The sequence below is a fragment of the Ochotona princeps genome, chromosome 13 (assembly GCF_030435755.1).
Source record: "Ochotona princeps isolate mOchPri1 chromosome 13, mOchPri1.hap1, whole genome shotgun sequence".
NCBI classification, from domain to species: domain Eukaryota; kingdom Metazoa; phylum Chordata; class Mammalia; order Lagomorpha; family Ochotonidae; genus Ochotona; species Ochotona princeps.
In genome coordinates, this window is record NC_080844.1 from 50,750,814 (window position 1) to 51,904,246 (window position 1,153,433).

The 1,153,433-nt window shown below is 40.0% G+C and overlaps 1 protein-coding gene, 1 non-coding gene and 2 pseudogenes across 6 annotated transcripts; 3 read left to right on the forward strand and 1 right to left on the reverse strand.

Annotated features, from left to right (window-relative positions):
- Positions 1-203,572: 203,572 nt before the first annotated feature.
- Positions 203,573-691,770, reverse strand: SORCS1 (sortilin related VPS10 domain containing receptor 1). 5 transcript variants are annotated; one of them, XM_058671339.1, is made up of 27 exons: positions 690,982-691,617; positions 517,625-517,692; positions 436,205-436,304; positions 386,041-386,199; positions 369,374-369,447; positions 344,202-344,266; positions 326,124-326,242; positions 323,737-323,826; positions 319,045-319,224; positions 309,219-309,365; positions 300,130-300,232; positions 299,797-299,873; positions 297,989-298,080; positions 296,254-296,361; positions 294,275-294,392; positions 292,725-292,855; positions 288,716-288,829; positions 273,873-274,044; positions 250,955-251,141; positions 244,981-245,114; positions 242,201-242,324; positions 235,456-235,568; positions 231,036-231,167; positions 221,520-221,619; positions 208,769-208,874; positions 208,486-208,646; positions 203,573-203,837 (listed from the first exon to the last, which is right to left on the reverse strand). In XM_058671339.1, exons 1-27 carry the CDS (start codon positions 691,537-691,539, stop codon positions 203,758-203,760), a joined length of 3,612 nt encoding a protein of 1,203 aa, XP_058527322.1. In that variant the 5' UTR covers positions 691,540-691,617; the 3' UTR covers positions 203,573-203,757. The 5 variants fall into 5 exon arrangements, with proteins under 5 accessions (XP_058527322.1, XP_004579923.2, XP_004579925.2 ...); XM_004579866.2 differs by lacking the exon at positions 203,573-203,837 and adding an exon at positions 206,709-206,809 and having other exon boundaries at positions 690,982-691,770; XM_004579868.2 differs by lacking the exon at positions 203,573-203,837 and adding an exon at positions 206,709-207,083.
- LOC118759454 (U6 spliceosomal RNA) lies at positions 470,662-470,763 on the forward strand. The gene has a single exon (XR_004996190.2). It is a non-coding gene; the product is annotated as a U6 spliceosomal RNA (small nuclear RNA).
- A 27,417-nt stretch (positions 691,771-719,187) lies between the features above and the next one.
- On the forward strand, positions 719,188-720,701 carry LOC101530515 (HORMA domain-containing protein 2-like; annotated as a pseudogene).
- A 20,383-nt stretch (positions 720,702-741,084) lies between these two features.
- On the forward strand, positions 741,085-741,681 carry LOC101530269 (rRNA-processing protein FCF1 homolog; annotated as a pseudogene).
- The last annotated feature ends 411,752 nt before the right edge of the window (positions 741,682-1,153,433 follow it).

The window sequence follows — 1,153,433 nt, forward strand, 5'->3', positions numbered from 1 at the left end:
CCATTTTAACTGTACAGTGTCAATGTTTTTATGGAGGCTTAAGGAAAACATAGAATCACACCAGTGAAAGAACAGCTGTTTGGGTATGACTTGCATTCATTAAATAATTATGGAAATCCATGGACATGACAGAGGAGGAAATGAGCATTGATTTGCTTACTATAGGCCAACCTGGGATTCATCAATCTGACGTAACAAGTGGAAAAGTTAAGAGTGATTTGTTCAAAGTCCCATAAATTAGGAGATAACACAACCTCTTTCAAAAAACATTGCCAAGTACCTTCTAACCCCAACTGTGTGCTAGATTAGGTGATTCTGTTGTTACTCTCCTCTCATAACAAAAACAATCATGGCAACAAGCTTTGAAGTATAAATAAGATGAAATACTGTTTCAGGACTCACTCTAATGATGTCTATAACAAGAACATACCAGCTTTCATTCTTCTTATTGTTTCTAAAGTAGTGTTGTTTACATCAATTTACAGAATAGGGAATCAGATAGTTGCAAGTTCACACTAAGAGTCTCTATATGAAGAAACTAGCCACTGACTTAACTTGGAAGTCAAATTCACATTTTTTTTTTTGCCAAGGGAAAGGTTTTTAGCTTTGCCCTCCATGATCTCTGCATTACATATGCTTTAGAAACAGAACTCGTGGCTCTTACATCATTCAGAGCCTGTAAATCACTGCATGATACATGCGCTTAACAAATGTTGGATGAAAGAATAAAGAGTTGACTAGTTGGACATTCAGGGGTGCTAATTAAATCTGCCTTGTGCCACTCTTCCCCACACCACAAGTCTCGCAAAACGATTATAAAATGGGTTTTCAAAGGCTAAGTGCTATTTCCATATAAGATGCTTTTAGAAAATTCATGTAAATGGGTGCACCCAACTTTGAGTGTATCTTTTCCTTACTAAATCAAGTGAGAGGATTACTGTGCCAATCTAGATTGTAAAAATTTTTGAAGAGGCAGCAATCTGAAGACGGCTGTTTCCTAAGCAGTAAGAACAAGGCAATAAGAAATATTCAGAATGATAAACGAGAAATGTGATAGAAGGGAAAGTTTCATGGAAACACAGAACATAGGAAAGATGGTTTCTTTTCCTTTTGGGTTTTATGGCTTGTTTTATTAAACATGTGCAACCTACAATATGAAATACTTCACAAAAGCTTTTATATAACCTGAGGATTTAAACATTTAATGATAGAGAATGAAACTGAAGAGGAGGGTTCCTTCATCTTCTAAGAAAGTACAAGCCATGTGGGCTGAGCCCTGGGGACAGGGAACAAGATTTACATTCTTACCTGAAGGCGTGAGAATTGACCCTTTTCACCAAAGACTAGGATGAATATTTCAAGGCCAAATTAGATCTACCTAGCTAACAGGGCACAGAAGGCCCCAAGGAAAGCATTGTCAGGAGAAAAGTATATAAAAAGAGAAGATACTGCCAGAAAATGTAGCTTTATTAAGCATGGGCGCTTCAACTGGAAAGAGAACACTGTGGATCCTTTCCTGAGAAATGTAATACGAATTCTACTCAGGCCTCCTCTGCTGGTGATGAATATTTAACAACATAGAAACAGCTTATTTCTTTTTGAGGTGGACTATTAAATCACTGGAGAGATTCTGAGTATACAACACAGGCCCACACCCATTCAAAGCATAATTTAAGACAAAGTCTTGCCCTACACCTCAGGTTAGACCTCTCAGGTCTCCAAATGAACTGAATTCCCCAGTTGGCCAAAATGAAATCAGATACCTACATAATTAACCCACAAGGAGATCAGCAATACTCTGCCTGTCTACCTCCTAAATAGGAGACTCTTTGTTGGAGTTCTCCAACTTGAGAGTCATCTCGGAAATGGTCCAGAGAAAGATCCAATTCCAAACTTGACTTCTCTTTCCTCGTTTCCAACTGAGTACACTGGAATTAACGTGGTCTTTATTTAAGTCCATTGTCATTGACATCAGTGTGCTTGGCCATCTAAGCCAGTGAGTGACACATCCGTACCTCAAGTAGGCCATTGATCACTGCCTGCACATGTGCATGTGAACACACTTGAAAGAGAAAAATATTTCACAATATGTGGAATTCACATTTTAGTTCCTTCAATTATCTTTTGTTAGAACCCACAGTCATGCTTTTAATGGCTATCTCTACTCTATAAAGGACAAGTTGAGGGCCCAGCACCATTGCCTAACGGCTGTAAGTCCTCACCTTGCACACGCCAGAATCCCATATGAACACTGGTCCTAATCCCGGCAGCATTATTTCCTATCGAGCTCCCTGCATGTGGTCTGGGAAAGCAATCAAGGACAGCCCAAATCTTTGGGACCCTGCACCCATGTAGGAGACCTCGAAGAAGCTCCTGGCTCCTGGCTTTGGATTGGCTCAGTTCTGGCCATTACGACCACTGGGGGTGAATTAGCAGATGGAAATCTTTCTCTCTGTCTCTCCTCCTCTCTACAAATCTTACTTTCCAATAAAAATAAGTGAATCTTTAAAAAAAGAACAAATTGAGGACCCGTAACAAAAATGTATGCTTCGCTATGCCTAAAATATGTATGGTAGGGCCATGGACAGAACAACTGTGGGCCTCCTCAGTTTCTAACAGTCCTTATCTTCTGGGATAATTTCAATGTCAAATAGTCATTTTCTATTCTGAATGTACATATATTACTCTTTTTAAAATGACCTCTAACTAAGACTCTGAATAATATAAAATTATTTGACTTCCAAGCTCATGGCCTGAAATTGGCAATTACAACAGGAAATCTCCCATTTCTTGTCTTGCATCCACTGTTGAGGGAAGAACACAAAATTTTGACCCATGTTTATTTATAAAATCATAACTATTATCAACACCATTTTTATAAATTTTGATTTTATTTATCATACCAAGAAATGCTATGTCCAAACTCCTAAATTAATATGATAATGTTAATGAAATTCCAAAGTTTGAAAATCACTGATTTGATTGGCTGGAATAACTAAAGAGTGGGCTAGTGGTGGGAAAAGTTAAAAAGATAAAATTCAAATTGTCCAGTATCATGATTGCCAAGTAGAAGAATTTAGATTGCATCGATGAGTCAAAGAGAAGCCATTAAAAGTTTTTGAGCTAGATATAATAAGAACTGTCCTTTATGAAAATTGATTTGACATCAGGGAGGATTGGCAGGGAGACCACTGCTGTGGTCCAAATGAGATGCAATGAGATCCTGAAACGAGAGACCATTGGACCAGAAAGACTACAACATACGGAAGATACATGGAAAGTCAAGTTGATGGATTTTGTGACTCATTGTAGCAACAGAACAGAGTGGACAGCAATGTCAGGATTTCATATTGATTCCAAAATGAAGAAAACGAGTCCAGATTGAAGTCACAGTATGTGATGACAAAGAGTGAATGTGGCCATGTCAGTGTTGTGTTGAGGACTTCCTCATTATAGTACCTACTCCTGCCTAGAACATGTGCGAACAAATATTCACAAAACTATTCCCAGAGAAATATACATTCAGTGTATTCTGTTAGGTTAAACAGCAGATACAATGAGGGTTATTACTCCTTAACACCCAATACTTTGGCAGATTTCATATTTTCCAGACATAATACCAGGGCTCCGAAAGCCCAAGGGAAACTTGGATATTCTGTGTGCAGACTGCCAGGATCCATTAACTACTCATTTGTCTATGGAAAAGAGCCACTGTGCTTGGTTGTAAAATGATCCAATTATATTAGTTATCAACATGTAGGACCTGGATCATAAATTATTCTAACAATTCTAAACATCAAGAATGTGATAAATTATAAGCTTTTCATCAGAAGACACGAGAATCAATAGAAACAGAGTTTCTAGATAAGCACATTTCATAATTACTGGTTAGCACTGAATAAATCAATCTAATATCACACTTCAGAAAAGCCTTCAAAATGTATTTTGCATCAGATTTATTAGAGCAATGGTATATTGGTTCCATCCCGTCTCCTTTTTAAATATAACCTTTTAAAGAAATTTAATTTCAGCTTCAAAAGAAGTTACATAAAACATCAATTCTCTATAACTGGATTTGACATATTTATGTTTTATTTTTTTTCCTGGAGGAAATGACTCAATCATTCAGTTACTTCTCAATTTATCTTACTTTTTCAGTGAGCCAGCAAGTTTCATGTATCTGACTTCCTTGGCAATTAGATAGTAAATAGGTAATTAACTATTCTTTACTTGCAAACTCATAGTCCAGGTAATGAGGCTGAAACACGCCACACGATGAATGACAAGTTTGCCACTTCTTTCAAGTTTAATAGACATTTGGCAAGATAATTAAAAATGCCCAATTACAAATCACAACAATCTAGGAAACTGTACATAAACAAACATTTGAATTCTTAATGCCAATAATTAATGAAACAAAATCATTTGGGATATTATTTCCAACATAAGAAGCAAAGTTAAGAATATACATAAGCCAGAATATAAATAAATGCTTGTATTTATTCTACAGCCTGTGTGTGTTACATATATATGTCTCTCTATACATACAGATATTTGGTTAAATATTCACCAAGCTTTAAAGAGTAGTTGCTTATAAATGCCTTACACTTATGAGTAAGAATGGTTGCTTGTAACACCAGTAACTTATGATGGTTATAGAAATGATAAGACAAACCTTCACAAAACTCATGGTGTCCAAATCTCCAAGGCTTGCTTAATGTTCTCGTCAATGGGGTATTGTACCCGTGTATTTTTAACATTATGCATAATTTCTGTAAAACATTCTGGAGGAATGGGCCCGATATGATAGCCTAGAGGTTATATCCTCGCCTTGCATTCAATGGGATCCCACATGGGTGCCAGTTCACGTCTCAGTGCTCTGCTTCCCATACAGTGCCCTCCTTGTAGCTTGGGAAAGCAGTAGAGGATGGACCAAAGCCTTGAAACCCTGCAGCTGCATGGGAAATGCGGAAGAAGCTCCTGACTTCTGGCTTTGGATCAACTCAGTTCTGGCCATTGCAGCCAATTCTAGAATGAACCGGAAGACAGAAAATTCTCTCTGTACCTCCTCTCTGTAAATCTGTCTTTCCAATAAAAACAACAACAAAATCTTTTAAAAATTGTAAAGGAAAATAAAATAAGGGATATGAATACACTGAGGAAATATAACGGAGGTAACCTTCAGGAACCATCCAGCAGAAAAGAGAGATGACCTTGACAGCAAGTCACACTTAACACCCACAGGAATTCTTTCTCTATCATTGGGAAGTAAAAATTTAAGAAAAGCTATTACTGAAATGAGATGAAGAGTGAAACAGCAGTAGATCTTATCAGTCACACAAGCTTCTCACTCAAAGACTTCCGAGGAAAGGAGAAGCTAACTAATGCCTTCCACCTTCTCTTGGCTCAAAGCACCATGGTTCCTGGGGCTACATCAGTGCAAGTCAAGTTCAACACACCAGGACATTTGGACATTAAAGCAGGACATTTCTAGGGAAGTGTCGCCAACATCATTTTCATGCACAGAAATGCCATTTTACTATTTTTTATTGGAAGGTCAGATATACAGAGATGAAGATCCTCCATCCAAAGATTCATTCCCCAAGTATTTCAGTGACTGGAGCTGCGCCAATCCAAAGCCAGGGGCTTCTTCTGGGTCTCCCGTGCAGGTGCAGGGCCCCAAGGCTTTGGCCAATCCTCCACTGCTTTCCCAGGCCACAAGCAGGGAGCTGAACGGGAAGTGGGATTAGAACCGGTGTCCATATAGGAACCCAGTGCATGCAAGGTGAGAAATTCAGCCACTAGGCTGAATAGAGAAGACTTAGTAATCAAAGAGAAGCAGGAGAAGAGTAAATGTTCATTCACCATGAAGATCAAGATCAGGATCACACTTTTCTCCAGCCAGTCCTGATAACCAGAGTAAGTTACTGTTCGGAAGATAAAACTACACTTGCTGCAGTTACTACTAACCACAACAGCCAGAACTAAGCTGATATAAAACCAAAGTTTCTTCTGGGTCTCCCACGTGGGTGCAGGATCCCAAGGCTTTGGGCCATCCTCTACTTCTTTCCCAGGCCGCAGGCAGGGAGCTGGATGGGAAGTAGAGCAGCTGGGACAAGAGCCAGCACCCATATAGGATCCCAGCACATGCAAGCTGAGGGTTTTGTCACTAGGTCATCACGCCATGCCGACATTTTTTTTTTAACCTCTTTCTTTTGTCATCATTGTATAGATGACATGATATTCAAAACATTCACGCAATGAAGAGAACTAATACAAATAGTTCCTTAAATATATGTATTAAATTTTACTTAGGACTATTATGGTGCTATTGATAACAGAATTCCTACTAAATGGTAATCATTATACTGTCCCCAATCAGAAATTGATTCTGTTCCCTGTTAGCCTGGAAAAGAGGGGGCCAGCACTGTTGCACTGTGGGTTAGGCTGATATCTACAATTCTGTCAACCTACTTCGGCCCTGGTGCAAGTCCAGGTTGCTCCACATCTGACCAAGCTCTCTGCTAAGGTGCACAAACAGGCAGAAGAAGACAGTACGATAACTAGTGGCCCTGCTCTCTGTGTAAGACACCCAGACAACGTTCTTTGCTCCCTGCTTGGACTTGGCCCAGCATTCATGACTGCAGCCAGGTGGGAAGTAAATCAGCAGATAGAAGATCTTTCTCTCTGAGGCATCTTTCTGTAACTCTGTCCTTTAATTAAAAAATGAACAAAGGTTAAACAAAAAGAATAAAGAATACCCACACATGTGGAGAAGATTTCTCTGCTATAGCCACCTTTCCCTGTCTGCATCAGAGCATTTTGAGTTATCTCTTTCAGTGAAATGGAAAAATGCAATGAGGACTACATAGATCAAATTAACCTGCGGAAGAATTAGTGGAAACATCCAGTCCATGTAGTGCAGATTATAAATATGTGGTTGGCTACTTGACCTGCCTGAGACAGGAACATTGAGACGAAGAACAAAGGACTTTTGTTAACACAATGGAATGAGATCTAGATAAGCAGTCTTTTCATAAACTTATGACCAGTGTACCAAAGAATAGTTCAGTCATAATACAAAGGCCCCATAAAAGCCAAATGTTCTCAAGTCTAGGGTTTTTGTCCAAACATGAAAAGACATCAAGGATAAATCAGTGCTTATTCTTGTCATTTTATTTAAATTGCAAATTCAAATTCTTCACTACTATCTTTCTTTGCCTTTCATTAATGTTATCATGCCTCTGGAGGGAGAATTCATGCATCAAAAAGACCTACCCCAGGTAGACAGATCTCCCCAGAGGTTACTTGCAACAGGGCCAGTGCAAAATAAATCTGAAAACAGTTCATTTTGTGCAAGATCTGGAGAAACAGCTAATGATTTAAAGCTTGCTTGTGTGGGTTCAGAACATTTCCATTTCACAGCTTGTCCTAGAGTGGCAGTGTGGCCACCTTTAAAACTGTTAATCCTAGGATAGGGTGGAGCAGTGCTAGGCATCCATCAAGGCAGCATGTACACTCAATACTGCCACCCACTGGACAATCTAAACCAGAAACCTTAAGTAAATCAAGACTGTGCCCCTACATCACTCACATTAATCCATTAAACTGTTAGCATAAGACTTTGGATTTTAAATGCTTTCGTGAGTTACGGGAGGTAAATTCTATTCAAACCATAACACTAATCTGAAAGACTATGTTGATATCTTATAGCAGTGTAATTGTCTTCTAACAGCATGAAAGACTGTTTTGATATAGCAGGATACATGCAATTTCCTTCTACCAACCAGTTCTTAAGAATGCACCTTGAACATCTCAGAGGAGCAAATAAGGAGACATAAAAAGAAATGCTTTCTATCAGGTAGTACTCAGTCGTGAAAACTGAGAAGTATCCCAATATCCATTATAAGAGAATGGATAACTCTATTGTAGCCATCAAGCACCAATGTAGATGACCTACAACTGCATCCACATCTATCCGCATATCATCATCTACTGACCCAGATGAACTATAGCAAATGTAAATACAGAAGCAGATGGAAATCTATGGATACCATTCATACAAAACATGACAGATACCGGAGTAACACATTTTATGATATTCATCTACAAAAAGTAGGTTTGATGGTTATATATACATTATTGATAATTGTTAGACATATTTATGAGAATGAAAACAAACCCAGTGCAGTGATTATCTTTGGAGTAAAAAAGAATGAGATTAGGGAAACATCAAAGCTGGACCCATTTGTAGCTGCATAAAGAGACCAAGACCAAGAGCAACGATGCTAGTTAACTTAAACGGAAAAAAGTAAGATTTTGTAGAATGGATGGCAGAAACAGAAACTTCAATACATTTGCAGAAAGGGGAATTAAAAGATAAATTTTAAAAACTCTAGAATTTTAAACACTAGAATTTGTCATAATGCATATTTCCCATGAACTTCTTGCTTATACAAGTGTATCAATAATCTACAGTTTTTCTTACATTTAAAATAATTCACTAAAATCAAGTAGTTAATTAAACATTATTAAAAATTCTACACCTAAAGTATTTAAAATGACACTGTTTAGCAGGGAGGGAGATTTTAAACATTGTAAACATGGCATAAAAAATAGAGTTTTGGGTTTTTTTTTTTTAACAAGCTAGCAGACCTCATTCATTGCAAATAAATATGTTCTGCTCAGACCTATTTCTAAAAAAATCACATAAAAAGTTGTCTTTACATCTTGATTTGCATGTTCAATTCCAGTTTTCTAAGATGAAGCTATGTGTCTAGAACTTTATTCTAAACTATGCTACTCCTGCATTCTTCCCATCAAATCATAATTGTATCTTTCTAGTTGCTTAAGACACCGTGGAGTCAGTCATGACATGTTTGTTTACTTGCTTCTTCTAAATATCTCCAAATCCTATTGATTCTACATCAAACTATATCATTTCTAGATGATGACATTGTGGCATAGTGGGTTAAGCCACAGCCCACCATATTAAAATTCTACAGTGGTACAAAGTCATGTCCCAGGTGCTCTATTTTATACTGTGCTCTCTACCAAGGACATGCTCTCCTGGAAAGCCTGCAATCTCCTTGGGGCCCTGCAATCATGAGGCAGACCTACAAGAGGTTCCTTGTACCTGACTTTGACTTGACCCAGTCCCAGCCATTGAAGCTATATGTGAGTGCAAACCAATGGATGGGAGATATCTGTCTTTCTCTCTTTTTTATATATAATTCTGTCTTTCAACTAAATAAATAGAGCATTAATGACATGCATGCATAAGTATGTTCCTTCCAGGTGTGCCCCTCACCCAGAGGCGAATCTAACCCAATGCCTGGTTGATGCAGGAGGACAAGGGCCTGGGTCCCTTGCCTCAGTCTGCAAACATTGCAAATGGGCCTCTCAGTGCTAAAGCTCCCCACACAGTTTTCGCAGCTTGGCTGCCATTCCTTCACTATCCAACCATGGACACTCCTAAGAAGACGGGGGTTTGCACCAATACAAGCAAGTATAAACAGATTTTAACTAGCCAAACATCCCTTAAAAAAAAAAAAAAAGAATAGCTCCAACACCTACTCATTTGTGTGTATGTAATCAAGGGAGGTGGTCCCAAGGAGGATGGATTTTTAAAAAGGCCATGGGGAAAAGAAGCCAGATGTTTGAGGTCATAAAAGAAAAATCAAACCATATATCCTCCAAGAAAAATACCACCTTATTAATTAATACAAGGATGTCACATTCATACAATTTGAGATAAAATGTGTGTAATGTAGAACATTTTTGAATTCCGTGGATGTGAAGGGGTATTCCAAAGGTTCAAGCAAATGTAACTAAGCCTGGCAATGAAGGGAAGTTACCTTTCACTTCCATTTTTCTGTTAATGTTTCGCAGTATCCTGGCATGTGCTGAGCAGCAGCACGTTCACAAAAGCCTACACTTCTTGCTCAGCGTTGATTTATGTCGTCCTTACAAGACAAAAGATTATCTTCTTAGAGTCTCTTCAATGAGAAAATATGAATGTATTTGATTTTGAATACATTAAATGCATGTTCAAGCTGGTTTCCTCTCCATTATTTCATTTTTGTTACACAAAGCCACAGTAAAATGAATGGGCCACGCGTTATTTTTACATCAGATAAAAGCACACGTACACACAAAGCACTTGTTACATATGTAAGACCACATTAATTCATGAGTGGTTTTGGTCTTTTTACTGAGCACCACCCTCCTTCCTACCCCCTACAAGAAACTGCTGAGCTGTGATGAGGGCATTAAGAGGCGTCAAGGAATGGTTATCAATCTGAAATCAAAAGGTGTTTTTCCAAATTTTCCAAGAACAGCAAACTATAAAGACTGCAATTATTACAAAGCAAAACCCACAAGATTGTAGTATGGGGACAAAAAATAGACTCAGAGAACTTTCTTGAAAGAAGATAATTTAGTACATGTCAATTCGTGTTTTCATAGGCACTGAAAAAGCATATTCCCATTGTTTCTGTTTTAAATTACAGATAACATCAATCTCCCAGGAGAAAAGAAGCATGGCAGAATATTACAAACCTCCTAAATTACATAAAATCCTTAATTGGCTTTATTCAGAGTACCCTCCTCTTGAATTTCTTAAAACCTTATTTTCTATAATTTAAATTCAATCAACATGCAGTTGTGATTACTGGAGCCCTGAACTACTTATTAAGGCTTTGCACCCACAATGCCATGACTACCAGTTGATTAACTAAATGGGGAAAAAAGGCAAATTCACTATCAGCATTATAGAGGAAAAATAACTGGATTTACTCAATTTCATTTTCAATGATTGTGTATTTAGAGATTAAGTCATTTCTCAGTTACATTCATTCATCTGCTTAATTTATTTGCTGCAAATATACTCCACCAAGTGAAATTAAGTTTGCAAAGTATTCTACAGTGTAAGCTGTGCTAACAGTAAAAGATTCTGTGTAATATTCAGCAAATAGTATATGATAACGGAGCTTTTTGTTTGGATTGCATGTGACTGGACAGAAAGACTCCATAGGAATGTTCTTATTAAAAAAATGTATGGATTGTTTCCTACACTCTGCCCTGATACATATGTACATCTGAATCAATATAAAACAAACATTGCAAAAGAAGATAAGCTATCATGGGAAAGAACAGACTGGAATTTGGTTTGGTTAGTGTGGGTGTTAAACTCAAGTAACCACATCATGGATAGGGACATCTAATCTCAACTTTTAGCATGAACCAATATTTTTCAGACAATTCATGGGAATGCACAGTGTTTCTTTAAAATCTTTTAAATCTAACACAGGTATTAATGTTTGTATAATGCAGTAATGTGACTGAGTAAAAATTAAACAAAAATAACAGCAAATCAACAGCTCTTTTGTTATTACAGACATAAAAACTACTCTGGAAAAGTCTTCAAAAACTATATGAAGTTTTTCTCAGTTTCTGCACTCACCTTCTCATGGTTAGTAACAGTCTGTAGGCTGACAGTTATTTAAAAACATGTGGGGGGAGCACTCATGCAAAGGAGCATCACAAAGTCTACAAATCAGGCAGATGTGTATAGAGGAACGCGTAGGCCCAAACTCTCACTCTGGCTTCTTAGCCTGGGAGGCAACAGTCAAGGCACAAGTGATTCAGTTCTTGCCACCCTGTGAGAGACCCAGACTGGGTTCCTGGCTCTCCGCGGTCCCCTCAGCCCAGTCCCAGTTCCTGTGTTCATTCTGAGAGTGAACCAATGGATGGGTATTCTTCCCCTATAGAACTGTCTTTCATGTAAATATATAATGTTAAATATTTCTGGGGAAACAGATTTTAAGTTAAGTTTCTTTTGGTGCTCTAGCGAAAGAATATACAGGTTTTGCCGGTATATTCTTTCTGGTTGGCATGATTTGACAAAGGATGATGCCCAACTTGCATGTCCTTATACCAACTACTGCATTATTTCTCCCTCACACTGTTCTACGTTTTCCTCTTTTGACTGTCGTCTCATCTTTACTCATTCAGATGCCCTTGAATCCTATTATCTGCCCCCCCTTCAGAACTCTTCAATCCTCAGTTCACCCTCTGCCAGACACCTCATTCCCACTCCAACCCCCAACACCCACAGTTACTTGAACTTGATGTCTGTAAGCCATTGCAGGGCTCTTCAGGAACTCAGGGATCTCCAGTAGCAAACACACAAAAATAAATCCTAAATCTTTCAGCAAATATTAGTTAAAGAAAAAAAAAAACTCCATGTTTACATGATAACAGATAATCAACTATGTACTTCAAAAATTCATAAAAAGAGGAGGTAATGGGGAAAAAAGTAATGGAAGAAATTATGGATAAAGAGAGGAAGTTATAGAAAGATGGGTCATAAACTACTGAGTTCCGTATTTCTGTGTTTACCCTGCACAAGATTAATATTTCAGAATGAATGCTACAAATGTCCTTTAGTTTCTATGTATTCTTAGGTCTATGTGTACATATATTTTATACATGTGTGATATTTTCTACCACTGGATAGTGTTACCAAAGTAATTTTTAAAGCTCTGTGAAGGAGTTCTAGTCTTTTTCTTTTTTTAGAAAAGGCTTAACCTAAATATTTTTATAAATTTCAAAAAAAAATAGAAACCAACCCAAATGTTTTTCAAATATATTTAATTTTTCTAAACTTCTCACAAATAATAATAGTTTAATAGTCTTTGGTTCAACAAGGTTAAGACAGTTATCCTGGGTTGCAGACATATGCCGGAGTGACTAAAGTAACTTAAGTACCAAACTTTTGGACTGTGGTAAGGTCTTACTGAATTCTAGCAGAAAAACTGGGTTGTTTAACTACAGTCAAGTACAACAGAAATTGAGACTGAATAATATAATAATTCTTTACAATTTTTAGGGGAGAATATTATTGATTATTTAATGTTCTATATAATGGGTAAAAAGAACATCTTTCTTTTTATGTAAACAGTTAGATTGCACTTTTGTAAACAAAAATGAAATTTGGCACAAACTTTTCCATGACTGATACCTCCAAAATTCAGAAAATCTTACACAGCATCACATTTTCACAGCAATACAATTATTTGCATAAATTAGGTAAGAATCTGTCTTTTTCTTGACAACAGATAATTGGAAAATTTCGTTACACTCAGATGATCAAGGACCTGATAGGAAAGCCATATTTCAGAGTGATAATGCATGTAATCAAATATGACCAGATAATTTCATAGACTTGGTGAAGCCAACACTTACAAAGCCCTGTTATGAAAACCAAATTTACACATGACTTATTGCATTTCTAATCTAGCCAGTAACTAAATGAGATTAGGTCCTGGCAGGCTCAGAAAATGTAGAATATTAGGGGCACATAAAACACAATGGAATTTGAACTGGTGCAGTGGCATAGCATATTAACTCTCTGCCGACAGGACCAGTATCCCCTATGTGCACCAGGTTTTGTCCTGGTTGCTCTACTTCTGATTAAGCATCCTGCTTATGGCCTGGGAAAGCAGTGGAGAATGGCTCAAGTCCTTGGACCCCTGCATCCATGTGGGAAACTTGAAAGAACCTCCTGAATTCAGAGTGGTTTTGTTCCAGCTGCTGTGGTCATTTTGCGAGTGAACTATCAGATGAAAGATCACTTGCTGTAACTTACGGACAACAGACTCGAATCAGCATTAGACAATAGTAAAACTACAAAGATATACAGGTGGAATCAAGAGCGATCCTGACAACCTCTTAACAGGAGGTCATATGCACAAAGTAGGGGGGACCCCAGGGTGGAGCAGGTGGACAGGAGGAGGCTTGTATCCCAACCCTGGGGACTCCCGGATCCTCACCAAGGACTATCATATGGGCACCAAGGACTACATCCCAACTGCCAAGGAGACCACGGGGAACTGGAATGCCTTCGGAGGCCAAGAACTCTGAGGTCATCCACCCCTGTTTGGATCTACCACATGGGATGGAAGAAGCCCAATTCATTCCTTGCAGGATCCAAGGTCATCGGAACAGTAAGCTTCCTTCAGGACTAGGGAGAGGAGCTTTCTCTGGTCCTCACTTAGTTCCAACTTTGGATCCCCACCCTATCTTGCAATGACCATCAGGGTCACTCTGGAGTCCCCCACCCCAAAACACACACACACACACACACACACACACACACACACACACACACACACACACACAAATTGGAATAGATAGAGAACAACAACGAAAGCTTAGAACCAGACAGGAAACAGTCAGCGTGGACTCACACATGCCTTACTAGGTAGCACATAAAGATTAGTTACTCCTCACTAAGGTATTGAAGATTTCTCTGCACACCCCTCCTAAAACTGTTCTGCACTTCAACTGTTGAAATATGCCTTGTTAGAGTCACAAGCCAGTTTAGACTATCCCAAAATCTGCCAAGTTCAGCAAAATTAAGCTTCACACTATGAACTGCTGAATGCTAAAATGAAAATAGTCATGAGACAGCTGAATAGTACCCTATAGCCATTTTCAGGTGTATAGCAGCCGGTTCTGTGTATAAACTAAAATTGAAATGTCAGTGAAGTTGTCACAGGATGTGCTTAACAACTTACAATTTTTAACAAATTTGTTACTCAATACCATGTCAATTAATTCCATGATGTTGTAAATTGATGTTGATGTTATGTTGTGGCTTTAAATTGATCAGGATGATATTCTGCCAGCTCTGCTTTCAGACCAGAGATGGTTTCCCCAAGAAATTGTTGAATTTATCTGGACAATAAGATCCTGGCCTCTATGCTTGCAACGAAAGAATCTTGACTGAATTTGAACTGTAATACTGCAACAATGTGGAGGAATCCACCATGGGGGGAGGGTATGGGAAGAGGTTGGGGGGAATCCCAGAGCCTGTGAGTGTCACATACTGCAATGTCATCAATAAAAAAATAATATAACAACAAAAAAAAGAAACTTCACAGACTTAGAAATAGAAACAAAGCACTAAATATTAATGAAATCCCCTTACAGCACTTGCACATAAGTCACATCTCGGTGATTTGTAATTTAGTTGTTGAGAAAAATAATAATCCAAGAACATGCAAATAAATGGACTTTTCAAGTGTTCAGTTTCAAATAAATAAATAAATAAGTCTTAAAAAAACAACAATCGACTCAAACCTAGTGAAGCCTGGTGATAAGACTATCAATGAGGAGTTCTTTTATCATTTGTTTATTTATTTGAAAGACATGGCAATGGGAAAAGGAGGAGACAGCAGAGAGAGATCAAAGCAGGAGCCCAGGAATCCTCCCGCCAGGGCCCAAGCACTTGTGCTGTCTCCTGATACCTTTCCAGACACCTGAGCAGGAAGCTGAATCAGAAGTGGAGCAGACAGGACTCAAACCAGGCTCTGATCTACGCTGCCAGTGTCACAAGTAAAGGTTAATACACTTTAGAATAGCACCAACTCCGTGCTGAAAAGCTTTTAAAAATCAGAGCTGAGATTCTTTGCATAAAGTTCAAAGTACACTTTTCAAATCCTATGTGGCCCATTACTATTTCTGCTACATTTCTATAAATAATCAGTGAAAACCCAATCACATTTAAAATTAAAAAGAATCTTACTTGACTATCTTTAATCAAAGAGACTGATTATGGAGATAAATGCTATGTTTCAAAAATATATATAATGCATCTGTAAAGTCTATTGGATTTACTTGTCTTAGAGCTTTTTTGGTAACCTTCTTGCAAACTACATTTTAATTTTTACTTATAATCCACCTAAATGCTAGACTGAATCTGGCCTCCTTTCCTTGCATATTTTGTGGTTTCTTATCAAATTCTCAAATTCTCTAAGTGACTTGCACTTCTAGCAACTCCAACATAACATTTACAAATTGGTCTCGTAACTGGACACTGGGTCACTAAACACAAGAATGTGACTATTCAGATCTTTGCTGGGATCCTCGCTGCCTTGTGACCAAGTTCCATCTGAAAATCTGAAATTTCTTTGAATGAAGTAGGATGATAATAGCAACCTAAGAGAACTGGGCCACCTTTATGCCTGGAGATATCACATGGAGAGGGCAACTCTGGAAGCTTAGCAAACATCTGCATCTTTTATATGCTGCTTCAGGAAAAACCAGCATGACATTCCGGTTGCAAACCGAGAAAGCTGCAACATTGTGTTGCCAGATCTTTCACTTTACCTTGGAAAGACTCTTTGGTATCTAGAAGTAGTTCTGACCATCTGACTTTTCAGACTAAGAAACTGATGGTCTATTCCAATCATTAGTCAATATTTTTCTTTGGTTTTCCTAAAACTTCCATTCATTAAGTATCTAATGACATAGATAACTCGACAAATACATCCCACTGCCAACTCTATGCAGATGGCCTAACTGTTCTTTGTGAACTGTAAGAAACGTACCTACATTTTTCAGAAGAAACAACTTGGCTGGAACATCAACGTGAACACCCTCCCCTTGGACAAACATTATTCGGGGCTGGCTGGGCCCTCTTTGCAAACCTAACCTTGACCTTGACTCTTGCCATTGTGTTGTCTTAGAACTGTTTCAATTACTCTAGCATGAATCTAGCTAACTCAGTCTGGTGAGAATCTCCTGCCCGTGATATTTGATGGCATTTCCTCATTCCCTCACCTTCAATGTACATGTCCTCAGCCTGTTTCCTGACTTCACCAAGAATTTTGTTAGGTCAGGTTAACAGTAATCGCCTGCCTAAATTTTTCACCTTAGTGAAAGTGTTCCTTGCAATTTTAATAAGTGCCAGGATATTCTTTTGTCCTTATTCAAAATTAACTATCTTTAACCACAAAAGTCAAAAAGCAGCCTGGTTAAAAAGAATGAAGAAATACAGATTTGTAAGTAAATCGTACAAGAGATCACTTAAACATTCACGATTATCTCTCACCAATAATTGGGCACTTGTTAATTCCTCTACAAACTACGTAGCTTGATGGTCGGTATGTTCCAGGGATGTCATCCTTGTTTGAATTCTTGATCTGCCACTGAGCAGGTCTTGGATTTTAGGGAATTAAAGAGTATTGCTAGGATTCCATTTGTAAAATGGATGATATGTTAGCCTCACAAGATTGTTGTATGTATTGAACATAAACAACTCATACATATAAAGCACGTTAAAAAGTTCTTGGCACAGACAAAAGTTTCAAAAAGTGTTTGTTATTTTTATTTTTATGCTGTATCCCAGGAGAGGAATTTTACATATCACATGGAAGAAATTTCACACAATGCCAAAATTTGGTTTTGCCTTTATATACAAAATCTTCAGAGTCCCAGGTGCATTGGGTTAACAAATGGATTAACTCACTTAAATTGATTTTGAATAGGAATTTTTTTTTTCATCGAACAAGACTCCACACTCTATGCTTGTACGCTAGTACAGAAAACATCCTTTTTAGTCCTTTTGACAGGATGGTGAAGTTATTACCATAAGCATTCCAGAAAGTAGTTCAACATATCTTCTCCCAATTTTTATTATCTTTTAACACTACTGATAAATTCTTGGATGTCCCAAGAACAACCAATGATGTTGCTTCTTTCTACTCATTTATTATTTCAGAGTTTGACTAAAGTAATTGTCTTTTAATCCCAAATTCTAACCTTAATTAGCATAAAATAATTTTTTCTTTTTAAAGTGAGTATTCCCACAAGCAAAGTCAATTTTCCAAAAAGAAAGATTTGTTCAAATCACTACACTAAGGTTAGAGTGTGTTGAAGCTTTTAAATGGTACATTTAGCCTTCGGTGGCTTTCATTTGCTGACGTAGGTGCACTTTGCAAAATTTGATTCTGTCACCTAATTACCTCTGATCATGAAATAATTCAATTCATACAAACAGCCATATTTTCAGCATCTTTCTTTCCCTTGTGGTGGTCTAGCTGTTTGAGCAATAAAGTTCTGGAGATCAAAACTGTTATCTCTGTGCTCAAGCTTCCAGGGAATTATCTGAGACATTACCAAGATTCTTGTCAACCTTTTCTTTTTTTTATATCCACACTATCAAAAAATGGGTGCATTATATCCAAAGGTATTCAGTAAGTTCTGTAACAAAAGTATTCACTTATTATTTAGCTCTAAAGCCAGAAGTTCTGTGTCTATCTAAAAAAAATTTCAATGACTTAACATCTTTAGGTTTAAAAACTTGGATTTTGTTTTGCCATTCTAATGGCCACAGATCTGGCAATAAAGATTCACAGAGATGAATTTAACAAACTTAACAGCAAGAAGTAACACTTTGCTTGGTAAGAAAAAATGCCAACATTTTGGAAATCATGACACAAAACTCACCATAGAAATGTTTTTTCCCTAGACCAATGTAAAGGAGGAAGAATCCTGTTCAGCTTTTATAAAGAAACAGAATTTGCCTCAATGAAACTGATATATATATCTATATATATCTATATATATAGATATATATAGATATATATATCTTGACAATACGATATTAGATTTTCTACCATTGTCTATGCCTACAATGCCATAACACACTTAAGTAGCAGAATGTTGGGCTTATGACTGTTGCTGAAGGACTCTATGACTATATTAGTGTAATAATATACTAATAATAGAGGGAAAACAGTGGGAGATGTGGGAAGTAGGGGTTGAAATTCCTATATCTATGGAACCGTATCATGAAAAATAATTAAAATAAAAAAGGCGTGTTGAAATTGTTTTAAAGCTTTGTATAGCTGCAATTTACCCTGGGATTAAATGTAGTAAATGCAGTCTATAAAACAACAACAGAAAGAATGTTACCACACTCTAGGATGATTATCATTTCTAAAAATGGCCGGGGCAAGTGTGAAAGGCATTACTTTCAAAAACCACATTCCTTTTTTGGTTTTCTGAATACAATAGTTCACTAGATGGATTTCTGCTAAAAAAGGATGAAGGAATTCTTTTGGTGGCTTTGTATTAAACAAAATGAAATTATTAAAAATAAATAGCTCTGTGAATTTTTAAGTATTCATCAGAAGATGATTGATAAAGTCACTTACTAACATGTTGTCTGTGACTTTTAAGATCTTGCCAATACTTCATTTATTTCCTCTGGCTAAGGCTTTACACATGTTATACTTGTACCATAAGTTGTTGACCATATGTCTTGTCCTTCATACTACATACAGTTAGATAACATGATTGAAACTTCAGGCGCTTCAGAGAAGCCAGAAAGGCTACTAACATGCAAACCCTCCCTTGCAGGAGACAATTAACAGTCTGAGCAAGCCTGTGCCATTCAAAATTGGGCTGATTTTTTATATGTTCTGCAGCACACAAACAGCCTAAGTTGCAGATCCCTATGGCAACAAGGAAGCTTCACTTCACTACCACAACGAGAAACCCAAATCTAAACCACAAGCTACGCATTAGAGTAAATTAACCTACCTCAAGTATGTAGGAAATGTGAGCACAGATTAAAAAGGCAAAATTACTAGTGTGAAACTTATGAGTGTTTTTATTACAACTACCTGTGTATGCAGATAATAAAGTAGCATTTTGCTTCCCTATGAAAGTTTTACTTTGTTACTACTGAATTGATCCCTTAAGTTCTTGCTAATTCAGTAGATTACAAAGGGTTAAAAATAAACATTTACCTTACCAAGGGTTTTCAATTTGTTATTCAAAACAAATTACCCGAGATCTGTGATCCTCCAATACATCCATGGCTATAAAACAAATGCAATCAAATGTTCTCTACTGTATTTCATAAATATTAATTTATAATAAAATATCTTAAAATTTATTTAAAATAGGTGCCAGCATGGTTACATAGAAGCCTAGCTTTCCACCCGCAGTGCTGGCATCCCACAAGGTTGCCAATAGAGTCCACTGCTCCACCTGTGATCCAGCTTCCTGCTGGTAAACTGGAACCCAGGCTCTTGTGCGCCTGTCCCTGAGTAGGGACACGGAGGCGTCTCCCAACTTGGACTAGCACAGTTTCAGCTGTTGCAGCCATCTGAAGAATGAACCAGCATATGGGATAATTTCTTTCTCTTACTCTCATCTCTAGCTCTCCCTTTCCAACAAAAATAATTTTGTATAGCATGTATATATTTAAAATGCATCATTTTAAGTATTTATTGAGTGCCAGTTCTACAGCAGACATTATGTGAAATGAAGGAAATTAAATTATCTTTACTTTCTAGTTGCTCAGAATTTGATAGTAAACACAAAAAGCAAACCAGTCATCATAACAAGCTAGAACTACTAGAGGCTTGCAGACGGGATTCCTAGCTGGAAATTCATAGAAGAATCCAATAGGTAGGGACAATGCAATTATTAAATAAGATGAAAAATGTATAAGTAAAACAAACAGGAGAAATATTCCTTAAATGCAAATTATTTAACTCCCCAGCTTAAAAATACCTACAACTCTCAATTACCCTCATCAGTTTTTATTAATAAGGTCTTTCTGTCCACGACTTGTTCCCCACCTACCATTTTAGAATTTACTAAAATTAAGCATTTAAAGTTGACTATTATGTTACCACCATGAGCAGTGGCTCTGGGAATGAAGTTTATGAATCAAAGAGATATACTCACTGCCATGATGGGAATTAAAGTACAGTAGGAGAGAAATATTAAATAAATTAGCAGTCAGATAAAATTATGGTATGTGTGAGATAAAATAAGTAAAGCAGGCAAAATAGATCATAGAATAATGAAGTGACAATTATTTGAAGGATGGAAATAGGGCTTACTGGAAAAATGACTTTAAAACAGAAATCTGAATTTCAAGAACAAACTTGTCACAATCCCAGAATGATTTTTCTAGGTATAAGGAAACCTTAATACAAGGATCAAAGATGGAAAGCAGCTTGCTCTATCCAGCAGCAGAGTAGTATCATGCGAGGAGGCAGAGAGGGCCTTGATGAGACAAAGCTTCAGAACTTCCTATTGAGAAGCTGTATTTTATTCAAGAGACAAACAAAATGCACAGGGCTCTCTTTCACTTGGAGCTTGGGCACATGTAGCTCCCTGTCTTACCAATTCTCTTGCTTCCTCTTTAACTGGAAAACTACTGATCATGAATCTCAGAAACTACCTCCAAATTCACTTTTGTTTCCTCAGGTATATTAGGTGTATGAAATAATGCATGAAATACACCTAAGAAAATAATGAAAATATGGACAACGTCTCTGTTCAACACAGATTATGACATGACTCGAATAATATCATCAACTTCAGTGAAACACCACAAAAAAAACAAAACAGAAAGTTAAAATCTTACAGTACAGAACTAAACCTTAAGTTTGAGGAAGATGACATTACACCCTTCCATGGAAAAATATATGTAAATTATTATATCTAAGTTCAAGTTTTATATTTAGAGCTTTGCTGTCTACAGCTTGTTCTATATTTGTCTCATCTGTTACAGAAATGTGCATATTTACATAGTACATAAAATTTATATATAAAACAAATTCATTTTATGATGCATACACAGACACATTATGCAAACCTATTCAACAAAATATGTACATGCATAAATATATAAATATAAATAAAAATAAGTAGTTATTGTTCAGCTCACAAAATATATTAAATAAATCACCAAGAAAGATCTAAAATCAGTGAACATTTAGAATTTCTGCCCTTTGGTTTTGATGGGATCGCTGTTCTATAATGTTGTCTATAACCTCCATGATGTCAGAGCTTTCTCATAATGGTGTCCTGGAACTCACTGGCAATGGGAACACATCTGTGTCGCCTGGCATTGTCATGAACAGCTTCGACAATAATTCACACGGGATTCCTCAGCTACAAAAAATGGTCTTTCTACAGGACCAGTTTCCAATGACAAGTAGTGAGCAGGTGTCTCATATACTGCAAATGTAAATAGCTCCAAAAATGCAACTGAGAAAAAGTACAAACATCCCTGAGTAATGATTAGTTAAAGACATTTTGACAAAGACACCATTTCAATTGGTGACTCTCAGAACAAAACTAACGTCTCATTTTGTAAAACCCATTTGGTGAAACATTAATGCAAACAAAACATTATTTTTACAGGAATTAAATCAAAATCACTCAATACTGACCGATGGCTCAACAACAAAGAGTAAAGGAAGACTTCAGGAAAAAAAATTAAAAACCCTCTACCATATGGTTACTAGGGAAAAAAAAAGCACAAACAAGATATATAATTCAATCTTGGCATGATGGATGTAGCTAATGTAATTTTTTTTCTTTAGTAATTAGTTTCTAGTGGTAAGAACAATTTTCAAATGCTTTATGCAATGTGAATTTTGATAAGCATTAAACGATTTATGATACCACAAAGTGGTTAATTTTACACCATAAAATATGCACTAACAAATATTCTTATCAGTTGAATAAAAGAATATTGTAACATTTGTGTGAACAGAGCAGGCACTGGCAAAATTTTTCTGTGAAGAGTCAGATAGATTCTAGTTCTACAGGTGGAAATTCTCCATCACATTTATGTCATATTTCATTTTTAATTCATAATCTGTCATGGATAATATGAGAATAAAGGGCTCTCTCTGCTTTTTATTAAAACTTTACTTACAAGTTGCAATTGCAGTTGGCCTATAAACCATAGTTTGTTAATCTTACAAAAAAAGGCAGTCGATATTAAAAGGGGTTAAAAATAATTCTATTATCATTACATTGAAATCATCAACTTCATTCAAGCTTCATAAAGGGGCAAAAATAATTAAAGTATATATATGTCATATATTAGGTACATGCCAGCATGTATGTACACATGTAATTCTAAGTATGCAGTAATGATTACATGTGGCTCTTTGCAGACTTAATGAAAATTTAATTCACATATAATTCATCTATACATACGTTGAATTAATACATAGCTGATTGTGCATTCGAAAAGTGAATAATTAGGTATTAGTACATTTATTTATTTATACACTCACACGTGTACCAGAGAGGCAGATGACAAATTGGCATTGCTTTGTAGCCATTTATATTGACTGTCAGAAAAAAATGCTTCAAAATTAATAGCTTAGATTATTCCTTTGTACAATAGCCTAAGAGTCCAGTCAAATCCCACATAGTCTCCTGCCTCAGGCTTTTAGACCTAATCATTGTTATCCATCTCCACAACCCATGAAGTCAGCAGCATCATCTCTCTTACTGACCACTTGATCCAACTTATACAGTAAACTTAAGTGTAACTTATATACTAAACCAGTCCTCTGCTGTGTTTCGCATATCCATTTGGTTGTCAGAAGTTCAATGATAAATGGGAAATCTAATCACAGCTATTTTCCTCTCTTTTTTAATGTTGCAAAGTGTCTGGCTATGTTTAGAACAATCTGGAGTTAATGTGTTCTAAAGAACGTTGGCTTGTTATTATCTGTATGCTTCAACAATACTGTGTGGTTTTGACTAGCTTCAAGACATTTGTATATACTATTCACACTGCCTGGAGTCTTGAGGTAAATCATACATCTTCGTCATATTCCATGAGGACAGCTAATGTATACACAGGATCTTTAAAAAGTGTATGGTGATTTCATTAAAAGCATGTTAATTTGCTGTGAAATAAATTTAAATTCACACATAGCTTTTTTTACACTTTGCATTGTCTATGAACTTTTGAGGAATCCCTTATTTTAGCCCCCATGTTTAATAAGTGGTAGATGACATATTAAGAGTGGTTCAATAAATACAAGAAAGTATAAATGGCTGGCTGGCTGGATGGATGGATGAGTGGGTGGGTCAAAAAAAGGAAAGGAAACAATCATAGAAGATATAAATAAGGCATCTGAGAAAATACATAATGCTCCAGTGATGTAAATATGGCAAAACCATTCATATTACACTTACCATGTTACGTTTACTATTACAGTAACAATGGTTGAATGTATACAAATTTTGCTTCCTAAATAATTTTTTATGAGAAACCTTTCCACTCTCCATGCCAATATAGTATTTCAATCAGATTTCATTAAATACAATTGATTATGGGTTTGTTTGCTTTTTTCAGATCTGCAATTCTAATTATCACATAGGAGCATTACTTCCCCTTAAATCTTTCCTAATCTGAGACCTCAGCAGGAACTGCAAAATGATGCAGAGTTGGAAACACTTCCAGCCTTGGATCCAACCTGCTGACAGCTTATGGCTACAAACGAGTCAGAGAAGCAAAGTTGCTACAGCAATCTGTCTTGTAGGAGTTCTAAGACAGCTTGCTCTTGCACACTTTCTTTCTGATAGGTTCAGCAACCTACAGCTCTTTTGCTGAGCTGTCAGGAGATGTGACTTTCCAGCTGTTAAAACAGCTGTCATGTTCATCCCTAAGGGATCACACCAATTGCCAAAGCTTTTGTTTTCGTTTTTTGTGTTTTGCTTATTTTTCCCCCTTCTGAATAGAATTTGCAAAGTGTTTGAAACTTTGTCCTGTGAGAGCTGATCTTCAGTATTCAGTGTTGTTACAAAATTCTCCTACATTTTCAGTTGTCTTAGTGGAAGGTACATTGTTGAGTGAGGCAGAAACTCATAAATTAATTCATGATAGAACTTTTAGAGGAGGATAGTATGTCCAGATTTAGTGACCTGAAGAACATATTCATTCCAAATGTCAGGTATTTGGCCCAGGATTAAAAGAAAAACCACCAGAAAGTTCATGCCACGGTAGGCAGAGAGGAGGATAGGTTGGGAAATATTAAGCTTCTAAATCTATTTTGTAACATTTGTGAAAATTTTTCCTACTTCATAGAATTTTTTTAATAAAATTGCTAGGAATAAAAATGAACTGAAAGTGATTGCAAATACACAAACCACTAAGCAGGGGTTGAATCTTTTTCCAAATATCTGTAAAGGTCTGAATATCTACATCTTAACTTTAATATTCTTCCTCAGAAACTAAAGCCTCTTCAATAATGTTTAGTAGCTTTTGCTGAAAGCTATTACTTTTGTAAGAGTCTAGGAAACCTTAATCAAAGATGGGTGTGAATAACAGTTTGTATGACTTAATTATATTTGAAGAAACAGAAAAAATGATCAAAATACCTAATTTTATAGATAAAAAAAAATTGGCCCAACCAACAATTGTTGAAAATTTGCCCGGTACCACAGATACAAGTATTAGCAATCTGCACCACCCTTTCAGGTACCCTGCCTTGTATTCACATGTAGATTCCATTATATTGCACAGACTTCTATTATTCAAAGGAAACTAAATTTTACCTGTCGACAAATAAATGTCATAGTTTAATAAAGATATGTGATGATTTGTGTTTTAAATGTCTAATATCTCTGAAAGTGTTCAAGGTCTTCTCCCCTTTTAAGAAGCCAAATAAAATTTACATATGAATTTTAACTATTTAGTTGCATTTGACATGAAAAAGAAGAGAAACTTCCAATACTTAAAAAAAAAAAAGAAAATAAATTCTTCCTATTTGACCAACACTCAAGCAAACTTTCATGAGCAAGGATTTTTATGATAAACTTGCATGGGCATATTATAGAATAAAAACTCCGGCAATATCTATTCCACTAATATTTTATCTTCACCTGTGATTCTATCCCTTCTGTTTTTCCCAAATTAAGACAGGATATTTTACAAGCAAGCCCAGCATAGTTCCTGAAACTCACACTATTACATGTACAAAGCAAGGCATGCATTTCTACATTACATGTTTCCTGTAAAGACCTAGGAGTGTAACGGTAGATCAACAAGCTTCCTCTCCATACAGGAGAATGGCTTTAACCCAAGTGGAAGTGGTATGGTCTACTACTAGTAAACACGACAGTGATACCAGTACTATCACTAATGTTAGCTAGCATTTGCCTACATTTTCTGCAGTCACAAAGAAGCTTCAAATTTGTCGCTGTCCCACAGCGATGGACTTGGTGCAGGAAGCCAATAATAACACACGTGGACCCTGACTGATGGTCAAGCCGTAGTTTATTAGTGGCATCAAACTTTATACACTGAGGGCCATACAGGATAAGGGAGGAAGTATTGAACTCATCAACAAAACCATCAATGCTTTTGTTTGGAACTCTTTTGTCTTGTATATACTGTCCACTCAACTGTTCTTATGCAAATGATATCCAATCAGGTATACAAAAGGTAGCCATTTGGTTATTCCCCTCCAAATATTATCCAACCAACTGTAATCCTGTGCTCACTGACCTTCTAGGGTCACAATGTCCTCCTACACAAATTGCTATGTGTTACTTAGATATTGCCTGGTGAAGCAATTGAAGTGTTTTCTTGACCTAAAGGATGGAATTCTCTTATACTTCGTATAGATACCTTCTGATTTGAATTCCAAGCTAACAGAACCCATCAACAAACAGGAAATCAGCCTTTAGGACAAGAACTGAAGCCCAAACGATGTTCAACATTGTGTACTGAGCAATCAAGCCATCAGAACTCTGGCTCAGGATACTTGAAAGCACAATGATATAGTTGAACATTAGTGCATGACACAGCAGATTCAAGGAGCCCTGCCCTAGTACGTGAAACTAGTCCTTTGGATTTCTCTAGATGCAAATTCGATGGACCAGAGCAAAGAAACAGAGTAATAAGAACAACACCTGGTTGGAATTAATTTTGGTCCACAGGGCTATCCTGAATTAATTTTCATCTCCTTTTAAGAAATCACTGAATAGTTCAAGAGAATCCTGATCTTTAGTATCTTCAAAATGAAGCTCCTCCCCTTATTTTATCTTTCCTCACTACCTGAAAGAGCTAAACTCTATAGAAGGACAACAAGTCAAACACTTTCAGTATTTTGTCATGTTACAGAAGCCAATTTGTATTCATGGGATAATACTGTCACCTTCCCAGCTCTCTGCCACTTAACCTATTTAGTGACAGTGCTAATTGTTTTGGCAAAACAGAGGCAAATGGATTTTTATTAATAAATTTCTAGTTTTTAAAAAAATGCATCTTTTTCAGAGGCAAGCCAATTTCACACACCTGTCATGCTTCCAGGAAATACGTCTAAAGCACCAAAGCACACTTCAAACTGGGACTTATGAAAACTTAAAAGTTAAGTATTAATTGTTCTTTCAAAATGTAGATGGAAATGACTATTGCATCATTTTTGTTTGACTTAATATTTGCGGACACATTTGAAGGCAACAGTGATCGTCAATACATCAATGTGTGTCAGCACTTTGTGCAGTTGAGAAAACCAGAGCAGTGGCATCTGAAGTACTGATACAGTAGGAAACGTCTCAACTGCAGAAGCGGGTATGTTCTCCTTTGACGATAGATACTAAAACACAACACACCTGCCTCATGCAGCTTGAGAAAGTGGGAGTTTCACTAGAAGAAATTAGGATGAAGAATGAACTCTAAATGGTTTTATATACTAATTTTAAGTGGAAAATGTTAATACACATTTAATTAAGGAAGTTGAACTTTATAAGGGCACATTCTGAAGTGGTTTTTCCCTTCATAATGTTATAAAAACACACATGAACTAAAAATTACTTTCTGAGAAATCTAGCATATCTAATATTCAGGGGAGTTTGCATGGGAAGTACCTTTAAGCAATGCATTGCAGAGCTGTGTTGAGAGTGACCTTGAAGACAATGTAAATGTATACAACCTGAGGGGAATTTAGATAGCCATCATTTACTGAGTTCATAGGAAAACCAGGGAAGTTTTTTGGATTATCTAATTTTATCCTCACATCAATCTCCTTCCCCTGAGTAGGAACTAATTCTTTTTTTTTTTTTAAAGATTTATTTTTATTACAAAGTCAGATATACAGAGAGAGGAGGAGAGACAGAGAGGAAGATCTTCCGTCCGATGATTCACTCCCCAAGTGAGCCTCAACGGGTCGATGCGCGCCGATCCGAAGCCGGGAACCTGGAACCTCTTCCGTGTCTCCCACGCGGGTGCAGGGTCCCAAGGCTTTGGGCCGTCCTCGACTGCTTTCCCAGGCACAAGCAGGGACTGGATGGGAAGTGGAGCCGCTGGGATTACAACCGGCGCCCATATGGGATCCCAGCACGTTCAAGGCGAGGACTTTAGCCGCTAGGCCACGCCGCCGGGCCCAGGAACTAATTCTTAACACTATTATAAAGGAGAGGAAAGGCGAGGGATGTGTGATGAAGTGACTTAGCCAAGGAAAAATGATCCATCCCCACTGCTGTAAATTTAGGCTCAAAAATTTGTACTTGCACATTTTGTCTCTGGGTATTATTTATTCTAATCCCATTGTTTCCACAAGGGAAATGAATGGATGCTTTGAGAGACTGAACACCTAGTTAAGGTTAAATAACAAGAACATTACAGAGACAGTCCTTGAAGTCATATCAGTATCACTACAGTAACGCTCCCTGTTCCACAGTTTTGTATGACAAGGTTTCATTTTCCTACAATCCAAAAATATGCAATGAAAAGTCCCGGGAAAAAAAATAATACATGAGACACTACGTGTGATTCTGAGCAGTAGATTGTAATCTGCCACTTTGCTCTGTTGCACCTGCAATTTGAATCATCCTTTCTGGTGTGTCCATGCTACTTAAGTTACATTCCTCTGAGTCCCGCAGTAACACTCCGGGTGATCGGATGGGCTTGTGTTCAAGAAGTCAATTCATGTTAACCCAATGCTACATCACAAGCCCTATGTCATCCACAGCACTAGAAAGAGATGACATTCACATACCTTGTCTTGCAAAATATTATTCAAATTGTTCTATTTCTGTCAAAATTTTACTAATACATAAATTCAATTTTATCGTGTGTGTGTATAGGAAACATAGTAGATAAGGGGTTTGATGTTATCTGTGTTTTCTGGTCACCCACAGTGGGATAGCAATATAGTGATCCTGGCTCCTGGCTTCAACCTGGCCTAACCTTGGTTGGTTGTTGTGGACATTCTGAGTGGCGGACCAATAGATGGGAGCACCTTCAGTTTCCTCAGTCAGTTCATCTCAATCTCTCTCTCTCTCTCTCTCTCTCTCTCTCTCTCATACACACACACACAAATACCTACATTATAATTCATAAAATGTTTCTAAATAAAATTTTGTGTTTGGGACTAAATGGCAAGTGTTACATTAACTCTAAAGAACCAGCAGGATGAGGAACTCGTAGGATATTAGATCATGATGTCAGTGATGTCAATCATGATGATGGTGACAGTGACGTTATGGTATGTCCTATAATCACTCTGTGCTGTTAAGTACAACACCAACATTTTGAAAAGATTTATCTATATGAGAGACAGAGACACAAAGAGAAATAGAGATAGGAAGAGGGAGATTGCTGTGTGCTAATTAATTCTCCAAATTGTCAGCACCACGAGTTCTGTGCCAGTACTGAGCCAGGCGTGTGGGGCTCTGATGGAGCCTCCCGTAACAGTGTGAGAAGCCGGAGGACTTAGGCCATGCTCTGCTGCCTTCCGTGGTGCATCAGCCAGGACCTAGATCAGACATGGAGCACCCCAGGACTTGAGCCAGCTTTCATACAGGCTGCCACAGATGGAGACGTAATCTGCCGTATCACAATGCTGGCCCCGACTCACTAATTTTTCCTAATATGTATACAATCTTCAACAAAGATGTAACGCAGAGACTAAATAAAGGAGCTCACAGATAGATGGATTACTAAAGTTCCGTTCCAACTTGAAAAAGAAGTCCCAAGACTGATATGGTCAGCCACTCTTTCTCTCATTCTTCCCTCACTACATCTCCTTTTCTGTCATTTGCATTCTTTTTTAAAAGATTTTATTTTATTTTTATTGGCAAGGCAGATATACAGAGGGGAGGAGAGACAGAGAGGAAGAGCTTCTGTCCAGTGATTCACTCCTCTAGCGGCCACAGCGGCTAGAGCTGAGCCAATAAAGCAAAAGTTTAAAAACTAAAAAAAAAAAAAAAAAATCGATTATAATCTTAACCATGATCATTTCTAGGTGGTAATATTAGAAGTATTATTAGTCTAATTCTTATCAGCTACATTTTCTCAATATTGTAACTGAATGTGTATTATATTCTATGTGCTTAAAGACTGAAATTGCATATAATTACACGCAAACTGATTATCTATCAATTTGATTTAAGGGCTCAAACAGCTACACTTTCATACTTCAGAAATTTGTAAATGGTTTGACATTGAGTAAGCTGTTTCACTGCTGCCTTATTTTCCCTGTGAGGATAGTAAAAGTATTTCCTTACAGTTATAACATAAATACGAAACTGAGAAATGCACAAACTATATTTATGCATGGTGCTTATTCAACCAAAAACTATCATTACACTTCCCCAATACAATATTTCTCTTATTTATTTACTATCTATAGAATTAAAAGATACAATGTTTTTGGTCAACAAATGTCTGCTTTAGTCCAGGTTCTTCCAGGTCTTTACCTAATCCTATTCCAATCTGTTAGAGTTCTACAAGAACCAATGTCACCAGGATGATAATCACATATTGAGTGTACTACAGTTCAACCTAGCTAATTACTATGACTGTCATCAAGAGGAAAATAGAAGTAAAGTTATGACCCTATGGCATAGAATAATTTACCATACTTCTTATTTTCAGGCTTCAAATGCAGATCAATGTGCCTGCACAGATGGCCCCAACACACAGTTGTTCTCATCAATACCTTTTTGAAAGCTGTGACTTTGAACAGAATTGGCTTGGATTAAAAAAAAAAAAAACAGCAATTCAATTTACTCCTCATTCGAATCTCGGTTGTTCATCCATAGTCTTTGTCACATAAACTCTGCAACTTCTTGTCAAATTACAAGCCAAAAGTAGCAGCATAGACTTTCAAGAATATCTTGGATCTAACTGTTCAGTGTGTACCAATTCTGAAATTGAGCGATTGCTTATTGGCTTGTAAGTACCTGTCTGATCTGGGGAGTTGTAAGATGGATCACAAACTTCTTACTGAAGAGGCTACTGTTATAAATCAGAAACTACAGTAGCAACCATCTTGCTGGACCAAAGGCAAAGCATTTATTTTTCACATGATAGTTTCAGGCAACATCACAGGCTTTTACCTATTGCAGACACTTGACAGATGTTTATTTGAATAAAACATAAATAAGCAATTAATCTTACCTAGATTTCTGTTTCTTATATTGTATAAATCAGTCTCACTAGCCAGTCTCTGTATTGCACACTTAAGCTTTGTGTTTTCGAATCCATGATTTCTATCTGTGTGGTAGGGAGGCTGGGTATTTGGGTAACATAGAGAAGATTAAAAGGAATATGGTACAGTCACCACAAACAAAAAAAAATCAGAATTAACCCACCATTTTAGGAAATATTCATTATAAATCTCTATACATTATAGATTTGGGACTTCGGTATTTCATTGTCATTTCAGTTAGTCTTCTGGTCTTCCCAAAACACTTGTCCGTATTACTACATTAATTTTCAGATCCCAGAATAGTTTTATTGCTATGGATTAAACTCCTTGAACATCTAGTGGCTTAAAATTATACTCACTTTGTTATTTATTTATCTTTTGCCTTGTGAGGCTGGATTTTATAAACTCATTAGGAAAGGCTTGGAACCTATGGTAACTCAAGGAGAGGAAAATGGAATCACTGGGAATCTTCTTGGCTGATTGGACTCTAAGGAAGCGGAAACTTGAGTCTCAAACCATGTATACGTTAGGGTTGTAAGATGACTTATCTTAAGATCAAATCTGTAATTACAAACAGCCCAGAAACCAAAGCAGAAACTGAAACTGCATACCTGTTATGATCACATCTAGTTCTGCCATAACTCATCCCCCCCATAGTTGATGTATAGTTACCAAAAATGATGTTGATTCAAGCAATACAGAGTTATGATTTCATGTACCTATGCATGTCATGACAATCACTATAATCAAATTAATCAACATCACCTGTAGACAAGAAGGAACTTCTGCCAGTTAGGACACATGAATGAAAATAGGCGACATTATGCAGACTGAAATCTGCCATAGGCAATTGATCGGCATCACCAACCACTCAGAATCAGAAGGAAGGAGCAAAAATTCTAGTGCTTGATGGGAGGAAGTTCAAAAAATATGGGCACTATGGGATGGAAAATGCCACCATGTCTTTAACCCAAAGCACAGGCCCATAAATCCCTAACTCCAAAGGAAAACTGAGGTTTTCAAGGCAAAAACTTCTTTGAGAACTAAACGAACAACAGGAAAATGATGGGGGAAACTTTATAATCACCAAATTAATTTATATTTAAAGAGAGATTCAGTTTATAAGATTAAATGATTCCTTGAAAGCTAATCTTTTTTTACTATGCATCTTCAACAAAATCTTTGAAGACAGAAAAAAGCAATAATGGCACAATACATTTCAGTCAGCCTGATTTATGATAAATGTCAAGTTAATAAAGTCTGAACTAATCACGCTGAATGGAGCAATAATTGTATGGACCTAGTGAGAGGAAGAAGCATGGTAATTCAGCTTGCTTTAGAAGAGGCAACTTTCTAGCCACTTGTTGAAAGACGGTGCGTGTATACACACAAACCCTCCACTTAGCGTTTTGCAGGATTACTGTGCCAGTTACTTCATGCCCCCCAGTAATGAATTACACAGTAGACCGTTGCCCTCAGAGATCACTGGCATGACAATCTACACATAACCTAGTACATTCCTTCAACTGACTTCAGAGAACATGCAGTCCAGGATTCTGCACACACTCCCTAGACAAGGGCCAGACGGCAAGTAATTTAGGATTTATGGACCATTCACATCTCTTTTAACTACATAACTCTGCTGCAGTCATCCACACAGAGTTTGGATAGTTTATCAACAGACAGACATGACTGTACTTAATACAACTTTATTTCCAAAGGTTGGCAACTGGCCAGGCTTCACACTTGATTTGTAGTTTTCTAAGCCCTATCCAAACTTTTCATTTTACAACTGAGATGCTAATAATAAAAACACATATGCCTGATCTAGTGTGTTTCAAATCATTTCAGAGTTATCATCAACAAACACTTGTATAGTATCTCTCTTGAGTCCAAAATTCTGTGTATCATATTTGGCTTGCGAAGTGTTCGTTTAGTTTAGCCTGACATTGATGGTACTGCTCTCTCTTTTTTCTTGCCAGAACTATTCAAACCACATTGGTCATATTCGTTTTAGACATGAAGTCTGAATGTGTTTAATTATCTTTTATTGAAGCTTCTAATATCTTTTATTTTCCTCATCCATTCTTTTTTATTAGGAACCTGGATAGCTAATGATAGTGGCTTCTTACCAGTGCCATGTCTCCTAGCTAACAGTAGTTAATGTTTTTCTACTCACATAAAGCATCAGCCATCTCTGGGTAAGAAACTATCAGGTAGAAATTATTGTACCATTTACACAACAATCGTCCATTTTCCTGTCCTTGCCTACTTCCATTCTCCTAAGAACCAAAACCTGAAAACACAACAATCTCCCAGCTTCACTGAATGTTCTTTTCAAATGAGCACAACAAAATAGGCAATAAACTATGCTTTTTCTCAGCAGTGATTCACTGTATCAAACAATGAAGAGGGCCTTCTCTTGCAGCTATTTTGTGAAAGAAAGCATATGAGAATTATGGCAGCTTATGAAACTAGCATTTTGATATAGTAAGTCACTGCTTAGACACCAATGTTCTGTATCATTAAAAACTCCCAGATGCTCAAGCTCCGATCCACCTCCATTCTCATGTGCCTGGAAAAATAGAGGATTAAGGATACAAATCTCTGAACTTCTGCCACTCCTATGGGAGATACTAATGGAATTCCAAATTCCTGACTTTGGCCTGGCCCAGGCATGGCAGCCATTTGGGTTTTGAATCAACAGATGGAATCTATCTTTATTGTCTTGTCTTCCCTTCCCTCCCCTTCCCTTCCCATCCCTCTTTTCTTCTCTTTACTCTATCTCTTCTATCTTTTTCTCTTTCAAAAAACTAAATATTTTTAAAGCACAAATGTTTTCTAAAATAGGTGACAGTTTGGAATTGTTCAGTTTTTCCATTTCTGGGGAATAAAGTATCTACCTCAAAAGAAATTTCAAATTTATTTGAAACAGAGTGAGAGAGACAGAGAGAGAAATCTACTGGCTGGCTCACTGCCTAAATGATCAGAGCATCTGGGGACAGGCCAAATCGAAGCAAGTGAATGGAACTCAACATCATTCTGTAATGGGGACCATCATCTACTGCCTCCCAGGGTGTTTGCGAGCAGGAAGCTGGAGCAGAAATAGATTGTAACACCATCATTCCAAAATGGGATGTGGACCTCCCAAGTGGCACCTTAGCTGCTGTCCCGAACACCTGCTCCCGTTATTTGTTCTTAAGAAGCTAAACTACATTTTGCAGATTCAGGCCTCAAACAGGGCTTACGTCATTGTGTAAAAGATTAATTGCAAAAACATCTGGCTGCCTATTTATGCCCCATTCCTTGAACAAAGAAAATGACAAAACTCCCTCTCTTGCTGTTTAAGTTCTTCATACACCTACGCCATTCTTCATTTTCAGTTCCTTTGTCCAGAATTTTCCTTGTCTGATTTTATATAGTAAACTTTCCCCAGTTTTTTGCTTCACGTTTTTAAGTACCATTTCTTCTGTGTATAATTTTCTTTTTCCTTAATCTCCTGCTCTCTCCTGAGCAACCATCTCCAATGTCTACAACCTCAAGGAACCATAAGTTGTCATATATACAGTGAATTCCATAAATACCCAACTCAAAACTATCATGCATTTGGGGTCTGAAATTTAACATACACTGTTTTGTATTTTTATTAAAATATTTATAATACAATTTTTCTTTATACTGTCTTACTCATGCTTACCTGTTACTATGGTACAGTGTCTTTTCATTGATCACATTAACTAATTGTTTAGGTTTCAAAAAGAATAGTTAAAAGAATACCTTTTAAATTTTATTTCAATGACTCAGATTTTGCATCTTGTAATTCAGGATGATATTCAGAAACTTGAAACAGCTTATATGGTATAATATATACTAGAAGGATGAGATAATATATTCACATATTTTTAAATATCAGAACATACTAATGTTTGAGATCATAATGTGATCACCTCTCAGATAATGAGCATATCCTAAATCATTTGCAGAGTGAAAGAATTTACACAAATCCTGATCTTCCTACTTAATGCCAACATATATTTATACCAAGTAAATGAAATGATTAGCTCTACATTTTGACTTTGATTAATTTTTCTCTCATTCTTTCTTATACTATAGTATGTCACTTATTTCTTTTTCATTTAAAAACAATCCATTTTAAATATACTCAGATCTCAAGAAATTGACCAATGCATAGCAATAACAAATCCTTTTTCACAATTCTGAAAAACATGCTAATGAGAAGATGTTTAAATTTTATTCTAGAGACCAGCACCATAGCCTAGTGATTAAATCCTCACCTTATATTCAACGGGAACCCGTATAGAAACCAGATCATGTCCTAGCTGCTTCACTTCCCATCCAGCTCCATACCTGTGGCCTGTGAAAGCAGTTGAGGACAGCCTAAAGCCTTGGGACCCTGTACCTGCATGGGAGACCCAGAAAAAGCTCCTGACTCCTGGCTTCGGATTGGCTCAGCTCCAGCTGTTGCAGCCACTTGGGCAGTGAATCAGTGGATGGAAAATCTTTCTCTCTGATTCTCCTTTCCAACAGAAAAATCAAATATATATATCTAAATTTTATTCTAATAGGAAAAATGCCTTTAATTAAAGAGAAACACATACTCTCCACAATGGCTGGATTTCAAGTAAAGTTATGCTGCAGCAAAATGTTTTTCCCCTTGACCTTGATTGGGTGAGCTCATTTTATTTTCCGATTAGGATATCTCTGATATATCAGAAATGAATTTAATTGCAATACCTAGGATGTTTAAAAATGTTTCTTTTGTTGGCAACAGAGAGAGCTAGTGAAGAAACAATTTTCTCCCTGATTGCTTCTTCAAACACTGGCCACAACCAAGACTCAGCCAGGACCAGTGGGAACTCCATGCAGGTCCCAGACACGGTTGATGGGAAGCAAATCCATTGAGGCGTCACTGTTGCTTTCCAGCGTCTACAATATCTGCATGTATCATCTAACGCAAAACCTCTGTATGTTGTTCGCAAAACCCTCTGCGGATCATACATCCCAGCCCTAACTCCAAGCATGACAAAATCCTAGGGCATTGATCCTCCCTAGTGTGTGTTTTTGGGTTGGTTAGCAACAGTTCAGGTATCACATTTTGACTTTAAAAAAGTGTTCTAGGTTACACAGATTCAAAGATTCAAAGGAATTCAAGCTAAAACTAACAAATACCACCCCAGAGAAGTAAGGCTTTAGCAGAAAAATGATCGAAGGATGCCTTGAAATTGAATTAGCTCCAAGACAGTTCTCATATGTCAAAACTAGGAGCAACCAAAAGTTATGGAGAAGAATCCTCAAGGAAGACAACACATATAGAAGGGAAGACAACACTACATTCATACTCATCTACATTTTCCTATGAATTTAGAGTCTACAGTGAGCACATAAGACAAAAATTGAATATTGCTATCACTTCCCTTAAAAATCCTCTGGGAGCATGTTGGTACAGTGAAATATCATTTTTTTCCTTTCTAGGTTCGAACTGATTCATGGCTTCTTTGTTAAGTACTACGTGAAGTGATTATCTTGATTTTGGAGGAAATTTTGTGTAAAAATAGTATGCTTTTTTAAACACTATGAGCCCATAGGATTTCAGTTCACTGAGAGAACTGCCAAGGAACGAGAAAATTCCCATTTTGCAGCCCATACTTACTCCTGGACATATGCAACTTGAGTGGAATAACCAGAGGAGCATCCACACATCTTATGTATTCTACTCCTCTCCCCTCTCAGAGATATCACCGAAATGAAATTCATACAAATTAAATGTTCCTGACTGAGAAAGCACTGTGAGCTCTTGGAGAGGTAAAGCCCCTTACGCGTTCACTGATGCCTCCCCAAATGAAGCATCTGCATGCAAACTCTTGGGTGAAGCTCTTCTATCCAAGACTGAAGTCATCCAAGTGGTAGGGCTGGCATGATGGCTCAGTTGGCTAATTCTCCCCTTGCAAGCACCAGGAGTTCACGTCTCGGGTGTTCTGCTCTCCATCCAACTCCCTGCTATGATCGTCTGGGACAGCAGCAGAGGATGGTCCAAAGCCTTGGAACTCTGCACTAGAATGGGAGACCCAGAAGAAACTCTTTGCTCCTGGCTTTGGATAGGCTCAGCTCAGTCATTTTGCCATTTGTTGAGTGAACCAGCAGATGGAAGATCTTTTTATAATCTCTCCTTCTCTCTGTAAATCTCCCTTTTCAATAAAAGTAAAATAAATCTTTAGAAAAGTGGTGCTCAACTTTGGAGAGATCCCAAAACATTAGAAATGATCATGAAATGAATAATGCTATAGAACATACACTATGCATGCAATGTTTATTTAATTTCCCTCTCAGTGTCACGTTGGCCACCACCATTGCCTTATTTCACCGCAAACATGCAAAGTTGCTTAATCATAATGGAACTTCAGGGGTCACCTGCATAATAAGGGATGAAGCAAGAACATCAAATCCTGACTCTGATTCCAGAGCCACATCTTTCCACCCTGCTGCTGAGCCTGCCTGTTTTGTATAAGAGCCAACATTGGCCTCTGTTTACCGGCTTGAGGTTGTTTATTTCTTCACAGCTGGCTGCAATCCGTTAGCTCAAAAGCTCCCTGGTGCCAAACCTAAATTTTTACACATCCTATTGTTTAAAACATAGGCATAATAACAGATTCGCCATTGAAAGCCTGCTTCTTTTGGACACAATGTGGAACTGTGCCCAGTGTCAGCAAGCCCCAGCTGAGATAAACTCTGCACTATAAATATTCATACTGGAGGGTAGGGTGGTAAGTATCACTATGCTCTTAAATCTGTATCAGGAAATGCATAAAACTGATTCAAGCTATAAAAATAATGAAGGGAAAAGAAAGACAATTTGTTGGGAAAAAAATTCTCACTGTTGTCTTTTTCAGCCCCCTGGCTCCAAGATTCCCCCTACAAGTACACATAACAACCTTACCTTTTCTCTCAGGAGTTTCTTGCCCTTTCGCCTTCTGTGTGGCAGCCCTGCCCTGGCCCCTAGCCTCTTGACAGTTTCCAACCCACAGAGATTTTCTCTACAAGTAAACTTGCCCAAGCATCACTCAAGACATATATGTTTTACTGCCATCTGCTGACCACCTCCTTTTTCTTTCCATTTTTTTCCCCAGTCTCCAAATCCTTGCAACTCTTAGACTATCACTGGAACTTAGCTATATGTCTATATTAATTATTTGATTAGTATGGAAAAAGTATTCCTTAGAAAGAAGAGGGGGCCCCGTGCAGTAGCATAGTGGCTAAAATCCTTGCTTTGCATCCGCCAGGATTCTGTATGGGCACCAGTTTTTGTCTGGTTATGCTACTTCCCATCCAGCTCCCTGCTTGTGGCCTGGGTAAGCAGTAGAGGGAGGCCCAAAGCCTTGGACCTCTGCACTTGCATGGGAGACCCAAAAGATGCTCCTGGCTCCTGGCTTCAGATCAGATCAGCTCAGCTCCAGGCATTGTGATCACTTGGAGAGTGAATCAGGAAATGGAAGATATTTCTGTCTCTCCTGTCTGTAAATCTGACTTTCCAATAAAAATAAATAAATGTTTTATAAAAAATAAAAGAGTAATTGGCGAAGAAACATTTGACATACCAGGATGAAAATCACAAATTAGTATCAGCAAAATTCAGATAAACTACAGGGTCTCCCCAAGAAGCTGAGGAACTAGACTGGACTATAAGATGTTGGAATCTATGTTTAGTTTATGCTTGCAAAGAGGGAATCTCAACTGTACTTGATCAGTGGATATGCAACAAGGTGGAATATTCCACATGGGGGGAGGGCGGGGGGAGGGGTGGGGTGATTCCCAGTTCCAACGAAACTGTATCACATAATACAATGTAATCAATGAATAAAAAAAATAAAATAAAATTCAGATAAACTGAAAGATGACAGTCGTATTAGCTTATTACTATTATAAATATCGCATGTCTTTAATTTTCATAATTAGAGTCAAGGAAGTGAAAACTATAAAAGAAGAGGGGTCTTATTTGGTTATGTAAATATCTTCCAAAATTGCCAAGCATACTGCAGGGTAACTAAAAAATTCTTTTAAAATGTTATCAAAATAAAAGAAATGATTTTTCACGGTTAATCCTTCAGTATTAGGATCAGGGAGGGAGTCCTCAGCTGAGAGGCCCATAAGGAAAGAGAAAGAGGATAATTTTAAAAACATGGGGCAACTTTTGTTCCAAATCTCAAGATTCTGATTCTGCTTAATTAATGTTGTTACTTTTCATGGGGTTTCAGTGCAACCCATGATAATACTCCTTTGATTCTAGGCCATGAGCTGAGTTTATTGAAGCTCTTCACTTTAGCAATTTTCCACATTCCCACTGCTATCAATTAAAATGTCCAAAATATTTTAAAATGTTGCTAAATTTTTCTTTTACCTTTGCATGCAACAAAGCTCTCAAATTATCTATTGCACATTAAAATGACTAATGCATGGCTTCAAAACAAGGGGGAATTTGGAAATTTGGAGGAATTTGGTCTCCACATGATGAATAGAGTATGACTGAAAACGAACAGCTGGCTGCCAGCAATGACAAACATTGTGTAAGGGAAAGGGAATCCAGTCCAGCAAAGGCTTCTCCTATATTCTGCATGTTATTGAACACCTCTTGCCTGCAAACCATTTTTATCTTTCTATTTCCAGAGTTAAAATTGATCCTGCTGTTTTCCTTATTCACCAAAGCTCTAGCTTTGCTTCTTCTACTATACCCAAATAAGTTGGCTAATATTCAACCTGCTATCTTCCATTATGAGCACTCCTTTAATTTCCTGAACATTTCAGATAAAAAGCCTTCTGACTGTATAAGTGTGTTTGTGAGTGCATGCTACAAGTATTACTGTGTAATTATGCAAGCGTTTTCACATTTATTATTTTGCTCTTATTCCTCATTTTACTATTTTTCATAGGACATCAAGATTTTATAGTATTTAATCTGTAATTTAGTAGATCACATAGTTTTGAAAACATAACTGTGATGGTAAATGAGACTTAAAATGTTTATAAAAAAAACTTAACTGTTGTGCCTGAAAAGTTGAGGTATTGATTTTATTTGGCGTTAGAATAGAGTTATCTTGTGTTTTACTGGATGAACTTTCTCTGACAATTAGGTTTTATCACTTTACCTCTGAGTTCTTGGGAGCAAGGCCATGATAAGATGACATCTGTCAGAGATGCTGGCTCACCTCAATCACTCCTCTTAGTCTTATGCAGAGTACAAAATTATACCACAAAACAAGCACTCACCTAAAAGTTACAACGCAAATAACACAAGTTGAAGAATGACCAAAAGATCTAAACAGCTATTTCAACCAAGACATTGTGATAGGACATAACAGATGAGAAAATGCGCAAAATTATTATCAGGTAAACCCAAATTATAACCATAAAGTGGTATAACTGCATACCTTTTACAATAGCTCAAATCCCAAAAGCCTATAGTGTCAACTGTTTATTGGGATGATGGGAATTGTCCCTCACTGTTGGTAGGAATTCAGAATGATACGTTCACTTTGAAAGATCAATTTCTTTAAAGCAAATCAAAGCCTTAGCATAGGACTCAGCAGCTGCGTTTCCAAATATTTAACTAATTAATTTTAAAACATATCTACACAAAAACTTCCACGTGTATGTTTCTAGTAGCTGTGTTCAAAATTGCCAAACACTGGAAACAACCTATGTGTTCTTTAATAACCAAGTGAATAAATAAAGCAGAATACTACTCAATAAGTTATTCATCAATACAAGGTGTCCAATGCTAAAATTAAATACGCTTTCACACACTGAAGACATAGATCAATCTTACTATAATTCCGTAAAAGAATTCAGTCTCCTTTTTAGAAGCTAGTCTTAAAAGCTACAAGTTATATAGCTATTTAGATAACATTCCAGAAAAGGCAAAACTTTAAAGCTCCTGAACATATCATTGGTTGTCAGAAGTTGGGTGGGTGGATGTTTAAGAAAATGAAGCTCCTGTCATTTTTGCCATAATGTATTTATTCCATGAGATGTCTTAGTCAAGGATACATGACATGCAATCAAGCAGACCTGGAGAATTCACAGCACAAAGAATGAATCATAATGAATGTAAATTTTCAAAGCTCATTTTAAACACTAGGGGATCCGAGGATGCAAAATGTGAAAAGAGAATACAATTGTATTAAAGATCTATAAAACAACTTCACTGAAGGCGGTAAGGACAAAATGTTGACCTGATTAGCTATGGAAATCAGTAGAGCCTGTAACACCAAAGGCAAACGAAGATGTGGATTGGAAGTAAACCTTGGTTGAATGCATTATTTTCCATAAGGACGAAACCAGGTTACAACCACTGTACACGTGATGAGTTAAAATGTGTGTCTTATCGCTTCTCGGCCTTTTGGCTAAGATCAAGTGTAAAATGCGTGTCTTAAGAAAAGGTTTTAATACATGTTGTGCTAAAACTAGAGAGAGGGAGGAAGTTCAGGGATTCCATTTCACAACAGAGTGACTATTGATAATGTTAATATAACGTATATTTCTCTCAAAATGCAGAAACAGAATTTTGAATGTTTTCACCACACTGAAAGTTAGATTGCTAACAAAGACATTTACTCTTACCGAGCATTTTGCAAGGTATTCACATGTGAAAACATCATGTGATACCTCGTAAATAAGTTAAAAATCTAGGCATATATTTTTAAAATAGCAAACAAAATTAAATATTTAAATGTTAATTATTACATCTGTAAGAATGGAAATAGAAACTCTGTAAATATAATCAAATTTAGATGAAGTCATTACAGTGGTATCAAAACCAGTGTGGTGATGTCTTTGTAAAAAGAGAAAGTGAGACACCAAAATAGACACAGAGGCACAGCATGATCATGGCCTCAAAGACTGTCTGGAGCTACTGGAAACTGAAGAGACAAGGAAGGCTTCACTCCTAAAGCTTTTAGAAATTTTATGCCATTATCAACATCATGATTTCAGACTTGCAATTTTCAAAACTGTGAGAAACTGCATTTCTGTTGTTCTAAGTCATCAAATATGCGGCACTGGGAAATAAACAGTCAGACCCTAGATACAATTAAGTGAGGATGTGGCAAATAGTGACAAACTGATTTCTCCTTGCAGGATTGGGAAGCTACAGAAAAAAAAAATCAGGAAAGTGGGATATAATGAGCCATGTGATGTAATAGTAGGTTAAAGTTGGAAATGCACGCACAAACTTACAGTCAGCTTCATAGAGATATAAACGAGTATATACAGACTGGTCCACAGGAGGTAGATATACAAATGGGATTGGTTACAGACTACTAACACACATTGATTTCCTTGTCCTGCCTACCCAGAGGCTCCAGAAGCCATGGAAGCACACGCAAGCACACCTATAACCCTAAGCTTCGTGCCTAGCAGCATTTCCACCAAAGGTATCAGCACTCCTTGAAGAAACAGCTGATTTTAAGACTGGAGAAAGACATTTGGAAAATCAGCTTGGAATATTTTGTGTGGACAGAAACTGAAAGAATCCAAACAACAACAACAACAACAAAACAATCCCCAAAACAAAGATGCAGACGTGTTAAAAAATACAAGTGTGAACAGAAAATGTTTCCAAAGGCCAAAGTTGGAACTCTGTGTGGCAAAATAGATGCAGGAATATTTGATTTTCGTCTAAAGTATAAAATCAAAACCAGTGAGTCCATATCACATACTTGCATGTACACATAAGTACATGCATGTGTAAATAGTAGGAGAAACACTGGGAGAAGAGACCTAAACCTCAAATACTAAAGAATGCTAAAGAATTACTTTGAACACTCCACCCTTAAAGATGTGGAATATAACTCCTTCCTTCTTAAGTATAGGCTGTAACAAGAGTATGTTTCAGTGTTAGTTGATTAAAGGAGATAAAATCACTATATTAGTACAAGATTTTAATGCAAGATGTATCCACATGTGGAATATATAGCAAATGTTCTAATATCTTATCCTAAAAACTAATGGCTAGCTCAGATTTTAACTTACCTGGTTTTATTAGACTCCAAGCTGTTTTATTAATTGAATTTGGACCCCAACTCTCTGATCCTTAGATAAATTACCTAGCATCTCATTGCTTCACATGCATGACCTGTAGTGTAAGATGACATTAACAGCAATACATGCATATTACAGTATTAGTTGTAAGGAATACAGTGAATGATCCAGGTATAGTCATATATCATATAGTCTGATACATAGAAGTACCCAACAAATATTTGCCAAGATTCAGTTGCCCTAAGTCTCACTTCTCATTAACTCTATGTAATATGGTTTTTTTGCTAACGGTTCAAGGAAATAAGATATGTATGTTGAAAGCAACCTAAGTCCTTTGTCATGAACTTCCACGTACTGGCACAGCTACTACTTGCAAATGGGGTTAGATGTTTCATGAAATTGTCATGGATTGTATTCTTTCCTTCTCATAACTGGCGACACAGATGGCACATTTTATATTCAGTGAATATGAAACCTAAAAAACCTGACTACCTGAAAACCAAATGTTCGAGGACAATTCTTAATTTACATCAAGTTTCCTTGGAGTCCTCTTGATTAAAAAAATGACAACATTAATCATTAAAAAACTAGCTTGTATTGCTTAGTTCTTCCCATATGGCCTGTCACGGTGATAAATAGAAAATAAACCATCAGCAAACTGCTATCAATGGTTCATCCACACAGAAAGGAAGATATTTCCTAAGTTGAAAAATCAGTCAATAGGGAAAACAGAAAACAATGAAAAGGCTCTCATCATTCAGATTTTTTTTGTTAGTGCTATTATTAATTTTACAAGAGCAGCTGAGCCATAGTTTGCACCTGTCTGTAACATGTTTTTCCCTAACCAAATTGAGAATCTGATTTTGCATCTTAATACTTTTGGGAACCAGTGGACTAAAAACAATATTATTGATGTCAATTGTGCTATGAACTGAATTAACAACAAGGTTTAAAAATGTGATGTTTTGTGTTTAAATTCACTCTATATCTTCACCCTTCAATGACAGCAGCATTTGCATGAATGATAAAGGTTCAAAGATAAATTCAAATTTGTGACAAGCCTACATATGTGAAAGTAAGCATTGACGACAAGGCATAACAAATGGAAAACACCTGAATTTTCTGAAAGAGAATTTCAAATAGGAAATTGGAATAAATCATCATGGGGTTTTAGATCAACTAGCATACACGAATTCCTATAACTTAGATGTGGAAGAACACACCTACCTCATGGGGCCGGGGAGAAGTGGGATCATTGTGGTGTAGCAAGTTAAACCTCTGCTTGTAAAGTTAGTATCCCACATATGAGTGCCAATTCGAGTCCCAGTTGCTCCTTTTCCAGCTCAGAGTCCAGCTAATGTGCCTGGAAAAGCACCAGTATTTGGGCTCCGACCACCAACACAGGAAAATTGTCTTTGGCCCAGTAGATGTCAATTGAAGCAGTCATGGGATGTGGTTAAGAACTTGAATTTTCTAACATTTTGGTCACTCAATACCATGTCAATTAACTCCACGATGTTGTAAATTGTTGTTGATGTTATGTTTGGCTTTTCATTGGAGGGGATGATATTCTGCCAGCTCTACTTTCAGACCAGGGATGGTCTCCCAAGGAAACTGTTGAATTTATCTGGACAATAAGAGGCTGGACTCTATGCATGGTACATGCTCGCATTGAAGGAATCATGACTGGATATGAACCGCATTATTGCAACAATGTGGAGGAATCGAACAGGGGAGGAGGGCATGGGGAGAGCTTGGAGGAATCCCAGAGCCTATGAAACTGTGTCATAAAATGAAATTTTATATATATAAATATATATATAGTTATATATAATGTTAGAAATGGGCTTTTTCATAGAGTCATAGTTTCAAAGATGATGGTAGTAAACTTCCAGCAAGAGTGAAATCTGTTAGTCTCATTTTTATTTCAGACCCAGGGGCCTCCATCTTGTAGGTAGCTCACAAATAGCTATTTCAAAGTTTGTTTAGGCAGCCATAAAAATTTATTTTCGTATATACAAATAAACTTTGACCCTAAAGATTTGTATCAGAATCAATCATACAGAGAAAAAAATTAAAGAAAAATACACTAAGTGGATAAATGATGCAAACTGCTAAAAAACAAAACAAAACTAGAGTCAATGGCTCCATCTGCATGGAAACATACACAAACTAGGACAATTCTAAGTATGGAATATACACAAGTCACTGTGTGATTGGAGTACTCTGTGGAAAGGTATGAATATGTGTAGAATAATTATATATAGCTAGAGAGGGGGAGGATTCAATAGTTCTTTATAGATTCAAATATCAATATTGTTACAGAAAGTAACTGACAAAATCATGCAAAAATACCTTCGGTTATTTCTTAGGAAACAGAATTGTGGGAAATAGCAAATGGATATCATGAGATTATAATATTCTTTGAACTTCTTAAATTACAACGAGGTTCCATGTATTATCTATGCCTATAATATATAAAATATTGGAAACTGTACTCGTGGGAGTTATAAAATTAACCAGGGAAACTCTCTTTACATTAAATAATTGATAAAAGTAGAAGAAATGAAAATTTCATGTCACAGTCTGAAACGTAATCAGCAGGTGCATGGGAAATCAGTTGGAAGAAAAAGGGTCGAAGGATTTGATGATGGCTCTGCATGACTTATCTATTATTATTTTATGCCATTCTGGACAGGGAGTTAATTTTCTTAAATTGTGTTACAATTAATCAAAACTGATCAAAAACAGATCTGACTAATCTTTTTTCTCTAATCTTCTTCCGAAAAGAAATTTCTCATTCGCTAGTTCTGTAAGCAAACTCTTTAACATTTGCAAGCAAACTCTATAACACTTTATATTTTCAATGAAACTTGGATAACAGACACTAAAATCAAAACAGGATACCATATGGGAAAAAGAGAAAGAGAGAGGGTTATGGAGTTCTGCCACCATTTCTAGTATGGAGCAAATTAGAATAAAACATGATCCTTTCTGATGCATGAATGGTCCACAACGCAAGGAAAGTAGGCTGTTAAAACTTCAAGTTTGGTTGATGATAGCATGATTTTCTCTATACAAAGCACCTCTGATACGTTTTTCTTTTTTGTGACAAGCCATTTGTCTTTGATTCATTTCCTTTGTAATTTTCAAATCTTAGGTGACTAGAGACAGTTGAAACAAATGTCTGGGTTTTCATACACATTGCTATTATGGCTGAGGTTAATAATCTCTTTGTAAATAGGTTGTACTTCAGAGTAATTCAGGTATTTTTGTAAGAAAACACAGGCATAATTTTCAGCAACTTCATTAGGTGGAAACATTTAAAGCTGTCCACAGTATTCAACAGAAAGCAGGTTAAGGGCCATTTATTAAGGGCAAACATTTCCACACAGGATCAATTCAGCTCCAACCACCAAATTTTTCAATCAGCATGTATTGCCTGAATTTCCTAATTAGTTTACTTTGTCTGTGGGTTGAGAATTACAACTTTGGAGGTTTCAGCCAAAAATAACAAAGCCCCTATATGAGACTGTGTTTGGCCCAATTTAGCTAACAGAGCAAGTAGAGACACATATGAGCAAGTCCCTGGATTATCCCACTGATTCCTGTTTGTATCTGTCCTGAAAGTAACTGTAGGCATTTTCACACATGTATGATACATCAAACCACATCACTTGCTTCATTCTCCACTAAGGCTGCTGTATTTCACTAGCAACCACTTTCCAAGAAAATTAGGTTTGACTAGTGCAAAACCACAAAGTCTATCTAGTATGTGATGTCCTACTCAGAATGGAAAAATCTCTCTTGAGCTCTAAGGAGTCATTTGCCAGGTGATAAATTGGCTATCTTCCTGAGGAGGGTGTGTGTGCGTTTATGAGAGAGAGAGAGAGAGAGAGAGAGAGAGAGAGAGAGAGAGAGAGAATGAATGAGAATGTGAGAATGTAAATGAGGGGAAAACAACCAAGGAAAGGCTACATAGACCATTGCCTCACCAAGAACCCAATTATTCAGGCAACAGATTTCACTCTCACCATCTCTATAAACATGAGAAATGCTTGTTGCTCATTCCAGTAGTGTATGGTGTTGTTTCTTACAGCAGCCTGAACTAACATAAGCCCACATAATATCCACTTGCATGTTGCACTCTATATTTTCCTGCTTAAATGGTCACCAACCTGATTTGAGGAGCTTGTAAGCCTGGAAGGAGAGAGTATGCTACTGATATGTATGTACCTCTTCTGAGTCTGGTTTATCGGCTGTTTGCTTGCTGCTAGAGTGAGGACTTGTAGCCCAAGGCCCTGACTAACATGCCCCTGGATCTTACAGCATAGGCTGCAATTAAGGAAGGGGATTGAGGAGAAGTGGGGAACAGATGGAGTACTCTGATTGTTTTTCTTTCCCCAAGTTTCACAAGTGCTGGTGTTGGACCTGTCTGCAGGTAGAAAACCAAACCTCACTTGGAGTAGAAAAATTCATCTTTGCTGCTGGTGTCCAGAATACCAAACAAGTATTTTCCCTTTTTGCTGAGTGAGGAACAACCTCAAGAGAAGAAAGTCACAACGCTGTCTCCTTGGGGCCAGTGTGATGGCTAATCCACCCCCTTCAGGGGCAAACACTCCATATGAGCACCAGTTCATGTCCTGGCTGCTCCATTTCTCATTCAGCTCCCTGCTTGTGGCCTGAGAAGGCAGTGGAGGACATTCCAAAGCCTTGGGACCCTGCACCCACGTAGGAGACTGGAAAGAGGCTCCTGGCTCCTGGCTTCAGTTCACCTCACATCTGTTAAATGCAGTCTTCTGGGAGTTAACAAGCAGACAGAAGATCGTTTCTCTCTCTCTCCTTCTTTCTGTAAATCTGCCTTTATAATGAAAATTAAAATAAAGATATTTTTAAAAATTCCACCATCACCTTTCAGGGGTGGGGCCAGCTGCAGAAACATTTTAAAACTTTTTTTAAAAATGCTATTTCCTTAGTAAGAGCAAACAAATGAAAAATATTCACAACTGTTCAAGAGGGGGGAAAAATAGGCCTCCAGGGAGTAATTATGAAAGACACTGCAAATGTTTAAGTGCTTTAAACTATACATTTTAATGCAAGTGAAAGAAGTATAGTATCAGTCTGGATTATCACAAAATGCATGAGAACTCCAACAAAACTGATGCACGCAAAACTCCAAAAAGGCACAAGAGGAGAAAAAAAATCACAAAAACCTATCACTGGCAATATTGACTATAAGATCAAAAATGGTCACCTCTTGAGAGTTTCATGCTGAGCAGGGATACTTCTCCGTATATTCTATTACCAGAGAATTATTAGGAGAATCAGGTATTCACAAGACCCCTTAGGGACTATCCTGTCTGTTTGCAATATGGCATTGAAGAGGTTCTCAATGCAATAGTTTCCTTCCAAGTTTTTGTCTTCCTACATCATGGCCATCCCAGATAAACATCTGTGCTTCATATAATGTGTTGGGCACACTGCTACTCAACTGACATCAAATGGCTTTTCCTCCATCTGTTGCCTGCTGAGGTAACCCTTAATTAAAAACGTTTTGGAAAGCACTTCAGTGAAATCTCAAATTTCAGTATGTTTGACCCTTCACAGAAGAGAAAATCTGGGCAAGAACTCATTTAACAAAAATAGCCAAACAAATCTGCATAAATTGGACTTCATAAAGGTCTTTATAATTCAAGTATTCTGAGAGGTACACACCTTGACTGATCCAGGTTTCCCTTTATGTGTGCACAGAAGTTTCTGAAAGCTCAAGAGTTGGAAGTATGTTTAATATAAGGCCACAGAAATGTATACAGATATGGTTAATGTTATAGAGTTGCCCTATGTCCTTGTTTTATATCCCTGTTTTCCAAGAAACACCTTATTATAATGTGGTTGAGTAATGACTAACCTGGAGTGATGGCCAAGAAAATGAATTCAAATGAGCTTGATCTTGCCACATGAGATCCACCAGCACTGAATTAGCTGCGAACAGAATTTGCCAATCAGTAGCCTTCATAACTAAATAAGGGACGGCAATTCCCTTGCAAGCCCATATTTGGAAATACGGGTTCAATCAACTGCAGCATTTATAACAACTATTGTTTATAACGAAGACATAGGTAATTGCTAATCAACACAGTTCATCTATGTGAAATCATCATCAGTAAGCTGCTGGAAGTCAAGTCAAAGCAGGACTGGAAGACCGTGTCCTTGTGTTATTATTACCTTATCAGGTTGGAGGTACTTCAGAGCCCATTGAGCTACGGTGATGCCAGATGCAAAGTGAGGACACGCCTTCTCCTGCAAGGCAGAGGCTTTCTTCAGAGCCCTGTGAAAGCGGGAAATTAAACAATGTAGTGAATTTTTCACTATACAGAGTATGTTCAGTTCAAGGTAGCTTTTATTCAGAGACTACATTCTTTTCACTTATTTCAGTTCACTTTATGTTTCCCTACTGAAATTATATTGACAACAAACATTTTTGTTTTGCTATGATTAATGCCTTTACATGAGTAAATGGAACCATAGATCTTTAATAGATATCTTAATCTATCTATGTCTAATTCTCTTGAAATTTTAATTATCTGTGAAACCCCAAGACATAAGGAAGAGTGTTGCAGCATAAAGAAGCGGTTTTATATGTAGTATATGAGAACATGTGGCTTATTCCCTTTGGAAAAAAAATATTTTAGCACAAAAAATTATCCAGATCTTTAAAGCAGTTTCTGATAGAAATAGTGCTTTTCTTCTTTTATTGGAAAGTCAGATTTACATAAAGAAGGATTTTCCATCCACTGGTTCACTCCCCAAGTGGCTACCATGGCCAGAGCCATGCCAATCTGAAGCCAGGAGCGCCCTCTAGGTTTCCTATGTGGGTAAAGGGTGTCATGGCTTTGGAGCATCCTCATTGCCTTCTCAAGCCACAAGCAGGGAGCTGGGTGGGAAGTAGAGCAGCTGGGACATGAACTGGCGCACATATAGGCTCCTGGCGCGTTTAAGCAGAGGGCTTTCACAACTAGGCAGGACCCTGATAAAAACAGTGAATGTTAAACACTTGACAACCTAAATTCAGTTTTTTACTTGAAATAAAAAAATAAATAAAAAGCAAAATAAAACACAGCAAACACAACACCAGGATACTAAAGAAAGTCAAGAAAATGAATTTCCCTGTCTTCAGACAATCCTCCCACATCTTTACTTCAACACTAGGAAGGCATTACCGATTCTGTAATATATGTACACAATAATCAAGATGATTTCCGTTTGTTAGTACAACAAATCTTTCTGATGCAGCTAGTAAGGTATAGATGTTAAACACTTCCAGAAACACATTCTGATACTCAACACAACACGCACATCTCAAGGCATTTATGTTCTTGCAAGGTATACTTCCCGCAGCCTCACCTATGTGTCTAGGGAAGACTCACTGGCTTCAGTCAAAGCAGCTTCAGTTAAAAGGGGCTTCACTAAAAGGATACGATGGCATCCGCAGACGCAACCACCAAGACAGCAATCCAGAAAAGCGGCCTGTCTACGCCTCCTTTCGATTCTGCCCTACACTCCATAATGTGTTTTCACAATCTCAACTATGGCAAGGACCTTGGTAATGACTTTTTTGCTACCCTGCTTTTCTTAGAAGGTTGATTGTAGTACTGGTTGACAGATTTTGTTTGTTTGTTTGTTTGTTTGTTTACATGGCTGCTAGTTCTTGACTCTGGTCTGCCTTCCTAGTTCAAATTTACAGCAGGTAATATAACTCATAACCCATCAGAGCAAAGAGGATAGAATTAGGGGCTACAAAAGTATTTGCTATTTGTGACTTTAAAAAAGTAGTGAAACGTGCATATTGAAAACAAATAGGCTTATAAATAGGTAAAATTACATTCAAATTATGTATGAATAATGAAATACACATTGGCAGTACTCTTTGTTGAGAAAATGTGTGCTGTGGGTAGAAAAACACCTTTATTATATATAGAAAATATTATTTCCATGAGATACATAGACAAACAAGGTTCCAATCGCACTTCCTCCAAACGAAAAAAGTAATTTCATACTCTTGGGTGAGTTTACACTGCAACAGCATTATATAGTTAGTAAGAAAAATAGAAGAATGATAACTTGAAAATCTCTTTGCAATTAGAGGCATTTGCCTTGTCACATGGCATAACATTTTGTTAAATAACCTTTTGGGTTTGTGAGTTGAAGGAGGTAGCAGAGGAAATAAAGTTTTTTTTTTAAAAAAAAAAAGAAAGGACAGCATGAGTTGTTCAAGCATTTCGAAAGCATAATTTATAAGCTGTTATGTATAAGTAAGAACTAGTTTTGAGCCTCTGTAATCATAAGAATGGCAGTAATGCCTCTAGAAACAATCAATAAGATTTATAAACATAAGCAGAAGATGCAATGAATTATGTGGTACACAAATTGCCGTGGGCTCTATCCCCAAGGCATAGAAACTGATTCTTGGTGGGGTGAAAAATGCAGAAATTAATAATAGGTGTGAACTTCTCAAAGGGACAGAATAATAATAAGATGTACAACACATCCATGGTACAAATATACTGTGTTGAAAAAACTGATCAGGACAAACATGTCTAAAAAGCTACTTACAGTAGTAGAGCAATAGTGGGGAGAAAAAAAAGAAACACTAAACACTGATTATAACCAACATACAGCTATTGCTGTGGCTGAGTTGAAGCTGCTTGATAAAGCAACCAGAATAAAAGGAATAGATAAAGTACTTGTAAATATATGTTCCAAGTCAATGTAATCTGCTAGATGTGAGTATACTTGTAGAAACACTGGGTCTCAATGTTGGAGAAATGGGTATGGAGTCTGTGAAAAGGAATAGAGACAACACTTAACCTTCTAAAGTAAAGATTAGATGAAAATCTTGACACAGATCCACACATGACCATCTCCCCTTGGAGCAAAATCAAAATAAAGTTTAAAATTTCTTTGCCTAATGCCAGATGAAGACCAAAGGAAGATAATAAAACTGCCTCTCATGCAGTCTTTCTGATTAGTGATCAAGATTTGGTAAAAAATAACCAGGCAAAACCTCACTCACATACTTGAATTTAGGAGGAAGAAGGTAGAGAGGTCTGGATGGGACTGGGATAAATATGCAAAAGCTCACCTACTCTGACTGATTAATAATGTCGAAGGTACCAGAGGAGGAGGGATGGAGATCTATGGGCATCAGTGCAAACAAAGAGCCAGCAGGAGGCCAGTGGTGTGGCTTGCCTTGCCAGTCCTCCACCTACAGTGCAGCATCTCATACGTGTGTCAGTACAATCTCTCAGGTACTCCTCTTCAGATCCAGCTCCGTGCTTATGGCCTGGGAGAAACAGTGAAGGATGTCTTAAATCCTTGGTCCCTTGTACCCACTTGGCACACCCAGAAAAAGCTCCTGGCTTTGGATAGGCTCAGCATTGGCTCAGTGAACCTGTGTCTGAAGGCTGTTTCTTTCTGTCTCTCCCCCTCTCTCTGTACCATTGTCCTTGAAATTAAAAACAACAAATTATAAAAAAAGAACCAGCAGGTGGCAGGATGCTTCCTGTGCAAGCAAGAATACTGTCTAAAATATGTGATGAAAGAGACTGCAGAATCACATGACATGTAAAGCAGAGTCACTAGGTTGATCAGGTTCAACCAACACAGGGCCTGGTGGGCTCTCCTCATGTGGCTGCCTTTCACTCTGGCAAGCTGAGTCCCTGGATCACTAGGCTAGCAGGAAACCCTAGCAGCAGACGTGGGGACAATACAGAAAATCAGGAGGATGAAAAAGAAAAAGTGCACATTAAGGCATCACATAAACCTCTCTTTAATCACCAAGAACTGGAAAGAGCTCAACCTATTCCCACCTCACATTGGACCGAACTTTGACTATGAAATCAGAATCAGTCAGATTTGGAGATGGTTTAGTTAGTAACAGAGATGTGAATATGTGCCTAGAAAAGTTTGTATATATGAGGTAAATTCGACTTTACAAGTATAGCTTCATAAGATTTATTATATAAGTCGTGTTAATAAGTCTTCCATCAAGAACTTTGGACTGTGTTACTACTCATTGAATCTTAATAGTTGTGCAACAGGCATAATGTTATGTGAGTTCAGAAACTATCATAAAAGAAAATGCATTCCCCCTCCACCTTTAGGGATCCCTATTTATTTAAATACAATTTCCATGTTTTGAGAAAACCCAAGCAACTCTTTGAATAAGTCCATGTAAACAGGAACTGCATTTCTGAGCCCATAACCCTAATTGAACTCAGCTGTCAGAATTTTCCCACACCTCTGATTAGCCATGCTGCTCCCCCATTCCTGTGTAACTTGCAGATTCATGATAAAGATAGATGGTTGTAACTAAATTTTTACATCATCTGACAAGAGAAAATAAATTCAGTAACAATGATGCGCATACTACAATAAGTGGTTTTAAATTACTGTATTAAGAAGAGCAGACAATAAAAAACAAAGAAATACTTATTTTGGAACAAATGGGAAATTGAAAGGAATAACAGCAGATATGCATAGGAAAAATACAGTAGAAAACTTTTTTCTTCTTCTCCCAGTACTACCAGTCGGTTTTTGTGCATTCTATACATTCAGGATTATTTAGCATTCTTGGAGAATCGGTGATATTACCCATTCGGAATGTCCCTCTTTTTGTTTTCTTGTACTCAATTCAGCACATAATAATATAACCATTATATTAAAAACATGCTCATGACATGTCCTGTTCTTTTGGTTTTAACTATGTACACTAGTGTATTCAAAGTGACTTTCTTGTCTACTATATACTGGTGAATCAATTTTTTCTCTGTGTGTGGTTATAGCTTATGCTCTCTCAGTCTTTCATTTAATGTATTTAGACTATCTGAGTTCAGCAACAGTCTGTTAGGGTGTAATCTTTGTAGCTTGTTATCTATTTTCTGTTTGTCTTATTTATTTCTCTTTTATTATTTTATTGTGGCTTAGCTGAAAATCTTTACCTTCCATGTTTATCTATTATGGTTCTTTTTATGTCACTTCGTGTAATATTTTTTGCATTGTTCTAGCTTTTGCCATGTACACATATAACAGTACTTACCACAAGCTACTGACTGAATGCACCAAAAGTTAACATTTGAAACCAAATTTGCATCCTTGTTTTCAAAATACAATTGTAAGCATTACCTTTCCATACACTGAATACACAACGATGTTGCAAGTTTTATATCAAGATACAGATATGATATGACCTTATTTTAATTAATAAAAGAGAGATCACTGATTCACTCTCTAAATGTCTGCCACAAGTGAGCCTGGGTCAGATGCGAGCCAGGAACCTGGAAGTCAATGTGGAAGGCTGGGATCCGGCCATTTGAGCATCACCCACTGCCTTCCAGGGTGTCCACCAGCAGGAAGCTGGAATCCAGAGCAGAACTTACACTCAGACTCTGGCTCTCTGATGCAGAGAGTGTCTGAACTACCAGGACAAACATTTGCCCAGCTATGATTTTTAAGGTATAGGAGAAAGTCTATTAAGATTTAGTTCTATTTTTATCCATCCTTAAATCATTCATTTTTTAAAAAATTTTCAAGTCTTTTTCTATTATCATCCTTTACTTTCTTTTCTAAATATTCACCTTGGCTATTTGAAATTCATACATTTTCTGGCAAAAGATTATCTTCGATTCTCAGCCTGGGAATGTCTTTTTATCACCCTGATTCCTGAAGGACAGAATTCATGTTTGATAATTCATTTATTTCTGTACTTGAAAAGGATGTGCCACTTCTATATTACCTCCATTTTTCAAGGAAGTCCACTTCTTGAGCACCACTGTAGCATAGCAAGCTAAGTCACTATCTACAATATTCACATCCCACATGGTTGCTGGTTCAAGTCCCAGATGCTCCATTATCAATCCAGTTGTTTGCTAATATGCCTGGAAAACCATCAGAGAACAGCCCAAATATTTGGTCTTTTAATGTATAACACATGTGGAAGACCTGGAAGGCGTTCCAAGTTCCTGGCATCAGGCGAACTCAGCCCTGAGCACTGCAGTCACGTGGGAAGTATGCCAGATGGAAGATTCACTCTATCTGCCTCCCCTCTCTTTGTAACTCTGACTTTCAAATAAATAAACAAATATCTAAAGAAAAAAACAAAGAAAAATGAAATCCACTGGGCTTTTAAAATAAAGATTTGTTTACTGTTATTTGAAAGGCAGATTTTACGAAGAGAAAGAGAGATGAAGAAACAGAGTAAGATGTTCCACCCACTGTGCCACTACCCAGATGGCTGCAAAGGCCGGAACTGTATCAATCCAAATCCAAGAGCTAGAAGCCTTTTCTGGCTATTCCAACCAGTGGATGGAAGATCTCTCTCTCTCTTCTTCTCTCTATAAACCCATCTCTCAAATAAAAATAAACAAATCTTATAAAAAGTATATAAATTGTTTAAGGAACTGCAAATATTTGCCCTGATTTGAATATTACACAATGTAGGTGTGTGTGTGTGTGTGTGTGTGTAGATATCACACGAAATCTCATAAACATATAATTATTATATGTGAGCTAGAATTTTAAAAATAATAACTTTTAATAATAACAGCCTATGATACATTTAAAATAAAGGAAGGAGGTTTTAATAAATAAAAAGTAAGACAATATAAATCAGCAAAAACCTAGTTCTGTAATTTTAATTAAGACTTTCTACTAGAAGGACTTTAATTTTCTCACCCCCTACAAAGGAATAGTGTAATCTTTGGACGAATGTTGTGAGCCATTTTACTGTATGCATGGTTAGTCACGCACATCCAGTGCCTAATATAAGGCAGTGTTCAGCACAGGATCTTAATAGAATTCCGTTCAGTGAGCTTATAGGCTGATGGGATTAGTGTGTGTACTCAAAGAAACACAATTTAAAGAAAACAACCACTAAAAGCAAATCATTCATAAGTTTACTGACCACTTGTAAGACCCTTTTATCTAGTCTTAATATATTTAGGATTGAACCAAGTTGCTAATCAAAGTCACCATAAGGTTTTCAACCTCAGTCAGTCAACACCACTCAGTCCTCATGTTCCATTCATACTACCTTTTGTTTTTTTTCTGTTTTGTTTTTAATTATTTTTTAATAATCTTACTTAGTTAATTAGGGTACAAAGGGTCAAGGACTACAGGGTGTAAGTGGGTAAGACCATTGTTTCCACACCAATATTATCATTTTTTCCTGTATCTGGGGTCAGGGGAGAAACAAAGAGAAAAGCCCCACCCAACCTCCCACCCACCCTAGATCCCCAATGGGAGGCACACTCGAGGGTCCTGCTCAAACAGTTTTGATAGTTCATCATCCAAAACCTTCCGTCACACCAATCAGCTTATGCACATGCTGGTCGTTGGGATTGCTGGGTCCGTTCTGTTTCCAGCCCTGTCTTCCTTGTGAATCAATGGGTGTTGTAGTCCAGCTCGATCCTACCCACTTCATACTCAGTCCTCACGCAAACCAGTTGGAGCTGCAGCCTAGTTGGGGCGACTCCCCATCACTCCCACCAGTTCTGCCCCTTACCCTGGTTCCCATGCTTGCCAGTATGTACCGCAGGCTTGTCCAGTCTGTCCCACATCCCATGTAGCTCTCGCACATGTCAATGGGCATTGAAGCCTAGTTCAACCCAACCAACCTACTGTCCAGCCCATACACCTACTGGCAGGTGCCTTTCTGTCTAGCCACCCCTGCCCCTGTCCTGGTTTTCGTGCTGTCCAGTGAGAGTGGTAACCCCGAGGGATGTGCCCACTATTTCCCTTGCTGGCCACACTCACTCCCAGATTATGCACTCTCCAGGTGGTTCTGGCATTTGAGTTGACAGAATTAGCTCCCAGTGCCAGCCTCTGCCAGCTAATGCTGCGGCTGAGCTCAACCAACCCTCACCCTCTCTAATTTTAGCTTGCACCAGTAGGAACAGTCAGTCCACCATGGCCCTTCCCTTATCTAGCTCACCTGAGGTCCACAGGTGTTATAACCCTGCCTAGTCCAATCTACCCCCATCCCGACTCACGCTTTCCAATGGAAATAATTGTCCAGCAGGGGAGCCCACATTCCCCTGTCAGCTTTGCCTCCTCCCCCGGTTTTCACATGTGCTGTTTAGGCGCTGCAACCACATCTGGTACGGCTCATCTCACCTTGGCATTCCTTAATGTGTACTGGTATGTGTCGCAACCAAACCTGGCTCGACCCACACTCTGTTCTGGTGCTCGGATTCGCCAGCGGGTGATGTGAACAGGTTCATCCTGGTCTGCCCCCAACCCATGCATACTACCTTTTGAACTCCTAAACATTTTCTAGCTCTACAACCTTTGCCTTAGCAGCTGCCCACGCCTAAATCCTTGTCTTTTCCCCCACTGTGGCATGCAGTAGGTGGTTGTTGTTACTATTTGTTTATTGTTATTATTTTGAGAGGCAGAGATCCACTAACCTGTTGACCCACTCTCCAGATGCACACAGCAGGCAGCCCTGTCCAGACCACATAGTGTGCCAGGAGTTCAGCCATGAGGCATCACTTGTTGCCTTCCACAGATTGCCTAAGAAACCTGGCAAGTGGGAACAGATCCAGGAGTGGAACTCAAGCATCCTGATCTGGGATTTGGTCTCCCACCCAGCATCTCAACAACTACACCAAATTCCCACCAATTGTCTCTTATATTTGTATCTGAGTTTAAATTTCACATTCTCAGAAATGTCTTCTAAGATCATCTTCTAGGGCCTGGCGCGATAGGGCAGCGGTTAAAGTCCTCACCTTGAACACACCAGGACTCCATATGGGTGCTGGTTCTAATCCTGGTGGCCCTGCTTCCCATCCAGCTCCCTGCTAGTGGCCTGGGAAAGCAGTCAAGGATGGCCCAAATATTTGGGACCCTGCACCTGCGTGGGAGACCAGGAGGAACTCCCGGCTCCTGCCTTCAAATTGGCTGTTGTGGTCACTTGAGGAGTGAACCAGCGGATGGAAGATCTTCTTCTCTGTCTCTCCTCCTCTCTGTATATCCACTTTTCCAATAAAAAATAAATCTTTAAAAAAAAAAGATCATCTTCTAAAGTACTGCTCTCTAGGCATATACATCTATACATGGCAACGCTATAATCTATAACTAGTTTAAGTGTAACGCTATTAACTGTCTCTCCTCTACAACATTCTGAAAGCAGGAGCTTCAAATGTGGTTTATGCAACCTTATTCCTTACATTTAGGACCATGCTTCTACATGCTAGATAATGTTCCTTATCTACTGCTGCATACAGTGCTGTCAACCTAAGCAGAAAGAGACTAGTTCTATGTGACAAAGAGTTTAATCAAAGACAGCATGACATTGTGATGTGGAATTCACATACCATTTCAACTGTGAGTTCTTTGAGAGAGACAAAAGGCTCAGAGTGTTTTTCATGTTAAAACAAGGAGCAAAAGAGTGAGAAAAAAGTACAATATAGCCTATCAAGATCAAATCTGGTAATTCATAGACAACAGACTCAAAGCGGCACTAAACAACAATAAAACTACTATACCAATGCATGAGGGGGGAATCGGGTGCGATCCTGACAACCTCTTAACAGGAGGTCATGTGCGTGGAGCAGGGGGCACTCCAGAGTGGAGCAGGTGGTAAGGAGGAAGCTTGGATCCCAACCACGAAGACTCCCAGACCTTCACCACAAACTATTAATATGAGCAACAAGGACTATATCCCAGCTGCCAAGGAGGTCACAGGGAATTGGATGCCCTCGGAGGCCGAGTACTCTGAGGTCACCCATCTCCAACCTGAGCTTCCGCAGGGGATGGAAGAAGTCCAAACACTACCGCGCAGAAACCAACGTCATCGGAAAGACAACCAGAAGCCCTGAGCGGTCCGCAGACACAGAAGAACAATAAATGTCCTTCGGGACCAGGGAGGAGAGCTTTCTCTGGTCCGAGCCTGGCTCCACCTCTGGACCCCCGCCCTCCCTCGCAATGACCATCGGGACCGCTTCAAAAACCCCTCACGGCAAACAATCATACAAACTAAAAAAAAACTAAAATAAATAGACAAACAACAGAAAGTAGAGCTTGAAATCTGACAGGAAAGAGCTGGCGTGGATTGGCTCATGCCTTGCTGGGTGGGACACAAAGATTAGTCACTCCTCACCATGGTGTTGAGGATTTTCCTGCACACCCCCCCCCCCAAAAAAAAATGTTCTGCACCTTAAATGTCGACAAATATCTTGTTAGAGTTACAAGCCAGTCTAGATTATCCCAAAATCTGCCAAGATCAACAAAATTATACTTCAACACAACAAATGGCTAAATACTAAAATGAAATAGACACGAGACAGCTGAATGGTACCCTATAGCCATTTTAAGGTATATAGCAGCCAGTCCAGTCCTGTATATAAACTACTCAAAACCATGTCAATTCCATAATATTGCAAATTGCTGTTGATGTTATATTGGGACTCTTAATTGACTGTGATGATATTCTACCAGCTCTAACTTCAGACCAGAAATGGTCTCCCCAAGAAACTGTTCAACCCATCTGAACAATAAGTAGCTGGACTCCATGCTTGGTATATGTTTGCAAGGAAAGAATCTTGATTGAATTTGAACTGTAATGCTGCATCAAGGTGGAGGAATCCACCAGGGGGGAGGGGAGAGGGAGGGGTGGGGAGATTCCCAGAGCCTATGAAACTGTCACATAATGCAAAATAATTAATACAAATATATATATATATATATATATAAAACAAGGAGCACAGGTAAGTTGTTTTGACACAAACACTGGGGACAGCGGCTTGTCACAGGAATGGACATTGGGTGATTAGCCAAGACAGTGTAAAAGGCTAATGTTCTTACACATTCCACTATCTGCATGTATGACTTATGGAACAAGCTGCCATTTACACAGTACCTAACAAAAGGTCCTGCTGCTGAAACATGTGCAGGATAGCCTTTCAGAGTCTTCAAGGTTATTTTTAACACAGTTATAGGTGCATGGGTGGTTTTGCCTTTTTAGATTTTCGTTTTAGATTCTATCTTATTTGGGTTATACCTAATTAACTCCATTTTTATACTGACAGCTTTCATACTACAAGGTTATTAACTTTAAACATCACACATTCAAGCCAGACATAATAGCCTGATTGGCTAAGTGCCAGGATCCCTTATGCATGCTAGGTTGTGTCCTGGCTGCTCTGCTTCCCATTCAGGTTCATGCTTGTGGCAGGGACCTGCACACAGAAAAGAACCCCAAAGGAGGTTCCTGCTTCAGTTCAGCTCAGCTCCAGTCATTATGACCACTTGGGAAGTGAACCAGCATATACAAGATTTTTCTCCATATCTATAAATCTGCCTTTCCAGTATAAATACATAAATTTTTAAAAAACACAGCACAGATTTATAATTTCACACTCTTTGAATGAGAAATTCAGACAGATATCAGCTGGAATGTCTGCCTAAGTTGTCACAAGCTCTTGAAGTACAGAGCCTGCTTATAGCCTCTTGTAAATCTCAAGAATGCATCCATGAGTGAAGAGACTGTGTTCAGTTCCTGGAAACTGCAAGAGAGATCTGCCTCTCTTTGTCTGTTAGCTGGAATATTCCTAGGTTGTAGGGGTTTCCCACAATCCTTGTGATGTGTGCCCCACCTCTCCAAAAACGGTCACTTGGTTCCTCACTTCCAGCCAGAGATATTCCCACAAAATGGACATTGCCAACTTGTGACACAATCACACAATCAAATTCAGATTGTCATAGTATATGATTAGAAGAAAAGTACAGAGCACAAATCCTTTTGTTCTTCTGTCTCAATCAGCTTTCTTTGTTTAAAATTCTTGGAGAGGAGAATCAAGATGGCAGAATAGGGTAAGGGCATTAGCCAGTGTGAAGCAGAGAGGGAACATTCCAGGAAATAGAAGAGGACAGAACGACAGCAGAGGGGTACCTGGAGACTGACAGACACAGGAAAGCAGTGGAAGCAACAGTGTGGTGTTGCAGTGACTGATGCCCCAGCGACATTCAGCTAGCCACAATCTGAACTGCAGAGGCAGCCAGAACTCCACTAGCAACAAGGTGGGAAGAGACATTCACCAGGAGCTCAGGAGGTGAACTCAGATAAAGAACTGCCTGTCCTGCTGGTCTGTTTGATTTGACCAGGAGCAGAGACAGAGTGCCAGGTCCAAGATTGGTGGTGTGGGAACAGGGTAGATTTCACAGCCTAGTCCGCCCTCTAGAGATGAATTGGGCACCATTTTCTATAAGGAGGTAAAGGCTATGGACAGTATTGCACATGCACTGGGCTGGGAGTGAACTCATTTCTGGCTCAGTGACCTGCAACAACATGGCATCCTGTAGGTTCCACCCAAGATAGGTCTGGGTAACCTTCAGATCTGATGGCAAGCAGATCAAGAACTGTAGTGGTGGCACATCAGGTGCCATTTTGTACAGCTTAGAAAAACTTTAAGACTGCAGGAACAATAGTGCACTGCACATGCGCTGAGCTGGGAATGAATTTACTGAGCTCAGTGCATTGCATTGGTCCCACGGGGAAAATAATACCGACTATGGTATTGTACAGGTCATAATAGGTCCAGATGGCCCTCAGATGTAACAGCCAACAGGTTCTAGCAAGATCAGCACCACCAACAATCTAGTTATATAGGACACCTGGTGTATCCCTAATCCTGAGAACTGCTCTAACTGGAAGTAGGAGAAAGGTTGTGCAGACAATGAGAGAGGTAACTTAGGGAGGAGGTAACGGAAATCCCAGGGTCTATGGAACTGTATCATAAAATGATAATAATTTTTAAAGTCACAATAAAAAAGTGCATATCCTGTTCTTACTCAAGGAGAAGGAATAAAATATCAGCACAAATGCCAAGAGGAAAAGACCATGGGCTAGTTTAGTGTGTGCGGTGTGTGTGTGTGTGTGTGTTTAAAGGAGGGCGAGAAAAGGAAGAGAGGTAAGGATGAAAAGAAGGAGAGACAGAGGGAGAGAGAGAGAAACTATTATTTATTAATTCACTACTCAAATGCCAACAATGACCTGCTAAATGAAACTGGACACTGAGAATTCAATCCAGTCCTCCTCTCACGCAGCTGGGATCCAATCCCTCTGAGTTATTCCCATCTCACCCTCATATGGCTCTTCAGTGTCAGGAATGTGGACTAACGAAATTCAGAAGGGCATTGAGCCAGTGTCTTAACAAGTAAGCCAAGCATGTACCATCAATGTCAACTTTGTTGACTGAATTATGACATCCACCAAACAACTACAGAATTTACTAATTAGTTCTTGAATAGAAAGTAAAAAAAAAAGTCTCCTATTTCAAAGTCAGAGTAGGACAGTAAAGGAAGTAGGTTTGGTTACATTGATACAAATTATATTTCCTTATGTATTTGTTTGCATTACTTACATTGTTTAATGCAAATGAAACAACAGAAAGAGAAGGAATGAAAATGGGAATGTTCAGTTTATAATGGTTTCCAAAGATCTACTTCAGTTCTTATTATGTCTGAACATATACGTCAGCGATGTTGACTTCTTTTAAATGAGAAAGTCCTCTGACATTTCAAATTCACAAGTTCAATCCCATCTGCATTCTCTGAAATAGCTTCAGAGAATATATTACAGACTCCAGGAAAGTCAGAAACATCTAGCATTTCAAGCACAATGCATCAACGTGAAGTAGAGGTAGGGGGGGAGATGAAGGAGCAGAGGTCTAAGATAAAGTCCTTTAGGCATCTCTTTGACCAAGGCAGGAGTCTGTACATGTATGCAATGGGACAAACACCACCACAAATACACACAGACGTATACGAACAACTGGCTGTGTGGCACATGTTCATTTTCACCATATTATAAAGCCCAAGATCAAAACTGGAGTACAGGACAAGATTTGCACAAGAACCTTTCGTTAGCCACAAGGAATGTGCCCACATGGCTTCCCCACCTCCAGGTAAGTATGTAGGCTAGAAGCTTGTAGTACAGTAGACTTTCTTTTTTCTTTTTTTTTTTTAGACTTTCTTTTTTAAAAATATTAATTTTTATTTTGAATTTTGAATTATGTGGTACAATTTCATTTAGGCTGGGATTCTTCCCCCAAACTCCTACCTCCTGACAGATTTTCCCCATTGTACAATGGTGTAGTCCTTCATAAAGAATTATAGTTCTATCAGTCTCTTATTTAAGTGTACCCTGACATTGTTGGTACAGACAATGTCAGACAGTCCAGCATCCCATTGTCTACACATGTCCAGCACATTCATTGGGAATCCTTCTTTCATCTGAAAGCAGGGATGCATGTCCAGTATACCTCCACATCTGTATACGATAGACCCCAGTGCTCCTTCACTATACATTTCCATAACTGAGAAACCATGAAACAAGGTCAAAAACTGGTATGAGTGAAAACAGCCACAACATCAACAACAAATTACAGCACCATGAAAAAAGCATCACTGAGTAACCAACACATGGGTGACAAAAAGGAAACACAAAAGTGTCTTGGGAAAAACAATGCCACCGTGTAATCCATGAGCCAGTGATGAATTCAACAAGAGAAAATAAATTATTTGGAATAAACACAACTGAATTAAGAAACAGCAAAACACATGGGATACAGCCAAACAAACAAACAAACCAACAAAAAAAAGAGTATGGATCGGATTATTGAAGTTACCCTTTCCATATGAAAGATGTTCAGGATCCCTAGCCATCAGAGAGATATAAATGAAAACCACGTTGAGGTACCACCTAACTCCAGTGAGATGGCCTACATTCAGAACTCAACTAACAACACCTGCTGGCGTGGATGTGGGGAGAAAGGTACCCTCCTTCACTGCTGGTGGGAGTGTAGGCTAGTACAAGCACTGTGGAAATCAGTATGGAGAGTGTTTGGAGAAATGCAAATAAACCTGCCATATGACCCAGCTATCCTGCTCCTAGGAATATACCCAATAGAAGTGAAATCTGCATATGAGAAGGGGATCTATAATTCTATATTTGCAATCTACAATCTACATTAGCAAAGACATGGAAACAATCCAGATGTCTGTCCAAAGAAGAGTGGATAAAGAAACTGTGGTATATCTACTCCATTGAACATTATTCAGCTATTAAGAAGAATGAAATTATACTACTAACAACCAGGTGGTCCCAACTAGGGATGTTTATGCTCAGTGAAATGAGTCAATTACAAAAGAACAAATACCATATGTTCTCTTTTATATAAGAAAATCAACATAGAAACTATAACTTCAATAATAAGTAGACTTGGTATATGTTTGCAAGGAAAGAATCTTGATTGAATTTGAACTGTAATGCTGTATCAAGGTGGAGGAATCCACCAGGGGGGAGGGGAGGGGGAGGGGAGGGGAGATTCCCAGAGCCTATGAAACTGTCACATAATGCAAAATAATTAATAAAAATATATAAAAAAAAGTAGACTTTGTATATAAGACTCTGATTTTCTTACATGAGAATCCTAGGGCTTAAGGATCTTACAAAGAAATGCTAGCCATGAGAACTTGAATCTCAGGCTAACCTTGTTTGAAGAAGCCAGTCACTGGCCCACAGAACCCAAGGGAAATCTGAGAGGATTTTGGGCTGGGACATACTTTGTCTGGAGTTTTTATTCTTGTCACTTTCAGTATGCTGTGATTTCTCTGTTTTCTTTCCATTTCATTGCCTTAACTTCCAGAGAGTCATCAATCTCCTTACAGAAAAATACTTCATGTGATCTGTTTTACCCCATGGTTGAAATTTTCTTGTGACTCGAGCTCAAATACTTTTGTTCCTGGCCTGCCTGTGAGTATTGTAGCTCTGCTTCATTTACACTAACCTGGATTTATGACAAAAAAGAAAGGAAGGCATCAAATATGCCATTGGAAAATTTGCCACTATTGCAATCCTGGTTGCTCTATGATAGTGTAAGTGTTGAATGATGGATAATCACAGGTGCTGAAGAATTTAACGTATAATACATAAGATTAGGAAAAAAGAATAGAAAAAAATTTGAAAAGTAACATGTTGGAAGAATTTTTATTATTGGTATTTATGATAATAATGATCTCCATTGCTTTATTCTATTTAATATTGTTCCCTGTTCTTACCTAGAGACAAGTGCAGTCACTTTAACCAAAGTACTCTACATTTACCCAATCTATTAATGGTAGGAAGAATACTATTATTCACCTAAAAGACTACTACATCATAATATAAAGCCAATAAGCATCTTACTTAATAAATAACACAAATGGGGACTTGGATTATGTGGCTAAAATGGAAATTTTTGTCTATTATCATGTTATGCCAATCTAATTGTTTACTAGACCAAAATCATCAGAGAGAAAACAGGACAAGGATGATCTTTGCTTTTTCTAACTTTGGAAATGAACAAAGGGGGCTAAGAGGTAAAGAATGCAACTGGGTTCTAAAAGTCGTGAAAGGGCAGGAAACAGATTCACCTTCACAGTCCCAATGAAAAACACAGACCTGTCAATGGTTTGATTTTAGCCCAATGCTTACAAAATGCTTACTGAAAATGTATGCTGTTTTATGCTATCAGTCTGTAGAAATATTTCATAGTAATAAAAAAATGAATCATGCAACAGCATGCTTCTTGTTTCCCTGTGACATTTTCTCCAGTTGAATTGGATCACAGAATATGTCCCTGTTCCCCGGAAGTTCTTATTTTGGGATACTATGGGCTTTTACTCAGTTGTAGCAGTTGTGGCATTCCTATTGTCTTTTTCTCTGCACCTGATCCCACATTTCCGTTAAGGTCTATGCGAAATCTAACCTTCTCTGCTGAGTTCCTCATACCACAACAAGTATACCATTCATTGCATCTTTACCTATTTGCTTACTCATTATTGACATTTTCAACATTTTACTCTTCAAAAGAGACATAGGTGAAAGTAAAATACCATTTATACTAATTTAAATTCATATTGAGGCCCTAAAGAGGGAGAATAGTTTTATTTTAAGTAATATAGATGTATCTGCTATTAAAAAAAACCATTAACCTGAGGGCTGAAGTCTTCTAAAGCAATATTTAAATATGAAAGATGAGAGAAAAATGATGTTATGGCAGCCATTTGACCAGAAGGGGAAAAGGGATGATGATGAATTGTTACTGTACACCGTGCTCTGATTGCAGAAGGGAAGTGTGGGGGTTAGAAGATCTATTTGAGAAAAGGTACAGGGAACAGAAGGATCATGACTAGAAATTCCATCTTCTAGAGATCCAAAGTATTGAGTAAGAGAATGGTTCTCTACTAAGGCATTTTTTTCATGAACAGGACATTGACAATGTCGTTAGTAAAGGAAGGTAATGTTAGCATCTGGTGCAAAGAAGCCACGAATGTAACTGCACATCCCACAGGGCATAGGTTGTCACTGTTCACAGAATTCAGTGCCACTTGAACTGAGAAACATTATTCTAAGGTAACCATGATACTCATCTAAAAAAGGATCATTTGTGAAAATAAGAAAATTTTAATAGCTTTTTAATGCTAGTTATTTTTTAATTATTTATTATTTTTAATTCATTAATTACATTGTATTATGTGACACAGTTTCATAAGTACTTGGGTTCTCCCCACCCCTCCCCAAACCCTCCCACCATGGTGGATTCCTCCACCTTGTTGCATAACCACAGCTCAAGTTCAGTTGAGATTCCCCCATTGCAAGCGTATACCAAACATAGAGTCCAGCATCTTATTGTCCAGTCAAGTTCAACGGCTTCTTAGGTATACCCTCTCTGGTCTGAAGACAGAGCCAGCAGAGTATCATCACAGTCAATTGAAAGCTCCAACATACCATCAGCAAAAATTTACATCATTATGGAATTGACATAGTAATGAGTAACCAATATGTTAAAAGTAAATGCGAGTTCCTAGCCACCTTCTGTGACCACCTCACTGATATTTCAATTTTAGTTTATACACAACATATAACATACATAACGTAACATGTTATACATAACATCATATCATCTTAAATTAAGGCAAACATGTGGTATTTAACCTTTTGGGATTGGCTCATTTCCCTTAGCATTATGGTTTCCAGTTTGGCCCATTTGGCCACAAAGAACTGCATTTTGTTTTTTTTAATAGCTGAGTAGTATTCCATGGAGTAGATGAACCATAGCTTTCTTATCCAATCCTCTGTTGATGGGCATTTTGGCTGCTTCCATGTTTTTGCATTACTGATTGTGCTGCTATGAACATAGGATAGCTAGAACCATCCTGAAGAACAGGAAGTTAGCAGGGGGAATCACAGTTCTGGACCTCTGGACATACTATAGGGCAGTGGTTATCAAAACAGCCTGGTACTGGCACAAAGATAGAGAGGAAGATCAATGGAGCAGAATAGAAACACCAGAAGGGAACCCAAACAGGTACAGCCAAATAATCTTTGACAAAAAGACAAACGACAATCCAGGCAAATGGGAAAGTCTGTTCAATAAATGCTGTTGGGACAACTGGTTAATAGCCTGCAGAAACAAAAAGATAGATCCACATCTCTCACCATACACTAAGATCAGATCTAAATGGATAACAGATCTAAACCTACATCCAGAAACCTTCAAACTTTTGGAAGAAAATGTTGGAAACACACTGCAACACTTAGGGGTAGGCCCTCACTTCCTAAAAAAGACTCCAAAAGCAGTAGAAATCGAGACCAAAATAAACAATTGGGACCTCATCAAACTAAGAAGCTTCTGTACAGCTAGAGAAACAATCAACAAAGTAAAAAGGCAACCCACAGAATGGGAGAAGATCTTCGCACACGACATAGGTGATAGAGGGCTAATCTCCAGAATATACAAAGAGCTACAAAACAACCAAAATGTCAAAACAAACAAGCCACTCAAGAAATGGGCACGGGAAATGGGCAAACACTTCACAAAGGAACAAACCCAAATGGCAAATAAACATATGAAAAAATGCTCAAGTTCCCTGGCAATAAGGGAAATCCAAATTAAAATATCAATGAGGTACCACCTAATGCCAGTAAGACTGGCCCACATGAATAAAAGCACCAACAACACTTGTTGGCGAGGTTGCAGGGAAAAGGGATCCCTACTCCACTGCTGGTGGGGCTGCAGGCTGGTACAGCCTCTATGGAAATCAGTATGGAGAATATTTAAACAACTCAAAATCAACATACCATATGATCCAGCGATAGTTATTTTTAAATACATTTTTATTTTGCAGGTTCTCATACTTGAGGATGTGAAAGCAGACTTTCTTACATGTGGCATAATTTATATGAAAAATTTTAGGTATTCATATAACAGAAATGGTTCCATGGCATTTAGGTTGGAAAAAATGCCTTAAAGTGATTGTGCAGTTCTAAGAAACGTAATTTTGATCATTTGCCACAAAAGGGTCCCAACCAGAGACCATTCTGTGCAATGAAATATGCCAATCCCCAAAGGACAAATATCGGATCTTTGCTCTGATGTAAGACAACCTTCATACAAAATGAAAGATAAGTAGGTATCTAGGTAAATGTAATAGAGAGTAGAATACTGAGATGTTAAAATACATTGCAGGATGCACCATTACTCCTGGATAAAAGGAGGCTCCCACTAAAACTATTGAATAAATCTTGATAATAGGATGCTAGACTTTGTATCATTGCTTATACCTACAATGATTGCTATATTAAATGGCAGAATGTTGGACTTGTGCCTGTTGGGAAGCCATGGAGTGGAGAATGGGGGAGAGAAGAGGGCATCGCTGGGCCTATAGAACTGTATCATAAAAAAAATCATAAAATGCAATAACTAAATATTGCTATTAAAATGTAATTAAAATGTGACCAAGGCATGACTATACTTGCATGGCAACGTGACATTTAAAAATTGATTCTTCACCCCTCATGTAATCTATAAAAGTAAGTTTAATTAATTAGTCAAATTTAATGTATGCATGACTTCTTGAAAACCATGTTGAAAAACAAGCAACAAATGGATTGATTCTCTATGTGGCTTGTTTGGTAGTATCTTGTTCCATTTTAGGGGGGATTGACTGAATTGATGAAAATATCAGAGATCATACTTATCAAATTTATAGTGTTAAATAAAATATATAAAATAAGCAAAAACTACCTGTTATTACAGGGGAAATATAATATTCATGGATGCATATTAAATTACATTAAGAGGATATTTTTACCTAACCTTTCATTTTTTAAATCAAGGAAACCAGCTTACAAGGGGTTAACTTTACATACAGGTTTACACACATGTAGAAAACTTAAAAGTTCCAAGAATAAGCATCAGAAAGAACAAGACTGATGATCATTTAAACTTTAAAAATTATTGCAGAGGCAAATACAGCAGAAATGAACAAAAGAAATGAAAAAAAAACTAGTCATTCCGTTCTGACTAATGAAATCGTAGGTATTTGTGACAAGGTAGTGAGCTCCACATTTCTTACCCTTACTTTGAGTAGAGCTAAGCAGTATAATAAAACTGCTTATACACATTAAAAAGAAAAATCAGTTTTTTCTCCACACTGAGGTTTGGCCATGAAATATGACCCACATGGAGCTTATTCAACATGAAAAATGCTTTATAAGGTAAACAAATATACTCCAAAAGAAAAAGAAAACATCACTGCTCTCAACAGTATATATTACAAAATGAAAATATTCTATACAATTCTGAGCTCCTTAGTACATCAATTAACCTGTACACTGGCATAAGAAAGTGCTATAACTGTAAAATAATGTCAGGTCTGATAAGGGTGATAATTTATGGAAATGTGTCACAGTGCTTTGAAGTGGAAACAAAACAAAACAAAAAGACACATGACAGCAACACAAGGACAAGACCAAGTATTTTTGTATAGCCGTACTCTAGGGAAATAACTAACACACTCATGAATCTGCCAGAGACTCTCAATCAAAAGAAAACTCAATCTGGAAACCCATGAGGTTTGACAAATAGAGCCTCTATTACCAGCTCACTGGACTGCGACTGGAAGGAATTGAACATTAAGGACAAGGGTGATCACACCTGCTGATATAATTAAATATATTTTGTAATTGCATTGGTCTCAAGCTTGCTAAAACTAATCAAACCATTCATTTATTCTTTCCTGCCTTCAGTGAACAAGTTTTACTGAATGTGTCTCCCATATCAAACATAGTGATCATCACTGCAGATGAAGATAAATGGAATTCTGACCTCACTTTGAGGATTTACAATTTTTAGAAGATGTATAAATCTTTTACCAACATTTTTCAACAAAGCATAATGCTATGAGAATCAATTTTATTAAGGAAGTGGTGCCTTGACAGAAGGAGCTATACATGGATTAATGGAGTGAGGCAAAGGTTTACTCTAGAGAGATGGCACAAACCAAGCCATTAATAATCTAAAAAATCTTGTTAGTTTCATACAAACCTCTGCTTGGAACAGAAAAGCCAAGTTGACAGTTGTCCTGAAGCTGGAACATTAGTTATTAATCTATAACCGAGTTTCTTTTAGGTAGAGCCACAGTCAGGAAACTCTAGAAACACCCAATCCATACCATGTCTGATTTTCTTAATGGTATAACAAAGCAGAACAGAAACATAGTATGATCCCCAACTTGAACTATCTCTCCAATTCTGCATAAAAGCCTCCTTTTTCCCATGGAGATTGGACAGTAAACATGAAACTAAGATATTGCTATATTCCAAAAAACCTTGAATAGATATCCAGAGAAAAGTAGAGAGTGAGAGAGAGGCAGGCAGGCAAGGAGGTATAGACAGAACCACTCATGGGGCTAGATCCTATACCATGCAGGCATTGTGGAACGCAGAGCCTGAGAAAGCAGTTACATCTGTTCAATAGCCATGCATCTGTACACAGCCACACAAAAACAGACTCCTAGAAACTCCTTGCTGAATGGTCTGTACAGAGATTAGGACAAACGAGGAAGCAGAGGAAAATGATGACAAACCCTTCCCCAAAGGGTAACAGTCACCCAACAGAAAGAAGACACTCTCCCTACGCTGATCTGAAAGCACATTGCACTGAAGTTATGACCTACAATGTATCTGCATATTACAGTCTACAATGTGGAGCTGGAAGGAATTCCCCAACTATTTCTGATCCAAAATGTAACACTGGCATTGGCATAGCATTGGCAGTTCCTGGTATTTTGTCAATCCTAGAAATTTAAAACAAAGTTTTATTGCCTGGCACAATGGCTCAATGGCTAAATCCTCACCTTGCAAGTGCCGCTGTACCCTATGGGTGCTGGTTCATGTTCTGGCTGCTTCAGTTCCTGCCATGGCTAGGAAACACTATCCAGCTCCCTTCCTATGGCCTGGAAAAGCAGTAAAGATTGGTCCAGGGCCTTGGAACCCTGTGCCCAAGTGAGAAACCCCAAGGAGACTTCTGGCACCTGGCTTTAGATCAGCTCTGGCCATTGTAGCCATTCAAGGAGTGAACCATCAGATGAATGAGGTTTCTCTCTGTCTCTCCTTCTCTCCATAAATCTGATTTGCCTTTCCAATAAAAATAAATAAATTCAAAAAATTTTAATGATATTCAAGATAACTCAGGTTTTTAAACTGTTCTCAAGTAAAGGCACTGATGAAACAACAGGAACAGGAACAAAATGACCTTCCCAACATTATCATGATAAGTCATTTATGAACTAACAGTATAAAAAATGGAAAAAGTAGTAGTTGGTGTCAAGCTTGGGATACCCACATCTCAAAATGAAGTGCATGGGTTCAAGTGCTGACTGCATTCCTGATTCCTGTTCCTGCTAATGCATTCCCTGGGAGGCAGAAAAAGGACTCTGGGTCTCTGCCATCGACATGGGATTACCAGATCAAGGCTGAGCCAGACCTGGCTCTTGGGGAAATATGACAAATTAATCAACCAATAAATGATCATTTTCTCTCCCTTCTCTTTTCCTTATTTTCCCTTCCTTTTAAATAAATACAAACATAATCTAATGAAACATTTTAGAAGAAATGAATTAACCAAATTTAAACATACAAAAAAGAACGGAATAGGAAGAATAAGAGAAAGGCAAAATAGCTATTTTCAAACAGAATTTAAAATGAGTAACAATCCTGTTTCATTGAACTGGCCGCATTCTCTCTTCGCTAGAGATCAGTAAGGGTAGCATGAAATACTTGCACTGGTGGAGGGATGGGCATGTGGGGATAACTACTCTACAAGATTCATATTCCTCTAATCAAGCCCACACTATCTAGAATAAGCATCGTAAGAATATCAAAAATGATCCCATCCTGCCCAATTGGTTACAGAAAACATTGGCTCATTATCCTTTAGGTGGAAAGAACTGCCTATTGAAAGTAAAATTGAACATAGGTTAGCAAAATTTGCCTGTTCTAAGTGTCCCAAATAATTTTTAACCTTATCTCCACATCCTTGTATGAGTGAACATGGCTGGCAGCAAATGTGTTGACTGGGTTTGCAAGAGGTTTGTGGAAATGTGCTACCTCCAAGGTCCAGTTATTAGAAATTTTTGTCAATATTGGAATATTTTCCATAGTATGATACAGGCAACGTTTCTATTAGCTAAATAACTGATTGAACCTAAAAATTTCTTTATGCCCATTTTTATTTCATATTTCATAATGAGTATAATAAGCATTATGCATATTTATGAGATCCAGTGTGAGGCTACATTACATGTATATGCATTTATCCTTTCAAGCATTTAACATTTTTCAGAATGAAAACATCTAAAACCTTATCTTCTACTTTCTTACAGTGACAGCACATTTTCTACAGCTCTCTTACTGTGCAATAGAACCCCCCGAAAATATTTTACACCAGTTATCTGTAGCCCAGTAGCCATCATTCAAGCCTTCCCCATGTCTCCCTGTCCACTTCCCTCCCTACTTCTGATAATTGCCATTATGTTTTTAATTTATATAAAATAACTTCTTTCTGAGACTCAACTTGTAAGAGCATATGGTATTTGTCTTTCTGTACCAGATTAATTTCACATGTAAAGCCTAACGCTCTGAAACTACTACAAGGAAATACAGAGCTAAACTCCAGGACATTAGAATGGGCAGATAGTCTGGATCTGATCCAAGAATCCCAGCAATAAAGGCAAAAAGAGGCAAGCAACATTTCATGAAACAAAATATTTTTAAAGTAGAAAAAGTAAGCTTTACACTAACAATACACAGAAAATCAAGGACAGCGTTTGGTGAAAATAAAGTTTCTTTAAGAAAGACAGAAAACAAGACTGTCAAGATTCCCTGTTTTCAGTGATATTAGCTGTCTTAGTTTTCTAGTTAGCACATCAGTTATGAATTCAGCTCATCAACATGAGTAATTTTTAAGAGTATCACATACATGCTCACTTAAAGGAAGGGTCTGAAAATGCTTTGAGAGTTAGAGACCTCTTTCTACAAGAAAGGCATTACCTATTCCTATCCAATTCTTATGCCACTGCGAGATGGGTCTCTGTGCAGAGTTATGTGGACAGAGCAGATGTTATTTCATAAATATTCTCTCCAAAAAGAATATCAGTGTATCCCCAAGAGTAGTCTCTGCCATACAGAATTTTCTTCAAGCTAAGTTCTAAATGTATTTTCTGTCTCCAAAATGGCCCTAAGTGGATTTCAGCCACCGAGCACAACATTATGGGTCCTAGTCACACAACACTGACTTGGTAAAAAGAATCAAGTAAGTCTCATTTGGATTTAAAACTTGAAATTACCGTCCATCAGTTGAAATTAAATAAGGTTTGATTGAGTTATATATCGCAGTCTCATCCTTCTTGCTCGACACATGGGTATTAATGAGACATCTTACTGCTAAAGACCTTCTCTGTCCTCTGCACACTTTAGATTCAAGCAAATGTTTGGATTTTGAAGTCAGAATATTTACCTTACAGGGCTAGAAATTGGTATCTCAGTTCTGCATTTACGTGACACATTTGTTCCCTCAAATGTCGTGATAAGTGATAAATCTATTTTTGCTGCATACATTGTTAAGTCCAAGAAAGGTTTTTCATAACATATTTTCATTGATCTCTGAATACCATCTCTATCACTTCATTTCAGCATGAAAGAGTCATCAACTGTGAACCATTAATTATTGCAATACCCTTATACACAAAACACTTAACAACTTATTTTATTATATAGAAAATTTCTTTGGAACTTCTAATCCGAAGTTGAAGAGCTCATATTTCCTTCTGAAAGTAATGTTTTCAACAGAATGGTCTGTCTCTACTTTGAAATTACTCCTTTTGTACACACACTACACTACCTAGCTGAATGCCGATTTTCATACATCAGTCCAGTCCATCTTGTCTGGCTTTGATATATGTGAATTCTTTTATTAAAATATTTATGTACTTATTCATTTATTCAGAAAGAGCTTCTGAGAAAAAGTGTGCAGTGAGAGGAGAGAGGGAGAGAGGAAGAGAGGGAGGGAGGGAGTGAGGAGAGAGGGAGGGAGGGAGAGAGAGAGAGAATGAGAATGAATGTATATGAGGATCCTTCATCCAATGGTTCACTTCCCAGATGGCCACAATGGCCAGCATTAGGCCGGGCAGAAGCTAAGAGCCTAGAACTTCATCAGGTCTCCCACATGGGTAACAGGGGCATAAATATTTGGGCTATCTTCTGCCACTTATCTTAGTCCATTAACGGGGAGTTGGATTAGAAGCTGCTCAGCACCAATAGAGGATGCTGGTGTCCCAGAAATTGGCTTTGCCTGTTATGTAATAAAGCCTGATCCTATTTAAATTCTTAATATGTACAATACCACATTTGGCTTGAAGGGATAATTAACATTATTTAGGATCTTTCCATTTTTTTTCTATCAGACAAATAATTGTTTAGCTTTTGAAAACTAAAAAATGAAGGCTTCCATTTCATTATTAACTAATTCCCAAACTTAGACTTCCCATACAACAATCTAGAAGAGGACATTGACATCAAAGGTTAGATATCAAAGTTAGGGCATATAGCAGTATTGTGCCAAGCTCTATTCTATAGAAATGGGCTATTTAGATGCAATGGACTCTATTTAAGGGTAAGAATGAAGACACACGGGAGACCCCAGGTTAGCAGCCATGGGGTCCACCTCAGAGCCGGGCTAAGGCCTGAGCTCCAACCTGCTCCAGTTAGGTGGGAGCAGGGTGCCTCGGGTGAGTTCCATTTTTAGGGTGGGGGCAGATTGAAACCTTGGCAAGGTTGCGGTATGCCGGGGGTGCCTCTATTCGATGGAATTCGGCCGCAGAACGGCGCCAAACCCCGCGGGCACGTTCTAGGTCCCCCAGACCCAGGGGGCAACGGAGACCGCAGGTTAGCAGCCATGGGGTCCACCTCAGAGCCAGGCTAAGGCCTGAGCTCCACCCTGCTCCAGTTAGGCAGGAGCAGGTACCTTGGGTGAGTTCCATTCGCCAAACCCACAGCAGGGAGGCTATGGGCGAGTACTCTGTTCTGGGGGGCCAGTGCACCAAGCGGTGCCAGGCTTTGCCTGCTGGCTGCCTGGCGGCGAACTCAGAGGTTTTTACGATGTGGAAAGCTATTTGGGGACACCCATCAGTAGGCCCATCATTGGTATAGGGGAGACAGAATTCCTTGCAATATCCAGGTATAGAGGCTTGAATTTCTAGGACAACACACCCCTGCCCTCGTTGGATGGTGAACAGGATTGGGAAATGGCGCAATATAGGGCCCAGGGGTTCAAACCTCTGGCAGCTGGGAGGTTGCCAGGAGGCTACAAGATGAGGCGACTTGCTCAGATCCTGACTCCAGCCACCAGGTGCTCGAGGCAAACTGTGCCCGGGCCTGCCAGGATGGAGCACAGGTCAAGCCGAGTTGGGCCATTGCACCTGCTACTCTGCTTGAACCAAGGACCCGAAGCCATAAAGTCTAGGGCTGAGGCTAGGACAAATGAGGGAATGAAACAAGCTGAGTCAGAGCAACCACTGGGAGGCATATGATCTACGGCTAGTAACAGGCCCAGGGTGGGAGCCAAGGGGACACCCTAACCAGGTTTAGGCTCCCTCCTGGGGGAACGTGTGCTGGAATGGGGGCTGTGTTCTAACCTAGAAATAGTTGTAGTCTCCCAAGGCGCCAGTGTGGGCTGGGATTGGATGCACCGGACTATGCCGGACCCCAACACTGTCTTGTGTCCTGGATGACCAAGGTAGACATGAGACTGGCTGAGACCCCCTCCTGAGCCACTTGTGAACTGTATGTGGGTGTGGACGAGCCATGGCTGGGCTGGGACATCCTATAACAAGAATCAGAATGGGGTGAAAGCCAACCAGGTTAAGCCACTGTTCCTGCTTGGACAGGAGGTGAACTGAGAAGAGTTGGCTCAAAAACCCCCTGGTATGTGCATAACTTGGCAATGGGAGAGGCTCAGAGGGAGATGCCTGGGCAACTCCTCTGGTAAGATACAGACCCTCCAGGTTAACGCAAGAAGTACGACAGGAAACAGCCCAGAATAGGCCATGGAAAATTTCCCACGGGCATGCATTTGGCACGGGATGGGGGCGGACCAGGCTGGGTCAGTGCATGTCATCCACTGGCTAATCCAGGCACCAGAACAGAGTGTGGGTTGGGCCAGCGTACAATGTGGAATGTCAGGGCGAGGTTACTAGTACTAGATTTGACTGCAGCGCCCACCCAGCACACGTGAGAACCGGGAAGGGCAGAACTGGCATGGGGATTTAGAGGCTGGTGCCCTCACCGGACAGCTACCCCTATTGGAGAATGTGGGCTGGGTTGGGGACAGACCACACTAAGCAGGGCTACAACACCTGAGCGCTGCATGGGAACTAGACCAGGGAAAAGCCAGGTTGAGCAAATTATCCCCTGCTGGGGCAAGCATAAATTAGGATGGATGAGGGTTGTAAGGACTTAGACGCAACACCAGCTGGCAGATGATGGCTCTGGAGGCCAATTCTGTTAAGTCAAATTGCGGAACCACCTGAAGAGTGCATAAATCAGGACAGAGAGAGATCCAGGAGGGAAACAATGGGTTCCCCCCTCCTGGATCACTACTCCCGCGGGAGGACATGATAACATGGAAGGGGCCCAGGGTGGTTAGACAGAGAAGAACTCAACAACATCTGTGGGGGCTGGATGGCTGAGTTGGTGGATTAGAACTAAGCTTTAAAACCCAGGGACAAATACAAGAGCTAAACGGGATGTGGGACAGACTGGACTAGTCTGCTATGCACACAGGTAAACCAGGATAGGGGATGGGCCTAGTGGGGATCATTGTGGGTCGCCCCGACTAGGCTGCAGCCCCCACTGGCTGATGCAAGTGCCGAGTGCCTGCTGGGCAGAACCAACCCGCTCTGCAACACCCACTGGTTCCAGTGCAACTCAAGTCCAAAAACAGAACTAGCCCAGCAACTGCAACTACAAGCTGATTGAGGCGATGAACAGCTGGACTCAGAACCCTAGCCAAGAAAAGACAGAGGACAGAGCGGGTCAATCAACCGTCTCAAATATATGTTGGCAGCGAAAAATGGGCGAATGAAGACTCTATGATGGACAGTGTCAACCAGTGAACTCTGCAACGACCTCATCGAGCTGGGAGTGGCAAGACTGGGGTGGGGGTGGGGTTCACCGTGGGGGAGGGGCATGGGGAGGGGTGGGGGGGAATCCCAGAGCCTATGAAACTGTCACATAATGCAAAATAATTTTTAAAAAGTCTATTAAAAAAAAGAATCAAGACACATGTATCTACATACATTAAGTCAGAAAAAGCACATGATGTACAGTGCCAGGAGTCAGGTAATAGTTGCGCTTAGAGGAAAAGCTGAAGATGCTCATGGGCAGACTCCAGCAATGCCAGTGGTGTTTCATCTGCCAAGTTGTGTGACAGTTACATGGATGCATTTACTGTGTGATAATTCATCAGTCCTTCTACTGATAATGCGTGAACTTGTTGTGCATAGGTTAGATTTCCACTGAAAGTGTGATTTTAAAAATACAGACATGCCTATGCCTACCTCCAAGGAATAAGACCGGAGTATCCAATGGTGAAGCCTAAGCTTTTCCAAAGTACAGACTGGTCTTTCATTGACTTCCCTGCCTTCTGTCAAACTCTGCACAGATCTGTAACCGAGAGGCTGACAACTAAGAACTTCATGGTAGCTGGGCATCTGGATAACTGGCTGCCCTCATTCCACATCAGAATGTGCGAATTGGAGTTCCAGTTCACCTTCCAATCCCAGCTTCCTGCCAATCCTCACCCAGAAAGTCAATGCATGATGGCCCAAGGACTTGAGTCCCTGCTACCCACAAGGGAGACTGAATCTTGGGCTCCTACATTTGGCCTTAGCCCCAGCAATTGTTTGCTTTTAAGGAGTGTAGTAGTGGGCTGAAGCGATGGAAGAGCTCTGTGTGTGTGTGTGTGTGTGTGTGTGTGTGTGTTTCAAATACATTTTTTAAATTAAACCAAAAAATCAGCACCACTTCAGCTCCATAATTCTCTGTCTTTCCTTTAGGTTTAACCAATGACAGAGGGTGGAAAGTAACAAGAAGAGTGAGAGGGGCTGGAGTCTTTCTCTCCCATGCTGCTCTCTGCCTAACCATGCTTCCAAGAGAGGCAAGGTCTCACAGGGTGCATAATATCACAGCAATAACTTTCACTGGGCGCCCATTGCACAATTTTCACTTCTTATCTCATTTTATTGGAGTACTGATGGCAACTGAAGATTTCTTCTGATAGTTTTTAAAAAAACATATGGGGGTGTAATGGCTCAACTGACTAATCCTCCACCTCCAAATATGGCATTCCATATGGGCTGTGTCTTGGCTCATGTCTTGGCTGCTCCACTTCCCATTCAGCTCCCTGCTTGTAGCATAGGCAAAGCTAAGGAGTATGGCCTAGATCTTTGGGACCCTGTACCTGTGTGTGGGAGCCAGGAGGAAGCTTCCAGCTCCTAGCTTCAAATCAGATCAGTGTGGTTTTTTGAGGAGTGAACCAGCAAATGGAAGACTTCTCTCTGTGTCTCTCTGTAAGTTCTCCTTTCAAAAAAAAATATAAATAAATATGGGATGGATGTCATAGCTTAGTGGCTAAAGTCCTCTCCTTGCATGCACTGGAATCCCATAAGGGTGCTGGATCATGTCCCATCAACTCCACTTCCTTTGCAGCTCCCTCCTTATTGCCTGGGAAAGCAGTTAAAGTCTTGGGACCTTGCACCCACATGCGAGACCTGGAAGAAGCTCCTGGCTCCTGGCTTTAGATTGGCTCAGCTCTGATGCTGTGACAATTTGGGGAGTGAATCAGCAGATGGAAGTTCTTTGTTTCTGTCTCTCATTCACTCCTTAAATCTGACTTTTCAGTTTAAAAACAAAATAATACATCTTTTTAAAAAATAAGCAAATCTTTTTAAAAGAGACCATATGTGATTTTTCATTTCTAACCATGGCTAATTACAAAGCTGTGGCATTACTGGTCTCCTAGGGCACACTTCCCTTCCTACCTGCCAGGGCAACATGGTCAAGTGGCAGTCAAGAAACCCAGCCCTACTCTGACACTTTCCTTCCTAGCCCTGGAGCCTTCATTCCTTGGTTATTATCCTTGGCTTAGGACAGAGGTTGCAAGTCAGCTTTGCAAGATCTTTGTGGAGGAAGAACATGGAAACCTTGAAGATATTTTTCCTCTTCTCCCAACCCTTCCTCCAAGCCCTTTCCCAGAGCTCCCTCAACAAGCAGAAGATGCCCACATCTGTACTGATTCACCTGAGCCATGCAGCTTTCACTGTGAAAATGGAAGGTGAAAGATTTCTGTGGGTTTTGTTTCTTGCTTTTATCATTCCAGAAGTAATTAAAGTCTTTGTTTTTTCATTGTTGGCTTATTGCTTTAGTTGAGCTTTCTCTCTTTCACTCAGCTGAGTTCCTGGCAGCATTTCGCTACTGAGAGTCATTCCCACCATCCTACACACACCTCTAAATAGTAAGTAGGTCAAATTCTCTGCAGTGGTTCCTGCTAAGTTTGCCATGCATTCTAAGAAACATAAGATACAGTTCCTACATCACTGTTGGAAGGCAAGCAGGGTTGGATAGTATTAGATTGGTCCTCTTGAAGAGGAATAATCGCTTGGCCCTCTGTTAGTTCTCTAATGCTGCCGTAACAAAATGCAATAGACCAGATGCGTAGGACAACATCAATTCATTATTTCACAGCTCTGAAGACATGAGGTTCATAATTCAAGCAGTTGGCAGGACCGTGTTCCCCCTGCAGGTGCTAAGCAACAGTTATGATCCAGGCTATTCTCCAAGCTTCTGGTAGCTCCTTGGCTTGTAGTAGCCTAGTTGCAATTATCACCTGATACTACTCCTCCTTGCTTATTCCTGTATTCAGATTTCCTCCTTTTTAAGGAAACTTATCGTACTGGATTAGGAGTCCACCTTATGCCATCATCATTAGCAAGTACAACTGCAATGACACTTCTTTTCAACAAAGTCTCATTCTGCGGTGTGAAATAAGACTTCAGCATGCAAATCTTGTTGGAAGACTTTTCAAGCCATACCAACCTTGTCTGAAGAATGTATAATGCACTTTTCCTCCTCACTATTATATATTATTTTTACTTGTGAAATGGTCTTCCCATACTCTCAATAAATGTGATGCAGGTGTTGACATTACTGGAATCAGGCTAATCAGAACATTCCAAACAATCGATCCCATTGGTTATTGTTTCAGGGCTGGACGGTGATCCATGAGAAGCAACCGTGAATCATCCTATTATACTTTGAAACTATGAGGCTAAAGGACTATTAGAATCTTCTAAGCCTGGAATTACAGGGCCCGTCTTTTAATGTGCAGAACCAATCTACCAAGAAAACAACCCTGAAAATAGTCCCCAAAGGTCTCAAGACACAATACAGTGGTGACCCTGTCTGAGTTATATTATAGTGACATATACCATTTTGCTTTCCCTGTTCAGGAAGTCAACAGAAGCCCACTGGTGTTAAGTTCTATTATGTGTACCGGACAGTCTGATACACATAACTCTCGTGACACAAACAGGTCTTACATTATAGCAGACTGGCTCTCAAACTTTGGCAGACATTTGAATCACCTGGAAGACTCAACAAAGCACAGTTTGCTGGCCTTCTTAGGGTGTCTGATTCAGCAGGTGTAGGATACAGTTTACCCTTTTTATTTCTAACAAGTTCACAGGTGATTCTACAGGGGCTGCTCTTGTTCTGGGACTCATTTTCGCAAACTACCATTTGAAAGATTTCATCTAAATGACACTTTGATGGTTGAAATAATCCTAACATGCAGAACTGAGAATCATATTACTTTTGTTATTTTTTTTTATCAGTTTTAAAACTACAAGTGATTCAATAAAAATGTCATTTGGTTTCAGGCATCTTAAAAGTGTTTCTCTTTTCTTCAGTGATGTCCAAAATAAAGCCGTGTCCAAGCTCCAGGGCTTCATCTAATTTCCATGTAAATGACTAGAACTATGGGTTGTTTTCTCAATATCAGAAACCATTTGCACACATCTTTTAAAGTAGTACTTCATTGCTGCTAGACTGATGGAATTTGTCGTAGCTGAACTCAGGCTGTAACAAATCCCTTGAGGCTAAAAAAAAAAGTTTTACCTAGCATCAACAACAACAAAAATGTAATCACCTCCTGCCTATTCGTGTATGATAGATGAATTTTGACACTCGGCACTCACCTATGACCTTCCTAGTGTGAAATCATTCCCACAGGGATATTCAGCTAGATGTCAACCTCCCTTCCACCTCAGTAAGGTCAATATGTTCAGTCCGTGCGGGAATGCATGTCTGTACTCTGTGTGCTTTCTTTCAGGGCCAAGAGAGATGTAAATGAATCAGCTTTCAGATTCTCCCAGCCTCACCAGTCTCAGGCTCCCAAGCTCTCCCAGTCTCAGGTGTAAGAGACAAAAAAACCCTAGAAACCCAGAGGCCCAGGTTTCCTGCTAGATTTTGTAATGGTACCTATGAATAACCTTGGAAAGGTATTTAACTTATGTGGGAAAAAATAATGGATTCTATTCCTTAAAATCTATTTTTCATCAATTCTCTTTTATCCATTTATAGTTTGGATTATAATTGGAAAGATAACATCTCGACTTGGAATTTTATTAGATAAAAGGAATGCAGGTGCGAGGTTTCAGAGGAAAAAAAAAAGCCAACATTAGATCCAGACACAACTGCCTGTGAACCCAGGCTCTACCATAAGATCAGAGCGGCAGAGCCCTGGATAAATTTACTAAATCACCCTGAATTACAAATTCCTCATCAGTAAAATTGAAGCAAAAATACTTAGCTTGAGGGTTTTAGGAGGATTAGAGATAATATATGCAAAGCACCATGCATCAGTTCTCAATCAAGAGTCACACAAATTGCTTGATGTTTCAAGAACCTCTACAAGCAGGAGCTTCTGAATGTTTAAAATAGCGAGTAAGATATAAGTCAGCAGTATCAGGGCCCAGCCACAAAAGCTCTGTCACAGCAGTGTTTCTCTGTTCCCAGCGAAAGAGCTGATCAAGCTGGCCTTGATCCTTCTTCTCTGCTACGGCACTGATCACATGCCTTGGCACGTGTCACCTGTCACTCTTCTTTCCATCTTTGGACTTCATCAAGTACTCTGATGCCTGTTTCTGGCTTCTCGAGTTTTTACTACCTTCTTGAATTCTGTGTTCTACTTTATGTCTAACATGTTTTTTTCACTGCCAAGAGTTTATTCATCCAATATTTCTAACATAGATGAACTCAACAGTGAGTTTGCGGCTTACTCATTTCCCCAAGCCACTACAAATGTAAAGCAGCCAAAGTACTGCTGTTGTAGCAGCAATAGATGATAAAAAGAATAATAAAAAAAACAGGGCAAGATGGAAAGGAAATTTTAAAGGCGTAAGAACCAACACATGACAGCATCCTGAGAAACTGTCTGTTGCTTAACAGTCAGAGGCAGGAAGACAGACCTCAGGGGAACAGATTACAATAAAACAGGAGACCGGTATTCACCGAAACAAGAATGAAATCTGAAAAATAATTCTAAAGCTAATAAGACGGAATATCCGAAAATAAGTCATTCTTAAATCTCCAAACCTAATGTTGCATTCATGATAGCTGTAAACAAATTAGACTTATTCAGCAGGGCAGCCCAAATGTCTGAGCCATCCCTCCGTTGGCCCACAGGAAGGAAGATGATCTTAATGATGTATGACAAGACTTGCATGACAAAATCATTTCAATTACTGGGTGCATTAAAAAGCCACTTAGCAGCTGTTAGAAAAATTTACAAATAGACTTTAAGTACATCTAATGCCAAGCAGGCTTTAACTTTGCCATTCCAATTTTAATTTAGCTTTAACCTGTACAAAGCAGCTGGGAGATAAACTCAGGGATGAGGACAGGATGCTCCCAGGGAAACTGGGAAGCCAAGAAAAAAAGAAGGCTTCTTCCAACTTGCAGGATGTATCTGCAGCAGAGTGGCACGTGCACACAAAAGATGATGTGTCATTGTTTACGTGAATCCAAAGTACACCAAAGTAAAACAAACTCGCTGCCTGAGCAATTACAAGATTGCCTTAATGTCCCCTCTAGAGTATTCCCATCGATTCGTCGAATCGGTATCAGAGGATTTCATGAACTGGCCCCCATGCAACCTTCAAACCTGGGACTTTGCGGTACTCCTGCGTGGTATCCTGCTTATCTAGAAGCTAGATAACACGGGAAGCGTAAATGGCTAGGGCTGGTATTCTTAAAACTACGCACTTGGTAACTAATGATAACAGTAGCAGCTCCTGTTATTAGGGAACATTCTGTTTCAATCACATGGCTTTCCAAAGGCACTGAACCTCTGCCCTCTGCCTCTCGGCTAAAGCAGCTTCTTGCTACCTCTCCCACTACACATAACCTGCGTATGCCTTCAAATCTACGTCAAGTCTCTCATTCTCCAAGGATATTCCTCTGCATGTCACACAGCTTAGTAACCTCGATCTAAACTATCCAAGTTAACCATATCTTTCACTTAGACAACTTAAAATTACTACGTGGCTCAACTGATTCACATCAGTAATCCTATCTCTCAGCAAAACTTGGGAAGTTTTGGATGACCTTCCCAATTACAAAAAAAAAAAACACCAAACTTCTGTTCTAACTCATTTCAGGACTAACGCCATGATACACACAAAGTAGCATACAAAGATAATCCTAAATAACATAAACATATCTGATAAGAATTTTTTATGCATTCAGTGCTGCAAAAAATAGTCATAAAATCATCTAGTCAACCACAAACGCCAAGTGGGAATCAAAGCACAGCATCGTAAGTAATGGAATCAAAACTGAGAATGGAGTGAAGGTGTACTCTTGCACCGCAAATGATAGTGCCTGGGCTCAAGTCCCAGCTCCACGCCAGCTTCCTACTGAAATGCATCATGGGGGTGGGGAGTATATCTCTCTCAAATAAAATAAAATAATCAGCATTAAAAAAAAGAACCAATACTTGTTAGGCAATAGCCGTCCCAGGTTTCTGCTACATTTTAAAAACAGCTAGTGGGTCAATATTTAAATCATCTAACGCTCCCATTTTATATGCACAATGCTTAAATACGCAAAGGACATATTCTCAAGCATAATGAAAAAATCACAGTGCAGAACCATGGTTCATGCTCAATACCCCCAAGTGATCCAGGCTAGGGCCATTCCCAGATCGTTCTGTGGTAAGATTGACATTTAAGACACCATCTTCTTGGACTGCTGCTAGGGCCAATCAGAGATTACAGGGCAAAGTATACACCTACATTCCACCTTCACTGAAAGAAAATTCACATGACAGAGTCTGGAAGTTTACAAATGACAAAGAGAAAAGATAATCTGCCAGTACAGAAAATCTCTATTTCCACAACTCCAAGTCCTAAAAACTATATTCATCGTGGTGACATTCACCACCCGCTTGTTTCAAAAGCAGATTTATTCTACTCTTGTTAATTGCATGCTGCCTGTGAAAATATTCAATTTAGACTTTGCTTTATTTTCTATTGTGTTTCAGCATTGTGTCTTAATTACTATAATTCAAATCAAATTAGACTCTTCTTGTCCACACTAGAAAACAAAATAGACAAATCGAAGCCTCACCAAATGTCAGTGGTATTGTGAAAAACAATAGTAAACATATTTATTGAGCATATACAGATATAACACAGAAACCGCTCAGTCTTGAGAGATAAATGCTTCACAGGTTATAAAAACCGGGCAGCGTGAAAGTGACTGGATGGCCAAGGGAGCCATGTCTCAGGCAACAATAATGCAGAAACACGAATGACAAAAACCCTGCAATCCAACGAGTCTGTGTACCCTCTAATCTCTTATATTAAACCCTGAAAACTCAATGCAGCAGCATTTGAAAGTGAGGCTTTGGAAGGTAATTACATTCAGGTAAGTTCCTGAGGGTTAAGCCCCCAGGATGGGAATAAGAACAGAGCAGAGAATCCGGGGCCAGCCCTCTGGAAAGAAACAGCAAGAAGGGAGCTGACAGCCATGAAGAGTGCCATTGTCAGATCCTCCCTCTACCAGCTCATGGGTCATGGGCTTCCAGGAATGCAGAGTTAGGAGAAATGAATGTTGGTCCCTCTGGCACATAAATGACAACAAATAATTGACGATCTTATAATTTTCCCAGTCACTGATGAAAAGTTCTAAACCATATCTCTTGTCTAAATGTGCTTTTCAAAGTTATGTTTATTCGGATGAGAATCAAACAGAAAAAAATGATCTGTGTATCTTTGATTTTTGTTTTCATACTATGGTTCCATATGCACAGGGATTCCGTTCCCATTCTCTCTCCTACACTGTTTTCCCACATATTATAACAATAATACAGTCCTTCAGCAACAGTCACAAGTGCATCACTCTGCTATGTGCGTCACGAAATTTTAGATAGACAATGATCAGCATCCTACTGTCGATATTCATTAAGCAGCTTGATTGGAAGTCCTCCTTGATTCAGGAGCAGAGACACATACTGCCATACATCTTCACTTCCAGCCTCTATTATATAAATGCACTTTAAAAGAAACCTATTGACTCCAACACTTTACATGGAAACCTAAACTGAGTACCTTTCCTATACTTCAACATCTTAATTATTTTGATCTCAACTAAAATTGCAAAGAAAGTAAGAATAGGTGAGTTAGAGATAGTTGAGCAAATTACAAGGGAGAAACTGATGTGTGAATGTCACATATACACGTGGGCATCTTGGAGCCAAGGGAAGTCTTGGAGCAATTAGGAGATGTCCATCATAGCCCTGTGTGCATTTGTACGTGAGTGTGAGCTTGTGGAAAGTGAAATTGAATCTTTTCTAAATTCATTCCATTGCTAATTGGAATAAAGTCCAAGATGTAAGAAAAACCTAAGGTTTTAAAAAGAACATATAAACATGGTCATATGTTGTTTAACGGTAGAAATTTGTTCTGAGAAATGTCTTTGCAGATTTTCTTGTGCAAACTTCATAGCATTCTTACACGACAGTGTCACTACATGGTGTGATGCTATAGTATTGCTGTGGTGTGTTGGTTCTGCTGTTTACTCAAATATACGTGGTACATGACTATGTATTGCAAACCATTTCGCTAAAAACATCCAAGTTAACAAATGGCCATGGCCATCTCTATTTTGAAATTTTAAGTTACAAGTGAAACTGCTACCAAGAGCTAAAAACATTGCTCATTATTCAAGCTGCCCCATTGACAGTAGTTTGTTATGGCAGCCCAGGTGGAGACAGATTCTAAAGTGTGAGCAACATGGGAGGGTTTTATGTGTTGATAACAGAACACAGTCTGTACTTATGTGTAGAGGTTTCAGTACTCTTGATGAAAATAAGCTCAAAACAAGGAGAGAGACTAAAATGGCAGAGGAGTGAGATGCTCCACTGATTCTCTCTCCACAGAGACATCAGCTTGAACAGCTACTCCTGTAGCATGTCACCTTCACATACGGAAGAATGCCAAGAAACAAGCTACAGTGCCAAGTTTTAGTGTGATTAGAATAAGGGTGTCACTTAAGAGAGCAGAGAGGAAAAGGTTGTTCAACTCTTGACCAACTACAAATGGCACAGTAGATAACATTATTTCCCGCTTGGGGTGGTAAGAGAATTAAGTACAGATACTAGTCTTGAAATCAAGAATAACGGCCTCTGTGGTTTGAAAGAAGTAAATTAAAAAAAAAAATCAGAGCTGCACAGGACTCTACAACCTCCACCCGCAAGCAGATAGATTGAAGGTTTGGACCTTTCTTAGACAAGTAACCAAGGGGTTGCTTCCACATGCACACCCTTAAGTCCAGCAACTAACAAAGCAAGGCTGAAGCTGAAAAGCAATAGGACCAGAAGTAGAATTTAGGACTTTGCCTTGAAGCTCAGAGTCAGACCCACTTATGTTAAGTTGCAGCACCTGATAAATCCCAAAGGCCTATGTCCCAGGCTCGTGTTTGCCGACAGAACAGTTAGGCCTGTTCCACATGGAGAAAAACACGGTTATGTGTGTTTCACAGTTGAGCTTGCATGTGCTTGAAGTGCATCACTGAGACTGCACACTTCCTATGGAGTGAGACCAATATTACTGCAAGACTTGGGTGTGGCTCAGTGTAGTGCCATCATGGTCACTCAAGGGACTACCCTTATCATTTTCCTCCACTGTATCAGGTAGCCAAGGAAAACCTATCAGATTGTATCTTGAACTAAGTTTGGGAATGTTAAAACACAAGACTGGGCAGATCATAACAGTATTCCCAACTTGTCCTGGTGCAATTCGATAGCTCCAGTTGCTTGGACTTATAACCCAGACAGCAAAATGTGTGAATGCATCAACCTCAAGCTGTGAGCCTACATCTGCAGCAGACAGCCCAGAGCAGTTGCATCTATGATGTAGTAACATTAATCTCATGAGCTGTGAGTCTGGGATACGATCAAGCATTTCAACATTGATGGCCACAAAAGCAGACAACTGGGATTATTCTAGCTCCCCAAAAAGGCTCGCAGAGATGTGTATCCATTTTTAAATACTCTCTGCTTCGTTCTGAACAATATGTCAAGTGTGGCCTTGGGGGTCATTCCGGGTTCAGGATATCCTCTAGGACTCAGAGACGGATACCACATCACTGGGGACTTGTGGCAAACCTTGACTTACAGTTTCATCTACCTCTCAAATAGCTGAAGTGAATACAAGTTCATTAAAAAATAGGATGCCTAGAGGCTCTGGAAAGGCAGCAACAAACAAAACCAGATTATAATTAGTAATCCTTCAGAGAACAGAAAACATCATATAATAAACTCAGCAAAATTAATGAGGTCAGAGAGTTGGTCAGATGCCTGATCGTGTAGTACTTGGTAAATCAAAATGAGGAGTTAGATGAAAATGCCAGTTCCACTGGAATATTTCATTTTCAGCATGGGGAGTCAAACGTTATCTGCTTCAAGCTCCTTTAAAACTTAGTATGGAAGACAAATGAACAGAGAGCTCTATTTTTAAAATGGAATGTGAACTATCTGTTACAGAATTATCTGTGTCAGACAGCATGGTGACTTTATGAGTCGTAGGAATACAGAGAAGTGGATGTATTTTGATAAGTTTTGCCAGTAGAGTAAAAAAGAAAGCACTGAGTCCTATCACAGTAAGATGATAAAGTTAACAATTATTCTTAGATTGTTAATATAAGCAACTGCATGGGAAGGTTTGCAGTTTACTTGAGTGGGAAAGAATTCAGGAAAAGCTGACTGAGAATGAGCAGCAGACAAGATTTCTTAGCAACCTAACCCAGGTTGTAACGATACACACTAGTGAAGAGGTCACACTCTGAGCAGTGGATCTGAAGATGGAGACCAAATACACAATATCTTTAGGCAAAGCACTGAGTGTTGGGAAATAAATATTTAAGGGACAAGAGTCCAGGACAGAGCCAGGAAGAATACAGTATTTGAAAGCTGAATAGAAGATGAATAGTTAGCAAAGCAGATGAGGAACAAGTGACCGCTAAACCAACAGAAAAGTCAGGGAGTGTGTCGCTAAGTAGTTTGAACAGTCACATAATCCAAAAGAAATGGCCAGTGCTTATAAAAGTTTATGTAACAGAGAAATAATGGTGTCATTAGCAGCATCGTTATGTTCGACAATTCTGACCTGAGAATCGTCTCAGTAGAACGTCTAGAACAGAAGAGTAATTATAGCGCATTTATAGGAGAAGGAAAGATGATTAAATGGAAAGAGACACCATAAATCACACTTCAAAGAATCTCATAGCACTGGAGAAGATAAAAACAGGCAATTTGGCAGCACAAAGTCCAGTAGAGGCAACAGACCATGTTTCAAAAGAAACTTAAATACATTTTTACAGTGGGAGAGGAATTGTCTGGTAGAGAAGGAAGTGCTGGTAGTTCTGGGGAGCAGTTGCATAGCGCAAGTACCAGAGGTCCTTGGGCGGCAGAAGATGAAGCCAGAAACTCGAATGGAAGGGCCAGCCTTCAAGGAGAAGCAAAGCATAGGAGTCACTGTTGAAAAAGGAACCACCCACACATATCAGTATAAATTCAAGTCAGCTGGGAAACGTTACTTCGGAAAGATGAAGACATGTCCATGAATTACTACCATTTTCTTCATCAACTAGGAGGGAAGACATAGATAAGGGTCAGGGATTGTGGGACAGCAGGGAGCTGGTGCAGACACAATGGGGTAACGTATAGTTCATGCAGCTGTGAATCTATACACATCTGACATGAATGGTGGAATTACTTCAGAGTATTATGCCTGCATTTGAAATATAAAATACATAGAAAATATTCCCAGGTTGGATTATTCTTCATCAATTCTTGGCATTTTTCATGTAGACAGAAAAAAATGACAACTTTGAGGAAGGACTATTTTCGCAAAATAAAGATATTAGCCAAGAACAACTAAGGAATCTGAACCCAATAAAAGATGCCAACGTATAAACGCTGACCAAACAGAATCAGAAATACTGATAAAGGAATACTGAACATTTCGGAGCATAAACAGAAATAAAGCTGGGCTGTTCACAAAGAATTTAGCCTCCCTCAATAGGTTGCCAGCAGCATGCAAGACCAAGTAGCTAGGCTTTGAAAGGGAGCAAAACCTCATGTACTTATTCCAGTGGAGGACACTTGCATTAGTAGTACACAGCTTTTACAGGGATGATCTCATTCACAACTTAATGCCTATGATAACTTCTCTGCTGCTTAACATACAGAATGGGCCACTGTAGTCTGTTAACCCAAACAGACTCCACTCATGGCCATAACTAATTCATGTGGGGACAAGTAGCTCTGCAGTATGTTTTTCACACCTGCTTTGACACTCAACAGCTTTATAGCCCTGGATTTTCAAATTGTTTGAGTATGACTCTACACTTCAACCTAGCCTTCTGGATAAATAACCTTTTAACCTTATAACAAAGAATGTTCTGTAACTTAAATATTTTGATAGACTTTTATCTATGAACAGAGAAATCGAAAGATTCAAATGATTGATTGGAAATTTGAGTAAGAATGTAAGCTATGGCAAAAAAATTGAAAATCATTTAAAAATTATATTTAAAACGTAATAGTTCAGTGTGGACTACCATGCACTTAGACGTAGCATATGAGGATAGAAAGGAGGTAGGAGCTAAAATTCTATCAAAACAGACTTTTCCCTCAGCTCTGCTCTTCAAAGTGCTTTGCCAGCTCCTAATTAGGAAGCAAATTGCCTGCTGTATAATATTGACTCCAGCCATAATTAGCCACACAAATATAAATTTGGTGGACAAGAATTGATACTTAGGGCCCGGAACAATGGCCTAGAGGCTAAAGTCCTTGCCTTGAACTAACTGGGATCCCATATGGGTGCTGGTTCTAATCCCGGCAGCTCCACTTCCCATCCAGCTCCCTGCTTGTGGCCTGGGATAGCAGTGGAGGATGAACCAAAACCTTGAGATCCTATATCCACATGGGAGACCTGGAGGAAGCTCCTGGCTCCTGGCTCCTGGCTTCAGATCAGCGCAGCACCAGCCACTGTGGTCACTTGGGGAGTGAATCATCGCACAGAACATCTTCTTCTCTGTCTCTCCTCCTCTCTGTATATCTGACTTTGCGATAAATATAAATCTTAAAAAAAAAGAACTGATACTTATACATAGCATGCATTCATTCATTCTCCAATATTTTCATTTTTATCATGAATTTCTAAACTCAGGCTCATTTCAGATAATATTAAAGATAAATAACCCAGTAGGAAAGACCCTTGTACTCTGAGAAAATAAACAAGCAGGATAAGCAAAAATCAAATGGAAAAAAATGAACCTTAAGCCTTTGTTTCCAGAGCAAATTAAACATACATCATCTCCAAAACTGAGAGAAAAATAGTATCATTATATTCTTAGAAGAGTATTATAAATGGCATTGAATCTGTTATCTTTGTATTAGTATCACAGTGATGCTTGATAAGAAAAAATAAAGAAATGAAGACCAGAAGGAAAAAAGATAAACAACCCAGCTGAACTGACATCCCACACAGCTGCCTTAGACATGAATAATTCCAGTAATTACGGGGGTAAATCAAGGTAAACACAACTGAAAAATTCGATTTTAATCACATGTGCATCACTCTAGGTACATCTCAAGCCACATTATAAATGAAATGGCCATGAACCCCATCACAAAAGGACAGCAATAATAAGAAAAGGATCAAAGTCACTGTCGTTACTGCCAGCACCCACTATTTCATGAAACTTGCTCTGTGATATTAATGTGGGTCCCTTGAAGAATCCACAGGGTACACTATGACTTCATTACTAGTCTCCAAACTACACAGCAGCCACCTTCGTGAGCAAGAACAAAAGACAAAGGAAGTCACAAAAAATCACAGGATGTGCTCAGGGAGACAGACTTACTTTTCTACTCATTGCCAACTCTTCTCTTCTGGGGATCATGTCAGCTCTGAGTCTACAGGAATTTGGCAACTCCTGTCAGTTTTCTTTATTCCAACTTATTCAGCACTAAGTGAGATAAACCAATCTCTAATGTTCATTTGTGATTTTATAACAAAGATATTAATATCAACACAGATTATTTCTTGAGTTCCTTAAATTGGGAATAAATCTATTTACCATACAAGTCAGTGTTGCTACATGTGACATTCGTCAGAACAAACAAAAAGTGGAGCTGGCATTAAACTGAAAACAGAGAAGTAAATGCATATTTTATATATATTAATACTTGCTATGATCCTGCAAAACAGCCAGTTTCATTTTTTTAGCTAGCTTAAAATCTGTACAAATAAGTAAAGAATGGGAAGAACATTATTTTGATTCAAGTCAATCTGACAAACATTACTTGAGTGTGCTAATCTCTGTAACAGGGCTAGACTAAGATATGGTTCCGTCTATTGAGGTGTTCATAACCTCACAGAGATAGTCTTGTAACAGCACACTAAGAAGCATTGTGAGAAATTGAAATGATTCGTGGATATGTGTATGTGGATAGATGAACAACTATCCTTACCGATGAAGTGAAATACTGTTACAGAGTTGGTGGATAAGGGCAGAGGAGGCGAATGCTCTATGCAGATTAGTCACACAAGGATTCTCTGAGGAAGTGATATTTTTAAAAGATGGAGATAAGATGAAAAAGAGGAGAAACATCCTAGACCAAAGAATAGCATGCTTCTGGTTGGATACAGGCTGCTGAGATTTTAAAAAATGAATGAGAATGAAGATGGGAAGAGATGTGTCCAAAGAGTCAACCACAAGCAGTGAGAGCAAACCTGCACCACCATAGAAGGGTCACATTCTGAGTGTCTCAGGAGATGGTTGGGCAGTTCTAAGTAGATATGTGACATGACGGCATCCATGCTTTTAGGATTTCACCCTGGCCGCTGGGTAGAGAACTGACACGAAGAAGGAAGAAAACTCTGCATCTGATTGTGAACAGAAATGTTCAGATCAGGGATAGGGTTTGAAAAGAAAGATGATAAAGGATGTGCTGACTGAGTATTACAAAAGAAGGAAAGTAAAAAATAGAAGAAAAAATTTCTTACATGAATAAGTCTTTGCGAAGTGGTTCTTACAGCTGTACAGAAGGGCTTTTGTAAGGCAGTCATTAAGAACTGTTCATGAGGGGTGCATTAGCGTGTGTGCATTGGTCATGTTACTGTCAAGGTGACAACTAGGCATTTGGTAGATGTCAAGAATGCAGCTGGAATTTCACACACGATATTTAAGAGAGAGACCAGGATGGGGATGAACTGGAGTGTCACCAACAAATGTACGGTATTCACAGCCGTGATATTAACTGAAATGACCTACAGAGTAAATATAGAAAGAAAATAAAGTAACAAGTAATGTAAGAGGAAAAACATCACAAGATATGTGCAAGGCATAGCTTGTCTAAGATGTCTTCAGAAATCCTGTCATAGATGAGAGGATGGCCTAAGAAGTTTAAGAATATTAGAACTAATGGAAGGTATACACATAAATGTATCCACATAGACACAGATAGCAACAATTCTCCATGTTCTCATCAACAAAACAGGACAGGACTTTTTATTGTTCTGTACTATCTTTTTTCATACAGCTTTATCTGTTTCTTTTTGGAGCAATATAATGCTTCAATGACCTGGTTTTGCTCAGATACACACCATGAGTATACAATAGGCAACTGAAAATGTGACCTCTGGTGAGCAAAGGACATAGCCCAAGTGTACTTTCTGTTTCAGGGAGGGAACCACAAAGAAAACACAATAATGATATGTTGAATGAAGGTCTACGTAATGGATATATTCTGTAGCCAACTTCCAAATCAAATTATATTTATACATCACTAGATGATAAAATGTCAAAGTTTCACCCTTTCCCCCAACTCCTCAGAGAACTCGGAAATTAAGTGAAAGGTTCCTGGCTTCTTGCTCTGTACTTTGAAATAAATAACTGCTTTTTCCCAATATCCCATTTCAAAGACTGGCTTTGGTGCACATCGAGTGAATGGACCCAGTTTGGAGGCTCTACAACACCTCCTACTAGCTTGGGGAATTGTTCGGCAATGTAGGGACTGTGAGCAGAGGAATTGATATCACATAGTATCGATGATCCTCAGCTCAAATCTCAGACAGTAAATTTCTCTGAACTTCACATTGCTCATGTGTAACTACTGATCCAATATTTTTTCCTTCAGGACTATTTTTGAAGATTAACTTAAAAATGTATGCTCAGTCATACATTGTGGCTGAAACAGCTGTATCCTAATACCATTGGCAATGTGATTTCTGTATTCTGAATTCTTAGCACCATGCTTCTGGAAAAAGCTAAGAAATGCATAGGTATGTTGAACCGAAAGCATGTGGTAGGCAATCCTACAAAAATAACTGCTCCATTTGCCTTGGAATTCAACACAACAGATCTGTTAGGTTTTGTCTTTATCTGAACGAAAGAAGATAATTAAGGAAGGTAAAAGATTTCACTTGCTCTGGAAGAACAAGCTTCGTAAAGCTGTTATTTTGAACCCAATCTGCTGGGTACCACTTAAGAAAACTACTGTCTTGGTAGTGTTCAACCCATTTCAGTCTTATGCACTTTCTAGAAAGCAGATTATCATGTCTGGCACGTAGCCACACTTAACATTACTTACAGTAAGTGAGCTTTTACATGGTATAAATTAAATGGTCTCCCTTGGGATCACTATTTTACTTAAGGCTATACTGAGTCATGGGATACTTAGAGAAATCCATGGTATTTCCTTTGACTGATGTCATCACACATTAACAGCTAATTTTTTAAAGAAATCCAGAGTAGAAAGACTTGTTTGTGTGCAATAACTGGTACAAACAAAAAGAATCAAGGAAGGGGATGCTGATACTCAACTCCCTTCCCAGCTGAGTAGAATCCAAACATGATATTAATGTTCAACTAATAAGGGAGTCTCAGAGATACTTACTGAATCTGACCAAATAGGCAATGAATCAGGGTGTTAATGAACATGATTAAATAGGTTTATCACACACACCCCATGGGAGAGTTATAAAGACAGTAATACAAGCATGCAAAGCATACACAGGCTAACATGTTCAGTATGTTCTTAGTAATTCAGACTATGGCAAGCAGACAGCCTTGGGTTTGAGTTCATTGCTGACTTTTCCAGTTCAGACAACTCAGACAAGTATAAATGTTTCTCAGCTGAAAATATTGTAACTTGAATATTTACTTAATACATCCGACCTACAAAACAATATAGCTTAGCCTGGCTCACCTTCATGCAATACAAAAACAATTATATTGTCCTACAGCTAACCAAAATCATCCGAAATAAGACCTATTTTGTTCTCAATTTATGAAAATTTCACTAATTAAAAGTTCACAGAAAGTGAAAAATAGTATGATTTATAGGAATATTTCTACAACATGGTAAAGTTCATACAAAGTGAACCATTGTGAATTAGGGGTATCTGTGATTTCTGTGCTAAGCTTCAGTTTCCTTGTTAGTTTTTGCTTGGTTTTGTCTGTTTAAAGATAGATGTACAGAGAGGAGAAAACAGAAAGTTCTTCCATCCTCTGGTTCAATCCCAAGACGGCCACAACAGCCAACCCAAAGCCGGGAGCAGGAGCTCTTCCAGGTCTCCTACATGGATGCATGCTTGCATTCTAACTTGAGACCTAACACATAAAATAGTCACCATTACTATTCCCATCTAAAAACGAGCAAGCCACAGGTAAAGTCACAGAGGCTCTGCTGCCTTCCTAGATCATAAGCGGGAATTTTGACCAAAAGCAGAGTACCTGTGACATGAACCATCATCTCTATGGGATGCCAAAACTTGCAGGCGGAGGATTAGCGTTATGAGCCACCATGCCAGACCAAGTTTGCTCGTTTTTAGATGGGAATACTAATGGTGACTACTTCATGTGTTAGGTCTAGAGTAAGAATTAAAGCATGCTCCTGACTGAAGAACCCATAAATACTGACGTAAGTGGTACTCCAACTCAGAACTCAGTAAGAGTTGTTTATTCTTTTTATTTATGAATTCAGCTAACTACACTGAATTCTGTCAAAACTCCATAAAATAAGTACAATTGTTCTCCTCCTGTGAGTTGCAGGAGAGAAAAATGACTTGACTAAAATATGTGGCTGGTAACACTAGAACTAAAACGAAAGCCATGATTGTACTAACTGGGTTCTTAACAGCTATAGCAGTAGAAACGGCAATACTGGTCACAGAACTCTTGGAGCACAGTAGTATAAGTGACATTAATGTAATTTTCTTTTAATTAAAGTGCTCAGCAGCCCATTTAGCTATCTGTAAACAAATATTAGTGAATATTGACTTCTCAATTATTCTGTGAGACTTAGAAGATTCCAGAGAGCTCAGAAGTGAGTGCTATTCATATGGGTTTGAATTTCAAATAAATTTGTGCTATGTACTATAATGTTTAAACATTATCAACTTTAGTTTCTTTTTTGATGAAACAAACTTCATAGGATTTCCATGAAAATCAAATCAAAGCGAATGATCCCATAATGTACCTAGCCCAACAAGGAACATTTGAGAAATATTTCTATTTCTCTCTTCCTTTCCAAGAAGTTGAGTGGGTTTTTACTTTTCTATGAAAAAATGTGGCTAAACACAATACAGTTAATACAAGGTTCGCTCCCTCTTTTTCTCCTCCCTTATTATCTTACTTCTTCGTATGATGTCCCTTCTTTCCTTGAGTTGTGTGTCATGTACTATGTAACCTTTACTAACAAACAAAAACCCAGAATTACAGGATTCCATGCCACACATAGCTTCCCCAAAGGAAATATCACTTGATACTGAAGTGATAACAGGAGACACGTCTTCTGAAGGAGCCAAGACCTGACTCAGTCTGAGTAGCACCTGGAAACAGAACAACAATCTCGGATGGGGAACAGGAAAGAAATCACGTGTTGAAAGCTAGACTGTAGGAGATAATTGACCCTCAGTGAAGTGTGCCACTTGACAGAGCACATCTTTCATTGAGGAAGGTCACCATAATGAGTCCCCTCTGCTCACTTCAGGGACACTTTTCCTTAACAATACTTTCCAATAAAATCCACTGCAAATAAACCCTATAAATCTGCAGCCGCCTGGGGGAACCAAGGCCCAAAGACCTTCACATTTGGTTTGCCTCATGTTGCAGGGCTTCCAAAGGGATCACTTAACACTCTGGAGAAGAAAATATAAGACAAAGAAGAAGAAAAACTACTCTGAGAGTGGGAAAAATAGGAAAAATTCAACTGGGAGCAGCCCGAGGGGAATTAGGGATCAGCCCTCTGTATCCTCAGGTTCTACACCCACAGACTCAACCAAACACAGACAGAAGAAAGATTCTGCCAACAGCAAACATATGCAGATATTTTTATGTTATACCCTAAGCAATGTCAAAAACCAGCTATTTACCAAGTATTTACAATGCATCATGTATTATAAGTAAGCTAGAGGTGAGTTACAGTAATGAAAATGGGCATAGGTATGTGAAAAATATTGTCATGTTTTGTGTGAATACTGTGCCATATGTGTAAGGCACATGAGCATCTACAGGTTCTGTTGTCCACAGGATTCCAAGAAGTAAGCCCCTGCCAATACTGAGGAACACGTAGGAAAGGCTCTGAGTGAGCCGCAGGCCAGGAAGAAGTTGTTGAACAGTCAAATAATGCAATGAAGGTTATGTGAGGTAAACCCAATGTATCTAGAGCAATACTCACATTCAAGATTTCAAAATATTTTCTATGAAGTGATGGATAAAACTACGATCTATTTATACTGTACTTCAAGGGTTGGGTACGGAGGCAAAGATGGTCCAAGTCATCATAGCGATCTAATCATGGGCTTGCAGACAGCTAAGACAAGGCGAGAGAGTATTAACAGCATGTGTCAACTTTTACAATTGGAAACTTTTGTATATGGCATCGAACACATGAAACTCTTCTTTCATAATGATATCCTAATATCTGCAACAAAATAAACCTACACATGTTGTTTGTATCTTTACCTATAATTGAGAATTCCAAACATATGCAAACTTGCACTCAGTAAATTACTATTTATTTAGCTCTAAATATGCCTCACTGAACAATCTTTGTACTATGTTGCTTTAGATAAACGACGCTGATTTACTGATACCTTAAGAAAAACCACTGAGGTGGTTTTTTTTAGATGTCTCATTTCTCTTCTCCATGTGAGAGGTAGAATAATGAAATCCAAGATCTAGACACTTGAATCTCAGATATGTCTCCATATGCGACTAGACATAGCAAAAAGATTAAGAATCTTGAGACAAGAGACTCAATTTCTGGATGGACTCAACATAATTACAAGAGTCCTTATAAACTACTGTGAAAGTAGTGGTAGAGAAAAAGACATGTTGATAAAATCTGTTGTCAAATAGACTCATTGTGAGAAAGGCTGCACTGGCCATACCAGTTTTGAAAAGCAAAAAGTACTCATGCCGTGAAAGAAAGTGGGCGACCCCCAAAAGCTGGAAAAGACAGGAAGAGGGACTCTCCTGGGATCTCTACAAAGGAAACAGCCCTTCCAGCACCCTCAGGTTAGACTGGAATGCCCACTTCCTTCCTCTGACATTCAGAATAATCAGACAACAAATTTGGGCTGCTGTAAGGTACCAATAGAGTGGTTTGGAGCTGCAGCACGGGAAACTAGGAGAAAACAGTCAGGTGGACTGGGACATTGCTGAACTACAGAGGTATCTTCAAAGTCAGAGACTCACTGACCCGGGCTTGGGGCTCATTCTTGGGCCACTTTCTCTTCACTACTCCTGCATCTTGTATAATTTTCCAAATTAGTTTGAAAAGCATTAGTCAAATACATTCATCTGTGGTGTTATCACCGAAAGATAACAATCATCTGAAGATCTCAATTTCATTTGCTGTGAAACAGGACCAATCAAAGAAACATGTTTTGCATCTTGGGGGATGGAAGAAGGAATAAAGAATTAAGCTTAAACAACAATTGTATAATTCAACATGCTCAGTCATTGAAAATATTATCAGGAAGAAACACTATGTATAAAGCATTTTGTTTAACTCTCCAGATAAACAAAACAGACACAGCCTCCATTTTAACTAACTGATAGTATCCAACTCTGTAGGAAAAAAAAGTAACAATGTCTCTACAATGTTAACATACAGTAAGCTCTTCGTTATGATGTGTAGTCAATATTGCAATGTTGACATACTATAATTGTTGGTGAATATTTACCAGCATGGTAGATCAGGATATGGTGAACTAATAAAAATAAATTGGACCACTAAATACTTTAAACAGGACTAATTATATTAATTATGTTTAGAGATGACATATGTATTCATATTTCTCTCCAACTATACTTAACACCTGTGACCAATTATTGCAAACATGTACATTAAGGCCTGCGTTAAGGACCAGCTTATGTAAATCCTGGCTATGCAGTTGCAGCACAAAATGAATTGCCTTTTCTGGTCCCTGACATTACAAAGGGGTGTGAATGTATAATCAGCTCACCAAAGCTCAAGCTAACAATCTAGGCCATTTCACTCTCTCCATCCAATTTAGCAAATGCAAGTTTCTTATCAAAGAAAAAATCCCTTAGTTTAATTCAGATGAGTTTCAATGTCCATGCTGCCCCAGCAATAGCAACAAGCATTCTTTAGAAACTGCCAAAAGAAAACAGGAATAGAAATAGAGTGGTACACTGTCCCTTAAGTAACTCACAGCAGCCTTGAAAACCTGGGCAAAGTAGCAAGGAAAGTTGGACTTTCTCGAAGACAAGATTAAAGTGCTGTTCAGGGGAAAGTCACAGAAAATGAATACTTCGTATTCGAAGACAACATATATTTATAGAAAATGAAATCTTGGTTAAAACATTTTTTTGAATCATGTCTAAATGTTCCCTATAAAGCAGAAAGATTTTGCTTGATTTACTTGGTTCAATTTCGAGACGTTTTCCCCTCTGTGCTAATGGCATGCCATCCATCATCAGGACTGTAATCAGATTTTGCAGAAGGCCATCGGCATCATTTTCAATCATTTAAACTTTGCCAGCCTGCCTTCCCTCTTTATGAATCACAGAGATTAATGGGAAAAGACTTTAAAATGCATTTTAGAAAAATTAGCAAATTATAATTGTTTCTCCTTTAACTAACAGCTCATCGTTTTACGAAGCATTAGGCCTAGTCTGAATAATGACTGCTAACAACTTTATTGTTCTGAGCAAGAAAAATAGCAAACACATGCCCTACTTGACCTTGGGTTGGATCTTTGGATGGTTAATATACACATTCAAAAAGAAAACTTTGCAGAAATTTACCTTTGTGGATATATATCCCTGTCAAGTCCTTAAACGCTTCTTGTTGCCTTGGGTAAAGGTCTCCCAAAGTAGCCTTTGGTTTAACCATCAACATAATGGGGTGTCACAGGGATGCTGTCCTTACTCTGACACCTTCAGAAATTCTTCAAATCCCTTTAAGTTTCAAAACTTGCTACTCAGCAAGGTGTTTGGCCTCACAGTTGGCACGCCATTTGGGAATCCTTCATCCCCGCAGAGAGCCTGGGTTTAGGTCTTGGCTGGGTCTCCTAATTCTACTTTCCTGATAAACGGACCCTGGGAGGGGTGACACCTTGATGCCAGTGTGAGATACCTGGATTGGTGTCCTGGCTTCACTCTGGTGTAGGTCTTGCCATTGGTGAAGGGTGGGCCAGGGAATGAAAGAGAAGGGAATTCCAAACAAGGTTCATGTTTGTGGCTGCTTTTCCGCTTAGAATTATTGCTGGATGGTGGTTATTTCTGCTGTTTTTAAAGCTGAAGTGACGGGAACCTTAAAATAATCTTACAAGATTTGGAAGAACAAAATACTGAAATTCTTGGCCCACCAATATGGAAAAGCCATGGTAGGTGGCCTTGGTTTGGAACTCTGTTGTGCCACACCCTTGTAACAAATGTGAAGTAAAAACAGAGCTCTCTCAAGACAGAAGCTGAGTTTTGAATCAGTCACTCCCATTGCATTAAGATAATCATCTGTGACCGAGCTACCAAGACAGATTCAATGAACTCATTCAGAAACCGAGAATAGGCTACAAAGTGTTCACCAAAATGTTCTCAAAAAAAGGTAATCATGTGTCCTGGAAGACAAGATCAACTGACACCAAGACAAAAAAACAATCAAACGAAGCAAACATCCAGATGATGGACATAATGGAATTATTGTGTTTTCACAATGTTTATAGTTAGTGGCTGGCATTGTGGCATAGTGTGTTAAACTGCCTCCTGTGACACCTACATTCCACGTGGGAGCCAGGAACCTCCTATTCTGTTTCCAGTTCAGCAGCCCCCTGATGTGCCTGGGAAAGCAAAAGACTGTTCCAGTGCACCATCAATTCTATAAGTCAGGAAGAGTGTGGCACTAGATGAACCTGCTTACGTGTTTTATTTATACTCTATAACTTGATATATTTAAAGATTTATTTTTCCTATTTGAAAGGCAGATTAATGGAGAAAGAGAGAGATCTTTCATCTCCTGGTTCACTCCCCAGATGGCCACAATGGCCATAGCCAAGCCTATTCAAGGCCAGGAGCCAGAAGATTCTTCCGGGTCTCCCACGTGGGTGCAGGGACCCAAGGCTTTGATTCCAACCTCCACTGCTTTCTCAAACCACAAGCATGGAGCTAGATGGGAAGTGGAGCAGCCAGGACATGAATTGGTGTCCATATGGGATGCTGGTACCTGAAGGTGAAAGATTAGCCTGTGAGCCACCCCGTCTGCACATATTCTATAATTTAGTATCTTAAGACAGCAAGAATCTGTTATCAGTTTCTGTGGTCAGGACACTTGGAGTGCATTAACTTGGTGTTTCCAACTCAAGGTATTACAAGTTAGCAGTCAACCTGTCGTCCAAGCTGCTGGCCTCTGAATGTTTGACAGATTAGAGGCTCCATGAACAAGGTGACTCATGCACCTGCCTAGCAGGCAAGTACTGAGTACTGGCAAGAATTCCTGGCTCCTTGCCGCTGCATAGAGTGTGCCACAGTCCTCAACAGTGAGACTGGACTTCCTCTAGATTGGAATTCCTAGAGGGAATCAGGTAGAACCCATAATGCACTCTATAACCTAGCCATAAATTAAGTAGAAGCAGTGCTCATTCCAGATCTTCGATGTTTCCTGCATAAGTGAAGGTGTTTGCCATAAGTCTAGATGTATCTGTATGATACACCTAATTGAATCTTGATTGGCTTTCTCTTTAACCACGTGTACAGAAACAGAACTTTGGAGTTATTGTTACCTCCCATCACCACTCACCATGCTTCTTGTCACTTCAGAACAGAAGGTAACCTTTTCTCACGTCCCACCAGAACTTTCCTTCCTTTTCTCTTTAGCATTGAAATGATGCAATATTCTACCCAGCACCTGACACCAAAGACCTTCAAGTCTAAATACGTGAATGCTGTTTACATTTAACATGACTCTGTGATAATTCCAAGAATGGGTAAGTGTGAGAAAAAATGTTTAACACCAAAGGCATTATGTATAATATATATATCTATATACACACACATATATGTTATAATATATTCTTCCATCTCCAAGTTCATGGAATATGGAAGTCATTTCCTCCAACTATATCTCCTCTAAAAACCCTTCCTGGTGAAGAGAAAAATTAATACTTTCTTATTCATATTTGAGCCAGCTGATTCCTTTCCCACACCTGCCTTCAAATGAATTATACCCTGCCTGGCTTTGCAGAGATGTTATCTGGAATACTATTTCTTGAAGACCATAGCCATATCTTGTTATCAAAATTCGTTCACATCGCCTTGATAAACTTCATGTACTTGTACTTGAAGGTCTTTGATTTATTATCTTTTTCAGTTTCAAGAGGTTTCTCAAAGAGCATTTTAAATTTCATATTAGAATGAAGTGTGCCTTTGAAAAATGAACTTTCCTAGACAGATGCAATATGTGTCCTTGTTCTGAAGCAGTATTATATAATCGTAAAATAATCTTCACTGAATTCTATGAGACTATGTAAATTCTGAAGAGCAGAAAGAGCTTCCTAGAAGTAGCTATGGAACACTTCAAAAACTTCCTGGGTCTCTTCTGGCAGGAGTTTAGGAACTTTTAGGGTCAATATTTTTAGGGCTCAAAAGAGGTGAGTCCAGCAAATTATTAAACATTTCAGAGAGGTTGCAAGTGAAAGGCAAAATTCAGTATAAAGGTTAGAATGCAGAGGACCACCTAAGACATTGATAGTCTCCAATGCCCATTTGTTTTAAAGATAAATCTAATGTATTACAGACAGAAACCCAATGCTTTTAGTAGCATAGAGACTGACAATCTTAAAACTAAGTGGAACAAAGCACCTTCAATAAATTCCTCAATGAACATTATGCCTTCATTTTATCACCATGTTCCCAGAAAAACACTCCAATCTCATTCGTGGGACTGCAGGATCTGCTGTTATGAGAATAAGAACAGCAAGAGCCTAAACATCAAAGTACATATTCATCAGAACAGCATAAGTTGTTCCAGATCCAATCCTGAATTCGATGCTAGTCCCTAGATAAAATTTAAAATACCAACTATAATTCTATTCTTCAAATATTAACTTTTACTTAAAAAAGAGAGAAAATATTAAAAACAACTTTACAAACTACTTGGGGTAGAAACTTTTACTTAGGTAACACATTTTGTAAGCCTTGATCCAGTGAGTTGAAATTTGGGAATCATGCAGAAACTTTCTTCCAATGAAAATGTTGCTTCTAAGAAGTTTTCAGGTGGTCTTTAGAGCCCAAAATGGTTGCACCAAAAAGAATCTCCTAATCTGTCCACTATGTTTACTTTCTCTAGTTGTCAGACTGTATTCCTACACTTGGGATAGGATACTGATCTCGAGTTAGTTCATTTTCTTTCTAGGCCTCTGTCTCGGCAAACTAATATTGGTTTACTCAAAAAGCAAAATTCAATTAAAAATTAATTCATATGAAGGTTATTTGGTAACTTAACCCCATGAGTCAGCATCATTCATCCATCCCTACTTGCATGTTCATGGGGAAACTAAAACCAATAGGCATTCACAAAATCTCAGCAATAGAATTAGATAAAAAATGATTTCCATTTTCATAGACTAAGGCTCTTTCCATCCCAGCGCACATGTCTATCTCAAGCTGGATCAAAATAGTGTCATTCTTTCTACTTCATCCAACAGTCTAGAGAACCATGCACTTGAGAGATTCCACCACCACATACAATTTGACACTTCTAGAATTTTTTACCACTATTATTATATCAAATACACCTGAGGCTAAATTATTAGCAATAACTTATAAAAATATCCTCTGAATCCAGTCAATGAATTGGGTTTCTGAAGCTTGGGGGAAAGTCCGTATTGAGTCCTCTCATTTTCTGCAGCATACATTATTTAAATAGCTTCAGGAACAACTATATTGAAAAAAAAACTATGGACAAGAATCACAATATGCCAAAGAAAGACCCCTACAAGAAGCATGGCATCTTAGACTAGGTGTGTGGACCCCAAACGTGTATCAGGCTCTTTCTCAGCTCTTGAGCTTACTCACTGAGCCTCTGCAACCTAGTGGCACCCACCTGCTCAACTTCCACTGAACCTAGAATCATGGCGCATCCTATCTATAAAGACATACAATGAAGTGTCATACAAAAATAGGGTAAAAATTATGTATCAAAATATGTTTTAGATTTTATTACATTTACTTTCTAGCTTTTGGTCTAGGCTGTCATCACGGCACTGCTCACTACTGTGGCAGATCTGCATTTAAAAATAGGGCTGTGCCAATAGGGAATGCAGCACCCAACCAGCACACCTCCCACTGGTTTAGGTGAGGGACGAGTGTGTGATGGGCAGAGCTGGGGAGAGCTGCAATACTCATCGGTTCCAATGGAGGTCGGGGCTCAGAATAGATCCAACCCAGGGGTTACAACCACCAGCTGATCAGAGTGATGGACTGTGGCGGGCACTGTGCTTACTAGTAGTGCATGTAGGAGCCTGGACTGGGAACACCTCAAAGTTTCTTTGGGGATTCCCCTGAGGAATCAAAACATTATAGAAGATGGAGTAGATCAATCAGCCACCTCAGCTATATGTTTGCAGCGAAAAACTGGACAAGGGGAATGGACTATGTCAATCAGTGGACTCTGCACCAGCCTCATCATACCTGGACTGTTGCTGATGATATGTTGGAGCTTCTAATTGATCGAGGTGACGCTCTGCTGGCTCTGCCCTCAAACCTGAGAGGGCCTCCCTAAGAGGCCGTTGAACTTACTGGACAGTGGGATGCTGGACTCTGTATGGTGTGAGCTTTTAATTAGGGAATCTCAACAGAACTTGAGCTGTGGTTATGCATCAAGGTGAAGGAACTCACCATGGGGGAAGGGTTTGGGGTGAAGCGGGGAGAATCCCAGTACCTCTGAAATTGTGTCATGTAATACAATGTAATTAATGAATAAATGAATAGAAAAAAATAAATAAAGTCAATACAAAAGCAAAAAAAATAGGGTGGTTTTCTAAGTCAGGAAGGGCAAAACTATTAAATCCTTTGTCTCACTACTTGGTTAACCTTCTGTCCTTTTAAATCAGCTTGGTTCTTAACATTGTTAGGTGGGGAACTAGTTTCTTTCAGGTTTAAGTAAAAATCACCATCTCCCACAGAGGTACATTTGCATGAAGAACTACTTTTTTTCTGTTACTTCTTTCTGCCCTTTTAAATACGCTAGCTTAAAAAGTGACAGCTTCTTTTTAATAGATTTGCCACCATGCTATTCTAGTACTAGCTGTGATTATTTATCTAATATGAAATATGATACATCTTCATTAGCAGAAGTTGAACCATAAGGAGTTTAGACTATGTCTTTGTAACATAACTTTTCAATTTCTCTGAATATCAAAAAACCATCTCATTAAAGAAGTCAAATGCTGGGCTCTACATAGCAGTCTAGTCGCTAAATTCCTTGCTGTACATGCTGGGATCCCATATGGGTGCCGGTTCTAAGCCCAGCAGCCTTGCTTCAGGCCTGGGAAAGCAGTCGAGGACAGCCCAAAGCCTTGGGACCCTGCACCCACATGGGAGACCTGCAAGTAGTTCCTGGTTTTGGATCAGCTTTACTCCAGCCATTGTGGCCACTTGGGGAGTGAATCATTGGACAGAAGATCTTCCTCTTTCTCCTCTCTCTGCACATCTGACTTTCCAATAAAAATAAATAAATCTTAAAAAACAAAAAAGAAGTCAAATGCTTACTTTTCTTAGTTGGGGCACAAAATTCAGGAATTAGGTCTCTGAAATGGAGTATGACAGAACAGATTTTAAAATTAAAATGCATGTGTGCATTTGTGCAATATTATTCTTGGAACTACCATGATTCTGCATACTAAATCAATAAAAGATGAATTATTCAACAACTGGTATGTATCAGTTCCTTATCCCTTCTATAACAAATTATCACGAATTCATGACTTAAAAATAACACAAATTTATTAGTTTATGTTTGACAGATCAGAAATCTACAACTAGTCTCAGCAGAACAAAGTCAAGTACCTAGAAGACAGTATTCCTGGGGGATTCACTTGAGATCCATTTTCTTGCCTTCTCCAGCTCCTAAAATTGCCTGCATTCCTTTGTTCATGACCTTTTCGTCTATTTTCAAGCAACATGTCTCCAGTTTCTCTTCCTATAATAATACACCTTTCTCTGACTTTGACCCTCTTGCCTCCCTGTCATGACTCCTCTATCAGTCTATTGGGACAACTCAGATAATGTAGGACAATGTTCCATGGAGAGACTGCTGCTTGCATCTGCAAGAATGCCTCTGGCCTTGAAAGGCAACATATCCATAAGCTCCAGAGAAAAGGAACTGGACATCATTGGGTGGCTAATGCTCCACAGATCACACGAGGCTTTAAAAATTATCTACCAGCACCTGGTGCAGTAGCCTAGCAGCTAAAGTCCTCCACTTGAACGAGCCAGGATCGCAACTGAGTGCCAGTTCTAATCCTGCTTCCAATCCAGCTCCATATTTGTGGCCTGGGAAAGCAATAGAGGACAGCCTAAGGCCTTGGAACACTGCACCCACATGGGAGACCCAGAAGAAGCTCCTCGCTTCTGGCTTCAGATCAGTTCAATTTGGGCCATTGTGGCCACTTGGGAAGTGAACCAATGGATAGAACACCTTTCTTTCTGTGTCTCCTTCTCTCTGTAAATCTGACTTTCCAACAAACAATAAATATTTTTTAAAAAGAAAAGAAGCCCTCTCAGAGGCTATAAACACTTCTATACACTTTGTAAGAATCAAGCTAGCTGCTAGTTCAAATAAAATTATTTGTGAAATTAAAATTTTCCATCTTTATATCATTGACAGTTTTAAATGTACAAGGTTTTCTATAGTTGCTTCTTGGATAATTATAAAAAAATGAAACTCAGAGTATTGTTAAATACAGAAGAAAACATTAATTAAATTATATTTTCAGTGTGGCAAAACAACTAGTAAGTATGACTGGACAGAGAAAGTAAAAGTACTATGTTCCTAACAAGTGGGCCACCTGCATGTAACAATGTGGACTTTCTGTTTTACCAACCAATGTGTTTAATTGAATTCTGTATTATGTATAAGGCAACCTTCTTTAAGCTGGAATTATATCATTGTTCTTATTTCAAGATTGAGACATCTGCCTTGAGTTCTACCAACGCCACAGTGAAGAGCAAGAATGAATTATCAAGCCCCACATGGCCAGCTACTGTAATGAACTCCTTTGTTACTTTTCAAAAGTGATCCTTGAAAAGTGCAGAATGGAAAACAATACTTCTCACTGATGAGAAATGTAGATTATCCTCTCTTCCTATGATGAAAAATTATGAGAACAAATGGCAAAAAATAGAAGGTGTCAATATGTTAAAGCAAAGAACTCAACAGAAAAGCTTATTTTTTCCTCTTAGCTTCCAACATAAATGGGTGAAAGTTCTTGTTACTGAACTTTACTGTCAAATCAGAAGAGGTCTAAGTTGCATTAATTACATGATACAGAGAAGCAAATATTGACTAGCATAAATTCGTAGTATAAAAATCTCTAGGTAGGGCCCGGCGGCGTGGCCTAGCGGCTAAAAGTCCTCGCCTTGAAAGCCCCGGGATCCCATATGGGCGCCGGTTCTAATCCCGGCAGCTCCACTTCCCATCCAGCTCCCTGCTTGTGGCCTGGAAAAGCAGTTGAGGACGGCCCAGGGCATTGGGACCCTGCATCTGCGTGGGAGACATGGAAGAGGTTCCAGGTTCCTGGCTTTGGATCGGCATGCATCGGCCGGTTGCAGCTCACTTGGGGAGTGAATTATCAAACGGAAGATCTTCCTCTCTGTCTCTCCTCCTCTGTGTATATCTGGCTGTAATAAAATGAATAAATCTTTTAAAAAAAAATCTCTAGGTAGTCTCTGCTTACATTAGCTTTCAATGACTGCCTAAGAAATTATTCTGTAGTAGCGTCTAACAAAACATACTTATTCGAGCAGGTCGTAAATCTAAACAAGACTTACCTCAATCCTTGGCTTTAAGTTTCATGAGGCTGTCGTCTTTAAGGGAAATGGACTGTATTCTTATCTAAGGGTTCGACTAGGGGGTGAACACATTTCTGTGCTCCTTCAGATGGCTGTCAAATTCAGCATGGTTCCACAAGTGAGGACCCAGGCTTCGTGTTGGTTATGAACTTAAAGCTCCTAGTTTCTTATCACATGGTCCCCTACAACATGGTTTCCTTGGGCCCGGCGGCGTGGCCTAGCAGCTAAAGTCCTCGCCTTGAAAGCCCCAGGATCCCATATGGGCGCCGGTTCTAATCCCGGCAGCTCCACTTCCCATCCAGCTCCCTGCTTGTGGCCTGGGAAAGCAGTCGAGGACGGCCCAATGCATTGGGACACTGCACCCGCGTGGGAGACCTGGAAGAGGTTCCAGGTTCCTGGCATCGGATCGGCGCGCATTGGCCAGTTGCGGCTCACTTGGGGAGTGAATCATCGGACAGAAGATCTTCCTCTGTCTCTCCTCCTCTGTGTATATCTGGCTGTAATAAAATGAATAAATCTTTAAAAAAAAAAAAAAAACATCGTTTCCTGCTTCCTGAAGCTCACAGAGAGTCCTAACCCACTAAGATGTAGTCATAGAGATAGTGGTGTACAACAGGAGAAGTGTCCCATTATCTAGGCCAGGTAACCTAATGAGGAGACCTAAATCCTATCACTTGGGTCATCTTCTGTGGTTCTGCTTTAGAAGAAAACCGTAAGCTCTGTGTTCACACAAGAAGAGGCAATCACGCAAGTGTGTGTACACTAGGAAGCCCAAGTTGGAGTGAGAGATCCTAGGCTCTGTGCATCCCACTGCTCTGTGGCTCTCTCCATACTGAGAAACCCATAGTAACAGGTGAAGCTTCAGTTGTTTACTGTGAGTAGAGGCTCCATTAAAAATGCATCCTTGAGATAAGGCTGCCATTCTCTGACACGTATTTTGTGCTGCAGTAATAAATGGACATTTATGTCTTAATGAATATTATCACAATAATATTCAATTTGTGCTGGAGTGCTGAAATGTCACTAGCAAAATGCTCAACAATCCTTTACCCGTTACATCCAAACCGCTCACATCAAATTCCCTGCAATAGAAATCTGAATGCAAACTACCTTCTCCTGCCTAAAGGACCCAATCAATCAACAGCCAAAATAGAGCATCCCCATCCCCTTTTGCTTTCATCGTTTCCAGCTGCAATTATCAGAGGCTAAAAACACAGGCTTCTGTGGTATCCTGGGGAGCAATGGAGCCATGTTTGTCACCCATATGTACTTGTTGGGAGACAAAAATTCATAAATGCCCTCAGGTGCTTGGCTAGCAACAACAAAGCCAGTTCTTCACTCTCTTTTGTATTGAGTGAATAAATTACACATCAGATCCAGGCATGATGATAGAATAATTCAAAGAAAACATTTGTTGTTTTTGACATAGCGCTGAGACCTTTCCAAAGCCAACTCTCAGTTTGGGCACAGGTGATACATTCTGGGATAAGCAAGCTTGAACAGCTCTGAGGGATAAAGCCAGTTGTGAACTGAGAAGGTAAGACAGCAGAGGTTGCCAGGAAACAGGCAGCATGACCCTTAAGTACTTCTTTTCTCTTTTAATTCTTGAAACTCCCTTCTAAGGTGACCTATTTGAAATGTTATCTAAAATTTTGTTCCCACTAGTACTTAACTCCATAATTGGTTATCTTGGTGGCATAAGCAATTTTAAAGGAGTTTTTTTAAAGTCCCTTTGCTCTTCTAGAAGACAGGCAGGACAGTGCCATCAGACTGCGCACACCTCAGCCCTTGTGCAATAAATACCCCCAGTCGACTGCAGAGGCGAACTCATCCCAATCAGCATTTTCAGAAAAGAAAAACTCTTAAAAACTCAGGGGAAAAATCACTCCAGAGAAAAAGAGAGCATACTGGCTTGTAAGGAAGATGGAGTGGAGCAAGAAAAGACCAAGAAAAACCATGGAAAATGGCTTAGAGGCCAAAGTGATGCATTTCTAGTGATTATCAAGGATGGGATTTTTAAAAGATGACTTCTAGTTCTCTGCTCTGGACAAACACAAGCTTTTCAAAAATATTATTAGCAGGCGGTAACCCAGACTAAGTATGTGAGCTTTGGGGAAAGGGAGGCCTGCGATGAGCTTGATTTGACATCACGCCAGGATACCACAGTGTGAGGTTATGATGAGAAACCTCTGAAACCTCCAAAACAACAGCTTTAAAAACACAAATGTACTCCTCCACCATAACTCTATTGGCGACATTTATGGAGTATGGGATACATGAACAAACCAATATGAGCCCTTCTGTGACTGTCTCTCAGAGCATCCCCACGTGGCCCATCATGCTGTTTGGACCTGTAGAAACCACTACCCTCAACTACTGATTTTGCTACTGCTGCTTGTTATACGCTCATCACTGGGAGTTTAGAATGCAGCACTGTGTCTTAGAAAAATTGTCCGTTTTTTACCATATCCGTGAACTGCATTGAGTTTGCAATTCCATAGCAGCCAAAGATATCTGAAATACTTGGATCCTTGTCAAGCACTGCTAACAGTCTAGAAAGCCTCCCAAATTTATATATAAGTTGATGTTCACATGATTCAGAAACAGAAAAAAATGCAGGGCTTATGAAGGCATAGCTCCATCAAGTCTATTCTCATAAACAGTAGTCAGAAGTACTTGGAAGCAGAACATTCAGAATCACCTGACAGACAGCATGATAATTTTCAGTAAGTCAAACATTCACTGTGGTCTTGTTCTAACACACTGGAAAATACAGATGCAAGAAAAGAGAGGAAAGATCAACGTAAAACCAACTAGTCACAATTAATCACAGCATGTTTCCCTAAAGATCAAGATGAGACCAACAGTTATCATCACTTTAGGGAACTCAGTAAATTTACATTGGTTTAAATCAGTAATGATGGCTAACTTTTAAAAATTACATAAAGTTTTACAATGATTGTTTACCAAAGTGAAAATTTTCAGATTTTTATTCCCCATCCATGCACATAGCTAAATATCAATGAAAGAGGAAGAAATGTGGAAGAAACAAAAAAAAGTGAAGTCTGCTTTTGAAGGAATAATTTGAAATCACTGATAAGACAAGAATTCTTGTTGGGAATATATTCAATGGATTATGAATTTTGGGCATATCCATTCCATAGACAATATGAACTTTTTTCCAACAAACTGAATCCAAACTCGTGAAATCAAGTGTTTTTCAAAGACTAGCATCCGCTTTGCTCTCTACGTGAGCAATACATTTCTGTTTCATGCACTAAAGACGTAAACTTCACAACATGGAAAATAATTAAAAATGAATTGCAACTATATTTGCAGCAGGCTCCATGCCACCTACATGATAGCTTTTTAGCTACACTTTCTAGTCACTCCTTTTTTCTATGCATGTATATCTAAAACTTACAGTTTTTGGTGACAAAACATTTAAGATATATTCAGAAGAAGGATTAGGATTGTTAATAACCTCAAAGTATTCACTTTTGAACAATTGTTAATGCAGAGCCACTCTGTTCCATGTAAAGTTTTATTTCTCCTGCCTCTTTCCCAGTTGAATGTTCTGAAATGCAAGTATTATATAATTTCTTCTGCAAATACTTCAGTGTACAATTCTTTAAAAATTTAAAAGACACCAAATACCACCAAACTTAAAGCCAGTCAAAGTAACATTCAGGAATGCCTCAAGAGGTATCAGAAGTATCATTTATTAATGCATTCCTTAAAATGTCTTAAATAAGCTATTTTTGAAATGTTTTAGAGATGCAGGAATTTTGAAGAACTAGTGCAAATATTCCCGCAGATTCTACGCCCAGTTTTACTTATTGTGACCACTTGGTGCTTGTATGGTACATTTGTTAGAGTTAATGAATCATCATTAAAATCTTGTCATTAGCTGGAGTCTCTAATCTGATTTCCTTGGATTTTTTCCTAATGTCTTTTTAGATCCTGAGATTCCATCTGAACGACCCCATTGTATCTGGTAACCATCCCTTAGGTTACTCTTGATGGCCACAGCTTAAAAATCTCCCCTGATTATGATAAGCTTCACAGTCTTGGGGATTTCTTGTCCACTACTATATATATATATATATATATATATATATATATATATATATATATATATATGTTTAATTTTTGTTTTTGATGATGTTTATATAGTTCAGCAGGGTGAGAAGGATTGAGAGTTAGAGGAAAGTGGGTGAGACCATTGTTTCTAAATTTTTTCTTCTTTCTGTGTCTGGGGGAAAGGGGAAGATAAGGTGAGAAGCCACACAAAGCCTCCCAACCACCCCAATACTCAGGGTTGCGGAACAGCCACCCGATGCCATCCCAGGGTTCCCATTGTGGAGCATGTTCTGAGAGTTCTGTAAGTGGTTTCAATAGTTCTGAAATGGATGAGGAAATCCTTCCAAGCTCCTGGGCGGACATAGTCTACCTGAGCGTATCCATTTGCCCAGATATTTGCTGTCCTCTCTTGGTTGGGGGTAATTGTCTAATTTGTTCTGTTCCCCTTCCTCTGCTATGGTACCAGATGTCCTCTGCAGGCTCCAGTGGACTGCCATATCCTCTGTGTGCATCTGGACCCGCCGTCCACTACTCTGTCTGTTCCACTGAGGAGGTACAGTTCTGACACAGGCACTCTACACTCAGACCACCAATCCTGGATGCGGGCCCTCATGTCCCCACACACCCCCACCTGTGCCATGCCCCAGACTCCCTGCAACCCCAGACATCAGTCCCCCACAACTGCACTGCTGGTGGCCAATGGGCTTCGCCTGGTGCCATTGGCACCCCCGGCTACCCAAACTGGCCCCCAGCAGACTCATGGACATAGAACCCCCCCACGCAAGGAGGTCAAAGAACCCAGACCAGATGACCTAGGCCCCACCAGATCCCCTGCCCCTAAGGCTAATGAATATTCTTGTTCTTCTGAGATCGGTCCTATATTTTCTCATGATTATATTCCTTTATGAATGGAAGAAAACAGAGATAAATGAAAAAGGTGTTACTTTAATCACAAAACATTAAAGGCTGGCTTCTCACTTTCAACATTGGCCTGATCACCCTGCTGAAATTATGCTATGTTTGTCAGGTTTCTTCAGCTTTCAGTTACATTTTTATTTTTTGCCTTAATATCCCATACTGAATTATTTGCAAAATGTGCAGCCTAAACATAAGGAGAAAAAATTCTGGAAAAAAATATCAAAGTAATGGTACTAATGAAAACTTAGTGAGATACAAAAAAAGATAAATCTAAAATCTGACCAAATCGGGAAAAATCATTTGCAATATGAATTTAAAATTCAGCAGAGCTATAGACAATAAAAATCACCAGAGGATTACTAAGGGTCACTCTGACTAGGCTGCAGCTCCCCCTGGTGGACATAAGGGATGAGCTTGTGGTGGGCAAGTTGGACTGGACCACAGCACCCATTGGTTTGCAAAGGAAGGAGGGCAGAACAAACTGATCCACTACCCCAGTGAAATTTGACAGCAAATTTCTACAATGGTGACTTGAAGGTGGACTATGTCAGCCAATTGACCTCGGAAGAATTTCCTCATCCTTAAGGCAGCGATATCAACAACACCTCTTAGCTATCGAAACCACTTGAGAGGAACCCTCAGAACAGACTCCACATTGGGGACCCTGGGATGACATCAGGAGCTGGGGAGGCTGAGCGTGGTCTCTCCCATTGTATCCTCCCCTCCCCCAGATACAGGAAGAAGAAAAAGAAAATGTATAAACAATGGTCTTGCCTACTTTCCCCTGATCCTTCCCACCCTGATCAACTATGTAAACATCATCAAATACATATATATTTTTAAATCACCAAATAGAAATCTTGGAGGTAAATACTGCTGTTAATGAAACCAGCAAAAAAATGCAAGAGAGAACTTCAATAATAGTCAATATCAAGCAGAAGAAAGAATCTGAAACTTTAAGTTTCAGAATGACTATTCAGAGGGACAAAAAGAAAGATACAAAATGAATGTAGTCTACATGACTTCCTGAACAAAATTAGGCTAAGATTCACATCATGACCGTCCCAGGGAGCATTGTCCTTTGTTCTATAAAGTTCAATGGATTTTGACATACTCTCATATTTCCACAATTTAGTACCATACCGAATAGTTTAACCCCTCTGTTTAATGTCCTCTGTGTTTCCTCTACTCCGCCATTCTCCCTTTCCATAAGTATTGGTAACTCAGGGTCTTATTACTGAATTGCCTTCTCTATTGTGGGCTCCTCTAGTGTGTCTTGCAATTGATAATTATACAAGTGTGTCATTTCTCTCATTTATAGGTAAGCATGTAAGATTCATACGTGTTATTTTATGGCTTCATTTATTCTTGATTTTATGCATCACACATAAATGCCATAATATGTTTATGCATTCACCAGTGTAACGGCAACATGTTTACTTCAGTTTTTGAGTAAGTATGAATAAAGCTATTATAAATATTGAACAGAGGTTTACATGTGCACTTTAATTTTTAAATCTGTTGGTGAAGTATCTAGCCACACAATGATTGTATAATACACTTAAAATTTATGAGACATTGTAAGAAAGTGACATCCCAAACAATGCAGCATTTTTAGTTTCATCAGTCCTAAGTGAAACGTGTCATACAAGACTACACTGTGTGACTTGATTTACATGTAGAAGCATTGACGTGTATGAGTGGCTATCAGAGCCCTTAAGTGGGAAATGTTGGAGAAATACTGGCTTGAGGATACAAGCTGATTCAGATAGGAAAACTAAGATCAAATTATGCTCCTAAAAACTATTCAGAGTACATCATCTTAAACACAAAAAAATCCAAGTCTGTGATGATTTGAAATTAACCATTCTTCCGTGTATCCATCCTTCAACACATCTGACACTCTCAACAAGAGCAGTTTTCTTTTCAATATAAAATAAAGGAGGGAAGGAAAAATGGAAGGAAGGCTGAAAGTGTAGGGCAAGCCAGGGAAAGAAGATGTTTTCACGACATACCAGCAACTGGCTTTTCATCTTGTCTTTCAATCTATGTGTTCTGATTTTTTCACTTCCTTATAGCTTATAAGTTAAGGAAATTAGAACTTTGTTTTCTGAGAGAACATTTTCTATTTTTTTTCACTCCATGTTTTTCTGTCCCCACTATTACTTGGAGCTAAAAGTGAGGTCTAAAAGCTTGATCGGTTGAGTTTAAGTATTTGGCAGGAACTCTTCAGAGGTAGCTTAGTACAATATCTTTTGCATCTGGAGACACAATTTGTTTGCTCTCAAGCCTGGTCTGCACCCTTAATAGTGGCTCTGAGACATTTTCTATAATGGTCCCCAGGAATTTTTCTTTAGATATGTTTACCATCAACACCTAGGTCCAGTAAGAGTCTATTTCTCATTTTGAAACAGACCCCCAAAATGGGAATTGCTGTCCTCTCTATTTCCTCACCTGTTCATATGACTTGTCTAGTTTTCCTTGCCATTGCAAAGCAAATGCTGTGCTGACAAGCATGAAATTTTAGTTGCCAAATATTTGCTTCCTGTTATAAGCTGCACATTAGATTGAGATGACTCCCCGGATATGCCCCCACTGTAACATGATAATTCAATTCTTTCCACCAATTTTGTCTGCTCTTCACTTCTAAATTAATTATGTCTTTTTGTGTCCTTTCCTTATCTCTTCATGACCACATTTATGCCTGAAAGAACCGTGTACATGGTTTCACATCATAAATCAAGACTAGAAGCTCTTTAATCATTCTCTTTCCAAAACTGTGTCCAATTGATTCGTTTTTTGGAGCAATGCGCCATCACCATGCCTAAAACCCATGTTGCAAAGGGACAGTAAGACCTGGCTATCAGGGTAGGGCATTTGGTGCAGCCTTTAGGACACCAATTGGGGAACAGCACTGTGGCACCATGAGTTAAGCTGCCCCTTGCAATTCTCACCTGCCACACTGCAGTGTCAAACTGAGAACCATCTACGCTGGTTCAGATCCAGCATTCTGCTCAGGCATCTAGGTAGGCAGGAGTGCATGGTCCTGGCCGTTGGACCCCTGATTCCCATGAGGGAAACCCACATGGAACTCCCAGCTCCTGGCTTTGTTCTGCCCTTCATCAGCCTGTTTTATATATATTTTTATATTTTTTTAATGAATGATAATGTTAAGTAACAGAAATTTAAAAGAAAAGATAAGATACTTTCTGGCCACCTGATTTTCACATTGGAGTACCTGGTACTGGCTCTGCTTCCAGTTTGAGCTTTCTACAAATGCACACGCTGCAAAGTAGCAGGTGACTGCTCAACATCCTGTGTTCCTACTACTCATGTGTAAACCCAGTTGGATTCTCAGCTCCAGGCTCTGTCCTGATCCGGCTCCAGCTACTGTAGATATTTGGAGAGCAAGTCTGTGGGTGGAAGATCTCCGTCTCTGTCTTTCCACCTTTTTGTACACGTGCTGCCGAAGCAAGCCTGTCTTCCTGCCTTTCAAAAATCATTTTTCATAACAAATGGATATCTCAAACACACACTTTGAAAGCTGACGGAAATAATGTCACATCATTAACTCCTGTGAACATCTAACAATTATGAATGTTTTTAGAACAGATTTATTTGTGTTTGAAAGGCAGAATGAGAGAGAAAGGAGGGGGAGACCTGGCAACATGAGTTACATCCTTCCAAACCTCAGCTTCTCCTCTGGATCCAATGGCCTCAAGGCAACTTCTCTTATGACTCAGTCTCTTTCTCGAGTAGAAAAATATTTTAATTTTTAAACTCTTTTCTAAAATTATAGAAAATCAAAACCACAGAGAAGTGGACCAAAGTAGGGCATCCACAGCTAAACTAATTTTTTTTATCTGAACTCAGTAACTAGATCACTTTTCTTTTTTAAACAAATTCTATCAGCTTTCCCTTTTTTCCTAGAAGGAAAGCAGGGAGAAAATGGCCATTGCAAGTTAGTCTCTACGGTATGCAATAAAAGATTGCTTTTCATCCTCCTAAACCAATCAAAGTTTCCAGTAACAAGATTGTCCCTTTAAGTCCTCAAACGAGTTATTAAAATCCAGCTTCATTTTAAACTGAAATGGAACTGAATAGCCTATTCTCCCCCAAACCAGATACTCTGCTGTTGATATTTTACTAATTGAGACTATAAGTAGTTTTTAAACCACAAGGCACTACTCATTTTCCAGGAAATTTGAATTATGTAAATTTCACTAGAGACTATCACATACAATAAAATAAAAAACATTATAATCATTTCCTTTCCCTAGTCTATTAATTTGGTAATCTTATCAAAAAGCTATCAAATTCCATCTGTCACAATTTTTTCTTTATAAACCAATGCTATTTATGGTTCATCATTTTGTTACCTTCGAGGGGTTTTTACAGGTTCTTCTTCTTAATAGTTGTCCCATTACTGAAAGATTTAAGTTACATTCACTGAACTGTAATTACCAAGATAGCAGTTCTTTGTATTCTGGAAAATTGGTGCAGTGTTGGCATTCAATCCTGTCATTCCCCAGTTCTCAGTAAATTTTCATACATTGCCATCAGCAGTGGTTCAGTAAGTTTTTCCACAAAAGCCATTAGCACTTTAGATGGTAGATCCTTCTGACTTTCCATGCTTATTTTTCCCAAGTGTACCCTTACCTGTTTTTTAATCAACAGCTATTTTTGAAAGTATTCCATTAAATTGAAACCCCAGAGTGAAAATAATGGCTTTGTTTAAAGCAATTTCTTTGTGTGAAATATGATTCCTACTTTGACACCATACAATAAGAATAGTAATATTCGAAGGAATTACACACAGGACGGGTAACGTGCAGTGTAAAATCTGTATTTATAAACTGTGAGTTCTCCAACCTCTATTTGCTCACAATTGTATAGATTTCATCTTGGTAGAATCTTGGATGTCTTCTATATTTTGTATATGTGAAAGTGAGTCTTGTTTACCAGAAGAACTTACTGAATAAATAATATAAAGGGTTAAACAGACCTGTCAATTTCCCAAACCTGTGAGTATGATCTTGCTTAGAACAGGCAATTTTGCAAGGGTTTAGTATGTCAAGAATCTTGAGACAAGATCATACCGACACAGGCATCCCTGGAAGAAAAAGGCAGGAAAAAAAAACACTTGAAAAGCAGATTCACACATAGGGCAGACAGTGTGAAGGTGGAAGTGAAAGTTAGAGCTAACCTGCTGTGCCCTGCACCAAGGAAACAGGCAAAGAATCTTCCAGAAGGGTTCAGTCCTACCTGTGCCTTGGTCTTAGCCTTCTGACCTCCAAAACTGTGAAAGAAAAAAATTTCTGCTGGTTTGAAGCTACTAGGTTCTTGGTGATTTGCTGTAACAGCCATAGGGAAATATTACCAAAACTTGGGCAGGAAGTGTCAAGTTATGTTCAATGATTTTTAAATACCCAATTTCCTTATTTTCTATCATCATAGGTTCTGATAAACCATTTTGTGGAATTCTTTTTAAACTAGAATCTACACAACACTGAATTTGCTTATGAAGGTAGTTTTTCATTTCTTTTTTTAAAAAAGATTTTTATTTTTATTGGAAAGTCACATATACAGAGAGGAAGAGAGACAGAGAGGAAGATCTTCCATCTGATGATTCATTCCCAAAGCGGCCACAATGGCTGGAGCTGTGCAGATCTGAGCCAGGAGCCTCTTCTGGGTCTCCCACACAAGTACAGGGCCCCAAGGCTCTAGGCAGTCCTCTACTGCTTTCCCAGGCCAAAAGCAGGGAGCTGGATGGGAAGTGGGACCACCACAATTAGGATCAGGACCCATACGGGTGGGAGCCTAACATGTGCAATGCAAGGACTTTAGCCACTAGGCTACCATGCTGGGCCCTTTCATTTCTTTTTGAGTCATAATCTTGTCTATAATCCAGTCAATTTACCCACAGAGAGAATTGAAAACACAGATATTCTGCTGGAATTGCCTAGAACATTACTAGGCTAAGGAGTCAGTTATTTCAATCACAAAAGTCATATTTATAAATTTAGCTACTTGTTTCCCCACCTGGTTGTTTTCTGACTCACTTACATTCTTTACTGGAGGTTAACTACAAATACAGAAAATATTGGTAAAGCAATAAAGATATTGCAGGGCGGGGGAAGGATATAGAGCTCACACTGCAATTCATAATGCGATTCACCCCAAACCGGGTTTACCACAGCTCACGCACGGCACCATGACAGAGAAAGTCATCCAACTGGCTTCAAAGTCAAGGCACTTCCACTCAGGAAAATCTTGAAATTCTCACTTACGGGTGCGGAAGCTAAGAAATCATATTTGAGTGTCGAATAAACTGCTAAATGGAGAACACAGCGGGTAGAGTTCAGGGATCTGTGAGGAAGAGTAAAGTGTTACCAGCAAGGCATTCACAACCAAGTGAGTGAAGGAAATAAGGTCCTCTACTGATTCCAAATGAAACATCGTAATGTCTAGCACCGTGACACATCAACAAAAATAAGGTACAGCAAAGCAGTAGATCTTATACCGGTGTAAGATCTTCTTGATTTCCACCAGAGTATTGAAGCAATCCTCAGTCACCTAGGCACGGTTCACAGCCCGAACTCGGAGCCTGGGACTCTACACAATCCTGGGAGAACACAAATAGGCCTTACATGGATGCACAGTGAAATAAATCCGACAGCGGGAGTGAACCTGATGATGGACCTAGTCCTCGGAGTTCATTCACAAGCCAAGGGTGGACCTTACCAGCCTAGCAATGATCCTGAAGACACAGTCCTATAGCTTCTTTCTGACTGCTCCAGACAGCAAGAATATAGTAAAGGCATCCCTTAAACACCCTTACTGGTACTAGACTAAATACCATGAGATTTCTAGAATGCACAACTGTTCCACCTGAAGTGGTGCCATGCACCAAAAGGAGTCTACTTCACTGGAGCGTAGGCCTCACATGATGCTTGCACAGGTGTAGAGGATCAGTCCAGGGGCATCCTCCTTGGGCAGAAGACTTTGGGCTTTATCAGGACAGCAGCAAGCTGGGCTCTAAGACCTTCCTGGTGGTGACAGCTGCTTGCTGATTGCTGGGGGACTGGGACCATGGAATCTGCCACAGCTTTGCAGACTATACATGCTCAGTCTGTAGGAATTTGTATGACTCTGTCTCGCATCCTAATTTAAAACAGGGATTCTAACTAGGCTATTCAATTCCTTGCCCCTCCCCCACAAGGGAGCCATCTCCGTCCCTGGAGTTGAAAGGATTGCAACTCCGGCCTTCAGCACGTCACACTGAAACCAGGCTCTGTGCTCTTCCACCTGGCTTTTGTAACATGGCCTGGGACTTGAACAGCTATTGCAATCTCAGTAAGGAGCCTTCTGTAAGAGTATCTTAATAATCTGCCGCCTTGTGTCTCTATATGATTTCTTGGTTGATTTCCTTACAAACAGAAAACCTGCTTTGTCCATTTTTAAAATCTGCTCATTTTTCACACTTGTGAATATTTGTTTTATGATCCAGAACATGGTTTATCTTGGCTAACGTGTCATGCAGACTTGGAAAACATGTGTATGCTATTAATTGATGCATTCCATAAGTGTCAATTACATCAAGGTAAAATTCTCACTGTTGCTATGGCCACGCTGGCTTTCTATCTACCAATTCTACTGGTTATTGTGAGAGGAGTGTAAAGTCTCTATAATTATGAATTTCTCTTTTTTCTTCTTTATTGGATTTTTAAGACATAAGCAAATAATATTCAAACTTGACTCCAAAATCATAACTCTTGAACAAAACATTGATGAATTGCACTTCCACAATGTTTGGCACTATTGTTCTGCAAAGAGATGTTTTAAGGAAACAAAGCAGCATATTAATAATAAGTATTAGTAAACCACCAAAAAAGGATGAAAAAAAGAAACTCAACAAAACGTTGGACAAAATAGTTTAACAGACACTTTGGCAAAAATCAATGCAATTAGTCATTACCGGAATGAGAATTAAAACCACAATGAAATATCATCACAATTACTAGAATGACTAAAAATCAATAATGCAAATTAGACCAAGTGCTAAAAGAATATAAAGCAATTACAACTCTTACACATTATTAGTGGAAATTGAAAAAAGAAAATTTTCCATTTCTTTTGGATGTATATATTTGCTGTGTGTTCCCGCAAACCCACAACTCCATATTTAAGCTCGGGAATGAAAACTTAAATTCACACATAAACCTTTGCATAAATATGTATAGTGGTCCCATTCATAATTGTCCAAATCTGAAATAAATCAATTGCATTTGAGGGGTGAATGGATAAGCAAAAAATTGTGGTAGATCCAGCAAAGAGGATCATGTTTGGGAAAAAAAAATGTGATGACCTATTAGGGCTCACAATAACTTGGGTATGTTTCAAATATCCAGGGAAAGAAGACAGTTTCAACAATTTAGAATCTGCACAGTACCCCTTAAAGGACATTCTTGAAAAGAAAAAGAAAAACTAACTATGGTCAGTTGTTGCCAGCGATAACAAATAGAAGGCAGAAGATAAGACTACAACTGGTAGCATGAAGGAGCTGTTGTCATGAAGAATATTTATTTCTCTTGGCTGTGCTAGTATTCGTGTGTGTAATGAAATTCACAAGACTTCACACTCTTTTAAATTAAATTTTGTTTTATATTTAAGAATAATACCAAAGTTTAACAAACCAAAGATAATATGAATATAACTTGCTAGAAATACGTAACTATTAACTCATTCAACTGCTCTGGATGGGTTCGAATTCTGTTTTATGTGCTTTTAAATTATTATCCCATCTTAACATATATGTAATTATTTCAATCAAGGAGAATGAAGAAACAATAATAGCAGAATACTATGGAGAATCAGAAAATCTTGCAGATATTTACAAAGATTGGTCTTACATACTTGAAACTAATTTCTCCATAGTTTTGATCAAGACTAAAAAAAAAAATGGTTGCCCTTGCATGGATTAGGTCAACTTGAGAGCTTTGGAAGCATTTGTGAAATGAGAAAAATCTATATTTTGTGTATTCAATGTCTCCTCTACAACAAAATCACAGAAGAAAAACAATGCTACTCTGTATGTAATGTTCTATAACCATGTGATAAATCCTTTCGAATGATCTGAATTGAAGGTATACATTATCTGAGAGCTAGCAATTTAGTAGGAGCTAACAAATCATTGCATTTGACTTAAAAATTGTAAAGAAGATGTGATAAAATGGTATCTAATGTACACTCTCCTGACATGCATTGTATACATGGCTGACTGATGGCTTTTTTCACTCTTTTCGGTAACATAAATAAAATGAACTACTTCCAATCTGAGAATCAGATGTCTTTTATTCATGATGCAACCATGTTGAAAATCTTAAATGTCAATGAGTTGTTTATTTGCTTACCTGGTTTTCATTGAGTAACAACAATGCTTTTCCGAAGTGTGCTATATCCAAGTAAAAGGTACATGCATATTCATTCCAGGACTTGCATTTTAAAAAGCAGGCACGAGTCTAATGTATTTCTGCAGATAAGCAGAATTCATAGGCTTTTGCACCTAGGTAGTCCTCCTTCACACCACAGCATTTATGGTATGCTCTAGGCTCCAACCATTGTCCTTTCCTAACAGAATAATACATCATTAAGGGATGCTTCTTGTCTGAGGGAATGTTTCTAGGCTATTCTTTACAGCCTCAGGGTAAATTACGCGTACATGCAGACTGTTCCTTTAAAATCCTTACCTAAGAACACTAGCACTCTTAAAAATCAATGATTCTTTTAAAAAATCATACATACCAAGGCTAACATTCAAAAACAATCTGGCCAATGTCTATCTCATACACACATATACCCAAAATCTGGTCGCACTGAACACTTATTACTTCCTGAGTATATTTGCAGTATATATACTAATGAAATTATATGCGGTAAATGCAGCTTCCACTGCATTTAAAAATGGCATCCTTCTAATTTAATTCCTATTAAGATCCTGCCATATCTTTTACACAATTTTATTTTCATTTTATCGGTGAGTTCGATTGGAAACAGAGAAGACTCCCATCACTGGTCTGTTCAGTTGGGAACGTAATCCAGGTCTCCTCACTGGGTGTCCAGTTCCCAACTGCTTGGTTTCTCACCTGTTACCTCTTGGTGGCTCCAGGTACACATAGGCAGGAAGCTGGGATGTGCAGCAGAGCTGGGACTGAACCCAGGCACTCTGAAGGCATCTGGACATCCCAACAGGCTTCTTCATTGCTTTACCAAATGCCAACCACAGATTCTTAGATTTCACAAATGCATCTCCCTCCTCCATTATGGTATTGGTCATTTCATCAATCAGATTGATCTTTCAGGCTTAATATTTGTAATTATTACTTAATAATTGTATTAAGTATTACTTACTACTTACAATTCCTTAATATTTACAAATAGCATTCATTGGTTACCACTGACCAAATATTGCACAAAATCTGAATCTTGTCAGCACATTCCAAATACTGTTATATCAGAATTAAATTATATCCCTAATAGAATTCAATCTGGTGGCAATGTTGGCCATTTGTTAAATTCCAGATCACCAGGGTTCTCTGAATAGACCATTCAGAGTGCAAACACATTCTCCTTGTTCCCAGTTTGTCTCTGTGTACATTTCTAAATCTATACAGAGCAGGAAGGAGAGGAGGAGCAGGAGTAATGGGGGAAGAAGATGAAGAGGTCCTTCCCAAGTAGAGAACAGTTCCTCGGTCAAAGCTGAATATTATTAACCTGAAAAATCCCATGATGCTCCTCAGGATTACTTATAGGAAATCAAACCACAGTTCTGACAGCAACATATTTACAAAGGCACCAATCCAGGAGAGAATTATTTGAGAAGTACAGAGTACATGACAACTAAACAGTGGGCCTGTTAGTTGACCAATCAATCTCCTGTTAGTTTCCTTAGCCTTGGAGAGTTAGTCAGATTTATCTGACTGCTTGTGGACTTTTAGTTTTTCCCTCAATATGTGAAATGTAAAGTATCCTGGTCTAGTACTTGCCTTCTTTCTCCTGAATTGTTGACCTTCTTTGGGCCATTCTCCCATTGCTCCCAGTGGCTCATGTTGCTGTCTACTCCCTCTGCCATCTTTTTTGCAGTCATTCTGCACTTGTCATATTCTCTGCCTGGAATGTCCTCCCCTCAATGCTTCTTCTTCCTTAGACGCCAGCTGAGGTATCACTCATCCTGTAAGTTCACCTCTGCCTCACCACTCTATTGTCTCCAGCGACTGCATCACAACCTGTAACATTAATTGCTTTGTTTATTAACTTACTAGATTAAATCCCCGGTGGAATTCTCTTTCTTTCTGCTGTTTATTACATCATTAAATATTCATTGAGCACTTATATGTCAGGCATTATTCCTAAGCATCTTAATACATAAGAGTAAACGTATCATCTTTGCTTTTACTACTTTGTGTTCTGAGGGGGAAAATGACAAAACACATACACACAAATAAAAATTCTCATTCACTCCACCACAAATGTTAATCAGTGAATACTGAGCTATTATTCTATGTAAGTTAGATTCTTATAAGCCTCTGGTCACAACATTTTCATTGATCAATTGATACGTGACTTTCTTTTGAAATATATTTCTATTTAAAGATACCTTATTTGATACATATTAGCAATTTGGCAACATTGTCCTCATGTCCATTAGCACTTTAAGTCATGGCCAACCAAATGGTATCAAAATATACATCTCACTAAAGCACATCACCTCCTTCTTGTGATTCGGAGCTGAAACACCATCTGTGGTCCTTTTCAACATCCAAGACACCAACAGGAAGTACAAATTCAGACATAGGGCTCTCCGTAGACGGTAGCCAGTGTAATGCTTGCATTGCGAGCACTGAGCTAGAATGCCCCCGTGTCATGCCTCAGCTGGACCATGTAGTTAAGGCTACCAGAATTTCTCCTCACTCCGCACTTGTCTGTGAATGACCGTGAAAGTGCCACGCATATTGATTTGGGAGAGACAAATAGACTTTCAGTAAGGGGGAGATTTCATAAATATTGAACCTTCGAGTAATGAGAATCATCTTCAATGACAGGTGGTCAGAAGTAGGAGGAATATAAGAAGTGAGATTTGAAAGCACAGTAAGAGAGGAAAGTGAACTCAGTATTCTAAATCGTTTGGTCAAGGAAGGCCACTTGGATAAAATGAAATTAAAATACAAATTAGATAAAGTGAAAGAGTGAGCTACACAGAAATTTGTGGAAAATGGCATATCAAGCAACATGAAGAACAAATATAATACCTGGGTAATAGAGTGTACTTGAAGTAGGGAGGAACAGATAAGACCTGGAGCAATGGCTCAGTGGCTAAATCCTCACCTCAACACACCAGGAACTCATACAAGTACTGGTCTTGTCCCATCTGCTCTGCCTCCCATCCTGCTCCCTGCAGCCTGGGAAAGCAGTAGAGGATGGCTCAATGCTTTGGGACCCAGAAGAATCGCCTTGTTCCTGGCTTTGAATCAGCTCAAGTCTGGCCGTTGCAGCCACTTTGTAAGTGAGCCAGTGGATGGAAGATCTTTTTCTCAGTATCTCCTTCTCTCTGTGTATTTGCCTTTCCAACAAAAACAAAATAAATCATTTTTTTAAGTGACAGATAAATAGCACTGACCTTGTGTGTGTGTGTGATGGAAATGGAAAGAGGAAGACCAGAATAGCAGAGATATGGATAGTGAGAGAACAACAATCCTATTTTAGATGGTTATTTAAGGTGCTGAATCGTCGTCTCATTGAAAACATCAATTGAAAATTGAATACGTCAACCTAAAATTTAAGGGTCTCATCTGTACTGAAGTTAAGTTGGGAGCCCACATTTTCCACCTGCCGTGCATACTGGGGTGATTATCTCGGGAGGACGAGGAAGTGGAGATGGGGAAACGTGAAGACAATGGGTTGTAATAAAAAGGCGGTGCTTACATCTGCCTCAACGATCCTCATGAATCCAGCGCCATTTCAGTGTGTACATCACATCCTCAGGCAATTACGAATTCTTTTTGAGAATACATTAAAGCTTTTATATGGATTAAAGATTTACAGTTGGACTTCCTAGTTTTTACCTGTTGGATATTATGGTTACTGGTGAGTTGAGCTTGTGAATATAGAATGGATTAAAATTTGTTTTAAAAGTTTTTTAAAAGGTGTACAGTGTATCTTCAAAATTAATTTTCATATATATTTTCCTTGTGTCTAAAAAGCTATCAAAAAAAACCAATTTTCTACACCTAAGAACTCCAAGTCAACTTTGACTTTTTTTCTTTAATCCTTTTAATTTTTCTTCACACAGCCTTTGTACCTTCTTGGAATTTGCTTGTGATTTTTCAGTATCATGTGTATTTGAATCTAAGCTCCTGGTTAGGATTAAAAACAATTGCTCTCAAAATGTCAAGAAAGCAGAGGAAGTTTATTCTCCAGTTTGACTTTCCACACCCACTCTGAGACCAAGGGCTTTAGGAAAAAAGGATGATAATTACTGTCACAGTATCAGTGTCGGAAGCTGGTACAGAAGCAAGTTTTAAATGTTAATTCCTATGTTGGCTCATCAGCATTTCATCTTCTCTTTCAAAGGTTATCTTATCTCACTAATTGAGCATCCTTCTCAGGAGAATGAGCCCCGATTCATGATTCATGATTAGACTACAATCTCAGAGACATCAAAAGGAAATACAAAGACCAGGCAACATATGGTACTGTCACGGGCTTTTCCCCTATTGTATTGTACTCATCAGACATTTAAATTTTCCAGAATAAAACTAGTTATTGTCTTGAAGATTTTGAACCCAAATTGAAATTAAATCTCTCTGTTCGATCTGTAAGTTTGTTTGGGCACCCAGGGACTTTCCATCACAATCCAGATTTTTAATAACTACATTTCCAATTCAGAGTTAATGATCTCACACAGTAATCTTTTGTAGACCCATTCAGATTGAAGAAAAGCCCCTATTCAATGCTGGAGACTCAATTCAATCTGTAGAAACACAGGCTCCTACCAACCGAGTTGGCTTTTTCTATTATTTTAGGAAGTTGGTCTACAAGTAACATGCTTGCTGGACGATATTTCACTCTTCCACTCATAAAGCTTACAGCATAAATTCCTCCAAAAGTTTTGTTAACTCAATGCATCTTCAAACAACCTAGCTACTATGTATTCCTTACCAGAAATGTTGGGATCAGAAGAATTTCAAGCTTCTGAGTTTTTCAGATTATTCAATTTTGTAGATCCTTAAACATTTGAGTAGCCCTATCTGAGAAAATTTAACACCGAGTGCTCAAATATTTCAATCCTAGATTCCTTTGGGTTTTAGAACTGAGGTGTTCAGACTGCGGATTACAAAATCACCATCAAAATTTTAATTTCTTATGAAGAACAGTCTAGCTACCATTTCCCAATAATTCCTACTTAACTGGAGATCACCAATATTTAGTTAAATTGAGATCAGCAAAAATCAGCTAGTAACTTGAAGACAGATGTGCGTGATGATTCCTTTTGATTTCAACATAGTTTTTTTTTGTTTTTTTTTTTCTTAAAGATTTATTTTTATTACAAAGCCAGATATATACAGAGAGGAGGAGAGACAGAGAAAGGTCTTCCATCCGATGTTCCACTACCCAAGTGAGCCGCAACAGGCCGATGCTGCGCCAATCCAAAGCCAGGAACCAGGAACCTCTTCCAGGTCTCCCATGCGGGTGCAGGGTCCCAAATCCTTGGGCCGTCCTCGACTGCTTTCCCAGGCCACAAGCAGGGAGCTGGATGGGAAGTGGAGCTGCCGGGATTAGAACCGGCACCCATATGGGATCCTGGGGCGTTCAAGGCGAGGACTTTAGCTGCTAGGCCACGCCGCCGGGCCCTCAACGTAGTTTTGAACTGATATGTTGGCAAAGAACATTTCACTAAGTTTAAGTGAAGATCCAAATTTGGATATTAAAATAAATATTTACAACCAAATGAGGATGTGAGCTGCACAAGTAGGAAATGTTCTGGTGGCAGGAATTAAGGATGAACTTTCTCAAAGGAAACGATTTGCTGGTGGGGAGGAAACCTAAGACTAGACTTACACAACTGTTTGAAGTCCAGAACCTATGAGGACAGCAACAAAATGTGCTATGTTCACAAGCTTATCTAATTGTGTGACTCCTATTTTGTGTCCCTCTTGTTTCTGTTTAGGATTTACAATAATCCTTACTCTAAAGCCTAGCTGCTTTTGGATGTGTTAGCAGATGAATGGGGAAAAGGTTGGCCAAGCAGATGGAAACAAAAAGGCTGGAGAAAAAAAAAAAACTACCTCCCTGTTAAAATACATACTTGCCAGCATTTCTCCAGACATACTAAATCAGAGTTCTTAAAGGAGAGAGAGCAGAAGTCATTCCTTTCAAAAAATAAAGAAGAAATTCTAGAGGTCACTACAGCTCCATCCTATTGATAAAGAAAAAAACAAAACCATAAAGTATCACTTGAAGAATTTTCTCTTTCTAATCAGAGATTCATTACAAAAGCTTCTCTGCCAAGCAGCCTAGATTCAATATTTACTTACAAAAAAATGTAAGTTTTTCTTCTTAGCTTTCATCAATGGTTGATTTTTACATTCCCTTAGGGAGTGGGAGGTCATTCTAAGCTTCAGAAAGGCAATGTGTTGATTTTTTTTTTAACCTACATTCACATACCTTTTGAAAAAGATTTGTTTTATTTTTACTTGAAAAACGGAGTTACAGAGAGAAGGAACAACAAAGAGAGAGAGAGAGAGAGAGAGAGAGAGAGAGAGAGAGATTTTCCATCTGCTGGTTCATTTCCTAAATGGGCAATACAGCCAGAACTAAGACAATCTGAATTGTTGCTGAATAACATTCTAAGTTTGATGGAGGCATTGTTGTAGAACTCCCAAACTGAGTCCTCTCACTCAACATGCAGAAAGCCATCACCAATAGTGGAAGGAAGCAGGTATTTACAGCAGAGTGTAGGGCAAGGAGCCAGGCAGCTGTTACTTAATACCAGGCTCTCTGAGGAGTTAGAAGTACAGGTTCTTACAGGTTGAAATTGTAGCTGAGTGGTGTGTGATCATGTCCAAGTCCCTGGTTGATAACTGAAGTGCATGTCTTAGTGATGCCTTTATTGGCCAGTGATGCCATGTTCTTGAGGAAAATTATGATGGACAGGTGGACTCTAAGTTGGTCTGTGGGTTACAAAAGTTGCATTCCGTCCAGACCTGGAATCCCCCTACTTAAAACCCTCAAGCACAATACTGGCTATTGATGTTTTTATCTATTAGAGAAGCAAATGACTTCTTGAGTCCAGTAACCGAAATTTGTAAGATCAGCTGGATCACTCTCCCAAGTAGGTGAATTCCTTTCCCAAAGGGCAGGCAAGAACACCATGTTGAGGGAAACAGACACAAAGCTGTGTCCTGCTTTAACGTAATGCAGTTCAGTTTCTGAAGCCAGGAGCCTCTTCCAGGTTTCCCATATGGAGGGGCCCCAAAACCTGGAACCATCCCTTTCTGCTTTCGTAGGCCATAAAAAGGGAGCTGAAGGGGAAATGGAATATCCAGGATACAAACCAGCTCCCATATGGGATGCCACTACCTAAGGAAAAAGCTTACCCAACTACACCACAGTGTTGGTCCCCCACATATCTTTCCAAGCTCAATTCATCTTAAAATTTAAATTATTTAAGAGCAAGAGAGATAGATAATCAAGGAGCAAGACAGTGTGTTACTTTCCAAATGCTGGAAGCAGCCAGGACCAGCCCAGTCTTAAGCCAGCAGTTGGATTCTCAATCCAAGCCATTTTGATGTCGTGCACGCAAGCACTTGGGCCACCATCTGCTACCCCTGGGAGGAAGCTGCAATTGGCAGAGGGGCTGAGACTGGCACTCAGGCAATCTGATGGGGAAGATTTAGGAAACTTCATTATTGTTGCACACACCACTTGCTCATATCTCAACTCAGATAGCCTCTCTACTGGAATCTTTGCCTTATCCCGCTGCCAAGTCGAGCCTTAGCTGATGTCCATTCTCTAGCTGAACCTGTATTTAGTCCTGGGCCACTGTGCTTAAAGTCGTCTATTTATGTTTCTATTCCTAAAACCAAATCAGATTTTATTTATCATTTGTACATCAGCTAGCACTTGGATCATGCTAACTTCTCAATAAATATTGCTTAAAAAGAAATATACATGCATGAACACTCAGTTTCACAGGAGCTCTAAACCGAATAAGCCTGCAGGTGCCATTTGGGAACTGTGGTTGATATACATACATCCAGACAAATTTACCTGGTGAGTAGTTCAGATTAGCTGAGCTGCTGAACTTTGAGAAAATGAAACCTGATGATTATCTTGCCACCACATCTATTTCCCACTGTAACTAATGGTTAGGCACAAGGCAAACCTGTTATTATCTTTTTCGGTTCCAAAATGACAAAGATTTTCAGTGTTTTATCAACAACGGTGACTGGCAGATCTCTTTTTCTCTCCTTCACTCGATCTCCCATTTGCCCCTCCACGATTTAATTAGAAAAACAATCAGCCAATTTAATAACTAAAGATCATTACAGAATAATCTATGCAATAGGGAAAGAAACTTAGAACTGCTCCTTTTTGACAAGGCTCTTACACTTTTAGAGCTTGGTGTCTTGCCAAGTGGAGTGGATAGAGATTTTCCCAGCAAGGTGAAATAGATGTCAAAATCATATATATGTAGATTGCAGCAGTGTATTTAACTATCCACAGACAGTTAAGAAAAATAAAGCATTTGTACCAGTTGCTTGGTTTGTTTTTACAAGGCATACAGTTGGCTCACGCTCTGAGAACTAAGTTGCAGTGGAAATCAACTTCCTTACTCCTCTCCAATGAATGGGCTCAGAGTCAGCAACAAGCCCTGGTCCAGTTGTTCTCCCACAAATCACTAATTAAACGTAGCCTCTTGTTAGTGTAGGTACAGCCAACAAAAATAACACAGACTCCCTAGCACTGGTGTGCTGAAAGCAAGCAGAATACGGATGGCCTTACAGTAGCTCCTTGAATAAATCCATGAATAAAGGATGTCTGCAAAGGATCAAGATGAAAGGCCTAAGCTAGTCACAAGGCAGAGGACTGTTCCTTCAACAGTCTGACTTTACTGCTCTCATGTAATGATTGACACATATACATATATGTGTGTGTGTGCGTGTGTGTATATACATATATAATTTTATATAAAATTCTGCCCAGAACATAATCTAAACTCTTTCAAACCATGTCCGGTAGATTTGACTTTGCTAGCACGTTGCTTGATGGCAACAATCCAAGACTTCATTTGACTTTTTAGTTTGGAAGACCAAAAACTTTGTATATAATTAATTTCAAAACATGCATCTGACCTCTGAAATTTCCTACTTAAACTTAAAAGTTTTTCCCAAGTCCAAAACGGGACTTCCAAAGGAGCTGATTTACAAACCTTGGGTCCAGAAAGCTTAGGATGAAAAATCTCAGAAGCACCAAGAGACAATCTCTGAACTCTTTCTAGAATGAGGATGTAATAATCCATGGTCTGCCATGACTCGGTCACTTCCTGACCCTTCCCCACACTCCTCCCACTAGATCAGAAGTCCCTCCTCAGATACTACTCTAAGCATTCCTCATAGCTTAGTCATACTCAGGTAACAGGTTATCTCCATCTTTACCCAGTCTTGAGGAAGGGGCAGGTGCAGTGGCATGCAGGCTAATCCTCCACCGGCAGCACCAACATCCCATATAAATGCTAGCTCCTGTCCCAGATGCTCCAGCCCCAATCAAGCTCTCTGCTTATGTCCTAGGAAAGCAGTGAAGGAGGCTCAAGTTCTTGGACCCCCATTCCCATGTGGGAGAATTAGAGGAAGCTCTTGCTTTCTGGCTCCATTTCAGCTGAGCTGCAGCCATTTTAACCATCTGGATAAATGAACCAATGGAGGAAAGATCTCACCTTCTCTCTCTCTCTCTCTCACTCTCACTCTCTCGCTCTCTCCTGCCCTCTCCAAACCTTTCAAATAAAAAACAAATAAATCTTTAAAAATTGAGAGCAGAGAACCAAATGTTTCTGTATCTGGAAACAGATCAGTGCTAGAATAATGGTTAAAAATATCAAATTTAATTTTCTACTTACTCCAGCATGTCTGAATATCTAAGGATAATATTCAAACTTTGAAAATAATTTTACAAATGCAACCAGATGCTTAATCAAGAGAAATAGGAGGTTACTTTATTCTACTTATAGAGTCAGCAATGGCAAATTTGAAACAGAATAATGTGTTGGATATTTTGTCAGCTAATTTCAAACTTGATTGTACATAAATTCCAAATTCCTCATTTAAGAGTCTGAAGTAGATAAAGAAATTTGTCATCTTAGTAAACATTAAGAGCAAATCTTACGAACACTGAAATCACAATAGTTGCCGCATGTCCTACAGTAACAATGTATCTGGCTTTTTCAACTCCTTGTCAAGACATGTTACAATTTAAAACCAAACAGTCATTTTATTTATTTATAAGGCTGTCTCCCTGTCACCTCTTGCTACTTTCTCTTGATCACAATCTGAGTAAGGCATTTCTCACATCTCTCATGCAACACAAAGTCCTCCCTAACAGTCTGTATTACATTACCTAATTAGATGTGCAACTCACCCAAGTTATGCAGTCATCTTAGAATAAAGACACATGATAGCTTCAGCCTTGGAGTTTGTGAAAAATCAGGCAGTGAATGCCAGAATTCTTTCATTTTGAAGTAGCTGTATAAAAATGCCTTTTTAAATTGATTTCATTTCTTGCACGTTTTAGAAACTTATTGTCTGCCTCAATTGAAAAAAAAACTTAGAAGCAAAGATGCAAGAACACTTCAACTAATACTATGTCAAAAGAAGAAAGAAATCAGCCTTGGGTTGATCACACTAGGCTTCCATTTCTTTAACACCCTACAAAGTCTCTGTGTTTAAGTAGCATTGAAATAATCAAATCTACTCCTTGGATGAAAGATATAGCCATAAAGTAAAAGTGCTATGAGAAATCACAGGTCCCAGAAGGCTGCCTAATCTCCCCTGGCTGAAGAGTTTTATTGTGTTAACAAATCACCCAGCACTTACTGTAGGTCAGTGATATGATCTGAGAGGATTTTCACACCCAGAGAATTGAAAAGAATTAGTAACTATAACAACCTACATGGCTATCTGTCCAAAGCAAAATGAATAATATTTCAGGAACTGAAAATGTGTATAGGGATTACATATGCCCTCTGGAAGATGAAAGTCCATCAAAAGAACAGGTTGGCCTTGTACTCAAGACTTCCCAATGACTTCAAGAACTTTTGCAGACAACAGCACAGCAACTGACTCTTCACACACTCTCCAAACACTGTATTTGCCTCTTCATATAAAACACTGGAACACTCTTCACAGAGCATTTGTGGGTGCCTCCCCATTTAAGATTCAAACCATACAGACTGCAAAGATTTAAGCCTTGTTGATGTGAGTGGTTCCAAAGAATTGAATGTTCTCTATTTCTAAAAAGCACACATAAAAAATATGTTAGCTGACTGTAACAAATTTCTTCGAAATAAATGCAAAAGAGCCTCTGACAGCAATGAGCATTCACCATGTGACAGACACTGTCCTTTGTAATATGAACTCTCCTCAACCCTGAGTGGTGGCATTTTGACCAGCTTCCTGCTCCCCAGCTCAAGGAATTTGGAGACAGGCCCACCATCATACTTCTAGTAGCAGCAGATCTTAAATTCTGCCCCAGTGCCCTGATATTAACACCCAAAGACTTCAACATAGTATACATTGCCTGTATCCACCTCTGTTTGTGCCATCCTCCACCCTACTTTCTCCAAAAAAAAATAATGAAAAAAATCAGATGTGTTGTTGGTGAGATTTTCTGTTAGAAATGATAAGTGACTTATAATAATCATACAGCATCCTAAAAGGTCTTGCCTTGGGAATAGAAAAATAAAAGCAAACTGACAGCAAACCCAAGTGCACATGGAGGATATGGCAGTCCATTGGAGCCTGCAGAGGACACCTGGTAGCACAACAGAGGACAGAGGACAGAACAAATCTATCAACTACCGCAGCCACACATTGGCAGTGAAAATCTGGGGTTATGAAGACGCCGAGGTAGGCTATGTCAGCCAGTGGATTCTGGAGATTTCATCGTGTTTGGAATGGCAAGACTGGCAGCAATTCAGAATGGTTGAACTATCAAAACCACCTGAGCATTACCCTCAGAGCATGCCTCACATCGGAGACCCTGGGATGGGTGGGAGACCTGCTACCCCAGACCTAGAAAAAATGTGGAAACAATGGTCTTACCCATTTTCCTGTAGCCCTTGACCCTTTGTGCCCCAATCAACTATGTAAAGATTATCAAAATAAAATAATAAATCTTTTAAAAAGCAAACTGACAACAACAAGTAGGCAACAAGTAGGCAACTCCCTTCTGCCAAGCTATATGAGTGCTTCGGGGTTTAGATTCGTGCTCACTCCTGACACTTGTACCGGCTGCCTCTCTTCAGGGCAGTATCTCTGCTTCTGGGTTTTGATAGAAACCTGATAAGCCAAAGTGTGGATGGAGCAGCTACTGTTGATGAATTTCGCCACTGACTGGAACCATGAGGCACTGAACCTAAATTATCCATAAATTGAAAACTGAGCTGCTTGTTGCTTTAAATCAGCACTGACGGTCTCAAAATCTACTTTCACGATACACACGGATGATACATTTCTAAACTCTTTAAATTTGTCTCCTGGAATTAAAGTTCACTTAGAACCACTTTGAAATGATGGTAGTATTTAGGGAATTTTTAAATACAGTGCAAAAAAGAAGTAAATATTTCTTATTATTGCCAAGTAATCCAAGAGTATTAAGACACTCTATAGGTTTATTGGATAGGTCTCTTAAATTGTTAACTTTCCCTTGAAATTGGGTATAAGGACAGTAACCACAGAATTGGAAGCTTTTTTTTTTTTTGGCCATCCTGCTAATGAATACATGAAATCCAATGCTTGCTGGTGTAAGAGTTCTTTCCAGCAGATATCTTGTTCATTCCTCGTGTTTATTTTGTAATTACTTAAATAAGTATGCTTTGTTTTTCTATTATATTGTTGTGAATGTTCTTCCTTGACACTAAGTGTTATTCAATTCATGTGTAGCTTTCCAATTCTGGCAATCACATCTTCCTTTGTAAATGAATTAAGGGTTGCAGCATTGTAGTTTGTTTCAGAAGGTGTTTGGGGGGCGGTCTAAATGCAAGGCAGACTTCCGAAGTTCTACAACGTATCTGGATAAACTAAGTCAGAATTCTGACACTTTAAATGACGCTGAATCTTGTTCAGAGATGGTCAGATCCTATTCAGTAAAATTCAGGATGTTCTATATAGGAGTCTCAGGTAAGCAGGCAATGTAATGAAGAATGCAGACGGCAGTAAGAGGAAGATCCTGAATCATTAATGGTACCATGGGGCCTGGCCCATGTACATCTGTCAAAAGCATCTTTATTGACATATCCTCTGAGGCTCAGTGTTCCACTGTGGAGTCATATCCTTTGGATGGAAGAGGTATTAGCCTGCAAAGAAGACCTGCTTTCACGAAACCTGGAGGGGTTCCGCTTGTGTCGGAGATGCAACAACACATTGAAACACACCTACAAATGTACGCACACAGAAGTTACAAATCTAACTTCCCTTTCATCACCTCATCAAGGTTTTAACAACTTTTAAAGCCTTTTAGTCTGAACCCCAATACATGAACTCAAATTTTTTTAAATAGAAGAAATTAGCATTTTCTCCCCATACTAATCAGCCTGATCCAAGTGCTCGTATCTAGTCTCTTATGTTAGAACCTATTGCTAATGCCATACACCATGTTTTACATTTCTTTGCCCCAGATCTACAAGGTGTGATTTCTTTTGAAGGTTGCCAACATAAATCTGGTTAAATAACTAGTTTCCATACATATTCTTTACTGATATTATGTCAGAAGTAGAGACCCTTTTAATCCGTAACTTAATCTCCAGAAGTTAATCATGAGTCTAGTTCCTCTTAAATTATATTTCGATCGGTAATTATATCAAATCACCTGGTTTAGTTTGCATCTAAATAGTACCTGCTTTTATAATGATTTCTAATTTGCACTATTGGGTCAGGAGAAAGATTCTTCAGAAGGATTTATACACACATACACACACACACACACACACACACACACACGCCAAGCTACTTCTTGCCATACTTAACCATATGATAAACTCAATCTAACATCTCTGATTTTTGGAATGGCATTGTGGCACAGCAAGTTAAGCTGCTACGTATGATGTTGTTATCCCATACAAGTGCTGCACCCCTTCCAAAGAAACTCCCTACTATGTGACAGAGGAGAGAGCAGAGGTGACCCTGGCTATTGGGCTCTGATGGAACACCCAGATGAATTCTAGGTTCCTGGTTTTGGCCATTTCCCAAATGGGAAGCCTATTCCTAAATCCCTCTAAAAGCGAAATGTCCAGTTTAACCACTGCATATGGACTCCTCTAATAAAATGCTATTACATGATGTTGTTAATTTCTTTTTTCTCCCTGATGTTGATTTTTTTTTTGTGGTTTTTCATTTAACTGTGTAATGGAGACTGTCATATCTAGTAACATGTCATTTAACTTCATGGCATTTAAATTTCTATTTTTCTTTCTATTGTTGATTTTGTATTATGACTTTTCATTTAAGGGGATGTACAGTAGCTGTGAAATGGAGACTAACATCCAGATGTGAGGATACAATGTAGTATGCATTTCTACTTCCAGACAAAGATGGACTTACAATGAAACTGTTCACTATATCTTGACAATAGGATGCTGGACTCTGCCATAGTCCATGCCCACAATGATGGACATAACACTGTGTAAGAAGAATTATATTTTAGTAATGATATAGAGGAATTAGGTGGGAGGAGGGAATTGGGGAGGGGATAAGGGAAATGCCAGGAGCCTATGGAACTGTATCATAAAATGATAATAATAATAAAATGTAAAAAAAAATTAAAAATGTTATTACTCAAGGATAAGTATAACTCCCTTTATTTGGGAAACAGATGTCAGCCAAATTCATTATCAAAAATCAGATAAATGTTGTTCACCATCTATCAAATGATATATTACTTAATAGGCAAGATATAGAATTTAATATTGTATCATATCCTGTTTATATACAGACTGACTTCATTCATGCTGAGGTTGTGGGGGTTTTAATGTGTCGGACACTGGTGCCAAGCTATGCTATAAATATTTGCATACCCATTTCTGTTCATTTCTTTTACCCTTGGCAGCAACAGCAACTGGAAAAACCCAGCCAAATTGTCTAACCCTGTGGACCTATTTCCTTATCTACAGTGGACGTGCAGCACATTAATTTCAAAGTTCTCATCTACATCTAAAATCTGAGACTCATAGGGTAATGCAACCAAAAACAAGTACATCTACTAACCAAATGAATCAGACATGAGTTTTACAAACGCTATTGAAAATAATCTATGAGAGTAAACATAAAGAAACTACACATACAGCCTCAAGGAAGTTTCTGCAGTTGACATTCTCTGAGCCCTCAGATTGCAGGCAGATCAGTAATAACTTCTAGGGAGTTCTTTGTAGCTTTACTAAGTACGTCTATGTCTACTACATTGCTATCATCTCACAACTGGCATCAGAAACTGTTGCTGCAAATCTCCTAAGTAAATGTAGCGAGGGTTTAGGATCTTGCTGCTTCACTAGGTCCATACCCTCAAGGATTTCTGCAACCACACAGCGACGGTGGCAGTCTTGCAAGGCTCTTTCCCTGGCCTTGGCTCGAATGCTTCTCTGAACCAGTCACTATAAACCATGACAGATCTGGCATTTTACAACACTGAGAAGCTTCTGTCTCCATTTCTGAATTATTCTCATCTCTCCACAGAGTTGTAAATTTTCTCCATGTAGCTTGAAAGTATCAGTTATCATGTTTTCTTGAAAGTATTATGGCTTTTACATTATGTTTATGTAATACATATATATGGAAAATCCTTGCATTTTTGTGTACTCATTTTTGATTGATTATTTTAAGGAATTGTATTTATTCTTACTCATATACGTATGGCCTTAGGCTAATTTATTTAAACATTATTTGTCCTTAGTTTATTCTACTGTTTATCTGAAAACAGAAGAAAATATATTTTTTCTATAAATACCTGCTGTTGTCTTAACTGCCTAAATCAAACTGGAGTGGAAGCAACTTTGTGTGCAGCCATTGTGGCGATGTGAGTGAAGCCACCCCTTGGGATGCCTACGTCTAACATCAGCGTGCCAGTCTGAGTCCTGGCTACCCTGATTCCAGTCCAGCTGCTGAATAATGCCTCTTGAGAGGAAGCAGGTGCTGTAGAGGCATGTCAGCCTCTGTCATTCACATGGAAACACCCACTGTAGTTGAGGGTTACTGGCTTCACCTTGACCCAGTCACACTGTTGCGAGCCATTGTGGAATGTGTCTGCCTGTCTCCCTGTCTTTCAAATAAATTGAAAACTTTCAAAATAAAATCAGGTTTCTGTTGGATGCATACCACTTTTAAGTCATTCTAAAGTCAAGAAACCATAAGTAATACCATTTTGGACCAATAACTACTCTCTTGTAGGCTAAATGGCAGCCCTCAAAAATGTATGTCTTTCTACAAATCTCTGAATATTCTAAATATTGCCATATTTGGAAGAGAGGCCTTTATAGAACCAATTAAGTTAGTGGCTTTGAGAAAAGATACCTGAGATCGTAAATTCAATACTAAGCATTTGCTCAGAAGACACAACATAGAGCAAAAGGCAAAGGACCACACAGAATGCTGAAATGATGAAGTCACAAGTCAGGGAACAGGGGACAGCACTCAGAACCTGGAAGAGCAAGGCAGGACGGCCCCCTGAGCCCTTGGAGGTGTGTGGCACTGTCAGGACCTCACAGACAGATTGTGAATTTCTGTGGTGGTGAACCACTAAACAGTGGTGACTTGACTCAGTAACCCTGGGAAACTATAGTGGTAACTCTTTTGCTTGGTTACACATTGACATTGTTTTCAATTTTGAGAATTACAAGTAACACTATAATATATATGTATTTGTACACATCTCTAATTTTATACTAGATATATAATTACTAGGAAGTATGAGTAGTTTGAGATGATTGCCTAGTAAGTTATTACAGTCAAACTTACAAAATTTATGAACACATGGCATCCTGTGACTGTGACATTGTTCGCAATAGATACAACTTAATATGGCTTTACAAATTTGGTAGCAGATGAACAATTTGATATTTGAATCTGGACTATCAGAGTTAATGACTTATCTGGAATATTTTCTATAAGCTTTGATAACTATTTTGCTTCTTTGAAATTGTATTTAAATTTACCATTGTTTTCTTGGATTCATGCCAAAATTCTTTGTGTTTAAGTATACTAATACCTTATATTTCAATATTTTATAAATTCCAACTTCTTGCTATCTTGTCTTTCATTATTTTAAGTGCAGAATATTTATAATATTGTCAAATTTTTACCCCTATTCCCCTATTTATATAGAGGTATCTATGCATTCACATTTTATAATTACTGCTTGTTGCAACAAGTATCTGAAAATCAAAAACTGAGATTTAAATCTAATCAGTCCACAGATTAATGTCTTGAAAAGCATCCACTGTCATAAGCAGCTTTAACAAGGCTGAATAAGAATGGAGGATACTTGGAGGTAGTTGGAAATCTGGGGCCACGACACTGAGGCAGCCTCATGTTACTCTTATTCCTAGTCACCAAGTCCTCCAGAAATGAGAAGCATGAGTTAATGGAAGCCCATCTTACTGAGGCAATAGTGAGTCATGCTACATGAACACCATTCCTTCCTGGAACTCTCTCAACCACTACCAACAGGAATGGACCAGGACTCCATCCTGTGTGGCCAATATCCTCCAGTGTCACTGAAGAAAGATTTGCTGAAGTGTCTTGATTGCTAACTCTCTTGACAAAACATAAAGTACAGACTTTAACAGACCCGGGTACAGGAAGTTGAGGTCTGACACAAATACATGCATGATTAAATTAGTGTCATGCCAGCTTGCAGCATCTCTGTTGTTGACAAGCTCTTGGTCCCATCGTGTCCACAATCCATTTGTATAAGGAAGTCACAAGGTCAGGACTAAAGTGAAGGCAGGACACATCACTCACTTTAGACAAAGACATGAGTGTAGATAATGTAATTCTTTTCAAGAAAGTGAAGAACTTGAACTTCAGTTTGAACGCATCTATATCCTCCCCTCAACCAGTATGAACAACTGAACAGCACGTTGTTTCCTCTAAGTTAGGTAGTCTGAATGAAATTGATTCAATGCCCCCTTTGACCACTCAGTTCATCCAAGATAGCTTTTCTTCTTTCCAGTCAAATGTTTATTCCCTTTGTCATCTACATACACGTCCTTGCTACGCTCAGTTTGATACCTGTTTTGCTTATGAGTCCTAAAATATCTTTACACAATATCTGTGGTTTACCTTCTGCAGGGAAGCCATGAATTCCCATAGGAAAATTCCACTTTACTCATGTATTGGAAGGTGCTACACAGAGTCAAAATAAATGTAATAAAGCCAAGTTCAGATAAATAACAGAGGACTGCAATGGCCAAATAAAAATGACTAGTCATCTCAGCGAGTTTCTACAATGTGGTGTCCGTGCTACCTCACAGAAAGCATCAATGGTGTTTATCTCCTTACATAGCTAAGTGCTGCAAGTAGCTATATTTTATTTAAAGGTACATAGGGATGCATGCACCCTCTCACAGAGGCTTGAGAAGCTGACACGGTACACTGTCCATCTGCTTGCTCTGTCAGCGTATCTGGCATCACTCTTCAAATGTCTATTGATAGAGATAGCACATTTGAGCTGTTGGAGGAATTGAAGCAACCTGGCCTTGCTTCTGCCACATGATTGGTAATAATCTAACACAATCTGTTTGGTAACAGGACACTACTGTTAGGAGATTACAAGGCAACAAGAAGGCTTGGAGGTAGGAGGAGGGCTACTGTTGTAGCTGATTATATTTTACAAGATAAAATTGAGGGCAAGGCAAGCTCTTCAATATGCTCTTTCAGCTGCAGGTAATATGATCTCCTTGGCTTCATTATTATTCATAGATATGCCTCTGACAGGTTAATAAACCTTTGCAAAAGGGCTGCAGCATTTTAATTCATGCTATTAGGGAGGACCATGACATTAGAAATTAGGCTGAACACATTTCTTAAGCATCTCTAGCTGGTATCATCCCACAGCAGTTACAGTTGACTCTGAGGCATGCTATGGCTTTATCACAACACCAACTAACATCAACGCTATAGCCAAAACAATCACTTTAGTGTGTATATAAAACACATGGCTTGCCATAAACCAAGAAAGCTGTACTGCATGGGTCCAATTCTCTCACCAGCCTATCAAGATCCAGGGCTCAAATGACTTAAGTAGATTCTAACACAGTATAGAATCCTGTAATTACTACAGGGTGGGTGTGGGGAGTGGGAGTGGAAATGAGTGATTTCCAGCTTGCTAACTTTATCTCATATTTGAAGGAATTCTGGAAATCATGGTAAAATAATTACAAGACTTCAATTGCAAATTCTGCTTCTCAACCATGGAAATGAAATAACTGGGCCCGGCATAGCAGCCTGGTGGTTAAAATCCTCACCTTGAATGTGCTAGAACTCCGTATGGTTGCCGGTTCTAACCCTGGTGGCTGCGTTTCCCATCCGGCTCCCTGCTTATGTCCTGGGAAAGTAATCAAGGGTGGTCCAAGGTTTTGAAACCCTGCACTCAGGTGGAAGACCCAGAAGAGGTTCCTGGCTCCTGGCTTCAGATTGGCTCAGCTCCAACTATCGCAGTCACTCGAGGAGTGATCAGCGGATGGAAGACCTTCCTCTCTGTATATCTGATTTTACAATAAAAATAAATACATCTTAAAAGAAAGGAAATGGCTTGGCCTATTTACCTAGTTTCTGGCCTCCATTGTACCACCCATAATATGAAATATAATTTAAGCCATCTTCTCTGTCTCCTGGAGTGATTGTGACAGCTGTGTAACACCATCTAAGAAAAGTCTTGTAAATTAGAAATAATCATGAAGAATCTAGTGGCTAATATTTTATATTCCATGAGACAAGGCAACACGGCTTCTCAAAGCAAAGATGTAATTCTTTAAAGGGATAATAATAGCAACTAAAATAGCTAGCACTTACTGGGAGTATACAATGTGGCACTTTCAACAAGTACGCTGTATTAGCATGTATAATCCTTTTACGATAGCACAATGATGGAGTTGTACATGTCACTCCCATTTCCCAGGTGAACAGCTTCAGAGATCTTCAAGTAACTCTACAGAAGTTATTCAACCAGCAAATGCTGAGATGAGTTTTTAACTCAGAAAACTCATGGTTCTGAGTCTACACTACCAAACAAATTTGAGTATTGCTGTTTTTGAAGACACGCAAGATTTACTTCAGTCACTGTGCAAGAGTTAAATCCCTGATGTGATAAAATTTTAAAAGAATGGCATGTTCATTCTGGGCCCATAGAAGAAAATGGTCTCCTGTTCATAATCTAAAAATAGGCAGGCCAATGAGGGTCCCACTGCTTAGAGTACTTTATCCTGCCTGTGAAATCTTTGGGGATGCTTGCACCTCTCTCTACTTCATCACAGAGATAGCCACCAGAAAGCTGACTGCCACATGTGCTGTTCTCCAAGATTAGATGTACTTGATATGAACAATTGACACTTTATCCTCAAATTTAAGGAAAGAAAGGCCATGAAGCATTAGCTACACTGACAGTAGAAATACTTTTGACTTCATTTCCCAGCCTCTCCTGTCACTCCTTGCAGCAGGATTTTTGAGGTTCTTTTCTTCAAGCATCATTCCGAATATGTGTGCACACTAAATAATCACAAAAAATATCTAATGAGAATACCACATAACAACTATCATATTCTAGAAACAACACAATGACCACTTAACTCATTCCCTTTCTTGAGAAGATGGATTGTAACATAAGATGGATCTTAACATGACATTTTCTCTTAAGGATAGCACTGATTAAAAGAACAACATGTGTCGATCGCACACTCACCCCCTCTTCATCACTGAGGAGGACCTCAGTAGAGCAAGTGATGAACAAAGAAAACATTTTGATTACAGTATTCCAAGAATCCAGTTGAGATGGATATTGTTATTCAAAGGAAGGAACACACTTGCCTTGAAATACCAACCAATTTCTCATTATATATCTCCAAAGCACATTACAAGTTGCCATATTCCTCCTGGAACGTTACTGAGTTGTTTCTCATTCATAACTGATCGTTGCCTCCCTCTGCCTGTTTTATGGAGATTCCTCATGAACAGCAGTCAACTTTTCTTAATAACAGCACTTAATACATCACATCATTCCCATTTCCCTAACTCTAGGATTCTGTGTTAAATCCAACTAAATAAATTTTAACAAGCCTTGTCTTCAATTGTACAGAGGTAATTAGCACCCTGTGATGTCACTCCAATTCCTGTAATTGTGAAGTTAATGTCTTCCATCCTGTCTTATAGGTTTTAAAATTCTGACAACTTGGCGTTATTACTGATTCATTTGCAAAAAGAATGTAACTTTTCTTTCCTATTATCACTAAGTTGTCTGAGTTAAGTAAGAAAATACTCTGACACCCAAAGAAACACAGATGAAACATCTTATCTTAGCTTTTATGACACTCCTGCCTCCAAGGAGTTCTCTATTCAGGATGGGACTTGTAGGAGGACATTGTGACCGTAGAAGGGCAGTGAGCACAGGAATACAGTTGGTTGGATATTTGGAGGAGAATAACCAAATGGCTACCTTTTGTATACCTTATTGGATATCATTTGCATAAGAACAGTTGAGTGGAGAGTATGTATATGAGAACACCTGGTGGAATATACAAGACAAAAGAGTTCCAAACAAAAGCATTGATGGTTTTGTTGATGAGCTCAATACTTCCTCCCTAATCCTGTATGGCCCTCAGTGTATAAAGTTTGATGCCACTAATAAACTACGGCTTTGACCATCAGTCAGGGTCCACGTGTGTTATTATTGCTCCGTGCACCAAGTCCATCGCTGCAGGACAGTGACAGGACTGATTGTAAGAAGATATGGCATCTGCTTGACATCAATTCTCCAACTGTTCTCTTATAGTCTGCCCTGATCTTTCCGCCTAACAGTAGAATATTTTCACTGGCATCTTTTTGCTTTTCTGGGTCCTTAAATCTTGCCTCATTACACTATGCTAATCCTCATATAGTTGAATTTATTGTCGATTAGACTACTTGCTGAGATAATAACAATTCCTCTGAGTTATACAATCATGATCTTTTTTTTTTTAAAGATTTATTCATTTTATTACAGCCAGATATACACAGAGAAGGAGAGACAGAGAGGAAGATCTTCCGTCCGATGATTCACTCCCCAAGTGAGCTGCAACCGGCCGATGCATGCCGATCCGAAGCCAGGAACCAGGAACCTCTTCCAGGTCTCCCACGCAGATGCAGGGTCCCAATGCATTGGGCCGTCCTCAACTGCTTTCCCAGGCCACAAGCAGGGAGCTGGATGGGAAGTGGAGCTGCTGGGATTAGAACCGGCGCCCATATGGGATCCCGGGGCTTTCAAGGCGAGGACTTTAGCCACTAGGCCACGCTGCCGGGCCCAATCATGATCTTCTTATTACTCTCTTAGTTAAATCCTTCATAGGTCATTTCAGGATGCAGGTCTTTCCAGAATGGAAATCTGCTTCCACATCTCAGAGCCATCTTTTATCAGTTAGCAGTGAGGATATTGGTGACCTCTCTGAAAATTGGTGACCTTCAACCATTTAAAACAGACCTCAAAAGTTCCTTTTATTTGAAAAGACAAAACTCATGTCAAATTGGGAATGGATTTGAAGCAGCCCCACAGCCGAACGATGCCTGTATATATATATTTTTAAGTTACATTAAAATATTTTGACTAATACTTTACAAGCATACACAAATTAAGTACGATTTTTCTGTTGCTAAACTATCTGTCTTTCTTTAAAACCAAGAAAATGATCAACAATGAAGGATTATACTATTATTTGTTCTTTTGTCAGCCTTACACTCAAAAGACATTTGCAAAACCAAATATTAGAATCTTTGGTAAAAATTTTAACCTAGCAATATGTTTCAAAATGTCCTTAATAAAATTTTGGAAGCAGAAAGTGACAAAATATCACATCTACATGAGTTATTATAATACTAAATTCTGATTTGTATAATACATAATGAGCCATGCATTCAAATCATTTCACAATATGTTCAGACACGGTTACTAACTGTCCCAAAGAAGTGAGCATTTCAACATTTGCAATTTTATAATTATAATTTTTAACATACTTTTTTTTATTTCTTTGATGCTGATTACAGGGTTGACCAGGGTAGGAAGGATCCAGGATCAGGGAAAAGTAGGAGAAATCACTGTTTCCTAACTCTCCATTTCTTCTTGTCTCTAGGGTGAGGGCAGAGATAAAGCAGGAAGCCACACTCCCAGTATCCAGGGATGGGGAACCACCACCTGACATTATTTGCAGTTTTATAATTGTAATATTAGGTTTCAAGGTTATCTTATGTCATTGGACTCACAGGGCAATCACAGCGAAACAGGAAATCCAGACACTCTGCATATTAAAGCAGAAATTGTATATAGCAGACATTTCACAAAAAACAGATAATCAATGTAAAATAATTGTATTAGTGAAGGATGTGATTTTAATCTGCTTACTACTGAGTGTCTAATAGTTCTTAGTAGCCTATGCTCCATTCAGTCCACATCAAGGGGTATTTCTTTGACCCACTGGCGATTTTTTTTCTTTTTTCCCCAAGATTTATTTATTTTTATTGGCAAGTCAGATGTACAGAGAGAAGTAGAAACAGAGAGGAAGATCTTCCATTCACTGATTCACTCCCCCAAGAGACTACAATGGCTAGGAGCCTCTAACCGGGTCTCCCACATGGGTGCAGAGTCCCAAAGATTTCACGCTGTCCTTGACTGCTTTCCAGGACATGAACAGAGAGCTGGATGGGGGAAGCAGGACTGCCGGGATATGAACCGGCACCCATTTGGGATAATGGCATGTGCAAGGAGAGGACTTTAGCTGCTAGGTTACTGTGCCAGGCCCAATCCACTGGCGAATTCTTACAAATCGCTTTGGTCTAATTTTAGAAGCAGTTACCCATTAAACTTCAATGTAGCCATCAATGTCTCCTGAAACCACAGTCATTATTACTTGTGACCCACTGTATTGTATCTCTCTACCAACTTTCAGGCCACTTGATGATACACTGGCTCTTATACCTCAACTCAAGCACCTATTACGAATACATAAGCAGTAAATAATTTCAATGATCATATGAAACCCCCTTCAAACAGATATGGTCAAGGTAATGAATTTGAAGCACCTATCTTTCCCATGTTAAATACCTAAAATTTCTAACGTTAAGTACGAATTCAAATTCAAATACAAATATAAATTTTAATTGTGCCTTTGAAACATCTACAATTGGGATATAAATTTATTCTGCAGGTAGGTCTGATATTCTAAAACAGGTATATCTCTTTTAATCACAAATGCAGGAGACAGGGCAGCTAACACAAACCTCGTAGGTCTGGTGCCATGATGACCAATTTGATTATTTAACACACACAGTCAAACTCTGTGGAAGGTATATAGGAGTAAAAGACATAAAGCAACAGGAACTTTTCTCAGTCTTCAAGAAACTCATTTCTGTGCAAGAGAAAGATGTCAAAAGAAATAGAAATGCCAATTACAATTATGTGACAATGTTATAAAGTCTAACGGCAAAGCACGTCTATGTGCCATGAACATCCCAGGGGTAGTAAGAGATCTCCTTTTCTCCAAGATGAAACAGGGGCTGTGTTCCTAAAGGAAATCAAGGCAACTCACGTATTAATGTAAGTCTATGGCTGGCAGATTTAGCAATTGTATGTGTCTGGCATCCATTCATCCAATAACAAAACTTGACATTCCAACAGAAATCACCGCTTTTCTTCTAACCCAAGGTTTGACAGACTATCCATGCCTGGCCAATTAAATGGATTCCACACAATCCAGTTAGAGTAATAGATTCAGAAATGGTCCTGGGACTCAAGTAAATGAATTGAAGGTGTAGGAATTACTGGTTTTGTTCAGCTGATAAGATTAAAAACCTGGTGCTACACAAACCATTACAAGATACACTCTCAAGCTCTAACTACGTTACTTGAATCCCTCGGTGTGGCTGTCAATAAACATGGTTTGAAGAAGGGGAAATTCACAAGAAATCCCTGTTTGGGTTAGGTTATATTCAACTAAAGCTTTGGAAATGCTGAGTAGTATATACTATTAACAATGAGCTTATTAATTTCAATGAGGAGCCAAAATGTAGAGTGATAAAGTTAACCCTAAGAAAATAAAATGATTTTCTCTCTAGGAGACAACGTATCTTTACAGAATACTGTCCCCACCAGCACCTGGCATGTAGCAGTATATTCTGCTTTTCTGACACATCTGCCAATAAGACCCTCTTTATTCCTACTTCTGTGCATGAACATCACTGAACTGGCACTGTTGATACTGATAAAAGTATACAGGGACTGGACTTTGCCTAGTTTTTTCTATTTGAGACACCACTAGTGTTATTGCTTCCACCAGAATTCTCTAATTTTCTTTGACACACTAGTGGTGTCAGAGATGGATTAGTGTGATTCCATTCATGGCTACCTTCTGAAATGAAAGCTGCCACAGAACGATTACTGCTGAACAGGTGTCTGCTTGAAGAGTACTGGATGCAGTGAAAGATGTGGCTTTATTTAATCTCTTATTTCTGCAGGCTACCTGTTTCATCATAGAATCTGGAAGACACTTTTTTTAGGAAAACAAATTGAAGTCCCAGTTAAATAAGGATTTGAATGTTTGGAGTGTTAGTTGAACTGGAAATTCCTACAAAACTAAAAACCTATCAGAAAAAGAATAATGTTTGTAAAATAAAAAATGATTGGGAAAGGTAATAGAAGATATCTGTTACTATCGAACAGAATGCTTTTCTTTTAGTCAAGTAATAAATCCTCCCAGGGAAGTACAAGAGTGCTGTTAGTTCCTAACACCAATCTGATGTGTAGTCAGCTTTCCTTATTACACAAATGCCTCCGAGAAGCCACTTGGAAGGGAAGGAAGTTATTTTGGCTCACAGCTTTGGAAGTTCACAAACCAAAGTTGGGCAGGCTACACTGATCCAGCCAACTGCTGAGGCTGGGGAATGGCAATAGCCAAGCAGGTGCAAATAAAAGGAAGTGCCGAGAAACATCAGGTATAACTCAAGAGTTATAAAACCATCATTTTTGGGCGCAGGGCAATTGTTCAATTGGTTAAGCCTCCCCCATAAGTACCAAGATCCCATATGGAAGCTGGTTCCACTTCCACTCAGCTCCCTGCTGTGGCCTGGAGAAGCAGCAGAGGATGGCCCAAGGCCTTGGGATCCTGATGTCTTTCAGGCCACCTGAAACCCTGTGTTGGGAGGCAGCTTGCCCTACCTAGTCGAGTGTTTCATGGCTCAGGCTTTGGCTATCTTTGTCTCTCATGCAATCAGGCTCTTGGCCTCTGTCACATTTGTCTGCTTTCTTGCTTCCCATTGCCAGGCTCCAAGAACTGAAAGTACACTCTCCCTTGCCCTTACCCTTCCTAGCTGACTCTCCTTGAACATGGCCTAGATATGCCTGCATTCCTCGCCTTCTGAATAAACCTTACCACTTGCTCAAGCCTTGTCAGTGTCTGCACTTAAAATATTTAAAGAAGAGGCCAGAAACTAGGAAATAAATATTTGGCCCAAACCTAGACTATAAGAAAACTAGTACAGTCATTGTAGTAGCAGGTCGTGAGGACAGGAATTTGGAAATTATGAACTTGAAAGTTGATTTTTCATAAGAATCAGAGAATAAAACAGAATTAAGCATAATTGTAAAAAGAACTATTATAGTGGCATTAGCTTCACTTTCATATTGAAAAATACGCTTAGAATAAAGCTGAAATAATTACAGTCTATACACTCCAAGTAACAATACTAGTTAAGATTTCTTTTCTTAACAACCAATTACTAATTTGTAATCTTAAAAGTGATCATCACGTATACTGCATTCTTCCAGGCACAAGATTTACCAAGGACACTCTGTCTTGTAATGATGTCTTAAAAGTTGAACTCTGAGCCAGCACAACGGCTTCACTGGCAAAGCTGCTACTCAGGGCACTGGCATCTCACCTGGGGGTCAATTCCAGTCCGGCTGCTCCATTCCTGATCCAGCTCCCTGCTAATATACCTGGGAGAGCAGCAGAGCATTAAACCTGCATCCATATGGCAGATTCCAAAGAAATCTCCTGGTTCCTGACAACCTGAGCATCAGCAGCTGCAGCAGTTTGGGAAATGAACCTACAGGAGAAATCTGGCTCCTCACTTGTTGTCATTCTCCTCTTCTTCTCTTTCCATTTCCCTTTCTCTGTCTGTAAGCACTGTCTTTCAAATAAACAAAACTTGTTAAAAAAAAAAACTGAATTCAAAACACCTCCTTAGTTTACTGGAGTTTGCAATGCACTGAACTGTACAACTCAGCATGTTAACAGAAAGGCATTCTGGTTGGCTGGTAAAATACAGCCCACACATTCCTTTTTCCTGATCATCGATTCACAGACCTTTCTCCTCTCCAGATTTCCGTGATGTATTGTCTTATGTTCCCTGCTCCAGAGCAAAGATCAAAACCACGCTTCTTTCCAGCTTTTCTAGCATGCTACATAGTGCCATCATTTCTCAGACCACTCAAACTTAAAAAAATAAATAAAAGCAAAAAAACAAACATGATGGCCTTTGATCCACACTTCTCGCTCTGTCTTCCTATCACCTAATCACTTATGTTATCATTTCTGCCACTGCAGTATCTTTCAGACATTTTTTTCCATTATCATGTCTTACCTCATGAGCTTCCAAGCTCTTCTGTCTCCTTTTAGCTAATTCTACTGTGATATATATATATATATATATATATATAAAATAAAATAATCTAGCGGTGCAAATGCTTAATCAGAAATGTTTCTTGGGCCTGGCGGCGTGGCCTAGCGGCTAAAGTCCTCGCCTTGAAAGCCCCGGGATCCCATATGGGCGCCGGTTCTAATCCCAGCAGCTCCACTTCCCATCCAGCTCCCTGCTTGTGGCCTGGGAAAGCAGTTGAGGACGGCCCAATGCTTTGGGACCCAGCATCTGCGTGGGAGACGCGGAAGAGGTTCCTGGTTCCCAGCTTTGGATCGGCGTGCATCGGCCGTTGAGGCTCACTTGGGGAGTGAATCATCGGACGGAAGATCTTCCTCTCTGTCTCTCCTCCTCTCTGTATATCTGACTTTGTAATAAAATAAATAAATCTTTAAAAAAAAAAAAAAAGAAATATTTCTTGACCTCTAACAAACACCAAATTCACCGAAGACAAGTATGTACCATTCTTATCTTGATTTTCAAAGAAAACTTAAGTAAGGTGATGAATGCAAAATCATTTGAATAGCACATAAGCCATCCTAAATGCTCAATAATTGGGACATACTTTTAGATAAAGAAACAGTTAAATTTGCATGTAAAATCCTGTAGCAACAGAGTCCTTTAAACATCATTACTATTATTACAAAAGCCCTGTTTGGCCACAGATCAGCTAAGTGACCTTCCCAAAGCACACAGCAAACAATGGCAGTGCAAGTGGAATTTCAAACATAGGTCATTTTGATTGTAAATCTAATGTTTTCTAGTAAATTTTGTTGACTGTATACACACTAGTGTTCAATGAGTAGACTGACTACTGGATTCTGAAGCTAAAATCACGATTCATTAGTGGCTTATTCACATTCTAATTTCAGAATAGATCAAAGTGGCTCTGACTATACATAAAGATTTTTGGGGCACAATAATATCCACTTACTTATTATCTGAGTTCATGGCCAAGTTGAGCAGTTGTGAGATATCCTCAAACAAGCCCTTTCCTGAAACTTTTTTCTGACTTTGATCCATGTCAATTATTTTCAAATTTGGTGGAAATTAGAGTAACCTAAAAATGGGTATAATCTCTTTGTATCATTAAATTGATTTGGAATGTGGACTCGGGCATTTTCAGGTTTTGAAAGCCTCTCAGATAATTCTAACGTGCAGTCATTCTTGAGAATCACTGGTGAGGAAATGCTTTTACAAACTGCATTGGCAATTCCAGCTACCAGATACAAAATTAGAGAATACGGCCAGGTCATAACTCAAATTTTGCAGTATACCTGGCATGATTAACAGTGATTATCTGAGACTTGTAATGGATGTGTATTCATTTTCTGACTCTGTTAACAAAACCACTGGAAAGACAGACAGAAACCTTCTGATAATGACTGGGATGACTCTAACATCTACTTCATTTTCCTAAACAAAACTACATGTTATGCTAGAGGATCTGACAGAGGCAGTTCATTCGTCATTCATGACTTGAGTAGAAGCCTCTCTTGCTGAAAAAAAATCAAAATGCACTGATGTTGAGTACAAATGAAACAAGGGAAACGCAACTTCAGTGTGCTTTCACTGCCCATTGTTTCCCTCCTTGGCTTGTATTTATATCCACACCTGTTATATCTGTCTCCTAACAAAGAATGCTCCTTCAATAGCCCCCCACATGTAATACATCATTGCCAGTGGACATTCATGTAGCATGCTTTAGGACTCACATATTCAATTTTTCTCTGCATCTCCTCATGTGTGTGTGTGAAGGAAGTGAGAGAGGAAGGGAAGGCAAACTACCTAAACACTACTGAGATTAAATTCTGTAGCTATATTCTAATTTTATAGCAATATTGTGGTCTCTGTAGATTGTGAAAAGGGGACAAATGATTAGTCAGTGAACAAGATGGTGTTACAGTATTCCTACATAATTCATTACAAGAACATCCATTCGAATTTTCCTACATGGTTTGGTGCATTGAAAGAAAGGTAGACTTCTAGGGAGAACACTTTGAGTCCCAAACAATGAGGGTTTGGAGTTTTGTGAGTTCTGCATCTGGTGTCTGCTATGATAGACAGGAATCATGTTAGCACTCATATCACTTCTCCCCAAACTCTGCCAGAGTATTAAGTCCTCAGATCACTAACAGATCTCAGAGAGCTGAAACCTGGACCCCCAACAAGTGAGCAAAGGTCATCATGATAACACAGAAAATAACATTAACAGAAATAATTTTTTGCTCAAATTCTTGCCAATTTTTATATATGTAGAGCCTCTTTTTTTTTTTTCTCAGTTTTTTTTCTCCAGCTCTCTTGTAGCTTAGAGGGGGAATGATTCAGCTGATTGGTGCCACTCCCAAGTGCAATAGCCACAGGTCTTGGACAAGACACATGAGTCAAAACTTGCATCTTGTATTTTTAACATTTTGCATTTAGTAAAGTAAGAGGTTCACAGCTTTTTCCCACAAAGCCATCTGAGTATGGTTATAAAAATCCATCCTAACTGGAATTTTTGACTTAGAGAGGAAAGGAGAATAAGGAAGGCTTTTTTAAAGTTCTCATTCCTGCTATGATATTCACTCAAAGTAAGTAGAAAACATTCCTTCCCCATTGACTCAGAATTTGGAAGACAGAGGCATTCAATTAGCTGACAGTTTCAAAAGCCCAATAACACAAACTGGAGTGCTTATCATTCTTTGTATGATGCATAGACCTTCAAAAAAATACTGTAAAGTCATTGAAATAGTTATTCACTTAAAAAAATCTTTTGTAAGTCTCTAATACGACTGTCAAAGAATCCACTGCAATTTATTGGTCTCTTTGTTCATCCTTTTCCCACACTTTCAAAAAATGTATCCCTTGTGATAATACACACAATTACTCCAGACTCTGATGGCCCTTGCTCAAGAAGCCTCAATGAGGAGCCCAGTGATCACTGCCAAGAAGCTCTTAGTTCCTTGGCCAAACACCTGCAGTTACAAACCTGCTGGCATTACCACTGCTAGATACAGAGTGAAATGCAATGCCAGACTCATTCACTAAGTAAAAAGTATTGATCTTCTAGCAAATGATGGGCACTGTAGATAAAATAGTAAAGTGTCCTCTGTTTTCTGGCAGTTTTTAGCCCAGTGGCGAGAGTGGTTTTTTACCATGACTGACCATTGGGTGCTTTCACTTTTTTAGTACTGGTGCTATCCCAACCCTATGCATTGGGGCACAATGAAAGGAGAATATTTTCACAATAGCATACATAGAGGTGTTCCAAAACAGAGGAAATCTAGTCAGGAAACCATGATCAGTGGTCTATTTTTTTACCCCTAATATTCTGACTTTATTTCAAACAATGGCATTGAATGGATTTGTGAAATCACAAAACTAGAAAGCTACCTATCCTAAATTTGGAAAAATAGTTCATTCATCTCCATGACAATCAATGGTAAAAACAGAATTTATATCCTCAAGTGGGAGTTGTAGTAGTAAGAACAGAAGATTTTTTAAAAGGAAAAAATAACACTCCATTCAACTGTTCAAAAGAAGAATGTAGAACAAAATGAACTACTTGAGTAAGACTAGATGTAGAAATCAGCCATAATTGCTTCAAAATATCATGGAACATTTTTGTAGAACTGATTTCAAAGAGCCAAAGGCTATTTAACATTCAGCAATCAGATAAACAGAATTTGCACAACATTCTGCATTGTTATTATTTCAGTACAAGGGTCATTTCTCAGAGATTGGTTCTACAACAACATATTGGAAAGCAGATGGTGATAGCCATGTTCCGAGGAGCATGAGTTCATCCTGGCCTCACTGGCTTGAGACGTTACAAGTCATGTATTCTCAAAATGTTTCATTTTGAAAATGAATTGGCTCTTTTATCACATACACATACACCCTTATTTTCTTTTGTTTTGTTTTTAACAAAACAAAGTAAGTGCCAAAATGTACTTCTTAAAAGAATTCACCAGTCTTTCACGGTTTAGTAAGTTGGAAGGAAATCTGTAAAAGATGTGCTCAGATGGGCCCGGCAGCGTGGCCTAGCGGCTAAAGTCCTCGCCTTGAAAGCCCCGGGATCCCATATGGGCGCTGGTTCTAATCCCGGCAGCTCCACTTCCCATCCAGCTCCCTGCTTGTGGCCTGGGAAAGCAGTTGAGGATGGCCCAATGCATTGGGACCCTGCACCCGCGTGGGAGACCCGAAGAGGTTCCAGGTTCCCGGCTTCGGATCGGCGTGCATCGACCCGTTGCGGCTCACTTGGGGAGTGATTCATCGGACGGGAGATCTTCCTCTCTGTCTCTCCTCCTCTGTGTATATCTGGCTGTAATAAAATGAATAAATCTTTTTTAAAAAAAAGATGTGCTCAATTTGAATATATTTCAATCTTCACTTAGCTAGTCATCATCAGTGATGTCAAATTATATAATTCTCAAACATATTGACATGTCAACACTGTATTAATATAGCTTTATATTATTGGTGGTCATTTTCCTCATGTATTTTTTGCTGTGATCCTCTTGATAGTTTTTAAAACTCAAATTCTGAAGTCACTCATTCTTTATCTTCATAAATATGCAAAAAAAATGAATGAAAGTCAGTTTTGGATCTTCACAACCCTGTGATGTGTGAGCTCAGTGTCCATGTAACAGTACCTACCTAAATGCGCACTGTAAAAGAGGGAAAGAATTGGATAATGCTTCTCTCCACCTCTCCAAACAACTTGCATGGGCTCATGTTCACCACTATCCCAAGTATTCATTTCTGACAAGCGAATTAGTCTTCACCTAAAGAAAGATAATTTGTGCTAGAAGGTATTTGGGCTCTGAAAAGAGTTCAAGAAACATAATTATCCGTAGTTTCCTAATTGAGTTCAGGGTTTGGATATGCTGTGTTAGTTTTGGCAGCAGGGTGAGAACAGTTAAAAGCTGCCAAGAAACTGCTGCTGTACTCCACAAATATTATCCAGTGCTTCTGTGAATTATCGCCTCACGCTTGTTGAGGGAAGAGTGCTGGCCTGAAATGCTGCAGTATCGTAAAATCATTGCTCAACAATACATTGCAGCTCAAGGGGGATACGTCAGTCTGACAAGATTCTCAGGGCAATAGATTTTATAGCTATAATGGGAGAATTCACCTTCCACTTAAATAACCTAAGCAGCTAAAATTTCTGATAATTTTCTCATCATAAAATTCAGTTGTTCAGAGACCAAATGTTTACTAGAATTGAATAAAGAGAATCTATAGATCACAGTTCTGATACTTGGCTATTATAACCCAGTCTGCATAACTTACTTTCTGAAGCACATTTTTTGTTCATGGAATATTCATGTGTATGCCTGGACATCCTATTAAACAAACAAACAAATTCACTGCATGCTTAAATGGAATATATTATTGTCTCCTCATTTACATAATAAATCAGACCTGTGCTGTGGGTCATGAAGTGCTGCTACCAGTGCTGAACAAGCCATTACTTCAATCTTACTCCCAATATTCAAATTAAAACAATTTTAAGGGAGCACAAGGTTCCCACACGATGAAATTGAAAATGGAATAGGTGGCTTCTTTGAAGCCATGTGATGCCAAGCAAATAATTGTATCAATTATAGTTTCAGGTTTGGCTCACTGCATAATGTCCAATAGACCTACTTCAAAGACTGAATGCGGCATCAAAGCACTGTAAGTAGAAACCTTTCCACAGTCCACATTCTATCACAGCAATGTTCTGTCTCTGATCATATCCTTGTGCTCTTATGATCTCCCGGTTTTTGATAAAAAAAATTTAATTGCATCATCTTTAGTGGCGATCCATACTGAGATAATCACATTGAAGTTACAAAAACACTTGCCACAAATGTTTAAATTATTAAGATAAAATTAAAGTAACAATTATCTACATTCAATTCTTACTCTGTTCACTATCCGTTAAACATATTACAAGGTTTAAAAAAAAGAAAACAAACTACTATTCAGACTGTAACACAACTACATTTGAAATGTACTCAACATGTAACTATTGGTACACAATAAAAAATTATTGACCATAAAATAATGCACTAATAAAAGTTCATTCTTTAACTTCTTTAAAGTGGTTGCTCTCACATTGAAAAACAAACTGTATCCTTCCAGTGTTTCAGATTTTTGGGAAACATCTCAAGTTCCTTGGGTATGATTTCCACAAACCTATTTATAAATGGATCTGGTAGCCAGTGCTGCAGAAAAAGAGCTGTTTCAAGCAGAGAATAGTATCAATAACCCTTAGCTTTATCATCAGATATTCATTAATTCAATCCTGACAGGTGAGCAAACTGGTCAGAGCACAGACTCATCTTAAGAAAGAGCTGAACTCGATCCAAACCTCAATGAACTGTCTACGCTTGAACTTATCTAAAGAAACTTGGGCACTGAGAGAAGGTGGTAGTAAGCATGGAGCCAACTCTCCATTGCTTACAACCAATAAACAGCTTAGAGATTTCCTGTGATACATAGGATTCTGTCAGCTGTGGGTCCCAGGTAAGGAGAAATAGCTCATTCTCTGCAATAACTGATACGACATCCACATGCCAAGGACCCACATGCTGAGGACCCATATGCCAAGGACCCTCAATAGGCCTTTTTCCCACTTTAAAGGGATTGACCCAAAGCCAAAGCTTTAGTATTGCACTGAGCTAAAGTCTTGATAGATTGCAAAGGAAAAAGAGATGGCTTGGAGTGTTGACTAAGCTTATGTTACCAGCTCAGCATCCACTTGGAGATATCTATTGATGTCCTAACACTTAAAGCCACCAAACTGAATTTGGGACAGAATCTAATAGTGTGCTTCATCCATAATGTGACAAGGTCACTGGCCTAAAAGGAAGCCTCTGGTTACCAGAAAATAGCCTTTTAAAATGCCAGCAATTGGGCCCAGCACAATAGTCTAGCAGTTAAAGTCCTTGCCTTGCACATGCTCAGGATCTCATATGGACATCAGCCCTACTTCCCATCCAGCTCCCTGCTTGTGCTCTGAGAAGTTGGTTGAGGACAGCTTAAAGCCTTGGGACCCTGCATCCATATGGGAGACCTGGAAGAAGCTCCTGACTCCTGGCTTTGGATCGGCTGAGCTCTAGCCATTGCACCTACACATAGGGAGTGAATCAGCAGGTGGAAGATCTTCCTCTCTGTGTCTCCTCCTCTCTGTGTATCTGACTTTCCATTAATAACAAATAAATCTTTAAAAAAATACAGCCTTTTTTTCAGTGGCCCTGAAATTAGGTCCAGACTTTATTCTCTCTCAATACAACTACTTTTCTCTTAGAAGAAGTGGCACACCAAGAACAAGTCTGTGAATAGGTAGTTCTACAGACTTATGCAGCTTAAAAAGATATCAAGCAGACCCTTTTAGAGAACCCAAACTCAGTTCTCTTCATTGATGGATGCTCCTTTGTTGAGTAAGGAAACCACTGGGTTGAGTATGTCATAGTCACCTTAAATAAGACCATCTAGACCAAAACTCTCATCTTCCTCCTAGCAAGAATGCTTAATTGGCAGAGCTGGTTGATACAGGTAAAGGTTTATATTGATTCTTGTTAGGCTGGGCTGGGTAGAATACTGGCCTGAGGTGGAGAGGGAGTGAGTCCATGATGGGTCATTCCTACCTCATCCCATCAGGAATGTTTACAGTAACCAACAGACACTGTAACCTGGTACCACCTGGATGCCACCTGACACTATACACCATAATTAGATGCCAACTAAACCCTTGGAACACAATTCTAAGTATGCCTACCTTGTTCTCTATGAACATGGAGCTATTTGGAAAGAAAGTCATTTCTTTTTTGCAAATGTGGCCCCAGTCAGAACACAGATTGAGGGTTCCCTCTGCAGATCCTCCCCTAGGAAGTAGCAGTTACACACCGTAAGGGACACCAAATGGGGATCCATGAATTAACTGACAGGAGACAATTGACAGATTTGATGGCCAGATCATCAGCCCAGGAGACTCCCTCCTACCAGCCTTTAGAGCCCCTGGGGTTGGGAAAAAAACCTGCAAAACATAAGGCCACAATATTCTTCTAAGAAGACTCAATGAGCACTTCCCAAAGATTATGTCCTCCAGGCCAGTGGATGGCTTCAGTAGAAAGAAGGAAAGATCCAACTTCCTTCCTTCTGCCATGGGAAGGCACTTGAAACTCCATCAAGCTTTCCTTGTAGGGGAGGGATAGAACTTCTCAGCCTGTTCAGAGGTCATTTCCAGGGAAGGACCTACCCAGGAATACAAAACAGGTTGTGGGCACCTGTGAGCCTTATCCTACGAAGAACCTCTGAAATCAAAACCTTCTGCTCCCTGGAGTACAAAAAAAAGGAGGGGGGTGCAGCTCTCCAGGTAAGGACTGGAGGCTAGATTTTGCTCACATTCCTAAACCAATAAATATTATCCAGTACCTTTTGTTTGAGTAGACACCTTCACTAACGGGGTCAAAGTCTACAACTACAGAACTGAGAAAGCTACTAAAGTAGTAAGTGAACTGGTGTCTGAATCAGTTCCTCAGACTGAGTTTCCTAAGAGCCTACAAAAGTGACCATGGCCCCTCCTTCCAAGCAACCACTGTTCAGGGAGACTGTCGTGCTAGATACACAATGTCATCACCACTATACATGAAGGGCCCAATAACAGGTAGTAAAGACTAATGTCATCTCAAGAAGCTACCTCTGGAAGCTCCCCCACCCCCAACGTAGCTTCCTCCTATCCAAAGCCTTAGTGCATATCCGACATGACCTCTCAGATTAGAGGTCTTCTGAAAAGCTGCACAGTCTTGGCTGCTTTCCCAGCAATGGACTGCCTTTATCTTCAATCTGATCAATGCTCAAATCTGTAACCTTACTCGGTAACAAGACACAAAACAAACCTGAGCAATGAGGACCACAGACTCCTGCTACATTTGAATTAAACATTTTCCAACATACTCCTCAATTTGATCAGTAATACATAACCAATATAGGGAAACTCATAGAAAAAGCTAAAATAAAAGCAAGGAAATACATTCATGATTTGATCAAAGAAAAAAATGACAGGAAAGCGGAACTCTTAATGGCTGAACACAACAACGAGAACCTCATTGAAATTCTAATCTCACTATATTGCAATCTCTTCACTTCCTCTGAGTAGGATAGCATTTTGAATTTCATATGAGTGCATTAGCATATTACAATAACCCATTTCTTTGACTCCTCCCTAAAATAGGCCTTCTTATAAGAAGCCAGTCTTTCTTGTTTTCATATTTGTAGGCAACAGCATTCCTATTAAGAGAGTCATCAGCTAACAGAGCATCCACACAACCTCAGATGTGTTTGTTCCTCCCTTATTTCCATGGGAATGTTTAATGGCTTACTTTATCTATTCGAATTCCTTTAATAAATAAAACATGCTACCTTCTCCAGAAGAAATCGACACTATGATTAATAATCTTTGTAATATAACTTCATGTAATTAACAGTGAAATCAACAGTAGTAAAATGTTGCATATTTTAAAGTTCTCATCTTAGTTGCATTTTGTGGTATTCAGTATATTATTAGAACCAAACTTCTGTCATTTTCTTGGGAAATTGAATACTAGAATAACACTGGTTCCTTCTATTGTCCCTTCAGCATTGACACTTATCTGTAAGGTCATCAGATTTGGTAATAATTTTGCGAATATAGCATAACACCACTGAATAAATCATGATTCCGTAAAGGAGTAACTGATCCCAGGACAATGAAAAAGAGAGTATTCTTTAATGAAAAATGTAGAGATGTGATTAATTTAGAATTTTAACTGAACATACTGAGCTTAGTGTTACAATCTAGATCACTAACTGGTTTGGGGGAAAGTGAATTCTAGTAAATTGCATAACCCCAGGGCCAGCATTGTGGCACAGTAGGTCAAGCCACCAGCTGTTAGACTTAAAAGTGCTGGCTCAAGTCCAGGTTATTCCACTTCTAGTCTAGCCTAAGTGCTAGATCCTGCTAATATAAATAGGAAAGCAGCTAGATTAGGACTGGAGGAAAATGGTGCCCCAAGGGCTTGGAACCCTGCCTCCCCTATAAGGATCTGGGATGGAGTTTGAGGATCCTGGCACAGCTTTGGTCAACACAGCCATTTAAGGAATGAAGCAGCAGATAGAAATTCTGTGTCTCCCTCATTTTCTCTCTGTAAATTCTTTTACAATTTCACTGATTTAAACAAAGTGAATAAGAAATTAATTCATTTAAGGAGAATAGAATAATTCAGAAACATCAAAACTCATAAGTGTTAGAAATGGTATAAAATAAATCAATAGGGCATTGTTTTAACAACATTGTGCATACTGGAATCAGTGTGACGGTACACCAGGTTAAGCCACCACCGGCAACTCTGCATTCTATACAGATGCCCATTTGAGTCTCAATTACTCCATTTTCCATTTTAGCTGTCTACTGAGGTGCCTGGGAAAACAGAATAAGGTTCAAGTACCTGGGCCCACACCACACATGTGACAGATCTAACTTCATTTCCTGAAACCTAGCTTCAGCCTGGCGTAGCACAGACCATGGTGGCCAGGCAGGAAGTGAACCAGCAGGTGGAAATTTATGTCTCTCCTTCTATCTCTCTCTAACTCTCCTTTTCAAATAAATAAATAAATCTTTTTTTAAAAAAAAACTGTGCAGGATTAGAACATTATGAGTTACATAAATTCCAGTCTTCACATGTAAAATTTACAGAAGTGTGTGTTAGAATCTACCCAGATGATAGGAGTTTATTCATACTACATTGCAAAAAAAAAATCTAGTATCACTTACAGCAGTTCAACAATGTCAATAAAGAATCATTCATTTATCCCAGTCGAAATTCAACAGTGAAAAACAATGGTTATTTCTGTAATTTTGTACTGCTTGGAATACAAGTCTTTTGGATGAACCATAAGGGTATTTTCTACTGACAAGACAGTGCACTCCACTCTGCTGCGCGTAACAGAAGAGAACAGCAATAAGCTACAGTATATATTGAAGAAATGTGTAAGCAAATGGAAAAACATGCTAGATGTCACTATAAAATGTTAAGTATCAATTTAAAAACAAAAGCCAATCTTAACATATCCACTCTTTTAACTGCATGCATAGAGCTAACTATGCAGCTGAAATTCAGTTCTTTAATTACAAAACCATCATGATTTCAGTGGCTCCTCGGCTTTGTGTGTCTCCCAACTTCACACATTTTCTCACCTTCCCCAGTAAGTGAATTTATATTCTGAATTCATAGGCTTCCAAGGATCATAACAATTATGAAAAATGCATCATTGACATATCAGCATAAACACATTATTCAATAACTTTTTGCATGGAATTGCCACATCATAAACACATGCAATGTAGAAAGATATCTACTCCCATAAGAGAAAAAAATACTTATCTGCTTAGTGGAAATGCTGCTGACTAACTTCATGGCATGCCCTGTGGCTCTGGGTTTGACTGTGAGCATGTAAAGGAACTATCTGGAAGAGCGGATAGACATTAGACTCTGATGCACGCATGTGGCACCTCTATAGCTAACTTGACAAGTGACTTGACAAGTCACCGGTAATTTCTTTTTCATCCCTTTAGACAAACTATATCTATTTGATTGAATTTTCCTGAATGCATGATTTTATATTTGTAATAAATGCACATTGTTTGGCATATAATCATTATTTACTAGATGATAATGACCCATTTTATTAATGTACTGTACTTTTTACGCCTGTTTTAATTCTCTAATCTCTTCGTTTTACTTTTTAATCATGTTACCCTGAATCATCTCCAAGAACTTAAGAGGGCATGAAACAGAAAAAGGTATTTATCTTTTCTCAGTCTATAATTTTCTAAGTGCACATGAATACTAAATGCATTGTAAATTAGTGGATAAATATGAGAATAAATACAGTGTTTGCTGTGGGATCACATAAAGAAATGATGAATAGAAAACACTAACTTCAAACACTTTATGGGTTCTTTTTTTTAAGCCATGAATTCTGACTTACTATGAATCTAATAAATTGCATAGAAATCCCTAAGAAAATTATTCCTCTTGCCTATTAAAGTTAACATGGAAAAATGAGACAAACAAACAAAGGGTTTACTTAATCTTCAAAGACTGAGCACATCCAGCAGGGTTCAAAGAGGTTAATCAGGATAAACTTCCATTAACTATTGGATGGAAAATGATCAGATTTAGCCAAGATGTTTGAAATTAAGTTTGATGTGGAAATAAAAGGAAGCACATTAACTTGGTTAGTCATTTCCCATTCTATACAAGAATAAAAATACTTTTTATAAGAAATATTGCTCATCCCACCAGGACTTGGATGTTACTATCATTTCTACTGCCCAACCCAAGAATGTTCTGACTAGATGTTAGAGTTTGGGATTTCTCTCCAAAGAAGACAGATGAAGTATACATGTCATTGAGTCTAAGGTTCCAGGGTTAGTGAAACAATGGGCTCTCTTCTTGAACACAGTTCAAGGCTTGACCCAGTCACTGAAGAATGGTAGCCGACCTTCAATTCTATTCCCCTGAAGCACACAGTGAATTTGCCTAAAGAAAGCATTCCAGAAGTCATGGAATATGTCTTCTCTAACATCTGCATTTATCCTATTGAGGGAGGCATATCCACTATGTAGATTGGGTCTCTAACAGACCCGGAATCGAACAGGGATTTCTCACTTTCTGACTCTGCATCTTGGATAACTGCTCCTTTTTCCAACACAGCACCCATCCAGTCCTCCAAGCATCAACGTCAGTGTGATTCATACTTGGAGACACTTCCTCAGCCAGGTCTCGTCTTTACTCCGGGCATGATCAGCTGGGACACTCATCAGCCTGGAACCCTCTGTAGGTTTACTGCTGACACTTCAGTATGCACACGCTCGCCAAGGGAATTGAGAGTATTTGTTTATACAAAACTTCAGCTCATGAGCCAGGGAATTCGTCCAACTTTTCATAAATAATTTCTCTTTTTGATGCAATTTTACCTGATAATTCAAAAAATTAACAAGCCGAAAGTACAGGGCACCTTGAAAGAATCACAGAAAGCTTTCTCTAGTCTTCTCAGATCATCAAGTTAAATAATGAATCTGAAGTTTTTGGATGTCTTTTGTGCCATGAAGTTTAAATTAGATGTGCTGTCCCTTGGGTACCATTCAAAAGAGTTCTAATGACAGTGTAAAAAAATTCTGAAAGAAGCTAAACGAGATTCTTTTATTTAAATATATATAACTATCTATGTACTAACTCCACTTCAATGAAATGAAAGGGAAAGAGCTAGCTTCAATGTTAATATCCTTCTCTCACTGCTTGACTTTATATATAAATGCCAATAATTCTGAGGCCTTGCAAGATGGATATTTATAATTACTACAGATTTCATTAGCTAAAAAGCAGGCATTAGAAGGTAAAAATTAGATTTTAATGAACAATTCTTTGGAAGGATGTCATGAATTGGTATCTGGAGGATATAATCATGACTTAAAAATCAAGCAGATTAAATGAGTCCGGGAAAGGAACTAGATAGAATAAAGATTAAAATAACTTCAAAGCCAGCCTCTTCGTGAACCACTTTGCCTACCCCCTGAGGTAAAATGAAGTTTAAAAAAAAAGAAATGAGAAAGAATAATAAATGTATGTTTTAAAAATGCAATTTGTATTTTAATGCTTTCAAGTTGATGGGGAAAATGTGAGTTGGCAATTTTTACCGTTGTGGCTTAACACAGCAAACAAAAGGCTGTGGCAGCTCACAGTGACTGGTGCTGAAATTCACTGGCCTTGCCCATTATTGTCCAAACTGCCTCATCTGACTTCACGGGTCCACCATCATCTCAGGGAAAGTTCATGACCAAGATTAACTAAAGGTATGGGTTTCCAATACAGCGTGGCAGGAGAGCTGCTACTGATGGAAATGGAAATGATCAATACTGTAACTTTCAAAGTCAAATGCAAAGAGAAGTTTTTCACGACATGAACTGTGTTAAGCACTCTATTTACGTGGGACATGTTTGCTGGAATAGATGATTCAACAAGCCAAACCTCAGGAGAACCTTGCTTCATAGTTTTATTTGCTTTAATATGCCATGATAGTGTCATATTAATTCAACTCAGAGTTGCAGTTATGTTTTTAAACTAAGAGCCAATGATTTTTAAACTTGAAAAAATGCCATTATCTACCTAGTGATAGGCATTAACACATTTTATTCTAGAAGCTTATATTTATAAGTTTCTTTTCAAGATTTACATTTTTTTATTTGAAAGGCGATTTAAAGAGAGAAGGAGAGAAAGACAAAGAGGGAGATCTTCCATTCACTGGTTCACTCTCAAAATGGCAGCAATGGCTGGGGCTTAACTGATCTGAAACCATGAGCCAGGAGCTTCTTCTGGCTTTCCCATGTGGGTGCAGAGGCCCAAGGACTTAAGCCATGTGCTGCTCTTTCCCAGGCCATCAGCAGGGAGCCAGATAGGAAGCAGAGCATCCAGGGCATCAACCGGTGCCCATTTGGGATGCCAGCATCACAGGTAGAAATTCAGCCACTACCAGCCCCTAAATGTGCAGGTTTGGAAACTGCTGTGATAATCTGATAGCATGATTCTTCCAATAGACTACGGAAAGAGGTAGAGGCCCATTAATTGGTTCCCCATGATACGCTTTGTCCTCTTGCCTAAAGCAGATCCCTCTTTTCATGTTGTTATTCAGAAATAAATCTATAATTTTTATTTTATAAACAAAACAAGGAAAGGAAATTACTTATGACTTCATCTTTGCTTGTTTGCAATTCTATTGTGGGGGCATCAACTGAAAATCATTGCAAAAAACATGACCATGCTGAATTATTTGAGTTATCTTGGTCATTTGGAAAATTTTTCTTTTTTAAGATTTATTTATTTTTATTGGAAAGTCAGATTTACAGAGTGAAGGAGAGACAGAAAGATTTTCCATCTGCTGGCTCACTGTGCAAGTAGCTGCAACAGCCAGAGCTGAGCCAATTAGAAGCCAGAAGCCAGGAGCTTCTTCCGGGTCTCCCACGTGGGTGCAGGGTGCCAAGGCTTTGGGCCATCCTTGACTGCTTTCTCAGGCCACAAGCAGGGAGCCAGAGGGGAAGTGGGGTCCTCTAGGATTAGAATTGATGCCCATACGGGATCCTGGCATGTACAAGGTGAGGACTTTAGCTGTTTCTATGAGAGTGCAAGGCGTGTATGTGTGTGTTTGTGTGTGTGCGTGTACACACGCAGGATCACAATGTGCCAGTGCAAGCCTCCACCACACACCAGCGTTCCCTGAACTGCCAAACTCCAATCTGTGAGACAAAGTTAACATTTTCTGCCCCAAGTATTTCATTCACAAAAAGATGACTAGAAATACGAGATAGAGAAATTCACCTTGATTTAAACATTACACAATATTTACGTGTATTGAAAAATATCTTGTGGTACCTCATAAATATATATATGTATACATATATATATACTTTCTGTGTATAAGTTGAAATAAAATTGAAAGTACAGTTAAATTAAAGAAGAAACCACTTTGGATATATGACCAATGTTCACCTGGAGCAAAATGACACCAGATGGATGTTAAATGTTATCAATAGAAAGGTTATGATCTTCACCGACTCTGTGAGCTAGCATTGACTCAGTACCCGTGACTTATCAATACTTACAGCAGATATTTCATATGAATTCATATTCTTTACTATTTTAAATGTTTTCATTTATTTTATGTTATTTCATTTGAAAGATAAACAGGAAGGCAAAGAGAACTCTTCTATTCACTGGCTCATTCCCCACTGAAGGAATCCAGTTGCTTAAAACAGTTGTAGGTTGGTCATGCCCAAGGCAGGAGCCAAGCGCTCAGCATGGCTCTCCCACCGCAGGGCAGGCTCGTCTGCTGGTTTCTCCCAGGGCGTGGAGCAGCAGGAGACTGGAGCAGGACTGCAGCCAGGAATCCAGCCTCTGCACTCTGCACTGTGATTCGGCAGGTGGTCATTCCCAGCAGAGCAAACTGTGTGCCCCCTTCACCACGGAGCCAGCTGTGTGCCCCGATCTTAAGCACTTACGAGAAGCCGGCAAGGCTGGTGTTACCGACTGACTTATTTTATAACTGAGGAATCAAAAACTCAATGAAATAGACAGCTTCCTGACTTCAGTGATGGAGTCCATAAGAAAACCAAGGAGTATCTTGTTCCAGATCCCAGGCTCTTCTACCACATGGGCTTGGAAAAGCTCTGTGGCTTCTCTCGTGCACAATGTGCACATATCTCCACACAGAGTAAGGGTGAGGAGGTTGATTTCAGCTCTGATTCACAGACAAGTAACCACGCCACATATGGAGCCAACAGGATGAAACTCGGAGGAGAGCGGTGAGGAAACACGTTGCTGGGACACACAGCATTACTGCTTTCCATCGCTCGCTCATATTGGAAATATCATGAAAAACGAAAAAGACAAACCTTGTTCCTATCAATATTAGAAACACGTTTTTGAATGCTCTGAAGTGAGACAAAGGCCTTTATATTTATCATTTTCCAATTGTTGATGCCAAGCTGTATTTTAGAAAATATAAGAAATGTTTGAAAGCGTCACAACCCCTTGCTAACTAGGCAAAAAAAAAAAAAAAAATTATGCATTTCCATTAATGATACAAAATGGTAGGTGCGTTTCAAGGAGAAAATTTACTATGCAACGTAAGAGATAAATTAGGAATCCATTATTCATTCTTATTAGTATGCATACCGAATATTTCTATAATTTTAGCAAGAATAATTTTGCAATTGCCTATTAATTGTGTTTATAGTTTCATTGCATTCCTTGGGGCTTAAATTACTATTGTTTTGTTGAATCATTTTTTTGCTAGATAACTTCAAGTTAGACTTTGTAATATCTTCTCAATAGAGGGTGCATTTTCTATATCTCAATTACTTCTACCTAGTTCTGCAGTAACAGAGAATTCAATATAATATGCCAGCTGTGGAGTAAATTTCTCTGCATTCTTTGAAATTCTGTGTTCCCTTTTTTCCTCTGAGGGGGGCGGGGAATAAAACAGAAAAACAAGGTACAAGTTGTCCTAATAATTGTAGGTGGCTCTGATAGCCAGTTATTATCAAATTACATTTATTCTAATTCAAATAATTTTTTCCAAGAGACAAGACTAAATATACATTGTTAATTGATGTTTAAGAAAAAGGAAACAAAAATGCATTGAAAGCTCGCAAAGAACTATTTTAGAGATGAGAATTAAACCTAGAAATTTGTCAGCTTTTAAACTCATGGGTATCATACCATGGCACGACAACATAGTTTTATCAAAATTATTTCCAAGAAATGACGTGTTGCCTCAGAAAAAGGAAAATTTATCTCAAAATACTGTGTATCTGCTTTACTTTTATGGCTGTTCTAAATGACCATAAAAAGATGAAAATTCCTTGACCCGGAGTGGTAGCCTAGTGCCTAAAGTCCTTGCCTCTCAAGCACCAGGATTCTATATGGATACCAATTCTAATCCTGGCACCCCACTTCCCATCCAGCTCCCTGCTGTGGCCTGGGAAAGCAGTTGAGGATGGCCCAAAGCCTTGGGACTCTGTACCCGTGTGGGAGACCTGGAAGAAGCTTCTAACTCCCAGCTTTGCATCGGCTCGGCTCCAGCCATTGCAGCTGCTTGGGGAGTGAATCAATGGTCAGAAGATCTTCTCTGTCTCTCCTCTCTGTGTATCTGACTTTCCAATAAAAATAAATCTTTTTTTTAAAAGAAAAGATGATAATTCCTATAAACAACATAATAGAAGGATACCCTGATAAGTACTGAAGCTGTATTGGAAATCATAACACACCAATGACCAACTCTCAACCCTGTGGGAACTCACCTGAATTTTACCCAGCTCTACTAACTCATAGTATCACAATTGATGCTGTCATAAAATTGATGTCTCTTTCACTGTACTATAAAACAATTAACTCAATTATTTCATATTTACAGTAAGCTATCTAAAGAGTAAACTGATGGGGGCCTGGCCAGGTTTGGTTGCAATAAAAACAGTACAAAACACCAAATGCCAAGGTGAAATGGCCTGTGCCAATAGGGAATGCAGCACCCAACCAGCACACCTCCCACTGGTTTAGGTGAGGGACCAGTGTGTGATGGGCAGAGCCGGGAAGAGCTGCAATACTCATCGGTTCCAATGGAGGTCGGGGCTCAGAATAGATCCAACCCAGGGGTTACAACCACCAGCTGATCTGAGTGATGGACTGTGGCGGGCACTGTGCTTACTAGTAGTGCATGTAGGAGCCTGGACTGGGAACACCTCAAAGTTTCTTTGGGGATTCCCCTGAACAAAATGGAGGAATCAAAACATTAACCAAGAAAAGATAGAAGATGGAGTAGATCAATCAACCACCTCAGCTATATGTTTGCAGCGAAAAACTGGACAAGGGGAAACCCTAAGATGGACTATGTCAATCAGTGGACTCTGCACCAGCCTCATCATACCTGGACTGTTGCTGATGATATGTTGGAGCTTCTAATTGATCGAGGTGACGCTCTGCTGGCTCTGCCCTCAAACCTGAGAGGGCCTCCCTAAGAGGCCGTTGAACTTGACTGGACAAGTGGGATGCTGGACTCTGTATGGTGTGAGCTTTTAATTAGGGAGTCTCGGCGGAATTTGGGCTGTGGTTATGCATCAAGGTGAAGGAACTCACCATGGGGGAAGGGTTTGGGGTGAAGGGGGGAGAATCCCAGTAGCTATGAAATTGTGTCATGTAATACAATGTAATTAATGAATAAATGAATAGGGGAAAAAAGAGTAAACTGAGAATAAATCTTTCGCCTTTTACTAAAGATTTCTATGGAAACAGTAAACTGATACTATGCTGTTTTTAAGATGTACATATCTAGTAATCTATCATTTATTCCACGCATACCCATATCCACCAAGCTCTCTGTCTCCTGCAAGTTCCTAGGCATCTTTGCATGAGCAAACAGTCACATTCTACAAGAGGAAAACACCCTCACCTCTGCATGCTATTATTATTCCTTGGAAAACATCCAGAGCCTCAATAAGGTAGTGATTGGAAATGCACAAAGTATTTTAATATCCTAATTATTTTGATTTAGCTCCCTCTAATAGCTTAAATTGATACTGAATTTATTTAGAACCCATTAGGTTTTTTTTTCAAGATTATACACACAAGTTGAATCTAATCTCAAGACAAAATTAATTATTCATGTTTCAAATTACTGACACACTTCCCCAAAAACTTGTCACCGCATTCTATATTCAGGCTTTCATTTTAATTCCCTTTCCATTTCAGGAAAGTAATTACCAGCAATGCATTTGTCATTCTGAGGAGCAATAAGGTCTCCTACCTGATGATCTGAACACACATAACTGAAACTCCAAAGAGACCTTGTCATCAGAGTCATCAATGTGATGTCATCACCAAAGGTCACATCCCCTCAAAGGCGGGATACACCATGAACAGGATGGAAACTCACAATGAGCATCTCTCGGGTTGATGTCATCCACTAGAAATCATTACTGCATGTTCAAGAAATGGAGCACACTTGTTGTTAGCACAGATATCTTCTTCAGTTTTTTCTAATTTTTGTTTTTCATGAGGGATAATTTTTAAACATTACATAATCAAACTAGTTAGGAACCCACAGGGGCAATGCAAGGCCTCTTGACTTCCCAAAGCTGAAGAGAATTAGCCGATAACAGGAATAATTAATCAAAAATGTGCCAAGGCCACAAACAGTGCCAAGCATTTCCAATCCATTAATCTATTTCAACTCTCAGAGGACCATGTGAGGTAAGTTAGATCAGTATCCACACTTTACAAATGTAAAAGCTTCCAAAATCAGAAAAGTGAAACAATGTGTCCCATATTCCACAGACAGTTCAGACACAAGTCTGTTTACCTCTTAGGCCTACTGTGATGCATCATCAGCAAACTGCCGTCTGCCTTCAGAGGCACACGTGTTTAGCTATCCCATCAACACCCACAGCAAGACATTCTTCTCTGTAAATCTGTCTTTTCTATAAAAATAAATAAATGTTTCAAAAACTAACCTAGAACATAAAAGAAGTCTACAGTGAAAATTACAAAACATTAAGGAAACAGAAGAGAAAAAAAATCTTCTGGAATTGGAAAAATTAAGATAATCAAATGTCATACTATCCAAAGCAATTTACAGATTGAATGTAATCCTATTCAAAATAGGATTTTGAATCCTATTTAAAAGAATTTTTAGATTCTTCTCAGATCTAAAAAAAAAACCCTTAAAGTTAATTCAAAAACAAAATAACTCGGATAGCTAAAACAATATTAAACAATAAAGTCAAGGCTGGAGGCATCACAATACCACATTTCAAGATACATGGCAGGGCAGTTATAAGCAAAACAGCCTGCTATTGGCACAAAAAATAGGCATGCAAACCAATGGAACAGATAGAAACCCCAGAAATTAATTCATTCTTCTAAAGCCAGCTAATCTTCAACAAATAGGCAAATAATTCACTAGGAAAAGGACAGTTTCTTCAGTCAATGTGTTGGAGAAATTGCATCTCTGCTTGAGAAGAAACAAGACCCCTACTTTACAACCTCCCCAAAAATCTACTTAAACACAATGGATCAAATATCTAAACCTAAGACGCCCAAATTTCTAGAGGAAAGGGGGAAAATCATCAAGACATTGATCTAGGCAAAGACTTCTTTGCTAAGACTCCCAATGCACAGACAGCAAAAGCAAAAATAGACTGAAATTGCAATAAGCTAAAAGTTTCTGGACAGCAAAGAAAACACTCAAAGTAAAGCTACAAAAGAGAGAATGGGAAAAAAGATTTGTAAAGTATGTGTCTTATAAAGAATTAATACATAGAATATATAAAGAGATCACGGAACCCAACAATAACAAAATAAACAACCCAGTTAAGAAACAGACTGAGGACAGGAACAAACATTTCTGAAAGCATGAAATAGAAATGACCAACAGACATATGAAAAGATGCTCAAGATTGCTAGCCACCGGTTAAATGTAAAGAAAAATCACAATGAGGTTTCACCACACCTCAACTAGAAGAGCCTCACCCAAAAACCAAAAAATAACAAATGGTGGTGAGGACGTGATGCAAAGCCTCTAAGTCAGGATTGGTGGGAATGTGAACACGTGACAGCCATTTGGGGGATGATGGGAATTTCTCAGAGATCGGAAAATAGATCAACCGTATGACCCAGCCATTGTACTCCTGGGAATTTACTCAACGGAAATTAAGTCAATATTAAAAGTTATTCGTATATCCATGTTCGCTCCAACACAAGTCATGATTGCTAAGGTGTGGATTCAACCCGGAAGTCCATCACCGGATGTAGATACATGTGATGGAATATTACTGAGTAATTATAAAAAAACTGGAATCCTGTTTCTCAACAAAACGAATGCAATTAGAGACCGTTCCTCTTAGGAATTAAGCCTTTCCCACTCCCCAAATATCATGTTCTCACTAGCAGTGGTAACTGAGTAATACAGTGTGATACACGTTAGTAAAACTGAAATTATGAGATTTCTGTTCACAGCTTTTGTCTACACTCCTGAGGAACAGTGGCTTTTCTGCTTATTACTTGCTGAACTCTTTATTTAATGGAGGATTAAACTTATAAGGTAAATGTCATCACAAAAATTGAAAAAGGGAGATGGTAGAGTGGGAACAATGCATCAAATATTCTGTTCCTAAAATCATACATATGAGGGCCTGGTGCAGTAGCCTAGTGGCTAAAGTCCTTGTCTTTCATGCTCCAGGATCTCATATGGGCGTCGGTTCCAATCATGGCAGCCCCATTTCCCATCCAACTCTTTGCTAGTGGCCTGGGAAAGCAGTCGAGGACGGCCCAAAGCATCGGGAACCTGCACCCACATCGGAGACCTGGAAAAGGCTCCTAGCCCCTGGCTTCAGATCAGCTCAGCTCTGGCTGCTGTAGCCACTTGGGCAGTAAATCATCAGATGCAAGATCTTCCTCTCTGTCTCTCCTCCTCTTTGTATATTTATCTTTCCAATAAAAGCAAAGTAAGTTTTCAAAATACACATATGAAATACTCAGAATCTGTCCCATTCACATTTAAATAAATAACTCCCCAACGTTTAGCTACTGTGGTAATACAAATAAATTCATCTGTACATACATTATTTTTGAGTCGAAGAGATTGACACAGTTCTCTCCTACTCTGTCAAACCCTCTTCTTTGTCTCTTTTTCTCTCTTACTTGACATATAAGTGGAGCAGAAATGTCAACCAGTGCTGCAACTTCAAATAATAAGGTCACTCTCTATGTGAAATTTCAAGATTTTGGGGGGACTGGCGTGCCATAACATGGTGCCAGCCTCACACTGGAGTGCCAGTTCAAGCTCTAATGGCTCCACTTTTGATCCAGGCCCCTGTTCTCGGCCTGGGATGGCGGAGCGTGATGGCCCAAATGCTTGGATCCCTGTATGCATGTGGGGGACCTGGAAGAAGCTCCTGGCTCCTGGCTTTAGATCATCCTAGACCCCTCTCCCTCTGGAACTCTGCCTTTCAAGGAAATTTCCTTTTAAGAATTTTTACTTGGGTCCCATCAGCAGAGGATTGGATAAGAAAGTTATGGTTCATCTACTCCATGGAATACTACTCAGCTATTAAAAAAACAAAATGCAGTTCTTTGTGGCCAAATGGGCCAGACTGGAAACCATAATGCTAAGGGAAATGAACCAATCCCAAAAGGTTAGATACCACATGTTTGCCTTAATTTAATGTGATATGATGTTAAGCATATCATATTATGTTATGAATATTATGTCATTTGTAGTATATAAACTAAAATTGAACTGTGAATGGGGGTCACAGAAAGTGGTTTTTAACATGTTAACATTTTGACTGCTCAATACCATGTCAATTAATTCCATAACGATGTTAATTGTTGCAGATGGTATATTAGTGCTTTTATTTGACCGGGAAGATACTCTGTTGACTCTGCCCTCAGACCAGAGAGGGTCTACCCAATAAGTAGTTGGACTTGTCTGGACTATGGGATGTTGGACTCCATGCTTGGAAAATACTTGCAGGGAGGGAATTTCAACTGAACTTGAACTATGGTTATGCAGCGGGGTGGAGGAACCCACCATGGGGGGAGGGTGGGGGGAGGATCCCAGATTCTATGTAATTACAACACAATGTAATTAATGAATAAATTTAATTAAAAAAATTTTTTACTTGGGTCTCTCATTGGATTATTCAAATTTCCAATTTTTTTTAAAAAGCTTATTTATTGTTATTTGTTAGAGAAGCAGGGAGACAAAAAGCAATAGAGATATTTACACAGAGATAGAGCTCGTTGAACTGCTAGTTCAGTTCCCAATTGCTCTCAAACTGTCAGAGATGGGTCAGGACAAACTCAGGGGACAGCTCTTCAAAATGTATCACTACACACTCCAGTTTTCTTTCTAGAGAAAGCGAAGGATGGTCTTTGAACACAGACACTGCATCTGCTCTGTGAGAATGTCACTGCACTGAGAATAGGGTTAAGGCTTCCAAAAGGCCCGTGGTGCTGATAAATAACCAGTGTCTCTCTTGATCTCATTCTCCGCTATGCGAAACAGAAGGAAACAGATATTCTGTCAGTGTTTTCAATATGCAGAGTTAGCATGAATAAAAACTGGGAACAAAGAAAAAAATTATCCATAATAAACCAGACCAGGGTGGAGAGGAGAAAAATGTATTTCAGAACAGCTTCAAACCGATCCCAAAGCAGAAGTTATGTTTTTTTCTTGATTTTACTAGCCATAATTTTCCTTCGTGCACATTAAGTTATTAGCGAAAAGGCATGCTGAAATTTATTAATCCCAATATTTGCATCTTTTCTATCCCACCGAATGTGAATTTCAGGTCAGGGGTCTAAACTTAGAGAAGCTCTCTCTTCTACGCCTCACGTCTGCGGCATGATTCCTCTCCTCCCACCCCGGAGAGCTTGTGGTCGCCCGGATGCCCTGGCTCCTGACTCCAGCCATGCCCTAGCGCACACCCGGGGAGGCAGTGGTGATGGCACGGGGCACCGGGCTTCTGCTTGTCACACAAGACTGGGACGCACTGCTGACTCCCAGCCACATCTCAGTCCAATTCCCTTGGGAGCTTGTAGGGAGTGAATCTGAACAGGAGTGCTTTCTCATTCTGTTCAAATCAAATATATAAATCTACAAATACCTATTTTTTTTTAATCCAGGGGCTGAAAATCTTTCATTAAAAAAATTGAAATCTGAAAATCTCCCACAAATATCCCGGGTTTCTCAGACATGTCACTGATACACACACACATACACACAGTGTATCTCTCTGAGACAGATGCCAGGGAGGCGGAAAGAGGAGAGGGGAGGGTGATGTGGTGGAAGAAACTGTGTTCCATTTGTAACTATTTCTCAACAGCCGCAAGCTTTCCAAGTCGCTTGGCAGTGTGCATACACATGAAATTAAACCTCAAGTGCTAATTTGGCACGGATTTTTATTCCTAACATCAGTTCTCTGCATTCATTTTGACGGTGTTTTCTTTCTTAAGACTTCCCAACTGGAACGGAAAAACAACTTGGCAAAGTGGCATAGCTCAGGAATATGCAGGAGGCCCTGCTTCGGGCTGCGGGCGCGGCACTCCCTGACTTTCCTAGGTAGATACGACTTTATTTCCTCACTGGGTCTAGCAGCCAGCTGCTGCCCCAATCCCGGGCTACTGACTTCAGAGAGCTGATAAATGGGACTTATTTCCTACTCATGACCTAGTTTATAAGCTCATAAATCACATACATACACACACTCCACACACACACACAGTACAACCCATTTGTTCACATCCCCATTTGATAAACCACAGTCAGGTTTCTGCCCGACATCCGGGATTCAGCTTGGGGGGTGTGGATTCTCCTCCTACCGCATTAACTCGGTTCCTAAAGACTGGCCAGATGGAATGTTCACTAACAGAGGTACACACATGTGCAAGCTCATGGTTGTTGCCAAGGAAGGGGAGTTTGTGTTGGCAGCAGGGCTAGAGGAAGGCAGGTACAGAGAGTGGCTGTAGTGTAACACAGCCCTGAAAATCAGAAAGTTCCAGTTTATGGCATAATAAATCCAATGTGTATGTTAATTGTTTTCCTACCACCCACAAAATTCAGAAATTCCTACATCACCATTAGAATATTTACAAATGTGCATGTACTTCATAGAATGTGAATTGCATTTTTCATGGTCTCCCTTTTCAACTCAACCTATATAACTAAGGTTGGTCTTAAAAAATATCATCTGTAGGCTGGCCTGGTGGCACAGCCAGCTAATCCTCTGCCTGTACCACCTGCATCCCGTATGGGTACCAGCTTGAGTTACAGCTGCTCCACTTCCAATAGAGCTCGATGCTTATGGCCTTGGGCAGCAAAAGAGAATGGCTCTAGTTCTTTGGTCCCTTGTGAATACCTGGGAGGTCTGGAATAATCTCCAGGCTCCTGGCTTTAGATCAGCTCAGCTTCAGCTATTACAGCCATTTGTGGGTTGAACCAGTGACTGCCGGACCTCTCTCTGTTTCTCCTTCTCTGTAAAATCTGTCTTTCAAATAAAACTTAATATTTATAAAATAATCTGTAAAATATAGGATTTGTGATATGCTTATGTGTTTCATAGTGCATGTTAAAATGCTAGAACTATTAAAAGTAAACAAATCTGTGTAGTGGTGTCTGATGGAATGGTTAAAAATTTAAGAAGATCGGTGTAGTATCTGAAACAAGCTACTTCTAACCACACCTTGCTCCTTCAGATGATCTCTGTGAGATATTAAATGTCACTGACATAATACAAACAACCCAAGTTCTCAGAGTTGGTTTAACAATGTGGCATGGTAAGCCACATTTAGGAAACCAATATCCCCGATCAACATGCCAGTTTCTGTCTTGGCTATTCCATTTCTGAAGAAGTTCTTCGCTAACATGCCTGGGAAACAACAGTACTTGGGTTGCTGCCACCCTGTGAGCGGCCTGGCTGGAGTCTGTAGGTCCACATTTCAGTGTCTCCACGGCTTGATTGATGCCCTGATGTAGGAGATGCACCTGCAGGTGACTGCTCGCTTTGCTTCCCCTCCTTCTTACCCTCCCTTTTATCTGTTGTACTTCACCAGCTAAGCAATGCCACAGCGTGCTGCAGAAACCATGCTTAGAAAGGACCTACAGAAACAAAATCCAGCCAGCAAACAATTGTCTCATCTCTTAGGAAACTAGAGTGCATGAATGAATCCACAAAAAAAATGCTTTGTGGTTGAAAAGGAAATATGCCAAAGCACTGCGATGTTGCTGATGAATGGTTTCAGACTGCTGGAAGAAGTGAGCTCAAAGTTATTTCCTGTTTGAGAAGGTAGGAGAGACTAAAAGTTTTTAAGGACTTATGAGCAGGCAGATGGATTAGAAGCATGGAATGACTTGGGCTCAAACCAGGCACTCATATACAGGATGCCAGCAACCGTAATGGTAGCTTAACCTACTGTGCCACAACACCTTCATCCAGAAGGCTTTTATCACAGGAACAAGTTCATCTGCCTGTCAAAACAAACTTCTCTTCCAGCCCTAGGTAGGTAGGCTCTACTTCTGTCTCTGCTTAAATGGGATCACACAGTAGTCAGTGCTCCTTTACTTATGCCTGATTTATTTATTCTTTGAAAGCCAGAGAAACAGAGTTTGGGGTGTTTAGCTCTCTACTTGGCCACCAGCCAGGACCATGCCTGGCCAGTGCCAGAAGCCAAGACTCCATCAAGGTTGCTAAAGCAGGCACTGGGATCCCAAGGAGTCATAGATGGGTTAGCACAAAGCTGGATTAGAAACAAAGGATCTGTGATCAACATTGTCATAGGGAGACGCGACAAGGAGCAACTTAACCCACTGTGCTAAAACACCACCACCACTAAGACCCTGCTTTTACTGAGACAGGATTGGATGTAGATCAGACCTACTGATACTACTCCAGTGTTGCTCAACAAGCATCTCTTCTTCATTTGCTTTTTTTTTTACCCTTTATGATTCAATCTGGAGAAGTGCTATTGCTCTGGGAACAAATTATACTACATATTTCTTGAGAATTCATAATCTAAGTTTTAATTTATGACTAAATTTCCAATACAAGTATTTCATTTCTTTTAAGGTCTATATGTTTCACTGGTTCTTTTTCTCTTATCTCTTTTTTTAGCTCTTTCACATCCTTCTGGTGGAGGTCTATTGTGTCTGTGACTTCTGCCTCTGCTTTCAGGAACTGGTCTTTCTCCTGATCAAGCCTCTAGCTTTGAAGTCCTGGGAATAGTCACGATGGTGGATGTTAACACTGGTGAACATTTAGTAGAACGTGTCATCTTCCTTTAGAGAGCACTGAACTTCGTCCCATCAGGCCACTGAGCTCTGTGTGGAGCTGGCTGCCTCTTTTGTGGTTCATTTCCAAAGTTGTCCTGTATGAGTCTAGAGGCACAAGGATCGTTGTTCTAGGATTTGCTCATTCCTGAAGTGGCAAGTTTCTAGTGAATCCACAGATTGCATTGGAGGATTCTACCCTTGGCTGGGTGAGACACAGCCTCTCCTTACCCTCCGAGAGCTTTAGGTCCTACCAACTTACACTTCTGGCACTTGTTCATACTCCCAAACTTTCACCCAATGAGAAGCATTAAGCGGCATTCTAGATCACTTTTTGTATGTTGAGACTTCTCCCCAACTCTTGCAGGTATCTTTTGATCTCTGTCTCCTCCATCTGGCCACATAGCCAGTGCCTGCTTGCTTTGTTGTGCCCCCACATCCATGTCTCAAAAACTGCCCTTTGATAGAAAGCTGGAAAACTTGGAGCGTGCATATCATCTATTTCACTTCTCTCAGATATTATAAGCCAGCATCTTCTGATGTCCAAGGTCCGAAGAGTCAGTTAATACCTTCTGCTCACTTTTACTGGGGTTTTTGATGGTTCTTTATATTCCACGATGGCTAGGAATGGGAGCCAGCCTCTATTTCCCCTACGTATAAATTCGGACACAGGATAGTATGGTTGAGTATGCTCATGGGATGATTTGAATGTTCAGCTTTCTACACCTCATATAAAATATTTAATTTTGCTTTCTATGCAAGGCCAAATAGTTAATAAACCATTCACTATTTCTTCTGCAAGGCTATAGAAAAATTTCATTCTTTGTGAGATGTATGAATGAACTTCTACAAAGTTATTTTACTTTACTTTAAACAGTTACATCTGAAAACCTCAGCTGGTAGGTGACCATGGTACATAGCACTTTCACAAATCAGACATTTTCACAAATCGGGATTTTCCAATGTCTGGCCCGTAGGTCCACCTCTAGAAGAATCAAGAGTTTATTATTAATAACTTACATGTTATATATCCTCAAGTAAATGTTAAAGGAGTCTGCACAGATATACATGGTAGATATTTTCTGCACCATCAGGCAAATTTAATTAGTCACCTACACCAATTAGCATGGGCTCCACCAGAGGCGCAGGAAACAGGTGATCAAGAGGACATGGAAAAATTGTAACCCTTGTGTGTTGCTGGAATTTTAGTATGATTCAGTCACCATGGAAAATAAGATCCTAAAAAATAGAGCTACTTCATTACCCTGTATTTTCCCACCTATTGTTGTACACAGAATCATGACTCTCCCCTCAAATCCATGTGCTGAAATGCTAACATTCAATGTGATGATATTTGAAGATACAGCCTTTGGCAAATAGGCTTAGAGATGGGTCTGTGAAAGTGGCACTCTCATAGTGCAATTAGTATTATTTTAAGAAAGCATCAAAGGCATAGTGCTGTCTGCCTCTTTCTCCTTCCTCCATCGCTGCTCTGTTCTGCAAGTAGGGAAGACAGCTCTCACCAGAACCTGACCATACTGGTACCCTAAACTTGGACTTCAAGCTCCCACAACCGTAACAGGTTAAGATACTCAGTTACAGCAGCAGAACCTAATACACCCATGATCATTAGCAGTGTCACTATCGATACACGGGATGGACCAACCTAAATATTTAAGACTAAAAAAAGCAGTCCGCACTTACAATGGATTATTGTGAGTCAAGATTTTTGCAGGAAATCTTGTTTTACATGACAATAGGAGCTACTTTGACTTCATTGCTATGTGAAATAACCAGTCTCAGAAAGATCAATGCTATGACATGAACAGCTGAAAAATAACAAAACGCTCAGAAATTAGAGTTGAGTGGTGGTCGTTTTGGAATCGGGGAGAGAAATAAAAGGGGAATAGTTCAGGAAATAGAGAGTTTCAGTTTTACACAATGAGAAAGTTCTAGAAACCTATTGTACATCAATGTGTATATAATTAACACCATCCTCAACATAAACATGACCAAGATGACAAGTTTGGCTCTATTTAGTATCTCCGCAATAAAAGCTAACTGAATGCATGTGATAAAGGCAATCAAACCAGTAAACCAAAACGGAGATCTTTCCTAGAACTTATGATGTTTTATTGAATCCGCTGCTAAACTTTTCCATCAATGCATATGTCTTTACTAGAACAGCTTTTCAGAGCTCGGTTTGGTGAGAGGCAGAAGGAAAAAGGAGTTAGAACACTAGCAAGGTTCCCCAAATAAGGCTGTACTGTAACCATCAGAGGCAGCTGTATCTTCAGAACCAAAACTGCAAGCCTTCCTGTTGTCACTATAGCATCCAAGGATTTAGGGGTCTTTACATTGGATTCAAATCAACGACTTGACTTGAACTTGGAAGCTGACCAAAAGACGGTGTAAATCGAAAAGTTAATGTCCTGGTTGGAGGTCAGCCAACGAGCTCCAGATGCTGCTCACTATGTTCAGTAAAAGAATGCTTCCAACCTGGCTACGAAATGAGCCATGCTTCCTGAAGCTAATGTGGCTGTCACATGCCTAAAGGTTACCGAATATAGCCACTTACCACTACATACCAAATTCTGCAACCACAGAACAATCTGCTGCTCATGCCCTCTTTCAATCCTTTCTCCTTCATCTTGTGAGAGCATCAAATTTTCACTCTAGGAAATAACACATCCTTGCTTGTGTGGTTTGAATGTTGCTTCTCCACGAATCTGACAAATAGAGAGGCATTGTCATCGAGAGATTTCATCCTGCTGGTCAAAGACGTGGATTCAGGGACTACATGTAACTCAAGCTTGGCTTGTCAGACTCACATTTTCTGCAATTGCAAAGAGAGATATAAAGCTTCAGCTTTCTACTAGGAAGAAAGAGGATATGATCTAGAAGACATTCTTGACATAGAGTAATAAAACCAAAACAAAATGGGATTTCCTAAGATACTTTTTCCCATGATGTGCTAGGAAGTACCTTTTGTGCCTTGCTCAATTGGAGTTGGTACTTTGTCTCATATCCAAAAGATACCTTAAGACAGTATTACAACAAAGTGAATAGTCCATAAATATTCCTCATAATGTTGTCAACGTCCCAGATCCTTTTCTGGTTTTTAAGTTCCTTCAGGGACCTCTACAGAACTATTCTTTTTGATAGATAGATTTTTATTGGAAAGGCAGAGTTAAAAGAGAGAGGGGGAACTAGAGAGAGATGGGGAGAGGGAGAGAGAGAGAGAGAGAGAGAGATCTTTTATCTGTTGGGTATTTCTCCAAATGGCTGCAAAGGGCCACAGACGGTCCAGTCCAGATTCAGGACCTTCCTCTGGGTCTCCCACATGAGTGCAATATACTCTTGAGCTGACTTCCTCTGCTTTCCCAGGCCACAAGTATGGACCTGGATTAAAAGTAGAGTAGCCAAGAACTGAACCAACAGCCTTATGGAATGCCAGTGCCTCAGGCAGAAAATTAGCCTGATACACTACCATGCCAGCCCCGGGACTTTTCGTATTTGCTATGAAACACAACATTATCCCCCCAGCAAAGGAGATATTCAATAAATAGTCGGTATTAAACATTGTCTCCTTCAACCATTCCCAGTCCGTTTGCACCATTCCTCAATGCAGTCCAAAATCATATGAAAACGAGTGGGTGGAACATCACTGTGTTTCCTTTTTGTTTCTTTTTGTGCATTTTCAAAAATATGTCTAGGGTTTCTATTATTAAAACCAATTCCTGGGCCCAGCGGCGTGGCCTAGTGGCTAAAGTCCTCGCCTTGAAAGCCCCGGGATCCCATATGGGCGCCGGTTCTAATCCCAGCAGCTCCACTTCCCATCCAGCTCCCTGCTTGTGGCCTGGGAAAGCAGTTGAGGTTGGCCCAATGCATTGGGACACTGCACCCGCGTGGGAGACCTGGAAGAGGTTCCTGGTTCCCGGCTTCGGATCGGCACGCATCGGCCCGTTGCGGTCACTTGGGGAGTGAATCATCGGATGGAAGATCTTCCTCTCTGTCTCTCCTCCTCTGTGTATATCTGGCTGTAATAAAATGAGTAAATCTTTAAAAAAAAAAAACCAATTCCTTTATTCAACACAGCCTCCACACAGAAACACAATTATGTTAGATACGTCAGTACCTAAATAGCCTTTCTTCTGCCAAAAACTGCAGTTCTGTGTTCTAGACCTTCTTTGCATACATGACTGAAACACTGCCTTCTCTGCAAGGATTCATGGAATACAGGCAAGAATACAACAAGTCCAGGACTCTCTAAATATGCTGGATGTTTTCATTCAATGTTTTAAAAACCAGCACATTTTGTTTTCTTATATCTCTTGGTAAAGTAGAAAGCAATAGAGTGATATTTTGCCATTCACAGCAAAGGAAACTATGAGCAGGTAGCTTGCCCAAGCCATAAATGAATTTTCTAACAGCTTCTAATAGGTTTTCTCACAAATTTCATTATGGAGTCTGGCATGGTAGACTAGTGGCAAAAGTCTTCGCCTTGCATGCACCATGGTTCCCATGTGGGCACCAGTTCATATCCTGACTGCTCCACTTCCCACCTAGCTCCCTGCTTGTGACCTGGGAAGGCAGAAGATGGACCAAAGCCTTGAGACATTTCATCCACACTGGAGACCCTGAAGAAGCTCCTGGCTTTGGATCAGCTCAGCTCTGGCTATTGCAGCCACTTAGAGAGTGGACTAGTGGACCAGGGGATCAGTGAATGGAAGCTCTTTGTTTCCCCCTTTTGTCTGTAAATCTCACTTATCAAGAAAAATAAATAAATCCTTGAAAAATTGTTTAGAACAAACTGCATGATAATTGTCTTATACAGAAAAGTGGTCTGAGCAAATCACTGAGGTGTGGAGAAGTAGAAGACATGCCAATCCTATTCATCTTATCATAGTCCAGTGATACGACGGGGATTATTTAATTGCATGGTGCTAGAGCTTGACTCACCATTTATTATCTGTACAACCTGTCACCTCCATGTGACACTTCTCTCATATGTAAAATGGGTTTATAACAGAACTCACTTTCTCATGGTACTGTGAGGATCAAGTCGTTCAACATCAAAAAAAGAGTGCAAGAGTGCACAGGGCAGGTTCTCAGTAAATGCAGCTTTACATCGTGGGGAACGACACAGGTGACTGAAGACCTCCAGAAGGAAATAACTCCCTGTGCACTGATAACCAAAAGAAACAAAACAAAATCCTTTTTTCCTCCATTGTCGTCTTCTTTTCTCTTCCTCACCAGCCAGGGAAAACCAGGCCAGTTCTGAAAGCAAATGAGCAAGCCCTGCGTCTCTGTGATGAGCTTCTGTACACACTGCCCCAGTTGCAAAGAACCCGAAGGCAACGCCTTGGCAACAGAAGTGGCATTGCTTATCTGTGCTGGCATACTACATACGTTTTTCTGTAGGGATTAGTTAAGAACACTAAAACCCATTATTACGGAAAACCCTCTATATTTTCTCAGTGCACAATGGTATCAAAATGCTTGCCACTAGGAGTTAGGGAAAGGCAAACAATCTTTCAGTGTTAAGACCAGGGAGTAGTGGGATAAGTGGGAAAACAGGCAGCTCAGGTGGGCAGGGTGGGTCCTCCCTCACTCCAAGCTGCCCACAGAGCAGGAAAAAACCTGCGTCACTCTGGCCTTGCTGGGCTCAGCCTCAGGAACTGATGGATAATTCCCCCAGAAGGAGCTTGGCTGCAGGAAAGGGCCCTCTCCCCATGGCAGCACAAAAGAGCACATCTCTGACCTCTCTAAAGCGACTCCATCCACATCCCTGTCTCTTTAATTCTGTGTCATCCATGCTTGTCTTCACAGCACAGACTATTCTTTCTTACGCTATGTTTTTGTCTAATTAGGGAGCTGCTTTTACTACGGGGAAAGAATTTAACATTTTTCTAGAAGAAATAATATACAAGAACAGCAGTTTTTGGACTTCAGTCAAACTGGGTGGTTTTAAAGAGCAAAATTGCCTTCCAATCTCATACTCTAATATGGAAACACTAGACAGAAGGAAGTGGTTGGGGTGCGGAATTTATCTGGTTCCAGTCAGTGCTATGCTCCTCACGTGACAGTGAACCCTGGAAGACTGATTTTTGCAACTGTGAGCCCCCAAACTCCTGACCTTTAAAATGGAAAGCTAATGAGGAATGGGTGAGGGTGGCTATGACGGTCCAATGGGTTGACTCAGAAAGCATCTTCTTTCGTGCGCCCCTTCCCCGTTCCTTTTTTCTCATCAGTGAGACAGATTTCTGCTACAGCTCAGCAGAACATGCCGACTATCCTGAGACCCTAAAGTACATCTGGGACCATGTCCTGTAGCTTCTTGTGTCTGTTTGGGAATGCAGGCATCTGCCAGGCCCCCTCTACGAATGCTTGAGTTTTAGAATCTCGTGAAGGGTGTCAGTACATCCAACCTCTCAATCCCTCACGCGATCCCACTTGTAAACTTTCTCAAACATGGCCATTCAGCCTGTTTTCTTCAAACATCAAAAGAACTTCAGTGCATTTGTTTTTATTTTTTTAACAAGATTCATGTATTGACTATCATGAACCATGTTTTGGTATCCCTTGTTCACATTGTTCAGTGGAATAAGATGTTTGATATTTCTTATATGTCAAGGAGAGGCTTCAAAATGTCAATTGCTTTAAACTTAAATTGCCTCTCAAGAGACCAAGGTACATTTACCTATTGTACATATACTGTTGAATACTTGTCAGCATTCTCCAGGTTTGCAGTTTTATTTGTATTAAGTTGTGGGTATTTTGTTGTTTAATTACTGAAATGGACTGTATTGTTTATATTCGTGCCCCAAATGACATCATCTGTACTTTGTTTTCTGTATTTTACTGTATTTGTGAAAAATTATCTTTTGCTTTTTCAGTCTCACCTGTGTCCTTTCAGACATGTGCAGAGAATGTCCATATACATTTTTGTTTTATTGAATGGCCTTGTAAAGAGAAGAAACAAACTACAGTTCCCCGTAAGTTTGTTAAAATTGTATATTGCATTTGTAGCAAGTTTCCAAATGAACTGTAAATAAGAAACAAAAGAGTGATGCTTATGTTGGTTCCTATCACTACAGTAGAAAAATGCAAACAATGCAAATAAATTCCTCTCCCCCAACCCCCAAAAAAGATAATACAGCCGAGAATAAATCTGACTTCATACTCTGCCTTCTGTTCTGAGATTACGTGAAACGTCCAAGTGATTGTTTTCAATTTTATTCTTCCTTTTATTTAGACTAGGAGAGAGAGAATGCAAAAGTGAAAGCCAGATAGAGCAGTTAACCCCCTAAATGCTGGGCAGCTGAGAAATCAATGCAAGTCTCCCGTGTGTTGCAGGGACAAGTGCTTGACCCATTATGTTACTGTGTCCTAGCCTATGCATTTTTAGAATTAGAAGCAGAGCAGGGACTCCATCCAACCCTCTGACATGGCATGCGGTCATCTCTAGGGCATTTCAACTATTACACAAAACACTAGCATCTTGTTCACTTTGTGAGCGATAAGGTTCGAAGGATTTTCATAAATGGATGTTATATTTTCACAACTATAATATTACGGAATAGGTTCATTGTGGTATTCTAAACTCCCCTGCCCTTCCCCATAAGCTGTTGCTACTAGATTTCACATTGTGATGAAAATGTTCAGGTAGCACATACAGGGAAAACCTTGTCAAACATGGCAGAAAACTGGAAATTCCATGATTCCATTGGTGCCTGAGCCTTTGATTGACCGGCTGTGTAGCCAACCGCCTCTAAAGTGTGCCCCAACTGTCCATCCTGCCAGTTGGCCTCCATGCCTGGCGTGCCTTCTCTCTTTCAGTGCAGCTCGGATTTGTCACCTGCTTTTCACCAGTGAATTGTAACAAAGTGATAATACATTACTTCCATAATCCCCTTGTCTTTCTCTTGGCTGGCATACCTATCTCAGAGGCTGTCCTCACCGTTTTAGTGTAGCAAGTAACCACATGTTTGAAACTTACATGCCAATGGACTTTGAGCAACATATGAAACCTACAGGTGGCTTTAAGCAGCTTGCAAGGAGTCAAGGTTCTCAGTTCTGTATTTACTGTAAAGTAATTCTGCCAACATCCTGAGCTTTGAAGCGGATTATTCCCTAGCTCTTACTCCATATAAGAAGCTATCTGTGGCCACGTCTTCGATTGCAGCCTGTTGTGACACTAAACAGAGGATCCAATTAAGATGCATTCACTCTTGACCCACTGAAATGCTAAGTACATTTTCCATTAGAATCTTTTTTTTAACAACTCATTGGTTCACTCATTAATTAATGAATTAGATAAAATATTTGACACTTGCTAATTTGATGTCATTACTATTCAAGAGTCTCCAAAGGAACAGAACCAATAGGATGTGCATAAACATGGACATTGATTTTATTCTAAGTTGGCTTGCCCATTTACGGAGGCCAGAGACACAGGTGAGCAGTGCTTCCCTTCTGCAGAATCCCCCATGTTCAGAGGGCCCCGCTATTTATTCTGTCCAGGCCTTCATCTGATTGGGTGAGCCCAACCCACATTACTGAGGACAGTCCACTTAACTCAACGTTCACAGAGGAGTTCATCAAATCCCAAAAGCATCCTCCATAATGACTCCTAAAATCCCAAAAACGTTATGATTTTTTAAAAGAAATTATCTTCTCATAGATAAGCAGTGCTGGCAAACACACAAGGCTACAATTCCAGGAGACCCTGCTGGGACAAATGAGGTAGCCTGTGTGGATAAGCAGAGTGCACAGAGAGGGCATAGCTCTGGGGTTGGGGGCACAGGCCTGTTACGGGAGTGAACAGCAAGCAGGAAGAAGGCCTTGTGGCCAGGACAGCCAGCAACAGGCAGCAGAGCAGGTCAGAACAGAGGCAATAGGAGGGTGCTGGGTTTTAATCTGAGTGAGCCATTGTACACTATGAGCAGAGAAATAACATAATTTCTCTTTGTAATACGTTTCCTTTACTATTGTTTCAATGACAATAAGGTGAAGAGCTGAAGTGTGGGCACTACTAACGTACATGTTGCTTAACTCGAGCTCCAAACACCAAGGGAACTGTCCAACTGTCCGTGGAAATAGAGCTAAGAAATGAAGGGGCATAGCTGTTCCTGTCCAGCGACCCTGACCCTATTATCGATAGAGTCTCCTGGTCATTATTTAGTGACTTAAAGTCATCATTCCTAGGGCTGTAATTTTGACTTGTCAGCGAAACGAGTCAAATGAGTCTACACAGGAACAACCCAATTCCTCATCCCTTCCCGGTGAGCTCGGGATTGGGGTTTGTACGCCGTGGTGGAAAGCGCTTCTACCTCCTACGAACGCTCTTTTGCTTAAAAATGTCAGCCTGTTCATTCTGCCGGATTTCAATCTACTTAGTTATATAAAGAAACATGTTTTTTTTATTTTTTGTTCCTTCCTTCCAGTCAGAAGGGTAAGAACTATTCCCCTGGATGATGCGATTACAGTATTCAAGAGCAGCTCCCTGGAGAGAAAGGATAATTCAAAATCTTAAATAAGATATTCAATTTGAGATTAGTTAAGTGGTTATTTGGCTGAAAGGGATTTGACAAACAAGAAGCACTTTCATGTCTTCAGGTAGAGGAAATATGCAGTTGGATTTAATTAGCAGTGGGGTTTTCCTGGCACTTCTCCATTAGGAACCTTCAACCATTCGAAGGATAATTAAAATTTCTTCGGGTTAATAATCACAAGAAAGTTTCATTTTAGAAGCAAGAATTCTAATCTCAAGTGCACGAGGCTGGTGTGTGCCTCCCAAGGGTGTTGCTTTAGAGGTCATAGTTACTATACAGAGTGCAGTCATGCATTTTATGAACAGTTGTGGTCTTGACCAATTTGTTTTAAAATCACACAGCTTTCAAGACTGGTAATTTTAGGCTTGGAAGAACTTAACATCTTGAATAAATGTTGCCACTGGGTTTCTTCACCACTCCCTAGAAAAGACATTATTCTCTGGTAGGGGAGAAATACTTAAGAAACAGGGCAGAAGAGAACTCGCGTGTCTTTGGATTGCTTTGTGGCAGGTGATGGCTCAACACCAGGAAAACCACTGCTTGAAATCACAGTGACAGGGAAATGCCAGTGTTTGGCAGAAGGAGAAAGTGCAAACGTTTCTTTTCTTTTTAACCACGAGGTCATGTGTGCATGTGAGGGTGAGGGAGGGTGAGCACGATTCTTTCCAGCTTCTGTATTATTATTTCCCATTGTTTTTATCCTTGTGTAGAGGCCGGTTGGGAGAATGCTTGGAGAGGTGTGGGATGTTTGGAAGAGGCTTACTGTTCTTGAGCTACTTCATCCAGGAACACTGTGAGAGCTTAATGTAAAATCTTCACTCTAGGTTAAAAAGAAAACATTGTTGCTGCAAGCTGGAGAAATCCCTAAGAGAAAAGTGATGGAAAACAAATGGAGAGAAACTAAGGGAAAAATGACCCCAGGAGGTTGTGAGACTTCTAGGTACTGCTATATCATTGGTGCAAGAAGTACAAAAAATTAATTTAAAAAAATGATATTTCCTGAGGCTAGTATTGTGGCATAGCAAGTAAAGCAGGCACCTGCAACTCAGGATCCGGTTTGGATGCCAATTTGAGTGCTAGCTACTTCACTTCTGATTCAGTTCCCTGCTAATGTGCCCAGTAAAGCATTGCACGATCCTCCAGGTCCTTGGGCCCCTTCATTCACATGGGAGACAGGAAACAGCTCCTGGCTCCTGAAGTTGGACTAACCCAGCCCTGGTCACTGCAACCATTTTGGGAGTGAACCAACAGATGGAAGAGTCTCGTTCATTCATTCACTCATTCATTCATTCTCTCTTTCTCGTCCTACCCTCCCTCTTTCAGGCCACATACAAGATCTTTTCTACTTACAAGTGTAAATCAACGGATTAATTTCCAAAAGATTTGGAAAGGTCTAATTATGGGAGTACTTCAAGCAACACACGGAAAATGAAATTGAGATAATTTTGGTTCAAAAATACTTTTAAAATCCATGCATATACGAACGATTTAAAAGTTCATAATATATATTATGAAAAAGCTATGCATATATATATATATATACACACACACAAAGATAGATACACATAGCTTAAAAATTAGTTCTGGTGGACATATTAACACTATGGAATCCAGTTCAGTATGTCTACCCTTCTCTCTGTGGAGAGCCTGTTCAGCCACATACCATGCAATTTTTCTCCACCTACCGTCTAGAACCAAGTTTTAGATGTTACAGACAGCAAAATTTCCAGGCACATATTTCATACCTCATGGCCTCTTACAGAATTTGTCATTGTAAACTCAACGTGCCTTCCTTTTCCTCCTGCAGTAGTATTCTTTCTTGGGTCACTTGCAATTCTGAAATTTTTTCCTGGTCATTGTCATAAGTTTTGTCTTTCTCCTCCTTTCCTTATTTATTTCTCTTAATTGAACTTTCTTAAACCCATAACTGAAATATTTAATATTGGACCCAGTGCGGGAGCCTAGTGGCTAAATTCCCTACCTTACACATCCTGGTATCCAATATAGGCATCTGCTTGTGTCCCAGCAGCCCCCATTCCCATCCAGCTTCCTGCTGGTGGCCCAGGAAAGCTGTCCAGAATGGCCCAAAGCTTTGAGACCCTGCACCTGCATGGGAGAGCCAGAAGAGGCTCCTGGCTCTTGGCTTCAGATTGACTCAGCTCTGGCTATTGTGGCTAACTGGGGAGTGAATTAGCGGGCGGAAGATCTTCCTCTCTCTCTTTTCTCCTCTCCATATATCTGACTTTCCAATAAAAATAAGTATTTCATATCACTGCCCATTCATTTCCTGGTTTGCATTGTTACTGGTTTATTTTTTCACACCTTGTGATCCACACTCACAGTTTATAGCTCAGCAGTCTTGTAGATTGTCTACACATGGTAGGCCCGCTGATGTCACAGGCTCACCATCCAAAAGCATGGCATCTCCCCATCTTTTCAAAAACATACGCAGTGCTTGAAAAAGCAGAAAATACAATCTGATGGTTGAGTTTATTTGGATGCAGAAAAATGTATAAATCCACAGAAATATTTTTAAAGAGGGAATTCTCATCTCTCCTTTATTTTCTTTTTTAAAAGAATTCACTAATGTAGGCTTTGCAGGGTCACAGAAAATGTGTGATAATTACTGTAATAATTGTCTTGATATATTAATAAAGTGCAGTTTCAGAGACTATTCTGTAGTATCTGATATTTATACAGTTACAAGAATATGATGCTCCCCTTTCTTCTTTCTTCCTTATCTCCTCCCTCGTTTTCCTTCTAATTGGTACTAGTTTCCATTTACAGAGTAATCCAAGAATAAATGCTCCACTGAAGAGCTCAGCACTAAGTGAAGAGCTCCCAGGTCCGAGGGGCTGGAGTCAGGGGCTCTTAACAATGACAGCAAGATGATGTCCATCTCACCGATAGTTCAACAATACCAACACACACCACCATCTACTTCCTTTTCGTGTTGTGTTGGTTTTTAAAATCTTTTATAATTTTCATGAACTTTCAAAGACCACTTCTATCTTCTGGCTTTCTTATTTTTGCCCAAAGACATTATTGCTTGACCAATACCATACACACTAACTTAGCATCACACATAATTACAAATAAGAAAGTTTTGAATTATCCTTAAGATCTAATTCACTACTATTGCTAAAATTGTAATGCATCTGATCTATGTTTCCTCTGATATCCTCTCGCCTGCACATGATCTAAGGGTTGCTGTTTCTGACTTCTTGCTCATCATATCAGATCCCAGTTTGGCCACTTCATTTACCTATTGGAATGAAAGGCACTATATGCTAAGTTGAAAAATTAAACCCTTAGAATGTTCTAAGTCATCATTGTTGGTTTTAATTTATGTCTTTAAATCTTTCACTATGATTCCCTTTCATGAGTATAGCCAATAGGACTGGCGCCGTAGCATAGTAGGCTGATCTTCCACCCACAACACAAGCATCCCATATGTTTGCTGGTTCAAGTCCAAGTTGCTCCATTTATGATCCAGCTCCCTGGCAGTAGAAGATGGACCAAATCAATCTCCACATGAAAGCTGGTTTTTAAAAAAATTATCTGTGAGGTCTGAGTGGTTTTGTAACAGGTAAATGCTTTGTGTATGACACCAGCATCCTATATAAGAGCCAGTTCAAGTCCTGGCTCCTCTATTTCCAATCCAGCTCCCTGCTTATGGATTGGGAAAGCAGTAGAGAATGACTCAAATTCTTGGTCCCTCTGTACCCATGTGGGAGACCCAGAAGCTCCTGGCTCCTGGTTTGGGATCACTTTAACTCTGACTGTTACAGTCATTTAGTGAGTAAACCAGTGGATAAAAGAGATCTCTCTCTCTGTGTTTCTCCTAAATTCTGATGGAAATGTCTAATGTTGCCAAAGATACTTTTACTATCCCTCTCACACCCTACTCTGAGTAGTGTTCTGAGTATGTCATTTCAACACCAGAAATAATTAAAGTCCATCTTCCTACTCTGACATTCAAGGCTGTCTTAAATACAAAACCTACCCATCTTTTCCCCTTCACAGAATATTCACTACTTCAGTAGAAGCTTCAGCCAACCCAGAAGATGGCTGTGGACAGCAAGCTCTGCATTTCCTATTTATCCAGATCCCGTTGGAGGACCAGGGGCCTTGTGGTGCTCACGGAGAATGGGCCTCACCATCATGCTAAGTCCTCAAGGACAAACTTGTGCTTCCTTGAAGCCCAGTCCAGCAGAGAGCCCCATGCAAAGAAGGCAGAGGCTGCACTCTGCTTTAGCTTCTGGTATTTCCACAAAGACACCTGCATAACTGCTTTGAGTAGTCAGGAATGCCACACTCTCCTCCATACTGCCGATTCCCTCTATGCCTCTGGGACCTGCTGGTTTCCACAGTTACTGCCACTGTGCCAACCTGGCTGCCCAGCATGCTTCAAATCGGGACTCTTGACAACCCTAGTATCAAAAATGGTTCTATTCCAGACATCACCTATTTACCACAAAAGCTATCATCCTCTTGTTTCTCTCTTGGCTTTTTCCTAGGTCTCGCTTTCAGTTTTTTTAATTTTTTGTTCTCCCCGTGAGTGTTCTTTAGAGTTTCACTCTTAGGAAAGTGTGCCTCAGTTCATTTGTTGTTACTCTATTATAAAATACCTAAAGTCAAGTGATTTGTAAAGGACAGGAGTTGACCGAGTTCCTGGTTCTGGTAGCTTGAAATCTTGTGAGCACTGTTGTGCTGCTGCTTAGCACCAGCAGAGAGCATCATGTGCTAAGCCCAAGTAAGCGTGCTAGCTGGTGTTTGTCTCTCTGTTCCCATGAAGCTGTTTATCCCAGCACAGGGGACCTACCTTATGACCTCCTCTATCCTAACTACCAACGTAAAGTCCCCATATCTGAACATCAGTCACATGCAATTTGGGGGACTGAGTTTCCAACAGTGAACTTTTGGGAGATCCATTCAAATGATAATAATGGCTTATGGAAAGCAGCTAATATTTTTGTTTTAAAATTATTTATTTGAAACGGAGAGGGGGGGCTTTCATTTACTTATCCCCCTCCCCCACACACAACAAACCCAAGCTGGAATGCTAGCAGTTTCAACCTATCACATGTGTGGCATAGACTAAAATATTTGAACTACTACCTGGCCTCCTGGGTTGTGCATTACCAGGAAACTAGAACCAGGGTTGGAAATGGGACTCACACCCACACATTCCAGTATGGAATTGAGGTGTCCCAAGTGGAGTCTGAAGCCAAATACCCTTCCTCAACTAATAGTGTGACTTTTGTGAGGGGAAAAAAAAAAAAAAAAAAAAACTCCAAACAGCTGCTCCAGCAAATGCAAAATTCTCTTGCCTGGTGTTTTCAAGTTCACAATAAGGGCACTTCAAACTATACTGCTTATCGACTCTTGAAACCATCTTAATTTATTCACATGAGTGAATTAAACCCTGATTCTGCTCAACCCTCCCTAGGGAGCAAGGGATCATGTAATACATCCTTCAAGTATACAGTGACCTGTAGATGCTTCTGATCTCCCAACTGACCAAACACCACCCACCTTAATCCTGGAAGAGAAAACAGATCATGTTCACTTTTCAAGACTGTCAGTTACGTGTATGTCTTTCCTCAGCTGTCAGTACCAGGCAGAAGAACATCCTACTCGCCCACCAAAGCACATTAGAAGTTGGAAGAGTAAGATCTCCTAACAGGAAATGGACACTCAGGGAGAGAAGCAATTTGATCAAGAAGAGTGGAAGGAACATGACAAGAAAGGGACAAAACAAAGTGACTGAAATGGCCAGGCTGGTGTGTGCTCTGGGGCATTGCACTGATGACTTACGGAAGACAGTTGTTTTTAATTTACAAAGCTAGCCATGGGCCCAGCTGTTTGCCTAAACACAGTCTAGATGTTAGCATGCCTCTTTATTCAGTGGATCTCAAACTGAATCATATTCTTTGCCAAGATCCTCTTTTCAAGTACTATTAGTATTCTACAGCCCCAGATCCCAGATAACAGCTTAACTTCTCTTTATTTCTAGTTTCTTATGTTTAACATAGGCCAAATTGTATTGATGGTTCTTCTTATAATTAATTCTTACATGATGTAATACATATGTAGTTTTCAGGCAAGATTTATTAGAGGGTTAGCGTGCCCTTACTCCACCTGTCTGAAAGAAAGCTGCTAGAATGCAGAATGAGGCGAGTAGAGACCTGATCAGAGATTGGACTTAAGTACCAATCTAAAATGATTTGCACAATAAAAGGGCTCCCAGGAGGCAGGTTCAGGCAAGTCAGAGAATAAAGCAAAAGACAGAGAGAATGTAGATTTGGCTAACAGACTCCAAAGCATCACTGATGAAAAAAATCAGGATATTTAAAGATGGTTTTTGAAATTGTGACTAAAGTTGAGTCATACCCTTCATAATATCCCACGAAAAAAATGCAAAGAAAAGCTAGAATTTATTGTCTGAAAAGTATTCATTGATGACCAGACTCTTAAATCTATTCATGTCAGACACTGTGATTCCCTGGTTACTTGGATTGTGACTGATGAATAAGAGAGCCTTCCAAGGAGGATTTCATTGTAGTGATTTTTCTTCTTGCTTTTGGATGCTTTTCTGCTCATTCCAAGGATCGCTCTACAAGCAGGACTACATAGTGAAAGTATCAGATGAGAACCAAGACTAGCAGTGGGACAAAGAAAAGACTATTCAGTGTGGGTGTATGAGGCGTGGCTTTGCTATTAACTTTCTATGAGTCCCTGAGAAAACCCCTGAACCTTGGTCCAATGAGTTGTTTAGCCAGGGTGGTTGCAAGGCATGTATATAATCAATGGTCAAGAAACACTGAAGAGAATTACTTAAAACTTCCCTTCGAACTTCAGAAGTTTGGAAAGTTTTGATTCCAGCAAAGCAATTTTGGTAGACTTGACTCTTTATCCAGATGTTTCCTCCTGCTGCTCTGAAACTCATGCTGACTTACTTCTCCCTTCTGCTTCCCAGGAGGGCTGACAGAAACGATGCAGAATGGGCCTCTGTAACATGCTTGTTAAAACAGCCTGACACTGCTTCTGTTTTGTTCCCAGAAACTGCTGACCACATGTTCTACCCACAAGACAGCATCTGCCTATATGCAGAACACACAAACTTGCTCGTTCGCTCAAAAAGTTTTCCTGTAGAAGAAGTCTGGAGAAAGCACCACCAATGGTGACCCAGAAAACACAGCAGCAAGGAGGAAGATGTTACTGGAAACCTGCAGCACACCTCTGCAGTCTGGGAGGAGCCAGAGGGGAGTCTGGTGTACGGAGGATTAGCTCTGGACACCTGTGTTTGAGTCAGTCCCCATAGTCCCATCTCCACCACATGGCCCTGTCTCAGGGATTCAGCTTTTGTCTCAGGTTGTCCCTGAAATTCCAGACCCCGGCTATGTGTTGAAGCAGCCTAAGATGCCGGGCTTTGTTTCTGCCATGACTAGTCCTGCTAGAGTCTCCCTTGGCCTTCCTCCCCTGCCCACATTTCTCCACAGGGTCTTACATACTACACCATTTATTGAGTATTCTAAACACAGAAGAATCATTTGACTGTGTCCACTGGTTTGCCTTTAGTAGTTTGAAACCTGAAGTAGCATACTCCATGACTGCGTAGAACAATCAAAGATTTTTATGCCTCCTTTGGATGTTATGCTACGATCAGTAAGCAGCCACTTGCCTGGGTTAGTCCTGCTTACCAGGCTTTTTAAGACTTACTTCTTCCCACTTAAGTCCCAGGATGCCTCCTGTTTCCATAAGGAATCCCAAACTCATTCACTTACTCTTTGCAATAGTAATATATGCTCAAGGTTTCATTTTTTTGTTATCAAAAGAATTGTTCTAAGCTTGGCATGATGACTCAGTGGACAAATCCTTACCTTGAACGCACCAGGATCCCAAATTGGGTACCAGTTTGTGTCCCAGCTGCCTCACTTCCCATCTAGCTTCTTCCTTGTGGCCTAGGAAAGCCGTCGAGGACAGCCTGAAGCCTCAGGACCCTGCAACTGTGTGGGATACCAGGAAGGGGCTCCTGGCTTTGGATCAGCTCATCCTGGTCATTGCTGCCACTTGAGGAGTGAACCAGTGGATGGAATACCTTTCTGTCTCTCCTTCTCTCTGTAAATCTGCCTCCAATCAATCAATCAATCAATCAAAGAATTGTTCTACTCTTTGGGCCAACATAGGGAAGGAAAGACTTGAATATGAGAATTACACCATGGGATCTTGTCTCTAATAGGTTTGAGCCTGTCTGTGCCTATGGCTTATACATAGCACTGTGGGTACTGGGTGAGTGACAGAGTTTTATTCAGTCTCAGTAGTTGGAAAACATCTTTCTGCATATCCATTTACTGACTGAAGTTAGTTCCATAACCAGCTTAGTCCTTTGGAAAGCAGTAGTCAGGCCACCTGACCTGAAAAGAGCATCAAATCAGCTCAAAATTGTAAGTCTGTCACTTGACAGCAAGGGCTGAAACAGAATTTGATGTATGCTTTCAGAAAAATGCTAACTCCTTTCTAACAAGTATATTTTAAACAGAGAACTTCACAGGTATGCAATTTTCCTGTTTTGAACCACTTGTTTTGTGTGAGTTAACTCTGGGAGAACTGCAGGGAGGTGAAGCGAAGCAGAAAGAGGAGGGGGCATGTTCGTTAACAGTCTGGGGTTCAAAGTCTGATTCTATTCCTTTACTGGGTATGCAGCTTTAGTGTAAGTCAATTAAATTTTCCAAACTGTATATTCATAGTATTAAGTAGATATACTGGGTCCAGTCTCCTGGCACAATGGGTTAATACTGCTTTGAAGTATTGAAGCTTTGCTTTTCATTTATCTCTCAGCTCCTGCATCTGGAAGAGTAGGGATAATGGCTCCAGTGGCTTGGTCCCCTACCACTTATGTGGCAGACCCATATGGAGTTCCAATTCCTGGCTTAAGTGTGGTCCAGGCCCTGCTGTTGTGAAGCTTGTTGGAGAACGAACCATGGGATGAAAGATCAAGTTAATAAATAAAATATACATAAATATATACTTTTAAGGTTGATGTATTTGCAGGCAAATCATTTTTGTTCTCTTGTCCTATAGTACCAACAGTACTTGGATTATGTTTGCATATGTTCAACAAGCTACAAAATCCATAATACTTCTAGATTATTTGTAAATAGATTCAGAAGTTAGGAGTTGTGCATTAGACTCCAAAGCTTTTTGTCTGTCATACTACCATTTTGATCTTCTATATTGCTTAAGACCCTTGATTTAAGGGCTGGTGTCATGGTTAGCAGGCTAAGCCTCTGCCTGTGACGCTGGCACCCCATTTGAGCCCTGTTTTGTATCCTGGCTGGTCTCCATCTGATCGAGCACCTTGCTGTGGCCTGGGAAAGAAGCAGAGGATGGCTCACGTACCAGGGCCCTTGTGCCCATGTGCAAAAACTGGAAACAATTCCTGGCTCCTGGTTTTAAACTGTCCCAGCCCTGAGTATTGCAGCCATTTGGGGAGTGAACCAGCAGGTGGAGGATCATGCATGCTCCCTCTCCTGCAAGTCTGCATTTCAAATAAAAACAAATCTTTCAAAATATTAATGATTTATGGGCAAAAATGAACTATTTTCCTGTGTCTGCTAGTTCTCCACTTGTGTAGAGAATAAATAAAACCCAAAACAGAGAGGAAGGAGAAAGAAGTCCTTCTACAAACTCCGGTCTTCCCTCACCTTCTGGGTGCACAGATTCCATTCTGTAACTCTCTAGGGATATTCATGAAACCTCCATCCGCAGAGACGCTCTGCAGAGCTGAAGCAGGATTCAATCTCTTCTGGGCACTGTTCCAGACAGAAACTTGGCCAGGCATGGCATGGAGGACAGCTGTGTTGGCCTGGTTGCTGAACATAGAAACACAACACACTGAAGAACTGGGGAATGCACTCCACACTGAGCAGCTTTCTCCTCTTTAACCCAGCACCCAAGTGGGCTATGAAAGGAGGAGATAGAGCAGGGCTTCAAGCCTCCCCAAGCTCCAGGTCCACCAAGGTGCTGAACGCTCCTGTCACAATCTTTGAGCCAACCTAACCCATTAATAAATTACATGCCTCCTGAACATAAACATGGGTCTGGGACAGTATTCATTTTCATATCATGTGGATTTGCTCCTCCCTGAATATTGGTGAACCATTTCAAACCTCTAGGCTTCATGTTCACCAAAGGCAGATGAAAACCTCCATGTCCATACATGAACTTGTGTAGCTCAAAGGCCATGCAGACAGTGTAAAATGTTCCAAAAATGGTAGCTGCTCTACCATATTTATTACTGCTCATTTATTTTCCATTCATATCTTCCTCTTCCTAGACTTTCACTTCATTCACTTTAAAATAAAAAAATTAGTTATTTATTTATATTGGGAAGTTAGATATACAGAGAGGAAGAGACAGAGAGGCAGATCTTCCATCTGCTGGCCCACCCCCAAGTGGCCACAACAGCCAGAGCTCAGCTGATCTGAAGTCAGGCGTCAGGAGCTTCTTCCGGTTCTTCCACACAGGTGCAGAGTCCCAAAGCTTTTTGGGCCATCCTGGACAGCTTTTCCAGGCCACAAGCATGGAGCTGGATGTGAAGGGGGGGCTTCTGGGACTCAAACTGGCTTCCATATGGGATCCCAGCACATGTTAGACAAGGATTTTAGCCACTAGGCTACTATGACAGGCCCTCATTCACATTTTTATTTTTCATGTAACTGTTACTGCTTGCATTGTGCATTAAAAGTTCGGTATTCCTCATTCCTCTGGACTCAATGATCATGTTTACACTAGTGTTTGAATTGTCCTCTGTGGATTCACTGTGCTCATATCCTTGCTGGGAGCATCACTGCTGTGTCCCAACCTCAGCACATGAGAGTGTCCTCAGACATGAGTCAGGCCCGTCCTTACCACTGTGGGTATGTGAGAAAGACACAGAAAGACAGAGCAGGTGCTGTTACCAAGTACTACTGGCATCACTCTCATGGCTGAAAGGTGGCAGGGAAAACATTTGCCGATTTGGCAATGAACATGTAACTACACACAGGAAGTGGAAGGCATCCCCGGCAGGATCCACACCTTCTACCTGAGAAACAAGTCCTCTGCCTGCAGCGACCCTTCTCACCCCAGTCTGATAATGATCAAATACAAAAGTCTAAGCGATGGGTCTAGACCAACTAATAGCAAGCAATTTTATTAATCATATACACTTCAAAAAGTTCTTTAAAAACAAATAATTTTATATACATGGATAGAGAATTTACAGTTGATAACTTAAACTTCTTGAAATGTGAATGAAATTTCAAGTACCATGGTAGCAAAACAACATTTTCTTTTTAAAATGGATTTAAATATATTAAAATGAGATAAAATTATCTATAAAAGGCATTTTAGTATATACAGTCAACATTTATGAATTTTCCTATTAGCCTTTTTTCTCCTATACTTTCCTATAAACTTTATGTATTTATAACAATGATGCAGTTATTTAATAAATACATTTTATATTTTCCTAATATTCTTGTAAATATTGAAAGTAACATTTTTTCTGTTCAATTAAAAGTTTATGTGCAACAAAAGAAACATCTTTTTATTTCATTGTTTTATGAACCATTGGAAGTATCCTTCTGTATATTTATTTTAGGAAAATTATAATAAGTATAAAAAAGATGGAGAGAATTAAAGCATCTACTTTGTATGTTAGTGTTACTATATTTTAAGAGTCTTACGTGCTACCTGTATATTTTCTACATAAATTGCATCATACTATTAAGTTTAAGTGATTTTCTCTATCACATTAGAATGCTATTAAACATTGTTTACAAAAACAGTTTTAATGGAAGCATTCTATTATATAGATATGATTTCTCAGTAGTTTATACATATTGTTTACGGAATCATGTTTTATATCTACAAGCAGTTACTATTCAAATAAATCAGATATTATGAAAATACTCAAGCATATGTTAAAATCTTAGTGTTGTTGATGAACCCTTTTTACTATCATCTAGATAATTTAAGCTTAAACAGTTCAAATCTTTCTCACTTTTACATTTGATCTAATATCTCAGGACCTTAGCAGTGACACTATCTGCTCCTTTAACAAGGAGGTTTGATCACAATTTAATGTTTAAATATTATATTTGAATGGTAAATTAACAAAGAAGAAAACACACACAGAAGAGAGCGAGGGAAAAAGAGGTTGAGGAAGATGAGGGGAGAGAGAGAGAGAGAAAGAACGAGAGAGAGAGAAAGAGACAGAGAGAAAAGGAAGGAAGGAAGGAAGGAAGGAAGGAAGGAAGGAAGGAAGGAAGAAAGAGACAGAGGAAGAGAAAATCTGTCATTGCTGGTTCACTCTTCAAATGGTCCCCGTGGCTCAGGCTGGGCAAGACTGCAGACGCCAGGAGCTTCGACCAGGTCTCCCACTCGGGTCACGGGGCTCGAAGAGGTGGGTTATCGTCTGCTGCTTTTGCAGGTGCAGCAGCAGGGAGCTGACGCAGGTGGAGCATGTGGGACTCAAACTGGCCACCGCGTGGGATGCCAGCATTGCAGGCTGTGGTTTCATGAGCTTGCAAAACCAGCCCACACATTTGAACATTTCTGGAGCCACATTTGTAAGTATTAATTGAGGTGGGCAGTGGAAATTGTTTAATGTTCCCAGACCTGGGTGTGGGAAGGGCAGCTGACCTTCATATCAGAGGCCTCAGGCTCAGATGAAGATAAAGATGAAGATGAGAATTGACTTTATTCATTTATTGATTTCCCTCTTCTATCAAGAAGGCCTTCCTCCTCATATCAACACATAGGTCATCCATATTACTTTTAAATTACCAATTGAATCACAATCTAAGGTCATTTTAAAACTGTAAATTTGGTCTAGTATGATAGATGTACTGAGGAATTTGAGAATAATTCAAGCGTTTGCTTATAATTGTTAATGAAAAAACACAAGTGAAAGGAGTAAAATGCTAACACTAGCTGTGAAATTCTCAAACATTTGCACCCACTACGTATTGCCATTCTCCTGCGTGTTAAAAGCCACATCATCCACATTTGGCATTACAGACTTCTGTCTGGTATCATGTAACTCTTATTCTACCACTTCACACAAACTCACCAGCTGTCATAAACGCCAGCACTGATTCTTACAAGCTAATTTCAGGTCATTTCCAAGATCCGTGTGTTTCTTACCCATGTCATGTGTATGTAACTCTGCTGCCATTTTGATTAAGTTTGTGCTTCTAGTCTACCTGTTCAGAGACATACTACACTAACACATGATGAGTTTTTGCATGTTGTGCTTAGCCCCACTGGATCCCCTAAGCTCTCTGGTTTTCATTTGCACAGTAAGACGATTTTCTAGAACAAGCATGTGATAGGATAGCTATATATATATATATAGCTATATATATAATTCCCCAGGGGAAATTTTGTCTACGCAATGTAAGGGCATTTCCCATTCAACTTCGGACATATTTGTAACCGTTTAGAGTTTGTCCTCGGGTTGACTTTGGACACCTTGACAGGATGCAGCAGGTGTTGGCCAAGGGCAGCACCTTCACACCTGCAGATCCCACAGAAGTTTTTCCTTAGCACGGAGATACTTTTGCTTCTGAGTTGACCAAGTGCTCCTTCCTCCCTTCCCACACTGCAGTCACTTTGCTGCCTGTCACGTAAAACTTTGCGCTTCTCAACACATCACAGTGTCTGTATGACACCACTGTATGTCGCATGGTGCCATGTTCATCATTCCTCTTAGATCATACATGTCCATTCTTCGTGCAGGCAGATATTTAAATCAGGACAGACCTATTAACCATGTGTCCCTTTTCACTGTGCTTAGCACGCCACTCTGTGCACATATCCATCAAGAATTTGGGGATCCTCCCATTACCCAAGCTTCACCTCGACATGGATTATTCTAAATCCTGTGAACTCCTTAATAAGTGAAGAGATGTAGAAATTTAGAATAATATAGAAATCAGACTTGCTTTCTAACCGTCTTTTACTTGTTCTAAACTGCAGTTTCACTTAAATTTACCTTTAAGAATAGCTTCCTGAGTACAGCAGCATCAGTGGTAAGAGAAAGAGGGCAGGGAGAAGCTGATTCCTGACAAATACCAACTGAACGTGTAATTAGAAGTGCTAGCAGGGTTAGGCGAGGCAGGTGGATGAAGCCACCTCAGATCCTTGCTCAATGTGAAACGTGAAGTTGAAAACTCATGTTTCATCAAATATTGACCTAGCGCCCCCTAATGGCAGTGTCCAGTGCTGGATGCTGAATAAGACGTGTACAGAGGTACCACACAAGCATAATAGTACGTTCTGAACATGCGGTGCTTAAAGGGAAGTAGGTAAACAGGAAGCCAGGGAAACGGACACCTACTATTTGATGCGTATCCCTGAGCTGACCTGACGTACACTGTGCAAGTCTTCTGTCTCCTCAAATCCAATCCTCACCGCTTTCCTGCTCTGCTCTGAACGTTCAGCAAAGCACACTGCCCAGGCCACTCTGCCCACTGGTTTGTGGCTGGGTTTGGGAAGTGGGAGGCAAGGGGAGGGGGTAGCAGACCAGTGCAAAAGAGAAAACAATGTCTTCTTACCCTTTTGCTGTGTGACTGGGCAGCGCGGCTGGCAGAAATCCCAGCTCCTCCACCTCTCCAGCTCCCGCCGCACGCGTCCTCCAGGCCTTGGACTTTAATCTGGTTACACCTGTGCCCCTCCCACCTGGGGGAAAGAGAGGCTGCCCTCTCTCGACCTCTCGTTGAGGCCAATCTCGGGGCTGCTTCAGCTGCTGCTACTTGTCATCTTGGCTCTTCCATGACTCAAGCAGCGAATTCCCTGTAAGGAAGGGCTGAAGGGAACCTAAGGACGACTAGAGTTCTCCCGCGTGGCTGAGACTGAGCTAACCAGGCAGCAGCAGGACGTCCTGGGGGTTGATTCAGAATGGTTTTGTGACTCCAGAAATGAAGAGACACAAATCTAAGGACCATGCATTGCCCTTGGAGAGGTATCACTTAAATAGCTGAGTTCCATCGCAATGAGCATCCGGCCCAGTACAACTCCTAATTTTTCACTAACTCACTTGGGACACTTAGGAATGACACACACACTCATATCAGCGGAGCTGGAAAGGGGGTATTTCCCCTCCGAATTAAATGCAGGCAGACACTAAAGCTTTTGACTGTGAGAGTGATTAGCTCAAGGTCACACAGCTGGCATAGCCAGGGGAGCATGTTCCTCTCTGAATTCCAGACACGAAGCTGTTGACTCCATAGGCCGACCTGTATCGTTTCTTCATTTTCAGTTTTCACATGCAGGTTTTTGGTCTTTCGTAATCGCAGAGTCATCAATAAATTTGACAAACCTGCATGGGTTTGTTTCCTATTAACAATTTCTAACACTCAACATGTTCTTTATTCCAAAAGAATCTGAAGTGATTTTTTTAAAGTATAATGTATTTACACAGACCAAAAGACTTCTATAATCAACTGAAAAGCAGGTGGAGGATATTATACTTGGTCATTAAAAACTAAAAGAAAAACCCTCGAGTCCGTGGTGTTACCTACAGTCTCATGTAATTAGCCCTTTTGAAATCCTGTAACTACATCACTTTTGTGTTTGAACTGAACACTCACTTTAGGATGAAATAAAAACACAGGGAGGCAAAGGCGTTAGAGACATTATCTGTTTAATAAATATGATTGTAAAAGCAATAAACAAGAGCCATTATACATTACACTACATAGTATTTAACAAAAAATACATCAAAAAAGTCATTTTAAAATTAGAAGTAGTTCCAATACTATAAGAAAACTTTCATTTTATTTTAAATTGGCTTCCTATAAAAATAAGTTGGCAAATGAGGGATTTCAATGCTCAGTTGGAATCCTGGAAAACACAGAACAGCTGCCACACACCCCACTGCTCTCAAAGTTGCTGTTTGGAACTTCTGGAAAAAAAAGCAAAGCAAACCTCTGCATTTTGGAGAGTGAATCTAATTAGGAATAAGGCAAGGGAGAAACTGTTGGTGCAGTAGTTCAGGACAGAGCATGCACAGTTTGCCTTCGGGGACTTTCGACAATGTTGCCATGTAAGATTTTCAGCTGGCCCTGAATCCTACCTTCCACATGTGTCTCTCCCCACACACTCCTCTGGCCTCCCACTCACCAAACTCCTCACTGTCTGCACCTGCTATCATGAGTAGGTAGGCACTTGGGTCCCTCCCATTTGTAGGCGCTCATCACTACTTTGTCTGTGAGATTCAGCTGGAATGGCCTAGTACAGTGGCTCTCGGCATGTGTATGCAGCACAGCCACCTGGAGAGCTTATTAAAACATATCACTGGGCCCAGCATCACCCAGAAGAGGAAGTCATACTTCATTACCGAGCATTTCCGATTCAGCAGATCTGGGATATGGGCCCAAAATTGTTATCGTTACCAAGGATGAGGGGATGCTGACATGACTCTTCCAGGAACCACACTTTGAGTTCCACTGATCTAGGCCACAAGAACAGTGGCCCCTGAGCAGTCCCTTGCCTCACTAACCACCTACAGGTGGAAGGCAGCATGAGGGAGAGCCACATGAGGACACTGGAGATGCTGACCCCACTGCTGCCTACTTCTGACTACTCTCCTAATTAGGACTAACAGCCCATTCTTCCCTGTGTCTTCTCATGCATGTATTTCTTCAACAAATAATCCTCATAAAACTACTCTAGGCAAGGCACTGTGCTAGACTGAGAATGGATTCCCTCTGTCCTCGTTTCTAATTAAAAGGAATTGGACTGCAATTCTGCAGTCACCTGTCTTGGTTTGGGAGTCTCATTTGGTTTCCGGACACTTCTGCTGTGATTAAATTTGAGAGCCCCCCAACTCCAGTTGATGAGGGTCAATGAGGGTGTTTCCGGTAAGACGGGATGCCTGGCAGGTGGCAATCAGTTCAGTTCTAGAGATGAGGTGGATGTCCCAGGCACAACTTAGGTTCCAGATCCAGGTGGAGCAAACTCAGCCACAAAAACTTCTGCTAGATCAACTTCTGCTAGCAGCTTTGCTCCTCTTCACCTGCCTGAGCTACAAAAGCACATGGAACATCTGGATCTTTAGGACCCTCCCACTGCCACCAGGGGCCCTGTTCCGTGTCCACTGCTGTTGGTCTGGGAGTAAAGAAGCAGGCTGAGCTTTCTGAGTGGTTTCTAAGGACTGCTTTCTCCCGTCTTTCGGTGTGGGCTTGGCCTTGTCCGTATTACCCAGGAGGCTTCTCCCCAGCAGGCTTTGGTTTCTTCCCTTCTCAAAGCCTGTTTCAGAACTGCCCTGGGGAAAACTGGGGTTTCTTCTACGTTTCCGTCATCAGCTAACTCACTCCTCTTCTTACTGAGTTATGTGTCCCTTCCTGTTACTATGACCAGACCACAGACATGTGGTCGCTAGGAACTCGCTAGGATCACCTTAAAATCATCCAACAATCTCATCCTAATGTAAGATAAGACCTCTATATTTTATCAGACATTTTAGACTCTCTTCAGCATTAACTCCACTAACCTCCTTCTCCTTCTGCTTAAAATCCGTTTTATTTCACAAATATTTTTATTCTACCAGGAAAGAGAAATGTTAACAGAAATCATCACAGGAAGAAATATGTCATGTAACACGGTCACATGTTCAAAACATTTCTCACAAGAATTTTCCGGAATTGGACCACGGATTTTGAGTACGGTATGAAAACACCATGGAGTATGGCCAGATTTGAATTGCTTTGCATACGTCAATGCTTTCACACACATTGTATGTTTCCAGGTGGAAAAAGGCAGGGATATTTGGAAAGGGCAGCTTCTCGAAGAAGAAACAAAGGATATATGACGCTGGGCCCTGCTAAGCAGGATGCAGCTTGGTCTCAATGTGCCTGGAAGCTGGCATGCTTACAGTGCATGGAACAAGAGATTAGAGCCCTGGGAGTGGTGTGGGCAGGGTTGGCAGAGCCGACACCAGTATTCACGAAATGTCAGAGCTGACAGTCAGAATCTAATGTCATATTTGAGGGGAAAAAAAAGTGGGAACGGTTTAAGGATAATTTGGGGACTGGAAGGAAGAGATCCAGTGACTTATCAACAGATCATGGTCCCACAGAGATGACAAATAGGAAGGCAAGACAATGGGTCACTGTCTGGATTCCATTGTCTATGTAAGTCGGGGCAGGAACAGCGAGAGCTGACAGGGGAGGAGTGGTACAGGAAACCAATGTCCATTTCCAACATGTTCTGTCTCCCTGTTCCTCTATTCCATCTGTTTTCAACTCACAGCCTTGTCCCTGTGGCCACAGAGAAATCAAGAAGGCAGCCTTGTGGTCACTGTTGACCAGCAGAGCCACCAAAGCTAACTCAGTAGGGAAAATGACAGCAAGGAAGGTAGAACAGAAATCAGCTCAGGGTTTCAAACTCCTGTGCATGTCTTTGTATCTTATGAAAAGGGTTGGGATGGCTAACCCATCCATCAGCCCGTAGTGCTAAAATAGCTGTTAAATCTAGAGCCAAGAATACTTCCAAAAATACATGCAGATTTCCTTGGCCTATATATGTTTATGAATTTTCTACAAACACGACCGATCAGAAAAAAGAGAGAGAAGAAGGGGAGGGGAGTGTTTTCCATGAAAATAGAGCACCTATACACTGCCCCTCCAAACGTTTTCTCGAGATATCGTCCACATGCACAGGCTTAAAGCTAAAAACCCTTGTTGTCTGTATCTGAAGAATTAAAAAGTTCCGATGCAGTGAGTGAGTGTTTGTTTAATTGGATTTTGAATTGTTTTTTTTTATTTTATTTTATTTTGTATTGTTTTGTTTGTTTACTGGCGTCCTCCAGTCAAACATTTACATAGGTAGGGATTTCTTTTGTGCTTTGATTCTCAGCAACTATTGAAATACTTCCTGGCAAAATAGGAAACAGAACAACAAAGGAAAGAAAGAGAAAACAAAGTTAGTGGTCATGAAGGCTGATGCACTTGACAAGAGCGAAATTCTTTCCTGATCAGCAGGTGTCCTGGAGCCTTGGGGAGGGGGTTTTCCTTAAATTGCAAATTGTGCCCCAGCTGATCCCCGCTTTGGCGTTGAAGGTGGAGTGGCGTGTCTTGCTCTTTGCAATCGGAGAGATGAGTCACCAGGTTGAGTAGAAGGGGAGGGAGGGGAGGGCAAAGCTACTCTCCTAAGAGAAAATGCGTAACACTTACTCATTTAGCCTCACTGGAAGCAGAAAGGTGTCAGAGACTTTGCAAAGTGCTGGGAGATGTTCCTGGCAGCCGAGGGACTGCTATTTTAACCGAATAAATAGCAGCTGGGCTTCTCATCCCGTGCAGATGGGACTGAGAACCAAGTAATCAGAAAAACCCGTGGCATCTTACATGCTTTAGCAGCCAACAGAGACAGAAAAGTCTCTCTTCTTTTTAACCTGAAGCAATTACACATTTTCCACCATGTCTCCCCAAATCAAAGAGCACGGTGAAAATTGGACACCAGATGTGGCCAGTTGCTAATATCTATGATTTGTGTTAGGCAAAGCATTTGCATTTTCCCTCTGCAGTTACAGTTCTCTCCCATATCCACGTTTTAATAGGGCGGTTTTACTCCATTTGTATGCTCATATTTTTCTTCTAGGTAAGACTAAAAAGGATATGTAAAGGCCTTCTGGGTGGCCTAGCATTATCCCTTGGGAGTAAAGCATAAATAGTTATATGGTCATTTATCCGCCAAAGGCAGCAATGCGGGATCTAGAGGGGATCATTTCCACCTTCAACTCCTGATGCCAACCGTCAGGAGGAACCAGGGGGAAGGGCTGATCGGTGATAGTGGCTTCATGGGGTTGTCTAACTTCCTGGAAGACTTCCAATGCAGTCCAAGTAGCCCTTGGCCACTGAATTCCAGACTCTTTACCCAGCTACTGGCTTACAAAGGCCTCCACTGACTTTAAAAAGCACAGAGCTCTACGTAAGTATGATGGACTCAATTCCAAGACTTCTGAGAACGGACACACCAAAAGAGGAGGGAGTCTGACAGTGTGCTCCGACATTGCCTAGCCTTCCAGGGGTCTCTCACGAGGTGCCATCTTCTTGGCTGTTGTGCAAACTTTATGTCTTTTATCCTCAACTTCTGAGGTTTCATAATTCGTAAGGGAGCAGCTTCTATCTTAACTTCTAGATTAAGAAAAGTTCTATTTGCCCAGGCCGGCTTCCATCATGTCACTCCTCCCCTAGTCTCCGGTTGAGGCGGCCATGTTTTTCTCTGGCCAATACATACTCTGTCCCTTACATCTCATCCGGCCCTCAGGTGTACCCACCTCCACCACCAAGGCTGCTCCTTCTTGTATATTCTTAAAGCCACTGCTATGCTCTTTGCCCATAAACATCTGAAGTCCAATAATTTAGGGATAATTTTTACAAAAGAAATAAATAAAATAAATTAAGCATGAAAGGGGAAAAAACTACACAGAAGCAAGAAAGAGGCATCTTAGCTGTTTCTCTCAGTTGTGTTAGAATAAAGTGTTATGTCAAGCCAGAAAGGGGTTAGAGAGGGTCAGTCATGGAGTACTAAGGCTACTAGGAATCATTTACCTATGAGCTGTGATTCCACCTTGTCATCTATAAGCTGGCCAGGCCTCCTTAGTTCAGGCGGAGGGATACCGGGCCTGCTTTCAGTGTGACTGACTGGACTGACCATCTCTTGTTCTTTCTCATTCTGCATCTGGGCATATACATTAATCCCCGGGATCTTCCTAAAACATTAACAGAAACCATCACTGCTGTGCAAGGGAGAGGCACATCGCTGCAATGTATGCTCCTGCACCTGTCAGGAAGAGGGGGCGGGTACGGGGGCGGTAGATGGAGAGAAACGCACCTTTTAAACTTGTAGATGACAAACACGGCCAGCCCCACAAACACCACTGAGAGCAGCATCAGCATGGCAGATCCACTGTGGGCTGGAGTGAGGTCCACCAGTGGCGCTGCGGAAGAAAAGACACACTCATGAGCACAGACCTGGGCAGGTGACTCTGACGGGCTCACCCAGTCTCCACGGACAAGGAGAGTCCTGGGAAGCCTTGTGAGTGGACACACAGGAAAGTCCATCACACGCCTCCCAGGCGAGCGCACGCGACTTTATCCCAACTTCCAGTACGGCCTGCTGGAACGTTCGCGCTCTGCAGTGAGGCCAAGGAGAGCACTCCTCTGCTCTTCTCCCACGTGATGGCTGCGTGATCTTCAGCAAGTTTCTTCAACTTCATTGTTTTTGTGCTAAGATGCGAGTAGCATTAGATAGCTCATCTGGTTCTGACAGGGATTAAATGAGTTGGGGATCGATGATTAAACCCTTTATAAAGATTGTAACTTTTACTTCTATTGCTTTTGGTACTATTAGTCAATATGTAGCCTCCTAACCTAACGATGAGGTTACACCTTGGTAAACACATCCTAAGTTGTAAATATCCGCTGATAAAAAATGCATGTACTACACCTAACCTTCCAAACATCATAGCTAGTCCTCACCTTCCTTAAGTGCGCCAAGAGCAAGAACCTTAGCCTTCATTGGGTCAAAATCCCCTAACATCAAGCCTATTTCATTAAAAAAAAGTGCTCAATATTGAAAGTAATTTACTGACTACTACATAAAAAGTGAAATACAAAGAATGGTTGTATGTATACACTTTCATATCAATATAAATTCCAAACTCTTTAGTGGCACCATCATAAGCCAGGGACTGTCTATATTCAGGTTAACATAACAAAAATTAATATTAAATTTCCTTATACTCTGTTCATTTTTTCCCGACTGGGTTAAACAGATAACCACTAAAAGCCATCAAAAGGAGTACTGCCATGACTTACGCAGCTTCTCCACCTCATGAAATAAAGTGATGGGTCACTCAAGGATCACCCGTACACAGAAACTAACGCAAAGTGAGTATCTTACCAAGGCACCTGTTCTAATGCCACGAAAGCAAGTGCACACTGGCTCTTCCTACGGCTTCCCAAAGCCTGACTGCCCCACCAAGAAGTCCCAGCCTCTCAAATGCTGTACGTTGTCCTTTCTGATAAAAAGCAGGAGCCATAAATCCCCACAGAGGATGGTTCTGCAAATGATTTCTCGCTACTTTCAAATCATTCTCATCTCTCATCTACACCGCTGCACTTGTAATGCCTGTCTTTACAATTAATTTCTACCCTCTCAGAAACAGATTTTCTGCAGGTGCAGCACAGCTCAAGCCTAAAAGATAAGCCACAAATACCCTGCACAAGCTTGGATGGGGCCCTTCTCCTTCCGACAGTGTAAGTAAAGCCTCATCCCCAGAAACACAAACAATCCACAAGCACCATTTTCTCTGTTTAGAGAAGAGAAGGCAAGGTTTTGGTCACCCAGGCAGAGAAGTTCAAAAATAAATGATTATACTTTCGGTGTCAGACAAGATTTGGAGCAACTTCCACTGTACTGGATCTTATGAGATTACATCCCTGCCACTGACTAGCCTTGGCTAGAAAGCATAGCCCATAGAACATCATAATTTAGGTGAAATATGAAAGCCATGGCTTCTTCTTCAGAAAACAAGCTTAGTCATTTTCAAGGGAGTTGGCTTTTATGAGATACTGCTCCCTAAGTAAGGAAACCTGGCTATTCTCTCTCTACTGTAAGTTGAATTCTACTCGAGTTATGACACATGCATGAGTCTATGCATGAGAAGGTATGACGCTCTGCAGTGAGCGCCGAAACTATATTCATTTTCTGTTCAAAATTAAAAAATAAAATTCTCAGTACCATCATCAGAGAAGCCCTTGAATTCTTTGGAACCCACAACACCAAAGATATCATCAATATGATCAGGGCAAGAGAACAATACCTTATATTTGATATGGATATTCTTGCAGATGACTTTCATAAAAGGAAGGCAGGGACCATGATTTTCACTAAGCTGCTAAGAATAGCAACATTCTCCTTCATAAATATCACTCCAAAGGCTTCATAAGTGGTGAATGAAGGCACTAAACCTGAATCCAATTAATGTCTCTCTCTCTCTCTCTCTCTCTCTCTCTCTCTCTCTCTCTGTCTCTCTCTCTATCTCTCTCTCTCTCTCTCTTTCACACACACACACACACTCTTATGAACTCAACCTGGACTCATTACAGGATGAAATAACAGAACTGACAAAGTTTATTTCTCAACATGATGATCAGGGTTAAACTACTGACAGCAGAAGACAAAATCAGTGGCAAAAGCTAAGCTTCAAAAAGATTATATGTCATACATTCTTTAAGTAGGATGACATGAGCATATACCTATGAAAGTGGTTCAAAAAGTTTATGAAAATAAAATTTAACTAAAATTTATGCTGGAAACATTTGAAATTAATGCACAGGTTTTTTTTTCATAATAACCACTTTTCATAAATTTTAAAACAATCTTTGTATGAGTGGAATTCAAATTTTCTTTTACATGAAAATAAATTTATCTTTTAGTTGCATTCTAACGAACTTTTTAAAGTACCCTGCTACGTGTGTATGCCTTTGTGTATGTATGTATGCAGGAAGGGAGAGAGCAGGGGAAAGAGACAGGTAACAGAAAACAGTCTCACACATCCAATACTCAGACTCCATGATCGTCAACTGACAGTCAAGTTTATTTTATTTCTACCCTCATCAAATCCCTACCACCTAAACCGCTGGAATGTTCTGAAGCAAAACTGTGCCACTACATATTTTTCTTTGCTATAACTGCAAAAAATAACCCCTCCTCACTTCTTCCTCAATACCATCATCAAATTAAAGAAATAATATATGGTTGTTCATTTAAGGGGATGTATAGTAACTGTGTAATACAGACTATTATATCCAGATGTGAGGATACAATGTAGTACGCATCTCTACTTTCAAGCCAAAGATGGACTCTCAATGAACTTGTTAAATATGTCTTAACAATAGGATGCTAGACTGTCTGGATACACTTAAATAGCAGAATGATGGACTTATGACTGCTTATGAAGGACTATGCTATTGTTAAAATACAGGGGAACTCGGTGGTGGTGAGGGATTTTAGGAGAAGACCAGGGAAATTCCAGAGCCTTAGGAATTGTATCTTGAAATAAGAAATAAAATTTAAAAAGAAATAATATAAAAGGAAGATATTTTAAATAGTTTCATCCAACACAAATCTTTAAAAGAGAAGAAATGGAGACCAAGAGAGGAACCACAAACAGTGTACGTGGTTCCAGGGAGGGATGCTTCACCGCCCCGGAATGTTCATCCCGCATTGCCAGAGTACTGGTGCTCCAAGGCAATCAAGAAAAACACTAGCTTGCTTGAAATGCTTAACCTTGGAAATGAATGAAAAATGAAGACATTACTTTGTCCAGACTCTCACTAACAGAGGAAACAACACATGCGTACATGCACACACCCCCACACACCTACAACACATACATGCACACACACTTCAATTTCCTTCTCTTATCTTCCTCTGTGTATCCTTTGCCCCATCCCAATGTGAAATCTTTGGTTTATAAATACTTGACATGCCGTTCTTTTTTTTTTCAGAACTGCATTTTTTTTATTATTTATTATTTTTAATTCATTAATTACATTGTATTATGTGACACAGTTTCATAGGTACTTGGGTTCTCCCCACCCCTCCCCAAACCCTCCCACCATGGTGGATTCCTCCACCTTGTTGCATAACCACAGCTCAAGTTCAGTTGAGATTCCCCCATTGCAAGCGTATACCAAACATAGAGTCCAGCATCTTATTGTCCAGTCAAGTTCAACGGCTTCTTAGGTATACCCTCTCTGGTCTGAAGACAGAGCCAGCAGAGTATCATCCCAGTCAATTGAAAGCTCCAACATACCATCAGCAAAAATTTACATCATTATGGAATTAATTGACATAGTAATGAGTAACCAATATGTTAAAAGTAAATACTACTCAGCTATTAAAAAAAAACAAAATGCAGTTCTTTGTGGCCAAATGGGCCAAACTGGAAACCATAATGCTAAGGGAAATGAGCCAATCCCAAAAGGTTAAATACCACATGTTTGCCTTAATTTAAGATGGTATGATATTATGTATAACATGTTATGTTATGAATGTTATATGTTGTGTATAAACTAAAATTGAAATGTAAGTGAGGTGGTCACAGAAGGTGGCTAGGAACTCGCATTTACTTTTGACATGCCATTCTTAAACAAGCAACATTAATGCTCTTATGCAATTGCCACAGTCCTTTAGGAAAATGAGCTTCTGTCTGCCAGATTCTAAAATGTGTGTCCTCCGTTCTCCCTCCGCAAGTCTATTGCCCTTAGCAGGTTCTCAGAAGCAGCAGAGCGGGCAGTAGCGGGCAGCAGCTGGACAGACTGAGCACCACTGCCCTCCATGCTCCTGGGTGTCTGCAGCCTGCTGATGTGTGTCTCAAATCAACGGGTCTATTACTGCTCTACACGACAGCAGCTGCATATCTTAGTTTGCTCAACACTTACATGCATTTGTGCAGGTTTTGCTGAGAAATGGAAACTTGTGATAAATGGGCTTTAGCCTGTTGTGTGGAATTAGCATAAATTAATCCCTCTCCAACTGCAAACTCAACAAGGTTGATGCGTGCGGGGAAAGTGCTGAGCAGAGTCTTGCTATTATTCACGCACAGAGTAAAGCATGGACTCAAGCAGGATTCTGAATGACTCAACATTTCAGAGTCTGGACTCTAGCGAGCATTATTTCTAAAATCCTAGGAGAATCCTGCAAATGTGTTGAACAGTTAAAGTCATCAGGCACTGGTTGATGATAATTAAAAATTTCTATGGTGATCATGATACTATTCTTGTGAAAAATGACTGCAATGCAGTAAGTGCTGAATAAACACAGTTCTGTGTAGGGCAGAGAACTCAAAACTCCATAACCGACTCTACTAAAGATGAAAAAAGTAACCCTACTGATGGCCCCTGATATATTTCAGAAAGGCATTACAATCATTGTCTCACATTGAGGGGCAGAATCTATTTATATCTCTTGGCACCTATTATTACATACCCCAATGCTACAATGATTTAATAACAAAAGCCACTGCGTCTATGCATCCGTGAAAAACTTAATTGCTAAAGAGCCCTTCTCTTACCCTACCCCTCAAAAAACAGTATTTAATTATAGGGAAAAAATGAAGAGAAAACACTACCAACATGACCTTACTCACAAAAAACTCATAATTGATAATCCTGTAGATAGTAAGATAGTCAGAGATTAAAGAGACCAATAAATGCACTTGCTGTGGGAGAATTCCACTGGTAATCATTTTATTCCCAAATGAAAAAAGGTACTATATTTCTTCCATTTTTTACTTTATTTAAAATTATTTGTATGATTTCCCATGACACATAGGGATTCCCCTCCCCCCATGGGCTACCCTTTCTCCTTACCTATACTTTTATCATTTTCCCCCATATTATTACAGTAGTATTATCCTATCATAGCAGTTATAAGTTTCACATTCTGTTATACAAGTACTTCATGGCATTGTATGTATCGACAATGTTAGAAAATCTAGTATCAGATTGTCAAGTTATATTTAACTGCTTTACAGCAACTATCTATTTCAATTTATAGTTCAGAACCCCTCAACTCCTACTTTGCATTAGCATCTATAAATGCTTTGTAGCTTCAGGTTATCTTTGTAGTTACAACATTATTGAGTGACACAAATTGTCTTCCTCAGTGTGAAATCAAAGAACAGAATTCATACAATATCATGACCTACAATGAATCACTGAGTTTCTTAAACCCTCCCACATTTATACATAAAATACTTAGCAGTAGCAACAGAAGCTGGAAGCATCAGAAACCCAACGACAGCAAAACAAAACACCCAGTGAAGGCATGGGCAAAGGAAATGAACAGACATTTTTCAAAAATAACAAATTCAATTGGCTAACAGACATAAAAAAGTGCTCGGGCTCCCTGTCGGGGAAATACAAATGAAAACTACATTGAGATCCCACCTAACTCCAGCGAGACTGGCCTCCATTCAGAACTCTATCAACACCACCTGCTTATTAATTTCCACCTGTGGATGTGGGGAGAAAAGTAGTCTACTCCACTGCTGGTGAAAGTAAAGACTAGTACAACCATTATGGAAGTCAATATGAAGAGTCCTAAGAGAAAAGGGATATGTAATCCTATATTTACAGCAGCATAATCTATAACACCAAAGACATGAAAACAACCAAAATACCCATCCAAGGAGGAGGGGGTGAAAACTGTGGTACATCTCCTCCATGGAATACTACTCAGCCATTAAAAAGAGTGAAATTCTACCATTTGCAACCATATGGTCCCAACTAGAGACCATTATGATCAGTGAAATAAGTCAATCACGAAAGGACAAATACCATATGTCCTCTCTAATATAAGGAAACCTTCATGTAAAACACAAGATGAATAGCCCTTTAATACTTTTTTTTGCTACATCTCAGGGGGGTTGACATTGTGTTTTTAATTTTATTTCTTCAAAAAAGTTTTTTTTCTTATTAATTTCCTCACTGACGCATAGGTCATACAGTAGTACTCTTTGCTTCAAGAAGGTTTTTTATTTTCTCTTTCATTTTTTCAGTGACACACACATCATTCAGTAGCATGTTATTTAACTTAATGTTGTTGCAAATTTTCTGTTTTTCTTCCTGTTCTTGATTTTGTTTTATCACTTTGCTTCAAATCTCAGACTTGACAAAAGGGCATTTTCCTAAACATAGCTGATTACTCAAAGCAGCTGAAGGACAGGAAGGTGTGGGGACTGCTACTGTGTATTTTTTTCTGCTTTTCATTTAACTCCAGACATGAGGTTCTCCCTTTGGGAAACATCAACTTTCCCGCTTTCTTATCATGGGAGTCAAAAATAAAGATGGTGACTCCACTGAAAGGTAAGTGTAGAACAGAATCTTCATCCTGAAATTAGTCTAGAAATGTATCAAATGCAGATGTGTCATTTCCTTCCCATAGTTACACGTGATTAGTATCAAGACAATATCATTTATTGCACTCCCATGAAACTCACATGATTCAATTACACCTGCCACTAAAATTCTAGTTCACAAGTTACTGATTTCTCAACTATTTCATGGCCACAACCCTTGTCTAACTTTTCCTACTTGCCTAGTTTATGGATATAGACTATCCCGTATTAGGAGCCATAGTTAATTCTGTCTTCTCCCCTCACTCTAGCTATTACCCATTTTGCAATTAGGTTGGCTCCAAGTATGCCAAGAAATTAGATTTTAATGTTTATTAAAAATTTCTTGCTGCTTAATGTCACAGGTCCCTTTTATTTAATTCGCATCTGTTGTAGCAGATACCTGAGTTGTAAATCAGATTTATTGTTGGAAGGACTCCCTCACCTTTCCTTCCTGTGCTGATGAATTTCTGTCTGTGAAATGTTCTTCAACAGTGGTTGTTGACTGGCAGGAGGGCTGGCTGCCCCCGCATCACTTGGAGAACTCACAAAACGGAGCATGGTGGATATCATCAGGAATGCTGGGATTCCTCTGTATGTGCGACGCAGCCCTGAAGATCTCTGCTTTTCCTGAAGCTTGCTCGTTAACTGCAAGCAGTCAGCAATAACAGCAACTGGTTTATAGTAGACATCTCCCACTCTGGGTTTGAAACAATCTTCTCAACCGTGAAATGACGTTCATTTATCCTAACTGGTTTCACAACAACCACCTGGTTCTAACTCTTCTATTCACCGTATGTGCCAAGCCCTGGCACCAAAATTTCTGCTCATTTGCCCAGTAAGTAAACTCTTGTGAAATGCAACTAACTCCTGAAAGATAGTTGTCAGCATTTATATTCACTTGGGCTACTTAGCACTTTTGTGTTCTCAAATCAAACGCAGTGTGACTCCTTGTCTGGTCTCACCACACCCTCTTCCCACATAAACCTTTACTTACTCTACCCAGCATTTAAACCACTTCCCACTCTCCAATTCCTACCAAAGATGAGGACTGAATTTACTCATGGCCATGGGTCCTCACTGGCTCAAGCAGATTTTGAGGTGGCTTGAAAGCTCTGCACTGGCAATTAGGACTGCCCAATTGAAGCAATAGCACAAACACTACAGAGAAGCCAGAGATTGACACATGAGCTGAATCTTACCTCAAATTCCACAATTTCAGTCTAAAAGACTTCCCCCTAACCCATGGGGAATCTGAAGTTAAATGACAGCTGCCCATATTCCTTGCTCTGTACTCTGTAAAAAGTAAATATCCGCTTTCAAGCACCTTGGTATTCATGATGGCCATGCTTGCTACTATGGGCAAGTGGGTCCAGGCTGTGAAATTTTGCAGTGACAGTGGCTCTGGTGTTGGAGACGCTCCTCACAGTGATCAGAACACCAAAGTTAGGGACAGCTTATTACACTCCCCTTCCCCCTTCTCTCTTGTTCTTAAACACATAACTCCAGGAAGTGTAGACCCAATTTTCCTCTGAACTACCCAAATACCAGAATGAATATACCAAAAATTATTAGACATATTAAAGGGGTAGCTGACACAAAGATTTAAAAAAGATATGTTTTGTTGGGCATTGCTTTATAAATGAACGTAAAGCTCCACTCATTGTTATTCAGTAAGAGATGGCATTTCAAAGAGACAGGTTGACAACTGAATAAACTGGATCTGAAGGTAACTCAGGGAATGTTGTTGTGCATATAACTCTGCATGTTGTGAATTATCTATACGTCTAGTTATTTATCAAAGCAACAATTTTTGAGCGCTAAATATGTACAAGTTCTGCACAAGGTACAAATGATATAGACAATAGAAAGATACAACCACCTATATCCACAAGATGTTAAAGATAAGTGATGAAGATGACAACAATTACAGTCATTATCATCATCAGACAGATTTAATGATAGTTCAAACAAGGGGAAATGGGTACACCCAGGTAAAGGTGTCTGGCAAGATGCCAAATGCTGGCAATCATCGGAGTCTTCAAATACAAATAGATTAAGGGAAAACAAATTATTGAAGAAAAGTGACAAAATAGTTCAATCAGGAAAGCCTGAGCAAAGCTCCACTCAGATCAAAACTCCGAAGCTTCCAGTCCAATGCCAAGCCTGTCCGCTCCCTTTCCAATGCTGGGTTGTTATACAATACCATGAGCATCACTTGTGCTGTGGAGATACCAGAAGCCAGTAAGTGCTGAAAGTCAAATGGCAACTTGTTTTCTTGATGAAACATTTTACCACTATCTCCATATTATCATACAACTTCAAATATCCCTTTTCTACAAAGAGAATTTCATCTGTGTTGCTGTTGGGAGCAGTTGGACAGTCAAGAGCAAAAGTCCCAAACCAAAAAGAAATGACTTAAAACTACATAAGGCATGTATTCACAGCTGAGGTCAGCTTCAATATCAAAGTTAATGAACTTCCAAACAGAGTATGGAGGGAAAAACCAGCAAAATCCCATCTCTAATGGCCTCCAGGTATCTGTAAATGCTTACTTTGTGTTCTCATGAAGGCAAACAGGGAACTGAATTTGAATGCCAAAATATGACTACTAAATTTGTGAAAGGAGAAAATTCTTTTTCCTTGGAGACAGACCAAATGATACATTGCCTCTCTCCTCAGCAAATACTCTGGCTCAAATATTGTTAAAGAAAGGCTGCTAAATATCTGCTGAGCAATTAATGGGACACAGAAGTGTGTCATCACGGTCCCTGCAAAGGTAGTAGAAATCAGGCTTATGAGACGTGAAATGTGACAAACAGTGGTATTTAGTTTCTCCTTTAATTTTTGATTTCTCCTCCCTTTTGGGAGATAACAAAGGAGAGGAAATCGTGCCCTGGGATCCAAACCAGCTTGCTCAGTATTTCATTCCTCAGGCTATGTTCTCCTTCTAGCCACTCGAATGGGAACACGCTAATTTGACACAATAGAGCCAACATACTAAGAATCTCCAAGAAGCTGATGCCTCATTATATATTTTACTGCCTTATCACATTTGTTGAAAAGCACCAGTCTTGACACGCACACTGTGTGTGTGTGTAGTTAAGTCTGACCCAGAGTGATTTTGTACCTGTGAATACTGCCAGTTACAGCACAATTGTGACAATCGCAGCCAAACTTCCCTAGGCTCTGATACTCACTCAGCCCTTGACATTCTCTTCCTCTACTCTTACCAGGAACGAATTACATGAAAGTCCAAGTCCACTCCATGTGTGGAGCCAGTGATGACAGGAAGTTCAATAACACCCGCGAACATCTTACTCCAAAAGACTCCACTACCACATCCAACAGGGACGCATCCCGGATAGTCTTACCAAACTGTCCCAGTGTGAAAGTCAGCTTTTGCCTGAACCTGCACTGTTTTGCAATCCCCTCAGTAACTGCATTATGCACATCTACATTTAAGGAGCTCTTTCTTGGTGATTCTTTAGATTTCCCAGTGACATATCTCCACTTGGACAGCTCTTGATCTGGGAGTTCCGCATCCTGCTCCCCAAGTTTCCAGTTATGAAATGAGTTACAGATGCAAACTACAGGAAACGTTTAGGTCTTTTTCAACTTTGTGCTATTCTCTGTTACACCAATGGGATTAACCTCTCACGGTTATCAGGAGTACCTCCTTCTCACATAGATCTCCTGATCCATTTTTACTTTTGCATTCCCTGGTTGTACCAGTTTTTTCTGGCATTACGTATTCTATTGATTCATACTTTTTTGACTTGGTCCCAACCTGCTTTCATTCCAAGACGACTTCTTAAGCAACACAAGATGTCAAACTGATTAAATAAAAACAAACAAACCCAACTCATTTCTTTGCAGTATGATGCAATCATCAGCTAAACAGAAAAACCAGGGAATCAAGTGATCCTGCCCATCAAATACCCTGAGAGAAGCCAGCAGCCTTTTCCTCACAGTATTTTCTTAACCACGCTCTCCAGCAATGGTTTTTAAATCTGTTTCCTGCCTGGATCTGCCCAGCAATGCAAGTTTCCATGAAGACAGATAACATGGCTTGGCTGGGAGAAGGCAGGTATTCAGAGACTGTCAACTGAATGGATGAGTTAGGACAACAAGCCACAGAACAGCAAATGAGCGGCACTGAATCCTTGCTCCGAGCAGTCATCTTCCCCAGTGACACTCTGCATCGGTCATCCCTCTACTCTGAGGCCTCAGTGTCTTCCTGGACCCAATCACAGAAGAACAGATGGCTCATTCTGACACATTTCCACACTCCACTGCCATCCACATCCCACATTTAAAAGCAAGGAGCTTTACATATCTGTTTCTTTCAGGCACTAGAATTGTTCCTATGGAATCCCAATAAAGGGGGGAAAAAGATAAAATCCAAGAAGAAGAGAAGTTGGTGAACAGCCTGCCTGACCTTCCTCTGGACCAAGGAACACCTTCAGGAATCCCGTCCTCACTCAGTCACTCAGCAGCCCCAGAGCCCCTGAGGTATTCCTTTCTTGGAAGACACTTGCTGCTTGCAATGATCTCTTGGCTTCAATCCCATCCATACTCTGTATTCTCCCTACAGGTCACCTTCTTCATACAATATCCACATCAGTTTTATTTGATACAACTCACTGCTGATTAAAATTTCAAAAAAATTCCTCATTAATAATAAAGTGAGTAAAAGTGAAAGACGACTAGCTGATCTGTGCGTTTTAAGTGTTTTGATCAGATTAACCTAACCTTCATGCAATCACAGTGATTATCATCTGTGAAGTACACAGAAGTTAAACCTCTTTTCCCGATCTACAGAATGAAAAGTACAACATTGAAACCAATGGTCTGATTCTATAGAGAAGGAAGAAAATTCAAGTGTTTGCATATGCTGTCTGCCTTTCTATGAGAATGCATATACTTCATCCATTGAACTAGCCCTACCATTCTCTGCCACCCAGTACCACCATCACCACCAAACTCACCCCTACAACACCAGTCTAAAGACTTTTTGAGTAGAAAGAGAATTTCCAAATAGTGTTTCCATTTCATAAAATACCAGCTGAGTATTCTGCAAAAATCAAAAGAATACTGTACTCAAAAAGATACTGTTCATGCATATTAATATAGCACAGTGTCTATTTAGCTTAGAATAGTTCATTATCGTTAAAGCCTCTCTACAGCCTAAGGGAGCATTTTACTGCTGCCTTATACAAGAAAAAGAAGCTCACTGACATTAAGTAATTTGCACGATCCTGGCCAACTCAATGCTTACTTTCTAGCTAGGACTTTCTGCCACACCTAAGCTTGTGAACTTACAGAAAGCAGACTTTTGCAACGTGAGATTTTAAAATAAAGCTTTAACTAAAAAAGTTGCAAAATATTCATAAAGTTAACATTATTTTCAAGATTTCTGTTGAGATGAAACATGCCTCCTTGTCAGATGTGTCTAAGTGAGTCACCAAGAGTCTCTGCCAGGGAGTAAGTAGGAAATGTCACTTCATACAGTTGTTAACTGGTTCCCCATTGAGGAAAAGCGCTAAGCGGGGCAGCCTCAGAGAACCGGCACCTGACTGCTGGCCAGCAGTGGCATTAACCTGCTTAGGATGAAGGAAGCACACGCGACTGTCTCCTTGTGTCATAGTCATCAATTACACGCTGGAAACTGACCTGCTGTCAAGTGAGCGGCATGAACAAGGACTTGGACCCCAGGCTTCAACTCAAAGTGCACCGAATTCTGGTTGAGCTTGTGGATCAGGATTTCTGACACCTGAAGGAAGAAGAGTCACAGTTGTCATCCGGCCTGAGAATAAACATACTCAGAAATATTCACTATGTTTTCCATACGAAATTATCATAGATCCTAATACCTGTCAATTAGATAAATGAGTTTAACATTTTTTTCTGTTTCTGAAGATGCAGATATAATAAGCATGATCTGATATTATATCCCAACTGACACAAAGTAGAATAAAATACTAGTGGATAAAATCATTTCGATTCTTAAAAGTTTAATTTACATTATTTTAGAAAATTCACCTCCATATTTGTTACTCAGGAACAATGAACATGTTTAAGTGATTCATATTCATTTATTTTATTATCCTCCCCTTCCCTAAATTGCACCCTTGGATTTCACAGAATAGATATTTTATGATTATTCACTGAATGGTCAAAGGTGTTCTGTTAAAACAATAAATTACACAGTTGAAATTTAGTGCAGTTGCAACTGAATGAGTTGGCCAGTTTTTGGGTCAGGCTTGTGGATAATAGCTATACCACCGCTCCACTTGAAACGTGTATACCAGATAGACTTACAAAACTCTACCAATTCTAGATCATGGGGCATTTTATTATTATTTTTAAATTATTGATGTTTTAATGTTCATTACCTTAAATGAGATGAGAAGATGAGGACTGTAGATGCAGGTGGGCCTCTGGTGGGTTGATGAGGGCCAGGGAGGGAAGGAGGGGTGAGAGAGATGTGCCTAAGGTTGGAGGTGTGTGGATGGATGGCGGGGGGGTGTAGGGCTATGTGAAGGAGGAAGATACACCACTCCTTGTTGTCAGAAGCCATTAGTGGTAGGGAATGCAGATGGTGTCTTGACACTGCCTCAAGGGGCCTCAGGGTGAGGGGGTAGAGCAGGTCCTGGGAATGTTACTTGAGTGGTCATTGTATAAGAGGTGGCATAATCCATCTGTCCTTACAGGGGCTCCTTCGTGTTCCCTCTGTTCAAGTTCCAAGGCCTGTGGGCAGTTCATGTCCACTCCAGACCTTCCACAGGCCCAGGGGCCTTCCTTAGAACTTGGTCTGAAATTTTGTATCCCTTGTCCCTCCCTCCATTATCTGAAGAGACACTTAAAGCCTTCTATTGGACAGGAAGACCAAGTTGTACTGTTCTTCATGTGCATCCAGGCATGCTTCTCATCCCCTCTCTGGAGCCAGCAAGAGGGGCTGCCAGGCTCCACAACATGTGACCTGTGGTCAGAGCACATGCCCAATGGAAGTTCCCTGAGACTGGAGAATCCCATTGGACTAAGGAACTCATGAGATGCAGGGGACCCCCTCCTGAGACAGTCATCACACAGGCAAGTCATCGGCTCCATTTCCCACACACCCCAGCAAGTGCTGCAACCTGGGCGGTAGGCCGCCTGCCCTAACTTCCGTTCTTGGGTGTGTCATCATGTTCAGGGAACCCTTCCAGAACTTCTACAGGTTAGCGACCAGCCCCGGTTTCCTCAAAGGCAGACAGGTATACCAGTGTAACCCAGCCCAGTCCACAGCACCATATCTGACAAGCACTGGTGGGTACAGTGGCCCAGTTGGGGCAACCCTGCAAGCCTTTATTAGCCCCTTCCACAAACTTTGCACTCATGTACATCAGTGGGTATGATGGCCAACCTAGCTCACCCCTAGACCCAGAGGCGGCCTGGTGGAGACTACCCTCCAGAACCCCCAACAAGATGGCCCCAGACCCAGCTATGGCACATGCCAATAGGTGCTGCTGCATAGGATGGCCCACTTCCAGACCTGGCATTTCATGCGTACCAGTCAGTGCTGCCTATTCTGTGGGCTATTTAACCACAAACATGATTCAAAGGACCTAGTTTATGTAGAAATAATATTTGGTAAAACTCTTCATTTGTTAAAAGAAGAAAACTGTGCTTAGTTATTTTTCTGATTTGTTGATATTTTAGAAGGATTTTGGAAAAATTTCAGTGATAATCACACTCCTGTTATTTTATCTGGTCTCCTTTCATTATTTTAAATCCTGTATTAGAATCATCAATCTCATGTATTATTTATCAATGCTTCAAGTCTAATCAGATTATTTCAGACATTTTTCTCCTAGTTTAATGCATTTCCCTCCTTTGGTGTTGCTGATTTTTTCCTATTGATCCCCTCTTCTTGATTCTGTTTCTAATTAAGCGGTATCTAATGGATTGATTTTGAAAGCAGAGTCCCCTGCAAGGGACTGAGGCCTCTGGTTGTGTAGCTGTACTGTCCTGCAGGTGGACTGTACTGGACAACAACAGCAATGAGGAATGACCTTCAGGGCTCCGTGGGGAAGCTCCTGGGACCCAGAGCAGGGCCAGCCTTTTAAATGTAACATAACCTGGAGTAAAAAACTTATGCTAACTATATTAACAACCATTTTATTCTCTACAGTAGGTTACTACTCTTCTTGGATACTAAAAATCACCCATAATAAAAATTTTTTAGTAGAAGTCAACTATGAAGGTTTTCGCTATCAAGTATACACACAAAAAAGTTAATAACACAAACATGTGCGCACACACACACATTCACAGGACACATTATGTTACTGCCAAACATTACAATTCAAATATGCAAGACTTTCCAGACGCAAGTAAGAAACTGACTTCTTTTAGTAGCGATTACCAGGTAGAAACAAGGAATACGTTTTTTGTACCTTTAACTTTCAACTCACTTTTAACCAGGTTCTATGCTATTTACCCCTTAGTCCTGAAAATCTTTTTTTGTCAAGTAATTCAAGACAGAAGTAACTAAACCAAAAACTGGGTTTTATCAGGTCAACATACTCTAGTTCATAATATCTGTAAGTGTCCTATGTAAAGATAATCAACTTCCTAGATGTGCTTTATTTAGGATCGTTTCACAGATTTTATCTGAGAGCTTTGTAAAATTAAGTGGTCTGTGCAAGAATCACCTGGTAGCAGAAAAACATGTTTCACATATTTAAGCTGGCATCAAATGACATTCAATGAAAAACTCATTCTCTATAGAAAAGGCAGAAGGTAAAAATAATAATAATCATGAAATTATATTTGATATGCAAATAGCCTCAATTAGAAACATGTACATATTTTGATAGCATTTTACATATTTACCACCCCACCCCTATTTCGCAGAAGTATTTAGAACATGTCCATCAGATCACACCATGCTATGTATAACCATATATAATTAGAAACATTGGTACACTTGCTTGTTTCTCTGAACAACGAGTGTATCTGTTTTTCATGCTGGTATTTTCAGAGAAATGAATATACAGCTGACAGGACGTATAGATCTAAGTTTGCCCAGCTAATATTTGAAGAGTTGAGGCTAGGAGGTAGCTTTGACTCCTAACCCTAGGGCATTTCCATTAAAAACATGTTCCTTGTTTCAGTTCACAAACGGAACAGGAACAGAAGATACTGGAAAAACAGTATGACTGTGGCTCAGCACTCAAAAAGACGCAGTGATTCATCAAGTATGCTGCTATCTTATTCATCTGTGAAACACACAGAGCTAAAACACCCGGCCAAATGTCAGCCCAGTAATATGGGTTACTGGCATTCGCGATCCTAAGTGATGTCCGTGCGACTGTCACATTCTGTTCACCAATTCATATAATTATTAATGTTTGGGAGGGCCTTTGGCTAAGAAAGAAATGCACTGTAAATTATAGGAAGTATGGCAGCAGCTTTAAATGAGAACAAAAATTTGCCTGTGAGGACTTTAGGGAAGCCACGTGTGATGGCCAGGAGACTATGTGTTAAAGTCAGCTGAATATTACGATTTCTCTGTGTCCTGTGGAAAGTGAGCTTTATGAGCAAATTTCATTTATCTTTTATGCAATCATTCCCCCTCTGCTGTTCTCCTACCCAGTCTATTTTCCATTCTACTTCAACCAAACAGTAATGATCAAAGAAAAAGAAGACAAAAAGCAGCGGGGGAGGGAGGAGGAAGGAAGAAGAAGAAAGTGAAAATATAGCTTATTTGGGGTTTCTGTCTATTTGGTGGAACAAACAAGCTCATACTTCAAGTGGAGACCACATTTCATGTAAACCATCCATTAAAAGGACCGTGGGGGCACAATCTAAATACTAGGAAAGGAATGCTCCAGGAACACCTCTTGCAGTAGAAAATTGATTCTCCATCTTTTTCACCAAAGTGAAGACTGGGCAGAACAAGCAGAACCAACAAGGTTAGGCTGAAGTAAGACTGTTAAATTCTCACGGGCTAGAAATAAAAGAGGGCTATGTCTTGCTCACCTTGCCCGTCTCCTGCAGGTAGGGAGTGACGTTGTCCTCCTTGTGGTCCTACTGGGACACAGGCTGGAGCTGCACCTACCTCAAACACTTCCATTTACTACGGTAGGGAAAAAGAGCTCCCAACCATCCTTTGAATTCTTCAGCTTCAAAGTGACCCAATTCACTGCCCTGAATGTGTCCTAGGGCTCTGCCCAAGCAGAAGAGACTCTGGCATTTAACCCCATGAGGTACCTAGAGGCAGTGTGCTGGAAGCATTCAGTCAACAGCAGTGATGGTTACCACACACATAGGAATATTCAACATCTCAGGTTTTAACGAAAGCCATAGGAAAAAAATATATACTCCCGGATGATGAAAGTCAAAGTGTTAATCCTTGCTATATGAAATTAAAGAAATTTATGGACAGCAGAGCAGTTGGCAGATGACTGGAACGTGCAATCCAAAACAGAAGAAAGTGAAAATACATATCCAGAAGGGGTTTGGGTGAATTTACCAGTGAAAAATTACACCGAAAATTCTTTGTACTAAATACTAGGTTCTAGTGAACACTGGGTAACCAAATCCCATTCTTTCTTAGCACAAAGGAGTCACCTTGATTAAAACGCCTGAGGAATTTCTCAAATGCCATTTACAAAGAATCAAAGTGCCTATGTACGTCTTTCTCTGGCATTCTCCAATTTTTGCATTCACCAATTTAAAGTTTCACTATCTCCTTCTGCTATACTCCTTTGGTTTCACCTCGTTCCTACTCAATGACCTTCTTATTAAACTCCAGAGTATTTTAAAAAATTCAACTTATTTTTAAAAAACAGATTCATTTATTTTCATTGGAAAGAGATTTATACAGAGAAGGAGAGATAGAAAGATCTTCCATCCACTGGTTCACTCCCTAAATGGCTGCAACAGAGCTAGAGCTGAGCTGATTCAAAGCTAGGAGCCAGGAGCTTCCTTGGGGTCTCCCATGTGGACACCGGGTCCCAAGGCTTTGGGCCATCCTCCACTGCTTTCCCAGGCCACAAGCAGGGAGCTGAGCAATTCAACTGGACTGACAGGGAAGGTCATGATGATATACCGAAAATAGTCCAAGTTGACTAATTACATCGTAGTGTGAATTTTGGTTTCTTACAACACTGCCAATAGACTGCTTCGTTCACAGATCATATTTTCTTTCTGTGTTGGATTTTCAGATGGGACATTTCTCAAATGTGTATGGCAACAGAAATAGCCAAGGAGGAAATTCATTGTTTCTGGTTGACATTTTTCTCCACAGTCCATTTTGCTCCATTTAAATCCTCTCACTGCCTATTAAGGCTTTTGAAAGACAACAGGTGGGCTCCTTAGCTGTCCAACTCAGCATCAAAAAGCTTCCAGAAGCAAGGCAGCCCCTCCCCTCCTCTGAGACAGTCAGATACAAATCTGCACACCCTTCATGACCTGGTGAGAAGCAACCAAGGGCACTGCCCTGGGGCAGGGCTTCCCCACACCTGGGCAGCCAGCTTTTCTGGACAGCAGAGTGCTCAGATCAGACAGCCTCATCTCACACTGCAGACTTCTGAAGCAAAGACCGCTAGAACCTGCCAAGTCTGCGGTCACATGATTAACCCAGCCTGCATCATCTTCATAACAGGGTCAGAGACTTCTCACTGCGAGCAATCTTTAATTTATTTCACAGCCAGGATAGCTCAGTTGATGCCAGCACTCTAGCCCCCATGGGAATGTCTTCACAGGAAGTTGAGGGAGGAGAGTCGGGATGCCTTTCTGGGCCCTGTTCTTCCAACCTTCAGAGCCCTCCAAGTCCTCCCTTGCTAGGGGTTCTGTATTGTATATTTCTAAGAAAGGGGCCAAGCATTGAGAAAGGGTATATGCCAAACCATCCCCAAATTTCTTCTAAGTTTCAAATCATAACCTTCAAAGGAGGCAATTCATTTTGCTTCGTGGTTTGGATTTGCATTTATCTTAAATTTCCAGAGTGTATTACAATGAGAGTCCACTTGGTTCAAAAGTGTTAACATAAAACCTAAATCCAAAGAGGATGAACAGTAGCCGTTTGCACTGACAGCACTCCACCCCAACCCTGCAGGGGTTGGACAGGACCAAGGAGGACCACTGAGCGTGGCAATGCAGAACTTCCGCGGGTGCTGTCAGAGAGTGGCAGCTCTCTTTTAGGTGAAGCTGATAAACTGGGGCTTCTCAGACCGATCCTTGCTTTTCTGTGTGATGGCTTTATTCCTGGGCAGGGTTTCCCAAGTACTAGCAAGGGAAACAATGACAGAGAGAGAAAGGAAGTGATTTAGTGATCCATTTGCGTAGTTCTGAATATATCTGTGGGCTTGTCAATTAAATGGGTTCATAAATTCACTGTTTCCCCCATAATGCTGTGTAAGGTACCTGAGTACATCAGAGAGGAAGATCCAAGGACTTTACTCTGATTGGAAACTGTAGGTTTCTGGTTGGTAATCCTTGCCTTCACATGGCCTGGGCATGTATGTTGTTTGTATGAGTTAATATCATTATGGTATTTTCCAATTGTCTTCCATAGCATGACCCTAATTCCCCATGTACTTTGGTTGGCATTGTTGTGGTCACTGTGTTTACTTTTGCTTCAGTCTTAGAATGAATATTCTGGAAACTCCCTTTAACAGTTGCAGTCTTGTTTTCCCTCCAGTGTATAAATCTGCATAATTTACATGAGCTCATATCATTCCCATACTGCTTTCCTTCCTCATTGTCCTTTCTTTCTTTTTATGTTTTCTGTAATTTCATTCAGTAACCACTTTTCCCCTTACTCCTACCATAATTTCTACCAACACCCATGCGTGACAATATAAAAGTCTCTTATAAAAAGCCAAAATATTTTTTGCATTTTTCCACATTTTATTTCTATTATAAACTGATCACAAATGCAATCAGTACTTCATTTACTATATTGGGCATCAATTGCAGTTATGTGTCTTGCTGATCATTTAGTTAATTGTTTCATAAGTACTTCGGGATGGATCTTACTGTGGCTAAATTATTTAATTTTCCTGGCCCTTAATTTTATTCATCTGTAAAGCTGACACAATGATGTCAGAATGAAAACAAAGCTGCTTTGTATTTTTCAAAACTTTTCCTTTTTCTATAACAATACCGGACCCCTTGCATGCATGCCAAAAGCTAACCACACTGCTTGAAATAAGTCAGCTGCCTTCTTCAAGTCTCTGAAAAAAGGGCTAATTTCTGACATCAAGCTGCATGGAAGACAATCCTGGGCCTTCTGAGAACACCTCTGAAGGAAGCTTCTGAGAAATGAGATAACAAACAGAAACAAGGAAGAAGTCCAGAGAGAAGAGAGAAGCAAGGCGAAGTACACCCTCTACAAGAATAAGGATTTCCATAGACCTGACCCCAAGGGACACATCTTTTCCGCAGAGCATCATTTAGAAAATGTTGCCTATTTAAAAGATTTGTGAAGTGTGAGGAATAAAGATGCACAGATAATAAATTCCTTGGGAAAACAGGCCACTCTAACTCTGAGCTCTCTTCTACCCTGGAAGTTCCCAGGGAGCAACAACTCCAAATGTGCAAGTGTTAAGGTCTGGGAGGATGCGCTTTCTCCCTAGATCCTTGCAGCATTCTGGTAGAAAAGCAACAACCTCGCTTCTTTCCTCAGTTAAAATGTAGCGAATACTGTGTTGAATATAAAGGGAAGCTGAGGGCCCAGGAGTAGGATCAGTTGCAAAGCTGATCAGCTCCTGGCTGCTCAACCTCCAATTACACTTCACTAGGCAATGGGATTCAGCCAGGCTATCCATGGCAGCCGTGCACCTACAACTTGCACACAGAAGTGACAGAGATAAGTATTACGCCAAGTGAGAAAGTTATAGTTAAAGGAGGGCTGGAGGTTGGCCACGCTGAATCTGGGGTTGTTGTTAATAGTGCTTTTATGGGAGGTTCTTAGGCCATTTCAGAAGGATAGAGATCACTGGACTGGATTATGGGTTTATTCAAAGCAAATTTAAAAGCTCCAAGTCCTTGTGGGGGAAAAGTCAATATTTATTTAGTGATTCAGAGAAATCCTATTTTTAATCTGTCTGCCTGGAAGCACTGAGAAACCAAATTGTCAGGTTCCTAAAAGGTTTACCAGACCAAGACTGATCATTTTAACTGAGTGGATGAAAATGAACAAGGAGATAATCCTCACTCCTGGAGAGCCCTTTGAAGTTTAAATGAGCAAAGAGGATAAAGAGACCAAAGGTGGGAGGATGGAGATAGAAACACACACACACACACACACACACACACACACACACCATGCATGCACAACACACGGATACTCCACAAGGTACACACACACACACACACACACCATGCATGCACAACACACAGACACTCCACAAGGTACACACACACACACACACACACCCCATGCATGCACAACACACTGACACTCCAGAAGGTACACACACACACACCATCACACACACACCATGCATGCACAACACACGGATACTCCAGAAGGTACACACACACACACCATCACACACACACCATGCATGCACAACACACGGATACTCCAGAAGGTACACACACACACACACACAACACCATGCATGCACAACACACGGATACTCCAGAAGGTAGTGGAAATGTGGGAAAAGTACATCAACAAAGCCAGGACACGTGTCTTGGAGCCAATGTGATCCAACTGTTATAAACATGAATCATCTTAGCACACTGATGACAAGCATATTAATGCTACAGACCAAAATGGCACTTTTAAAAAGCAGACATCATGCACATCCTGTCATTTGATTCTCATGGCACTCTTGGGATGACATGGAGTAAAGGAGGATTAAATGACTTCCTTGCGTACGTCCTGTTCGCCCTTGCCTTTTGTTTTTCTTGTTTACCTCGTACTGTTTATCTCACACAACATTCCACAGAATGACTCACTCAATCCCCTCTATAATAAACACGGTTGTGTGTGCTTTTTGGTGAAGGTGTGGTTAGTCATTAGTTTACGCTTGAAAAATGAAGGACCAGAAAAAGTCAGCATCCGCACAAACAGCAGGTTCCCTCTTTGCAAGTCAGTTCCTCAGAAACACCTGACTGTGAGCTGCATCACCAGGGGCGTGGCTCTGAGCACCAGGAGAAGTGGAAATGTCTTCTGGCAAGACTCACCTGCTCCAGCTCCTCAGACGACCTCCTGCTCTCTCCCGTTGGATCCTGATGTGGTAAGACAAAGAGCTCCGCAGCAGTGGGTAAGCCAGGGAGCACCGCCACCAAGATGTGCTGGCTTGGAACCCCTGTCGCCTGAGGGAGACACAAAGAAGCTCAGGTAAGTCCTGGGGACAACATGGAGAGAGGGGACCAGGTATTTGAATGGTGGCAGATGTCCAGAGGACACACTGGTGACCAGGGACATGGAAGCTGGAACCCTAGCGCCTCGGGCAGGAACGTGCCCTGGATCCAGCGCCGGAGTCAGATTGTCACAACTGAATTCCAGCACCTGCAATGCTTCCATCACGTCAGTTATACTTCTGGTGCCTCTGTCCTTTAAACAGAAACCAGGGAAAATAGTAGAACCTGCTTTGTGGATAAATGCATTTTAAGAATTAAATGAATTACACATGAACCCTGGAGATTCAAATATTAACTTTTTCCTTAAAAGTATCTCCAAAAGGTGACTCTTGAGAGTGAGAACACTCGATCTTCTGCCCTACAATCTTGGCCTTTCCAGCTAAGCTTTCGGCTTCATCACCTCAACACAATCAAACTTCAAGTTGACCAACAGCATCTTCACCACCTGACCTAACAGGATTCCTTATACAGCAACGCTGAAGAACCAACCATTGATGACTTCTCCAGTGACAGAATCTGATGACAAACCTATCTCATGAAGCACTCTCAATCCATTCACTTGGCTAAACTTCTATTAAAATCATATGAAGGCAAGGCATGTCAAAACATTCAAAATAGATTAAAGATGTTTATCTCGGTGTAAGTTTTTTTGAAGTCCATAGGTATGATGGATTTCATAAGATGCATGTTATGAAGACAACACTGCATGGATTTCAATTTTTGTACCAATATGAACTGCCTTCTAATTCAAACACCCTTGAACTTCTTGAAATAATCTCACACAGTTCATTCAAGGAGTTTGTGTTCATTGTAGTTATCCTCTCTTCCTTCTGGAACTTGTATCTAAGGGTTTTGCTTGAGTCTTTCTCTGGATGATGCTAGATTCAGTAGCTATAATGCAAGCTTCTCTCTCTAATGGATAAAACATTATTTTGTTGTTTTACTAGGACTTCCAAAAAACAGACACACACACACACACACACACACACACACACACAGAAACTGCTTATTTTCACTCTTCAAGTTTTCATTCTGTGTTTCTGGGACCAAGGCAATCTTTCTCACATAACAGAGCTTGCAGGTCTACATTTACCTAAGACGCTACACTTTCCTACCCCTGCCAATCATTGTGTGATCCCTTAACAATTCAACTGCCGTATTAATGATTCTGCTGGTTTCTTCGTGCTTACATAGCCACAGTTAGTATCCCACTGCAGCCTTTGTATGCTGTCATTCCAAGTTTTACAATTACATACCCACTCTGATAGGCTCCTCCCCCCGGCCCACAGCTACCTTATAGTCTAACTCAGACGATGTTCCCTTGTCCCAAGGGCCTGCAATCATTCTCAGTGCCAGGAAGATAACTTATTAATACTTTCTGCAGAATAGCCCACGACCTCCTTTCCAAACTTACAACTTATATAGCTCTTATGCTCCAGCCAAATGCAATGAGATAAAATTTCTGCAGTCACTCTTTAAAACGCTTGTGGTGTTCAGACACATTCTTGGAAATATTTGTGGGAATGAAGGGAAGGAAACAGGAATAGGCAAGTTGAACTGTCATGTTGATCACTGGCAGCCTCAAGAGACAGAGGAATGGTAGTGGTCCCTCAGAGTGACCATAAGCTGGATTGAATTCACCAGATCTTCAGATAACTAAACCAGTCCATCACTGGACCTGGAGATGAGCCATACTTGGAAGGCGATATGATCTGGAAGAAGGCAGGTGAGGCCTCTGTCCACAACAGTTGCACCCATGGCAACAAGTCTCTTCTTAGGGATCTGAACAGTGCATCTCTGTTTTCTGCCACTGCAAAGATTGTAACCACAGGACCACTGTCCACTGGTAATACTCTCCTCATCGTGAAGCCCAGGATGGTAATCTGTGTGAGCTGCAGCTCTCTCCTGACACACATCACCCATAAGCTCCTGTGACAGCTAGCCCCATTTTGGTTTGAAGCATTGCTAGATTATAAATTCAGAGATTGTATCTAAGCTACCTTCTTCATTACATACATAAATGCTTACTGAATGATGTTAAATTGAGGATTTCATGGTGAAATGTCAACAGAAAAACTAAGCTGAATGAAGTGAAAAGCAATTAGGTTTTACACCAAATTTCACCTAATAATATCTAGGAAGAAAACAGCAAGTAGGTTAACTCCAAGTTTTACTTCTGGGTAGGTATACTTGGCAACTTAGTCCCTTACAACTCAAGAAGACAGCCAAGTCTAATTACTGATTTCAAAGCCAGGGTGGGACACCCTAGGAATTACATGCTGGATCAGCTGCCTCTCAGGATTGAGTGAAGAGTCATGGAAGCTGAAAAGTGTTACTGCCCCACAACCTTTCTCGTGAGCTTAGCGATGCTGAGCCCAACATTTCACTCTGGATTCAACTGATTATGCTGTGCAGAATTCTAGAAATGTTGACGAGCAGTAATTTCTTGCCTACTGGACAGCTGGTCAAAGGTACAGGCCCAGGGCATCTGATCCCTAGACAGCAAATGCGAAGAGAAAACAGCCTGGAAGGCTGGTTGTTGTTGAGATGATGTCTGGCTCATAAATCACCTGGGGTAGTTACACAGCTGCCCAGGAGACCTGCAGAACAGGAGACTAGGAACACGGTGGACTGAAGAAGTGAACAGTGGATTCAAGAAGAGGTAAAGCTCCCTCCCTCCCTCCTTCTCTTTCTTACACACTTCTCTGTCTCTGGACTGTTTAAATGAAATGTGTGCAAGGACAGAGAGAGACACGGTTAAAGTCATCTCTCTTGAAGAACAGAGAAGAGAAACCAGGAAAGATGACTGCAAAGGCACAAAAAACCTATAGCAGTTAGGCCTGCAGACTCCCGGCGTCATCATGTTTGCATGATGTAGTGCCTCTGACCGGAAGAACCAGAAAGGCAATTCAGATGCCATTTATTCAAGTACATGAATCTACTTCTTAGCCTTTCCTGTATTTTCCTCATAAAAATAGAAAAGAATGGTCACTGGGTAGACTGGGCAGAAAACCACAAACCCCAAGTACCAAACACCTTGATGATCTAATTCTAGAACCTATTTTTTTAGGTGCATGACTTTGGGTAAGGCTACCCAATATCTCTAAGTTTAGTTTCCTCATCGGTAACATAGGGATATTTACAGTACCAGCATCATGCAATGATTGTGGGGTCAACTGGGCTAAATTTTGCAAAGCACTGCTGAGAGCATCTGGAATGCAGTCAGTGCCACATAAACACAGAGGTGACAACATGAGGATGGGAAGGCCAGCGCTTTGCCAACAGGCTGCATGCGCCTTTTCCAAGCAGGGGTTGTTTGAACACTTTTCTTCCCTCAGCTCTTTGTGTCAAGTGGCATCATGGGCTGGTAACAAAAGGAACAAACAGCATGAAAACTCTGAACTGCTTTTTTCTTTAGGGCCAGAGAGCTATCCTGGGGAAAGTTAGTTCCTCTTTGAACCCCTAGGAGTGTGCTGAGTCCAAGAAGCCCCCAAAGCAGCTATCCCATATCTGCTCACTCGCGGAAGTGCAGCAGGCAGGGCAGGTGTGAATAAAACAAAATCATCCATGCCATCCACCCAGAGGAAAAAGCCCCATCTTGATATTTTCTCAGAAGCCTGGGGAGGTGGTGCTATGCATACAGACATTGCACTTGGCCCTTCATTGCAAGTTTTCTCATCTATTAGTTGTGAGTGCACAGAAAGTTACCTTGGAACCTCGTGACCTCACGGATGACATGAGGCTGATAAAGCTCTTTCCTGGTGACATCATGTGCTTAGAAATCCAGGGGACATAGAATCAGTAAGGCGGCTCACTTTACTCCTGTGTTCATAGATGTGCAGGGGGAACCCGCGGCTGCTCCTGCTGCTCCTAACACTCATCATGGAGGACTCTCCTGGGCCAAGGTCACTCAGTGCCATGCACTGTAGCTGAAGTCATACTTACTGATGGCCGAATACTGAACTCGTTCTGTAACTGTGACAAGTGATCACATATTCTCTCAGCAGGGTAAACACCTTGGGAGTGAGGCTCCACAGGTTTGTTCGTGACAGCATCTCCTCTTAGAGCAGCCTTGCTCTGCCTTTCTTTGCGAGGGGGAGCTCATCTGTGAGGACACTAACTTAACTGGATGGGGTTCCGGCTGGTTCCAGCCTTTTTTCACACAAGGGCTCCTTCTGCATGAAGCTCCCGGAGAACAGCGAGGAAAAAGGGAACACAAGGTAGAGCTGTGACCACTCACTTCCACCAGCGATCTTTTGATGACTCGGCTGATGTCCCTCCTCCATTCGGGGATGTCAGGGTTGTAGTCATCCAAGTTTGGAGAAAACGACAATCTCAGAGACCGGAATTCCTCTGCGGGACACAACAGTAGACAGATTACCAGTCAAAGAATTCCAGCAAAGGCCTGCTCCACCTTCAATACCCACAGACCTCCCAGGCAGTTTCGTTGACTCGTCTAGAAGGAGAAAAAATCGTTATCTCACGCGTGTTACTTCACTAACTCAAATCCTTAGCCTCTGGCCAGGCCCAGCTCAGGAGTCTTTGCCATCCACAGCAGTTCTACACCCCTGATTCTTCAACATGGAATGATGTGGAAAACCTTGCATGCTTGGCAGGTTCAAGACCTTGACTATGCCTAAAACCCAGAATTCCCCTCTTTTCCACCAGTCTATGCACAAAACATTCCATTTCTGTCTAGGCAACACTGCATTTTATACAAAGTTTGCATGTTGTGATTATATAGTAACAACTGGTATATGACTGCATAATTACAATTGCTATCATAGTCATTATATTGTTATCTTTTGCATGTTGTGTTAAGTTTCATTCAATTATATGTTGATTTCCTGGATTTGGGGGTTGTGGTAGTTGTTTCTGTAGTCCCTAGGATAATGTGGGTAGGCCAGGATGTTGGATAGTCATGAAACACAATTCACTTTTTAGTGGAGGGGTTGGGAATCATTTGACATACAAAAAGAGGAGGAAGACAGGGGAGATACGGGAATCATCAGGCCACAGCAATCACACTGGGCAATGACAGAGAAAGAAGGAAGTAGGGTTACGTCACGGCTCTGCAGTCGGAGAAAAGCATAGCAAGACTATGGGAGGTCGAAGAGCCAGCAGGTGAGCCCCGTGTCCCACGAGTGGTGCCGCCTCGGTTCTCCTGCTTCTGTTATCTCTGCTGGGCTCAGGCCCTACAGGGTCTCATGGTGTAGTACTGGTGATCTTAGCCAACTGTCCTGGCTGCAGCTGGAGAGAGTGGGACCCGTTTCCAGGGCCTCTACACCCTCTGCCTCATTCCAGTATGTGACACGTGGTATACGCAGGTCATGCTGTGAGCAGTCAGATGGGCTAACGGGCAGTTAGGGTCTCTGATCCCTGGTGAAGTTATCTTCATATAACATAAAACCTTGCTGCTCCCCATGGCTCTCCCCAGCTTCAGCCCCCTGGACCCTTGAGGGAGAGCAGGAGAGAGGATCAACATAGCAAGGGTAGGTGCTGTGACAAAAGCCAGGAGACAGCCCGAAGCAGCCTCCATCTCTGAGTACTGTCAGGAGATGACGCCTGTGTTTTTGCCTTGTCAGGACGGGAGGAGGAAGCCACCAGACACATCTTCTATGATGTCCAGTCTGTCCTGAGCCAAGTGCCAGACACTGATGCCCAAGGTGAATGAGTTTCCCATATTTTTTCTTCTCTTTCCCCTTTGTTCTCCTCCCGAGATGGTGCATGAAAGACACCACTTCCACCGTATCTTCAGGTCTTTTCCTCCCGGGCAGCCCCTCCTTTCACTGCGGCAGGAGCCCTCTCTGCCTCTCTCCTTAATACATCTTTCCTTGCGCATGACAAGTTGTCTGTATGAAAATTCTTCTTTTGTGTGAGACAAGCATCAAGGCTGCTGCCATCTTCTGCTGATTCCCTACAACAATGCCACTCCCTTAACACCTGCTAATGGCTACACATTACATTTTTTTTTTTAAAGATTTTATTATTATTGGAAAGCCGGATATACAGAGAGGAGGAGAGATAGAGAGGAAGATCTTCCATCCGATGTTTCACTCCCCAAGTGAGCCGCAACGGGCTGGTACGCGCCAATCCGATGCCGGGAACCAGGAACCTCTTCCAGGTCTCCCACGCAGGTGCAGTGTCCCAATGCATGGGGCCGTCCTCGACTGCCTTCCCAGGCCACAAGCAAGGAGCTGGATGGGAAGTGGAGCTGCCAGGATTACAACCGGCGCCCATATGGGATCCCGGGGCTTTCAAGGCGAGGACTTTAGCCGCTAGGCCACGCCGCCGGGCCCTGCACATTACATTTTGACTAGAACTGGACTTTCCCCATGGTTTTCTTGGACCCACAAGAACTGAGGTAGACCTGTGTTCCTACCCCGCGTGCTAGGGGGCTCCACTATACTCTTCTTGTGCCAGGACCCCGTTCTTGCTGCATGGTCCTCCTCACTGTCATACTCCTTTCAAGGGAACTCACCTCCATTTTTCAGGATGCAGAGAGAGGGTTTTCTGATCTCATGGCCTCAGGCAACCTCTCTTCCCCAGCCCCCGGCACCCTCATCACAGCACCACATCTATCTTCTTCAAGCTTACTGCCGTCCAAGTGATCTTTTTTTTTTCATTGTATGTTTCCCAGATACCGTGATGATCACAGCTTTGTGGCCCTGGCCCATGAGACAGTGCCTAGCACTTGGAAGGATTTCAATTACTGTCTATGAGTCATTTATTTAACAAATGTTTGGTGATTAAATAAATGTTTAAATTACAGAGGAGGCCTGCTGCAAGTTGTGCACTGATTCGATAAACATTTTTGGCTTTAAACTTGTCCCCGTGCTTCAGTCATGGCTAAGTGACATCAATAATGCCAATTATGCATGCAGGAAGTGTAAGAGCTCACTTGGGCCATTCTGAACAATGCTGAGGAGTAATCAAATACATGCTTCAAGGACTCTTCCATCACAGGGTGTGCATTTGCGACAGTTACCCTGTTTCTAAGATGTAGTCTTTGAGGTTTGACTACTACATGAGTCACTGGTCACCCTCGTGAATACCACTGACTCAGTTCTGAAGAACGACGGAACGTGTATCAATCAGTAGCATGGTCAATGGGAGCGCCTAGCGCTTCGTTCTGAAGATGCCAGCTTATTTCATTTGCACTTTCTCCGAAAGCTCTCGTCCCATACAAGGGGAGACGTGTATCTTAGTAAAAGGACATACTTGAAGAACGGTGCACTTCCCTCTGTAATTACTTAGCCTAATAAATAACATGGCAGGATGGGGTAACAACAACAGAGAAATGTTACGCTGAAGTTGATTCAACAAATAACGGGTGCATGTGGACGACTGAAAAGGATAAACACCAGGAAGACTTTCTGCAGCTACTGACAAGAATAAATTCTGCACACTCACATTGTCCTTTAAAAATCATTTAAAAGTAAATCTGTGCCCTGAAGGACATCAGGGGGACCAATACAAGTTACAAGTGCTCTGGGCAGTCAAGGCTTCCCTTTCAGGACAGGTCTCCTCTCGGTACTCACCTGCAAGGGTAAATGCTGACCTTGACCCTCTGAGATGTAAATCTGCTACAATTTACCCAAGTCTTTCTCCAGAACTGAGCTATCACCCCTTTGAAATGTAAATCAACAAGAGTGGCGGTGGTTTCCTTCTCCCCCAGGCATCCTAGGACACTCAGGTCTCTAAGCAGCAATTCACCAAAGAAGTTTAACACACTGTTAACCCCAACGGCTCCCTCATTTCCTGCAGTTATTCTCCAGGTAGCCCCAGTGTTTGGAGAGATTCCTAACATTTGCACAGCAGTTTTTTCTTGCTTGTAACTGTGACAGCTCAGACAACAACAACAACAACAAAATGGAGCTAGTAAGGCCAGATCTTGAAACATTTCTGAGACATCTGCATAACTTGAAATTCTCAGAAAGTCCTGGAAGGGGAGTGAGAGTACTCAGCACAAGAAAACATCTCAGTTCAGGATGAGACCTTGCTTTTCTCTTACAGCTCATGCAGTAGGCTGACTGTCTCAAACTGGTCTGTATCAATTCTGTACCTTCCAGGAACTGGAAGGACCTGCTTGTCTGGCTCAGCTGTTCACAACCAGACAGGATGTAGCTCTTACTGATAGGATAGAGTGAGATTGTATGTCTGTACTTTGTGCCACTAGAGTTGACTGGATAATTTATATTGTGTATTAATGTAAGTTTGGTTGATTAGATAGTTTGCATCATGTGCTAGTAGCTCTCTTAGTTGACTAGATGATCGTTGCTTTAAAACCCCTGAACAGGGTTGATCAGGGCTGCACCCCTCTTCTGCTGGGAGTAGTATGGGGGAGTCCACTGGTTGGCACTGGCCAGTGAGCGTTGAACAGTCTGCCTCTAACTCATCTTTGCAAATAGAAATGATCACAACATCTAACTCTCACATGGTTTTTTTCTTTAGTGAGTCAGACCTGTCATTACACCGTTTGTTTCACATAAATTAAACACAGGATAACTCATCTGGATTCAATCGAATTAAGGATGGCTGATGGCTCAGGAATCTCGTTACAGATTACTTCTCCTGTTCAGGTTTTCACAGTAAAGACAGATGATCCATTCCAAAGTGAGTGACCACCCTTGCAAGGAAGACACCTTTGAAGTTCAAACTATACAAAGGAGTACGCATAGCAAGATGCGTGGAAATGTCCACACTATATTCAACATTCAGTATACCTCCACTCTCCCTGGTTTTTATACTTATGTTTTTTCACATGAGACATAATAATGCAATATTTCTCAAAATTTGTTCAGCAGATTTCCTAAACCATCATCTCCATCCAGTGCTTAGGACAGATGCTAGCAGCTGGTCTGGGCTTCATTAGTGTTAATTCTTTTCCCTCTCACTTGAAGCAGCAAATGTCTGGGCCACAGTTTCCTACCTGTGAAATGACAAGCTGCACTAGATAAGCCCAAACACCTTCCAGATTTAAAAATTCTCTCTGGGAACCTAATGAGGAGGTACCTGACAGGCTTTAACAGGAGAACACCTTCCTGTGACCTGTGACATGACTTTAGCCTCTGTGTGTGAAAGGCGCTGGAGAACAAGGGAATTAAGCGTGGTGACTAAGGGGAGAAACACAGAAACACGCTTTGAAATTTGGAGGCACACACACAGCGTGCACCTTGCCGACGGTGCATAACTTCACCGGATAGATCTCAGCTCTCCCCTGGTGGCAGCTACGAGGAATCTCCTCCATACTGTGCAAGGGTCTAACGAGTCGAGAGGGCCTTGGCGGAATAAAACAGGGGGCGGGCCTTTACAAGTACATTATGATCTCACTGCTTATAAGTGGGGACAAGATACTGGCCTCTGAAAAGCAAGGATGGAAACTGCTAATGGAGCTTTTCTAGCACAAGAAGGGAGAAGATGAGCAGTCAGACCCCGTAGTACCTGTCTTCTCCACTGGTGTGACAGACCGCACCACTGCTGGGACCCTGCTGGTTGATCTACTCTGATCAAACCTCTAGAGGATTCCCAGAGACAGAAAGCAATAAGGTCCAACACCTAGCCATACGAGGCACGGTGTCATTGAGGCCTCTTGGTCCTCAGAGCTACACAAATTTATTTGCAAATTATTTTCTGGTTTTGAAGGTCAAATGCATAACAACTGATTCCTCACCAGAAACCCCAGCTCTGAATGTAATTAATTCGTCAGATTCAATTAATTTTAGAACTGGGACAGTTAATATCATCAGGAACACAGCCAGCTCCGACCATCTGTCATCCTGCCTCTGTCTCTTTATTGCTTTCTCTTTCTCTGTCTTTACAGCACTTCACCTGTATAATTTAGTATTCTGGATTTTCAAATCAAGAATTTCTGTGATAGGGGCTGGTATGATGGCACAGCAGCCAAATACTCTGCTTTTGGTACCTGTATTCCATATGGCTATGGGTTCGTGTCCTGGCTGTTCCACTTCCCTTCTAGCTCCTTGCCTGTAGCCTGGGAAAGCAGTCGAGGATGGCTCAAAAGGCTTGGGACCCTCACCTGCATGGGGGATTCGGAGGAAGCTCCTGGTTTTGGATGGTCTCAGCTTCAGCCGTTGCGGTCACTTGCAGAGTGAACCAGTGGATGGAAGACCTGTGTGTGTGTGTATGTGTCTGTGTGTGTGTGTGTGTGACTTTCAAGATAAACTCATGATACAAATGGTACATATGTGTTCTTCTCATGTTAATACACAACTGTCTATATATTTACCATCCACTACTATCACCGAATTCCTATCTAATTTCTTTTGTTTCTGTGAAGAAGAAATTCCCAAGTTAGACCAACTTGATTACCTGAGTTTTTAACTTCCCATTTTCCATTCATGATTCCACCTTTGCATTTCATATCATTTAACACCCGGACTGTGTTTGCTTTCCAGTAGATCACAAAACTGTCTTGTGCTGCTGTTTCTTTAAACAGACGCCCACTCCATGACTACATAAGACATCTAGTTACTACGGCCCCTCCGTCACCTGCAATCTGGTTGAGCTGTTTTTTTTTTTTTTCTCCTTCCTTTTCAATGTTACAGATGTGTGGAAGAGACTTCAAAGGATCTAGATAATGATACATTTCTCTTAAAATGAGGAACTTTAACACTGTACATCAGCCACTTTCTTTCATTCAGTGACCTTATCTATGTAAATATCACAATTGCAAGCTAAAAGGAGTTAGTCTTAGAGTGAAATTCGCTTTCCTCTACCTTAGCTGAGTGAACAAATAGTCACTTTATGTGTACCAGACCAACGGCAAGGAAACATACGAAACACTGCCAGCATCCTGTGGCTATGGCTAGTGACTCACATTTCGCTGAAGGTGGCGACAAAGTCGGCCTTGATTCCTCTGCACCTGCTGTCTGCCATCGAGTAGGTGAAGGTCAAGAGCCAAGATGGTTCCTGGCATTACGATGGTACTAGATTACCTGCCACTGAGCGCGATGTGTACTCACCATACACGGCGATGGTCTTTGTGTCCTGCAAGATGGCATTCCCAGCTGAGACCTGCACTGTGATGGTATTCATGCCTTCTGAAGTGAACTTGAATGATATACTTCCCTCCAAGGTGATTAGAGGCTAAAACAAACAACAGCACAGTGTTAGAGGAAACCATTTCAGGACAGTCCAGCAGCTCCGAGCCAGCATGAGCTGGTCCGCTTGGTCGATGACCGTCCTGGTGGAGCACAGGGCAGCTGAGTCCATTTCTACCTCTTCTTCATCATCCCCAGTCCGGGCCAGAAAGCAGCTGACGAGAGCAATGACTCTAAGTGACTCTGGTTTCTGAACTTGCAACTTCTTTCCCGGGGTCACCCTGACTCACGGCTGGGGACATAAAGAGGTGTCACTTTCTGATGAGTTACACATCTGTCCTTATACAGAATCCACTTGTGTCAAGCAGATCCCTTAACCCAAGTAAATATTCAGATCAAATGAGAACAGTGAATACACATACAGAAAATTTGCAGATCTAAGCAGTGGCCACTGAAAGTCTGCAAGCTGTCAGTACTCGTTTCCAGGCTGCGCTGCTTGTATACAATCACACTGGAGTACAGAACCCTGGGCACTAGTTAGACGGGGTGGCCTTGTACACTGCTTCCCTCTAAGCAGGCTCATCAGCAGCTTTCTGGAAGTAGCTGCTATGGAAACACACACTAATTGGATGGTGGTTTGAGGATGGAGAAAAAAAAAAGTAGATGAGCTGGAGTGGTGCCTGTAATACAACCAGATGCAGGTCCTAGAGGAAAAAAAAAACATTAGCCTACTGACCTCCCTCGACTCAGTCCTTCCTAACGCTGCTTTCCGATCTTTTCTTAATTAATTTCAAAATCAAAAATTCATTTAACTCTCTGCATGGCATAGGGAAGACTAAAGCCAAGCACAAGTAGTCTTCTCAATAAGGTCTGTGGAGAATTGGGCTTTACTGTAAAAGAAAAAAACAAAATCAAAGTCCCAGATGAAAGCTGTCTAGCACATTCAGTTTTTAGCGCCAGCCCTTAGGCAAATATTCTTCCACTGTGCACAGTGGACCTACTATGGGACAAAATAACATGCTTCTTTTCAGATGCTTTGAAAAGGGGGCTCGTTGGGGCCAGTGTTCAGCTGATGTTGGTCAAAATGCTCCCTGGAATCCCACATATGGGCTCTGATTCATGTCCTTGCTAGTCCAGTTCCAACCCAGCTCCCTGATAATGGCCTGGGAAAGTCTGGAGATGGACCAAGCAGTTGGGTCTTTGCTATTCACACAGGAGGCATGGAAGAAGTTCCGGGCTCCTCTACTCAGCTAGGCCTAACTGTGGCCATTGAGGCTATTTAGGGAGCGAAGCAGTGGATAGAAGATCTTTCTTTTCTTTCTTTGTTGTTTCTCCCAGTTTCTCTCTCTCTCTCTCTCTCTCTCTCTCTCTCTCTCTCTCTCTCTCTCACACTGTGTAACTCTGCCTTTTAAATAAACAAGGAAAGAAAAGAAAAACAAACAAAAGGAAATAGCTTAGTTTGGCCAGCAGCTGGAGTGAGAGGTTCACCATACTCTAGGCACTGCTGACCCAGGAGAGCTTCCAGGTAAAGCTAACCTCCAGCTCCAGCCTGCCAGGGTGGGTTTACTAAGATTCTACAGGAAGGCGTCCCGCCTACTAGGCAGCAGCAGGTGTTCTTGTGCCCTCCAGGGAGTGGTGCTGTACAAACTCAACTTCACCGCCCAACTTCCTCATGGTGGCACTGCAATGGCCCAGAACAAAGTGGGTTCAGAACTCCAACAGACCCTGAGGGGCTTGGGGGCCAACATGTACACAGGCCCTCGAGGGCTTTGCTTTTGGCCTCTGTAAGAACAAGTGGAAGAGACCGTCTCTTCCTCACTGTCCTCACGTGCATATGGAAGGACTGTGAGCGCAGGCGCTTACACGTCCCCCGGTGACCCTCCTGTCAGGCTGCCCGCACAGGCAGGGTGTGGAACAACGGCAGAGCTTCACCTGACACACGGCCATGTCTGAGTTACGGGAGCAGGCCCTGAGAAGAGGGTGGCGGCAGGTGTAACAGAAGCCGCTGCCTTTGCCTGCCACTTCCTCCTTTCTGTAGTTCATGTGATTCTTAGGAGGCCAACTTCAGCACCTCCCTGCACTCCCAGCACGGCCAACCCAGGGAGACTCCATTCTAGGACTTCTCTCAGAACATATAGGAAATGGAGTTTAATTTCTTTGTGAAACCAGGCTGCTAAGGATCACAGTTTGACCTTAGCAGAACATCAACGGGAGGGAAGGCAGTGATTAAATAATAAGGTGTGGAAGAGAGGGAGTGAGAAGCTTGTATATCAAATACTGGTCAGGGGCCGGCGTGGTGGTGTAACAGGCTAATCCTCTGCCTGCCAGCACTGGCTCCACATCACGTCCTGGCTGCTCCATTTCCCAAAACACCTTGAATGACCCAAGTCCTTGGTCCCCGCTCCTGTGCTGGAGACCTGGAAGAAGCTCCAAGCTCCCGCCTTGAGATGAGCCCAGCTCTGGACATTGTAGCCATCTGGGGAGTTAAGGAGCAGCTGGAAGATCTGTGTTTCTGCCTCTCCTTCTCTCTCTCTCTGCAAGTTTGACTTTCCAAGTAAAATAACTCTCTAAAAATAGAAATCCTACTGATGTGATACTTGAGCCCTGAAGCTAGCACCGCCTCTAGACTCTTCGATCTAAACCACTCCCTCCCCTTTTTGGCTTCAGCCAACGAGAACTGGCCCATCGGCAGGCCAACCCACCTCCGTGTTGTTTCCATACCACCACACGTAAGTAAGGGTGCCCACTTGGCTGGGCCACAGCACTGCTGTCGCGTTGACCTCTTTGTTCTTTGTGGTGACAAAAGGAAGAGACAGGTGCACGTGCTCCAAGGGACCTGGGACACAAGAGAAAGAGGGACCGTAGAGCAGGAAGGGCTGCGTCTGCCGCACTCTGCCTGCCCTGGAGAGAACACACGCTCTCTGCGGACACTTCCTCACACGGCAGCCGGACGACTCGACGGCGTGTTCTGGCGCTAACTCTACAGGAAAGAACACACCCTGAACTCCCGCATCTGAACATGGTCTATCGCATCTGAAAACTGAGATATGTACGTAGGCAAGCAGCTGATGGAGTCCTTACACCAATAAGCACAACATGAGATTTCACAAGGAGATACTAAATCTTTCAGGGGATTTTTTTTTTCCTTGCTGGTCAACCAGATCTAAGAACTCCTAGGATCCAAGTGGGTGGGATGAGAAGGGTGTGCAAAAATCCCAGAAGTGTGCTAAATGAGTAACTGTTTATGACTTATTCGATCTTAAAGATTGGTATGACTGTGAACATGTGTGTGTGTGTGTGTCTATGTATGCATGTGTCTGCATGTGAGTGCAATGTGGCCTGGGCAGGGCAGCATGAAACACTGCGGGTGGTTCAGCTGGGCCAGGTCAGAGGCAGGCACGAGTGCATGCATAGCTCCGTATTGAGCTCCAAGCATTAGGCAATGCACTTTGCCCTGGCTGTCATTTATTGCATGGCTCTTGTTGCCTCCACGTGACACAGTTAGCAGCAGGCCATGCCCTGGCCTGCCCCGAGCCCTCTGTTTAGACAGCTCCATTAAGGCACCTGTCAGTCTTCCACTCAGTTCCAGCATCACTCCGCGGCGAGGTCACACTCTTCCAGACCCAAGTTAAATGGATCAATGTGTAAGAACTAGACAACCCATGTGATAAACACAAGTGCCATTCTTGTCTGTCACACAGGACAACTCAACTCCTTTTAAAAGTCAGAATATAAGAGCAAGGACGATATGAGTCGTTGTGGCAATGATTAATATTGCATCTTTTCAATGGCAATATGCTTCTCCAGCAGTTAATGAGAGTGGCTGTGTGTGGAGTATTACTACAGATGCTTTGGGAACTGACACCAAATAGCACTGAGGGGGGGAGGCACTGAGCACACAGAGCAGGCACAGGTGAGGGCCGCTTCACTGCTCTTTGTGTCACAGAGTGCTTCTCAGAAGAAATGGCATTTGATAAGCACCTGACTAAGGTGACAGATACACCAAGTGTCCCTGACAGTAGGAGTGGAGCCAGAGCAAACAGCATGAGGAAGAGGTGTGGTTCCACGTTGGGTGAATGGCAAGAGAACCACACAGCAGCAGAGGAGAGATGGATGGAAGAAGTGGAGCCAAAAGAGAGTGTAGCTATTTAGGGAAACCTTGCAAGTTGGCTTTGCAAGCCATACAATACATATTGTGTGTCTGCAGAAGTTCATGTGAGCATGCAACATGTTGTGCCACATGTGAGATTCATTTTTCAGATTCCATGGTTTCTCGTGTCCATAGACTTAAAAAGCTTGCTTCTGCTGCCTAAAATGGCACCCTTAAAGCATTTTTGTCCTGCACATAGGGTACAGTCTGCCTTGAAAGAGCCACTGAAATGAAGCCACAGCCTTTGAAAGCGCCCAGTATACACCTGCACTAACTGCAAGACGCTGCAGGCTCAGATGCACCGAATTGGCAGCAGGTGGCGCTGTGTCACTCCATATGAACCTTCCAGGCAAGGGGATTTGTGAGAATTCGGGAATTACGTGTACTTCTGTGAACTGGGATTCCCTTTTCTTGGTCAGCCCTGCTGTGCTGCAGGAAACAGCTGACATGAGTGGGACTGAACACTATGTGTGCACGTGTGTGTTTGCAGCAATGACTGTGCTACTCAAGATGGTGTGACTCCCTCTACCATTTACATTAAAGATGCATGTATTTGTCTGTAACACTACACAGCACTCAGAAGAAACGAAAGCGAACCCAGGGAGCTGATCGTAAAGCAGAGCGTATTTAATGCCCATTCTAATCTGATCAAGGCAAACTGAGAAGCCATACTTGGGCCTGGCACGATAGGCTCGTCGTTAAATCCTCGCCTCGCATGTCCCAGGATCAATCCCATATGAGTGTTCATTTGTGTGCCAGCTGCTTGCTTCACTTCCCATCCAGCTCCCTGCTTGTGGCCTGGGAAAGCAGCAAAGGACGGCCCAAAGCCTTGGGACTCAACACCTGTGTGGGAGATCTGGAAGAAGCTCCTGGCACCTGGCTTCAGATCAGCTCAGTTCTGTCTACTGCGGCCACTTGGGGAGTGAACCGCAAACAAGATCTTTTTCTCTGTCTCTCCTTTTCTCTGTAAATCTGTCTTTCCAACAAAAATAAATATATCTTTCAGGGGGGAAAAAAAGCCATACTTCCAGAGTTCTAATTCTGTGGGTCTAAGTATCAGATCCAGAAAAGAATACTTAAATCATTCATGCAGGGAGAAAGAAGCGGCTCAATTAAAAGCCATGTTTTACAAACCCCTAACCTGATATGTGCCTTCCAATTGAATGATCATGTGACTAGATGCCAAAGCCATGTGGATTTTTGGAGCTATGATCACTTGACCCTAAAACGAGGCCTGAACGGCCACTGCACATGGCTCCTAAGTAAGGGAACAGCTAGGCAGACTGGTGGAGGAAGAGCCAGAAAATCTACTTCATCTTTTTTCCAACTCCCATTCTGTAACTTTCAAGTCTGTAAGGGACTCTTGCCTGCGAGACTGGCTGTCACCGGGGCAGCTTATAAAGCCGACATCCACGCGTCCTAACGGCAATGCTGCCTGCGTCGTGGGTCTCCTTCGTCTGCAAAGCAGCAGAGCGCTGTGATGCTCTCCCCGAGGAGTTGCCAACTGTCAGGTTGCAGCGGATCCCCCAGTTACCCAGGAGGAGCTGCTGTTCTGCAAACGCCAAGGCAGGGACACAGGTTCCATGTGTAACTGATGACCTTTGCAAACCCATGTTTAAAAACAAAAAGCCTTGATTTGGAAGCAAACTGCTTTTCTGCACTAGACAGCAGAGGGGATGTACATGTGACACGGGCAATGGACGTTCTAAGACAGGACAGGCGGCCAGCTTGGCAAGGGAAGAGTTGCTGCTAATTACCGATCTCCAAATTCTCCAACTGCAGGCGCATGCGTTGCGGTGACATGATGGAAAAGCCACGTTTCACCAGCTGACAAGGCACTGGGGCTACCAGGGATTACATGTGCCTCTGTTTGAAAGAGTAAAAATCTAGGCTCTGGCAGATGGAGTGACTAGTCCAGGAGCGGGAAACAGGATCTGGACGTAATCCAGATGCTTATCTAGCTCCATGCTCCTTACTCCTCCACTTGCCCTGCAACGCTAACCCATCACTCCCTCTGCGTCCTGAGCCGTCGGCAGCACATGTTGCTGAAGACCCTTCAAGAGTAAGATGCCTGGGAGAGGAACTCAGGGATGTTCTTTCCTCTGTCTAAAACAGCTCCAAAGACACAGTGACTCTCCAATCCTTGTTTTCTGTCAGGAGCCTCAAGTGGAGTTGTCTGTTATGGTCCAGATCTGACTATCACCAAACCGAGTTCATGTGGACAGTACAGAAGCAGCATGGGTTTCTGATGGATGTGCGCTAACAGCTTAAAACATGATCCTACTTTAAGATAATTTGAGCAAAAGTAGCAAAAAATTCTCCCCATGGTCAGGCTCTTTGAAAGGCCTCATGCCATGCCATGTTTATCCAAAGACTAAGCCCAAGAGGGGTCTTTAGCAGTAAAGTCAGAACACAAAAGATTCCATGACAAGCCATCTTCCACTCAGACTCAGGTCAAATATTTTGCCCACTCACGTAGGCTCATGAGATGAAAATGCTGGACAAACACATTCATTTCCGCACCCGTCATGGCTTCCTGGGCTCTGTCTTGAGCACATGCAAGCTGCTACTTTCCTTCTCAAGACTGAGTGAATCTGGGAGGCATTTTAGGGTGAACACGGGGAGCAGTGGCGAGGAAGAATCCATGGGGTGCTGGGACATCGAGGCATGCAGGACTCCCCGGAAGGCCCTGAGGGATGGAGACCGGAAGCTGCCATGGTTATTAAATGGACGCTGAAATCACACTGGGACATGGCAGATGTCAAGTGGGAGCTGAGTAGTACCATTTCTACGAAGGGCGGCTGTTTGGAACAAACTCTCCCCTAACAAACTATGGGAAATGAGAGGCTGCCACTTCCCACACATGCACTGTTTGTGTTGTAAGTTATTTTTGCCACTAATTATCCTTGCAATTAATTTTTAATGATTTTTAAGATTGTTCTGTATCATTACTTTCATTCCCGTGAGTAGTAACAAGCAGGGAGATTAATTGTCTTAGAAAGGATAACTACCTAAATATTGTACAGGATTATGAGGTGGCAGTGTGACAGGTGGGAATCCACAGAGTATTTTACGTAGGTGTCCAGGAAGAACACTACGTTGTCTCCACCTTAAATGTTCACTTTTTCTGTGAGATCATCTGAGAGATGGGGGCGGGGCATGCATAAAATTTAATGGAGACTGAAATCTTCCAACCTGAGGCCACTGTTGGTGCTGACCCTCACCTGCGGAGTCAAGAGCTGCAATTCCTGAGAAAGGCAGAGCTTTCTGAAGCTGGGGTCGGCCTGGCAGTTCTGCCCCTTCTGTGAGTTACGTGAGCTCACTGAACCATCACGGTCTCTGTGAGGTAGGAATTCTGATGGGACTTCACAGGATTGTTCGAGAGGTAAGATACCACACTCGAAGAGCTTGTTTTGTTCAAGGATTGACACACACGGTCAAAGTCCAAAAGGAGGAAACCAGATTGGAAAATGAGGAACAGGTATTACTTTAAGCTCCCGTGGGGATGTATGTATTTCTTTGGAATTCTTGTCATCAGTGTACGGGAACTAAAGATCAAGAATTACTGATAGATTAGGAATGCTCAACAAGCAAGCTCCCCCTGCGCATTAAGCTACTTAGTTGGCCCTCTCAGTGGAACACAGCATTTAAACAAAATTAAACAGGGCTAGTTGGTAATCAGTTACACAGGCAAGACGGAGGGGAGAAGCCCGCAGGAATGGTGGCCAGTCATCTTCTTGGTCTAGAACTTGAAATACAAACAAGGCCATTCAGGCAGTGGGATCCTTCCCCTTTACACTATTCACTAGAAAACAAGATGAAGTCCTATCACTGGAGATGCCCCAATGTCTGGCCCGTGTGTGACCTGTACCGGAACACAGCCTAGGGGTTGTCATTGGTTTATCACATGTACGCACACCTGTGGATTCTGCAAAGGTGGAAGTGGCTCAGTGTTTCTGGAAAGTGCTTCCTCGAGTATCTCTGGTAAGGCAGCCACTCTTGTCCCTGCGCGTCTTTCTTTCTAACATCAAATCATCCATCAACAGAAGCCCAGGCGATATTTTGTTGCAAAGATCTAACAGGACTTTTAACAACGACACAGCATGGGAGGTGCTTGGATGGGGAAATTCCTTCACCTGTCTCAATCCCAACATGTGACATGGAGCTGCGCATGGGCAGTGCTGTTCACCAGCTCTGACTGTAAGAGAAGCAATGTTCATGTTTTACCTCAATAGCTTTGCGAATTGCTCAGGCCCAGCCCAAGCATAGGTGTTGTCTCTAAGGCACCTGAAGGGGACAGGTGCATATAGTGAAACTGACCAAAAGCATTCCAGAACTCAAAGTGATTGACAGCCCTCATACTTGGTTTCTTTGTCCTCCCTGCTTCACTCTCTCATCCCTTTCCCCATCCCCCTTCTGCTAAAAGATAACTAGTGCATTCTTGTAGATAGCAACAATTCGGGATGAAATGTTAAAAGGACACAATACTTAAGATAGGTCATAAGTCAACAACAGTAATAACATACAAGTTACATGTAAGTACAGGACGGCGCTGTCAGACCCCAGACTGTTGTCCACCTGCACGGTCACTCGGAAAATGCCCACATTCTGATAGACGTGTTTGATTCCATCTTCCATGGAGCTCAGGTTGACATAGGACACTGCAATCCCATCACCGAAGTCCACCTGGATGAATGTCCGCTGCACATCGCCCTGAAAAACAGCCCAAGAAGAGGGAGGGGAGTTGGCGCCCGCTGCTTCCTGCCCCGGCACTTGCATTGGCTTGTCCTGATCTCTGGCAGCTCCAATTCACTCCTGCAGCTGGTAGCAATGTCTGTTTATAACAAAATCCCTGTGACATTCCCTGCCAGGCAAGAATTTGCAAAGATGGATGCTCTCCAAATATGAAGGGCACCATAAGCCAACGTTCCAGCATTTGATCACCAGCTTCAAATTGACATTCAAGTTCTCTGCAGACTTTATTATTGTCTTATCACCTCCATGCAGAAAAGGTTTATACATGTGACTTTAAAACATCTATCTGAAGCAATTTACAGATCCAATGCGATTCTATTTAAAATATCAATATAATTCTTTACAGAGATTTAAAGAGTCGTAGAAAACAATCCTAAAATGTATATGGAACCACAAAGACCAAAAGCATTCCAGAACTCAAAGTGATTGACAGCCCTCATACTCGGTTTCTTTGTCCTCCCTGCTTCACTCTCATCCCTTTCCCCAACCCCCTTAAAGTCGGAGGCATCAAAATGTCTTCTTTCAAAGTCACCGAACTGCAGGAATGAAAACAGCATTGTACTGTCAGAAAACCGGGTACACAAAACAATCCACACACATCCCACCAACTGATTTTTGACAAAGGTGCCAAGAACACACTTTGGACAAAGGAAAGTCTTTTGGGGAAGCAATGCTGGCAAAACTGGATATGTGTGTGCAGAAGAGTGGGACCGGATCCCTGTTTCTCACCTTACACAAAAATCTGCTCAAGACAGAGCAGAGACTTACACGGAGGAGCTGAATGCACAAACCTGCTAGAGCCAAACACAGAGGCTCTGCTATGGGCAAGGTTTTCTTGAGATAAGACTGCAAAGTTTGAGCATCAGAACAGAGACTAGACAGACGAATGGGATAATGACACATTTAGAAGGTTTCTGCAGACACAGCAGAAGAAACTATCAACAGAGTGAAAACACACACAGCTATTTGTAAGCCATTTTTCCAATAAGGATTAATATCCAAAATGTGTCGGGAACACAAAAACAATCCAGTCAAGAAATGGACACAGCACCTGTGCACACAGCTGTTAAAGGAAGAATTATAAATGGCCAATAAACAGATGGGGAAAAAATGCTTACTATCACTGGCTGGGAGCAGCAGGCAAATCAAAGTTACTATAAGATACCACCTCATCCCAGTCTCGAACCCCGGAGTGCCACAGACAGGCTAAAAGACAGACAAAACATTCCCTTACCAACTTAACTAAAACATGTGCAATTAATAAAATGCTACTCAAAAATAAATGATGACAGAAAAAAAAACCACAACGCAGCTAGGAGACATCTAGAATATTCATTTTAAAAGTTTGTTCAGAATCACACAGAGTCTGCATTTCCCTTGGGTAGGCAGGGTATTGTGAACCCCAGGTCCGTTAAAAAAACAAGATTAGTAAAAAGCAGGTAGAAGGATAGATTTTATTTCTATTGTATTCTTAAGCAACAATGCTACTTAGACCAAATTCAGGTAAGCCAACTTCTTTCACACAGCCTCTTTGTCTCTTTGTTTCTCTCTCTCTCTTTTCACTCTCTCTTTATTTCATTTTTCCTGGTGATATGTGCTTTGAGAACCTTTCTCATCATGGGGAAAAATAGGCAGAAAAACCTTTGGCCTAGGAATGTATTTTCAATTAAGTCAGGTTCACATGGTATCATAGTTTTTGAAAAGGCCAGGTTTAAAATGCTGACATTTAAAAATTCATTTATAAGGAGAGGAAAAAGTGGTTCAAATCCTACGAATCCATGTGACCTACTGCCCTGCCCTATGGCCAGCAAGCGTTACATGTGGGGACAGGTGGCTGCCAGCTCTCAGTAAGCACACCAGTGAGATTCTCCCTTAGAGTGAGAGGAAAAAATCCATTAAAAATGAGAAAAGCACTAACTACAAGCCTGATGCTGTACAGCTGTTTGACTTCCTTGCACCGATAAATAAAATGTCAACCATCGCTGCTGACTTGGCCTTCATCAGGACAACTAAAGTGAACTGGTCAAGTTCTCTTTCTGTGTCTGGTGAGGTTATTCTATCTCCTACACTCCGGCCTTCCCAAAGAGGTGCCAGAAAGTCAAGCCTAGGAGTGCCCACAGTGGTAAAACACAGTTTTAAAAATGAGTAGAGGAAACAACATGAGTAGCTGGGTTTATTCATGCAATAGAACAAGCTATATGCTTTCCAGTGGTAACAAGCCGGGCAGGGTAAGGGAAGACAGGGAAAACAGCATGGGCGTCAGGTGTGGGTCGCCACTTGCAAGAAGGCAGAAGCCAGATTTACAGCCACCCTTCCCTCTGCTTCAAAATAGCAGTTACTCCCACAGAAGGAAAGAATGCCATGTTGGGTGCCCGCATCACAGTGCAGAGGTCGAAGCCTCCGTCAGCAGCAGCGGCATCTTTCTGGGCACCAGTTTGATTCCTGACTGCTCTACGTGCACTCCAGCTCCCTGCCAGTGTGCTTGGTAAAGCAGCAGGAATCAGCCCATGCAGCTGGGCCCCTGCACCCATGTGGGAGCCCCGGATAGGTCTCCCCTGCACCCATGTGGGAGCCCTGGATAGGTCTCCAGGCTTTTTTGCTCTAGGTTGACCCAGCTCTGGCTGTTGCAGCCATTTGAGGGATGAGTTGGTGGATGAAAGTTTTCATTCTCTCTCCCACCCTGTGAATCTGCCTTTCACAGAAGCAAATCTTTTTTTCCTTTTTTCCTTATCTTGGTCTGGATTTAGACTTCATGTCAGTTACATAAAATACCTCCCACATTCTGCCTGACTGTATGTCTCCTACCTGTCATGCTGGCTTTTAGACCTTACAGCATTCTTAAATCCCCATGAGCAATAATGCCGTTTGTGCATAACAGGTGAAAGAAAGTAGATATTCATTATTTGGACTAGCGCATTCGTAAGGCAATCACTGCATTGAACAGCCAACCACACATACATACGCTTTTACACACATGTATGTACGTAATATCACACACCTAAGAACCCCGAGGGCAAAAGGATTTGCTACTCCAGTCCCATGTCAAATCCCCCGGTATGTCTGAGATGAGGACAAGTCACTGGGTTTGGACTCTGCACTAAGTTCTAGGAATGTTCAGGAGCCCTCTGTGACAGCGGGACATAGAGGATTTACTGCAGTTGTTGCATTGTGCCCACCCTAACAGGATGAGCTGGCTCCCCTGTGTCTTCAGGAGCTCTCAGGTGAGTGCTAAGCCTAATTACTGCTGTGACTGTATGACTTCATGACTCACCTGTCAGCAGTCCCTGGCTTCACTGGGAGCTAATTACAGGTGTCAACTCCTTTCAGAGTTGAAATAAAAAACAGAGCAGAAGGCTGGCAGCCCAAGTCCTCAACAACCACTGACCAAGTATGCTTGCCCTTCTCCCGCTGGACCTCTGCTCATTCATTCATTCATTCAGCCAGCTTAGAGTGCATTCTGTGTCAGGCCCTAACTGGGAAAATGTTGATAAGTCACCAACCAACCAACAAAGCAAATGTCATGTAGCTTTCCATGATGTGAATCTGCTGAATCAGAGGCTCTCGAAATAATCACATAAACAAATTTAAAATTATTACTGGGAAACTAGAGGTGCATGGTACCGTAATATCGTGCAATAGGAGGAGCTGAGCTGATGGCGGATCTCAGGGAAGGCTTCTTAAACAAAGTGACGTTTGAGCCAAGAAGACTGGAAGCCATGGAATAAACAAAGCAGGTGAAGATGACAAGTGAATGAGTTGGAGAAAAAAAAATCCATGTTATGGGAATAGAAACAGATGTATAAATGAGTCACACTGAAAAGAGATGGGGTAGTTTTAAAAAATTAAATGTTACTGAAGAGAAAGACAGTAAAAACCTGTTACAAATGGTCATTAGAGAGGAGAAAACACCTTGTAGGTCTGAGAGGCCAAGTTCCTGACTATGATTTGTCTCCTAACAGCAACAGGTTGCTACTATGTGTTTTAGGCAGGTTGCTGGGCAAAGCTGGTATGGCAACGTTCTTAATGTAAACGATCACTCTGGGTACCACATGGGCCACGAATTAGTAAGGGGCTCAAGCATGTTGGAAAGGCAGTGAGGAAGTATTCCAGGGCAGATGATGGTTGGGGAAAAAAATAAAGCTACAACTGGAAATTACACGTGCCCTCTCATCAAGATGAACTCCCACAGTTTATTGGTTTTGAAATCAGTGAATCTGAGCTTTTGATATCAGCGGCTTTTAAGAGATGTCTTGATAAAACTCTGCAGCTTAAGCATCACCTGAGTGAACACATCAGTGCTGCATGGCAGGTTGAGGTCACCTAGTTTATTTATTTGTTCATTTATTAATATCAGGTTTTCTTGTGGTTGGATTTATCTGAAGATGAAAAAAATGCACCCTAAGCTGATGACTATTCTTACTCCGTTTTAAATGCACGGTAAAGCTTAACAGGATGCTTCAGGATTCCAAACCTGTTGGAATGTTAATGTTAATGTTGGACAAGTAAACTCACTGTTGGCTGGACAGTAATCACAGATCTGGGTGTGGTTTGTTAATATCTTTGGTTTCCTAGGTGCCTAACAAAGCACACACAGTCTTTTCAGTTCAATTCAGACACTGTGCATTTCTAATGTGTCTGGCTTTCAAAATGTTTTCTTATGTATTATTTGTCTATTGAGATGACTTGAGAGATAGCAGGGAAAGACGTCACTTCTGTTTGATGTGCTCCCCCCCAACTAGGCCATCAGAGGCTCAGATGCCTCAATTCGCACAGCTACTTAGAGTCTTACAAAGTGGTTTACGATTATTTGTGATTTTACTTTATTCAACTATAACAAATCCTGGTGGAGTTTCCATAACAGAAAGTTGCCTGTAAAGTTTTTAAGATGGACAGAAAAGTTAAACTGTGCTCCCTTGCTTGAATTCTATCCCAGTTTTGATTCGGTTCTCTGCTCTGTCAACAATTTTACTGAGATCCAAGAAAGATGAGCAGGCAGGAACTTCATCCTGAGTCTCTGTTCAATCTGCCCTCTGGTGAGGCAGCCATAACGACGGGGAACATGTGAAATGATCAGCATTCACAATCAATAGGAAAGCTATGCGTGTAACTGAGGTTCTTCAATTTACCAAAATTCGTCACTCTCTGAAGGTGGCAGACATGGACACTAGCATGAAAAATCCTCAGATGTGACATCCTTCAGTCATTCATCCTAACACAGATACCAAACTGAGAATACCAGCTCCAAACAAGTGCCTGAGGAAGCCACAAAACCCACATGAAATCCAAATAGAAAGTCTCCAAGGGCTCCACTGACTTCTGTAATACAAAAACGAATCCATCACATGGCCACAACGAGGCCAAGATGAACCTCAGTAATGAAAGGCGTGAGACTGTCAATTCCTGTAGCACTGGTTCAGAGAACTGGAAAACAAATGTTAGCGTAACTCAGCATTGACAGCCGCTGTCCAGGAACGCGACCCCGGACACACCTGAATGCGTCGGAGACCCAATGCAGACAGAACACAGGCTCCTACATCAGAGCCTGGTCCATGCAGAGCTCTGCCTGGAGCCTGACTCAGGGTCCACGGACACTCCGCCTTGCCACGGAGCTTAAGGATTCTGCAGCAAAGCCGGCATGGTAGGGAGACTATTAACATATCCCATGTTCATGAATAGCACTCCATGTGCACCCTAAATCTCTGGCTGTTTATATGAATACACATAAGGGTGCTGGCAAACCCAGCCCAAACTGCCATCACCTTACACCCTGGGAGTGCAGTGGGACTGTGGACAGGAAGAGCAGAGCAGGATGGAGAGGACGTGTTGGGGTGGGGCACAGACTGGGAAGTGACACATTCCCCAAATATAAAACGGGGCTGGAGCGCGCTGTAACATCAGAACCGTTGCAAAAACAACGATTGTTTGGAAAGGTGGCAATGGGTCTGAAATAGAAACTGTAATTCTGCCCCAAAGCAACCACCTGCTGCTTCAAACACTGAGGCTCACCTGTTCCTCTTGAGGTCCTTGAGTCCCTGGGAAATGGCCCTCACAGTCCCCACACAGGCGGACAGAGCGCTGGGAGACTGAGCCCTTCCCAAAGCTCCCAGGGAGGTTTTCCTTCCCTCCAGCCCACAAGGGCCTGAGTATAAAGTACTGATTTAAAGTTCTTATTGAGAATTACATGCAATCCAGAAAACATCAAATACAAAACTTGCTTCTTACAAAGCGAACACAGTCCTTGACCACCCCCCAGATCAATTTATTGCGAATTTTTGTGTTTCTAAATCCCCCCTCCCTCACCCCCCAGAGATAACAATCATTCCCATTTCTACCACGGTAGGTTAGCTTTGTTCTATCTTCACAGTTTAGGCACAAGGAATCAAAGAATGCTGATTTTCTTCAGCCTGCAAATACTCACATATATGTATCTATACACACACATACGTATTCTAAACCATATATACATGTTTTTATCCTGTAATACGCATCTATGGGGAAATGTTTAATTTATACATTAGGCATAGAAAGAAATGAGTAACTAATAATAAGAATATTCTGCCATAATACTTATTCCCAAGTTACGATTGGCTTGTTTCTGGATGTTTTTCCCATGTCGTAGTTGTTGTCCTCAGTGGATGTGGGTAACTGCAACTACAGAAAGACAAAGGGCAGCTAAGAGGAAACTCCAGGAAACACTGACAGGAGGAACACAACTCATCCTGGCTTGTACAGATACTGGGCTCAAGAGGTTAGCAATACGTGGGTCTTCAAAGCGTTTGTGCCAGTCTATGCTCCAAATAGCAGTGTGTGAATGAATAGTAATTACATATTATCAACAATAGCTGATATTTCTTTTTAAAATATAGATCTTAACAGTAGACAGTAACATGGTACAGATTTAAGCTGTAATCTTCTGATGAGGAGTGATGAGGATTGGTTTAAATGCTTACTGACTAGTGGTTAGCTTTTTTTTTTTGAGAAATCCTTGTTTGAATAATTTCTATACTGCTGGAGTGAGTTATCTCAGGAGTGGGTTACTGAAAAAAGGATGACTCCAGCTGTGTGTGTGTGTGTGTGTGTGTGTGTGTGTGTCTGTAAATGTCCCTCATCTTTCCAATTTCTGCCACAGGATGGCACAGCAGGAAGGTCCTCATGGGATGTTGAGCCCTTCATTCTTGAGATTCCCAACATCCAAAACTACAAGAACTAACCTCTGTTCTTCATAAATTACCCAATCTCACATCCTCTGTTATGGCATACAAAATGATTAAAACACTTCAGCGGAATGCAGACATGCATCCAATTCTGCAGGAAACAGAGACGTGAGAAGAACCCAGTGCATGGTGTCGCTTCCTATAAAGCCCCACGGAAGCTGCAGCACATATCTGGGAGACCCCTGGTGGCGAGCATCTACCAAAGACAGAGACAGTTCTAGCCAGGGAACAACTACTGTGCTGGACCCTGCAGGGCGAGGCTGCAGTGGCAAACCCAGCACTACAGGACAAACCCAGTCCACCTAGCTTCAGCTCCCTGGGAAGCTCCTGGTCCTCCCTGGTGTCCTCTCTGGGGCAGCTAGACTGACAAAAGCTGAGAGACACCATTTACCAGGGGCATCTGCTGTGAATCAACTCTCATGGGATTCTCCACAGCCTTAAACTTGAGCTCAGCAACTCTAAGATGTCTGGACACCTGCAAGATTGCATGCAGCCTGATCTTCCTCCTCCCCCTGCCTGTTCAGAGGCAAATGTTTAAAAGATCAGTAGAAAGATTGGGAATAAATTTATGGAATCTTTTTTTTTCTGGTAGCAAAATGTATTCTAGTGGTACAATAATAAAGAAGAAAGGGAGAGACACTATGGTATATTTATTGAAAAAATAAATACAAAAAAACCAGATAAAAATAAAAGCCATCAATACTTTTTTTATCCAGAGGTTTAACTGTGAGAGACTGATCAATGCTATCAGATACAAACACACCCTTACCTCTATCATTGTCACTCCAACAGTGGAATCACTACTCAGCTGGAGCACTTTGCTGCCAACATTGTAACTACCATTAAAACAGTTCATACCCAGCATCTCTTGGGAGACTCTACTATGTCACAAAAACACTTGTTTGAAATGGATTTGGGATTTCTGCCCTGGATGGCACTTCATCCCCTTCACCAAATTATTAAGTTATAAAATACAAGTGATTTCACAGAAGTTTGAAGAACTGCTCTAAAAAAGTCAGGCAGTCACCCGGGGGTAGGAGATGCTGTTGTATATTTTTGAAAACACACTGTACCTTTGGATCTCAATTTTCTGTATTTGTAAATTAAAGCTGGGTAGAACCGATGAGCTTGTTACTTCTGGTTTACACTATTCATTATTTTTACCATTCTGTTACTGAACACCCAGGTATGTGAGGCCTACTATATGCGAGGCCCAACTGGGGTCAGTGAGGGCAGCCAGGAGAGAAGGCAGGTGTGAGGAGGTGGAGGAAGGGAATGGCTGTTGCAGCCAGGCCAGAGAACTACAACTCCCAGAAAGCCCCCTGCCTGGCCTAGCAGCGACATGCGGGCTTGACAAGGCCAGAAAGAATCTATCAGAACTCTGCAACACCTTATAAGGAAAAATTCCTTCACCTGCCAGAGTCCACCCCCTTTTCCTGTATATAAGAGCATAGATACACGGCCCCTGCGTTGAACTTCTCTGGCCGGACCAGTAAGTCTCGCCTGGGAGTTTTCCCAATATAGCTTGCTTTGAGCTGAACTATACTCTGGTTACTTGGTTACCTGATCTCAGACTGTAGGCTGTATGTTTGTGCTGGAAATAGTCTCCATTCTCAGGAGAGGTTCTGACAGTACTCGGAGTCACTCATGGAGGCTGAGTTCTAAGCTGCTGGAGCAGAGACATGGAGTAACATATGGAAAAGGATAAAAACAGAAGGCTGGGGAAGGTACTGGGACCAGCACTGCAGGCTTCAGCGAGTCCCTGGCTCAGAGCTGCTGGTTGCTCATGTGAGGGAAGAGGGGCATTGGTGATAAAGAGCCCTGAGCAAGCACGTTAAGAATAGAAAACCAAGGACTGGCTTGGTGGCCTAGCGGCTAACCAAGGCCTGACGTGGTAGCCTAGCAGCTAAAGTCCTCGCCTTGTATGCACCAGGATCCCATATGGGTATCAGTTCTAATCCCAGCAGTCCTGCTTCCCATCCAGCCCCCTGCTTGTGGCCTGGGAAAGCAGTCTGGGATGGCCCAAGCCTTGGGACCCTGTACTCGTGTGGGAGACCTGGAAGAAGCTACTGGCTCATGGCTTCGGATCAACACAACTCTGGCCATTGTGATCACTTGGGGAGTGAATCATCTGACAGAAGATCTTCCTCTCTGTCTCTTCTCTCTGTATTTCTCACTTTGCAATAAAAAGAAAATAAATCTTTTAGAAAAAACAATAGAAAATCCAACTGGAAGATTCTTGTGTGGGTCTGGTGTTTGGGATGCTCACTGGACTGGATCTCCCATAACAAGCTGCGTATCTCTCTTTGTTTTTCAAGGCAGATGAAAATGCTCAATGATTTCTACCCAGGGCACTGGAGGTGAGGGGGTGGGTCTGCTTCAGATGGGGCATGTCTCCCAGGCTTCAGCCCAGAACAGGAGGGGCCACAGGAGCCAGTTATGTCACCAGCCTGGTGGGATTCCAGCCAACCAATGGCACACCTGAACGGACATTCCTTACATAATTGGGACATAGACCGTCCCTTTAGGCCAGCCTACGTGTCTAGAGGAGTATAAAACTTCTGGACACGTATCTCAGCTGCCCTTTTCACTTCCATCTTCCTTCTGCTCTGTACAATGGGGTCCAGGAGTGGATTTTCCAATAAAGTTTCCGTTACAACTACAGGCAACTTGCTGATACTATTTCCCCAGTGGGCGGGCGGGCGGACGGTAGTCATCATCTAACACTCAGAAAACATCCTGTTTGCTGCTTCTTCTGACAACTCTAAGCATTTTGACTGTGAGGGGTCAGTTTTGAGAGGGAATTGGAGCTTTACAGTGTTGTTCAGTAATCCGATCAGTGTTCAAACAGTAGGGCACAGGCTACAACCTATATTGCTTGCCTCATTTCCTTATTTCCTTTTTAACCTCCAGCACCAAGGAACAAAGCAGTGAAGTGTTTCAATTACCTTATTCGAGAAGCAAGAGAATAAAGCTGAATGGCCTAAGGAATAACACATGAGGAAGGCTCCTAAATCCTCCATGGCTTCCTGAAATCAGGTACTGCTTCTCCTTTTGCAGGGAGAAACCAAGAGCCTCGACTCACCTCACTGCTGCCCACTCCCTCTTCATGTCACCTCCACAGGTTCCAAATAGTCTTTTCTCCAAGTGAAAAAGTTGGCCAAACTCTGTCCCGAAAGTATGCAAGGAGTCAGACAGGATAGTAGGCAGTTAGGGTTTCCTGGGTATCCGAGTCATTTTTCTCAAATATAAAAATAGCATTTTTCTCCTCCATGTCTCAAATTAACATATCAGCCTCCCACCTAAAAAGTCAGCCTAATTCCATGCCTAGGCCACTGCCAAGGGGTAGTGTCTGACTGGTCCGTTTATCATCAGAAAGGGACTGAGAAAGTTAACAGATAACACCTTTTGGAGCCTTTTGATTCAGAGGCAGGTACCGTAGAAATGAGAATTTTCCCTTTGTTTTTGGAGAAACTTTGCAGCAAGTTTTAAAAGGTGCCAGCAGCCCCTGCACAAGGGTTTTCCCTCCCTTGGAGCCCCTTCCTGTCATCAAGGCAGGATCTCTCTCTTTCCTAAATAAATCAGACTTTGCAAAATAGAGCCTGTCCGCATGAACATTCTTCTTTTGTGTGAGACAAGAATTGAGGTTGCTGCTACGACTTGCGCTGAAAAGTCCTACAACAAATTCACACAAAGAAGTTACTCACAGGAAGAATCCACGGCCCTCTCCTCTACCATCTGACGCCTGCCAGCCTCCTGCAATATTTATGAAGTGTTACTACCTTGTGGGCACTTCCATGCCTTCATCAGTCTTTCATTGTATGTAAAATTAAAGATCACTGGAATCCATCTAATGAGGATATGACTCTCACATTTTGCAGTTAAATCTCACCAAAGTTATAACCATGAATTTCCCTTATTAACTTCCAGCCTTCGTATGTAAATTGAAGTATTAAAACAATGATACAGATCAAAATTTTAATTTTAGTCCCATGCCTCAGATTTAATTTAAAAGTCTTAAATTATGCAGAGAATTGCATCTCTTTATTCTTACAGCTGTTTAAAACAGATTTAATTATCTTCTGGAACATGCACACATGACTTCTAGCAGCTCTCTCAAATGAATGCCTTTCAAATTGGTTTTGTTGAGTTCTTAAGACTGATTAGGGTCTTCAGGATCCATCCTAGGCCTTCAGGCTCTCTCAATGAATTTCTCTAGGAAGCTGAATTATTGTGTAGGAAGTTTATAGACTCATTAGGTGCTCATTAGTAAACCATAGAGCACACATCTTGAGATGAGACCCCTTCCTGCAGGCATGGTTCTCAGGGCAAAACACCTTCCAGTGAGCTTCCTAAAATTCAGATGTTGTTGAAAACTCTGAGGTTTCCTAGACACAAATCTCATGGAATTCTTCACTCCTCTCTGTGTTGGCATTTGGATGAGTTATTCTTTGTTTTTAAGGAAACAAACATGCATAAATGTGTTGAATGCATTGTGTATATGTGTTCCTGAATCAGTCATGTAGAATCCAGTGTGGCGCCTGGCGCCATGGCCTAACGGCTAAAGTCCTCGCCTTGAATGCTCTGGGATCCCACTTGGGTACTGGTTCTAACCCCAGCAGCTCCACTTCCCATCCAGCTCTCTGCTTGTGATCTGGGAAAGCAGTTGAGGATTGCCCAAAGCCTTGGGACCATGCACCTCATGTGGGAGACCTGGAGGAGGTTCCAGGCTCCTGGCTTTAGATCGGCACTGCACCAGTCGTTGAGGTCACTTGGGGAGTGAATCATCGGACAGAAGATCTTCCTCCTCTCTGTATATCTGACTTTGCTATAAAAATAAAATAAATCTTAAAAAAAAAAAAAAGTATCCAGTGTGGAAGCAAGGCTGCTGCTTTGCTTCTTTTGAATGTGGTTCCTTTCATTAGCATACACGTGGAAAGGCCCTGGGAGGCAGCAGCGGTGGAATTCCTGACAATGGTAGTTTACCGGCACCCTCACAGTTGTGTGGTTTCCATGCTGTTTTCTCACCTAGATTTTGAGGGTAAGCTCACATTTTCCATTTCTTGTGCTTGCCACTTTACCCCTAACAGCCCATACTACTGTATGTGAAACTACAGTGTACTCCTACATTTTTCTTTGTTTGGTTTTCAGAAACGTTTTCATTGATAGATTTAGAATCAGAACTCCCTAGTAGAGGATGAAGGAAGAGGCTGAGACTTCAGGTAACTTGACAGCTTTTGGATGTTATTTAAAGTTTAAAAGTTTTTGACTTAGAAGTGGGCTTTAGTTCTTACAGTCCTTGGTTAGAAGCCTAACCAAATCCACACATATTAAGTTTGTTTCTATCACTACCAAGTACATCCATCAGAGAGATTAGTGTTGCAAATAGCAAGTGACATGATTCTTATTTTAGTGCTATTTATTGAGATATTTATTGGGAGATATCTATTGAGATAATGATTGTGTTATTTATTGAGAGACTATAAAATATCCATTACAATATAATACAGTTTAGGTTTTCTTTGCGTGTTCACTGAATGCAAGTTATTGCATCTGATCTGCTTCATGTAGATTTATTTTTATTTAAAATTGAAGAGTTCCTAGTTAACTGTAAATGTGTAAATGTGTTCTCTCTAAATTAATCATGATGATAAACACATAAACAATCATCACTTGGTAAAATACTGAAGAATAAATGTGTACACGCAGATACACACACCTCCCCAATTATTGGCCCACAGAGTTTATTCTTCATGTTTCTAAGGCTTTATTTGATATGCAGAGAGGAAAATACATGAAGAGGTTTGGATGGAAGTAAGTCAAGGGGGATTAAAAGGATTGCATTAGTTCTTCATCTATTCCAGCCTCCCGGATCAGTTAGTTGATGAATCAGTCCTGAATAACAGGCACAAGCTTTGGTGCCAAAAGGTAAAATGCAAACACACATCAGTTGGAAGACTCTCTCATCCTCTTCAGCATTAATCACAATATGGTGTCCCAGCAGACCAGGGACTTCTGGGTATGTGGCATCGGGGACTTGCTCTAGGGAAGCATCAGAAGCATGTCATGATGTCCCTACCATAGGAAGAAGAATTGTCCCAACAATGGACTAAGATTGTAGAAGGATATTGTAACCCTAGAAGGTCAGCGAACACAGGATTACAACTGATAGGATATTTGTATGAAAACAACCGAATGGATACCTTTTGTATAACTGATTGGACATCATTTGAGTAAGAACAACTGAGTGAGTACCATTTGTATATCTAAATGGATATCATTTGAATGAGAACAGCTGAGTGGACAGTATGCGAATGAGAACACTTGGTGAAATATACAAAACAAAAAAGTTCCAAATAAAAGTATAGAAACAGTTGATGGGTTTTGTTGATAAGCTCAATACCTCTCCCTTATCCTATAAGACCCTCAGTCTCTAAAGTCTTAAGCCACTAATTAATTTTGGCTTTCAACCATCAGTCAAAGTCCAAGTCCATTGCTGTCCATTGCGAAATTAGACACTATTTCCATTAAACTCAAAGGACAGGTGTACTACAGAATGTCAAATGGACAAAGAAATTAAATAGGATATCTATGCTTTTGTTTTGAATTTATTTTCTTTTTAAAATTGTCATAGCCTGGGCCCAACATGGTAGCCTAGTGGCTAATGTCCTCACCTTGCATTCCAGGATCCCATTTGGGCACTGGTTCATGTCCTGGCAGCCTGCTTCCCATCCAGCTCTCTGCTTGTGGCCTGGGAAAGCAACTGAAGATGGCACAAAGCCTTGGGACCCTGTACCCGCGTGGGAGACCCGGAAGAGGCTACAGGCCCCTGGCTTCAGATTGGCTCAGATCCAGCCATTGTTGCCACTTGGGGAGTAATCAATGGATGGAAGACCCTCCTTCTTGTCTCTCCTCCTCTCTGTATTACATATGATTTTCCAATCAAAAAATAAAACAAATCTTTAAAAAAATTATCATAGCCTGGGTCTGGTGCAATGACTCAGTGGCTAAATCCACACCTTGTATGCACCAGGATCCCATATGGGTGCCAGTTCGTGTCCTGGTTGTTCCACTTCCCATCCAGCTCCCTGCTTAGGTTCTGGGACTTTATTTATAAAAAAAAGATAAATCGTTAAAAAATGAAATTGTCATTGCATAATTCATATCCAACCTCTAAATAAATTTAAATAAATTACATATTCCTTGGGTGTTGTATTCATTCTCCCTGCTTATGGTATGATTATTATAAAATAAAACAATGCGAGACTGAGTTGGCATTCAACATTGGCAGTTTTTGCAAAGAGGGGGTCACCTAGAGAGAATTTTAACATCTCTGTTTTTTTACTTTTTAAAGTAAAGTGATATCAAGTCATGAATATTCTCAGAAAAGCCAAAAGGAAGATGCAGGTAAATTTACTGATCAGTGTGTAAGAACACAGAAGCAGTCTTTTTCAGATTGGCAAAGGCCTAGACACTTTGCCTTGGTCTTTATCACTAGGTGCCTCTTGCTAATGGAGCTGTAAGGAAGTTTAGGAACTACATTCAGCTCCTGAGAATCCTGTCACTGTGACACTAACAGCAATGGAAAGACAAGATGCCACAGAGTCAAAGCATTTGGTGGTATTACTTGGTGGCTGTGTGACTGCAGAGAAGTTGCTTTGCAATGACGCGTATCAACTGCATCACCTATGACTTGACAATGATGCTGACACTTATTTGCATAAACCTGCTGTGACATCTCGTAAAGAAGATTATACAGGGAAAGCCTTACGAATCCAAACAGGTTACTCAACAAATGTTAAATATCGCAATAGTTTTTCTCATTGCCCCAATTTCCAGTGCTCTTCAGCTTCTCAAAGGCATTCTACAGATGTTTACTCCGCACTGTTCATCACAGTCATTGCCCATGACTCTGTGGAATCCTCAGTCAGCAGGCTGACTGTTTCTGCAGGAAGTCTGAATCATTAACACAGAAAAGCAGAGTCAAAGGTGATGTCCCCGGAGCATCTTCAAGCCAGGGCGGTCCTCTTGGTTTGGTTCTCCGCACTGGGAGACAAGATACTCAACAGACCATATCTGACGGCTGAAGACAGCTCATTTCATCGCTGCTGTGTAATGCTGTCCACTCAGCTGGAATGAATGCACTTATGACTTAATTTTTTTTACCCCTTTGAGCTCAGAAGCTCACACATGAACCCAACTGCCCCATCTGCTCCCACACCCCTCTTTTCAATGGCACATGCCTGATAACCTTCATTACATAGAAAGTCAAGTTGAAGAGCTGAGAGCCCGGTCTATGTGCTTGACATGTGTGCCACATCAACTGGGCAAAAATCAGGAATCAATGTTCTAATATCAGATCTAGCTCCTCTCTATCGCATTCTTAGAAAAGAAACAATAATCTGAACTCTGCTCTGTACAACATCTGTGGCTTCAAAAGGTGCTACTCAGGAAAGGATTCAATGCCCCATGTTTGCTGCTCCACCACCACGATGCTCCAAAACAGCTATATCCTCGGATCAGGTCTGAGCATCAGAGGTGGCAGGAAAGAAGCAGAAACGCAATGGACCCTCTCCAACAGTCAGTTAGAGAGAGGAGAAACAAGACAGAATCAATGGTGCTGTCTGAGGCTGTGGGTCCGGGGATTCCCTCTCGCCAGGAGGGTGGTGGGGCCAGGGATTCCCTGTTGCTAGGGATACAGTGACCATAAACGCCCAGGCAGGACCCATCTGTTAGCCTTCTCTCCTGGTGATCCTCCCCTTAGAAAAACCCTGCTGTCACAGACCAGCTTCCTTGGACACTCCAGGTTCCTGGACTTCAGAGTGGGCCCTCACGGTTCCTTCCTGAACTTCTCAGAACAGGGACTGTAGCCAGGGGAGGGAGGAGAGTCTCTCACAAGAATGTCTTGCTGATTTTCTTTCCAGGAGTCCCAGAGACATTCCTACATTTTAACAGGGCGGACTGAGCCTTTGGGGCCTGCTGGGCCCAGCAGGGCAGTACCATGTGGACCCCAGTGGCACAGGGCTCTCTGTGCTGTGGGTGGCCAATGGAGGTGGGGCAGCTGGGTTAGAGGCTCACTCTGCTGGACTTGGGACTTGACATCCGTGCCACTGGCCATGACCTCCCATCCCCAAGTCACCTGACATTTTTCAGATTGTGTTTGGGTTCTGTGTACGAATCTAAATTGACTCTAGAGACACGCAGCTCCACACACTCCGAAAAAGTGGGTAACGTTTCCAGGTATAAAATAAACACACGAAACCAACAGCATTCATACATACTAACAATGCCACAGCCAAAAAAGATCAGGCCCCTTGAGAACAGCTATAAAAAATTAAATATAATGGATAAATTTAGCCTAGGAGGCAAATAATATCTACAAGGAAAATTAACTAGAATCAATCCCTGAAGACGGTACAGTCTCTTCAACAAATGTTGCTGGAAAGATTAGACCAACAGATGCAGAGCTAGGAAACCCCTGTTTTACACCTTACACAAAAATCTACTAAACGATAGATCAAAGATCTAAATCAGTGACCTAACATCATCAACTCAGCAGAGAAAAGCATCAGGGAAACTGTAAGACTCCGGTATGGGTGAGATTTTTGTTAAAATACACAGATAAATATATTTTCATTCCTAGGTCTTTTTATTTTCTAAATAGCAGGATCTGAAAAACAGATTTTCATTTTCATAAATTCTGAAGAAATCATTTTTCTCGTTATATTTGGTGGGGTTTGTTTCCTTTCTGGAAACAAATAAGAAAAACCAAAAAAGAAACCCACTGCCTAACTTAAGATCATTCAGACAGGTTACTGTGCTTCGTTTTTTTTCAGACACTTCGGTTTTGTGTTTCAAAATCATGTTGGCAATTCAGTTAGAATTAGTTCTGTTTAGTATGTGAGGTTAGGATTCATACATTTTTATATACATGTTCAACACTGAAGTAACAATTATTGAAAAGAGTATAATTCCATATTGTACCCTGGTGGTTTCTTTTATGAAAGTGCTTCTACATACATATAACATATAATATAGACAGAAAGAGAAGTCCATCCTGACTTTCTATTCTTTCTATTTCTTTTTCTATTTCAGGATACCTATGTAGGGGATAGCATCTGTATACTTGAATGTAATAAGTCTTGCTATCTGGTAATGTAGGTCATCAAAACTGGTTAAGTATCTTCCCAATTATCATTGCTATTCTAACCTCTTGCATCTTAGTACAACTTTCAGGACAAGTGAGTCAATTTTCAGAAGTTTCTACCTATTGATGTATTTGCCCCATTATTAGAGAGAGACAGAGTTCCCATGTGGTAGGTCACTGCCCCCAGAGCCTGTAATGGCCAAAGGTGGGAGCTGGGAATCGATTCAGGTCTGTAACCCACTAACTCCAGCCATCATCGCTACTTCCCACGGTCTGTACTGGCGGGGAACTGGAATAGGGAATAGGGAAGGCACTCCAATGTGAGGGAAAACAACTGTAATCACTGTTAAAACTAGGCTAAACATCCGCCCACACACTATTAATTATAACACGGAAAATGTTGGAGACTTTATGGGATTGCCTTGAATGTAAGATCAATATGGAGAAAATCGACATGTTTTTATAACACTGAGTCTTCCAATCCACAGTCACAGCATTTCCTTTATCCATGTGTTCTCAAATTTTCATTTTGGACTTACTCGTATATATTGTAGCCTTATTATTAAGAAGTTGTTTGGATTTTCAGTAAATACTGCTGTGCTTTGCTCTAATTTTGCTTTATGTGTATGCATATCAGTATAAGTAAATATATATATATATATATATATATATGATTTTCTATTTGTTTAGAGAATTTACAAGTCCACATATCGAGATTTATTTTAACTCTAGAGTAAAGTAGGTTCTAGAATTAATTAGCACTGAAAATCGTACCCAAAAAATAGAATAAAAGTTTAGGAACAAACCCACACACACAGCCAGCTGATGGAAGACAGAGTCATGGGAATTCATTGTGAAAGAAGGGTTTTCCATTTCCATTGGGCCAGTTGGATGTGTGCACGGAAAACTGTGTATCCTGAACAGTGCCTCAGCTACTTCATTCAAGATTAACCTCAGACACTGACTTAACAGCCGAGGAGGACATTTCTGGTGTGACATCTACACGATCTTGAGGTAGACACAGATTCTTCGGCAAAATGCAGACACGCGTAAGTCACCAGCGGGTAAAATGTAATGACTTGGGCCCGGCGGCGTGGCCTAGCGGCTAAAGTCCTCGCCTTGAAAGCCCCGGGATCCCATATGGGCGCCGGTTCTAATCCCGGCAGCTCTACTTCCCTTCCAGCTCCCTGCTTGTGGCCTGGGAAAGCAGTCGAGGACGGCCCAATGCATTGGGACACTGCACCCGCGTGGGAGACCCGGAAGAGGTTCCAGGTTCCTGGCTTCGGGTCGGTGTGCACCGGCCCATTGCGGCTCACTTGGGGAGTGAATCATCGGATGGAAGATCTTCCTCTCTGTCTCTCCTCCTCTGTGTATATCTGGCTGTAATAAAATAAATAAATCTTAAAATGTAATGACTCACAGTATGTGAGTTTAAATTGACCAGACTAGCATTTGTTTCCTGTTGATCTCAATATTATTTTTTTCTCCCTTTTCCACGCCCCCTCCCTTTTTTTGATTATTAAGAGACTTTTAAAATTACTCCAATTTTCCTTGCGGAGGAGTAGCTTGGTAATGAACTGTTCTCTTATTATTTTACTTCTTGCTTTAAGTATTAAAGCACACATCCAGATATGTTAGAATCTAATAAAAATTAATACTTCCGTATCTTCATACATAGCTCATGGAACTTAAGCCACCTGAACCCTATTATATTTCCTTCATATGCTGTGTTCTTATTTTAAGATATTTTACTTGTATATATATTTTAATTCCCACACTTGATTATCATTTTTGGTCTGCAGAGTTGTCATTAACTTGAAACTGCCCATTTACATTCTCTTTCTTACTTTTATTTCTTCTATTATTGTGTGCCTGTGTGCAGCCTGTGTATGACTGCGTAGGCAGGTAGACACACACACGCATGTGCATTCGCTTTGTCCGGGATCACTTTTTTGTTATCTTTAGAACCTGCTAGATCTTTTACACACTTTGCTGACAGGGTCGTTACTGGCAATTCTGGAAAATCCCTATCTCCTTCTCCAAAAATTATACTCACTTCTCTTTTTCCTTTCCCTTCTGAGAAGCAATTCCATCCATCTGCACCATTTGTCTCTTCTTTTTGCTCTGTTTCAGCCCTCCATCTCCCGCTCCAGATGGTGCAATATTTGACTCTCATTTCTCCCATTTAACTGATGCGCTTCACATATGGATTCAATCTTCTCTGCACTCAGTGAAGTTCTTACTATCAGTTTTTTATATCTTCATTTCTACAGCTTTCATTTGATACTTGTTATTAATTGCTACTCTAGGGTTTAATTTTCCACATTGTTTCATATTCATGAACATATGAATTGTTATTTTAAAGGACATTTTTAATATGTACGATATCTCAGCCAACTGTTACACTTATTCTGTAACTGTTTTTTCTCCTTGGTCTCCTTCCTCCATATACCTAATTACTTTTTAATGTCCAACATTATATATGAAAAAAAAAAAAACCTACAGTACTTGCTTTATATCATTCTCCAGGGAAGAGACTTTAAATTTTACACAATATCAGACATCTGAGTGTTGGAGGAAGTCACCTTAATCCAACTCCAATCCAAGAAAGCAAGGATTTCAGAATCAATTTTGAGGTATTTATTGCCAGGTTGAATTCTGGTTAAATCCTTACACCTAGCATAGAGCTCTTGAGGAATCTCAAGGAACAAGCATTGGTTTGTTCACTGGGGTCCTAACTCCTGGAAAGGTTGTGAACATTTTTATTTCTCTAAAATGTAAGACATCTGAACACTTCACCTCTTATTCACTTGTTTCTATTTTGTTCTCTCTTAGATGCTGCAAAATACCTCAAAGACACTGTTTTACTTTCCTCTCTATCCTACTCAGATGCCTTTGAGATTCCGACACCCAATTTTTATCTTCCAAGCCTTGTAAATACGCCAAACCTCTTTAGTCAACATTCTGGCTACATACTTTTGGGGAAATGCAGCCTGCAATGTGAGAATGAAGTCCATCCCCCAAGAAGAACTTTAGCCTCCCAACACTTCTAATAACAATCCTTTCTTGTTTCCTTTGCCCAACTGTTCTTCTCTTTCTTTACACATGCACTTCTTCTAAATGCATACACACTGATTTACTTTGCTGTAAGCTAAAATGTGACCGCCTCAGGCAAAAATCTCCAAAGAGTTTACTTTAAGTGAAATACAAGTAACTACTGGCATAAACTGACCAGTGTCTTTCTAGTTACGACCGAAGACTTCTTTAGAGCCTTAGAATTTGGGCTTGGCTGCAAGGTGTTCCTTAAGCAAATGATTTCTGAAAGAGTTGCCCAGTGACAGCAGTGTGAAAGGCCCTCTGACAACATGCATCAGCATCAACTGGACCAGCTTCAACTCCTTGCTCACAGCTATTTTTCTTATAGAAAATAAAATGCTAATGATTTTCATCAATCCTAAGGAAACGATCCGATGTGTTTCACCTTTTCTCATTCACACGACTTTCCTGTCCGTCTGGCCTTAACCTTACATTTATACTTTCAGTTGTTTCCTTCAATGCACAACAGGTAAGATGTAAACTTGTTAAGAATCTATATTCTGGGACTCAACCCAAACTACTGAATCAGATTCTTCGGGGATGTGGCTAAGATAAGCTGAAAATGCACAGACTCTCCAGGTGGCTTGCACGCATGATAGACACTACGAAGCACTGAGCTATCAGGAAGGAGGGGTGGAAGTCAAAGTTACATAGCTTACACTTGGGGTCTTTAAAAGGGCCCTTCAAAAACTGGGAGGACAGAAATAAAAGTTAAGTTTATCATTGGACAAATGTGAGGTCCAGAGGTGATGTTTGGTGCAGTGGTTAAGACACTGCTCGGAATGTGCGACCCACAGAGCAGTGTCTGTCTCCTTCCCACGTCTGATTCTAATGACAAGCTAAGGTCAGAAGCTTCAGCTGATGGCTCCAACATCTGTGTTGCTGTCGCTGAAATGGGAGTCCCACATAAAGTTCTAGGTTCTTGGCTTCAATCTGATCCACTCCCTGCCTACTGCACACATTTGGGGAGCAAAACAGTGCACAGAAAATCTGTGTTTCTTTTATCTCTGACTCTCCTTCTTTCCTGTCTCTCTGCCTTTCAAATGAGAATAAATAAATGAGGGCCCGGCGGCGTGGCCTAACAGCTAAAGTCCTCGCTTTGAATGCGCCGGGATCCCATATGGGTGCTGGTTCTAATCCCGGCAGCTCCACTTCCCATCCAGCTCCCTGTTTGTGGCCTGGGAAAGCAGTCTGGGATGGCCCAAAGCCTTGGGACCCTGCACCTCATGTGGGAGACCCAGAAGAGGTTCCTGGTTCCCGGCTTCAGATTGGCACAGCACGGGCCGTTGCGGTCACTTGGGGAGTGAATCATTGGACGAAAGATCTTCCTGTCTCTCCTCCTCTCTGTGTATCTGGCTTTGTAATAAAAATAAATAAATCTTTATTTTTTATTATAAAAGAATAAATAAATGAAAAATATTTTGAAGTTCTTGCGTATTGGGAGTCTCAACAACAACAAAAATGGAAAGTGCCTATTATGAATAACTATGTGTAGATTTCAAATAAGACAACATAGTTGGGGCTTCGTTGTTTATTAACTGAAATAATTTCATGAAAGCACTTGTCCTGTGGGGACTGCCTTCCTTGTTGGCAAGATGACAAAGCTCTTTATGCGTTTTCCACAAAACAGGATAATTCCATTCTTCCTACCATCTACATCGTGAAAAAGATCAGACAACCATAATCTGGCAAATAATAAACGCAGCACCTTATAATTACATCCCCGAGGTGCTGTAAATAAAGCCTCCAGGGCTGAAGGAAGAAATTACACTCAGTTATGTTCAGACTGGCCTTTGTGTTTCACGCACAGGTGTGATCAACATGTGTTCCTTGGCTTGAACTTCAGACTGAGGACGGAATCATTAGCACCTTTTAGGAGGACTGAATATACAGAACTACCACATTGTTTTTCTAGGAATAGCAATAATGTCTTCTGAGAACATATTTTCTTAAAGGTACCAACGAGGCAAACTTAAATATAAACTGAATCCTAAAAAGTAAGAGATTAAGGAGGGGGGAAAGACCATCCTGCCACAGAATCAAAATAACCATAGAAAGGTGTAACGATATAGCAACAACAAAAAGCATGGCATTCAAAACAGAATAACAAAAGTAAATAGAATATAAAATTAAGAAAGCTTAAAGTTACAAAAAAAAAAAAAACCCATAATATATTAGGAAACATCACTGACTCTGGCAAGAAGGCAGCAGCTGCCATCGGAATTGCCCTACCTCCTCCAGTTGCACCATGAGAGTGACGTTATGTCCTTGTTCGGCTGTCAGCTTCCCATCAGCAGTGATGATCCGCAGTCCCCGGGGGGCCTTTCCGGGGCACTTCTGTGGCTTGGCAGTGTACTGTTCTCTCACCCCATCAGTGCAGTTATTAGAAACCACCTTTCTGTACCTAAATGGAGTAAAGTACACGCGATGAACCAAATCATTATGATGCCGAACACTCAGAAATGTTTTTAAACTGGACCTGCTGCCCAGCTCTGGGAACTGTTGGTGACCAGAAAATCATCTTTCCTGTTCCTATAAACAGTGCTAATTCATACAGACCACCTAGCGGACAATCTCAGTACTACACTGTACCTATGCTTAGCGTATTCACATTCTCCTTTTAGTTATCTAATCAATGAATCATCTTAGGGTTGTAGAGTTTTGAGCAATGCATGGCAGAAGATATGTCTCTTGCCCTCATTAAACTGACAAACTAGTGACAGAGGTCTAGATGGGTAATTCAGAAGATAATACAGAGGCTGATAAGTTTTAAATCATTTTTAAAACTTTATGTTTAAATGGAAGAGAGTAACACGGAGAGAGTGGAAAAGAAACACTGGTTGCATTTCCAAACATTAGTTCACTCTGCAAATACCCGTAACTTTCAGGGCTGAGCCGGGCTGAAGCCCGGAGTCTGAAACTCCATCTGTCTCCCATGGGGTTGGCAGAGTCCCAAGCACTTGAGCTATCAACTGCTGCTTCAAAGGATACAGTGGAAGGAATGTGTATCAGAAACACAGCAGTCACGACTCTAACCAGATCTACACTTTGGGAAGCAGGCATGGCGAGTGACAGCTCGCCATCTGTACCAGCAGAGTTTTCATGAATGTGTGGCCTGCCCTGGGCCTCACATGGTCATCTGCCGCCTGCAGCGCTGGCAGCCCACATCCAGGCTCCACCCTGAGTTCCTGCCTGCCTCATTTCATACCCAGCTTCCTGCTGATGTGACCTGGAAGGCAGCAGAATGTGGTACTCAGGCACCAGTACTTGCCCAAGTACTAGGGCAGAGTTCTCTTCTCCTCGGAGAGCTCTCCCTTGGTTCGTCTTGCTGTAATTCAAGTAAGGAAATAAATAAATCTTGAAAAAGTAATCCATTTGAACTTCAAAACTGTTTCAGGACCAGGATTCATAATCTAATAGCTGCCTCTTGTCCACAGAGGCAAAATTTCAAGATCACTGTGGATGTTTAACATGGTAGACAGCACCAAACCCTATACATGCTACTTTTCCTATACTTAGACATCTATGACACCTTAATTTTTACATTAGCACAGCAAGAGAATAACAAATAATAAAATAACATAACTACAATATGGTATTATAAAAGACACAGGGAGGTATTCACTCTTTTTTTTTCAAAGATTTATTTATTTTTATCACAAAGTCAGATACACAGAGAGGAGGAGAGACAGAGAGGAAGATCTTCTGTCCAATGATTCAATCCCCAAGTGTCCTCGACGACTGGTGCTGCGCTGATCCGAAGCCGGGAACCAGGAATTTCCTTCAGGTCTCACACGTGGGTGCAGGGTCCCAAGGCTTTGGGCCATCCCAGACTGCTTTCCCAGGCCACAAGCAGGGAGCTGGATGGGAAGCGGGACTGTTGGGATTAGAACTGGCACCCATATGGGATTCTGGAGCGTTCAAGGTGAGGACTTAGCCGTTAGGCCACGCTGCCGGGCCCAAGGTATTCACTCAAAGTACACTGCACTGATTTTTTTGCGATGGTGCAAAATAAAACAGTGCTTATGAGACAAGTTCGGACGAGATCGGGCGCGTTCAGGGTGGTATGGCTGTAGACTATGAGACAAGCTCGAATGAGCGGAGTGACAAAAGGATGTGAAGCAGCATTTGGCTGCCACATAAAGGCTATTTTATCACAGACATTGCTAAACTGCTTTGTCTGATTTGATAATCATGCCATTCAATCACTGACGGGTGAAAGGCATACGCAACACAGACACTGGACATACAGCTGGGACACATTCCGGACAGGAAGACTGGGACGACGTGATGTTTCATCAATTATACACAATGGCACACGATTCAAAACTTACAACCTGTGTTGAAAAACTGCGTTGAACATTACTCAGTATAGGGAGACAATTAGATAGGAGGACCATGGGAACCTTGCTGTTGTAAAACTCTAACCAGCTATAACCCTGTGGGAAAAATTCTGGGAACTCAGGGCAAAGGGCCTAAAGCAGATGGCACAGAAAATCACGGGTGTTGGAACTCCCTGATCCTCGAGCTTTGATAGAATATTATAAAAGAGGTGCTTCTTCTCCTGCATGCTGTTTACTTATTAGCAACCTGCTAGAAGAACACGTTGTCTGCTGATTGGCCCCCTCCTTGCACACTAGTACGTAAACCACATCCTGTTTTGGATCTTTCTTCTTTATGCCTAAGTGACATGCCATTTTTACAAGTCTTTTGCTGTTAAATAAACTTTGGCTATTGTCCATCCGTCAGTGGTCCATGTGCATGATTATTGGCTCTGTGCACCAAGCCCCTCACTGCCGGACAGGGAACAACTCAGCTCACAGGTAGCTTATATCATGGAAAGTGAAATTATTGATGAGGATGGTCTTTGCATATTGCAAGGAAGAACAGATTGTGATGGATATATGCCATCAGCTCTCACAAAGGGGGCTCCAGTGACAGTGCAGTACACAAAACTTCAGGTAACCGGTGTAGATTCTACTCACTACTTTATAATAGAATATACAGGTTAAACTTCTGAAACCTCACACTATCGAGTTTGCAGGATATGCAGCCAATCCTCCCGATCTTGGATTTCTTGTTTTGGATGTAACAGAAGAGAATGAATTATTCTATACATTTACCCTGTACAACTTATTAAAGTCATAGTAAGTTAGAATATGTGATTTTAATATTAACAACATTTAAGATATTTTGGGTAAAATGTTACTTATTCATTAACTTTTTTTTTACTGTGGAGTCTACAGTACAATTTTATGCATCTAAATATGTCATTTCCCAAGGCCGCTGGCCTGTATTAGCTGTCAGAGCCCAGCAAGGCAGCAAGGAAAGACGACTTGCCCCCCTTTGAATGCTTCACAAACGTTCTGTATAAAGTCCAGGCAGTAACCGTTCTGACTTGCAGGCTGCACAATTCAGCTCTGTGGCTGCACCATAAAAGTAATGCGGATGACACACAAAAGAATAAGTTTATCTTAGATTCAGTAAAACTTCATTCATAAAACTGACAGTAGAGCAGATTTGCTTGACAGGCATAATTGTAGATTTCTAATCCGTTTATGGCGAGGTGGTGTTTCCCCTCTGCTGCTCACTGTCAGGATTTAACACCTGGAAGCATGTGCAGAAAGTCCCTGAGGATCGGCTTGGAGCACATGCATCAATACAAGGTCAAGTACAAATATCAACTCACCTCATAGGGTTGGTAAAGAACTAAGTAGATTAATACACACCAACTGTACACTAAAATTAACCTAACACTCAGCAATACTCATGGAATGTCGCCAATTATTTTTATTTAATATTATTATTGAATCTCTTTGCTCACAACCTTCATGCTTGCAAATACCAAGAGGATAAATAGCAAATCATATCATCTTGTACATGAACCCAGCAAGATTAACTTCATTCTGTTCCTCTGGCTCCGTTCTGCTCTAGCCAAATCGATTCTATCCTTTGGAAAGCACTTCTTGGGTTTTGCTCATTCTGCTGTTAGTCCCTCCACAAGCCCTCTCAGCTGCCTAAAACATACCCATCTTTTAAGGTACTAGCTTACCTCCTCCCTTCTCTAAGACAATTCCCATGATTAATACATCAAAAGAGCATAAATAAATAAGTAATCACACATAATGAGTGCTATTATGTTCTATTCACTGTGTTAAGTTCTCACAAATTACAGATTTGTCAAACATCACTAAAAAGGGACACGCAATCATCATCCTCAATCAGCAGATAAAGTAATTAAGAATCATAGATGCTAAAATGTTGATCGCACAGCCAGGACTTGTGTGGGCTTTCCTTTACCACAGCATTGCGTTGACCCTTTAAGTAGAGTAAGATTGTCCTTCCTCCAAGCTATGAAGATACTTCGTGATTTAAAAACTTTGTGTGTCTTCTGTGTGACTGAACTTTATCCAAGCAGTTTGAGGGTTTCTTTTTGACCCAGACAGGAAAGGCTGGTAATCAGGGAGTCCAGGTCGCAATGTTGAAATACCTGCATCATGACTGGCTAATTACCACCAGTGCCCTGGAAATAGGCACCTCACCCACGAACTCTGCTGGATCCCCACAGCTTCAAGTCCTCCATTCTCTTCACCATTAAGTAGTCAAAAAGTTACCAACTGGCAGATGGCGGTCCTCAAACCCCATGCTCCAGAGCTCAAATCATTGCTCAGTCTGATTGGTCACTGCCATGCCTAAGCATTTTTAATAATATCCTGACATTTTAAAAATAATTCTTTCTGAGTACTTTTGAGTGTATGCTCATGATACAAGAACACAAGATCAGGTGGGAGACAGAGGAAAAGCAAACCAAGCACAGAAGTTGGAAAAGAATACACGAGTGCCAACAGCAGTAAGAACAGCCAGTGCCACCCAGGATGATGAGGGCACTGCAATGCGTTTAACTGCACATCCGAAACCACCTGCGAGTTCCAGAGATGCCTATGCAACCCAAAGCCAGCTTAGGACTTTTAATCACTTGACATCCAGGCACACCTGCGGCTGTGTGGTGAGTAGTTCTAGAAGCGTGGGCTCACCGGCATCATCACCTACAGAACGTCCATTTGTTTGCCGCTGCTATGACCAATCACCACCTCAGGGTTTCCTGAATTCTGCAGCAACAGGGATTCTGTTTAAACCCAAAGCACGAACCTATCCTCCTGAGATTCTGCCACAGAGAAGACGGTAGGTAATTTTTAAAAAATGTTCATTAAAAACCATTCTGAAACCATTTTATTTCTTGGATGAAAATGGCATTGTATTAGCCCTCTCAGACCTGGCCCTGAAATCTGGAAGCAAATTGTGCCGAAATGCAGAGTTCATTTGCTCAAGGAAAGCACACACCTGCCTTTTGCATTACAGAATGGTTCTATTACCATCACAGCAGCTGTCCCTGGAAATTGCGTTACATAAATGAATAATGCATTTAATATGGTATTAAATGGGACTGTTACCTTCGTAATAGCAAGGCAACTTGTGATCATGTTGGACCTGAGCTTTGAATATTACTGGGATGGATTTAGTTGGTAAAGCACTCTTCAATCAGCCAAGAAGAAAACTGCTTTGTAATGGCAAGGGAGCTTTTGTACAATTACTAAAAAGGAAACATTCTGCAAATGTGCCTTTGATCCTCCCCGCAGCTCGTCAGGAGAGAGTGTCCTGCTCCTCCTGCAACCCCGATTGCAGCTATTCTCTTCCCTTCTATCTCGGTATGCTTCTGGAACCTTCCCCTTTGTACTCACACTTCCTTTGCTTTTATGTAGCCTGAAAAAAAAGATGAAGGCCACAGTTCCACTCTGTAATAATAAAACTGAATAAAAGCACCGATATCCTTCCTGTTGCATGCTTTCTCTGTTTAATGTTTTTTTTTTTTCTCTTTTCATGATTTCGGTGAGATGGGGATGGACTACAGATGTTTATGACATTCAAAGTTTATTCAGGAGACAATGGAAATTGGTTCGCTGAGCTCAATCTCCCTGTAGCCTTTATTAACTTAAGCTTCATTTTAATCAACAAATAATATCTGTATTTATGGTTTACAATGTGATGTGCTATTTATGTATGCAGCATGGTGATGCAATCAAGTTAATTAACCTTTACCTCAACAATTTACCTTATTTGGCTGGGGTGCTTGCAGAATGGTAAAAACATATTTGAAAGAAACTGACATTCCATTTTTATTAATCGTGATTACCAAGCAGTGCAATAAGTCAGTAGGACACATTCTTCAAGCCTAACTGAATCTTCGTACCCTCTGATCAACATCATCCCATCCTTCTCTTTCCACACGGCTCTGGTAACCACCCATTTATTTCCTGTTTTTAGGGGACTAGCTGAGATTCCACGTACACGTGACGCAAGAGCGTAGCTGTCTTAATGCCTGCCTTACTACATTGAGGGCAATGCCCTCCAGCTCCTCCATGTTGCTGCAAATTACAGATTTTTCTTCTTTTTAAGGTCTTACAGTGTTTCATTGTATATATATCACATTTCTTCTATCCAGCTATCTGGTGATGGACACCTAGGGGGCCACCAGGTCTTGGCTATTGTGAATAACCCTGCTGTGATCATGTAAGGCAGACTTTACTTGGACATACTGTAAGATCCAGCCATTTCACTTGAGTGTTCCTTTTATAATCCCTCAGAAGCCCCTGAGGAACACATGGGTGTTCAGGCTCCACCTCCTGGAACTTTAATCTGAGAATTCTGAGCATAAACTCATTTTTAAGTTCCTCGATGATTCTAATTAACATTCACAATCCCTAAGCATAGAACTACTGCACAGCTGAACTGATCAAATTTAAGTTCAAGTTCTCTCCTTCTCTGTCATCTGCAAGTTACCTCTAAATATAGGATTAACTATAAGATCCTTCCATAAAGCTCTCAGAAAAATTAAATGATATAATGACATTTTAAAGGTTTAACACAATTTGACACACGGTAAGGATGTGACAAATATGAAAATATTAAAAACTACTTAAAAGCCAGTATCGGCATATTATGGTTCAAATATCCCCTGAAAATGAAAACTGCATTTATTGCTAATATCATCTTAAAGTCAATTTCAATCATGTGAATTCTTTTCTTAAAATCATATAAACATCAGAAGAGATTAAAAAATAAAAGAGGAAACTTGAGGCTGAGAACCAAGCCCACAGTTTGGATGCAGGGCGTTCATCTTCCCCATCTCCTGCCATTGGCCTGCCACGCTTCCTGCCCTCTGTCCACTCTGAACACTGTACAGCTGTGTTCATGCTGCATGGGATGCTCTGTCCGCCTATCAAACTGCTACTGTTTGTTTAAAAATTGGCCTTGAGATCATGCCTTTCTTCAAGGCTGCCGCTTCCCTTTTTTTATACTATCAGGAGGACAGGACCTTTTTTTTTTTAAAAAAAATGTTTACATAATTGATCAGGGTGGGAAGGATCAAGGGTTAGGGGAAAGTGGGTAAGACCATTGTTTCCAAATTTTCTTTTTCTTCTTCCTGTATCTTGGGGAAGGGGGAGATAAGGGAAAAAAAACACACCCAACCTCCCAACCAGCTCAGTACCCAGAGATGGGGAACAGCTACCCAATGTTATCCCAGGGTCCTCAATGTGGGGCATGTGCTGAGCGTTCTGTTTAACTGGTTACGATAGTTCTGAAATGCTGTCAATCTTGCCAATCCAAGGATGAGGAAATCCTTCCAAGGTTTACTGAGTGACACAGTCTACCTTAGTCTCCATTCACCCAGATTTTTGCTGTCAATGCTTAGCTGGGGTAGTTGTCCAATTTGTTCTGCTCTCCCTCCTCTGCTATGGTACCAGATGTCCTTTTCAGGCCCCAGTAGACTGACATATCCTCCATGTGCATCTGGACATGCCGTCCACTGCTCTATATTTTCCACTGAAGAGGTCCAGTTTTGACACGTGCACTCTAGGGTCAGTCCACCTATCCTGCAATTCTTATGGCTGGAGTTCTAGATCTGGCAGTTCAGTTGGAGGGATCCCCCAAAAGACCTTGTGTGAAGTGGTCCCAGACCTGACTCTTGTGTGTGCTTACCAGTACGGGGTCTGGTTCAGTCCATCACCCACATCAGCCTATGCACACACTGGTAATTGCAAAAGCACCCACTGGCAAATGGTGAGGTCAGGCCAGGCCATGCCAGACTGGCCTGCAGCACCCATCAGTACATGTGAGACCCAGGAAGAGGGATATAAGCCTAGTAGAAGGGCAGTTGCAGGCTCCCTTGCTGGGCCACTGCTCCCATTGGTGAGCATGAGAACTGGGTCTGAGGGCAGACCAGGCTGGGCAGGGGCATATTTACTGGCCTGCATGTGATCTGTGTTAGGGGAGAGCCAGGCTGGCTAACTGACTGTATTCACTGGTGTATGCATGAGCCAAACTAAGTGCAGGCTGGCTCGGCTTTGCCAGAGCATGGGCTGGCAAGTGTTGGGAATGGGGGCATACCCTATAAAACTAGACTAGACCATAGAACTCCCTGTAGAATGCGAGATCCTGAACTAGGAGTGGGCCCAGTTGGGAAACTATTGGCACCTCTCTGATGGGGTGCAACTCCCACTGGTGAGCATGCAAACCAAGGCTGGGGGAGGGCCTGGCTAGAGGTGGTAGTACCTGCAGGCTTGAGTGTGAGCTAGATAGTGAAGCTGGTTGGGTTGAACTAGGTTCCAAAGCCCATTGGTATATATGAGTGCTGAATGGGATGTGGGACAAACTAGACCAGTCTGCAGCACATACTGGCAAGCACAGGAACCAGGGCTGGGGGGTGTGCATATGGGGGCTTACTGGGGTCACTACGACTAGGTTGCATTTTCTACTAGTGTATATGAGGGCCAAGTATATATTAAGATGGGTTGGGCTGGACCACACCATCCATTGGTTTATGTACGAGATTGGCTGGAGACAGAACTGACCCAGAACTTGACTTTAACCCCAGGTAGGTCATATTGTGACTAAGCTATGGTGTCCCTCATTTACATTCAGAAAGAGAAATAAATCATTTTGATTTTGGATTGCACTAGGCACTTTTTCTTTCCTGGAACTACCCTCCATTGTTACTATGGACCCTGGACTAATGAAGCATAAAATGATGCAAGATTTGGTGCTACAGAACAGCCAAGCTGGGGATGCACCATGAGAACAAGACTTAAAATTTTTTTCTTAGACTCATCACATTAGCAATGTAGGTAGACAGTGGGGAAATGGTCATGTAAGCATGTTCATCCAGGTAAATTAGCAGTTAAGCACCTGTAGGGATCTAACACTAGAGACCCCAGAATCCAGTGTGAAAGCTCCACACCTGGGGCAGAGGGAGATTACTCCACTTCCATGGCCAGAGAAATTGCTTCCAGGAAAAGAGTAGAGCAGACTCACATTTCCTGATCTCCAGTGAGCAGGGGATTGAAGAGACTCTAGGCGCTCACTGCGGCTGGACACTGCTCAACTCCTGTGACTCTCTGTGAGTGGGAACACCAGCCTAGTGATGGCCATTTATGCTTCCCCTGGGATTCCACATGCCAAGGTGTGCCCAGGGATGGCAATGTTCCCACACATCCACAGTGATCTTGGCTGAACACCAGCATTTGGAAAGAATGGAATTCCATGGATGCCTAAGCAGGTTTACCTTGTCAGGCTCCTCTAAGCAACATCTCTGAGGACTTTTACCTTAAATCGAATAAACAAATCTATGGGTGATGGGATTAGTGGGGGGTAGAATATCAGGTGAAGAGAAAAACAACAACAACAACAACAAAAAACCTTATCTTCCATTAAACAGGATGGGAACACAGTCACTGGATTTAAATAATACATTGGATGTAACTTCATTTTTTATCACCAACTTGATGAAACGGACATGCGGCCAAGAATCATAATGGTTCCCGGAACACACTATCTGTGTCACATTGTTGGAACAGTTTTAAAGAAAAACTTTCACATAGTCAAAGGAAAGACTGCAGTCCTCAGAGACCCCAGAAATAGAGAATCTAGGCTAACGGAAAGACAGCCAGGGTTTTAAATTTTTCTGTGGCTGGTGTAAGGAGGAATACGTTTATGGCAAGCTTTGAAAAAACTCTAAGGTACACTGACTGTACAGAGATTACAGTTTTATTAGAATCTCTTTTGGGGGGTGGTGTTGTGGTGCAGTGAATTGAGCCATGGTCAGTAGTGTCAGTTTCTCATATGAGAATTGGTTCAAGTCCTGGCTTCTCTGCTTCTGATCCAGTTCCCTGCTAACACAACTGATAAACAGTTGGAAATGACCCAGTGCTTGGACTCCTGCTCGTGAGAGGGACCCAGATGAAACCCCTGGCTCTCGGCTTTGGGTTGCAAACTGTTGGTGAATGAGCCAGCAGATGGAATCTGTGTGTGTGTGTCTCAGTATCTCTCATGAGCTGTAATTCTGTCTTCCAACTACAGGAACAAATAGATATTTTTTTCAATTTTTTTTTTCCTGGACTCACTAAATAATTTTGTATAGTAACCTTTTGCTATTTTTTTTAAATCATGTTTTCTGAGCAAACACTCTTTTGTATATAGAGAAAATAACCCTAAGGCACAGTAAAAGTTGTCTCTGAACTTTCTTTTGGAGGCAGAAATTTCTACACACACTTTTAGAAGCAAATCTAGAAACAGCTCCATTTTAATAGCAAGAAGAAATCTGTCCATGGAGAAGATTAGCTCTGTGTCTTAGAATAAATCAACCCAATGCCCTCTTTACATTTAGACTTTTACATGAGGCAAGCAATGTCCTAATTAATTTAGCAACTTACGTTCGAGGCACGTTCCCTGGGTTCCAGAAGAGTATCAACGGGACTAAACCACACATAAGCCCAGTGGCATGAGATTGTGCTTATGGGTGTGCAAACAGATATTTATAGACACCAGCGGAGAAATAAGGAGGAAGAAATACGGGGTGATTTCAGCAGGAGCATGCACTAAAATACAACAACGAATACTGCTTTCTGCATTTCAGCAAAAGAACCTTGCTCAGTCATTATGTCAGTAACCTGACCCAGCGGTAAGCAGGGACAGGCAGGAGATTTGGGGCATGGTAGTCCTGTCACTTTCTAATCACATGACTTTATGAGCCTCACCTGCTATTATTTTTGTTTTATAGGTGAGCAAAACATAGTCTTTCTCATCTTTTTCCTTCATTCTTGAAAGGCTCATAGGTGATAAACAGCACTGATGACACCTGCATTTTATCATGTAAGGTCCATGTGGTAGGCCCCATTTATAACTTTATTTATTTTCCTATTTTAATTTTATGTTACAATTCTGTATGCAGTCTATATACTTTACAGAATCACACTTAATTCGATTGTCTTCATAACAGTAATTCTTCAGCTTTTAATTATTTTACCCTATCAATACATGTGGAAGATCCTACTGACTCATTGTTGTAAAAATTATTTTTTTTGTATTTCCATCATATTTTATATCATAATTGAAATGAATCACACCATATCCTTCCCTTAGAAGGTCTAGGAATTTATCACATTGATGACAGAAACAGTTGAATTTTATTTGTATGTCCCCTTTTCCCTTCTCCAAAATAATGGATTATATTATTTTGGTAATCTTTTTAACGTTAAAAATATTCACAGCATTTTGAGGTCTGGAATGGTAATTCTCTAGCTTTAGTTTGATTTTTCAAGCATAACTTTGGCTATTTACTGTCCCTTGTGTGACCCAGCTGTCCCATTTTTGGGACTATATCCAAAGGAAATAAAATCTGTATATGAAGTAAAGGGACCTGTAACCCTATATTTATAGCAGCACAATCTACAGTAGGGAAGACATGGGAAGAACCCTGATGCCAGCTGAAGAGGAGTGGATAAAAAGATGTGGTACATCTACTCTACGGAATACTACTCAGCCATTAAAAAGAAGGAAATTCTATCATTCGCAACCAAATGGTCCCAACTACTAAAGACCATCAGGCTCAGAGAAATAAGCCAATCCTAAAAAGGAAAAATATTGCATGTGCTTTCTGTATAAGGCAACCTTCATGCAAAATGCAAGTACACAGTTACACATGTAAACATGTATATACGTATATTTCTCTAGAGGAACTGTATAAGGGAGAGAAACATACCAAGAAGTGAAGACGCAGTATGCATCTTTATGCATGAATAAAATGAGGATTGCAAACGAAACTGTTAAATAAAACTATTGTCACAATACATTTAAACAGCAGAATGATGGACTAGTGACCACTGCTGAAGGACTATACTAGTACAATAACACGAGAGAAAGCAGTGGCGGTAGAGGGGAGGTTTGGAAGGGTGGGCGGGGAAATAACTGAACCTGTGGATCTGCATCATGAAAAGACTTAAAAAATTATGTTAACATTTTCAAAATATAAAAGTATGTTCACAGCAATGTAACTGACTCCTGTGGATTCGCTGCGCTGATCAGTGTGAGGCTTGAGAAGAGGCTTCCACAGGCAGCAGTAGTTCACCGTAGAGGCTTCCCTTCCCCCACTCTCTTGTTCACATTCCTTCCCTCTTCCCGCCTACCCCTCCACCCCTCTCTTCCTTACCTCCTTCCTACCTCTCTCTCCCCTTCTTCCTTTCTCCAACTCTCTCTTCCTTTTTAAGTTTCTAAAATCAGGATTTTCAAAAGATACATAAATGAGAGGCAACTGTGCAGTGAACATCCGTGTCCTTAAACTTGTATCCCAAACTGTCAACACATTTTCCTTAAAAAAAAAAAAATTTAAAACTATCTCATATCATACGTATTCCAAACTACAAAGTTTGGGGTCCGGAACAACGGCTCAATGGCTAAATCCTCACCTTTTAAGTATCAGCATCCCATATGAGCATCAGTTTGTGTCCTGGATGCTCCACATTCCACCTGGCTCCCTCTTTGTGGCCTGGGAAAGCGGTAGAGGACAGATCAAAGCCTTGGGACCCCGCACCCATATAAGAGACCTGGAAGAGGCTCCTGATTTCAGATTGGCTCAGCTCTGGCTGTTGTGGCCATTTCAGCAGTGAACCAGCAGATGGAACATCTTTCAGTCTCTGTCTCTCCTTTATGTAAATCTGATCTGCCTTTTCAATAAAAATAAATGTCTTAAAAATTAAATAAATTATAAAGTTCCTTTATTACTAGCCTAGCCAAAATGTCTTTTCAAAAAAGATTTATTTATTTTTATTGGAAAGTCAGAAATACAGAGAGGAGGAGAGAGAGAGAGATTGATCTTCCATCAGATGATTCATTCCCCAAGTGGCCTCAACGGCTGGAGCTGAGCTGATGTGAAGCCAGGAGCCAGGAGCTTCTTCCAGATCTCCCACACGGGTAAAGGGTCCCAAGGCTTTGTGCCATCTTCAGCTGCTTTCCCAGGCCACAAGCAGGGAGCTGGATGAGAAGCTGGGCACCAGGATTAGAACCTGCACCCATATGGGATCCCGGCATGTTCAAGGCTAGGACTTTAGCTGCTAGGCCACCTCGCTGGGCCTGCTAAATATGCAACTGTAACTCCTCAATAGCACTTGTGATGGTTAGTCTGATGTGTCAACTTCACTGGGCAAGAAGGTGTCCAAACATTTGCTCAAATGTTCCCCTGGTTAGGTCTGTGAAGGGGAGTATAGATGAGAGTACATCAGAATTGATAAATTCAGTAATGCAGGTTGCCATCCCCAATGGGGGGTGAGCCTCGTCCAATCAGTTGAAGGATTGAAAAGAATAAAGATGCTGAAAGTCTGACAATGTCTCCTGCAAAAAAATAATACATTGGCCTTACAACACTCAGTCTGGACACTGGCGTTTCCCACTGCTGCCATACTGCAGCATCTCCTCATTTTGGTTCTCCAATTTGTTGGTCATTGAATAGGTACTACACCACCACTGTCTTGGTTTTAAGGATTTCAGATCCAAAATGCAAGGCTCATCAGTTCTCCTGATCTCCAGTAAAGTAGCCCAGTCTTCTGACTGTGGGGATTTCCTGCCTACACAATCAAGTCAGGCAATTCGTTACAAATGCAAATACATACATCCTGTCAGTTCTTTTCTCGGGAGGGCCCTATTAAGTACATTGCCTCAATCAGTACCCCCCAAGGGCTCAGAAATGTATTTCTTGAATCAGAAACCCAATAAATTCTACAACTATGTTTAAATCTATAAATATCAACTCCATTTGTGGAAAAATTAGGCAATGCTGACCCTTTTAGTTATTTCTTAAATAACCTTCAATATACCCTGACACAGAATGTAAAACACAAAATAACTGAATATGAGCCGAGTTCCATAAAGATATCATATAGTATGTGTTCTAAAGGGTCCAGTGTTGCCCTGGAAAGCGAAGCAGTCCTAGAACACTAGGGTACTTGGCCGCCATCAGTGAGCTCCTAACTGACTTGAGGTTCCACCTCTATAGCTCGGTAGCTGAATATGAAAGACATGTATCTGGCTGTTTTACAGGAGTGTAGTGAAGATAAAAGGTCACCTTAAACAGAACAGAAATAAAGCATCAAAAAGCGAAGAAGTTCTTTTTTATTAATATGACCATCATCTTCACTCAAGCAACTTTTACTTAAACTGGGTTTCTTTTATTATTATTATTATTTTTATTATTAATTACATTGCATTATGTGACACAGTTTTATAGGTACTGGGATTCTCCCCACCCCTCCCCAAACCCTCCTCCCATGGTGGATTCCTCCACCTTGTAGCATAACCACAGTTCAAGTTCAGTTGAGATTCTTTCATCGCAAGCATATACCAAGCATAAAGTCCAGCAACTTATTGTCCAGTTAAGTTCAATGGCTTGTTGGGGAGACCATCTCTGGTCTGAAGGTAGAGCCGGCAGAGTATCATCCCAATCAATTAAAAGCCCCAACACAACATCAGCAACAATTTATAACGTGATGGAGTTATTTGACATAGTATTGAGTAACCAATATTGAACTGGGTTTCTTAGAAGAACCTGGCACTGATCAAACAAAAATGTGCCTCATTACTTAAGTGAACAAACGCAGATGGATTGTACTTTAAGAAGGGATTGTGTGAGTACTTAGCTGCTCAAAAGCAGCAAAGGCTGGGCCTCCCAGCTCATGACCTCGGAGACTCACCCGGTACTGTTGAGATAACTCTTCCCCACGCTGCAGTCCTTCGACAGAGACGATGGATTGAACCAGAAGGCTGGCAGGCACTGCCCATTGCTGTGTCGCTCATAGCCATAGTCACTGGTGAGGAAAGATTAAAAAAAAATCATTCAGTAAATGGCAGAATTACACAGAAAAATTTCATTAGTCCACAGCCAACTTTTACTCTCATTAATCAGTTAAAAAAAATTCCCAGAATCAACACTTTCTCCAATTGGAAATCTTTTTTTTTTCTTAAAGTATATTTAATTATCCTCCCCACAAAATACTCTGCAAAACCAATAATGCTACAAAAGTTGGTTTAAGCCTAAAGAAGAGATTATGTTATCATAAGAATACACACTGTTGGTTCCGGTTTAGCTCAGAGAACAATGCAGTGGTGGCAGCTCTCAGAGAATTTAACACAGCTCGTGTAATATAATTCTCATTACTGGTGATGTCTTTGGGATGTTCTTCCAAGGCACCTGGATGTAACAAGCAGAGCTGAGCCAGGTCCCTCTGTATAAGCCATATGCTTCAGTGTCACAGCCAAAAAGGAAATGTCCTTCAGGACTATCTCCCCCATTCTTTCAACAGAAAGTTGTGCCGAGGTAGTTAGCACTGCCAGTTAAGACTGCTTTAAATATATCAGCTTTGTAAATAGTCAAAAAATTATCTTCTGCCTCCAGAGTCGGAGAGTTCTCATTTCCTTGGCCTCTGGAGGATGAGCCTGCACACAGAGCATGGCAACAAATCGCACTTCTACATGCATGGGGTAAGCCGGCAAGCTACAGCATGAGTTGGCCCATCTGTTCCATGCAGGTGAGATGCTGGCACGTGAGGGTCAGCAAAGGGGAAGCAGTTGCAGCTCAGGTGCCACTTGCCAAGTAGCTGGATATTAGCAAGTGGATTTGGTGCAGGCTCCAGATGTGGGTAGGAAGATTTCAGAATAGGTACCCAGAACATGCTTGGTGTTCACAGCAGGAAATTACTTTACAAGTGTTGGAGAAGGATAGGCAAGGTCACCTGGCCAATTGCCTAAGGGAAAGCAAAGCTAAAAGGTGGCTACACTAAGCACCTTTCATTACACTAAAGTCAGGTGGCATTAGCCAAATTCCAGTTACTGCTACAAGTGACAACACTGGAGTTTTCTAAAATATTTTTAGAAGTCATGCAGTTAAAAGATCCCACTGGCTAAGAAATCTTACAATGAACCAACTCTTGATTTATTTTCTAAATCTTTTTGTTTTTTAAGATTTATTTTACTTTTATTGCAAAGTCATATATACAGAGAGGAGGCGACACAGGGGAAGATAATCTGTCCGCTGATTCACTCCATAAGTGACCCAACGGCCGGAGCTGAGCTGATGCAAAGCCGAGAGCCAGGGGCTTCTTCCAGGTCTCCCATATGGGTGCAGGGTCCCAAGGGTTTGGGTCATTGACTGCTTTCCCAGGCCACAAGCAGGGAGCTGTATGGGAAGCGGGGCTGCCGGAATTAGAACCAGTGCCCATATGGGATCCTAGTGCATAGAAGGCGAGGACTTCAGTTGTTAGGCTACTATGCCAGGCCCTCATTTTCTAACTCTTACAATGCATTTTATCTGGGGCCAGGGCGGGGTGCGGCATTAAGAAAACAACTCCAATCAGCATGGAATATGATTGGAACAGGGCTCAGTGGAGCACAGAACGGGAGATGGGAGAGGCCTAGTTGCCTCCCATAGCCTGTCTCTTGTCTACGAACCAGCTCCCAACGGAGAGTATAACAATAACAAAGACAGTGACCACAACAAAGGAACAGCTTATTTTGGTACTTCATAGGGTTGGAAACAACGGTTTCTAGGAATAAACAGAAAATTGGGACATTTCACCTCAGCTTTTCAATTTGGTTTTTCTGCCACAGAATAACTGTGCTTACGGGAAAACAATGACTGTTTTGTAAAGCCACAGAAATGTCACTGTGTACAACTCTAATTTCCTTTGAAACTCCTCCTTGATCAGAATGGATGAGAAGCAGTCAAGCTTCAGAGTGATGTGGATGAATGCCTTAAATGTTATCATCGTAGTTTTACCTGTAAAAGTGGCTTACAAATACAAATCTTTTTGTCATTGTAACAAGGTGATGCTGCAATGATTACAACACCAGCCATGACTGAGGAGGTCCCTGCCGACTTCCCAGTGAGCGCTGCTTTAGCTTAAGCCCTGATGCTACCTGCCTCAGCCAAGGAGGTATAGCACAGGCCCTTTGGGTGCCTTGTTCATCAACAAGAGAAGAGCTGTGGGTCTTGTTTTACACAGACAGATGGATAGGTAGATAGATAGGCAGATAGATTTCTTTATTTTTATTGGAAAGGCAGATTTACAGAGAGAAGGACAGAGAGGAAGATCTTCCAGTTCCTGGTTCACTTCCCAAGTGGGCGGGCGCAATAGTTGGAGCTGAACTGATCTGGAGTCAAGAGCTAGGATCTTCTTTCAGGCCTCTCACAGGGGTGCAGGGTCCCAAGGCTTTTGGGTTACCCTCTGCTGCCTTTCCAGGCCACAGGCAGGGAGCTGGATGGGAACTGGAGTAGCTGGGACACGAATCGGTGTCCACAGGTAATCCCAAGACTTGAAGCAAGAGGATTAACCAATTGAGCCACTGAACTGTGCCCACCATGGGTTATTTTTGTCTGTCCCCTAAGTGTGCTAGGCTTCTTCCACATTCTTTATGCAGAGAACATGTCCAGATACCAACCTTTACTATCTCTAGGATAGACAATGTGACTGTTACACAGTAAAAAACAAACACAGGGACCAGCATTATGCTACCATTGGTTAAGCCACCAGGCATGAAGCTTTCATCCCACACTGGAGTGCCCATTTGAGACCCAGGTGCTCCACCTTCAACAGAGCTCCCTGCTAAAGAACTTGAAAAAACGGCGGCATGTAGACCAAGTATTTAGAGCCTCTTTCACTCTTCTGGGAGACAAACGGTCCTCAAACCTAATCAAATCTTCAACCAGATTCAGCTATTGGTGCCCACTGAAGAGCGAACCAGGGGCAGAAGATATCTTTCTTCTTTTTCTTTTCCTCTCTCAAATAAATCAGTAAGAATATAAAATGGTAAAAAGTGATTTTTGCTTTTATGCATGTCAAATCCCAATAGTTTGTTGGTAGCACATGCATTTACTGATCGTTTTAAAATGAAAATACATATAGAAAGAAGTACAGCAAATGAGCAAGAGGAGACGGAGACTATGCAAGGCAGTCACCAGCTGCTAATCCTCATTCGTCACCCTTGCCTGAATTCTGAACATCCATCCAAAACAGAACGGGATCTTCCCCACCGGCCCATGCTCCAACCTAGCTTTCTGCTTTGCAAATGTTCCAGAAAGAACCCCGCAGCACTCTGAACTCAGCCTCACCCCCAAATATTTCTGCATTTCCATTTACACCTGTTTAATTCTGGTAAAGAAAGAAGTCTTCTTCATCATCGAGTTCAGAGTCACAGTTACTGAGCCAGGGAATACAGCTTGGCACTGAATTCAGAAATGTCTTCCACAGCTCTCATAAGCTCCGGGCAGCAGAGCACTGGAAATCCTCCAGGCACAGAAAATCTCTTGCTTTAGAAGGCCAGTGTTCCATTACCAGAGACCAGTGATGCCAGGAAGTCTCACCTAGAGTACAAGCATCTTTGGTCTCTGAGAAGCCCCTGCGTTGCTTTCCGTAGGGCTCCTTGCCGCAGCCCATGGCACATTTGGTCTCTTTTTTATTTGAAACACAATCAACCAACTAGGAGAGGATAGTAATGGCGATCCTTTAAACCTAAAAACCTGCCAGACTTTTCTATATGCACATGCACATAGCGAGTAACCATAAAGTCCCCAAGAGGTAATTTCACAAGAACATGAGGTTAGTCCATTAGCCCTACGTATACCACTGTTACTTCAGTCTAAGCCTTCGTGAAGACCCATGTAGATCAGCAATCCTGCACAACGCTGCAGGGACACTGCAGACTCACCAGTCAAAATCTGCCTCGGTGCAGACGCAGGGCTCAGACTCCATCGCCCCCGCGTACTTCCCTTGCATACACTTCCGTTCCGATTTTCGCTTCTTGTATATCCTTTTTGCTCCCATTATGCATGCTTCCCCCTGTGAAGGTACAAGGATCACAGTCAGCAACCTAGCCTTGGCTTTCCTAGCTCCTTGCCCAGGCAGTTTAGGCAGACGATCACAAACGTTAGTGTAACATGAACTTGCTCAGCAAGCCATTTTGGACTAAGCGCATTTCCTTGCGATGACTTGAGATCTGTAACTGAACATGATTGCAAGGGCAGCTACAATCCTAAAACTTTTTGTGGAGGTGTTAGGGACAATGCCATGAGACACAGAAATTAGCAACACTCAGACTATAGCCAGTGTGCCACTAACAAACCTACAGTAATTAAGTGTAACTCTCCTGTAACGGAAGACTCACATAGCTGGTCATTTATAAGCACATGAAAAAAGGATTGCTAACAAGTATAAAAACCCATTTTGTCTTGATTTATTATGTTGCTGCCTGCACAACTTTATAGAACTGATTTTATGCCTACCAGACAAGCCAGAAAGCTAAATTCATTGTTTTTCCATGAAATAAATAAAAGCTTTGAAGATTACAATGCTCACGCATCCCACAGAGGAAAATACCAGCAATGTAAATGAGAAGAGATCATCTTCTTGCTGAGCCTCTGAACAAAGTGGGTTTTTCCAGCTAATACAGTGCTGAGGATCAAACACTGTTCCCTTTGTGTTTCGGAAAGACTAGAGCAGATTTTGCATAATCTACTATGTGCCATCTTTCCGGAGGAAATTCACTCTAAGTGGCTCCATTGCACATCCATATGCAAATTCTTTACTCCGGCTAGGGTTAGAATGTACGATGTTTCCTGAATCCAGTGATGACTTTACAGCAAGAATTTTCCCCACGCTCCTTGAGTAGCCTACAGAATGACCTCTACATTGGGAAATCAAAAACAACCATTTCATCCAAGCATTTTTATATCTGCTGAATAAGTGATCGTCGAGGGTGTAGGAAAATCTCATATTAAAAATTCTTCATTTTGTACCAAGAGTGCCTTGCAGGGAGGCAAGCAGCACTATAAAATCCCAGAGAATCAAGGCAACAGGGAGGAAGGCTTCTTACTTGGCACTGCTTACCTAGCGTAATTTTGTTATTTTATGTCTCACCTCTCTTAACATTGCCAGATAAAACTGAAGAGCTTTTCTTCCCCCTTCTCCCCATCGCATGACATGCTCAGATAAATGATGCTTGGATTTCAGTGCTGAGTTGGTATTTCAATTTGAGTTGTAAGTTTATGCCAAGCACATTTGAATTTGATCTCATTATATCCTAGCATAATAAAAACAGAAATGACTTCACAAGCAGCTACAAGTACTGAGTTTGTTCACTGCTGTGCAACTTCAGACATGTAAGAAAGCAGCAGGTAGATATTCTGGCCTGAAGAACCCGAGTCCTTGACCTTGACACCTCCCACACCTCCCAATAAAGGTCAGCTCACTTCCTCCTACCTGGCTGTGCAACTGCCAGGGTCTGTAGTCTTCCTCGGCACATCTTCTATCGAAAATGGACTTGTAGTCCACCTTGACCAACTGCCATTCGGAGCGGTGGCTGAAGTGTCCAAACACTCTACAGGGTTCATGACGATAAAAATAATCTCAGTAATAACAATACCAACTGTATCAACAATTAACTGCTATTTGCTGTGTGCTATGAGTCAAATGCAATGCTTTATACATTATAGGGTTTGTACCATTTAATCCTCAAAATACATTTTTTGGAAAGAATAATATTATTGGGCTCTACAACACAGATACATAACTTGAGGCTCAAAGAATTTCATCAACATGTTAAAATCACAGTCTAGCCAGAAATAACTGGTAGAGGGACCCAATGTACTGGCTAAACTGCCTAATCCTCCACCTCCAATCACTGGGATTCCACATGGGAGCCAGTTAGTGTCCAAACTGCTCCACTTCTCATCCATCTGCCTGCTTGTGGCTTAGGAAAACAACAGAGGATGGTTCAAAACCTCTGACCCCTGTACTCACATGGGAGACCTAGAAAGAGCTCCTGGCTCCTAGTTTTGGACCCAACCCTGGTCATTGCAGCCATCTGGAGAGTGAACTAGTGGATGGACCATCTTTCCCTCAGCCTCTCCTTCTCTCTGTAAAGTTGCCTTTCCAAGAAAAATAAGTAAAAAACAACTAATAAAAAAGAACAAACTGGTAGAGCCAGAATCCTGGTGCTTGAATCCAAAGATCATCTGTACATATTTTACAATAGGAATTGGCTGGAAAAAAACTGGGTAGAAAAATTATTTAGAAAACAATTACAAAATGATGATTTCAAAGCGACAGCACTGACGTGCATGGATCCTATGATGGCCACGCCACTACAATTTCAAGGTTCTCATGATATTGTCATGCATGGTTGCTGTGGTTTTCATCCAATTCTACGTCCCCACCAGTTTCTGGGGAAAGCTGGCAGAGGATCAAGCAGTCAGAACTTTGTCTACATTGTGCATTCTACTCTCCTCACTTGGAGAGTCACAGGAACTTAATGGAGCATTTTACTGCCTTTCATAGGTGTGGATACAAAGCTACAAACTGGCCTTTCGATTAGCTTTTTAAACTATTCTTTTTTTGCAAATGCAAAATTAAATAAAAGCAAACTGCAGACTAAACTGATAATCTAGATACATTTTTCCCTAGGAAAAGTGTAGCTATTAGGCATATTAAACTTTTATTGTCCTTTTCTGCCATTGAAAAAGTGAGGGGAGTATGTAGAAAATGTGCCAATTAGTCTCTTTGACTAAGTTTTCCATTAATGATGTCACCAACTGCTTAAAAAGCTTCATGTGCAATTTTCCAGGAAAAGGAAATATCATTGTTTCCTATTTCAAATTCAAAGTCCATATTCTGAAAGCAACAGGCAGCTGAGTCATTATTCAAGTCTTCACAAATTAATGGTCATCAGTTTCCACAGAAGAATGAGTGCAAATGTAATTTCACGAGAACAGATTATTCTCATAGATTTCCTAATATGCCTCCCGATTGGGTTAGGTGAAAAGCCAGGGAAAAATCAAGTCCTTTGTGGGGTTTTTAACAAGCATTGTGCTCTGACTTAAAATGAAATCATTTTCATATGCCTAAGCCTTCTACATATTCAGTTTACTTACTGTTAAAGTTGCAAATGGACAATTCAATGTTCTACTGAAATAACTCCTTTTAATTTCCCTAAACTCATTGAGCATTAAGAAAAGAGGTTTTTGCTTTTTTGTTACCTTTTGTTTGGGTCACCGACAAACTATCAAAGAAGGGGGTGGCCCACATTTTTTTTTCCTCTTTGCTGGAAGCTCTTCCACAGCTTTTGTGAACTGAAATTATGAACAACTGCATACCTCAATGCAGCAAGTCAGAAGGGCTAAACTATAAAAACATCCTTCTAGATTGACCTCCGGATTTATGCATCATCACTTTCCACTTACGTCATGATCAGAGTCTCTTCCCCGGGCTCACCAAGAACCCCGTCCACAAAAAGTGGAATTGATGTGAAACTATATTTGTTCCAGGACCTCCCTTCATCAAAACTCAACCTATGGACAGAAAAAGTAAAGAAAATCTCAAAGGGGGAAAAAAAGTCTTTTCACAGTAAGGAAAGAGAACATGCTTGAAAAGTACTCATTGCACTGTCCACGTGAGCCTTTCTTGTGAATAAATGATCTTAATGAAGTTACATAGTAGCATTCCAGTTAATCAAGCCCATAGCATTCAGATGTGTTGAAACAGCACCAAGTGTTACATAGATTGAAAAAATAAGTCACAGAATTCTTGAAATTCTTGTTTCATTAGCGCTCAGACCTCCATGTGACAATACTAGGTAGCACTGAGCCACGCAGCTGAGCCTCAAGAGTAATAAACTTATAAACATTATGTAGATGACGTTCATCTAACCAACCGAAAAAGATACCTCAACATATCCTTCCCATTTGATTTTAGCCAAAAGGCTGAAACGTGATCAGCATGTACTTAATACTCCCCTAGAAATTCTGATTGAACATGATGTGTGAATCCAAACAGAAGGATGTACTCTTAAGAGCAAGAGAGATCCAATGTTCTACAGATATTGCTGTGTTCCAAATGTTCCAAATGTTCCAAAATTGATGTCGAACACTCCATGACCACTGTGAAGGGGCTAGGGGCGGATCCTTTCAGGAGTGATTCGATTATGGGTTGGCGTCTTCCTGAAAGGGCTTAATGTCCTCATGAAACAGAATACAGCCTTGTGTCTTTACCCATGTGAAGACACAGTAAATAGGTCTCATCTAGGAACTAGAAAGCAGAGCTCTCTCCAGACTCCAAATCTGCCAGCATCTGGATCCCCCAAACTTGGGGAAATAGATTTTTGTCCTCTACAAGTTGACTCACAGTGTGTTGTTACAGCAATCCAAACAGCTTAAGTCACACAGGATATTTGCTTTTGCTCTGTCTTTGTCTACAGAAGCCTTTCCCTTACCCAGCCTTGTGTTTCTGTTCCACATTTTCCCTTCAGCCCTAAAAGCAATGAACAGTAGAGGAACAACCACATTTTGGAGCGTGAATAAGCTCACATGTGGAAAAAGCGCCTTTGAAAAGCACGGGTGGCTTCAGTCTACTGGAAAGCTTTTGAGAAGGTACGCCTTGCATGTTCATCAGCAGAAGACCCTCCAGCAGAGGAGAGAATGCCACATCAAACATGGAAGCTCAGGAAACAGGATCAGAGACAACAACATGGGGGCTGTCACGAACAGCTCGTTCCTTTGCAGTGTCTGATGAAGACACATAAAAAACGATAGGAGATGACGTCTGGAAGAAGTGATGGCAAAAACAAAGTTGTTACGAAGAAATTACCTGATGATGAACTTTGTTTTGCTGCTATTTTCCCAAGCGAATGAAGTATTGACAAGAGTATTATCACATTTGAAAACCACGATACAATTCCTCCCTCAGGGAAATGGCTTCCCTTTCTCTTTCTCCCTCTCCCTAATTCCCCTTCCTAATTTTACATCTCTTCCAAAGTTGCAGGCAGCAAACTTATTTTAGTAAAGCAGATACAAATTATAATGTAGTAGACTTCAATATTTTCCTATAAGCACAGTCCTGGTTTGACAGTCTGATGCCCAGACTGGCAGAAGCAGTAAAGAGCCAGCAGGTGTGCATCTCACACCTACCGGGTGCCCTTACCAAAGATGTCGGATTGGGAGAGATGTGTGTTTCATAGCAACCAGGACACCTCCTTGATCCAGGTACAAAACACTGTGTTCTTCTTCAAAAATCTAGGTGGGGAAAACACAACACAGAGACACAGATCCACATTCATGGTGCAGAGCATCAGCTTCTGAAGTGCACACACCTCGCTCCCAGGTATTTGAGAAATACAGAACAATGATTCCCAATGTAGGCTACATTTACTAACAGAGTTAAATCAAGGATTTCAGATGTAGAGAAAGGAATTTTGGAAAGAATACTACGCAGTCATGTATATTACTAATGATGCCATATATTATTACATATCTAGATGAAAGAAACCTTAAAAGATGGTTTATTATTAACCTTTTCATTTTTGCAGGTGAGAAGAACTGAGCTTTTGACTGGCGTACTGACAACTAAAATTACACAGACAGCAGGGAACAGAGCTGGGGCTTAGCACATAAGATGTAATTATGTTGAAGAACCCAAGTATTATGAAAGAAGAGTGTTCTTGTTTGATTCCTGGATTAATTTTGATTCCACAGAATCCAAATGGAATTGCCATCTTCAGCCACATGTGTCACTGAACCTCTAAATTCTGAGGAATAAATTTGAGATCAAACGGAGACATGCAGGAAACAAACTTGAAATCCTGTCTCCTAAAGCTGCGTGCTCTTTTCTCAAATTGCCACGGTCCCACCTGGAGTTACTACGCTGACAAAGCATCACCCCTTTGTTTATAACTCATACGCCAAATGTACCCCAGGAATACAGCATTAGCAGCTTCCCTTCATTGAGGTTAAGGGAAGGCAGACATGGGTTCCTGCTTATCTCTTTTCCATGGTAGCCTACTTAGAACAACTTATTTCCTTGCAACTTGCAAGATCAACTACTCTGAAGCTTCTTTTAAAAAGCTCCTTATCTCTTTCAAAACATGAACATCATTCCTACTACCTACAAGGTATCTGTGGCTAACTGATGGCGAACTTACTATAACATCGACATCTTTGTCCAAAATTTAAACCCAGTTTGCTTCCATTTCCAAATGTGAATACCTATTCATTAGATTTCAATTTACAGTGCTGGCTATTATATAGTAGTTAACTGTCAGTGGATAATTAAAACTTATTTATTGAAGTATTACAACCATGTGTTAGACACATATCTTGTGACAGTGGCTGAACTTCATTAAATACCTGTGTTAAAAGCTATGGGTATCTAACTTTCATTCAGAAGAAAGAGAACATTTCAGTTGGACTCTATCATTTAAATGATTCCATTTCTTGTCAGGTGAACATATACATTGTGATGGTTATTACTCTGGCCTTTGCACATGAGACTTAAATGGCTCAGGACAGCAGCTGGGTTACTGCTACTTCTTTATTGCTGAATTTTCTATATTCAGAATTTCAGACAAAGGGAGTTTATGGCGGAAGCTCAGCATGACATACCCTTACTCTTCAAGCTACATGTTCCCGACATGCTAAAGCCTTAAGGATTTCGAGGTTTCTGTTACAGGAAAAATTCAATCCAACTTTGATTTCTCTGCCACGTAACACCTTTCTTAGATTCAGGCTCTGAATACAGAATATCTTGTGAAATGACCCGCCCAAATCAAACTGCAACAATATTAACCAAATCAAAGACTGGTGAATGTCCTGTAGTAAAACAGGAAAACAAGCACAATAGCTAGATTTACAATTTATGTGAAGTGCTGCGAGTTCCCAGAATTGACCCAAACTTGACAATTTTTTTCTTTTGCTATTTCTATTTCAGCAACTTGATCCCACACATTTTCTTACCTGTCTCCAAGTGTTCCCTGCATCTGAAGAGACAAACATGCTGATATCACTGTCTGACAATTCAGAGCCTATATTCCCTGAAAAAACACACACTTGTTAGTTAAAGGAACTTCCTGCAAGAGCTAATCTTGGGCTCTAACAGGGTTTACACTGAAAATGGCTCACACTGCCAGTGTTGTGTCTAAACAACACTGTTAAGCATACTTCCTTCAGGTTGATGGTTGAGGTGCCTCACAAAAATACTTCTAGCTTGCTCATGAAGTTCCAAGCACAGATATTTGGCTTCTTGGAAAAAAAATTACGATAACAAGCAAAGCAAGGCAGGCTGCTTACCTGATGCCACTATGATGCTTGGAGCCGTGTCTCTGCTGGCGATAATCCCCGACGTATAGGGATTCTCAGAGACCTTCAGGTGCAGGTGTAAGGAGCAGTATGGCTGAGAAGAGCAGAAATAGCATTTAAAAAGCATAATATCTAAAGCCCTGATTCAGAGCATCTCCCCACCCATGCATCCAAGCCATGATCTCACATACACATTCGTTCACAAAATTTTCTTTCTTCCTTTCACAAATATTTAGAACCAACTACAATGTACAACAGCTGTGAAGCCTGTGGGAGAGAGAAAGGCACACCTGTTTTGGTTCAAAACTACGGACTTACTTGCCATTTGGTATGTGACAAATATCTTAGTACCTTATCTGTATATAAGAAGAAAGCTTCATGGAAGAGTCACTCTGAGTGAAATTTGTCCCTTGGCATTACAAAGTTTGTGATTCAAGCAGACAATGTGAAATCTTCCTGTTGATTACCACAAAACATAATATGTTCCCAGCCATATGACACATAGTGATAAAATATTAGTTTCTAGAAGGTGAACACATTCAGTTTGGGGTCAAGGATGCCTGCAAAGAGAAAATGGTACCCGAAGCAGAACTGGCTAGACTGAGACCTGCAGACTGGATAGCAAAGAGGTAACAAGGCATTTCGGGCCTGAAACGTGTCAGTTACAAAGAAAGACTAAGAGGCAGAGGAGCTGAGCAGCGCAGGACATAGTCGAGCAAGACTAAAGAGGAGGAATAAACTACGAAGCCAAGAATGAAGGCTGAATCTGGCGAGGCCGACTCTGAAGCAGTCAATTTACATCTCTCAGCACCCATTTGAGACCTTAGCCTCCACTGGATAGAAAACAAAAGCCTGACATGTAAAAGTATCTTAGCACCAACCAACGACATGCGTAGCAGGTACCAGGGTGTCATCTGAAACAGCATTATTCCATATAAAAGACGTAAGTGTAGACAAACAATCTGATAATAACAAATTTAATGAAAAATTTGAGACTTGTTTATCCGTATGTAAAAGCCTAGATCAATTTTCTAAGATATCAGCTCTTGACAAAGGAAAAAAGATAATAAATCTTACATGAATTTTGTTTAAAATAGTTCTTGCACTCAGTTGTCAAAAATATAGTTTGTATTTGAATTCACATTTCTTTTCATCTCCCAAGAAGATTACTTTCTAATCATATCAACTGGAGTTTTTGGAATCGCCAATGTATCTTTGTTATTACTTTCACTGTGCTCTGTAACTCTCAGCAAATATTCAGAGAGCTAGAGAGATGCAATGATTACACTGATATGGAATCATGGCAGACCAACAACGACACGCAGAAATAGCAACAGCCAAAACACTAGAAAAATAAAGCAGCAGCTCGCAATAAGTTCCTCTCTTCACAGAAAGCGGAACTAGTAACAGAACTATATGATTGGCCTTCCTGAAGAGTTCACGGAAAGCTTTCAGAAACTTTACAATGTCCTGTAAGAGCAAGGATGACATCCTGTAAAAGAAGAAACACAGAAACACCACATTCACACACGAGCCTTCTGTTCATCCACGAGCAAGACCAGACCTGGGCTGGCAGAGGTCCCAGCACAGCACAGCACCATGCACCTCCCTGCTGGCACCAAGGCAGCTTCAAGCAGGGGAGTCAAGCCACTGTTCTGATGAATGTTTTCCTGATCACATCAGGATCTCCTCTTCTTTGACCCACAACTACATATTTTCACTGTACATAAGTCTGTTTTCTTGAGATATACAGTTTCCTCAACCTAAGAGACACACTGCACCAACACAACCCAACCAACACTTCTTCGCTGCTGCTTTAGAACCCAGCATAGAATATGAAATGTCAATAAAAGATTGTAATATCAGCTCACGCTTGTTTGGTTAGGTCATGAAAGACGTCGCAGTTTGACACACAGCCATGCCAGGAACACATGGGGCTGATGAGCACCCACATAATCTCAGCAATGTTGGGAGTGGCCCCACGGCGTTCCGGAAAATGCACTGCTGTATGGGGACTCCTAAACACACGGGATGTGTGCAGGGCATCACCCAGTGGAGTAGGGCATCCCTGGCCAGGCGAGTACCCAGTCTGCAATTGGAAAGTTGACTGCTAGCCACAGCTGCACACTTGAAGCTCAGCTGCTTCCAGAGCCACAATTTGCTTAGTACAAAGTATTTGTCCTGACAAAGGAGTGGGCGTTTTCTGTAGGCCATTTCCACACTGTGCTGTCGCTAAGCTTTTCAGAGGGCTCACACACACTAATTTGAAAAGAAGCCCCACCAATTCCTGTGCTAGCAGCAATGTTAGAAATGAGCTGTTCAGTGCACCTCCCTTCCACTCTCCTATTCGTAGTACTGGATTGCCCCCAGCTGGTACAACGAGAATATTCTGTGGCTGTTTTATTTCTATCACTTTGCTCAAGGAATTTAACACGTGTTTGGTGAAAGACAATGCTAATTGGCTCATCCTCACTCTTTTCACTGAAAACTTTCATCTCTGGCAGTTTGGGATACTTGTCAAAGTTAAGTGATCAAATATCAATACAGAGAATCATTCCGATAGAAATCAGGCAATTCCAAAATGTGGAGCATATGAGGTGGGGATCTGCAGCTCTTGTGCACACAGAGCCCAGGGAGGGGCCACTGTGTAGACCTTTTTCTTCTTTTCACTTTGCCTTCCTGCTTCCTTCTCTTTCATTGGCAAATACATATTGAATCCTTATTGCTATAATTGTTACTTTTATCCTCTCACAGCTGACTCCATATCAGAGTCATGGCACAGCAGGTTCACAGTGAAGTTCTCTGTTTTTCATACTTTCTCATGTTCAGAAAATACAGGGCGGTGTCAGTGACGCACTAGCAGCTGGTACGCATGGGGTGAGAACAGCAGCCCGCATCCCTAGGGGTGCACCTGTGCCCTTTTTCACACATGGTCATAGACCATCGCACGTCCTCAACCCTCAACCCTCAACCAGCAAATCTAGGAGCAGCTAAACTCTTAGTCTTCAGTATTTCAAGGTCAGGCACAAAGTGTGAGGATCTAAGAAAACAAAAACAATTGTACAGAGCTTTCCATATAACTTTAGGAAATTCATAGAGCCCTCAAGTCCATCAATGTGCCTGTAGATGCTTTAATTTGCTTCTTTCTTTTAGTTTATTTATTTAAATACTTATTTTGTTTTTATTAGAAAGGCAGACTTAAACAGAGAAGAGAAAGCTCCCCCATCCATTGGTTCACTCCCCAAGTGGCTGCAATGGTCAGAGCTGAGCTGATCCAAAGCAGGAACCAGAGGTTTATCATGCAGGTGCAAAGCTTTGTGCCATGGTCTAGCGCTTCCCAAGGCCACAGGCAGGGAGTTGGATGGGAAGTGGAACAGCCAGGACACAAGCAGTGCCCAATGGTACCCAGCATTTGCAAGGCAAGGATTTAGCCACTGAGCAATTGCACCAGGACCAATTTTATTTATTTTTTAAAGATTTTAATTAATCTATAATAAATTAATTAGTTAGTTTAATTTATTGGAAAGTTACAGAGAGGGAGGAAGACACAGAGTACTGTGCCTGCTGGTTCACAACAGTCAGCAAGCTAGGAGCTTCAGCTGGGTCTCCCACATAGGTGGCAGGGGCCCAGATACCTAGGTCATGTCCATCTAAGGGATGTTGGACAGAAACTGACTCCACATATACAGCTGATGCTGCAGGTGCTATGTGCTATGCCACAACACCAGTCCTTTGCCTGATTCGTACATATTTTACTTTAAGAGAATGTTTGGCCACTCCAAGTGTTCATTAAGTGTTTGCTAGAGTTAATTAATCCATAGATGCTCACCAAGTGTCCGTCTGTGGAACTGAAACCTTGTACCCTTTGATCAGCATTGATCTCTTCCCCGCCCCCTCGAAATCCTGCTTCTGGTAGTCACTGTTCTTGGTTCTTCTGACTTGGATGATCTCAGATTTCACATCTGTGTACAAACGTATGGCACTTCTCTTTCTGTGCTTGGATGAAGACTTTCCGGCTGACTCATTTCTACCATGGCAGAGAGCCATGACAATGGACCAAATGATAAGACATTTCCTTTCCATGAAATAAATCAATCTCGAACATTACTAAAGTCAATCAGATTCAAATTCTACTTCTTTCTCCAAAGTTGCTGTATCTATAGCCTTCAGATCCTATCGTTATTCTGTTTTTATCCCTGTGGCTACTAATCTGAAAGTAATACTAGAAAGAAAAGATCACAGCTTTCACCAAAAAAAAAAAAAAAATTAGGTAATTTCTCAAACAGTATCTTCAACATAGTCTTCCTCCAAACATACAGTACCTGATTTTGAACTGGAGCTGGGAACCAATTAGATTGATAGAGAAAAGTCAATGGCAAAGAATGGAGAGGCCCATGGACCAGGTCACTGGATAGGAGGTATCCAACCCCCGCACTGACACTGCATAACATTTACAGGCACAGACAGTACAGCAGAGGTGGAAAGCAGCATCAGGAATCTCCCGGGGCAGCTGCCTGCTCAGCTGCTGGAGGAAACTGCCAACATGAATCCCTAAAGAAGCCAGGGCCTCTCTCCATGAAACACTGCGCTCTCCCTGGAGGCCCAGGATTTGTCACAGGCTCAGCTTAGCTCTGCCTGGCACCTCTTGAGGGTCCAATCCTGAGGCATGGAACGCAGGTGGAGCATGACCTGAAAAACCTTACCTAATTGTACAATGCAGTCTGCAGAGGAAAGAAATCCCAGCTGAGTCCTCCAGGCAATCAGTCTAAAAGTCCTTAAAGTACAGCTCCAAATTACCCTAGATGTCTTATTTCTATAGAATACATTTTACCAGGGACATTCCATTTGGGGCTGTAATTTTGAACTTGTTCCACATTTCTAACAGCCCTGCTGGAAAACCTCTTCTCTAATCACAAGGCTGTGCTTGCAGGGCCACTGTCACTCTCCGAGCACTCACAGCCTCCAAGCACTCCTCATCTCCTCTCCGCCACCATTCTCCAAGGAGGGTTTTAACAGCCTGAGCCTATAGCAGATCAAGGTTTCCCTTCCTATCTTGCACCTTTGGCAGATTTTTGTAAAGTGATTTTAGTTCCTTGTCATTGCCCCTACTCACCTTGCTGCCTGTTCTCTAAAGCTCAGACTGAAACTACAGATTCAGCAACGGAGTCATGTACAACGGAGGTAGGCCAGAACACTCCCGGGCCCTGTGCAGCTATCCTCCAATAGCTCATGTTTTTTCCCCCACAATCTTAACGAGCCTTCTGGGTTTGTTGACGACAGGTTAAACTGGAGCCATGAAGCTTCAGCAGGTAGCTAGGAGGACAAAGCCTTGGCTCTGACTAGCAGAGGATATGAAAGGCTTCCACTCCTGCGCAAATGTGGAACTGAAAATATCTTTACTGCAAACACACACACAGAGCACTCGTGTGTATGTGTGTCTGTGTGAGCACACAAAGCACATGAACAGGTATAACTCTTGGAATTTATACTTACACATGAACAAAAAGGTAGCCACAACCCCCCTGGACAGCTCATGGAGTTTACTTTTAGCAGAAGAAAGGATGATAAAGTAAAAGAACACATTAATAATTTTAAGCAGGGATATGAGTCATGAAAATAAGAGATTTGGAATAAGTACAATGTTAAATGATGCTCAAGAAAGCTTTGCAATTAAGGGAATCAAAGATCTGTATGCCAAGCAATGTGCTATCTAGCACAGTGGCATTTTAGGAGACATGGCAGCAAGTGCAAAGAGCTTTGCTTTTTTTTTTTTTAAGACTTGTTTGTTTTTATTTAAAAGGCAGATTTACAGAGAGAAGGAGAGACAGAGAGAAAGATCTTCCATCTGCTGGTTCACTTCCCAAACAGCTGCAACGGTCGGAGCTGAGCCGATCCCAAGCCGGGAGCTTCCTTTGGATCTCCCTTGCGGGTACAAGGTCCCAAGGCTTTGGGCCATCTTCAACTGTTTTCCCAGGTCACAAGCAGGGAGCTGGATGGGAAGTGGAGCTGCTGGGATTAAAACCAGTGCCTATATGGGACCCTGGTGCTTGGAAGGTGAAGCTCTGGCCATTGAGCCATTGCCCTAGACCCAGAAAGTACAAGCATATTAAGACATAAACAGTGAAAAGCATTTGAAGCAAATGAAGTTTAAAAAATTGAAAGCAATAGTAATAATTTATTGCACTGTACACTTACATGACTTTTTTAAGATCTACTTTTATGTGAAAGGCAGAGTTAGAGAAAGAGAGAGAGATTCCATTTGCTGGCTCACACCACAAATAGCCACAATGGGCAGGGCTGGGCCGATATGAAGCCAGGAGCCAGGACTTTCTCCTGGATCTCCCAAATGGATGCCAGGGATCAAAGATTCAGGTACTCTTCTGCTGCCTTCCCAGGCCATCAGCAGGGAGATGGGTTGGGAGTGGAGTCACCAGGACTCAAACCGTTTCCACCCCCTGTATGGGATGCTGGCATTGCCGGGGAAGACTTGGCCTGCAATGCCACAGTGCCAGCTCTGAAAATGGGTATTTTTAGTATCTTTATGCTTTATGTTAGCAAAGTTTTTCTTTTTCATAAAGGTTATTTTTGAAAATCACGTTGGCTACTCCGCAAGGAATGAAGTGCCAGGTAGAAACAGGAGAGTCAGATGGCCAGTACTGCAGCTTGGCTAAGAAGTGCCTGTAGTTTGGTTTAGGACACTCTCCATGGAAATAAGGCAATTTAGCTGCTATGGTGTTTATATTTCAGAAGGTATCAATGGAAATTTGTGACCCTGAGGTGGGGATACAGCAAAGAATATGTTGCTAAGTGTTTTATTTAAGAGTCATTTTATTGGCACATTTATGATGTCAGTGCTTGGGCAAGCCTGTTGAGGTGTCACGGTGAATTCCCTCTTACTGACATTTACCTTCCACAGTGCACGGTGGGAATGGAGCACCAGGTAAGATTCTGGTGCATTCATGCCTCTTTGGCTAAGTACTGCATGGCTCCAAGCTGCAATAGCTAAAATTGGAATGCCACTGTACTATGCCTTGCAGTGAGTAGATATCCAACAAGTAGCTGTCATATTTATTTCTTCTGTCACCAGCTTTGTATATTGACTGTCACAACTGGCTGTCTGGCCCTGTAAGGTGCTCGTAATAAGGATGGAAGCTGAGTGGAAGGCTGAATTTCAGAGTGCTTTTCCTGATGCACAATGACAACTGTGATACCCTCTCCAACTAATAAGGCTAAGCTATCCCTGCTGGCATCTTCTCCAGCAGGAGGGTGACCCACCTACAGTGGTGTGAGAGGAACCTGCAAAGTGGCCGTCGAGGCTTGGTGGGATGGAAAAAGAGAGTGTAGATAACAAAAGAGTCAGAGTTGCATATAGTATGAACAACTCTACACACACAGAACAATTCTGCACACATATGTGAACAACTATGCACACACATATGAATAACTCTACAAATACACATAAGCATGAACAACTTTACACACAAGCACACATATTCATGAACTCTACACACTTGTGCACAGATGTATGAACTACACACATATTCATGAACTTCACACACATGCACACACATGTGTGAGCAACTACACACATGCACACACAAACAACTCTACACACATACACACATACATGAACTCTACACACCCAAGCACACATACATGAACTCTACACACTCAAGCACACATACATGAACAACTCCATTTACATATACACACATAGACAAACTCTACACACAGACACACACACATACATGACCACATACACAGATCAAGTCTTCTTTCAAAAATGAAGTGGTATTTCTTCTAGATTTACACATGGGTTTCTCCATTGTCTAAACTTAAAAACAACCTCTGGGCTGTTTCACAGGAATAAGTAGATTAATTTAATGATACTTGTTTTTATAATTAATTTCTTCTTTCTTGCATACACTCAGTGCCTACTGGTGTGCCAAGTATGGAGCAGGCATCAGCTACTGTGACAAGATGTGACCTTTAACTTCCCTGAGATAACTAAACTGAAAACACCTGAAAGACAAGACCCATCTTCCTTCCTTTGCAAGGACACCCTGTCAACAAATATATAAATAAATTCATAACGTTAGACTTACTGCTCGTGTAAAACTACTAAAACCTCCATGCTACTTAAAATAAGGGATAATAAAAATTTTAAAGGGTAATACGATAAACATTTTGGGTTTTGTGGACCATTCATTTGCAGACTGCAAGGAGCCAAAGGGAACAGACAGACCTAAACGGGTAAGCAGGGCCATGGTCCAGTAGGACCTCATCTAGAAAAACATGTGATGTGTCATATTTAGCCCACAGGTCATAGTTCTTGCCAAACCCAGCTCAGTAGAAAAAGATAAATTAATACAATATAAAGAAAAAAAATCAATCAGTGGTTCCAGCCAGTTCTATATTCATTTCAGCTGAATTTCTGCACCATTAGATGTGATCAGGCTATCTATAGAAAAGTAAGAGTGTTTAGGGCATATCTTGAACAGAGATGGAAAACACGGCCTTTCTTCTCAAACACATCAATGGCAGGCCTGGCACAAAGTCTAGTGACTTAAGTCCTTGCCTGGCATGTACCAGGATACCATACAGGCGCTGGTTCCCATCCAGCTCCCTGCTTGTGGCCTGGGAAAGCAGTGAAGGATGGCCCAAAGCCTTGGCATCCTGAATCCATGTGGGAGACTCAGAAGAAGCTCCTGGCTCCTGGCTTCAGATTGGCTCATTTCTGAATCACTTGCGGAGTGAATCAGCAGATAGGAGATCTTTCTCTTGGTCTCTCCTTTTCTCTGTAAATCTGCCGTTCCAATAAAAATAACTAGATCAATTTTTTAATTAAAATAATAATAAAAAGAAACAAAAAGCATCCATGGCAGTCCTCATCAGAACATGAGCTGGCAATGAAGATCTTCGAGGCCAGAAACAAACTGACACATAGTCTCTTATCTCATGGACCTATCACAAAAGCAAGCACTGTGATTCTTCCCAGGAGCTCTTCACATACACTCAGCCCATTTTGTTCTTCTCCTTATGTGCCTGCATGAGGCATTCGACGCCACAGGAACACTCACCAGCAAGCAGTGCACAGGGTCCCCCCTGAGGTCGGAGTCTGGGGCCTGCAGCAATCGCCAGTCTCTGCCTTTGTTATACGTGATGAAAGTCTTCACTTGGTTGTCAATCTTCTTGTTAGCCAAGAACATTCCCTTTATCCCTGCTACCTGGGAAAAATGGACATGGCTGAAAAATACATCAATTTCAGAAAGGCTGAATCTGCTTACATATTAAAAAAAAATCAAACTGTCCAATCAATTGAAAACTTTTTTTTCACTCATTTAACTTTAGGTTTATTTGTTTATTTTTAAATGTTATGATACAGTTCCAATTGAAAACTCTTGGAGAAAAGAAGAGAGCTGATGTGGACGAGGGGTGGAGAAATACACAAGGCATAAGGATAACAATACGAATCTGGTAGCTTACTCCTTCGGCAGGTGAGTAGGAGCCTGCACATGCCAAGGGATAATCCTGAACACTCTAATCTTTGTTGCTTGGCAAACGATAATGAAACAGAATCTACTTTTACTATATGCTAGCACAGTACCCAGAGTCTTAAATACTTTATTTCATTTAATTCTTGCAATGGGTATCTTCAATAAACATCACTGAACTCTACTTCACAAATGAGAAGATGCCTACTCAAACAGGTAGTGATTTGTCTAGGGTCACACTGCCCAAGGACACACTGGTAGTAAGACCTGGGGTTTTAATCCAGAATTCTATGGCTTCCCAGCTCATGCTGCTAATGACTATCTGAATTATTGAGTTAGCTGCAGGCACTGGCAATGGAAAGAGGTCAGTAAGAGCTCCCGATCCAATTACTATTGCTTTTTTTGTTTGTTTAAGATATCTCTGTTAAGCCACCAAAACACATTGAGCATAAGAGAACAGCTTTTAAATGTAATGAAACAGTGGTTGCCTTAACGCATCAAACAACCCTTACTCCATTCTTATAACACAGTTTCTACTATCAGTTATTCTTAATTACTTAACTCAGACAAAATAATTATTCCCTCTTTGTTATATTTTGGACAGAGATAGCAATTAGTAAGTTATCAAAACTGTATACTAACAATTGTCTTCTATTTTATTTTTCAAGTATTTTAGAGTTCATTAAAAATTTGCATGTACTTTTTTTAAACCATGCTTGAAGTATTCATAACCCAAAGCAAGAGGAGGACATTGAGAAAAAGGAATGAGATGTATTGAGTAGTGCATTGCCAAGCTATAAAAACATAATCTCATTCAATGCTCATATTACCCATGAAACAGTTAACATTATCTACATTTTGAAGATGAGAAAATGAAGACTTGGCTTGAACAGGTATTTGGAATACACTCAAAGCATAAATGAATTAGAAAGCAAGCATATATGAACCTGTTTAAGTGAGCCCAGGCCTCATAGTTTGAAAAAACTGTAAGCAAAAAGAATGAAGCAATAGCTTCAATCTTTTCAGTCCTTGCTGAATACCAAGCACAAAATCACGAACTTTGTATAAACATCCTCCAGTATTCACTGCAAAACGGTGTAACAGCCCTTATCCCAATTCTATGCACAAAGAAACCAGGATGTAGACACCAGTCAATTGCTTAAGATCACAGTTGGGATTCCTACTCAAATCCAATCTTCCAAATTTCAACCTTCCACCAACAGATCCAGTTCCAAATTTGTCAATGCAAAGAGGTCGGGTTTCAATCAATAAAAAACAGATGATCTGCCTTTGTGCTGACACGGTCAGACCTTGTCGTATTGTACCTGCTGATCTGGCATCTGTGGAAATTTACAGTTGGGCGAATTTGTACTCCTCTGGAACGACAACTTTGTTAAGCAAATAAATAGTATAAATGAGTTGCCGGGAGGAATGCTTTGAACTACACAGGAAAACAAACAAGACACATTCTGGGCAACTAACAGCAGCCAGAACCATTTCTTGTGCATTGTTGATTTCTTGTGCATTGTTGTGGAAGGCATAAGCTCCAGGAGCCCTACCTTCTAACAACCGTGTGTTAATTACAAATGACATTTAGTTGTTCAGCACTGCAACTCCAAAAAGGGCTGCTCACCAGGGAACCCCACATTAGTTTTGCATATGTCACTGCTAAAATATAACCAAACTGGCAATTCTTTAAGATCTGAGTTTCATGGATCAGAATTTTCCAGAAAGTAACACCGTTCTGTATCACACTCACAGACCAGTAAGGACTCCTGAGGATCTTAGCCATTTGCTGCTGTTAGGGGTTACAAGAAGTGCAGAAGGGATCAAAAATGTTACCAATGGCAGCAGCTTCATTGCCGTTTTCCTCCCTGCCCTTGACTCTTCGGCAAGAGTGTCAGAGCAGGGCTATGCATGCTTAGCAGTTCGTCCATTTGATGTGCAGAATCAGTCACTTCATTGCTCCCTTTCCCATCTCGCTGTTCCACATTATCAAATGCCATCTGAGCTGAGAGCTGCGCTTTCCAGTTCATGGCTGGAAGCTCGGCATTCAGGTTTCTCTTGAGGAATAACAACCTGGCAAAGACGGAATATGTGCCAACAGGGGACAGGGCTAGAGAGGATGAACTTATTTCCACTGCAGCTAGCATGCTTCATCCGTTTGTGCTGTAATGTTCTGTTTTACTTACTTTCTCTTCCTTCTTTCTGTTCTTATGGTTGGTACCATTCACGGTTGCTTCAGTTCTGAGCTTGAGGAATTATCTTTCACATGTCTCACTCCGGGCCCTAAGCAAGATGCCCTTTCCTCCAGGACTCTAACACAATCTCATGATTTCTTTCTCAGGACCTCTGTTCTTTCACTGAAGAACCTTGGATACCAAAAAAGGCAACACTAGTGCCTAAAATGCCTGGCTGCACGTGCCTGTATACTTGCGTGCATGCATGAATGCATGAGTCGGTACAGTCCGGGATCCCACTGCACATGGGTTAACGTGTCCAAATCATTTTTTTTCTGTATCTACACTACATACATATTTACAGAGCAAGATAGAGCTGTGGGTTGGCAGGGAACAGAGACAGAATTTCCTAGGGAAGATACTCCTATAGGAATAATACACTCTAATGTGGGAAATCTCTTGTGGGAATAGCTGGTATCATGTCTGCTTTCTGAAATCTTCAAAAATATTTTAGAATACCAGGCTTGCTGGGAACCTGTTTTTGTCTGTTTCTTGAATGGAAAGAATTTGACACCAGAAGTTTCACAGGTAATCAACCAGCTATGCTTTATTATATCATAGAAAGCAAGCTGTCATTTGATGAGAGCTTAGATATGAAGAACTATAGGAAAGACATGCAGTCTAGTACTGTGCACACCAGACATTTACCGTGAGCCAGCAGGACATCGAAGTGCTGCTCAATCTTTTCTTAAACTCCTTGTCACACAGGCCAATTCCCAACACCTTGGACAGCTTCCCAATCTGTCACTCCCAGTTGTAACCCCCAGGCCCAGCCAGTTCAATTCCCCTTTTCAGAAATTAATCTCTTTCCATAACAACTGTCTCTAATACTTACTAATTTTTAAACTCCTGCATACCTATATCTGTATTTGTAACACATGGACATCAAGCTTTCCATAAGCTTCTTCTGTACTCTTTATACTTCTCATTACAAATTAATTTGCACTTCACTTTCTCTTGTAATCTCTTACATTATGGTTCCTCACTCTAATATAACCTTTGGAGTTTCATTCACTCCATCAGACTGCTTTTTTTAAAATTAATGATTATGCAAAGTGACTTTGCACTAATAGCTACTTCTATTTTAATAACCTTGGTAGTAAGAGTCCTGCATTTGAAGATAGAAAACCAATAAGAGTAACTCAAATTTATTGAGCATTTATGAGTTGTCAGGTTCTGCACAAAATGCTTCAGAAGCATGAATATACAAATTTATTTATGCACTCAAAAGACTAAAGTCAATATTTTCCTCATATTGCAGATTTAAAAAAAAAAAGAAAAGTTGAGATGTAACTAATCAATTACATAAGATAATTCCAGTAGAAAGCCTTCAATCTGGAATCCAAGTCAGGCTGTCTAACTGTAGAGCCCCACACTTCATCCTGTGCCTGCACTTTCTTCGGTCTTATCTCCTCCTGTAATATCCTGAGGAAAAATAGCATGCCAGGATGTCACACTTACAGAAAACCATGTTTCACCCATTTTTTTCAGTACACTTACACAATTCATACAATAAGTATTTGGGGGACTGTACCATGTATCGCACATTCCACTGGACACAGAGGACGTACCATGTAAATATCTAAGCAGTTTACCCCGACCCAACGGATGCTTTTGAGAGTTGGACTGCATGCTAATGACTGGAATTTCTTTAAGGACTGAAATGACAAACTCAAAATATGTCCCTTATTTTTTCACATTTAGTTTCCAGAAAGCCTCTTCCCACAGTAAGCATTCAAACATTCCACAGATAGGTGAAGCTGAAGGGACATTAGCACTTTTTTTCCTTATTGTTGCCTCTGCTCTTGATGGATAAATGACTGCTCCCACCTGGTCAGTCTCAAATTTAAATCACATATCTTAATTGTCACATAAAGAGAACAAAGATACTGAGGTGATTGTGGCAAGAATGAGAACATTTTCACCACGCAGTTTCTCTGGGATTTGATAATAGGTTATTTTTTTCTTCCAGAAAGATCTCAGTCAGAAGAACCATATACTTGCAAGGGGCCAACGGTGTTCCCTAAGAGATCAAGGCATAACCTACATCATCACAACGACTGAGTTTTCTCTCCTAGAGAGGGGGTATCCACAATGTTCAGGAGGGGCCACATGCTTCACACAACATGTCCCGGTGCCCAGATGCACATGGAGCATATGGCAGTCCACTGCGGCCTGCACAGGACATCTGGAACCACAGTAGAGGAAGGAGGGCAGAACAAATTGATCAACTATCCCAACCAAGCACTGACAGCAAATATCCGGACAAATGGAGATTCAAAGGTGGACTGTGTCAGCCAATGGTCCTTGGAAGGTTTTTCTTACCCTTGGATAGGTGAGATCAACAGTATTTCAGAATTATCAAAACCACGTGATCAGAACACTCAGAGCTGGCTGCACATCGGGGACCCTAGGATGACATCAGGTGACCATTCCCCATCCCCAGGGAACTGAGGTGCTTAGAAGGATGGGCATGGCTTCTTCCTTTATCCCTCTCCTTCCCCCAGATAAAGGAAGAAAAAAAAAGGAAATTTGGAAACAATGGTCTCAAACATTATCCCTTGATCCTTGACTCTTCCCACCCTAATCAACTATGTAAATATCAAATATAAAACTAAAAAAAAAAGACATGCCTTGGTTACCAGTTCTATATTTCATGATGCTCACTGTGGCTCACTCATGTATACACACGCATCTTGAATTTGTCAGCCAGGTGGGTTCACTCCCAACACAAGTTTGTCCATTAAGCCACAGTGTTCTTCATTATGAGTAATTAAGATTCTCCTCCCAAAGGAAGTAGGATATCGCCCAAGGTTGTCAGACTGTTTCTCATCGGCAGCACATAAACACACTGTGAAACACACAGTTCAGACACGCTCTCTGTACATGACATGCCCTATTCCTCCAGCTCTGCTGTCTTCTATTGCCCAACCTGCACAATGCCACCGGAACATCTGTACTATCCAAGAATGGCAAAGCTCTAGGACACTTGTTTCAAGACTCTTTTTATACAATGGGATCACTAGACAAGACTGGGAAAGTTCAGCTTTAACGCAGAAACTGTCTCTATGAGGTTATTGATTGTGTTGACTGGGACCCCAGGCTCATGTCTTCATTCTGCCTAGTTTTAGCCACTGCTGTGCAAAGTCTAGCATATTTAACCTGTATTTGAGTGTCTTTCCATCTTACTGCTATTACTCATCTAGAGTCGAATACATGTAGAGCCACTGCTCCTTGAGGGAGCCACCGTTATTCGTAGTTGAGAGTCAGCATTCTCTAGGATTTACGCAACTTTGTAACCTTACGTAAGTAAATGTGTTCTCTGTGCCTTCATTTACTTATATATACAATTAGAATATTGTAATCTCTGTACTGGGAAATAAAAGATTGAATAAAAATATATTCAATGTTATTTATACAGCACCTGTCATATAATGGTGCCTCCAAATATTAGCCATTATTGGTAAGATATTCATCAATAAGAATCTATTTCTAGTACTTTTGCGTTTTAGCCAACTTGCCCAGCTTTGTATTTCTTGATTTCTTGCAATGAGGTTCATGTTCAAAAGCCAATTCACCCTGAGAGAACATTCTGCTATTTCATTAAATAAACCATGGGAAATGATTCTCAAATACTTTGATCTCAAACCTTGCTACCTCATCCCATACACATACATAGCTCTAACACAGAGAGCATCCCATCTGTATCCAGGTTCTAACACATGTTCTTACAGCATGGTTGGTTTTCATCAGCATTATGTTTCCTTCCTCGTTTCCCATAAAACTGATCAAACATTCATAACCTTGAGACAGAGAATCACTCACATGTTTATACGTTTTTGTCTGTCTTCGCTAAAACAGCTTAAAGAGTCCATAAATGCAGAAAGTGCTGGTAATTGGCATGCAGAAGCATACAAAGAACAAATGCCATAGTCTTCCATCACCCCAAATGTGAGCAGACATGCATTCCAGGGGTTTTATTATAGTCACACCATCATGTGTATTATTCATTCCTGCTTATTATTAATTCTTCTATGGATTTCCTTACTTTTCATTTCTCTCTTAGCTCTCATCATTCATTTCAATTCTACTGGGAAATTCATACTGGATGGCTTTCAGCTTCCTGCTAGCCAGAACAATCAGATTTAAGGGAAAATTTGTGCCAGGCTCCGTGTCAGCCAATATTCTTTCTATCTAGGTAATCAGCAGACATGGCGCTGCCGTTCTGATCACATCAATTTAAGTTGCTGTGCACTGTCAGGTTAATAAAACAAAGACATTTCAGGCCCAGCCCCAGGATGCAGAACACCTTTCCATAATGCAGTCACACCACTGCTCAAAGTGACGATGAACACAGCCAACAGTTTCTTACAGACAGTTAACAGTAACAGAGCGAGGCAAAGGGGGACAAAGAAATGTTTCCATGTACCGAGGTCACCCTCTTTCCTCTTCCCATCCTGTATCTGTTACTGGCGTTTGAATTCAGGAAAGCATTTGTGAAAGTTGTTGCAAACAACAAAATGCTGTAAAAATAATTCTTGCCCAAATCCGTCATCTTTGTATTATCTAGGGACCAATTAAAATGATCTCTGTTTTGGGCAGAAAATCAAATTTATCCAGAGATTTTATTCCACATTGACTTGAGGGGTGAGGATCATCAGTAAAGAAAGAAAAGTAACCTAAAAGAAAAACTGTTTTTGAGAGCTCAAGAATAGAAATTGGCTCAGAAAAGCAAAGGGCATGATTAAATTAGGGCTGCTATGTCTTCACACAAGCCAGTTACTGGGACCTAGCTTCTTCCATTCCAAGCACTAAATCAAAGCCAAAAAGTATATAAAAAATAAAAATAAATGAATGGCATCTCAACAAAGCATAGTTCCAGTTTAAATGTTTTTAGGGAATTTACAAATGAGCAGAGAAGTGTGGCAATTTACACTTGTTTATAAGAAGACAAAGAGTTGGTGTTGAAAATGTCATATGGCAATGCTAATTGCAATATGGGAAGAAGCAGAAATCCAAAACAAAGAAAATACATAGTACATGGGCATATTTTCAAAATACTGTAGAGATGTTTAGACACATATTAATTATGCAACCCATAATCCTTCAGGCATGGTGCTGAACACTACTAAAGATTAACTCATTTCTCCCTCAGAGAAATTCTACCAAGCAGATACAAGGTTTATCTCCATATTTAAAATGAGTGGCCTAGCAAATCTTTTTCTTCAGATTCATTTATTTGAAGGGTAGAGTTTCATACAGGGAGATAGATACACACACATACAATACAGCGGGAGAGGGAGAGATAGAAGCAGAGAGAGATAGAAGCAGAGAGAGAGAGAGAGAGAGAGAGAGAGAGAGCGCTTCCATTCATTACTTAGCTGGCCACAAGAGTGACAGGCATGCTGAAGCAAGGAGCTAGGAGCTTCACCCAGACCTCCAATGCGGGTGCAGCAATGCAGGTCCTTGGGCCATGTTCCAGTGCCTTCCCAGCACATTAGCAAAATTCGGATCAGAACGTGGTCGGGTCTCAAAACGGAGCTCAAACGGGACACCGGCATTGTATGTGGCTTGCTTTGCTGCACCGCAATGTCAGCCTCCTAGCTAGCATTTAAACCTGGAAACCTAACTCCAAGATCAAATTTTATCTACAATAAACTGGAAGTCAATCATCAGATATGTGAACATTTTCCTGAATACATGTTCTATCTTGTCATAGATGTACGGTATAGTGAAGACTAGCATACGGGGAAGTGATGACATGCTGCAGTCTGCATCTTTACTGAAGAAAAAGAGGATTCCGGATGAAACTGTTAAGTAGATGTTCTATGACTGTCTATACGTGCAATGCCATGATACAGTTAAACAGCCGAACGCTGGACCTGTGCCTGTTGCTAAGGGACTACACTATTGTTAATACTATGGGGAAGATGGTTGGGGTTAAGATAATGGGGAGAGAGGAAGGGGAGGTGGAGGGGAGAATCCCTATCTATACCTACAAAACCATATCCCAGAGAGTAATAACATTAAAAAACCAAAATACACGTTCAATTTGATGGTGGTTTTTATGATGTTATATTTATCTGAAACGTGGGAAAGAGGAAGTGGTACGTGAAATCACTGAAAGTTCACACTGCCATCTTGTACATTCATACATGACCTCTGCCAGCCTGCTGTCGTCTTCATTACCAGGACATGGACTCGAAGTTGTGCATAATGCTTACTAACATGCCACTACACAGACAAAAAAAGTTTAAATAATAGAAGAAAATCCTTAACAACTGCAACAGGAAGAGAGCTCTAAAAGGAATGACAACAGGTTTAAACTTCATAAGTGAAACCTGATTCTCTCATACTGAATGTAACCCTTTCAGTTTTTTAGAACACAAACAACCTCTTGACTCCTTGAATTTAAGCAAACATAGGAATCACCAACACATGTAAGTGAACCCTAGATTTGTTCACATACAATTTAGGTATATGACAGCACTTCCTGAATGCTGAAAATGTTTCTAAATGGCTCATTAAGACTCATTTAAATCCTCCACAGCACAGAACTCTGACGAACAGCTAAAATCCATCTCCAAATAGTTGTTTCCTTTCTATGTAACTGTGCCAGAAACTGAAGACTTGGTGTCTGTCACGAAAGGTGAGTGACCCCACGTATGTGGCATCATTTTGATTCCTGGTCTTTTTAACAAACAAGGAGCACTCATTCCTCCAGGGCAGTTTGGTAAACTTTTTCTTGCAGTGTTATGTCTGAACGTTTTCATTTTCCAGATTTAGGAGGAAAGATGCTGTTCAACTTATCATTTCCTGGCCCTGTGGGAAAAGATCATATTCTAGAGGAAGTGATCAAGGATATGTCCACTGATGGCATGCACCATAACCAGGACCCTTTCCTTTGAGATAGGAAAGTGCTGCTTACCAACCCTTGACTTCACAGCCATGTCACAGGCAGAGCTAACCCTCGCTCACACCCTTTCAGTGCTTGACAGTCTCCTGGATACACTAATGCCTCTTGGCTGTCTGGTCCTGGTGTCGTGGTCAGGAAAGAATCCTCAAGATAACTCTGTGGGTTCAAATGAACACAAGTGTGCCACAAACCCCACTCTTTCTTGGGTGGAATGAGCTCACGCAGGAACCCCTGCGAACATGGCCGCGTGACATACCTCATAGAGGTCGATCATGACATTGCCCTCAGGGCCTCGGCTGCTCTGCACGTTCTCCAAGGCCAGGGTGAAGTAGACCCCCCGGGTGTCTGAGATGTAGAGGTTGTACGTGTCATTCTGGTTCCACTCTTGAACCGCTGCAAACACTTGGTTCTCATCTGTGCTGATGACATGCATGTCCTGAGGAAAGACACACAACAGTGAAGGAGAAAGGAGAGAGATACACAGTAACGTGACATGCATCCAAGGAGGGTGGCACCCAATAAGAAATGTGAGACTATGTCCACCGATGGCAGAGTTGCCTTAAGCACAAATGACCAAGCACAACTATTTGGCCAAGTGTCACTTGTGGCATTACACAGAGAGGTCATGAAAAAAGTAAGGGGTATGCTTAGAGCTCAGCTGGAGTCCAATCGCCTCGGTAGACAATCTCAAGAATATTTCCCCTATTTTTATGACACTGGAGGATTAATCATTTGTACGTATTTGCCAGGTACAGACACAGCATTTGCTCCAAAGACTTATGTGGGACGGCAAGGAGGAAAAGCAGAGATGGAAAATAAACACGGTCCACAGGCCAGCAGTAGGGCACCAGCGGAAGGCATGTCAGACACACAGAACAAACTGAAATCTTCATTATAATAAGATTCCTGAGGGATGAGTATGGACCTTAGAGCTTGAGACACACCGCTTTGAGCTTCAGCACAACCCACTGAGCCTGCTGCTGGGAAATATTCACATGAGAATCCCACAGCACTGACTGCTCAATGACTTGGCTGTTTAATCCAAACCTTACGTCAAGATGTGCCGCAGGAAGTCTAAGGAAAGGGCAACGATTGTAATCATGATGAATGTTCTCAGACCTAGGTGTTCTCGGAAGGAGAAACAAGGTAACGGCAGCATCCTGACAGTGAGCTGATGCCGTGTGAGACATTCCACATCCTTTCCCCCACTCCGAATCCCAGGAGAGTAGAGGCTAAAACAAGCCAAAGTCTGCCCTCTCAGAAGGAGACTCGCTGTATCTTCTGGTGGATACCTTTTCATACATACTTGCCTTCACTTCACTCTTTGTCCAAAACATGGTGCAACTTACAAAAGAAAAATAAAACAAATAAAAAAAATCCTCAAAAAAAATTAATCAAAAAACTCATGTGTTTTGACAGAACAAAAACCAACAGTGATAGACAGTGTACACAGGAGAACCATGTATAAGGATTGTTCTCTTCCGCGCAGCTTTGAACTCAAGTCATCCTGCAAGGACAAGAGAGTAGCCACGAATTGCTTCGGGAGATGTGACAATCCTGCCTGGTAACAAATCCTACCTAATTTAAACTTTCTCACTCTGATATATATATATATTTAGACTCTCTCCACTGATCAAGTAATCAGCAATTCAGCTCTGGGTCTAAACCAGACTCCTGCAGTTTTAGTCTTGAACACACTTAACTCATGATTCCGTAAGGAAGAAGTCTGCATTCATATTGTTTTGTATTTCTCACCTTTATTTAGTGTTCCCAAAACACATTCTAGAGTTTGACAGCATTTTTTGTAGACTTAATTCCTAACGAAGAAGTCAAAATTGAGTTATACTCATTCATTTTAGGCTCTTAATAATAGAAATAAAACTTTAGTACCAAAGTTGGCTTTGGTTCACATCAGCCTAGTGCGGGTTTTTTTGTTTACATTTCTTCCTATAATTATAGCTTGATGTTCTTTTGCGAACGAACCTCATCTTTGTAAGACATTTCCTTCCTCTAGTCAATCAAAACAGCTCGCTACTTTCTCTTCCACCTTCAGCACCAGAAGTGAGAATTGTATGCCTAGCATTCTGAATGTTCAATTTCCTTAGCAACTGTAACTGAATCACGAAGGGTCTGTGATGCAAGCAAAATTAATAAGATATATTTCTAGAGTGAATGGTAAATGATTGGTAACTTTCTTACTATTGGCTTGTCAGCAGAGAACTAGATCTGCTGGAGACACACCTTGGAGCCAGGAGAGGAGGTCAAGCTTGCTAACAGCATCCTAAGCTGGAGCCTGGTGACACACCTGTGACATTCTGTCAGTCCTCACCTGCAATCATCTAAGAAGCTCATCATCTGCTCTGTCAGCAGGAGGCAACATGATCCCGGAACTCAAGTGAAGATGTTTCCACACTCACCTGCTTTACACGCATTCCAATCTGCGCCTCTGGAGTCAATTTCGGCACTAGTTAACTTCTGGTGGGCTCCAGATAGATACGAGATTAAGCAGCATGAGGCAGGAGGGGCACAGATCGGCTGCACCATCTCCCCTTTATTAACTTTGATTTTACAGACTTGGAATAGAAAACACGGAAGCAGCAAGTGCTTGTTTTTTTTTTTTTTTTTTTTAAATCTGAGCCACTTAGACAGCTGGTCATATAAAATTATATTGGGACCGAATGGTCATCTCAAGATAGGAGCTGATAGTCAGTCTTTGTATAATTGAACAGAATTTGGAAAAATGAGGTTAGTCCCAAATATATTAAAATGACATACATCAAGGTCATCTTTTATTTTCTTGCATAAATCGTCGTCATAGGGAAAATGTGTCTCTTCCTCTTTAGCTTGAATGTTTTGCACTGAATCACAAAACTTTTTAGACAAATACAAAATTTGACTGAACATGTGCCAGATCATGACTAGCCTCTTCAGTAGGACATCACTGGGTTCCAACAAATTCAAAAAGGGTATAACAGGTCTTTCTTAACACATCTTAATTAATTCTGAAGCAAGGAATTTTCTTGCCCAAAGCACATCTTAGAACATCAACGTATCACAGAGCGACTATGTCAGAGCATGAACGTAGAAAGGAGTTGACGTCTCGAAAATTTCTGTGAAATTTTTAAGAAGTATCAGTAAAGGACAAACACTGTTGAAACAAGAATCTGCTGTGAGGATCAACTCTTTCCTCACGAAAAAAAATGAGAGAAACAAAAATTGGCAAACCAGCTCAAGACTTGCAAGTCAGTGAGTGACCCAATCAGGCCCAGCATCCTGGTTGCGCGCTGTGGGCTGGGCAGCCTCCACAACACTGTCAGGCCAGTGCCCATCCATCTTCCACCCCAGAGACGACCAGGTCCACACTCATCATCATATTCCCTTGCTGTTACAGAGCACCTGTCCACCAGAATGTTCAAGGTACTTTCATATGTACTGCCTCATTTATCTCACTTGAGTAGCTCACAATGCACTCTAAGGCAGTTGTGAAAAGACTGCCACTCCGTCCCTCAGGCAGGAGCACCACATGCTTTCTGGGGTAGCAGTCATGCTACACTTCACCAATCGCCTTTCTGGCTGTTTGGTACCATGATTTTACTTTTTATTTGGGGGCGGTACAGGGAGGCGATGCACAGACCAGAATAACTGTTCTCTCAAGAGTTCATCCAATGGAAGTGGATGAGTATAGAAAATTTTAGCACGAGTTTGTCTCAATCTCTTTGGTTAACATGACTTTTAGAAGAGAGGCAATTTCTTCTCTTTATGGTTGATCACCAGTACCCAAAGTTGGGGATTCTCTTTGAGGATGTGATTGCCTTGCAATGATTCATCTCATTGCCTTAACAGGAAACACCCACCCAGACCAAATCACACGTTCCTTGACTGGATTAGCTCCTGTGTTTGTGAGAACAAGCGAAGTTAATCACTGATGTCCACTTGCAAAGCTCAAGGGAGTCTGAGCAAAGGCATACACTCAGCCGAACACAGCGCAATGTCAGGTTCCCAGCTATCCAGTAACAGTCCCATGCAAGTTTCTTTGATATCAGATTACCATTTCTGGGCAATGGGACTCTTTCCGTGGAAGCTCTTGCTGGCTTTTCAAGTTTCTAATAGTGGAAGCTATTCATTTGCTTTCAGGGGAAGATCGATACTATAAAAGATTCCAGCTTGGAAGCTAAAAGGCACATTGTAGCCTCAACTCTTACTGCAAGTAGCAGTTGCTTCTGACCATACAGCTGCTTGCTCTAAGATTAAGGCACGTAACCTTAACAATTTCTGGTCACCTAAAGCAATCTCTTGTAACAAAGGCATCAAGAACGCATAAAGGTTTTTGAGCTCCCACATCCGCTCACGCTCCACTAGGTGGCGCTCAATATTAACACAGTCTTCAAGGGTTGCAGGGAAAAAGACTAGGAATGTCAATAGCTCATGGTCTTTAACTTTTGTTCAAGGCTGTTGCCAAAAGGGTCTGTCTTTAGGGGAGTTGTGTTTTTTTTTTTTTTTTTTTAATTAGCTGTGCCTCAGAACTCTGAAGGCAACAAGTCTTGGGAGCGCCCCGAGAAAAAAGAGCCACACTGCTTCAGCGCTTCTCCATCACGGTTGCCACAGCAGAACACTTCCGCTGCACGGACATACCATGCATTCAAATATTTTTTTTTTTTTCTGCCTTGCTACTAGGTAACTAATTCATACGGTTTATAAACTTTCCCACTGAAAAGCAACTGCAAAAACAATGACTGGTTTATCTAACGCCCTTACAGCAAGAATTCTAAATAAAGAAGACAAGCAGAGGTCTTCACTGACAGGGGAGGGGAATCTTGGCAAGCAACTGGTCAGCAGCGTGCACTTGAGAAACAGGCAAGGACATGACCGTGAGAGACTGAATGGGCCCTGGCGTAGGGGTGGAGTTTATGAGTCAACAGCGAACTGCAGAGAGCGACTCGGGCCATACCTTGGGCAGGGCATATTTTGGAAGCTTCATTTGGGCAAAGGCGTTTCTTCGGTAGGATACATAGTAGTGCGGTCTTCCTCCTGATGTTAGCTGGATCAGAAAAAAACAAGACTGTGAGAGGAGTAACGGTCATGGGTCACAGAAGAAAGGTCAGTGCCGGACAAGCACAAGCAATTGGCACTCAGTTTAAAAGCACATGAACAGCAAACATCAGAAGGCCCACATGCAACCTTCTAGATGGAAACGCAATTCTTTAACAGGTTATCTCTGAGTCCAGAAAATGTTCTCAGCTAGTTTTGAAGATGCTCTAAGCCTCCAGGGTCACTGGTCCATCTGCAGCTCAGCTTCCCATCCCCACGTCAGTCATCCTATAGGCAGGTCCTCAAGTCACACCTCGAGGATACGGCCCAGACCACTGGCAGAATGGGAACCTTCCCTCTGCAGGCACTCAGTTCCAATCAGGTGGCATCACACCGATGTCCGCAGGCTTGCCCCACTGGGAGGAGTACCAACATGGTAACGGAAAAAGCCAAACCCACCCATGGCCTCCATCGCCCAGAACAGAGGTACAAGGCCACTCTCCTGATTTCATCCACGACATATTGTGCAACCAGATCTGTGGGTGTGGGGCAGGTGAGCGGACATGGTTTCCACACTGGCATGAGAATGACACAAGGCATGCCCACTGCCAACCTGCTGTTCTTGGAGTCACTCTTAACCCACACATGTAAATTAAGGTACCTACATAGAAACGAGCCTGTGTGTATAACAGGGGCTCAAGAAAACGGAAAGAAGATAAGAAGTTTTAAAGGAAACCAGCCCCCAAAACAGGCCAGCAATTACACTTGAAGTAATTGTGTTTATTCTACAACACTGTTGGATGGTTTTAAGTTCTCTCCTGGAGACAGCCTGAGAGCTTTCCCTGTTTTGCTCCAAAGAGGCTCTTAGGCCTGATAACACTGTGCTAAAAACATTGTGGGGACATTGTCAGGAACTCTACGTCCAGAAATTCCCTGCCCACAACTTCCCAGAAGTGGGAGGAGGGGAGAAGCGACAGAGCTCCCACACCAACCCTCAGGAACTCTTATCTGAATGCAGGCCACGCCCCCAGCTCTGGCCTGAGATGCCTGGACAGCCTATGAGGTGTGTTCTCTTCATCACTGCTGTGTTGCTTCCCACTACTCTGTCTTGGGTCTGATCCTTCCTTGTGCTAAGGCAAGAGCCCCTGAGCAGCCCATCTCCGGTAATGCATTCTGTGTGCACTCTCATTTGGAGCTTGCCTACTCAGGATCTGGACAAGTGCTTGCCATGAATGTTGATCAGACACTTGGGAATATGACTGGAATGACACAGTCTCCCCCATTAGGTAGCAGAACTCTACCACCTAATGTTCTAGTATGGCATATAGGATCACGCTCTATGCAGTGTGGGTTACGAAATTCCAAAAGCCAAATGGATTCTCACTTTTAAGTCATGTTATCTGGGTTATGTACTGTTTCTAGAAACTAGAAAAAGTTCCTTGGACAGAGAAATGAATTACAGACAGAATCAACATGTGCAAACATTTCAATGTCACTTGATAACTTAATACTGAAATTATCAGTGTATTCACTACTCATTTCCCCGAAGAAAATAGAAATGAGGTATGTGAGTATAAAATCATATATGAAAGATTTTTAAAGCACATAGGCTAATGCTGAATATTTGAACAACAAAAACTGCTTTCCCAAAGCACGAGATTACATATTCTAACTTCCACATTGTCCAAGCAAGGCAGGAATTGGCCTTCAGTGCTGGGAGGCAGCAGAGCCTCCGTATTGGCTCTTCTGAAAGCACCTGTCAAAAGTTCAGCTTCCAACACTATTGCCCACTCCTCTCCAGAGGTGAGAAGTCTGGCTGATGCACCTTGGTCCTAACCCCAGCTGGTCAAGGACAACAGAGACTGCTCCTGCCTCCTCCAGGGAGGACACTTGTCACCGCGCAACTTCCCCAGCAAGCAGGTGTTGGGAGGAGGTTGATGTGATCTTTCTCAATAAGCAGACTCCGTCAACTCCCCAGGCCCCTCAGTGACAGAGGAATGGGGCACAAGGGCTGAGTGGAACTGTGCATCCCCTTGGGACAGTCTTGCTACTCAGAGCAGGGCCACCACCCGGGCTGATCAGGGCCTTGGGACACTAACCTAGGGAGTTCATGCCTGTTCAACTTGTGCTGCCGCGTCTGCCCTCAGTAATGCTCCTTTGTTGAAAAGTAACGCTGTCTTTTTTTGCTTCTGTTTTTCTTTCTTCTGCTTTTAAGGGAACATACGCAAGCAGAAGCAGCTGCCACAGGAACAGAAATCAGACAGACAAATGGCTTTGCGACAATCAAGAGGAGTGGGTCTGTCTTACCTGAACAAACACGTACTCATCCTGCACAATCAGAGAGTCTGGGTCAATGAACCCAGGGAAGGGCTTGTTTCTGTTGGAGTCTGTGCAGTTCTGCATCCGGCAAGTCAGGTACTGAGAGTCTGAAACAAACAAAACCCCGGATGAGGGAGGCACACATACAAGACAGCCTTTGACAAGTGCATGAGAAATGATTTTTACCAAAAGCTGAGTGTAGAGTGCAAAAATTTTTTGGCACCTCACTACACATCTTTTAATTCATTTTTCCATAACTATTTGAGGTTCTTTACGGTCAAGAATCTTCAACTTCCCTTGCTATCTCCAAGTCAAACAAACTTCACAATCTGTCAAACACATCACCAATCACATTATGGTTAAAATTACTCTCACTGGTATTGTACTCTTTGCTATCACCCCTATCTCACAGTGTTCACACCAGCCCTTGTCATCCTAAGAAATTAAATTCTTCTTTACAAATATTCCCAAAGAAAACAGTTTTAAAACTTATGCAATCATTTACAAGTCACAGTGGGACAGAGAAGGAGAACTCAACCCAGGTTTGCCACATGGGTGACAGAAATCCCAGCACTTCAGCAGCCAACCTCTGTCCCCCAAGATGTCTATTAGCAATGGCAGAGCCAAGACTTGAACTGAGACGATCTGCAGATGAGATGTGGGTGGCCCAAGTTGCAGCTTAACCTACTACGCTACAACATCTGAGCAAAACAAAAGCATTTGGAAAGTCTGACAGTAATATTTGTCATCCACAGCTATCTTTTCTCATGAGTAGGCTCTTCACTTCCTTGAACCCTTTGTCTGCCGAACAGGGAACCACAAACACACGTGTCCAACGATGAACCCACAGCACAAGTGTCAACAAGAAGATCCTGATCGCTTTTCGCAAGGACACAGAATCCAAAAACTTTGCTGTCATTCTACAGATGAACAGCTATGACATGGCTTTCACCTGTGACTGTATTCCAGAGAATAAACGCAGCATCACGGATGGTACCCTTAGAACGATCTGGTCCATACGGCCTGACATACAGTGTAAACTGTCTCTGTTTAACAACAACTCTTCTGCCCTTGGTCCAGCCATACTGCGTCCTTCCCTTACTTACAGCTGCTTGGCTTCATCACAGTTAGAATAAATTGAAGCCCTCCACTGCCCAGCACAACAACCTTTGTCTCCCACCCACGCTAACCTACTCTGGTTTTCTAGTTTTTCTCCACTCAAATCTAACATGACTATTTCAGATTTAGGACTCAGCCAAACTGTCTCCTTTCAAAACATACAATTTGTATTCCCTCTACCTCCAATGTTTCACCCCAGATTGTGGACTAAGAAGGTTCTGTATTTCAGTGTACAGATTTTCTATAATATTATCACATAGTGTTAATTCATTATATGGAATTTACCGCAACATAAAATTACCTTATTCAATATCTTTTTACACTTGCCACAATAACGGTGCAATCTCCATGAAAATGGGTACTCTTTTCTTCTTGTTGTTTATTATTGGACCCCTAGATCCTAATATTATTCCAGGCACACATTAGTCAATAGATGAATACCTGTTGCAACACACTTCTTTACTGGAATAAACTCCTTAACTTTTTTAGTTTATCTGAAGTGGAGGGAAGGAGAGAAGTTTTTCACCTGCTGGTTCACTCTCCATTTGCTCATGACAACCAGCCACAGTGAAGTCACACCCCCAAATCCCATCTGGGCGAGGTGCCAGCACTTGGGCCATGATTTCCTGCCTTCCAGGGTGCATATTAACGAGATGGAAAGCTAAATGCGAAATGAAGGAGACAGGATTCAAACCAGCCACTGTGACATGGAATGCAGCCAACACGAGTAGCAACTTGGCTGCAGCATCAAATGTTTGTCCCCTGGAATAAACATTCTTGAATAATGAAGAACGTTATTTAACTTGTCTTCAATGCTTTATATGTAAAAATTCCACCTCTTATATGTAAAGATATTAAAGACATTAAGAATATGAAGAATAAATATCACCCACATGAAAATATCAGGAGATGCTTATTAACACAGTAGGTATGGACAATATCGTGTTGAGATGAATGTAAGAATTTGATAAATTCTTCTCTTAACAGAATTTAGGAAGGCCTAACTTTCTGGGGCTAACTTCAATTAGGAGCATGGATATACTTGTATTCCTTAAGGAGGGATATGAGACAGTTACTCACAGTTTGCTCCAAGTGATCAAAGAATGATGGGGCTGCAGATCATCTCCAAGGAGACCATGGGGGCGAGGCATGAGGATACCTTCAAACTCTCATTCTGCTCAGCCTGGTGAGACTACCACCCACCTTAAACAAGAGTCCTCCGTCGCCCTTTCGCCATTTCCATTTTCAGACACTGTTATAATTCTGTCACAGAACATAACTCAACATCTTCCTCCTTGCAGACAGTTTCTGGGACTCACTTATTTATTTAATCATCTTACTTAGCTGTTTAGGGTTCAAACGGTCAAGGGCTACAGGAAAGTGGGTAATACCATTGTTTCCACACTAATATCATCATTTTTTTCCCCTGTACCTGGAGTTAGGGGAGAAACAAAGGGAAAAGCTCCATCCAGCCTCCCACCTGTCCCAGGTCCCCAATGGGAGGCACGCTCCGAGGGTCCTGCTCAAGCTGTTTTGATAGTTCAACAGGTCTGAACTGCTGCCAATCTCGCTGTTCCAAACGCAACGAAATCTATTCAGACTCCTCTGGCTGACATAGTCTCTTCATGGTTGGCGTTCTGAGATCAGGAGTTCAGTTGGAGGGATCTCCAAAGAAACTTCATCTGAGGTGATCCCAGACCTGATTCTTGTGTGTGCTTGCCAGTATGGGGTCTGGCACCTGGGACTCACTTCTTATGAGAACAACCTTGTGCAGGGCACACAAAATCTTCTGCTATCAATTCTAATAGACAAAAACCCAAATACTCTTCCTGCATTATGCAGATGAGTAACTGTGACCTGGATGTCACATGACACTGTACCCCAGCTAATAAACACAATATTATACCCATCTAGCACTTTCCATATATACATACATGTGTATGTGTATATATATATATACACATATATAATTTCATATTTTCTGGAAAAGATTGCTGTCAAGGAAACAATAGCTATGAGACTGAGGCTTGAGTTGTGATGTGGTCGTGTGGTCCTCTACCAGTTGCACAGATTGGAGGAAACCATTTCCGCTTTCTGCATCAGCTCTCATTTATCTATTAAGTAGGACACTGATGCCAACTGTCTACTCAATTCACTAAAAGACTTAATTGAAATATTTTATTTGCTGAATTTTTAAAAACTTTAAATCTGTATAAATGCAAGTTGTTATTATCAAGAGCAACAAGGTCCCTGTTGTTGTTGTTTTTTTTTTTTAACTACATTTCACAATAATGAGATCAATTGTGGCACACAGTAGGCTTTTACTAAGCCTGGATAAATTAGTTATGTTTCTGCTTTGGGTTCTGTTAGAAACCCACCCAACAACCATTCCTGACCAGAATAAGACCTGTTGGCACATTCTTCCATGTGATTTGGAAGTTCCTACATAGAAGGATGAATCAATTCTCTGGGTTCCAGGCTCTTGTAAGGTGTCTTAATCCTTCTGACACTGGTCGGTGCGGAGCCATTTAAACCTAGTACATATGAATGGAAGTGAGGGGAGATCTTCGAAGGGCTGCTGGGAGACAGCAGGAGACAATATAATGCAATGCTTAGATTTGCTCCAGACTTCTTGCTACACAAAGAGCCTGCCTTGCAGAATGATTACGATAAAGCGATGGAAAAGACCTGCTCCCTGATGATATTACTGAGTCACTCATCATGTTGAATCTAGAACTGCCCGATCTACTTGAGATCTACTCGAGCCCCTATGTGAAACCATGAATGAAAACACTGGATAAAGAAAATTACATCAAATGATTACATCTGTGGCTTCATACTACAAATAGAGCAGATCTCACATTTCTAGGAATTACATTTAAGACTTGCGGGTGGATATCATTTTTGTCTTACTTATAACTGTTTCTAATGATTTCTTACAACTATAGAGATTTCTGAAAAAATACCAGGTGGAAATATGAATATACACTTTTTATATTTTTAACTCATTTGTATTTCAGTTATAAATCTGAAGAAATTAAGGAAAAAGTAAAGGAATACAGAAACCAAGATTCACTTACCATTAGTGTGCCCAGCACTCTGCTGCTTGTTCAATTAATTAGATTTCTAACACAAAAACTAACAATTAACTTGGTGCATATACAATGAATCTGAAAGTGATACTGACTTGTAGAAATGGCAGTACGCACTTACAGCTCGTTTCTTTAAGTCTCACTGACTTCTACTATCATGCATTGCGTGAAAAACTAGAGTCAGTTCGGGGTTGGTTTTGGTTAGGGATACTCTGGCTTTTATGCAAATATAAAGGGGTTCAGCAAAACACAAGAACATATGCAAATTAGCAATTTTCATCTGGTGATTTGGCAACATGGATCAAGGTGTTTGAAAACAGTATACTTCCGTCTCAGACTCATTACTGAGTATTCTGCCTAAGAAAATCTTAATCTGGCAGACAATCAGCCACTAGGACGGTCATCAAAATGCTATCTGGAATAGTTTCTAAGAGGGAGTGGATGTTCCATACTGGAGTATCCTGCTCCTAGTTAGCTGCCACTACAGACCGGCGAAGCAGCAGGTGCACTGCTCCTGCCACTGTCTGCGCCACAATGTGAGGAATTTGCACTGAGTTCCTGGCTCCTAACTTCAGCCCAAGTCCAGATCCGGAAATTCCTCCTAGTTAGGTTGTGGATTGGAATTCTTTATACCAGTCTCTGATTCTAGCTGTCTTGCTCTACACCTTAAGTTAAAACAATGGTGAAGTTTGTGAAAAAATGCAATTAGTTTTCAGGAAAGCAACTTAGGTTAGAAATGGCCAGGAGGAAAGAAATAACCAAACTGTGGAACAGCTACAGTTTGTGTTAGTTTTGAAAAGTTTGCCCGTTATAGAAGACAATTTCATTAGTGAAAGCTAGGCATAGAGTCCATGTACTCTGAAACGTCTCAGTAGCTTACCTGCTTATAAAAAATGAGTCCAAAACAAAAGGTTTTTTAAAAGTAGGTTACCAAAATATGTGCATTATCAACATGATATTTGCAAGTTTATATATATATCCACCTATCTATAACAATAGATATTTGCATATGCAGGTCTGCTCTCTCTAACATATATCTCAACAACAGTGGAGATACAGCAATGTTAGAAGTCAGGCAACCTGAGTACAAAACCCTAGACCAGCAAGCACTTCTCAGCTGGCTGAGCTGTGCAGAGACACAGCGGGTCTGGGAAGCCAGTTGTCTCCAACTCCTCTTTAGGGTCTGTCCTCCTCTAGTCCTTCTGCTGCATGCAACAACTGAGCTCTGCAATAAGCCAGGCTTTGCACCGAGAGTTCAGCTAGATGACACAACAACCAGCTCGGAGGGAAGTCCTCAGAGCATTTTCTTAGAGTGGCTACAAGGGACACTTCTAGGCTCAATAGGAACTGGTCAATTTTGAGCAACCATGCCACAGCGTAGTGCTCCCGGTTTGTTGGCTTTCCACTCTAAATGCAAACAGAAAGAAGTTGGCTGCACTTCATAATGAGGGACCAATCACTCTTATTACCCTAGGGGCTTACTCTAATAGCATCTAGCATGATGAACTCTTTTCCACATTTGATTTCAGGGAGTGTATGATGTGGTTTCATAGAAAGCATACTGTAATTTGGCATTAATTAATGTCAATTAATGTATGCAACTGCTAGATGTTAGAATTAATTTCATTACCTTTCCTACCCAGATGTTTTCCTTACCATAGGTAATTAGGACACTGTGCTGCTCTTTCAAGCATGCTCACTCTTTGCTGCTTCTCTGAAATCTGCAGCCCATATCCATCTAAAACCTGTGCAAATCTAGGCTAAGAAAGTTGCCTGTAAGCACTCAGGGTTTCAGCAAACGGTCAAGGGCTTTGTGGAGATCCAGGGCCAAACAGACCTGGAAGCCTGTTGCATAGTGTTACGTGCAGACTTGTATGGCCTCTGCAGAGGAAATAAAAGCAAAGCCACTACAACAGATTAGCATAAACTGTTTATGAGCCATAGACTGGATAAGGATAACAAAACCACAGTGAGGTGTCACCTCACACATTCGAATGGATAACAAACACTGGCGAGAGTGTGGAGAAAAGGAAGCCCCAGGCACTGTTGGAGAGAGCGCAAATTAGAACAGCAATTATAGAAAATAATGCAGAGCTTTTTTTCAGAAGCCCTAAAAACAGAATCACCATGTGATCAACATTTCCACTTCTGGGTATGTCTGCAGAAAGAACAAAATTCAGCGTTTCGAACAGATATGTGAACAAAACACATTCGCGGCAGAGTTACAGTAGCAAAGGCACGCAGTCAACATACACTTCCACCAACACATCATTGGCAAAGAAAGTTTGGTATGTATATACAGCAGAACATAATCCAGCCTTTAAAAGGAAGAACTCCTGTTGTTGTTGAAAACATGAATAAACTCAAAGAAGGATACAAATGAGAAAAAAAAAAAAAAAAAAAAGAGAAACCCAGGCTAAGAAAGGCCAGAATTGCACAATGTCATTGATACATGGAATCTCCAAAAGCTGAATTCATAGAAGAGAAAGTTGAATGGTGGCTGCTCCCAGAGGCTGCTGCAGTAGGGTGGATGGGCAAAGGGAAGGCAAAATCAAGCAGCACAACGCTTCAATTAGGCAGGAAGAATGAGCTTCAGTGATGTGTGCCCCAAATGGTGACCAAACAAAGAACATATTTTTCATATTTAAAAATGCTAAAAGAATGCCTTCAAATATTTTCACCAGAATAAAAAAGAAGTATGTGACATTATGGATTTCCTAAGTAGCCTGAATTCTTCGTTGTACAATGTCAATGCAGATTAAAACATACCACTGCGCCTTATCGAGACATAGAATTATTAATTTAAATAAAAACATAAATAATAGTCATTTTTAACATACTCTGACAAATATGCTTGTGTAACAAGTACTCGGTGAAGGCAGTGTGAAGTCATGGCAGGAACTAGGAAGTAAATAGGGCTTGGACGTGGTGGTGCTAACAGTCCCCTTGAATCTCAGCACTCAGGATTGGACAGCACACGGTTCCCTTGCTGTGCAGGGCTCAGGGCTGGACAGCACAGGGTCCCCTTGATGCTCAGGCCGCAGGGCTGGACAGCACAGGGTCCCCTTGATGCTCAGGCCGCAGGCCTGGGCAGCACACAGCCAGCTTGCTGTGCAGGGCTCAGCAGAGGGTCACCTTGATGCTCCGGGCTCAGGGCCGGACAGCTCACACTCCCCTGGCTGCTCAGGTGCTTCCTCCTGTTGGAGTGACTTCTGGGTTCTTGTGCCTTCTCCAATATAGGGTGTGACTCTGAGCAGGCCATTTTCTCGGCAAGGCTTCAGACACTATGTAAGAAGGGCTATTAGAATGTTACAACCCAACAGGATGCCAACAATCCTGTTATTTCGTAAAGATCTGACAGGCTGTTACCACATTTAGCCTCCTGCCACCTGATTCCTTCCCTCTCCTGCCAAGGCGGAGCAGGGCTCTCCGAGGCAGGGGCCGAGTTTGTGTCTGGAGGACTTCTGGACACACTACACACTCACTCTGGGATGTCACCCTGTGTTCATCCGAGAGCTCTGCTGGGTGGAAGGGCCATGTTTTTTCTGTTTTGTCTTCCCAACACTTCCTAGGTCCTGTGTGGACTGTCACCTAAGGCATACATGGACCTCTCTCTTCCTTCAATGTTTGTAATGATAGCTGCAGAGGATCTACTAACAGCCAAAGTAACCACAACAACTTCTCTGGGTCAGGAGCTCTGCTACGAGGGTAACATTTTTTTTCAAAATAATTTTTTCTCTCTCTCTCTGTTTCAAACTTTGTAAGAAACTGTCCAGACAGAGATACTTATTACAAGTAAAGGAACCCATATTTAGTGGGAGATTTGTAAATGTTAATGATGTGGAAAAATATGCCAGGATTTTGGGAAGGCATTTTACCATTCAACAGATATTTAGGCCCTAATATTGCAGTATAATTGTGAACAAAATGATCAACTATGTAGGCTAAACAGGTATCTTTAGCATACCATCCATTTCTCTCAATTATTAAATGTAACCAGAATTATCTTTTTAAAAGATTTATTTTATTTTTAGTTGAAAGAGTTACAGAGAAAAGGAGAGTCAGAGAGAGAGAGAATTCTTCCATCTGCTGGTTCACTCTCAAAATGACTTCAATGACCAGAACTGAGTCAATTTGAAGCCAGGAGCCAGGAGCTTCCTCTGGGTCTTCCAAGTGGTATAGAAGCCCAAGGTCTTCGGTCGTCCTGTGCTACTTTGGCTATCAACACAGCTGATTACAGGTGGAGCTGGCCAGATTCCAACCGGTGCCCATACAGGATGCCCACATCTCAGGGGGAGGCTTAGCTACTGCACCGCAGAGCTGGCTCCAAAACAGCATTGTTTTTAAAGCCCTTCTATTTGCACATACATTTCTCATTTGTTCCATTATTGTATTATTTCCTTAAAGCTTCCTACTAAATCCCCTTATTCATTCAACACACATCTACACACATACGTTTGTGTCAACACTGATTTTTCAGATACAGTTTATTTCCAACAGTCTGCAAGAGCTTTTTGTCTCACCTACCAGTTAGAAATTGTGATTCTCAAAATTGAAATTCTAGCCTTGGCCCTTGAAAGTCTACACAGAGGATAAAATATTTCTGTGAAATGTGTAACTTATTCCAAATGTTCTGCTTCGCCGTGATGAATTTGTGACTTAGCATTACTTTCCGTGGAATCTCTTGATTTGTGACCCGTGTAACTTATGACATGTTGTGCTTTATTGTTGGCCTTTAGACACTCAGGAGGCCACAGCTACTGCAGGGAAGATTCTCAGATCGTAAATATTTGCTAAGCATGGAACTAGGATTTGGGGACAAAGACAACAGAAAAAGCGCATAATAACTAATACATATAGAGAAAAGTGTTGTCCAACTACGACACCGGATATTGAGGGCATCCTAGGAGGAGTGTAGGTGTGATGGGTCCGGAGCTGATAGGCACACAGTCCTCGGCCTCTGTACATGATGCTCTAGTCTGTGCCAGAGACTTGGCTGTGTGCACTTATTTTGCTTCATATGGCACAGAACTGTAGTTTTAAGATTTCTTTTGAAGGACAGAGAAATCAGTGCTCTGAAATGGGATGTTTACGTCCCAGGCAACGGCTTAGCAGGCTGCACCACAACACTGGCCCCCAAATATTCTACATACAATGATCAAGGGCAGTTTCAGAGAGATTACTTTATGATCAATTCTGTCCTGCTGAAGGACACATTTCCTCTAGCATAGGCACTTACTATAGTGGTTTAAGACGCTACCTGGGACCCCCATATCCAGTATCAGAGGGCTTAGGCTCATGTGCCATTCCTGGCTCCTGACTCCAAGTTCCTGCTGATTTTCACCCTGGAGGTAGCAGGCGATGGCTTCACTAACTGGGTCCCTGCCACAGAACTGCAGAGAAAGGCTGAGAGTCTGGCTCCTGGCTCTGGTGCAGAGCAGTTGTAGCCACTGTGAGCATTTGGGGAGTGAACCAGAGAGCGTGAAATGACTGTACATGTGTGTGTGTGTGTGTGTGTGTGTGTGTGTCTGTGTGTGTGCACATGTGCCTGGCTTTCAAGTAAATAAATTGACTTCTTCGGAGCCACTGCCTAGATTCCCATCAGCTAGGGTATTTTTTTAAGATGTATTTTTTTTTTTTTTTATAGAAAGTCAGATATACAGAGAGGAGGCGATATAGAGAAGATCTTCTGTCTGTTGAGTCACTCCCAAAGTGGCTGCAATGGCTAGAGCTAAGCCAATTTGAAGTCAGGAGCCAGGAGCCCCTTCCGGGTCTCCCAGGTGGGTGCAGCATCCCAAGGCTCTGGGCCGTCCTTTCTCAGACCATAAGCAGGGTGCTGGATGGGAAGCAGGGCTGCCAGGACACGAATCGGCACCCATATGGGAACCCAGTGCATGGAAGGAGAGGACTTTAGCCGCTAGGCTACCACGCTGGTCCCAGTTAGGGTCTTTTTGCTTCTAATTTGTTAAATTTCCTATTTTATGAAGCATTAAGCCTTTTTTTTTGCTGTAAAATTAAATTTCAAAGTTAAAGTGTTATAAACAAAAAAAAAAAGAAAGAAAAGGAGAGGGAAGAAGAGAAGAAGAGTTGGAGGGAGGGAAAATGAGGGAGGAAGGAAGGAAAAATAAAATGTGGGCCTGGCATGGTAGCCTAGCGGCTAAAGCCATTGCCTTGCACATACCGGGATCCCATGTGGGTGACAGTTCTAATCCCAGCAGCCCCGGAAACCAGGAGGGGTTTCATCTGCCTTAATCGGCTCAAACACCAAGGCCGAGCTTTCTTACCTGACAGTTTTCTTCAGCCACTCTCCGGTCTTCCAAAAAAAAAAGCATCCACTGATTTTCCATGGCTGAGTGAGAAATGTTATGGATCACTGTGTACTTTCGTCCAACTAAATTAGTTTCTAGAATACCTTCCTCTCAAACACGGAACTAGTGTTTTATTTTTCTGACACGCTTGTATATGCATTTCTTGTGCAAACTCACCATGTGTTTGTCCATAATCTGTCCCTCCTAAGTAGAACTTGAATTGCATGAGAGTAGAGCCTTTCTAACCATTCTCCTTAATACTTAGATGAGCACGTGGTAGATTTACAGCAAGATTTGTTGAATAAATGAATCATAGGTCTGGACTGATACACCTAGCCTCAAGTTCAGGTTCTGAGAAGAGAACAAAAACATTGCATCTTTGCAAGATTCATTGTCCTCATCACTGAAATGACAAAAAGCTCAACAATATCCAGCTACAAAGACTGCTATAAGGAATGCATGTAAGACTTACCTACAGCAGCAGCACCAAGCAAATAAAACAGCATATGATATCAGCCATCCTTACTATGTGAAAATGTGTGGAACACAGGAAGGAAACGGGTGTGATGAGTTCAACGTCTCTAAGATCCTACTTTTAAAAACGCAGAAAAAGTCAGAAGTAAGTTTTTTTCCCCAAATATCTGGATACTCCCATGGTCAAAATAGCCTGACATAGTCAACAGCTTCAACAGAAATCTAGGGATAAGAGTGACCAATTTCCTTGGGCATCTCTGTTCTCTCATGCTAGGGAGGGTCGAGATCTGCTGACAGATGGATGGGCACAAAAGAAAGAAAACACAATGGCCTCGGAGGACCCAGTGTGAAAGCTGTCCAGCTGAGCTTGCTGCCCAAGCTGTGCGGGCAAATCTGTGCTGTCTTAGTTCATGTTTTCTGGGTGAATCTCAGAAGTACCTATGGATTATCACACCAGAAAGGACAAGACAAAATCACTTGTAGTCCAAACCAAGAAACTTCTGCAAAATGAAAAAAAGGAGTTTGGATGATACCACCAGGAAACAGAGCAGTGCTCAGGTGCTGCTGCTTCATCTCACGCTCAATGACTGCACACAGAAGACGGAAGGCCTGCATGTCTTTAGTGTGTTGGGAAGAAGTTGGAATGTACCTGAATGTGAAGTTACCCAGGAATGGGAACCTTCAGCCTGTTAGAAGGCTTCCCTTGGCAAAATGCTAATCAATAGAATGCAAGAGAAGGGAAATGAAAACTCAAGCGTGCAACGTGACAGTGCCAACTACTGTACCAGCACTGGGACTCTGGACGGAGGAAGGGTGGCAGTTTTGATCTTTTTTGGGTTTCCATATAAATGTCAGAGTGTGATTTTTGGTTAATGTATTAGAAATAGACCATCTTTCAAAGTTCTTCTCTAAAGAAGAAATAAAAATAGTGAAGAAAAAAATTTGAAACTCTCAATCTCATCTATATTTCTGGTCATCACATGGATTATATTTTAAAATCTGGCCTAATATCCTAGGTTGATTAAAGTGTGCAAACACAGGTATTGTCATGTGCTGTTCAATAGGGAAAATAAGAGGAAATGAGATTTCTAGGGCTGACCCAAAGTCAAAATGAGTGAGGCAAGAAGACAGAATTGCGATGCTCATGCTATTCTGTTTCAGTTTGCAAAATGTTAACTTGAGCATCATTTCACAGTGTTTGGGCAGTCACTTTCACAGTTAGCTGAAGAAGCACAATTTGCTTTCTCAGTGCCTGAGATCAGACCTTGAGTAAGTTGTTGTAAGGTGGCTTACTCATGCTGAGAGAGACGGAAGCCACTAAGTGCCCCTTGTCCCCTGTCTCTGCTGACGCCATCACTAGTGGTACACACACACACACTCACGTCATTGGTTGGGCCTTTCATATCATTTCAGGAGAAAAAAGAAAGAAGTAATAAGGCCTGCCTTTGTTGCCGGTTCAAAGACTTATGCGTCAAGATGAGCATAAAAAGATTTATATATCATATACATTGATGTATTACTGCCACGTGAAAAATCATTAGATAAAGTATATGTTCTTGTCTTCTAAAACCACACAAGTGTGAAATGTAGCACACAATTTCAAGGACTTGGAAATTTGCTTGTGCTCATCCATTTGTCCTACAGGATTCCACATAACTACCATGATAAGATCCTTCTTTATGAAGGATCTTTTTTATTATTATTATCATTTTATGATACAATTCCATAGGCCCTTGGATTTCCCCTACCCGGTCCCATAATCCACCATCCCTCTTCTCTGTCTCTTCTTTTGCTTTTTGTCATTGTATTTCTGGTTAGTAGATTCTTCGCCTTAGAACAGGTTTCCAAGTTGTGTCACCCACAGGTCTGCAAATCGATTTTACTTATTGTGGTTGGTTTCTTAGTTTGCAGTCACTTGTGAAACTCCCTCAAGTGAGTTTCAGTTCTCTTATGTTATGTTAGTCTTCCACCATGGTCTCCATAGCCCAGCTCCTGGTTCAACACTCTACCTCTTGTGATCCTGTGCGATTGTTGCACTGCTGTCTGTACAACATTTTTCCCAGTTCTGATTTATGCAGTATTCAGGGATTAGGGAGACACAGGTGTCCTTAATAGCTAGGTTGTTAATGGTGCTGATCTTGCCAGAACCTACTGGCCGTTAGGTCTGAGGGCCACCTGGACCTGTTTTGAGTGGTAAGATGCCAAAGTTGGTATCAGTGTGGTCCAGTGCAATGTACTGAGTTCAGTGACTCTGCTCCCCGCTCAGTGCATGAGAAGCTCACTACTGTCCCTGCAGTCTCAACGCCTTTGCCACACTGTACAAAACGGCACCTGATGTGCAACTTGTGCAGTTCTTGATCTGCTGGCCATCAGGTCTGAGGGCTACCCGGACCTACCTTGGGTGGAACCTGAAGGATGCCACATCATTGCTATTCACTGAGCCCGAAATGAGTTCGCTCCCAGCTTAGTGCATGCACAGTTCTGTCCCATAGCCACTGCCTTCCTGCATAAAGTGACACCTGATTCCACTCTAGGAAGCATCTGGTCTATAAAATCCACCCTGTTTCTGCACTGCCTGTTTGGGAACTGTTGCTCTATCTCTGCTCCTGGTCAAATCAAACCACCCAGCAGGACGGGCAGTTCTTTGTCTGGGTTCACCTCCTGAGTTCCTGGTGAACTCTCCTTCCCACTTGGTTGCTGGTGGAGTTCTGGCCACCAGTGGGGTTCAGATCACAACTGGCTGAAAGCCGTTGGGATACCTGGTCACTGCAGCACCACACTGTCGTTCCTGCAGCTTTCCTGTGTCCCATCAGTCTCCAGGTGCCCCTCTGCCGGCGGTCTGCCCTTTCCTATTTCTTGGAAAGTGCCTTCTCTGTATCACCCTGGCTAATGTTTCTCCATCTGAATAAAAGTGTCCTCACACTATTCCACCATCTTGATTCTCCTTCATGAAGCTTTTAATACAAGAGCTTGATCAATGCCAACTATGCACATTACTTTTATATATGAATGTACTTATACTAAGTAACTCAGTAGCGTTCAAGGTTTTTTTTAATGTTTTATATCCTGGACACAAACATTATTCCTTCCCCCCATACACAAACACACATATCCAAAGACAGAGAATCTTTAGTGAATGAAACCTCTGTGTCCTGGATAAAGACTAAGCAATTTATCCTAAGTTGAACGTGGGAGCCAGTGACAAATGCCTCAACCAATATTTATGCTCAAAAATTTTCAGTAATGTTTCCTGTAAATGATTTTTTCACCTCCTCTCCCAAGGCAAAGAGTAAGATTAGAATGAGCAGCATCCTTGACACATGTAAATGACACCCGCATTTCAAAGCCAGTAAGTAACATGTATGCCTTTCACAGACCCTCAAAGAACAATACCTTTGCAGAGGTCCCTGCCCCCCCACCGAGTTCTCAACATAAACAGAAATAAATTATAAAATGTAATCTAAGGAGATCTGCAATGAGACCAAGGCTAAACTGAATAAAAATCCCAGGTAAGCATTAGCAAATTCATTCCCCCACCTGCCTTGAAACAGCCACATCAGCACATGAGGGTTTTTCTCCTGAGTTAAACATCTCAGTATCTTACCCATAAAATGCTTGAACACATTAAAATCAGAAAACACATTTTGAGCTCAAATTCAAAAATATCATTATTTTAGCATATATCCTGCAAAAATACACAACCCTAATTATATGCGCTGGACCCCGTGTCTCTTCACATTTTCTACAAAACAATCAAGAGGTGATGGAGAAATGAGGGATGATCACAATTAGGAAATGGGAAAGAAATGTCAGAGAAATAGAGGAATTCTTGCAACCACTGAGCAGCCTGCAGCATGAATTTGATGAGTATTCCTGCAAACTGTACCAGCTACGTTTGCTCCTGTCTTGCTCTCCTGTCTGCCTTATTCTCCTCCTTCCTTCCTCTTCTCACGGTTTCACCTGGAGCCATAGTTACTGACTACTCTGGAGACCTGCGTGGTGAGGATGGATTACAAAACTGAGATAATCTCATTGTCTTTCCACATTGATACAGGACAAGTGTTTTGGTTAGGTCCTTTATTTTGATTGGTAGTCAATTTTTTTCCTACTTTGTTGTGACAGGAATACCTCTTCAAATTAAATCCCTTTATTGAATTCACCTTGGATAGATTCTGAAGATGCTGTCTGTGCAAAAGAAGTCAAATAAAACATAAAATTACAACTGATATATTTCAAGCCTGTGAAAGCCGAGCCTGGGATGATGGACTGGCATTATCACTGGCCATGCTTCCAGCGAGCACAGGATAATGTTAGGTGTAAGAAATGTGCAGGCCATGAAGAGCAATGGCCTATTTGCTTCTAGGATGTGAGGTTATGTGTATTATATGTCACAAACCAGAACGCATCTGGGATGCTATCAATTCTACTTAGAGCCATTGAAACAAGGGGTGTGATCAGGGAGACAGCCCCTACAGCTCTCTCATTACTTGTCTTTCATGGGACTTTGCAAACTGGCAGCATCAGTGTCATTGGGGAGCTTGTTAAGAACGCAGAATCTCAGGGCCCTCCAGAATCAGAATCTACATTCTAACAAGATCTCTGGGTGAGTCACTTGCCTGTACAAGTCAGAGATGCAATGTTCCAAAGTTTTCCAGCAACTTGGTGAAGGAGATGAGATGGCCAGATGGTAACCCTGACAACTGCTCAACTAGGCAATCATCCAGTATCTACTTAGCAAGCTCCCTCTATGGGGAAACACTGTGGCATGATCTGGAAAAATAATGTTAAACAAATATACACATGGCCCAGCTCTCAGGAGACTTGCAGAAATTGAGAAGATGTCATCAAATAATGACGTAGATGGAATGAAGCAATTTCAAACTGCGTTTACTTACAATAAAAGACAGCTGGACAAAAGAAAACAAAATAACTGATTTAGATTGAGAGTTCAAATAAAGCTTTATCAGGAATCTAGTATTCAATTTGAGGACTGCACAGTCCACGTGAGGACACATACTGAATTGGTTCCGGTTAGGGCAATGGAGGAGGGCATTCCAGGTGGGGAAAACGATAGCTATCAGGTCCTAGCTGCTCAATTTAAAATCCTGCTTGCTAAGGAACTGAAAGCGAGCACAGAGGCCGGGAGAAAATGTGGAAGGAGGGGTCCAAATGAGCTTAGGCTGAGGAAGCCTGCTGGCACCTCACTGCCAGAGAGCTGAAGGTCAAGGCAAGTATTTGCCATTTATCACAGAGCACTGGGAAGTCAGTATGAGCTTTAAACCAGGTGAGGCGTCATGATCCCTCTATAACAAAACTATTCTCTCTGCTGGGTAGTAAGAAATAGATGTTAGAATCCAAGACAAGATATTCTTTCCAGGAAATGGAGTGGTCACTGCAAGAGACACCTTCTTGAACCTCGAACAAAGAAACTCTTACGTATAGAGCTCACATGAGGGTAGGAACAGTACTGGGAAGATACCACACGCAGTCTGGCCTGGGTTTACAGAGGACAAGCCTTGGACACTGGTCTATGTCCCCACTGACTCTGCCAAGCAACATATCCACGCCCCAAAGGGCAAGCAGAACCCTAGAGTATACACAAAGACCATGCACGCTTTCTGCAGGGCTTGGGTTACAGAGGTAACCTGTATCTTTTGCTTCTGAGCCGGTACAGTACAGGAATGTTCTGCCTTTGCATTCAAGAGAGTCAAGAACAGGTTGACAGGTACCTTAGCATTGTAAGGAGGATATTTCAGAAACAAGGGATGACTCAGAAATTAGATTCCATCTCCCTTTGGCTCAATGCTAGGCAACCTACAGTGGCTTTATTGATGTATGGTAATTCTGCATGGTCTGTTCTCTCTTTCCTCTATACTGGACAGAGCTTTTGTCTCTTTTTTTCCTTCCTTATTCCTTTTCTAGATGTTTTCTCTTTATTCTTGTTGGCTTTTATCATTCTCATCTATCAGGCTCCATCTTGGCCCCAGGGGTATTTCCACAACTTCTCAGAAAAGAGGAAAGAAATATCAGCTGTGGCTTAACTGTGTGACAAATCAGCCCCTGTGTGCAATACTTCTATGCATTGCCTTGTCTAACTCTCCCGGCATGGGCTCTTCTGTCCTGAATTATACACCATCTAACTTTAGGTATATTTTCACTTACATTGTCTATGCCTCCATTTCCTAAGTTGAAAAATGGAAATAACAACCTACAAAGTTGTCATAAGGATTAACTGTGTTAAAGAATATAAATTGTGTAGCACAATTCCTGGTAAAGGCGACTGCTAAATCAATGTTAGCTACCACAGTAACCATTATTATTAAGTAATTTAACATATGGTCAAAGAGACAGAGGCATGGAGTATACAAGCAGCTTTTCCAAGGAGACAGAATTGGTGAATGAACCACCGACACTTCCAGGCTTAGGTCTGAAATCTGCTTTTGTCACTGTCTTCCCTCCTTATCTCGAGCAAAAGCCACAGTACCTGAGGTTAAGTTCTAAACCAGCAAAACCAGCATGCTTTCTTGACTGGGAAAGGACAAACAAAGCCCTCCCCCGACCCCCCACAAAAAAAAGCGGCAAAGAACTCAAGCAAGTTCTCCTCATGTCTCTTAGGATGGGGACATGAAGAACTATTCTCCATTTTTTACTTTTTTCTCCATGTATTTTGTGAATCAGCAAATGAGACAGTAGCCTTCTGCCTGGATAATATCTGACAAAATGAAAAAAAAAATAAAGCACAATAACTGCTCCAACCACAACAACAATAACAAAATACTGCAATAATCAGAGTACGTAGGCTTTCTAATTACCTGGAAATACCTCCATTAGGTTATAGAATTGTGCTCTTATCACCACTACCCAAATACACCTGGAATTTCAGGTTCAAATGTATATCTGTAAATACATACAGGCATACGTATTTATGAAAATGATTAAGATCATTCTGGATGACTAGAGAAAAGATTTCCTGCCCATGTGATTCGGTGTACTGCTTCTGTGGTAACATAGTGCACCACAGACTGATAGAAACACCATTACTACAAAGATTGGGAGAACATTGGTTTACTTACGACCATCCACAGTTCGGGCCTCAAGATGGATGAGGTCTGGCTCCTTGTTTGACGCCATCACAGACCTAAAATTGGAAAAATATGAAAAGGAACATCCACATTATAGACATCACACATGCTTCAAGTCATCTGTCATTCACAACCCCGGGCTCCTACCTCATAGTCCTTGGAATACATCTACTTTCTGTGGACATATAGAGCCTGACAGCAAAGTCTCACTTCCAATGAAAACACTATACAATCTTTATTTGATGCAGGCTAGTTTGAACTTTAGCAAGAATAACATGTGCCATTAGTTGGGCTTGCACATGAAAGTCCTCTATATGCAGTAAGTATATTTTCCTAATAACCCTACTACTAACATATGAAAGACCTACCAGCTAAGCATATTACTTTGGTTGGGTGACTTGAACAATGATTCATACAGCAAGACGAGCAAATTAATTTTTCCCTTTGTTTGACACTGTAAGGATTACATGTCTATGAACTAAGAACCAACCCTGTAACCCAAACACAGCAACACTCTAAGAAAAAGTGACTGTAATGTTTGACTCAGAGCATGGGGAAAACACAGGTGCATTTCACTTCCTGGTATGTACCTGAAGCCGTGTGTGTAACTAAAATCAAAGCTGATTTGAAAAGGCCTTGCAGGCATATACTACTTGGTGTTATCTTGCCGTGAGCGATACTAAATTGAAAATAACTTCTCTGCTGCATACACAATGTGTCCAATCATACTTTATCTCTGGAATTTGTATACAGTCAGATTAACTGAGCTTCAGACTTTCTGTACTTTCATAAGGTCAAGATTTGCAGAATCTTAATTGGCTCCATTTTTACATGGAAAATAATTAAATGCCTCTGAACCGGTTTCTCTCTTTGTTGTCACTCAACTGTGTTATCCAATGTCTGTGAGAATAATGCAGATATTAAATCACTCAACACTTCCTGTACTTAGCTGAGTCCTGAACAGTAAGTCCCATGTCACGTGTGCAGCCTCTTCTCAGCTACAGGCGCCACCATTCTCTGAAGTGCCATATCCTATCCCTCGTGCCTGTCCACCTGGGAGCCGCTGCAGCTCCTGCTTGGGAGCTCTACCCCAGCTTCCCTTCATCCTCCTGTACCCCATTCGTGGTACAAATGAGACATTATTTCTTCCATTAAAAATGTCCAAATAGCAACAAGGAAAGTATTTCCCTCCCACCAAGAAATACTTCTTTTGTTTATTTTAAATCCTCTAACTTATCCATCAAATAGCCATGCATTTAGCAGAGCCATTAAGAAGCCTTGGCGTTTTATTAGTGTGTCTGGGTTTATGCCTCACTCATATTGGGAACTGCTATTACCTGCCAGTGTGGACCACAAGGGACACAACTGTCGACTCAAGAGAGTGGGTCCCTCTCACGTGAGATGCTTAGATTGAGTTCCTCATTTTGGCTCCTGCCTAATGCCAGCCATCATACACATTTGGGAAGTAAAAAGCACTGGATGGGACCTCTCACACTCATCTCCACCCCCACACCCTCGTCTTTTGAATAAGTAAGCCAAAATATTTCAAAAGATATTTATGATAATTTATATTAAATTACTGTGTCTGTCATTTTCATGGGGTGAAAATAACCACCCTCGCTCAACACAGACATAGGTACACAAACACACATAGACCAAATAAAGCTACCATAGGAGCTCAGCTCTAAATATTTCACAGGCACACCTATAAAACTATACATAATCATATCGACAGATTGACAGATTAAAGGCAGGGCAGGAAGGAAAGAACCAAGGAAGGGACAGAGAGGGAAGAAAGAAAGAAGGGAGAAAGGAAAGGGAGACGGTACAATGGTCTATGAATTCTTTGAAATAAGTACAATAATCTAGTGTAATTTGCAGAACTTCTCCTATTTGAACTTTTTCCCAACACAAAGAGACTGCGACTTAGCTGTTTAGTCACTCCTCATCTGTGGAAAATCATTTCCTGAAGGCCCTATTTTTGCTGTTAGTAGGTTTTCCCTGATTGACACAGGCCTGGAATTCAGAGTCCATACTTAAAATAGGAAATCCTGCTTCTTCCTTCTGGTCCCAGGGAGCAGAACTTTCCTAATGAGGTATTTATAATTCCCCCCCCCCCCAGAAACACTTCATATCCATTTCGACAGAGGGATACAACAGAAAGTGACCCTCTCACCATCATTTCAGGTAAGGGCTGCAGGGGCTGCTTGCCTATGGCAGGTGGCTCTCTATCTTCCCAGTGGAAGTACTGATGACCTTCATGGGTGATGAGAAGGTCACAAGGCTCAACAAAACAATGAGCTACCTGGAAAAATGTCAACTGGAAAGCTCAGCAATTAGCTAGTGTTTCAAGGTATTAATGAGTAGTTACAGGTTACCCATTTGTTCCCCTTGCCTGCTGTTCAGAATGTCTTCAGGAAATAATTGCCACCTTTTATTACCAGGCGAAATCTGGCATCCCAGAAATGCAATGATAAAAACTAGCAGCTCAGGGGAGGCTTACGGCCCAGTGTTTAACTGGAAACAGAGTATGTCAGTTACAGCCTCCTCCCTCAATGCCAGCTGGCTGTGAATGCAGACACTGGGAGACAGCAGGTGATAACCAAGTAGTCGGGTTCCTGACACCCACATGGCGGATGTACACTGAATTCCAAGCTCCTGAATTTAGCATGGCTAGGTCCTGACTATTGTTGGCATATGCAGAGAAAATCAACTGATAAAAGTTCATGTGAGTGAGTGAGAGAGAGAGAGAGAGAGAGAGAGTGTGTGTGTGTGTGTGTGTGCGCCTTTCAAATAAATAAAATGAATTAGAAAAAAATAAAAGCAGAAAGTCTATTGGCTTGGCAGGGTTTAGCACAACCTGGATATTCAACAATCGCTTGGATCCTGCTGTAGCTCTCTGTGCACGTCTTTGTCAACAGCAGCGATAATGTTTAAAGATCGTGCATTACTGGGAAGCACAGGAGTTGGCTGTTTGCAGTAACACTTATTCCCACTCTCTATAATGAGAGGTAAAAGCAAAAACAATAGAATCCTTCATTTTACAAACTCTAGTATGGCTGATCTATCTGCTTACTCTGTTTACTTTGCTTTTTCACCTACAGTAAAACTACAACAACCACAAAATAAAACTTAAAGATGAAAGTGTTTCCAACAATTTTTATTTGCCAATGTGCTCACTGTTAGTGTTCTAGGAGTTTCTTGAACACTTAAAAATGATATTAGGATGAACTTCGGCTTTGGCATCAACACAGAGTTTATTCAAGAATGCACTCCAAATGATCTTATTTTCCGAGTTAGAACCCAAGATTCGCTTCAAGCATATCTAGACAAATATGATAACAATTTGACTTCTGGCCTTAAAACTAAAGTGTTGAGCATTATCGCGTTATAATCTAGATCATTGTATCTGCACCACGTTTTACCAGATCTTTTCATATAAACAACTCAAACTGTACTGCACTGCATGGAAGCAGGCAGTCTATCCTTTAGCGCAAAGTTCTCTGTGCATACTGAAGTGTGCAGAAGCATGTTTCATTAATAATACATGGAAAATATTTTTGCACTGGTCAATGTTTACTGTTATATCTGCTATACAAGGTTATTCAATTCTGGGACTTGGAAAAAATCCCTCCATATAAATAAATAATGAAAACTATGGTCCAAGATTGTTTCCTTATACACAAAATCACAGGTAGCGGTGTTCTGTATATCCCTCCAATGCATTTATCTCCAACTAAACAAATAAATTTCCTTCTCAAACTGAACTTCATGGAAGGAGAGAGGGCTCCCTGTGCCTATGCATACTCTGGAGAGTTTGCCTGGAATTTTCCCTCATTCACCTTCTTCTTTTATAACTCTTCTCACTGTGGCTCAAATTTAGATGACTAAGGTTGAAAATGTTCCAGTTAAGCCTAGTTGGTTATCCCTTTGAGACTTACATAACCATGCGTTTACTTTAGAATAGCATAAAAAAGACACAATTCAAGTGTCTAGTAAAGGTCTGGCATATAACGAGGGCTCAAAGACGCAGCTAACTCCCTTATTTTCTTCCTCTTTATTTCAAGACACAAGTGGGGAATATTAATACTCAAGTAAAAAATTAAATTTAATCTTGATCTTAAAAAGTTCTTGGTATAATATCACAGAGCTCACTAATGACTTATAAATATGAATCTAAATCAATGGACAGAAATGCCCATGCTTAAGTGAACAATTATATGAAAAATTAAAAATTTATTTATTTGTCTGCTTATCCTATGAGACACTCTGTATAAGCACAAGGGCTCCAGATTTCTGGCTCTTACGAGTTTTAGGGAAGGAGATGAGACAATGATCGAATGATAAACACTGCAATATTTAAGATGACTTCTGAAGACACAGGAAAAGTGGAATTTTATCTGAAAGTGGAGACACAAAAAAGGACGGGCCAAGAAAGTTTACAAGCAAACAGTAATCTCCAAGGGTATGACACAATTTACTCAAGGCACAGAAGAGGAGGAAGAGCATTTTATTATTTAGGAACAAGTAGCAGGTATTAAGAGCATAACTCAGAGAGGAGGAGCCCCACACGTCCCTACTAGGAAGGCAACAGACTGGAACTAGAAGTATATCAGACGACATGAAAGAAGCGTCCAATCACAGAACAGCAGCAATTGTGAAAGCCACAAAATGGCACTGAAGAGTCATGCAGGTACATTTATCAACAGCTTAAAAAAAAAACAAAACTAGGAGCTAAATTTCTCTGTCTGGATTTCCCATCACGTGACAGTCCCAGCTGAAATCCACAGGTCAGGATGGGTCAGCCGTGTTGATGAAAACAGGACAGCACTGGCTGCAGATGCACGTACCCACTCTCTGAGGATGGCATTCACATTTAGGAGTTATTTAGGAATAAAACCGAAGGATTATCAAAGACCGAAATATGAATAAAAATAAATTATGCAAGGATACGGTGCACCAGTGATGAGAGCAGAGCAGTGCGGCCCTGGCCTTCTGAAATACAATCAGCCCGGTGCAGGTCTGGCAGGCATTTTCTACAGAGAAACTCAGAAATGTCACCAGTTTATCATTCTCCTGGCATTTCATCTGAGTTTATACCAGCTTAATATAGTGCTCAATAAATGCTGCGGATCCACAAAATGTCCTGATGTAGATAACCGTCAAGCAAGTATTAGAAAATAAACAGCATGATGGGACAGTGCCTATTTATTCAGATTTCGAATGGCAGTTAATGGCACACAGAGGAATGAGAGGGGAGGATGGCAGGACGGAACCACTGTCTTCCTCCTCCTTGTGTTAGGCAAAGCATTCAGGTAAACTTGGGCTTCTCCACGCACAATGTCACTGCAGTCAAGTGGCAACACAGAGAAGAAACAACATGCCTGGCAGATACTTGCAGGTGGAAACCTTGACACCCTCACCCACTGTCAAGGGTTTCCCCTTTCCTTGCTACCGTAGTTAGGCTCCTGGCTGAACATCATGAGGACTAACCTGGCTGAAGACACAGCTTTTATTCTAGAACAAAATAGCTTACCTGATGTTTCCATCTGCTGTACACCAAGGGCAAACAGGCTAGCTAAAATAAAACAGCAGTCCAAAGGTATTGTTTCAAACTGGTTCTTGGGCCTAAAAGACACAGTTGTGTTCTTTTTTTATTCCTGTGGTCCCCACCCTGTCACATCGTTTTTCCCAGAAAAAAAGTTGCCCGTTCACAGTAACAAAAACATAGATAACCAAATCAACAAATAGAAACAGGAAGGCCAACTGAGTACCAGCACTGTTAGCAACCTAAAGCTCATCAAATTCTGTGTTCCCCATTCCAACAGTTCATTTTTGTGATGTTTGCAACACAGTGTGTGTACCTGTGTGTGTATAAGTGACTTTGAGCACGTGTGCATGTGTGATAATGGGACCTGAAGGGGGAAGGGGAGGACGCGCATTGCTTGGCAGAAGGAAAGCTGAAAGTATAAACAACAACGCTGTGAAAGAAGCAACCTGCCTCTGGAGACGTCATGGTATCCAAATCTAGAGAGGTCAAGACAAACCTCCCTTCAACCCTGCTCCTACTTTCTCTTCCAATGTAATGGATCTGTTTATTCCATTTGGTTGGCATTTTTCTGTTTTCTTTTTAGTTCACTCTGCTTCTTTCCTCCATATTCTAATTTAGTTGATTCCCAAATCTGGACGTGGAGTCTAAACAGATTATGGGGACTGTGACACAATCAAGAGGCCTATTTCCACAGAAGGAAATCACAATGCTAGTGAATCGCAGAGGAATTCATCCAGCATGATTACAATGGCAAGGACTGAGATAACGGAGGTCTCCTTTTACTGTTGTAAATGTTTGTGGTATCACACCTTATATGTTTTAGCTAATCACAATCACTGATAGATCCAGCAAAAGGTTTCACACTGGAACATAAAATTAACAGAATAAATCTTTATTATATTGTAACCTACTGAATGAAAATATCCAATATATTTTGTTATTGTCTAGTACCATATGCAAAAGAAAATGTATATAAATTTGGGCAAATTCACTGAAAATACAGGCAAAAATGCATGATCGTAGTCACCTCCTGGGCAGTTTCAGCAGTGAAAGTGATAAAACCAAGCAAACTTACCCTCATCAATGATTTTTACATTTTCATAAGGAAGATTTATATATGCCATACTATTGGAATTAAAAATACTTCCATTATTAACAGAAAAAATATTCAATCTGAAAAATAAAGTGTCAGGTGGTGACACAGTGAATATTTGCATATCATAAAGGTAGAAAGAGGAGAGAGTAGGATTGGGGCAGGGAGATCACCTGTTTTGAAATCTTAGAATACTGTCACCATTTTACTAAGACTTCCAGAAAAGCTAGCACTGCGTTTGTGGCCAAAAGAACTGTGGAGTGGGGTGGGGTGATGCTCGTGTCAACGTGAAGATTCAGTTGCCAGGACAAGGGTTACAGGACCTGTTTCAGAAATCAGGTGTCTCAGCAACAGAAGAGAAGACAGAGTCTTTCCATTTCTGCAAAGACGTCAGACTGGAGAGCAAGCTGTATGTAACTTCAAAGAAATCAAAACGGGAGAGTTTGCCACTGGAGGTAATCTGATCAATGAAAATTACATTCTTTCAGAAAATTCAAGAAACGGCTATCTGCAATGTTTGTTTGAATACATTGGGGGAAAATGAGCAGTCTCTCAGTACATGATAGATACATATTGTGGAAATGCACCAGAGTATGCACATATTAACTTTAGAGACAACAGACTCAAAGGAAACGAAATTGGAAGCCAAATGCAATCAAATGTTCTAGTTCCATCTCACCACACCTTGGTGAGTCAGCTGGATACCTGTGAGAAATGAAAAAACCTGTGAGCGGATGGGGCCCAGTAACTCAGCATGCAAATTGTTCTCCAAGCTGAGAATTCTGGGGGCATCCCTCGTGCTTCACACCGGGCTGCTCAGACACCTAAGCAGGAACTATTGTTTCAAAGGGATAATAAATAAAAATTTAAAACTTACTGAAGGGCCCTGCAGCATGGCCTAGCGGCTAAAGTCCTCACCTTGAACGCACTGGGATCCCATATGGGCACCGGTTCTAATCCCGGTGGCTCCACTTCCCATCCAGCTCCCTGCTTGTGACCTGGGAAAGCAGTCTGGGATGACCCAAAGCCTTGGGACTCTGCACCTGCGTGGGAGACCCGGAAGAGGTTCCAGGTTCCCGGCTTTTGGATCGACGCAGCACCAACCATTGTGGTCACTTGTGGAGTGAATCATCGGACAGAAGATCTTCCTCTCTGTCTCTCCTCCTCTCTGTACATCTGACTTTGTAACAAAAACAAATAAATCTTTAAAAAAATTACTGAAAATGTATATTATTCTTTGTATAGTTCTAGCCATCAGCAGTGAATCAAACAGGACAATCTCTTTACCTCATGTTAATAAGGAGTAGAGGGAAATTTAAAAATAAAAATGAACATGTATCTTAGGTCTTGATAACACTTTTTGAAAGCTATGTAGTGAAAATATGGATATATATATCAAAAGATTTAACTAATCAAACGAAACTGTTGTCACACGATGTTGACCAATGACTGGTGTCCATCAGTTAAGTGTGGGATGGATGACACACAGGGCTTCAAGGCTATGCCCTTGTCAGTACATGGCTCATCAGCTGTTGACAACTTGGGTAAGAACTCATTCTGTGGACCTAGAGATTTCACATATGACATGATTTCAAGAAAACCCATGACAAGACAAATAACAAGAGCTAATGTTAGCTCTGAAAGCAATTTACTTGCTTAATAGTGTATATCTAATAAATGATGCAATCAGATTGCAACTTAGTTTAAGTCCTTCATGACCTTATCTATTGTCTGCAGAAAGGACAGTACCAACATGAAGCATTATGTGTAATAATATATAACAACATGACCTCATAATAAAATTGGTGTGAAGAATGAAGGAAGGAATGTGCACAGCTATTGCTCCCTTAGGTTGCACTGAAGCATTCTTTAGAGGTGGATGGTGTGCTTACCATCAACTGCGCAAGCCTCTCACACTACAAGTAAGCAAGCAAAGACTACAAAGGAAAAACACCCCTGCCAAGTTCACTCATACAAGGTGGGAACTTGCAATCCAGGTCCTTTACTGCCTGCAGGGATCCTTCTCAAAGATGGAGTGACAGAGTGAAGGAGAGAGACAAAGAGAGGAGATCGAAACAGAGAAAGAAAGAAATCACCTTCAATTTATCCTTCTGTGTCTCAGAAAAACAATTAGTCTGAATCCAGCAGATGGCACACACGCTTTCCAATAAACACGTGAACAACAGAAAAACCTGACATTTCAACCTCCTGCAAGGGTTACATATGATGGGATTATTGCAGTACGGGTCCAAATGCATTTGAGGTTGTTCTATGTCTTAGAGACCAGAATCAAACGGTATTGTATTTCTTTAGGTTAGGCATCAAATGACAAGGTTTTAAGTTTGAGGGTAACTTCCCTGCAGCAAGCCAATATGTTCTGAGCTATCTGGAAAACAGTGTCAGTCTCCACACGGACGGCCAGGTGCTGGGCCCTCAGGCAAGGCTGGTTTAACCACCCTCGTACTGGCTTCTCCATTTTTCATCAGCTTGTTAACGACCCTGGAAATTTCTTTTTTTTCTGGAAAACTAGCTTAAGAGACCATTGCCCATTGCATCCCCACTGAGAAGGGAAATGCAGTCAGTAAGGCTTCAAGGAGAGCTAGGGCACAATTGGGTTAGATGGAGGAGGAAATGAGATTCACTCCCACCACAGGGACATGGGCCCTTTATACAAGCTCTTCTTCTCTGGTGCTTTCTTTATCTTTCAAGAATTTCTAGTTGCAAGCACCCTGTGTGAAGGGATTTGGAACTGGTCAAAGATAAGGATGCTACTGTGCAAAAATGCCTTCAAGTCTATGCCAGCTTGCTTCTGAACTGGATGGTCAGGAAGAACAGTGCGATAACGTGAAACAAAACACAGACCTTTTAACTTCCGGCTCTGTTTTTATTATTATTTCATTGCAAATGTGAATTTTTTAGTTTAACTTGAAAATCTTAGCGTAATGTAAAAAGAAAGATAGTGGACAGGAAGGAAGGAGGGCAGTTGGGGGCCGAGGGAGTGAAGAAGTTGATAAAGAGATGACAGGAGAGTAGAACGGCAGATGAAGGGGTTGGGGACATAATAAGGATGATTAGAGTAGAGCGAAGGAGGGGCAGAGAGATCTGAGTCGCCGTGGCCTTCCCCCAGTGGTTACAGCACCTTTCTGTTGTTTCTCTGCCACCGGTAGTTGGAATAATGTCTCTGATAACAGAGATGCTCTTACTCACAATTTGTTCAGAAATCAAAAACAACAACCGCTGAGTTCTTACCTGCCTTGACTCTCACAGGAAGAACCTAATTTCATGTGGCATCACAAATATGCTGAGCTCTGAAGCTGTTGACAGTGAGGTCAAATGCATGACTTATTCCTGACACATCTATGTGCCATCTGTCTGGGATTGCTCACTTTGGCAACTCATCTTCCCTGGCTAATGAATTCCTCAGAAAAGACAGACCACTTATAATAGGTATGAGGAAGAGCTGGTCTGTTCTCCAGGGTAGTGATGCAGAAGCCATCCCAGGCACATAAATATTCTAACATGTTTCATCTTGTCACAATAGAGTCATAAAGCTGCTCTGTTCAGTACATGATCATGGCTTTGTAATTTAATTATTGGTAGTATTTGTCTTGTGGGACTTTATCGCTTTTAGCTTCAGTTCATGTAAAACCCATTGCCATCAATCTCAGAGGTGCAGGTTCTGTCCCCCACCTCAGGGCACATCTTGCCTGTGCCTGTGAAAAATTTTGACAGCTCTCTCTAAATTATGGAATTGTTCTGTTTAGAGGTCAACAATAAAGAAACTATGTGGACAAGCTCATGTTTCCTTGTTATTATCTTTAAATGAAGACAGATCCTGACAGATGGCTAGAGTTCCAATCTCACTCTAAAAACTCTTATTCAGTTCTTTGGTAATGTTTTGCTGGAATTCCTGCAAGTCACAGGAGGTCAAATGGCAGCTTCTAAGTTTTGAGTAACGGGATTCTTTCTCTTTTTTTTTTTTTCGAGTGGATGTATGTATTTCACAGGCAGAAATATTAAGAGACAGAGACAGACATAAAGAGACCTTCCATGCACTGGTTTACTCCCCAATATTATGATAGCTATGCCTGGGTCAGGAAAAACCAAGTACCTAGAACTCCAGCCAGCTCTCCTACGTGGGTGGCAGGGCCTTTAGACCATCTACCACTGTTTTCCTGAATCCATTAGCAGGGAACCAGATCTGACAGGAAGTAGCGGGTACTTGAACCAGCACTCCAATATGGGATGTTGGCACTACAACAGCATAGGCAGCTGCAAAAGAACACCAGTGCCTGCTACACTCTGATGTAGAAACACACTAGCTCTAGGTACATGGATTTACTATCTTACAATTGGTTTTAGAGTTTGAAAATTATTATTATGTGCACTTTAACCTTTTTTCTACTCAAATAATTCACTCATTCATAGATTTGTTCTCCATACAGCCTTGAATTTGCTATTTCCAACATAGTTGTGTGCTAAGAAAATCCTATCAAATGTTTGCGACATTCTCAGTATGCCTCCCTTATTTTCAACTCACTCTTCAAATATTTACTGAGCAGTGATTTTATCCAAGTGCCCGTTTCTTCTTTTAACTTGAGTATGTCTGGAATCAGTAGGTATGATACAGTTGTTAAAACATTATAAGCTGAAAGTGGGCATTTATCCTAGTAGGGAAGATGTCCGCAACTGAGAGCAGAGACACTCAGTTCAGTTCCTGACCTGAGCTTCTTGCATCCCACACAGAAGGCCTGGAGTGAGCCAGGGGATGGCAGTGAGTCAGTGGGCAGGACCTTCATTTGTCTGCCTCTCTTTGTCTATGTGCGTTCTTTTGGGTTCATTCCCCAAGTGGCTGCCCTGGCTGGGGCTTGGCCAGGGTAAAGCCAAGAGTCAAAAACTCTATCTGGGTCGCCCATGAGGGTGGCAGGGACCCAAGCACTTGGTTCAACCTCTGCAGCCCTCTCAGATATATCATCAGAGTACTGGATCAAAGTACACCAGCCAAGACTCTTAACAGAGATTCATAATGGATCGCAACACTGCAGTCAGAGGCTCAATCCACTGCACCATGACACCAATCCCAGAACAGGATGCATTATATCCATTAATGCTATACATCAGCACTGGGGCTATAGGTTATACAAAGGGACAATATGACTCAACCAGAAGAGAAATATCTCAATATATATCATGTAACATAGAAAATGTTTTTCAGTTTTTTTTCAGTTTTTTAATAAAAAGATTTGATTTATTTGAAAGACAGAGAAGGAGAGAGGGAGAGAGACACAGTCATAGAGAGATCATTTCCATTTGCTTACCAACTCTCCAAATGCCTACGACAGCTGGAGCTGTGTCCAGCCTGAAGACAGGAGTTCGAAACTCAGTCTGGATCTCCTACATGTGAGAGAGAAAACCAACCTGTTGCTTCACATGAACAGCAAGTTGCAATTGGGAGCAAACCAGAGAAGCAAACATAGGCACTCTATCTGACAGAGAATGCCAGTGTCCAAAGTGGAACCAACTACTTTTCCAAATGCTAACCTCTTCATATTTTCAGGGAGATACTTATCCTGTTTACCATTGTATTCTGGAATTCTATCAGGCTAAGAAATCATATATGGTTTTAAAAGATGTAGACAAGTGGCAACTTTTTATAGACTATATATAGATCACAGTGTGCAGACTATGGTGATTTTGTGTCAAACTTAACTAGAGCTGTATTTAACAATGTTACCACAAGGTTTCAATCAGAATTAGACACAAGGAACTTGGTAATAATTCGAAGCCCAGAGAGAGGCGGACACCACCACGCCCCTCTGAAGCTGGTTTTGATTGGAAGGGAAGAGTGGCCAATCAGGGGAAGGCAGGTGCTGGTTTGTCAGATCTCTTCCTTTCCCAATTCAAAATTTGAACTTTTTTTCAAACTGATGGCTTTCTGTTTCATGTTTGGCAATCAGCAGCTGATCGGGGTGATGAACTGTGGCGGGCCCTGTACTTGTTAGTACATATAGGAATCTGGTCTGGGAACACCTCAAAGTTTCTTTGGGGATCCCCCCAATCGAGATGGCGGACTTAGAACCCTAACCAAGAAAAGATGGAAGATAGAACAGGTCAATCAACCACCTCAGCTATATGTTGGCAGCGAAATACTGGACAAATGGAGACTATGATGGACTATGTCAATCAGTGGATTCTTCAACAGCCTCATCGTGCCTGGAGTAGCGAGACTGGCAGCGATTCATAACTGGTGAACGATCAAAACCACTTGAGCAAGGATCTCAGAGCATGCCCCACATCCGGGACCTGGGGTAGGTGGGAGACTGGGTGGGGCTTCACCCTCCATATTCCCTTTACCTCAGATACATGAAGGAAACAATAAGGAAATAGTGGTCTTACCCACTTTCCTATAGCCCTTGTACCTTTTTACCCTAATTAACAATGTAAAGATTGCCAAAAATATTTTTAAAAAATCTGTATGCCTTAACGTTTTGCCTTTTTTTTTTTTAGGGCAGAAGAAGGAAAGGAGAGACTTTCAAAGAGTTGGTAAGCCAGACCAAAGCCAGAATCCAGGAACTCCATCTGGGTCTTCCATGTGAGTAACAGGAATCCATGTTGACTTAGCAGTCATCTGCTGACTCCTATAGGCATGGTAGCAGAAAACAGAATCAGAAATGCAGATGGGAATTGATTCTAGGTACTCCAAAACGTGATGCTGGCATCCCAGATGGTGCTTCAACCCTATCCTTCCTTTGGATATTAATCAACATTCATTCACAAGATAATACATTTGTTTAATCTAAATCATCTAAATGTAGACTAAATATATGAAGATAATGTTTCAATGAACATTTTATTGTTGAAGACTATAAAGCCCAAAGAAATAAAATAGCCCCATGCCACATTCTTTGAAAACAGAAAACAGGGTTCTAGAAAAGGCATTCCAAGTCCAGAACTCTCAATCTTAAACAGGAAAGACTATCTCTTATTGACAAAAGGCAACATTCAAGAGCAGTTCATGATTCAACAAGCAAGAACAACCACATAGTAAGGCATGATAGAAACCCAGAGACCCTTGCATAAGAAGACTAAGCAGATTGGGATCACTATTGCCAAGTTCATTTCTTTTAATACAACGAACGATTAGGAAGATACACTTTTGAAGATGTGTTATGCATGCACAGAGATCTGTGACAGCACATACTGTGATCCATTACATAATACCTATGACATGCTCAGATTCAAATTCAGAGGAGAGGAGAAAGATAATTCTTTTATCCATAAAAACCAGAAGAAGCAACTAAGTCTTCATGATAACAGGTAGGACTCTCACCTAAAGCCATAAAGGGTCAACACTGTTATCCTATTCATGACATAAACCCTCATATGTCATATTGGTATTCAAAGATTAAACATGTTCTGGCATACATTAGGTAATATCATTGTTAAAATTAAAAGGACAGTTTATCTTCAGGTGGAATTAACTATAAAACCATAAAATAAGAAGTGTAGACAGGTCTATAGACCAATTAGTGCTTAGAATTATTCACCCGACCTGTTGAAATTTAATGAATGGAATCAGAGACACAGATTGGTCGGAAGGATTGCACTGACATCCAGGCTTGTAAGAAGCTGTTAGGTTCTTAGTTTTTTTCCATGTTATTTTATTAATAAAGAAGAATGGAGGAAACACTTGATTAGGGAAACATGAAATCCCCCAGGCAGCAGGAGGTTACGGAGACGGACAGGGAAGCGCCTGCATTACTTTCAGTAGAAAGAGTTACCAACTCACCGTAACGCATGGGCGAAGGAAAGAAGAAGCAGATTGGCATACTACCAGGAAGGTAGAGCCAAAGGGACTAGAAAACCTAAAAGTTGAAGAGGCTGGAGGAAAGCAGAGATACGGGAACACAGAAACACAGAGTCCCATTTTTAAACAAGCTGATTCTGAGTAGTTAGCTATTCCAGTGGTACTTCCAGATAAATTTGAAAGTGGGTGATGCTGTTCATTCAGAAATTCTCAGCAGATGATGTCCTGCTATAAGGCTTTGCATAAAGGAAAATTATCTTGGACAAATAAAATACAACCGCCTACTCTCTTCCTAACACATTACCAGAATATCTGGCTATTTTGAAGGAATGCAATTCTTTCCTTCCTTCCCGCCCCCTGCCCTCTATAACATCATCCCCATCAGACACCATCCCATGTCCACTTCTAAGATTGGGGAAATCCCATATTACTGAATCCATGAAAGCAAATTGGGGAAAAAGAAAAGTGGTGCCTCTTGGTATGGACGGCTTAGCAGACTTTACAGTGAGATTTCTGTTGACTGGCTGGTATAAGTGAACAAGGAAAATGAAGTACCATTGTGAATGGGTGTAAATAAAGAGAACTAACCATCAAGCAACATCAAGCTGGCTCATTTCCTACACTTGGCTCACCAGGACTATTCAACCAAGCTTAGAAAACAAATGTTAGCATGGTAGTGATACTTATCAGAAACAGAAAAAGAGATTATTTTACTTACTTTCTGGGCTATTTCTTGTGCATTTATCAAAAGTGTATGGAATCTCATCTCTTACATAAGACTCAACATCTAAAGTTACAGGAAAACGAGGCAGATTTGAGAAAAACTGTGGTTGCAATGACTGGCTATAAGGTCATTGGATATGAGCTAATATGAAATGTGTTCCAAAACAGGATTTCCTTCTAAATAAATAACACAAGCCTAATTTTCCTGATATGAATCTCAGGGATGGTTGTGAAGCTGAACTGAAGAGAATAACAATAACATAACACAGTGCATAATTAACACAGGCTCTTATTTATACTTGCTTTTTAAAAGCCCCATCATGTCACCTACCAATGCATAAGATCAAGCAAAATTAAACCTGTTTAGAATTTTAAATTATTTATTTACACCTTTTGTTTCCAAACTGAAAACAGAGTTAAAACACTGACTGATAATGGGCACCTCTTCTTACTGCTTTCCCATTATGCTTTTCTCTTCCTTTGGTCAGAGCATTTCAGCCATTGCTGCAGCATCATGGTTGTTTACATATTGTCCTTGTAGTTCACTAAAGCTGATTACCCCATGTCTACCCGGGGGGGTGAGCTCCACAAGATTTAATTCAGGGCCTGGCACAGCAGAATAGTAGGTTAAGTCGGGGCTGCTCCACTTCCAACCCAGCTCCCTGATAACACACCCGGGAAAGCAGGAAAAGAATACCCGAGTACTTGGGCCCCTAAACATACAAAGGAAACTGGGAAAAAGTTAAAAGCTCCTGACTTTGAATCAGCTAACTCTAGGCACTGCAGCCATTTAGAGAGTGAACCAGCAGATGGAAGATCCTTCTATTGCTCCTTCTCTCTCTTTTAAATAAAAATAAGTAAATCTTTTCTAAAAATGTAGTTCGAAGAGCATTGGTGGAACACAGAAGAACACATTTTCTTTCCAACTGCAGTGAATCTGGCAAGATGTGAGCCACAGGAGGACAGACTCTGAGAGCGAAGTTAGCACAGGGCAGAGGGAACCCACGTGATCTGGAGACATTCGGATCTTGTGCATTTCAGAAGCCCCTGGATCCGGTGGTGTCTAGATAACCTTAAATTTCTGACTTTCAGATCTATGACACAACAGGTTTTCTCATGTTTTTAATCCTTAAACAGGCTGAATTTATCTATTCCATGTCTTGATAAATTCTTGATCAACAAACTACACCTGCCCCTTTGTATTCCTGGGTCATTGATTCCAGGGCCTCACGGCTACTGAAAACTTTACATGCTGAAGTTTCTCATTTAATACAGCAAAGTATTTGCAGTTAAAACTGCACACATCTTTCCTAAACAGTTCAAATAGGGATTAGGTATTTATAAATACAATGCAAATGCAATAAAAAATAAATGTCACACTGTATTCTTGAAGGAATGACAATGAAAAAAAATATATATATGCTCAGTACTGACTCAATTTTTCCAGACACTTTTGATCCAAGGTTGCCAGGATCTACTAATGTTCAATGCTGTCCTTCACATCATTGATTTCAATGCTGACTAAAGTAATACATGTAGAATACTCAGTGCAGGCCTTGGCACACACTAAAAGTGCCCACATGTTTGTTGACAAACATGTAGAATAGGGTTCCATTCACACTGACTGGTATTGAACTGTGGTTAAGAATGAGCATATGTGAACATCCTCAAACATGCTGAATATAGAGTTACAAGCATTCATTATGATTTTTAAAAAAAATTTTTAAAGCACTATGTTGTTATTTGGAAGGCAGATTGACAGAAAGAGAAAAAGAGACAGAGAAAGTGGCTCACTCTCCTGGATGGCTGCAATGTCCAAGGTGGGACAAGCTGAAGCCAAGAGTTAAGAATTCCATCTGGATGTCCCCAGAGCAGGGCAAAGGCACTTAGGCTATCTGATGCTAATTTTCCAGGCGTATTAGGAGGGAATTAGTACCTGGGATTTGCACTGCTGCTCCCATTTTAGCATGCCCACATTACAGGAGATTTAATCTGTTGCACCTCAATAACAGCCCCAGCAAAAATTTCTTTATCACTTTGATATACAACACAGCCTGTCATCTAACCCTTGAAAAAAAAGCTGGCATTGCAAAATAACAAAGGTGCCTTGTTGGTTCAACTCCTAAATTTGGCATGTGTGAATTATAAAAATATATAACCACCATTCAGCCCTCCTTGTCTCCATCCAACTTTGAGGATGTAAAAACATTCATCAATAAGTTTAGCCTGAAATCTATTTTTAATGACATGAAACATTCCCTAGATTGCCTTGTCTTTTCCATACTTAACAGCTTGTGGAATAGTCTATAATAAGAACTGCTTTGTATTGCCTTATCTTAAACTTGATTCAGATTCCAATAACCTGCCACCTTTAACCTCTAACACAAAATTTGGCTTTTGACAGGAGCCACATTCATTCCAGGTATTTGGGTACCACTAACCCTTCAATTCCACATTTTCCTTCAGGGTCAAACAATACTGTGGATTTTAGTTACTGGGAACTTGGATATGCTCCTGCCTCCAAGTCCCTAACTGGTCTAGCCCCTAACTGCTGTGGACATCTGGGGAGTATACTATTAGAATGAAGCTTTCCCTGTCTGTCTGGTTCTCTTGCTATTCAAAATTTTTTTTTAAAAAAATGATGTTTAAAAACCTGGTTATTACATATTATGTCATGTTAAGTAGCTACATCAGTTTTTCATCTCACAAAATAACTCTGACTTCAATGTCTCAGGAGGCTCAAAACAGGATTGATAGTGTGCAGACCACTGTAGTTACTCAGCAAATACACATCCCCTGATAGAATTTTACTTAGTTGAAACTCAGCTTTCCCACCTTATTTTATTCCTTAATGAGAATTCATCCTCCTTTCTTACAACAGCAAAATATTTTTTTCCCGTTTCTCTGTAGAAATCACATCTCCAACCCCAAAACCCCAGAGTTTGTGTCAATCCCGCTTGGTACCTCAGTTCACAGGGTCAGTATGTGTCTGACTTACAGGAGTCATATGTCCCCTGAGGAGCCAAGCCAAGCTAGGCCATTCAGTTCCTAGAAACAGAGAAGGAGGGCCTGGCATTGTGGCCTGGCAGCTAAAGTCCTCGCCTTGAACGTGCCAAGATCCCATATGGGCGCCGGTTCTAATCCCAGCAGCTCCACTTCCCATCCAGCTCCCTGCTTGTGGCCTGGGAAGGCAGTCGAGGATGGGGACCTTGCGCCCGCATGGGAGACCTGGAAGAGCTCTTGGCTCCTGGCTTCAGATTGGCTCAGCTCCGGCCGTTGCGGTCACTTGGGGAGTGAATCATCGGACGGAAGATCTTCCTCTCTGTCTCTCCTCTCTGTATATTTGCCTTTCCAATAAAAATAAATAAATCTTAAAAAAAAAAAAAAGAAACAGAGAAGCAGAAACACTGGCTAGATGGGATTTTCCAGCCTAAAGCTCAGGATGTTCATCATGGCATAGAACAGGTGAAGCCAAGTGAGAAGTAAGGCAACAAAGGGAAAGCAAAAGCAGTGCAGATACAAGGCCCCTCATTCATTTTTTTTTTAAGATTTACTTATTTCATTACAAAGTCAGATATACAGAGAGGAGGAGAGACAGAGAGGAAGATCTTCCGTCCGATGATTCACTCCACAAGTGAGTGCAACGGGCCAATGCGCGCCGATCTGAAGCCGGGAACCTGGAACCTCTTCCGGGTCTCCCACGCGGGTGCAGGGTCCCAAGGCTTTGGGCCGTCCTCGACTGCTTTCCCAGGCCACAAGCAGGGAGCTGGATGGGAAGTGGAGCTTCCGGGATTAGAACCGGCGCCCATATGGGATCCCGGGGCGCGTTCAAGGCGAGGACTTTAGCTGCTAGGCCATGCTGCAGGGCCCCAAAGCCCCTCATTCTTAATAAAAATTACTCTTATTAGTTACTGAGCACTTAGTACAAGTATTAGGTACCTGGCACGTAACCCATTTACAAGAAGCATAGTAAAGTACACATTAATTAGTTTACAGTGGAGGAAACTGAGGCACACAGAAGTTACGTAAATTCTTTCATGATTTCATATGTAGTCAATGGTATCTGTGGAAATTAGACTCAGGAGCTCTAGCCCCTTGGCCTCTAGACTTCACAGCTTCTCCAAAGCAGACAGAACAAAACTTTGGTTTCTGCTAAATAAAAAGGCCACCTGTTCTACTAACGGTAATATTGTTCTAGGATGTGTCTTATATGATCTCCTATGTATGTAAATCAGCAATCTGAATTCCTTGGAAGAAAATCCTTACTTCTTGTAATTCTGATAATATTAACAGAACTAAATGGGAAAAATAATAAGTAGTTATATTCCATAATTAGTTTACAATTGCCACTGATTGCTTTCAGGGTTAGTTTGGCTGTCACCACTCAAAAGAAAGCAAGTGTACTAAGTGACCAGGAAAATGCAGGAGTTAATTTGTACCTTTTCTCCATGGAAAATCCTCTTTTTACTCAAGGTCACTTTACAATTGAATTTGACTAAAAACAAAATAAAGCAAATCTCTAAGTCCCATCTGCATCCCCATAGCCAGGCTCCAAGCACAGACGATTTAAGAGGGGATTCTTTTAATTAATTATGCTGAAGAAGCCTCGACAGCCTCTTAGTGCCTATGTAGGTTGAAGCAGGGTCGTTCTAGAGGTGAATCTAATAATCATTGTTCTGATTTAACAACTTCCTAGCCAGTTGAAATAAATTCTTCATAGCTAGAAAGAACATGTCGTACAAGCAGGGACCGAAATAGTTTCAACAGCATCCATGGAACTAAGCCATTTATATGGCTTTGTCCCTTCTCTAGAAATAAAACAAGCAAGCTTGAAGAACGCACAGAGGCCTTTTGCCCAGCCTAAGTGGAAAGACTGGCAGGCAGGCACTGTGGCCACAAGAGCCTTGGGATTTCACCTCTCATTGACCAGAGCTGCCAGGATTTCCAGGGTTCAGCAGCACAAGCCCAGGAAACAAGGCCACTGACTTTGAAGCTAACCACCATTTCAATGCAGCTGTGTGGCATTGCCAAAACTATTTAATATCCCTGTGCCATAGAGTTCCCAACCCAATAATGACAATCACAGAAAGCTTACTTCAGAAGAGCTCCATGGAGAAATACCCTACAATTGAATAGTGTTCCTCACACTGTTAGGGCCTGAATGCAGAAGATGTTTCTCCCAGCCCCAAGAGACAAATAGAGGATGTTTTTTTATTTTATGTAACAGAGAGATTAATTAAAATTGATATACAACAATGTATCTGATTTTGAAACATGATAATTTCGAGACATTGGGTTGCAAGGACGCTGTTAATTAAGTTTTCAGATAGAAAGGAATAGATCACAATGACAGTAATTATTACTGGTTGAAGCAGGGATGAGGTCAGTTCACCTTGTAATTGTGTCACATGAAAACAGGAGGTTGGGGACCTAGAAAACACTGTGAATCATGTTTCTTTTACTGAGAAACAATTTCATGTAAATTCTTCCTTGTCCCTCTTTAGCCAATGTCTGTCTGTCTTTGAACCGCTAGGAATAAGATGTTGTACACTCCATGAATTACTATCTTTTATCTTCCGTCTAGTGCTAGGTGCCATGGCAGGGAATTACAGTCATTTGGCACCAGGAATTGAGGCAAGTTTTGCCTCCCACAACTTTCTCATTGGCAAAGGATCAAGTCTATTTCCAAGATAAAGTAAGAGGTCTATGTAGGAGAACTTCATTTATTGATTTTCCAAAACCTTTCTATGCACTTACAGCACACAGAAAACAATTGAAAAAAACTTTTTGCTCCTTTTCTTCCCAAAACTAGCTTGATAATCTTTACAGAGAAAACACTAAAGACAAAGATGTCTCTTAAGCACAAAACATAATGATTAAGAAAGTGGAAAGAGTGCTGACCACAGAAGCAAGAGTGAGGCAGAGCCAGGGGTGAATTCCTAGAGACTGGGAACCTCAATTTGGATTTTAAACGTCTTCCACTGAGCAGGCGCAGGAGAGGAGTGGATGGGCTTCTACATATGGTTCTTCACTTACCAAAGCTCATTATGATAAGGGAAATCGACATCACTCCACACAGAAGTCTCAATGTGTTATCTTAGAGCGTGTTTGTTTGCAAATGGCTTACCTTTACTTTTTCAGGCACTTTTACTAGCTTTTCAAGAGATTTCTCTAATACAGTTCTCTGGCTTTTAACTCCCACGGGGGTTTTAGGGTAATGTTTAAAAATGAGAGAGATAAAACACATTGCTCTTAGAAGTTCATGTAAAAGTACGAGGCGGGAAGCTATTATGCAGCTTGGAGATCTGTTCTGCATCTAAGATACGGGGAGTTTTAAAAGAGAGATGCCTTAAAAGAAAACAAAATATTTCTCTGTTTGGGCCCAGTGCAATAGCCTATGGCTAACTCCTTGCCTTGCATGTGCTGGAGATCCCAGATGGGTCCTAGTTCAAGTCCTGGCTATATCACTTCCCATCCAGCTTCCTGATGTGGCCTGGAAAAACAGTTGAGGACAGCCCAAAGCCTTGAGACCCTGCACCCATGCGGGAGACCCAGAAAAAACTCCTGGCTCCTAGCTTTGGATTGGCTCAGCTCTGGCCATCACAGTCACTTGGGGAGTGAACCAGCAGATGGAAGATCTTTTTCTCTGTCTTGCTCTCTATATATCCTTCTTTTCAAAAAAAAAAAAAAAAAAAATCTTAAAAAGTAACACAGTGACACAGACAGGAAAAAACAGATCACCTATCTATAGGCCTACTCCCCAGTGTTCACAACGGGAAGAGCTGGGCCAGACTGAAGTCAAGAGGTAAGAACCCCACTGTGGTATCCCATTGGGCAGCAGGAACTCATATGATTGGGTCACCTTGCATTGCCTTCCCAGGCACAGTAAAATGAAGGAAGTGGAGACTTAACCCACCACGCCACAACAGCATCCATAGGGGAGATACTTAAATCATTTGAGATACAAAAGTTCATTAGCTTCCCAAAGGTCACTACCCTGATCATTTTGATGACCTACATAAATGAAATGTGAACTATTATCTCTGCTAGCTTCCAGCAGCAACACTTTGGAAACAGCCAAAGTGTCTTGTCCATGGGCCGTTTAGATAAATTACAGCCAGGTAAAATCAAATCTTTTGTCACAGATTATGAGGTAAATTCAAAAGGTATGGATAAGTAATATCAAAATTACAACAGAATGTTCCATAATTTATCCTTTTCTTTCATGCTTATCTATTTTGATTGACCTGAAAGGCAAAGTTACAGAAAAAGAGGGAGGAAGGCAGACAGAGAGAGAGAGAGAGAGAGAGAGAGAGAGAGAGAGTGCATTTCTCTATGCTGGTTCACTCCCACTCTCTATAAGGTGAGAACACAGCCAGAGCTTTGCCACACCAGGAGCTCCTATCTCAGTCTAGTTCTCCCTCATGAATGGCAGGGGCTCAAGCCCTTGAGCTGTCCTCTGCTGCCTCCCAAGTAATTTAGCACAGGGCTGGATCAAGCACATGGTAGCTGGACTCACACTGGCTTTCACATACGCGATGTTGTCGTCCCAAGTGGCTGCTTAACATGCCGTGTTGCGATGCTGACCTCCCACACAGTTTTCTTTTCTTACAGATTCACTTACTTAAGTTTGAAAGGCACAGTAACAGAGAGAGAGAGAAGAGGGTGAGATTTTCCACTGGCTGGCTTATTCCCCAAATTAACCGCAATGGCTGGAGCTGGGCCAGTCCAAAGCCAGGAGCTGAGGGTTCCTCTGAGTCTACCATGTGGGTGCAAGGGTCAAAGGTCTTGGGCCATCTTCCATTGCTTTCTCAGGCAGATACGCAGGGAGCTGGATCAGTGCGGCTGACAGACAGGACTCCAACCAGTGCCAAACGGGATGCAGGCACTGTGGGCAGAGGCTTATCTATTACAGCATAGTGGCAACTCCATTCTTGTCAAATTATAAGCCTTTGGAAACTGGAAAACTAAAATCAACTTTATGTCAGTTGCCTTCTTTTCTATTTTAGCTACCTATTTCCATCAACAAAGGCCATATCTCAAGTTTAATTAGGAGTTTGGGTTGAGGTACTTTAAGAAAAAACATTCCCCCATGCCTACATTTTTATATCTTTGTCTCTCCTCTCTTCATTCCTCCTTTCTCCTTCCTTCTCCTATTAAGGGGTATTCAAACAATTCATCAAAATGGATACAATGACAAAACTACATACAGATTTCAAAACCTTTTAGAGTAAACTAAATTTGCATTTCAATTCCATTTTTCATGAACTTCTGAATTAACTTCATAAATAGTTTTATTTATTTTAATGTTTATCCCCATTTTATATGCTTCAAGTGTGATGATATACAGTTATTTAAAAAATGTTGATATGGACCTGGCATGGTAGCCTGGTGGGCTAAAGTCCTCGTATTGCATCTGTAGGAATCCCATATGGGCACTGATTCATGTCCTGGCTGCTCTACTTCCTTTCCAGCTCCCTGCCAGTGGTCTGGGAAATAGCAGAAGATGGCCCAGAGCCTTGGGACCCTGCACCCATGTGGGAGACCCAGAGGAGGTCCCTGACTCCCGGCTTCAGGTTGGCTCAGCTCCATTTGTTTCAACCACTTGGGGAATAAATCAGTGGACAAAACATCTTTCTCTCTGCATCTCCTTTACTCTGTATATCTGCCTTTCCAATAAAAATAAATCTTTTTGTTTAAATGATGATATATAGTCTTAAAATTTCATGGACAATTAAAGAATATCTTTGTATACAAATTTCTAAAAATAATATTTTAATTAGCTTGAACACAGAGGTAGATACAAAAGATACACAGACATGCAGAGAGAGAAAGAGAGGAGAGACGAAGAAAGATGTGTCATCTGTGCGTTCCTTCCCCAAATGCCTGCGATGTCTGAACTGGGCTGGCTCAGAGCTGGCAAAGCTGAAGGCAGGATGCAATCCAGGCATACAAACAGCTGCGCCATTACCTGCTACCTGCTTGGACTTAAAGCTGGTACTCCTGTAAGGAACGTTCATGTCCTAACTGGCACCTGAACCACAAGGCCAAACACCAGCCCCGTTGCTTTGGTAGAAAAAAAAAATTATACTTTCTTACAATTTTTTCCTCATATTCATTTTCAGAGTTCATTAAGCACCAATCACATGAAAAACCAATGAAGTTTCCTCAGTAAAACAACACATAGAACAGAATAACTCGCATTTATGTAAATATAAATATATAAAAATATATAGTATGGATGGAGTATTTGTGTCCTGCCAACTCCATATATAAAGTTAGGCGAAGGTGAGACCTCTGAGATGTAAATAGGGCTAAATGCTGTTAGAGGGGGGAAGTCTCCACACTGCTACTGGTGCACCTGTAAGAACTGCAAAAGTCACAAGAAATCTCTCTCCTCCCTCCATGAGAGAAGAAAGTTGTCACTTACAACCCAGGAGGTGGGTCCTCACACACACATACACAAACACACACGTGCGCACACAGACACACGCACGCACACACACACACACAGTTCCACTGAGTGAAAATAAAGAATACTGGTTGTGCTCCACATGACAACATGATCTGAAATCAGGATGGGCAGGTGTGGGGTGGGGGGAGGATGGACTATGTTTACAGTAAATACGACCAAGTTCTCTAAACTGAAAACCTTTGTTTGGAGATGTGGTAAATGTGTATCAGATGCCTTCAAGAATAAAAATCAGTGTTAATTTTTGTTTTTTGAAAAAACAACTCTCTTGAACTTCCCTTAAACATAACAAATCAACACATATAAAAGCCCGACTGTCCACTCTGCCCAATGATCCACACTGGAGGTGTTACAGAATCCGTGCTGCAACTTTAAACACTCCTTAACAGGGTTACTTCTCCAGTGTCCCATCCCGACTGCTGGGAGGCGGCGTGTGAGCAAGAGCAGGGGACAAGGAGCTGCCAGTGTCCTCCCTCACGTGACATCTTCTTGTGCCCTGAGAAAAGGTGAGACTTACCAGTAAAACCTGTTGGGTACAACTCCTTCCTGGATAAGCTGCCATCTTCTCCCAAATTCAGCAGAGCTGTACAACTACAAAGAAGAGAAAGTTCTCAGAACCTGGGAACACTAAATGCACAGAATCGTTTCTCTGCATCAGTCATAATGATACCACTCACTGAACGCCAGTCATTTCCCAGGAGAAAACCCCGCAAACATCATCTCTGTCCTCCACACAAATTCTGCAAGGTGGATAGTCATATTCTCATTGTACGGTTGAGGAGGCTGAGGTGTACAAGGACTTGTTGAAAAATCACATGCCATATCAGACTAGAATTCATGAACTGGAATTCATGCCCTGTGCTCCGGGTAATAAAGTTTGCTGTGCAACTTAGCCCAGCACTTGCAGAGAATTGTGGGGAAGGTTAGGAGCAAAACCTGGGTCTGGCTCTGCAAAAATCACTGCCTTTAACATGAGTCTGCTGAACACAATGAAAAATGCACAGGACAGCTAGCAACAAAGCCGTGCAGAAGGCTCAGGACTCAGTGAGGGATGCTTCAGGGTGTGGAGGACCAGCTGGGACCTGAACAAAGGGCAGTATGCAAACGCACAAAGCTGACGAGGTAAGCAGGGCCAAGATCTGAACAGTCTGGCTTATCAAGACAAGGTTGGATGCCCATGAAGAAGACAATTTGGAAAGGGCTTGAAACAGTAAGAAAAGTGATTCCACAGCCAATGACCAGCCGAGGCTGCTCTCTGTTACAGCAAGCTGAACAACTTCAGGTTATGAAATCTACGTCTACCCCAACTCAGTTCTTAGTATACTTCAAGTACTTTGCATGTATGATTTCATGTAAGCTTTGTGCCATCCCTGAGATACAGCTGTTATGGTCATTTAGCAGATGATCACACAGCTGGTAAGATTTCAAACTCACCTGTTACACGGTTTCCCTTCTCCCTAAGGTCACACACAATCCCTGTTGATGACAGTCCACATGCTGAACCCATGTCTTGTTTTTCTCTTCTGTCCTATTCACCTCTCCTCTTCATCCCTACTGTCTTTGCTAATGGCCATCTCCCCAGGACACTCTGCTGCCTCCAAGAGTACCCGGAGAGTGCAGTCCAGAGAACTGATCCAGGCACTCTGGTTCCCAACATAGGTTTGCATTCTGATTTGAGAAACACCAAATCCTCTCTATCCGTCATCTATCCTTCAACATTCCACCACCGCAGCTGCCAACTCCCACAGTGTGGATGGATGGTGAGTCACACTGCATTGAGTGCCATGATTGCTCGGTCTTCCCCTCAACAGGCAGTGGCGAATCAAAGGTCTTACCAAATGACTCACTAAATTGCAGATCCACCAGGCATGATTAGGGAAGAATTCAACTCAAGGGAGCATTTACTGACACTTGAGAGAACTTGCTGTGACATTGTGTCCTTTTTATCAAAATAACAACAAAAACTCACACAAATAAAATATCCATTTACTAAAGCTTGCAGTTTAGTTGGCTGTAACTGCACGGTATTTGAGCATCCCACCCAAGGAGAAACAATTGATTCTCTTTCTAAAATTTAAAAAATTATTTTTCCTTAACCAACCTGCCTGAGGGAGGAAGGTATCCTGGGTGCATTTCATGTTGGTTATAGTAGAAGAGTGCGGAGGAGAGGAGCAGGGAGAGCAGGGGTAAGGCTCTTAACTGGGAGAGACAGCACGCATACATACACTGCTTCCTGTTTCCAACGCGTCCTGAACACCTTACATTTTAAGATACAGTTTCAAATAACAACAGCAAGCCCCCCAATCTGGGATTTCCATTTCCCTTTGCCCTACTTCTTTATAACTTCAGAACTGTACTTGTTTGTTGTTTTTTTTTTTTTTCAGGGAACAGAGTTCAGTCCACTGTTATATACATGCAAATATCTTCATTCATATATAAAGATCAACACAAATGCAACAGAATGCGGGCAGAAGCATTCTATATGGGAAGGCTGTACTCACAGACACCCCATGAGAATCCTCCATAACTTCTAAGGGCTCACAGTAAACCCAGGGATTGCCATCTGCGCTTCTGTAGAGAATTAATCTCTGTGAGGAGTCCGCTGCGGCTGATTTCTTTGTTCTTTCTGTTCTCCCCCTTTTTCTTTGTAAATTTATCCCCTAGGCTTGGATTCAGAGGCTGCGGCCCAGTCAGGTGTGTCTCCTGCCATTTGTTTATTTCTTCAAAGGACTGCCACGTTATTTGTGAGCGTCTGGAGGCCTCTTGAGCAGTGGGTGTACAAAATAAAACAAGCCTCTCTTCTGTGGCTCAATGCCATCTCTGGACGGGTGCCCTTTGGTCCTGGTGGACAAGCTTTCTCGTTTTCCCACTCACACCCAGGGAGGCGTTCTTTCATAAGCCTACACGATGTTTCTACTCTGGTAGGGGTTGCTTCAGGATGTGCCTGTCTCCATGTGAGTCTTCTTTTTAGAGACAGATCAAGGTTACCTCCTTCATGAACCTGTCCTGACTCCTACAGTTACCTCTGGACTCATCTCCAAAGAACCAGGGCACAGTAACAGATGCTATCAAATTGCAGGCTAATACATACACACATATGTATCTATATTTACATATTTATGAATATATTACAAACTATCAAACTTTAAAACACACTAACAAGAACAGATGCAGATCATATGTCAATATTATTTTAAAAATATTAGTAGCCTATAAATGTTGGTTTGTCTTGGCAGTAAGCAGAATGAGAGAATTTCTTGGTTAATTAAACCATCATATGACATGCCATGTAAATGAATAGCATAAAAATTGAGTGATTAAATTTTATATAAATGAGTTTATTGACAGGACCGTGGTGGAGAAACAGATGGCAGATACTTAGCCTCAAAATGATGTCTTTTGTTCTGTTTTCTAATATACTTGTTATTTACCAGGATAGTTTTATATAGGGGCTCTTCCCTGCCCCTCCTCTTTCTCCCTCCCCATAACCTCCCCCACTACTATTCCCCAAATTATCACAGTAGGATAGTCCCTTATGGACAGTTACAAAATTAACTTTCTGTTATTTAAATGGATCATAACGTGGTAGGTATCAAGGTGGAAAATCTAGTATCATATTATACAGCTGTATTTACAAGATTCAAAATGGGAGCCCCATTTTTCATTTGGGAGGAGAAACACATGATAAAATTAGCCAATCCCAAGAGGACAAATATCATATATTCTCTCAGACAGCCTTTAGGCAAATCACAAAATAAACAGATATAGGCAATCAAGTTTACACACCTACTCTCATAAACAAATGGTATAATGAAGTCTAACATACTGGGAAGTAAAGTCACATACTTAATTTTCTTAGTAACATTCAAAGAGAGCCCTTGTAATAAGGCAAGGCAGAAACTTCTCTCTAGATTAGATAAATCTTAGAATACTCCGCCTGTTTCATCAAAGTGTAAAGCTTTGAGGTGTTAGGAATTCCATATATCTTATCTATAAGTATTTAGAACATGACCAAAAACAACAACAACAACAAAACCCACAGTGCTAATTTTGCACTCTGCAAATCCCCTCATCATGAATCTACCTACCTACTAAGGAATTCAGATTTTTCCAATGATTAGGCAAAGCTAGCTTACCCAACAAGCACTTTTGCTTCCATGGATCTATACCTAGAAGCCTATACCTTTAAAAACGAACTCCACAAGTGTCATGACATTTGAAACTTGCAAGGATTTGCAAGCAGGCCCTTATCCACGCACCTTATATGAAACCTGTCAGGAGATTCTACCTACTACTTCAAACACATTATCTCACAAGATTTTAATTGTCTAGCCTTGTGCTATACCAGGAAAAGAAGAAAGCAACAACTCAGAGCTGTTCCAGTTAATGTGTTAATGAAACCTAGAGTCTGACAGCAAAGTTGGGAATGGTATCAAAGCAGTTACACTCTGACTCCATCTCAATCACTTGAGGAAAGAAGGCTTTTCATGCGCAAAGATCTCACAGTGTTGGCAGCACCTAAATAAAATTTATTTCCCTCCTCACCTGTCTCCAGCTCCGAGCTTTCCTCTGACTATTGGAACACAGAACTGAGAACTAACATTACTACCTGTCACATCAGAGAAAGCAGCGGCAACCCTCTTCAGCCATGCCAAGTCTACAGAAAAAGACGAGGGAGAGAAAGAAAGCGTGTTTGAGCTACATCGGGGAGTTCAGTGTTCAACTCTAAACTTGTTTTTGTTCTGTGAACACTTTCAGACACTAAAGGAATTAAAGAAGCAGAAATTTTTGGAAGAACAGAGCAGGGAAACATTCTGGTTCACTAAGGAGGCAAGACAGAAAATCTTTCCTGTCTAAAATATCTGAGTCCTCCCCTGTCCTAATGAACAGAACTTAATGAGCACAAACCCAACTTTTCTCTGTTTTCAAGATCTATCTGCTGCCTCAGGCCCTGGTCATTATTCATGTCTGGGGCTGTCAACAATTCTTCCTGCTCAACTCCTTGGTTTTTTTGTTTGTTTATTTTTTGTTTTTAAGTCTCTCACAATGGCCTGGTTTCTTGCCATCTGCCTTTGTCTGTTCGGAGAAGAGATAAAGCACACTTAGTTGTGAAAGATGGATTCCAATGGCAGTTTTGTTGCTTGTGTTGAACCTTCAAGCATCTCTGGGGTGCCCTCATCAGGAGGGCCGTGAAGCTGCAATCCGGATGCTGGACACAGAGGAAGGGACAGGTGTCACATTTGGGGTACAAACGAATGTGCTGCACTGGCACTGCCCAGCAGATCAAGACAGGGTGAAAAAAATCAAGGTGTCAGAAATGCTATTTCTTTTCCACCTTTTTTTCCCCAGAAATATTTACTTCTTTATTTGCTTATTTTATTTGAAAGGTAGAGAATCAGAGAGAAAGAGACCTCCCCTCCACTGATTCACTCTCCCAGTACCCTCCACAGCCAACGACACATGAGGCCAAAGGCAAGAACTCCAAAGGATGACACAGATTCAACTCTTATTCCTGCCATCTGTGGGCATGAGCAAGAAGCTGGCATGAAGGCCGACTTGGGAAACGAAGGCACTCCAGTAAGACACGGAGATATCACAGGCATTGAAGTAACTGTGGCACCCAACTTCTAATCGTTCACATGTTGGCTAAACTCCTAAATGAATAGCATCGTTTTTGTTAGGAGATGAGATACTTATTTTCCTTGTGTTGAGGCTCAAGTATGCAACAGTCACTGCTGCTAGAAAGTCTTTTTTGTATTCTTAACTTGGATGAATGCACCCTCTGTTTTCCAATTGTCATCATATATGAGTATCATGATTTTACTTGCAGCTAGGAAACTGATGGGACAACAAGAATTCCATTAAAAACTGGAGCCAGGACAACTTAATTAGAATCTAAGCATTGTGATAATAAGAGCCTCTGGTTGATGGAATCAGGTACAGTGGACCACAAAGCCTCCCACCGTGACTTCCCCAGCCGGGGTGGGCAGGGATGTCCTGGGTCTCCCCCACAAAGGCTCCAGCTGGAGGAGCACTTCCTGCTGTCAGCTCTTTTCAAGGTTGCCTGCTCACTCCTCTTTCCTTCTCTGCCCTTAACGTTTTAGAAGCAGGGGGCCTGCAAAATTGCATTTCTTGAAAAGGCTGACAGAAAGCTCTGCCAGTTCTATTTATTTGCCGCATCCTAATACAGCCCTGGGGATGGCTTCAGTACAAAGCACTCACCTACCTCACGGCTCTCCAGTTCTCACTACCACTCCCGCAATTCTTTTTAGCAAGAAGGAGATGGTGCCTTAAGGACTTAAAATAAATTCCTAATGTTAGGCCTGAGGCATTGGAAACATTACGCTCTTTTCTCTCCTAGCCACAACATGAAGAAAAAGAAATAGTTCAGAGATGCACTCGGTCATCAGAGCCATGTTCTGGGGCTCAGGTTCTAGCACAAAGAAGGGAGCCAGAACTCAGGCTAACAGGAAACCCAACTCTACAATACCTAAAACGACCCCACAAAACTTCACTGAGAGCCAAAGAGTTTTCACCTTGGCTGCCTGAGACTCAGGACAGAGAGGCAAAGTTCCGTAATGAGCATCCCAGACTCTACTCCGTTTACGTACCACAGGAGACGCATCTCTTTCAATGCAGGAGTTAGCTTGTCAGAGGTAGGAGACACAAGCCACAGTAATGTATATATAGTATTTGGTGCAGTGGTAGGCTAGCCTGTTAAGGAAATTCAGAGAATTTTTAAATGCTTTCAAGGTGGGTCTTGGAATACATTAAAATTTTCTTAGTATCAACGAGTATTCCAGGGAAACACAGCAGTCTGAACAAATAAACAGAGCAGCACAGCTCACATTAGTGTTTGGTTTTTCTTTGGCCAAGATCTAGTTTAGCTGTGATGCATGAAAGAAAGTAAAGCAGGAACCACAGCGATACAGGGACCGGGTTGTACGGCTGCAGTCCTACAAAAACCTCTGAGTAAGACTGAATCCAAGTAGCAACAAGGTCAAAAGGCCACAGCACCAAGGCTGAACATTCAGACTTGCTGATGAAGAATGAGCAGAAATGATGACACGTTGCTGGCTTCATCAGTCTCCCCTGTGGCTGGATTTATCAAATCTGTCACTGGCCATTCCTCTGCTGTCACTAGAATCTGTCACTTGTCCCACAGCTGGGCTTCGTACGTTGTGACTTGAGGGATTGGACATATGGAACTAGAGCTGGCTGCAAAAGAAGGGCTAGTATATGATCACAGGCCAGTTTCATAAACAGACAGCCCCCCGGAAAGACAGGTCTAGTGGCACATAGGAAAATGGTAATGCAGAATCTTGGCCTTTTAAGCAAGTGTTGATGGCAGAGAGGAGATTGCAAGTGGGCTAGAACAGACAAATAGCTCACTTGAAAGCCTAAACAGCTACTAGATAGTATAATTGCACTTATTTAAAACTTAATCGCAATGCCTGATTTTTAAATGTGCATTTCTCCTTGTTCTCACAGCCCATTTCTTCCAAATCATTAGGAACAGGTAGATCAAACTGCTCCAGGCAGCAATTGAAAAATAATGATACAATCTACTTAAACATGATATCTAAGTTGAATGCAGGCCTGCCTTGTTTGCATATGATGGCATTTCAGCTCGAGAATTTGTTTTATAAACAAGCATTGGGGTTGACATTTAGCAAGTTCCCTGGTTTCCACTCTAATTGCCAGTTTTGTAGTTGGATACTTAAATTCTTTACATATTCATGAGATTAGAAATCAGCTCTGACACTGAGAAACTTCAAGCACATGGAAATCCTGCCAAACCAGCATGGTATACAATACTCAACATATTTCTTATAAATATCTGAGTGCCTTTCAACTGAATGCAGTGCCTTGGGGAAAGGAGAAGAAATTAGGTAGATATCAGTTTCTAAAGTGTTTATGCCTACGCAGAAATCATTTCAATATTTCAAGGGGGATTGAATTTCAATGAGCCATTTGTCCTTTATCTCAATCTTACCCTTTTGATATTAAGGCACCAGTGAGTCTATTCTAATGCAAATAGAATGGCAGTGAAGACAAATATTTTAATATTTAATGGCTTACAATTACTATAATCGATAATATTCTCTAGGTAAGGCCCATGAGTTCTTCCTTGTACTATGGTTTCTTCTGGCAAATGACAGTAAAGGCATTTAACATTAACTAAAATACCTGGGAGCATCTCCCAAATGGGAAAGACATGGAACACTGGTGGCTTTTGATTAAGTCAGGCTTGTGTTTATTTTCTGCCACCACAAACTAGACCTGCTGGCTCTCAGGTGCCTGGATAACACAAGGGTGCACCTATGTAATGCGTTCTCTGTGCCATGTACTGTGCTAAGTGTTTTCTATATATTTTCTCAGCATCTTCCAATAGTCACAAGAAATATTAATCTTGTCCCTTTACTACAGGACAAACTGCCAGCTCAAGTGACCTAGTGATGGTCACACTGTGGTGAGGTAGGCAGCTAGTTCAGAGTCAACAGCTTGGAAGTCCCTCCCCCTAGCACCCCCCCAGCCACCTAGTTGTTCCATCCTGTCCATCTGTGATGCTTACCTACCATCACCTGAAACCTCAGAGGGGGCGGTATTGTATTCTTGTATAACCACTCCCCTCACAAGCCCCTATAAAGGCCCATGAGAGGGAGGGGTTCTCTCTTGGTCGTGTGCTTCCATGGCTCTAGCACTCTGACTCTTGGCCTCCCCAGTACCTGTTTTGCTCTCTGGCTTCCTGTGGACAGACTCTGAGGACAGGTACCTCTGTGTGTCTGAATTCCTCACCCTCTGTTCACTGTTCGGGCGGGACAGTGAAGATAGCAATGCTAAGATGCTTTGTATCTCTAATTTGTGTACTATTGGGAGTTCCAGGAGAGGTGGGGCCGAGCAGTAGTAGAATGCGGGCAGAGAAGCCAGGGAAAGGTATGCCCAGGTTATTCATTACATGTCTCAGGATAACTTATATTGCTGGGGAAGCTGGGACATAGGTCTTCAGCTTAATGGATGAACATCAGGGTAGTGGTTATTTGTTCCTCTTGCGGCTTCGATTGATTGGATTGCTATATGGATTTGTGACTTGCTATTTCTAGTGGGCCCTGTTATCACCAAGCTGGGTTAATAACGACTATTTAATAAACCTTGGCCTGTTTGGTATGATCTTGCTCACACCCCACAACAACATAGCCAGTGACAGGTTCTGGTGGCATGAAGAGCTGACTCTCTTACCAGCTGACTCTGTTACCCATAATGGTGAGAAACTGCTGTGGCTGAGATGACAAAATGCTGACTTCTATTTCTTAATCAAATAGTCACTATTCCCCAGGGAATGTCCAGCATTCAAAGCAGTCCTGATAAACAAACATTACATCTCTGTGACAACCCAGCCAGAAGTAGAAGTAATGATTATGGGAAAAAGAAAAAAAAATTAGGCTAGATTTTGAAAATATATGTAGTAAAATCCTAGGACTAATAGAGAAACCTTCAAAGTATTTCTTTAAAATTTACTTCTATGCAAGATTCTAAAACCTTGATATTGGCTGTCAAACATATTGAGAGGGACGATCTTCCACTCAATATATGATTTTTCAACTACAAGGCAATCTTCACATATATCAAAAATGTTGCTAATATTTAGAATTTCTATTGATTTGTTCCCCAGGTGGAAAGCGTGTTTTGGTTTTGCATGTAACTCATTCGCATAAAGAAAGGCTGAGTGTATGATCAAAAGGCAAGATTTCCTTTTTTTACCATGAACCATGATTCCTGAAATCTACAGACTAGAAACAAACATTTCTTACGTGACATTACTTGAACTGTTGTTTCTTTGAATTCCAAAATAAGTGACAGTCTACACATACAAATAATCTAGAGCTGCCATTAAGGAAAGGGTAGTTCGTCAAACTATCTTGAAGGTTTTCTTCCCCCAACATTTGGTCGTTTGTGGGCCCAGCGCAGTAGTCTAGTGACTAAAAGTCCTCGCCTTGCAAGTGCCAGGATCACATATGGGCACTGGTTTTAAACTCAACTGCTTCACTTCCCATCCAGCACTCTGCCTGTGGCCTGGAAAAGCAGTAGAAGATGGCCTGAAGCCTTGGGACCCAGCACTCATGTGGGAGATCAAGAAGAAGCTCCTGGCTCCTGGCTTTGAATTGGCTCAGCTCCAGCTATTGCAGCCACCTGAGGAGTGAACCAGCAGATGAAAGATTTTTGTCTCTCCTTGTCTCTATAAATCTTTCCAATAAAAACAAATATAATTAAAAAAAAATAAAAAATAACTGGTCATTTGTTTATATTTATAGTTTTTAGAAAATGCTTATTTGTATCTGAAGGCAGAGTTGTAGAAAGAAGGAGAAAGAGATAAAGAGAGAGAGAGAGAATGGTCTTCCACCTGCTGGTTAATTCCCTAAATGGCTGCAATAGCCACAGCTGAGCCAATCCAATCCAAACCAGGAAGCGGAAGCCTTCTGCAAGTCTCCCAAATAGGTGTGGGGGCACAAGGACCTGAACCATCCTCTACTGCCCTCGCAGGCCATAAGTGGGAAGCAGGAGCAGAAATGGAGCTGCCAAAACATGAACGGGCCTTCATACGGGATGCAAGTGCCGAAGGCAGAGGATTAGCCTGCGACCCCATGGAGCCAGCCCTATAGGGATACTTTTTAAATTAAATCTCCTATTAAGTAAAATGAATAGAGTTATGAAATAAAGGAAAACTGGGTGATGGGAACAGTGTGATAAACAAGCAAAATTTTAGAGTGAAACCAAAGCAACTTAAGCCATGCTCTTCACTACATTTTTTGAGTTAAATGTAAACACTAAAAATAAGAAAACATCAAATTACATACAACGCATTATTTTTTCTCAAAAAAAAAAAAAAGTACAAGTTAGGTGACTATGGCCCGGCCCTCCCTCCCCTCTCTGGGCGAAGTCCAGGAACCTCTCTCCTCACTTCTAAATGAACACACCTGCTCCTCAATTTCCCACAGCCCAGCCCAAACCCTGCTTCATCAGTTACACTCCTGGCCTGTGTGTGTGGGAACCTAGGTCAGGGCTAGATGGTTTTGGATGCTGGGAAGCAAGCAGCACAATGCACAGGGCTGGACTCACAGCGGGTGGCAGTAGCTTTTCTCTAGGGTTCCCCAAGCAGAGGTCTGAGTAACTTGAGAAAGGAGGGCCAGGGCCTTTTCCTCGGGAGCCCCTGAGGAGCGCGGGTGGGGCCAGTGTTCACTGTGTTCCACAGTGCTGTGCTCTGCTTCTGACAAATCCAAGCCTGCAGACCCTAACAGAGACAGTGCCCTGGCAAGGTCTGCCAGCCTGAGGCATACACAGAATCTTAACATTTCTCCTACTTCTTTTTTTTCTTACAGTCACATCTGCTCTTTGTTTTCCCTCATTTCAAATGTTTCCTAACACATCATGTTTAGTGAGGTGTTTAAGACAGACTGAGAGATGCCGTTGGAGGCGATGTTTTATAGCACAGTTTGTACACTAGTTTATTGCCAAATTAAAATAAAGATGTAAGCTGGCAGACTCGGCCTGCTTGCTGCTAAGCCTTCCTCTGGTGGCTTGCTGAAGCAAGGCAGCAGGGGAAAGTTGCAGAAAAGCAAAGGACTGTAATCCTCGCGCTCCTATGCGCTCAGTCTCCAAGTACAACCAAACAACAATGGGAAAACTGCACATGGAATGTTCTGTCTATTCCTTAAATCACAGAAATAAAATAAAGGAGACCAAAAGGTTGGTGCTTCTGTTGTAACACTTGTAGGACTCTCCATATTGTCCGTAGTGATTCACTATTCCTAAATGTGTAAGAGTTGGGATTGCACAAGACTAGGACAGTGAAAATTAGACGGGTGAACAGGTAGTTAAAGTGAGGTCCTCACTAGAAGAGGGTGATTCCCATTAAAATTATCCAAAATGCTTGCTTCTGCACCAGAAGCTGCCTCTAGAAATACAAAGTGCCAATCCCACTTTTACTTTTATCAGAATAGCAAGGAGGGAGTGATTCCACTCTTATGAGTTTTTAGCTTATCTTGACAATGGAAAGAAGTTACCAATCACACCTTTCTGATGGTTTTTTGAGGAAGCTAGACAGGATTACAATTCTTTGCATTTCGTCCCCACCCTCTAACTGACTGCTAGCAGCTGGTGTGTTATTCCCTCCATGGTCTACAATCCCTTCAACCCCCTAAAAAATTGTGCTTAAGGACTTCACAGCAACCGGATTTTCAGATTTTTTTTTCCCTTTCAGAACGCCTCTTTGCTGTGGCAGCAGGAGGTTTGTGACCTTGATAAATTTCGCTTTGCTCACTCGTCTGTCTCTAAAGAAATTCTCCTTTAACAGGATACTATACTTCAGGTCGCTTCCCCCTCCATCCATTGAAAACCAACATTTCATAATGTGCATGATGTTAACTTTACTGAGAATTTTGGAGGTTCCTAAAGGCCCACTCTTTTACACTCTTTTCTTTTCTTTTAATTTTTAAAAATATTTTCAATTTATTTTTATTAGGAAGGCAGATATATAAAGACAAAAGGATACAGAGAGAAAGATCTTGCATCCACTGGTTCACTCCCCAAGTGACCGCAATGGTCGGAGCTGAGACGATCTGAAGCCAGGAGTCAAGAGACTCTGCAAGGTCTCCCATGCAGGTGTAGGGTCCCAAGGTTTTGGGCTGTGGGTAATCCTCTACTGCTTTCCTAGGCCATAAGCATGGAACTGGATGGGAATCAGAGCAGCTGGGACACAAACCAATGCTTATATGGGATCCCAGCACGCATAAAGTGAGGATTTAGCCAGTAGGCCAACACACTGGGTCCATTCTCATACACATTTTCAAAGACCAAGAAGTTCAGCTCTTATTTCCACATTGGATAAGTCTGACAACAGGGTTTCCCAAGTGAACAGAGTGAGACAACCCGAGACCACTAAAATTTTGGTCACACCTTCAAGTGGGTGACACAATGGCCCAGCCTTTCCCAATTGGTTAAGAGATCACCAATGGGGAACATCTTCCCTTCAGGTTCCCACTCACACAAGGAGGGTTTGAGGAACACTTAAAATCCCAAGACCTTTCCAAAACACCTTTGGTGTGTCTCTCTCTCCTTTTAAGAGACAAGCTCCAAGTTCTTTCCTGGGAGGTGCTTTCCCCTCTCCTCTTCTTTCCATGTTCAACTGGTCACCCTGTAAGCAAAACTTTTCTGCCTGCAACCAATTTCCTGCTTTTTAGTTCTATACTAAGCTGAGGAAGGAACCCACTGAACTTTTCTGGTAACATGGAGTACTTTTTTTTTTGCAAACATCAGTATGAAAAAATCTCCACTTGTTTTCCCTTCAGCCTCTTTAGTGATGCCGACTCAGGCACATGCTCACTCGAGTTCAATCTCTTGACATGACTGAGATGGTTCCTTGTATGACAAACGACTGGGCAAGGCTTGTAACAATGCACAGCAGACACTATTTCAAGGTGGAGCTGCCGGGATTAGAACCAATGCCCATATGGGATCCAGGTGCACTCAAGGCGAGGACTTTAGCCACCAGGCCACCTTGCCTACGTTCTGATTTTTGAACTCAGTTTCACCTGATTTCATCCATCTTCGTTCAATACGCATCTCTGTGCATCAGTGAGAGCACTGCCCTTATGACCATCCTTCAACATTAGTGAACTAGCTCTCCATTTTCTTCCTCTAGAACGACTGACAATTTCCTGATACAGTTGCTTGATACCGACATCACACAATGTAGAACATCTTGGAGGAGGAGAGTATACAGAACATCTAAAACAGACATAAAGTCTACTATGTATAAAAATCCACTATATAAATAGATATTAAGATTTTAAGGAGAATGAGACAGAGAGACACATACACACACAGAGAAACAGATAAATATCTCATTCCAATTTTAGTATATGTGCTGCTGAAGCAAGCACAAAATAGATAAACATCTCATGCGCTCTCCAAATGGCCATGAATAGATAAATAGCCGGGGCTGGACCAGACTAAAGGCAGGAGTCTGCAGCTTCTTCCGAGTGTCTCCCATAGGTGCAGGGGCCTGAGCACTTGGGCCAGCTTCCTCTGCTGAGAGCTGCATGGGAAGTGGAGCATCTGGGTATTGAACCAGCACCCACATGGATGCTGGTGTTGAAGGTGGTGGCTTTACCTTCCATGCTACAAATCACACCGTGTGTGTACATGTGCCTGTTCTTTGAATAACCCTGGAAGTGTCTCTGGAATTCAAACTGCCCACAGAAACAGCTTTTAAGACAAAACAAACACTGTTCATTTTGAGTGTCGAGCTGGAGTAGAAGTCCAGCTTTGCCACAGAGACTGCAGGAGGCACAGACTGATGTCCCAGGAAACAAAGGATTATCACTCCTCCTTTTTTTTTTTTCGGTCATTTTCTTTAAGCCAAATTGCAAAGATGCACGATTTTCACTTAGCAAGGTAAATCTGGCCTTCACTGTGCCTCTAGCATCAGGGAAAATAATTAACCAACTGTCAAATAAAATACAATAACCCAGTGGATTAAATGACCAATTTTCTGTGTTGTGAGCTGCTCAGCCTTTTCCTCTGTTAACTGCACTAACCCAGACCAGATGTACCATGGCTTGACTCCAGGTACAAAGTTATATATTCCACTACAAGGGTAGCGAGGCTACTCAAGAAGGGGTCAGGGGGCAAACTTACTAATTGTTAATCCTTTCTATGTTTAGGTTTAAGGTATGCTTGATTTCACAGTAAGGACAGCATGAATAAAGCTCCAATGCCAGGAAGTTTAATTTGCTTCTCTCTAACTATTTGTGTCATGGAGTCTTGGCGAGCTGCTTACACCACTGCCTTGACTTTGGAGGAACCTGACACACGGATATTAGCTCCAGACAGACAATATTACAGAGGATTCTCCTCACGCACGTGCTTACTAACCTGCGATTCCTCTAAGCAAAATTCTCAGAATGGCTTTTCATGGAACAACGCATTTCACAGAGTATTCCAGTGTTTCATGATTCTCCCTCTGACTTTCACATTTATCTATGTGTTTATCTCTTTTACATAATAACTTCACCTTCTTTCTCTTTCATGGCTTTCCTTCTGCCTAGGAATGTAATCTCCTTAAAACAGAATATAAATATCTGCTTTCTAATATATGTATCAGCTGTGTATATGTGTTTGGGTATATGACAGAGAGTACATATAATGCAGTGCTGTATTTTACTGGACACACACATGTGCCCACACAACAGGATGGTATTTTTTAAGAAGTGGAGCTCTTGGGGGCCTGGTACAATAACCTAGTGGCTAAAGTTCTTGCCTTGGACATGCTGGGATCTCATACAGGTGCCAGTTCTAATCCTGGCAGCCCCACTCCACTTCTCATCTGGCTCCCTGCTTGCGGACTGGGAAAGCAGTCGAGGAGACCCTGCATCAGTGTGGGACAACCAGAAGAGGCTCCTGGCTCCTGGCTTTGGATCGGCACAGCTCTGGCCTTTGCAGCCACATGGGGAGTGAATCAATAGACAGAAAATCTTCCTCTCTGTATATCTGACTTTCTAAAAAAAAAAGAAGTGGAGCTCTGGCATTTCTCCTGCTCTTGGTAGGACTCAGGCACCCCCTGACTAAATGAAGACAAGCCTCTTGCTGGGAACGTGGCTCAGCTCCATGGGGCTTACTGGGATGAAACTGCACTCACCTCCAGTCTTCTGCAATCCAGTATTACAGTCATGCTGCAACACTGGAACAAAACTGCCATCATGAAAGAGTAGGACCCAGCCTCTTGTCTGTCTTCGTTTGCACAAGATGTCCTTGCCTGCCCTTTATCAAAGTGATACGGTAACTTAAGGGAGAAATCCAGCTGGCCTTATGAGGTTCCGATCACTGAACTCAGGAGTGATTTGCTTTTCTAATTAATAAGAACCCTTGATAATCAAAATTGTTCTGGAGTAATCTGTGCCAGCAAATTCTGGGTCTCAGAGAACTTAACTGGAGTCCATGTGGTCACCATAAGTACCCTAAAGACCATGGCATCAACAGGAAGATCACAAGCTCCAATGATCAGCCATGAACTTGGACACGAATTGGTCATCCACCTCTGAGCCCTAATTCCAATGTTCAAGAACCTTCACTCCCAGTTCCTCTGGGAGTTCACAGAATTAAGGAATAGCTGCCTAACTCCTTGCTCTGTGCTTTGCAATAAGCGCCTACTTTCCTCCAATCCTCAATCTCAATGATTGTCTTTCTGCTGATTGTCGGGCACGTAGACCCAGACTGGCAATTCTACAACAACGCTTCCCATCAGTTTGGGGTGCTGCTAGGCAACAGCATGTCAGGCCCAGTTCTGAGGAGTACAGCTGCCTCCCACGGTGAATACCAGCTATCCTGACAACAAGATGTTCTACATGACACTGTCCCTACTGGCACTGAAAAACCTTCACACTGAGAAGTACCATAACCCTGTGACTGCTTGCTCGTTCATAGAGCCAGCATGTGGGAGCTCAAGAAGGACTTCAGGAAAACTACTCCGTGTTTCTGTTCAACTTCAGGCTGAGGTTAGAGGTCCAAGGAAAGAACAAGATGCACATAAAGGAATCCAAGTGCAACTCTGCTCTTCAAATAGCATCCCATCACTTTAGTATTTTTAGTAAAACTGCTTTCCTTTAAAAAACGGTAATTTTCCTTCTACTCGGCCACAAACTAAAGAAAACTTCTGAGATCAAAAGATTCCAAATCATGTGACCTACATACAGTGTTCTTCTGCCCCTTTCCTCTCAATGCTTTAGTCAAATCCCAACCAGTACTGTCAACATTCTTAACCCTTCCAGGTCAGGATTTGCTTTCAGGGTCTTAGAAAACTACCAATAAAACAGCTCACCTATCCACACGTACAGAACACTCAAGAGTCTGTGGGGCTCAGCGAATCCTGATGGTATCAAGTCTCCAAGTTGAACCTGCTTCTCCATATCTTGAATATGGAACCTTCATTCTAGAGGCTATTTCACATAGTTACCTAGCTCAAGGCAGCAGCCTGAGAGCCTCCTTCTTCTCACCATCCCCTTGGCAGAGAGCTCAGGCTGGTGCAGGTAACAAAGGTCATGGACCGGATACGTGGAAATGATTCACTAGGGATCTTTTCCACGGAGAACCATGAAATGCTATTTTTAACAGCGCACGCATGCTCACCTTTTGGTCTTGACTGTAGGCCAGAATCCAGTCTTCTTGCTTTGGGTGGAAGAGCAGGCTCTGGATGTAGAAGTTCAGCCGATACTTTTGATAGGTTGCACCCTCATCTGAGCTTATCAATAAACTGCTTTCAATCTCTGGGTCTGTCAGTAACATAATCTGCAGCAAAGAAATTATTGAAAAAAAGAATAACAGAAAGTTAAGTTTCAAAATGTATAACAGAAGCTGAACATGAACTAAAATTCTGACAAGAGAGAGACAAGGGGCAAGCGAAGAATACTTGACCCAACAAGAACCTCAACTCTGTCAGCTTAACTCTCCCGCCTTGGACCCAGAAATGCCTTGAAACTATTTTTGGTATGAACTGAAACTGGCAGGTGAACTTGGGGGGAAGAACAAACAGGATTGGCAGACGGCATCTTATTTTCTAGGATTCCTTGTTCTTTCACAAGGTCATTACCTGAACCTGAAACTTTCCCCACTATTCCCTTCAATCCAACCCTTCTTTCTACTGTGTCTTGTCTACTCTGTTTTGGAGGAACAAAACAGCAAGACTGGGAATGCCTGAAGTGGTTTTATCTACCTCAAGACTTGTCCCACAACAAGGGCATTCCATTATCTGGCCTTTCAAGTGATTTCTGACTCTTGAGTCAAAGTCTGCGTTCTTTAAGAATCCTACAAAGTTTATTTTCTCTCTCAAGCTTCTGCACCTTCTTGCCAACTAAAAGGACGTAGTTTGTTTTTTGTCTGTATAGTCTCTCCTAGAACATAAAGTCCCTGAGAAGAGGGAAATTGATTTTTTCTTATCACACATGCATCCCCATGAGCTATACTCTAGCTAGGCATAGATAGTACTATAGTACTATGTACGTGGTATACATTTGCTAAATATTCATCAAATGAATGAACAATACACAGATGAATGGAAAGCCTTTTCAGAACAGTCATGTCAGCTCAGATGACCAGAACAGGCTACGAAAACAGGGATCAAATTTCCATGGAAAAAGTGGTTGAAGGAATTTCTCCCTGCAATCTTTAGCCTATGGGCCCCAGAAGCAACCACAAACACATACAAAGCATCCGCTGTCCTCCCACTCAGAAGCTGTTCACACTCTCGTGGAGAGAGGTCTTATGTTGGCCAGAGAAGTGCGATCAGTCCACAACATGCACAGGAGGGCAAGGCCGCCCCGAGCACCACCTTGTACTCCTCATTTTATGCCTCTAGGAGTGTGTGATAAAGCGCATCACCCTTGGCTCCGTGGTTTCCCTTCACTCAAAGTACACGTCGCACATCTCCAGGCAGGTGGGCTACACACCGACATTCTCCTCATCAGCCTTTTACTTGCCACGTCTGAGCTGGGGTCAGAAAAGCAGGGAACACACACTTAGTGTGTGACGGTACAAAGAGATGTTCCTGCTGTCCAGAGTTTAAAGACTGGCAGGTGAGAAGGCAGCAGTTCCATCAAATGAAGCCGGATAAAGTGAGAGCAAGAATATATAAGACTGACACATAAAAACCCAAAGCCATCCCAGCAGAGCTGTTCAAGACTTTGCAGGCAATCATATTAAAAGCTCAGAACATTTGGAGTCACTTCTGAAAGAGTCCTAACCCATCTCTACCAACGGGGAACAGAGAGGCATAACACGTGCGTTCTGCCTAAGCTCTCTTGTCATTCTCCAGGATGTTAAAAGTGCCTTGCTGTTCTTTCAACATCCTCTTCCAGAAAGAGAGAAAAGGCACGTGGCGGGGTGAGGGGAAGGGAGTTGTCGTCAGCTGCATTTTGGACAAGATGGCAAGCACATGTGACTAAGTGTGAAGCCACTGGCCATCAACTGCAATTTCTGCAATTTCTGCTAAAAGTTTTAGGTTTCTCTATCCCATATTCCCAAAACAGAACATGTCTCTTCCTGGGGTGGCTAGAAGCCACCAGGGAGACTGCTCAGCACAAACTCTTGAGGCTTTATCAAAATTTGGTGTATGCATTAAGCAAGGCTGTTTCGATGGTGCCTAAACTCACAGAGTCATTTCCAGGTGATTTCATGTTTATTGGCACATAAAAGCTGTCATTTTTCAAATAACAAATAAGGCATCAAATAATCATATTGCTTTGTGTCTCCAACCACAATTAACAATAATGTGTAACAACCATTCTTGCATTACTGCCAAAAAGTGATTTCCACAATACTATGAAGAGGCCCAATTTTATAGAGCATCTATTGTCTGAGGCCAGGTATTTTCTTTTTTTACCTCTAATGTTTTAGTCTTGTTAACCATAACACGCCTTCCTCTCTTCCCTTGAGTACAGATCTCACCAACTGCCTCCCTTGGCAGCCTGCTTCCTCAAAATAAAACATCTCCCGAGTCCTAACACTTTTATTGATCATTCCACTTAAATGTTTTTGATCATCAGTTTTATGAGACATCCAGTATCCAGACAATATTGGATGAGTATGGGCGAACAATGCAAATATTTTCCAACACCAGGATACTTCACACTGTAAAAATAAATTCACAATTTCCTTGGCTTTTCTTCTGGGCACTGTAAACCTCCCTATGGTCTTACCCCAAACCCTCCTTTGGGGAATTTGATGTTTTGGAAATGACAGAGACAGCAGGATATTTCCCTGAGAACCTTGTAAGTATGTACAACACAAACATCCCGGTGGCCTCTCTCTCAAATTTCTGCTTCAATCAGCTCAAAACAAACAGGTCAATGTGGATGAGCCTGGCTTAGCCATTTTTTCATTGCACAAACAACATTGGGAGACCTCCAGGAGAATCCAAAACAAAAGAAAAATAAATGTCTTTTGACACAATCACCCCAACAAGGGAATGCATGTTTGTATTATCCTCCACTTGTCGTTTCATATCTATATGCCGTAATACAGATGAGTATTGGCATTCTGATAGTTCCTCATTTAACATTATGACCTGTGTTTATTTTCAACTGAATCCTAAACACATAAACAAATGCATATCCACTAATACCACTGTGTATACTGCATTCCAGTTGCTTAATCATATTCTTCCATAAAAAAAAAAATATGTTACGGTTGTAGTATGGTTGTAGTGTTGGAAATGTAGTAAGTACTTCACGCATTATTGGTAATCAATTATGTACAATCTTACTATTTTAGTCTTTCATATTCATGTAATTTTAATTCAAATAAATAATGTGTCTCAGTCACTAGGCACATATATTTACATATAAGTGCCACTATCAGATAGATAATATTGTTTATAATAAGTCCATCTCTCCAAAAAAGGTGATCTACTGGAAAATACATCCAAAATTTTAAAATGAAGTTATACCATACAAACATTAAGGACAATATTTAGTAAATATTCACAATGATCTCCTTTTTTGATGACTTTAGAAAGGTTCTTGGCTCTTCATGTGACTTTGAACAAATGTTTGTTCTGTGGAATCCTTCGTAGTTTAGAATAGCAATAGTCCTGGAGTACAAGCAGTGGAATCTTAGGACTTTGTAACAGCACATACTCCATCTTTACTCCTTCCTACAGTGAGCTCTCCAACAGAGGGAGCAAAGTGTGCTACCCGGCAGCTCCACTCACTTTGGAACCTAACAAGGGTGCGGCTCCTGTTCCTTCCTTCCACTGAATGCCGTTCCCAAACTCCTGCAACAGTGGATTTTAACAAATCCGCGATGTTGTCCTTGGAATGTAGAGAGCGAAGACAAGAGGAAGGGTCTGCTTTCAACAGCAAAGCAATTACTGCGTTCAGAGCAGCCCGCGGCTGATTAGTGCCCGTTTACCCAGGCCTTGCAAGGTGTGCAGATGGTGCGGTCGCTGCATTCCCAGATAAATGGTTTCTGCGGAAAGTCAATAATGGTTACACAGGCTCTTACCACCCAACTCTCAGCAATCATTCATCAACCACTTCAGCAGGAGGAAGACGCTCTGTTTTGCTTTTCCTTCAGGTGACAAATGAACACGAGATGCAATTTATACATTTCAAATACGTCACTTCTCTGCTTTTTTGGTATTATTTCTTCCGACAGTTCAGTGTTGTCAAAAATTAAATGCCTCTTCACTCTCTTGTTATAAATTCAACATATGGCTACATGATGTAATTCTACAGAAGGCTGGCGGGCAGCCCTGTGATCCTTCCAGGCAACCGCTGCTGGCCTTACCCCCAGGGGAATGCTGCCACATTCTAGGAGTCCAGATTCTTCCCCTAGGTGTGCTGCAGTTGGCATTCTACCAGTTCTATTCAGACAAGGGTGAGTAAAGAAGCACCACTTCTTCACCTCTGAACATGCGTATTTCCCCACAATCCCTCAGTCCTAAGGCAAAGTGAAATATTCATTTTACGTGATATTCTTTTTTTGGTCCTTTTGTCTATTCATCATTCATAGGCTGGAGTCAAGCAGAGGTAATGTGCTTTTGCTGTAGAACATTTTTCTTCCTTTGCTCAAGGCTTAACTCAGCCTCAGATGCCCACAGTACAGGTGCATAATACACGCTTGTCACAAATGCCAATGACAAAGAAAAAGCCACAGTGGCAACTGAACATGCCAGTTATCCACCCGCTTCACTCAAACAGAAACAACTCTACCAGTAACAGAAGAACAGGTTATTTGTGAACATCTGGCCTCCAAATTTAAAACAAACAAATTTAAAACAAATTGTAGTCAGAGGAAGTAAGTAATTTCCTGACCAATGTGGGCAGAAGAGCCACTTATTCTCAAAGGCGGCTGAGCACCTGACCTCCCCAGATGAACTGAGGATGAGGCGACAAGTGTTTATCAGCTGGCCACTGTCCAGAGGACAGCATTAAAGTTTCCCAGGATGCCAAAACGATCCACAAAGAGGAAGTCACTGATGAAGAAATGACAGCGAGCTCAAGCCATAAGCATCAGAAAGGCTCCATCCTGCACCACGGAAGCTCATCTAATTCGTCATCTTTATTCATTAATGCAAGACAGTGTCTTTCAACTGAAAGGGACTGAAGAGAATCTTGGGCACGAGATCATCAACTTGAGCCTTGAAAGGTGACTCAGTGAAACTGCTGAGCAACTGGCACTGCACTTTGCTTAATTTATTCAGTCAATTTGCTTTCAAACTCTGTTTCAAATAACATCCAAAAGACTTGGGCCTTTCAATGGGAAAAGGGAATTTCAAACAACATGTAATCTAACTTTAGTTCTTCATACATATCTCTACTTAAGAGAAAAAGATTTATTTATTTTTATTGGAAAGGTAGATACACAGAGAAAAGGACATACTCTCCCAAGTGGTCTCAATGGCCAGACCTGAGCTGATCCAAAGCCAGGAGCCAGGAGGCTCTTCTGGGTCTCCCATGCAGGTACAGGGTCCCAAGGCCTTGGCCATCCTTTACTGCTTTCCCAGGCCACGGCAGGGAGCTGGATGGGAAGTGGAGCAGCCACAACCAGATCCAGCACTACATGGTATCCCAGCACATGCAAGGCAAGGACGTTAGCCACTAGGCTAATGCAACAGACCCTTCAGATGCATTTTTAACTGCTTTCTTAGGAGACCATGCCCATTAACTATTGTTTGTAACAATAATGACAGTTGAGACTATGTTCCGTTGACCAATCTGAAAGAATACATACAAGAAAAATAAAGCTCAACAGGAATGACAACACATGGGTTACATTTCCTGTAAGACAGTTCAAGAAATGAAAAATTACTAGCTATCTCTGCTAAGGTCTTCTGGGCTACTGTGTACAATCCTCTTCTGTGAGTCAAATTATTTGTTTATTGCTAGGTCAAATATAGAGAGAGGAGGAGAGACAGAGAGAAAGATCTTCTGTTCATTGATTCACTCCCCAAGTGGCTGCTACAGCCAGAGCTGAGCTGACCCGGAGCAAGGAGCCAGGAGCTTCTTCTGAGTCTCCCACATGGGTATAGGGTCCCAAGGCCTTTGGCAATCCTCTACTCCTTTCCCAGACCACGGGCATGGAGCTCGAAGGGAAACGGAGCCGCCAGGACTAGAACTGATGTCCATATGGGACCCTGGCACGCAGACTTTCCCACTAGGCTACCACGCTAGACTCTTTGAGTCAACTTTAAAACACCACTTCATTCCCAGATTCTCTTTGTATTGATATGGATGGCACTAACACTGTGCAAAGGAAATGCTCCAAGTATTCAAGTGCTGGCAGGCTGACTTTCAGGGCTGAACGCTGGGTTGATGCGCCCACAGTCTCATCCACGTGCAGATCAACAAAGAAACTTCAAAGTTAAATTTAATCAACAGTGCGTCCTTCCTTGCAAAACAGAAGAGGAGGCATTTGGCTCGGCAGTTGACATAAGATACTCACATTTCATATTGGAGTGATTCCACTTGTGACTCTGCCTCAGGACTCTCACTTCCTCTGGATGCAGAGACTCCTATGAAGCTCAAGAGTTTGGCCCCTGGCATTAGAGGGGGGCCTGAATGGAATTCCTCACTCCTGACTCCAGCCCAGCTCTAGCCCCAACTCCAGCTTTTGCAGGCTTCTGGGAAATGAATAACTACATGGATTTCTCTCCCTTCTCCTCACTTTCAGCCAACACCTGTCACTTCCTCCACCCTATCTTCACCTTCTCTCCTCCCTCCCTCCCTTTCTCTCTCTCTCTCTATTTATGTACTTACTTACTTACTTACTTACTTAATTGGAAAGGAAGATTTAGAGGAGAATAGGGAGAAAGATCTTCCATTGGCTGACTCACTTCCCAAGTGGCTTCAAGGGCCAGAGCTAAGCCAATCTGAAGCCAGGAGCTGGGATCTTCTTTCGGGTCTCTTAAGCGGGTGTAGGCTTCCACAGATTTAGGCTATCCTCTGCTGTTTTCCAGGCCACAGACAGGGAGCTGGAAGGGAAGCAGAGCATCTGGGACATGATCCCATGCCCATATGGCAGTCTGGCATTTGCAAGGTGAGGATTTATCACTGAGTAATTACACCAGTCCGTCCTCCCTTTTTCTTAAATACAGGAATCAAATTTAGAAATCAAGAGTGCTCATTACATACAATTCGTACCACAAGAAGGAAAACCCAAACTCTCAACATGCAGTATAATCACAGCAAACAACGTAGAGTTTGAATCCAAAGACTTGGAAGTCAGTTTCTTCGCAGTTCGCTTACCCAATATATTTTTGAACCTGAGTTTTCTTATTAAAGGCCATGGTGTTGTAAGTTAATACTGATTAAGCATCTGTATAGGAGGCTTCCTACTATATCTATGATTCCATTATATTATTTCTAAAAACTGTTTCTAGAACACACTATAATGTTCATTTCACAGAGAAGGAAATGAAGCAGAGAGGAATGAGATTTTCCTCAAGGTCACCCAGTCAGTCAGTGAGCTATCAATGCCACACATGGCATAGGTTTGTGTAAAGGTCAAGTAAGATTATCTGTGAGAAAGCAGTATTCAGTTTGTACAAACGATGGCACATTTAGTAGTCTATGTTTTTTTTGGTATTATATTTTTATTAATATTTTGCATTATGTGACAGTTTCATAGGCTCTGGGAATCCCCCCACCCCTCCCCTCCCCTCCCCCCTGGTGGATTCCTCCACCTTGATGCAGTATTACAGTTCAAATTCAATCAAGATTCTTTCCTTGCAAACATATACCAAGCATGGAGTCCAGCTACTTATTGTCCAGATGGGTTGAACAGTTTCTTGGGGAGACCATTTCTGGTCCAAAGTTAGAGCTGGTAGAATATCATCCCAGTCAATTAAGAGTCCCAATATAACATCAACAGCAATTTGCAATATTATGGAATTGACATGGTTTTGAGTAAAAAGTCCTAACCACAACCTATGATTAGCTCATTGACATCTCAATTTTAGTTTATATACAGGACCGGACCAGCTGCTATATACCTTAAAGTGGCTATAGGGTACCATTCAGCTGTCTCGTGTCTATTTCATTTTAGTATTTAGCTATTTGTTGTGTTGAAGTATAATTTTGTTGATCTTGGCAGATTATGGGATAATCTAGACTGGCTTGTAACTCTAACAAGATGTTTGTCGACATTTAAGGTGCAGAACATTTTTTTGGGGGGGGTGTGCAGGAAAATCCTCAACACCATGGTGAGGAGTGAGTAGTCTATGTTCTACTCGAACATGTTAGTTCAGTTTCAGAGAAGGATGAGAGAGAAAGCTTGCACTACAAATATCTCGTTAAAAAAGCATTGCTTAGGTGGGGAAAGGATGGACCAGAAGGAACTAAGCTCAATATTACAGAAACTTTTGGAGATAAGATGCTGGTGAAATATTTTTGGGAAAAAAGACATTGTTCATCTTTAAATACAAAGTAATGGGTAAAAATACACAGACCTACTTCAGAACTATTTATTTATTTTTCTTCTTTTTTTTTACAGTGTCTCCTGCTTCATTTTTCATGTGCTTCCCACACTATTTCTCCTTCAAGCTAATTTGAACCTTGTAATATAAAAACACATAGAAAAGGGAAGATATAATTTGATAAAATGCTCCCTATCTAATGACCATACATGCGATGAAAAATTTCTTCAAATGCTAGTTTCTAAAAGTTATGCTAAACCCATCAGCTTCATTATCATTTAACTGCTTTCCCAATAAATGTATCCTATAGCTTCCTGTATCTAATTGGCATCTAAAAATACATACTCATTCTGCCAGAGAAACAGCTTATACACTAAGGTGATAGAACAGAATCTGGAATGTTGATTAATGTTTAGCACTGAGTTATTTGGTCCAAAGACTTAAACATGGCATTTTAGAGAAAAAAAATGATGTACAAATTCAAGAGACATTTTTATTATTGCAGTCACTATGGAAACTGATTAAATACCTTGAGCCGTCTTAAACTCCCAGTATTATCCCACAGCCTCTGCTCAAACTCGATCAGAACACACTTCTATGGTCATTACAAGTCCCAGAAAAACTTCTCTTTTAAATCCCCTAAGACCTATAAATGTCAATGGGTCACATCATTTTAAAATGTTAGCGGCTATCAGAAGGAACTGTGAGGCTGGGAGGAATGGACATTCATCTCCTTTGCTCTTGCGAAAATTTACAAGAAATGATGTTCATTTAATGATAAGAAATCTCTTTATTCCACCAGAAATGATAAAGGAAGGCAGGTGGGGATGAAGAAAAAGCATGAAAGAGAAGCTCTCAGTATATTTTTAAACATTGATTTAGCTGAGAGAAACACTATTTTTCGTAAAAATATTGTGCGCTTGATTTTTAGTTTGGATAAAAGTCGATTTGAAAGTCAAGAAAATGCAAGAGCAAATTCATAGAAATAAATCAGTTATAAAAATCAGTGAAAGGAACGTATGCCTAATTTTTACCCCTTTAACTACTCACATCATCACCCTGACAAGCATGTCTCCCTTCTGCTTTTTTTTAGGGATGCTTCCTGGTACTGGTAGATATGTCAGGGTGATTCAGGGAAGATGAATGAATCTCTAGTAGCTTGAAACTTTGCTGAGGTATTTGGCTATTAAAGGCTTCCCAAAAAGACCATGAAAGACCACCAAAGGTGTTGCTCAAACAGGGTTTGCAGATTAGTGCCGTGTGGATAGCTTCCACTGCTCCCCGGCAGAGTTCCCAGGAAGATGAGAACAGACGGCTCTGCCATGAAGTGCCTCACCTTAACAAGGGGCTCCAGGGCAGGTGAACTTCTTCTTTCCTGAATTATTTACTTGCAGATACTGATCAACAAAAAAGGTTTCTGAGGGTGAAAAGGGTGAACGTATTTTATTTTACTTATTTAAAGTTTTATTTTTATTAGCAAGGCAGATTGACAGAGCGAAGGAGAGACACAGAGAAAGATCTTCTAGCTGCTGGTTCACTCCTCAAGTGGCCACAACGGCCAGAGCTGAGTGCATCTGAAGCCAGGAGCCAGGAGCCAGGAGCCAGGAGCTTCCTTTATGCTTTGTTAGAGTGTTAGTACAATGTTCGTATGTTAGAATGTTAGCGTTAGGCAACGTTAGGCCCCTTCGTGCCAAGAAGCTGCTGCTTCGCTAGTCAGGATGCGTCTGGACCACGGGAAACCTCCACTTCTGCGATAAATATGTTCTTTGTTCCTCTGTGACCTTATGAACAGTGTCACAAACCTTATCTATAGAATACACCCAGGTGCAGGAGGACAGTGGCACAATCATCCAGTCCCAGGAACAGGATGAGCCATAAAAATAATGTGTGGGAACAGAGTGGACTGCTTGTACCTGGAAGCCATAGAAATGACATGTCTGAAGTTTGTTACTCTTTAAGCTGATTGCTGTGTTTGAATCTACGTGGGCTGTGATGCATGACTATGATGTATGTGATGGCCGAAAGGGGCAATATAATCACTGGTTTTTCTCTGGTTTGGGGTCCGACCTCTCCTTGGCTGGTCTACGTGCCTCAAGAATGGTCTGACCCCAGCATGCTGGAACAATAAACTCTGCTTGCTTTTGCATTATCAGTGAGGCTCTTTGTTGTTCACGGGAAATGGAAAAAAATGACCCTAACAGCTTCCCACACCGATGCAGGGTCCCAAGGCTTTGGGCCGTCCTCTACTGCTTTCCCAGGCCACAAGAAAGGAACTGGATGGGAAACAGATGGGACACATATGAGCATCCATGACATCTAGGCACTTAAAAGGAGAGGATTAACCAATTGGCTTCCTCCAGGGCAAGTGTTCCAGTATCAAATCCCTCGAGACACTCACCAGAAGGTTGAAGGGTTCTTGGGATCAATTATCAGAAATCCCAGCATATGCATTTGGAGGCATTCTCTTGGCCAAAGAAGTTACCGGTTCTGGGCAAGATTTAATGAGATTAGGAAAACAGAGTCTTTCTTGAAAGTGGGCAAAGAATGCACCTATACACCACTCACACACACACACGAAGGACAAGGATGCCTGGCTGCTACACTGGAAATCTGTGACCATACTATTTTCTTAACATGTCATTTCTAATTTTCAAAAAAGGGGATGTGATAAACATATTATAATATTCAAAATTAACAAGAAAATCTTTAAATCAACGCATACTTGAAATATAACTTTGATTATTTAATTGGTCTCTACTATAAAAATAGCTACTATAAATGTTAACTTTAAAGTCTGTAATATCCTAATTTGGAACCAGTTCAAGGTGAGTACATCTACAGAATATCTACCTAATCCCAAATGAATTCCTTGTCAGTCTGTGTCAGAAACATCAAGAGACTCAAGGTCAAGAAATTCTTGTCTATGGGTACTCAGGGTACATAAATTACACTGGTTAAATTATAACACGATAAATCTCTGAAATGTCACCAAAGTGTGCACAAGTAACTCTCTTATCAAGACAGTAGCTTGGTCACTTACTCTAGGTCCGAAGTCATGAAAAACTGATTTCATAAGAGCAAAATAGTCAGTGTTCCCTAGTGTTCCATTCGAAAGTTATCAATACCAAGTACAACATAACCCAGCAAAGGAAAACAAGATGCTAAATGTTCTCTTCAGAAAACAGTCAATCTTGGGTCCAGTGCAACAGTTCAGTGGCTAAATCCTTTGCCTGGCAGTCACTGGGATCCCATATGAGTACCACTTCATGTCCCAGCTGCTCTACTTCCCATCCAGCTCCCTGCTTATGGCCTGGGAAAGCAGTGAAAGATGGGAAAACTTTGGGACTCTGCACCCATGTGGGAGACCTGGAAGAAACTCCTGGCTCCTGGCTTTGGATCAGCGCAGCACCGGCCACTGTGGCCACTTGTGGAGTGAATGAGCAGTGGAAGATCTTATCCTCTGCATCTCCTTCTCTGTAAATATGCCTTTAAAATCAAAATAAATTAATCTTTAAAAACTACAGAGAAAAGGAAAACAGTAATCAGTGCACTGACTGGTAGGTGGCCTTCGGCTAACAAGCCTTTGGATCTCAGAGAGCCTAAGGAAACAAACATTCAGCAAGTTTAATTTGATCACATCCAGGCCTACATGAAGCATTCCAACAATTTTGCTTTATAGATTTTAAAATTTTATTTGCATCTCGATGTGCGGCTGAGTGGCTACTGCTGTGCCCACCCCATAAAACACTCATCGGATACAAGCTACGAACAACACAGAATGTACACCTTAAAAAAAAATGACAATAAACTCCAGTGGCAATTCTCAGCACCTGAATGAAAGCATTTTTTGTGTAAAATGAACAAAAATGTTGCCTTTATCAAACCTTTACAAGTAATATAATATTTTATGCATCCAAGCTAATATATTTTATGTAGCTAGTCACCACAATAGCTCAGTTTGCAGAGGTGAGGATTTTCAATAATCTGAGTGATTTCTGCTCCAGGTGCTACCGGGAAATCTAATTAATCTCAGGGCACCAATTCAATCGTATAGATATAAAAAAGCATTTTCATATGCACAATGGGCAGAATAAACCTGGAAAGAGACTGCCGTTTCAAGGTTAGCTCAGAGTGGGTGTGTAGTCTAGCGGTTAAGATGCATTCCTGTCACATCAGCATGCCAGCATTTCATTCCCATTTCTGACTCCTGACTGCAGCCTCTGCCCATGCAGACAGGAGCATGCTGTTAGCCTGCGTTGCTGGATTCCTGCAATCCTACTGGGAAACCTGGATGGCATTCAGGTATTCAATGTGTGAAAAAGCACACAGGATGGGTCTCTTTCTTTCTCTCTGCTAATGGCCAGGGAAAGCAGTGGAGGAAGGCCCAAATCTTTGGGTTCCTGCACCTATGTGGGAGACCTAGAAGTTCCTGGCTCCCAGCTTTGGATCAGTCCAACTCTGGTTATGGTAGCTGACTGGAGAGTGAATGAACCAGTGGATGAAAAATTTTTCTATCTCTTCATCTCTCTTTATAACTCTTTCAATACATAGATAAATAAATAAGTCTTTCTTGGAAGAAATAGATAACAATCATCTTAGGCCAAAAAACAATATTTATTAAGTTAGGTAGATGATCAATTCATCATTACCTAAGATATATCCAGGAAGGATTTAAGTCACTCTTTATAGTTATATTTATGTCATAGTTAAAAGTACTAGAGATTCTGAGAAGATTTTTCCAAAGCATACCACTTGGGAAATCACAGCTGAGTCTGACAACCAGGATCTAACAGGAGGGAAGAATAAAGCCAACATATGTCTCCCCAACTTAGCACTTGCCAATGTAAATGAGCACTTGTGCCTCTTTCATGTTCAACAAAGTCTTCAAGACACAGAATGCGGAACAGCCACAAAGGACATCATCAGCCTAAAAACAGTAACTTCTGGGAGAGTTATTTTCTGTGGCAAAGAGAAAAGTGACATGCACACAGCATCCTTTGGGCTGCAGGTCGACCCTAGGCAGCACCCACATTTTGTTTGCTGTACATAATGTCGGTCTAAAGCCTTCTGTCATCAGCCGACTCTCCAATCATGTTAACATGCACTGTGATCAGTACTTCTACAGTATCAACAAGAGCTCTAGAACCACGGTCACTCACAGAGATGCTACTTACTCTCCAGGTTCCTTCTGCATTTTCTTACACTAGCAGCAGGCTGTTGCTAGTGTTTCCAGTGAAGGTATTTTTAAAACATTTGTGAAAAATAATTAAATTTTGAGTCTTTTTTGATGCAAAAAAACCTAAAATTCATGTATAACTTTTTCATGATATATTGTTTTCCATGAATTGTTTGAAGACTCACCCACGTGGCATCAATTTCAAATTTCTATCACAATAAACTCATCTTTTAACTGGTTTTTTTCTTTTGGTTTTTAATGCTTCACTTACTTATTCATTTAATTGGAAAGGCAGAAAAGGAAAGACAGAAAGATCCTCTGGCTGCCGGCTGTCTCCCCCAGTGGCTGCAACAGCCAGAGCTGAGCTGAACCGAAGCCAGGAGCCAGGATTTTCCCCGGGTCTCCCACATAGATGCAGTGGCCCAAGCCCTAGGGCCATTCTCTACTGCTTTCCCAGGCCACAAGAAAGGAGCCAGATGGAAACTAGAGCAGCTGGGACACCAATCGGTGCCCACATGGGATCCTGGTACATGCAAATTGAGGATACAGTTACTAGGCTGCTGTGCCATGCCTCTTGATTCCTTTATAATAAACTTTTCCAAACACCCCCTGTATAAAATAAAGCTAAATAAATATCATGTATTGTATCCCTGTGACTATTCAAAATCAGACTGCAAAGTACAGACTATGAGAGCTGAAAATCCAGTCCAGACAGGTAACGTTCCTCATTTCCCACAACACTTAAGGTCATTTTCCTTTAAAAAAAAAAATTATGCCTCATCTCTTCACCCATCTACATGTTTTCGATTTTTTAAAGATTATTTTTATTGGAAAGGCAGATCAGATTTACAGAGAAAAGGAGAGACATGGAGAAAGATCTTCCAGCTGGTGGTTCACTCCCCAAGTGGCCACAACAGCTGGAACAGAACTGATTGGAGGCCAGGATCCAGGAGCTTCCTCTATCTGTCTCCCATGTGGGTGCAGGGTCCCAAGGCTTTCAGCTTTGGGCCATTCTCTGCTGCTTTCCCAGGCCACAAAGCAGAGAGTTGGAAGGGAAGTACAGCAGCCAAGACATAATCCTGCACTCATATGGGATCCCAGGAGCTCAAGGTAAAGATTTAGCACTAGGTCACTGTACCAAGTCAGTCAATTTTTGAGCTGAGAAGCCTGCATGAGTTAAGATCACAAACTTAACATTGAGTCTCATGTATGTCCAGTCATGCTGCCTTAACAAATCATTTAGTAAGTCCATTCCTTTATTTCTGTTGTTATGAAATGGGGTCTAACAATGTTCAATTCACAAAGCAGGGATTTATTATGATTAAATGAAGCTGAAGTAATCAACACTTAATTTTCTAAATGAAATCGACAGTCACATACCATATTCATGAAAGTGTGAGGAATTTCAGAATGAAATAAAATTTAAAGTTCCCTTGGTTAATAGAGTCTCTGAAAAGTGTATCCTCAAGCAAATATAGGGAAATAAGGTATCTTAAAATTTTTTTATAAACGAATTGAAACATTTATTTTGATGTACATATTTGTGATTTCATAAATGCTTCTTTGCATAATCCATATTTTCCATGAATATTCTGAAGATCTCAAATCTACAGACCTCCAAAAGCAAATATTGCAACAAAAGGAAAAACATTATAATCCCATTTTCCATAAATTTATAAAATGCCCTGTTCTGTCTGCTAGAAGTCTATTAGAACAGAATCTATTTCTTCTTACCAAGTCTAGGCAAGGAAAGATCTAAAGGACACACAGCAGGAACTGAGGGTTGCCTGTTTCCTTGTGTGTGCATTTCTGGCTCAAAAGAGATCCTCAACAGTCGTTACACTCCTGCAACGGAATCTGCCCTTGCTCTGACTTGAGCTTAAACTCACAATTTACAAACTCATCTGTGAGAACAGAAACACAGGACAATGACAGTGGGAGACAGGTGACTCGTGCCACTGGCTGGAAGAGTGGCAAGAATATCAAAAACAACCAAACCCACAGCAATATAAGACCGGGCTTTTCTGTTATCAGCGGTATTTACAAGGATCAAGGCAGCTGTCCCTGCCCTGTGCTGAAGTAATCCAACATGATTAAATTTAAGAAAATGTGTTACAGCTGGAGGATTAAGATGAATCCAGTGATTCAAGTGGGAATGTCCCATAAACATGGGTTCTCCCTCCTGGGAGACAACAGGGGAGGCAGCAAGCCCAAATTCAACATTTTAAACTACTGCACTGGAGAAGAAAGTTCATCCTTGTAGCTGATTTTGCTTTCAATTCAAATACTGCTGCATCTTTTCCGGGATGAAAAATACATTCTAGCAAGGTTATGGATAGGTCATACTTTAGTGACTCGAATTGTCCATGCTCATCAGTGGAAAATTTTCTAAAACTGACCTTGAATGTATTTCACTGATGTTCTCATGGCAATGAATCTCGAACTTCACATCTTCAATTTTGCCATCACGTAACAAAATGTACAACTGCTTCCTATGCAAATGAATCCTGTACAGCTTCTGTGTGTACCATGAGTAACGGCCTCACTTACTTGTCTGCAGCTCAGGTTTTATGAAATCCAGGTAAACCAATGGTAACACAGACACAGCAGACAGAAACTTTGTGCTAAATGGAAGCTTTGATTGCAGAAGCGTCACGATGCTCCTAAATCTAACCACACAACATTTCCAGAAAATTTAGGTCTGCCGAATCTCTCACTGCACCGCTCACCCTTCCCTTTGTCCAATCTGTCTTTCTCCCCTGAAGGTGAGGTTGTTTAGTGCTGCCTTATACGTCTAACTCTCATCCCACCAAGGCTCAACGGATAATGATAACTATAACATTATATTTACTTCCTTGAACTAAAATGTAAAGGTCATCTTGTTTATTATATCTCAGCCTTGAGGCTAAATATCTTTTGCAGGGAGGTGACAGAGAAGGAGGAACATAAACTTGGGAAACAGAAAATGCGACTGATTAATCTGAGACTGAGTTTACTGGATCTTGATCAAACGGAACCTGGTTCATCCATGATTAACTAGATGTTCCTCTAAAACCAACAGGAAAAGGTTACCTGGAAGAGAGAGCTTATTTTCTAAGCTAGGAAAACCACTTTTCTGCATTATTTCACTTTTAAAGATTCAGTACTGGGGAAAATATTGCATTGGTTCTCGTTCATTTTGTCTATGTCTAGAGCTTTAAATACCTCTAAGAATTTTGAAGTTTGTGATCAATAGGATCAATTTCCAAATATCTATATTTTTTCAAATACATCTTTTGGCTAAAGGATGTTTTTCTGTAAGACTGAATGAAAAGTAAACTATGTGATGCTCTTAACACTACGAATCTAAACCTGAAAAACAGCCCCTTTTCAGTGCAGCATCTATACTCACAAAATTGTCACGAAACTATGCAATTTCTTATAGGCAATGAATATAACACTTTTCCAATTTAGTCTCTTGCTGTGGACCAGAATATGTGAAAAACAGAGTAAGAACAACCAAGCAGGTGCATCTATGAATTTTTAAATCAGGTCTGTTGAAAAGCATGCAAAACAAAATCCCTCTAACCACCCATGGAGTAAACCATCAATCTGAATATTATCCATTCTCATCTCTGTTAAGTGTCTACTCCAGCCTTACCAGATGGCCAATTTGCAGCCAAGCTCTCATCTGACGGCTGTTTGCAGGCTGGCTATCTGACTGCCCAATCTGGGTACTCACTTAGCAGTGTATTACCAGCACAACACAAGGATGTAGAAGGGAAAGCTAAATCATCAATCTCCAAAATAAAATACCCAAAAAAAGAACAATGGTCATAGCTTGGATGCAAAAGCAAAGTTCTCTGATACCACATGTTTCCTTGACCTTTCTCTGAAATGTAAGAAACCAGTTATTCAGGGTTCTTAAAGGGTAAGTGGTTTCTGTCATTTTATTCTTCCATTTCCTGTAAGAGAGCCTAGAATGCTTAGATTTAACAGCAGGTCTATAAAAACAAAAAGAGAACTATGATATGCATTGCCACAAAGGTAGCATTTGGCGAAGAGGATTAAGCAGAATCTCTTCCATGTAGTCAGAACCGTCTGCCTGCCCTATTCTGCAGCAATTCACACAGACCAGTGTTTACATTTTGATGCATCAGACAACTAGATGTGTTGCCACCTTTGGAACTGACTTCTATATGTCGTGTTTCTTCACACTTTACCTCTAAGCTATGGTTCCAACCTCTCTCCCAAGCAAGAAAAAAAATGGTCTGAGTAAATAATTAAACACACCAGTAGGACTCACACACCATAGAAAGTAATTACTTGCTTCCATGCGTCACTGTGAAAAATGAAAAGCATTCCGGGGATCACACTTACATAAAATCAGCACATGAATGCAAGCCTTCTGAAAGGTTATCTCTGTTTCAGAACATTTGTGTAACTGTGTACAAAACCTGACACAACAGGCTACTGTGGCTTCATGTTGTGGCTCACCAGTGAACACTCAACAAGAAACTAAAAGTTGTAGGTAAATCCTGTGAAAAAAACAGGAAGTCTCTGCATCCCTCAAGAGAGATGACATGAACGACCCTTGCCCATGAAACATGTGCAGGTTGTAACACTTTGGCCTAACCAACTGCACTGTGCGTTGCATGGTTCACCATCTCTCACACATGGGAATATCAATACCAACAACTGGAGTTCATTGATTATGTGCCTTCTACACAGCCAGTTGTTAATCAATGTTAAATGTCTGATTTGAAAACATTTTTATTTTATAACAATTGATTTATAAATTAACTCATAAAACATTTAGATGAGCACGTAATGCCCATACATTCTCACATTGCATACTTTATGTTGTGTTGGTCTTGATTTAAAGGATAGCAGAAAGAACAATGGAGAAAAAGAAAGACTAAGATAGGAAAAAAAGACAAACAAACAGACACAAAACAGAACAGAGACCAAGTCTCTAAATAGGATTGTTTAGATTATCAAACCAAATCTCTCCTAAGCTGTTTGTACACTAAGTACAATACTACTATTTACCAATTCATATTGAAAGCAAACATTTAGTCCTTACCATGTGCTGGGTTCTATTTTAAGGGATGGGCATATACCATTCTACAGACTAATACTGCAGTGAGACACAGTGAGGTTCCATGCTTGTCCCAACAACAGGAAGACAGGAACTCTCCACAGCAGGCTTTAATAACAGCCATTTAACCCCGGATCTGTGTTTTCAACTGTCTTACTCATTTTAACCTGAAACCCATTTGCTGATCATTCACATTTTTAGTAGATATTTTTATTGGAAAGTCAGATAGAAAGGAGGAGAAGCAGAGAGGAACATCTTGCATCTGCTGATTCACTCCCCAAGTGTCCACAACGGCTGCAGCTGAGAGCATGTGAAGCCAGGAGCCAGGAACCTCCAGGTCTCCCATGTGGGTACAGGGTCCCAAGGCTTGGCCTGCCTTCTACTGCCTTCCCAGGCCACAAGCAGGGAGCTTGATGAGAAGCAGGGTAGCCAGGACATGAAATGGTGTCCATAAGGGATCCTGGTGCATTCAAGGCAAGGTCTGTTAGTTATTTAAAAAGATAGTAGAGTTCTAGTTCATAGGATATTACGATATTATTATATTATTACGCACAGCTAATTCCCGCAACCTGGTTCTTTACCGTGAGCTGAAATTACCAGACGCAATGAGGTATCTTAGGAGGTTTATTCCAGCAGAGCAGGCACAGGGTAGGAGTGGTGAAGATCAGGAAAGAAGAGGAGAGAAGAGAGAGGGAGAGAGAAGAGAGACAGAGAAACCAGAGAGACCAGAGAGAGCAGAGAGACAGAGATCAGAGAAGGAGGGATAAGAGAGACCAGAGAGAGAGAGAGAGCAGAGAGACAGAGACCAGAGAAGGAGGGATAAGAGAGAGAGCCGCACCTGGGGGGGCCTTTTTGACTGCCAGGTATAGGGGGTGGGGATTGGGATTTATATTTATATTTATATTTATATTTATATTTATATTTATATTTATATTTATATTTATATTTATATTTATATTTATATTTATATATCTCAAGTCTTTCCTTCAGGTACATGAAAGATATTCACATTTAACCCACTGCTTTTGATTGCGACTTCCTTTACTGAGTACATGTCGCAAAGTCTAAAATAGGGAAGAAACCTCTTGAAGAGCAACACAAAGTCCAAAACAGGCATAGGTACTGAGAAAAAAAAGCATAGATTCAGAACTGGCTAAAGATGGTTTAGTTATAGAGAATATTACAAGAGAGAGAGAAGGTAAACTTGGGTTCACAGAATATTTACATGCAGAGAAAAACAGAAAAGCATGCACAATGGAGTGGATACTCACTCAACCTCAAGGTTTACAAAATAAAGCAGCTTCAATAATGGAGCAAGTGTTCATCCTAGCAGCAAGCATGCCTAGATCCCAGGTCCTGAGTTCCCAGCTTTAGACGAGTTCCAGCTCCTGCTGGGAACTTTCTGAAGCAATGATCACTCAAGCAACTGCATTCCTGTCCTCCATGGGAGGGATTAGCTCCTGACCTCACCCATGACGAAGTCCTACGCCTTGTGGGCATTTGCACAGGTGGATCTACAGAATGCAGCTTCCCTCTCTTTCTTTCTCTTTTTTCTTTCTCAAGTAAAATACAATTAAAGAAAAATTAAATTGATTTGTTGGTTTAAATAGAGATGGTAAGGAACAAGGAAAACTACTTCACAGGGAAATCTATAGTTGATTATTTATTTCCTCTTGATAGGATTATGTCTCTTTCCACTTGACCACATATGACGCTCTTACTATTCATAACACTTGGAAATCTACGCATGGCTTTTACATGATACACATTTTCTACAGACTTTTTGTAGACCCATGGTATTCATACACTTCAAAATTTTTTTTTGCCACGAAATTATCATTTGATTTCATTTTCCACGAACTTTTTAAAGTTCACTTATATAATCAAACCAACCCAGAGTGAGCACAGCTCCAGATCTCTGCACACCAAAGCAGGATTGGCCAGTCAGCTTGTAAATTCTCAAAGGAGAAGCTAATCCAACAAATGCAAATTACAGTTCAAGAAAGAGGGCAGCATTCCTGCTGAAACAGATTTATGACAGTCATTTTTCTGAATATCCATGCTTTTCTTTTTTTTCCTTTTTAAAAATTATTATTGTATGATACAATAATTTATAATTATTACAATAGTATACAATAATATAGTCCTTAATAAATAGTAATAAGTTCATCATTCTGCTATTTAAGTGCATGCTGACGTTGTGGTTATAGGCAATGCAGACAGTGCAATATCCTATTATTAAGATATATTGGGCTCGGCAGCGTGGCCTGGTGGCTAAGATCCTCGCCTTGATCCCATATGGCCGCTGGTTCTGGTCCCGGCAGCTCCACTTCCTCTCTGTCTCTCCTCCTCTCAGTATATCTGACTTTGTAATAAAAATAAAATAAATCTTTAAAAAAAAAAGATATATTTAACAGTCTCATTCGGAGTCCATCTTTGATTTGGAGGTAAGGGTGCATACTGCATTGGATATGATAGTCTATATTACACAGTTACTGTAGAGCCCAAATTTAGCTCCAGCAGAAAAAGGGTCAATAGGATGCCTGCAGGCAGAAGACCTTGTGAGATAAGGAGCGGCAGAAGACCTTGCAAGATAGAGAGCTAGGCAGAAGACCTTGCAAGATAGAGAGCTAGGAGCCGTTGGGTGCTTTCCAAGAGCTAGGAACAGTAAGCTTCAGTTTCCCAAGTTTCTATTTTATAAAAGAAAGATAAGTTTCCATTTCTCAGACATTGAGTCATTCTTGAAGACTGCTTTGAGCAAGGGCAGCTCCTGTACCAATCATAGCCTTGTGTGACTTAAAGGTGCCAATGGGATCCCTGTAACTATGCATCTGCTTCTGTAACCCCGCTTCCTGCTTCCCATATCCTATAAAAAGACCCAGCTTGTGTGGCTCGGCGCGACTCCTTACTCGATCAAGCGGGAGCGCCCACGAGCCCGTGTGAAATAAACCTTGCCTCATGCGTGATTGCATCTCTTGGTCTCCTGTCTGATGTCTGCCAGAGGGCTCCGTTTGTCGTGGGGCGAGGGGCCCCTGGCCATCGCCCCCTCGGGTTTAACATTACTATATATCCCCTTAAATGAAAAGCCTTAAAACAAAATCAACAACAGGAAGAAAAACAGAAAATTTACAATGCCATGAAGTTAAACATCATACTACTGAATGAGCAATGTATCACTGAAGAAATAAAAAAGAAAATAAAAAACCTTCTTGAAGAAAACAATGCTATTGTGTGATCTATTCGTCACTGAAGAAATTAATAAGAAAAAGACATTTTGAGGAAATGAAAATAAAAACAAAAATATCAAAACCCATGAGATGTAGCAAAAACAGTATTTAGAGGGACATTTATATTAGATGCTTACAAAACAAAAGAAATATCAAATAAATGAACTAATAACGTACTTCAAAAAACTTATTTAAAAAACGAAAAAATGAACAGGAAGGAAGAAATGATAAAAGTCACAGCAAAAACAAATGGATTTGAAACTAAAAAAACTAATTGCAACCAGAAAAAGCCATTTTTAAAGCAGATGAGAAAAACAAGCTTTTATTCAGACTAGCAAAGAAAAGCAAGAGAGAAAAACCAAGTAAAATCAGAGATGAGAAAGAAAACACCCTAAGAAACTAGGAAGGTGTCCTCTTCCTGCCAAATGGATCCCTTGATATTACATGGTGTCCTTCTTCATCTTTTAATGTTTCTCATGTTAAAGTCTACATTTTCTGATAGAAGAATGGCTATACCAGCTTGCTTTTCCTTTCCATTAGCTTTGAATATATTTTTTCATCCTTTCATTTTTAGTTTCTGCATATCTTTGTTGGTGATATGTGTCTGCTGTATGCAACAGATATATGGGTTTTGTTTTCTGATCCAGTCTGCCAATTTATGATGCCTGCTTTATGAATTTGAGTCATTTTTATTCAGGGTTAACATCTATATGTAGTAACTTGGTCCTGTTATTTTAGCAACGGGTTGTTCATTACTTGATTTAATCTTTTTTGTTTTTTTAATCTGTCATTCTCTATGTTTGCCTTTGGTTTTAGTAGGTGCTATTCATTTTCCCTGTCAGAAGAACGTGTTTAAGTATCTTTTATACAGCAGATCTGTAAGAGGCAAATTCTTTGAACTTTTCTTTATTGTGGAAGAATTTTATTTCATTTTCAAAGACAACAGAAAGCTTTGCTGGGTTATTTTGGGCTGACAATTTTTTTCCTTGTAGAATCTGGAATACGTCACTGCATTAGTCTCTTCTGGTCTGTTGAGTTTCCTCTGAGAGGTCAGCAGTGAGTCTGACTGGGTTCCTCTATATTTAATTGCTTTTGGTCAACCCTGTTCAAAGTTTTGCTCCCCTCTTGTATTTTATTGCCCAATTCTTTCTCCAAATTAGAGAAGTTTTCCTTTATTATTTCATTGAATACATTTTTTAACTCAGCTTCTCTTTCTGTACCTTCTGGAACTTCCATAAGTCTTATATTTGGCCTTTTAATAGTATCCCTTAATTCCTGAATACTTTTCTTAGCTTTACTCAGTTTTTCCCAGCTTTCTTCCCCCACTGTTGAAGGAAATGTCCAATTCTGAGATTCTTTGTTCTGCTTTGTTCATTCTATTATTGAGACTTTCCAGTGAATTTTTAATTTGCCCCACTGTGTCAATAATTTCTAATAATTCTACTAGATTTTGTTTCAGTGTTGATCTTCCTGTGTGACAGAGCTCTTAAATTCCTTGAATTCCTGTATGTGCTTTTTCTTGTTGTTATTCATTGTGCCCTCTGTCTCTTCTGCTCTTGGTCACTGCTAACCCAGTAGTAGATTCTACTTCTTAAGGCCCATTTCTAAACTGTGTCACCCACTGGTCTACAGGTCGATTTTACTAATTGCATTCAGTACCCAGTTCTTCGTTTGTAGTGCCACTTGTGCGCTCCCTCCAGCACGGTACACTCCCCAGCTCTTCTGCTAGGCTTTCATCACTGTCTTCACAGCCCCAACTCCTGACCCACCACTTTTCACCCCTTGATCTACTGACCATTAGTTCTGCAGGATACCTGGACCTATTTTGGGTGGAACCTGTAGGATGCCACGTCGTTGAAATTAACTGAACCAGAAATGGTCTCACTCCCCAGCTTAGTGCATGCACAGTCTTGTCCCATAGCCTTTGCCTTCCTGATTTGGCTCTGTTGGGTATCTGGGTAGTACCATCAATTCTGTTCCCACATCGCCTGTTCAGGATCTGCTGCTCTGTCTCTGCTCTTGATCAAATCATACAAACCAGCAGGACAGGCTGTTTTTTGTCTGGGTTTATCTCCTGAGTTCCCGGTGAACTCCCTTCCCACCTGGTTGCTGGTGCAGTTCCGGTCACCTGTGCAGTTCAGATTACCACTGGCTGAAAGCCGCTGGGATAGCTGGTCACTGCAGCACCACGTCGCTGTTTCCGGCTTTCCCATGTCCATAAGTCTCCAGGTGCCACTTTGCCTCCGGTTTATCCTCTGCAAGTCCTGGAATGTGCCCTCTCTGCTTCACCCTAGCTAATGTTTTTCTGTGTTTTTAAACATGTCCTTACCCTATTCTGCCATCAATTCTGCATGGGCAAAGATTGTCACTCAGAATTTAAGCTGTCCTGAACTCTGGTAATGCTCATATTCCCTCTCAATCATCTTTCTGCTCTTCAAGCATCGTTATCTCAAAGACACATCCTCGCCTCTCTGCAGCTTTTATATTATTTATTGATGCAAATTATGTAGGGAGGGTAGAACATTCTCCGAAAGTTACAAACAGCTGACAAAATTGTTCAGAATGTGGTGACAGTGGACTCCTAGCTACCACGGGATGAAATGAGATACATTACAGTGCATCTTGTCTCTGCCTCTCAATCCAGGCTTGCATTAGACAATTGCCAGGGCGAGTTTCCTATTACAGCTGATTCCTACATGGACATTTTTTAATATCAAAATCTCTAATCATCTATTGTACAGATGACTCCATTTAGTGAAACTGACATCAAACCACTTAACAATCAGCCTATCTTTACTGTTAAGTTTGAAGAGGATATAGGGCTGATTTAGGGAGACAGAATCAAAAAGGAGGCATTTCAAATGCTGAGTCTTAGAAAGTCAGCTGGGCAGGGAACAGGTAACCAAATCATATTGATGGGACAAAAGGAGTGATTGCGTATTCATTAAAATTGTTGCAGCAAAGAAAATCTCTTGTTTAAAAGAGGACAGTACATATGGGGACTAATTTGGCTAGTTGCCATATCAGCTGCAGCTTGGAAACATAATTAACAACTGTTTATGGAAATAATTAATCCCAGGCACTTGGGAGAAATTTACAGTGAAGTGTTGTTTTCTCAGAACAGACAACAGAGGATTATGTTTGGGGGATTCAGACACGTATAAATAATGCTTGAGAAGAATCAACTTCTAGGTCAGGGATGTGATGAATCCAGCTTCCAAGCTGCTTGAGTGTCTTGACTCAAGAGGTAGATGCAAGGGGCACTTGCTACACACAGCAAAAACCGTGAAAGAGCTCTTACATATTCACAAATATCCTCCTAAAATCTAAGATCAAGTAATACTGTTATCTGAGTTTGTGCTTAAATTACGAAAGCAAAATCCTTCCACAGAAGTCTTCGTGAACAAGGTTTTAGAGGTGAGAAAATAGGAAACATTTCATAATCCCCTGTTTTTACTTCCCATGGAATGCCCCTCCCGTCTCTGTGCCTGCGTTACATCTGGCCAGGTTGTCTTTTCATGAGCTTTTAAAGAACTCTGCCTCTGATGTGTATTAACCTTAGTCATTAAACACTATATAATGTAATACGCATTTTCTACCAGTTTGGGAACTGTGGAGAACATATACATTTCCTATCTTATCCCACATGTAGACTATTTCCTCACATACACTCTTCAGCCAATGTGGGTGGGGACACTCAGAGGGGAATGGAAGGTCACTGGAGACACGGCTGAGGATCTGGGACAGGATCATAAAAGCATGACAAATGTTGCTGAATGCCTCCAAAAGCAATTTGAAAACTCCAGTAGGAGTTGTCTCCCTCTTCAGATACATTTTGCATTGCCCTTTCAAGCGTCATTATCCTCAACCTGAAGTGGAAACCAAACCAAATCACTTTGTTCTTTGTCACTAGTATAGGATTAGGGCATGAGAGGCTCTTTCCCAAGCAAGGAAACTATATGGATAGCGCCAAGACACCTCCTTGTGCTTGAGGGGAAAAGCAGGGGTAGGAGAGAGGAAGCAGGCATAGGCTGCTGATTTGTCGGTTTCTCTGTCTTTTCAGAGATGAGAAGATAGCATTTATTTTCTGCTCCAAGAACACTGGGAAAGTATACTCTGAAGCTCCGGTAATAGAACATCACTTAAAGATATGACTCAAATTTGCCCCAAGAAATCTGTGTGAATCAAGCTAAAGTGTCTTTGGTAATGTAACAGGTGGCAGGCAATTAGCACCACTTAAAAGTGAGAACTCCGTGCAAGACACAGGCACTACAGATTACTACGGAAAGGCACAAGCTTGGAGTTTTAGCTGAAGTCTTTAATCTTAATTACTGGCCGAATCAAAACAAGACAGAATTGTTTTGGAGCATGATGTTATGGTACACTGGGGTAAGCTACCTCTTGCAATGCTGGCATCCCTTATCAGAGGGCTAGTTTAAGTTTGTGCTGCCCTGCTTTAGATACAGCACTCTGCTAATACACCTTGGAAAGCAACAAAAAAAGGCCCAAGTGCGTGGACCCCTGCCGCTCATCCGGGAGACCAGATGGCCTTCTTGGCTCCTGGCTTCCACCTGGCTGGGCCCCAGGTAGTGCGGCTCTTCAGGGAGTGAACTACTAAAAAAATGACTGATCGCCCTTTTCTCTCTCTTCCTGTCTGTCACTGGTTTTCAAATAAGTGGAATAAATGCTCAAAACAAAACAAAAAAAAAGCCCACAAAGTTTAGTTGCTTTCAATTAAGTCTTCTTAAAGGTTCATTTGTTTCTCAACTTAGACTTGAAAATTCTTCATTAGAAGTAGCAAAATGAAAACCTTAGCAATGTAGCTGTAAGGAGGTATTTCTCTAAGAATAATTTGCCAACTGCACGGAAAACAGAAACAAGGAAACTGCTACACAAAACAAATTTGTAAAAATCAAAAAAATAAAAATGTATTCCATTTATATACCACAATCATTGCAAAGAAAAACATATCTAAAATTCATGCAATGAAAAAAATGGCAGATATAGATTACTATAATAATGAAAGTGAGACTCTAATTTTAAAGTATTTAAATAAAAGATAAGCTTAGCTTATTGAGAAAATCTATTTAGAGCACAGATACCCCTGAGCATGGTATGCCCACAAGCAATGTTTAAATATATGGATCTCTTAAGGATGGCGCATGATAGCTACTCCTGAAACAGAAGGGTACTAAAAATTAAAGCATCAGAAAGAACACCATTATTTCTAAAGAACCCATTGTGGGAAAAAATGTGTACTGTTATGAAGCAGGTCCTGTATATTTACTTCTGCAAACTGTCGGCTATTCAATAATTTCATGACATTTCCTCTGGTGCCCTAAGATAATTTGAAAATTATAACCATGAGAGATTGAATTTCAAAATAACTTGTATCACTGTTAGAATTCATTGTGATAACCTTTTAAGACTTTTTGAACACCACAGATTTACACTCCCCAGGCCTTTCAAAGACTTGACAATATATTTAATCTCCATCTACAACATTAAAGTTCCTTGACGGTGATGGCTTGCTAATCGACACCATAGCTGCAAATTAAACTAAAATGGTGTTCAGAGGCAACAAATCAATTTGTTAGATTAAAGGATATTATCAAACAAGTATCAGAAAAGGATGGTAAGGAGTTAACTGGAAAGATGTGAAAGGATTAGCTTACTCCTTGAAAAATCTGCCTCTGATCCTATAAAGCTCGGAATCTATTACCTTCAGGACCCCCAAGCAGAAAGTCAGTAGCTGCAAATTACTAGTTAGTTATACAAAGAAAAGGTCAGGTAAAGAAAGCAGATTGTAGTAGACATCAGAGCAACCAGAATATATTAAGTACAAAAAAATTCAGTAGCATTTGTATGAGATCTTACAGTTAATATCCATTTAAAAAAAATCCTAAGATGCTAATTCCCACATGCTAGGAAGACTAGACAAGTGGCTCGGAGCAGCACAGTCTGTTGACTGGCTCGCCACTCACAGTTCCCACCGCTGAGCTCCTGACATCAGGGAAGTGATTTGCATGGCTATGTGGCAACTGGGAAGACAGTCATTATTTCTTCTCTGGATATCTACATATAGATCACAATGACCTAAGGGAAATGGAAAAAGGGGCACTATATGGCACATTCTCTTCTTTAGAGTATTTAGAATAATACCAACACTATAAATTAGATAGCAACCAAAGTCCTATGGGACTGGAGTCCGTTTGATGAGAGCAGAAGCCTTTCAAATGAAGACAACTCCACCTCCCCTATTACCCGTGACAAATGCATAATTGCTTGGCTCTTTTCAACATCCTGTCCCACTCACTTTCTATCATACAGTAAGTGAATCTGAGATTCTGTATTTTAATTCCCACAGTCCTGAACAGAATATCAATAAAGGCATGGGAGAAAAGCACATATGTTTCCCGTCCTACTTCTCTTTGCAACTTAGCACAATGAGATCAATTCAGGGGAACCCTACTAGTTTCCTCTTTCTTTCCCAACTCTCTTTAGGTTGCTTCTGCAGCTACTTAGCTTGTACTGCACTGTAGGTCAGCGACACTATCAAATAGCTTTCTGCTACCATGATCATATGCTTTGAAGAAAGCAGGAAGGAAAGATGCAGGCACTGAGTTTACATCAGTCAGGAGGATTCAGGGACTGCAGATAAAGTACTTTCTCCTCCTAATGTCTGTGTCTGGCCAGAGGCCAAATAGCAGCACTGAATGCTAGGCTGCCTCTTGAAAATATAAACGTCTATTTAAATGGCGCTTAAGACATGATACAGTAAGTGGTTTCACTGACTAAGCACTGGGACTCTGATTATATCTCTCCTTCAAGAGCCCCAAGGCCCTATCGCCTGGCCTTCCCCCTTTGGGCTCAGATATTGAATTTGCAGATCCATGCAGGAAAAGTGATTTCTGTTGGCTGGTGATTTCTGGCTGAGGTTTTGCAGGCTTTTCACAGCAATGTAAAACAGAGTTCCTGACCACTTGGAGTCATTAAGGCTCCCAGGAAACTTTCTGCAAGGGTAGTACTATTAACAGCAATTGCCCTGGACAGATTCCATTCCAAGTAATTGCATTCACCATGCAGTTTGTAACAAATGCCTTTTCCCAAGCAGTCTTCTTCAGCATTTCTGCCAGGAATACCCAGCAGCTGAGCTAGAACTCCTTTTGTGTCAACACAGAGTTTCTGGAGCGGAGTCATTTGGAAGATCTGTACAAACAGCCCCGGTTGCTAACAACCTCCTTTGTCATCGCAATGATACCTCCATTATGCTGTAATGTCAAAATGTCTTTGTCTTCTAACTGTCCAAGATCTAATTCAAACCTACTTCTCTTCCAAAAGCGTGTTCAGTTAAAGTCAATCATACCTTCTCCCATTTCCTCTGCATAATAACAGAGCTTGTGAATATCAAGTTAAACTTAGTAACTGCACATCCTTCTGCGTTTGTGACTTCCTACCACACAATGAGCGAACAAGATAAGCATGGTTATCTGTGTTCACAGATGCAGAAAGATATCCAGAGCTGTCTAGCATTGAATATATGTCAGAGAATGTTTAAGACAAAATGACTAAATATCTTCTGCTAGCTGGGATGGTAATCAAAAGCAAAGTAGTTTGCTGGCTGCATCCCAGTTAGAGATCTCTGATTTGACTTTCCTGAAGTTCCTTCTATTCCAAGAGGAAAACCTACACACATGTGTGTAGAACCCAAGTCAAAATAAGGACTGTAAATTACAAACCTCTAGGAATTTTTGCTCCTTCTAGCTCCTTTTTTCCCTTCCAACAAGTTTCTCCATACCTCAAATAATACCTCTTCCATGCACAAATGCATTCTTTCCTTAGGGTGATATTTTCCCCAAAGATCTGTCTTATTCAATTGATCTTGTATTCAAATCCTGGTGCTCCAGTCCTGATCTAGCTCCCTGCTAAAAGCAGCAAAATATGGCCCGAGTGCTTTAGGTTCCGACATTTATGTGGAAGATCTAGATGAAACTCCTGGGTCCTGGATTTGCCTGGCCAGCACAGTCATCTGGGGAGTGAACCAACAGATGAAACAAACCTCTCTCTCTCTCTCTCTCTCTCTCTTTCTCTCTCTCTCTCTCCCCTTCCCTCCCTCTTACCCTCCAATCTCTCCTTCTCTAACTCTGACTTCAGAGAAGTATCCTGATGCTCTTAAACCTATATACAGTAATTACATGAAAATGGTCTGCCTTAAATTAAAACATAATTTTTTTAACAAATTGATCTTACAAGCATGAGTATTTTTTAAATGATTCCATTTTTCTACATTTTTTAAAAAAATGGAAAATTACCATCTTTCATAAGAAAAGATGGAGGAAAAATTATGTTTGGCAAATATCCACTGAGTTTTTAATTCGACAGGAACATCTGCATTTAACCAGTGGGCTTTGAACTTGGAATAGGCATAACTTAGCCTTACATCTTGTGCTGACAGCACAGTCAGCGCCTGAGGTGACTAACCACATGCTTTGTGTGTGTTATTTCATTTAAGGCTCAGCACATCCCTCAACCACACTACTGTTTTCACTGAAGAGAGACACGAATACTCAAGTACATTGGTGCTCCTGAGGGTGGCATGGGAGCCTGGCCGCCCCTAGAGGCTACACTTTTGACCAAGGTTCAGTATTGCTAAAATGCCGGTAGAAGCATGCCAATCACGTCCTCTGATTCATCCAGCTCTGTTCAACCTGCACAGAGCAGTGTTCTTATTGCTTCTTCCTGTTTCCTACAAAACTTTAAAGCTCAATCAAAAGAGTAAATGGAAATAAAAAGGATATTGAATTTGCTGAGGGGAAGCTGAGAGCATCTTATAACAGTTGTCTGTTTTACAGTCTGTTGTAAAGAAAATACGATGTGAGATGCAACGCAAGGCGTCAAACTCATATTGAGTCTGGATGATTTTTCCTTTTTTCTTCTTTTTTGATGTGCACAGGGACCATACAGACATGTAATTAAATTAAAAAAAAAAAAAACTCCTAGACTAAAAGGTTCCTCCAAGTTCTTGGACACTGCAAAACTAGAATCGAAGCTTGACCTTGGGCTTGGCATAGTGACAGATGGAGCCAGGGGTGGAGGAACTGACTCTCATCTTGGCTGAGATGTTCAGCCGTCAGGCTGCCCTTTTAGAGAAAACAGCATGAGCCGATCTGCACCGCTCTCCCAGGAAGGCACTCTCCTCGTGCCAGGATCCTCTATCCGCCATGCTCAATTCCACTTGTCACGGCAGGAACTTGAGAAACATGACAACCAAACTGTAGAACGGAGATGAGCGACAAGCCAGCTCTGGCAGCACTATGGCTAGCGAAGGTCGAGCTCCTGAGTGTGGAGGAGCAGAATGAGAACGTGGCCATCTCTTGGGATCCAGGCCGTTTATTCCTCAACGAACTCTACCGTCTTTAAAACCTCCCTGAACAAAAACTACAGAACCTGTCTGGTGGGTTAATATTAAGAAGATGTGCATTCATGTCTATCTCTCCAGAGAAGTTATTTTTTCCTTTATGTTTTGTTATTTCTTGTTAAGGTACACAGAATGCTTCTGGATGGGACAACAGAGGCACTAAACCATGAAACTGAAAGATGTCCATGGTTAATGCCATCAGAGGATTCAGATTCAGTGAAAGGCAACAGCTAAACCAACAGGGCAACAGCTTACTCATTCAAACCAGCTAAAAACTGCCCTTTCAGTAGTTCAAACCCAAGGAAAGTAACCCTTCACTTTCATCCATTTGACAGACACGAGCACACATTAAAACTATTTTAAACCAGCTTTGTCTTTAATATCCATAGGAACAATTGCTTTGTACTTCTATTTTCATTTTTCTCTCTGCAGGCCTCTTTGAATAGCAGTGTGCATCTAATCAGTCTTTTGGGATACCTGTGTTCTGTACCAAGACAGAGCCAAGGAATGAAGTCGGAATCTGCAAATAATGCAGTGAAACTGCAGAAACCCCACATTCCAAGAGCCCTCCTCCCTGCGCTGAACACCCTCACAACAGCATGCTAGAGCTCTGCAACCTCCCAATGGCTAGTAAGAATGTCATCCCAGGAAGGCACTGAGAACCAAGAGTTCCAGGCCCAAGAAACTGCCTTCCCAGTACAACAGCAGAAGGATAACAGCCGCCTGGACCTTGGGCTTCCCACCCCGCCCCCATCCACATCTCAGGCTATGGCCACTCATTTGGTCAAGTCTCAAGGATAACTTGACCATGTACCCAGGCTCTTTCTCACCCAACCCAACAACAAGCTACAAAACAGCTGTCTTTCTGGAAGCAAGAGAATGATCTCCAGAATGACGTCATGGACACAAATGGAAAGAAATGCTGCAACTCAAATCAGAATCATCTGCTGTCCAGTAGAGGGCAGCTGGTTACAAACTCGTAACTCCAACATTTCATATTGTTATCAGCAACACTAAGAACTTCACTTGTCATTTACGTTTTATTAAAAAATGAAACAGCTTCGATGAAAAGTATGTAGTCCTGTTAGCATAGCTCAACTCTACTCAGCACTACTCAGTGTAGTCCTTGCTCTACATGGACCAGAGGCTTTTTTAAAAATATATTTTAAAAGATTTATTTATTTTTATTGGAAAATCAAAAAAGAGAGATGGAGAGAGAGAGAGAGAGAGAAAGATCATCTGTCCACTGATTCACTTCCCAAGTGGCTACAATGCCTGGAGTTGAGCTTATCCAAAGCCAGGAGCCAGGAGCCAGGAGTATATCCTCCAGGTCTCCCACATAAGCACAGGGTCCTTGGGCCTTGCGCCATCCTCCACTGCTTTCCCAGACCACAAGCAGGGAGCTGGAAGGGAGGTAGAGTAGCTAGGACATGAACTGGCACCCATATGGGATCCCAGGGTGTGCAAGGTGAGGACTTCAGCCACTAGGCTATTGTGCTGGGCTCCGGGCCAGAGTTTTGAGGAGATGGAAAGGTACAACATAGTTGTTAACAGAATGAAAATTTTCATTCCACTGATACAGAATTTCTGAAAAACAGACCCTCAGAATCTACATTTTAATAAGTCCCACAGATAAGTTTCTTAGATGTCAAGTTTAAAAGTAGCAATTTTTCCATTTTGTTCCACTAATTGTTGAAGAGCAGCTGGACATGGGATTTTGATGTGTATCAGGAGAAGCCAAAGGTATCTAGTCTGCTAGCAATGACTAAGAAACAAAAAATACTGCTACTGCTTGCTTCTCTGAGCACACGCCAGTATCTTCATCCTTGCATCCCTAGGGAGATCACAGACTACGTTAACATGTGGGAAATCTATAGGCAAGAATTATGACACAGTGGCTTAAGTCATCACTTAGGATGCCTGCATTGCATGTTGTGGGTTATCCCAGCTTCGAATACAGCTTCCAGCTAATATCCCAAGGAGGTCAGTGGCTGATGGCCTAAATACTGACTTTTTGCCACCCACATGGAAGACTCACATGGAGTCTTTGGCTCTTGGCTTTGGCCCTGTTCAGCCCCAGTGGCGCAGGGTTTGGGGCTGCAATCCAGTAGATGAGCAAGCAATCAACAGTATGTCTTTTTCATCCTCTTACTTCCTCCCACTTTGTACTACTCTGTCATTCAAATGAATAAACACATCTCTCGAAACAATGTCAGGAATGTGAACGCTAGTCCTGAAGCCTGGAACAATCTCTATGTGGTCAGGTCTCTGTAGCAGTTACTAGCTACATGAACAGAACAATCTACTGAGTTTAAAAAAAAAAAAGCTTACATTTCAATGATTTAAGGGTTTTGCTTTGTTTCCACAGTAACTACCATCATGCAGGGAACTGTTTCCAGTATAGTTCAGCAAAAACAGGACTCATTTGAAAAGCAAGAGATACTGTTATTCTAATTTTTCTGTGAGAACTATCTGGGCTACTTCAATTCCATAACTGCTGAGGCATTTGCACTTCCAATTTAGGTCTAGTTGCAAGTAACTGCCTTTATAATATTTTTTATATATTTTCATTATAGTTTCAATAATTCCCAGCATATGTTTGATGTGTAAAAGATGGAGATAAGGATGGGATTGAAACAGATTTTGTGTGTCCAATATTTAACAGAGTAAATGGGCATTCTGGGCCTGGGTAATGTTAAATTTGTGTTAACTATATTCCAGCCTCTGCTGGAGTAAATGGTTGTGGATAGGCTGGGCTAGGCTAGGTTGTAATACCCAATAGTGAGAGCAAGAATGGGTGTGGGCCAGTTAGACTAGGCCACAGTACCTGTCACTGAGAGCCGGGACTGGGGATAGGCCATGTCAGATTGGGCTGCAGCACCTGCCAGTACATGCAAGATCCAGGGTTGGGAGCAGATCTGGTAGGGGAACTTGGGCAGATCCCCTGCTAGACTATTGCTCCCATTGGTGAGTGCAAGAACTTGGGTTGGGGGCATATCAGGCCATTCTGGGCTGCAGTAGTCATTGGCATATATGTGATCCGGGTCTGGGCTAAGACAGCGATAGTACACACTGGTAAGAGTGAGAGCCAAGATAGTGTGCAATCCAGGCTACAATGAAGTACAACACCTGTTAGGTCACATGAGGGCTGGGGGTGGCCCAGGCTGGTCTAGGCTGCTATACTAGCTCAGGAGAACTAGCACTGGAGTGGGCCAGGTTAAGCCAAATGATAGCATATGCTAGCAAAGGTTAATTTTGGGGTAGGGCCTTTTGAGACTGGATAGCAGTAACTGCTGGCATTCAAAAAACCCAGAGCTGGGAGCTGATTGGAAACTCCCTTTTTGGCCTGCTGCTTCCACTGATAAGCGTGAGAGCTAGGACTGGGAACTGGTAAGTTTGGAGACCAACCAGGCTGGGTGAGGCTGCTGTACTTTCTGGTACACATGAGAGCAAGAAGTGCTGGCTGCCAAGTGCTGGGACCAGGTTTGAGTCGTATTAGGCTGGACTGTAGGTTCTATGATTCGGAGCTAGGAGTGGGCCTGGCAGGGGAACTGTGGGCACTTCCATGCTAGGCTGCAGCTCCTGCTGCTTGATCATCAGAGTCAGGGTTGGGGGAGGATCAGGCTGATGAAGGTATTATTACCCATCAACATACCTATAGGCCAGTTCCCAGGTGAATCAGGCTGAATCAAGATGCAGCACCCGTAGGTGTGCATGTTAGTCAGGTGGGATGCAGAACACAGGGCTAGGCTATAGCACATGCTAGAACATGTGAAAACCACATGGGGGGCAGGCATGGTGGGGATTACTAGGTTTCCCCGTCTAGGCAACAGAACCCATCAGTTCATGTGACAGATGGTGCTGGGGGCAGAACTGACCAGGCAGCTGCATCCACCAAAATGTGCATTGGCTGACACAGGTTATGGACTGAATCTGAACCTATACTGCCTGGTGCACACAAGAATCAAGTCTGAGACCCACTCAGGTGAGGTTTCCCAGGGGACTTCCCAACTAGATGGCTGGACTCAAACCATGGCCACAGGGAAAAACACAACATACGCGGTACAACCTTGAAATGTATGTGTCAGGACTGGGCCTCCTTGGTTGCTGATGACTGTACAGTGGACAGCATGCCCAGATGCACAGGGTGGACATGATAGCCAGATCACCTAGGCAAATAGAGGACATTGTGTGTCCCCAAAGGACGGAAAGCACAACACTTTAGACCACTCCCCTTGCCAAGCTTTCCAACATGTTCCTGGACTTGTGGATGAACTAAGGTACACCTGGTCAGCCAAAAGACCTTGTAAAAATTTTCTCAACCCTGGTGCAATAAAGTCTACATTTCAAAACTATCAAAACCACTCTAGTAACATTCTTGGAAGACTCCTCCATTGGTGTCTCTAAGTTGTTATCAGAGGACTGTCCCAATACCCTCAGTACTGATGCAGTCTGATTGCATGGAGTGGCCCCCCTCCCCTCTTGCAGACAGAAGAGAAAGTCCCACCCACTTTCCTCCACACCTCAACCCTCTCCATCCTAATCAGAGACCCACATGGATGTGTGTCCCTTTCAACTATGTAAACAATATTAAAAATTAAATTTAAAAAAATATTGAGCAAAAGTACTCTTCAACTTTTTATTTTTGCCATTCATCCATTTATTTATGTTTTTATTAGTAGATATTCATGAAGTTCTTCCTAGAAGCCAAGATTAGGATCTGTGACTAAAATGAAGTCTCTGTACGAAGTCTCTTTCATGTTTCTAAAAGTATCCTGTTTATCCTATTATACTGTCAAGGCCATTATCATGAAATGACAAGCAGGAAGTAGGATGATTTTATATAAGCAGACTTAAAATGTGACATATGGGTTGCCTTTACATTTTTCTCTGTGCTTTGCATTTTCTCTGAGATGCTATAATTCACATTTTAAATATGAACTTCATTGAAGAACTAGAGAGGAATCAGCACTTAGTCCCAAGAATCTTAATAAAAGTACACCCCATAAAAGAAAATCAGAACACAGCTTTGAACAGAGTAAACTGACAGAAGGAACCGAGACCAGAATCGCAACAACTGGATTCTAGTGCAAGACCATCAGTCACCAAGGAGGCCTCCGGAGTCAAGGAGCAATGACGCAAATGCTCCCATCCACACCACAATGGTTAAAGTCAGAATGAGACGTAACCTGTATGAACCTATGGACGTCTAAGATTACTGTGGCAATATACTATGTTGTCATACATAAGGTGGCTTATTATTCTCTCTTTCATATCAATGATTTCATAGAGGAAGAGAGGGAGGAAAAAAGAAAAGGATAAGGTGGGAGTTACAAAGCAATTACAATAAGGACAATACACTAAGCAGTAGTCGATAGGTAATATCCAGGTTCTACATCATTATCTCCCACATATTTATTTCAGAGTTCCCCATTATTCCTTTGAGTTAGGTTTGTATGAGAGGAACATAATGAACCATGGGCAAAAGTTTTGTAATAAATGGTGCCAAATGGTTTGGACTCAATAATCTTCTGGGCTTTATCCTGTATGTGTAACCGGTCTGCACTGGTTGCTGAGTAATGAAGTGCTGACCCGGATCTCCAGGGAGCCAAATGGCTTCCAACTCACCATGTCATCCTTCCGGTCTGTACCACCAGACTGGAGGGGGGAGGTGGAGAATGAAATGTTTTGACTCCAGGGAAATTTCAAGCCTTCATACAAATAATATCTTCACAAGTCCATTAAATTTCACATAGCAAAGAGGGAGAAAAAGGGGAGTTAATAACTGCAGGAACCACTTTCTCTGCATACTAAAGAAACAATGGCTTTTTTTTCCCAGGCTAGTTGTTACCACTGATAGTTCAGGAAAAAGGTGGAAGGAAGAAACCATTGCCACATAACCAGGACAGTACTTCCTGTCAAGCTTCAACTTGCTTAGATCTAGAATTTTCAACCAAATATGGAAAGGCACATTTCAAACTCTATTTCCTTCCCTCCACCCCAACTAGGATTTCTTGTGTCAACTTGAGTGTAGTCAGACTTTCTTCTGGACCTCTGTGCTCATTCTGCAACTACTCCTACTTAAATTATTTGGTGGGTAGACTGGGGATATAAATTCCATGAAAATGTCAGCAGCATCATATTCTTAGTGTGACAGAAGGTGAGAGAATTAGCTAAACCGTAAAAAAGATGGGAAGATGTTGAATGCATTTCCATGTTTGTTTCTCTCAATCAGCACATCTCCAGATGACTGTTCAGTGAGAAATGCCAATTTTCCCATGGATGAACATCTGTGATTTTAAACAAAATACTTACAACTCTAAATGCCTTGATCCCAAATTTGGTTGTAGGGAAGGGATTTAAATTCACCCAAAAGGCTACCATCCCAATATGGTGGTAACATAGAACTTGACTGACAGAAGGCCCCCTGCCTGACTTTCCACACTTGGGATTAGTCTTCAAGCAGTCAGCTTTACATGTCTAGCAATGCCAAAGGCAGAATGGTGCTGCAACTAACAACACATCTACATCAGGAAATAATGTGAGAGCTCTGCTGACATGTGATTCTAGAGCAAATCTTCAGGCAGTGTCCCAATTTTTTCCTAATTACTTTATTTACATAGTCTCCATTTATATTGACATAAAGGGTCACTTAATTGGAAACTATTATTAATCCTTGGGGGTCTGCCTTTTCTTCTTCCTGAGAAAGTATCCATTATCATTCGCAGGTCATTCTCTTCTTGTTTAGAAAAGGAAAATAAGAGGAAGACTAAGAATGCATCTCACCAGATACCCTGGGCACTGCGCCAGAATTACATCAAGCACCACAGGGGTGAGCGGCAACTGGTGCCTAGGGGTAGAGGTCAATGCTTTTGGAACAATGGGCATCTATGGTAGTAACTGACTGAGTCTTCCGTGGGAATTTGTAAATGTCAGTAACACACTTCCAAATGGAAGCACAGATAACTGGGGCTCAAGGAACGGATACGGCAGTCCATAAAGAGAATACAGAATCCCACTGGCTAAACAATGCAGGACCAAAGCCTAAGGCAGAGATGCACACACATGCACGTCATCTAACATAAATTCAAGTGAAAGTGGATTGCTTGTCCAGCACCAGGGGGCTGTTTTCTTGGACACTTTTGGGAACTCCAGGATTAGTTGTGTAGTCAAGTTGGATGGTTTTAGGTTTTAAGAAAAATTGCAGCCATCCCAGTGAGATTTTTTTAGAAATTTTTTGAAGAAAAGTTGAAGTACCAATCCTACTGACTTTCACACAGAAAATCATTTTACTGCTCTATTTTATCAGAAATTTTAGCAGAAATGAAAATGTTTTAAGAGTTAAAATAGGGCCCGGCGGCGTGGCCTAGCGGCTAAAGTCCTCGCCTTGAAAGCCCCGGGACCCCATATGGGCGCCGGTTCTAATCCCGGCAGCTCCTCTTCCCATCCAGCTCCCTGCTTGGGGCCTGGGAAAGCAGTTGAGGATGGCCCAATGTATTGGGACCCTGCACCCGTGTGGGAGACCCGGAAGAGGTTCCTGGTTCCCGGCTTCAGATCGGCGCAGTACCGGCCGTTGCGGCTCACTTGGGGAGTGAATCATCGGATGGAAGATCTTCCTCTCTGTCTCTCCTCCTCTGTGTATATCTGGCTGTAATAAAATGAATAAATCTTTTAAAAAAAAAGAGTTAAAATAGACAAGCTGATCCTTTTATTGACAAGTCACTCCAAGCTATGTAGTATGTTCTATGAATGCTGGTTTCTCATGGCTGATGCACTCAAAGGCAGTTTTCATCTTCTTTTTCCCTTTGCCTCTGACAAATATTTGCTTCTCTGTGAAACCTCCCTGAAGTCCCCTGAGGCCGAGTTCTATGTACAAAGCTATTATGATACATATGTCCTGCACTATAATTCATTGTTCACATATTCATCTCCCTAGCAGTTTCCACAACCTCGAAGAGCAAGAGTAACGTCTCACACTTCTCCTCTATTCCTACTTGTTAGAAAAGATCTGGCACAAAACAGGCATGCTATAACTTTTGGTTCAATTGACAAATGACAGCATAAGGTATGGCTATATAATTTGAAGCAGATACCAGCAACAATGAGACTACCACTTAGCGAATGCCTGCTATGGGTTTTTGCTTTTCTCCTCTCACAGCTGCATTATGGTGTTGATGCAATCATTATATTTCACTTCACAGAGGAGAAGAACGCATCACGGAAAGGCTCACAGCGAGCAAACCAGGAACAGTAACAAAAGGACCTCGCCTAATGACACTCAACTAGGACATAGTTTTAAGCCAGGCCAAACTGACTGCAGGGGACTTTATGTTAACTCTTCCACCACCACCACCACCGCCGCCATGACCAATGAGCCTGCTGATCACAAATTCACAATGACCATCTTGAAGGGGCTGAGTGCAGCAGTGGACAAGGGAGCCATTCACAAGTCAGGGCTTGTGTCTAACCTTGGAACACCGAGTGGCAGATTGAAATGAAGGTGTGATCTCTCCTTTGAGCCTCCATCTGGTTAAAATAACAGAGGGCAGCATCCCTGGCTTCAATACTATCCCTTCTTACGCTTTCCTTGAGTTGTAAATAACAGACCCAAACATACCAAGACAATGTATTCATGTCTTCTCCTTCACATTTTTTTTTGGTTTTGCTAACATAAGAATAATTATTCTAAGAAATTGCTAGCTGAAAACTTTTGTGTGACACCTGAATTCTTTTGGGATATAAAAATTTGTGTATTCTCATATCAAGTGCATCATCCTGAAAGTGTGGATGATGGCCGCAGTGTAGATAAATAAAATCATTTCTCTGTTAAGCATCTTTTTGTTGTCTGTTCCATTAATTGTGACACCACCTTTGACAAACTGTAACTCCATAGTGACCTAAAATACGTACTGAGTGACTACTTATCAAGAGCAGGAAAAAATGCAAGGTTTACCCCACAGTACTAGGGACCATTCCACAGAAGGATGGGGAGTAACAAAAAGAGAAAAAAAATATTGGGTCATAGTTGTGGCTTCGTGAGTAAAGCCATCTCCTGCCAGGCTGGCATCCCAGGGGACATCAATTCACGTCCCAGCTGTTCCACTTTCAATGCAGCTCCCCGCTAATGTGCCTGAACTAAACAGCAGAGGGCCACCTCTGCCTTCAGGTTGGCCCAACCCCGTGCATTTCAGCCGCCTGGAAAGTGAACCAGGGGATGGAAGAACTCTTCTTCTGTCTCTCCTACCTCTCTGTAACTCTCTCGAATAAGTTTGAGAGTGAGAAAAAGAGAAAGTATTAGAAAGGGAAAGGTTCATTAAGTGCGGGCAGTGGCAATGGTGTTTGAAATCTGCCACAGGGGAGCTGGAGAGCCTATATTTAGGCCTGCCGCACCCCCACACTGGAATCATAATTGTGTTTTCCTTCCTGGCAAAACCAATTTCAGCTGTAGCCATCAACATCTTTTACCTTAGAAACCACTCAGGAAGAACAGAGATAAGGGTAAATTGCGCTCTCTCTGAAAGTTTTAATAAGCTCCTGGTAAATTAGACCTCCGCTCTCTGAGAGATCTCAAGAGATTCTTAAACTTGGACTGCTAAAAATATTTACGATCTTATTATTTTTTTCTTCTATTCACTGTCTTCTTCGTGTTCGCCTTTTCGCACCCCTACTGTGCTATTTTAAATTCCTCCTGTGTCCCTGGTATCTTGCCTCTTGACTTCCCATCTTTGCTTTGCCTACTGCTCTTCTCTAATCTGTGAGAAGTTGTGTGTTCAAAAGGTTTTCCTTGTCTTTATTTTTGGGATTCATTCATATCATCCCTTTTTCATCTCCTATGTATACTGACATCCTGACGACAGATGCTGGCAGCCCTGGTAATACTTGGTATGCTAGCACCCAAAATCACACACAGAACCCCAGGCAACCAAAGAGAACAGATATGTCTCTCACCCTGCTATGGTTTAGTTGTTGTTTGCTCCCCAAAGACTAACGCATTGGAAGTATGCTCCTTAGGGTGCTGTCGACCTCGGGGTAAGTCAGGAGGTCATTAGCGGCTTTGCTAAAGCAGGAATTAATGTGGGTCTGTGGGACCCTGGTTCACATCTTACAAAAAAGTTGCTATGAAAGAGAAAGCCTGATCTGGTCTTCACCTCTCTCTCATTTCCTTCCTGTGTAATCTCTCTCTGTGTGTATATTCCCACTGTGTTATACCCCTTTATGATGTGCCATACATGGCGTTGCCAAAATGACAGGACAATCCAGTATTAGAATCTTGGCCTCCACAAGCGTGAGCAACACAATCATCTTTCATGTCACCTAGCCTAAGGTATTTTATTATAGCAATAGAAAATGGACTTGCACAGGGTCACTGAATTAAGCATACCATACTGAATCCATTTTTATTTAGGAATGTTTAAACATACCTTGTTAGCTATCAGCTATAGCTTTCTGCTCTGCAAACCCTATAAACTAGTTAAGAGGCAAAAAGGTAGTTTCCATTTTCTGGGACATTTTCAAATGTCCCTGTGGTTGGGATTGGGCCAGGCCAAAGGCAGGAACCAGAAACCCAGTGCAGGTCTCCCAGATGAATGGTTAAAGCCCAATTCCTTGAGCTGCCTTTTGGTATGCTACAGGGGTCTGCGGAGACAAAGACTGTCAAGGAGCCAGATTCAGGTCTTGACCTCAGGTACTCTGTTTTAAGATGTTGGCTTCTTCAGTGTCAGGTTCAATGCCTGTCCCTAAAATCTCTTATTTCAAGTTGCTGATTTGAAAGCATATGAAATCAGGTGCTTACTGTTAGAGACACAGTCAATAGGGAAGTGGATACCTGGAGAAATACTGGGACAAAACCTTGTAACGATTTCTTCAAGGGAAAGGTCAGGTCAGCAAAAGGAATCTTTGAATGGCAACTATTTAACCTCTAAGTCTGGTAGCACTGGTTAAATTTCCCCAGGGAACAAAAAGCGGGTTTTATAAAAGATTTATCCATGTTGACTTTGTTTTCCTGACAGCACCATGAGAAATCTTAGGGCAGATCTGATATACTGGAGTGAAACAGCCCACCCTAGTAAATATGGCAAATTTCCTGTAGCGGCCAACATTCATCTCCATCCATCATGAGAGCAGCATGGGCTATTCACTGGAAACAAATGTTCTAGATACAGTGTGTCAAACACAAAATGATGGAAACCCCTGAGAAACCACAGGGAGTGTGCTGGGAGCAAACAGAGCAGAATGTTGAAAAGACCTCTGACCATTTTCCACAGCGGAGCATAACTTGGAACCAACCTGAAATAATACATTTGACCTTCACAAAAGGGTAATGGATGGATACTTAACATTAGGTCAGCCAAACGTCAGAGAGCACCAGCTCTCACATGGACACTGGATCAGGCAAAATAAACAAACAAGTAGGGACACAGATTAGTAAATTTAAAAAATCACTTCTCCAAGGGGCAAATCAAATAGCTAATTATGCATATGTAAATCACTGTCAGCCTCTGAAAAGCATCCTTTTTTGAGAATTTTGGATTACCTGCTCACATAGTGAATCATCTTTTGAGAACTAGTCGGTGCTATCAAAATACACAGATTTCAACTCTATTATGCTTTATAATCTTTGGAGATGAAGGGGTAAAACTAAAAATTGCATTTTGGTTGATAAGCATTATCTAAACTTGGAAAAAAGGTTAGTTACTGTGTGGACTCATCTATAACCTTTCTAATCACTTATCAAGCAAGCAATCTATACCTTTTCTTGAAAACACAAATGTGGCTGCTAAAATTTTTAACCAAAATCTCCAAAACATATATTATCATCACACAGATTTAACTTGATTTTTAAAATCATCAATACATGAATAATAATTAATGTTTTGCTTGTTAAATGAAATAAGTGATTTTAATTATGACAGAAGGTTCTTTCCAGGAACAACATTAGTACTACTTAATGTTGCATGAAATAAAACAGTAAACTATTAGTTAGTCTGCTCAGTTCTGAGAACCCAGGCAATTCAGATGACAGGCTGGATTTCTAGAGAAGGGAGGAAGAAAAAAAGTAAGTTTTTAAAATTCATGCACACATCACAATTGGTTTTATAGGAATATTTCTAAAGATACAGGTCATATCTAATGCAAATCAACTAGGTACTTGTTTACAAAGCACTAAAATTGAAAGGAATATAGCTGAATTAACATCACTTAATTTAGGAATACCGGTATAGGTGCTTTGATTTATGCACAGTAGGATAGGGTACATGGATGTTTAGGGTTTAGTTCAGGGTACAGAAAGGGGGTGTCCTAGATCCATGCTTTTCTTTTCTAAAGAACCCACTAATTCCAAAAGGCTGCCCCAGAGGCCCTTTAGTGTGATGAAGGGATGCCTAGTAGGCACTGCTCCTGGCATTCAAGCCCTGCCTTCAAAGACAACACTCTGTATTACTATTCTGTTGCTTGTTGGAAACCCAAGTCCTAGAATAACTATTGGATAATCACCCAGAGAAAAAGACACACATGTGGAATTTATCCTGTTACTTTATTTGTTTGTTTATTTTTTTTATGCTTAAGAAAACTAAACACTATGGCCCAGCAGGTAACCTATAAAGTCCTTGCCTTGTACGCACCAGGACACCATATGGGTGCGAGTTCATGTCCCGGCTATTCCACCTCCCATCCAGTTCCCTCACTTGTGGCCTGGGAAAGCAATCCAGGAAGCGCCAAGGCCTTGGGACCCTGCACCTCATGTGGGAGACCTGGAAGAAGTCCCTGGCTCCTACCTTTGAGTCAGCTCAACTCTGCCCATTGCTGTCACTTGGGGAATGAACCAGTGGACAGAAGATCTCTGTTTCTCCTTCTCTGTAAACTCTGACTTTCCAATAAAAATAAATAAATCTTTTTTTAAAAAAGAAAACTAAACAATGTTTGATGGACAAAAACAGTATAAACTCTCAGTTGTACCCAAGAAAGGTCTAAGGATATGACTTTCCCTCGAACTACTGTTGCCCCAGTTAAATGTAGAGTAGCACACAAGCACTGATTCACTACAAGAAAAATAAGTCACTTTTCCCAAAGTTCAGAAAGTGCCACTTCTACTAAGTCTCTCTGTTCATTCATGGAACTTCTCTATGAATGAAACATACGTTCTTTCCAAAAAGATTAGAGGCAAACAGATGATCTTGTATACAAAGGGACAGATGAAAGAGGGCAGAATGAGCAAGCACTGAATGTCCACCAAGGGAAATGTCATGCCCCACTTTGATGTATTATACAATACCCTGGTTCGCTTTTGTCTCACGAGATAATACAGAGTGAATGCTATGCAAAATCCTGGCATTTTAAATATTAAACATATTCTTTTGGGTTAGAAAAAATATTATATATTATGACCTAGAAATGACTGAAACCTCTGGGGATTCTGTTCTTATTTATTCACATGAAAGAACTAATTTCATAATTAGAGAAAGCGAATGAGTCACAGCTGATTTCATGGGACACTTGTCTTTTCAAATGTTGGCCAAGGAATCCTAAGTCCAACCTGAGTTTAAGTCAGATGCTCAGTTTTGTGTTGTTGACCTACTACATACCAAGGCACATAACCAGCCTGAGAAATATGGCAGAGCTGATCAAGGCACTTTATGCTTGTCACGATCTTGTATTCTAAACAGAAGACAAGAAATAGTCACAAGCAATGACTGTACAGTATACTCGCAAGTGGTAGAAAAGGGAGAAATGGGCTCTCGAGTTAAGCGGGAATGAGAATATCTTATTTGGAAAACTGCCTAGGTTTTACAAAAGAGGTGGCATTTAAGGTTTATGTTTGGGGCCAGTGACTTTAGCTTTTCATTCTCTGGTTACAGGTAACCACGGATAGGACACTGAATAAATTTAGAACTCAGTTTCAGTATGTTTTACATGAATACATAGCCTCTGAATTCCCAATATCCTTTTGATTCTGATTTAATGTGTCCATGATTGCTCTGAAGAGAAACAGAAACTCTCAACCACATCTCTTCTAAGTCCCCCAAATTCACCTGTTACATAGTGGATGCAACACGCCACCAAACGATAGGAGGAAACAGGACTTCCAGGGATGTGAACAGACAAGGTATCATGCCAACATTCAAACCCTTTGTGAGAAAGTAACATCTACAGTATGGCAACTGAACCCAAGCATGAGGAGGAAATGCAAACTGTTTAATTCCGGCATGTACCAAGAGGCAAGCAGGAATGATCAATGTGTTCTGAGAAGTGAGGGTCCGATTTACAGGATGAAAGTCTTAGAAGACGAACTCAGAGGCAATGATACTAATTATGTGGTGATAACAGACATGACAAGGAACTGGGGTGCAGAAGGAGCACAAGAAATATAAAGAAAAATTACTGTTGAACTTTATCTTCACGGGGAAAAGAATATGCAGAGACCACATGTGTCTAACAAATAAATGAACTGGTTATTCCAATTTTAAATGCACAAAATCACACACCTGTACACCCCCATATGGGCACACACACGTTTTCTCCTCCCATGAATTTCATTTAGAATTTCATATTCTTTAATCCTTGAAAATGTTGTACAACATCTCACAAAAGGAAGACACTAACACTGGTTTGAGATAATGAGATGTTGCTGACAGAAATACTCCAAGTAAAAAGAAAAGTTTTTTTAAGCAGAATAAAAATAAACTAGCATAGAGTTTAAGAGTGAAAATCAGATTTTAACACAGTTTTTTTTTTTTTTTTGCTACATCTGCGTTGGCTCTTCCTATCTTTTTTTTTTTTTGTATCTCAGCTACTCCTATAATGTACAGGTTAAATCATCTTCCCATCTAGAAGACTATATATGTGATAAGTCTCTGATATGCAAGCAAGCTTGGCATCTGCCATGAACTAGAGGTAAGGGTATGCTCCACCCCAAGATAAAGTGACAGACAGCTAGCCTGCCTATCTTCTGACAACGGACTTTGCCATGCTTCATTTATCAGAAGGTTGGTGCTGGTCTCCTTTCCAGAGAGTATGAATGAGCTGGTGCCACATGCACAAGGGGGTTCCTTTGTCGCAGGCGCCCAGCAGCGGCGACACTAAAACGCTGAGACATACTCTGAGGGTCTGGGAAAAGCTGGAACCGCAACCGGACCCTTCACTGCCAAAAGTGGCTGCGTTTAAATCCTTTTCTCTGCTGCCCCTGTCCCCACTGGCCTTAGCTTTAGCTCCCCGTTTCTCCAGCCCTCTTTCCGCCACCCTTCTTCCCGCCCGTTCTTCTTCTCCTCCCGTCTTTCTCCGTTGTAGTCTCTCCGTCTTTCGTTCCAGTCTTTCCCATGGTCGTCCTCGTTGTCGTCTGTCCTTCCATCTGTCATCCGTCGTCTAGCTTTTACCGGCTACTTTTATATCGTTCTCCACCAATCACTTCTCCCTGTGGGTCCACTTGGCGCTACGTGATAGGCCAGTAATCACAGCGAGCGCATTGGCCTATCCCTGTGACATCCTGTTTACCTGCTGGCGAGACCAACTCCGCCTCCTGGCCCTGGGCCAGCCGCCATCTTGCAACGGCCCCTCGTATTCCGGCTTTCCTATTCTGGGGAGTGGCTTCAGCACCCCGCTCCCCACACTCCTTCGTTTCCTAGTGAAGATTTCACAGACTGGCACCTGATGAGATTACTGTTTTGAGCCTATCAAAAGAGAGTTCCCATCAAGAGCAGTGGGCTTGCAGAGAAACAGCCGACGGACAAGCACCAGTTAAACTATAAATAAGGACATGCTTGCCTCCAAATTCTGACCCAAATAATCCTAACAAAGCTGCTTGCAATGCCAGTGCATGATGCCCACTCTCTGAGATGCCATGACCACAGAACTGCTCTTCTCATAAACAGGTACAAATAGTGGTAGGTCCGCAAAATCAAAACAGGTTCCTGGGAACACAGTTATGCTGATGTCAGTCTCACTCTGGTTGCTCTGACTGACGTGAAAGGCAAAGAGAAATGCCTGCCACAAAAGATGTTAACTGGCAAGACAGCGCCCTTGAGACCAGAAAGAATTAACACAATCCTTTAAAGGAGAGGCTAGGAGGACAGCGGAATCGGAAGTGGACCGAAGAGAACTTGAGTGTCTTTGGCCTGCATAATTAAAAGAGCCTCACACTCTAGAATGTCTTCAGGTCCTGCTTCTTTGGTTCAAATAAGTCCCTCTTGGGGGCAAGTACATATTTCATGGTGATAAATTCATCTCCTAAGTAGAAAAACTACACACATAGACTGCTGTGTCAACTTCATTGATTTTTGCACCATTGTAAAGACCTTTCTTGTCCTCCAACATATCTTAAATCTACCAGCATCTCAGAAAGTGACCCTGAAGGCCTCATTTATCTGTGGAGGAAAAGATTCCTTCATTTGGGTTCACTCGTAAACACTGTGATTTAAACAACTTGGGTCCCCCTCAGCTTCTGGAAGCTAGCAGGCTCATAGTCACGAAGGAGGAGTTTGTTCTTCCCATGGAAGTAGGACCAGCCAAGTCTCAATTAACTTCAGCTGAGTATCCATGGTCACATGCCCTTTTAAAAGGTCTCCAAATAACTATCAAGTAATTATGCAGCCTGATTAATATGGCTTATTAAATTTTGTGGACTTGATGTCAGGACTCCTGCAATCTGCCATAGCCTGCTTTCCCAGCCTCTCGAACTAGAGCCGAACTTGCGAGTTTTGCTTTTCAAATTCAATTCCCCAAATCATTTTGGAGTTTGAAATCCTCAACACATATTCTGCAAGTACAGAACAGCTTACAATCCCTGACGAATGTTTATCATATTTCTTTAACAACATTACTAAAACAGCCACTACCACTGTTATTTGTATTAATCTAAAATCCCTTCCAGCTGTAAATGCCTTTGTCCTTGCTTCTACTGCTTTGACAACAGAGAACGTATAAATGACTCAGTCTGCTGCTGGATGGGGCAGATGTAAGACAGATACAAACAAGCACGTCAAGTCACATCACATCCTGCTTCACCTGTATCCTACAGTGCAAAAGCACATCACCTGGCAAGCAGGTGGCTGGCTATAAAGTGAAATCTACAAAAAAATGTGTAGCGAGCAAAGTCGCTAGAAAGTGCAAATCTGATTCAAAACCAACCAGTAACTACATCTCATGATAGAAGTAAAGGGTGTAAGTTCAGTTCCTCAGCTTGAGTGTGTCTAGGCTATTGCAACTGTTTAGATGTGAATGTTGATGGTAAACCAATAGCAAGTCAGTAAGGAGAAAATAACTCTAAATATGTGAACTTGATATTATTGAAATGTGCTGTGAGAAACATAAAGCCATAAAAATTTAATTAACTAAAATTAAATGAAATTTCAAATTCAGTTATTCAGTTATGCTAGCCATGTTTCAGATACTCTGGAGCCACAACTCTTAGTGTCCTTAGAGACCTGGGACGCTCCAAGGAATACTTCTACCAACACGGAAAGCTCTACTGGACAGTACTATTTATAATCCCTACTCTTCCTTCCAATAATTATATGAAGCAGGAGGAATGGGGAGATAAGAGAAGTGAATGCAGTGAAGAGAAAACACTGATTAAGCCTTTACTATTCTGTGCTAAGCACTTGAAATGTCTAATTTCACATAATCCTTTCAACTTGCCTCATGAGGTAGGTACCATAATTATCCTCATTTAAATTTGATGACATTGTGCTTGGAGAGATTAAGTAAATCACTGCACTTGTACATTTGGTAATTGGCTTAGCTGGGTTTTTACTCAAGCCATCTGACTCTAGGGTTTATGCTCAGCCGTGAGGTTATGCATCTTCCACTGAAGAATTTGGAATGCGTAGAGTCACAGGGAACTTTAATCTTTATACCAATGGTCCTTAATCCTTGATATGCACTACACCTATGTAGGGATCTTTCTCAAGCAACAGGGATGGGACGAGGGCTGGCACATCTGGGGCTCCTGCAGAGCTGAGGACCACAGTTTGAACGATACACTTATCCACACTCTACAGTCTAGATGACACCACAATCACAGTTATTAACAATCCCAATGGACACATCTGAGACGGGAATCTAGGTGTTAACGCTAGCGTCATAACAGAACATGGCTTAGGACACATTGATGAGCAGAGCTTTCCCGCTTCCTGGTGGACACTATTAGCTCATATAACTCACACACTGCATAGAAGGTACATCTCAAAATGTCAGATTTTGATAAATGCGAATTTATAAAACTAAACATATGGATGCAGTGCCAATCTCCTTCTGAGACAAGCGCCTGTCTCTTAAAAGAAAGCATTTTCTTCCTGAGAAAATAACATTACTGAAGAGTACACAGGCCCTCTTAATGAAAGTGGAGTGATACCTCGGAAAAAGCATGACTAGCAACCAAAGCAATGAATTTTAACTGGAGGCCCAATTTAAGCTATAAGCGCAATGCACTTGTCCCCTCTTACGCCCTCCGTTTTCTCACCTTAAAATAGAAGTATCTTACGTGGTGAACTCCAAGGCTCTCTGCAGCTAAGGCCCAGACTCGGGAGGGAGTGACCTCACCACGGTTTGCAAGCCCCTCCCTTCTACCAGGAGCAGCACCCCCGCCTTCTGACTTGTGTTCACTCAGACTCAGAGTAAGTTATTCATCCCATGTCAAGAGAAAACTGGGATCAAATGAAAGCCCAGCTTTCTTCTGTCTTGTCAAAGTTGATTTTGATTATTGTGAGGACTGAGCAGAGTTCCTACAAGGCATTCAACGGCATCAATGCAGTGAACAACCCTTGCAGCTGCCTCTCTCACATGGCCAGGTTCCACCTACCTTCCCTTGCCTCTGTTCACGGCCACTCATCAGGATATTGTAACCTTTCAGATTTAACCACCTTAAATCCATCAACCTTCTTTAGATCTCTAATCTTGATTTAAGTGCAAAGGACTTTTAGATAGATAGGGGAGTTGGGCAAGCAAGGCAGAAGCGATATCATGAAGTAGCTGAATATACATTGCTTACCTTACGCTTGTTGGTAGGGCACACATAGAGATAGCTCAAAATTGTTTTCAAACCAACTTTATCATTTAGCTTCTCATAGGTTGTCCCATAATCAGTTGACCTATAATTCAAAAGAAGCATTAATGAGGACAGAAGTATACCTCACATGGCTGCTTGTCAGTACAATTCATGTTTTTCATTGCAGAATGGCTCTCGGGAGGATTCTAAATGATTCATGCAGTATATAATGATGCTTAATTACGTACACAGTAGCATCATGTGAGTGGTTAACATTTGCATTTAAATTGAACTGGTAAAAATTAAAACTTCATTTCTCTACTGCTTCTTAATGTATACACATTGCTAAAGATATAGTTAATTTTTAAAAAGACTAAGAAATGGAACGGCCACTGAATTAAGGAAAGAAATGAAGAGCTTTTCATGAGATTTGGCATTCCCAAACTTCCACCTTATTTCTTTCATGGCAGAAGAGCAGGTTCTCCTGACTTATCTACAAAGTGTGTTTTGCTTATTGAGCCATAGGAATAAGGAATATACAGTAGGGCAGTCTCCCCAAAGGTCATTCAGTCTTCTTATTAAAAGCAAGAAAATATCTTAATAAGCAGTGAAATTCACAACTTTACTCAATGGCCTTTCCAGGGTTAAGCAACCTCTAATTGGGAAGACCTTACTTGTTGGCACTGACCGTTGTGGTTTTTCGATTTTTAAGTTTTCATTGGTCAGTAATTGGTTAGGTCAAATTGAATAAACAGACTTTCAGAAACTTTCCTATGGAGGTCCCATTTTATGATTTTAATTTGGTTAGGTCGTTATGGCAGTGAAACTGACATACAATGGAGAAACAACTAATAAATGGGCCACCCAGGGGCAGCTAGAATTTGAACCCAGGTATCTTGGCCCTAAAACTCTACATTGCCTTCATTTTACCAGTTTTTCTTTTCTTTTGAATTACAGAGTATAGATATACAATTTCTTCTCAGCCTCTTCTCCTTTGGAACTTTGAGAATGCCCTACGCAATGTCCTCCACGCAAACAAGTAACTACTTTACCAGACTGAAATATGAACAAGTTGTGATGTAGAGATAAAGACATGAATTAATATGCAGAAGACAAAGTTGCTTTAAGTAGAAAACTACAAAAATGTATTCATTTTGATTCATTATTAATTAACATAAAAAATTCCTACAGGTCATGACTGTCTCATCCAGTGACACTTTTCTGTGAACTAGGGACTGGAGCAAGCCGACTCTAGAAAAGTGATCCCAGAACTAAAAATTTAATCTGACTAACGTCTCAAGGCATTGTTCTCCTAAAATGTAGACATACGAATAAATATAAAATTATCCATTCTTTAAGGTATTTAAGTGATATTTCATATCATTAATGGACAGGGTACCATGTAAAAATTACCGGAGGAAAAAACTGTAACTCCCTGCAATGGGCAGGAATTTAGAGAAGGGAAGTAGGAACAATGCTGTATACAGGAAGGTAATGAAAACAGCTAACTGCATGCCTTGGGGACCATGCTGCAGTACCACATTCAAACATGGGCTTCCTTGCTAAGAAAACATGAAGAGTATTCCAAAACCATCGCACAAGAGATTCTATTCATGGATTCCCCCAAAAAAATGTCTTAAAATTTTCCTTCTATAATTATCTTCTTTTCAAATTAACTGCTGATGTAAGGTGTGTGGCTATTTAATTATTGAGTCTATTCTCAATGTTTGTGCCTTTTCCCATCATCATCCTAGCCTTCCTAAATTATTATCTTCCTTCTACTAGGATTGATTGTAAAATTTCACTAGTTCTTTTTGGCCTGCCTTTATTAATATTTCACTTTTCTAAACCATAAATACAAATTTGAAGACAAAGCAACAGATGCAAATTGCATCTAGGGGCCAATGTGAGGACAGGTGTGCAGAGCCTAACACAGCAAATACTCTTGCTTAGAGAGAAGCTGAAATCAATTGGAACTCACTGCATATGACAGAAGAGTTCAATTTCCTAGTGCAGTCATGGGAAAGCAGCCTTGAGATGTAGGAACCAGTCTCCAGAAGGTATGAACATCAGTTTCATCAATGCAACCTCTGAGCTACTCCATGAAAACATTTCAAAATGTTCTACCAAAGCAAATGAAGAACATCCTACAAAAACTCTGAAGGAGACGTGAACACAGCCAGGCAGCTGGTTCAGGGTCACAAGTTTGGGAGCCACACTTCTTAACTCATGTGGTCCTTTCTTCCCACCTGTGAGTCAAGTGACAATTTAACTCTCATTAACTGAGCCCTGAGGGGAGTGGTGTTGTGTAACCAACTCCTCTTTCAAGACCCTTTTACAGCCCATGCTGAACAGGAGTTCGTGTGTTTTTCTCTCCTGCTTCCTACACATGAACTTGGAGGATGGTAAGTAGCAATCTCTTTTACCTACTCCCTTCCTGGCCCTCTTTTCTCTGAACATGGCCATGTGCGTTCCTCATCTTCTGAATGAACCTTACCACTCTGAAGCTGTGTCCGTGCCTGTACTTAAAATGCTTTTTAAATACGAGACAAGAATGTAGGAAATAACTATTAGGCCCTAACCTAGATCACACGGGCATGCTTGTGTGTGCATGTGTATACACATTTAATTGTAATTCCAATATAAGATGATAATATAGCAACTGGGTTATATGTATATTAGCAACCATTTATTTTTCTTAGAGAATGATACTGGTTTTGGACAATCTTATTATAACAGCAATTGCCCACAGATAGTCACAAGTTATTTGTGATCACGTGTTTGTACCATCTCACTTGTTTCTGCAAAGCTGTCTGAAACTCGATTTCACAAAGCTCAAAACTAAACTGCAATTCACAAGTTCTCAATTCTTACAAAGCAGTATATTTAGACGCATGGATTTTACAATAAGCAACTGATAGAGAAAGCTATTTTCATACACTGAAGTGTTATATATACACAATGTCCAAGCAAGTCTCATGGATTTAGATAACATTTTGACAGGATGGCACAGGTGGTGGTACAGCAATAGAAGTTCTACAGGTGGCTATTTCTGCTGGCCTCATGGTCATGACATCTCAAGCAGGAACCCCCCAGATCTCTGCACGTCCAGGAACCAAAAGGTTGAGTGATGTCCTCAAGAAACAGGCGTTCGTATCCAAACTGACACCTGTGCTGTGTGATGCGTCTGTGCCAGTCAGCCTGCACCCAACTCAGGAAGATAGTGACTTCAACATGGCATAACACGCTTGAAAGTCACAGGGCACAGATGTGTCCAGTATTTCTTCTATGATCAAATTGTGGGACTCAATCTCCCAAGGGTATGAGTTATAAAAGAGTAGTAGAGACTGACAGATTGAATAGCAAGCTAGAGGGAGAAATGATGCAATCAACACCAAACAATTAAAACACTGTCCATGGGATTACTGGAGATGAATTTTTTTCCAAGATTAAAAAATTTGGAAAATGATCTCTTAGGCAAAATTTAATGTTTTCTTTTTTAGCTTTTCACAATTTTTTTCTATTTTAATATAGATTTACCTAATTCTAATACAGATTCACATATTCCATGAAGCACTGTTAAAAATGTGCTTGATTGGGCTCAGCGCAATAGTTTAGTGGTTAAAGTCCTCGCCTTGCACGCGCTGGGATCCCATGTGGTCACCGGTTCTAATCCCGGTAGCCCTGCTTCCCATCCAGCTCCCTGTTTGTGGCCTGGGAAAGCAATTGAGGATGGCCCAAAGCCTTGGGACCCTGCACCTGCATGGGAGACCTAGAAGAGCTCCTGACTCCTGGCTTCGGATTGGCGCAGCACCAGCCGTTGTGGTCACTTGGGGAGTGAACCATCCGACGGATCTTCCTCTCTGTCTCTCCTCCTGTCTGTATATCTGCCTTTCCAATAAAAATAAATAAATCTTTTTAAAATATGTGCTTGATTGGTCCTATCACAGTAGCCTTGCAGCTAAAGTACTTGTCTTGAATGCGCCGGGATCCTATATGGGCACTGGTTTGTGTCCCAGAGGCCCCGCTTCCCATCTAGCTCCCTGCTTGTGGCCCGGGAAAGCAGTAGAGGACGGCCCAAAGCCCTGGAACCCTGCATCCACATGGGAGACCCGGAGGAGGTTTCTGGCTCATGGCTTCAGATTGGCTCAGCTCCAGCTGTTGCAGCCACTTGGGGAGTGAATCAGTGGATTGAAGATCTTCCTGTGTCTCTCCTCCTCTCTGTATAGCTAACTTTCCAATAAAAATAAGTGAATCTTTTTTTTTAAGTGCTTGATTACAGAATCATTTTTTGAGGGCTAAGGAACATGATCAGTGTTCTAAGTTATAAATTTTGAGAAACAGTATACCAGGGGAGGGGGCGTCCAATTAAAGACGGTGATTCTGGCTTCACAGGAAAGAGATGAAGATAAAATTATTTAAAACAAGTGAAATTCACACACAAAAATGTCAGCCTGTGTGAAAATGACTGCTGCTATAAAAACTGAAAGAAAAATAGAAAGAGTTCTTAAAATATATACAATATGCAGTCAGACTTAGACCTATCATATGCTGTCTTGAATTTTCAACACAAACCGGTATTTTCATTTGCATGCCTTGCGTACATATTATCTATACAAGAAAATCAAAGCTTCTGTCAACAATATAATGTGTTAACGAAGCTAAACATGTAAAAACGAAGTATTCCAAGAAAATAAATATGTGAGTGCCTAAATTAAGGCTTGCCTGTCTTTCCTTTTGACTTTTTAAGCTTATGAGGTTACTTGAAAGGCAGAGTTGCAGAGAGAGAGGGACGGAGAGATCTTCTCTCCACTGGTTCACTCCCAAAATGGCAGTAACTGCTGGAGCTGGACCTGCCTGATAGCAGGAGTCAGACGCCTCCTCTGGATCCTGCAATAGGGGTACAGGGTCTGAAACACTTGAGGCATTTCCAATGTTTTCCCAGACACTCCAGCAGGGAGCAGAAATGGAAGCGGAGCAGTCAGGACTAAGACCAGAGTTCATACAAGATGCATGTGCCAAAAGGGGTAGCTTTATCCGCTATGGCACAAACCAGCCCCTCTGCTTTTGTTTTTAAACCTTACTCTAGCCTTATGACAACTACATCTTAAACAGTGATTTACAGAATATTCAAAAGCATGTCCTGGTGTATTTAAATGCTTATTCATACAGTTGAACTGGACTGCTAGAAAATTGGAGAAATCATATCTGAGGCATCCTACCCAACTTCCAAGAGCTTATGTACTCTCAGAAAATTCTCCCATTACGTTCAAAGAAGGGATTAATACACGATATGAGTACTTTTCACAAGGAGTTACAGAAAGTAAATACATGATTAACTTCCTCTACCAAAATCTTATACCATCAAGAGATACTACATAAGGACAGAATCCACTGTAAACCAGAGCAATCCGTAACAGTGCTCAAAACAATGATGGACTTACAGTAAACAAACTAGAAAGGATTTTCTTGATTACTTTTTGTGTTCCTTGCCAAACACTTCTTAAAATTCCTAACAAGAATCCTCAAAGAAAATCTCATTGAAAATTATCTTGATTTCATTTACCAACAAGCTAAATCATTCATGAAGCCATAACAGAATTTTCAAATGTGTCTCAGTGCAGTCTGCCATGTGTTGAGGAATACCTGCAGTCATTTCATGTGGGACTTGGATCAGAGGGTTAACTGTAGGAACAAGAATATGAGAGTGAAAGATTCTGCACTCTGCTTTCATAATGATTCTACTGCCCAACAATTACGCAAAAGAAATCTAACAGATAAGACAATAAAAATATATGCTGATTGAGTGTGTACACAGAGATCCAAGTTGCCCAAGCTTTTCAAATGTACACACCTATGAGATTGACAATGACCTTCACCACGTATTACAAATATGAAGACCCAAAGGCATAGCTCACTTACTGAAGGCCAAAGTACTTGAAAGAAGGCATGGGGTCTACCAGCAGCCACCTCAGGACCTGCATCCTTAACCCCTTGCTGCGTTGTCCCTATCAAAAGCAACAGGAAATATGGGCCAGCACTATGGCATATCCAGTAAAGCCTCATCCTGCGCTGCAAGCACCTTATACAAGAATCAGTTTATATTCCAGAAGCTCTTCTTCCAATCCAGCTCCCTAATAATTGCCCAGAAAAAGCAGCAGAAGCCAACTCAAGTGTTTGGGACCTTCCCGTCAATGTGGGATTGCTGGATGAAGCTCCTGGGATGGCCTGGCTCTGCCTGGACATGGTGGCCACCTGGGAAGTGAACCAGCAGATGGAAGATCGCTATCATTCCCCTTCTCTCTGTGACTCTTTGCTGGGGTCAGTGATGTGGGTGTGGAAGACATGAAGGTGTGAAGAGTATCGTTCCACTGCAGGCAGGGCTGCAAGGAATTTCCCGCTGCACGGCAGGGCCCAGCGGATGTCTCTGCATCCACCTGTAGGCATTTCCACCTCCCTATGCATGGACACCCAGACAACCCTGCTGGAATTTTTGTAATCTATTTAGCCATTGTCTGCCTCTGTGGAGTTGGTCTTTACTATCAGTGTGAGCTTCGAAGTTGATGTTGCTGATACCATTTTAGCAAAAGGGCTTTTTATTATTGCTGCCCCCATTGACCTTATGCTAATCAAGAGTGTTAAGTCCCCGGGTGTAGTGGGAATCTATTCTTCCCTTTATTCTTGATCTTTAACTCCCTCGTGTGATGCATGTCCTTCCTTAACTGATTAAAGAAAATTATAGGATAAGAGAAAGTTACAGAATGAGGATTGTAGTAGGAATGTGTTACTGATTGATACGCACCATCTATTGAGAACTTCCTGACCACAGGGTCAGGATGGATAACATCCTGCCTTAAGGTGAAACAAATGGCAGAATTATCCTAGGAAACACCCACTTGACCATGATGTAAAAAGTCTGAGCCAGAGTTTGACTGCTTCTGTATAAATAAGGAGACAGCTTTCCTGCACTGTCCATTATGATCATGAAATCGTAGTGGTCCATTTCTTTCCTCTTTATGCCTCATCCACACACCCTTCTCGAGTTCCAAACTTGGCTGGAGCTGGACTCCGGCAACTCTTTCTAATAAATAAATAGAAAAGCTTTTTTTAAAGGAACAAGAAATAGTTCACTGGTGAAAAAGAATAGTTCACTGGCATTTAGAAAGTCTAACTTGGCACGTCTCAGTCAAATGACCCTCAACTGAACCTGTCTGGAGTTTCATATATATTACAGACCAAAATTTGGCTTTTTTCATATCTGCTAATAGGACAGAAGGCCTACCGGGGACGATTAATCCCAAGGAAAATATAAACACAAACAAGATTCTAAGAAAACAAGAAGGCTTCTCTTTTATCTGGCATATTCTGGCTGCTAGAAAGGCTACAAGTACAAAATAGCATCAACCTGTACATGATTTCATAATAACTCATTAAAAATACTACAATGGTAACTCTAACAGGAAAGCCATGTCCTTTTTTAAAAGATTTTTTTAAAGATTGTCTGCTTATTTGAAAATCAGAGCTATACAGAAATCTTTGGGGACTGGTGCAGAGGTACTGCATGCTGACGGTTCTACTTGTGATGCCAAGCTGCAGTATGGGTGATTGTGAGTCCCAGCTACTCTACTTCTGATGAAACTCCTGGTTGGTGGCTGAAGAGGGCCACAGAGGATGGCCCAAAGCTGTGGGCCCCTATATCCACATTGGAACCAGAAGAGGCTCCTGGATCCTGGCTTCAGATCAGCTCATCTCTGGCCATTTTAGCTTTTGGGGGAATAAACCAGCAGATTGAAGATTTCTCTGTCTCTCTGTCTCGTCCCACCCCACAGCCCTGTATATCTCTTTGTCTCACTCTTTCTGTAACTCTTTCAAGTAAAATAAATAAAACTTAATGAAAGAGAGAGAGAGAAAGAGAGAGAGAGACCTTCTAATCCATTGGTTTACTCCCATATTTGATGAAAAAAGCCACATCCCAGGCAAATCGATGACAAAAGCCAGGAAACTCTTTTGGGTATCCCCAAGTAAGGATTTTCTTTGTATCAGTAAACAAGTAATTAATAGGTGGTTTAGAGGTGGGAAGATAGAGAAAGACAGAGACAGAGAGAGAGAATGAACATGGGAAGGAATGGGCCAAGCCAGTGCTGGGACTCAGGAACTCTAGGACTCTTAGGTGAATGGCAGAAATCTAACTGCAGGAGGCCTCCCAAGGTCTGCATTGTCAGGAGGCTGGAATCAGAAACCACAGCTAGAGTTCAACCCAGGCATTCTGATAAGAGACACAGGAGTCTTTGCTGCTAGGCAGAATGCCACTGTAAGAAGAGATTCTTCCTTCCTCTTTCCCATCCCTTTTCATTTGAATCCCACTGATGTCATTTGTTTCACTTACACCTAAGCTTGCATCACAATTTACATACGAATAAGTCCATGTCAGTGGTATTACCAGACACAAGCTTGGACTGTTGAATCAATGAAGAAGGAGAAAAAGAAATGCTTTGAGTCGTTCCTTCTCTTCCTCATCCCCTGAAGCTCTTCATTTCTTTCTGTGAATCTCAGTTTCTGACTTCTATCATTTCCTTCTCACTGAAGAACTTCTTTTCATATGTCCTTTAACACAGGTCTACTGGCAATGGACACTCCAGATTCTAACTTTTTGAAACAGACCTTCTTTTCTCCCTCATTGTGAAAGAATAACTTTGTAGGGCACAGACATCAGATATGTTTTTAATTTATATTTTAAATTTCATAAACAAGGTGGTTCCCCACTGACTTGTTATCAAGACTTTTCCTTCCTCTTAATGACAAAAGTTTGAGAGACTTTCCACCTGGAGTTTTTGCTGGTGGGCTGGACATGTATTGTGCTTGGTGTTTATTGAGTCTTCTGGCTTTTTGGTTTGGTGTCTCACACTAATTTGTGTAAAAGCTTACTTATTTTTGCTTCACGTTTGTGTTCCCTTCTCTTCTGTGACAGATCTAAAAAGAGCTGTTACTCTTTTACTTCGCTCAGAATTTTACTTGCATTAGGTAGAAGAGGTAACTTTTAACCTTACTATCTGGTTCTCCATTTGACTGCGTGAGGTAGAATCCTCTGACAGGCGGCGCCTTCCTGCCTACTTCAAGTGCCATGAGGGCAGTGGGCACAGCAGTACCAACTTGTAAATGCCCAGCTGCCAGGGCAGTGCTGCCACACACGTCTTCTCCATATGAAGAGGGGATGAACGCACATGGGACCAGGAGTACGCTAACTGCTCCTACAGTATCCAACATATCCAAATGACCTGTCTTCCCCTTCATCCAGCCACGACTGCCTGTTCCAGACACACAGCCCCATACTGCCAAGCTCACAAAGCAAAGACTCTGGCCACAGAAGAAGGCCCGTGGACCAGAAAATCAGGATATGACTCAAATCATCACCAACAAAATGTCCTAAGAGTGTCGAGCTCTTAATCAGGCAGCTGTAACATCTGTGTTTGTTTCTCTCCTAAAATTAATAACAGCCTCATTGAATTGCTTCTAGCGCATTCAGTGGCATAAAAATAGTTTCCCAAGCAAAAGGCACATTGGCTGCCTCACAGACTCTGCTCCTTAATAACTCAGGATGCATGAGGTTAAAGCAGTGAGAATAATTTAGGGTTCGCAAAATGTTTGTGAGTCGACATTTAAATAACTTCATTATCATTCATTGACAGATTTTTTTAACCTGTCAGTGCAATTGATGTTTCTATTACCATGTTATAGCAAACCCTTGCACATTTTAAATACAGTCACCGGATTCCATTAGTCTGCCCACTGTCAAGAAAATATCTCCAAATCCATTTTTCATAATACCTCAAGAATATAATAGGGAATGTACATCAAACGATGACGTGGAGCTGGAGGAAATTGTCTCCTGCTTTCTAAGGATTGTGCCTTGAAATACGTTTGCCTGTCAGCTTAAACATATAATTTAAATGTCCTGCTCAGATGTTACGGTGCATCCAGAGCTGAACAAGTTCTTGCAGGTTCTCTTGCAGACAGAGCAAAGCAGGTTAAGCATTCGGCTTACAGGATCCTGTGCAAATTTGACAGAAATACATTCCTACACTTCTGCATATCACAGAAATTATAATATCACTTTAAGAAATGCCTCATTTGTTCATGTGAGGGATAGGCATTCAGGTGCTATTAAGTTGCAAAAGTTCTCACCTCTCTGGTCTTCCATGCCATTTTTCTTCTCCCAGTGGTACCTTTTTGCAATTTTCATGCTTCTAGTCATATAATGCAGGTCAGATATGAATTCTGAATATATTTGATTGGGGTTGGGGTCGTATACATATGGCTCAGGGAAAAAGGTGACAATGCAGTACATGACATGGTGTGGCAGCAAATTTTCTGCTTTTGCTGAAGTATGTACAGTACACTAAAGAGAGATAAAGATAGAAATAACCTTTATCTCTGACCTGCCTGCTGCTCTATTTTTTGAACATGTGTGTGTGTGTATTAAAATTGGAACTGATTCTTGAATCTCATTATTTGCCTAAGAAACGAAGGGAAGGTAATTAAAGATGAAAGTCTCCTCTTCGGCCTTTCGGAGGCAGGTAGACACAGGTGAGTTATTCCCAACTGGGCCAGGCTTAAGGCTTCCTCTTTAGTACATACGTGTACACACACACACACACACACACACACACACACACTCACACAGTGGTCTGTTCTGGTATCTCCTTTATGTTTCGTCAACTCCCTAGGTCAGGGAACTACTATTCTGGCTGTATCTAGAATGTATTGTGGAATTACAGGTAAATTTGCTGCTAGCTCTCCTGCTGGATGCTGCCTCTCTCAAGCCTCCGTGTCTTGGCAAATGTAGTACCACTGATAAACAGACAGCTGGTTGTGGTGAAAAGGGAAGACAGTAATCATTTGATCTTTTTATTTTTAAGATTTCTCTGCCCAGTCACTTGCCTGGGATGACTGTCCTGACCATGTAAATCAATCATCAGCTTTCGTTCTTTTAACAACCGGATCAACTGAAGCACCGAGGTCCACTGCATGTCATTGTCAATGTTCACGGTTTTCTTTGCTAACAGACCACATTCTCAACAGGCTGGCTACTTAATCTTTGCCCTTTCAATCTTTTTGCCTATCACAATTCATTCATATACTTCAAGGCTGCACTTAAATAAGCCTTGTTCCAATGGAACTTCTTAACATTCTGCTGTTGAATGGAATGATTCCTTCATTCCTCAACTTGGTTTTATAATTTCCATGTATTAACACTTACATGGTCTGATTCCCCTATCAGATAGCAACACAGCAGAAAGTAAGATGGTGCAATGGCTCAATTAGCCAATTCTGCCCCTTGTAAATGCCAGGATATCACATGGTTCATGTTCCAGCTGCTCCACTTCCCTTGCAGCTCCATGCTTATGGCCTGGGAAAGCAGCAGAGCACGGCCCAGAGGCGTAGGACCCTCCACCCACGTGGGAGACCGAGAATAAACTCCTGGTTCCAGATCAGTTCAGCTCTGGCCTTTGTGGCCACTTGTGGAATGAACCAGCAGATGCAACATCTTCCTCTCCAGAAATCTGCCTTTCTAATAAAAACAAATGAATCTTTGTTTTTTTAAATAGGAAATATAATGCACTATTTTATAATACATACACACTACTCCAGTTTATTCTTTTTTTATTTATTCATTGATTACATTGTATTATGTGATACAGTTTCATTGGAACTGGGAATCACCCCACCCCTCCCTCGCCCTCCCCCCATGTGGAATATTCCACCTTGTTGCATATCCACTGATCGAGTACAGTTCAGATTCCTTCTTTGCAAGCATAAACTAAACATAGAGTCCAACATCTTATAGTCCAGTCTAGTTCCTCAGCTTCCTGGGAAGACCCTGTCCGGCCCGAGGGCAGAACCATCAGATTATCAACCCGATCAATTAAAGGCTCCAACATACCCTCAGCAACAATTAACTTCGTTGTGTAACTAATAGTTATAGTATTGAGTAACCAATATGTTAAAAACAATTGCAATTTCTTAACCATCTTCTATGATCAAGGTATTCAGTACTGCTGAATTGAAGACCACATCCACAAATTTCTTCTCTGTCACCAGAAAACCTAATTTGACAAATTCCTAATTTGGTTTTTACATTTCTTTATGGAGAGTGAGAGAGAAAAAACATTTTAGAATTTTCTGTTGGGTTTGTGTCTGCTATGCATGATCCTATGACAGAAATGTAAGAGAAATCAGGGCATCACTAAGGATGAACTCATACAAATACACATAAAGACAAAATATTAATCTATTAAAGCATGTGGAAACTGTTATATGCATTCATCAATTGCACTGATCAAAATAAATTTGCAAAGGGAGAGGAATATAAAGTTGTCTGTTCACACAACCCTGATCCACGGCACTTGTGATCCTTCATGCAAACCATCCACCACCACTCAAAGGAAAAACCTTTCTATCACCTCAGACTTACTATACAAATATTTTGAGGACAATCACAATGCATTTTATTGAATGTTTAAGACTTACTATTATTCTAACATTAAATTGATTCAAATGTTTAAATGGTCTCAATATCCTAAATATTACTGTTTCAACAGGATTAGGTCCCACAAATGATCCAGACATTTTAGGTTCCAACATCTTGGATTGCTGTTATTTAAATTTTGATCCAAATATGTTGTTTCAATGTAAGGTCTTTTAGAGTGATAGGATTAGTCAGTTGCTGGGATGTAACCTTATGGTTTAGACACGATGCCTTTAACAGGAAAGACCATAATGAGCCCTCTCTACTTCCAGGCTAAGCAGGTGAGCATTCCTCTTCACACATGCTACTGTTAGCAAACGCTGCCTTCCTCAGAGGCCAGATTCATGGGGCTACTCTAAAAGTTAAATGAAGAAGAAAATAAAAATTATTCCCCATCTTCTTTCAGAGAAGACTGAACTAGTCGAACTTTAGCCTTGACTCTAACATCTATGTACTGCATTACTGAAGGAAGTTTTGGGAGAGCTAAACATACTTCTGAAAAAAAAATTCAGCTTGTAGACAAACAGCAGTTACGATTGGAATATACTTGTAGAGTTACATCCTTTTAAAAAAAGTTCTATTCATTCATTTTGTTTGAAATGCAGATATTAAAACAGAGAGAGAGAGACAGAGAGATCCACTGGTTAACTTTCCAGATGCCCACAGCAGCCAGAGCTGAGTTGGTTCAAAGCTTAGAACCAGAAACTCAATCTAGGTGCTCCACAGAGGTGGAAGGGATCCAACCACACAAGCCTTCACTCACTGCCTCCAAAGGACACATGCGCAGGAAGGTGGAGGCAGGGAACAGTCAGATCTAGAGCCCAGGCAAACATCTCAAGGGTCAATGGTGCCACAACAACGAATACACGCTTCCAAGTAAGTCACTTCGGACAACTCCATCCTGCATTTCCTTCTGTTTTTTACCTAGAATTTTCTTTAATGGTGACTCTAGTTAAGAAACAAGATTCCTCCATTAGAACATGTCATTATAATGCTTTATATTATGACCATTTTTTTTTCGTTTTGATTCATACCTGGTACATTTTCCGATTCCTATGATAAGATCTCTTAGTATTACAGAGTTTCAAATATGCAAAATTATTATCATCTCATCCTTAAAAAATAGTTTATATAACCTACTCAGAATTAAATAATGCTTATACCATGTAAAATAAATGATAGTGTACCTCTGACATTCTCTCAAAAAGTAATATGTCCTCCAACTTACCTCGATTGAACCATACCTTCAATTTTCAATAGCCAGATACAATTATTAATTGTACCAATAACTGCTTCAACTCAAGCACTTTGCATTTCTCTCACTTCAGAACACTTAGTGTTTATATGTCTACTTTACAAGAAAAGTAATTGAGGTCACCCTTTCGAAAACAGTTAGTGCCAGGGCTTGTCACGGTAATGTAGCCTTTGCCAGTGACCTCCTGAGTGACCCTGGGCAGGTTGCCCAACCTCTCAAGACTGGGTTTTAATAGTAATACTGACTGACCTTACAAAGTTGCTGGGAGGAATCACTAATCAGCTTGATTGTGAAACACTTAGTCAATACAGAATGCTTTATAAATATTTACTAATCCACAATGAGCTCACTACTTTTGAGTACCAAGAGATTTGAATCATCAGAGGGAACTTTGGATTCCACAACAGCAGTCAATACTATGCCTGAAATGGCTCTTCTGTATTAAATACAAACTTTTTGCATCCTGGGAGGGTTTAGTTTTCTAATCCTAAGAGAGGGGGATGAATTGGACAAGAGAAACTTTAGGGTCACTTACTGGCTAAGCAATGATTCTGTTTCTGTAAAGCATTAAATCTGTGTGTTGAGTGAGAATGAGGAACCTAGCACTTCTAGAATTAAATGTTGTATAACTGAACATACCATTCAACACATCAACTGAACTGTGAACAACACAGATCCTGATCTGCATATTGCAGATAAAGTATGCAATGAAATCTACAAGGAACCTACACACAGTTAATCCCACTACCAATAACTTCTGTGCTGAAAACAGAACAGGTGCTGATAAAAAGTGGCAGTATGGTAACTATCTTTGCTGGCTCTGAGAGCTCTGTGTGAGAAGATGCCTCAAGCTTGGGGTGGGTCCAGGCTCTGTAATGGAAGCAGAAGTGACTGTAAGAATACAAGGTCATCATGGGTACTGGGGAAACCAAAAGAGAGTTACAACCTTACAGCTCAAGCGAGTGATGAACAGCAGACAGACAATGGTTGGTGCATGTACAGCCTTCTTAGGCACATAGGACAAGAAGTTTGGGTTTTATGATGTGTGAGAGAAAAAGGGATGGCAGGGATTTGATCAAAGGCATGCAGAAACTGGTAACCTGTTAAAAAGAAGATTTTTACCTGCTTTATGGAGAATAAACTAAGAGCTGGAAGCATTACAAAAAGCAGAAAGACCAGCTAACTTAAAACGACAGCTTATACCAGGGATTTTGTGAGCAGAACTTTTTAAAATTTTAACCTCATCCTGATTCAGTACAGAAGCCTCTGTACTCAGAGTTAGGCATTTCCTGAGACATACCGGCTGAAGACGCACCAAAAGGAACACAACTTCTCTGACACCGGGGATGTGACTTTTATAATCAACATGAATAATTCACCAGTGTATCAGCTGTGCTTTATTATTATAGTTTGCTTCAACTTGAACCATAGTTTGAGAGTTATGGGTTGTTTTTTTTTTTTAATCAGCAGATGCTCATCCATCATTGTGCATCTCTTGGGTTTACCAGGTTATAAAACTTGCTATTTGTAGCAACAACTGTGATGTGAAATGAGAATCAGTATTTCGCTCCTCCGACGTTTAACCCTAGGTCAAGTGCAGGAACTGGAGACAGATTTTTACAGAAAGTGAAATGCAAGCACATAGGTCTGGATTAATGCCTCTCCGGGCGCTCCAGGGATGCCCTCTCTGGCTGCTTCCCAGAAGAAAAAGAGTCAGTCATACAGACTATGTGACTGCCAGCTACACAAACTGGCAGTGAGGGATGATGGACAGGGCGCCCTCGTCTTTCAGCATCACAGAGCATGAGCTCACTTTTCTCTAAACGAGCTATGATCTCCCGAAGTCCTCCTCAAGACTCTCTTAGGGAATGAGTGTACAGCAAGCACTGCTTCGTTTACTCCATCTTCGACTTCTTCTGGGTTACCATTTATCGAGTGACCAGTTACTTCTGGAGTTACTTTGGCTCTGAACTTTTCTCCCATGTCTCAATGCAACTTTCTGTGTCTCTTGAAAGTGCTGCCACCAGGAACTCATGCTGAATCAGGCTTTCCCCCCTAGAGCTGAACACAACTTTCTGGAGTTGAACACAAGTTGCTAGAGCGGATGGAGACTAGTCTGTTCAGTTTCCGGTGCTCTCTGTTTTTCAGACAGCCTTAAGTACACAGATGCTGACCTAATATTTCAGATGAGTTTTTAAAAAAATTTATTCACTTTTATTGGAAAGGCAGATTTACAGAGAGAAGGAAAGACACAGAGAAAGAACCTCCATGTGCTGGTTTACTCCCCAATTGACCTCAATGGCAAATCTGAAGCCAGGAGCCAGGAATATCTTTCCAGTCTCCCAAGCAGATGCAGAGTCTCAAACCTTTGAGCTGTCCTCTACTGCTTTCCTAGGTCACAAGCAGGGAGCTGGATGGGAAATGGGGCAGCCAGGACCAAAACAGCCCCCATATTGGATGCTTCCACTTGGAGGTGGAGGATTAGCCAGTTAAAGCAATGCACTGGCTGCTCTGAAAATGTTAAGTTTGCAAAAGAGAACTGGTTTGTCATTTTCATACACCTCTAAGGGCATTTCAACATTCGTTTATCATGAAACTGTGCTTTAAAATATTTAAAAGATTTTCATTTTTGCCATAGCTGGATTCTTCTATAAGTTAGGTATATCTTCCCTAAAACCCAAGGAAGAAAATTCAGGTTGATTAATAGGCTTAGCAGACAATTCATACAGGGAACTATTCATGCATTAATTATTCATGTATTGACAATTCATGAATTCCTTTTGAGCTAGTAGATCCTTTCTCTCTTCAAAAAAGTAGACCAGGGCCAGTAGTAAACAAGCCAAGGTTGGAAAGTGATGAGAAAGCAAATGAATAGCCACATTAGACATGCCAGCCATAGGAACCGTGGACTTAGAATTCTCACATGCAGCTTGAGGATACGCAGGTTTTGGAAATGTTTGCTCCCAGTGGGAGGCTACCCTGACTGTAACACTCCAAGGAATGACCTTCCTAGGAGGAGGGATCAACTCGCTGTGGTGCAACGGTACAAACGGGAAGGAATGAGTGCAGCCATGCCCAGAATCACAGGATTCTCCTACAATGCCTGGTCAGCTACTCCCATGTACACTATTTCTTTTATTACACATGGTTAAATGAATGTTCAATGGACTGTTGGAGGATTTCAAACCGTGACTTTCTGATCCCAAAGTCCTTGCTCACAAGTTACCCAAAATTGAACTGAATTTTGCCAGTTCTCCTAGTTCCTACTCCTTGTCTGTGAACATCTCCATGGGACAGACGACCAGCTCACGTGGGACCCAGAGAGTTTGTTTTTGAACAATCCAAATATTAAAGCCGAAAATTCTTTCACCCTGCCAGTATTTCCAGTTGGTGTGTGGAATGCTTTATAATCTGTGGAATGTTAATAATTATCATAATAAGCAAAGAGTCTTGGGATAGGCTGTGTTCTGGATGTTTTTTTTTTTTCCTTTGAAAACTCCCATGTCAGTAGTAATAAATCACCAGTAGGACTGACTGGCAGGTGTGTGTGTGTGTGTAGCCTTTGGGAAGTGATGGGTTTCTATTGGGAATGGGATTCTTGACCTCACAAAGGAGGTGCCAGAGGGTCATCTAGTGATTTCCAACCATGTGATGATGCAGCCAAAGTCACCCTGAACCAGGAAATGGAGTCTCACCAGTTACTGAATCTGTCTATATCGTGTTTTTTTTTTTTCAAGATAGTCTTAATTCAATAACGATTATAGAAGTGTAGGTTTCTAAGCACCTGCAGAGCCTGGAGAGTTAGGACTGTTGACTAAAAGACCTTGGAATCCAAATTTTTAAGACTTCTTCTCCCTATCTCTTCCATTAATATCACGAAGTCTGTCCTTTGGATTTATAATGCTTGTCACTGATACTTGATTTAGGGCTATTCAACAGAAAAATTATTTTCCTGAGAATGCATTCATATATATTTTTTAATTCTATGCTTAACACAAAAAGATTATTTTTTTCCTTTAACTACATAGGTATTTTAATTTTACAAGATTTTTACATGCAGTATGGCTAGAGTACCATAAATTTTTATCAGTTTGACTGTCAGAGGAAGGTTATACACTTGTATAAGAATTAGAATGGATCTTTCACACATAATAGCTTCCTTTTGACCAACCTGTAGAGTTGGATCAACATCTGTCACAGGTTCCAATTATAGATACTGTCTCTTGCCATGACACCCTTGCCAGCCAATCCAGAAATATCAAATATACATGGAATGCCCACTTCAAATCCGACTTAATAAAATTCAAATCTATTATCTATCCCCAAAATGTACTCTCAGATTACGGAAAAACTAGATAAACAGACTTAACAGCAAGAGTTAAGATTACCCTTTGCTGCCATAGCGTGCCAGCATGCATGAAGACTAGACCTGTTCATCTGGTACTGTATCCATTTCCAGTGGCCTGGCTAATATTTATGCTAATGCTCCCTCTTTGATACGTGCTTAGTCATTTAGACAGCATGTCCTAAATATTCCATCCTTTGACACATTCATGCAAAATACCACAGACACGAGCCAAGAATGTGAATCAGCTGACCCTACGCTAGAGTCTCTGCAAGCAAGCTCACCTACGGTAAAAGGTCTAAGTCACTGCCTCTTACAGATGCACAATGAAGGTAGTAAATCTAGAACTCTCAGTCTGAAGTAGCAAAAGGTGTTTCTCAGTTAGCAATGTATCATTATTAATAAGATATCTGCAGAATGGCTTGCAATTCTCACTCTACCAACTTGAATTAGGCAAACTGTTAAGATGTCTAGGTCAAGATTTGGCAAGCATTTTTCTATAAATGGTCAGACACCAAATATGCTTGACTATTTGGGCCATAAGGGCTTTCTTGCAATTATTTAAGTCTATCTATAGCATGAAACAATCACACACAATACATAAACAAAACTTGACTGCAAAAGCAGGTGGCAGACAGAATTTGGCCATCGTTTGCTGATACCTGTTCGAATTTTTTGCACTAGAATATTTGCTCAACATTAGCTTGCATCCTGAGAGTTTACAAGCATACATATTTGGGATCTTAACGGCAAACAGAGGATAAAGCCAAAAGCAAAAGATTGTGGCAACCCTGATAAAGGGCTTCCAAGAGAACTTTAAGCACAGGAAAAGAATAAACTACAATGGATGGAAATAGAGCCCAGAGCTGGATTTGGAGGTCTGCACTGAGAAACCTGGCAATGAGCTCAGGAAGAGAGCTAAAAGCTTCAATTAAAAAATGAAAATGAAAATGACTAACAAAACCGTGACGGAATAAAATTATACTGATTTTATTAAATGACTACCATCACATACATATTAGAATTTATATCACCTCACCTGTAAAATGTAATGTTATGAAGACATAACTGTGGAAAGATCCAGAAGCGGTACCACAGAAGTTTTCCCAAGCATCCTTGTGATATACATACCCAGTCTATACTTATTATCATTTGCAGCAAACCATTGACATTTCAGAGTAAGTAGATGTTTTAAAATTTGATTTGATATTTTAAGAGCCTCTTGCAGCCAACCTGACATATTCATCTGATCAACATAAGCATGCTATAAGCATTAAGTGTCTCTCAATGATGTGGAAGATTTGTGAGTTTAGAATATATTATCAGATATGTTAATAACATCTTCACAGTTTGTTCCTTTTACCCTTTGAAAAGATTTTCAGGCCTCTTTCATCTTGCACTTTCCATGTCATACTCCAAGACTCAAAGGGGAACTCACGAGTTAAAGTGCAAAATCATTTTAAAAACTAGCAAATCTATTAAGCAAAGGTCTTGGTTCTGTTTAGGTTGCCAGCTCCACACATTGCTTCCAGCTAAGCTTCTCTGAGTCATCAGGATAGAGAAAAATCATGTTTCTGACCTTGCACAAGTAAATTGACCTTTCATACAGAGTCCCAGCAGGAAGAATCTGGCTGGCTCACTATTTTTATAGGTTGGCATCTGTAATCAAGAAGCAAAGTCCTGCTCACACTTTATAATACACCCGATGTTGGAGTTCTGCGCCAATAAATTGTCGTTTCCCCTGCTAAGAACATCAGTCATTTCTTCTTGGGCCACAGTATCTCTCTACAGCTGTGCTTTCTTTAACACTGAGAAGCACTGAACATGCAGGGATGTTGTCAAAATTTCTCTCTTCCATTTCTCTCTGCTTTCTTTCTCTCCTTCTAAACATAGTTACGGCACTGTACAATGTGATGTTAGCCCTGTGGCATCCTCCTAGGTTTCAATGAGTAAAATAAATAAATTAATCATTCTACCCCTATATAATACATTGTAAATATTCTCACCACAAGTTACTATAGAAAGAACGGTATCAAGCAAACTTTTTGAGACAACAAGAAATTATTTAAGCAGTAGGTGCCTTTTCCTGAAAGTATCTACTGTCTCAAGTTGGGTTCTAGAATAGCTTTACCACATGTTTGATGACACACCTTAATCTCTTCACTTGTGTATTCTTTTTTCCATTGATTTGTGGACACCATTTAGGGAGATTTCAATTCCCACTAATAATATGAGCAACTGATCTACACTTAAGAGAAGTGAATCATGTCTTATGCGAAATTTAGCTTAAAGCAGAGCTTTACTTAGGACTTCCAAGTAAATTTCTATTGACAAGGTCAATTTCTAACATTTGTCAGTTGAAACCGAAACCGGACAAATTAAATTTTCCTCTCCTTTCAAATACCGAATCTCACCAGTGGTTGTCGATGAACATAACTACCCTAAACAACAAGGCATAAGGACTTTGAAAAAAATCATAAAATAGCAGAATGTTTCTTCCAGAATCACAGTTTTATTTCTTACTAATAATCTCAGAATTGTAACGAAAAACAAAACATTATCTTCCTGGGTAACTAATATCAGTTCAATGCTACAAGTATATAAATACCTACAGTTGAGGAAAGAGCCTGAGGCTGTTTTTGGTCTATAATTAACATGCAATCATCAGGAGCAAAGGGTGGAAAAAGTCACAGTCCCCACATCAGGAGGAAGACGGGAGCCTGAATGTGCTCTGCCTACAACAGTCTGCTTTTGGCATTCAGTGGAAAATTTTGCAAAACAAAGAGGTTACTATAAACTGATAATCTAGACAGTGACACACACAATTATGCCAACCAGATTACAGGTGTGTTTTCCTCCTGGTTTCCTTGTTCATCTTTCTAGTTTTCCACATCATATATAAAGTTTTCATTAAATCCATAGCAAAGTTGAGAGGTGCAGAAAGTGGAATAGGACAGCAAGAGGACACCATCAGCCACCCCTGAAGAAAAGCGGAAGGACATTTCCAAAATTTCCTCTGGTCAGATCAAACAGGACTTAATGTCCTGCATTCTCTTTTGCTGCTCTCAATTATCAAATGTTTTGGCATTTATTCTAAAGAAAAAAAAATTCATAACCCAACATTTAACAACGACTCTGGCCCGTGAGGTCACCAGCCCAGAGCAGTGATTGGGCAGGTTGGACAGGAAGACTGTTGTCACTGTTCCGGTCAATCTGACCGAGCAACAAGGCCAAGGCCATTCTAAAGGAACCAGCAGCAATATCAGGGCGGAGAAGCTGCTATCCTCACAGTATCTTTCATTTGTTTATTTCCTAACTTAAAAGATGAGGTGGTGGTGGTATCCATGGGAGGTCTTTCTTTTTTCTTATTTTAGAATCCAATCTGTCTCTGTCTTCCTCTCTTTCCCAATATACGGACACACAGAAACCTCACAATACAACACACGCAGTCATATGGGATTGATTGACAACACGAACTTGCTGTCGGAAGATTACAGTGGAGGCTGTCAACTCTAACACCTGTGATTACTATTGATCGCTTCTTCCACTGCAGCTCTGCCTTCCCAGGCCGCTCATGAAAGAGATGGATGTTATCAAGAGTCCCAGTACCTGCTCTGCAGGTGTCACTCATTAGCAGTTAACTAAATGCACCAGGTTTCAGACATGCAGAAAGATCATGAGGTGCATTTGTTCCCATTCCAAAACCTAGGAGATGAAATGCCAATAAGCTCAAAATTTAAGTGAAAGCCTAATTAATTTGTACATCTACAGTCACCTATTTTTGACAAGTGAACTGATGATATCACTCCAAGGAGAATCTTAATCTAAGACGTTTCTATACTGTGAAGGAAACTGTTAACAAGGTGAAAAGGCAGCCAACAAAAAAGGGAGGAATATTTGCAAATCATGCAACTGATAGAGAATTAATATAGAAGATCTACAAAGAGCTCAAGAGACTCAATGACAGCAAAAAAAAAAAAAAAAAATCCCTAAGAAGTGGGAAAAGGATATGAACAGACAATTTTTCTTTTTTAAAGATTTTTTTATTGGAAATGCAGATTTACAAAGAAGGATAAAGAGAGGCAAATATCTTCCAGTCATTAATTCACTCCACCAAGGCTGCAACAGCAGGAGCTGAGCCAATCTGAGACTAGGAGCCAGGAGCCTATGGGTCTCCCATGCAGGTGCAGGGTTCCAAGCCTTTGGGCTGTTCTCCACTGCTTTCCAAGGCCATAAGCAGCAAGCTGGATGGAAAGTGGAGCAGCCAGGACACGAACTAGTGCTAACATTGAGTCCAGGGACTTGCAAAGGGAGGATTAACCAACTGACCCATCATGCCAGGATCCCAAATAGTAAATTTTCAAAGGATTAAATACAAATGACCAAGAGACACATGAAAAAATGCTCAGGATCAGTAACATTCAGGAAACTTAATAAAAACCACAAGAAGATTATAACTCATCCAAGCTGGAACTGCTACATCTGAAAGTTAAAAACCTAATCAATGCTGGCAAGGATGTGGGGGCAAAGGCACGTTAATCCAGTGTGGCTGGGAATGTAAACTATTACAATCAGTGTGAAGAGTCTAGAGCTTTCCCAGATATCTGCAAAGAGACTGCCTTAGGACCCAACCACTCCACTCCTGGGAGTTTAAGCAAAAAATGTGAAATTAGCATTTGAAAGAGTTATCTGAACCCCCAAGTTTAGCAAGTTCAAGTCATAATAGCTAAGATAGGAAATCAACCCCAGTGCCCATCAATGAATGAATGAATAAACTGTTGTGTATGCACACTAAGGAATACTACTCAGCTACATTAAAAAAAAAATGAAACCCTGTCTTTTGCAACATTTTCCTAATAGAACTTTAAGCCTATGATTGAGAAGTGAACTGAAGTATGCTATGTAAAAAACTTAGGAAAAATAAAAATAAAAGACCAAGTGGGCAAGTGGGTGGGGAATATGGACAGGAGGAGGGTTTGAGAGGAACACTATTCTATACCTGAAATTATATTGCTAAACACACAGAATCTGTTCACTTTAGATGAATAAAATAAATTGTTTCAGTGACACAACAGATGCTTAAATTGATCAGATATTACAAATAATTCAGTAACGTAAGGACTGCAGTAGTTGGATCCAGTAATCAGAAATTATTAAGTTCTCACGCATCCAGGACTAAGCAGAAATATCCACTACAAAAGATCTTACAAATAGATTCATTAATGTAAATGGAATACCTGGAGGTACACACCCTTCACACGAGGCAGATTTAATGTAGTAATGCCAGTTAATAGTAATATAGATTAAAAACTTCAGCAACAGTGGCTAACTTGCTGTGACCCTGAAGTCTAATGTATTAATAAATTGCAAAAAAATATATTTTTAAAAAGCCACATTTACACAGAGGCAAAGAAAATGAGATCTGAAGTGTTTAGTTTACACAGTTTGGAGACAGCATCACTACTTCAGCTCAGCAGTAGCTCAGCATTTTTATAGCATTTTGGGTTAAAAACAGAGATCAATGTGGCAAAATCACAGGTGACATTCAATGATCTTAGATTAGAGGTTTATTGGAAAATGAAAATTGCTATTACTTGGACTCAGTTTTCAGGGCATAATTTTAAAAACAACTTCTCAAAAAGTTACAACATGCTTAGCACATAGTAGGATTTCACCAAATGATAATATTTATTAGGAAAACAAATCATTAGCTTGTAAAGTACTAACCTGATGATAATCACTCAGAAAAGAAAAGCAGGAACTAGCATTGAACAATTTAGTTCTTCTTTTTCCAAGCTACATTCTGTAATGTTTAAACAACTGTAATTTTCATTACCAATTCATTGTTTTCCAAACCATAGGCAATCTCTAGGCCTACCCTGCATTTTGTGTTCTTCCTGCATACAGCTACACTGTTCATCTGTGAAGGCTGAGGGGCTATGTAGAAAAAGCTGCAAACTACATGCTCACCTGGACAAACTGGTACTCTTCCCTCTTACGGATTGGAGAAAACTCAGACACTTCCTGGCTTTGTCAGCTGCATATGGAGACAGGGTTGGTTCCCGCCACCAGCCATGGACTCACAGGAATGACTGAAATAGCATGCAATCACATTCTTTATTTTAGAGGAAAACAGAGAACACCAACATCTTTTCCGTTTTTCAGATGCTGGTTTACGGTATATATTTGTTGATAGGTTTACAGCATGCATGGAAAGGAAAACATAAAATAGTTGTGGGTTAGAAAGATGTTCATTTATCCAGCTTTCTAACTTCACTGTCTCCTTAATAAAATGAAACTGAACAAGTTCTGCCAAAAATGAGAAGGTGTGGGCCCGGTGGCGTGGCCTAGCGGCTAGAGTCCTCGCCTTGAACATGCCGGGATCCCATATGGGCGCCGGTTCTAATCCCGGCAGCTCCACTTCCCATCCAGCTCCCTGCTTGTGGCCTGGAAAAGCAGTTGAGGACGGCCCAATGCATTGGGACCCTGTGCCCGCGTGGGAGACCCAGAAGAGGTTCCTGGTTCCCGGCTTCACATCGGCGCAGCACCGGCCGTTGCGGCTCCCTTGGGGAGTGAATCATCGGACGGAAGATCTTCCTCTCTGTCTCTCCTCCTCTCTGTATATCTGACTGTAATAAAAATGAATAAATCTTTAAAAAAAATGAGAAGGTGTTTAAGGCTTACCTGTTTATTCTATATATTATTTTCTATAAAAATAGTGGAAGAGTGAGTTCATGGGCAGTAAAAATACAGAAAGAAGTAACCATGTTAATTGCTTGATTTGAGGATGTAATACCATACACGGGTACTGACTGCACTATTTCCTATGTAACGTGCAGCTATGACATGTTAATAAACATCTTTAACTGTATAGAGTTTTAGTTCTTGTGAGGCAGAAATAGCAGAAACAGAGTCAAAAATGAAGACTATGAACAACACAGGGGAAAGAAGCAAGCCTGCTCTGCTTCCCACAGAAATGCAGAGTCAGTGCGTTGTTCAAACTGGTAGATGACCAGCAAAAATTTTCCGAATAGTCTTCAACCACTGCTCCACTCCTGGTAAATCAGTTAGCCTTTGTTACATCACGTGAAATGAGAATGGCTGAGATGACAATACAAATGCCATTTTAATGACCATTGCAAACAGCAATAACCTCTTCTCCTGCACCATTCTACCGTAATCCTCCTTGCACATATTAAAGCAAAACTAGAAATACAAAGCATGAAATGTCTTATGCCTCAGATCGAATGTAAGGGTAGAGGAGCCTGTGTTCTAGACCGTGCTCCAAGAGAGCCACTGTAGGAACGAGACACAGCTTGTGTTCAATGAAGTAACTGACCACAGAAAAAGCATCTGAGAAATGTTCACATAGGAAAAACCACAAGGATCTGTTTTGAGGTAGACTTTGGCAGCAGCAGAACTGCTGGAGAACAACTATTCACAAACCATTGTTTATTTCAATAAATACCTTTGACTTCCAGTGAGGGTAAATTAAAAAAAAATAGCCCTTAATGTTACCCATTTAGAAATGGAATCAAATTGTCTGCAGCTTCCCAAGATGACAGGGACAGCCAAAATGTTCAATGCTGAGACAGTGGGATGAAGCATGCTGCTCTCTGCTTCTCCAGGCAGACAATACACGTACACAAAGCTCCACTTCCTTGCCACATGACATCAACTGTCTCTGAGGGTCATGGAGCCTGGCTGCTGCCCCTGCTGACTCTCGCTTCAGCCAAACAGCACAGCTCGAAGGCCTAGCCACCTCACAGGCACTCCCCTGACCCAGCAGTGCCAGCATCATCACCTGGGAGTTGGACGGGGACACAGGCTCTCACCCCAGGCAGCAATGCTAACGGCACCCAAGTAATTTGGGTGCCCATGAACACACAGACGGCACTGTCCTCTGCCTTGCTTGCTATGATGACCTTGTGTTCTCCCAATGACTTCACATCAATGGTTCTCAAAGTGCAGTAAGCCACGGACTGCACTGCAAGCTGAATCATGTCAGGTGTTTGGAAAAATACACATTTTTTGGAGCTCTACCACTACTAACGGGGTAAAGTTGGGAATATGGTGTTTATCAAGAGCGCACACCTTTAGCCCTTACCCTTATCTCTGTGTTCTCCTATCTTTGGCTATCTATGGCAACCGGTGCCATGGAAACCTAGGTCCACCTGCTAGGTAACTGCCCTTACATCTCTCATGTAATGGTTTGGCTCTGGGACATTTTAGTCTCTAAGCCCATTTAAGCAAAGTGCTTATGTGTGAATGTGGACATGTATGGACATGCATCCTGATGCTTACATATAGATGTGGACATGTGTGGTGTTGCCTGTGTACAACAAACACCTGCATGTGGCTATTGCTGGATGGAGCCCTATATGCATACACGGCTATGTGTATATAGGTGTGTCTGCATCGGATGACCATCACCGATACAAAGGCTGATAACCCTTGTGCATTTCTTACTGCTGCTGTGAGTAAAGGAGACATAAACCAACAGAGCACACCATGCTGTTCTCTGTCCCATTGGAATCTGAATCTGTTAGTCCTGGGCCCTAGAACCTGGCCATGCCAACAGGTATCTGTTGGAGTCACTGGAACGGAGGGCAGAAATCCCATTTAAAAATGATGCTGATGTACATTCTCGGGACCACTGAGCTGCCCTTCTTTGGAGTCTGACAGGGAATACAGCCAGCCCCACCTGCCATTTCCCCTCTCCCTCAGAACACGGAGCTCTCAGGTTATCTCCCCTTCCCCTCCTGTTTACACAGACTGAACCTTCTTCTTGTCTTATCTCACAATCAGCTGGGGATTGTTTTCCACTAATAAAATGGCTACACTGCTTAATAAGAAATGTGATAAGCTTGCTGTCAATTACTTTAATTGATCTGACAACCTGATTAGACCCAGAAAGGGGACAATTTCCTCAACTGAGCCTTATTAAAAAACGAGAAATCAAAACAAAGGCCCATGTAATTAAAGTGAGATCGCTAGCAATGAGTATGTAAAATTAGCCCTGAGAGGCACAGGTGATGGGATAACTTCTCAAAATCACATCTTAGGAAGGCAAAGGAACACAAAACAGTCAAGTAAACTCAGGAAGCGTCCAGTGCAGACAGCTGTCCAAAAACGGCAAGAGGCCTTATCCTTAATTCACTGGCAGTTTTGAAATGCCTGAATTCCACCCCTAGAAGATGATGCAGAGAACCCAAGCACTGGCCTCGTTTGTGCCATGATGAGGTAAGAGGGATGACAGTCATGGGCGCCATGCGCAGTCTCTGGGGTTCGTTTGCTGTCCACGCACTCCGCGGTCTGCATCTCAACAGGAATCAAACATTTCTGTCTATACAACAGAGTTTGTAGAATCAGTGCTCCATCACAGAGACCACGACCGCTCTAGCAAAAAGACCAACACTGACCTGTTTTTCTGAATTCAGGAGAATTCCTTTCATAGCATTTATGTTCTACTTTGCTTCTCATTCTCATGGAACATAGCCTCTGGAACCTATCTCGCCATTTAGTAGCTCCTAGGTCTTAAAGCCCAGGAAGTCAATACAGTGACTGTTACTTACACAACAGAAATAGCTAGGTCCCAAGCGTGCTGAGAGACAGAAATTATTAGTTAATTAGGATGAGCTGCCACATTGGAATGCTTGATTAAATTAATTAATCAGGCTGATGATTGGTGTGGAAGGGGATGGAAGCTGTTTTTACAGTGCACCTGGTGAAATGAGCTATTCATCAGTGGCCCATTAGAAATACAAAGAAAATTATTTTTAGATGATAGATAAACAAGTTAGCATGTGTGCATAGAATGATCAAGATGAATGAACGTGCCTTGTGTAGAAATGTCAAATCTATGAGTGAGTGGACAGAATCTGAGTTTCTTATTGTCTTAACCCACATCAATACAGTAATCAGAAGCTTCTGTTGAGTTCTTTAAATTGACTGTAATTGTCCTCTTCAACAATAGCATGGAATAACTGATCAAAACAGACCAAAAAGCAATCAACACCAATGACCCAGCTTAATTTAGGGCTTTGACTAAAGCAATTAAACTTTTTGCTGTTGTTGTTAAAGAAATAAAAGAGAATTAAAGGACTTCTAGCCTCATTTGAAAATGTAGTCTACTCCTGAATCGCTTCACAACTACATTATGCCTTCATTTTCTTCTGCTCATGAGATAAACCACTCCCTTCTCCACAGCCCTCCAATTAGATAATCAGCAATACCTAATTCTGATCCATGTACTCCAGGTGTCATACTGCATGGCATAGCATGTTTGTGCAAGACCACAGTTATGCATCACCGAAAGCTTTCTCCGTATCTGTAATCAAATGCTCCTCACAATTTATGCCCGGTACGGGTGAGGGTAATCTGTACCCTGAAATGGAGTAAAAGTCAAAGCCACGGTGATACCTGCCAACAGCTCAGCAGCACTCCCAGGAGACTCCAAGTTAACAAACAATTTAAATAGGATTGTAGCTGCATGTTAGTTCTCTGATTTGAAAACAACTTTTCATCTAAACCACCTACAGTCCGATTTCATTTAAATAGCTATCGAGCTCTACTCATTTCAAATAGTCCCTGGACAATGCCCTTGATCACAGCCTATCATTAGCTGGAACGCTCAAGTAAATGTGTTGTTCTTATGCTCTATACAACATCTAGTACAATTCACAAGCATTGACCAAAGTCTTTGCAGGGCTCATAACCTCACATCTTTGTAACAGATAGCTATGTAGAGATTTACCAAGGCCCATGATTCAACCATTCATTTAATTACGTATTCCAATTATTTTACAGTTTTTTGGTCTCTTTTAAAAAATTCTATTCTTCTACCTTTCATGTTTATTAATATTCTTGAAGTCTTCAAAAATTAATGTTCATTTGACACAGTATTACCTAAGGACTCTAATCTCCAAGGGAAAAAAAAACACAATATTTTGTCCCTTTTTTCTAGGTTCCAAGGTTCCTCCAGGTAAATAAAAGGGCATCTGAAAACTTATTGCCACTGTCATTCCTCTACCCTTAGCTGAAATCAGATCTTTCTGTCATTGGATCACATTTGAACACCTTCAACAAGTACTTTAAAAAATGTACAATGGATGAAGTCAACACAATGAATGAGAAAAACTTACCTTAAAATACTTAATGTGGCTAAGTATTTCAAGATGACAGTTTAAAAAGCTTGAAAAGCTATTTGTTTCCTTTCTTCTCTATTAGTCTCTAAGCCAGGGACTGTCTGTACTTCTGACCAGTGAAGTATTATCAACACCCAGCACAATACCACCTTTAGCAACTACTTTTGAAAGGAATGAAATCATTAATGATGAAGAACTGCAATATAATGCAATGCAAATGAACTCAGGAGAAACCTACATAACCATCACACTGACAGTTGCTACATGTGACATTCATTGCTTCTAATCAAAAGTAGAAAAGTGAGCCTGGCAGGAAAGCTCAAGGGATCCCATTCGTGCAGTGGTTCTAATCTTGGCAGCTCCACTTCCCATCCAGCTCTGCTTGTGGCCTGGGAAAGCAGTCCAGGACAGCCCAAAGCCTTGGGACCCTGTACCTGCTTGGGAGACCCAGAAGAAGCTCCTGGCTCCTGTCTTTGGATCAGCTCAGCTCTGGCTATTGAGGCCACTTGGGGAGCGAACCAAGCCGATGGGAGATCTTTCCACATCTCCCCCTTTCTGTAAATCTACCATTCCGATAGAAGATAAACCTTAAAAAAAAAAAAAAAGCAGGAAACTTAACCAAAATTAAATAAAAGTAGAAAAGTACTGCAGATGCTTTTAGAGAAGCAGGAAAGGCAACTTCCTTTTTAAATTTTATCCTTAAAGATGCAAGGGGAAATATCTGAATGAGAAAAAACAGGAGGGGAATGAATGAAAGAAGAGTTCAGTACAAACGACAAACTAAACATTTTTATTCAACATTTCATAGCCTCAAAAATGGATAATTACTTCTGCAGCTCTTTGGCCCAGTTGCATGAAGTTGAATACATCATCAGTTTTGATACAAAACATGAGTTTGCGAGGAAACAAGTTTATCTCATAAAACGGAGCTTTCTATTTGCATAGAAATTTTCACTAATAAAGAGATGGACTTTCAACTAGTCATTCCAGCTGTGGCTCTCTTCCTGACACATGGAGGTTCTTAAAAGAGAAGAAAAGAAAATCAGGAATTTTGCAGTAAATTTAATTCCTTGTTTTTCCTCAGAGGGGCAGCTAGAAGCAGCAGGTGTCAAATTCATTTTTATCTAATAATATTTGGTCATATGACATATTTATTTCTACAACTGATATAATCAACAGCAAATTGGGCAAATCTGTCACCAAGTGGGAAGTTAGTGGGACCTAACTTTCTCTTCCCTTGCTTCTAATACCAAAGCCTTACTTCTCTTCCTACACATACCGTACATTTAGATGTCCCACTAACTTCCAATCCATGTTGATATATTTCTAAAGCAGTTAGAACGGCTGGAGAGACGATATTGATTACATGTGATGTGGTGATTTTAGGCCAGTTCCTTAAAGAAACAGACTTAGAGCCTATTGGCTAAATTGTCATTTTGCATCCGCCTAAACTCAGTTCCGGTTCTTGAAGCTACTTGAGGAATTAACTAACGATAGAAGAACTTTCGCTCTGCATCTCTGTCTCTCTTTACATCTGCCTTTCCAATAAAAAATAAATAAATAAAATAAATCTTTCAAAAAAAGGAAAAAGAAATTGACTTAGAAAAGCAAACCCAAATCTTATAGCAGCGATTTTGGGTACTGAAAAAACTGGGTCATAACTATCACACGGAATTAATCTCTAGTTTATGAATGAATATGAATTTATTGCCATCAACATGAAGAGTCCCATTAAGAAAATGACCCGTGACTTTCAAAGTTAGACCTAGCTCTAGATCTACATGATACCAGCCAATAAGGAAAATAAAATAAAAAAGGGACTTGTTATTTCACCACACCGGGAATACTACACCAAGGAACCTAACTACTGGATTAAAGAAATCCTCTAAAAGTCATTTGGGCCAACTGCCTTTGCATAGTCCTGGGCTCCTGAACCCACGAGTGGGGATAACCTGAGCATGTACTTCATATGACCATCTGGAGAAGTACATGAATCCATCTCCCCATTTTTTTGTAATCACTGCAAACTATTGCCTTTCTTATAATCAATGTTACCCTGGTGTCGAATGGGAGACTTGCTAATGAGAATATCAGGTAAATTCTGACTAGTCAGCTTGCAGGCTAGACTCGCTTCATTTTTCTTTAAAAACATGATTTATTTATTTTTATTTGAAAGAGAGTGTTATAAATAATGAAAGAGGGGCACAGAGGAGGAGGAAAAGAGGGAGGACTGGGGGGAGGGAGAGATGTCCCATCAACTGGCTGACTGGAAACAGCTGCAAAGCCACAACTGGGCTGGTATGAAGCCAGGAGCTAAGAGCTTTGAGGGTGCAGGGACCCAAGTACGTTAGCCATTTTCTGTTGCTTTCCTAGGTACACTAGCAGGGAGCTAGATGGGAAGCGGAGCAGCTGGGATTTGAACAGGTGTCCCTGCCAGATGTTGATACTGTAGGGAAAGCCTTAGCCTGCTATGCCATGGTCCTGATTCCCTCATTTGCTTCATTTTTCCATGCAGAGCTATTCCAAGCTCAGATGGTTTTCTTTTCACCGCTCTCAAGTCACTTTTGTGCTTTCTCTGCCCTACCCTTTTGTAACATAGATTTTGAAATATCTGGAGCTTCCTGAAAGTGACGTGAAATTGCTTCGCTAGACATTCAAACCAAAGCTAAATTCTGTACAGGGTCCAGGGAGACCTTTTAGGTAAAGTAAGTTTTTTTTAAGAGATAAAGATCAAGTTGGCAAGCATGTGAAGAAACAAGAAAAATGTAATACTCTCTCAAAACTGTAAAATGGTCCAGATGCTATGGAAAACATAGGGGCCAACCCTGTGTTGCAGTGGGTTAAGCACCTGCTTTTGACACTGGCATCCAGATTAGCATCCTAGTTACTACACTTCTAAAACTGCTCTCTGCTCATGTCCTTGGGAAAGAAGCAGAAAGAACAAATAAGAGATTCAGACGCCTGGCTTCAGCCTGTCATAGTCTTGAATGCTGTGACCACATAGGGAGCCAAGATAGATGGAAGATAAATCATCTCACTTTCTCTATCATTTTGCTTCTTGATCAAATAAATAAATCTTTAAAGTCAGAATTACCATATGATTAGAATCCCACTTCTGGGTATACAACTGAATGGACTGAAAGCAGATGTCATACATATATTTGCATATCCATATTCATAGCAGCACTATTTACAAAAGCCAAGGGCTTGGAGCAACCCAAATGCCCACTGATGGATGAATGGATAAACAAATCTCTATGCATATATACATAACCTTGCATACCGGAAATGTCCTTGGAACACATATTCTCCAACAGTAGTGCACCATGCGATCACACTGCAAATCAGCAATAGAGGAAAAGATGAAAGTTCAAAGTGCAGTTTCTTTCGAATAAGTATTACTTCATATCAACACAAAGTAAAAACATCTCAGTTGGGACTGGTGCTATAAAATAGTTGGCTAATCTACCTGCAGTGGTAGCATCTCATATGGTCACTAGTTTGTGACCTAGCTGCTCCATTTCTGATTCAGTTCTCTTCTTATGGCCTGAGAAAAGTAGTGGAGGATGGTCCAAGTTCATGGACCCTAATACCTACTTGGCAGACCCAGGAGAGGATCCTGGCTCCTGACTTTGAATGAGCTCAGCTCTGGCCAATGTTGCCATTTGAGGAGTGAACCAATGAATGGAATGTCTCTTTATCTCTCTGTTTCTCTTACTGTCTATAAATCCGCCTTTCAAATAAAGATAAAATTTTTTAAACAAGCATTTCAAGTCAAATCACTATAAGTCAGAGATCTCCTTTTCTTCCATCCATTCATGCATTCATCCATGACCCTGAGATTCAATCTTCAAATGTGGACTTGGAGTTAGAAAAAAAATGTAATTGTATAATGAGTATAAGTTTAAGATCTAAAAGATGGCAAATTGTCTGCTTCACAATTTTGTAAATATGCTTGCTACTCTTAACATGTACAGTTAGGGGCCCGGTGGCGTGGCCTAGCGGCTAAAGTCCTCGTCCTGAAAGCCCCAGGATCCCATACGGGAGCCGGCTCTAATCCCGGCAGCTCCACTTCCCATCCAGCTCCCTGCTTGTAGCCAGGGAAAGCAGTTGAGGACGGCCCAAAGCTTTGGGACCCTGCACCCGTGTGGGAGACCCGGAAGAGGTTCCTGGTTCCCGGCTTCGGATTGGCGCGCACCGGCCCATTGCGGCTCACTTGGGGAGTGAAACATTGGATGGAAGATCTTCCTCTCTGTCTTTCCTCCTCTCTGTATATCTGGCTTTCCAATAACAACAAATCTTTAAAAAAAAAAAAAAACATGTACAGTTAGAAAGAACTAACATGGTAAATTCTATTTATTTGTATTATATGTCAAAGGGAAAAAGAGGTTTAAAATGAACTTTAATGCTTTATCTATCTTCTATCAAAACTTTCTCCAGAAATTGCTAAAGCAACAGTCCATGACAGGATCAGATTACTTGGTGTGTTCCACCTGAACTCAGCTCTCACCCCCTCATGGGAAGGGCTGGGGTGAAATGCCTCAGTCATGGGTTTAGATGCGCACACATACCACCTACTCTTTTACCAAGAAATTCATGGCTTCAAAACTTACTATTCATGTGTGCAAGTCCAGAAACGACAGACATTTTGAGGCCACACAGTTGCCTATGGTCAACCTCCCTTTGTCTTTTACAACAACCACCTTTCAGGTTATCTTTAAACTATGTCGTATAGAAAAAGGAATATGCCTTTTTATTTCCTCCTCCTTGGCTTGAAATCTTAATAGCTCACAAATCTGTCATTAAAACTTCCAAATTTGGGCCTGGCGGCGTGGCCTAGTGGCTAAAGTCCTCACCTTGAATGCGCCAAGATCCCATATGGGCGCCGGTTCTAATCCCGGCAGCTCCACTTCCCATCCAGCTCCCTGCTTGTGGCCTGGAAAAGCAGTCGAGGATGGCCCAAAGCCTTGGGACCCTGTGCCCGCGTGGGAGACCCAGAAGAGGTTCCTGGTTCCCGGCATCGGATCAGCATAGCACCGGCTGTTGCGGCTCACTTGGGGAGTGAATCATTGGATGGGAGCTCTTCCTCTCTGTCTCTCCTCCTCTCTGTATATCTGACTTTGTAATAAAATAAATAAATCTTTAAAAAAAAACTTCCAAATTTATATTTCCAAATTAAAACTTTCAGTGCTCGCTTCGGCAGCACATATGCTAAAATTGGAATGATACAGAGAAGATTAGCATGGCCCCTGCGCAAGGATGACCCAAATTAAAACTTTCCATGTATATCCGAAATCTAAAATTTAAAGTTTGGTTTGTCTAACACTTCCATGCTATTTCCATACATGAAATTTTCCCTGTGTGTGTATGTGTGTGTAACAGAGGAAAAGAGACTCAAACCACATTCAGCCTCCCCAGTCCTCAAATTTCTTTAAAAAAAAAATGTACTTCTCTGCCAGTGAAAGAGGTCTGGAAGGGGATGATTTAAAACTGATGTCCATTTCTTTCTGTTGAATTAAATGGTGTCAGGATCCTGTTCCCTCCATCCCGAGTGATCGAAGTTTGGCCAATGGGATACACTAGTCAAAGCCTTTCACCTTTAACTGAGGAACCGATGACTCGAACAAAAACAACTGGCCTTTGGGCACTGGCTGCAGCCTCCTGGACAATGGTTGTTGGACTTCCTATTTACCAGTGATCTGAGGGAATCCGCCACTGGCTCATTTTAAGCTGGGGGTTTTTCTCCTGGAAATTTTCTGAATACCCACTATCATGCCAATAAAGTCCCTTTTAATCAAATTACTACCTAGAATTGGTTCAGGTTGCTGTCAACCCCAAAATATGGCCATTAAAGGCTGTTTTTTTTTTTCTGCCCATAACCCTTTCAAAACAGATATGCAGTGAACACAGCCCCAACAAGCTTCCAGAGCAACATGAAAACCTCACATTCTTTTGGTTCTACATGGAAAAAAACTGGAAAACCTATGTTGGTCCTCTCAGTCTTGTCATTTTGTTCTTTAGATTTCTATAAATCCACACTGATCAGAGCTGCTGCTCTGCCCAATAATGTCCAAATCAGTACGAACCTAAATCCACCCACAGTACTGAGCCTGCTAATCATCCTCCCATGCCATTAGGAGTCTGACAGGCAACTTCTTTCAGCAGGATTTCTGTCCTTCTATTGGGCCTTCTCCATAGAAGTTTTCCAGGTAGATTAAGAACTTGTTAGTCACCCATCTCCCATCTGCATAACTGTCTTCCGGTTTAGACCAAAAGAACAATTTCAACCCTTCCAAATTCTCCATAGCACAGGAAGCTATCCTCCCATTAGAAAACAAATAGCCATTGACAGTGATCATTTTTTTTTTTTTAATGCGTAGGGGGACAACAGAGAGCTGTCAGGGAGCAAATCTAGGTTATACTGCCGAGAAGATGTAGGTGGTACGGCTGACAGGAGGCAGAGCCAGACTTGTGGGGGAGTGAAAGACACAGAGCTGCCAGCTTTATTACATCATTCTTATTCCTTTGTGATTTTCCTTGGAAAAGAGCTCCTGATTTTATTTATCAATTCTGATGGGGTTTTTTCCTCTCTGTGCTAAAGAGTACTGTACTGTTTTTTCTTACTACTTTTTCCTATAAAACTTTAAGGCCCACTTATTCAAATTTTTTCCTCAGCTCGTAAGTAATCTCCTGCCTAGTGTACACTTCTCTGGACAAGGCGGAGCTGATGTTTAAAAATGTCTTAGTTACAGATGTATGGGTTGTAGATTGTTCATGGTCCTTCTTGGCTTACCAGGCAGATTCTAACAAAGCATGTGGTCACTTCTCTCAATGTCCCCAGGTGGCGAAGAACCCACTCCAAGGCCCCACTGATAGAAAAGTGAACTGAAGAGCAGCAGATGAAGAGGCAGGCCATGTTTGTTTCCCTAACAGTGATAAAGAAACCAACTCTAATCCCTCTGTTCTCCTTTCAGATAAGAATCCAAGTGGAAGTCATCACTTCTTGTCAAGAATAGACCATTAAGCTATGGGAATTCAACCAACATGGTTGGATAAGAAAAGCGAAACAAGCTCATCCAGAATGAAGATGCTACCTACTCATTACTAAGGGAAGAGGTGGACAACAGAGCACAATAACAAACGTAAATGAGCATCACCCTGCTTTACCGTGTCCTCTTGCCACCCATCCCCCAAACGGCCTTTCTTTCCAGCTCTCGCCTGGGTGAATTACAGAAGCATCTACTGGCAAGTTTAGCCTGAAACTCTGCAAACTATCCACAATTCCTTGTTTTAGCCTTCTTATTCCCACTTTCTCATCGCCTACATCATGTCCCCTTCATTCTTCCTCTTCACCCTTACTGAAACATATTCGTCTACCAAGACTCGCTGCTATGTTGCCAAAATATCCATAGTAGCCTCTAAACTCCACATCTTGCTTCCAGAACCGTATTTCTACAAAATAGCTTCCAAATAATACTCAAAAGCTTCTGCATAAAGTCTTTCAGTGGCTTTTGAATCTTTCAAGATAGAGCCAACATCCCTAAACTTCATCTACAAGGTCCTTTAGAACCTGAAATCAGCCTGAGCGCCTGGAAGCATCGATTACTAGTGAACCTCATACGTTCTCTACAAATACATGACAGCACCTGTAAACTAACAGAAGAAGCCAACGTTTCCAGCAGTTGCTCATTTTCTGCTTTATGTAAACACGCATACACAGGTGTGTGTGTGTGTGTGTGAGTGTGTGCACACATGTACATACGCACATGTGCAAGACAGTCATCCATTACTCTTTTCAAGGATGTGTCTGCTCTGATGTCAAAATAAAGCTCAGGGACACTACCCTGGAACTATCTTCCCACAACTCACGCAGCAAACAGACACAGCTTCCCCTCCTACATTATCCTGGCTTTTCTTTTTAGGGAGTTCACTTGGATCCTGTTTAACACGGGGACACTGTGTACCTATCATGATATTTGTCAGCAACTCCTCTGTTTGTAAAAATGAAACCATAACCTTCCTGAATACAAAGGCCAAGCCACAGTTGCTATATCTTCGATGCTTTTCACAGTGTCTGGCAGTAGCACCTTTTGCTTAGAACTAAGATCAAGCTACATGGCTTGTTTTTGAGGCAGTAAAGATGACCACAGCCCTGTGTAGGTATGAGCCATCATAGGGGGATTTCGTTTCTTTGGTACCAGGAGAGTGACAACTCTGTCATTCTACTCATGACTCCTTAGCCTCAATACCATGATGTAATAATACTGAACTTTACAAAATGTATTTTTATTATCATTATTTAAAAGTCAGAGAGAGGAGAGATCTTTCATCTTTTAATTAATTCTCCAAATTTCCACAATAGTAAGGGCTGGAACTGGTCAAACCCAGGAAATGAGAAATAAATCTAGGTATCTATCACAGGGTCAGTAGGGTCCCAAAAACTTGAACCACTGTCAACTGCCTCCAAGACTGTGTATTAGCAAGCAGACGGATCAGAGGTGGAATCGCCAGGACTGAAACAGGCACTTGGATATGCAATGCTGGTATGCTAACCACTGCACCAAAAGCACTTCCTAGTTTGAACTGTCTGGCCTTTCTCTGGTTGCAGAAGATTTCCTGTCCCCAATAATTACTCTGGCAAGACATCCTAGAGAATAAACATGCTCCTGCAACAGTTCTCAAGCACTAACAAGAGCTAGTGTATAAATAACCTAATTCTCTCAGCTCTCATAGAGGATAGCTAAGAGATGTGCGTTCTGTATCACCTCCCAGACTTGCCCAGCAAGATTAACTCCAATCACACACAGGAGACACTGACTCATAACATAACCTCTAATGGCTGATTTCCCATCCCCAGGGAAAATTCCCCACACCCCCAATTTTGTTTTCAAAGATTGTTTCTCAAACCAAAGCTTGCTCCATAATCATTCTCCTAGAGTCTATTATAAAGAAACTCAGTTTAAACAGAACCCAATACTGTTCATATATTTTAAAATTTGCTTCCCTCTACAAAGCAGACAAATATGATCCGTATTAAAATTAAGAGAAAACTAAGCAGCAGGCAGCTTAAGTTTAAAGAATGCAACTGAAGAGACATACTCCCAGAAGTAGGGTTGCTTGTTAGCTTTTAGACTACCACCTTTATCACCTTGTCTCCTCTCAACACCCCACTTCCTACTAGTTTAGTTCTAGTCTCTTTAACATCTTTCCTGAAGAAGCTCACAGGAGCTCAATGGTGCTCTCGAGTCAAACGGTACTCCTCCTAGAGGAGGCTTGTGGGCCAGGAACCAGGATAGCTGAGCCTGGCGACTCACTGGAGTTTCACAGTAAAGCTCTCCAGAGAACATTACCGCCTAAGAAGATATCATTCCTGAGCGCCTCAGGAGCTGGGCAGTCACCATGGCAACCTTCCAACCATGAAAAGGTCATTTACAGAAATTAGAAGGCAGACAACACCATGCACAAAAATAAGAACACATTTCTGCAGTTGCTTCTGTTTTAATGGGATCAGATAAAGTAGAAAAGTATGTCAAGGACAGTAATTTTTCAAAAACATGATAAACAGAACATTAAAATGTTCAACTTTACAAGCAATCAAAGATACACAATTTTAAAAGTGAGCTTTAAATTCTATTATTCTAGTACAATACTAACAAACATTAAGATGTGATAACATGGAAATACATGTGTCTCCTTAGCAAAACAAGCACCCTGGTCTCAAATCAATGGGAACATAAGCTGACAAAATCTATTCAAATATTCATTATGCATTTTATAACAGATGCCTTTAAACAGAACCTAAAATTTAACCAACCAATTTTTAAATAATCCCTAATTTACAGACTTGTCTTAAGGACATGTTCATACACACACATGTGTTCATGGCAACAAAAAATGTATCCTATAAGTGACAACGGATCTATCTGACCCAGACATCCCATTCTTGGATATATATCCAAAGGAAAGAAACACATGACCTGCAACCCTATATTTATAGCAGAGGCATTCACAATAGTGAAGAGATGGAAACAACCCTGATGTCTGTAAAAGAATGCATGGCTAATGAAACTGTGGTATATGTACTCTATGGAATACTACTCAGCCATAAAAAAATCCCACTGTTTGCAATAAAATGGTCCCAAGCAGAGACCTTCTTTTACATCATACTTTGTACAAGAAGCTGTTCCAAAAAGACAAATACTATATGTTCTCTCTGACACAAGACAGGCGTTAGGCAAATTATAAAATAAATAGATCAATGTACTCTCGCTTATAATGAGGACTATCATACTGGGAAGTAAAGTTACAGTAAAGTTACAGTGCAGTATCCCTGTCTACTCCCAAACAAGCGAAGGACTCACATTTTGAAGCATGTAAATATACCAGTGCAGCATGACACTACATTTTGTTTCTACTGACCACATCATAATATATTTAAATAGCAAAAAGTTAATATTGTAACTTACTAAAAGATTATACTACTGTGATAATCTGTAAAAATAACAGTGGGAAGGCAAATGGAGAAAGTTAGTGGAGAGGGAGGACCCCTACACTCACAAAACTATATCATGGCAAATGATACATATATTAAAAACATGCTCCCCAAATTATCACAATATTTTTACAATAGCAATTTAAAAATAACCTAAATGCCTACCAAGATAAATATTCAACATGTTAGAATACTTAGAGTTTGAGATTTTGAAAACCACATGTGAAAATAACATATAAAGCTTAAAAATCCTACTTGCTAAATGTTACTAAATCAAGAAAGCAGAGAAACACAAAAAGTGATTGTTGTTTAAACTAGCTATAGTCGGCTGAGTGACTTATTTTCTTACTTACACTTCTGAAATTTATAAACTTCCTGCCATATATATGAAGAGTATTTATGTGAAACTCATTTAAAATATGGGCCGAGTATACCCAAGAAGGCAAAGAGGTAGATGCCTACATAACCAGATACAAGGCACTAAATCAAAGATAACTTCTTTATCTCCATGTCTCTCTGATTTATAATTCTGCCTTTCAAATAAATAAACAAATCTTTACAAGCCAACCTATCAAACACTTGTATTGTGGTGTCGCAGTTTAAGAGGTAGCCTATGCTACTAGCATCCCAAAAGTCTACTTGTTCGTGGGAACACAGCAGAAGACATCCAAGCAGGAGACCCAAACTTTCGGCCTCTGCAGTGCTTTGCGGACTTCTGTGGAGTGAAACAGCACATGAAAAACCCATTTTTTCTTTCTTTCTCTTCCACTCTCTCTCTTTCCTTTCTCTGTCTCTTAATTCTTTCTAGCAAATAAATAAATCGTTCAAAAATCAAGAATAATTAACCAGCAGGTGAAGTAACCAAACAACTAATGTAGTTCTCCTTTGGCCTAATTTATGTGTTGATTCAGGATAGTCCATGACTCCCCTCTCTATATATTTTAATTGTGGCAGACATAATACACACCACTGAAGAATCTTCTGACTGTTGGGTAGGTATTAATTCTAAGAACTCGTGTCCTGTATAAAGGCATGCGTGTTTGTGCTTTCAATTAGTAAGGCATTTGACAAGCACACAATCCAGGGAAGCTGAAGCTATACATGTAGTCAAGAGTAACTTTCCTGAATTCCGAAAAATGTGGTTTACTGTGCATGCCAGTGGCTTCTGGTAACACGCTGACGTGCAGCAAATCAACTGTCAGACACTGCAAATCTACAACCAAGTCTCTCCTTTTGTGACTTGGCTTAGTGTTCATTTCCCACATTATCATCTCCATGATCTTCTCCCAGAAACTGTGTAAGTCGATTCATGAATATTGTTTACTCTGGAAGAACAAACTGACTCAGCAGGACTTTGTCAGAGAGAAGAAAGAGAAGAGATTTTGAGAGAAAGCAATAACTATGCCAAATGCATTTTTGATTACCTTCAAATTACATTTGGAACAACATTTCGAGTGGGACAAAGGATCAAATCCTATTTGCTATTAGATTCTGCATAAGCTCCAAAAAGATTGCCTTCTTCCATTGGTTTTGGTCTTGGGACAAATGTAGGAATATAGATATTTGTAAACCCCATAATCTATTTTCCAGTTTGTATTGTATGCATGTAACTAGATTTTTGTTTTTGTTCCTTTACTACATTCTTCTTGAGTGAACAGTTGGTTGTACCATTACCATGATTACACTCCTAACGACCTAGAAAAATAAACCCTCTTCAACAGGCTCTGAATCAGAGCCCAGAAATCAAGACTCTTAGGTCTAGGAAAACACAGCTCCTTAGTGTTTGTAGAAGCAGAGAGAAGCTAATCACCTAAATTCACATAATTGCCGCAAGAATCTTGCGTATGATTCAGCTTTTCGAAACTTCTCTCCAGAGTATTTTCTGGAAAGTATTTTCCAACACCCGGGAGACCTCCAGTAGTGGAGCAGCAATTCTGTACAACCCTGCCAGTCTCACACGTGGCCCTTGGATTTGCCAAATCCAGTAGATTTACACCAAACTTCAAATTTAGACTCACAACATTTACTGAACAAGCCTTTCTTCAGCACTTGTGATTATGGTATACACTCCAATCTCCATCAAGACAGGAAAGAACCCAGAAGAGACTTCTAAGAATGTACTCTCAGACAGGAGGAGAAATACACAATAAATGGCTGAGCACCAGAACACAATGAAGTATGACAAGGGTCTACAATAGGTACACCACCACACCTCTGGGCTGTGAGAGGACTGTGGAAGGGGCTAGAAGGGGCGCCTCAACAGAAACTTGCATTGTTCAGGATACAACTTTAGGATTGTAATAGCATCCAAATTACCTTCCCCTCCCTGGGCCAAGACCAGAAAAATGCAGAAAGGTACAAAACTTCAGAAGTGTGATTTTACCTAAATGATGTGACATTTGGGCAAACCCTACGCAACAACCCCTTCACAGGCCTAATTGTTAGATTCCGGTGGGCCAATTTCTATGGCCATTTCTTGTCTAGAGTATAAGGAGAGGTGGGCAGCTAGCACTTCTGTCCTGACCACAGCTTATGCCACCTTTGTCAAATTAGATAAAAGAACATTAAATGTAAGGCTAAGAAATCAAACCATTCTCCAAAAAGAAGAAACAAGAAACAGTAACTATGAACTAATTAGAAAATAATGAAAATTCAAACACTATTATCAAAAACAAACTACACAACTCTACCAAGGAGATAAATAGTTTAACCTTGTATGCTTTCATAATTAGCTAAAATTAAGCCAAGATTACACATTTCAAAAAGTAAACTTCAGTGCTAACAAAAGCATGAGGACAGAAATAGCACAAATAAGATCATAAAAAGTTGATTTTGAGATGAAAAAGAAAATAAAACCATTATGTAGCTCAATAAATCCAGGAGTTGCTTCTTTGCAAAAAGTAATTAGTATATTAAGCATTAAAACATGAATCTGTTCAATTTATTCATGGGAAAATCAATAAATACTGGAGATGGAAAAAATCGGTGGGTGTTTTAAGAACAGATAACTTTCTCTGTTCAATCTAATGTATTTTTGAAAATCAATTTTATGTATACAAAGTATCATCAAAATGTACTATACAGAAATTATTTCACCAGCGTAAGAAGCAAGATTAACCAAAATGAGCAAACCATTATCCTCTCCTTGCTATTGCCCCCTGTTCAATGTAGGCTATAGTATATAACTGTTTTGTGAATGACACACACACACACACACACACACTCACTTCAAAAAATTCAGGGAGAAATACAGATTATGAAAAACTATGTGGAGACTTCAAAAACCTTTTTTCTTTTCTCTAAGTAATGCTTAACTTAAAATCATTTATCGTGGAGTGAAGGTTAGTATAAACAAGCCAAGGGGTTCGAACTCTCATGTTCCCAGTAACAGCACATTGTTTCACGACTATCAGACTCCTCCACTTCTGTGAGCCTCTCCTTCTTCCTCTATGACAAAAGCACCATATGTAAGTTTGCACCAAAAAGATGAACAAAACCAAGTATGTGTTAACTCAACTGCCAGTCACTGAAACATAAAATTTTCGATCTGGGAAGCTTTAAAGTGCTTTAAATAATTTCTCACTTTGTTATCAATTTCATACAATCTACTGCAACTCTTTTTTACAACCTATGAGATCATAAATAACTCAATGTATTTATTTATTTTTAAATATTTATTTTTTTATTAGAAAGTCAGATATACGGAGAGGAGGAGAGATAGAGAGGGAAATCCTCCAGCCAATGGTAGCCGCAACAGCCGAGACTGTACCGATCCAAAGCCAGAACCCCAGAGCCTGTTCCGGGTCCCCACATGGGTACAGGGTCCAATGGCCTTGGGCCATCCTCACCTGCCTTCTCAGCCCCAAGCAGGGAGCCAGATGGGAAGCGGGGCCACTGGCATTAGAAACAGTGACTATATGGGATTCCAGCACATGCAAGGCGAGGACTTTAGCCACTAGGCTACTGTGCCGGGGCCCACAAAACTCAATTTATATCACCTATTTAAAAATACCTATTTATGGGCTTCAAAGGCAGAGCTACACGGTTGTGTTGGGAGAAGACAAAGAGAAGAATCTTCCATTCTCTGGTTCAGTGTTCAAATGATCTTAACAGCTAGGAGTGAATAAGGCCAAAGCCAGGAATCTAGTAAGATAAATTACAAAGCTTACTGTGTACTTGTCTACGCACAAAGAAAACCCGGGGCCCAGGTACCTGGGTCATTTTTGCTTGCTTCCCCAGGTTTGTTAGCATGAAGCTGGATCAGAAATGGAACAGCCAAAACTCAAACTGGCACTCATACAAGATGTTAGCTTTGCAGATTATGGCTCAATCTATCACATCCCTTTCTCAGATCAACTTTGGGGAATGTTTCTTTGAAGAAACACTCAGATCCAACAGAGGTTATAATGAACAGCTGTGCGTGATTTAAAATGCAACATTGGTGTCTACAGCATGGGCATTCAATGTTTTGCTTGGTTCCCAAAGTCTCCCAAATCAATATAATATAAAATATGTTTGTAACTCCTTGGGGAAGGAGATAATTAAGTGGCTGCGGTCTATCCCTAGTTAGTTAACTTGCTGCAACATAAAAGAATCAGCATGCAAATATTATGAAGGATGTATACTCTCTCTCCAAATTATATTTCAACATATCTTATTTCCGGTCTAGTAGTCTGAAAAAGAATGATCACACTTATTGCTGCAAAGTGTATGAGGAAGCAATTGCCATATTCTGCAAGACTTTCTCTTTATTTCCTATCACTGACCCTGGTAGGTCAAAAGATTGTATCTCAGTACTACATAAAATAGTAACATATTGATCAGAACTGAATGAATAATTTAAGCGAGAGAATAGGTAAATATCTAGCATGTCCATTAAATAAATACTGTCACAGGATAAAATCACAATGCAGATTATTGCAGGTTGATGTGGACATAAATATTCATATTATATAATATTTATATAAGGAAAAATAAACTCAATTGTTCAGATATACAATTAAACTAGCTACTTATCTGTCTACATGTAAATACTTTTAAAATATTAACAGCATGTTACCTCATAGTGCTGGGATTACAGTGGATTTCATTTGCCTTTATTTTTAAAATACAAAATTAAATGCTAATCTGCCCATTGGCAAAGCAACAAGAGCATTTCCACTTGGATAACAAAAAAAATGAATATCCATAAATGATAAGGGTCACTGTCCTTCCTCGGTAGACTTGAACATATCCATTATGTGTGTCTCAGCCTATGCTGCTTTTGGTTCCTAATACATACTCTCTCCATTACAGTTCTCCTTGTAGAGGTCAGAGTCACTTGATATATTCACATAGCAGGCTTATATTTGTATGTCTCTATATTTGTTTTTCTGTTCTCCCTGAGAACTTAGGGAAGGGAAGCTTATATATACTACCCAATAGTTGAAGTTTTTTCTACAACTATCAGGTAACAGTTTCATGGGTCATGACTTGTAGACATGCACTCACAGTCCTTGACTTAACTTCCCATCAGTCTGGCCAACACCATGAATATGGAGTAGATGCAGAGATGATTTTTATGAACACAAAATCATGTGGACTGTAGATGTCAAACACAAAGCTAACGAAACATGCCTCTCACACTGAAGACATTCAGAAGCCCTAACTGGATTCTTCTATTCTTCTGGTTGTTTTGGTTTCTTCTCTGCATTAAGGTGGACAGTTGAGGAGGTATTTCTCTGGCACAGCTGTACAGCTTAAGAAATTTCACTGCTTGAGGTGATTTGTTTTCCAAGACCCACCCCAGAATGCACAGTCAACAGGTTTCTTTCCAGGGTCTCCCTCACATCACTTACCCTGAACCATGGAGCGGCCTCTCACTTCAACTATTCTCTGAGACAATGAAAGCAGCCTAGATGAGCAGGCTGCACAAGTCTGTTTTTCCAGTCATTCCTGAGAAGTTCACTTAGGACTTCAGGAACTACCCCAACTATGCACTATGGAAACCACTATCTCCTGCCTAGGCATCTTCAGGTTCCACTCCCCCACTTCTGTGAGAGCCATCTGTAAGCATTCCAATTTTTTCCTTTCCGCCCTCATCTTACCTTTATCCTATCCTTTTTCACACTTCAAATACTTTGCGAGAAATGTGTTCTTAGGTCAGCCTTCCCTGAGGACCAGGCTCAAGCAACCCCACAATGGCCCAGGTGTGCAGTGCTATGCCCATCTGTCACCTTCTCTGGGTGTGGAATCCTAGCTGCCTTTGTATTTAGAAAGGAGCTACACTGCCGTTTGAAAAACTACAGAGAACAGTCTTGGAGGACTGCATTCAATTTTACGCCCGCTGCCTGGTTTGCCCTCAATCCATGTTCTCACGCTGAGGACCCTCGCTGATTTCACTGGGGTGAGAAGAATGCATTTGCTTCTGTCAGGAGTCACCATCTTTTCAGAAGTGGAACTAGGTGTCGAGTAGAAGGGGAATACAAATGACATCAAAAGAAGGAGAGGCACAATACAGTCAGGAATAGAAACACAGAGGGAGAAATGTATACACATACAAAGACACAGCTAAAAAGACAAAGATTCCTTGCCCCCAGACCAGGGCACCACATCAACTCTGAAATCTGCATTCATGTCCTTATTTCATCTCTGCTGAACACCACATGGCTGTGCCCTCCTAACTTCCTGTCTTACTGCCTATTTATCCCAATTAATCACTGAAATCCCTTTATTCCAGATTCTTTCCAAGATTCCTTTTGTACATGCAGAATGCTTACTTCCAAAAATGGCTCTCAGTTCCAATATGATTTCTCTACCTGCTTTAAAAATTACCTCCAGCGGATATGAGCATCCTTCTTCCTCTGATTCATTAAATTCAGCTCCTTTTCCGTCAAAATCTATACAGTCACATACTTACACACACATACAGAGTTCGGCCCCCTTTTCTCGATAATCCTTCTCTCTCTCTTTCTCTCCAAAGCAACACAGACCAAACAAAACTTAGTCACATAAAATATTTGTAGGTATTTTTGTGTATGTGGTTGCTGAATTGGGAGGAGTATTCCGAACACCGCACTTGCCATCGTGGGGGAGGAATTCAGATTGTATATAATGGCAGAAAAAATTAGGATGATTCTGTTTGCCGTAGCCCATCTCCAAAGACATTTAGTCCACTTCTCTTTCCATATGCAAAAATTTTTAGTGTGGTTGAGGTAGATAAAAGAAAATGAGAATTGGGCTGTGAAATTATGCTGCATGATTTTTTTTAACCAATGTGAACACTGGGGTAAGTCACTTGGCAGTCCCATGCCCTGGTCTCTTCCTATATGCAGTGTGTGCTAATCACAGGTCTATGAGGCTTAAAGATTACACTGGGACAAATCCAGTGTCCAGGAAAGCAGTCCACTGCAGGCAGTGTCACACGCAGTGTCTTCCTGCCTCTTCCTGAAGTGGTACATGTGTGCAGATGTGCTATTATTACCAGGCGTTAACAGTTAACACAAGGGTAATTGTCTCCTGCAGAATATAAAAGCGGCTTTGAATCACTGTTAAGTTCTTAGTGAAGTAGCTTTTTTTTTTGCACTTAGCAAATTAAATTAGTATCTATTCAACATAGATGCAGACCCAGTGATGGTAGGACCAGATCTCTGTTCGCCCAACTTCATTGATTTGTGTCACCACCAGAATTCTACCTGATCCTGCAACCATGGTATATGCTGCTACTGATTTTACTTATCCTTGTTCTAAGATAATATCTTAGATAATATCATGGGTGTGGTTTCTTTTTAACCATTGCTGAATGAGCATAGAATAAGCAGCAAGAATTAACATTTTAAATCTGTCTATGCCTGTTCCAACTATAATTACTTGGATATGAAGACAAACTTTTAAAGCTTCAATGACTGTCCTGAGTTTGATATATTCTTGATGTGCGTCCTTGGATAAATCATTACTTCAACTCTCTTAGCCTCAGTGCCCTACTGTGTGAGTTCACAGTTCTTCTGTAAAGATCAAGGAAGGGGGAGCATATAAATGTATTTTGTAAGTGTAAAAAACTGTGCACCTGAAAGTGTTAATTTTCAGGAGATATTCATGAATTCTTTGTTGCTGCTGCCACCATGGATGAGTTTCAAAAAACTAAGCAGCTGGTTCTTCAAAGGGAAGTTAGCGTCCCTCCTTTTAAGCTCCCTGGCTTATGTGTCACCCACAGCACATCCCAGTGTCACCAATGACACATGCCTATTTCCCATGTATTCGTAATAAGGTCAATGAGGGAAGAGACAACACCTCTTCTAGTCCAACTTCTTAATCTTTCCATAACACAGCCTCTGCTCCGTCCTCTCAACGGAACAACTTCATGTCATCAGTACCAGGGACCCAAGATCCTGAACTCAGTACAAGGCCGTGTGCCACAGACAGTACTGCAGCACCTGAAGGCACAGCCCTTGCCTTCACATGCCTGGGAAAGCTGAGAAATTCCGTGGCTTGGTGCATTGCGCACCCCTCCCCCCAGTGGTTCTCACTCCTGACTGTACATTATATTCCTGTGTGGAAATATTTCAAGCTATCTTTCCATGCCCAATCCCAAATCAACTTAATTAGGATCTCAAAAGTTTGTGGGGACACAGACATTAATCTTTATTTGAAGTTTCTCAATGAAGGCGAGTTGGGGATTTCTGCTTCCTGTGGAGCATCCAGGGAAATGGGAGGGATATCCAATGGTTGTTCTAGTTTTCCAGGTCTTCTACCTCCAAATAATCACACAGGAAACAAAAAGAAAACAGCTCAACACAACAGAAACAACTCCTGGGAAGCTGCCCACTCCACCTGCCTCTTGAGATGATCCTTTCAATTCTTGCCCAGTAACAGCTTGTGTGACTGTACATTCCTGATTGCCAACCCAACCGCCAGGAACTTGAGTCTCTGCAGGCCGACAAATCTGCATGCCAGTCAGATCCTTGGGACATCAGCATCTCCCAGAGTTCAAGATCACTGCAGTCACAGAGACCGCAGCAAGACAGGTACAGTTCTTCCGGAGCACTGCAATCCTTCTGGGGGTCCCACAACACAAAGAAATGTAGAATATAGATTTCCGGGCTCCACTCCAGATGTCCAGCTGTGGTACTTGCATTTCTGAGCATTTTTCAAAGCTTCATTTAGCATTCTGATAGATGCTGAACCTGTGATAAAATGGCTATGCCAGTAGATCATAAAAAAGGGAACAAAATACAAAAATTTTGTGTGACTCAACTGTCTTTCTATCGGCCAGGTATCATTTCCAAAAGAAACTTATGCATGTCAGTTCACTTCAGAATGAGAAAAAGGAAGTCTCTTTTCTGTGAATTTTCCCTCTGAACACAGAAAGGAATATGTGACTAGAAAGTATTTAAAGCAGTGGGCCCTCTTAATTTCATTATTCAATGCCGGAAGCAAAGCCTCCCTACGCATTATTAAGCCAATTGATGAACACTGGGAGCTGGATTTAAAGGGAGGCAAAATGTGGTTGGAACTGAAATGCACTGATTCTTCATCTAAACGTCTTGTAAGTAGATTCAGGAACTGACTTCATGGATTTTCCTGTGGAGGCGACAGTATTTACATCTCAAAAGCCCACTCTGGGGCCTTCTCAGTAGTGCTGCCTCTTGGGGATTCCCAGAATGCACGTGGGATGAAATGGAACTGCATTCTGTGTGTTAAGCAGAGAGGGATTTGATGGCTCACCCGCTGGGCACTGTGCAAGGGGAGGCAGTTATCAGGACCCGAACAAAGGCAGACCCACGCCAATTATGGCTTCCTCTGCTTGGCTTGTTTTTTCTGTAGAACATACAAGACGGAGGACTCATTAGTCTCTGAGCTCAGGACTTAAGGTATAAGGTTCATTTTCTTGTAAATGATGAAGGCAGAGGAGAGGTCCAGGAGCAGGCAGCTCGCTGGGTTCACACACAGCAGGTGGCTCCTGGAGCTAACCATCTGAGGCAGAGAAGCCGAAGGGAAGTCCATGTGTCACACACTCTTAGGAAACAAAACGACAAAAACAAAATCATAAAATAAACCCACCTGTCTTTCACAGAAAAGAAGGAATACAGGTTGAATTCTTGCTTGTCCTGTAGGTCCTGCCCAAACCAGCCGACACAAACACCTTGTCGGTGGGATGAAGATATTGAAGCATCCATCCATCCCAGTCTATAACTGGCTTCTTCACCCCACCTTCACCCATTCTAATAAACTCTTAACAAATAAATCAAAGGCTATGAAAGCACTTTTTGACATGGAACTTGTTTTTTCAAGGAAACCATGAGTAGAATTTACAACATTTCCAGAAAGGAAGAAGCAATATGCTGATTTTTAAAAACAAATTCAATTTCTTTGTTTCTTATGTTGTTTTTCTCCTTGGGATGGTGATAAACTAAAATTGCTGGATGCTAAAATGAACTGCTCCACTCACAGTTAAGCTTCACATCATTTTCCAGGCTATTCCAGATTTCAGCAGGAGTGATTTAGAGTCTATGCTTGCAGAATGCATGCAGGACTTTCTCATTTAATGAAGGGGGCCTAGGGCTACAGGACCAGCATCTACTTATAGTGCCAGCCACCAAAATATTATGTATGTCACTCCACCCACACCAAGAATTCCTCAGGATAGAGGCAAGTAGGGGAGTGAGATAAACTGAGATGGATGGCAGGTAAGCTCTGCCATTAGTGGGCAGGGTGACTTTGGGTGATTTATCTTTTCCAGACTGAACCTCGATTTTAGCTGCAAAAAGGCACATGTTGAGCTACATAACTTTAAGGGCCCCATTCCATGTTATGTCCCATCATCCAATCAGTTCATCAGCCACATCGGGGCTTATATGGTTGACTAGTAACAGATCCCAATTTTCTTCTCTCCCAAATATGTGTGGTAGAAATGCCCAGTCCACACTTTCCACACACAAACATACTTCCTTCATGCTGACCAATCTGATTTCTAACCTTATCTCTTCTTCCTTCTTCCCTTCTTCCCTCTCTCTTTCCTTCTCTCCCCCCTTTCCTTCCTTCTTCAAAATACACATTCTCAACACTGAAGTTGGAGTTTTACTGAGTCCTGGGCAAGTCTGGGATTGGTGCTGCTGTTCGTTGCCCAGGGCAGGTTGTATTCGTTTTCAAGGATGCAGATGAAGACACAGTGATTAGGACAGGATGGCCCTCCTTCCTAACTATATGTGTTGTCATTTCATGCTCTACTCCTTTTATCCCTTGCCATTCTATTTACCTGGGAACCACTTCAGTCCTCTTTGCTGTGCTCCCAGCTCCACACAGTGGAACTCCACCCAGACCGCTTTCAATCCTGCGTTTTTGCCTCATACCCTTTGGTTGATTTCTGCACACCTGTACATCACCACTTGGATGAAAATGCCTTCACTTTCACTCTTGCCTAAGTGGAATATTCTAATCACAGACTTTCATAAAGAAAAAGATGTGTCCTTAAGTGTGCTTCGAGAAAATTTTGATGAAATTTTCCTTCGTTTTACTATAAACTATACTATTTGCCACTAAAAACTCAGTACTCAGTATCTTGAAGCCACTTCTCATTGTGCTAATAGGTTCCCAGAGTCTGGTTCACCAAAGGTACTCAGACTTGCGTATGGAGTGAATGGGCTACACAGCGGCTGCTGGCAGCAAGGATTATTTCCCTCCATCAAATCATCAGTCATTCCAGGTCCAATTCCTTGAATCTCACTGTCTGATGCTTCTCCTACGACATATCCCATATACATAACGTTGCTTGCATGAATGCCTTTACCAGGAAAGCAGCTTAATCTTCAAATTTTCATTTTTTTTTCCTGTCACTTTTTGGCATCTACTCCTCAGTATAAATAGCATACCCCTGGAAAGGTTCTTCCTAGATCAACCAATATAATGCAGGTTCTTCTGTTAGTTCTCAGACTGTACCAACATAGCATGCATTGTGAGTCTCTTTTCCTGCTCAGCTGTGTCTTCTTCCAAATACTCCAAGTTTCCTGGGGTCATGTGCTCATCTGCTTTGCCACCATCGCAATCAGCAGCAATATCTTGCAGAGTTCTTGGCACACAGCAGGTGTTCAATAAATACGACTGCATGAAGAATAATTTTGACTAACTGGCCTATTCTTCTGGTCGCATCAAGGTCTTACAGCTCTTGTGGACAGAAGTCACATTTCCGGTTGGCACTGCATTCCCCCACTGCACTGATTTCCCAGCTGGACAGACTGGAGTGTCAACTCTGCCAACTCTGCAGGCCAGAAAGGCTTCTTATTGTAGAGTTAACTCTGTGCACAAGAGCGTACTCAGTGGCATCCTGGCCTCCACCCACCAGATGTCACCAACATCCTCAGCTCTTAGCCATGACAACCAAAAAAGGTCCCCAGACACTGCTGAATATCTGGCGTGAGCAAATGTTATTCCCTCCCAATATTCTGCTGAGAATTACTGCATTAAGTGCTGAATTGACTGGCTGTTATTTGAATGGTTACAAGCTAGCTTGGCAATCTCTGGATCCTAAAGAGGCCCTCTAACTCTTGGAGAAATTGCTCCGCTATAGCCAAGGTATAGAACAAATATCTAAAAATACCTGACAGTTCCTAGGAACGGTGCTCAATTCAAGTGCTAGAAATGGAGGCCAAGTTGGCTGGGAGCCTATGCTAACTTCTTTCTTTGTAATTGTTTTCTCAATAGCTGAGCTCAGTTTGAACATCCTTGGAACACTAGGAGAATCAGAGAGGGGACAAGGCAGAGGTACTTCAGAGTTCTAAGGAGCAGAAAATAAAGAATGTCCTCCCTGCCATAGCAAACTGTGGCCCAGAGCAGCAGGGACAAAGCTGAAAACTTCATCTGCTGCTTTAAAAAATCATTTACTTGAGAAGTAGAGAGACAGACAAGGTGCCTTCACCCTCTGGTTCACTCCCATATGCCTACCATGGTCAAGCCTGGGAGCCAGGAACTCAATCCGTGCCCTGCATGTGGAAAGAAGGAAACCAACTCCTCGAGCCATGGCCTCTGCCTCCAAGGCCCTTCATTAGCAGGAATCATGCAAGCAGGAGCCACAGGCAGTGATCAACATGGCAACTTGCTTCTGGGATGAGGGCATCCCAGTAGGTGGTCTATTTGTCAGGCCAAACAGAACCTCTTCTTTCTTCTACTTGTATTCAGTCCACAAGGGAACAAAATGTCTGCTTAGCAACAAGTGAGGATTCCTGGGGAGCCTCAAGATTGGAAGCCCTGGTTTAAGTGCTTTTGCTGGATTCTGACAGGTGTATGTAACCCACAATATTATGGTGCAGGAAGAAAAGAAGCAGTAAATCCCGAGTCACTTGGTTAATGGGTTACTTAATGACATTACATAGTGAATGTCACGAAGGTGTCCAGAAGCATGACATGTTTTTAGATCTAACATTTACCAAAACAAAATTAAACACCCACTTTTTTCCTGTTAATTGGGAGTGGTAGAAGCATAGGTATGGAGACTAGGAGACCGTATAGGCATATAGTCCATTCTGCTCGGAGCCAGCAATTAATTCCCATCATCTCTACCTGATTCTTCAGCACAAACAATTTCAAAGGGCTTAAGTCTGAAAGATAAAATATGTAGTCATGCCAAATATGGTTTGATTATCACAACATACATGCTTGGTTTGCTGTGATACTAGGTTTCAGGCTGAATCACATTAACAGTTATCTATTTCCACTCCACACATTTCTCAAGTTACTAGAACTCCTTTAGGCAGCAGATGTACAATCCCTCCCTTCTTCCAAACCCAGATTATTACTTTACACAAAAGGGACATCACTCCACCCTCCAACACCATTTCCTCCTGTTACTCCTCTATCGGAAAGGACTAAGACCCCTGCAAAGAGAAAAGCAGACGCTGAGATTAACCAGCCAGGAACCACAGTCCATTTGCACACACATACGCAATGGAGTAACAGGCAGACTCCGTTGATGACTTCAAACAATCTTTGTCTTTAAGTTTATTCCTTGCGAGCAACGGTCCTTGGTCCTTGAGCACCATCTGTGGCAGTTCCCCAGTCTTAGATAAAAGTCCCACACTCACTTTAAAACACATACAGTGCCCTAATCCAGTAAACACAGTGTCCAGTTGAAGATATAAAAAAATTGCATTTGACTCGGTTACATCCACTACCCATTCTTCCTGCTTCTACAATGCCTTACTCACAGTAACCCTGGATTACCCTGCCTGGCCATGGCTGACATCTGCATGGCACAAAAGGTGCCCGAAAACCTGCACCCTCCCACTTCAAGGAGCTTCTTTGACTCTATGCTTGTTACTTCCACCCTAGAAAACAGGAAGATGAGAGTAGGAAGTCAATGCTGTCCTCATGTGGCTGGGAGTTGCCAACACTCCGAGCTTGGCAGGTAGTCACTATGACTTGCCCTTTTATTAGGTTTGTCAGGGCACTTTGTTGAGTCTTCTTTCTTTTTCCTCAGAACCCGGATGTATATCCAGTCTAAGCAATAAGCAGTGACTCTGCAATCCAGCAGCCATCATCTAGCAACACAATTCAACCCTTTGTACCTTGAGATATTCTGCCCCTTCTGACAGGTTTGCTAAGAAGGCCCCGCTGCATAGTTTGTTTGCATAGCCCTGGGAAAACACTCCCATTTCTCGAGCTACAAGGTAACAAGACAACAGTGCCCTCCCTCACCTACCATCCAGCTGGGAGAGCGGGGAGCACTCGGCTCTTCCTCTAGATTTACCTGGTAGGAATCAGACCCCAATCCATTGACGGCATCAGTCAGGAGTCAGGTTCTAGCCTTTCCACCCCCTAAACTTGGTGAAGGATACAGTTGAAGCCCTCCTGAAATTCAGCGCCCTGTTCAGGGGACACGAAATCGCCCCTGCATTCTGCTAATTCTCTCAAGCAGTCCTCTCTGCTCAGTTACTCACTGCAAGCCACACCAAAGGCCTATGCCTGACTCTTCCAAGGCTCAGCTGACGGGACAGGCATGAACCCCCAGATATGGGAAGATGGGGTCCGGACACACCTGTCTCTCAAAGTCTGAGCGTCTTAATTTCTCACCATCCCCTCAACCCCAGGATCTGCTTTTAGGTGACTCTGCTCTGTTTGATGAAAGGGTATATAAATGTCCTGAAACATGTTTCAAAAGTCACTTGCCTTATAAATCAATACAAGGGAGACCTAGGGTAAGGAAGAAGGAGAGTTCAATTTACACTTACCTTGATACTAGGGTGTGTGCTGCACCTGCACCTCATAGAAAAGCATTCAGTAGAAACTATAACCTCTACCCAACAGCATACACTTCAAGGGCCTGGAGCCCAAAACCAGAGAAGCAGGCAGCACTCCTCCACCCATTACAAATCCACCCTGAACAATGCTGTATTTCTCTCCTGTGCCGCCTGAGTTCTCATCAAAGCTCTCTCTGGGGCCATACTTCATACAATCCAAGCACCTTACTCCCACAAGGGAAATCTAAGAAATTGCTTTCCTATGTGCTGTATCTTACAGGAAGTTGAGAAATCCCTTCTGATCTGCTGAACTTTTGAAGTCCCAGAAGCAGGGCCCAGTAAGAAATATATAAAAAGGTCAAGAATCTGAAAATGCCACTTGTAAATGGACAGTCTCGGTGGGTGGGCAGGTCCCCTTATGTGGTGAACAAAGCTTACATTACGGCTTAAGCAAGAAAGAAGGGGCTAAGCTTCTTTCGGCACATTAATGTTGTGCCAAGGACTTAAGTTATGATTCCCTCTGGGAAGGTTCCATTTGCCACACACGCTGCAAATACACACTGCACTGAGCACTACCATAGAAACTCAACAGAAAGTATAGTGCTACCTCACTAGGAATATAGGAGATAACTATTTAGCTTCAGCTCAGGATGAACGCCATAGCAGGTTCACTGATAAGGATGATAATAAGAATACTCAGTCTTTGTATTTTTACTTGTTTGGTGTTCAGTTTAGTAGCCTCTTCTAGTGTTGTATTTTGAGGTGCCTGGAAGAATTCAGTGGGAAGTAGAGTTCTCCTTACTCTTCCCAAACCAGGCACACAAAGCTTCCTCACTGCTTTCATCTACCTAGAGGTACGGACATTACAATCCAGGAACTAACAGTGACCACAACTCATTACAACCTATGTCCACTATTAACATGAGAGTCCATTCATCATGCTGCATATTCAATGGATTTGGACAAATATACAGTGGCTTTTTCTCACCACAGAAGAATACAGGATACTTTCACCACCCTAAAATATTCTAAGTCCCATTTATTCTCTCCTCTATTTCGCAAATCCGAACAATCATCATTGGGCCCAGTGCGATGGCCTTGTGGCTACAGTCCTCACCTTGAACATGCCAGGATACCATAGGGGCACCAGTTCTAATCCCAGCAGCCCCGCTTCCCATTCAGCTCCCTACTTGTGGCCTGGGAAAGCAGTCGAGAATGGCCCCAAGCCTTGGGACTCTGTACCCATGTGGGAAACCCAGAAGCAGCTCCTGGCTCTTGGCTTCATATTGGTTCAGCTTGGACCATTGTGGCCTCTTGCAGAGTGAATCAGCAGACAGAACATCTTCCTCTTTGTCTTTCCTCCTCTCTGTATATCTGACTTTCCAATAAAAATAAATACATCTTAAAAAAAATCATCATTGCTTTTCCAGGATGTCACAGAATTGGACATCCTGGAATCATTCATTATGCAATCATTCCAGGCTGGCCGTCTTCGCTGGAGTAATGCGGACTTAATATTCTTCCACACATTTTTATAACTTGGTCATGCATATTTTTTGGTTAAAAATTTGGTATAGTATAGACATAATGAAGTTTGTTTATCCATCCACCTACTAAGGACAACCTGGTTGCACCCAAGTTTGGGGAATTATGACGAAAGCTAATAAACATGCAGGTCTTTGTGTGGACCTACATTTTCAGCTTCCTTGGGTAAATACCAGGCAGCATTACCACCGGAATGTAAAGCATTATGTTAAGTTTTATAAGGAACTGCCAAGCTCTTTGCCAAGGTGTTTGTATCATTATGAATCCTCACCAGCAATCGATGAGAACTGCTATCACTGCATATCCTTGCAAGCATTTTGGAGTATTCAGACGTCAGCCACTCTAACAAATGTCAGAAGTTTATCATTGTTTCAGTTTAAAATTCCCTTGTGCAATGTTGAATGTCTTTTCATATGCTTCTCATCTGAATATTTTGACATATATTCAGTTTTTAATCATTTAAAAAATGTTTTAAAAGGTTGTTTGTTTTCTGCTGAGTTTTAAGCGTATTTGTGAATTTTAGGCAACACCCATCAATCAGACATATCATTTGGAAGCATTTCTCCAAGTCTGGCTGGTATGTTCTCTTACCCCTCAAAAAGGCTTTTTAATTAAGCATCTATTTTTATATAAAAGCATGACAATGAAAGTATTAGCTTTCATGAATGAAAGAATGGCTCAGTGATGGAAAGAAAGCACTTATTACTGGATACGATACAAAGAAATAAAATTGACACTTCTTTATATTATAAAAGCCCTAAAAATGATCAATCTACCATTTATCAAGTTATTTATCTATGCATCTATCTATTGAAGGCAAAAGAAGAAGTTGAAGAGCAAGGGAAGTCTAGGAACCAGAGGCTGATGGGGGGCAGGGCCCTGCGACACCCACTGCCTCCCACTCTCCCTGGCTCTGAGTGCAGGGACCGGGGCTGTGGGGGGAACAGCTGGATCTTCCCTGAGAAACCCAGGAGCAGAATCCCTGTGTCTTTTTTCCTTTAACTGTTTACATTTCCCTGCTTAAATCTGTTTTACATTTTAAGGAATGCTGACTATATTGTGAATGCATGCTTTCTTCCAGGAGAACACACAAGTAAAACATTCTTGTGATACTCTGGTAACGAACTGGGGTCCTACATGTTTGTCTCTATTCCACAGGCATCAGATACCATGATCTATGTGAAAATGACAATCTGCTCACTCAGTCTCAAGAAATATTTATACTGTAAAAACACACATACTTTTCAGAATGAACATACTACAAAAATTGTTTAAAGTTGTACTTACGCAATATTACGCAGCATATGTTATGCACTAAACTGTCATTTGCAATCACTGAGCCCTCGTAAAATAAAATATTAAACTTCTGGTAGCACTGCTAGCTTGCAGTAGGCTCACCGAGGACCATCACTCAAACCGTGCTGCTTGCCAAGAGTGCTGCACCAGGCAGAGCATTTACTCTATGCTTTCTGAGCTCCTGGATGCTTTTGGGCCTACCACCATAATGAACCAACTCCTTCTGCAACAGAAACTTAACATCCAAATTACTCCATCTCCCTGCTTACTACGAAATTGGCTTGGGATGCAGAGGTTAATAAACAGCCCCCCTACAACCTCAGCCTTGCTTACTTATCTGTAATCCCTTCAGACCCCAGGACAAAGCCCGAGTCCTTCCAATCCAGAGTTAACAAATTTCTCCCTCACTGTTCCCTAGATTTAACAATTGCTTCATAGAAGTGAGAATGTTTCAGCTCAATTAGTTTTTTTCTTTTATATCTGGAGAACCTGAAATTTGTTCATGCAGCATTTCACATATAATTGCTTCAAGTCTATTTCAGTGTTTTTATGATGAAATTCTCCTTTCCAAGCAAAATAACATAATAGAAAACAAGTGGCCTATGTCTTCAGGGGAAATGCTAGAGCCCAAGAGATGGCACTTTCCCATGGAGAAGTGACCCCAATCAATTTGTTAAGATTTTCTTGATGACAGAAAGGAACTGCATGGATCAGCTTATTGAGCTCTCCAAAACACTTGTGTTCTTGAAGATGGTGCAGAAAAATATACTAGAACACTTATGATGCCTTCTATCAACACACTGCGAGAGATCTGCTATTAAAGACTCTAAAATACTGTCAAATTTCAAATAATAATAAATATTTCTCTATTGGTAAATCATAAAGCTCATTTTGCGTAGTATCCAACTAGGAAGAAAAGATAAGCAAATCTAAGCATGGAAAAATACATTCAACCCCAAACTGAGATAGGATTGTATTCAACATAACATTTTTCACAATAATGAAAAAGATAGAAATGACTTAAATGCTAAGCAAATGGTTAATAGTTCAAGATAAAAAGAAATTAAATCCACAAAAAGAACTACTAGGCAGCTATTAAGAGTATGTGTTTTTCAAGTAACTTGTGTTCCTTGAATAAAAATATCTCTTATAGAATCAAAAGAACTGAATTTGAACAGTAGTTTGTCTCTTTACCACCCATTTAATGTTGAACTGAGACTTTATCTTCCCTGAAAAGTGGGATTAAAAACAGTAACTTGATGAGTATTTGACACAGTCAGCTGGGATACCCACATGCCTGAATCTGGGTCCTGGCTCTTTTAACTGCTGCTAACGCAAACCTTAGGAAGGCTAGGTGACATTCAAGTTCATGGTGACCTGAGAGTAGTGCCTGAGATCTGGGCTGAATTCCCATTTTGGGAGTGAGGCAGCAGATGGAAATTCTTTTTTTCTAAATGCCTCTTACATGTTAAAAAAATATACACTTTAAAATTTCACATGCTATAAAAGTAACGTAATAAAAACTTTAAAAAGACAATATAAGCTAAAGTATAAAATTTCATCCAGGGGTATAAACATGAACAAATACAAGAGTGAACTCTGAAGTAAGAAAATGATTAATGGGCTTTAGCAATAGTAGAATGATACTAGATAATAGTCTCAAACTATAGTTATTCTCTCCAAAGGATGTACACTTATTCCAGAGGAATGACAAGTCCCCAGGTAAATCACAATTTATCCATCCAGCTCGCTACTAGCAGTGGTAAAAAGAAAGAACAGCAACATATGGCTCACAGTCGTAACCAACTTAAACATTTAAATGAAAAAGGGCAAGGCAGAGAGGCATGGCTCTGCCCAGAACAAGATCAACTGCTTACCTTGAAGCTTGTGCATGAAAGCACATTAATAATTCTCTTACCTTAAGATTAACAATGGTCAATGCATGTGCCTCTTTATGCCTCTGGTGGAAATTTTATACCTTAGTTTATTCCGCTTTCTATCAGTTAGATACATATACAAATGTATAAGGAAAAAAATATCTTCCATTGCTTTTCGATCCATTCCAAGCATACTACACAAGGATGCCAATGAGACATGAAGATATCTCTAAGGAACGCACAGGATCACGCAGGTGTGGAATGAATGGCTCCTCCTCTACTGGGCTCTGCAAATGCATGACACTGGCTAAGGACTGCTTCAGGTTCAAGTGAGGTTGAGTCTTAGAAGAGGGCCTTAAAAGGAGACTATCCTTCAAGATTCGAATGGAATCAATTTGTCTGTAACAAACGCCTTCAAAAATCCTTAGAAATTGCATGTTACTCATCCTATTTCTATCTTTTCTTCCCACTAGGCATTTATGTAGATTCCCTTGCAGCAGTAATAGAAACATTGAAATCACTTTTAAAAAATGAAAGAAAAAAGGTGTGTGGTACCAGAATACAAAAAGATGTGAATTACCCAATTAGAAGAAACTGAGATTCTCAGATACAACTTATATTTATTTTTCCTTGCTCTTAAAATGGCTTTTTTTAAAAAAATTAAAAATCTATTCATTTCCCATGGTCCCATTTTTTTTGTCCTCTAATAACAAAGCCACACTGAGACAAATTACGGTCCTACTCACCTGCAGGAAAAACAGAGCACCCCCAAAAAGCAACACTGCAGGCATTCTGGTACATTCTCCCTCCAATATATTAGTATCCCAAGTGGATGGAAAATCAAACTTTGTTACTTCACCTTGCTATTCGTGACTGAATGTTGGAACAGCCTCAAGGTTCCTTAAACAAATGGCTGCGCGCTCCCTCTCTCTCTCTCTCTCTCTACATTATAAATTACAGCACTCGGTGGCTGAGATGTCACTAAGACAGATGAAAATAAATGGTTTCTGCTCATTAAAATTCCTGTACTAATAATTTTAAGTATGATACACAATGAATGATGACTAAGGAAGAAGGGGTGGGAGGACCCCTTCCGTTTAAGAAAATTAATTCCTTAAGGGGTTAAGACTGATTGGTTAGGAAATCACTAGGAAAGGTCACTGCAAACAGAGTCATTATGGTTCAACAATTATCAGCTTATCCCACAGCGTAAGTGTCAGGGCTGTTATACCCCTGGGTACAAATCATTTGCAGAACTCTCATCTTGCTACTGGGATCAGCAAAACTGGCACGTGTGTGTATGTGCTTTGTGCATCCCATTAGGAATTCTTGTCTTTAAATTAAATAGCCATCTCCTGGACACAGTGTCAACACAGGGAGCTCTAATTCTCACATGCATCACGTATGGATCAGGTATGCCTCGCTTCACCTTACTTGGTATTTTTTCTTTAGGAGAATGTGGGAAGATACATGGTCCTTAGGACTTCAACAGTGTTTCTAGCTAAGAAAGGTTCCTGCATGCAATTTCTCTCAAAAGCCTAGTGTCATAAACACCTCCCACGAAGTCCTCGTGAAACCATAGGTACTTGAAAGCCTTATTAACAAAGGGAAAAAATCACGGGGATACACTGCCTCCCAAAGAGAAGATGATTTCAGAACATCTCTATGAACTTTTACAGTCAGATCTTTCTAAAATACAACTGTGGTGAGATCAGTTGGGTAGTGTGCACGTACAGCCATTGCACTTACACAAATGACAAGTATGTGATTTTTGAAAAAGCTGTGTGATTGGAGGACAATCCTGGAACATGGAAACTGGCTGTCTGAATTCTTACCCAATTGGGAGAATACTCATAAAAATGCTTGTATTTCCCCTCTTCTCCTGGTAGACTCTCAAGTGTCAATAATATTTGAGTGGCAGTTTCATGTAGATCCCATCAAAGAACTTCAGAATTATCCTATTGTATCTTTACTCATTCACTGATTCATATATTTAATGCATATTAATGAGACTACTTAATGTGCAAGACACTTCAGTGGGCTAGAGACACACAAAGAAACTTTGTCCTGCAATCAAGGGGTTTACAGTAAAAGCAGGAGAGAACAGTGATGAAGCAATATATTCAATGTGATAAAGCTAAAAGCAGCTGTAAGAGTAGGGCCTTAGAACTCACTGTGGCTGGCATGGAGGGGTGAGGGAAAATACTTCACCATAGCGCAGAAACCTCTGCTTCACCATACTGGACTCCAGAGTAATGTCCTTTCTTAGAAAGCTGGTCATCTCCCCAAGTGCGCAAATACAGATGTTTGCTTGTTTCTAACTTCTGAACCGGAGAGCCACCAGCTCAGAGGCATCATTGCAGGACAGCCTGCTGCAGATTTCATGGATGCTGTCTTATGAATTATGGAAACATTCAAGAATGATTTTGGCTTAAAAAAGGGGATAAGTCCTTCTTATGGAACTGTGGATGTTAGCACTCTGTCCTGGTAAATTATCAGCAGACAGCATAGTCTATCAAAATGAGCACATGGCTGTTCATTTTTTTCCAGCCTGTCATGCTATTTATTAACTGCCATCCATTATTTTAAAAACATTTTTGGAATTAAAGGTAAGAGGAAAAGGAGAAACAAGAGGTGATGGGAGATAAACATACTGTAAAACTTGGTGGCAATTACTAGGAAGATAGTAAAAAAAAATGTCTGAAAGTGAAAAAGAAAAAAAGCAAGCAACTCGATTCTTCCGTAAATCACAGGAATATTTATTTATTTATTTATATTGATTTGAAAAGCAGAGTGAAGGAGGTAGGGTAGAGGGGGCGACACAGCACACATCCATCCACACATTCACTCTTTCATCCTCAAACACCTGCAACATCCAGGGTTGGGTCAGCTCAAATCAGGAGCCAGAAACAATCTAGGTCTCTCCCATGCCTTGCAGGGACACAAGTACATTGGGAACCATTTAATTCCTTTCTGGTGTGCATCTGCTTTGGCACCAAAGGTGAGACATTATCTCAGGTACTAGGGTACACAATGTGGGTGATCCAAGTGGGGACCAACCCCTTTGGGTTACATCAACTGCCCCAAGAAGCATGAATATTTGAGGCCTGCACAGTGACTCAGCAGCTAGTTTGTGCCCCAGCTGCTCTACTCTCCAACCAGCTCCCTGCTTGTGGCCTGGGAAAGCAGCAAAGGATGGCCTAAAGCCTTGGGATGCTGCCGCTGCATAAGGAGAGCCAGAAGCTCCTGGCTCCAGATCAGCTCAGCTCTGGCCATTGTGGACCTTTAGGGAGTGAATCAGCAGATGAAAGGTCTTTGTCTTTCCTCTCTGAAAATCTGATCTGCCTTTCCAATAAAAATAAATAGATCTTAAAGAAAAAAGAAGCATTCACAGTTGCATGCTTACAGGAGGAATAAGAAAGCGAGCAAAGGCCTTAGAGACATTAACAGTTACGTGTCGGGGACTGAACGGCTTTCTCAAGGGGAAGCACACCAGTAGTCCCTGTGATCCATCAGTTATATACATTATGCAAATTTATACCTACTTCCATGCATTGGTAAAGCCTACTGTGGTATTAATATACTCTATATTATCAGTTTTGAAAATTGCATGATGATCTCTGAAACAGCTAGAGGTACTCTGAGCTTCACGAAAAAGCTGAAATCACTGCCTTGAGTGGAATAAAAAAAACAAACAAACTTTGCATTTGGCTGCCAATAGTTTCCCTGATACCATGAATTTGGCATTTAATCCTTTTTCCTTGAAGCACCTCACAGAACCGCTGTCACCCTGTGTTATTACAGGAATCCTGAGGTGTTACTTAACTGTGTCACTGGTGACAAAGCCAAGGTCTATGTTGGCACCTTAGAGTAACAACATTTCCATCTGTGGTACAGCTTATGTTTGCTTCATGGACAAAGTGACACTTTATTGGGACTTGGGAACTAAAGAAGAATGATAATGTTAACCATCTGAGGAAAGCAAAGCAACATAATTCCAAAGAATCCAGACAAGCTTTTGCTCTGAAGACACTCTCAACAAGCATACAAAATGAACCTGTCTAGGCTGCCCTCTGTGGAATCAGATGTGCTTTCAAGGTGAACACTCTTAGCACTTCCCTTGCAACAACGGCAGGTCTTGGCTGTTTTGTAACAAGACAGTTGTGAAACACTTAAGTAGGCCTCAGACTCCGACGCAATGATTGTGATTTTAAAAGAACTCTGAGATTTAGGCCTCTGCAATGTAAACTATTTCAGTCAACTCTGTCAAAGTTAATTTGCTCCATTCTGATTTACACGTTTTCTTTTACAACATAAAAGGATCTAAGCTTATGATTTAATATGGAAAGCACGACTGTGTTTCAAGACTAGATACAAAGGAGATTGCACTCTTACTGTGGATGACAAATTTGCACCGTTGCTATGCAGAATATTTTAGCCATGACAAATAACAAGAAGTGAGAACATGTTCACTGCAACTTGGACGCAGAGAAAAGACTAATCAACAACACCAGTGAGCCATCTCAGTAAAACAAACCTCAGACAGACAACGGGCCAAAAATTCATCGAATCTAACTCTGCTTCACATATTAAAATCACCTAAGTCAATTTCAAACTACCTGTGTCCTTGGGACACTGCCAGACATTCTGATTCAGCTAGTCTTGGCTGCAACTTGATATACAATATTTTCAAAAGTTCCCCAGGTTATGTTACTATGTCCAGGTCAACGAGCCATTAAGTTTGAAATGTAATGAGTACACTTAGGCTCAGATCAATAGATCAACAGCTAAAATAAAATTAATGTTGTATCAATTCATTTATCCAGCAAAGAGATAGTCACTGAGTAATCGCTCTATAGTAGGCACTGTTTCCTAATTCAGTATTATAAGGCAAATACACACACCTAACACATTCAAAGAATCCAATATCAAATCATAACCTACACAGATTGAATCCCCATTACAGTGAAGCAAAGTCCAGGGGGTGACTTTTCTCTGTCCCCATTTCCAACTAAGAATATGAAACATGTGCAGATGACATAAAGATCTGTAGAGAACAAGCATCACTATGAACTTACTAGATACCGGGGCATGTATGTTGTACAGTAGGGGAGGAGGTTCACTTTCCACAGCAGAGAGCATGGTGTTTAGTCCTGATTCTAGCTTTCTGTTAGCATACACCCTCATAGGCGGCAAGCTATGCTTTAATGAACTGGTTCCCTGTCCTCCGCTTGTGGAACTTGGACTGGGTTTCTAGCTCCTGGCATCAACTTGACATAGTCCTGGCTGTAGCAGGCATTTAGGAAGTGACCCAACAAATGAGCTCTCTTTCTCTATCTCTTTTCATGTCTCTTTGCCTTTCGAGTACATGCATAAATAAATGACAGAGGAATTGATCAGGTATTTACAGCAGCTCTAACTCGGGAAGGGATTTTTTAGATTCTCCATTTCACAAAGGGGAAAAGACAGGATCCCAGAGGGGTTATCAGTGGACAGTCGCTGGCACTTTTCCCTCTTTTCCTGTACAAGCTTAAGTCCTGAGTTTCAATTATGTTCCTACCTTTTACGATGTGTGTTGTTTTTCCCTTAAGATTCATTTATTTGAAAGGCGGGGGGGGGGGAAACAGGGGAATAAACAGAGAGATCTTTCATGGGCTGGCTCACTCCGCAAATGGATACAATGGCAAGAGTAAAACCAATCCAAAGCAGCAGCCAGGAGTTGCTCCAGGTCTGCTGTGTAGATGCAGCAGCTACTTTCCCAAGTAAATTACCAGTCAGCAGGCATGGAAGTGGAGCAACTGGGACATCAACCAACATCCACACGGGTTGCCAGCACTGCCGTTATGCCACGGTGCTGGCCTCACAGTGCAAAAATGTATAGTATTGTTTGCTCTTCATTGCAGCCTGGTTGATGGCATCATAATTATCATAGGTATCAGTTATGGAAGTCAAGGTAACTTGTTTAATTATCTGTTGTCTATCATTTTCACTTTGGATATGGGTTCTCTAATTTAGTGGCCACGACATACAAGACGTTCCATCTGCAAATTCATAGTGAGTTTACCTTCCTTTATCTCTGTAACAATGACCTATGATGGATAGGTGAGAGGAAAAAAAATGTAGAAGGGTGGCAATGTTTTCTCACTAATATTTCAAAGCACATGAAAATATCTACTGTGGAGCCCAGTGGCTGGCCTAGCGGCTAAAGTCCTCGCCTTGAATGAGCCGGGATCCCATATGGCTGCCGGTTCTAATCCCGGCAGCTCCACTGCCCATCCAGCTCCCTGCTTGTGGCCTGGGAAATCAGTTGAGGACAGCCCAAAGCCTGACCTGCACCCACGTGGGAGACCTGGAAGAAGTTCCTGGTTCCCAGCTTCGGATCAGCACAGAACCGGCCGTTGCGCTCACTTGGGGAGTGAATCATCGGATGGAAGATCTTCCTCTCTGTCTCTCCTCCTCTGTATATCTGACTTTGTAATAAAAAAAAAATAAGTCTTTATAAAAAAGAAAATATCTACTGTGATTAATGCAAATACTTTGGACTGGTAGTACAAATGCAGGATGTTGGAGCTCACGTGACAATAATTGTCTGATAAGAAGTTTTTCTATTTGTAAATGAGAAGCTGAAGATTCCAGGAATTAAAACATATGCCCAAGATAGCAAAATTAATTAGAACAAGCTCATATCTACTTTCCAAATGCACTATTTACTTGCACTGGATCCACCAGAGTCATGATCTCTTCAATTGCTTTGACTATATTTGCAAGTCTTATGTGGTTGATGTCATTTCAATATTCACTGGAAATTTTCAACATTTCTAGAAAGTACTTTGGCAATAAAGAATTCAATTTAAAAACGGGTATCCTGCAAATTCAGGTATTTTTTAAACAAATACCCCCCATTATCGGTTGACTACAACACATCTGAATGTTGACTCTTCTTCACAGCTTCAGAAATTCTGCAAAAGCAACGTCTTCGATAGAGTGCTGGAAGCAATTCAACACGGATTCATTGCTGATAACACATTTCCTCTCTTCTTTGACATTTCTGACTTGACTTGAGCATTGCATTGCTTTGGGGACACAAGCCACCTATCAAGCTAATTCCTTCCTATCTTTTTGTGGATCTTGGCGGCTGCCTCATGGACACAGAGTTGTACCATCTTCCAAGGCAGAACAACACAACAGTTACTAGCTTAGTTCTCCACGATCCTAAGCCAGTAAGTAGAACAATACAGAAACTAAATGTTGTAAAGATCTGTTGAACGATGAGGAAGATGAAATCTGGAGTGGGTAACATTAACCGACTCTTACACAGATCTCAAAGCCATCTTTTTCATATGGATCAAGAATCCATAAGGGAAAAAAAAGGCAAAACAAAAATTCTCCAGGCTATAGGAACTGGGAGGCGGGGAATATAAAATCAATAGATAGCAAGTTGAGGGAGTAGAGGAAAGAAAAACCAAAATTCACAATCTCAAGGCCTGTTTTAGGGATGTTATTGTTATTAGCTTGATGTTCATCATTAAAAAACTAGCTTGGTACCTGCACCTTGATGAATCGCCTATTGCATTGAATCAAGTGCAAGAAAAGAGCTCTAATTTTCAGTCTAAAGTTAACCTGCAAAGTTACATCTGGAGAATGGGGAACATGAACAAATTGGTCCCCAGGAGCAAATGGGTCACACTGATGAACTGCAGGCCACCATACTGGTTAGGAAGGCTGAGCTCATCACAACTGTCTGAGAAGCTGCCTGGAGTCCAGAGTGGCTCATCTCACTGTCCCCTCTCCCATCTCTCATGTTCCCTGGCAATTGGAGGACTGATTCGATCACGCATTTGTCCAATGAATGAATTAGTAGGGGCTTCCCCTTCTGTGATATAGCAAACTGATCAAACAAACCAAAAACTTGGTCTTTTTAAAGTAGAGTCCATAGATTCATAAGTCATGTTAGCACCAGAGTGTCAGCCTCTGTGACCTTTGGAAAGCTGCCCAGAAAGAGAGGAATTCAGAGGTAGCCCTCTGTCAGGAGTGCAGCCGTCACCACAAGCACTTGGTGTCAGCAGAACTCTGACTGCCAAGGTTATTACGGGATGGGACCCAGGGCTGCCTGCCTAAAGCATATCCTCCAAGTTGCAATATTAAGTGTTTTTAATAAAAGTTTCACTTCCTTATTGATTTGGAAACCCTACACACACACACACACACACACACAAAGAGAGAAAGAGGGAAAAGGGAAAGAGAGAGAGCTCAGTCACTGTTTCACTCTCCAAATGCACAAAACATTGGTGCAGGATAAAGCTAAAGCAAGAAGCCTAGAACTGAATCCGGGTCTCTGCCATGGGCAGCAAAGAACCATCCCACGGCTAGTAAATGAGCCGCTACATGCTACCAGTCAGGAAGCTGGAACCAGGAGCACCGGCAGGACTCCAAGCCGAGCATCTCAGCGTGGAATAAGAGTGTCCCAAATGGTGTCCTGCTGCAGCAGATGTCAGCCCCTTGTTTTCAAGAGAAAGTGAAATTGTGTACTGCTTTCTGCAACTTACGCAATGTAGAAGGAAAAAGATGCTTTAAATATCTCCACTACTTGCAAAATAAATCGGTGATACATCTCTAATTAAAGAACAGAAACAAATGGAAAGAGTTGTGATCCCCCAAATTGGGAACTGATGAAAACAAACCAGTGAGAAAACAGCACAATAGATAAAAGCTCCGAAGTCTCCAGACATAAGTTTCCTTGCTCGAGCAAAGAGAATTTCTCATGCACCTGCAGGTGAGGCTAATCCAAGAACTCTGTTATGTCAACAAGAACACATTTGGCACACCACAATGCATACAAACTTCGCAATTAATTTGTTTTAACAGTGAGATAAGATAGAGTTTTATAGTCACCTTACTTCTTTGAAACTGAGAGCTAAAGCTAAGTTCATACTGGCCTGGAGCATATTCTCATTTGCAAGGGGCAATGAAGGAAGACATTCAAAGACACATTCCTTTAAAAAAAAAATCTTTCATGTCTTGGTCCTCAGAAATACTGGCAGAAATAAATATAATTTTTTAAAGAAAAAAAATTGTGTATTTCATGAATTGATTGCATCTTCTGCTTCTGCAAGCTAAGAAGTCATAATCCTCTGCAATCACAGATTGTTTGAAGCCAATAAACCAAAGGTGATGACCTTGCTAATACATCCCAGCAGGAGAAAGAAATAAAGCCGTGCTGAGGAATAACTCTTCAGCACACCATTTCCCTTTGGAAAGAAGAGAACAGGGAGGGCCAAGAGTGTCCCAGCTTGATTTATGGATGATGGTGTTTCAGAAACTTCACCTGCAATAGCAAAAAAAAAAAAAAAAAAAAAGTTCTGCAGTAACATTTCTCTCATCTCTTCTGTCCTGCAATGCAAAGGGCAAAGCCTCATATCCCAGCTTCACCGTCATAGAGTTCCCCTGGCCTCTGCTAACAGCTGAGCCAGGTTCATAAGGGTGTCCCTGTAACCCCTTCCTAAAGTATTTACTACATGATAACACAACGCCCAGTTGCTTACAATTTGGAGTGGACTTACACTGCAACAATCCTCTACTGGTCACAGAAGGACAAACCAATACGAAAAACTTGCCTCCATTATATAGTTTTCCACACTCCTGGAGGCATCATTATAGACATATATAGTGTGACAGTGTAAATCTGCATGCTGAAAATACTATTGACATATTCTGTGAATGCAATGATGATAGAGAGATTACATCTTAAACTATTACCTGGCAACTTTGATTTCCTACAGACAGCAAGTTTTAGATCAATAAATAAAATCTACAGATAACACTGTTTTTAATTTTAATATGCTTTCCCCAAATATGTTTATTTTGGTGAACATGCGCTATGAGCCAGGAACTGTCCTTGGTGCTGAGAAGACAAGGCTACTGTGTGATGTAACTTACAATCAGCAAAATGCTGCTCTAATCATCATAAACACATAAAGTGTGCTTACATTTTGAAATGAAACATTCACAAGGAAACATTTTTAATATAAAGTTATCATATGAACAGTCATTTATTCTCTGTGTGCAAGGGGGTTGTTAGGGAAAAATTCCACAAGAGACAGTCCCTGTGGTATTCAAAGCCTGGGATTGACTTATCAGGGCTGGCATCCCTTCTCCACTACTTGGCATTCTTGGGTTCTTCTGCAGCTTTCTCTATTTCAGGTTCCTCATGATACAGCTACCTGGATACATGCCCCCTGTGTGAGTGACCCAAATGGAGTTCTAACCTCCTGGCTGCAACCTGGGGCAGCTCTAGTTAGCGTATTCGGAGGCTGAACGGATGGAGAAAAGATCCCTCTCACTCACCCATCCTACTCTTTCTCTATATGAACATTTTTCTTCCTTTCAGTCAAATTAAAAAGAAACAGTTTAAGTGTACATTTGTAGGACCAACATTGTAGACTTACGTAAGATTAGCTCAGTTAATACAAAGTGAGAGACAAATGCATGGCTTACAATAAATCATATCAACGGCCAACAGTTTTACTGGCTAGGCCAATCTATTAGAAGAAAAAGCACACAAGTAAAGGCCACAGAAATACAACAGCCAGATTGTCATTTGTGTTTTTGTTGTAGTGCTTTTACTAGGTGATACATACTAAGCATGGGTGTCAACAAAATTCTGTGAGAGAAATGTACTCATTCTGATAGGAAAATGAAAGACAAAGACCTTAAATATCAACTGAGTTTCAGAGCTAGCCAGGGCCTGGATTGAAACTCAGACACTCCAACACAGAGTCCATACACTCACATCTTATATAAAGTAATCTTATGAGAACAGCTGTTTCAATAGAGCCCAAGTAGTTCACCATGGCTGGAACAAATGATAATTTTTTCATTTACTGACAATTTTACAAAATAAAATGTTAGGGAATGCAGTCACCCAGTAAGATAGGACCAGGAGAAGCCCAACAAAGATCAATTAAAACTCAATCAATTAAAGTATCTCTCTCTCTCTCTCTCTTTCTATATATATATATATATATAGCTATATATAACATAAATTATAATATATACTAAATTATATATTACATATAGATATACATGTATGTGTGTATATATGTGCATGGATGTATATGCATGTGTGTGTGTGTGTGTGTGTGTGTGTGTGTATATATATAAAAACCAGGAAAAAATTATGGTAGAACAATAGTAACTTAAAAGGAAGTTGGTATTACTTCAACATAGCTGCTCTAGGTACTCTATATTGACAAACATCACAATGACGACCAACTGTGGTTAACATGCAAGTCTCAGGACACAGAGAAAAAGCTGTGTGGAGAATGTCTACCAGAATGAGAAATGGCTGTGTAGTGCTCTCCAGCAGTGTGAAGGTGGGTTGTCACCAATAGCTGGCAAACATAGGGGGTTGTGACAAGTAGCTCCAGCTGCTCCACAAACAAGCAGAACGCTACAGCTCCCTCACCTACAGAGCTGCATGGATTTCTTAAGAGCAGCCTTAACAAAAGGCTTTTCTGATGAGCTTCACCCATGGGGACCAGTTCCTTTTCACAGAGTCCCCTGCGGGCTAGATGTGTTCTAAGTTTTCTATTATCAAAAGACAAGCTTCCCTTGATGATATTTCTTAAGTGTTATTTAGGCTTTTAGACATGCTTGTATGGGGGTTTTAATGTTGCTTTGTGGGTCTTGTTCCCTGCCCCCTGGCATCCCTTCCTCCTCTACTTAGTCAGGAACTCCTTATCTCCATCCTCTACCTGCACACCCTCTGGTCCTTCCTACTTCCCACAATAACTTAACATATTGTGGGCTCACTGGAACAAAAACACAATCTTCTCCACCTCAGTTTGTGATCCCAGCTGGGGTCTCAGCATTGTTTAGCAAGGTGTCTTCCTGCCCCTACCAGCCCCTCTCCTACCCAGTGTGCACCCAAAGGGTCTGCTCCTCCAGGAAAGCAAAAACTATGTGAGCTCACAGACTGGCCTTCCCAGTGAAGGTGGTGAAAAATATATCCCTGACACATCCTTCCCCACTCCTGGCTCTGCCCAACCATGGCTGGGTAATTCAAAGCTCTGATTTAACTTCTTCCTTACCACTGAGTTCCCTATCAGTTCAATTCTTTCTTAAATGTTCCCACACTTTCAATCTCTTTTCACAGATTTCTCTTTTGAAACTATTTATTTATTTGAAAGGGAGAGTTACAGAGAGATGGAGAGACAGAGCTCTTCCATCTGCTGGTTCACTCCTCAAATGGATACTAAAGTAAGGACAGGGTTAGAATAAAGCCAGGGGCCAGCAGTTTCTTCCAGATCTGCTAGGTGGATGCCAGGCCCCAGTGATTTCAACACCACTGCTTTTCCAGGCACATTAACAGGGAGCTGGATCAGAAGTGGAGCAAGGCCTATAAGAGATGTTACCATCGTAACAGCTTTATCCACTATGCCATTATACCAGTCCTGAGAGATAGAAAGGAAACAGCTTCTATTTAGCCTTTGACCTCATTTACCCAGAATCTTGCTTTTCTTTTTTGCTTCCCTTCACTGTTTCCTTGAAATAGTCATCTCTGCATCCTTTTCCCCATTTCTGTACTTGTCATTTCCTGGTCATAGATCCTTAGCGGCTGCAGTACAGCAGTTGTGTGTGTGTGTGTGTGTGTGTGTGTGTGCGCGCGCGCGCGCGCATGCACGCGTGCCTCATTTTTCTACCTTCCAAGTTGCAACTACTCCCTTGGCTCCACAGACTGTCCTTTTTACAGACTCTACAAATTTCTTCTGTTTGTTCCTTACTTTTCTTCCCCACTAATTACACGGTGTCTTCTAGATATCTGTCTTACTTGTTTTCACTGCAGTCCTTCTGCTTGGACTCCAAGGTTCTAATTCTCACGATTCACCACCAAGTTTCATCTGAGTTGTCTAAATCTAACCCCCCCCCATAAGTTTCCTTCTGAAATGATTTTATAATTCATTAGAAGAGTGGAAAACAGAAGTGGAGAAGCCTCTGCACATCTATTTCTCTCTCAATTTAAAAAGACAGTTATTTTTTGGAGAGCCATTTCATATTTATAGAAAGAAGGAGAAACAGAAAGAACTTTCATCTGCTAATCCACTCCCCAAATGGCCTCAATGGCTGGAGTTGAGCTGATCCAAAGCCAGAAGCCAGGAGCTTCTTCCAGGTCTCCTGAAAGGGTACAGGGTCCCAGGGCTTTGGGCCGTCCTCAACCACTTTCCCAGACTATAAGCAGGGAGCTGAACAGGAAGTGGAGCATCTGGGACATGAACTGGTACCCATATGGGATACCAGCACTTCCAGGTTGAGGATTTAGCCATGGAGCCATCACACTAGGCCCTCTTTCTCATTTTCATAATCACCCAGCTGATCCCATTCATTTGTAAAAAATGTATAATTATTTTAATTTTACATACTATGGGTACATTGAAAAAATTTCATGTGGGTTTCCAATGCATGACATGGCTGACAATCAAATCAGGCTAATATTTATAGCTTCTTAAACGTCCAGGATTTTGTATGAACAAAGATATATATTTATGGGTTGAAATGTTGCTCTATCCTTTTTAAAATTTGGAATAATACGTCATATTTGCATTTTGTGGTATAGTATAGTATTCAACATATATACACAGCATACATGAATAATATCAGGAAATTAGCCTTCTTATTTCCTTTACCTTTGGACTACTCTTAACCCTACTGTTTTATGAGATACCTGAATATTTTTGCTTCACCCAACTATGTTTTGGTACACTTTATCCAATCTCAGTGTCCACCTATGCTTCCCAGCTTCTGGCAAGCACAATTTCAAATAGACATAAATTATGAACACATAAATATAATTTATTACATGCTTAATAATATATGCAATGCACTATTTATACATTTAATACATGGTATATATACTCCTAACTGAATATATATACTCCTGACTGGATATACACACACACACACACATTTAATACATGGTATATATACTCCTGACTGAAAATATACAGCATTTCTCTTTCTGTGCCTGGCATCTTTCATTTATTAGAATGATCTCTAATTCCATCCATTTTACTGCCAGGGTCAGGATTTAATTCCATTCTATTGCTGAGTCATACTGTACGGTGTCTTTCTCATTCATTGTAGATGAGCATTTACATTGATTCCATATCTTGGTTCTCGAGAGTGCTACTGTAATAAACATGGGAGTCCAGGTTTCTCTTTTATATGTTGTTGATTTTTAACTTACATCACCTATCAAATTTACTTTCCTATACCCCGTAATCCATTCACGAATATCCTAAAAATGTCAACCTTTTCACATCTCTTCTTCCTTAACTGATTGCTATTCTCATTTTAAACACTTTTGCTTCTTATCTCAATGAATACACAACATGACACCAAGTGCCATATTTTAGATACAGCTTGAATGTAATGTGTGAAGTTTCATGTGTCCTGAGGATGGTCTGCAACATATAAATGTTTAAAAAAAAGTGGTGGAACTTCTACAATGAGAGGAACCCAGCAAGAAGGGCTGAGCTCACTGGCAGTGCTGCCTGTGGGAGGGAGCAGTGTAGTTCCTTTCAGTTTCAGCTGGGTGCCACACTGATTTCTAGCTGCCATTCTTGCCACAGAGTTCCTTAACGTACCTGTTCCTGACATGATGCCATTGGTGAAAGAAACAGAATCCCAGCCTCCAAGGCTGTGACCCAAGTAAACCTCTTTGCTTTATACATAACCCAGCTGAAGGTATTTTGTTAGAGTAATGAAAAATGGAACACAATCGTATTTTTCCTGAAATTCATACTTGAGCAACTCTTCCTTTCGCCCTTGACTTTGGCAGATATGTTACTGTCTTTGTGACACAAACCAGAATATTTGGTACAGAAGACATGCAAACTGACCTGTACACATGCTACGTACTGATCTTGCACAGTTTCCTCCACAGAAACCGTGCTACTGGTACTTAAAGGTACCTGAAATACAGTGCATGCCCTATACATACATAATTAGTCTCCTTGCTGGCCTAGTTCATGCTCTTCCTTTGAGACCAGGCTCAGGTCTCCTCTCCTGGGGAAGGATTTCCTTTCCATCTCAGTGGCAGCTCTAGTAGGGCTCTTGACACACTGATCTAACCCATCATTTGTTTATCTGTCTCCTCCACTGCCGAGTGAATCCCTTCAGGGCAACAATCAGAACCTAGTCACAGCTTCATTCACACCTCTGACCATGAGCTCCGTATGTGATTATCCACTCAAATAATTTGTCAAATCTCTCTTGAATGCCCGTATGTCAGGCACTCTCCTGGACACTGCAAAAATAAGGTAAACAAGGTCTCTGTCCTCAGGCCACCGATGGTTCCATGGTGGCATCAGAGAGTAGACAAGTCACAAGATCATTTCAGATAATGCACAATAAATCAAAGCAACAAAGAGGTATGACAGAAAGAAGCAAAGGCTTACTTACAGCAGAGTAGGTATAAACACATTTTAAAATAAGTCTCATTTGAATGGAAATGAGACTTTACATCCTGGATAGCATCAAATGGTGCCTGGCGATCCTGCAACTTTCTTTGTGTTTAGCACAGATCTCTAAACGCAAAGAAAACGGAATTCCCATGGTTTGATTACTTGTTAATAATAAGCTCATTTTAGTCGAGGACGGCCCAATGCATTGGGACCCTGCACCCGCGTGGGAGACCTGGAGGAGGTTCCTGGTTCCCGGCTTCAGATCGGCGCGCACCGGCCGTTGCGGCTCACTTGGGGAGTGAATCATCAGAAGGAAGATCTTCCTCTCTGTCTCTCCTCCTCTCTGTATATCTTTGTAATAAAATAAATAAATGTTTAAAAAAAATAATAAGCTCATTTTGATACAGGACAAATCAATGTCAGCTGAGTAGGAAGATTCTTGAGGGATTCTGAGAATGTAAAAACATTTGGCTCATAGCAGGATCTGCATGACAGTAATCAATACCCCAAAGAACTCCATGTATGTAAGATTTCACCAGGCGGTGCTCAAGGCAATGTTGTACAATGAGAATATAAACATTCTAAACTTTCTTGAATCGACAGCCTGATTTGACATCAGAATGCCAGTTACCTTGCTTTTACTCAGTGTAATTTTCCATACTTGCTTCCTCAGCTCGTATTGATAAAGTTGTTAGAGCCTCACTACAGTTTTTGCTTGACTGTGCAGCGCATCCATTATTTGCTAAGAGGGGAAGTGGAGAACTCAGCAGAGAAGCAATCACAGAGGAAATGAAGAGTGCAGGGGGATAGGCTGAGGGAAGGTCCTCACAGAGCTGCACAGACCTCACATCCTGGGCAGATCTCCGTCAGGTGCTTGCCGAAGCCACCTTCACAGGGTGTGTCACAAACCTTTGTTACAATCAAAGGGAGCTGACAAGCAAGTCCAGGACACCATGAACAGAGCCATGCCTTGACTTGACTGTCCATGCTTTTCTGACATTGGTTTTGTTCTTCCTCTGGGAGTATAAACTATGGTACTTGACTAGGTCATTGGCAAGATATTCAACACATGTTCTACTCATACAGGATTAGCTTAAAAGGCAGGATATAAACAACTGTTGCTTTGAGCAATCCTAAACCATTTCTCTCTCTCTCTCTCTTTTTTTTATTGCAAATTCAGACACACAGAGAGGAAGAGAGACAGAAAGGAAGATTTTTCATCCAATGATTCACTCCCCAAGTAGTCGCAATAGCCTGAAATGAGCCGATCTGAAACCGGGAGCCAGGAGCCTCCTCCAGGTCTCCCACGCGGGCACAGGATCCCAAGGCTTTGGGCCGTCCTCCACTGCTTTCCCAGCCCGCAAGCAGAGAGCTGGATACAAAGTGGGGCTGCAGGGATTAGAACCAGTGTCCATATGGGATCATGGTGTGTTCAAGCCGAGGACTTTGGTCCCAAGGCCACCACACCAGGTCCCCTAAACCATTTCTAAATGTAGAGATTCAAAGTGACATGTTTTAAATGTTTAATAGAATCCACATTCTATTTTGATTGTGGAGCAAACTAAAACACAAACAAGGGCATGGCCACAGTTTGCATTTCCAAGTTGATACAGAGACAGAGAAGACGTCACAACAGCATATGCATAACTACTGCACTAATCACACTTCTGTTCTTACCCACTGGGTGTCTGTTATTCAGTGTATTTCAAGTTTGTGGAAACAAGAATGAATTCCTCGCTCTCAGGTGTAGATCCTCTGATTGGTCATTACAGTGGCTGGTGCACATAAGGTTGCTTAGGGAGGTTTACTGAACGGAACTAAATAAACACATATCTAATAACTACTATAGGACAAAGACACATTAGATATCGCAGGGTTAATGAAGAAGTGTTAGCTCTGCCAGGGGTCTGGGAATTAGACAGGCAGAACTACATTTCCATAGACGATTAAATGTATGAAAGATGTAACACAAGCATTACTGACAGAAATTTCCATTAAAGTACACTGACAACACTCATGTGGGATACCAGCACTTGAGGCAATGCCCTGGCTCAGTTTTTGAAAATGCATTCACCTGGTCAGATACCCGTGATTCCAAGATCCATTGTTTCTGATCTAAGCCACAGCTTGCTCCTGCCTTGGATGCAGAATTGGAAGAGTAAAGCGGCTTTCAGCTAACAGGGCTTACGCACCAGGCAGGAGAACCACGCCCAGTTTTCAGAGCAGCTTCCTCCAGCCTGAAGCCTAGGAGCTCTTCAGATAGCACAGTGCCCTGGTTACGACTTCATGGCTCCTCTTGGCTCTGTCTGAGCAAATCCTCCACAGAGGCACTATCCAACCAACAGAAAATCATCCACTGGGATAATGGAAAAAAGGGCTACTAATGCAGAATCCCATTAAAAATCCAACTCATTCGCGCCAGTACCCCAAGATCCTGTCTGCCCCCCTAAAGCAGGTTTTGCTCTCTAAGAATGCCATACTTGTGGAGGCTTAGTCAGAAAAATGCTTGTGCATTAAATGAATAGGAAAACAGGACAGTGAAGGTGGCTTCAACCACCGTGAGTTGTATGCCCCTTTAACAGAGAACAGCAGCATTTTCAGCTCCTTCCAGAATCGCCCAGGGCTTTCTCACCAGCTAAGCCTCTCTCAGCAATGTGTTGATCACTCAGGTACAAGAGGGGAAATAAGATGAGTATATTGCTCCTCAGAAATACTGTATCTAGATTTTGACATTTTATTTATCCACACTTTTAAGGTTATCTCGTTTCAACATGTTAAAACCACCATGCACGACTCATCTCCAAGGTTAATCTATTATGAGGTAGAGATGGTTCTAAGGTGCAGTGAATAGTTCGGTGTGTCAGAACAGCCTTCCCTCCTCTCAGTTTGACTCCCTGAGTCAACAGCAACACAACAGAAAACAAAATCAGCAACCTGCTCCAGGATTAAGCTGCAATCAATGACAACACCTTGGTACAGCAACTTCTTGCTCTGTCACTCCTGGCTTGTGAATTCACAGAAGTGTAAGACCCTAGGACATCAATACCAGGTCAACTGCCTGTTGGTCTCTCACTACTCGGATGCCCCAAGGCTACTTGCCACTTGCCTGCATTGGACTATTCAACAGGGGAAAAAAAACTTGAAGAGTAAGAGCTCAACTGAGAAGTGCATGCGATTATTCTCTCGGAGAAAAAGTCATTTCTCTATCACCTTGTATTTTGCATCAGTGGGCCAACTGCTGCATAGAATGGAATAACAGTACTGGGGCGGCGCAGCCATGAAAACACCAGGTGGGATGCCCATGTCCTTTTTTAGAGTGCTGCCACCTTTGTACTGTTTCTCTTTCCAGTTTCCTGCCAATGCACATCCTGGCAACTTCACTGATAGCTCAAGCAGTTGGAGCTTTTCCAAGCACATGGGAGACCCAGGCTGAGTCCCAGCTTCCTGGCTTTGCCTGGCTGAGTCCCAGTCATTGCATGCACTAGTGGGTGGAAAACTCTCTCTTTTCTTCTCCCGGTCTCTGTGCTCCCTCACTCTCTTTCTGCCTTCAAATATTAAAAGAGAATGCTATAGTGATTTGAAACTCCTGGTCGTAAGTATACATGCTTCACCAGATATGTGATATATAGACAATACATAGTAATGTAAAGTAATATATGTAAAACATTGTTTAGATAGCGAAAGATTTATCAGAAAATATACCTCTGGAAGACAAACAAGCAAAGAATATATGGCATGTCTATGAGCACATGGGCTACCCCTCATTAGTTGTAGCTGTGGTATACATTTAAGTGAATACGATACAGTGACCCAAACACAGCACTAAGTTTCATGACTGACACACAGTGCTGCTCAACAAACTTTCAAAAAATATATTATTCCTCTTACCATTATCACCAGCATCACTACTATTATCAATAAACAGCAAGCTAAATTCAAGGACACACATTAGCTGAGAAGAAAAAAATCTATACACAAACAATGTTTAAAGCACCATCTTGTATTTTTACTGCAATAGTTAGGTTGGCATGGCAGAAATTCTATTTGCATTTGATTTATCTTCAGGACTTGGACAGTTCTAGATGGCTGCTTGAAGACCTTGTTCAGTAGGAATACATAAGGCAGGTTACATGCAAAAAAAACTTCTGTCGCCTGAACTTTCCCCCTGCAGAAATTCCGATGTGGAGATCAGAGTTTGTATCTATGTATCTGTGCAATCCCCTCCCTGGGCCACAACAAACCAAGGCATGAAGAAGTTAATCCAGATTCCGTTGCAAAGGAAAGGAAAGGTAAGGGCAGTCATCATTGTTGGCTGAACGGTAGAAATAACAAATTGTGCTCACTGATGCACTCAGAGAGACTTACTGAGTAACACGTGAGGTTCCGGCTTCTGTGCCACACGCCTTGAGGATGTATAAATCCTCTCTGAGGGGCAGTCCTGAATTTTGGTACAAGAAAATGTCTGTATAAAATGGATGAAGCATTGCAGGAGAAAATGAGGTCAAGCTCAGCCTTCAAGTTTCCTTCCGGCAAAGGTGGAAGCCAATGATTCAGAACCTCCACTTTCTCCCTCCTGAGCTCTGCCCACCCGGGACAGCTCCACTCCTCCCAGTGTCATCACCCCACCCGGCTGCCCTCCACAGCAAGAATGGTCATCACGAGTCATGCAACCAGGTGACTCCTACGAAAACCCTAGGCATCGACACTGTCCTAGCTGTCACATTTGCTTTACCAAAAGCTATTTTCAGTAGGGTGTGTACTTTTATAACAGTATTTCAGGGACTTTGCAAGGGTATTAGGGCATCACAGTATATATTTTCAATATACTGCATATAGAACATTCATGATAAATGTCTATTGTGGATACATTAGAAAAGCTTATTAAATATTTGTGAGAACAATGAAGCATCCTGAAAAGATTGTAAGGCACTCTTATCACATCTTAATGAGTTTCAACCCATGACATCAACCTCTACTACTCCAACAACTCCTAATATTAACGGGATGTGATGTCATTTTATTTCATTAATCCCTCCTTAAGATCAGAAGAACTTTCTCCTTCATGATGTGAGGGACAATGCTCAGAGAAAAAGCTACACATGGAACCCGAGCTTCCTCCGGCAGGACAATCTGCTGCCCATTCCCCACTGGCTCACCCATCCCCTGGTGCAGGCAGAGAGACGACTGCTACCATCCCCAGTCCCACTCAGACAGAACCTTCTTCTAATGGCCTAATATGCACACTGTCCTTGGTATGGTTAATGCACTGCAGAACAGAGAAAAATGTTGGCTTTTATTCTTATATATGTGCATACATTAGAAAAAAATCTATCAAGGATGCGTCAGCTTATTCAGTGTGGAGAATCTGAGAAAGAGTTATGGAATTTAAATAACACACTGTGTGCTGGGTCCTTTAATGTGCTAAAAAAATTACAATTCATTAAGGCTCCTACCAAACTCACCATACTTTCAGTCACACACAACCTGGACCTGTCTTCATCCTATCCTTGACTCGGGGCTAGTCATGTGATTCTGGATGAACCAGACAGAGCCACTGCTCTTTGGCTCAAGAGTTGGGTCCCAGTAGGGACACGTGGCATGGGTTGGTAAGAATGATCACCATGGCATAAGACATCAAAAAAACAAACAAAAAACTGAAACAACAACAAACAGAATGTCAGAAAGAAATGGAAATAACAGAACCACACTGAGTTTCTGAGGAGTTTATGGTGCCTGCGTTCAGACCCAGGCAGCCCAACAGCATGTTCATACCTGGACCCAATCATCAGAAAAGGCATTTATTCGATTCTCAGTGTGTGTGAGGCCAAGCCGCATGATCCCCGACACAGCTGTATGCATACAGCTGTTCATGTGCACCTGCTCCTGCTGCTGGTTCCCACAGGGCAGGACCGTAGAGAAGAAGTTGTGAGTACCTGACAGTGGTGGGAAGCCAGGGACTGCTGTCCTCCTTCTTGAGTGGTTTCCTTTTACAAAGAGACCTCCACTCTCCTGCTCCAGTTAGCTCACTGATGAGTGATAAGTGTGGCAATGCCCTAAAACACACCATATTAACAAAAAAAAATCTCACTGATTGTAAGAAAGAAAGGCCTTGGCCTGCCTGGGAATCAAGCCTACTCCACTGTGAAAGGAAGCAGAGAAGGAACAGCACAAAACCCAGACTCTCACCACTAAGCAAAAGAAAGTGGGAGAGAGCCATGCTGAGCGTGACTGTTAAATAGATATAGTCATTATGAACTCAGTTTATCCACCTACCTCCACAGCGAGCTCTCAGTGATGCTCCCCAGGTTATAGTCATAGAGCTTTGTCAAAATGAGAATCACCTGAAGGCAAAAGAAAAAAACCATGGTTAGTCTCAAACAATTACAATCTCTTAGAACAGAAGTGGCCCAAGGGAGGGCTTAGGATTCCTTTCATGGACACTTAACATAATTGAATGAATTGTTACAACATTTGCTGAACTGACTGGGGACGGGTTAGCCTGTCTTTCACTGACTTCTGCCCTCCAGCCCCACTCCACGCCCATCTCCCTGGCACCCTGCAACAGGAATATCAGCATTTCTTCCTCTGCCGTGTTTTCAGGAAAGGCTGGTGGAGCTATCAAGTATGCAACACAAGGGCAGACCCTGAGCCGATGGTTGTGATGGAGCAGGGTCAAGGATTTAGCTCGCAGTCCCAGGGGCTGGGCCACACTGGCCAGGCGAACTCTGCTTCTCTGACCCTGAGCATCAACATCTCTAAAGAGGGTCTGGGAAAGGGTAGTAGTATCTTCCAGAAGGTATGGCTGTGGGAGCAACGTTAGGTAATAAATGCAAATTTCATTTGAAACAAATTTCAATGCTCATTCCTCTTTTTAAAAAACAGTTTTGTTTTTATTGCAAAGTCAGATATACAGAGAGGAAGAGAGAGAGAGAGAGGAAGATCTTTCATCCGATGATTCACTCCCCAAGCACCAGAACAGCCGGAGCTGCGCTGTCCAAAGCAAGGAGCCAGGAGCCTCATCCAGATCTCCCATGCAGGTGCAGGAACCCAAGACTTTGAGCCGTCATCAACTGCTTTCCTAGGACACAAGCAGGCAGCTGGATGGGAAGTGGGGCCACCAGGATTAGAACCGGTGTCCATTTAGGATCCTGGCACATGCAAGACTAGGACTTTAGCCACTAGACTATTGCAATGGGCCCTCAATGCTCGTTCCTTTAAAAAAAAAATTATTACCTTTTTTTTTTTGGCTCCATGCCAAATCCTTCTGCTTTCTAACCCAACCATGGATTTGCCCTTATAGAGAAGACCTCAGTACTTAGTTCATTTTTCAGATATCAACTTTGTTTAAATACCTATTATGAATCCAAAATTTTGCCTAGGCTCTATGCACAAAATAGGGAAACACAAGGAAATAAGACAGGGTCTGGGAATGTATGATCCAGATGGATCCTAAGTGTTGCTCAAGAAAAAAGAGAGTAGTGGAGGACTAGCTCCACCCCCACTCTTTCCCTCGGAAACTCACACCAGGCCCCTCACAGTGGCTGAGAGCACTGCTGTTCACAGTGCCAGAGCAACGATCCAGCGCCACCTGACAACTTTACTGTGCGAACGATACTCGGGGAAGGTTCCACTGGGTAGGAGGTTCCTTGTCCCCAACTCTTACTTGTCATGGAAGAAGTGAACTGGATGAGCTGTTGAGATTTGTGTTTTTCTCCTGGTACGCATAACCTAGAATTTCAGGCCCAGCTCTGCTACTTTCAGCTCAGTAGGAAAACAGTGACACGGATTCCATGGAGTTTTCCAAACAGCCCAGGGAGCAGTCCTAGCCACAGCGAGCACAGAGCTTGCTAACCTGGAGTTCTGAGGCAGCGGACCACTGCCAAATGCTTAAGCCTTTCTTCCAAGCTTCATTCACCTCGCACAGGGTTCGATTAACTGCAGCAGCATCAGGGGAGAATGTAACCACTTCTTCCCGCTCTGTGACCGCAGACAAGCTCAAAGAAACGAGAAACGATAGAGACTTCAAGACGCGCAGAGTTCCGTGAGCACCGATCCAACAAGGACACCCTTCTTTGAAACCAGAGTTCAGTGTTCTTCCAGAACCTGCTCAGAGTTGCTCCTTCAATAAACTCTGAGCATGTGTGAGGTGTGGGGCACCCTGTGGGCACATCAGATGGCATGCCTGGGGCAGGGGCATATGCTTAACAGATCTGCGTGCCAATTAAGTCTCGCCAAGTGCTAAGTTTCAATCACCACCAGCACAGGAATGCTGATAGTGGCAGCAGGGGGGCTGTTTCTTGGAAGACACAGAACTGTGTGGCTGCTCCTCCTTGGCAGGATGTTGTCAACATGGGCCATCAATCCCTCCCACCACCAAGAAAAGCGGGTGGGCACCAGGCAATACTAGATAGCTGTTCTCTTGGTAGAGTATGGTGGCAAATTAAATAAAGACATTCGGCTGGCACAAGCCTGGTCTCACGCATCTGAGGAAAATCGAAAGCGCCCCAGGGAAGGTACTCCTCCAACCCTGCATGTTACAGTGTTGAGAGGGAGAGAGACAGACACAAACTAACTGTGTCTCTCTCCCCCCAAGAAATTCCCTAGCACAGGCTGGCGGGTGAGCAAGCAGGTGGGCATGGAGGTAGAAACCCACTCCTTGCTTCTTCTTATCAGGCTAGTAAAACTAAAAATGTCAGTGACACACTTGGGCAGTTTCTCCATACTGCCCCAGAAGAGGCATCCTTATGGCATTTCAAAGCATAACTGCTTGAATCAATCCATTGAATTTTCCTGTTTTTAGAATGCAAGCAAGAATCAAGGGAGGACTGCTAACCTTCAGTCATGCTTTTGATGGAGGTTTTGGAGATCTCTCCTTCTCTCCCTGTTTTCCATCCCCATAACAGACTATGTGCATGGCTTATCACCTGACTCCTGCAAAGTGCCGCATCATGATTTTCTTAAGTCTTTTGTGTGGTGTGTTGGTTCGTTTTCTGTTCTGGTGAATTCGAAATACTATTTAACAAAAGGAACACCTGCTAAAGGGGTTGTAGCTGAATTTACCCTCTTTAAATAAGGAAAAGTAAAAGACACCTCGGCCTCTTGTGTTCATTCCATTGTCTACATCAATTTCCCAAATGGTATTTTGAGAATCAATGGAACTGGTTCATCAAAAGAAACATGATGGGTCCGGGACCAAGAAAACAGAAACATTATATTTACTTAGCTAATATATAAAATAGTCATTTACTCATTCAGTAAACATCCCTTCATGGACAAACCTTACCATAACTTCAGGTTTATGGCAGGGTGTAAATTCAATCTGAGAGAAAAGCTGTTTTGAAGAACACACACACATAAAATAGAATATCTATCTGTATTCCATTAAATTCTACATTTTATTTTTTTTATTATACAGGGACCAAATCCCCCTATTTCAAAATAATGAGTGATATATATAATAAGAGTTTTTGAAACATATTTTTATTTATTTTTATTGGAAAGGAGGATTTATAGAGAGAAGGAGAGACACAGAGAAAGATCTCCTATCTGCTGGGTCACTCCACAAGTAGTCACAATGGCCAGAGCTGAGGCACTCTGAAGCAGCAGGAGCCAGGAGCTTGGAGCTCCCCCTGGGTCTCCAATGTAGGTAGAGAGTCCCAAGGCTTTGGGCCATCCTCTACTGCTTTCCCAGGCCACAAGCAGGCAACTGGATGGGAAGCGGAGCAGCTGGGATCTGGGACACAAACAGGCATTCTCATATGGGATCCCACCGCTCGCAAGGCAAGGATTTAGCCACTAGGGTACCATACTGGGCCCTGGTAATAGTATTTTAAGGTTCCTATCTCAATCTTAGGATAATATTTTTAAATAGCTCTAATCTAAACACCCATGGTTTAAATAATTCATATATTCATTATACCAGGACCTCAGTATCCAGTTATTTCTAGGAATTTTCACCGTGGCGCCTCACATACTCCCCCAACCAGTCTATGAACTACTGTTACCACATAACATATGCAAAATTCTTTCTCTGTGCCTTCTCCTTGCCACACTGTTCACAGTTACTGGCAGGACTTGCTGCTGTGTATACGCCAAGGTGCTGCTCTCCGATCAGCCATTCTTTGCAAGGGAGGCTTCCAGGAACCATGTACGCGCAGGATGTGTGCGGGTGTCCAAGACAGTGAGCAAGGGCTTCCACCCGAGGACTGAAGCCAAGTTTCAAGGCTGAACATCATAAACTACTCTATCATTTCCCAGGGCAGGGCCTTCCCAACCCCCTACTGTATCATTCCAACAACGCTATTTTGGATGCACTAACATCATGACTGAACAGTGCAAGGAAAACACCAATCCACTCCCCACTTTTCCAGTGCACTGGGTCACAGGACAACGCAACAGTGCAGGTGAACAGACGCAAGTACTGGATAAACTCTATTGTAAAATAGTAAATGCTAGTAGGGAGATGTCCTATTCAACTGAAACAGAAAGGCAAGCTTCATTTTTAGTATGTATACAAATGAATGAATCTGGTAGCAGCGTAAGTTCCCTCACAAGCAGCATCATCTATTAGAGCGATGCCTAGTTGTGTAACGCTTTTGAGTATGACAGTATTTTCTCATTATTATCATAAATGTCAATTTCAAGTGAAATTCCAAATATTCGAGGAACCCCTGTAACACCTCCATGGTAATCTAGTAGAATGTTTTCAAAAATGACTGAAATAATTCATTTCTAGCTGTGATGCAGTAGAATTTGTCTATAACTTTCCAGCAGCACAGGAATTTTTGTTTCTTTTCTTAAGGGAAAATATATGAGTTCTTCTGCTTCCTTAGGTAAATTAAAATATGCACCCCACAGGAAGAGAAAAAAAAACAGAAATTTAAAAATGCACTGTAATTTAAAAGTTGGCCTGGCCACTGTCTTGTACCCTACCTCACCTTAATCTCAAGGAAATGTTAAAGTAGACACAGTTCCTCAGATCTCAGCTATTAATGATTTACCTGCTTTTGTTCCTTCTTTGTGTTCAACTATAAGAGTAGCAGCTCAAGGAAACTCCACAGTGGATCTTCAAGCTCCTTGCCAGTGAGCATTCTGGGTCAGATGACCCTATGGTTTCTTTCATTCACTGCGGTCTAGAGTTCCAAACCTGAATCTATCAATGATGACAAAATCGTGTTGTATAAAACAATCTGATTTCTTTCTTCTTCTCTCACTCATTAGTGGTTCAAGGCTGAATTGACAACTATTCCTGTAGTTGCCACGCATGCAGAGACTTTACAGAGGTCAATCACTCCGACTTTCGGTTCCACTCATCTGTAGTGGGACACAGCCGGGTTCAGGTGAGCAAAGTGAGAATGATTCTGAGGATGTCAACAGGTTGGGGTTGGTGGCAAGGTTGGCTACCTTCACCCTGGACACACCAGCCTCTATCAGGCCTCGGGTGTCTTCATTTACCCAGGTCCAGTGTACCTAAATTATATGGCAAAGAAGCAAATATTCCCAGTGGTTGTCTTTAAAAATATGCATGTTCCAGATTGTGTCATCAGCTCAAACAGCATTTACTCAACTTTTCAACTTCAACAAAGGGAGTTTTTTTCTTTTACAGGACATGAAGTCTTCAAGTATGTGATCTGACAAAATCTATGAGCATCAAACAGTGAATTTAACTTTAGTGGTATCAATGATCTCCTGAATCTAAGCAGCTCATGAATCCAAGAATAAGAATTTCTACAATTCCTAGAAAATAAGAGCTTTGTTCAGAAGACAGACCTTTCAGTTCTAAAATTTCACATACTTAATTCAATAAGCATTTATTAAGCCTTGTAAAAGACAGAAATAAAATACCCTTGCTATGAAGACACAAATAGAAAACAGAATTGGTCCCAGGCCCTAGCAGCTCACAATCTGTAGAGAGATCTGTGCATAGATTATTTACAATAAGGAAGATGAAAGGGATTTGTGTCTTTAGACAGCAAGCAAGGGATGTCATTAGGAATGGGGTATTCAAGAGAAATCCCACAGCATGTGTGACTCAGATGGAAACGAGAGGGTACAGACAGGTAGGGTATTCCAAGGAAAATGGGCACAAATATAGCCAGATACCTGAAAGCTCAGAGAGCATAAGCTATGAGCAAGTCCTGAGGTCACCTAAGGTGCAGCTATAAGCAGGGAACATAGACTGCCAGGAGGTGAGACAAGCTTGGCTCTAGTGTGGTAGGGGGGTTTTACATGTTAGGTCAGTAGTGTGCTTTGTTGGGAAAAAGAAAAGGTTGGAATCAAGAGAAGACCAGTTTTTGAGTCTGATTTTGGCATGGTATCTGCAAAACACAGCAAGAGGCAGAACATCTAAATTGATGCAAATAGATGGTGTGCTATTCTTTATGGCAGAAAGGCAAGAGTTTCTGTAGTTCCAGGACTAATTCAGCCCATCAGTGTCATCATCAAGAACCCAAGTACCAGCCATGTGTTGTTCACTGTGACAGCACCAAAGGCTCAGTGCTAGGCAGGTCCATGTTCACAGGGCAGGAATAACACTTCTTTTTGAAAGGAGCAGGCACAGCTGCATCCAGCAGAGACAAGAAGGACCTCTGGTGGGTATACATTCATTTTATAGTTTGGAAGGATACTCTTAGCCATAAGCAAGACTATAGCCATAAGCAACGAACACTGGGAAAACCCAGGAGCTGATAAGAAGTGAGTTCTGCCATTACAGAAGAGTTGGGAACTGACTGCCCAGTACCACCTAACAGGCTCTTTTACTGTGTTATATTTAATAAGTCACTTGAATTCTGAAACAAAAACCCTTGCTAATCACTTGCAGCATTTGTTTAGCATCTTTTTGTGTGGCAAATTCCACTAGCAAAAACTTCAAAGATTTGCAAGTAATCATCTCATTTTTTTGAAAACTAAAAGCAATGTTGAGTTATTCAGCTGGTAAGGGGTAGGCAAGTCCAACACAGCACAAACTGAACCCCAATCGCTGGACCAAGCTGTCCTGCAAGCTTTGCTGTCTAGCATGAGTATTAGTGAAGCAAGGCGTATCCACTGAAGTGCCCGACTTTCTCCTCACTCCAAAAGTATTTATGAAGACTTGTCATCTCTCAGACCTAGTGCTCATCACAGACTCCTAGCTCTCACTCTAGAAACTTCCCTAGATTTCTGCAGGATGCTTTCCTTATGACAGGCAGGCATGAGGTTTAACTATTTGCTGACATACAATAATTGTACTTCTTTAGGTTTAGAATTCCTGAACCCTAGTGAAATCCTTTTGAGGAGTTGGTTCTTTCACTTAAATTATTCTAGAGCTTGGCTTACTTTGGATCTCGGTTCCTCATGGGGAATGTCCACATATCGAGCTACGGATCTCAACAATATTAGAGAATGTGTAACTGTGCTCCTCTTGACTCACCAAAGAGGTGAAAAAATCAGTAACTGTTCAACTGCATTAAGGTGCCACTGAAGGGATTGGTATGCGGTGCACAGAAGCCACCTGGTATGCACAAACATAACTGGAGGGATGAAAATCCAGCAGGAAGCGTGAGCTCATCCAGAAAACAATTTTTCCACTATAAAGTGTCTAATCTACAAATGGCCTTCGTATTTCTGAATGAGCCACAAAGAATTTGACACAATATTCTCTCTATGACACTGAAGTTGACTAAATACCCAAGTGCACCACTACTGGGGAACTGAAATGACAAAATGGCCAACAGTGATGCACACACAGAGAGGGGCACACAGACAACTAAATCAACACCAGACACAGAGCAAAATGCAGCACACGTGATCCTTGTGAGAAACTGAAGCACACTTTGGGTGCACTTGCTGGATCCTCCGTCTGAACCTGCTCAGAGCCAGAAGGCATTCACAGTGAAGGCCAAGTCGCAAGGTCATGGTGCGCACAGGAATGACAGTGTCTTGTCCTAAGTTGCAGATCTCACTCAAGGCCACTGCCATCTCCTCTCCTTTACTGAAAGTCAAAGTCTTTGCTATTCATAATCAATAAAAAGGATTTTGATAATAGACAATGAATTTCTGTCCTACACCCAAGTCTTGAATTACAGCAAAACAAACAAAAATCCCAGTTAACTTGTCAAATCCACTACATCTTTTTTAATGCTAATCTTTTATTTTAGATTTATGTATTTATTTTGGAAGAATTAGAAAGAGAGAAAGAGAGAGTTTCCATCAGTTGGTTCATATTCCAAATGGCCACAATGGCTAGAGGAATAGGCAGAGTTCAAGGAAACCTTGTAAACCACCCTGTTCAAGCTATGCACCCAGTCCTCATTCTTGTCTATAGTGGTCCGAAGGAAGGCAAAGTGCATCCAAGCCATCTTCCTTCCCTTTTCAAATTAACTCACCTCCTACAGAGTTAGCAAAACACACAATGCACAACAGCCTCAACTCAGCAGCGTAAAACACATTATATATATATACACATATATTATATGTCCATATACTATATATAGTATACAATAGTATAGCATAGTATGGTATATATATAGTATAGTATAGCGTATATAGTATAGTATAGCGTATATAGTATAGTATATATATATAGTATATATGTATGTATGTATATTGCTTCCTTTTTTCTTTGGACATCTAGAAATCAAAGAATAAATATGTACCAGATGCTTAAATCGATGGTATAGAACCTGAGTTTGGTAGGAAACAACAGAAGGGCTGTGAGGAATGAGGAGATTTGCTCTCAATGTTTCAGACGCAATGATCTGAGAAACACAGATCTCCAAGCTCTCAAGTCACTATCTGTCTGCATTACAAACACTGTCTAAATATTAACATGCTTCCTAGGTGATAACCCATACACCGGGTAAACACTCCATTAAGCAGCAAACTGTGTGTTAATGATGAGGGGTCCTTCTGTTCAGATGATTCTTCACATTAAGCTGCAGCACAAAGAAATGAAACAACTCACTTTCTTCGTTACCCATCTTGGATTTTATGGTATTATATCTGAGTCTAGCGAGGTCAGCTCAATTATAAAAAGTATTATTCTTCAAGGTTAACATGATACAGCAAGCAAAGTTGTGCACTCTTGAGGCATCTCAAGCAATTTGAACGTGAACCCCAAATATCAATAAAATTAAAACTGAAAGGAATAAAAGCATTGTTAGCATTTATTCTCTTACTATAAGTTTATAGTATAGTTTATTTAAAAATAAAGTACCAGATAGCTGATGAGGTGATATCAAATCTTTTCCTTTGACACAAGAAAATCTTAACTTGGTTATGCGAGGAAGAAAAATGCTTCCTGTTTTCTTAAAAATAATAAATGATAAGCTTATCTTTTCTTTGCCTTGTCTAAGTGCTGAGAAGTGGTAGGACATAACGAAACTTCACGTTTAAAAACCTGGTTTGAACACGAAATTGAAAGAACACCTTGAAATCTAAATTAAAATGTGTTAGTAAGTGACAAAAAATTTCTGTTGTGGAAAAAAAAAACTCTAAAGGTTAAATTATTCTTAACGGATACCTTGCCTTTAAGTCCCATAACCAAAATACTTCTACAAGATTATACTCCTGATGACATGGTTAGTGAGCAGGTATAAAAATTAGATTTGGTCTTTTTTAAAAAACTATCATAAGGTCAAAATGGAAAAGAAATGAAAAGGTCATGTAATTCGATCATGTCCTTTGAGAAATGATATAGGTCCCATGTTCTGAAGAACTAGTTCTTGTAAAAGGAATATCCATAGGGAGAGATTAATCTCAGTGTAATAGACTAAGTTTTACCTAAGGCAAAAGTTCCTATGTACAGAAACATGCTCTGGGTTAAACAAGTTCTTAGAGAAGAGGGTTAGGAGAGATTGACCCAGGGTCCGAACAGGTAGGACCAAGCACAGACAGTTCTGTAGAGGTAAAGCTTACACAGTGTTGCCCTACACTTTAAAAACACAAAAGATAATGCAATGGGATTTCAAAAGGAATATATATTAGAACAAGAAAGTAGACACCAGAAAATTTATTAGTGCCATAGGATTCACATACTTTTCTTTCAAGGTGCCTCCAGCTTTTTCAGCAGGAAAAAATGAACAGAAACGCTTCGTGATTATAAGCTAGTTCTTCTTTTCCACCTGGAACAACATACAGCTCCCCAGCACAGCCAGCACACACAGGAGCCAGTGGCCATGAGAACTCCGATTCTAAAGCTTCATTAACTTCACGGTAAAACTGCCTTCAGACAGGATTTCTCATTAAATGCTCATTAAACCTTTTCAATGGTGCTTTCCATACAAGCCATCGTAGACAAGATCATAAGAGCTGGATGCAAGTACAGGCTCCGAGGCCAGCACATTATTGCAGAAGTCCAGGAACCTTAAAGAGCTTCAGCTGCCTCCATCCGTCCATTAGGCCAGGCTTTTTTCCTTTTGTAATAACAGTCAATGTTGAATAACTCAATCATGTACTCTATCTTCAGTGATGCTGGCCTCTGCAAATGCTGCTGCCGCAGCCCAAGCAGAAAACTCTGAGTCTTTCCTGACGCTATTATCCCCGTCTTCCCCCTTATCTATCAAACCCTGAGCTTTACATGTGTGTCTTGTCTAATGTCACCATAGTCTGCTCTTGGCTACATTGCCTGGCACTCTGAGACTTGAAATGTTTCCAGTGCCTCTACCAGCATCTAAGCTTGCTTTACTCGAGTTACCCTTCATGTTGCTGCCACCATAACACGCTTTAAAACTTTTTGTCTTTTCCCACACTTCAAAAATATGCCTGAGGCTTTTCATTGATCTGAAAATGAACTTCAGATTTTCTAATGTGGCTTACAAGACGACAAATGACCTAACTCCTGACCTCATATTCAAATCATTGTCATGGCAAAGGCCCCTTAGCTCTCAATTCCCAGGTGCAAATAGACATAATATCCTCCTTCTGACCGCAGAAACTTCACTATCTGTTGATGGTGTGACTGACTGATTGTGTTGCTGAAGGGCTTTCCCAAGCATCAAAAACTTGTTCAGACTACCTGAGCAATTACTGCTATTCTAGCTAGTTTCCAGATTTGATCTGCATCCCAACACCCTGGGTAATTGCAATCCAAGAGCATTATCATTCCATCAGATTCCAATTTTCCGAATGGTACTCTAAGTATCTTGTATTTCCTCTTGAGCGCTTAGACTGATTAAGGGATTAAATGCTACATGCAATTCAATGCTATGTATCTCTTTTGTGAGGGCTGAGTAGTTGTAAAACATGTGTCTGATCCAAGCCAAAGGTTATTGATTTTTCTGCCCTATCATTCAAGAGCATTAACTTTCATACACAGATCTGCAGGATTGGGGAAGGTTGGGAAGGACAATGCAGAGATCCGCTCCTGCGAGTGCCTTCTCCCTAGGAAGTGGCAGCCATGGCTAGGCAAAAAAATGTTTGCATGCAGATTGGGCATCTGCGCCTGTATCTTTATTTTTTTAACCTGTCATCTAGCAGCCCTCTAAAAACTCCTCCCCTGCAAAACTGGAGCAAATTCAGTCTGTGTGTATGTATGGTGTAAAGTTGAAGGTTTTTTCCTTGTAATTTTTATTGGAACGTTAGATATACAGAGAGGAGGAGAGAGAGACAGAAAGATGTTCTGTCCACTGATTCACTCCCCAAGTGGCCACTATGGCCAGAGCTGTGCTGATCCGAATCCAGGAGCTAGGAGCCTTTTCAGATCTCCCACCTGAGTGCAGGGTCCTAAGGCTTTGGGTTGTGCTAGACTGCTTTCCCAGGCCATAAGCAGGGTACAGACGGGTAGTGGGGCCGCTGGGATTAGAACTGGTACCAACATGGGATCCTGATGTGTGCAATGCAAGGACTGTAACCACTAGTACCACAGCCAGGCCCCATAAAAGTGAGTTTTAAAGCTGAGAGTAAGGAGGGTTAGAACTGGTTGCAAAGTCATTTTAAATTCATTTTATGAACCTTCATTAATTCATCTGGCTTCTTTTCTCTCCTTACTAAAACAGATAAAAACTAGACCTCCCTTTTCTAATTCCCTATTGTTTTTTTTTTAATTTCTTTCAATCTGTTAAGCACACTGAATATAATCCACATAGCTTCTCAGTTACCCAATGACGCCAATACCTGTTCTTTTCTTTCTCCCTGGCCCTAGAGTAGTGTAAGTAATTTGTCCCCAAATCAGTTACCGCATCAGTGGAAGAACTGGGATGAAAACATGAACACTTAGGACCCGGAGTTTATGTCCGTAACCATCATACTGCATGGCTAGCTTGGAGAAAGAAAAGCTTTTTGAAAACATTTAGAAGCGTATGCAAGTTTCAGAATGTTCTTTTCGTTTTCAATGTTGTCGTCTCTCTATTACACCTCTGTACCTGCTTATTTCTGTATCATCTTCCCAAGTGTTTTCTAAGCACTTCCTGTGTGTATCTGTCCTGAAGTGAGATCAAGGACATACACAAGAGGAAAGGGAAACTTGCCCTGATTACTCGTTGTGACTGGACAGAGCTAACAGAGTCATTAGGTGGGCGCTGGGTGCTTTAGACACACGAGAAAGCAGCTATCCCCCACTGGCTGCAGATGGGGTCCATTCCAAATCATACAACAAGCTAAGTCACTTACACACTTTTAATTCCATCTATGTTATCACCATGGGAGAAAGTTCTCATTGTTCCCATGCAGGAGATGGGTATAGGTTTGGGCTCTAGCAGTATCCAGCCAGACGTAGATCTCTTGGGCTTCTGGTCAGGTTTTGAGATCTTGACAGTTGTCCTGTCTCATCTAAATTCCCCAATCTGAGGGATGACATCTATAGGGCACTCATAGCAAGTGCAACCCTGGAGAAAGAATGTTCAGGAAAGAAGATTGAGGGTTCTGGCAAATCTAAAAGCAGCCATCTGCGTGTCCCTCTGCTATTGGAAGACTTCATAAACTGACAATAACCCACATGGCCCCCAACAAACACAGGAATGAGGCTTCAGGAAGAAGTCTATACAAGGTCAGAAGAGAACAACATCACCATGCCATGTCAGAAACCAGGTGGGGTAAAAAGGGTAAGTATGCTACAGCTGTTGCTTTCACTTTATAAACCTTTAATCTTAAATCACGGCGTCAGTGAGATTTAGAAAAAAATCCTGTCCTGTTCCCCACAAGCCCCTTCTCCACTTCCGTTCTGCGAAACGAGAATGTCCCTGAAAAGAAGCCACTTGCCTCCTGGTCTTGTGACAGGACTCGGGCCCTGTGGCTCATTCTGTAGTGCATTGTGCATGAGGGCTCCTTGCTCACAGTCAGCAGGAGCAAACTGGGACAGGCGAAGCAAATGAGGCTGCTGGAACCCTCAGCCGTGAAGGTGCTGGTAGCGAAAACCCGGGCTCTCTTTTTTTTTTTTTTAACACTGGAAACTCTAGATTTCCTCTTCCCCTCACCCCCGCCCCTTTAAACTGTCCAAGATTAATGTGGCAAAAATAAAACGCCCCACGGGCTGCTTATTTTGACGCTTACTATGGCACATAAAAGTGAAGAATTAGCATGGAATGAATAATTTATTTAGCACTTTACTGTTGTTTTAAACAAATCACTTCCATGAAGGCAATGTGTATTCAAGCAATAAATCACTGTTTAGCACTCTGTCAAGAAGAAAAGATAGCACTTGGCAGAATTATGGAACGGTAGTGCCTGGCAGGGAGGCAGGCACAAGAAAGATAAAGATGATGTCCTTGCAGAACGGGTCTTTGGATCTGCAGCATGATGGGCCGGAGTGAGAAACAGCAAGGCGGGCCTTTCCTCGGTCCACGAAGGTTCAAGGAATGCTTCCTTGTGCTGCTAGGATGGTGGGTTATCATATCCCAGTTATTATCTTTTTATGGTGACTGTTACTGTGGACAAGCCACAGGGCCTCTGCTGTAGATACCTCACTGAAGCAAAATAATAAGCTTGATGTTCTTGAACTGATTATTATCTCTGGAGCCTCAGGACAGCTTTACATAAGGTGGTAAGTGTTACAAAGGAGGTACATACAAAATGCTGTGAGGACCTGCCTTGAGGGAGGAGGAGAACAGGCAAGTTTTATAGGGGGCGTCCACTGAACACAGACTTTGGTTTTGCCCAGGGAAGGACATGTACCACAGAAGCCTGATGAGAACAGAGGAATGGAGGCTGAAGCTCAGGTGATGTGTGGATGTGGTACAACTCAGTGAAGGAGGGGAAGGAACCGAGTGAACAGTGGCAGCTGCAGATGCCGAAGCAGGAATCCGTAAGGATGTGGGGTAACGCTCACAGGCCCCAGACACCATGATGCCTACCTAGATAAGTCAGCCCCAGACGGCACAGAGCACAGCTCAGTGTCCAAGGCAAGGGTGCTGATGTTGGCATCCACCAACCTTGCGAATGACCAAATCTACCTGCAACAAAATCACAATTGACATTGGTGAAAAGACAGAATGACCCTGGTATTCCTCTTCCACTCAAGTATTAGGCAGAGCTGCTCTAGGGCCCCAGCTCTGCAAAGTGCTGAGGATGAAAATTACATCTTAGGTTTTGCTGAGAAGGAAACAAAGCAGTTACCACAGACCAACCAACCTCAGATCAAACATTGCAACGTATCTCCTTAATTCAGAATGTTAATGTCATGGTATCAGCACACAAGAGAGTTATCTGTACTCCCCATGGTGAGAGTAGCTCAACACACAATAGATGAGACACAGAATCAGTCCAGATGTCCATCAGCTGATGACTGGACAAGGAAAATGTGCTGATCATAGAGGGACTCCCAAAGAAACTGTTCAATAAATGTATCTTGACAACGGGACACTGGACTCTCTGCCATTGTCCGTACCTGTGATATCAGCATACACTTCTATAGCAAAATGATGGACTTCCGACTGCTTATGAAGGAATATACTTTAGTAATAATATGGGGGAAATCATTGGGGGGAGGACATTTTGCAAGGTGGTAAGGGAAATCCCAGAGTTTATGGAATTATATATAAAATTTTTTTAAAAAGAAAGAAAATGTGCTAAAAATACCCTATGGACTGCTACTCAGCCATAAAATGAATGAAATACAGTCCTTTGCAACAAAATGGACACAACTGGAAATCATGAAGGTGATTACAAAAAGACAAATACCAAATGATAGTACAAAAAAATGTCATCTATATGAGCTAAACTGACATTCTGAGATTTGATTAGTGCTTACAGCCTTTGTCTATAATGTTTAAAACCAGTCGTTGGCATTTGTTGAATTCTTTACCTAATGGAGTATTAAGCCTGTTGTGAATACACTTAAGATATGTCAATGTAAAAATTAAAGCAAACAGGACCCAGCACGGTGGTCCAGCAGCTCAGGTCCTCGCCTTGAGCACACCAGGATCCAATATGGGTGCTGGTTCTAATCCTGGAAGCTCCACTTTCCATCCAGCTCCCTGTTTGTGACCCAGAGGAGACTACTGACTCCTGGCTCCTGGCTTCGGATTGGCTCAGCTCTAGCCATTGCGGCCACTTGGGCAGTGAACCATCAGAGAGAAGATCTTCCTCTCTGTATCTCCTCCTCTCTGCATATCTGACTTCCCAATAAAAGTAAATAAATCTTTAAAAAGGATTAAAGCAAATAAAACAAGCAAATAAGGAAGGAGGAATATAGGAATGTGACTGGGAGGGAGGGAGGGAAGCTCCTAAATCTGTATTGTAAAACACATGAAATTTGCTCACTTTATAGAAAACTAAAAAGGGTTTAAAAATCAATAAATGCCCATGTCACAAACACAACTGAAATCTGTCACTGACTGCAGAACTGCCTGTGGTCCTCCGTGATTCCCAGCTACTCCTGGCAATTACTGCAGGCTGCTAATTCCTGCGATTTACAGTGCAGACACCAATGGCTGGCTGTCAACACATGTGGAGGACGAGGGTAATCCTTCCACTCTGCCGGCTGCATCCCAAGTTTTCCAAATTAGTTCATTTCCCTACGGTTTGAATAATCATAGCAACAGAATGTCACCCTCAAGGAGTATAAGGAACAGATACTTTCTAAACCCACTGTAAACAGTGTGTATGAGAAGAAACTTTCAGACTCTGTTAGGTAGCTTTAACTTCCCCCAAATTTTGCTGAAAGCTGGCAATAACATTTCTGGCTGCAGGAGTGAAAGTGACAGGCTCTGAGAAATGGCGTGAAGTTGATACTTCTCATCACCTTAACAATATTTGCGTGTTTTTTTTTTTAAACTACTTTGGTGTCGGCATTTTATCAGGCTCCGAAAAAACTCAAAACGTTATTGGCTACCAGCCAGGCAGAAATACTTCACCCCCAGGAAGAAATTAATCAATGAACAAGCATCTATTGAATGTTTACTCTGCTCAAAACAGAGCTGGCAGACCCTGTGGGAGGGAAAAAGATGCATGAAATTTAATTTCTGCCACCCTGGAATTTACAATCTAGGCAGAATCTAATTGTCATTCTTCAGAAACAGTCCAAATCCCCTTGTCTCTAGCACATCACCTCCTGTTTATCACTAACACAGCCAAGGCCTTTGGTTTGTAACACATGTTTTCATGGGTTTTTTGGTGGCCACTTCTTGCAGGCCTGAAATACTTCATTTTTCTCTGAACCACCAGGAATGTTGAGGCCCCAAAGGTTTTCTCAAATCCAGTATCCAGCTCAAGTATCCACTCCTCTAAGAAGCCATTCGCATCCCCCTGGCAGGCAGGGCTATTGCTTCATTTTTCTTTAGTACTATGTGTTTCTCACACCATCAATTTTATTATTTATTGATCTGGGCCTTTCATTACAATGTGATATTTTTTTTTCCCACCAAATTCATCTTTCTACAGAGTTTCTTGTGCTAGTGTAGAGCCTGAATATGTTTAGTATTTCTTGTGCTACAATGGAGTCTGACCTAAAGGAATCACACTATGTTATCAATGAATTATGGAGCAGTATACATAGACCTTCGTATTAAGTAGAAGCAAATGAAATTAGTTTTATGTGCAGCCTTACTAGCATACTCAACACATAGTAATACTTTCATGATTACCTTTAATAAGAATCATAAATTCTCAATGAATACCATGCTACAAAGATGGACTGAAAATTACATGAATATTACAAAAATGACTGCATATTCTCAAAAGGTCAGCGGTATCATAAGCTTGACACATTTGTGATTTATGACTTACATATTATAAATCACAATGATGTTTTACAAATATGACCGGAAAGATAGAGGGTAATTTATGGATGACAATGGTGTAGAATGCTAAGCAAAGAAATCTCTGCAATGTACTTTTGTGTGTGATAAAATATGCAGCAGAAAAGTATTCGCACGGGGAGGTAAAATATGGAACACTAAACATCAGAAACCTAAACAGACAGCTATGAAATAATGTACTAGAAATAATTTAAAGTAAAGGGGCAACTAACAGATGGGGAGAAAATATTTGAAAGCTAAGCAACTGATGAAGGACTGATGTCCAAGATCTATAATCAGCCCAGGAAACTCAACAACAAATCAAGCAGTCCAGTTAGGCAATCAGCAAAGGGCTTGAACAAGTAGTTTTCAAAGGATGAAATAAAAATGGCCAATAAAAAATGAAAACATTGAGGATCATTAGCCTGCAGGGGCATGCTAACAAAGAACACAATGCAGAGTGTCTGTTACCCCAAAATTTAAAAAAAAATGCTGGCAAGGATGTGGGGAAGAGAACTCTAACACACTGTCACTGTGAGTGTGAACCACTACCACCGTTATGGAAGATAATATGGAGATTCTTCAGAGAGCTGAACACAGTTCTACCATCCTACTCCTGGGAACCCAAAGGAAATGCCATCAGCATACGAAAGAGCTACTTGTATCCCAATGCTCAAGTCGCACTAGCTAAGGTGTGGAATCAAATGTCCAACAACTGATGATGAGATAAAGAAAATGTGAAGAGATAAAGAAAATGCGGTAAAACATTAATACCATATTGAAGCTAACATAATCATTGGAGATCTGTGGCTTTTTTTTTTTTTTTTTTTTTTTTTTTGCTGGTCACATGAAGGAATTTTGAACAAGTACACCACCACTGTGACAGACAGTAAAACACAAGTTGTAATCTCAAACCAAAGTTTGATGACTTTGAGCTGCACTCTATCTTGGAGAAAAAAAAAAAACGAAAGGTTAAAATATCGGCAAAAATACAGTGCAGTCACCCTGGTCTCTTTATAAATTCTTAGTCCCTGGCTGTTTTAGAAGTGAAGGAGGAAAAGTGCTAAGTCAACCAACTTGAGCTAATTAATTCTTTCTATTTGCTGACTGTAAATCAATGACAAGCAAACTTTTAATACTTTAACCCCGGCTGAGACGTTTTCTGCCACTCACTATCTATCACTTCTGCTGTAAGCGGTCTTCTGGAGCTCTGTCTAAATAGCATCTAGTTCTCGGGTTATATGCATTCTTTCCATGCCTCAGCCTACAGGAAAATGTGCTGGTGGTAGCTACTTATAATAAGCTAAAACCTTTATGAGACCAAATGTAACACAAAGGTCATATTTTCCAAGCTGTTTATAGATTGCAATTTGTAAGGTCACATGTTGTCAATAATTCAAAGGAGAGAATTACAGCTGTTAATAGGTCATCAATTCTTCATTCTTCTCTTCAAAATTCATTCCCCTAAGAGCTTTAATGTATTGCATTTAAGCTTGAATCCTTGAACTCTGACTAAGGGTTTAATTTGCTCATAAGAAAAAAAAAGATGGATAGAAAAATACAAGCAATTTCTTAATAAGTTTCAAGGGACTTGAATCAATCATATGACCACAATCTAGACACAAATGATTCACAAAATCTGCTTTCTAAAAGCACAGTGTTCCAGAAAGTGGGTCTATGTCATTTATACGCAAGAGCAGAAAAGCCCGCCTTCCCTTCTCCCCCACAAAGAAAACAAAATTAGAGATAACTGTGGCCAGAAAGCACTGAGTATTGGAAGCATAAAAAGTTTCTCCCGGGCCCGGCACGATAGGCTATCAGATAAGGTCCTCGCCTTGAACGTGCCAGTATCCCATATGGACACTGGTTCTAATCCCGGCAGCCCCACTTCCCAACCAGCTCCCTGCTTGTGGCCTGGGAAAACAGTCGAGGACGGCCCAAAGCTTTGGGACCCTGCACCCATGTGGGAGACCCAGGGGAGGCTCCTGGCTCCTGGCTCCTGGCTTCGAATTGGCCCAGTTCCAGGAGTTGCAGCCATTTGGGGAGTGAATCAAAGGACGGAAGTTCTTCCTCTGTCTCTCCTCCTCTCTGTATATCTGACTTTGCAATAAAAATAAATAAATCTTTAAGAAATAGCTTCTATCTATTTGCAAACTAGGTTTATGATAACTATGCATTGCCAGGAATCAGCCAACGTGCTTTATTTGGGAAAATAAGTCTGTGGTACTCAGTTGCAATTTTGAATGAATGTGTTTGGGTGTTCCGGGAGGGGACATTCACTACTGCCTCCACCACTGCAGACGCACAATGCCAATCAACTAAATTCTCGGCCAATCTTGTGATGCTCGTTTCCCAACTAGTACAGAACTATGGTTCAAGTTCTCACCCAACCTGAGTGCTTTCCAAACAATCTGGGACAAATGCAGAGGATGTCATGACCTCCCTTTAGGTCTTACAGTTTCAGAAGATTCTTTGAAGAATATGTACTTTTTCTTTGTGACTGAGACATTTGTATCTTTTAAAAAGTAGTCAGCATTATGCAAAGTGGATCGTGGCTTTAGCTGCTGCTTGTCTCACTGGCCTGTACCACTGGCATCCTATATGCAGACTTGAGCCCCAGCTGCTCTGTTTAGGATCTAGCTCACTGCTCATGTGCCCGGCGATTGAAGAGGAAGATGGCCCCAGTACTGGGCTCCTGCCACTGACGGCGGAGTTCTAAATCTAGTTTCAACCTGGACCACCCCAGCAGTTACAGTAATGTGGGAAGTAAACAGGCAGACGAATGATCTCTCTCTCTTCCTGTCACCTGCTTTTCAAATAAAATCTTATAAAATGGCACTCACTCTCAAACAGATTGCCAGGAAATGTTCCTCACACAAGACAGAGGCACATGTTAAAGACTGATTTATTATTTGTTCTTCCTGCCCATCACTCACTGTAAATGCCCTCCTAACTACTCAATTCTTCTAGTGCCAACTAGAGTTTGCAGCACTTGCAGATCTGGGAAGAGAGGTTCAGAAAATGCAATAAATCATGAACATCCATTGTGAGTTCCTATGTTTTTGACCCCAAGGTCCATTCAAGCCTACTGGCTGTCATAGTTCTTTGAGTTGTTATTCCCAGGTTACTAAGAATGAGATACCCATGCATTATTGAAGGCATGATAATTACTTCTGTGAGAATTTAGGTATTTGAAAGTAGTCATGTATAATGAAGTGGTAGAACATAATCTTTGAGTATGTTGTTACGATGTTGAATTGGATACTGTAAACACAGAAAGGCCATTACCAAAATCTAGTCAAGGAAAGCTTAATCGTTAGATTTAACCATGATTCAATGCCTGCAATTTATATGGCGTTGACTTAAAAGCATAACATCAATTTGCATATATACATATAAACAGATAGAGCTAAATAAATATTGATATAGGAGAACTGGTAACAAAATTCTGACTCTGCCTTCCAAGGTAAGGATCATTCCTTCTCCACATAATGTATATTCATCAGCTAAGGCAGCTTAGCTTGAGGTTTCACAGTATGTTCATCTGTGGAATGTGGAAACATAAACAGAGAACTGTGCCCAGCTTCAAGGATGAGCAAGCCAGCTTAGATTTGGGGGATGGGGGGAGAAGAACTCTCGTATTCCATCGAAGTATTGCTATTCTGCACAACTCTCCTAGTGCAACATGTAAGAAATAGCATCTTTTCAAAGCCCCTTGGTGACCACGGTGGGAGACACGATCACGCTGGACGTAGCAGGGAAGCTGTACCTTGGAGGACTTCCTTCCGAGTACAGGGCCAGGAACACTGGAAATATCACGCACAGTATCCCTGCCTGCATTGGGGAGGTGACAGTCAACAGCAAAGTGCTGGACAAGGACAGGCCACTGTCGACCTTGGCAGTGAACAGGTGCTATGCAGTGGCCCAGGAAAGAACTTTCTTTGAAGGAAGTGGATATGCAGCTCTTGTCAAGGAAGGCTAGAAAGTCCTCTCTGACGTAAACATCACAATCGAGTTCCGCACCTCCTCCAAGAACGGCGTGCTCCTGGGGATCAGCAGTGCCAAAGTGGATGCAGTTGGCCTGGAGCTCGTACATGGCAAGCTCCTGTTCCACGTGAACAATGGCGCCGGGAGAATCACAGCCACCTATGAGCCCAGGCCAGGCGGCACTCTGTGTGACGGCAAATGGCACGTGCTGCAAGCCAACAAAAGCAAGCACTGCATCACGCGCATTGTGGACGGCCACGTAGTGGGTGCTGAGAGTGCACACACCCAGTCCACATTGGCGGACACCAACAACCCCATTTACGTGGGCGGCTACCCTGCCGGTGTCAAGCAGAACTGCCTGAGCAGCCAGACCTCATTCCGAGGGTGTCTGCAAGGGCTGAGGCTGAGCAAGGGCACCTGGCAGGTGCAGTCCTTTGACTTCAGCAGAGCTTTTGACCTTCAAGGCATCTTCCCTCACTCCTGCCCTGGGCCTGAGCCCTGAGACGTTGGCAATGAAGTCCTCCATCAGAGGACTGTGAAGATACACTCCGTTGCCTTCTCTTTCTTACAGGTTCCACTTTAGCCTCATTCCTTTAACGAACTAGCCTCACAGATAAAAGATAAAGGGAAGATTATTAATGTTCTAGAAAAGACACAGCTCTGGGCTGCTGGCTGAAACGTATTAGAATTGCTTTTCAGTATTATCAGAGCTTAGTTGAAATTCACACATTAATATGTTGTTCCACCAGTATTCACTTCTGAGAACAGGAAATGGCCAAGTACAGAACATGTGATTAGTCCTGAAGGTAGACTACTGAGAGCTCTTTGATGTCAGAGATCCTACTACATTCACCTTACATCATGAGTGCCTGGCTTTTACCAAACAGGAGTACAATAACTGCTAGTCAAGTCAGAGAAATATGGAATATGCATGAGGAGGACATTGACATTGGTGCTGACATTTAAATGTTTATTGGGGCAGCATTACAGCGTACTGTCTTACTTCTCAGCATAATTATATATGAAACTACATTTAAATTATTATGTTATCCACCTTCTAGGGAGAGACTAACACAATAGATAGAATTCTGAAAATCAAGTAACAGTGGTTCTATTTGTCCCAGACGATAATGGAGGCCCCACCAAAAATAGCACTTCATTCTTCTGTGATGTAATTATTGACTGTGGTCATCCAAGCAAGAAATGTTTCCCAGTTCTCACGAATTTGTTTGCCTTTTTGTTACTACCAGTGGTCCCATAAGCAGAACTATTTATACTTTTTGAAAACAATAGACTGTGCCTAAAGTAATACTCGGTTTTACTAGGAAACATGTTTTAAAGCTCATATAGTGCAACACCATCACAGGATATGGTATCACTTCACAATTCTGAACCAAAAAACTCAATATAAAACAGCAGTAATAACAAAACAGATGCCTAAATGACCTTGACAGCAATAATTGTGTGGAATTTTCTAGCAAGGGGGGCCAAATGATATAATTCTTGTGTTGCCTTTAAGTTTTTTACAGAGCCTTAATGACAATCTGCAAAGGTCATATCAAACTCGGTGTTTATGATTAGAGTAATAATTAACAACAAAGCTGGTTAAAGTTTTAAAAAGGCCAGTTATAAGAGACTGTAAATACAAGAGTTAGTATCTTGTACCAGTTGTTGGGTTAATGGAAATTAGCAATGACATGTGCAACTAGAAGACCTGGATAACATTTTTGACCAGGCTGATAATTTTATTCAGCTATAAAAGAGAAGTGCACGACAGGGAAGTTTCAAGGAGGCAATATTATAATAATCAAAAGACATTCAGAGGGTAGAATGAGGATGCATAAGTGAAAGTAATTAATGTATCTTTTTAAGCTATAAAGAAATAATTTTAGCAATAGTAGCTTATTTACTAACTTATAAATTGCCTAACCAAGGTCTCGAGTAATTCTGAGAGGATCCCGCAAGATAGGCAGAGCTGAAAATTTCTCTGATATTGAGTACTGTTTGCCATTCTTTTTCTTCTTTTTAAATGAAGGATGGTTTGTTTGAACATCACAGAGGTCTTCCATCAGCTGGTTCATTGCCCCAGTGGCCACAATGGCAACGGCGAAGCCAGGCCAAAACTAGGAGTTTGAACCAGGTGGCAGTGGCCCAAGCACTTGAGGCATTTTCCACCGATTCTCCAGGCCTTTACCAGGGAGCTGCATCAGAAGTGGAACATGGAGGGGCTGGAATGGGGCTAATCCTCCATCTGAAGTGCCAGCATCCCATAGGACAGTGGTTCCTGTCCAAATTGCTTCACTTCTGGTGACACCCTGTTAATGCCCTGGAAAAGTCATGGGTGCCAGCTCTAGTCCTCAGGCCTCTGCACCCATGAAGAGAATCTGGAAGAAGCTCCAGCTTCAGACCATCCCAATTCTGCCTGCAGACAACATTGGGGAAGTGAACCAGCGGACTGAAGATCTTTCTCTGTCTCTCCCAATCTCTCTCTCTCTCTAATTCTGACTTTCAAAGTAATAAATACATTTAAAAAGAACAAAGCAGTAAACCAGTACTATATGGGATGTCATGTCACAGACAGTAGCCTTCCCTACCCATTAAGTCCCAACACTGGCCCACGAGTGCCACTCATAATTGAAAAAGCTGTAATTCTTACTATAAAAAGACATGAAAGTGAATTCTATCTTTATATCTTCATTCATGCACAATTGTAACATACCTATTTTCCATGAGCTTTTCAAGATCCCTTGCAAATACATATTTCAAATCTTTGTTGTGTGAAAATAAACGTATCTTTTTATTTCATTCTACGTGAACGTTCTAAAGTGCCGTCATGCTTCTGGATTTAATTCATAAGTGATTTCAAGCCCAAAAACTTTACTGACACATATCACGATGAACACGTGAGTGACTCATCTTCCTTTAAGTGGGTTAAAACTATGTGTGAACAAATAACCTATCATTAGAACTCCTTGGCGAAGTTTTCTCTTGAAGTACTACAAACTGAAGCATAATACACAGTATTCTAAACAAATGCAAATGTCTAAACACCCTTTCTTAACATTGGAAAATGAACTTTTTCTTTCATAAAATATACCTTATGCCTTACATTCCACAACATAGCTCATTCAGTTATATTCCAAAGCATTTGCAATAGCCCAGAAAGAAGGAAGCAAACAAGGAGGTGATGATTTATAATACCACCACTCAAGTGCTAGACATTACCGTAAGTCTACTTGTACGCTCTCACCGTATTTAAGCTTCCCAACAGCTCTGGGATTACCGACAATCTTACAGGTGATGCATTGTAACATGTAGGGTTCCTCTAGCAATCTTCCCCTTTGCTGACACTCCCTAAGAGTCTTCTCTGCCTACCTATAAACATCTGCATTGAGAGAGTGTGCTTTCACTTGTACAATTTCTGTTTTGTTCACTCTTGGTTTAAAAGCCATCGTTGCTCCTCGCAGGTCCCAATCCATTATCTCAGTGTCAACATCCTTTCCTTTAAGTCCTTGAACCTATTTGCAACAGTTGTTTCAAAGTTCTATCCACCTTTAGGCAGGTGTCTCCTGACTTTTCCCTCGACCAGTTCCAATTCTTTGTATATGATTATAATTTATTATTGTTGATTGGATATTGCAGATGATACTGCAGCAACCTGAATGTTACTTCCTTTTGAAGAGCTCTTTTACTCCTAATAGACTGTCATAAATTTATTGGTTGATACTTCTATCCCATGGAGTCACAGCTTCACCCTTTATTAGAATAAACTTGGATTTCATGTTAACTTTTGGAAAATTTCTTCCCTAGGTCCGTCTTTATTTCTGAAGCATGTCCCTTCTGTATTTGAACAGAAGGCTCAGCTTTTTACTAAATCCCTCAGCATCTGCAGAATCCACAGTCTACACTGTGTCCCCTGCAGAGACCAGTAGATCAAACCCCTTGTCAGCTCTCCCAGTCTGCGCTGGCTCAGGAGCCACACCACAACCATTTCATGCAGATTTGGGGGCTTCAGGTTTTTGGAAGCTCCCAGCCCATACCTGACACCATGTATGCAACAGCTTCCCTCCATGGACAGTGAGGGCAGGTGTGTTGAGACCTGGGAGCTCTCAGGGGTAAACCAGAAACCCAACTCTCATCCAGCATCGGTCCCATCGGTCATAAGCTAAATCCCCTTGAGTTCCTGCCTGTTGTTGATCCTTCTCCAATACTTGCAATTGTTTAATATGAGCTACTCCAAATCACTCCAGGGTTCCTTTTTAAGATAACAACATTTCCAAGTGCTGTTTTCCAACTCATTCTAAATAACATTTGAAAAGTAATTATTATTACCTTTACTGCTACATTACAAAATCATTTGTTCACTTACATTCCAGAAAGAGGATTTTTTTCCCCTTTTCTTTTTTTTTCATGGTGAATTCCTTCAGGGCTAACTTTAACAAAAAGTGATAAAAGTAAAAATATACTGATACAGTTAGAGGAAAGGCCATTTCACCACCAGACTCCTCTTCCTCTGTACAATATAACAGAAAAACATGGGAAGCTATCAATCTGTCATTCCCTTCCATGTTCAGAACCTTCCTGCGCTGCATCCAATTAAGTCATCAAACGAAATAATGGGAAGGGAGAAGATCTCTCTCCATCCACGTTTGGCAGCACCAGCGTCACATCATGCTCACTTCCATCTGGGGCAACAGAATTCATCCACCTACTCTCAAGATTTCAAATGGAAGTGCGTTTAAAATTCCTCTGCTTTTTTTTTTTTTTCAGACAGGTACCAAAGAAAGAACCACATTTCAGCTGACAAGTACGTTGGCTAAGACAAGACTGTTCAGTATAACTTGGAACTACGAGGCTGACAGTGATGTCAGTGCCTCAGCTAAGTACTTTAGTTTCCAAGAAAACGTCTCTACTTCTATAGATAATTCCATTTCTAGAAACCTACCGGGCTGAAAACTGGTCAGTTAACTACTTTTGTTATTTTGTATTCTCTGCAAGGAGAGTAGCCTTTTAAGGATAAAACAGGACAGCTGGTAGGCAGCTTTTGACTGTTCTCCCGTAATTATACACCCACATGGTACCTGGGCATCAGCTGAATGCAAAATTACATTAATATTTAATACACATACAACACTATAAATGATCACAAAAGCTCTACAATAAAATAAAATCAGGTTCCAGAATGTGGGGTTTTTTAACAGTTTTAACACAGAATATCTTCAGAATCTGTAATAACCTCACAAGATAGAAAATCCAGAAATCCCACCTTTTAAAACCAAAGCATACTTAATAAAATGCTGGAGAATATTCTACAAAATGCAATCTTGTATGGACAAGACAAGGATTATATGTCTGTAGGAGGAAAATTTTCTTCCAGTTTGAATGATTTTTGACTATTGCAAGTGCTTTTCTTAAAAGTTCCCCTAAGGCTGTTGATTTCCCTTGGCATTACTCTCATTCTGTCAAGTTCACTAACGGTAAGCAGGACCTTGATGTACAAGAAAACTACTCTCTCTCTCTCACCCCTTATTTCTACTACCCATTTTAAGCATGACCTATTATTTCTACTTAGCAGAGCATCCCTACCACTTTAGTGCATACTCATCATGCAATATCCCAAATGACATTCTTCCCATTAGCCTCTATCACCATCCTCTCTCCCATACGGCACAGCATTTCCATTTAGAGCAGTTGGTATTTGGTATTCATTTATACAATGCATTCCAAACCAGGACCACTCTGTATGTAGCCTTATCTTCTTATGCCAGCCTAAGTTGTGCTGCTGTTAATAATACAGTTGTTGAACAGGTGCAAAAACGGGCTACTTTGTCAGAGTGGTGTGATGAAGATAGCTCTGAGACAGTATAAAACTGGTTTTAGAGAATATGTGAAAGAAAGCCACAGAAAGAGGTAATATTAGATTCATTCAAACTTAACACTTGGCATCCATCCAGGTCATACTCAAGGAAATTTTCACCCTACTCTAAAAATGAATCATTACAACAAGCTGTAAGGTGGGGATGACCACTGCATGCGTCAGTTCTCTCTTCCTGAGGAGCAAGGCTGCCATTGTGTCATGGTGCCGGAAAGGCCACGGAAATCACCAGGGCCAGTGGGGCTAAGGGATTCTCAGAAGGACAGGATTTAAGAAAACGGAAAGAAACTAAACCTTCATCGGCCGCTTCCTGTTGCCACCTTGATCCTTTGACTCCACCTGCACGCATATGGCTAATGTCATAGATCTATTTCTAAAAAGTTGTCAGTCAGTAGATACCTGAAATTAAATACACAAACAACCATAGAGGATTGTAATGTCATTAAAAAGAGTTTATCATTTAAAGACATTTATAAATACTTGTTTTAACTGTGCAATATTTCTTACAGAATGAATAATAACCTTGTAACTTGTATTTGCACAGTTTTCACATTTGCTAAAATGAGTTTGCTTCCAGAGAAGTCTCATCCACAGCCACTGAAAATTGGAGCTCGGTTTTCCTATGTCATGTCAAGCAGCACGCTCCCACACTTTTCCACCTGTCCAGTATTCCACGAGACTAACTAATCTGACTTATGCTTATGTTCAGCCACTTGTCAAAGATGAGGTACAGCATACAGCTTTCTGTTCTACTGCCTTTGACTTACGTTTTATACTTGACATGCAAAGCGCTTGAGATATAAGAGAGCTGTCCATCCACCAACCCAATGCCTGTTCAGCATGTACTGCAGAAGTGGGAGTGTTATTTTAGCATTCATGCTTCCTGGTGGGACAAGTCAAACAGCCCGATAATTCTCTCCACAGTGACATGCCTGATTAACTGGAGGAGGGGAAGACCCGTGCACTCTGGCCTTTCTGTTCCTCGAGCACACAAAGTTAAAAGGCAAAACATGGAGAATGCTTTCCATTTGGATTCACCTGGCAAGCTGGGATGAGATGTCTGAAAGAGCAGAGATATTAGTAATGAGCAATTTTTACTTTAAAATTGATTTGCTCTAGAACTCTCCCTGCGAGTTGTCCGCTTATGCCTGTAGTGTCACCGACACGGGTAGCTGTGCCTTTTGGAACAGAATCCACAGAACCAAGGAAGAGGGAAGTGCTGACGTTTACCTGCGAACATCACTAATCATTATGTGCCTATGATTAAGAAAATCACCACCTGTCAAGGAGAGCTGAACTCTTTCAGGTATGGTAAAACAAGATTACAAAGAGGAAGAGAAAAGAATAAACAGAGAGTAAGAAGCGAAAAAAGAGAGACAGGGAAGAAGAAGAAAAAAAAGGAAAGCAGGAGATAATATGAAGCTGAGGCTGTATAATCTTTCGCATTTTCTTTTCCTGTAGCTTCATTTTAAAACCATGCAAACGTCTCATTAATTTCTACATTTAGAATCAGAGGGTGAAAAGTAAATTACTCTTGTGGGTCTTTCTATTTCTACTTCTACCAGTGACGGTCTGAAAGATGAAATATTTTATGCAATTAAACACTGTATGTTAGAATGTGACTCAGTGTGAAAACTCCCTCAGTAACTTCGGGTGAAGAGAGTTACAGGAAAATACAAAGGTGAGGACTGAGCAAGTCACGCAGATCATGAAGCGCAGGCTGCTGGATCTTGTTTGTAATTTTCTTCTGTAAAGAACTAGAGACTGTCTAGATTTCAAAACACAAGGCAGCCCCTGATTTCCCCAACATTCTTTGTGCTCAGCCTTCTTGTCCAAGAGAAACTGGAATAACCTTCTGTATAGGTTCAAGGGAGGAAAAATAGAACAATTTCAGCCTTATATCATCCGGCTATAACAGAGTGAAAAATTGTGTTCATTTACCATAGCTTTTTCCAGGATGAAAAAAACCTACAGAATAGTCCTAATAAACTGTGTTTTGGACTCCCTCACTAAACTTTCTTCCCAACTCTGAAATATACAGAATGCTTATGGGGCTTTCACGCCAGGCTTTGATGCTTTTATTGATGATTGCAGACATCTTCAGATGGCCAGGTAGGGCTGCAAATCCTAACCCTTGCAGCTCTTCTCAGGAAGTCTCCCTGCAGGCTTAAGCCCAGACAGTGGCTCCTAACTGACTTCGGTTTGAGATACCAACTTTGCTTTAAGCTTCATGTGTGGTTTTGGTTATGTCTCACTGCAAATGGCACTCATAGTGTCATGTGACCCTCCAACTGGCCCTGTTATTATTTATCACTGGGGATAATAAGATAAACTGGGCTTAATAAAGAGAACGGCTATGTCAGGGATATGGGGATATGCTAAGAGGCAGAATTTGAACTTTTGAAATTTTGACTTCTAGAGGACTGAATAGGCATTTTTAATTTATACAACTACTATTTTAAGGTTAAAAGCAAGATAATTTTTGCTTGTTATTAAATCTGATGTGCTCCCTCAGCCATAACGGTGAAATTACCAAAACTTAATGAGAAAAATACTCATTTAAGGGCTCGGAACAATGGCTCAAAAAGCTAATTTCTCTCCTTACATGCACCAAGATCCCATATGGGTGCCGGTTCTAATCCCGGCAGCTCCACTTCCCATCCACCTCCCTGCTTGCAGCCTGGGAAAGCAGCCAAGGTTGGTCCAAAGCCTTGGGATCCTGTACCCGTGTGAGAGACCCGGAAGAAGCTCCCAGCTCCTAGCATCAAATAGACTCAGCTCCAGCCCTTGTGGCCATCAGTGGAGTCAATCAGTGGATGGAAGATCTTTCTCTTTGTCTCTCCTTCTCTTCGTAAATCTAATCTGCCTTTCCAAACAAAATGAATATTTACAAAAGCATTCATTTAAAAGTTAAAACTCAACCAGCCAAATTTTAATTTTTTAAGAATATGATGTAAGGAAGACAAAATTTTATACAAAGGAGGAAATGTAAGAATCAAACTTACTTTTAATTTATAGTCTTGATGAGAAAAATAAAGCTATTTTCTGTTAAATAGGTTCCCTAAAATCACAATAAAATTAGTCTGCAGGAGTTTCAGAGAAACTGTATAATATGAAATTCTCCAACCTACAGACTCGTTTTTTATATCAGCTTTTCAGCGATCACAGCATGGCAAAAATCCTTTGGAAATGTGCAGAATGTGTTACAATTAGGAGTCAGAGAGAAAAATTATAATCACGTACATAATTCTTTACGAATGTATGTTACGATTATTCAGTGTGCAATTCAAGCCTTAGTAATCAGAGAATTATACCATCCATATAAGCAGCAAGAAACGATTAGGTACAATTGCAGCAACGGACACAAAGTTAAGCTAGCAAACAATCTGGTAGTGAACTATAAAACTATATTTCTTGAACCTGCTATCAATACAAATGCTTATTTTTAATAACTGATTAAAATTATTTCAAATGTAAACATATACCACCAATGTGATTCTGCCTTGGTGTAAAACCCACGGTTCCATTTATATTCTGCTGCAAACATACTTTTAAGCATTAATTGCATGTGAACATCCTGGTGAAATTTTAACAACTACAGACATAACTTTCTGAGATGGTGCTGAACATTAATGCAGAGAAAAAAAAAAAACCATGAAGAGACAATGCAGGGGCATTAACCTGGCTAAGAGATGGCAAATAAAGAAAGGCAAAACCCGAACATCCTATATGCCTTCTCCTCTTGTTCACAAGCACACTAACCAGTCCATGTCATAAACACTAGCTAGGATCCTTGGGAGTAAATGACTCTTAGAAATAGATGGATGGAGGAAATTAAACCTGTGTGGGATGAGTAGAAAATCAAAACACTGCAAAAGAAGAGCAGGTTCAGGAATGGTTTAGGAGTTGGAATCGAAAGATAATGCATCATGGAGTTACTCGATCTTCTGGATGGGCAGGAAAACTAATAACAGTCATTCTGCAAGCTGGGTTTCCCCCTACCATCTGGTGCATACTTCCAAAGTGCAGCCAACATCACGGTATGCTAAAATTTTTGTAGAATTAGCATTCTGTCTTCAACTAATCAGGTGAGGGATATTAATAAAATTTTCCTAAAACACTGCTTTCCTGGCAAATCAAAATGCTCTCTTACAATTAAATTAGAGCTGTAAGGGAGGCTGGGCATCAATATTGTCCCATACTTAGCCACTCCAAAAGCACCTGACTAGGCATCACTACAGCAGCAATAATGGGATAAACGGTTGTTTCTTACAAAGAAAAGAAACTAATTTGTGACTCTCACATAGAATGTGGGTTAAAGAAGTGACTTTATTTATTTATAACAACAGAACCCAAAAGATGTTATAACCAGTCAAATAAGCCCAAGGTGTTCCACTCAATGTAGATGAAACTCATGCTGGCTGAACTGTACATATGAGGAATCATACTTGGACGATATGGACCAAGTTAACTGACACTCTTTCAGCTGGGCCAGAAATTGCTTGTTCAAAGACAAAAAAAAAAATATTTCCCACCCCTCTCTTTCATCTATAATTTAAAAATTGAGAAAGTAACACTCAAAACATCAGAATCAGAATATTACCATAAGGATATGCCATAGAAAGTGCGGAGTTTCCCCATGGGACACAAAGGTTTTCCTTCTGCACTGAATTATGTGAGCTTAAACTGTAACCCAAGGACTCTTGAAAATCAGTTAAACTACACATTAAAATCATAGAATTTACCTCTTAGATATCCTCCCAACAGCTACCCTTACTTGTTTGTCCCAAGAAATCAGAAATGCACTGTTTTCATGATTACAACTTTTTCATTTGTGCAATGAGGCATTCTAATGATATACCAACAGACAGGCTATCTCGAAGTGTGTCGCCAACATAGTGCAGCACACTTACAATCTAGGGGTACATAACAAAGCCCAACTTGGGAAAGGACTTAACTTCAGTTGTCTCTAATGCCCAAAGCACTTCGCCTACTGCCTGTATGGTATGTCCATAACGTTTTCTAAAAATGAAAGAAAATATGTTTAAAATCACCAGAGAAGCATATGGCACTTGATTTCCACTGTCATTTTATTCTTGGATTTTCTCTTTATTTAGGAAAAAGGAAAGAGGCAGGAGGAATGGCATAAAATCCTTTCTACTTCTGCCTCCTTTTTTTTTTCTTTTCTTATAAACATATACAAAAATAACCTAGTAACTTTCAACTGTTGGGTATGGTGCTTCAACCACAACGCTGCTTCCACCTAAAACTACCCTCTAATATTTTTTTCTGTCTGTAATTTTAACTCCCCAGATGGTAACAGCTGTATATTCATCATCTTTATACTCAGCACACCACTGGCCACTCTGCACACCATTCTCATTCTTCACTTTAAACTATTCACGGTGTGCCTGGTCTTGCCTGGTCACCGGCTCTGGGTTGGAAAGTCATTGCTTTCGAACACACAGCTCATTTCCCTCTGCCTGTAGCTTTGATTTTCTGCTAAAACATCGCTACTGGCACAGTACTCTGATTTTAACTTCCCCTTTCCTTTCTTGGACTATATCTGAACTATGCTATTCTGATTATGCTGCCATAGAACAACTCCTTAATTTAGCTGTTGGTAAAATAACTGGCCCATTTTATTTTATCTCTAAGTATTCTATATTCATGCAAAATAGAAGCCAAGTGTAAAGTCATCAGAAGAAAGGTTATCAGGGAGACAGGCTTCCTTTTTCTAGGAAATCTCTCAAGATGGCATCAAATGTGAGAAAAAGATCAGCCACTCTGCAAAACTGCTTCCTAATTGTCCATATAGACAGTGGAATTTAGTGTTCAGAGCAGAACTTAGTGATGAGGCAAAGACCTAAACGTCAATTAGAACTGTGCTTACGCTTATTTAACAACCTGCATATACCACACTAACCAGGCCTCTTTCCATGGTCTTTTAAGAGCCTCCTCTATTAACTCAAAACTCCTTAGCTGTTCACTCTCATTCACAGCTGTGGCTTGGAGAATGATTTACTCTGGTTACCTTCCCAGAGATCCAGCTTATAAGTTTTTCTTTAAAGATTTTTTCATTATTTATTTTTATTGGAAAGTCAGATTTTACAGAGTAGGAGAGACAGAGAGGAAGATCTTTTATCCACTGATTCACTCCCCAAGTGGCTGCAACAGTAGGAGCTGAGCCAATCTGAAGTCAGGAGCCAGGAGCCTCGAGCCTCTTCTGCGTCTCCCAAAGGTTTTGAGCCATCCTCTACTGTTTTCCAAGGCCACAGGCAGGGAGCCGAAAAGGAAGAGGAGCAGCCAGGACACACATTGGCACCCATATGGGATCCTGGCACATGTAAAGTGAGAACTTTAGCCAATAGGCTACTACGCCAGGCCAGAGCTTATTAACTTTTACTTTCTGCTTCCTATTAAGGCGAAGGCCATTAAATGCAGATGAGACACCTTACAAACAAAAATAACTCCTTGTATTCTTTTTTTTTTAATCGAAAAACTTAATGACCTCAGGTGCACTCTAACAGACACCTGCCACACACGCTACCACCACTGAGTCACACAGCATACCACTCAATGACTACATTTGAACCAAAGGTAGTATAGAACTAACTGTGCAAAATAACAGCCTACAGGCAGCAGCTCTACTTCTGAAAACACACGCCTTCTTAGGGTCAACAGAATGGCTCTAATAAAACCAGGCCTGTCACCTGAACTATTAAGGGTCATTGCTGTTGGCCATTCTTGTCATCAGGATTTCCAACCCCTGGCTTCCTTCATGTCTTCAATGTTCAATTAAGCAAAACACTGTGTTAATGTAAGAAGACCTGGGTAGAGATGGGATAAAGAAGCAATTGAACCTGATTTTATCTCAGCCCCCTCTTATTTGTAAAAGCACACTTTATAACGACAAGCAGTCTTAAACCACTTTCAAAGGCTGACCGTTTGACCTGAAATTAAAACAAGCTGTATTAGATCCTTTCAGACATACCACTAAAAGAAATGGTCATTATCTTGGTTTTTTTTTTTTTTTTTTTTTTTTTGCATTAACAGAAGGGCAGGATGCCATCCCCTTTCATTTCTCCCGTAAATCAAGCTGAATTATTCATTAGCACAAAATATTTCCAAGCCACTCCCAAGCTTCTCCTCCCTGGCCCCGCCACATACATTAGCTCATTTTAAACAAGCATTGGTTTTTGGCTCTTCCAAAAATAACAACTTGTGTGATACACTGAGCTTCTAAAATGTGGGACTTTGCAAAAATTAATTTCTAGGGTTAGTAAAGCTAGCAGCTTTTTGAGTAAAATTAAACTGAAAGGTAACAAATGAGCAATTAAAAAGCAACTCCTTGTATTCTTCCTCGGCTCAGCTCATTCATTTGTCCCTGACGATAGAACTTGGTGTTAAAAAAAAAAAAAACCTTGGTGTAACACAATTCTTGGGATCTTAGGCTGAAAGGGATGACTCTCAGTAAAATCTTCTAAAAATGACTACTGACAACATTTCTAAAGTACTCTGTTTAATCAACTAAAGTACTTTGCTTAAAGCCTGAATAAGTATATAGTCATATTTGCGTAATTCAAGTTTAAAAGGAATACAGAAGTATTGAGCCGCACCTTCAAACCACAAACCACTAACTTGTACAACCCCATCAAAGTGGCATAAAGGGCCAAGAATATGCACAAACACACAAATAGAGAAAGGAAACGAGGAAGGGAGGGAGGGAGAGAGGGAGGGAGGGAGGAAGGAGAGAAAGAGAGAGAGAGAGAGAGAGAGAGAGAGAGAGAGAGAGGAAGTAGGCAAACATCATTTTGTTTTCTCAAGATCAAAATTCAAGGCACTAAGGGCTATATGTCACATGGAGTCCCATCTACTGCCTTCCAGTCTACGACACTGCATCAGCTGTGTCCTGTTTCATTAACAGAAACTCATCAGCGCCACATCAAAAAGCGAAGATGCACTGTTTCCATCCCTATTTATAGCACCACTTGTTTTATTTAAGAAAATGTACTTAGTCCCTGGTCTTAAATTACATACCAGAAAGAGGATTCTGGAATTCAGGGTACTTATTTATTCTCCAAATCTCTTAACTTGGTCAGAGGAGAAATCACTTTGAGTTGACTTGTAAGACAAACTGTTTCCATTTGCTCCAGCAGAAGCTGGGCTCGTTCAAACAATAACTTAGCTTCAGGGACTTCAGAGTCATTCTGCTTTCCAAATCAGGCAGTAGCCTCGAGATTCTATCTGTTTAATTCAAGCCTTACAAATTCAGCCATGGGCTGAACTCAAATGTACTCTTACATACTGAAAATGGGATTTCCCAAATATCACAAGAAAGGAAAAAAATCTGTATTATTTTAATAATTGATATGAGAATTTCTCAAAGAGAAAAAAACTAACATTGAATGAAAACACACCTTGATCATGTTTTCATGTGTCTGTCTGAAAGAACTCTCAACAGACAATATCTGGGCCAGACACTTCAGCCAAGCAAATTCCTGGATTCTGAAGGCAATCCGGGGATAAGCAGGAGAGGAGGGAAGCAGGGAGGGACAGCAAAAAGGGAATCTACTTGGGATAGGGCTCCTTGTATCACTGCCTGCTCCTCACCACTGCTAAATCTGCAGCTGAGACGTGATTACTGTTTACAGTCTATCTGTAATCACGAGGAACACAATGCCATTGTAAACATTTTAAAAAGAGCAAGTCAAGCGGCTGGAAGCATGGTGGGATTCAGGAAGGAAGCAAAAGCAGGGTAGAAAGTACCAAAAGACTGTTTATATGGGGTGGGAAGGGGCAGCGCCATGGCTCAACACCTCCAAGTGCAGCATCCCATATAGGAATTGGTTCATGCTCCGGATGCTCCACCCAGCTCCCTGCTTGCGGCCTAGGAAAGCAGTGGAGGGTGGCTCAAGTCACTGGGTCCCTGCACTCAACTGGGAGACCCAGAAGCAGTACCTGGCTCCTGGCTTTGAATCAGCTTGGCTCTGGCCATTGTGATCCAGCGAGTAAAACAGTGGCTTGGAGATCTTTCCCTCTTTGTCTCTGCTTCTCTTTGTAAATCTGTCTTTCCAATAGAAATAAATATTTTTTTAAAAAAATACACAAAATTTCAAAAATGCTTTTTGTAAAAATAAAACACAAAAAATTCTTACAAAATGAGTGAAGAGTTGAAATAAGTTACTTCATGGTCTTATTATAGGTAACAGAAATTTATATGAGAGAACTTCAAAAATACACATTATCTTTTTAATTACTTATTTTTAAAGTAGAGTTACAGAGAGAGGGAGGGAGAGATTGAGAGAGATCTTCTATCTACTACAGGGTTAATTTGCCAAGAGGTCACAACAGACAGGCCTCAGCAAAGGCCTAAATTAGGAGCGTCTTCCAGGTCCTTCAGAGGGTGGATGGAGCCCAGGACTCGTACCATCCTTTGCTACTTTCCCAGTCTCCTTTGCAGGGAGTTGGATCGGAAGTGGAGCAGGCAGGACTTGATCTGGCATCACGGGGATGCTGGCATCACAGGTAACACGTTTACCTGTTCAACTGTGATGCAGGCTCATACGTTATTTATTAATCCCATTTTCCCACAAAACTTTTAATCTTCCTTTGTATTTTATTGTAGGCTGTGCATATCCAGCATTGAATTTCACAGCAGCCCTGAAACCCTGCCACCACCTTTCATCAAGAATTGATAGAAAACTTGGGAAATTCTTTAACTGTGATAGTCTATCATATTTGAGACAAATTTCCACAAGCCTAAAGCTACAGCTGGATTACCCAAAGTCAGTGTTCCAAGGAGTTTATACAGGAAACAGTGAAACAATAAACACAGTGAGCAAACTACACTGTGCTCAGTAGCAATACAGAGCATGTTTCAGAACGGGCACCCACGTCCCTGTCCACAAGGAGTCTACCTCCATCAGGGAGACACTGCCCTCCGGCAGGGCAGATTATAATAGACTGCACTTATCACCATGGGAGCAGGGGAGGGGAAGGAGAGTGGTGGTCGGGGAAGATTCCAGTGAGCACCTTGAGAAGACAGTGGAGAATGGATTTCTTTGTGGGGAGTGAGGGGTGGACAGAGGGCAGCACTGTGGCATAGTATGCATTAGCACTGCCAGCTCCATCCCTGAGTGCTCCATCTCCAATCCAGCTCCCCGCGAATGCACCTAGGAAAGAAGTGCTAGATGACCCAAACACTTGGACACTCTGTTCCCTGCAGAGGAGATCTGGATGGAGTACCAGGCTTGTGGCTTCAGCCTGGCTCGGCCTCAGCTGTTGTGGTCATTTGGGGGAAGGAACCAGCTTATGGAGATTCTCTTCTGACTCGCCCTCTTTCTCTCTGTCACTCTGCCTCCAGATACGTAAAAATTTCTTTGGGCAGAAAAAATAGATCATTTTATTAAAATTCCTCATATTACTTCCTTGATTTCTCCCACATTAGCCTGAAGCGCTCCAGATATGCCTTAATTCCTACCACTTTTCTGCAGTGGCCTGCCTGACGGCATGAGCAGAGTTAGTTCCCTAAGAGTAATGTTTGATTGAATCCCAGATGCTCAGCACCACTGGAAACAGAGAGAAAGGAAGGGACAGAGCGTAGGCATCTCACACGGCAGAGTCTGTCCGGAATTGAGAATGTGTGAGGTGAAAGCGTGATTGTGTTGACAGAGGACAAGATGGAATTTCACTGCTGTTTCAAGGCAACAAAGAATGCGGTGGGAGGTGATCTTTGATAGGGAATATGGGAGTAGACGTATTTCAGACCAGTTTCTCTAACATCATATGTAAACTAGAGTGGAGCGAAGTTGGCTGGAGGAACACCAAGCCATTTCAGTAGTCTTCCCATTAGCAAAGCCAGGGAGGCTCCATTTGGCACAGAGGTAATAGGAATGAAAAGACAGAGATCAACTTGTTGTAAGCTGGGGTTTCCTTCAAGTCAGTTCAATAGCAAATTATTGAGCATTTATTGTGTGTTGCTGCTAAAGTGACCGAGTCTGGCTCTAAAGGATCCATGCCAAACCTACTACAGGGCATTGTTTACATTCAGGTTACATTTCATCATTTACTTTTTCTTTTGGCTTCTTATGCTTATGATGTGTCACTACCATGATACTGCAGGGGAAAAAATCCAAAGTTGTAGAAATTATCAAACAGAAGTTACATAGCAAATGAACACAGGGAAGACCACAACATCTGTACGCCAAAGAAAAGAAGGGCTTCAAGCAAATCAAAAAATCATACTCCTGTCATCATTAAAGCAGGCCCAGGAGCATGACAACAAAAGGTGTTAAACTACTAGTCTGTGGTTTCAAAAATAGCCCCAAGTCATAAAGGTAGAATGGTACTTTTTTCATGCCTTTCGTTAAACCAAAACTAATCTCTCTCAATAATTCTGAAACTAGAAAGATCAGATTGCGTTAGAACTAAAAATAATTCTGGAATGAATGCTTCTTTGCAATTTCTTTTAATTGCATTGTAAGAGCAGGAAACTGAGACTCATTTAGGAGGTTTTGAGAAACAGTCACCCTGTTTGGCTATTACATGCCCTCTCTCTCTCTCTCTCTCTCTCGCTCTCGCTCGCTCGCCATTGTCTCTCACCAGGTGCAATCTGCCTCCAGCCCACATGGCACACGGTGAAGCAGAAACTGTAACTAATGAGTCCTCATTTCTACAGCTGCCAGAACCTGGGCAAATTCAAGAAAGCGCAGCACAACTTCCCAGAATATGTTACATTCCACAAATTGTGTGCATGCTAGAACTGTCTACTCACAAATGAAGATAATTACATCCAAAAATGCAGGCACACTATAGACAGAACATCTCACTCTATCAAGAGCTCAACTGAGATTCCACTACTGTCTTTTTATAATGGAAAATGTTTTTTAATCCTAGAGAAAGCAGTATGGGCTATTTTTGAACAGAAGCGCATAGGTGCCACCTGCCTTTTGGCCTACTATTTGCTGGCAGGCATCATTCTGTGTGAGGGTTGCTACTCAGGCTCCATTAGGGGACTGGCATTCTGACAAAATTCAGCCTTAGGTTGTATCACTGGACCCATTTATTACTATAAAAAGGTGCTCTACACAAGATACGTGGCTACATAAATTATATATGTATCTTGCGTTTGCATTCTTCCAATACAGGAACCACAGAGACACGATGCACGTTTATGTGTAGCTGAACTCTGGGTGTGTGTTCCTGTGTAATCTGGAAGAGACTCGCTTCCTGCTTTATATATTTCACAAAACAAGGCTGTCATTTGTTTAAACTGATGCCCATGGAAGAACGCTGAATCTAAAGCTTTTGTCGTGTCTCTTTCAGCTCTGAAATCTAACCATAAAATGCACCATCATCCCGTACTGCAGTACCCAGAGAAATGACATTACCTGAAGCATCTGTAGTTTGGGATGGCTGATCTGGCTTCCTGGGAAGGCTGCTTGGGATAGCAGCCATTACAGAGAAGATCTACTTTTGGCTCAAGACCTGTGAGCCTCTCATAAAATCAACATAGACAGGGAGAGCTGGAAAGAAGGGAGGAAGGGAGGGAGTGAGGGAGGGAAGGAGGAACAAAGGAAATACTGTGATTACAGAAAGCCACATTCCAAATATGTAATCCACAGAAAATGTCTTTATACAGAATATTATCGGCACCATCCTTAACAACTGGCAAAATCCAAGTCTGGAGTTTTGAACGGGACTGTCCAGTTCTTCTTCAGTTTCTGTGCTTAGTGGAAATGCTCCTTTTTCTGGGAAATCCCCCATCCACTTCTCTCCAATGGAATCATAATCTGGCAGGCATCTGTAGTTAGGTGTTTTGTTTACTGAATCACAGACTTTTAAAAAAAAATATCATCGAAGTGAGGTATAAATTGTTTTTAATTTTGTTTTAATTGAGAAAATCAGAGACCCAGATAGACATACAGAGTAAGCTCACACCTCTTAATTCCCGTTCCAAATGTCCACAGCAGCAGGGGCTAGTCCATACCTAAGCTGGGAACCCTCAGATCTGAACCATCCACTCCTGCCTCCAAGGTCCAGGCATTCAGACATGATGTGGGGATCCCAACGTAGTGTCCACTACTACACCAAGCATCTGCCCCAGAGCTGCACATCTAAGCAGTCTCCAGCTCTTCTGAATGCAAGGTAGGATTTGTTTCTCTATTAACTGAACTGGAATTGTGGCCAGATTCCCATAAATCTTGCCAGGTTTTGGCAAGCAGAATAGGCTCGAGGCAAGGCACATTCTATTAAGTTGAGGATTATGATTTTCAACAAGAATTTTAAAAGGTTTGTATTCAACATGTAAAGCAAAATGGATTTTCCTATATTGGAATGTTCGATTCATTACCACACAAAAATACACACAGGAATTAAAAATCAATGTGAATGAAAATATCATAATCAACATAGACGTAAAATCATTTTCTATGAAAACTCTTAATGTTACCAAGAGATCTATTTCTAAAGTTTTAAAGATAGATGAAATCTGTAAATCTGCCTTTCCAATAAAAGTAAAATTTTAAAAGTAGATAAAAGTGCGATTTCATCTACTGAGAGATACAAATAATTATCAAATGAGGACAGTGATTCAATGTAGAAATAAGACTAACAGGAAAACTTAAGTATTAGACTGAGAATTGAACTGGTAAAAAAAAAAATCTTCTAATTTAGCTCTGTTAGCCATTACTGTCTCAATTCTGGAAAAGCAAGCAACTACAGAATCAAACATATTTCTGAAGTAAATAGCAGTTGTCCATAATGCCTATTTTCAAATTCCAGTTCATTAAAATGACTTACAGATTTTTTAAGTATATGTAAATCTGAACTTATAAGTTTATTAAATAGAATGTTCATTCTTTTTGAAGGCTGGATTAGGAGAAATTTCACAAAAGATTTTGTCTTTAAAATCAGTTGCCTGCTAAATGAGTTTGGAAACCCAGTGGGCCAGAAAATTCTTTACAGGGTTGCTCAGTAGGACAGAACATGACAGAAAGCCCCAGTCACACTTATCATGCTCCACTGATCTGAGACCCAGCTAACTTGCTCATAAGGCAGAACATTTTTCCCCCAGATTCTATGAATGACTCTTGAAAAGAAAATGCCATTCACTTAACATCTTGCATCAGTTAACACTCATCACTCTACACTTCCCTCCTGCAGACATATTTATTCACAGCTCTGTGCTGTCAAGCAGCAGATTCTATCAGACTCCTCTCTTACCACGAAGCACAAAACTTGAAAAGGCACCCCTACCTCGCCCCAACCCTTAAGAAAGGTGGACAGGATCAGATGGAATCACAGAGTTAACCTTGGGACAGTGGTCATTCAGCAAGGCTTCGGGCTTCCTATTAAATTGGATGTCCCTTCCCTTTTGTAAGGGCCACTCACAGCAGCTTCAGGTGAAGGCATTGGGTAACGGAACCTCCATTGGAAGAGCTATCCTGTGTGTTTTTTTCTTCCACTGAACCAAATACATTTTACAGATAATTTTAGCCTCTCTCATGTTAAAGCTTTCAAACCAAATATTCCCAACAGAGGCAAGAACACAAAGAATTTTCACACGCCCCATCATAAAATGCTTATGTCAACTGAGCCATATGGAGCCAAGCCTTTTTATTCTTTGATACACTCTAAGATCTGCCTAGACTGACAAGGGCAATTCCCACATGCTGGGCTGAGCAAAAGGGATAGGAACCCCAGCAGGAAGAGGGAGAAACAATAACCGCCTAATCCGCATGTAGTGCTGACAGGTACACAATCAACAGCAGCTGGTTTAAGCGACCTTTCAACTCTTTGGGCCATGGACAAAACAAAGTCCTCTTTTTGAATTTGGTTTCATTTAACCACTTTCAAGGAGCATCTTCTACAAGGGGAAAAAAAACCACCAGTGGGCCTTCCTCAAAGCACTTTGACGCCTCAGTCCAACGCTGCCTCCAAGAGGAAGGAGTCCTATAGGCAACAAATAGGTCAAGATCACCAAGATCACAAGGAATGAAACCTTGCATATGAGATGAGCATCTGCCATAGCCATTAAGCATACTTTGGATACTCATATTCCATATCAGAAGGCCTGAGTTCAAACCCCAGTTTGCTTCTGACTCCAGCTTCCTGCTGTGGGCATCCTGACAGGCAGCAAGCAAAGTCTGACTCTTTTGGTTCCTACTACACACTTAGGACACCAGGATTGCGTTCCAGTCTTCTGTCTTCGGCAGGGCTGGCTGCTGTGGACATGTAGGAAATCAACCCCAGATCGGAAGTGTTCTATGTTCAATTATCTCTCTGCCTTTGACAAGAATACAATACATAATAAGTTTTTTTTTTTTTTAGATTTTCATTTTACTTTTATTACAAAGTCAGATATACAGAGAGGAGGAGAGACAGAGAGGAAGTAGAGCTGCCGCGATTAGAACCGGCAACCATATGGGATCTTGGCGAGGACCTTAGCCACTAGGCTACGCCACCAGGCCCAATACATAATAAGTTAAACTCTTTGAACATAAGACAGAAAGATGCACATCATTGTCTTAATAGAAGTCCAGGCAAGTTGCAAGTATGTTTTCCCTATTCTCTCCCCTTCTTCTCTCTCTCGTGCCTACTGTGTCCTTGTCTCTGCTGTGCAAGCTAGCTGGTAAACATTCCCGTAGATGAGACAAAATCTTGTCCAACATTTGCATCCACAAAGTTAACCGTGAAGTTCGTCAAAATTCTGTGAGAATCCCTATCTTCTGGGTTTGACAATCCTCCTGTCTCCTCTCACAAACACAGTCCGATGATATGCTTACAGAGCTGTCAGACAATGCAGCAGAATGCAATGGAGAACACAATTGCTTGAGAACTCGCCTTCAGTTCCGTTTATTTCTCTGAATGCAAAAACTCTGTAGCATCTCTCTTCCAAGCTGCTTTCAACACAATTCATGGAGGTGTACACCTGGACATTTGGGGCTAGAAAATACTTTTATATTAACAAAGCCCAGAGAGACAAGACCTTCAGTTCGAAAGGGGAAAAAAAAATAAACCAACTATATTGGTGATTTTTAATACTGAAAGAAATTTATTCAGCATGGCATGTTCACCATGTAGCCACGAAACCTTGTAGCCAAAAAACTGTCATTGCCAGGGATTCCGGAAGACCTTATCTAACATTGTCACAGGGATGTTACCTTAGCTAAAATCTCAAACCCATCTTTCATTTTGCAGGCTATGGTTTGGTCTCAGGCAAAGGCCCTGCCTACCACTCCAATTTCATTTCTCATACTCTTGTCTTCATTTTTTTTAACTAGATATTTGGAATATGCCAGTTGAGGTTTATGGGCCTAACCTATAGCACAATGATTAGAATGCAAGATCCTAGTGTTGGGCACACTTGGAGAGAAATCTATGCAGATTTACAGCTACTAGTGTTATGCGAAGGGATAACAGAGACAATGCACAGTAAGCACTTCTTACTAATAAATAATCATGGCATCTAGTGATTCCTTAGCTCTTACTGAACTAAGCATTTTTTATATATTAACTTCTTTTGTTTTCATACTGACCAAGAGACACAAATTCTCATTACCACTGTTACACACGTGAAGACTAACACACAAAGAAGTTAAGGAATGTACACCAGGAAAAATTACTTGGCAAGAATCACAGAGTTTGTGGCAGAATCTGAATTTGAAAGCAGTTAATTTTTTAGTATCCATGCATTTCATTGTCACATGGAACACAGGATGTCAAAAAGAACGGTGACTGTTAACCCACTAGCATCCTTTTCCTCCACTTCTTCTTAATGCTACAGTTCCTCACTGGCAGCTGATGTTTACCATCTTCATGTTTTTATTTATAACATCTTGTCTATATTTGGCAAGTTCCTCTCTTTCCCCACTTCCCTACACTGATGATAAAGTCAGGGATCCTTCTCAAGGATCACGTGCATTGGGAAGCCTTTTCCTGTCCCTTTCAGGCATTTTCTTGGTCATCTTCTTTAACCCCTAACACTCTTATATTTTCCCTGACAATATTTATTAAAATACCCAATTTCTTCCCTTGATTTAAGAAAGGGTCGAGGTAAGAGTAGACATTTGCAGAGTATCTGGTATACAGTGGGAAGTCAAATAAGGTTGAAGGAATGAACAAATAGGGCAGGAACTACCCAGCTTCTTCAAGGCTCTGTTCTCAAACAAAAGTGCACCTGCTTCGGGCAAGTGTGCAAGACGGAGTAGAAAGGATCAAGCAATGAAAAACATTTTGGTAACAAGCGTCATATGTCACCCAGGAACTGCCTGCTAGCAATTCAACAAGCAGCCTGGCAGAAGTTAAAGCAAATGGCATGAGGAGCTTTTAGATCTATCCCAGAACCCCAGAGACCACTGGAAGATAACCTGTACCAAGAGGAAGACAGTTATGAGCCGAGCTAACCTAGAATCACAGGTAGCTATCAGGAGACTCATTTTTTACTTTGGATAGGCTAACAAGAAGCCATTACCCAACCATATTTTATTTTATTGCTATTCTATGCCTTCCTGCATTAGCAGTAGGGTTAACATCCATAATGGGACTCTCTACATATTTACACATTGTAATTAAGCATAGGTGAAGCCCAAAGAGCTCTTTAGAGATATTTATTAGCATGCAGAACCACATCAGTTTGCAGGCTTCCTTTGGCTAGCGGTCATAAGACAGAATTAAATAAAACATCAACGGTGCAATGACACTCTAAATTTCCTGCAGTCTGCCTCCTGCCAACCAGCCTGACCTTCTCCTGCCAGGAAGACGTGGGCTTAGGTAGCTGAAGACGTTGTTCCTAACAAGCTGATCAGGACTAAAAGATCAACACAAGTGAGGGACCCATGTGACTCTGGACTCTAGTCCCTGCTAAATCAGAATCTCCAGATCCCCACAAGAAGGTGCATTCTGTTATTTTTGGCTATCCTTGGGGGCAGTTCACTCAAAAAAAAAAAAAAAGGCAGAAAAACGCAGATGGGAAAACATTAAAGGGAGAAGGAGATGACTCCCAGTGTTTCTGCAGCCTTTTGCTTAGTGTTGCATAGTGTTTGTTTCAGAGTACCTCTTATGGGTGACACTGTCCATTTCTCTGGATGTTTCACAACTGTCTATCATTCTTTAAAGTGTCAAGAAAGTATTTTTTGACACAGCCAGAGACTCAGGAGTCCCAAAATGCTTCTTCCCTCCTTAAGGTCACAACCAAAGAGTATTGAAGTTGAGTTCTCTTCTTTTTATTCATTTTACTTGAAATAGTTACACAGAGAGGGAGCGGGGAAGAGAGAAGAAGAGGGAGTTCTTCCACCTGTTGATTCACTCCCCAAATGGTTGTCATGATCAGAGTTGGGCTGGTCTGAGGCCAGGAGCCTGGAGCTTCTTCCAGGTTTCCCACATGTGTACAGGGGCCCAAACTCTGGGGTCATCTTCTATTGCTTTTCTCAGGGACACTTAGCAGGTAGCTGGGACTTGAACCAATGACATTATGAAATGCTGGTAAGGAAGGTGATAATTTAACTTAAAGTACTGTTTCAGTGGATTATGCTGCCACCTACAATGCTGGCAATCCCATATGCATGCCAATTTCAATCTTAGCTGCACCACTTCAGATCCAGCTCCTTGCTAGCATGTGTAGGAATGCAACAGAAGATGGGCCAAACGCCTGGGCATCTGCACCCATGTAAAAGATCTAGATGAAGCTTCTGTCTCTTAGCTTCAGCCTGGCCCAGTCCAAGCTAACAAGGCAATGTAGGGAGCAAACAACTAGAAGGAAGAGTTTTCTCTCTGTGTATCATTGCTCTTCCAAATAAATGAATAAAACCTAATAGAATAAAAATAAAGCATTTGGCCAAGAAGACCAAGACTATCAAGAGAAGAAAAATTTAAAGGAACTATATCCTCATAATACTTAGCTATCAATATACAATAATTATAGTATGATAATAAGCCAGGAAAGTAGACTGATGAAAACCAGATAAAGAAGGAGTAGGATCACATAATACAAATGTGTCGCTTTTGAGAAAGGTTGTATGGCACGACTGGTGACATAAGAGATAGAAGCCCTCTTCAATAAATGTTGCTGGGTCAACTGGAAATATCTAAATGGAAATAAAACATATCTTGACCTTTAATTTAAACTGTACACAAAAATCAATTATGGATTTTTTTTGTAGATCAACACATGAAATGCAACATAATTGGAACTATGAGCAGACACTATAAAAGAATATCTTTGTGATCTTCAAGTACACAAGCATTTTTTAAATATGACACATAAGCAATAGCCATAAGGTAAAGAATGATAAACTGACTATTGTAAATGAGAAATCTCTACCATTGAAAGAATTATCACAGTGAAAAGGGCAGGCATTTAATAGAAGAAGATATTTTTAGTACATGCAGGTAATACAGGATTCAGTACATATGACTAAGAACGGACCACTATCTAAAATACACAGAACCTCCCAATCAAAATGGGAAAAAAATCTAATGGAAAAAGGAGAAAATAAGAAATTCACTGAAGAACAAGTAGTCAGCAATCAAAAAAAGCTGATTTTCTTTATACTGTAGCTAAATGGTAATCAAAAGCATAGCAATATACTTGCACATAACCAACAGAATAGTTATTAAAAAAAAAGATTAAAATGGTTGGGCTTGTAAAGTGTGGAGCCACTGGAACTCCCCGAAATAACTAATGCAGATGTAAACTGACTTATCTATTTTGGAAAACTGTGAAAGCATTCTTTAAAGGTAAACACCACTTACTGTATGACTCACAAAATCTACTCTTGTATGCCTAGCAAAAAATGCATACGTACATTTGAGCACTAGAAGACATATGTAAGAACAAGCATTATTGCAACAATCAAAAACCTAAGGATCATAAACTAGTTATAAAATATTTACTTAGCCCTCCATGTCTATGAGATCTACATCTACGAACTCAACTGACTGGATACAAAGTATCAGAAAATATTAATATCTACACTGAACACACGCAAACTTCTTTATTATTATTCCATATGTAATACAGCATAGCAAATATTCACATAGTATTTATAACATGCTAGATATTTCAGCTAATCTAACGATGGTTTAAAGTACACAGAGAATATGCAAATGCTACAGTACCGTATAAGTAACTGGAAGATGTATAGACTTTGATATCACTAGAGGGCCTAGGAATCCAACATTAATGGCTAGTGGAGGACTACAGTAGCTTAGTCATGAAGTAAGCTGACTGCTGCTACATGAGCCAATCAACATGAAAAGAAATGTCGAAAACACAAATCTGAGTAAGTGCATTTAAAGAGAAGACAACAGGAAAACTCAATCCATGGAGCACAGTGGTTAACATTAGGAAAGCGGTCAGCTCTGAACAGCAAGGCAAGGAAAGGTTCCGAACACCCAGCCCCACTTTGTGCAATGTGGGCGTCGTAGCAAACAAGAGATCAGGGAGGTCACTCTACAACCTTTTGGAAACAGGCCAGTGCTCAGGGCCTATGTGTGGCCGGTAGCTCCTATACTCGGACTCTACAACCTTTTCCTAGTCCTTTCCCTTCAATCAGGCCACAAAAGACTGTTGGACCTTTTGCTTCAGTGGATGACAAGACATTTATCTGAGAGGTGGTCAACCTCTACCTGCTCCATTTCCCATCCAGGTACCCGTTAATGTATCTGGGAACAAAGATGGTCCAAGTACATGAGTTTCTGTAAGCCCTGTGGCCATCCCAGATGGACTCTTAGGTCCTCATTGTAGCATGACTACACTCTGGTCATTATGTGGCCCCTTGGGAATGAACCAAAGGATGCTTGATTTCTCTTTCACCCTTTCTCTAACTCTGCCTTTCAAATTAATAATGCATCTTCAGAAATATTTTAAAATATTTATTTAATAAAATAACTTACATGCTGTGGGCAATTGCCCAGGGACCCCCCTGCCCCCTGCCTGGAGGGTTTGGCTTAAGCCTAACCTTCCCCATGGCCTGAGGCACAGCCTTCAGGCCTACAGGTGGAGTGTGACCTCCAACATGGCTACAAGGTCAAGGGGAGTACATCTGGAACATGACCTCTGACATGACTGGAAGATCTGGGGAAATAGATGGGTCATACAGCCAATTGCAGCATCTTTGGTGGGCATGGGGTCTGCCCTCCCCTTCCTTGCCCTTTACAAGCTGTAACCTGGGCATAATAAAGCAGACACTCCTCACCAGCTTGTCTATGGTGGTTCTTGGGGCCTGCTGGAAGGCCTAAAAACCCGGATAATATGCCTTTCTCTTATGAATCTCTTTGGCTGTCGATGTCACCACCATTAACCTAGTGACACACAAGAGATTCCTCCCTCCCTACAGAGGGAGCAGAGCTTGCTGGAGTGATGGACATGTCAACACGGTGATATGGTGAAGGCTATACAGGAATATGCACTTTGTGATTATTTGTGGAACAGCAAATTCCAATTTCTGTAGTTTTCCATGTGTACATTTTTTTTTCAGTAAAAATTTTATTTTTTATCTCAGTAAAAGGTATTAAGAATTCTATTGGGCACAGCGTGATAGCCTAGTGGCTAAAGTTCTAGCCTTGCATGCGACAGGATCCCATATGGGCACCAGTTCATGCTCTGGCAGACCCGTTTCCCATCCAGCTCCCTGCTTGTGGCCTGGGAAGGCGGCAGAGGATGGTCCAAAGCCTGGGACCCTGCACCTGTTTAGGAGACCCAGAAGAGACTCCTAGTTCCTGGCTTCAGGTCACTTCATCTCAGGCCATTTTTGCCACTTGAGGAGCGAATCAACAGATGGAAGATCTTCCTCTCTGTATATCTGACTTTGCAATAAAAATAAAAATAAAATCTTTTTTAAAAAGGAATTCCATGTTATCTCAAAAGTTAAGTATAAGAGGGAGAATGAGAGGAAGAAGAGGGACCAGGCGAAGCTTACTGTGTTTTTAAAATTCTATCCACATGGGCCCAGTGCCGTGGCCTAGCAGCTAAAGTCCTCACCTTGAACGCCCCGGGATCCCATATGGCTGCCGGTTCTAATCCCGGCAGCTCCACTTCCCATCCAGCTCCCTGCTTGTGGCCTGGGAAAGCAGTTGAGGACGGCCCAAGGCTTTGGGACCCTGCACCCGCGTGGGAGACCTGGAGGAGGTTTCTGTTTCCTGGCTTTGGATCGGCGCAGTACCGGCCGTTGCGACTCACTTGGGGAGTGAATCATCGGACAGAAGTTCTTCCTCTCTGTCTCTCCTCCTCTCTGTATATCTGTCTTTGTAATAAAAATAAATAAATCTTTAAAAAAAATTCTATCCACAAATCACAGGGAATATGTTAAATACTAATTAGAAATTGAAATTAAAAATGTAAATATGTTTTTAGAATTAAAAGGAAAAATTACACAGCTTTGAGTTTCTTGGTAGATATATTTAAAATTAACTTGCTTTGTCCAACCCAACACTGGGTTTTGCATCTGTGAAGGGGATTTCACCCCATCATGGCAGCTGTAAATGAGAAACCAGGTTACCAAAGGTGAGCTGCTTTGTAAACCCCTAAGCATCACAAATAATCGGTATTCAACACATTCATGGAACTGCATTTCATGAAAAAAAAAAAAACTGTATATAGATTTTAACATTTTTTTCAATAAAAGATTCACCTTTTTTTAAATTAAAATTCTCTTTCAATTTCATTTTCCACAAACATTTATTTAGTTAGAAGGCACACTGGCAAGATGACAGGCAGAGATAGAGAGAGTCAGGGACAGAGAGGAAGAGTTTATCTGCTGGTTTACCCCAAAATGCCTGCAACACTGGAGCCAGGCCAAAGCCAGGAGCCAGGCCACCCGCATAGGCAGCAAGTACCACGTACTTCAGCCATTGTCTGCTGCCTCTAAGGGAAACAGAAAGAAGGATCAGAGGCAAAAGCAGGACTTCATCCTCAACTCAGCCACAGGGTGAAGGTGTCCCAGGTGGCTTTGTGACCAGCTGGGCCACAGTGCTCAGCCCTGGATGTGACTCTTTCTTCTCACAGAACCATGATGCTGATGGACCACCAAATGGCAGCTGTGGATATACGATTTGTTTTGTTTTGCTCTTTTGACAGAGTGTGTACATCTCCACACAGGTTCACCCCCCAAATTGCTGTAATGACCTGGAGACTGGGTCCCCAAGTAACTTGATCCACATGTTCTATTTTGGTGACAGAATGTCAACTCTTGAGCCACAAGTCACTGCTTCCCAGGTCCTTCATTGGCAGGGAGCTAGAGTCAGCAGGTGGAAGTTGAACTGGAGACTTCAACATGGGACACAGGTAACCTAACTGACATCTTAACTAAAAGACCAAATACCCATTCCTCTAGCTCTTTTTTGATAAACATTTCTGAAAAAATCAGGATATCTATAATTGAAAAATACACCGAGTGGGCATATATCAGGATTTAAAAATACATATAAAAATACTGGTTTTCAGATGATGATGGTTAATGAGGATTTCTTTTCAAGCATTTGCAGATCTTGAAATCCTTAGTTCAAAATCCTGAGGCAACATGTATTTCTATTTACTTGAAAGACAATATGACAGAGAGCAGGGAGAGATAGAAATATTCCACCAATTAGTTCATCCCCAAAATGGCCATAAAGGCTAGCAAGGTGAAAGCCAGGAATCAGAGGTTACACTCAGGTCTTCCATATGGGTGTTGGGGCCCAAGAAATTGGTATACTTTCCACTGCTTTCCCAGTTACATTAGCAGGGAGCAAGGCAGGAAATAAAGCGAGACCTCCACCCAACACCATATGGGATGTTGGAATGGTAGACAGTGGCTTCACCTCTTACACCACAACAATGGCCCTATAGCTATTCCTTTTTGAAGGAACCATATATTCATTTATTCACAATTGTCCCTACCATTCACTATTGTTTCCAGAATGATTCTCACAGCAATTTGAATTTGGAAGTCATGCAGTATATTATTACTAACATTTAAATAACAATGTCTACACCAAAAAAATAAATAAATAAAAAAGCCCCACTCTTTACATACTTCCAGACTGACCCTTTGGCACTACTCCTTCCATGAGTTTAGAGCTCAGCTGCTTTCTGCCTCTTCTAGAAGATAACCCTCTTAAAGCCCTGACAGTACATGCAGAGAAAATGCCATTCAATCAAAATGGACAACTGGAATTTTGCAAATTCCAAAGGCAAGTACCGATCGGTTGTGCATTCAGTTTTAAGAGCAGGTATCTGTCAGCCATACACTGTGTATGGGGTGCTGTGCTTACTGAACCCATCAGGGAATGTCTAGCTCTGCTCATTCGGAACTTAGAGTCAATACAGGGAGGCAGCTCCAACAGGGGAGCCTATTTGACAGACTAGGAAAGCAAATGCCAGGACAGGAGCTGCACACAGAGTTCTCTAAGCTTCCAGGAAAAGAACAATCACTGTGAACTGTAGAAACTTCAAGAAGGCTTTTGTAAAATAATGAAATCATTGATAACATTGGCCTACAATTCAATGAGTCAAGGCCACCCTGTCCCCTCTTCTTAGGGAGAATCACGTTATGTCTCCTACAGGAATGACCACTGAGTTGACGTCAATTTGGGACAAGTGCTTTTACCTAAAATTGTCCAAGTCACTCTGCCCAGACAACACGATGAGAACAGGATAGGAATGCCACAAACGCCTTTTCATCTGATGCTAACTTGATGTACAGTCTCTAATCTGAAGACTTCCCTAAAAGCCTTTAAGAATGAAACATATCTTTCTTTAGAATTGCATATAGTAAATGGACTGTAGTAAGGAATTAGAAAAACCTCAAAGTGACTTGGCCTACAGGTTTTTCTTCCAAATGGACACCAAGATGTATTCTCCGGCCTCTATCCTCTGCAGTGCCCTAGGGAGAAGGCAACAAGATGGACTATTTCGACCCACAAGTTCAAAGGCTTTAACTTTTGTTCCTGTAGATATTAGCATATTAAGGACACCAAAGATGTTGCAGACAGCAAACTAGTTCAAGCTCCCACTCTTAAATGTGTTTGTGTTTCAAATAATTAATTAGCATTGATCCCATCAATGTTTCTCAAAAGGTACTTCTAGGAATTTTTGCTTCAGAAGGTAATTTTTGAGTTGAAGCCTTAAGACAGCATAAACAAAACGCACTTAATTTGAGGTCATGCTTACTATTCCACACAGCAACAAACAGGTTGTTCTACTGCAGTTTAGAGGCCATACAAAATTTCAGATTTTGTGTAGCTAATACAGGACAAAAAAGTTACTTCAAGTAATTTAGGTTTACATAGAGGAACGGAACCCAGACAGACAGCACATCCCCACCACCACCCAGAGGAAATGTATTCTTAAATCCTTCTCATTTTCCCTGCTTTCATTTTGGCAATTAAGCTTTCTCCCTTCTCCATACAAAAGAAAGTAACCATGGGGGTAGGAGTTTGGCTCAGTGTTTGATGCACAGCTTAGATATTAGGATGCCTAATATCTTCTACCAGTCAGTCCTCCACTACCACTTTTAGCTTCTTGTTCATGTGAACTTGGGTAGACGGCAGGAGGTTTTCCAAATCCTTGGCTCATGCCACCTGATCACCCAAACAGAATCCTGATGCAGTTTCAAGCTGGCTGAACCCTGCCTGTGGTGGGCTTCTGGCAAATCAATCAGCAGAGGGAAGACTTGTGTCTGTCTAGACATTTCCAGCCTTCTTTCAGATACACAATTTAAAAAATACGAAATTGAATTTTTGTACATTTTCTATTGTATTTGTACATTCTCATTTTATTGAGCACCTGTTGTGTCACATTTTTGCCTATAAAATCTCAATAAAGCCTCATAAATATTTAGGAAATAGAATATAGAAGTGTAAAAACTATAGGCATGTCAAAACTCACCACGGGTTGTTGATTCTAGATTAAAGTTGTGTGTGTGTGTGTGTGTGTGTGTGTGTGTGTGTGTATGAAAAACACAAGGTTTGAGTACACACATAGCTGGTTATATCAGGAGTTGATAATCTTACATTTTGTAGCACTGTATAAATGCAAACATTGCATAAAGTCTTGCAATTTGGGAAGGCAAGCTACATGAGAAAACGATGCAGATTTAAGGATAAGTACATTTACTACAACTTTTCTTCTTATGTTCAGCTTCTAGATTTCACTTTCCTTGCGACTTTCTTGGTATAAAAATTGGTTAAGAACAACAGTTATAGAGCCTGGTAAATTAAGCGTTGATAACTAATTCTACCACTTCAAATTGTGTGATAGGTCATTGACTAGCTGTCTTACCTAAGAATTAAAATGTCCAGACATAAAATTGCACAAACTATTTCATTAGTACAACTGCTTATTTATACGGCTTCAGCATATTCATGCCAACCACTCTCTGATTTGGTTTAAGCAGGTATCTTCTACCCCGACTTTTTATGATTGTAAAAACTGCTTTTACAAATACTATACTAAGATTTACAATGAATGTAATTGTTTAATAACCACAGAAGAATGACATTTCATGACATAAGAGCAGAACAGCTTGGTGAGTTCCTTAGTTCTGGAAATAGTCATAATCAATATTTATACAACAAGCACTTGAGGAACCAGTGCTGTGGCTAGTAGCGGCTAAAGTCCTTGCCTTGAAAGCCCCGGGATCCCATATGGGCGCCGGTTCTAATCCCGGCAGCTCCACTTCCCATCCAGCTCCCTGCTTGTGGCCTGGGAAAGCAGTCCAGGACGGCCTAAAGCCTTGGGACCCTGCACCCATGTGGGAGACCTGGAAGAGGTTCCTGGTTCCCGGCTTTGGATTGGCGTGTACCGGCCGTTGCGGCTCACTTGGGGAGTGAATCATCGGACAGAAAATCTTCCTCTCTGTCTTTCCTCCTCTCTATATATCTGACTGTAATAAAATAAATAAATCTTTAAAAAAACAAACAAACAAGCACTTGAGTTCTTCCTGCATGACCAAAGGTTCAAAGGGATTTGGATGGATGGATGTCTCTCTCACTTTGTTTTGGGATGAAGAGGGCACAAAGAGACCGAAGTCAAAGATAGTGGAGGTTTTTTAATCTAAAGCGAGGGGTTTTTGGCATTCCTTCTGGCATATTGTATTGTTGGCTTTTCTTATTGTTTTTAACTGAGAAGTTCACCTGTTTAAGACTTTTGATGAAGGCAGGGTTAATTTATTTAAGCTATCATTTAGATCATGGGAAATGATGACACATGTTGGCTCAGAGTTCAGACCAATGATTCATCTACACTTCAAGCTGGACCACGACTAACGTAAAACGGTAACTGTACAGGACAGGAGTGAGATGACTCAGCAAAACTGTTAAATGCTAGCTTGAGAGAAAAACCTAGAATGAACTTCCACTGACTCATTATGTTTCAGGTGCTAGGCACATATATAGAAAAATATGAATCAGGTTCACAAGATAGTACAGTCCCAGATCTCCCACAGAAACTCGTGTTTGGCTAACATCTTTAACAGTAGCAAAGGAGACACAGCTAACAGGCAAACACCAAACAACTGTCTTTTTTTTTTTTTTAAAGATTTATTCATTTTATTACAGCCAGATATACACAGGGGAGGAGAGACAGAGAGGAAGATCTTCCGTCCGATGATTCACTCCCCAAGTGAGCTGCAACAGGCCGGTACGTGCCGATCCGATGCCAGGAACCTGGAACCTCTTCCGGGTCTCCCACATGGGTGCAGGGTCCCAATGCATTGGGCCGTCCTCGACTGCTTTCCCAGGCCACAAGCAGGGAGCTGGATGGGAAGTGGAGCTGCCGGGATTAGAACCGGCGCCCATATGGGATCCCGGGGCTTTCAAGGCAAGGACCTTAGCCGCTAGGCCACGGCCGCTGGGCCCACCAAACAACTGTCTTACTTAATTCTGTTTAGGGTGTTAAAGGTTAGAATTCAATTATTAGATAGCTCAACTCTACCTTTAGTTTGTCTATGGATAACTGAGGCTTAGAGAAATGTCTAGCAAATTGACTATATAAAAGAAAAGCATAACAGTGATTCAGATATTAGTGTGGAAGCATTCCTGAACAATGTGTTAAAATGTTTATTTCTGGGGAATGCTTCCACGATGTTGATTCAGGGAACAAGGAGGGAGGAGTCAAAATATCCCAGATAGTCACTCTCAGGTTCAGCAGATCACATGTTAGACATGAAAGTTGCGGGTTCCGGAAAGGGAGGAGGATTGGATCTGAATTCTGATGTGACATGTATTTAGAGAATTTGAGCAATCTGTCTAAGCTCAGAGAAAAGCATGCATTCAGTAGAAAGTGGGTAATTTTAACTGCCTGCAGTGCTATTGTGTGGCTCACATCAGCTAATGCATGCAAATTATGGAGACAGATAGGCACCCCTAGCCATCATTTGCTAAGATTCACCATTAGCCAAGGGCCACACAATTCACCTTCATGGAGGACTAGAGCCCTAGGTCTGATCTTCAGCACTGTGCCTTTCACCCCGCACAGCAGATTCCAGAAAACACTGCCCCTCTTACTTTACACAAAAATGATCACAGGTCTTCCCTTTCTGTCTAACAAGAACTTCTCTTTCATTTTTCCGCCTTGTCTATCCCCAAATTACTTCTGTGATGTTTGAAATTGGCTGTACTCATTTTCTCAGTCAAATCTAACCACACAAAACATACAGAGTTCATATGAATACAAAGAAACCTAAGGCATAGCATGTGACATGAACATTTTTGTAGGCTCAGAAAAGGAATGATACAGACACAGAATAAAACAATTCAACACAATACATGGCTACAAACTACACATAAAACAAAGGGTCTAGCAATGCTCAGAACAATGAGAAATCAATTTGTACAGAATGAGAGAAACTGATTTCAAGTAGCTCACGGAATTGGAATTTGGCAAGTAATGATGTAAGTAAGGAATGTGTTGTTGGCTGGTTTGGATTAGTCGTAAACAAACAAAAAACAGAACACTGTAATAACTTCTCAAAGCTTTCAAATGTGTGGTCAGAAAACCAACCACTCCAGGGTCACCTGGACACTTCTAAGAAACACAGAATGCCAAGCCTAATTCCAGGTTCCCTTAATCACAATCTGCATTTGACAAGGTCATCATCTGTTAAGGATGGAGACATATTATAGCGCCTATCATGTAACCTCAAAAATTCTTTACCATATTCAAGCTTCATTTACTTGTATCTCTGCCCCCACTTTATTTCTTCCCCTTTGCATTAGTTTAAGTTCCAGCATTTAATCGGTAACGGTTCCATGGCAATATCTATAAATGACAAGGGCTTTTCAAAAATGATAACCACAAGATATCTGTCACATTGAAACAAGATAGATACTGTGTTTTGGAAGGATCAGCAGAAATTTAACTAGCCAGGTTGAAAGTATGGGTTACTTTTATCAGTCCTAGAGAATGATAAAGCTGAATTGTCACCCAAAACATCACTTGATATGATAGAGAGAATAGCATGTTACCAATACCGTACCAAATGACTTCTGTTCACGAAAATGTAAAACACAAATGACATATTCTTAAAACTTGCTTACCAAGATAATAAGATACCAAAAAATACTAAATCATTAAAAATAAAGCTTTGTGAATTGAATGCAAAGACAAATCTATAACATTCCCGCTTAAGAATCTAGCAAATCACCAACTTAGAACTATTAATGTGGTAAAGTTTTTTCTAAAACAAAGCAATACTGGCTTATACATAGCTTCTGAAAGAAGAGACTCCAGGAAAGACTTGTAACCTGAAGGACTTCAAAGCGCAGTATTCTTTGGATTCAGATGAATCAAATTACAACAGATTTCTAATCATGAAAATCATTGGACATGATTTATGTGGCAGAAGGGTTCGGTTTGAGAAAGGTGTGACGCTATCATTTTACAACATTTAGTATATTGATAAACAGAGAAGAAACTTGAGTATGTCAGGCATACAACTCAAAATAAGATCAGCGGATAAAGCATTACAAAAGTATCAATTGCTGTATCTCAAGGTTACTCCAAGGAGAATCTAAACACGGTCATTCCAGGCAGATATTCAGACAGGCAAAGATGAATTTCTGAAGAGCCCTGTAAGTCAGACTGAGGAACTGAAATTTAATTCCACAGGCAGTAGGAATTCATGGGAGTCTCTGATACAATAAAAACAGTCCTTGAGAATGGAGCAACTCACAAGATCCCGCAAGTGGGAGGGCCAGTGAATTCCCACTAGCAGAGATAAGCCTTAGAGAAAAGCCCTAGAATGGCTGGAGGAGGTCAACTGAATGTCAGCCTTGAGGGGCACAATCTCTTCACACCAATAAAAAGCTGTTCCCTCCCAACCACAAGCTCCAGGGCTGCCAATCTGAAATTCACCATCTGTGACAGGAACAATACCACCCCTCAAAGAAAGCAAATCTTCTGTGTCATGGAAGAGCAGATGACTCCAAATCTTCAAAAATATTTTAAGTTTGACTTAAATTTAACTGCACAGAATTCTCTACAAGTGTAAGTACAGCCAAATGAAGGGGAAAAAGCAAACGCCCTTGAAGAAATTTAGATGAACACAGCAGTAAATTTATTGGGAAGAGCAACAGCTAGTGGAACTTTTTAAAATCTTGTAGTAGAGGCTGTCCCTAAGGAGGAGATAAGGTAAGGTGCAATGGCAGGAGGCTGGGTCTACTGTGAGGTGACAGCGCACCACGATCATTTGATCACTCACATGAACAGTGAAATGACCAACCTTCCAAGATAACGGGTACAAACCTATGATCCTTTACATAAGCAGTGACGTTACCAAGCTTGTAAGATAATGGATAGAAACTGACTTGTATGTCTTGAGTATAAACCAATTAAACAGTATAGTGTCAGCAAACCTGAAATCTATCTTACATGTGTAATTAACTTTCTATAAGTCAAATGTGAGAGCATTCTTTAAAGAACTCTCTAATGAGCCGTCCAAATCTATGAATAAATCATGTCCCAATTTATCGTGTCGATAATTAAGGTGCTTGTCTACCGGACGTTCTTTCAGTGGGGTGGTTCTGCCATTCCCTGCTAAAGGCATGGCAAGCAAAAGGAAGCCTGCTTACATGATTTGTAAAATTTTCACCCTTTAAGATAGGATGGGGCTGGGAGTAGAATGGAAGACTTGGGGTCCTTGAAGCATACAGCTGAGTGTGTGCCTCCTTTCCCCCTAGATAATAACATTGTCAGGGGCTGACAGAGGGAGGGGTAAGGTGATGGCGACTCTCCATTCCTCACTGATGTCCCCACTGGAGCATCCGTTTTCTCATTTACGATCTCCTTGTCACCAACTCTATTTACAAGGCATTGGGATTAATCACCCGAGTGTTCTTCAGCTGCAAGAATCGGGCAATCCATGTAACTCAGCGTGACAGTGTGGCATTATCACCAGCTAAGCAATATTCCTTCTGTGTGATGGCCATCTCCAGGGACCTTCCTGTGTGCTAGGACTTGAGGCGCTGATGTCATAAACCATTACCCTCAGCTCCCCAGCAGCTGTATGACTCTCTTCCTCAAGGACAGGCACACAAAGCCACACCAAGGATTCCAGCTGATTTATCTGCACCATCAGCATGCACTTGGGAAGCTTCCCTCACCACCTGCTGCTACAGGAACTATCCTTATCCTCAGCTCCTCTGGCAGGTCCCCTTGTCCGGAGTTCCCAATGAACACACCCCACTCACTCTGTGGCAAATCGATTTCTGCCAAGATACCTATAGCACAACTAGACATTTGCTGTTGCCCTATCATCTCCCAGGGACCACACGGACACCTTAAAGCAAGCAGAGGGACCCTGCGTGGTGGCTAAAATCCTATTCTTGTATGTGCCTGGATCCCAAATTCTCACCGGTTCGTATCCCAGAGGCCCCACTTCCCATCCAGCTCCCTGCCTGTGGCCTGGAAAAACGGTGAAGGACAGCCCAAAGTCTTGGGATCCTGCACCCATGTGGGAGACCTGGAAAAAGCAACTGGGTTTGGATTGGTTCAGTTCTTGCCTTTGTGACGGCCTGGGGAGTGAACCATCAGATAGAAGATCTTCCTCTCTGCATCTCCTTCTCTCTGCATATCTGATCTTCCACTAAACATAAATAAATCTTTAAAAAAGGAAAGAGCAGAGAATCCCAAATTTTCACCCAAGGTTTGGCACAATGTCTTGCAATATCTGTTGACTCAGTAAAGAAAATACAAACAAGTTTGGTAAATGAGGTAATAGCTATTTTATCAAAGACAAAAATGTTAGCACTGAACTGACTTCTACTGTCTGATTTAATCCCTTAATGACGTAATTATTATAGGTTGAAGGTGCTTTCTTTTTTAAAAGATTTATTTCTTTTTATTGGAAAGTCAGATAAAAAGAGAAGTGAAGAGACAGAGAGGAAGATTTTACATCTGCTGATTCACTCCCCAAGTGGCTGCAATGGCTGAAGGTGAGCTGATTCAAAGCCAGGGTCCAGGAGCTTCTTCAGGGTCTCCCATGTGGGTGCAGGGTCCCAAGGCTTTGGGCCATCCTCCACTGCTTTCCCAGGCCATAAGCAGGGAGCTGGATGGGAAGTGGAGCAGTTGAAACACAACCCAGTGCCCATAAGGGATCCCGGTGCATTTAAGGCAAGGACTTTACCTGCCAGGCTACGATGTGCAGCCCAATGGAGGTGCTTTCTACCGCAATCACTGTATCTGGGTTTGGAACATTAGACATCTGAAGTAAGTCATAAATTGTTTTAATCTGACTATTCTTCATTCACCAATGAACGAATTTTCCATCTCCCCCTCTAAGATAAAATAAAAACCTTCCAAAATACAGAGAAATACCAACAAAATAGCAGATAGGGAACACAGAGGGTCATATTTCAACATACCTGAGCTAACAGTTCTATCTCCTCTCCTTTCTTTTTCTCTATCTTTGGCAGCCTGCTGATTTGTTAAGAGTCTGTTTCCTTAAGCATCAAAATAGAAATTTATACCCCAAGCAGCAGTGGCCACTACATTTTAAATATGCTTGTGAATGTGGAGTTTCAGCATATCGCCTAATGCTTACGGTGTTTCCTTAAGTAGAGGTAAATGTGTTAAACCCTTTTCTTGAGACAAATACTTGGTTAATGAGTAATTGACTGTGCTGCATAAATCTTCAGAAAAACATTGAAACCCAACTGAAGATGAACTCATCAGCCAAGCAGTAACTGAAACAGGAAATGCTGGTTTCTCAGCTCTAAGCAATTCTGCCTCCATTTCCCCTTTCCCGTGAAAGGACATAACTATCAAATTCTTCCTTCTGAATTTAGGAAATAAATGTGTCTCTTTTGCAAGCCACTGCCACTATTTCTCTTGGCTTGTAATTAAAACAGGTGGATCGAACTTCTTCTTGCTCAACAACAGTCCATAAGTTTAGGAAGTGAAGCATCACAGCCCCTAAAGCCCAAAGCAAGTCAATTCAGTTACAAGCATTAAGTCAAACCAAACAATAAATCTCATAACTTCGTTTGATGAGGAAAAGATTGATATTCATCAAATCCATGGGATATACAGAAACTGAACAAAATGCTCTGATATGGAATTGTCAATCAGTACTTGTGCTAATTAAAATGAATTAACTAAGGCAATACTGATGTTAATTGTATGAGATGGTGTTTTGCTTATCAACTGGGAAACTGGTATCCACTTTCTATACTTTTTTTTTTAACATCACAGTGCTGAATATTCTCTTTTACAAGTCAGAAGGATACACTCGTTATTTTGGGAGCATATCAGTAGGGGAAATGACCAACTAAATCTCATTGTACCATTTATCTGCAAAGGTTAGCCTTGTTCTTTCTCTTCCTCAGTTTTTCACAACCAAAATACAATAAAAAAAAGTATTCAAAAGATGTTAGCTAATTTACTCATTGAAAACCCCAGGTGTAAAAGCAGGGTCTCCATTTTCACCCTACTGTCTAATTCTCAATGGTTCATTCTATTGACTTAATACTTATGCTTTAAACATTTTTTATGCCACACTTTAGGAGGTAGAAGGAGTAAAGAAATTAGATCACTGACTTCAAAGCCATTTAAATAATAGGGGGGGGGTTAATACATGAATCAAATACACAGAATAAAGAGTTGGATGTATGTTTACACATACCAACTCAATGAACCTACGTGTCACTTCTATCCATGTTCTGGATTGTAGCGAACTCTTTATTGTATTGTAGCCCTAATAGTTTTGCAAGCTTGAGCTATATTTTAGGGAGACTGTATAGCTTGTATGACATCAAAGCAGGAAGAAACTCGTAGCAGTTAAATCAATGATGACAGGTGCGTCTGCAACATAGCAGCAAGAAGTAGTGGAGCCTAAGGTGAGCTTTGGAGAAATGTGAAAGCCCAGGTTGTTTCTATGCCTCACAAGGACTGCAGAGGTGCTAATACTATTTCAACCATTTTGTACTTGAAAAAGTTAAAGCCACCAACAAGGACCTACACTACTTCACTTCTTTTAATCATAATAACTACTGTTGGTCAAGGGCCAGTACCCACATGCAATACTTAGGGAAAAGATGACCTCAGCAAACATAATGATTACATTATTACAATGAATGGCTGTCACTTACTGAAAATGCCTAAAGAGTTGTGTTAAGTGCTGTATATACATCACATATTCATGTACTTCATCTTTCATCCAGACCAAGAGGAAGGCATTACTTTTATCCTTAGGTGACAAAAAGGAAACAGGGTCAAATATCTTGCCAGGCGTCAAATGTCAGCAAGCAACTGAACCATATCTACACCAAAAACATGTAAAATTCCAAGATCCTCTGTGCTTTTACCTATGCCTCACTCTTCCTGTCTCAGTTATCCACACCCACAGATCTTCTGAATGGACAAAGTAAGATTATAAACTATGACAGGTAGAGATACGTATGAAGGTATATCAAAAGGATTCATAGAAAATGGAATGAATATGTTTGTGGGCATGCGAGTTAACATGTGGTTATCTTCAGAAGTTCCATGAATATACTAACAGCTAATTTCTCATCAGAAATCCTAGAGCCTAGGAAAGAATACACAGACACAGTCCACGGCCTTAGAAACAAACAAACAAAAAAAGTACGGAAGGATGGAAACAAGTAAGGGAAAAAAAAAAAAAAGAAACTGAGGAAACTGCCAGACTAGTATACGGTCAAGCAAAGTCCTCATTTATAAGATAAAAAAAGACCTTCCAAAACAAAGAGAAATACCAAAACTTTGCTGCCACTTGCCCAACTCTACAGACCTGATGTTAAAGAACATGCTACACAGAGAAGTAGACAATAATAATCATAATAAAAGAAAGTGAAAGCAAAACACATCATAGTGAAAGCACAAATGGACCAAACTGTTGTCTTTCATTATTAGCTCTAAACACAAATGACCTAACCTCTCCAATCAAAAGATACAGACTTGCTTAATGGATTTAAAAACCAGTCTTGCATATTTGTTGCTTACAAGAAATATACGTCAACAACAAACATACATACAAACAAAATGTGAAAAGACAGAAAAAGATGTTCCATATCCATGGAAAGGAAAACAAGAAGCTGTAGCCATTCTAATATAAGACAATATAGACTTTAATGAAAAAAATGAATAAGTGATCAATATAACAAGAAGTGATTAAAGTAAATGTATATGCACCCAATGCCAAGGTATTTGCCAATTTAAAACAAATGTTAATACATCTAAAGAGAGGTATATTCTACAACACAACAATAACGGGTGACTTAAACACCCCACTTTTATTAATGAACAGATCAGTTAGACAGAAAATCGACAAAAGACAACATAGCTAATGTATACTGTGGACCTAATAAACCTAATTGTTACTACAGAACATTTAGCCAACAGTTGCAAAGCATACATTCTTTTTGACAGTGAATGAAAATTGCTCAGATACTTCCTATCTTTGGTTACAAAACAAGCCTCAGCAAATTAAAACAATATTGAAAGCATATGATGTATTTCTCCTGATCACCAGGGAACAAAGTCAGAAACCAGCAGTTTAAGAAACTCTAGGAAATATGAGGACTGGATAAATTTGTACAAATTGAACAGTAGGGGCATAGAAAGACTCAAAAAGGAAACCACCAAATTCCTGGAAATGAATGAAGATGAAACAACAGAAATTATGGAAACAAATGGAGGGACGTTCATAGCAAGCATTGTCTATTTCAAAAAATCTGAAAAGCATCAAATAAATTATTTATCAATGCATCTCAAGAACACTTACCAAAAAAAGCTAAAGTTTTTAGAAAAAAGAAACAGTCAAAATTGGTGTAAAATAAGAAAAAAAGAAACCAAAAAAATGATACTTAAGATCAGTGAATTGAAAAGTTGTTTTTTTCCCTTGCAGAAAATAAACAAAATAGATGCATGAAAGGTCCTACAAATGAAGAATAAAAAGGAGAAAGATCCAATTAAACAAAATCAGAGAAGTAAAAGGGAATATAATAGACAAAACATATACACAAGGAATCATCAGGAATTACTACAAACTGGAAATTTATACAAAGAGCTCAATGCCAACAAACTGGAAAATTAAGAGGAAAAGGATAGGGGTCTGGTGCAATGGTTTAGTGGCTAAATGCTCACTTTGCAAGTGCCAGAACCCCATCTGGGCATCAGTCATGCCTTGACTGTTCAACTTCCCATCCAGCGCCTTTGTTCTGGCCTGGGAAAGCAATGCAGGGTGGCCCAAAGCCTTGGGCCCCTGCACCCATGTAGGATAGGAGACTTGGAAGAAGCTCCAGGCTCCTGGCTTCAGACCAGCTTAGCTCTAGCCACCGCAGCCACTTGGGGGAATGTACCAGCAGATGGAAGACCTTTCTGTCTGTCTCTCCTTCTCTCTGTAAATCTGACTGGCCTTTCCACTAGAACTATACCAATCTTTAAAAAGAAAAAAAAAAAAAAGAGAGAGAGAGAAATAGATAGATTTCTGAAAACTTACAATCTACAATTTGCCTCAATTAAGTCATGATGACAACAATATATGAGAAAAACCATTCCCATGGATCAACTGGGATTTATCCCTGGTATGCAGAAATTGTTCAACATACAAAATTGAATAAATGTGATAAGTCACATTAACCACATGATTGCCTCAATAGATGAAAAAAAGCACTTGACAGAATACAACATCCTTTCATCATAAAATAAGCAAATTTGGTATGGAAGGAACATTCCTCATGACAATAAAGGCAATATATGAAAAACCCACAGCCAGCATCACACAGAATGGGGAAATGATGAAAGCATTTCCACCAAGATCCAGATTCAGACAAGCATGTCCATCCCATCAGTGTTATTCTATCCAGTCCTGGAGGTTTTAGCCTTACCATTTAGGGGGGAAATGAAATTGGAGCAGAAATGCAAATGAGAAAGCAAGAATTCCAATGTAGGCCCCGGTCTCCCAAGGGTTAACTCCACAGCTTAGCTTGTTTCTAGAGGTAACACAGTGGGAAATCTTGGCCTAATGCATTTAGCCCCTGGCTTGACTGCAAGTTCCCTCTTCCTTACTTTCCTTTTGTTAAGATGCCCCCAGGGGAGCTTAGGTGTTGCTTGAACATTGGGATAATACCGGGAGGGACTAAGCAGACTATAAAAGATGCAGGATACTTGGAATAAACTTGGCATTCTGTGTACAAGAGTGACCCACTGCGTGTTGTCTTGTGTTGTCTTGTGTGTTGTCTGTTTGTAACCCTAGCCTCTCCACTCGGCTCGGGGTACGCAGCGACACGGGCGTTGCCGACATTTCAATGATGCTTGTTGGCAGATGTTATGATCCTATACACAGCACAAACAAGAGACTCCACTAAGGAGCTACTGGAATGCATCAAACAGTCCAGTAACACAGCAGGATTTAAAATCAACACACACAAATTGATCGCCTTTGCATACATAAATAGTTCCATGGCTTAGAATGAGCTTACAATATCAGTCTCACCAACAGCTGCAAAAAATGTTAACACCTTGTAATAAATTTAGTCAAGAATGTTAGGGATATCTGCAATAAAAATTACAAAATACTAAAGAAATAGAATGAGATACAAAAGAAACAGTAAAATCTGCAAAGTTCACGGATTGGTAGAATCAACATAATAAAAATGTTCATACTACAAAAGGCAAGTTACAGATTCAATGTGATCTTAATCCAAATATCCATGACATTCTTGGCAAAAATCTACAAAACTTTATATTAAAATTCATATGAAAACACATGAGACCCCAAAACGATAAAGCAATCTTAAACGATGAATATAAAGCTGGAGGTATTATAGTACCAGACTTCAAAACGTAATTCAGGGAAGCTGCAATCAAAACACCCTTGTACTGACACAAAAACAGACACGCAGACCAATGGAACAGAATAGAAACCCGAGAAGTTGGCCCACACAGCTACAGCCAACTCCCAATCCAGGGAGGAAGGACATAGTCTCTTCAACAAACAATGCTGGGGAGATTGGATCTGCAGCACAGAAATACGAAACAAGACGCCTACCTCATAAAGATCAACTCCAAATGGATAAAAAAATCCAAACCATCAAATTATTAGAGAAAAATAGCAAGGAGACTCAGTAAAACATAGGCATAGGCAAGGAGTTCTTGGGAAAACAGGTGCAATGACACCAACAGACAGAAGTTTCTCGCCTTTGTTTGACAACAATGATATAAAATAGAGCCTTCCTGTAGTCCTCATTATTAGTGGAGATCATGAGAACTCCCAGTTGTGTTAATTACTTCCCATCTGATTTATGGCTCAGCTGCCTCATTTAGTTTCATCAAAAAGGAGCATTGCACTGATTCTTTCCAACCTTTTGTCAGTTTTTTTCCCTGCATTTCTAAAGCATTTTTTCCTAGCTGCTGCCTCTAGAATTCATCAAATTAGCGAGCACAGAGCAATTGATCACACCCATAGCTGTTTTAGTGACCAAGGCCAAGGGCTTCAAGGCATAGCCTCACATCATTTGGCAAACTGTCTTGCATCACTGCACTGCCATTCTTACTGAAAATGACTGACTTTCCTTGAGGCATTCTGTATGTTGATATGAAAGCAGAAGATTACCCATCTTAACATATGAATGAAATTCATTACAAATGCTAAATATTATTTCTTAGTGGAAAGGCAGATTTATAAAAAGCAGAGACAGACAGAAAATCTTCCATTCGCTAGTCCACTCCCCAATGGCCACAACAGCTCCAAACTGGACCTGAGCCAATTCGAAGCCGGGAGAGGGAACCAGGAGCCTTTCCCAGGTCTCCCACATGTGTGCAGGGTCCCAAAGCTTTGGGCCATCCTCTGCTGCTTTCCCAGGCCACAAGCAGGGAGCTAGAAACGAAGCAGAGCAGCCAGGACATGAACCAACACTCATACAGGATGCTGGTGCCTGAAGGCTGAGGATCAGCTAATCGCACCATTGCAGTAGGTCTTCAGCTTATGTTTTGAGTCATGAGTTTTGGGTCATTATTTTTAAGTGTTTCAATGCCATCCTATCTTGGCTCCAAGCTTGATATTTTTGTACAATAAATTTGCTATTTACTGTGCTTCTTGTTGGTTCCCTTTCTCATTTTTTTTTCCTCATTACAAGTCTGTGCTTCTGCTTACCAAAGTCAGAAACGAGGGTTAAGTCTGATATAGTCTTCTTCAAGTTGTTCCAACATGGTAAGGCTTTCAGACAGATGTACAACCTAGGGGTGCCAAGGTAGAGAAAACTGGGACCTGATGTGGTAGCCGAGTGGCTAAAATCCTCACCTTGCATGTGCCGGGATCCCACACGGGCTCCTATTTGTGTCCCAGCTGCCCTACTTCCCATCCAGCTCCCTGCTTATGGCCTGGGAAAGCAGTGAAGGACGGCACAAAGCCTTGAGACCCTCCACCCACATGGGAGACCCAAAAGAGGCTCCTGGCTCCTGGTCTTGGATCAGCTCAGCTCCAGTCATTGCAGTCACTTGGGGAGTGAACCATTGGATGGAAGATCTTTCTGTCTCTCCTTCTCTCTATAAATCGGACTTTCCAATAAAAATAAATAAATCTTTAGAAAAAAAAAACTCAGAGAAATTATCCACAACCTGTGGAAGTTTGAGGCGCACAGAGATCCAATGTTTCTTCACAGAACTAAGACTCCGAGGAACTGTATTCTGAATTGGATTGTTTGTCCTGAGCTCCACTGTACACACAGAAATAAATGTAAGACACAGAGTCATATACAGCTATCAATAAGGATTCTTGCAATGGCAACCATTTGCAGCATTCAGACGAGGATATAGTCACAAAGAGGAAATCAAGGGGATGTTAATTATTATATGCATAACGGGGCATGGCATACATCAAAAGCCTTGTGGGCTGAAATCAGGGCATGAAAACCATGGGCATCCCAGAAGAGCTCCTTGCTCACGTCTTTCCTTGATTTCTCTCTGATGACCTCCATTTTCCCATCTGCTGCTCCTCCGTCTGCCTTCTGGGTAGAGAAGGACCACCCAAGAACTCATGGCTGTTTCTATCACTCATCCTTATGGCCACTGTCCTTCAATGCCAAATCCTGTTTCCTGGGGTGGGAAATCACACTGACTTCCAGAAGCAATGAATTAGGAAACATGAATCATTTCCTGAAACCAAGCCTGCTGACAACCTCCCCTGGTCGCCCTGAGGATATACGGAGCTATGCTGAAACAAAGAATGGCCTTGTGATTACAGTGGTTCTCCACACCAACGACAAAGAGAACAAACAACAACAGAGTCCTTGTTGCTGAAACTGTTCACTGATGGAGGCAATTCTATTAGGCTGAAATAACACACTGAAGGCTTCCTCCACTTCTGACTCAGTACATTCCACTAAATAACACCTTCATACTTACTAAGGCAGCCATCAGCCTACTAACAGAGGTGGGTTATTGGAAGGATTTTGATCACAATCATTACCGAACCTGTCTGGCTCTGAAGTCCGTCGGCAGAGCAAACTCACTTAATTCCTTTGGCAATAGAGACAGGTTTCTAAGAGCCAGCAAAATGTGCTATACTCTGCTAGTTCTAAAGTCCCAGCAAGCCTCAGTCTCACAGCTACACAAAGGCAACAGCATGATTCTTGCCTGTGGCGTGGACACGGATGCTGTCTAATCTTTCTAGCAAATAGGTTATAATGAAGATCTTAAACAAAAGCAATGAGTTACTTGAAAGCAAACATCAACAGTTCCGTGCCAAGAACCACACTAAGCTCCTACCCTAGCCAATTAATAAATTACTGCAAAATAGCTCCATTACGTAAAATCCCTCAGACACAGAAAAATGACCCATCAGAGAGATTAAACACTTCCCTCAACAGTTTAAAGAAAAATTTTAAGTGTAGCTGGACGGTGGTTTTCCGCGCTTTCGGTTTACGGAGATCTGTGGTTCTTCTATTGGCATCCCTACTGGCTTATTTTCAGAGTTGTACCTTTTAGAACACAAGTGTGTTTCTGCTTCCAGGAAACTTTCCAGCCTTGTGGAGTGAGGCAGCCTGAAGCTGGGAAGCGTCCGGATAAAGAAATACAGAGTTAAGCAAGGCAGCTGCATGTGGCACATTAATCACTCCCCATGCTCTGGGAGAAGTGAGATACAATTATAAGTCAGTCAATCCCCCAGTTCACCGGTAGTGGGGTGGGGGAACTGTTAATCAGCATCATAAACACATTGGGAAACGGATTTCCAAAACACAGCTCAAAGAGAAGAGAGATAGGCAGATCAACTCAACAGGAAAATCTCTTTATTGGTCACATCTGGAAGCACCCTGGTTAAGCCTTAATTAGATTGTGTAGTATATTTCATAAACAGAAATGGTGATGAAAGCTAGGGGAGAGCACAAGGCAGCTGGCCAAGTCCAAGCTTAAGAGCTGTGAATGGGGAACACAGAGGCTCCCTGGTCACAGAATTGGGACAAAAGTATTTATGAGCTTGCCACCTTTCCTTCCTTCACACTTGAGTTAAAAAGCAACACTTGGGCAGATGCATCTTGATTTACAAGGGAGTTATAACCTGACAAGCTCTTAAGGTGAGAATACTGCTAGTTAAATCTGCATGAAACACACCTTAGCAATAGGACAGTAATACCTTGTCAACCCAGTGCATCGTGCCAGTTTCGGCTGTTAACCCTCCTGCTTGCGAAGCTCACTGGGACTCCTGGCTCACCAAGGCTTCCCAGCCTCACAAGGGGATAGTGTCCTGGTGGGAAAAGAGCAAACTTCAAAGTAGTCTCTATTGAGCATGTATCACTTTCACAACATGGTGCACCCGAAAACTCATGAATGAAATCCTCTTAGGCTGGGGACCAGCTGTAATTCTAACAAAAGAAACTAAGAATCTGTTACCAACTCCAAGTTCTGAAGGGGTTCAATTACTCAGACACTGACTCCTAGCTTTTACTCTATCACAGCTCCTTTCACGATCTGTCTTCATAAACACTGTGGTTTACTTGCCAAAAAATCATGGGCAGGAACTCGGCCTAGTTATTAAAACATTTGTCAGAGGCCTGGTGTGATGGCTCAATGGTTAAATCCTTACCCTGCATGTGCCAGGATCCCACATGGGTGCCAGTTTGTGTCCTGAGTGCTTCCCTTCCCATCCATCTCGGCTTATGGCCTGGGAAAGCAGTGGAGGATGGCACAAAGCCTTGGGACCTTCTACTCGCATGGGAGACCCAGAAGCAGCTCCTGGCTCCTGGCTTTGGATAGGCTCAGCTCTGGCCATTGCAGACATTTGGGAAATGGACTAGAACATAGAACATCTTTCTGTCTCTCTATAAATCTGATCTGCCTTTCCAATAAAAACAAAATAAACCTAAGATTTTTTTTTTTTAAAGGTAGTCAGATGCCCATGGTTTATATTATTAGAGTGTTTCAGTTCTGACTGAGGATTCTGGTTTTCCTGCTAACACAGACCCTTAAAGTAACAATGATAGTTCAAGCACTAGGAACGTGAGACCTTCAGCGGTGACTTATGGACTTGCAGCCCCTGAGTTTGGCCCAGCTCAAAGCTTGCCATTGTATGCATGCACTCGCCTGCATAAATTTAAACAAGATAAATTTAAAAGTCAAATAAAGTATGATTCATCTAATAGTTCATGTTTTACTAAATATATAAGTATGCTAACCTGAACTTGAGATCATTATAAGCAATGAAATTATCATGAAATCAAAAGTGTATCAGCCATGTTAAATGACACAACCTTTCTGGCAAAAGCGAGAACACAACTCCAGGACAATTTCAGCTGAATAACTTTAATATCCAAGAAACAGCTTAGGACACACATTATTATCTTTTCTATTCCAATGAGTCTCCAGACTGGATGTTAAAATGCTGACTCAGATGAGCTCTGGGCTCCTTACATTTTAGTAAATGTGGGGACTTGGATTCCACTAATTCTCTCTAAAAAAAAAAAAAAAAAAAAAATTAGAAACGGAAGCCCACATCTTAGCTTACATTATTCAAGTTCTTCTTTGGGGAAAAGCAAATGAATCAGGTGTTTCACGCCTCACCAAGAATATCTAATTCATCCTGCTAAATGAAAGCACCTTGACCTGACTCCAGGAGCTTAGTCTCAGTGCAGAGCCAACTCCCACCAGCATGACCAGGTTTTAGGTGACTGACAGAGTGAAAAGCCTCATACGTACAGTTAATACCAGACGGGAAGCTAACGTGAGCACTGTGTAAGGCGTTTAATCATCTGGAGCTCTGTGGGCAATGAGGTTTTCAGCAGTTGAAGCACAAGGTTCTTGGACTCACTGCAAGCCTCACCCTCCGTTTGGGCTTTTCCTTTTTAACCTGGTTTTGCCTGTCGAGGGTATAGCTTATATTTTCACTTAAAAGCTCTTTCGCCTTTGAGGATCATTAAATCTTCAATGTGTTCTCGAACAGATTAATAGTTAAAGGGATAACACTTGAGGGCTGCTGACACTCTAACACCTTCCCTAGATAGTCTCATTGAACCCTCCCTGCGGCTGACCTCAGCAAGCTCTTGTGAGTTCCTTGGCAGAGGTTCATTGTTTCCCACTGAAATGGGTCCCTGTGACTATTCTTAATGGCGATTTCAACACATGGAGAAGCTTAGCTGTCTGAACAAGCTGTTGCTTCAAGTCCAAAGTGTTAGGAACCTTTCCAGGCAGCACTTCAACCCCTTTCTTGAACTATAGTTCTGATCCAAATATCTCAGACGATCTAAATTCCATTGCATGAATGCAATAGTTTTCAATGTTAGCTTATTTTTTTTCTTTTACATGAAAAGTGGAGCAAGAGAGAAAGGTTTTCTGACAGACAAAAAGTAAGATTTCAACAGTCATTTCACTCCCCAAATGCCTGTAAGAGCTGGGATTTGACCATGCATGCTGAAGCCTGGAGCCTGGAGCCTCATTCTTCCAAATTGGTAACAACACTTGAGTCATCACGCATTGCCACTCAAGATGGATTAGCAAGAACCTGGATCAGAGACAAGGTGCTGGGATGTGTACTGGTACTTAGATGTGCAACCAAAGAATCCAAGACGCAGCTTAACACAGTGCATCCACCTAGAATCCTTAATCATTTCATGTTCATTTTTTAAAAGATGTAGTTTCTTTGTTCTTTGGAAGGCAGAATTACAAAGAGAAAAGGAGAGACAAAGAGAGAGCATGTATTTTTAATGGTTTATTTTTATTGAAAAGTCAGATATACAAAGAGGAGTGACAGAGAGGAAGATCTTCTGTCCACTCACTCACTCCCCACGTGGCTACAGTGGCTAGAGCTGAGCCCATCTGAAGCCGGAAGTCAGGAGCTTCTTCTGGGTTTCCCACACGGGTGCAGGATCCCAGGCCAATCCTCCACTGATTTTCCAGGCCATAGGCAGGGTGGGAGCTGGATGGGAAGAGGGGCTGCCGGGACATGAACCTGTGCCTATATGAGATCCTGGAGCATTCAAGGTGAGGATTTAGCCACTAGGCTACACCACTGAGCCCAAAAAAGAATATTTTATCCACCGGTTCACTTCCCAAATGGACACAAAGGCCAGGCCTGGGGAAAGCTACAGCCAGGAGCTCTTTTCTGGGTCTCCCACACAGGTACCGGGGCTGCAGCACTTGGGTCATCTTCTACTGCCTTCCCAGGAGATTGGCTGGGAGCTGGATCAGAACTAGAGCAGCCAGAAATCTAACTGGTGCCCGTAGTGTATGCCAGCATCACAGGTGGAGGCTTAGGTTACAATGCCACAATGTGAGTTAACCAATGTTTATTTTTAAAAACCCCATTCTTGGGGCCAGTGTGATAGCTCAACTGGCTAATCCTCCACCTGCAAGTGCTAGCATCCGTATGGACTCCAGTTTGTGTTTCCCAGCTGCTCCACTTCCCACCCGGCCCCTTGCTTACGTTCTGGGAAAGCAGCAGAGGATGGCCCAAAGCTGTGGGACCCTGCACTCATGTCGGAAACCTGCTCAGCTTTGGCTTTTGTGGCAGTTTGGGGGAATGAACCAATGAATGGAAGATCTTTTGCTTTATCGCTCCTCTCTATAAAATCTCTCTCCAATAAAATGAGTCTTTTTAAAAGAACTTTGTGTTGTTTCTCCATAGGTTATTTATGGATTAAATTAGAAAACAATGATAGGAAGCTGGTCTCCAAAGGTCTCACAATTGACTGTAATATCATCCACAGTGATGCAGACACAGAACTAAGTGTAAGTACATGAGGGCTTGCTGCAACTTGGGGGGGGGAGGGTAACAGGTATACGAGCTCTAGAAGAGAAGAGAGGGACCAGGCACTAACTTCAATAACACAATGTGGTAGTAATTCAATATGAGTTAAATAACCACAATGTGTTTGTACTTCTGTGTGCAGAATGGACTCAAAGAAGCATGGATATATATTGGAATATTTTAGAAATGAGTTTTGAGAGTGGAAAAACCCTGGTGTCTTTCTGAGACAAAATCAGTGTCCAGCAAAACTGTGGGGAGAGTAGCTACAATTTTCAAAATATTGTACGCAGGATTATTTTTCTGGTAAATGACTCATCTAATTCTTTTAACATCCCTTTGAGGTCACCAGGAAAGGTTCAGCCATCCCAACTGCTTCAGCTGGGGACACTTGTTAATTCCCAAAGAAAATTATCAGAGGGAACTTTCCATGTGCCTTGTTTTCAGGGCACCTGACTTTTTGTTAATTCTTCCATTTAGTTATCAATAACAAAGCGTCACCACAAGAGCGACAAGCTGAAACTTCAAGAGCTTCATAGATGAAAAAGAAAACCAAAATTCCTCCTATAGCTATAGACAACACTATGTGGTGACAGGGGCAGAAAACAAGCATTCAGCAATGTAAGATATATAAATCCTTCTTGGGATGAACCTGGGAAGGTAAGTACATCAAATTCCTGCACCTTTTGCCCTTCTCCCTTTATAGTAACTGAGGGAGTCATGTTAACCAACAGGTGAATCCACTTGGCTAGTTACTCACAGTCCTGTCACATATCTTTGGCTTTGGGCCACTCTGTCTGCAGGTCCATATAACCACCAGAGGGCATGCTCTGATGAGACTGCTTGTGGATGGATGTGTGGTTGTCTGGCTATGTGAGGCAATGGGTGGATGTAGCTTGTGAATGGATGCGAACTTATACACAGTTGTTTGCAGGTGTGTGAACGTGCAGCTGTATGTGTGGCTTACTTAGATCTCTTGTGTGTTTCTCTGACAGTCCCCACGAATACAGGGGCCCTGTGATATCTCCTGTGGCCCCAACGCCTTTGGGGGCAAGTGGCATTTCTCACCATCACTGTGAGTAAAGGAGACATAAACCCACAAATGGTTCCAAGTTGTTCTCTGATCTGGATTAAGGCCCTAAGCCCCATGCAATCCTGGAGTTAGAGACAAGTAAGCTACAGGTTAGACCACTCAGCCACTATCTGTTCTTCAGCAAATTTTCTTTGTTTCTAACAGGTAGAATGGGGATGAGACCAAAAGTAGAACCTCCTTGGTTTGGTGGAAGGATGGCGAGGATTAACTGAGGTAACACACCTTCGACAAAACCCCATGACACACATTTTAAGTGCAGTACTCTTATTAATTTTAATACTTCAGTTAAAAATGGGCTGTGCATTTCCATGACTGACACCAAAAAACTCCAACTAAATAAACACTACCTGTGGGAGAGGAGTTAGACTTTCACAGGTTGAGTCATTTAAGGTATGTATAGAATTCAATGTTGGGGGCTTGGCAGCGTGGCCTAGTGGCTAAGGTCCTCACCTTGATCCCATATGGCCGCTGGTTCTGATCTCGGCAGCTCCACTTCCTCTCTGTCTCTCCTCCTCTCAGTATATCTGACTTTGTAATAAAAATAAAAATAAATCTTTAAAAAAAAAATAAAAAAAAAAAAAGAATTCAATGTTGGGATCATGCTTCTAACCCCTGAAAACAGGTCAGTGAAAAACTCTTTCTTTGTCCAAGGATAGTTGAAAAAAATAACAAAGTTCAAGTTTGATCAGAACGCTTTTAAAAATACCAAGGAAATGCCGTGTGAGTTTATGCAAAATAAAAAAATCATTTATAAAAGCAAAACATGAATAAACTTCCAAACACATATAAGCTGTACAAACCTGAAGATAATCTAAAAATTGAAAAACTGAAAAGTCTATCCCTACAGCAGTATCATATTATCCTTTGATTTGTTCTAAAGAAACTTCCAAAATTCTAATGCGTCAAGAATATTTTAATATTCTCTAGCATACCTGTGGCAACTTAAACCCATGTGGTCCAGTTCTTCGCTGATTCTCAGAATCACCACAGCTCAGCCTTTTCTTTCCTTCTTTTTTTCTGGAATCTTTGGAAGCAGTCCCCTTGCTCCCTGGCTCTCCTGTGAGGCACGGGCATCTCTGGATCTCAGCTGCCAATTCACCACCTCCTAACAGCTGAGTAGCTGGCCAATTTCTTAAAGAGGCCAGAGAATCTTCCACCACCACAGCCTGCATAGGCCATAATAGCTGCAGGTTAAATAAACACACTTCCTTACATGATTAAGTAACACAAGGGCACTTAATACCAGCTGAATCTAGGAAGCTTACATTCACATCAGTGCAAAGTGTTTGCAGCTCTAGCTAATAGCCCAATTGTAAAATACCCTTCTCGTTATGTGAATTTTCTCTGGGTGCTTTTGGTCATACCAGTAAGAATCTCTGTAGCAATTTTCTTTCATTGACTTTGCATTTCACTTCACATTTAATTATACCAGATTATCATTAGAGAATTACTGTCTGGAACCCACATCACAGATCTGAGACACAGGAATATAACATCTGGGAACCTGTCCTGAAGGTTCAGGGACAGATCTCTTCTCTGAGGAATCGGGATGTTCCAAATATATACCTCCTAACTTCAGTAGGAAATCCTATTTTTAGTTTAGGAAGACAAGACAAACACCTTTCAAGTTTAGGCAAGTGAACAGAACTCGCTAAGCCTCACTGTCTTCTCTTGTATAATGATAATCTTACCATGCACTTCATAAAGTAATCATATTAAGGCTGTTCTTAGGATTAAGTGAGATGATGCAGAGAACTTGGCAGAGTGATACAGTGATTATTTTAAAGATTTGTTAGCAGCAGTAGCAGAGTTACAACCTGGAAAACTAATAATGTTGGGAGAATCCTTCGGAGGTCAAGTGATACTTTATCAAAGTTGGAAACATCTATAGCTTTTTTTTAGCACCTATAACTTCGAACAGATTCACCTCCTAGCAGCTATCCTAGAGAGCTAATCTCAAAACCCTAGAGGCATGAAAAAATATTAATAAAACAGATTGTTTGATAGAATCAAACTTATATAAATATACGTTATTGGCATACCTGTTAGGCAACTGATTATATCATGGAATACTTTGCAACACTGGAAAAGAATAAAGCGTATCTACACATATTAATATCCATGACATTAAGTAGGAATAAAAATGTAGATTTAGATCACAAGTGCAGTCTGAAATAAGTTATTTTTATGGGGGAAAAACTCTAAATTACAATATATTTTACCATATATATTCCTACACACTGTTTTATCCAGAGCAGCACATGGTGCTCTGTAACGTGTGGAAAACAGATACAGCTTATTAATAATTAATGTCCTTGGGGGAAAAGTGTCTATTTTGTAACCGGGTTTAAACATTTCATTACTTTGGTTATCTCTGGCACCTTCTGTACACCCCCTCCAAGAACAAATCTCAATTAGCGAAACACTGAAAGTGGGGGAAGGTGTGGTGGGCACCCAGACTGCCATGAGGATGCAAGCATCCCCACCTGCAGGCCTTGGGCTCAATACCTGGCTCTACTTGTGACTCCAACTTCTGGAAAGCGAAGCCCCTAGAAGGCAGCAGTGGGAACTCACGGCTTGTGTTCCTGCTGCTCACATGGCAGACCTGGCTGGCATTCCCAGCTGCCAGCTTCAGCCCTGGTCCGTCCCATCTATTAGAGGAACTGCAGAAATATGCTACTTGAAAGGATTCTTCTCTCTCATCAATTATTCCTCTGGCTCTTAAATACGTTTAAGAAAAGAAAGAAAATGGCAAGGCAGATTTCTGCCAGCTTTAGCACCAGGATGCAGAGAGGCCTGAAGCTAGGTCTAATATCTTGACTGTTTAGACACAGGAGCACTATTTCCCCTACTGGGAAGTCTGTGTGAGTAACACTTGGATTTTCACTTGCCAACGAAATATACCCTAACTTCAAGCAAAATCACCCTTTAGCTTTTCCAACAGTCTTTAAATATTTTCATCCCTGTATTGAAACACAGCTTTATATAACACAGCTTTATATACATCCACTAACACAGTAAAGAGAAAGGTGAGATTACATTAGAAAATAGGTCTGGGGTGTTAGGTATAGAAAAGGTTTTCAAGGTACGCAACTGTGTTGTCCTAGACAAACCAATTACAGCTTCACAGCCCTGTTTTCTTCATCACCTATGAGAACAATAGCATATCCCCTTCCACCTGTTAGGCTTCGCTCAACCACAAGAGAACAATTTCTAAATCACTTTGAGAAAATATCAAAGCTTTCCTAAATTAGAAATTCTTATTTCACTTTCCCAGCTGAGTCTAGAATAAACATTCTATTAACTTGAAAACACATAATCAAAAAAAGATGGCAGTCTTCAAAACTTTTCAATGCAATCAACCCTAAAATATATCAAAATTTAAATCCATTTTTAAAAGGGTTAGACTACATATAATAAGATAAATAAAACTCATTACATGTTGTGGTGCAGTTTAAAACTAACAGTTCTAAATTTCACTGTCTTTGAGTCTGGTGTAACAATTCCAGTACTGTATGGGGAAAAATTATCCAGGACCAAAAAACCAAGATAATAACAAAAGAAGTTCTACTCCTGACTCAGGGCTCCTGGATTCAGATGGCCTCAGCTCTAGCCACTATCGCCACTTGGGGAGTGACAGATACCACAACAGCATTCAGCAAATGGTGATCTGAACTCTACCAGCAGCCAGAACTCCACCAGCGACAAGGTGGGAAGGGACATTTACTGGGAGCTCCTGAGGTGAATCCAGAGAAATTAACTGCTTTTCCTGCTAGTCTGTTTGATTTGATCAGGAGCAGAGAAAGAACAGCAGGTCCCAGATGGGCGGTGTGGAAACAGGGAGGATTTCATAGCCCAGTCTGCCTCCTAGAGCCATATCGGGCGCCATTTTGTTTAAGGAGGCAAAGGCTATGGGGCAGGACTGCACACGTACTGAGTTGGGACTGAAAGTATTTCTCACTCAGTGACCTGCAACAACATGGCATCCTACAGGTTCCACCCAAGGCAGGTCCATGTAGCCCTCAGACCTGACAGCCAGTGAATCAAGAACTCTAGTAGTGGCACATCAGAAGCCATTTCTTACAGTGTGAAAAAGATTGTAAGACTGCAGGGGACAACAGTGAGCTGTGCATGCGCTGAGCTTGGCAAGAACTCACTGAGCTTAGTGCATTGCACTGGTCCCACAGGAAAATAATACCAACTATGGCACTGTTTGGGTCAAAATAGGTCAATGTGGCCCTCAGACCTAACAGCCAACAGGTTCCGGCAAGATCAGTATCATTTCTTTAAAGCAGAGCCCACTTGTTATTTGTTCAATTTACAAAATCTTTCAACTAGAATGAAAATAATGCAATTAAGAACAAGAACTCATTGTTGTAGGCAACCTGTTGCTGTAAGAATGGGGAAACTGACATGAAAACAAGTGCTCAACATGGAGAATAAAAAAACAGATACATGGCGGAATCCCAACTTTTATGAAAACATGCCAATGCAGATGTTGTTATAAATTCCCAGAAGTGAAAATGAACTAGGCTTTAAGGTCTGTTGATTTCAATTCAGTGAGTACACAATGAAAATACAGATGTTATAGAGATTTTTAGTTTAGGCTAAGCTATGGGCATCAAGCATCTAATCCTATGATAAAACACAAAATTACAAATTGTAATATACATCATAATCCATTTTTTCAGCAGAAAAGTTGTGTGCAAAGTAGCTGGTGATGGTGAAACACGAGGCTTAACAAATACAGGATCAGAAGTGCCAAGGCTTTGAGCCATACCTCACCAAGAAAGGTAGCTTTGAGATCATGAGAACTACGAACCATAGAAGGCACTAGAGAACTTCAATACAAAGCAAGTTTTGAAAAGAAGATATACACCTCTGTGAGTGTGAAGAAGGATTAGCTCACTTATTGAATAACTCAAAAGAAATATAAAAGTCATTACCTTTTTCACCATCAACAACAACCTAGCTATATATCACATCTGGTATCTATCTCCCTAATCCTGGGATCTGCTCCAACCGAAAGTGGGAAAAAGTTTGCATAGACAACAGTGCAGCCTCAGCATGGTATCACAGGAGGTAGAGACTGGTGAGGCAGGAGCTGGGGCTATGGAGACCTTGCTGGAAATTTAACATAAGAGCCCAGACCTGGAACTCACTGGAGGGAGTGGCACAATGACTGCAAACAAAAAATCATATGTGAAAGCTTATGTATCAGAAATGAATGATACAGTGGAACAAATTAAAAGTACACTGGAGAGTCTGCAAATTAGAATGAAAGAGGCAGAAGAAAGAATCTCAAAATTAGAAGATATTTCCTGTCACCACGGGGAAACAAACAAAAAGCTGGAAGCAGAGCTGGATCAAGCAAAAAAAAGTATTCAAGAATTGAAAGACATTATTCACAGGCCAAATTTAAAAGTTATGGTATTCCCAGAAGGGGCAGAAAGAGAAGCTGGGTTTAAAAATGTATTTAATGAAATAATAAGGGAAATTTTCCCTAATCTAGAGAAAGAATTGGGAAACAACATCCAGGAGGGGCACAGAACTCCCAATAGGGTTGACCAAAAGAGATATTCACCAAGACATATGATAATCAAGTTTTCTTCAACAGATCATAAGGAAAAAATCCTTGAATGTGCATGTGGAAAAAAATCAAGTGACATATAAAGGAATGTCAATTAAATTCACAGAAGACCTCTCACAGGAAACTCAACAGTCAAGACAAGAATGGAGTGACATATTCCAGATTTCTAAAAGAAAAAAATTGTCAGCTAGGATAACGTACCCAGCAAAACTTTCCTTTGTTTATGAAAAGTAAATAAAAATTCTACCACAGTAAAGAAAAATTTTAAAAAATGCCTTTTCTAAATCTGCCCTACAAATGATACTTCAAGACGTTCTCTTGACAGAGAAAAAGAATAGACTCCATCAAAATCAAAGGCAAATGTGAAGAACATACTAGTAAAATAACAACAGAAGACTAAATCAATGAACAACTCATTGCTAAAATGAAAGGACCAAATTGCCACCCATACATATTAACTGTTAATGGCTTATGCTCAATGAAACATCATAGGTTAGTAGATTGGATTAAAAAACAAAACCCATCTATTTGTTGCCTACAGGAGACATATCTTACCAACAAAGATCAGCAGAAACTATATCTCATGGATTGAGTTTTTTGTTAGTTTCATCTCTTCAAAACACTTTCTTCTGATTAAATACTTCAATGATTCATAGATCATACAGTAGCATCATTCTCTTCAAGAAGGTTCTTGATTTCCTTTTTCATTTCTGCAGCAACACATTAATCATTCAGCAGCATATTATTTAATTTCATGGTGTTGCTAATTTTTTTCTTCCTCTTGTGGATTTTATATCCTGTAACTGTGAAATGGAGACTGTCATATCCAGATATGAGGATACAATGCAGTATGCATCTCTACTTCCAAAGATGGACTCCCAATGAAACTGTTTACTACGTCTTGACAATAGGTTGCTGAACTCTCTGCCATTGTCCATGCCCACAATGATGGACATATGACTGTATACGAAAAACTATACTATGTAATGATATAAGGGAACTCAGTGAAGAGTGATGCAATTGGAGAGGGGATAAGTGAAATCACATGATCTATGCATGATTTATGGGCCCGGCGGCATGGCCTAGCGGCTAAGGTCCTTGCCTTGAAAGCCCCGGGATCCCATATGGGCACCGGTTCTAATCCCGGCAGCTCCACTTCCCATCCAGCTCCCTGCTTGTGGCCTGGGAAAGCAGTCCAGGACGGCCCAATGCATTGGGACACTGCACCCGCGTGGGAGACCCGGAAGAAGTTCCAGGTTCCTGGCTTCAGATCGGCGCGCACCGGCCCGTTGCGGCTCACTTGGGGAGTGAATCATCGGACAGAAGATCTTCCTCTCTGTCTCTCCTCCGCTCAGTGTGTATCTGGCTGTAATAAAATGAATAAATCTTTTAAAAAATTGATAAAAATAAATAAATAAATAAACAAATAAGAACCAGCACCCACATGGGATCTCAACACATTCAAGGGGAGGACTTTAGCCACCAAGCTACTGCGTCGGGCCCAGGCCAGTTATTCTTTAATAAATAAATAAATAATCCTTAGAAATGGTGTTTGTGAAATAGTGAGAAACTTAGCCTGTGATGCCAGTAGTTCATACGGCACCACTGTAAGTCCTGGCAACTCCACTTCCTATCCAGTTACCTACTAACACCCTAGGAAAAGCAGTGAAATACGGCCTAGGTTCTTGGGCCCTGGCCACCCACATTGAGACATGAAAGTAGCCCCTAGCTCCAGGCATGGACCTGGCTGGGCCCTGGCTCTTCTAGTCATGTAGGTAGTGAACCAACACGTGGAAGGCATCTCTCTCTGTATGCCCCTGTTTCTATTAAATCTGACAATCAAATAAATACATAAATGTTGAAAACAAAACACCAAGTAATGACTTTCATAATTTTTAAGAGAAGCCTGACAAGTAAGCAAAAGTGATAATGTATCATAGGTAACATTTATGGGGAGGTACAGAGAAAGGAAACTTGATTTTATAACCAGAGGTCCATGCAAGCTCACAGAAACAAGTGCACTGGTGTGAGTCTTTAGGCATCTGAAACTAGCAGGTCCAAGTGAGAAGGAAAATTAGGTCCAAAGACAAGGATAAGAATTTGAGTAACTTCAGTTCCTTCAACATAAAAAAACAGGATATCTGGCTATGAGATGTCCAAGAGCTCAGGCGGAACCGGATGTCTTAGGAGTAGCCCAGTCATGTATCATTCGGTACAATGTCAGTTTTAAATTTTTTGACAGATTTATTTATTTTTATTGGAAAGTCGGATATACAGAAAGGAGGAGAGACACAAAGGAAGGTCCATCAGGTGAGTCACACCCCAAGTGGCCACAATGGCCGGAGCTGAACCAATCTGAAGCCAGGAGCCAGGAGCCTCCTCTGGGACACCCATGCAGGGCAAGGTCCCAAGGCTTTGGGCCATCTTCTGCTGCTTTCCCAGGCCACAAGCAGGGAGTTGGACAGGAAGCGGGGCCATCGGGACATGCACTGGTGCCATATGGGATCCCTGAGCATGCAAGGTGAGGACTTCCGTCACTAGCTACAGCGCTGGTCTCAGGTACAATGTCTTTTAAACTTACATGCATGCAAGATTTGATCCCAAACACCTATGGTTCTAGGAAACTGAATTTCCATAGACCCTGGTGGTTCTCATGGAAGTATTATTAAGTCTGTATTTTACTAAGGTTACTGAAAATAGGAAATTGCAGCTGCCACTACTGACCAGAATGAAAAGGTCACTAAAATGAATCTGACCTTTCCTTACGTTTCTGTTGAGCAAATCACAGGCATTTTCAAAGTATGCGATATAAGACTTGAAGTCTATTCGCAGAGTCTCACAGGGCATGAACAACTTTGGGCCCAGCCATGCATCCTGGTTTTCAATTCAGATTATCATCAGGTCTCCCCAGGAAGGAAAAGGGGTAAACCTATCAGTTAAGTTGAATACAGGGAGTGCCTATGGTTCACAACAACACTTTTAGGAGACCATACCAATCTTTTGTTTTAAATCTAAAAAAAAAAATTCAGATTGAAAAAAATATAAGAGAAAATATACTTTTCTCTATACCAAAGCATTCATATTATATTTTAGTATATTGCTAAGGAGAAAAAGACCCAAAAAGCAAAATGGCTGGAGTTCATAGAAGTCAAAACACAGCCAACAACACAGAGAATTTAAAACCTTTTGTGCTAGACTCAACAGTGAACATTTTCTGCATGACAGTATGCGAAAAGGGATGTTCCTGCATCCACAATACACAAAGGATCTGAAAAGAAGAGTTTCATTTTTGAGGAGAGATCACTTGGGTTTCTAGATTCCTATATTCATTCTTGGGATTTAAATTCCTTCCAGAAAATGCCATTTTTGATTAAAATTAAACACACCATGCCTTTGATTTCACAGAAGAGGAAAGCAAGAGCATAAAGTATGAGGTCCCCAAACTGTCCCTCAGCCACCAGGCTTGGATCCCACAAGGCTTTCGGGAAGGGGCCATCTGGCATTCAGTTTTATTTTAGGAAGACCCAGATGTCAATGGAACAAGCATATGAAAACCAAACCACTGTAGGTGATGTCAGTAAAGTTACATAACATAGCACAACTTCTACCACTCCAGGATGGTCTGTTTTATTAACTGCAGTTTTATTTTAAAAGATTTACTTACATGTGTGAAAGAACTGCCCATTGGTTCACTCCCCAAACAGGTGCCACAGCCACAGCTGGCTGGTCCAACACCAGGAATCGGGAGTCTCTTCCCATTTGGTCACAAGGGTGGCAATGACTCGAGCATACTGGACATCTTCTGCTTTCCCAGGTGCATTAACAGGGAGGTGGACTGGAAATGGAGCAACCAGGACAAAAACCAGCACCCTTAGGAGTTGCAAGTGTCACTGGTGGTGGCTTAATTCACTGTGCCACAAACAATCCCCTGTAGCTCTGATTAGTTTATCTTTCTGACATTTTATTGTTGAGGATACCTGAATTTTACATAATGAAAATGTATTATTCTTCTCATCAAGACAAATAGTGTGTTTCAGCAGTTTTGCAAAGGTGGCTCTTACATTAAAAAAACAACTCACTCGGGGAACCAAAGTCCTTCATTACTGGCTGCAATCTAAATTAATATGGCAGTGTCAGTCATACCCTGCTCGGTCACTGCACTCTCATCAAAATGCACCACTTACGATTTGAGTGAATGGCCAACACTGTCCTAGTGTCCTGCCCTTCACCTCTGCCTGTCTCCACATCCCTCTTCAAGGAACTGTTGCCTGGATGTGGACCTTCCCTATTCTTAGGCCTTTTAACACTGTTCCATACCATTCTTATAGGCTCATTTTCAAAATTCTGTCTCCATTATTATCATGTATTTCCCATCTCCATTAGCAAACTAAACATCATCACATTGTGGCTTCAGTCCAAAGCAGGCCGTAAAAGTGGTGCTCACCAGCACGAACGGTTAAAGTTCTCGCCTTGAACGTGCCGGGATCCCATATGGGCGCTGGTTCTAATCCCAGCAGCCCCACTTCCTAACCACCTCCCTGCTTGTGGCCTGGGAAAGCAGTCGAGGACGGCCAAAAGCTTTGGGACCCTGCACCCGCGTGGGAGACCTGGAAGAGGCTGGTGGCTTTGGATCGGCTCACCTCCAGCTGCTGCGGCCACTTGGGGAGTGAATCATCAGACAGAAGATCTTCCTCTCTGTCTCTCCTCCTCTCTGTAGATCTGACTTTCCAATAAAAATAAATAAATCTTTAAAATAAAAAAAAGTGGTGCTCGGCAGGGTCCACCCAGCTTCTTAATAGCAATGCAAAGAACCACAGAATTACCGTCCCGCCATCTTTCTCCCTATTGTTTCCAACTTTTCTTCACACCACCGATTGCACGTGAAGGCCTATGCCCTGTACGTGTTTGTAAATGTGTCCTTCCGTCAAAAACTCCACAACTGCTGGAGCTTGCTGCTTCCTTCTCTGCTCTATCCCCGGTACGTATAGCCTTTCCTGGGAAGTGATATTTGCAAAGTAAATATTTTTTAATGGATAACTGATAAACACTTACTAATAAATATTATATGGGATATGTGGAGATGGGGAATCTCTCACGACCTGCAGAGTAGTGCTGTCTCCTGTATGTCAGCTGAGTTAAGTGCAACATTTCACACCTCCTCCCCTTGGAGGTGAGAACACTTTTACGGATGACATAGAAAAGTAATCAATATTAGGTCCAAAGGAAAGGGCATGGAAGGGACACAGGAGTCAACACAAAGCTGGCTTTTCGAAGGGAGTTGTTTTGATGAGGCCACAACTGATGACAGGAGCAGTGAAAAGAATTTGAGAAATCAATGTCAAAAAAATCTTACAAATGGAGGAAAAGCAACACAAATCATTAACATGTTACTGTCTTCTTTAACCCCATAAAGACAAGCTACTTCAGGCACTTTCCAGGTCCGTAGAAAGAAAATCAGTAGGTCCAGAGCTTCTCAGGGTGCTGCATCAGCCAGGAAAAGGTGGTGTTACAAGGCGCACTACCAAGCAGCTTTCAAGTGTAAGAGGACTCTGATAGCCTGGGAGTCTTCGAGCTCAGGAGTCAGCACAGCCCTGGACTGGTATTCATGGATTACACAATGCCTCCTGAGTGGCTACGGGAAAAAAATTGCTCGTAAAAGTTACAATCTAGAGTGTCACCGAACTGTCCTCTCTGCAAGTCCTTATTGGGACACAGAGCAGGTAACAAGTGGATGAGTGAGAAAACGATTCTGAGGTCAAGAGGGTATGGCTGAGACAGGAGCAGGGGACAGGCAACCCAGGGCAGGAGACTGGCTCTTCTGCTCGAACCCTCAGATTCAGTAACTGAACAAAATATTCTACCTTCTACCCAGCTGCCTTCGGGCCCGTGTTAAGTGCTAAAACTTAGCCATTTGTACATTTATATGAATAGGAAATGTCATCTCCAATAATGTAAGAAAACTTTCTCCTTTGTTTTCTTACTAAGCATTGAAGTTTACCTTTAATGTATTATTCAGGTCCGGGCAATGATTAATTAATCAGAACCCTTTTGTACTGGGAGAATAGAACTAGGCCCTTGGCTAAATAACACCAGATGCTCCAAGTTCCATGCTGTCAAGAGGATGACAGTATCAAACATTATTATTAATTATGCAGTAAAAATTAGGAGAATCTGGAGAGGAATGTTCTTCTTAGCATTAGGACATTTTATAGTACCTTGGGCATATAAATGAGGACACTAAATTCTAGATCTGATTAATCTCTTGTTTGAAGAGGGAATAATCAGAAAAACAAATGCAAGATACCTCGGTTTTAGGATTTTGGCTGTAGGCCCGTTTAATAAACGCTACCAGAATATAAAATGGAGCTGTCATTCTGTGAGCACACACACACACACACATATCCCCAGGCTTTTGAAGCACACGGACCACTAAGGCATGAGTCCAAAGGAAGTCTAACCAACCAGCCGCCTTACCTTTAAAACCCTCCTATCTATGGCAGAGATGCAATCAATCTTTGTCATTTGTAGACACTAGTTGATCTAACTCACTAGCTGAGACCTACATATTAGGGTCAGGTCCCTCTCTCCTTCATTGTGCAATTACTATTCAGGACTGACAGGTTTTCAGAGCAATTGGTCACTTTTAAACACTTGACAGATCAAATCGGATGTGGAAAATGAATCAATCAAACACGCCCAGGAATGCAGGCCTCACTCAAAAGAAACATTTCTCTTCCCACTCTCAAGAGGCCGATTCCTGTAAGGAGGAGACTCTTAACAAGACACTGTGTTCTGATTTTGAAGGATTTCTTTTGATTGTGGAAGAGCAGAAACCCAGGGATAAGACACTCTTAGGCTGTAGAACCAGCAAACAGTCCTGTTCAAAGTAAGTAGCATATAATTTTAGTGGAACCTCCCAAAAACGGAACTCTGGCGAAACACCATGCCAACAGCTCATCTTGCCCAAGTTGACCCAAAGCTCCTGTGTCTATCCAAGAAAAGGACCACCAGTCTGTTTAACACATTCTCACGGTGCATGGCAAACGCACCTGGGTATTCCCTTTCTAGAATCAAAGCCTCACCCAGGATAACTAAAGGAATGCACATGCGCAAAGGCACTTACAGGCTAGAAAATAAAGCTACATCGTGATCAGTAGAAATGGGAGGATTCTTCCACTGCACAGCCATCATTCTTCTTTTCACACCTTTACAACGTTCTAAATAAGTCTTACTTGCTCATTCATATGTATTCTATATATTTCTCTCAGTAAATAATTTAACACATAACATGTGCCAGATTCTATGTAAAACAAAGTTTCATTCTCTCCTTCATGTTTTTTCGCATACTCCTTTTCCCACCTTCCTTCCTTCTACAAACACTGGAGCACCAGCTCATGATTAGGCTCCATGAGGTGCTGGGCATACAGGAGACAGCAAGGAAAGCTAAAACACTGTTCATAAGGAGCTTCATGTTTAATGGACGACAGCATAATAGTAAACAAATCACAAATGAGGAAATTTCAACTTTCAGAGTCACGTATCTGGAGAATAAAACAAGGTAGTATGACTGAGATGCCTGAGGTTGATATAAAATGTCAGACCTTGCCAAGAAGCTGAAATTTTACCAGTCATGAAAATGTCTGGTGGATCAGAGATTTTTCAAGCCATAAGAGGAAGCCCATGTGAGCAGAAAGTTCAGAGTGTGGCTACAATCCTGAAGACGAACTTGCGAGATTACAGTTGAATGCAGAGGGTAATACTGATTTATAGTAGTCACCACAATGGAATATAATGGCAAAATGTTCCACATTAACCAGCCAGCCACGCATCTAGGCACGAGTCCGACAGTGTGGAGTCTTTCAGATTCCATCTATTTATTAGGCGAGGATCCATGGGCTGTTATTCTGGTGAAAAAATGACTTCCAGTATTGTAATGCTGCTCTTCACATCTGAATGAAGCAATTTATACTGAGTTGCCTGGTTGTGCCAAACATTTTCACATACATCACTAATTTCACATTTACAAAGACAAAAAACAAAATCCTGAGAATCCCAACAATGCAGTGAGTTGCTCCTAAAAGGCTATTTCATGAAAAAGCCAGAATGTGAACCCAATCCTTGTGATCTTAGTCTTGTCTTGCTACTATCCTCTCCCTTAGTTATGGCCTAAGGAAACTTGCCACAGGCTTTCCAATGACATAAGTTATTTCTGTGACCCAGCCCACCTCGGTCTTAGGAACATGGAACTATTTTCCGGAATCATCTGCACTGTACTGTTATACTCAAGACTCTGCCTCTTTCGCATCCTTAGTTGTTGGTGCTCTAACTGTTGCTTCCTATTTCTGAGTATTTAAAAATCTGGAGTCATCTGCAGGATTCACCAGCAAGCTGCTTATCACAGTTCCCCCAGGGCACTGATGAAGCTGTTAGGTAAGTGTGGGTCCAGATCTACCCTGCGTGACTGAGGATACCTGAGAAGAGATTCAATGACCCAGTCTCCGCAGCAGAAATCAATGGCTGCATCATTTTCAGATTTCAATTTGTTACAGCCTTGCTTCTAGGGCAGCAATAATGTAATTTACCAGCCTAGCAAGCAGTTTTTGAAAGGAAAATGGATATTACCCTGGACAACAGATGTTAAGTTGGCAACCTACAGGATAAGCCAGGATGTATGGCCACCCTCGTTCTGCGCATCTCCAGAATCAACGATTATTTATCATTCTACCCAATATTTGGCAGAGAGAGTTAATACATCATATCTTCCAAGGAGAATCAAAAGAGGTAGGTTAAGTTTCAGAAACTGCACTATTCCATTGTGCTTGTATACCACAACTTCATTTTCAATTTCTCATTATGAAATCCGGTCATTGGAAAAAAAACAAATTGAACTACAAGACATTAAATAGAAAAACCCAGGCACAAGGCACATGTCACATGATCTTGCCCACATGAAGAGTGTAAGAATGTTGGTATTACAGAAGTTCAAAGGAGAGCAGTGGTTATCAGAGGTTGAGGGTATATGGAGCAGTGTGGGATGGGGAGGTTTGGAAGAAAATATATTTATTCTTACATGAAAGACATGCCTATTTGAGAAAACAGAAACACTTATCCTAATTTGAACATTGTACAAAGAGTATATACTAGAGTATAAACTTCATATCAACTAAAAAAAATGAGAAAAATCTCCAACTTCTACGGCCACAGAAACACCATCAAAACAACAGTAATGGGCCCAGCACAGTAGCCTAGTGGCTAAAGTCGTCACCTTGCACACGCCAGGTTCCCATATGGGCACCGGTTTGTATCCTGGCTGACGCACTTCCCATCCAGCCTGCTTGTGGCCTGGGAAAGCAGTCAAGGACAGCCCAAAGTCTTGGGACCCTGCACCTGTGTGGGTGTCCAAGAAAAAGCCCCTGGCTCCTGGCTTCAGATCGGCTTGACTCGTTGCGGCCACTTGGGGAGTGACTCAGCCAGCGAACAATCTTCCTCTCTGTCTCTCCTCCTCTCTATGTATCTGACTTTCCAATAAAATTAAGTACATCTTTAAAACCACATAAACAAAAATGACAGGACTACAGAAATCTTACATGTGCCCCAGGACTCCTGCGAACTTCTTTCCACTATTTGCTTACTTATATCCATGAAGTTGTGTCCTGTTTTCCGGCAACTTTTTAGATGATATTCATGTAAAACGGGTCCTATTAGTGACTTTAGCATTTGTGCCACAACATCTTTTCTTCCCCACTGAATTCCAGAGAAAACCCCAATCAAACACAGGCCGACTTTCCTGGACTGAACCCTATATCAGCTACTTTCTCAGTGTGGTAAAGTCGTGAGTCAACGACACATCTAATGTGTGAGTACATCTTAGCTTGTAAATTAAAAGCTTACAAGAAAAAAAAAAAAACAACATTGCTTTCACCTCATTTAAAACCACTCAATCACTCAAATGCTTAAGAAAACCTGTCCCAAGCCAAATACTCTTATTTAAACTCTCTAATTGGGATCTGCAGTGGCAGAGTGCTGATGCATTAGCCTGGACAAATATATAATCCTCACTGCAATATAAAAATGCATACCGCCTCAGACACCCATTCATATACTTAAGATTTATTATATTGAAATAAGAACAGCTTTTAGCAGGCTTTTTGTCATCTCAGGAAGCCTTTAAAATCTTTACTTCTAAAAAGAGTCACATCACCTTTTGTCATAACTAAAGGAAGTTCAACAGACAAGGGTTAGATACGTAGCTGAATTAGAACTGCAGAATGAGTCAAACTTGAATTCATTCATTGTCAATTTTGTGTATTTTTTGAGTAACCAAAAAAATGTTAGTCCACTGAAAAAGTGATTCAAATTAGAAAAGTGGGCTGACCTATAACTTTGAAAATCTATGCTTAAAACTTACATATGCATGGTAAATTCCTGCTACCAAGTTCACTAAAACTGATTGCCAAAATCTGTCTTGGGCCAAAGAAAAGACAAATCAAATGACTCAAAAGTCGAATATGCTTTATTAAAAATACAAATCAACAGAAATCATAGGGCTCCCAACATTTTTTCCTTATCCTCGCTTTCAGGGTATGCAGAACTTCCATTGGTGACACAGGCCCACCTTCCACTACGGCCTCCTTACTTCCGTTTCTAGAATCCACGCACACTTGTTTGGCAAGCAGCATGTCTGTACATAATTCCTTTGGGTGCAATTACCATTTATGTCAATAGCTTTCAATGTTCTGTGCAATCTGAAATTCCTTAAACATATTGAAAAGTGCTGATATGTGGTACCTGTCACGAACAGGTTCAGATTTAATTGATCTTAGTGTGACTCAGTTAGCAGAATTGGCTAAAAGCTCCCTAAGTGAATCTATTATGCATCAAATGTTGAAGGTCAGTTATTTAAAAGAAATTTATATTGAAATGCTTCAACAATAAATTGCAAAATAATGAAATACAATATGATTAGAGAGTGAAAACAGGAAGTAGCAACCATCACAACAGAGAAGATTCAAGTGCAACTGTGAGCAACAAGATACATGCATTCAACTTGAATGTCTTCACTGTGACAGATGGTAAGAAAACCAACTATGGATCCCAAAGCAAGGTAGGACTCATTGTTTCTCTTCAAGAGATTTATTTACCCAAGACGGAGAAACAGAGAAAGAGGAGATCTTCCACGTGCTGTCCCAGACACCTTAGCATGGGGCTGGATCAGAAGTGGAACAGCCTGGTCTCCAACAGGCATGCAGGTGGGGCCTGAAGCTCCCATGCCACAGCTCAGACCCCAAAGGAAAGGTGTGTGTACAGTGGTTGTCGCCCTGGAGATTTTAAGGTGGGATTTTCCCAGGAAGAGCGAGCTGAGACAGAAAGAAGCATGGACCTTTTGAAGAGGCAAGAAAGCCAGCCAGGAGGTTAGGGTAAATACACCTTCTAAGGGACAGAAGCTGTTGGGTAACTTGGTGGACACAAAGACTGGATGAAACTGAAAAAAGAGACTTTAACTGGAAGTCAAGAGGAAGCACAAAAATGTCACACTCAGTGATTTTCTGGAAAAACAATGAACACAGTTACCTGATCTTACAGATAATCTACTGGGGACCACAGGTGCCTGAAAAGAAAATGCTGGGCACACAGACAGAGTAAGAGGGTTAATTCTGAATTGGGAGAACCAAAGGAGACTCCATGGGGAGAGGAGACGCGTCATCGCCTTCCTGCTCTCTTATTTCTTTTTCCTGTATCACCAACTCTTTTATCTCTGTTCCTTGGTCTTCCAAACACCAAAACACTTGGTAACCTTTCCTGTTAAGCCAAAATTCAGAAGATAAGCACCTATCTGGTATAGGAAAAACACACCGACATAAAGAATTAGACCAGAAGTCCCAGTTATACAGGCAGAACTCAATACAGAGGAGAGCTAGAGACACGCTCCCAGAGTCCCTCCACTGCTTGCAATGATGTTGCCTGCTGCATATTTCTATAACTATAGAAAATAATCTTATGAAAACACTTTCCCAAAGCAAAATCAGCTTCGTATTTTTGCATTTTTCATACTTCACCAGTGAACAGCCAGTATCCGTCTAGGCAAATCAGAGGTCCTGTGTATGCTTCACAGGATCTGAGTGGGTGATGGAATTCGCCCATTAACATGCAAAGGTCTGTTCTCCTCCCAGGCACCAGCAAGGAAGGGCAGCGTGAAGTAAGGGGAAAGAAAGGGTGGGGGAAGTATGAGGGTGCTAGGAGACCAGGCACACATTATAGCTAGGCATTCCTAATTAACACCCGGAGTTGCCCCTGGGTGCTTCAGAGACAGTATTAGAATATGCCTATTGGGTAAGAACACAGGCGATCATAGACTGGGCAAAGTCGGGGCAGAAATGTAGAAATACCATGTTCCAAGGAGCGGCTGTCAGGGCCAGGCCAAACCTACCTTCTCTGATCTGAAGGCTGCAGATGCGGCTGAGAAAACTGCTTTGAGAGATGACCTTTCTATATACAAGCCCCTCCAAGAAGTGGAACGCAGCCATGCAAAGAAAAGGCTCTTTAGTTAGAACGCAGCGGTTGCATTATGACATTTGGCATCAAATGTGTGAGAGGTTGTAGAAAGAGCTCCCCCTAGTCATCAGTTGTTACGGAGTACAGATGTCTGGAGGAACTTTGATCATGATAAACATCCCATCAACCAATATTACTGATGTGCTCAGCAATGATAAATAATCTCATAAAAGAGCCCAGCTTGGGAAAAGAGCCCAGATGAAGTGATGTACATGCATGGCTCAGAGAACTGAGCTATGGGCCAGGAGTCCAAAGGCTCCAGAACATCACTTGCTTGTGGGTGTGACTCAATGCAGGGAATATCCTTCTGTCTCTCGTTCTCTCTGAAATTTGCCTTTCCAATAAAAATAAAATAATTTTTTTCTAAAAATAAATTTTTTCTAAAAAATAAATTTTTTCTAGGTAGGACTCTGCTTACCTGTCTCATTAGGAAACCCTGGAGCATGACCACTGACTACTTACAGGGTGATCAGGAGAACTAACGACCACCACACTGCAAGACACATACACCAGGAATATTCCTAAAGTTCCCAGAAAACGCATGAACTGAACTGAATTCTATGAAATGAATATATTCTATGAAAAACATGTCTGGATTTTTTAAAATTTTCCATTAAAACCAACACCGTTTTATTCCACGTATCCAGAAGTTGGAATACTCTCATACAATGTCCTTCTTCTAGTAAGCCTTTCTTTTAATTTTAACTGTTCTCTTTCCATTTTTGGAAAGAGAATTCCATGTATTCAATGCATTCTAGTAACAAACTTTGCAGAAGAATGCATGTTCTGAGGATGTGGAACCGATTATAAAATTAGCACAAAGCCATTGGTATCTAACACAGACTTATAGAAAATATAATAATGGTTCTGTTTCATTTCAACTCATATACAGATGGCAATGGTCAAAAAGGCAAGAACAGGGAGAAATCACTCAATTTCACTCATGGATACAATAGTAAAGTTTGTCTTCTGTTCCCCCAAACTTTTTCCAGGGCAGAGGGAAGGAGAAATTCTGCTTCTAGATTTGCTATAGTTTCAAAGTAAACATCTCTACCCCAACGATGTGGAGAAGGCTCATGCCATCTAGAGCCCTTAATTAATAAACATTTCTACAGGTAGACATGTTAAGTTGAATTACCTTCCACGCATGCTCTTTGTGTCAGTGTCTCTTTCAAACACATCCTGGGTGGTTTTCTTTTCAATGCGTACAGAGAAGTTTTCCTTCTTAGTGCTGGCATACAGCCTCTCCTTCATGTCTCCTCACTTGCTTGTCTACTGGCTTGTCCTTGGTCTAAATATCAGCGCTCAGACCTTCAAAGAATATGACCGAGAAGCACGAGCAAGTGAAAACACTGTCTCAGAACACAAAGGACAGTGGAAGGATGCAACCGGCATTGACTATTCTTAAATCATCGATGGATGATCAGTTTAGGAAGATGCACCGCCCCCCCAGAGAAAAAGCTCATAAAATGAGTTTCTTAAAAACAAATTTTATTTTCAAGTGCCAGATGTGTTTTATATACAAACAATCTAACTGTTTAGTCCACAGAGAGCTGGACAGAGGAAGGTAAGTCTGTCCTCTAAATGCCTGGAAAAATAAACTACTACCAGTCTTTTCCTCTTAGAAACCATCCCTCCTAAATCAGAGATCCATTCTTCCTAACATTGTCTCCATCAACCAGGGCCCAACTGAACTGCACATCTAAACAAACACTTTTTTGTCACACTCACCTAAAACCAGGTACAGCACTTCCACACCTGAGCTACCACTGCATCTCCTCTCTCCTCTGCCCTCTTTTGACTACCTCCCTGGTTCTTTCCACTCTCTCTAACTTGGGCTCATTGAATATCTAAAGGCACTGAGCTGCTGCGTCGTAACTGGATTGTAGAGTCCGACATGAAACAAAAGGAAATCACAGAAAACTACTGGAATATAGATAAGATTTGTCTTATTAGAAATTCCAACTTCTATAGAGTCACATCACTTGAAAATTTTGTACTTGCCTGATACACAATGCCAGAAGTCTATTCAAGCAAAACATTAATACTACTTCTTGCTTTCTTAATCTGGAATGCAAGTCAGAAGGAGGAAATCTACATCAAGGGAAGCAACACACTGCATACCTTGGTGCTGAATGAATTTAAATGAACTTTTTGATTCAGTAACCTAGAAAAATAATTTCCTAAGCAGAGCTGCTTGAGATATCTTTCATCTGTCGGAGACCCAGAATACAGGTGTAGCACACTTTTCCATATACCTTGCAGGACTGAAAACCCATGTGACTTTCAGAACACTCTGCTATTGTTGATGCAAAGAAACAGCACACATGTACTTGTTCCAATGTGGCTATCGTGGACAGAAACAGCAACCTGCCCACTTGATCTACTCGAACTGTGCCCACTTGATCCTCTTTTAAGGATATTTGCGAGACCCAAAGTCAACTTTTATTAAACATGTTAGAAATGCTGGAATTTCTGGCTAACTAATATCCTGGTTATAATGAATTTTTAATTTAAATGTCACAGATTCACATTTTAAAAACAGGAACTTAGTATATTACCAACAATGAAATTACGTTGAGTGTCATTTTTTTTTTTCTTTTGCTAATTCAGAGAGTACTCCTGGCTGCTGTACTTATCTCTGAAAGTGAGATCTCTAAGTCCAGAAAGCTTCAGTTTGAACCCCATTCGTGTCACTCAATCATGGTCTTGGGCATATTGCTTGTAACCTCTGTGCTTCAGGTACTTCTCATTAATACTAATACTAATAACAACAACAACAATATCCCAAAGGGCGATTCATTAGTGAAAACAGAACTATATCTGCCATATGGGAACTAGAAAAAAGTTAGCAACCATGAATACTGAACATACTAAAAACTGTTCAAACAATTGCTCAGAATTTTTCTCCAAGTAGTATAGTTCAAAGTACTAGAAATACCAACCTGCTTAACATCAAATAGTACTGAAATAAAAGATTATTTAACAGCCCTTTTCAACAAAACCAGAGAAATCACCAACTATAAAAGCATACTGCTATTAACATTGCTCTGGCGTTTAGCATGTGTTGAAATTCTTCCTTATAATTCATTTTCTGATGGGAACACCCAGACATTTTTCATATTTTTATTGATCCCAATTTGTTTGTTATTAGTGTCCACACAAAATTTCCTTCCCATCCTCTAAACTATCCCTAGCCTGGAACATAAAACCAGCCTTTGTTGTCTTCTTGATGAAACCTGGGGTTACAGGCAGGCCAGCCAATAAACTCAAAACAAGGGACTTGACTACACAGAACTAGTTCCTTCCATGAGGTCAAAAGCAATCCCACGCACACACTATAAAGACCGTCTTTCAGCAAAAGTGACAAATGCAAGCAGTATAGTTTCACTAAAACTGTGACAAGCTATGGCTGGAGTTTCCCACACCATCTTATTTTTCAATGTTTTCCATTCCAAGATAAGGACCTTAACAAAAAGCCATTACTCTGCTGTGTCCTACGCTACTTAAACAGGCATTAACTCTGCTTGAGACAGAGGCTGTATGCCATCTGGTGACTGCTCAGATGGCAGAAGAGATACAACACCCCAGAAAAGCAAAAAGCCCAGATTTCCTGTGAAGTCCCAACTGACAATGAAAAATAAAAAAAATGTTGCTGAAACACTGTGGATGTCAGATTCAAGGACCTGCAGTTCTGCTATAAAGAATCCAGGGGCTGTGCATAAAGAAAGGGCTTGTCGAGTGTTCTGACGAAGTTTTATTATGAAAGAACCTCTGGAACCACAGTCGAGGAGACAATAATGGCTCTGTAAAACATCAAATTCTGTTCCTCAGAATTCCATCAGGACCACGATGGCACCTCCAAGAGCAGGTTCAGGATCCAACACACAGACAGGAATGACCCTACCCTAGTTTACACTTTTGGATGTCGAGACCAAAAACAAAAATTAGAAACTCAGTAATCTACTTACAGACCCAAGAATAGATGTTCCAAGAAAGGAAATAAAGTTCAATTACAAAGTACATTAGAATGCCAGAGATCTGATTACCAGAGGGTCTGAGCACAGAACACTTCTGATGGACATGGTCCATCTTTATCATTTGTTATCATACACAGAATCAGCTCTACTGAGCTAAAACATCTCCAGGCAGAACCCATCTCTTTGTCTCTTCCTCTCTCTCTCACACACACACAATCACGTGTGTGCCTGTATGTTGGAACGGCAAAATGTAGAAAATGGGGTTCTGAATGGCACTAAGAATCCTAAGTCTACATTCTACGGATCATCAGTACATTGTATCTAAGTCTCAATACCAGATAGCCCATCCAATAAAGATGTTCTTTCTTCATCTACAAAGGTGGGATACTGATACTGGCAAACTGACCAGAGAATGATTTATCTCCTATTTTTGGTTGATCTGTACTTGGTTAAATCTCAAAAGAAGCACATCAGAAACTGGGGGCTAACAGAGCCTCCCTAGACTCAGCCCAGGCTTTCCCATCCCTCTGATCCCCAACACATCCTCATCCCTGGGGTACCTCACCTTCATCAGAAGCACCCTGCCTGGGCTCAGTAACAGGAGTTGTCCAACCCTCATCTTTGCAAACCAATGCTTTTCCGTCCTCTTGGCATTTCTGCCCATAGGTTCCAGCTCACAATTCTCCCTTGAGATCTTGATTCCTGCAGAAATGTCTATAGTAACCCAGACACTCCCTTTGACACGTGGGGAAGATGGGTAATGGATGTAAAGTGTGTTGGTGTTTCCTTTACTGACTCCCATCAGGTCTTTCTTTTCCAGTAGATATATAGGAAACTTACAAATCAAAATTTCATAAAATTGCAAGCTTCTAAACTATGCTTTGAAAATTATCAATTCATTTATAATGAATCAAATAACTCACATCCATTCTTTTTCTTGTTCCAAGTTAAATCAAGAAAATATATCCTGTATCCACATTCCAGATACATCTATGACTCAAAATTAAGAGTAATCTCGCCTGACAAGCATAAGAGGTATGAGAGCACTATATTCCATCAAGAAAACAGAAAGACAACTTCAAAGAAAATTAGACATAAAAATGAACTAATTGCAATTGTCTGAAAAATATTCAACATTTAACAAGAATTATTATCACTTATACTCTGTTTCAGGGAAGGTTATACACAAATAAATTATCAAGGATAAAAGAAAATGTAATTTGTTAAAACATCCATAACGGAGGCTTCTAACATGAAAAATGAGTAAGTAAATTCCAAAGCTAAGATTAGCATAGCATCATAACCTAATACTCTATATCCAATTAAAGTGCTTGCTTAGTTTATGAAAGACAAGGAAAAGAACATTACTTTGTTTTAGTAAAATTTCAAGGAAATCTTCAAATTTAAGGTTTCATTTCATCTCTATAATGTAAAAAAAGCTTACGATTAGTTTGGAAATAGTAGGGCATGTTAAATACATGAATGAATCATAAAAATTGCAAATATGTTGATTATATTACAGTAGAGAAATACACTGGTCTGTTCTTCAAATAGTTTCAGCATAAGAAAAAAAATCAGTATTAACGTGGTTCAAATTCTTCAGTAATGAATATACTTCCATAAAGGTATACAGCCAGCCAATAGAAAAGATGCTCTGTGACCTGCAAAGACCTTAGGAAATTACTGAACACTTAATGTGATCAGAAAGATGCTAGAATAAATGTGTGTGTGTGTGAGAGAGAAAGAGAGAGAAAGAGAGAGAGAGAGAGAGAGAGAGATGGGGTGGATGTGTATGTCTGTTTCTATATATATGTTCCCACACATATGGAATGCATATATAAATATAGGTGCAAATCTATATGAATTAACAAGCGCATTAACATATCAGGAGTTACTTGTGAGTCCCAAAACTGCAGGAATTTTGCTTTCTTTCTTTCTCTATTCTTATGCTTCTAAAATAAATAAGAAATAATTTCATAATCAAAATGTTTTAAGTATTTGAATAAAGGCAGCATTTTAAAAGTTAGGTATTTCGATTTCTGTCATTCCAACTTTACAGTAAGCTGACAAACATCTGCTGAACAAATCTAGTTAAAACCATTTCAGAGCAGGTGACTTATGCAATTCTGGTTGATAAAAAGTAACCATATATTTCCGTTCCAGAAAATCAACTGTTACAAACTAGGATATGTACACTAAAAGTTGTTTAACATTGTGGGCAATCACCCCAAATCCCTGCCCTTCTATCTGGTGAGTGTGGCATAAAACTTACTCCCCCATGGCCTGAGGCACAGCTTTCAGGCCTACACGTGGAGTGTGACCCCCAACATGGCTAGAAGGTCAAGGGAAATACACGTGTAACATGACCTCTGACATGACCGGAAAATCAAGGGAAACAGACATGTCATATAACCAATTAGAGTGTCTTTGGTGGGTGGGGGTCTGCTGGAAGATGCCCTCCTGTCCTCCCCTTCCTTACCCTTTATAAGCTGTAACCTGTGCATAATAAAGCGGACATCCCTCACCACCTTGTCTCCGGGTGGTTCTTATGGCCGAAAACCACCGTCTGCCTCATTCTCAGACCTAGGGCCCTGCTGACAGGCCTAAACCACAAGATAACAGGATTTCAAATAACCTTTTGATGATTTACAACGTAACTCAAAATTTCATGGTTCCTCATGGTCATAGCAATAACCATACATTTTCTTTCACAATGGATATAAAGTAACACTAGTTGCTTGAGTTTTTTTTTTTTTTGCATTCTTCATGAAATGGCCTAAATTTTATATTAATTCATAAATTGGGAATAAATGGCAAGATTTTGATATTAATCCTCTTCTTTCTCAAAGTTACAGAGCTGAATAAATTTGTAACTCTCATTTTTCCACATTATCAGCTAAAAATGGACACTTACTGGGGTCTTAAATTCATGCTAGCACGTCTCTGGCTACAACAACATCTGAATGAATTTTAAAGTTTCTAAATGAGTGTAGAATGCGAAGGACAGTAAAGATGTAAGAGTTAACTGCTCAATAAAATTCAACACCTGCTAACGGTCACTGAGTCAAGAGACATTAACTGGCTGTCTTCACAGTGTACACCCTTAGTCCTTCACTATCCTACTAACAGGTTTTGTTCACAAATGTTTAAAATCCTTTTAGACTGCAACACGTAGAATTAGATCTACATGTCGGATTCCCAAGGAACTGAAGTCATCTCTACTTTCGGATGTGAAGAGGAAGGACTGAAAATGGCAACAGTAGCTAGACCTTACCATTTCAGAAACTGAACTCCAAACTGGAACAGACATGAGAAAATACGGCAGTTTTGTGTCCTACACCTGCCTCCCTCAGTCAATCAACATTTCTGGATTAATTAATTCTAAGTCTCCAACTAGCTGCTGCTCGAAGAGACACATTCCTGACCCGAGGGAAAAAGTGCAGAGCAGCGGATACACTCCAGTCCATAGTCCCAGATGTTCCTGAGGGAACACACTTGGGATCCAGAGGGAACAAAGCCAAGGGACTTGGGCGATACACCGGCAAGCTGACTGCTTGCTCAAGCCTCTCCTCCCACCCACTTCCCATCCCAGCCTTGTACATGCACCTGCCTTTTATACGCTGCTATTTTTCTCATACTCAGTTCTTACAGGTGTTTTTACTGAAAATGTCCCCCAAACTGACACCTACCTTCCTGATTTCACCCACTATTTTGTACACATAAATTCTTTCCTCCCTGCTTCTTACAGACAGCCAACTGGTTCTGTGTCGATGCACTGTGTTCTGTCCTGGTGTCACTGTTTCATCTCTGCAGGTCCCGTCGGTAAGATTTGACTGCACACACCTACTGATGCTGCTGGAGATTAAAGGCAAAGTCTTTTAATACTATAGTGACTGCAAATAGCTCCCTTCATCCATCTTCAAGGCAACCGTGGAGGGCTGGTTACTGATTTCCATTTTGCAAAAAAGGAAGGTGATGCTCGGGGTCCTTGCCTGAGGACACCATCTAAGTACTGGCAGAGCAGAGCATGCAGCACTGAGGAAGGAATTCCATTTGCTTTTGGAATTGGAGAAAGGTCTGCAATTCGAGTGAACGCTCTTTCCCTGCTATTCTGCAGCCCTGGGAGAACTCTGCAAATGTTCAGTATCTGCCCAAAATACATCTCAATACAGCAGTTTCTATGACTGTGCTGAATATTTTCAGGCACAATCTTAAGAACGATGAGAATTATCATCTGCCCCCATTTTATAGATGAAAACCCTGAGGCGTCTATTCCCAAGCTCAGTCAATTGCAGAGACAAGGTTGACACCCAATCTCTGACTCGGGATTCCAAATGCCAACATCAGCTCCTCATGGCAACGTGAGCCAATTTTCACCAAAGAAGTCCTCATCACCTGGAAGACTACAGCTTTGAAGAGAAGTGAACATATCCAGGGTCGTTAATACTGTGTGAACTTCTAGCCTTCAGACTGCATCAACTCTGTATGGATGATTCCTTTTCAAATGCAAGGAACTAGGATTGTTTGAGTCCTCAGAGCTGTGAGTGCGACTCCACATCAAGGCCACATTCTATTGACTTCACTCTCTGATTTCCCCTGTACTGTAACCCAACAGTCTCCAATACCTTCAGGCAGAAAACCACTCTGAGCTGCTACCACGTTCATTATCCTCCAGTCACTTTACCAAATTAGATGCCTTAGAGGGAAATCAGACTGTATCATGCAAGCCATAAGAAAATCTGGAAATATCACTTGGTATCTGCAGTCGTTATTTCAAAGATACTATCTATCTGAAATTAAGAAGCCAGCCATCTGCTACAAGGCTCCACAAAAGAACCTATTGTGTCAGACACAGGAGACCCAAGGCTAGAGATGAATGACGCAATGATCAGGAGTCATTTAGCTAATTCTGTGTAAGCCCTGACTCTTGCATCATGAGAATCAAATGCCCACTTTGTAGAAATAATTTAATTATCTATTATTTTTTTGTAATACTGCTCAAGTCTTTTGGTGGAAGAAAGTCAAAATGAGACTGAATACTCTTAAAAAAGATTAAGAGATATAAAAAGTAGGAGAATGAACTGTTTATTCCTAACCATGAAAGTGAAGGGAAAATGAAATTTTCTGTTCCCATTGGAATACAAAGTATGTTTTTTCTGGCTGTAACTGGATCATCTATAACATAATCTTCCTTACCTGACTTGCGAACCTTAGCACTGTGGGTTAATACGGAGACGTTCTGGCCTCTACTGAATTAGTCACAGGTCTTGGCTAGCTGAGAAGCTCAAAGAACTCTGGTTCAGCAAAGTGAGACACTAAATGTGGATTATGGCACAGTTGCAGAAGGCTTGCTAGGGGAACATCGTTTCTTGGGTGCTGGCTAGAATTCCAACTCGTTCTGGAGATGAGGCAGTCAAAGAGATCTCAGCTGTCCGAGTATGAGGTCACCTTTCCTGGGGTCTTCTGCTTAATGAACTTGTCTTTAAAATGTGCCCACACTTGTCCCCCAACGACTCTAATCCAAATCTCTGGGGTGAGAGTTGGGGTGTGGCCGACTGGTTCAACCTTCCCTGCGAAAATCACTGACTGGTCATTCCTGAGGTGTGTGCCAAATGATCGTTTTCTGATTCTTGCTTTGCGGTCTGGGAGGAATTAACATTGGTCTCCTGAACTGGTTCTTTCCACAGGGCTTCCAGCAGGAACAGATCCAGCACTCCAAAACCTATTACAATAATTTTGAGCAAATGCATGCATGGGTTTATGGAATGCTACATGCTTCTTGGAGGGTCAGGTATGAAATTCAGTTCATAAATGTGTTTTAGGAATATTGTTTTTCTTATTTCACACAAGGTTTTTTTTTAATTATTTATTATTTAACTTCATTAATTACATTGTATTATGTGACACAGTTACATAGATACTTGGGTTCTCCCCACCCCTCCCCAAGCCCTCCCACCATGGTGGATTCCTCCACCTAGTTGCATAACCACAGTTCAAGTTCAGTTGAGATCCCCCCATTGCAAGCATATACCAAACATAGAGTCCAGCATCTTATTGTCCAGTCAAGTTCAACGGCTTCTTAGGTATACCCTCTCTGGTCTGAAGACAGAGCCAGCAGAGTATCATCCCATCACACAAGGTTTTTTAATATTAAAGGAAGCATGCAACATGATGCTTAGTAAGAGCACCTAGAATCCTATACATCCTACAGTCTGGGATTAAATAGGTGTTCTCTCAACTATTAGCCTGGTGAGCCTAAACATTTCACACGATCTCTCATTCTAGTTTCCTCATCAATAAAATGAACCTAATAAGTAGTATGTATCTTGCAGAATTTCTGTGAGGATGAAATGGTGATATGTACAAAAAGTCCAGAAAATACACGGAGGGAGAGTTTACAGAGAAGAAGAGACAAAGAAAGAGATTCTTAAACCCATCTCCTAGTTCATCCCATAAACGGCCATTATGTCCAGGACTGGGCTAGGCTGACAGCCAAGAGCCAGGAGCCAGGAGCCAGGAGCTTCTTTCTACTCTCTCAGGTGAGTGGCAGAGCTCAAGTACTATCACTACATTTTCCCACGCCAATAAGCAGAGACCTGCATCACAAGTAGAACAGCTGGGATAAGAACCAGCACCCGTATAGGATGCCAGTACCCCGGATGGAAACTGGATCAGCAGTGCTGCCACAACACAGGTGCCTGGCTTACTGTGCCAAGGTTCGTCACGCTCTACTATGGCCTTAAATTTCATTCCTTTTAGTGGCTGAATAATATTCCACTGTGTGGACAGACTATTTTGTTCATTCTTTCACCAGCTGGTGAAAACCCTTTGGATTGCATCCATATTCTGCTAGTACAAATAAATGCTGCTATGTTTAACACATATAATTGTCTTTTTCAGTTTAATTCTTTGGCAGTACCGGCTGAAGAGTGAAACATTTGGGTCAAATGTAAACTCTACCACTAATATTTGGGGAATCGCCAAATTATTTCCACAAGTAGCATCATTTTACACTCAGTTCACTGCCTCATTTTTCCCTGAGGTTGACAGAATAAGAGTTAATAAAAAATGACAGAGCAGAGTTGAATCTAAAAACTCAGTTGCAAGCACTTACCCTCCACTTAAAGCACTTTTTCTTAGGTCTCCCACTGTGTTTAGGAATGGTGGCTGTAGAATCAGTGTTTCCAGAAAGACAATCTATTTTCCCTCACCATTTTTATAAAACAATTCTTAAGTATTTTTTGAATCCATTCTACCAGTTCTGATACATCATGAGTGATTCAGAAAAATAATGCATGCTTTGTAGCATTTGCATGAGCGTTAGAAAATTCGCCAAATTAAAGTGATCACCATAATTTATTAATTAAGTCACTGAATGTTTTGCATATGCATTCAAAATTTGGTATACACATATAAAATCACCCTGTGAGCATATATTCAAGTAAGGAGAATGACATATGCCTCCTAATGGCTATTTTAACATATGTAACATGTCCACAATATATACTTATCCCACAAATGAGGCTTGCTATTATTAACCTAAATCCAGCAAACAGACTATTTTCATTTGGCATGCACTGGGCGCTTTATACTGAATAGCATAAAGATGCTAAGTGCATGCATTTTTCTGGCTGTATCCTGGCTGAGGCCAGCAGCAGACTGACCAGCATGAGTCAGTTACAGTACATCTTGCATTAGACTCACACTGCCCAAAGAGGGTACATGCCCCTTGGCAGGTCCATGTGGCTGCCCTCCCCAGCTTCCACCTCCAGAGCAGAGAACACGCCAACATTCTCACAAATTCAGCTAATTTTACACACGCGCATGTTCCTTAAATATTTCTCACATGGCATCTTTAAAACCCACTGGTGGGAGAATTGTTCTTAAAATTCATGGAACATGTATATTATAATAAGATTATGAATGAATTGAAAAATTATCTGCACTTCTTAGCCTATCAATTCCCTTTTCTATTTTTCTTCTCTTTTTAAGATTTATTTTTTGTTTATTTGAAGGACAGAGTGATAGCAGGCATACAGATCTTCATCTTCTGGTTCACTCCCCAAACGGCCACAATGACCAAAGGCTTAACTCAGGCTGAGGCAAAAGGCTGATACTCATCTGGTCTTCCAAGTGCACTGGAGGAGCCCATAAGCCTGGGCCACCCTCAACCGCCTTCCCAGCTGCATCAAAAACCAACAGCCAAGCCTTGAACCAGCACTCAGACGTGAAATGTGCATCTGCTGTCCCCACAATGCCAGCTTCTCCACCAACTTTCCTAACTCGGCATTTCATCTCCTTTACAGACAATCCCTACTCTAACATCTTTAAGCTTTCCAAGCACTATTGACAAACCTACGGAAAGGTTAAGTCTTTCTTTTGAAAATGGTTTATGCATTTGTCTTCTGTATAGAATTTTAAAGGTTTACATGAATTTTCAAAACCGACTTACTAATTCTCTTCGAGGACACCCACTTGCCTTATGATGAGTCACCAACGTAATACTTGCTACATGGGAGAATGTTCTACAGATTGCTGCTTGATCAGTTTGAAATGTTTTTGTTCATGTGTTTGCATATCATTGAGGGCACCTTATCCGTGGAAAATCATCCCCCCATTATACCATTTCCTTGTACCGATCACACTATCACACAATTACCATTTTGCCAACTGGTATTCACTTTTGCCCTAATAATTTCATGTAAAACGCATATTATGAAAAAAAACTATGTTTGGATTTCAGAATTTTTTATATCAAAACAAACCTATCTTAATAGCATTTTCCACCAATGCTGTGATGTACTCGGGTGTATGTACACAGTTTGTATATGGAAAGAGGAAAAGAGCACATGCATTATTTGATCAATTCAAGAGATTCAGTATAATGCTTGTTTCAAAACAAACAAGAAACAATTTTAAAACTATGAAGTTACCAAGACTGGAAATGAGCATAACTATTCCAGAACTCACCTGCAGATCCAACCTGAAAACCTGTGCTCCGACTCCATCTAAATCAGTCTCCACAGTGAGCAAGAGACACATCCAATCTCAGTCTACAAGACCTGTTTCCCAGCAGAGAGCTCAGTGACATCTAGTGGCACGGATACAAAGGCCCTTTGTGCCGTAATGCTGCAAGGTTACTGCAGTTCACTGAGCTGGGAACACACCTGGACATTCTGCTAGCTGATATCTGCCTCACTACTGCCAAAACCTGTACATGATGTGGTCTCAGCTACTGTCTGTTGCAATGAGCTACTGCTTCAATGGCACACAGTACAGTACTCTCACATAAGGCTTTCCAAAAGATATTACTCTTATCAGAGAAAAAGATTTGGAGAGAGAGGGGATTAGTCAAGGTTCAAAGGCTATGGGTAAGCAGACACAACTAATTTTTCAAGGAGCACTCACCTCACCTTCACACTTCTTTAAAAACATGAAAATACAGAAAAACACTGCGAGAAATCTCCACTGGCATTCGTGTTATTCATTTATTCAGTACAAGCATTTACCCAGCGCCTATAACTTCCTAGCCAGAAGTAAATGAGGTATGATTATTGTCCTCAAGGAGTTTACAACCCACCTGTGGGTAGATTCATGAACTCAACATTGACTACTGTATGTTAATTGCTAATCTTGCCCAATCACTGTTCAAAGTATCCCATGCATCCTAACTCACTGATTACTTAGAGCAACGAATGAGGCAAATATTCTTAGTATCCCCTGTTTATTGGTTAAGACAAGACACAAAAATTTAGCTATTTTTCCTGTCTTACAACAAAAAACAGGTAATGAAGAGAGAAATCAATTCCAGGCATTCTGACTTCCAATCATCTGTGTCTACTCAGAACACACGGCCTCTTACACTAAACAAAGGAATGTTAAATGTCGGAAAGCTCTACGGACAATCAGGACCCAGAGAGACAGCTTCTAAACAAGGAGACAAAGGTTATAGGAAGAAGCTAACTTTTAATCTAGGCTTGTATAAGTATACACTTTTCTAGTAAATATTTGAATATATATGATTTTTGTATATACATATACACACACATATAAAGTTTTCTTAAAGCACATGTAGGCCTTTTAAGAGTGACTTGATGTTTACAGCAAAACTGAGTTGAATATATACAGATTCTCCTCAAATCCCTGCCTCACACGTATAGTCCTCCCCACAACCAATACCCCTCACCAGAAAAAAAACATTTTCTACAATTAATGCACTTTGATCATTTCAGCATCCGGCAGAGTGCTCTGTGCACATTAACACTCACTCTTGGGATTGTACATTCTGCATATTTGGACAAACTTTTAACAATATGTATCCATTTTTAAAATGGATACAAAATAGTTTCCTTACCCTAAGAATCCCATACATACCACCTATTCGTCTTTCCCTCTCTCTCAATACTGGTAACCTTTGATGCTTTTCCTATCTCTGTAGTTTGACCTTTTCCAAAATGTCAAATATAGATGCATCTGGAATCACACATTATGTTGCATTTTTAGACTGCTTCTTTTTCTTGGTTAATAAAATGTGTTTCCACCATGCATTTGTTTTAGGCCTGAATAGTACTCCATTATCTAGATATATCATTGAGTATATAATTATTTGCTTAATAATGGGAACATTGTTAGTTTTCAGGTTTTGGAAATCATAAATACATTTCCTTAAATATACACATGCATTTTTTTCATGTAGCTATAGATACTCAATTTCTTTGGATAAAGAAGTACAACTGCTGACTCATGAGTGAGTGTCTCTTTAGTTTTGAAAGAAACAATCAAATGTTATTCCAAATTGGCCATACCATTCTGAGTTCCCATGAACCAATCAAGTTTCCTCTTGGTACACATCCTTGTGAGTACTGGGCTTATTACTATTCTAGATGGTGGCCATTCTGACAGGTATATAATGCTATCTTGTAGCTGCAGTATGAATTTCCCTTATGACCTATAACACTGAACGCCTTATCATATACTTATTTGCCACCACACATCTCCTTTGATTAGCTATCTGTGAAGGTCTTTGGTCTGCTTTCTTTTTCTTTAAAAAAAAAAAATAGAGGTATTTCTTCTTATTTGGAGAGCAGAGAGCTTTGAAGGAGAGGCAGAAGGTCATCTGCTGATTCACTCTCCCAAATGGCTGTAACGGACGGACCTGACACTCCAAAGCTGGGATCCAGGAGCTTCTTTTGGGTTTCCTATATGTGTGTAGGGTCCCAAAGACTTGAGCCATTCGCTACTCCCAAGCCACAAGCAGAGAGCTAGACTGGAAAAGGAGCAGCTTGGACATGAAATGGTGCCTGTACTGGATGCCGTTGCCACAGAGCCAAGTATGAACTCCCTAAGGCACCATGCTGGCCCCTCTCCCACATTGTTTACTCAAATATTTTTTGTTGTTGAGTTACGGATGTTTTGGCATGTGTTTTTAAATAACATGATTTATGATAGCTGTATTGACAATGATATTTCACCTTTACTGAACATCAAATGTTTGGAAATAAGTATTCAATGCATACCTATCCACAAACAAATGACCTATGTCTATATATACAGCCATCTCAGTGATTTTTGGTCTTATTAAATACATTCATCTGGGAGAAAGCATCAGAAAAAGCAGTATGAATTTTGCAAACAGAGTTCAATTTATAAGCAATCAATTTAGACTTAAAATATAAGGCTTTAGATTTTAAGATACAAACCATAAATGGATGACTCCCCCTCAAATTAATCCCAATTTAAAAGTTGACAGAAGCTTTGAATAGCAGAATGAGTTGGGAAACAGGCAAGCTTTGCTTTGTATTTCTGGGTCCCAATCAATTCTGCTGTAATGTGGAAGCACACAACTTCTTCAGAGTTCCCACCTTGACAAAGGAGATGACACAGAGAATCTGAACAGTCCTACCCTGCAGAAGTCGTATTATTGATAACCTCATGGGACATACATAGAAGACTGCCAGAAATCCCCTTGGTAACAAATAAAACAATGCTTCACCGGGCTCCTAGATTTACCCATTCACCTGTCATCTATACATGGTTTCACTGAGAAACTACCCAGCTTTGTTGCTTTAGAGCAATGTTCGTTTGTACAGAGTGCCACCTTTGCACTAGCTGCAAAACTTAGTGAAATCTATTCTTGAATTTTTCTCCTATTTCCACAAAAATCATAGGAGTGTTTTCATCAAGAAGAGTCACAGAACTCATTTTTGACTTCTGAGTCGGCTCTATAGTTTCTGCCATCTGATTAAGGTTTTCTGAGGGGGTTCCACAGACCTTATTACTGTCACCAGCCATATCTGCTGACTTTCTCTGATGCTGTATTTTTTAAAAAGATACAAAACTTAATTACTTCAAAGAATGATACCATCAGGCAGAAAAACTGAAGATGTGTGAATAGCTGGGCTAACTAAGCAACTTTCTTGCAGCGCGTGAAATTCCAATACTCACTTTGACAAAATTACAAATTATATCTTGAGTTTCTGAGGGATTTCCAAAGGTTAGTAAAACTGTGACTATCAAAGTTTCTGGCTGACTGCAGGATAATGTTCAGCAGAACACTCTGACTGTGATGTAGCCCATGCCATAGTGAAATCCACATAGCCACAAAGTCATCTGGCTGTTTCCCAGATTACCCTTGCACGTGAAGTATAACAGGCCCTACAGTTCATATATCTGCTTACTATTTCTTTCATAAGCCAGCAATACCCAAACACATCCGATTATGCCTTCTTCACATGTTCATTAACACATACTAATGCCTTGTAGTACTCACGTTCCTCCCAGCAATCATAGCACTCCCTTGTAAACAGGACGAACACTAGCCCCCCAAGGGAAAACAAACCAACCTAGCTCTTGCCAGCACCACACACAGCCGTTGGAAGGAATTTTAATTCCTTTACCCAACAAACACTTACTAATACTTAATATATGAAGTTAAGTTTGTTCTCACAGTTCAGATTAACCGTAACTCCCTCTCTGCCACAGAGGCAACACTGCATAAGCCCAGGATTGAGCAACATACAGATCTTTTTCTGTGAACACATTGTGTTTAGCTCGCGTTGAGGTCTGGCATCATGTTGAGACAGACTCCATCAGGTGTGCCCTTGAGCTGACTGCTGTAATTGCCTAGGCTGTGCTTGCTGGTTGTCTCACATTCCTGGAGGCATTTCTCATTTCTCTAGGTGTCTGCGATCTTACAATAAATGAAATGCTTTTATCGTGAGGATGGTGTGTTGATTCAATCCCTTTAGCTCGTTTGTGTACAATCTTACACAGCAGTATTCCTAGCTGACACACACACCTTAGCTGCGATGGGTTCTCAAGAGGAAAGCAGCTTGGGGAAAAGCAGTATCTATTAATTCTAATCACTCTACCCCAGAGGGTTTGCTATGGTTGACATTTTGACTCCATTCACCTAGAATTTCAAGTGTCTGTGTTATTTTCCCACTATAAGGTATTACCAGTTTTTCCCTTATGTTATCATTCAGATCTTATATCTGGCTTAGCTATTTTTCAGTTTTCTTCTTTTTCTTCTACTGAGCTCCTTATTGGAAGTACAGGTATTGATTTTTTTCATTCAATTTTATTTTGATGCTTAACTGACACATAAAAGTCACACATATTTATGTAGTATCATGATGTTTAGACATAGGTATGCATTGTATAACATTCTAGCTCCTCAATGGTTTTCATTTTTCTGGAAAACACTAAAAAAATATTTTCTTCCAGCGTTTTTTTTAAACTACGTGATAGATTAGAATTTCGTAGTCACTCAATTGTGCAATACACCCTACTTCTTTCCTTCTTATCTGCCAGAGCTTCTCTCTCATGACGACTCTGAGATATTACATATGGTAAAGCCACTCTTTCAGCTTATAAAACAATTAAACATTAAATTAGGTCATCAAATATTCAACGCTGAATCCCATTGTATAAACGTTTAGCTAAATTTGGCGACAAGTTTGTTATGTATTAAATAGATTCTGAAATCTCAAATGTTTAACACGTGCTATAAAAATGCATCATAAACTACTGCTACCTGCCTAGAACTCATTATTGTCAAACATATAAATTTACAGATACGATTTTACTCAGATGTTTTCTGGAAGTTTAGATGAATACAAGTACAGACATGGTGAAACACAGGGAAACAAACAGATCTAGTAATTTATACAATTATTACTAACTGATGATGCTTATTTAACATTTGTTACACAATAAGAACTTTATGAACCAGTTCACAAGTCAGATCTCAGGGAATCCTGACAAGACTATCTCACAGAAGAAACACTACTCTAGCCATGGAACAGTGAAGAAAACCAGGAGAGCAAGTGCTCTAGGCCACACTGCTGAGAAACACAGAGCCACGAATCAACACTGCATCTCTGACTCCAAAGCTTCTTCGTAAGCGCTAGGACTCACTGTCTCCAGAAATGAGAGTTGCTCTCTTAAATCTGTGTAAAAATACATATGGATGTAAATGATATCAATACACAAATGCACAATATATATTGTATATACACATCCAGTCTGTATATATTTAGATTCGCTCTATAATATATATTTGATATAATACATATATCATATGCATATTAAGTAGAAAATTAAAAATGTAGACAACAACGGGATAAGACAGAAAAAACACTTTAAAGATCCAAACTTAAGAAGAGAAATAGCTTGAGCATTTGGGGAAATGGAAGAGTTTTCTCACTGATTTTGTAATTCTAAATCATCAATTAATGTCTGGAAAAATTCATAGTTTCCATCTGGTGAAGAGGATGCTGTTGCTTGACCACTCATAATCAATATCAACTGTTATATGGGTTAAGGATAATTAGATAATTTTAAAAACCTATCCAATATTACTTTCATTGAAACTGACAACTTATAACTTTTGTTATATATATAATTATATATAATATATGTATACATATTTAAATATTTTCTTTGAGAAGGAGTCCATGGTTAAATAACTTACAGCCAGAAAAGGAAAGTTCTACCCTGGGGTAGAGGAAGTACTTAAAATAATAATAAAATCCATTTAACTCAGCATAGTTCTAGCTCAGCTTGAGAATTCAAAACCAGATTTAAGCAAGAATGTAACTTACGAAGGTAGCTTATCATCAAGAGAGGAGCTTGCCTTTGACATTGAATTATGGGGTAGGGATTTGGCATATGAACCTTCTGCTTAGAGGAGTCTTACCCAGATCCCAAACTGAAGAGATGAAAACAACTCCAGAGAAAGATGCCATGGTTTGGGCACAGGTGTCCCATTCAATCCAGGTCCTCAGCACTCCCTTGGAATTGAATCTCCTAAGCCAAAGCTACTTTTTCCATTTTTTCTCCTCCATCCGTGCCATATGATTGCTTCTGTACTGGATCTGTCTTCCAGACACAGCACAGAACTTGAGTCAGCAACATGCCTCTCCTTGTTTCCAGAGCAAATATACCTACCAGGTCTTCACCATCTCGCACTTGGTGTGTAAGGCCACTGATTACTTCATCTGTGTAAACTACCCTCTGCAACTCACTGAGATTCACTAAGCCCAGCTATGCTTTTCTTTATCCCTCATGAATGGCATAAAAGATATTCAAGAATATAACTGATTAATAATGATGTTGAGATTATAAGGGAAACTCAGGAAGATATGGTATCTCTCACAGTAAATGTCTATCTTATTTATTTATTTTTTTAAGATCCATAGGTGCAACAGTCAGACCTTACATAAACAACTAAGGACTACAAAACTATCAGCAGCCACATTCTAGAATGTTGGTTATGGTGAAAATTCAGCTCTGATGCCTCTTCTAATCTTACTGCTTACTCTTCTGCTGGAGGCCACTAGGAACTGAAAATCACTATTTGCTTCAGTAATCACTACTGCTACAATATGCTCAGCTACATCCTACCGGTGGAAAAGAGTCAGACACAGAACGAACGCAAAGGCTAGAACGTGAGCAAATTAGACCTCGGAAAAAACTTTGACCTCCTGTTACACAAAATGGATAATCAAAATTTGAGTTAAGATAATCTCCAAAAACAGGTGGTAGGTCCACTGCAGGAAACTCATTCTAGACTGGATGTCAACTCAGATGCCGCACAACGTCTCCGAGGAAGGAAACTCCAAGCTGTCACAGCACCTTAGGTTTACTGTGTACCTTGGACAGACCACTGTGCCTGCCTTCGGCATGTTTACAACTTTTCTCACAAGTCGCTCTTAGCTAGATCAATAAAATAAAATACACAATAAAAAACAAGATTTAGCTCTCAGATTGTAACATAATTATGCTCCTGCAATCCATATAATTTTCACCAGTCTAAAATTCCTCACAGACCCGAATGAATATATTATAAACACTCCAGTCACAAAGCCCATGATTTCTGGCAAAAAAAAAAAAAAATGCTGCAATAAACACTTGGGTTCTTTTCCATTTTTTAAAACCATTTTGAACAACTCGCTTTTAATGTATTTTACCTCCCTCAAAGTCTTCCAATGAATGATAAAATCCCTAGTGCTTTGTGTGAGTGGTTCACATTAAACCATAAATTTTTTTTTCCAGCAGGCAGTCTTCCGACTGCCAAACAAATGCTTACTCTTGGGTCCTCCTGCACCGAGTTTCTCTGAAATAAATTCTGCAATCTATAGGCAACTAGGAAAATGAGATAATCTACTTGGACCCAAGTCATTCTGGGAGTTGGCAAAAAGGTATTCTGAACACCAGTAATGCCTTCAAAATTTCAAAGAACCTGCTTCGTCAGCTCAAAAAATGTCTACATTCTTTGAGCAACCACGCGCGCATCCTCCCGAGTCCCTGTGTAATCTGATAACAACACACTTATTGATAAGACAGTCTGCTTGATAATGACATGGCGCATCATTTCATAAAGAGCCTTGCTCATAGAATGCATTCAGCAATTCTAGAATCAAAATCTTCAGAAAATGTTGCTGTTCCATCAGAAGTGTCTTACATGAAAGAGCTACATGCTTATTACAGCACCTACAAAAGTAGATCTTTTTTTTTTTTTTAAAGATTTTATTATCATTGGAAAGCCAGATATAGAGGAGGAGAGACAGAGAGGAAGATCTTCCGTCCGATGATTCACTCCCCAAATGAGCTGCAACAGGCCGGTGCTGCGCCGATCCGATGCCGGGACCAGGAACCTCTTCCAGGTCTCCCACGCGGGGGCAGGGTCCCAAGGCATTGGGCCGTCCTCCACTGCTTTCCCAGGCCACAAGCAGGGAGCTGGATGGGAAGTGGAGCTGCCGGGATTAGAACCGGCGCCCATATGGGATCCCGGGGCTTTCAAGGCAAGGACTTTAGCCGCTAGGCCACGCCGCCGGGCCTTACAAAAGTAGATTTTAAGTTATGCTGTTTGTTCAAACAAAAAGTTGAGATTACAACAAAGCAATACGCAGTCTCGTAGATTAACTCATGCATTGAAAAAGGATCTCATTTCTAATAAAGCAGTGCAAACAACACAGAAGGCTCCTTTAGTCTCCAGGGTCTCGTGCTCACCTGGAGCCTTCCTCATTTCCTATTTCCTGTCTTTTCATGATTATAACTAAAGTATCTGTCAAAAGTTAGCATGTTGGGCTCGGCAGCGTGGCCTAGTGGCTAAGGTCCTCGCCTTGATCCCATATGGCCGCTGGTTCTAATCCCGGCAGGTCCACTTCCTCTCTCTCTCCTCCTCTCAGTATATCTGACTTTGTAATAAAAATAAAATAAATCTTAAAAAAAAAAGTTAGCATTTGCACTCAATACATGACTCATACCACTTAGTTGCCATAAACCCCTGAAGAAACACCATACCAATTTTCATTTTATAAATGATCAATCATGATTTCAAAAAAACCAATCAACATGGTCACAAAGTTAGATTGCTATGTTTCACCTTTTAATTTGCCCAATTATAAAACCTACGGCCCCACACTCTAACTCATCTCTTTAATGTTTTCCTGTCTGTTCTATGGAATCCACTGCTATTATAACTTCACAACTTCACTCTTTTGTAGGAGAACATCTTCTGCATATTTCTCTAGAAAAATGGCTCAACAAGTCTCAGACTGACCTCTAATAAAATTATCTAAGAATTCTTCATAAATTTCTTCACAGGAAATGAACCTAAGATAAGATGGACTTGTTTTAATGTATGGTATACACACCGATGTATGTATATGTACACACTTACATATATTGCTTTTTTATGTAGTATAAACATGCCTAACACTATTCCAAACCCTTACAACACTGACCCACAAGATATTCCATTTGGAAAACAGGTCTCCTCGACTCGTATCATGTCTGCATCTACAGGCGAAAGACTTGAGGACTTGGCCTCTTAAATGTTACTTTCTCTTCATCCATGAGAAATTGATTCTTACCTCATTGTGAAAAAGCTAACCAGATTCCATACATAACTGGATCAAAACAATTTATGGGTGTAAGATTTTTTAGGACAAGTAAATATGCAATAAAAAGGGAACAATAATCAATGTACAATGGAAAGAAAAGTATAATGAGACAGAATCACATGAGTAACCTGAACAACTGAAAAAAGCAAGAGAAATTCAAATGCCATGAGCTCTTCCTGTAGCTGTTCAGGTCACTGGTTATGAACCTGAAGCAGACAAAACCAAAGACGACTCCACTGCGTAAAAGCAATGTGGTGAGCTGAACAGACCAGTAGCAAAGTGCTAGAACAATCCTCAGCCCACTACAAAGATGACACGAAAAATGTTCCGTTTCCACATCTGCGAAGAAAGAACATTATGACGCCACTGACAAGAGAAATCCCACACAGAAACAGCAGCGGTCTCCCATCTGGCAGGTTTGAAGCAGCAGTGCTAGTTCTAAAAGGTTCAATTTGTTGTGCAACTGCACAGTTTTTCCTCATTTTCATTTTGGAGTTTGTTTGTTAATCACACCTACATTGCCAGAAAGTCTCAAAGCAAAGATTTTCCTGTGCTCCAAGCAGTTTCCCAGCTGTCAGAAGCGGACCCTCTCTGTCCTCAGGGCCTCTGACGGGGCAGGAAATGGCCTCACAGGTTTCCAACTTAGTCTACTGTTCAAGAGGGGCCACTACCTCTTTTTTTTTCTTTGTAAACATTTTTTCAAGGCTTACTCTTTTCAACTGTAATTTTTTCTTTTCAAGATAGTATTATTAAAAGATGAATAATTCTTCGATGTCGCTTTGCTGTCTTGCTAACTTTAGAAGTAACTTGGTGTTTGTTTTTTGGTTTACAAGCAAAACAGTTAAAATCCAAAGTCCAACACTGGATGGAGTGTTACGTGAAGGGAGCTCCATCAATAGAACCAGCTGGTATTACATCGGAAAGGTTTTAACATTACTAAACTAAGCGTGGAGGCCAGGGCTTCCCTGCTGGCTCGTCCTCATCCTCATCCAGAGAAAATCCAAAGTTTGGTCAGGACACCTGAAAAGGACGATGTTGAAATGTATAACACCCCCCCACAGAGGTAAAACCAGGTGGACGGCCAACCTTCCAATCCATCTATTTCAAACCAGCATTCTGATTTTGCTTGATATCAGTGACTACCTACTAGGTTTCCAAATCATTTTATTTTGTCAGTTTGGTTTTATTTTCCCTTATATGATTATTAGAATTCCATTTCATGGAACATATTTTTAGTCAAGGTCCTTCATGATTAAGACACAATCACTTAGAAGATTAGAGCATTATGGGTCATATTTTTTTAATCCTTTCCCTCAGCTTGCTTAAAAAAAATGTTAACAGCCATTTTGTGAATTTAAGTAATCATTCAACCCAACTGCCAACCCGATTCTGGGAAATGAAACCTATTTTAAACAGATTACTCTCCTATCCTGGCCTTCAGGAAAAATCAGAACAACTCCGAATAGAAGACTTTCCTCCTCACGAGGAATCTACCTTGTTAAAGGCAAGACAGCAGGCATACCAGGGGTCAACAGACCGGGGCAGGGGGAACCTTTGGAAGGTGAAGTGAGAAATACCCTTCCATTCAGATTCTCTCTGGAAACAGGTCATACATGTGATGACCACAGCAGTGCTCTAGCACACAGCCACCTTTTTTTTGCTATTAAAGATATCACATAAGCAAAGGCACTGGACATTCTCCAAGACCATGATGGGCCCTACTCTAGAGAAGAGCTAAGAAAGCTAAGACAGCTTTCTACAGTTGTTTTTTTAAGACATCCAAAGCTATAAGAATATCATCTAAAGCTGGTATGAATATCCATTTTAGCAGGAAATGTTCTAAATGAGAAGAACTGCACTGTTCTTGATTGTTAGAAGTCAAATAACTTCATAAGCCATTGCCTATGCAATGAGTACAGTCACAGAACTTGGAAAACTGAAATGGGATTTTATCTACTGATAAACAACAATTACAAACTTAAGCTATTCAAGTCTACTCTTTGGAGTAGAAATCACACTGGATAATTTTAAGGAAAGCCTGATTTATATGTGAGTGATCCCAATTAAAAAGAAAGAACTGGCTGGAGATAGAGTATGCAGTAAGAGAGGTGATTCAACCCGGGTCTCCTCCAATGGGAATGGCTTGTTGCATAAAACTACAAAGGAACATCTTCTTCAAGTAAATGTAAAATGTACTTCCAAACTACACAGTTGAGTTCATTTTGCAGTTTGTCCTTTATGGACAATTTAGACCATGCTTTACTAAAATGTTAAATAATTTATTTGCCATCCAATAACATCCTCATTAAAGCTACAAGAAGGGAGACATGCTGCAAATGTGGAAGAAATATGAGAGAAATCCGTGGAACCCTTTTGAAGAGAAATACGATCTGTAAAACAAGTTCCCAAGAGCATTTACTCCATTTCCTAAGGCAAGAAAAAAAAAACAGAAATTTGGTGACACCTACAAGTATGTTACACAATTAAGATGGATGTTAAAGACTCTACTTGGCTGAACATTGAGGGAATACCAGCAGAATACTTTTTGGCAGCTGTAAAATGCCCTTCTCAGGAGAAGCTAACAGTGAGCATTTTGTATTACAACAAGACAACTGCATTCCAAATACTAGCTCTACATCTTACTATCACTCACAAAGCAACTGCGATTTTACAATAAAACAAACCAAGGCCACTTCCAATTCCTAAACAAATTTTGCAGCCATATTGTTCAAAGAAGGATATGGCTGAATAAAGAATGCCAAAGACTGGAATTGACTGGGGGTTTAAAGCACTTCAACAGACACTGTCAAAATAAGGTTTCCCAAAGCTTGTTTTTACAGTGAGAACTGTCAAGGCCCTGGAATAGCAGCAGCATAATCTCATCTACGCCCAGTACCTAAGGGCTCACCGTTTTCCAGAGAAAGAATCATTTAATACTGCCATAATTCACAATGAAACCCTAATCCACTGTATATTATGGTAAAACCCAGCCAAAACCACAAAACTCCAAGATGTGAATTTTAGATGCAAAAATGAATCCATTTCTCAAACCTCTAATGTGAGTAAATGATGCATTTAATGTCTCAGGTGAATTCTTTTAGGGGACTGGGTGGGAATATTTAAACTCATTAAAAGAATGATTTTTAATAACTAAGAGAAGTTACCATTGAGTGGCTTATGATCTTGAGATACACTGGAGTTTATCTGAGATATTCTACTTCTTTTTAGCATTTCAAATCACAAATTTATGAAAGTATATATAATATGGCAGAGTGGAAAGATCAGGAATTAGTCATCAAAAGATCACTGATAACATTTTCACTTTACCACTTTTAGCTGACTGATTTTAGGCAAACTTAACGAGTCTCTGTGTTTCTTTTGCTTTCATTAAACAAAAATGGCAACTGAAACAGCACAGTAACAATCACTATAGGGTGCAGTAAGTGCCCTATCAACACAATTCGGACATACAGCCCAATATATGATTAGTCATACTATTCAACTCTAGCTACAAAATATCACTTTTCTTACGGTAAACTAGCCTATCTCTGATGAACATTTGATGGCAGGGTCAAATGTGTAATAATATAGGTAAAGTTGTAAATTGTCCCACCTTTTATCAGAAAGTGAGCTCTCAAACCCATCACAAAGGCATCAGGCATTTTTTTCTTGCCTCCACTTCTCTGTACACAGGGTGTACAGAGCAAAGATACAGACAGTGAACAGGGACAATTACGACTATGTCCCACAGCATCTGTAATGTCACTGCAAAGGTTGAATTACACCAATGGTAGAGGCTGAGAATAAAATTTCAGGAACAATTTCTAAGAGTCACTGGTTTAGGAAGCGTGAGAAAGGGCGCTTTCTCCCTTTCCTGAAACCTTATATCTGCCATTTTCCTGTGATTTGAGGGATCTAAAACCCTCTATAGCTAATGCCTTTCATATCCGGGCTAATGTGAGCAAGCCACTATTTGTTATTCCTATTGGTTGCTTCGATATTTGCTACTATTATTTATTACTACAAATATTAACAGTTATAGTAACTCTACTCAAATTTCAATTTCAGTCTCATTCAGAATTTCATACTATGTGAAAAATTATTCCTGGAAAACATCTTGGAAGAAGAAAAGGCTAAACTCTCAAAAACAGGTGTAATTACCCCAGATCAAATTCCTTTACTTTTGACTGAAGTGTACAATAAACTTTACCATTATTGAAAGTAAATTTACCTGTTAACTCTTTGACCTGTTCGCTAACATGAAATAAAAATTAAGATCAAATTTTTCACAACTTTAAAAATGAATAGTAAAGCTGATATTTCACATGAACTAAGGATGTTCACTATGTTAAAAAGTGACACGGATTGTTCAGTTGTTATGTGACTTGCATCCAAGGTATATGACTTGCATGCACATTACATCTCTCTAACTAAGGAAAGACTATAACATAAATTATTCCAGATGTAAAGAAATCTAATGTCTTTTCAAAAATCTATGAGAGGTAAATATTATTTTCCACATGCTTTAGTATCATCTAAGACATACCACCTACCTGTATACCACAATCCCTTCCACCGCGCTACCCCATCGCACAGCACAGAGCCAATACTTGAGAATGAGCTCAGACGAGTTCTTAAACTTTTAAGCTAATGAAAGAATAAATGAATAAGTCCAATGGAAAAACAACTGGATTTAAACAATGTTCACAGGCAAAGGACAACTAACGTGAAATGCAGACAAAATTTTATCACGTCTGCAGCTACACAAATCCCATTTCTGAACATATAAAGCACCAAATTCAAGGACGATGGGCACAAAACTAACTTCAAGTAAGTGCAGATTCTTACATCTTAAGCTCACTAATATCCAACACAATGCATCATCTATCTTTAAAAGTTTTAAAGGGGATTTAAGCTTGCTCAAACTGTTTTCGCACACCAGATTCTGAAAAAGTAGGAAAAAAGGGATTATCCACAGACCCACCTAAATCCCTTAAGTCTGTGTTTATTTCACTTTATCACCCAGCTAACAATGGCACCAAGACATCACAGAGTAAAACGAGGTGGACAGCCCACACGGCTTCTGTACCGAAGAGCTCAGACTGAGCTTGGACTGAGTAAGCCATGTTGACTTCCTACCGACACAGGCTGGATTGTCTGTAAAGGGTTCAGGAGCACCAAGCACCCTGCCACCAACGTTTGCCCATCAGTCCATCCATCCTTACAGAGTCCTGGAGAAGCACCAGCCTAATTGGGCCCCACGAGGGAAGAGCAAGTGGAAGAGAAGGAAAATGGAATGGGAGTCTCTGGTTCCCACAAAATGAGGACACACTAAATGTTCCCATGGCATGGCTATTTTTGTTTTCTGCTAGTATTATCCCAGTAGGAAGAAAGAAGAGTAGTTTTTGTTTATAATTGGGGCCGGGTCATTGTTTCACTGAGCTGCCTTACTCATGCATAAAATAATGGTAGTCCTAACGGTGATCGTTTGGGCTGAAATTAATCACCCATCTTCCAATACCTCAGATATCAAATGAGAAAACACAAGCACTCCTATTTCACAAAATGTAACTCTGTGAGTAAGGTTAATTTTTGTTTTTCAACTAGGTGGAACCTCCTGACACTAAGCCTGGCTCCTGGGCGGGGCTTAGGAAATGGTACACTGGCAAATCCTAATAGCCTCACAGAGTGCATACGTATTTTGGAAGAAGGTCTTTGGTCATCAGGGTTCTAGAAAGGCTGACGAGGAAGAGGGTGAGCTGGGTGGTAGAAATCAGGTCTGTGAGCTAGGCAAATCAGTTTTCAGTTCATGTGCTGCTGCCCATCACTGTCACAAGATCTGACAGCTGTGGGTGTGTGTGTGTGTGTGTGTTGGCAATTCTAATACAATATTCATATGTCAGTTAATATTGATTGTTGCTATTAGCTTTTAAAATATTTATGTGTTTATCTATTTACTAGCAAGAGAGACAGAGGGAGAATGAGAGAGAACTCGAATCTGGCAGTAGAGATGGTGAGAAATCTTGTCTTGGAACTGCTATTGATACAACTCCTCTACTGATCTTGTCTAGCTCCTCCATTTGAGCCCTGTAGATAAACCCCATAGGCCTTGCCACCTGTTTATGAGCCCCCAGCTGCTAAGAAGTCAAAGTAAACATCACAGTTCTCTCTCCCTTTTTTTTTTTTTTTATGGAGTCAACCTTCTGATTAAAACTATCTACAGTTTCAACATTTAACTGGGTCATATAAACAGAAGCGGGATGGCTCAGGTTTAAGATAGTGCATTAATTTTCATTTCCTGAAAGATCACTCCTTCAGTGTTTCTGAACCTGTGTCTCTGGCCTTCTGACAGTCTGTAATGTAAGGAAGAGGGCTAATGGAGTGTCTGCTTTACAGTTCAAGGGCATGGACTTCAGGTTCATTTGTGCTGACATTAAGGGAACGAGGTGGAGAGTAAGTCCCTCAGATTCAATCATTTTCTGCAATAACGCTGACCTGAGAGCCCCTTTACCTAAATGCTTTTAAAATTCAAGATGTAGTAACTACATGAGACCCCCATATACCTCTGACAGCTGAGCTTTGCTTCCTAAAATCCTGAACTGTACATGTCTACATTTTATTTTCTTTAATCATTTTACTATTCTAGAAAGCGAAATTAAAAAAAAAAAAAAACAAGAATCTCCCATTGTCAAGTGATTGTCAAATGGTTTCAATGCCCGTGACTCACTCTGTGGTTACTGTCTTTATTTAATTATTATTAATTTTTATTTTAGATGATGCTTACGTAGTTTATCATGGTGGGAATGATCAAGGGTCAGGGACAAGTGAGTTTCCAAGTTTTTCATTTCTTTTTCCTGTGTCCAGGAGTAAGGGGAGGCCAGGGGAGAAGCTAAACCCAGCCTCCCAACCAGCCCAGTACCCGGGGATGGGGAATGGCCATCCATATTGACCCAGGGTCCTAATGCGGCATATGTTCCAAGGGTTCTACCCAGGTGGTTTCAAAAGTTCTAGAATGCTGTCAGTGTCACAGATCCAAAGATAAGGGAACACGTTCAATGCCCATTCGCTGACATAGTCAACCTTACAGTCTCCATTCGCCCAAACATTTGCTGTCTTCACTGGGCAGGGTTAGTTGTCCAATCTGTTCTGTTTTCCTTCCTCTGCTATGGTAGTAGATGTCTTCCAAAAGCCCCAGTGGGCTACCATAAACTCTGTAGGGGTCTGGGCCAGCCATCCACCACTCGGGTTTTTCATCTAGAAAATCAGTTCTCATAGGCCGGCCCAAGTGCCAGGGACAAGCAAATAGGGCCCCACCAAACCTCATGCTCCAGCGGCTCACTGACCCAGGACCCACCGTGCCTAAGCGATGCCAGCAGAGTGTACAGTGCTATGCATCTCAATACCTATCATAGCACCTATAGAACCAAAGGATGCCAGTAAGTCCACAAGAATTTTGAGAAGAGCTATAAACTTGATTTAAGAATGTGGAAATCTGATTTATGAAGGAAGATGAAAACATCTCTTGCTTAGATCAACTATGAAAATGCAGTGAGCAGGGCACATGCATTCATCAGAAGTTTGGACAGGTTTTGTGAACTACACAAGATGCAGCTGGGAAAACTCAACTTAGAGATCTCATCATGAGACATGTGAGATAGATATGTGCTCCAGTCAATTATAAGACACCAAGGTCATTTCAACAGTGGGTGCTGCCTGAGACAGAAGTGAGCTACCCTGCATGAAGCCACAGCAACGTGGGACAGTCCTTCAGGAGATGGCAGTTTCTGTGTGTGGACGCCGAGTTGTGTTCTACTCCACTTATCTGGGAGAACAGCAAAATGCAGTCTGTGTTCCAGGACACAAGTTTATCTACTAACATACAGCACGGCATACACTGAGCCTTGAAAGCCTGACAGCTAGTCGCACCCTATTCTTAGTAGCACCATCCTCCATCTTGCACGCGAGAATGTTGTAGCCAAAAATGTCCGTCTGTCAAATGCTGAGAACTTTCCATTCTTCTTACTGATCTCTCATTGAAGAATCGAACTTCTATCCCATTAACAAAGATTCGGCATAAGAGCCAGGCAACTTGGCAGGAGAGAGCTACAATAACTTCATTTTCACACTTTTTTTTTCCTCAATAGCCCTAAGATGCCAAGAGTCTCTTTTTGTAGTTTTTTGACTTCAGAAACAAGTGCAGGACTTCAGAAACAGAAGGCTCTCTATTTTATTTCTAAGTACCTGTGCCAGACGAATCCTGAAAGTACTTCCAGCTTTTTGGGAAACATTCCCAGATTCACGGACTGAAACAAAGACCATGAAGCAAGCAAACAAACAAGTACCAAAGCGCTTCACGATTCCAACTGAGACCTTCTCAAGTTCAATAATGAAATTAACCATGACAATGGTAATGCCAGTAACAGTTTGCGTTTATTAGCTAGGAATTGTCCTCTAGGCCGTGCAGTCCTTCTCATTTAAGCTTCACAGAAGCCTCACAAGGTTTTGGCTAGTAAGTCCTCAAACAACAACCTGAGTCCAAGCAACCTGGCTAGACAGCTATTTTCCTTCAACATGATGCAGTCTGGCTCCTAGACTCCCACTCATGTTTAGCATATATGCACCATCCTGCACCTGCAGGGCCACATCCCTGTAATGTGCCAATCTGAGCGTCACTTTCATGTCTGGAATTGCCTCCTTAATGGTATCTCTTCTTCCTATACTTCCCCCTTTCGTGTATTTTCAACTGGAGCAATTCTATTAAAACATGAGTTGGACTGTTTCAAATTTTTCACTGCATCCTCTGAATAAGATTCACACTCTGTAGGCTGGCCCGCAGCACCTGCTACAGTCGGCCAGTCACGGCCTGTCCTGCGGTGACCTCTCCGGCCTCATCCCTCTCTGTTCCTCCCTTCTCTCGGCTCCAGCTGTTAACTTCATTTCCTTGCTCTTTCTTGAACACGGCAGGGTCCTTCCAGCTTCACAAACTCATCACACATCATGTGGACGACCACACTGCTTCTTCCCTCAGCTCTGCAAGACTTTTCAGTCCTTGCCAGTCTTTTTAAGACTGGAAAAGCTCTGCTTCTTCAAGATTTCCATCAGACTTCCCTATTGTATTTTCTTCCTAGTGTGAATGACTATATGCGCACAGGTGGTTTTGTTCTAATCTCTGGTCCATCCTCAGAACCTCAAGTCGTGCTTCCTGCTAGGAAAGCGTAACACACTGTTTCACTATTCTATGGATTAGCTTTCATTCATACAGAGAATCTTAACTCACTGAGAACTCCTTTCCATTAAATATTCTTCAGAATTGACAATAAGCAGTCCTGCTGTCTTGGTGTCGTTAATAATAATTCTAAATATCACCAAAATCATATTCCTTTTTAGTAATTTTTCCTTTAAGTAATTAGCTTCATTAAAAATAGGCCACAAGGGGCCCAGCACGATAGCGTAATGGTTAAAGTCCTCGCCTTGAATGCACCAGGATCCCATATGGGCGCTGGTTCTAATCCCGGCAGCCCCACTTCCCATCCAGCTCCTTGCCTGTGGCCTGGGAAAGCAATTAAGGATGGCCCTACGCTGCGCCCATGTGGGAGACTCGGAAGAGGTTTCAGGTTCCCTGCTTCCGAGTGGTGCAGCACCAACCGTTGAGGCTCACTTGGGGAGTGAATCATCAGACGGAAGATCTTCCTCTCTGTATATCTGACTTTGTAATAAAAACGAATAAATAAAAAAAATCTTTAAAAAAATAGGCCACAAGGATAGGGAACACTATTTCAAAGATAGAAATCGTAAGAAAAACATCAATATTGAGCTGTCACTTCCAGAACACTTTTTTTCCCTCAACACCACAGACTTCATAAGAGATTTTACAGCTTGAGATATTGGTAACAACTGGAAATTATTTTGAATTGTTATAAAAAAATGTTTACTGTAACTTGTAGTTAGAAGAACTGGAGGTACAGAAAGCACAAACAGGAAAGGATACAGGATCAGTTTCTCAGGCCACAAGCAAGGACAGTACTGGATCTGGAGGAGGGAAACCAGGAACTTAACAAGCAACACAGTTAGCTGTAAGGATGTACCTGCTGCAGGCAGTCCTCTACTTTACAGGGTAAAGGCCTCAGTCCAGGAACAACAGAAATTTCACTGACAAGTCTGCTGATCTGTGCACAAGAGGGAAGCTAGCTGAGGTCTTCTTCACACACGGCAGAGAAGAGCTGACGGCCTTTCAGAGTCTGTCACACAGGGGGCAAACCCATGCGGTCAGCAAGACGTGATCATTTCCCTTAGACGAGTGGGGGACAAGGATTTTATCTAAGGCCACTGGTTGGTTGAAAGAGCTGAAGTGATACAGAAGAGAGGATACATGACAGTCGTAACAAGTCTCTGGGAACATGTAATAATGGTGGCAAGCATGAAGGTGGTGATTCAGTCTAAGAGAGGGCTGACAACAATGCTCAGCAGAATTAGTGCATTGTATCTGCACCTGCCGAACAGACTCAAAATAAAACAACGAAGAGCAGCCTTCTTTTGTGGATGTTTGTGGCAAACCCAACGATATACACTGACCCGATACATGTCACCATTTCTTCACAGGTAGCCTACAATTTCATACTTCTCCTGAATCTAACCATTCAAGAGAGATGTGAGGTAAGAGGAAAGAACTCTGATAACATGTCTTAGCAAAAAAGTTAGGTTTCACCTAAAAGTGATGGACTTTAACCAAGAGGGAAAAAACAGATAAATTCATGTGGCAGGAATATTCCTTCTTAAGTAGAAATGGTGCCGGTGAGCAAGCACTAGTCAGTGATGGAGAAATAAAGTTCTATTTCTGCACATCTGAGCCACAGTGTGTAAATTTTAAATCCACTCCAAATGTAAAGGCCTGTGATTTATCAGTACTGAGTTTAACAGTAAAGTAAAAAATTTAAAAAGTTATCAACTGTCTAGGAATAGGGCAGAAATCATGAGGAATATGAAATAAAAGTTGCCTCTCATTCAAACAGAAGCCTCAACAAAGTGATTCAGCCAAATACAAAAAGTACTACGAGCCCTGCTTACAATGAACCATAACACAACATCGTTATTTCCAAATAGTGTATGGGATTCAATTTGCAATAAAACCTAAAAATAAAGACAAATTTTGCAACTTGGCCAGGAATTTTCCTCTTATACTTACAAACCTCTCACTGCCAATCCCTCATTTACCTCCAAATGGAAATCACGATTGTCATCATTCAATATATTAGGCTAACATAGTAACTACTGCATGCAATACTCATAGGTGAATTTCACCTTGTCCATTGTTGGCTCTCACCTAGGAACACAGACAATACATCACTGACCAGTGCTGCAGAAGCAAAAAACACACATACAGGAATATTTCATGAGCATTTGAAGAATATGGAATAAGATGGTAAAAGCCTTGTGTTTTGCTTCAAAACATGTTACAAGTTAGAAGGAACAGGCTCTCAGGTGTAAAATCCTGTTTTCTACACATGACTGACAGGACCTTTAGCTACTTTCGACTTTCCTTTCTGACCTGCAAATGACTGAATATTTAACAACGTCAAAGAGATCACATCCATAAACACCTGGCTTGAGCAAAATGCCTTGATGTAGAAGCATACACAGTGGGTAAACTTTGTGAATACTATCAACATCTTAAAAAACACAATCCTAACACAGTCACTCACATAACTACCTTTGAACCAGAATTTCTCCACAAGTGTTTTTCCCCGAAGAAACTGACTTGTTTAGGCTATGAAATCCAGGAGTCTAGCCTAAGGTGCATTTATTTTAAACAAATGAAGCTGAGACAAGAGATTTTAAAAAACAAAATGGTAGCACAATTAATTAAATCTCTGCAAGCAATGTTATCCTCCCACACTGGAGAACAGGCCCCAGTACACCTTCCTGCTAAGCTACCTGGGAAGGTACCATGAGATGGGCCCGATTTCTTGAACTGCTGCCACTCTCATGGAAGATCCAGGTGGTGTTTCCGGCTCCTGGCCCAGAGTGGTGGTTGCAGCCATTTAGGAAGGAAACCAATAGATGGCAGAGCTCTTTCGTCATCTCCCTCCCTTTCTGTTACTCTGACTTTCTTTTCTTTCTTATTGACATACGTTTTATTGTTCATATATATTTTGCACTTTTGACACCAAACATGTATGTTATTTATTAGAAAGCCAGGGTTACAGAGACAGCGAGATACAAAGACTGCTGGTTCACTGCCCTGGATGTCAGCCAAGACTGGGCCAAGCTGAAGCCAGGCATCCGGAGATTTGGACAAGCATCCCACATGGGCAGCAGGGGACAAACACTGTGTCATCATTTGCTGCTTTACCCACGTCATTACAGGGAGCTGGATGAGGTAGACCACCTGTCATACTGACATCTCAGGCAGTGGCTTTCCACTCTACATGACAATGTCAGCCTCTACAGCTATCTTTGGAATACAGCTGTCTTCATTAGAATTACTCTGTAGCAACTCTTTAAGCATGGTTAATCACGTAGTTAATTTGGGTCACAATTATTCTATTTGTGAAATAAAAACCAAATATTGCCTGGATGATTTCCATCTGCCCCTCCAAATTTCTTCCAACCTGTCTTCTGTTTTGCCCTTTGTTGCTAAGAAAGCATACATCTGGACTGTCAAAACTGGCCCCCCAGGCTTGTGCTTGGGTTTACGGAAAGAATCTGTGGAAGCTCCAATGCTGGAAAGGAGATGTGTGTGTGTGTGTGTGTGTGTGTGTGTGTGAGAGAGAGAGAGAGAGAGAGAGAGAGAGAGAGAGCGCGCGCAAGAGAGAGACAGAGAGAGAGAGTTTAACCAAAGATTATATTCCCAGTCCCAGCTCTCCCCCAAGCCCCAGCCTGTCTACCAGACCCCTGAATGATACTGGCACTTTTCTTGTGTCTATTGGTCTTTTAATTTTCAAACCAAAAAATTACTCATCCATAATAAAAAAAACATGAAAACAATACAACTAAAAGTAATTTAAATTCATTCTTTCACTTCTCTGACATAAATTTAACAAGCATGTATTTAATTCCTACCATGTGCCAGAGAGTGTGCTGGGAATAGCAAATAACTTAGAAAGCAGACATGATTTACGGTCTCTTTCACCTCAAAAGCCTAAAGGGAATAAAGAAAAAGCAATACATAATTTCAGTAGAATATGACTGATTATCTACTCTTGCCTTTAATTAAGGGCTGTAATCATACTGACAAGTAGCAACTCTTGATTTGGGCATGCAAAGAGAAGTACACATTTCTATCACTGAAAACACACAAACTCAGTCACATACACTATGATATAGCCTAAAGCACAATTCCCCTCTTTCTCTAGGTTTCTCAGGTTGCAGTTTATTGACACTTACGTAATTATTATTATTATTTTGTGAATTTGAAGAACAAAGTGACAAAGAAAGAACAAGACACAGAAAGATCTTCTACCTGCTATTTCATTTCCCCAAATACTGGCAACAGCCAGGACGGGGTGAGGCCTAAGCAAGGAGCCAGGAGCTGCATCTGTGTCTCGTGCTATGGTAATAGAAACTTAGCCACTTGAATCATCATCTGCTTCTTTCCAGTGGCTATCCCTGGAACAAGGATCTGAATTGGAATAGACAGATATGGAGTGCTGGCCTTCCAAGAAGCCACAGCAACACCGCTCCCGTTTGTAAGCAGGCTTACCTCAGAAAGACTGAAACAGAAGCTTTTCAAACACAGGGATACTTTGTACATTATCAGAACAGATAAGTAAATAGTCTACTAGGCAAGCTTTAATTATGGAGACAGGTTATACAGCATCTAGAAATACACATGAAAATAACATCCAATAGGAATCTCAAAAAAAAAATGTGAAAAATCAGCCTTTCTTAAGGCTGGTTCAGAAAGTCTTCCTGGTCAGAATGGGGCCAGTTCTTACCTACTGAGGCTGAGCATTTCTAAGAGGAATGAGTACTAACTCTAACCTTGGATCTGATGGTTTCTGGGCTGGATCCTGATCACATTTTCCTGACATAATTTTAAGATGTAACTCATACAGAGGATTCAGGACAAAGAACAAGGGATTAAAAAAAAAGGTTTACTATTTGCATATTTAACAATAGTTCAAGCTCCTTGTTCCCTATGAAAATACTACATGTTTCCGTGTAGAAGTAATGGACAAGTGTTCTCTTTGAGTGACAGATGTGAGAACGAAGAAGAGAAAGCAACCGAGCTCCCCTCCTGTGGCTAACCTCCCACCTGCCTGCAATGGCTGCGGTTAGGTCTGGCTGAAGCTGAGGAAGGAGAAAGTGAATCAAGAACTCACACGGATGGCAAGAGCCCAGTTGCTTGAGTCATCACTGTTGCCTCCCCTGGTCTGCATGCGCAGGAAGCTGGAGTCAGGACCTGCAGGCAAACACACATCCCAGCAGCTCTGACATAGGACAGAGGCCCACATCTTAACCCAACCTTAGACGTGCATCCCTGAACCAAGAAGCAGTAATCCCAACCTGAAGAATGCTAAATAAAACGTTTCCGGAGGCAAGCCTTCTGTGGACTAAAGATACACACGTGTTTATGTGTCTGAATGTGGGCATTTATGTCCGGAGAAACTCGACTAACTAGAATGTTTTTTTAAGAGCAATGTTTTTCATTTAACTACAAGTTCTGTATTGCCCCATCAATCCACAACTGACCTAAACTGTACATTTATACAAGTTACTTGCCCTCCTTAGTCTTCTCAGTTTGCACCTCGGATCTATAATGAGTGTGCCTATTATCTTGGTTGTCATAAAATATTCAGACTATGTGTTCAACTTGGACTGGATAATCAGGAAGAGAGCCCTCCGGACGTACCCAACAATATCAGTCTTGCTTTTTCCCTGAATGACTGGCTCAACGCAGGACATAACAAGTATTTGCTATATCCATAACTAAGCAATGAATGAAGGCATGCTGATAAATACTTACTGCATGACTAAACTTTAATTATTTTACATTACTATCCATTCAGACTCTGTGGAGATGGCCTGGATATGGTAGGATTTAAAGTACAGACAAGAAAACTGGTGGCCTTTTTCATTCAAATAAAGCTGTGTGTCTTACATGCCTGGAGCTGGATTTCAGGAAATCCATGCACACACGGTAGTCCAGCAAAAATGGTAATGCACTTGGCTCCTGAACTAGACGGAAGGAAGAAGCAGACATCACCCAGCGAGGACCGCTCCCAGCAGCAACATGGGATCGGACCATCAGTGGATGATCATTTTAAAGGTATCACCTTTTTGCCTTACAATTCAAAGGAAAGCTAACTGGGATTTATTAAAGCTGTTTTATCTTTCTTCCTATAACTCAGCAGGCATTTCATGATGGCTTGTCCTTCAACGCTAAAAAGCCAAAAAGAAAGAGAGGAAAAGCCTCCCAAAGCCAGAGAAGTGTGATTACCTACCTAAAGGATGCGGGGCTAACACTTTTGGTTTCTTAGTCTAAGTTGGCCTTTGCTACTTTGACAACCGAAGGGGCTCAAAATGCATGCACACAATCAGAGAAGCAAACATTTTAAACCTGATACATGCATAAGTCCACGACTGGTTTTCATAAAGCTAACGAAAGAGTTAAGACAGAACTATGCAGGGAACACAAAGAAAATCTTCTCCCAAATAAATTCATTTTTAATTCCCTTTTCTTTACATTTGTGATGTACTTCCATGTGCATATATCTGTACATATGTATGTGTGTGTCGTTAACAGCAATGCAAAATATTCATATTTTCTGATCAGAAAAAATATGCTATTATCACTGTTCACACAATTTTATTCATTTAGGCTGAGCATATAAAGGAGTTACCAAAATTGCCATAATTTGCCTCTAGATGTTTGTTATCAACCATCTTTGGTCTGTGTTATTCTTTCTGTCATAGCATCCTTCCTCCCCATGCTCTGCCCCAGAACTTGATCAAAGTTACAATGAGTTTAGAGCATCTTATTGGAAATACACATAATCTTTAGAATTCTTTAATCATCACACCTTAGCACAGTTTCATAACTTAGATAAAGGCATTTGAATTCAGACAGAAAGCAGTCCACCCTGTAATTAACCATGTCTGCGTTGCTTTTTCCACAAAACAATATAAAAAACAATGAATAGGAGTTATCTGAACTGAAGCTTTGATGTGCAAATAATTGGCTTGGCCAGGCTTTTGTAATCAAGGAAGGCAGTGGCCCTGACTAAGGGTTATTAATATTTGCTCTCTAGATAGAGAATATGAGAAGATCTTCCCAGCCCCAGGCCCTGCAGAATCCTCGGAGTATGCCTCGGCTTTTCTTGCTCACTCTTGTCAGCACAGCTTCCTCTGTGTAAGCACGCTTTGTCCAAAAATACTGATTTTGATCTTCTTTCTTTTAAATACTGTGGAGTGCCTAAGGCTTGAAAACTACATGTTTCTTTGCTCTTGGTTCAGTATGCTCAGTGGGAGAAATTTGTCATCAGAGTGGCTGCTGTTGGAGAAATACGGATATCTCCTTTCCCCTTAGTCCCCAAAGCATCTGCCGCCTGGACTTCTGTTTGTATTAATGAAATATGCCATCTGCAGGACGCAGGCTTTTACATTCCAGTAGGAAGTAGAGAAGGAAATCCCAACAAGGAGTCTAATAGCCCTGACAACGTCCCGTGGTGCTCCTTCATGCACAACTCAAAGACCAAATCTTTCTAATCACCTGCAGTCATGGCCACGGGCCCCATGTTAGAACAGGGAAAACTCAAAGCATAAGAGGCCAACACTTCATTGTGAGTTAACTCAAAGGCCACATTTCGATTTGGACAAAGGAGTGCAGATACAGCTCTTGCTCTGCCTTAAAGGATGGTGGATTAGCCGGAAACTCTTTAGATACAAGCAACAGAAAATCAATTCCATGAAGGTGAAACCACAGAAATCATATTGCTAATTCAACTAAAATCCAAGGCCTGAATCCTAGGTGTGACTGTCTTTAAATGCTAAGTGACACTGCCAGGAATCAATGCCATCTCTCAGCAGTTTCTTTTTTTTTCTTTTCCATCTGGTTACAGTAAAGCAAATTCTCTTGAGGCACTAATCCTCTTGCTCTAGGCTTGTAACACTGCTTAGAAACACTAGGAGGAAAGTAGTCCCTACTATTCATGAGTTCTAGCAAAAAGGCTGGAAACTGAGCCTCTTTAATTGAAAGGTCTCACTTCTCTGGGAAGCAACGTTTCTGGCATATGGGATACAGACCAGACTGCGGGCGTGCCTCTCCACTGTAAACAGGTGGCCCGTGGAGAGGGGGGAAAGGAGTGCCATGAAAGCACTAACCACAAAGTGACACATTCACTGAGATCCCAACAGTATATAAAAGTCAAAGCACAGCAACTGACTCAGAAAGCAGTCCATATAAGGATCCTGTGGTAGGTGTGAAAACACAGTGATCCAGGGACAGTTCTGTGACACAGCGGTAAAGACACCACTGGTGGTTCAAGCCCAGCTGCTCCACTTTCAACCCAACTCTCTACTAATGAGCCTGGGAAAGCAGCAGATGTTCCAAGAGCTTGGACCCCTGCACGCACATGGGAGACCAGAAGGAAGCTACTGACTCCTGGCTTCGGACAGGTCAAGCTTCACCCACTGTGACCATTTGGGGACTGAACTTGAAGACTGGAGTGTTCTCTCTCTCTCTTTCACTGTAACTCTGCCTTTCAGATATATTTTTTTAAAGAAACATAGTGATCAAGCAATGCAGAGGAAATGAGGAATTTTTTTTATGACTATGCAGCACATGAGAAGGTCAGAAACAGGAAAGTTCATTAGATTAGAAGACCAACAATAAGCGGTACTGGATTATGGTATCCTTGAACTGCCCTTGATCAAACCAGAAGATAGTTGTCCACTGCCGCTGAGTACAGATGAAGAGAAGTTAGGATTAACATCTCCTGATCAAATATTCTCTCCTAATGCTACAGACATTCAGATGATAAAAACGCAATCACTCCTAAATTGATGCTTTAGTGGGCAAACTAGACCATTAGTCCACATTCAGTAAGACAAAGGTGCTTTTCACAAATCTAAATCATGTTACAGGTCAATCACTCAAGCACCAATCTGGGAACACAATTTTGGTATTTCCCAAATCCAGCACAGTGCTTGACATACCACAAGCATCGTAAACATTCACTGAATGGATATCATCCGCAAATGAATAATTAAATTCCTTTTACTTGTGATCAAACCAGACTTACTTTGATTTTAAATAAATAAGTAAAAACGTGTTCATTTATTTCCTGGAGAAATACTTTTATTCCACAAACCATACATCTAAATGCTGAGTGGTTCAGAAAAAACACAATCTCCAGAACTACTAAAGAGCCAGACACTGAACTCTTTAACATCTGAGTCCCTGTGTGATCACCATGCAGAGAAGAGCTCCCCAAAATCCACATTGGTCATATGGTATACACAGGATAGGATACAAACATTCTCTTCTGTTTCTCAACAATCTTCTTTTCTTTAAGATTTATTTAAAATACTGAAGGAAAGAGAGAGTGAGACAGAGTTCTTTCTTTTGCTTGTTTACTTCCTAAAATGCCTACAATAGCATGGTATGTGGTAGGCTGCAACCAGAGGCCCACACCCGATGCAGGTCTCTCATACAGGCAGTAAGAGCCTGAGAACTAGGTTATTACCTGCCGCTTCCAAGGGTGAACACTGGCAAGAATCAAGAAATGAGAGAGAAGCTGGAATGCAAACCCAAGGATTCCAACTCAGCATCTTTAGCTTCTGTCCAACTCTTCCCAGCTCCCGCTATTTGAAAGCATTGACAATCGAGGATTCTCTGAAGCATCAGCTCATCCATCACGACGGCTAGGTTCCATAATGAGATGCAACATACAGGAAGTAAAATGGAAGTATTACATTAGGCTCCTGAGCAGCTGAATTGTTAGCACAGAACGTGAAAAGAGAATGTAAAATTATCCACATTTTACCACAAAAATTGGAAGTATATTTTCAAAACTGTGCAGAAGAACTATCTGATAAGGCTTTAAATAGGAATAACAAAAGAGATCAAAGTGGACACAGATACAACCAGGAAGTATAAGAGGTACTTTCACTGTTTACCCACAGAATCTTTTGTCTCATATATCCATTTACTCACTTGAGTTATGCAATTTTTTTTAAAAAATTATAGATTGCACAAGGTTTACAGTTCAAAGGTCTCTTGCAATAATCCAATTTAATCATTCAAAGGAATAACAAAAACAAAGACCTTTCAATCAAAGATTTTTCTTTTACTGTATGAGACGTTGAAAAAAGTTATTTTGTCATCCTTGGTTTAAATTTTTGTTTACTACGATAAGAATATTACTGCATCCCCACAAAATTGTTGAGATGACACAATCATCTAAGTAAATCAATCATCTAAGTAAAACCCTCAATTAAGAAAGAAACACTTGTTTTTTTATGTGTTATGTTCACAAATGGAAGTTCTAATCCGCAGTGATGTTAAACTACTTGTTCATGTTGTGGAGCTGGTCCATAAAAAAAAAAACTCTACTGATTGGGTGCAGTGAGCTGACTCAATGACTAAATCCTCACCTTGCTAGCACTGGGATCCCATATGGGCAGCAGTCTGTGTTCCAGCTGCTCCATTTCCCATGGAGATCCCTGCTTGTGGCCTGAGAAAGCAGCAGAGGAAGGCACAAAGCCTTGGGCCTGCACCCACGTACGAGACCTGGAAGAAGCAACTGACTGCTGGCTTCAGAACAGCTCAGCTCTGGCCATTGTGGTCATTTGGGGAGTGACCCAGCAGATGGAAGATCTTTCTCTCGTCTTTCTTTTTCTCTGCAGATCTGCCTTTCCAATAAAATAAGTGCTGATTATTTTTCTAAGTTCTTATGTACCAAGAAAGCACATGTTAAATGCCTTAGGTTTATGTAAACTCCAAGTACATTAAAAGAACTGTATTGTTCATCCTGTAAAAGCAGCGGTAGGAAATGAAGAAAACTAGAAAGTCTGTATAAGGTTAACCATTTATAGAGAAGACATCTCAGTTAACCCACATCTGTCCTCATTTACCACTCTCACAACTTCTCCACTTGCTCCTGATCTTAGATCATGAAGCACATACCATCTAAGATAATTATCAAGCTTTCCATCGTGACCTGCCTGGCAACTTGTCTCCAATAGCGCCTTCCCTCTTTTGCTTTCTCTATTTGAAACTTGTATAATTTTTAAATATATTCAATGACAAATAATTACAAGTCAAACTTGTTTAAAGCAACCACCTTCATCATCATACATAACTACATCCAGCCTCATTCCTTGATACATGTGTTTTCTTGTCCTCATACCTTGGTGCATGTGTTTTTCTTGTACGTATCTCTTACACATTATACAAAAAAAAGCAGGCAAGTAATTTGCATTTGTCTTATGAATAATTAAGCTGATGAAGGAAGGAAAAGCTAACAATAAACATGACTGTATGCAAGTGCTTGGAAGAGATGACTGTGAGTACTACGTTCTGTTCTCTGATAGAAGAGTTTGATTTGTACTAGCAGAGTGAAAATAAGTAGGAGGACATTCAGACTAAGCAAATCACAGCACTGATACTTATTAGTTTAGAGAAAGACACAACAGAGTTATAACATGGATCACTGAAACAGGGATAAATCACAGCCCAGGAAATTCACAGTAGTAGCAATCTAATAATGCAGAGGATAACCTAATAGATCTTCGCCACCTGTTATTCCTCCAAGGGAGAATTCTTTCCGTGAAACCAGAGGTGACTAACTTGAAAAGCAAAGCACGACCGCTCAAACCAGTTATGCATCACTGGCACTAAATTGCTACAACTGAAATTGAAGAAAGCAAGCTAACCACAGTGAAGCCGATGCATATCATTTCCACAGAACATCCCCTCTTGCAACACGCTCCTTCTAGGGGAGATCACAGCAAGGAAATCCCTCGGTTCCATAGTTCAGGTCTCAAGTGCAAACAAGCAGAAAGTAATTTAGTAAACATTTATTTTTTATTTGGAAAGTAGAGTAACGGAGAGGTGGCAGGGAGAAGAGAGAAGAGAGACAGACATATCTCTCATCCATGAGATCACTCCCCCAAATGGCCACAACTGCCATGGTTTAGCCCAGGAGAAACCAGTAGTCTAAAACTCCACCTAGGGCTCCCACGTGGAAGGCAGCTGTCCAACACTGTTAGAGAGGCATTGGGTCATCTCCCAAAGCTCTCTCAGACACATTAACAGAAAACTGGATAATAAGCTGAGCAGCTGGGACTCAAACCAGTACTCTGAGAAAACAGCATTGCAAGCACTAGTTTAAACCACCATTCCAGAATGCTGCTCCTAACAGGCAGGGCTGACCCCTGCAAGGGATTGGACAGCCCTGCTTAGTGCTTGAATGCTGAAGTAAAGGTAGACTGGAACCAATACCAATACCAACAAGTGGAAAAGAAGGTCCAGTCTGACTTAGATGCACAATGCAAATCACAAATGTCTTTGGAGTCAGAGTGCTAAATTTACAATGCGCCCAGTTAGTGGGCGCTGTCTCAGGCGGGTAACTTCCTTTCTCTGAGCTTCAGTCTCCTTTACAAACTGAAGATGGTATCACCAGTTTCTCAGTAGTCATAAGATCATCCATTAGTGTGTCTGACACATACTGGCAGCACAGAAAAACAAAATATTTTATCTGTTGTGGATGGCCATCTTTGATAAAATAAAATTACGTGGAATGCTTCTGATATCCATAAAATGCAAACAGACAAAGGAGGAACTCAGAGCTAGTGCTGACTTAAAAGACATAAGCATCCTCTCCGATCGCCATCAAGAACTTGGGCTTTCAACAGCAATATTCACACCGGCCTATATGGGCTTATTTAGTTTTTCAGTTGTTAAAAGAAAAGTAAAAGCAAAAACATTGAATACTACCTGGCATCACACTATTAAGGCTGGAGAGGCATCTAACCAAATTGACTAACCAATGCAACCATAGTATGACACAAATACATTCCACTGTAAAAATCAGAGCACATTTTTTTCAGGAGAAAAATGATGGCAATTCCCAAGAAAAAACCATTGAGAGAAAAGGACCAGACTGTGTAATAGTACATACAATCTGAAAACATGAAAAAAAATACCACAAGTTTTCCTACACAGATATCTTTACGTCTAACACATTCAAAATATCTTCAAACATACACAGTAGTTCCTACAGAGACTGTAGCTTGGGTACAGTTAGAGGACACCAGAAGAGAACATTTTAATCTACTAGTTTTGTCTTATACAAAAACATGTTCTATTAACTTGATAATGAAGGAAACCAACACATGAAGGTGATCACACCCACATTCGGAATCCGGTTGATGGGCAGGACATTCCTTGGAGGTACAGGGTCATCCATGGGGTGAATATCAATGCAGATGTGCCAGTCTGTGCCCAGTGTCATGACTCTGGATGGCACACAGCCTGGTCCCAACCTCTTCTGTTATGGAGATCACAAAAAGGTCACCTCAGAAGGGAACATATCTTTCCAAGTGACATCCTTCTCTCGATCCTTATTTCCTTATTGGCGACCTTTTCTGACTCGGGTCAACCCTGATGTATTTTTCCATGTGTTTCTTTTCTTCTAGCAAAACTGTCAGAAATCTGATTTTCATTTCCTTCCTCATTTTTTCTCTACTCAGAAAGATATCCGCTGAGCAGAAAGTAACAGGCGTTCTTCTCCAGTGTCAGGGTTCTGTTGTCCTGGTTTGTTTGATTTAACCAGGAAAGAGCAGAAGAGAAGCTACTCAAATTAATTCTAGATTAAAAAAATAGCATGGCAGTTGAGTGTGCATGTGTGTATCCAAAAGAAAGAACGAACAAAAGGCTCTAATCTTCAGTGATGCATAATGAGTAGCAGTATTTACTTCACAGATAAAATACTTACATTTTTTCATTTTTTATTAATGTTAGTATTTTCCTTGATACAATTTTAACATTTGCTTTCATTAGCTTTGATTTCTGATGACAAAACAGCATCAAAGTACCGCTGAATCATTAAGAAAGTATCTATTATCTCCTCACAGAGAATATTCCTCACTTTATTATCCAGTAAGGAGTCTAGTTGGCACTTCTCTCTTAGCCTGAAACTAGCTGGGGCAGGCTGTGAACTGGGCATGAGGAGGAACAGGAAAGAAGACTTACACTGGAATCCTGACAAGCAACTTGTGGGTGCTGTCGGTGTCCCCTGGGCACAGGTGGAGAGGCAGGTAGAATCAGTCACACGCCCCTTCTGTTTACAGCCTGGGCTTCCCAGGGACAGACGCTTGCACATTCACAAAGAGAAAGCACGTTCCTTTCCACCTACATCTTCCTCTTTCTCCTTTTCTTTCATCTACTACCATGTATGAAGCAAAGAAATCCAGGGAAAAAAAATAAAGAAGAAGGCAGGAGAGAACAGGGAAAGAAAAGAAAAAGAAACAACAAACAAACCCAGCAAGACCCAAGGTGCTTGAAGAACCGAAAGAAACCCCAACTGAGAAGGGAGCCTGGTAAACCTTTCAGATGTTGTTGTATTCCTCCCAGTAACTAATGAAATAACTGATACTTACGTTTACAGCTTCCACAAATGGTGATGTACACTTAGATGAACTTATGTGTATATGTAATGAGGCAATATATTAGTTAATCATCCTGCTCAATAAACAGTAAAAAAAAAAGGCACTGGATCTACTCAAATGCTAATTCTCCACTGCAAGCTTAACTAAGGAACTTTAAGGGGCTTGATAAAAGTCCCAAGGCAGAAGACCTGAAATCAGGCGAGATGTTCAGTTTCATTTGTATACCCCTAACAATGAGCCAAGCATGTAGCAGAAATTATACATACATAACGAATGCACCATAAATTAGAATTGTTGTAGTAATTACACATTTGCTGTGACCCTGAAAATCTAATGTAGAAATATATTCTTTAAAATGTTTTTACACATTTTTTAAAGGAAATTACAAACAAGAATCTGAGCTGTGTGCAGAGTTAAAGATGAAATTACTGGATAATTTTTAGAATGTTTAAATCAACACATGAGATTTTATTTTTATCTACAGAAAATAGTTCAGTGCACAAATCAGCGTGCCCTAGAGACAGGAAAGTGTCTGTTTAAATCTACACTTCCCATTTACCAGCTAGGCACCTTGGCTTCAGTTACCCGTTGATACATAGAAACAACACAATATATGAAGGTCACATCAAGATTTAAATAATATATGAAAACTCCTTTATACCATGCATCACTGCTAGCACACTTGCAAGACACGTGTTGTTACTGTCTGTGCTGAGCAAGGTAAACCCACGAAGCAAGAAGAGGTGTGCGGGGGCCTCAACAGGCATGACAGAATTGCTACAACTCTACCTCTCTGCCTCCCAACTGGGGCTGCTGTCTGCCACAGACACAAGTCCCTCTTAAATGCCCTTCAGTCTCCTTCTCTCTAGCGACTTCTCATTGCCCTATGAGGATCAGGTCTTTTCTAGCAAGCCTCAACTAAACCAGAATCTGGACCAGGCACATTTTGAAATTTGTTTTTCTCCCAAATGGGTAACTTCCGAAGCCCGTTCCACAAGGCTCAGAACTGATCACAGAAAATCAAAAAGGAAGATAAATGAGTAATGAACTGCCCTGTCTAGTTGTTGGTGAGAACTGCTGATCAGTCTGATGTGAGCACTGATGTAGTCACGGTCAGCACGCGCGCGCGCGCACACACACACACACTTAATAATGAAGGACCCATCAACTTGGGAATGAAGAAAACAAAATCAAAACCCCAAAATGAACAAAACAGAAAGCCAGCCAAATCTATTAGATGCTCAGATTGGGCATTTACCAAATCACAGAGCACACAGCACTTTTTCAAACTATTCGAGGGAGGTATCAGTATCATAATCAGGAGATACAGCAGAAAGGCCTGGAAGCTTCACCAACATTGTCAGCTAGGAATTCATAGGGACTATTGCAATATTTGACCATTTTGACACAAAGTAACTTTGGACTTCCAACTGGGAGTTGTGAGCAACCCAAAGAATTCTTCCTACTTACTTGGCTGTGACAGGATAGGAAGGTGTCCTTGGAAACATCAGACCAGAAGGTCCTGCCTCTCCAGGCATTCTCTTCATTAGTTACAACAGACACTGGACCTCATCCAAGCTTGCTGAATCAGCCTTTTAGTTTATCAATATACCAGTCAATTGCAAATTAATGACTGACCAGAATAAGGCAATTCTCCAAAGTCCATGAGTATCACAAAGAAACCCAAGCTAGATTTTCTACAAAAATTAATGTTATCATTAAAAGACACAATCATACAAAAGGTTGGAAATAAACATTAACAGAAAATCTACTGAAACATTACATACAGATTTTATAGAAGTTTTATATATCCTGTTGTGGTCTCTCCTGGTGTTTATAGAACTGATCAGCCCAACTTTGTTACGTACATCGTAAAAGGATCTTAGAAATCATTTAGGATTTCTGTTCAATGCAAACAAGAAACAAAGCAAAAAGTGGTCTCAGATGAAGCATTTTGCACATCCTGAAATGTTAGCAAAGCTTGTCTCAAAACTCAGCATGCGTTGAGGGTAATTTTACCTTTCCCCAACAAATACTAGAATTCCTTGCTTATTTTATAAAAAAAAAAATTTGAGGCATATGATTTTCTAACTTCTTACGAGCTGTTAACGAGTGATACACAACTGGACCATACACATATCAAATAGCAGCCCCCAGTTCCATTGTCTCAGAAGGTGTTTTCTCGAAGCCTGGAAATCCTTCCCCATCTATTTTCTGCGAACAAAGGCAGAGAGCCCTGGATACTCACTCATAGTCCCTGCACACTCACCTTACTATTGATGGCCACACCATCTTCACATGCAGAACAGATTGTTTAATGCTTTTACGCATGAGCTAACTATGCAAATTCAAGTTACAGGGCCCACATTGAAAGGGTGCGATGTCAATAATCAAGGTGAATAATCGAGAAAATGGGATTTTAGCAAATTTGAAAATCAGTATTTCTTGGTCATAACAGGAAAACTAATTCAGCGCCACAGACATCTGCTCGTTTGTGACTTAATTGAATCACTTAGGGGTTTTTTTCCCCTCCCTCTGTACTAATAATGGAAGTTTAATGGGTTTTAACATTTCCAGCAAGGTGGCACATATCCCTAGCTATCTCAGTGGAAGTAATTGACCAAGATTACATTAAACCATCATTATGGGAAATACTTCAGGTCCCCAAAGAAATGTTACCAATGTTTCTAAATTGGAATGTTCCTTTTCCTTGGTCCCTGGGGTGGTTTGCCAACAAACTAACCTGTTGAGTAAGTATCTAAAACACATGATTAAACATGACTCAATATAATTAAACATCTAATTAAAGTCACATTTATCTCTACTTGGCTTTATCACCTCCTTTTTGACCTATCTGCCCTTTTTCTTTCCGTATCTTCCCATACTTGTCTTTGCTTCAGAAGAGTCCTCTGGACCCACTGCATTAACTCACTTTAAGCTGGTCCCTCCCAAAGGAAGCCAACAATCCCATCATCACGTGTCCAGCAAACAAACAATAATGAAACACCCTTCAGTGCTTAGAAAAATCTGGATTCCTAAACTTATGGGACTTTGAAAATGGACCTGTTACTTAGAATAGGGTGGTTCATAACAAGAAAAAAATCTTAGACAGTATCTGTTTTCTTAAAATTTCTAAAGTCTACGTTATTACCAAATGAGAACTCAAAATAATGTGCCTTCCGACAGACCTCTGAAGGAGAAAAGCTGTGTGATATTTGGCATGTCATTAACTTGATCGAAACCATTTTCAGCCTCTGGGCTGAAGTCAGAATTCTTGCTCAGAAACCTTTTCCTGCTTGTCTGTGGAGGGCCTGTCTCCACATCTCTGACTCATTATGAAACACCAAGCAGAGGGGAAACAACCATTTTGCTCATCGCCAAAGCACTTCTTTTGATGGATGTGGATTTTATCTCCTCTAATTGTGGGCATTTCCCTGCAACCAGTTAGGAGGGAGGAGCTGTGACCTCAACATAATTGTATTAATGAATCAATTCCAAGTAGAAGGGGCACAGTCTGTCCATGACAGAAAAAACAGAGCCTCAAAGATCCGTTAGGAATTAATGAGCAAATGGGGAGAAGACTTGTAAGCACTGCGCTCGCCATAAATAGTAACAGCAAGGGAATCATCTTTCAGTTAGTGCCATGAGCAAGTAGCCTTTTTCTCCCCTGCCTGCTCATTTGTGCCCAGCAGTGGTTAACATGATTTATACATCTTTGGTGGCTTGGGCAGCAAATGAGATGCCAACCTCTATCCTGTCTGTGACAGGCCGAATATTCAGAGGAGATATGTAACTGCAAAAAGAAAGAAAGAAAAATACTCACGGTACACTGACTCTTCAAGGAGCACTGCTGATGATAATGAGTCAGATCTTGCCATTAGGGTAAGAGAAATTCTGGAGTGAAGTTGACTGATTCAGGATTTTAAATTGTCATTTAGATCATTTCTTATTTTATGTGCCCTGGACCAATGGAAGCATTTTCGCGTCAATCCAGTTCCCTTCTTTCGTGTACTGTGTTTGAGATCCCTATTCTCCTTCCAGTTATATGGACCTGGACGTCCTTAAGTTCAGGCTCACCACTAGCTTGATGTCATTAGAAGATACTCTATGCCACTGGCCTATGCGTCAGATGGTTTTCTTAAGTGCTTTTTGTGTCCCTTTTGTTGTCTGTTCCCCACAGGGTACGGTCTCAGCTATTATCTGGTCAATCCTCAAGACAATGGGGAAACAGGACAACTTTTGCAGGAGGCAGTCCAGGAACTTCAACAGCAGCATTCACTCTATCAAACCATATGGAGATAATGCAAACCATGCCTTTCGGACTCTGGACCTCCTATCTGCATCCTTGCTGTAGGAACCTCTCACATTTTCTCCCCTCATGCTCAAATTCTGCAATTAAATGGCTCTGCTGAAAGCTATACAGCCTTTCCCAATGTGCCCCTGCTTACAGGTAGCGCTCCTGTGCAACTCCAAATTCAACAGCACACTGTTCCACAACAGGAAGCTGAGTTCAGTGACAGCGGAGGCTGGCCTTGGACTCAGGCATATTTGGGATTTCAATCTTAGCTCTCTCATTCCTATAACCATCAACCAACAATGCTATCATCTAAGAATCTCAAACCTCTCGCTGTAACATGAAGACTGCTCAAAATTTCAATGGCTTCACAGGATAACAATATTTCAGCAAAACAGCTTTGAAAACGACCAGCACTCAGAGGTTCTTACCACATTACTTCTAATGTTTCCACTGCACCATTTGCTCTTCAATAACAATTCTTACAAATCTTAATAGTCGTGTAACAAACTCCACACATTAACATTTTTTTTTTTTTGCCCAGCAATGCTACTCCTTTATTCCAAACAAATAAAAGTAAGCCCAGGGACTGGCATCATGGGTCAACTGGCAACCAGCTCCAGCCACTGCGCTCATTTGGGAAGTGAACCAGCAGATGGAGTGTCTTTCTCTCATCTCTCCTTCTCTCTGTAAATATGCCTTTCCAATAAAAATTAGTATTATTTAAATAAAAGCTAAGCTTAAAAATGTCTTACATGAGAAAAAATTTACATAAAAAAAACCTATGACTTCCACTCCTGCTTTGAAATTAGGAAAGCCTGCAGAATTAAGACTCAGCTTTCTTGGCATTGGACAAAGAAGAAAGACAGATTGGAGAGTGTGGTTCAATTTTATTTTTTTTTTAGAATCTTCTTAGAATCATGAGGCAGGTGTTTGCCTGGGTCTCTGCCATCTACTGGCTGTCTGGCATGGGTGCATTTCTGAACCTTATTGTGCATCAGTGTTCTCATCTGTAATGTGGAAGTCTATTGCTCCCTAATTTTCAAGCATACATGCTTTTGATTAACATTGCTTTTTTTTAGCTTTTTTTCCTCACTGTCCTTTATCTATTAGCTCAATATCTGATAGGACTTCCTGGTTGTTATTTTTTTTTCACTCAATGCCACCATTTTTAGCAATGAAGGGTTATAAGTAGGAACATATTTCAATCCGACAAAATTGTTAATAAGACAGGTGCCTAAGAGCATACAATACACATTTCAAGCATCATTTAAGGCAATCTCCTGTGCAACATGAACTTATGTAAGTATCAAGGTAATGTCAGGTTTCCATTCTGCTTCAAGAGCCAAGCAGAAGTCCTGTGGAAGCAAGCTTCTTCAGCTGGCTGCTGCTGACAGCAGATTGGGCAAAACTGCTCTGAAGCACCACATGCATGATCATAGCTGTCTAGATACATAATATAAGCAAATGAACGGTCCTGGAACTGTCTGCTGTCACTCACGTAAAAGAGAATCTCTTGGAGGCTGACTACCTTTGTTTAAAAATAAATTTAACTAGAATTTAGTTGCTGTTGGACGAAAGAACAAGGAATAAATCAGTCAGGCTCAGCTCAAGCAAGAGCTGCCAGTTCTCAACATTAAGAGAAATACAATGATTGGGCTCAATTGCTCAGTGACATAAAAAGGAGGAAGGGAAAAGAGTGTACAAACAATTCTGTTGTTATCAAAGCTCACTCCTCCTGAGCCTGAGCAATAATGCAACTGTCTTTGCTTATTAGGCAAACCAGGTGGAGCTGCTTTTATTAATTAGGAAAGGTTTCACATGAATACGATCTAGGTTTTGTATTTTATCCACTCTTCGCAACTTGCCATTTAATTCGAAAATGGGCGTGTGTTCTTGTCATCTTATATTCCAGAGGATTCTCTGAACAAACGTCTTCAAAGGAAGATCTTTAAGTCCCTTTCCAAATGCACTCCTAATTCTCCTTTCTCTTTGCTCCTATAACCTCTTTGATGCTTGCACTGAAACCTCCTTTCTCTATTGATTTTAGTTCCCACATCATATAACTGCGATTGTTGGGTTCTATGTGAAAGACCGTTGATCGTTTTCTCAACTTCACAAAAGCTCTGCTTTGCTCAAGAGGGAGTTTCCAAGCATGCCAATACAAGCTAAGTATTGGAGATGAAGTAGAATTGCAGGTGAATTTTGCATTAGAGGTGGCTCCATCCTCCCCAACAAAAGCTGACAGAGGAATGTCTTAGACGTGCCCAAATGTTCTGCATACTCTAGAAAACAAGACCAACCTCTCAGTAAAGGAGGAATGACTGCCAAATGCAATGAAGGCTGTCCAACTGGAAGGAATCACTGTTTCACAAACAGAATCTTGATGCTTTCCTGTGAGTTACGAGAGCTCATCAGTTTAGGCAGAACCACCAATATTGAATAAAAATCTGTAAGATGTAGCTACATGAACGACAGGGCAAATTGTTCAAAACTGGACTATTGCAGGGTTACTTTGACTTGCCCAGGCGACAAGTTGATTCTGCTCTAGAGTTAACAGCATACATGGCAGCTAACATACATGACTTCTTGAAATCAAGCTTATGCTGCATACTTTAAAATGAAAACAAAAATATTCTCAAAGTAGTGATAGAAATGAAATGATTTTCCATTAAATTAAAACCAAAAATGTCCCAAATCTACCCAGAAAGCAATGGCTGGAAGCAACATGTTAGAACTAGGGCAAGAATTACAGAACACCCTAACAGTGACTCAGTGACCTTTCCAAGCTACCGAGCAAAGCTATCATGCTATACAAAGGCAGCAACAGCAACAGAAACCTAACAAATATCTCAGGTTGCAGGATCTCTCTGATATCAACATCTGTTTCCATCTCTGGCCCTTTTGTTTGATGAGGTGAATCCATTTCCTATGAACTCTGGACCTCACAGTGCCTTGACAGCAGAAAATTACTTGTGCATGTTGCGTGTACAATTTACCATTCCAGTCATCTATAAACGTATTATCAGTGGCAGTAAAATGCATTCCCCATGTTACAGGACCATCATTATTCTCTATTTGCAGACCATTTTCATCATCCTAAACAGAAATCCTGGAGCCAGGAAAAAAAAAAAAAACACTGTATTCTCCACCCCACCTCCATCCACATCCAGAAACTTCTATTTCCACTCCTGCCCCTGTGAAGTTCCTGGTCTAGGTGCCCCACGGAAGGGAAAGGGACTAAAGATGGAGCTCTCGCACTCTGCGTCCTTCTTATGCAAGTTCCCCAAGCACCTGCTCCTGACCCTGCATGCTCCTTAGCTCTTACCTTGCATATATATTCTCTTGCTTGTTTCTTTCTTCATATTTTAAATTCTTATATTTAGATGAGGTGGACATATGTCACGTATTTCACAATACATGTTTTGGAGCACAGCAATGCTCCCCACCCTATCCTTCTTTGTGCCGACATCACATTCCACACCCACCTTCCTCCTTCCTTCTTTTTATTTCAGATTTTACAATGGTATACTTCCAGTTCACTTCACAATCACAGGCTTAACACCTCATAAGGTAAAGATTTAAACAAATACCAAATTTTAAAAAAAAGAGCACTGTTCCTTCAAAGATTGTAAACAACAATTAATCCCAAAATGCCTGTCTTGCTCATGTAGATTATATTTGTTTGTGTTGATCTACACATTACAACTGGCATGGCTTCCTTCCCATCTCTGAGTCTTCTGAGAGTTTTCAGATTGCATTTCTACCCCATTTTCTGATCCAACATCTGGTCTTCCAAGTCTGGTTTTGCTTTCCTATAACTAACTTCTAAGGTCACAGCCAGGCTCTTGGCGGCTTCTCCCAGATAACCTGGGAACAAACACTCTTGTAGATGCTTTAAATCCTTAGAAAAAGACTCATTCCTATCTCTTGGGATAATTCTAGGTAGAATCCAGACCACACAAAGGGTGTAATCCTGAAAATACTTAGAGTCTTCTCCCACTGGCTAGCCCAAGTATGACAGAGGTGAGAAAAATCCCTTACCCTCAGTCACCTTTCAACATGAGTCACTGAAGATGATGAAAAAGTACAAAACTTTTCAGTTGTGTAGCTTCAAGAAGTAATAAAACAAATCCTAAAAATTAAACTGTCAGGGGCAACGGAGTAATACATTGTGATCATTCTCTTATGCGTAGCCTTTAGCAGGGGTGGGGGACATCCGGACCCTGGACCCCATAAATCTGCAGAGTCTTTGCCTGGCTCTGTCAAGGCAACTGCAGGCAGGACTCAAAACCCAGTAACTCTATAGCAAGTTGATATTTAAATTATAATACTGTATGGTCCACAAATGATGCTATCCGAAAGGCCCTTGGCAGGGCCCTGCAAAAAAGATTTCAAATACTGGTCCATCTCTCTGCTTTTCCCTTCTCCTTTTCTCTCCCACTTCTCTATGTCATCATCTGTACTTGCAAATCATAGCTTTTCATCTGAGTCAGGTCACTGCAATTCCTTTACTCATGAACAGAAAGCTTTCCACCTTACCCATTCCTAATCATGTTTCCTATCTTTAAATACCAATGAGGCATCCCTTTCTGATGGCTCAGCAGCCAAATCTTCACCATGCAAGTTCAAGTGACCCATATGGGTGCCAGCTCGTGTCCTGGCTGCTGCATTTCCCATCAGTTCCCTGCTTGTGGCCTAGAAAAGCAATAGAGGATGGCACAAAGCCTTGGGACCCAGAACCAATATGGGAGACCTGGAAGAAGCTCCTCGCTCCTGACTTCAGATCAGCCCGGCTATAGCCACTGCAGTCACTTGGAGGGTGACCCAGCACAAGGAAATTTCTCTTGTACCTTCTCTATGTAAATCTGCCTTTCCAGTAAAATAAACCTTTAAAAAATGTAAATGTTAAATGAGAACTGGCTCCATTTCTGAAAGCAGTGTATCCATTTCTCTGTCTTCCGATGGTCCTATATCACATGTTCATTTTACACTGTGTAGCCATCAAATTTTTAAAGTAGTGAACATAATTCTATACTCAAGGTCCGTGATGCTATATGGATATTATATTTAATTACATTATCTTTCTGTAACTTGTCCTAACCATCTTGAGCACACAGATTAGACAATAAATACTTGTTGCTTGATTGCAAATTCAGTTGCAGCTGGGCTGCAGCTTATCTCCTTAGAGGCAATGCAATAAAGGGCTGGCTAAGCAAATTAATATCAAAACCACAGAGTTTGGCCTACTTTAATGGGAAGATCAACACACTATTTTAGGCAGCACTTCCGTGCCTGCTTCCATTCAAAGACTCAATGCGTTGATTGTGATCATTGTCTGTTTGTTAAAGCATTAACAAGATTCACTAAGATTACCGCACCGTGTTCAACAGCCCTGTTGTAACTCCTTGTGTAACCATATTTCTGCTCGTCCTCACCTCATACATACTAAGGAAATCAAAGGAAATGAGAGCCTGACCAGTTTACTTCGTCTCTCACTCACAGAGAGACATTTTTATCTGCTTTAAAACAGTAATCACAATGTGGGAACAGTGTTAGTGAAGGTTTGTTCCCTCTCTCCCTTACATATGCTCCTCCCCCCCAAACTGGGAATACACATTCTCCTTCAGCAAATCAATAAACATAAACTGCAGAAAGGACTTCGCGAGAAGAACACCCCAACTCCAAATCTGAGACTCCGTAGCATGCCCCCCTCTGGGTTCCTTTTCACTATCTTCAGAAGCAGGTCTGTGACTGCTGGTCCTAAGAAAAGAACTTTCAGAATTCTCTCAGAATCAGAACTCCAAAAATACGCACACCAAGGCAGAATGCATCCAGTCCCTTGTCAGGAATGGCTGTTTTAAATGGATCCTTGGCTTTCATTTTCAGTAAAATAATTTTCTTCTCCTGTCTTTTTGTGTCAGTCTCTAACATAAATAGCTTACTCAAGCAATCCTTTATACTAAGTGTGAAGGGGCTGCTGGAAGACAGAAGCACATTCAGAAATTTAGATCCTAACAACCTTTGCCACAAATTGCTAACATTTCTGTTGGAGTCACTGACATTCTTCTCCCTACACTGTTCCTGCGACCACTATCACCATTCGTAACAATCACGGAGTCAGAGGGTCTCACCGACTCCGGGCAAAGTTACCAACGAACTTTCACTTGAACAGAGGCAATGGACTTAGAGTGAAAAATAGATGGGGAGAAGTTGAGTAGGTACAACAATTGGCTGCATGAAGAAATAACAATCACATCCTACACACGTTACAACATTAGAAGGGCATGCGTTCTCTCCCCCCACCTCTGATGGCATGCACCACGTCACATTTCTATTCCATCACGTCATAGTGGCCTACTGTGAGTGGATCACAATCCTCGGGGTGGGGAGAAGTGGGAGATGGAAAGGGCAGCAGAGAACAGACTTACCATTGTTCAACACTACACAATACAGAGCACTTTAGGACAGTAGGTGGTGTGATCACATCAAGCGTATCTTTAAAAACTGGCTGCTCAGCTGTATGTCTTGGCCATTAGCTGAATGATAATAATAAGACAGAAATTTGGAAAAGAGGAAAAGGGGCTTTGGAAATCAGGATAAAGTTATTCTTCACCTGAGAATACAAAATACATTCCTTTTCTCTAAACCATTTCCTCTAAATCACTATAAGGATCTTGCAGTATTTACCACTGTAAACTCTGCACTGAACACAGAGGCTAATACAGAACAGATACTCCCAAAATATTTGTGAATTGAATTCAAGTAGCTAAAAGAAGGCTATGGAAAAAGAACAATCATATAACATGTAGGTCTTCATTACAGTAAAATTATTCTGAAGAAAGTAAGGTTATCTGCTTCCTTTCATCATATTCCTGTACTATGACTTGTAACAACTGCAATATTAGTTACAGTACTAAAGATATAAAATCGTCTTTCTCCCTTACTGGAACATGAATTCCACAAAACTGAAAACTATTTTCACTCATTCCACATGGCCCTGGTCACAGTGCTTTCACATCCTAATTTCAAAGCCAAATGCACTGAAGTACAACAGTCTAAATGTGCTTCTAATTAAGCACTCAAGAAACAGTACAAGGTACATAGTACAGAAAGACACCCAAGTAATGATGTGGTCATATATGACTTTCCTGTATGAAACAAACCAAAGTAGCTGGAAAAAGCACGGAAGGGCATTGATCAACCTCCCCACTCTGCCCCCTGATACCTGCTAAACTTGAATAGTTCTCCATAGAGAAGTTAACACAAGGGAGCCGGCACAGTAACCCAGTGGCTAAAGCCCTTGCCCTGCATGTACTGGCCTTTCATGTGGGTGCTGGTTCTAATCCTGACAGCCCCAATTCCCATCCAGCTCCCTGCTTGTGGCCTGGGAAAGCAGTCAAGAATGGCCCAAAGACTGGGGACCCTGCACCGGCATAGGAGATCCCGAAGAAGCTCCTGGCTCCTGGCTTTGGATCGGCTGAGCTCTGGCTGTTGCAGCCACTTGTTGAGTGAATCAACGGGTGGAAGATCCTCCTCTCTGTCTCTCCTCCTCTCTGTATATCTGACTTTCCAATAAAAATTAATAATAAATCTAAAAAAAGAAGTTAACACAGATCATATGCCTGGAGTTTCCATACACTCCGGCTATCCATAAATTATCAGAATCTGCAGTGAAATGATATATTTTAAATATCCAGGAGTCCTACCAGGAGACTCACAACACTTGATACCCCTGTTCCATTTGGGATTCTCTTTCAAGTATTGTTAAAATCAAATGTCCTTTCGTAAAATGACTCCTAGTGATTTTTAAGAATCAGAAACTAGAATATGCACTAGAGATGGTACTAAAAGTAAAGAAGGAAGAAAATACAGATATTGCATATGGTTGTTATAGCAACTGAGTGTGCCGGTCTCCCTCTCATTCTTTCCCACCTCTTGCCATGATCCTATTTCCAAATAATATAACCTCTGGTTTTCCTTTTAAGTTTGTCATCAAAATGAAAGGAAAAGGTAGCCTGTGTTTTGTAGTAAAGCTTCTGCAGTTCTTGGAGAAAATTTCTTTTAAGAAACAAAAAGGAATAAAAAGATGACTATAAATCAAGGAGGAAACATCTAGCAATCCATTTACACAAGACTTAAGGGAACATTTTTCATTAAATACTTTTCACCAGAATGACTTTCAGATCCATACACAGAGGAGAGGGTGAAGAATCCTGGCTTTTCTTCATGCAAATAATCTGCTGCAATCTTAAGAAGCCAAGGCAATGAGAGAGCAGCACGCAACCATAAATCCATGTTTTTCTAGGCCAACCTAGGGTTCTGTGCAGTCTGAGACGAAATCAAAATGCATCCCGTTCAGGTTTCAAGCTGTCAAAGCATGAAAACAGTGGGTTTTGAAAGACAGATTTGGAATTATTATTGTCAAAATTGGGAATATACAAAACATATTCCTGTATCAGGCTGGACAATCATAGGTTTTACTTTAGGAGAATCCCAAATGTTACCATGGGAATCTGAAGAACTCAAAGCTGAATGCAGAGTAAATTGAAGTTCAGAGAGGAAAAGCGACCTGTCTAAAGTTTCAGGTAGAAAGGGAGGAGCTACAATCAATAACACCCCCCAATAATAACACCCCAAATTCACCCCAAATTCAGAAGCTGATCAGCTCCATCTCAATCTACACAGAAATTTCTTTCAAATCACTCTTGTCTTAGACCAGGCCAATACTAAAGGCTAGCCACCGTCTCTAACAAAAAAACATTCCCAGCATTCCATTCTGAAGCAATTTCTTCTTGGATAGAAGAATCTAGAGTTCTGTGGCCATGCAGGTCCCCTCTCATTTCTAGGTCCTTTACTTAGCATTCTGCCCCATGCCATCATTCCTCCAACCAGGGAGGCGTAAGAGAAAGGGCGAGGAAGCGGAAGTGGTAGAGAATGCAGCAGACCAGAAATGTTACGTAAGTTCTGCATATGAGCTTGTCAAATAAACTAAGGTAATCAATGAATGCACTCATTCTACTTCAGTGATAATCACAATCATCACAGTTATAATGACCCATTTCAGGACTGTATGTGGGCAAAGCCAAGTTAACTGTGGAGGACAGAGGTTCATATTTACATTGTTATTGATCAAGGTTCTGTTCTTAGTATAGTGCCTAGCACACAATTGGTTATCAATTAACACCTTTTGGAAAATAAAAAAGAATCACTCCAAATGATCTCTCTCCCCCCTAAATCCTTTACAACCTTCTTAAACTCACATGACTTCACTCTGGTCAGAGCATTGTTCTAACTCCAGAGTGTTCATAAGAGAAAAAACAACCCTTGGTTACTAGTTGTTACACTGTCCTTGCAGATCTGTTATTGTTTATTCCACATGAGAATCCATCTGTCCAAAAGAAGTCCTTCTCACCCGACTTTACTCCCCTTCCATTCCTCCCCATCTGGCCCCACACTCAGGACTCCTGTCTCCACGCGAACGTGCCCTGTGGATGATATTCTGCCGCACTCTACCAGCTTTCACTGGCTCTCCTTTAGGACACATAGGTCAAGACAGCAGTGGGTATTTGCATTCCACTTCCCATGTAAATTATGCACACTTTGAGAACAGTGAATCTTCCTTCAAGCTATTCAAGCTATCTTCCTTCAAGTTATTTTTGCAAGTAAAGGCTCTCAAAGTAATTCAGTTGTTTGTTCATGAGTGTATGTACACCAACATTCCAGAACCCTGCTTAAAATTTTAGGAGACTTCACCCGAAAACAAAGACCCTCTTGTGAGAGGCAGATGTATGCCAGCGCTTCTACCTGCTGCAGGAGCTGTCCCCTTTCCTCCAGACCGAACCCCCAACCAACAGCTCACTGCTGTCACACTTGGTCCTGGGGACAAAAATGTTCCATTCGGAGACTTCCACTCTTTCCCTCTTCTCTCATCACACAAGACGAATCTTTGTGTGGCAGAGAAATTCCTCTGGTGCCAAATACACGAGGATAAACAAAATCCGTTTCCCCTGGCAAAGTTTCTCCAATCTAATTTGGGTAATTACCTATCTCTCTAATGGTGCGCTTGTTTACAGATTAAAGCTATGAATCTAAGCATGGAGATAAGATTAAATCTGATGAATTAAATTCCCATTTGCTTAAATCATCTGGATGTTCTTTATTCCTTTAAAAAGAAATTCCAGGTAGAAAGAATATTTACGTAGCTGATTTTAGGAAAACACAAACACAATTTTAAAATCCCAGCTAGCAAGGGGGCCATGGTATACACTACTTTTTAGCCTTCCTCATGGAAGACAGGCTTATTTGGAAAATCTGATGAAAAAAAGACCAAAACAAACACAATTTCCATTGCAGTTTATTCTCCTATAATGTGTCCAAATGAAATAAGGGGACTGCCACCTAGATCCTATGTTCTTATCCAGCAATCGATCGGTGACTTAGCAATGAGCATCCAGCAAACCCCAAGGTATGCCAAAGAAGATGGGAAGGAAGGAAGACAGAAACATGAAAAGCAAAGATATTTTTTTAAAAATGTGGAGTTGATACTTAAAACCACAGTCCTCTCACACATACCCCAAAAGTGACAGCGTGGTGAAGCCTGTGTACACGAGGCCATCCCATCCCCAAGCAGCTGCGACCATCCATGCTGGCAACTCTCCTGTCAACTATTTCTAGTGACTGCACAATCCTTCATGAGAAACCCGGAGCCACCAACACATCCCAATAACAGCCCAGACACACAGCCAATATCAGTCACTGGCCAAGGTTCAGCACCTCCGCGTGCCTGGCCAGGCCCTAAGGGCGCCACAGAGGTGCTCTCATTTGTCTGTCACACACTCCTGGGGATTCACAGTTGCTGCCCCCATTCTGCGTGTCATACGATTGAGGTCTGGCCTGTGAAAAGAATCTGTGCAAGATCACCCAAGGATAAAGCACACGAAGACGGAAACCCAGGTCTTGTGAGCCGCTGCAGTGAATTCCCTAATCATTACATCCCACTATTCCCTAAGAGCAAAGCTTAACACACAGGCGGCATTCAAATTAAATCCATCACAAAAGCAATTTGAATCTTGGAATCGGTGAGATCATCTATAGTTTGCATTTGTCTACTATACAAAAAGGAAACATGTGTATATCTATGTTTATCTGAATATACGCTAAATATGTACAGACTGGGCAACCCACTTTTCCTTGGAAAATATGTGAAGTGACATTTACCACCAATGTCACACGCTTTTCCTACATATGGATTCCAGCAATTTAGAGTTTCAAGGAGATTTTTAAAAGTGTGTTATGTTAAAAACTGTTAAAATCCAAATTTCTAATCTCATGACATACGCAGTTTTACTGTCAGCAACAATTTCATACTGTCATTTTTGTGGTTTACTTCTCTGGTTGAACTTTCCAATAACAAACATTTGCGCTTACTGGATCATCTTTTTACAGATAAAATTAAAGCTCTAACATGTTCCCATAACATGCCTATACTGTTGTTTTTAGGTGAAATGCATTCTACAACCCATCTCCAGCAAACAGCATCTGACTACAAGGTCAGCTGATTTATCATTCTTTGTAATAAGTACATATGCACACATTTGTACATATTCCATAGCAAATTTAAGACACGCACTCAAAAAAAAAAAATCATTCGATACTCCAACACCCAACATACATATTATTCAATTTGGGTTTAGCATTGGGCAAAATGCTTTACAACCAAGATCTCGAGGAAGGCAAATGTTGTAACCTTGTTAGGTCAATACAATATTATTTTTATTTTTATGAAGAAACTATCTTGTAGAAACTAAATCACCTACCTATCCCAACTAGTAAATGACAAAAGCAAAGATCCTAACCAAGTCTTCAGCCATTTTACTACACTATCAGTGCTCTAAATCCTTTATGGCAGGCAAGCGTGTCCACACCTCCACACTTAGTTTCCTCTGTCAGATCCTCAGATTTCTCACCTGTAAAAGGAAATCACCAAAGGGAATGACCTCAGAGATTTTTGTCTAATTTGTAAGGCACCAGCAATTATCAACATACAATTACAAAAAGACTGATAGAGAATCAAAGAACAGAAGTACCTAGCAAAATCCCAGAGGCACCCAAACTACGTACCTAACAAACTGTGCTTTGCATCCCGGGGACAAAGTTTTATCTTGACCACCTGTCCAGAGAGGAAGGCACACACACACCTTATTTAATACTGGGAAAATTAAAGGATTTCTGTCTCCTCCAGGTGAAACCATCAACTTCCACCCTGCCTTCTTGTCAACACTGTTGGCACTCTCCATAGCATGCACAATAAGGGTGTATTGGACTGTTTTTCTAGCAAGTGATGGTTACATAACATGGACTTTCTTTGGGACAGTGCTGAGATTACTGAAGGGGAAAAAAAAGCTTTTTTTTTTAATCACATTAAAAAGAAAGAAATCATTCCTGCACTTACCCATGTACATGCAGAGGCATTAGCAATGTGGAGTAGGAACAGGGCCTGAGACAGAAGAATCCCTGGGGTTCCTAGTTAAGGTCTTAATTGGGCCTATTTTACAGGCTGGCAGGAGCTCAGAGGACTTGCTGCCTTTGATCACCACTCCCCAGATGCCTGGCTTCAAGCTGAATGCAGGCACTTCCCGCACACAGTCCCAGCAGCCAGGTCTGCTCTGAGGGAACTGTGCTGAGGCAGCAGGGTCACGGTTCCTTTGAGGCACCATCCCTTGACTTTGCTGAATACCACACAATCAAAAGCACCAGTAGTCACCTTCCTGTGAAGCGGCCCCATTCTTCCCCCTGACTCACAGTGTTATGGGAACAGTTTCCGACAACTTAAAACATTGGAGGTACCTTCATTCTTAAGAGTACATCAGGAGGAGTAGCGACAGAGACAAGGGGAAACTGTATGGTCCACACCAACCCAAGGAACTGCTTTCATCTCCCATGGTTTTCCTATCACTTGTAGGAAAACAAGTTGCAGAGTTAAGCCATCTCACTTGCTGCTCCCCTCATGGCCCAGTCTCCATTTTGTTCTGGTATAGACGTGAAGAGCTTCACAGAGCTTTAAGAGCAGGAAACATTCAAATAGGAGCCAGAGAGAAATGAATTCTAGCAGTTCCCACTAGTAACTGGTTTTATGAACATCACATTGGGGGGGGGGGATTGGATTTTGTGGCAGAGAGAACCTATGCTATAAGAAGCCGAAACACAAGCACTCCTCTTGCATAAACATTAGTTATGCTGAAAAGATCATGAAGCTCTCTCCATTCACTGACATTTCCCCAACACTAGTGCAAGAAGAGTCCTATGTTCACCATGGTTACTAGAAGAGAATGGATCCTGCACGTTCCTTAAAGTCGTTCAATGTTCACTTGGACTATTCATTAAATATTACGTGTGTGCTTTTCAGAGTTGTCCATGACTATGTATAGGTTTTACTTGTGAACAAGTCAGCATACTCTTTCCCTACAACATCATCTCCCTCATTAGTGCTTCAGTCTAACACGCAGGATTGCTCACAGTCCTAACTCTCAGCTCTTCTTAAATGGCCTTTGGAGTTTGTTTCATGCTTAATACATAGGCAACATCACACCAGAGCTGACACTGTGGTGCAGCAAGTTCAGCTGCTGTTTACAATGCCAGCATCATACACTGAGGTGCCAGTTTGCAACCTGGCTGCCTTGCTTCTGATCCAGATCTCATGCAGTGTAGCTGGGAAGGCAGTGAGGGTGATGCAGGTCGTTGAGTGCCTGCCACCCACGTGGGAGACTCATAGAATTCCCGGCTCTAGGGCCCAGTGCTCACATGCCATGTTAGTCAGCCACATGCGGTGTTGGCATCCCATACGAGTGCTGTTCTAGCACCAGTTGCTCTACTTCAGATCCATCTCCATGTTTATGGTCTGAGAAAACAGTGGAGCATGGCTCAAGTGCTTGAACCCCTGCTGTAGGAGGACACTGTAACCCTAGAAGGTCAGCGAGCACAGGATTACAATTGATTGGATAATTTTGTATAACAACCGAATGCATACCTTTTGTATAACTGACTGGATATCATTTGTATGAGAACAGCTGAGTGGACAGCATGTGAATGAGAACACTTGGTAGAATATACAAAACAAAAGGAGTTCCAAGCAAAAGTATAGAAACATTTGATGGTTTTTATTGATAAGCTCAATACTTCCTCCCTTATCCCATATGACCCTCAGTGTATAGTCTGCTGCCACTAATAAACTTCGGCTTTTGACCAACAGTCAGAGTCCACGTGTGTTATTATCGGCTCTGTGAACCAAGTCCATCGCTGCAGGACAGCGACACCTGCACCCATGAAGGAGATCCAGAAGAGGCTCCTGGCTTCAGATCAATTCAGCTCTTGGCACTGCAGCCATTTGGGAAGTGAATCAGTAAATGGAAGACCTTTCTCAGTGTGTCTCCTCTCTCTTCCTCTCTCTCTAAAAAACCAGCCTTTCAAATAAAAATGAATAATAAATCTTTAAAAGTGAATTTCTGCCTCTAGGCTTCAGCCTGGCTCATATCTGGTTACTGTGATTTGAGGAGTAAACTAATAAACTAATAATATATATATCTGGTTCTCTCTGTTTCTCCCATGCCTTCACCTTTTTTAACTAAATAAATTACTAAAAAAAAAAAAAAAAAAAAAAAAGAACATCTCACAGGTTTATGGAACAGACAAGATTTTGGCTGCTGTGGAACTTGGTTTTTTTCATTTTGGACTGCAGGAAAACCCAAAGAACTGAAATGGCTGCTGTTGAGTGCAGAGCATTTATGGCGGAATGGAGGTCAACACCGAGATGTCCTACCTCTCTGCATAGGCCATCCTTCAATCAAGGTCCTGGCATTGCTGAGATAATATCCATGCTACATTTGCAAACTCAAGGGAAGAAGTTCTATTACAGAGGAGAGATATTGATTATCCATATTTTCATGACAGACTGCATGCAGGCCCTGCCCCTGGAGTATGGACTCGAAGAATGATGGGTGGGAATCACATGGCACCATCAGCATCCAAGATACGACACTCAGCAGCTGACGTATGCCTTATAAATAGGCTCAATGGATGAGTGGATGAATAAATTATTCAAGTAGGTTTTTTTTTTTGGAGTTCACTTTCTCCAGTATTTAGCCCATCTAACTCATATCTTTTTTCTCCCCTGACTGACATGATAATTACATTGCTCCCTTATACCTTTAGAATGCTCTGCCCTTCTTGTTATTTGACCATTCACCCTCTACCTCTCCCCATCTTCCACTCTAGGTACTACACGTACCAAATTATATTTTGGGCATTTATTTCTGCACTGGGACTGTGGGCTATTTGAGAAGGGGACTATCTCTGTATTCTCAGCCTGACCAGAAAATTAACCACACAGTTGAGTTAAAAATACTATAACAAAAGGTGTATTGTTAGTAAACAGAAGCCATAGATCACTATAGCTCAAATTTCTAGCCACTCTGCTCTCCTATACCTTTTTTGATCAGGAATGTTCTTAAGCATCAGAATGGTTGGCTACTGAGCTAGCGCACAGCTTCCTCCATCTCATCACTCACAAGTCTGTCCATGTGGAACATCATTTGGGTTCAAAGATAGCACATGGTATCCTGCAGCCAGCAGAACTCTGTCAAACAGGAACCCAGGACCTTGCTCTAAATGGCAGGTTCCTCCCAGTCTGATAAGGAAGAGCTCCACCTGCTGAATTTCTCGACATTCCTCTCCCATCTGAGCATAGCTGGTTTCTAACCTACACAGAAGCAGACACAACTTTGAGAAATGACAGAGTGTCTGAGATGTGGTGACTGAGATGATCACACATTCAGACACTTGGCTGCATTTCTGCAAGATTATAACGACCTATGTGTTTCATAAAAAGGAAAAAGAAAGAATGGATTTGTCAATATGCCAAGGGTTTCTACAGTGTCTCTTTTAAAGAATGAAGCTGTTAGCATGCACAATGCTGTTAGGTTTATTTCCCTCCTCAGCATGGTGACAATAATCTCTGGAGGAAAGGGGGAGATCTAGAAGCATTCGGATTTCTGTATCATGTATCATGTATCAACAGCAATATGGGCGGTGGGTGGCGATGAGACAGGGCAAACAATGAATAAAGCAGATTGCTTTGTAGGAAAACCTTGGAGAGGGATATGAGGCACTGCCTGATGGTGCAAGTCAGCTGAAGCATAGGAATACTGGGAGCAAAACTGTAGTGAATTGAACCACCTAAAGAAGAAAATAGGTAACCGAGAACAACTACAGACCAAATGCGTATCAAAAGGACTTCTTTTGCCAGTCATATCCCAGAATGGCAGTTTACATTGTAAAAGATGCAAAAGCAACGTATTACCCTGGCTTTCTGTCTTGATGGTGATCCAAATAATACATTGTAAGAAACTCTGTCCCTCACTAAATCACTGTGTGGAAAGATTCACTCACATTCACTAAAGGTTTAAATGAACCAAGAGAATGGATCTCAATTGTAAAACCATGATTTCGCAAATAATTTAGCAAATAAAATTTAAGCAAGCCTGAAAATAAGGAAGTCTGTCAAAAAAAGAAGAGAAAGAAGAAGCTGACCAGAGAGTAGTTTTAATAATAAATCAGGATCAGATAATTCAAATTTGTTCTGACTGAATTAAGGTACCTTGGCTGTTATGGTAAAATATGGCAAGTTGCACACATGCTATCTAACTTAGACACTAATCAGGAAATAACCCTTTTAAAATAGAATTTCCAAGAGAGAAAAGGATCTACTTCAAAAAGAGAGGGTTCCAAATTCTTTATTAAGTAACCATCACATCAGCCAGTGCTTTAGCTACTTCTGGATTTAAATATTTTTATCATTTTTTTTCATGTACATAAAAGATGCTTGGTTAATCATACAATTGGGGCAAGAACCCTTATTTTAATAGGAAAGTAGTTCTACAGTGTTATTATTTTTTATGTAATAGAGTTTGTCTCAAAGTCTGAAGAAAATGTAGATTGTAGAATCATATTTTTCATATATAAGCCCAGGCAATAATATGCAAGTCAAGGCATTTGTGTATGTCTTTCAAATATACATAACAATGGGGCTCTGCAGCGTGGCCTAGTGGCTAAGGTCCTCGCCTTGATCCCATATGGCCGCTGGTTCTAATCCCGGCAGCTCCACTTCCTCTCTCTCTCTCCTCCTCTCAGTATATCTGACTTTGTAATAAAAATAAAATAAATCTTTTAAAAAAATATACGTAACAATGTCCTTCACACATCTCCACCCACATACCATTTACAGATGTCACGGTAAGAAAATACTAACTTTTCATGTCTTTATATAGAAATAGTCTGACTTGACGGGATTTTAACTATGACAACTAACATTTTACCTACTGCCTAAAAGTTTTCATCTTACCTTTAAGAAAAATTCTCATTTTTTGTTCAATTGCCTCCTAAAGAAAGTGTGTCTTCTTGGTGTTCTGAAAAGTCTTCTCATGACAGTTCCGTAACCTAACTTCCCAGTCCCTACAGGGAGGCAGCGGCTGGGCCACCAGGCTTGAAGCTCATGGAAGACTTTTCCTGGTTTTCATCAGGAATAAGTTCTTGATGCATGTATGAGATACTCAGGTAATAATTCATAAGTACAGACATGATTTGTGTTTAACTGAACACTGTATACCAGAGTGCCTGCAGTCTAACCATTTGGCTTTTTGTACTCCATCGTCCCAATGCAATCATCTGTTGTCCATTGTGACCCTGAGTGAGTTACTTGACCTCTTGTCCCACGTATTTTGATGTAGAACTTCTAGTGAATAACTGACCAAATCTGCTTCCTATTATGCTAGGAAAAGTGCAACTACTCGTTTCTACAGAGTGAGATAACGACCTATTCTCTATCACCTTACCTAGTGTTTGCCACTGCAGCAATCAGCCGCAAAGTAGTGGCTGTTATTATTATCTCAACTTGTCCCAGCCCTTAATAAATACTTATCTGCATCCACATTTGATTGAAATCATACCACGCCTAACTTCACTTGTAAGACCCAGAAAGTCTCCATTTACCCATCCAGGGAAATCTGCCTGAAAGAAAAGACAGACTTAATCTATAATTCTTTTTTCATTGTCATGGTGCCCTCAGTTCAGTCCATTATCACAAATGCAATTTTCTCTCTGTTACAATGCAGTCATCCTCATCATTCCTCAGTGCTCTGGCCCTGATGAGACTTTGTACCACTGGGGGCTGGTTCCCAATTCAGCTCTGTAAATGAGGAGCATGAAGTGATTTTCTCCCACAGGCCTGGGGCAATGCTGGCCTCCACCAGTCCTCAGCGCCAACCAGCTGGCCTCATCAAAACAGGTTCCCTGCCACTGCTGAGATGCCCAAGTCATGCCCTCCAATGCAGTTTGATTTGGTCTAAAAATTTCTCTCTCCCTATCCCCTCTCTTCCTTCCTTCCTCTTTTCTCCTCTTTTGACATCTTTCTGTATTTTTCTCTATATATATTTGGGCTAATTTTGCAGAAAAGTTTGGTTGCAGAATGCAGACAATATATACTCCATGAGTGAGAAAAACAATCAAAAATATCCAAGCAGTTCATCTCTGTTTTAATAGCACTGATCATCTGGTATTCATACCAAGAGAGGTAAATAAAACGATCCGTACTGCTTTAATGTTCTGGAAAGCTGTGCAGGTTAAACACCTGCTAAGGGCTATACATATGATTCTTTAAAGAATCAGATGGAGCCTTGCCCTGGGGAAGTGATCATTAACTGAAACACAGATAAAATGACATTTAGTGATCGGAGGGAGGCATTGAGAGAAGTGGCCTGGTGCATCCTTTTCGGAACATCCAAGTGTCTCTCTTTAAGAAAGAAAAAGAAAAAAAGACTTTCGTAAAAATGTATTTGAAAAGCAGATTAACTAACAGAGGAGGAGAGAAAGAAAAAGAAGCAATCTCTCATCCGCTGCTTCACTCCCCAAATGGCCACCAGGCAGCAGCCAGATGTTCACCCCAATCTCCCATGTGGGTCCAGGGACCCACGCACACGGGCCACCTTCTGCTGCTTTCCACATGCACCAGTAGAGAGGTGAACTGGAAGTAGAACAGCCAGGACTCACACAGATGCCCCTTTGGAAGCTTATCATGCTATGCCGAAACACCAGCCCGAAGTATCTCTTTTTTCTTGGACTTAATGAAGAAATCCTTAGAAAGCGAGGATACACAGAAGTGGACTAAATGCACAGAGAGAACAGAGCACACACAAGATTGGGTTTCTGGGCATAGGGAGTAGCTGGAGCAAAGGGAGAGGAACGGGGAATGAACTTGGTGAGTGGCATCCGCAATGGTCAGGAGAGCCAAGGTCAAGGGAACATGCTCAAGTCAGCATTCAGAAGACAACCCTGGAATGCTTACTGTTCCTTACTGCTTGGTCTCTCCCCATCCCTGTAAATCAGAGGTTGACACACATTTCCTGTGGAGGGTCAGAAAACCCGTGTAGCTTTATGGGGAACTGAGTCTCTGTCACTATGACTCAACTGTATTTTAGCTCCCAGGCAGCCAAAGGCAATACGTAAATGAGTAAGTATAACCCTACTGCAATAAAACTTGACAAAATATTTTCATGCTGCATGCAAATACTTTTCCCACCATTTAAAAACGTAGAACCCTTTCTTAGCTTATAGGATGTACAAGCAAAGGCGGGGGAAATGTACATAACCTGACTTTGCTCTGATGTGCCTCACGTACTACCTGCAATAGAAAGATTCACCCGTGTCCTGACCTATACATTCTTCACGGCTCTCTTCAAGATCCAACCTTGTCGATGAACAGGAGGCACTTGGTTAACCAACAAAGCTGGTGAGTTCTCAGGGAAAATTTTCTCCTCCTCCTTCAACCAAGAGTTTAAACCAAATGAACAGCAAGGAGAGTGTCACACAAAAATTTAAACCCTAAGTGCCTAGAAGGAGCTCACGCTCACTTTTTCAGGGCAGATTTAGCATCAACTGGAAAACTCCTCCCAAGTCACTTCCGTCCCCAGATTATGAAACTCTTGATTCTTTGGTACAACAGTACAAAAAGCTATGTAGAAGTATGATACACCAAACCAGTGTATCATCAACAGTGGTCTATGGAATAATTATATAGAAATAAAAAATAACACTCAAAATATCACAGAAGTATTTCAGGCATAATGCAGTAGCCTAGTGGCTAAAGTCCTTGCCTTGCATGCGCTGGGATCCATTATGGGCGCCATTTATACCCCGGCTGCCCCACTTCCTATCCAGTTCCGATTAAGGTCAGCAAAAGCAGCAGAGGTTGGCCCAAAATCCTTGAAACATTGGTCCCATGTGGAAGACCCAGAAGAAGCCCCTGGCTCCTGGCTTCAGATCAACTCAGCTCCAGCCACTGCAGCTATTTGGGGAGCGAACTAGTAGACAGAAGAACTCTGTCTCTCCTTCTCCATGTAATTCTGCTTTTCCAACAAAAATAAATAAAAAAGAAAGGATACATTTGCTTCCTGGGAATTCCCTATATAATTAATGCACATTATCTGACATTTGAAAGGCATAAATAATTATATATGGGCAATAGTTGTGTAGGATAATACAGTGTTTTCTCACATGTCCAAGAAAAAGGTATCAAAGCCCATTTTTAAAGGTCAGACACAGAGAATAATCAAAAACAAACCTTGTCATGGCTCAGCTAGTAGAGAGTATGTCTGTGAAGAGATGAAAATGTCTCAGAAGTGCATTTCTTTATGTGTGTAAGAGAGAGTTGTGAACATTTAGAGAACCAATGTATCTCTCTAGTAAAATCAGGTTCCTCTGTTCAGTATGAGCCAAACACGGAAGGCATTCGAAAGTACGGAGTATGACCTGGTATTTCAAGATACTACTAGGCTTGGTCCCAAAGATCTCAGATGGTAAAATGTCTCCAATAATACAGAAAAAGACTGCCAACCCAATCACACTTTGTTGATTGCACTAACAACATGAAACGAACCAAAACCTGAGATACCAGCAGGTATAAACAGGCATAAACAGCCTTTCCTCCTACCCAGCCCAATTCTGACTGCAAAATTCCTAAACTTGTAGAGTTTGAGCTTAAATGTCACTTCCTTTTAAAACCTGGCCTCCCACTCAGAGGCAAAATTAGTTGTCCCCCACTCATCTCTGCTCCCATAGCACTTTGCATAGAACTCTATTACAGCTATTATGCACTTATCACACTAAAATGCAATTTATCTGTTTACGTGTCTGGCTACTTCCATCAGAATACGCAACCTCAAAGGGCAAAGGTCAGGTCGTGTTCTTCATTGTACTTCCACTGTTCAGCACAGTGCTGACACAACAGCCACTTAAAATATGTTTCAGTATCTCAGTTATTAAAGAAATGCATGCCCAGGGAAAAAAATTCAAAACAGCACAGCCGAGAATAAAAAGGAAGGTTAAAGCTGTCACTCCACCACCCAGAACATCATTCCCTCTTCCCAAGAGAAATCACTCTTACAGATTCTTAGCGATGCAAGACACTGTGTGCACTGCTTGCACTCCACCCCAGCTAACCAACATGGCTTTGAAAGCCGTCACACAGGAAGGATGACTGAGGGTGCTAACCAGTTGATAGGTCTGAATGCAAAATCCCTACATGCAAAAGGCCAGAGAAACACTGCCCAGTGGGAAGGGCACGGCTGGCTTAGAACCCAGTTCTACTCTGCATATTTAATGACTTGAAGATGCTCCGTGGAGTCGCTATTCACAGACACCTTTTCTCTTGTTCTCATCCTTACTGTCTTTGGGTGATGTCCTCTCTACCTACCTCCATCACAACTCTGTCTTCAGCAGTCTTGGTGATTTATCATGTCGGAGATGAAATTCTTCATCTCCCCCCATCTTTGTGTACACACACACACACACACACACACGCACACCAATATCTTGACCTATCTTTAGTGGTCTCACTATTCAACAACACACAGCACAAAGTCATGAGTTGCTGGTACTACTTTAAAGGCCAATGTTCCCCAAAGCAACAGAACACATGATATCAAATACTTAGTAAACCAGTATTATGTACAGATAGCTGGAGATACTTCTCAGGATGCCAAAGAGATGAGGACTAATTCTTTAGCTGCAAGCCCCTTCTCCCTATACGGGCACCAGTTTGTGTCTCGGCCGCTCCACGATGACAAGAAAGCCCCTCATGATGAGAAAATATAACAAGTAATAAAATATACATACAGAAACAAAAGCAGTATCCAGAACAACATACTGAAAATATCTAGTAGACCATACTGAAAATTATTCCTGGTTGCATTAACATTAAGGAAACGATGATAATTAACACCTAACCTTTACCGTCTAGTTCCTAAATGCTAGACTTTACCTTCAGTATTTTAATATCTAATATCCCTCTTGAGTATCAGTTAAGACCCTGTAAACGCACACCTGTAATTCTACCCACAGTTTATAAATGAGGAAACTAAGGAGGTTACTGAGGATCAATTGCCCAAGTTCATGCATGAAAAGTCTCCGAAACACTTGACCAGTAAATGTGCACTCTGGAAGAAAACATGGAGAGATCTCAAAACTATTTTTCACTCCAAATTATCTTTATTATACACGTTTTACATAAAAATATTTTTATGGAGTAACATGGGATGTTCTGGTACACGTACAAATTAAGTACTGTCCAGTCAGAACAAATACATGTACCTCATCAAACACTCGCCATTTCTTTATGGTGAAAATATTAAAAATCCTTTCTTCTAGCTTTTTCTTTCTTAAAAAGAAATCATACATACTCATTTCGTATAAATCACCTTACTGCACAATAGAGCACTAGAACTTTTTCCTCCGATCTGATTATAACTTAATATCCATTAATTAACCATTACTCATAAATATATTATTTAATTACATTTTTCATTAACATTTGAAGTACTCTTATATCTAGTAGACAGTGGGCAGGAAACCAAAGCAATTACAAAGCATTGTACTGCATTTGAAACCACAAACCCCTTCTGCCACTGAAGATACATTTTGCCTGTTATATGGAGTATAGGAAAATTGAATTTTCTAGAATTCCGTGACTGACAGAACCACTCCTGAGGAACTAAGTGCTACACAGCACCTTCTACCAGGTCTTTGCCAAGGACGGGTCACGGTGTTCACTGAGGAGCTGCGGAAAGCAGTGGACGTCAAGTCTGCAGAGGAAAAAACTACACAATATCATCATAAAATTATGCAGAGAATGGAAACATCCCCAGGACCCTAAAACTCACATGGAAGTCTTAAGGAAATGAAGATTTTCAAACATAAGCAATGCTTGCCAATCTCCTAGGGAATGACTTCTGTTTCCCAGGGACATTCAGAGGTTGACTCCCTCAGAACTGTACTTGGGGAATCCTGGATACCTACAAGAGCGTCCAGGGTAGACCCGCTAAGAATATCCCATCATTTCAGCAAACTTTAAGTCAGCACAAGCAGGGCTTCAAATGACAGGTTTCTAAGTCAGGGTGCAGAACATGCCTAAAACAGGCTCCTTCCACTTAATGCTTGTTAATCAGGTGTATGGTGGGAGTTGCTGAGCTGAGTAAGAACTCTTCCTTTCATCACTGGTGCCCCGCCCCTACATAAGCCCTGGAGCCGAAGGAGCAATGGTCTGTGACTTTGTATTTCAGCAGCCCCTGATAACTCCAGTTAGGAGATGACTACAGGCACCAATCCACTTGCTGCAGGGCACAACATGATGAGTCGGTTGTCTGATAACATGATTCTTATTATCACTTTCTTTAAAAAAAAAAAATGTACAAGCTGTCCATACTGTCATAGTAGGGTCATTAGCCAGCAGGGAGGAACCAAACAGCACATCTCACACACCCTCCCAGGATAGCAAAATGGCATTCACTGTTAACCCCAGTCTCACTGTTCACGGGCAGGGGCAGGGGTTAGGGCTTTGGTCAGGCTGCATCATGGAACAACTCACTTCCAAGTCAAGGCTACAAAGCCAGCGACCCCAGAAGAGGGTGATGGGAAAGGGAAAGTTCTGGGACGAGTGGCTCAGGCCAAAAGTTCCATACTTCCTCCCCACTCTGACCAATGCAATTTTCTTCATTGAAACTCACAACTAAACCCATATAAAGGAACAGCATGATCCGGTGGCAAGAGCCTTGGCTCTGGGAAGGCTAGAAAGCTAAAATCCCAGCTCTGCCACTCTCTAGCTGCATAACCTGGGGAAATTCTCTAAGCCTCACCTTCCACAGTTTTACAGTGAATTTGGCTCATAAAAGCCAATGTGTCGATGCCCCAGAACATGCTTCCCAGGGGGTCTGTTCCCTGAACAGTTGGTTATTTACACAGTGATCATTAAAAGGACTGTTATAACCCTGCCTCATCGGAAAATGGACCTCTGACCCCAGGACTCAGCACATTCCCCTGTGCTTTGTCCTCTTCCCACACCTCTTTCCACTGGAAGAAGTACAGAAAACAACAGCCAGTGACTCAGCCAGCATCCTCCAGAAAGCAAAATCCATGGTTACCAACAGACGCGCCTTCAGTTCCTTTGACTGAGCCCGACTTTTATTATTTTTTTTTAATTAAATTTACTCCTAATAAGATAACTAAAGAGAGGGAGAAGTCTGAGTTGCCAAACTTCTCCTGACTACCAGTCCCCTGAGAACCATGAACCCAGCCAGAAGTCATCTTCTCTCTCAAGTCCCTCAGTCATGGAATGTATATGGGAGGTAAATTACATCCGGGAACTTCACTTCCAAAATGTCCCATGGTCTATCCTTTAGATCACATTTGAAAAGCTGAAATCAATGAGCATGATTTTTCAAGAGGCCAGGACACATGACTACCAGAGCTGAGCTCCAGAGCCCCGGTGCCCCACTGCCAATATGCACACTTCTTGCAGTGATCCAAGCCCAGATACCAACAAGTCACAGGGCTGGGATGCACCCATGTTCCAACTCCTGCATTCTAACCAGTGCTGGGCCAAACCAAGAAATCAGTTGTAAGCTGTAACCAAAGGTTCTGGCTGCCTTCTTCCACTCAGTTGCCAGTCCGCTAGCAGCATCATGGGTCCTTTCTCTGGGAAATATACATGATATTTGTCTTTCCTACCTTACAGGATAATGAGGGGAATAACAGTGAATTAATGCAAGTAATGTTCCAATTCCAACTGTTGAAAACAGAAACATTTTACGGGTAGGGGAGAAAAAGGGGGAAGCCATAACTGATCTAAAGTGATATAGAAACATTTAAGAGTGTCTTAGAAATAGGCAGAATATCAACTATACATGTGTAAAATTTCATGTAGGATTTGTACAGAGCATTCACATCCTTTTACCTGCTGCTTACATTTTAGAACGGGCTGTGTGTTTACAAGTAAACCTAGCACTGCAACACTGCACCTTTGTTTCTTGCCAGGCACGTGACTAGTACATCCACACCACCTGAGCAAAGCTTGAGTTCAGGCACAGTAACCAGTACTTGTATACTTGTGTGCAGCCTAGCTACCCGCCCCAACCCCCCAACAATGCATGTGCATGCATACACACACACTCACACACTGACCACATCTCTATCGCGCACCTCAACCAATGGCAGAGCAGCTATACGGACAGTTCAGCCCTTCAGGAAATCCAGGTGGCTTTTCCACAGTTTCTAGCTACTCGGGACAGTAAGTGAAACACAAAGACATGGCAATCTTCGCATTTACTGAGTGTTAACATAAGCTGGTAGGTGCCAATTATTTTATCCTCCAAGACAGCCAGGCAGGTTTTCTGACCAAAAACCTAAACAGAAGAAAGTCCATTCTGGAAAACTGTGTAGAAAAATGTTAAAGATGAAGCAATGGTGATGTCAGCTGAGATTTCATGTGCAAATATGGGCAGTAAGAGGGCAGGTGCAATGGCTCAATTAGCTGTCCCCCACCTGCAAGTGCTGGCATGCCCTAAAGGCATCGGATGGCTCAAGACATTGCGACCCTGAACCCACATGGGAGGCACAGAAGAAGCTCCTGGCTCCTAGCTTCAGATCAGCCCAGCTCCAACTAATGTGGGCATTTGGGGAGTGAACCAGTGGGTGAAAGATCTTTCTGTCTCTCCTTCTTTCCATAAATCTGCCTCTCCAATAAAAATGAATAAACTAAAAAAAAAAACAAACAAACAGGGCAGTCATGTCTTTTAGTGACTCTGTAAGTTTCTCTTTCCTTATCGCGCTTGGAATAGCTCCAAACTTACTATAAGACTGACTTGTATATTTTGGTCTAACAATATATTTTTACAGTTCTTTCTAAGCTTAAAACTTTGGATGTAGTTTTTTCTTTGAAATACATTAGATCCCATTTCTTGATGTAGATAGAAATGTTCACGTCTCTTCTTTCAACCTTCGCACACAACATCCACCTCATGAAACCCTTGTCAAAATCTGTAACTGGTACTTCAATGTTTTTCTCTGTATTTCAAGGTTCGGTTCTGCAATCAAGCTGGATGAGCCTCCTGGCCAGAAGACACACTCCCTCCTCCACTCCCTCCTCGGAACACCGTCAGCATGGCAGGCTCAGTGGATACAGGAGCTGCTGCGTCTTAGCATTCTTTGGGCCCCAGACACAGCGTTCTTTGAAGGCAGGTATGATTTCCTTTCGTCTTTGTGTACCACTCCACACATATTAGTATACCAGCAACTGACAAGGATAAGGAGCTCAGAAAATATTTATGGAATTATAGATCAATATGACAGTTTGGGTAAGGTCCTTAGCATCATGCTAGCACACAGAAATCACTTCTTACATGTCAGCCATTGCTAGTCTCTCAAACAAATCAGACTATTTGATTCACTCTTATACTCCTGCCTCTTTCTGGATTTCCTCTTTAAATTATGTGAACATAGTTCCCAAACAGAGCTTTCCATTTACTATAGAAAACTCCATAGCTAATATATCTTCATTTCTTAATTTTACATTAAGCATTCATTTGTGGTCCTAAGACAGAAACTTTCATAAGTTTCATACAGATCTGCTGTAATAAACCTAATAAACCCTGTTTCGCTGCAAATCCAAGTGCCTTTATTAAAATGAACATGTGTTTAGATCCCAAATTTCTTAATTTTGCATAAACTACATGTATAGTTCTGAACTGTCAGAAGCAGATCTGTGTGAAATGAAACATTTGGTCACTGATTTATCAACGGTATAGGTCACTATTCATAACAACGTAACAACTCCTTTATCTAGGTATACTAAGTGTAAAATACATACAAGTTGGAAAAAGTAGTAAGTTCACATACGGTTCTCCAATACTGTCACTTTTACAGATTATAAAATGGAAGGTCACTTTCAATACACCATGACCTTGAACCTGACCTAGGACTTGAACCCAGTACCTTAGGTCTCCAGTACCTAATAAAAAAAGGAAGTACTCTGGTGATCAGTGTTTGTGGAGCACTTGGCATACACAAATTGTTTTGGATATATAACCTCGCATTTTCAGGAAGAAGTCTTCAAAAGACACACTATCCCCATATCCGAGCTGAAAAGCAAGAGGCTCAAGCAATGGATATGTTTTTGTTCAAGGTATAAAGTACTGATCAGCCAAGGAGTTGTGTGGGCTTGTGGGAGAAAGCTAAAAAAATCTTTTATTGTTTTACTCAAGAAAAAAAAAAGATTCAGCTAAAAAAGTGTCAAAATGCATGGCAAAATTAAGCGCTCCTGCTCAAACTCTGTGTAAGATCAGATTTGTCATCAAATAAGAACCCAAGAGAAAAGCAGCACCAAACAACACAGATCTGAAAGCTGAATGCTCAGACGTTGCCGTGTGCTCACTGAATCACAGGTGCAGAGCCTTCTCTCCCTAAAGATGAACAGGTGGGCGGATAACAGAACAACCAAAATCACTACCTAAGAGTGCAATGTGACAAGCACACGCTAACGCTCTCATTTTTCTACCAGGAGATGGGGTGTCGAGCTCAGGGGAGGGCCTCCTCCATCATCAAAATTCAACTCAAGATAGGATCACGTAAAAGATGCAAAAAGGGCTGAATGTCTCTGTCCTCTGTAAAAGTCCTTAAAAAGCTATTCTGTGCTTTGCCAGTGGTCACCTGTATCCACTTGACCATGCCTGAGCCTTCCAAAGCCTCAGTTACATGGCAATGATATCAGTACCTACTCATGGCATTGCTGTGTAAGTTACACGAGAAGATGAACATAAGGCCTCCGTCCCCAAACCTGGTCATCCTTGGACTCAAGTCCACTCACTACAGTTGAATGCTCACATCAAATCCAAGAACAAGAGAAGACAAAGTGGTACATGGAAGTCAACCAGACCATTGTGCTGAAGCATAAACACAGCCCTGGAGACAGCAGCATGGCACAAACAGAAGCCAAATAAAAGTTTCTATTATTCAGTCTCTTAACACAATCATCAGCGGGAATGGGGCAAAGAAGTGGATTCAGATACTCAAATTAACTTGAGCACATAAGCTTTTAAATAGGCATATTAACACTTGCCATCTACTCACTACCTACGAAGGATTTTGTGAGGATTAGTGAATGTAGCACTTGGAAGCTGGTTGGAAATACTGTATAAACACACAATGTTATGCACATATATAAGTATATAAGGAAACATATTTTTTAACACTCTAAGGATTACTATACAAATTTAGCTCAGGGCACAGCATGCCTGTGATGAGTAGGGTGGGAACAATATGTTCTTGCTTACGACACTAAGCTCCTGACAAATGATTCATACCCAGCACCTTTCGTGCCAGAAGATCTCCGCCCCCCCCAGGTGTTCCTCCAACTCTAGCAACCGTTTCCATCAAGAGCAAATCCTTCGGGATAGAGGAATCGCATCACACCCACGGACAGGCAAAACATTCATGTCTACACAACCACACAAGTGCAACAGCTGAGCGGGCAGAAAAGAGGAGGGACTGAGGGGAGTGAGCAACCCAGACCCCCTCAACAGCTTGACAGGCAGCCTATAACCACCTTAGGGTTGCACCTCCAGTGCAGGTATTTTCGTAATCAGAGGCTCTTCTTAGCAAAGGACTGTTGCTAAAGCTGACACAGGTTCAGGAGATAGGCGCTGCCTGCAGCCCTAAGTGGGTCTGGGTGCGGAGGGCGGATTCATGCGCGTGAAAAGCCGAGCACGACCGCTCTTATCTTCAGCTTTATTTTACTGAGATTCCAAGTTGCGGAAAATGGTGCCTAGGACTGTACACAGACACAGTGCCCTCTGAGGTGGCCCCTGGCTTGTGGTTTTCGTAATTGTTCTGACAGGTGCTACCCCCACTTCTCAGGTGAGGACAGCCCTGCTCAGCACTCAATCAACTTCTCAGGTTTAAACCAGATTAACTAGAACATCAACTCCTTTCATTCCACAAAGTCTCCAACAAACTTTCTTCCTGCCTACTTTCCCCATTCAAAATATTTTCAACTCTGAGTCTCACCCACACTGCAGGACAGCCCTTGTTCTGTGGACCTGAATAGAGGAGCTTCCCTTTACCCCACATCTGCACGCACAATTTTTCAAAAAGCCCAATTTGTGTGTGATGTAGAGGCAAGCATGAGTTTACGGAACAGCAGACCTCAGAGATTGAAAACCTTGTAGTGTGAGGATGCTCGGAGTTTTCAAACCTTTAACTTGCCACTTTATTTCCTGCATTATCTCAGACCTGCCGGCCTGTCCTAAGCTGTGCCCCTAGCAAGGCCTGCTGGACTCAGAAGTGCTGTTGATTAAGAGAGAAGAGGGAGGGAGCGAGGCAGGCAAGGGTTGGCAACCTTTGGCAGCCTTTCTCAAATGGAGGTTAAAATCTGCCAAAGCTGTACTCTTCCTTTCTCATTCTTTCCAAGATCTTTCAAGGAGGAACTAAAGTAGAGGTCTAATGGGTGAGGGATATTTTACTGCTTGAATTACATTAAAAGCCAGACACAATTGCTGTGCAAAGTCTTTTTCTTCTCCGTACAACAGGATCTAACATGCTGCATGTGTTTAAAATCTCCCCTCAGAGCCAACAGCTTTGCGTTAATCACTTGAAGCAGGGCAAAAACTTCTTCAATCAGTTGAAGATTCAAGATCAAATTAGAGGATTTATTTTCATGAGTATGAGATTCCAGACACGATAGTTACAGTAAGGAATGAGGACAAGCATCTCTGGGATTTGAGTGGAAAGAATTTGGGCTTCAGTTTGATGACAACACGCCTGAGAACGGCAGGATACCACAGTTCCTGCTGTGGCGGCTGAGCGGGAGGGGAACCTGCTGGTTCTTCCAACAGAGGTGTCAAGCCTGCACACTATTTACTGCGATTTGCCTCCACACAAGGAATGCGGAGCAACTGCCAATGAGATTCAGACCTGCACAAGTGCCATTTAACAAGCAGACAGTCAACACAACTCTCTGAAGGGGCACCTCTCCGGAGGTTTCTGGCAGAAAAAAACATCCGGAAAGGTACCAGGCTGCTCAAATATGCAGGCTACCCACACCACATCCTCAGGGACCCTCCCAGCTGCCTCCTCCTGACTGCTTTCCTGGCAGCTGGAGAACTCTGATGGTGGTGTAGGCATCTTCAGCTGCCGGCTTACCATCTCAACCCACTGAAGTTTCCAGGCTCAGTTTCAATGGGGAGAGTCCCTTCAGATCTCACACACACACACGCTTTTCTGAGATTCTAAAACCTCCCCTAATGGGACCATGGATCTGTCTCCTACAATCCCCTCCTGCAAACCAGCCAGCCTTTTGGCAGCTTCATAAAGCACTGTGTTTCTCCCCAGGAGAGGTCAGAGCGCTGGGAAGCCAGGAAGTCCTCTGGGATTACCACAGAGGGATCACACTGCTCACTCCCACACTGGGGAACCCACTCCTGCTCCCCGCAGCACACTAGTTGGAGCCGGCAAGTTCCTGCCTGTGGCTTGCACCCCCAAAACACACACACACACACACACACACCTGATCTTCCACTGACAGTCTCTGTCAGGAAGAACTTAGGGGGTCTGCAGGAAAACACAATTAAAAACCTACATTTGCAGGTCTGATCTTACTGGAGGCGATCCTGGGTCTAACAAGTCAGGGGAAAGCCGCCTGAGGGAATGGCAGCCAACCTAGAAATTTAACCCCTTCCTCTCTATATGAGCCGTACTTTTCTTTAACCCCTCTGTGTGGGGGGGTGCCACGCACGAATGCCACCAAATCAAGCACCGAACAGGAATCTGCCTGTTACTCTGAGGCTCTGCCTGGAATCTGCAGAGGACTCCGACGCTGGGAAGAGGGTGAGCTCAACTCCTGAGAGAGGCCCCTCTGGGAACAAATACTTCAGTTTGCCGCATCCCCCAAGCCCAGGAACCATGTTCGCGTCAATTCTCCTTCAGACCCCAGGATTGACCAGACTAGCCTCGCGCCCCCTCTGTCCCACGGTACTCACGCTGCTGTTGTGGCCAGACCAGTGGACCATGGCTTGGTTGTGTGCCGAGTCGCCCGTCAGCGCAAACGTGGTGCTGGTCAGTCTCAGCTCCTCCATCCGGAAACGGGTGGCTTTGTCCGGGTCCCGCTCCCGAGTCCCAGGCTCCTGCTGCCCCGCATCCCTCAGCGCTCCCCGGGCGTTCCTGCTCGCGCCCTCTCCGCCTTCCGCCTTCTCCGGATCCGCTCCGCTCCGTCGCCTTCGGCCGGAGCGTGCGGCCACGGCCACGGGAGCCCCGCTGCCCCGGGCCCGCTCCACAGACAGCGCTCGGTCTCCGGGGGCCACTGCAAACAGGGGGCGCGCAAGGAAGGGCAGGGGCGTGGCAGGAGCCCTGCCCGGCCGTCCCGGGGGATAAAACCGTCCAGGGGTCGTGGACCAGCGTCCGGCAGGGCTGGGGTGCGGCGGGGGGCAGCAGGAGCCGCCGCGGCAGGCGCCCGGGGCGCAGAAGACCAAGAGCCCCGCGCCGGCGAGGAGCGCGCTCAGGCCGGCTGAGAAGACGCCGCCGGCGCCAACTTTTCCCATCGCTGGAGCCGAGAGAAGCGGAAAGGGGTCCCAGACCAGAGGTGGTGGTGGCGGCTGCGGGCGGCGCGGGGCTCTCGTCAGGCGGCGGCGGTGGTGGTGGTGGCGGCGGTGTGGCTGACGTTCCAGACCCCCAACTCCATCCAAGTTGGGCCGCGCGCCGGGCAGGTGGCAGCCGCTCGCCCGGGCTGGGCTTGTGCCGAGCGCGGCTTGGGACGGAGCGAGCCGCCGCCACGCGGGGGTGGAGCCCGACTGAAGTCACAGGCGGAGCGGGCGCTGGCGCGCTGGCGGGCGACGCGGGAGGGAGGGCGCGCGGGCGGACGCCGCCGGGGCTCCGGGCGCCCGCGTCCCGCCGCCCAGCCGCGCCGCGCTGCGCACCGGCCGCCCGACCCTCCCCTCGGCCTGGGCGGCGCAGCAGCCGCCCCCGCGGGGTCCCCGGGAGGAGCTCGCTCGCGCTCCCTGCCGGCGGGGGCGGCCGGCGGCGTCGGGCTCGCCGCGAGGGGGTGGGGGTTCTATTCCTGCTTTGTTGAGGTTGGGCTCTGTTTCTTGGGGTGGCTGGGGGATGGGGGGGGGGAGGAGACTCCGGTTGTTTGCCTTTCTTCTTCTCTGTGAGTTGTGGTCGTGACCTTAGCCCGAGCAAAGCCTGGGACTCAGGCTGGGAGACATCCGGACAGGCAGCAGCTGAGAGTGATGTAATTAAACGAGTGTGAATGTGTGTGTGTGTGTGTTGTCCTTTTGGGTTTTCTCATCAATTCTCACCGTTAGATGCCTTTCCTGACCTCCTAGAGCCCCATCTTTGAAGCCAACCTTCCTAAATGCAGTTAATATATTTGAGGGAACACTTTTGCTAAAACTAAGATCCCCACCAAGTGTTTTGTAGGCGGATACGGATCTAGGCTGCCTTTGGGGACTGCAAACTCATTGAGGACAAGAAGTGCAGTGAGCAACTTGGAAGAAGAGAACTGTTTATTTGGTTTCCCATTTTTCTCTTGGTGCTTGGCACAGGGTCCTAAAAGGTAGAAAAAAAATCTGGCAGTAATTAATTCTATAAATATTTATTACAAGTCGGCTGTGTACCTCTACATCAGAGAAATTCAGGCAAGAGGCACGGTGCTATATTTGTCCTGAATCATTTGGGGCCTAGCCCAGTGCTGGGAACACATTGCTTTAAAATCACTCTCAGCGGGTCAGTGCTGCATGCTCTTCTGCTAGCTTGCTGCCAGACTTCAAACAAGCCACTCTGTGCTTCCTGTGCCTTAAAATTAAGTGCTTGCATTAGATGACCTTTAAAATCCAGTCCACTCTTAAAACTAAATAATTGTGTGCTATGGAATCTGCCCAGCCCAGCTCCCCTTGCTGCTGTTCAAAAGTTCAGATGAAGATTTATAATAGGTGAATGGGCTTTGAAAATCAGACTTCAAGGCTTTTCCAAATAGGCGTTTTGCTTCCAAGAGTTGAGATGCATAATCTTCATATTAATAAATAACGTTCTGTTATCCACATGGTTATTATTAAGCTAATAAATGATCTAATAAATGATTTTTGAAACAAGAACCCAATCACTTCTACAACTGCCATTTATAATTACAGTTTAAGGTTCATTTTCACAATTAGAATGGTAACCTCATTAAAACATGTGAGCTTTGAGTTTGGGATGAGACCAACTTGCAAGTAATAGACTGACAATTACTTCTCAATTATTGAAGCTTTCTGATTCTGGGCAAGAGAAGTTTCCATTATTATCAGTCACAAACCAAAAGGTGTTACAAAAAGATTGACCTGCATTACTCCTATGACCAAGGCAAGAAAAGTGCAAATGCAAGAAGAGCAGACTTCTCATCCATTAAACTTGATATCTTAAGGGACAACCAGTCCCTTTTGTCCAGTTTGTCCCCAAAGGACACAGATGGAGTGTTCTTCCAGAGAGCACTGGGTCACCCTAAAACCAGACAGTGGCTGCAGGTTCCGGCTCTGGACAGAGGAGGAAAGAGCCAGGGGTGCTTTCTGTCCCCCGGATTGTAACTCCTCTTGGTCAAGGCCCAGGGCACTGGTTCTTCTCTTCCCAGAAAGGATTTTAGAGCTTTGCTGGATCATTTGCTTAATGACTTCCTTCTATGCCCCACTAACCTCCTTTCTAGTCTGGGTAAGTGTGTGGGAATTCCTCCAAGAAAGGAAAACCAGATTAAGGACTCAGAACCCAAATAAAGTCCAAACAGATAAGAGGTCTGAAAACAGCAAAAGGAAAAACAAAATAGTGGATTAAAATTTGGGGGTGTTAATCATTGGTTCAAAATGAACACCTTCCTGAAGAAAATTGTTAGAACAAGAGCAGAGTTTTGCTCCTAGAGCAGACAGTTTTACTCTTTCCGAACACCTGTTAGAATGATCCCTCGAAAATTACAGCACGTATAGTTCATAGAATTAAATTCTTAAAAATTACTTAATTATTCCTTTGAGAAAAATGTTATACAATTATCATTGAAATTGGCTCCAAGTACCATATTTTTTCTTACACATTTTTCACTGTGTAAAATGAGCGAGATATATATATACATATACACAAAATATGTATCTGTATATTACTATTCTGATCCCTAATGGCTTTTGTCAACACCAAAATTGTAAAACAGTAATAATTCCTTAAATCTGTACTGTTTTCCAAAAGCCTATAAGGAACAATCTAGTCTTAGAGAAAAGCCTCTTGCTAGGAATTTCTTTAAACAAAGCTCTGTGTTTTAAGACTTGTTTGTTTGGAAGGCAGAGTTAGAGAGAGAGAGAGAGACAGACAGACAGATCTTCCGCCTGTGGGTTCACTCAGATTCTTCAATGCACTAAGCCATCAGGGAACTTTTATTATTATAATGCATTAAGAGGAGTCACTTATTAGGAAAAAGGTCATAAAGTTGAGGAGGGACCATACCATAATTGCAGTACGGGAGTTTTTTCAGTTGTACATGAAAGTATGCCACCATTATTCGAAGTTACCATCTTTCCTTCCTGAACTGGCACAACAACCTCTTTTTAGTTCTTCCCACTCCAAAATTGCTGCTTTCCCACAATACTCCTTAACACTTGTTGCCAAAGTGGGAAGCAAGCATGCGAACAGCAGCACAAAGTGATCCATTTTATGTGCATTTCTGGGTAACATTTTAATTGCCATTTAAAAATAAAATTTAACATTGTTAATACTTAATCACTCATGAACATAAATATATGTAACTTCCTACATAAATATGTGCATACAGATATATACATATATATATACACATATATAAAATAGGAGAAAGACAAAGAAAGTGAATTATTATGGTAATCAAAGCTTTGAACATGTATGAAGACAAAACAAAAAGTAATTTTTTCAAAGGGATAACAAATGAAATGACTTGTCACTGCTTAATACTCTTCATGAGTTTACCGGTTCCAAGCCCGTCACATGGCTGTGGGGTACTTATACTCAGTCACAGTTCGGCAGGACTCTCCTCCACACACCCCACAGCTTCTGGGCGGTCCTTGCTCTGCTGTGTCTGGAGTTTGCTCTACTCAAAGCCTTTGCATGTCTGCTTCTGTCCAGAGAGCCCCCAGCCACTCCCAGATTACATGGTGGACGCCTTTCCTTTGAGACTTCAGATTTTAAATGAATATCTTTAGAAAGACTTCCCCTAATCTGCCCAAAGAACAAATTCCTTTCAAATTCCTTCCAAGCATGGATTCCAGCTTCTGAGTATTCTTCCAATTTGTTGTCAATAAATTCCCCCCAGAAGTCATGTAATGAAGGGCCATAGATTCCTTACGAATGTGCTCTGTGCTCGTGTCTCCCTCAGTACCTGGCTCATGAAGTGTTTAAAGAACATTAACTGGCTGTGTAAGTGGCTCCTTGGTAGCACCAACCAGCCATGCTTCCGGTTGCCAGCACTAAACCTATGCTGAGAATGTGCTATGTACTAGCTCCTGCATTTTGTTGTTTTATAAAGTTCACCTCAGTAAAATATTATGAATTCCATCAACTTAGAGAAGATGTTGCTACCCAAAGTCACCAAGGAATTTAGTGCAAAAAATAAGGTCTCTACAAAGACATCCTAAGTCCGAATAAGTTCCTGACTTTATACAGTACTCTCTGCTCCAAATCATGCTAAAAATAGGTCATACTTATTGATGATTTACTATATACCAGACACTCTAATTAGCACCCGGAATTGCTTTTAGTAAAACCAAGAAAATAATTTTTGAAACAAGGGAACAAGTTGGTTTTTTGTTTGTTTGTTTGTTTTTTCTTCTTTAGTGTAAGGGTAAAAATGTTGTCTCTACTCCCTTTTGCTTTTATTTGGTATATTCGGGGGGGGGGTGATAATGTTGAAGAGAGTGGTGTATATACTACTCACATAATCTTACCACAGGACCTGCAGCTGAACTGTCGCATTGAATTCTCTCTTCCCCTCTCCTGTCTGACAGATACCTTGGCTTCAGTTTGCGCTTAATCACATTATATGCCTCATCATTAGAACAATGTCTTTTAATAGATCTCAAAAGCCTTGGCTCCCCTTGGATACCATTGAGACAAGGTGTCTTGCGTTTCAGATCGATTGTGCGAAAAACCACAGGAAGAATCACAAGCAGCTTATTCTCATGGTCTGCCAAAGGAAAGATGTAATCTTTAAACGTGCTTTTAAAATACTCCCAGGTAACAACAAACACTGACTTGGGTCAGAATCCAGCAATCGTGCTATTCTCCTAAGCCCAATCTGGGTGGCTGTATCTGTAGGACTTAACCTCTTTCATCGACATAAGTAGGACCAAGATCTTCTACCTAAATTCATGAGGATGTTAGGAAAATGAACTTGAAATACCTCTTGGTGGAGATAATACTACTACCTTATATTTATGTGACTTTTACCCCACCAGACCTTCAAAGCAGTTTTTTTTTTTTATTTTCTCATCCAGTTTAATAAATCTTGCAGCAGCTCCAAAAGATAGGTAGGGGGCAGTTTTTACCTGTATCTTACAAAATAAAAAAGACATTTATCCAAGGTCACATCATTAGAAACAAGACTTAAAATTTTCTTTTCTTCTCACCCCCTGCACCACACAACTATGTAGCTCTGTTACATCCTTAATTTGTATATACACAGATTGGAAATCCACATAAATTTGATTTTGTTATTATGCATTGCTCACACAATAATTTCACACTTAACAGGATGGTTTGTATAATTAGCAAAATAAAAGCATAGAAAATATCAGTGTCACTGTGTGCACTCATCTATATATATACATATGCATATATTCCACTTAACTCTCCTAGTTAATGTGAAATGGATAAAATCTGCATTATGATTAAGTAGCTTTATTTTTTTACCCAAATGTTTTAGAATATATTAGTAAAACTTCCTTATGTTTTTAAAAGGATCTAAATGTATAACTTTAGAAATGGATGATTTCTCTCTCTCTCTCTCTCTTGCTCCCTCTCGAACATAAAAAGAATTTGATGCAGTAAACCACAAAACCAGTTTTATGACATTTCATCTAGTTTAACTTCCCTGAAAATGCAAATAGGAAAAAAAGCAAACTCAGGTATGTAAATCCGGGATGCATTTCACTTTTACTTCTTGGGGAATGTAGACAGGACAGGAGGAAAGTTGTTACATTACAAGAAGGTTTTGTTTGTTTTTTTGTCTCTTTGACAAAGAATCATTCCAAAGATGCATGAAGTTAATACTAATCACTCCCCAGGACTCTATATGAGCAGAGAGCAGTGCTCCCGTGTTGGGTGCCAATGATCAGCACAATGTTAGGATCTCAGACCATGAGATCCATGTTACCAGCAAAAGCATAGTATAAGTTACCAGCAAAAGTCTAGTATATCCCATCTAGGAAAGCAGGTGGCTCATTTTTAATCTGTTGCCTGTTATCCAAACACTGGATTTCCGCAGAGATCTAAGATCATTCTTTTTCTGCAAGTCCAGCTACCTGACAATAGGTTTTGGTCCTGTTACAGACTTAACTTACATACTTGGATTTTCTCAGTACCTGCTGGTCATGGAACTAATCTTGAATGGATGTCTTCCTGGTACACAGCATAGTAACTCTTGATGCCTGCTTGCCATGTCCTATGCCCTGAGCCCCTAGATGCAGGCATGAGACAAGTACTATTTGGAATTTACCCACACATTTTAAAAATGCTTAAAGCATTCCCATTAAGGTTGTTCCCTTAATTAATGGTCGTTCCCATTAAGGTCGTTCCCATCTTGTATCATTTTATGCTGAGTTTAGTTCTAAGAAACGTTAGCATAATCTGTTTTCTATACTTTCTTGGCCATCTGTGCCTATTCTGAATTTGCTCTTTGATTATTCTAATCATCTATTTTATTCATTTATCTCTTCCATTAGAGTGCACACTCCTGTGGCTTAGGGCTGATACCATGTAACTCTCAGTTTTAGTGCCTCACTCAGTGCAGGCACAGAAAGGATATTCAGTATTTGTTGAATGAATGGGGAAGTTTATATTCTTACTTCTTTGATCACCTCCTGAACATGTTCAGACATCAGCACTAGGTTGAATGATTCAAGCACACCATAAACATTAGAGAAAGCTAAATTCATATCAAAGAGAAAGGTTGAATCAACGAAAATAAGCAACTTAAGACAAAACATAGTTAACTGAAAATGATAGTCTTTACAACCTATTAAGTTTAAGAGATCTTTTGTTACTTTATCTTCGTGAAAATACACTGACTTGTAGAAGTCATGTTGTTTTAGTTATTATACTCGGATCTGTATATTATCAGGAGTTGTTTTCTGCATATACAAGTATGACATGAGATAAGGCTGAAGGTACTTTACTGTATCATATGGATACTAATTAGCTCAGCATTGTTAATTAATTACATAGATATCCTTTTCTCACTGCTTTGTAGTGGCACAATTATCACTAACCAGGTAACTGTATCTATGTATGTGTCTGAGTTTTTTTATCTAGTTAATTGATCAGCTCATCAAACTATTGCCTACAAAGCATTTCCTAATTACCATAACGTCACAACAATACTTTAAATCTGTTGTGAGATTCTCTAACTTTTCCCAGTTGTTTTATAATCATCCTGTCAATTTCTAAGAATGATGGTCTATTTCAAGAGATTGCATGAATCTACACATCAATTAGAGACAAATTAACAACCTAAAAATTGGCCTCTCCTTCATCAATATGTTATTTTTTCTGCTTTTATTTAAATCCTTGTTCTCTCATTAACATTTACTAACTTTCAGTATAGAAGCCACATAGAACTTCCAGCAAACTTAGTGCCAGGGATGAGTGACAATGTAACCGTATTCTGTAAATCTTCAGTTTCAATTAGTTTTGCCTAAGGTACAAAAGCAAAATTGATTTTAAAATTTATTTTATGTTTAATGCTTATATTAATTGCACTTATTAATACTAATATTCTTTTAGAATTATACAAGGAACATTTTGTGTAAATTAACCTTTTTAAACAAAATTTCTATCATTAATGGATTATTTAGACAGATGTGATATTGTGCAGAAAACAGGTAATGCTCAAGTTCGTGTAATTATAGTGTGCTCACAAAAGTAAAGGAAAGTTGGCCCATATCATTATGAAATATTAAAAATCATGAATAAGGGGTCAGCAGTGGGCTATCCCAAGCCTGCTACTTCAGTATCCCATTTGCTTACAGGTTTGTGCCCCAACTGCTCTGCTTCCAATCCAGCTCTCTTAGAGCCTGGGAAAGCAACAAGGGATGTCTCAAGACTTCTGGACCTGGAAGAAGCTCCTTCCTTCCAGCTTTGCAGCAGCTCAGTCCTGGCTGTTGTGGCCATTTGGGGCACGAACTCCTCGGTCTCCTCCTCCTCTGTAAATCTGCTTCTCAGATAAAAAATTGTAAATCTTTAAAAAAAATTCAATCATACCTGAATATCGTAATCAGTGATTGTTCCAAAATGTAAAGAAAGTGGAAACTCATCAGTTTGTTTTACGAGATCAATATAAGTTCAAAATACGGCAAGGCATTATGCAAAAGGAAAGTTGAAAGACAGGATTCTCATGAATATGCTTAGGAAAAACTTAGAAACATATAAACACACCAGGCTTAACCAGACAATACAATAATAGATTTTTTTCAACAGTTTGGAATGGAACAGCCACGACTTGAGCCAGCACCCATGCGGAATGTCAGTGCAGCAGGCCTCTCCTTACCTGCCCACCAGGTCTATTCCCAGCCTCAGATATGCAAACTGGTGGTTGCTCTGACCCAACCCAGCATAACTATCACCCGGCTTGGTCTTTGCCCATCAGATGCTACAGTCTATCCTGTTCTGTCCTGGCCTGCTGCAAGTTGCAGCTTTCATTGGTGGGTGCAACAACCTAACCCTGCCCAGCCTGCCTCCATCCCTGGTTTTCATGCAAACTGCTAAGTGTGATAGCCTAGCCTAGCCTGGCATGACCCGTATCTCATTCTGGCTCCTGTGCATGCCAGTGTGCTGTGGTTTGACCTAACCCTACCTAGTCCATCCCCACAAAGCCAACCCACAGTAAAGCAGCCTTGCCCAGCCTGACCAACACCCAGACAACTCACGTGCTCACCAGTGGGAGCTACGGCCCATCAGGAGATTTCCCTCAGTATCCGCACTGGGCCCACTGCCAGACCCAGCTCTCATATGTGCCAGTAGACGTCAGGTCCTCACCCTGCAGAGTCTGCCATAGCATCAGCCTTTGTGCTGCTACATGTTGTCGCTTGGCCTGTCACCACACCCAGTCCTTGAAAAAACCAGCTGGTATGGCCCAGGGAGGAGCCCACACACCCCCCACAGAATTTGCCTCTAAACTCAGTTCTCGCACATGCTGGCTAGTGTCATGGCCCAGCCCGATGTGGTCCACCCCCTGCCACGACACTCACTAGCGGATACTGTGGTCAAGCCCCACCAGGCATGCGCCCCAGCTGTGGCTGTTGTGTGTGCCAGTAGATGCTGATTGAAACCAAGAAGCCTAGCCCAGCACTCCCACATGGGAGGTGAATTGGCCTGCCCTTGAAATGTCCCCCAGTTTCACTCCTCCAAACCACCTGATCTCAGCTCACTTGAGTAGCTGCCAAGTGCAGCAGCCTGGTTGGTGGAAGTTCTCCAGAAGCCACTCCTCACCTGCCACATTCTCCCTCAGCATCGCTCCCTCCCACACATCCCCAGATGCTTTACCTGAGAAATGCAGAGACCCCCCCAAACCACCATGCCTGCAAGCATGCAGATCCCCAAGTCCAGTCCTCCGATAGTATGTCTCGCCACCTGAGGCCCTGCCTGTCAGCCCGGATACCACGCACACTTATCTGCCCCCCACCACATAGTTTAAAAATTAACAATAAATTAAAAAAAAAAAACAGGAAAAATTAAAAAAATAAAAGTAGGCAGCTATGCTGGCACATGGTATACTTAACACAAATTTGGTATTAACCAGGCCCAGAATACCTGCCACCTACAAGCTGCTTATCTTCCAGCAGTGTAAAACTTGCCTAGGCACAATGCAATGACCTAGGCAATGGCCTATAGCTGGGGTATTTACAGAAAATGTTTAATACTAATTTACTTAGATTTTGTATTTGTGTTTTTGGTGCATTCTCTTATTTGAATAATTTGCCAGTGGCACTTTGAGGATCCACTATTGATATAATTTTGTTTAATTTTTCTCTGATTTTACAATCATCATTTTGCTGTTAGGCCTATATTGATACTTACTTTTGGTTGTAGGTACTGATAATCTTTGTTTGCTCTGATTTTTTTTTAAAGATTCAGTTTATTTTTATTGGACAGTCAGATATACAGAGAGGAGGAGAGACAGAGGGGAAGATCTTCCATCTGCTGATTCAAGCAATGGCTGGAGCTGTGCCAATCCAAAGCCAGGAGCCTCCTCCAGGTCTCCCACTGGTACAGGGCCATCCCCAACTGCCTTCCCAGGGTACAAGCAGGGAGCTGGATGGGAAGTGGGGCCACCAGGATTAGAACCGGCGCCCATATGGGATCCCGGTGTGTTGAAGGCGAGGACTTTAGCCGCTAGGCTACTACACCAGGCCCTTTGTTTGCTCTTATTTTTATGAATCACTGTTATATATCAATGTGATCAGTTCTATTATTAAAAAACATAAAATTGTATCAAACTTAATATCATTGAAAGAAAATTATAGATACAGTGGTCTTGTATATGTTGCCTTATTTTACATTTTTGAAACATACATTTGTGTACATATATTTAAAACTTTATATTCCCCTGCCATCACTGCTTTAGCTGCCTTCCACAAATTTGATATGATTACTTCATTAACAGTGTAATTTCTTCTTTGATCCAGGAGCTATTAAAAATTATTATCCTTAATCTTCAAGTACTTGAGTTTTCTAAATACATTTTAAAATTTTTATAGTTTGCTTTTGTGATGATCAGGGGTAAAAACACTAATGAGTTCTATTGGTGACCTTGAACAAAATAATATTGATCACAGAACTACCTATCGTGTAAGAAAATAAATGCTCTAGATACACTTGCAGAAATGGATACCCTCAAATTTTTATATTTACTGTTGTTAATAATGTTATTCAAATCTTGCACAATTATTTTACTAATTTATTGTCACCTTCAATTCTAATTACTAAGAGGTATATAAAAATGTCCAATCATCTATGTAAAAAAATTTTGCAGGACTCGTGACAATGGCTCAATTGGCTAATCCTCCCCTCACAAGCAATAGCATTTCATCTGGGCACCTATTTATGTTCTGGCTGCCCCACTTGCCTTCCAGCTCCCTACCTGTGGCCTGGGAAAGCAGTGAAGGATGGCCCAAAGCCTTGGGACTCTGTACCCATGTGGGAAACCCAGAAGAAGCCCCTGGCTCCTGGCTTCATATTGGCTCAGCTCCAGCCATTGTGGCTACTTGGGGAGTGAAGCAGTGGATGAAAAATCTTTCTCTCTGTCTTCTGTCTGTGAATTTACCTCTCAAATAAAAATAAATAAATGTAAAAATTGTGTCTTTTTAAGTATTTTCACTATGAAATCTTGAGTGTGCTCTGTTTTATAAATTTATGCAAAAAGTAACAGACAGCTCTCATTTGACTTAGCAAGCTTCACCAAAACACTGGGTCTCTTTATAAACTGTGAACATGAGTTCATTAGGGGCTGAATTGTTTGCAAATACTTCTGCTGCTCCGTAGGCTTATCTTTCGTCTGTTTACCATCATATTTCACAAAATGAAACTTGAAAGGGTTTCTTTGAGGGAAATCCAATTTATTGTTTTTGTCCTTGTGTGTGGATTATGCTTTTGATGTCATTTAAGATGTTCACCTAGCCTAGATTTCCAAGATTTTGTTTCTTATTTTGTAAAATATGTTTTTGTGGATTTCCAATTGCCCTGCTATATTGATTGTCAAGTTCTTGAAGTGTTGGCATTTTGGAACAGCGTATGACTTCAGAGCCGGCAGCATGAGCTTCCCACGTGGGCTTGGGTTTGTTTCCCAGCTGTTTCTCTTCTCATCCAGCTCCCTGCTAATGGCCTTGGAACAGTAGTGGAAGATGGCCTAAGTGTGCTGGCTCCTGCCACCCAGGCGGGAGACCCCAGTGAAGCTCCTGGCTCCTGGCTTCAGCCTGGCTCAGCCCTGGCCATTGCTGCCTCTTGACTCTTGAAAAGTGAACGAATGAATGGAAAATCTGTCTCAGTGACTCTCCCTTTCTCTAACTCTGCTTTTCAAATCAATAAATAAATCTTTAAAAATCCAGTCAGCCAATATCTGCCTCACACACACACACACAAACCAGAAAAAGACTTGCGATCTCTTTCATTTCAGATGCTGATAATTTACATATTGTTTCTTTTTTCTTTGCTATTTTTTCAGAGAATTAGCTTGTCTTTTTAGTGCTCATATAGTTTTATCTTTTCAGTTTCATTCATTTGTGTTTTATATTAACTGCGTATTTAGAATTGATTCTTTAAAAAAAAAAAGGGTGTTTTTTTTTTTTTTTTTTGGTTTGTTTTTTGGTTTTGGTTTTTTGTTGGTCCTGGAAAGGCAGATTTGCAAAAAAGAAGGTGAGACAGATACAGATAATCTTCCATCCATTGACTTACTCCCCAAGTGGCCCCCACGGCCAGAGCTGACCTGATCCAAGCCAGGAGCCAGGGGTTTCTTCCGGGTCTCCCACGTGGGTGCAGGGTACCATGGCTTTGGGCAGTCCTCAAATGTTTTTCCAGGCCACAAGCAGGGAGCTGGATGGAAAGCGGGGTTGCTGGGATTAAAACCAGCGGCCATATGGGATTCCAGCGCAAGCAAGGTGAGGACTTTAGCCACTAGGCTACCATCCTGGGTCACAGAATTGATTCTTATGTACTTATTCTAGATACTTCTTTAATATATATGTGTTTGAGAGACAGATACAGAGGGAAAGAGAAAGAGATGTTCCATCCACTGATTCACTCTCACTAAGGCCACAATGGGCACACTAAGCAAGACAGAAGCCAGGAGCCACAAGCTTCATCAGGACCTCCCACATGTGTGCAGGGACCCAAGGACTTCGGCCATCTTCCACTACTTGCCCACCTGCATTAGCAGAGAGCCAAATTAGGAGTGGAGCAGCCAGGATAGGATTCTGGTGTTCCAAGCAGCAGCTTAACCTGTCAGATCATAATTGTGTTCCGTTAGCACAGACTCTTGATTGAGTATCTACCTATGTGTTTGTGACTTTTCATATTTTCTAATACATTAAAAACACTAACACTCAACAGTGTTACAAATTTTGCTCTATAGTCCTTTGAAACAGTGATCTTTCTACTTCTTTGTTGAACATTATGGCTAGAAGTGCATTCAATCTGTATTATTAACTAAATTGAAGTTATTATTATTCCAAAAATTAAAGAAAATGGAAGGAAGAAGATGGATTGGGGGAGGGTGGAAGGGAAAAATGGCTATCCTAAAACTATCTTTGAAATCTGTTTTCTTTATATTAAGACAGTTTTCTGAAAAGAAAAATAGCAGATAGGCACTGTGAATTGATATCAAAATAGCAATTAAAGAACTTGATTGCCGTAATAAAAAGCGGAACTAAATGTGTTTTCATACTGGAGGTGCAACAGGCACTGTAATGACTTTAGTGTACATAGTAACCATAACTGTAAAACGCACAAGATGAAGAAAAGCATATTGGATTTACTAATATTTAGTGAAAATTTCTCCAGCTTCCATGATGGCTGTTAAAAAAAAAATCTATTGTCACTTCTCCCCTGCAGGTTAGGGGTCTTTCCTCAAATGATTTAGAAGATTTTTCTTAACATTGAGAATTAGAAATCTGAAGTCAAGAAAACAATTTCATTTACAATAGCATGAAAAGGAGTAAAACACATAGAATTCATGCAATCCATATAGTTAAGCACTTGTACACTGAAATAATGTAATCAAAGAGGTTGGACTTGTATACTGAAAACTAAAATAAAAAAAAATACCCATGAGAGATGCTGAAGATACAAAGAAGTAGGAAAAAGCCTTTGTTCTTGGATTAGAGGACTTAGTATTTTTAAATGCCTCAACTGCACAAAGTATTACACTGATTCAATGTAATATCTATCACTATATTAGAGACTTTTTTTCAGAAATGAAAAAAAGACACTAAACTTTATGTGAAATCACAAGACTTAACACAACTGGAGATATTGCACTGTCTCATTATAAAATACATTATAAAGCTGCAGTGGTTAAAATAGCATGATACTGGCATAAAGACTATCAATATATAGAAAAACAGAATACAGCAGAAAGTCCAGAGGCAAATTTATGCCAAGTTAAGTAACTGATTTCTTCTTGAATGCTGAGAACGTACCATGAGGAAAGTACAGTCTTTTCCACAATGACACTGAGAAAACTGGATATTCACATAAAAAAAATGAAATCAAACAACCTACACCATAAACAAAAGTTAACTCAAGTTAGGATAATAACCAACATAAGTCTTGATACTAATCTAGAAGAAATATAGGAGAGAAGCTACAGGATGGTCATTTTCCTGGATTAAGCCACTATCTGAGATACATTCTTGGTGATGGTGGAAGATTCAGAGAACAAGACAGTGAAAGTTAATTTCCAGTCTCTTCTGTTTCTCTGGTATTTAACAACTCATTAGTCAAAGTAAGTGCATGACTAAGCCCCAAATCAACACCCTAACAAGGTCACACTAAGCTCCATGAGCTTAAAGCAACTCATGAAACAAAATGAAGTCTTTAAAGTTCTGACTATGTTATAATGTAGGGCAGCATTTCATGATTGCCTGATCTAGACTTGTCCTTGTTGCTTCAATTCACTTTTTGCCAATTTTGGAAAATCATGGATGTACAGTGTTTATAATATTGATTCACACAGTTTTTGTTTTTGTTTTCTGCCACCTTTCTCTCTGATCAACTTCGTTGTATCAATGTAAGTTCCAGTAAAGCAGTGCTCTTCTTTTACATACCTTTACTGAATTCTTAGGTTCAATGTACATTTTTTTTCAGTTATTAGATTTGTATTTCGCTATTTTCCTGACTGGTTGGATATTTTTGGCCATTAGTCATCTTATCCACTATTTTCTAAATCATACTAATGATAGTTACCTTGAGGTGCTTGTTTATGTGAAATATAAACCATCTCAAGGTTTGTGTCCATTATCTTTTTTATATCTTTATTATTTCTATCTTCATCTCTGTTTATGTCTATCTCCCTTCCTCCATGATTCCTCCCTTTCTCTGCATCTGCAATTGTGTTTTTGTTTGCTTTTTACATGCTTGCTTGTATTTATTTATTTATTATTATTTTTTTATGGATCCTAAGCAAAATAAAAAGTCACTGGATGCTGTTGCCTGTATCACAATTGTGTATACTTCTCTTATATATTACAAATAGGATACATGAAATTTACCTGGGCGAGATTTGGCATTAGGGTTTTGTTAGAGCGGCTCGGTGTTAGTTCAGCCTCACCACTAGATGATGGTAGTCGATTCCCCTCAAACCAAACTGAACACAATGGCTCTGGCTTGGCCTTGAACTTTCAGTTTTATGAGAAATGTATGGTGGCCAGAATCACTACCCAGTTAAGCTCTGCAATCTCATTAACTGCCACTTTCTGTAGCATTCTTGGAAGTTTTATACTGCAATGTATAAGTCTTGATACTAAATGGCTTGAGAAGAAATTGTATATATTTAAAATTTTTTATTAATGTGTCCTTTTTATCTGCAACATTTGTCCTTAAAATCCCAGTTGTTTGACACCCTACACACAAGCCTTTATTTTTTCTTTAATATGTTTGCTTTTATTGCAAAAGTATACTCCAAGAAGGAATTGAAAAATGGACTCAGAAATAAAACCCAGGGCCTAGGGAGCTCACTTCATTGTGTGAGTGCTACCCCTTTGAGCGTTCTAAGCCTAGGTCAGTTACAAAACCTTTTAAATAGTTATCTTATGTTATTACCTATGTTTTATAGTCTTTTTTAAAACATAAGGATTGATTTGATTCAAATTATTACATCTTGGCCGTAGCCAGAAGTCCAAAATGTCTCAATGCATTTTTGTCCTTTTGTCCCAACCCTGCCTTTTAAACACAGCACTGGATTTCAGTTATTGGCAACAAGAAAGTGACACTTTCATGCTCAGTGCTTATCCTCATTGCTAATGTGATAGAAAAAATTCTTGTCAGTCAAAAAACTTGATGTCACAAATATGTGTCATAAATAATTTGGTTTTTGAAACAGCTAATTGGAGGGAAGAACTATTTGAGGAAAAGAGGGTTGCAAATATCATGATCAGTGAACTCTACTTAGAGGTCATCATCATTAAAGATCGTCTGCACTGACATGAAAACAGCATCCTCTTCAGCAGGCACACCACTTCAAAACCATTCAGAGGAAGGCCTTTATTTTAAAGACCAATATGGTTATGCCTTGTATTTGAAAACTGTGTTGTGCAAAAAGAAAGGTGTGAGACTTTCAGAGAATTAAGGAAAGTCTAACTGTATTTCTTCAGTAGCAAATAGCAGGTTGCTATACATTCTCATTGCCTACCCCATACATACTTATTTATCCAGTAAGAAACTCTGAGGGTGGAGCCATCTGTGATTTATAACCCTCCCCTGCGAACTCTGCCGAGGGATTCTGAGCCACTGGGGACAATGAGAGCTCCTCGCTCGTGCGTTTATTCCAGGGACTACACTTTAAAAAGCACTGTCCCAGAGGAGGGGACTGGTAGATGTACATTGCATAGCTGGATAGATGGATGATATTGAGAAACCAAATTAATTCATGCTGCTAGACTGCTTACACTATGGAAGCAAAGTTCCTAACTAAACACAGAACTAGAATCCCAGATAGTGGCAGGATGAGTTACATTTATTAGATCTTATATTAGAATTTCACAGTTATGAATTTACTATTTACAAATAACAGTGCCACATGGTACTGGAGGAGCACTACTTTTGCATTCTGTCATTTTACAGCAATGGTTATTACATGAATAGCCAAAGAGGAAGCAACAGTGTCCCCTGTGCAGCTGTGAAAAATGAAACACATTGTTCCTCACCTAAACTTGCTTTGAGAAAGTTTACTGACTTTCCAGGGGATTATGATACTTTGATCATGATACTTTGGTAACCACTGCTCTACCATGTTTACTTTCTTTTAAAAAAGCTTTATTTTTATTTTTGTTTAACGTTCTTTACATAGTTGAGAGGGATACATGCCCCTGTGGGCTCCGGGCTCCTGGCTTCCGATTGGCTCTGCTCCAGCTGTTGCGGCTGCTTGGGGAGTGAACCATCGGATGGAAGATCTTCATCTCTGTCTTTCCCCCTCTCTCTATATATCTACCTTTCCAATAAAAATAAATAAATCTTTTAAAATAAATAAATAAATAATAGAGTAATCAACTATGCTGGCACACTGCTATCGTTAACACAAATTTGGCATTAACCAGGCCCAGAGTGCCCGCCAGCTACAAGCTGCTTTTCCTCTTAGCAGTTTAACACTTATCTAGGTACAAGGCAGCCTAAGCAGTTGCCTATAGCTGGGACTATATTACATATGTTCATAAGTTGGCAATGATTCAGGTGAAGCGGTTAAATCCAATATTCCAGAAAGGTACTGAATAAAGAGATCAACCCTTCCAAACTTTCCAAATTTGTGGAAAAGAGGACTTAAATATAAGTTTATTCTTGTGTAAGTTAACATTGAAATGTTTGTATATTTTTCATTTTCCATGAAATCCTTGAAGACTCCTTGTTAATGCAAAAGTTCAAAGAAAAATGTTTAAACTCTACAAACCTTGGAACTGATTTAAAAAGATCAAAGATCATAATCTCACTAATACAATATCAATAACTCCAGAAAAAATGTTAGGTGATTATTTTGCTGTAAACCTAGACACCAAGAATTTGCTAGTGCAAAGATTAATAAACTCCAAACTCCAGGTATTTTCTACCACTGAGAAGTTTCAGAAACACAAGTTTTGGGTTGTAGGCACAAAAATTTAAAAATACTCTTTGATGGGGCCCGGCGACGTGGCCTAGCGGCTAAGGTCCTCGCCTTGAAAGCCCTGGGATCCCATATGGGCGCCGGTTCTAATCCCGGTAGCTCCACTTCCCATCCAGCAACCTGCTTGTGGCCTGGGAAAGCAGTCGAGGACGGCCCAAAGCTTTGGGACGCTGCACCCACGTGGGAGACCTGGAAGAGGTTTCTGGTTCCCAGCTTCGGATCGGTGCGCACCGGCCCGTTGTGGCTCACTTGGGGAGTGAAACATCGGATGGAAGCTCTTCCTCTCTGTCTCTCCTCCTCTCTGTATATCCGGCTTTCCAATAATAATAAAATCTTTAAAAAAAAAATACTCTTTGAAACCTAGGGTTTGCCACTGCCCACAATGTGACGCCTAGCATATAAGATTTGCAGATTGAATAATAGCATAGAAAAGAAATTGCAGTGTCAAAAAAAAAAAAAATCAGTTCTGAATATTTGCCAAGATCAAAGAGCAGAAAATCAGCTTATGAAACTACCATTTAAGTAAAACATCCCATTTTTCTTTTGCACATGCATTCCCTTGATCCAACTATGCAAGACTCAGAAACTACCCAGCATGGTTGGATTTTAAGAATGAAAGCAAAAAGCAATACAATAGAAAAGAAGTCATGTGTATCCCTCCTTTTCCTTGCAGGCATCTAGGAGATGTGGGGTTTTGCAGGCTGGGAGACCATTTTTACTCTAAATCAAATCCCAAAAGCTAGTAATGTTTTAAACTGTATATTCTGGTTTGATTTTTGAATTGGACCCTGTTACTTAAAGCAGCTGCAGGCTATTTTACAACTGAACAAGGTGAAGAAAAACATCATGGATTTGAAGTTTTCTCCAGGGGCAGGGAAATGTTATCAGCACTGAAAACATTTTACAAGGAGGTTGGAGAGAAAAATAAAGTTATGTTTTGATTATGTCAAGAGTCATGCTTGTTCAACATAATGGTTATGCACATACTGAGCCCAAAACAACTAAACAAAAAAATACCATCCCTTCCCCCCACAGAGGAACCAGCCACATTCATGTAAAGTCAGCCCTCTGAGTCTACCTAATGGTTGTGACGTCCAGATGCCCATAAAAACATTGACTGTGAGTTTTATATTTAAAACCACTCATAAAGAAATGGGGTAACTGTGTATAGGCTTATAAAAGTGGGGTTATAAATGTATAGGCTTATGAAAGTGGGGTTATAAATGTACAGGGTCTATGTTCTCCTCTGATCTACTCTGGTAGTGCTAACCTGTCATTCACTGGCATGTGATTGAGGGCATTCATTCATCAGGCTTCTGTTTCCACCTTTGCATAATAAAGGCTTGGAACAGGTAATTTTAAATATTGGTTATTAGGATTCCATGAAATCATGTTTAAATAGAACACGGTTGAATGTAAACCAAAATTGAAATGTCTATGAAGAAGTCACAGGTTGTGGTTGAGAATCTACATTTTCCTATTAACATATTGGTTAATCAATACCATGTCAATTAATGCCACAATGTTGTAAATGGTTGGAAATATTATGTTGGGGCTTTTAATTGATTGGGATGATACTCTGCCGACTCTACCTTCAGACCAGAGATGGTCTTACCAAGAAACCACTGAACTTAACAGGACAATAAGATGCTGGACTTTATGCTTGGTAAATACCTCCAATGAAAGAATGTCAACTGAATTTGAACTATGGAAATGCAACAAGGTGGAGCAATCCGCCGTGGGAGGAGGGTGTGGGGAGGGATGGGGGGAATCCCAGTGCATAAAAAATGTATCACATAATGCAATGTAATTAATTTTTTAAAAATGAAATGCAATAAAAATATGTTTAAAAAAAAAAGCAAATTTAAACATGTAAAATACACCTTTCCTTCTAGCTCTAGCTGTTAAATCATTTCCTTTAAAAATTATTTATTTTGTTCGACAATCAGAATTAGAGAGAGATACTGAGGAGAAAGGGAGGGAGGGAGGAAAAAGAGGGACATAGGGAGGAAGGGAGAGAGGGAGAGAGAAAGAGAAAGAGACAGATTTCTTCTACCTGCTGTTTCACTCTCCAAATAGTCACCAGGGGCCAGAGCTCCGAGGCTGGGGCCAGGAGCTTCTTCTGGGTTTGCATGTGTGTTCAGGAGCTCAAAGCCTTCAGTCGTCCCCTTCAGCTTTCTCCGGCCATTAGCACAAAGCTAGATCAGAACTGGAGCCACTAGACAGGCGGTGACATCTATAGGAGTTGCTGCCAGCACAGGCCGAGGATAGTGTCTACACCACAGCATCAGTACCCCCAAAAAAGAAGTGAAGCCATTACTTTCATATGAAATTTATCTTTAGCAAATTTTCTAATTTCTGTAATTTATATTTAGCTGACCCATACATCTCTTGCCTTTTGCCAAGTAATCATTCAACCCAGAAACATAATGCCTGTGTAGCAGAGAGTTAGCCTCCAGAGATGCCAATGTCCTCCTCGTCCTGAGAAATTGAAAACTCATGTATTACTCTGCACCAGAAATGGATTTTGCAGGTGAAAGACATAGAAACCTGTAGATGAAGCTGGATTACTCAATTAGGCCCCGCCAAAATCACGCAGCTCTTTAGAATTCAGACAGCCATTGCCAGATGGGTCAAGGGCAGGCTTGTTTATAGAAGAATAGTCAGAGATGAAAAGAAATATGGCTGGCTTTAAAAATAAAGAGAAAAGCCCGTGAGTGTGCATGGCTGCTAGGACTGAAGATGGAAGGGAACTGAATTTCCTCCAGAGCCTTCAGAAAAAAACAAACAATAACAAAAACATACAAACAAACAAAAACACACAGTTCAGACCATACTCTGATTTCCATCTAGTGATGCTTCAACAGACTTTTAACCTCCAGATAACAAATTTGAACTGGTTAAGTCTTGAATTTGTAGCAATTTCATATGGCAGCCACAGAAAATAGTATAAGTGCCGGATTTTGAAAAGTTCAAAACCCAATACCAATGCAGGCTCTGCTGGTAGCAAAGACAGATGTTCTAAATTGATGTGAAGTGAACACTGATTTTTAAAAAAATGTACCAGAATGCTACCAAGAATAAGGAAGAAACTCTAAAGGCTACCCAGAGAACACTGTTTTCCTCAAGACTCATTCCTCTTGTCCAGATGGTTTATTATCTCCTGAAGTATTTCATGCAGAGAAATACAGCAAATTCTTAGTCACCAATTTCAGAATGTCAATATTTTTATTACAGCAAATTCATTTCATCTTAATTAGGACAGAATTTTAAGGCATCTAGGTATTTTATTCTTATTGATGTCAGCCCAAGCAAATGAAAAATGTGATACACCACTTCAGTGACAAAGGACAAGAATCACGAGGTCAGATACAGGACAGGTGTTTGATAACTTCAAACATCGCTTTCATGATTTAAAAACAAACAAAAATTTCAGTTAAAAAATGAATTAACTGGAAAAGAAATGAAGAAAGCAAGCTGATTTAAAATAGCTAGCAAAAATACTTTATAATAATCTTGACCAGAAAGTTGAACATTTCCTGCAATATAACAATAAACACTGATAAGAGAAAGTCAAGAGGACATATGGAATGGAAAGTCAACCACTATTCATGCAATGGCTTAATGAATATTGTTAAAATGTCTGTATCCAGAGTAATCTTTAAATTTAATACAATCCCGTCATAAGACCAATTGTATTTTCACAGAACTAGAAAAATACTACTAACATAGGTGGAGAACTATAATAGATTGAACAGTCAACGTAATTCTGAGTAAATGAAGACGACACTGAATTAAATGATTTTAACTTGTGTGTGTGTGTGTGTGTATACACATTTACAAACACACACACACAAAACTATGAGAATTAAAACAGCACAATATTTTTATAAAGAAGACACACAGGCCAATGAAACAGAATTGATAGCGTAGAAATAAACCCACATGTCTGCTATGAACACATGTTGAAGAAAGCACAGTCTTTTAAATACCTGAAGCTGGAGCGTTTCCAGGCATGTGCAGAAGAATGCAGTTAGATCTTTTTCTCTCAACATGGACAAAATCAACCCAAAATGAATTAGAGATTTAAATGTAAGACACTATACTATGAACACCACTGTTGTAACAAAATACAGGGGGAGTATTTGATCATGGGGAATAATCTTTTTAATCTGTTATTGGATTCAGTATTTTGTTGAAGATTTTGGCATAGCTGTTCATCAATGTATTTACTTTTTAATTTTTGTTGTCTCCTTCAATGGTTTTGGCATTCAGGTAGTGCTAGCTTTGTATAATGGGTTTGGTAGGATTCTCTTCCCCCTACTTTTGCAATAATTTACTTGTGTTCTGCTGAATTGAATTAATTAATACAGCTAATTTGAAATTTTCATTTGAACACCTGATTTTGTTAGGTAAGTTCATGTGGGCATTTCATGTATTTTCAATTTTGATGATGCCCTAAATTGAGTTTGTTGTTACACTTAGCCATAAAGGATGCATAAAGCTTATGTTTTCCCCAAGTCAACAGGCAGCATGATATTCATATGGACTAGAAAGGCACCTATAAAGGGATAGTTCATGCCCATCAGCTCAGAGAAAATAAACAGAATAGAAATTCTGGAAGAAAAACTGCCAACAAAATCATAATATTCCTATTAGGTAAGATACCTAGTACTTCGTTGTATAGATGAAATTATATTCTAAAGAATTTCAAGAAGCATTGGGAGGCATGGTGAATAGTCATTTTAGTGTGAAACTGGATTCAGTTTGTAGCACTTTGTTGAAGATTTTACATTTTTGTTCATCAAGGGTCCTCTAAGTCTCCTGTGATGTGTATTTGGGGATGGTTGAGGTGGTTAGAGAAGATTAAATCTTGAGACTAAAACTCTCATATTTGTATTAGTGCTTTTTTTTTACATTTTTAAATTATTATTATATTTTTGACAATCTTTACATAATTAATTACAGTAAAAAGTTTCAAGGGCTATAGGGAAGTGGGTAAGACTATTATTTCCATATTGTTTCCTTCATGTGTCTGAGGTAAAGGGGGTTACTGAGGGAGAAGCCCCACCCAGTTTTACACCCACCCCAAGTCCCAGATGAGGGGCATGCTCTGAGATACTTGCTCAAGTGGTTTTAATAGTTCACCAATTATGAATCGCTGCCAGTTTCACCACTCCCAGCTCGATGAGGTCATTGAAGAATTCACTGATTGGCATAGTCCATCACAGAGTCTCCATTTTCCCAGTATTTCGCTGCCAACATATAGCTGAGGTGGTTGATTGACTTGTTCTATCTTCTGTCTTTTCTTGGCTAGGGTTCTGAGTCCAGCAGTTTGATTGGGGAGATCCCCAAAGAAACTTTGAGGTATTCCCAGACCAGATTCTTGTATGTTCTAGCAAGAACAGGGCCCAGCACAGTCCATCGCCACAATCAGCTGGTTGCAATTGCTGGGTTGGTTCTGTTTTCAGACCTGATTTCCACTGGAACCAATGGGTGTTGCAGTCCAGCCTGGTTCTACCCAGCATATACTCGGCCCTTACATAAACCAGTGGGAGCTGCAGCCTAGTCAGAGCGACCCACAATAACCCCCACCAGGCCTGCCTCCTACCCTGGTTTGCCAGTATGTATAGCAGACTAGTCCAATCTGTCCCACATCCCATTTGGCTGTTGTACTTGTCAATGGGTATTAAAGCTTAGTTCCATCTAACCAGCTCAACTATCCAGCCCTCACGGATGTTGTTGAGTGCCTCTCTGTCTAGCCATCCCAGCCCCTGTCCTAGTTTTTATGCCCTCCCGCGGGAGTAGTAACCCAAGAGGGAGGAACCCACTATTTCCCTCCCAAGTCCCTCTCAATCCTGGTTTATGCATTCTTCAGGTGGTTCTGTGGTTTTAAATTAAAATTGAAATGTCAATGAGGTGACCACAGAATGTGGTTAAGAAATCACATTTGTTTTCAACATATTGGTTACTCAATACTATATCAATTAATTCCACAACGAAGTTAATTATTGCGGAGGGTATGTTGGAGCTTTTAATTGATCGGGATGATACTCTGCTGGTTCTGCCCTCGGACCAGACAGGGTCTCCCCAAGAAGCTGAGGAACTTGACTGGACTATAAGATGTTGGACTCTATGTTTAGTTTATGCTTTCAAAGAGCGAATCTCAGCTGAATTTGAACTGCGGTTATGCAACAAGGTGGAGTAATCCACCGTGGGAGGAGGGTGCGGGGAGGGGTGGAGAGAATCCCAGTACCTATGAAACTGTATCACATAATACAATGTAATCAATGAATTGTATTAGTGCTTTTATAAGATGGGAGTTGAGAGAACTGGTTTTGTGTTTCTCCATAGGACATGTGAGGTTACAGTGAGACGGTGGTGGGAACCAGGAGGTCCCTTGTCAGAAATCTTGGTCTTGAACTAAGGGGTATGCAAGGTTTTCAATTTAAGCTCCTCAGTCAATTCTGTTTAGTTATAGCAGCCCAAACTGCCCAAAGCAGAATATAACACTTGCTTAGGTTAAATTTCTTGGTGTGGTCACATTTGCCAGAAATTTTAGATATAACCTGCACTAATCCAGGGAAGTTTGTGACAGTTCTGTTGGTTGACCTAGATTTAATGGCTTTCCTCATTTGATAATCTGAGACACTGAACTGCCCTGGAATAGTGTATGGAGAGATGTCTAAGTTTTTGAGAAGGGGGAAACATGGAATAGAATTAATATTTAATATCTTTTTAAATTCACTACCATCCTTCTCACCCACTGCATAGCCTCCAGACATTCCTGGAAGATACTCAGTTCACTAGGCATTAAGTTTTACATGAGTAATGAGAGTACTAGGATTCTTGGGTAAGCTCTGCCCCTGCTTTCTTATCGATTCAGGTCTGAGGATGAGTGATAATTCATGATTTCCAACAAAATACAGGATTCCAGACAGACAAAAACCAAGTGGAAGAACATGACCACCATGGAAAAGGTGGAAACATTTGCCAAAGTGAGCAGAAAGGATATGGTAGCAGTCAAACTGCTTGAATCTATAGAAAATGTTTGTAACCCAGAAAAAAAAAAAGCTTTATCTGTTCAACAAATGCTATTGGGATAATTGTATATAAGCCTGCACAAATAAGAAACTAGACCTTCACCTGTCACCTTATAAAAAGGCAGCTCTAAATGGATCAAGTGCCTAAATTTGCACTCAGAAACCATCACACTATTAGAGGAATACATAGGATGCACTCTAGGCCTTGGTAAAGACTTTTTCAGAAAATTCACCAAAAGTGTAGGCAGTTAAAGCCAAAGTAAACAAATGGGACTGTATCAAACTGAGCAACTTCTGTACAGCAAAGGAAATGATCAGCCGAGTAAGCAGGCAACCAACAGAATGGGAGAAAATCTTTGCGCACTAAAAATCAGGGACTAATATCCAAGATTTACGAAAGGCTTCAGAAACTCAAGGACAACAGAATAGACTACCCTGATGAGAAATGGGCAAAGGAAATGAGCAGGCATTTTTCAAAGGAACAGATGCAAATGACTAATAAATTTATGAAAAAATGTTCAGACTCTCTAGTTATTAGAGAAATGCAAATAAAAAGCACCTTGAGGTTCCACCTAACTCCAGTGAGATTGTCCTACATTTGGAAATCTACTAATGCCTGTCTACATGCATATGAAGAAAAAGTTACCCTGCTCCACTGTAGGTGGGAATGTAGGCTAGCACAGTTACTATTGAAGTCAATACAGAGTGTGTTAGAACAAATGAAAATTGATCTACCATATGACCCAGCTATCCCTCTTCTGGACGTATATACAAATGAAGCGAAATCTGCATATCAGAAAGCACTCTGCAACCCTATATTTATAGTAGCACAATCCACAATAGTGAAAACATGGAAACAACCCAGATGCCCATCAAAAGGGGAACACATAAAGAAACTGTGATATGTCTACTCGATGAAACTACATTAAGAAGAATGAAATTCTAGCATTTGCTACAAAATGATCCAATTATACTCAGCGTAATAAGCTAATCCCAAAAGATAAATATCACGTGTTCTCATAGATGAACTGTATAATGGAGATTAGCATTTGCAGGACTGAAGATAAGTTACAGTAGGATCACTACTCCTGAAAAAGGAGGACTCCTAGTGAAACAGTTCAATATACTTTGGCAACATGACATTAGATTTTATACCTACAATGTCATGATACATTTAAATAGCAGAATGTTAAAATTGTAAGTGTTACTAAGAGTCTACACTATTGTAATAAAATGGGGAAAGTGGTGGGAGGGAAGATAGGGAAGAGGCAGAGGGGTGGGAATCCTTATACCTACAAAAGTGTATCATAGACAATAATAAAAATAACTTAAAAGAGAAAGGATGCTACAATATCTCTCAGGGAAGATAGATGGTTGTATAATACACAATGTTTAATCTACGTAAAACAAACATGCATGCCTCCAGGCCTAGTAGGTTTCAATTGCTATATTCCATAATCATGATCACTCACAGCTTCATCTCCAAGTTCACAGAGGTGAAGCCACTTATTGAATAGGAGATAGGAATTTCTTACATTTAAAGATTAGGCTTTGCTTCATTGCCACAGATATAAATATGTAATAATCCTTCCTAATTTTCTCCCAGGGGCCTTGTGCTACTTTAATAAAGGTAAATAGGAATACTTAGCACTTATCACGGCCACGAACTATCCGATGTGCTTGATCTAACAATTTCTGGGACATAGTAGGACAATGGTTGTAGGTTAATTACAGACCAATGGAGGTTAGGTAATAAATGGATTTCGGGCTCAAATTTGATTTCTAGCAGGTTCCATAGTTTTATTGATGCAATCTGAGTAAATTCCTCCCGTTCTGGAGTGAGCGACTGGCATAAGGAACAATTCTAACTCGGAATCTGCCTGTTGTCTCTCCGATCTGTTGATCGGCTGCTGTTGTGGAAGGAAAAGCCACGTGGAAACATTTGGAACTTTCCTATAAGATTAACAAGTAAAAACTGATATTTCTTCCCTATGAGAACCGCAATGGTTAAAACCACTGCTGAAATGCTAAGGTATTCTTCAGGACCTTCATCCATCCTATGCCGTTTAGCTTTCCAGGTTAGCCCATGATAAAGGGAGATGCATCTTCAACAACAACTGTTACTATCACAGACGCAATAAAAGAGGAAAACTGAGAGAAAAAACAGGGCCCAGTGCAGTAGCCTAGTGGATAAAGTCCTTGCCTTGCATGATCTGATATATGGGTGCCGGTTTATATTCCGGCTGCTCCATTTCCCATCCAACTCCCTGCTTGTGGCACGGAAAACAGTGAAGGGTGGCCAAAAGCCTTGGGACTCTGCGTCCAAGTAGGAGACCCAGAAGAAGCTCCTGGCGCCAACAAAACGGGAAAAAGAATTAAAGAAACAAATCAAGAAGCAAACAAAGCCACACCAAGAAGCACAAATGCTAGGCTATGTGGGTCCAAGTCCTGCAGGACAGCTCCTTGGTTAGGGTGAAAAAACTGCCATATTCTGGAGGCAGACATACACATAACATCACTGCCTCCTTATCAAGTCAGAGTGAAAAATGGACCCATTGCAGCTGCAGATAATCTGCAAGGGTTTTTAGAATAAACATACATTTTAGAAACAAAAATAGTCATGAATCTTTTGCTTATGTTTGATTGCAATTAATGCACATTTTTTGAGAAATGAAGATCTGTAAAATGTCTCACCCCCCCTTTACATTTCTATGTAACTTTTGGCTTTTAAAGACCTTCTAATATATCCATTCCTTTTCCTCCAACGCTTTATGATGAGCCTCAACATGATGGTATTATAATAATGTGACAAAATGTTCTGTTGCCTAAAAAAGCTACCAGGTATGCTACTTACATCTTCAGAGTTGAGACAAAGATATGTTTTAATGTCATTGAACTTAGCATCAGAAACCCCAGAGGACCAGAAGGTAGCAGCAGCGATGTAGTTCAAGCATGAAAACTCAAATAGAAGAAAGCTGCATGTTTTAAAACTCCTTTTATTAGTAGGGAGAAGCAGAAGCATCTCCAGATGCTTTGATTTTTTTTTTTTCTGCTATAGCAGAATACCCTGACCTGGGTAATCAAACATGAGCATGAACACAAGATTGCTCCTCAGTGTTCTGGGGGTTGAGAAGTCTCAGAGTAAGACATCAGTAGATCTAGTGTCTGGCAAGAGCTCACTGCTTCCAAGCAAAAGTAAGAAAATGAAAAGGCTTGTGTGTTGCTAGGATCAGTTGAGCTATGAGTTGAAAAGTTGCACTGGACCCCTTAAAAATGTACAAGTACTACATTTTAACCCAAAACTTAAACATCATTTTTAAAAAGGATAGTCCCTTCTTGGCATATTCTCAAATGATGTAAAGAAAGCATTCCTCCCATCAAGCTCTTAGGCAATCTCCCATCCTGGATCGACACACGGTTGAACAGCTTAAGCTGCTGCTTACAACTCTGCCAGCCCAATGCAGCGCCTGTTGGAGTTCCAGCTGCTCCACTTTCAATTCCTTGTCTCATTATGTGCATGGCAAAGTAGCAAAAGACGGTCCTGCTGCTCCTGAGGGAGAGCTGGCTGGAGTTCTAGGATCCTGGCTACCCTACCACAGCCCTGTCAGTTGCATCTATTTGATCTCTGCCTCACTCTCTGTAACTCCACATTTTCAAATGAATGAATAAATATGAATTAGGAAAAGAGAGAGCCAGCCAGTCAACATGCGGACAGTGGAACACCGATAGCCCACACTACGTTATTGAGCTTGAAGTTTGAGCATGAAGTATGGAGGGAACAAGGGCATTCATCTCCACTACACCTGCTGTGTATGAATGGAGCCCTTCAGGCTGTCCTCTAGGATATCAGGCTCCAAAGCTGTAAAGAAATAAAATATTGGGGTGAACTTGGTGTTGTCCTGCTGAGGTTGGACTTGTTGGAATAACTCTGATAGAGTCCCATACTGGCTACTACTCTATCAGAATCTGGAAAGCATCTAAGGAAACTGCTTTCCCATCCCAGGTCACTAATGAGTGGGAGTCACTGACAATGTTGAAAAAATTTTTGCAACTTGTATCTCATGTGTAACATATCGAAAGGGCCTGTTTCTAGAGAGCTCTTCTGGAGAATGCTGTTTGGATGATTTCACTTAGCAAATCCTCTGGGAAGACGAAAGATGTCCTGGGTCTCTGCATATTATCAAATGGATTCAAGGTTGTTTAATGCTTTGGAAAAGAGATACCTTCCCAGGGCAGTGTTTACACTTAACGCAAATCCCAAGGAACCTGACAAGGTGACTGAGATATATCAATTCAAATTCAAATACACACAAAAAAGGAGTTACTATTAATTTTGACAGCAGAAATTCAACTGTTGGAAATAGCACAAAGGGTGAAAATGCAAGAAAAGTTAGTGTTCTCCTGATCTGTAAATAGTACACACTGATGTAAGACCTGGACTCCTTCCTAATGATGTAATCCTTACTATCAAACTCCACTCCTGTAATGCAGTGACCCCACATGATTGTCCCACCCTGGTTTTAAAGAAAGTGGGAACTCAAACCTCTGCTTCCTGCTGTTTGGTGGGGAGTGTTCAGCTGGGGTTCCTATGAAAAAGTAAAGTTAAAACCAAGGCCATCAGAAAGTGTAATGTGGAGAATAATCGCTCTTGAAGAGAACAATCTCTCTTGAAGTAGAAGAAACTGGAAGAAGGAAGAGAAAGAGAATAAGAAATTGATCAGATCAAAAATGAATTTTGCCTGTAGCCAGGAAAGCTCTGAGAGCCCCAGGAAGGAGGTCAGTGATGCAGCAAAAATCTGCATTCCTTCCAGAAAATGAAAGTTAAATGCTTTTGTTACATTTATTTTAAGAAAATTTTATTTTACAAAAACATTCATGAAGTGTCTTAGTAGTTCCTGTTACCAAACATTTTTAATTTGCTGCACTTTTAAAAAATACTTTATTAAGTGCTATATTATATTTTTTAAATGATTTGATTATTTTTATTGGAAAAGAAGATTCACAGAGCGGAGAGCAGAGAGAAAGATCTTCCATCAGCTGGTTCACTTCCAAAGCAGCCGCACCAGCTGGAACTAAGCTAAGCCAACGTCACGGGCCAGGAGCTTCTTCTAGGTCGCGGACATGGGTGAAGTGTCCCAAAGCTCGGGGCTGTCCTCTACTGCTTTCCCAGGTCACAAGCAGGAAGCTGGATGGGAAGCAGGACCCCCAGGATTAGAACTGACTCCCATATGGGATTCTGGTGCATTCAGGGCGAGGACTTTAGCCACTAGGCTACTGCACTGTGTCCAGTGCTAAATTACTGAGCAGGAGAAGGGTTCACTTTGCCATAAGGAATAAGATAATTGGGACTGCTTTGGAATAGGATTACTTCACAGCTGAGCTAGAGATGAGATAAGCATTATATGTATAAAGAACCACAGCAGCTATTTGAAAGTAAATAAGCTGTGTTTTCAAAGAAAAGAAGGGTTTTCCTCGCATAATCAGCTCTCCAGGTATTTAGACTACTGTGAAATGTTTAAACTTGTTGTAGCCTGTATCCTGGAATCCCTCTACAGCTTTCTTAAAATCCCTTTAGAATTGTATAGTATGTGATACCCTGGTTTGATTTTGGCGTTAATTTCAGTCATAGGTTGATCAACTGAGTGTGCAACCTAAATGTGTTCTTAGAATGTTCCCTGGCCTGTTCTGTTGCCCCATCCAAGGCAGGGCGCATGCGTTCTTAGAATGTTCCCTGGCCTGTTCTATTGCCCCATCCAAGGCAGGGCGCATGCGTTCTTAGAATGTTCCCTGGCCTGTTCTGTTGCCCCATCCAAGGCAGGATGCATGTGTTCTTAGAATGTTCCCTGGGGCCTGTTCTGTTGCCCCATCCAAGGCAGGGCGCATGCTGCACCTCAGGTGCCAGTACTGAGCATGCCCAACAGATTCTTCACATACTGCTCTGTAGTCTATGGATGATGCTACCAACCCCCTCCTAATTCTGGAAAATTTTTGATAAACTTAATGATTAGTATGTAATAAATGATGAGTGATTCAATGTGCTGTTATTTACATAATGTGAGACTTAATAATTTAGATAAAACCAATAAGTCAAATGTTAGGTGTATTGCCTTATTGTTAAGGAAAACCAAAAGGCAAGGTTAAAAAAAATAAAATATTGGGAAGGACAGTTGTTACAGTCAGCTTAGGGTGGGTACATGTGTCAAACTATTGCACCTCTGTGGCTGCTATGATGGGTTAATTGGCTACTCCTCTGCCTGCAAGTGACAGCATGCCATGTGGGCACCGGTTCATGTCCTGGCCATCATATCTCTGATCCAGCCCCCTATTTATGATCTGGGAAAACAACATAGGATGACCCAGAGCCTGAAGACCCTGCACCCGGGTCCGGTGCTATGGCCTAGCAGCTAAAGTCTTCACCTTGAACGAGCTGGGATCCCATATGGGTGTTGGTTCTAATCCTGGCAGCCCTGGTTCCCATCCAGCTCCCTACTTGTGGCCTGGAAAAGCAGTCGAGGATGGTCCAAAGCCTTGGGGCCTGGCACCCATGTGCAAGACCTGGAAGAAGCTCCTGGCTCCTGGATTCAGATTGGCTCAGCTTCAGCTGTTGCGGTCACTTGGGGAGTGAACCATCAGATGGAAGATCTTCCTCTCTGTCTTCCCTCCTCTCTGTATATCTGGCTTTCCAATAAAAATAAATAAATCTCTAAAACAAAAAGACGCTGTACCTGTGTGGGAGACCCAGAAGCCAATCCTCATCCCTGAACTGGGTCCGTTCAGCTCTGGTCACTGTGGCCATTTGGGTAATGAATGAGTGGATGGAAGATCTTTTGCTCTCTCTGTGTTTCTGTAAATCTGATTTCCCAATGAAAATAAATCCATCTTTAAAAGAAATATTGCACTACAGCCCATAAAAATGCAAGAATTGCATGTTAATCCCAAATTTCAAAACGCCATTTCATCTCTTTCATCACTGATTTATAGATTTCATTTATTGAGATCTTTTACCTATTTGGTTAAATTTATTCACAGATACTTTCTTTTTCTTTAATGTAAATGTTAGGCATAAAATTGCTTTCCTGATGATGAGTTATTGGTATATAACAATGCTACTGTTTTTTGACCTTGACTTAGTATCCAGAAACTTTGCTGAATGTGTCTGTTCTGTCACCTTTTGGTGATCTCCTTTTGGGTTTTCCATATATGAGAGCAGTGATAGTTTGGTTTCCTCCTCTCCAACACAGATGCCATTTGTTTGTCTCTTGCCTGTGTGCTCTAGCTAGTATGTTCAATATTACATTGAACAAAATTTGAAAAGTGCCTCTATCTTCAAAAAAGAAAGAAAGGTCATAGAGGAAACCCTCGCCATGACCCACAGCATCTAACACCTGCAGGGCAACTATGATGACCCAGCCTTCCGCTCCTGATATTCCAAAGAAAAGCAAATCTTGTCACAACTTACTTGACTGATAGATAGTATTGATATTAGTATAAGCTTTTTCCTGGGTCATGAGTAAGAACTCTGTAAAAATTAGCTGTCATTATTTTTATGTTTAGAGATGGAGATTTACCAAGTTTTTCACATGACCACACACACAACCCTGATGCTTGGCGGGTCATAAAAGTAACAGTGGAGTAATAGATAGTTAAAGCAATTTCCCCCACTCTGATAATCACATTTTTATTTTCTGTATTTTCTTCTGTTTGAACATCATCAGGGCACCTTGCAGCTGGGGAAGACTTCCCTTCCCTGGTCTAGCTTATTCCTAGAGACAGTCATTAATTTGTCTTTATAAGGTCATCTTTCACATTTGAGTTAACCAGTGGTAATAACCCTACCACTGATCATTTTTTCCCTACCTAATTCTCTCACTGATATTCCCCTGCCTGAAATCAACCCAGCACCAAGGACCCAATGACTACGGGTGGGCCAAGGGCCCCAAAGCTCAGTAGAATCACCCACAATGTCCAATCCCAGCTGTGGACCCTGTGTTGCCTAAACAAATACAAACAGAGGGTGTGGGCAATGTCTGGTCCTCATTCCCTTCTGCCCCTTAAGTGATACTGGAGAATTCATTTTCCTCAGAGGGGCACTTCTCACTTTTAGGGAAAGTGTGAGCAACAATGTGGCATTGGAATTTCTATTGTCAACACCTAGTTGTCCATATGCATAAAAATCTCATTGGTACATAATGAAGCACCCATCTCTATCATCAAGAGATGTGTTTGATTTCCTTATCTATTTTACTCAGGCACTAATCCTAAGAGGTAGGTTTTGCAAACTTCACTAGCAAAATAATGCTTGCAAAGTACACATTTCAATTATCCTAGGATGTTTCCCCAGACCTTCATGAAAAATGGAAGCTGATCTCTCCTACCAGACAATGACAGTATTCATGGAGAAAAAGAGAAGCCTCGCAGCTTTCAGGCAACATCATGATTGGAGAATTAGATCATTACATCAGACCATATCTAATTTCAATTGCAAAAAAAGTCTAGATGAAATAAAGTGTACCACAACATCCAAAATAAAAATATGTTGCTGCTGGTTCAGTTCATTCATTCAGTCATTAGGTGCACTAAAGAGCAACAAAACCAGGAAGGAATTGCAAAGGTACAAGAGGGAGGTAAATCTCTGAACACTAAGATGGAGCTCTTCACTCAATAGTGTTATTTTACACAGTTTTTTTTTAACCTAACAGCATGATTTCTATCTTATGGCACAGTGTGTGAGGGTTAGGTGTTGGGAGGCTTGATGTGTAAAATTATAGTCTTACTGTCTCGAAGATGCAAAGACTAGAAAATGAAGAAGGGCCTCGGCATGGTATATGGATTAATGAGTTCCCAACATTATTGTCTGAATCCCTAGAACCTGGGAATCTTAATTTATATCACCAAAGGGGACTTTCATACTTAAGTTAAGGACTTTGACTTATGATACTGGATCAATGAGTGACCTCTTAAAGCAGTCAAATGCATCCTTGTAAAAGGAAATAAGAGAGATGCTTGGCACAGACACAGAGTAAAAGGTGACAAGAGGACAGAACAATGTAGGACTTGGAGATGATATCCTTAAACTTAAACCCATGTGGCCATGATAAGGCAAAGAATTGTCTCAATCACCAAGAGCCAGATGGGTCAAGAAAAGAGTACTCGGTGGTAAGGTCCTGTGATGTCCCCATCAGTTTTCTAGCCTATAGAATTCTGAGAATGCATTTTCTGTTGTTTCAAGACAGCATGCTATGGTAGGAAACTAACTTGGTGTTGATTAATAGAAGTAAGCTAAACCTAGCAAAAGAGAAAACTACAGTTTCTAGTGACCCAAATATGTAAATAAAGTTTCCAAAATCTATAACTTACTTGTGAATTTATCATTCAGGTGTTCCAAGATACATAGCAAAAAATAGCAATGTGAAGCTAAAATAACTAAACAGAAAAAGTTTGTACCCAGAGCAGACAGCAGAACCAAACTTTAAAATGTCAGGGGAAGATAATATACTGACCATTTCCAGAATAATTCACTAGACAGACAAACATTATAATAATTATACTAAAAGGAGGAAAAATAGTAGAAAATAATCCAAAGATTATTAATACGTTGATAATAACAGGAAAGATATTCAAGAAATTCACAGACATGACTATATTAATTTGCATAAGGAAAATCATGCTGACAATGAATGAATATATTATACTTAATAGTAGACAAGCGAAACCGTATATTTTAAAAGAACCAATTAGAAATTCTTGAGATAAATACAGTGTTAGAAATGGAAACTTCCTAAATATGCTTAATAGTAGTTTGAATATAAAAAAGAGACAGTGAAACAGGAAGCCCAACAGTGCAAGTCAGCTAATCTGAAAAGGACAAGACAAAATTCCTGGACAAACAATTCATATAGCCTTGGTGACCTCTGGGGCCACATCACTGGATCTAATGTAAGTGTTGTTAGAGTTCCAGGAGAAAAGGAGAGAGTGAAAGGAGAAATTATAAACTGAAGAAGTAATATCTGAGAATGCTCTATTAAAATCACATTCATTAATGCAAGACAGTCAGTGAATCCTAAACATGCAAATGAAGAACGAAAAGCTATGAACATCATGACTAAACTTTTGAAAAATAAACACAGAGTAAAAAACAGTGTGAAAGCATTCAGAGAAAAATTATACTTAATGCTTAAGGAAAAAAAATCAAAAGCAGTTTACTTGGCATCTGGAAGTATAAATGCCAAAGATAATGAAATGATTCTAAACGTGGAGAAAAAAACAAAGAAAACTCAAACAATCCGGTAATCTATGTTCACCATAAATATCCTTCAAAATCTAAATGAGGCAAAGATTCTTTCCATAGGATACAAAAATCACAAACCACTTAAGAGAAAGGGAACGCTATATTGGCTTATCATCAAATGATATTGAGAAAATGATTATGTAAACCAGAGATGGAAAAATATTAAATGAATGACTTCTATTAAGAATATTTAGGAGATTCTTGTAAGTCAACTATAAGATAAATAACCCAACTAAAAGACCTAGACAAACATATTGAGCAGATATTTCACACACATAAAAAAGCAGGTGTATGTTAGGTACAGCTAGTTATAACTGAATGGCTTAAAAATACAGAATGCATTCTCCCATAGTTCTGAAACCTGAATGTTTAAAGTCAAGCTATCAGCAGGTTTTGTATCTCTGAGGGCTGAACTTGGGTTGCAGAGTGCTGCCATCTGCTAGTGCACTTACATGACCTTTTCCCATTGCGTGTGTGTGTGTGTGTGTGTGTGTGCAAGCATTGTGTGACTATACGCACCCCAGTGTGCGTCAGGACAAAGCAAGTTCTCTGGTAACTTCACAGGCTCCATATTCAACTGCAGTGACACTAGGAGCTAGGGTTCCAACAGATGAAAGTTTTGTGTGGGAGGTCCCAAATGTTAAATCCATAGTAATGTCCGAACAATAAAACCATGAAACAATACTGGATGCCACTTTTTGTAGGAAAACACCTATAATTAAAGCCACAAATATATAGCATCATATCCCCTCCAGAATGAGGAAGATAAAAGTAAGAAGACAAACCAGACAACATGAAAGTCTGCCATTGGGGTGATGCGACTGGCACCTTCATTTCCTTGACGGTGGGAATAAAGAACAGGGTGTAAAGAAAGGTAGCTGGACATTGCAAATGAAAATATATGGTTTGGGGATGGCACAATGGCTCAACTGAATAAGCCTCTGCTTGTAAGGCCCGGCATCCCGTATTGGCACCGGTTTATGTCCTGGCTGCTCCATTTCCAATCCAGCCCCTGTTTGTGTTCTGGGAGAGTGCTGCAGGATGATCCAAAGCTTCAGGACACTGGCTCCTGGCTTCAGCTCGGCTCAGCTCTGGTCATTGTGGCCATTAGGAGGATGAATCAGTTGATAGGAAATCTTTGTCTCTCCTTCTCTCAGTAAATCTTCCTTTCCAATAAAAATGAATGAATTTTTTTTTGGAAACTATGTCCATTAAAAGTTTATACATGAACATTTATAGCAGTTTTATTTGTAAGTCATCAAGAACTGGGAGACAATAAAAACATGTAAAATGCATTGTGATGGATTCCAAGGGAAGAATGCTGGTGAGCAACAGATCATGGCTTACTGTTCTCTACAACACCAGGACAGCTTTTAAAACATTAGATTAACTGAAGAGAGCACATGTCATATGAATATATTTGGATGTCTTTCTAAATCAGTAAATCAGATAAAGACATAAAGTACGGCCTTATTTATATTTCATCCTAAAAGTAGCAAACTAAATACACATAGAAAAAAAATTTTTTTTTGTAAGAAGGCAGGATGGAGTGGCAAAGGAACATAAGTGAATTTTCTGTTGTGATACAAATAGATTTAAAAACAGATGACTGGATTTAATGCTTAGAGATTGTGAGCTGAATTGCATGATTATTTTACTAGAAGAGGGAGAAAGAGCCACAAATATTTAACTGCAGGCTTCTTGTGATCGCTGATGTATTTGCTTTTTTCACATTCCGGAATGAAGCAGATGAGTAAACAGACTGAATGTAGCAAGCGCCAGTGTTCTTACTGTTGGAGAATAAAATTACAAACATGGAAGGCACAAAGCTTACATGTATCATATTGTATTGGATTAGAAATGCATATATTAGTATGAATATAGATTAGAATAATATATAAATTGATGATCCCACACTTATCATGATGATTCACTCAGTAATTGTGACTTTATACTGCAAAGATACATACTTCCCTACAGGTTATACTTTTAATTTTTATCTTTCCTCCGGTTAGCAGTGTGCAGTATGATCCTCTCTGTTTGAGGCAGCAGTGGCATTGAGCCACACATTCCATTTATGAGGCAAAAAACCCAGATATTCTGTAGTATAAACTGTTGGCAAACTATGATATTCAGTATATCAGCTATATTAAATGCATCTCTAACTAAACAATATTTTTAACTTCCTGTGTGTTTATCAGGGTATAATCCCATTGTAATTTGAGGTGCTCATGTACATATATCTATACACTTGAGTATCTAATAGTTGGTCTCAGCATAAGCCCAGAATGCTGGCTGTGATATCTCTGCAGTTTTGTAGTCTCAGTCTCATGACCTGTGTTCTGCAGTTTCTCAGAAATAAAAGCTAAACCAAGGAGGCTCCTCTAGCCTACCCGTGATGTGGGTGGCCTCACACATCTGCAATTCCCTGTAGTCTCTGAGCTCTGAAAGTTTCCTATCTCTGCCAGTTCTCCAGAAAATGATCCAGTGCCGTCCTTGCGACTTTAAGCTAGGTTAATCTTGGCTAAATGAGCAAATTTTTCTGTTATCTGGTGGGTTAACTCATGGCTTTTCCCAAGAGGTCCAACGTCTGAAGGTTTGAGCGTCCATGCGTACGCTAACCTGTGTTAGGGCCTCACATGGTGTTTCATCTATTTAATAATCACTCTGTCATTATGGGTAATAATTCTTTATGTGGCAGCTCTCTTGTTTAACCAAAAGGTGCTTTAAAAAAAGATTTATTTATTTTTATTGGAAAGGCAGATATTCAGAGAGGAGAGACAGAGAGGAGAGACAGAGAGGAAGATCTTCCATTTGGTGATTCACTCCCCAAGCGGCTGTAATGGCTGGAACTGAGCCAGTTCGACACCAGGAACCTCCTCCAGGTCTCCCACGCGGGTGCAGGGTCCCAAAGCTTTGGGCCGTCCTTGACTGCTTTCCCAGGCCACAAGCAGGGAGCTGGACGGGAAGTGGAGCTGCCGGGATCAGAACCAGTGCCTATATGGGATCCTGGGGTGTTCAAGACGAGGACCTTAACCACTACACTATTGCGCTGGGCCCAAAAAGTGCTTTTTTTAAAAAAAAATTTTGATTGGACTCATTCTGCTATGTGATCAATACTGATGCCTACAATATTAGGATTAATTCATGATGTGTGGCTTTTGATATGTTATACTAAAAGAGATTAAGAATGCAGTCTTAATCCTCATTAAGAATGCAGACACATTTCTGCTAAAATTATATAGTCTGAAACTATCACAAGAAAGTACCAGACAAACCTATATTGAGGGATAATTTAAAAAAAATGGCTTCTGTCCTTCACAAATGTCAAAATCAAGAAAGTAAAAGAAAGATTGGGAAGATTGAGAAATTCTGTGAATTAAAGGAGGCTACAGTATGTGCATGTGCCAAAGGACTTCAGAATAGTCTCGTAAGAGATGAATGTTTGGCTCGGCAGTTAAGATGATGATCAGGACGCTCCTGTCCCACTTTGTGGCACCAGCTTTGGAGTTGCTTTTCAAGCTCCTAATCCTGCCTTCTGGCTAACGCACATCCAGGGAGGCAGGAGGCGATGGCTCCAGTACTTGGGTTCCTCTGAGTGAGAAGGTTGGATTGGGGCTTGTGGTCCCCAGCTATGTCCTGTATGGGCTTTGGTCACTTCAAGCATTTGGGAACTAGGCTAGCAGACTGGACTTCTGTCTCCCTTTTTCTCTCTTTTTTTCCTTCGGTCTGTCAAGAAAAAACAAACGACAAACCCTATAGTTTGTATAATTTACCTATTATAAACAGGAACAAACAAAAACTGTGCACAGATAGAAAAATAGGGTGCACTTATAGATGTGTAACTATGATCCTCTTTCAAGAAAACATTTGCTGTCCCAGCTCCTGGAAAGGCTCTGAGTTCTACTGTTATTCTGTTTACAGATTTCCTGAGGTGCAAAAAGCCACTTTGCACATGACTAACCTCTTCCAAGGGCATCTTCCAACCACTGAGACCAGATACAAACTTCTACCATTTTGGGCTGATGCAACACACCTCTGAGAAGATGTATTTCATCCAGGGTTTGCTTTGCTTTGCTATGAACATTGGCCTACTCTCTCTCCCTTTCTTCCCTCCTGGGTTCAATGGTGGTCTCTGTAACTATCATAAAAATCACATCATCTGAAAGCCTACTGTCTGGAAAGACCAAATTGTGTGAGAAGTTCAAACTTAGAGTTTGTTATCACTAGCCTACAAACAGAATAAAATTGGAAGCTACTTCTTAGGAAAAAATATCTTCAGGATACATACCTGAAAGCTGCCTTGCATTTACAATAGATATCTAACTTCCAAATATCCTTAAATACGAAAAAATTGCATTACAAGTAATAAAAGAACTTGCTGAGACAGTATTCAAGCAGCATATTCAGTTGGTGTATGGACATAAAATTGCTCAATTATCTAGTCATTAGTGAGATTTAAAATAAATAACTAGATAAAATTCCATGGCAATTAAAAATAGCAAACAAGAGAAAATAATATAATACCACTGAACACCCGCTAGACGGCTTAAGATTATAATGATTAAAATTGTTAACTAGAAATGATGTGGGGAATCTTGCCAACATGGAGACACAGTGCTAAAAGCTTTGCACAAAGAGGATCACTAAGCACAGCAAGGTAGGATCCAGTCAGCAGGACCTAGACTAACCTATTAACCTTGAATGATGGGAAAAATACCTCAAAGAAATAGATAACAAGTCATCCAGGGAGTCCAGTAACAAAGCATTAGTTGTCTAACTTAGACTCAGATCAGCGTGAAGCATTAGGGAGATGTGCCTGTCATGGTACGGAAGCTCTGTCACAGGCAGTTGAGCCACTGCTGGAAGACTTCGGCTGTAGCTCATTTTTCTTTTCTTCTGGGTGAATTTCTAGTCTGTTTTTCTACTTATAGGAGACTATTCCCCCATGCATTTTAAAACTTATCTTGAAAAAGAGTTAAGAATGCCAGCTACACAGATGAAGACCACAAGAACTGTGGAAACAGGAGAGTTTGCCTCTAAAATTTGAAGAGGAAGCTTGTTTTGTCTGGATTTGAAGACCTCAGCACTTCTGGCACAATCGTGGTTTTGATCATGATTTTTTTCAGGAATTTGATTCCTTGCCCTTTCTGTCCACATTTGATGTGCTTGTCTACTCACCAGGGAACAAATTGTGAGTGGGACTTGGAATCAAGAGGACAAGGGTTGCCAGTGTCAAAATAAATAGGATAGAACTGTTTTTCTCAGTTAACTGAATTTCAAGGTTCAAAAGGGGAATGAGATTGTATCCAACTGTGCAGTTACCATACTATGTATTGCCTGGATAGGATTTGCTGCATCCTCTGTGCCTGTGAGGCTAGAGCTTTCAGCTCTACCTTGCATCAACAGTAAGATGATTTCTCAAGAATACAGAAAAAGGAGGAACAATAAGAGAATTCATAATTGCTTATTGCTTAACGTATTACACAATAAATATATATAGTCATTGAAGACAATTGAAAATAAACTAGTTTTACTTATTTTATCTCTATCTCTTTCCATATGAATATATGTATATACATATGTGCATACACATAATATCTATATGTGTACATATATATGCACATATACACACATATATGTATATATATGTACACACATGTATACAATCATGGATGCATGGAGAGAAAGAGAGAACGAGTGAGATTGGGTGCAGTATCTTCCATATAGCTTCCTTTGGTTGGTTCACTTACAAATGCCCACAATAATCTGGGTTGGGAAGGGCATGAAGCAGGGGTCTGGAACTTCCTCAGGGTCTCCCATGTGAGTGGCAGGGATCCAGGTATTTGAGCTTTCACCTGCAGCCTCCCAAAAGCACACTAGCAGAAATGTGGAATCAGAAGTAGTTGAACCAGGCACTCTGACATGGGATATGGGCACCCCAAATGGCTCAACTGCTGTGTCAGGCATCACTACATATCCATTTTTTGGGCACCTACTACATGTCAGGTGTTATTACATGTAACAGAAAGTTCAAATTAAATTAAAAATGTCACCCACAAATTGTTGTGCATGGGTATATAATTTTTCCTCAATAATTTGAGAAATTATGAGAAGACAGTTAATAGTTTGATTTTTTTCAAGGAGAAAAAACAATAAATAATTTTGTTTTAAACAAGATAATTGAATCTTCCCTCAAGCTTTGAGCAAATTGTTTTTTTTAAATCAAAATTTTCCCCGTCTTATAACTCTAGTTCCCAAGACCCCAGAATAAAATAGAACGAAAAGATAAGCCTCGTTTTCTGAGAAAGACATTTGCAGAAAGGAAGAAAATCCCATATCTGCTGAATTTGGAATCTTTTCTTTGAAAGACGCCTGACCTACTTAAGCTATGTAGATGGATTTGTGACCACAGGAAATGTCTAAGACATGTAAGTTGTACCAAGCTTAGGCGGAACCTAATGAACAAGGGTAACATTTCTATAGCTCTGGAGGCCACTTTGGTTATATAATCCATATTTCCTCACATTTTCTTCAATGATTTCTTTATGTTTTGCACTTATACAATCAAGAGAGAAGGGAACCTCGAAACCTTTTTTTGCTCATCCCCACAGCCTAATGTAGACATTTTGTAGCAGAAGTAGACTGAGAAAGAAGGTTCTGTAATTTAAAAATGATTATTTTTATTCTGTTTGAAAGTGAGAGAGACATATCATCTGCTGGTTCACTCCTCCCTAAGCTCACTACAACTAGGGTGGGATGGATTAAAAATCTAGGGACTGAAGTTGAATCTGAGTCTCCCATGTGAGTGGCAGGGGCCCAAGGACTTGAATTATCATCTGATTCCTCCCAGTATACATATTAGCAGGAAGCTGGGATTTGGAGAACTCTCCGTGAATACAGAAACTTGGGATGGAGGCATCCTAAATGGCAACTTAATTACTGCCAAATATGAGCCTTTAGAATGCAGAATTGAAGACAGGATTTTGCAGTTGGGTCATTCATAGGTGAGAAGACAGTGAAATCCCATTACTGATGCTACATGAAGTTTCAATAGCCTCAGCTTGCTGCAGTAGTTTAATCACTGGAACTTCTGCCAGGGGCAAATTGAGAATTTATTAGCTTATGCAGTATGTATGACATTTGGAAGTAATGACAGGGAATGGCAGTTGCAAATAATAGTCTACTTTTCATTATTTAAACTAACATACTTCAGGGGAAATTTTTGGGAAAGAAATTTTATTTCAGTTTACAGTTGGAATTCATAGTTCAAGATCAGGTTGCCTCCATCATCTGACAGAAGCTGCTCAAGGTATATACAGTGACACAATAACATGGTGAGTCAGAAAAGATGGAGGAGACCTAGGTTGTCTTTAAACTCAAATAATCAAATCTCTCTTGAGAATGATCTTCCGAGGACACACTTTTAATAACCCAAACACCTTTCACTGGCCCCACCTCCTAGCTACCAAGTAGATCAAATCTCTACTTTTAACTCATCAACCAATAACATACTAGAATTTGGGAAATTTACAAGACTTGTCCTGTTGCATTCATAACCAACAAGGACTGTGGAATTGTTTGCGTATCCTTAGGTGTCACTGACAAGATAAAACTAAAAAACATAAGCTAGAGATCTGGCACCGTGGTATATCGGACTAAACCTCTGCCTTTGGTGCTGTCATGCAATATGGGTGTTGGCTCATGCACTGGCTGCTTCACTTCTGATTCAGCTCCCTTCTTATGGCCTGAGAAAGCAGCAGAGGATGGCTCCAGTCCTTGGGCTCCTGCACCCAAGTGGAAGTCCTGGAAGAAGTTTCTTGCTCCTGGTTTGGATGGATCCAGCCCAAGCCATTGCTACCATTTGGGCAGTCAACCAGTGAACCAGGAGATATAATATCTCTCTCTTTTCTGTCTGCTTCTCTCTTTGTAACTCTGCCATTCAAATAATACAATAAGTCTTTGGGGGAAGAAAAGCAAAAGTCACTCATTTATCAAATTAGGCTGTGAATTGTGTATGTTTGGTGGTATTTAACTAGATCTTCATTTCCTACACCTGAAAGGTTCATGGTGCTGAATATGAAGGCAAAGACTTAATTGTTGAGAAAGTAATTTTTTAAATTTTCATCTTCTTATACTGCAAAATCCCTGTTTCTGTCTCTCTTTCTCTCACACAGAGGAAAGAGAGAGAGAGAGAGAGAGAGAGAGAGAGAGAGAGAGAGAGAGAGAGAGAGAGAGAGAGAAACGTCTGCTCATTGGGTCATACCCCAAATACCCAAAATAGCTAGTGTGGGGCTAAGCTAGACTTGGTAATCTGGAAATACATAAGGTCAGGAAAGAGAATACTAGCACTCTTCAAAAATACTTTCAGATTATAGAAGAGACTATTTTACTACTCAACAAACAACATGATCTTGATAATAAAACAGAAAAAATTAAATGAAATCTATGTATCTATACATTACAGCAACATAAAAGCATATGTTCTTAGCACAAAATCCACATTAAAATAATTATTTATCATGATGAAATGAAGTAACCTACAAATGTGAAGGTGGCTTAACATTTCAAAATCATACCATGTTTCATACTATATGAAAAATATGAGCACACTCCAGAAAAGTACATTATGTGTGAAGATAAACAGAAAAAGCCTCTGAAAAAAATTCAATATGTATTCATAAGTACTTTTAGGAACATAGTAAGAAAAGTGAACTTTCTCTAAGAGCAATTATTAAATCCTTCCAATGGTACCATTTTTTTTAAAGATTATATTTTTATTTGAAAGGCAGATGTACAGAGAGGAGGAGAGACAGAGAGGAAGATCCTCCATCCATTGATTCATTCCCCAAGTGACTGCAACGGCCAGAGCTGAGCTAATCCAAAGCCAAGAGCTGGAAGCTTGTTGTAGGTCTCCCACGCAGGCGCGGGTTACAAGGCTTTGGGCCGTCCTTGCCTCATTTCCCAGCACAGGGCTGCTGGGATTAGAACTGGTGCCTGTATGGGATCCCAGCACATGTAAGGTGAGGCCTTTAGCCACGAGGCTACCATGCCAGGCCCCAATGGTATTATTCTTAAGGACAAAAACAGATATTCTCTCTTTCCTGTTTAGAGTAAAGAAAGGATATCAACATTAACCTTTTTCTATTCCACAAATATTAACAGTCTTATTCAGAACAGCAAAAATAGTCAACTAAATAAAAAGCATAATGTTTAAAAAGTCAAAAGTGGGACCAGTGTTGCTCTGTAAAGGGTTAGCTAGCAGCCCGGAACCCTGCATCTCCAGTCAACACCAGTTAGGGTATTAGTTGCCCCAATTGCTATCCTCTCTACTAATGTACCTGGGAAACCAGTGGAGGATTGTCCAATATTTGGGCACCATACCCATATGGAAGGCCTTGAAGACACTCCAGCTTAGGGCAGTGCTGGCTGTTGTGGCCGTTTGGGGGAGTGAAGCAGCAGGTCGAAGTCCTCTTTGTCTCTAGCCCTCTGTAACTCTGTGTTTTAACTAAATAAGTTACAGGGAAAATGATGAAAAAATTTAATTAACATCTTAGAAATTAGAACCAATGAGTAAACTCATCTAGTTTAAGAGCTAGAAAACCACACATAAAATCAATGAAGCAAGGAACAATTATAAGGTCACTTTACTCAAAAGCAACAGTACTCACCAAAGCATCAAAATATGGAACAATAGGCATGATTCAACAAGATTTGTTTTAAGACATGTGCACTGAAAATGAACACAAAAAATAAAACAAAAATTTAAAAGGAAAAGACAGCCTAACCATGAACTGTTGTCTTCAGCATGACTTTTCAACATTGTTGATATAAATTTATCTAATGTTGATCAATAGCTTAATCATAAAACACATTAGTATTACAGCAGTCTGTTACAAATACTAATGAACCAGTTCTAAAGTTTATATGCAATTGTACCAAAAAAACCAAACTATAGTATCCTAAGTAATTATGAAAAACAAATTTGGAGTATTTTTAAGGCATAAACAGAATTTGTGCTGATCAAGAAAGTGTCCTGTTTCAGTAAGAGTAGATATGCAGCTCAATGGAACAGAATACGGCCCAGAAGTATACCATACAGACACGATTGCTGGATGAATTTGGTCTGGTATTAGAGATGAAGCCTATTATACATGCAAAAATCTGGTAGCATAGCTACCTCCCACAGAGGGTGATTGGTGATGCTGTTGATGGAAATGCAACAACCGGAAGCAAAGGCAAGCTTGAGCGGTTGGCATGACGTTATTGTATAGCAAGGTCAATTAACTGCTCGGGGGAGGGCTGCTTCTCTGAGTCCTTTTCTCTTACAAAGGAGCTGTTGATTCTGAGCAGGATTCAGACATACTGTGAATATGGTTTGATTTTCACTACACATTTATTGTGGATGTCTCAATATTGTTCACTTTATTATCTTAATGTTTTAAGTACCGGGAAAACGGTTTCACTTTTAGCTCAGTAAATTACAAATGTCATTCAGTCTGGAATTTGACACACTTCTTTCCAGTTTTCCTGTCTCTCAAACAATTATTGTAGTCAGAGTTTAATCTTCCTCATCCTCACTGTATTCTGCATTAGTAGCATGTGTTTATTTTAAATGCAAAAGTGTATTCATGTTTGCTTTTTAAACTTGAAAATTATCATACTCAAAAAATTATTTCAATTTAATTACCAATTGTGATTCTCATAGGTATTCTGGCAATTTGTGCATAAAATATTCAAATAAACATATTTCAATGTTAGATCAGTGCATGGCAAAATACCATTTTAATTAAATCAATTTGTTGAGACTGCCTAGATTGGTAATTTATGTATAATGCTAGAAATTATCCCAGTGTGTTAAATGAGCACCAACACACACACACACACAACTCTTCCACTTTAGAAGTGCAACCATCTAAAAATTATCAGGTTGTCTTCCTTTATAACAAATCACATTGTTCTAGTTTTTAATTTAACTTGAAATTTAAGTAAGTAAAATTAAAACTTCTGATCCTCAGCTATACCACACCCATTTCAAGTGCTCATGGGCCACATGTAGATAAAGGATTGCCATATAGGAAAGCAGTTTTGAACATAGAACTACTTGTACCAGAAGATATAGCTGAGAATCAAGATGGCGGAATAGGGTAAGGACAAGTTTATACAGACGGAAAAACATTTAACCAGGATGAAGCAGAGAGGACATATTTCAGGAAATAGGAAAGGACAGAACAACAGCAGAGGGGCACCTGGAGACTGACAGACACAGGAAAGCAGCGGACACATGGTGTGGTGTTGCAGAGACTGATATTCCAGCACGGCGATCTGAACTCCACTGCAGCCGGAACGCCACCAGCAACCAGGTGGGAAGGAACTTTCACTGGCAGCTCGGGTGGTGAACCCAGACAAAGAACTGTCCGTTCTGCTGGTCCGTTTGATTTGACCAAGCGCAGAGACAGAGCAGCAGATCTCAGACGGGCAGTGCGAGAACAGAGTGGATTTCACAGTCCAGTCAGCCCCCTAGAGCATGCGCTGAGTTGGGAGTGAGCTCATTTCTGTCTGGGTGAACTGCAACGATGTGGCATTATACGGGTTCCACTCAGGGCAGGTCTGGGATAGCCCTCGGATCTGACGGCCAGCAGATCAAGAACCTTAGTGGTTGTACGGCAGGCGCCATTTTGGGCACTGTGGCAATAGCTTTGGGACTGCAGGAGACAACAGTGAATTGCGCATGTGCTGATCTCGCGAGAACTTGCTGAGGTCCGAGATTGCACTGGTCCCGCAGGAAAATAATACCGACTCTGGCAGCGTATGGGTCTAAATAGGTCCATGTGGCACCCAGACCTAATGTCCAACAGGTTCCGACAAGATCAGCACCACCAACAACCTAATTATATGTCTCTCTAATCCTGGGACCTGCTCCAACCGGAAGTGGGAGAAAGGTTGCAGAGACCACAGTGCAGCCTCACCACGGTATCGCAGGAGGTGGTGAGTGGTGAGCCAAGAGCTGGGGCTGTGAAGACCACAGTGGAAATCTGACATAAGAACCCAGACCTGGAACTTGCTGGAGGTTGTGACACAAGTGGCTGCAAGCAAAGAGCTGTGTACCAACTGCAATAAGTAAAACCAAACTGTAGACCTGTGGGTGACACAGCTTAGAAAACTACCCCAAGGAGAACCTGCTAACCAGAAGTACAATGATCAAGAGCAAAAGAAGAGACAAAGGCACAATGAATATTGCCGAAAACTCTCCTGCAAGGGAGCAAAACCCTTTGCCAACCTCAGAGTTAACTGAGGAAGACATCAAGAAAATGGGGCACACAGAATCCATAAGACTCATTTTAAAGATTCTGATCAACAATGAGAAGCTCATGCAAGAGTTCAAAGAATTTAAGGAAGCAATAAAGCAAATCAAGACTGGTATATCAGAAATTAAGAACACAGTAGAGCAAATTAAGAGTACAGTGGAGAGTCTCCAAAATAGAATGAAGCAAGCAAAACAAAGAATCTCAGAATTGGAAGGTATTTCCTGTCACCAGGGGGAAGCAAACAAAAAGCTGGAAGCAGAGCTGGATCAGGCCAAAAAAATTATTCAAGAATTGAAAGACATTATTAAGAGGCCAAATCTAAGAGTTATGGGAGTCCCAGAAGGTGCAGAAAGAGAAGCTGAGTTTGCAAATATATTTAATGAAATAATAAAGGAAAATTTCCCTAATCTAGAGGAAGAATTGGGAAACAAGTTCCAGGAGGGGCACAGAACTCCCAACAGGCTTGACCAAAAGCGATCTTCACCACAACATATGATCATCAAGCTCTCTTCAATTGAACACAAGGAAAAGATCCTTAAATGTGCACGTGAAAAAAATCAGTTGACATATAAAGGAAAGCCAATTAAGCTCACAGGAGACCTCTCACAGGAAACTCTACAGGCAAGAAGAGAATGGAGTGACATATTCCAGATTCTAAAAGAAAAAAATTGTTGGCCCAGGATAACATATCCAGCAAAGCTTTCTTTTGTCTTTGAAAATGAAATAAAATTCTTCCACAGTAAAGAAAAGCTAAAAGAATTTGCCTCTTCCAAACCTGCCCTACAAATGATACTTCAAGATGTTCTCTTGGCAGAGAAGAGAAATAGCACCTAAAAAACCAAAGGCAAACGGGAAGAACATCCCAGTAAAAGGACAACAGAAGACTAAACCAATGAACAACCCATTCCTAAAATGACAGGACCAATGTAACACCCATGTATATTAAACTCTGAATGTAAATGGCTTAAGCTTAATCAAACATCATAGAGTAGTACACTTGATTAAAAAACAAAACCCATCTGCTTATTGTCTGGAGGAGACACACTTCAACAAAGATTAGCGGAAACTATATCACATGGGTTTTGTTATTCTGTGTTAGTTTCATCTCTTCAAAACGCTTCCTTCGGATTAAATCATTCAATGACTCGTAGATCATACGGCAGCATCATTTTCTTCAAGAAGGTTCTTGATTTTCATTTCTTCAGCTACATATTAGTCATTTAATAGCATGTTATTTAACTTCTTGGTGTTGTAAATTTCTTTTTTCTTCCTGTTGTTGATTTTGTTTTGTGGCTCTTCATTTAAGGGGATGTATAGTAGCTGTGTAATGGAGACTGTCATATCTAATAACATGTCATTTAACTTCAGGCATTGTAAATTTCTATTTGTTGATTTTGTATCATGACTTTTCATTTAAGGGGATGTATAGTAGCTGTGTAATGGAGACTGTCATATCTAGTAACATGTCATTTAACTTCAGGCATTGTAAATTTCCTCTTTTCTTTCTATTATTGATTTTTGAAACATGACTTTTCATTTAAGGGGATGTATAGTAGCTGTGAAATGGAGACTAACATTCAGATGTGAGGATGTAGTGTGGTATGCATTTCTGCTTCCAGACAAAGATGGACTTACAATGAAACTATTTACTATATCTTGACAATAGGATTCTGGACTCTCTGCCATTGTCCAGGCCCGCAATGATGGACATATGACTGAGTATGAAGAACTATATGTTAGTAATGATATAGAGGAACTGGGGGGGGGAAGGAACTGGGGAAGGAATAAGGGAATATGAAACTGTACTATAAAATAATAATAATAATAATAATAATAATAAAATGTATTAAAAAAAGAAGATACATTATAAGCATCACTCTACTTAAAACCATCATCACTGCCTGAAAACATTGATCTTGAGACAGTGAGTGGATCAAAGACAAAGAAGGGCAGTGCCACGCTGAGGACAATAACCAGCCCTCTTTGTCATAAGGAGATAGCATTGCTATTACTTCAAGGGCGTAGGTTACAATATGTCACTCAGGTGATCCCCTGGGATCTTGATTCTTCCCTGACTAGGTTTTCTCCTCAAATGAATAATTGTATGAGTCTTTTTCTGAGAGTTGGATGATATCCTGGAGCCTGAATGTCTCAGTACTCAAGGTCTGTAGTCTATAGTCACACAGCCCAACAATAGAACAAGCAGAAGTTCAGTGGATATGTTTGGCTCCTTTGGGAGGAGGGAAGTGTGGGTACCAGTAACATCCTAGATATTAAAGACTGCAACAAGGAGAGTGGTGCATCTTGCTCAACTTTCTCTTGAAATTCTTTTTGAGAAATTGGACCCACAGAAATAAGAGTATAGATAATGGAAGGGGTAGCAAAAGAAAGCAAGAAAGTATGCAAGCATGAAACAGATGCTATATGTAAGAGGTCAGAGACTTAAAGGAAATGAGGTTAAAACCTGAAAGAGAAGGAAAAAAAAAGAAATGTCAGTACTTCAAAGGAAAAAGAAGTCCTCCACAACCATCCTGTTTATTTTTTTTCCAATGTAATACACTACAAGGCTCACCTTAACACATCCTGGTCGATATCAACATTATCAACTTTTTATTAAAGCCAAATTGGACTCAGTACAATCAATGATGGATTGTCTGTATAACAAATTCATTCCTTGTATAACTGATTGTTTAATGGCAGAAATCCAAAAATTGAGGCCAAAGTATCACGTGCATTTAAGATTACCGGGGATCCAACATTTGAACGACTGCTAGGGACCCATAATGACCTATGAGGATGACCTATGACCTATGAGTACACAGAGTGACTCAGCACAAGTGGCACATTGCAGACACAGCTGACCAGATCTGAAATGAAGAATCCGGAAGATCTCTGGAGCTCCTCTCATGTACATATCTAAGTATAGATAACACATGGAACAAATGCTACATGGTTATGGAGTCCCTTGGCTTTCACCTTCCTGAGACATTTCCTGGCCTGCCATTAACTGACTTTACCCACTACCATTTTACTGAACATGCTACAGAGGGAATTATTATCCTCTTCATATATTAATACTGCAATATTCAAAAATAGCAGTGCAATTAAGAAGATTCTTTTTTTTTTTACATTGAAAAAACAAATTGCACCCAACAATAATCTTGAAGACACATCCCAGGACACAATAAATGTGATGTAAGAGGTCAGTGGGTTTTAGCGTCAGCTGGCAGACTGTAGCCCATGCTGGGGGTGTGTTGTTCTCAAGCCCTCACAGCTAGCTAACTTCCTGGGAACATGTTCCCTGCTTCTCTGTGCTTTGCTAAATAATGATGCATCCCTGTGACTGTCTCTTGAACTACTGAACTTCTTCACTTTCAGGCTCTGAAATGGAAATCTCTGGCAGCTTCCATCCAACTCCCAGCTGTTGACTGAGGGGTGTGTGAAGTCCTGACTCTCTTGTGTAAGAGTGGAGAAAACAATGAGTTTTAAATTTACATTCCAGTGTGTCTTGTGGGATGAGTCTGATGTGGTTTTGTTTGCCAATGATCACTGCTCTTCTGGCATTCTCCTACTTCAAGTTTTGCTATTATTTCCTGCTTTCTTCCTGATTTCTTCAGGGAACAGGGCCTTAATAAATCACATCACTTGTATAACCTGTTTCAGAGGCTGCTTCTGGGGGACTTAATGTAAGACACACACACCATTTCTAATTTCATTTACCTGTTTAATTAATGCTGCCAAAGAGATGTGTATAGACTTAAAAACTCAATTTTAAGCCATTACCTCCTACACAGGTGCCTTAGTCCTATTTTTGGATAGACCACAACTTGAGAACTAGAGAAGATAGACAAACCAATATTATTTTGTTTTTCTCAAAGAAATGAAGGACAAAGTGTGTGTGTGTGTGTGTGTGTGTGTGTGTGTGTGTGTGTGCAGGTAAGTATGGAGATAAAGGTATGCGGTCTGAGGAAAGAGAGATAATAGGATATGGGTAAGAAGGGACCATCAGTACAAAGGAGTGTATATACTGCATCTATTATTTCAGAACATTTTGACTTATGTCCATCGACTTTCCAAAACATATGTGGCTTGGCTACATATGAATCTCTCTGCCATCTGAGAGTGCACCACATAATAAAGAAAAGAAACATGATCTCTGGTAATTCCTGTTGATGACACTCTGTGAAAAGCACTCTAATGCTGATGAAAGTTTAACGGTACCCATGATTGGAAGAAATGAGAATCAATGTACTAAGAGGATCCTTGGGAACATTAAATGTAATAGAAACCTTGAATCTCAAAGTACATTTTTTTTTTTTGCCAGCAAGGCTCATAAAAGTCTTGAAAGCAATGGTTCTAAACTCATCCAGTGTCTAGTAAAAACTTTAGGTTATTCCATGTGTCTAATATTTTATAGGAGCTGGTATGAAGCTTTATCAATGATTTGGAGTAATCTCCTAAGCTTGCGATGTGACTGTAAAGTAATAGCTTTGGTTTATTTAAAAACATGAACCATGATTGCTACAGAAATGGACATTTCCTGTGCATAATAATTGTTAGTCTCTGGCTTATTCCTGTATCCTCTGAGGAAGGAATATTGTACTTGCCTTGCAAATATCAGAGCTTGGGCTTTATTTAAAAGTCTCAGTTTCAGTCTCTGAAAACTGTGGCTTCATTACCATGTGTATTATTTCCAGGGTTAATGAACATTGGGTTGTAGTTTAGGGAAATCCTATAAACAAATAAAGCAAAATCATTCGTGTTTATCAGTGCTGTGTAGTCATGTTGGAGTCTGAGATGAAAGAACAAGCTGGTAACACTAATCCTGTCTTTACTTAAAACTGTGATATGTTGTTCACTGTGGATTATTTTTCTATTAATATTGACTTAAATGTTGAAGTAGGACTCTCCATGAGACATATAAACACATATTTAAATTAGAATGCAAGTTTTTCTACCTTTGCCTTTACTTATCATGTTATGGGGCATTTAAATATCAGGAAGTTAAACTAGCAACTTGTATTAAGGGATTATACTGTTAAGATGAATGGAGAAAAATGGCAGAAGGGGAAAACAGGAAGTGGTGGGGGAGGGATGAATCTCTACACCTCCACATCTGTATCATGCAGACCATGACAAATCATATGGAATTAAGATATTACTTTTCTCTTGTGGCAAGTGCATTGCTTATCTGAGTAACACATGTAAGCAACTTACAGATGTTTGTGCTCTGACGTTGGACGTTGTCCTGTGCTGCCCGGGCTCTCCCGGTTAAGCATTAGAGGGATGGTTCTACCTGAGGCCACCAGTGGCTTATTGCTTTCTCTTCATGAGTTCATCCTTGACGAGGAGTAACTGCTCTGTCTGGAGCACATTGCCCTTCCCAGGCACATTCATCTAAAATGATTGACAATGCAGGATACAAAGTCCTGTGCCTTTGCTCCAATGTCTAGGACCATCATTGTTCCCCGAAGGCTTGCCTGAGACCTTGGCTGTCCCTGCCTCACATTCCATCCTCTCTCTTTGCCCTCTGCCCAACCCTGCTTTCCCATTTCCTCACATTTCTTGCTGATTCTGAAGGCAATCCCCAATATGTTTTGACACCCTAATCTTCATCTCAGATTCTGTTTTAAGAGTCAACACCTGTGACAGTTGTATACTGAATGGCCTGAGAAAGCATTTGTATGATGGGATTTGGGAGCTGAATTGTCTGCTGGAAAACAGTGAGGGCTCCATCACTGATGGTGGAGCACATTTGATCTCTTACACAAGATACTGGGACAACTTTGAAACAGTTCTTGGTGGGAGATTGAGATGGAATTTGTGTGTACCAGTAAGTTCAATATATTAGGTATTTGACAAATACTGGGAAATAGAACTTAGACTAACACCATGAATGATGCAATAGCTTCTTTGGACAAGCCAATGGAAGACTAAAAATGAAGTAATTCATCAATTGAAATATAAGGATGGAATCCAGAGGGCATTCTAGAGGACAGAAAAGGATTAGAAAAGTGCCCAGGATTATCTCATAAGAGCAATAGAGCTTCAAATGGAGCTAAATTATCTGAACTCATAGGTCTGCTAAGCTGAGGTCAAAATACTGTTTGGGCAGCGGTAAGACTCCCACAAATGGGAGAAGTTTGGCGAAATTAAAAATGCCAGTTCTTCAGGCTCCCTTAAATTCTCTATTCCTATAAAAGTGTACCACTTTTATTCCTGTTGCTGCACCCTCTATCCCTTATTTTAACAGTGCACACATAGCTCTTACCTGTTTGCCAACACTTCTATTTTAGATCAACAAAGCAGTACTCCAGGTTAATGTATAACATGACTCGGAAAGAAAAGTATGGGATCATAAAGAATAAAAGGAACTATCTTCTAGATGAGCTGCCACATTTAGCAAGCACAGATAGGCGTTGGAGGAGTAAATATTGGAACTCGATTCTGCAGGTTTTGTATCAAAGGCAGCAATATCTGGCTTTGAGAAGTTGTTATTAATATTGGAATATTCCCTCAAAATTAATGTAAAGAAAAAAATGCTATAACCTTTGTGAGAAGATATATGGAGACAGCCAGAACACTTGTAGAAGTTGACTTGCTGGAGTTACATATCATGTAAGTCTTGAAAATCTACTGGCTGAATGTTTGCCTGGAGAAGCCTTAAAAAGACCATCCATTAGCCAAAGCGACAAGGAATGTTCAGTGAGCAGTGCACCTGTATCACTAAGATGCTCAGAAAACACCATCATCTCATGCTCGGTGTTTCTGCCTCAAGAGACGCAGGCCTGAATATCCCAAAGAGCATCACAGTGATCAACTTACTTATGACATCATTTAGCAAGACTTAAGAAGAAAGAACTGATGAGTTCTCTGGATGACTTGGTAAAAGACATGTACTTCAGAGACCAGAAGATAAAATGCATGAATATTCAACAGTTTACTATGCCGTGAATTATTCAGGGATCCAATGAGGCATGCCAGTACATCACCTGAAAATTAAAGGATGCTATTGTATCTTATAGGTTCTATCATGAAGAAAGAAGCACAATCCCGGAATCAGGCTGTTTAGAATATTCTGTCCTTAGGAATGCTTCACTGATACACACACTGGGTCAAATGAAAGCCGTCAGCAAAGGTTTCCACAACAGAACCTCGTAGGCTACGCTGCATATTGGAAGATGGCTACTGTAGGAAGACAGGAGTTGTTTCTGGTAAGTCATCTACTGCTTGTGGCTGCATAAAGGACTTGCTATGAAATTTCAGGTTTGTTTTCAGTTAGGTAGCCATACTGCATTGGCACTAGTGAGAGCAGACTGCAGTTTTTCTACAAATTTGCTTTACAGAGAGAGGTTGTCACAGCAACTTTGAAGAATGGTTTCCAGAACGTTCACAAAGTGAGTGAATCTGAGTTATTTGGTGCAAAGAAAATTACTAGATGCAGCTTCCACATAGCAATTATCCAGCATCGGTACTGAGGTCTACATTCCACAATTAGAGCTGATTTTGAAAATTAACATTTTGCGGCTGAGTACCATCCAGATCTTATCACTGGCTGAATAGAAACAGGGATGTGTCTAGCATCCTGTGTCTAGCATCCTCCTACCCACTTTCGGAACAATGCTACAAGGTCATTCCAGTATCACAGTTCCTCATAAGTTCAGCTGAATACTCAGATATAATCACATCACAAGTCACTTTCCACAATTCTGTTTTCTTCTGATATGTACTGATATGAAGTATAAGTACTGATATGAAGAGCTGTTTAAAATTGTCCATAGAGTGCAACTGCTGGGTGCTCTGATTTTTGACAGTTTCTCCCCCACAAAAACGACATCAAATTTACAATACAATTTGCTCTACTATTGTTTTTCTGATTTGCTTTTATACAGATCAAGTTGTATGAAGCCCCAAATTCTCTCTTTGCTTTCACACTAATGTGAGGTCTCATGTTCTATCTGTAGGATTCATCTTGCTTTCTCTCTTCAGTGAACTGCCCTCAGCAAGCAACTGCAAGGTTGAAGTCCCTGTTTCCAAGTGAAAGTAAGAGGCTGGTATGTATTATTTGCCTCCATCAATTATGTCAAGCCTCTTGCATGTGATGTGTTTGATGGATTCTGAGTTGAGAAGCATCTAACTGGAAAGGATGGAGCCCTGTAAATGTACTTGCGACTGCTGAGACATCATCCTCAGGAACTGTATGGGTTGAGGACGCACAGAGGGCACACTGCCTGTGCAAGATGAACAGAAGGGGCATTTAGACTTGCGTTCCCTACATTAGGAAATAGATAACTCCAGTTCAGCCTGTAAGGGAGAAATCAGAGGAAAAGAGACAAAGTAGAGCCTGAAATTCTCTCTCTGACAGGCCACTCCCAAGGCTTTTCATGTAAAATATTGAGAGGATTTTTTCAGTAAAATAACTCTTCACTTTCTTCCGTCTAGTCTATTACTGTCACCCAAGGCAGGACTAGTAGTCATCAGAACTGACATCCTTTCTCTTATAGTATTTAGCAAAATTAAACTGTCATTCTTCATTTCTCCCGACGGTTTTAATGCTGGACCTATTTCTAACTAAGAGGGTTCCTCCTCTAGCCACCCTTTTCATTAATTTTTGAGAAGGTCTTGGTGGATTTAAAGGCCTTATTTTCAGAGTGACATCCTGAGATTTGACTCAGGATACCGGAGTTAAGACATCAAGACAAATAAAGGCTGGTAGCTGAGAAGAATAAAGCATTTTCCTCTTGTCTGAGTTAGAAATTTTCTCAGGAGAAAACTCTGGAGAGTTCCAGGCACAAAGAAGGCCTCAGTTACTGAGCTGAGTTGTAAGGGTTAGGATATGGCAGCTATGTGAAGCCTGCCCCCAGACAATAACAAGTGGTTGGAGAGAAGCAGTGATATTTTTAAAAGACAGGCTGTTTTGAGAGAAGATACGATTTCACCAAGACATAACCTCCGCAAACTGCTGAAGCTGGCACTATGTCACCTGTCACATCATTTCAGATATCTGAGTGATATCAGGGTATATTTCCTGGATTCTAGACTTGACTCAGCTTTACAGTCTATTGGACTGCCCACATACAGCAAGTCAGAATAGAAATCTTTGAAACTACTGTTGTAGTCACTTAACTTCTTAAACCCAACCACACATCCAGCTGGATTGTTCTTAAATCACCCAACAGGTAAACTTGCTGCTTAGGGCAATCCACTGCCATTTCTGGGTCTTCTTTGACCTTTTCTTTGCTCTTTAACATAGACTTTTAGCACACTCATCTAGTTTTCCAGAAGTCCACTCTAGACTCACACCGTGCTTTCCCCTAATATTGTGATTATCAACTATCTCCACCACAGAATGCAGCTATTGGTTACACTTCCACAGGAAACTGTGTGCATTAGCTGAGCTTAGGAAAAGCAACCTGCCATAGAGAGATGAGCATGAAACTGTATTGCTTATGTATATTTCTTTTCAAAGGAGAGCACATACTAACCTAAAAATAAACTCCCAAAAGATATAGCTGTGTTTTATTGAATTTCTATATTGCTCATATTCCGTGTAGTTGAGAATATTTGCACGTGTAAATTTTTTGCATTAGGAAATCTCAGAACCTTTGTGGTTCCCATATAGATGGAGAAGCATATGTTTTTGTCAAGCTATGAAGCTACTGTTTCAATTTCCTCATCTACAAAATGAAGATAAAAGATAAATGTTTGTTGTATATCTAATGTGGGCAACACATATGATATTTATAAAGTGTTCTATGTGCTGGGCCCAACTGAAGACCATTATACTAAGGGAAATGGACCAATCCAAAAGGGTCATTTGTTCACTTTAATATAAGATAACTTCCATCAAAAATACACAACAACAAGAAAAAAAGGAGAACAAACACACACATATAACCCCACAAACAAAGGATGTAATGGAGACCAGAATATCAGGAATCAAGGAAAATAAACAGAAAACATCTCTACTAAGGAATGAAGGTGGTCTCCCAATGAAACTTGTAAGTATACATAGACAACAAAACATTACAATCACCAATAATGTCATAACCCACGTAAAGAGCAAAACATTGGAACCATTTCTCTTTCACCTCTGATTTTAAGTGACTGTCCCTAGTGATGCTCAATGCTAAAATGGCTAGGGCTTGTTTCGCTCAGCTTCTGAAGGAATGACTCTTGTTTCAATTTGCAGTTTTGTCGTGTCAAATCTAATTATTTTGGCTGTGAATTTTACCTTTCTGTACTTCCTAGTTATTTGTATCTTTTTCAATAAGATTTTGTGATTCATTAATTGATCACGCATAAGAGATGGTTTGATTGCTTGTACACATTTGAGATTGTAAATGTCCCTTTCAACACTGTTTTTGTTATATCTCATGGGTAATGATATTTTAGTTTTAATTGAAACTTCTTCCGCACTACAGGATCATGCAGTAGCCTCAATTTTTACAAGAAAGCTTTTAATTTTCATTACTTTAGCAATACATTGGTATTATTGTAATACATTCATTAACTTCATGTTGATGGAAATTTACTCTTTTTCTCCCTCTTGTGGGCTGTGTTCACCCACTGGATACAGGTGAGAACACAAGTTGTTGAACAAAACCAAATTACAGAAGCCAATTATAAAATAAAATCATAAAGGATAAAAAACATCAATAAAGTCTTAAAAATTAAATCCCAGCTTCCATTGCTGTATTTTCATTTCAATTACATTTGATAAACTGTGTTATATTGTTACCATGCTCATAAACGTTGTGAGTTGTTTTAGCACAGAGTGATTGATTTACAAAAATAACCTGGGTTAAGATAAGGGATGCTTATCATGGTTTTTTTGAACACCCATCTGAGACACAGTATTTCATTCGAGAATCTCATAGTATTTGGCTGATGAGAGCTTCAGCACTTCTCATTGGAGAGAAGACCTTGTGGTGCAACACTAATTGAAACTGTATCTTTAAATAGTTGCATGTCCATTTGCTGATGCTGCACATTATGTAATTCTGCAGATCACTGTGTAAGCTGTCCCTTCCTTTTCTGAAGGTCTTCCTGGTAAATTCTTTAAATTTCACCTCTAATACACCTTCCCTTTTATGTCTCTATGTAGAATTGATTACCAAAAAAATTATGAAATCCTTATATAATATTTTCATGAATGTAAAATTATATGATGCTATTAGAATTCCTATAATATTTTACATTTTAATTTCTTGTTTGCATACCCATCTTCTGTGATAGAATATTAATTTCCCAGGGGAGTAATACACTTATCTTAACTTTATATATGTAATTTTTAGCATAGCATTAACATAGAATAAACACAGTAAATATCAATTAATTAAATTCTACAATGTTAAGGAAAATGACACTTGTGTTTTACATCTTTCAGAGTTGTATTAAGAATCAAATGAAATAATGTATATGAAATGCTTTGTTAATCTACCCTGCTCTGCACACATCAGAAGTTATGATGCTCTCCCAATTAGAGTTACAATCTGTGTGCAAATCACAAAACAACCATTAATGCAGCTGAGATTCAGGTATGTGGAAGACTCTACTTCCTTCGTGCAGGTGCTCAGAAAGAAGAGAAAGATCTAGCTTTCTTATTTTACATTAAGAAATAGAACTAGCATCCATGTGTGATGGGTTTTGTGGAGTGATGTAGGATGTGTTAAGCTAATAGATTATAAACACAAAGTCCCATTCCATATTCACCTATAGATATTTACCTCCAGCAACCCTTTTCAGAACAGGATTTCTTGTGAAACACATGGTCTTTCTCCTTCTCTGGAGACAGTTAAAGAAACACGGGCTAAGTGGCTCTGGCTTTATCACTATGAGAGACGAGAATGCACATCAGCCTAAATGCTTATTCACACTGAATGAATAAACAAATTACAGTATGCAATGCTACATGCTCATCAGAATGAACTCTGATGCTGCAACCTGAGTGACTCACAGAGACATAAAATTGGGAAAAAGGACCTTGTCCCCTGCATGATTCCACACAACGAAGTTACAGAACAAGCGAAACTGATGTAGTGGTAATGATAAAAAAAAATACTAGTTCTGCGTGTGTGTTTTGAGTGAGAAAGAGTATAAGAGAGTTCAAGAATACTGAAAATGTTTGATATGTGTTTGAACAAATGACTGAGCTGCCCATTTGAGATTGTGTACCTTACTCTGAAATGCCATAGTAAAAAACACCGCCAAAGGAAGCTAAAACTCCTTTTGAGGGATGAGGTTCATGTAGAAAGTACATGAGATTCTAGATTAGAATGGATATCCAGAAAAGAAAAAAAGTAATGCCTGGCTTACTTAACTCAACCTTACTCAATATGCATATTGTTTCATTGATAGACACTTTCAATTTGTGTCCTCAGGAATAACACTGCCATTGGCCTTATCTACATTCATTTTTATCATCATATGGTTCCCTCTCTTGAGGCATATACATGAAGTGAAATGACACACAATGGGTTACCAATGACATGCTTCTTAATGACATTTTACGTAAATGAAGGAATGGATATCTCAGTGATTTTGACCTCAGCTCTGTCTTGGGGGAAAGTACAAGTAGGTAGACAGGGGGTGCAATGGGCTAAGAACAGACTCTTTGGAGATCCAGAACAGTTAACCCAGGGACTAACTGCATTCCAGAGAGAACATCCTACGATTCCTTCCCCACCCCAACTTCACCCAGGCTGGCGTGAGTGGTCCTAGGGAGTAATGTGCTAGCCTGGTTCAATTAGTAACCACTGGCACACCCCTCTTCCCTGGTGGTGGTGTGGCAAAAGTCTTGTACTAGGAGAAAAAAATACAGAGCCTACGTGCACATGGTGCCTACATACACCATGTAGTCTACACAGATCCCTTTGGTTCTGAGATCTCTTTTCTCAGTTATAAAAAATGAAAAAGCAGCTCCCAGGACTCTGACACTTGATGACAGACAGAAATAAAGGCAAATGCCCATGAGTTGGGGAAGCAACCTAAACAGCTTAGAATTAGCAGTAAGATTCTCTGCAATCTAAATTTCATTCTCCAAATGTATGAAAATATTGTATTTAAATTTATGATATGTAAAACAAAGCTTATTTTCCAAGGCTCCTAAAGATGTGGAATAAACCCTGGAAACTAAACTACATTTACTATTTAGTGTCCAATATACTTAGGTGTTATCATCTGATAGCCTGAAAGCTGCTTACTTTAGAGCCAGAAGATTCTCCAAAGCAGTCAGTTCTTCAAGTTGAAGCAAATTCCCTATCCTTCCAAACAAATAGGAACTAGTCACTAGTTTGCCTTGATCCTATGGTCTTCTAGTCTAAAACCTGATCTCTGATTAGTAACTTACAGATTGGCAAACCTACACAGATTTTTTTTAAATTGCATCTTCGAATTCAGTAAACACCCTTTATTGATTGTTTAAAATTATAATTTCACTGCTTTCCTGTATTTCAAACCCTATAGCTCAGTTGTGTAAAAATCATGTAGTAAAAATTCTTTCCAGCTCTTAATAACTTCATAACATTCCTTAGTGTTATGATAGTCAACTTGCTTGACCAAAAAAGCTGTTGAAAAACTTCGTTTGGAATTTTGATTCATTATTTTCACATATTTTTTTCATCTTAGTAATTATAAGTGCAAGACTTGCTGCGGCAGTGGTAAACAACTGTGTTTTCCATTTAAGAATGCCTGTGTTGCTGAGGGTTAATGGATGATGACAAGTGCCAGGATTGTGTAGTAAAATCATTCTTAATACATCTGGAGTTGCTGGGGGAACCTGCTGTCTTTCCTCTGTGCAAAAAAGCCCAACATGGTTCAATGAGAACTACTTCCTGTGTTGGTGTCATTGGGAGAACTTCTCTAAGATCAGAAAACTCTATCCACCTCATGGGACAGAAAGGGGGAATCCTGAAGTCTTTAACTTTTGACAAAAAGTATTAAAAATAAGGATATAATCACTGAGTTAAAGGAATATCCCAAGGAAACATCTTTGAGAGAGATCACAGGTGACAAATTTATGCCATGAGAAATAATTTTTCAGACTGAAATAAAATGAGCAGAATGCTTTGTTTTGAAAGAACTGACTCCACATTAATGGGGATTAATTTGACATAACAAAAATGTCTTATTCTTTCCCTGAATTCTTCATTTGTGGCTGTGAGCACCTGTCAGAGACACAATCATTGAAAGGGGAATCCTAAAGTCAAATTTTTTCTCATATAACAGAAATTCACACTTGCAGGTTGTTGCTGACCAAAACTTTCAACTCCCTGCATAGAATCTCTGCTGTTGATAGGAAGGATCACATGGCAAACAACCTAAACAAATGAACAATGTTAGATGTTATCTGACAAAGTTTGTCAAGGTTATTGAGGAGAGTGAGAAGAGAAGCTAGGGTTACAAAATTGACAAGGAACTCATTTGCTTTGGAAGGAAAATTTTAGCAGTATCTCCATCGTCTTTGGGTGGAAGTTCCTAAAAGTCCACCAATTCATGTAATACATTTTCATGATACATTGTGAGAATATATAAGATGTGTGGCACACTATAGTTATTTAAATATCATAGAGCCAGAATATTTTTTGGCTCTTGTGCCAACCAGGTTCTGTCCCTTTTCTTGCTTGTGGTTTCCAAGAAAAGCTGTAGAATGTTCAGGGAATGCAAAGCCTTGGCATAGGGAGGAACTGGCATAAGCAGCCTGGGCTCGTGTTCCAGTGAGCACTGGAAACAGTATGCCCTTTAAAACCTCCAGCCTAGTGAATCATGTGAACTTGAGAGATGGAAATCCCACTGGACTGTTTTATGGGGGAGCCCTCAGCTGCTGTATAAGAAAGTGACACATACATGAAATTTTGTCTGACCAAGGCAGTTTTTGCAATCCTTGGAAGTCAGGTTTATAGAACATCCTAGACTTCTCATGTCCTTTGCTACCTAACTATACTGTATAGCTAAATACATACTTGTAGTACATGAGATAGCAAATATCATATTGAGAAAATAGAGGTCTAAGAAAAATGGCATGTGACAGAAGTAAGCAAGGAATATTTAAATCAAGATAATAGTAATAAATGAGGTTGAAGTCAATACTGCTGAAACAAAAGAAAGGGAAGATGTTAAGGTCTCAACGTGCCACTGGAAAATTACTGGAGGACATCTGGGGCAAAGGGGGTTGGTCTATTTGATTATGCCACTTGCGTTTGCTCATTATTATTTTTCAAAAATTCAAGCCAGACTCCTATTTTCCCATAGAGAGTAGGAGATAAGAGTCCTATCTTACTTCTTGATTACATTTCAAAGATAGAATCCACATTTCCTTGACAAAAAAACTTTTGATGTAAAACTGGCAAGAGGTTTGGAGAAGATGTATATCTCAGAATGGCAGGGAAAGAATTTCCAACGACAAATTTTCTAAAACATCCCCTAGGAAAATGGTGAGCAGGGAACTGCAAGCAGCAAGAAGGCTGTTTAAAGTTTCACGGATGTCTACAGGAAGTATTAAAGGCATCTTAATCACTGGAAAAACGCTCAAATATAAGCTAATGCCACCATTACTGGTTGACACATTTATCACTGATTTCATTGTGTTCTATGCTTTGTAGAATTTTTTGAATATATAGTATGTTTTTAAATATTCAGTCACATTACACATAGCTTTCTACTAATATCAGAGCGAGAGGGAAAAATGGTCAACAGACAAAGAATTTAAGTCAATATTTACTGTTGACCCTGAGTTCATGTTAGAGAAGAATAGCAAATTGTCAACCTTCCAACCCTTTTGTTTACAAATGGTGAAACCTGTGGCTTTCATAGGCACATGTCGAAATAGAGACATATTTGGATGTCAGTTGTGATAATCTAATTTATAATATGAGGGGAAAAGTAAAATCTACAAGAATAACATCTCAGACTTAGAATTGGGTTAAAATGATGTGCAATCACCTTGGCCACTGTCTGAAGAAATGGTATCAAAAATGATTGGGGAGAGGATGTCAGGTGTTTGTAAAGGCAGTTAGGCAACCAGGTGAGTTGCCTGCATTCCAAATTGGAGTGCCAGAATTCAAATCTTCCTCCCATCATCCAGCTTCTTGGTAATGCATAGCCTCAGAGGCAGCAGTGACAGCCCACACAGTTGCTTCCTGGTACCCACATGGAAAGATCCATGTGGGAGACCTGGCTGGAGTTTTTGTCTCTGGGCTTTGGACTGACCCAGTCCTGCCATTTGCAGGAATTTGGAAAAAGAAGCCTCAACTGTGAAGTCAGTTTCTGTTTTACAAATTAAAAAAAAAAGGAAAAGTGTCCATGAAGCACTTCTGGAAGACTTGAACAAAATGTAATGCTCCAAAGAAGAGAATTATTTATTATGAGACATCTCCTACCATGTCTGGTTGAGTAAGTCTTTCTACATAAATGAAATACTCTCTGTGTGTGTGTGTGTGTGAGAGAGAGAGAGAGAGAGAGAGCGCGCGTGAGAATATCTTGGTTCATTTTTGATTGCTATAAATGAGTATAACAGAGTGTGTTGCAGTTCTGGAGGTGAGAAATCTAAGAACATGGTGCTGATATCTGTTCATGATCTTTTTTGCATCCTAACATGATGCTGCATTGCAGGGTGAAGTGTTTTTACCTCCTGTCTCTGTCTTCTTATAGTGCTACTTATGCCATTAGTGGGCGTGTTGGGGGCAGGGCAGTCCATTTTCTGTTCTTGAGCTAGCTCTAACTTCCTGCTACTGACTTACCCAAATTCATCCACATGTGAATTTGAAGATAAAGTTCTAACAAACTCAGGGAACATCTTCAAACTGTAGCAGTGTGTATGTCTGTGCGTATAAATCCTATTTGCTGTACTGTGAAACTGATTTGGAGTCACATGGATTAGAATTCCCAAACTCAACTGCCTACAAGGACAAGGTATCTATCACACATTACTAACAGAAACACAGTAGGACGTTCACAAAGGAGAAATGGTACAGTCAGAAAAATTGGCTAGCTCTGCTCCAGTTGATTGCTACCACTCAGAAATGTAAACATGTATTTTTTTTTTCCAAGAGAAGGTAATCCAGACAGTCACATGAGGTCTTCCTAAGTTTTAGATATTAGCAAATAAGCTAAATGTTTTATAAACACAATGCAGGTTAAAATAATAACCTGTCAACCAGATTTAACCTGTAAGCTCCTAATTTGCAACCTCTGAATAATAAACATCTGCTAGTTCGTGACCTTTTTTGCATACCACAGTGTTATGAAGTTATATAAGTCATGCATTTTATTATGGAATTGTTATGTGTATAAGGGAAATAATCATAATTTTTTTTATTGAACAGCACTTATTAAGTACTATGTTCATATTCTCAAATCTGCATGATTTCATTTAATCTTTAGGAAGGTTTGCATTCTTATCTCTAATTTTCAGACTACAAATGGCTGTGTTTTTATATAAGGTTACATGGATTGCACAAAATCACAAAAGAAGTGGCAGACACAGGATAGATGATGTGCTTGACATTACGTCTGAAAACTTGAACACTAATGTTACGCTGCAGAACTGCTCTCTTCCATAAGTCACAGTATACATAATGAATTTCCAGCTAATAGCCTGTTAGTTTATGTGCTTAAGGAGAAAATTGCTGAAATCAGTAACTATGCTGAATATATTTGCCCCATACTTTAAAATGCTTTGTCATCGAAGATTTTTAGCAAATGTTAATTCAGCGAACTGATCATTGAATTTATTTATTCTGATGCAATTACATAAAAGAATATACAGAAATGGGCATATTGATGCCTGCCTATAAACAAAGTCAACTATATCTTTAGTGTAATATTCATGCAGTGAAGGGCAACAAAGTATTGTTCCTTCTGCAAACACTCTTGAATGTGATGTTCTTTGAGGTAATTTTATTACTGACTAATCAAAATGAACATAAGGCCTTTCATTTCTAAGCTAAGAGCACGGCATTAGGCACCTTTGATTGCATAACTCTGAATCCATGTGGGAGACCTAGAAGTTCCTGGCTCGTGGCGTGGAACCGACCCAGTCCCAGCCATTGCTGTCATTTGGGGAGTCAGCCAGTTGTTCGAAGACCTTTCTCTCCCTCTGCCTGTTCTGTAACTTTGGGTTTTTTTTTTTAAAGATCCATTATTTTATTGGAAAGGAATATATATAGAAAGGTGAGACAGAGAGAAAGATCTTTCCTCCATTGGTTCACTCTTCTCCATTGGCTGAAAGAGCTGGAGCTGGGCCGATTCGAAGCCAGAAACCAGGAGCTTCTTTTACACCCACACGGGTACAGGGTCTCAAGGCTTAACTTTGCCTTTTAAATAACTAAGATAAATCTTAAAAAATGGAATATGCTCAATGATTTTCACATAGGACAAGTATAAAGAGATCCACATCATAGTAAAAAAAAGTGTTCAAAATCAAAAAGGTAAATATTACAAGCAATAAGAGCAAAGCGTTGCTACTTCTACCACATTTGGATAACATTTATAGCTTGCTGCTCCTCAAAATTGAGATAGGCCAGAAGGAAGGAGAATGTTGCATTTAAAACACACAAAGAAAAAGTCAACAAAATACTCATGAACAACAAAGTCAGCATTAAAAATAAAGGCAAAATAAAGACCAGTCCAAATAACGATTTGCTATTGGCAGACTTGTCCTGTGACAAAGAAATAAAGTTCTTCAGATTGAAATAAAAGGGCACTGGGCACCAGAAAGTAACCAAAAGCCATGCAAAGAGTGAACAAAAAGACAAAAGAAAAACAGCAGAGTATGTATCATAAAAATAATCGAACAAACGTCTGCATGTATCATACTGCTACAAATATAGTCTGGTCAAACATCATTTCTATCTTGTTAAACCAATGACTAGGAACCTAATAGGGCTATAGTTTAATGATCTGTGTTTGGTTTAAAATTTACTGTACGTGGGTAGTCATTTTTTCATTTGACTATTGCTTATCGTTCTTACCTATATTTCTGCTAAACTAGGATCATTTTGCTTTTTACTTGTTGAGCCCGAAATTGGAGAAATAAGCCCTTGACTGTAAAGTTAAACTATGGTGTCTCAAAAAGTAGAAAAAAGATAATGAAAGTGATGGAAGGAGAAGGGAAAACTCATGTTCTTAGAAGTGAGAATAAACTGTATGTTAAAAAGCTAAACTAAAGATAAATAGAACCTGAAAACTTAAAAACAAAATTCCTACCAGTCCATGCAATCTGTGTGATGGTTCTAAACACCCTGAAGAGCGGTGAAAGCATGAAGGAGCACGCATTGGATCTTTTCTTGAGCTTTTACGTTTCAATAAAGATAGATCTGAAATTCTAATTCTCCATCACTTATAATGCCTTTATGATATTGATACATGGAAACATAAAGTGTTCCTTCATTTTACTGAATGTTTAGGATGACTGGTATGTAGAACCCAGTATTTTCGTCATCCCACTTATAAGGGCTGATTAATTAAAGGAAAAGAGAAATGTTCTTTCCTTTTCATAGTTTATATAAAAGTCTGAAGGAGGTTCAGCAAGATAAGTTAAAAGCTAATATGGAGGCACTGTGCAATATGATATTGATCTGTTATCACATATAACCTTTATGGAGATCTTTTTAAAGTAGATAATATCCCTCTCTTACAGAGACTGAAGCTTAACTAGATCCACTCAGTTGTTGTGTGAATTACCCCTGTGTTTGCTCCCCTGCCACCTGTATTCAATATTTCTTTATTGTATAATGATCATGGAATTAGTTCCCTAAACTTGTTCAAGTCCATTCGTGAATCAGCAATAAAGTCCATTGCATTATCAACAGATACCATACAACAAAAGTAGTCACAACAAACTAACCAATTTCATTTGGGATCAGTTTCAAGGTTAAATAAGTTTCTTACTTCTGTTTGATAAATCTTTGCCCAATTGGAATCTGAAAATCAGTTCTAGGGGAAATTGAAAAAACTTCATATTTCAATTGAATCTGTCTTTTTTGAGATGCCTCACCAAGAGTCAATGGAAAACAAGAAGGTGGGGTTACTGAATCCCAAATCCTGTTCTCTTGGTATTATTCCTATTGTCTCCAAAAACATGCTAGGTAAAAAGCAACCAACCAAACGGAAAAGCCAAGTGCAGGCAGAATAAGAATGCTCAGCAACTCCGAGGAGAACCTGTAGCCCTTGTGGCTTTTGTTGGCACTCACTAAGCACAACCAAGATGTAACAGCAGTCCTCCGCAAGTCACTCAGAGCCTGCAGTGCAGACGAGCTGGGCGAGCCGAAAGCAAACAGCATTAGCATCAGGCGTTGGATGGACAGCTCATTGATTATCTTTTCACTTTCGTCACGATGCATGTCAGTAAATAGCGGATTGTGGCACGGGAGCCTAACAAAACCAGGAAGAAGCAAAGCCCTTGAAGGAGAGCCTGCCTCTTGCAGGAAACAGCTCACGTCTGTAAGTCCCTCATGTGCAGCGATTTAGTTTGGAGATGGTAACTTATTCTGGCGTTCTGCCACGGACTGAAACCTGCTAGAGCTTCCTGCCTGCAGTTCTACCATACTTTTTAGTCACCACAATGACAAAGGATGGTTATTTTCTTTCCGAGAAGAGGCTTAAATAGGTATTTGCATGATGGTGGGACAGATGTGGCTTTGAAACCACAGACCGCTGGGGACTCTGTGAAGCTTTGAGTCCCTTCCAGATCTTCAGACTCGCAAGGTCCAGTGCGTGTGAGAGAAACTACATCTGGCTTCTGTAAGCTCAGAGATCTTGACTTGATTAGCAAGGGTGTGAATAAATTGCAAATAAAAACTGCAGTCCAAGCATTGTGAATCTCTCAGACCATCGAGCAACGAAGTTTGTCATCATCTGAAAGGAACTAAGGTTGTTGTTTCAGAGCGTGGTTGGAAGGTATACATTTAGTATCTAAATGATCCAAATAGGTACCTTTGGGCAGTTTTCATAGAAATGGAGAAGCACAGCAACTGCATCCAGAAAAAAAGAAAATAAAATGGAAAGCAACAGTTCAGGCTTTAAAACCGGTAGCTTTAGGGGGGATCCGCTTTATGATCGCAAATGTCATATGTTGCATCTAGGAAAAAGAAGCGCCATCTGGTGGCACTGGTGAGATACAAGCAGATCGAAGTGCCCCAGAGGTGGACTGCGGCGGACGCCTGGGCCCTGACCACCTGACCAGGGCCCATCATCTTCAAGCTGAAGCACGAGATGTCTCGGTGTGCTTCTAGTGGTAACTGTAATAAGTCAAAGTTTGGTTTCTCCTCACAACTTTTGCACCTTGAGGAAACTCATTTTGTCTGTGACCCACGCATTTCCTGAGGCTGGCCTCATAAAGTGTGAGTAGAGGGGAAGGGGGCAGGAAGAGCCAGAGAATCAGCTCATCATCTTTGCTGCTGCTGATGGCAGCCAAATATTTCTTCCTGTGTCTGATCTTGCTTCCCCAACAGCGTTGATTCTGATAACACTCCCAGGATGCTGTTTCCCAGAAAAGCTAACCTGTGAAAACTCTACGTTGTCCCTTTCCTGGGCCTTTCATTTTGTTGCTGTGTACTTCCATTGTTTAATTCGGAATATTACATTCTTCAGCCTTCAGTATGCTTTTTAGACAAATATTTCCTCCTTTTAATATTTATTTATCTTTATCTGTTGGCAAAGCAAAATGAAGGAATGGGATCGTGGAAGAGAGAGGGGAGAATGATCTTCCCTTTACTGGCTCACATCCCTAGTCCTGCCATAGACAAGACTAGGTCCCCCAGATCAGCTGTTCAGAACTCCATGTGTATCTCTTAGATGGATGACAGGAATTCTAAATAATTTTTCATCATTTATTGCCTTCTAGAGGAAGCTGGATCAGAAATGGAACAGGTGGACTCACACCAGCCCTCTGATATGGGACGCAGGCTGTACGTTATAATGCTCACTTTCTGATTTCTTAAAATGTCTATTCATTGACGTATCATCCCTGGGATAGAATTCTAGGCCAGCACATAACTTCTCCTTTCCCTTTCAGCATTTTAATAAGTATGCCATCTAATTGGCTTCTGTGCTCAACCGTTCATGTAATTCTATCAGCCATGAACTTATTGTCTGTTTTCTTCAAGGCAATGTCCCCTTCCCTACCTCTGGCTACTCCTAGTGTCACTTTGGGTTTTAATTGCTTCCACGTGCTTTTTCTAAGTAGAGTTGTATTTGTGTTTTTCCTTTATCAGATCCTCAGAGCTCATTGAATCTTGTCAGATAGAAAGAAATGGATAGCATTTCCACAGATTTTTCATCTGAGTTTTCATTTTTAACACCTCTTTAACATATTTCATGCTTTTGTTAGTATTCTTCTTTGCTGATTTCCTATCAATTCTGGTCTCTGCCTTCAATTTAAATATCTCAAAGGCATTCTGCTGTTGATCTGCTTTTATAACTAATAAGTAGTTTTATTTAAATATTTATTACCAAAATAGTTGATTCGACTTATGTATTAAGCCTTTGCTAAAAATATGCTCATTCCTTCTGCTTCCTTGAATCTACTAATTATGATTATTGTAAAGTTCCTGCGTGAAAAGCCCAACTTTCTGGCATTTTACCATCATACTTTCTATCCTTTTCTTTTCTGATTTGATGCCACTCAATCTTTATTTATGAAATACATCATAGTCTATTGAAAGGATGCCACATTATGAATTTAAAAATTAGGGATCTTGATATTTTCCCGACAAAGATCCTTACATTTTCCTGTAAGGAAGGCAGTGTTGTAGAACACAGCATCTATTATCTCTAGAATGTTTTCAGGCTTTTGACTGATTTCTCCTCTGTGTTAACCCTAAGATTTGGTCCTTATTCCTAAAGCCAGAACTTCTTGGTATCCACATACGTTCCAGGGTATTTATTAAGGTCTCTTACGGTAATATTTGAACTGTAATTTCCAAATCCACCTCCATGAATGCCTACTGTTGTAACCGTGCTGGCTTTTCACTTTCTAGTGTGTGTGTTGTACCAGATGTCACAGAGTCTTGTAGTCCACAAACACTTCAAGAACGAAAGCATGACTTGAACTTTTTGTACGTAGATTCAGGGACTTGTCTCTCTGGAATTCCCTTTTTGCCAAGGTTTTCTACATGATATTTCTGTTGTCTGGGGTGCCAGATCTCTGTCCCTGTTATATGATGTTTAATTCTACTGAGACTTGGATTATTTTCTGCACTGCAAACTGGAAAGGAACCTCAGAAAAAAAGAGTAACGTGTCACTAGAATTGTATGCTGTCCTTCTCTCAAGGATTGCGGCCACTCAGATGCTGTCTGAGTTCATAGATTTTCAGTGCAAACTTATGGACCTACAAGCTACACATTGGTGTGTGTGGGTGTGGGTGTGTGTTCTTAAGTCTTTTCTGTGGGAGAGTAAGTCTAATCTACATATTCATAAACTGGATCTCTGCCTCTCTTGCTAGTTTCAAATTTTCAATTCCTACTTCAGAGCCCCCTACACTTCAGTCTTGTGAAATATTTGCCCGTTTTGAACATTGTTCTTTTTCATACCCTTGCATTTCCTTACAAGCATCCTTCTTTGCTCAGTATTGTCACTTATCTCATCAACTGTGTGCGGCTCTACTTGTGCTGTCCTCAGCCATCTGCGCCAGTCTCTGCTTTTGTGTCAAGATGAATTGAGTTGCTTTCTGATGTTATATCACATTATTATGTTCTTAATCTAACACATTTTCATACCCATAATCAAAATATTTTTTTATTTGTCTTCCTTTCTGGATTGTGAATTTTTACAAGTTAAGAAGTTTCATACTTTTGAAGACTCACAGGGCCTGCTAATATTGATATCTCTTCGTGTGTTTATCAATGAATATTTTTGCTTCCATCACTAGAGATTTCATTTTCAGATTGCTTCGAAAATGTGAGCTTTAAGCTTCTGTATTGAGAAAGACAAAGACTAGTGAGACAAAAACCCTCTTTGTTGCAAGCGATCTGGGGTATTTTCCTGTGAGCAACAGACCCCGATGCCATATCTTTATTTTGTTTAAATAACTAGGACAAAGTAATTATTCTCACATGAGTTGAGCCCATTACACCGTTTTCTTTAATCCTTTTTCCTCTCTATTAACATGCAGCACAGGAATTCCCAAAGGACCAACACCATTTAGCCTTCCTGTTACTCCTTTCATGTCTTCTCAGCTAAATCTAGCACGTCTGTATTTGCCCACCTCGTGAAACCTTTCTCACCTCTTCCTGCCATCTCTGAATGTATCAGCAGGTCCTTTCAGCTTTTTTTCCCAGTGTTATAGAGATTTTATCTTTGCCCCATGAGAGATATTTCTTGAGGATGGGTGGTAGGTATTCTATACTTTTTACCTATATTGTCACCACTACTTAAAGAATTAACAAAAAAACGCAAAGAATATTCTTAATGACATGTTTAGATATGTAAATTTCTTGATTGGGATTGCTCGGTAAAGGATTTGCCTTACTTTTAGCACTCAGGTGCCAAGAGAAATGGTTGTGCAAAGAGCTGGAGTGGAAACACATTCTATGTCAAAATGGCTCATAATTATGTTTATATTTATTTATAATTATAATTATATGTATGAGCCATTTTGACATAGAATGTGACACACACACATACACACACACACACATATCTATATCTATATCTATATCTATATCTATATCTATATCTATGGTATAATGCAATATTTTGATACATTCATACACTGTGGAATAACCAAGTCGGGATGATTACAAATATCATTCCTTCAACCCATATTGTTTATGTGTGGTAGAAATAAGGTTTCTTATTCTAGTTTGAAATATACTATACATTTATTGACTGCAGTAGCCGTGCTATGGCCTAGATCACCAATATCTATTCTTTCTGTGTAACTGCAATGCTGTGCCTTCTGACCAACGCCTCTCCCTTCTGCATCCCCACTAGCCCCTAGTCACCCTCCGTGCTGCTCTCCACTTCCAAGAGCTTTGCATTTTCAGGTGACATTGTGTAGTACCTGTCTCTCTGAAATTCTGTTTTTGACTGTTTGAGGGACCATCATGCCATGTTTCACGATGGCTGTAATAATTACAGATCACCAGCCATGTACATAAACGGGAGTGGGAAAACAGAGTGGGAAGGAAAACGTTTCATCTGAGGCCTCTTGGATGGAGTTCCAGGCAGAAGCTCCTGGCAAATGTCTCAGAGGAGACCTGAACTGGTTGAGGGAAGACAGCTTTTCCCAAAGAGGTGTATCAAACAAAAAACGTGTAACTTCCTGTGGCATAATCAGATAGCTCACAGATAGTGTTTGAGCAAGGAACCAGGTTTTCTGGTTGGCGTGTATTAAGGAATAAACAGATTGATACACACATAGACCCTGGAGTAACAGCTATAATATCTAGCAGTCTTAAGACAGATGCTTTCCTGTGATAAGAGAGATTTTCTTCTTTGTGGACAGAATGACATTTAGAATTGCAGGAAATGATATGTAACTTGTCATGAAATGTTATATGCTGACTTTCCCCATATAATTTGCACAGAGTTGTTGTTGAATCATGAAGAGTCCTGGAATTAGAACTTGGATGTTCATCTCTGGGTTTAGGCTGCCTCTTCATCACTGAAGAAAATATCAGGCTTTTTGATTTCTCTCCCTAAAAAAATGTAATTACAGAACAAAAGAGGAATCTTTTGTCTGCGATTCAGTTGACTTTTGCAGGAGCCATAGGTTTCAATCTGGAGACAGACTGAACTGAGGATGAAAAATACTATGTGACTAAAACGGCAACATTCCTGACAGTACATCTCCCCAGACTTTGTCCAGTAGGTTTCTGAATAATTGAAGATTATGGCCCTTTCAACATTTCCTTTGGGATCTCCTTCTGCCATATATTTGTGTTGTGTATTTGTTTTGCTTATTCTTGCTTGGGGAGGAAGAAATGAAGGGCCACAGTAAACAGAAAGGATGAGTTGAAGAGAGAGAGAAAAAACAACACATATTTCAGCATGGATCTGAGGAGGCAGGAACAGAGAATCAATAGCAGATTCCCTAACTTCTTACACTTTCTGCGTGAAATAAACCTCAACAAGCTGATTTCAGTCATTTCTGTGGGTTTTCTGAAGTCTCAGGTTGCTCACTTTGAATTGATAGTTAACCACTGGAAAACATTATGTCTATCTATATTAACTTTGGTAATAATCTGGAGAGGAGGAATCTGTTTTGGAGTTATTGCTGGGGTGAAAGCTCATGGATACTTATAAAACAGTAGTTTCTGAAGTCTCAAGTTGTTAACTTCGAATTGACAGTAAACATTTCTATCTATACTAACTTAATAATTTGGAGAGCAGAATCTATTTCGGTTATTGCTGGGGTTAAAGGATATGGATACTTGGAAAGCATGAGGGTTGCAAATAGTACTAGTTGAGAACAAGTAGTATTTGATGGGATTTCTAACAGAAGTAAAAGGAACTAGAAAATTATGTAAATGTAGGAATGATCATTGTACTAAACCTGCAGTGAGGGGCAGCATTCCTCAGGGAGTGATGCTGGCAGCTGAAATCATAATGAATCTGCCTCATAAGTAGAATCTCATGCCCATAATTGTTAGCAAACTTCTGAATTGGCATTGAAAGGTTAGCCAACTGTCACACCACAACCATCTAAGCTTGAACTTCCCAGGCTAGGATCTAATGACCCAGTGAGAGATGACAGAGACTGATTACTTGGGGCAGCCTGGCTGCACCGACGCCAGTATCACTTCTTTCATCCCTCACTCCCGTGAACATCTCTGTTAAGTTGCACTTGACTGTACACTCTGTTGCGCTCATGAAGCATTGAGGTTTTGATGCTTCTGATAGACATGACCTTTGAAACATGCCATCTTTAACTCTTTTTGTTTCATTGTTGTTAGGCAGAAAGCATGGTGCCCAAAGTTGTCTTAAGTTTGGAAACAGCCATTCTCTTCAGCCAAGTCACATTTCATCATCCTCACCTATAGTGCCAATAATCTTCAGGCACACCCTGCCGACTCTGTGGATATTCTTTGATTTCCAGGCTGAGCTCCCACCTGCACAGCACACATGTTCAACTGGGAGACTTCACAAAGACACATAGAAACCACAACGTGTCTCTTTTGGGGCTACTTGAAGCACTGGGATTTCCACTTTTTCTTTTTCTTTTATCTGTTTTGAGCAAATACCAGGTCTCAGTGATGTAGGTGGTCCAGCTTTGTTCACTGCTGTGTGTTTTAATGAAGCTTGTTTCTGGGTCATTCTGCAGGTTCCCAGCTGAGAGTCTTCCTAGATCCTAACTTTGGTGGGGTTCCTGGGAGGGCCCTCCTGTCCTCTTATTGGACCCAGTAGTGGAACCTTCAAAGAGAATTGATTTTTATATATATGCTCAGTCGCTATGAACTTGTTCTGCTCACACTGTTTCTGAAATCTACTCACAGTTATTTTTGTCTCTGGTTTATGAAGCTTCAAGTTTAAAATATAAGCACACAATATAAAGCCAAGTACAACTGGGGGAAATCTGTTTTGATTTCATTATTGTTGTTGTTGCTTTTTTTTGATGTTTTAGCTAAAACATTAGCAGGGAACTAACAGGAGAAACTTGTGATTTCTTCATTTTCAGAGATTAGATTGAAGAGCCAAGTGAAATGTACGCTAGAACAGAGTTTAATCTCAGAGCTGCTACTACTGAGCTGCATGACCTCGAGCAAGACACTTCATCTTTGCACGTATTTATTTCTTCAGCTATATAAAAACTACTCTGCGGTTATTTCTAGTTCTAATGTTCTATGAAGACACAGCATAGAAGCCAGAAAGCCCCGGAGAGAGAGAACTGCTGTAGTACAGTGAATATTTGGATAAGACCACAGGTGAGATCAATAGACATTAAAATGTCAAGAGGTAATAGCTTTATTTTTGTCTCCCTCAAAAGGTGCATCATCTGGAATGTACCCATCTGTAATGTTACCACAGCAAAGCGAGACCGGAAAAAAAACAGCAGAGAGGATAAAAATACATCTTACTGTTTGTCAGACATGGGGCTGAGTACTTTGCTTCTGTCGTCTCCTTATACTACCATGGCTCCATGGCACAGGCATTATTACCCCACCTTACATAAGGAGCATAATTTGGTAACATCACACCACTAGTAAGTTATTAACGCTGCATCCCAATTCATATCTTGTTGAAGTAAACAACACCAGCAACCCACAGGTGGAGATTGGTGTCGCTCCACGTTCTTGGGCAAGTGGCTGGATTTACAGCCCACATGCACTCTGGGGTGCTCCGTAGTCTGGGTATTGTAGGAAAGATCGTCAGCTTTCTGCTGAGATGTGGGCAGAGATCTGAAACTCACATCTTTACGTTAAGAGTGTGCTGTACAAATCAAGACTCCCCTCATGCTAGTTTGATGCTACTTTTCCCTTTGCAAGAGACAGCATCTCATCCATGTTCACCAGCCATAGTTCCAAGGACGTGGCTCTTCAGCTTATGATTATGCTTTAGGAGGAAGTGAGTAAAGGCTTAAGTTGACGGATTGAGTGATCTTGTGCCAGGGAAAAAAACAATTTTATTCCCAAGCAGTGTTGTACACATAGCTCATCTGCAGAGCTGTAAAGCCAACTTGTGTTGCCTCCTGTTCATATATTGACTTACTGTTTATTTTTTCCATGTACAGTTTTAAAAACACAACTGTGGAGTTAACATGCTAATTCTGGACCCAGCAAAGAAACACAAAGTTGTACTGAATGGATGTTTAATTTGATTTGTTAGCAAAACCTTGAGTCATCTACCCAATTTTGAGGAGGGCTTCACTAATAATGGAAAACCACTTTCTGATGTGATGAAGATATCAACTTTTCAATATGGCCAGACACACCGTGGAGACCTCTTCTAGAACATCTAAACTAGCAGTGACCTGAGGGAATGTCCAGTCCAGTCTCACACTGGCCAGAGCTAGGCAGTTATAGCAAATGGACATATAGTACTGGACTTTGACCTCCACATTATACTTCTATATTCATTGGTAATATTTTGACCTATAGACAGATCTCTTAAGCTAGTTTAATATGATTGAAATGTATTTGAAGCATAAGGGAGTGCACTGAGGAAGTAGAATTTAGCTTCTGAATCTCAGGAAGACGGTGAAAATAGGAAAGAGGAAAATGTCAGGAATCCAGAGAATCTTCTGAGTCTCCAACATTTCTGCTTAATGTGGTCACCACATTCCAGCTTAGAATTATCTACACATTCTATGACATGGCAAAAAGTGCTATCCTTCAGCTACTTAGATGAGATGTGGATGTTTAATGTCAATGAATTGGCCAAGGATTTGTTGGGTGTTGTGGCATGCTAATTTACCTAAATGTATCAGTTTCTTAAATAAGAATAAAAACACACAGACCTTGGTTATACCTGCATGGTGAGTACATAGTAGTCTTTGGACTATTGAATTTGACATGCTTGACTTTGGCTTATGGAGTTTAAATAGGAATGATAAAAGTAGGTGTAATTGTGCTCAAAATCTTTCTTCCATGTTGCAGTGATCTGCCATTAGGAGAACATGCTGTGAGTAGCCACCGTTCTTGCAGCTTGGACCTCAAAGTAAATGTCAACGGAACCTTCAGCATGGGGGTGAGCCACTTGAGAAAACTGAAACTGCAATTAAGATGCAGATCTTTCTACTAAGAATAAGTAATGATTGTTATAGACCATTTACATTTGGGGATGAGATATTATGTAATATTCTCTTGTACAGCTGATGGATACCAAAATTGGTAGTGAGAGTTGACTATTATTATAACAGAATTCTAAAATCTTGATTTTGGAGTTGGGGGTCTGTCAATGAGAAAACACTTATAGGAGGCTTGAGAAATATCATCCCATGTTACCTAGTGGTAAAATATCTGATAAATCTGTCTTTTACCCATGGTAACTTGGAAGACAATAAAGATTTTAATAAAAATACTTCATGGAGGTGGTTTGAATTCTAATGTTGAAAGGTGAGCTGAAACTATTTTTAAATATATACATATATTACTGATTTGAAAGGCACAGTTAAAGAGACAGAGGAGAGAGAAGAACAAGAGAGATTGAAGGAAGCTGCAGGTGTGTTGTCTTTTGTGAAGAACCTATAGAATTGGCTAGGCCACAAGATTCTCAGAGGTAGAAGCCTATGAGCCCGCAAAAATCTGATAAATCCAGTGTCCTTAATTAATTCTCCTGGAAACAGAGCAGCACATGTATGTAAAGAAGTATAAATGTGGCTTTTGGCATTCCGTGTGGGAGCAGGATCCCAAAGCTTTGTGTCATTCTATATTGCTTTCCCAGGCTGCAAGCAGGGAGTTGGATGGGAAGTGGAGCAGTTGGGACACGGACTGGCATCCATATGGGATCCTGGTGCATGCAAAGTTAGTACTTAGCCACTGAGCCATCTCACTGCTCCCTCCTCCAATCCACCAGACTTCAGTTGAAAAGAATTGTGTCCTAGGCTGGCTATTATCTAGTGTATACAACATAAAAGTATTTATAGACTTTTGTTTTTCCAGCTGTAAAATGTGGAAAAACCAAGTGCTTCTGTACTGAAACAGCACAGTACCCTCCCACATATCCTGAATGTGTAGTATAAAATCGAGGCTTATGGTTTTTTGTTTGTTTGCTTGTTTTCTGTCAATGCTGACTTTCTGGAAGTGGGATCAAGTCTTTCCTCTGTTTCTTATCGGTTATGCGGAAGGAAAATGGCCTAAATTAAAGTCTTTCCTGGGGCACTACAGATGGGCTAAAAATGTCTTGGTTTACATTACACATTTTTCAATGAAGCAATGTAAAAACAACCCATTAGAAATTACAGACTCAGAATACTTCTGACAAGTCTGTCACTAGGAAGAATGCTAGAATATTCTAGCATTTCCTTTCTTTTTTTTTCTATTCACCTCCTTCTGATGTCTTCAGCACTCATGCATTTTCTTCCTTGATGTCATAGCAACCCAGTGCTATGTTTGTTTATTTAACTTTGCACTTACAACTTATCATCCATCCAAGTATTAGTCTCCTAAGAAAACATTCAGTGACTGACTGACGTGTTTCTTATTGTATAACATTGTATTTCCCATTGTAGGATTCTCCCAGGACTAAAGAATTTGTGACCATATCAAAACAAAAGCCTTTGTTTTCGTATTCCAAAAATTAATTACCTTTGTGTCTAATTGCTATAATCCTTATGGGCTACTTTTCATAAAAGATTTCTCAGTATTTTGCAAGCTCATGCCCTAAAAAAATTGTAAATTCAACTTCCTTCCCTCCCTATACATAATTTGTCCTATAATAACTTATAGGAAATCTGGAAGCAGGATCAGTGGAAGCTCCGTGATTTCTTCTGGCTACTATCAAGCTTCCCTAGCTCCTCCCAAGGCAAAACAGGCTATGCCACCGATAGGGAACCAGGTCACTATGGCCGGTGTCTCACCGATTGGCTTATAACTTAGTTCGTTGGATGTGAGCATTGGGTAGAGGCATAAAAGTTACCATGGTTGGCAAAGGGGGTTATTTTGGAGCTGGAAAAATGACGTAGAACCATTAGACTTGAAAATATGGCGTGATTTACCAAATTAATCAAAGAAGGAAAGAGGAAAATTCACAGAAAGCTGAGCAATCTGGTGACTGCAGTGCCGCCAGAGACACAGTGTTCAAATGAATGGCCTTTTCTCTCTTCAACGTTGTCATGAACTAAAGTCAGTAAAGTATTAGTTTTTCTGTTTTCAGGTTTTCAACTGTGAACAAGGTGTTTGAAACCATCAGGCTGGGGTGGTTCACATGAGTGTTGGGATGCCCACATCCTATGTTTCCATGGCTGAAGCTGAGTCTAACTTCCTGCTAACTCCCCACCCTGGCTAGCAGGAATGATGGCTGAAGTGGTCAGGTCCCTGCCACCAACGTGAAAGACACAGAAAGAGACCTGCAGTTTGATGTCAGCCCAGCCAACTCTGGATATCGTGGTCATTTGCTGAAAATCAATCAATCAATCAATCAATCAATCAATGTCTTTCTACTTCCCTCCCTCTTTCCTTTCATATAAAAATTGAAACAATTTTTTGAAAACTCCAGGTACTCCAGGAGGAAAGCTTGAAGGCAAAATATATCAGTTGCAAGTAGAGAATGACACTATGAGGTTGCAATGAGATATTACATTTATTAATTATTAATCTTTTCAAAATGCTCCTGTAGGCCAAGAACTGTCATTGTTCCGTAACCTAAGGAGATTCAAAGGATATGACTATTGTTTTTTGTTTTTTAATGTGCTGCTTGTTGAGTTACTTGCAGCAAGATATTTTTCTTCTCTTGACTTTTAGGCAGGGGTTCTTGCTTGTCAAAGAATGAGTGCAGTAGTTTGACAAGCAGTCTGTACCTTTACTCTCCTTATTAGGTGCACTTGATATTGCTGTATTTTCTAGGTTGTTTGTAAATTATTGTGAACATTTCAGATATTATTTGCACTACATTCTTGGTAGGAATCTTGAAAATAGAATTTAGGTACACAAATATTTATGATCCATGATGAGTTACTTTACATTTACATACATTATAATATTAAAATGCTCAGATATTTTTGTGTTGCCTCACCATCATAATGATTGTCTTAACAGAAATATACTGAGGTGTTGTAAGGAAAGCAGGTGTAAGTTAGGTCCTGCCACTGCTCTCACAGAAGTTTATCTCTTAGATAAACTTGAAAGTAAAAATATATAAGGCAAGGAAAACAATTTATAACATATATCAAGTTATTTACTTCATCTGTAACTATTAATAACACTCAAATTTGAGCAAGCATATGTTGGGTATGGGATGCTGACACTGCACCTGTAGGCTTAGCTTATTCTGCCATGGCGCCAGGCCCATGACTTCCTTCCGTCGATTGATTTGCTTTGTTCTTAATGTTCTAGTTTCTTAAGGCCTAAATTAAGTTTATTTATTTAAAACCTTTCTTCTCTTTTAATGCATGTGTTGACTGATATAGCTTTCCCTTTTATTAATGTTTTGGCTGCATTTCAAAAGTTTGGACAGGCTGTTAAATTCTTCATTTACCTCTATATGTTTTTAAAATTCACTTTTGATTTCATTTCTGGAATGAAAAAAAAGTGGTTTTTTTAAGACTGAATTGTTTATCTTTCTTATAATGGTGAGTTGTAGCATTATTTGCTGATAATAATTTTCAGTTTTATTCCATTGATTAAAGATCCAAATATGAGACCTAAAATGATAAATGTTGTAAAAGAAAATATAGGGGGAAGAGATCCTTGATTTTGTCAATGGCAACAATTTTTCAAAGGATTTCAGAAAATGTCCAGCCAATAATAATCCAAAATAACCATGTGGGACTATAATAAATGAAAACTTCTGCATAGCAAACAATCAGGAAAAGGAAGAAGGTAGCCTTTGTTTCGGTATAAAGTATTGAAAACCACATGTCTAATTGGGGATATTATTCAAATTGTACAGTGAATTCACACAATTCAATAGTAAAACAACAACAAAATAATCCTCAATTTAGAAATGGGCAAGAGGCTGGTATTTGGTGCAGAGGTTATCTGCTTGGGAAGCCCACATCGTGTTTTGGATTCTCATTTGTTTCATTTTTTAAAACTAGCTTCCTGCTACTCTGAACTCTGGCAGGTGGCAGGTGATAGCTTTGGCAGGTGGGTCCCACCAGTCTTACAGGAGACTGGTACTGACTTCCTGACTCCTGGCACCTGTGGCCCAGCACTGGCTACTGGAGGTATTGGAGGGAGGGCACAGAGGATGGATGATCTCTCTCTCACCTTCGCTTTCTGCATCTCTGCCTTCGAAATAAAATAAAAAGAAGTAATTTTTAAATAAGTAAAACAACTGGTTATGCACCTTTAGCAGAGATATAAAAATGACAAGTAGTTATGTGAAAAGGTGCTCAACATAACTAGTCATTAAGGAAATGAAAATTAAAACCAAAATGAGATATTACTTGATACTTGTTAGGATGGATATTATTTAAGACAACAGATACATATTAGTGAAGGAGAAATAGAAACACATGAATGGCTGTTATTGAAATTCTTGAAAATATTAAAACTGCAGCGACTGGCACACATAACAGTTTGCTGGCTCCCTCCTCAAATGGCCTCAATGGCCAGACCAGGACTGAGTGCGGCTGGAGCCAGGAGCCAGGAGCTCCATCTCAGGTGGAGCTGGGCCTCACCTGGGCCTCTCAGGTGGATGGCAGACACCCAGGTACTTGGGCTATTTTCTGTCTTCTCCAGGTGCCTAAGTGGTGAGCCGGATCAGAAGTACAGCAGCCAAGACTGAAACTGGAATTAATTTGGAATGCTGGACTCATAGGCGGTGGTCTAATGCACTGTGCCACAGGGCTAGCTCTAACATTTTGTAATTTTCATTATCATTGCTTGTTCCTCTGCTGGGCTGGTGTCGTACAGCAGGTTAAATGAAGACATTCTTGGGAGATTTTCCAGCCAAACTGCTGGGCTAGACCCTGGCCACAGGGAAATCACAGATGTAGGATGCATGGTCTAACCTTGGAGTACATGGCCTGCCTCAGTTGCTGATGCATGTGTGGTGGACAGCATGTCCAGATGAACACACAGGATGCGATGGCCAGATCCTCCTGGCCAGCAGGGATTGTTAAATGCCTCATTCACAGATGGAAAGCAGAACAGGTGGAAAATTCTCCTGGCCAAACTGGCAGTATGTTCCGGGGTGTGTGGATGCACTAAGGTGGATTTTCTCAGCCAACAGACTTTAGATTTTCTCAATCATGGAGAAATGAAGCCAACAATGTCTCAAACTATCAAACCCCTCAGATAACACACTCATGATACTCTACCCTAGAGCAGGGTCTCCAAGGTTCCATCAAATGACTGTGCCCTATGCTTGGTTCCTCATTGAGTTTGACAGCAAGGAGCACCCTCCGCCCCACCCTCCCATGCAGACACAGGAGAAACAAAACAAAACAAAACAAAACAAAACAAAACAACCAAACCAAAACAACAACAACAAATCCCCAAAATACAAAAAAAACACCCAAAGCTGAAATATATATCCCATCCCTCTCAACTATGTAAACAATTTTTGAAATAAAATATTAAAAGTGGAACTCACATATGATCCAACAATACTTTTCTTAAGTATACAACCAAACTAATTGAAAGGAAAGCTTTGTGGTAACATCCATACTCCCAAATTCATTGCAGCACTGTCAAAATTGCTAAACTATGGAAGCAGCCTAACATGTAATCCGTAGATGCATAAATATACAATGGACTTCAGTTCCATCTTAAAAAAAAACACAAGAAAATTCTATCATTTTCAATAACACAGATGAGGTTGGAGGACATATTTCTAGGTGAAATCAGCTGGCAAAGGAAGAAAAAACTTAAGGCAAAATGCCTTACTTATATGTGAGTATAGAAATAAAGTCAAAGTTAGCCAGAATAAAATGGTGGTTAATGAGTGCTGTGAGAGGGAGATACTGGTGAAAAGTGGGTACAAGCACATGTTTGCACTAGGGCAGGATAATAATTCCAGAGTTGTATTTTATAGAACTAAAAAATAGTTAATAATATTTTATTATATCCTAAAAATTTATTGAGAGTGGATTTATTAGATGTCCTTGCCACAAGTAAGAGTAACTATGGAAGGCAAAGGGTATGCTAATTGGCTAGCAGTCATAACTTCATTAAGCAAATACATGCAAACAATCACGTCTTATTCCTTAAGTATATATGATAGAAATAAATTTCAAAAGAAAACAAGACACACTCAGCTCATTGAAGGTTGTGAGATGACTCATAATCTGTAAGCCTGTTGAATACTAGTTACCTAAAATGTTAGTTACAGCCTCCTTGAAGCTAATAATATCTTTTGATCTACATCACATTATCTTGTATTTTCCACACAAGTATCTCTTAATCATACAAAATACTGAAGTAGCAGCCAAAGATTAAATGGAATTCTAAGACATATTAGCACAGAATGGTTAACTGTGTGAAATTAAGACTTTCATTTATACACTGTAAAATTTATATTTAATGATGCTGCATATGAAGACTTTTACAAACAGAACAATGTGCATTTCAACATCCTCATTCATTTGCAAAGCTACAGAAATCATTTGTGAGTCACGGACATTTTATTTTCCACTTGTTTTCCCTAATACATTTGCCTTGTTGAGTAAGAACGGGGAAAAGTACTTACTGTTACAATTTTCTAAGAGGTGTCAAAAAATCAACCCATTAAGTTGCTGAAAGAGCTGATATAAAAAGGAAGAAAGTGGAGTCACTATTTCTACAATATAATCACTTGTGTGTGTTATGAACCTTTCCATGCAGGATCCTAAACCAATAAAAGATAACGTTGCTTTCTGGGAAATGTGCTATCTTGCTTTGAACCATAGCAGTGCTTCTCCATGTCTGATTACGACCTATGGTGCTGTGACCTCCACACAGATTTCCTTTTCCCACTAGAATTCATGTGATATCAGAGCCATTGTCCTTATCATCCCTTCAACAAGATTGGTATAACTTCCACATCTCATTTTCTTTGTGTGTGTGTGTGTGTGTGTGTGTGTGTGTGTACTACTCTACACCTAGCCTTGGTTAAGATCCACTGATCCACAAATGTCCTCTACATGGCCTGACCTCTGTGTTCTGGGATTTATAGTCTCCTCCTTCCCTTATCCCTTACTCTGAAAAGGAAAGCGTTCAGTATTCAAAACCCTAATACTCACTTTGCATCTTCAGGATCCAGTTTGACCATATCTCAAGTTCTAGATGCCACAGTGTATGCCATTTACAAGTTTAAAGGCTACTCATGCTTTGCAGAATTGCTAGGAGACTATTTTCTGCAGTCAGATTGGGGAAAACAAACTTCCTTTTACTCATACATCAGCCCACATAACTGTTTTCCAAACTCCTGTTCCTTTAGGCTGGAGGCCTCTGTTGAATGAATAAAACTTATGACTATTCCTTGAAAACCAGTAGCAGAGAGGACATCTTCTGTGTGGTTGGTACAGACCCTCCATTTCTGTAGCATGGGTTGGCAGGGGGCCAAGGGCTCACTTAATGGGTAGGATGGATGTATTTCCAAGTGATTAATCACTCCGTCCATAAATTATGGAAAAAGCACCCGAGCTGTGGCCAATGAGTTATTAAGAAATTTTTCAGGAAGTAAATTCTTTCCTTCAGTGTTTTCAGGACAGTAATGGCATTGCTTAAGTCACAGAGAAATACAGAGGTGCCCTGTGCTGAGGCAACAACTCCTATTTGGAAAATCTGTTAATGTCATAGCAGGAAGGGTTTTGGGCCCTTGAACAACCTCAATCAGGCTTTCTGCCATAAAGCCTCTTCCCTGAGACTATCTCAAAGTCAAATCTCTTCTTTTTGTTTAAAACTAGTTCAAGAGTTTATCAGAGAGACCTATTAGTAAAATGAAGACCCTGACTCAATTGTCTCCTCAATTTTCCCATTCAGTTAATTTATAGTACTCCTAATCTGTATGTGTCTAACTTCTTTTTCTCACTCATTCCAATTCTTCATCATTAGAATTTAAAAACTTGAGAACAGAAGCCTTGAGGGATAACATTGGATTTAGAACATAGACTAACCTGTTACAGGTGTCTGAGATTCTTCATGTAACGCATCAAATAAATGATAATTATGATACCCTTTGATTAGTAGTTGAGAATAAAAGTGTCTCACAGGCAGTGAAATTTTTGAAGATTGGCATAAGGATCCTTAGAGCCGAGATCAAATTTCCGAACAACTCTTTTTGTTTGAGTAACAGAGTTTCCTTTTCTCCAAATTCCAGCCAAAGTCAAATCCAAAAAGGATGGTTTGGGAATCTTGTGTGTAAAAGCCATAGGGACCGATCAGGTTCTCAAGTGAGACTCCAGGGAAAGGGCATTGGTAGCCTCGCCTACCTTCATCTTCCAATAAATGTGCCATAGAGATGCTGTCATTTCTATGTTTCAAATTAGGAAACCGAGGTTCAAAAGGAACAAGTCACTTCACCAAGCCTCACAACTAGTAATTAGCAGTCCGGAAATCACAAATCAGAAAAAATCCTGGCTCAAATTTCGCTTGTTGGCCTGTTGCAAACTTCACAGTAGTACTGCTACCCGTGAAAATAGTTAGCTATGTTATTTTGGGTTCAACTAGTCTCCAGAAGTAATTCCATAGGGAATCCGGATGTGCCTCGAGTTCTAGTACACAACCGAGAGAAAATGTTGTCACGTAGAGGACACTGAAAATCAAGGTCCTTGCCACTTACATTCAATAAAATCTTCTCAATGCATTTTCCACGGCTACTCTGGATTATTTCCAATTGGAGCATTTAGCATGAAATGCCTTCAAGTGTCCCTAACACTTTAAGTTGCTTCGTGTGTTCCAAGTGTCCTAATTTGTACTACATTACTGACCATGAACTGTGAATGTCAGCTTCCTCCAAATCCCAAAGAGAACACTTCCCAAGGAGAAGGAAATAATGTAATCAACATTCTGTATTAAGCATGAAGGGTAGAAGCTCATAGGGATTGGAAGGAGGGAGGGAACAAGGAAGGTTAGCAACGAGAAAGAGAGGAAAACTAAAGAAGGAATAAAATATACAAGTGTACAATCATTACAATCGCAATCATGATAACATTTATCATGTTTCAATACTTATTTTCTTTTCAAATGTATTCCATGAAGTTTTAAGCATTAATTCACTTAGTCCTCAGAATCAATATTCTGAGACTGGTAGTATTATCCCCATTTGGAGAAACACAGAAATACAATTTAAAACATCTCTCCAGGTCACTGATCTAGTAGGGATTATAAGGATCAGGAGCCACAAGCACTAGATTCAGAGTGTAACGGTTAATAACATCAAGTCTGTTGGCATATCCAGCCACATGAATGTACCCTTGGGGCAGAGATAAGCAAGTGTTGCTGGCCAGTATTTCTACTGCTTTAAAGAAGCTTCCTATCTGTATGTGTATTCCATTATGTACTCTACATCAAAGACATGGAAATCGTCGTGAAAGATGCATTTTGTTGTGATAACTAAGGTACAATGTGCCATTCAGTGTAAACACTGTATACTCTTGCATACTGAGTAATTTTGAACATCTCTCTTTTTCCTTTAGTTAGAAAAATCAATGAGAAGGCCTGACATGATGGCTCAGAGTCTAAATCCCTGCCTTACACATGCCAGGACCACACTGGTTCGTGTCCTGGCGGTACCACTTCCCATTCATCTTCCTGCTTGTAGCTTGGAAAAGCAATAAATGATGGCCCAAAGCCTGGGGACCCTGCACCTACATGGGAAACCCAGAAGAAGCTCCTGGTTCCTAGCTTCTGATTGGCTTAGCTACGACCAATGCAGCCACCTGTTGATTTAACCAGCAGATGGAAGATCTTTTTATCTCTCCTCCTCTTTTTATTTATTTATTTACTTATTTTTATTGAAAAGTCAGATATACATGGATGAGGAGAGACAGAGAAGAAGATCTTTCATTTGCTGATTCATTCCTCATGTGACCTCAATGGCAGGAGCTGAGCCCATCTGTAACCAGGAATTGGAGTCTTGTCTGGGTCTCCCATGTGGGTGCAGGGTCCCAAGGCTTTGGGCCATCTTCGACTGCTTTCCCAGGCCACAAGCAGGTAGCTGGATGGGAAGCAGTGCTGCTGGAATTAGAATCAGCACCCATATGGGATCCTGGCACATACAAGGCTAGGACTTCAGCTACCAGGCTACCGCGTCAGGCCCTCTCCTCTCTTTAAATCTGCCTTTGCAATATTAATGAATAAAAGAATACATCTTTTTAAAAAGTCAATGAGAAATATTGTGAGGCACTATTAATAGAACTGGAAAGGAGAATGCAGTTTAGATCAGATGACAGAGGAAGGGTTTATATAGAATACTGAAATGGGCTTTAATTTACCATAAGTGCAAAGAAAAACATGGGGGATGGTGGATTTGTTTAGGAAAGTGTAATCTGGTCAATTCATTAAATGGAAAACAGCTAAAGATGCCCAATATTTCCTTTCCATCGAGCAGGTAGCACAAGCCAGGACTGAAAGATAAGTAATTTCTCTCCTATCAGAAAAAGAATAGTGATGTGTGGAGTCACAGAGGAGAGAAACTAAAGTTTTAATACTCTTTTATCATTCTTGGAACCAAAAATTTAGAGTAGCTTGCTATACACATGAAATTCAATAGCCTTTTCAACTGACATTGTCTGAGAGACATTATTGAACAAAGAACAGGAGATCAGGATGAGTCAGTGTGGAGGAGCTGGAGAGATCTTGCCGCTGGGTTTCAATAGAAGAGGCCAGAGCTGGACTGGATCCCTTTGTGTGCACAGAACACAGCATGAAGGAGATTTAACTGTAGCATGTCTCTGCCTTCAGACCAGAGGTGGTCTCCCCAAGAAACTGTTGAGTTTATCTGGATAATAAGATGCTGGACGCTATGCTTGGTATATGTTTGCAAAGAAAGAATCTTGACTTAATTTGAACTGTAATACTGCAACAAGATGGAGGAATTCACCATGGGGGGAGGGCATGGGGAGGAGTTGGGGGAATCCCAGAGCCTATGAAACTGTGTCACATAATGCAACTAATTAACAATAATAATAATAATAATAAAACTGTAGCATGTCTGAATATGATTCTACAAGGAGAACGTTTGACTAAAGTTGGAAAGTTCTGAATCTAGTCTTTCCTCTTCAATTTTATTGGTGGCATCTGACTCCTGCATGAAATAACCTGAAAAATCACATTACTTGATGAGTAGCAACTTCAATTGCCATTCTATTATGTATATTAGCCATAACAAGGAAAAGAGTAGCTAATCACATCATTAATAATTCTCAAGGTATTCAACATAACACTGCTGATATATTGGCTACATTTGGTTTCAGTTTACCCAGACTATCATGTGATATTTCTTAGAATTTTATTACCAATTTGTATTAATTAATTATAGCTAAGTAGAAAACCCAAAATGAAATATTCCAAGGTTGTTTATAATATTGTCAATGGAAACAAAATATATTAGTATGTAGATGCCATTGAACATTATTCAGAATGGAAAAGAAAATCATTGGGAATGTAGGAACTCCAATTTTCCCCGTTGGTTATATATTGAGCTTCTCTTTTTAGATAAAATTATTTTGTTTGGAAATTAAGCCAGATGTTAATGATTTTAAGAAGACTCTATTTGTGCAGTGACTGAAGGACGTGAGCTTGTCCCTTTGTCCTTTCTGTCCTCTGCTGTGGGAGGTCACATGTTTGACCTCTCTGTGGGATGTAGCAACATGGAGACATGTTGAAGCAGAGAGCAAACCCTTACCTCCTGTCAGATCTATTTGAGTCTTGAATCTGGACTGCTTCTCCTCTGCAACTGTGATAAATACTTTATATGATTCATAAATTTCTCTGATACTTTGTTATGGCGGCAGGAATGGACTCTTATTGCAGATTTGTAACTACTGGTTTTTGCACAGATATTTTTCCTCTGGAACTCTACCTGCATAATTACAATGCAGTCAAGGCCAATGAGTACCTCTGTGCGGATTACCGCTGTTATATAGTTCCTTAAAATCATGAAGACCCCTATCTATCAACTCCTTGGGCAGGAAGAAAAACCTCAGACACAATGTATGGATGGGTGAATGCTGGCACATCACAGAGTTACAATAGTGCGTTCTCACGGTGCAAGCTAATATGCATAGAGATTTGTTGGAGTTTCATTCTCATTTCCTTAATTTTCATAGACAAAACGAATTAATCTGTGTGAGGGGCTTCCTAGATAATGCGTATCTATGCTCTAGATAAATGAAATAGGAATGGAGTGATAACCTTTTGTTTTTGCTTTTTAATTCATAACTGGTATTTTTTCATAATTATAATTTTTATTTATTATTATTATTATCATTTTATGATACTGTTCCATAGGCTCCTGGGATTTTCCTTATCTGTCCCCCAATTCCCTCTCCACCTACTTCTTTTATATCATTACTACAGTATAGTTCTTCATATACAGTCATATGTCCATCATTGCGGGCATGGACAATGGCAGAGAGTCCAGCATCCTATTGTCAAGACATAGTAAATAGTTTCATTGTAAGTCCATCTTTGTCTGGAAGTAGAGATGTATACTACATTGTATCCTCACATTGGGATATGTTAGTCTCCATTTCACAGTTACTGTTCATCCCCATAAATGAAAAGTCACAATACAAAATCAACATTAGGAAGAAAAATAGAAGTTTACAATGCCATGAACTAAAATAACATGTAACTAGATATGACAGTCTCCATTACACAGCTATTATACATCCCCTTAAATGAAAAGCCATAAAACAAAATCAACAACTGGAAGAAAAAAGAAATTAACAACACTAAGAAGTGAAATAACGTGCAACTGAATGATTAATGTGTGGCTGAAGAAATGAAAAAGAAAATCAAGAACCTTCTTGCACAAATGATGCTACTGTATGATCTATGAGTCATTGAATAATTTAACAAGAAACTGTTTTGAAGAGATGAAACTAACAAAAAGAAAAACATCAAAATCCATGAGATATAGCTTCCACTGATTTTTGTCGGTGAAATGTGTCTCTTCTAGACTTTTGATTGAGCTTAAGCCAATTGCTTTCATGATTTATATGTATGGGTGGTAATTTGCTCCTGTCATTTTAGGAATGGGTTGTTCATTGGTTTAGTCTTCTGTTGTCCTTTTACTGGTTTTGGTGGGTGCTATTTCTCTTCTCTGCCAAGAGAACATCTTGAAGTATCATTTGTAGGGCAGGTTTAGAAGAGGCAAATTCTTTTAACTTTTTTTTACTGTGGAAGAATTTTATTTCATTTTCAAAGACGAGAAAAAGCTTTGTTGTATATGTTATCCTGGGCCAACAATTTTTTTTCTTTTAGAATCTGGAATATGTCATTCCATTCTCTTCTTTTCTGTAGAGTTTCCTGTGAGAGATCTCCTGTGAGTTTAATTGGCATTCCTGTATATGTCCACTGATTTTTTTCACGTGCACATTTAAGGATCTTTTCTTATGTTCAAGTGAAGAGAGCTTGATGATCATGTGTCTTGGTGAAGATTGCTTTTGGTCAACCCTGTTGGGAGTCCTGTGCCCCTCCTGGAACTTGTTTCCCAATTCTTCCTCTAGATTAGGGCAATTTCCCTTATTATTTCATTAAATAAATCTGAAAAGCCAGCTTCTCTTTCTGCACCTTCTGGGACTCCCATAACTCTTACATTAGGCCTCTTAATAGCGTCTTTCAATTCTTGGATACTTTTTTTTGGCCTGAGCCAGCTCTGCTTCCATTTTTTTGTTTGCTTCCCTCTGCTGACAGAAAATATCTTCCAATTCTGAGATTCTTTCTTCTGCTTGCTTCATTCTATTTTGGAGACTCTGCACTGTACTTTTAATTTGCTCTACTGTGTTCTCAGTTTCTGATATATCAGCTTTGATTTGCTTTATTGCTGCCATTTCTTGTGTAACATATTCCTTATTTTCTTTGAACTCTTGTATGTGCTTCTCATTGTTGATCAGAATCTTTAAAATGAGTTTTCTGTACGCTGTGTCCCCCATTTTGTTGAAGTCTTCCTCAGTTAACTCTGAGGTTGGCAAAGGGTTTTGTTCCTTTGCAGGGGAGTCTTCAGTAATATTCATTGTGCCTTTGTGTCTTCTTTTGCTCTTGATCATTGTACCTCTAGTTATCAGAGTCTTCTCCTTGGGGCAGGTTTCTAAGCTGTATCACCCACAGGTCTACAGTTTGGTTTTACTTATTGCAGTTGGTACACAGCTCTTTGCTTGCAGCCACTTGTGTCACAACCTCCAGCAAGTTCCAGGTCTGGCTTCTTATGTTAGATTTCCACCATGGTCACCGTATCCCCAATTCCTGGCTCACCACTCTCCACTTCCTGTGCTATCGTGCTGGGGTTGCACTGTGGTCTGTACAGCCTTTTTCCCACTTTCAGTTGGAGCAGGTCCCAGGATTAGGGAGACACCAGGAGTCCTATAAAGCTAGGTTGTTGGTGGTGCTGATCTTGCTGGAACCTCTTGCACGTTAGGTCTGGGTGCCACATGGACCTATTTTGACCCGTACGATGCCACAGTCGGTATTATTTTCCTGTGAGACCAGTGCAATCCACTGAACTCAGTGAGTTCTTGTGAGCTCAGCACATGCGCAGTTCATTGTTGTCCCCTGCAGTCCTAAACTGGTATTTTTTTTAAAAAAAATCATTAATTTTCATTGGAGAAGTATAGAGAAGAAGAGACAGAGAAAAAGCACTTCCATCTGTTGGTTCACTCCCCAAGTGACCACAAGGGTCAGAGCTGAGCTAATGTATCAAATGAAACAGTTCCCTGTTCAAACCTTTTTAAAAGCTTCTCTTTTATCATAGGATATCACTTTTCTCTATTTTCCTCTGCTTTACCACCCTCATTCATTACCCTTCTACTACTTACTACTGGTTAGACTTGCTCTTGAGGTTTCTTGGTGAAGAGTGGCTTTCTGGAGAACACTAAATTATTCTTAAGTGTCACTTAAGATCACTCCAAGTCATCACCATGCAGAAGATTCCCCAAAATGTTCTACTTACTTGTTTCATTCAAAATCTAACTAGTGTTAGACTGGGCAAACCAGAATCCTGGTGTGAAGCAGAGTGACAGTGGTTCAACACAGCTGTTTCATTGGAGATCTGCTAGAAGACTGACATTCCCACTGATAAAAGTCCCCACAGGGATCATTTTGGCCTTATCTCAACAGAAACAACTGCAATACCCTACAGAAAACAACCAGACCTTGTGTCAGGCTGCCACAATGAGTACACATGTACAGAGCAAGGAGCTTCTGTCTTACCATATCTACTCTCCTCCCCTGTGTCTAAGATGTATAAAAACCTAGTGCTGTATGGACTGGGTGGCCACTCTCCTCACATGGCCACACCATTCCCACACCCAAACCCATGTGGAAGTGCTGCCTGGCCATCTCCTTGAAGCAAGCATACCATCAGACTGTCTCCCTAAAGCCCCCGCCTCCAGCCATGCCCTGCCCCCACTCCCTTCCTGGCTGGCCTCAAACGAGTCCAAGCGCCTCTGAACCTAGTGATGAGTAGTAGAGTTTGATTGTAATTCAGAAGAAATAGACATAAATTATAAAACATTTCACACATCTGGTCTTAACATATTGTTTATCAAGTATTCTGAGTTCATTTACCCTTGTAAGTTTTTAAAATCTGAGTTGACTTCAATTGAAATATTTGCTGCCTTCAATTTGTATACTCCCCTGTCTCAGGCATTCAAATCTTTTCACAGCTGTCCCCTCCCCAGAAACAAAGTTCTTTTTTTCCTTGGTAAAGAGTATATCTTACATTGCCTGTCCTATTAATTCTTCAATATTGAACTTCATTGGAATAGAAACTATAGGATCAAGATTCTTTCTCGTTTTCTTGTGATTGTATCCCGAAGACTTAGAAAAATTTCTAATACATGCAGACCATCAAACCGTCTTTGAAGAAATGCAAGTATTCAATCACTCCATAAGAGTGTGGGAGAAACAATGTAAGGAAGACAGTAAGTAATAAAACCATGATTATAAAGTGATAGAAATTCAGAAGACACTTTGCGGGTGTCTTTGTATAGCACTGCTAAGGTCTGAAGGGGACAAGCAGTAGTGACATACTGCTGTTTGCCCTTAACACATGTTGCAATCGCTGCATGGTGAAGCATCACTGGAACCCTACAGAAGGATACTGAACTCATACACGAGTCTGTGAGTCATGGAAACTGATTGCAACTCTGACCCCTTCCACCAGGGGCACTGCATCTCTGTGGATCCCTTCTTGAAAGGCATAATAATATCGAGCTCATACGGTAGCGGTAACTCCCAGGTCAACTGGTGTGAAAACATCACAAAAAATACACCAAGTCACACATCTTGTTGTTGGTGAGAAAATGCCCTTGGGAAGTGAGAATGAATAGAAAAATCATTTGCAATCTGAATGTGACAATATGATAATGAAGTACCATTCATGCAACTAAAATTATGTACAAATGGCTCTTAACGTGGGATAGTTTACATAGCTTCCATCCTGGACATGTTGTGCAATTTAGAAAGGTTTGTTTTTTCTAATGTAGCAAATAAGAAAATTTTACTTTTATATTATGAAGGAATCCCCATGGTGACTATTTTGGGGAGCAGAGATCAAAGTCTTAACAGAATAGCAAAAAGAGCAAGCAGAGACTAAATTTCACTCCATAATAGCTGCACTAGGTGACTCTGAGCAATTTTCTAATTTTTGAATGGCATTTAGGTTGCAACACCCAGTAGGACCAGGCTATGGGGAGCCTACCATTATGGGAAGAAGGAAGGGAGGGAGCGAGCGAGGGTAGGAGAGAGAGAGAATGAGAGAGAAAACACATTTCTGCTTGTTTGAAATTATTCCACTGCACGCTGCTGTTTCAACAGTTTCCTCTTAGACTTAAGCTTTCAAAATTTTTGAAGGGGAGAAGTGGCACTTTGTTTCAACAGACAGTTCTGTTCCAAATCCGTGGAGGGGACAAAACTGTTATTTTTGCTCAGATTATGTAGACCCTTGTTTATCTTGCTCTACTCCTGCTGTGTGATAGGAAACAGGAGTCTGTTGTGTGGACCTGGTGCGTGTCCTTTGGATACATTTCCATCTTCCTATAAACACCCATGGCTTGCTAGTTTTCACATTCGTAGGTCAACACCAACAATAGCATCCAGTTTTACTCATTCTGCCGGGAAAATGAATACACTGCGACAAGAAGAGTTGCAGCTTCTCCCATTTCCTAATGTATTTGGGGAACTGGGCAAAGTTCATTTCTCATTTTCTGCACTTTGACTCGGGTCGGCACCAAGTGTAAAGGTTTCCCTCCTGCAGTATTTTCCTCATCTTCTGTAAGTCTCTTTTGTAGGTAGTTCTGTTGTTGCCAGATCACTTTGCCAAAATCATTACTTGTTTTTTTTTTATTATTTTATCAAGTAAATTTAACTGTAGCAAATAAAACATAATATTTTCCAAATGAAAACTCTGAAACATTAGATTTTGAGTAGAAGAGACTGCTACTTGTCACCAAGCCTATTTAATTCTCACGGCCCTCGCCTTGCATCCGACTCTCTCTGCGTAAAGCATATCCCAGGTTTGCTTCGGCCCCGGTTTCTTTTCTTTTCCCATCATCCAGCCAGAGTAATAAGTCTCAACATTTCTGATTTACAAACTTGAACATTAATAAAAAGGGGACAAAGGTTGTGATCTTGGAGTGATGCAGTGGAATATGGAATTGATTAAATCCCCAATGAGTTCTCTCTCTGAAAGTATCCTAAGGGGTGGAGGTGATAAAGGAATGAAGGTCAGAAGGAAAAAAAAACATATAATAGAAACAGAACTAAAAGGAGAACATTTCAGGAAACAGAAGGAAGTTATTCACAAGTTTTTCATTCTATATTACTCCCTAGAGAGTAATACGGGGGGGGGGGCGGATACAAAGGAGGGGGAAGACTACTGGTCTGTAGTGTATTCTGAGGCTAACTGCAAACAATGAAAAGAATAATCAATGTAAACAATAAAGGCCAAATTATCCTCACTTCAAATAGGTAGCCAACAGGAGAGAGTTAACTAATCTCACCTGATATACACAAAACAGAAAAAATAAATTCATAAGCTCACCCCACCCTAAGGATAAATAGAGTAAATATAAAACAGAGCATGTGTTCAATTATAGGACATATCCTGACTTGAAGCATAATTATATTTGAATATTGAAGGAATGGCGCCTGTAGGCTTCTGATCCATAAGAAACCTGCATCCCTTATTATGGTATGTAGGTTTGATCCCCATCTCCAGTTCCTGTAGGCGTATTCCTGTCACTGTATATCCTGAAAAACAGCGGTGATGGCTCAACTGGTTGAGTTCTTGCCAACCACATGGGAGAACGACACAGTGCCCCCCGCTTCAGCTTTGGCACTGCCCAGCTGTTGCATGTGTTTTGGGTAGTGAATCAGGGAATGGGAGCTCAGTCTTACAAGCAAAAATATCAATTTTAAAAGACAAAAATGAGGAATATTTATAATAGTTGTTATTTAAAATATGAGTGAAAATATTGGGGATCAAAAACAAAGACTGATATTTTGAATGAAGGCATTTGCTAGATTATGAAAAAATTATATATCTAAATATATATATATATATAAATATCCACTTATATGCATATCAGATGGAAGTCAGATAGATCTCTCAAGAGCAGCAGTGTTCAGATGACAAAAAAATCATGACCCTATAATAGTTGAACCACTCAAGGTACTCAGATATACAGGCAACAGAGAGACAGTCTAGAACATGGCAGAGTTCAGAAAACACAGAACACATGAGTTCTTCTAATTAAAAAAATAAGCAAAGCTTGTGATTTAAGATATTAAGGTATTAATATTCTATGTTCAGATATTGAACTATGCAAAGGGATGTATTATGAGCAGTGAAAAGTTTATCTGCAAAATTACCAACTACATCAGTTTTTCTTCTCACAGAACACACTGTTTAAAGTCTGGCAGTGTAGAATAACAGTGCAAGTAAAAAGCAAACAAACAAACAAACAATGCAGGTGGTAGGGTGGGATGAGAGCGAGACATGTGTGAGTGGTCTATTACCCTTAGCTTTCACAGTGGGAGTGAATGTGTACTGCATTCACCTGAAACTCATGGTTACAGAAACACCTACTCCAGGTTTTGCTTTTCTTAATACTTTTAAAAAGTTATAATTCAGGAGATATTCATACTGTATGAAAATTATGGATATATTCTAAAATAAAAATAATTAATTTGTCATCTTGTTAATTTAACACTTTTTTATTTTGGTTAAACTAATACTGTTTATTTTTAAAATGCATTGTTCTATGATATGGAGCCTTTATACGGAATTAGTCTCTACTTATCTAGCCATCTTCCAAGGTTATGTCCATCTCATACAAAGGAACATTATTTTCTGAAGGGTGTGTCCAGTTATTTAGGTGTAGCATGTATCATTTTTACAACTGATAAGGTGAATTTTACAACTGATAATAGTTAAGGTGAGTTAATTAACTCTAACTTCATGAATGCTTATTTTATTCTCATTTCTAAAATTTCTCTTCCTAGCCATCCCTCCAAAGACAAATATTCCAAATGTTCTTGTTAACATTCAAAGTTTTGCTTCCGTCCTAGATGAAGACCACCCAAGCATGATAAAACCTTCCTCACACCTTCAAGTGGGTGGCACACACATTGCCCAGCTGTTTCCTACCTGGTTGAGAGACTTCCCCAAGTTTCCCACCCACACAAGATGGGGTTAAGGAACACTTAAAACCCCAAGATTCTTCCCAAAACCTTTGTTGTCTCTCCCTCTCTTGTTTCAAGAGGCTCTCTAGCTCCCTGCTCTCTCGGGAGTTGCTTTCTGCTTCCTTTATATTTCTACATTCATTCAGGCACTTTACAAATAAAACTTCTCTGTCTGCAACTGATTGCTGTTTTTTTTTTTTTTTTTTTTTTTATTTCTATCCTGAGCTGAGGAAAGAACCCACTGAGCTTTTCCAGTAACACTGGAGACAACCACACTATTGGTTTTGTGTAGCTCCTTTCAGACTCATTCCAGGCATGTCCTAATATGCATCAGCATAGTCTCTATTCCTTATTTTTGTCTTAGTATTTTCTTCTTACCTATTTTGTTCCACTGTTTTGTCTTTAGGATTTGTAAGTTATGAAGACCTTTATCTAAAGATTTACTGTTTTTTCTTAATGCTGTCAAATATTTCATAATATAAGCATCACATCTTATAGAACATCCCCCCCCCCCGGTTTCTTGTCATTTAGTTTGCTTTTGGATTTCTCTATTTCAATAAACACTAAAATAAGCATTAGTGTGGATCCAATAACAGTATATAATTTTCTAAGGTAGATGCTGTGAAGTGAAAATGGTGAATCATTAGGAACACAGGCGTTGTTGTTCTTCAAAGTGCTATCTAATACGTCATGACAACTTCATGTGCACATCAGGACTGTATTTTCTGAAATGAAATGTTTCTGTTCTTCAGTGCTAGCTTCCTACTTCAACTTATATTTTGCAAATCTTACATTCTTAATGACTTAATGCTCTGATGAGTATTTCTTAGGTGTTACCCTTTCTTAAGCTCCCTACCCTCCCTCACTGTTTGTGTGTGTGTGTGTGTGTGTGTGTGCATTCATGTACTTACGTATGCAACTCATGGTCTCGTAGATAATTAAGTTACACTCAGAAAATAATTGAGCCATTGTGTGATGAGTATTTTGTTGCTAAACATGGAGGGCAAAAATCAACCCAAGTTTTAGGATGTGCCAAAGGATATTTGAATTGTTTTAATAGGAAAGAAAGTGATCTGAGTGTAGTGGGAGGATGTATCTTTTCAGAAAATATATAAAGGCAAAATATTTGTAAAACAGGAAATATGATCTTGAAAACATCTAGGAATCCACCAGGGAGCAAAAATAATCGAGGCTGGCCAGAGGTAAGAAAAACAGCACAGAACAGAAGAGAAAGCCTTCCTCTCATTGTTCACACACAGTTGTGAACTTGGGAACAGATGCAAAATGGGGATCTAGAGTCCCATCTACCAAGCAAAGAGCCATTATTCAAATACTCACTGCAGGGTCTGTGAAGAGACCACACTATTAAGCATGACTTGCCAAGAGAAACAAAGATTCAGAGCCACTATAGAGATTCTTGAGTTTGTATGTAGGTATTTTGATTCAAATATGTATTTTGAAATACTGTGTAATTCAAAGATTCCATAGTGAGGAACTCATCTTGATTTTTCTAAAACTGACAGAGTTTTAAAAATCAAAATTCCTACATCTCCAGAAAATTAGGATAGTTGGCAAATCTGATCATAAAACACTCCTTGGGGGTTTGCCAGCCCAAGGGCAAAATTTTGTAATTCCGAACAGTAGAACTTCCCATTTTAATGAAGAGTAATGGGTTCCCTTTTCAGTAAGAAGTATTAGAGGTGAGAACTGAGAGCTGTGCATTCGGAAGATTGGCAGAGCAACACCATCTGAGCTTGCTATTTTCAAAGAAACAATAATTGTTTTGATACAACCACCTGGAAATTTCATTGCAATTTAAAGCTAAAATATGCCAGTTAGTCAAGAGATAGGTTGCTCCCTCCAGCGTGAAGCAATGATACTCTGTACAACCATATTTCCCAATTACACCGAAACTTTGGCAAGATCATGGGAAGTGCATATTATGAAAAACTGCGTGTGTTTCAAAAATATTTTGAACTAAATAGAGATATATCCCCTAATTAAGTTTCCCATTAATTCTTGGGAGAACTTTGTATGAAGGGCTAAAACCTTGCAATCTTTCTTCCATGCCTGAATCCACTCTGTATTCTGAGACTCAACCACCACCAGGCACCAGCTGTTAGGTTTTACCTCATCCCCAAAGACGCAGCAGAAACAATAAGTATTATTTTTGATGAGAACAAAATCCAGCACTCCTATCTAAGGATCTGAATTGCACTGATCTCCATAGTAACTAGACAAAAATATAATTTGGATAATACATTTGAAAATGATGTGTCACACAGGCCATGCCTGAGTGGAACAGATGCAAGAAGAGCAAACAGGAAAATATAGAGTTTCAAGCCTTTATAGGATAATACAAAGAAGTTAACTTACAGACTACTTGAGGTAGATCTGTACAAGTTCACTTTGCAGTCGAAGAAAACGATATCCAGAGAGGTTATGTGACTTTCCAAAGGTCACTAAGAATTAAAGCCGAGGCTTCAACTCTATCTCCTGAACTCAATTCTTAAAAAAAAAAAAAAAAAAAAAAAAATGCCTCCCAAAGCAAGATAAACTGATTTAATAACACGTAGTCTTTGCTTTGTCTCAAAAACACACTCAACATTATTGTAGAGTGCAGTTTGGCTAGTTTGATTCCAAGAACCAAATTTGACATAGGAATTTTACTTAGTGATTCAAAAGCATACTGCTAAGGAAGTGGGGAAAGACGTTGGCGAGAGAAGGCTGTCTGGAGGGTGACTGGTAAGCAAGATACTAATGAGTGCAGAGTCTTAGCTCCTCTGGAGAGCTTTTGAAGGCAGTGTAATGCATGTGTCTCAGGGGTTTATCAAGCAGAGAACAAGAAAGTATGTGTATGGCAGTACTCACTAGTTGTTTGCTTAATGTTGCTCCTACAACGTGCAGAGTCTCTGGATGGTCTGACATGTTGAAAATGAAGCTGTAGTGACAGAATGACCAGGAAATATTTGAAGCAAAAAATGGCATGTGTTGGTCGTTGGAAGGCTGAATGGTTTAGAAAGCACAGACCCTGGATATCACAGCATCAGGTCAGTACACTTCCTGTACTACCCATCTCAGCATTATGTTACATCCTGTGGGTGTGGGTAGTGGATTATAGTTTATGCTACTGAAGTTGTTCCTAAGGCATCCACTCCTTCAGAATCCCTATTTGTACAGTACTTTGGTTCATCTACATTGATTGGTCTGTGACCAGACTTATAACCCTATGGGACAAGATGTATTCATTATGTCTGTTAAGTTCTAGTTGTGCTATTGCGCATGCCTGGTAATTACTGGGGATAAGAACGTAACAATAGAGTCCCATGAATATCCCAAATTATAAATACATCTCTTCCTTCCCATTATGTAGCAATAACTAGATCTCTTCACGATAATTGAGATGATTACCGCTAATGGAATAGCTATGCCTCACTTCGCCTACCTATGTAATGACAATAACAGGCCAAATGGCCAAAAACATCTGTATTCTTCAGTTGAATGGCTCTTTTAGGTTGTTCCTTAGAAGAAGCATTATCATGCTGGAAAGCTGTACTTAAAATACTACAGACAACACGTCCAACCAATATATCCATGTGGGTGGCGCACTGATCCATTCCCAATGCAACTTTCTATCAGCCCACCCACATGTTTTAGCTACTGAGCAAGCCACCTCACAGAACAGCTGTTGTTTCATGATGTAAAACATTTTTTTTAAAGGAGAAGCACATGAATCTCACAGAGTCATCGCACATGGGGCCTTCGATGTTATTTCATGATAATTTCAATATTCTATTAAATGTTAATTCTGAGAGATATGGTGCATCGTAGAATGAATGGATTTCATGACTCCTTGCATTTTATTGTACATGTTCCACAAGGCAATGCATGTGATGCTACTCAGCATGTGAGTCACAGCTCCAATCATTTATCTGCTTGATTTCTGACGGTCAGGTGGCTGACACACACAAGGTTAGGTAGTACAGATACTGCTTTATTCATTCCATTGTTTACTTGTTCATATGAACAAATAACCATTGCTTTCTTCATTCATTTAACTAAGTGTGACATGAATGGTAAATTAACATTACATACACATTCAATGAATTTGTCTTATGTAATTGCCTGGGTAAATAACAAAACTTCAAGACATAGACAAATTCATTTAGAAATTACTCTTCTAAACACAGATTATTTTAACCTGTTCTTGAGCTTCATGTTAGCCAAGGGATGTGTTATGTAGTGCTTTTACTTCTGACATAAAGTTTGTGATGTTCAGCCATGTTAATATGGGTAACAGCTATTTGTTCTAATCATGCTTATTCAACATTTTCCTAATTTCACTGTTGATAGATGTTTTTAATATTTGAGGTTCTGGCCATTGTGAATGAATTAATTCTCAGATTTTGGTGGATTTGTAAACTCATTCCTCTTGGGTATGTTCTTAGGAGTGGAAATTCTGGGCTATAATATTTGTGTTGTTTCCCTGAACTGAGTCATACAAAACAGTGGAGTAAGGTTACACTTCCAGCAATGTTTGAATGCTTTGGCTATTTCTCTTTATGACAACAAACATTGTACATCATTTTACTTTATGCAACAGGTGGTGTGTAGTGATATTACATTATAGTAACATTGGCATTTTCATGTTTAGTAGTGAAGTTGAGCAATTTTCTAGTTGCTAATTAATCATTTGATTATCCATTTTTGTGAAAACACTAGAGAACTTACCCATGCTTTAGTTAAGTCTCTTTCTTATTACTAACATTGGGTATTATTTATGTCTGTGTAGATAGGTGTTGTCAAAGTGTAAGTTTGACATTTCACTTTTATATGGATGTACTTTGACAAATAGTTGTATCTAAACATTAAATGATAAATTTTGGAAAACCTGTTTATCAAAATAGATCCGTAAGGAAATAAAAAAAAGGCAAATTGTAAATGTGTGAAATCTAATTTTCTACCTGTTTTTTTTCTTTCTTTCTTTTTTTTGTATCTCTCTTTCTCTTCTGTCTTTATTCCTAGTCCAGTCCTCCCTCCTCTTTCCCTCCTGATTTCTTCTTGATTAGGGTTTATTATGATTTATCCCTTCAAATAACTTGTGAATTCACTAGTTTATCTATTGAATTTTTAAAAATCTGATCTCATCAGATCAGTTTTAGCAATTTTATTGCTTTATACCTCACTTTTTCTACTTCGTTTGATTTAATTTTCTTTTTTCTTTTGCTTCTGGAACTTAAGACCTTGAACTAAATGCTTATTTTACTTTTTGAATTCTGTCTATGAACTTCTGCCTTATAAGTTTTATTTATTCTGTGGAAATGTAGAATTAGAGAGGAAGGGAGAGACAGAGAGATCTTCCATCTGTTGGGTCACTCTTCAAATGCCTACAGCAGTTAGGGCTGGAACAAGTGAAGGCTGGGAGCCAGGAACTTCACCTGGGTGAGGCACGAACTTCACCTGGTTGGGAGGAACGAAAATACTAGTACATCTGTGGTCTGGCTGGCACATTGGAACAAAGCTGGTTTGAAGGGAGGCAGGCCTCAAGACCATTCGATATGTGATGTCAGCAAACCAGACTCCGCCCCTACAAATTCCCTTACTAATCATGTGTTTTCTACAGGAGTTTACTATGATTACTTGAAATACATAGCAGTCATTGAGTATTTACATTGTACTCAGTATTCATATATTACCATTTACATTTCACTCTGTTGTCTGATGCTCTGTTTTCAACTGTCCTCTCCAAAATTTATGTTGTGGTTCAGTTGGTAAGATAACAGTGGGAGGTTCCTCCTTCATGAATGAACACTGCCGTCTCTGCAGTGAGTTCCTTATATGAGAGGCAGGTTCCTGATAAACAAGAGTAGGTCGTGCAGTGTCACTCTGCATCTATTCCTCGCTCCATGTTAGGACACAGCACAAGCTCCTTTGCCAGACCCTGGTGGTATGCTCTCAAACATCTCAGCTTTCAGAAATGTGAGCTATTGTTTATACATTTCCCAAGCTATGGCTTCTATTCCAACATCAAGAAGCAGTCTGAGAGATCTAGTAATATTCCTCCCTCCCTTTGTTCTTTCCTTTCTGTATAAGACTACAAAAATTCAAGGAAAGAAGAAAATAAGTAATTTCGAATAACCTGTATATAATATCATTATTTTCCATGTATTTTAAAATATTTTGAAGACATCAGTTCAAGTATAACTAAAAACTTCTGCATTTATATAATTAACTAACATTTAGTATTTATTTTTGCTTTTTCCCTTTCAAATAAAATTACATTAAATAAAGTATAAAATTTTTGCTTTATATTCACTGAGCTTTGATAAATGTATACAGATGCATAACCTATACCCTATCAAGAGATATAGTTTTACTACCTGGGTTGTTTCTAGAGTCCAGATTTATAATTCATGGAAAAGGGTAGATACATGGGGCAAGGTGTAAGTTGCCACTTGAGAAGCCAGCATCCCATATTGCAGTGCCTGTGTTCAAGTACCAGCTTTGCTTCTCACTCCAGCCTTGCGTTGACATGCCACCTGGGAGGCAGCATATGATGCTACAATCCTTGGTACCTGCTGTTCCCATAAGACACTTGGGTTGAGATCTGAGCTCCTGGCTTCAGCCTAGTTTCTGAAAGCTCTGTGGGAACTGGCAAGATGGAAGACTTCTCTGCCTCTCTTTCTCTGCCTTTCAAATAACAAAAATAACAAAAAACCAAACTCAGAATTTAAAGGTAAGATGTAAATTCCTCACACTTATTTATTAGACATATTTACAATGATCTTAAGTAATCACCTATGAGTCATATGTAAGATATGTATTGTGTTTTGTAAGAAAACACTATAAAAGTTTCCAAAGTGGAAACTGGATGGATTACTTGACATTTTCTACTGCAGGGTTTGAAAATTTGAGTTGTTCCATATCCTTGCCAACATTTGTCAGATGTATAATGGCCAATTATTGTAATACAAACATGAATCATTAGGAAACTGCATATTAACGAGACACAATGAGATGCCACAACATTTCTTATGACTTCAAAAGAATTGAAACTGAAAAATCTGATCCATCTTGTATAAATCTATTCTTTGCCTGATGATCAGGAAATCATTCCCTATTTCTTCCTTTCATTCTTGACCAGTGTGTAACTTAACTGTCTTGTTAACTTCAACATATCTTTTAAAATTTAAAGCATACTTCATTTGTATCAATGACAGGTGTTTATTCTACTTTGAAAAGTTTCTTGTTTAGCTGGAAATTTCACTTCACTTACATGTAGGATAAATACTCACATTTTTGATACAGATATATCTTATTACTCTTCTAAAATTTTTATTTTTGAAGTTAATTACTTACCATCTTTAACATGATTTTTATACTTTCATTTATTTCCTGTTTCCTATTCATCTTCTAGAGGGCCATTTGGAAAATATTTAAAAATTCATTAACACAAGCAGACTATCTTTTTTTAAATCTATCTTTATTGTAGACAGGCTACATGCTTAAAGCTCTTGCCTGGAATTACTCTATGATTGTCATGCTATGTATTATCACTCATGTTTTTGTTTCAATTCCCTCAAAAGTTTGCTGTTTTTATTGCTATAAGCATGCAATAGCTTTATATTTTTTAATATGTATTTCTCCTTTATTCTTCCACTCAGAAAAGAATGGAAGGTAGTCCTACAGGCATAAAAAAAGAAAATTAAAGATCCTTATGTTTTAAAAACTTACAGAAATTTTTATTGTGTTAATGTAAATATTTTAAAAAGTGTTCAAATCTGATGGTAAAAGTAATAAACATAAAACTTTCTATGTTTGATCATTGAGTTATCAAAAAAGTAAATGTTCACTCAAAACTTCAAATCCATATTAACTCATTAATGACATTTTCCAAATAATTTAGAAAATAATATTAATCTTGAACATATATTTCCAAAGACTTCAAAAAAGAGAGAGAGAAATCTTAGCTTTCTGTTTTGATGCTAGCTTAACATTAATTCCCAAACCTGGAAAAGCATAATAGAAAAGAAACTGCAGATAACACTGAAAACTCTAACCAGTATCATAACATAAACAAATGAGAAACAGAGCACATATACTGGAAAGAAACAAAACTATTAATATCTTCAAATTCATTATTCTTTTCATCAAAAAAAGGATAGGAATGGTTACCTTTAAGAAGTTAAATCGCTCCTTGAGGTTCCTGATTCAGGGTCATGATACAAATACATTTGGCTCAAAAGTCTAAAAACAAAAAAAAAATGAGAAAAATATGCAGTAAAACAGTGCTCAATCTCATTTTAACTAAATTTTATTTTGTATCACTTCCATATTGTTGAAAAAGGTTATGAAGATTTATTGAGTTCTCATATGCACCACACATAGCTCCCCATACTATGGACATATTATCTTAGAATGGTATCAGTCACTATTATTGAGCCAATATTGAGATAATATTATTAACTAAAGTTCTAGATTTTTAAAAAGTGAATTTACTTTTTATGTTGTAGAATCTAATCAGGTGCACCACACTTCATTACAGTTGTTATTTATGTATTTATTCCACGGTCAAAATAATTCACAACTTAAAGCTGTAACATGTTTAAAAGAAAAAAAATCTGTGGTACATACATATTGGCATAGCAGACACTAATCTTTGTGGACCTTGTGGACACTAGCAGGCTTCTGTGGACACTATTGGGCCTCTGTAGACACTAGTCACTTCTCTGCGGACCTCTCTGAATTGCCCAATGCTCCTGAAGTTTCCTTGTCTTGAATAACCTTGACAGATTCGAGGATGATTGTTCAGGCCTTACATCTATTACTCCACCAAAATGAACTCACTGTATCAAATTTTCCTTCAATGAAATTGTTTCACATATTTGTAATACCATTATATTGCTCTGTAGCTTTTTTTTTTTTTCATATCTTGGGACTCTTCAACTGTACATTTTTTTTTTTAACTGCATGAGTTGACTCTTTTTGAAGCGAGTCTAGGGGTTTTCTCAAATACCCAATACTATACTTATAAAGAATAGTTTCATTGATATGTAAAGTCTGCTGTAACATATTTATTTAGCCCTCCAGCCTCTGATTAGCTACTCATAGCCCAGACTCATATGTTTCCCACTGTTATAGCCTTGTTTTTAATATAATTATTATTGCACACTACACAGATATTCATGCTTACATTTTTTTTCTCTAAGAGTTATGCATTTAGCATTCACTTAAAAAAATTATTGAAAGGTCATATCTAAAGAGAGGAAGAGAGACAGAGAGGAAGATCTTCCATCTGCTGGCTCACTCCCCAAGCTGCTTCATTGGCCGGTGCTGTGCTGATTCAAAACCAGGAGCCGAGAGACTCTTCCAGGTTTCCCATGTGGGTGCAGGGTCCCAAGGCTTCGGGCCATCCTTGACTGCTTTCCCAGGCCACAAGCAGGGAGTTGGATGGGAAGTGGGCTATTAGGACTAGAACCAACGCCCATATGTGACCCTGGCGTGCAAGGTGAGGGCTTTAGCCAATAGGCTACCACTCGGGTTCCAGCATTCATTTTCATCTTTGTGTGATTTGATAGCTCATTTCATAAAATTGCCAAACAATATCCCATTGCATGATTTACATATTTTTTCCATTGGTGAGTATTCTGGTTGATTTTGTTTTTTTATTTTATTTTAACATGAAAATTTAGTCATACGGGAACAACTTGTGAAAATGAGTAAGATCTTTCCCTTTACTGAAAATTAAAGAATACAATTGGAGAAAAAAGTGAAGGCCAGCTTCTGCCATATAATGGCAGCCTAGCCGATTTAAAAGTGCTGATTCTGGGGGCCGGGGTTGGGTGTGCAGATCAAGTGTTTGTCCGCAACACCAGCATCCCATATGGAGCAGTCAGGAATCAAACTGCTAATGACCAGGGATGCTGGCCATGAGCAGTATCTAACCCCCTGCTAATGACCTGGGAGAGCAGGGAATGATGGCTCAACTTGTTAGGTCGCTTTGCCCATGTGGGAGACCTAGAAGAAGCTCTTGGTTCCTGGCTTCTGCCAGGTGGTTACTGTGACTTTCTGGAAGGTAAAGATGGACGACTTTCCCTTTGTCTCTCTAATGCTGATGTTCAAATAAACAAATACTGAATAAAATTTTTAAAAGAAAAGGTAACACAAGTGCTGATTCCGAGGTTTGTGTTGCAGTGTAATGGGTAAAGATGCCACATCTCATATCGGGGTCAACTCAGTTCCAGTTGCTGTACTTCTGATTCAGCTCCCTTCCAATGGCCTGGGGAAAGCAGAAAAGATGGCTTGCACATTCGGGCCATTGCCACAATATGGGCGACCTGGAAGAAGTGTCTGCTTCTGGCTTTGGCTTTGCACAGCCCTGGATGTCATGGCCATCTGGTGAGCGAACTAGCAGATACAGGATCTCTAGTTTGGTGTTTCTCTCTCTCATAAATCTAAGCTTCAACTCAATATAAAAATCTTTTCTAAACAGTGATGAATGTTCCAAATTTAATCTATAATTATGATACAATGCAAATAAAACTATCAGTGGCTTTTCCAAAAATCAATTATCTGCTTTAAAATTGACATTAAAATAAAATTATAGGCAATTTTGAAGAACAAAGATGATGAATTTACATGGCAGATATAAACAGTTTAAGAAGTATTTAGTAAAAACACAAGATTATCTTGGTATAGAGATAGAAAAAAACGAAAAGTAGATTAGAATTTCTTGAAATGAACTCATGCTTGGCTAGCAATCTGATTTATAAACAAAGTGGGTAAGGATGGTCGTTTGTGCCACGAAGTCATGTAAATTAGATAACCACATTTGAAAAATGATGAGTTTGGATATTCAATGCATAGCATATCTAAAAGTAAGTGCCATATTGTTAAATTTGAAGGACAAATAAGCACTCTGGAGAGAAGTCAAAAGGATAAAACTTACACTACCTTGGAGTCGGCAAGATTTTTCAGACAATGACATGAATACTAATAAAAGGAGATGCATTATGTCAAATGAAAATTTGGAACATTGGTTGATTGAAAGGAATAAACCTATACTGGAATATCAAGGATTAAGGACATATATATTAAAGTAGTCATGCTTTTCATTAAGTCTTAACAGTGAATAAGGCAAGCATGGGGTAGAGCTGTAGAAAAATGCACAGAAAAGATAATTAAGCATTTCACAAAATGAGATGTAGTTTTCCACTGAAACTACAAGCCAGTGGTCAGATTGACTTATCCTGAGAGAAACTCCAGTTAAAACTAGAATAATGTAACAGCATGAACCACTGGAGGCACTAACATGTTGAAAAAGTTGAAAGTATGAAGGATTTTATTAAAATATCAAATGGACAGCTGCTTTTAAAATTGTAGGTTCTTGGGCTCAGCAGCGTGGCCTAGTGGCTAAGGTCCTCGCCTTGATCCCATATGGCCGCTGGTTTTAATCCCGGCAGCTCCACTTCCTCTCTATCTCTGCTCCTCTCAGTGTATCTGACTTTGTAATAAAAATAAAATAAATCTTAAAAAAATTGCAGGTTCTCATTTATCTTTTGAAGCTGGATCTATATCCTCTCTAGTAACAACATCACTCTTAGTTCTATCTCTAATAAATAAGCATACAAAACTTTAAAATGGGGCATGCATAGCAGTTTCTTTTTATAAAAAAACGTATATTATAAATGCATATACGTGAGGTGCAGTGATAGGGATTGAGAGACAAACAGAAAGCCAGCTCCCATCCCCTCATCACACTCCCATCCACTGACTCACAGTTTGTAGCCAGGGCTGGGCCAGAGGGGAAGCTGTGAGCTAGGAATTCAAGCCTAGGCTCCTCCACGAATCACTGGACTCAGTTACTAGACTTATTATCACCATCGCTTCCAAGGGTTCACATTAACAGTAAACTGGAGTCAGGGACCAAAACCAGGAATTGAACTTAGATACTCTGGTGTTGGATGGATGCAGATATTTTAATCTGGACACAAAGTGCTTATTTCAGTGGTTCTATGTTCAACTGGCAAAACTGGAAATTGTGTGACTTTTAATCAACACTTGAATGTACAAAACAATTGTGTCCAGCTCACACAACGCAATAAACTACAGGAATGAGGATGTGAGACTTACGAATAATGCTATAATTGGGGCAAACTGTATCTTAGAAATTCAGTGATGAGTAGAAGACCAGACAGAAAAAAAAATACAACTCCATGTATAAAAAGAGCAAAACAGGAAATACAAACGCATTCTCTGGAAGTCAAAGTTATAGTTAGCCTTGGGGGATGGTGATTGGGAGGTAATATGAGAAAAGCTTCTGGAGATGATGTGGACAGTGAGTATGTCTTTTCAATCCAGGTTCTTGCCTTTCACAGAGATATACATAGTAAGGGGTGACAGGTACCATGTGAGAATAGGAACAGTGTGAATTTGCTAGAGAGGGGATAAACATAGTTCTTTCATGAATGTGGCCTGCCCACGCACAGAGAAATATCCCATGTGAATGGGCCAAAGAATTGCCCATAGAGAGAAAAGAAGAGTCAGGAAAAGATAACAACTTAAGATTGGGAAGCTCGGTTCCAGAGCTGGTACATGGCAGAATGGGAACGGTACACTTGAGTTCCACAGCCAAAGAACGTGTAGGTCCGAGTGCATTCCAATGTCGAAAGAGCATCCTCACAAGTTGGTGGCCAAAAGAGAGCTGAACTCTGTAATTCCCCTGCTCCATTAAACCCATCAGCTGCTTCTCTTCTCTGCTACAGATCTCTGCACCCCTGTGTTGTATTACCAGCTTTCAAAGCTTTCTTTCCAACCTTTCATTTCCTCATCTATTAATTCTGCAGATCTAGAAGGAAAATGCATGCTCTTTAGCCCCTATAACAGTATTACTTGTTCACCTGTCACCTGGCTCCTGCCTTTTCTTGTGTTATCCTTCTCAACATATGAAAACAAGACTTTCCACAGCAGATATCTAGATGTAGTTCTCAATGAAGGCATCCCCCTCCCACCCCCAGGGAACTTCAGAGTCACAGTACTTGCAGTAGGGACAGAGGACTGAGTTCATCACAGGTCCTGTGAGACTTAACTCTCAGGGGTAGCAGGGAGACAGATGCTGGCAGCACCTGTTTTTCCAGTCTGGTGGAGCTGTTCTTCCTGGTGGATAGGTGTTCTCTTGATCGAATAGTCAAGTAGTGTGGTTCCCTCTCATCCTCTCTCTCAGAATCACCCCTAAATCCCCCAGGATTTGTGGGTTGATAGAGGACTTCTCAGGGTCTCCTCCAGGAAATCATTCCTCCACATCATAAGACATACATCTAGCCTATATAACCTCGGAGGATGCAATTCACAATTCATCATATCCAAACTGCTTATTAATCATTTAGCACAATATGTAATTCCCAAATGACTTGAATGACATTACTTTGAACGGTATTTAAAAGAACAGCTCAGAAAAAAGTGCCATAAATTATGCCTCCTTGGTTATTTTAATTTTCCTTTATTGCATCTTGGCAATGAACAATAACCATTCACTGAAACAATGAGACTTTATAGAGCATGTATTAATTACAACCATATTAAGAGATCCTGTGGCAGTGCCTTTGGAGCTAGCAATGGCCAACGTGGGCAAATTTTGAAAAATAAATTAGCAATTACCTGCTACTATTCCTCCCAACCACAACAGAAATGAATAAATGTTTTCATGATGTCCCTCAGTTCCAAAGAGATACACTACTGTTTGAGACAATAGAAAAGATGGATGCCGATGACCTTCTGCTGGTGGATCAGGTTATTCTAGAACAGAAACGCTGTACCGAGGGCTATTTCAGCAAGTGTCGCACATCCAGTGTATTTTCTGGCTGAGACTCTTTTTGCTTTGGCACTGGACAATTTGTTCTGTTCACTCTTGACCTTTTGTGAAATCTGCATAGTCCTTCTGCAAGTGTCATCTTTACTGGTCAGGTGTTTGTTCCTTTGTTGTGAACCTCCCTCTGTCCACAAGCGTAACAGATCAAGACGCCCAGCACTGTGCTTGATTACCTGCACTTTGGCAGCAAAAATAATAAATCAATGCCCTGATTTTGCTACTAGGTTGTTGGTTTGTGCCTTTGAGCTTTAATTTCCTAATTTATAAAATAGGCAATCCATCATAAACATTTAAATAGGTATTGTAACAAATGCATGTGTTATATATGTATATATGTAAAAATATACACAAAATGATTAGCTGCCACCATATTTTTGCCAATCACTATGCTGTGAAATTGGCCTTTTCCAATTTAGAAAGAACTCTTGATCACATACGTACTTAGCAACATTTCCCTAAGAATATTCTATTTACAAGGACTATATCCCAACTGCCAAGGAGGCCACAGGGAATTGGATGCCCTCGGAGGCTGAGTACTCTGAGGTCACCCACCCCTAACCGGAGCTCCCGCAGGGGATGGAAGAAGTCCAAACACTACCGCGCAGAAACCAACGTCATCGGAAAGACAACCAGAAGCCCTGAGTGGTCCGCAGAAACAGAAGAACAATAAACGTCCCTCGGGACCAGGGAGGAGAGTTTTCTCTGGACCGAGCCTGGCTCCACCTCTGGACCCCTACCCTCCCTTGCAATGACCATCAGGATCGCTCCAAAAACCCCTCACAGCAAACAATCATACAAACTAAAAAAAAACTAAAATAAATAGACAAACAACAAAAAGTAGAGCTTGGAATCTGATAGGAAAGAGCTGGCATGGATTGGCTAATGCCTCGCTGGGTAGGACACGAAGATTAGTCACTCTTCACCGTGGTGTTGGGGACTTTCCTGCACACCTCCCCCCCCCCCCAAAAAAAATGTTCTGCACCTTAACTGTTGACAAATGTCTTGTTAGAGTTACAAGCCAGTCTAGATTATCCTAAAATCTGCCAAGATCAGCAAAATTATACTTCAACACAACAAATGGCTAAATACTAAAATGAAATAGACACGAGACAGCTGAATGGTACCTTATAGCCATTTTAAGGTATATAGCAGCTGGTCCTGTATATGAACTAAAATTGAAATGTCAATGAGCTAATCATAGGTTGTGGTTAAGAACTTGCTTCTTTTTTTTTTTTTTTTAACATACTGGTTACGCAAAAACCTTGTCAATTCCATAATGTTACAAATTGCTGTTGATGTTATATTGAGACTCTTAATTGACTGGGATGATATTCTACCAGCTCTGACTTTGGACCAGAAATGGTCTCCTCAAGAAACTGTTCAACCCATCTGGACAATAAGTAGCTGGACTCTATGCTTGGTATATGTTTGCAAGGAAAGAATCTTGATGGAATTTGAACTGTAATACTGCATCAAGGTGGAGGAATCCACCAGGGGGGAAGGGCGTGGGGAGGGGTGGGGGGGATTCACAGAGCCTATGAAACTGTCACATAATGCATAATAATTAATAAAAAAATTAAAAAAAATATTCTATTTACTAGATGATGAACTATTGTATTAGAAATTTCCGGAAAACAGAACCAATTGTGAGGTGAACTAACTGAAGGTATGGGACAGTTAGAGGGACGGGCATTTGAACCAGCAGCCACAACATTGCTTGGACATCTACTTCCATCCTTCAGGAGAGTCATCGGCTTCAGTCCCGCCTCCTTCCATTCCAACACAGCTTCCTGCTAACCCACCTGCTCTGAACAGCACATCAAAGACCTGTGTTTGAGTTTCAAGCACCTCACGAAGGCACAAAACAGCCCTGGCTGTTGTGGACATTGCAGGGAGTGGACAAGCAGATGGAAAATCTGACCTCTGTATTACAAATTAATTGAAAATCAACAAAAAATTTTAAAATGTAGAGGAAATGTAGTACAGATATAAATATTTGAAAGAAGTTGACTCACACCAATGTGGAAGCTGTGTCATCCTGAAACATGCCATCAGCAAGCTAGAGAACTGGACAACTGGTAACATGGGTTACCATTAACAGTGGGCAACAACTGGTAACAATGGGTAACATGACCATGTCCAAGTACCAAGGCCGTGGATGAGGGAGGCTGACCGCACAACCCTCAATCCAACACAGAATGCTAGGATCCCCATAGATGGGATCAGAAGGATGTGAGGGCACAAGAAAAGATAGTGAATTTGTGTCTCCTTTTCTTGCAATACCCATGACCTCAGCCTTTTTGGTTTTACCTGCACACATGCTAGAAACAAGGTGGATTTTCCTTACTCTGACTCCAATGTCAGTCACTTCTCAAAACACCCTCATAGATATTCTCAAAAGTAACATTCTTCTGGGCTATTGAGGTATCCCTTAACCCCAATGAACAGCTTAAAATAAACCATCAAAGTCATCCCTTGAGCTTTTCCATAGTTAACCTGCAAAAATAGGACACTGCTTCTTTCTGATTTATTTTTGTAATCCAGATACCCACTGAGGGCTTCATTCTCACTAAATATTTAGGAAAAACAGATATAAAATAAAACCATCCTAACACTGATTTACCACCCTTACCTTGTAGGATACATACAGTACTTCCTAAGACACGGGACACTGGATTTTGCATTAGGCTGATTCTGTGGTACTTTTATACTGTAAATCACCATATTGCTGATTCTTCTTGTGGACCCTCCCTCTAATAACTTTCAACTTGAATAAATGTCAAAGTAGTCCTGTGACTTGGAATTTTTAAAGCTGCTGAAGGAACTTGGCAGGGACAGCATTGGTAGTATGACTTGCACAACTCTGAACCATTTATTTTGGTTCTTTTGTCCTTTGCAGATCCATTTTCCTTTTTTCCATTTTCTTCTGGATTATTCCCAAGAATTCTAAGCTATTTTCTGCTGTAATGCAGTTTCCTTTGTAGTTGATATCTGGACAACCTGGCACCCACTCTTTTATGGGTGCCAACACATCAAGATCTTCTTTTACAAAAGAATGAGCTCTTTCTCACAGGGAATCCCAGACATCTCTCTCTCTCTCTCTCTCTCTCTCTCTCTCTCTCTCTCTCTCTCTATCTATTTATCTATCTATCTATCTACTTACTTACTTGTAAAGCACAATCACAAAGAGGAAAAAAAAGAGACAACTTTCCACCCACTGATTCATGTGCCAAAAGTGTACAATCTCTGAAGCTAGGTGGTCCAAAGCCACAGCCAGGAGCTTCTCTGGGGTCTGCCAGATGTGTGCAGGTGCCCAAGGCCTTGGGCTTTCTTCCAGCATGCTTCTAGGTACATTAGCAGGAAGCTGGACCAGCAGTGGAAGAGCTGGTAATTGAACTGATGCCAATAAGGGATGCAGGGACTGCTGGGGACACCTTATCAGCTCTGGTCACACAAGCATAAGCTTTTCTAATACCATTTTTGTTTTTGAAAACCTTTTAAAGTAGGTACAGTGGCATATTTGGCAAATCTTCCACCTGATGTGCCAGCATCTTACATAGGTACCTACCTGGTCATGTCCTGGTTGCTCTAGTTCTCACCCAACTCCCCATTCAAGGCCTGGAAAAGCAGCATTGGTTGGCCTAAGGCCATAAGCCCTGAATGCACATGAGATCCAGAAGCAGCTCTTGGCTGCCAGCTTCAGACCACCCCCGCTCTGGGTACTGTGGCTCTTTGGGGAGTGAACCTGTAGGCAGAAGTTCTCCCTCTCTCATTCTATGTCTTTGACTCTGACTTTCAAGTAAAACTAAAAGAATCTTTTAGAAAATGTATATAGCACTGCTATATTATTAAAAAAGAAAGGAAATTTATATAAAATCAGTATTTATAGATAAAAATGTAAATTTGAAAAGCACAAAGACACTGATTTGTGTCGCATAATACACTACAGGTGAACAAAATCCGATTTGCCTATCAAAATTTACAAATTTTATATGATGATCAATGAAGCACTAGGGGCATTTCCATGGAGCTAGAGTCATGGCTTTGATACATACAGAAAAATAAACAAGTAAATAAGTTTGGAAAACTTTTATGAAACAGGGGCTCAGCATATTGGCTCAGTGGCTAAATACTTGCCTTGCACCAATACATGTCCTGGCTACTTCACTTCCCTTCCAGCTCCCTGCTTATGAACTGGACCCTGCACCTGTGTGGGAGACCTGTAGGATGCTCCTGGCTCCTGGCTTGTATCTGCTCTGCTCTGGCCATTGTTACCACTAGGGAGCCTCTGCTCTGGCCATTGTTACCACTAGGGAGCGCGAGCCAGCAGAGAGAGGATCTTTCTCTGTGCCTCTCAGTGGATCTGCCTTTCCAACAAAAATATGTAAATTTTAAAAAGAAGTTTATGAAACAGAATTAATCCTTTCAAACAATAAAATATAGTACAAAGTTATAAGTGGTGTTTACAAATTAACAGGCATGACAACATAATAGGATTGATTAGAACAGAAATTGAAGAAATAGACTTAATCAATGAAATTGATTAGTTTATTTAGTAGTTCAAGTTAATGAGCAAGAGATATACTTTAAAATAAATGACGTAGCTATTTTAAAATAAAAATACTAAATCAAGTCCTTATGTCATATATAAAGAAAACTTTAAATTTAAAAAATAATAAAATAATTGTCATAACAAGGATTTTCTAAGTAAAGATTAAATTAAAAATCAGAATTAAATGTAACATATGAAACACAGAGGTTAAAACGCCTCCTCTTAAAATAATTTTGAAATATTGAAAAAAGAACTAAAAATTTAAAAAGCCAGCAAAAGATGCAATGCCGGGCCATAGCTGTGAACAGACTACCTCACAGGAGGATATTAAAAATTAAATTTATGAGATGTTCAAGTGCGAATTAAACTAAATTGAGGTGCTATTCCCCCCCACGCACTATATTGGCAAAAATATGAAAGTTAATGTAGCTAAGGGAGGAAAGTTGGCTCTATCAGATAAACTGTATCTGAATCTGAACTTCACCTCAGGAATGACCCTTCTAGGAATTCATTCTGAAGATACAGTTTCACCAGTAAAAAATCCATATGGAAGCATTTCAGCATTTTTAATTGCCAAATATTGTATTCCTAAATATTCAGAGCCATCGGATGAACTATAGAGTCTTTATAAGTCTGTAATAAAGATGAAACAAATTATGAATAAAATGATGTAATTTCCATTGTGAAAAAAATGTGCATGGAAAGGAGGAATGAAGCAAACAACAATGGCTAATGGCTGCAAGGCACTCCAGAAGGTGGGCTGAAGCAGAGAAAAGAACAACAGCCTATAACACGAAATAAATCCATTTATACAGGAAAATGTGTAAGTGTCTGTTTTAGCTAATGCAAATATGTTGGGCTTCATAGAAACCAAAATTTAAATCCGCAAAGAAAACTAAAACCAGGATTTTTGTGGATGTAGGTTTTGCCTAATAAACTTCATTCTATATTGATATATTTGAAAACATTGGGGTTTCTCTTAAAAACAAAAAAGACCTTTCAAGGGCGACTTCTCAATGTTACATCTCAGCTGCAATATGGCACTTTACTCTTTGAAAGGAAGGAAGAGAGTCCAGCGTGTTGGGGAAAAGGCACCGAAGATATTTGTGTGTGTGTGGTGTGTGGGAAAACACTTACTTTCTTTTGGCATTTATTTCCATTTCTTAGTGTTTTCCTTTCCTTGTCACAGTAATATTCCTCCCCAATATCAAGAAAAAACCCAAAAAAACAAAAAACCCAAAAACCAAAATAGAACAGCCATTACTGTCATGTCTTTAAAGCATTATGCCATCTGGTCCTTCAGTTATTTACCAGTAATTATTCATGAATGGATCCAACCAGTCCCAATAAAATCATGCTAAAGTCCTATATATTTACAAAAGCAAACTATTACACTTTCCTTTAAAAAATTAATTTATAGAAAATAATAGTTCTGCAGTTATGTGTGTTAGAATATTGGACTAATCTTCCCTTTTAAAAATTTGTTTAGAAAAATATTAACTCAGTATCATATGCATTACAACCCTGGAATAATTTTTTGGTCTATTATACTGGAAAATTGAGAAAACAGAATTAAAAAAAAAAGGTATAAACAGTAGATGTGCTTGCAGGTTTGCTTATGTCTTTGATTTATTTAAGGAATGCTTATTTTCTTTAAGCAATGTTTTTATTTCACAAGGCTTTTCATTCCTCCGTTAAGTGAATTCACAAGTAGTACCTTTTTAATACAGTTGTAAGTAGAAATAGTTTTGTCATCTATTTCCAAATTATTTGTTGTTAATCTATGGCTATGTAAATGGCTCATGCATTGAATTTTTCTTCTGCTGTTTTACTCGATTCATTCCAACAATGTTATTGGCAGAAACTTTAGAGTTTTCTACGTACATCATATCCATGAACAGAGACAATTTATTTTATATTTTTCAGTCCAGATGTCTTTTATTTCTTTTTCTTGCCTTAATTGTATGACTAAACCTTTTATTACCATAGTGAACAAAAATGGCAAAACAGCATTTCTTACTTCCTTTTGACTTTAAAGGAAATCTCTTAGTCTCTCACCATTGACGAAAACATTCAGTGTGATGTCATATGGTCTTCATTAGGTCAGGATGGTTTATTCCTAGTTTTTTTTCCAGTATGTTAGTATCAACAGTGTAAAGATGCAATCCACAGAATGGGAAATATATATTTGCATGTATTTGAGAAAGGATATGTGAAAAATGTATAGTACTCCTAAAACCAATAATGACAAAATCTGATTTTAAAATGGGCAAAAACATTGATGGGTCTCCAAAGGATATACTCAAATAGACAACAAATCCATGAAAAATGTTCCATTAAAGAAAGGCAAATGAAAACAATGACTTCTCCCATTATATTAGGATGGTTACTATATCTGAATATTCGTATGTGCTTATATTACATTTACGTAACAAATTTCTTAAATGGTGGAGGAATCAAAATTCTTGTGTACTGTGATGAGAAGTTAAAACATTATAGCTACTTTGCATAATAGTCATGGGTAGAAGGTGTTTGTCCTAAAGTTTGAGAAACCAGTTGGGATTCCAGTATTCCATACTGAAGTGCTTCAAATGGAGTTCCACTTTCCCTTCCTACTCCATCTTGATGCTAATGTATACGTTGGGAGGCAGCTGATGGCTCAGAGTTTCCGGTCCTATCATCCATGTAGGGGATCTAATCTAACTTACTGACTGCTAATTTTTGCCTGCCCTGGCTCCTGCTGCTCTGGGCTTTTATGGAGTAAACCCATGAGTTAGGATTCTCTCTCTGTCTCTATCCACATCTCAAATAAATAACAAGAAATAAAAAGAAAAACTAAGCAAAATACAAAACTCTAAATTTGCTGTTTCTCAAAATACTTAAAACCAGAATTTCATATGATTCAGTGATTTCTCTTCTGTGTCGATATTCCAAAAAACTGAATATAAGGTCAGAGTGATATTTGCACATTCATGCTCTTGGAAACAGGAATCATGAACTCCAAATGCAGAAGAAAGCTAAGCAGACATTGAAGGGCAAATAGACAAATGACACATGATTTACACATACATTTGGATACCTTTCAGTCTGAAAAAGGGAAGAATTTCTAACCATGCCACAAAGTGGATGAAACTTAAGGACGTGAGTTAAGTAGACTGAGCCACAAATTGAGAAATACTGCCTGAGGCTACTTCCATGAAGTACTTGAATTTTATAAGTGTGTTTGTTCAATTAGAATTCCTTTCACCTTAATCAGCATGTATTGGGTTGGAGTAGGAATGAACAGTTCTCATGGGACTTTCGGAGCCCTCTCCATCTCATCTGCACAGCCCATTATCATTGTGATAAAAATGTGTTTGTGTTTGTACGTGTCAGGATGTTGTTCCCCATCTTTCTCTGTCTTCCGCTTGGGGTTTGCATCTTACTCTATGTTCACATAATGAGCACTCCTGCCTGTTACATCTCAGCTTCCCATCAAGGCAGGATCTACACATGTGCATTACATGTGGAGATACAGACTCCGAAGGACAGTGCTCCATTCTCATGAGCAGGGAAAGGGACAGGTGGTATTACAAACAGGTTACAAAGGCAGCCTTGCCAAGTGGGGCAGAGGTGAAAATAATGATGCTCTTTTCTGAGCAATGTGTGAAAATACTATTAGGATATTTACTTATCATCTTATAGAATACAATATACTGAGGTTTTGAAATGCTTTTTGGTAGTCATGCTAAGTGATATAATACAGTTTTTTTTTAAATCATAGCTACTTTCAAGATTTCTTGAAGATTATATTAAATTACACTCGGAACTACTAGAAATATCTTCCAATGCTCAGAATGCCTATCAATGCATAAATTACTACTGTGGATTGCCACGGAGAGATTTCAAGGATAGAGAAACTCATATCTTTTGGAGGATAATTTGAATTTCAATATCTAATTTTGAAAAATGTGTATCTTTAATAAAATTCATAGCATTTCTGTGAGGCAATTAACAAAATCAAGATTCTTACATCTATAATCAATCAAACTTTCTCCCCAGGAACCCTTCTGAATACAAAAGATCTCTCCTAAAGAAGTCTTGAATACATGACTAGATCATAAAAACACGTTCCACATAAGCATCATGCATACAAATCTTGGGGGAATTGGAATATAAATAACAGAATAAAAACCACTAAAAAATAACAATGGTTTAAACTACAATGACATTAAATAAATTTGAAAACTTCAATGTTTGGCACAGTATGGTGTTCCAACATGGTCAGGAATCACCTGATTTCTTTCCATTCTACCATAGTCTCTTTGCTGGTGATGTCATTTCACATGTTTACAACATAATGCCCTCACGCCAGCATCACCTGTTCAGCTGAGTCAAAAACAGGAAAATGAGGGAAAGAGGAAATGTGATTTCCTCCTGTAAGTATCATATCATAATGGAGTAAAGCACTTTCTAGAAGCACAACATTGATGCTTCTTTTTTTTTTTTTTTTTTTTTTTTTTTTTTTTTTTAACCAGAACAGTGTTGTATAGACTCTTCTAATCTCAAGGAAACATAATAAAATATTTGGTAGTTTGAGTTCTTTCAAGCCTTGAAAATATCCAGAAAATTAAGAGTAGAGTTCCAAAAGCATTATACCTAAGTTACGAATGAGCAAGCATGGGAAGGAGCAATAGGGATGGATGGTACTGTGGCAGAATGGTTGAAGCTGCCAGATGTGATGGTGGCAGCCCACGGGGACACTGAACCCCACCCCGTCTATAACACTTCTGATCTAGATTCCTCCTGATGTACTTGGGAAAGCAGCAGACAGTGCCCCAATTACTTTGGCTCTTACAGCACCCTTGTGGGTAGGACCTGGACAAAACTCCTGGCCCTGGCTTTAATCTCTAGCTTAACTTCTGCCATGGCATCCACTAGGGGGATGAAAACAGATAAAAGATCTTCTCTCCCTTTCTTGCCTTCTCTTTGTCTCAAATATTACATTTCAAACAAATAAAAATCTTAAATTAAAAAAAAAGCAAAGGCAAAACAAAAGTAGGAAAGAAACAATGCAAAAAAAAAAAAAAAAAAAAAAACACAGACCTGTAATGAGAAAGAAATCAATCGATAGGAGGGCCTTGCACGGTAGCCTAGTGGCTAAAACCCTTGCTTTGCATGTGTCGGGATCCCATATGGGTGCTGGTTGCTGCCCTGGCTGCTTCACTTCTTTTCCAGCTCCCTGCTGCTGGCTTGGGAAAGCAGTGGAGGACGGTCCAAAGTCTTGTGGCCTTTTACCCACGCAGGAGACCTGAAAGAAGTTCCAGGTTCGTAGAATCAGCTCTGGTTGTTGTGGCCACTTGGGCAGTGAATCAATGGATGGAAGATTTTTCTCTCTGTCTCTCCTCTGTATAAATCTGACTTTCCATAAAAAATACGTATAGATAACCTAAACAAAATTTCCAGAGATGCAAACTATACTGCACACATACATATATACACACTTACACACACATCCATAAGGATAAAATTAAGGGTTAGTGAACTAAAATGCCTAGCCCAAAGATGTTGTCCAAATTAAAACACAAAGATGAATAATATCATTGAAAAACGATTTGGTCATTAGTAACCATACATGACAAACAACTTGATAAAAAATATTTTGAAATCCCTAAGATTATACCAACTAAAGAGGCATGAAGAGAAAATGTTTGGAGGAAAAATGGGAAAAATTTTCCAGATTTGATGAAAACTTCATCTCACAAATTCATAAAGATCAATAGAACCAAAGCACAGCAAACCTAAACAAAAGGCACCTTATCATCGAATTGCTTAAATCCAAAAACAAAGAGAAATCCTTCATATCAGCTAGAGGTAAAACATGTATTATACTTGCGTACAAAGGAAGTAAGACAGTTAGAACAGACGTCCTCCTTGGAAACAGACCCCAGAAAATAGCACAGCACTGTTTTTCACACACTGAAAACGAATCTGTGGTCGCTAAATTCTTTAAAGCAAGGGACAAGAAGTTTTTGATATCCGAAGTTGACGGAATGTGTAATCAGTCAAGCACAGTGAATACTACTGGAAATACGTCAGGCAGTCAGGCAGGAAACAAAACTCGACCAGATGGAAATCCAGATTAGTGTAAAGTATTCAGAATGAAAAATAAAACTCATTTAATACCATATTTATTTTATATCATCCTCATATATATCTATTACAAGTTAAATTAGTAGTTTGAAATTCCATCAAAAGAAAATTCCAAGGACATGTTGTTTCACTGGCGTATGCTACCAAGCATTTGTGAAGAATAATATTAATTCTGTGAAAAAAATTCTTTAAAAAAAAGAAGGAAATACTATCTCAAATCATTCAATTATTTAATGAGATAAGCATTCATTTGCTTTGTAGTAATTCTACTAGCCACAATGCCCCTTAAAAGCAGAGATAAGGAATGAGTTGTTAATAAAGTAAAAGTAAACAGAATCCAACTGTCAGAGAACACAATAAGCAAATGATAACAAAGTGCAATTTATTTCAGAAATTAGGCTTCTCTCTCTCATTCACTCACCCACACACATATGCACACACATGCCATCATGTAATATAGCATTATTAAGAAAGACTACTTTGGACTGGACTTGGTTCTAGTGTTGAAAACAGCAGTGGAGACGCTGCTTCCGTATTGAAGTACCTGGGTTCTCCGCCTTCCTCCTGACCGTAGGCTTCAGGTGGAGACACTGGCAGGTGGCAGTGACTGCCCAAGTAATTACGTGCCTGCAACGCACTGTGAGAGCGCTGGACCAGTCCTCAAGCTCTGACCGCTTCAGCCCAGTCTCTGGTAGACCTTTGGGGAATGAATGACTGCATGGAAGCTACCTTGTTCTCAGGCTCTCAAATGAATTTTTTAAAAATTATTTTTATTGGAAAGGCGGATTTACAAGAGAGAAGGAGAGACAGAGAGGAAGACTTTCTAGCTGCTGGTTCACTCCCCAAGTGGCCAAAATGGCTGGAGCTGAGCCGATCGATCCGAAGGATCCGAAGCCAGAGCCAGAGGCTTCTTCCCTGTCTCCCCCGTGGGTGCAGGCTCCCAAGGCTTTAGGCCATCCTCTACTGCTATCCCAGGCGACAGGCAGGGAGCTGGGAGGGAAGCAGAGCAGCTGCGACATGAACTGGCGCCCGCACACGATCCTGTCACACGCAAAGCAAGGACTTTAGCCACTGGGCTACTGTGCTGGGCCTTCACATGAATTCTTTTAAAAAATTAGCCATCACTTTGGAAGACATAAAGACCAGTTAATACAATGAAATACTGAAATCTAATCATGATTAAAAAAATGTTGAATTAAGTAGGAATAGAAACAAACTTTCTCAAGCTGATAATGAGCATCTTTGATCAATCGAACACTCTTATTAGACTTAATGGGGAAGCATTTAATGTTCTCTTTTATTACTGGAGGCTTGTGCTAGGGCAATAAAATAATGAAGAGAAGGGAATAAAAATGATCATTTAGATTGAAATTAAGACAGAAAGCCGAATTTATTAATAGAGCATATAATTGCCTGTGTAGAAAATTTTATTAAAAATATATAAAATGGTTAGCATGACTAAAGGTGAACTTAGTAAAAGAACTAAATGTAGAATCAATATACCAAAAAAAAAATTGTGATCCATGTGAATGGTCTTTAAAAAGCTCACAGAAATATTTATTTCAAAAGCATTTTTGTGCCAATACAAATTTATCTTTTAATTATATTTTCCATGAACTTCTTGAAGCTCCCTCATATACAGAATAAACAATTAAGCCTTGAAATAAATACCATTCACAATGCCTCAAATATGAATATTTAATAGTTAATCTGGAAAAAGAAATGAAACCCTGTATACTGAGAACTTTTTGAGGTTATATAGAAATTCCGAGATCCTTCGCATTTCCTTTGAATTTTATCAAAACTTGTCCATCCTCAGTGGCTATTGTCTGTGTCATTTGCAGTGGTGTTCTGCTGAACAGATAATGCTAAGAGCTGGTGTCTTCACAATATTTAATATAACAATTTGTGAACAGAGTGCATCTGCCTGTTTGCATCTATTGTCCTTTCCTTGAGTTACAGTTTCTAGTTCTCAGCATACAGGTTTTCATTTCTTTTTCCAGATTAACTATTAGATATTCATATTTGAGGCATTGTGATTGGTATTTATTTTAACGCACCTACAGGAACAGGTTTCTGGAGTTGGAATACTCACTGACTGTGACGTCACAGAGAATGAGGTGATGATAGCCGCTGTATCTACTGCATTACAAGTGCTAACGTGCTTATTCCTCTTGGACTATGATGAGATGCACATGGAAGAGGTATTTACTATTTGGATTTGTGATGTACGTGTAAAAATAAGGGCAATGAAAACAAGCAATACGGAAACAAACAATTTAAGATAATACTTGTGTATCAAGCCCTAATGATTTACACAATACCTGTCAAAGTGTCTCTTACTAGCAAGCCAGAGAGCAACATCCACTTACTATGAAGACAAGACTTAACTGTGGAGGTGAGAGAATGGGAGATGCCTGATATATAGATTTCTTAAGCCCCTAAAAGCCAAAAGTAGAGCCCTGACAGGGAAGGACTGGAGCACTTGGATTTGTGGTGGAGGTATTTGGTTGACTTGCTTATGGATGTTGACTCTCCAGATTCCCGCAGAGTTCTTCTTAAGAGACTTCAGCCACTGTTTTAACTGCAGCCACTTCCATGGGTCTTCCCTCTGGATATCAGAATAATGATGAGATCATATCTCAAAATAGTCCCTCGAAAGTCCTATAATTACCTAAGGAGAATTATATTTAGAGATATACACTTAGAAAGAATAAAAAAAGACATTATCTGAAAATGATACCTTGCTAGTACATCTTTTCTGCAAAGAAATTCATGACATTTTTAGGGTAAGAATTCCTGGAGCTGGTTCCTTTCAAGCTTTAAGAATGGCTGTTGGAAGGCTGAAAAAAGTTCGCCTCTCATTATGTGAAGACAGATGCCAGAATAGTGTGTCTAGGCATGGAACACAAAGCTCAGGCAATCTGAAATCATAGAACGTACCTAGCATTAAAGCCTTGAAAAATCATGATCAAGTCATATTTCTAAAGAGGATTTAAATGACATTTTCCCCACTAAGATGATATGGAATATACGTTGGTGAAGGAGGTATTGACATCGGTAAGCAGCCTAGCCAAGGATAATACTTTATAAATCAACCTGAGTGCAAAATCCCTACAAAACACAGCAATCAAAGCAAGAGTGACTATTCTTTTAGAAGGATTATTGCTGAATTGCTAAGTACCCAGGTCTTTTAAAAATGTTTTATTACCACAAAACAGATTTTGTTCATTCCATAGGTAAAGTTCTAAGATGATAGCCCTTCCTTCACTCCTCTGGTCCAATTGACTATTCATTTCTGCTTCCCCTTTTCATCAGTTTTTGTAAAAACATGACTTTGATTCATTCTGGATTCAGAGGCTCAGTTTGCCACTAACCATATTCAATAAGTAAAATGTACAAAAACCACAGTTCCCCTGGAGTACATCATGCACAGGTTAATGATGCCGATCATATTCCGAAGGGATCAGAACTCCTAAGATCTGCTGCGTGTCAGAACTGGCTTAACAAAACAAGGGGAAACAAAACATCCTATTGCTCAAGTGAGTTTTAATTTTTTGTTAATCTCACTGGAATGGATGTGCTGCAGTATGATTCAAGATCAATCATCCTGGATATTTCAATGAGGGTGTTTTGGGATATAATTACCATTTAAATTGTAAGATTTTAGATAAGGCAGATTGTTCTACGTAATGCAAGTAGGCTTTCTCTAATCAGGTTAAGGCTTGAACAGAACAGAAGACCGACCTCATCGGAGCAAGAAGGGACTGACCAACAGAAGGCTTTCAGACTGAATTGCACCATCAGCTCTTCCTGTGTCTCCAGCTTGGGTCTCTATTATGTTAGCTCATCCTGCCTGTAGGTTCTGTCTCTTTGGAGAGATTTGTTTAATGCAGCCTCTTGTGAGTGAAGTGCTTGGGGTTCAAGTAAATAGAGTCCAGGTCCAGGTCTCTGTTGTAGGTCTGTGTCAGAATGAGCTATTTCCTTGGTTCACAAACGTCTACCTGTAATGCTAGGAAATGTGAAATCATTTAAGAGACACTGGCTACAGTACAGGTCACATGACAGTCTGAGATATTAGGAGAACCAAAGCACTACTTGGGATTCTGGATCAATTAAGAGGCTATTAAGGATAAGTAGTTAATAGCTTTCTGATGTCAACTGCAACAGGGAATCATTTCTTCGCTCTCTAAGTATATAATAACAGTAACATAGTCAAAAAATCGGCATATTGGTTCTTTGATATGTTGATGTGAGAGCGACTATTATAGAAAATGTGAAAACCAAGTAAAATACCTGTTTCGCCTTTATTAAATCAATAAGCATGGTAATTGGAAAGGCAGAGATTAATGCACTCTCATTACCCAAAGGACATAATGAGCCCTTCATTACTTCTTTTTTAAAGTTTCTTATACAACTCTCTCCCAACAACCATGTGGGTTAGCATTAATTCAATTGACTACTCTGTGCCAACTAAGCAATATTTCAATGCAGCTTGAGCTGGTTCACTCCCCAGCTGGATGCAATTGCTGCAGCTAAGCTGATCTGAAGCCAGGAGCCAGGAGTTTCCTCCAGGTTTCCTTTGCAGGTACAGAGTCTTAAGGCTATGGGCCATGTTCTACTGCTTCCCGATGTCACAAGCAGGGAGCTGGATGAGAAGTAGAGCAACTGGGACACAAACTGGTACCCATGCCACCCATATGGGATCCTGGTGTTTACATGGTGAGGATTTAGCCATTGAGGCAGTATGCAGCTTCTGCAGCAAACATAATTTGGTTTTTTTTCCCCAGAACTGAGCTTTGGCCTTTGGCACACAAAATTTGGTTATTCTGATTCATGTGTTGTATCCAAAAGTCATCATTACAAGGTACTACAAGATACAAGCAATAGTAAACACCCTTGTTACTCTCCTACTTTTTTGCCATACAATATAAAAGTTACTATATTTTGTCTCTTATCACTAAAAAGAAACATGGAACTTACGAGGTCAACTCAGGTTGAAAATACTGCACTTAGGAATCTTGCTGTTTGTCATGAAGGAGATGATACTGGTAGGATCCAAGTTTGCATGAAGGCCAGAGGAAGAGAGAGTTCTACATTAGGTATAGGTGGGCTACTGGACTAGGTTAGAGACCAAGCAATTGACAATGGTATAGTTAGTGAATATGCAGCAAGTGTCATTCTTCATAAGCCAAGAGATTTCATGCTTATGATATGAAGATCAAACAGAGACATTAGCAATGCATAACTCAAAGGCCAGTTGTGTATCAAAAATCAGTTCTGGGCAGAAAAATATGATGGCAGGTATGGGGAACAAGGGACTTGGATTCCCGTCAGACCTACTATTGTTGCCCAAGTACTGTCTTTAAACAACCACGTTCCAGGGGGATTCCACCTGATAACCTGACAGAGCAGAAAAAATTGTGTCCAGACCTTGTTCACAAATGGCCTGTCGGTGTAAGTTACTCTAAGGCAATAGTTTGATAATGTACCCCATCTTTCCCCTGGGCAGCCTTGAAAGACAGGAAATAGGAGAAATGTTTTCAGTGGGTAAAGCCTCAAGAACTGTACTTTGTGTGGGGAAAAAAGAAACAACCCCTGGGATATTGGAGATTGGAAGATGACTTACTATTTGCTCAAAGGTCCTGAAGGACTGTAATTAGAGAATCAATAACAAAAGATTCTGGAAAAATAGTCTGTGGGCAGATATATTGGAAAGGACATAAATATGTTACTTTTTAGTTTCCACCAGAAAATAAATGATGCATTTCAGGAACAAGGAGATAGGAATGAGCATGGATTTATCATGGGCTAGCTGCATACTCACTTTCCAACTACATTCTCTCCAATGGCTCCAAAGACTCTCCCTCTCTCTCTTTTTTCCAATAAGAAGCTGCAAAATGTACTACTAAGGAAAACACATGCAAATTTGAGACACTGTGACTTTGGACAGATAAGACCACAACAAATTCATTTAACTAAAAGAACTTTCTTATTTTATTGGTAGTGATTGTACCCTGGAGGAATAGGTTCAAAGTACTAAGATGGATACATTCCTTATGAAAGAAAGGAAACGAAGTATTGAAAAGCAGGACTCGTTTGGATTAAAGATCTGTGTTTATTGCTGTGTGCAAAGGACAGAGACAGAGAAGGAAAGAGAGAGAGAAAGGCTTTCATTTGTTGGCTCATTTTCCAGATGATTGGGGCTGGGATAAGGTTGGAGTTATTGCGAGCTAGGAACTCAATCTAGGTGTACCAGGTAGGTAGAATCCAATTACTTGAGCCAGTTTCCCAGGAAATCGGAGCTGGGCCAGGCACTCAGATGTGATGTATGGTGGGCCTAAAAGTATGCTAAGTACTAGACAAAACCCCACCTTAAAATATGCATTTTAATCTATGCAATCAAAATATTTTAGTGATAAAAATTCAGACTTAAATTTTTGCAATTGAGTCATAAACTCTGTCCCAGTTTCCAGATTTAAGTTATTTTCATTGACCCAAAAGCTATGACAACATCGCTGGAAACGTTACGTTGTTATAGAAACAAAGCTTATATAATATATGGTTAAAAACCACAATAGTTTATATTGACAGATTTAATGTAATGTTGCAATATATGTATATAATAAAGAATGATCAATTAACAGATTCATTGCCTTACTTATATATTATTTTTTCTGTGAGATTTTTTATATTTATTCTTAGTTATTTGCAAATGTACAAAAATCTATTATTAATTATAGTCAGCAAAGTGTGTAATAAGTCAGAAAAATCTATTCCTTCTGTCAGCATGACACTTTCTAATTGGTCACTGACCACTCCCCATTCACTTTGTTTCCACCTGTGTCCCTAGCCTCTTGTATCATTCTGCTCTCTACTTCTGTGAATTGAAGTTTATTAGTTTCCATATAAATGATGAGTATGATCGCAAGGCCTTTTTCCTTTGGTGAATGGTTTACTTAGAATCAATCTCATTCTATTGATTGATATGTCTTCTTTTGTATTCATTATCAGAAATTATGCTTTTTTAGTATATGAAATACTGTTGTTTTTTATATGTTGATTTGTATCTTACAACTTTAATAAATATGTCCATCAGTTTAAAAGTTTTTTTAATCCAATGCTACATATTTGATTACATCATTAGCAAATAGACATAACATTGTATGATCATATGCATGAAATATTTCTCTGATTTTTCCTCAGATGGATTCATGGTATTTTATTGCCCAAGGAATCTTCTTTAGACATATGAATTTTATCACATGAATCACAGCATATCAGTGTGGAATCCTCATGGCACAGAAGTCAGCATGGGAGACCAAAGTAGTGATTGCCATGGTTTCAATTCCATTCCATCCACAGTGTGCTTAATTGGTTTACAGATATTTGGATATTTATCTAATTCCTGGATGTAGATTGAAAAAGATTTAGTTGAAAACTGCTGGATTTCTATAGGATCTGTCTGATCTATGAGATATAATCCATTAAAATGAAGGGTGAAGCAGAAATATTTCAAGCTTCCTTTTTGACCTAATATAATAACAAAAACAATGATATCTTCCTTAGGAAGTTAGAGACCCATGCTGGCAATAAAGACTTGAGAGATTCATTGTTGGTAATCAATTCTCACTTAACTTTTTATTTTATTTGTGAATATATCAGATGGATTTTGAGCAATTACTATTGGCAATATGGAACACAATTAGCTGATAAATTTAAATTTAGATTTACTGAAGTAAATCAGCACAGACATTGACATTAAAAAAATGAGCCATTGATTCAACTAATGCCTTTTTTTCTTCATACCAATTTGCGAGAATGACTAAGGAATAGTTTGAATTTATTAGTAAACAGATTGAATTCACAGAATCTTCAAAATCCAAAAAGCATCTTAATAAGAACTATTATTTTCTCATGGTAGATGCTGCAACGTGTAATGTCGGGTATTGAACAGAAGAACCAGTGCTCCTCAGAAGCATAGACAAGGCCTGTAAACGACCAAATCTCCAAAATGGCAACTTCACTCACATATGTTGCATTTTTGCACTCCATGTATTTGTTATCTCCAGATCAGAGAAAATATGATATTTCCCCTTTTTGGGAGTGGTTTCCTTCACTGAGAATAATGATGTTCAATTGTACCCATTTTGTTGTAAGTGATATGATTTATTTTAAAGGTCTGAATAGCATTCCATTGTAGATAAATGCCTCAAGTTTTTACACAGTCCTCACCTGATGGACAGCTGGGCTGATCCCTCATCTTAGCTTTTATAAATTGAGTTACTGTAAACCTTGCGGGATAGATTTGCATTGTTATATGCTAATGTTATTGCCTTGAGATAAATTTCCAGGAGCGGAATGGCTGGTCATGTGTTAGATCTATTTTCAGATTGCTGAGGAATACCAGCACTGTCTTCCAAACTCATCGCACTAGTTTACATGTTCACCAACAGTGGGTTAGCATACCTTTAACTCCACATTCTGGTCAGCATTTGTTATTTATTTATTTTTGGATGGTAACCATTTTAATCGAGTTAAGGTAAAGTAGTTTTGGGGATTTTATGTGCATTTCCCTGTTGGATGACTAGTGAACATGAGCATTTGTATTTCATTTGTATTTCATCATTTGAAAAAGAATGGTACCAGACTTCTAGAAATTCTTGGTAGAAGACCCACAGAGATGTCAGTTGCTTCTTCCAGATGCACAGCCTTCCAAGGCTTGCCTAGGAGCTCCTCACTTGTGGTCCCATGCCGATGGCAGAAATGCTTTTGTCAATTTTTCTGTATGGTACAGCGTGTGTACTTATGTCAATCCTTCAGGTGGAATGATCAGTGTTTATTTTTCTCATATGTTCATTTTCTTAACATCTCCCTCTTTATTTCACTAAGCTCACATGTTTATGGTGGGTCTATTTTTATACAGAGACTTCACTGATAGAATTAGTAAGGATAAGTGAGATATGAAAATAAGAAACTGAATCTAACTAGACACGCACATGCATGTGTGTGTTTGTGTTACAGTGTATAGTAGCAAATTCTACTTGTCAATGGCAGACTTGCAATTATATTATCATCTCCACAGATGGAGCTGAACTCTTGGCAAAACGGAGCAAGTGTTAGTGCTAAAGCTCTTAGCTTAAATAGAATGTATACTTAAAAGATATATTTGTAAAAAATGAATCAAACAGAATGCATACTAATAAAATCATGAAATAAAATGAAATAATGAAAATGCAGCTCCTATGATCAACAATAAAAACACCAAAAATCTGATATCAATATTTTTGTTCAATATTGTGCTGAATATTCAACTAGTTCAGTAAGGCAGGGAAAACAAAATAAAAAAAGAGCAAAAAGCAAAAAAAACCACCAAAAACCCTAGTCTTAGAAGAAAAATAATTGTATAATTACAGATCCCAATGAATCCTATACACAAATGGGAGATTCATAAGCAATTTTAGCAAGTTGTTTGAATAGCAGAAAATAAAACAACACAAAATTTATGACTTTTCAACAAGTAGAACATGAAAAAGTGACATTCATAACACCACAAATTGTAATAACAGATTCAATTTGAAAAGAAAAAAAATATGTACGATATTTCCAATCCGTGAATTTTAAATTTTTACTAAAAATTATCATAAGGAAGATTGAGAATGTGGCCTCTTTGTGAAGTAGAAAACTCAATATTGAAAAAAAGGGTAATTCTCATAAATCTTATTTCAGTCAAAAGGATTTAAACATCATTTTTCACATGTTGATCATAACAAATTCCATGCAGAAGTGAAAATGAACAAAAATAGTCAGGAACCTCTTGATAAAGATAAAAGACAAAAGATATGGACATTTAAACAAGTGCCTCATCTCTTTGGCCAAATGTCTGCCCCTAGGTGAATGATTTATGACGAAGATGGCACTACAGTGAAGAAGTTTTTATGTTAATCTGTAGAACAACACTATTTCAGTGGAAAAACGCATACAGGAAATGTGTCTCTTGTGTTCCAGACACTATTCACCAACTTTAGGCTTTCTCAGAATAACAGAACACACTGTGGTACCAGTATGAGCAAAGACATCCTACCCAGGGCGCAGAGCCTGCTATCCGACAAGAAAAAAATGATCGATTTGGTTGTTTGAAACTTAACATATTTTCTTTATCTAAAAGTATTATAAGGAAAGTGAAAGTTCAGTTTAGTAAGAATGAAAACTTACATGTAACACTTAGGTATGGTAAAGGAATTATTATTATTTACCCTCCCTAGGCAAAATCATAACAGAGCAGGAATGCTAATGATCTGCAGACCTATCAGAGCTGTTCAAGTTTAGTTAAATACACAAAAGAAATGGAAAACACAATGAAATATTATTCATTTCCCCCACTGCATCAAATAGTCAAAATAATAAAGCTAAACCATTAAATGTGGTAGAAGATGTAGAACTGTCAGAATCTTGTATTTCACTTATGGTGGGATTATACATTGGTACAACAACTTTGGAAACCAATCTGGCAGTATCCAGGAAAAAAAATTGAACATAAAAGTGTCAGCTGACTCAACATTATTCTCTCACATATACTAATTTAAAATAAAGGCACACTTGCATAAATCACAAGGTATGCAACAGAATCTTTTTGCCTCAGTAACCAAGAACTAGAAACTACCAAATGGCGATCAACGATTGAAGGTATAATAGCGAAATATTTCAGAGCACAGAGAATGAACAACTTACAACTACACACAATACGGACTGATTGCATGTGCAGAATGTTGAACAAAGGAAGCCAAACACAGAAGAGCACCCATAGAAAGTAGAAAGCAGTCAAAATTAAATGAGAAACGAGGGTGGCAATTATCCAAGCAGGCCCAGTGACTTACACCGAACACACAGGAAGAAAATGCTGGTGATAATGACACTGTGTTGCTCCACCTGGGCATCAACAGTCGGGGCACATTCAGTTTGTGACAACCTATAAGCACAGTGCTAAATTATATACAAGCAGTTTTCTGCAGAGAGAGAGAGAGAGAGAGAGAGAGAGAAACTTACTCCTGTTCTGCTCTACAGTGTAAAAGGAACCTTTTGTAAAGTAGATTCAGAACATACATCATGTCCTGCTGTTTGCCATGAGATACTGAGCTGCAGTGTGATAAGCTACCTGGAACCAGTTACTGTGAGGCTAATGGCATCAATGTGGTTCTTTTAAGGACACGGGCTGTTACGCTGATGCTACGTCTGCCCAGAGACAAATGTTCAAGCGACAGAGGATCAATATGCTTAGATTCTTCTTTGCCCTATCATCAAACGTTACAGTAATAAAATGCACCCGAATATTTACCTCCATTGTATATTATGAGGAAGAACTAAATCTTCCATCTGCATTCCTACGTTTCCTGCTAGGTTATCTTCATATTTATTTTGAATATCCTTCTCAGTTATCCTTTACCAGAAAGGTGACATTTATCGGTAAGAGGCACTATTTTTTGTTTTAAAAAGCAGGTAAGCAAGATCTATATAGAAATGCCTTCTTGAACAAGAATTTCTCATGAATGATTTCTGTTCGCACTGGGCTGCTCCACTTCACCTCTCAGCCCACCAAGAATTGAAAACCAGTCTTCATTTCCCTGGCTTAAATGAACAGGCCTACTTGTCAGGGCCTGAGAAGTTATCTTATTTTAGAATCACTTTTTGTTTCATAAAAAACCAGGTGAATGCTAAAAGCACAGAAAACTCCTTTTTTTTTTCTTTTTCTTTTTCTCATTAGCATTACACCAGTGGTAAAAAACAGCTGCATACTCTTCAGAGTTCCTCAGGCCAACACAACCAGTGAATACTTGTCCATTTTCCTTGATCTCTGGCATCATTTAGTACCCAGTGGATTAACCTTGCATACATATTCCAGTTCCTATTCCCCAGTTTCTTGTCTTACATGTTAGTGAATCTGGCTCAGGTTAGTGTTTCCCAAAATGCATCTGGTAAGATAGAGTTAAAGCTGAAGGAGCTCTGGGAGGGAACCAATTTGAGAAAATAAGGTGTTCCTACTCTCACACTCACACTTACAGCATAATTGTTACTACACGTAAGGCCCTAAAACATTCTGTGGTACACAACCCTGCTTCATGTGGTTTCATTGAGTTTATTCAAGTTTATTTATGGAGGGCATCATTTATTTCTGTCTGTTAATTGCTAATAGTTCTTCAGATGAAATGCTCTAATCAATTTTCCTTGGGATATCCTAGACTTTATGATGTCTCATATGTTTCTTGACTCATGATAATGTCATAGTGAATGATAGTTCCAGTGGCACATTCAAAATCTAGTTCAATGGCCTTAAAGGTAGGTTTCCATGTTCAGAATTTGGTCAGCGTGTGACTTGAGCAATCAGTCACAATTTCCCTACCCCTCAATTTCTTTATCTAAACACCTTTTCTTATAACATCCTATATAATGATATGAACAAGAATACATAAGTGAACTCTAGCTCAAAATATCTTCTCATGCTATACAGATGAAAACAGAGTGAGCACTAGGTTTAAAAGCGTGGCAAGTAGACTGAGTCTTGAAGTCATCTTAGACATACTTAGTGGTTTAAAAATATCAGAAAATTCAAGTCTTCAAATTGCAAATGAGAAAGTCTCAGGACAGAAAAAAAAATACAATATACAAAATACAAACTCTCTTTTCATCTTCAGTGGGAAGCCACTATAGAAATTATTACTTTCAAAGTCATCCAATTAATTCCCTACAGAAACAATAAATCAGCAAGTACAGTAGATTATAGAGGTGAAATTTACTCAGGATAAGGACAATACAGCACTTCTTGAAAGCAGCCAGAAATGTGTAAAGCAAAGCCCTTACTCCTGGGACTTGAAGCTGATGGTTTCAGAATTGAAACAGCCTTCTTGGTAGTGGAGTCCCTCCCTGAGCGGGCAGTAAATGCCTTCTATTAAATTCTTTAAAAATGATTATAGAGGACATAGAATCCTTCTACAGTAAATCACTTGATTTTCCTGTGAAAAGGAAGACATACTTTCATCTGATCTCATATGTTCTCATACAAAACATTTCTTAGGGAAGAAAAAACACAGCTACAAATACTACCTAACACAGACATCATGATGACTAACATAGCTTCTGCTCCTGATGGACCTGCAAGAATAGTGCTGTGGCACTTAGACAGAGTACACACCATAGAACAGAAGTCATTCCTGGGTGCAGGTTTTCAGGCCATTCTAATAAATGCTAGGAAGAACAGAGCCCAAATGGGGGCACTTGTCAAGTTTACGATTCCTTTGTAACCTGCCATGAGAAACGAAGGGCTCAACGAGGGTTTTATTTTTCCTGTGTTCCTGTTTCCCACCTTTGATCTCGCTCAACATTGGCAGTGTTCAAAGCCTGTAGATGGACTACTGCTTACACCTGCTGCTTCACTTCACACATACATTTCTACTCATAATTCTCACATGCTGTTTATAAAGATCCCTAGATTTTTTTATTCTTAACTAAACTGAATCCCACGTGAGCAAGAGATCAAGGGTAATATCCTGTAGCTCTCTTATTTTCTTTAAGAACTTGCAAGGAGAATTGTCTCAAAACGTGAGACCACTAAATGTTACCTATGCCTATTTAAATCTACAGATCTACACTGATGAAACATTGCACAGACTCTCCATCTGTAAATTGGAGAACAGAAAATGATGGTATTATCTAGTGTGAGTCCAAAGGCCTAAGGACAAGGGGTTGTAATTTTGAGGACAAGCTAAGATGGGCATTCCGGCTCAGAGAGCAGATAAGTTCACCCAACCTCCACATTTCTGCTCCATTTGAGGCCATAATTGTTGATGCTCTTCAAAGTTGGTGAGAGTGATTTTCATCAAGCATATCAATTCAAATGCTAATGTCTCTGAAAAACACCACCACAAACAGACCCAGAAATGCTTTGCCAGCAAGCAGCACATCGTTTAACCTAGTCAGACTGACATGTACAATAAATCATCACACAAACATATGAACATTTATAAAGAAGGAACTGCTAAAAGTACCTACTAACACTCTGAATAGAGAGTATCTATGTGTGCCTCTCTGTGCACTCAGAAATAACCCCCAGTGCAAGGATTGTGATAAAGCAGGTTAAGCTACATCTGCAAAATCAGCATCCAATACGGGTCCTGGTTCATGTTCCAGCTGCTCTACTTGCAATCCAGCTCCTGCTAATGACCTGGAAAAAAATCAAAAAATGGCACAAGTGTCTAGGTCCCTGCCAACCAGTGGGAGATGTGGGTGAAGCACTTGGCTTTGCCTTGACCCACACCTGATACTTGTGGCCATGTGGGGAGGGAGGCATCACAGGGCAGATCTCTTTCTATCTCTTTATCTTTTTGTAGCTCCGATTTTCAAAATCAATCAGGAAATGATATTTCTTAAAAACAGGAAGTAACACATTAGTTTGGGTGTTTTCATTATTATGCAATTTTTTACATAGTTATTACTTCTTTTGGATGTCTAAAATCACAGATTAGTATTCTATATGCTTTAAAATGCAATGCATTTATCATATGGCAGTTTATTTCTCTATATTTTATTTGTCTTTAGGAAGAGTGAGCAAGGAAGGAACAGATTTATGGAGGGAGAGAGAGGTCTTCTACCTACTGGATCACTCCCCCAGAACTCTTTTGAGGGCAAAGCCAGGAGCTTGGGATTCAATCCAAGTTGTTCAGGGTATGAAAGGGAAAGAATTATTAGAATGATAACCTGCTATCTTCAAAGGAGTGTATTGGCTGGAGTTAGAAGCAAAATCAAAACTCCCGCCGACCTATGCAATGTAGGGTGTGGGATTCTCAAGTGATGTCTTCTGTCCCAAACTGTGGCCCACAGTGCTGCTTTATGCATTGTAATGCAACTCACATTGCAATCCACATTGCCTTAGGAAATAAGGACAACTTAATATTCATGTGGAATGCTGTTTAGAGTTTCTTCACAGTCACTCCAAACTACCCATTCCTTGGCAGCTGGGTATATTGGCTAACAATTGCTCTCAATGAGACCACATCAAGGCATGGTTTTTCCTAGACTTTATCCTTGGTCAAAGGGATATGCTTTGCCCCAAATTATTCCTATAATGCAGCAACTAGTCAATGCCTGGAAGTTGAAGTTACAGGGGCATACTTTACTAGAATTTTGAGTGATTTTGGAAAACTATCCTTATTTCAGTTTTCTGAAATTGCTGGACTATAGATTTCCTTAATCTAACTTTATAATGGATTATGAGAAACTTTATAAAATCATCAGATAATTTGCATTTCTATGCATGTCATATGAGACTTTACCTGTAGTGCCTTGGGCACTAACATCTGTCAGACGCTGAACTTGAACAAGTGATGGACCTCAACACCCTCAAGAAATATTTGTTTGAGGAGAAGGAATCTGTCCTTCCTTGTTCAACAGGATTTCTACTTTCCAGTGTCTGAAGTCTAATAATTCCTTCCTTGTAAAAGATTTTATTGTGAATCACCAAGGAACATGTCTTTCTGCCTAGGTCTGCTTCATTTATCTCTCCTTAGACTTTTGTTTCTAGGAGTAATCTCTGATAAATTTATTGTATGAAATGTGTAACTAAGAGTCTGTTTCCTGGGGAACATGACCTGAAGCAACAATCTTTTATGTTGTTTCAACTGCTAAATAGCTTTGCATTGCACCACCACACTACAATTATTTATTCAATGTATTATTGATGGAAATTGATATTTCTTTGAGTTTTGAAGAATCTTTTATGGTGTTGTGATTACCCATGTGTAAATATGTGAGCACATTTCCCTAGGGTTACTCTTCAAGATGTAATTGCTGGACTATAGATTTCCTTAATCTAACTTTATAATGGATTATGAGAAACTTTATAAAATCATCAGATAATTTGCATTTCTATGCATGTCATATGAGACTTTACCTGTAGTGCCTTGGGCACTAACATCTGTCAGACGCTGAACTTGAACAAGTGATGGACCTCAACACCCTCAAGAAATATTTGTTTGAGGAGAAGGAATCTGTCCTTCCTTGTTCAACAGGATTTCTACTTTCCAGTGTCTGAAGTCTAATAATTCCTTCCTTGTAACCTTAACTGTTTAAAGTGTTTTGATTCAGTCACAGGTTCTGGCATAACTGAATTTTACCTTTAAAATGAAACAAATGGTTTTGTTTATCTAAATCCCTTTGCAAGAGAAAGACCTCTTAAGATCCAATTCACAGTCTTCTGTTCTTTCATATCCTGTCATGTTGTGTTCTGGGGTCACAGAACCCAATCTGTATAACAGCCTGGGTTTCCACTTAGAGATTCCTATTTCCAACTTATTAATATTATAATGTTCATAATATAATTGTTAAAACAATTTTACCTCTGGTAGTAAGAGTACACAGTAAAGTGAAATATATGCTACCTGATCATTTAAGAATGGGTGCCGAAAAGGGCTCAGACTGTCTCTGAACTGACATTATTAGTGATATTTCTTTCCTTATTAACCATTAATTTTCATCCCTAGAGTTCTCATACCAATCTGTAATCCCCACAAATAAAATGGGACTCATAGAGGGTTTGCATAATTTTTGCTTTGCATTTTTACATATTCATATGTATTTAATAAGCCTTTTTCAAATGAGGATTTAAGTTTGCTGGTAATTATATCTGAAAGTTAAATAGATGTAAATGTGATTTAAGCCTTCTCTTTATATATGACTTTACTGAGGCCAAGAGTCTGGAGACTGTTGGGAGAGAGCCATAGAGAGGAACCAGGCACGAATTCACAACCAATTTGGAATTTATCCAAGATTAATAAGTTCACAGATTGTGGGAATGTGTGGCTGCAGTCCAGTCCTCTTGCAGGAGAGACCTTTTGTAGCTTCAGGATATTGGGAAGTTTGGAAGAGTGGGGGAGTTAGAGATGGAGGAGGAGGAAAAGTCAGATAGCTTTTAGGGGCATCTCCACCTTTTCAGACTTGCTCCAGGGGTAACGGCTGGGGGGCTACGTAGTTGGACAGGAATGCAGAGGGTGGGATGAAGAACAATACAAGGCACCGGTTAGGCTGATCTTGGAGATTGTCTCAATCATCTAGGAGGTCATTGGCTGAGGCTTGGTCCTGGCTCCACCAGAAGCTTCCCCGCTACTGTCACTCAGGGAAACCTTGCTTTAAGCAGATCTTTGACCTTCTGGTACTTGGTCTAAAGGTCAGTTAATTACATCCTATAGACATTCTTTCTGCTTTTCACTGAAATCCTTCAAAAACACCAATATGTCTTTACTAGGGAAGCAAAGAAAGTCCGATTTCCACTCGTTTCATTCCCTCCTTGCCTGGTGATTCTGTGCTCCACAGGCTTTGTGATTCTCTCAGATGCAGTGGAAAACTTGGGTATGTATATGGCTCTTAGTACTTTGTATATAAAGAGGAAAACACGAAAAAACACACTTGCTAATAATTTTCATAAACTGGATGGAAATGCCTATGTAACAATTTTACTATCTGTGCCTGTTTTCTGAGGAGAAAAAGTCAGACGTGTCAATTATGAAAGAATAATATTAAAATCTTAAAAATAAAAACCATTTGGGGTTGGTACGATGATTCAATGGCTAAATCCTCACCTTGCAAATGCCAGAAATGCATATGGGTGCTGGTTCTTGTTCCAGCTACTCCACTTCCTATTAAATTTCTTGTTTGTGGCCTGAGAAGGCAGTAGAATAAAGCACTCATGTGGGAGAAGCTTCTGGTTCCTGGCTTCAGATTGGCTTAGCTCTGGCTGTCGTGGCCATTTGCGAAGTGAATCAGCTGATAGAAGAACTCTATGTTTATCTCCCTGTAAATCTTTTTCTAGCAAAAATAAATCTTAAAAAAATCATTCAACAAGTTATATTAAAAAAAACAGCACATACTTAATATACCAAGTTTTCCTGATTGAAGCACAATGCTTACTGTGACAGAATCCTCTAAAATTTTTTCTTCTTGAACTTTCTGTGTAGAGCTCCACAGTAGGTAGCTTTACCATTTCAGAAATGAATTGAGTAAGTTCTCAATTACAATTCATCAGTGGTGACTTGTGTAATCTTAGGTTCCACCTGTTCTATAATCGTGTTTTATTTTTATTCTTTTTACTGAAGAAAAGAAAAACACAATTTCTTAAAGGTTCATGGTTAGGATTAATGATGGAATTTAAAAGCTATTTGAGCCAGTGTCTAGTTCATAAAAATACACTGATAAATGATAGAAATATCTAAACCTAATTGCAGCTATTTCCATTGCTGCTATGAATATCCCAATTCCACTCTTGAAATGCTAGTAGGAACCAATATTCTTATCATCAGGAAAGGGGCTCAGCCTATGGAAAGAATGATACATATTATGTAAATAAGAGGCAATGAATGTACAGTGCCTCTGGGAACACTGAAGGGAAGTGTTCCACGCACCTGCCAACAGAAGCCAATGTTTGACCCACAGGGAATCCAGGAACAATATCTAATTTCCTCCCTGGGCTGTTCTTTCCTTTGCTAAATCCTAGTGATAACCTGACACTTTGGGGCCTCCTCCACTGCTCTGTGATCCTGGTGATGTGGGGGCTTCCCACAGGGTGCAAGCGGGAAGGGCCTGCCAGTTTTGCCTCCCTGTATTTATGTCAATGTAAATGCCAAAATCACTTAATTTGCCACTGGTGCAGGTTTTGCGCATGGCGTATTTTCCCTTCCTTCCTCATTTTCCCCCACCATGTCATTGCCTCAACAGATCTTCTCCGCCTTCACAACAACTCACTGGGGTCTACATGCTGCTGATGGGTCCAGCTTGAAAAACAATTCAGGAAACTCCACCAACGATGTAAACTCAGTCAAGAAAATCATTAAGGCCTGATTGGAGTGACAAGGCGTGCTTCCTCATATTCAGTCATGAAACATTCATCATTTTGCCTGTTTCTGCTGCCCTTGCTACGATTTTTGTGGCACTTGATTCACAGCCCAGGGAAGTGAGGTGCTGAGAACTCAGAGCCCCACAGTGGCTGTGCTCTTTGGGCTCCCTGTACTCAGTCAGAATGTATTTAGAATCATGGGGATTTATGTGCATTTGGCCATGAGATCTTCAGCTCCTAGGAGTTTCTTAGTCCTCGCCCTTCAGCCAAGAGTGAGCTGGCTTAGGACCCCATCACTAACCTTTCTGAAAATTGTTTCTCCACTCACACTGTTCCCTAATGAATCTTTCTGAGACGTGCACTGGCTTGGAGTTTAGCATCCGGGATACATCTCAGCTCTGTCATTCATTTCCTTTATGACCCGGTGAAAGCCACTCAGTCTCTCTGAGCCTTAGTGCTGCTGTTGGTGAAAAACAGGTAAGTTCTGGCCCACGAACATGTCATATGTAGAGAAAGTGCTTCAAAAAATTAGCCAGAATTAGAAATCCAATCCCTTTGTATCATGTCTTCTTCCATGGTGTCTACACAGCCAGACTGTACTTTCCTGATCTTGCATTTCCCAATTTCCCAGCACTAGTTATGGTGCGCTGGCTGATCACACTTTTCTGTCTTGCCTTTGCCCTTTGCTCCCTATTTCTTCATGACCTGGACTGATCTCAACCCTACAGAGCTCACCTTCCCATGAATTTTTTTTCATCATAGTTGTAGCAGGTGCTATCAGGCCAACACTTATGATTTTGTTTTGTCGCATCTCGACACTTTTGTACCCCTGTGAATTAATTTCCCTTCTACCGGGAAAATACACTAGCAATAACAAAAAACATGGTTGTTACGTTCCTGCTCAGTATTTCACAGATGCTCCAAATTTCTTGTGATGCTATTTGAAGGACTATAACAAGCAAGGTCCTAGAGATAACTGAATAATAGAACTTGTGTCCACTGAGACACATGTGCAATTACTCAACATGAGGTGAAATACAATTTGATTATAACAAGTCATATTCTATATGTGGGCACATGCAGGCACATATTCTTCTAACATTTTTAAGATATTTAGCTATTTACACATGCATATGGTACATAAATGAACAGCTTTATTGTGTCTTAGACTGTCAATGCTAGCACATGTTTCTTTGTCCTTACTCTGGGTCTTACTGGCTTTCCTTACTGGCTAGCACAAGGGAAGAGTTCAGAGAAAGCCATGAGGGTCATATCTCAATGGCTTCTTATGAGGCGGGGCATAATGTTACCCCACATTTTATCCTGGAGAGACACAATTCGACTTAGGCTTCCCAAGGATGAGTGTGGAAATTATCTGAACTCCATTTCTGTGTGTGGAGGGAAGTGCCCACATCATAAATATTGCTAGGAGGTAAGAACTAAGATGAAGATGTGAGAAAATCACTCCCGTAACGATGTGACAGGTAGATGGCAGGGATGTGATCATTTGTTGTAAGGCTAGTGAGGAGAGAAAGAAAAAAATGTAAGAACCCAGTGTGGACTGTTTTGGTAAGGGCAGCTGCAGGAAAGACACACTCAACATCCACAGTAGCAGTGGTAGCAACACCATCACTTCAACTCATCATTAGCTACCTGGACACAATGATATCATCTTGGGACATGACCTGTGACTTGAGCCGTTTATTGCCAGTTATGTCCTGAATAAACATGATTGTTGTAATGTACTCAGAAGTGAGATGAATTTCTCAATCCCGTGTATAAATTTATTTCCTGATCAAACTATGCATTTAATGTCTATCAATTATAGCAGAAATAACTGACTTATAGATAAGTGTAAAAAAAAGAACATGTAAATAAATCATAATGTAACTCAAAAAAATTTTTAAAATTTGTTTAGAAATGTCCAATATTTTCTGCTTATACTAACTTTCTAAACATGATAGACTCACCAGTTACTTGCCAATAATATTTCTGGGGATGAAAGAGTAAAAATACATTGTTGATATGAAATAAGCTTTCTTTTTATTTGCTAAGCCTTATCTCCTTTCCTGAGAGGCGAGGGTTCAGTGGAGACGTTTTCATTTAGCTGCATTGTTTGTCAAAGGATCTCCACGCTATTGAAGACTCTAAAGAATCACCCAGTTCTTTCTCCTTTATTATGCCCAAGTATCTACTGTGCTAAGATGACTAAATACGTATTAATCTGCGTAAGAGATGCTGACGACAACGGGAAGTTTTGGTGGATGGATTAAGGAGGAAATACAAAAACAAGCCTTGTGGCCATAGGAGCGTCATATCCACCGTGTTGGCACTTGTTCCATAGGTCTTTCGTGTGGTTGAATGAGGGAAGAAATATGGAAGCAAACCAGTGTTTAGGTATCAAGAATCTTGTCAGGACTCCATAACCTGGCTGGGAGAGGAGACCCAGGGCTCTGGCGGAGGGTGAGGTGGGAATGGAGTGGGGTTATTTTCATTCTATCTACCTTACAGCAAAGAGGATATTGGCTCCATTGTGAAGTTCTGGGAGGAATTTTAGGAATTCTACATCTAGGAAGCCGTCTACCCAAGGAGATGGCCCAGATAAGGCAAATGGAGGAGAAATGCAACCAATAGCAACTCAAGCGTGGGGCCTACCTGCAGCACAGCAAGGTTGAGCCTCTACCTGGTACACTGATACCCCATGCAGCTGCAACTTTCAGCCCCTGTATCTCTACTTCTGACTCAGCTCCCTGTTGATCACCTTGGAAAGATAGCTGGAGATGGACCAGCCGTCTGGTCCCATGCACTCTCTTGGGTAACCCACATGGGTCTCCTGGCTCTGGGTTTCTGCCTGGCCCGGCGTTGTGGCCATTTGAGGAGTGACTCAGCTGATGGAAGATCCCTTTTCCCTATCTTGATAGTATTATACCATTTTTAACCTCTGTCTATTCCTACAATGCCATGATATACTTAAATGACAGAATGTGCAACTTGCAACTGTTACTAAAAGACTATAAAACTGTGATAATATGGGGGGAATGACAGAAGGGGAAAAAGCAGGAGAGGAAGGAAGAGGAGGAGGGAAAATCCTTATACCTGCAAAACTATACCATGGAAAATAACAATAATTTAAAAAGAGAAGAATTTAAAGATGGGCTTTAAAAAATAGAAAGGCTTACAAAAATATTGCTCAATAGAAAAGAAATTTTAATGCAAACATAGGCAACAAAAATTATCAAAACTGAAAATCAAACTGCGAAATAAAGATAATAAAATGAAAAAGATACCATTAGCATATCTTTGGCATTAAACCAAATAAATCAAATTCAAACTTAGGGTTGCACATGCAGATGCTTTGAAGATGAAATGAGAAAAGGACCCCAAAATAAGAGCAACTTGAGTCCACAGATGTGGGTAGCACAGCAGAGACTTCAGTTCGAAGAAGCTGTCACAAAGGCAGATCGCAAGCAAAGAGACAGTCAAAAACTGGGGAAAGAGAGAGAGATGCCTTACAATTCAGGAACAAAAATAAGAGTAACATTCGACATTTTATCAGGAACAAAACAAGATGAAATTGTACCTGTAAGATGTTCTTAAAAAGAAAAAACTTAAATCTAAACTTCTATATTGTGAGGCAGAAAATTAAAGATAACTGAAGTAAAAATAACAGCTTAAAAAAAGTTCTATGCCAGAATGCAAAAAGCAATTTTTTTAGGTTAAATGGAAATTATCACAGATGGCAGCCAAATCTTCATAAAGCGTAGCAGTCTGGCAACTATGAGTTACAGTATTATTTTTCAAAATTCATGCTTCAAAAGTGAGTGGCTGTTGCAGAGCCAAAATTACAAGGTATTGCACAATTCCTAATGCATGAAGAAGGACACATAAGGACTGAATTTATCCATATCCTTGCTAAAGCTCATTTTTTGTTGGGTTTGAGAAAATATTTATCCTAAGAGTTGAGAACTGATACTTTCTTATGGCTTGTATTTATATTTTCTTGATGTGGTCTCATTGTTGGAGGTAGCGCATTATGGTGCAGCCTCCATGGGAACAATTCAGAAATTGCTCAAAAAATTGTAAACAGAACCAATATGTATTCCAGCAATCCAACCTTGGGTTCTTATCCAAAAGAACTGAATTCAAGAACTTGGGTAGTCACAAGAACTTTAATGAGAAGTGATTAATAAACGAAGACTGCACACATTTAATATGTACACTTTGGTGAGTTTAGACATATGCAGTCATCCGTGATTCTGTCACCAGAACTAAAGTAATAGACACTTCCAATATAAGCAAGTTTAGGTTACTTCGATGAAGCATTTGTTTCCGTATTTCTTGGCTGGAGACTGTGTCTGGGTTCTGACAGGTATCCCAGCAGAACCCCTCTACTCTTACTGCCAGATCACTCAATTTTGTCATTTTTTACCAATGCTTTTGTTATATTTGCAGGAGTTACTGGTCACCCACCATTTGTCCTGATTTGTTCTAGCACTGATGCTATAAAATAAAACATGAAAGCAACATCCTATATATTCAGGAAACTTGCAGGCTGTCATATATTGAGCAGTGTGGTAGAAGATAATACATATTGTGCAGTATGGTAGGAGATTAAAGAAAAACCTGTATTCTAGCATTTTAAAAGGCATAGTGTATACAATTTTAGTTATGTGCTTTAAACAGTTCACAGGCATTCACTTTAAACACTAGTCACTTCAAAGGATGATTAAAGGAAATATCTGACACACTATGATTTTGTAGTAAATGCTTAATAAATGCTCACCATTGTCCTTGATGAAATGAGAGAAACATGTTCTAGGTAGAATGAAAAGACAAAAGCAGCCTGAGTTCTTAGGAATCAATAAACTCCTCTTGGGTTACTCAAACATTGCAGTCAGTGGCCAGAGATTTTACTTTTCTTTCCTTTCATTATACTAATTTTTTAAGCCAGTATGCTTGGCATATGCTTTTTAAATTCCATGCTTGGTCCCTGGCTAGAGTCCTTGCCTTGCATGCGCCCGGATCCCATATGGGCGCAGGTTCTAATCCCAGCAGCCCTTCTTCCCATCCAACTCCCTGCTTGTGGCCTGGGAAAACAATCAAGGACAGTCCAAGGCCTTGGGGGCCTGCACCCTTGTGGGAGACCCAGAAAGAAGCTCCTGGTTCCTGGCTTCTGGCTTCGGAAAGGGATAGCTTTGGCTGTTGTGGACACTTGGGGAGTGAACCAGTGGATGGACGATCTTCCTCTCTGTCTCTCCTCCTCTCCGTATATCTGACTTTGTAATAACAAATAAGTAAATCTTAAAAAAAAAACCAAATTCCATGCAATGAATCACAGTGGAACAGGAAGTTAGACCAGAGGCTGAAGTTACCTTTGGGGGTACCTTCATGTTAGGGTGTCTCGCTTGCATACGTGCTCTGGGAAGAGGTGTAGGATAGATTACTCCTGCTGACCCAGAAGTACTTCCTGGCTTGTGGTTCAGGCCTGGCCTCTTCCCAGCCACTAGGATATTTGGGAAGTAAACCAACAGAAGGAAGAGTTCTTTCTATCTGTTTCTCATTTTTCCCCTCTTCTTTCAAATGAAATAAAATCAAATGAAGACAGGTTTTAAAAATTGGATTATGAAAATTTAATTTCCTTGTCTTAAAAGGTTGTGATAAAGCTACTGTAAGTCATGGACTCTGAGCAGAACCGCATGGATTCAAAATCCAGTTCTTCTTTCTAAAAGTCGTCAAGTTGGAGCAAATCATTGAGACAATCTGTGTGTCTCAACTTTATATAAGGAAAATGTGGCTGCTCACAGGGTCCATTCCACAGGTATGAGAACAAAATGAAAGAGAAAGAGAAGAAAACTAAATGACTTGTACCAACATTTACCTTTTTTTTCCATGTTTGATTCTACATTTGAAGCTTTCTTTTTTCCAACCTGTATTAAACAGGGCTACTGCTCTGCAGCTTTTCTTTTTTTTTTATTCTTGCAACTTTTAGGCTTTGATTTTAGGTAATGGGACTCATTACTATTATTACTTCTTAAATGTTAAGTAGAAATCACCTGTAAAACTATTCAGGCTTTAAGTTATCTCTAGGGAAAAATTTAATTTCTTAAATACATACTGGGTTATCAAAATTGTTTTCTTTACATTATTAATGTTTTGAATCTGTGCTTGCAAAAATATTTATTTATTTGAAAGAGAAAGTAGCAGAGAGGGAGGGAAGGAGGAGGAAAGGAAGAGAGACATAGAAATCTTTCACCTTCTGGTTTACTCTCCAAAGTTCTTTGTTGACTGAGTTTGAGCTAGCAAATTAGATCTCTTTTCAGGGCTCCCATATGCATGACAAGGTCATCATCCTCTCTTTCCTTTTCTTTTTTCAGATTTATTTATTTTTATTGGAAGGTCAGATATACAGAGAGGAGTAGGAGGAGAGAGAGAGGAAGAGTTTCTGTCTACTGATTCACTCCCCAAGGGGCTGCAATGGAGCCAATCCAAAGTCAGGAGCCCAAAGCTGCTTCCGGGTATCCCACATGGGTGCAGGGTCCCAAGAAAGCTGTCCTCAACAACTTGCTCAGGCCACAAGCTGGGAGCTGGATGGGAAGTGGGGTCACCAGGATTAGAACCAGCATCCATATGGGATCCTGGTGCATGCAAGGCAAGGATTTTAGCCCTTAGGTTACCTTACTGGGCCCTTATCCTCTGTTTTCTGATTAGCAAGGTACTAGAGCCAAATTAAGCAGCTGAGACTTGAACCAACATTCTCATATAGAACACTAATATTGCAAGTGATGGTGTATCTTGCAGTGCAATACTACTCCTTGAGTTTATGCTTTTGAATAAAATAAGAGCATTTCACATAAATTACCAAGATTATTAATGTAAAATTGTGTAAAACCTTTAAAACATTAAAGATAGAGACACCCTGTGATTTAGCCATCCCACTACAGGTGTAGGAGGTGCTGAATAATGTTCAGAGGAAACAGAATTAGAAAGTAATTTTCATCTAATATTGAGGTCCATGCATATAAGGATTCTAAAGTTTGTGAAACGGGACAATATAAAAACATGCTTGTTAGTGTGCATGTCAGGATTGTTTTGCAACAAAAAAAACTTCTTTGCAATCCTAATTCCCGTGAACCTTGTGAGGTGCCCTATGTGTTATAAGGGAATAAAATTAGAACGTTGAAGAGACATCTCTACTCCCATACGTATCTATTAATGGTACCCAAGAAGTCTAATCGATGTAAAGGTCCATTGGCAGAAAACATATCACAAGAATCTGGCATATTTACAGAGTGAAACATTTCACTACAAAAATAGCTTCTGCAACAGCATGAGTGACCATAGAGGATATAATTGACAGTTACACTACACGTGCGTGACCCTACTCATAAGTGTAATCTCATGGAATTGGAGAGTACAGCAGTGATTACCAGAAGGGAGGAGCAAAGGGGAAGGGTCAAATGGGAGAGATGATTCAAGCAGTACAATGTCACAATAGGGAAGGGGAACAGATTCTGATGTCCTATTGCATACTACTGTGACTTAGTAAACAAAGTATTTCATGGCTCATTAAAGCTAGAAAAAACTTCTTCACTATAAAGAAATGATGACTGTTTGAGGTCATGGCTACTCTATTTTGACTTGAGCATTGATACCATCTGTGAATGTATTCAAACGATACATTTTACCTCTTACATTTGTATAACCATTGTCAGTAAAAATTAAACAACATAAAGAATTTCGAAAGAGTGGTTTAGAAGAGTATCTGACATATGGTAAGTACCAAGTAAATAACACACCACAAATATTATTTGGGCAAGGACTGCATTTTTGCCTTAAAATACCAGCCAATAGTCAATCCAGAAAAGTTTGGCTTATAACAAAATGAACCATGAGATTATGATTCATGCAGGCCAAACAGTGATCTGACGTCTGGATTCACCTACAACATTCCAGTAGTAATAAGAGATATTCCAGGAATCTCTCTGTAGCCTCCTAAGCAATTCTCTACCTCTCATGGTCAAATGTGGGCATATGAATCAAATAGGTAGCACTGTTTGGAGATAGACCAAAACCCAAAATAAACCTTATTCATAAAATATTAGGGAATTTTTAAGTAGTTCCAACATTCAAGATGAAATTATTCACCCTACATTGTTGGACAAATACATGAGCAGACCATTGAATAAAATGCCTCAAAACTACTTTAATTTTTTCACATTTAAAAATAGTTTATCTCTGCACTACTTTAAATAGTTACTATGATACTGCTTTTGTGAGGCCATGAAAATCTTCAAAATTCTTTTAAAGACCTGAGAACTCAGTGAAATATGCAATTGAAGTTAACTTTCTGTACACATAATTTGCAAGAGCTACATGCCCTTCAATTTTGGCAAAGCATTTAGCCTTCTCCATTGCAATGAGAAGGCTGTTCCCCAATCAGTGCCCATCAGTGTGACTGGCATTGACTTTCTACTTCATGAAATGTCACCAACATTTTGTTTATCAGATTACTGAGCATTCATAATACTTTATTCTTGCCCTACCCATAACCACATCTATTCTATTAATTTGAGAGGCAATTTGAATGAGAATCCTTTGCTCTGTGAATTTAAGCAACATTTCCTACTGTGATTGAAAAAATTCCCTTGGAATTAGAATTGACCAGGTTTGGGGGGATTTGGTTTCATGCTCAGAACTTAAAATGCCCATAGGTTGCACTATAAGATTCTCTAAATACAGGCATTACTCCTGTAGGATTTTCAATGATGCCAAATTTCTCTATTAGATACTTGCAGCAGGTGTTGTATTGTCACCTGAAGGAGAAAGGATTGAGGTGTTCTGACAGCAAAAAGGACAGGAACTCAACTGCTGAGTCTTTTGGACTCAATCTTTCCATTCCTAAGTCTGCCCAAGAGAGGTAACAGCACAGAAATGTTTTGATATTTCTAGGAATTCCTTGAAAGAATTCAGACAGATTGAACTTCTAAATTATTATTTTATGATACAGTTCCATAGGCTCTGGGATTTTCTCTCCCCCTCACTGATTGCCCCTTTAGTACTACAATGTGTAGTCCATCATGAACAGTTATAAGTCCATCACTCCACTATTGAAGTATATCCTGACCTTGTAAGTATGGGCAGTGGCAGCGAGTCCAGCATCCCACCAGATTCAACTTTCCTCCTTCCTCATGTGAGGCATATGGTAGCTTACTTGACTAGTGCAAACAAGGATATTGTAACATCAGTGATTTCTTCTACGAAAAGTGTTAGTGCAAAAGGACCTGGGAGAGAAGGAGTGGGCAAAGCAAGTTTTCTCCCTAGGTGCTTACGATTGGGCTTTGGCCAGGACTAACACCAGGGATCCAAATATCCCACAAACATCAGGATCTGGGCCAAGAATTGAAGCCAGGCATCCCAGTGTGGTCACAGATCTTCTACAGCATATTAACTCCTGGACTACATTGTTGCCTCCATTTCTGTTTACTTCTTCAGGAGATGATAACAATTCCTCTTGAGGATTTGTGGGCCTAATTGAATGAGTCATACCTCAAATACTATAATGAAATAGTTCTTTTGTTATTTCACCCATTTATTTACTCTCACATTTATTTGTTCATTCTTTAGTCATGAAATATTTAAGTGGTTGTGCTGTGCAGGGCTCTGGAGAGCAGTAGTATATAATTTATTATATCTGACTCCTGAAGTTTACAATATAGCTGCAGATTAGAGTAGTTGACAGAGCATCAACAAAATTAAAACTTGGTATAATTATGAACAAGTAAACAAATAGGATGGGTATAACAAACAACATAGAGAGGAATGGGTAGAGATACAGAAAATTCCAGCCACTGTAACTATTGTCTTGAACATTCTGATTTTTTTAAAGATTTAAAAAAAACCTCAGATATATATAGAGGAGGAGAGACAAAGAAAAAGATCTTCCATGCAATGATTCACTCCCCAAGTGGCGTAACGGCTGGAGTTGAGCCAATCCGAAAGTAGAAGACCAGACCTTCTTCCAGGTCTCCCATGCAGGTGCATTCTGTGACTGCTTTCCCAGGCCACAAGCAGGGAGCTGGATGGGAAGCAGGGCTGCCAGGGTTAGAACTTGTGCCCATATTTGGATCCCAGTGCATTCAAGTAAGGACTTCAGCTGCTAGCCTATCACACCAGGCTTGCGCATTCTGATTTTACAACTCAGAAATAACACATGTATTTGTGAAAGAAGAAGTGTGAGCTTACGTGTGGAGCTAGAAACTTAGCAGAGTAGGATAGATTGCTGGAAAAAAACAAAAAGAGGCACAGGACAGAACACTGTCTAATCTCATGTCCCTGATGATGTAGATCTCACTAGAATGTTTCAAAAGTTAAAACTTCAAAAGGCATGAATACCTGACATTGAACTCTCTGCACTCTTCAAAGCTTGTGAAGTCCTTTCTCCACCTTTGTTTCAAGAGGATGTGTAATGGAAGAGTTGATCTCATCATTTACTCATCAAAGTTTACTCAAAGTGGAAGCTGTATTTGGGCTTCAAGACCAGAATTGCTATTTCTATGTTTGAGTGGTTAAGTAATTGGTCGAAATTAAATTTACCCAAGTCCATGTTGAGCTCAAATTTCATAAGTCAGTATATCAACATCTGAGCCTGTTATCGCACTTCTTGGAATCTTTTCCTCATTAGCCCTACAACTTGAAATATAATCAGTTATTTTGCATGTTCTTCCTATTAGCAATTGTGTATTTATGTGCTATGGCAAACATCCTATTCAAAATGTGCATGTATTAAACAAAATGCTATAAAAAGAAATACTGAGAGACAAGGGTAGGGATATAATGTATCATGTGGCAAGGTATGTGCCACTCACGGTAAAGCTGTAAAAAGGCTTTACCTGGTTATTACTGTAAAGGAATCTGAGTTTTGGTGAGAATACAGATTCTCTTAAATAATTCTTTAATTTGTGTAATATTTGCACCTTTCTCCTATTTGATGATGGAATCTGTCTTTGGATTGGCATTTCTTCTAGTGCTCATGGCAGGAATCCTGTCCTCAGTAAATTTATTTGTGATTCATACTGTTTATAGGCACACTGAATCATATTTCATATGCCAATGGTTATCATTCTCTTCTGAAAAATTGATCTAGACTATTGATTGCACCATTGATGCTCACAAAGGGGTTACTCCTCTTACCATCAATGCTGTAACCCAGTAACTAGTAATCCATCTCTGAAACCCTCTTCACTCATCTCTGAGTTTAACACTGCTCAAAAATAAACAAGCAAATAAATATGCAAATTCAAACACATATAATCATCTATAATTAGATTCTTATTTGCACCTCCCAGTAACCTAACTGGATATAAGAGGATAATTCAGAAGGAACACAAAAAGTTACAAATAAAATTTGACTTACATTGGCACAAAAAATTTAAAATTCATGCAGTCTATTCATAATATGCATTTTTCATGAGCTTCTAAAAGAGCCTTAATATAGTTGTGGTCATTTATATGAGTATCTGTACACTAAGCAATGTTAAATACATTAAATATGGTTTCATGTACATATAACATAAAACCATATAACATGTATGATATATGAATAGCTTGAAAATATGCTTGCTTTTATAATTTGCACTATTACTCTTCTAATATAATGTCTCTAAAAATTTACAAGAAGGTGAATTTTCTTTAAAAAGGTCAAATACATAAATAAAATCTCCTTAACTAGGAAAATTGAGTTATTTTCAATTCATATGTTTTCTAATCATAAAAATTTAAAGTACTCTTTAGGGTGGTTATCAAAGCTAGAAAATAAGTTCTAGCAAAGATGCTGTTTAGAGGGACTGCTTGTGCACTACTAATTGGAACAAAAATGATGTAGGCCCTGTGATAAACATTATTAGGATTCCTAAAATATAAAAACAGAAATACCAAATGATCTAACTCTGAGGAGTGCACATCTTAATAAGCGAAAATATGGTGTATTTGCATGTCCATGTATGAAGCATTATTCAAAGTAGCCAAGAGGTAGACAAGTCTCAGAAGTTTACCTTTGGAGAAATAGATAAATAAAATGGATAAACAGATAAATAAAATGTGGTATGTGCATACAATGGGGTTAAAATGGTGCCTTAAAATTAATGAAGTTATGATACATACTACAACATGAAAAAGTTGTACAACACAGAAAAGTTGTATTCTGAAGGATAAATTTCAGTTCATTTTACATCTAAATTAACTTGTAGTAACTAGTTATCACAGTTCTGAACTGGGTCCAGTTGGAGGAACCTGGATGGATAAGAATGATAATAAAATTGATGCTCTACAAAAATTTTATAGGGAAAATTCCCTGAAAGAAAATCAACAATTTGCTAATGGATGAGTCTTTTAGAAGGGATGAATGAATGTTAAAGCTTACAGTGGAAGATCATTCATCTTTGTGGAATAAAAAATAATCTTTCTTGTGCTGTAGTTGAAGAGACTAACAATAATTAAACAACAGTTAACATTATTGAAGTGTCAACTGGTTCCCCCTACACAATTTTTGACCTGAAAATTATTGGGGAACAAACTTTTGGCTCAACAGGTGCCAAAGATAATAGGCCCTGATCACCCATAGGGAAGAACTGAGTTGTTAATGGATATTTTTTTTTTTTGCTTTCATTATTTTAAATCTACATATTTTGATTATGGTGGTGGTTAAAACACTGAATGTGTTCATGAAATATTATAAAAATCGACCCAAAAGTGATGAATTTCACTTACTGTGAATCTTTTAACATCAACCTGAAATGTGAAATACTTATTTTTCCAAAGTGTATCTACTTCAGCCCAAGAGAAGTGTTTGAAAGAGAAAACTTTAGATTTGAGTGACAAAAACATTGGATCTCCAAGCACCAGACAGTGGCTTCTTAATCCACCTCTACTGGCTTCTTCTGATACATTGTGAGTGAAGTAGTCAACTGTTTAGAGCTGATGGGTATGGTTATTAGCTACATTATGGTGAGCGAAAAATGAGCAAAGACATATACATGTACAAGCAAACCGAAACTTTTTAATGGATCAGTTATACTTCAGTAAACCTGGGGGAAAAAACTCCAGATGGGAGGACTTTCAATCTAACGCATCTTCTTTATTTCGTGAACTCACATTTTAATATAGAAGTTCCTAAAATATTAATACTCCTCCAACTGATAGTAAATGGTAAAGGTAATGCATGTGTGATGTGTTAAGTGTTTTTTGTGAGAGAAAGCTGAATAAGCTGACAGCATGTAATAATTACATTGTCAAAGAATACAAATATCAATTTTCTCAAAGCTTTCTATGTTGTTGGTTTTCGGTTGCTTAGGCTGTCACCAAGATGTAAAAGTTTTTTCTCTTCCAACTGTACCAAAGCAGCAGTTTTACACAAAAGACACACAAGATGCCCACTTTTCAGAATGATGTAAAATCCATGTCATTGCTTATGCAGGTAATTATGTGCACAATTAAAAGCATGACTTGCATAGCAATGGAATTAAACAATGAAACCTTTAAGAAGCCCTCATGTGCTGTTCAGATGTTTTAAAATACAAAACAACTGGTGATTTATTTATTAGCTGGAAGATGAAAAACATTTGCTTCCCACAATAGCTTGTCTCAGACTCTATGCTCCAAGGAACTGCCCACCAGAGATGTCAGTCTGACCTCTTTTGTGCAATTTCTGTGGCTTGCTTGCTCATGCATTAAGTATGGAGTATGCATTATTAACCCATTACGGAAGGATCAAGATCCGTGTTGTCCTCTTCTTACAACCTTGCAAATTTCACACATAAATCTTCAGAGAAGCACAATGACCTAATGCTTCGAGGCAGGAAGCAGAGATAACAGCCACATTGTTCTTTGGTCTGCTACTTGTGTGGTTGGAGGGCAATGTGTCTACTCTGTCTTTAATGCTCTAAATGCCCATTTCTTTTCAATATCATTGACTGAATGGGATTTACAGAACACATTGAGATACCTTAGTTTAAGGTGAAAACTGGGGGGAGACACAAATCAACCTATAATTTCAGTCCTGATTGTTCTTTAGGATAAAACTGGACAATGAACAGTTCTCTTTATGAAAAATTAGAGGAGAAAACAAAATTCTAAACTGTTAGGTGATGTGAATTGAAAGTGGTCAGAGGTGTCAGTGGGTGGCACAGTAGAGCTTAGTTGCTCATGGTGCAGTGTTGAGCATCAGCAGTCTTAACTCTGAGTGGGAATTTCATCCATAACCTACTACAGGCCTGTGAGTCGGTTAAGCTACTGTTTCTTCATCTGTAAAATTAGGATAGGATTGCCTGCCTCACCAGCTGTTCATAAATTCAATGAAATTATCCACATAAAGAATAAGCACGGTGTCTGATATTGCTCCAAATAAGATGTTGGGTCATGTGCTAACAGGAGATCCTATAACTTACAGAGTTTCGTCACTTGATCCCTCACTCACACTTAGCAGGTTGAACATCTCTCTGTCCAATAAAATTTCAGTAGGATCTCCTAAACAATTTCCACTTCAGGACATGACTTCTAGATGGCTTTCTTATGATCAATTTTTTTTCCACCTTATATGTCTATACTCTCTGGAGCCCATTATTTTTGTCTCTGAGTGATTTCATCTTCAGGAAGACTCTTTGTAGTGATACCCTGTATACTATTCAAACAGAGATCTGTGTCTTTAGTCCAGCGTTCCCTCACTAGAGGCCCCCATAACTCAACAGCCTGCTGAGTACCTTAGTCTGGAAGTAGAACATTATGCGTTTGAATAATTCACTCCAGTCACACTGTTTTCTGTACTATTATATGTGATATGCACTGTTCTTCATCATTTGGGGGTGCATGCCGTTACACTGCTAACCATGCTAGATTTCTCTGTCAGAGAGCCCAGCTAATCCTAGCTGCAAACAATCCTGTTGGGGTACCCTCCTCTTGTGTCTCTGCTCACAACTGGCACCATGTCAAATTCACCAACAGTGAAAGCCATAGCATCACTCATTATTTTTACCTGGATTTTTGCAACAAACTTTCGAGTTTGTTCCTCAGTGCTGCCTCTCTCTCTCTCTCTCTCTTTTTTTTTTTTTCTGCAGAAGGACAGCTTATGGGAAGAGATCCTTGTAAGATATTTACTCAAAACACTTGAAACGTTTGCTACAGACTTACAAGGAAGAAGGGGGAAACTTTCATGATATGGTTCCTAAAATCTCCCTTATTCTCTGGGCTAACGACTATGAATTCCACTGTGTCGTCATTATACTGCAACACAGAAATTGGATCCAAAATCAACATTGTCATGATTATAATGTAGTGTTGACTTCTTCGATGCCCTCACTGTCTTCCCACATTCCACAGGGATTGTTCTTTTTACTCTGGTGCCACAAACTTAGTTATTTCCAAGTCTCACATTTCTTACAACTTGTTTCTGTCCATGTCTTTGTATACAGTGCAGCCTTATTTGTGCCCCTCCCCCCAAAATTTATTGAGTGTTATCCTGTATCCCAGAGACTAAGGAGTGAACAAGATAAACTCCATACTAGAAAGATGATAGTTTAATAGGACAAAACAATATGCTAACACTTTCAAGGTTTGTAAATAAGAAAATAATTAACTTCTGGTGTGCTTATTTCAAAAACTACCAAAACTCCACAAAATGATCTAAATCTTTACTAATCGACATAGAAAATATCTGTGAAATATTTTGTAAGACAACCTGATTACTAAACATAAGCTTTTTTCCCCTTAGTCAAAATTATATATGTCTAGTTACTTTTAAAATATTCAATTTATACCATGCTAGCATAGGGAATTTCAAAATAAAATTTAGGGCTCGGTACGGTAGCCAAGTGACTAAAGACCTCACTTTGCAAGCACTGGGATCTCATATGGGCACCTGTTCATATCCCAGCAGCCCTGCTTCCCATCCCAGCTCCCTGCTTGTGGCCTGGGAAAGCAGTGGAGGACTGCCCAAAGCTTTGGGACGCTGTACCTTCACGGGAGACCCAGAAGAGGCTCCTGGCTTCAAATCAGCGCAATTCTGGCCATTGTGGTCATTTGGGGAGTGAACCATCAGACGGAAAATCTTCCTCTCTATATATCTGACTTTCCAATAAAAATGAAATAAATTTTTAAATAAAATAAAATTAAATTTTTGAAGAATTATAGGTTTGATATTTTAAATTGTCATGATGTCAAAATACTGCTCCACCCTGAGCACTTAATATTATGGAGCACTAATTTGAATATAGTAGTTTAAAACATGAAGTCTTTGGAATTCTGAGTCTGTGTTTTTGAAACCCATCCTAGCCCCAGTGCACAGCCTGCCTGGAGTTGGTCCCAGCTGAGAATTTAGCATATTCTTCCTTTTTTACTGGTCAAATGAATATGAAGGTTTTTTGGTTATTTTTTGCCTCACTGAAATATATTGCTATGATAGTTGGCTATTGTGAGCTGCAAGTTTCCAAGCTTTTGCCTATTTTTTTCCACACCCTATCACGGAAAAGTTTGAGGTCTAACTGGCAATGGGCCTTATGGTAAACACAGAGAGCATCTCATTCCTGCCCCATGGAAGAGCCTTGGTGTTTTATTCTTAGCCCAACTTGCCAAGTTTATTATTGATCACCAGTCCTTTTCATATTTTACTGAAAAGGATCTAGAACAAATAAATGAAGGGCATTTGAGATTATTTGGAAGGTCACTGGATACTCTGCACCTGCCGCTATTCAACAATATTCTCCAGGTAATACAATGTTTAAGTTAAAGCAGTTTTTTATTTGTGCATAAGTGCTTGAAATAAGCTTTTAACTTTAATTTTGGACATTAGTAAGGACGTTAATAGATGCAATTGAATCCTCAAACCAATATTTTCCTGGGGCCTCCATAAGTCAATTCCATAAGTATTAGACAAGGATCTTCTGTGTCAGCAGCCCTGCACTAGGTAGGTTGGAAAAAATAAATTTTAAGCCTAGAACAACCTTGCACATGGAAGTAGTCACCAGATATTACTAGCCATTTTGTAAGATCTGCTCTCTTTATCCTCTGTTTTTGAAAAAATAACTTGCTAAATTAATATAAAGGGAAGAGACTACATAGATAGAGCTCCAAGACGACGGTACCACTCTCTTTCTCCCTTACTCTCCCTGCCATTCTTTCACCATTTTTTGCAAAGAGATCATTTTAATTGACTCTGTTCAAAGGCTTATTCATCACTAACTATAATATTCAACAAGTTAAAAGTAGGAAGAGCACAGTTGCCCAGAAATATAAATAGGGGCTAAAACGTATGATTACATCACAAAGCTTTCATTTTATTTCTGTTTTTTTTTTTTATTATTCTGTATTAAGTGTCACATATCAGGGAAAACTTACTCTTTATGGCTTCCTGAGACTGACTTATTTCACTAAGCATAATGGCTTCCACTTGATATTTTTTGTCTTTTTTCACTTTTTAAAAAAGTAGGCCTTTAAAAATCTGTTCTACCTACTTCGTATTATGACTTCGTATTATGAGAATTAAATAATCCAGTAAATGCTGATAATGACATTGGTACTAATAAGAGCTAACACTTATACAGCACTTTCTGTCAGACATTCTTTCTAGTGTTTTATGCATTGCAACAGATTTAATAATAAAATTGTGAACTCTTTAATAGTATCATAAAATCATTTAAAACAATCCCTAAATGAGGGGATACAACCAGAAATTTGTCCTTTCAGATGGAATGGGCTTGGAAGCTTGTTTTGTCATATATATATTTTGCATACTGGAGGAAGTCCATATGATACCAAATACAAACAAACAAACAAACAAAAAACCGGACACCAAAGATGACTGAGGAGACCGACCAAGGTTCAGTGCCGTAATCTCAATGAAGATCTGGAGATTCCAAGTCTGCTTTTCTTTTTATTAAAAAGATTTATTTATTACTAGAAAGTAAGAGTTACAGAGAAGAAAAGAGAAAGGCAGACCTTCCATCTACTGGTTCACTGTCCAAATGCCTCTCATGCCCAGGGCTGGGCCACGCCAAACAAAGTTAGGAGTCAGGTGATTGACCTGGGTTCTCCCCATGGATTTCACAGTCCCCCAAATGTGGGCTATCTCCTACACTTTTTCCATGTCATTAGCAGGGGACTGGACCAATAGCACAGACCACATCAATGCAGAGCAGCTGGACCAGGATGCAGTGTCATAGGCAGTGGTTGGACCTGCAAGTCACAATGCCAGCCCATGAGTATGCTTTCTGACTAAGGTCATGAGAGCATCACCAATATCCACCCACTTGTCGTTATCATCATTGACATCTCCACATTATCACTATCATCACAGTTCTCACCATTTTATGGTCATCTACTTTTTTATCACCCTCATTTTTAGAGATGAAGTAAGATTTGAGTGAATATGTTAAATACACAAAAACTAGAGGCTACCAAGGGGCAAATACAAATTTCAATGTATTCCTTGTAGAATTTGAGAGAAGGGTCCTTCTGGTCCTTTTTTACGGGGGGGGGAGGCATTGCTTTGAGGGAAGAGGAGACAGCTCCCACTGCCTAACTGTAGCTGCAAGGTCACTGCAGAAAGCTACAGGATGTGGGAACTGTAAGTTCCAATGAATGTAAGGTGATTGGTTTTCCTTAAACAGAATGATACTGATCTTAATGAAGAATAATTAACTCCGCACAAGAGATTACACAGTATGTGCCTGTAAATTATCATTATCACAGCCTTGCAATTTCTAAATGCCTCCCATTCCTTTCTGTTACTAGGTTTACCCTACTAATTAAGGATGGGGAATACAGTTCATTACTTCAAATATTTTGTCACCTTCACAAGACTTCCTTGAGACCAGGAGAAATGTCTGCTTTCTTTCCTATTATAATAGTTGTTGCTGAGCCGGACATGCATCAGTAAATACCATTAATCTATTTAATTCCATTAACATTAAATGCAAATCATATTTCTGGAAAATATATGGAATTCTGATTAATGAACATTAATCTTGGCTGTCATTACTTATTCTGTTATGATAAAGTAATTAAGCAATACTTTTTCTCTCATTTTAATAAAGTAGAATTACTGCAGAGAATGATCAGATGTACAGTACCACACATGATGCAAACATATTTTTACTTTTCTGTTCAGAGTAGCCATTAATAATTAATCTTAATTTTTTTCCTTGTAAGCCTTGTCAAACTTTAAAAAATATTCAACATACAAATGACAAAAGATTTTATATGGTAAGTCAGTGCTGATATGAGGGTCAACATTGTGCTTTGGTATAAGATTTATTTGACTGCAGTATGGAACATAGGTTGATTGAGAACAGGATTTCAGACAGCACAGCTGGTTCATAGGTTGCTGAAGAATATAGGTGAGAGGAATTAGGGCCTCAGTTAAGATGGCAACCATGTTTTCATGGGGAGAAGTTAGACTTGAGGAATTCTAAGAGACAAAAATGGAGTAGACTTTTTTTTTTTTTTACTAGTTATTTACAGGAGAAAAGAGAGAAGGAGAAATTAGTTTGGGTACCCAAGTTTAATGACCTAGCATCTAGTGATAAAAATCAATAGGCCAAAGGGAAGATTGTTCGGTAAGAGACAATCAGATCATCTCAGGTGATTTTAAGGTAGGGGACATGCCTTCTGGAAGTCAGTATCACACAGACTAAAATGAAAGAGAAGAATGCAACTAAGATAGTACAGGAAAAGGGTCTGGCCACAGAGAAACAGTCAGATGTATTAACATTAAAAACACATCTTTCGAAAGAGACAAGGGAAACTTTTGCTTAAATTTTGAGAAGAAAACAAAAAATATTGAATAATAGATGCCAATTATACAGAGAATTTACTGAGGGGATAAAGAAAAGCAAGACAATATTTTAAGGTTATCAGAGGAGGATATCATTTAATTAAGGTTATAGTGAAAATTTAGCAATAGAGGGATACCTCAAAAAGTTTATAGCAAAATGAGTCAAAACCTAAGTTTATTTTGGAGTAAGAGTTTTTGAGACAATATTTCATTTTTTGCTGTAAAATATAGTCTCCACGAACTCTTTAAAGATCTCTTATAGAGTGACAGGTGGAAATGACTGTTGATAATTTCAAACTAAAACTGGAATCTTCTTAGTGAAAGCATTATGTTTGCAACCTACAATTCTATTCAATGATACACTTTAAACTAAGTTACTTCCAATTCAATGCCACTGGAAAGGTACAAAATTGTATGCTGCTGAACAATGATGCTGTTGATACTTTCCGAAAGTTATCAGGGATCCCTCAGTGAAGAGCAGCAGCTTTCGGCAGCGAAGTGCTACACCATCCACAAATCTGTAACTTGCTCTTATTATAGTGAGGTGAGTAGGATGCAGAAGGAGATCTCAATTATATTTCAGTAATTTAACATGAAATATTAGAGTATTATTCTCCCCTATAATCTGCACTCCTCTAATCCTTTCAAGAGAATGTTTTCTTGCTTCATAACAGAAAATACCAACTCCTGAATACAGATGCTTCTCAGATCATGATTATTTGATCATTGATTTCCATTAAAAACTAAGTTTTTCGTTATGATGTAGGTAAACTTATAATGTACTTCTTGAATTATCAGAAAGTACAAGGGTATGCATAAAATATTTGACTGGCATGAACAGTATTTGAAAACTTTCATAGAAACGTTGGTAACTACTAGGCAAGATTTGACACAATAACTATTTGGTTTGTATAACATCATTCAGTATGATATTTAATGTTGTTTCCTATTTAATTATAAGCATTTAAACTGAATATATAGAACTCTGATTTTCTGCTTTCTCATGAAAACCTTGGGAACTGGGTGTCTCTGAGCTCTGTATCTCCTGTAACAATGATCGGGCACTTAGACCGGCTCTCTTGTCGGATATACCCCAATCTATCACCTTCCCCCTTTCCCTCTTTACTTTGAATTTCAGTTTTGGGGATCACTGTTACTTGCTTGCATTTCCCACTAACAGTAAGAGTAAAATATTCATCGGGGACACATTTTTAGCCATTGCTAGTGCAAGAGAAGAGGGAATTTCAATAAGAAAAAGAATCAGGAAAGAAAAGTATAAAGAACACATATATCTGTAGAAAATGATTAGATATTTACTATGCACAACAAGGGCATATATGTCAACTGGGTAGCAAAAACCAATCTATGAAAAGTAAAACCAGAGTATAGTTATGCAAGAGCAAAATCTGCAAGAAATACGAGTCAAGCTTACCTAATACATATTTCTACGTTAGTCAGGAACCAATGATGAAACAATACTTCACGCTAGTATAACAGTGCATTTCATATGAAGAAATTATTAAAATATTTAAACAGAAGCAAAGGTGCACCAAGGTAACACAAACACAAAAAGTGCAGGAAGCAATTGCCACCTTTGTAGCAAGGAAGTGGTTGTGTTTGTTAAAATTTGAAGGTCTGCCAATGGGTGCGTGCAGAGCTAAGGTCCACCACAGAAGAGGTTTTGTGAGCCTACAATCCAGATCTTTGTAGAAAGGCGTCTTGGCAGGTGTGGTGTCTGTGAGCTGGCAGCATCAGGTTTATTTCACTTGTGATGGACAAGCAAGAATCTACTGCTGGTTCTGAAAGGTACTGCTGTACTGGGATGGAGTAAACTTGCTATGCCGATCCATGGGAAAGAAAACTATATTAATACAGCAAAAACAGAAGGCAAATGGCAAAGCAAGTTCTTTCTTCCTTCTGTAGCTTTCTGATTTCCCTCTCATCCCTATATATGTAGAGTTGTACTTTTTGGTACACACTTTTAAATCAAAATGTGGTGCTCAGAACTTGGGTCCTAAAGTCATAAAATAGTTTAGAAAAATCGGGTTAAAGCAGGGGGACAGTGGCATAATATTTGCTATGACTATCTAACTTGTGCTTTGCTATTCAGAGTTTTGAGTTTAAAGATTGTCTCTGTCCACCATTAGACTGACATTTAAGGAACTGTTACATCTATGTAATGTGCTGTGGTGTCTATCATCCTTCTGCAAATATTTGGTGTCATGTTAAGGCATTTAACACCTGCAATTATGAAAGAAAAAAATGGTAGATAGGGGCAGTGCAATTTTCCATGTGAGGAGGCTAGTGTAGAGGGAAGGCAAATGACATGCCGAGGTCCAAACTACATTTAAGACACGTAGTCTATCAGTCCACGGTGTAACCACTACAGCAGGCTACTACTATAAATTCATAGGTAATTGGACTCCTAGAAGCAATGAAGTCCGCAAATTCCAATGCCTCGGGGAAAAGAACTCTGTGGCATGGCATGGCTCATTGTCCCAGGTCAGAGATGAAAATCATTTGTTTGCTGATTGGTTTTTATTAAGTTCTGAAGAAGAAAAAAAATAGTCTCTAGTTGAAGGTATTGGACTATCTAAGGGCAATTGAATTTAATGTTTCTTGGAACACCAATTTTATGTCTTTTAAAAACCCTGAAGGAATACAACTCAGCTTATTGCCTTAAAAGAACCGTCTCCTGCTTTGTAGAATTTCCACAATGTCAGTGAGGAACATGATTTCTGAGATGTATGGAGATATATGGAGATATTTGTTAGCATATAGAAAGGATGAATTTGGGTGATTTATGGAATAAGTGACCTTCTTTCCTTAAGAAACAATATTGCTATCCCTGGCAGGAAATTGTGAAAGCAGTTACACAAAGTGATTAAAATAGCATGACGAAAGGTTCTTACACAATTCCAAGTGAAGGCCTGTTTTGTTCTCAATCACTCATTCCACAGGCCATTACAAAGTATTTTATGGGGAAGTAGATTATTGTTTATTATGTTTACAATTTGCTTGGCTTCTGTTTTTGTGCTTACCACTTGCATGGGTGGAGAATATCTTGCCCATGGATCACATAAGGCCTACAAAATTCTTTAAATTCACTCTTCCAAGGCAATTGCAAGTGATTTTGAAGTTGAATCAATCTATAGCAAGCCAGTGCACAAGTTGGTAATTTTGCCCTACCTTGGCAATGATCTTAAAAGGCTTCAAACCACCTTGGCTGAAGAAAACTTCCCTACATCTGGCTTTGTTATAGAAACTTCAACACATGAATATAATTATATTCCTCCGATGTCTCTGTGCAGAGAAAAAAAATAAAATCTTTTCTGCTAGGATCAACCATAGAGGAAACATACTGCTAAACTTATCTCACTTCTTACTTCTTCCTTAGTCTATACCTCAACATCATTGCAAGCAGCGGTCCCACTCCTCTGCACCTGAGGATGCGTCAGTAACTTCTGGAGTGAAGGTGGCAGAGGTAACTCCTCATGCTTCCTCATTCCTTGACAAGATTTTATTTACTCTCCTCACCCACATAAACATGTCCAAAGGCACATGCACACGCCAACTTTGTCATATCTGAGGGAAAGTGAACTTTTATTTTGGCAACTCTCTCATCACCTCCTTTGAAAACAGAATTGCTAATTTATAAAGTTGCCAGGAAATTCTGATGTCAATCAGACTCTCTCCACCAGAAAGGCAGAGCTACTGTGTTGAAACACAGAGCATGTGGGACTGTGCCTTTAGTGTTCTCCCTCTCTTCTTCACTCATGATTGTGAAATACTTTTCATACACTTTACATGGCATAGGTTTTCTGGTAAAGATATGATGATTGGAGAGATTATACAAATAAATAGACAAGTGTTTTCCAGTTACACTGGAGAGAAATTTCAAAAATTCAATGTTTAATGAGATGACACTGAATGTTGTATCTGAACTCTTGGACATTTCCAATCCCGAAACCAAAAAAGTACGCTCATTAGCACCAAGATGGAACATGAGCTTGGAAAACCTAGTGATATTTTTGAACCTCAGCTTTGCTGCAAATTTCTTGATACCTTGAAAGCATGACTTAATTTTGCTAAGTCTCAGCTTCCTTGTCTGTGAATGAATGGAAATTATCACATCATAATTACAGAAACATTTGAGAATCAAAGTTCTGTGGCATAGTGTCTGCCACATTGTAATCATTTAGTGAATAGAAGTTATTATTATAAATTAATATGACTGAATACAAAAGTTATGATAAACAATTCCTGCCTCAGAAAACTACCAAATATTAGCAGGATGTCTTGGAAGGGAAAAGAGATAGAGATCTTCCCTTGCCTGAAATAAAGATTTGGCAAAACTGTCATCTTAGATCAACCTGCTTGTAATAAGCATCCATGTTTTTTCTCTGTACTATTAATTCAGGTTCCTCCTTTTTTACCTACATAATACTTCAGTTACCTACATAGTTGGGGAAAACTGTGATGTGTGGAAAAAATTGGGTGAGCATATCAGATACACTAGAAATAATAATGGTCAACTGTAACACATGTGACGAAGACTGAATAAGATAAAAATGTTCCATCTGCAATGGAGAAAGTACAATAGATGGATTTGATGAAAGTGGCTTTTATGACATGGCTGACCATTTTTTAACCCATAAAATAGGAATTATGAAATTTGAGTCTAAATATGTATCAATTGTTTGGTTATCATTCCTGTAGCAAAATATTTAATGATTATTGTGGCCAAAGTGCTAGAGATCAGTGTGTGGACAAAGCAGGGGTGAGCCGTGGCATGATGTAACGTGACTCAAAATGGGAGTGATTGGAATTAGGAGAAAATACACAGACACATTTTCTATACTTGACTATCTTCAGCGGATGTGGAAATCTTGTTTCATAATGCTGCTTGACCTCTTTTCAATATGCATAGTATATTACTCTGCTTGTTTAGTTTGGTTCTATTTTACTTGATTTGATCAAGGGCTTGTTAGATAAAAATGTTTGTCTCATCCATGGGCACACAGTGGACCTTGCTTTATCTTGCCGCTGCTGGCAGTCCTACAATATATGTTTGTGGAAGTCAGAAAAGCACCCATTTCTTTGGGCGGGAGCGTGCTAACTTGGAAGTGGCAGAAAGGAGCCTTCTAAAAAACTCTGCCTCTTTACCTCAGTGGTAGTTAAATAGGTATGTGCATATGTATAAATCCACTGAGCTGAAAAATTAAGTATTTACACTTACACATATCTCTTTCCCCATATATTTGAGTCCACATGCACAGTCACACAATGAAAAATGAAATATTTATACTTATGCATATTATCTTTCTTATATATTCAGTCACAGATGCACATGAACACACAGACACCTGTGGGGAACAGTCCTTAGGCCCATATAGTATAGCAGAAGTTAGAGTTAATAACAACTAATTACATTGAATGAGGCCAAATATTGAGTAAGCTAAAAATGTTAAATTTGTCCTTAATCAAATAACACAGAGGTTGTTTGTATACTTGAAGAGGATAAATTTGAATGGAAACAGTTGGGAATAAATTCTATTTTTAGAGCAAATCAAACAGCAGGTGGTAAGAAATGTGACATGGTATCACGCTTACATAACACTCTTAAGGACCTTGTTATAAATAAAGGGGGGCCAACTGGGGGTGACAGTTACTCCAAGGTAAAACACTTTAAGGTCAGGGATGTAAACATGTCCTTATATATTGATAATAAAGATCTAGGAGATAAAATACATTCCAAAGGAGATGGAGAACAAGCACATGACGGGCATATAAATATGGGTCATTTAAATAAATTATGACTGTGATATGGTTATTAGTAATTTGATTCATCAGCAGAGATTTAATGCATATTACGTGTTATTATTTTGTTAGTCCTGGCCCACTGTTTAGTGGCTGGGTTAATTGGATCCAGGGAATCTCTTTGCAGCCCCCACTATGCAAGAGTCATCATGATCTAATTCTCTCACAGTTACAAACTCTATTCTTATTATTTCATCGTGATTATATCTTTGCTGCAACATTTGGTCTTGGCTTTCTCATAAAGACCATAAGAGAACACGGACAGCAGACAGGATGAAGAGCCTGGCACTCTACTACAAACCCAAGATATGCCAGTAAGATGTCTTTTTGCAAAATTGTCTTTAAAATTCCCCCAAAGGCCCTTGAAGCTCTTCAAGTTTTAATATCTCATTTCCACAAAACAAGTACTATCCTTTCTTCCACTGTAAAATTGTCTTGTCACCTATGACATGCAGAGCAGAAATCTCCTGAAAGTTTCTCTTGATCTTGCTGCATGCCTCAGCCAAGACAGTGCTCAAGGCAAGACAGAAGGGAGAGTGCGGGCTTTGCTCTTTAGATTTCAAAAAGTGTTGGCTGAGGGACAGAGGAGGGCACAGGCTCTAATGCCTGAATCTTTTGGGTTTGTGCTTTCTCTGTCCAACATCAAAGGACAGAGATGAAAGGGATAATGGAGGTCACTTAACCTGCTGCTTTCCACTGCCGATTCTTTCACAGAGAAAGAGCTTAGTCACATATCTGCCCACGTTCGCATGTTTTGCTATTTACTCATTGGAACATTTGCTTCAGATAGTCTGGGCCATGATGAACTCCATGTAGCTTCAATGAGTGATTCCCAAATAATCATCTAATCAGCTCTAAATGAAAAAGCAACTAACCAAGCAGAAAACTTATTTATTGTCCTTTTATATTCCACACCTCAGAGTACCAGAATCTGTTAAGTGTCTGTCCAAGAATCCATAATTGGACCGAGAAAAATGAAAATGAAAGTCTGATCTGTTGAAGACAAAGGATCAGAGACTCTGAATCTAATGTGCAGAAGGATTTGTTTGTGTGTCTAGCCATTGATAGTCATCCAGAACGTAGTATTTTGGAAAGTTATTTAAGTGGCAAAAAATGTGTGCATGCCTGATGCACTAACCAACCAATTTCCTTCCAGGACTCCAGAGTTTTGGCAGCTAAGATACCACTGCGTCAGTTTTCAGTCCATGACAACTATCCTTGTCTCTGTTTCAAGGGGAATTCTTTAGCCACACATGTATCCAGGTTACTGTATTTCAGGGTTGCAAGGAGAGACTGGTGCAAGTGATCCATTCAGTGGAAACATAGAAAGGCTGTATGTAGATGTGGATATTGTAGCATGGCCACTGAGCCACTACTGGGGATTCCTAATGCCATGTCGGAGTGCCTGGATTCTAGTCATACTCCTGATGGTGATCCGGCTTCCCATTAATGCACAGCAGTTGGTGACTCAATGGCTTGAATTCTTCCCACTCATGTGGGATAGCTGTGCTGGGTATCTGACTCATGGTTTTGGCCTGGCCCACCCCTTGCTGTGCTGGAAATTAGGGAGAACAAAATATCAGATGGAAGATCTTTTTTCTCTTTTGTGATGCCTTTCAACAAACAACCAAAGAGTAACATTCAAAACATGTCCACACATGAACTGAGATACTAGAAATATTTTTTCCCTTTGATTGGCCTACCATGTGTACTTCTGCAATAAATCCCTTTGTCTTAGAGAGGCATCAGATTGGCATGAGAAATTTAATCGCTTCAAAACTGAAACTTTGGTTGTCACCCCAAGCCATCTCTGCTAATATTTTCTGTGAGTGAAAGACAACTTCATTTTTTTCCATTCTAAATTTCTTATTTAAGAAATACTGATTTTTATTTTTTCTCATAATATATATATATATATATATATATATATATATATATATATATATATATATATATATCCTGAGTGCCACAGAGACAAATTTTAGAATACCTTTAGCAGGGCTGTCATTGAGCATAGTTAGATAAGTCTCTCCTGGTAGTGACAACATCTGATATGGGTACCAGTTCAAAACCTGGTCATTCTACTTCCAATTTACCTCCCTGTAAATGACCTGGGAAGGCAGTGGTAGATAGCTAAGTCTTAAAGTCCCTGAACCCATGCAGGAGACCTGAAAGAGGCTCCTGGCTCCTGACCCAGACCAGCCCAGATCTGGTCACTGCGTTCATTTGGGGAATGAACTAGCTGTGTGTGTATTTCTCTTTCCTCTCCTCTCTCTATAACTTTGCCTTTCAAATAAAAATAAATAAATCTTTATTAAATTAATGTAAAGTATATTTAGATCACAGCATAACTTCTATCTCTGCTTCTCTGTTGCATTTCCTCTCTTACCTGGAGAATTACACTATTGTTACACTGATCTCTTTTTGCCTGCCTACCCACAAACACTGGGTTTGTCTCTCAGGTCACACTAGATCACAGCTCTCCTCAGAAGTTACCAGTGTTTTCTTACAGCAGTTAGGGTAAGTCCAAAGCTCTTAGCATGACCTACAGCCCTCCTTAATATCCAAACCCATTTCTTTTTCTAAGCTCATCCCATCCCCAACAATTCATCTCCTCTAGCTACTACTCTGACCTCCTTGGGTTTTGCTCAAGCCCATCAAGTATGCTTTTGTCTTGATGAACTTAGAAGTTGCTGTATCCTCTGCCAAGACCACCTTTCTTCCAGACTGTAGAGAAGTGTAACTCTTTTTAGTGTTTCTTTTCCCCTCATTTTGAGTTTTTGAGTAGGCATAGCACATTGGCAGGACAGGGGGAGAACCTTTTCATTGCTGGGGTTGGAGGCAGTGTTGGATTTGGATCACAAAGCTATTCTGCTGGCTTCTGTAGTGCTACCCTTGAGCCCTCCAGAGCAAAACATATATTAAAAACAGAAACAAAATGTGATGTGTGCTTCACTTTCTCTTGCTCCTTTTTTTTTCTTTTTTGTCAAATAGGACTTTGAATTCCAAAGAGTTCAGGACCACAGGAAAAGTTGTCAGTAACTTAAAAAAATCTTGGACTCAGGATCCAAAAGTCCTCAGAGTTTGAAAAATAGTTTGGAGGGAGAAAAAGTGCCATGTATTTAAAAGTGTAGTTAAATTAAATAGTTTATTCTCTCTTTCACTCTCTATTTCTCATTCTTTTCCTCGATGGGATACTAAGATCAGTGGCATTCCTATTGCAGATTAAAATGTATGTTTTAAGCTTGCTCTAGAGAAATTTGCAGCTGGTCTGTTATGGCTAGAAGGGAGCTGCCATGGAAGATGAAGTTCCACTCATATTTTTTGGACATTTGCATATTTTACAAGACATATGTGTAATTATGGAAAGGGGATTTGGGGCTAATCTGGTGGGAGTAGGCATAAAAATAGATACATCTGATAACACTTTTTCCCACTGTAGATATGACAGAATGTAAACTGGGTTAGAAATCTTCTATTCAGATACAACTATGTTCTAGGATTCTGAGCAGACAGTAGGTTTCCTTCATGGCATCTTGGAGGAAACACATTGATCAACAACAAAGCTCACTTATTGAGTATCTACTGTATGCACAAGAATCCCACAGCCCAACAGGTCAGTACAGGTTCTGGAGTCTGAATATCTGAATGGAAGGCTTAGTTCTATCATGTTACTGAAGCTTTGTCTTTGTAGAATGGAATGTACTCTTCACACCTTCCATTTTGTTATATATTGAATTATTGCAACTATACATCCACATTATCCCTGGAGAACATGTAGAATAGTGCTTATCATATAACAAGGGCCCAAATAATGGGTCTCGCTGTTATTAACTACCTAGGACTATACTGCATCAATCATGGCACCAATAAGCATTATGCTAATATTTAATTTAAATGCATCAAATAGCACACTTATCAAACTATTTTTAATTGTTATTACTATTGTCCATGATACAGTTTTGTAGGTACAGGGATTCCTCCTTCCTCTTTCTCTTCTTCCCTCCCCATTTTCCTCCATATTATCATAGTACGATAGTTCTTTAATAATAGTTACAAGTTTAGCACTCTGCAATTTGAGTGCATCATAAGTATCACACTGTTAAGGTATATTTAACTGTTTCTTAAGATGTACTAGAAACCAATCTGTGAACTACAAGGTGACCAAAAACCAAAAATAACCTTCCTTCCTGTAAGAAGCTGGAAACATGAACAGGATAAGAAGGCACGATTATATATTAATGATGAGAAAATCCTCTATGTGTATATAATGGCTATTTAAAATTCAAAGGAGAAATTTGGTATATAAAGGAGTACATTTACAAGGAAAAACATGTTAGATGTCACAGGATGAACCTGCCTTATTCATTTTCTCTCTCAAATAAATAATAAACAAATACAAGATAAAATATCTGGGGATAGGTTTTGTGGCATTGTGAATGAAGCTGCCACTTGGAATGCCCTCATTCTATAATGCCATGGCTAGTCCGGTTCTCATTTGGCTTCACTGAAGTGGTGGTTCAAGTTTTTGAGTCCTGGCATATACATGGAACATCGTAATGGATCTTCTGTCTCCTGGCTTGGACTCACCCAGCCGTAGCTGCTCGGGGCATGTGTAGGCATTTCATCAGCAGCTGAAGGATTATTTTTCTCTGTCTCTCCCTTTCTGTTACTCTGTCTTTCAAATAAATACATTAGTTTAAGAAACAAGCTCTTAAGGGTAAGTTTTTGCCTGGATTAAAAGTTAAGGAGACAATTGTGAAATTAGAAATCAACTGAGCGGGCTACAGTATTTGGGAAGGCAGAGTGGTACAACTGCTTTGGCTATAACAGGTGCATCTTGTGTAGATGCATCAAAGAAAGAGTTAGGTGAAACTGTTGGGAAATGGTGGCTTTTTAGCCTGGAGTCCAATCTGAGCACAAAGAAAATTTTTGTTATTAACAAAATGTCCACTCAAAATGATAATTCAATTCCCAATACCAAAATCTTCATAGATTAATCTTGAGTTAGGTGTAACAAGAGTAGACAAGTTTTGACATTTTTAAAAAAGCTCTGATTCTGTAATTCAGATGGGTACAGATGATTTGCCAGTGTGAAATAATCAACTTTGGAAGGTGATGCATGGGTCTCCCTCTCTGTTCATCACCGAATAACCATGAGCACATCCCTAACCATGTTCAGAGGGGATTATACTGAGCAGGGACTGCTGTATCCCACCTTAACCATCTCTTTCACTTGAATAATTATGATGATTCCAATGAACTAATTCTTGTGAAGAGACCTTATATATTTTCATAGTGCCAGTGCAAGATTGAGTTGCAGAGTTTAAAGGAAATATTTTCAACTCACAATTGTGGAAACAACAGGACTCAGAGCTGGACTTCAACCTACAGTGCTTCTTCTGCAGCCCAGGTGTTCATGAAAAGCCATCTGCATTTCAAACTAATAAAATACACATGACTGGGAGGTCAAGTGGACCTGAGTGATAGGAGAATGCTTGCTTCCACCATTAATGCTGTCCTGATTGGAGTATGAGCTAAGCAAAGTCCTGCTCTTTCTGCTTTTATGAGGAAGGAGAAGTGGTGGAGCTTTTCCAGCAGCCTCAAAACTTAGGCTTTTATAGAATAGTCACTACTGTGTCTTACTGTGTATGTTAACGATGTCAAAACCCTCTATGTCTATGACAAATTACCAGTAAGAATGAGCAGAGAAACACTTGGAAAGCAGTCAAGGACTTCCCAAAACCCTGTGAAGCTTTTTCTTTTTTAATATTTCACTGCCTCTGAGGCTTGTTTAGTGGCTGCAGTTTGGACACTTGTTGGCCTGCAAACAGATATTACTGTCTCTGAGTTCCAGATTCCAGAAATAAAGATGGTAAGGGATATATTTTCCTATAAAAACAGTATAAAGAGGGTAAGTGGGCTACATTTGTGCTTAACACAGATTTTGCAATCAAGCATATGAAAGTATAAAACATAGCTTCATTATTCTCTATTTTTATATTTCTTGGCAAATGGTATATTTTCTCTGAGTTTCAATTTTATCATATTTTAAAAGGATATTATATTACTACTGCTTCTGATCTTTTGTGATTAAATATCATTATTTAAAATATTTAATTATTAACTGTGAAAGGCACAGGGAGAGACAGAGAAATCTTCTGTCTCCTGGTTCACTCCTCAAATGGCTGTAAATGTTGCTGTTGGGCAGGTTGGAAGCAAGAAGTCCAGAGATTTCTCTGGGTCTCTCACAAGGGTACAGGGGCCCAACCACTTGGGCAATCCTCCACTGCTTTCTTGAGCACATCAGCAGGGAGCCGGATTGAAACTGGAACAGCTGTGACTTGAACCAGCCCCATATGGGATGCCATCACTTTAGGTCGCATCCTTATGCACTATGTCACAGTACCAGGCCTGCAATGAAATATTACTAGATGAGATGCTGTATGAATTGAAGTAGCTATTGTGATGGAGACATATTATTTGTTCAAATAGAAAAACAACTATTTGGGGAGCCACTCTTGTGACTAAGTTAAATAGTATTTGGTGCTGATATCCCAGTTAGAGCACCAGTTAGAATATCTGCTCTACTTCCAATCCAGCTCCTTGCTAAAATCCTGGAAAAACATCAAAAGATGCTTATTTAGTAGTTCTTGTAAATAGGAAATACATGGAAAGCAGATAATGAAATTACTTTCCCTGTGTATTTAACAGTGTAAAAACAAGGAAATCTTACTCAATTTCCCTTAACCTACTTTACTGATAATTTCCTCAACTTCATCATCTCTTGTGATTCTAGAAGTTCTTACTAGATATTCACCAAATGTCTGAAATTCAGCATTCTTACATACACTGAAAAACTCTCATTTTCTTAAAAATGAGACTTATGCATAACTCCTAAATAGACTCAGGTTACCATTGCTTCTTTTTTTTTTTTTTTTTTTTTTTACCATTGCTTCTTAAGAGAGACTGTGCAAAGACTGTCTTTGCCCATTGCTTCTGGATATGCAGAATACCTACATGAATAGGTCCACTCACCCAGAGTTGTATCTACTCTAAGTTATATAGGAACCTATTATCTGGACACTGAGAGATTTCCTGTCCAGTGCTTGCTATAAAACATACAAAGTACTCGACATCAGGTTCCTCAGCTGCAGCGAAACCCACTGAGAATGTATGTAGCTGTCCACAAACCCTATCAAGTCACACTCTGGGCTTTGGGAATAGGGATTGCTATAATCATAGAGCCTGTTTGCTACACAGTGGTTAATACTCATATTCTGATCCAGGGAGACACTTAACTCTGGTCAATATAGCTCTAGTTGCAGCATGTATACATTTTGACTTGTTTATATCTAGGACCCTGGGATACTGAATAGTTGATTATCCAGGGCTAAGGAATGTGTCATTTCTAGATTTTCGGAGAATTAAGGCCAATCAACCCAAACCACTCAGACTCCTGTTGATAATTGCTTTCTAGGAATAGTGAGGGCTCTTGTCAAAACAAACAAAAACCATGGCAAACTTGGGAAAATACAGTTAATTTGTGCTGATCTTGGTACACAGACAACAGATTAGTTGTTTTGCATCAATTGCTTTCTTCATAAAAATGACAGCAATTTGGACACGGTCTGTGCATGTGTTTTTCCTTTTTTTAATGTAGCACTCCCCTTCAAGAAATTATGTAGAAAATCAGTCTTTTTAATTTAAGGCTTGCCATCTCAAATATTTCTTTGACCACAATAAGAGAAGGGCCTGGAGGATTGAAGCATGCATAGGTGAGTGTTTTGAAATAGGATTGGATAACATTTCTTTGGTCAGAACTCACAGATATGCTTGAGCATAACTGTAAGGGTGGACAGACATGTAGTTTATCATGAGCTCTGTAGGAGCTTTAACCTAATTCACCGAGCCCATTAGGTGACTTCTCTTTATTTCCTGGAAAAGTTTCCTTTTTAAGAAATAAACTCCATGCCTTATTCCCTGTATGTGTTCTTAGTGTTTTTTTTTTTTTTTTTACACTTTCAGTAATTGAAGACAGGAAATTGTATAGCTTTAGAAGGATTCCTTAGCCACCACTTAAAGAAGAATTAGTTCCAAGACCCCAATTTGCAAACTGTGTTCTGGAAATCCAATGCTTGTCCTACTTTTCAGAAGAAGTACAAGTCTATTTTGATAGCTTCACTTTTGTCACAACTCCATTCTCAAACTAACCAAAAAATTATTTTTGTTGGATGCTGTTGACCAACCTGTTTTTAATACAAGGGCCATGAAGCATTTACTTGCCTATATCAGCAATTTTACGACAATAGTTCCAGCCCTGATCTAGTTAGCAGTCTGTCAACCCCTTGATAATAATCCCAATTTATCACTCAGCTGTAAACATTGTCTCTAGGCAATGCTTGGCCTACATGGTCTGAGCCCTGAAGCGATTTTATTTTTATCCATTCTAAATAAAACTCGAATTAACTCAGAGGGTGTGCGTGGGTGGTAAAGACAAGAAAAGGGGGAAAGTACCTGAGGAACCCTGTGGATCTTTCAAAGAGGGATGGGGGGAAAAGTATCCACCTGTCAAAGTAAAGGAATGCGAGAAAAAGACAGGTGGAAACACTAAGTAGCCTAGAGAAAATGAGGGGTTAGTATTATATCTTCACCGAAAGGTTTATGATTCGGAACATCTAGCGAACAGGTAGCCTGGGATTTTTCTGCTCCCATTTCACCAACTGGACATGTGCAGAACCTCTGAAATAAGATGTTTCCTGGTCCAGAAGAATTTGTAAGTGTCCATAAGCAGCATGAAATTCTCCCCATGCGTTTTCCTTTCATTATATATATATATTTTACCTTGACTATTATTTTATTCCTCATCCCTTCTTTTTTCCTTTACTTTCTCTGATGATTCTGTTTTCTTTTTCTTTTTCTTTTCTTTTCTTTTTTTTTTTTTTTTAGTATTTTTTATTGGAATGGCAGATATACAGTGAGCAGGAGGAATAGAGAAAAAGATCTTTCATTTGCTGGTTCACTCCCCAAGCGGCTTCAACAGCCATAACTGAGCTGATCCAAAGCCAGGAGCAAGGAGGTTCCTCATGGTCTCCCACGTGGGTGTAAGATTACAAGGGTCCAGATAAAGAAAACAGAATTGGCCTGGTATGGTAGCCTAGTGGCATTCTGAATCCTCACTTCACATGCACAGGGATCCAATATGGGTTCTGGTTTATGTTAGGGTGCTCCACTGCTTACCGGGTTCACTGTCTGTGACCTGTGAAGCCAGTGGAGAACCCAGAGTTTGACTTCGGTAATATCCTCACAGGACAGGCTACCTTTACATCTTTCTCCTTCCCCTGATGGAAGCAAAGAGGATTTTTGCTCTATTTACTGTGAGAACCAGTTGGAGCTCGTGGAAGTAACTCAAGATATATATAGAGGGGAGCAGTTATGGCTGTTTTTTTTTTTTTCCCTGCGTTTCCGACTTGTTCACACAGAACCTCCAGTGAATCAGCAATTTTCCAATTGAAATGCAGGCTTCCCCACCTGAATGCTTGTTCCTGTGACAGCTTTGCCCTGTGAGCTCTATTAAAGTCCTGGTTCTCCGTTTTCTTGATCTCTTTAGCGATGTGTCTTTCTAGTCTTTTGGGAGCTATGAAAGCTTACTCTGTGCGCTTAGCTTCTTGATGATTCAACATGAGTTGTTGATTTTTCAGTTTTTTGTTTGGATACACTGGTGACATTCTACTTCCTTCCATGTAGAAATAGTTGAAGCCTACATATTTTAATTGTGTTTTTATCCATTTACATCCACACTAACACTAAATAAGCATTACAATTATGCATTTCCGCCTGTATGCAATATTGTATGCCTTTAACATGTAAGGTAATTTTGATATGCGTATGTGTAATTTCACAGTAGTATTTATTTACTTATCATAAATAATTCACAATTTTTCCTGATATTTTATCCAAGCTTTGCCACTTTATTATTTATTTATGATCAAAGAGGAAGTACATGTTCAAGAAGGAATATGGGTTTGTTCTAGAGTGAGCTGCAACTGACAAAGCTCAGAGATATTTCTGTACGTAATCTGGAAGCATAGGGGATGATTTTTAAGACATAGTAATCTAGGGAAGGGAGGACAATTCCAGGATTTTGGTAACTGCCCAGTTTTGGTTTTTGAGGAAGTCTCAGAAGTACCATGATTTCAAGGGCATGATGGGACAGGAGAGAAAGCCATGGTAATCCTATAATGGCATGATGACAAGCCATGGATCATTATGGGGTTTGGTCAGCAGCCATGTTGGATAATTTCACTTGGGAACTCTTCTGGCCTGTGTCGTTGCTATAATGGGGATTTTGGGTTATCATTTACGGATAAAGTTTTAGAGGCAGCCCTGCAGAGGGGTGTAGCAGCATGTTTTCTCTAACTCTTTCTGATCCCTCTTTCCTTCCCTATAACATATTTGCATGTTCAGAATTTTTGGGGGTTTGCTTTTGGTTCCTTAATCTTGGCTGGAAGATTGAAGGAGGAAGGTTTGTCATTTGTGATTTCTTCATGGCACTGTGCTGGCTTAGCCAGGGAGCAAACACCTCTTCCTAACCAGTCCAGTTTCAACTGGAGAAATTACACATTCATTATCAGTTGCTGGTAACACGACTAACTCCTGGGTGATCATCATCCTGATAAGGAATTGCTGTATTGCAGATGAGAAAATTTAATACATAGGATGAACAGACTTTAAATGAAAACCAGGAATAAAGCAGTACAGTCCTGTGAGGTCCTAGGAGAGATAGATGCCAGATGATGCCTGGAAAGGCAGTATTTCCTGCTGACCAGATGGAGGTGGCGCTTGGTGCCCTGACACAAAGGAAAGTAGATATTTAACTTTGATATATATCATTCCCATATAGCATTTCACTGTACCTGGATTGTCAATATAAGGGAAGCATATTTTTGTGGATTAGAGCACATACTCCAACTTTTTAAGCAAGCACAAACCTGTTATCAAGAATCATACCTGCTAAGAAGATGGAATTATGTCTGCGACTAGTAGAATTCCCTGTGGTTTAGATGAAGTGCTGATTTAATTATCGCCTTTTCTATTGTGTTTTAGCCTTGTAATAATTAATTTAAATGAGTTATTTGCAAGTTCCCATTATGTGTTCCTTACCAAATGAACATATATGTTCTAAATATTTTCTCCACATCTATAGTTTTTGTTTTCTTCCCATTTATATGGTTTTTGGACAAAAATAAATTCTATATGTTAATTAACCCTGCATAGATAATATTTTATCCTCTAGTTAGTGCTTCATGATTTACATTGCATTAATTTGGATAATATTCCAAATATTATTATTTGTATAATATTCCTCTATATTTAGGGGGTATACTTTCAGGATTTGTTTTTAAAGAAAAATGTTTATGTATTAAATTGAAAAACAGAAAGAGAGAAAAACAGAGAGTTGTTGAGCCCCATTCCAAGGTTCCTGTCGCAGATGCCACCATGGTCATCTAGGCTGGGCTGATGAGGGAGCTGTGAGTTAGAGCCTGAAACTTAAGTGAGGCTCATGAAGGCATCAGACACGCAAGCCTCGAGCCGTCACTGCTGCCTCTCACCGACTGCAGCATCTGGAAGCGGAGCCATAACCAGGTATTGAGCATAGGTTTGCAGATAGGGGACACAAGTGTCTTAAGTGCAATCTTCACCCTTCGGCTAATGCCCATCTGTCCATGTTTAAACATTAATTTACAATTCATAAAATATTTTCATGTATGTTTAAAACTGTTAGTGTTGCAGCTATATTTCTAACTTGATTGACAGGTGCTTAACTAAATAGATAAGCAGCAAATACAGAAAGTTGACTTGGTAACATTTAATAAAAAGATCCCCTTTTTGAATGTCCCTTTTGGTGAACACATTTATTCCTTTATTATAGTCCAGTGTATTGACAACTGCTATGTAAACTCATTTTGAAAAATAAATGCCAAATTTAATGGCAAAGATATTATCCTGTGCTATTTATTCTTCTTCATTCATATTTGTAAGATATGAGGATTTAATGCATATATTCCCAACAGGAAAATCTTATGACTAAGATCAGCTACTGAAGTGTTTGACCTTATTTACAGTAGAGCATCATCTTTTGCTTAATGAGATCACATCAATGTGGGTCAAATGCTTATTTTCTATCTTCGTGAAACATCACCACATCACTATTAAAAGAGCTGAGCAAACTTTTTATTGGGTAGTGTGCTTTCCTAGATGTTTTCAATATAAAAAAACTGTCTTGACATTTGTCTTTCTTTTCCATTTTGGATTTTCACAATATTTTAGAACCGGTTAATCAATTTAAAAAGAGCCTTATGAAACTTTGTTATGACAGCTCTGACTTTTATAGCTTTGAGACATAAGTGAAATGCTTTCACAATTTTATTTTTCTGATTCAGGGAGAATGTAGGTGACTATATTTACATAATTGAGAACAATAATATTTGTGATTCTCTGCATAGTTTAGGACATTTAAAAAGGGGTTTATTTCTCTGAAGTTGATGTCATGTGATGGCTTTTTACTGTGTGTTTTTGTTATTGGCATAGGGATAAAGTTGACTTCTATATACACATATTATCACCTTGTTAAATTTATATAGTGTTCTTTTATATATTTATTTTAAATATTAACAGGCATATCCATTATTTAAAGAGTATGGCATTTACATATGTTGATGAAATGATTATAAATTCAGTAGGAAAAATATAACTAATTATTAAGTCACCCTTTTATTTTTGCACAACTCAGCAGGAAATATCTTGATATTTACCACTGTTAAAAATGCTTGCTCAAATTACTGAGTTACATTAATATTTATAAAAATGTCAACTTTTTTATTATTTGCCTTATTAATTAAAAAATGTTGTCGATAAATTGCGGAAATATTTTAATGAAGTGAATGTTAATAACTTTACACTTTCCTTCTTAGTTTCTTTGAATGTGATTTGCTGGTTTTTTTTTTGTTTTTTCACTAGGCACCACTTGATGCAAGTTTCTAACATCCTAATGAGAAGGCAACAAGATTTCTGTCTTAGCACAGTGTGTCATTTCCTTCATTTCTAAGTATGATCAGCCCTGGAACTGTGCTGGCAGAATTTCCTAAGGAGGCATCTTGGCCATGTTATAGCCTTCTTGTTCTCCAGCATTTTCAGACTTTAATGCTTAATTTTCATGCTCTTCCCTTTGCTGTGGTCCCAAGATCCAAGGTGTGGCCATAGATTCAGAGCAGCCTATCTTAAGCTACTGGAGTGTCAACTTCTAGCCATGTCTCTTGTTGTCACTGTATTAGGAAGGTGAACTGTTTAATAGGAACATGACATCCTCTACAGAAAAGGAGCTCCTTTATGAGCAAACACACACAGGGGGAGAGGTGGGGATGGAGGAAGTCAGATAACTGCACGGTTGACTCAGAATAGGATTGTGACAATTGCTGAGGTATACATCAGATGAACTGATATCTGACAGAGGAGACTTACATCAGATGAATGAATGAAAGATTAAATGAAGAAATGCAAAGATGTTAGGGGTCCTGATTATTCCAGTTGACTTATTTACTTAACATGTAAAAACTGTATAATGTATGTCCTGCAAATTTACACACGCAAAGCACAGACAAGTAAAACATGTACAAATATGCTCAAAAGGCAGGTTTTTGTTAACAGATCTGCTGTTGAATAAAAAGTTGCTGGCATTGCAAGCTAAGCTGCCACCTCAGATGACTGCAACCCATAGGAGGGTTGTCTTGAGTCTTAGCTGATCCACTTCCTACTGAGTTCCCTGACAATGTGCTGGGAAAAAGCAGCAGAATATATCCCAAGTCCTTAGGTCCCTGTCACCCACACTAGAAGTCCTGATGGGGTTCCAGGCTATTGCTTTGGCTTGGTCCAAACCTGGGTGTTGTAGCCATTTGGGTAATGAACCAGTAGATAAAAGATAGTTCTCTCTCTCTCTCTCTCTCTCTCTCTCTCTGTCTCTCTTTCTCTCTCCTCCTGTCTCTCTTATTTTCTAACTCTGCATTTAAAGCAATAAAATCTTTAAAGAAAAAAATTATAAAGAAATCACACAATATGAGAGTGTGTCATGAGTGTTGTATAACCATGAAATATGAAGTCATTAATGCATCAATCAAGTGTTATTTAATTCTGTGTGAATTATCTGTGTGAAAAATTGTTCTCAGTGACTGTTAAAAAGAGGCCAAATTTAGATATTTCAGTATTACAATCCTTTCTATCAAATTGGTTGACATCAAATGAGGGAGAAAAACAAACAATAAATCAATACAAAATGTGTTTTCTGTATGCCAGAGTGAGTTCACAGCTTCGTCAGTGTCACCTGTAACTCGATCTCACCTTCCATTGGATTTGTAAGCATTAAGATATCCTGGCCAGGGCCTGGCACAGTGGCCTAGCAGCTAAAATCCTCACCTTGAATGTGCCAGGATCCCATATGGGCGCCGGTTCTCATCCCGGCAGCACCGCTTCCCATCCAGATCCCTGCTTGTGGCCTGGGAATGTCGTCAAGCACGGCCTAAAGCCTTGGGACCATGCACCCGTGAGGGAGACCTGGAGGAAGTTCCTGGCTCCTGGCTTTGCATCAGCATTACCAGCCGGTGCAGCACTTGGGGAGTGAATGTTGCAGGTTATGGCCCATGTAATTAGCCACCTTTATTGGAGACTATGATGCGGTTCTTGGTTCTTGATTTAAGCCTGGCTCAACCAAGGCTCAACCGTGGCTAGTGTGAACATTTTGGGAATAAGCTAGCAGATCAAAGAACCGTTCCTCTTTCCCCATTTCTGTGTCATTAAGTCAAATGAATGAATAAAATTTAAAAATAAAGATAAAAGGAGATCCTGCTCCTCCAAATAGAAAGCACCCCTAGGTGCATGTTAGAGGCAAAGAAAGCAACAATTGTTTGTAGTAAGCAATGTTTGATGGGACAAGATTTTTTAAAGATTTATTTTTATTGGAAAGGTAGATATACATAGAGAGGGAGATACAGAAGGAAATATCTTCTATCTGCTGGTTCATTTCCCAAGTGGCCACAACAGCTGGTATAATGCCAATCCAAAGCCAGAAGCCAGGAGCTTCTTCTAGGTCTCCCATGTGGATGCAGTGTCCCAACACCTTGGGTCACACTCTATTGCACTTCTAGGCCACAAGTAGGGAGCTTGAAGTGGAGCAGCTGGGACATGAACCGGCATCCATATGGAATCCTGGCACATGCAAGGCAAGGAATTTAGCCACTAGGCTAACCATGCAGAGCCCGATGGGACTAATTTAAACAAGCATTATTCTTCTTAGAGTTGAATAGGTGGTATAAATCAAGTCAAGAGTAGAAGCAATAAATGTCCTTATCCTCACATTTTTAAATTTGAATGTAGAACTATGAAATAGGAAAAAAAAGAAAGCAAGCTACAAGGGGATAATAGCAGGGAATTTTTCTTAAGATGACTCTTTTCACCAGTTGGGAAGTATTCATTTGTAGCATAGCATTTGGAATTCTAAGGCCAGATGTGTATTTGGGGGGGTGGGCAGGGAAGAGGGTGTAAGTGTGTGATGGCTCAATTGGCTAATCTTCCCATTGCAAGTGCTGAGATCCATATAGGTACTGGTTCTTGTCTTAGTTGCTCCATCTCCCATCCAAATTCCTGCTTGTAATCTGGGAAAACAGTGGAGGATGCTACAAAGCCTTGGAACCCTGCACCTATGTGGGGATCAGAAAATAAACTCCTGGCTCCTGGCTTCGGATTGGCTTGACTCTGGCCATTGAAGCCATTTGGGGAGTGAACCAGTGGATGTAAGATCTTTCTCTCTGAATCTGCTTTAAAAAAAGAATTCTAAGAGTGGTGTTGTTCAACACACCACACTAAACACTTGCATAGTGGCCAGCACAGTAAAACAGCACACTAACACATCATCTGCTAGTACTGGCATCCCAGATAGGCACTCGTTCATATCCTGGCTCCTCCATTTCTGAACCATCTTTCATCCTATGTCCTGGGAAAGCAGCGGAGGATGGCTCAAGGCCTTGAAGGCTGGGAGAAGCCTCTGGCTTTCAGCTTCAAATCAGCCCAGCCCTGGCTGTTTTGGGCCATTTGGAGAGCAGACCAAAAGATGAAGACTTCTCTCTTTCTCTCCTTCTCTCACTGTAAACTCTGCCTTTAAAATTAAACTAAGCTTTTGTAAAAAAAAAAAAAAAAACAAAAAAAGTCTACACAGATGAGTAAGTGCAGAATTTTATACTTAAGGGATTAATTTGTTGTCATTTAGCATTTCGTATTTAGGATCTGTATTCTTCATATAAGTCAGCGTTATACTCAGTAATAACTCTCAGCCATGACCTCATTCTCAGAGACACAATATGAACCAACTATTTTTTTATTGGAAAGGCAGATTTTTAAGAGAGAAGAGGAGAGGAGAGGAGAGGAGAGGAGAGGAGAGGAGAGGAGAGGAGAGCAGAGAGAGATCTTTTGTCCATTGGTTCACCCCAAGCAGCCTCAATGGCTGGCATCCATCTGATCCAAAGCCAGGAAACAGTTTTTTCCAGGTCTCCCATGTGGGTGCAGGGCCCAAGGCCTAGGGCTATCCTCGACCGCTTTCCCAGGCCACAAGCAGGGATTTGGATGGGAAGTGGAGCAAGCAGGACACAAATTAGCACCCATATGGGATCCTAGCACATAAGCAAGGACTTTAGCTACTAGGCTAATGCGCTGGGCCCTGAAACAGCTGTTAATAGGAATTTTGGACTCATGGTATTCTCTGGGCAACTGTTTGCTCATGGTGTCGTATCTTCTCAATGTGATCAGGCCATATGTGACAGAGGAATATACCTAAAGGATAAGAATTTGTGTCACTAGAACCCCGCAGAAGAACTCTGCTGCGTTAGCTACTTCAGGACAAGGCTTGAGTGTGTGTAGATTGACTAATAATGAGAGCGAAGCTCACGATCCCTCCAAAAGAAAGCATTGCCTGTTTTCTCTCCAGCTTTGGTCAGCCCACTGGTGGTGTTACATGACTCCAGCAGGGAAGCACAAAAGCTTGATTTATGAATTATTCAAATGATCACAGTTTAATTCCAAAAACAGAATATTAGCTTGAATAAGTGGCTCTTGGCTTGAAAGAATAGAATCATAAAATACTAGATTTTCATATTTATTAGCCAATTGTAAGCAGTAATTCTAGCAAGATCCAACTCAGAAACATATTTTTTTAACATTCAAAAGCTTCGTTAATATACACCTTATCCTCTTAAATGATACTATTGCATAATTACCATGCATATTGTGGGAAATCAAAAGCTCATCATAAGCACGAAGGAAGAAATCAAAACGTTCATAAGCCAGCTAAGACTAAGCTCTGTAAAGTTTGAGATCTAAAACTTTATGTAATTTATCTCAAACTTGTTCTTTCAAAATGGACTTGCATAGTAAGATCTTAAAAACTATGCATATGTTTGTACTTCAAAAATAGATGTATTTAATACCATTTTAATAGCTCTATCTTAGTCAATTTACGTATTAGAAATTAATGTTGAAACACCCCCAATATTATAAACAATGCTGTGATAAACATTCATAATTTATATGTGCTCCAATCTCCAATTAGTCTTAGAAGAAATTCATAGTATAATTACGTATTAAGTATAAGGAATATATTTCCCTTAAATTTCAGATAATTATTACATTTCATCTTTTGTCTTATACTCTCTGTGCTGTCCTCTTTTCTTTTTGTGAAGATTTTACAAAGTCAGATATACAGAGAAGAGGAGAGACAGAGAGGAGGAACTTCCATCCAATGATTCACTCCCCAAGTGGCTGCAATGGAGCCAACCTGAAGCCAGGACCCAGGAGCTTCTTCCGGGTCTCCCATGTAGGTACAGGGTTCCAAGACTTCGGACCATCATTGACTGCCTTCCCAGGCCACAAACAGGGATGTGAGGTGGGGCCTCCGGGATTAAAACTGGTACCCAAATGAGATCCTGGCACACTCCAGGCTAGGATTTTAGCCACTAGGTCACCTCACCATGTCCTGTACTGTCTTCTTACTGAATGATTTCTTCTGAAGTCTCTAAAAGTTAATAAAAAGACTGAATTTCCGAAACTTTATATCAGATTATGAATAAAGTTGGTCCATTTACTTCTGATACTCACCTCTCTTTTCTGAGCTGATGAAATCATCCCTATGTTAATTGTAGCTGTGATTTGCATAGAAACAGCTTTTGAAAAGAATCAAACAATTTCTACTCATCTCTGAACAACCAATGACTCATGGTTCACATTTACAGAAGTTGCATATTCATTTGCAATATCCATGTAATGTATTCACACAATACTCATCTAGGACCAATGAAAACCTGAATTTCTGGCAGAAAATGACCGTTTAGCTTCTGTGTACAAATGATTAACTGTATCAGCTACAGAAAAAAGACAGCTGAATGGTAAACAATATTTAAAATAATATAAACCAAATTATATAGGGCAAATCTAATCACTTGTCTTAGTAGTGAAAATAAACATTAAGTAATCTTGCTGCTTTTCAACCATGTGTGGAAGGATCCTGACTACTAGTTCAATGATGAACAAAGAGTTAAGAAATTGATCAATGCATCCTATATTAAAATTCATCCCTATGACTTGAAACTTGTGATGTCTATCCTTATTTTTATTTAAAATTTTTCAGATCAATAAAATACAGTTCAAAGTAGTTAAGAGGTTTGCACAGTTCAAAAAGTAACTATGAAATGAATTGAGCTTATGAGGCCCTTAGTGTAGTGTATTTTGTGATACTTGATAAGCAAAGCTGTTAGCAATACTAGGATTTCTATGTTATTATCATGAGTGCATGACATCAACTGCCCCTCTTTCAGTTAGAATTTTCCAGTCACCTGTCGTCAGCATTCCCTTTTTGTGCCTTCTTGTGGACAGTTGGGGAATGCTTGTGTAGATTCATTACCAGGTCAGGGCCACACTCAGCCTGGTTCAAGGTCAGCTCCCTTTGCTCCCCTAGCATTCACTGCTGAGCTACTGCACTTTTCTGGGACTTGAGAGCTCTGCTTGTTAGGGGCTAAATTACTGCTACCAGAGAGTGATAATTCAGTTTGTACCCTTTTACCAGCATAAAATGCACTCAATAAAAACAAAAGGAGCCATGGGGCAGCAGAGTTTGGGGGAATTATGAAGAATATATATGTTCCAGCCAGCTGGTGTGTATGCAAGTGGCAGCACTAAGTGAGTTAATGCTAAGAAAGTTGACAGCTTCAGTTAATGAGCCATATTATTTAGGAAAACAAAACTCTCACCATCACTTGCCATGTGAAGCAGTGGATTTGTTGCTTTAGAATGTTAGCTGTATTAGCATAAACATCATTTATTCATATTGAGATATTCCCCAGAGCTGCACTTTGGTAAATAAGGACAAAATCATTACGCTGGTTTTCAATTGGTTGTCTCCCTGTCCTGGGAACCCTTCCAACAGCAACCTAGGCACTCATGTGCTGAGATTTGCTTATAACGGGCTTGTCATAACATGTTGACATGTTTCACAGCTAGGATGAGTTCTCTTAACTGACCTCTGGAGCTACCTGCTGTGAAAACCTGAGATATGTACCTGTGTGATTTGTTGAATCATGAAAAAAGGAAGGAAAAAAAACCCCTTAGTCTTACACCCAAAGCATACTAAGATACTTCCTTTTAAAAAAAATACTACAAGGTGCAATCCCTCTATTTGTATACAACTTCCCTTAACACTCTCCCCTATATTTTTACCTGTTCCTCACTCTCCAGCCCACACCATTTTAGCAAAAGCTCCATTACTCTACGAAAATCATGGTTTCTCTGAAATTGTGAGTTCTATGTCAATGGTCTGATGAATAGTTCATTGCCCTTGTTATTTGACACGACTGCAACATTCCTTCTTCTTCTAACACTGCAGCTTCTACAAGTGATAATGTTCTACTTTCTCACAGCACATCTCTTGCCATGTTCATTGCTCTCAATCCAGCCATGAAATGCTTGAGGGCAAGGTTCAGTAGGAACTCCACTCTTAACCTCCTTGCATTCACGCTCCTTAATGAATGGAAACATGCTCTAACTGTGGAGGCCAGACATTCATAGACGCCTTCCAAATTGGCCCATGTCTCTGACTACAGCCTCTTCTCAAAGCTCTGGACTCACTTGACTGGTTAGGTTTTTGACACTGACCAAACTTCTCAGTCTGCACAAATTCCCTAATTGTCCAAGCACTGAAGTTTCTGCCTAAAATGTGGGCACACTCTAACAGCCCTCTATTTCTATAAGCCAGAAACTTGACTGTTACTCTTCAAATAGTCAATATTTTCTATCCAACTAACATGTTTTGTGCACTTCGACTCTTAAACACTATTCATATCTGTCCACCCATTTCCATTCCCACTTAGACTTTGTTATTTAAGAAGAGCTTAATATTAAATTTTGTATTAAATAATATGTATCATCGATGTTCCAGTAAAAACTTGGCCTGATGTTCAGTAAAAACGTATGACCAGGTCTGCTCAATCCAGATTTAATCCACTAAAAATGATTTTCTATTGTACCACTGAACTGGATAGTTTACAAAATAAAATAAAATTGTGTCCTTCCCAGCTTTTATTCTAATGATTATAATTGATTTTATTTTTGACTTTAGAGTTGGGCAACAGTTTATTCTGCAAAACAGTACTCTAACTCTATTATTCCCTTTTCCAAGTTAAGATTTTTATTTTTTGTGGCATCATCCATTATTGTTCATCCACATATTTATCATATGATGCACCTAGCATTTTGATTAGTGCAACAACCTTCAGGTTGCTTTATGTCTCTTATAACTAGCATAATCCTTTCAGATAAGTGATACATCTGCTTCACACAGATAAAATGTGTTCCTGGTTGTCTACTCTTCCATCCCACTGATTACCTGTTAACCAATATCTACTCATTCTTTAAATCCCACATTCTTTAAATGTGACTTTCTAAATGTGCTCAATCATCTATGTTATAGATTCTAACAATATAAAATTTATAGTTATAACTTTTACTCTGATGAATATTTGTAACTCCCTGTAAAATATAATTCCTGTAGCATAAATTCTTTTGGGCAGGATAATTCTGTTGTACTTTAACTGATCCCTCAAAATGACAAGTTTGGTAAGTTTAATGATCAAGTATTTTACAAGGAAATGTGACTAAGTTTATCCAATATATGCAATGTATATGTATTTATAGATATAGGTATATAGATAGATGGAAGAGAGAAAGGGAAAGTGTGTTGGGGGCACAGAGAGAAAGTGAGTGAGAGTGAAAACATCCTTAGATCCATGTATAAAGTAGAAAAAAAAATGCCTCAGTGGGAATATCTTTAATATTTGAGATCTGGGTGAAATATATGTGAGATTTCTTTGTATATTTCTTACAAACTTTGTGAGTCTGAAAATCCTGAAACAGTATTTTCTGTTTGCTTTGATCTACTCTGTTTATAATCATACTCATACACCCTTTGAATAGTTATGGGTACATAGAGACAGACAGACACACACACACATACCCACATAAAGTTTAACTGAACATAGAAGACTACATTTCCACTGGCTAGCAGCCTTCTAGCTACAATCAAACTCCAAGGGTCACATGACCATGGTCTAACAATTTGTAAAAATAATTCTGGGTGTCCCAACACACAAGTACTGATAATGGGAGACATCAGTTTTCTCATTTCTCCATTTTTTGACCTATGATAAATACTGTTAGTTTACTAACTGGTCAGGACAGACACTGTTAATATTTTCCTCAATAAATTGTTTCAGGCAGTTTTACTCATTGAAAACAATTTCTATTAATATCATATGTTTCTTCTCTTATTTATATTGAAGTGGAAATTCCTCAAATCCAAATATTAAAACAAAGATGCTCTTTGAGGAGAGAGAGAAGAAAGGTACAAAATACAATTTCACTTTTGAAAGTAATCTTTATACCACGGCTAAATAAATGCTGATGTGCCAAACTCATTTTTCCCCTTTAGGTATAATCATTTGCATTGAATGCTGTGCACAGTCCTTTGGCTCGTCTCATGAAGGTAGCCAAGGTGATACGTGACTCTCCCGTTATCCTCTTACGAAGCATAGGATTCTACTAGAAGATTCTGTAACATGTGTCTCAAAATACTAGGATAGTGCCACACACACCTTCCTCATTGCCACACCACTCCTTTTTTTTTAGGTTATGAATGAAAGCTTTTATTTTTCAATGTGACAATCTTTAAGATAAATGGGCAGTAATTCTGGAAATGGTCATGAGTTGTTTAGCATCAAAGCAAAAGCATTCAATGAAGTAGACAGCACAGAACTGGCATGAGATGGCTGACTTTTACTTTAAAACAGAACCAGAAGATTCTCCAAAATGATGCCCTAGTCAAGTTATAGAAACCTTTAGTATTCATGTCTATAAAGCAAAAGACAGGCACCTAAGAACCACATAGGTAAACATGCAGATGACAAGAGTTTACATGATTTTGATCCCTAGGTAAATCAAAAGCAGTTTTAATGATTTCCCACCACACTTTTTATAGTACGCTAGAGTAGGAAGTAACCACATTCAAACAAGTTAGCCCATAAAAAGGGTCACAACCTTATTGTCCTTACTTCCCACTGTGTGCCTAGATGCTGCCTCAGGATCTCTGTCAATGCAGCCTCACATCGTCACAGACTGGATGAGCTGACACGCACGAAAAACACGCAGGTGCTATCAGAGTGCTTGCTTAAATCAAAGTCATTATATAGGGCTAATGGCTTTTACCAGATTATTTCATAGGATTATTTCATAGGATTTCATAGGATTATTTTTTTCCCAGTTAGGGGTTGGGTGTAGGATCATTGAGAATGGGAACGTTAAGCTGTGAAAAGGAAAAGTTGAAGGAAATGGTAACCTGATATATGAGGCATCACTCACAATCCCAGAGAAGACATCCCAGAGTTCTCAAAGACATTGCTACATATTTCATAATATATCGGGATCTCTGTAACAAAGTGCATTGGCAACTTAAGAATGGTTTCTGACATAAACACCTGTAAGAGGGTACATTCTTGCAGCATTTTCTGCCCTTAAGTTGTGGACAGAGAGAATGGCCCAAATAATCAAATCTTGTAGGGATGTCTAACAAATACCTCTGTCTACTTCAACTTACAGCCATACTTTTGCATGGCTGTTTCAATGAGACAAATATTTACATGCATGGGACCAACCCAATGCTCTTTGCATGGATTAGATGATTCTTTGAATATTGAAATGTATTTAATAATAGCAGAAGTCTTGCATGAAATACACATTTGTGCTTTGATATATTATAATTTATGCATGCTATTAATCGTTTAAGTGGTGTGTTAGACTCTAGAAGCTTGGAAAATGCAAATTGGCAATATTTAACCACTTCAATCCAATTTCCCAATCTAATTTCCCAAATTCCCTCTACAGGCAGCTGCAAATGCCCCAGGATACATATTTCACATAATTGAGCTTTCTAGCCAGAACCTGTTCTGAAATAGTCACCTGCCCGAATCCCAGTGAAAATGAAGAGAGAGCAGAAAGCAGCAAGATGATTCACATTTCGGGATGCTCAGAGCATGTGTTCATTGTGCTAGGGTTTTAAACGGTGAGAGCATACAGAGTATTCTATTCTTCATAGCAAAATGGACCCAGATAGGTACTGTGCCCAGAGAGAAGTAAACTGCTGGTAAAGACCAACACAAAACTAAATCAAGGGGAACAGATGCTAATATTTCATTGACCACTCTATCTGCGATGCTCGCCTCTATCTTATTATATTTTTCCATTTTTATGATAAGATAGTAAGTGATAATGCCTTATGGCCATTTCTCAAATCAAAAAAAAGTAAGAGTTAGAGAAAAACATGTTTTGCTGTACATTATCCCTCTACTAACAGATACTACAGGGCTCAACAATACTTAAAGATGTTTTAAACTTCAGTTTTCCAATTCTTAACCCTATGAGTTTTTTTTAACTATACCTTTGATAATGTTATCTTTTGTGTTTCTTTGATATTCCTTTCTCACCCTGTTCCCATACGGATGTCAGGCTACAGTACAAGGCTGCTGGTTTTACGCCAGAAGGATACACTTTGAGTTGGGAACATGTGCCTCATATAGGAGAGAACTTGAGCAGCTAAAACCTCTAATGGTCAAAGTTACTACTAATTGAACTTTGGCACTAGGCAGAATTGATGAACTTACTTCGAGGACTCGAGACCACCAATTTGACTACATCTTTGTTGAAGATGGTTTCCTGGAACATCAAAGGTCTTTATATTCTGTATACTACACATTACCAGCATATGGAAGTCCAAAATACAAACACTAGTAACATACTGGGAGATATTTCCAACAAAACATCAAGACCATGATTTGCTGTTTAGAACCTAGTATTCACTGGTGCCAAACTTGCCAAAATTACCTGTTCACTACCTTAAGGATGAAAATGATGGACAGATTTAAATATCTGTGAGTAGAATCCGCTGGACTGCTATCATACCTCCCTCAGGCCCAGACTGCACCACTCACACTGTCTTTCTGGAGGTCCAATATTCTAATTTAAGTCTGTGCAATTGTAATAAGGAAGAGACACTGTCATGTAGGTTACAACACAGTACTGTTATTTTGTATGAAAAAGCATTAAAAGCCCCAGGTGCACAGTTTTGCCTGTGGCAGGGGGTACTTCCCGGACCCCAGGACTGCCTTTGTTAGTGTTTGCAGCCTACCTCTGTCAAGAGCCGTTAAAGGAGGATGAGTAGCCATCAAAGGCTGAATCTCAGGAAGGTAATTGCAAGAAATCTTTCGAGCGGAGCACATTAATACACACCAAAAAAGGCCTGTGGAGAAAAGAAAGACTGACAGATTTATAAGACTTCTCTGAGACAAGAGGCCTTACTGGACCACAGGTGGCAATATAATCCGCTCATTGTGTACACCACAGGGCCTTGCTGTATACAAGAGTAATAGACTTTATTAAGTTAATCTCATTATATCCATTGGGATAATTCAGTAGGACAATTCAATCTGCAGTAAACACTGTGCAATTTCAAGGACACCTTTTTGTTTTCTTATTGTTTAAAACAGGTTTATACAGATGTAATACATACACTGTACTATCTACCTTTTGAAAACGTATAATTCGATGTCTTTTAGTATATTCACATAATGAAGCATCTCTCATAATTCATTTCAAAAGTTCTCATTGTCCATAAAAGAAACCCTGCAGTACTTAAATCAGACAAAGCTGGCTGCTCACCCTACCCTCCACCAGTAAAGTATTTCTCCCTATAAACTTGCTTAGACATTTCATATATATAATGTTTTACGTTTGACTCTTTTCACTTTATGTTTTAAGGTTCATTCATTAATTGCCAAATAAAATTCAATTGTATGGACACCCTATATTTTTCCTATTCATCATTTTATGCACATTTGCATTGCTATAGATTTGGCTATAATGAAGAATTTCACTATGAACATTTATAGACAAATTTCTATGTGCACACTTTCAATTTTTTTTGGATATGTATATGGGTGTATACACACACATACATATACACATGAAGAGTTGCTGAATCATATGCTAACTTCATGTTGAACTCTGAACATTTTTCAAGCTGTTTTCCAAGGCAGCCACACACTGCAAAATTTCCATCCTCAGTGTATATGGTCACCAATTTTAAGCATGTAATTATTAATATTTTCTTATTCGTTTTATGTTCTGAAGAGCTATGATGTTGAAAATATTTGGATTTGGTAGTACCTACAAACATGTACAATTTTTATTTGTCAGTTAATTTTTCATGAAAAAGAAACAGGCTTAGGTTCACAGATCAGTTACGTTTTGGGCCTTTGCGCCAACCAGTTCTAGAGAGGTTCAATGATAAGGCCTAGCTTCAGTGTGTGGCCAGCTGTCTACGTGGTGAAATTTAAAGCTTTAAGTTAAGCATCTGGAAGTTATCTGTTCCCTTGAAGGACACAGAAAAGTCATTTGGGAAAGTTAATCTCATCCTACAAATACAAACAAGCTCTATAAGCACCAAGAACATGTTTATTTGTGCTGACTTCTACCAAAGACAGTATTTAGACTTTGGATTACGAAGGTAACTTAGGAATGAACAGTATTATCAAATCCAAACAATCTACGGAACTGGAAGATTCAGTAGGAAGGTGGTGACATGAGTAGAAGAGTGTGTGTCTGTTCTGTCTCCTTTCCAGAACGCTGTCTATTGTTAAAGAGTGGGGTTTGGGTCAGAGAGCCCTCTTACAAAGTTATAGGAATCAAGGATCCATGTTCTGAAATTTGGGCTTACCTAGTGATGAAGAATAGATCAGATATTTACATATGACAGTAATATAGTCCAGTCCAAATACACACTAGATCACCCGAGTTAAAACTAGATAGAGTAGCAAATTTATCTGGGTTTATAAAAAATCTTTGAAAAACCAGTTTGTTTTTTTTTTTCTAAATTGGTCAAATGTGCCCATATAGATGCAAAACAAACCGCTGCATAGCGGATGAAATCCTTATCCTGGCTTTAATGAGTTCCTGATCTTAAAGTCCCAGGATGCTAAACCTAACTTTTTTTTAATGAAAGTTTTTAAAAGAGTAGTTTTTGAAGGAAGAAAGGATTAGAATCTTTGTTTATTTTGATGAAAAGTTATCTGATCATATTATTTCCTTAAAAAGACACAAAATTAGACAAAAATAATCATAAGCTATGCATAGGTAAACATATCATAGGAAAAATGGAGAGCAAAGAATTCTTGTCCAGGGCTAAGACAATAACGAGCTTGTAGCATGAGATTAGCTTTCTGCCTTCCTCCTCCATCGGCCTACACTCTTTTACCCCAGCTAAACAGCAAGGGATTTATATCCTAGATAAAAGTTTCCTTTTTGATTTTGATATTTTTATTCTACATGGCATGAATCACATAAATACTTGAATGTCATACATAAATATCTAAATCCATAGTAAATCAAACTGCTATAGAGTTGTACATCTAATATTATGGAAATATTTTCCCACATTTCTAAAGAGACCTAAAAATAATCTAAAAAGGATATTTTGGAAAAAAAGGGATGCTTTGGTTATTGTTGGCAAAGCATTCCACAATTCAGTTTATTGAAATAACCAAATCTGTTTGTTGCTCTAACGGTTGGTGGGAAGTTGCACAGGACTCATCTGTTCACTCTTCGAGAAGGAACTTGGCTAAAGCAAATGCAAATTTTGCAAGTAATTTTCATGCCTCAGCAGGCTGGCTTGGTCGCTTTCTTTTAAATTGTTGATTGCTGTAATCTATTTTTTTGTTTGTTTGCTTTTTGAGGTGACAGTGAGCAGGTGTGCACCAAGTATTTTACATGAATGACAGAATCCAGTAATTTGAGATATCACTGTTTTCCAGGGACTCCTTTGGCAAAAAGCTAGTCAGAAATGAAACAACAGATAGAACCCAGGCACATCAAAGCAAGACTTGTCTTGGTCAAATATCTATCACAAGATTTAGTTTCTTACCATGATTGAGAATTCCAAGAGACAAAGCAGAAGCATGCAAGTCCTCCTGTGATCAAGGCTTAGAACTTCTGTATTCTTATGGCCCAAAATCAGTATAAAAAACAAACAAAAATCCAAGTTTCAATGGTTGAAAAAACAGTCTCCACTTGCTGAAGGTAGCTGAGGGGTTATATAGCAGTTTCAAGAACTGAATCATGGGAGCCATTAAAAATCATCAATCTTCCATAGTGGATGTTGTTCATTTGATAAAAATTCCGTGTGTATCATCCACATTAGTAAAAATGACTGCATCTTATTAATGTCGCTAAATATTGTGGTACTATAATATGACCTTTATAATATAATCAAACAATATTTTTGATCTCTAAATCTAACAGCTGTAGATGATTTAACTATCTGTCCACCTCCTAAGACTACCCTTTCAAAGATGCATCACGGTATATACTTGACCATCTTTCAGCTAAATCCTAGGCCCACATAAACCAATGAGAATTTCCAAAAATGACCTAAAAATTCCCTCCAACTTTGCATGAATAAAAAAAAGAAAAACAAGCAACTCAAAACCTCCTGCCTTCTTACTATATTCTATCCTACAATGAATGATACAAACAATACAGGCAACAGAAATTTCTGATTTCCTGTGTCCTCTTGGTAATGTTCTTCAAGACATCCCACATGCTTGTTCTAAGTAGATGCCGCATCCTGCCATTGCTTTATTTCATTTGGCTTCATGTATTTTCAGCCTAGATTATAAAACCCTGCCATTAGTTTCATCTATCTCTACTCAGACAAGTATTCCATCTGGAAAATATTTTCCTCCACGTCTTGCTCTTTTAACCCCCTTCCTCAATATCCCCACCCTTGGAGTCATTTTAGATCAAATACTACAGAAGACATAGCGGGGTTGGGAGCACAGCCACAGAATGCTCTATGGCAGAAGACAATACAGCAGTCCTAGATAATACAACTGGCACAAATGATGCTGCCTTCCTAAGGCTCTTCCCTTCCTTCCAAATCCTGCTATTCCACCAGCAACCCTTTGCTTGGCTGCAACGAAGCATGCATTGGGCAGGATGTGTTATAGATTTTCTACTTCATCTCTAGGATGCCTCGTAAAACACCACTTTAGTCATTTATAAAAGAGAATCGGACCTATGGGATGAGACAAGCATCAGGAAATAAAAATAATGAAATGCAAGTGGCACAGTCCTTCACACAATTTATGTGCTCAGTTCAAGGTGAAGTTTTTCAAAAACATTTTATATAATGCTAAACCTGCAAGCAGCCTTAGGAGAGCTCAATCCACTATTCCCTGGCAAGTGACTGTTGCACAGCAACTAGAAGAACTTGCCCCAACTGCGAGTTGTGAGTCTCTGCTGAGAGCTGATGAATCAGTCTTGTACTTTCAAGCTTAAATATTTCCCTGCTGATTCTAATGAGTAACCAGGTTCATAAACTAGTGCTCATCACCCATTCTCTAATGTTCACATTCTTTGCCAGGAGTCCCTCCAATGCACCCTTCTACGTTCTCTTTAAATGTATTTACTGATGGCAAACTGGCTGCTATATCTTGGAGCAAATCTATGTGTGACAGAGAAGTGTTTCCTGGTATGTGTACAAAGATGATCCTCAGCTTTTTTCCAGTGACAGAAGCTAATCCAACATACTTGGAGCAGAATCTTTTGATTCCTCTATAAATAAAATCATGTCATCTACAAACAAGAAAAAAAAATTGACTTCCTTCTTTCCAGTTTGTATCCCTTTATTTTTCTTGCCTAATGACTCTGATTAAAACTTCCAGAAATATATTCAATCCTAACTTGTGAGACTGATGTTGGCTTGTGCTTTTGTCTTATACTGCCCCAATACTGAGGAATGTTCCTTCTGTACCCAACTTGCATACGGTTTTTATTACAAAAGATTCCTTCTCTGCATCTGTTGAGATACTCCCATGGGTTTTCTCCTCAATTAGTTAATGTATTACATTTATTGATTTGCATATATTGATTTCATCCCTGCATCGATGGGATAAAGACCACTTGGTCAGGATGAATGATTTTGCTGATATACTGAGTTTTATTAGCTTCTTTCTATTTAGCTGAGGATTTTTTCACATCTATGTTCACCTAGAATATTGGCCTCTAGTTCTTTTCCTTTGTTGTAACTTTTTTGTTTTGAAACTAAAGTGATGCTGGTCCCACAAGAGGAGTTTTGGAGGAGTTTGCAGGATTGGTTATCCTTTAAAAATCTGGTAGAAGGGCTGTCTCAGTGGCTCAGTAGGCTAAACCTCCACCTTGCAGTGCCAGTATCCCATATAGGTGCTGATTCTAGTCACAGCTGCTCCATTTCCAGTAAAGCTCCTGTTTATAACCCGAGAAAGCAGCAGAGAGTGGCTCAGTCCCTTGTGCCCCTATATGCACATGAGAAACAAATGAAGCTCCTGGCTTCATATCAGGTAGGCATTGGTTGCCGTGGCCATTTGGGAAGTGACTCAGAGGATGGAGACACTTTCTCTCTCTCTCTCATTTCTGTAAACCTGTCTTTTAAATAAAATAAATAGTTAAATTTTTAAAAATGTGGTGAAATTTAGCAGGGAAACCATCTGACCCTGGATTTTCAAAGTTGGGAATGTCTTATTATTGATTCAATTTCATTCTTGGTTATTGGTTTATTTACATTTTCTATGTGTTCTTGACTCCTTTTAGGTGAATTACATGTATATAAAAGTTTAATCATTTCTTCTAAATGTTTTAATATGTCAGCATATAGCTGTTTGTAGTAATTCCTGATGATGACTGCATATCTGTGGCATCTGCTGCTAAATATCCTTTCTTCATTTTTAACATTGATTTGGGTCAATACCTCCCTGTCCACATTTTGGGTAAGTCAGGCCAATGACACATCAACTTTTTTTAAAATCAACTCTTCATTTTAATAAAGTTTTTTAAATCATTTTTTTGTTTACATTTTTAAAGAGTACAAGAAACTCAATAACAACAAAATAAACAATCCAGTTAGGAAATGGGCAAAGGATATGAAAGGATCCTCTTTCAAAGGATGAAATACAAATGGCCAACAGCCATATCAAAATATATTCAGGATCATCACAATTCAGAAAAATATCAACAAAACTCAATTCAGTTAGAATGGCTATCATTCAAAAGTCAAAAATAAGAAATCCAAGTGATGATGTCTGGGAAAAGGTACCAACTAATCCATAGTTTGTGGGGATGTTAATGAGTAGAACTCTTAAGAAAGATAGCAGAGAGATTTATCAGATCTGAACAGAGATCTACTATCTTACTCAGCCATCCCACTCCTAGGAATTTACCCGAATCAAATGGAATGAACATATGAGAGAGTTATTGGTACTCCCCATGCTTATCGCAGCTCAGTTCACAGAAGCTAAGGCGTGGAATCAACCAAGGTGTCTATCAGCAGATGACTGGATAAAGAAAATGTGGCATACACACAATACAGTACTATTCAGTCAGGAAATGAATGAAATCCTGTCTTTTGCAACAAAACTGGTCCAACCAGATATGATTAGACTTAGTGAAATAAGCCAATCCCAAATGATAAATACATATATTTTTTCTCTGAAACATGGTAGCTAATATAGAACAAAAAATGTATAGGATTGAAATGGTCACTTTGGGATATCATTTTTACCTCATTTATACTCCTGTAGAATTAAAGTCTTCCTACATTTCACATATTAATAATTACTGTTCGTGGTTGGTTAAGCCTGTGAATGTGGCATGTGAGAACAGATGAAGAAAGCGGAGGGAAAGTGGAGGATGGCAGTGAGGAGCACAGGAATGGTAGAAATGTGACTGTTTTCTTGGAACTGTAACTATGAAATGCATAAAATCTGTTCTCTTTATAATAAAAAAGCTTTAGAAGGTACTAATACTCTTCACTTCCCAAAAAACTTACTGTTACATGAAAAGAACTATATTCTTATGTCTTTTTCTTCCATATTATTAAAGGCATGCTGAAAAATCCTTTCCCCAGAACCCAAGCCTCTTGCCTATTACTTTTGCCAATTTTAATCCAGTAATTGCCCATCCTTGAGTTTAGTTTTTCTAATGTCCTATTCTGACTAGCACTGCCAGTAATGAGCAGGAAATATACTTGTATCTGTAAATTTTGGAAATGAATCTTAACTCTGTATGTACCTATGAGATATCCATCTCCTGGCTAATAGAAATTGCTAGACTGCAGAACAATGGTTTTTCATAAGAAAGTTCAAATAACTTAGAATTGGGGGTCTCAGAGCAGTAATGTCGTGGCTAAAGTCCTCACCTTGCACGCGCCGGGCTACCATATGGATGCCTGTTCATATACTGGATGCTCCCCTTCCATTCCAGCTTCCTGCTGGCAGCCTGGGAAAGCAGTAGCGGAAGCCCCAAGGCCTAGGGACCCTGAGCCCTAATAGGAGACATAGTAGAAGCTCCTGACTCCTGGCTTAGGATCCTCTCAGCTCTGGTTGTTGTGGCCACTTGGGGAGTGAACCAGCAGATCAAAGATCTTTCTGTCTCTCCTTCTCTCTATAAACCTGACTTTCCAATAAAAATATTTGAAAAAAATAAAAAAATTCAATAATTTAAAATGGGTAGAATTGAAGACATGTTTTTTTAAAAAAAGTAGTTTGGTTTTCTTACTCTTAGATCCTTTTTATGGGTAAGGTATCAGAGACTTTGACAGACTAAATAGTTTCTATCATTTTCAGCATTAATACTATTATGGTAAGTTTACCTTGTGTGGTTGACATACTTCAGGCTAGCGGTAAAAAATATATTTTCCTATTCATCATGGAAATATTTTTTGGCTACTTGTAAAAGTGAAGAATTTCTCATACTACACAGTCCTGTGTTATAAAAGTGGACTATAACTAAATGATATCTGCCATTTTTCAAATATATATTCCATATCACTTGTAGATATGGTAAGCATTTATTTTGTCCTTGCCTCTCTTATATACATGTTTTAACTTGAACTGTATACTAGTCTTAATGGGATACTCAGAAATGACAACTTTAAAAATTCAGTTGTATGGTCCCACATTGTTGTGCCAGATAATCCAGTGCCTGTGATGTCAGCGCTTGGAGTGAATGTTGGATTCAGTCCTAGATGCTCCACTTTCAATCCAGCTTTCTAGTCAAGTATCCAGAAATCAGCAACAGATAGCCCTAGTATTTGGATCCCTGCCACCTATCCAGGGGATGTGCACATAATTTCAAGGGCTGCTGGCTTTGGCTTGGTCCAGCCCTAGCTATTGTGGTCATTGGGAGAGTGAACTTGCAGAAGGAGAAGTGAATCTCTCTCTCTCTCTCTCTATATATATATATATGTATATGTATATAATATATAAATATATCTAATATGAATATATAATATATAATGAAATATATATGATAAAAATGTATTTAAGTATGCCTTTCAAATAAAATAAAAATTAGCTTGAAGTTTTTCAATTTTTCAATGGTACCAAGCAGACTTCACATTTTGAATTCTGGTCTTCACTTGGGCTATATCTTTCAGTGAGTGGCAGCAAGTGGCAGCTCCCAGGTAGACATTAGATGATGATTGTAAACAAATAACACTCCACAGTGTGCTATGCTGCTAAACTATGATGTTCAGCTAGCTGAATGCATTTTCACCTTAGGATATTTTTCTAATGAAAATGAATTCATCAGGATATAACTCCATTATATGGCAAGCAGCATCTATATTATATACGTGTTTAACTATTGGGGGTCCCTAACATATGAAGTAGTAACACACAGTTTTAATGGTTTACAGTTGTCTCTGAAATGAACCTTTATACTTAAATCTACATTTTATCACCCACAGGCTCTGAAACATTGTGTAAATCATGTAATTTGTCTGAAACATGCTTTTTTCCCATTTTCAAAATGAAAAGTGCAGCATTATTGGGAAGCTCAAATGAGAAAAGCTATGTGATGGAAACTTCTAACAACTTTGTACGGACTATGTGCCAGAACCTTAACTTTCTAAATCTCAAATAAGACGGCGCCTATGTTGTTTTTTGCTGTAGCTGTGTCATGCATCTCCCTGCTTCAGCTAGTGGGCTCACAAAAAATTCCTAGCTGAGGCACTAACTGACACTAGAGGAGCCACGGATACATCTCAACATATTTCCCAATCTGACCCATCTTCAAAGTTCTTACATGTTCAACATAAAGCATTCAGGAGAAGACCTCTGATGATTCACAAGAGCTAGTCTATGAGCTGGAATGGATCCCTGTTCCCTGTGTGATAGATCTGGGTGGAGGTCAGACTGCTGGTTTTGGCTTAGCTCATCCCTGCTGATGCAGTAAACTGGAGTGTGAACTAGTTGGTAGAATCTCTCTCTCTCTCTCTCTCTCTCTCTCTCCTCTCTCTCTCTCTTTCTCTTTTTATTCGGTCTTTCAAGTTAGTAAATACACCTTTTTAAGTGCCTTGTATACTTCCATGTCAACACGATCTCCTGATTCAACACAAAGTCATGCAAATCTTTCTTTAACAGTGGCATCTGACCAGGTAGTTGGCACCAGACTCCCTCCTCCCTATCTAGACTTTGGGGTGGAAAAGTATAGCCCAGCATCACTCTGGGCACAAGGACCAAAAGTCATATCCAAGACAGAAGAAAGCATGTTTTATGGCAACGGAACCCTATTCAAAGCACAGGGGGAAGCGAACAAGAAGAAAATTACTTGAAAAGCAGACTCACCTGCCTCTGCTTGTCTCCTCAGCTGTGTCTCCAGGGGCTCAGCAGTTCCTCTCTGGTAATCTTCCTGTGTAACCGGAGCAGCCTACAAAGCACAGCTTTTATGAAATACGGCTGCTGAAATGGGAACTGGCAGCTTCATTCATTTTAAATAAGACTGAAACATAAAATCATATTCTTCTCAAGGCTTCAGATTGCATTTAATATTTCTTATGCTAAATCCCTTTTCACTTGAAAAACCCACAGAAGATTAAACCCATGTTTTTTAATGTTCTTGAAATGGCAGAAAACAAAAACATTTTAAGCATTCCTCTTTTTCTTCACTCTCATCCTTTAACCAGGCTGATGCCATTCATTCTTACTACATATGGGGCGAATATAGCAGGCAATGGAGTATCTTAGGCAAGATTTGGTGCTAAGGAATTTGGTTGGGTCCAAGACAGACAGTTCAGTGGCAAGCACTTTGGTAGACATGAAGGAATTACATATTTTGTAAGAAAATAAGATTTCATAGTCTCAGAAAGCCATTAACAAACTTAGTTCATGTTTTGCTTCTGGCTCGTACTGTCCTATTTCTTACCACAGTTTAACCTGACTATCCATGTACATGAGTTTAGCTATTAGTTTAGTCATCCAAGTTAAAATCCCTTTCCTCTAAACAAACAAAGAATTGCATCCTATTTTCCCTCTAAGGAACCACAGCTTCTCTAATGCCCACAGCTTCTCTAATGTTTTGCGTAGGACTATTACCACCTCAACTTCTTTCTTGTTTTAGAAAGATTTTTAAATTTTTACCAGAAAGGCACAGTTACAGAAAAAGAAGAAGAGACAGAAATAAAAGGAAGGGGATGGAGAGAGAGAGATTCTCCATCTACTAGTTCATTTTCCAAATGGCTGCAATAGCCGGAGCAGACTCAATCTGAATCAGGAGCCTCTTTCGGGTCTCTTGCATGGTGTAGGTGCCCAAGGCTTGACACCGCTTTCTGCTGCTTTCCCAGGCCATACACAGGGAGTTTGACTGCAAGTGGAGCAGCCAGAAATCGAACCAGTGCCCATATAGGATGCAGGCAGTAGGTGCAGGCTTCCGTGCTATGCCATGCCATATGCCAGCTCCATCCACCCCCACTTCTCAAGGGAGGCTTCAGCCTGTCTGTCTGTTGACCACAAAATTACATGCACAGATAGTGAAGTAAATTGGAGTGGATAAAAACCAATTTTAAAATGTGTTGGGAAGACTTAAAAAGGGACATGCCATCTTTTCTGTCTGCAATTTCTGTAGTCATCTTTTTATTACAAAGGAAGAGATTGTCTGTGAATAGGACATTGTAGAAAGCTAAGCCCTCATGTAGAAAAAAATAAACGGATGAAATCACATGCCCTAGATTCATTCAGCACATGATGATAAATCTTACCTTTCTTTGGTGTGTTTTTATTAGGAAATAACGTCTTAACTTTAGCCTGGAATAGGGCTCCTTAGCATGTTGAGGCATAGGAGCAGATAGCAATAAACCTTGCGCTTCTTTTGAACCTGCATGTACTAGGCTCATAAAAGATCAAACTGTTATCTAGTTTTCTAAACGCAAGATTTGGATCCTTACACTGTGATTCTGGGAGTCTGCATTCTTCTGCCACTGCGCTTGCCTATGTTTGCTGTACAAATTGAGATTTTTAAGAAAAAGGAACTGATAACTCCTTGGTGAGCTGGTATTTTTAGAGAGCCATGGTAAAGTATTCCTGGAATGCAGCTAACTCAGCTGTAGGCTTGTTGAAAACTATAAAGTGTGTTTGAAATGTAAATCCATGCATATTACAATAAGATCCCTAGTTACTGTAACACTCACCTAGTAAATACAACTAGAAATGAAAAGTTGATCATGTAAGTTAGATGCTTCTGAGGGTGAGAAATGTAAATTGAGATTGATGGTTCTGAAATCACAGATTTTTCACCTGTCCTTATTGCACCCGGTTGGTCATTAAAGTTTGTTCATAAGTTAAATTAAAACTCCTTTAGAGAAAGCCTTTTTTTGGAAATCATGTCAAAGAGAAGTTAGAGAATCTGTGAATAAGGAGTGACCAATTTCAATTGATGGAATGCTGATTTTTGAATTGTCTATGGCTATTTAGGTGGGGATATTAGGTGGTTTATTGGTCAGTATTGAGAAAACAGATTATGACTGAAGAGCCACACGAGAAGGATCTGAACATACAGGGTTAACAGAAGTCTGTTAGTATTATACCTGACCAGCCAAAAGCTTAACAGTAAGACTATGGAGCAAGTAACACTCCAATTTCCATAGGAAGAATCTAGTCCCACTTGTATCATTTCTTTGCTTTAGGGATAACATCATACTGCTGTTGGAACATGTCTTGTATATTCCTGTAAGAAGCCCTTTGTGATGGTACCCAAGGGTTGATCTAGAAGGAAAAAAAATGTGAATATTATAGGCACATGTTCAAGGTCTCTTGATTCTGACATGATGAGGCTTCGCTTTTTTGTCACCTTTCTCCCAGGGCCAGGACTTCTATCCAATCAGGATGGCATAGCAACTTCTTGTTACATTCTGTGACTTTCATAAATTTAGTGCTAAGTGCAACAACAATCATTTTCTCATTAATACTGGACTTGAACAAAGCTAGACATCTGTCTTTCTCAAAGAACCAAGAACAAGTGGCAGTTAGAACTGCAGCCATCTTGAAAGCTTTATTTGTAAGCCTAGGTGCACGTCTCCCAGGACTAGATTCTGTAACTTGCCTTCGGAAGCCTGCACTTGCAGGTATTCACCACTGACGCTGGCACCAGTGTTCATAGTTACTGCCTACAATCACTGCCTGTAATATCAAGCTACACTTCATATACACATCCTACCTCCACAACCAAAGATACAATGAACTTTTAATGAGAATACCTTGTAGTAATTAACGCATTAATACACTATATAGGACCTCAAATTTGTATCTGTGAAAACTGTGGAATTGCCTTTTTAAGTTGAATTACCAAGAGAAGCTCCGGTTTGGGAATCAAGAGGCTTCAGCTCTCATTTGGAAACTTTACTGAGCGAATCTCATGCACTTTGAGTGTCCATGCAGTGAGTGAAATGAGGCTCCTTGGGTGTAGTAGACCCAGAGAAGGGTGAACACGTCATTGATACGCTATAGCATATGTCTTGAGGTTACAGCCCTACCGGATATAACAAATCACGGAGCCTGCTAGATAGAGTTTAGCTCCTTCAGCCTTGTTTCATGTTAACTAGATGGCAGAAGCTTAGAGAAGGTTCTCATCTTGGCAAATACCAATTAAAATAAAAGGTCTCTCTAAACCCATGGAGGAAGCCTTTATTAGCAAAGCGATTAGTTTAGGTCCAACCCTTGATTTCCTGCTCAGAACTTCAAAAAGACTTCCATATTTCTTGTTTTATTTTCTTAAGCTGTAATTAATAACGCACATTATGAATTTCCAGACTCAGAAAACATTTATCTGTATCGTTGGGTCACTTGCAAGGAACATTAAATCTATAAATGGAAGAAACGAATGAGTAAATTGTCCGCGGCTTTTAGATGATAATTCCAAAGATAATAATTCTGGTTTGGTGGGTAATCTTACATTGTAAGTCATCCACAGAGAATGCTCACCAAGAGAGTGCAATCCAGCTGATAACAAGAGGCATTGCTGAAGTGTTACCACCAACACTGGGTTTTGATAGGACTGGTGAAAATGGCCCGGTTTTGGCATTGATTCTGAGGGGAGGCAACCTTCTAAGAACTGAACAAGGAAGATACAGAAACATCTTGGATGACCATATGTCAGAAATCTTATTCATGTAGCCAGCTTTTCTTGAACTAGATTTCAAAACTGAACATCTTAAAAATCCTAAAATTTTTAGGAGACTTGTTGTTCCCTTACATACAAGATGGCAAGATACTGATATGCCTTCTTTGGCTTTTCAACCTGCGGTGGTAACTATATTAACCTTACATGTAAGTGCAGCAAACTGAAGTTTGCAGAAGTAATTAAGAACACAGATTAGCAGTATAAAAATCTGATTTCTACAAGTTCTGTTCAAGATGTTCTTGTCACCAGAACCTATATTTATAGGTAATATACATAGGTAAGATGTGATAATTAAGTTAGTATAAATATATTTATACTGACATAAGTGAATACATGTTTGGAAGACAAATAAGCACAGAATACAATGTCAGAGGTTGTTCAGACTGATTTTTTTCTCATGCAAGTAGACCCAATGATGGCTGGTATAAAGATGACTGGTGAGTCTTTGTTGAATGATGAATATTCTTGTGAGATACGACAAGGTCTAGGATACAAGATCTGTGATAAGTTGATTCCTTACAAAGGTCCAGGCACAAGTGTAATGGGAGTTGGGTAATGGGCATTTTTATATGTGGATCAGTATGACCTGCCCCTTTTTGTTTCTTGTTGGAATTCAAAGATTTATTTTTACTTGAAAGGCAGATTTACAGAGAGAAACAGAGACACAGAGAGCTCTTATACCTGATGGTTCATTCTCCAAATGGGCACTGTGGCTGGAGCTGAGCTGATTTGAAGTCAAGAGCTTCCTCCAGGCCTTCCATTTAAGTACAGGGGTTCAGGGACCTGAGCCATCCTCTGCTGCTTTCCCAGGTCATAAGAGAGGAGCTTGATAGGAAGTGGAGCAACCAGGACAAGAACTCATGCCCATATAGGATGCCAGCACTGCAGCCAGAAAATTAGCTTGCTATGCCACCACCACACTGACTTCCCCCTTCCTCCCTCTTTTTTAAATGATTTTTTTTTCTTGCTACAGTTTTTTTTGCAGCAGATGATCAGGTGTGCTATAACACCTTTAGTCCCTAATAGTGTCATAGGATGACAAGGAGTCACGATATGCATCATCTTGAGGACTGCAAAGATGTTGCTGGGTAAAACAACTGGCCAGCCTGAGACCAAACACCTCTTGTCAACATACGCAGGCTACAGGTAGTCATCCTTGATGCTTTCTACCTGGGAGTGCTGCAGGAAAATGAGGAAAAATACTTCTTGCTGCCTCTTTGTCTCTTAGAAGCATTATTTGAACTGCAATGATTATGAAGATTATCTTTGCCTTTTATGATTGCAAACCCAGGGAGAAAAGGTTCTGTCAAGTACCATGACTCAGCTGGTACTGGCCCTCAGGGTTCAGCCACCATCTCTGCCACCAGTACTGACTGTTCCACTTCTGATCCAGCTCCCACTAATGCACTTGGGAAAGCAGCGGAGGATTGCCTGAGTGCTTGGTCCCCAAATTCATGTGGGAGATCCAGAAGAAAGTTCCAGCAACCGTGAACTTCTGGGGAGTGAACCAGAGGACAGAATAGAGGACATTGAAATAGAGGACAACCCTACATAGTGTGTGTGCACACACACAAATGAAGAAATATTAGCCTTCACATCACTAGTGTTCAATGAAGATGGGAAATTTTCCCAGTGTTGATTTGGCGATTAATGAAGTCTTTCTTAAAATAGTACGAGAGCCAAATTTAAGTGTTGGTCTTCTGCCAGCAGGTGCTGGATAGTACAAGTCAGGGGATCAGAACATTACGGGCACTATTAAAGTTACCAGGGATGTCTGGATCACTATTACCTGTTTCTACAGCCTTTGCAATATTCAGTAACTTGATCAAGATTTGATGCTGGGAGTGTATAAATGAAAGCCCTTGCTTATTCCAGTGCATTACGAAGTCTTCTTTCCCTATGTTTGGCTTACAGGCACAGTTCCAGCTATCCACTTGGCACACTGACTTCTCCTCCCCTTCTGTCAAATCTTAGATGTAAGCCCTTCTCACTCAAAACAAAACAAAAAAAATCCTCTTTGTGCCAAAAGAGGCTTCTTCCTGAAATTCATTACTGTGTGATGAAATGCCATGTAAAAGAGAGAAAACACACATTAGAAAATGTGCTTTCTTTTCTCCTAGACTGTCATGAGATACACATGACCAGCTCTTACACACAATGCTGGCTTTATCACCAGATTGGCTAATGATGCTGGGGACACTCACATACATGGTCTGTGGCCTACAAGGTGCCCTGTGGCCTACTGTGTAGGAATTGCTTAGATGATGGACTGGGAATGAGAAGATTAAAGTTTATCTGCCATCGTCATAGTACAGTGCAGATTTTTCCAAGCAAAGATTTGGTCAGGACACATCAGCCTGGAACAGACTTTTGGATAGCAGATCACTTAGATGAGGGGATAAGAAGGTGAGGGGTCTTGCTAATACTATTTGTCTTTTAAAATTAATCATAACTGATAAAAAGGAAAATAAAATGCAATTATAAACACAAATGAGTTCATAAAATATTTGCCTGTTGTGAAGTAGATTTGGTAGTACTGCACAAAAAATTCTGATTTAAATTCCACTACAACCAGAATGTGTCCATTTTAACTTTTATTAATGCACACTGTTGCTACTTAATGGAGGCTTGCAGATGTGTTTGCTTCATGTTTCAATTGGTCTCTCGTCCAAGGGCTAACATCTCTCCCTGTTGATAATATGGTCACAATCTTGACTCCTTCAAAGCAATTTCAAAGATACATGCTTAAGAAAACTAGTTGATTTTCTGTGAATGTAAGACAGGGAATCTAAATCAAATTGTCTGGGAAGCTAAGGAGCATGTTAGGAGGCTAATGTGGTTCCCGGACTTAAGGGCTGCAGCATCTCAGTGTTATTTCCTGATACTCTGAAGCCTGCGGAATACAGGAGTTAAGATGACTGAATTCAGAGGCTGTTGTTGTGATGTGACCACCTGTGATGCCAGCATCCCATGGTAGTGCCTGTGGGCACTGCTCTGCCTCAGATCCAGCTCCCTGGTCATGTCCTGGAGAACACAGCAGAAGGTAGTTCAAAGGCTTGGGTTCTTTGCAACACATGTGGGAGATCAGGTTGGAATTCCAAGCTTGTGGCTTAACCCTGGCCCAGCTCTGGTCATTACATTCTTTTGGGGTATGAACTAGCACATGGGAGATCCCTTCTGTTTCACCTTCTTATAACTGTGCTTTCACATATAAAAATTACAACAATAATAAAACTAAACACCTGGCCTAGATTCATAGCCTTCCCACTTCTTTGCTATGTGACTGTGGATGCTACTTTTCAGGTCCTAATCTTAAGCCACAGACTATGGTACTTAACTGGACAGTTACTGAGGAGAGACAGCTGGTTGTTGGCACAGCAAGCATGCTTATACATGTTGACCATCATCACATATGTTGAGTGTTGGGCTTATTCAAATGCTTTCTTTGTGCCAAAATGGGAGTATTAGCACCAGCTCATGTACTGGGATCCACCTGTTAGATATAGGCAGATAATGAATGACACACATGTTTATCTTTTTCTCTTTGCAGTTTAAAGTAAAATCTATCAGTGCGCCCTTTACCAACCAAGCATACTACCCCTTAGGCTCTTTTATAACACATATTCTGGACACCTATCTTTAATAATTAAACCTGAAACCAAGCCAGTCCATATGCATTGTGTTGACGTCATGTTGACAGGAATTTAACATAGAGCAAAAATAGGGAGGTCAGAAAAAAAAGGGGGGTTAGAAGATAAAGTTGGTGATATTCACTTTAAGTTCTGTTAAGCTCATTGCCTGTCAGAGATGCTCATTCTTCATTAGCCTGTTGTGGTGACTTGCAAGACCTTAACACCGGCTCATTTTGGAAACTTGTCATTGTAAAAAGCTAAGACAATTTTCAGATTCATGTAGATGTTTCCATAAAAATGACAAAAGAATTTATCACTGAGAATGTGGAGGAGGTAAACCTGGAGAATCTCAGCGGTCAATTTTCTTTAATGACTGAGGAACTGCTATGAAATTTATTCTTATGGGAATGTTGATTCACTCTCCATGCAAATAATTATTGGATTAATGCAAGGTTTACTTTTAAATGAGTGGGATTTGGTGCATTGCCTCTGGCTACAGTCCTTGATTTAAATTGAATGTGAAGCAAAGTTTTATTATTTGGACTCTCTAAGAAAACTCCAAGCTCAAAGTAAAATGTTCTCTGATTGGAGGCTGAAATATGGGAGGTAGAAAAGTTTCTATCTTGTTCTACCAGAAGGCAGTAAAAACAACTTAACCATATGTTGTATTCCTGATTCTATCCGGTTGAATTTTGTTCTATTTGATACTTGAATTTGATGTAGAAAGTGTATTTTATTAAGCATATAATTGCTGTATGTCTATGAACATAGATTAGGAAAAAAGTGTGTGTGTGTGTGCACATGCCTAAGTGTGATGATAAAATTTTTATAACAAAATGATTCTAGAGGTACTGGGAGGAAAGAGAAATATCCACCTTAGGTTCTTGACAGCTTGAATTTCCAGATCTGGATGCTTCTGGAATTTTGACTGTATGTTTATGTAAGTAGGTTAGTTCAGGTGAATCTGATAGGTATCCATTACTTGACTATTAGACTGGCTCATTTAAAAAATTTAAATGGTCACCTTCGTGATATTTCTGAATACTGAATATTCAAGCTTTTGCTTTTGCCATCTCCAGCTTTAGACACTCAGTTTTAGTGAAAGCTGGAACTGCTGTTAATAGAAAAGTTGCACGAAGCAACGTGTGCAGCTTTGCATTAGGGGCTGATATTTCTTACCTAGACTGTACATGATCAACCCCCACCCCAAAAAACATACCCAGTGTTTGGCACAAGAAATACCATCTCCCTTACTGTGTATGTCCTACCTAGTTTTGCTTTCCCTAACATGATGAATCAGTTTTACAAAGGCATAAGTAGATTTTATTTCAATTTGTGTGTGTGTGTGTGTGTGTGTGTAATACTTTTATGAGAAAGGCAGAGCAACTGTGGTAAGGAAGGAGCAAGAGAGAGCTCTTCCATCTGCTGATGGGCCCCTGAAATGACTACAGTAGCAGGAACTGGGCAAGCCTGAAACCGGAAAATTCAACGAGGTTTTCACATCAGTGGGAGAGACATAAGCACTTAAGCCATTATCTGTTGACCTGTCCAGAATAATGAAGTATCAATCTACTCATAAGCCCAAACTTAGCTCCCTTCTATTCATCACTTTCACTGTAACTAGGGAGCTATGACCATGGCAAACAAGAGTTAACCAATAGAGATTATTCTTTTTGCTTTGGTGTACGGTGAAGAATATTATTCAGACATATAGAACTATAATTCAATCCTTTCCCACCACTCCCTGATCCCCAACCACATTTAAAAGATTTATTTTAAAGTGAGTTTTCCATCAGGGCTTCACTCCCATGGTGGATGTACCGTCAGGGTTGCAGACCAGGCCAAAACTAGGATCCAGAAACTTCATCAAGACCCTACACGTGGATGTCAGGAGCCTGATTACGTGGGACGTCATTCTAACTTTCCCAGAAGTATCAGTAAGAAATTGGATTTGGAGCAAAGTAGATGGGATTTCAATTGGCACTTGAATGTGGACTTCTGATACAACAAGAGGCAGCCTGTCCCTACATACCGTAACACAGGCCCTTCCAGGAGGTAACTTCCAACACCAGCACAATCTGCCCAGCTCAGACTTACAAGGTGTTTTATGATAGAAAACTACTAACTGCAGGGGCAAAAAAAAAAAGTAACTGGGCATATTGACTGATTTGAGAAGGGACATGGGGGAATGGGGGAAGGAGAAATAGCTACTCTCTCAAAAGAAGCAATATGTGAAACTATTGCTATAAAAAGGTAATAATCTGTGAATGTGAATTAAACATTCATTGGAAAATGCATCTATTGAACCTGCAACATCCGTTCTTATTTCTTTTTTTTTTATAATCTATTTTATTGTGTTGTTGTTGACAATCTTTACATAGTTAATTACAGTTAAAGAAAGAAAAAGAAAAAAAAAAGGTTCAGGGGGATAGGGAAGTGGGCAATACTATTATGTCCATATTGTTTCCATCTTGTATCTGAGGTAAAGGAGGATATTGAGGGAGAAGCCCCACCCGGTCTCCCGCCCACCCCGAGTCCCGGATGTGGGGCATGCTCTGAGATATGTGCTCGAGTGGTGTTAATAGTTCTCCAGTTATGAATCGCTGCCAGTTTCGCTCGATGAGGTTGTCCACTGATTGATATGGTCCATCATAAAGTCTCCGTTTGCCCCCTTTTTCGCTGCCAACATATAGCTGAGATGAATGATTGATCTGCTCTGTCTTCTGTCTTTTCTTGATTAGAGTTCTGAGTCCAGCAGTTCGATTGGGGAGATCTCCAAAGAAACTTAGAGGTATTCCCAGACTAGTTTCTTGCATGTTCTAGCAAGCACAGGGCCCGGCACAGTCCATCACCCCGATCAGCTGGTGGTTGCAATTGCTGGGTTGGTTCTGTTTTCGGTCCCGAGTTGCACTGGAACCAATGGGTGTTGCAGTCCAGTCTGATTCTGCCCAGCACGTACACGGCCCTCACACTAACCAGTGGGAGCTGCAGCCTAGTTGGGGCGACCCACGATAACCCACACCAGGCCCGCCCCCTACCCTGGTTTGCCAGTATGTGTAGCAGAAGATCAGTCTGTCCCCCATCCCATTTGGCTCTGGCACTTGTCAATGGGTATTAAAGCTTAGTTCTATTTCTAAATAAGACAAAATGAACGCCACGTAATACACACCAGTGTCTGTTCTGGTTTGCTTTTCATTTAAAAATGCCAAGGATTTTGTCTAAAGTACTTAAAAATTAATAACCCTTTGTGGCAGATAATTTCTAGAAATCTTCCTTCTGGCAAGATTTCTACACCGTTGTCTATGGACCTATTTGCTTTTCTCATTTTCTAGTGGTGACTATAAGGAAGTGAATACCTCCATCTTTTGTGAAGTAAGGTGACAGATTTTGCCTTTTCAAAGAAAGGGGAAACCAGTCACTTCCCTGTTTCTAGATCCTGTAGGAATCTGTCAGGGTTCTGACAATTGTTTTTACTCTTTCTGACTGAGCAACTAGACTGAAGGGAACTGAGGCTGAGCCTTGGGTCTCATAGTGTGTTTTGGGCTTCAGTACTTTTTTCAGGTTCTGAATCCTGTAAAGCTCTATCCTAATTCTGGTTGTTGCTTTTAATTTCAATTACAATATTAGAATATTATCTTACTTACTTTTTTTTTTTGAGGATAGGGCTAAATGCATGCCTGAAGAAACATAAGAAATCAGCAAAGGAATGCAATAATGACAATGATGACTTCAGATATTGCAACTACAAAAGCAACACTTCACAAAGACCTTGGTCATATTATAAATTATAGCATCCATCAGAACTGGTTCATGGCAAATTGCACGACGATAATAAATTTCAGAAAGAATCAATACTAAAACTAGAAAAAAAACAAGTCCAATATGTTTATTCATTAGTATTGAATGAGTACTAATAACTCAGCATACCAGCAAGCATGCATCTAGAGATCATGTTGTGAATGAAACCAAACTGAAAAATCCCTATAGGTATCTACCTTTCTTCAGTTTTCCTTTCTTAAAGATTTAGTTATTTCTATTTGAAAGTCAGAGATACACAGAGAGGAGACACAGATAGTGAGATTTTCCATCCCTTGATTCACTCCTCAAATGGCTGCAAAGGCCAGAGCAGGGCTGATCCGGTGTGGAGACACAGGATCTTCTTCCAGGTCTGCCACATGGGTGCAGGGGCCTAAGGACCTTTGTCATCTCCTGCCGCTTTGTCAGACCATAATTGGGGAGCTGGATTGGAAGTGGTACAAACAGGAGTAGAACCAGCATCTACTATTGCAGGAGTCTGGCCTGGGAAAGCAGTAGAGGATGTCCCAAAGCCTTGGTACCTGACATGCATATGGGAGACCAGGAAGAAGCTTCTGGCTCTGATCCAGCTCAGCTCCAGCCTTTAGTGGTGACTTGGGGGGTGGACTGGTGCATGGAAGATCTTTCTCTCTGTCCCTCTGTAAAGCTGATCTACCTTTCAAAGTGAAATCAATTTTTAAAAAGGCACTGGGATCCCATATGGGTGCTGGCTCTTGTCCAGCAGCTCCACTTCTTATCCAGCTCACCAAACAACAACAAAAACCATGCAGCTGCATAAACAGGGTTGGAGAGGGGGTGATGTGCAATTTGGAATATAAGTAAACAGGCACAAGACAAAGATTATGAAAGTGTATGACTAGAGAGAAGCCTTCTTCTCTGAGGAAGGAGGTCGACCTAGAAAGTTCACTACCTACTTTCTTTTATTGAATTTCTTGGGGTGTCACATTACAGGATTTGTTGTGGCAGAAGTGTTGATATCTGTGACCCGTATTGATGTTAACCAGCCAATGCTTGATGACCAGGAAGCAATAGTGTGACTCTAGTACAGAAGTCCTTACGTGACTTTCTCAATGATATCCTGCAGCAATGGGCTTTGTTGCCCAACTGCAGACCCTCGCTCACAGGCCTCGACCTGCAACTGACTGAACAATCAATCATGATAGCTCACTATTTTCTGATCACATCATCCCATTTTCCCCAGCCTTCTACAAGATTTATTTATGTAATGTGGTTGAACCTGTGACAACAAAAATGGAAGCGGTACAAACAGGGAATGAAGGGAAAGGATGTGGGTAGGGACAAGTCAGCCTGCTCTGTGCAAAGTATAAATGTTAAACACTCAGCTACCCAAGCTGTCTGTGGAAATAGAGAACACGTTCATTTTCCAACATTTAAGCTCAGTTAAAAACTGACTAGTGACAAGCAATATTGCTGTGATCTTTCCAGTGTCAAATTGCTCCAGTATTCTTCCTCTCCTCCTATCTACAACAAAAAGAACGTGGGTTGCAACAAGTCAAGCATTCTTACTACACTATAAATGTAAAGTCTGGATCTCCACTTTTAGTCCTACAATAAGCCAGTGCACAATCTGGCCAATAGAACCCACAGTACAATATGACACGCCAGTTCTGAGATGAGGTTTCAGGAGGTCATTTATTTTGCGTTCTTGCTCTCTCACCCTAGGATCTGACATGAGAAAGGACTGATACTATCTTTGAGTAGGTGAGAGACAGCAAACTATGGAGAAAATCTATTCCTTCCAAGATTCCATCTAGGTATTCTAGACCATGTAGTGTTAGTGTTTCCTTCCACTGACTTCAATTTGTAGGCTGATTTCTACCTGAATGATGTTTCCAGGCATTTCCTTCTTAGAGCAGTTTCTACAGCAAACTCATACATTTTTTCCTTGCCTTCCAAGACAGAAAACTTTCCCAAGAAACTCCTTGACAATTTTACAACTCATGGTCAGAAAAATAAACCATTGAAATCATTATGGAGATAATTTTCCGGCTCTGTAGGAGGAGCGTCATTAACTTTCACATCACCTGGCTTCAAGTTGCACGACTATATCCTGCTGTGGAACTGTTGAATTTTCCTTTATTTCAATAAAATTAAGTAGCAAACAGACATGAGCCATGTGTAACATATTCTCCACCAGCTCATCTATGATAGCATACTAGTTTGGGTGTCCTACAAAGGTCCTTGTATTGGGGGAATGGTCTGTGTAGTAGTGGATGGATAAATTGAGATGAGTCCCTGTGTCAGGGAGTAAGTACTTGAAAATTATTTAGATTGTATTCAGTTCCTAGGGCCAAACTTATGGTTGTGTCATGATGAAGTTAGGAGTGACTATGTGGAGGATGATGACAGGCCTTCTTCCTGTGTCATGCCCCTCCCACCACTCTGGCATCACTGGATGCTCGAATCTATTTAGTTGCCTGACTTTGGACTGTGAGCCTGCAACTATAAGCTGCAATTAACCTTTCCTCCTAGGAAGTATCTTGAGGATATTTTGGTTAATGCAATGGAAAGTCAACAAATACATCACCACGAGGCTTAAAAACCACCCTCCCATTTATTTTAGCACAGGTGAGTTCACAATGAGTTCTGCCTAGCCTTTCACAATGACCTTCAATAGAAATATTCCTTGCCATTACTTACTATCCAGTAATCTTTTTTCCCTTTGGCACCTCTGCCAACAGACAAACCAACATTAGACAATATAGTATGTTAGATGACATTACTTGAGCCTGACTTAAATTAGCAAAACAGCCCAATGTACAAATTCATAATGAGTAATTTTTTATTCTAACCCAGTAAATGTGGGATTAATTTTGTTACATAGCAATAGTTAATGGGTAGAAAAATAAATAGCAATATGCAAGGTGTTACCATGACAAAACTGAAATATGTATCATTGGCCTCGAGGTCAAGCAATGATCATGAATTGAAATATGGGAAAACTATTACAAATGGTTAGGAAAATGTTTAGCTTTCATAGAGTAGTGGAATGATAGATTCATCTTTCATCAATTATTATGGATGATTAATTTTCTAACAAGCACATGGGACTGTCTTGTCATTTATCTTTTTTTTTTTTTCTGAAAGAATGACCTAATGAGTAAATGGGTTAGTTGACCAGCCAAAATTAGAGGGGAGTTTAGGATGGCTTAAACTCAATGAAATCAGGTATGGTGGTCAGAGATGAATTCCTCGGACTTGAGCATAAAATTTGCTTTGCCAACTCTCCAACCCAGTGACCCACCCCACAGATGAATTATGCTATTATGGCACCTTAAAATACAGATCTTTATAGACACACACACACACACACACACACACACACACACAATCTATTGACTCTCTTTCTCTGTAGGACTCTGTAATAAATCCTTTTACCTGGAGAAAATAGGTTTTATGAATTTTGAAGGAATTTTCCCCACAGCAGCCCACTGCATCAGTGGATATATTGATAAAAGTTTGGGGAGTGAATCAGTGGATGGAAGATCTTCCTCTTTGTCTCACTTCCTCTCTGTATATCTGATTTTCCAATAAAAAAATCTTAAAAAATATTTTCCAAGTAGTGAGATAGTGTTGTTTTTGAATTGAATAAATTTATGTCTGATCTACAAAAATTCACATTTTAAGCAAATTTTAAAAAGCAATAGTTTACATGTATAAAAAACCAACTCTTTATCTTGAATCCATTTTGCATTGACATGAGCCAAAAGTTGTGCAAAGATTGTACTTTCCAATGATTTCTTCCACAAGTGAAGAAAGATGGGAGATAAATCTGAGAAGCATAGTTAAAAGTGCATGACAATGGCTTTGATATCATGTTCAGAAAGCCTTGGGGCTTTCTTGATCAGTACTTCTAATCCTAAAAGTAAATGTGTCTTCAAACATCTGCTGAATATGATATCGAAATTGGTGTAGATTTGGAATCACGGCCATGTCTTCCCTGTTTTTAATAGCAGTGTTGACTGTTAGGTATTTTTTCCCTGTTAATCATTGCGCATGCAATGGGGCCAAGATGGGAGCGAAACCAGTGTCATTCTGATTGAGTTCTGCAAATTAAGAGATAATAATTGGATGTGTGGAATAGATAAGATAGTGAATTTTGAATGTGATACCATGACTGGATTAGATTGAGGACAAATTTGAATGTGGGTGATTACATTTGGGAGGTGTGTGTGTGTGTGTGATACGATACTGTGAACCACTTCAGCCAGAGGATAATTATGTACTTGCATAGATATTTATAGTTACGTTCTTTCCTCTTAGATTTTTGACTGTTTGCAATGAGGCTGGTAAGTCTTTGCAGGAAGTAGTAAATTTTAGTTTTCTGTACATAATCTGTTTTTGCTGATTTGCTGCCCCTAGAATGTGACCGATAGGACACTATGTCATTTTTACAGACTGTGCTTCTCAACCTTTTCTTGAATGTCTGTTTCCATCACCGGGAAAAGGATTAACCAGTCTTCTAAAGGATGAAAAATGATTCTGAGAGGAGCCAAGGTTATCTCAGGTGCTGTCCAAGATTTCTCAGCCATATATTCAGTTGGCAGCAGCCTCCAAACACATGAGTGAGCCCAGCTGATAGTTGCCAACCTAGCATACAACAACCTTACTACTCAGCTCAACAGGCTTAATGTCAGGTGGATTATTCTTTTTATGATTATTTATTTATTCTTAATTTTTGACTATTATCATTTTATGATACAGTTCCATAGGCCCTTGGATTTCCCTTATCCCCTCCCCAATTCCTTTCCCCCCTCACTGAGTTCCCTTATATCATTATGATAGTATACTTCTTACACAGTCATATGTTCATTATTGCAGGCATAGACAATGGCATAGAGTCCAGCATGCTATTATTAAGACATAGTAAACAGTTTCATTGGGAGCCCATCTTTGCCAGGAAGTAGAGATGCATACTGCATTGTATCCTGACATCTGAATATGCTAATCTCCATTACACAGTCACTATACATCCCCTTGAATGAAAAGCCACAGTACAAAATGAACAACAGGAAGAAAAAGTAGAAATTAACAATGCCAAGAAATTAAATAACATGCTGCTCAATAAGACAGTCTTCATTACATGGTTACTGTACATTCCCTTAAATGAAAAGCCACAAAACAAAATCAACAGGAAGAGAAAAAAAAAAAAAAGAAATGAACAACACCATGAAGTTAAACAACATGCTACTGAATGACCAATGTGTCGCTGAAGAAATGAAAAGAAAATCAAGAACCTTCTTGAAGAAAACGATGCTACTGTATGATCTATGAGTCAGTGAAGAATTTAATCAGAAGAAAGTGTTTTGAAGTGATGAAACTAATAAAAAACTCAAAATCAATGAGATATAGTTTCTGCTGGTCTTTGTTATTGAGATATGTCTCCTGTAGGCAACAAAGAGATAGGTTTAATTTTTTAATCCAGTCTACTAATCTATAAAATTTGATTGATCAATTTAAGTCACTTGCATTCAGGGTTCATACAAATAGGTGGTAATTTGGTCTTGTCATTTTAGCAATGAGTTGTTCATCAATTTAGTCCTCTGTTTTGTTTTACTGGGATGTTCTTCACATTTACCTTTGGTTTTGTTGGATGCTACTTCTTTTCTGTGTCAAGAGAACAACTTTAAGTATCATTATTGTAGGGCAGGCTTGGAAGAGGCAAATTCTTTTAACTTTTCTTTTCTTTTTTTTTTTTTTAAAGATTTATTCATTTTATTACAGCTAGATATACAGAGAGGAGGAGAGACAGAGAGGAAGATCTTCCATCCGATGTTTCACTCCCCAAGTGAGCCGCAAAGGGCCAATGCGCGCCGATCCGATGCCAGGAACCAGGAACCTCTTCCAGGTCTCCCACAAGGGTGCAGTGTCCCAAAGCTTTGGGCCGTCCTCAACTGCTTTCCCAGGCCACAAGCAGGGAGCTGGATGGGAAGTGGAGCTGCCGGGATTAGAACCGGCGCCCATATGGGATCCCGGGGCTTTCAAGGTGAGGACTTTAGCCGCTAGGCCACGCCGCCGGGCCCCTTTTAACTTTTCTTTACTGTGGAAAAATTTTATTTCATTTTCAAACACAAAGGAAAGTTTTGCTGGGTACATTATCCTGGGCCAACATTTTTTTTTCTTTTAGAATTTGGAATATGTCACTCCATTCTCTTACGGCCTATAGAGTTTCCTGTGAGAGGTCTCCTGTGAGTTTAATTGGCATTCCTTTATATGTCACCCGATTTTTTTCACATGCACATTTAAGGATCTTTTTTCCTTATGTTTGGTTGAAGAGAGCTTGATGATCATGTGTCGTGGTAAAGATCGCTTTTGTTCAAGCCTGTTGGGAGTTCTGTGCCCCTCCTGGATGTTGTTTTCCAATTCTTTCTCCAGAATAGGGAAATTTTCCCTTGTTATTTCATTAAATACATTTGTTTTTTTTAATTATTTTTAATTCATTAATTACATTGTATTATGTGACACAGTTTCATAGGTACTTGGGTTCTCCCCACCCCTCCCCAAACTCTCCCACCATGGTGGATTCCTCCACCTTGTTGCATAACCACAGTTCAAGTTCAGTTGAGATTCCCTCATTGCAAGCGTATACCAAACATAGAGTCCAGCATCTTATTGTCCAGTCAAGTTCAACGGCTTCTTAGGTATACCCTGTGGTCTGAAGACAGAGCCAGCAGAGTATCATTCCGATCAATTAAAAGCTCCAACATATCATCAGCAAAAATTTACATTATTATGGAATTAATTGACATAGTAATGAGTAACCAATATGTTAAAAGTAAATGCGAGTTCTTCACCACCTTCTGTGACTACCTCACCTACACTTCAATTTTAGTTTATACACAACATATAACATTCAAAACATAACATGTTATACATAACATCATATCATCTTAAATTAAGGCAAACATGTGGTATTTAACCTTTTGGGATTGGCTCATTTCCCTTAGCATTATGGTTTCCAGTTTGGCCCATTTGGCCACAAAGAACTGCATTTTGTTTTTTTTAATAGCTGAGTAGTATTCCATGGAGTAGATGAACCATAGCTTTCTTATCCAATCTTCTGCTGATGAGCATTTTGGCTGCTTCCATGTTTTTGCAATTACTGATTGTGCTGCTATGAACATAGGAGTGCATGTTGGTTTCTCATAAAACAAGTGTTCTGGATATATTCCTAGGAGTGCTATTGCTGGATCATACGGTATGTTGAATTTGAGTTGTTTGAATATTCTCCATACTGATTTCCATAGAGGCTGTACCAGCCTGCAGCCCCACCAGCAGTGGAGTAGGGTTCCCTTTTCCCCGCAACCTCGCCAACAAGTGTTGTTGGTGCTTTTATTCATGTGGGCCAGTCTTACTGGCGTTAGGTGGGACCTCATTGATGTTTTAATTTGGATTTCCCTTATTGCCAGCGAACTTGAGCATTTTTTCATATGTTTATTTGCCATTTGGGTTTGTTCCTTTGTGAAGTGTCTGCCCATTTCCCGTGCCCATTTCTTGAGTGGCTTGTTTATTTTGACATTTTGGTTGTTTTGTAGCTCTTTGTATATTCTGGAGATTAGCCCTCTATCACCTATGTCGTGTGCGAAGATCTTCTCCCATTCTATGGGTTGCTTTTTTACTTTGTTGATTATGTCCCTTGCTGTACAGAAGCTTCTTAGTTTGATGAGGTCCCATTTGTTTATTCTGGTCTTGATTTCTATTGCTTTTGGTGTCCTTCTTAGGAAGTAGGGACCTACCTCTAGTCACAGTGTATGTGAACAGCCCCAAGATGGAAAAAGATTTAACCAGCAAGATACCATTCAAAATAACAGAGAAAAGTATGAAATATCTGGGAATAAATCTAACCAAAAATGTAGGAAACCTATTTGAAGAAAACTACAAACTACTTAAAAAAGAAATTGAACAAGACCTCAAAAGATGGAGTAACATCCCATGCTCCTGGATAGGTAAAATCAATATCATTAAAATGTCTATACTGCCAAAAGCAATATATATATTCAACACAATCCCAATCAAATTGCCCAAAATATTCTTCATTGAACTAGAAACAATGATCCAAAAGTTCATCTGGAAACACAAAAAACCACGGATAGCTAGAACCATTCTGAAGAACAGGAAGTTAGCAGGGGGAACCACAGTTCCGGACCTCTGGACATACTATAGGGCAGTGGTTATCAAAACAGCCTGGTACTGGCACAAAGATAGAGAGGAAGATCAATGGAGCAGAATAGAAACACCAGATGGGAACCCACACAGATACAGCCAAATAATCTTTGACAAAAAGACAAACGACAATCCAGGCAAATGGGAAGGTCTGTTCAATAAATGCTGTTGAGACAACTGGTTAATAGCCTGCAGAAACAAAAAGATAGACCCACATCTCTCACCATACACTAAGATCAGATCTAAATGGATAACAGATCTAAACCTACATCCAGAAACCTTCAAACTTTTGGAAGAAAATGTTGGAAATACTCTGCAAGATTAAATATATTTGTAAACCCAGCTTCTTTGCCTGCACATTCTGGGACTACCATAAATCTTACATTTGACCTTTTAATAGTGTCTTTCAATTCTTGAATACTTTATCTGGCCTGATCCAATTCTGTTTCCAGCTTTTTGTTTGTTTCCCCGTGGTGACAGGAAATATCTTCTAATTTTGAGATTCTTTCTTCTGTCTCTTTCATTCTAACTTGCAGACTCTCCACTGTACTTTTAATTTGTTCCACTGTATCCTTCATTTCTGATACGTAAGCTTTCATTTGATTCATTTCCAGTGCGACATATTCCTTGAATTCCTTCAATGCCTGCTTTACATGCTTCTTATTGTTGATAAGTTTTATAGCAAGTGTTTTGAATTCTATATCCTCCATTTTCTCAATGTCTTCCTCAGTTAACTCTGAGGTTGGCAAACAGCTTTGCTCCTTTGTAGGGGAGTCTTCTGTAATATTCATTGTGCCTCTGTCTCTTCTTTTGATCTTGGTCATTGTACTTCTGGTTAGCAGAATCTTCTTCTTAGGGCAGGTTTCTAAGTTGTATCACCCACAGGCCTACAGTTTGATTTTATTTATTGCAGTTGGTACATGATTTTTTTGTTTGGAGTCACTTGTGCCACTCTCTCCAGCGAGTTCCAGGTCTGGGTGCTTATGTTAGATTAATCCCATGGTCTCCTTAGCCCCAGCTCCTGGTTCACCAGTCTCCAACTCCTGTGATATTGTGCTGAGGCTGCGCCGTTGTCTGTACAGTCCTTTTCCCACTTCTGGTGGGAGCAGGTCCCAGGATTAGGGAGACAGCAGTTGTCCTATATAGCTAGGTTGTTGCTGGTGGTACTCTTGGTGGAACCTGTTGACTGTTAGGTCTGATGCCCACATGGACCTATTTTGACTGATACAATGCCATAGTTGGTATTATTTTCCTGTAAGACCAGTGTAATGCACTGAGCTCAGTGCATGCACAGCTCACTGTTGTCCCTGCAGTCTTAAATTCTTTGCCACACTGTAAGAAATGGCACCTGATGTGGCACTACTAGAGTCCTTGATCTGCTGGCCATCAGGTCTGAGGGCTACCCTGACCTGTCTTGGGTAGAACCTGTAGGATTCTACATTGTTGCATTTCACTGAGTCAGAAATGAGTTGACTCCCAGCTCAGTGCATACACAGTCCTGACCCATAGCCTTCACCTCGTTGAACAAAATGGTGCCTGATTTAGCTCAGGGGTGGACTGGGCTGTGAAATTCACCCTGTTGCCTCACTGCCCATCTGGGACCTGCCATTCTGTCTCTACCCTGATCAAATGAAACAGACCAGCAGGATGAGCAGTTCTTTATCTGGGTTCACCTCCTGAGCTCCCTGGGAAAGTCCCTTCCCATCTGGTTGCTGATGGAGTTCCGGCTGCAGGTGGAGTTCAGATTGCAGTTCACTGAATGCTGCTGGGATATCAGTCACAGCAAAATCACACCATTGTTTCTGTTGCCTTGCTGTGTCTGTCAACTTCCAGGTATCCCTCTGCTGTTGTTCTGTCCTCTCCTATTTATTGGAATGTCCCCTCTCTGCTTTACCTTAGCTAATATTTCTCTGTCTGTTTAAATGTATCCATACCCTATTCTGCCATTTTGATTCTCTAGGTGGTTTATTCTTGATGTTAATCCCAAGTGACAGAGGTAAAATTAGAACAAATCTAACAGTATGTTGTCAAGTTCTTGCGTTCAGTAAGAGGGAGTAATTTCTGCAAGGGATTTTTTTGAGAAGCCATGTAGAATGTGTTCCTATGTTGTACACAAGATGGTTGGGAAAAGGAGAAAATTTACCCAGTGGCTTCTGACCATGGAGTTCCCCGTGGTATTTTGAAATTCTTTCAACAATGATATTTCTACTGAAATCATTTTCAGCAGGGAACCTGAAGAACATGGTAGAGGCTATTTCAAATCCATCTGCATGCTCAGTAAGTGCAGTACAGGAAAAGACTGCAGTTCTGATAAGCCATCAATCACCAAAGAATTAATACATCAGTATTACTGAACTGATGGAATAATTTTTACATTTCAGATCCACACTTGATGCACCAGCTTGACTGGAATGTTTGGCAAGGTTGTTAAACTTCACCCCAAAGTCATTTGATGCCTTTGTCATTATGAGCAATAGAATGTAAGAGTGTAGAACTCTATGGTCAAGAGAGGTGTCTGCTTGTTTCCCAACACATCCAGGAATCCACTTGAGACATTTGTGTACTGTGTCCCTTGTGGATACAGAAGTCCTTCTTCTTGTTGAGGGTCGACGTTTACGAAACATTACTTTTGCCAACTTATTTAAGACTGGTTTTTAAACCCCATCCTGCCTTCCCTAATCTCTTCAGGTCCTGGCAAGCTGATATACTTTATTTGAACAAGGAGATGTTACCTTTGCATAAAAGCTGCAGTTGTGTGGTTATCTTTGCCTCCTTTGTTAATGAATTGGCAGGTAAAGAAATCATCCTTCATGTGGGCAGTAGTTGTCCCAGAACACCAACAGATATGGTGCTGTTTTATTATGGAACATAATAAATTGCATTTACCAGTCAACGTCATCTTTTCGTACTGAAGTCTACTGGAAATTTCAGCAACCGTATTTGAGCAACCATAGGCTGATAAGTTTGTGTTACTAAGGGATAAAAATAACATCTTCTTTTCTGATAGACATTTCCTACAGCCATATAATTCAAATTCTCTTATTCATACATCTTAACCTGCTAGCAAAAGTAAGCAATAAATTAAACTCAGATTAGTGGCTAAAATATTTTTTCTCTCTTTTTGGCAACAGGCTTATTTGCATTCTCTCCACATCTAACTTTATCTTGGCTTCCTTTAGAAGTAGGTTCACATGCAGCCTTGCCCTTTGCAATGACAGGTGAATACCAACATCAGGGTTAGGAACCATGTCCCTTTTCCCTTATAGTTTCAAAGGATGACTTAAAAATTAGTCCAGACTTCTACAATGTTTCAAGGGATTGGTGTTAGAAAAGATTTCCCTCACAAACCAAAACATGAAATGAGGGTGTATGTAACTGTATCTGTTCTATGAAGTGTTGGAACAGGATTAGCCTGTTGAGCCCTGGTGCCAGCCCCTTTACCATTTATTTGTACACATGGTACTGTGGTTCTTCATGGTAAACAATCTGTTACATATTTAGGGGGAGGATGTATACTGTATTACTGAATGTCTATACTTGATCACTGCTGAGATGCCATCGTACTCATTGGCGATGGCATAGAGAAAGAAAATGTGGCCAAATTGGAACAGAACATGAATTTGTTACATATTTTGACTCAGATATGACTACATCTCAAAGCATAAAAGGAAAAGCTTGTTACTGCTGCTGGATGTAAGGGCTTGATGGAGTATGAAACTTTACTTCAACTCATCCACTGAAAATCCCATTTGTTTCTTCCCATAAGATTGACTGTATCATAACAAATTTATTGGAAGCTGTAATTCACGCAGTTTTATAGTTCAATTGCTTTTCCAGTTAAAACCTGACTTTAATAGTCAGCACTATTACAATGTTTCAGGAGTACAGGGTTTAGTTGAACATTTCCAGTAAGTCATTCTCACATGTTATGTCTTGAGTTGGGGGTGACTAACTTTGATTAGGTTGTATTCATTTTTCAAGGCCTCTAATCCTGTCAAAATCAATTTTAGAGCACTTACGATTCAGTTGCCCACATACAGTGTAAAGGCCATTATAGAATATAAGCAAATATTTCATCTGAATGCTTAATCTCATTCAAATTTACCACTAGTGACAATCCCAGGTGTTAAGACGCTATTACTTGTAAGGTGCTGTCATCCTTCTTAACACAAGTATGAAATAGTCTTGGTGTTGTCTAAACTATGAGTGATCTTGCTTCAGAATCCTTTTTCAGAGTTCTGCTTTATGGGTCAGGTCTCAAACTTACATTTAGTCCCCCTTGAAAATAGAGCTTGAGGGTATGACTTGCATGTCATTAGTTTTATTAAGTGACTAAAAGAATTGAAGAGGAAGATTTCTAAGAGAAAAACTGACCAAATCTAGTTCAAAGTCAATGAAGTCATTAATTCTGTCTTCACCCTATGGTGGACCCGTTGAAGTGTCCTGAGAAAAGACGTGTCCACTATCGCCAGAGAAAGGACCATTACTCACTAGCCCTTTTCCATTCAAGGTGCTCGTCAAAATATTCAAGATCTTCCATGTCCAGGCTTGTGTTATTTGAATATATTTCTGGAGTTCCTCAATTTGAGGTCACCAAAAATGATTTGAGATAGAGCCAAGAGGCTCAGACAAGATGGCTATCATTTTATCTTTGCACGTGACAAATGTATGCAACAAAACTAGAAAGAAATGTGGACAGTGAAGTACTAAGATGAAGTGATCATAATTCAACTTGAGTTGAAGAACACTATTCCAGGGTTTCAAGTATTAGAATAACAAAATAGACTGGAGTTGACTTAACATTTAAGAGACCTAACTCGTTCAAATAAAGGCCAGAATGTTTAGGTATTAAGTGAAGGAGTTGGAGAAAAGCTGGTCTTGAAGACAGCCTAGGTCTCTAAAGTCTGGTCCTCTGAGACAACAGGAGTGTTGAGGCAGACCTTATTCTTAGGGACCAAATGTAATTTTTAAATGGCAAAAGCATGTCACCTTAAGAGTTGATACTGAAAGTTTCAACTGCTATCATTTTACCATTTGTAAATGGTAAAATGATACCTCGACAGCCAGAAGTTTTAATATCAAATCCCAATGGCCACCATAGAATATGTTTGAGCTACGGAGTGGCCTAGACTATGCCTGGCACTCATATCGAAACACATGAGAACTCCATTGGTGGGTGGTGGAGGCCTTAGTTGCTAAGCACTGAAAATAACCAATGGCATGAAGAGAGATGGGCCATTAAGTGGATGCTGCATCCCGTTTTGGTGGGAGACCTAAGGCAAGGAAGGCTATTAGGTGTTAAATCAAAACAAGTGATACATGTATTGGACCTGATCCTGAACGGACTTGTAAAGTCATTCCTTGGCTGGCAGTCAAACACCTCTGACTTACTAGTGCTGAGGAAGGGAGCGGAGACCATCAGCTCAAGAGCTTAGAATCACTATCACTGAACAAGAGCAGGAGACATGTCTGAATATGCATTCCATTTGAAGCTAAGCAGGAGAAAAACACTTGCAAGAAGGTAGTCTACTTGTGAAAGTGTTAAGAACAGGAGAAAGAAGAGAAGACCTGAACCCAGTGTAAAGACCAAGTGCTGACTTGTCACTGTTGAAGGTAACTGATCCTACAGCACAGTGGCTTTCAAAATTGTTTCCTGACGGATGGAGTGAAAGGTTGAAAACATGCATCCCTAAGCTCCTGGTCCATTGCGCAGTGTAACTCTATGGCCATCAATGCACTGAGTTTTCACACTGTGAATTCATGTATGCCAAATAAGTTCTGGCACTTTTCCAGGAGAAAATTTCATTAAACAAGGAGTAGAAGGCCTAAGATTTGAAGCTCATCAAGAACCAGGCTGGTCAGATTCTGTCCTAACTTAGAGACCACACTGTGATTGAAATCTGAGGAAGAACTGAAAGGAAGATTTTTCAATGGAAAATATCTGATAAGTGTATTCTGACAAGACTTCTGTAAACAATAAAAGCGTCATCTTAAACTGAACCCTGTGGAAAAACGTACCCAATCTCACAAATTTATTATAACATAAACACCAAGCCTGAACTTCTCAGGTAATGGTGCTTGGATTTTGTTCACGTGTAGGTTCAGTCTTGCAGCAGTAAATCATGTCATTTAAGCATAGGACACAGTTGTTACAAAGAGAAAAGTGTCAATGAAATAAAAGTAACAGTGCAGCATGCTAACCCAATGTTCAAAATCCCAGATTCTCTATTTTTTAGATAGTAGCCTCATATTTATCCTTTTCTCCAAAAATTAATTTTCCCAGCAGCTTCTGAGAAGCACACCAACAGTAATGAAGCAGAAAATGATGGATGTTAAGAAATTAAGGTGCTCTAGAATGGGTTATAAACTTGTACCTCTTTGTTGCCCATGCACTTTTGATGAGCTTGCAAAGTTTTAGACCACTTTAATTTAAGATGTAGCCATTTTATTTCTTTCAGCTACAATGGAAATAATTTCCTTATCTATCATTAGAATGGTTTAATACTTTCATTAATCCACACATCATAAAGCAGAAAGTGATTTTTATACCTACTCCAATCAGTCATTGTGCGTGCTTCAGAATTGTGAAATGGTTGTTTTTTGCTGATTCCAAAGACTTAAAGGCCACGGTATCATCATGAAACATTACAATTCAAGGGCCACAAAGAATTTACACAGAAATGTTGTTGCCATAGCCTCTCCTTTGGCTTAATTTGAATTATTGTTATGAATAGCAGAGGGCTTGCAGATACAAGCTTTGTGACAGGACATAGAAGTGGAGTATTGGGAGGCAACAGGATTGTGCCTGGGGTGTGGGGTATGTCCTTCCTCATCTGTTTTGCCTCTCATCTCCAGGTCCACAGCAAAGAGAAGGGAAAGGTGAGCCAAACTTAAAGCCAGATGACTGGGACATAGCACTTGAAACCTTAGCCACTGTGCAGATTAAAATCCACATTGGTCCTTATTTTGCTATTCTGCTGCAATTTATTTATTTAGGAAGCCCTCCCTCTCCCTACATATTTCTGCTGGTTTTCTGTTCAGAATGTGTTGGAAAGAGGTAGAAAGCTTTTACAATATGACATGGATCCAGTGGAATGTAACCATCTTAGCTGATTTTTATTGTGGCACATTGTTGACGCTGTACCATGCAGTATAGCACACCGGAGAGGGGCAGACTGATTGTATTCAGTCCTGACTTGTAAATTCTAAAGATAGTGGCATAGTCAGTGTGATTCTCAGGCCCATCCATTGCTGGCTAATCTTAGATGCCACCTTGACTGAGTTAAGGTACACCAAGGCAGCTGATAAAGCACCACTTTGGAGTGTGGCTGTGGCACTGTTTCTGAAACAGATGAGCACTGGAGTTAATAGACCAAGCGAGGAAGATGCTCCCTAACCCAGTGTATGCAGGTACCATCCTGGATGAACCAGAAAGAAAAAGATAAAAGTAAGAAAAGCCGAGTCCTCCTCCCCCTCTCCCCTGCCCTCCGATGACCAATGTGGGTTCATAAGCCTTAAGATTAATTTGAAAAGCAGAGAGGGTTTGCCATGCACGGACTCACTTCACAAATGACTGACACAGCCTGGTTGGGACTGGGCTCAAGACAGGAGCTAGCAACTCCATCAGGGTCTCAGTGAGGTTGAAGAACCAAACTCTTGAGACAGCATCTGCTCTCTCTTATGTTAAAAGGAAACTGGGTTGGAAGTGGAGCAGCGAAAAACACCCAGTATTCCAAAATGGAATGCAGGTGTCTCGTGTGGTAATTTTAGATGCTGCCTCCAAAATATCTACCTTTCCCTCTACTTTCTAGACCTAGAAGTTTCTTTTGCTCTGTCATACCAAAGGCTCCCCTTTTAAGGGGTTTTGGCGTTGGAATCACAGGAACACAAACTGGCAAATAGCTTTAACATGATGTCTCAGTCCCATTTATGTCACTCAACTTTCCTGATAAGTCCCTTGTTTAAAAAGTTCATGTAGGATGGGTGTTCAACCTAGCAATTAAGATGTAGATTAAAAATGCCTATGTCCATATCAAAGTGGATGGTTTTGATGCCTTTATCTGCCTCCTTGTTGCAATATCCCCCTAATACAGACTCTGGGAGGCAGAGAAGATGGCGAGTTCTTTTCTCTTACCAGAGAGACCTAAATCAAGTTTCCTGTTACTGGTTTCAGGTCTTGCCAGGGGCTGTTGACAACATTTGTGCAGTGAACTAAATTATGAAAGCCGCTTTTCTATCTCTCAATCTTTTCAGAAGTTTGCAGAAAATGTATTATTAAAAAAAAAGGTCATACATGCATTTAAAAAACTGATAATCAAATCTAACTCCCTTTTCCACAAACTTACAGAATAATTCATTCTTTCAGTCTATTTGGCTGTATCACTATGGAGACCTCTGACTGACACTGCAGTATTCTACAAGAAATACTCCTGACCTCCTGGGAAATGGCAGGGCCCTGAGAGCAAGGGACACAAAAGGAAAAGACAGAGAAGAGGACATAGAATTGAGTGAAAGAACAATTCTAGAAGAGAGGGATGACTACTGGCCAACCCTTCCCTTACTCAACCATGGGAAAGAGCATGTACCCTGATCTACAAACCATAAGGACGCATAGTCCTTATTCTTAACAAAGAACATATACAAAGGGATCATTACATAAACTACCAGGAATATATCCTTCTCCCTTTGTGGACTACTCTTCCTTTAAAAGTGTGTTCCCCTGAGTGCTTAATTTTCATGCCCTAATAATATCATAGATACATAGGATATTTTTAATCTTCAAGGTATTTTCACATGAATGGCTTGTTTGATTCTTACAACCATCCTGTGAAGACAGCTATTATTATTCCCATTCAAAGATAAAAAATAAGTGAGTCTCAGAGAAGTTAAGTGATCTTGCAGTTTCCCATTTTTAGAAACTGGAGGAGCCAAGATCAAAGACTTAGTTTTCACGTATTATCTGTTTTTGAGGTAATTGTCCAAAATGTATTTCAAGAGGACTTCAGTAGCTAGAATAAAGTTGGAAATCATGAAAATAAACACTTCCAATGGTCCTTGCCCCAGAAGAGCTAGGGAGACTAAACAGGTATTTCTCATATATTCTGGAATTCCATGTGAACTGCCAGTGTGCCCAAGGTTGCTCTAAAAATTGTCTCTGAACAATGCTGCAAAATTTACATAATCACCATGAGTGAAGAGTATATTTCTGATCCTCCAAGGTAACAGTTTAATTTGCTAAAAATGTCCTTAGTATTTTAATGAGCTAACATTAAAGGCTCCAGTGCTGTTAGGCACCAGGCTAAAATCCAGTCTTGCTAAAACACGGAACAGCTTCCACATAATCACATCCTGTGTGTTTGCACTTTGTGTCACTTAAATGCAGTACCCTGTCTTAGGGTATACATCAAGCCTCTTGGCTCATGGACTCTATTCATTGCAAATACACCACAGTTTCCTTATTCAATCATCTGTTGACAGACCGCTGAGTTATTTCCATGTCTTTGCTAGTGTGGATTGTGCTGACGTAAATACAGATGTTGCTCTCCTGTATGTTGATTTCATTCCCTTTGGGTATCTTCCCAATAATTGGATGGTTGGGACATATGGAAGATCGTTTTTCAGCTGTTGTCTGAGCACTCGCTATACTGACTTCTAAATTACTACACTGATCTACACTCCCACCAACAAATGTAGTAGGGTTCCTTTTCCCCCAAATCCTCAACACTAGGTGCTTTTTAGATTTCTGTATTCAGGCTACATGACTAAAACGGTTTAAAAAAATGTGAGTGCTTCAGGGTGGGTATCTACCATGACAACTTAAGACTGGGAAGACAAGTGTTCCAGCAAATCTTATGGAAGTTGTGTATGCTTGGGAGCCACTTGAGTTTTCCTCTGCACTGTATTGATAACATGCAACTCTTAAGCTTACCTAGGCTCAGAAGAGAATGGTCATTGTAATGAAGGGAGTATCAAAAAATCTACAATCATTTTTTAAAGACTTGGCAGCTATCCACTTCCTGAGCACAAATTATTTACGTTTTTCCCATATGAAAAATATACTAATTTTCTGTCACCCTTTCAGCAACATATTCTGATTTATTTTATTGTCAGGGTAGGTATCAAGGCCTGAAATTCCGTGATTTAGATCACTTGCTCTGGAAAAGATTGAGTGTGTGTGTGCTCTATCATTGTGAGTCCTCCATACCTGAAGTTTCATGCTATAAAAATCTATCTATCTGGATATTTAAAACAGATAGATAAATAGATAGATAGATAGATCGACTGATCGATCCAGGTAGGACCTGTAGGATGCCATGTGGCTGCAGTTCACTGAGCCAGAAATGAGTTGACTCTCATCTCAGTGCATGCACAGTACTGTCCATGGCCTTCTCCTACTTAAACAAAGTAGCGCCCAATTTGACTCTGGGGGGCAGACTGGGCTGTGAAAGCCACTCTGTTCCCACACTGCATGTCTGAGATCTGCTGCTCTGTCTCTGCTCCTGGTCAAATCAAACAGACCAGCAGGACGGGCAGTTATTTATCTGGGCTCACCTCCTAAGCTCCCCGGGAAAGTCCCTTCGCACGTGGTTGCAGGTGTAGTTCTGCCTGCCAGTACGATTAGGACCGTGGTTTACTGAGTGCTGCTGGGTATCAGTCACTGCAACACTACACCATTGTCTGCTGTGTTCCTGTGTCTGTCAGTCTCCAGGTACCCCTCTGCTGTTGTTCTGTCCTCTCCTATTTCCTGGAACGTGCCCTTTCTGCTTTACACTGGCTAATTTTTCTCCATCTGTTTAAGCGTGTCCTTACCATATTCTACCATTTGATTCTCCCTCTAAATAAATCCTTTAACCATTTTTGGACCACTGGCAATTACTAGTAAGTTTTCTTGAAGATAAGAACTCAAGTGTTATTAAAAAAATTCATTTAGAAAAGTTTTACTTTTTCTTTTTCATTGAAATAAAGGTTCACTCCAATAAAAAGGGAGCTTAATCATATTTTTTTCTGTTCTCATTGAGCTGTAAACATTCTTATTTTCTCTTTAACACAACATACATGCCATAAGCCACATGTAATTTGGCAGAAGAAATTATTTATTGGATGTTTAATACTCAATTTTGTAAGTTTCTATTCTATCTCCAAAGTGTATTTTAAAAAATATATCATCTAAGAAAATAATCAGAGTGCATTAATTTCTCAGTAATGACATACTTAAAAATTCATCCTGAATATTCATTGTGAGGTCTTTAAGTATTCCACTTCTCATGTTTGTTCTTGATGTTGTTAGTAGTGAACACGTGAAGTGGTTGCCAAAGGCCCAACTCCCAATTCCAGGTGCATTAGAATATTTTTTAAAATGATGGAGTTTATCAAGAACAGAAGCCTTCAGGAGGCTACTTTTTAAGAAATGGAAGATGCAGCCTTGTGAAGGTTAAGTCAGAGAGAAGTCAAACACATGGAAGTGGTATTATGATTGGAGAACAGATTTATAATTTATACATGGTACATTAGAAAATAAATGATCTGGTGAGATTTGATGCCAAGTCCCCAGTTTTCATATTCATGGAAAAGCCTCACTTTCAATGTCTTCCTTTTGAAATGCCTGGGGAGTCTGCCAGAGAAGAAGGATGAGGGTATTTTTGGTGTATGAATGATAAAAATTAAATGTTGGATTTTTGTTCTTACATCATCCTCTGGATAAAACCTATTGATTTCTTCCAGAGTGCATGAAGCAGGGGTGAGATCAGCATACCAGTGGGGAAAATCTCCCATTTGGATATCTGTAAGTGGAGACTTAACATGTCTGTCTCATGTGCCTCTTGAGAAAAATATTCAAAACAACCCAGAAAAGGTACTGGGAAAATAGTCTTAGAAACGGACTGGTAAATCATGGTCAGTGACTTGGAATGTTTTTTCGACAAAGCATTCAAGATTCACATTATTAGCTTATATTGCATTTGTGACAGGTACTGTTTTAGATGATAGGAAGGTAGATGATGAGTGGATAGATCATCAGTGCCCTTAGTATCTTCACAGTAGTTTAGGAAGATTGGTCAGTGTGAAGATCTCTACTAAGAATCCTCATTTAGAACTTGATATGAAAACTTTCAACTAAACATTGGCATGAACAATTGAGAAATATATAGATTGTAGAATTTAACTTTAATTGAACCTCATTCTGTTTTGTGAATTGTTTAAATGACCTCTCTGTCACATTCATCATTGTCATTTGATGCCACAGTCTCAAGTTCAAGGTCAGGGAGCTGAGGAGAACATAAACGTATAGAAAGAAGGAGGCAAGAAGGTGCAAGCTGGATCCCAGCAGCACAGCTGACAGCACTAGAAGGATCAAGTAGCAACACATTTCAGTTCCTGGTGCTTCTGATCTTAATGGGATGGACATCCTGTAGAAGCTAGTGCCCTTTGTTGCAGTTAAACACACATCTGGTGCAGCCATCATAAAAATTAAAAGAAGATCCAACAGAAGTGGTATAGTTGATCTCACTAACATGAGGCAGTAGTCACTTGGTCTGGGACAATTACTGTAAGCTATTACTTCCCTCCAACACCAAAATTTCATAAAATCTGAGGTTTTCCACATTTACTAGAAGAAAGCTAGCAATGGAGCTCTGGAAACTGAAGCTGACACATGTAACATTCATAGTCAATTGGCATAAAGCTGTAAACCTAATATTCCTGCAACTCGAGACCAGGAAAGCTTACTCTAAAGACTTCACTCTTAATCCACCAAACATGTATGCCAATGGAGGGCAACCACTTGTTCAAACACGTTCTAGACTGGAACGTCTTCGAAGGTAAAACTGTGTCTCAATCTATGTCTTATCTCCAATATGTGCTGTGGCAATGCAATCATATTTGTTAATGGCTATTTGGGGAATAGAAAGAGGGATACATCAAAGGTGGAGCGGATGGCCAATATCACTTTGGAAAACAAGTATTTTCAGATGGCTAGTGTTAGGAATTTTAAATGCCTTGCTGGAATATTCGTAAGCGCAAAAAACTAAAAGAAACAAAATACAAAGCTCCACACTGGAGTTCAAGAAGCTTACAGTAGACAAAAGCAGTCGCACTAACAACAGCTACTCCAAGTTCCCCCAGGGTCTTGGTTTGTCCATATGAGTTCTCAGGGGCAAATACAAATTCTTTCTTTTTAAACCATTGCCTGTGCTTGGTTTCCAAAAGAGGTAACTACTAAATTATGACCACAAAATCAATGCATTTGACATTCTTGGTATCATTAGTTTCATCTCCAAACTGTCAATGAGTATGCTTGAATATCTTCATTTGAAAAATGTATGGTACAATTGTATTTTAATGTTTTAAGAGTAGGTTGATGTGATTTTTGTTTGCTATATTATTTTTTATCCAAGAATGGTTATTTCTTATCAGAAAGTTACTTAATTTAGGATCACCAACCTTACTTGATTGCCAAAGTCATCGATCTCTGTTGATATTGGTAGTTCCATACTCACATTACACTCTGGAAGATACCTAGCTATGTGTCTGACAGTATCTTACCATTCAGTAGATGAATGTAATTACTCCAGAGGGTTCAGCTTTTACAGCAAGCTTAAATATGCACTATCCTAAGGTACAGAAGATGGTAAAGTGCATCCTTGGAGACAGACATGACCCTAGATGCTGATCCTTGAATATATTCATATAAACATATATTTGTATGTTTGTATATTGGTATAGACTAGTTATGCTTTCAACAAATTTTGTGTTCAATTTAAACAGAAATCTGAGGCTAACTCTGGGAGGGATGCTTTACAGGTGAATAGTATATAAGCATTAAGACAGTATGAATGGGATTAGTTTCCCAATAAAAGTGACCTCTCATTACATCACTGTGAGGATAGAGGATATGGCCTGCTGCCTATGAGTCAGGAAATGGTCCTCGTGGATACACCAAGTCTATCACTCTTTGATTTGGACCTAAGCCTCCAGAAACACGATAAATATGTTATGTGTTTATTCTGGATATAAACTGTCTAATTTTTTTATATATTTGTATACCAAGCAAAACATTGGTATATACACCAAGAAACTAGTTTCCTTAAATAAAGTGGCTTCTTCACATTTTCTAGCTTTCCACTTAGATTTAAAAATATTTGATGCATACATTCACATTTGGATCAGACTTTAGTAAAGACTAGAAATTGACTACAGTGAAAACACTATGTATCTATAACCCATACACTTATACAATCACTATACAAATGAAGTCTTAAGTTCTCAATTTGTATTGATCAAGAATCAGTACAAGTTGGCCACTTTGTTACGAGCTTGGACAATCTTCTACAGAACTGTCATCCACCAGTGACCACTGAGTGCCTCTCATTTGCTCTGCTTTGTGCAATTTCCTCTGGTAAGTATTCTTTGTTTTACAATTGTCTATTGTTGGCATATATAAGAACACACACTCACAAACATATATATCTACAGGTCTGGGTAGCCCTCAGACCTGACGGCCAGCAGATCAAGAACTCCAGTAGTTGTACATTTGGTGCCATTTTGTACAGTGTGGCAAGAACTTTGAGACTGCAAGGGGTGGGAATGAAGGACAACAGTGAGCTGCAAATGTGTTGCGAACTCACTGAGCTCAGTGCATTGCACTATCACAGGAAGTGGAGACTGGTGAGCCAGGAGCTGGGGCTAAGGAGACCATGGTGGAAATCTAACATAAGCACCCAGACCTGGAACTTGCTGGAGAAAGTGGCACAAGTGACTGCATACAAAAAATCATGTGCCAACTGCAATAAATCCCAGGGCCCATGTAACTGCATCATTAAGTGATAATAACAAAAAGAGGCAAAATTTAAAAAAATTATTTATTTTACAAGTAGTGTTAGAGATATTCCAACTGCTGGTTCACTTTCCAAATGACCATACTTGTCAGAATTGTGTGGTTTGAAGCAAAGAGTCAGGCTCTTCTTCCAGGTCCCCCATGTGGATGCAAGCACTCAAGAGTATGGGTAATCTGGTGCTGCTGCCTTCCCAGGAGCATTAGGAACTGGATTGGAAGCAGAGCAGCTGGGACATGAACCTCTGCCCATGTGGGATGCTGGTGCTGTAGGCAGAGGCTTTACTGCCTATTCCACATCATAGGTCCCAGCATTTCTTTTTAACACGTTTATTTGAAAGGTGGAGCAACAGAAAAAAGGACAGACTGAGATCTTCATCTGTTGGTTCACTCCCCAGATAGCCAAAGCAATAGAACCTGAACAAAATTAGGAGCCTGTAATTCCATTCTGTTCTTTGATATGAGTAGCAGGAGCCAAAGTGAAAGTCTATGGTCTATCTTCACAGGTATATCAGAAGGAAGCTGGATCAGAAGTGGAGGTGCCAGGACTCAAGTTTGTGCTTTGATGTGGGATGCTGACATGGCAAACAGTAACTAACTGTGTTGTATCACCAACTACACTGAAACATCTTTCCTTTCAAAAGTTGGAAGAAATTGGTGTCTAGGAGAAGTTTTGAATGGTGAAGATGTCACATGAAAGTGACTAAAAAAGAAAAAAAACTATATCTAGAAAGCTAAAATGTTAATCTGTTGTAGTTGTTATAAATATCACTGTCATATATTGCTTAAAAACTTGGTCTTGAAAAACAAAATAAGCCTAAAGGGAGATAGAACTCAAGGGCATTTAAACAAAACAGCATAGAGTTATTAATTTGACAGTTCCACATATCTATAACCCTATGTAAAGTTCTAACAAGAGAATGAAGTAAATAATAGACTTATACATTGCAGTTGCCAAAGGCCCTTCTGGCACAAATGCCTTCACTCCAATCCAGATGACTAATACAATTTGGATGAGTACAGGACAAAAACATACAGGGCTTGAAAAAAGGCACACATTTGGAGCTGAATATAGTATGTATTAGAGGGGAGAAAGGAATAAAATTGAAATCTGTAGTGATTATATGAAACAGTGTCTCTAAGAAACAGAAGAATAGAGCTAAATGAAAGTTTTCCTCCAAAGACCCTAATGGAGGGCAGTATTTAGACCACATTTTGCAAAATCATGTGAACCAAATGACACTCATTTCCCAGATTCAAAAAAGATTTGCTATTAGCTCGGACCAATAACTGCTACTGCCTCCAAAGCCAGGAACAAAGCTCTAGAATCACAGAATTCCAAGTGTAGAGACGAAAAGATTGGAAATGAGAATGCTACTGCAGCATTGTTCCATAGTAACATTGGCCATCAAAAACAGCAGATCCATTAACTCCCATAAAATTGTGAGGAAAAATGATTTGAAAATGGAACTATACAGTAGACAAAAGCTAAGCAATTGCAAAAATAGAAAAATATTTTGAAATATGTGGGGATAACTTTCTTGTCTTCCAGAATTCTTACTAAGAAGTTTGATTGAGGGTCAACTTCAACAGAATGAAAGCAATAGATTCAATCAAAGGAAGAGCTAGTATTCAGAAAACAGTAAATATGAAGCTGATCAAATGAATATCTCATCCAACAGAGGGAAGAGGCTCTGGCAGCAAAAATTCCTGAAAAACTAATAAGGTCACACACATTCGCTGAAACATTTAACCACATCAAAGAGGAAAAAGAGCAAAAATACTGTCACATGAAAGCAAGGACAGAAATTAGTACATTATATACCACAGATGGAAAATTACCAGTAGTCCAGGAAGGAAAGCTCAAAGCATTTCTATCCAAACTAACTTATAACTATTATGTAGTATTTTAGTGATTAACAGATAGGTAGAAGTGTTTGTACTTATTGAGCAATAGATATATAGTACAGATACAGAATAATATATGCAATGATTTTATAATTGAGGTAAAACAATCCCTACTTATTAGAACAGGGGAGAGAAAGAGGTGGTGGTATGTCTGTGGGTGTAGTAATGATAATTTATTTCAGTATCACTTGATAATGTGGAAGTCAATAAACCAAGAAAATAAGTTCCACTATAAATACTTTATTAATAGCGTGATAAATATATGTAAATAATTCAGACTTGGTCTGCTTTTTGTCATAAGCATTTTCATGTTTAACTTTTAAAGTTTTAAAAAATTCTTTATTGAAAGACATTAAGGATTCTATGACCCAAAAAGTAAAGATGAACCTCTGCCCTCTTCTGAATCATATGCTTCCCAAATTTTGTGAAGATTAGAAAGCAGAAACTGGGGCTTGCTAAGTGTTCTCTGAAAGTGACTTAATTTGTTGCTATATCCAAAGAGGCATACAAATGTCAGGAATTTTATACAAGGTTGACATGTAAAAATTCGCTCTCTCTCTCTCTCTCTCTCTCTCTCTCTCTCTCTATATATATATATATATATATATACACACACACACACACACACACACACATATACACATATGCTTATTTGAACCAGGAGTCTTATTTTATTCACTGATCTGTTTTCTATACTTCAAGCTCTGTCCTAGTGTGTGTTGCTATTTAACAAAGGGTCAGAACTTGCCTAGTGCTTTCCGGCTTGGTAAGTTTTGGTCCTCTGATTTTCCTAAGAGAACAAAAATACCCTTTCTTGGGTTTGCTTTCCTGGGAGTTCTGATCACGGTGGTACTATTGTCTCTATGGATGAATACTACACTGCAGGCTGAGACCAAAGCAATAATATTCTCTTCCTTAAATTTTCTCTCACTGAGCTCACACTTGCTATTCAACCATTTTTAAATGACCAACACAATTGAACAAGAAGTGTAAACGTGAATTTTGATGATCATGAAATGTGTCAAAGGAATCTTAAGTAGTAGCACCATTTTCTGCATGTTTCCTTATGCCATGCCCATCGTATCGCTCATTCTAATGAAAGAATTGTCCATGTAGTGAACTGAGACATACTATAGTCTATGTGGAGCAGAAATGGGACCGATCTTTACATCCTGAAGGACAGTTACACTATTAGGCTGTTTCACCAGGGGGAAGGCTTGGGTTTAATGTGGAGGTTGGTGTTAAAAAAAGGGTGCCCTTCAGAGAAGCGATGGGACCTATTTTTGGTTCTTTTGATGTGTGAGAGAGTAGGACTTGACAATGGAGCAAGCACACAACAGAGTCTGCAGACATTATACTGTCCTCCAGACAGAAAAAACCTTAGAACATGGGGGTTTTAGCTACATTTCTTTTTACCATGTTGAAACCTTTAAAATATTAGAGAAGATACACTAATTTGTCAGAATCAGACATTACATGACACATACATCTGCAAAATATGTCATAAATATATGTAATTCTATGTTTTTAAATTAAGAGTACTGAAGTAGCCAAACAAAAACACCATAACCTCCCTCTCCATGACTGAAGGAGAGACAATGAGTTCTCCGAGACAGGTTCTCAAGCTTCACAATTTGATAGAGCTACTTCAGTGTGAGGATGCGCAAGTATTAAATAGAAAAAAGGAAATGTTTGGGGATCCCTGTCACCTCTCACTACATTTCTACTTCTCATTTTAGGAGTGGTACAGTGAATAGGGTTCATGTAGCTGCTCCAAGGAGTTTGCAGTAGCACACATTCTGAAGGCAGAAACCTGAGGGCGTGCAAGCAGTTGAGCCAACTTGATGATCGATATATACCCTCTAACTTCCACCTCCCCATCAGTCAAAACTTCCAGCACATTGTTTCATCAATTGTGTAAAACCCTAAATCTTGTTCACAACGCTATCCAGCCAGTGTACCCTGGAGTTGGCATGCTATATGCAATGTGCTGTCATAGTTACTCCAGGAAAAAAAAAATGGATCTTTTTATTACATGATCCATCAGCAACTTTTTCCATATGCTTAAAATTGTTTTCCTACCCACATTGACAACTACCTTTTACAGAGAATTCCTGGATATTAGCTGTTTTATTTCTTTATTTTTAATGGGGTGACTGCCTTTAATTGTTAACTTAAACAAATGGTGCCTGCAAATACTATTATTCAAGTTTTGTACACTGAAAAGCTTTGAAGAAATCTTGGATATCTGAGAACAAACTGTATATGTATACATAAAAAAGCTAGTGGTGGAGTTTGTGAGCAGGCCAATGAATATTATATATGAATATATTTAAATTAATTATGTTTATAAAAATAATAGGCTTTTATCATTACCCCATCTCACTTCCACATTCTCCATTTGAGAATGACTAAGGCTCCATAATGGTGAAACAACTTACTGAGGACATTATATAGAGGATAGACTGGAATAAATAGTTATCTTCACTTTGCTGAGTGTTCCTGCAAAGGCTTCTGATGCACAATACACAAAGCTACCCAGATGCAAGACAGTGAAGTGGAATACTGATCATGGAGAAACACACACACACACACACACACACGGAGGTGTGGCCTCAGTGAATTCACAGGACATCAAAGGGGCTCTTTCCAAAATGTGCCCTTCTGCTTGGTGTCCTCTGATTTGAAAATAAACGGATAAGAGAAAGGGACCAGTTCCTGTGTGAGAAGTGAGAGAGCTGTACCTGAATGTGGTAGATTGCTAATAGGGTAGGATTTGAGACTAAATCCAAAAACACTTTAAGATCTATAAGAAACAAAAAGCAACAGAACCCAGGAAAAAGAGGTTGGCTAATACTTTGGGGATGTCAAAGGTTATCACTGAGACTTGATGAGTTTCATATTTAATAATCCCATTAATAGCTTGAAGTCACACTGACTAAGGATGTAAAACATTAATTACCAAGCTGCTATAATTAAATCCCTTGAATGGACTTCATAGGCTTAAAGGAAAAGAAGAAAATAAAACAGAAAATTCAGCAAAGAAATTGTTGATGGAATAATTCATTTGCATAATATTACAATGTAAAGATTTCCAAGTAAATGAACACTTGGGTTTCATAGCTAAAAGAAAGATAAGTTTTTAACACGTAGTCATAATGCAAGTAATTTCCCCATAGCACTGAGAATTCTTCCTGGAATGCTATTAATGCTACACCTTCTCCATCACAGCATCATGCAGTACTCTGGAGCCCTGAGATTCCTGTTGGCATATTTTGATTGGTTTTTAATAATTGCTTTACTTTGTTCAAAATAATGGTGTATTTTGTACACCCCTTATTTTTTTTCCAGTGAGTATGCAGAGTCCCACCACTATCCTGAGATGCTCTACACAGGAAAGCTGTTCATGTAGGCTGTGATTGATACAGTGCATGCTGTATTGTACACTGGCCAGCATGGGGTTCCATGAACACAGACAAATCGCTAACTGGAAATGTGCATTGTCATGGGACATGGGGTAAAACAGAACCTCAGATAACACAGGGTGGACTGACAGGCATGGAGAAGTACTAAGCATGTGCTATTGTGAAATGTGTGCTACTGTGGATGTGTTTTGATATAAGTTGTATTGTTAAACCTTCCTTAAATACTTTTAGAGAAAAAAAAAACAGGAAAAATACACCATTACTTCTTATTAACAAAGGGAAAGGGTAGGATACCGAAACAAACAAACAAACAAACAAACAAAAAACAACCCTCTCAGAACTGAAAAAAAATAAAATGGGAGCAGGCTACACAATTGTTTAACTCAATGAGAATGTGGGTCAGAAAATTCTAAACAGCTTATTGTGGCAGTTTGGGGGAGCACAGGTCAGGAGTTTTGCTTTAGCCAGCGTCTGTATATAAACGCATCTTTTGTTTTGGTCTCTTGATAGCTAGAATCATAGCCTAGGGGTACAGAGAGCCCACAAAGCTTCAAGTCTTGGTTCACAGGGTGTTTTGAGAATAATCAGCACTGCATCACATATTTGCTAACGCTGATGCAAATACAACAGATTGATCACTTTACTGTGACTGATGCAGTAAAGTCCTTAGTAACAGAAATGTTACATATTTCATGTAAAATTCATTTATAATGAGACACATGTCTTTTGTTTGCACTGCAACGTAAGTCTAATGCAGACACAATGCATTTGAAACAAAAGTAACTGCATTCTTCAAAGAGGACGCTGCCTGGAGAAGTGAGACTTTGACATCTCCCCTTTCCTGCCACAAACAGTAACACTTTTATAAAAGGAACTAAATTAACAATTTAACAAAGATGAGCTCTTTTACTATATAAACAGTCATGCTTTCTTACTTTAAAACGAATCTTTATCCTATTATGCACTTCCTGCCACTGCAAGAGAGACGTACTCTATGCAAATCACTGACCTTTGTCCATTAAAATAAAATGATTATGAATCTAACTCAGGAAGCCCCTTCTTAATTTTTTTACAATAAGTATTTATAAACTACAGTCTTGCCAAAACAATTGTAAGATTTTTCGCTCAGATTTTTAGATTAAAAACATCTCCAGAATGTGCAGGTAGGAGGATATTTTTTCTGCAAGAGCTTTATAAAGGGGCAATTGAACAAGCAGTTAAAAACCATTTCTTTTTTCTCATGTAGCTCATCCTTGGGAAGTAGGAAATCATTATTTTTGAAGGATTTTCTAGTGATTGCTGCAAATTGTGAAGGGAAATGACTGCTGGAGTGATTTTTGATGGTATTTATGAAAATTAGTATTTTGGGATGTCTCAATGTAGAATTTTTCTGCTCTGGTCCTTAAAATTAAAAACATTTTCAAGTTTTTTGATTCTAGCTTCTGGCATTTTGTCCAAAGCCAATGAACTTTTATACTGCCGTAAATAATCATATATTTTAAATCAATTTTAATACATGGTTGTTTTCGTGTACTTAAGAATCCATCAGATAGTTAGTGGGTATCTTCCGTGTCACTGTCACTGTAATAGGTGTATTTTTTTTATTTCTGTTATCTTGTGTGCTTCCCAAGTTGTTCTTTTGAAACCTAATATAATGTAATTCAGTCCCAATCACCTTTATAGTATCTTCAATACTTAACTAATAAAAGGAAGATTCTATCCTGGATATTTGAGTTTTAAAAAATACTTTAGTGGTGATGACAGATTTCCTGTTTTATTAGATTCATTCTAAAAATCAAAGAACCATGTATAATATAAAACATATATTTCAATTCCTTCCGTTCGTTAAGTGAATATTTTTAAGCAATTACAAGGATCAGTCACTGGTACTTTCTACACTGTGTCAAATTTTAGTACAGTTCCATCAAGGCACAAGAAGCCCTTCCTAACTTGGCCTTCGTGTTTTCTTTTGGTAACCCGGAGTTGGGATTGTTTGACAGTTCCCATAATCTCTGAGGATCTGGAGGCAAGTTACTGGAGCCACTGGCTTTAGCCTTAGTTAATTCATGCAATTAGAATCTATTTCATTTTACTCCATTCTTCCAATGAAGTTAGTAACAGCACTGTAGCCACCTTATGTGTGTGTGTGTGTGTACGTAAAGGAAGTAGGTTAAAGTATGTCTTGAGTTACAGTGTATTTGTAAAGTAACTGAATAATTCCCTTGGCTATATCATGGTCCAGTTAAGTGAGAATGGGTTTTCTCAATACTTCAGTCCTTACTTTTCAAAGCTGCAAAATGGGAGTGGTAATAGCTCAGCTCTGTGTTGTTCTGAGAATTAAAGACATTAATTGTGGCACCCTCAGATAAATGAAAATTGCTTTATTCTTCAATGTGAAACTATTATACTTTGTCATAGCTGGGCTGGTTGGGTAAAGGTGAGGCTAGAGGAGTGGTTTTCATGAAGTTACGTAAATCCTCTAAGTTCGTGGAATCAAATGCTGTCACTGAATATCTTGTGCAATCAACACTCCAGAACTTTCATTATCAGAAATAAATTGACCTGGGCTGACATTGTGGTGTAGTGGGTATAAGACACCATCGTCAATGCAGCACCCTAGAAACAGCCTGAGAGACAGGGCAAATGTTTGGGCCTCAGCTACTGCCTTGGGCACCCACAAAAAGCTCTGTTTTGCAGTGATCTGGGTAGTGAACCAGCAGATAGAATCTCTCTGCCTCTTCCTCTGTATCTAGAACTCAAATTTTCAAAACAAATCTGAAAAAGTCCATTGATCACTTAATTACTGATGAATGTGTAAACTATGCTCCCATCCAGTGCAAACATGCATTTTTGATCCTTCTTCCAGAAAACACATTCTGGCCATTTGAATAATTGTCAAAAGAATTCAGCATGTAAATCTATTTTTTCATAACCAATTGCTGATAGTAAAAAGATTAAATCTATTTGAAAAACTTTGTAATGATAATATCCAGTTCTGCTAAGTATAAAAACTGATTGAGTAACTTAGTAGAAAATTATGCAAGAATGCATACTTTATTTCATGGCTTTAAGAACTTGTTTTTAATGGTCTAAGAAAACATATTGTCAAATTCTGACTTGGCCTTAGGATTGAAGCATATTAGTCTGTCATAATTAATTAAAAGAAGGCATTTTGAAATACACTATGTGTTTTTCAACTTCTGTTGATGTGTTAATGAAAGCAATTAATCAATGAGGTCTAACATTAAGGAAATAGTCCAGCGCAAGGGATACAACATGTTTGGGGACAACAATTCCCTAACTACACTGCCTCTGATTTCTACTTAACCAGGCCATATAGTCAGAAACAAAATTCACTTTTCAATGTTGTTTCAATATTGAATTTCATTTCCTTGTTGCAGACAACCGATGTGAAGGCACTGCTAGATGAACTTCAGTAATACTGCCAGATGTAGACTGTATGGAGCAAACGCTGCTTTCAAAAATCAAACAATGAAAAAATTGCTCTAGCAAACACAACAGTGAATATTTGACACCATTTTTGAACGTTAGATTTCCAGACATGGCAACTATTTCTGAACTTAACCTAGAGAAGATGTCTCTTTGACCAGATAGGTGAAGTCATCATGATTTTTCAGTTAATGATAGCACTTTGCAAAAAATGGGTGGGAGCCAAGCAAGTCGTTCAAGTAAATCGAAGTTAGATACGCTGCTATTGTAATGATCTAAATATGAAAATGCTGCTTTGCTGAGCAACAGATAGAGACAAATGTGTTTATGCACGCAGCCGCATTTAAGTTACCCATAGCCAATCCAGCAGACTGACTGCAGGCTCAAATGTCAGTGTTGAATGAACCTTGAGTGTAACCATCCTTGACCTAAAACATTATTCTGTAACTAAGTACGTTTATGTCTCTTAGCCCTGGGACATTGTGTTGCTTGTCCAAATTCCCTAAGTGTTCCAGTTTTTCCTTAATTTTGTGATTATTTTAACCAAAACTGCTCATTTTCTATATAGTTGCAGAGTAAATTACAAGTTACGTTTCAAAATCTAAAGTATTTCATAGTTCATTTTATTCATTGCATCCAAAATTCCCCCAATAAAAAATAAGGAGACTATAGATCAATGCCATAATTCACAATGTGTAAGGGGAATGTTCAAAATGCATAGAGTAGTAAACCTCACCAGACACACATTGGGCTTGAATACAAAAGACATTAACTGGAATGAAAGGAATCTATCAATTTAAAGTGACATAGAATATCATCTTTTGTCCTCAAAGAAGGCATAACCCATCTCTGGGTTTATTCACTAGTGACAATGCCCAACTTTCTCTGTAGCCACTGCTTCAGACATCATATTCTTGTTTGTTCATGCTCAAACTTGGGATGAATACATTCTCCTATATCTCTGAGAGATTCCTTGCCTCTCTCTACCATCTTATCACTGTGCATACCTTATTTATGTTGTTTCATTTCTTCTTGCCTCTTTTAAGTCCCTTTGCCCACTTTTGTTGTAACTAACCAACGAGGCTGACAAATGAAGTACATTATTTGAAAGTTGCAGCCTGCATAAACAATAGCAGAAGAATAAAGGGGCAAATAGCAGTAATCACATCAGTTCAGGTAGCTCAGGCTCTGCATCTGATCTGTTAAAATTCCGTCTAAACATAGAGGATCTTGTATATGTGCCAAAGTGGAAAGAGCAGGAAGAAGAGATAAATATATAGTAAAAAAATATCGGAATAACTTTAAGATAGGCTTTTCCCATAACTTATTTTTATGATTGGGCACAAGTGAACTAAGCCATGTGTCAGCCAGGGCAAATGAGGAAATGGCTAAATACTCATATCCTATTAGATTGCAAAATAATTAAGAGAGCTCTGTGTTGAAGGATCTTTAAATTACAGTTCACATGATACATGGTTTCTTGGAAGACACATTTTAGAAGAACACTTTCAGATTAACTGATTTGAAAGGCAGAGTGACAGAAAGTAGCCTTCCATTCGGTAGCCCATTCCCCCAATGGCTGCACAATGAAGGACTGCGCTAGGTCAAAGCCTGCAGCTCCAAACTAAAAATGGGTCTTTCACACTTGCTCACTCAAAGCCTGCACTAGTCACATTTGTATTCTGTCTCTTAAATGCAGAAATTCATTTCTCTTTTGGATCCAAACTGCATCTTCCTAGAACTGTGTTCCTCCTCTCCACTTCATTTACTCCATTGTTGAGAATAAAACACATATTTGGTTAAGATGTTCTGTAGTGATATCCATTTATAGTTGCCAGAACTGCTTGTTAGTAAGAAACTGATGCTTTGCCATTTGCTTTATATATATTTTAATATGTATTCTCTCATGAAAATGACAATGTAAGGAAGGTAGAGTTTAATAAGCTTAGTTTCTTAATGTTGTTATTAGCTCTAGCAAAGTGTATGCATTAAGTAATTGTTAATGTTGATTGAATCAGTGAATGAAGAGGGACACCTTCGTTTTTAGTTACTAATTCTCCATCTTGTGGTACACATTTTGCATATTTGATTGGCTCTAAACTCCAAAATAGCAAAGATGCTATTTTTTGCACCTTTTGGAAGTTAACACCAATGAGTCCTCCTCCAAGACAACATTACAACCTGCCAGTGAAAGTTTACAAACACAATTCGCATTCCGGCACCTCTTAAGATACTAAGCAGTGATGGAAAGGCAAAATGGTGTAGTACTGTTGAACGTGTGAGTAGAGGTGGCTGCCTGTGTTTACATATAGGTTTCTGACATTGTAGTACAATTCTGATTTTAAAATGACTGGTAGGAACTCAAAAAGTTGCTTGCCTAATCTGTGTTCATGGCAGCAGAATTCAAATGGTGCAAGTATGAGCTAACATTTTCAGTGGATCATGTATCATTATTAACAATATGAAATCAAAATTGAATTAAGAAAACATTTGGGTAAAATATGGAGAGAACAGAATCATGGCAGGTAGATGCTTGGAGAAATCAAACCAAAAGCAAAGCTGAAGTTGGTCACTGGCACCTAATCCCTACTCCAAAGACAAGGGAAATCTTCCACCCCATCTCTTTCATTTACATTTAAGGGCAAAATCCAACTCTAGATTCTGGACTCAGAAACCTGCAGCTGGGTAGTTCTGTAGTTTCTATTTCCCTCAGGAACATTCCTGTGTTTTGAACGAACGTGCTAAAACACTTTGCCAGTTGTAACTCAAAGATGATCCAATTGGACTATCTGTGTTGAAGTGAGATTTCCTTTGTCACATCTATAATTTAAAATACAACAGGGGAAACATAGATTGTAAGCTGGGATATTTTTCCATAGTTTTAGGGGCAATATGACTTTTCTTTAGTCCCTCTCTCGTTCTCCCAAACCCAGGAATTGTCTGCCAAGGAAAGCCATGCTCTAGTCTTCCCTAGCAACAAGGTTTCCAATTAGACTCTGGAAAAGGATTTCACTTATATTTGTGTGCAATATTTCTTTAAGAGAACACAGAAACTATATGCTTACAAAGCTATCCCAACATGCTCTGATTCTCATTCTCACGCAATGTTTCCATTGAAGGGATATTCTTCTTACCAGTCATCCACCAAAAATCAGAACAAAAATAAGAAATATCATTTTGAAAGCATTAGGAAAGCTTGGGTGAAAAAGGATATAATTAACTGCTTTTTAAAACCAAGTCTTGAATGAATAAGATATCATAAATACCTGTGTCTCTATTTTGCTTCTTCTTAAGTGATAAAAATTTTCCTCAAATACCCCAAAATGCTGGAAAAAATTTTTTTAGATAATTTATCAAAGGAATTGCCATATGTCTGTCTTTCCTCTAGCTTAAAATTGGTTATTCTGTGCAGATAACTGCTTAGAAAGTCCAAACTAGTATTCAATCCTTCTTAATAAATAATTAACAGGTTGCCATATTTCTACTCATCCACACGAGAATGCAAAGTGATTTTCAACAGATGCATCCAGCTGTTCCACATCTCAGCACTGAATTATTTTCCAGGCTATATCTATGGACACAATACCTATTTTACAACAGTTCAACAAAATTGATATTGCCTAAACCTTAAAGTTATCTATAACTTTTTAATCTTATAGAAGAATCCTTTCTTGACTTCTCCCTAAAAAGTTGGTGAAAAATTGCTGATTTCAAAACTGGCAATGCACGTTGAGTTTTTTTGCCTCATTCTCTTTTATTATGTAGTAAATTCCAAAAAGAATGAACAGTTCATTGTTCCAAAAGAATTCAGTCACTTATTCTATTGTGATGATTCCATTTGCTTCACGGGAATAGCATTTTTGAGTTTTGTATTTTGATATTACAGTTTCTATATTTTTCAATTCCATACATATTATTCATCATCTTCATTCTTACTTTCCTTTGTTTTTCCTATATAACCTTGCAATGCAGTTACTGGTGAGTTTTCTGTTTTAGTATTTAATAAAATGTACAAATATAGAGTTTTGTAGAGGTGTTGAAAGAAAATTTGTAGTTACCCATTCATAGAAAGCAAAAAAATGTTCATGTGCAAATAAAAAGTTAGAGATGCCAAATCTGTAATGACATTCTCTGTGCTTTTCACACAAGTGGCCCTACTTACTGTTGCATACATTAGAGCGCTTGACTGGAAGGTGAAGGGGGCAAAGGCAAAGTTCGCCTACCTGAGTGAAATTACAGAATCAACAGGTTTCTCCCACCCCATTGGCATTTCTTAAATGTGACAAAATATACGTTACAATATGATGTAGACAATTTGATATTTTCTAAGTCCAGGGTGGCTCAGTGATAGAGCACAGCAGGTGGTGAAGATACAGCTTGGGATGCCTGTGCCCCATGCTGGAGTGGCCAGATTGGATGCCCAGCTCTGATTCCCTGGGCAGCAGCAGGTAGTAACTAAGGTACTTAGATACCTGCATCTTTAAGGACACCCAACCCCAGGTTTGGGTTAGTAACAGTGTGGGAGAGTGGGCTGATCACTTTCCCCATATCTCTTCTATTTTTCTCCTTAATTATAACTCTACTGTCATCAGTGATAACACCAAACAAAATTTTTGTTTTGTCTTGAAGAAAGGAGACACTGCATATTTACCCAGGAAGTAGAAGACAAAAGCTGGGCTTTCTGGAATGCCACTTTTGTTGCTTTCTTCTATTCTTTTTCCTTGGATATTAACATGAAACCAGAGAAGCAGTATTGCGAATATAGGAGAAAAAATGCTGCTTGCTAATGAGTAAGAAGACAGGGGCCTTATCTATCATGCATCTATACATCCACATAATAATCCCCTCTATTTGGTCAAGTCACAGTGCCTGGATTTCTTTTCCATAAAGCACAGAAAAATTTGTAACTGTCAGTACTTGAAAGATGACTTAAACTGGCTGCCTTGGAGAACACAAAAGCATAATTAGGGTACAGAATAGGCATTTTTCTGTGTTGATCTAACATCCTCATTACACTAGAACAAAATAATCACTTCCTGCATGTCACTGGTATTTAATGGTTTTCTGTGCTGTGGGTTCTATAATGCAGTCATACCTGTGAACTCACATCCAGATGCTCTATCCAAAAAAATACATGATCAACCCCAGTTTTTAATTGCAAGGCAGAAAAAGGATAGATACAGAAGAAAATACAGAACTGACGTCTCACTTTGTGCCGCCCTATGGTCAGGTTGGAAGGTTAATGAGCTGAAATTGACGATAGAGTAGCTGCCATCACTTCATTCCTATTCTATTGTAATTGTTATCTAAACTTGAAACTAAAAATCTTCTTTGACCATTTACCCTTCCCACTGTCACCTGCTGAGACACATGGAAATGATATTTAAAAAAAACCCACACATCTCTTCACATCCTGGATACCAGTGCCACACACCCCTGCTTTGCTATAATTGGTCTCCAGGCCACCTGCCTGGAGCTGTCACCATTATTCACACGACACCCACACTGAGCAGAGATCAGGAGCCTGGCAGTCTGAGCTTGTTCACCACAAAGTTCAGCTTTGAACCTGAGCTTCATATGGGGAAGTCTTCGCAGAGGTAGCAGCTAGTGTAGCCATCCTTCCTTGGGTTTCTTAGAAATCAACAAGGCTTTCTTCCTCTCTGTCACTACAGCACAGGGATTAACCACAAAACACATGTATTTGACAAGGCCTTAGAGATGAGTGTCCTCTGACTCTAGACAGGATGGTGGCCAGAATGCTGACCTTTAAGATCTAGCAACATTGTTTACAACACAGAGTGAACGCAATTCTCGGGCCTGTGGAAGTCCATGGTTCCTACCTAAATTTTCTTAGATGGAGAAAGTGAGACCCAGTTCAGATGCTGTTAGTTATCGAGGATCATTAAAGTAAAACATGTCAAACTGGGATCTGTCATCTGTGTTTGCCTCTAGACTCTGTTTCTAATATTTCTAAAATTTGATTTGCCTGGATTTTTGTGGATATTGGTCGTTAAATGAGAGTGGTCCAAATAGTTGGATAAAGAGGGACACAATTATCGATTATGAATTAATGAGTGGGTATAAAACACATGAAGGGAAGAGCCCAAGAAATCCAGAGGCTGTATGCCTAACCAACATATTCCTTTCTCTAAATCCTGGCTCTGGGGGAATGTTATAGACAGATGAGCTTCTAATCCAAAATGAAGATACCCAGGTAATTCAAGCTGAGCTGCATTTTAATCTATTCCATCTTTAGCAACTCTCCCAATTCCAACACCATTGCCATTACACTAGTGAGGTTGCTGTTAGAAAAAAAGGGGGTTCATCTGCCGCTTAAGAATGATGGACCATTTTGTACTACATCTGTAACTGTAAATCTAGCATCAAGGGTTGGTACAACTATCTCTCCAAGCCTTTAGCCTTTAAAGCTAAAATAAAGTGTACTAAGCTTTACTATCCATCTGCATTGTAGATGGAATGCATACTGAAATACGAGGCTTTCCTTCAGGGTGAATTTATTTAAAATCATGGCTGTTTCAGAAGGAAGCTGTCAGTCACTAACGGAACGCATCTAAAAAGTCACAGCTCATGGTCTCTGTAACCCACTCCCATTTTATAAGGTCACTACTCCCATGGGCTTTACCCTGCTCTTGAGCTTGTTAGAGTGAGTAGTCTTATCATTTTGTATTCATTTAGCATCATAGGCATCATATGTGTATATATTTTGGAAGAAAAATTGCACCATTAGTAAGATAATGTATTTATTTATTGTGACAATAAACACAGCTGCAAATGGACCATAAGGAAATAGATGACTTGCAGATTTCTGTGCCCAATGTGTCAACTGTAATTGAAAAATAAATTAAATGATCCATCTGCTTCCCATCATGTACTCTTTTATTTTTGTCAGTATCTATGGTTTTTAAAACTAGTTAGAATTATTTATACTAATTACTCACTAAAAATATCTATGTAGGAATTAAAAGGTTCTTTAATGCGATTTTGTAACCCTTAACATGCTGTGCTTCTTTCTAATACATTCAAATCTAATGACTATGATGGACTCTTACTCCTTATTAATAGTTTTCAATTTATCACACCGATACTATTGAGTTTTCTATTAATGTCTTATATACACATCTGAAATGGGATTGATTTTAAGCAATTACATAATACACCACTTATTACCCTAGTAGAGTTTCCCAATGAAGAATACAATGAAAAAACAAAATAAACAATTTCTAGTGCAGTTTATAACACAAGATTTAATCTGCTTCTAAGAATATTTAGAGATGAAGGTTAAAATAACCACCAGCAACTGGAACTAATTAAATACAATTGCATTTTATCCTTACTTCATCATTATAATTATCCCACTGAGCAACCACATGTTAGCATTGAGAAAAGCTGCAATAACTTGTTTAGTTTCCTACATTTTCACAGTCATGCTTCTTTGCTTTGGAACTTTTGTTTTGTTGAACCCTTGGGGACAGCCCTGAAAAATATTCACAGAATTTACAGAGTGGGATAATAGGGACAGGAGAGAGAAATGGAAAACATACAGTGAGTTATTGGAATCACTTTAGTTTTTATGAAAAAGAATTCAAGCGCATTGTAAAATGAAAATAGAAAATCTCAAATACCACATAGCCACTTTCCATTTCTGGTCTCAAATCAAGCATCCCTAAGTACTGCTAACAATTCATTGGGCTTTTGATCCTTGATCTATGAGGTTTAATATTTCAACAGCTAAGAGGCCATGAGTCTCTTACAATTTCCCTCAATTAATAAGGCATGCAAAGCATTGTCTACCAAACAAAGAGAGGATATATGTCATCTTTGAAATGGTTACATAAACAAGGTGATTACCAAATTTTTATCCCTCTAGTCTTAGGCTATGGGAGTATTGCTAGTGTGTTTGACTTAGATTCTTGTTATTACTTTTCTAAATCCTATCAAAGACTGACACCACTCTCCAAAATGAAGATGCTTTGGGGGCTACAGATGAGAGACCCTGTGGCTCTTAAGGCAAATTTTTATATTCACTCATTGAAGTCACTTTACAACGAAAAAAAAAAATAAGCACAATGTTATCAAGATCACTGGCCAATTGTTCCTTTGTGGTTCAAGCCTAAGCATCTCTCAATGTAGCACAACCCAACTCTGCCTGTGTTTAATGTTCATGACATGGGTCATTGTGGTGGTACAGAGAGAACAGAAAGTATAAGCCTGTTTCCCTTTACCACTGTAGAATGTATGTATTAAATTGCCTGTAATGTCTGACTTTGGACAAATAAGTAGCCTCTTAACAAGGTTTAATTTCACTTTGGGGACTGATGAAGGGAAAATTACTAAACTTTTAATGCAGTCATTCTAATGATTTTCTCTCTCCCTGAGCATAGTGCTCACCAAAATGCAAAGACAAACAAGTTGGGTGAGATGTTGCTAATAAGTTATGCAGAGTTTCAAGGAGGGAGAGTCCCTCTTAGCTTTCCAATGTGTCTGCTCAATAATAACCCACTGTCTAAATACATTTCCATTCTTTAAATGCTTTCTCTCTTCTTCCAATATCTCTTCATTTTCTTATAGTTTCCTTATACCTAAATGGAACACTTATATTCAGTTTCCCATCTTGAGATCTGCCTCAAGGAACTGAAGATCATGGGAGCAAATCCCATTGGTTTCTCTCTCCCCTTGCAGAGTAAAACCCACAGTTCTTATTTCTGCAGCCTTCAATGTCCTGAGTCAGTGCTCTTGCCATCTCCCATTGCATCCTACATGTACTCATTAGTTAAAAAGTTAGCTGGAGCCTCTAGTTTGTCCCCACAGCCTTTGTGTGCTTACTGCTTCTGCTCTTTGAGTTCCAACAACAACTTCACTGGTTTGTTTGTTTGCTTTTTGTTTTGTGGTAGATCTTTCTCCTCATGCAAGTTGGGGCAAATCACTTGGCTGCATCCCCTGTGGCCATTTTTAGCAACGGGATCATAGCACTCCTTACCTTGTAAAGTGTTTGATCATGAACTTTTAAAAGTACTTATTGAGGTGTGTGAATGCCAATAAAGCTGAACAGAACAGCTCTCATTACTCAGCCTCGAATCATCCTATTCTTTAAATCCTCTCTTTGTAATTTCTTCAGGAAAACATTCCTCTGTGCTCAGTAGGAAAAGATCATTAACCCATGTTGACATCTCCTAGCATTTACTTTTATAAGTGGAATATATTAATTTCTCTTGCTATTTATTTCTATTGTCAATTGGTTCACTCCCCAGATGAGTCAAAGGACAGCATTGTGTTAGGCCAAAGCCAGAACCTTCTCTGAGGTCTCTCAGAGGAAAAGATTGCACAGGTACAATGATGTTTTAGATAGATCTGGAAAGTTAGATAACTGAACAGGTGGAAATAGTAAGAGTGTTCTCATAGTAGGGAGCAACAGCGTGTGTGGGACTGGAAGGCACTCTATCTGCCTCTTGCCCTAGGGCCCTTTTGTTCTTGGGAACAGTACCCTTCTGCTTGCTCTGTCAAAGCCTACAATGACTGTCACACTTTCTGATTCCATGTGTGTCTGTGCATTGCCTTGGTACAGGAGTGTGTAATCAAAAGCAAATTATATAAGCTTAATGTATTTTTTCCATGATGACCGGCTCATAACTAGTACAGCCTAACTATGGGACTTCTGTTGAAATTCCTGGGGGAAAAATCAACATCTTTGCCACTACATTTGACCTAAAGAACATGCAGGTCTATGGAATCTTCAGAGTTTTTGTTTGTTTCTTTGTTTTTTCCAGGATTCCTCTGTCTGAATCAATAGAGTCACAAGATAGATAAGCCATTTTTGAGAAATTCATGTAAGATTCCATGGCTATTGCTAATCCTTTCCATTCCTTGAGTCAGAAAGTTTTTCCTTTTGATAACTGTTTCATGTTGAATTCAAAATTTTCAGTCCAGATACATAGGAGCCAACCGATTAGTATTTTTTTCCAGTTGCACGCATTTGCTCACTAATGTTTCAAAGAAAAGCAGAGAGAGACTCTGAGGGACTGACAGTTCCTGCCATTGACATTTTATCTCATATGAGTTCATCCTTAACAATCTGAAAATCCAAGAAAAGGTAAATCTCCATTGGTTAAAAACGATTGAAAGATGTTGGATACTTGATATAGCCAGAAACAGCATCTAATTCTCTTACTTCTCTGACTTTGGATCTGGTAGGTCTTGGTGATGAAATGTAGAAGTTAATAGAAAGAGTGATGCTTCCACTTTGGCCTCTTAAATTCAGAGTGTTATGTCAGTCACAAATCTGATCACTGTTATCTACAAAGTGAAGAAATAACACTCTCTGCTTGGACCCCAGTCTGACCCCAAATTTCATTCTCTGTGCAAGACACATCAGTGAAGGTGTCCACAACCACCCCACGCCTCTTCATCTTGTAGACAAAATCCAACAACCCACACAAACTCAAGATAAATTTATGATCTAAAGTACTTACAATACAACTCACAGGCTTTGGGGTTTTCTGTTACACAGTAGTAGCTGATAGGAAGACACTTTATACCAGGAAAAGGGATGGTGGTTGAAGGGGAAACGAGTGAAAACTAAGGAACTGAAATTGGACTGGGCAGTAGACAAGCTCCCGATGAATCCTGATAGGACAGGGAATAAATTACTATGGTCTGTTGCCACAGCACAATCATTCCTCTTGTAATCAAATACTTTGGCAATATTATCATCTGGAAATGAAAGAAAAAAAATACGTACTCCACTAATGAGATTGACTAAGAGTTTTAGGAGTGATGACTGTGTCACCTGGTTTTTATTGTATGTGTGTTATACATACATACATATGTGTGTGATACCTATATATATGTGTGCATATGTGTGTATATTCAAAAAGAGGCAAACATGGGCCCAGCACAGTGGCCTAGCGGCTAAAGTCCTTGCCTTAAAAGCCCCGGGATCCCATATGGGCACCGGTTCTAATCCTGGCAGCTCCACTTCCCATCCAGCTCCCTGCTTGTGGCCTGGGAAAGCAGTTGAGGACGGCCCAGGGCATTGGGACACTGCACCCGCGTGGGAGACCCGAAAGAGGTTCCAGGTTCCCGGCTTCGGATCGGCGCGCACCGGCCTGTTGCGGCTCACTTGGGGAGTGAATCATCAGACGGAGGATCTTCCTCTCTGTCTCTCCTCCTCTGTGTTTATCTGGCTGTAACAAAAATGAATAAATCTTAAAAAAAAAAAGAGGCAAACATATCACGACGATTATATATTATATAGAGATGTATTATATAAAAGCATATAATTATGGAGTTTAAACATTTATATTTGAGATAAAGGTTTAAACATGAAATATAAGTGAGTTTTCTTTCTGTAATTCAGAATAAAACTCTCACTACCAGTGTATTCAGAAGGCAAAGGGTCTTAAAGGAGGAAATAACCTCAGGAAAAATGACATTTAGTGAGTTTCGCAGGATGGTCTTTAAGAATTTCAAAAAAGTATTCAAAGCTTTGATTCATAAATCTTTGCAACTCAATAAAGAATATTTTAATAATCTTGGTTCTGACCAGAGAGAAATATGCTTCTGAAAATACTCCCAGACATGGTCATGTTCTAACAAGTTGGACCGTACAGCATGCAGAGAAATCCCACTAAGATGTCAAAATAATTGCCTTTAATGAGATAAGCGGAGAATAGAATCAGGAAGTGAGGTCATACCCTTCAGATGCAAAGGCCATCACTGAGCAGTATGGCTAAGCCTCAAAGAATAACAGATGCCATCTTAGATTTTACAATTGCTGTGGACCAGTGACTGATCTTTGCCTATTATTATACCCACTTTTGACAGGAATATTTATTTTAGCTCTTCCTTTTTACAAAACTCTAAAATTGTCCCTTTCTTTTACCCAGGAAAGGCCAGTTGTTTTGGTCAGGGCTGTGGCTGGAAAAGGCAGAAAATTATTTGGAATAAGAAATTCTGAGTTTGTAGCTCAGCACTGTTGCCTATTAGCTCAATAAAATGGGCAAACCGTTCAAAGAACTTGAGTATTTCATGATTATTGAAAAAAAAAAAGAGAGAAGGAAGAGAAAACTAGCTAGAATTGGCAAGAAGACTAATCAAGATTCTATGCATGCATGTGTATATTGTTTGTTACCTAACAGTGTATACTCAATAAATATTAACTTGTGTCAGCAGATGAAAGAGTAACATGAAAGCTGTAACCCAGCACACATTTGTTAGCACAGAGAACTGCTTGAATGACCATCACTATTGTACGAAATAGGAATTAAGGATATAAATGCTTTTGTGAGGAAGAAAAATAATGAAGAATCAGGGCTGACCTTGTGGCTTAGCAAATCATGCTGATGGCAATGTTGCATCCCAAATCAGCACTGGCTTGAATCACAGGTGTACCATTTCTGATCCAGCTCCCTGCTGGCATGCCTGGGAAGGCTACACAAGACTCCCCAATGCTTGGGCCCCTGTGTCCACTGGGAGGAAGCTCCTGGGTTATGACTGGCTCCACTTTTGCTGTTGTGGCATTTAACAAGCAAACCAGCAGATAGATGATCTCTACTTCTGTCTTTCAAAATTTTTAAGATTTATTTATTATTTTTTTTAATTTAATTTTATTTTTTTATTATTGTATTGTTGTTGACAATCTTTACATAGTTAATTACAGTTAAAGGAAAAAGAAAAAAAAAAAAGAAAAAAGGAAAAAAAAGGTTCAGGGGGATAGGAAAGTGGGCAATGCCATTATGCCCATATTGTTTCCATCCTGCATCTGAGGTAAAGGGGGACATTGAGGGAGAAGCCCCACCCGGTTTCCCGCCCACCCCAAGTCCCGGATATGGGGCATGCTCCGAGATATGTGCCCAAGTGGTGTTAATAGTTCTCTAGTTATGAATCGCTGCCCGTTTCGCTCGATGAGGTCGTCCACTGATTGATATGGTCCATCATAAAGTCTCCGTTTGCCCGATAATTTGCTGCCAACATATAGCTGAGATGAATGACTGTCCCGTTCTGTCTTCTGTCTTTCCTTGGTTAGAGTTCTGAGTCCAGCAGTTCGATTGGGGAGATCTCCAAAGATACTTTGAGGTATTCCCAGATTAGTTTTTTGTATGTTCTAGCAAGCACAGGGCCCGGCACAGTCCATCAGCCCGATCAGCTGGTGGTTGCAATTGCTGTGTTGGTTCTGTTTTCAGTCCCGAGTTGCACTGGAACCAATGGGTGTTGCAGTCCAGTCTGGTTCGGCCCTTACATCAACCAGTGGGAGCTGCAGCCTAGTAGGGGCGACCCACATTAACCCCCACCAAGCCCGCCCCCCACCCTGGTTTGCCAGTATGTGTAGCAGAAGACCCGTCTGTCCCCCATCCCATTTGGCTCTGGTACCCGTCAATGGGTATTAAAGCTTAGTTCTATCTAACCAACTCAACCATCCAGCCCTCACAGATGTTGCTGAGTGCCTCTCTATCTAGTCATCCCAGTCCCCGTCCTAGTTTTCATGCCCTCCTACGGGAATAGTGATTCAGGAAGGGGGAACCCACTTTTCCCTCCCAGGTCTCTCTGTCCCGGTTTATGCACTCTTTAGGTGGTCCTGTGATTTGACTCGACAGAATTAGTCCCCAGTGCCAGCTTCTGCCAGCTGATGCTGCGGCCCTGATCTAGCCCACATGCAGCGCACAGGTGTTATAGCCTTGCTTAGTCGGGTCTGTCTCTATCCCAGCCCACACTCTCCAGTGGGAGTAGCTGACCGGCGAGGGGACCAGCCCCTTAATCCCCCCGCCAGCTCTGCCCCTTCCTTCCTGGATTTCACGTGTGCTGGATGGGTGCTGCATTCATATCCAGTACAGGCAACCACGCCCTGGCATTCCATAATGTGTACTGGTTTTGTCGCAACCAAACCCGGCCCATCCCACACTCTGGTCTGGCGATCGGATTTGCCAGTGGTTGACATGAACTGATTCAGCCTGATCTGCTCCTGACCCATGCTGAATGCATGCCAGTGGGAAACTTTCCATGGCCTATTCTGGGCTGTTTCCTATCATGCTTCTTGCGCTTACCTGCAGGGACTGTGTCCTGCCAGAGGAGTTGCCCAGGCTCCTCCATCAGAACCCCTCCCAATGCCAGATTTTGCGCTTGCCAGGGGGTTCTTGAGCCAGCCCTACTCAGTTCACCTCCTGTCCTAGCAGGAACAGTGGTTTTTCCTGGCTGGCTTTCACCCCATTCTGGTTCCTGTTGTTGGATGTTTCAGCCCGGCCATGGCTCGTCCATACCCACATACAGCTCACATATGGTTCAGAAGAGGAATGAGACCCAGCCTAGTCAGTCCCACATCAACCCTGGTTCTCCATAACTCCAGATGGTATTGGGATCTGAACCGGCCTGGTGCATCCAATCCCAGCCCACACTAGTGCCTCGGGTGACTACAACTGTTTCCTAGATAGAACGCAGCCCCCATTCCAGCACATACACTCCTTGGTGGGAGCCTCATCCCAGTTGTGGTGTCCCCTTACCTCCCAGTTTGGGCCTGTTCCTAGCCGTGAATCACGCACCTGCCTGTGGTTGCTCTGAGGAGAAGATTTATTTTTTAAATTTGTGTTTGAAAGGCAGAATTTCAGAGAGGAGAGAAAGCAAGTTCTTCCATCTGCCCACCTGCTGGCTCACTAAGCCAACCTGAAGCTAGGTACTTCCTCTGCATCTCCCATGTGGATGCAGGAGCCCAAGGACTTGAGGCACCACTACTACTTCCCAAGGCTCTAACCAGGGAGCTCAGTGGGAGGCGTGGCATGGGAGCATGAACACGTGCTTATACTGCATGCTGCTGCTACTGGGGAGGATTAACCTCTAGACCCCTGCCCCCTTCCCACTCTTTTTAAAAGAACCTTTAGCAACTTATTACTTTCCTTACTTATCTGGAATGATTGCAAAATATTGTGTATTGCTGAGAATATTAGGGTTTTGAAAATGAAAATTAAAATAATTTTATTATTACTCTTCTCTATGATACTGTATAGTGATTCCTCCATCTCTATTTTCCACTCCAACTATTCCTCCACATTATCACAGTAGTATAATCATTTAGTTACAGTTACAAGTGGGTTTTTTTTTGCTATTTAAATGTATCGTGACATTGTAGGTAAAGTTAGAAAATCTAGTATCATACGGTCAAGGTGTATTTAACTGTACAACGGGATATTACTTTTAGTAGAATACTGTGATGTCTATGCAAGGATTGAAGTTGAGACAAAGGCCAGCCCTACCATTACCATGAACTCAGCTTTCCTTGGATTGGCATCATCCTTGGAGAATATATGGGGCCTTCTGGGCCCAGTTGGCTGGTATTCTGCCACTAGTAGGTACTTGATGTAAAGCAGCTTGAGTATTGCCAACAGAAATATGAGCTCTGAATAAGAATGGCAAAATGAAAACTTAAAATACGTTAACGTTAGGTGATCAATGTGAAATATCGGACTCCTCTTTAGTGCTCCACAATGAATTTACACACATGCTAGGTGTAATGAGACATTTTGCTATTTGCACTTTTATCCACTCAGAGAAAAACCTTAAATTAATGCTAAACATCTTTCCACAAGGAATATCTACTAACAGCCTGAGGAGTTAGCACACAGATAGATAATCACAAGATGAAAAACCATGCTATTATTACGGATTAAAGCCTCATGTAGAACAATCCTGCTTACATGCTGGGTTGTAACAACATTTTTTGAATGCGATTACCACTGGAAGAAATACTCTTAAAGAAGGCATGTGACAGTGTTGGGTTTCCTACAGAAGTAGTATCTGTTGCAAGTGGGAAGGATTATCAAATTCAAAGTGAGAAAATGTAACAAAGATAAGGGTCAGTGATTTCCCTGAGTTCTGAAGTTGAGTCTGTGATGGAGCCAACGCTGTGAGTCAGATATCCACATGGTCCAAAAGAGAATATCATGAAATGGCTTAGTGCGGAACTTTGAAAGTCAGCGTCTCATTTCCTACCTCAACTCTCTGTCCTTAAATCTACAATTCATGCCTTATCAAGCTCATGTGACTTATTTGTAGATTCATATTCATAGTTCTTGGATCACAGTATCATTGTGTGAAGTAAATGAGAACTTTGTGGAAGTGTTTTGCCTAATGGCTGCTCTATAGTAGGAATATTGATTGTTGTTTTATTGGCAAGTTCTAGACTATTTCATGAATTTTTTTTACAAATGAATCAGCCACATACTTTGCTACTTTTAATACAGCCCATCTTTAATAATGGTTCTCTGATAGCCATCCTTCTGCCAACTAGGATAATTTGAACCCTTTCATGGGTTGCTATGGCTGGATGGGAAAGACTGGGAAAACACGGCAATCCTAGGCTTCTATGCAGCACCATCAAGTAAAAGCTCTATTGACCTGCATGTATTTTAAGGATTAATGCTTTGTAGAATAACAAGACTCAGGCCTGGCACAGCAGCCTAGTGACTAAATCCCCACCTTGCATCTGCCAGGATCCCAGGTGGGTGTTAGCTCTAATCCCAGATGCTCCACTTACCACCCAGCTCCCTGACTGTGGCCTGGGAAAGCAGTAGAGGACAGCCCAAAGCCTTGGGACCATGAACCATGTGGGAGACCTGGAATAAGCTCCTGGCCCCTGGCTTCAGATTGTCTCAGCTCTGGCCATTGTGGCCACTTGGGGAGTGAAGCAGTAGATAGAAGATCTTCCTGTCCCTCCATTCTGTCTGTAAATCTGGTGTTTTAATAAAAAAAAAAAACCTGTTAAAAAAAAGACTTACCTTTCTGAGTGTGACACCTCCTATGTACACACCTATCGTACAAGGCCAGTACCATGGATATGTAGTTTTGGAAGTCTAACAGTGATCATGTTCTAGATGATCCCATGTAAGGTTAAAATCTGATGGTGTGGTTCCAAAATTCTTCATTATTTAGCTTATTATCCCTAATTGTAAACTCAATTCTTATTTCCAATTCATGCAGCCTGTTCTGTTAGAATATTTCATATCACAGAGGAATTTATTAGGCTTAGCTGAATCACTAGGTTTCATAATTTATGATAATATTAGTGATTCAATCTTCTAAATATAGGAGTGGTTCTTATTATAGTTTTATTATTGTGATAGTTAATATTTAATGACCTAAGCATCCTACAAGGTTGAGTTCAGATAGTGATTTTATTCTTCGTGAACATTGAGTTGTTTTCCTGTTCCAGGACAAGACACTTAAACTTGAATAACTGGAGATCTGTGACCTATTGGGGATGGCTGCGGTTTGTTTGATATCTTGGGGATTCTGCTAATCTGGAATTGAGTCCTCAGGAGGGTTGCCAAAACCTGCCTGTCCCAGTATTTCCAAACCATGTTGTGCATACTAATCATGCTATTTAGAACTAATAAAAACCCTTGCAGATGTAAGGAGCTTGAAGTCAGGAATTTGGTGATATCGCCATAAGGAAAGTTTTATTGCACACAAACATATGAGATAGTCTCCTGTGAATTGTACCTACTTAACCTTAATGCACATTAAACATATTTATGTAATTCTCAATTTATTTTCCAAACCTAGTCTATTAATATGAGAAGCACGTCAAGAATCCTGGCTGAGGACTGCCAAAGATCTGTTCCTCCCTAATAGCAATGAGAACACTGGCATTATTTTAAAGTTCAACCCTTCCAAAAATCTACAAATTAATCAAAAAGCTTACAAAAAGTTTTGAGAAGTCATTATGCAAAAAGACCAAGTCTTAGTAATAACAATGAGCTTTGCAGTGCCTTAACTTGTCACATTTCTATGACCCTCACTGTAAGTTAAAGCAAGCTTTGAAAATCGTACCTTACACGCATGCAAGTGGTGAGTAACAGTACTCTAACTGATGTTGGAAGCAGGAATACAGGTTTGGTGAGTGCTTTTCCACCACTGGAAGCATCAGCATGAGGAAATTTTCAGTGTTTACTCTGTCCAGAAGTTATTGGGAAAGTACCATTAGCTGGTGTGTCTGATTTACTGATACAAGCTTCCTTATAATGAAAAAGCCCTATCCTCAGAAGGTTTTCTTGAAACAGCCATAGCAATCCTTTTAAATGTTATTGGTAAATTAACTGGGTGAAAAGTAAGTGCACAGTAAGCTTAGATGAACAACCCAGGGGAGGAGCTGTATATTGAGGGTTTTGTAAGGTTCTGATATCCTGGGAAACCAGAGTGTAAGACCCATTGTTGACCTCTGCTGACTTGGAGGTTTTTCCAGAAGAGAATTGCAAAGCCTACTGTAGAGATGGAAGCTGCTGGAATGTTGAGGTCATGGCCCAATCAAGGCAGACAAACCCTGTATTTGTGTGTAATACACAATCTTTCACATGGGGGGGGGGGAATCGGGAGCGACCCTGATAACCTCTTAACAGGAGGTCATGTGCGTGGAGCAGGGCGGTACTCCAGAGTGGAGCAGGTGGACAGGAGGAGGCTTGGATTCCAACCATGAAGACTCACAGACCTTCACCACAAACTATTAATACGAGCAACAAGGACTATATCCGAACTGCTAAGGAAGCCACGGGGAATTGGAGTGCCCTCGGAGGCCAAGAACTCGGAGGTGACCCACCCCCAACCGGAGCTTCGGCAGGGGATGAAGAAGTCCAAACACTACCGTGCAGAAACCAACGTCATCAGAACGACAACTAAAAGCCCTGAGCGGTCCGCAGAAACAGAAGAACAATAAACGTCCTTTGGGACCAGGGAGGAGAGCTTTCTCTGGTCTGAGCCTGGCTCCACCTCTGGACCCCCACCCTCCCTCGCAATGACCATCGGGATTGTTTCGAAAACCCCTCACAGCAAACAATCATACAAACTAAAAAACCTAGAATAAATAGACAAACAACAAAAAGTAGGGCTTGGAACCTGACAGGAAAGAGCTGGCGTGGATTGGCTCATGCCTCGCTGGGTGGGACACAAAGATTACTCACTCCTCACCATGGTGTTGAAGATTTCCCTGCACACCCCTCCAAAAAAAATGTTCTGCACCTTAATTGTCGACAAATGTCTTGTTAGAGTTACAAGCCAGTCTAGATTATCCTAAAACCTGCCAAGTTCAGCAAAATTAGACTTCAACACAACAAACGGCTAAATACTAAAATGAAAATAGACACGAGACAGCTGAATAGTACCCTATAGCCATTTGAAGGTGTATAGCAGCCGGTCCTGTATATAAACTAAAATTGAAATGTCAATGAGCTAATCATAGGATTGGTTAAGAACTTGCATTTTTTTTTAACATACTGGTTACTCAAAACCATGTCAATTCCATAATGTTGTAAATTGCAGTTGATGTGATGTTGGGACTCTTAATTGATTGGGATGATATTCTGCCAGCTCTACCTTCAGACCAGAAATGGTCTCCACAAGAAACTGTTCAATTCATCTGGACAATAAGTTGCTGGACTCTGTGCTTGGTATATGATTGCAAAGAAAGAATCTTGATTAAATTTGAACTGTAATACTGCATCAAGGTGGAGGAATCCACCATAGGGGAAGGGCATGGGGAGGGGTTGGGGGATTCCCAGAGCCTATGAAACTGTCACATAATGCAAAATAATTAATAAAAAATATACAATCTTTCAGAAAGTTTGTGTTAAGCAACTGGTTGACCACTAAGCTCTGCAAGCAGAAACCTTAATGGTTATACATGATAAGACTATAGACTTTAAGGAATAGTTCAGAAGATTGATTAAACTAACATACAGCAAGAACAATAACTTGAGGAATTCTACTTCAGTTTTTATTGAATTACAAAACATGTATGAAAGTATGTCAAACAGAAAAAATCCCTGATTCTGACAACGAACTTGTAAAAAAGACATTAAATTAGCATATTTTTCCTTTAAAATTTTTTTTCATTTTATTATTTCATGATCTAGTTTCATAGCTGCAGGATTTACCTTTCCCACTCCCCAAATTACCTCTGCCCCCACCAATTTTGTCCATATAATTACAATAGTATAGTCCTTTATAAACAGTCATAAGTCCATCATTCTGCTATTTAAGTGTATACTGACATTGTAGGTAGGGACAATGGCAAAGAGTCCAACATCCTATTGCTAACATATATTTACCAATTTCATTGGGAACCCATGTTTGATTTTGAAGTAGAGATGTATACTGCGTTGTATCTTCACATCTGGATATGATTGTCTCTAATATACAGTTACAATACGTGCCCTTAAATAAAAATCCATAAAACAAAATCAACAACAGGAAGAAACACTAGAAAATTAACAGCAAAGTTACGTAATATCTACTGAATGACCAATGTATCTCCGAAGCAATAAAAAAGAAATTTAAAAATGAAGGAAATGATGCTACTGTATGACCTATGAGTCAGTGAAGAAATTAATAAGAGAAAAACTTCTTTGAGGAAATCAAAAACAAAAATATCAAAAGCTATGAGATGTAGCAAAAACAATATTGAAATGGCTATTTTCTCTTGTTTTGTATGGATGTTGCCTTATATCAGAGAGAACATATGCTATTTGTTCCTTTGGGATAGAGGGAATGCCTACTCACATTTTACATTATGTGATTTGACGGTTTGTTACAATATGAAATAGGATCATGTTACCCAACCATCTTGCTCTTAGTACTTACATGAAATGAAAATGTAGACATACAAATTTCATATGAAGATGGATAGCTGTTCTACCAATAGTAAAATAAGAAATCAAGTTATCCATTAACAGATGAATTTACTTTAAAAAAAAAAACTACTTAGTGAATCCGGGTAATGTTATTTCAAAAATGAAAGGATATGAACTACTGAGCTCTGAGAGGGCATAAAGTAAGCTTAAGCTGGTCTAAGAGGAATGGAATATACGGACAGCTGTTGCTATCAAATGACTTGAAAACCGGATCTTGAGGGAGCAAATTTCAAAATTAGAAAATTAACTGTGTCAAGTAATTTCCTCATGTAAATTCAGTAAATCAAGTATGGACATGCTATGTGCTTAGAAACATTACACAAGTCAATTTTAAAAGTTAATGGAAAAAGCTGTAAAAATTAAAGTTGATTGGAGGGCAAAATTTGAAATCTTAAGTACGAAATGGATACTCTACAACCTCTTAAAACAGATTTAATTATTTTTATTGGAAAGGAAGATATTTGAGAGCAGATAAGAGAGAAAAATCTTCCATCCACTGGTTCCCTCCCAAGTAGCCATAACAGCTGGAGCTAAGCAAATCGGAAGCCAAGAGCCACTTCTTCCTTGTGGGTGCATGGTCCGAAGGTTTTGTGCCATCCTCGACTGCTTTCCCAGGCCACAGGCAGGGAGCTGGATGAGAAGTGGAGCAGCTGGGATTAGAATTGGTGCCCATATGGAATCCCAGCACATGCAAGGTGAAAACTTTAGCCACCAGGCTACTACGCATAAATGTTTGAAAACTTCTTAAATGTATGAGTTTCAAAACCTTTTGTATTAAAATTCTTTTAATATCATTATCTATGAAGCTTTTGAAGCTTATATTTATTGAATTAACTAATTCCGATCTGCAATTAAAATTGTCAAGTAAGAAGCTCAACATTTAAGATCTAAATAAAAACATTTCATTCTTTGTCTTTTTGATTTGGGCTTTGAATGTTTTTGTTTTAGTTTATTTTGTTTTTTTTCCCTCCCTGGTTATATATTGATACCAGCTATCTATTCACTGTCAGTCTGAGACTTACAGAATTTAGAAGAATGCTGTTGGGGACAGTCACATTTTTTCTGGGTGTTATCAGGAGAATGTCATCCCCATTTAAACCCCTTCCCCAAATCTCAGCCCTGTCAAGAATAGTTAGCCCAGATATATGATAGTAACCTTGTTTATAAATGGTTAAACAGTTCAGAGCTGTGTATCTTATATCGTCATCATATCCATAATATTTACTTCTTGGAAGGAGCCTTTTTTTGCATTCAAAGACAAATGTCTTTAGATATTGCAGTGCCGAGCAATCTGGCTTTACACGGATGGCAAGCAAGTACCTTAGGCTAACTGGGGCAAGGTACACTGGATGTTGAGTTCTTGTAGGTGAGTAGGAAGTGTTCAATTGAGCAGCACGTCATATACTAAAATTGGAACACACAGAGATTAGCATGGCTCCTGCGCAGGGGTGACATGCAAATTCATGAATAACGCTGGAACGGGAGAGAAAACACTGCTGGACTTGTGCAGGTAAGAGCTTCCAGTATAACTTGTAAGTAGAAGTTGTCCCTTGACAACTGTTTCTGTAGAGGGTAAGGGAAGACAGAACCTTGCAAAATGAAAGTAGTCTTATTTTTATTCCTTCTTTCCCAAGCACTATTCTATGTACCTGGAGTTACAGAAGGAGCAAGAAAGCTGAAGTTGCTACTCTTAAATTGCATTCTAGGAATAAAAAAATAGACCCAGGATCGAAATGCATCACTACAGCACCTCTGAAGCGATAACTATTGCCAGTGGCCCTTTGCTATGTAACAAGTAATGCTACATTTGGTAGGTAAAAGCAACACACCTTTTATGGTTCAGTTATATGAGTCAGTGGGGCAGTTCCTCTGACTGACCCAGCTTGTTTCACTACGACACTATGATCCAGTAGGCACTGGTAGATTGAATGGCCATTGGATGGCTGAGGAAGGACTCAGCTACATGCTTAGGATTTTTTGGGCTGGTGACTGTAGCAAAAATCAGGATTTACAAGTTCAAGCTTCACATGTGGGTACAAGAATCCAAAATTAACAGTAACCACAGACACAGAAAGCAGCATAAACTTCATGTTCACAATGTAGACGGGCCATTTCTAACAGATGGGTCAAGAGGAAACAGGACAGGAGCATTGTTGCTCGGATTCCTGTTAAAAATGGCATGTTTTGTAAGATATTGTCTCCATTCCAATCTGACAGCATTTCACAACCATTACTTTCTAATTGTTATTTCTGATTGCTCTCAAATGGTGGTAATATTTTTAAATTAGGAAAAATTAACTTAGGAAATATGTGCTGAGCAATATATACATGAGAGATTAAGTGCATAGGCAAAAAGCCCAAAAGGCTCTCAATCATTTCCAGGCAGATTAAGAAACCCTTAACAGGTGCTATTTTCAAAGCCAAGATGCTCTCCTGACGTAACAAGCAGTGATGCTCCAGAGATGTCTTCCAATAACACAGTATTTCCAGCAAAAAGAGAACTTCAACTGAAGTGATTTGTTTCCCCTGAAGGATTCCAGAAGTAACAAAGCCTCTGAAGACTTTTATTGGTTCATAGTTTGCTCCGTTAATGAATGCATGTCCTAGAGAACCCACACACATCAAAATGCAGGACATTTGTATGGCACTTCAGAGCAACATTGCAGGAGCATTTAATAACTTTAGTTTCATTGATTATGCCCTAGTTACTGTGGTATATACTCCCTAGGGGCTCCATAATTGGCTCTTACGCTGCAATAAAATTTTTATTCATTTAGCCCCAAGTGAGGGAGAGCTCCTGCCTTGGTTGTTGGAAATCTGGAAACTCTGAAACTTACATTAAAAGGAGGCAGTCAAGATAAGATGATCGGGAAGAAAATTTAAAGGAAAGGGGCTTTTGCTGTGTTTTCAAAGCATACTGTTTTATTTTAGGACTCCAGGATAACAAATTCAATTCTCTAACTTTATAAGACCCAAGAATATGGCTTTCTGGATCAAGTTTTGTTTTGTTTTTGCTTTTGTTTTTAAAATGTGAATTTCTCTAAAACTTTAATAATCGGGAAAATGGGGCTCTAGTGGCTGAGGTCCTTGCCTTGCATGTGCTGGGATCCCATGTGGGTGCTGGTTCATTTTCCGGGTGCTCCACTTCCCTTTCAGATCCCTGCTTGTTGCCTGGGAAGTCAGGAGAGGATGGCACAAATCCTTGGGGCCGTGCACCTTGTGGGAGAGCCAGAAGAAGCACCTGGCTCCTGTGTTTGGATTAGCTGAGCCCTGCCTGTTGTGGTCACTTGGGGAGTGAACCAATAGATGGAAGATCTTTCTGTCTTTCCTTCTCTCTATAAATATGTCTTTCCAATAAAAAGTAATAAATCTTTTTAAATTTAATGAAATACTAAAGAACATAGTAGTAATAAGTAAATAGTATTATCTAACACATAATGAATCTACTTCTGTGTCCACTATGTTGTTTTCATTGTCTGATCATTTGAGACCTCCAAACTAGTTTTAATAATCTGTAACTCATGTTTAATGTTTAAAAACTCTAAACTTACTCAGTTATGTAATTTAACTGCTTAATAGTAACTGTGAACACGGAAAATATGACAACAAAATGATCTCTTGATTAACAGAAAAAAAGAACTAATCAAAATAACGGAGTAAAAAATAGAGATCAAAAGAATAATTTATAAGATAAACAAATCAAAGAGTAGGTTCTTTGAGAAAGTCGACAATACAGATTTCCCACTAGCCCCACCAATAAAAATATAAGGAATAATATACAAATCAATAGAATCAGAGATGAAAAATGAAAATATAACAATGGATACCTCAGATGTAAGTACAAAAATCAGGAAATATTACAGGCAACCAAACTCTAGCAAATCAGGACACCTGGAAGAAAAGGATATTTCTGGACACACACAACTTACCAAAATTGAATTGTAAGGTAATTAACTAAAAAGAAAATCAGGGTTATTAATACCTGGAGATATTCTTGGTTTTCACAAATAAAGTAAAAGCTATTAGCATCTACCAGGTAGAATTCAAGGACGCCCCTGAGTATTCACAAAATACAAGACAGCCGTACATAACAGAATGATCAGGTGTCACACTTTAATAGTGCAAAGTGAAGAGACTGTGCCATCAGTAAACCTAGGAGAAAGGCTTGCCTGTGGAGCTACACTCACTGCAGGTTCCTGCTCAAATGCCTAGTGGTGCCATTTGTTAATTAATAATTTACCAAGGTACATCTTCTGTGTTGCACTATGCCAAACATTTAAATAAATAAATGTTACAATTTACAGTCAAACACATCCTGAACAGAAATGAGACTGCATCAAAAGAAAATGTTCTTTTGCATGGCCAGTGTTGCAACACAATGAGCCAATCTCAGACGTGGCATGGTATTCATATCCAAAATATGTAAGGAACATGTAATTTAATAGCCAAAAAGCTTTCAAGTTAAAAAAAAACGAATCAATAGACAAATAGGCATTCTTGGATGCATACAAACACATGAAAAAGCTCTCTATGAAATTCTAATCACAAACTGAATCAGATCATCTCACTTCCCACTTTTGGAAAAAGATAGGAAAGATAAAATATGGTAAATGTTGTCAATAATGAAAAGGAAGCATCTGTACACTGTTCCAGGACTTGTGGATTGAGAGAGCCGTCTTCAAACCATGAGATAGATCTCTTGAAAATTAAAAATAAAATTCTCAGATAAACTCAGCAATCCCACCCCTGCGGATTTACTGTGAGTAGCTGAAGTGAGGATCCTGATGAAGTATTTGATTCCCATATTTATTACATCATACTTGACAACAGATAAGGCTTAGCATAAATGTCCATGGGTGTATGAGTCGATAAGGAAAATGCGATAAACACTTAGAATGAGTTATTATTCCACTTTATAACAACAGTAGACATTGCCATTTGCAACAACACACATAGACCTGGAGAACATTACATAAGGTGAAATAAACCATATGCAGAAACACAAATATCACCTGATGTCATATGTTTAATATAAAATACTCAAACTCACTGAAGCATAATGTGTAACCAGCACTTACACGAGGGAATGTGGCGAGACTTCGTTCAAGGAGAATAAAGTTTCAATTACACAAAACGAATACATTCTGTTGAAACTATTTGTGGGCAAGAGGAAATCCAAATGAAGTGCAAAAAATGAAATCCACATACAAAGATAGCGAATTCCAATTCTGTGCATAGCATACTTGATCATGATTTGGATAACTGGTCACCCGTGATTGAGGTTGATGGAGACCTCACCTGCTTATTGCTCTTAATAAGTGCATTCAGTTTTTCAATTAATATAGTTTGCTGCTATGGAAGTGCTTCTTTATGACCTTACCCTTGGGCCAATTTTTAAAAAAATTCTTCCTTGTTTCTTTAAACACTTAAGTAACATTGTTTTTTCAGAATATTATGTATTAATATCATACTTCAGTGGTGACTAATTACATCAGAATGACAAAACATTTAGAAAGCTGTCTTGGTTTAGCTCACCCAACCGATGTCTCCCTAGGTAATATCCAAGTAGCTGATCAAACACAATGTGCTTATTGGATGATGTTACAAGAAAGAAGCTCTTCTATAACTTTAGTTTCCTTTCCTGTTCAACTTTCTCAGAGGAAAAAAAAAAACATTCCCAAGCAACTGAATGATTCAGGTTAAATCATACAACATTAGAATTTTCTGTTTGCTTCTCCTCCACTTTCTCAAGTTTCCTCCTCCCTTAATAACAATTAAAATACAAAAAAAAATGTAAGTCTACAGATGCTTGGTCCATATACAACCATGCAGCTATAAAAAGGAAATTTTGTTTGCAGAATGACTAACTGAAACCCCAGAAAATTATGTAATATTTTTAATGTACTATAGGATTGTTTAAAAGTTCCTTTAAAATGGAAGTTTTTAGGATAAAAAGTATAATATTGCTTTATAAAGTTCATATAACTGAAGTTCAATAATAGAATATCATGTCAATTCAAGCACTTGAGCATCAGGTTGGATTTCTGACTGAATCTAAACATCGTCTCTCTTTTTTAGCCTGAGAGATACTCAATATTATGTTAAGCAACCTCTACATATTTAAATTTCATGGGTTCAATGTGATGAAATTTCTGCTAAGAAAAAGTGAGAAATGGTGCAATTAGTTTAGGTTCACCAATTTGTATAAGAATGAAAGTGAAGGACAGAGCTATTAGTTTTATGCACAGAGGGATACAGATCATAGAAGTATAACTTGGCTAATATTTGCCTTCTCTTCCTGAAATTGAAAAGGTGCTGTATTAATATTCATGTCACGAGAGAGGAAATTTCAACTGTTGTATAAAGCTCTGATCTCTTCTAATGCGGCTAGAAAAATTCAACTGACTTATCTCTCTACAATCATGTAGATATTTTTACTTTTAATATCCTTGAACTTACTCCACAGAAACTCAAAACTTTGCCAAGAAACCTAAACAAATTAACTACCTGCTCTTTGACATGCAAAATGGATCATGCTCTTGGTATTATTAAAATGTCAGCAATATTTTGCCTGCTGGGAGCACATAGTTTCCTCCCATTTTTCAATTTTCCCCAAAATATCTTCTTGCATATTTTATGAAGCATTGTGGCCAGGGTTCTTGGTTGTGTTTTTTTAAATTATAGACTCTTGAGTACCTACTGGCATTTTGTTAAGTGGTTGCTGCTCATGTCAGGCTGTCAAGAATTTCAATGAAACAATGCAATGAGAGAAATATTTTTGTAATAATTACTGCCTTGTGTGTGACCTTCAGAAGCAAAATTAACAAGAATTCATTGAGGCAGCAAACCAAGCTCCTCAATGTACACTAGTTAAACATCAAATCAGAAAGCACAAATGATAAAACGATGTTTATTTTATTATTTAGCGTTGAAAATGTTTCAGATGATATGTGTATTTGCCTATATTTGAATATTTCAGAAATATTCCTTGGGTGCTCTTCTCATTTTGTGTGGCATGGTAAAAATATATCTGTTCTCTTTCCTTCTTCTCTACCCCTGCCTGGGTTGTTTTCTTTCTTTTTTTTTTCATCTATCATCAAATAAAAATTCCATCCCCCAAAATAATTCCATCCCCCGGATACTTACAAGTGGTAGAACATGATGGCTACTCTAAATTTCCTTTCGGTTAGCATAATGGAGGACAATCATGTGCCTCACATCACAGTGCTGTGATGGTCTGTGCTTCTAAATTTTATTCCACATAGAAACAAAAACATGCAACAAGGGCAAGAAGAGTAGAAATGCTTTACAGGTGTCATGATGTCTTCATGAAGGGTGGATGCAGAGCAGGAGGCAAGAAGAAAGTACAGCAATAAAAGGGCATGTACAGGGGCAGGTGATTCTGAGCAAGGATTTTGACCAACCAGGAATTTATGCATCCAAGTCAGCTTAAACAACAGGATTCAAAATAGTATTTCTGACCATAAAGAGATAGTCCAATAAAAATGGTGTAGATCTTCACTGCCAACGATTGGCCCGGGTAGTTGATCAAATTGTTCTGTCCTCCGTTCTCTGCCATGGTACCAGGTGTCCTCTGGATGCTCCAATGTACTGCTATGTCCTCCATGTACATTTGGATATGCAACCCGCTGCTCCATCTGAGCCATTGAGGAGGTCTAGCTCTGACCTATCCACTTCCACAGTCAGCCCATGGAACCTATAATTCTCTCCATGGTTAGGGTTCTGAGTCCAGTGGTTCACTTGGTAGGGAATTGCCAAAGAAACCTCATCTGAGGCCATCCCAGACCTGATTCTTGTGTGTGTTTGCAAATACAGGATCCGGCACAGTTGGTCACCCCTACACATACACTGGTAGTTGCAATTACTGGGTCAGTTCTGTCTCCAGCCCCGTTGGCAGTGCAGATCTGGGCAGAGACACTAAGGTAGACTATAGCAGCCAGTGGATTTGTGAGATATTTCATTGTGACTGGAGTGGTGGGATCCCCAGAAATTCAGGACTGTTGAACTATTAAATCCTCTTGAGAAATTCATGGTGTTTTAAACTTCAATTTTTCTTCTTCTTGATTTTGTATTGTGGCTTTTTGTTTAAGAGGGATGTGTGGTGACTGTGTAATGGAGACTATTATGTCCAGCCATGAGATGCAGTGACTGCAGTGTGTATCTCTACTCCCAGATCAAAGATACAGTACTAAAGAAACTATTAGCTGTATTTTGACAATAGAATGCTGGACTCTCTGCCATTGTCCATGCCTGCATTGATTCACATGTGACTGTTTATGAAGAGCTACGCTATAGCAATAATATAGCGGGATTTGGTGGAGTTGGAGGAAATCCCAGAGCCTATGGAAATGTATCATAGAATGATGATAATAATTTAAAAGGAAGTTAAAATAAAATTAAAAAAGAATAGTGTAGAAAGAACAGGTGGATACCTACCAGTTTCCTCACATGAAGACTGGTGACAAATACATCATCAATGTGTGAGGCAGTTAGAAACCAACAAGTTTTAGCACGGAAACAGAAAAAACAATAGTCAACTTTGATATGCCCATTTCCGTCAAGGGGTATAATTTGCCAAATGAATAATGGTCCATCTTAATTAACCACTTAAAATGTTTTTGTTTTTATTTTTTTTTTAAGATTTATTATTGGAAAGGTGAATATACAGAGAGGAGGAGAGACAAAAAGGAAGATCTTCTGTCTGATGGTTCACTCCCCAAGTGGCCGCAATGGCTGGAACTGAGCCAATCCGAAGCCAGGAGCCAGGAGTACTTCCGGGTCTCCCATGGGGGTGCAGGGTCCCAAGACTTTGGGCTGTCCTCGACTGCTTTCCCAGGCCACAAACAGGGAGCTGGATGGGAAGTGGAGCAGCTGGGACATGCTCAGTGCCTGTGTGGGACCAGAGTCCATGCAAGGTGAAGATTTAGCCACTAGACTATCATGCTCAATCCCAAATTGTCCTATATTAGAGTACAAAACTAAGTATTTGAAATGGAAGAATGGATTGCGTCTCTTCTGTGTTTTTGTTCCTCCAATAGCACTGTAGTCCTCTGGGCAATTTATACTTTCAAACACAATTCGAATTTTTCATGTATCTTCATAATAAAGTTGCAACAGTATTGCTGGATGCTTTTCTTAGAAACAGCCAATTTATTGTCTTCCATGTTATTGTTATTTCCTATTTGCTTAGGAAATTATCTATATAAATGTTAGTAGCAGCAGAATTCCAAGTCATTCCTATCTTAAACGAAGGGTATCACCCCCATAACAGGCCTTTTCTCAGCCATTACTGGCATATGTTCTGTGACTTATATACCCTACTCCCCTTTATTTTTTCTGGAAAATATTGCCTATGTGCAGTAGTGATCAATGAATCATAGATATTGTGTGTGTCATGGGAGGCGATAATGAGGGTCACTTCCATTGTCAGCCTTGAGTCACTGCACTGCCTCCCTCACTGGATGTTACACCAACAGGACTTTCACTGCTACTTTCACAAAATGTAACACAAGTATTTCTTGGAGAAAGCAATTCCCCCCAAAGACCTAGTATAGCTGTCCTAGGTATAAGTATGTAGTATATGCAGTTGGTAAATTGAAGAAAACGCAGAAAATAAAACAAATGTGAAGATGGCATTTTGCCTTTGTCTATGATCATTCTGTCTTTCACTTCTATTCTGGAGTCACAGCATTTATCAGAGGAGTGCTATAAGCTGTAAACTCAAAGTTACTCTTTCCTATTCTCGATGAGTATTTTGTTATCTGCACTGGTATTCAATGTATTGAGTAGATACCACCTTTTGGATCAATAGCCATCTAGGTCGCCCTGATACTGACATGTGCAGTCTCCCTTTTAAGTTTCTACTGTTCCTACAGTTCATTTCCCTTCTCATCCTCTTACATTGGGATCATTTTTCAAACATTCACCTTCGAAGCTCCTAATACCAGGGTAACAACGTTTAACCAGAAGATCCTCTTAATTAAACACCGTGGTTATTTCATTCCAATTTTCCCTGTGGTATTGGGACTCTGAGATCATGATCTGTGGAAAAAACTCTAGGTAGAGTTTGGAATGATCAAGAAGACAGAGATGGAGACACTTGTGGAATGCTTCTAGGCACTCTGAGAGCCTCATTTTTGCCAAGTTACTGATTCATTCTTAGCGCAATTTTCTGGCTAAGGAAGCAAGGTGAATACACAAAAATGGAACCCAAGAATGCACTCTGAATTACTTCGCTGAAGCATACTTTTGTAAACATGAAAACAAAGGGCAGTGACATACATAAGCAGAAACTCCAAAGATAGATAAAGATGAATTTTAACTTGGGAATGTCTGAATGCGTCCTAGTGGCTCATTTAGAATCTCTGGAAATGGTTGTTCCTCCCGAGGTCATATTTAGGAAGTCTGTCTGGCTTGATTAATGACTCTTAGACACCCTAATCTCAGGATTTGGTCTGTGGCACCGTGTGTAGGTATTGAGACCAAAAGAGGCTGCCTTGGGTGCCAGAAAGTTCAATGCTGGCCAAACCAATGCTCTGGTGAGTGGAGGAAGATGTTACAGTGTCAGGAAAGGCACTAACATCCTCCAACAACTCCTGATAAATGTCCTATTGAAAAGAAGAGCTTGCATTTACAAATTCATGTATGTATAAAATACACGTATATCACGATTTTAAGCCCTGTGAAATTTGAATTTGTTGAAAGAAAAAGCTGCTATAGTGAAAATGATAGACTTATTCAGTGAATTTCCTCAAGCATCTTAAAATTTTGTTTTAAATTAAAAGTTTCAGAGAAAATTAAAAAAAAAATAACCACACCACATCTTTTAGTTGATGAAGGCTGAAGACCAGACCTTGGAAGAAATTAATCACTGAAATGGTCTTATGAATTACAAAACTGGAAACAGTGTTTAAAAAGGTAACTTCCCTGGGCAAGTAGAACTTACCTAAATAGCGAGGTATCAATAGTGTTTATATTTTCATCAGATTCATCAGACTAAGATAGAATAGAAACTATAGGCAAAGAGGAAAAACCAGGTGTAAGAATACATATATTGAGCAAGACTGCCTGAACAGTCTCCCTCAGTTTGACTAAACTCTGGGCAACTCTTGTGTGCAGGGCACTCACTTGCCTCTTCTCAGAGCATTTGCCTGGAGATCAAAATCTTTGTAAAACTCTCTTCTAATTTTAGTACCCGAGAATGCCTTTCTCTAGGTGCTGTGCCTTATGTTTTAAACATAACCACTAGGGAAGATAGTGGCACTCCTCTCAATTTCCTGGGGAGGTGGGCACAAATTCGGGTCAAGGAAACATCAGTTCTCTTTTCCTTTCATCAGCTTGAATAGCAAACACAGATGGCTAATAACTCTACCTTATCCTAAATCTTTCAAAGTCACGTTGAGTTCAGATTCAGTTTTGGCTTGTTTCACTGATTAGAATCTCTCTTAAATTTTTCTTGCACTTTTAAGTAGTATTGTCCAGTTGAGTTTAATGTTAATATGTACAATAAAGTTCAAAGTCTTTAAGTTAATCTTTACAAATATGAAGTGGTTTCCAGAATGGTCCACCCAGCAAACTCAAGTGTATACTTTATATGAGACGTATATATGAGGCAGAAGATTTGGAAAGTTGAAAATTAAATGTAAATCAGGGTAATATAAACCAAAACAAGCCAATATGATAATATTCACCTCATAAAATGAGAAAACAAGGGCATATTATTATGGAGGCATAAAAATGGGCTGACTGGGTTGAACATCCATATCTGAATGTCACACAGAAAGTTACATTTGTGACCAGCAGTATTTTGGACTTGTTTCTGCACCCATACTCTGAGAACCAAAGTAAATAAGTTGGTAGAGAAAATAGTTTCTGTACTAGAAAGAGAATTTTGTATAGTAAGCCTTCTCCAAATCTGTCCAGATGTAATAGAGTTACACAATTTTACTCAATGGGACATTTAGAGAAGCAGTTAAAAATGATAGAGCTTTTTATTTAATAGGTATTTTTCCAAGAAATTGTATTCCAGCTATTGTTAAAACAACTAAACAACTAATTTCTAGAACAGTAAACACGAACTTAATGTCTGAAGATGTTGAGAAGTTTCTGATTGAGCTTCTCTGCCAACACTATTTTACAGAGAGCTGAGAGCAGTTCAACATTTAGGTGCTAAAATTTGCCATGTGTTCAGACTTGTGCTCTCATGAGTACCTAGAAGTTACCATGACTGTTAAAACTGTTATTCACATGTAGCAAGTCTTGATTATATTACTAATCAGGTACTCATGGTTAAGGGAGCGCATAATCTTGCTGGGAAACTTTTGGAGCTTTCGTGAAAAAGTTTCTGGGAATCATTCAGATAGGTGATCTGTGTAACTGCCCCTGGCTGGAATTTTTCTGTGACCTGGGCTGTGAAGTACATCTGCCATGTCCACAGAACAACTGGGTTCCAAATGTCCATGCTTCTGTGCCATGATATATGACGTGAAGAGCACGCTAGTGAAAGGGAAGGTGGTAAAAGAAACTTGTAGCACATCCAACATGGTTTATCCAGTCTAATCACCAGTCCGGTTTGTAAAACTTTCCTCTTGCACTCCCTGAAGATGAAATATTTTTAAAAGAGCCACTGAAAACATTCATCTGTTTTATGCAACTGCACTGTCCTTCCTGGAGTTTAATATCAGTTGGAATCTCAGGGCATTAGAGTAAATATATTGTTTCATGTGCTCAAACTTGGGATAAGGTTATCTTTAACAGCACACAAATGGTGTCAGGATGGTGTGGTGGGTGATGCCTTTAATGACTTACTCCTCCCACCTTTCCAGATACTTAAATAATGAAACTAACAGGTGACAGATCCAATTTTCCTCTGGTGGAGAAGTAGTTACACAGGTCATCTATCAGGAGCAATTGAATGATTAAATGTCCCTGGGATTGGTAAGAGGTAAACCTTCTAATTGAAAATTAGGTATGCAAGATACCACCAAAGCCTTCTTAAAATACTTCCTGATCAATTTTAGCATTTCTCTTTTCCTTTCCTCATCCCATATTCTTCCCCTGGCAGCTCTTCTTTATTCTAACTCCTCTTTTTCCTACCACACTGAGAAAATATGAGTGTGTACCATGCAAGAAACACAAGCTATTATAGAGGTATATGCATTTATGTGTAAATACACAAATGTATATATTTATTGGAATTACCTATACATGACCAATAGAAAATCTTAGGAAGTAGGCATTTCCAACTATAACCATTATGGAAATACTATGCAAATACTTTTGTAATTTTTTTTATAAAATATAAAGTTTTCAAATGCCATATAAGGGAACATAACTCAGAGCATAGTGTTCAGGGCTTCAAGTGCTCTCTACACTATATACTATACTGTCATTTATTGAAACTGTTGATGCACAGTTCTCAGTACATGCTAAAATAATTAGTTAGCTTCCTGTTTTATGATTGAATGTAATAGCATCGATGTGTAGAGTGTATACTGATTAATACACAGAAGATGTTTTCCTAATAAAAAGTAACTAATCAAAACCAGCATTGTGGCATGGTGGATTAAGCTGACATGAGCAGTGCTATCATGCCATACAGGCACTGGTTGAAGTCACAGATGCTCCACTTTTGAACATTGCAATGTGCTTGCCCCAAAGCCTCGTTACCCTGTTTTCACATGAGAGACTAGACAAAGCTCCTGGCTTTGGTCTGCCCAGAGCTGACCATTGTGATCATTTGGGGAGTGAGTTAGTGCCTAAAATTTGTTTCCTTCTTTCTTTGTAACTCTGTCTTTAAAATAAATAAAATATTTTTTTAAGTAACAAACCAGTGTAGATGTTGCTAAGAGAACCTAGGGAATTAATATCTAATCTGTTTTCAAGAATAGATAAAAGAAAGAAAAAATTGCTTTTGGAAGCCTTGAGATAGAAGAGGTTACACAAGTGACAATCATCATTGCTGCAAATTTATGTTGCAACTTCATGCTGCTAATTATACTAAATATTTGAGGAGAGGGATGGCAGAAACACAAAGGCGCAAAGTCAGCTGGAGAAACTGGATCTCAGGCACCCCTTACATCCCTGACTGAAACTTGACTCTCTTACTCTAAAACAGGAACAGCCACAAAAACCTGTTCAAACAGCCCAGGCCAAAGATGGCTTCCTGATTATAGTTTTGAATTGAACTCTAGAGCTTAGAATTAGGAGCACCTTGAGAAAGGATAATTTAAAACAGGTATCTTTATCGTATACTGGCAGCAGGACCTGCAACTGCCTCCTCTCCGGTCTGGGCAGTGAAGCAGAAGGGAAACTCTGTTCACCTTGGTTGTCTTGGCAACTCCAAGGTCTTAGTACAGCCAGCCTGTCTACTGCATGCAGTGATCTGTGAGACTGAGTTCAAGCAGTGGCTGCTCCCTGTCTTCCTCCAAGGCTTTGATCATGGCTCACAATGCACAGAAATAAACATAACCCGAGAGCTAACAGTTCACTACAATTAAAAGCATAGGATATTGATAATAGAAACTAGAGACAACACAAAAATGGAAAAAAGATACCCCACTTCCATGGATCAGAAAAATGACTAAATATCCATATCCCTCAAAGAAATATGAATGGTATTCTTTGAAGTGGTAGCAAACACCATACCCAAATTTGGACGCACCAATAAAAAGTCTAAAATAGCTAAGTGAAAACAAAAGCTGAGAGTATGTTGTTAATCTGAGAAAAAATTGGAGGATAAGGGGGAGTGAAAGGTTGATTGATGGGTATTAAGTTACATACTTAGATAACTGTAAGAGCTCTACGCTCTACTATATAGTTGTATAACTATAGCTAATACTTCATCTAAAAAAAAAAAGACCAGTTATTTTTTTTCTGGAAATGCAGATTTACAGAGAAGAGAAGCAGAAAGAAAAATCTTTCATCTGCTAGTTCACGCCCAAAGTGGCCACAACAGCTGGAGTAGAGCTGATCTGAAACAAGGAGTTAGGAGTTTCTACCAGGTCTCCCACAGGAGTGCAGGGTTCCAAGGCTTTGGCCATGTTCTACTGCTTTCCCAGGCTACAAAGAGGGAGCTAGATGTAAAGTGGAGCAGCTGGGACATGAACTGGCACTTATATGGGATCCTAGTGCATGCAAGATGAGGATTTACACACTAGGCTATTGTGCCGGGCCCAATACTTTACTTGTTCAAGGCTAAAAGAACTTTGAATATTTTCACCACAATACAAAGATAAATATTTGAGGAGGTAGGTTTTATTACTCTCTTTGGACAATGTGCCCAGACTTACAGAATATATTCATATGCTCAAACATGAAGTGATACCCACAAAAACGTAGCATCTTTACATGCTAGTTCAAAATTTAGAAATTGTTAGTGATATTGTATGTATATTTTATGAGCAGGAAATGTAAATTAAAGCACAATTATCATGGCATATCACTGAATGATTAACAAGATGGAAATTTAAAAATATTTACATGATAGAGTTAACTCACTTATAAATACACCTTTGAGATAAGTAGAAAAAGCATGCAATGACATTTGAAAGTCATTTTTCCATGTGTATTTTGAAATTAATTATTCATTTTTTTACATTACTAAAAGCACACAGAAACATGTAAACTAAAAATCTGGGCACATAAATATCTACCTTATTAATAACCTTTGACCATTATCTGAAATTTCCATGAAACTCAATTGAAAAATAGTACTTATACAATAGAATGATAATTGAAACCAAAGGAATAAAATCTTTATAACTAAGCATAAGTATGTCTGGGAAAAAATCGTGTTGCATGAAAGAAACTACAGAAGGCATAAAATTCCTGAGTTTGTGGATACAAGTTTGTGTTGATGGATGGCTTGGAAATGGATACAGAACACTGATTTTGGTGGAAATTTTCTCCATTTTGACTCCCTGGGAGTTCCAAGAGACAGCTCAGTTGTTCTATCTCAGGAACATTTCTCCAGTATACACTGCAGATGTAACTAAGGCAAGGGCCCTGAACTCAAATTCTGATAGTCCATGCCAGAAACAGGCCTTCAATGTTAAATTATTATTCAACTTGACCTCATAAATAGTGATACAGAATTGCAATGGTTCCTTTTACATGTGAGCACAAATAACTTTGGTATCCTACTGTTTGTTTATTCTTGCATTAGCATAGATATTGATGTGTAGGCATGTGTTTCGTATGAGGCTAACATTTAAGTCAGTAGCCTTTGGTAAAGCAGGCAGACTTCATCCAAATGGTTGAACATGTTAGGAACAAGCTGTCCTTCAGACTGCTTTGAACTCAACATTGTGACATTAGGTCTTGTTAGTATTTTCAGCCTGTCTGTCTACACTACAGATATTAGACTTTCCAGTTCCCACTGTTGATCAAGTGAGTCAAGTTATGTATAGTCTGTCACTGTGATAGCAGGAGGGTAGTGGAAGGTGGAGGGGAGACAGTGAGGGAGATGGCACATGGCCATGATAGATCCTATTGATTCAATTTATCTGTAGATTCCCAATGACTGCACAAACCCCACTGACTGTTCTGCCCTGCAGCATTAGCAAAGACTCCACAGAGAAGATAAAAATTGGCTTAGGACACAAACACAGTTTTTGTACTTTTGGTTCTTAACATATGCCAGTCACAAGTGTAAGGTGCTGTGGATAGCCTATTTCATTTTCTTTTCTGTGCTGCTCTTTAACTATGAAGCACAACTTGAAAACAAGAAATTTTGTTTACATGGATCATGTAGTTGACCCAAGGGCACTAGGTAGCCAATGAGTAGAACCAAAATATAGAAATGGAGGCCCTTTGAATTCCAACACTCTTGAGAACTGGAGTTACAGGTATTCTTGTTGAAAAATGAGCAGCTATTTACTGGATGAAGAAAAAAAAGTGGGTGAATGAAGGGCTTGGTAGAATGCAAGAAAAATGAAATGAGGGCCCACTGACTCAATCCTTGCCTTGCACCCACTGGAATCCCATACAGACACCAGCTTGTATCCCAGCTGCTCCACTTCCCATCCAGCTCCCTGCTGGTGGCCTGGAAAAGCAGTAGAACATGTCCCAAAGCCTTGGGACACTGCATCTGTGTGGGAGACCTAGAAGAAGCTCCTGGCTTCTTGGTTCAGAGAGTTCACCTCTGCTCATTGTGGCTACTTGGGGAGTGAACCAGCAGATGGAAGACCTTCATCTCTGTCTCTCTTTCTTTCTTTAAATCTGACTTTCCAATAACAAATATATATCTTCTTAAAAAATGAATGGCTGTATCCTGTTGATGGAGGTGTGGGAGTTCTATGGGTTCAGAATAACAAGGAGAACAAGATGGACAAGTGGGTGGCAGAAAATGCCAGGCAGGTGTAGCACAGTGAACTAAGCTGCTGTCTACCATGACAAATCACCTAGCACGGAGTGCTGGTCTGAGCCCTGGCTGCTCTGCTTCCAATCCAGCTCCATGGGATAACAGCAAGTGATGGACCACTCACTCACTTGCAACTCTGTCACAAACACTGGAGACCTGCGTTACAGTACCTGGCACCTAGCTTAGGCATGACACAGTCCTGCCCACAAGGGGAGTGAACTACACGATGGAAGATACTTGTCTCTTTCTCTCCTTCCTCTTTAAATAAATAAATAAGCAAATAGATGAATAAATAAATAGTTTTAAAGAGTTCAAATCTTGAACAGCACTCATGATGTGATAAACGACTTACACCAGCTTTGATAGATACTACAAAACCACTAGTTTTTAAGTTGGATATATGATATTATAGGAGAAATAACATCATTATAGGCTACTAATATACTATGGATTCAACAAATTAGCATAATAAATGCTGTGTGAACTCCTATTTTTTGGATGAAGATCCTGAAAAGTCTGACAAGCTTAACCAAGTCCAGACACAAAGAGAATTATACCCAGGGTTTGGATAAATGTAGTATGAATACAGCGCTAGCCACTGTCTCCATGATTGAGCAAGTAACTGTGGCCAGAGATCTCCAGGCAGCAACACTACATCAGAGACACTGAAAACCTGCTGTCATATTTGCATAAAAGAAAAGACATAAACAAATTGCCTGAAGATGAAATCAAATTGTAATCGGTAAAAGACTTACGTCTTCATTTATGTTTCCTATCTGCTTGTCACATGAATATGCGTTGAATGCATTCGTAACTCACATCATGGACCTCTCCTCTTTCCCTAGAGGGATTTGACTCACTTCATTCTGGAAGGATTATTGCGTTCTTACTAAGATCTTTTCCTAAAAAGTCCATGTTCAGCAGGTCTGCCACGGTTTTCTGTTACAGATAAAATGGACTCTTTTATCCCAGAACTGACAAACTGGATTATATCCTTTCTCTTTCTAAATAAAAAAAGATTGCGAATTCTAAAATAATTTACACTGAAGAACTTAGCCCAGCAAGACTCTCTTCCTTCACTCACCAAGTATAATGCCCTGGTCTTCAGGAGAGCTTTCCCTGAAAGCTCTGTGGGCCATGCTCCACAAAACCTGCTCCACAAGAGCTGCTCCTGCTGTCAGGATTCTGCTTGCATTCTGACTGCATTTGGCACTGCATTATAACGTTATGAACCAATTTTCAATTTGTCTTGGAACCGTATTTGTATTTGGTGCCCTTGCTTAGTGCAGCTGTCTAAGGTATTCATAACTCAGGAACCAACTTACGTTTTGTCACTTACAGCATCCAAATCACAAGACTAAATGCAAATAAAACTGGCTCTACCTTACACACATTTTTTTTTTGCACACATCCGTTGTTACTCAACCTGCTCATTTAAAAAAAAAGTTTGTGCTATTGCAAAGGGTGCCAGGGAAACAAATTAATCATCGACTCATTCTTAAGGATAACAAAACTCAATTTGATTGTGTTCTCAGTGAGTATTCTGGCATGTTTTGATTGGTGACACAGATCAATGGTTCTTTATTTTGTTTGGCTTTTAAAGAAAACATAAAGGAAAACCATTGAACTTTGCCTACAACCAAGAGTAAGTTCAGGACCTCTTCAGATGTACTGAGAATAGATATATAGGCGATCTGCTGTACAGCAGCAGCAGCATGATGAGGCACTGATATGTGGGGAAGTATCAAGAAAATCCTCTTTACCTATGGTGAGCAGATTTATCATGAAAGAAGAACAAAAATGTACATTTAAATTTGCTCAAGATAGTTATGGACAACACTGGTTAGACTTTACATTTCTCTACTAGCTACTCATTTGCTAAATTATATGTTCACATGGACTTATAAGCACTACAAAAAAGTTAACACAGAACAACTTTGTGGTGGAAACTTAGATGTAACAGAACTCGCAACATATTCAAAATAGTTCTGCCTCCCTTTTCTGTCTTCTCTCACTACCGACCTCACCATCATCTCCATTTCTGTTCCAGCCTCATCCTTTTCTTTTGTGTCTGAATTGTTTTCTACAGATAGCTACACGTGATAGATGAGAGTCCCCATTTCACATCTGGCAGACTACAAAACTGCAAAACTGACCTAATTATTGTCTTTGATGAAATATAATAAAGCACTTGGTCAGTGTGTTTCTCAAGCTATATTCTATTTATATCCTAGTGTCCTCCTCCATCCCAACCCCATGCCAGGCTTGACTCATGTCTCACTTCTTCCAAGTTTTTCCCATAAACATTCCCATAAATCATAAACATTCCATGTTTATGATTTATTTTCCCTGTAAGAATTTAAGTTCCATACATCTTAGATTGACCACTGTTTGCACCATGATGATGAAAAATTACCTTTACTCTGATCCCTGAGTCTTGTATTGCAACCAATATGACAATGCTGAGTATGGAATTTGTAGATGTAAAACATAATAGGATCAGATATGGGGAAGATAAGGTTTAACACTAAATGTGCCAACTATATTGAGGACTTTAAGATCCCCCAGTGCAAGCAGAAAAATATCTCTTCTGTGTCTCTTCTGTTCAAGCAGTTCCCAGGATTAGGAAGACATCAGGTATCCTAAATAGCTAGGTTGTTGGTGGGCTGATCTTGTCAGAACTTGCTGGTCATTAGTTCTGAGGACCACCCAGACATATTTTGATCCATAGGATGCCAAAGTCAGTATTATTTTCCCTGTTGAACCAGGGCAATGCACTGAACTGGAAGTGAGTTCTCTGTCAGCTCACCACATGTGCAGCTTTCTGTTGTCCCTGCAATCTCAAAGCTTTTACCACACTGTACAAAATGGTATCTGATGTGCCACCCATGGAGTTCTGTCTACAGGGCATTATGTGTAGTGGCTACCCAGACCTATTTTGGCCTGTAGGACGCCACATCAGTGCAATGCACTAAGCCAGAAATAAGTTTGCTCCAAGCTTAGTGCACGTAAAGTCCTGTCCCCTAGCCTTTGCCTTCCTATACAAAATGGCACCCAATGTGGCTCTGGGCTGTGAAATCTACCCTCTTCCAACACTGACTGTTTGGTATATGCTGTTCTCTCCTCTTTGTCTGGTCAAATTAAACATATCAGTAGGATGGGCAGGTCTTTGCCTTGGTTCACTTACTGAGCTCTTGATGAACTCCACTTCCCACCTGGCTGTTGGTGGCGCACTGGAGCCAGTGCATCTCAGACTGCTGTTTGCTGACTGTCACTGGGGTATCTGGTCACTGAAACACCACACCGTTGCCTCTGCTGCTTTCCCCTGACTGTCAGTCTCCAGTTGCCCGTCTGCCATCAGCCTGTCCTGTCCTGCTTCCTGCAATGTGCCCCCTCTGCTTCACTCTGGCTAATGATTCTCTGTCTGTTTAAATGTGTCCTTACTGCATTCTGCCATCTTGATCCTCTCAAATCACATTTTACATTTTAAGAATCCATGTATAGGCCTCAGTGTGGTAGCCTAGCTTGAGGTCCTACCCTTGCATATGCTGAGATCCCATGTGGGTGCTGATTCATATACCAGCTTCCTCCACTTCCCTTCCAGCTCCCTGCTTATGGCCTGGGAGAGAAGTAGAGGATAGCCCAAAGCCTTGGGAGCCTGCATCTGTGTAGGAGAGCAAGAAGAAGCCCCTGGCTTCAGATTTGCTCAGCCCAGGCCACTGTGGCCACTTGGGGAGTGAACCAGTGGATGGAAGGTCTTTGTCTCAGTCTCTCCTTCTCTATGTAAACCTAAATTTGCAATGAAAATAAACAAACATTTAAGAAAGGGAAAGGATGGATCTTCATTAAAATAAAAGGATAAGAAAGAAAATAAGAGCTCATATATAATTTTTTTTTAGACTTATTTTATTTTTATTACAAAGTCAGATATACTGAGAGGAGGAGAGATAGAGAGGAAGTGGAGCTGCCGGGATTAGAACCAGCGGCCATATGGGATCAAGGTGAGGACCTTAGCCACTAGGCCATGCTGCCGAGCCCTAGCTCATATATAATCTTGACTCCAAGAGTAAAAGTCTCCTTTCCAGAGACAAACTTGAAGGTTTTAAAATGTCCCAACTTGTTTGGTAGGCTTGAATGAGTCAGCTTGTCCTAAAAACAGAAATTTACATTCACATATATCATTCTACTCTTTGATGAAGGAGTTGCCACAAACATGAATAGCAGAGCCAGCCATTAAGTCATGAGAAGAAGGAAAATTTTTCTTACATTCCTAATTCTTGAAAAAAGCAAAATACAGTGTTGCTCACACATGAAACCTCCTCCTCCAAGGAAACCGTGAGCAGTCCACCACCTCAGGGTTAATATAAATAAACCACAGCTGCAACACTTGATACGCAGATGTGACAAAGCCATGTTTTTAAATCTGGTTTGAGCTTCATTAGGGTGTAAAACATCTTTTTAGTGTGTGTTTATTTCCAGCGAAAAGGTACATGGATAATAGATATGTAAATATCCCTCTCCCTCCCCCATTCCTGGTTTCCAGAACTATCAGGGCCCGATACTTGGTAGCAAATGAATGGCTTTTGCAACCACCACCCCCAAATCCTTTTTATATATTCTACTTGTGGAAAGATACATGGGCGGAAGAAATTGTATTCACTGCTTGCATACAGTGACATATTTAGCTGGTGGCTGTGCAGGTCCAATTAACACTTTTAACAATATGGGTGAAATGAGGCTATTGGATTATGTTTGTAACCAATTATAATTGGTTTGGCTGAATACTCTCTCTTGTGACCTTATTTACATTTAAGAAAAAACAGAACTGAAAAGTATTTCAGAGGGTGAAACAAGGGAACATTGGCAGAATAATTTGTTTTCTTTAGTGACCTCTTATTTCTATGTGGGCATAAAGTCAGGCTTTTATACAGAAGCAAAATTAAAAGCATCAAGCTTGATTATTCTGAGGACATCTTATTATCATTACCATTAGTTTCTCTACCTCATCATGAAAAGTAATATCATGCATGGGAAGAGATGTGGTTAAGGAAGAGCACAGACTGAGACCAAGTAGCCCAAGTTTCCAATGCTAACTTTGCTATCAGGGCTTAAATGCTTTTCATCTAGAAAGGGGAATAATTAGCCTGTTACCTCGTGATCAGAGAAAGAATTGTACATGAAGCACTTTAGAAAGAATCATAGTGTACTGGTTGTGAAATAGTGGTGAACAGTACATATTCCTTCTGACATTTTAAACTACAGTGCAAAAAGGTTTTATTCATGTATTAATAATGTTCACAAGGAAGTTTTAGAAACTTTTTTTGTTAAATCATTACTCTTTCACTTCTGTCAGAAATATGGAAGGAACGAGAATACCTTTTGCAAAAAGCTATGGGGAAGTCCATGGCACTGAACTGCAACAGTAGCTGAGTGGGTACATTCAGTGTTACCACCGTAAGAACAGGTGGCTTGTTAAGGAACCAGGCCCAATGCCAAAGACCTAACAAAGAGTGACTCTGAGCTGTGAAACCTTAGTTTAAATCTCAGATTCATGACCTGGTCTAGATTAGCCAACAGATTTAGAGATGAACACTCATAATGGTTAGGCCCAAGTTAGGAACCAGGAACGCATTACAGGTTTATCACATGAATGGCAAGGACCCAGCAACTGGATCACAACTGTTTCCTTGGACCTTGGGATCAGAAGCCAGAGCTACGGATTCAGTCCAGTCACTCTGATATGGGATGCAGGTATCCCCAATCCTTTTAATTGCTAGGGCACATTCTGATGTTTTGGCATCTGCAGCCTTGAAAATCCACTAAGTCTAACCTCTAAGATTCTATGAAGTCCTAGAAATAGTGAACTACTTGTCTTTTGATAGGCAAATTGATTAATTCAGAGCTCACAGAGTCTACTACTCCTTCTGTTAGACTCAATTCTCTGTTTCCCCCTTCTCTCCCCAAAAGTTTTTCAAAAGCATCTGCTCAATACTGGGTGATACCCAAGAGGCTTATAATCATTCATTTCTAATTAGGATTGTAGTTCAGATGTCTCTTAAAATAGTAATAACTGATCTTCCCAGGAATGCTTCCAGGTATTATTTGATCTCTAATATACAACTAGAAAATGCTTTAGAATATTAAATGCTGTTTCTAAATGAAAGATAATTATTTGATACAGTTCCTCCCTAGTGAGCCCTAAGTCAATGTCAGACATTTCACTTCAACAGAGTCATCCTTATAGCTTGGATCTACCCCCAGATAATCCAAAAGCCAATATATTCATTTGCCATTCCACCAATGATAAAACATACTCCAGCATTTAGGGAAGTTCTAAGAAGATTAAACAAATGCAAAATGTCTAACATGAATTAAAGAAAAGCAAATGACATGTAAATTCTCCCCTGGGATAGTACTATGAAAAGGAAAAAGGTACAAACTAGAGTCACTTAGTGCCTTAACAGAGGCCTCTGCTGAAGAGCCAGCTGCCTTCTAGATATTAAGTGTTTGGACAGAGGAATGGATAAATAGTCAAGAAAGCTTACCTACACTCTGGTTCATGACGCCATTGATTAATCTACCAAGATACTGCAAAGCTGAGCTTCTTTCTCAGGTACATGTAAACCATCAGAAATGCACATCATGAAACACACATAAAAATACTTTGTCAAAAGCTTTTGGAAAATGTGTTATGAAGGTTAGCTGTGAACATAAATGCAGCAAAGGCGGTCTACATTGGTCTCCTAGTTTACCTGTAAAAGACAGAAGTGGACTCAAAGTTGATATGTCATGATTTTTATCAGTACATGAGATAGATTAGCACTTTACAATGCCAAGTTCACTTGCTTGGGATGTCTGGCCTCTGTCAACTTCCAAGATGATAACTGTGTAGTGATTACTATTTAACTTCTGTACTAACTCAACAATACAATTAAAATGGAATATCTGAGACTAACTAACCAATAAAAAAGAGTTTGGTTCACAGATTTAAAGACTGCAAGTTTGAAGTTGAAGCTGCACTGTCAGCTTGACCCTGATGACCTCATGTAGATGATATCATAGTGAGCATACACTGGTCAAAGCAGTCAGACAGACACTAGGAGAGAGGGCACAAGCCAGGCTTCCGCTTTTAATGACAATTTCCTGCGAGAATTAACGGAGTATCCCACAAGAACCACCTTCATTTCTCCCAAAGCTCCATCTCATGGAAATTCCAGTGCCTCCCATATTACCACATTAGAGACGAAACTTCCACAGCAAAACCGCAGCGTATTTCTCGTTGGAATTATCTCGACATCTATCTGTCTCATTTGGGATTTGTGGACTGTAAATTTTGACCTGTGATTCTGACGTCCTGCCAACAATAACCTAGTGAAGTCATTTGTCAAAATATGTGGTGAGGAAAGCAAATATTGGGAGTAGAGAGGCTAGGCAGGAATCACCAATGTAACCACATAATATTAGGCTTGGAAACCATTCCTGAATTGCAGTGATATTGTTAAGATGTCAGACTTGCCTAGCTAGCTAGAGAGATGCAGATTCAAACTGACTGGCTAGGACAAGACCTGTTAGAGGACTAAGGAACCAATATGTTTCCCTACTAGAAAAACAGAAAGCAGTAAATCGTCCTAGATTCTTTACAACCATTTTAATTTAAAATATGCTGGCCTGTGAACAGACATAATTTCTAAAATGCTCTGAAAGCATGATTACAAATTCTTATACCTCTATTAAATCACCCCATTACCTCGTATGTGAAGATAACTTTCCATTAAATGTCAAAACAGGCAGTATAGGTAGATGGCTGTTTTCATCAATCGCTGATTATAGAGACTATAATATGAATAATAGAGGCCAAAGTTCTTGCAAAAATCCCCACTGCTCACTGGCTAAAATTTAAACCTTTGACATCAGCTCCTGCGATCTGATACTACAGTGATTTAGCATTACTATCCCATTTTCCTTCCACTTTCATCACCGAGGTCTTTACTGCACTCTAATTATTCTTAAGTGAAGCCGATGGAGATATTCATGATGACACCTGCCACCTTACATTATCACTTTTGGTCTTCACATCTGTTTGGCCCATGGAATGAGAGACTTACAAGGGCAAAGAGCATGTCTGCTGCTCCTCTCTATCTCCAAGAACAGACTTGACCTCTCCCAAATTCCTATGTGGGCTGAATAAACGAAAGAAGGAATAAATACTGATTTTACCATGTCATTCATAAAAGAAACTCACAGATTAGGCCACTAACACACATGAGAAAAATGTTTGCTTATTAATAAAGGGGAGAAAAATTCCAATTCATAAGCTAAATATGCACATTCAAGAATTCGTTGTTTTCTTTTTTCTCTCTGCGGGACAAGAAAGCTAACATTTGAGCAAAATGGTTCCCTCACAATGTGTTAGGTATTTGTTGATCTGTCTGACTGAGGAATGTTGGGTTGCTACAGGGGTTTGGTTTTCTCTGCTATTAAACCAGAGGCAGCAATACTTTTCCCATTGACAGAAGACAAGAGGAAGAAAAGCTTGACTGGGAAGCCATCAACTACCTACGGGCTCTTGTGATACCTAAAAATCTCTGGACTTACATGTTCACCTGCCTGACATGGTAATAAAACACTTTCATTTCCTTAAGTTGATCAGATCAACTCAACGCATGTTGTAGATAAGCATTTTCCATATTCCTTTCCTAAGTCAGAGCAATGTCCATCTGAGGGAAAGTCAAAACAGATTCTTTCACATTCTATGGTTATGCTTCTTATTTAAAAGTCTACTTGGAGTCCATAAGATTATATTTAAATAATAGTACAAGAAGAATACCAAGTAAAAACATTTGAAGGCCGTAATTTGATGCTAAAAATTAGTCTGATGTTGAACAAACAAATACATCAATAAGACCAAAGAATCTATCATTTGCTTGAACATGGTTTCCTCAAAAAAGACACTATTTTCCCCCCATATTATCTTGAATGATGCAATATTTAACTAGAGTTATTCAAGAGGGTATTTGTTGTACCTGAATAGAAAAAGTATATTTCACAGATGCCTGTAATTGTATTCTTTAAAGTTGCACCTTATAGGAATCAAATGTCTTACTTTTCTTAGAGGAAATCAGAAATAAAACTGTACTTTCACAAAACTGGGAAAGATCAGGTCCAGCAGATGAGATGCCTTCCTAGCCGAACAGGTTAGTGAGGGCTATTACTAAAAATGACTGCAGGCAGAGGTGCCTAAACAATAGTAATTTTTTTCTTGTGATTCTGGAGGCCACAAGTCTCAGATCCAAGTGTCAGCAGGGTAGACTCCTTTTCAGCACCGTGACAAAGGAATTTTCCAGGCCCCTTCTCTGGTGGACCCTGTCTTTTCCTGGCTCCACATCATCTTTCTTCTGCCCACGTGTCTGCACACATTTTCTCCTCAGGTAAACATACCGGTTTATCTAGGATGCTCTCTAACGACCACATTTTGACTGTATTTGTGAATACCTCACCTCCAAATCTGTTAACATTCTGAAGTACTGAGGGTTAGCACATCAATATGAATTTTTTAAGGGGACATAGTTCCTTCTATGTCCCCTTAAAACAAAACAGCTGTTATGCTCACTTTGGTGTGGATTTTAGTACTTCAATATAGATATAGGTGAATGAACTGTTTTGCCATTTAGAAGATAAACAGTGCAAAGAGATTTTACTCTTGCTTAATAGAATACCTAAATGATAACATTAAACTATGCTATCATCATTTTTAGGAATCACTTCATTTAATTGTTTGCTCATATCAACAATGCAAAATAGGATTATTAGGGACTCTTGAACTATAGAAAAACAGCTGAGTAAATGAGATTACAAACAGCCCTCCAGGACCCCTGGGATTGATGACAATTAGGACCACTGCTGCATGTACAAAGAATCTTAGATCTTTTTAGATTTATCTTTCAGGAAATATAACACCACAAAATAGTTACTGCTCTGTTCAGGCTTTTGGATAGCTGTTCTCCTAAAGCTCTGGGGGCAATGAAACAAACAAAAAAATACTCTGAACATGTATCAAATACAACAAAGAAAGTGATACACATTCCAGGATGGATGGACTCCAATAAAACCAGTCACCACAGCAACCACAACAGCAACATCAAATTACAGCACCATGGAAAAACAAAACAAAATAAAAAAAACAGCAAAGCGCCACTCCACTGAGTAACCAACACATGGGTGACAAAAGGTACATACAAGAGTCTCTTGGGTAAAATGATGCTGCTGTGTAATTCATGAACCAGTGATGTTATGGTTGTTGTGGTTATTGTTCTAACTGATACCAGTTGTTGACCTTGTTTCATGGCTTCTCATTTATGGAAATGTATAGAGATGGAGTACTGGGGTCTGCCATACCCAGATGTGGGGGTACAATGCAACATGCATTCCTGCTGCCAAACAAAAGATGGACTCCCAACGAAACTGTTGGAAATGTGTAGACAATGGGATGTCGGACTGTCTGACACTGTCTGTGCCAGCAATGTTGGGGCACACTTAACGATGGAATTAGGACTCCTTATGAAGGACTATACTGTTGTAGCAATGTGAAGAAAACCTGTCGGGGGTGGGAGTTTTGGGGGGTGAATCCCAAATAAAATAAAATAAAATAAAATAAAATAAAATAAAATAAAATAAAATAAAATAAAATAAAATAAAAGTAAAACAGCTACCAAAGAGACGGCTGGCTCACTTGAAGGATGGCGTTATACTGAAGCTTCTTCTATGCATTTATTGGAAACTAGATATTTACATGTGGCAATAGCTGGGGTTAAGCTCTAAACAGTGCAAGCCCACAATATGGGACCTGTATTTAGTCTCCATTCACTCATGCCAATACAGCTATCCAGTCCCTACAGCCTTTATGCCAGAACTAGGGTGCTAAACCAGCTGTCTGTTAGGCTACTGATTTTAGTGCTCTTTTTATCATAGAAGGATTCCAGTATATAATACCAAGTGATGCAAAGACCATCACATTTTTTACCCACTTCATTTATATCACTATGCTATTCCTAGATATTGTTTTTCTGGGCCTCCATTTTTACTCTGTTTTTACCAGGTATGTTTATTTTGATTGGAAAAGTAGATCAGATTTAGAGAGAGATGGACAGAGAGAAAGATCTTCCATCCACTGGTTCACTTCCCACGTGAACCACAATGGCCAGAGCTGAGCCAATCTGAAGCCAGGAGCTAGGAGCTTTTTCCAGGTCTCCCACATAGGGTGCAGGATCTCAAGGTTTTGGGCCATGCTCTAGTGCTTTCCCATGCCACAGGTAGGGAGCTGGATGGGAAATGGAGCAACTGGGACATGGACTGGCATCCATATGGGATCCTGGTGCTTGCAAGGTGAGGATTTATCCACTGTGTCATCACACCAGGCCTCATTTTTCTGTTTTATGCTCCCCCCATTTTTTGTTTTACCAGTCAGGCCATTCAGTCTAAGATTTCATTAACTCACATTTCAGTATAAATTTTATAAACTAAAGAGAATTGTGTGACATATCCCTTGAAATTTTACAAGTTGGGAGATTTTTCCTTTCTACATCACTCTATTTTTCAGGTGAATATTCTCTGTAAGTGCCCACAAAACCTTCAAAATGAAGAACCTGTAGGTGACTAGCACAATTTTTTCAACCATTAATGATTGGAGTTCACTGTAAGGAACAACACAAGCTAAGGAGGATTGCCTTAGTTTTAGATCTCCACCAGATGTTCAAGAAGAGCCAACTGTTCTCTGATAAGGTCACACCTGTTTAGTTAGCAATAATAACAGCCTTTAGATGATCAGAGAAATTAAATAGCTAAAGACAAATGACCTAAGAGAGCTTAACAATTTAATCCCAAGAAACAACCAAATAGTATGCAATCTAAAAATACGATTGCTAGCAAAGCTGTAGGTTAATGACCTCGTCTTTCACAATGCAGGGGGCACATGTATTCCAGGCTGAAAGTAATAGATTATGGGAAATAAATACATAAACTGGCATTTTATGAATTAATTATTACAGCACTAATTGCAATTAAATTGCTTTATCTTAGTATGGTCTGGTAATTAAAGCACAAAGGGCTTACTGTGGAACCAAATAAAAATATTTGACTCAGCTAATACATTTATGAATTTATTTACAAACTTTTTTTTCCATTGGGGTGATTTCTGAAAAGAATGTTAATTACATTTGAAAGGATTAGTTGGTGATTTTTGCTTTCCTTTTAAGAAAGTCAACTGCATGGGAAAAATACCACAGCGACAGCTTGGGTAAGCCTGGGCCCTCTTGCAGGCAGAAAACACTCTTTGTGCTATAATCCTCTCTCAAGATGGGGATTGTTTCCAAAGTATCAATACTACCATTATCAGCTCCTGAATACTATATAAGGATCACCTAAGTCAGGAAGAGTGTTAACAATTGATGTCTTAGTCTATGCGTACATCGTTCCTGAACTAGTCTAGGTGAGTTATTCTGAAAACACAGAGCTCCCTGTGTATTCTGCATACAAGGGTTTACACATTCCAGATTCTATTTTCAAGTCTCATTCTGTGGGGTTCTATGGTCCATATAATGTTCATTGTGTATCCCAAGACATTGAAATACACAAAGTGCTCAGTAAATATGAATCCAAGGTATGGAGATTTTTAAAAGCATCGCTGTCATCAGATAGAGTTAAAATGATATAACAAGTTTGTATATAGATACATAGGCATAACTAAAGAAAGAATATAACAGAGTGGCACAGAATTAGTGGTTACTGCACATTGATAGTGATATGCGTATTAATTTATCTCTCCTCACCTCCTTATCATAGGTTATCTCTAATAGTGCCATTGCTGTTTTAGAGTTGATGGAACTGAGGTGAAAAGAGTTAAAATATATATGTAAATGATACAGCCTCTCAGCCAGCACAACATAGTTCCAGGTCCTGAAAAATAACTGCTATGTAATAAAGTTGCAAAATATACATGCTTTGTATTCAAAAAAGTGAAAACACATTATTTACGAATTACAGTAACCAGAGCAACTTTCATGAAGTATCAATGACTGTGAGGGATCTATCGCATGTTTTTCTGCCCTGCAAGCCAATAAGTTAATCAGAATATCACAGTTGCTGATAGAAGATAAGAAACCGCTAGTCAGAGACAGTGAGTAGCATAATGCCCACAGTAATCAGATGTAAGCCATCTGTCCCAATTCTTCAATCCTTGATGTTCTTAGGGCATACTACAGAAGGCAAACTCAAAACTTGAGAGAATGCACATATTTCTTTACAGGTTGTAACCAAAGTTATCTTTTGCTTAAGTGAGAAAAGGCTGCAAGTACACTTCTATTTGTTAGCTGTGTCTTCAGGATACAAGCACCCTGAAAAGCTTGTTCTTGAATAAACGAAATCAGTGATTTCATTCACAAAACATGCAGGATCGCAAACAAACAATGAAGAAATGGCTGCCCAATAAGTCAGGTATTGAAAAAGCTGAATGTTAACAATGGCGTTGGGTTGATTTCTATCAATAACAGTAGAGCAAGTGAGCAAATAAAGGAAATGGAGATAAAGATAGTAGAGGACATGATTTAGCATGAGTGAAATCCTCTGACACACTAGAATGAGAAATAAGACCAGACAGGTCCATAGCATAATGCCTCAATGGCTGTTAGGAAAAAGAAATGCGTGGCTTTAGAGATTGTTTTCACCCCAGCTCCTCCAGTGTCATCTTTTGTTGGTTTGTTTGTTTACCTGGCTCTCCCTACAGACTTATCTGCACAGGGTCATGACTCTTTCAAGACACCTTGGTCAAGTCTACGGCTGGCCAAGGAGATATCTTTGTGTTCATTATAAAACAGTGTTATCTGCAGAGGAACCAGGTGGTTGGATGAATAAATGGTACTAGTGTGTGAGCAAGAAGCATGAGCATCCCTGGACAGCAAAAGCTCAATGTAAATACCTTGATGAGGGTAATACTATTAGATTATCACTCTCACTAGCCCTTCTCCCCAAAACCTTTTTGCAGTACGTATTCTTTATAAAATGATTCAGAGTAGCCCAGATTTCAAGTCCTATAAATTTTTCCTTTCAAATTTGTGAATGCTTATTTTATATTTTAAAAATCATTTATAAATATGGCAACATTTGAGTAGAGCTTCACTGAAGATGAAGGAAAAGAAGCTGCTACGCATGTTATGTTTATGCAAATGATTATGGAAACAGTTGCACCACTAGTAGTGATATCAACACAGTAGCCATCATGTGACAATAAAAATAGAATGGTTTCCAAACTTCAGAAAACACTCCTACAGAAAAATGTTCAGTCCCAGAATGTCAAGTCACAGCTTCAGAGTGCCTCTTTGGGTTCTTCCTGCTAATGCTCGTGAGCTGGGGAGCAGATAATGGGCAAAGTACCTGGGGCTGTGCCACCCAAGCTCGAAACTTGGAGGAAGCTCCTGGCTCTGGGCATTGGCCTCTGCTTGGTTGTTGATTGCCATGTGGGGAGTCGAGCAGTGGAAGGAAAAATCTCTGCTCTTTTCCCTCTCCCTTTTGTTATTTGTCATTTCAGATAAACACCTGATTCACTTCAGACAAAGAATTCTGTATATTCCATAGTCAAATTGGAAATGAAAAATACTAGTAAATTCACTGAAGTGTAAGTAGGATCTTGTATTCTTATTTATATATTTAAATACCACTGGGAAATGCCCAATAAGTCTTATTTTACTATGAAATTATACGTACCCTACTAATTTTAAGATGTAACAGTCAATACGGTGCTGATCTTTTCTTATATTCTTATTTCTTATTTTCTATAACTGAATATTTTGCAGGCATGATTAATGATTGAGAACTTGAGGAATTTCCCCTTAAATATAAACTGATCCTATACACACTCTTTGTCTGGCATGCTGGCTGATCAAAAAACTAAAGAGAAAGTGTCTCTCTCCCATTTCAGGAGCTCACAATAATTGGAAACAGAAATGTACACTACTAATTATGATAAGCCATTATATATTTTAAGTTGCAAGTAGGTGAGTGGAAGGAGATGATTACAGAAACAGACAGTACAATGCCCAGGGAGGGAAATATGCTTTAAATGCTCTGTGCTTTAAACGAAGAAGTTCTGCCCACTATGTGTCCTCTGGCTGGGCTAGGCGGGAAGCTGTGGTCTCCACTGTGACAAAAACAAATGGAGAAGTTCAGAGGGAGGCATAATGAAATCAAGAATCATGATTCCACTTGAAGAAAGCAAACATACTCAACTGTGCCAGAATACAATAACAAGTGGAGGTTGGATAGAGAAGAGGTGACAGGAATGAGAACTTCTGATGAAGAGGCAAACACATTGATTTCTATACTCTAATGCAGGGGTGGGGTTAAGGAATCAATAGCAAAAGAGATGCTTTCCCTACTAGAAAGAACCAGTGAAGGTACATAGATCAAAGAAACATCATTCTTTTTTTATTTCATTAATAAGACTCTTTCAGGATGAATGCATGTGGAGAACAGACTCGTCAGCCAAGGCTGCTAAATGCTGACAGAACCTTTCAGAAGCCCAACAATCAACAGTTTGCAGGCCCTGCTGAGTTCTCAGTGAATCAGAAACTCAGTAAAAGGGTCAGACAGGAGCTCATTAGCAAACAGGAACTGCTAGAGAACGCAAGAGTCTAATGATCTTAATCTCAGAAACAACATAAAAAAATGAATGTAATCCAATCGTAGTATTTCAGGACAGGTTTATGATGACACTGAGGGAGGAAGGAGCCAGTCCTGGGAGGAAACCAGAGGACACCTCCCAGTAACATCTCCTTCCAAGACAGGAAAAAAAATCAACCATGCAAAATGTGTACTTTGCAAATTGACTCATTTTCACTGAATACCTTTATACTCTTTGCTAAAGAAAAGTAGGCCATTTAAAAGTGGATAAAGCTTGTGTTGTGTTGCAATACATTGATATACTGATTTCTTAGCTAAGGACCCACTGAAGCCAAGATATTGTGCTTCTCAGTTCAGCCAATGGCTGTATTGATGATAGTTGCCCAGTGGTTAAACAAACTTTGCCTCTATCTGTTCTTGCCTAGCACAACATTAAATCAGGCAGTGTTAGGAGGATGTGGGCTCCAATTAGGAGCCACAGGGCTTGGTATCCGCCCACTTTAGTTTCAGCAGAAGTTTCACAAACAGTATTTTCTTGGTTTGCTGATTCTGAAATAGCCAATGCCTGATTGCTTTAAGCAATTTTGGTATCCTACTTTTCATGAACCAGGGAGGAAATTGCTGGTGTTCATCTCATTTTGTCAGAATAAAATTCCTATTCAAAGGAAATTAGTTTGTCCCTGAGGGTAAGTTGGAATCAATAGTCGTTCTGAGCGCCACTGTGTTAGCGAACAAGGTTTTTCATTAAGTTAAGACGGTAGATGACAGAGATGTCCTTGGATCTTGTCAATTATGAATAAGCAGTTGTTTGAAGAAAACAACATGGGTCCGTTCTTGGAAAAGAGATCAGTCAGGCAACGTCTCTGTCGGGACAGGCTTGCACAATTCGCCGATGATCAGATCTGGCCTCACTGATCCAGGCGCCAATCTAATGTAATCACAGTCTGACTCAGGAACACAGCTCTCTGCAGAGCAGGCATTCGGAGGACGTTTTGGGAGACCCAGGGAATACTGGTTGACATGAACTATAGAAAAAAAGCTAGGTTTATATGGAGTCAAGTGACAGACAGAGTTGCCTGGTGTCCTGGGAAAAGATATTCATCTATTACATGCAGGAACTGTCATTACAGTCACAGCTATTAAGAATAGTTATGTCACTGCTTTAGCGAAGATTTGGAGGATATTAGTGCCAGACATGGTTGTGAGTAATATGCCACATTTAATCATACAACAACATCACAGATGAAAAAAAATGGAGTTGAGGGGTCAACCTATGCAAGATAATCTAACTAGTAATTATTGGAACTAGAATTTAAGCCCAAGTTGTCTTATACCCAAACTCATGATTTCAAAGTTATAAGAAAACCTAGTGCTATCCTAACATGTCATCTCATATTAATGGGCAGCATGCTTGAATCTGTGCCAGATAAAGCAATTTCTTTGCTGAAGGAGCATCCTGTTCTGCAAATGGATTTGGTGGGATATCAGTATTTCAATAGTCCACAATTTTTCCTATCTACATTCTGTGCACCCACAATCCCTTAGAGTGTTCATATATCAGCTTGGGATATGTAAGGGAATACAGCTATAGTTAGAGAATAGGAAAGATAAGTTCTTTTCATCATAATTTGCATAAACCTTCCCTAATGTCACATAGGGCCTGATAAATTTGGAAAAAAAAATTCAAGGAAGGGGAAGTAAAAACCCATTCCATTAAATAAAATGGAAATGTGGAAAGCACGATTTTGTAACTTTCTCAATATTTTAGAAAATTGAGATGTGAGTCAGCTGACTAAGGATACATTTCTACCACATATCAGTTGCTGTTGAAGTCCAAACTATTTCTCTTATTTAAAAGTTTCATCTCATAATAGAGTAATATGTTGAGAAAATTATACTTTGCTGTTTAGTTCTTTTTTAAAAAGTGTGAAAAAGAGCATATGTTTTCATTTTCCTTCTGAGGATGAAGACGTGGAGGCTAAAACACAAATGTTTTAACTAGAATGAGGCAGTTCAAATTTGGCAGTGCCAAGTTCACGCTAGAACTTAAGTTATATCACAAGGTTTATCTACAGCTAAGAAAGATGGAAGGAATGAGAAAGTGCTTTGAGTGCAAGGGGATGAAGAAATATGCACACGTTGAATCCTGTATTTCTGGGGGATTTTTCTTGTTTATACCCAGATCTTTGAAGTTGGAAAAAAAAAGTAATGAATATACTGATAGGTTAGAGCAGAAGTGACTCCATCACCCTGCCCAAGTGGAAGTCAAGCCAACACTTGTATCCACGAATGTTTGGGATGCTGAATTATCCTCACCTTGTGTCTGTGCTGAAGTCGACACCTGCCATGATGAGTACCCATGCTACACATCACAGGCATACACGTACTGAGGGCCTGCTGCCTTTTTCCATCCCCTACACCTAAGACATGTAACAGCCCTGTACTATATACCCTGGGGAGCCATTTCCTGCATATGGTCACCCCACCAAGTGGAAGTTACCCTGGACTTTCTCCTGCCAGGGAGTGGTCCGTCAGACTCTTTCTCCTACTAAAAGTCTTTACCTGAACTAAAAGTCTCTTTCTCTCATTCACCTCCAAACCTAACATGTTGGTGGTAATTTCAACACATAGCCTTACATACTTTTTTTATTCTTACCCTTTTATTTAGTATGAAGTCTTAATGCTTGAACAAGTATGAAATCAGATAGATTCAAAACTTCTATTAATGCAAAGTGGCTGAAGTGACATTATGTGACGTCTGAATCTAGAGCATGTGAGACCATAAATGACTCCTTTATTCAGAAATTCACTCTCAGAAAATTATGCCAGCATATACAATGTCTAACGACCCTGACATGTCGGGAAGGCTACAATCAGGCTCTCCTGCTTGCAGTTGTAGCTGAGCCCAGACTTCTACCCATGTTAAACAAGGTGTCCTACAGCTCAGGGAAGTCATCCTGAACCAACTGTGTACCATAAGGGACTTCTACCATTGCCATTTGGCATAGGAAGCATCATTCCTTTCTTGGCCCATGAAAGTGTGAATTGATTTAAGAAAGTGGCTCTAACCTTAAGCTATTAAATTTTTAAGTAGCAGCAACAGGTAAATCAAAAGATGTACATGCATATTGTAAGACAGAGAGACATAAGCAATCCTAACACTCATCCCCAAAGTAAGAAATTGGCTTAAAGGATGCTAAGAACACATCATAATTTTGACTATAGAATGCAGCTCAGATCTGACTTTCATTTGCTTTTCCTTTCCTACTTGACTATAGAATAGTTGCCTGAGTAGTTTTCAGACTACCTGGTTGAGAATGATATGGGGCTGGCCAAAAGTAAAATTTGCCTATTTCTAAAAGTATTTTATACATGTTTCTGTTTTTATTTTTTGAGGTCATCAGCTAGTGACAAAAAGTCTGTTATTAAAGCCTACCTAAAATTGAGATGGGTACAAACAATATTTTACTTCTTTTGTGAAAATGACAGGTGCTTCTTATTTTGACTATCTTTTTTTTATTAAATGCTTTCCTTGTCTTGTCAGTTATACAATTGGACAACATAGGGAATGTGGAATTTAAAAAAAATATAATTTGACAAGCTCCTGGTATCCCCAGTTATTGGGGTTGAGAGTTCTAGTATCGTGTGATAGGACCAATCACTACCAGTATCATTATGACAAGGCCAAATACTCTCTTCAACAGTAAAGTATCAAAGTCTTTAAAGAAATTCACATAAATCATCAAATCCTGCATTCATTTTTCCTTTTTGTAAAAGTGATGATTACTTCAGAATAAAAACTTAGGTTTTGATGATAACCAATTATTGCCAGTTAATGTAAAGTTCAATGTGACCACTCTAAATGTTTGTCCCCTAGGAAAATTACCCTGAAGCTGAGCAGAACACATAAGGCAGTGGTCATTTTTCTAGGATGATGTATAAATTGGTGTTGTGAGTTGATCCCAGGAGACAAAAAAAATTGAAAAGAATACTCTGTCTTTAAATAGGCCAAGCCATTGGAAACGTAGAGGGAGACAACTGTTAGACATCAATGAGAAGACACCCTCAAACTTTTCCGTAATCAGGGCATTGGTTTGGTGTGAGACGTTCTTAGTGCACTGCTCTGTGTAGTGTAGTTCATAGGAGTATATGCTCCACAGACTGCATTTACATCTCCTCTGGCCACCTGAGGCACTGAATAACCTAAGAAACTTTTTTTGGTAGTTTGTTTCTGAATTTATTTATTTCGACCTCTAAAACTGGACATAATGGTGACAGGTAGAATAATGCATCCTTTTGCTGATTAAAGGAGTGAAAATGAGCGAAGAAAAGACCAGTGATGTTGGGAACCCCTGCAACAGTGGAGACCAGAAAACAAGGAAAGCAAGAAGCAGAAACAGGATTTAGAGTCTGGAGTTCTTTTGCTGCTTTGTCATTAGGCAAGGGAACTTCAGGTTCCCTGGCACCTGATTCTTGTAGGGCTACCATTTGATAGCAGTAGAAGTAATGTGGCCACTATAAGCTAATTAACAAACTACAGTATATTATAAAAAAGTAAATCTATGATTAATCAATTTGTGGGCCCTCACACTCAAAGCTTTGTAGTGAATATTCGAACCCAACTCCAGCTAAATACAGAAGGAGACCTTTGAGAAGGCTGTTTGACTTGGAATGAGGAATGTTATTAAAAGGATATGTAAAATTAGAATTTGGGTAGTGACACAGGTAAAATACAAGTGAGGGTTTATGAGTCCTACAAAGTCAAGAATGGGGTACACAGAATTAAAAACGATTCTTTCACAAGAGAAAGCAGGTGAGAGAGAATAAGGTAAAGCAACATTTAGAATGAGATGCAGAGAAGCTATGGAAAGAGAAATGAAGCTGGGGGCATGATGGTCAGTTGGTTAACTCTCAGCCTGCAAGCGATGCCACCCCATATGGGTGCTGGTTTGTGTTCTGGCGGCTCCATTTTTGATCCAGCTCCCTGCTTGTAGCCTGGGAAAACAGTGGAGGATGGCTTAAAGCCTTGGGACTGTGCACTCGCCTGGGAGACCTGGAGGAGGATCCTTGCTCCTGGCTTCGATTGGCTCAGCTCCAGCTATTGAGACCTTTTGGGGAGTGAGTCAGTGGATGGAAAATCTTCCTAAGTCTTTCTTACCAATAAAAATACATAAATCTTCAAAATAAGAGAGAGATGCAGTTGGGAGAAGTTTAGATCTTGCTCTTCCTGAGGTACAGTATTCAGCTTTCTTTGTGTTTCCAGGAACGCATACCCTGGTTTCCATACTTACCCCGTCATATAAGTTTTCTTGTCACATAAAGAGCTCTCATAGAAAAAGAAGCCCTGAGTTCATGCTGAACCTAGCTTGTGGGAGGCACAGTAGTAATGCTTTTTGTTGGTAAGTGTCAGCCACAGTAGTCAATGCTTAGAGAATGATGTAGGGAAACTGAAAGCAAGAAAACCCCACTGCAGAGATATAGAAAATCTAACCTTGTTTCCGCTTTGTCAAAAGGAAGGCTTAAGCATGTTTTCCTAGGAAGCCATTTCAAGGCCACCGTCGAGGTCTCCCAAGTCAGCAGAAATTGGAGCAGCATGCTTGAGCAGCAGAACCTAGAATTTGAAATCCAACATGCCCACCTAATACCTGTGTGGCGTGAGGTTGGTTACCACACTTTCCTCAGCTTGAGTGCCCTAATCTCTATGGTAAATAAGTGAGTGACATGAGTTTTGAATTTAAATCTAAAAATTCTATGGGCAAGCATGTCATCATACTCTATGGCGTAGCAAGTTAATCCTCCGCCTGCTACACCAGCATCTCGTGTGGGAGCTGGTTAGCACAATGGTGTGATTACGTGGAAGGTAAACAATGAGAATCCATCTCTGTGTTGCTATTTGACAGCAGGATCATGGTTGGAGTCAAGTTTTGTTTCTTTCTTTGGGTTGTAATTTTTGGATGTGTGGTCTGCTGTGTAATATTATGTGGAGACCCTATATAATTGAAATTTGTTAACCAATTCTATGTAGATTAATTACTGTAGATCAGACATACCTAAGCTCATTCCCTTCAGGAAAACAACACAGCAAAGATACATATCGTATATTTGTACCTCATTTTATTCCACTACGGAGATTTTTTTTCTTTTAAAAAATAGAAATAGTAAGGTTGAAATGAAGAGTAAGAGTCACCGCAGTTTTCAGCTAGATGGGAAAATCAATACAACTCAAAGTACAGTCAATATCACCAATTATACTCATTGGGCACAATCGAAAGTAGTTTGCACTAACTTATTATGTTGCTAAACTGATGATTAGCCACCTGTCACCCGAAAAACTGAATCATAAATAGATTAAATACATCCTTGTCAACTAGAACCTCGGTGATGAGCTGAGGAATACTATATCTCTGTGACGCAGAGAACCCAAATTCACACCGACACTGGAGGGGAAAATGAGTTAATTTCATATACATGGACACTTGAGCTTGTTGGCACTCTCTGCAAATTGAACATGCTATGTGTCTGACTCCCTGACATCACTTCCCGCTCAAGACAGGTGGGTCAGTTATTCCTCTAGCCCTTTAAAGAATTGTTCCCTTAGACCCAATAGACCTTAAATCTGTCAAAGAGCTATATATTCCATACAGTGCGATTGTACAAGTGGCAGAAGTTTGAAGTTTGCAGTGGTAGCACTCATGGAAGTTACGCAGGGCTCCCCTAGTGACACTCACAGATATGACGACAGTGCACAAGAGAAACTGAGGGGTTGTGCCTTTTGAGAGGTGTATTGAATAAAACAGGTATGTGGCAGAGAAACCTGAGCACATGTGTCAGCCACACGCTGTTCTCTTTGGAAGTTTTAGAGGGCGCATAGCAGAGTAAACAGAACTACGAACGGGGTGATCCTCTCATGTTCAGAACAAAAGGGCCAATAACAAGTAAAGAGAGACTCCAGCAAATGCTGAGAAGTCAGGAACATCATTTGGGCCAAAAGGCAGACAAAATGTATTTTCTCCCAGATGGACAGCTCCCAGACCAGTGTGCTGAAGTGTTCTAGAGACATTCAGGAAAACCCCTGTCTTTGTTTTAGGTGACAAATGTTAGGAGGAAACCAAGAAGTTCAAGGCTTTCAATAACTGAGTTCTCTGCTTTCATTTGTTTGCGTCTCAAGCCATGTTCTAGCACCTTGTTCTGAACAATAAATGAGTTTTCCAAGAGATCAGACAAAACAGGTTTACCACACAGCTGGTGCCAAGAAAGGGCACCCTAGTCTTCACCCAGCAGTGAAGAAGGGGAGTGCTAATTGGTCATAACAATGGCTCATACTTTCATTTGAGTGAGTCTATGACAGAGACCTCCCCCAGCAACAGCCAGTTCTAAGGAGTCCCCTCTAGGCTTTTCAACACACAGAGATTATGTAAATAATCTTCAAGTGAGAAATACGTCACCACCTGGGAGTGAGAGGGGATCACAACTAATTTCTATCAGGGCCACTGTTGGCCGCCAGTGGCATTTCTGTATGACCATCATGTAGAAGGCTCTCCTATCCACATGTGCTTAGCATTCTGGTAGATTTCAGTGGTTAGTGCTAAGGCAGCATTCAGAACTAAAAACAACAACAAAATATATCAGAGTTGAAGATACTGTGAGGAGTATCTGAAACTTAATAAGCTTTCTTTGAAAGATGGTGAGGATTTTCTCCAAAATTTAACTATGACAGATTCAGTCCTTTAAGTTAAATAGCACTCTCCATGGAGCCTACACACACAGCCATATTAGTGCCCTTTATCAGATAAATCTCAGTGAGTTGGCAACATTAAATCTGAACCTGTAACCAGGTCAGCTTCCTAGGGTGTGATTTGGGAACTGCTCTAGTATCTGAGATTAGATTAATTGGGAGGGGTCATGACACCAAAGATACAAAAGGTTACAATTAACTTTCATGTTCTGATTTTAATTCATTTGGATGGATAAGTCACATGGTAAACCTATTTTCAGATTTCTAAAGAACCTCCATACTGTCTTTCATGATTGTACTAAATTCCCACCTAGAGTATAAAAGGGTAACTTCCTTCCTACCCATATCTCCATCAGCATTTATTGCTTTTTTTCATTTCGGGAAGATAGCCATTTTGATGCCTGGATAAAGAAAACATGATACATACACACAATGGAAGGCTACTCTTCCATAAAAAAAGAACGAAAATTCAGTCTTTTGCAACAAAATAGATGCAACTGGAAACCATAATTCTTACATAGGCCAGTTCCCAAAAGACAAAAATCATGTTTTCAGTGACATATTAATACAGAACACAAAGAGAGAATGGGAATGAAACACTTCGTGTGTTTGATTGTTTTTAGCACTTGTTTGCACTCCTCTGAAACTGTGGTTTATACATTTTTTGTATATAGTCTGTGATTTATACTGTGGATTGCAAAAATTTTAGAAAGGAGTGGTATTGAGCGAAAGAGGAGCAAGTAAAGGATGTTTATCTCAAATAGGAAAGCTTTCTTTATATTACAGATTTTTTGTTTGATTGTTTTTAGCACTTGTTTGCACTCCTCTGAAACTGTGGTTTATACATTTTTTGTATATAGTCTGTGATTTATACTGTGGATTGCAAAAATTTTAGAAAGGAGTGGTATTGAGCGAAAGAGGAGCAAGTAAAGGATGTTTATCTCAAATAGGAAAGCTTTCTTTATATTACAGATTTTTTAAAAAAAAATAAGAAATGCCAGAATAAGATTGTACTTTCATAAATGTGAATGAAAATAATATTCTTTGCTGAGAACCAGAGCACTTGAAAGATGTATGTAAATATTGGTAAACACCTATACTTCAATAACCACTTCAATCCTATTGAAATATGGTGTACAAAGGCCTGAACTATAAACGGAGGAAAACTACACATTTTTAAGCCAACAGGAAAGGCATCATGCTGTGAAAGTGATCCTCATCTTAATAAAAGAAGAAAAAACTGTGGAGGAAAAAGCAACTGGAAGACATAGAAGAATTTGTCATCAAGAATACGTCCTGATCCTTTAACTATAAGCATTAGGACAATGTGAGTGTGCAAGGCATACCATAAACAATACCATGCTGTCATAACCTGGTGTCTGTGACCACGTTGACTGTGAGAGTCAAATGACAGAAGTGAACTCCAAGCCTCACAGTTACTTTAGTGTCCACTTGCCTGATTCTACAATCAGACTTTGTAGCTGGAGGGTAAATCGCTTGAGTTTCCCGATTTCAACTTCCTTCAGTCGCAATGGGAATGTTTGTAATGAATCCACACTGCCCTTGGAGGAGTAAACAAGGTAGTGCATGTAGCAACTTCACACTATGGAAAATGAAATTCAGAAAATTCTAGCACCAAAATAATTGTAGATCTAACCATATTTCCTAGTCATAACATTTTCAAAATACACACTTTCCATCAACTTCTTGACCCTATAAATATGAATACTTATAAAAATGCTTGGATGATATCATCATCATCATCAATATCATCAAGATCTTTATCGCACCCTTTAACAGAAATTTTAAAAGGCATGCGTACCTTTGATGGAAAGGTTTGCAAAATAGCCACAGTCTATCTTACATTTCCCTGGACAGCTGTACACTTCGAGTGGGTCATTTATAGGACAGGTAACTCAAGTTTAGCCTTATTGCGACACAACAAGAAGCTATGGATTTAGCGGCAATAAACAGTGCCCTGTAATGTAGTAGCTGTCATAAAGACATCCTCTGTGACACAAGGCAGGGCCCGTCGAAATTTTTACTGAGAGCAGGTAACTGAGCTGGGGTCCCGGATCCAGAACTGCTCACCCAAGCTGGGTGGAGGGTGGTCTGGGCAGACTTGAATTTCTCACTCAGCTGCAGAGGCAAGACTCTCCGAATAAGTAAAGCACCCGACCACGTAGGGCAAGCAGCTGCAGGCTTTCATGGGCATTAATTTTTGCTTAATATTACAAATTTTAAATGCTGCAAATACAAGCATGACAAATAGGAAAGCACAAAGTGATCATTAGGATTATAATGTGTGTGTGAATGTGCAATCAGAATAGGCACGTGGCAAATAAAGCACTATATAAATGCTAAATATCCCATTTGCTACTACAATAACATGTCATATGGCTGAAGTTCTTAAGTACTTCATGTTCTCAGTATGCAGTCATTAGTCCCATTTATACAATTAATGAGGAAATCCTGGGCCCAAATTAGGGAGCAGAGAGAGAAAAAAAAAGTGGAATTAAAAACAAATCATGGGTCGTTTTTCTCTAAAGCTCTAATGATGCTTCACTAAATAACACACTTTACCCTAAACCCAATTTTAAACACTCCACAATCCGCTCTGAATAGAACTCATTATCACCACTATATCAATGGTTTTGAGTTGGATGACCTACACTTTGCCACTACCCAGAATGAACCAGCATCTTTTAAAAGCCTCTTTTATAGCATTCATATTCCTATCAGGGTAGACTGGCTGAGTAAGCTTCTTTCTGACTTCAAGGAAATAGGTTAGAGGGTTGCCCATTTTAAAATTTAGGCCAATTGCACCAGAAAAAAAGTGGTGTGTCATAACAATTTTTTGAATGTGGCTGACATCAGATCTGCTTTGAACTCCAGCTCCACAGAAGCTCCAACAACGTTTTGGCCAGTTAAATGACTTTTTTGAATATAGGAGTTTTTAACTTGAAAATGGGTGCAATAAAATTTCGTCCTGTTAGAGATTAATGGTAGGGGCATCTATACTTATTGATAAATGATTAAAAACAGGAAAAGACAAATTCAGGACCCTAAATCTTTTCCATGAAAGATAAGAGAATGGGAGAATCGTTGTCCTAGTTTGAAGTCTTCCTATTGAAGTGAATTCAGAATTCCTCAAACAAGAGCTAGAAACCCACTTCTAGGAGCTTACACCCAAGTTTCAGGATAATAACAAACCATGACCTTGTTGTTTTGGTGTACCCCTGGGGTGTGTGTGTGTGTGTGTGTGTGTGTGTGTGTGTGTGTGTGTCTGTGTCTGTGTCTTGAAATTTGCTACAATGGCCGTGTTTTTGCAAAACCCCCTGCACTGGAAGGATTTTAGAGAAAGCTTTTGTCCTTTGTGTGCAATTAGAAGCCCTTAGTACAGAAGGAAGATACAACAAAAGAGCCCACAGCCTTTTAAGTAAATTTTGTTAACCACTGTGACCACACATCTCCTCAGACCCATTAGGGAAGTACTTCGTTCCAGCCAGCGTCCCCTGGGATCCCGCTGCAGCCTGGTCAGCTGGCTACTTACAGAGCTAGCTCTTTTGTCTGTTTTGGTAAAATGGGACAATCAATTCAGTCATCAGAGTTGGAGTTGGACCTTGTGAAACTACACGTCAGCAAGAGTAGAACAACATTAAACTACAAAAGATCAAGGTCGTCTTTTACTGAAGATTTTGCTATTGAAATGCTGTAAACAGATCCTTTGTGAATTGTTTCAGCAGGAAATACCTAAAGTCAAGTCCCTTCCATGCACTGAAGCCCTGAGCTCCCTAGGGAATCAACTAAGACTGCTGTTGGGCTGGCACCCCCTCCGTTATGTTGGCAATAATCCTGCTGGTCTCTTATCTGTGCCATTGGTTATGATCGAATAGCACTCCCAGATACACACACTGTTCCCTAAATACTTTATCATCTGTCTCCTAGAGAGCACAACTTGTTTCAGCAACGATATAGGAGGGTTTTTCAAAAGACTTGTGGAAAATGAAATTTAAAAATATATGCTTTTTTGTGCAAAGTATTTTGAAGCTTATGTATATGGTTTTATAACCTCCATGAAAGCACATGTTATGTTCAAACTATGCATACATTTTGAAACTGTTTCAGACCAACATAATGCTTACCTGTGCTACCCTTTTCTGCCAATGTTTTGAAGCTCATTTGTACATGTACACACGCATGCAGGAAACTAAAGTAAAATTAAAGGAAACTTTCAGCATCAAGATAAACGCATTTTACCACAAGAGGATGATTTTCTAGACTCAGTTTCCCCAGTTTCCTGTGCTCCTTTATACCCAATCCCTGTTTGACATGACCCAAGTTCACTATCAAAATGATATGAATTAAGGAGGGCTGCCTTTAGCTAAGGTAGGGCAGGTAGTTTTTGTGCGTATATTGCAGGAATATCAGAGACACTTTTCTAGCCCATCAGTCTCCAGTATCTGCCCCCTGTCTCATTTACAGTGTCCATTTGTGGTCCCTAAGTGGCAAGGGGGGTATTACACAGTAAGAAGATACTTGATCAGAGTTAAGGGACAAGTTCCATGTTCAAGCCTTCAACTATGGAAGGTCTCAAAATTCAAGAAGCTGGTTTGCTTTCTGGATCAGACATTTGTCTTGAAGAAAATGGGAATTTGGGAAAAGGGTTATGCCTAGTGAGAGCTGTTCATGAAAAGTACAGTTAAAGAATTTTTTTTTCCGAGTGTAATGGCAACATGCCTTGTTGTTATGAAAGTTCCAGTTCACTCCTTCTGTCAGATTGGTTACTAAAACTCATTCCTTTAGCTTTCAGGAGCAGTTGGAATTTTTCTTTAGGATTTATGTCCAAATTAGGCAAGGAGAACAAAGAAGAAATGTGCACAAAGTTGACCGAGTTACACGTATCCCAGAAGGTTCTATTTCCATGTATTTAACAAGGAGACATAATATAATCTATCTCATATTTTATTATATTCACATTAAATATACCAAATAATGATATATTTTAAGAAAGCACATAATACCTTTTATGGCATTTTGCATTTTCTGTTGTATTCAAATCTGCTCTGTGGGTTGTATGAAATTCCAATACAATGTAAGATCACCTGATGTATAAACTCTGTTTTTAGACTTACACTCACCAAATGCTATACAAATAAGCACTGTTCAGAAAAGGCAAATTGTAGATGCTTGTCAACTACTCCAAAAGAGCAGTCCATTGTAGCCCTAGCTTTCTGTTGAGAATGAATGGTAGCAGTTCCCACCAGCAGTAACTTTCCTTGGGAGTTTTTTTTTTTTTTTTGCAAAGTTCTGTTTTCACCTCCTTTAATAATTTTAAAGAACTTCTCAACCCTATGAAGACAGACATCTTTGTTTTACTTTTGTACTTCCAAAATGCAACTCACAGAAGTCTTCTCATAAAATCTATGGCAATGGATACAAAATCACAGTAGTCCTTGGAAAACTATGGCTCAAATCTCTCTGCTGGAGTAACTGTGATCCCATTGGCTAATCCATTGCTTGTAAGTACTGCTTTCCCATAATGGCATCAATGACCTAAAATTCCTGACCCAGCAGGTGATTCTTTTTCTCATTTTTCTTTTTCTCATTCTTTTCCTTCTCTTTGTCCATATCCATATATTTCTTACACACTTATTCTGTATGTACTTATTCTAAAGAAGATCAAAAATACTTCACATATCCACCTTGAATTAAGTATCCATGTCTTGGCTGAATTCTTTTTTTGATGAGATTGAAATTCTAGCTGTTTCCCATTTCATTAAGTAGTTTAAAAAGTTATTTTCTAACCTTGATGCATTATGTAAATGACAGTCACTAATTTGCCTTGAAGTATAGTTTTCTGAGAGTGGAACTTTGATCTCAATGACGGAGCCCAACACATGGCCAAGGGGAACTTGCCTCATCTCGTCTGAGTCTTTGGGCTTTCAAAAAGGGTTAACGTGCTTGTGTTTACTTTCCTGACATGTTTGCTTACTTAAGGCTGACTTCCATGAAGTAAAATAAAAACCATCTTCATCAGAACATGGATTCTTGCCTTTCTCCTTTTTCTCTTCATTATTTTAGATTTGCAAGTATCAGGTTGGTCCTTGTTTTACTGCCATTACCACAGCAACGATCAAATAGGAAACCCTAGGTGTAAACCTGACTGTGGAGACTCATCTGTAACAGGATAGTATTCCAGCAGGCTCTACGTTTTTGACCTTCACCAAAGCAGAGTTGATAACTTTAATAGTTTTCTTTATAAACCCTTTTCTTTCTGCTTCAAAATTGTTTAATTTTTAGACGCCAGGCCTCTAATAGGATAGTTTCCAAAAGCATATGTCTCTTTTTAAGCCTGAGTTTATTTCACAATATTGGGTTCATCATATGACCACTCACATGTGGTAGCAAGCAGAAACCCTACCTTGGCAGGACAAAATGCACCCTAGGGTGCCTGGTCCTGCCCATTGCTTAAATCTGAGAATGGACCTCTTTGGCTCTAATAGCCTAAAAGATAACCTAATAATACTGTCTTGGGCATCCTCTTAATGCATTCTTTTGTGTCTATACAGATTTGAATTTAAGTTCAAATTTGGACTCACCACAAATAAATATTAGTGGTGAGGTTTTGGGCAAATAAGTGTCTCATTTTCTTAGTATTATTGGTAATAGTACTCAACTGCTAATTTTGTAGTGAAGGTTAAACAAGGTACTTGTAACTAGATATAGAAATTCCAGCACATAATGTTTACTTGGTTAAACAGTGATAGCTAACAAGTTTGATTTTATTTTGTAGAAAGTTGTTACTGCTGGGTAAGTGAATGTCTTTGAAAACAGCAACCAAACCAACCTCAGGAAACTGTATATTCTGAGCTCTGAAAGGACTGCTAACTGTTCAGTGTTTTTTGTCCCTTGTTAGTCTTAAAACAGACGTCCCATCTCGCAGGGCTCCTCCCTGCACCTGTTGCCAGTTGCACCCTGCATCTGCTGTCTAGAGTCCTGTCTGCTGCATCTATTGCTCAGTGAACTTAAGCCTTTTATTTCCAAGGTAGCAGTCTATTCAAAAACAACTTTTCTCCATCAGCTTTCTGTAGTTTCCAGATTCTGACAACAAGAAACTAAAAGCCCTAGTTTATAGACTGTAATCATGGCCTCGTAACAATAAATTGTGGCAAAATTAGAACTTATGCCCTATGCCTTAATAAACAGGAAATAGATCATCTTTGAGACATTTTTCTAGAAATGCTATTTTCATTCCCAATCAAAGCTGAACTCAAGATCCAGAGTAGTTTGAAAGATTGAAAAACAGACGGCTAGAACGTATTTAGCACCATTGAAGTATCAATCAAATCTGTCCCATCCCTTCATTTGTGAAAGTTCTCTACAGAATACATTCCAGGGCATGCAGTGAATAATTACACGCTTTAAAATGCTTTTCTACAGCACCTTACCCTAGAATTCAGTCATCCGCAGCACTAGGCTCACCAAAGATCAATTTCCCTGTCTCTGTGACTTTTTTTCTGACCCCAATTCTTTCTTTGTTTATCTACATAGATAGCACCAATCCACATATAAATTTATGCTGTGAAGTATAGAAATGAACCTGATTTCATTGCTGAATGTCCATTTTTCAATTTCCTTTTTATTATAAAATACATATAACATGGAATTTACTAATTTGTTATAAGAATACAATTCAATGACATAGCTTATATAACTGAGCAACAACCACCATCATCCATCACCGAAACACATTACATCTTGAAAATTGAAACTATGCCCATCAGTAACTTTAAAAATTTTACTACATTTTTAAAAAATTTTATTTGTTTTTATTGGAAAGTCAGATATACAGAGAGGAAGAGAAGACAGAAAGGAAAACTCACTGTCCGCTAATTCACTCCCCAAGGGGCCTCAATGGCTGCAGCTAAGCTGACCTGAAGCCAGGAGCCAGGAGTCTCCTCCAGGTTTCACACACAGGTGCAGGGCCCCAAGGCTTTGGGCCATTCTCAACTGCTTTCCCAGGCCACAAGCAGGGTGCTGGATGGTAAGTGGAGCTGCCAGGACATTAACTGGTGCCCATATGGGATCCTGGCATGTAAAAGGTGAGGACTTTCACCTGCTAGGCTACTGTACTGGGTCCAGTCAGTAAGTTTTTTTTTTAATTAATTTATTATTATTAATTCATTAATTACATTGTATTATGTGACACAGTTTCATAGGTACTTGGATTCTCCCCAAACACTCCCACCATGGTGGATTCCTCCACCTTGTTGCATAACCACAGCTCAAGTTCAGTTGAGATTCCCCCATTGCAAGCATATACCAAACATGGAGCCCAGCATCTTATTGTCCAGTCAAGTTCAACGGCTTCTTATGTATACCCTCTCTGGTCTGAAGACAGAGCCAGCAGAGTATCATCCCAGTCAATTGAAAGCTCCAACATACCATCAGCAAAAATTTACATCATTATGGAATTAATTGACATAGTAATGAGTAACCAATATGTTAAAAGTAAATGCGAGTTCTTAACCACCTTCTGTGACCACCTCATTGACATTTCAATTTTAGAGTCACTAAGTTTTTATTCTACTTTTCTCCAGCTCCTGGTAACCACCATCAGCATTATACTTCCTCTCATAATGTCTGTGTTTGGAACAGAGATTTTGCTTGTACATTCATCTGTCCATAGGTACACAGGTTGGTACCATGTTTAAGTTTATGTGAATAATACCACTCTAAACAATGGATTCTTCTTTAGGTTCTGCTGGGTGTAGATCCAGAAGTGAAGCTGCTAGCTCATGTGATCAGTCTCAAGCTATCTGAATAAGGAACATATGCTTTTCCATATGTTTGTACTATATTCTTTTGCACCAAATGTATATGAGAGTTCCAATTTCTTCATAGCCTAATACTTTTTTTGTTTGTGTTTCATAACATGTAAGAGGTAATATCGCATTCATATTTTGGTTTCTATTGTTAGTGACGACTGGTTTTGAATGGAATTCCACACACTTGCTTGCCACGTGTGCATCTTCCCCAAACGGGTATTGATTGTTGCTCAGCTTTGTACTGAGTTCTCTTTTTGCTCATTTTTACAGTTAAGACTTCTCTATTGTGGATATTGATGTCTTACTATCAATGATTTGTAATTTTTTTTTTGCACTTCAAAAGTAGTCATTTCATTCAGGTAAGAGTATTGCTAGGTTTTTTTAAAATATTTATTTATTTTTATTGGAAAGGCAGTTCAGAACTCATGGGGAGAACAAAGAGAAAGATTATCTGTCTACTGATTCACAGCCCTAGGGGTTGCAAAGGCTGGAGTTGAGATGATCTTATTTGAAGCCAGGAGCTTCTTCCAGGGAGTCTCCCCCATGGGTGCAGAGTCCCAAGGCTTTGGGCCACCCTTACCTGCTCTACTAGGCCACAAGCAGGGAGCTGGATTATAAGCAGAACATCCAGGACGTGATTCAGCACCCATATGGAATCCGGAGCTCGCAAGATGAAAATTTAGCCCTTGAGCCATCACATCAGATTTAAGTATTCTTAGTTATATAGAAGTTTTTAGAAAATCAAATTTTTTCCATTTTGCATGATTGTTTGAATTAGGAATTTAAGGCCTTTTCAGGTTTTTCCAGAGAGTGTACCTTTGTTTGGGAATGTGTGGTGCTTTCTGATTCTCTAATGCATGTAGTGGGCTCCACATGCCCTGCTCCTCAATGTCTGGATGCCAAAGAATGAAAATAGAAAACTGAAAAGGGAACATTGAAAGCCTGCCAACCTGAATGTGCTTTCAGCCAGGTGGAGAGAAGCAGACAACATTTGTGTTCAAGAGCAAAGCGCTGGCTCGATTACGGATAGAGACTTTGATTCTTATCGCCTGCTTTTTCTTACAAATTGTGTGCAAGTCACTGCAAGAACACATGCATGGGTCGCTGGCTAGGAGATAGGGGTAGAATATGGGTAACAGTTCCTGACCTAAAAACCAAAATCCACGGAACATGAAACTACAATTTACCATGCCTAGCTTTCTTTGGGTGTTACAAACAGTAAACTCTAACTTTCCAAAATAGTTGAATTAGACTTTTTATGTTTGTGTGATTGTTGTCTAAGGGGGGGTAGATTCCTGCTGCTTCCGATTTAGCTAATATCCTCCAAACCTCCTGTGAAATCACTTTTCATCACATTCTTGCTTCTTGCCCTTTCTGTTCTATGCATATAAAAGTCATCTTTCTCTTTCGTCTCCATGACTTTCTCTCCCTCACTGGTGGGATACAGGTGGGATTCCCAGCTTCATTATTCAGAAGAATTCCAGATGTCACTTGTCACTTAAAGGGCTCAGCTACTGGAAATTCTGTTTTCCCAGGAAGGTTCCTCTAATGACATCAAATGAAAATAAATTAATATGGATATCCAGGTGCTAAATTAAAATGTCAAACCTGAACTTGGGAAGTCAGTCTCTTCAAAGGCAGCCATGATACAGTTCCTCTTCACCCACAGAGGTAAAAGACATATCTTTTACAATGAATTTCAGCTTCAAAGGGAAGAGATGATGATGTGTTGGCATTTTGAGGGACAGAATGTCAAAGGGATAGAGGTTCAACTCTCCACCTTCCGCAGCCCAGTATCACATAATTATAGCACCATAAAACACTGATTAGAATGTGGTTTGGGTTATTTATTCATAAGCTTTTTAGGAAATTAAATTTACATGATAGATTTACTTTTAATGCATTAGTGGCTAAATGTCTTCCAGGAAGTTTCATAAGAAAGTTCCGCAAAGTTACCAGGTATCAAGCATCACCACTGTGTTCCACCAGAAGACATTATTTTTTATTCTAAAGGAATAACCCAAACAAGGTTTAAGGGAACAGGGAAGATGGAGGGTTTTCCCTTTCCATAGTTCCCCGAAGATGAGCAAGTTCAGATTATTTCACGATGGTCACAGCTACCACCTATGGATTACCTTAAATCTAGTATCTGTGGGGTTCTAGGAGACAAGTCTTTATTAAGCATAACCCACACAATACCCTTCAACATCCATAGAACAGAACTTCCTGATGAGTGGAAGGCTTGACTTGTTATTACAGGTGTGTGTTCTTTCTAAGTGCTTCATGCATCGAATTACATTGCTATCAATACCTTTAATTTGACTACTAGATTAATTTGTTCAGGGTAGTGATTGTGCTATGGATATCCACTACCTGGAAGTTCTTATCTTTTTTTGAAGTATTTCTTTATGTATGTAAATACCACATGTTTGCCTTAATTTAAGATGATATGATGTTATGTATAACATGTTATGTTTTGAATGTTATATGTTGTGTATAAACTAAAATTGAAGTATAGGTGAGGTGGTCACAGAAGGTGGCTGGGAACCCGCATTTACTTTTAACATATTGGTTACTCATTACTATGTCAATTAATTCCATAATGATGTAAATTTTTGCTGATGGTATGTTGGAGCTTTCAATTGACTGGGATGATACTCTGCTGGCTCTGTCATCAGACCAGAGAGGGTATACCTAAGAAGCCGTTGAACTTGACTGGACAATAAGATGCTGGACTCTATGTTTGGTATATGCTTGCAATGGGGAAATCTCAACTGAACTTGAGCTGTGGTTATGCAATAAGGTGGAGGAATCCACCATGGTGGGAGGGTTTGGGGAGGGGTGGGGAGAACCCAAGTATCTATGTAACTGTGTCACATAATACAATGTAATTACTGAAGTTAAATAATAAATAATTAAAAAAAAAAAAAAAGGCAGTGTTCACACAGAGAGCAAATGAGAGACAGAGAGACCATCCCTATTCACTTCCCAAATGAGAGCCCCTGACTTGAAGTCAGCAGCCAGGTGTCCCATGTGAACACAAGATCCCCCACCCCTTGGAGCAGCATCCACTATTTTCTCAGGCACACTATCATGGCTCGGAATTGGAAGTGGAGCACCTGGGGCTTGAACCAGTGTCCTTTTGCCCATTGTGCCACATGCCAGGCCTGTCTGTGAACATTCTAAATGGCTGCCTTTCTCAATCAAGCTTTAATTACCCTTTCTAAAAACACTTCAAGCTCATCATTAGGAAATCTACATTCCATTTAAACTAGACTACCCTGTTCTGACTGGTTTTCCACCAACACCATTTCTGTTTCTAGAAAGACTTTCCCACATTACATCTCACCTAGCAGGAATGTTCTGAAATACTTAATTCTCTGTAAATACCTTCTAGCAACTTCCTCAATGTTTTAACATCTTTGACTTTTTTATACTACTATAACATTATATACTCTTGAGAAATATTTTCTCTTCTGAATTTTACTATTCATTTTGATCTGCTCTTCAATGGTAAAACATGAAAATTATCAGCCCACTGTATATTTCAGTAGCCATGGTAAAGTATTAAATGACAGCTTAAGTCAACATGGCATGTCCAAGAATAAAGGGTTCAGAAAGAGCGAAAATGCTCTGTGACATGTCTTCTTTGATTCCATAGGAAACTGTGCATTACAATATATTGACAAGGGCATCAGATAGACTGTATAGGAATCTAAATGAATCATAATATTTCACTTCAAAAAATACTAATGTATAAGATAAGGAGGTGTATGTCTTTTATAATGTATTACAACCCACCTATTTTAGAAAGAATTTGCTTTTGGTGCAACAGATTGCTTATTTCAAGTAAAATAAATTTGGATTTACATCCCAAGCCAGAATAAGTCACCAAATGGCCAACAATTTACATGTAAGTAATGAATTCAAGAATTTAGAAGTAGAAACCATGGCAGAATAATTTCTGCTACTTTCAATTTAATAATATTTTTTCTGTTGCTGAGTTTTGTGTCATACCTAGAAAAGGGTACTTGTTGTGATATGAAACCAGTAAGTATGAATATCAAAACCATCATAAAGAAAGATATGAACAAAATGGGCCCTGTACGATGACCTAGCACCTGAACATACTGAACATGACCTTGCCTTGAACATGGTGGGACTCCATATGGGTGCTGGTTCTTATCCCAGCAGTCCTGCTTCCCATCCACCTCCTTGCTGGAGGCCTGGGAAAGCAGTCGGGGACGGCCCAAAGCCTTGGGACCCTGCTCCTGCATGGGAGACCTGGAAAAGCTCCTGGCTCCTGACTTTGGATTGGTGCAGTTCTGGCCATTGTGTCCGCTTGGGGAGTGAATCATTGGATGGAAAATCTTCATCTCTGTCTCTCCTCTCTGTATATATGACTTTCCAAGTAAAAAAAAATCTTAAAAAAAAAGACAGATATGAATGATAATTTTGGTTTTGGAAACAAAATTAAAGCTCTTAAGACACACCAAGGGATAGCTTGTCTAAAATGAAAATAATTCCTATGAAGCCAAAAGAAAAAGATCATATATTCAGTAAAAGTGGGCAAATGCTAGGATAAAGGTTCATCAGAAATAAAGTGACATTAGCATGTAAACAATGATCAGCTTCACACACAATAAAATACATGTGAGATAAAATTATATCAAATTTTGTTTTCTAACACAGCATTACCAAACATAAATAATGCTATGTGTTCAAGGATTTAGATTAAAAGATAATATTTACACTGTGGGGACAGGATAAATATGTGTTCATACAATGTATGTATGTAAAATATTTTAGGTAGCAAATTCATATTGTAAGTTTGGAATAACAGTATCTTTGAATATGCCAAAGTAATATAAGAAAGGGTAATTATTGCACTATTAAGGAAATCAAAGATTGACTAAAGAGAAATGTATAGGAGTAGAAGATCAATTGTTTCATTTGCCAATTTGACATATACATAAAAAGGTGCCCTTTCACAAACTTACATGGAGTGACAAGATTTAATAACTGAAAAAGTACGTTAAAGTAAAAAGCATAATCTGGAAGAAAGAACATTGTTTGAATAAAATCTGGCTGATTTACAAGATATTTCTGAGAAATCCAAAAGAAACTATATGGAAAATGAAAATGGGGAACAAAGGACATTAGAGTCTTTTAATAGAATTCCATCTAAAAAATGAATAATGAGCATAGAAAAGTATCAAACACAAAAACTAGCTGAAAGATGTTGAGTAGGAAAATATTTTCATTTTCATCAATTACTTTGCAAGGGCCAAAATAGTGTAATATTTATAGAAGAAAGCTTTGACAGCTAACGATTACATAAAATGATATAATTTATCATCACCAATATGGACAGGAAGTCATATTATGTACATACTAGTATGATCTACTACTAATAAAAACTTTTTAAAAATAAAATGCCACATGATTTAAGCTCAATGAGTATCTGAGAGAATGAAATATTTTGTATAAAATAATAGGTCAAAGTGAGCTTAAAAAAATATCAAGGTGGGGTCCAGTTCATAGCTTAGCTAATCAACCTTCTGCCACAAGAGCTGGCATTCCATATAGGCACAGGTTCAGGTTCTGGCTGCTCCACTGCCAATCCAGCTGCCTTGTGTGGCTTTGGAAAGCAGCAGAAGATGGCCAAAGCCTTGGGACTCCACACTTAGTGGGAGCTTTGGAAGAAGCCCCTGGCTCCTGGCTTCAGATCAGAGCAGCTCCAGTCTTTACAGCCATTTGTGGAGTGAACCAGTGAGTGAAGACCTTTCTCTATGTCTCTCCTGTTCTCTTGAAATCTGCCTTCCCAATAAAAATAAATGTATCTTGAAAATAAATCCAAAACCCCTCCAGATTAAAGAATAAATGGACATGACATTTAAATGTCATGCATTCCTTTGGATTACATTAGGAATGGGGATTAAAATAGACATCAAGACATTACTGGGACAGCTTATGCCTCCTTTTGTCCATCTGTTATTCTTCCATTATAATTGAGTTTTATGAATTACATATTTGTGTAAATCTTTTGGAAGAAATAGATCTTAAAATAGTTTCTCCAAGCCAGGGCTGTTTCATGCATTATTTTTATTATGTCCTTTTAAGAGCAAATGTTGTTAATTGTAATGTTTCATTTATTTGTAGATTTTTTACATATCAGTCTAAAAATGTGAATGAGACATTGAATACAGTTTTTTTCAAGTCATCAGTGGCTATAATAGGATAGTATTGAATCAAAGATTTATTTGTGGAAAACTCACACACCTTACTTGAAATTTTATAGTGGATCTATCTATGATTTTTGTCTTATTAGCCAATCAACTTTAATTTGCTATTTGATGGCTGCACAGAAGTTAGCTATTTCCTGACCCTACTAACCCTACTAAGGGGTCTCACCATGTTTGGGCCACCCATGACCCCAAGGAGCAGGCTTCCTTCTTCCTCCCTAGGATGGTAAGAAAAACCCCTCACTGGACAAAACGGAGCACCCGCTCACCACACCAGGAGATGTGCAGTGTTTTGGAAGCATCTTGAAGGCTGAGTGAGGACAAGAATGTGAAGGCCAGAGTGAGCCCCGTGCAGAATCACTGTGCTAACCCACACCTCAGCTTGATTCCTTCGCTGGCGGATCAGGAGCCTCCCTAAGTGTAGCAGTGATGCCAGGAAATAGGAGGCTTTCAGAGCAGTGGCGGGGAGGGGAAATTAAGCAGAAACAAAAGACAGGAGGGGAAATTGTGGAACCGAAGGTAAATTTTGATATCACGGAACTATCCCATTTCAGGAGGGATCTGCAAAGTGTCCATGAAAATTTGTATGATGAAAAAATCTACGCATGGATTTCAAACCTCAGATCAGAATAAATATTTTAAATCCTTTTTTCCCCACAAACTATTTAAAGTTCTGTTCCAAGATGTATAATATTTTCACCATATTTCACTTTTATTTTACTCTCTGATTATTCTATAACCTGTAGTAAAAGCTAAGCAATAAAAAAACAAAGTATGATGCCTTACATGAACTACAGGGATCATAAGTTATAAAATAAATCAATATTTCAGCTTTTACAAAATGCCAAGTAAAATACTAGCAAGTTTGGAGTTTCAGAGGTGACTGAAAGGTGATTCCTAAGTACCCAGAGTTCAGTTGGAACTTGGGGGATGACTTGCAGTCCTGTATTTACTGAGCAGGATTTCTGCTACTTTCTCTTCATCAACAGGAGTGAGATCTAGGGAAAGGTTATAGGTCTGAGTGAAAAAGAGTTACAGTTTAGAAATTGCATGGTAATCAAATTTAACCACTGTTTATTTGAAATACACCAGTATATAGTTGACTACTGAATTCAGTGTAATGGTATTTATGATATTATAATGATATGAGATTACATTTCCTTCAAAGTAATATTACAAGAAAGATTTTATTTTTATTGTGTATTCCTTTTGTGCCATGTTTCTAGACTATTAGGATTTGATGAATTATTTAGTAAAAGTTAGAAAACCAATTCAGCAGCCCCTCCATGTGAAGTAATTCTGATTCCAACAAACGTGGTTTTGAATAATGACTTCTATTCACAAGCTTAATCAGCTTAATACAGAATGAACCTACAACAGGAATGTAGTAGGCAACTCTTTCTGCACTTGGGCCTTAATTTTCTGGATAGAAAATAAATTTTTTTAATGTGGGAACTAAACTCCCAACTTGTGACATGACTATCCCTACAGCACGCAAAGGTACAAAGATTAAGAATAATACATTCGAAACTTCAATGACAATTTTATGGAATTTTCAGTCCCACTAATTAAATTTCATGAAAGATTTTATAATGCCGCAACCCCAATGCAAAATGAGTACAGAGTGGAGGAATAAACATGCTGAGAGTAAACATAATGGCTCAATAAAAAAATTAAGACTGTATGAGAATTAACAGTCAAAATAATCAGTATTTTTCAATTAGTAAGTGGAAAATAATGTATAGAAGGATATTTGAGAGGTATTAATTATGTATATTGTTATAGTTTGTGAATTTCTTCTTGAATCCAATAAGCCAAGTGAGAATGAAAAAGGAGGAGGAGAAAAATTAGCGAAGTAGAAATCATGGCTGGGTATTTTATAATACTATCAAAACAATGTGAAACTATAGATATGGAGAAATGAAGTTTTACCTTTACACACAAAGATAAATAATTTGATAGGGATTGTAGATCTAAATATAACTATGTAATAAATCTGTGAAAGGGAGCATCACCAAAAACATTCACACAAGAATATATTTTCATCCTTAGTGTTTAAAAAAGGTGGTGGTTTTGTGTGCTAGAACTCTATGATAGCTCGAAACAAAGAAATACAAAACATATTTGAACTAAAATGAATCTTTGAGCATGAAAATTCAAGTCACAAACTAAGCATGGGCCATACACACATACAAATACAAAAAACATGCCAGCTAAACAAATGATTGGCCAGGTCGTTCAAACATGAGGATATTAAACAGGCATGTTTCAAAAATACCGCTCATGTTAGCAGCGATGACCATATAATTTAGTATCACAAAGCAGTGTTAAAATCAGTTCAACTGCATTCCCAGTGGCAGTATCGTGAGCTCCCCTATACATAAGACTACCTGGCACAGTGTCATGTGTTCAACCAACGGGAAGGCACAGGGTTACGTATTAAGCAATTACATTCCTGCTGGAGATATGAATAAGCAAAATCTCAATGGGGAAGAGAAGAAACAAGAGAAGAGATTAACAACATGATTAGCTGTACACAAAACTAATTTGTATTAGCAGAGATAAGAACAGTGGTTATTTTAGGGGAATCACGGGTCTGCAACAATCTATACATTCACGTGACAGCTGCATTATGCCTTCACAATGAACCTTTCATGGTAATTCAGACTTTGATCTACATTTTTCACTTTAGTGTTCATTGGTTTTCCGGTCTGACAATGAAAGCCACAACTTTTGCGGCTTGAAAAACAGAAAATCAAGTTTTGTTCCAAGCCTCCTGAAGCCTCTCTCTGTGGCTTTTTTATGGCCACCTCGCTTTCAAACGGTCATCTTTATATGGTCTCTCATTCAAGGACGGGGTGGTACATGTTTTCACCCACATTTCTTGTTTCTCATAAAGTCTCATTCTGATTCTACATTAAATACTTTTCCTGAGTTCCAAATTCAGTCATATTCTGAAATATTGGGAGTTAGAATTTCATCATAAAAAATTTGATGAGACACCAATTTAGAAAACAGGATTTCATTTTCTCCATATCCTTGTAAAACAGTTTTTCTTTATCAAGCCAAAACTTGATTATCTTCCTAATAGGGTTAGTAATAGTATGATGCTTACAAATCATTAAGAAGCATGCATAAAACAAAACTAGAAATCAAAAGGTAAGGAAAGAATCACAAGTAAAGGTTTCAATGGAGCAGCTTTGAAATTCAAAGGAAAATCAAGTGTTTACAATAGCAGCATATTTAAGGGAAGAAACATTTTCAAAGATAAGATACATTCATTTTTTCGAATGTTCATGAGGTCAGTTATTAAGAGGACTTGGAAATTAATCTTGGTTTTATGAAAGGAAACATAGTTATTGACCTTGGGAGGGAAGTCTTATTGAGGTGCAAATGGTAAAAAGACATTCAAATGGGATTAAAGCAAGTGAGAGGGGAAATGAGAACAAATACTACATTATTCCTGTACATACAGTATTTTAAAGAGTGAAACCAGCAGAACCAAGGAGAGAACTGGTTATTGTTGGACTTAGGGAAGGAGAGGCTGAGGGGTTTCACTAGACAGAAAGCTTAAATGATGCAATATGGATAAATTCAAGAATTGGCTGTGTCACACTATCACAGTTAATATCACTGTGTTGTATAACAGACTCTGGATCTTATGTTAAATATTCGCACCACAATAAAACATTCAAAAAAGGTCTGAACCATCTTAAGAAGACCAGTGAAGGAGCTAGTATGGAGGCTCACAAAGCTAAGCCCTTGTCAGCAGCACTGGCACTCCATGAGTGCCAGTTCTAGTCCCAGATGCTCCACTGCAGATCCAGCTTCCTGCTGATGGCCTGGGAAAGCAACAGAGCATGGTGCGAAGCCTTGGAACTCTACTCCTGTGGAAGACACAGAAGAAGCTGCTAACTCCTGGCCCCGGATTGGCTTAGCTCTGGCCGTTGTGGCCATTTGAGGTGTGAACCAGTGAAAGGGATGAAAATCTCTGTCTCTCCTATCTATAAATTTGGCTTTCAAAAAAAAAAATATTAAAAAAAGAAGAAACATGAATTTCAAAGTTCAGGTATTATGGCGTTTGAGGAAGAAAGCAACGTTCCTAGGGCAAGGGAAGCTGAGGGGATCTTAAGCAGGATTTCACCTGCAAATACAAATTTCAGTTGTGTTGCGATGACTATGAGTGTGTGTTGATTCCAAAGTTCAGGTTCTGTGAGCACTGGTCAGCACTTTGCAAGCAGCAAACAGGAAAGGCAAGGGACACAGGTCAGTGTCGTGGTGCAGAAGGACTTTAGAGGTGAAACTTTATGCTCACCACATTCTAATGTGATGTATGTTAGTGGCGTGCTATATGCATACATTAGCTCCATTTTTTACAAGAGAAAAGTGAAGGAAAAGTCGCACTGTACCAGAGATGAGCCTGGATTTGAGGTTATTCTCTCTAAAGAACACTAATCTACCCATTATGCTAAGTTCTACTGTATCATTGTACTGTTGATATCCTTAATAATTTTCACATTAAAATATAGTTAGTATCTTTAACCATGTAAATATTATATCAGGAAATGTTTACACTGTAGTCACAACAGCTTCCAGCATAATGCCAGGTTCTAAGTAAGTTATGTTTAAACGTATACTAAGGGATTATACCATTGTGATAATATAAGGGAAAACGGTGGGAAGGGAAAATGGAAAGAGAGGGAGGGGGAGGGATGAATCTCTACCCATAAAAATGTATTGCGGACAACAAGATTTTAAAGTAGAAAAATATCAAAATAATATGATATCTAATATTATTAATCTAATCTTCAGGTAATATTCTTCTCTTCTGAACCCATATTTAGCAATTTTTTACAGATCTATTTTATTTATTTGAGAGTCAGAGTTACAGGGAGGTTAGAAAGAAAAAGAGAGAGGGAGGGAGGGAGCAAAGCAGAGATTGAGAGATTTTTCTACCCATCACTTCACTCCCAAAATAGCCACAACAAACAAGGCTCAGCCATTCTGAAGCCAGGAGCCAGAAGCTCTATGTTGTACCGCACTTGAATATACAGGTCCAAGGACATGAGCCCTTTTCTGCTGCTTTCCCAGGCATATCAGCAGGGAACCTCATTGGAAATGGAGCAGTGAGGGTTTCGTTAGGCACCTATAAGAGATGATTGTGTTGCAGGTGGTAGCTCACAGCACAACACTGGTCCCTCATTTTTCAAATACTTAAATATGAGTACGTATATAGGGCTTTGAACAAAAGAAACTATGGGATGAGTCCTTTTCTGATGGTATTCTGATCCTTCCATTTACTGAGTCCATATGATCTCTGTTCCACCCTCTTACTTTGCTAGGACCACACTAAGGGTGATAAACACATACCAGTGACCACTAAGAACTCCCCAGTAAGCTGACTTTGCTTAGCCACCAGTGCCACTTTTTATAAGCAGGACTGTAGAGTTGACATTGAGACAAATTTAAAAATGCATCCACGATAACTATCTTGCATGAATTGACACAATGATGAGAGAATACAATGAGAGGATATAATGATGAGAGAAGCTCATTGGTAAAAGCACCAGGACATGGATATTTTAAAATCTGGTAAACACATTATTGTAGGAGTAGATGAGCTAGCTCAAACAGGCAAGCTCATCATCTCCATTCCCTATTAATGGAAACCATCAGCAGATGGTCATTCAAATCACCATCCTAGGAGAACTTTAATAATGTTCTTAGCAGCAAAATGAAAAGCAGAGAAAAGACATTCACAAGACCTTTTGATTATTGATTAAAGAGAAAATATTATTTATATCCCACACATCCAGATGGTTCTCAGTATTTCTACAGCTTTGCAATACTCTAACCTACTAACCTGTGAATTTACACATAGGCACAATGTTGATAAAGCAGGGAAAATATGCTTTACTTTAAAAGTTCATGCAATCCACTCTTCCGTGCTCACCACTTCCACCTGTTATATTAATTTTTGCCCTGTAATGTAACCTGCTATGGACTTTCAGAAGTTTCTTCTTTAAATATGTCTTATGTTCCTTAAATTGATCCTTTTTTTCTTTGGAAATCTTTGATTCACATGCAATATTTGTATATCTTTATGGCGTGAAATGTACTATAGCATAGGTGCAGTTAGCATTAAGTTGATTGAATTAAGTGATCAACATCTCCACACTTGTGCTAAACTTTTGCTAATGCTTGCTTCACTGAATTTGTATGAGTTTTATTATACCACATGATTGACTCTAGTGTTTTTGAGAATCTCCTCTAAATGAAGTGGCTACAGGATGTGTTGCTAAGCACAGCGAGTTGCAACTGTGTTTTCAGAAACTCAGCTGTCTTCTTGTGCCTCTCTCACTCAGATCATCCCAGCAGCATCTACTGAACCTTCACATAGGGTGCAACACTAAGTCATTATCAATGTACACTGCCTTAACAGAGGACAATGGAACACCAAGTCATCACCAGTGTAGACTGCCTTAACAGAGGACCGTGGAACACCAAGTCATCACCCGTGTAGACCGCCTTAACAGAGGACAGTGGAACACTAAGTCATCACCAGTGTAGACCGCCCTAACAGAGGACAGCGGAACACCAAGTCTTCACCAGTGTAGACCGCCCTAACAGAGGACAGCGGAACACCAAGTCATCACCAGTGTAGACCGCCTTAACAGAGGACAGCGGAACACCAAGTCATCACCCGTGTAGACCGCCCTAACAGAGGACAGCGGAACACCAAGTCATCACCCGTGTAGACCGCCCTAACAGAGGACAGCGGAACACCAAGTCATCACCAGTGTAGACCGCCCTAACAGAGGACAGTGGAGCACCAAGTCATCACCAGTGTAGACCGCCCTAACAGAGGACAGTGGAACACCAAGTCATCACCAGTGCAGACTGCCCTAACAGAGGATAGTGGAACACCAAGTCATCACCAGTGCAGACTGCCCTAACAGAGGATAGTGGAACACCAAGTCATCACCAGTGTAGACCGCCTAACAGAGGACAGTGGAACAGGGTCATCACCAGTGTAGACTGCCCTAACAGAGGACAGTGGAACAGGGTCTTCAAATTAAAACAGAAAACAGTCTTTGCTTCAAATTGCACGGAAGCACATTCATGTACTTATGGAAGCAGAATGCTTGGATATTTGTGGCCCAATTTAAAAATGTAGAACAATGAATGTTAAGTATACCAATGCAATAAATTATGAAACCTTTATAAAATAGAATTCTTGCTTTCACAGATGGATTATTTGGAAACAAAACAGGGAGGAAAGCATACTATTTGCTTATTGGTTTATTAATTTTTGGATTTTGATCAACCAGCACGAATTACCTGTTCACCAATAATTATCCACATTACTTTAATGTTGCTGTATTAACAGAGAATTTAGTTATCTTCATTTCCAAAGAACATTTAAAAAGCTAAGGATTCTTCTAATCATCTTGTCACTCATAGCATACTTAAAGTTGGGCCAACTGTTTAAGTCTCATGCCAACAGGAATCATTTTATTGACCCATGAACTTAACAGTAATATCCCATTTGATTATATCATATACATAAATACTACAGTATATTTGCCTATACATAGGAGGGTATACTTATACACAAATTCTGTTACACATCTAACACAGTCATATTAATAGAAATAGTATCTCAGAAGCCACCTTGAGTATGAAACATTCAACATCAGGTTATTTATAAGTACCTGACAAAAGGGGAGATGATATCACTGAGAAGTCAGGAGAAAAGAATCATATACCATCATGAATCTATCATTGCAATAAATCTTCTACATTATTTTAAAACACATTCATAAATATAGAGATTTGTTTCTTTTCAGTAGACCTTTTTTTTTTATCATCAAATGTTCTCTTTATCTCCAGAAATTTCTAGCCATAAATATTTTCTTTAAGCAACACTGTCTTTTTGGTTAGAATCTGCTTGGTGTATTATTGGTCTTTATACATCCTTTTATTTATAGGTTTGCTGTACCTTCAGGTTGAAAGATACTGCTTAAAATCAGGACTTATTTACTTTGATCTTTCTTGTTAAATTGATTATCAGAAGCCTGAATTAAACTGTAGTTAATTCAGTTTATTATATTTGGATTTAAATCTATCATTCTCTGTGCTGTATTTTTATATCCATTCCTTTTTCATAGTGCTGACTTCTTTGAAATCAGTATGAAATTAAAAGCAGGCATTGTAGTACCATGGGTTAGTCCATCTGGCAAGCCCACACCAATATAGTCACTTGACAACCAATGAATCCACAATTCTAGCAATGCGTCTGGTAGACGGCCAATGACAGCTTCCGTACTTTGCTTCCTGCCACCTCCATTAGACACCCTGGTTTGGCTTGCTTGGCTCCAGTTGTTGCAGGCACTTGGGAGAATCAACAGATGAAAAAGAAACACTGTCTCCCTGTCAAATAGTTTTTTAAAAATCCATGTCCAACCATTTCCAAGTTACTCATTTCTATTTGTTTTTAAAGATTTAAAATTATTATTTTATGACACAGTTTAAAAGGCACTGAGGTCCCCCTTTCTCCTCCCATGGTTGCCTCCCCTGCCCTGGGGATTAGAACCAGTGCCTATATGGGATCCTGGCACTTGCAAGGTGCAGACTTAAGCTGATAGGCTACCGTGCCAGGGCCAAGGCATTTGCTTTTAAGTTTTGTGATAAGAGGTGGGAAACAAGTGAAACCTGTCTCAACTTTTGGTCAAAGCAACAATGATGCTTTATATTATGAAATCATTATGGGAATTACTCAATACAGTTGTCACCTGACATGAAAGCTATTATACAGTAAAGGTTCTGTAAGTGCAAGATTTTTTTTTAATTAAAGATCTGTTTTATTTTTATTGGAAAGTCAGATATACAGAGAGGAGGAAAGGCAGGAAAATCTTCCATCCACTGATTCACTCCTCAAGCAACCTCAACAGCCAGAGCTGAGCTGATCCGAAGCCAGGAACCAGGAGCCTCCTCCAGGTCTGCCACACAGGTGCAGGGTCCCAAGGCGTTGGGCCATTTTCAACTACCTTCCCAGGCCACAGCAGGGAGTTGGATGGGAAGTGGGGCTGCCAGGATTAGAACTGGCACCCACATGGGATCCCAGTGTGTGCAAGGCGAGGACGTTTAGCTGCTAGGCTACTGTGCCTGGCCCAGTGCTATACGTTTCTAAAAGTCCCTCACCACAGACTTTTCCTGCCCCACACTCTTGTCTTATGTAAAAGCTCCCTTGGAAGCAACCTGTCTCAAACTGGATGGAAGAAAGAAATCTTTTCTCTACCGCATTAAACCAGAGGGATTCATCTGCAGTTTGTCTGAGGGCTATTCCAAGATGGCTGAATAGGGAGAAGTTAAACAGATTTCCACAAGGAGAAGTTAGCGAAAGGAAAGTGGTGGAAGTACTTTCCCGGGGGGTGGGGGGTTGGAGAAAAGTCTGCAGTGGAAATCCTACATGAGGAACAGAGACACAACGGACAGAGTAATCGTCCAGCAGCAAGATGAGACACCACCCGGGTGTGTCCAGCAGCAAGATGAGACACCCCCATGATTCTGAGAGCAAGGTGGACACTGACTGCAATAATCAGTGATACTGAGGATATTACCTGGGTGAAACTTTGCAGACCACGCTGACTTCAGGCCCCAGAGCAGTAGCTGCAGGTAGGATAGGGTACCAGCCTTTCACAGTGGATGAAGAGACCTTTTCTACCTTCCCATCCTTGCCATAACGCTGCCTGGTGATTAGCAGAGAAATTGTGCCACATTAATGTTAATTTTTTTTCGCAGAGGTTGAAGCTGGTACATGCACACACTGCAGGGAATTTTTTTATTACAGGGATAAATCTGTATTCCACAATGCTTTTGAGTCAGGCATAGAGGCTTGGCGGAGACTGGGCTGGGTATTCATATAGGACTTGTGAGGCAAACACATCCCACACCCTATTACAGACTCCAGAACTAAAACTGCCAATGGGGAGTACCATAGGTGAGCAGTTCTGGAAACACCTCTGATTTCTCCATGCACAGGGCAGGGCTGTGGGGCAGAGTGAAGTCCTTAGCCCTGTGAGTGTGAGAACCTTGTGTGCTGTGATGGTGAATATTCTGTGGCTGCCTGATAGGGCACGGCATGTAGCTGAGTCATAAGGTCAACACTGTGTCTGGCATCAGAGGCTCAAAACTCCCCGACAGCTTATGCAGAATCAAGGCAAGGCTCTGTGTTCCTGCCAGTTGCAGCCACCACAGGCTAGTCCTGGGCGTTGGTTGCCTTGGCAACAAGGAGCTGGGGCTGTGACTAGCAGATGTGACCACATCTGCCCTCTGCTGACAACAGGGGGCATCTGCCATGTTCTATCAGGTGCCACGCTGGTCTCTCACCCCACACCTTTGGACACTGACTGAGAGTCCTGGGTACCTACTGAAGGAGTAACCATTACACTAAGCCACAGAGGCATAAAGATATAAACCAGCAGAGGAGAAAACCAACAATTGTTTACACAGATGTGTAAGGACAAATACAGAATTACAAGCACAAGGGGGACAATATAACTCCCCCCAAAGAACACGTAATTTTTCAATATAAGAATATGAAGATGGGCTGACACAATGTCTGAAAAAGAATTTCTAAAAATTATCACAGATTACTCAAAAATGTGCAACAAATTTTGCTGAGATTGAAATTTTGAAGAAATCTAACTGAAATGAGAAAAAAAAGAATTCTGTATGTCAAACAGAAAATACAGTTGAAAGTTTGGACAACAGACTTGGTGAGGCAAAAGAAAAAATCACAAGCCGCATAAATATGTTTAAAATATCAGAACAACATGAAAAAACAATAGAAAAGTTGAAAATAGCATTTAAGATTTATAGGATACTATCAAGTGACTAAATATGTATATTCAGAGTTTCTGAAAGTGTGGGAAGACAAAACAGATTAGAAGACCTATGTAGAGAAATAATGGCAGAAAACTTCCTGATTTGGAGAAAGGTGGCGACAGATAGGAAACACATAAACCTCCTAATAGGCTCAGTTGGAAAATATCTTCACCACAAAACATGAAAACCAAACTTCAATATTAAGGCAAAGTAAATATTCTAACAGGTGTAAAAATAAATGCTAGATCAGCGTCAGAGCCTCCACAGCGAGGCCGGCAGCTAGTTGTTCTCAGCAGAAGCCCTATAGATTTGAGAGATACAGTCCAGGTCCCAAAAGAAAGAAAATGCCAGCCAAGAATACTTTACAGAGCAAAGCTCTCACTTCTAAATGAAGGTAAAAAAAGATTTTCCAAAACATACCAAGTGAAAGAAACGTTCACTCCTCATCCAGTCTTGCAAATCATGTTTAAGGATGAGTTTCATCCAGAAACAAAGAACGAGTCTTCCAGTTACAAGTACTGTTTGACTTCAAAAACAATTTTTACCGTATATCAAAATAACCAAATCAACATGAGAGATTATGTTAGTCATTGCTGATTCATAGACATATGAAATAGATCTAGGTTCTAACTTTTCTCCCTCCTCCTCATCTATAAGTGGATAGAATCATTTAACAGAAGTTTGATGTAAGACAATGAACATTTTACAAACATTTACAATTTAGATTAAGTCACTAGTGTGATAAAAGAAAATCTATGACAGGCAGCCTAAACATTAAATTCAAAATTTATTGTTTTTAAAGGTTTATTTGGTTTTTAAAAAAAATTATTTATTTTTATTGAGCCCGGCGGCGTGGCCTAGCGGCTGGGGTCCTCACCTTGAAAGCCCCGGGATCCCATATGGGCACCGGTTCTAGTCCCGGCAGCTCCACTTCCCATCCAGCTCCCTGCTTGTGGCCTGGGAAAGCAGTCGAGGACGGCCCAGAGCTTTGGGACCCTGCACCCGCGTGGGAGACCTGGAAGAGGTTCCTGGTTCCCGGCAACTGATCGGCGTGTACCGGCCCATTGCGGCTCACTTGGGGAGTGAAACATCAGATGGAAGATCTTCCTCTCTGTCTCTCCTTCTTTCTGTATATCCGGCTTTCCAATAATAATAAATCTTTAAAAAAAGTATTTATTTTTATTGCCGAGAAGGAGAGAGAAAGAGAGAGAGAAGGAGGAGGAGGAGGAGGAGAGACAGAGAGAAATACCTCTGTCCGATGATTCACTTCCCAAGTGGCCAGAATGGCCAGAGCTGCACCGAACCAAAGTCAGGAGCCAGGAGCTTTTCCAGGTCTCCCACTCGGGTGCAGGGTCCCAAGGCTTTGGGCTGTCCTCAACTGCTTTCCCAGACCATAAGCAGGGAGCTGGATGGGAAGCGAGGCAGCCGGGATTAGAACTGGCACGTATTTGTGATTCTGGTGCGTTCAAGGCAAGAACTTTAGCTGTTAGGCCATGGCGCTGGGACTGGTTTATATGTTTTTATTGCAAAGGCAGATTTACAGAGAGAAAGCAAGAGATCTTGCATGTGCTACAATGGCCAGAGCTAAGCCAATCTGAAGCCAGGAGCCTGTAGCTTCCTCTGGGTCTTCTATGCAGGTACAGAGTTTCAAAGCTTTGGGCCATCCTCTACTGCTTTCCCAGGCTACAAGCAGGGAGCAGGATGGAAAATAGAGCAGCTGGGATATGAACACGTGCCAATTTGGGTCCTGGGACATGCAAGGGGAAGACGGAGCCACTGAGCCACCATGCAGGACCCTACTTTTTCCTTCTTGAGTAACATGTGCTTAACTATGGGGCAGTTATTTGCCTTTTCAATAACAACATTTAGAGATACATTCACAGGATTTATTAGACAGTCCAGGTGAAATAACTGTAGCAATAGAGACATCATCATTATATAACAAATCTACTTTAGTTTATGGACTTATTCAAAAAAGGCTGAGTTCTTCATTCTTGAATGCCAAGAATAATACAGAAAAGATAGTTGATGAGTGAATTTATATGGTTCAAATCTCCAGAGAGCTAAATGTATTAACAACCACATTGGTTTGCTGGGTGTCAGTTTCTTGAACGTTTGAACAGTCTAAATCGAAGGTCAAAAGAAAAGCACCTTTAACTTCATGGACAAGATTCAATTTGATCTTGCCAAGAGAGGAGTGCTTGGAAGACAGAAGGCGTAATTAATTTGAACAATTCTCAACTCTTCGGGACAACTGAAAGGGAGGAAAACGTTCTAAACTACTTTTATGAGGCCGGGATTATCTTAATTCCAAAACCAGAGAAAATACAGCAAAGAAAGAGAACTAATATCCTTGATGAATGCAGATAGAAAAATCAACAAAATGCTAGCTAATTGAATCCAATGATGCATCAAAAGGATTATTCACCTGGCCAAGTGGGATGTATCTGCAGTCTGCAGAAATGGTTTAGCACAAATCAATATGTGTAATAGATATCACATTATCAAGCTGAAGAATAAAAACCATTTTATTATTTCAAAAAAGCATTAATAATATTCATCTTTTCATGATAAAGTCCCCAGGAAAACTGGTTACAGAAGGAATATTTCTTAACACAATCAAGCCGATAAAGACAAACCAATAGCCAGCATAATTCTGCACTCAGAAAAGCTGGAAGCATTTTCACAGAGATCTGGAATCAGACAAAGATAACAACTTTCACCACTACTATGCAATATAGTCTGGAAATTTTACAAGAATTAGGCAAAAATAAAGGGCACACAAATTGGAATGGAGCAAGTGAAGTTATCCCTGTTTACAGATGACATACTGCCATATATTGGGAACCAAAAGACTCTGAGTTTGGTAAAGTTGCACGTTATGAATTCAATAGATAAAAACTGAGTTTTGTACACGCAGACAATATAATACTAAGAAGTTTTAAACTCAGTCCCATTCACAATAGTTCTAAAAATTTACATATATTCAAATAAATTTAATCAAAGATGTATACAATGTCTACAATGAAAATTAGAACACATCAAAAATATAACACACAAAACGGGAAAATTCCATTTCTTGGGTTGGAAGAATTAATGCCACCAAATGTACATGCTATTGAAAATAATTTACAGATTCATTGAAACCCCAATCAAAATATCAATGACTTTCTTCTAATATCTAGAAAATACAAGAGGCCCAGAATAACTAAAGCGATCGCAAAGAACAAAAACAAAGCTGGAGGCATCCCAATACCAAATCTCAAGATGTGCCACACAGCTGTCACAATAAAAGTAACCAAGTACTGTCACACAAAAAACAGAAATGTAAGCCAACAGAATGAAATAGAAACCTGAGAAATTAACCCATGAATCTACATGCAGCTAGTCTTTGAAATGGGAGTAGAAATCATTGTAGGAGAAAAAGACAGTCTGTTGAACAAATGATGCTGGGAAATTCGATTATTCGTGCAGAAGTATAAAACAAGACTTCACCCTTACATTTGTTACAAAAATCAATTCTAAATGAATCAAAGATCTGTTATCTATGACGTGATATCATCAAAAACTCCACAAAATTTTTACATAGGCAACGACTTCTTGAAAAAAGATCCCAGAAGCACTGGCAATGAAAGGAAAAGCAAACAAATAGAATTATATCATGTCAAGAAGCTCCTGTGCTACAAAGCAAACTCACAACAAAGTCAAGAGGCAGCTGACAGAATGGCAGGGAACACTTTCAAACTATGCAACTAATAAGGATCAATATCCGGGATATATGAAAAGAAACAAGAAGCTCAAAAACACTGAAAGAAAATTTTTTACAAGAAATGAACAAAGGAAAATAGACACCTAAAAAATGCTGTGCGGGCCAGGTGCAGTGTTCCATTGCTCAAGTATTGAGATTCCATATGGTCATTGATTCAGTCCCAGTGGCTCTGCTTCTTGTCCAACTTCCTGCAATTCACCTGGGAAAGCAGCAGAGCATGGCCCAAACCTTGGGACCCAGTGTTTGTGCGAAACATCCTAAATAAGCCTCTGGCTCCTGGCTTCAGGTCTGCTCATCCTGACCATTCTGGTCATTTCAGGAGTGAACCAGTGGATGGAAGATCTTTCTGTCTCTCCTCCTCTCTGTAAAATCTGATCTGCCTTTACAATCAAAAATAAATCTTTTGAAGATGTTATGCATCCTAGCCATCAAGGAAATAGAAATAAAAACAACAGATGCTGGCAAGGATATAGGGAAAACGGTGCTGTAATCCACTGTTGGTGGCAACATAAACTGGTATAACCACTATGGAAGACACTATGGACATTGCTCAGAGATCTAAAAATAAACCTGCCATATGATCCTGCCTTTATACTGTTGGGAATTTACCCAGGTAAAATTAGTGTATGAATGAATCATTTATACACCCATGTTGAGTGCAGCTCAGTTCAGAACAGCTACGATGTGGAATTAATCCTAATGTCCATCAAAGGATAACTGAATAAAGAAACTGTGGCAAATAGACACGGTGGAACACTACTCAACCATAAAAAAGGAAATCTTGTCTTTTGTCACAGAATGGATGCTTTTATAAATCATTCTGCTTAGTAAAATAAGTCAGTCACAAAACAGGCATTGGATGTCTTCTCTGGTATGCAGCAGTTATGACAGCACTAAGAAACACAGCAGTGAAATGGTCCACTTGGGATATGATTGCTATGTTTAGCTCCTGGTTATACTCCTATGAAACTGGGGTTTTCCTACTTTTAATTTGTTTGAAGTTATGAATAAGTCTGGAAGAAAAGAATGGATTCAAATTAAGTCTCAGAAAAGACTTATGAAGGGGAGGGAGAGAAGGAAAAGAATTTTGGGGGAGCAATGAAGAATTTGGTTTGTCCCCTAGGAACCCCATTTATGGAATGCATAAAATCGTTTCTCTTTATATTAGTGAAAAAGTAAACTAAGATAAAAGAAACCTTTAAGAAAGAGTGCAGGCACTGGGTCCGGCGGAGTGGCCTAGTGGCTAAAGTCCTCGCCTTGAAAGCCCCGGGATCCCATATGGGCGCCGGTGCTAATCCCGGCAACTCCACTTCCCATCCAGCTCCCTGCTTGTGGCCTGGGAAAGCAGTCGAGGACGGCCCAGAGCTTTGGGACCCTGCACCCGCGTGGGAGACCCGGAAGAGGTTCCTGGTCCTGGCATCGGATTGGCGCGTACCGGCCCATTGCGGCTCACTTGGGGAGTGAAACATCGGATGGAAGATTTTCCTCTCTGTCTCTCCTCCTCTCTGTATATCCGGCTTTCCAATAATAATAATAAAACCTTAAAAAAAAAAAGAAAGAGTGCAGGCATGATGTGCTTGGGGGGAGAGTCAGCATCCATAGCCTTCCATAGCCAAGGCAGAGCAAGCAGGTATCATATTCAACATGCTGGTGCCCTTGGGTACCAAGAGAGGCGCAACTGAGGAAGAAGGTGCCTTAAAATCTCGCCGTATTATCATCTTCATAATATAAAGTTAATAATCCACGAAGCTGACAGTGTGCAGAGAACTAAAAGGACTATAAGAGTGATCTTGTGCAGAAATCCTCACCTGATCATGTGTTACTAAGTTTTACCTGTCGAGGAGAACACATGAACCAAAGGAGACAGCCAAGCCTTCCAATGACCTTGTGCTTTGCCCATAACTCACCACCCACTCTACTTTGTGGTCATCCTGCTTGGTTAAAAAATAAACAAACAAAAACAGACTTCATTCTTAGAAATTAAGAAAAAAATTTAAATTCAAAATGTTTCATAGGTTTTTCTCTCAGAAGATTTTTAGAGTGTTTAAGCTGAGTTCTCAAATTTTCTGCCACACTATTGTCTGTTTTCATGGCACAAACGTTAGGTAGAAATAAGTATCTTCTTTTTCCTTGCTTCTTGACATACATTGGCTTATTTTTGTTTGTGTATGATACACGATTTTGTCATGAGTGGTGTCAGTAAAGCAATTTTAATTACCCAAGGCACGTGGAACGGATTGTAATTTTTTTGTTTTCCAACCCAATCAAAAATAGCTCCCTTAACATGAATATTTTTGATCCCTCTGATCAGAAACACCTCATGGAAACAGAAAGATCATCCAGACACATGGTTCTGGATGTGGAGAAGAGGTAAACCTCTAATATCTTCACACAGTCCTTGCAATTTCCTTTTTCTCCTCCCTGTGAAAATGCACAGAATACCAACATACCTAGTTCATACATCTGCACAAATCAGCATTTTAAGATGGATGGGAATTGATTATGCCATTCCAAAATATTTAGTTTCTCTTCTGCTGTGAGTAGTTTAACAAGTAGATCAGTAATTTGAAAGAAAATGCCAACATTTCTTTCATTTCCAACTTAAATACGTTTACTAATACATATTCTTTCAATGTATTTGCATAGTAGTAAAAAGAAGTTGCCTGAGAAATGACACTCCCATTATATTAGGGGAAAGGGATACAATGTAACCATGAAACAGCAGTGATGCTGCTCATTGCGAACATTTATGAAGATCCTGTCTGAGGCTTGCAGAGCTCAAAGTACTTTGGGCAGGATGGCAAGTGTTCCACAAAGTACTGAAAGAAATATATAGTTAACACAGGAAGCTTCTTTGAGGGAGAAGTGAAGACTGACTGGTGTGAAGCTAACGAGGGAGTCCTTATCCAGGGGAAGAAACTGCTTGGTCAATACCGGTTAGTGCCAGATGTGCATTGGAGGATGTGGTCAGAAAAACGCATGCCAAGCGTCACCCAGAATAGGGCAGAGCTGAAGAATTTATTCAAGGAAAACATTGTTCATTTGTTGTATCATAAATGATGTTACTACATCTGATTGGGTCAAATCACTTTGGATATCTTTATAAAATGAATGCATATTTTATACATGCATTTTATACATGCATTTTATAAATGCATATTTTATATTTTATAAGTACACATTGTCCCATGACCATCTATATTATGCTGAAACCATATATAATTACTTTATTGACTCCAAAATTAACAGTAGAAACCTGATTGTCATCCTCCTCTCCCCAAGATACCACCTGCCTCAGCGTTGCTTTTCCCATGTACGTTATTTAGGTCCCACATGCAGAAATCACCCGTGTAGACTATTAAAAGAGATTCATTTATTTTGCTCCTTATCAGACACAGTGCAACAAGATTCTTGCTAATGTGACCTACTAATATGCATTATATAAAATTCCTGTAGTAGATTCTTACAAGTACTTAAGCTTGAAAATTATCATCCTCACCTATTCATCTTTATCATTTATTGCATTTTAATTCTATAGAAAGTCAACAGTGTATAGTTCTGGCATAGTAAAGTGAAGAATTAAGAGTCATAGACAGATTCCCAGAAATGGAATAGCTGGGTCATATGGTATAATCTATTTTGAGGAATCTTCATACTTTTTCCCATTATAGTTGTACTAATTTTCATTCTTACCAACTTCTCTACATCCTTGCCTACACTTTTGAGTTTTTGGTAGTAGCCATTCTAGCTAGTGTGAGATGATACCTCTGTGGCTTTTACTTGTATATCCAAGCTAGCCAATGATGTCCATCATTTTTTTCAGGTGTGTGTTGGTCTTTTAAACCCTTCCTCTCTCTGTGCTAAATGGATAGCTCTGCTTGGATGCAGTCCACAGAGCTGCTCTGTCTAGTCTTCTATCCTGATGAAATCTTGAAATGAGAATGTCAAAATGTTCCAACCTTCCTTCCCTAGGAGAGACTCAAAGGTGCTATTTTACTCAACTTTTTCTGAGTGGAAAGAATTTCATTACTGCAGAGAACAGACAGTGTGCATGAATATTTAAAAAGAAATTAATAGCATAGAAACATGATTAAAAACCCCCATGGCCAAGAATATTCTGTGTCTTGGCTGCTTCTATTGAAAGTTTACTTTGTGTTCCCTAGAGAGACATTTCTAAAGATATTTTTGCAAACCTCGTTCGCCATTTGTGAAGCTAAAGAATTGCTTTAACAATTCAGAAGGATTCTTTTGATCAAACATTAATACAACTTCTAAGTCATAAACAAATTAAGATTTATCACTTGTCTTAAGGTTGACACTGCCATTATTCTCAATTACTCCTGAACTCTCACATATTATTCACAGGGTCCCCAGAGAAGTGAGAAAAGAATTTTGTTTTAAGAGAATATAAATCCTTGCTAACATTCCAAGGAAAAGGTAATAGTGTCTTCTGATAAACAATACACTGAAAAGGAAGATTTTTCTGGAAAGTCAATACACATTTGGAATGAAAAATCATCGTCATCATCATTATCATCATCAACCCTGATGTTCTTCATTGAAGTTCTAGTACATAAAGACAGATTGAAGAAGGTGGTGAGGATTAAGAGCAGGCTTTCTTTAATAGGGTACCAATTAGTAGGCTTGGCAGATTGGGAGGGAGGCTAGATGGCTTGGTTCAGAGTAGAAGTCATCAGTGGCCTAGAAATACTACTGCAAGTTACATTGGAAGTGATTGAAACCTATGCCTTAGTCACAGAGCACCCTGCCATTGTTACTGTTCCTCTAAGGAGCCAAAACTTGGATGACCAGTTTGCAAGACCGAGTGTCATTAGATTCTACTTATTCAATATTTTTCCCCTGCCATGTATTGCTTGAGTATTTACGCACATTTAACCTTTTCCTTACAACCCACCTGGGGTAGTCCTTACTATTTCACATTTAAAGGTTAAAAGATTAATACATAGGAAGGAAAGCTTGCATATTCATTACAGATTTGATGAATAGTGTTTTATTACAACTGTCCATGTGTGAACTGATGAAGTTAATGATTGGCTGTAGTTTATGGTGAAAGGAATCAGAAATATTTAATATGGATAGCATCAGTGACTAGAACAGAATCTGTAATAACCAAGGTGTCTACTCATATGAAAACATTTCTGTATTTCTAGTGAACCAGGGGATATTACATCTCTCTCCCTATTTACTCAACTGGAGAAGCATTTCCAGGTTCAACTGGAGGCCCCATTACATCTCATATAGATCAGACTAATCAGATAATCATATAATTGTATCACCAAGATTGTCAGAAAGATTTGTTGATCATAATTCAAGGAAAAATATCTATCACCTTCATGTTAGTGTGTCCAAACCCACAAGTCTTCTTTGTTTTAGAATAAAGAAGGGATCTCATCTGGTAATAGGTGCATGTGGGTTTACTCACATGCTCAGAGAAGAAGCATAAACATAGGTTATGACAATACCTTGGCAGTTGCTTTTGAGGGGGTAGTTTGATCCCTATATTGACAGCTTGAGCTGTGGAAGAACCATGACTCTGAAGGAAACACAGAATATAAACATGTGAACGCAAGCTATGAGTAGGAGAGCTCTATTGACACTATTTTTGTCAAACCACTGGGTTCCTTTCAAGGCATTTTGTTTTTCCCATGTTGGCTACCTATTTCCTCATTTGTACTTCTAGTAAATATTGTCTTTTCCACAATTCTTATGTCTTTTCTCTTCCATTCCCTCTTCCTTTAAAAAAATGTTCACACATTTATACCTTTTCTGGGGCTACTGTGAACACATGCTACAACTGAATAGCTGAACAACCAGGCCATTATTGTTTTCAGAGTTCTGGAGGTTGGATCTACACAATCAGAAATGTTTGCAAATTTTGTTGCTTTAGAAGCATTCTCCTTGACTTGCAAATACCCACCTTCCCATCCTATCCTCACTTGGCTCCTCTGGGTGTGCACACTCACCAGCTGTTTCTTCCTCTTTTTAAAAGGATATCAGTGCTGTAGTATTAGAACCCTCTTAACATAATCATGTCTTTTAAAGCCTATTTCAAATATAGTCATATTAAGGATTGGTATTTTAGTTTGTGTGTATGTATATACACACACAGCACAATACACATAATCGAAATTGAATCTATACACAGCTCTAGTTACTGTTGCTAAGGGGAAAGATGCAAAAAGAAAGTAACTCGTAGAGACCAACAATCTTCAGTGCCGATAACTCTGAAGGTAAGAAACTAGCAAGAGCTCTATTCGATTGTACACAGACCATTGGAAAGTGGTTACAGGTGACAGATGACGAAGAACTACTAATGTGATGGAGTGGTGAGAGAAGCAGCGTGTTGCTGTTGAAAGCTGCAGTCCTAAGCCTGAAACCTGCCGAAGATTTCCATTTGCCAGTTGGTTGGGCAGGAGCAAATTATTGCTCAGTTTCTCCATTAGTAAATTGTTTAGCCCGGTGTGTTTAGAAGAGACAGTATGACAATACTAAAATAAGAAGCAACACTGAAGTGTTTGAGATAATGCAATGACTCAATATCAATATCCACGGACCACATTTTTTAGAAAACCTGAAAAAATTATATTCCAATGTCTCAAAGATGCAACTTTGACAGCAGGCACACAGGCAACATATACAGAATTCTAAAGCTACAGACGAAATAGAGATGATTACCTTCAGAGCAAAACAAATCCTTTTCTAAAGATTAATTTATTATTTAACTAGAAAGGCAGATATACAGAGCGGAGATACACAGAAAAAGATCTTCCATCTGCTGGTTCATGACCCAAGTGACCACAACAGCTGGAGCTGAGTCGATCTGAAGCTGAGAGCCTAGAGCTTCTTCCGGGTCTCCTACGCAGGCACAAGGTCCCAAGGCTTTAGGCCACCCTCTTCTACTTTCCCAGGCCACGGTCCTGGAACTGAATGGGAACTACAGCAGCTGGGACATGAACCAGTGCCCATATTTTTCAAGGCAAGAATTTAGCCACTAGGCTATCATGCTGGGCCCAGCTAAATAAATTCTTAAAGGCAGAACCAGGTACCTCCTCCATAGCTTATCAGGAGCTCAGTAGAGTAAGGGAAATTGGGTTCATCACCTTTGCCTATTAGACTGAAAACTCCTGTGTACAACAACTCTGTCAGTGTTGTGGGCTATTGTAATGCAGAAGTTAACTGAAAGCTTCACACATATATGCTCTTCAGTATATATTAAGGTGTGCTAACAAATAACTGTATCAAGTTGGCAGAGAAATACAGCAGAAGTCTATAAATCATAGCCAATTACAAAGAAGTTTGTTTATCCTAAAGCTGAAGAGTTTTCAGAATCTATTCAAAGTTGTCAAGAGTTTACTCCACATACACACAAATGTACATGCATCAAATATGTAAATAAAAACCAAAAGGATTCTGATACAGAATGACTAAAAATTTCAGATTAAAAATGTTGAAATATGCTTTTTTCATAAGTTATGATTAATGTAGCACCAAAGATACTTCTTATAATAATCTTAAAAGCCCTACAGAAGGGTTGGCGAAAAATGGTTAGAAAATAATTTTTGATGGATGAGAATTACCAATTTTCTAGTAATCATAGAAGAGGTACAGAATTATCTCCATAATATCAGCTATTAGACTATTTCAGCCTAATAGTGCTGAATATACTCCTTCTATCAGGCCCAGGAGACATGTGTGTCACTGAGACATTTTCCCAGCAATGAACCTTACAAGGGAGGAGGGCAGATGACACTATGCTGGGATAGTTGCCAAAGTACAGAGAGGAACTTTCCATAAATGAAAATCACATACAGCTTTTCCTGAGAGGAAGGGGAACAGGTAATTAATTAAAATGTTAACCTGAGTTACATGACCTAAGATACACCTACAAAAGGCAGCAGGGATTTTCATGTCTTCGGTGTAGGTTATTGTCTTTATGGCTGAATATTTTCACTATGCTTTCATCTTGTGACCATAAATGTAACAACTTTTGTTTTTTAACATCTTTTCTGCTTCAGGAAAAGTAAAAATGTTCTTCCAAGAAGTATTTTCACATGATAAATCATTGTCCTAGGCTAGTTAGGAGAAGGGATTGTTCAGCAACCCAGACAAGGAATGGGACACCCAGTCTGTGGCAGATCCAAGCAGCAGAGTCACATAACTGTTCATGCTATGTCCTAAGGGGTGTCCTCACCCATGCTACTGATGAGGCACCTGATGGATTTCTGTGAACAGACAAGCATGAATCTATCCTGCACACCACCTGATCTTTTAAATGAAATCCCACTGGGCACAGCACTATGATCTATTGGCTAAAGTCCTCACCTTGCATGTGCCAGGATCCCATATGGGCTCTGGATCATGTTCCAGCTGCTCTATTTCTCATCCAGCTTCCTGCTTGTAGCCGGGATAAAGTAGTGGAGGACAGCCCAAAGCTTTGGGAACCTGTGCCTGTGTGGGAGACCTGGAGAAAGTTTCTGACTCCTGTCTTTGGAACAGCTCGGCTCTGGCCATTGTGGCCACTTGTGGAGTGAACAAGCAGAAGGAAGATCTTTCTCTCTGTATGTCTGCTTTTCCAATAAAAATAAATAAATCCTAAAAAAGAAATTCCTTGTGGCCATTTCTTATTTTTGAATGGCATCACAATTCAGTTACACACTCTCCATGATTCCCACGGTACAGCTTCAGTTCCTTTATCCATCAAGAAAGCTAGTGGAGTGTGTGTGTGTATCCATGATTGCTAAATATCATATAGCCATGCTTAATTCCCAGCTGCTTTGGGAAATAAACAAAGAAAGGACCACATTTCCAAACTGTCAAAACTAGGGACAAATGGAAAAAAAAAGCTGAAGAGTGTAAGAGGAAAGTGTCAAGTCACATATAAAGAAAAACAATCTAAGATTAGACTTTTCAATGGAAACCCTACAGACCAGAAGGGACTGGGAGGACGTAGTTATGGTCTTAAAATTTAAAAAACAGTGGGGGGTGACTAAGCAAAGCTACCCCTTAAAAGTAAAGGAGAAATAAGATGTTTTTCAGATAAGCAAAAACTGAGAGAATTCTCCACCAATATATCAGCATTAGAAGAAATTCTGAATGTATCCCACATTATAAGTAAACATGACAACATAGGATACCAGCACGTTCACTCTCAGAAAAGCTGGAATAATTATTCGATTAACAAAATAATAGGTCTTAGTTCACATCTATCGATATTAACCTTGAAAATAAATGGATTAAATTCTCCAGGCAAAAGAATTAGCTGGCTGAATTGATGAAAACAAACAGAAACAAGATTTGATTTTATGTTGCTTGTAGGACATTCACTTCTTTTTAAAGATTTATTTTATTTTTATTGGAAAGGCAGATAAACAGAGAGGAGGAGAGACAGAGAGGAAGAGCTTCCATCTGATGGTTCACTCCCCAAGTGACCGCAATGGCTGGAGCTGCACTGAACCAAAGTCAGGAGCCAGGAGCTTTTCCAGGTCTCCCACTTGGGTACAGGGTCCCAAGGCTTTGGGCTATCCTCAACTGCTTTCCCAGGCCACAAGCAGGGAGCTGGATGGGAAACAGGGCTGCCAGGATTAGAACCGACGACCATATGGGATCCTGGCACAAGCAAGGCAAGGACTTTAATCACTACGCTATCGCGCCGGGCCCAGCATTCACTTTTAAAACAAAGTTACACACAGATTGAAAGTAAAGGGCTGCAAAAAGATAATAAGCAAACAGAAACCAAAAATTAGGAGGAGTGTTCATCATATTAGCTGTAAACAACTTTAAATCAAAACTACAAGAAGAGATAAAAGAGGATATATTTTGATAAAAGATTCAATTTAGCAAAAAAAACAGAGGACACATAATCTTCAGAATTATAAAACTCCACTCAAAACAAGGCCACCCAAATACACAAGGCAAATATTATGCAAACTACAGGGAAGCAAACTCCAATACAATGATAATGAGTGACTGCAACACCCTACTCTTCTCACCAAACATGTCATCTAGGCAAAAAAGTAATGTTATATACCTGAGTTGAAACAAACCATCAAGGAAATGGGCCTAACAGAAAATGTAGGACATCTGTCCCTATAGCTGAAAAGTACACATTCTCAACAGCACATGGAAAAGCTGCTCGTTTTAGATCATGTACCATGAAGGCTCAGTAAGTGTGAAGAGATTGGAACGATTCCAGGTGCCAGGTAACTTTTCTGACCCCAAATGAATAAAACTAGAAGTTAACAACAAAAACAACACAATGATCAGATACTTGTATATGAGAAAATGACATGCAACCCTGTATCGATAGCAGCACAATGCATAATAGCAAAGACATGGAAACAACCCAGATCCCCATGGATAGAGGGATGGATAAAGAGACTGTGGTTCCTACTCTGTGGAATATTACACAGCTGTTAAACAGAATGAAATCTTATCATTTGCAACAAAATGTTTCCAACTGGAGGACATTATGATCAGTGATATGAGACAATCCCAAAAGAAAAAACGTCATATATTCTGACAAAAGGTGACCTTCATGCTAAACACAATTTAAATAGATATACAGATAAACATGTATGTACATATATTCTCATAGGTGAACTCTACAATGGAGACTAGCATTCCATGAAGTGTAGGCCTGTTGCAGTGTGCATCTTTGCTCCTGAATTTTAGGAGGACTGTGAATAAAACTGTTAAATACATCTTGTCAATAGGACGTTAGACTTCCTACCATTGTCTATATCTATAATGCCATGGTACACTTAAATTGCAGAATGTTGGACTTGTGACTGTTTCTGAATGACTCTACTACTGTAATAATATGGCGAAGAACAACAGGATGTGGAATGGGGATGGAGGAAGGATGAAACCCTGTGCCTATGGAACTGTATCATGAAAATGAAAATACAAATATATATGTTTATATATGTATGTATTTATATACATATAATTAAAATGAATAAATATCAGAAGGCACTTGTCTACCTCTACAAAATGTCCTATAGTGATTTTGGCTTAAATTCAGTGTCATGATCACTGTGGGGAAAATTAATGACAATTTTGAGCCTTTGATTTAATGGCATAGTAGATGTCTCCATTTATGTAGCTCTCCTTTAATTTCTTTATCTAGTGATTTGTAGTTTTCAGTGTATAACTATTTCACATACATTGTTAGTTTATGTCAGTTTTCTATTTTTATATAAATGGAACATTTGAAATATTCAATTTCCAACATTCATTGTTGTAATATAGAATAAAATTGATTTTTGCATAAAAATATTTTGAAATTAAACATGCTACTAAATGATCAATGGAAGAAATTACAAAGGAAATTAAAAAATGTTCTTGATATAAATGAAAACACATCAAAACCTATGGTATACAGCAATAGTATATTTAACAAGGAAGTTTTTATCTTTAAGACTTGAATGATAAATATTGAAGTGTCACAAACTGAAGAGTTTGGACATCTTTAAGACTTTGATAAATAAGAATAAACCAAGTTCCAAATCAGCAGAAGGCAAGAAATAGCAAAATTAGAATCAGAGCAGAAATAAATGAGATAGAAATTTTTTTTTAAGTTTGGACTTTGTGAGAAGACAAATAAAATAGATAAATCTCTATCCTGACTAACAGAAAAATAAGGAGAAAGATGTCAAATAAATCAGGCATGAAAGTGATATTATAACTGAAATCACTGAAATACAAAGGATCGTAAGAAATTATTTTGAAGACTTACACATTAATAATCTGAAAAGCATCAATGCAGTGATCAAATTCCTGAATACATATAATCTAAGGAGATTAAATCCAGAAGATAAAGGGGTTTGAAACAGACCAACAGCAAGCAATTATACTGAACTATACAAGTGCAATGCTAACAGATGTTTTCTGTGAAACTTTGTAGAAAAGCTTCGGTTAAAAGCTGAACCAACAAAATCCCTCTGCCCCTTTGTCATTAAAACATAGGCATAATACATACCATTTCATAAACTGTACTGAATGAAGCATATTTAAAAATACAAAATATGTGACATGAAAAGCAGGAAGATACGATGCCATATCCAATGTTTATTAGTCTACCATTCTGGCTCTTTACTTCTATCATCTTGAAGCTAGTAACAATTTTATATTGTATATAGCTAAATAAAACTTATGTAAATACACTTCCATCGAACTGTAACACCAGACCAATGTTACTGTTGGATAAACAGATTTTAATACATTAAACTAACAAATGAACTACAAATGATAGCAGTGCAACACAGAACAACCTGCCACTACAGCATTTGACCATGCACAAGTGAAATTCTATGACTCTGCACATTAGTTAATTGGAAGAATACTTAAAAAAACTAGGATTAATATGTTTTATTTCAGTTAGCGTGCTATTTTCTAATTCTTTGAGTAATATTTTATTTTGGCCTTCAGTATTTTTTTTCTTTCATTTTTGTCATATTAGCTTTGCTTAGTCTTCTATAAATATTCCTTCTGCTTAATATATTCTGTGACAGCTAACAACTGCAAAAACTTGCTTAGCTATGTATGGTACACAAAATACTCTAGTCCAATTAAGAAATAATAATTGTTATGATTATTTAATGATATATTCAATGCCTATTATGTATTTATTGACACAGGAATACTTGGGATCTACTCCATCCAGTGCCAATAACTATTTTTTTCAAGGAAATGTAATTGCCAATGCTAATTAATGAACAAATATTTAACTGCCATCATCAGATTTATTGGATAGTAGCATTCTTGCCAAATCTTCTATTGCTGTACAATGTATACTAATATCAAAGTGTCATATATAAGCTATATATTAGATAGTAAGTCTAATCTTCAACATTCCAATCTACACAAAAGAAGATATGGTAGAAAATCTATATATAATTTTCAAATCATATCCTAGAAGAATCAGAAATCTGATCTACGCTGTTTCTTGCCAGTCTGTCACCTGTGGTCTTGTGGCAGTAGAGACCAGAAGTAAGTTATGAAATAGGCAGCAATTCTGAATGTCTATGCTTTAGTTTGATTACGGGGTGTGTTCTCTAGACTCACACTGAAGCATGATCCCAACATAGTAGCGATGAAAACTATCGGGGCTCTTAAGAGGAAGGCATTATCTTCACAGGATTGATACCGTTATGTGACAAAACTGGATTAGCTATCACAAGAACGTATTCAGTAAATGAACCCCGGCACGACCCTTCCATCTTTCCCACGCACATGACCTCAGGCTGTGCTCACTATCCATGCATAGGCAGCACAATGTGCTACTGGATGAGGCTACTTCATCTTAGACATTTAGGCCTTCAAAAATCACAAGCCAAAACAATTGTTTTTTGCTTTATGAACTGTGGTAACAAAAATGAACTCACATGGCTTGCATTCAGTCTTTACTGCAGTACTGTCAAAGGAGGAAACAACAAAACTAAATGCGTCCAACAGTGTCTAAGACACCTATAGGACATTGGGCTTGGAATGACTAATTTGTCAGAAAATAAACAATTCCAACATTAATACCATCAATACATTACATTAATACCAACAATAAATGCCCAACATTCTTCATTCTGAAATTAGTGGGAATTGTATTCTACACCAAATTATAAATCACACCAAGAAAAACCCAAGAATAATTCATTTCTGTGATCACATCTCTAAGATTTCTGAAAATAACATTGCTTTGGTAGATATAGGTTTTACATATTCTGAAATATTCTACACTTTATTCTTCTCACTGAGAAGATGTGTACCATGTTGGGAGAAAAAGCCCTACGGGTATTAACAATACACATGGGCATCATTTCCATGAAAGCCTCACCCATGACAAATTTAGAACTTTGTTTTGCTTAGCTATTTTAATATCACACCTTCTTGATACCTGTAAATACATTTTATGTCACTGACTTCCAACTGAGTAGAAAAGAAATAAAGTAAAATTTGGGTGTTAAACATCACCATTCTGATTACATTGTTTATCAGCACCAAATTATGTTTCATTTATCCATATTGTTTCTACCGTTATCCCTTCATCCTCCTACTCGTCTATCCACCTGTAGTTAGCATCCTCATGATCCGCCTCCATTCTTGAAATCTGAAACAGATGCAGTTGATTGATAACCTGGGCAGACTTGTCTCAAAAGCAATTTTGACATTTTTCATTCTGTCCAGGCATAAGTTTACTCTTTCTGTTTGCACTCAGTGACTTACACTAATATGATTTTAAGTTGAACCATGATGTCTTATCATCTCAGATACCACACATACTGGGAGCACACACATGGGTGTTTTAAGAGATCATGGAAAAGAGAATTAAAACATGCTATTCATTTCCCACGAACATTTTGAAGACGTGTATGAGGTATATGTATGGATTTCAAAATTTTTATTTCAAATTATACCCATCTTTTTTCCCCATTTTCTTTAAATATTTGAAGTACCATCCTATGTTTATAAAAAAACTACACAAAATGCATTGGGACTCTTCTTTGTGCCCTGGAAGCTGAGGGCACAGCTCCCTCAGGTCTACACTTCATAATTGCATGGCTAAGTGCCCAACCTAATTTAAATGTCTTCTGCTGGACCATTTCATTCACGTATCAGAGCGAATAAAACTTTGATCTTGCTTCACTTTCCTGAAGCTCAAAGTTGAATTCTATGTGGGGCAGGAAACTGTTAACTGAAGTATTTCGAATTCAGAGAAAACAATTTGCAAATTAAAACAGTCCATGTAAATGATTTCCTCAAATAGTATAACATATTCTTTCATCACTACTTAAGACAAATTCAAAACAGATTAGAAATTCATGCTTTCAAATGCTTTCTTCAATATATTCCGACTGTGATATATATGATATACCATTGCCTCTTTTTTTTTTTTTCGCTTATTTAACCTCCACAGTTGGAAGATGCATTCCTAGGAATCAGTCACAACTCCAAATGCCTTGCAATAAAGAATGCACAAGAATCTTAAGTCAAACGTGGACACTGAGGCAAGGTAACATGCCAGTCAACTTGGAAGTGTATCAGAAGAATGAAAGAATAGTGCATGGAAGGGCCAAATACTCAACAGACCATAAAGAGTGATATTGTATGGGCAGATCAGGGTAGGAAGGATCAACCATCTATTAATGGCAATCTTTGTTCCATGCCTCACAACATTACAGGACAAGGTCAAATCTATAACTTGAAATGTCACAGCTTAGCATTTGTTCCTTTACCGCAGATTAAAACAGGATGTGGAGATTCAGTTTTTGCTTCTGATTAGAAGCCTGTGTTAACAGGTTAAACAACTGAATACCAGATATCTAGAAAAATATCCAAGAGGTAACTATTGCTTTAAAAAGGTGGTGCCTACTGTACTTTGTTCAGATCTTTGGAATGATTTATGCCCCTATTTCCAAATAGCATGTGTCTGAGAAAGCAAGACTTCCTTTCAGGGTACCTGTTGAACCCCTTGTTAAAGATGCAAAGTATTGAGACCAAACCTGTCAGCCCTGAGCCAGTGTTTCCTGAAGTTTCATCTAAGATCTTTCCAACCAGCAATGCCAAAGTTAAATTTTTGCAAATGACAAATAAACTTTTTCTAAGATCACTGAAATAATACAGTGTTTGGATTTCATTATTAATAATTATACATGTTCATGGCCAACAGTATGGCTGTTCAACACATGTATACCAAATGTACTGATAAAAGCAAGATAATCACCATTTTCTCTTTTTCCTATTTATCACAGGAGGGCTGGAATTCTTTTGTTTGTTTATCATTGAACAATAATTACTCCAAGTGATATTCTGCTTCCTCTACTTATCCATTGTGAGAGAATCTAAACAAGTATTACATATTTAGAACTATGCTTGTTATGTCATCCATGTGAACAACAATTATTGGAATCATTGCATGTATAACTAGTACAATCTAGCCACATTCAATTTAATGAACACTCACTATATACTAAGCATACAATAAGCACTAAAAAAGAATCAATAAATAATCACTGTCAGCTCTCGTGGCATTTGAAAACTAATGTGCAGTTAGATTCATCACAGTAAAATAGTATATATTTATGAACACTAGCTTGATATCTGCCACTTACATAGATCTTTTTATTAACCCTTTTTGACTTAAGAGCTTTATTTCTGTTCTTCAGTTGGATAGAGAGAGGAACAAAGAAATTATCTAAAATGCCTAATGCTACAAAACTTGTCATTAATAGGACTAGGATTTAAACGTGAGCATTAAAACTTCATTATCTACGGCTTTATATCTCATGATATGTTGCTCATAAAAATGACATGAGTTGATAGAGTTGTGCATGGAATATGACAAAGGCACTTCATTGAACAATGACATTGGAACAAAATTTGACAGAGGAGTGGAAGTTAACCAGGTGTGCTATAATATGAACACAATAGATAAAGCATTCTTTCCAATTGATGCACTCAATGAATATCTGATTAATGGAGTTAATTTTAGAAAGCATTGGACTAGGTCATCTACAAGCTTGAATTAGTGATGACTTTGGGTTTTAAGAGGGAGAAATTACCTCAAAATTTACATCAAAAAAAAAAATAAAGGAAATATTTATGAGGTCAAATGCAAGCTTGACGCTTGGATGACCTGAATGGAACAATGATTTGCATTTTTTTCATTCTAATGAAGTCATGTTTCCCCATACTAGGCATAAAAACATGAACTACAGCTACTTAAACTTTCTGTAGGACTACTGACTTGTATAGGAGCAACACTATGGCAGAGCCATTCTTGCCATCCTTGGACACATAGAAAGAGTCATGGTCCAGGCACACATTGTTGGACCTATGACTGAGCTCCAGTTACTCAGTTGCAGGAGGAAATGATCCAAGTCACAACCAAAACAGGCCTGTCAATGCTTTCCTCTGCATCTTGCCATTTTTTCATGCTTGGGTGGGTGCAAAAACCTTGAAGACCATGTATTTTTTAGAGTGAAGTTAAAAATAAGAAAAGTGTGAACCAACCCAAATAGGACTTCTTCCAGCCTATACATACATCTATTTTGCTAAGCCACTGAGATGCCAGTGTTATTTTACTGCTGTAGTATATCCTAGACTATATTGATTAATTTAACTGGTTGATGAATGAAGTCACATAACTTTCAGTTGACTCACTTGTATTGCTTGCCAATGCTTGAATGAAGAGCTATGTCCAACAACTTGAAAAAATATGTAATTGTATGAGCTCAACTTGGGACCACTCAAAAATAGCCAAATGGAATTTTAAAGAAGTTACAATACCCAAGAGAAATGAAAGGAATGATTTGTGTTCTCTATACAGCCTACATCTCAATGTGCCTCTAACTTGTCTTACTGCAATTGATTTTGCTAAATGTTGCTGTCCATTTCTTAGAGGACTAGTGTTCTCTATCTGTATTCCATCAACATACCAGAAAGCATGGTCTTTCTGATAAAATATCTGTGCTCTGTTTCCATGACATAAAGCCATCCAATATTTTCTTTCTTTGGCTGAAATTTCCCTCTCACTAGAATCATATTTCATATCTAGGAGTTAATATTGCTCATCTCAGTCATCTTATTCAAATATAGGAAGGCTTTATGCACATTTCTTATTTTCCACTGACACTGTCATTGGATTTTGTTTTTATTAAACATTAATACATTTGTCGTCAGGAAAAATTAAATTTCGTTTCTTGTAAATCCCATGAAAGTAGAAAGTTAAATCGAAGTGATTGTGATGGGTATTGTTTTTGAGGAAACCTCATCTACATCAGTCCTATTCTGGGACCAATTTTTATTGCAGAAAATATCTTTACATTTAGAAGGTAAATAGGGAATGTCAAAATTAAAGTGCATTGAAAAATTCTGAGCTTTTTTAATGCTGTGGGTTGTATAGTAGGATTAAAGAAATCCACAAAGTCCTTTGGGTTTGTAATTTTAAATTTCATATATCTCAGGGAAAGTCTGCCTTTGCAGTTTGGAACAAACTATTTCATGCTATAGTCTGAGTCTGGAATCTTTATTATTTATTCAATTTTTGTCTTTCAATCTCCAAAATTTTATTTGGTCTACTTAATGGCATGGTGCTGAATACTCTGAAGTATTTCAAATTTTGGGGGGTTTTGAATGTCTAATTGTCCAGGGTAGTAATGTAGCAAATAATTTATAGAAATTCAGAACAAACAAGAAAAGAATCTCAACTGGGATTAGAATTTTGTAAGAAACTCCATGTTAGATATGGAACTTAAAAATAAGTTGAAGTATCCAAGCATAACATTGGAAGTCATATAGTGGAGTTTATTTTGAAAGATAGTAGCATCATATGAATGACTGTCTTTTATTAGCATAATTATAGTGCTTAAAAATGTATTATCAGATTTCTAATCCCCAGCTTCTCTGTGCCATGACATTATCTATCACATATTATCTAAAAATGTCAAATGCTATAGTGAGTGCTCTATACCTATATGTACTTTTGCTGCTCGTGTAAATTCATTGAGTAATGAATTGTTGGCATTTTCATGTATGTATATAAATGCATGTACATAGGTATAAGGTGCTCAAACTTTTAAATAATTAAAAAGTAAAAGTAATACAAAGAATCACCGTTGTATTTGTTAACTGTTCCATTTCTCTCCCTAAACACAATTTATATTGGCCAAACAAATAATAGTTGCACGCAAACGGCACTTCCTCAAAGGTGTCTCCAAAATAAGAATACTACCGAATCCTTCCTTATGTATGTGGGCTATTCTCCTACTAAGTCACATCATTGATTTATATGAACAGATCAACATTCATTCAACTATGCTCCTATATTACAATATTCTTCCCACATTCCAAATCCAATTATATGAAAAAAGAATTCTTAAGGGTTCATTATAACAGTGGTGTCCAATGAACATTCATACACTTACATTGGCTGTTCTATTCCTTAAGTCTTCTGAAGCTAGACTAGATCATTCATCTTACGCTTTCATGATACTGACGCCTGTGATAAGAATTCATTTGTTTTACCAAACATCCTACGTTTGTCATTTGGTGGCAGTTTCATAAGGGTAATATTTAGGGTGCAGATGGCATATGTTTACAAAATGAGAAACATTCCACAGGCGCAGATGAATGCTCAAGATATATCTCCAAGAACAAATTTCCTGATTCTTCTCTTTAGGAGAAGTGCCGTTCTTTCTTGCCTGCCCTCTTCTCTGATACTTGATAGCCTGTGATTACTTTTGCACGAACACAAAACAAATTTGTCTTTGCCTTGTGCTACAGAAACAAATGGGGATTTACCAGGTTGAAGTGTGTGCCCAGATTCCAACTACCAAGTCTAACACAGAGGAAAAGCTCAACTAGTAATCTGAGGTAGTGAAAGAAAATGTACGACATAGAGGGACAGAGTTTCTCACTAATTATTGCTAATTTGTCTTCAGCATACTAGTGAACGCAGATGAAAAGGCAGATTAGTTCATGGAAAAACTTAAGACAGTAAAATCAGCTCCAGCTAGATTAAATTTTAGGCATAAAAATGCAAAAAATCCATTAACATTTCAAAGAATAATTTTCATACATCTGAGAAATGACTTTGTAAACATGTTAAAAAGAAATTAAATATTTTAATACATAAAACAACATTATTTTGGTGACAAATTATATAAACTAAATTAAAAGACAAACAAAGCCAAGGAAATATTACAAAGAATGTTCTCAGGACTACTGTCAAACCCTAATAAGAAAGAAGAAAGAGGGAATAATGTAAGTTACAGAAAGAAACATATGAATACAAAATTACAATGCTCAATATTAGGTGTTTAAGAACATTAAAATTCATACAAAATGAAAGTTTTTTCTAAAAATAATTCAAAGATTAAAAATCATTTAGTTTTAACAATGCAAAATTGGCACCTTCATATGCTCATAATGTAAACTCAGATTCTTCTCATTGTTATATTAAAAAAAAAACTAGGAATGTTTCCAAAAGCTTTAGCAAAGTTGTATGATTTGTCTCATTATCTCAATTCTTAGAAATCCAGGCAAAGTGGGAAAAATTCTATCAGTTACACAGAAAAGATTTTATGCAAATTAAAAGCAAATCAAGTTAATGATTAAACAAATTCTAATGCAGCTCTAACATGGTACAATGTTTTTTTATTTGAGAATTCAAAACTATTCATTCAATTGGAAAATGTTCATTACTTAATAAACTGCAGAGCATTCAATATATTATATTAATTGTGAATTATAAACACATTTATTACACAAACATTCTGCAATTAATTCTGAAAGCAACCTTCTGATTTTTTATTTTGTTTGTTCTTTGCTATACAAATTGTTCTCAGTAATATTAACTGTGTAACACTTGAAATGTTTTAAATGGTATAAATAAAATAAAGTATTTCAGTGCTGCTTTAAAATGATAACTACAGTAAAAGTAGCTAAGGAGTTATTGTTAAGATAAAAAGGACAAAGAGAGGCATAGCTTAGAAAACTGTGCGAGAAGTATGCATTGCAGGAGTGAAAACTCAAAGAAAGCTTCAGGCTATAACCAACTGGAGAAAATCTCATGGGAGAAAGAATCTCATTTTTTCATAGGTGTGGGAAAATAGCTAATAAAAATGGACTTATGAAGCTACAAGAAATAGTTGATAGATGCTGAGGCAAATTTTAGAAAAATCAGAAATAAATAAGCCATGGTACAGCATAAAAATCAGAAATTAAAAAAAAAGTTCTAGTAGAGAAAGTAGTTAAAGACACAAAAGTAGCATTTTGAGGCTCCAGAAAGATTTCCATATTATTTGAACCTGATTCCAGGAGAGAAGGAATTGGGACTACTTTGCGAGAATGAAGGAATCTGCCAAGTGGAATTGATGTCTTAAGAATACTGGTAACCATTTGTAAGAGCGACTACAGGGGAGTGGGGTGGTGGAATCAGGCAGTTAAATGTAAACAAATGACGGCTCTTGGAAATAATAGCCCAAAATAAAATCATATATGCACAATAGTAGAAATTTAAAAAAAAATTATAGCTTTATGAGACAATGTAGTTTAGACATGCTTATAATGTTTTGTCTTGCAAATACATCTATATATATAATGGTTTTTATTTATAAATACATTGCCTCTTTTTTCTTTACATAGATGCACAGATTTGCATATATTTTCTAATTCACTATAGTAATATATATATATATATATATATAGACACATACACACACGTACATATATATTCATCCATCCATACCGAACAAGGGACTTTACAATGTAGTGATAATGAAGAAGGAGGAAGAGCAGATAGGGATGTGAAGACACACAGACAAGGACCCCAGTGTTTGGAGACATGGGAAAAAAGTCTAGCATTACAACTGTATGTATTCAATATGAATCAGTGAAACTTAACCAGGATAAGAAGAAGTCAGGGCAAAGAAATTACATCTAAGTTAAACTGGTCAAGGAAATTATCCAGATGAAATTAGCCTCATGTTCATAGATGGTTTGAATGATATAATATGCATACTTAAAATCCAGATATTCTCATGAAAAGTGGCATCTAATTTTAAGCCAATGGAACAAGCAGTTGTAGAAATAATGGATGGGAAAATAAGGGTGATGTGGCAGAAGAGTCAACAGAAAGGCTTAAGATATTGCTGTAGAAGACAGGAGACATCATGAGTTGAACTGAACAAGGAAAGCAATTACAGAGAATGGAAATCTACAAGCATTTTGGTTAATAAGAAGGCAGTATCAACACAATGAGAGCTGATTGGCAACAGGTATCATGAAGCAGAGACACATCTAGGGTCAAATCTTAGTAAGAATCCATTGTGAATCGTTAACTGGATGAGTTATGGATTCAATGTTTACCACCTCAAAGTGCATATGTTGAAATCCTATTTTCTAATGTAACAATATTCAAGAGTACCACCTTTGGTGGGTGATTTGAGTCCTCATGAATGGGATTATCAATCTTCTAAGAAGAGATAAAAGAGGCATGTTCTATCTATCTGCTGACATGTGCACACACAGCAAGCATGAAGAAGCCAACTGCAAACTAGGAAGCAAGCCCTCACCAGAACTCAATCAACCGGCACCATCAACTCCAATTCTGCAGCTTCCAGAAATGTGAGGAATAATTGATGTTTTACCCACTCAGTCTGTGGTGATTGGTTACAGCCACTATGACCAAACAAATCAGGCCAAGACTGTGAGGACAGACATCAGGCCAAGACTGTGAGGACAGACATCAGGCCAAGACTCTGTAGGATGGAAGAACTGGAAATGATTTGATAAACCAAAATGAAAACAAAGCAACATACACTGAATTTGGCATCCAGGTTTTTGGGTTAGTGATATCAAAATACTTTATGTTAACCAAAAAGGGTGAAGATGAAGATGAAGTGGTGGCAAATTTTTGAAGAGTGGAGGAAATGAACATCAATCTGGTCTCTTCTTGATAACAGAGATGCATGTTTTGTGAAGGAAATTATTCACAAGCATTACTGAAACAAATTGGTCGAAGCACTCAAAAAGCTCTAGTCTTATTTTCAAACTGCTGGTGAATGCAACTAAATATAGTCAAGGTATGTTGGCTTAAATGTTCACTACAAACTCCAATCTGAAGATGTTCCAAATTTTGTCCATTTCTGACCAAAGTGATTGCATATATGACTCACTTATATAATTCAGTTATCAGCAAAATACAATGAATGTTCAACTGCTCAATTTGGATATCACATATAAACAACTGCTTTATCAGAGTTAGTACTTACTGATTGAATTTCAAGCTTATTTTTTTTTGTCATGCTGCCTTCTAAGTCCTATGTGATGTATTTCATTTGAAGCTGTATTTATCCACATCTTACATTGTGGCTTAGGAACTCCTTTGTTTTTCTGCTCAGAATTCCACAGTACAGATTAGTAATGTTTTGGTGATTCTGTCTGAAAAATGCTTCTTTTTTTTCCTTTTCTTTTCCACTGTCACATCTTACACAGACAATTGCAGTAGTCACCTATAAGTCAAGCCCCTTCCACCCTCTATACTGTTATATGCTTGTGTGCATATGTGTGTGTATGTGTGTATGTGTGCATGTGGGTATGTGTCCATGGTCGTTGCTGTGTTGGTGGGGCCCCTTTATTTCATTTTATTTGTCCGGAAAAATTTGACACATAATTCAAGAAGGAAATCATTTTCTCTGTGACAGCTTCCTGAAACAACCATGACAAGAAAATCACTCAGTGACAGTGAAGAGCTATAGATGATTCATCACAGCTTCTGAGAACAAAATATGCAGATTGCTTTACAATTAGACATGATTTAGATAGCCTGAAATCTTGTAAGGTACAATTAATCATACACTGGAAATGTACCCCACTCAAGGCCAAGTTTGCCAAGATTTCACTTCTAGATCTTCTGAGCTGCTTTTAGACAATGTCCCTGCAATACTACAATAATGGGTTTCACTGCCATATCAGCCAATATATTTTTACATAGAAAGAATATCAATTTCTTTTTATGAAATCCCAGTTTGCATTCCAGTGTCTGATACTTCCCTTCCTTGCACAAGGAAAGAATTGAGATAACAAGCAAAGAAAGCTCCCAACACAGGAAACCAGAGAAGAAAATAATATTGCATATGGGTGATTCTAGGTTTAAGATTATGGTTAAAAAAATCTAAGTAACTTGCTTCTGAGGTAGAATTGTAGGTTGAATTTGTCAAATTTACATGGCTTCCACATTTTCAAAACCAGTGATAATTGAAAACAGGGGGATGGGTGGAAAATATGATCAAGTTGAGGAGGTTAGGATGCCATCCTTTAAGCAGATGAATGGCAAGATGGGAAAGACTATCTAAATAAATGGGCTACCAACACACACTACAAGCATGAAGGAGATTAATAGCCTTTCTTTAATCACAACCATCTAGCTTTCTGGGCTACATGGAAGCAGCCATTTGACCATTTGTAAATGGAGACAAGCTGTGCTGCTGGCCAGTTTTTTCCCTCAAAGCACATCCATGCAACCACAAATATTTTTCAGAGACTATGGCAAGATCCTTTGTTGAGACAAATACATAACAAGGAGGGTACATTCCATCACCACCACGTCCATCAGTAAAAAGAGAAGATGACTAGAGATGACTGGGATCTCATAGTGAAGAAAGCTCAGGATCAGTGCTCCTTGGGTTCTTTGAATTTGGACACCTTGCCTATTTGTAGCTTCAACATTAGAGAACTGATTAAAGCTAATTTGTTTAGTGGGATGTTGTGAAACCAAATGGATGAATATGAAGATTATCGAGCATGGGACCTGGCAAATATTAGGTTCTCAATTAAGTGTCACAATGCCAATGCTAATAAACATGTTGCCATAAACACGATCAGCTCAAGAGAAGCCAGTTCTCTGATGATCTCAAGCTACATGTTCCACCCACACGCACTTGTGCAAACACATGCTTACCTGTGTTGACAGGACCATCCAAGCTTCCGAGTAATGATGAGGACCAATTCATATCCCTGATCCACCATTTTCACTGAAAGTTCAAAATTAATTCCGGAAGTCTGTCCTCTCTAAAAAGCTTACACATTTGGTCTCTGGGTGTTCTAGAACATTTCTCACATACTCTGTGCCTGACACCAAACTTCATACTTAAGGAACATGAGTACCTTCAATGAACGGTGCAGTTTCTTGGGTTTCACCTTCTTCCCTTGGCCAGAAGAAGCTTGTTCTAGGAACGGAAAGGAAAACGTCTCATGACTTTTGTCATGTACTTTACAATGATTATTCAACTATCAGTGTTTAAAGTAACAATTCAAAGAAAGAATAACAATCTTCTTTTAAAGATGATTTCTGGTCTACCTGACAGACCATTCATTTCCATAAGAAAGGCCTTGAAGTCAACCTGATTTCTTATTCAAAAGACATAAATAATCACCATTCTGGGAAGAGTTTCATAGCTTTTGTTCTTTTTTTCTATAGCTTTAATTATTCTTTTATTTTTTATAGCTTTTATTCTTTTTCACGCAATCCATTATGACTGATCATTACATCTGAGGTCACAGTATTAACAATAAATCAACTGTTGGTGTTGGATTTCCTGTCCTCTTAGAAAGTCATTCTCTGTGGAACTTCGTGGGGCTCCTCACACAGACGAGGAGTGTGTACTCACCACAAGCCCTCCCCCCCGACCCCCCCCCCAGCCACTATCACTGAGTCACACAATTCTTTGTGCCCGTGGATCCCTGATGAGAAAGCACAGGACAGGGTTTGTTATGTTAGAAGGTTAGATTTTTCTCTCTTCTTTTGGTTTGGTACTTAGGGTACTCAAGGCATGCTGCTCAGTTCCAAAGGGTTAGAGGGATTTCATGCAAGAATTCTCCCCCCAGTTTTCTTTTTTACATTGTTATTAGTTTTTAATTTGACAACCTGTGATGCATGAGGAGTTAGGATCAATTGTACAGGACATACAACGGAACACAGCAAGTGACAGATTTCACGCTATAAACAGAAGGATCCATCCCGTCTCGCCACTTAGGTTCTCTCGGACACACCTCATGCCAGCGGATGCTGGCAGCACCTGCCGTACACTCAGATTTACACGATTCTCTCGCAGGCTTTAGCTGAAGCTCTCCCCTCCATTTCTCAGCAAATATATTCCTCCACTCTCTCGTTTCTAAACACTATGCCTTCCTTGCTGCTTGTTTCAATCTAAAGACTCCAATTTTGCTATTTTAAATATTGTATGGTGCTAAATTAATCTGATGACTAGGTGGGGACACCAACAAAGCAACATTTCTGCGTTCATTCATAGATTTCATACTAATCTACGAACGGCACATAGAGTAGACCATTTTTCTGACTCAGATGTAGTTTTATGAAAAAAAGGGGAGTATTTTTCAGACAGTTAGAAGGGTGTTTATTTGAAGCTGACCTTAGTTACCATACAACGTCACTGTATGTACCACTGAGCAGAGTGGGGAGAGACACTGTTAGGCATAACATACCACACCAAATCTACAAAAATGACTTAAAGCTGTGCAAAATACAAGTAAAAGTTAAGTTTGTCTTAGTGTGACAAGTTTTTGAAATCCATGCAGCTCCTGCGTAATAGAACTTTTACAAGATCCCTGCATGGGAACTGCTTAAAATTAGAGTCCACCATGAAGGGGATTCATTGGGAGGATAAGCTATTAAAAATGTCAGAGGCTCAGCATTAGCACTGATATAAAAAATGAATATGAATTGATGAGAGGAGAGGTGGCTTTCCAAGCAAGGAAAAGATACTTCCATATTACAAATTATTTTCACTGATTCACACACTACTGATCGGTTCCAATCATCAATGATGAGTTGTATAGAACGCAGGCAGAAACTAAAGAGGACGTCAATGTCAAATAGCAAACTGACAATTCCCCATGCAAACAGCACTGGTTAGCCAATTCGAAGCCAGGGCTATAAAAAAGAACTGAACTCCGCCTCCGCTGCTCTAGCAAAAATCATTTCCCCCACATACTCCACCTTTTCACCTCACTTCAAGAGAAAATTCTCTTCTCAAAATGGAAAATTTCCACTTTGGGTGCACCGTTTTGTTCATTCTAAGGGTGAAATTAAAGCTTTTACTAATTTTAAGTCAATTTAGCTTTGCTTTAACTAGAAACTCAAGCATACAACATACATCTATTTTTTTTAACACCTTAAGTGCTTTCCATTGTGACCCTTATTTTAGGGAAAATGTAATTTGTTTTAATAAATTCTTGATTTAGCAGACCAATAAACTAATATATGACAAGAATAAGCCGCTTGAGCTCTGCATGGTAGCCTAGTGGCTAAAGTCCTTGCCTTACAGGAGCCGGGATCCCTTCTAGGCTCCAATTCTAGTCCTGGCAGCCCTGCTTCCCATCCAGCTCCCTGTTTGTGGCCTGGGAAGGCAGTCAAGGATGGCTCAAAGCCTTGGGACCCTGTACCCACATGGGAGACCTGGAAGAAACTTCTAGTTCCTGGCTTTGGGTTGGCTCAGCTTCGGCCATTCCGGCGACTTATGGCATGAATCAGTGGATGGAAGATCTTCCTTTCTCTCTTCTTCTCTGTATATCTGACTTTCCAATAAAAATAAATAAATCTTAAAAGAAAAGAATAAGCCACCTGCACAGGAACCAATAATACAATTATATTGGTATATCCCTGACTTCTTTATCACACAGCAATTTTACAAGACTTGAGGGAATTTAACACTTCAGCAAACAGAAGATATGTTCTGTTGAATACAACACTTTCATTTAATTGTTTTTATAAGCAATATGAAGAAGTTTTCCTATGGATAAGCAAAATAAGTTATTATGGGCTTAGTTCAGTTGTAAACATAATTTCTTCTCTTTTTACTCTTTCTGTTCTATACTTTCACAATTTTATCACATCAATACAAATGATATAAATTATGGAAAACAGATGCTTTTTTCTGCGTATCTACTTTGCTTGATGTTTAGTTATTTTAAGAAAACACTGCAAATGACTGAAATAATTAAAATCACCGAGAAAAGAAAATTCCAAAGATTAAACATTTTGTATAATAAGAACGAAAACAATGGAAAGAAGTGTGTGTATAAAAGCCTGGATACCACAGGGAGCCATCGAGTTAAGGTTACGAATAGATGAGTCCCCTCCTTCACACATTGGAAAAATGGCTCAGCAATGGGGTAGGTATGAGGAGGATTTTAAAACCCCAACCGCCAATACTAATTCACAACTGAGAAATGAGGAGGCTGAAGAATTTTATTCTCCCCACTTCTCATCCAGAATGTCCTCCCTTCTCAACTCAGCTCACTCCAGTTTATTTAAACAATGAGGCACTCTACGTTTTCTGCATGGAGATGCCACATCCTAGAGGGAGTAACGAGCCATAGGGAAGCGTCAGGTATCACCATCAGAGTAAACTTCAGAATTCTTTCGTTACCAAATAGATATGATTCTTGCTTGGGTAAACACAGATTGCTCAAAGGCTGCAAAGCGACTGAGAAGAATCCTGAACTCATTACATTCTATTTTCACTAGTAAGTCCCCTTAAACTGAGAGGATTGTCGACAGAGGAAAAACCTACACAGGGGATGTGCTGCCAGCAGGAAGAAAGTCATTTTATAGATGCTGGCATTGTGAAAGTTCAGGTTAGGTCTGCCTATGACACTCCTAGGCCATATTCATATCCAGCTGCCAGCTAAAGGCCTGAAAAGACAGTGGAAAATGGCCCAGGTCTTACAGCACTGCCACCAACATGGGAGATCCGGAAGAAGCTCCTGGCTTCAGTCTGGTCCATTCCTGGTCATTGTAAGGAATAACCTAGCAGACGGAGAGCTCTCATTTCTCTAGCATCCTTTCAAATAAACAAACAGTATGTTTATTTAACAAGCAATAATTTGATGGAGAAACACTTGCGACTCTGAATTCTATCCCAGAGAAGCAGATTCATGATGCATGCATTTTCACAGCCTCCAGTATAGTGCCTGATGGAACATTGATACTCATTAAAACATTAAAATTTTGCAATATATAGACTTTATAGAGCTTTTTATGCTATGCATTTGTACTACATTTTGTTTATACATATGCTATTTTATTTCCATTTTTACGCAATAAAAAAGTCACCCACTTGTTCATACTTGCTACATTAGCTGGTGATTGATGTGTTTTAAGAGGTATGCCTTATTTCAGTGCTTTTTTTAAAAAGTTTTATTTAGTTTTATTGGAAAGTCAGATATATAGAGACAGAGAGGAGGAGAGACAGAGAGAAAGATCTTCCATCTGCTGATTCACCCCTCAAGTGACTGCAATGACTAGAGAGATGAACCAATCCAAAGCCAGGGGCCAGGAATTTCTTCTGTGTCTCCCACATGGGTGCAGGATCCCAAGGCTTTGTGCCGTCCCCAACTGCTTTCCCAGGCCACAAGCAGGGAGCTGGATGGGAAGCAGGCACCCCTATGTGATCCCAGCATGTTCAAGGCAAGATCTTTAGCCACTAGGTCACTGTGCCTGGCCCTATTTTAATGCTTTTAAATATTAACCAGATAAGCATCCCCCATAATCCTAAAAGCTAAAGTATCCCTGCACCTCAGTTATAAAGCCCTCCAGTGCTGCACTCTGGGAGAGATGAGAACAATTACAAGAGGTGCCCCTCTGCACCCTGCCTATCCTAAAATGGGATCTACACACTTTACTAGTAATTTATTAGACATTTAATGCTCTCTAATTTCTCTGGACTTACTACCTGTTTCTGGGTTAAAGCAGATAATTAGATTCACAAAAGCAGGAGAGCTCTATTTCATCAGCTGTGCATCATCAGGGAACTCTAATTCTATCTCTAGGAAGAGAATTCAGATGATACCATAGTGTTGGAGAACCTAAAAGTATGTACTGCATCTTTCCTGATATTGTTCTTACCAAAATGACAGAAACATGCATTCTTTTAAAAATTATTTTACTTATGATGCTGTTTACATAGTTGAGAACAATGTAACCCCTGTGGACCACTGATTAAGGTGGGGAGGGTCGAGGCATGGAGGAAAGTGGATGGGACAAGTGCTTCCATTTTTTTCCCTCTTGTTTCTGGGCGGGGGGGTGGGTAGGGAGGGGAGCCACTCCCAGCAGCCGAAATACATCAGTCCTCCGGGATGGGGGACAGTTATTTGAGACCATCCTAGGAACCCCAATGTGGAGAAGAATGCTGTGAAGGTATCGTTTGAGTGTTTGTCATAGTCTGATATGTTGTTGATTTCATTGTTCCAAGGTTGAGGAAATCTTTCCAAAATCCATTGGCTGACAAAGCCCACTTAACCAGATACATGCTGTCAAAGCCTGGCCAGGAGAGTTCTCCAATCTGTTCCGTCCTCCATCCTCTGCCATGGTACTAGATGTCCTCTGCAGGCTTCATGAGCTGGCTGTCATGTCCCTCATGCACATTTGGACATGCTGTCCCCTGCACAGGCATCAGCAACTGAGGAGTCCCAGTCCCAATATGTGCACTCCAAAGTCATAACACAAATCCTGATTTTCCCTGTGATCAGAGTTTTGAGTTCAGTAGTACCCCAAGAAACCTCAGCTGAGGTGACCCCAGACCTGATCCCAGTGTGCACTAGTCAGTGCAGGTCTGGCTCAGTCCATCACCTGCATCAGCCTACAAGCACTGGTAATTGCAGTCACCCAGTCAGTTCTGTCCCCAACCCCATCCTGTATGCAAACCATCAGATGCAGTGGCCAAGCCTAACTCTACCTACAATACACTTTGACTTCATGCACACCATTGGAAACTGCATCTTGGAGTGACTCCCAATAACCCCCAGTTCCACTTCCTGTGCATGCTGGTATGTGCGCAAGTTGGTCTGCTCTGTCCCACATGCCATCTGGCTCTTGTACCCACCCATGGGTGATACAGCCTGACCGACCCCACTATCCATCCAGTCCACACTTATGCTTGCAGGCGCTACTGCCTTGTCTAGCCAGGTCCACTCCCAACGCTGATTCTGATGCTCACTAGCCAAGCAGAGAGGTGCCACAGTTTCCCTGCTAGGCCTATTCCCTGCCCCAGGTCTTACACTTTCCTGGGGATACTGTGGTCCATTCTGACATGATTTATACCCATTCCTGGCATTTGTCAGTGGGTACTGCAGCAAAGCCTTACCAGCCTGCATGTACTCTGGCATTTTCAGTGCCAGCAGATGCAGTGGCCTAACTTAGCCCAGCTTTCCCTCAAATCTAGTTCACATGCAGTCTGACAGGTGTTGTAGTCATGCCCAGCCCGTTGTTTCTAGTCCCAGCTCTCACACTCACCAATGGGAGCAGTGGCCCAGCAGGGGAAGCCCTGCAGTCCTCTATCAGGCTTATCCAGGCCAGGGTCTTGTGTGTTCTGGTGGATTCTGTGGCCCAGACTGGCATGGTTCACCTAGCCTTGGCATTCACTGTCTGGCTTGTCCATAGTTGTAGCAGTTGCTAGGGAGTGCTGTAGCCTAGGCGAGCCTGGCCAGCCCCTAGCCTGGCCCTAATGTGAACTGGCAGGTGTTGAAGCTCAACCTGGTCTGCCTGGCTCTCACACCTGCCAGTGGAGGCTGTGGACAAGCCCAGTCCAGCCCATACCCAGACCTGCCTGACGCATATATAGGCTGATAGGTTCTATAATCCAGCCTAGTCTGGACTGGTCCCTTTTCCATCAGTTTCCAGGTATCCATACAAAGTATTTAATTCTTACTACCATGAATTTCAGCTATCACAAAATATGTGAGAATAAGATACAATGAGGAATCAAAACTTTACATCACATCTGTTCCTCAGAGATCCTGGGATGAGCGTCTGTAAAATTTTGATTTTAGTACTTTTAGGGTAATGTTATGTTTATTATCCAGATCAAGCAGAGATTGTTGTTTCCTCTGTTTATACAAAGAAAAAAGAGTAATTTCTAGATGGAACGGACAATCTCCCCTGCTTTCTATCAACCAACATCAAAGTGCTTATTCAATCATTTTTTGCTTTAATTTACCAGGACTACTATGGATTTTTGTATCTCTAACATTACTAAGTGAGATACAAAACACTTGAATAAAAAGCAATGAAATATGGAAAGTGACCGCACACACTTTCATGCTTATTCAGAAATCCCAATTTCAAATACTCTAATGACTTCTTAAGCCTAATTTATATCTAGAATCCTTTAAAACTTTCCTACTATTCTTCTGTCTTGCTACATTTTCAACCTACCTATGCTATCATTTCATCTACACATCCCCCCAATTTCTGTTACAAAGTAGTTCAGTTTTAACTTACCCTAGAAGCTGCCTTCAAAGCAGAACTAGATCATAGCATGCGGTATATTCATATTCTTAAATGGTCCTAATGTTAATCGGTACAAACAGCTTAAAACAAGCAAGGAACTATAATTTAAATGTATCAGTATGCTGTAATTACTTCTTTAATGAATCTTTGGTTTTGATTTACCCCATGCTCGTTATCTCATTCAACATTTACAGGACACGTGCAAGTGACCCAAAATAATGTATGATAAACACATATAGCTCTTATCGATGAATGTGATTTTCACTGCTTTTATTTTATTTGTGCAGTGAGTGATAATTAAACTGATGATCAGATGGAACAGGGTAATTCATCCTGGGCCGCATCTCACATATAGGGGAAGTGACTCATGAACAGTTATACAGCTCACACTTTTGGAATCAAATATAAAGTGGTGTTAATGGAGAGATCATAATAATTAAGCAGAAAAAGTCATGGAAGTCTGTAACTACTCACGGATTCCCAGGTTAAGTTAATGAAGGTCTCCTACCATATTAAGCCCTAATTATCAAGGCAGGATCCTGGGCCTTGATCATATTTTAATGGAAAATGGAGAATGTCATAATTTGGCATTTTTCATTTAAAACTCATTAGCAACAGTATTCAATAATGCAATAAGACTCTCCAGCATAGCCAATGGAGACAAACACACTGGAACTACGTTTTTAAGAGTGTACCTTGACAAGATTCACATACACATTTTTATTAAATAAAGGGTTCTTGGTGAATTTGTCTTTTATATTAGGAGATGGGAAATTAGCTTTTTACTCCCTTTCAAACAGAGAAGTCTAGTTGTTAGTAGAAGGGTTCTTTGGGAATCCATAAAATCTGGAAGGCCATTTTCAGGTGATTAAATAGAGCTAGATTCATTGTCATGCCAACTTCAAACAATCTGATAGCCTGACACACTCACATAATTTTAAATTTAATTGTCCTGTGTTAAATGAGATAGTGGAGTAGTGACTCAAGGCAGCAAAGATCCAAGATTATCTTCACAACTGATGGCCACAAAATTATCAGTGGTTTCAGATGAGTGATGGCTCAATTCACACACACACGCGTGCACACACACACACGTGTGCACACACACACACACACACACTGCCACCACCTCCACGAAACAATTATTGCTTTTTTCAAGTGCAGTAATTTATGGGGAACTTATCAGAGGTAAAGAAGTGCAACTTACCAGCAAAAGAAGGAGCTGGTGATGTTTCCAGCATTTTCAGGGGGAAAAAAGTTACCTACGGTGTCTGATATATAAGCATTTGCTCTTTCTAATACTTCCTCTGAAATGTTCAGACAGGATTTGATTTTTAAATTGCATTACCGTGGACTTCCATTATTCATGGTGAATACATTAAACGGAGCTGCTGTTAAAGTTTCTTTTCATATATATTGAAAAGAAAATGAATTGCAACCCTATTAGTGCTGTTTTAATGTCCCCTAAGTGTATTATTTGAACATTTGATTGTAAGCTGTCAATCTGTAACTTCTGGACCAATTTTATGCAGTATAAAGAGAGGTGGGGACTTATTTTTAATTATAGTGACACACACCTTGCTTAGATATCCAGGAGAAAAATGCATGAGTTCATAATTTTATGTGATAAGAGGAATATCAGAATAAGTGTTCCTTTCTTATGAATAATTGCTATTTCTATATGGGAGATAGATTGGGAATCTTATCTTGAGGTTATACTTTGAAGCAGTCAGATTAAAAGCAGTTATGAAACAGCTTTGCAAGTCTCTACGCCATTGGAACTCACTGGAACCCATTTCCATTATAATAGATCTGAGAAGTAAGAAGCAAATGCCAGAGAAGAAAGTGGTGATCCAGCCCTCAACATAGTGTGCAATTGTTCTTTAAAGTAGCACCTGTAAGGTTTTAGCTAGCCTGATAAAGCACCGAGATTGCCTGTTCTCATTGTTTTTAACTTGACAAGCTGTTTCCTAATAGCAGCAAGGAGTGCTCTATCAAATCCTTTCTCTTTCACTAATAAGGAAAAAGCAAGCAGTACTTTGGGAAGCTAGTCTGTGAAGGAAAACTGGCTCTCAGATCCCAGACACTGCAAGGCGGTACTTAATGCCTTTCTTATTCCAACTCTGCGAATGTTGAGAAGTGTACGCATTATTGAAAATAGGCATTGAGACAGAAGGGGGAGTTGGAGGAACCTGAATTGTGACTAGTATGGCCTTTGTAAATGGTTCTGAATATACATTGGCAAAGTAATATTGTGTGTCAATTCTTGAAGTTTACTCTTAGAAAAGATCACTTCTTTTTTATTAAAATAATAAAATTGAATGTGTCATATTCACTACTATTGCTTCTACATGAGATGACTTGGATTCACTAGCATACATTAGTTCATTATTACATTTTGTTGGAAATTAAATCAATGAGAAACCACTGGAAAGTAATATTAACTACTATCTGAGATTGATACAATGCCTTCTTGAAGGATTTTTTAAAGGGCAATCATGGTCAAGGCATCTTCTGTCGATGTTATTTCATTGGGTAATTACTAGTCTTAATCCTAGAAATAACCTATTTCAATAATTGTTATAACCTTTGGACGATTTTGATCTCACTCTCTCGCAGCTGCAGTGGTCAGTCCTGGACAAGCTGGGAGAATCTGATGACAGAGAACCACAGGGGATGCAGGAGAAATGGACACTGACCAGGTAAGAGAGAACCTGAACAGAACCATCCATGGCCACTATTACAAACATTGCAAGTGATATCAACCATAAGCAGGCCAGAACTTGGCATTTTGAAGCTTTGAGTTTAAATTCACAGAACAATTACAGAGCTTTTTGAATTTTCCAGTTTTAGAGGACAGAGTGTCTGGAAATGAAGAAATATGAATCCTTGTGAGATTAATATCTGAAAGTAATTGCTAGGGTGATGTCCTTGAGATGGTGGAATAAGAGATTTCAGCCCTTGTTCCCCAAAAAGCAACAAACTGGCAACTATTCATGGTGAATGTCTGCAGAAAAGCTCTAGAGTCCTGTGAAGAAGGTGGTGCTTTCAAGTAGAATGCAGGAAGCCAGGGCAGTCATGAACAAACGCACAGGCGCTCTCCCTACATCATACCTCAGCATGCTGGTTAGACAGCATGCAGCATTTCCTTGCCATGAGTACCCTGTCAAACCAAACAGCTTTCAACACCATGAACCAGTTGCCTTCATTGCCAACATAGATTCCCACAGCCTTGGCTGCCAAGGACTTACAGTTTTCACAAATGTACGGTTGAGGTGACGGAGCTTTCTAAATACCACACAGCTGTGTCTCCTTATCCCGAAGCTGTGTTTGTCATTGCAGCAGGAGCCACTGAATCTGTCTTCTAGATCACCACCAGCATGGAGAATCTGGCTCTGCACTGGTTAGTGTGACCTGCTGCCCTTGTCTGTCCAGATCATAGAACAAAAAAAGTCACTGTACCTGTCAGTCAAAATGTATGCCTCCTGCTGGCGAGAGCCAGCACTTAGAATCTGTGAAAGATGACCATTCCTTCAAAGTTACAGACACCACAAGGAGCATGACAAAAATCAGGGGAAGAGTGATGGCAAAAACATGACACAGATTTCCAGTCATGGAACATGGAGACGAAAAATTTCCAGACAAAGAATTCAATTTTGAAAATCCAAAATTTACAAAGGAACACCAAAACACAATTCAGTCAGGCCAGGAAAAAGGTTCATAAATAAACTGAGTTCAACAAAGAGACAGAACGCATGAAGCACAATTCATCAGAGGCTGAATACAATGATTGAGATTAAAAACGACGAGTTTCAACAGCACACACGATCAAGCTGAAGAATCAGTAAAATCGAGCACGAGTCATCAGAAATTAACTAGAAAAAAATACTAAAAATAGTGAAGAAAATCTGCATAACTTAGATCTCCCTCTCTCATTATGGAATTCTTGAGAGAAGGGGTAGAATGTCAATTTTGAAAGATAATTAAGTTACTTAAGAAAAGTTAATTAAGAATTATAAAACCTTTGCAGAAATCTTGCAGTCAAGAGAATGGGATGATGCAGTCACAGAACCGAAAAAAAAAAAAAAAAAAAAAAAAACCTTGTTTCAACTAAGATAAATCACAGCTAAGTAAAAAAATTTCAAGACAAACGACAAAGAGTTTGCAATCCCCAGACCTCCCTGACAGGAAACATTTGGGGAGATTCTTCATGTTTTAATGAAAACCTGAAGATCAACAGGATCACATATATTTAAATGTTGCCAAGGAAAATGGATCAATGCAATGGTGGGTTGCATCAGATTCGTTTTTTTTGAAATCGTTAAATTAACCAGATGACACTGCTACCACCTCAAGTTACAGGAAGCTCGGTCAACAACACCTATTTACAACATGAGTCTCATGTACTAGGAAACCTGTCTGGCCATGTAAGAGAAATTACTTGCTTTTGTAGATCTGACATTTTTACAGAAAAGTGAATAAGCAGGTGAAATTAGAAAAGCGCATGGAATATTGAAGAGTGAATGAAGGCAGGTACAATTTCAAGAGATATAAAGGAAGAATTTTCCTCCCTATAATAAATCAAAAATAGAATGAGATATAAAAAACGATTTCAGATATCATACAATGGGAATCTATGAACTGTGACCTCTAAAAAGATTTTTAAAGTCCAGGAAGAAAACCGACAGAGTAGCAGAAGAAGTACTTGTATCAGTTCACGTAGACTTCAAGCAAAATCTGTGACAGTGGTAAAAGCTCATTATACTGATTGAAGGATCAATTTAGCAATAGGATAACTATAAACAGATGAAGCATCTTGAAAATACTCACAAATATATAAAAAATGTGTGCAGGGATTTCAGAATCATGTACCCCCAAAACACTTTGGCTTTAATTTGCTTTTTCCATGAACTGTATGAAATACTCATACATACGCACATAACACTGAAGTAAATATTTATACAAACAACAACCAAACTGAAGAGACATAGAAAAAAACACAATAACAGAATGTCAACAGTTCATTTTTAGCAAAAGAATGATCATCCAGAACATTAATGAGAACCCAATAGACTTACATCCCTACTAACCCATTGATGTGACATTTCAAGGATCTAGCCAACTAAGTACAAAATTAGAAGAAAGGAAATAATGAAGATCTGACTACAATCTAAGCAATAATTTTCTGAACCTGGCCTTAAGGGAAAAAAACCCCACAAAATCAAACAAAAATATAGGCCAAAGAAATGACGGAGTGAATGGACAAGCTGCCTTCATTCATAGAAGACGTAGTTATACATGAACAGATCGGCAGTTATAATCAATGACAATATACAAACTGAATAAAATTTATCTCATTATTACTACCTTGAGAGTCACTCCTATCACAGATACTAACTAACGCTATTCATACTTTATTACATTTATATCTTCCAGTTTTCACTTTAATCACTCCTATATAACAGATGAGAACATAAATCTTCAGAGAATTAAACGACATGCTGAAGAGCACACACCAAGCAAATGTAAGGACTACATTTAGGTTCAGGCCTCTCTCACTTAAAAAAAAAAAAAAAGGTATTTTTATTGCAAAGTCAGATATATATGAGGAGAGACAGAGAGGAAGATCTGTCCAATGATTCACTCCCCAAAGTGACCGCAATGGCTGGTGCTGCGCCAATCCAAGCCAGGAGCCAGGAACCTCCTCCAGGTCTCCCATGTGGGTGCTTACCCAGGCCACAAGCAGGGAGCTGGATGGGAAGCAGTGTGGCTGGGAATAGAACTGGTGCCATATGGGATCTGGCACATTCAAGGCGAGGACCTTAGCTACCAGGCCACCCCGCTAGGTCCCTGTCCCACTTTAAAGACTGTTAATCCCCTACCTACCTCCTCTGCCATTTTTCATGCTATTGAAAATCATCATATTATACATGTTATTATTCAAATTTGCCTGCTTCTAAATTAAAACACCAATGTAGGTTGGAAATGTGAACTAAAAGAGGAAGAACAAGTTAGAGATGTTGGGATTGGATTATTTGAACATGACCATGTTCAAATGCCATATGTAGAATACTAAATTCAGGATCTGTTAACTTTCAAAAGAATTGGATTGTCAAAAATTTTAATGTTCAAATCTTTTATTTGGAACAAATTGTATTTGAGAGACAGAAGTGGAGAGGGCTGGAAGATAATCATGCGATGAACTATATGAGAATGGAAAGAATAAAATTATCTTTGCTAAAACTTTTTTAGTTTTTCTGATGCATGTATTCCCTCAGATATGACAAAAATGAGAAATGCATTAAGTACAAAACCAAGAAATAGGAATATTCCCTTTTTGAAGACCACATACAGCTTGTTGAGTTTTGGCACTCATGAGAAACAGTGTCAGGAATTTCTGAGGCTTTTTAAAGCATTCTTACAAGTGTGCTTGCTAATCAACCTATTCTTAATTGTACCAGATATATTTTTAATACCCTACTAAATGAAATTTTAAAATATTATATTCATTTTTTCCTCTATTCATCCCATTTCTATTACTCACTGTAGTTTTTGTCCTGCTATATTTCCTTTTGAGGTTATTTTTATCTCGTTATTCAAGTTATCTCTTATTGGTTATAAAAAGATAGTGACACAGGCAACTTGAAACACAAGATCATTAAATGTCCTTTGGGTGATTACAAAACGGAATATGAAAATAGTTTTTTTTTGACACAGGGCATGTATATTAGTATTCATAGGAGTTCATTTGAATTGTAAACATTTATGAACTTGCATGAAATTTTAGTGTAGTTTCTACCCATTCTTTTTAGAAAGGCTATTTTAAGCTAAATAGGATGATACAAACACAAGGCCATGAAGGTGAGAAGCCTTTGAAAGGAATGACAAATTTATTTAGGGAATATTCCTTGGCAAGCGCTTAATGAATAAAGGCAATTTTTAGTGTTATACCAAGCCAACCATCTGATTATGTAGTGATAAAAATACAGATCATGATTTATAATGAAGCTTACCATAAAAAGCTTAGAGTTCACAGACTGATATTGTCCATTGAGTGATAGGAGTGTTACAGCTTTCATCAGCTCTGCATTCACACCTCCGCTACTGAAGCCAGTCAAATAAAGGCTCGTTTTGAGAATTATTCTCCTGTGTGTGCCCTCTAGCATTTGCTTTCATCAAATTGAACTATGATTCCTACCAACACTTACAGATGGCATGGTATACATGCCATTATAGAATGGTCTTGTACAAGGCTTATTTGTCTTGGTCTCTTTCAACAATTGCACACTTTATACTGTGAAATGATCTGTTTGCAAGTGGGAAGTTAACCATGGCATCTGACAACACCTGCTATGCTTATATGGCTTTCCAATTTTGTGACCTTATTCAATACGAGGAGTGACCCAATATGACACCTTTTGTTATCTTACTCATTTCCATGAAGCTGTTCCATGAATAGCAAAATTAATTTTTTTTCAGGTAGTGGAAACATCAAAGATCGTGAATTTCTAAGATGAACATATTTAGTTTTGCAAAGAGTAACACAATATATAAATGTCTAATTATGTGTGCATGAGAGAGAGCAGCTTTTCTTTCAACAGTTGTCACAGAAACCCCGAAAGTTCCTATATGCCAAACCAGAAATATCCCTTAATTTAAAAAAGTAATAATAACTATTTGAAAGCAGAGAGGAGGAGCTGGGGGTGGGGAGAAAATGAGGGTGTGAGAGAAGGAGAGAGCATGAACAGTGAGAGCGAGCAAGCCTTCCATGGCTCCACTCTACCTTCCTCAGAGGCTGCAACAGCGAGGATTCACCTATGCTGAAACAGAAGCCTGGATCTCCACCCAGGCCTCCCACGGGAGTGGCAGGGACCCAAGGAATTAGGGAATCTTCAACTGCCTCCTAGGGTACTCATTAGCAGGAGGCTGGAATAAGAGAAAGACTCAGAACTCCAATTAAGGCACTCTGCAAGTGATGTCTTGTGCCAAATGCCAACCCCTTTTCTTCATGTTTTTTTTTTAACCTTTACACAGTCTTTTTGCAATTGCCTTCACTTTCCTTTTCCCAATCATCCATTCCTCAGTGTTTGTCCCTGATTGTTTATTTGCTGCATTTTCCTTTTCGGACACATGAATCTATTATGATTCATGAAGACAAGGCTGTCTTCTTGAGCAGTAAGAGTCACCTGCATTTCCTAGGTGGTTTTATTATCCTTATTGCAAAACTAGTGCCTCAAAATTGTAGCACAGCTCCTACTCAATGAAAGAAATTAAGGTCTCACAGTTCCTAGCAGGGCAGCCTCATTTCCCAAATGGGAAAGGCCAGATTTCACGTGTTACCATTTTATCCACTCTGCTCATTATGAAAACGTAACTGTAGATATGGCCTGGTAAAACCCAGTACTTACATGTCATGGAAATCAACTTAATATGTAAATTACCTTTATTCATTATTTTGCTACTCACCAATCCCTCAATCGATATAGCATTAAGGCAAATATCACTTTAAGGAGTTTATTAAAAATATCCCTGCTAGAAAAAGAATCTAATTGTGGTGAGCAGGAATACAGACATCTTCTCTTACGACAACTCTTTACTGACTAAACCTCTTCCAGGGATGCATTGACACACCATGCTTTCTGTGTCCTTTAGAAATACTAGTTAATTTTGATGTTGTACAATTGATTGGTAATGGTAAAATGAATGCATGGCTATGTCATTTATTTCCAAACAAGAACCCTTTTAAGAAAAAAATCGATTGATCAGAATTTGGGGAAATGGCATATATAGAGAATGCTTGGGGTGAACTGGTGATTAACATGATTAGAGTTCATCCCATGGCAGTATAAAGGCATTTAAACAAATCTCAAGTTCTTGATGACTTCCTGGGCAGGATGGAAGCTCCTCCTATTCCACCTAATCATGAGTTTACAGTTCTGTGATATAATTGTTTGCTGAAAAGAAGTCGATTTTATTCAAAATGAGAGTAAAACTGTGATAAATCTTTTCCAGAAATGTATTGATACATAGTGATTTGCCTATATTTGCTGCTCCCCTATTTATCTAGCCTATTTTTTGTCTTGAACAGAAATACCAATCCACACATTGCAGCTATTACAAATCACAAATATCTTTCACAGCAGCATATTATCTGCATAGTCGCTTTATAACTTAGTCTACAGTAATAGGGTTTAATCATTCCTGTGAAGACAGCAGTACCGTTCCTCTCATATACAGCTCTGCCATAGATGTGAATAGAACAATTTCTTCTCAAATTATTTTCATTTATGTACTTCAAGATGTTTCACTTACTCAAAAGTAGATCAAGACTATAGCCATGTTTTGCTCCACTTGCAGTTCTGAAAAATAGATTTTCTGACTTTCTACATATCCATGCCAAAAAATTATTTTAAATGGGTAGCATTAAGATACTATAGACGAGGATGTCTAAAAATCATGTGAGATTTTTGAAAGAAAAATTATACTTTCTATTCTCAAAACCCAATTAAAAATGTCTTGTTCATGGCAGACAGCATGTATGTAAAATGTTGAATATGAATTCATTTAGAGATGATGGAGAAATACTACCAACTTTAGAGTGGCTAGAGCTGGCTGAACTGTATACAGGCACTGAATTTTTTTGTAGCATATTCACATAGGAAATTATTTCCATTTTTGATTCTAATGCTCCCCAGATTCTTTTTAAGTGACTGAAAAAATTTAACTGTGAAATAATTAAATGACTGCATAGTGCTTAAGTATTCAGCTTCAGAGACCTATCTTGTGGGACACAGATGGGTGGGCCAATTCATTTCATGGTGACCACTGAACAGATGTTAGTAATAATTTCTAATGACCGCATTTGATTTTCCTAGATTATTTGCCGATTCCTTCATCCCATCAGTGTGAATGGCTGACAGCCCACAGGCAAGGTGGTAGGTCATCAGAAGTCTGGCATAGCTGAGAAGAAAAGGGGTCTATGAGCCAGATTGATAAAACCCTACTGAAACCTCCAGGTCATGCCATAGCATAGTAGCAGTTTGGTTTCTTGGCAACTCTCTAAGCAGCCATATATAGCTATTAATACGAAGAGATTACTACAAAAATGCGAAAATAAATTAAACAGGCAAATAAGGAATACAAGAGTTAAGGCTAACATAGTTATGGCTTGAATTGATGCAGACACCACAACACATGATCTTCTGAAGATTTGGATTGCTTTTGCTTGAAGGATCCTTCACATACCATCTCTCACTCTACAAATAAGCATGAACAGAAACAAATGAACAATAAACCCCAGAGATCTAAAAGAGACCATGTATCTGCAACTCACTAGATATTATAAATTCAAATGGTCAAGACGTAGGTTGCATTGCTCCTCACCTTTATTATTAAGAATAGTAAAAAAGCGGAATTTTTGTTCTTTTTTCCCCAGCTCAAGGTTCCTGGCACATGGTAAGTCCTTGACAAACACATCTCAAAGACCCCTCCCGTTAGGGTTCAAAGAGCAGAGTGGTTAAGATGATGATTCCTGAATTGGAATGCTGACTACCACCCTGGAAAATAAAGGTCTCAGAATCTCAATCCACAAGCAGAAGCTCAGTGCAGACAAGGAGGATCACTCTGTCCTGCCTCCTCACAGAAGCGATTTGCATAGGACTGTCAAAAATGTGTTGGACTCCAAAATATATGATGCAGTGGATCAAAATCTGAGGCTCACAGATAAATGACGTTTTTAGATTCAAACTACTTATTGAAGCAGAAGCTGTATTTTTAGTGCTAATTAACTGTATCAACTGTCCCCCAATCTGAGTCTTTGCATGATAACATCATACAGGACATGGGACTCAGTGTAAAAAAAAAATAGGTCCCCCAGTATAATATAATTGCCAGTTTGAATAACTCCAAGTGAGTAAATGAATATACAAGAAGTTATTCAAAGTGATTCTAAATTTTGTATAGTATTCTCCCATGGGGGGGGGAAGCCTTATCTCCAACTATTTACAGAATATAATTATTGGTTAATTTTAGATGACTACATTTAAGAGATTAAAAAAACAGCATATGGAAAGAAAGCATGCTGTTTGTATGAAGACAGCTATAAAAAGATCAGGAAGTAGAGGGAGCACTTTCAAAACATGATGCATTAGTAACAAGAAATGTTTTCTCAATGTCAAATTTGGATATGGTAGAAGGGAGAGTAGAGATATGAGTTAAAAACAATAACCAGCAAGAATTCAAAATTAATAAAAATGATTCAAATTGCTAGTATTAATTCTTATTTGCAGCTTTGCTACCAGCACTTAAGTCCCTTTCAAGCCTTTGCATTGGGTATATTTTCCACCTCTTCTCTAAACCCAAGGACATGCCTGCTCCCTGCAGGACTAGTAAATAATTGTATTAGGGAAGGCTTGCCAGCTGACTGTGATGTGGATGAACGTGGGAACCAGGCTGACCTGAATCAGCTACTACTTTCTAATTGTCTGAGCTTGCACAAGTTTATAAATAACGATCCTATAAAAAGTAGCAATAACAGCATTTACTCCTACAGGTATGCTGCAAATGCCAACTCCAATGAAGAATGCCTTGAAAAAGTGCTGGAATGTTAAGCTCACAGCTTAATAGAAGAGATACAGCAAACAAAACAAAGTAACACTGGAAACACATGATAAAAATCTAGAATTTGGTGAAGACTAATTGTTGGATAAATTTAGAAGAGCATAATTACAATCACTGAAAACATGACATTATACACACTAGAGAACTGACCCTCAAAGAGGGTAAAATCTTCGAGTAAGAACGCGGTTCAGTTTTACTGGCAGCCCTATCCTCTTATTTCCAGGATTTTATTGAAAGTTGGCATTTCAATACAACTGTGCAAAAATTGATTGTACATAAACTATCCACCAGACCAAACACTTCTCTTCATCACAGATTAATTCCTCATGTTATGGTACCTCATTCCAATAATTCACATTTTATGTCTTAACATAACATGACGATCTTTTATCACTTTTTCAATAGATCACCTACTCTAATTCCCTACTCTCAAGTGTATGTATTCACATTCAATCTTCTTTCAACACCTTGGTTATTCCCATTATCTCTGTAAAGCAGTGTTCCCTGCAAAGCAGTTAACTTGGTTCTAGAAAAACTACAATTCTACATTTTCTGCTGAAATCTTCTCTGAACTAAGTGTTTCCCATTCTTTCTTTGCCTCAAACCTCTTTGGGATCTTGCTGTTGCATGCATCATTTTATGGTCAAACAAGACTTTCTGAGGAATTGGTATGTACATTTCAAGACTCACCGCTGTTGTGGCCCCTTTATTTTCAAGACTTCCGTTCTACTTCTCTGATGAATTACAGGCCTCCAAGTCAGTTCCCAGAAGCCCTGTCAAATGTATTCTATGGCCTTTCCAGCAGTCAACTGTGACTCTTCTTCAGAAAGAGCTTCAAAGTTGCAAATCCAACCTTCTTAATTTGTCTTTCAAGCAAGGATGGGTCTCCATCCACTGTATGTCTACTTTAGACAGTTCTGCAGAGCTTTTACATTGGTACATATGGGAAGTATATTCTGCCCAATTATGTCATCATTTTTGGAGTCCTCCATAAGGGCTGGAAATAATGTTTTTACTGCATGGAACCAAATTCATAATATATTCAAGAGAAATTCAAATTATTATTTAAAATTTGCATTTACAAATATTCAGTGCATTTTCTCTTGAAACATGCATAGTTCTTTTTTCATAATACACATTTTCCATAAACTTTTTGGAGACACCGTAACAGGAAGAAGTTAGCAGAGAAAGGCAGTACCCTTGTAAACTGAAGGGGATACAAAACAACAAAGGGAAAGATGAGGCACCATGGAGAAAATAGACAGAAGGCTGGGCACACAGTCATCACATCTAATTTCTTTCATTTTCAGGTTTTCTGGGGCCATTCCTGGAAACAGCAGCTCTCCCCAGGTAGCCTGGAAAATCTTGATTGTCTCACGCCGAGTAGCTAAAGACACATGCTGCAATTAAAACACACTTTAATTTCGATCCCACATTGTTAGAAGAACCTTATTTCTCCATCCATTTGGTTTTAATTTGTAACCAATATGAGTGATTTAATGTGAGAGCCCTTGGCATAATTTTAAGAAGTCATTTTTTTTCCCACCACTTTTGGAAGGGAAAATGAGTCCCAACTGTTACATCATAAAAAAAAGGGAATGGTTGTTCTATGAAAAGATGAAGATCAGAATATATTATGCAGAGACGGATCAAAATAGTAATTGAGTCAATAGCTAAATATAGGTAATGAGCATGGATTATATTTCATGATCATTTCCAAGAGTTGATGAACAAATACAATCTTCACTGAAGAATATATGTAGCATTCTGATGATTATAAGTCATCCTGCATAACTTGAACTCATTGAGTAATGCATTTGTTACAGAAGCTAGCAATTTGAACTATGGAAACAGGCCTGGGCTGAAGCTGGAAATACACTATTATCACCTCTGGGAACCTAAAACTTCCCCTGCAAGATTCTAACTTTTGAATACCTGCAAATGTGGGTAGTGATGCTGCCATATATAATACTTATTAATACATTTTCAGTGAAACTTAGGCATGTTTCCAGCTTCTATTTTGTCATAGGACTCGCAAGCAGACTAGAGATGGGAAAAAAATTTACCTAGGGAATTAAAATGACAGCACTTTATTTTTCCCTTATATTCAGGATTTTGTTCATCTTGCTTCCAAGGTATCTAGAGTATCTCTTCCTCTATTGTCTGGGTATACTGTCAAGCAGTTATTACTTGAACATCATTAATACTGTTATTCATGTTTTTACCATCATCTGAATATTTACATAATGAAATCAGAGAATTCTTATTCAAGGAAATTGAACTAAAAGAAAAGGATGTTGAGTACTATGTCTGATATCAGAAATAGAACATTACAACTTTGGAAAACATTTCCTAATCCCGAAGACTATTAGCCACAATCCAAGAAAAGTACAAAATGATGACTCCATTTATGTATATACCAAGAAAACTACATACAATATGTAAGTAAAATAGCCCAAAACTGTTCCCATTAAATACATCTAGCATCCAAATATGTAGGGAGCCATGTCCAGCTGGAGTACTGAACTATTAATATAATTGAAGAGCAAAAATCCAAGTAGCTAATTTAATACTGATTAAATTTTGTAAGCATTTCAACACAGGGCCCCGTGCAATAGCCTAGTGGCTCAATTGCCTTGCATTAGCACTGGATCTAGTTTGTATCCTGTCTGTTCCTCTTTGCGAGCAGCAGAGCATGACCCAGGCCTAGGGACACTGACTGAACCCACATGGGAGACCAGGAGGAAGCTCCTGGATTCGGGTTGGCTCAGTTCCGGTCCAGCGATTGAGGCTCCTTGGGAACTGAACCAGCAGCCACAAGATCTTTCCCTCTGTATCTCCTTTTCTCTGTGTATCTTCCTTTCCAATAAAAATCTTCCAAAAATGAAAAAATAAAAGCAAGACAGTTCAGTACAAAGGCTAAATGGAATGAAGAAAGTTTAAACAGGTGCTGTGTCATCTATAATCCCGCCATACGGGGATAGACACGAGGAACCTCTTGAAGATCATGCCAACACTGTGATTCTTGCTAAATATCCAAATCGAGGTCTGTATTTTTTGTTTTAGGAAAAACAAAGTTGTTATATGTGCTCTACTCTAAGTAGCCTTTTTCAAAGAAAAATACCTAATTGATATGCTGTCAATCAATGAGTAGAATTCCCATCACCTTGTCAATGGCTGAATATCGTAATTTATATGAACAGATTGGTTATACAGTGATTCATCCAAACACTGCAATATGTGTGATCAATATCACAACCATTGATTATTTTTCATAAAGATTTTTGTGGAGACGCAATATTGAGGGATCAGACTGAGTGTAGATAAAGTAATAAAGCATGATAAAGCAGTGAAGAACGTTAATTTAGGATGTGCTCTTAACTTGAAGATTTAGCCAGAATACTTGAATAGCTTCAGCCAAAATATCACCTCAGCCTGGGGAACAGTTCAAAGATGTTTTTTCAGCTTTTCTTTGTCAATCACCGATCACATGATAGTCAGATCCTGCGTAGTTATATGCAATTCTCCAAAGAGACAGCAAAGTGTGTTAGAACCTACTATATAACACTTGTTAAAGCAAAAAAAGAAGTAAGTTCATCTTAACCACTTTTGGATGTACAGTCCAATACTGGTAGTATTAAGGACAGAGTCTCACTTTTCTACTTAGTAACTGTGAAACTTGCATGCACGCAAGAGGTCCGTCACTGTAATCACTCTCCTTGTGTTCTAGGAATTTGATCATTTGCAATCTCTTGTACAAATAGAAATGTACAGTATGTCTTCTTTGCTATTGGATTTCTTCCCTGAGCATAACGTCCTTCAAGTTCACCCTTTTTTGTTGTGACAGGATTTCTTTCCTCTGTCGGGCTGAACTTGTACACATGTGTACTGCACTGTCTTGCCATTCAGATGAAAAGTGATTCCGTTTCTCCTGCCTTGTGGCTGTGGTGAATACTGGTTTTATGAATCTGAGTGTAAATATCTGAAATTCTGATTTGAATTTCCAGGGCTAGTCACACAGATGGAACACGACGGGCTTTGTTTGCTGCTTCCTCAACAGAAAATCCCATACTGTTTTCCACAGTAGTTGTATCATGTGACAACTCCACCTAGAAGGCCAAGCTTCTGTTTTGCCCAAGCCTCTTTACTGTTTTCTCTTTTAAGAGTAGCCTCCATAGTGAGTGTAGTATTAAATTGTACTGTTACTCTGATTTACACCTTACTTATGAATATAAAACATCTTGTAATGTTTCTTGATCATTTTTTCACAGAAGAAATGTGATCTCAACTTCATCATGCATTTTTACATACCAGGATATTTTTTGAAAGTGTTGGATTGAAGGAATATTTCACATATTACAAATACCCCATTAACCTACATCATTTGTGAATATATTCTCGTCTGAAGGTTACCCTGTCGCACTGTTTCGTCATCTGCTGCTCACAAGGTTTGGTTTGATGCAGTCCTATTTATTTTCATTTCTGTTGCATGTGCTTTTGATTTCATGGCCAAAAAATTATTGTAAAGCCCAACGTTGTGATGATTTTTTCCCTATATTTCCTCCAAATGATTTTGTAGAATTCAGCTTTACATTTGGATCTGACTCGAGTTAATTTGTATATCTGCTGTAAAGTAACAGTACATGTCTCCATTCTGCATGTTAGTAATTTTCCCAACCTCATTGTTTTATTGTATTTAATTATATCAAAAGGTGTTTTTTAGTTCATTGAATGTCCTTATGACAATTACTTTAGGTTAATTGTTTGGCAAACTATAGATTTACATTTCCTAGGGTGTGTTTCTCCAGTTCTGCAATTTTCCCCCTATATCATATTTTTTTTCCTTTGAATTGTCTCTCCTAACCTTTCCATAATGTCTTCATGAATGAGAAAGACCTTCACAAGTCAGCCCAACACAAGGTGGCAAGACCTTGTAAACTTTTTATCTCTTATTCCCCCTAGTGTCTGTCTGTAGAACTGCATTTATCTACCTGTGCTCTCAGCAACTGCGGCTCTTGTGTTAGGAATTACTCTGGTCCAGTCCCTCAGGCAACACCCAGACCAAATAAAGCTGTATATACAAGGTTTACTCTTTGTTTTCCTCCAAAGGGATGAGTCCGGATAAGAATCTTTCCCTCCAGTTGCTGACAATGTGCCGCAGTTGGGTAGATACACAAACAAGTAGGCTCGATATTTCCTGCCTTTTGCTGGAATTCCTGCTTTGTTTTTCAACAAGTCTTTTTCAGTGATCTGGGCACTGTAGCTTTCCACCTCATCAAGGTTTTACCTGAACTTTTCCTGAGTCACTCTATCTCAAACACACACACACACGCACACATATACAAGTTAACTCTCTCAACTATATACCTTATGTGTGTGTGTGTGTTTGTGTGCGCGCGCACAATTAGTTGGCTCTGTAACTTGGGCAGGAAGATTCTTAGCTTCCTAGTTGTCTAATTCCTGGTGTTCCATGTCTCAAGTGTGATTTCAGGGAAATCATCTTGGCCACTTAATTTTACTCATCATTGACTTACCCAAATAACTGTGTTTGGATTAGCTGATATGAAGTTTCTTTTACTAATTCTGAGAACTCATCTGCTGAGAGTAAAGATGACCTAGAAAGATGTTGGGTGTCAGAAAGCAATTAATCTACTGTTAATTGTCCTATATGCATTTGAGAGATAGCAGTACAATGCATTCAAATAGTGACTTTATTACAAGACTCAAAGCAAACGTGACTGAGTAGTCATGTTTGGACTTACTGGAAGTGTCTTCCACATCAAATCTTGGTTAACTATTCCTTCACACATTTTAAACTTAGTTTCTTTGCTAATTATTACAGTATTTAACATGTATGAGTTGTGTTCAGAATGAATGAAAGCATGTGGTAGCTCTTGGCATGTAACCTGTCATAGAATGTTGAGTAGCATGTGAGCCACAAGTAATCTTTAAGAACCAAAACACACACACACAAATAGCGGGACATTCCATCTATCAGTTGAACTTCACTGTTCACAACTAGCTAAGGTCATGATCATGCCTGGGTTATGATCTTATTTCAGCAAATTCAAATTCAAAGCTTGGAGATAATTTTTCTGTGTTTTTTCTAGTGGGAAAATTCTGATGCAGTGGTGAAGGTAAAGTTTAGCTGTAGATGGTCACTCAGTTACTTGAGTTCCTGACAACCATGACATGTGGCTTGAGTTCCTGTCATGTAGGGAGTGAATTAGTGGATAAACACTCTCTCCTCTTCTCTCTCTATATATATGTATATATAGCTATACACACACACATAATCTCATTATACATGTTATATAACTAGGTATATAATATATACTATATTATATATACATATATAAATCTCATTATACATGTTATATAACTAGGTATATAATATATATATGCATATATACACACACATATATATAGGCTTGCTGTGGCACAGTCTACGAAGCCCCCACCTGCTGAAGCAGGAATCCTGTACCAGCACGGTTCAGGACCCAGCTGCTCCTCTTTTGATCCAGCTCTCTGATAACGTGATTGAGAAACAAGCAGAACATAGCCCAAGTGCTTGGGTGTCCAACATGCAGCTGGGAGACCTGGAAAAAGTTCCTGGTTTCAGCCTGTCCGATCAGCAGCAGTTGATGCGATTTGGGAAGTAAACCTAGATGTGGAACATCTGCCATTCTAACTTCCAAACAAATCTTTTTTTTTTTTTTTTTTTTTTTTTTAATTTTATTTTAAATTCATTAATTACATTGTATTATGTGACACAGTTTCATAGGTACTGGGATTCTCCCCACCCCTCCCCAAACCCTCCCACCATGGTGGATTCCTCCACCTTGTTGCATAACCACAGTTCAAGTTCAGTTGAGATTCCCCCATTGCAAGCATATACCAAACATAGAGTCCAGCATCTTATTGTCCAGATAAGTTCAACGGCTTCTTAGGTATACACTCTCTGGTCTGAAGACAGAGCCAGCAGACTATCATCCCGATCAATTAAAAGCTCCGACATACCATCAGCAAAAATTTACATCACCATGGAATTAATTGACATAGTAACGAGTAACCAATATGGTAAAAGTAAATGCGATTTCTTATCCACCTTCTGTGACCACCTCATTGACATTTCAATTTAGGTTTATACACAACATATAACATTCATAACATAACTTGTTATACATAACATCATATCATCTTAAATTAAGGCAAACATGTGGTATTTAACCTTTTGGGATTGGCTCATTTCCCTTAGCATTATGGTTTCCAGTTTGGCCCATTTGGCCACAAAGAACTGCATTTTGTTTTGTTTAATAGCTGAGTAGTATTCCATGGAGTAGATGAACCATAGCTTTCTTATCCAATCCTCTGTTGATGGGCATTTTGGTTGCTTCCATGTCTTTGCAATTACTGATTGTGCTGCTATGAGCATAGGAGTGCATGTTGGTTTCTCATAAAACAATTGTTCTGGATATATTCCTAGGAGTGCTATTGCCGGGTCATACGGTATGTTGTATTTGAGTTGTTTGAATGTTCTCCATACTGATTTCCATAGAGGCTGTACCAGCCTGCAGCCCCACCAGCAGTGGGGTAGGGTTCCCTTTTCCCCGCAACCTCGCCAACAAGTGTTGTTGGTGCTTTTATTCATGTGGGCCAGTCTTACTGGCGTTAGGTGGTACCTCATTGATGTTTTAATTTGGATTTCCCTTATTGCCAGGGAACTTGAGCATTTTTTCATATGTTTATTTGCCATTTGGGTTTGTTCCTTTGTGAAGTGTTTGCCCATTTCCCGTGCCCATTTCTTGAGTGGCTTGTTTGTTTTGACATTTTGGTTGTTTTGTAGCTCTTTGTATATTCTGGAGATCAGCCCTCTATCACCTAAGTCGTGTGCAAACAAATCTTTAAAAAAAAAAACAAAAAACATGGTTCACATGCTTATTGCTGGTGACACAAGTTACATAGTTTATAAGACAGCATTAAATGAATTCACATAGCTCAGGGACTTTGGATGAATTTAGCTGTGCTGATCTGTGTGAAGGGTCATGATAAAAGACCTAGAACACCCAAGATGTTTTCCTCATTCTTATGTCTGGCAGCTCATGTGATTTTAATGAAGAGCTCAGAATGTGTGTGTGTGTGTGTATTTCTTGTAGACAACCTATATGTATTCTAAGCAGGGTACCTTTAGGAAAATTAGACCTCTTAAAGTTTGCTAAACTTCAAAAATGAATTACTCCGAAAAGCAACAGTTCTAGGGTACAAGTTTAAATGCTTTCTTGGGACAGATATCAGGATAAGCTTACACCTCAGATGCTGGAAGCACATATGGGCTGTGGTTTGTGCCTGGCCTGCTCCATATTCTGTCCTTTTCCCAGCTCATGTGTCTAGGGACACAGTGGAAGATGACTGAAGAGCTTGGGCCCTTATGACCCACGTGGAAAACCCAAATAAAGCTCATTCCTTCACCCTGGTCCAACCCCGACCCTTTAGGACCATTTGGGAAGTGAATCAGTACATTAAGTGTTTCATTTCTCTGCACCCTGCCTTTCAACTAAACACATGAAGCTTAAATGTTCTGCTTGTGTTTCAATGGCTAATTTCTGGTTAGCAGGAGCAAGACAGGACAAAGTTCTACATAGGACCTAAGCTCTGGGGCCCTGGTTTATTCTGGGTCAATGCAAGGGCACTGTAGATTGTATTTTGATTATGAATGGCAGAGGAAAGTAATCCTTAAAACCATACCAAATAGGAGACTAGGTCGTACTTCAGGTAAAACTTGTCCTTGCCTTCTTTAAGTAATTCTTGGTCATATGGAAAAGAAATGTTCGAAAGGAAAACTGTTAGCTTTGCTGTTGGAGGTTGTGTTGGTAAGATCCCCATGTGGGAGAAGGACATCTGTTTCCTATGTAGAAACTTGGAGTTCCGCACCCAGGTGATGTAACAAGGCAGGTGATGAAAGGTTTAGATGTAGGTTTCCTTCTTCACTAGGAAGCTAGATGATCCAGAGGCATCACATTGCCTCACTGTGCCTCAGTTTACTCATGAAGTCACGGGCATTGTGTCATTTGTATTTCTTCTTGGGAATGTTGAAAAAGCTTATGAAGAGGAATGACGATGTGTTATAAACTAGATAAACTTTCCCCATGAAAGTTGAAAATAGAAATCTAATGTTCCACCAGCCCATTCACTTTTTTTCAAAGGCCCCACTCTTCCCTGAACAGTGCAGTACACTTCAGCCTGAGCCCCAGATACATAGATCCTGCAACTGACAAACATGATACACTTGTTTTTTAGCAGTAAATTTTCAGTGTAAATGCTTCCTTTTATCATCTGCTGTGATCCATTCTTGGCTCAAGTCCTAAAATTTAGCTAAAACATCTGCAAAGGTAATAAACCAATTATGGAAGCCATCTGGAACTAAAAGAGGGATGCAAATCCAAAAGACTCCTCTTTCCTCTCTAACTGATATGTAGTAGATCAGTGTAGCATGCCCTTACAAGCCGCGCTGTTATTAAAGGCTTGTACATAAAGGAAATGTTGATTCTTTCTAGCCAGTCTTGCTGGGTTTCATGGTGAGGTGCTCATGACACAGGCTGAGCACCCCATCTCTGTTGCTCATATGAGTCACAACTTTGGGACACTTCGCTTATCTTGGAAACCCACAGAGATCCATTGTCTGCACAGATAGAGACACTTAGTAACCTTGAGCAAGCTCCTGAGGCATCAGGACTTTACACTCATTGACAGAGGTGGGAAACCTAGCAATTAACCCACTTCCAAGTGTCTCACCTGGATTTTTATAAAGAAAAATTGTTTTTATACTGCACTTCAGTTACATGCATTTGACACAACAAAGGAAATCTAAACTCATAATCAAGAGTGTGTTCCTAACAATTCTGGATTATTCTTCACCTATCACACAGCCATGAATTAATATTGAATATGAAGTTCATTTAATTCTTTGTTGTCTCAACTATGGAATTTTAAAACCTAATCCTGCAACCTAATAACTGAGTTGTTGCGAAGCCATGCCACTTTTTCAGGCTTGTTTTACCTGAAATCTTACACATATGCAGTTTCTGCTAGAATATGGCAATGTGATTCATGAAAGCATTTACATATTGAGCCTCAGCACTCAGAAAGACAGTTTTTATCTTTATTTTTATTACAACTCAATGATGCACATCTAAGTCACAGAATATATTTTCCTTTTCTCTTGAAATATTCTCCCCCAAACCTTAAAATTAATCATACAAATGTCATATTAATTGTGAAGTACAAACAATTCTTAAAACTTAGGGGAAAAACACATTTTCCCTCTATTTTTTAATTTGCCTAAACATCTTCAGATCAAAATATGTTTAAGCTTGGTTTGCCCTCCTGATACCTACTGTTTACCAGGCCTTGGGAAAGTCAGTGAATCTCCCTTTGGGAATTCAGTTTTATGAAAAAAAAAAAAAAAAAAACTAAAGAAATTGTGGGCTGGTGGGGTGGCTCAACTGGCTAATCCTTCGCTTGCCAGCGCTGGCTTCTGATACGGAAGCCAGTTTGAGTCCTGGTAGCTCTACTTCCAATCCATCTCCCTGCTTGTGGCCTGTGAAAGCAGTTGAGGATGGCGCAAATCCTTGCGACCTTGCACCCACAAGGGAGACCCAGAGAAAACTCCTGGCTTCTGGTTTTGGATCAGCTTAACTCAGGGCTTCAGGGTCACTTGGGGAGTAGACCAGCAGATGGAAAATCTTTCACTTTGTGCCTCTCCTGTCTGTAAATCTACTTTTCCAATAAAAATAAACCCTCCCAAAAGCAAAAACCAACCAACCAACAAACAAAAAACCCGAGAGGAATCATGTACAAGTGTTCATTCACCTAAGACTCGAAGACTAGCATCCTTAGGAAAGTATCAGTCAACATAACAAGTCTTACTTATTCAGAGTGTCTCACCTAGTAATCCTATTTCTTGAGAGGTATTCTTAACACACAACTATTAAAAAAGAAAGTGTGCTCCAAATTGTGTGTCATGGCTTAACAATTCCAACAGATTCCCAAACTACAGAAAATGCAAAAGCATTTTTGTAATAGCTATACATGTAAACTTTAAATCTCCCTTATTATTTTATCAAATGGGTTGTATCACATATCCCCATTAACCTTTTGTTTTAATACATGAAATCAGATTGAGCTTTATATCCCAGACGTAAACTCTACTTGGTCGTATTATTCCTCTCATGTTGTTGTATTGTCTTTTCTCACATTTTATTAGGGATTTTATACCTAGGATCAGGAAACACACTTATCAGTGTATTTACAATGATTGTATTTGTCAATGTTTCAGCATAGACTCTTATGACCTTGCAAAGCAAGGAGGGAGATCTCTTTCGTATGATATATATTTCTTGTGGATAGAACTCACCTCTGTAAAGCCTACTGTCCAGATGCTTTGTTCTTCATTTATTAAAAAAATTAGGTGCCTATGTAAATGTGTGTGTGCTTTTCACCCCTTTGATACAAGAACTGCATACATAGTTTGACACATTTGAGTGGTTCTTTTCTATTGTAGAAAACCCCTTTCTATTTCTCCTAATTTCTTGAAATTCCAATTGCATCACAATTACTATGTACCTATTTTATTTTAAATAATTTTTCCCCATGCTCTATGATTCAATGACATTTGTATGTCTACCTTCATACTAACTGACTTTCTTTTTAAGATTTTTTAAATTGGAAATGCAGATTTACATAGAGAGAGACAGAGAAAGATCTCCATCCTCTGGTCCATTCCCCAAGTGGCTGCGATGGTTGGAGCCAAGTCAGTCCAAAGCCAGGATCTTCTGCTAGGTCTCCCACATGGGTGTGGGGAACCAAGGCTTTTTTATTCCGAGGCCACAAGCAGCACAATGCATGTTAACTGGATGCCTTTATGGGATCCCAATGCATGTAAGGTGAGGATTCAGCCACTAGGCTATCGAAATGGGCCCCAACTATTTTTAATATAGTTTCTTAAATCTGCTCTTATTCAACTTGTCCATAATTTTTGTCTTTGCAAAATGGTGCCTTTTACCCACAGACTAGAAATGCTGAGGGTTTTTTTTTGAGATTTTGTGTTTATTTTTTATTATTTTATGATACAGTTCCATAGGATCTAGGGTTTCTTTATAGGCTAGTTAGAAATTCACTGAAAGATGTCAAGAAAGAAATCCCATTCACAATAGAAAAACATAAATCAAACATGTTAGGAATGAGTTTAACCATAGAATTAAAATTATGGTAAACCATTTATGGAAGAATCTTCAACACAGAAAAATGGCAAGAGATTTCCTGCTCGTGGATTAGAGGAATTAATGTCACTAAAATATTTACATTATCTAAATTAATCTACAGATTCAAGGCAATCCTTACCAAAATCCTGATGGCTTTCTTTACATAATTAGAAAAAAATTAGAAAATTCAGAAGAATTCGCAAGGACTTCGAACAACCCAAGAAATCCTGAGTGAAGGAAGTCAAGTGGGAGGAATCACAATATCTGAATTCTAGCACAATTGAACAGCATGGTACTGGCCTAACATCCGAAGCACAGAACAAGGAAACAGAACAGAACGTACAAGTTCATTCACATGCATGTAGTGAACTGATTTTTGATAGAAGTACTCAGAGCATACATTGAGGAAAGTTAATTTGTTTAATAAATGATGCTTGCAAAACTGGATATATATTAGATATCTATTTCTTACCACACACAAGGATCAAAAATCCCAATTTAAGACTTGAGACTATGAAATTTCTCCAAGGTAACACAGAAGGAAAACTAATACATTGTTGAAGGCAATAATTTCTTGGATAAGATGCCCAAAGCACAGGCAGGAAAAACAAAATTAGACAAACACAATTGTGATCAAATCAGAAGCTTCTGCATCCCAAAGAAAGCAATCAAAGCGATGAAAAGACATCCAAAAAGAAACCTGGCAACAAGTTTTTGTAACTTACCCCACAAAGGCTTAACATCCAGATCAGTAACTTAAAAACTCAACAAAGCAACCAGTAAAGAAATTGGAAAGGAGCATGAATGGACAGTTGTCAATAAAAGAAATACAAATAGCCAACTACTATATGAAAAAATGGGGGGAGCTTCACCTTCTAAGTTTTGGAGAATTGCAAATCAAACTTACAATGAGGTAATTCACCCTGTCAGAATTGCTATTTGCTAAAAGACAGTTAAAAATGCTGGGAAAGAAGTAGAGAAAATGAAACTCATTTACTGTTGCTGAGAATGTAGTCACCGTGGAAAGCAGTATGGAGATCTCTTAGAAACTGGAAATAGATTTAACCACATGACCCAGCAATCCCACAACTGGGCATATACTCAAAGTACCTGTACACATTGTATCATGGAGATGGTGTACCTGCATGTTTACAGCTACACCCTTCTCAGGAGCCAAAATGTGGACTGCAACAAGGTGTCCTTTGTCAGAGGGAGACTCTTTCTCTCTCTGAGGAATATGTACCCAGTCATAGAAATCAAACTATATCATTCTATCAGAATGGCTGCAATTGGAGGATATCATGTTGCGTGAAATTATTTGGACAGAAAGTGCCACCTGCTAATCCTTATGCATGGGAGCTAAAATCAGAAAAAAAAGTCTGATTATCTTTGTTTCTATAAGTTAATCAAACTTTAATTTTGTCAAATTCATAAGAATAATGACTCATTAAGCATGTGATTACTTTAAAATTTATTGTATGTGTGAAATTTGCATCTCTTCATTTGATTTGTGTATAAAAAGAAAAAGCAAAGACATCTGAGTCTGACTACAAACAGAATTTTAAAGACATTCAATGAAACTAAAGAGGATGCCTCTAATGTTTTCTTCACTCCTGAAAATGATAGTATTTAATGCTAAATGAAAGTACCATAATTTCTATTCTTGAATGAGCAAACCAGTTCAACTCAGAATCAACATTTCTGAAATGATGCTTTTTAAAAAATAAAAACAAAACAAAAAAAAATGTGTGTGTGTGTGTGTGTGTGTGTGTGTGTGTGTGTGTGCGTGTGTGACTGGAATTGCCAAGGGTTCACAGGTTCACAAGTGATAGTGCTATTTTGATGCTTATTTGCTGAGATTAAGATGGAACAATTTGTCCATAAATTGTTTTCCTCCTCAAAATATGTAACCAACTTGATCCAGACTGAGATGATACATTGTACTTCATTGCATCAAATTATAATGGAGAAAATCAATGTAGCTGCAGTGTCCAGCAATCAAACAAGCATATTATAATATGCATTAGTGCTATACTTTCACATTATCTCATTTAGATACCATAATATAGAAGCAGAACTGACCAAAATTTTATATACGCAAGAAACCAAATAAGGCTCGATGTTATCAGGTGGTTTCTGAATGTCACACTGCTCATTGATGATCCTGTCCAGTGCTACTAAATTACAGTGCTCTAATTTAGCTTCTTCTCTAGCACTCAGACATCAAGACACTACAGCAAGTGTTTGATGAGTAATTCAAGCAGGTACTAATTGAATTCCACAATGTTTTTAGATGGAATCACGTCTCAAACACATCATCCACGTTTGTGTGCCAGATACCACTCAACCTACCTGGTTATACCTATTCCTCTCAATACATTATTCAGATCAGAAATCATGTATACATTTGCTTTTTTTCTTGACAAACATTGTCCTTAAGCTACTAAGTGCACTAATACTTATTTTATCAAATATAGTGAACAAATAGACATTGGTCATTAATGGTTAAGGGCTTCCAGCAGTCCATTCAAGAGTTGGAAAAGATAAAGTTGGTTTGCTGTTGTCTAAAAACATTTGGTCTCTCCTTGGCATGTCCCTCAGAATGTGTTATGCACAGTGCTGGGACTGCATCTGAGTGAGTGGTAATGCTAAGCATATTTATACTGAGATCTTTTTCTCGTACATTCTCTTTCACTGATGCCATCTAACCAGCCAACACCTGCTATTCCTTGATCACTCTTGTTTGAGCTCCTGAATGATCTGTAAAACTGCTTGCAGAGCTGTCCCCTAGATGTTCTTTGAAATTAGATGTTCACCTATTTGTGCTGCTAGGACAACCTCCTGTTCTTCTAGAATACCTCAGGAAAAAAAAAACTGCTTCAGTCCTTACATTCGCAAAAAAATATTTTGTGATTACTGGTAATAAATAAGTGAGGAAATGAAAAACTTTGAGTGATCATGAGGGTCCTTCCTCGTCATTGTCAGTAAGAAATTACAAAGAAAAACAAGTAAAAGACTTACTAGATCCAACCAAGGAAACATTTCTTAAAAACACTATGTTACTCTTTAAAACAATTATCTACATGGTATAATCCTTAACTGAGGAATTGCCATCATGAAAGCTGTTCAGAAAGAGAGAGTTTCTCAACTTGGAGTCAAAATATCTAAATTGAAAATGAAATAAAATTCTTTCACAGCAAAGAAAAGTTAAAAGAATTTGCCTCTTCCAAACCTGCCATACCAATGATACTTCAAGATGTTCGCTTGCCAGAGAAGAGGAATAACACCAAACAAAACCAAAGGCAAATGTGAAGAACATCCCAGTAAAGTGACAACAGAAGACTAAACCAATGAACAACCCATTCCTAAAATGAGAGGACCAAAATACCACCCATACATATTAACCCTGAATGCGAATGGCTTAAGCTCAACCAAATGGCACAGATTAGTAGACTGGAATAAAAAAACAAAACCCATTTATTTGTTGCCTACAGGAGACACATTTCAACAAAAATCAGCAGAAACTATATTGCATGGGTTTTGATGTTTTCTGTTAGTTTTATCTCTTCAAAACACTTTCTTCTGATTAAATTCAATGATTCATAAATCATACAGTAGCATCATTTTCTGCAAGAAGGTTCCTGATTTGCATTTCTCCAGCTACACGTTAATCATTTGGTAGCATGTTATTTAACTTCATGGTGTTGTTAATTTTTTTTCTTCCTGATGTTGATTTTGTTTTGTGGCTTTTCGTTTAAGGGGGATGTATAGTAGCTGTGTAATGTAGAGTGTCATATCTAGTAACATGTTATTTAACTGCTTGGCATTGTAAATTTCTATTTTTCTTTCTATTGTTTTGTATTATTACTTTTCATTTAAGGGGATATACAGTAGCTGTGAAATGGAGACTAACATATCCAGATGTGAAGATACAATGAGGTGTGCATCTCTACCTCCAGACAAAGATGGACTTACAATGAAACTATTTACTATGTCTTGACAATAGGATGCTGGACTCTGCCATTGTCCATGCCTGCAATGATGGACATATGACTGTGTATGAAGAACTATACCTTAGTAATGATATAGAGGAACTAGGCAGGGGGGAGGGGGAATTGGGGAGGGGAAAAGGGAAATCCCTGGGCCTATGGAACCGTATCATAAAATGATGATAATGATGATAATAATAATATGTAAAATGTAATAAATAAATACATAAAGGTTTAAAACCCACCAAAATATCTAAATTAAAATCCCAGCAGCTTTGCAAGCTAGTTGCAGACTTTTGAATATGTATTACATCTTTTGGTCACAAAACAAAGTAAAGAAGCAGGGAAGGTACCAGCACATCTCCTGCAACCCAGTCAGTAATTGAGAAGTTAGTTCTTGGGCATCATGAGAGCCTAGGCATTTCCAAGGTCTTCAGCAACCACACTTTGAGGAACCTTGTTCTGGAGCTCTGCTAAGAAGTCTTCAGATTCACAGGTTCACTCTGGTGAAACTGTGTGCCTTCAGAGGAAGCTGGTTCTGTTGAGCTACAGCCCATACCACCTGAAGTGGTCAAAGTTCTGCAGGTGGAGACGTATGCCCGCGTGCAGAACTTCTGCTCCTGCAGCTGACCAGGCTTCCCTTACACGATCACTGCAGGTGCTGATCATGAATTCGCTTTACAAACCTTTGCGCATCACCTCCTCTGTTGTTTTGAGTCCGGATTTTGATGAACATATCAAGCTTTCACAAATTATCTAATAGTTTATATTACTGTATCTTAACAGAAAACCCCAGTTATCAGGGTGATATTTCCTCTTTGAGGAAGAATATGGCCAAGTTTGTTTGGCTTGCTTTGGGATAAAAGCAATGATAAATTCATCTTTAATTTTTTCTTTAATAAAAGGGCAACGAAGAAAGAAAGAGCATCTAGCTATCCACACCGACTGTGATCACAGATTTTTCCTGCCTTGCCATTCTCAGAAGTGACCAGGCAAATATTTGGGGCACTGGGATTTGTATGTTTTTAAGCATTTGTATTGATACTTTGCTGTGCCTGGGTGTCACTGACAGGAATTTTTTTCTGTGAAATATGAGGAAATATGTACCCTTCAGGTCTCTTTTTTCACAGGAAGCAAATGGATGATGGTGGATGAGATGCAAGGCTGGGAACACATTGGTATTCTGCACTGTTAAACAGCTTTATTTACCTCAACATATGGGGAATAAAGACTGAATGTACATTTCCACACTTGCCATGTTTTTTTTTTCAAACAACAATCTCAGGTTGCAGATGAAAACAGGACGTTAATTTTCATTACTGTTGTCATGCGCCATTGAAGTAATCTTCCGTTCTCATACTCCCAAAGCATTTCTATCACTTCAGTAGCAGATACCAGGCAAAATACAAGATAAAGAAAATAAAATGCTAGAGATAAGTTAGTATTAAAAATGATCTGTTGATTACTACCTTTAATGAGACTATTTTATCTTTCCTCTTTTCCACTGTGATGCTTGCCACTGATGCTGAACGGCTCTTACTGCAACGTATTAGCTAGGAGAAGAAAAATCAAGACATCTAAGGGAGTTGGTAGCGTTTGATATGTTAATTATACAAGTTGACTGCAGTTCTTGTCAGTTTTTCTGGTTAATCAGATTACTATCCTCATGCAGTCTACTGCCGCACCAAGTGAAGAGAAGGTGTTGTAATAGCAAGGGCTTACAGTGAAGATGGAGAATGAGGCATCTTGGCTCCAATAAAACAAGGAGACTGGGCAAACGTCATCCACTAGCAACAGCACTAACTTCAAGGATTACAGCCCAGCCCGCTTCTAAAGGAAGGTGGAACTTGAATTTAATGAATAAAATGATCCACGTTTTAGTTGTGGTCAATCTATTTTTAAAAGCTTTAAACCTTTTCCTGATCATATGTAACGCATCTTTGATCTCAGATACAAAGGCTGCTGCTTATTTTGATTTGTAGGAAGCTGAACTTGGAACAGTCAATATAGCATTTTTCTTTCTTTATAATTTCTACCAAAATATGTGCTCATAAATATCTTCCAGGTGAGAATGAATAATTCTGCAAATAATGCCCGTTTTATTTTGATGTGAAATAATGTATAAATTGTTTTAGATAGCATATACATTTTAAAAGATTTATATATTTGAAAAAAGAGAGAGAGAGAGAGAGAGAGAGAGAGATCTTCAATCTACTGGTTCACTCCCAAGATGGTCTCTAAGGCCAAAGCTGGGATGGTTTGAAGCTAGGACCTTATTTTGAGTCTCTCACTTGGGTGCAGCATTCCAAGAACTTGAGCTGCCCTCAGCTGCTTTCCCAGGCTACAATCAGGGAGTCTGATTAGAAGTGGGACAGCTGAGACATGATTTGGTGCCCACCTTAATGCCAGAACTGGCAGGTAGAGGATTAGCCTGTTTGGCTACCACACCACAAACATATAAACCTTTTCGAAGCACTGATTTTTCTGATCCATGGCCAAGGACTAGATTTTTTGCGCTTTATTTTTTTCATAAATGTTTGATTCTAAATTACTTTGCAGAGATCTTTTACTGCTTTGGTTAAAGTTATTCCCAAGTACTTATGTGGCTATTGTAAATGGAATTTTTTTCTTGAATTCCCTTTTAACATGTTCATAAATATAATAGTGTTTATGCTTATTTTGTAACCTACACATTTACTGAATTGGTTTTCAGTGCTAACAGCTTTCTGGTGAAATTTTTGTTTTCCTAGCACTTGATTTGCAAGCATGGGTATTTCAACTTTTACCCTTTCTGTTTTAATGCCCTTTTCTCATGTTCCTCATCCCTAATTGCTCTTCCTAACACATGTACAGTAGCATTAAATATGAATAATAAAGGGGACATCAACCTCTTGTTCCAGATCTGAGGGCAAATGCTTCTCATTTGATGACTTTGCCTACAGCCCCACTGAAATATGGTTCTTTTACTTTTTCTTGGTGTCTTGGAAGAATATCAAAACTTTGACTACAATGTACCTCAAAATGTTTTATCTCAGGCCTGGTGCAGCATGGCCTAGCGGCTGAAGTCCTCGCCTTAAACATGCCAAGATCCCATATGCATGCTGGTTCTAATCCCAGCAGCCCTGCTTCCCATCAAGCTCCCTGCTTGTGGCCTGGGAAAGCAGTCCAGGACGGCCCAAGCCTTGGGACCCTGCACCCACATGGGAGACCTGGAAGTTCCTGGCTCCTGGCATTGGATCAGCACAGCTCCGGCTGTTGCGCTCACTTGGGGAGTGAATCATCAGATGCAAGATCTTCCTCTCTGCCTCTCCTCCTCTCTGTATATCTGACTTTGTAATAATAATAAAATAAGTCTTTTAAAAAATGTTATCTCAACTTAAAAGAAATGGGGAGTCAAGGGGATGGAGAGAGGGGTTAGCGCTGTATTCTTCGCATTGTATCTATGAAGGACATGGAATCTGCTCTCTTTGTATTATTCACATAAACTGGTCAGCACAAATTTAAACCAAATCTGTCGCAAGGATGAGTAAGCAGGTCATACCCTAATGAAAGCAGTAGCAAGGTCTCATAGAAAATTGGAATATATACTTGAATAGGAATCAAATGTGGCTGTATTTTGTAGCCTTCCATGCATCCTCACAAGGGTAACCCCATAATTCAAATTTCAGCTCAATATTCTCCTAGAAAAACCCCAAGATCTCTTAGATGCTGAGCCCTAAATGTTTCTGGGGTAACTCATGTTCTAGTCATCAATGATTATCAGTTAATTACCATTAATATGCCATATAGTCATTTGCAATTCACCTTTTAATTTAGTAAGGACTCATTTTCTCATGTTATTTTGACTGTTATTTCAGTTAGCCTTAGGGCTGATAAACAGAAATATAACTAATCACTCTATAGGGTATTTGTTGAACTTTATTTTTGAGCTGAGAACCCCAATGGAAATTTATAAATTTGTGGATCTGAAAATTATTTAATAATCCTATTTGCTAGTGAAGTTGGACAAGCTTTTGGGGGGGAAATTTTTAAGTAAGATATGGATCATATTGTTCTTATTTAACTCAGTCTAATTATGAACAGGAATAAAGGTGAATATATAAAGTACTATGAGGAATGAGATCAACCATGACAGAAGACATCTGGAAGGTTAGACAAAGCAATACTTCTGGACAGCTCACTCAATGAACTAGCTCATAGAAAACATTTCTGGAGTTGTTCACTAACAATTTTTAAATTAAATTTTTAAAAAATTTACTTCTTTTTATTATCATTTTATGATACAGTTTCATAGGCCCTGGGATTTCCATTATTCCCTCCCCAATTCCCTTCTCCCTCATTGAGTTCCCCTATATCATTACTATAGTATAATTATTTATATACAGTCATATGTCCATTACTGTGGGCATGGACAATGACAGAGAGTCCAGCACCCTATTGTCAAGACATAGTAAACAGTTTCATTGGGAGTCCATCTTTGGCTGAAAGCAGAGAGACATGCACACTGCTTTGTATCCTTATCTCGGGATATGACAGTCTATTACACATTAAATGAAAAGCCACAAAACAAAACAGGAAGAAAAAAATTAACACCATGAAGTTAAATAACATGCTACTGAATGACTAATGTGTGTCTGAACAAATGTAAAAGAAAATCAAGAACCTTCTTGAAGAAAATGATAATGCTATATGATCTACAAGTCAGTGAAGAATTTAATGAGAAGTGGTTTGAAGAGATGAAACTTACAGAAAAAAATCAAAGTCCATGAGATAAAGTTTCCACTGATTTTTGTTGGTGAGATATGTCTTCTGTAGGCAACAAAGATATGGGTTTTGTTTTTTAATCCAGTCTACTAATCTATGATGGTTGGTTGATGAGTTTAGTCATTTACATTCAGGGTTAATATGAATGGGTGATATATTGGTCCTGTCATTTTAGCAATGGGTTGTTCATTGATTTAGTCTTATGTTATTTTACTGGAATGTTCTTTGCATTTGACTTTGCCTTAATCCAAACATATGTTCCAAATATTTACTACTCTTCAGCACACAGGGATATACTATTGCTTTTCTCTGCATGGGTTTTAACTTGCACTGCTTGGCACTGCAGTCCTTTTTCCATTTCCTTGTCCCCAAAACCTCTCCAATCATCCTCAGAGTCCTCTTTGTATGTAATTCTAGACAATAACAGGCCTTTTGATTTACAGTGAGTCACTGTCCTTCACCACCAAGAAACAAAAACAAGGAGCTATCAACTGTGAATAATTACCTGAAACAAACCTAAAACATAGCAGCAAAAAGCAATAGAAATCCCTGCTTCATCTCTTTCATTTTAAAGTTGCAGGAGTTCAGATTCAATTGTGCTGCTATTAAAGCTGAAGGCAGAAACTGGCAAGAAAAAAAATACTGTATTTTCAAAATAACTGTTATTGCATCTGCAAGAGCATGTAAGTGTAAGAGCACAGTTACTGTTCTTTCTCTTGTCAAACCATGGATCAGAAAGGGAATTTTGAATGATTTTGAATATAGTGAATCACCAATGAATAAATTAATAGCTCAGTAACAGCTACCATGCAGGGACCCAATATTTTCAACCGTGCTTTCATAAGCAAGTGTTCTAAGTACAAATTTTACCTAATCAGTGCTTGCTCTGTGGACACCATGATCCTGTAAGCCTAGAGATTGTGCTTTGAAAAGGAATGGGGGAATGGTTCTCTTTTCACTCCGTTTACTTTTAATGCACAATTGTGGAGTAAGATTAGTTAGAAGCACTCTGAAGGGTGAAAAGAAATGTAGAGAAAACTTGATGACAAAAATAAAGTATTGTTTAATGCCAATGAAGTGAGAAATGAAAATACTTACAATTAATTGAAGGTTTTTTTTAAGATACCTGGTGTCAGTCAACATTCATCTCCTCAACTGGAAAAAGTCAAACAGCAAATAAATGGTTGTACCTTGAGGTGAGTGCCCAATGAACAGTGAAGCTCAACAGGGAAATAATGTGCGGAACAGACACATAGTATGGCAGTAAACAGGAAAGTGCCAGGGGACAATAGGTACTAGAGGGTGACAGACGCCCATCATCACAGGGGAAAATGGAGTTGCAGAAATACCCATTGGCAGCATCACCTGAACAGGTAATTTTAACTCCAGTAGAAAACTCATGGTTACCAAACACCTGGTGCTCTGTAAGCAGATGCGCCTAGAGATCTCAGGACTGCTCATTTGACCCAGAGCAGGAATTCGCGTTGTATCACGTTGCCCCCTCTCCCCCAAGCCATAAATCACAAGCTGTGGCAGAGTGGCCACAGTCAGAATCCCTCAATCCTAGAGAAAAGAGGCTCACGCACAACTAATTCCAGGGCCTTAGTGATATTCCCCCATACCAGAAAAACAGACACACTAACCACACTTAGCCTCAGGATACCAAGCAGACCTAGAAGAGCAAGGGTGAACCTGGCAGATTACAGTATTGCTTACCAAATAGTACCTACTGCTATTTGCACTAAAATAAAGAAGGGTGCAGGATAATTCTGATCGCAGCTCAGCCAGCCTAATGCAGTCCAGGACTGTGTGCAGGGCTGAGCACAGGGCTGTCCACTCAGCACCAGCAGTGCTGCTGCAGCTTCCGGATTTCATTTACTCCAAGCTAGGGATCTGAGTGCCCCACCCCATCCAGGTGCCAGTCAGTGTGGTAGCCCCAAGCCTTCAGAGAGGCAGAGGTTTTGGCTGTGTGTGTGCCGCCCATTGCAGCACCTATGTGATTCCGATGATTTGGGCTCTTGCATGGACAGTGACTAGGTGGTCTACTCAATACCATGCTGATATGTTTTGAGCCACAGCACTAGTCCTCTCCACCCTTTTCTAAATGTAACATTACACACTGGAACACACACAATAATGCTTTATTGTCAGATTACAAGGAGCGATTGAATGTCTGATGAAGTATTTAAATGAACAGCTATAGCGATAGTCAGACACAAGAGAATACAGTTAAGGCCAGAAAATCAGTGTAGGATCAAAATGAGAAGTTCAGCAGAGATGTAACTCCTGAAGTGAGCATCGCAACAGCAGCAGCAGCAGCAGCAACAACAACCTCAAGAGTAAGAATTCAAAAGGCATGAAGATCGCAGTAAGACAGTAAACACTAAAAAGACAAAGTGATCATGGTAAACGAGAGATCCTCTAGCGTTTTGGGGACACAATTAAGCAAACTAGAATTTGCATAATGAAAATTCAATTACCCCAACTTGATTTACTATGTGAGCATTCCAGCATAGATTTACTGCTCCACAGATGGAAATAACCGGACAAGATCCTCATTCATGATATATAGTCAGATGCTCAAAGGTAGGATAGAAAGAGTCCCAAAATTTTCCAGAAGAGAATGTCCAGTATACTTTTAAGGCATTCCCAACAGATTACCAGCAAATTCTTAATCAAAAACTTTACAAACCAGAAAGGAATGTAATTATATATTCTCAGTTTTAAAAGGCAAGAACTACCAGTCAAGAGCATGTTATTCATCTTAGCCATCTTTTAGAAAAGAAGAACAAGTAAAGATTTTCCAAGGGAGAAAAAAACACCCTGGATTAACTCATCACTGGCAGACTTGCCTGGCAAAATAGAGACAGACAGCTGCCACCATGAAAACACATGACACTATGAAAGTATGTAGAAGAGCAAAACAATAAAGTCCCCAAAATTATAGAAAACGGGGCTAAGCTGTTCTTTACCATTAACATTAAATGTGAAAGTATATAATTTCTGAAAGATACACTTAAGCTGAATGTATCAAAGTAAACACAGAACGCATCAGCAACACCCTAATATATGTTGCCTACGAGAAAATAACTTCATTGGTGTAAGAGTACTCATTTTAAGTGAAAATCAAAATTGTGTAGCAGTGGCTACATCATTAGACAAAATAGACTTTAAGACAAAAAGCAGTGAAGAGAGGCAAAGATGATCACTACATGAGAATCAAAAGACCAACTCAACACAATATATGGAGAGTACAATTGTCCTTGCATCTAGTACTACAAATGTCTTTATCTAACAGCTGATCATTCATTTTGTGGTACAATACCAGATCTAAAAACAGAAGCATACTGCAAAATATTAATAGGGGACTTCAATACTGTTTTCATCAATGTAAAAAAATTTCCAAAAAACAATTAACATCAGTAATTAACAAGGGTGTAGGTCAAATGTGCATAATGGATATAGACTATTTCAAACAGTTGCATCACACGGTACACAATGGGTCAACTCACAAACCAAGTTTGAATAAATCCAAAATAATTGAGGTCCTTGGAAACCAAAAATGCATGAATATATAAAATACAGCACATAGTTTCATATAATATAAAGATATAAAAATTCTAGAGACATATGTTCTTGAATAGTAAACGGGCTGAAAATTTCTTAAAAGTAGTGAGAATGTATTAAGACTATTCCAAAAACACAGTATTTTACACAAGCCATATCATGATATTATGAGAATTTTATAGATAATAAATGCCCATTTAAATAACTGGAAAAATATCTAGCAATAACCTAAAATGCATCTGAATGACCTAAAGATATGACTAAGAATGTCAGTCAGTAGAAGCAAAGGAATAAAAATGAAGTAACTTAGAAGCTAATAAAACACAAACAATAAGCAAAATGAAAAACTTTCTTGAAAATAAAATTGACATGCCTTCAGACTAATAAAAAGCACTGAAAAAAATTAGTAAAAGCAAAGGTGATACATCTGTTATCACACAAATGGAATCAGTGGAGACTAAGTAGAGATGCAAGCTAGAAAGCTGGAAGAAATGATTTACTTTCTGGGCACTTCACACCTAAATACTTGAAAATAATTCAATTATATTTAACTCCCATCCATGCTAACAAAAATCTTCAGAGAAAATATATCCACTAGAAATACACATGGCCAAGCTAGAGCCAATGGAAAATTCAATGAGAAAGCATTAGCACATTTACTATAATATCTGGAACCCGACAATGTTCATTCTTGCTAAAAACACTTAATGCCACAAGAAGGCAAATCAAGATCACAGAGAAGTATCACTTCATTCATCTGACAATAAACATTATAAAATAGGAAAAAATAGAGGAAATGTGGCCCAGTAACCAAAACATACTTTAAGATGTCCATATCCATAACATAGTACCTAGGCTTGATGCTCAGCTCTGCACCTGCTCCCATCTTCCTCCTAATACACACGTGTAGTGATAGTTTCTGTGACTGGATTCCTGCCCCCCACCTGGGAGACCTGAGTCAAATTCATCGCTTCTGGCTGTGGCTGAAGCTTAGCCATTTGTGGGCATGTGGGGAACCGGCCAGCAAATATGAGCTTGTGGTCTCTGTCTCTATTTACATCTCAAATTTTTAAAATCACACAAAATAGTAAATGCTGGAGAGGGTGTAAGGAAAAAAGGAACCGTGGTTTTGCTGGTAATGATGATGCATGAAGTTATCATGGGCAACAGGATGGAGGTTGCTCAAATCCCTCACAATACTTCTACCATATGACCCAGATCTCTTTTAGCTATAAACCTATGGGAAATCAAACACCATATGAACAATATGCCTCCATGCCAATGCTCATTGCAATACTATTCACAACAGCCAAGATATAGAATCAACCCAGGTGTCCACTAATGGATGGGTGGGAACAGAAAATGTAACGCACAAATGATGCAATGCAATATATTTTAAAATATTTGCCCATGTATTTGAAGGGCTGAGTGAAAGCAAAAGCTACAGGGAGGCTGGGACCTTCCATCTCCTGGTTCACTCCACCAAATGTCTGCAAATGCCAGTATGAGAACAAGCTGAAGCCAAGGACCTAGAAGTCCATTCGGTCTCCATGTGGATAATAGGAACTCAAATCTTTGAGCCATAATTTGTCACCCAGAATGGACATTAGCAGGAATGTGGATTGCAAGCAGAGTAGCTAGGACTTGAACCAGACACTGAGATGTGGGATGAAAGCATACAAGGTAATAGCTTCAGCAGAAGCTTTGCAACAGTGTCCCACGATGGATTACCCTCCAGTCATACACAGAATGCAAGCAGGGCATCTGCAGCAAAATGGATGGATCTTGCATTCATTTTATTAAGTGAAAATCAGCAACAGTCCAAGACAAATGCTCAATGTTCTGATTCTAATGGAAGTTAAACGAATTTCGAGAAATTTAAAGTGGTAGTTACTATAGCCTGGAAAGGGTGTGGATATGAGGTAAGAAGTTGGATGATGAGTTGTAACATACAGTAATGTTAATATAGCAGGTCCAGGTGTTTTTCAGCAATGTGGGTAACTATGGCTCCCAATGATGTATTACACTCTTTGTAGGGAAATGAAGAAAAGCACTGACAGGTCCCCAACATGAGGAAAGTGCAAGCAAATAGATGGTTTGTCTATGCTGTGTATGTGTTTAATGCTATGCCTCCTAAAAATACAGTTAATCTGATAGCATGTTTACCCTGGTTTGTGGTAACTAACACAGAGTACCACAAGATGCAATCTGTTAGAAAAATGAGCATTTTGAGATTTGATCAATTTTTTAAAGGTTTGTTTTTATTGCAAAGTCAGATATACAGAGAGGAGGAGAGACAGGAAGGTCTTCCATCCGATGATTCACTCCCCAAGTGAGTGCAACAGCCGGTGCTGATCCAAAGCCAAGAGCCAGGAACTTCCTCCAGGTCTCCCATATGGGTGCAGGGTCCCAAGGCTTTGGGCCGTCCTGGACTGCTTTCCCAGGCCACAAGCAGGGGAGCTGGATGGGAAGCAGGGCTGCTGGGATTAGAACTGGCACCTATATGGGATCCTGGCATGTTTAAGGCGAAGACTTTAGCCGCTAGGCCACGGTCCTGGGCCCTTGATTGTGGTTTATAATCATTGCTTATACTCTTCTGGAACAGTATTTTCCTACTTAGTACTTGCTGAATTTCTTAATTTAATGGAAGCTTAAGTTTGAGGTTATAAACAATATTTATGATGACATACATTGTAAAAATTAAATGAAACACAAAAGGAGGGTGAGTGGCAGTGGGAGAAAGGGTAGGATGGGAAGCCATGTTATGCTCTTGGAGCTGTGTATATGAAATAATGAAATTTGTTCCCTTTATAAATTTCAAAAGAAAATATTACACATGAAAGCATGAATTATTAAAATAGGATCTTTCAAAGCAGGCATTTTCAGGCAAGTGAAAATGGGCTGAAATTATTGTTCTCCATTAGAATTTTACAATTTTATCATGCCATTGTATTTTATACATGTAATTAAGATATAAATATGACAACTAAATTTAAATGGTTTTAGAGGACACGAACTCATTAATAGAACATTTCAGTCTTGTTTTCTAACTAGAGCCTTTTAATAGCAATAATGTGGCGGAGACTAGAGGTTAGATTGCTAGAACCCAAGGAGTCACTGATTAGAAGAAAAACAGAGACCCCTAATTTGATTCCAGAGTCCTTTTTCCCCATGTTACCAACATCTCTGCAGCAGAGAACAAAACAAGGTTAGGGTAATTGTCCAGAGGAGAACGCCATCTTACGTAAAAGATAGTGACCTAAGATTAGAAATTGGTTGAGCACATACAGTGGTGCAGTATTTTTTTTTAATGTGTAAGTGAGCCAAGCAACACACCAGTGAACAGATATTGCTCTGACATAGTGGGACACAGCCCCAACACTATAAGGTTGACAAGCATGTTGTTGTATTGATCATTCCTGACAAAGAACACACTGGAATTAGTCTGCGGTCAATCAGGGGACAGTGTGGGGAGGCTGAGATTTAGGGTAGAACAGAGGCAATGAATGCATTTCTCACCCAATGAGGGTCAGAGGTAAGCAGATGATCACGCAGACAGTAGATTATGTTTACAGAAAAACAGCAGGGACAGGCCCCAGCAGCCCAGACCATTTCCCCAGCGTTCATCACAGTCTTCTTCCTGAGAGAGGAGGGTGTCTGCTGCTTCCGCGTCTCGTCATTGTTGGGGTTGCTCTGAAGTATGAAGCTTGTTGCATAGACTGCCTGCAGTGATGCCTCAACGCTTTCTCCTCAAATTAATGCAGAATGTATCTGTGCATCAGCTAGTTTCTTTCTCTCCCTGTCCCTCAAAATAGAAATGAGTTTTTGGGGGCGATTTGGTGGGGGGAGTCAGGTGTTAGGACTCTTCGGCTGGGTATCTCGTCTCCCCAACTTTTCCACATCCCACCTTCTGTGCCTCTCTCTGCAAGTCCTTTCCTGGGTAACAGAATTTTTTGCAAGCTATACTTAACAGAATAATTGTAGGCATCATGAGCTTTGAGGAAAAAGTGACATGGAAGTACAGAGTGTGTGTGCCAAACTTCTCACTTTATTGCAATCTAGTGAAGAAATAAGCTACGGAGCTTTTCTGGGACTAAGTTTCCACAGCAAAACTGATGAAAAAAAAAATCACCACCGAAATATGGTGTTTGCTTTCACTGTCACACACACACACACACACCCCACATCCAATTTCTACAACTCCAAACCCAAGACACATGTTCTGAATCCCCATCTACTGGAGGGCATGATCCCGGCAATCCTCAATTGGATTCTGTAATATGGTTTGCTGTAAGTTCAAAATAGTAAGAGGGAAATGTGAACATCTGAGCTTTCAAGCACATCCGTGTGTGTGTATTCTGGGTAGACTTCCTGAAACAGAACTTAACACACTCAGTTCGAGGTAACATTGCCCTTTGATATGCTGTCATCCTTTACTTCTTTGTGTCTACTGCCAGCATCCACAGATGTTCTAGAAAATCTGAATACTAAAGAAAGCTGGACATAAGCAGAAATGAGCCACATTGGGTCACAGGGCAGTGATCAATGAAGTAGCAGACAGATCACCAGTCCCAATGTTAGACAGGTATGCATGGAACACTTGGACAGACTCCAATGGCATGGATGCAAAGAAAATCACAACTTTGCCCAAAAGTGCAGAGAGATCATGGTGTTAGGTAAGATTGCCTGAATTTTTCCTGTGATTTTTTTTAGTATGTTCTCTGGATTACTTAAAATAGCTGATGTGAATGTTTTACTAGGACTTCAAATGAGAAGTCTGAGTCATTTTCATTTTTCAAAAAATCAAATTTTAAGTGTTACTTCCCATGGAGGACGGGGTGATCTGAGCCTGGGGCTGTTTCATCATGTTTATAAATAATGTCTTTATAAATAAAGGTAACCGTATCATAACGTAAAAAGAGGGGGAAGACAGAAGCATATGAAATAATATGTGTTATATAAGTGTTGAAGATACTGTGACAAAGTGAGACTGATTTTAAGTGAGAAATAAGAGCTTTTTGAGGAATACAATGCAGACTGTGGCTCTGTAACGCAGAACCCAGCCAATTATCACAAAGACGCATCCATAGCACTTCTTGAAAAACACCTGTGCAGCGGTTAAGAGACACGATAGCCATTGGGAACAGAAATGGACACAATACCCATCCTTTCATTTAAAGTGTCCAGCCCAAGCCTCCACAGTTATTCTGGGAGTTAATTTATAGAAAACTTTTCTCCTTTTAACTCTGTTTTTCAAATCAGTAAAATAAATCTTTTACAATATGCTTATATTAAAAAAGTGCTGTTAAGAAACTTCTCTGTGACAGCTACTATGTAGGGTGTTAGGAATGTAATGAATGAATAAAGGAGGCTTCTTCTGCAGTCATGAGCTCACAGACTGGAAGCTAGAGCACTGGGAGCAGTCAGGCACTTTTGTCAACTCTCTCCTGAGAATTAATCAGCATCACCTGAGAACTGTAGCAATTCCTTCTGATAAAGTACCTTAATAATCTGATTATTTCCCTTTAATTTCTGACTCCTTATGCTCTTACTATTTTTTTTTTCCTTTCCTAAGGATTTGTTTGTCTGAGAGGTGCAGGAGTGTGGTGAGGGCATCTTCCATTTGCTGGTTCGCTTTCTAAAGGGTTGCAATTGGCAAGGTTGTTCCAGGCATAAGCTAGGAGCCTAGAAATCCAACAGAGTCGGCCATAGAAGTGTCAGGAATGTGTGTATTTAGGGAACTGACTTCTTTGTTCCCTGGTGCATTAGCAGGGAACAAACTTAGACGGAGAGCAGCAAGGACTCAAACTCATGTTTCAATCTGGGATGGAGGCATTGGAGGTCGCAGCTTGGGTCACTGTGTCACAATGAATTGCAAAGGCACAAAACTTCCTAATGTTAGCACACTGGGGACCTACCTTTAACTTAAACTTTTGGGGAAAACCACATCCAAATCAAAGCATGCCACCCATAGCCCTGAAGTACAACTCTTCCCAAGAAGCAAAATGTAATTCCTCCAGGAGTTCCAGGCTGCCAGCTTTAGTCTAACCCAGCATCAGTTGTTGAGGTCATTTGGGGAGTGAACCAGCAGATAGCCTATCTTTTTCTTTCCCTCTCTGTACAACTACCTATGAAGTACATAAATTTTTTTAAAGAAAATAGACTAGTAGAAAGGGAGGTTGAAGTCTTGTGTATGCAGGGAACAAGCCATAAGAGTGCTGATCCAAGGCTTACAACACACCAAGCCTCAATAATTATACCAACTAAATGGTAATGCCTCATTAGCAAGCAGGGAGGGTCATTATGAGTTTCTTGGGTCACATTTATTAATTCAACACCATTCTAATGTTCAGGACTTTATCACATTATACCATATCTCCTGCTGCAATTTAAAATCAATTTGCAATTTAATGCCATGGGGTCTGCCAGAGAAGTTAAATTCTATCACGAGAAGTTCAAGTTTGAGCCCTTCGTGTTTAAACCTTTCGTTCAGACCTACTGTCAGAGAATGGGTAGAATCTAGGAATTCTGGGATACACATCAGTGTGTGTGTGTGTGTGTACGTGCAATAGAGCAAGAATGAGGGAGAGAGGGGAAAAAGCAGAGAGCGAACACAGACAGAAGTATATGCATGCAGTAATACCTCTAAGCAAAGCTCAACATTTTTCCTAGTACAGAATAAGTTCAGTAAGTTCAATGGGGTCCAATCAAAGACTATAATCAGACATGTGGCCTCAGTAATGAAATCCATTCTCTGGAAATCCCAGTATTAGAGGAGAAAGCTGCATTATGAATTTCTCAAGCAGCCAGCGTTCGTTCTATGTTCTCATTCCTAGGCATCAACCACTCTTAAATCCTTTTTAGGCCATATCAAATTCAGTCTGCAATGTAATACTATGTATTCTGCCAAACCTGGGTCCTACCATATTGCCTGTCACATGGAGAAATGTAAAACATTTTGTACAGTCAACTTACTCATAAAAAATTGTGACATTAAGCCATCAGAATGAAAGAAAACTGCAAATCATAAATGTTAAGTTTAATCTATATGTAAATTTAGCCCACATTTTAAAAATAATAATGAGTGTTGAGGATTGCCTTTCTGTTTTCTTTTTGTTACTTTAATGCTGTGGAGACAAACAGCATCTCTTGTACTTTACAGAAGCAGGTGTTTAGTTGTGTGTAGACACAGTTTCATGGAGCAAAGCACCGACGCTTCTCCTGAGCCATCAGAGTGGCGATGCTCATTAGTTCTCCATGTTCAGGAATTTATATCAAAGTTTAAAATGCAAAGGTTCAGGTTCTTCCAATGGCACATCCTCCTGTAATTAATAAAATCATAGATACAAAACACAGCAACCGAGGTGCTGAAGTCATAGAGAGGTACATTTCAAGAGCTAAAAAAAAAAAAAAAAAACGGGTTTTTATTCCTTTTACCCAGTCTAGTACATTCATTGTGATGGGATAAGCCCCTTCAAAATATGCAATGACAAATATTTCTGTGGAAATGTATTTATGTGTATGAGTACTGACTAAAACTAGAATGAGGGTTTGTTTTTTTCTTTCTGCCATTTGGGTGATTCATGTGAAGCCCCCACCCTGAGATGATGCTTCTGACCCCATTTCCACCATTTGCTCGGGTCTTTCCTCCCTTAGAGCCCTCACCTGTCACCATGGCAAGAATACTCTTCCTCCCTTTCCTAAATAAATCTTGCTTTTCAAACTGGAGTTGTCTGCCTGAAAATCCATCTTTCCTGTAAGGTGAGACACAGGTCACTGTCATGTTTTGCATTAAATTCCCAGCAACAGCACCATTGAAATACTCATGGTGCCCCCAATTGGCCAAACTCCTCCTAGAAGGAAGGGAACTGCCATGTTGGATTGCCCCATCAATGGCATAAGAGCAATGACCAGATCTTGTCTAATGGGCTGGAAGTCTAGAAGCATCACCAGGAAAGAATAAGTACTTAAAAATAGGTTCCTCATCTTCTGAATAAAGATATGATGATTCAATAAATATGACTAACTCCAGTATTATCCTATCCGGAACAACTGCAATCTAACTTTTTCTTAATCTCTAACTTGAAACATAAAAATCAGCACTAAGAAATCTATTTTATAGTGTAATTTGATAGTTTTATCAGAATTTTGAGTCTGTTCTAAAAATCTACTTTGAAAACACTTTCTGAAGAAACAACAGTTAGCTTGCCCCTTTTCTTTTTCTTTTTCTTTTTTAAAGATTTATTCAGTTTATTACAAAGTCAGATATACAGAGAGGAGGAGAGACAGAGAGGAAGATCCTCCGTCCGATTATTCACTCCCCAAGTGACCCCTTTTCTTTACCTACTATGTAACATTAACCATTCCAAAAGTTTTTCTAAGTAGAGTGACTTAGTTTATTTCATTATTTTCTCAGCAAATCTTCAGGGAAACCAATGAGGCAGATATATTACCCCTATCAGAGGCTAACAGGCACGAAGTTACCGATGCTCATTCTAGAAAGTCTACACTGACTCACACCAAGTCAGATGGACTTCAGAGGCAAATGCCAGGGCCCCAGGCACATCAAGCCTGAAGAGCACTCAGCCAGCGAATACACACATCAGGTCTTCCAATGAACAAATCTAAGAAACAGGTCGGGAAACACTGAAGTCAAGTTCATTCTTTCCTTCTGCTTTCAAACATATTACCTCAGTATAGACATGTATTCTGAACTCTGCTTCGGGGTCTTTCCAATTCCTTTTCCATTTGTGATAACTCAGTGCTTCCTCACCTAGAACTAGCTCAGAAAATCACTTGGTGGCATCTCTTCTTCCAGGGTTCTATGCCTCAAGCCAAAGAGTCACCCAGCAGACAGTGGAGCCAGACTGAATCCCTGGAACTCAACCTTGCAAGTCTCTCCTGTATTTCCAATACTTGATGCTGCACGCTGAGCTCTGAGATCTCCCACCAAGTGAGCTCTCCCCTTCTCTGTCTACATGGCCACCTGCTCACGTGTTCTGCAATAGCTTCCCGTGTTGCAGCCCACTGTTCCCCTTGCCACTGTTCATTGTGAGGACAGTGACTTAGCTTTATCAAACCATAGCGAAGTCCTGAGTTCTTCATATTTCCTAGGACTCTGTGTCTGTGACACCCTGGCTCCTGCACGCATCCTTTTGGTTCTGAGCACTTTCCCTAGTCTGCCATACATCAAGTAGTTTGACTTCCCATCAGGTTCTTTAAATTCCTCACTTTTCCTTTGCCTATTTGTCTCACATGTCCCCCCTTCAACACAATTTCTATCAATTTTTCAGAACTATAGGCTTCAGTCAACTTGTTTACAAAAATGGGATAAGGGGTCGACATCATGGCATAGCCTATTAAACTGCTGCCTCTTATGCTGACATACAATACGGGAGCTGGTTCATGTACCAGCTGCTCTGCTTGAAATCTGGTTCTCTGAACATGACCTGAGAATAGCAGAAGGTGGCCCACAGGCCTGCCTGCCACTCACACGGGAGATCTGGATGAACCTCCTGGCTTCAGCCAGGTTCAGAACTGGCCATCGTGGCCATCTGTGTAGTGAAACAGCAGATGGAAGATCTCCATTTCTACCTCTCTCCTTGCAACTTTCATTTTCAAATTTCGTCTTTTACTTTAAAAATTGTTAAAATCTATGTTAAATATGTTTAGCTTTCCCAGGATTTTCCTGACATTTTAAGTCTTTTAATTTTCATATTAACATACAATATGATGGGCCTGGCACAGTAGCCTAGTGGTTAAAACTTTCCCTTCAATGCCCTGGTTCCTGTCCTGGATCCCATATGGGTGCCCCAGTTTTCCATCCAGCTCCCTGCTTGTGGCCTGGGAAAGTCAACAAAGCCTTGAGATCCTTTGCCCTCATGGGAAACCCTGAAGAGGCTCCGGGATCCTGGCTTTAGATTGGCTCAGTTCCTGCTGTTGCAGCCAATTGGGGAGTGAATGAACGGATGAAGATCTTTCTGTCTCTCCTCCTATCTGTATCTGACTTTCCCATAAAATAATCTTTAAAAAATAAAATAGATTATGATATATCCATTTCTATAGCTTTATCAGCTGTATTTCCATGAAAACTCTAGGGTAGACCTGCCCTTTACATAATGTTCATCTCCGTTCAGAAATTCATTAAAATAAAAGCATCACATACCTTGCCGAGAAGCCATTTCTACAATTAATTATTGCCTCATTCATAATTTCCTTTAGAATGCTGCATCTTTTTTAAAATGCAGGTGTTGGATGACTATGATTTAACATTCCTGCTTTGTTCTACAACCTATTTAATGAGTTAGGAAAAGCAATTAAGGAGATGTACACTTTCAAGGGATCTGAGGGGAGAAAGATGATTCGAAATAAATGAATAAGAAACATTAATTAGCATTTGATTTGTAATAGGAGAGTTCAGTATTTAATGTTTTTGAAAACTAATTGAATTTTCATGTTGATGTATGAAGGAAAAATATAACTGAGGTTTTGTTAAGGTTAATATGACCCTAACCAAAAATTCTCAGCAATACTGACTGGCAGGACTGCGAACATACTATATGAGCATTGCTGTAATATGATCCAACAACAATGAAGTAAGTTACAGTATTGTATATGTATCAGTATTGAAAGGCAGACATTGCATGAAAAATGTCAATAGAAACGAGAAGACCCAATGAGAAGACCCAATGTACTGCTAATGTATTACATATACTAAGCCCAGACTTAGACAATATTAATAAAATTTGTAGTATCTATTTTAAGGAAAAAAGTTAGCAGTTCAATTTTCCCTTTGCATGTATTGACTGAATTTAAATAAGAAATTTGTGGGAGGAGATTTGTATTTGAAATAGGAATTCTCTCTTTGCATCTAATAACTAAATTTAGATAAAGAATCTTTAAGTTGGATAGTAACAAATGAAGTGAAATCTGACATTCTGTAGCAAGATTTCACTGGACTAGGGATGGGGAGTGTATAATTCTCAGTGTTGCTTATATATTATATAAGTTTCCCCCCTTCAGATTTTCCTAATTTGTCTTGAATTTTATTTTTGGTGATGTTTGCATAGTTGATTAGTGTGGAGAGAGTCAAGGGTTAGGGGAAAGTGGGTAAGAACATCGTTTCCACATTTTCTTTTTTCTTCTTCCTGTATCTAGGGGAAAGGCGAGATAAGAGGACAAACAGCACCCAGCCTCCCAACCGCTTCAGTACTTGCCGATGGGGAATGGCCACCCAATGTCTCCCCAGGGTCCCTGAAGGGGGGCTTGCTCTGAGGGTCCTGCTCAAGTGGTTTTGATAGTTCGATAGTCCCAAAATGCTGTAGGTCTCCTCAAGCCGAGGACAATAAAATCCCTCCAAAGTCCACTGGCTGACATAATCCAACACAGAGTCTCCCATTCGCGCAGCTGTTTGCTGTCAATGGTTGGCTGGAGTAGCTGATCAATTTGTTCTGTCCCCCTTTCTCTATAATGGTACTAGATGTTCTCTGCAGGCTCCAATGGGCTGCCGTATCATTCCTGTGTATCTGAGTGTGCCTTCCACTGCTCTGTCCAAGCTCTAACACATACATTCCATGGTCAGACCAGAACTTGCAATTCTCCCAATGGTTGGAAATCTGAGTACTGTGGTTCGGAGAGGTCCCCTTAGAAACCTTGTCTGAGGTGATCCCACACCTGATCTTGTGTGTTTGCCAATATGGAGCCTGGCTCTGTCTGTCCTCCATATCAGCCTGCACACACACTGGTAATTGCAATTGGTGGATCAGTTCTGTTTCCAGTCCCATTTCCTACACAAACAAGTGGGTGCTGTGACCTAACCCAACCCTGCCCACCAAGTACTCAGCCCTTTCCTGCAGCAGGAGGAACTGTGGTCTACTAACAGTGACCCCCAATTGCCATTACTAGGCCCATACCCAGCCCTGGTTCCTATTCTTGCCAGTATGTGCAACAGATTGGTATACTTTGTCTTACATACCATTTAGCTCTTGTGCCTCTCAACAGGTGTTGAAGCCTGGCTCAACCCAACCAACCACGCTATCCAGCCCACACTCATGCCCGTGGTTTCCACCACCTGTCTAGCCAGCTCCTCCCCCAGCTCTGGTTCTCATGTTCACCAGTGAGTAGCAACCCATCAGAGATGCCCATGGTTTCCCTATGGGGCCCACTCCTAGTCCCGGATCTTGCACTCTCCAGGTGGTTCTGCAATCTATCTTCAGAGTATTTGCCCCTAGTCCCAGCATTCACTAGCTGATGCTGTGGCAAAGCCCAACCAACACACACCCACTCTGGTTTATGCATGGCCCAGTGGGTACAGTTGGTTAGCCTAGCTTGGCTCTCCCCCTAATTCAGCTAGCATGGAGGTCAACAGGTATTGTGCCCTTGTCCAGCCTGGTCTATACCATCCCACCTCTCATGTTTGCCAGTGGGGGCAGTGGCTCAGTAGGGGAGCCCCCTGAAATCCCTGTACTGGCTCACACCCCCAACCCACCAAAGTCTCATGTATTCTGGTGGGTGCTGTAGTCCATTCTTGCATGGCCCAACTCACCTCACCATTTGCTCGTGGGTGCTGTAGCCTGGCTCAGCCTGGCATACCCACAGTTGTAGGAAATGCTGGTGGGTGCTGCAGCCAGCCTAACTCAGCCAGAGCCCAGTCCCAGTCTTAATGTGAACTGGGTGGTGTTGTGGCCCAACCTGTTCTATCCTGACCCTGTCCTGATTCTCAGGTCTGCCAGTGAGTGCCATGGTTTGGCCCAAGCTGGCCAGCCCTAGCCCTCATCTACACATATGCCAGAGGGCATCGTAATCTGGTTTGCTCTGGGCTGCTCTCAGCCTTTGTTCCTGTGGTCATCTGGAGGGACTGCATCCTGACAGAGGAGTTCCCATAAGCTTCTCCATCAGACCTCCTTCCAGTGTAGATCTCATGCACACCAGTGGCTCCTTGGCCTAGCCCAACTTAGTCTACCTCCTACCCTGGCAGGAACAGAGGTCTTGCCAATAGGTCCATACCCACTCTGGTTGTTACTATTTGGTGTTATAGCCAAGCCACATCTGGTTTGTGCCCAGACACAGCTCTCTCATGGTTCAGTGGGTACAGAGACATATCCTAGCAGAGACATAACCTGGCTCTCACGAGCACAAGTGGGTGCTGGAGTCTAGCCCAGTCTTGCACACCCAAGACCAATTCCACACCTATGCTGAGGGACACCGTAGTCTTGTCCAGCCCAGATTGTCACCCCCATTCCAACTCTCACACTCAGCAGTGGGAACCCCAATCAGGCCTTCTCCTAGCCACAGATATTGCGTGAACCAGTGGTTGTTCTGACCAAGCGTGGTTTAGCCCATATCTTGTCTTGGCCTTTGCCATTGCATGTTGCAGCCTATTCTCATCCCAACTCTTGCTGGTGGGTGCTAGAGTCTAGACCTGCCTAGTCAGCCCCTATACCTGGATCATGCAAACCAGTAGGTGTAAAAGCCTAGCTCGGCATGACCTGCACTCCAGCCTGGCTCTAGCTCCTGCACCTGCCAGTGGGCATAGATTGGCCTGGCAATGCTCAGTCTACCCCCCTCCAGAACCAACACACACACTTGGTGACAGGTGTAGCTACCTTGCCCAGCCTGACCAATACCCAGTACTGAACCACAAGTTCTCCAGCAGGAGCTATGGTCCACAAGGGAGGGGTTCCCAAATTCCCCCACCAGGCCCACTACCAGACCTAGATCTCCTGCATGCCAGCTGGTGCTAGGCCCTTACCTGGCATAGTCTGCCCCCTGCGTCTCGGCCTTTGTATGAGCTGGTAGATATTGTGGCACTCCTGTCCCACACCCTCTTCTTGGGTGTACCTGTGGGTGCTGCAGCCTGGATCTGCTGAACCTGTTCCCAAGCCCAGTACTCATGAGTGTCAAAGGGTTCCATAGTCATGTCAGCTCAGCTCATCACCACCCCCAGCTCCTAAGCTAACCAGTGGGAATCACAGTTCCATAGAGTTAGGGTCACGTATCCCCCACAGAATCTACCCCAAGACCTGATTCTCTTGTGTGCTGGTTAGTGTCATGGTCCTAACACTACCCATTCCCTATTCTAACACTCACTGGTGGACACTCTGATCTAGCCCTGCCAGGCAGGCCTCGAGCCCTAGCTTTTGTGGGAGCTGATTTGTGGTGCCTGGTGATGTTCCATGCTAACTAGTCTAGCTCAGGTTCATCAGTCTGACCCATAAAGGCCCTCCAGCCTCTCCCATCCAAACTACCTTGTCTCAGACCCCTCGCTTAGCTGTAAGTGCAGTGGCATTGTCATTGGGAGTCCTCAGAAGTCATTCCTTACCTGCAACATACTCCTTCAATGGCCCTCCCTCTCCCATAACCTCCTGTCCCTTTCCCTAATCAATCCACCATCCCTGCACCCAGGCTAATCCTTCAAGTACAAGCATTAGCATCTCATATGGGGGCCAGTTCATGTCCTGGCTGCTTTACTTCCCATCCAGCTCCCCTGCTTGTGGCCTTGGAAACCAACGAAGAATAGCCCAAGCCCTTGAGATCCTTTACCCTAGTGGGAAAATCAGAAGAAGCTCCTGGCTTCAGATCAGATTGGTGCCAGCCATTGCAGTCATTTTGGGAGTAAGCTTGCCTTTTCAACAAAATAAATCTTAAAAAGAATGAATATTGAGAGCCAGACTCAAATACAGGAGGAACACCAGCCAACATGACAAAGCAGAGAGTCCAGGAGACCAAAGGGGGGAGCTCAGTGAAGATCCTTCCTTCCCAGTGCTTACAAGGGAGCAGCATGCGATCTTCTTCATCTCTGGTTCTCACTACCAGAAGTCAGAAACCATGTTATGTTGTTTCTATCAACCACTTCAGTTCTGGATACTTTAACAGAAACCTTGAAAAATGGATGCAAACCCTCTACAGGTCACTTAGGCATGAAAGGGAGGACTAAATGATTAGGAAAAGTAAGGCATTTGACTGTTCTAAATCCTGATTCCTTTTCTATGAAGTGCTGATAGTCACTACTCAGCACATGTCATGATCCCAAACAAAAAGGCCAACACTGAAGTGCAAAGGGAAGAGTAATGATAAATGTTACAGAAAGAGAAGAAACAGCCAAACATGTCACAACAGGCTAAATACATGGGGGGCCTTTGGCATTTAATATGGCTTCTTAGAATATTCATCACATGGAAGCTTCACTAATCTACAGGAAAATATTGTCAAATGCACACAAGACGTCTTTTTTGTAAGCAGGTTTTTCCTCCAGGGTAACATTTCCAGCTCCTAATGTACCTCACAATGAAATATGATGTGAGTCAAGAAAGCTATCTCTATGGTCAAAACAGCATTTATCTTCCACAGGACCAGTGAAAAGTGAAAGAAAAAAAATGTCCAACAACAACAGATAGTGAAAGTCAAGGCCAGTCTGTTCTCTTTCAAAGGCACAGCAACAAATGCTTGTAGCATGGATTCCTGTAAGGAACTAACCGAGGCAGACAGCATTCTCAAGCACATCCTATTAGCCCTTGGCTCTCTGGGAGCCAGGGAACTTGGCTGTTTCCTGTGAGTGAGTTAAGATAATACTCTAGCCCAAGCAGATCAGAGCTTTAGTGCCTGATTTTTAGCTGGATTAACAAATTAATCAAAGCCATTCTTTTCATAAATCTATTAGCATTTCACAATCTTCTGAGGGAGGTTTGATAACGGAAAACTCCACCTTTCAAAGCTAAATTGCTATCAACTCACTCTAGGATGGTAGCTTAGTCTTTCATCTCATTGTGATCTTGTTGAGTTTGTGATTGTTAGAAGGGTGAACGCTTGTCATAGCAGTTAAAGTGCTTCATGAACTCCCATTGCTTCTTTTTTACTTTTTTGATTATTACGTTGCATTATGTGACACAGTTTCATAGGCTCTGGGATTCCCCGATCCCCTCCCCGTACTCTCCCCCCATGGTGGATTCCTCCACCTTGTTGCAGTGTTACAGTTCAAATGAAGTCGAGATTCTTTTGTTGCAAACATATACCAAGCATAGAGTACAGCATCTTATTGTCCAGATAAATTCAACAGTTTCTTCAACATCTCTGGTCTGGAGGCAGAGCTGGCAGAACATCGTCCCCATCAATTAGAAGCCCCAGCACAACATCAACAACAATTTACAACATTATGGAATTAATTGACATGATATTGAGTAATCAATACATTGTAACAGTGCAAGTTCTTAACCACATCCTGTGACTACTTCATTGACCCATCAATTTTTGTTTATACACAGAACCGGCTTCTATCTACCTTAAAATGGCTATAGGGTACTATTCAGCTGTCTTGTGTCTGTTTTCATTTTAGTATTTAGTAGTTTATTGTGTTGACACATAATTTTGCTGAACTTGGTATATTGTAGGATATTCTATACTGGTTTGTAAATCTAACAAGGCCTTTGTCAACAGTTGAGGTGCAGAACATTTTAGGAGGGGTGTGCAGAGAAATGCTCTATCCCCTAGTGAGGGGTAACTAATCTTTATGTCCTGTCTAGTAAGGTATATGTGGATCCATGCTGACCATTTCCTGTTTGGTTCTAAGCTTTCCTTTTATTTCTCTATCTATTCTATGCTTTTTTTGGGGGGGGGCGGGAAGCTCCAGAGCGATACTGATGGTCATTGCAAGCAAGGGTGGGGATCCAAAGTTGGAACTAAGTAAGGACCAGAAGAAGCTCCTCTCCCTAATCCCGATTGGGAAAGAGTGAAGCGCTCCTGACTCTGGCCTTTCCCATCCCCAGATGTGGTGGCTATAGCAGAAGCCGTGATGAGAAGATTTCTCTCTCTGGTTCTCTCCCTTTCGGATAATATTTTAAAATTCTTAGAAGGTGTGAGTCTGGTTCAGGATGAAGCATCTCCCCAAATCTAGCAAGATCTGTAGCTTCTAGATTCCAAGGTCAGAAATGTAAGATATAAAGAGCCAGTATTGTATGCTGAAGGCAGCAACAGCAAAAGTATTCAGGCCCGGTACAGCCTAGAAGATAAGAGAAAAAAGAATATCTGGAGGAGATCTACATGTAGAGAAATAGAGAATTCCAAGGTAATATGGAAGAACCAGGGGGAGAGAGAGAGAGGTAGATGAGCCAAAGTGTCTGCCAGCCTGTGTTCTAATTTGATCCCCTTACCTGGAAATTTGTCTACGTTTCCTTTACAGACTTGTGTCATATCTAGGACCAAGGAAGATGTGCCATGACAGTTACATGGAGATTGTTCTATGTGCAAGAACCATGAACATCCCTCAAGGCCTTGTGCACACTGACCTCCAAGAGACCCTACCCTGCATACTCTACTATGGCAACATTCCTCACCTCATAACAGAGGTGATCATGTAAGATGGTTCCATTTATGCTGTTAACCATGCTTGAGAATTCCTCTCATGACCCCTCTCCCTTCTCTTTCTTATAGACAACTCTATTCCACTCAAAACACAGATCTGATCGCATGGGGTAACCCACTCTCAAATACAGTTCTCCCTGTGTATTATAAGTATGCCTTGGAGGGTCCAGCTGTGGTGGCCTGGCGGCTAAGGTCCTCACCTTGAAAGCCCCGGGATCCCATATGAGTGCCAGTTCTAATCCCAGCAGCTCCACTTCCCATCCAGCTCCCTGCTTTTGGCCTGGGAAGGCAGTCGAGGACGACCCAATGCTTTGGGACCCTGCACCCACATGGGAGACCTGGAGGAGGTTCCTGGTTCCCGGCTTTGGATCAGCGCAGCACCAGCAGTTGCGGCTCACTTGGGGAGTGAATCATAGGATGGAAGATCTTCCTCTCTGTCTCTCCTCCTCTCTGTATATCTGACTTTGTAACAAAATAAATGAATCTTGAAAAAAAAAAGTATGCCTTGGAGCCTGGTGTGGTAGCCTGGCTGCTAAGGTCCTTGCCTTGTATACATTGGGATCCCATATGGGTCCTGCTTCCCATCCAGTTCCCTGCTTGTGGCCTGGGAAAGCAGTCAAGGATGGCCCCAAACCTGGGGACCTGGCGGAGGCTCCTGGCTCCTGGCTCCTGGCATCAGATTGGCTCAGCTCTGGCCATTGCAGCCAACTTGGGGTGTGAATCAGCAGATGGAAGATCTTCCTGTGTTTCTCTTCCTCTCCATATATCTGCCTTTCCAATAAAAAATGGATCTCAGAAAAATTATGCCTTGGCTTCAAATACTTAGCTCTTTGATGGCAGAAAACTGGAACAAACATTAGGGTAGATAAACCTATGACAAATTTGTGGTTTAAATCCAAAAGTGAAGATTACAGTACTCTGTGCATCTTTACTGAGGCACAGTGTGTGCCAAAGATTCTCGTTAGGAGGAAAATACACACTCCCGGGCTCACAAATCAGCAGGCACTCTTGCTTTAACAGCTTGCACTTAAATGGTTATCAACTTTTATTTAATATGAGGCTTCTTGTACAGAAATACAGAGAGAAATACATTTAGTTGTTTGTGATCTTGTCACAAGTAAATGACTAATGTTTTACCCTTGATCTTAGCCAAAAGACCAAGAAGTGATAAGTGACTAATACTAATTTTTCTTCAACTTACTATTCTACATAAACACAAAAGTTACCTGCATTTTCATACAGATAGGGATGCATGTGGTATGTAATATTTACTTTTTCCCATTGCCTATTATCATCTATTTTCATGTCATTAAGCAGTTTTTAAAACAATCATCTATAATAGTTGTATAATAACTCACATGTGCACATACACCTAAATATTTTAATTGTGAAAACAAATTCCTATTTACATTTCTGCTTATTCTTCTTTCAAAGAAAGCTTCTATTTTGAGAGACATTTCTGGAATTCCATGTAATTTTTTTCTACAATTTTATACTATAGCTCTGGGTTGAAATTTATACCTTATAACCAAATGATCAAACTCTACTTTGGTCAATGGTGGAAAAGTTGCTCCCTATCACAGCTGAAACTGCAAAAATTGCCAATAATTTTCTTCTAGACAGATTGTTATTTACTGTTCATCTCCACCTGATTGACATCACAGTCGCCCTGTGATTTCTCAAACATGATGTGAAAGGAATCCACATACATCTTGTTCAAGAATTGTCGGAGGAGACTCGCAAGATGGCCGACATAGGAGGAAGACTGTGAGGGAGCTCACAGACAGAGCGGGCTAGAACGTGACAAAAGCGTAAGTGGAGCAGCATAGAGCTACAGGGAGAAGAACGTGAAGTTCCCTGGACAGTGTGGAGCCAAAAAAATCCACACAACCCGGAAGAGCAACCAGGGAAAAACAAAACAAAGGGCAGGGAAGACGGCTTTCCGCTCCTGACCTGCTGAGTCCCCTTTGAGTGCAGACGCTGAGAGCCGCAGTCGACCCGCAGACCCCAGGACCCGCAGACGCTGTGGCCGTGAGGACCAGCAGTGATCAGGACCCGCTGGCACCTGCCCACCCGAGTCGCCAGGACCCGCCAGGACCTGCACCTGCTGCAGACATCAGGACCTGAAGTCATCAGGACCCACTGGCATCCGCCCACCCTAGTCGTCAAGCCCCACCAGGACCTGCACCAGCCACAGTCTCCAGGTTCCAACGGGACCCGCCAGGACCTGCACCGGACGCAGTTGCCAGGAGACGCACCCGCGCCGAGGGTTCCCACCAGAGGAAGAGGCAGACTGCAAGAACCTGAGGTTTGAGTGAGTTGGGCGGGGACAGTGGTGGGTCGGAGGCTCCGGGAGTTGGCCCCCCAGGGGCATGCACAGAGCCTGAACACCCTTGGTGCTCATCTCCCCCCCCGAGACTCCAGCGTCTAGGGACACAGGACGAATGCCTTGAAACTGCCAAAACTGTGTCTGGGAGGTGACGCACAGTGGTCCTGTGCACTGAGGAGAAAGGCAAAAGGCACACGGAATACTCCCCTGTGCCTTTGCGGTCTGGCACTCAGCTGGGCGGTGCTATCCCACAGGAACCCGAGCACGCCTCTGGGCTGGGCAGTCCCGTGCTAGCGCTGGGGCGGTCGGTCCCCTGCAAGCGCTGGGGTGGGCGGGCCTGCGTAGGAGGCGCTTCCAGAGAGCACCTGGAACACCCCACGCCCTATAGTCCCGTGCTTGGGAGACGCACCAGGAGGGCACTGAGGACCCACGTGTAGGAGGCGTTCCCAGAGAGCACCTGGAACCTCCACACCCTGCAGTCCCTGGCACTGGGGACACACAGAGAAAGCACCTAGAATCCTCCGAGCCCTGTGATCCCGTGCACAGGGGGCGCGCACAGAGAGTGCCTTCACTCCCCCATGCCCTATGGTAGCATACCTGTAGGGGACGAGCTGAGAGTGCGCTTTGAATCCGCTGGGCCCTGGAAGTGGCGCCCTGAGGTCCAGTGTTCTGGAGACGCACCAAAAGTGCCTTGAAAATTCCCACACCCTGCTACTCCACGCCTGCAGACTCCGATCTCTACAGGATAGTGCTTGGAGACCCCTCAGCACACTGGTGCCTAGGTCTCTCAAAAAAGAAACACTAACACAATGGGAAAAAAATACCAGAAAAGGTAATGATCCAGATGAGAGAGCCAACACCCCACCAATAAAGGATCAAAAGCCAATGTCTATTTCGGAGATGCGAGATGAAGACATAGAAGATCTACCAGACAAGGAATTCAAAAAAATAATGTTAAAATATGTCAGAGACAATGAGAAGAATTGGGAGGACTTCAAGGAATTCAAGAACCACATAGTCACAGAAATACAACAAATGAAAAGTAAAATCCTTGACTTAGAGCACAAAATTGAGAGCCTAACCAACAGAACAAATACAGCAGAAGAGAGGATCTCTGAAACGGAAGACACACAAAACGAACATACCCAGTTCATTAAACAGCTGGAGACAAGTCTGAACAAAGCCAATAAGACCATACAAGAAATGAAAGACAACCTCAGAAAGTCGAATATTAGGATTATCGGCCTTCCTGAAGGAGAGGAAAAAGAGTCAGGAATGCAAATGGTGCTCGACGAAATTATACAGGAAAACTTTCAAAACACTTGGAACATAAACCCAGCCCAAGTCCAGGTCGGTCAAAGGACTCCCAGCAGATATGACCCAAAGCGATCTTCACCCAGACATATGGTGCTCAAGTTCCACTCCAATGAAGACAAAGAAAGCATCCTGAGACAAGTACGAAGCAGAGAAAAGATCACATACCGGGGAAAACCAATCAGGATCACTGCTGACTTCTCTGAAGAGACTTTACAAGCAAGAAGAGAATGGACAAAGATCTTCCAAATCCTGAATCAGAACAACTGTCAACCAAGAATATTGTACCCAGCAAAGATCTCATTCGTATTTGAGAACGAAACCAGATACGTTTATAGCAAAGAGAAATTAGAAGAATATGCCAGCACAAAACCAGCTCTACAAAATCTCCTTAGAAATGCACGAAATCCAGAAAAAAAGGAGGTGAATCATAAGCAAAGATGGCAAACAGGAAGGCCTCCCCACTAAAGTCTACACAAGGAAGGGCAATTACACAGATATCAACACCCACAAAAATAAGTATGGCAGGGCAAAATCACAACCTCTCAATTTTAACTCTTAACACAAATGGCCTGAACTCACCAACCAAAAGGCATAGATTAACAGAATGGATTATCAAACATCACCCAACTATCTGTTGCCTACAAGAGACACATCTAACCAGAAGAGATTCTAAGAAACTGAAAGTGAAAGGTTGGAAACAGATATTTCACGCCAGTGGACGAGAAAAAAAGGCTGGGGTAGCTGTCTTAATTTCAGATGATGTGGACTTCATTCTGACACACATCAAAAAGGACAGGGAAGGACATTATATATTGGTGGAGGGACTGATCCATCAGGAAGTAATTACCATTGTGAACATATATGCACCAAATTCAAACGCACCTAGCTACGTGAAGCAATTACTCACGGACTTAAGGGGAGACATAGATATGCACACAATAATAGTGGGTGATCTTAACACCCCACTAACAACAATAGACAGATCAACAAAACAAAAACAACAAAGAAACAACAGAGTTCATACAAACAATAGAACAACTGGACATGATAGATATTTATAAAATTTTTTATCCTAAGGCCACAGATTATACATTTTTTTCAGCAGTGCATGGCACCTTCTCCAGGATCGACCACATGATAGGACACAAAGCAAATCTAAATAACTTCAAAAAGATAGGAATCATACCATATACCCTCTCAGACCACCACGGAATGAAACTGGAAATCAGCAATTCAAAATGCCCCAGGAAATACAGAAACTCCTGGAGGCTGAACAATATGCTATTAAACGAATAATGGATCAGAGAAGAAATTAAAGATGAGATCAAAAAATTTATGGAAACCAATGAAAACTCTGACACAACATTCCAAAATTTGTGGGACACTGCCAAAGCAGTGCTACGGGGTAAACTCATCGCAATTGGAGCTCATGTCAAGGCCCAAGAGAGGCGCCAAATACAGGAACTAAACACACACATCCAGGAATTGGAAAAACAGCAGCAGAAGAGCCTCACACACAATAGGAAACAAGAAATCATCAAAACAAGGGAGGAAATTAATCAGATAGAAATAAAAAAAACGATACACAAAATCAATGAATCAAAAAGCTGTTTTTTTGAGAGGATAAACAAGATAGACACCCCACTGGCCCGACTGACAAAGAAAATACAAGAGAAGGCAAGAATTACCAGCATCAAAGATGAAAAAGGCAACATAACAACAGACACCGCATCCATTAAGGACATAATTAGAAATTACTACAAAGCACTGTACTCCAACAAATCAGAAGATCACCAAGAAATGGAAAAGTTCTTAGACTTCTACCACCTGCCAAAACTTAGCCCAGAGGCAACAAACCACCTGAACAAACCCATAACCGAAGTAGAGATTGAATCAGTGATTAAAGACCTCCCAACAAAGAAAAGCCCAGGCCCAGACGGCTTCACTCCAGAATTCTACAAAACATTCCGAACAGAACTGACCCCAATCCTCTACAAACTCTTCAAAACAATAGAAAAAGAAGCAACCCTTCCAAACTCATTCTATGAAGCCAACATTACCTTAATCCCAAAACCAGACAGAGAACTAACAGAGAAGGAAAACTACAGCTCTATCTCTTTGATGAACATTGATGCTAAGATTCTCAACAAAATCCTAGCCAACAGAATTCAAAAACACATCAGACAGATCGTTCATCCAGATCAAGTAGGATTCATCCCTGGAATGCAGGGATGGTTCAACATTCGGAAATCCATAAATGTGATACACCACATCCAAAAACTGAAAAACAAGAATCACATGATAGTATCAATAGATGCAGAAAAAGCTTTCGACAAAATCCAACACCACTTCCTACTAAAAACCCTAACCAAGATAGGCATAGATGGAAAAATCCACAACATAATTAAAGCCATATATGAAAAACCCAACGCCAGCATCATACTGAATGGAGAAAAACTGGAACCCTTCCCACTGAGATCTGGAACAAGACAGGGATGTCCACTTTCTCCACTACTATTCAACATAGTCCTAGAGGTACTTGCTGAGGCCATAAGACAAGAAAAAGAAATCAGAGGAATCCAAATGGGAAACGAAGAAGTCAAGCTCTCACTATACGCAGATGATATGATTCTTTATGTAGAAGACCCAAGAGACTCAATACAGAGACTGCTAGAACTTGTATGAGAGTTTGGTAGAGTGGCAGGGTACAAAATTAATGAACAAAAATCAACAGCCATAGTGTATGCGAACAGCCCCAAGATGGAAAAAGATTTAACCAGCAAGATACCATTCAAAATAACAGAGAAAAGTATGAAATATCTGGGAATAAATCTAACCAAAAATGTAGAAGACTTATTTGAAGAAAATTACAAACTACTTAAAAAAGAAATTGAACAAGACCTCAAAAGATGGAGTAACATCCCATGCTCCTGGATAGGTAAAATCAATATCATTAAAATGTCTATACTGCCAAAAGCAATATATACATTCAACACAATCCCAATCAAATTGCCCAAAACATTCTTCATGGAAGTGGAAACAATGATCCAAAGGTTCATCTGGAAACACAAAAAACCACGGATAGCTAGAACCATCCTGAAGAATAGGAAGTTAGCAGGGGGAACCATAGTTTTGGACCTCTGGACATACTATAGGGCAGTGGTTATCAAAACAGCCTGGTACTGGCACAAAGATAGAGAGGAAGATCAATGGAGCAGAATAGAAACACCAGAAGGGAGTCCAAACAGGTACAGCCAAATAATCTTTGACAAAAAGACAAACGACAATCCAGGCAAATGGGAAGGTCTGTTCAATAAATGCTGTTGGGACAACTGGTTAATAGCCTGCAGAAACAAAAAGACCCACATCTCTCACCATACACTAAGATCAGATCTAAATGGATAACAGAACTAAACCTACATCCAGAAACCTTCAAACGTTTGGAAGAAAACGTTGGAAACACACTGCAACACTTAAGGGTAGGACCTCACTTCCTAAAAAAGACTCCAAAAGCAGTAGAAATCGAGACCAAAATAAACAAGTGGGACCTCATCAAACTAAGAAGCTTCTGTACAGCTAGAGAAACAATCAACAAAGTAAAAAGGCAACCCACAGAATGGGAGAAGATCTTTGCGCACGACATAGGTGATAGAGGGCTAATCTCCAGAATATACAAAGAGTTACAAAACAACCAAAATGTCAAAACAAACAAGCCACTCAAGAAATGGGCACAGGAAATGGGCAAGCACTTCACAAAGGAACAAACCCAAATGGCAAATAAACATATGAAAAATGCTCAAGTTCCCTGGCAATAAGGGAAATCCAAATTAAAACATCAATGAGGTACCACCTAACGCCAGTAAGACTGGCCCACATGAATAAAAGCACCAACAACACTTGTTGGCGAGGTTGTGGGGAAAAGGGAACCCTACTCCACTGCTGGTGGGGCTGCAGGCTGGTACAGCCTCTATGGCAATCAGTATGGAGAATATTTAAACAACTCAAAATCAACATACTGTATGATCCAGCAATAGCACTCCTAAGAATATATCCAGAACAATTGTTTTATGAGAAACCAACATGCACTCCTATGTTCATAGCAGCACAATCAGTAATTGCAAAAACATGGAAGCAACCAAAATGCTCATCAGCAGAGGATTGGATAAGAAAGCTATGGTTCATCTACTCCATGGAATACTACTCAGCTATTAAAAAAACCAAAATACAGTTCTTTGTGGCCAAATGGGCCAAACTGGAAACCATAATGCTAAGGGAAATGAGCCAATCCCAAAAGGTTAAATACCACATGTTTGCCTTAATTTAAGATGATATGATGTTATGTATAACATGTTATGTTACGAATGTTATATGTTGTGTACAAACTAAAATTGAAATGTCAATGAGGTGGTCACAGAAGGTGGCTAGGAACTCGCATTTACTTTTAACAGATTGGTTACTCATTACTATGTCAATTAATTCCATAATGATGTAAATTTTTGCTGATGGTATGTTGCAGCTTTCAATTGACTGGGATGATACTCTGCTGGCTCTGTCTTCAGACCAGAAAGGGTGTACCTAAGAAGCCGTTGAACTTGACTGGACAATAAGATGCTGGACTCTATGTTTGGTATATGTTTGCAATGGGGGAATCTCAACTGAACTTCAGCTGTGTTTATGCAACAAGGTGGAGGAATCCACCATGGTGGGAGGGTTTGGGGAGGGGTGGGGAGAACCCAAGTACCTATGAAACTGTCACATAATACAATGTAATTAATGAATTAAAAATAATAAATAATTAAAAAAAATTGTCAGAGCATTTCACCGTTCTGTAGGGGGGTCATTGCGGAAGTCTAGCATGTGTAAACTGTGAGGTGCTATTTCACTGTTGTAATTTATAATCTTCCCATCTGGCCTATTTTCTCTGTATTCACTGATCCACTTATTACTTGGATTATCTAATCCATTTATTGTCTTACTCATTTTCTCTTACTCATTTTCTCAGTCAGCATGCAACAAAGTCTTACCATGTTCTAATTGGTGTGGTGCCTGAGAAAGCCTCTTCGTTTGAGTGGAAGTGGAAGCTGTTGGACAGGAAGAGGGCCAACATGGAGAGAGAACAAACAATCTGCATCTGCCCCTATCTTGAGTCATTCCATTCATGCTCCCAGCCCCCACCATCCCAGAGAGCAAAGTAAAAATCATTGGAACTCTCAGTAGCTTCTTTTTGTTTCTGTATTTTACTCTGGTTGCCTTTCTTGCTCACGCTGAGACTTAAAACACATTGACCAACAAATTTAAAGCATAATATTTAATCTGATTTGGACATGAGATATAAGAAAAATGGAATCAAAAGGGAAAAGCACTCTGTGCCTTGAGATAAACAGGTGACAGTGAAGGAAAGCATGACTTTCTGTTTAGTCCCCCACACACCACTTCATTTCCAGGAAGCATAATGGGGGAAGGTATTAGATTTTCCTTAGTAGTAACACAGTTCAGTGGGAAAACTGACAGCAAGAATTTGGAGAGTGACCTAGAACAAAATAGAAATTGGGATGCCAATAGAGTGAGCTATCAGTTAATGACCATGGCATAACCAAGAAACAACGACAATGATAAACACACCACTTCATTAAATGACCCAGTTTGGAGATGTACCCTATTTCATATCACAGCCTGTAGTTCATTCTGACGTCCAGAGTAAGGACATGACAGCTTCCTTGGGTAACCTTCTAAGAGTGATACCTGGAGTGCACGAAGATGAGAGGAACATACCAGATTTCAAGGCTGGACATACCAGCTACTCTCTTGTTCCATAAAGTAGAGCAGATTAGAAGGCCAAGCAAAAAGACAGGCAGTGAAAGAGTACAGTTTATCTATTATGCAAAGATCTGGAAAGCTGTGTTGGTAAAAAAGAATTGAGCAAGGAAACAGACCAATACTAGGCAATTTTCTATAAACCATGGGTTATAGTGGCTTAGACACATTATAATCCCAACTGATAAAACTCAAATGTCATTCCTAGCCACCAACAATTGTACCATTGTATTATCAGAAAAAAACAGGTTGGCTGATTTTTTTTTTACATGTGCAGTGTTTCATCAAGTTATTCTGATACAAAGAAAAGATTACAGAAGAATGTCTTCATTATTGGAGTTAACTGTCTTGTGTTGAAAAAACTGGATTATCTGTAGAGATTAAAGAAAATGAAACAGACACGATTCTTAGCAAGGAGCTCAGAACATATTCATTTTGAAAGTATTACTAGCTAGTAACAAATACAGGAGAACATACGTATTTTTCTAGCACACAATGTTACTAAATTGTTTAAAGTACAGCCGTATCTCATAGCCAGAGATGACAGTTCTCAAAACAAAAAAAAAAACAAAATACAAAAAACAAACAAAAAAAACAAAGTTGGGACATAGGGATTTGGAAATTTACTATTGTGCTTATTTTTAAGGATATGCCTATTAACCCACTGCGTGTTCCTCTATTTTTCCCATCACTGTCAGATCATTTTCAATTCCAACAGATCACAGCAGCAGAAAAATTATGTTGGTCTTACAACTGAGAAGATCAGCGGAAGGTGAAAGGTTTCAATTAGCAAGGTAAGATCTCCTAGAGGTGGTGGTGATCGAAGCCCAGTTGGGGTTTTACACACAGATATCAGTGGAGAATTGTAGGCAGAACAAAACCCAACATGGAAAGGCCAATTTATGTCTCATGGATGTATGTGTTACTGACTTAGATCTACTGACATGAGATCAAATTTCCTCTCCCTACCATAGGCTTCTCTGTGTCAAGTAACAGCAGATATGAATTTTTTTATACACACATCAAAGCATATACACCCATTGAAGCTTTCTAATTCCATTGTCTGTGTTTGAGATCTACCTTTGTCCTGGTGAGCTTCCAGAACACCCTTGTCTATATTACTACCACCTCTGCCTGGTCTTTCCACAAGACTCATACTAAATATCTACTGAAAAGAACAGGTAACTCAATGAGAAGGGATAAAAATTGAGAGCTAAAAGCCAGAGTCTGTATGATACAATTCATTACATTTGTAACAGGCAAATGGGACTTCATTAAACATTGTAGCCCTATGAAAGGGACTGTCAGGAGAATGAGAATATATCCCAGACTGGGGTAAATCGTTGCAAGAGATATCTGCTAAGGGGCTGTTAGTCAAAAAAGAACTCTTGCAATCCAACAATGAAACAACCTGCTTAAATAGCAAAGACCCAAATAAGCATCTCAACAAAGAAGTTAAGCAGATGGCAGATGAGAATGCTGAAAGATATTCCACACCTCTTTAGTTGGAATTCAAATTGAAACAATGAGATACCTCTACATCAATATAAAGCTCTAAATCCCAAACACTTTCCAGTTCTAAACTCTTGACAAAGATGTCACCCAGCAGGAATTTTCAATCAGCACTGATGGGAACACAAGATGGTACATTTGTTTAACAGCTTGAAGTTTGTAACTAAATAAACATTCTTACCATGCACATGGATACCATCTTTCTCAGTGTTTATAGGAGCTAAAAATTTATTTCCCAACACTTGCTCACAAATGCTTACAGCACCTTTACTTACACTTGCCAGAACTTTGTGCTAGCCAAGATGTATTTCAGAAGGTTTATGGGTAAATGAACTTTGGCATATCCACAATATGCAATGTTACTCCTTTAATAAAAAACTAAAATAGTAAGTTTCAACTATTGAGAGATAGGGACACCAAAACTACATTATTAAATAAGCTTTTCTGAAAAAATCATACTAACTCATGTCGTGAGGTAAACTATAGGACATTGTTGAAGACCAAAAAACTGATCTCAGTTAAAAGAGCTATCATAGTTAAAACCGCTATTACTGATTTTCCATTACCTTCCCCCAGAATCCAGGGGTTAGACTCTTGAAGATGGAGTAACAAGTCGAACAGAGAACTTTCAGGAAGATGCTACAGTGATGGATGGAGGTCTTCATGCACTCAACACCCATAGGGTATACAATACCAACAGTGACCTCAAAGGCTAATCATGCAGCCCGATGAAGCTGCATCAATATAGACTGCAGTGCAAAGTGTTGCTGTGTGGCAGGGAGGCCACTATTGGTTATATGCCTGTGTGTGGACAAGAGGCATACACGGCTCTGTACACTCTGCTTAGTTTGTTTGCAAACTGGAAAATAATCTGCTCTATAAAGCCTATTTGAAAGTAAAGGAAACCATTAAAGAATTCAGAATATTGAGGATCTGGACGCAATTCTGAAGACTCTCGGGTGAGGGAGGAGTAGGACTGACTTTCTGGACATGCCAGTGGGATATTTGTGTGGTTGAAAAAGTGACTAAGTGATGATGGAAGGTGACTACACATCTCTGATCACAGAGAGAATTTACCTAACTCAGCTAAGCATTGGTGAGATCAAAGACCTTTTCGTCTGTTGAGCATCTTTTCTGAGCATCAACTGATTTTATTTCGCAAGATTTCGCTTTCCAAGAACTCCATTTCTTTCTCCAGATGAAAGTTCATGAAAATAAACTCCCACCTTTCACTTACTGGTGCTATGATTGTATGATCTCTGTTACCTGGAGAAATGCAAACAAATCTGTTTGTGTGGCTTGAGAATAAAAGCTCAGCAACTTCCTCTACTTTGCAATGGAGTGCAATTTTTTTTTTAACATGCTTCCCTACATCGGGTCTTGATTTATGGGGGTGTTTCACACAAGTTTGTTATCAGTTTGATGTAATTATTTCAGCATGTGAATATATTTTGAAGAACTATTCATACATTAAGGATTTTGCATGAAAAAAAAAATCATTCCAGGATTGGTGCAGTAACCTAGTGGCTAAAGTGCCAGGATCGCATATGGGTCCCAATTCATATCCCAGCTGCTCCACTTCTCATCCAGCTCCCTGCCTGTGGCCTGGGAAAGTAGTTGAGGATGGCCTAAAGCCTTGGGACCCTGCATCCACATAGCGAACCTGGAAGAGACACCTGGCTCCTAGCTTTGGATCAGCTCAGCTCAGGCTGTTACAGCCACTTGCGGAGTGAACCAGCAGATGGAAGATTTTTCTTTATTTCTCCTCTCTAAAGCTGACTTCACAATAAAATTTAAAAATTTTGAATAAATTCATTTCAATTCATAATTTTCACAAATTTTTTGAAGCATCCTCAGACATTCTGAGCGGTATCCTGGTACCCCCAGCCTCCCTAAAAACAGCCCCTTTGTATTCTAGTAGCTCCCTGCCCTTTGTTACTTCATCTTTTCTTTTGCTTGCTTTCATACTTATGGAAAGTTATAATTTCACATATATTTCTCTATAGTTTTGTTGAACAGTTTGAAAAAGATTTTTATTGGAAGTCAGATTTACAGATAGGAGAGTCAGATTTTCCATCCACTGGTCCATTCCTTAAGTGGACACAGCTTCTTTTGGGTCTCCTACATGGGTGCAGGGTCCCAAGGCTTTGGGCTGTCCTCTAATGCTTTCCCAGGCCACAAACAGGGAGCAGCCCGGGTAAGAACTGATGCCCATATGAGATCCCAGCAGCCATTAGGCTATTGTGCTAGACACCAGACATACAGTTGGTAAACTTGCCTTTAACAGAAGACTTGTTGGGTCCAAGGCACATCAGTAATTCAATGAAGTCAATGTTGTCAAGTGTCCTACGAAAGACTGAGTCCTCTACACCAACACTGCATGAAATTCCAGATGTGTAACTTCCCGACCTTGCCAGTTGGAGTCCTTTGACTAGGTTCCTGTGTGTTTGATTTTCAGCCTCGTCTTAATTCCCTAATAGGTAGAGCACATTTGCCTGTTCTTCTTGACCACTAATCTTTTCTCTTTTGTGACATTTTCATATAGTCTGTCATCCTCCCCGAGTTACTTATCTTTTTGTTTCTGATTTGTAGCAGTTCTCTATAAATCCTGGATGTTTATTTTGTCAACCTGATGCATAGCAAGTGTCTTAATGTCTCTGGCTTGTCTTCTTACCTTGTTTATTTGGTGCTTAGATGAACAGATGTTTACTTAATGAATTTAGACTCACTCACTTTTTCCTTTACTGTTGGTCCTCTTAGTCATAAAAGAAAAAATTTTTCCAAGACATTTTAAAATGTCTTACAGTTTATACTTAGTATTTGCAAGATTTGCTTTGTGGCGTTAAATTTTATTTTGCCTTAATTCTTCTTATATACTTCACTCTCCAGGAATAGTTTTGTGTTTGTTAAATCTTATTGGAAGACAACTTATTCCAATTTTTTTTATGAATTCCTAATGCTCTTGTCTTTCCTGATTTTCCCAATCCCTACCCCGCCCACTGGCCAGACTTCTAATTATCTGTGACTTCATCATTCCAAAAAATAGATTATAACAAAATATTGAGTTGTAACCGGAAAGGTAATCTTATGACTTAATGTTTGTTGTATACAAGGTTAACTATATTGTACTAATTAAATGTAATGAATGGCTAGCTAATGGCAAGTTATGGAGAACTAGGATTCACAAGGTCTTCCTGTACAACCAAGCTTCTGCAAACATCTCATCTATGGTTTCCCTGTGACTTTTAGGTCAGAGTTGCAAGACTGAAAAAAAATCATAATTTTAAGTTTTAATATGAATCTACTTTTTAAAACTTATTATCTAAAGGTTTTTTAAATCTCATGGAAAAATGCATCAAATTATGCATCGTTTTAAAGACTTACTAAAACTTTCAAGATGGACTATACATTATACCTGTATGTCATAATGTATAGTAGATCTCAAAATTATTTTTGTATAAATGCGACTTTGCATCCTTTGATCATTTTCCCACCCACACATCTTTACAACTACTACTGTACTTTCTGCTTCTGATGTTTAATGCAAAATAGTGGAACCCACAAAGTGTACACATATAGTGTTCGTCTCTCTGGCCTGGCTTATTTCCCTAACATAATGTTCTCCAATCCCACCCATGCCGTCACATATGATGGAAATTCTTCTTAGTGGCTGAAAAACATTGCATCATAGTATAACCACCCCACCAAACCATTTCCTTGCTTCCATGTCTTGGCTACCACGAATAATGATGCAGTAGCAATACAAGTGCAGACCTCTCAACACACTGACTTCATTCCTTGAGATGTATGACCAGAAGTAGTCACTGGATCACTATGCAGAGCTTGAGCAAGCTCCATACCATTTTGGGGGATGGCCTTACTAATTTTCTGCTAGGAAACTGTGAGAATTCTCTTTCTCTGCAGCTTAATTTTCAAAACTGCCAATGACATGTGTAGATGTATACTGTAGATGCCTCTGCGGTGAAGTGCAATTCACTATTTCTCAGACTATAGTCCTCGTGGTCTTACTAAGTGGCGTTATAGATTTGTGTCCTTGATCATCTTCTGGTGGGATTAAATTCACACTACTAAGACTTCCTTAGATGGGATTAGAGCTTGGAAGCTGATTATAAATATTTGTACCATTTAAGAATTTTGGCCTCCTCCATAACTGCACCCTAGAAAATGATAAATTGGCAAAACTTCCTCCTGAAGTAAAAAAATTACACTTCCTTTCTTATAATAGGAAGCAATCTCATCCAAGAGCTTTCTGTCACTGTCCAAAAGAAAGGGGAAGAGTGCACAGTCCACAGAGGCCCCGAAGGAGCACAAGGAAGCAGACCCATGGCTTCTTGTTAAAGAAAATCTCTTCTCCTTATCAAGGCAGTCAAGGGCATGGCCACTGCAGTTTCTCTTGTTGTTCCAGAGCGTCTGTGCCTTCACCCATTCAGTTCACACACGGCCGGTGTAATGTGGTAATGCTCATTTCTTAGTGTCATCCATCTTGAATGAAAATCAGAGCATTAGACTCAAGGCCTATGTGTCCCTCTAGGGACCTTCATGTATAATATCTCTAATTTTCAGCTTGTCTCATCTCTATTAGAATAGTCATGAGCTCAACACCAGCATGTGGTTTCTTGACGTCATGTAATTAATGAATCACAGACTCAATCCAGACATACATTTGATACTACCACAATTGCAATTTAGTGACTAGATGACCTCAAAAACAGTGCACAACAAATGCAAAATTCTAATGACTCTTAACCACTTTGTTGATCAAAAGAGATCACAATGAGCCATGATTTGAGTAACTTAGCAGGCATAAAACTATTTTCCCAAATGCGATATGTGCTGTGTAACTGTCTTTATTACAGGTCGTTTTTGTGGGCTATCTTCTTTGCCAGCCTCAAAAACCCAAGAGAACATTTATGTTTCCTGCTTCGAGGTTCTCATTGGAAGAAAGTACTAGTGGAATCTTGTTTTCCAGGAAACTGAGTATTATTCCTCTCTATGTAGTCTGCAATTCCTATCTTGCCTTCTAATAGACCCAAAAAGGCAAGAAGCACGGTTGCTTAAAGAGCTAATACATTGAACAGACAAGAGATTAACTGTGTACATATGTATATTTGTTTGGTATATAGCTCAATGATTTTTCTCAATCAAAATAGTGAGCCATAATTCGTGTATCACAGAATTGATTCTGTGACTTTTCCTTAGGTCATAATTATAGTTAATGGTCTGTTCTATGTAAGGCTAAATTATCTACAAATGTACACCTAAATGAATCCAAGATGCTTTTCAATGTATCAGTATTGGAGTGTATGTGGACCTGTGCCTGTGAGTTTCTGCCTTTTGACATCGATTTGTTTATCGCTCTGAGTCTGAGTCTCAGAATCAGGCTATGTGGTTAAATACCCACACCCATGTGCTACCATTTCCTAAGTACGCTCTCTCTATGGCATCTGTATGACTGCGTCAATTCCAAGCACTTGTGTAAATGTTTGTTATACACAAGGTTTATTATATTCAATTCAACCTGCTAACATGACTAAGTTGGTTGAACCAACTCAAGTTGAAAACAGACTCACTCAAATTTTGATTTTATTTTTAAACATTGAGAAACATGCTTTGTTCCTGAAGCTGAGCTTTGGGAGTTACCAGTGATTGATTTTATGCAGATTTAATCATAAAACTATTCGAAGCTCCAAGGTTATCCTGGCACACCTCTGCATGAGTGAAGAGGTTAGGTCTCTGTCATTCTTGTGGAAACCTGCAATCTACCTTCTTTTGTTTGACAGAAGTTATATCACAGTGTCAAAGGAGGTTAATTTGAATACTTTATTGAATGTGAAAAAGCCGTATCTTTTTCTGTGGCGCACTGACGAGTCCTAAGAGACAAGGATGCCCAACAACCCTTGAACTAACCAAGGAAAACAGCTAGAAGGAATTCCCCTCCTAGCCCAATTCCCTCCATTTCAGCTAACACTTGTCTCACTTTACGAATACATCTGTCTAATTAAGCAGATGTAGTGCTACCTTCATTTCCATATAAATTCTTCTGAGTCTTGTGGATGTTTTTTACACCTAAAGTTATTTAGTAGTATAATCAACAAAATGCTTTGTCTGAAGAAAAAATGCACGTATTACAACATTCTTTCCACAAATGAGCCAGGAAACAAAATTTCATGTGTGTAGAATCCAAGAAGGTGAATTCATACAAGCAGAAAGAAAAGGTGATGCTAGAAGCTGGGAAGCTGGGGGAATGTAGAGATGTCTGTCAGAGCACAGACTTCATTTCTAACTTGAGGAAGAACTGGGAATCCGGTCTTCAGTTTTGACAGCCATCAATGAACCATTATTATACAGTGTATGACCATTAGATCATGTACACAAATCATTTTGTACACCTTAGACATACATAATCTGTCAGTTAAAAAATATAAAATGCATTTTTAAAAATCCAAGGCAATTCAGAATTGAAATCTAAAATTAAGCGTGAAGAAACCAAGCAGAAGTTAAGTAACAGCATCTTTGATTCTTGAGCCCTGAAAGAGGAGTATTATGGACTGCAAATTAACTTTCTTTGGAGGATAGGGGGAGAAAGAATCCCTTCCTACAGGCTCTCAGACTCCATTTGCAGTCTTGCCAGGATGATGGTATCTGCTTGTTATGGGAACTATCAACCCTAATCATACACCATGATGGTCTCAAGTGCTGACGACTTGAAGTTTGACACACATGATATCGAATGCAGGTGCTTAAGCTGACTTACTGATCGAGTGAAAAAATAAATTGGGTTTCCCAATAGCGTACTTCCCATTGTGACTCAGTACATGACACAGTCCATGCTCAGTAAGTATTGAAGCATGGATGACACATCTGGTTTCGGTAACCTGATGCATCCGAGCAGGCTACCTAGAGGCCTCTGCCTTCAACAGAGAAAAAGCCCAAGCATCAGTGAGAATACTCCTCTGAGTCTCTCAATTCTCACAAAGACAATCCTACGGGAAATAAAGTTTCTCTTAAAAAACTTGAAAACCGGGCCCAGCGGCGTGGCCTAGCGGCTAAAGTCCTCGCCTTGAACGCCCCGGGATCCCATATGGGCACCAGTTCTAATCCTGGCAGCTCCACTTCCCATCCAGCTCCCTGCCCGTGGCCTGGGTAAGCAGTGGAGTACGACCCAATGCATTGGGACACTGCACCCACGTGGGAGACCTGGAAGAGGTTCCTGGTTCCCGGCATCGGATCGGCACAGCACTGGCCCGTTGCGGCTCACTTGGGGAGTGAATCATCGGACGGAAGATCTTCCTCTCTGTCTCTCCTCCTCTCTGTATATCTGACTTTGTAATAAAAAATAATAAATCTTTACAAAAAGAACTTGAAAACCCTTGTACAATACAGGTAGGAACTGTACGTCAATATTTATTAGCCTGAGTTAACGGCATCTAGCCACATGGAAGGAAAATAAAGTGGGCAAATGCTTCAGCACTACAAACCCCTGGAAATATATATTAAATAGTATTTTATGGCTTTGAACTACGGCTTGTGTGAAGGAGTCTACCTGTATAAAAATAACAGCTAACATTTATTGGATTGTCCTTACATACTTCAATTGTGCTCTGTATGGATGGTCTCATTTCTTTCCTCATTGAACACACCAGGTTGGGTCAGTATAGTCATAACATCTTAAGAGGGAGAAATTAGCACTCTTACCAAAGCTTACTTGATTTGTGAGGGATTAAGTTGCCACTCAAACCAACTGGCTACAGAATTCGTATGATTAACCACTACACTTTGTTAGTTTCTCAACCACAGTGCCAGGTATCCAACATTCTCACAATCATTTTATAAACAGCTTATCCAACAGATCAGTGATGAATACAGTGGTAAAGTTTGGATGTAGAGAATCTGAAACATGTAATTTACTTTCCTTAATTATCATATCCTATAATATTTAGGTGTAACAAACACATATTGTCACTTCAATTTTGTAAATACTATAGTAGAGAAGGTATGAGATGGCTTTGTTTAGCAACTTTAAGAAATCCCACAGAATTTCCTAGGTGCTGTTGAAACGGTTTAGTTCTCTTTCTGTCATTCTATTTAAAAATAATACATCAACAGGCATAAATATTTCCAGAAACAAAATAGTCAGTGACAAAATTGGGTTATAATTTGAACCTGCCAGCTCTCTGTGTACACATCTTGCATTATACCAGCTATTTAATCTTCTTGAAAACTTAGACATGGGGAAACATTCTCTGACGTCACCAAGCTCCTTCTGCATTGAAGCATCTACATTATGTTCTGATAATCCAAAGAAAAATACTTTGGAGGAATCCTCATTCCCTCAAATGGGAAATAAGGCCCCCTTTCTTTGCACTGACAGTGCAAGGTAAGCACTAACATTTCTCTATATTATTCCTTAGAAGGGAAATTGGGGGAGCCCTCGCTGTTTGGGTCTCCAGCTCAGACCTTCGCCACCAGAGGTATTGGTTCATGCAGTGTAACAGTGTCCAATCTCTGCACATAATCTAAGGAAAATCAAAAGGGGAGGTGGGGCGGGTCGCAAGGCTTTCCAGAAACTGCCAAGGATAGGCTTTTCACACAGAATTACAGACTGAGTCAGCTCTGCATCAGAAATTAGCATTTGATCAATGAATCTTTATTTCAACAAGATGCAGCTCTTTAACTGACCAAAAATTTTTATTAATCTCATTTAATATTTTCCCCTGCTTAGTATCAATCATAGGTACTTTGATTTAAAACTGGGACTTCAGCTTATCCAAAAGAAATTAAGTTGGGCCTGGTGCGGTAGCCTAGCACTGAAGTCCTCACCTTACATGCACCAGGATCCCATATGGCTGCAAGTTTGTGTCCTGGCTGCTTCATTTCCCACCCAGCTCCGGGCTTGTTGCCTGTAACAACAGCTGAGGATGGCACAGCGCCTTGGGACCCTGCACCAGCATGGGAAACTCAGAAGAAACTCCTGGCTCCTGCTTCAGATCAGCTCAGCTGTGGCCGTTGTGGCCATTAAGGGGGTGAACCAGCAGATGGAACATCTTTGTCTTGCTTTCTCTGTAAATCTGCCTTTCCAATAAAAATAAATCTTAAAAAAAAAACAAACAAATCAATGTTGGGGGTGGAGAGTAGAGAAATACAAGAAAATGCAAATGCAAAAACAGCTAAAACTGAGTTGAAGCTCAGCACAAGGTACAGGTCAGAAAGCATTAGGCGAAAGTGTCAACAGCTGTTCCTGTCGAGGAACTAGTGAATAACGAGGGTAGAAATGAAGAAATAGGGACAATACTAAAGGGGGAAACTTTTTAAAAATTTTGGGATACATTTAATTTTTCTGTAGCCTTTTGTTTCTACATACACTGAGAATTCAAAAAAAAACATGATGGCCTTTCATTCCAAATATTTTTAATTATATTTAATGAATTTCTACAAACTAGGTATCCAGCTCATGTTTGCATAGCTCCTTAAATGTTACAAATACTGCATTGCTCAGCAGTCTATGCCCTGTTTAAATGCTGTGATACTTCTTGACAAAGTTAATACAATTTTCACTATGTCAACAAGAACATGAACAATCGCTATTTTCACCATTATCAAACATGGGCAAATGAAAATACAAAGATGTTATTTCACAAGAGCAAGACGGCAGAATATTTCCCAATGGTGATAGTCACATAGACTCAAAACTTCTTCTGACCCCATAAAGACATTGAATTATAAAGTAACATACTAAAGACAAAATCCAAAGAGAGGAAACATACAGACAAGGAGAGAGAAGACGGCAACTCTAACTTGGATAGTACCCTCAACAGGACACTGGTGGTGAGACTTTGATGAAAGCTGTTGTAGAACAAGTACACAATGTTACACTCTGAAGAAGTTCAAAATCTATGAGGCTAAGGAAGTTAGGGGTACTGTTTCCATTTTAACTTTTCTTCTCCCTTTATAGTAATTCCAACAGACATTCCCAGACTGCAAGTGTTAGTCTTGAAAGAGATTTCTAGTGTTACACAACAGACAGGAAGAAAATAACCATGATTCTAGACTCATACAAGCCCACTACACACCACCTTTCTTCCCTCTGGAAGATCAAATGCCTTATTTGAATTGGAAAGTGTAGTGGGTTCCACAATCGAACCTAAAACGATATAATCTGCATTTGAATCCCCAGAACTCCTGAGAAGCATGAATCAAAGAATGTGAATATGAATTTGGAAATAACAACTGAATTATCCAGCGTTTTGCCAGTATAACAGACAAATTTGCTAACTGATGAAAGAAAGGAAGTTTGCATTTAGCTTACAGTTTTAGAAGTTCACCAAGATGAGGCCAGCTAGCACGGAGGGACTGGAGAAAAACCAAAGCCTTAGAGCGTGCATACAGCCGATTACTCAGCAAGCTGAAAGCCCCCAAGACAACCCTTAGGCCTGGCTGCAGCTTATATAACCAAGTCTCTTAAGAAAACCAATTTCAGCTGTTACACCCCTAATGACTGAAGACTTTCCATTGTGTCTCCTTCTTAACTACCCCAATAGATTAACTATCCACCATTCTAGTGTCTACACTTTATGACGTGCAGCTGAAAATCCTACATGGGTTTGGCAGCTAAATGCTGTCCAAATTCTAGCACAAGTCTAATCTTGTATTGTTTGGGTGAGTTCTAAACTCAGTAACAGGTTTACACAATGCAGACACAAGAGAGTAACCGAAGGTGATGTAAAGAGAGGCAGTAGAAGAAGCCCCGCAGCCCAGGTAACCTAAGGCAGCTGCCAACAGTTACAAGTGGCAACAGATGGAGCATTCCAGAGAGTACCTGGAGGCAACATTGCCCTGCTGGATTTCATACATAGAGCCTCCAAACCTGTGGATTGTATTGTTCTAAGTTATCAAGTTTGCTATTTGTTACAGAAGCCAAGAATACCAATCCAGAGGGTAATACTCATACCTTAAGGATATATACGAAAAACTATTGCAGCCATGGGAAAGAAAGTAAAGTTATCCGCAGCTGGGAGAGGGGGCAGAAAAAAATGTGAACCCAGAACGACAGCATGGTGCTATCTGGAACACCTGACAAGACCAAAACCCCAGGGCTGCTAGCATCCTAAATGCCTCCTGCCGCTGAGCTACCAACCAAGGAATAACTAACACGGAAACAATCTTTAACCAAAATAGGAAAGGAATATGAGTCCAAAACCTTTTTTTTAGGTGGAATGCAAAATAGAGAAAGAGCAAATATATGGCAACTGCGCCTTGAGACCGTACAAACGCAGAACACGAGGTCGTGAGGAACTGAATTGTTGTTACAGCAGGGCGGCCATCCTTTTGCAGGATGCTGCATCAGGACAGAGAAAGTGAGGGTTTTTATTTTGTACAAAGGTTTCGGGCATGAGTGGAGAAAAAGCAGGTGTACAGCTTAGAGATTAGCTAAGTGCAGGGTAATGATTAAGTTGGAATAGTGTCAAGTTGACCCATAATGGTTTCAAGCATTGGGCAGATGAGGAACTCTTACTATAACAAGTACAGGATTAGGCAACATTCCAAGGGATGATATACCTCAAACACTGGGGGTCAGGCCTTCCATGATTCCGGCTCTACGCATGGCTCCTAGAGGTACATAGTGAGCCCTCCGTTTCACATCTCTTGGAAGGTCTGCCAGGCATCTTCATCCCCCTATCCAAAGCACAGCCCAGATAGAGGCATTTGATGCTTATGTTCTGCTGAGAATTACCACATCAGCAAGTACCTTCTAACCCAGCTCAAGTTACCAACTAAAATACCCCAAACATTCATGCCCAAGACCAGAAGAAAACATCTGCCCATTTCAAGCATCAAACTAGTTACCTGAATCTTCATTCTGAAAATCTTCATTTTGAAAATCTTCGTTCTGAAGATTGTCACCTTTGAACAAAAAAGTATACGATGTGACCACAATAAAAGGTAGTTCACATACTTCCAATGACAAAATAACCACAGTTATAAAACTCAGCTATAATGCACATGTTAGAATCATCTTGGAACCTGAAAGTAACTGCACTACTATGTTACAGGCTCCAGCAGAAAATGTAGAAAACATGCAAATTACCAAAAACGAGTCCAGCTGTGAGAAGGAAGCTAGAAGGTTAAAAAGCAAATGCCTCCGGTGAAAGCTGTAATAACCGAAGTAAGGATCGCCTTTGATGTGCCATCAGAAGACACGGTCATACAGAGGAAAGAATCAGCAGCACAAAAGTGAATCACTTCAAGTTACTCAAACCAAAGTGGGAGCAGGGGATTGAAAGGAAACATGGGAGCCAGAACACAACCAAAAGGAGTGGTCTGGTTTAGAACACCTTGTCTGAGCAATACAATTTAAAATAGAACTTTTTTATTTGAAGTTTCAACAAACGTAATAGTCTTTAAAAGCGATGTCTATGATGTGTTAACAGCATTGGTCCACTTCATATCTTCCATAGTTCTTTATCCTTCTTTATTCAGATATTATCAATATATAATCAACATGATGTAGGGAGTGTGATAATTTGAAAAACATTATGAAATGCATTTACAATCAACTGAATTACTACTCCTAATAATACTCTACAGACCTAAAGACTTCACTTCTGTGGCCTGGGGAGAGAACGCTATTATTGAACAGACATGGTTTGATGAAACCCACTTGCTTTCACATAGCTTGTTTTGCTGTCTACTATCATTGAAATCATGGCGGAAGGGAGAAATACATGGGTGAGATCTGATGACACAAAAAAATAACCTGGGTACTGTACAGTTCTTTTCCATACATGGGCAACTAGTGGGTTTATTGTCAGTTTCAAACCAACTTTCTGGACATACCCTGAGCAAGTGATTCTATAAAGTGAAATTCGAAGCTGAATCTAATGTATGAGGCATCTCACACATTGGCTTCATTGGTACTTGTTTGAAAAAAGCATTAAGAAAACAATTCCTCTTACATTATTCCTGACAAGTATTAGCTTTTTTAACAAATGTCATTAATTTTCTGTAAACACATGATACCAGAGTTTTTTTTTTCTTCGAGAAAAATTCCAATTACTTTCCTGTTTTCAGAATGCAGGATACATATCTCGGTCTACCTGAATTCAAAACGCCCCTTAGATTACAATCTTCAGAGTTCATTTTCAGTCATGGGCACATTCTAGGGACATGAGCTGTTGCAAATGCAGATGAAAAAAATTAAGTAGAACAATTCACCCAGACATGTTATCAAGACATCAAATGGAGCTATTCAACACGAACGTGTTATAGCACAAGATTCATGTGGTACTTCCAGCTCCTCCTCCTCCCTCCAGCAGCAAAGAGATGCTTGTTTTCCTAGCAAATCACTGTATTATCCTGTTCTAGAGAGAGGTAAAGAAAGGTACGAGCCCTTTTCAATCTGCACAAAGGCAGCTTGAGGAATAAAAGCAACTCAAGATTGTTTCCCCTTGGATTGCATTTTAGCCAATGTCACACGCATTCTCTTATCTCACAGTCCAGCTAGCTAAACTTACAGAAAATGAGCATTAGTAAGTTGGACGTTTCTACCAAATGCAGCTCAACGGGGAACAGCGACTCTTGCACATCTTCTCGAACCTGTCTATTCAGATAGTTTTAGTAACTTCCGCACTGGCTCATTCTGTTCCCTATCCAAGTTTAAAACTCAGAAGAGAAAAATTATTACTAAATTTTATATTTTGATGAAATCTTACTTGGGAGGATTCATGTCAGGTGAAAGCTTTGAAGAAATATTTCAATTTTGTGAATAGATAATTTCTAAGTCTGAAATCTGATCTGACACCAAGAATGAGGTCACACTGGGACAGATGGTTTCCACTCTGCAGCCAATGTGTAAACTCGGAAGCATAGGGGGAAGGTTCCCACTGCGAACTCCTTTTCCTTCTGGTATGAAAGGTATATGTTGACTGGTAGAAGCTAACGAACGTGCTACGTTAGTTGGATTAGTGCATTGTCCTGAGAAAGCAGAGGTTTTCAAGCCAATCACATTTTTCACTTGCATCAGGTATCCCATTTTCTTCTTCGGTAGCAGTCACTTCTGTCCAGTTCTTCCAAGGTTACTTAGCAGGGCCTGGTACGATAGCTGAACTGGCCAACCCTCATCTCCAAGGGCCAGGATCCCATATGGGCATTGGTTTGTGTCCCAGCTGCTCCATTTCCCATCTATCTCCCTGCTTGTGGCCTGGGAAAGCAAGTGGAGGATGGCCTACAGTTTTGGGACCCTGCACCCATGTTGGAGGCACAAAAGAAGCTCCTGGCTTAGGCTCAACTCAGCTCTGGCAACTGCAGCCATTTGAAGGGATAGTAAGGAAACACATGTGTGGCTTTACCTATCAGCCTAAGGCCGTCCTTACACTGTTGACTTCACCTGACTTTAACGGAATTCAGAAATTTTCTGTAACTGAGGCAGCGTTAAAATCAAGCTTTTCTGTTGCACAGGATAAAAAAAAAATCTCTATTCTATAGACTAGAGAATCAGACACATGAAAAATTGAACCCATGTTCATTCTCACAACACTTTCACGTAGTCACCAAAAAGACACACTTCAGATGAAAGTAAATTCATAATCACTTGGGTATCTTCACATGCTTATTAAAATATCTACTTCAAAACTCCTTCATCCCCCTCATCAAATGCGTTTTAAAAGCCTGCAGCTCCATGAAACTGCCTCACAATAGGATCTCTAGCAGTCAGTGAAAACTGTAATTGGATAAAGAGATCATTATCTAGCAATTGCTTAGATTTCTTTCCTTAATGTCTTCCTTCCCTTACTCTTTTCCCAGCTACTTCCTTGGGACATGAACATAAGAGAATAAAAATGATTAAGAGAACCAAGATAATTTTCTGAAAGTTTATGGGACGGGGAAGGACAATTCTGGAAAGACATGAATAAATTGGTTCTGTGCATTAAATGCATGACTTGACTCATATCATCCTTTTTTTTAAAAAAAAAATTATTTACTTGAAAGAGTCACAAAGAGAAGGAGAGACAGAGATAGATTCTCTGTGGCTGGTTAAGTCCCAAAATGGCCTCAATGCTGGAGCCAAGAGCTTCTTCCAGGTGCAGTTGCAGGTTCCTAAGGCTTTGAGCCATCCCCTACTGCTTCCTGAGGCTATAAGCAGCGAGCTTGATGGGAAGTGGAGGAGTTGGGATTCAAATATTCATCCATATGGGCGGTCAGCGCCACCGATGGAGGCTTAATCTACTAGGCCACAGTGCTGAAGACATGCAATTCTTTTTTGAATTCTTTTTTTTATCAGCTCATTTTTCATTTTTCTAAGGTCCAGCATCAAATTTTCTGCAGATATGACATTCACATCCTTTGAATATTCATTCTTTCTTTCTCAAATATTCATTCTTTTTTCCTTCCTGTTTCTTGCCTTCTACTTTTTCATTAGTCATTAATAGTATTTTCTAGGACCTAGTAATCATTACTTTAGCTTGATGTTGACTAACCAAGAAAGACATATGAGTTTAAAATTAAGGGTTAAGATGTTAAAAACATTAAACATTGGAACACTGGGGCTGCCACAATGGCTTAACTGGCTAATCCTCCACCTGCAGGTGCAGGCATCCTATATGGCACCAGTTCATGTCTCCACTGCTCCATTTACCATCCAGCTCCCTGCTTATAACCTAGAAGGTTGGTGAAGAATGGCCCAGAGCCTTGGGATCTTGAGCCCATATGGGAAACCTGAAAGGTTAGCAGACTCCTAGTTTCCAATCTGGCCAGCTCCAGCCACTGCCATTTGGGAAGTAAACCAGTGAATGGAAAATCTTCTGTCTTTTTTATCTCTTTCTGTAAATCTGCCTTTCCAATAAAAATAAATAAATCTTCAAAAAATTGGTACAATGACTTTAATAGCGTTCTACTTCCTGTTTCCGTCTGTAACACCTATGAGATTTAGAAAATAAACGATATTGCAGACACATTTCATCTGCCATTATTCTGACTGGAGCAGAAACTGTTCTCTCACCCTAATTTTCCTCCCCAGTCTTTCCTGGAGGAAGAGTTGACCTACGGCTGTCACACAGCACTTGAGCCACAAACAGATCTTCACCTTCCCACCGTGGTAAAGGGCACAAAGTACGAGATTTGGCCGCTTCCTCCTCCACGAAAAACAATGAATATATTTTAGAAAAGAAGACAATTTGGACCCATGCAGAAGCCTAGTGGCTAAAGTTGTCTCATGGCATGCACCAGGATCCCATATGGGCGCCGGTTTGTATACTGGATGCTCCATGTTTCTTACAGCTCACTACCTGTGGCCTGGGAAAGCAGTAGAGGAGGGCCCAAAGCCTTAGGGGCCTACACCTGCATGGGAGACCAGGAAGAATCGCCTGGCTCATGGTTTCAGATTGGCTCAGCTCAGTAACAAGGGCTCTGGTCATTACTGAGTCCCTCATGGTTTGTTTAAATATCTTGGTTCTACACTGCTTCCTACTGCAGAAAGCTGTAGAAACAACCCTGATCCTTTGCTTTTTAAAACATTTTTGTTGCCTTTTGTTGTTGGGGTGCAAGCCACAACTTCATTGTCAAATTCAACTTGTTCGGAGAGCCTGCATGTCCTAGACCTCAACATGTCCTCAACATGTCCGAGTGCTCCTCTCTGTGGGTTACCTGACAGACTTCTACCGACCAAGCTGATCTCAACTGGAAAGCTCCTTGGCAGCCTGTCCTTGCCAGTTTCAACATGGCTAATTGTCCCTTTGATTCACTTTGCTGTTACCTTCTTCCCCTTGACACTTCCTTACATAACTAATTATTATTTTGACCTCTGCATAACGCAAACTCAGTGTGTCAAGGGAGCCATGTCTTTATTCCTCTATCATTAAGGTCAAGCAAATGTGAGCCCTAACACCACTGTTCACTTGACAACCATGAACTAGTTGAGTGTGTCTTAGGTGATTCACATATTTTAGTACTTCCTGCACCCTAGGTAGGATCAAGTTTCATTCTATTCCTGTCTGGGAGAGGGGAGAGACCTTGTTGAGCTGTTACTGTTATATTAGTGAACCTGAAAAATATCTGTAAAACGGACATTGCAACATTTCTGGTTTCCAAAGAAATCAGTTTGTATGCTTTGTTTTCTAAATCCTCATCCTTCTCCTTGGCCTATTATGTGGGCCTGTCCTCCATAATACTACACAAATATCACTTTGCTTCATTCCAGGAAACTCTGCTGGGAACAGGAAACACTGGAGGAAAGATGATTAAAATGTGAGTTCAACTGTTAAAATCCATTTGCCAAAAAGAGATGGCAGACGAGACTCTTTGGGCTTCCTTGATCCTAGTTACAGCCTAATATCACACAGCTGGGACACTTTTGGTACTCCCTGGAAAGTAACGGAGAAGTGAAACTTTTGGATCATAGAAAGCCAGCTACTTCACTTCCTAGGACTTCCTGTTTTATGTGCATATATGTTTAAAAATGCAATAGGATATGCAAATTTTAATCATCCCTATGATAAAAATTATTTTGCCAACACGGTAGCCGAGTGGCTAATGTTCTCATCTTGCATGTGCCAGGATGCCATGTGGGTGTTGGTTCCTGTCCCAGTTGCCCCACTTCCCATCCAGATCCCTGCTTGTGGCCTGGGAAAGCAATAGATGGCCCAAAGCCTTAGGACCCTGCACCCATATGGGAGACTCGGAAGAAGCTCCTGGCTTTAGATCAGCTCAGACCTGGTCTTTGTGTCCATTTGGTGAGTAAGCCATTGATTGGAAGATCTTGCTCTCTGTCTCTCCTTCTCTCTGTAAATGTGACTTTCCGATAAGAACAAATTAATTTAAAAAAATTATTTTGCCTTTCCTCTGTATCTCAGATTTTTACTTACATATAAGGGACTTGGACTAGATGTTTGCTTGGTTTTCTTGTACTCCAGAGGAACTAATTTCCTTTAATACCAGATGCAGATGTTTCCTGCTGCCATGGCATCATCCCATAATGAAGTAACTGAATTCTGTTCCGAGTTTGGCAGCACTTCTCGGTTAGCGCATACCCAGGTGGAATCATGTGGCACAGCAGGTGGAGTCCTTGTGCACCTCTGGCCCCTGAAGGGCTCTGTCTGTGTTCTCAGCTTGAGGATGATTTATCCACACTCTTTCCCTGAGTCTCATAGGGGTATATCAGTACAGATCTATGCATAATCTGTTTCTCCAGACTGACACATTTTACTTGTCCTAGAAACTAGAAACAGCATTGGTAGACTCCTCCTTTCAAAAAGCAGACATTGAGTATCTTTCTGTAGATTTAAAATAATAACAATAATTAGATGAATGGCAGAAGAACAAGATATCGGCGTATCTCTCCCCTCCTGGTTCTATAAGAACACATCTAGCCAGGTTGCTACATTCTGAAAGAGCGCTGTTCTTCAGCACTCAGAAGGTTAGCCCAAGTCAAAATGCTTGGACAATAGGTTTTCATTTTAGCAAACTCAAGATAGGTACATGAATGTGGTTTACAGATTTAAAAAAGAGTCTACTTTGTACTTTCTGCATTTTCCAAACAGCAACCTATGAAAACAGGGCCTATGATGGAAATGCTGACCCAGTTCCTCCTATTCCTCTTGTATCCTAGTTCTGTACCTATTTATTTGAAAGAGAGACAGAGGTAGAATGAGAGACAGAGAGCTTCTACCCACTGCTTCACGGACCAATTGCAAACAAAGAGCTGACAACTTTCTCCAGGTCTCCCTTGTGAGAGCCAGGAGCCCAATCCCTTGAGCACTCACCTGCTTCCTCCCACACAATAATTCCTCTCTTCTCTGTCTCTCTGTCTTCAGTGTAACGAATAGAATACAGAAAAGTTGCAGGCATCAAGTTTTTGTCTTTGAGAAAAATTTTGGCTACTGTAGCAGAGACTGCTGCTAATGAATAAGCTAGCAATAAACCCCGTCTGCTGCTGAGCAGCAGAAATTCGGACCAGGAATCGTGAAAGGAGAAATGTGGTGAGCCCTAGGATGACAGTGTGTGTGGCTCCTTCGAGGGTAGTAACTGTACTCCCTTCAAGGCCTTTTCATTTCTCACTCTCAGAGGTGTGGGGGTGAGGAGTGGGTTAATCACAGTGAGCCACCACTCCTGCCTGCTGACACAATGGTGCTCATAAACTGTGGGCTGGGGACAGATGTCCCTATAAAAAAATAAAGTGAGAGGTGATTCCTCTCCTGCAAAAGACTGCAAATTGGCATTACTCTGTGTGGAGAAACACCCAGTCTACTGAAAGGGCACATTCTTTTCTAATGTCTTTCTTTACTGTCATGGAGAAGTTTATGTGCACAAGTGTATCTACGTACCCAACTTCAAATTATAAATCCACAAATCATACGCATTGTCTGTGAAACAGAGCCAACTTTCCTTTCTTCTTTGAAATGACATAGCTATAAATTACGCATAATTCTATGTTATCAGAGTATTGTACAAGATATGTTAAAGGAGAATATGTATATACTTCTTTCTCATGGAAGCGTTGTACACGCTGCATTAAAATTCATGTCCAATTTAGCAGAGTGAGCACTGAGAAAATTCTTTACAGATCTTTTAGGACCCAAATGAACAGTCTTCTGCTAATGAAAAATAAGGAAAAGTAAGGGGATTATATATCATAGTGGGAGTGCAAGCCATTTCCACATTCCATGACCTGGACTTTAAGAGATATTCCAGCAAATAGAATGAAACTGACATCATGCGTTGAGGATACAAGGAAATCTGGAGATTCTATTTTTTTCCCCTGTGGGTGAAAAGGGAAAGGAGAAAGTAAGGCAAAAAGGAAAAATACATTTAAAAAGTATTTCTATAAAGGGAACACATTTCATATACTTCATATAAAAAGCTTTATTAACATAATGACACATCTGTCTTCCTTCCCTTCTCCTTTCCTATTTTTCCTCTAATTTTTGTGATTCAAATTTTACTTTATAATCACAAATAATCCTCCGTCAAATAACAAAACAAATTTTCCTAAAGTTGTGTTTATCGTTTAACTGATTAGGGAAAAATAATCATACATAAAAACCAATGCTTGTAGCATGCATGTTCCTGATATGATGCTCTGAGACACGTATAAATGTGAAATGTTCACTGCATTCAAGCCAGCACATTATTCCCTTGGTGAGTGCGAATGTGTGAGGCAAGAACACTTGAAGTTTACCCGCAGACAATTTTAAGCGCCTAATTCTATAATGCCAAGGAATGCCAACCTCAGGATTTAATCATATTGAATTATTAAAGTGTTATATCCTTTGGCCAGGATCTTTCCATTTTTTCTTCCTCCCCTTCAGTCCATGGCAACTACCACTACTTTCTGCTTTTAGGAACTGTGATATTTCTTCATGCCACATACTGAGAGATCGCGCAGTATGCTGTCTATGTCTGGTTCATCTAACTTGGCATAATCTCCCTTCAGGATTTTTTCCATGTTGTAAGAAATAGTAACTTTCATTATGTATTAAAGTTGAGTAATATTCTGTTTTATGTTTGTGCATATATCTGTAAAATATATTCTCTGTTCATCCTATAAAGGTCATTGGCTGGATCAACATCAGGAAGATTACTGCCTTTGTTTTCTTCTAATGATTTTAAGGTTTCATGTCTCATATTTGGATCTTTACTCCATTTTGAGTTGAATTTTGTATATACCATAAGCATCAAGTTTCTTTCCAAAAATTATGATCAATTTGAAACGCAGCACAATGATGAAAGGTAAGACATGACAGAGAGAGAGAGAGAGGTGGGGGGAGGCATGAAGTAAGGATGGAAGGGAGATTTTAATAAAAATGCTTGTTATTTAGTGGAGGACTAAGTTTGTGATTAAAAAGCAAAATCTAACTAGTTTGCTTCCCTAATGTCCACAAGGCGAGACACAGGCCAGGTCAGGTCAGCAGTTAGCAATTCCATTCCTGGGTGGCAGAGCTCTAAGGAGCTGGGCCATTATCTGCCCTCTCACAGGTGTACTGACAGGGAGCTGGATCAAAAACAAAGCACAGGGCTCAAATGACTGTCCTAAAGGGTGATCTGGCGTCTCAAGGGGTGGCTTACCCAGTAATGCTACACTGTCAGTCTCAGAAAACACTTTCATTATTCTGTATTTGGATATCTTGTTTCCCCCACATTATTTAATAAAGAGACTGTCCTTATCCCATTGTGTATACTTGGAGTTTTACCAAAGTTCATTTGTTCAACAATGTGTGAATTTACTTCTGGGCTTTCTGTTTGTCTCTTTTTTCATTACTAGCATACTTTTTTGAGAGTTATATCATTGCAATACAATCTGAAATAAGGAAGAAATGCAGTGGATGATGAATGAATTATTCATTTAATGAATGGTAACGGTTAAAATGATGGGGACAGGAAGGGAGAAAGGGCTTTATATTGGAATGAAAATGAGCTGGCTCTGGCCTAGGCTTTTTCTCTAACGTGACCTTACTCAAAACCAATCCTTGGAAAGCATATTAAATACAAATTTTAACATAAGGTAAGATGTTGTATTAAATGCTTGTATTAGATTACAGATATGCAACATTTTGTCATGTATGAGTCAAGCACAAAAATGCACATGAGTCTATTAATAATGAATACGAGAGAATAGACACCATCATTAGGCAATTTTAATTTTCTCATAATAGTTAAACATGGGTTTATTCCATCTAGCCCATTCCCACAACATTAAAACTCCAAAGTTAATTTTCAGTAGCTGGCTTGCAAGCACATTGGAGAAAGGAAGAAAGAATGAATGATGGAAGAGGGGTAAACATACAGCACAGTGATCATTAGGTTCCATAGAATGACTATTTTCCAGTAGAACGGACTGTCATTGATAGGGTTGAGCTGAAGAAACTCTGAAATAAATTCATCCTTGAGAAGTTTTGTTATTTATCGGCTACTCCTGAAGGCAACGTAACTACATCACACTAAACTATGGTTCAATATAAAACTGTTTCTCTCTCTCTTGCCTCCGCCCTTTTTCTGGATGACCATTCATTAAATGAATAATTCATTCATGCATTCTCTCTATTTTTCCTTATTTCAGAATTTTTAAGGAAATCAGGAATTTGCAGGATAGGATGTACTAGTTCTATGATGATGGGTGCTCATTGCTTCATGAATAAGTGGGACTTTAGGGAACAGAATGTTTTTACATCCTGGTTCACCAGGTGGTAGGGAGGAGGGTGAAGAAGAGGTATTGAGAGGCAAAAAAAAAAAAAATAGCAAAAGCTGATATTCTGAATTAAGGATCAAAATCCAAAAAGGATAGAAAATCTCAATCTAAGTCAATGCAAAGTTTTATTCTTTCCATGCACTACATCTGTTCATATTAACTTTCTGTGCCTTAAAAGTTTTAACATCTTATCCACACATGCATCTGCCACTGTGATCTTTCTTAATCAATCTTTTGATAAAAGCAGCAATTGTTTCCCATTGAAAGGGAAACTAATTGGCACAGAGAGTTACTGTCAGTTTGTTATTTCAGAAGGCACATCAACATCACTTTTCCTTAACATTTGTAACGTTAGCTTTGAACATAAGTGACATCCAAGTTTCTTCATGGTGGGGTCACCTTCATCATCGCAAAAATGTGACATCTGGGGAGTGGCAGAGTGAGTTTTAAAGAGTCAGTTCGATTCTTCAAAAGAACTGAGAACCATTGTGAGATCCTGGTGCAGTCTGCTAATGTTGACAGCAAAGAAAATGTTTTAATTGTTCAAAGGGCAATCTGAATAGATAAAAAGAGCATATAAAATAGTATGGCCTGAAAAAAAATTGTATGGTCTGCTGGGAATTTATGCTATTTAAAAAACCTACATTTAACAGGAAAAAATCATTAAAACATTAGAAGTAGCCTAAATGACAGTTTGAGTTTTTCAAGTATAACTTAGCAGTCTATTAAGAAACCAGATGAAATAAGCTGGTTGAAAAACCTGTTCTTGCTTAGAGATAGTGAGATGACATCATCACTGAAACTGGAAAAACAGCCTTTATCTCAATTGCCATTCATGCTGGAGACCAGGGTCAGCTGCTGGGCTTTGTTCTCCAAGATAAACTCTTCCAGCTCATTATCGGATCAAATTTTTCAGATGTCAGTAGATACGTGGTTATTGTCCTCCAAGAAGTCTAACTAAAACAACTTTTAAAGTCTCCCATGGTCCTGACCAAGAGGAATTCACAAGAATAATCCAGAACAGGAGCTTACTGCTGGGAAGGACCAGGACCTGCGGATTCCAACTCTCTATAACCTGCCAGGCTCCCTGCTGGACAAAGTCATGAATAGAGAAAAATGCATTAGCCAGTTAAATAGACAAGGAAAACTTTATTCACGACTATAATAGGTGAAAGAGATTGAACTCCACTGAAATGAAAAGCAGCAGAATTTATCAAAGTATCATGGGTTAGTGGGAAAGTCTGGAAAGCATTAGACCGTACAATGTGATTACATTATCTGTAGTGGATGACTGTTTTTACTCATGTTTTAATGCAGCCAAGAACCAGGAGCACACACACATACAGAGAGCATACAGAGAGTAAATTGACACCTACAGTTTAATTCCCCAGATGACTGCAAACGCAAAGGCAAAGGCTGGGAACTCAATCCAGGTTTCCCATTTAGCTGGCAGGAATCAAATTATTTGAGTAATAAACTCTTGCTCTTAGTTTAGCCCAAGCTTGGCATCTAACCTAGACTTCCGATATGGGATTCTGGCATCTTAGCGGCTAGGTTAAACGTTCATTGCTAAATGTTGCTTATTGCAGGTACCCTTCATCAAAGGTTGGCAGGTAGGAGTAATGCTTTACTTAATGACTATATTTCAGAAGGATCGCTTTCAGTTTCAGAGGCTGGCATTGTTACATTTTAATGCTGGCAGTAGGCATAGGGAAGATTTACATATCAAAGGGTCTGAGAAATAATTAACAATGACATTTTTTTCTGAAATAAAGAGTCTAAGCAAAAGGAAAACCAGAGGCCTAGAATCCTGATGATGGTTTCTAAAATTTAGCAAGCTGAGTGGAGCATAAAGGCAGTCTTTATTAGGAAAGAACATTCTTGAAGGTGCTGCTATCTGGAATCATGTTTGTTGGGTAACCAGAAGATCTTGCTTTTACATACTGCCTTCTACCAAGGGTGACACTGTTGTCATCCATTTTGTGTTTTGTTTTAATAGTTGTATGGACACAGTCATTTTTGAATGGCCAACCGCACGTATCAACTGATGCTCTACCAAGATGTGTAAAAGCTGACCTGAGAGACACATGTGTACAGGGAATTTACATATGGTGTTCTGAGATTCAAACTTTGAAAAGAAATAAAGAAAGCAAGGTTAGACAGAAGGAGACGTGAAGGTGGAATGTAATGTCTGTGAAAGACTTAGTCAACTATCTGCAGAGGCTTTCAGTTAAGAAGACATTGAGGCCCCTTATTGCAACAATATGCCCGCATCTCCTCATGTTGCCTTGAGCAGTCCCTGGATCTGAGCTTTTTTCACCTCCATCTGCATGGACTGGCATGGGTGAAAAGCTAACTTCAGCTAAGGCAGAACTGCAGGCACAAGGGGACAGTTGTCACCACTCCCAGCAATTGAATGTGTGAATGTCTTCAACCTAAAAGGGAATGAGACACCAGAGCAGTGGGCACTTCTGTAACTGAGCTGAAATATCCCTTCTTACAAATATATACAGTTTGAAACATCTCAGACTCTCTCCTCACACTATAAGTTAATCTTTATCATTTTAAATTTTATCATCCCGAGGCTACCATAATTGTACAAATATTTGTTGTGTCTCTCTTCCAATCCACAATGTAAACTTTATATAGACAAGCATTTAACTGCTTAAGTATTTATCTATTTCCAACGCCCTTAACACGGCTCATGACACAATAAACAGTAGTATCTGCCAAATAAATACATGGAATGTTTGCGTGCCAACAAGTGGAAACCTCTGTGACTTTTAAAATTTTAATAATGTTTTTGAGAGGCAGAGACGGTGAGAAAGGGCTCCTGCTTGATGGTGCAATTCCAAGATGGCTGGGAGCCAGGAATTGCAACGAGGTAGCTATCAAGCAAATGGGAACTGGACATCACTACACTCTGTCCGGTCAGCTTTCCTTTTCTTTTCCCAATATCCTGCCTCTCTTCTTCCCAGTCTTTGTGCAAAACTTCCCTCCTCTGTCTAGCTTTCCCCATTACACTGCAAAACAGATGAACTCTGCTCTACATCCCCTCAAATGCTTGCCAACTTCACAGGCACTGAAATAAGGTGAAACCATGTGCTGAGAGGGTTCTTAAGTGATTTTTATGTGTGTGCTCTTTCTTCTGAAATCAGTTTTATGCTCCTGCAAGTCAGAAATAGAGCATTGTGGTGTGTGTGAGTGTGTGTGTGTGTGTGTGTGTGTGTAGTGGCTTCCAAAGAGCCTAACTCAATTTTAACATAATGAATCTAATTAAATCAATTTTCCATTTTCCCTCCCCAGGACATATGTGGATGCAAACTGCATGGTGAAGGGCAGAGAAGTCACAAGATCCAGTGAGCAGTTGGCAGATGCTGTTTCTGTGGCAAAAATAATTGTCTTCAGGCAAAACACAATGTACAAACTGCAACACATATTGGGAAATCATAATATCTCTTCTAGTTTTGAGAAACCATGGTGCAGACAACATTTGTGGGGATCTTTAAAGGACAGTTTTAACTGGTCATTTAGAGAGGATGAGATACATTGAGATGGATGAATGGACAGAGATGAGTCCAGTGGGCTAACTGCAGTTAGACACACGAGGAAAATGGGCTGTTTAGGTGGCTCGCTGGATATGGTATGTGTGCAGAAAAGAAACAATGTTTGGAGAAGAAGTAAAGTTTGGATAGGTAAGAACTTGGAAAAAGCAGGATTCCAATTGAAATTGTGATCAGTGGGCAAGCAGGATCCTCAGAATTCTTAGCACCAATAACTGACACGCTCGGAAAACACAGCTACTATACAGATGACAATACATGGAAGGTGCACACATTGCATGCAGACAAAGGAGCTGTGTAGACTTTCTGGTGGGTTGGAAAGATAGAACAAAGTTGTGAACAGGGTTTAGAGATGAAGGAAGGTTTGTGAGGACCTCAAAGAAGGGAACTCATCACACATTCTTACCTAGGAGCAGGAGAGAATAAACAGTAAGTGCAGGGCCACAAGCTCAAGTCCATGAGAGAGCACATTTGCATCATTCTCTGGGTACTTATGAGTACTGTCCTAAGAATGCGATGCTTGCTTTAGCTCATGCAATGTTTATAACAATTCCTCTGAAAATCATAGCAGCTGTGCAGTTAGATCCTGCTATAAACTTCATTTTACACCTATAGTTCCCCAGGGAACAAAAGGTGAAATAACTGATTCAAGAGCACTTAGCTGGTTTAAGAGCTGAGATTATGACAACATAAGGTCTTGCTGAGCATACTTGCTTAAATGTAAATTTCAATTATGGAGCCTCAACAAGTGGGTCACAAGTAAAGGGGAAGAGACATCAATGGAGATAGAGGAGAAATGATAGGGACCTGTGGTTGATTCAGCAAGGAAGACACAATGAGACAATGATCCCATTCACTAACCGGTGACTTTGGGAGGCTCTGCAAAAACACACTTCAGATACATGCAGATCTATCTTTCCTTGAACTCACCTAATTACACTTTCAAGTGGGTGCTATTATTACCAGCTCCTAAAAAAACAGCGATCACAGTGATTCAGCAACCTGTGTATGCTCACACAGCACCTACTCTGCAGAGCAGGGAATCGAACCCAGGCTTCTATGCCAAAGGCTTGGTCCGTGACCATAATATACACATTGACCAAGGTGATTATCCATGAGAGTGAGAAGTCAGTAACAATCACTTATGTTGCCAGTAAAAGGCAGTCCTAACCATATAATTTATATGCCACATCTGTGAAAATTCTGAAAATTTAAAAGTAGGGGTCCAGCAGGAAAGAATTTAGGGGACCACATTGGACTGTAGGGCTAAAGTGCTGGCGAAGAAGCCCACATCGTATGTCGGTACCAGCTCAATTCCTAGCTGCTCCACTTCTGGTCAGGCTCCCTACTGTTGGCCTCGGAAAAGTGGTGGAAGATTGCCCAAGTGTTTGAACCCCTGCCACCACAGTGGGAGACGTCAATGACACTCCTGGCTCTAAGTTCAGGCCTGGCCCAGGGCTAATACTTTCAGCCAGCTGGGAAGTGAACCAACAGGTTCAATATCATTCTTCCCTTCTGTTCCTCTCTCTCTGTAACTCTTTCAAGGTAAATAAGTAGATGTTTCAAAGCATGAGCAAGTTTATGTTCTCACTACTCCAAATACATTAGCAGATGCAAGTGTCCTGCCATAGAGGCTGGATGTCCTTCAGAAGAGCAATGCAGCCAAACCATGGGAGTGGAAAGCAGATAGCAGTGGGCAGCGTAGTAATGACATGCATTTTAACATTTGGAAAAAGAGAAAACAGAATATGTTTTGTATAAAGCTAAATGCATCAAAAATAAATTGCTCTTTTATTTGAGATTGTGTTCTTCCATCCTTCTGGTGATAAAAGTATTTTTCTGTAAGTTCTGACTATCAGAAGTTTAGCTTTTCTGCTTCATTGTTTCCATTCTAATGTGTAAATTTAGCAAATGCACTTTACATTTTATCATCTTCAACACCTTGACCAAAACTTGAGATAACCAAGCTTGGGGGTCCAGTGATGTTAAAAAAAAACTTCTAAACTTGATGGCTTGGATGTGCAGGCTGACTTGAGGTTCTTGCGCCTTGGTTGAAGGACAGTCAGCAGCTAAGTCATGGGGACAGTCTTGGTTTTTGGCTGTCGTTATCAATCACTGCTATTTGGTGAGTGGGAAGGAGGAGAGGAATACTGCCTTGTGGTGCTTATCACTTAAACACACAAATAACAACTAACAACGCCAATCCTCTGAGCGGTAGGTGAGAGTAGGTCATATCGAAAGGCCTCGAACACTGGCCTAGGAGGAGGATGACTCCCTCACACAAGAAGGGACAAAAGAACAGAAACACCATGCATGAAATTGCCCTTCAGATGGGACCCAGAAAAGGGAGATGCTCCCTGGCTAGTGTTTCTTAAAGAAAAATTCATGCCAGAAGTAGATTTTCATGAAAATATAGGGACTCCCAGCAGGCACTCAACCAAAAGCTCTTACTTCATTTGGTATAAAATGGGATAGAAACATCCTAGTTACGGCTGAAAGACCATGTATTACCGCAAAGAAAAATCATACACCTCCTGACTTACACTAACCTAGAACGCTCGGTTCTTGATGCTGAGAAGAGCTACCTGCTCAGAGAATGCAAATCTGCTTCCCCAGGGGAGCTCAACTGCATATTCAGCCTTTCTTTTTGAAGAAAGCCATTATGGGACAATTCTAGTTTTAAGGCAGAATCAATTTGAAGCTCTGTTTCACATTATCAGTTGTAAAAAGCTTTAACATCTGAATTATACAAATAGATATTACCATTTCACATGGAAACACGATGTATTATGAATAGATTTTTCAGAAACCTATCATATATATATATATATATAAGACATATAGAGAGAATCATTACTCACATATGTGTTTCTAGAAGGAGAATTTTGTGTATTTCTGCCTGACTAGTGTTCTGTGGCATTTCCATCTCCTGCTTAGATGAACTCGCAGTGCCGTTGGCAGGTGAGTCCCTCTGATCCAGCTCCCTGATGAACGTTAAAGAAGGCTTGTTGTTTGTTTCCACCACCTGGAAAACCCCAAAGGTGGGCTATATACACAGTGTTGGTTAATTGAATGTCTTCTATTCAGTTTAAATTGTGACCAAACAATACTAAAAGTAAGGTGAGATATGAAGCTAAGAGATACATGACTGACCCCCTGCTCAAATTTTTTAAAGCTAATTTTTATTAAAGTGTCAGATATACAGAGAGGAGGAAAGACAGAGAAGGAGATCTTCCATCTGGTGGTTCATTCCACAAGTGGTTACAATGGCCAGAGCTAAGCCAATTTGAAGCCAGGAACCAGAAGCTTCCACTGGGTTTCCCATTTGGGGGCAGGGTATCAAGGCTTTGGGCCATCCTTGACTGCTTTCCCAGGCCACAAGCAAGGAGCTAGAAGGGAAGTGGAGCAGCTGGGATTAGAACTGGTGCCCATATGGGATCCCAGTGCATGTAAACAAGGAATTTAACCACTAGGCTATCGCGTTGGGCATCACTTTGGCCAAATCTTAACTCTGACCTATCACTGAGATCAGTTAGCTTTATAAAAACCCCTCACTTGTACACACACACTCACAAACATATTTGTTTGTAAATGTATTACTCCATACATACATGAAATTACATATTATATATATATAATTCATATTGCACACATGACAGTTTCTGATATATGTGACATGTGTATATGTGCAAATTCAAGTGTATATGAACTGGTACACATTAATGCTTTAAAACTGAAGAACACAGGGCTAGAATTATTCTGTAGTGAGGGAAGCCATGGCTACAACACTGTTACTTCTTACCAGCACCACTTTAAGTCCCAGAACCTGCACTCCTGTTGCAACTGCCTGGTAAGGCATCTAAGAAGGCAGTGGAAGAAGCCCCAAGGATTTAGATCTCTCCCCCTCACGTGGGCCACTTGGATGCCCGTCCCTCCTTCGCTCGGCTACACCCCAGCTGCTGCAGCCATCTGGGAATGCACCAGTAGTGGGAGATCTCTCTTCCAGTCTCTCTGCAATCGTCTTTTCCAAGTAAATAAATCAATCTTTAAGAAATAAGGAACACATACTCTTTTGTACATTTCTATTTCATCAATGAAATCAAGCTGACATTTGACAAACAATGAATCCTCCTGCCTGTTGTTGACAAAAGGTTGGGAAACCAATTTGATAACCTCATAGCCAAAGGGGGTTCAAAGTTCCATGTGATGTTTCCTTCGAAAGGAGACTGAAGTAACTTAACACCACTGACAGTGAGTAGGGTTCCAAATAGCACAGTTTCTTGAAGTATAAGAAAAGAAATAACGGGCTGGTGATAAGGCACAGTGTTCTAAGCCAGCCTTTGCAACACTGGAGCTCTGGATTTTAGTTGGTTTGCTTCTGATCCAGCTCCACACTAAGACACCTGGGAAAGCAATGCAAGATGCTGCCCCTTATGTGAAAAACCTGGATGGATTGCCAGGTGGCCAAGTGCAGATTATCACCAACAACAGGAGGAATGAAGAAGCAGGTTGAAGATCTCCGTCCTTTCTCCGCCTGTCACTCCTTGCCTAACAAACTTTCAGAAAAGGAAATAACTATGCAGTTTTTCATTTATGATATACATTTTTAAATGTCCTTATTTTTAATTTCTGTAGTCATGAAAAGAATCATCTGTTATGTAATGAACATTGTTCCATCATGTCAGTGAGGGGATAACTCTACTTAGTATCAGTTGAAGTTCACAGGTACTGGTTTCTCACAGCCACAATCCCTAGGACAGAGGGTGGAGTCCAAGAGAGGAGAGGAAATGAAGGCTTCCTTTTCCCTTGGTTCTCATGGAATTCCTCTTTTAATGGGCACCCAGCTTGGGAATTTAATTTTCTTCTTGTCATTGGATACATGACACAGTGCACCTGAAGCTTCACTGTCCCGTGACCCCTGAGAAATCCTTAAGCCATTTCTGGAGGTGACTGCATGTGAATCAAAAATTGTGGGTGTTTTGTAACAGAATCACATATGCTCCTTACTGCTACATCCAGTTCAAAATAGATGTGAGTCAGAAAATTCCCAATGTCCAATTGAGAAGGCTTCCGTGGGAGGGAGCAGACAGTCTGGGGTTAAATACCAATAGCTCTACCACTCAGGAACTGTACCACCTACTGTGAATCGCTTAATTGCTCCATAATTCTAGTTTCCATAGCTTTGTACATAAAGTTCAGCTATGAATAGCATGTGCATTTTAGATTTCTAGTGGAGTATTAAATACAATGCCAAATGTGAGGTCCTTAGCAGAGAGCATGACATGTACAAAATGCTTAATAAATGTTCACTATTGTTCTGCTGCAACACAAGCTTCCAGGAGACCTTCAGGCCCATGTTTACCATGACCAGATGGACCCACATCACCCTAATACCAACAGGGTCACCCATTGTTCTACGAACGTGATGCACATTTCCCCGCTCTCATACCAGCTGCTCTTTGAGGTGCCAGTCAATGGTGTGCACTCATTTTTCCATACTTCCCCTCATTTGGGCGTCACTGAGTCCAGTGCTCCAGGCAAGTGGGTGGCGTGTCTT

What these genes read in the sequence shown, in the direction of transcription:
- SORCS1 (XM_058671339.1), bottom strand. Translation starts at nt 691,539, where the DNA reads ATGGGAAAAGTTGGCGCCGGCGGCGTCTTCTCAGCCGGCCTGAGCGCG. An exon ending in GGTCTGGCCACAACAGCAGC is followed by an intron (nt 517,693 to 690,981) that starts GTGAGTACCGTG and finishes TTTTGCCTTCAG; the next exon opens with GTGATTCTCATTTTGACAAA. An exon ending in ACCCTGTGCACTGCTTGCTG is followed by an intron (nt 300,233 to 309,218) that starts GTGAGTGTTCCT and finishes TGCTCTTCTCAG; the next exon opens with CCATACTGCTCCTTACACCT.